This window comes from Pleurodeles waltl, chromosome 2_2 (genome assembly GCF_031143425.1).
Source record: "Pleurodeles waltl isolate 20211129_DDA chromosome 2_2, aPleWal1.hap1.20221129, whole genome shotgun sequence".
Classification (NCBI taxonomy): Eukaryota; Metazoa; Chordata; class Amphibia; order Caudata; family Salamandridae; genus Pleurodeles; species Pleurodeles waltl.
The window spans coordinates 353,763,922-354,917,354 of NC_090439.1; the positions used below are offsets into that span (position 1 = coordinate 353,763,922).

The following is a 1,153,433-nucleotide window of genomic DNA, read 5'->3' on the forward strand; positions in this document are numbered from 1 at the left end:
CTCCCCACTGCTTCTGGAGGGGGCCCTGTGCCCAGAGTGCTTTATCCTGCCAAGGACAGAGGTAGTGGATGTATCTCTCCACTGGTTCTGGAGGGGGCCTTGTGCACAGAGTGCTTTATCGTGCCAAGGACAGAGGTAGTGGATGTGATTCTCCACTGGTTCTGGCGGGGGCATGGTGCCCAGAGTGCTTCATTCACCCCTGGACGGACTCAGTAGAGTCAGTGCCCTTGGCGCTCATGGGCCAGGGTGCTTGAGGCGGTGGTGCCCTGTTCAGCGGTGGTTGAGACAGCGGTGCCCTGTTCAGCGGTGCTTGAGATGGCGGTGCCCTGTTCAGCAGTGCTTGAGGTGGCGGTCTTCATTGCAGGGACTCAGCTGCTGGCGGACCTTCATGGCCCAGCGTGGCTTTTGCTGGCGGTCCTTCATGGCCCAGCGGGGCTTTTGCTGGCGTTTCTTCATGGCCCAGCGGGGCTTTTGCTGGCGGTCCTTCATGGCCCAGCGGGGCTTTTGCTGGAGGTCCTTCATGGCCCAGCGGGGCTTGTGCTGGCAGTCCTTCATGGCCCAGCGGGGCTTGTGCTGGTGGTGGCCTCCTGGGCAGCTGGGCTGGTGCTGGCGGTGGCCTCCTGGGCAGCTGGGCTGGTGCTGGGCTGGTCCTGGCGGTGGCCTCCTGGGCAGCTGGGCTGGTGCTGGAGGTGGCCTCCTGGGCGGCGGGGATGATGGCGGTCTTCTCTGCCGTGCTGCTCTTGCCAGACTTGTCGGGTTTCTTGTGGCCCTTCCCCACCTTGGAAGGTGTCACAGCTGACTCCACACTCCCACCGGGACCCCTGGGAGCGGCTTTGGTGGCTGGAGTCTTACCCCTCTCCCGCCAGGCACTGGCCAACTTCTGATGCTTCACAGGTGGGGGACTGTCTGTGCTGTGGCTCCGTGCCACACTGGCTGCCCTGGTGGCCGGTGCACTCCAGATTCTGGTGACTACAGGCACCACTGGTCCCGGAGATGTTGTGGCTGAGGTGCTAGTTCGGGACCTATGAGACGGACGGGGTGGGGGAGGTGTGGGAAAGAGGTCAAGGTTGGACAGGAAAAGTTTTTTTGACACACTGGGATGGGTAGCTGGAGGGGGTTTGGGAGTGGAGGAAGAGGTGGTGGTTTATAGGAGGTGTTCGTTTGCTGACTTTGGGTGAAGGTGTAAGCTGTCGTGAGGTGGATGGCTGTTGGGTGGGTGTGTGCCTGCGTTTGTGTATCTTGGGAGGGGGCGTCACAGACACACTGGGAGAGGACACAGGGGATGTGTGAATGGTAGTGGGGGTGGTAACTGCACGTGAGCGGGGTGTGGTGGTGGGTATGCTGGAGAGGGACATAGTGGCTGTAGAGGTAGTGCATGCAGGTGTGAGTGTAGATGAGACAGGGAGGGAGGAAGGAGGCGAGGAGGAGGGGGACACAGTGGAGGCAGTGGATGTTGGTATGTCTGCATGTGTGTGATGCTTGCGTGAGTGCCTGTGGGATGTGTTGTGCTTATGTTTGCCTGAGCTTCCCTTGTGTGTTGACGTGTGTGCATGCTGGTCTGTAGGTGTGCTTGGGATAGGCTGAGGTACAGGGGATTGGGTCTAGGTGGAGGAAGTTGGAGGGGGGAGGCTAGACACAGGGACAATGGCTGCCATCAGTGCTGAGGCCAGAGTCTGAAAAGCTCTCTGAAGGGCCGCCTGACCAGAATGAATGCCCTCCAGGAATGCATTGGTTTGTTGCAACTGCCTTTCTACACCCTGGATGGCATTCAAAATGGTAGACTGCCCAACAGTGAGGGACCTGAGGAGGTCAATGGCCTCCCCACTGAGGGCAGCAGGGGTGACTGGGGCAGGGCCTGAGGTGCCTGGGGCAAAGGTGATGCCCACCCTCCCGGGGAGCGGGCACGGGGCGAAGGCTGGGGGGCTGCTGGGAGGGCGGTGCTGGAAGTGGGGGTGGCGGCTGTACCTGTAGATGGGGGTGGCACAGATGTTGCCGCCACCACAAGGGAGCTCCCATCAGAGGACGAGTCTGTGTCACTGGTCTCAGCTCCTGTCCCCGCCGTGGAGCTCCCCTCGCCCTAGGTCCCACTGGTGAAGTCCGATTCCTTAGTGTGGCCCTCCATGGCCATGTGGGATGCAGCCGTTTGGTGCTCTGGTGCCACTGTTCCTCCGCCTGATGATGCTAATGAACACAAGAACAGGGAGACCACAAATAGGGGGGGACGACAGAAGAAAGACATGTTGAGTGCATGCATTACCGCTACCGTTGGCGGACACGACAGACACAGAAGCCCCCTGCACTACGCCGCGCTCTTGGGCTCCACTGTTCAATTCCTTGGAAAAGGCCTACTAGGCTACGGACGACATCTGCACACATAGATGACACAGGGGCATGACTAGGTGTAGTTGTCACTCTACAGAGGTGGGGTGCCACATGGCCTGCCTTACGGAGGGACCTTGCCTACGGAACTCGCCCAGGCCTAGGGAAACCCACAGCCCACCTCCCCCATCCAGACCCCTCCACTGCGCGCAAAGTCAGCAGAATGCGAGTGTACTCACCCCCTTGTGGCTGCTGTGATGCCCTCAAGCACCCATCCAACTCCGGGTACGCCACTGCCAGGATCCTGAAGATCAGGGGGGTCATGGTGCGACGGGCACCCCTCCAACGTTAGGAGGCCATCCCCAGCTGAGCCTCCGCCGTCTTCTTGCTCCAACGGCGAATGTCCTCCCATCTTTTCCGGCAGTGGGTGCTCCGTCTGTGGTAGACCCCCAGGGTCCGGACGTCCTTGGCGATGGCATGCCAAATATGTTTTTTCTGGTGGGAGCTGACCTACATGATTTGTACAGGGGAAAGAGAAAGTAATTACCAACTGCACCGTCAAAGTGATTGGCCCCCATCCCTACCCTTGCCATGTGGCACATGCACTCACTGTCGTTTCATGCATGGCGCACTCTCCCCCCTTCCTTCTTACATCCACTCCTCTCCGCACAGGCATAGCCCATACATCATGCTCCCAGTGTACTTACCTGTTTGTCTGGAGGACCGAAGAGTAGCGTGTACTGGGGAGGACCCCGTCCACGGGTTTCTCCAACTCCTCCGATGTGAAGGCAGGGGCCCTTTCCCCAGACACTCGAGCCATTGTCTCTTCCAGACCGAGGTCACAGCAGCATTTGCAGTGTAGGTCCTCTCCTGTCGAAGATCAGGTATTGAGTGACTGAACAGACAGAAAATGGCGGTCACGTCCTCGGCGGTGCCAGACCTGATGTCAGCTATCCGCCATCCCACAGGAATCCCCCCTCAAGTGCAGGTGCTGTCAGTGCTCCATTTCCTTGCAAGTAGGTCATTTCAAACAACAGTGGCCATAGCATCAGGGATGTCCCAGCCTATGTTTTCCAACGTGTTGTCCAGAGTATTGTCTGCCCTGCTGAAACACATGCAGAGCTACATCGTTTTCCCTCAGGTTGAGGATTTGCCTACAGTGAATGGTGATTTCTATGCCCTGGGACATATCCCCAACATCATAGGTGCCATTGATGGGACCCATGTGGCTTTGGTCCCACCCCCACAGGAGTGAACAGGTGTACAGAAACAGAAGAGTTATCATTCAATGAATGTACAGATGGTATGTTTGGCAGACCAGTACATCTCCCGTGTGAATGCCATGTTCCCTGGCTCAGTGCATGACGCTTACATCCTGCGGAATAGCAGCATCCCTTATGTGATGGGGCAACTCCAGAGGCACTGTGTGTGGCTATTAGATGAGCACCTGGAAGGAAGACAGTGGGACTGGTTGTCTGGGTCTGGGGATATCCCTCCAGGTTAGTGTGTGTCTAACAGTTGTCCCTCGCCATTTACAGGTGACTCTGGTTACCCCAACCTGTCATGGCTACTGACCCCAGTGAGTAATCCCAGGACAAGGGCAGAGGAACGCTACAATGAGGCACATGGGCGAACTAGGAGGGTGATCGAGCGGACCTTCGGCCTCCTGAAGGCCAGGTTCAGGTGCCTCCATATGACAGGTGGATCCCTATTCTACTCACCAAAGAAGGTGTGCCAGATCATCGTGGCCTGCTGTATGCTTCACAACCTGGCTTTGCGACGACAGGTGCCCTTTCTGCAGGAGGATGGTCCAGATGGTGGTGTTGTTGCAGCTGTGGAGCCTGTGGACAGTGAAGACGAGGAAGCCAAGGAAGAAGACATGGACAACAGGGACTCAGTGATATTTCCAGTGAAACACAGGTAAGGATACAAACCTGCCTACTACATGTACTTAAACACTACCGCCTCTCTACTGTCTATCTTTTTCACCCAGTGTATGGTCACTGAGTTGTAACTTTCCCTTACGATTTCACAGATCTGGGTCCCACAGTGTGACATCTGCTTTGATTCCTCATGGACTAGAGCTGTGTGACATAGGTATGTTGACATTACAAATGAAAGAGCTTTTTGCCACAGTTATTGCTAATACAGTATTTCCGAAATCACAGACAGACTCCAGATTGTTTTGTGCTTTAAGGGTGTTTATTTTAGTGCTCAAAATTGGAGGGGGTAGCAAAATGGTGAGGGGTGATGGCGGAGGAATGTCCATGGCAGAGTCCAGTCTATTAGTCTCACAGGTGCATTGCCCATATGGGCATAGGAAGTGGAGCTGGGGCAGTTTAAGTATGGACAGGGTGACAAAGTGGGACAGTAGAATGACAATCAGGGTGGTCTCCTTTCTTGGCGGGTGTCTTGGTATCGTTCTCTGTCTGTTTGTGAGGTGGTTCTCCCTCTGCAGGGGGTGGGGTGCTGGTGTGGTGGTCCTGTGGCGGGGCGTCCTGTCCACTAGCGCCGGCGGAGGTGGTGGGCAGTTCATCGTCCAGGCTAGTGTCAGGAGACCCTCGTTGTGCCACAGTGTCCCTCCTGGTGTTGAGTACTTCCTTCAGCACCCCTACAATGGTGCCCAGGGTGGAATTGAGGGTTCTGATTTCCTCCCTGAAGCCCATATACTGTTCCTCCTGCAGGCGCTGGGTCTCCTGAAACTTGGCCAGTACTGTTGCCATCGTCTCCTGGGAGTGGTGGTAGGCTCCCATGATGGAGGAGAGGGCCTCGTGGAGAGTGGGTTCCCTTGGCCTGTCTGCCCCCTGTCGCACAGCAGCCCTCCCAGTTCCCCTGTGTTCCTGGGCCTTCGTCCCCTGGACCGTGTGCCCACTACCACTGCCCCCAGGTCCCTGTTGTTGTTGGGGTGGTGGGTTAGCCTGGGTTCCCTGTAGTAGTGGACACACAGCTGATTGGCGTGTCCTGGGGACGGAGGTATGGGCCCGCTGGGTGGGTGCTGTGCTGGTGTTTCCAGAGAGGGGAAGGTCTGTGGTGGCCTGTGACTGGGTGAAGGGAACCAACTGTCCAGAAGTCCCCGATGGGCCGGGCTGGTCATCTAGATCCAGTTGGACAGAGGTGCTGTCATCACTATGGGCCTCTTCTGTTGGTGGTGTGGACATGTGTGGACCCTCCTGTGCGGTGACGTTGGGTAGGGGTCCTGCAGGGGTATAAAGGCATGATTATTGCATCTGTGTGTGTCAAGGTGTGCAATGGGTGGGTGACCGTGTACCCCAGTGCTTGCATTCCTGTGTGGGACCTTGTGTGATGATGGTTTAGGGGGTGTATGGGTATGTGCAGTGGGCATGCTTTAGTGATGGGTGTCCATGCTTTGGTGTTGCATGCAGGGCTTGGTGTTGGGATGTGTGGTTTGTGATGTTGGGACATTTGTGAGGAGTAGGAGTGATGGGGGTGAGGGCGAGGGTGGGGGTATGTGATAGCATGCAGGTAGGGTGGGGGATGTAATAGTAAAGCTTTGACTTACCAGAGTCCATTCTTCCACCTACTCCTGCGAGGCCCTCAGGATGCAGAATCGCTTGTGGGGGAGGAGGTGGGGGTCCGCCGCCAGTCCGCTGAACCGCCAGGTGGTGTCTGGAGACCACGGAACGCACCTTCCCACGTAGGTCGTTCCACCTCTTCCTGATGTCCTCCCGATTTCTTGGGTGTTGTCCCACTGCGTTGACCCTGTCCACTATTCTTCGCCATAGCTCCATCTTCCTAGCTATGGAGGTGTGATGCACCTGTGATCCGAATAGCTGTGGCTCTACCCGGACGATTTCCTCCACCATGACCCTGAGCTCCTCCTCCGAGAACCTGGGGTGTCTTTGCCATGCCATGGGGTGGTGTAGGTTATGTGTGGGGGGGGTGTGTGGTGATAAGTGTGCTGATATGTAGTGGGGTGTTGTGTGAGGTGCGTGGAAGTTATGTGGGTGATGGTGTTGTGTGCCTGTGGATGCTAGTGTTGTTGCTGGTGGTGTCTCTCTCTGGCTTTCGTTCGTGATTTGTGGTCGTAAGGGTTTGTGGGTGATGTGGGTGTGTGTTTTATATTGTATTGGATGTGTGGGAGTGGTGTGTGTATGTGTATCAGGTGTGTGTATTTCGAATTGTCCAATGTGGCTGTGTTTTGGAGATGTGTGTGTATTTTGAGCACAGCGGTGTGTACCGCCAATGGAATACCGCAGTTGAAAGACCGCCACGTGGATTCGTGTGTCGTGATAGTGTGGGCGTATTTCTGTTGGCGTGACGGTGGAGGTTTTGTTTTCGCCAGTTTATCACTGACCTTTGGTGTGGCGGACTTGTGTGGGTGTCTGAATTTTGGCGGATCCCGTGCTGTGGGTCATAATAGCTGTGGCGGATCTCCGCGGCCGCGGCGGTGTGTTGGCGGTATTCTGCACGGCGGTAAGCGGCTTTTACCGCCAGTGTTGTAATGACCCCCATAATGTGGATCATGACAAGCACAGCGGGCCAAAATTTAAAAGGCAATCTTTAAATTTAGTATTATAAGCCAATTATCAAATCCATTTAACAGTAGTCATGATCTTCAAGAGCATCTTCAAAGCAATTGAATGGAAAGGACCTCAGGAAAGAGGCCACATTGTCAGATGACAGATAGATGACAGGATAGGCAGACGGATCCACAGAGCAGTAGTCCGTGGCAGTCTCTTGTTCAGGTCCACCTGCAGGAGTAGCACTCTCCACAGTGCCAAACAGAGACAGATCGTTAACCAAGGGTGGCTTATAAGTGGCCTCATAAATCAGCCTTAGTCTCAAGGGGCACGACCGTGAATGAACCCTCATCGGTGACATCAGCAGTTCTTGGTCGACAGGAGGCACTGGCGGAACAGCAAGACACCACATGCAGCAAGGGACCACATGCAGCGAAAGACTGGCTGCATGTGCCATAGGACTGGTCGGAATGACAATGGGCAATCACGCTCCAATTCTTCTAGCAATGGAACATTAACAACCTGAACCGTGCGTTCACGGCCAGCTGGGCTGGTGGTAGTGGCTCCATTATTCCGCTTAGCTTGAAAGGCACAACTACTGCGAATCGGAAGCAACAGCAGCAGTATTCCACCTAATAATTCCAAAATTATAGGAAAGCCGCCAAACACACTTGAAAAGAGTGAATGGATGGCCGATGGCATGACTCAGAAGACAGGCTGGAAGATGGACACAAATCCAGACCCAACAACCTTAAAGAACTAGACAATCGCCATAGTGCTCAAGGCGTTGAAAATTCTGGATACCAGCTCTCCAAGGTGCTTGGGAAAGTTGGTATTTAATAGGGATTGTATGTCGGCTGATGATCTTGCATCTGGAGAGCATAAATCTCTGTAGCCGATGTCAAAGCAACTTTGTTTGTGGAACAGTAGCGCCTTTAGTCTGCTCAGCTTGTCATAATTTACATTAGCAGTATCAATTTGACGTCACATTTCTGATACTATCATCCCTTGTGTGGGGGGGGAATAAAACATGTCTGCGACACGTTACGACCTTAGAGACTGAAATTGTGTAGCCAATACCTGGTCGCATACCGCAACAGCTTTGGTAGCTCAGCACCACATAACTTCCATTCGAAAGTACATGAAATGATGGTCGAATCAAAGGGACAGGAGTACCCTTCAGAAAACAGGCCAAGTTCGTGACCCCTGCATTGCAAAGGCCATGAAGAGAGACACCTGTTTGCAGATCACTGAATGACTAACAGTAGTCTCACATTCGCTTACGCTAAGAAAGAACTCTGTTTCGCCGTTCAGACACTTGTATTCAAAGGGCAACTCCCACTCTTCTTTAATATAGCCATCTCCTAACCGCTCGTATCTGCCCACGGCAAGATATTTCAGGCATTTCGAAAAACATAAAGTGGAAATGGGTGGATTTATAATGCCAAATAGGAGCCATACCATTGATAGACTTTCTGCAACTGTGAAAGGCAACTTTTCTAACTTTTCTAAGTGAAGCATGGTGAAACTTGCTTCCCTTTTAGAAATTGTCTGTTGTTCCTTGGATAAATTAAAAGCAGCAAACAAGTCATTACCGTTTATGTACTTCCACGGAACTCAGCTGTTTTTCAGAGTCTGTAATGTCCAACCTAACTGCATGATGGAACACAGCTGACTTTGCCCAGGATATGTAAAGGGCATGTCTGTCTGAATTATATCTATTGCACACAATACCGTGTTTGTCAGGGAATAAATCCTGTTGGACAGAGTGTTCATGCCGTTGTTTACAACAGCTAAGGCCTTCTCTAAATTTTCTTTGTCTATCTGCCTTAAACGCCCAGCTGATTCTATCTGAGAAAGCTTCCAGATCTCATTATATATGGCATTGATGAATCTTTTAGAGCGTGGCTTGCTTGGACCTAACAAGAAGTCCTGCAAGTCTATATCTTCAGAAAGAGTGTATAGATGTTCCTTTACTGCTGCTAAGGTGTTAGTCTGTAACTACTGCTGGCAAGGTTTACCCACACTGTACGTTGTAACTATGCCTGTGTGTTGACCCGAGACAAAGCAGGGGTCTGGCTGGCTAATTTTGAAACCCCCTGAGGAATGTGCAAAACGTGCCTGACACCCATTTGTGTCCGTTGGCCATAGTAACCACATGCCGGGACTGGAAAGTGAAGAGTTATAGGTACCAGCCTGAAACTTTGCATCTAGTTCTTCCTCTGTGACATTCAGGAAGGATTACCAATTATTAAACTTTGCCGGTGTGGGTGTACTGGGCGTATTCATTTCTTTCATTTTCACTAACCCTAAACAGGAGGTCTACTGAATGGTGTCATTTAAAAATATAATTTGCACAGGAATAAGGCACGCTCTAAATAAAGCTTCCCTACCCTGTATTTGCCAATCTTGTGTCCCCCTTACACTCTTTACGTCAATAGTGTTCTTCCAGTATTCATAACTTTCAACTTCAAGACGGGAAACAAAAGAATCTGAATAAATCAGTTTTGTGTCAGTTATCAACATTTTCCTACTCTTGGAAGGAGGTAACTTAAAATAATATGACTCTGGATTTTTTGTGTCATGCACAGAAAAATAAGTACATTTATCTGAAAAATGTTTTGGGCTCCCCACAGGTGGTGTTGAACAGTGTTCCCAATGTGTATAGTTAAATACTGATCTATGTATAGTTGCACAGTGCAGGTAGTCATGCCCCCAGTTGTTATAGCAGAACATTTCCCCATAATTCTGTGTGTTGGTATACACATCATCAATTTTAAATATTGAATAGTCCTTCAATTCAGTTAACATTGAAACAACTGTCTGGACATACCAATCAACCAATACAATACCAGGTGTAATTGCATCAGTCAAAGACATTTTGAAGACATATGGAATATGAATGATCACAGTAGGCCCGGATATATATAATGGAATTTTATCCCACACAATCCCATCAGGAATCGGTACAGCTGAAATGTTCACAAGAGACAAGTTTCTTCGTACCTAATGTGAGGAATGATATGGACTTCATCCACAAGCTCAACAGAGGAGCGTTCCGGAAGGTAATGGCCATTTATAAGCAGAAAGAAAACAGTCACAAAACCAATTCATAAAAATAATGCAAAAAATGTCAAGCTGAACCATAAATAGTTCCATGGGCAAATAAATAGTTATTTTTAAGCCATAGATACAGCTTACGTGTCTTTGAAACATTTTCAATCGCAGTAGTGGATGAATCTGAAGAAAAGTCATCAATGTCGATGAAGTAACCAGAAGCAGTCTCTTCAAACTCAGGAGCAGGTGCATTACGGGTGGATGGATCCACTTCACGTGGAGGCTCATAGAAGACAATGTTGTCAATTTGTGTTGTGTTGGTGTAGAAAACAGCCAAATCCTGGACAGGTGTTGTCGTTGAAGTGGTAAATGGAATCAACAAGAGCTCATTTTCCACCCTCCCCACAGTCGAGGAGGTATTTGTAGCATCATTGTACATGCTTGTAGTGTCAGAAGTAGTGTTGTTATTTCTTCTTTGAAGAGGTATGTCCTCTTGGGTAGTGAGATGGGACTGGGAACTACCCAAGGGACCTCTGGGTCTACTGTGCAGGATCGGCTACATGGTGTAGTTTGATGTTATCAATGGAAATGAATCTGTTAGCTTTTGATCCTGGCAGCGGTGGTAAGATGAAAGTTCTGGTACCTTGCATTCCCAGGACTGGGACGGGTGCTCTGTAGGATGGGCCGAATTCTTTCTTCACAGAGATCTTCTCACGAACCAGATCCCCAACTTTAGGAATCCAGCCAGTAGAAGTTGTTGGTAAATCCCTTATTCCAAGGGGGCAGCACGGGCGGATGATTTATCATCATGAAATTGCTAAAGCTCCTGTAAAACAGTGAGATGTTCATCTTTGTTAAAAGATGTATCTGCTGCCACCAAACCAGGGACATCAAGATCTGGGACATACATAGGTATCCCAAAGAGAACCTCATAGGGAGTGCATCCCCCAAAGGACTGTCTTGGCAGATTATTCAGTGCTTTCTGGACCCCATATAGGTGATGAAGCCAACTGCTGCACAAACCTAATACTCTAGCTGTTAAGGACTGCTTTAGATCACAATTCCTCCTCTCCATGACCAAATTTCCCTTGGGATGGTATGGTGAAGAGTAAGGGAGTTCAACACCATCGTCCCCATGGTGTCCCTGAATGCCTTAGAGGCAAAAGCAGGGCCTTGATCCGAGTGGAATGCTGCAACCGCATATGTACTGATGAAGATCAGCAAGTCTTTTATAACAGTTCGAGCATCAGCCGACCATTGAGGCCATACCCACAGGAATCTAGAACAAGAATCTGCAGCAACTAAGTGTATTTGTATGCAACATCAGGTTGAAGGGAACCGCAGTGGTCCAGGTACACACATTGTAGTGGCCTATTGGACACTAGGAGGGATGTCAGCGGTGGGCGTTTGATGTAGGAACCCTTGATTTACTGGCAAATGTCACAACAAAGGACGTATTGTTTTTTCTGTTTGTATAGACCTGGCCACCAGAAGCGTTTCTGTAAGAGTATTATTGTGGCAGCAATACCAGCGTGTGTAGAAGCAACACACTCATGAGCTACTTTTATTAGATCTAATCTTTGGTCTTGATTGGGAATCACTCGATCTCCAACCCCAGGAAGTGTTGCATTGGCAACATTCTGTGCACTAATGTGGTCACATTATTTTGTAGGGTATGCTTTTGGGAGAGGCTTGCCTTCAGCCAAAGCTTTCATGACAGCCATGATTTCATTATCCAATCTCGTCTGCGAACTAGTCAATCCAGCTACAGAATCCTAAACTATTGCAGATTTGGCTGCTTCATCAGCCAAAGTGTTGTTGATAACGTGTACTCCTACACGTTGGTGGCCCAATGTATGTACTACATGGATACAAGGTAGCTTATCCTTAAGATCAGCCACCCTCCCCCACAGAGTTCTGTGTTTTATGGTGTTCCCTTTGGAGCTCTAAACCCGTTCAATCGCCAATGATTAAGGTAATCATTGTAGAACTAGATGCAGTAGTATGAGTCACAGACAATAAAAGTCAGTAGTCCTGGCTCTGTGTGTTATAGCACTGAGATAAGTACTTTGAGTTTAGCCAGATGAGCTGCCCAGTACCCTAGGGTCTGTGTGTAGGTATTGTGAGAGTGGAAGACTCCATCCTTCATCACTACGCTCAAGGCTGCGTAAGCAGCTGAGTATTGATATTTGATACTTACAGCTGGTTGTGTTGAACCATCCATGTAAATGACAGCATGGTATCTGTCAAGTAGCAAAAATAGCTAGAGGAGCAGTTTACTCCTGTTCGTATTGGAGATATTGTTGTGTCTGAAGTTTTAGATCAAAGATGTAATCTACATCGGTGGCAGTTAGGGAGGTTGCCCACTGAATCCGGCGTGAATGTAATGGATGTAATGCTTTAGTATTAGGAACGCTTGCTTTGGTGATGGCCTATAAGGCTGGCACCGGAGTAACGATAATAATGCGTTTCCCTTGGGCAAGTGGCCTCTCCTTAACGACAGCCATCTGAACTGCAGTTAGAATTTTTCTGTGGGTGCAAAACATTGTTCTGTATTAGAGTATAAATGAGATTTAGGAGCTGTGGGCACTGTGTTGCCTCCATCAAAGGTGACATAAGTGAACCCAATGGCACAAGCAATTATTCTGATCACCAAATGTGTTTTGTTGTCAGGGGTGTGCAAGTGTTTTGCTTCTAGCATGTCCTGTTGCAATTCCCTAAGGATGCGTGTGTGTTCAACTGTCTAGTGTCTCCTAGAAAAGTCAGGGCATATTAAGTCATAAAGTGGCTTGATACGGTGTGCATAGTCAGGAATATAAGTTCTGCCAAAGTTAAAGAAACCAAGTAAGGACTGTAGCTTCTTGATTGTATTTGGTGGTTGGAGTTAAGTACATTTTTCTAGAAAGTGCGAGGCCAGGGTCTTGCCCTCGTTTGATAGCTCATATCACAGGGATAATACGCTGAGAAAGGCTATTTTTGTTTTCCTAAAATTAAATTTGTAACCAAGGGCTGCGAATCCTAAAATGATCTGATCGACCCTGGTAAGATGAATGTTGAGATCATCATCTGTGAGATAGATGTCATCCCAAAACGGCAAGGACGTTTTTGAGAGCTGAATGAGAATGCACTGAGGTCCCAACTTTCATGTGCTAAGTTTTGGAAGAAATAACTGTTGGAAATATCCAAGGTTGTTTTGCATTTTTTCTGCACTATGCTGTTAATAAGTGCAGTGCTATGTGAATTTTGTATAGAGTACGTGCATGTTTGACTGTTTAAGTGTCTGTAATCTAAGACTATTCTGTAAGAATGGTTGGGTTTTGCAACAGGGAATAACGGGTTATTCATTGCAGGGACACAGGGCTCAATTACCCCCGGTACTCGAGCTGAGTGAGGATCTCCCTCACTGGAGCTTTAGTTTTGTGTTTAACAGGATATTGTGGTTGAGGCTGGGGTGTAGACCTAAAAGGTATTACCTGACAAGATGAATCCCTGTCCCAACCGACATGATTGCGGTATAACGCAGGTGCCTACGTTAAAGACCAATTGGCACCGTAGGCTTGTTTACCACTTCTAGAACAAGATCAGAGAAGGAAGGCAAAATTACATCTTCCCCATGTGGGAGCTTACAGACGTGCTCAGGCAGCAAGTCCCTTTCGGCCAATAAGATGTCACAACTAAGTTCATCCCAGAACATCACACCAATGGTGCGCTCCACGTCTCACTCAATTTCGATCTTTAAATCATAAACCCTGTCGGGTGGGAGGACGTGCACGTCCGCAGTCTCAACTGCAATTTAATCGCTAGTTGCTGTTGCATCCAGATGATCTTTCAGACTCTGGCGACATATCGTCACCTCTGCTGCACTGTCTAACAGTGTTACTGCCCAGGTCTTGTTCTTTAGCAATGTTCTCACTTGTACTGGCATTTTAATTGACAGTGCTGCCACCTTTTTCTTTTTAAATTGTGGCTTTTGTTGTGGGGACTTGTCTTCTTTTTTGTCTGAAGACTGTGCCGAGTCTTTCTTCTGTTTCGCATAATCAGGACGGTGCTCTGACTGGCCTACTCTCTCGCTACATCTATCTGGTGCATCCTGAAAGGAACGAGAGGAACATGAATCAGTATATCTGTCAGGAGTTTTTATATTTTCTCTATTTCTGAGAGTATTTCTCCTGTCGGAGTTCTTCGGGTGTGGGGAATCAGCTCTCTGTCTTTAAATTGTTTTTGCCTCTCCCAGTGCTTGTTAGAACCCTCCTGTGCTTATTTAGTACCTTCCTTGAGGGTGGTACTCTGTATTTCTAGCTTTTCCGGTTTGGCTCCCAAACTATCCCGTAATATACTGGTATAGGTGTTGGACATTATTTTCAGTAACTGGTTCTCCTGTTCCAAGTGTGGAATCTCTTAGAGGCGCTGGTGTATAGCCAGTGCTACTGCTTCTCCTTTAATTTTACTGAGTAATATTGAGGAGACTGCATCAAAGTTACTCATTAATTTCATCCCCAAACTAGGGCTGGAGCAGTACCATGCCCATTCTGAATTTGTTTTAACACTTCTAGTAAATTGGCAAGTATCGGAGTACCATGTGTGGTAGTATAAATTGCAGCGAAGACTATACCCCATGTGGCACAGTCATCCACCGAGGGAACCATCCCGAAGGGCAGGCACATTGTGGGAATTCTATGTTTTTCTTATGGTCCCATATGGGGAAAAACAGCTTCCAGCTGATTTTTTTCTGGGCTATCCAGAACTGATTTTTTCCTCATTCTGTGGTTACTTTACCCATGATAGAATGTACTGTTTGTGGATTGATCCCTGTAGTAGTCAACTGGTATCCAGCAGGTGCTGGTGGTGCTGGACGCGCTGGTGTAGTATTCAGAGTTCGCATTACGAACTGAACAAGTCGTCTATAAAGTGTTACTAGTGTTACTAGTGTTACTAGTATGGATTTTGCAGGTCTGCTGCCTGCATGTTTTGTATACCTGGGTGAGGTGTGTATGCGGCAAACATAGGCCATGTTGGTCCGTCATTACCTAAGGGACCTAATCTCACAGGTTGTATTACGTGTGGTAGGGCACCATTAAACCAGTTCTTGAAAAGTTATCGGAATTTCAAGATACCTTTATGCTTGGTACCGTTGAGGTATGTTTGCAATTCTGTATGTGTGGAATGTAAAAGATCTTTGGTCTTCCTCAGGAAAGGTGACCCAAGAGTAGAACGTTTCTGTTTGGTAAGCTTCACTACCTTCTATTATGAATGTGACAACCCCTCCCTCATCTGTTAAGCCATGCACTACTAGGTGTAAGGTTAGTGATTGTCTAGCATTCTCAGGAATGTTATCCATGTTGTGAAATGGGTTAAGAGATGGAACACCAAGTGGGGAGAAAAGTATTTTTAAAGGTTTAAGCTCGAACAACCTACAGCCCAATTAGGTGTTCCCTGTTCAGCTGAGGAGGATCTTCCCTAAGACCACGGACATCTCTGTATGACGGTAGTGAGGGTACTTGTTGTATGTGAGACAGTGATAGCCAGGGTATCCGTAAATTAGGGCCTAAACACCATCGTTGGTGGCGCCATGTCGTAGTTTGACTCTTGCTCTAGGCAAGACTGCTGGTTTAAGGATGACAGTACTTATGTTTGCAGGCGACAATGGCACTCTTACAACAAGTCGCAACTGTCGTCCCAACCCTCCCGGCTCACAAGCAGTACCTCATCAAAACCCAAACACTAAAAAGTGATTTGTGGCAGCCTTTAAGCATGGACTTAAGAGTGCAACATCTCAGGGAGTGTCGTGGTTAAACTGACATTACCCCATTCTCTCATGTACAACATGTCTCAATCAAACACAGGCAATGAAGAAGATGCAGTAAAGTTAACAAAAATGCAATCTACAATAAGTTGCATGGGTTGCAATGATAAGGATAATGAACAGTGCAAGAAACAGAATTGTGAAAACGAGTCATTAGTACAAAGACCCCCACCATCTTGCAATAACATTAAGTGACATGAAAGTATGAATTATGTCCTAATACCCTAGCATGATGAACCTAACCTAAAGAGAGTTAGGTGTGATAAACCTAATCTGCCAATGTGGTATCCATGAAAAGAGCCCCCCAACCCTTGTTACGTTGTAATGAGGTCTCTAGCTCAGACTAGAATACACGAAGACTGGGTCAAAGTCAAGGCTAAGTGCAGCATCGATAGCAGCGATGGCATCTGGTTGGAATCCCTCCGACTATCTGTCTATGTGAGGTGCATTTATACAAATCTGCTCAGACCCCTGACGTAGGTCTGTTCCCAAACAATAGATAACAAGACATGCTTGGGACGGCAATTTATGTAAACAGTTCCCTCAAAGGCATGAAGAGGGAAAGTACCAAATGTGAATACCTACAGTTTGTTTATCTTTGTCGCTTGATAGTGGCACCTTAGCGTGGTGGCACTGATAACGAGAAACTAAAACATTGGCCTAACTAGAAACAATGCAGCCATCTCAGAAAGATATAATTAAATAAGTGCGCTAAAACTAAAAGTCACTGGGCGACGGGGGCACGGGTCTACAAGCCAGAGGGCTAAGCTAACTCCTGCTTCCCTCTAAAACAAACAGGATTCACTACACTCCCAGGGCTTGGTAGTCTGTCCTGTGACTTTCAAATCAGCACCTGGAGAGCATTGTGAACTGCTTTGTGTCTGGTTTATCAGCGCGGGCTGTATCTCTACATTCTTTCGCCTGACCTGCACTTGGGGAGTGCATTATTTTGTAACCCTGCGCATAAAGAGCACTTCATCTGGCTCTTCATATAGCACTTAGAGAGCGTGGTCATTAGTCCAATTTTGTTGTGTTCATGGGCTGGGTATTATCCCCCCTTTCCTTTGTTTGGACGCCGCCCCTTTGTAAGGGAACACTGGGTGCTCCAGGAACACGAGGCCCTGCCCCATGCCAAAGAACATGGTGGGATCCCAGCACTCTAGCCTCCAAAAAAGAAAGGTGGTCCGCTGCATCGTTAGCCCCAAACGTACACACAGAATAATGTGGAAGGGGGTCACTGAGACTGCCTGCAACCAGCAGGAACTGTGTGACTGTTTAGCCAGCGGGGCTGGTTAGCCAGCGCCGCCTGTCTTTGTGCATTTTTTCTGGGGATATCCAGCCATGGTGTAGGGAGCCTAGTCGCACCCCTCTTAGTAGCTGTACCACATGCACAAGAACAGCTCTGCTGTTCATTTGGTACATGTGGAGACCAGGTAAAGTCTTCCTGTCCATACCGGTGGGGCCCACCGGTGGGCCTTTGTGCTATCCTTGGCCTTGCCTCGCGGGGTACAGGTGCCCCACACCAAGGAGTTTTCCCACCTAGTCTAGGAGAAGCGCTAGTGCTTCAACATCATAGAATTATCGGTGGAGACTCCCCCAAAAGTTACTGTAGAGAACCTAATAGAGGTGCTCTTTCCCCCACTGTTACAGAGTGTGACCTCTAGTGACATGTTCTTTTGCAATTGTCTGACTGGCGAAGTACTTACTCCCTTTTTGTTGTTCCAGCCTTATTTTGACGAGGGTCAGCAGAGTGCCTCCTGTATTCACAGTCCTTGTTTATAACGCAATATGTTTATAGTGGGTACTCATTGCATCTGAAGGGACATTTTACTCTTGCATCACTGGCAATGTAGTTCACTGGTGCATGTAGTTTTCTATACAAGTCTTCCACTAAGTCTGTAGGATATTACATTAGGTGTAGCATTGGTAAACTTTGTATTATCAGAATATGGAGCCCTAATACAATGATTGAATATTATATACAGTACTTATGATCATGACGTTTTTGGTCTTGTGGCATATGTTTGAAAAATAAGAGCATATTTTTATATAATCCTGTGGGGAGTTCCTTTTGTGGTGTATTTATTGTCGCTGGTGTGAGTGTGCTGCACAAATGATTTACACATTGCCTCGAAGGATAATCCTGACTGCTCTGTGCAAGCTACCAGGGAGTGAGCACAGGCTATCTTTGGTTTGTAACATACTTGCCCTGACTAGAGTGGTGGATTCTGCCTGGCTGAGGTGCATACCCTAGCCAACCAGAAACACCCTTGTTAACATTGGTGATCAGCAGTGAGTATAGGACTTGCGTTTGCGTAATACCACAGTGACTCATTGTTGCACTGCAAACCTCTGCACTTAGACCATTATGTGTTGATAATTTTTTCCTGTTCTCTCATTGGTCTTTTTATTTTTTAATCCCACCTCATTTTTCTTGCACTTGGGACTCTTGTTTCTTACACTTGTGTTTTGTACCTTCCCAGAAGGAGACCATCCCTTACTCTTAACAAACTCGGGTGTTACACTTTTGAGGAGATGAAGGAGCTCTGCAAGGAGAGTGGCCTAACTTTGAATGAGGAATATGACAGGTGGGACCTCCTAAGAACCATGTACTATTTTGATAGAGACTGTGATGAAGCAACTAAGAAAGATGACCAGGAGGGGGATGGTTCTGAGGGAGGCCCTGAGGAGGACCCCAAGGATGGTAAGGACTCTGGGTGGAAGAATTCCCCATCCACGCCCCCAGAGGGCAGTGACCCTGAGGAAAAAGAGAAGGAGAGAGAAAATGACCAGGCAGGGACACCAGTAGAGCATGAGGACTCCATAGGTAGGGATTCCCTTGCTAGGTCAAATGCCAGGACCAGTTACACCGCCCATCCCCTGTGAGAACGTAGCCTCTTTCTAGCTTGGTTAACCCCATTTGTGGCCTGTTTGTGAGTATTTCTCAGAGTGTTTTTACTGTCTCACTGGGATCCTGCTAGGCAGGACACAGTGCTCATAGTTTAAAACCTATTTGTCAGTGTGTTTTGCCTGTCTCACTAGGATCCTGCCAGCCAGGACCCCAGTGCTCATAGTTTGTGGCCTATCTGTATTGTCAGTATGCTTGACTGTGCCACTGACGTTCTGCTAACCAGAACTCCAGTGCTTATGCTCTCTCTACTTACCAAATTTGTCACTATAGTTTAGTGACTCCATATACCGATTCTGATTGGCACACTGGAGCCCCCCTTATAAGTCCCTAGTATATGGTACCGAAGTACCCAGGGCATTGGGATTCCAGGATATCCTTATGGGCAGCAACATTTCTTTTGCCACCCATAAGGAGCTCATACAAACCTTTCACCAGGACTGCCACTGTAGCCTAAGTGAAATTGTGCACACACTATTTCATAGCCATTTTCACTGCACTAAGGTAACTTATAAGACACCTATATGTCTAACCTTCATTTACTGATGGCAAGGTGCAAAGTTACTGTGTGTGAGGGCACCCTTGCACTAGCAAAGGTGCCCCCTTGTTCCCACAGTTCCCCCAGGCTTTGCAAGTGCAGGGATACGATTATAAGCATGCACTACACATATGTCAATACATATATGAAGCTTCACAATGGTAACTCCGAATATAGCCATGTGAGGTATTTAAGATCATGGGATTGTCCCCCCAATCCAAATCTGGTATTGGGGGGGCAATCCCATGCAACCTGGGGGCTCCACATTGGACACCTGGTGCTGCCAGCCAGCTCTCTGAGGTTTCCTCTGCAGCATTCAGCTGCTGCCACCTCACAGACAGGTTTCTGTCCTCCAGGGGATTGAGCAGCTCAATCCCAGGAAGGCAGAACAATGCATTTCCTTTAGGAGAGGGGTATTACACCCTCTTCCATTGGAAATAGGTGTTACAGGCATGGGATGGGTAGCCTCCCAGAGCCTCAGGAAATGCTTTGAAGGGCTAGTCTACATCGGTTCAGAGACCCCCAGTCCCTGCTCTGGCGGGAAACTGGACAAAGGAAATGGGAGTGCCCACTCCCCACTCCATCACCACCCCAGGGGTGGTGCCCAGAGCTCCTCCAGTGTGTCCCTGGCATTAGCCATCTTGGATTCCAAGGTGTGGGGACCCTCTGGAGACCTCTGAGTGGCCAGTACCAGCAGGTGATTTCAGAGACCCCTCCTGATAGGTACATACCTGGGTAGGTGGCCAATCCCCCTCTCAGGGCTATTTAGAGTCTCTCCTCTGGGTGTTTCATCAGATTCAGTTTGCAAGATTCCTCCAGGACTCCTCTTTATCCTATGCTTCAGCTTCTGACCGTTGGATCAATCGCAGACTGCTCCAGGGACCGCTGTAACTGCAAAAAAGTATACAGGACGACTACTGTGACCTGCAACTTCAGCTCCAGTCAGCATTTGTAACAGTTTCCAAGGTTTGCACGCTCTGAAGACTGCCCATCTTCACCCTGCACCAGAAGAACCAAAGGAATCTCCTGTGGAGTGACAGAGTCACTTCCCTGCTTCTGCAGGCACCCTTCTGCAACGACAACCGGTACTCTGGGACTCCTTTCCTGATGATGAGCGTGCTCCCTGGACCAAAGGTGGTGGACTGAAGTGACCCAGACTGTCCAAAGGTCCAGCTGTCCAAATTTGGTGGAGGTAAAAGCTTTCCTTCCTATGCTGCAGCAGTACCCCTGTGCACCAGGTCTTCTGCAGCTCCTTAGGCTTCTGTGCATGTCTTCTAAGAATCCTTCGTGCACAGTGTAGCCCAGGTCCTCAGCACTCCATCCTGCGATGCACAGCTCCCTGAGTTGTTCTCCGGCGGTGTGGGACTTTCCAGTGTAGTGCTGCAATGACCACACTTTGCATCTTCTTTGTCCCCATGTTCTGGGACTCCCATGGGTGCTGCCTGGTCTTCTGAGGGCTTTCTGAAGTGCTGAGAGCCCCCTCTGTCTTCTCAGTCCGAGTTGAGACCCCCAGATCCATCCTGGGTCCAGGCAGCTCCTTTTTGATGCAAACTGCGCACTTGCTTGAACCAAGGCTTGTTGGCGGAATCCGGCTAAGCAAACAGCCTGCATCCAACAACTCAATATGGACCATCTCCTGCAGCAAGCAGGAACCCGCAGCCATCTTCTTTGGTGCTCTTCTGTACTTTTCTTCTGACCAGACAATCCACTTTTGCACCTTCTTCTAGGTTGGCAGGGGCTCCTGTCCTACCTGGACTCTTCTTCGGCTTTTGGACTTGGTCTCCTCTCTCCACAGGTCTTCAGGTCCAGGAATCCATCATTTGTTGCTTGCAGTTTTGCTTGGTTCTTGCAAAATCCTGTATCACGACTTGTAGTGTGTCCTGAGGAAACTTGCTGTAATTAACTCCTGCTTTCCTGGTTTCTGGGGTGGGGAACTTTACTTACCTTTGGTGTTTTCCTACACTCCCAATGCCCCTCTACACACTACACTTGCCTAGGGGGAATTCGACATACGCATTCCACTATTTTAGCATATAGTTTGTGTTGCCCCCAGGCCCATTGCAATCTATTGTATTTTCTCCTGTTTGCACTATTCTAAAACTGTTTATTTAGCTGATTTTGGTTACTAGTGTATATATTGTGTATAATACTTACCTCCAGAAGGAGTGGTGCCTCTAAGATATTTTTGGCCTTGTGTCACTAAAATAAAGAACCTTTATTTTTGGTAACACAGAGTATTGTCTTTTAGTGTGTACAGGTACTGTGTAACTATAGTGGTATTACAGGAGCTTTGCATGCCTCCTAGTTCAGCCTAAGCTGCTCTGCTACAGCTACATCTAGACAGCCTAAGCTGCTAGAACACTGCCTACATTTCACTAATAAGGGATAACTGGAACTGGTATAAGGTGTAAGTACCTTAGGTACCCACTACAACCAGGCCAGCCTCCTACATCTCCTCTCCCCTGAGGAGCTCAGAGACAGACATGCTAAGAGGGGTCTGAGGTTGTGGCAGCCGCAGCTAGCTGTAGAGGAGAGAAAGGTAGAGGCTGGAGATGTCTTAGCTTAGGAGAGGATGGCAGAGGCTAAAATGGCCTTTGCCAGGGAAAAGCTTGCCTTTCAGGAAAGGAAGCTGACCATTGAGCAGAGTTGTAGGGTTGTGGGCTTACCAGTGCTTCAGGTAAAATCCAGTGGTGGCAGCAATTTGAAGTCTAGTGTTAGGAACACCACCCACAACCCCACAGATGTGGTGCCTAGCTTCAAGGAGGGGGATGACATATGTCAGTAGCTACAGCATTATGAGAGGGCTCTGACAGTGTGCAGGATCCCTGAGGAGGACTGAGGGGCTAGCCTGTGGAGTTATATTTCTGATAATGGGAGGGATGCCCTACTGGCCCTAGAAGGGTGAGACAGGAAGAAGAACACCCCCATGAAGGAAGCCCTTATTGCTAAGTATGGAGTCATCCCTGAAGAGTATACGTTGGGGTTCAGGGGCAGTAGGAAACTGTCTCACCAGTCTTTGGGGAAGTTTGTGGAGAGTTGTTGCAAAGCAATAGATGGATGGATGTTGGGTAGCACAGCAACATTTTGAAGTGCCGTACAATCTTATTGTCAGAGAGCACATGTTCTTTTGTTGTTTCCCAGCGCTACGCCAACACCTGTTGGAGTGTAAGTTCTCTGACCACAGGGAACTCGCAAAGATCTTCGAGTGAGTACCAGAAGGTCTGGAAAGGCACTTGGGAATGACTCCAAAGGGAGTGGCTCAGGTTTCCCCCATGACGACCACACCTACTTATCTAGATGATGAGCTCATCTTCTCCAGAGGCTCTCAGCACACACACAGCTAGAAAAGGAGACAGGCGATGGAAGTATAAAAACGAGACATCAGGTCATCACAATCTATGTACTCAGAATCTGGAAAAACATCTGTGTATCGATAAAACCACTAATACCCTTCACTTTAGGAAAGAGGTCAAGACACACTTCTTGAAAGAATATCACATTGCAACACAGTAAATAGTCAACATCCCCTACAAGAACCCAGCAATTTTATCTCTGCCTTCAAAACTGTACAAAGCACCATGCTTACTTTAAGAGAGGTTCACACCATACAAATTGCAAACAAGTACTTGCATAAACATTTGGAACAATTTCATAATTTGTAACAAAACTTGCCATGTTCCACACACACAGAGCAATGAATCCTAATTTGTTTAATAGACATACCACACCAAGGAATACATCACACCACATTTTGGATGAAGTTTACATATCTGCCCAACTTGTATTAAAACTTAATGACATGAACTATGTGTCTGGCTTGATGGAAGGATCAACGTATGGCATACATGTAACTGTGTGTTAAGTACAGTTAATCAAGTATCAAATGCACCTCACCCTTGAAGGTGTCAAGTACATTCAGTAGGGTAGTGAAGGAAAGAGTAAACGCTATAGAATAAGCCCACCTCCCTGCTCTCAATGTAAAGATGTCACAGTTAATCTAAAAAAAGCCTGAAGAAAGAACACTCCAAACACTGAAAATAAAGCACATTTTGTTCTTAGTTCATAGGTTGTGTGCCAGAATACAAAGGGAAAAAATGTAGTTATACAAAAATATAGTGGCCTAAATATTGATGGATGGTAAGTATATGCAGTTAAGTATATATTTACTGTTCTTAATTTCACATCTCCCCATCCAGAAGAAATAAGAATTGGGAACATAAATGTGTAGTAGTAATGTAAATCTATACTAGCTTATATATACTTGCCTGCACAATGTTTTTGTAGTCGATATTTAAGCCTCAATATTTTTTTATTCGACATTCTGCCCTTGATATTCAGTAGAAAATCCAGTTTAACAAAAGGTGCACCTTTTTTGTGCACCCTTGGGCATGTAAACAGGTTTTTCATCATCCAAAGGAGTACGACCATTAAGGCCCAGGCTTGGGACATAAAGCACTTTATGGTGATACAACAGGACTGTTTGAATAGTAAGAATCATAACCAATGTTTCTAGTGGGCTTTGAACCAAGTGGTGGTACTGCCATTAACATAGCAAAAAACAAACATGAAAACTCAAACATCTTGCTTCAACTATATGCTTGTAGCATTTTTTGTGAGCAATTAATCACATTCATTGTTTTATGTCAATTTACATGAAAAAAAACACCCAATCTATTCCCTGGGAACAATCAAAGTTATGTTCTGTCAACTCAGTTTCAGCTTGTTAGGAGGTCAAATGATGATATTGCACACGCAATGTGCCAAAACATGTCCACATCCAATTGCTTTTCCAACTATCACCGAAGATCATGTTTATCTATTTTCAATATGAGGCCAGGTTTTGGCTCAGATTGTTTAAAAAGCAGATTTAAAACAAACATGCCCATACCTGTGAAGTTATAGTTATGTATTCCGTAAGCATTTTTATGTAGAAGCACAACAAGCCTGGCTGCAATCTAGATCTGCTCCTACTTGTACAGTATTATCTTGGCGTTCAATTTTGTGATTCCCGCGCACATCAGTACACAACCCTAAGGGGGATATTTACAAGGAATTTGCGTCCCTGTTGCATCATTTTTTTAACGCAGCATATGCATTTGGCCAAATGTATCAGTTTTTCGGGTATGGGTCAAAAAAAACCTGCTGGGGTCCGGCTGCGTTACGGAGAAATTAATGCATGCAGAGTGGGCGTTCTGTTTGAAGAACTCGCTTGCACCTGATGCAGTGAGATTTACAAGATTTTCCTCATTTTACCCATCTGTCAGATGTTTCTCACAAAACCTGCAATTCGTCAAAATTCCTACGTCTCCTAAATCCAGGCATAGGGACTGACCCAGTGGCTTTTAAACAGGAATCTGACCATTAGAGGTCACTTCACACCGTGGAGGTTCTCTGCTATTCACACCCCCACTAGTTGTAGTTGGTCTACACGTGTGCCAATCATGTTGTAGAACTCCTTGACCAACCTAGGACCATGGCACTAATGATTTCATCATCCTTTGCAGTAAGGCAATGTGACGTTGTGTATTGTTTGCAAGGGGCAGGCCAGGATTGTCACTTCTCCATGAGGGAAGGGGTCCCAAAGTACAGGTCTGCATACTACAAAGGACAACAGGTAACTACACACATAAGGTAGGTAATATGTGTATTTCCTCATTAAATTACACCATATATTTGTATTCACTCATATTACACTGTCACTCACTATGTCACACATACTCAGGTCTCCACATACAAATAAGTAGACTATTGCCATTGTAAAGTGACACATAGCCATACTGCTTACACTACATAAATCAGTTATGAGGCCAACTTCAGCGATGAGCCACTTTTGCAGTGGATTCATTAAGGCAAAGTTTCCACAGATGTGTTGGAATTACTGATGCACCTTTGGTACTTGCGCCATGGTACCCTGTATTATAAGTATGGTGCATCCATGGAGTTGTGACAGGTTTCTGCACATCATAACTATTTTTGACGCATCACTGCCGCAACACAGCAATGCATCATTCCTTGTAAAAATGCCCCTAAGTTTGCTCAAATTCCAATAATTACGTTACAGCAAAATAGGAATGCTCTATGCCACCTGATAAAATTCAGTGGGAGCCAGGTAGCTTGATTCTGGGCCCTTGCACCTTCATCTTATCCCCATTGCCACCACCCTCATCGCCGCTCCCTGTATTTTTTATTTATTTATCCTGAGAGTCTGGCAGATACATACTGCCACTAGTCTAGTTGCTTCTCCCCCAATGTCTGGGCATACTTAAAAAAAATAAAATGTAATCCCTTGTACTAAGATGCCCGTCCAACATCTTGGAACGGTAAATTAAAAACAAAGTAAAAAGATGGTCACCTGTACATGTATATGCTTCTGGCAGCTATCATGTGTTTTTTTTAATTGAAAGAAACATCATTAAAATATCGTGTTTTCAGGCATAAGAGACAGCCATCTTGACTGATTTTATTTTCTCTTTAAGAAAAATCATTACAAACAACTGTTTTTCTATCGTGCACACAAGAACACAGTGGACATTTGGAAAAATAAACAATGACAAAACCAGTAGGCTTCATGAGCAAGAATTATTGACTTTGACAGAGATTGTTTGTTAATGACACGATGTTTCTGCCTAGACAGAGTAAGAGGATTGCTAATGTTGTCAAAGCATAATAAACAGGCAGGCCATAAAAAAACAAACAGAAAATATGTTTCTAAGAGAAAACGAGGAGACAGAGTTCCCTCAATATGTCAGATACGTTTTCAGTCTCAGGCACAAGTCACACTCAAAAATATGAAATGAAAGTGATGTTTTTAACATAACCAGGGGATGATTTAGGAGCCCCTAACGCCACCCTAACTACACATTAGCGTCATTTTTTTATGCTAATGTGATGTTAGATGGCCAAAAACGCAGTGCCATATTCACAAAGTGGCGCAATGCATGCATAGCGCCACTTTGTAACCCTTTGCGATACATTATGCCTGCAACAGGCATAATGTATGCAAAGGGGGCGTTCCCCTGTTAGATGGGCTGAAAAAATGGCGCAAAGAAATCAAAGAGATTTCTTTGCATCATTTTTTTTCAGCACTTTTAATGCCTGCTAACAGCAGGTATTAAAAGGAGGCACACAATTATTGATATTTGGCCTCAATGGGCTTTGCAGGACTAGCGTAAAACTTTTTGATGCTAATCCTGCAAAGCTCAGAACTAGCGTCAACAATTTTGACGCTAGTTCCCCTTACTACCATCACGGTGCAGTGTATCTTGGATATGACTCACACATGGTGCCGATAGGGGGGCACTAAAGGGCGCAATAAAAGTGGCGCTGCACTGTGTGTAAATTAAATACTACTTGTGGGCCTGCAGCACTGATTGTGCCACCCATCTAAATAGCCCCTTAACCGTGTCTCAGGCCTGCCGTTGCAGAGCATGTGTGCGCACTGGCATTTTGACCTGGCAAGTTAAACCTCTTTCCATGATTAAAACTTCCCTTTTTATACATACAAGTCACCCCTAAGGTGGACCTTATGTGACCAACAGGGCAGGGTGCAATGTATGTAAAAGGCAGGGCCTGTACTTTAGAGTTGTAGATGCCCTCGAAGTGAAAAACTCCCCACTTTGTTTTCACCACTCCAAGGCCTATCTCTCCCATAGGATATCATTGGGATTAGCTTATGACACTTTATATGTGTAGCTTCCAATCTGGAAGAGATAGGTTTGTCAAGTTTTGTGTCAATTTAAAATCAAACATTATGGCGAAGTTGGATTTTAAATTACAATTATGAAAATATCACTATTACAAAGTTGGCATTTTCTCACTTTAGCCATTTGGTGCCTACTGCCTGTCTTCAATACACATCTGGTGTGTTTTAGTACTTATTGTTTCGGACATAGATTTAGTAATGCCTTATGCGTATGTCTTATGTGTATTTTAATGCCTGAGAAAAGGATTCAACTATGACAAAATTTAAGGCAGTGTTTCTGGCCCTCTGTATACTCTTGTGCATGTGAATACCCTCTAGACAGTCAGATACAAAGGGAGCTTAGGTGTGACTGGCAGGCCATCAACATCCTGATGGGCCATCCTGGGCATGATGGGTAGGAGGTGTAGGAAAGTACCATCTTGCCTGACATATTACCCCCATTTTTACTTGTGTGTCAGTTTGTTTTTGCCTGTCTCACTGGGATCCTGCTAGCCAGGACCCCAGTGTTCATAGTTTGTGGCCTGAATGTGTTCCCTGTGTGGTGCCTGTGTCACTGAGGCTCTGCTTATCAGAACCTCAGTGCTTATGCTCTCTCTGTCTTTAAAATTGTCACTGCAGGCTAGTGACCATTTTTACCAATTCAGATTGGCACACTGGAACACCCTTATAATTCCATAGTATATCGTACCTAGGTACCCAGTGTATTGGGGTTCCAGGAGATCCCTATGGGCTGCAGCATTTCTTTTGCCTCCCATAGGGAGCTCAGACCAATATTACACAGGACTGCCACTTTAGCCTGAGTGAAATAACACCCATGTTATTTCACAGCCATTTTACACTGTAGTTAAGTAACTTATAAGTCACCTAAATGTCTAACCCTCACTTAGTGAAGGTTAGGTGCAAAGTTACTAAGTGTGAGGGCACCATGGCACTAGCCAAGGTGCCCCCACATAGTTCAGGGCAATTTCCCCAGACTTTGTGAGTGCGGAGACACCATTACACGTGTGCACTACATATAGGTCAATACCTACATGTAGCTTCACAATGGTAACTCCGAATATGGCCATGTAACATGTCTAAGATCGTGGAATTGTCCTCCCATGTCAAATCTGGTATTGGGGTGCCAATCCCATGCATCCCCGGGGCTCCAGCATGGACCCTGGTACTGCCAAACCAGCGCTCTGGGGGTTTCACTGCAGCTACTGCTGTTGCCAACCCACAGCCAGGCTTCTGCCCTCCTGGGGTCTGGGCAGCCCAGTCCCAGGAAGGCCAAACAAAGGATTTCCTCTGAGAGAGGGTGTTACACCATCTCCCTTTGGAAAAAGGTGTTAAGGGCCTGAGAGGAGTAGCCTCTCCTGGCCTCTGGGAATGCTCTGAAGGGCACAGATGGTGCCCTCCTTGCATAAACCAGTCTACACCGGTTCAGAATTCCCCAGCCCCTGCTCTGGCACGAAACTGGACAAAGGAAAAAGGAGTGACCACTCTCCTGTCCATCACCACCCCAGGGGTGGTGCCCAGAGCTCCTCCAGTGTGTCCCAGACCTCTGCCATCTTGAGTGCAGAGGTTTGAGGGCGCAATGGAGACCTCTGAGTGGCCAGTGCCAGCAGGTGACATCAGAGACCCCTCCTGATAGGTGCTTACCTGGATAGGTGGCCAATCCTCCTATGAGAGCTATTTAGGGTCTCTCCTGTGGGCTTCTCTTCAGATAACGAATGCAAAAGCTCACCAGAGTTCCTCTGCATCTCCATCTTCGACGTCTGCCAAGGATCGACCGCTGACTGCTCCAGGATGCCTGCAAAACTGAAACAAAGTAGCAAGAAGACTACCAGTGACATTGTAGCGCCTAATCCTGACGGCTTTCTCGACTTTTTCCTGGTGGTGCATGCTCTGGTGGCTGTCTGCCTTCACCCTGCACTGGAAGCCAAGAAGAAATCTCCAGTGGGTCGACTGAATCTTCCCCCTGCTAACGCAGGCACCAAACTTCTGCTTCACTGGTCCTCTGGGTCCCCTCTCATCTTGACAAGCGCGGTCCCTGGAACACAGGAGCTGGATCCAAGTGACCCCGACAGTCCAGTGGTCCTTCTGTCCAAAGTTGGTGAAGGTAAATCCTTACCTCCCCACGCCAGACAGTAATCCTGTGTACTGCCTGAACTGCAGCTGCTAGGGCTTCTGTGCACTTTTGCAAGGAATCCTTCGTGCACAGCACAGCCCAGGTCCCCAGCACTCCGTCCCGCATTGCTCAACTCGCTGTGTTGACCACCGGCTTCGTGGGACCCTCCTTTGTAGTGTTGATACAACTGCTGTGCTCAGTTTTCTTGAACCCATGTTCAAGTTCTTCTGCGGGTGCTGCCTGCTTCTGCATGGGCTCTCTGTGTTGCTGAGCGCACCCTCTGTCTCCTCTTCCAAGGGGTGACCTTCTGGTCCTTCCTGGGCTCAGGCAGCACCCATTTTCTTCAACCACGACCTTTGCAGCTAGCAAGGCTTGTTTGCGGCCTTTCTGCGTGGAAACAACTCTGCATCCTCTAGCACACCATGGGACATCTTCTGTCCAAAGGAGACGTTCCTGGCATCTTCTGTTGTTGCAGAATCTTCAGCTTCTTCCACCTGGAGGCAGCTATTTTGCACCTTCATCCGGGGTTTAGTGGGCTCCTGCCCCCCCCCGGACACTTTCGTGACTCTTGTACTTGGTCACCTTCCTTTGCAGGTCCTCAGGTCCAGGAATCCGTCTTCAGTGCTTCGCAGTCTGTTGTGGTCTTTGCAGAATCTCCTATCACGACTTTAGTGTGTTTCTAGGGAAGTAGGGTAACTTTAATCCTACTTTTCAGGGTCTTGGGGTAGGGTATCTTGGACACCCTTAGTGTTTTCTTACACTCCCAGCGACCCTCTACACACTACACTACGCCTGGGGTCCGTAAGTGGTTCGCATTCCACTTTCTTAGTATATGGTTTGTGTTGACCCTAGGCCTATTGTATTCTACAGTGTTTGCACTACTTTTCTAACTGTTTACTTACCTGATTTTGGTTTGTGTGTATATTTTGTGTATTTTACTTACCTCCTAAGGGAGTATATCCTCTGAGCTATTTTTGGCACATTGTCACTGTTAGAAATGGGGTTTTTGGTTGGCAGTCAGGTTGCCCTCTGTCCAAGCAAGAACCCTCACTCTAGTCAGGGTAAGTCACACACAATCCAAAATCAGCCTGTGCTCACCGTCCGGTAGCTTGGCACGAGCAGTCAGGCTTAACTTAGAAGGCAATGTGTAAAGCATTTGTGCAATGAATCATACAATACCATAATATAACACCACAAAAACACACCACACAGTGTTTAGAAAAATATATAATATTTATCTGGGTATTTGCAGGTCAAAACGATCAAAGTTGCAATATGAATTTGTAAAGATATCACTGAAAAGTGATATAAAGTGTCTTAAGTCTTTAGAATATAAACAAAGTCTCTTTCAAGCACAAGTACCTGGTTTGGAGTGGAAAAATCTCCTCAGAGGGCCACAAAGGAAGAGGTGCGTGGAAAAAGGGTGTGTGCGTCGATTTCTCCCCAGCACACACAGACTTGCGTCGTTATTTTCCACGCGGGGAAGTCGTGCGTTGTTTTCCGGCGCGCGGACAGTCTCTTTCTGTGGGTCGCGGGGATTACCAGATGTCCTGGGTCTGTGCGTGGATTTTCCTGCTTGTTTTCCGGCTGCGCGTCGTTCTGCGGGGCTGCGCGTCAAAATTACGATCTCACGGCAGGCGTTGCGTCGATTTCTCCTCTAGAGGTCGGGCGGCGTTGTCCTTGCGAGGCTGTGCGTCAAAGTTTTGATCTCACGGCAGGCGTCGCGTCGATTTATCCTCTAGAGGTCAGGCGGCGTTGTCCTTGCGAGGCCGTGCGTCAAAGTTTTGATCTCACGGCAGGCGTCGCGTCGATTTCTCCTTGGAAGTCGGGCGGCGTTGTCCTTGCGAGGCCATGCGTCAAAGTTTCGATCATCCCGAAGGCGTCGCGTTGATCAGCGTAGGTGTGCGGCGTTTTTCTTGCCGCGGAACAAGCTGTGCGTCGAAAATTTCGGCGCACAGAGTGTCCAAGTGAAAAAGGGAAGTCTTTTTGGTCCTGAGACTTCAGGGAACAGGAGGCAAGCTCTATCCAAGCCCTTGGAGAGCACTTTTACAGCCAGACAAGAGTTCAGCAAGGCAGCAGGCCAACAGCAAGGCAGCAGTCCTTTGTAGAAAAGCAGACAGGTGAGTCCTTTGAGCAGCCAGGCAGTTCTTCTTGGTAGGATGTAGTTTCTGGTTCAGGTTTCTTCTCCAGCAAGTGTCTGATGAGGTAGGGCAGAGGCCCTGTTTTATACTAAGTTGTGCCTTTGAAGTGGGGGTGACTTCAAAGAGTGTCTAAGAAATGCACCAAGCCCCCTTTCAGTTCAATCCTGTCTGCCAGAGTCCCAGTAGGGGGTGTGGCAGTCCTTTGTGTGAGGGCAGGCCCTCCACCCTCCCAGCCCAGGAAGACCCATTCAAAATGCAGATATATGCAAGTGAGACTGAGTACCCTGTGTTTGGGGTGTGTCTGAGTGAATGCACAAGGAGCTGTCAACTAAACCTAGCCAGACGTGGACTGAAGGGCACAACAAGATTTTAGTGCAAAGAAAGGCTCACTTTCTAAAAGTGGCATTTCTAGAATAGTAATATTAAATCCGACTTCACCAGTCAGCAGGACTTTATATTACCATTCTGGCCATACTAAATATGACCTTCGTGCTCCTTTCAGATCAGCAGCTTCCACTTCAACAGTGTATGAGGGCAGCCCCAATGTTAGCCTATGAAGGGAGCAGGCCTCACAGTAGTGTAAAAACGAATTTAGGAGTTTTACACTACCAGGACATGTAACTACACAGGTACATGTCCTGCCTTTTACCTACACAGCACCCTGCTCTAGGGGTTACCTAGGGCACACATTAGGGATGACTTATATGTAGAAAAAGGGGAGTTCTAGGCTTGGCAAGTACTTTTAAATGCCAAGTCGAAGTGGCAGTGAAACTGCACACACAGGCCTTGCAATGGCAGGCCTGAGACAGGGTTAAGGGGCTACTGAAGTGGGTGGCACAACCAGTGCTGCAGGCCCACTAGCAGCATTTAATCTACAGGCCCTAGGCACATATAGTGCACTCTACTAGGGACTTATAAGTAAATTAAATAGCCAATCATGGATAAACCAATCAATAGTACAATTTACACAGAGAGCATATGCACTTTAGCACTGGTTAGCAGTGGTAAAGTGCCCAGAGGTCACAAGCCAACAACAACAGGTCAGAACAAATAGGAGGAAGGAGGCAAAAAGTTTGGGGATGACCCTGTCAAAAAGCCAGGTCCAACAGTCACTAAAATAAAGTACCTTTATTTTTAGTAACTCTGAGTATTGTGATTCTTATGATATAGTATTATATGATATACGTGGTATAGTAGGAGCTTTGCATGTCTCCTAGTTCAGCCTAAGCTGCTCTGTTATAGCTACCTCTATCAGCCTAAGCTGCTAGAACACTACTAACCTACTAATAAAAGATAACTGGATCTGGCGCAAGGTGTAAGTACCATCAGGTACCCACTTTAAGGCAGGCCAACCTCCTACAGGAGGGTCTGACACTTACACCAGAAAGGGCAGTGTCCTGCCACACCCAACGAGCTGCATTTTCCCCTGTAGCGAATCTGGAGCCAGGGCAGGAATGGAGGGCTTCTGTGAACCTCAAAGGCCCTTCTTTTTAGTCTCTCCCACTGCAAAGGCACACTGGGTATAAGGATTGGAGCTCTGACACCACCAACTCAGTACATTTCTGGACTTGTGGATACTCTGCCAGAAAAAAGGACTGCTAGGCTGCTACAGGGATTGCCACTCTGCTGAGCTGCTACTCTGCTGGACTCCTGCTTTGCCGAGCTGACCTACTGCTTGCTGCCCTCCTGCCTTGGAGTGAGAAGGACTGGACCTACATCTCTCCATCCCTGAACCAAAGTGACTCCAAGGGCTTGCTGGTTTGCCTCCTGTTTTCTGAAGTCTCTGGACACAAACGACTTCCAACTCACCTGCTATAGCTCCTGGACCTCTCTTCAACTAGCTCCTGAACCCCAAAAGGTGCCCCTCCAGGCCTGGGACCTTGAAAGTGGTTTTGTGGCTACTGAAATCAAGCTTTTGGGATCTATGTGCACACTAACATGCCCGCTTGCACCGGAACTGAGCCGCTTGCACAAAAAATCAGCACGAGCTGTCGCAAGTCCGTCTCTATGCACAACAAGCATAGCCGACAGCACAACTTCACGCCACCCATCTTCGTGCCCATGGGCCACAGTCAGCCATGTTCTACTTGCTCCTGGCAAACGTCTTCCCAGCGAATGAGACTCTTGACTCACTTCTGAGAAGGTAACACTTCAGCTGGACTTACCTGGGACTGTATCCGAACAGAAGGAGGGTTTCCTAGGCAAATTACCACTTTGCTGATGCCTTAAAATGTCTCTGCTATCCTGCTACACATCCCTGCATTTGGAGTGGTAGCTTCCTGCTTTGAGAAGCTATAAGTGGAGAGTGAAAATGTGGAAAAATCATAAAAAATAATCTTGCATCCTGCTACGTGACCCAAGTATTTGTTTTATCATTGGGGAAGAATAAACCAGCAGATCTTAACCTGGGGTTCGCAGACCTCAGAGGGACACTATTCGGGGGTTCACGACTTAGAAAAGTAAAGGATTTTAGCAGATTCTTATAGTAATACGCATATAAAAGAAAATGAAAAATGTTAAGGACTGTTTATAATTGAATTATTTTGAAATTAAAGGCTAAAATTTGACTTGGTAGCCTTCTCTTGATTTATGAGAGCAACACAAGCAGTGGCATAACGAAAATTGAGGCTCGCCCCAGCATACCACCTACCACTTTGCCCCACCACCAAAAAATCGAACTTATCAAACTAACACTAACTGGTCCCAGTCCCAGTCCTTGTACTGAGATGAGGGGGGTCCCTCGTGCCCGAGGGGCATCCAACAATGCGGGGGCTTAGAGGGTTAATGATCCACCACAAGTTCAGCAAACGGAATCTAGCAAAGGCGATTGGTGGTCTCAATTGAAGAAGAAAAAGAGAGCATGCATTAGGAGCAACGTGATATGCTGAAGTCTAGAATATTGTATCCTTTTTTTAGAAATAAAAAGCTCCAACCTTCTCATTTCAATAAAATAGTCGATTTCATCATGAGTTTCTGTATTGAACACAGGTACATATTTGTTGAATATATTTTTGTTTATATATGTATGTGCATAGTTTTGAGAATAAAGTTGTGGAAATTGGTTAGTCGGGGTCCCTGGCTTCCAGTAGTTAATCAGGGGGGGTTCACAAAAGTCAAAAAGTTAAGAACTACTGAAATAACAAAAATTATTTAAAATGGTCCATTAATCAGGTGCTGCAGAAGAGGGCAACGCTTAACCAAAGAGGTCTGATACATTATCACTTTTTGTATTATAAACCTTCCCTTATTTTCTGGGGCCTGGCTTCTCCATTTTGTATGTCTTGTTATTTTCCCACCTCAGAAAGCACGTACAATTGCCACCTTGTCAAGAAAAAAAAGTCCTTCTGTCGGCCCATGAGATCAGCCATGCATTAACGTGCTTTAGAAGTTCCATTTGGGCATTCAGTCAATGACAACTCAGTTGACATTGACTGGATGCCCTTATGGACCCAAAGCACATCCCTTTTGACTCAAGGAGCAGACTTTACGAATGTAAGTCACGCACGGTGAGTAATCTGCTTTCGAGTTTGCGGAATGGGGTTCGGCATCTTTACACGATCGCATGGTTTAATTCACGACCACCCAACACTGTGCAAAACAATGTAAATCATAGATATTAGGTCTACAGTCACAGTTGGGATAACGTACGTGTGAGCACTAATATGTGCAGAGGCCTCATAGCGCTGAGCACAGTGTTATTGAATCTTTGCTCTTGTTTGGCCTTTGAATATTTTTCACTTAGACAAAACTTAAACTGCAGTCCTACCCAAATAGGAAACCTCCTCAACCCCCTGCCTGGCCTCGTGAACTGAACCCAGGACTAAAATCGATGCCCCCGCGTGTAAGGGAGGGTGAAATAATATCCTTCATCCTGCACAAAGAGGCTTTTTAACTTCTACAAAGGCAGCAGTGTAGGTAGCACCGGGGGAACTGAAGCAGGTTAAAAGAGGTAACATCACGCCAAGACAAAAATACCATTCTGTCATTTTTTCTACAGAGAGGATCATGGCGCTTGCCAAACATTCCTCTTCATGGTCTGTATTTGGGCAAGTCTCTATGAAAAAGTGTTTTGAATGATAGCATCGACGCATTACATAATTTCATATAATGACATGCTCAGGCCTATTCCTGACAGGCAACAGGTGCCTCGCCTAGCACCGACCAAAAGTTCACGTGGACTTAAGTTTAAGGCATGGATAATGCAGTTACAAAGGAAACTAGTACTTACTGCAACATGGTCGCCGAATGGCCCTGTTTCTCCAAGGACGTTTTCGAATCCACTGCAAACGTGAAGACAGATCCATGGCCTGCCTATAGGTTGACCAGTAACATCTCAAAACAACGAAACAAAATCCAGCATCGACAGAAACACCGACATATCAACAAAACAAAAAGTTTCTCGCCTCTCTTCTGATACAGGGCGGCTCAGTTCAGCCCCACGATTCAAGTTTGCAGTTTCACGATACTGCTCATGCTATCGCGCCGAGACAACGAGAGGCCGGGTTTCCTATTCTGGCATCACCGTCAATGTTTTATGCATGAAGACGGAGGGGGACGTAATTTCTTCCAATAGCAGCTGGTAATGACTCCTTTCGACTTCTTAGTGAGCAGGAACAATGGAAGCGGCTGACCAGCAGCGCAGCCAGAAGAAGGTAGCATCCTGTCACACAAGCCTCGCACACAGACAGAACCCTTTCTGTGCGCTCCTTGCGCAGAGCGCGCGACGGATTCTAGTCGAGTGTCACACTCGTTGACTGGACTCACGCTGGCTGCTCGCAGGCCCAACCTCATGAGCACCCATTAACGCGGGGTGCAGACATCGAGAGCTGCTGACGTACTAAAGCCATGCAGCGCCTGACATTATCATTTAATAGTAGGAGTCCCTGAATATGTTTCTCCTGTGGATTCACTCCTACATAAGGTGGTCATTTACCCCTGGTTGTAGTCTGTCCTATACACAACTCCCCCCAAAAATATATAAATAAATATTTTATGTGATGAGTAAAGGTGGAGGAAGACATGGTAAAGGGGAATGCCTGTCATGAGCCATTTATCAGCCTGACCATTGTGTCAGCTGTTACTTTTAGGTGGGCAGCCCATTACTACTGCATATGCAGGATGACCAAAAACACCAAGTATTACTAAGGTGCTTTTTGAGGAGAGGCATATTTTGCTGCCAACCTTCCAAGTAAGCCTGCAGCTTCCTATGCGGTTGAAAGGGCTTGGGTATTAAATGTATTGTTATAAACAACAGGCCACTCCATTACATTTTAAGTAGACTTTGAAATCTAATGGGTACCTCCAATCAGTTGTACCCACCACTATTCATGCCCTAGGAGTGGTCAATCTCCTCCTGCACCTATTCTAAACCCCTCCGCCATTGGTCTCTCTTTTCTTCTCGTTTCTTCAACCGGTCTCCTGCTTCTTTCCCTTGTATGCCTCTACTGGGGAATAGCAACATAGAAACGGCAGTAGTGCGGTCTGATGAGCAATAAAACAGGTAATATCCATCATGCCAAGTAGGTATAATAGCTACAACAAAGGATAACACTCCTGCAACCTAAGCATCTACTTTCCTAGAAAGATCCAATTCAGTTAGAGGACCCAAAGACTTAACCTCGCCATATCCTCGCCAACCAATGGGGCAGAATTTGTTATTCCTACAGTAATAACATTCTTCATTATACATGCACCACCCTACACACCTGTCTTGCCCCCTTGGTAATAATGAAGCTACCTCGCAGAAGCTACCTCACAGAGTCTGACAATAGCCTACTTACAAGTTAATGGATTCTGTTCGGGAATAGTACTCTCATGTGGGCAAGAATCTGCAATGTGTGGTGCTACTGTGAAAAATCATTGTTTTGCCTTTTAACTAGCTTTTGACCTCTTCTGTGGCAGACATTCTACAGTGTATGAGTTCCAGTTTCATACCCATATAAATCAATGAACCAATAAGTAGTTGACGTGGTCAAGTCAGGTGGAATCATTTGTAATAAGGTAACAGATTTTGGCATACACTTGTTGTCTTGACCTATAGCTGTCTTCAGCTGGACTGTTTATGAGGTTTCTCTGGGATTGCCCATAGATATAGATTCTCATTGAGCCAGGTTAGAGAAATCTCAGTGAAGTACTCTGTAAGAACGTAACATACTACAAAATTGAAAAAGAGTAATTTGATAAATGTAAACACATGGTAGATGTAAATTGGATATAGAAATCACAAAATTATATGAATCCAGTAATTCATTCTTTTTACATTACAAGTAAAGAGAGTGTCACCTACATTCGGAAACGTTTTGATATTCCACTCATTATCCTGTGGCTCCCATCAATGATCCCATCATAACAGTGCAAACCAGAGAAGAAACAAACCTGGTGTAACTACAACAAACATATTGCCACAGCCCAGCTTCCCAAAGCCTTAGAGCAATTCACCCCCAATTCATCTCTACTCTATTGGCCTTGTTCCTCTATAGGGTCACAGGATTAGGCATGCGCAGAATTTTCATTTCCGCCAGGAGAATCAGAGAAATTTTGGTAATTCCGTGTTTCTCTTGTAATGCGGAATTACTGCTAAATTACAATTCTGCTGCTCTGCCGGTGGAATCAAATATTATGCAGGGGTTTCTAAAGTTTTGTAACCACTGCATAACACACAGCGCCCTTGCATACTCTGCAGTAATTAAAAGTTGTAATCACTGCAGAGTATGTAAGGGACGAGCACCGAGTGATATTTTTCCAGTGGTTTCTAAAGTTTAGTGCCCTTACATACTCTGCAGTGATTAAAAGTTTCAGTCACTGCAGTGTGTACGGGTGACGAGTAATATGCAGTGGTTTCTAAGGTTTAGAAACCACTGCATAATCATTCGGTGCCTTTGCATACTTTACAGTGATTACACGTTTTAATCACTGCAGAGTGTGCAAAGGCACCAAGTGGTATTTGGCTGCGCTTTTTTCTTAAGCAAAATGCATCCTTGCGTTCATTTTTGAATGCAAAAGTGAATTATATGCTAAAAAAATAGTGCCAAATGCCCATTCTGCCCCATCATGGAATTATGTGGAATCTGGCTGAAATTTAGAGTATTCCACCAGACAAAGAACTTCCACCCCTACACAGAACTCCTTGGTGACTTACAATACGCCTTATAATTTAAGGCAAGGAGTACCGATCTCAAAACAGATGGCACAATTACATTATGAAGTAGCACTTAATCTATTGACACTGGAAAGGATACACTGGCAAAATAGCCCTGCCAGGATGAGAAACAGGGAATTGCAGGTTAGACACTGCACATGTAGAACATCATAAAAAATAGAACGTCCAACTCAGTTTTAGAAAATCCTTTTCAAATGGGACTTGCATCCTAATTTAGTCTTATGATGTCATAAATTAGACATCACTTGTGATAAGGAAAAATATAGGTAACCCTCTATTATCTCATAATGGTATAAAGAGGGAGGTTCTACTCATCCAGGTTCTTCACCTTGAATAAATTCTGTGAATCTGCAGTACCGCAGAAAATGAAATATTTCCATTAGTGTTCCGATCATTGTAAGGAAATGCCTCCTTGGCATGGTAACCCCCTGACTTTTTGCCTTTGCTGATGCCAAGTTATGATTTGAAAGTGTGCTGAGGCCTGCTAACCAGGCCCCAGCACCAGTGTTCTTTCCCTAACCTGTACTTTTGTTTCCACAATTGGCACACCCTGGCATCCAGGTAAGTCCCTTGTAACTGGTACCCCTGGTACCAAGGGCCCTGATGCCAGGAAAGGTCTCTAAGGGCTGCAGCATGTCTTATGCCACCCTGGGGACCCCTCACTCAGCACAGACACACTGCTTGCAAGATTGTGTGTGCTGGTGGGGATAAAACGACTAAATCGACATGGCACTCCCCTCAGGGTTCCATGCCAACCTCACACTGCCTATAGGTATAGATAAGTCGCCCCTCTAGCAGGCCTTACAGCCCTAAGGCAGGGTGCACTATACCATAGGTGAGGGCATAAGTGCATGAGCACTATGCCCCTACAGTGTCTAAGCAAAACCTTAGACATTGTAAGTGCAGGGTAGCCATAAGAGTATATGGTCTGGGAATCTGTCATGCACGAACTCCACAGCACCGTAATAGCTACACTGAAAACTGTGAAGTTTGGTATCAAACTTCTCAGCACAATAAATGCACACTGATGCCAGTGTACATTTTATTGTAAAATACACCCCAGAGGGCATCTTAGAGATGCCCCCTGAAACCTTAACTGACTACCAGTGTAGGCTGACTAGTTTTAGCAGCCTGCCACACACCAGACATGTTGCTGGCCACATGGGGAGAGTGCCTTTGTCACTCTGTGGCTAGTAACAAAGCCTGTACTGGGTGGAGGTGCTTCTCACCTCCCCCTGCAGGCACTGTATCGGCTCACCCCCTTTGTTACAGCACCCCAGGGCACTCCAGCTAGTGGAGTTGCCCGCCCCCTCCGGCCACGGCCCCACTTTTGGCGGCAAGGCCAGAGGAGATAATGAGAAAAACAAGGAGGAGTCACTGGCCAGTCAGGACAGCCCCTAAGGTGTCCTGAGCTGAGGTGACTCTGACTTTTAGAAATCCTCCATATTGCAGATGGAGGATTCCCCCAATAGGGATAGGGATGTGCCCCCTCCCCTCACGGAGGAGGCACAAAGAGGGTGTAGCCACCCTCAGGGCTAGTAGCCATTGGCTACTAACCCCCAGACCTAACACACCCCTAAATCGAGTATTTAGGAGCTCCCAGAACACAGCAAGATAGATTCCTGCAACCTAAGACGAAGAAGGACTGCTGAGCTGAAAACCCTGCAGAGAAGACGGAGACACCAACTGCTTTGGCCCCAGCTCTACCGGCCTGTCTCCCCACTTCTAAAGAACTGCTCCAGCGACGCGTTCCACAGGGTCCAGCGACCTCTGAAGCCTCAGAGGACTACCCTGCATCTAAAAAGACCAAGAACTCCCGAGGACAGCGGCTCTGCTCCACAAAGACTGCAACTTTGCAACAAAGAAGCAACTTTCAAAGAACACACGTTTCCCGCCGGAAGCGTGAGACTTTGCATTCTGCACCCGACGCCCCGGCTCGACTTGTGGAGAACAAACACTACAGGGAGGACTCCCCAGCGACTGCGAGCCCGTGAGTAGCCAGAGTTGACCCCCCTGAGCCCCCACAGCGACGCCTGCAGAGGGAATCCCGAGGCTCCCCCTGACCGCGAATGCCTGCTTCAAAGACCCGACGCCTGGTAAGGACACTGCACCCGCAGCCCCCAGGACCTGAAGGATCCGACCTCCAGTGCAGGAGCGACCCCCAGGTGGCCCTCGCCCTTGCCCAGGTGGTGGCTACCCCGAGGAGCCCCCCCCCCTGCCTGCCTCCATCGCTGAAGAGACCCCTTGGTCTCCCATTGAAACCTATTGCGAACCTGATGCCTGTTTGCACACTGCACCCGGGCCGCCCCCGTGCCGCTGAGGGTGTACTTTTTGTGCTGACTTGTGTCCCCCCCGGTGCCCTACAAAACCCCCCTGGTCTGCCCTCCAAAGACGCGGGTACTTACCTGCTGGCAGACTGGAACCGGGGCACCCCCTTCTCCATTGATGCCTATGCATTTTGGGCACCACTTTGACCTCTGCACCTGACCGGCCCTGAGCTGCTGGTGTGGTAACTTTGGGGTTGCCCTGAACCCCCAACGGTGGGCTACCTTGGACCCAACTTTGAACCCTGTAGGTGGTTTACTTACCTGCAATACTAACAAACACTTACCTCCCCCAGGAACTGTTGAAAATTGCACTGTCTCGTTTTAAAATAGCTATTTGCCATTTGTGTGAAAACTGTATATGCTATTTTGCTAATTCAAAGTTCCTAAGTGAAATCATTTAAAGTATTGTTTGTAAATCTTGAACCTGTGGTTCTTAAAATAAACTAAGAAAATATATTTTTCTATATAAAAACCTATTGGCCTGGAATTGTCTTTGAGTGTATGTTCCCCATTTATTGCCTGTGTGTGTACAACAAATGCTTAACACTACCCTCTGATAAGCCTACTGCTCGACCACACTACCACAAAATAGAGCCACTATCTTACCTCTAAGGTGAACCCTTGGACTCTGTGCATGCTATTTCTTACTTTGAAATAGTGCATACAGAGCCAACTTACTACAATCATTTTATGTCAATCCCTCAAAAAAGTCAGAAATCTACTTCAAACATAGAAATAATACTAAGGGAGCAGATGTCCCACTTTTTAAACCTGCCTTTGTGACATGGGCGCTGTGAGAAAGTGCTTCTTTTTGCTTGGACACCTGCATTTTTTGTGGACTGATGCTGCTGGTTCACTAACCCTGTGCAGTGAGACACTGCTAATCAGGCTCTTGTGCATGTGTTCTGACCCCTAAATATGTTACAGTGACTAGCACTCAAAACCTGTTTTCACCGTGAAAGACTTGCTGGCCCTTCAAGAAAACAAAATCTATATTAATTTTGCTATCTCATGCCAGGGACCAGCTAGAATCAGAAATATGGGACTATTTATACTATTCATTAAAATCCCAACTCAATTATATATTTAAAAAAAATATCTGTTTATTAAACATTATGCATAAGCAACAGTACATTACATTATTAAAGATTTTACAATCAATCTACACACATTTGTAATCTTGTACAGTGCAATTGCTGAAATACAACATAAAACTGTGCAACTAACGGTTAGAGTCACATTTGAGTACCTAATTGTGTATGTCGGTATCAATAATAGTGCGGGCTACTCCTGCCGGAGGGCGGGGGGGAGGGGAGGCACACCTATCATGCATGCAAACAGTGGAGCCAGGGCCGAGGTTGGGGGGCGGAGGGATGCGTAGCGCCAGTAGTGTGGTGAGTGAGTCAAGATAAAAGTTCCATGGGGTCGCTGTAGTGTGAGAAGCACCTTTAAGCATTACGTTGCTGCGCTGAGGGAGGGTGCAAGGGTGTCAAAGCTAAGTGACTGGAAGGTCTGCGTGGTGGAGAGATTTAACAGGGGGATAGCACACAGGCACCAGCTAGCTCAGGGGGGTAAGCGTCGTCCCTGGCTTCTATGCCTACCACAAAGATATCCCAGACTTCAGCACCGCCCTGTATCAGACCCTTGTGTTGTAATTGGCGCAGCGTCTGGGCCTGAGCTTGCGAGCTACCGTGCAGGTCGCGAAGCCAGGCAGTCTGTGGGGGACCATGTGGGGCCTTCCAGTGCGTGGCGATTGAAGACAACGAATGCTAAGTCTATGAATCTGTGAAGATGTTTGTCATCCTTAGCACAATGACGCATGCCGAGTAAACAGGATTCCTGAGTGGGTGTAAGAGTGTGGGCCGCGATGTCTGCTGCAGTATCGGTAATTCGTTGCCAAGCCGTGTTTATTGAGTGGCAACTCCAGACCATGTGGTAAAAGTCTGCTGCTGGGGTGGCACATCTAGGGCATACTGGGTTTGTATTCTGATATATTCTTTGAATGCGGGCCGGGGATAGGTATGAGTGGTGAATGTAATTAAATTGGGTGTACCGCAATCTGTTATTGCAGGATACTGTCTTGATCATTGTGAGAGCTGCGACCTAGGCTTTTTGTGGCAATGACGTAGGGAGGACGGCATCCCAACGTGCTTTATCATGCGTCAGGTCCGGGCAAGCCTCTGCTAGGAGCGCTTTGTATAGTTTAGTTATGATGCCTTTTGTGTTTCCTATGGTAAGGATTGCAGTGAGCAGAAGAGATTCTCGTGGCTCAACGCTGCCGAGCCCCCATAAATTGTTAAGTAGTCTTTTAGTGGCACTGTATGTCAGAAAGGCCCCTGGGTGTATGATCCCTGCGGCCACAAGTTCTACGAAGGTGCGCATAGTGGAGCTTGAGTAATAATCTCCCACGTTTAATGTACTTATGTCGCGCATATCGTGATGTAATGAGAATGCTTGGATTTGCGGTAATTGAGTCAGTGGTAGCAAGGGAGAGTAAGGAGGTGAGGGGGACTTGCCTTGAACGTATCTGCGCCAGCAGAATCTGGCTGCATCCAGCAATATGGGCTTTATCGGCAGGCGGAGAGGGCCAGACAGTAGTGAGGTTAGTATTGTTTGTGGTACTGTGTATGCATGCAGCGCTTTGCTTTCTGGAGATGGAGATTTGCTTAACCATATAGTTAGCCAGAGCAACTGAGCCGCAGCGTAGTATAGTTCGAAGTTTGGCATGCCCAATCTACCAGCTTCTTGCGGGTATTATGTTATAGATAGTGCTACTCTGCGCCTGTCTTTGCCCCAGAGCAGGGCAGTCAGTAGTGAGTGCAGATTGTGGAAGAACGAGCGTGGCAGGAGTAACAAGGAGGGCAGTGAAATAGTATAGGAACCTAGGGAGGATGAGCATTTTGGCAATGGCTACCCGACCCATAGGGGATAGGGGAAGTGAGCTCCAGAACGTCAGCGAGCTTCGGGTGGATCTGAGTATTCTGTTGAAGTTGCCCTCTTTCAGGTCAGCCATGGAGTGATAAATTTGTATGCCTAGGTATTTAAAAGTTGTGTGTGTCCATGGTAGTTGATATTGCGGCAATGCCATGTGAGATTCGTTTGGTACGGGAGTGAGAGGGAAGATACTTGATTTGGACCAGTTAATATGTAAACTGGAGGCGAGTGCGAAGGAGTCCAGTATTGACATCACCTCTGCCATGGAAGTGGTGTGATTGCGCAGGCATATAAGGGCATTGGCTGCATATAAGGATATGATGTGATGTGTGTTGAATTCCGAGATGCCCCATGTATGGGCATCACTGCGGAGCTTGATTGCTAATGGTTCCATGGCTATTGCGAATATTAAGGGGGATAGTTGCCACCCTTGTCTGGTGCCTCTGCCTTTAGGGAGTGCATCCAAAATAAGCTGTCCTGTTTTGACTCGAGCTGTGGGTTTGGAATAAAGCGTTTTAATCCAATTGATGAAGCCGTGCCCAAAGCCAAGTGCTTTGAGTGTGCGCATGAGGAAGTCCCAGCTCAGCGTGTCAAACGCTTTTTCTATGTAAAGGGAGAGGGCCACCGCTTCTGCCTCTGTAACATTATGCATTATGTGGATTAATCTTCTATATTTAAGAAGGTACTTCTCCCCGGGATGAATCCGGACTGATCAGGGTGTATTAAATTTGGTAGGTAGGGGAGTAACCTATTGGCCAAGATTTTTCCTAATACTTTGCAGTCCGAATTTAGTAGGGAGAGCGGTCTATATGATTGAACATCAAGAGGGTCGCGGCCCGACTTTGGAAGAACGACTATCAGGGCTTTGCGCATGGAGTCAGGCAATTGTAGCTTATTACGCGCTTCATTGAACACCTCTATAAGTGGTTGTAGAAGGTGAGTAGCATGGGAACTAAAATACTCTACCAGTAAGCCATCCGAGCAAGGGGTTTTGCTGCGTGCCATTTGTGATAGAGCTAGGCGTAGTTCTTCTATAGTAATGGGGACATCTAGTGTGTCTGCATTGTCAATAAAGTGTTGGTTTTGGGGAACTAATGACAGAATTTCAGCTAGTTGCTGTTCAGTTGGGGAGGGAGGAGGCGTGTATAGGGTGCGATAATATGTGAAAAAGGCCTCGTTAATTCCCACCTGGGTGTTGGTAGTGTTGCCTGAATTCAACCATATCGCACCTATAGGCGAGGGTTGCGTGGGTTGGCGAATCAGCCATGCTAACAGTCTGCCTGACCTATCTCCCTCATCTTGTTGTTGCGCCATGTAGTGTCTGTAATCGTGCTTACATAGCCTGGTGTCTACCTCCCTGTAGTCAGCTCCTAGTGAATTCAGTTCCGCTAATGTAGACTCATTCCTGGAGACCTCTACTTCCACTTTGCGAAGTTTAATCTCCAGTGTTTGTAGCTCTTTGGTGAGTGTCTTTCCTACCCCTACTGTGGCTGTGAGGCAGTATCCGCGTATCACCACCTTGTGGGCGTCCCACTCAATAGCGCAAGATGATGTTGTGTTTTTATTCAAGGAGAAAGAGTCTGACAAGCACTTAGACAATTCTGCATGGAAGGGCGGGTCTGTGAGAGCTTCTGTCTGTAGTCGCCATGTTGGAATGTGAGTGTGTGTGCGGCCCCAATCCAAGATAGTGTACAGCGGGTTGTGATTGGAGATAGAGCGGGCAAGATACTCGGTTGTGCTTACTTTCTAAATTACGGCCGTGGATGCGAAAAACATGTCTATTCTGGTGTGTAGCTTGTGCACTGAGGAGTAGTAGGAGTATTCACGGTGAGTGGGGTGTCCAGATCTCCAGACATCTCTTAACCCATTATTAGAGACCCAGTTTACCAGGTCCAATGAGGCACGATTGGACGTAGCAGTGTGTAGTGGGGGAAATGAGCGGTCTATTTGAGTGTCTAGGACGCAATTAAAGTCACCCCCCCATATGCAATCTAATGTGGGGTCGCTAAGATTACCAGTAGTGAGTGTACTCAAGAAGGCGCGTTGATTTGTGTTTGGGGTGTATAGCGCTACCAGTGCTAGGGGGGAGCCATACAGGTCACCTTCTAGTATCACATATCTGCCATTTGGGTCGCATTGCGTCCGAGACATGGCGAATGGGACCCCTGGGGCGATCCAGATCGCCACCCCCCAGGCAAATGATGAAGATGTGGTGCCGTACAATTGCCCTTTCCATTTCGAGTGTGTGCTTTCCAGTGTGGCTTTAGATAGGTGTGTCTCTTGTAGTAGGGCTATATGTACCTGATGTCTCCTGAGAAATGAATAAACCTGTTGTCTCTTGCACAGTGCTGCCATACCTCTTGTATTCCTCACCCTCCGCATGCTCCGCAAGATCTTCCGCTGGATCCCCCCCGACACCAGAAAAACCTTGACCCACGCCCTCGTCACGAGCCACCTGGACTACGGCAATACCCTCTATGCTGGGACCGCCGCTAAAGTCCAAAAACGCCTGCAACGTATTCAAAACGCCTCGGCCCGCCTCATCCTCGACGTACCCCGCAACAGCCACATCTCCGCACACCTGAGACACCTGCATTGGCTCCCAGTCAGCAAAAGGATCACCTTCCGACTTCTCACCCACGCACACAAAGCACTCCACAACAAGGGACCGGAATACCTCAACAGTCGCCTCAGCTTCTACGCCCCCGCCCGTCTCATCCGTTCCTCTGGCCTCGCGCTCGCTGCCGTCCCTCGCATCTGCCGCTCCACGGCGGGTGGGAGGTCCTTCTCCTACCTGGCAGCCAAGACCTGGAACACCCTCCCCACCAGCCTCAGGACCACCCAGGACCACTCCGCATTCCGGAGACTCCTCAAGACCTGGCTTTTCGAGCAGCAGTAACCTCCCCTCCCCCCTAGCGCCTTGAGACCCGCACGGGTGAGTAGCGCGCTTTATAAATGTTAATGATTTGATTTGATTTGATTCCATGTGAGTATCTTATATTTTGAGATATATTGCTGAGTTTGAGAGGTCATGAGGAGTTTATAGGTTGAACTAAGTGAGGGTGGTGCGTGGCCCTGCCCCACTCGTGGTGATGATGTGCCGATTACCCTCCGAGGCTAGCCAGTTAGTTCCGTTGGTGACGATAAGCATAATCCTATTGGTAAGAAAAATGTGACGCGGTCTATTGTGAGGGTGGTCTCTACTAAACAATATGGGACATAACCGTTGGGTGGGAATACAAAGAATAACTATATATAATGTTAACAGAGGTCGTGGCAAGGCGAGACGGATTCTAGCGGTTGCCAGCTTGGAAGAACAGTCCATATGGAGCGGGGGTGCTGAAGGTCGTTGGTTCCAAGACATTGGGTTACCCAGTCCAAGTTGCTCTTGATGTTAGGTCCGCCGCCCAGGACCATAAATGACTGGAGTGCTGTATTAAAGGACCTATGGTACTACCTGTCAGGACCAAGGCTACTGACCGAGGCAGGCCATGTCGTTATAAAGTAGGCCCGACTCAGGGCCCCAAGGTAAGTAGCCCTTGATTGTTTAACAAATGTCGTCTGCCGTGCGTGGCGTGAGGGTAGGGCCCTGAACAGAATCTGTAGAATCAGAGTTTGCATTGTGGCCTGGTTCCCCATCGGTTTGAGTGGACAGGGTTGCTGGCGATGTATTAACAAATCGGGATGTAGCTTGCCGGAGAAGGGATCGCGCCGTTTGAGACTGTTCAGGTGTGGGTTTACTGCCTTGTTTTTTACGTTGCCTGCATTCTGTCTTGGGAGAGGACCATTTTTCCAGCAGATTGCTTGTGTCCACTGGGCCATCCAGGCCCTTAGCGTGTAGCCAGGTCCAAGCATCCTCTGGTGTGGTGAAGAAGAGTGCCCGTGAGTCGTCTTGTACGCGGAGTCTAGCCGGGAGCAACAGCGCATACTTGATGTTGTGCTCATGGAGGCGTTCTTTAACCCGGTAGAAAGAGCTGTGTTTCTTCTGCACTTCCACTGTAAAGTCTGGGTGAGCTGTAATGTCTGTGTTTTCGAATCGTATAGGACCTCATTTGCGGAATAGCTGAAGGATGAGGTCTCTGACGGGGTAGTTAAGGAGTCTTGCTATCAGCGGGCGAGGTTGCGCACCAGGTGAAGGGGGTCTGCCCGGGACCCTGTGAGCGCGCTCTATTGAGAAGAACTTCGGGATATTGTCTTTAAGAATTGTTTCAGTGAGCCATTGTTCTACAAATAATTCTGTGCAAGGGCCTTCGGCGTGCTCAAGGAATCCCACTAGCCGGATGTTATTGCGACAAGACCTTCCCTCTGCATCCTGAGCTCTATGTTTTAAGTCGTCCACTTCGGCTGTCAGTTGAGTCAACTGCTATTGGAGGTCCTTCGCAGTCAAGGGAAATGATACGGTGTCTTTTTCCAATTCCGCCACCCTGTCAGCCAGTGCACGTTGGTCAGATCGCAATATGTTGACATCTTCTGCCACTGAACCTATTTTGGCTTCCAGGGTGGACTTGGTGTCAAGAATGGCTTGCAATATCTTTTCGAACTGTGTTGTGTGTGACTGTAAGGTAAGTTCCATTTTGTGCAGAGCCAGTTGCGTGGCGGAGTGGGCCCCGGGGGAGGGAGATGTCCTGGAATCCATGTTTCCCAGGGGCGCATGTGAAGTTCTTGGTTTACCCATTTGATGTCGGCCACTAGTGAAGAGAGTTCGGCGAGGGGTGTCGTAAATGGAGTGGCCTTATTAAAGATCTGTGGCGCTGTGTTGACCCGGTACCTGCCAGAGGGCGGTGAGAACCAACCGAAGGACAAAAGTGCTGAATCAGAGTTGGTTGAATGTCTTGCAAAGGCTGGGTAGTTTTTCCCCCACCAACCGTCTCAGGGCCAGATGCGAGTATTAATGTTAGCGGAACATTCAGTCCAGCTCCTGGTCGTTAGCAGTATATTTTACCGCTGCACCGTGCCCATGCCGTGCCTCCAGGCCACAGCCAAAGGAAGGGCCAAATGTGCTGTGTGCCTTAAGCCTGGCCAAACCGCGGCGTCAGACACCGCGCAGAGGCGCCGGTGTGACGGAGGTGTGAAGAGAGCTGTATGCAGCTGAATTAGGGAGCACACTAGTACAGTAGTTCAGTTCGCCGTGGGTGCTGTGGTCATTCAGGGCAACAGCAGGCCAGCAATAATACGATAGGTAAGGGCATGGAGCAGTGCTGATACCCTGCCCACCTTGAGGTTGATTGCACCTGTAAGAAATTATGTATAGGCCCAGGTGAGACAGGGGCGGTAGCTCTTGCGCCTTTTTGGAGACGAAGTCTGCTCAGCGTAATCTGGCCTGGGGGGAGGTCAGTGTCCTGCGTAGTTGCTGGGACTCGATTTGTGCCGCCAAAGGGCGTGCCGTCTGTCACAGCGTACAGCCCGTGTGGGTTCTTGGGGCCAGGCAAGGGATCTTCTGAATGAAGTGTCAGGCCTGTGGCATCCCGCTGGCAACATCTTGTTGCCAGGCAGAGGGTAGAGTCTTTAGGCCCCCGCTCGCGGGCCGCCCCCAGGCAAGACTCGGCTCCCAGGCGCCTCAGGGTCCGATCGGGTGTTGGTGAAGCTCTTCCCTTTAGTAAGGGGAGTTGGGGCCCAAGCCGGTAGGCAGCGCCGCTATGTGAGGGCAGCAGGCGGCAGCGATCTTGAGTGGTTGGCAGAGCGCAGCACGACGCTGGGCCCGGTGGCGCAGCAACACTGCATCTTTGGAGGAGATTGGCAGTAAGCGCCAAACAATGGTGCGGGCTCCGGGGCGCAGGCTCCACTACCGCCGCGGGAAATCCAGGCGCGGTCCCCCAGAGCAGTGGCGCGTCACAACAGACCAGAGGCGGAGCCGGGCCGCGGCATTGGGCAGCACCCAACCCAGCCGAGGCCGCAGGTGTCGGCGCGGCAGTCCCCTCTTGACGTGGAAGGCAGCAACGGTGTCCGGAGTGAAGCTGCTGCCTCAGGTAGAGATGGGTGGCTGGGCGGACGGCGCCTCACTCGAGAAGAGTGATAGGTGCCGTAGACAGGATGATTTCGTGGGCCGGGCGCGGAGCTGCGGTTTATGCTGCAGCTCCGATCGCCATGTTGGCCACGCCCCCATCCCAACTCAATGATAAAGTCTGATTTTAAATTCATATTAAGGAAAAGGAACAATTTAAAAATTACCTTTTCCTTGTCTGAAGCTCCTGGAGGCTAATTTGCATTAGCCCTCAACTATCAACCAGGTGGTGAATAGCCCTGATGAGGTATCCAAACTGCTTCTGGCGCAGACAAAGGCAGATGTCAGTTGCACCTGAACAGGCCCTTTCTTTTGTCCTCTCAGTCAGGCAGGTAACAAACCCACTAGGAGAAAGCTGCCCACAGAACCGGTTTGGAGTGACCAAGAAGGAAACTGCTCATTCCCATGTCCACACAGCTTGGTGGGCACATAGACCCTGCACAAAGGGTTAAGGGTTTCTTCAGCTTGGATTTAGTGGTGATGGGGACTTTGGGGTTGTTTGCAGTAGGGCACACAGGAACTGCTAAAAAAGTTGGTAGGGCTATCCCTAGAAAATGTTATACTACATTTTAAGTAGTAGCTAGGAGACACCATCACCCACATGCTAGTGCTAGGCATAAAGGTGACATCCCCTGGCACTCTCCTCAGAACTCTACTGGACTCATTGAAGAATATAAGAAATACTGCACCCGCTCTTTAAGACCAGTGAGGAGACCTGAAGGGCTGGACCTATACCTACTTGTACCCAGAACACAGAAATGAACTCCAAGTATCAATTAGGAGACCTCTTGTATAAACTACAGGGCCACAATAAGCTGCAAGAGGGCATTTCCTGACGTGCCCAGCTGACCAATACCAACTGAACCTGACCCGGACCCTGATGGTGGCCTCTGATGGAGTGAATCTTAACCCACAGGTGCTGTTCATGAGGTCCTGGGACTACTGGCTGTGTCTCACTAACTTCTCCTGAAATTCTTGAAAGCATGTGACTTAGTATATTTTGGAACTCATAACCTCTGGAAGACCAGAACAAACCTGTCAAGCCGAACCAACCATGGTGCATTGTGGCTGGGTTGCAGAAGCAGGTTTCCTCCACTTGGAGATCATCCTCAACAGCAAATCTGTTTAATCTTGGCCTCGTCGCGAAGGCTTGTAGAGCCATCTTTGGAAAAAGCACATGGCCTAGCTCTGCTGGAGGATTCCGAGCTCTGAAAAAGAGACTAAGCCTGAGTGTAGAAATCTTTACCTAGCAAAGGTATCATACATAGTGGCAGGTGTAACTTGCATAATTCCATGCAGCATAATCATGTGGAATGAGAATTACCTAAAACGTCCATGAGGTTACCGAAGGAGGCTGGCCAGGTGTGTAGTGGGTCCCACAGCTACTTACACCTTATACCAGGTCCAGTTATCCCTTAATAGTGAAATGTAGTCAGTGTCTAGAAGCCAGCCTCTCTAGAGGTAGCTGTAGGAAGAGCAGCCAATGCTGAACTAGGAGACATGGAAAGCTTTTGCTATACGACTGTAGTCACACAGTACTTATACACGTAAAAGATAATACTCAGTGGGCCAGATGTAACAAGGTTTTTTGCATTCGCAAACAGTGCGAATGCCCGTTTGCGAATGCAAAAAGCCAGTTCAGAATGTATGAAAGACATTCTGAACGCAATTTTAAGGAATCGCAAAAATAGCGATTCCTTAAAATTGCGACCCTGTTTAGAGAGTCGCAAATTGTGACTCTCTAAATAAGAAATCGCAAATAAGGATTCCTTATTTGCAATTTCTTAGCACATGTATGAAGCCATTCCTAAATGCGATTTGGGCATTTAGGAATCGCTATTTACCACCATGTTGAGCCTGGTGGTAACCATGTGCAAAATTTAAAAATGCATTTAAAATGCATTTTTAAAATGTACATGTAAAGCACACATGCCCTTTTGACATGTGTGCACCTTACATGTCCCCCCAAAAAGTTTTGAGGTGCAGCAGTGGGGGCCTTAGGCCCCCAGCACCCTGGGGTTTTGCATTTCCAAAATTGTGATTTCTGGTTAAGAAATCGCAATTTTGGAAATGCTAAAAATTTGCAGATATGGGCCAACAAGCCCATAGGTGCGAATGGGGACAGATTCTCTATTTGCGATTCAGTAATAGCATTTGCGATTTTTAAGAAATCGCTATTACCGAATCACAAAAATCATACATACCTTTTTGCATTTCTGAAATAGCGATTTCTTAAAAATCGCTATTTGAGAATCGCAAATCGGTTGTATGATACATCTGGCCCAGTGTTACAAAAATAAAGGTACTTTATTTTAGTCATACAATGCCACAAATACTTTGTAGGCTATACTCCCTTAGGAGGTAAGTAGATCACACAATATATACCCTGGTAACCAGAAACAGGTAAGTACACAGTAGGAAAACAGTGCAAATAGTGAAAAATACCATAGGTTGCAATGAGCCTAGGGGGAACACAAACCATATAGTGTGATGCAAAAATCAGTTTCCCACCTACGCAAGTGTAGTGCGTAGAGGGGCGTTGGGAGTGTAAGAAAACACCAAAGGTAAGTAAAATACCCCACCCCAGAGCCCATGAAAGCAGGAGTAAAACACATCAAGTTTCCTAAAATACACTAGAAGTCATGATAGAAGATAATGCAAGAACCAGAAGAGACTGCAAGACACCAACAATGAATTCCTGGACCTGAAGATATGTGGAAGAAGGGGACCAAGTCCAAGAAGCACTGAAGAGTCCAGGGAGAACAGGAGCCCCTGCTAACCCGAATGAAGGTGAAAAAGTCAGACCACCGGTGAGAAGACAAAGTCAGCATTGCACCCAAGGAGACAGATGTGGGCTACTGGTTGGTGCAGAAGATATCTCATGCCAGATGGATGAATGCAGTCTGGTTTGCATCACTGGATTCCACCAACAAGCCTTGGCACATGCAAAGCTTGTAGTTAGCGGAAAATGGCGCTGCCCAGAACCAGGAGGGACCTGGTGGCCTCTACCCAGGATGGGAAGACAGAGGGGGCTCTCAGCAACTGAGAGAGCCCTCAGGAGACCAGGCAGCATGCCCAGGAGTCCTACAGCACAGGAACAAATGAGGTGCAAATGGAGGCCCATGCAACACGACACAGAGGATTCCCATGCCACCGGAGAACCACTTAGGAAGCTGTGCGTCGCAGGATGGAGTGCTGGGGGCCTAAGCTGTGCTGTGCATGAAGAACTTCTTGGAAGTCATGTGGTGCACACGGGTACTATCTTGCATGGGGAGGCAAACCCTTACCTCCACCAAAGTTGGACAGCTGGACAGTGGGACTGCCGGAGTCACTTTAATCCACCACCCGTGTTGCTGGATCCACGCCTGTCGTCTGGAGAGGGGGTCCAAGCCACCGGTCGTTGCTGCAGAGAGGTGCCTGCTGGAGCAGGGAAGTGACTCTGTCACTCTACGGGAGATTCCTTTGGTTCTTCTGGTGCAGGCTGAAGACAGGCAGTCCTCGGAGGATGCACAACCTGGAAACTGTTGCAGTTGCTGGCAGGTGCTGAAGTTACAAGGTTGCAGAAGTCGTCTTTGCTTCTTTGTTGCAGTTTTGTAGAGTTCCTGAAGCAGTGAGGGATTGATCCATCGGTAGAAGGTGAAGTAAAGGATGCAGAGGATTCCTGCTGGAGTCTTGCAATCCGAATCGGAAGAAACACCCAGAGGAGAGACCCTAAATAGCCCTGAGAGGGTGATTGGTCATCTAACCAGGTAAGCACCTATCAGGAGGGGTCTCTGATGTCACCTGCTGGCACTACCCACTCAGATGCTTCTAGAGTGCCCCACCAACTTGAAATCCAAGATGGCAAAACCCAGGGACACCCTGGAGGAGCTCTGGGCACCACCTTGGGGTGGCGAGGGACAGGGTGGTCACTCCCCCTTCCTTTGTCCAGTTTCACACCAGGGCAGAGACTGGGGGGTCCCTGAACCGGTGTAGACTGAATTATGCAAGGAGGGTACCATCTGTGCCCTTCAAAGCATTTCCAGAGGCTCTAGGGGGATACCCTTCCTATGCCTATAACACCTATTTCCAAAGAGAGAGGGTATAACACTCCTCTCCTAAAGGAAATGCATTGTTCTGTCTTCCTGTGATTGAGCTGCTCAAGTCCCAGGAGGGCAGAAACCTATCTGCGAGGTGGCAGCAGCTGGGGCTGCAAAGAAAACCTCAGAAGACTGGTATGGCACTACTGGGGGGCCATGGTGGAGCCCCCAGAGTGCATGGGATTGTGCAACCAATACTGGAATCAGTATTGGGGTACAATTCCCAGTAGGTAGACACCATACATGGCCATATTCAGAGTTACCATTGTGAAGCTATATATAGGTATTGACCTATATATAGTGCACACTTATAATGGCGTCCCTGCACTCATGAAGTCTGGGTAAATGGGCCTGGACAACATGGGGGCATCTCTGCTAGTGCAGGGGTGCCCTAACACACAGTTACTTTGCACCTAGCATTCAAGGTCTGAAGGTAAGACATATAGGTGACTTATAAGTGACTTGGTGCACTGAAAATGGCTGTGAAATTGTGCTTACAATATTTCAGTCAGGCTGCAATGGCAGTGCTGAAGAATTGTTTGTATGAGCTCCTTATGGGTGGCAAAAGAAATGCTGCAGCCTATAATGATCTCCTGGAACCCCAATACCCTGGGTACCTAGGTACCATATACTAGGGACTTATAAGGTGGGTCCAGTATGCCAATTGGGAGTGGAATTCTGGGTTACCAGTATGTAAGTAGAAATTTGGAACCAGAGAGAGCATATGTACTGGAGTTCCGATTAGCAGGACTCCAGTGACACAGTCAAGCATTCTGACAAAAACAGTTAAACAGACTGACATGTAGGGCACAAACCATAAGCACTGGGGTCCTGACTAGCAGGAACCCAGTGACACAGTCAAATACACTGACAAACAGGCCAAAATGGGGGTAACCATGGTAGAAAGAGGCTACTTTCTCAAAGTTATTCAGAATTACACAATAAGTTTAATTCTTCATTTAGTGCTATTTTCTTAGCACAACAATGAAATGTACCCTTGCATCCAAAATGGACACGAGGATGCATTTTGTGCTCAAAAATAGAGTTACATACAACAGAGCATGACTAGCACAGCAAGCATTTACTCAGACCCGCTAAATATGCACATGGGGCATGATTTTCCTCCTACTTACTCCTGGCATTCAACACTAGTGTCTTAGCCCAAAATGCACTAACGTGTCCAAAATGGATGCAAGCATGCTTTTTGTGCTAAGGAAATAGCACTAAATTTAGCAGAATACAATCAGCAATATGAGCAGCCACTCAGCTCGCTCATCATGCTCTCACTGTAGGTTTTATTCCCCAAAATTACTCTTAATTAGGGGAGCAGGTGTAATCATGTTACATTCAGTAATTCTGGGCCATATGTATGAACACATTTTCCCATAGACACAGAATGGGCAAAACTGCTTGCTACATCTGGCCCTCTGTGTCAAAGAGTGACAACAAATTACCAAAATTACTTTGATTACTCTGGTGTAATTAAAATTTCTTCCAGTCCTACCCAAAGTATCTGGATGATGAAATAACTTCCCTTGGCATGAATTTTTAGTTTTTACAACACTGTTAACGGACCCTTTGAGGGTAGCCCTGCAGGCGGGTGTAGTCACTCACTACACTCGCCTGTAGGAGGATCTCTAATTCCTCTTTAAAATGCAGACAGGTTGCCGTGTACACAGAAAAACACAGAGGCTTTGAAGCTGTCATTCCGTATTTCACTATATGAGCTGCGTGATACATTATCACTATGAAAAAATATAGCTGTTTCATTTCTCACAGACATGTTATATCTTGTCCAACACACACAGACCATCCTAAGGTATTGCCTCTTCCTAAGCAACAAAAGGTGTTTTTTAACATCCATATCATACAATCCCAATGACTGGTGGCTGCCATGGACATTCTTAGTTTCACCCATATTTCCAACAACCCTACACATGAAGTTGGTTACAGTCACAGCCTCATCTTTCCCTAGATCTAAACCTTTTCATATTTAAACGTGTATACTTCTCTTGTGAAGACCACACCTTAATCATTTTTCTAACCCTGGTGAGCTCTGCACCTAGACCACCCGCAATGTGCAGAGCTGCTGCTTCTTTGTCCAGAAACTTCCTAAGAAATATCTTTGTGGGTGACATACTCCAAGCACTCGCAAACACTGAACTCCCTGTGAACACACTACTGTTAGTGACAAACTGTGCATCCCTTTTTGAAGATCTGGTGATCACTATAACTACATGTAGGAAGTTGGCTCTGTATGTACTATCTCAAAGTAAGAAATAGCATGCACAGAGTCCAAGGGTTCCCCTTAGAGGTAAGATAGTGGCAAAAATAGATAATTCTAATGCTCTATTTTGTGGTAGTGTGGTCGAGCAGTAGGCTTATCAGAGGGTAGTGTTAAGCATTTGTTGTACACACACAGGCAATAAATGAGGAACACACACTCAAAGACAATTCCAGGCCAATAGGTTTTTATATAGAAAAATATATTTTCTTAGTTTATTTTAAGAACCACAGGTTCAAGATTTACAAACAATACTTTAAATGAAAGGTATTTCACTTAGGAACTTTGAATTAACAAAATAGCATATACAGTTTTCACACAAATGGCAATAAGCTATTTTAAAACTGGACACAGTGCAATTTTCAACAGTTCCTGGGAGAGGTAAGTGTTTGTTAGTTTTGCAGGTAAGTAAACCACCTACAGGGTTCAAAGTTGGGTCCAAGGTAGCCCACCGTTGGGGGTTCAGTGCAACCCCAAAGTTACCACACCAGCAGCTCAGGGCCGGTCAGGTGCAGAGGTCAAAGTGCTGCCCAAAACGCATAGGCTTCAATGGAGAAGGGGGTGCCCCGGTTCCAGTCTGCCAGCAGGTAAGTACCCGCGTCTTCGGACGGCAGACAAGGGGGGTTTGTAGGGCGCCGGGGGGGACACAAGTCAGCACAAAAAGTATACTCTCAGCGGCACGGGCGCGGCCGGGTGCAGTGTGCAAACAGGCGTCGGGTTTGCAATGGAGTTCAATGGGAGACCTAGGGGTCTCTTCAGCGATGCAGGCAGGCAAGGGGGGGGCTCCTCGGGGTAGCCACCACCTGGGCAAGGGAGAGGGCCACCTGGGGGTCGCTCCTGCACTAGAGGTCGGATCCTTCAGGTCCTGGGGGCTGCGGGTGCAGTGTCCTTACCAGGCGTCGGGTCTTTGAAGCAGGCAGTCGCATTCAGGGGGAGCCTCTGGATTCCCTCTGCAGGCGTCGCTGTGGGGGCTCAGGGGGGTCAACTCTGGCTACTCACGGGCTCGCAGTCGCCAGGGAGTCCTCCCTGTAGTGTTTGTTCTCCACAAGTTGAGCCGGGGGCGTCGGGTGCAGAGTGCAAAGTCTCACGCTTCCGACGGGAAACGTGTGTTCTTTCAAAGTTATTTCTTTGTTGCAAAGATGCTTCTTTCTTCGAGCAGAGCCGCTGTCCTCGGGAGTTCTTGGTCCTTTTAGATGCAGGGTAGTCCTCTGAGGCTTCAGAGGTCACTGGACCCTGTGGAACGCGTCGTTGGAGCAGTTCTTGTGAAGTGGGGAGACAGGCCGGTAGAGCTGGGGCCAAAGCAGTTGGTGTCTCCGTCTTCTCTGCAGGGTTTCAGCTCAGCAGTCCTTCTTCATCTTAGGTTGCAGGAATCTATCCTGCTGTGTTCTGGGAGCCCCTAAATACTCGATTTAGGGGTGTGTTTAGTTCTGGGGGGTTAGTAGCCAATGGCTACTAGCCCTGAGGTGGCTACACCCTCTTTGTGCCTCCTCCCTGAGGTGAGGGGAGCACATCCCTAATCCTATTGGGGGAATCCTCCATCTGCAAGATGGAGGATTTCTAAAAGTCAGAGTCACCTCAGCTCAGGACACCTTAGGGGCTGTCCTGACTGGCCAGTGACTCCTCCTTGTTTTTCTCATTATCTCCTCCGGCCTTGCCGCCAAAAGTAGGGCCGTGGCCGGAGGGGGCGGGCAACTCCACTAGCTGGAGTGCCCTGGGGTGCTGTAACAAGGGGGTGAGCCTTTGAGGCTCACCGCCAGGTGTTACAGTTCCTGCAGGGGGAGGTGAGAAGCACCTCCACCCAGTACAGGCTTTGTTACTAGCCACAGAGTGACAAAGGCACTCTCCCCATGTGGCCAGCAACATGTCTGGTGTGTGGCAGGCTGCTAAAACTAGTCAGCCCACACTGGAAGTCGGTATGGTTTCAGGGGGCATCTCTAAGATGCCCTCTGGGTTGTATTTCACAATAAAATGTACACTGGCATCAGTGTGCATTTATTGTGCTGAGACGTTTGATACCAAACTTCCCAGTTTTCAGTGTAGCCATTATGGTGCTGTGGAGTTCGTGTATGAAAGACTCCCAGACCATATACTCTTATGGTTACCCTGCACTTACAATGTCTAAGGTTTTGCTTAGACACTGTAGGGGCATAGTGCTCATGCACTTATGCCCTCACCTATGGTATAGTACACCCTGCCTTAGGGCTGTAAGGCCTGCTAGAGGGTTGACTTATCTATACCTATAGGCAGTGTGAGGTTGGCATGGCACCCTGAGGGGAGTGCCATGTCGACTTAGTCCTTTTATCCCCACCTGCACACACAAGCTGGCAACTGTGTCTGTGCTGAGTGAGAGGTCCCCAGGGTGGCATAAGACATGCTGCAGCCCTTAGAGACCTTCCCTGGCATCAGGGCCCTTAGTACCAGGGGTACCAGTTACAAGGGACTTACCTGGATGCCAGGGTTTGCCAATTGTGGAAACAAAGGTACAGATTAGGGAAAGAACACTGGTGCTGGGGCCTGGTTAGCAGGCCTCAGCACACTTTCAAATCATAACTTGGCTTCAGCAAAGGCAAAAAGTCAGGGGGTAACCATGCCAAGGAGGCATTTCCTTACACAACCTCCCCCCCCCAAACGAAAGAAGATGAGACTAACCTTTCCCAAGAGAGTCTTCATTTTCTAAGTGGAAGAACCTGGAAAGGCCATCTGCATTGGCATGGGCAGTCCCAGGTCTGTGTTCCACTATAAAGTCCATTCCCTGAAGGGAGATGGACCACCTCAACAGTTTTGGATTTTCACCTTTCATTTGCATTAGCCATCTGAGAGGTCTGTGGTCAGTCTGAACTACAAAGTGAGTACCAAAGAGGTATGGTCTCAGCTTCTTCAGGGACCAAACCACAGCAAAGGTCTCCCTCTCAATGGCACTCCAACGCTGCTCCCTGGGGAGTAACCTCCTGCTAATGAAAGCAACAGGCTGGTCAAGGCCATCATAATTTGTTTGGGACAAAACTGCCCCTATCCCATGTTCAGAGGCATCAGTCTGCACAATGAAGTGCTTGGAGTAATCTGGAGCTTTGAGAACTGGTGCTGTGCACCTTGCTTGTTTCAGGGTGTCAAAGGCCTGTTGGCATTCTACAGTCCAGTTTACCTTCTTGGGCATTTTATTGGAGGTAAGTTCTGTGAGGGGTGACACTATGGATCCATATCCCTTCACAAACCTCCTGTAGTACCCAGTCAAGCCAAGGAATGTCCTGACTTGAGTCTGGGTTTTTGGAGCTGCCCAGTCCAGAATAGTCTGGATCCTGGGCTGGAGTGGCTGAACTTGGCCTCCACCTACCAGGTGTCCCAAGTAAAACACAGTTCCCTGTCCTATCTGGCATTTGGATGCCTTAATAGAGAGGCCTGCTGCTTGCAGAGCCTTCAAAACCTTCTTCAGGTGGACCAGGTGATCCTGCCAGCTGGAGCTAAAGACAGCAATATCGTCAAGATAAGCTGCACTAAAGAACTCCAAGCCAGTAAGGACTTGATTCACCAACCTTTGGAAGGTGGCAGGGGCATTCTTTAAACCAAAGGGCATAACAGTAAACCGATAATGCCCATCAGGTGTGGAGAATGCTGTCTTTTCTTTTGTTCCTGGTGCCATTTTGATTTGCCAGTACCCTGCTGTCAAGTCAAAGGTCCTTAAGTATTTGGCAGCACCTAGTTTGTCTATCAATTCATCTGCCCTTGGAATGGGATGGGCATCTGTCTTGGTGACAGAATTAAGTCCTCTGTAGTCCACACAAAACCTCATCTCTCTCTTTCTATCTTTGGTGTGAGGTTTGGGGACTAAGACCACTGGGCTAGCCCAGGGGCTGTCAGAGTGCTCAATGACTCCCAATTCCAGCATCTTGTGGACTTCCACCTTGATGCTTTCCTTAACTTGGTCAGACTGTCTGAAAATTTTGTTTTTGACAGGCATGCTGTCTCCTGTGTCCACATCATGGGTACACAGGTGTGTCTGACCAGGGGTTAGGGAAAAGAGCTCAGCAAACTGTTGCAGGACCTTCCTACAGTCAGATTGCTGTTGGCCAGAGAGGGTGTCTGAGTAGATCACTCCATCAACTGAGCCATCTTTTGGGTCTGTGGAGAGGAGATCAGGGAGAGGTTAACTCTTAGCTTCCTGGTCCTCATCTGTTACCATCAACAGATTCACATCTGCCCTGTCATGGAAGAGTTTGAGGTGGTTCACAAGGATCACCCTTTTGGGGGTCCTGCTAGTGCCTAGGTCTACCAGGTAGGTGACCTGACTCTTCCTCTCTAGCACTGGGTAAGGGCTACTCCATCTGTCCTGAAGTGCCCTGTGAGTCACAGGCTCCAGAACCCAGACTTTCTGCCCTGGCTGAAACTCAACCATAGCAGCCTTTTGGTCATACCACAACCTCTGGAGTTGTTGGCTGGCCTCAAGGTTTTTACTTGCCTTTTCCATATACTCTGCCATCCTTGAACGTAGGCCTAGTACATAGTCCACTATATCTTGTTTAGGCTCATGAAGAGGTCTCTCCCAGCCTTCTTTTACAAGAGCTAGTGATCCCCTTACAGGATGGCCAAACAGAAGTTCAAAGGGGGAAAACCCTACTCCCTTCTGAGGCACCTCTCTGTAGGCGAAAAGCAGACATGGCAAGAGGACATCCCATCTCCTTTTGAGTTTTTCAGGGAGCCCCATGATCATGCCTTTCAATGTCTTGTTAAATCTTTCAACAAGACCATTGGTTTGTGGATGGTATGGTGTGGTGAATTTATAAGTCACCCCACACTCATTCCACATGTGTTTCAGGTATGCTGACATGAAGTTGGTACCTCTGTCAGACACCACCTCCTTAGGAAATCCCACTCTGGTAAAAATACCAATGAGTGCTTTGGCTACTGCAGGGGCAGTAGTCGACCTAAGGGGAATTGCTTCATGGTATCTAGTAGCATGATCCACTACTACTAGTATGTATTGGTTCCCTGAGGCTGTGGGAGGTTCAAGTAGACCCACTATGTCCACACCCACTCTTTCAAAGGGGACCCCCACCACTGGAAGTGGAATGAGGGGGGCATTTGGGTGTCCACCTGTCTTAACACTGGCTTGACAGGTGGTACAGGAGACACAAAACTCCTTGACCTTCTGGGACATGTTGGGCCAATAGAAGTGGTTGACTAATCTCTCCCATGTCTTGGTCTGTCCCAAATGCCCAGCAAGAGGAATATCATGAGCTAATGTCAGAATGATCTCCCTAAACTCCTGAGGCACTACCACTCTCCTAGTGGCACCAGGTTTGGTATCTCTTGCCTCAGTGTAAAGGAGTCCATCTTCCCAATAGACTCTATGTGTTCCTGTTATTTTTCCTTTTGACTCTTCAGCAGCTTGCTGCCTAAAGCCTTCAAGAGAGGGACAGGTTTCTTGCCCCTTACACAACTGTTCCCTTGAGGGTCCCCCTGGGCCTAGGAGCTCAACCTGATAAGGTTCTAACTCCATGGGCTCAGTTCCCTCAGAGGGCAGAACGTCTTCCTGGGAAGAGAGGTTCTTTTTTTCTTGTTGTGTTGAAACTGGTTCCCCAGTTTTCTTTCCTTTTCTCTTGGAGGGTTGGGCCCTTTTTCCAGGCTCCAACACCACTTTTTAACCCTGAGCCTTGCACTGGGCCCTTGTCTTGACACACACCAGTTCAGGGATACCCAGCATGGCTGCATGGGTTTTGAGTTCTACCTCAGCCCATGCTGAGGGCTCCAGGTCATTTCCAAGCAAACAGTCTACAGGGATATTTGAGGAGACCACCACCTGTTTCAGGCCATTGACCCCTCCCCACTCTAAAGTTACCATAGCCATGGGATGCACTTTATTCTGATTGTCAGCATTGGTGACTGGATAAGTTTGTCCAGCCAGGTATTGACCAGGGGAAACCAGTTTCTCTGTCACCATGGTGACACTGGCACCTGTATCCCTCAGGCCTTCTACACTTTGCCCATTAATTAAGAGTTGCTGCCTGTATTTTTGCATATTAGGGGGCCAGGCAGCCAGTGTGGCTAAATCCACCCCACCCCCAGAGACTAGTGTAGCTTCAGTGTGGACCCTGATTTGCTCTGGGCACACTGTTGATCCCACTTGGAGACTGGCCATTCCAGTGTTAGCTGGAGTAGAGTTAGAAGTAGAACCTTTCTTGGGACAGGCCTTGTCTCCAGTTTGGTGTCCTTGCTGATTACAGCTACGACACCAGGCCTTTTTGGGATCAAAGTTTTTACCCTTGTACCCAAAATTGGATTGTGAAGAGGCTCTGGACCCTCCCTCCTGAGCAGGTTTTTGGGGCCCTATAGAAGACTCTTTACGTTTTCCCTTGGATGCCTTAACACTCTTCCCCTGGGGAGTCTTTGTGACCCCTTTCTTTTGGTCACCCCCTGTGGAAGTCTTGGTCACCCTAGTCTTGACCCAATGGTCCGCCTTCTTTCCCAATTCTTGGGGAGAAATTGGTCCTAGGTCTACCAGATGCTAATGCAGTTTATCATTGAAACAATTACTTAACAGGTGTTCTTTCACAAATAAATTGTACAGCCCATCATAATCATTTACACCACTGCCTTGAATCGAACCATCCAGTGTTTTTACTGAGTAGTCAACAAAATCAACCCAGGTCTGGCTCGAGGATTTTTGAGCCCCCCTGAACCTAATTCTATACTCCTCAGTGGAGAATCCAAAGCCCTCAATCAGGGTAGCCCTCATGAGGTCATAGGATTCTGCATCTTTTCCAGAGAGTGTGAGGAGTCTATCCCTACACTTTCCAGTGAACATTTCCCAAAGGAGAGCACCCCAGTGAGATCTGTTTACTTTTCTGGTTGCACAAGCCCTCTCAAAAGCTGTGAACCATTTGGTGATGTCATCACCATCTTCATATTTAGTTACAATCCCTTTTGGGATTTTCAACATGTCAGGAGAATCTCTAACCCTATTTATGTTGCTGCCAGCATTGATGGGACCAAAACCCATCTCTTGTCTTTCCCTTTCTATGGCTAGGAGCTGTCTCTCTAAAGCCAATCTTTTGACCATCCTGGCTAAAAGGAGGTCATCTTCATTGAGGCTTCCCTCAATGCTTCCAGAGTTGCTGGACTCTCCTGTGAGAGAAGCAGCATCTCTGACTATCACATTTGGAGTCAGGGTTTGAGAGACCCTGGGCTCCCTATCTAGGACTGGAGGTGGGAAATCCTCCAGGTCACTAGGGTCCCCCTCTGTGAGGCCATCATCAGAAGGGTTGTTTTTAGCAAACTCTGCCAAAAGCTCCTGGAGCTGTACTTTGGTAGGGTTTGAACCAGTTTTAACCTTTTTGATTTTGCAGAGAGACCTTAACTCTGACATCCTAAGATGCAGGTAAGGGGTGACGTTGAGTTCCATCACTATCTCTTCTGCATTAGACATTATGTTACTAAAAGTTGGAATACTTTTTAAGAATCTAAACTATCTCTAGAACTTAATTCAAACTTTTACAAACCTTTTAAACTCTAAAAGAAATGCTAACAGGGACTAACACAAGGCCCTAGCAGGACTTTTAAAAATGTAGAAAAATAGCTCAAATTTCAAAAATCAGTTTCTAATGACAATTTTTGGAATTTAGTCGTGTGATCAGGTATTGGCTGTGTAGTCCAGCAAAAGCAAAGTCTTGTACCCCACCGCTGATCCACCAATGTAGGAAGTTGGCTCTGTATGTACTATTTCAAAGTAAGAAATAGCATGCACAGAGTCCAAGGGTTCCCCTTAGAGGTAAGATAGTGGCAAAAAGAGATAATTCTAATGCTCTATTTTGTGGTAGTGTGGTCGAGCAGTAGGCTTATCAGAGGGTAGTGTTAAGCATTTGTTGTACACACACAGGCAATAAATGAGGAACACACACTCAAAGACAATTCCAGGCCAATAGGATTTTATATAGAAAAATATATTTTCTTAGTTTATTTTAAGAACCACAGGCTCAAGATTTACAAACAATACTTTAAATGAATGGTATTTCACTCAGGAACTCTAGGAACTTTGAATTAGCAAAATAGCATATACACTTTTCACACAAATGGCAATAAGCTATTTTAAAACTGGACACAGTGCAATTTTCAATAGTTCCTGGGGGAGGTAAGTGTTTGTTAGTTTTGCAGGTAAGTAAACCACCTACAGGGTTCAAAGTTGGGTCCAAGGTAGCCCACCATTGGGGGTTCAGGGCAACCCCAAAGTTACCACACCAGCAGCTCAGGGCCGGTCAGGTGCAGAGGTCAAAGTGGTGCCCAAAACACATAGGCTTCAATGGAGAAGGGGGTGCCCCGGTTCCAGTCCGCCAGCAGGTAAGTACCCGCGTCTTCGGAGGGCAGACCAGGGGGGTTTTGTAGGGTGCCAGGGAGGACACAAGTCAGCACAAAAAGTACACCCTCAGCGGCCAGGGGGGCGGCCGGGTGCAGTGTGCAAACAGGCGTCGGGTTTGCAATGGAGTTCAATGGGATACCTAGGGGTCTCTTCAGCGATGCAGGCAGGCAAGGGGGGGGCTCCTCGGGGTAGCCACCAACTGGGAAAGGGAGAGGGCCACCTGGGGGTCGCTCCTGCACTGGAGGTCGGATCCTTCAGGTCCTGCGGGCTGCGGGTGCAGTGTCCTTACCAGGCATCGGGTCTTTGAAGCAGGCAGTCGCATTCAGGGGAGCCTCTGAATTCCCTCTGCAGGCGTCGCTGTGGGGGCTCAGGGGGGTCAACTCTGGCTACTCACGGGCTCGCAGTCGCCGGGGAGTCCTCCCTGTAGTGTTTGCTCTCCACAAGTCGAGCCGGGGGCGTCGGGTGCAGAGTGCAAAGTCTCACGCTTCCGGCGGGAAACGTGTGTTCTTTCAAAGTTGCTTCTTTTTTGCAAAGATGCTTCTTTCTTGGAGCAGAGCCACTGTCCTCTGGAGTTCTTGGTCCTTTTAGATGCAGGGTAGTCCTCTGAGGCTTCAGAGGTCGCTGGACCCTGTGGAACGTGTCGCTGGAGCAGTTCTTGTGAAGTGGGGAGACAGGCCGGTAGAGCTGGGGCCAAAGCAGTTGGTGTCTCCGTCTTCTCTGCCGGCTTTCAGCTCAGCAGTCCTTCTTCGTCTTAGGTAGCAGGAATCTATCTTGCTGTGTTCTGGGAGCCCCTAACTACTCGATTTAGGGGTGTGTTTAGGTCTGGGGGGTTAGTAGCCAATGGCTACTAGCCCTGAGGGTAGCTACACCCTCTTTGTGCCTCCTCCCTGAGGGGAGGGGGGCACATCCCTAATCCTATTGGGAGAATCCTCCATCTGCAAGATGGAGGATTTCTAAAAGTCAGAGTCACCTCAGCTCAGGACACCTTAGGGGCTGTCCTGACTGGCCAGTGACTCCTCCTTGTTTTTCTCATTATCTCCTCCGTTCTTGCCGCCAAAAGTGGGGCCGTGGCCGGAGGAGGCGGGCAACTCCACTAGCTGGAGTGCCCTGGGGTGTTATAACAAGGGGGTGAGTCTTTGAGGCTCACCGCCAGGTGTTACAGTTCCTGCATGGGGAGGTGAGAAGCACCTCCACCCAGTACAGGCTTTGTTACTAGCCACAGAGTGACAAAGGCACTCTCCCCATGTGGCCAGCAACATGTCTGGTGTGTGGCAGGCTGCTAAAACTAGTCAGCCCACACTGGAAGTCGGTATGGTTTCAGGGGGCATCTCTAAGATTCCCTCTGGGGTGTATTTCACAATAAAATGTACACTGGTATCAGTGTGCATTTATTGTGCTGAGAAGTTTGATACTAAACTTCACAGTTTTCAGTGTAGCCATTATGGTGCTGTGGAGTTCGTGTATGACAGACTCCCAGACCATATACTCTTATGGCTACTCCGCACTTACAATGTCTAAGGTTTTGCTTAGACACTGTAGTGGCATAGTGTGCCCTCACCTATGGTATAGTGCACCGTGCCTCAGGGCTGTAAGGCCTGCTAGAGGGGTGACTTATCTATACCTATAGGCAGTGTGAGGTTGGCATGGCACCCTGAGGGGAGTGCCATGTCGACTTAGTCATTTTATCCCCACCAGCACACACAAACTGGCAAGCAGTGTGTCTGTGCTGAGTGAGGGGTCCCCAGGGTGGATAAGACATGCTGCAGCCCTTAGAGACCTTCCCTGGCATCAGGGCCCTTGGTACCAGGGGTACCAGTTACAAGGGACTTACCTGGATGCCAGGGTGTGCCAATTGTGGAAACAAAGGTACAGGTTAGGGAAAGAACACTGGTGCTGGGGCCTTGTTAGCAGGCCTCAGCACACTTTCAAATCATAACTTGGCATCAGCAAAGGCAAAAAGTCAGGGGGTAACCATGCCAAGGAGGCATTTCCTTACACTACACATGACACTGCGGGACGTATTTATAGGCCCCTAGCGCCACAGGAGAGTCACTTATAGTGACACTTCTGTGGCATTGAGCACAGTGCTGTATTAACAAGGTGGTGTTAAGCCACTTTTTGTGGCTTAACGCCACCTGGTAAATACGGCCCCTTCCCACTGAGCACTGTGCGTGGAAGGGGCCTGCAATGGGTGCTGCTGTGGGCGTGCCACAACACCACCCATTGCATTTTTACGCTGCCTCAGATTTATGAAATCTCGTAAACCTGAGGCAGCGCCAAAATCTAACACCACCACCAGGGATGGAGTTAGCAGGCCGCAACAAGGAGGAATACTTTTATTCCACCTCGTTTTTTGCCTTTTCTCTGTGTGCTACATTCTGCTTCACGCATAAAAGAAGCAAAATCCCAGAAATTATTGTTTATGTGCGGGAAGGTGTGTCTTCCTGCACATAAACAATCATTTGAAAATGACGCTTTGGCACTTCTGTGTGTGCTGCATTGTGCAGCACACACAGAAGTGCCAAGGCGCCATTAGTGATTGTTTGTGTGCGCGCACATAAACAATCACACCCCTCAACACCGACATCCTTGCACAATGGTGCAAGGATGCCTGGGTTGGTACTGGCAGCTAAATTTAGCGCCAACACAGGGGGAAACGCAGGGGTGCGCTGTATTCCCTTAAATATGGCGCATCCCTGCATTTCAAAAGTGACGCAGCGCAGCACTAGCAATTTTGGTGCAGCACCGCCCTGCGCCACTTTTCTTAAAATGCGGCCCTAAGGCCCTGTTAGAAATTAGGTCTCTGGTTGGCAGAGATAAACACACTTGTCCAAGTAGGGACCACAATCCTATTCATGGTAAGTCACACACAATCCAAATTATCCTGTGCCCATCTTCTGGTAGCTTAGCACTGGGAAGTCAGGCTTAATTTTGAAGGCAATGTGTAAAGTATTTGTGCAATAAATCATACAGTAAAACAGTGAAAACACCACAAAAATACACCACACACGTTTAGAAAAATATATGATATCTATCTGGTTAAAATAAGGTAAAAACAATAATTATCCAATAACCACAAGTTGAGATATCCCTTTTGCAAGTTTAAAAAGAGTCTTAAATCTTAAAAATTAAAAGTTGTCCATTGATTGCACAAAGTACCTGGTTTGCGTAAAAAATAACATGCACGGAGACTGCAGAGAAGGAGATGCGTTGTAAAATAGGGTGTATGTCAGAATTTCTGGCGCGGAACAGACGATGCGTCATTTCTTTCCACACTGCAAGAGGCTTGCATCGTTGCTTGGCGGGCATTCTTGGTTCTTCACTGCGATGCGGGGATCTTTTTGATGCCCAGGGACAATGCAGGGAAATCCTGGGAGCGCTGGAAGAAGCCACAGGTGTTGCGTCGATCCAGTAGGGCAATGCATCAAATTTCCTGTTGCACAACAGGCGATGCATCGATTTTCCACTCTGGGAATCGGCTGCGTCATTCTGGTTCAGCTGTGCGTCAATCCGGTAGGGCTGTGCGCCAAATATTCTGCCGCAAGGCAGGCGCTGCATCAAATTTTCACTCGGGAAGTCGAGCTGCGTCATTCTGGTTCGGCTGTGCAGCTATTTTCTTGTTGCAAGGCAGGCTGTGCATCGTTTTGGGTAGGCTGTTCGCTGATTTTTGGCGCACAAGGAGTTTCCTGAAGAGATGAAGGGGGTGATTCTGACCCCAGCGGTTCCTTACCGCCAGGGCCAGGGTCGGCGGGAGCACCGCCAACAGGCTGGCGGTGCCCCGCAGGGCATTCTGACCGCGGCGGTTCATCCGCGGTCAGAAGAGGAAAACCGGCGGTCTCCCGCCGGTTTTCCGCTGCCCTGGGAATCCCCCATGGCAGCGCAGCTTGCTGCGCCGCCATGGGGGATTCTGACAGCCCATACCGCCATCCTGTTCCTGGCGGTTCTCCCGCCGGGAACAGGATGGCGGTATGGATTGTCGTGGGGCCCCTGGGGGCACCTGCAGTGCCCATGCCACTGGCATGGGCACTGCAGGGGCCCCCGTAAGAGGGCCCCACTTTGTATTTCAGTGTCTGCATTGCAGACACTGAAATACGCGACGGGTGCCACTGCACCCGTCGCACCTTCCCACTCCGCCGGCTCAATTCTGAGCCGGCGTCCTAGTGGGAAGGGTTTTTGCACTCGGCTGGCGGGCGGCCTTTTGGCGGTCGCCCGCCAGCCCAGTGCAAAAGCCAAAATACCCTCAGCGGTCTTGCGACCGCGGAGCGGTATTTTGGAGGGGGGAAGTCTGGCAGGCAGCCTCTGCCACCCACCAGACTTAGAATGACCCCCGAAGTCTTTTTGGCCCGGAGACTTCAGAAAACAGAGGCAAGCTCAATCCAAGCCCTTGTAGACCACTTCTCAGTAAAGTCAGAGGGCAGCAGGACAGCAGTCCTTCTCAGCAAAGTAGTATAAATGAGCCCTTTGGGCAGCCAGGCAGTTCCTCTTGACAGGTTGCAGGTTTAGGTACAGAAGTGTCTGAGTTGGTGGGGGCCAGGGACCCAGTTTATATAGCCAAAAATGCTTTTGAAGTGGGGGAGGCTTCAGAGTGATTGTGAAGTGCACAAGTTCTCCTTTCAGTACAGGTCTGTCTGCCAGGGTCCCAGTACGGGGCTTGGCAGTCCATTGTGTGATGGCAGGCCACTAGCCTTTGAAATGTAAGCGTCAGGCCCTCCACCCTTCCAGCCCAGGAAGACCCTTCAGTATGCAGATGAGTGCCGGTGTGACTGACTGTCCTGTGTTTGTGGTTGTCTGGGTGAAATGCACAAGGGAGCTGTCAACCAGCCCATCCCAAGCGTTGACTGGAGACAGGCTGTAAAGCACAGATGGATTTTTAGTGCAGAGAAATGCTCACTTTCTAAAAGTGGCACTTCTAAAATAGTCATATAAAATCCAACCTCACCAATAAGCAGGATTTTCTATTACAATTCTGGCCATACTGAATATGACCTGGTTCCCCTTCCTGATCAGAATCTACCACTCAAACAGTATATGAGGGCAGTCCTAATGCTATCCTATGAAAGGAGCAGGTCTCACAGTGGTGGAAAACACATTTAGAAGTTTTCCACTACCAGGACATATAAAGCACACATGTACATGCCCTGCCTTTTATCTACATAACACCCTGCCCTATGGATTACCTAGGGCCTACCTTAGGGGTGACATATGTGGAAAAGGGGGAGTGTAGGGCTCGGCAAGTACATTTAAATGCCAAGTGGCAGTGAAATTGCGCACACAGGCCTTCCAATGGCAGGCCCGAGACATGGTGAATAGGCTACTTATGTGGGTGGCACAACCAGTGTTGCAGGCCCACTAGTAGCATTCAACTTACAGGCCCTGGACACATGCAGTGCACTTTTCTAGGGACTTACAAGTAAATCAAATATGGCAATTGGGAATGAACCAATGTTACCATGTTTAAGGGAGAGAGCATATGCACTTTAGCACTGGTTAGCAGTGGTAAAGTGGCAGAGTCCTAAAATCAGCAAAATTGTTTCAGAAAAGTGGAGGGAAGCAGGCAAAAATGTGGGGGATGGCCCCCCTAAGGCTGTCGAGTCTAACAGGTCCTAATTATAAGTGGTGTTTTCCGACTCCTGCGTAAACTCCTGTTTGCACAAAGATCGGAATTACAAGTTGGGTGTTACTTAATGCACCCAGTAACCACTGGGTGCATTAACTATCACACCCTTCAGTAAGTCAGAAAAATATATGGTATTTACCGTAGCATGCAGATGTTGGCATGGTATTTACCGTAGCTTGCAAATTTTGTTGCTGTAAGCACCAAAATCGGCGTGTTATTCCCCAAAATTTGAGATAGTCTTTATTTATTGCATCCAGTAAACACTGGACCCTGCAGTACCATTATTTATGAGGCGCGATAAATAGGACCTTGATTCCAACGTACTTGGAATCAGGACCCTAATTATCAAATTAACATCCTGCAATTACTTATGATCACAACTGAACAATTGGGCTAGGGCCATAGAGCGATGCACTGTAAAACAAAACCTTCCTCGGACAGCATTGATTGCATATTCACTAGCAGAGATACAAAAAGGTTCCTTGCTAATAAAAACACCCCACCTAGTCCTAGCCAACCAAAGAAGACACATGACTGTATTACAAACTGGTGGACGTAGCACTCTCCCATTATCTAAGATGTATGTATTATGCACGTGCTTACATTGCACACTACAAAAGGAAATGATGATTTTATTTAAGGTCAAATTGTATGCAATATATGCCAATACCACTCCTACAGGCCCATCCCAGCTGGAATTCAATGTAGGCAAGTGTGACTGCTGGTTTACATTCTACCAGTTCCGCTACTTAAGGATGCTGTAAATAAGAAACCATGAGGTCTGATCCACCAATGGAAAACCAAAGTCATCAAACTGTTCCAGCCAACCTTCACACTCTTCTCCACTAAGTTAATCAACAACTTACATGAATTTGGGGAAGTCCTGTGCGTGGCAAACATGTTTGAGAACTCCCCTGCTTTAGATGGCTATAGTTGACCATAAATGCCTAGTCAATTACAGTCCACACACTGGGCTCTTCTGCCTAGAAACACCGTGGTGGATCATCAGCCATTATTCAATCTTGTCCATGATTTCCACTCTGTTGTGTGCTGATGTGGTCAAGTACACCTTAATGAAGAGAAGATTGCTCCACTACATTGGCCCAGATTAGCTCCTCTCTAATCTTTCTCAAAGTATCAGAGGCTTTCTCCACTGAACAATTAACCCTTCTGCAGCAGTGTGGGATGAGCTGGGGAGTTGATGTCAATGTCTTAGAATGGTGCACCGCCTTTTTTACATTTCTACCCATCCACTTTTTCAAACAATTCTTGTGTGGAACAGCAAGGGTTGTTGTTGTTGCTGACTCTATTTAACACTCTTCACAACATGTATTCTGACGACATGCAGGTATACATGTGAACAGGCAAAGCACTTGGGTGTCACTATCAATAAACTGGCCTGACATGCATCTAGAACTGGATGAACCAGACTTGATGTTTCTCAATGCTTCAAAGATGAATGTCCTGTTGATATGGCTGGGTAGCTCACCAGTGGTTCAGACCTAAATTTCAGGTCAAAATGATCACAATATTATCACAAAAAATGTGTTTTACTGTTTATGATTCCACCTGGGAATACTTTCTCTAGTTTCTGCTCATGGCCTGCACTAAAGGTAAGTGGCAAGTAAGATCCCCAGGTGACAAAGTTGCCCTCTCTTGCTATATGAGCCAATTGGGTCGATGTGTGCAGAACCAAAACAGTAATTTACAAGAAACAGGAGTGGTGGAAGTAGTGAGAGTCCCCTCTCGCCTACAGTCCCACGTCAATGCCACTGCTTTACACTTTTATGAGGAATCTAGGGATAGGTTTTGAACATGGGTGCAAACTAACTGTCCCAGCCGTTCCAGTGTCCTTATTGCTTTTTGCTTACATTGGAAGGGCCTGCCGGAGAAAGAATGTCAGGTAGTTCTGGTGCACCAAAAAGAAGCAGCCTAACAGAATAGATGGTTGATGGGAGAGCAGAAATTGAAATGGCAGGTAGAACAGACAGCTTTCCTGTCACGAGAGGAGCTGTTTGCTTGAAAACGTTGCTGTACATCTTACACGGAATATATCGCACACATGAAACACAGGTTTTGAAGGTAATTATTTGCATGGTGACACACAAAGGTTATGACAACCACTGGTTAGACACATTCAGAGCACTTGGTGTTTGCTGAACTCCATCTTAGGGCTGCAAAAGTTGAGTATATACCTTTACAAAATATGTTTCTAGTCCCAGATATGCACTGCAGACTAGGGAAAACTGTCAGATTGTACAGGAACACAGAACTGCACCAGAAAGAACTATGGAGATAAAGCTTTGCATCCGTAATTTAGTCAATGGTTTCAATGCCTGATTTAGTCGTAAGAGGTCAAGGGTGGATGATACTGAAAACAGGTAGTTAGTTCACTAAGCACAGTAGCCCTTTAAAGGATTACTTCAGGGTTCTATCTTAGGCTGTACTCCCAAGCAAGAGTAGAATTGGCAGTATAAAACTTTCTCCTGTACTAGTTGATGGCCTTGTAACATTCCTCATTGTTGAGGCTTCCTCGTTCCCACTTAGTTCATCCTTCCACTTTTTTTTGTTTGTTTTCCCTTTTCATTTCACTTTACTTTCCCTCCTGTCCATGCCTTAAATCTGTTCCACTGGACTGGCTTGCTGAACTTACCTTTTGGATTTGTGTAAGATTTCAGTTGAGATGGGTGGACGAGTGGGATTCTTGATGGGCCTTTTTTGGTTAAATTGCACTTCTCCCCTAAACCTGACAAAGACTCTTGCATCCAGGTGATATCTTGCCCTATTGATTATCAAACAAGCTGTAACACGAGGTCCTGCCCCAGTTTAACAGCACTGATTTTACTGTTGTGCTTTTGCTGCTTAAGACTGTCCCTCAAGGATGCCCTTAGCACATAACACAGGGTGCTAAAGTGAGTTGCTCTGACAGCCTATTGCCCCTCCCACCACCTCCCCAAGTATGGCTCCTGTTTTTGACAAGACTACCGCGGTTGGTTTAGCAACTTCGAAACCAACGCATGAATTTACAAGACACTTTTTCTCACCCATGATGAGTTTTCATGCAAACCAAGGACTGGTTTGTTGGCAGCAGTCACCTGGGACTAGGAATCTAAATCACAAAATCGCAAAATAGTCAGAGTTGTGGTCACGTATAAAACCAAGCTTAATGAGGACACATGCTATATTTTGTTCTAGATTTAACTGCAGATGAGAAGTTATTTAGTGGGCATATGCTTCCGTTTATTTACTGTTCCTCTAGATATTTGTTATATTGGTACTTTACTTTTGAGACAGGAGATGTGCTTAAAAGCTTTATCACAGGTATGGCAAATGCAGTCCCATCTAGGCCAGATAATTCTAGAATTTGTTAATAGTCATGTCCCTCTGCTGTGAATACTAAAACAGACTTATGGCAGACACTATTACTTCAGCAAAAGCTTACTGTCCTACCCATTCAAACAATTAAGTCTCTCTTCTGCTTGCTACTATTTCACTATTCAGGAACCGGAGATTCTCACAGGGGCGTAACAAAGCCCACCCCCGCAGCTCTCGCAGTACGGAGGGAGGACCAAGCTCCAGGGGGCCCCTTCAGCACTGTACACTGTGCTCTGCCGGCATGCCCCTGGCTGGAACCAAGGGTACCCTACAGGTACTTTGCAGGGGGGGGGCCTTTAAGTTTCGTTACGCCACTGGATTCTCACTAAAAGATTTATGCACTCGTTCACAAAGGCCAATATAATTAAGGTTAACCTTGGTTAACACTGGCTTTGTGTCCAAAAGTGAACTGGACATTTACATTTTCTGTCAATTAGTTCCAAAAGAGATTGCTCCATTTGATGTTTCACGAAATTTGGTCAAAAAAATGTTAGGCAAGTAATTGACATAGCGTTTCCTGAAAAATTTAATATCCACGGTGTTTATTACCAGTTCAGAAACATGAGCAGGCTTAGCAGTCATTCCAAAACAATTAGGAGAATAGCTTAGAATATGTTCCATTACCCCCCAGCTTCCTTTAAATCTTTTCAGTGCACCTTCTCTTCAGATGCCACCACTAATTCAGTGGACATTTATCATTTCTATCCTGGCTGTGTAGTAAAATGTGCAGACAAACCCTGGATTTGGTCCTGCACTTCAGACAAGTCTCCTGCTTGGTAGTTCCGTGAGACTATATTACCTGGTGTAGTGTCGGTTGTAGAATGTTCACCGTTCCCGAATGCCTTGCGCTGGAATTTCTGAACGTGTTGGTTGTTGTTAGAGGTTTTTGAGAACGGTGTGAGAGGGACGGTTACTGAAGCAGACGGAGCAACTGCACGTCTCCCTTCTACGATGTATCTGGAATGGAATAAAGTAATTTCTTAACTCTCACATGGTGTTGGCAGATTCCTACAATTGGTGACGAGCGGTGATTAAACCCATCCACCTTCGTGTCATCAGCGCGACGAGTGTGCTGCATATTTGAGAGCTGCCATCCCAGTGAGTCAGGGGCTGTGCAGTATTCACACTGCAGCCGCAGATCGTCTTGGAGTGGCGCAGTGGCAGCACTGGGTGGGTGTGCACTGCTAACGGTACAGCCTCTAACTTTTACGTCATTCTTAATCAGCGGCCATTTTAGATTGGTCGAAGCGGCAGCCATTTTAAATTGGGACAGTTCCTGCTAACTAAGAGGCAGCCATTTTAATCCACACGCCATCTCAAAGCGGCAGCCATTTTTAATTGGGACAGTTTCTGCTAACAAAGAGGCAGCTATCTTAATGTTGGTCTAATCGAGATGTCATTTGGACTTTTCCTAAAGGTGATAATTCTAGCAGCAATTTTTATTTAGAAATTGGTTCATTAGTGGTTTAAAAATATAATTGGGCCATCTATAACCTATTTCTAACATATAGGACAAGTGGACAATTTTAGTAGGGAGACGGTGCAAACACATGGCGACGAACAATCCTTGGAACTTATTACCTCCTCAATCATTTATTCCTGTTTCTGGTTCACCAATATTAAAATGGGAGGAATGGAGTGAATATTTCAGAAATTATATCTCTGCCATTGAGGAAGAAGAGGAACTTTCTGCTGAAAAAAAGTATAGGATCCTTTTACATTGTTTAGGACAAGGTGGTCTGAAAATGTTCAAAAATATTAATAAAAAACCTAGGCAAGCGGGTGATGGCGATCTGTATAAGAATGCGCTTGAAGATTTAGGTAACTATTACAGACCTAGAGTTTGCATAGCTGTGGATCGCTACATGTTTTTTCATCGGAAACAAGGGAAGGAGGAACCAGTAGAGGATTACGTGTCTGCCTTAAAGAATTTAGCAATTAATTGCAGATTTGGTGATTTACATGACGAGCTCATTTGTGACCAGATCGTTATGCAATCGTCAAACTCGAACATTCAAGACAACCTGTGGGCCAAAGGAGAAAGCTCTTTGCTAGAAGTCATTGACATTGTAAAAAGGGCAGAATTGACGGGAAGGTGTGCGAAGGAAGTTTTAAATGAAAATTAAAGGGAGGAGACCATAATTGCAAGAGTGAAAGAAAAAAAACACACTAAAGAATTTAAAAAGAGAGGCAAAGGAAGAACAGGAATTGAACCAAAAAATTATAAGTCAGATGATAAAAAGAAGTGTTACAGATGCGGCAGTTATGTCCACTTGGCAAATGATGAATTGTGTCCGGCAAAGAAACAGAAATGTTTAAAATGTGGAATTGTAGGTCATTTCCAAAAAGTGTGCCAGAGGAAGAGTGGATGTAGTAAAGTCTTGGATCTAGAAGACACAAACTCTTCAGAGGATGATGATTTGAACATGTGTATTTTGTGTGTAAATTCTTCTGATGAAGACACTATTCTATGCACGAAGCAAGAGGAAAAAAATAGAATGAAATAACCAAGTTGTGAGATTGTGTTGGGAGGAGTGACTATGCGCATTGTAGTGGATTCGGGGTCTCCATATACTATTATTAATCAAAACGTGTGGGAAAGGAGTCTCAAACATATTATGGGTGAAGAGTTATGGTCACCAGACATAACAATCAAGACATTTACTGGTGAAATTATCGAATTGTTAGGCTTCAAGGAATTGAAATTCCAATATAAGGAAAGACAAATGACTGGAAAATTGTATATTGCAGTCACTGGTCCTTCCGTTTTGGGATAGATTGATCAGAGGAAATTGGGTATAATATTGGACCCCAACAATCCTGAACCAGTATTGTCCATAGAAAAAGGGTTAGGAATTGGTCAACTAGTACGGCAGAGATTCTCCAAAGTATTTACGGGGAAGATTGGAAAAATTAAAGGCTTTATGCACCTTATTCATTTAAAAAGGGTGCTGTGCCACAGGTGCATAAAGTAAGGAACATTCCCATTCCCTTAAAGGAAGATGTTAAACTGCAATTGGATAAATTGCAAGAAGAGAAAATTATAGAACCCATTGAATCATCAGAGTGGGTAGCCCCATTAGTCGTGGTGAAGAAAGCTAATGGGAGTTTACGATTATGCATTGACTTGAGAGATCTTAACAAGAACATACTAGTTGATCAATTCCCCTTACCACATATTAGTAAAATGTAATCACACACTAGGGGAATTAAATGGTTTTCCACCATTGATTTAAAAGCGGCCTATCATCAGGTACGGTTACATCCCAGTAGTAGGGACCTGACTGCTTTCATTACACCCTTTGGGTGTTACAGATTTTGGAGAGTACCATTTGGGTTGGCGTCAGCAGCAGCCATGTTCCAAAGGTTAATGAGCTCAATCCTTGCAGGAACAGATAATACGATGGTCTTCCAAGATGATATCCTGGTGATGGGGAGGACAAGGGATGATCATGATCAGACTTTATTAAAAGTATTGAATACGTTGGATGAAAAGGGCTTGACGGCAGAATTTAGTAAATGCAAATTTGCTTGTGACCATGTCAATTACTTGGGGCATGTTGTATCCGCTCAGGGAATTAAACCTAAGGAGGATTTATTGTCTGCAATAAGCAAGGCACCTAATCCTCACAATAAGGATGAGGTCCGTGCTTTTCTAGGTTTCGTAGAATTCTACTCCAAATTTGTCAATAACTTTTCTACGAAAACGTATGATTTAAGGCAATTGCTTAAAGCAAGAAACAAGTTTTTGTGGACAGAAGCGTGTCAAAATGCTTTTGACATGTTGAAAAATGATATCTGCAAAGCTCCACCATTGCAAGGCTTTGATTCAAGTCTTAAATGTGTTATAACAACTGATGCTAGTTGCAAGGGAATAGGAGCAGTTCTTACCCAAATTAATAAGGAAGGGTATGAAGATACAATTGCCTTTGCCTCACGTTCATTAACTCCTACTGAAGAGAAGTATTCAGTTATTGAGCGTGAGGCACTTGCATGTGTGTGGGCACTGGAACACTTTAGACAGTATGTGTGGGGTACTACAGTCATCTTAAGATGCGACCACAAACCACTTGTGAAGGTTTTAACCATGAAGGGGTTGTATAAGGCGTCTCCTAGGCTTGCAAGAATGTCTGTATGCTTGTTTGACTACAATTATGTGGTGCAATACTTACCTGGAGTGAAGAATACAGTTGCAGACTTCTTAAGCCGTATGCCCTTGCCATCCAAAAATACCGATGAGTTTCAGAATACCGATGAAGATGGAAAAGATGACATGTGGGTGGCTATTTTGGAGGAAGGTATATGCAAGAGAATCATGCAAGATGAATGGAATACAGAGCAGAACTCGGATGAGGTGATGAAAGAATTGAGCGTCATGATTACTAAAGGGTGGCCGTTAAAGAAAATGGTTAATAAAAATTTGGTACCTTTTTGGGAAGTAAGGGACGAACTAACCATGGAAGAAGGTCTATTTCTTAGGAATGGAAAGGTAATACCTCCCATCACCTTAAGGGAGAAAATTCTCGAGATTTGCCATGAAGGTCATCTAGGCATCGGTAAAACTAAGAATAGAGTGAAACGTTGGTACTGGTGGCCGGGGATAGATAAGGAGGTAGAAAGAATGGTGAGAGATTGCCATGTTTGTGATAATGCTGATAAAACGCATGTGATGTTAAGACCGCCTTTACATCCCATTCCTTCTCACAACATGTCATGGGAAAGAGTAGGTATTGATGTCATGGGACCTATTGGTGAAGGTGATGAGCAGACCTTCCTATTAGTACTTGTGGATCACTTTTCCAAGTGGCCAGAGGTAGGAATTGTAAGGAAAGCTGATGTAAGCAGTATCATCAAATTTATGGATAACATTTTTGTAAGAGAGGGTTTACCAAAATGTATTGTGTCGGACAATGGGACACAATTTACGTCTTCTGCTTTCCAAGATTATGTGGGAAGGAATGGAATAAAACATCATACCACTTCAATTTACCATCCTGCAGGCAATGGTTCTGTAGAAAGGTTTAACCGCATACTGAAAGGAATGATTCAATGGTCTAATTGCAACAATTTGGTTTGGAAAACAGAATTATGGAAAACCCGGTGGGCTTTTAGGATTACTGCATGTAACAGTACGAATGCTAGTCCGTTTGAACTCATGAGGGGTAGAACTCCCATGTCAAAAGATAATGTTGGTTGGCTCAAAGCTGCCAAAAGAGTAGAATGGTGTCCGGAGGAAGTGAAGACAAATATTGAGAAAGCTCAGGATAAATATAAGAAGCATTATGATGACATACACAAGTGTAAGGAGTTTAAGTTATGTGTTGGTGATGTTGTAAGAGTCAAGAGCAATAAACACACTATCAAGGGCCAAAGTAAATTTTCTATCCGCATGAGAGTAATTGCAGTGTACAATAATTCAGCGCGACTCAATGATGGTAAAGTGTGGCATGTATCCGCTTTGTCACTGTGTAAGAGTACCAGAGTTGACTCGGGAATGGAGATTAGTATTCCGAAGAGTTATATGTGGAAAGAATGGTTAGAAGGGAAGAATGAGGGGAGAGAAGAACATGATCATCAATGTCAACATAGAGTTGATTCAGGGAGCACCGGTGATCATCGTCTTCTATCAAATGACCTGAGGTCATCTAACAGTTCCAGAGACTCTAGGAACTTGGAGGGAATCCAATGTAGGAGTGGAAGGTGGAGTAGATCTGGCAGGAGAATTGTAAAACCAAAGAAGTTAGATGACTATTATTCATAGTAACGTTCTTCAAGGTGGAGCAGATCTGACAGGAGAATTGTAGACCAAAGAAGTTAAATGACTATTATTCATAGTAATGTTTTTTAAGAACTGTTTATTGGGTTATGTTCAACTGTTTTGTTTATAGGAATATATATTGTTTATTCTCATATTGTTTTTATTGTAAAGAGAGAAGATATGTAGTGTCGGTAGTAGAATGTTCATCGTTCCCGAATGCCTTGCGCTGGAATTTCTGCACGCGCTGGTTGTTGTTAGAGGCATTCGAGAATGGTGTGAGAGGGACGGTTACTGAAGCAGACGGAGCAACTGCACGTCTCCCTTCTACGATGTATCTGGAATGGAATAAAGTAATTTCTTAACTCTCACATGGTGTTGGCAGATTCCTACACCTGGTTGGAACCTGAATCCAACCCAGTGGTAAAAACTTTAATGACTTCCTAACATACTTGGAACTATATCAGAGAGCTGTAGGTACGTCAGATAAATCTGGCCACATGCTAGAACTTGTGATCACTGCAGAGGATCACATCGGCTCCTTCTTTGGGTGCATCTTTCTCACATGTCCCTCCACGTCCTCATTACGGCGCTGGGAAAAACTTTAAAAGATCCTTAAATTGACTTGAATAAACTTGCCAAATGTATGAGCTCCACTCTGCTCAGTACTTGAATTCCTGATATGGATAATGGATGTTGATAAAATTGGGTCTCTCTTTAACAAATGAACAACCACCTGATTCAAATATCTTTTAAAAAGTGGCGAGAGTAACAATGGAGCAAAGGAAATGCTTTGTTTTCTTAAGCTTTTCTCTTCGAAAACCAGTGGGCTCGAAATTAGAATGATGGGGAAAATCATCTTCCAGTCCTTGCACTGCATCTGTCACAGTGCTGGAAATGTAAGTGCTTGAAGTGAATACCAAGAAATCCCTTTTCACTGCCAGAAACTAGGAATCCTCCAAAATCAACATCTTTTCACCTCAGGTGAGAAGGAAAAGGTTAACTCATCTTCTAAACAACTGCATGACAGCTTGAGTATATTCCACCTTGAATAAATTAGCACAATCAGTGAACACATTGAAGCTGCAAAACAAATAAATTCTATCTATAAAATATCTCATATTAATATATGGTATGGTCTTCTTTTTTGTCCTTTATGTCACTCGCTGTGGTAGACACTGTTTCTTTTTATGAGAACTAAGCATGTTTTTGAAAGGTTGCCTGTGCATGTTCCCAAACTTATCCCAGAAATAATGATAGCTTCCATTTTCAATTTTACCAATACCTCCTTACCAACAGAACTGGTCCTCTGAGAAGTGGCAATCATTATTTTTGTATTAATTTCTTTTTATTGGTATACGTAACTTAAGCATCCATAATCACATGCAATGCACACAGAAAGTCACAACTGTTACACATTATTCAGTGGGTAATTCACCATCAACATTTAAGTGATATCAGCCTGTAGGGTTGTTGTAGTGGTACTAATGAATATGTGTGAGCCCTGGCTTCTTCAGCTAATACATTTACATGTAAAACAATTGGAAGGCTGGCCCATCAAAACATCCTGCCTTCCATGGTAGCAACCAGCGAGTAAGTCTGGAGCACCACGGTCCCTGATAAGGTATCCACCTGATGCCTCAAACAAACAACCATCTAAACATGAACGGAATAACCTGGGACAGTGGGGGGAGTTAAGTGGATTTTTACTTTCTCAGAAGTACAAAGGGATAATCCAAACTTGCGTGGTGGGCAGGTGGAGTGGTGGTGGTGGGGGGGTTAGGGCACCACAATGGGCAACGCTCATGCAGGGGTCTCACATTTGTTCTGGATCCAAAGCACAAATGTGTCGCACAAAATGCTTTCCTTTCACATATCATGGCATCAGTTTCGGCCAATGCCCAACAAAGTACGACCCCAAGCCAATTATCAATCACAGGCGGCTGACCGGCCTTCCATGACATGACTATCAGTTGCTTATAAAGGATGATTGCAAGGACAGCAAACCTTAGGGGGAATCTACTACTTTTCAAGTGCTTTGTGACTCCAAGGAGGCAGAACAGGGGGTACCATGGGATCGGCATTTCAAGTATTTCCATGATATGCTCCATGACCCACCCCCAATTTCATGCCAATGGGGGGCATTCCCATACCATATGAGAGCTGCACCCTCGGACTGCAAGGCCAAGTAGATAACTTCGACCCCCCCTACAGGTCAGTCCGTGAGTCAGCACACACTGCAGCCCGTGATGAAGGGGCAGAGTGTTTTGGCCTGTGCCCCATATCCGTCTGACTTCCAGCACCAGGGCGTTGCAAGTAAAAAACTGGCCAGCAGGCGCCATTGACGTCCTTCAGGTCCTGAAAGGAGCGCATTGTGCCATCTTGATACAAGTCCCCCTGGGTTTACAGCTCTGTCTCCTGTCAAGGCCCCAGATCATGGGCTCTTACTGGGTCCCTCAATCTAGGCACGCTCCAAAGTGGGAGCTGAGGGGCATAGAGCAGCACTGCCTACCATGGCTGAATAAGCATGTTACAGCAAATCTTCGCAACTCGTGCCAATCAGCTCAGGCCTTCGGGACAGGCTGCCAGGGGACAGCAACCGGTCTAGCAATCTCATGTGCCATGTTCTTCCCTCACTGCGGTCCCCTCCCCTATTGCATCCACTGCCAATCAATGCATAGGCCACTGCAGTTGTGCCACTGCAAAATAAGATTCCATGCTAGTAGTGGCTGCTGTAATATGCAAATAGCCACTTGGCTACGAGCTCCCCCCTCCATATGAGGGTCAAGATCAAACTTTGCAGTTCTCTAAAAATAAGCCTTAGTGGGGGCAACAGGTATTGCCTGCAAAGAGGTACAGGAGCCATGGTAGTATCAACATCTTTGCAATGGATACATGACCCATAGGCTACAGGGGCAGTTGTGTCCAGAAGCCCCTGCCCCGCCTCGCCACCACAAGGGCTCTGCCATGATTACTATGTAGGAGATCTCGCTCTGTACTCCGAGATAGCAAAGCGTTTCTAGTTGCCAAGGCAGACAATTTGTCGCACGTGTTCCACATCTACATGTTCCCCCTTGCTCAGAGAGTAGATACAAGACTTATCCCAATTCAACTTCAGTGCCATGTTGTCCAATTTGTCGAGTCTGGCAAAAAGAGCCGGGAGCTTCCTTTGCAGGGTTTCGCAAGTATACCAAAACATCATCTGCATAAAATGACATGACATGCCAACGGGGCCCATGGCTATGCCCCAGTTTGGTCCCTCCACTCACAATGGCTCCATAGCCAGTGCAAAGATCATCAGTGACAAAGAGCAACCTTGGCACGTGCCCCTGCCTATGTGGAACTGATGAGAAATCAGGCAACCTGTCCGCACTCTGGCCAGGGGGTGGCATTTATAACAATCAAAACCACCTTAAAAAGTTTGGGCTTATTCCAAAGGCCTCAAGGACAGCCATCAAATGAGGCCATCCAAGGGTGTCAAAGGCCTTCTCAAAATCTAAGGAGACCACCACTGGTAGCCCCTCAGATCCCTCAACTGCACACATAATCTGACAAAGCTGACATATATTGGAGGCAGTGGCCATGCCAGGAATAAATTCACACTGATCAGAGTGCACCATGGTTGGGAGTAGTGGTAGCAGTCTGTTTGCAAAGGCCTTACTCAATACGTTCTAGTCTATATTAAGCACTGACAATTGTTGGTAGTAACTCACGTAAAGAGTGTCCCGACCGGGCTTAGGCAGCACCACTATCAAGGCCTTCTGTAAAGAGGCTTACTACTACCCCTTCTGGAGCCTGAATTGCACAGATGATGGCCCTAGGTACTTCAGACTGCAGGAGCCACGCTAGTGTGTGGCCAGTCTTGTCCTCATCGTGTGCTGTTTGGCTAGCGATGCTCTGTAATCAATATTGTGCAATCAGCGCTTTTAATCTCAGAGCTGTCCCCTAAGATCTTGCAGCAGCGTGCAGGCTTCAACCACTGTCACTTCCTCCTGTTCCACGGCACATGCCTGTGATTCCAATTACAAATTCTACAAAGAAGGACTTCCCGCTTTACCCATGAGATCTTTATTCAATGACCCCTCAAAACTCCCTTCACGGAATCCCATTCCATACCTTTGGTCTCAGTGGAACCATTATTGTCCTCAAAAAAATTGTTGTAAATGGGTCCGATAGTGTCTGCGTATACTGGGTCTGGTAGAGCCAGGTAGGAGTCAGGGTCCTGTCATCCCCCCACTGGAACATCACCATTAGAGGACTGTGATCTTAAGTGGTTCAGCCCAGATTGCAGAAGAAGTAATCAAACCTAATGTGCGCCAGATGGGTGGGGGCATAATATGAGAATTCAGCCTCTCCAGGGTGACCTAAACGCCAGATATCTTGGAGGTGTGTCATGGATGTCCGTTGTTGAAAATGTTTGGTCGCCAGGAGGCCTTGTGTTCCTGGCAGCGGGGACACTGATCTGTCTAGGGAGGTGCAATGAACACAGTTAAAGCCTCCACCCCTCATATATTGGGAGCTGGGCATCAGTAAACATGGTGGGGCCATCTTGTTTTGAAACTCCCCCTGTAACTGTAGTCTGTTAAGAGCATACAATAAAACGATAGAGAGTGGGCTCCCATCTCTTCTAGCAGGACATATTGGCCTTTTGGACAAATGGGACACCCGGGGCTATCCAAACAAAGACCCCTCTAGCAGAAGCAGAGTATCCGGTTTCAAACAGTTGCCCACTCTACCATTGCGCTACCTTCACTAGCTCAGAGGCAGTTAGATGTGTCTCCTGGAGGCAGGCTATGTGGACATGTCGGCACCTGAGATAGGCATAAATTCTATGTCGGCGCACAGGGGTTGCCATTCCGCTAATGTTCCATGTCAGCACATTGTAAGTGACTTCCATGATAATTATTTAGAGTGCCCCTCATGGGGCCTATGTGGTAATGCACCTAGTACCATATTTATACTTTTTTAGCGCCGCTTTTGCATCAAAACATGACGCAAATGCAGCGCTAAAAAAGTATAAATATGGGCCCTAATATGTTAGACCCAAAGCCCCCCTCCCTGCCATCCCACCCAGCCACAGCCTCGTTTTGAACAAGAAGCAATTGCAAAACAAAACAGTAATCATAACTCCCAGTCCCTTGGCTTGAATACCAACAGGCATCACACCACAACAACCCAAACAGCACACAAGGTGGCCAAGACCACAACCGCTGAGGTGAATCAGTCCGTACGGAAGTCTCTGGGGGTCAGGCCAAATAGCATTGAGTACTAAGTTTGTGTTGCGCCAGAGCAATCTGGGCTCAACTAGGTGGTATATCCACCCCATATCAAGCGTATGCCCATGCATGTCTCCCACAGTTTCAAGGTGGCCTCCGCCCGAGGCCTGTTTTCTCCAATGGCCCCCCCTCTGACATCACTCACCAACCCAAGGTCTGGTCATAACTGTGGCAGTACCTCCTGAGCGAGCTCACTGGTATGCTCATGGACTCCCCATCTGCTGGCGCCATTCTTGGTGTCCCTAGGTATTAGTCTTCGTCAGCATCCAACACCAGCACCTGGAAGCAATTAGTGCTGTGTAAGGAGACCTCCGCAGGGGGACATGAAAGAGATTGCCATAGTTTGCACCGTCATTTAGGCTGCCCATCTGACCAGCCATGTAGGTCTTACGCGTCTGATGTGTCCTGTTCCTGGATGCCCTTGGATCGGAGCCATGCTCATGTCCCTTCTCGGGAGGAGAAACCATGTGTAGTGTCCGAGTCAATCTCTCGGAACCGCGCCACGAAAGCAGGGTGCTGTGCCTCTTCTAGACTTTTGCAGTGCAATCTGGGTAAGCTGTGAAGGTGCTACCATTATATTACCAGGGGTCTTTGGAGCGAAATAGTTGCAGGATTATGGGCCATATGTACCAACAAATTTTCCCATAGACACAGAATGGGTAAAACCCTTTGCTACATCTGGCCCTAAGTCTCTATCCCTATAGTTGAGTAATCTTGCAATTACAGGATGTGGTGGGGCCCACGGGACAGGAGGGCAGCGGTGTGCTTGTTATATGGAGAAGAGAGCCTGCATACGGTCATGCAGCACAGTTTGGAGTTGCCATTCATCCAGGAAAAGCTCAATTTTGAGGACTTTTGCACTCTCGGGAAAGCCCAAAAAGCAGACATTATTCCGTCTTGAACGTCCCTCAACATCATCTGCCCTAGCTTGGAGGGTCTGCATCTCAGCTACCTTCAGTTGTTCTTGAATCATGACCAAGGAAGGAAGCATGGACGCAAGGGAGTATTCTGCTTTATCTACCCTCTCCGTCAACTTGGAATGGTCTGCACTGTGGAGTCCCATTTACATTTGAATAGCACCAAATTGGGTCTCCATGGCAGTCGTTGAGTCTTGGATCACTTGCAATACCTTGTTGAGCATCGTGGTATGGGACTCAAGTGTGCTCTCCAGTTGCCTATTTGGGTCCGCCACTGCAAGGAGGGAGCGCCAACATAGACATGATAGATTTCTTGGGTGGCAGGGGCTTGAGAGTCTTTGGTCTGACCATACCGCTTAGCCACCGCCTTGCAGCCACCAGAAAACAAGAAGATGGAAAAGATGGGTGGTCTGTGGTACCCCAATCCCATCAGAGCAGGCACTCGAACAGCAGGTCCAAGAGGTCCTTCCAGATGAAAGCACACCAATTGACTTTTTTCAGCGTCTTACAATGCAAGCACACCACTATCACCTATTGGCCCCAACGTAACCTGAATCCAGCTTTGGCAATCCCAAATGTAGTAATGTTTGGGATGGCCCCGCTCTGGGGGTTGCGTCTGGTCCTGGTCAGTCCCAACCTAGCACTGATGGCACTGCAGTTTCACTTCACTCAGCCGCCTTGGGCTCTCACTGCTACACCTGCCAGGGTCACCCCCCATAACTCCAAGAATGAAGATGGGTGTGTTCAATGAATTACCGTGTGATGTGTCATGATCATTCAGGATCCAGCCCTGGTGCTATGGGGGTGAGGGGGTGTCTGTGTTTCTCGATCTGCAGGCCTGAGTCAGGGGAGGGGATAATGAGATAATCTTAAAGTCAGTTCAACTGCTGCTGCATGCCAAACTGGGAATGGGGGGAGGGAAGAAAAGCACCCCCCAGGGCTCTGGGATGGTTGAGTTGCCACACCTCACCTGCAGTCTCCTCAGAAATCTAAGCCGCAGCTCCAGGAGTCTAATCCTTGGGCCTCCGCCGCCACGCTCCAAGACCGCAGTTCCCTTACACGCAGAATCACTATCCGCATCTTGTCCCCTCAGCTGGCAGCATCAATGTGGCCTGCTTCACACGGCACCGGGGGCGGCAAAGGGCCCAGCAGGGTGGCAGTAAGGCCACGGGCCCTCACTCCAGGATAGGTGTGAGGCTCTTGGGCCTATCACTCCGGACACCTTCAACTCCGCCGAGATACCATCCTCTAAATTGCCAGAATGAGGAGGGTGCTCCCCCGTCTGACAGCTGCGGCAGTGTGGCAAATTTTTGCAGGATTATGTCGCGAAAGGCCGGGGTCACAGTGAGGCCCAGACTCAATGCAGCTGCTCACGTTGCCATCTTTGCCATGGCCTCCGAAGTTGTAATCATTATTATACTGTTTATAAAAAAAAGTTCAAAGGAATCAGTTATAATTGAATTTCTAAACACTCTGACAAGTCAAATTTCCATACGGTACTGTTATTTGTCAATTAGTAAGAATTTCTTGATCAAAACCAACTGCTCCATCAGCCTCACCCCCGGTCACTGGCATCCTTCTGTAGGAGAAATTTAACCCGGAACTGGTATAAGAGCTAAAGCAGACATCGACAAACAGGCGAAATAAAGATTTGAGCTCTCCAAAGTCTTTGTCTTTCACACCCTCATGGGTAATGTATCAGGCTAATGAGCCACCAACAGGCGGAGCCTTCAACTGCCAAAAACAAAATAAATATATATATATATATATATATATATATATATATATATATATATATATATCAAACCAAAACTCTTTCAGGGATAGAGCGACGCATAAATTATGCAAAAAACAAAGGAGAACTCTGGGAAGTTCCCAATTTTAGGTGGAGAGCTGCTCTAGTAAGGAGCACCCTGCAACACCAGCGACACTCTAGATTTGCTCACCTCAAATGTCTGCTTATCTAGCAAAGTCTTTAAGCATAGGATTAGCACAGTGCTATCCTCGCTGAGCTAGATAATGACTAAGGGCCTGATTCTGACCCTGGCGGCCGGTGACCGCCAGGGTCACCGGCCACGGGAGCACCGCCGACAGGCTGGCGGTGCTCCGGAAGGCATTCTGACCGCGGCGGTTCAGCCGCGGTCAGAAAGGGTAAACCGACGGTCACCCGCCGGTTTACCGCTGCCCTTCTGAATCCTCCATGGCGGCGGAGCGCGCTCCGCCGCCATGGGGATTCAGACACCCCCTACCACCATCCTGTTCATGGCGGGAAACCCACCATGAACAGGATGGCGGTAGGGGGTGCCGCGGGGCCCCTGGGGGCCCCTGCAGTGCCCATGCCAATGGCATGGGCACTGCAGGGGCCCCCGTAAGAGGGCCCCGCAAAGTATTTCAGTGTCTGCTATGCAGACACTGAAATACGCGACGGGTGCCACTGCACCCGTCGCACCTTCCCACTACGCCGGCTCAATTCTGAGCCGGCGTCCTCGTGGGAAGGTTGATTTGCCCTGGGCTGGCGGGCGGCCTTTTGGCGGCCGCCCGCCAGCCCAGGGCAAATCTCAGAATCACCGCAGCGGTCTTTCGACCGCGGTGCGGTGTTCTGACGGGGTTACTTTGGCGGGCGGCCTCCGCCGCCCGCCAAAGTAAGAATGACCCCCTAAGTCTTTTGCCATTTGTACAGCAAAATCTTTAAGCATAGGATTGACATAGTGTCATCCTTGCCGAGCTGTAAAATGACAAAAGCCATTTACCACTCCAGGCACAGTATTACAGCTTTGGACTGGTCAAATACCATCCAAGCCAACCTGGAATGAGTAAAGCAACCCCTGACACATGTTTCGCTCTCATTAGAGCTCTTCAGAGGAGTATAGCTTTGTCCAGACACAAGGGAGCACCCAGTATAAGTCAAACCAAAACCCTTTCAGGGATAGAGCGACGCATAAATTATGCAAAAAACAAAGGAGAACTCTGGGAAGTTCCCAATTTTAGGTGGAGAGCTGCTCTAGTAAGGAGCACCCTGCAACACCAGCGACACTCTAGATTTGCTCACCTCAAATGTCTGCTTATCTAGCAAAGTCTTTAAGCATAGGATTAGCACAGTGCTATCCTCGCCGAGCTAGATAATGACTAAGTCTTTTGCCATTTGTACAGCAAAATCTTTAAGCATAGGATTGACATAGTGTCATCCTTGCCGAGCTGTAAAATGACAAAAGCCATTTACCACTCCAGGCACAGTATTACAGCTTTGGACTGGTCAAATACCATCCAAGCCAACCTGGAATGAGTAAAGCAACCCCTGACACATGTTTCGCTCTCATTAGAGCTCTTCAGAGGAGTATAGCTTTGTCCAGACACAAGGGAGCACCCAGTATAAGTCAAACCAAAACCCTTTCAGGGATAGAGCGACTCATAAATTATGCAAAAAACAAAGGAGAACTCTGGGAAGTTCCCAATTTTAGGTGGAGAGCTGCTCTAGTAAGGAGCACCCTGCAACACCAGCGACACTCTAGATTTGCTCACCTCAAATGTCTGCTTATCTAGCAAAGTCTTTAAGCATAGGATTAGCACAGTGCTATCCTCGCCGAGCTAGATAATGACTAAGTCTTTTGCCATTTGTACAGCAAAATCTTTAAGCATAGGATTGACATAGTGTCATCCTTGCCGAGCTGTAAAATGACAAAAGCCATTTACCACTCCAGGCACAGTATTACAGCTTTGGACTGGTCAAATACCATCCAAGCCAACCTGGAATGAGTAAAGCAACCCCTGACACGTGTTTCGCTCTCATTAGAGCTCTTCAGAGGAGTATAGCTTTGTCCAGACACAAGGGAGCACCCAGTATAAGTCAAACCAAAACCCTTTTAGGGATAGAGCGACGCATAAATTATGCAAAAAACAAAGGAGAACTCTGGGAAGTTCCCAATTTTAGGTGGAGAGCTGCTCTAGTAAGGAGCACCCTGCAACACCAGCGACACTCTAGATTTGCTCACCTCAAATGTCTGCTTATCTAGCAAAGTCTTTAAGCATAGGATTAGCACAGTGCTATCCTCGCCGAGCTAGATAATGACTAAGTCTTTTGCCATTTGTACAGCAAAATCTTTAAGCATAGGATTGACATAGTGTCATCCTTGCCGAGCTGTAAAATGACAAAAGCCATTTACCACTCCAGGCACAGTATTACAGCTTTGGACTGGTCAAATACCATCCAAGCCAACCTGGAATGAGTAAAGCAACCCCTGACACATGTTTCGCTCTCATTAGAGCTCTTCAGAGGAGTATAGCTTTGTCCAGACACAAGGGAGCACCCAGTATAAGTCAAACCAAAACCCTTTCAGGGATAGAGCGACGCATAAATTATGCAAAAAACAAAGGAGAACTCTGGGAAGTTCCCAATTTTAGGTGGAGAGCTGCTCTAGTAAGGAGCACCCTGCAACACCAGCGACACTCTAGATTTGCTCACCTCAAATGTCTGCTTATCTAGCAAAGTCTTTAAGCATAGGATTAGCACAGTGCTATCCTCGCCGAGCTAGATAATGACTAAGTCTTTTGCCATTTGTACAGCAAAATCTTTAAGCATAGGATTGACATAGTGTCATCCTTGCCGAGCTGTAAAATGACAAAAGCCATTTACCACTCCAGGCACAGTATTACAGCTTTGGACTGGTCAAATACCATCCAAGCCAACCTGGAATGAGTAAAGCAACCCCTGACACATGTTTCGCTCTCATTAGAGCTCTTCAGAGGAGTATAGCTTTGTCCAGACACAAGGGAGCACCCAGTATAAGTCAAACCAAAACCCTTTCAGGGATAGAGCGACTCATAAATTATGCAAAAAACAAAGGAGAACTCTGGGAAGTTCCCAATTTTAGGTGGAGAGCTGCTCTAGTAAGGAGCACCCTGCAACACCAGCGACACTCTAGATTTGCTCACCTCAAATGTCTGCTTATCTAGCAAAGTCTTTAAGCATAGGATTAGCACAGTGCTATCCTCGCCGAGCTAGATAATGACTAAGTCTTTTGCCATTTGTACAGCAAAATCTTTAAGCATAGGATTGACATAGTGTCATCCTTGCCGAGCTGTAAAATGACAAAAGCCATTTACCACTCCAGGCACAGTATTACAGCTTTGGACTGGTCAAATACCATCCAAGCCAACCTGGAATGAGTAAAGCAACCCCTGACACGTGTTTCGCTCTCATTAGAGCTCTTCAGAGGAGTATAGCTTTGTCCAGACACAAGGGAGCACCCAGTATAAGTCAAACCAAAACCCTTTTAGGGATAGAGCGACGCATAAATTATGCAAAAAACAAAGGAGAACTCTGGGAAGTTCCCAATTTTAGGTGGAGAGCTGCTCTAGTAAGGAGCACCCTGCAACACCAGCGACACTCTAGATTTGCTCACCTCAAATGTCTGCTTATCTAGCAAAGTCTTTAAGCATAGGATTAGCACAGTGCTATCCTCGCCGAGATAGATAATGACTAAGTCTTTTGCCATTTGTACAGCAAAATCTTTAAGCATAGGATTGACATAGTGTCATCCTTGCTGAGCTGTAAAATGACAAAAGCCATTTACAACTCCAGGCACAGTATTACAGCTTTGGACTGGTCAAATACCATCCAAGCAAACCTGGAATGAGTAAAGCAACCCCTGACACGTGTTTCACTCTCATTAGAGCTCTTCAGAGGAGTATAGCTTTGTCCAGACACAAGGGAGCACCCAGTATAAGTCAAACCAAAACCCTTTCAGGGATAGAGCGACGCATAAATTATGCAAAAAACAAAGGAGAACTCTGGGAAGTTCCCAATTTTAGGTGGAGAGCTGCTCTAGTAAGGAGCACCCTGCAACACCAGCGACACTCTAGATTTGCTCACCTCAAATGTCGGCTTATCTAGCAAAGTCTTTAAGCATAGGATTAGCACAGTGCTATCCTCGCCGAGCTAGATAATGACTAAGTCTTTTGCCATTTGTACAGCAAAATCTTTAAGCACAGGATTGACATAGTGTCATCCTTGCCGAGCTGTAAAATGACAAAAGCCATTTACCACTCCAGGCACAGTATTACAGCTTTGGACTGGTCAAATACCATCCAAGCCAAATGGCTTTTGTCATTTTACAGCTCGGCAAGGATGACACTATGTCAATCCTATGCTTAAAGATTTTGCTCTGGCGTTCGAAGGGGAAATACGCCACACTATATTTACAAAGATGTGCAGTGTTCCAGGCATAATGTATGCAAGGAGGGCGTTCCGGGCTAGAGGGGCAGTAAAAATGGCACAAAAGAATCTATGAGATTCCTTGGCGCCATTTTTATCAGCATTTTTTAATGCCTGCTAAGTGCAGGCATTAAAACGGCGCTCCCGTTGATTACAACGGGCCTCTGGGCACTCTGCAGGATTAGCGTCATAATTTTTTATGCCAATCTGCAAAGCGCCAGACTAGAGTAAAAAATTATGACACTAGTCACCCTAACAACCACCATGGTGCGCCGTATTTTAAATACAGCGCTACCATGGTGGTGTTGGGGGGGCTAAGGGGTGCAAGAAAAGTGGTGCTTTTCATAAATCTGCCCCATAGGGTGTACAAAAGGAGAGGCACTTATGAGAGAATGCGTTGAGAGCAACGAGACTGTCTAGTCTTTTTGTTGATTGTCCTTGAAATAACCTTTAGTATGCTAGATCCGTGCAGCCATTTTCAACATCCCTAGGAACTAGGCACTAAATTTGGCTGCCTAGCGCCAAAGCAGGGAATGATTGTTTATGCGCAGGAAGATGTCCATACTGGCACACAAACAATCAATAATGCCGATTTGCTAGTTCTATGTGTGCTGCATTCTGCAGCACATAAGAAGTAGCAAATCATCATTATTTATTGATTGTTTATGTGCAGGAAGGGACGCCTTCCTGCACATAAACAATAATTCCTGGTGTTTTGCTCTTTCTATGTGTGCTGCAGAATGCAGCATACATAGACAAAGCAAAAACGAGGAGAAATAAAAGTATTTCTTCTCTTTCTCCTTGCCCCATGCTAATGCCACCCCTGGGATGGCATTAGTTTTTGGCACTTTCTCAGGTTTACTATTCTTTGTAAATCTGGGGCAGTTTCAAAGTGCAGTGGGTGTTGCAGTGGAACACCCACAGCAACACCTATTGCACGTCCTTTCCACGCTAAGTGATGCGTGTGAAGGGGCCATATTTACAAAGCAACATTAAGCCACAAAAGTGACTTCATGCCACCTTGTAAATATGGCGTAAGGCATTACGCTACCAAAAGTGATGCTCAAAATTACACACTGGTGACGCAAGTGACTCGTAAATGAGGCTCAAAATGGTAAAAAGTTCCTTTGCTGGGGTGCTGGTACTCTTTATTAAAAAGCTGGTTGAAATTTGTTAGAGCCCGACATTAACCCGAGCACAACTTCTTACCCAGTTGCTTTTTCCACAACAAGGTTTCCAATTGCTGCTAGGCTGCAGGTGTTCACTGCGCAGATGCCACTGTCTATCAGACCTCTTCATCCATTGGTCTCTTGTAATGTCATTCACATTTTGCTTCCACCCAGTACAGCATATAGAATAGGGCAATGGGTCAGCCCACTTTCCGCCACGAGCTCCACTCACTGTGAGTGATAGCATTTGCTTGTGCAATGTGTACATGTAACTAAACTTACTTCCCTTCAGCATCAAGGACTATTGGGTAATGTTCTAAATACCAAATATTTTCACCTTTGAAAATGTAAAATGTATGATTTTATTTTACAAGGGTCTGGCAACATCACAAACGCTGCCACTGGGTCATCACTCACCATGGTGGCAATCTAAAATAAACAAGTGTTGGCAAAGCCATCAGCTATCAACAAAAGTGAAGAGAGGCATTCAGAAATGCTGTTTGCATGTATTGCATGCATAAATGTTATCACATTAAAGCCCATTCTAATGGCTTTGCCAGAGCTGGGAAAAAGTAGCAAAATATTACTTACTGTATAGAACGCATATAGAATAAATAGAATCAAGTGGGGCAAACAACACAGTTGAATTACTTTTTCAGATTCAGAATAATCCCAGGTGCATTCTAATTGAAGCATTTTCTGGAAAAAAGAATGATACATTGCCAGATGATAGCATAAGGTTAGAGAGTAATACTCCTCTAAGTGGAGCCAAGCCAAAACCCACTCTGCATATTTTAAAGAGATGCCAAAAATATGTCGTTCACACAGGTGCACTGTCAAGCCAGACCTGAAGTATGCTTTACCTTGATAGGCCGTTAGTATGAACAATTGAGAAAAGTCCTGTATTAATATTTGGTGTGTCTTGTCATTCAGATTCATACTACTTTGGGGTCATTTAGAATATGTGGGAAATCCTTAAACAGCCCAGTGAAATGTATGGAAAGTGGTTTTCAGTGCATTCAACACATCCTTTTCCCTAAGAGAAAAGTACTACATTATGGGGGTTATTCCAACTTTGGAGGAAGTGTTAATCCGTCCCAAAAGTGACGGTAAAGTGACGGATATACCACCAGCCGTATTACAAGTCCATTATATCCTATGGAACTCGTAATACGGCTGGTGGTAAATCCGTCACATTTGGGACGGATTACCACCTCCTCCGAAGTTGGAATAACCCCCATGTGCCTATTACTGCCTTAGGACAAGCAAAAATCTGGAGCTAATTTCACACTAGTAATTGCGGAATAAGAGACAGAAGCAGTGCTTGCACACTCCTCTCAATTTGGTGTAATGTCATGATAACTGGTTGTGGTATCAGCATTACTGAACTGTGGTCTTACAGCAACACAACCCACATTTCCTAAATTGTTTCATGAAAAGGCAGTACTCAATTCTCCTAAATGGCCCTGCAGCACAACTCCATAAAACAGCAGAATGAATTGCTTTCACTGATGCACTAAGAATGTTCTAACTTTTGAAAGTGGTATACTTTTATAAGCTGTTTTACGTCACTAAGGGTGTTATAATGGCATCCATATTAATCAGCAAATCCTCCCTAGAGTTCCTGATACCAGAGGCATTGAAACTGCGGGAGAGAGGTGGCGAAAGAAAGAAAGTGGAACCCTGAACGTTGCCTTACAAATTATGAATTACCGGGGAAATCTGTAACTTGATTCCATCCCATTTCTTCCTGGTATTTCACTCTTAGGCTCCCTCTTCTTTTTGTAGGCAGAACCCCTGAGTGAGCACTAGGAAGTAGTAAGGAATTTGTAGGGTTTAGAAACGGCTTTTAGGGTATAAAGGGTAGCTTTAAGGGGTAGCAATAAGATTGTGGGTGATGGGATGGGTACTGTTAAGGGGGTGTAATGCATTTTTAGAGCTCAAGGAAGGGTTGCTTTAGGAGATAATATGGGGTTTTTAGAGGTTAGGGAATTGTAGATGTAAGGGGTAGCAAGAAGTTTTGGGGTCCAAAAGGATTGCATTAAGGGGTATTAGGTAGCAAGGAGTGTGAAGCATCTCCAACGAGTAGCTCTTGAGCTACTGTTAGCTCTCCATCTGCCTGCAAGTAGCTCCCCTGTTTAGACCCTACTAAATTAGATGCTTTTGCTTGGTTGTGTAATATATATACCCCAAAACTGAAAAGCATGACGAAAATGTGTATATTTGGAGACAGAATAACTGAGTAATAAATTATGAGGCTTTGGGGACACCTATTAATATTATGATCCTGGTGTCAGGGGCATTGTATGTATATTTGTTATGTATTATCCATAGAAAGGCATTCCAAATTGATAAAGCCTTTACCCTGCTGGTAACTTTGCCTGATACACTGAGGTGATCATCGTAATCTTACCTGACAGGATCACTACCACCACATTAAAATTATTAGTAGCTCGGTATGATTTTTGTTGAACATAAGTAGCTCTCATTACAGAAAAGGTTGAGGCCGCTGGTCCAGAGTAACATCCAGGGCCTCATTTACAAGGTCCTAGTAGCACACTGCACCACCGGAGTGTCATTTGTTTTACACTCCTGTGGCGCAGTGGCCCAGCCCATATTTACAAAGCCATGCAAAGCCACCTTGCGTGGCGTTTCATGGCCTTGCTAATATGGCCTCCTAACTCTGTGTAAAAGGGACGTTCCATGGGCGTTGCTGCGGGTGTTCTCATCCTGCACCCATGGAACCTGAAGGAATCTGATACATTGCCAGATTAACAAGGCTGAGAATGTGTCAGATTTCAACACCACCTCAGGGGTGGCAGTAAAGTGGTGTAACAGGGAGGAATAACATTATTTCTACCCTTACCTGAACCCCACAAACTATTTACTACCCTTTAATGCTTCCAAACTCTGAACTCTAAGTCAATCCTTCCTTGATGCCTAATAACATTATTTCTCACTGTTTTTCTTCTTTCTACGTGTGCTGTATTCTCCAGCACCTTTAGACAGAGGAAAACAACATTAACAATTGTTTAAACAATCATCCTGCAATGCAGGCACCCTTCCACCATGGTTCAAGGGTGCCTGGGTTGGCGCTAAGCAGCAGTTTGTGAACCAGTGCTGAGTGAAGTAGAGTGATGCGTTGTTTCAAAATGATGCAGCACAGCGCAGCAAGCTGGCTTGCAGCACCACACTATGTCATTTCCTCGTAAATGAGGCCCAAAGTCTTTTAGCCTGGAAGGACAAAAAGGCAATGTAGTGTAAAAAACATATTTTCGGCTTGGGGAAAAATACAGATGAGGCAACAAAAGGGAAGCAAAACGTAATTGTGCAAGTGGCTCCTCTGTGACTGAACAGTGTCTAAGTGGTCCGATGTCAGTTGGCAGGCACCTCATAGTTTGGATGCAGCTAGACTCTCCTAATGTATGACAAGAGGTGAGTAAGTCAAATATCTGGTAGTGACATTAACATTTGATCCAGGCATTGACAGCCAGTTGTGGCCCAGACAGTCCCTATTGCTGCCCCCCAATTCTGTATGGGATCTGGGAGGGCTTGGGAGCAAGATGGCCAACTGAACGGGACCTCTCCCAGTTACTTTCTCAGCCAGTAACACATTTTCTGTGAAATGTATGTAAACCCCAAAAATTCCTTCAAGGCAATCAAAAAAGACAGAATAAAGAAGTGCTTGAATTTACAGATGAGATGACTAGGACTTAGTGTGAAGGGACCGTTTGACCTCTATGGGGCTCTCTTTATGCTAGGGTTCTTCAACAATAGCAGCTGGAGATTTTCTGGTGGGACTAGAACTGAGACCAACACCCATCAGGTGGAGGGACCCTACACAGAGGCTGCACGCCTATTGCTGGGGCAGAATGACCAGGTGGATCCTGGCAAGTTGTTAGGATCATGCCTGAAGTTCTCTATGTACATTGGCCTGCATAGACAAACAATGGGCAAGCACCTTCCTTCAGAAGTTGTGGATGGCTGTTAAGCATGGGTAGTCCACAACCCCTGGCATCACTCCTTTAAAGGAGTCAGGAAATTACCATTGACAGGCTGCCCGGAAAGAAATGTGCTCCTGCCTGGGAGGCAAGACAGTTGAGGGCTGCAAGTGCTACTGGCAGGAGGAAACTCAAAGAGGACAGTGGCCAACGCCAGAATAAACAGGATAAGAACACAAGGAGGTAAGGCCACATAATTTAACAAAAGCATAGGTAATAAAGGCCCACACTTTATTTTCCTTTTCTTTTGAAGATTTCTCTAGTTTGGACAGCATGAGAGGTAGAGATAGCCTGACCTATCAAACAGGGAAAATACCTCACTCACCCCTGACTGTTGCCATATAAAAACAGAAGAAAGACTTCAAACCGCAAGATAGCTGCAGAAAGTGAATTAAAAAAAAGGTCTGGCTTCCACAACTCGAAAGAAAGCCCATGAGCACACTAGTCAATGTGTAACCAGGAAACAAGAAAAAAAACATAATTCACTGTTGAGTAGTGCCTTGTGGTCAGGAGACTTAGTAGTCAACGCATGATGGAGGTGTTGGTTGGCACCCACTTTCTTGAGTGCCATTTTGCTCCTTTTCTCCTGCACCACTAAAAGACCTCTGTTTCTTCCTACCCTTGTTTTCAGATCAGACAACAAGGCTGATGACACACAGAGGCATTTCTCTAATTGAATCCTGTTGGTAATGGCCTTTTCTGCAGGGCCATCCCCAGATATTTTTCCTTTCTCCTCTTTGTTTTCTGAGCTTGATTTTGTGGCTTTAGGACTCTAGGCACTTTACCACTGCTAAGTAGTGGTAAAGTGAATCTGCTCTCAGCTTAAAACATGGTAACACTGGTGTGTCCACAACTGGCATACTTAATTTTCTTGTAAGTCTCTAATAAAGTGCACCATGTGTCCCCAGGGCCTGTACATTAACTGTTACTAGTGGGTCTGCAGCACTGATTATGCCACCCGCTACAGTAGCCCTGTAAACATCTCTCAGGCCTGCCAAAGCAGAGCTTGTGTGTGCAGCTTTAAACTGCCATTTCGACCTGGCAAGTCTACACACTTGCCAGGCCCAAACATTCCTTTCTATTACATAGAAGTCAACCCTAAGGTAGGCCATAGTTAGCCTCAAGGGCAGGGTGCTGTGTATTTAAAAACTGGACATGCACTTTTAAGTTTCACATGTCCAGTTATTGAAAAACTCTTAAATGTGTTTTTCAGTGCTGCAAGGCCTATCTCCCCCATAGATTAACATTGGTATTGCCTTAAAACATCTTCTAAGTGTAATTCCCACTTGAGAAGAGATAGAAATATGGAGTCTGGTGTTTCTGGCCTCACAATTTAAAATCATACCTTTTGGTGAAGTTGGATTTTAAATTGTAAATCTGAAAATGCCACTTTTAGAAAGTTGGCATATTCCTACTTTAACCATTCTGCGCCTCTGCTTGTCTCATTATACACATCTGGGGTAGATGACAGCTGGGCCTTGTGCAAATCTGCTACATAGTCACACACAAAGGGATCATGGGTATAAAATTTGCATCCTGATGGCCTGTCACCAGGCTGATATGTCTTCCTGGGCTAGATGCGAGGGAGGAGCTGACACACCTGAATAGGGCTGTGCTCTCCTCACAGAAAGGGCTGCACATACACCTGAATAGGGCTGTTCCTCTCCTCACAAAAAGGGAGGCATAACCATGTGTAAAGTGTCTGGAGCCAGGGAGGGAAGGACAGGGACCTTGTGATCTTCAAAGACCTTTTTGAAGTCTCCCCCATTTCAAAGTCACATTTGGGTATAAGTACTGGATCCCAAACCCCATAAAATCAGGACTCTACTGCAACCAAGGACATTCTGCCAGGAAGAAGGACTGCTTTGCCGTCAGGCGGGACTGGCAGTGTTCAACTTCATTGCTGTGTTGGCCTACTGCTTGATATGTGCTGTGCTTAGGAGGGACTGCCACTTTGCTTATTGTTTTGCCGTATTGCACTGCTGCTTCATGCCTGGAGTGAGAAGGACTAAGCCTATTCTCTACATCCTGGAACCAAGATTCTCAAAGGGTTTGTTGGCTTGCCATTTTGAAAATTTCAGGAGCATCAAAGATTTCACGGATGCTGCCATAGGACTCTGTCACTCGTGAGTCCAGCAGGAGAGTCCTGACTAGGAACTGTGATCAATAGCTCCCTCACTCTGCAATTTACCAAAATTATAGTGGGTTGAGCGCTTCCTATTCCTCCAAGTGCAAAGGCCACCATGTGTGGGGAACTTTTAGTTTCATCAGTGTGTGTTGCACGCTTTACAATTCCCCCGACATCAGTGCGTGATGAGCACTTCGTGCTTCAACGGACAATAAAGCCTCAGTGCAGAAGGGAAGCCCTTTCAGCGTGGACCTGCCATGTTGCCATAGTGACGGGAGCTTTCCCCAAGTGACGACATCAGCTGCCCATGTGACCGGAGTCACTGCGGCACACCGACATCGTCAACCTGCTGGAGTCTTGAGGGAAATCATTGCAACTACTGGAGACTGACCCGCCCGGCTCATTGCTGCATTGCATTTTTGATTGGGGAGCCCCAGTGACAAGGTCCTGAACCCTGAGGCTGTCACCCCAGCAGCTCTTACTGAACCAGGTACTGTGCAATAAGTCACGCCCCGCAGTTGCAACTGAGATCCCTCTAACTTGAGTGCAGACTCACGGCCAAGACTTGTTTAATTATTTGGTTCCGAGAGACCAGTGAAGCACTTTTCTGCAAGTACCACTTGAAAATCGCGGTAGTCAGGCAAGTGACTACTGGAAGGGTTCCAAAACCTTACCACCACACTTAAACTGAATTTGTGCTACTTCCCTCTTTGTGCCCGCCAATGTTGAGCAACTGTGAGTGCCAGTGATGCACTAAACCTACTATAAACTTTTAAATGCTCATATAATGATTTGCATATATAGGATTTTTGTCGTTTTGGTCTTGTTTGATTTAGATAAATATACCCTATTTTTATAAATCAGTGTGGAGACTTTTTGTGGTGTTCTCACTGAGTTACTGCATTTGCATGTGCACAAATAATGTACACATTGCCTCTTATGTTTAGCCTGACTGCTCTTCACCAAGTTACCAGAGGGTGAGCATAGGTGTATTATAAGTGTGTATCACTTACTCTTACTAGAGTGGTGGTCCCTACTTGGACAGAGTATATAACTCTGCCAACTAGAGACCTCCTTTCTAACAAATCCTTTTAGAACCATTGTGCCCATTGTCTACAAAAAGCAAGGTATTACCCCCATTAAATCAAGTGAGACCCTTCTGCAACAATTATCAAAAAATATACTCTCCACAATGCCTGGCCAGCAACTGAATCAACAAGTCTTGTACCACAGGGCACATTGTTTCATCGCCCCTCTCTGTGTCTGCAGTAGTTTCCAGCAGCATTTTTGTGCCTGAATCAGCATCTTCTCTATAAAACAGGACTTGCCCCTTAGAAAGGCCTCAGCCCTCATGCTACTTAAACCAATTTTCTAGAGAAAATTCTATATAATTCTGTATATTTCTTCGATCTGATAAAGTGGCCAAGACAAGTTAGGATCATTTCACAAACGTAACTGGGCCTTTTCTCATTATAACTCAGGCCAACACATCATAATACCTACTCATTTCATACAGTGGGCATGTTTATTCTCTAACTTTCCCTTGTTTCAGTACTGTGCATTATTTATCCTTGTCTTTACTCTAATTTATGCTTCTAGTACTGTTCCCAATCTTCTAATAAATTAACTCTTTTTTCCCTGACCACTGTATCACATTCTATGACACATCTCTTTCTAATCCAATGATGATCTACCATATTCTTACTTCACTTTACAAACACCTGACCATATGAAGACTGGAATCCTTTAAAATTCTTTACCCAACTAACCTTTCTAAATACACAATTAAAGATAAGATCTTAAAGGAGTTCCCTGAAACTTTGACTATCTCTACTAAAGTCACATACTCCCTGGGCAAAATGATTCTGTGACAGACCTGATAGACATGTACAGATTGCCACTTGTACCAGTTTACCAATCTGGAGGTATCAATGGCAATCTGTCCATGTTTATCTTTAACAATGGCAAGACCAGGAACCAATAAAAGAAGGAGAAACGCAAGAATCTAGCATTTTTTTATTACGTCTATCAATTTTTAAGCCCAAACCTTAGTGTTCAATCTTCTAAGAAACTCATCCCATCTTCTGTGGCATTGTCTTACTTCTCATTCTAACTCTGATAGCCCTAGTGCGGATTCTTATTCCACCAGGGTATCACTCTTTAATTTCTCCCCATCTCCTTTACGACGACTTGTACTGTAGTTTCCTCTTACTTCATTTCTTCTGGTTATTCACACTCAATGTTGCCCCTTTTTCTCAAGCTTTGTTGCCAACCAACACCATTCTTTAATTTCTCATTATAACTCACTCTCTTCCTTTCCACCTAAACTGTATAGACTGCTTGGTCCTTTCAATTTCTCTCCAACCACACCAAAATACTTTTCATCTCATCCAAACCCATCTCTTACTTCCTCTTCCCTCACCCACTTCCCAATTTCCCTTCTCCATCTTCACCTCAAAACTTCATTTCCAAACTCTCTTGGGAGATCCATCTCTCTTAGCTTCTCTCTCTAACCCTTCCTTTCCAGTTCATCTCAAAGTTCCTGCATTACCTGCACATGATGCTAGATGTGCGTTTCTTCAAGTTCATCTTATGCCCAACACATTTACCTGAACCCCAGTGGCGGTCTGTGACTCTGACACTCTCTACAAGGATGATACCCCTTATGTCAACTACCCCCATTCAGACATGCCTCACATATGGAGAGGCCTGAACTCTCCTTCTCATGTGGAATCTAACCCCATTCACATCTCTGTACACAAGACCCTTCTAGTTTAACTCGTGGGGGAAGTGAATTCTTAAACTTCCTATTCCATTGACACTATGGCCCTCATTATGACATTGGTGGGAAGTCCTGCTTACTGCCATGCTGACTGCCGCCAACATACCGCCACAGTGGCAGTTTACCGCTACCCATATTATGACCCACACATAGCAATCCGTCACTATACAGACACACACACAAGTCCGCCAGCCCAAAGGTCAGTGATAAACTGGCAGTATCCAAACCCACACCTTTACGGCAATAGACCTACGCTCATCACATTATGACCCATGAATCACCGTAGCGGACATTCAACCGCGGTAAACCATTGGCGGTACATACCTAAATGCTCAAAATACACACACTCAAACAAAACAACACTACATTGGACAATTCAAACTACACACACCTGACACACATACACACACCACACCCACACCACTATAAAACACCCACCCACATTACTCACAACCCTTTATGACTCAAACAAATTGACACCTGAGAGAGAGACACACCAAGGGCACTCACAGAACCAGAGCCACAGAACACCATCACCCATACACCATCCACGCACCTCACAGCACACACCCCAACATATCACCCCACACACCCTCACACACACCACTCACACTACACCCCTGGCACCACAAAGACACCCGAGGTTCTCAGAGGAGGAGCTAAGGGTCATGGTGGAGGAAATCATCCGGGTAGAGCCACAGCTATTCGGATCACAGGTGCAGCAGACTTCCATTGCTAGGAAGATGGAGCTATGGCAGAGAATCGTGGACAGGGTAAACGCCGTGGGACAGCACCCTAGAGCAAGGGATGACATCAGGAAGAGGTGGAACAACCTACGGGGGAAGGTGCGTTCCGTGGTTGCAAGACACCAGATAGCTGTACAAAGAACTGGCGGTGGACCCCCACCTTCTCCCCATAACTAACAACATGGGAGGAGCAAGTCTTGGCAATAATGCATCCTGAGGGCCTGGCAGGAGTAGCAGGAGGACTGGACTCTTCATCACAACCCACCCATCCCAATACCAGGCCCTGAATGCACCACCAATGCATGGACATCACTCACAGCCCTGCAGGGATACCCATCACTAAAGCATGCACATTAGAGACAATCACCTAGCCCACAAAATCATTACTCACACAAGGCAAAGCTGACAGGGCAATCATAACCATACAGGGCAACACACCCATGCACAAGATGTCACACACAGAAACGATAACACTGCATTTACATCCCCACAGGTCCCTCACACAACATCACCGGAGAGGAGGTGCCAGAAGAGGCCCATAGTGATGACAGCAGCTCTGGATCAGGACGACCAACCTGGCCCATCATGGATCTCCGGCAAGTCAGTTACCCAGGCACAGTCCCACACCACCACAGAGCCTACCGCTCAGGAAACACCACCACAGCACCCACCCAGCGGGCCCGTACCTCTGTCCCCAAGACACGTCAATCAGCAGTGTGTCCACCACTACAGGGACCCCAGGGCACACCACAAGCACAGGACGATCAGGGACCTGTTGTCAGTGGCAGTTGGCACACGGTTCAGGGGACAGAGGCACAGGACAACAGGGAAGCTTGGAGGACTGCTGTGCGACAGGGGCGGACAGGCCCAGCAAACCGACTCTCCAGAAGGCACTCACCAATATCCTGAGAGCATACCACCATTCCAAGGAGACGATGGGCCACATACTGGACAAGTTGTAGGAGACCCAGCGGCTGCAGCATGGACAGTACCTGGGGTCAGGGAGAACCTGAAGGGCATCCAAACCACCCTGGTCACCACTGCAGGGATGCTGGCAGACATGGCCAACCATGGCCCATGGCGCAGACATGGCCAACCATGAGGGAGGCAGGAGCACACCACCGGTCCCCTGACACTAGCCACACCGATGAACAGCCCTCCACCTCCCCTGCCGCTAGTGGGCAGGAGGCCCACCACAGGAACAACAGGCCACCAGCATCCCTCCCCCTGCAGAAGGAGAACCACCCCCCAAACGGTCCCTGCGATCCAGGCAGAAGCCAGAGACTATTGCCAAGACCCTGCCAGGAAATAAGACTCTCCTGACTGTCAGCCTTGTGTCCCACTCTGTCACCCTGTCCACCCTGAACTGCCATTGCTCCCCTTCCTATGCCCCCTTGGTCAATGCACCTGTGATACAAATAGACTGGACTCTATCATGGACTTTCCTCCACCATCACCCCAGCCCATTGCACAAACCTGTTAGCACTTAAATAAACACCCTATGAAAAAATACAAGTATGGAGTATGTCAAATGATTTAACTATGCATTCGTTTAACAAGGTTTAAAACAACTGTACAGTAATGTATACATAGGAATGACCTGTAGTTGGATGCAGTCAACACACCAGGTGCCAGAATGGGGCACAGATATCTGAAAATAGAGATGCCAATGGGTACAGTAAGTGGCAATAGAATTGGGAGACTCTGCCTGCCATGTACAATGTCAAATAAAAAACTGTCAATGCAAAGTGAAGTTAATGTCTTACCGGTGTGCCACTGGAAGTACTATCATATATTAGCTGTTTTGTTGCCATCATCCTCATCCTCTGCATCCTTATCTTCACTGTCCACAGGGTCCACTACTGCCACATGCCCATCTCCAGCCTCATCCTCCTGCAGAAAAGGCACCTGGCGTCTCAAGACAAGGTTATGCAACATGCAGCATGCAACGATTATCTGGCACACCTTCTTGGGTGAGTAATACAGGGATCCACCTGTTTGATGGAGGCAATGAAACCTGGCCTTCAGGAGGCCAAACGTCCTCTCTATTATTCTCCTTCTTCGCCCATGTGCCTCATTGTAACGTTCCTCTGCCCTTGTCCTGGGATTCCTCACAGGGGTCAGTAGCCATGAGAGGATGAGGTAACCAGAGGCACCTGCAAATATCGATGTACAACTGTTAGACACACACTACCCCTTAGGGCCCACACCATAGCCATACACAAACATACACTGGGTGGGAACCAGGGCTCACCTATTAGCCACACCCAGTGCCTCTGGAGTTGAGCCATCACATATGGGATGCTGCTATTCCTCAGGATATAGGCATCATGCACAGAGCCAGGATACTTTGCATTGACATGGGAGATGTACTGGTCCGCCAGGCACACTATCTGCACATTCATCGAGTGAAAGCTCTTTCGATTTCTGAACACCTGTTCATTTCTCCGGGGGGGACAAATGCAATATGTGTACCATCAATATCCCCAATAATGTTGGGCATATGTCCGATTGCATAGAAGTCAGCTTTCACTGTGGCCAAATCCTCCACCTGGGGGAAAACAATATAGCTGCACAGGTGTTTGATCTGGGCAGACAACACTCTGGTCATCACTATTGAGAACACTGGCTGAGGCATTCCAGCTACCAAGCCCACTGTCACTTGGAAGGAGCCACTTGCCAAGAAATGGAGCACAGATAGGACTTGCACAAGAGAGGGGATCCCGGCGGGCTGACGGATAGCAGATATCAGGTCAGGCTCCAATTGGGCACACAGCTCTGTGATTGTGGCCCTGTCCAGTTTATAGGTGAGGATGATGTGCCTGTCCTCCATCGTTGTCAAGTCCACCAGGGGTCTGTACACGGGGGGATGTCTCCATGTCCTATTCATCTGCAGCGGTTGTAATCTAGGGTGCAAAACGGGGAGCAGCTGGTCAGTATACCACTTTTCCAAACACTACACTGCATTGCATGTTGTGACTGTAACAGTATATTGTTGTATAGGCCCAAATGGTGCCTATGTGTACTGTGACACAGTTAGGTGCCATGGACGGCCCCCCTCTGAAATGGTGTCTGCATGTCCTGTGTGGATGGACATGTGAAAATGATGCAATGCCGCTGATGTTGTGCTCCGTTGCGGTAGGCGGTCGAGTACCGCTGTGCAACTCCTCATTGGTTGACATTGGGCCCCTTGGGTTACAGTGGCTAATAGCGATGTACGCCGGTGGTGATGGTACGCACCGCTGCGGACGTGATCGCCATTTTCTATCTGTTCACTCACTTGCTACCTGACCTTCAACAGGAGAGGACCTACACTGCAAGTGCTGCTGTGACCTGTGACTGGAACCGACCATGGCCCGTGTCACTGGGGAAAGGGCCCCTGCCTTCACCACTGTGGAGTTGGAGAGACTGGTGGATGGGGTCCTACCCCAGTACGAATTCTGTATGGGCCTCCAGGCCAACAGGTGAGTACACTGTGAGCACGATGCAAGGGGCATGGAGGCATGGAGTGCTGTGTGGAAGGGTTCTGGGCAGCATGCTGCATGTATGGTGGGCAACATCTGTGCATAAGGGGATGTGAGGGCTATGGTGGGCCATGAGTGTAACAGGCCGGACGGTATGACTGATACCTTTTTCTATGTTTCTTTTTCTGCAGTTCAGCACCCATCAGAAAAAGGGTCTATGGCGTGCCATCACCAAGGACGTGCGGACCCTGGGGGTCTATGGCAGGCGGAGCACCCACTGTCGGAAAAGGTGGGAGGACCTGAGACGCCCCTCAAGGAAGATGCCGGAGGCCCAGCTGGGGATGGCCTCCCAACGAGGAAGAGGTACCCGACGAACCCTGACCCCCCTGATGGCCCGCATACTGGCAGTGGCCTATCCGGAGCTAGATGGGCGCCTGAGGGCATCACAGCAGCCATAAGGGGGTGAGTACAGTTTTCCAATATACTACTAGTGCGTGGTGGTGTGGTCTCCGGGGTGGGGGATGTGGGCCTGTGGGTGCCCCTAGGCTAGGCAGGGCATTGCAGGGTAGAAGCTTCCTGCTGGTAGCGGACACCTCTGTGCCCACCCCACCTAAAGGTACAGCCGCCACCCCCGTACCAGCACCGCCATCCCAGCAGCCCCTCAGCGAGTTCCCCGTGACCGCTCACCCAGGAGGGTTGACATCTCCTTCACCCCAGGCACCCTAGGCCCTGCCCCAGTCAGCCCTGCTGCCCTGAGTGAGGAGGCTATTGACCTCCTGCGATCCATCTCTGTTGGGCAGTCAACCATAGTGAATGCCATCCAGGGGCTGGCAGGCCATTTGCAACAAACAAATGCATTCCTGGAGTGCATTCACTCTGGCATGGCGGCCCAACAGAGATCAATCCAGGCTCTGGCCTCCTCCCTGATGGTAGCCATTGTCCCTGTATCTAGCCTTCCCCCTCCAACTTCCTTTACCCAGTCCCATTCCCCCAACCCCAACCTATCCCAAGCACACATTCAGACCAGCATGCACCAAAGACAACACACAGGAGTGGCTTAGGCAAACACAAGCACCACACATCATCCCACAGGCACTCACACAAACACCATCCAGATGCAGACATACCAACATCCATGGCCTCCACTGTGTCCCCCTCCTCCTCCTCGTCCACCTCCCAGTAGCGTCTCCACTCCCACCTGCATGCACTATATCCTCATCCACTACCCCATCACGCCTATCACTACACACCCCTCACTTGCAGTCACCACCCCCACATCCATGTACATGTCCCCTGCGTCCTCTCCCACTGTGTCTGTGCCCCCTCCTCCCAAAGTACACAAACGCAAGCACTCAGACACCCAACAGCCATCCACCTCACAACAGCATCCAGCCCATGCACCTGCACCCAAACACAGCAGACAGACACCTCCTACAACAAATCCCTCTTCCTCCACTCCCAAACCATCACCCTCTTCCCACCCCAGTGTCCCTAAGAAGCTTTTACTCTCTGCCGTTGACCTCTTCCCTACCCCTCCCCCACATCCTTCATGTCAGGGCAGGGTGGTCAGAACTTAGGTGAGCACCTCAGCCACCCAGTCCACGGCCACAGTAGTGTCGGCAGCTACTGCAGGTGTGAGAGGCACCACGGAACCAGCCATCAGCACTGACAGTGTGCCTGCACCAGCTGCCAAGGGGAAGGGCAAGGAGGCACCACCAGCTGCCAAGGGGAAGGGCAAGGAGGCACCACCAGCTGCGAAAGTGCAGGGCAAGGGGCCTGCACCTGCAGGCAGGAAGGACATGAGGCCTGGTGCTGGGACTGATTCTGAGCCCCACCACCAACCATGGCGGTTCATCTTTCTGAGGCTGCAGGGGAATGACTGGAGCCTCCCCCCACCACTGGCATCCCCAACACCAGCACAGACACCAGCAGCAGCAGCCCCAGAAGGCAGCCATCTGAGAATGCAGGGGAAGGGCTGGAGCCTCCCCCACCACAGCCTGCATCGCCACCAGCACCACTGCCAGCAGCAGCAGCCCCACTGGGCCGCTGTCCGAGGCTGCAGGGGAAGGGCTGGAGCCTCGCCCCACTACTGCCTGCACTGCCACCAGCACCACTGCCAGCACCAGCAGTTCCAGTGGGCAGCTGTCTGAGGCTGCAGGGGAAGGGCTGGAACCTCCCCCCACCACTGGCATCCCCAACACTAGTGTCGCGAAGGCTCTCATTATCCTAATGAGACTACTCGATTTTGAGCAGCAAGATCTTTCACAGTGTGGGGGACTAAGTCTGACCCACGGTGGAGGACCCTTGTCACTCTAAATCCGGGTTTTGCTCCGGCTAACTAGCAGTGCCTCATCTCTCCCACATGGGAGAGACAATTGGGCAGCCGAGCGCATGACATCTTAGCACTTCCCAGGGAAGTCGTGGTCACTCAGGTCACAACCGGTTCTCTCATACACAGTACGGTCTCATATATAAATGACAAAGGCAGTTTAAGTTTTAAAGATTGGTTTAATAAAACAATTGCATTTTAGATAGCAAAGCGTGAGCTGCAATAACCAGAACTACACAACACAGTAAGATTAAAATGGTAACGATGAGAGTGAAGCACAAGAATAAAGCTATCATAGTGCCGCTAGGTTATTTTCTCTCTAAGTTATATTTCGAGCACAGCATGTGAAGCTCTAAGCCTGCCTTTCAGGTTCCCCCGGGAGGACGTCAACCCTCATACCTGAGCAAAGGCCTGTAATCTGCATCAGCATCTGCATTGGGGCATTCAGCATCTAGTTGTAGGTTCCTGGGCGGAATCTCCCTCTTGACGTGTACTAGGACTAGGAACTGTTTTTATAACTAACACGCAGATGTTCTAAGAAAATGTCCCTACGTGAGGTTGTGTATTTTCTACGAATACTGGAGACTAAACTTCTACCACGTTTACTGGCAATGTACCAGACTGTAGCCTTGACTGATGCACAGGGCGATCAAGAATGCATTATTTGAGAACACAGTGCTGGACTAAGCTAAGCAGTGTGATAGAAGAAATTAAAACAAGACCGTAAAACTGGTTATTGTAAAAAAATATATCTAGGGAAAAGTGCACTGCGGCCTAATACAAGAAACTAACGTGCATGAAGCTATATTAAAAATGGCTACACTACACCCTCCCCTAGAAAGTGGTTTAAGCCTAAGCTAAAATGCCCTAAGCTAAAATATATTTAAAACCCTACTTAATTTTAACAAGTTAAGAGGACACACAAGCATACTATTTGGCAATTTTAAAATGAGCATGCGGCCAAAAGCCGAATTCAAAGGAAAATGTCAATTTAGGACAGTTCCAAATCAAGCATCCGTCATGGAAAGCAGGAGATTCTCCACCTCGGCAGATGACAAAACCGGTAAATCCATGCCAACAACTACCAAGGAGCAGGTGTGTTCCAGAGCCCCAGCGTCAACCAAATCAGCACCCCATGCAGTGCCTATGAACGAGTTAATGGTAACTTCCTCCAGGAAGGGTAGCTAGTAATCAGCCTCTCTGAGCAAACGCAGCGCGCATATCTGGTAATGAACCCTCAACAAGAACATCAACAGATCAGCATCAATCACTGAGGGGCGTTGCTGTGAGAGACAAACTTCCAGTGCCTGTTCAAAAGAGCACCAACGGCACCGAAACACGGGCTGCACACAATCCAAAACCGGTCTGAATGACAGAGACCAGTCACACCCCAAATGTTCCAGGAGCGTTGCTCCAAAGTGCTGCATCATGCGTTCACGACACAGCTGCGCTGATGGGAGCGCCCTCATTTGTCCTTGTTGCGGCGGGACAGCCATTGCGGAAAAACAACAGCAACAGCAAAATGCCGGTTAATAAAGCCAAAGTTATTGGAAATCCCCCAAAAATGCTTCCGAAAATTGAATGAATAGCCTAAGGTATTAAACCGAACATGGAGGAAAAGGTGTGAACAAAACCAATATCAACAGCTTTGAAAAAATGTGCTAATCCAGCCGTGCTGGACGCATTAAATATACGTCCCACGAGTTCACCAAAGTGTCTCGGAAAGTTTGTATTCAACAGGGACTGTATTTCCACCGATGACCTGGCCACCTGAAGTGCGTAGGTCTCGCGTGCAGATGTAAGGGCCACATGCTTCTGAAACAATAAAGCCTTCAGTCTACTTGACTTGTCAAAATTCACCTTGGAAGTAGCAATGTGAGGCCAAATATCTGCTACCTCCCTAATTTTAGTGGGGGGAAACAACACGTTCCCGCAGCATGTAACAACCATAGTGACCGAAACAACGTAAACTATTCTGGCCCGCATGCCACAACAGTCTTCACTATTGAGGAGGACGTAGCTGCCATTTGAAAGCACCTGGAACGTGTGTTTAATCAAGGGGACTGGAACTCCCTTCAGATAGCAAGCCAAGTTCGCAACCGAGGCATTACACGCCCCACGCAAGGACAGCTGCTTACAAATCATCGAATGGCTGACTGAAGTCTCACATTCACTGCCGCTAAGAAAGACCTCTTTCATGCCATTGAGGCATTTGACGAGAAGGGAAGCTCCCACACCTCATGGATGTAACTATCTCCCAACTTTTCATATCTGCGTACCGGAACATGTTTCAAACAAGAAGTGAATTGTAATGTAGAAATAGGCAGATTAATAACCCCGTGTATCAACCACTCTGCTGAGGGAATCTCGGCCACGGTAAAAGGCAATCTTTCTATCTTTTCAATGTTGAGCATGACGTAAGTCGCCTCCTTTTTAGCCATTAGTTGTTGTTTTTGCATTAAATCGAAGGAAAAAAATATTTCCCTGGCACTGATGTGCTGCCACGGAAAGCGACCCGCCTTCATTGTCTGAAGCGTCCAACCCAACTGCATAATGGACCTGGTCTGACTCTGTCCATGATATAAAGAAGACATATCAGATCGTATAATGTCTATAGCAGAAGAAACAATGTTGTTAATTGTATATATCCGGTCGGACAAGGTGGGAATCCCATTATCCACAACAGCTAATGCCTTTTTCAGATTTTCCTGATCTATCTGCCTTAACCGGGCTGCAGCCTCTTGTTGGGAAAGTTTCCATATTTCATTGTATACCTCATACAAAAAAAGCTTAGTACGTGGTATCTTTGGGCCTGACAAAAAATCTTGTAAGTCAGTGTTGTTAGACAGGAGACTGAGATGTGTCTTAACTGCATCTAGTGAGGATGATTTTAGCCACTGTTGGCACAATTTTCCTACACTATATGTCGTAATTATGTCAGCATGTTCTGGTGATATATAGCAAGGGTCTGGCCTACTCGTTCGGAAACCCCCCGAGGAGGTGACAAAACGTCGATGACACCCGTTGGTATCTATTGGCCACAATAACCACCCGCCTGGAAGTGTCAGTGAAGTATTAAATGTACCATTCTGGACACACTCATTAAGCTCACTAAAAGTTGCATTCATGTACTTTTGCCAGTTATAAAATTTTGCAGGGGCAGGTATACTGGGCATGTTTAATTCTCTAATTGTAGCTAAGCCTAAGCAACTGGTCTGTTGTACTGTTTCATTTAAAAAAATCATTTGAACGGGGATGAGACATGCTCTAAGGAATGCTTCTCTACCCTTGGTCTGCCAATTTTTTGTTCCCCAAACACTTTTCAAATCAACATTTTTTTACCAATATTCATAACCTTCAATTGATAACTGGGAAACAAAGGAGTCCGCATATATAAATTTTGTGTTGGTCAACAACATTTGTTTATCCCTACTCGGAGTTATCTTAAAATAATATGGCTCAGCATTTTTTTGATGATGCCCAAAAAAATACGCACATTTTTCAAAATAAGTTTTTGAACTCCCTTGTAGGGGAGTTGGGCAATGTTACCATTGTGCATAATCAAATATCGTTTTTGGACTGCTCGCTTTATGTATGAAGTGGTGCCCATAATAATTATAGCAAAACATGTCACCATAATTGTCTTTAAACTGGTAAACATCTTCGTTTTCATAGACAGTATAATATTGCAATTCTGTCATCATTGAATCAACTGTTTTCACATCCCAATCATCAGATACAATGCCTGGTATTACTATATCATTCATGGATAACTTTAACACATACGGTATTTGAATTTTTTCAGTGGGACCATATATATCAAACATTACTTTATCCCACACAATCCCATTCGTAATTGGCACTGCAGAAATGTTCACAAAGGACGAGTCTCTTCGAACCTTATGTGATGAAAAATGTGGTTTCAAAACCCCCTCCACCTGTTCAACCGCTGACCTCTCGGGAAGAAAATGACCATGTATTAACAGGAAAAAAGTAATAACAAACCCAATCCAAAGAAAAAAGGCTAGTACAGTCAAGGAAAGCCACACATAGTTCCATGGAAAAATGAAATACGTATCTTTAAGCCAATGCATCAGCTTACGTGCACCTGACAGGTCAGCAGTTGAAGATGCAAACGAGTCCGATAGACCGTCGTTGTAGTTGGCAAAGTAACCAGAGGCAGTTCGTGCAAAAGGGGTTGCCGTAGTTAATGGAGGAGTTGGTGTTTCCTGTGGTGGTACACAGTAGACAGCACCATCCGTCTAGTTTGATCAAATGTTTCTAAGTTGCTTGTTGTTAGTGGATCCAATGCAAGATCATCATTATCCACCCTCCCCAAGCTCGGAAAGGCATCAGTGTTGGTATAGACAACTTGAAGTGGAACTTCTTCTCCAGTAGTGAGAGGGATTTGGGAACTACTGGACGTTCCTCTTGGTCAGCTGTGTAGAATCGGCCACATGTTGTAACTTGATATTGTCAATAGAAACAAAGCGATTTTCTTTGGCACCTGGCAACGGTGGTAGAATAACAGTTCTGGTACCGTGTATCCCCAACACAGGGATTGGTGCTCGATAAGAGGGGCCAAATTCTTTTTTCATTGTGACCTTTTCACGCACAAGATCCCCAACTCTGGGAATCCAGCCGGTAGGTGTTACTGGCACATCCTTAATTCCTGTGGAGGCAGCACTTTTAGAGGAGTTATCTTCACAGAACTTCTGTAATTCCTGTAAAACAGTGACACGATCATTTATGTCAAAAGGTGTTTCCGCCGCCTCCACACCAGGACCATCAAGATCAGGAACAAACATTTGTATTCCGAACAGGCAGGTTATTTAGTGCTCTCTGAACTCCATACAGGTGAGTTAGCCAACTACGACCAGTACCTAAGACACTGGCCATTAAGGATTGCTTTAAATCATGGTTTAATCGCTCCACAACAGAATTTCCCTCGGGATGAAATAGAGACGAGTACTGGAGCTGGACCCCCAACGAAGCAATGGTGTCCATGAATGCCCTTGAGGCAAAAGCAGGGCCCTGGTCCAAATGGAACAACACAACTGCATATGTACCGACAAAGATTCGCAAATCTTTAATAACAGTCCGAGCGTCAGGCGAGCGTCAGGCGAGCGTCAGGCGAGCGTTGAGGCCACTCCCACACAAATCTGGAGCAAGAATCAACAGCGACTAGTATATATTTGTATGCATTATCAGGTGTTAATGGACCGCAGTGATCCAACTACACACATTGTAATGGTCTATTTGAGATTAAGAGGGGTGTCTGCGGCGGGCGCTTAGCTGTGGAAACTTTAATTTGTTGACAGATGTCACAACAAAGGACATACTGCTTAGTCTCTTTATAGAGAACAGGCCACCAATAACGGGCCTGCAAGAGTGAAATTGTAGTAGCCACGCCAGCATGTGCAGATGCCTCCCCCTCATGCGCTGCTTTAATCAATTGTGGTCTTACATCTTTATTGGGGATGTCGCATATGCCTATGCCTGGAATTTTAACTTCAGCGTTCAGCATACTTCCCATCAAGTATTGATATTTATTAGGAAATCCTTTAGGATAAGGCGTAATATCAACGTAGCTTTTATGGCAGCTAAAATGTCTGTGTCTGGCTTGGAACTCGAACGAGTCACTGCAGCTACAGTGGCAACTGCCACTGCCGACTTTGCAGCTTCATCAGCCAAAGTATTTCTAGCAACGTGTATCCCAACGCTCTGGTGTCCAAGTGTATGCACAACATTTGGGTAGCGTCTCTTTCAGGTCTGCTACCTTCCCCCACAGTAGTCTGTGTTTTATGGTGTTGCCTTTCGAATCTCTGAACCCATTCAAGCGCCAGTAATGCAGGTATTCATTAAAAGACTGGATGCAATAATATGAATCACAAACAATCAGTGTGAATTTTGTCGGATCTGTGTGTTCTAGTGCCATTAGTAGAGCCTTTAGCTCAGCCAATTGTGCTGTACAATCCCCTAAGGTCTGTGTATAGGTATGTTGGGGACAGAATTTCTCCCCCTCCATATAGCCGCTCACGACCGTACATGCAGCAGAATATTGATGTTTGGTTCCAATCGCTGGTTGCGCATTGCCATCGGTGTACATGACTACATTATATTGATCAATAGGCCAGGTGTCAGCGGGAACTGGATATTCTACTTCATATTGTAGAAATTCCTAAGTTTGTAACTTTGGGCCGAAGATGTAGTCTACATCAGTGGCTGTTAAAGACGTAGCCCATTGTATCCAACGTGGATGAAGTGCTCGGGAGGCCAGCTTTTGTAACAGCCTCAAGGGCCGGAATAGGAGAAACGACAATTATGCATTTTCCTTGGGCAAGAGGTCTTTCTTTCTTTAATAACAGCCATCTGGACAGCAGTGAGAATTTTCTCCGTGGGTGCAAAGTGTTGGTCTGCAGCGGAATACAGGTGTGATTTGTATGCAATCGGGACTGTCTCACCTTCATTAAAGGTGACATATGTAAAACCAATGGCCCCCGCTATCACCCTGATGACCAAATGTGTCTTATTGTCCCGTGTGTGTAAATGTTTTGCTGCTAGCATGTCTGCCTGTAACTCTCGAAGAGTATGTGTGTGTTCAATTGTCCAGTATTTGCTTGAAAAATCAGGATGTATTAATTCATATAAAGGTTTTATGCGTGTAGCATAATCAGGAATGTATGTTCTGCCAAAATTTAGAAAGCCCAATAATGATTGAAGTTTTTTAATCGTATTTGGTGGTTGCAATTGTGCACATTTTTCTAAAAATTGTGGCGCTAGGCTCTTGCCTTAATTTGACAGCTCATATCCCAGGAACAGGATGCTGAGGAAGGCAATTTTTGATTTTTTGAAGTTAAATTTGTAGCCGAGTTTGGCAAACCCTACAACAATGCGGGCTACCCGTCTTAAATGTTGTAGTAATTCATCATCCGTGAGATATATATCGTCCACATATCACAATGCTTCAGGGTCTATCTCGTGTAAAATAGCAGTCACACGAGCTGCAAACAGTCCTGGGCTGTTCTTATACCCTTGAGGCAAATGACAGATTTTTTTCTGGGAGACTAGTGCGCTAAAGCTTGTGAAATCTCTGCTTTCAGGCACTGTATTCTGGTAGAAGAATCCATTCCAGATATCTAAAGTCGTTTTATATTTTTTTCGCACAATGTTGCTCATTAGTGCAGTGCTATGCAAATTTTGTATAGCATATGAATGTGTATGTCCGTTTAAATGTCTGTAGTCTAAGACTATTCTGTATGAATGGTCCGGTTTAGCTACAGGAAATAAGGGATTATTCATTGGTGAGACACAGGCTTCAATCACTCCCTGGTATTCTAATTGCGTAAGTATTTCTCTCACCGGTGCCCTTGCTTCATGTTTTATGGGATACTGCGGTTGTGGCTGAGGTTCACCTTTAATGGGAATTACATGGTATGGAGAATCCCTGTCCCACCCTATGTGATTTCTATATAACGCAGGTGCTTGTGCGAGAGCCCATTCTATAGAATAGGACTCAGCGAGTTCCTCTGGAACAAGGGGCGAGAAGGAAGGTTTAATAACCTACTCCCCAGCTGGGCAGGTGCAGAAAAAATCAGGCGGCCAATCTTGTTCGGCCAACAAAATGTCATATATTTTAACTACACGATCCCAGAAGATTGCATGTATGGTGCGTTCAATGTCTCCTTCTAATTGTAGAGTTACTCTATAGACCCTATCGGGTTCGGAGACACGCATATCTGCTGTTTCTACTTGTATGAAGTCATCAGTTGCTTTCACCTCTAGATGCTCCAGAAGATTCCGGCGAACTATTGTGACCTCTGCCACGCTGTATAGCAGTGCTAGAGCCCAGTTCTTGTTCTTCAAGAGAACCCTCTTCCTGAGTGACATGTCTAACTGAGACAGCTGCCACTTTTTTCTTTTTAAATTGTTGTTTTTGTTGTACTGGTTTCTCTTCCTTCTTAACAGAAACTTCCGAAGAGCGTTGTGATTCCTGTCTCGGTTTCACATACTCTGTTCTCCGCTCTGCCTAAAAGGAATGAGATTGGCGTGTATCAGTATATTGATATCTATCAGGCATTTTTATATTCTCTCTATTTCTGAGATTATACCTATTCTGTGGGGTCTCCGTGCGTGGAGATTCTCCCCTTTCTTATTTAGGCATTTGTTGTTTTTTCTCCCAGCGTTTCTTATTACCCTCAGGTTGTTGTTTAGTATTGTCTTTATTAATTTTACCCTGAAATTGTGGTTTTTGTGGTCTAGCCCCAAGGCTATCTCGACCGATACTGGAATAAGTTTCCGCTAATATTTTAGGCAGTTCTCGCTCCTGATCTTGTTGCGGAACGTCACGAAGATGCATGCGCACTGCAAGCGCAACTGCTTCTCCTTTAAGGTTACTTAGGATAATTGAAGAAACTGTGGCAAAGTTGTCCATCAGTTGCATTCCTAAATCTAGTGCCGGGGCAGCCCCGTATTCATCTTGAATTTGTTTAAGCACGTCCGGTAGGTTGGCTAGTGTCGGTGTACCGTGTGCCATTGTATAGAGTGCGGCAAATACCGTGCCCCATGTACTACAGTGTTCAACTGTGGGAACCATCCCAAAGGGCAAGCACATAGTTAATATTCGATGTTTAGCCTGAGGTCCCGTATGGGGAAATACTGCCTCCAGCGTATTAATTTTTTGTGCTAGCCAAAACGGAGCCTCCTCTCGTTTGGCTGGGACTTTACCCACAATAGAATGTACAGTCACCGGATTTATACCTGGTGTTACCGCATGTGGTTGTGCTGGAGCAGCACGTGCTGGGTTTGTATTTAGTGTCTACATCACAAATTGTACTAATCGTCTTTATATTGCTGTTAATTCAATATATCAGCGTCGAACCTCAGCTACCGCCATATTCGCAACCACAGGATTAGGTGTATATGTGGCCAATAAAGGCCAGGTAGGACCATCATTACTTAGTGGACCTAACCTTACTGGTAATATTGTATGGGGTAGGGTGCCATCAAGCCAATTATTATGTTCTTGATAAGATAGAGGTATCTCTAAGTATGCGTACGCCCTGTACTGCCCAGGCGCGTTCGCAACTGTATATGTATGAAATGTATTTGTGTTCCCATCAACTGCTGGAAATATGACCCAAGAGTAAAACAGCTCTATGCTATAGGCTGCGTGAGTGTCCACTACAAATGTGACTGGACCTCCCTGTGCTGTAAGTTCATGTGCTAGTAAATGTGTTGTAAGTGGTTGTCTTATGTTAAGAGCTATTTGTACAACCTGGGGATTCGCCATTATAAAAGTAGTAAGGGTACAGAGAAGGTACACCAAGACAGGGTTTTTTCCTTTTAAGGTTCAAGCTTGAACAACCACCCGCTATAAAATAGGGTTACCTATACGGCGGTGGTGGAAATCCTCAGTACCACGGACGTCTACGTATACGGAACTGAGGGGTCATTATAAAAATGAGACCGAGATATGCCGGGGGACCTGAAAATTAGAGCCTGACCAAACGTTGGCGGCGCCATGTTGCGTAGGCTCTCATTATCCTAATGAGACTACTGGATTTTGAGCGGCAAGATCATTCACAGTGTGCTGGACTAAGTCTGACCCACGGTGGAGGACCCTTGTCACTCTAAATCTGGGTTTTGCTCCGGCTAACTAGCAGTGCCTCATCTGTCCCAAATGGGAGAGACGATTGGGCAGCCGATCGCATGACATCTTAGCACTTCCCAGGGAAGTCATGGTCACTCAGGTCACAACCGGTTCTCTCATACACAGTACGGTCTCATACATAAATGACAAAGGCAGTTTAAGTTTGAAAGATTGGTTTAATAAAACGACTGCATTTTAGATAGCAAAGCATGAGCTGCAATAACCAGAACTACACAACACAGTAAGATTAAAATGGTAACGATGAGAGTGAAGCACAAGAATAAAGCTATCATAGTGCTGCTAGGTTATTTTCTCCCTAAGTTATATTTCGAGCACAGCATGTGAAGCTCTAAGCCTGCCTATCAGGTTACCCCGGGAGGACATCAACCCTCATACCTGAGCAAAGGCTGTAATCTGCATCAGTATCTGCAACGGGGCATTCAACATCTAGTTGTAGGTTCCTGGCCGGAATCTCCCTCTTGACGTGTACTAGGACTAGAAAGTGTTTTATAACTAACACGCAGATTTTCTAACAAAATGTCCCTACGTAAGGATGTGTATTTTCTACGAATACTGGAGTCTAAACTTCTACTGCGTTTACGGGCAATGTACCAGACTGTAGCCTTGACTGAAGCACAGGGCTATCAAGAATGCATTATTTGAGAACACAGTGCTAAACTAAGCTAAACAGTGTGATAGAAGAAATTAAAACAAGACCGTAAAACTGATTATTGTAAAATAACAGTGCGAAGTGGAATAAAATATATCTAGGGCAAAGTGCACAGCGGCCTAATACGAGAAACTAACGTGCATGAAGTTATATTAAAAATGGCTCCACTAAACTAGCACCGCCACCAGCACCACAGCCAGCAGCAGCATCCCCTGTGGGCATCTGTCCGAGGCTGCAGGGGAAGGGCTGGAAACTCCCCCCCGCGACTGGCATCCTTGACACCAGCACCGCCACTGCCACTACTGAACAGCCGTCACCACCGGCAGGCAGTGTGTAGTCCTGTCTCCAGGGGCTGAAGTGCGTCCTGGACCCTGAAAATCCTGTAGGTGTGACACCCAGGTGAGAGACTGTGACCTTGCACTCCCACAGTGCTGCATCACATAGCACAAGGCCCCCTCCAGAACCAGTGGAGAAGCCATCCACTCAACCCCTCCTTGCCAGGATGAAGCACACTGGCACAAGGCCCCCTCCAGAACCAGTGAAGAAGCCATCCACTCACTCCCTCCTTGCCAGGATGAAGCACACTGGGCACAAGCCCCCCCCAGAACCAGTGGAGAAGCCATCCACTAGAGGCTGTGGCTTTGCACTCCCCAGGCCAAGCAGTGGGCAAACCACCCACTAGAGAGACTGTGGCTTTGCACTCCCCAGGACCAAGCAGTGGGCAAACCACCCACTAGAGAGACTGTGGTTTTGCACTCTCCAGGACAAAGCAGTGGGCAAACCACCCACTAGAGAAACTGTGGCTTTGCACTCCCCAGGACATCACACAGGGCATGTAGCCCCCTCCAGGACCAGTGGTGTTGTACCATCTTCGAGCTGAGGGGCCCCACCGTTCCTCATCCCCCTGAGGTGCCTGTGTATTTTCAACCTGATACCCCTGCAGTGTTCTCTCGTGTTGTTGCAGAAGTCAAGAGGGGCCTTGGCCTATGTGATGTGGCCCTGTGGCCCACGGACATTGAGGACTGGGCAGTGTCGCTCCATTTGTATATTTGTATGTACTGTTTTGATTTTGAAGCACAATTTTCTAGTATTTTATCTTATTACACTCACTTTAATCAATTCCTTTTGTCCTTGCATTATTCCTGAGGGGTACGGGGTGTATTTGTAATGTTACTGCATCTGTTTGTGTGTATGGTGTTGAGGGTGGGGTTGAGGGTGTTGCGTGTGTGTGTCACTTTCTTTTTCCTCCCCCTTCCCTTGTGAGCTAGGCGGCAGTACTCACTGTGGTCGTCTTCGCCAGCGTTGCTGTTCGTAGTGCATGAGGAGGTATACAAGCATGGGGAACATGTGCAACTCGGGCTCCATGGCGTCGTGGTTCTTCCTTGAGTCTCCAGAGGTGAGTCATTTGCCTTCTGTGTACTGTTTCCGCTGTGCTTTTGATGTTGTTGGTAAGGCCCCAGAAAAGGTGGCGGATAGGCCTGTTGTAATACAGTGGGCAGTACATTGTCTTCCGCCTGGCTGTTGGCAGTTACCGCTGCGGTGCTTGTTGCTACCGCCATGGCGGTCGGTGTGTTAAAGTGGCTGTCTGTGTGGGCGGTTTCAGTCATGGTCATTATGCCATTTATTTTACCGCCGGCCTGTTGGCAGTATTACCGACGCTTTATCACCGACCCCCAGGGTTGTAATGAGGGCCTATATATGGAAATCTTACACCAATTCACCAACTTAATGACCTGTAAGGGAAGAAGAATAGAGAATGAGGCTGGCTACCTCAGAGTCATTGAGACCCTTGCTTTTTAAGAACAAGATACCATTTTGATGATGGGGAACTGTTTAACCTTGTTGAAAGCTATGAAAGCCAACTTGTTCCCTTCACTCCCATATTTTGACATTCACTAGCAACAGACTTCCTCTGACTTGGACCCCACTCAAAAAGATAGGAAATTCTTACCTTATGCAAAGATCTATTGAACAGCTAGTTACTCCTTTGTCTAAAACCACATACTTCAGTGTCTGTTGTATAACTACGCAACCTGGAGCTAAGCACCAGCTCGAGTTCTTCCACTCAAATGGCAACCAAAACATTGATAACCCTATACATACAGAAACCTTGTTTAAAAACAGTTCACATAATATTATTGCTCTCCTCCTCCCTCTACATTTACAGTTCCTTTGGCATGATTGTGAAGACAGACCCGGATGTGGAATGGCAGATATCCATAAGAATATGGCTTTCCATGGATCACTAGCACTCTTTTGAAAGCTTATTTCTAGAAGGCTCTGCTCTTAATGCCTATGTAATTAGAGTAAAATAATTTACAGTCCTCAATGCAGGAACAAATCACTTGTTGAGGAATGCATGGACTTCATCATGACCTAACTATTAATCTAGGTGGCTAGTATGATCCTTAGAGATTTCCATCTGCACTGGAGTAGTGCAAGCAACCTCGCTTTCAACTCGCTTCAACCTATTTCTACATTTCTTCAGAACAATGATCTCCATCAACACTTTCAAATACCCACTCCCTCAAAAGGGTCTAAACTCAGTTTTATTATTGTCAAAGATCTGCCTTTGTAAACCGAAGCTCACATCTTTGTCTACTAGTATGAGGATCTTTAGATCCCTTTATCCAAGCCTTTGCGCACTCCAAACCTTTTGGTAAAAGAAATGGCCTGCACTCCTCCAGAGGTATAGTCATTCTTAATATTTTCTTAATATCACTGAGAATAAGTGGCGCTAAACTCACACACTGCTGGACTAGCATTAAATAAACGACGCTAGAGAAAAGCCCTGCGTCAACTTTACACCTGTGTTTAGCCGACGGTAAAATCCTGATGCAGTGAAATTGCAGAATGACGCAGTGAATATTGTAGATTTCATTGCATCAGTTCTGCGTGGCTTTTCCCGTGGGAATGCCTACCCTGCATACATTATACCTGGTGCAGGTATAGTGTGGCGCAAGGGTTTACAAACTGACACATTGGGCCAAATGTGTACATTTGTAAATCTGGAGCAGTGTAGAGCACTGCTAGCGCCACTGCTGCAAAAGAAATGATGCAACAGTGGTGCAAAGGCCTTGTAAATGAGGCCCTACGTTTACTGAGAATTATCTAAACAACACCATTTCAAAACGTTATCCAGCAACCCTTTCCCTGAATTCCTCTCCACTGTCAAAATTTATTTATTTTTCTTGCTAAAAAGAACTACAAAATACCAGTTCTTCATACCTTAATGAATATACATATAAGTATTACGAGTCTCCCTGATAAACACATTGTCCTGAGCCATATTTCTATTTTTAGAAACTCTTGGACAATACATTGATTTCTTTGCCATATACTTTCTTATCAAGACACCTTCCAATTTCAAGGTCAGTATACTTTCTAATGACCTTGCTGGAAACCATCCTTTCTAATACAGACAAAGAACCGTTGGTTACCCTCGATATTGAACTGTTCTACAAAATAGTTCTCAAGACATTGGCATAGTGGTGCCTGAATCAGTTCCTCACTGTTATTAACCATATGACTATATCTACCAGATTCATTGTCGAAATGATTTGCGTGACGTAGTCTAAAGATTATGTCAATTTTGGCTACAAACATTACCTTATGAGCTAAGGGAATTTCATGGCATAGTTTTTGCCCTCAACTTTGCCATTTTTATGTCGACGCTCCTCAGAGAAACTCAATTTTCTCCCATCAAAATGTGGAACTGTTGCATTGATGATATGTTTATCACAACTGAGGATCTCACACTTATTGATGACAACAGTGACATTTTCATTGATTGCTTAGATCTACCAGTCAAGATCTATGGCAGACGTTGTACATCACTTCATTTCAGAAACAACCAGTGCTTACTCCACTATACAAGCCACCATTCAAGAGCATAAAACTGTAAATTTAAAAATGATTTTAAAGCATAAGAAATATTAAGTGACAAACTGAGGTCCAGAGCATACCTTAAATGCTTGGAATGTGAATCATTGATATATGGTTGGTTTAGCACTGGACACACCCTCTGGCACCAAAGTACAGAATGACAAAATAGCCTTTGAAACTACACTTATTCAATTGTCCAATTTAGTGGACAAATGCATGCACTGGAATGTACTTCAGGTTGGTAATCTTACATCAGATCTGTCACAGTTTTCATAAAAAATTAGCCACAACTAGAGGGACTACTTGGTTCACAGTTGCGAAAAACAGACCACCCACGGTACTGGCTCTTAGAAACCACCTTAATCCCCCATTGCTTAGACGTCACAAAGGTGGGTGGTGAATTTTGTGCAAACTCACTTAAGATACCAAAATCTTCAAACATATAGACATTGGAATCACGCTTATTATTTTTTCTAACTGTGACACAAGAAACATTATTTATAGCATCTGGCACCTGTGCTACATGACATATATTGGTCACACATCGCAGAAAGGACATACATTTGCCAACATAGAACCAGAATTAGATGAACTGTGCCTACTGACCCCTGTTTTCTGATTACCGGCAGAAGTAGTATGAGAATGACATTAAAAGGCAAGTAATTTAAGTTGTTCAGAAACCCACAAGTGTAGGTGACGTAGGTCTCATTCTAGCAAGAGGGGTACTACATTAGATTCTATCATGCAATTTTGTCTTGATGCGACTGAACTCAATTGAAGACTGGAATGCATCAATAATTTTTTACTTTTATATTAAGTTGATTTACAGTGAATGCTCATTGTTCACACTCCTACCATTTCCAATGGGCCTGATTTAGAACTTGGCAGATGGAATACCCGTAACAAACATGATGGATATCCCGTATGTCCTATCTGGATCCCCATAGGATATAATGGGATTGTAAGATGGTGGAAAGCATATCCATCATGTTTGTGACAGAGTATTTCCCTCCACCAAGATCTATCAGGCCCTTATAGTTGTGATATATTTTCCATTGACTATTTTGCAATATAAATGCTTCAATTCTACATCTCATTGATGTGATTGGGTTACAGTGCATTCTTCACTGCTTGGGCTTTTCTTTCTTCCTCAGGACGTTGTTATGATACGTTTACCATTAAGTGGTTTGCATTTCATGTTTTGGAATCGTCTTGTTTGTGATTCAATCAACCCTGTTTACAGGGCAGTAGCATAGTCAATGAGATTCAGGGGGTGGGGTGTGGATATCAGATTTCTGAACTAAAAAACAGTTGGCCAAAGGGTGAGTGTGTGAAGTGACCCAGTTTCCAAGATGGACTGTTCCTTTGAAGAACAGGGCCAGTACTGATTTGCATTGGGTGGGTCTCTGGGGTTGATTTAGAGTTTGGTGGACAGGTACCAGGTTGCAAAGGTGACGGAGTACCCTGTGTGCCAAACTCAAGGTCCGTCCACCCAATTTTGAGTCTGGTGAACCACACGTTTTCCACTGATGGAGTAAAGTGTACTCTGTCAATGTAAAACTTCCTTCAGTGGGCTGGCAGAATAGGTGCCATCAGAAGAAAGCCATCCGACCATCCGCCCTATTTAGTTTGGGCTGTCATATGCCTTTTTATTTTACTGCCCATTCCCACCAGGATATACCTTGTATATCCTGGTGGTGAGAAACAATAAAAAAGACCCCTATACATATTGTGAGAAAACGAGTGTGGGGGTAATTAGTTGTTTTGTTATTCAAACACAAACTCCTGCTTTGGGAGTTTGTTTTTGAAAAACAAAAAACTTTGGAAATGCTTGACAGCCAGCCATCATATTTTACTGAACCATCTGTTAAACTTTTCCTATATTGACAGGGTCTGCGGGGATGGCGGTTCCTGCCAATGCACAGAGATGTCAGCCGTGTTAGTGGGCATCTCTAAATCTGGCAGACGGAGTAAAGTCCTTCACCAGCATATCTGCCTTTACTCGGTCTTCTAAATCCTAAATTAGTCCCTCTATTTAGAGTGTCGAAGTAGGCGAAAAACAGTGGTTTGGAATGCTACCAGGAGGACTTGTCAGTTCTTAGATTTTTTGCAAGCATTCATCCGGCCACCTCTTTGGTTTGAATGCCAGTAGTATGCCTGGAAACTTGAGACTGCATTATTTTCTATGCCTACTACTGCCAATGTGTGTGAATTCTAATAAGTAATGAGTTTGCATCCATTCAAGAAGTATTCGTATAAGTGCAGCTACTTTTTTCATGAATTAATCATTAAGGGACATATTTACAAATAAGTAGTGCAACACAGAGCAGCAAGCAAAGTTGCTGCGCTATGTTATGTCATCTGACGAGAGCAGAACTGCACCATATCTTCAAAGAAAGGTGCAGTTCTGCTCTCCCTCTGTGCACTGAGGTACTCTGGGCTGTCTAGCACCAATGCAGGCACCCTTGGCCATAGTGCACAAGTGGATATGTTATGGGCAGGATAGTTTTTGTGCAGTAAGGAGTAAAGAAAGGGAGGCTGTTTCTGTCGGTATGTGTGGTGCAATATTCAGCATACATGCAAAGAGGAAATAACAAGGAGAAATAAAGATATTTCTCCTCATTAAGCCAAACTCAGACAGAGGCACCATTTTGGTGCAAACCGAGGCCTACAATTCTTTGTAAATATGGTTTGCATCAAAATCTGTGGAACGCGTACCTGATGTAAAGTAACAAAAAACAAGGTAAATGTGCTGCATTGGGTTACTTTTTCTTGCAAAGTCAGGCAAATCAACATCTGTTTGGTTTTGTAGATACCAAAAAATATTTTGCATAGGGGCTGCATCAAAAAAATGCCAAAACCCAGATGCAAAACCTTTGTAAATCTGGGCCTGTTTAAATATGGAGCTGCATCAAAATCATGAGTGGATGCGTGGAAACAGCCACGTACCACCCATGGAACTCCTCCCTGGCGCAAAGCGAGGAAAGGCAGCAAAATGAGCTTTGTTGTGTTAGTTTCTCTTACAAAGAAACGCAAATCATCATGTACCTGGCTTTGTAAACATCACAAAGGATTTTGCGTAAAGTCTGGAGCAAAAAAGTTATGCATCCCCAAAGCAAAATCTTCATGATTCCGGGCCTAAATACATTTAAGTTCCCGATCATAAACATGTTAAAACCTCATAGTGAAATCAGTATGACAAGAAAAACTGACACAGACATTGCAGACCCATCTCGGGGCCCCAAGCCAACAATCTATTTATTAGGGGGTGTCACACCCCAAACACATCAGCTGAAGCTACTCCCCTGCTTGTTTAACTTCTAATCTTGAATCCTTAACTCACAAGAATATTGTCAGCTCGCTATTCTCACATTGCTGTTTCTCTGACCTCGTGACACTTTCTTCTGGCTGCCATTTCTACCATGGTAACCCTTGGGGGCCCATTCATAATCTTTCCAGACCTTCTTGATGCACTTCCGTTAAGCCCATTTGCCTTTCTGGTAACTGAAATGTTTTTATAGCCTTGTTTACCATTCCAATTGACTTTCTTTTTCAGCGAGCTTAACCACTGGCACTCATTTCCCTGAAAGGCATTACTTCACCTCTGGTATGGTACTGCACAATCACATACTTAATTGCTTACCCACTCTTTCTATTTCTTTATCGCTATTCTTTGAGGGAAACCATCTTGCTCCCACATTCTGTAAGTGAACCAATCAGAGCTACTCACTAATGGCAGCTGTTCAGTTTACTGAATCTACAATTGGTGAGTATTTTCTTCAGCGTTCATTTGGGCCTTTTAATTAACTCTGTCCTGAGGATGACCCACAAAGTCCGATGGGGTCAAAACACCCTTATCTTGGTTTTTATGTGTACCAGGGAATATATTTTACTAACTTAATTGCTTGGGGTAGTAAACCTTCATTCAGGATGACCAGTCTCTGTCCACCCTGTGGGATCCAGGACTGCATTCACCATTTGTTCATGACTTTCAAATATCACATGTGAAGCAACCTTTGTTAGAGCACCGAGCTGCTCTCGCACTTTTTTTCTCTTAACTTTAATGTGTTATGTTGAGAAGCAAATAACAATACATGCTATTGTTTACATTTAGCTGCTGACTTGTTTATATTGTATATTTAATACACTGGGGGCCAGATGTAGGAAGGCATTAGCGCCTCGCAAACAGCGAAAAACGCCGTTTGCAAGGCGCTAATGCCCTCACGCGATGCTGAAACACATATTGCGAGTCGGTACCGACTCGCGAAATGTGTTTCAGACTCGCAAATAGGAAGGGCCGTTCCCTACCTATTTGCGAGTCGCACCGCGATGTAGGGTTGTTTTGAGACCGCGAAAGCGGTCGCAAATCAACCCGCAGTTACCATCCACTTCAAGTGGATGGTAACTCATTCGCAAACGGGAAGGGGTCCACATGGGACCCCTTCCCCTTTGTGAATGCTCACAATAATGTTTTTTCAGAGCAGGCAGTGGTCCTATGGACCACTGCCTACTCTGAAAAAAACCGAAACAAAAAGGTTTCAGTATTTTTTTCTATTTGCAGCTCGTTTTCCTTTGAGGAAAACGGGCTGCAAAGAGAAAAAAAAAACGGCTTTATTTAAAAGCAGTCACGGACATGGTGGTCTGCTGTCTCCAGCAGGCCACCATCCCCGTGAGTGCCTAGACTCGCTATGGGGTCACAAACTGCGACCCACCTCATAAATATTTATGAAGTGGGTCTTTGCGACCCCATAGCGAGTCGCAGAAGGTGTCTGAGACATCTTTCTGCATACCAATTTGCGAGTTGCAAATTGCGAGTCGGAAGGACTCGCAATTTGCAACTCGCAAATTGGTTTCTACCTACCTCTGGCCCTAAGCACCTTCAATGATTTTCAGTATCTTTATACGTGTACCATACTGAATTAATTTTCCAAGTAAACCATTCTTTTGTTTAATATAAATCTACTCAGGGTCCCTTTTAGGTACTTTAGGTATCCCCTGTCCCTTTTGACATTTGTTTTCGATCAGTTGCATTCTCACCCTAATAGATCGCCCCATGTGCTGGTTGTGGCTGCCTCTTACTTTGGGTTGTTCTTACATCCCGTCTGTAACCTGTATCCTCTTATTATTTTGCTCTGACCCTTAATATACTTCATAGACTTCTATGTGTCTCATTTATTCTCTTTTAATCATGGGTACTTTTGTGCAGCGATCTAATCACCAAGGGCGAAGTTCACGCTAATGAAAAACGCATAAGAAATTAAGAGATGCCACATGGACAGAAAGACATATACTACTGCTTCAGTTGCCAACATTTGCACATGTCCCTTAAACATAATTTTTATACTTCAAAAAAAGTGCATTGAATGTTGGCCCATATTTATACTTTTTGGCGCAAAACTGCGCCAACGGAGTTTTGCGTCAAAAAAATTAGCGCCGGCTAACGCCATTCTGAAGCGCCATGCGGACGCCGTATTTATTCAATGACGTTAGCCGGCGTTAGCCGCCGGCGCTGTCTGGTGTGCGTTAAAAAAAACGGCGTATACCAGGCAGCGTCAGCGTAGGGGGAAAATGGCGTATGGGCGTCCAGAAATGGTGCAAGTCCGGCTGAGGCAAAAAAATCGCCACAACCCGATTTGCGCCATTTTTTTACGACGCCCATCCCCCATTGAAATTCATGCCCCCTTGCCCAATGGCCATGCCCAGGGGACTTCTGTCCCCTGGGCATGGTCATTGGGCATAGTGGCATGTAGGGGGGCACAAATCAGGCCCCCCTATGCCACAAAAAAAAAAAATATATATACTTACCTGGACTTACCTTAATGTCCCTGGGGTGGGTACCTCCATCCTTGGGTGTCCTCCTGGGGTGGGCAAGGGTGGCAGGGGGTGTCCCTGGGGGCAGGGGAGGGCACCTCTGGGCTCATTCTGAGCCCACAGGTCCCTTAACGCCTGCCCTGACCCAGGCGCTAAAATCCGGCGCAAATGCAGGTTTTTTAGACCCACCCACTCCCGGGCGTCATTTTTGCCCGGGAGTATAAATACGACGCATATGCATCGCAGTCATTTTTTAAGACGGGAACGCCTACCTTGCATATCATTAACGCAAGGAAGGTGTTCACGCCAAAAAATGACGCCAACTCCATGAACTTTGGCGCTAGACGCGTCTAACGCCAAAGTATAAATATGGAGTTAGTTTTGCGTCGAATTTGCGTCGAAAAAAACGACGCAAATTCGGCGCAAACGGAGTATAAATATGCCCCCTTGGCCCATATTTATACTTTTTTACGCAAAACTGCGCCAACGCAGTTTTGTGTCAAAAAAATTAGCGCCGGCTAACGCCATTCTGAAGCGCCATACGGGCGCGTATTTATTCAATGACGTTAGCCGGCGTTAGCCGCCGGCGCTGTCTGGTGTGCGTTAAAAAAACGACGTACACCAGGCAGCGCCGGCGTAGGGGGAAAATGGCGTATGGGCGTCCACAAATGGTGCAAGTCAGGCTGAGCCAAAAAAATCGCCTCAACCCGATTTGCGCCATTTTTTTACGACGCCCATCCCCCATTGAAATGACTCCTGTCTAAGCAAAGACAGGAGTCATGCCCCCTTGCCCAATGGCCATGCCCAGGGGACTTCTGTCCCCTGGGCATGGTCATTGGGCATAGTGGCATGTAGGGGGGCACAAATCAGGCCCCCCTATGCCACAAAAAAATCAAAAATAAAAACTTACCTGAACTTACCTTAATGTCCCTGGGATGGGTCCCTCCAGCCTTGGGTGTCCTCCTGGGGTGGGCATGGGTGACAGGGGGTGTCCCTGGGGGCATGGGAGGGCACCTCTGGGCTCCTTCAGAGCCCACAGGTCCCTTAACGCCTGCCTTTTGCAGGTGCTAAAAAACGGCGCAAAAGCGGCCGTACGTCATTTTTTTGGACCCGCCCACTCCCGGGCATGATTTTTGCCCGGGAGTATAAATCCCACGCACGTGCCTCGGAGTCGATTTTTTCGACGGGAACGCCTACCTTGCATATAATTAACGCAAAGTAGGTGTCCACGCTAAAAAATGATGCTAACTCCATGGACTTTGGCGCTAGACGCGTCTAACGCCAAAGTATAAATATGGAGTTAGTTTTGCGTCGAAATTGCGTCAAAAAAAACGACGCAATTTCGGCGCAAACGGAGTATAAATATGCCCCCTTGTGTTTTTATTTCATCACTATATGCAATGTTCTTAATACGGTCCCGTCTTAGAATTTGATTAAGTAACACTAGAGGTACATTCTGAAACACCAATTGAATGAAAGGTCTTACGTTTGTATTACTGTGCATGGATCGTATAACAAAGGCAAAAAGAGACAGTTTTATTGTATATTTAATAAATACAATAATCCTCAGGAAGCCCCATTACATTATATGAAATGTAGTTCAAATATGTCAAAAAGCCGATTGGGAAATTACTGAAGCAATTTTACTTGGGCAAGGACACAAAAGTAACCCGTCGAACCCAACATGATATATTATCATATTTTCCATTTGTTTTGCTTTGTTTTTTAAGACTAAAATATGTTTTCTCAATATTTTGACACCATTTTTACACAAGACAATTTTTGAAATACACTTATTAAATTTATAAGTAGAGGCAGATTTCCAAACACTGGGGTCCGTATTTATGCGCTTCTAGCGCAGGGCAGCACAGCTAGTCACTTGCTGCGATAGCCTGCTTCAAAGGAAAAGGGCAGGAATGCGCCGTACCTATGGCAAATAGCGCATTCTTTCCCCCTGCGCTGGGACCATTTTGGCAGACTAGTGCCAATTCAGGCGCCCTTGCACCATGGTGCAAGGGCACCTGCGTTGCATGTAGGATTGTTTTTGTGCAGGAAGGGGCACCTTCCTATACAAAACCAATCCTGGGAGGCATTCTGTGGCTCACAAAGAAAGAAAAAATTAGAAGAAATTAACATATTTCTCTGCGTTGAACTCCCCTGGGGGCCCTAAGGTTTTAGTGCATCCCCATGTTTACAAGGTCTTGTAAATCTGGGGATGCATCAAAATCCATGGGAGTTGTATGGGAACACCCACTGCAACGCCCATGGAATGCATCACTAACAATGAGTAAGGCAACACAGGGATTTGCACTGCGTTGCCTTATTCCATATCTATGAGACCATTCAAAGCCACGCAAAGTTGCTTTGCGTGGCCTCATAGATATGATTTAAAGATTTGCACCGCTGTTGCATCATAACAAATGTGGCAACAGTGATGGAAGGGACTCGTAAATATGCCCCTGGGTTTCAAGGGCTTCATATGTTTGAATTGCATAGAGTGAAGTATGCTTACACATATTTGGTATTCATACAGATTCTCATTTTACACATGCTTAAAATACCCATATTGTGATGTAGAAGCATTTTTCTGTGGTATTCATTTACACAGGTAATGTAAGTCTATTTCCCTGAATAAATATGTGCAGAGGGACAGCAAAGAATACAGTAACATGTTTCATGAATGGAACCCTATCCTAACCATTTCGCTACAAATCAGGACTGATTAATGAACTACTCCACATACTTTATACACCAGAATCATTTGGGTATAGGACAGACAAACAAGATACTTGCCTTAAGTACTGCTTTGCTTTTTCTGGTGGATAATTTATCGAACTGCAGATTGCTCACCTTCAAATTATCCCAAGTACCAGACAGTATCTGGAGAATTCTCCCAGCAGTGACTACTGCACACCACTTGGTAATGATGTGTGGTTCTATAGTGAACTCACGCCCCATGGAAGTGAGTAAATGGAGCCACATATCAGTGCTAACCCCTCAAGCTACTGTCAGTTGCTTCATTTACTTCTCTCCTGGGCCCTTAGACGCATATCAGTCCAAACAATTGTCAAAGACAGCGTGTCAATATCTAACTTGGAACCTTTTACGAATGTGCAGAGGTCCACTCTCCACTACTCAGAAGAAGAAAAGGGGAGGATGGTGAGGAATATGAGGTTAGATAGATCATCCACTTGAAAGAGCCTTACCAAAGGTAAGTAACTTGGTCTTCTGAGATATACTTCTAACTACAGATTTCCTCACTTTTGGAATAGATATCAAAGGAATAGCTCGCAAAAGATAGCGGATCTGAGGAATTGACTGAAACCTGAAAGTCTTGCAGGACCAAGCACGCGAAATGGCCCTTTCTGTGGACTTGGTAGTCAAAGTAGTAGTTCTTTGTGAGCGGATGCACCAATGTCCACTTTGCAGCTGGGGAAAGGTCGAGGACAGGGACTTGCCATGCCAGCCCTGTTTTGCAGCCTTGATCCTTATGAAATGGTCTGGCAAATCTTCAGTTGGTTCCTTCTTCATCAATGCATGGAATATCTTTATACAAAGGATGATCCCGCTCAACTGCATCCTCTTTTGTAGCTCTTTACCTTTTCTGGTCATAGAAAACTCACGAACAGCTGGTTGCCTAGATAAATGATCACAACTCTTTTAGGGACAATCCACCTCTTCTGAGAGGTGTGGCAGGGCACAAAAGGATGCTAGAGTGATTGATTGCCCAACATAAAAGTGAGACACCACCTTTGGCAGGAAGGCCTACCTGACGTAAAAAATAACGCATGGCCTTTGTCCTCAGCACAAATGTATCTGGAAAGAAAGTGGTTTGGAAGGTTGCACTGACAGCGCCTTCAGTTCACTCATAAGTCACACAGACGTGATTGAAATGAAAAAGACTATTTTGATTGTTAGAAGTCCTAAGAAACAACAAGGCACAGGCGCAAATGGTGGTCCGCACATAAGGAACACGAGGAGCAATTTGAGGTCCCATTGTGGCATCACAAATGGTTACAAAGGAAATGTGTGAATTAGGCCTTTCAGGAAACACATCACACCAGCTGCTTTGAAAAGAGAAGTTTTAGCTGGAAAACACAATGAGATTGTAACCCTTGACTGTGTCCATTGCAAAGCCTTGCTGAGCCAACAATGAAACAAAAAACAACACATCTGAAAGCTTGATCTGCAAATGATCAAGGTGCTCGATCCCGCATTAGGCCACAAACTTTTCCCAATATCCAGCATAAATGGTTTTGTTTAAGGACATCTAGCAGTAAGTATGACACCAACTATTTCAGATGGGAATTCAAAATAGCTCAGCTTTCATCGCTCAATCTCTATGCATAGAGGATCAGGTTGTGGAGATATTGGTGTTGGACCCTCCCCTGTTGCTAAGGAAAGGTGTATTTCCGAAGAGGTAGCCAGATTGGGGGGATTATGCCTAGGTCAAAGATCCTCAAGTACCACACTTTCCTCACCCAGTCCAGTGCTATTTGGATGAATTTGGCTTAGTCTGTCATGACTTTCCTTAGAACTGGTGGCAGGAGAGGCAATGGTGGGAATACGAACAGGAAACCTGTGTCATAACACAGCAGAAACGTGTCTCCCGGTGACTTTCTGTAGGAAACGTAAGTGCACAGAAATTTTGCAACTATTTGTTCTCAAAAGCTCTAACCAGGATATGACTCAATGTTCAAAGATTCTCTGTACCACCTCGGAATGGGGATGTTACCTGTGGTCTGTCAGCCAATACCTGATCGGCTGTTCTGCTCTGGCATTCAGGGACCCTGCCAGGTTGTTGGTCACCAGGAATATTTACTACTGATCCAACCACCTCCAAAGGCATAAGGCTTCCTAGCACAAGACCCAAGATCTCATTTCACCCTGTTTATTGCAAATCTTCATGGTCGTCCTCAAGACTTGCAACAGCCTCCTCCTGAAGGTCAGTAAGAAGGGCCACTTTGTAAAAAGCTCCAAGAGACTGATATGGAGGTGGTGCTCTCCAGGAACCCAGAAACCTCTGATTCCCATCTCTCTCAGATGCCCTCACCTACCTAGTAGCAGTGCATCTGTCACAACCATGAAGTCTGAGTGGGAAGGAAGGATGGCCAGTCACCATCAGGTTGGCATTTGTCTGCCACCACTGCAGATCCTGACCAATCTCCTGTGAGAGCTGGATTGAGTTTGGCACAGAGTTTACTGAAACCTGAGGTTCTACTGTAGAGACCACATGTTAGGTATCGGTGAGCCTCCCGCTTCCCTCTGCTTTTATCCTTCAGTTCCTTTAACGTTTTAAAATAATTTTTACAAGTGTGTTTTTTGTGTGGGGCACATGGATTGCTGAAAGTGGCGGAACGTGGGGAAGCCTGATTATTAGGATAGTGGTGGGGACGTGGGGAAGCCTGATTATTTAGTAGGATTCAGAGGCATTTGGGACTCAGCGATGTTCAGTGCGGTAGGCCATTTTCTATATTTACTCTGACACCACGGTCGGCGGTCTAGCTGCTCATTTCCTCCTTATTTAATGGAGGTTGGTGCACAGACGCGCCACTGACACACCAAAGGCAAGCCTATCTGCGCACGTCTGTGCCTGGCAAGGACCAGGGGCCAGCCTTTATGCCATTTGATTCCAGGAAGGATGGTGTACACTCAAGCTGAGCTTCACAACTGTAATTTCATGCTGGCCTGGGAATGTGTTCACTCTCTTATTCCGGATAGCCTATTGGGTAAATGTGAGCACTGCAATTTTGCCTGATTCACCGATGAGGCTATGAAACCCTTGAAACCTTTACTCTTGCTTGAAGAGAGACTGTCTTCAGCATGTATATATCAGGCCTGGGAGATAACCCTCCAAACCTAATGTAAGTTATTATATGTCATTAGTGAACTGCAGATCATTGCCTAAACACAAATGGGACATGTTTACTATGTTAGAGGATTCAGTCCTTGATATAGTCTTCCTTTCTGAAACATGTCTCAGGGAAGTGAGCGAGCTAGACATCATAGTTGCTCTGCCAGTCAGTTATCAAATAAACCGATCAGATCGGGTGGGGAAGTTGGTGGAGGAGTTGCTATTATAACCAAGCAAACCCTAAATTGTAAAACTACCTCTAATATCTTCCCAGACTGTGACAGCCTACTTTTCTCGATTAAACTATCCCATTCCTTTACGTTATCAGGGGTTCTGGTCTATCGACCTCCAGGATGTACAACCGTCTTTGTAAAGGCTTTTCCGGACACTTTAGCTACACTGTCTTTGTAATATGCAAATTTCACTCTGCTGGGAGACTTAGGCCCATATTTATGCTTTTTTTGTGCCACATTTGCATCACTTTTTTACGCAAAAGCGGCGCAAACTTACAAAATACTATTACATTTTGTAAGTTTGCGCAGCTTTTGCGTAAAAAAATGACGCAAATGCGGTGCAAAACAAGTATAAATATGGTCCTTAAATTTTAATATAGAGGACACGACATCTCAAGTAGTATCTTCCTTTTTAGAGGACCTACAGGTCTTTCAGCTAGTTCAGCGAGAGACCACACCAATCCACAATAGGGGTCATATCCTTGATCCTATTTTTTCGAATGTGGACAATCTAGAGCTGGGGCCCCGATACAAACAGTCTGCACAGACCACTTTGTAATTTCTTTTAATATCAGGTTGCCATCAGTAACACTTCCTAAGCCTGGAAAGTTTTTTAACTCTTGTCAATGGTCCAAGATAGATGGACCCAGATGGGAGAATACTTTTCAAAGGATCATTCCGTCCGCCATCACTGAGGCACTTGAGGAGGGAGGTACCTCATTATGTTATAAGGCGTTGAGTTCGGAGGAAACAGGGCACTGGATGAAGTAATCCTGTGTAAAACCTACAAGAGGGCCAAACCTGCAGTAAGGCAAGTTAGTTCTCTGCTGAATTGGAACTTTTAAAAAAGGGATGCAAAGTGCAGGAAAGGAGGTGGAGAAGGGATTACAAAGAAGAGGAAAAAGCCAGGTACAAAGTTATGCTGAAAAAATAGCATCATGCAATCTGCAAACCATGGATAGACGATTTAGCTAATAGGATCAGTGCAGCCCCAAAATTCAGCCTATCGGATTGTGAAGACCTTCTTGAAGGGTAACCCCGTAAGGAAGGCCCTCCTCCTTCAGAAAAGCGCTGTGAGGCACTGGCCCGGTACTTTCTTGAGAAAGTAAATAACATCTATGATGTCTTAATAACAAGTTCATTAGGGCATCAGGAGGTTGCATTAAACTCTGATTTCCATGGTATTGGGCTTTCGTGTTTTCCCATCATTAATCAACTAGAAGTAGTTAATATAGCAAGATCAGTAGCTTCAGGTTCTACGCTAGACCCTGCACCGATAGACACATTGATGAAGGGTGGGGAATCTCTACTATCAACTTTTCCCAAGCTTCACAATCTTGCTTTAGAAAGTGGTCAGGTTCCGACAAAGTGGAAACACTCCATTATCCATCATTTGTTAAAGAAACCATCATTGGACTCCCTGGTGGTGGAGAATTATAGACCTATCTCCCTCCTACCAGGGCCTAGTAAGATTCTAGAAACGTTTATCAACGACAAGTTATCAACTTTCTTGGAGTCCAATAATATTCTTCATCCCACCCAGACAGGTTTCTGGGTGGGTCACTGCACTGAAACTGTTTTATTAAGGGCAACAGAAGAACTCAGGCAGATTCTTGACTCTGGTGGTTCAGCAGCACTTGTTCTTCTCTTTCTGAGTGCGGCATTTGACACAGTCTCATATGATGTATTAACACAGAGCCTGGAAAATCTTCATGTCTCCAGTTCCGTGCTAAGCTGACAAACCTTGTTCCTGAGTGAGAGGAGCTTTCAGGACCTTGAAGGACCCTGTTGCTCTACTAGTTATAAGTTGAGGTGGGGTGTTCCACAGGGTTCATTGCTTAGTCCAACCCTCTTTAATATTTATGTGCATTCATTATCTGAATTTATAGGGGCGTTTGGATTCATGATGGTTTCTTACGTGGGTGATACTGAATTGATCATCTCATTATCCCAGGATATTCAGGTTACCTCCACGAAACTCAATAACTGTCTGACCGAGGTAGACAAATGGATGGGAGATAGTTGTCCTAATTTAAATGGTGAGAAAACTGAGGTACTGGTGGTTGGCAATAACTCATCCATTTGGCAACAAATCAGCTGGCCATCTATGCTGGATGACTGCCTGCAACCAAAAACTGAAGTAAAAAGCCTGGGCTGTATAATACATCACAAGTTGTCCAGATAGAATTACAGGCACCAGTTTTGGCCAGTTGAGAGTTCTCTGTAAAATCCTGAAATGGCTCCCATTTGAAGCTAGAAGGATTATTATACAGGGATTGATATTGTCACGCCTGGACTACAGAAACTCTATCTACCTAGGAAGTATTAAAGTAGTCATTTGGAAATTGCAACTTATCAAAAATGCAACAGCCAGGATTCTTTCGGGGTTTCCAAAGTTTTGTCAAGCAACTGTTGCTCTCAACTCCCTGCCCTGGCTTCCAATTTGTAGCATGATCCAGTTTAAGACTCTCTGTTTGGTTCATCGGGCCAAACACAAGCAGGGCCCAAAAAGTATTCAAAATCAGATTTTTCCTTATCTACCGAGAAGATCTCTTAGATCGTCTTTCCTGGAGCTCCCTGCCATACCCACTATAAGGGAAGCCAGGGGCAGCGGTCGGTCCTTCTCCTACTTAGCCCCTAATTTATGGAATTCTCTTCTAGTGAGCCTGAGAAGCGAAAAGAATTGCTATGCTTTCACAAGCAATTAAAAACTCACCTCTTTCCCAAAGCAGAGTAAAGATGGTCGGCCTCTGGTATTCTTCAGTGCTAGGAAACCAGGTTTCTGGTAGCCATGCACTTTATAAATCCGGTAATGAATGAATGTTCCATCTGGGGCACAGAACAAGGTGGATGCATGAGATGACCAGAGAGCCAGCACCAAATTTGGCCACCTGAGCTGTGGGCTCTGATGGTCACGTAGATAAACAGCAGCACCTATGTCGATCTACAAGCAACCCGATCCCACCAGCTTGTGATCCGAGACCTGAGGGGTCCCTGGATTCATTTTTGGTTGTGGGACCCCGAAGCTCAACAGGAACTGTGGCGGATGGGCTGCAAAGACGAGAGGAGTGCTGTTTTGTTTGCTTCAACTGCCTGCTGGTCTGATGCTGTGTTATGGCCTGACCCTGGATGATTCTAACCCCTGTCTGTGTGGAAAGTGGGTTATCATGCTAACAGGACCCCCTCCAGGGGGCAGGACAGGTAGAGGTCCATCTCCTACGACACCAGAAGTGGGGCTGTGCTGCATGGAGGTGGGAGCAAGATGAATTATGGCAGAACCCACAGTGATGGGCCACTTAAGCAGAGAATAGTGATATTCGAGGGTCCATGGTAAAACCTTCTGGCCTCCCAACAGTGGTATAAGGCCCCAACAGGCCCCAGCCGTGCCCGCACAGTGTCTTCCTGCAACCAAGTCCAGGCATGCAGCTCCTGTCAATGGAAGCGTCGGAGCCTTACCCTCACCTGCAGTCGACAATGGAACTCTGTGCTCCCCTGTCCCATTCCAGACCCTGCGGCAACATTACCCTGCAGCCTCCAGCTTCTCCGTCTGCCAAGTCTGCTCTCCATCCTTGCACAGTAACAGTGTAAGTACAGGCCCAGAAACAGGTTCCAAGGGAGGACAGAGTCTGGGGAGGGCCTGCCGGAAAAAGTCCTATTGGAGGCCTCTGTGGATCAATATTGCCTGAGGGCACTCCTGAGGGAGCTGCTAGTGTCATCTGCAGCATAACATTTTTAATGGCCTCAATCTGCTGCAGGGTAGATGATGGCCTGGGAAACTCAGTATGCGCTGGAACCAGCTGTGGATCTAGATCAGAGTCGGAATGTGCTTGAAGTGAAGGGTCCTTGGAGTACCATCTTTGTGACCTCTTGACTGATTTCGAGTGGCAAAGAGGGGTTAAATTCAGCTTAGTGTTCTTGCGCTTATGACATATTCTTGACTTTAACTTACCGGAAGACTTGACGTGGAAGCAGGACTGATGCCGTGACACAGTGGGAGTAACTCATGGACTTGGAGCAGAAACCGGACTGCTGCTACAAGTATGACCTTGTTCTTATGTTCAGCTATATAGAGCTGTGCTTCCCACTTCCTGATTTCCTTAGGGGCACAAGAGAACATTTCTTACATGACTTGGAGTCATGAGACTTGTGACCATAGCATAGTCACCAGAAGGTCTGTGACCAACATCTGCTTCTTCATGGCATGGCTTGAAATCTGTTGTTTTCATGGGAGACATCTTACCCAATACATGGTGTGACTTTTATTCTTGGGAGCCACCATAAGGCCTAAAATGTTGGAAAAGGAGCTAAGGATCCGCACCAAAGGGTGCAGAAAGAAAGGAACCAACGTCAGCATGCAGGGTGATGCTTCCAGCGTGAGGTCCTCATGGAGCCACATGTCGTCACCTAGTGGTGCAAGGGAGTCACTGCTGTAAGAACTCTGAACCCAGTATAGTGCCTGGGATATTCTACAATGGGGAATCTACAGTTAGACGTATCCATCAGACACGTTTATGAAGTGCATGGCCAGTTGTTTGAGAGTACTCATAATTATGTCTACTTTGTAGGTTGTGCAATATTGGTGATGCATTTCCTAGATCACTCCTCTAGATTGGCCCAGTCTTTGAAGCTCAACAAAATTGTTGATACTTTTTGCACTTATTCCGTAATGTTTGCTCAGTTGTGCCACAAGTGCTCTGGAACATTATACCTTGTATATGACACATAAAGTGCATATGTATACAGCTTTGATTTTACCAAGCTTAAAAACCTGTTAATCAACATTAGAGTGTACATGGTGAAAATTCTTGATTAAAATATTAACTAAAAATCAACAATCTTAGGCCCTGATTTAGACTTTTTTTGCATCGCATTTGCAACATTTTTTGATGCAAAATGGCCCAAACTTACAAAATGCAATTATATTTTGTAAGTTTGCACCACTTTTGCGTCAGAAAATTATGTAAATGTGGAGCAAAAAAAGTATAAATCAGGGCCTTAGTGCATTTACTGAGTGTCTGTTGAAATTGCACTCATCCGCAAGTTGTTGGGAGGCAACTCACAGTCCTGAACATTTCATGCAGTTGCATCAATGAAATCAAATTATAACAACACATTATCAGGAAACATAGTAAAATAATGTGAATGCCAACAACAGTTTATAAGTATGGAAAATGTACTTCTAACTTGTCAGTCCTGGTAATCTTGCAAGTGGGCATGTGCAAAGTTGCAATGTATTTCCTTTGCAAACTGTGAGTTTTATTTTCGAAACTGAACAGCTTTGTGAAGCCAAGGAAGGTTAAAACGTTTCAGGAAGGAAATCTAGTAACAGTAGTTTTTGTGAGCAACACAACTGCAATAGTCAATGTTTAAGGGAGGATTTAACCTGTGAAATTCTTCTGCAAAAATCATTTAGCTTCAATTTTTGGCAAAGTCTTGTGAAGAAGACAAAGTTTATAGCTTCTTGAGGATGTCGAGTTTTTCATCATCTCCAAACTTTGCAAGCAAAATCAATAATTGTGCACATCCATAATTAAGTGTTTACGTGCAACTGTGTAACCTGGCATCCATTCTTTTAAACAGGTTACTTTACGGCATTTTAGTACTCTGATCAAAGCAATCAGAAATAGTCCATAAAGTCTCAGCAAACTGTGTAGAGGAGGAGAGAAAAGTATGTGCAACATTGATATATGCTGCTTGCAATGCATAAGCTAAACCCAAAATCTGCAGAGTCATCAATTCCAATGTGGGAATGAAAGAAACACAACTCAGCACAACTAACCCCAACCATCTTAATTCCAACAAAGAAACAAAAGTCATACTGTTCGCCATAATTCAGTTGGTGGAAACTGAGAATGAAAAGAGATGAGTTGAATCCGTCGCGCACATTTCGTTGGCCTTTTTCAGAAAGACAGGAGACTCATATTTCTAGTCCTCTTATTTCAATTATTTTGATTTTGGTTGAAATTGTTTTCCTGGGGGTGACTCTGCAGGACAACATAAACACACCTTCTGTGTATATAGGGAAATAAAACCTGAAATAACAAAAAAAGGTGAGCGTCAGTCTTGTAAGATAGACACAGAAGCAGTGTATTTTGAACAAAATCCCACTTAATGTATTATTGGTCAAGGAGCATTCTCTTGCTTTGGCACTGCTTTTGCGCTGAACTTTCCAGTGGTATGAGACAGAAAAATAAGAATTGCTTGAATGTAGTAAGTCTGCTCCGACGACCGTTTTGCTTTTTTGGCCCGTTTATGTCCGGCCTTAGCCAAGCTCTTTCTATTTTACTAAAATTATAAATATAATATACTATCCTGTGGGGGCGTGTGGGGGCGTGCTTTCAGCCCATTGGTCTATTATTGTTTCATTTACACTATTTGTCCACCCACTACAGGTTACAGCATGGCAATGGGTCAGCCCACTTCAGCCACTGGCTATTTTCACTGTGAGTGATAGCGTTCTGGTGTGTATCAAGGAGAACATAAGTGCAGGAACTACAATGGTAGTGTGCAATTTCTGAGACCAAAAATATTTCTCTATTTGGCAATTTTATTTTACATTGACAATGTCCAGGCAGGTTCCCCAACAATAACGTTGTGTATAAACCATAACAAAACAAAAGAAGCATTGATAACGCCAAAAGGCTGGCAGTGAACACTCGACCTGCTGACCTGGCCAATGTTTTTTTGCATTTTGGGATAGTCGCAATTTCATGGCATTACAAAAAAGTTTGGCCTGTATCCCTTACGAAAGTGACTCCTCAAACGGAAACAACTGGTGGTTTCCTCACAATTGCTATACCATTCCATCACCTACACTAAACACTGGCAAATAAATGAATGACAGTGATAGTGTAAGTAATGCAACGTTCCACCTTTTCTGTCATGGAAGGTGACATGTTTATTTGGAGTATAGGGGAACATTCATTCTTTTTGTTTAAATGAGGATTCACCACAATAGAACATCGGTTTAGGCCTTTGGATACAAAGGTGACGCAAAGATGGATGTTTTGGTTTGAGTAGGAGAAGTTATTTATGTCAGTGAGTGTTGAAGTTTGGCTCCAAATGCCTCACTTCAGTATAGCGCAGCTGGACACCGCACTTGCACTCAAAAGTCTTTCAGACAACAAAGATGCTCACTACTCGCCACTTCATTGTTTGCCATGAGACACAGACATGAAAGTGTTTACTTGAGTATCCATTTTAGGCAAGGTTATATTTGCTTTCTTTGTAAGTAAGGTATATATAGGTATGAGTAAACCGTCGCCCTCATCCTCCTAGACCTCTCCGCAGCTTTTGATACAGTATGCCACCAAACCCTCTGCACACGCCTCTTTGATGCCGGAATTCGCCACAAAGCCCTAGACTGGCTCACCTCCTTCCTCTCCGAAAGAACCCAAAGAGTCCGCCTCCCTCCTTTCCGGTCTACAGCTACCAAGAACATCTGTGAGGTCCCCCAAGGATCCTCCCTCAGCCCCACCCTTTTCAATATCTACATGGCTCCTCTCGCCAACATCATCCTCCCCACGGCCTCACCATCATTTCATACGCTGACAACTCCCAGCTCATCATCTTCCTCACGAGGAACCCATCTACCGCCAAGAATAACCTACATGCCGGACTCCTCGCCATCACTAACTGGATGACAGCAAGACACCTCAAATTGAACTCAGAAAAAACCTAGATCATCATCTTGGGTCCCAACAAGACAGCATGGAACGACTCCTGGTGGCCCACCACCCTTGGACCACCCTCAACACCCACCACCCAGGCACGCAATCTTGGCATCATACCGGACTCATCTCTCTCCATGACTCAGCAAATCAACGCTATATCATCCTAATGCTTCAACACCCTTTGCATGCTACGTAAGACCTTCAAATGGATTCCTTTAGAAACAAGAAGAACGATCACTCACACTCTCATAAGCAGCAGTCTGGACTACGGCAACGCTCTCTACGCAGGGACCACAGCCAAGCTTCAGAGAAAACTCCAGCGAATCCAGAACGCAGACGCACGTCTCATCCTCAACCTCCCTCGCCACGAACACATCTCCGCCCACCTCACATCCCTACACTGGCTGCCCATCAACAAAAGGATAATTTTCAAAATACTTGTCTACGCTCACAAAGCCCTCCACGACACCGGAATGGCCTACCTCAACGAACAAATCAACTTCCACAAACCAACTCGACAGCTCCGCTCTGCCGATCTCGGCCTGGCTACAGTCCCCCACATCCAACGCACCACCTCCGGGGCAGATCCTTCTCCCACCTCGCCGCCAAAACCTGGAACTCCCTTCCCATCAACCTACGCAAGACCCAGGACCTCCTAACCTTCAGAAAGCACCTCAAGACATGGCTTTTCGAGCAGTAACCGCCGCCTCCCCCCCAGCGCCTTGAGACCCTTCCGGGTGAGTAGTGCGCTTAAGAAATTTGATTGATTGATTGATTGGTTGAGTAATTATAATACAATGATGAAAGTGAAAAACAATGCAAACTTGTTTTCTGATACTTAAAACTGATTTCAGTTGCTATCCAAGTCAGTGGGATACATTTTAATATCCTTATAAGAACGCAAGTTTGAGTCAAACCCTTTAAGGATTCAATCTGATGTTGTTTACATAAAATTCTATGTAACAAGCACATTAGCATGCTGTGTTATCTATAAAGACAGACAATTGTGACCTGTAAATTAGATGCAGTGCTCTGTAGCAGGCAGATTAACCATATACCAGATTTTATGATTATTCACATCTGTGACCAGCGGATTACTCAGCATCTTCTCTGTACCTTACTCTTTTTTCTAACATACTCTCCTCTCTCGCCGAACCCTGCTTTTTCTACCTCACCATTTTATCACCACCTCACTCCACTAATCCCCATAATGCTCTCCTCTCCACCTCACCCCCTCTCTCGGCCCCACTCTGAACCCATATCAGCAGAAAGCATCCTTATCAGTAGATACCTGCAACACATTTTAATCCCTCACACAGACAAGTGCAAAAACGGACACACACTGAGTAAAATTTGCAATGCTGTTACACATGCTGTACCTTTTCTCTGTGTGATGATTTTCTTTATTTTTGTGGTATTCGTATAGTTCAGACATGGCCCTAGGGCAGTGGAGCACTAACATGTACTCAAAGGCTGATACAGAGGTATAAGCACTTTACCTACAACGTATTAGAAGAAAACGTAAAGAATGAACACAGATGTGCAGACTGCAACTTTTTGTGTGGTGATGGAGCCTTGTAATTCGTGATCCGTGCAATGCTCCTGTACATGTTTATGAGCATTTGTGTTTTTCCTGTATGTGTATGTGTTCCTGGGTGTACGAGGGAAACACACACAGCTGCGGCTGGTTGCCACTTGCTGTGTACCTACTGCTTGCATTAAAAAAGTCTTGCTGTTGCTGCCTGTGGTGTGCCTTTGTTGTGTGTTGGTGAAGCGTGGTAAAAAAAAAAAAACTTATTGCTACCAAAAGCAAACAAGCATTTGCAATGCAACGGGTCTGGCATTTGCTCGAGTTAGATTTATTAGCATTGTAAATTCCTAACTGGGCTTTTCTTGCCACATAGATTGAAAATTAAAAGTATAGTTGACATAAGCAAGCCAATTCAAAGTGCCACTGCCGCCACAAGCATGAGCGTGATGGAGAGACACAAATCGCATTCAAACATATCGGCAATCGTGCAATTATCCATGTAACAGAGTCGGTGGCCAAGGCGGTAACAAAACTGCCCCAATGAAGGACAAATATAAAGCATTTACCAATGATAACAAAGGATTTTTGAAAGGCAAACCCATAAATGAGTGATAGTGACGGGCGTGCGTTAGGCGTGGATGAAAGCCCACAGATAGATCACAACAGGCCAGAGCGATTGCGTCCTCGACCTATAAAAGGACTGCCAATGCATGCTTCCACATGATGCTGTCTCTTTCCACCTTCATTAGCTCGCCCTCAACTTCTTGTCCACTGCTCTTAAAGTCCTATGCACCATAACCTACTCCTGATGTACAAATAACAAATTAGTAACTTTTTTTATTCTCATGCCAAAACATATGTTGAAATGAAAATCACTTAAATGAAACCAGGATACATGCAGTTACACTTGAGGTAGACCTTTACGACTTTTGACAGAAAAATATAGTTTAGAGAAAGAAAGAGCTTCAATCAGTGGACATTTTAATAATAAAAAGGAACACAAAGAACAGGTATGTTAACGAGTAGGAAGATGGAAACAATATGAAAGAAGAGTAAAAGGAGAGCCGGTTAATGAGCGCATTAGGGAGAATGAATCTAAGTAAATGCCTCATTCTGGCATAATCACCCCCGTTTTTCTGGACTGGTTCAGTTTTTGACTGTGCACTGGGAAACTGCTAACCAGGCCCCAGTGCATGTATTCTGACCCTGAAATATGTTGAAATTAGCTATACTCCAGATTAGATTAATTAATTTACCTATAAGTACAAAGTGTACCCATGGCCTGTAAGTTAAATGCCGCTAGTGACCTGCAGCACTTATAGTATCACCACTAAAATGACAATGCAAAACATGACTGCAGGCCCGCCATGAGCGTCTTGGATGTGCAGGTTTAAAATGCAAATTCAATCTATAAAAAAAAAACCTTGAGAGGCCTAAATCCTCCTTTTGAATATTAGTGTCACTCCTAAGCTAGCCTAACGTGCCCAAAAGACAGGATGCTTGGTAGTTAAGAGTTAGGCATGTAAAAAAAAAACATGACCTTACAGTTAAAAGGTCTGAAAAGTTATTTTCAATGTAGCAGGGTTAGCTGTTCCATAGGAAAGCACTAGGGGTTAATGTTTACATTAAATTATGTTATCTCTGCCTAGGAGCTAGATAAAAAGCTACTTTTTGGACTTTTCCAAAAGTGCCCAGCCAACCAGCTACAAATGGACCTGCTCTCGATCCTTCTTTTGAAGTGAGTCCTGACTCTCAAGTCTCGCTCCTGAGGTCCTGGAACATTTTACTGGTGCCAAAGTGTACTCCTCCTGCCTAACCCTAAAAGTTGCTAAAAGTCTGCCCAGAGAATTGTTGTTGGACAACAATCAACCTACCAGCCAATCCGCCAAGAGTGCATTTCTGGAGGGCTTGACTTCGCCATAGCACCCGCTACATTCTCCACTCAATGCCGAGATCTGTTGGTGACTAGGCCGCTTTGACTCAATCCTGCAGCTTTCTTGACAGCACCATCAACGAGGACTCGAACAGTGCAACAGAGTTGCTGTCCACAAGTAGGACTTGCTTTTTTCAATGGACTTAGCATTGTGGAAATCTCCAGGGTTTGACATCTCATTCGACCTGCCAATCATATGTAGTCCCTTACTCTGCCCATTGTATGAGGCTGGCCTGGCTTGTAGTGGGTACAAAGGGGTACTTACACTCTGTACCAGGTCCAGTTATCCCTTATTAGTGTAGAAGAGGTGTTTCTAGCAGCCTAGGCTGATAGAAGGTAGCTATAGCAGAGCAGCTTAGGCTGAACTAGGAGGCATGCAAAGCTCCTACTATACCACTGGTGTCATATGCACAATATCATAAGAAAACACAATACACAGATATACTAAAAATAAAGGTACTTTATTTTTATGACAATACGCCAAAAGTATCTCAGTGAGTACCCTCAGTATGAGGATGCCAAATATACACAAGATATATGTACACAATACCAAAAATATGCAGTAATAGCAAAAGGAAGTAATGCAAGCAGTGTAAAGTTACAATAGATTGCAATAGGAGCACATAGGTATAGGGGCAACACAAACCATATACTCCAAAAGTGGAATGCGAACCACGAATGGACCCCAAACCTATGTGAGCTTGTAGAGGGTCGCTGGGACTGTAAGAAAACAGTGAAGGTTAGAAGAATAGCCCACCCGAAGACCCTGAAAAGTAGGTGTAAAGTGCACCAATAACCCCCAGAGAGCACAGAAGTCGTGATAGGGGGTTTCTGCAAGGAAGACCAACACCAGCAAAGCAACAACAGTGGATTTCCGGACCTGAGTACCTGTGAAACAAGGGGACCAAGTCCAAGAGTCGCGACAATGTCGAGAGTGGGCAGATGCCCAGGAAATGCCAGCTGAGGGTGCAAAGAAGCTGCCACTGGATGGAAGAAGCTTTGGTTTCTGCAAGAACGAAGAGGACTAGGAACTTCCCCTTTGGAGGATGGATGTCCCACGTCGTGAAGAAGCTTGCAGAGGTGTTCCCACGCAGAAAGACCGCAAACAAGCCTTGCTAGCTGCAAGGGTCGCGGTTAGGGTTTTTGGATGCTGCTGTGGCCCAGGAGGGACCAGGATGTCGCAACTTGGATGAGGAGACAGAGGGGGCATCCAGCAAGTCGGAGAGCCCTCACAGAAGCAGGCAGCACCCGCAGAAGTACCAGAACAGGCACTTGGAAGAGGAGTGAACCGGAGTCCACCTGAAGTCAGAAAAGGGAGTCCCACGACACCGGAGGACAACTCAGAAGGTTGTGCACTGCAGGTTAGAGTGTCAGGGACCCAGGCTTTGCTGTGCACGAAGGAAATGCTGGAAGAGTGCACAGGAGCCGGAGCAGCTGCAAATCACAAGTTACCCAGCAATGCAGTCTAGCGTGGGGAGGCAAGGACTTACCTCCACCAAACTTTGACTGAAGAGTCACTGGACTGTGGGTGTCACTTGGATAGAGTTGCTGACTTCCAGGGACCATGCTCGTCGTGCTGAGAGGGGACCCAGAGGACCGGTGATGCAGTCTTTTGTTGCCTGCGGTTTCAGGGGGAAGATTCCATCGACCCACAGGGGATTTCTTCAGAGCTCCTGGTGCAAGAAGGAGGCAGGCTACCCCCAGAGCATGCACCACCAGGAAACAGGCGAGAAAGCGGGCAGGATGAAGCGATACAAGGTTGCAGTAGTTGTCTTTGCTACTTTGTTGTGGTTTTGCAGGCGTCCTGAGCAGTCAGCGGTCGATCCTTTGGCAGAAGGTGAAGAGGGAGATGCAGAGGAACTCTGATGAGCTCTTGCATTCGGTATCTGAAGAATTCCCCAAAGCAGAGACCCTAAATAGCCAGAAAAGGAGGTTTGGCTACCTAGGAAGGAGGATAGGCTAGTAACACAGGTAAGAGCCTATCAGAAGGAGTCTCTGACGTCACCAGCTGGCCCTGGCCACTCAGAGCAGTCCAGTGTGCCAGCACACCTCTGAATCCAAGATGGCCGAGGTCTGGGGCACGCTGGAGGAGCTCTGGGCACCTCCCCTGGGAGGTGCAGGTCAGGTGAGTGGTCACTCCCCTTTACTTTGTCCAGTTTTACGCCAGAGCAGGGCTGGGGGATCCCTGAACCGGTGTAGACTGGCTTATGCAGAGATGGGCACCATCTGTGCCCATCAAAGCATTTCCAGAGGCTGGGGGAGGCTACTCCTCCCCAGCCCTGAAACCTTTTTCCAAAGGGAGAGGGTGTAACACCCTCTCTCTGAGGAAGTCCTTTGTTCTGCCTTCCTGGGCCAAGCCTGGCTGGACCCCAGGAGGGCAGAAACCTATCTGAGGGGTTGGCAGCAGCAGCAGCTGCAGTGAAACCCCGGGAAAGGCAGTTTGGCAGTACCCTTGGCATTGGGGTGACAATTCCATGATCTTAGACACGTTACATGGCCATGTTCGGAGTTACCATTGTGACGCTCTACATAGGTAGTGACCTATGTATAGTGCACGCGTGTAATGGTGTCCCCGCACTCACAAAGTCCGGGGAATTTGCCCTGAACGATGTGGGGGCACCTTGGCTAGTGCCAGGGTGCCCACACACTAAGTAACTTTGCACCCAACCTTCACCAGGTGAAGGTTAGACATATAGGTGACTTATAAGTTACTTAAGTGCAGTGGTAAATGGCTGTGAAATAACGTGGACAGTGTAAGAATTGTCAGAGCTCCTTATGGGTGGCAAAAGAAATGCTGCAGCCCATAGGGATCTCCTGGAACCCCAATACCCTAGGTACCTCAGTACCATATACTAGGGAATTATAAGGGTGTTCCAGTATGCCAATGTGAATTGGTGAAATTGGTCACTAGCCTGTTAGTGACAATTTAGAAAGCAGAGAGAGCATAACCACTGAGGTTCTGGTTAGCAGAGCCTCAGTGAGACAGTTAGTCATCACACAGGGAACACATACAGGGCGCACTTATGAGCACTGGGGCCCTGGCTGGCAGGGTCCCAGTGACACATACACTAAAACAACATATATACAGTGAAATGTGGGGGTAACATGCCAGGCAAGATGGTACTTTCCTACACCCATCTCCTCCAACTAAATATCACCTGACCTCAGACAAGACATTAGGACTGATTTTTATTTGTTGACTTTTTCCTATACAGGATAGGTAAATGTTGCTTGATTAGGCTGATCCAGAATGTGTCTGCACCAGGAAACCTCACTTGGATAATTCCAATGACTTCCAACACACACACACACACGCACACACATGCACACGCACACACACTCACACACCCACACACATGTGCACACACACCCACCCACCCACACACAAATCCATATAAATTCATCAGTTACAGTTAGAGTTATCTCAAGTTACTATACTTCATGCCCTAAGGTAACTATAACTTGCACCCTCCTTGTGTCCCAGTTCAGGGAAAACCTGGCTTGGCAGTTCGGCTTGAATTGTTCCTATTGGAGTATGGCCAACACTGATTTGCATATAGCTGGGTCTAAACTGAGGTGGCATGGCGTGTTAAATAACGGTGGACTGGGAAGTGACCCGAGTGATTACCAGTGGCTGAGATCGATTCAAGCATTCCATCTAACTCTAGTCTACATACTTACTGTGTTGCCCTAAGTGGGATGGGTATACAGAGATGTGGGTCCCGTGCACACTGTGTCACTGGAAGCAAGCTGTGCTTGGCTGATGGGTCCATAACTAGGGTGAAACTGGTTTTGGGTTCTGGTCCAGGGAGGATCTGGTTTGGTAGTTTAGGCTGGATTGTTCCTATTGGAGTACGGTCAAGCAGATTTCCATATAGTTGGTTCGAAACTGAGGTGGCTAAATAACGATGGATTGGGATGCGCCCTGAGTGATCAGTGGCTGAGATTGGGTCAAACACTCCATCCATCACTGTTTTGTATACTTATCTTTGTCTCTGAAGCACCACTGAGTAACTGGGCTCCTCTTGACAAATTCATCCTGCAGTGCGATCTTGTATGAAACTCTGCAAGACTCAAGGGACTCGTATTTCACATGCACCCTATGCCTGATGCTGTCAGAGAGACATGGACCCTATGCCTGATGCTCTCAGTGAGGCTGAGGAAAGTGAATGTGGAACTTTCTGATACTTTGCAAATTAACTATCACAAATAAATGAAACTCCCATTAATTACGACATGTAATCCTGATAATGCTACTTTGTAAAAGAATCAAAACAAAACAAAAACTCGTCTTTGTGAAGCGTAATGATTACTGTATGATATGTAACGACTTCTCAAGTAAAGAATTCAGACACCCTCCGGTTTTAGTCCATGATAAACAAACCTATAAAATCTAAAAACACAAATACATTGATTAAAAATTGTCAAACTAACAAAATTCTCTCTACTGTAGCAAAGTTAGCATGCTTGGCAGTAGATCATCCAAGAAGCACCGCAGGTACTTAAAGGTAAATGCATCTATCAGGTTTGAAGCACTAAACTCATAGAGTACTTCATCGCGGTCTCATTTGTATCAAACATCAGAATTATTCATCGCTTGAAATCCCCTTGAGTGACACCCTACAAGAGAAAGTATCTTTAACTGAACATAGAAGAAACATGCCAGTCAGAGAGGTCAGTGAGTTACACTCACTGCTAATATCTATGCATGACATACAGTTGGTAACGTCTCTCATCTCAGCCTCTTATTCTTCTGAGTTAAATTGTATGAATACCAGCCATGTGACCAACTTTCAGATAACTTGGCATTGTCAGGGGCACTGAAGAATGAACCTTGAAGAAAACCTGAGAAGACTGAGGGCTGGTCCAAAATACCATCTCTAGACTCTGTCCAAGGAGAGCTTGTTTCAAACGTGTGCTAAATGCGTTATCTTTTCAATATTTTGCATTTCATTTCAAGAACTGTGTGTTGGTTATCCTAGAACACAGTATGCTCTTTCACTTGATGTCCAGAGAGTGCACTTCCAAGGAAAGGGATTGACATTGCCACACACTTGTGATCACTTCTGTGTGTCAATCATCAGTTGGAGTTACAGTTGACGCCATGATGTCAAGGGAGGGCTGGTGTCTGGGCAAAGGGGAGAGAAGGCGGAGGCTGGGAGATTTGGGGGGTTTACAAAACAAAAACACAAACACAAACACAAAAAGAAACGTACCTCAATGCCTGCAGCATCGCCGCTCCACTGCAGGCACAGGCTCCCAGACTGTCCTGTAACTAATCCTAATGCTGCTCTCAAGCTGCTGGCAGCATGAGAGCAGCACCAGGACTGGCCTGAGTGCCCTCGATTTGCGCTCCCAGACAGGCGGGGAGCCTGTGCCTGCTGTCTCCAACATGGCAACGCAGCTCTGGTTGGACATAGCTCAGTGCGCATGTCGGGTTGGCCATACTAAGACGGCCAGCCAAACTCACATGCAAACTGACAACAGTGCACACCACTCCCCCTTGTGCCTGTTATCCTCCATAGCTGCGCCTCTGTGACCGATAAAATGCATCATACATCTGGCCCTTAAAGCAGACAAGAAGGACTGAGCATTACAGGGAGTGCAGAATTATTAGGCAAGTTGTATTTTTGAGGATTAATTTTATTATTGAACAACAACCATGTTCTCAATGAGCCCAAAAAACTCATTAATATCAAAGCTGAACATTTTTGGAAGTAGTTTTTAGTTTGTTTTTAGTTTGTTTTTAGTTTTAGCTATGTTAGGGGGATATCTGTTTGTGCAGGTGACTATTACTGTGCATAATTATTAGGCAACTTAACAAAAATATATATATACCCATTTCAAGTATTTATTATTATTATTACCAGTGAAACCAATATAACATCTCAACATTCACAAATATACATTTCTGACATTCAAAAACAAAACAAAAACAAATCAGTGACCAATATAGCCACCTTTCTTTGCAAGGACACTCAAAAGCCTGCCATCCATGGATTCTGTCAGTGTTTTGATCTGTTCACCATCAACATTGCGTGCAGCAGCAACCACAGCCTCCCAGACACTGTTCAGAGAGGTGTACTGTTTTCCCTCCTTGTAAATCTCACATTTGATGATGGACCACAGGTTCTCAATGGGGTTCAGATCAGGTGAACAAGGAGGCCATGTCATTAGATTTCCTTCTTTTATACCCTTTCTTGCCAGCCACGCTGTGGAGTACTTGGACGCGTGTGATGGAGCATTGTCCTGCATGATAATCATGTTTTTCTTGAAGGATGCAGACTTCTTCCTGTACCACTGCTTGAAGAAGGTGTCTTCCAGGAACTGGCAGTAGGACTGGGAGTTGAGCTTGACTCCATCCTCAACCCGAAAAGGCCCCACAAGCTCATCTTTGATGATACCAGCCCAAACAGTACTCCACCTCCACCTTGCTGGCGTCTGAGTCGGACTGGAGCTCTCTGCCCTTTACCAATCCAGCCACGGGCCCATCCATCTGGCCCATCAAGACTCACTCTCATTTCATCAGTCCATAAAACCTTAGAAAAATCAGTCTTGAGATATTTCTTGGCCCAGTCTTGACGTTTCAGCTTGTGTGTCTTGTTCAGTGGTGGTCGTCTTTCAGCCTATCTTACCTTGGCCATGTCTCTGAGTATTGCACACCTTGTGCTTTTGGGCACTCCAGTGATGTTGCAGCTCTGAAATATGGCCAAACTGGTGGCAAGTGGCATTGTGGCAGCTGCACGCTTGACTTTTCTCAGTTCATGGGCAGTTATTTTGCGCCTTGGTTTTTCCACACGCTTCTTGCGACCCTGTTGACTATTTTGAATGAAACGCTTGATTGTTCGATGATCACGCTTCAGAAGCTTTGCAATTTTAAGAGTGCTGCATCCCTCTGCAAGATATCTCACTATTTTTTATTTTTCTGAGCCTGTCAAGTCCTTCTTTTGACCCATTTTGCCAAAGGAAAGGAAGTTGCCTAATAATTATGCACACCTGATATAGGGTGTTGATGTCATTAGACCACACCCCTTCTCATTACAGAGATGCACATCACCTAATATGCTTAATTGGTAGTAGGCTTTCGAGCCTATACAGCTTGGAGTAAGACAACATGCATAAAGAGGATGATGTGGTCAAAATACTCATTTGCCTAATAATTCTGCACTCCCTGTATAAATTGCATATTATGTAGCTTGCTAACCAGCAATGAAACTCTATATATGTTTTCTTCAAAGCAGCTTCCACTTCTTTGAGTGGCCCATTTCGATGCTGCTGATGGTCTGCTTGGTAATTTGCTTAGTTGAAAATGAATCTGAATGGACTTCTGTCCAAAACACCGGGGCAACATCAGTCTTAGAATAGACTTCCGTCTGATTGCTGCTTCAGGACCTTCCTCCTCTGAAGTAGAGATACGTTTCTGTTACAAGAAAGAAGAAAATGTCTAATGGACCAGACAATAAATTTGCTTTTTAATGCCTAGAACTTTTCCACAGCTTCTTGACAATCGCCTGGAAATAGCATACTGGCAACTCTGGGCATTCAACAGAACAGCTTCCATGTCACAGCTTGGATACTTCTGGGGGCAAGGTAGCATGTACCCATCTCAAGTGGAATGTGTGTGACCTTGCTGTGCTTCCTTAGGCTTCCACTTGCTTGACTGTGAGTCACTCATTTTAATGTATGAAATCTACCTCAGATTCCAGTAGAACCCCCATCTACTCATCACTGTCTTTCTAAAAATTGCAACCGCTCCCACCTCAACCAATGTATTCACTGTGTCAGGTGCCCTAGGCCAGGAACTCAAAGGTCCATAAGAATTCTTCCAGGTGACCCTTCAGTAGCTTGTATGCAACCTGTACTATTTGTCATTGCTTTGTTTTGCAAGATAGATCAGTGCAGACTACCGCTGTGCCGAATTAGATACAAGAGGAGCAAGGTGGCATGGGAGAATGTCACAGATGTAACCCAAACAGAGAAGAGTGACCTTCTCCGACCAAGCTGCCGAGGATATACCTGCTGTTAGTTGATTCCGCTGCGAACACAGTATGTCACATATGGCATTTGTGCATTAATGTATTCCTGAAATTTCTAAATTTCTACCTTGGATCCTTACCTGTGTGCCAGAGAAAACAAAGTCCTGGTATAAAATCACATTCTTGGATCACCTGGGGTTCCCTAGAATAGGCCGGAGGTCCAAGTTCTCCAGAAGCAACAGTAGAGTCCGGGAAAAGTAAAAATCCAGTGTGCTGCCACCATATTCCCATCAACAATGGTTGGTGGCTCGGAACTGAAAAGTACCTTTTCATTTTAAAGCAAAATAAAAGTCCCTGGCTTATCTCAGTGCAATAAAGAGAACTTGAACATCAAAAAAAAGGAGTAGATGTTCTGAGGTCAACAGAATTAGTTTCCACTTCATAGAATAAAAGTATTTTAACATAATGTTTTAGTCAAAGTTACTTCTCTTCTTTCACTATTTTACATAGAGTTTCCTCCCGACTGCAAGTACTACAGACAACTAAAATAACATGCCACGGAATACAACTTGAATGTGTTACCTACTCATTTCATAAATGGTTTTATTTAATAATACACAATTGGTGGATTTCTTCATCAGCATTTAGAGAATTGAGAATATATTTGATATCACTGCACTTTACATCAGTAAAAGAAAATAACTGAATGCATCTTGTCTATCAGAAATATATCATTCTACTCTTTACCACGCAAGCAGATAGTCACTTACCTAATACTTTTCTTAGAATCTTTGGCTGTCTTTTTGGTGGCAGATGGATGAAGAAGTAGTATATTGGCGCCCCTGAGAGAATTCCAGCTAACCCCACCATAGAATCAGCAGTATCGCTGTACAGTGGAACCACAACCAGGCACACGCTGCAGATACAGTACACAACTGGGAAGCAGAGATTCAGCTGAAAACGAAACGTTAGGAGTTCTTAACTTAACAGGTAAACATGGTTCATCATCTGCACAGAGAAAAGGGTTCAGGCTTTTCCTAAATGCTGGAATCCACAGCTTCAGTTTCATTCTTGAAGAAGAAATCGTAAAATTAGATTTGTAAAAATTGGAATGCATTGCACATTCTTGAAAACCTAAGGGGGCATATTTATAGTGTCCTAGTGCCACCTTGCGCCACATTAACGTCAATGTTTTTGAAGTTAATGTGGCCCAACGAGGCCGAAATCCCCGCATCTTATTTACAGGGTGGCGCAATGCATGCATTGCGCCACTTTATAACCCTTTGCGCTACATTATTCCTGCGCCAGGCTTAATGTATGCAAAGGGGGCATTCCCCCATTAGGGGAGCCTGAAAAATGCCATAAAGAAATATATGAGATTTCCTTACGCCATTTTTTATGGCCATTTTAACGCCTGCTCAAGAGCAGGCGTAAAAGGGGCCTTCTATTCTTTAGAATGGGGCCCTATGCACTCTGCAGGTATAGCGCCACTATTTTGAAGCTACTCCTGCAGTCCCTCAATCAAGTCTTGGAAAATAATGCTATTACCCCTACCCTGCGCCATGGTGCACCGTATTTTAAATACAGTGCACACATGGTGGCAGTAGGGGGGTGCAAAGAGGCGCAGGGAAAGTGGTGCTGCACTCGGTGCAGCACCATTTTCCATACATCTGTCCTAAGTACTTCTATGGAAAACATGCTGAGATTAAACGACTTCCATGGCGGAAACAATGAAGTCAATAGCTAAATGATGTCCCATGCATTAGTGCTCCAGATTTAGGGTTTTTAGTTCTAAGAGCAAAATAGAAGAAAAAGAAAGGAAGGGCAGTCCACTGGATTTTAAGAGTGACAGTGTTTGGCACAGGGAATGAACGTAGAGAATGATAATGAAGGGAAAAAATACTGACATCTGCAGTATTTTTATGGGCTCCATTGCCTCAGAGCCAAGCCGAGCCTGCCTCAGAGCCTCACAGTCAAACTAAGCATCTTGTGATAAAGTGGATTATTAGTTGGGGCGGATGGCAGTCCACCACAAGTAATAATGTCACCATTCTTGTTAGGTCTAGTAGGGGTTTCAATAATTTAAACCCAGTGGCTATGGTACAGTATGGACAAGTTTAAGAAAATATGAAAAGCATTCATAAGTAACAACACTGTTAAAAAGTCGAAAATAAAAAAATTAAAAAAATCTGTTTCAATTTATAAAAATAGAGAATATTTCAATGAACAAAATATCACCAAAAGGACAAAAATCCAGTAAGGGGAAAAACAGATAAAAAAAATAATTTTTTTAAATTAAAATAAAATAGGATAAAAAATTGCCAAGCTCCCACTGTGGACACTTGGTCGCATTACACCAGAGACAAGAATAAGATTGAAGCCGACCACAATGGAGCTCAGGTCAGACACGAGGACCAGGTTCGTCCCAGTGGAAAAGTAATCACCTGACGTCAACGGCCTTCAGTGTAAGCAGCAGTGAACTGGTGGCGAGACAAGGGGTTCATTGTTGACGAATTCCAGTGTTGAGATGTTGCCTCAGCGAAACCATTGGTTTAGGTGGGGGAAGTTCAAGTTGTCATGCCCCAAAGGTCTCTGGCGTTGACCGGATCTCCTTCGACAGCTTGGAGTGGACTGGGTCCTGGCGGTGCAGAGCAATGGCAGTTTTAAAAAGGGGGCATTGAAATGGGTTCCAATTGGGCTCTGTTTTTATGCACTGGCCTTTTTCTGCCATGCCTTGGCAATACAGACTGGTGGACAAGGCTAACAAACATAGGTCACGCATCATTACGTGAGCCACATGTAACACTTCCGTCACAAACTGGAACGTAACCAGATGAGGAGGGCCCAGGATGTTGTTTAAATTAAAAGGCATTGAGGCCCGTATTTATACTTTTTGACGCTAAACTGCGCTAACGCAGTTTAGCGTCAAAAAGTTTAGCGCCGGCTAACGCCATTCTGAAGCGCCATGCGGGCGCCGTATTTATTGAATGGCGTTAGCCGGCGGTAGCAGACCGGCGCTGCCTGGTGTGCGTGGAAAAAAACCACGTACACCAGGCAGCGCCGGCGTAGGGAAAAATGGCATTAGGGCGTCTTAAAATGGGGCAAGTCAGGTTGAGGCAAAAAAATCGCCTCCACCCGATTTGCGCCATTTTTAACGACGCCCAGACGCCATTTACATGACTCCTGTCTTAGTAAAGACAGGAGTCATGCCCCCTTGCCCAATGGCCATGCCCAGGGGACTTCTGTCCCCTGGGCATGGTCATTGGGCATTGTGGCATGTAGGGGGGCACAAATCAGGCCCCCCTATGCCCAAAAAATATATATATACTTACCTGAACTTACCTGAATGTCCCTGGGATGGGTCCCTCCATCCTTGGGTGTCCTCCTGGGGTGGGCAAGGGTGGCAGGGGGGGTCCCTGGGGGCATGGGAGGGCAGCTGTGGGCTCATTTTGAGCCCACAGGTCCCTTAACGCCTGCCCTGACCCAGGCGTTAAAAAGAGGCGCAAATGCGGGGTTTTTTGCCCCGCCCACTCCCGGGCGTGATTTTTGCCCGGGAGTATAAATACGACGCATTTGCGTCGCAGTCATTTTTTTAGACGGGAACGCCTACCTTGCATCTCATTAACGCAAGGAAGGCGTTCACGCAAAAAAATGACGCTCTTTCCTCATACTTTGGCGCTAGACGCGTCTAACGCCAAAGTATAAATATGGCGTTAGTTTTGCGCCGAATTTGCGTCGAAAAAAACGACGCAAATTTGGCGCTGAGTCCCTTCCTTCCTCCTTTCTCTGCTAAATTCTTGCAACGTGGCTAGAGTCACTTTAGAGCCTCCTGCAGCTGCCTTGCACTACTTCCTGTGGACCCAACCTTTCCTTTGCTGCTGGATGTAGTGTTGTTGGAAACCGGAACACATTCATCCCCTGGACAGACACCATGTGAGAATACTGTGATTCATGGGTGGCACTTGGCTGGGACTGGCCTAGTTTATATAATGCTTTAGTGAATGCAACACCACCAGGCAGTTGGGCACAGAAAATGTTAGGAAGGTGTGTCTTCTGTAGCACAATGGAGAGCCCAAGAATATCATCGGCACACACAAACGTATGATGTATGAGAACGTGTGCAATGCCCTGTCTTGCAGCAGCATGTGTGCCTTCAGTGCCAGTGCTTCTGTCCTCCAACTGAGAAAAACTACGCTTCTGTCTTTCAATGTTCAGCCGGGAATGTGGCCAAGAGGTGCAGCAGGACAGACCGCTGCTCACCACAGGCCTTTACACACTCTTTTGAGAACATAACTACTGGGCATCATGAAGCATGTTGGCCCAGATTTAAGAGGGCCTAGCGCCATTCCAATGGTACATTAGCGTCATTTTTTTTACAAATGCATGCATTGTGCCACTTTATAACCCCTTGCGCTACATTATGTGTACGCCAGGCATAATGTATTCAAGGGCAGCATTGCAGCACTGGGGGGGGGGAGGGTGAAAAAAAAAAATTTTCCCGGGATTTTTAATGCCTGCTCAGAGCAGGCGTTAAAAGGTGGCTTCCATTGGTTTCAATGGGCCTCTGGGAGCTTTGCAGGATTAGTGTCCTGCAAAGCGCCGAACTAGCGTAAAAGATTATGACACTAGTTCCCTAACTACCGCCATGGTGCACCGTATTTTAAATATGGTGCACACATGGTGGCATTAGGGGGATGCTAAGGGGTGCATGAAAAGTGGCGCTGCACTTGGTGCAGGGCCACGTATCATAAATATGCCCTGTAGAGTCTTGACCTTCACCACCATAGAGTTTCCCTGCTGGTATAGCACAAAAAATCAGACTCTGTACCTTTGTGCACCTTACAGTGGCGTAATGTGAACGGTGCCCCAACCTACACAAGGTAATAAGGGACCTGAGTCTCTCATATCTCACATATATTCATTATTCTTGGCTAAATGACCCTCCCCTGAAGGGTTTACCTGTATTGCAATGCAGGGCCTGCCTGGGTCTGTTTTTGAGCCTCTTGCACCTTGTACAAACCAATAAACATTTTCCTATTTAATGTCCCTTTTTACAACGACCCAGATTTCATTTTTTTCTTGAAACCATACTTTACTGACTGACTGTCCCTATTGTGTTCCACATATTATATCATTTACTTGCTGTATATTTTAATCCCCTTCTTTATAACTCTAAATAAAATTAATTATAGTTGTAGCCTTGCGCTCAGGAGTGATTCCGACAGTCTCATATTTCCTGGACCTCTGTCTAACTAGACAACTTTTTAAAAGATCTAAAGCTACATACTCTGCAGAGGCCTTGAAACAGGTTAGGGAGACCCCCTAGGGGTGGCTGTGATACTGATTCGGCATTACCTACTATGTCCACCACCTTTTTCTTATTCATTTCTAAAGTTGAAACAATATAGTAACCGTCAACCAAGGCTCTCATTCCAAGAGACCCATTAATTGGGCAGGTAATACAGCTCCTATTAAAACAAATACTTTAGGCTGAGGTGGTTACCAGGTTGATTATCACCTTCCCAGTTCAACATCTACGAATGGGGTGTAATGTGGTGCAATTGCATGCTTTATCCTATGAATAGCTGCAAAACACAGAATATCTGTATTTGGCCTTCCCCAGTGTTTATGGAAAATTAATATAACTTTCAGCTATCTCATTATCCTTTGTTCGATTCTATTTAATACATTTCTAAACCACACAATTCCATTTCTCATGATTTGAGCCACACCCTCAATTATGTTGGCCATGCCCCTTTAACAGTTTTGCAACATCCCTTTTAGAGGCCCCATGTTATTCCATCCGACTTAAAGCTCTGGATGGCAGTGATGAAGCTGCAGTTGGGAACCATGAAGGGCTAAGCGTTGATGTATTATGGCATTGACAGGCGATGCACCCATGGCATATTGCCTAACCAGTTGGAGCCACCACCTTGATGGTTCTCAAAGCAAAAGGTAACAAAAAGCTTCCAAGTCCCACATTTTTAGGTTTGGGTTGGAGGAGCCAAGAGTTCCAGGACCTCAGAAACTGCACTTGGGATTCAGGACGCACTCCAGCAGAAGCCGCCAGCAAGGTCCAGGGCAGGTCCAGTTAGAACTGGTCAGCTCAGCTCATCCAGGGAAGTGGTCTTCTTGCAGCGTTTGTGTTCCTGTAGCTTAAGCTTAGGAGGTCAGCCAACTGACCCTTGGAATACACTCCTTTGTCCTAGGTACAAGTAAGAGCTCTCAGGGTTCTCTTCATAGGTCTTACCAGCAGGTGCAGTACTACTTTTAACTTCCCCATATCCAGTAGTCATCTGGAGAGGGTGCCCTGGGTGCCACATTCATGCCTGCACTAGCCAGTGGGTGGGGTGACTCCTGGCCCATTCCAAACCAATAAGGAAAAAAGTCCCCAAGGATAACTTTACCTACTTTTGCAACAGTCCCTGTGTGCCTCACTATAAATAATCCCACAGTGCCCCTCTCAACATAAATCCAACATGGCAGAATATTTCTTCCCCTGTGCGGAGCTTCTGTGCTCACACTAGAGGAGTGGCCAATGAAATGAGCAACCCTTTCTCTGGAGTCACTCAGAACAGGTACTGGGGCAGCACCTCTCCCTCTGGGATTGGTGCAAAGCTGACTAGAGACAAAAGGGGGGGGCAGGCCCAGGCGACTGCCTGTGATGGGGTAGGCGTCTCTGAAGTTAATTCAGTACCTGTGCACCATCCACACAGTCATCCTGTCAGAGGAAGAGAACACCTCCCCACACCCACAGCGTTTGTCTCAGCTCTGGAAGCAAACTGACACCCCATCAAGGAGCTATTCAGCTCCTGGGTGACTGCTGGAAGCTCGGGCAAATGGGCTTCTAAATGCTTTATGCAGAAGAAGGTGACTTTTTAAAAGTGCCTTTTGTAAAATATTTAGTACAAATCCAACTTTACCAATGAAATGGGTTTGTAATATATATTTTGAAATGTCCAAGAATGAGGTTTTTAGCTGTTCCTCAGTCAGAGATAGCTTTATTAACTTTAATAATGTATCCCATTGCTTTCCTAAGGAACAGCTAACCTTGCTACAGTGAAAATAGCTTTTAAGGTCTTGTCACTGTAGAGACATGTTTAACATTAGACCTTCACATGTCCTACATTGAAATACTATGCACCCTGGCTTATGAGTCTTTAAGGCCTACTTAGAGGTAACTTATTAAGATGTAAAAGGTGGGTTTAGGTGGCAGAGCTTTTCCCACCTAAACCAATGGTATCGCCAAGGCTTCATCTCAATCCTGCAATCCTTCAATCCCCTTCACTCAATGGCAGCTCAATGCCTGCCTTCACCGTAGGCTGTTGACGCCCGGTAGTAACGTTTCCACTGGGATGAACCTGGCCCTTATATACTACCCATATTTCATCACGGTCAGCCTGAAAACGTGATCAAGCTTAACTTGTCGACTTTGGTTGGCGATTAATGCTTTTTGCGCTATTTTTGTTGAAAATTTATTTCCTCGGTTCTCCATATTGGATTTTAGTAATTTGGTGTTATTGTGTTCATTAAATTATCCTGTATTTTTTTACATTTCAGTTGTAGTTTAATTGTGTTGTGGTTATTACTTTTTAACTATTTTAGTACTTCTAAAAGCTTTACACATTTTCTTGAGTTAATCCTGTCTACTCCGAGCCATGGCCTTTTTTTTACCCTTACAAGAATAGTGCCAATATTACTTATGGTGGACATCCATCCATCCACCCCACCTAATAATCCACCTTCTCACAGGTGGCTACAAAGTTACTTTTTGTTTCACTATTGCAGTTGGAAGTAGGCTCTTTATAGGTATGGCCTACAGACAAGTTTAGTTCTTCACATGTGCATATCAGCCTTAACGTGACCAGCCTGGATCATACAGTGTGGTCCGGCGCACCTGCTCTGCTGAGATGTGATTTCCGTTTTCTTAGCTGTTAATTTAGAATCTCATTTAGAGGTTGGAGGACAGTCCAACAGCCTGCCACGTCAATGACGGCTATGGTCGTTGCTTATCTGGCAAATGACAGCTACACATATTTGAAGATTCCCAACGGAAAATCTCTGCACTTTAGTGGAGCCGCTGCTGCGGAGACTCGATTCAAGGCACTGATCCTTTGAAGAACTGGCACCATGTTTGATGCACTGGATCTGCAATCTGAAAACATAAACATGGTGTCTGTGATACGTATGGAGTTTTCTCCATGTGTATGTATAATTGAGCTTTTTCCTCAGGAGATGTTGTTAGAAATGGGGTCTCTGGTTGGCAGTCAGTTTGTACTCTGTCCAAGCAGGAACCCTCACTCTAGTCAGGACAATGGAGGTCCACAATTAGTATAACCCCTGCTCACCCTCTTGGTAGCTTGGCACAAGCAGTCAGGCTCAACTCAAAGGCAATTTGTAAAGTATTTGTACCAACACACAAAGTAATACAGTGAAAACACTACAAAATGGACACGACACCAGTTTAGAAAAATAGGTAATACTTATCTAAATCAAACAAGACCAAAATGACAAAAATCCAACATACACAAGTCAATACATACATTTTCAAAATAATAAGAGTCTTATTCCATAGGAAACAATGGAATAGTTGATTTTACACAAAGTACCTGATTTGCGTCAAAAAGAAAACCGCACAGGCGAGCGTGCGTTTAAAAAGTCAGTGAAGATTCGATTCCTTACTCACAAGTGAGGCCGTGTGTCGTTTCGTCTCCGGTAGGGTTGGCAAAACATAATATTTCTCTCCCGCAAGAGAGAGATGCGTCGATTTCTGGATGGGCACCTCAGATACACACAAGCTTGCATTGATTTTTGATGCCCAGCGATGATGCATGAGAAATCCGGCCGCACGGTGTTGGAAAGCCACACTGTGTGGGGTTTGCGTCGTTATCAGCAGCGGCAAGCAAGTGTTGTGTTGTTTCTCCAGCCGCAATGCGTAGATCTCCCAGCCACGATGCAGGTGGAGAGTTGATTTTAGCTATGAGGCGGGTAGCACGTCGTTTTTCAGCCACGTTGCAGGTGGTGCGTCAAACTTTTCCCTGCATGGTGTTCTGTGCATGGATGTGAGTCCCTGTTCTGCCAACTTCACCTCTCAAGGGCCCAGGGACTCAAAAGGGCACCACATGGCAGGGCAGGAGACTCAGCAGGGAGTCCAGGTGCTGGCAGAGGAAGTATTTGATGGACCTGAGACTTCAAAACAGGAGGCAAGCTCAATTTAAGCCCTTGGAGATTCTTCACAAGCAGAAATATACCACAAAGTCCAGTCTTTGTCCTTTTTCAGGCAGAAGCAGCAACTGCAGGCCAACCCAGCAAAGCACAGTCACAGGCAAAGGGGCAGCACTTCTCCTCCAGCTCTTCTCCTTGGCAGAGGTTCCTCTTGATTCCAGAAGTAATCTGAAAATCTGGGGTTTTGGGTCCACTACTTATACCCCTTTCTGCCTTTGAAGTAGGCAAACATCAAATGAAAGCCTCTCTTCACAAGCTCCTGCCTTGCCCAGGCTCGGCTCCAGACTCACACCAGGGGATTGGAGACTGCATTGTCTGAGGGCAGGCACAGCCCATTCAGGTGTAAGTGACCACTCCTCCCTCCACTCTAGCCCAGATGGCTCATCGGGATATGCAGGCTACACCCCAGCTTCCTTTGTGTCACTGTTTAGAGGGGATTCACAAACAGCTCAACTGTCAGTCTGACTCAGACAGGGAATACACAACCAGACAGAGTCACAGAATGGGTTAAATAAGAAAATGCTAATTTTTTAAAAGTGCCATTTAAAAAAAAAAAAAACTTTACCAAAAGATGCATTTTTAACCCATGAGTTTAAAGACCCCCAAACTCCACATCTCTATTGGCTCTCAAAGGGAAACTGCACTTTAGGATATTTAAAGGCAGCCCCCATGCTGACCTATGAGTGAGATAGGCCTTGCAACAGTGAAATTTGGCAGTATTTCACTTTTAGGACACGTAAAACACATTGGTATATGCCCCACCTTTAACATACAATGCACCCTGCCCATGGGGCTACCGAGGGCCTACCTTAGGGGTGCTTTATATGTATAAAAAGGGAAAGTTTGGGCCTAGCAAGTGGGTACACTTGCCAGGTCGATTTGGCAGGTTAAAGCTACACACACAGACACTACAGTGGCAGGTCTGATCCATGTTTACAGGGCTACTCGTGTGGGTGGCACAATCAGTGCTGCAGGCCCACAAGTAGCATTTGATTTACAGGCCCTGGGCACTTTACTAGGGACTTACTAATAAATCATACATGCCAAACATGGAAAAGCCAATTACACATACATTTTACACAGGAAACACTTGCACTTTAGCACTGGTTAGCAGTGGTAAAGAGCCCAGAGTACCAAAAACACCAAAAACAGAGTCCAGCACACAGTCAAAACATGGGAAGCAGAGGCAAAAAAGACTGCGAAGACCGTGCCAAGGATGCCAAGTCTAACATTTGTCATACCTTGCGTGGCAGTCATGGATAGGTAAAAGAATTGATGATTGCTGCAGAGGGAAGATATGGAGGGCAGGGGATTAGCACCATTGTGCCAGTGGTTCAGCAGTAGAGAGCAGTAATGGCCTATCTGTAAAGGTGGAGGGGCCACACCGCCCCCACTTTTATCCCGACATGAAGAGTGTCTGTCAAACTGGGGAAGGGTCAGCCTAACAGACACTCTTTATGTTCAGGTCAGGCAGCCAGGTAGTATAAATGCACTAAATATGGAGGCGCCTGGCTGCCTGAGATGAACTTTGCCAGGCTGAGGATGTGACAGCTCCTGTGAGTGTGACCTCTTCTGCTTGGCAAACCCCCGCCCCTCCCCCCACACCTCAATGATGAGGGGGAGCATCACTGATTACAACTGACCTAGGCGCTTCAGTTTTAAGTCCTGAAGTGCCCAGGCTGAGTGTCTATCACTAACGCCTCGTCAGAGTGGGGTGGGGTTAGCAACTCTCATTGACCCTATCTCACTCTGCGATGCTGTAGAGGCTGGTGCCTCCTCCCATTGGGAGAGGAGTGAGAGGAACTTATATAGGTCAGCTCTACATCCTTCCAAGTTCAACTTACAAAAGCAAAAGTTATGGTGAGCCATATTTAAAGAGGAAGAACAATGGAAGCCTGGCTTGTCCAAAAAAGTGTTTCTTTTTAGGATGTGGGACCTCAGGTCAGCCAGTGACAGAAGGCAGCATTCCCAACCCTCCTGGAACCTCTGAGGCTTCTCTTCAGAGCCTCAGCAGAAGTTAGGAACTATGAATTTACTTAATGTTTCATGCGTGCATGTATGAGAGTATGTGTATATGTAAGTGCGTGATATGAATAGAAATGTGTGTATGTTTAAATGCACGGGTGTGAGTGCGAGTGTGCATGTGTGTGAGAGAGATAACATTTTATCAATATATTAATGGCATAGAAGTTAGCATATGGTGATGAATTAACCTGCATTTAAAAGTCTAACAGAGAAAATAACATGAGATGTAAACTATGCACGTTTGAATTATGGTGAACCATGTGGCCATCATACATATTAAAAAATAAGTTTTCTCATGAGAGTTTTGTATTCATTTTAAATAAAGTACAAACATGAAATAGTATTAAAAGTGTTATTGAAAATATTAAATGAACATGACTTGATCATAGTTGTATTGAATTAAATTAATTTATTGATGCGAGTTACATGTGTGCAGAAAAATAAATGCACTTTTAAAATTATTCTAACGTAATAAGTAATGGTTGCAATTAATTTTTGTTTTTTGCATATTTGAATTAAATTGTAAGGTGCACAATAGGTTTAATAATGTATTAAATGTATTAATGTGTACTAAAGCTTTCTTAGCTTGATTAAGCCTGAAAGATTCATTTTTTGCAGCAGTAATGGAAAATCAATTGTTTATTCTGTTCTCTCTGACCTTAATTTTTTCCCAAGCTGTTAATGTGATATTGAATGTCCTATTGTATTGAAAGCAAGAAACATGTTTCTGAATTAACAATGTTGCATTATTTGTTATAGTTGTTGATCAATACAAGAAGCTTACGATTCTTATGTGAAATAGGTTTAGTTTTGTGAGAGACAATTCTTAAGTAACAAATAACTGGAGAATGTAATATTTGTCAGAACTGTGTGGAATCATTCAACTGACAATGCACTTTTGCTGAGAAGATTTAGAATAGTTGCAAATTTGATGGTGCCATCAACAGTGATTGGATATCAAATCTTAGTGAGAGACTTTGAAACTTTGAGTTAGTTCGCTCTTGCCTCAAAGCTGTCCAGAATCCTGTTTGGGTCTGCTGTCACCCTCCGTTTCTTTAAGTCCGCAGATGAGTTTTCTCATCTTAGTCTTAACTGCTCAATTCATGTATCTGGTTCAGTACTAATAAGGCCAACTAATTCTGAACTGCTGATCTGTCTTATGTGCAGCCCATGTTCTGCACCGTCTTGATGCTGCTTTCAACTGACGCCGGAAGAAAGTAACTGCTCTTGACAATGAAACACTACTGTCTGCTGTCCAAAGAAGAGAGGTATAACTTAATGTGGTTTCTTGTATTCCTTCCAGTTCATTATTTACAACAGTGTATTTTTATAGTGAGTTGTCCTAGTTAGATGTTTTCCAAATTATTTTTGCCTTTTTTTTATTTTTGCTCCTGCTCACGTGTTAGTCCGTTCCCACACCTGCAAGTTTACATTCGTGTTAGTGATAGGAATGGCCCATTTCTGAAACCTGAAATTAAAAAATTGAATTGTATTTTGATTATTTACTGATGTCACCATCATCTGCTCTGAATTCTCACAATAATGTATATATTGTGCTGTTGTTAATTTACAATATTCTTTTGGAGTATTGATGTTTAGTAGGTTAAATCTTTTCAGATGTTCCGGTCAGCCTACGGTTTCCATGTATCTTTATAATCTAGTTTTGCGCACCTTATATATGACTTTGATTTTGGGATTGTTATAAAGCTTTGAAACTTTATTCAGTTTGGAGTTTTATTTAGTGCTAAATTTGTCAATAGCGTTTAGTATTGTTTATGGTTAATGTCACTGATTTGTGATTGAATAATTTTGACCACTACACTCTTCGCCAAGTCCCAAGATCTAGTCAACCTCAATAGGTGAGAATAGTGATGATGTCTCACCTGCACATTTGTGGTTTCTGAACCTGAAGTGAGGAGAAATTCTTCCTGGTCCTAGCGCAACAACAGTTTTAGTAGCAAAGTTATAGTTTTGTCTTGTGAGGAGGAGACTCTGAATTTGCCCACATTGTGAGTTGTTCATGATGTAGTGTAAGGATTGATGAAATTCCAGCGTTGTGTTACAAGTTCAATGTATGAAGTGAACAGGAAGTTTGAGTACTCCAGGTAATTGAGCAGGGGGTTTGCGTACTCCAAGTAAGAGAGTGGGGAGTTGGTGTACTCCAAGTGAATGTTGCACTTTGTGGTAAAAAATTACCTACGTGATTGTTGTTGTTAACAGGTCCCGCAAGGCCTGAGACTCCAGGGTATTGTACAAGTGTATGTAGACACTTGGTTAATTTACTGTCTGCAGGTAAGTTGTTGGTCAATTGAGAGCTGTTGACAATACCAGTAGATTCCCTGGAGTGCATGTATTGTTGGTTAAAATTAGGTGAATCCTGAGTGCACAGGGAAAATCCATATCAGTCAGGGTGAGGCTTGTGGGTCAAATCTTACTTTTGTTTGTGAGAAAGCCACAGTCAAAAGTTCTGTACAGCTTTCAAAGCATTTGAATCCTACCTGTAGTGAGCAGACAGGCTTGGGTGTGCTTGCAATATTTGCATTTAGGTTTTGCATGAGAGATGTATTAGACGGCTCTTAAGTGAGACGCAGATGCTGAACGAAGTGAGTGTGACATAATTTGGCCTGTACTGGGATAGGTCAGTTGGTGAGAAAAGCCACGCATGGATTGGTGGACAAGACTGCACTGCTATAGGTTGAGAACAGCTTGTGGAAAGGATTGTGGGATTGAAAACTTCCTGGTTTCGTAGATTTTGTGTTTGTGAATTAGATTTCTGTAAAAATTTAGTTTTTCAAAGCTTTAAGGAGTGTGTTGAGAGGAGATGTTTTTATTACACTAGTGAGGCTGAGCATACTCCACCTGAGGGTACAACAGCGTTCAAGGTAATGGAAGACAGAGGAGTTTCAGCATGTCTTTGGGTAAATCAATGGTGCAAAATAACATAACTGAGAAGGAAGGTACCTTAGCTTTCCCCTGTTACAAATCCTTTAATTTGAGAATATTGGAGAATTTTAGGAGGGTGTTATATGAATCAAAGCCCCTTCCTAGACCTGCACAATTTCAAGCAATTACAGTTTGGGGAACTAGTTGTGAGACAAAAAGAAGCTCAGAAATTCGAAAGGAGAATGAGAAAAGCAGAAAAGACACTAGCAGAAGCTAGGTGAGATGCAGAGCAGAGAATGTGGAGAGCAGATACATTACATGCAGTGACGCTGTTTCCAGCAATTACACAGGAAGGTGATGTAAGTGTTAAGTCCAAAGCCAAAAATAAGTCTGAGGAAGATACAGAACAGAAATTGGGTGAAATGAAAAGGGTAGCAGATGGTAAGAGTGATTCAGATGAGGAATTTATAACTCAGTTGTTGCAGAATCGTCCCACACCGTATTACACCTTCTCATCAGTCAGCCAGAACATAGTCCCAAATGTTGCCAGTGGCACAAACCCTGGTTCAGATGTTTCCAAACTTGCCCACTGCTAAAGTTGCACAGGTGCCAGTGGTTCATCTGACAGTTCCAAATGTTAATTTAGTTCAGAATGTTCCAGTTCCAGTTATACCACAGCCAATTCAGAACTCAGGCATGACTCAGTTTGAGTTCACACCTCATGTACAGACACCTGCAGAAGTTGTGAATCAGAGACAGACAATGCCTGTTTATTCCGCAGTGATGAAACCACAGAATATTGCCCTGAATCAGTCAATGCAGGGTTTTGGTACAACATTAATTGGCCAGAGAAAAGGATTAATGTTCCTGCAAAGTCAGCCGAATTTGTCAGGACCAGAAGCATTTGTCAGGACCAGAAGCATTAACAGTTCCTGTAATCATAGGTCCAGTAGTCCCACTGTATGCCCAGGGTAATAACGAGAGTGGTCCCAAGAATCCAAATCCAGTGTCAGCAATGACTTCACCTTTTGGAACTAACACAGAAATGGAGAGACTGAGCTTTATTGTGGCAGCAATGACACCTATGAATTCCTTTGGTTTGAATCGGACACACAATGGAAAGTGTCCATTGATTGATGTGACCTGTCTCCCATGCTCTACAGATTTATCTGTATTAACCCAGGAGCAGGCTACGAGAACATCTTGTATTCATTCGCAGCCTCTAACTTGAGGTAATAGCAATAGTTTACAAGGGTTGTCAGCACAACTGACTGAATGGTTAGACAATTTGAGCGGAGCATCAATTCCATTCCTGAGGGAGAAAAGACATTAAACATGGCTAGATTAAAATTGGAATTAAATGAAGAGATTGAGGGAACCTTTGAATTGGACAGATTCGATTCTTACAATGAAAATGAATTGTGCTTCATGTGCAAGGATGTTACTCTTCGAGCAGGACAGGCTTATGAGAAATTTTCTAATTTGGCGGACAAATATGAAATTGAGATGAATAAATCCAAACAGTTGAAGAAGAGTTACAGATTAGAATTTGATTCGAGAGACATTGTGAACATGAGATCACCTAAAATGAAAATTCACCTTAAGGAGCTGATTCAGAGCATTCAGACATGGCGAGCATTAGAGAAATGGGAAGGCAGATGGGCAAAGAAAAGAGATCAGAAGAAAAAGCCAACTGCGTCTTCAAATGATGTATAACAGGCTGATGGGTCTGTAAAAATGATGCAAAAGAGAGAAATTCCTGGAGGGAATTTCATTCATATTCCTTGGAGGAGAAGTGACATATTGTCATTTACAAATGATTACTTAAAGTTGAAGGAGAAACATGTGGAATGGTGCCACCAAACAGAGAGGTTTATCAAGCTTGTAAAGTGCTTGTGAGAAGATCTGAACACCTTGACTGAAATTGTGGCTCCAGCAGAATTGTTGGTTGACTGTAAAAGGAGTGTTGATTGGCCAACGCGTGAGCCACCAAGGGATGCAGTGACAGGTGCACCGTCTGAAGAGGTGATTAAGAGCTATTACAAAGTGACTGAGTTGCTGAAAACTAAGGTTTCTCCTAAACATATTGATTGGCAAAGAACTGACAGGACATCTCAGGAAACAAAGTAGTCAGTTCATGCTTATTATGAGAGATTGTTGCAAGCATTCAAACAATACCATGGCACAAAGATTACTGAACCAAGAGACATGATTTATTTTGTGCTCAGATTTGTTCAGGAATTGAAGCCTGAAATTAGCAATATGATTCGGAATCATTTGGTTTGTTGGCAAGGAAAGCCAACTGATGAAGTATTGCGTTATGCAAAATACTGTAGTGACAAAATTGAGTTGAAGCAGAAAAGGTTGAAGGAAAAGGCAATGGTGATGCAGATTAAGTCTGCCCAAGCAACAGACGTACAAGGCCCGCAGGGAATGGTGAATGTAGAAGGAATGCAAGGTAAATAGCAGCAAGGAAATATGGTGCCTCGATATATAGGTAGAGGTTGAGGGATTCAAGTAGATATGAATACAAATGTGACTGATGTTCAGAGCATGAAGAGAATGCTTCCTTATCATGCGTGCATCAACATCGGACATTGGAAACAGGCGTGTCTCTTTAATAATGTAAACAATTTGGTGCATGGTGGTGGTGTTGCACAGATGGTTGACAACAGTCAATATCAAAATCAGAGAGTTCATAGGCCCCAAAATTAAAGCATGAATGTTCCTATTGGAGCAGTCCAAATGCAGGTTCCCCAGCAACCAGTACAATTTCCCCAACAGCAAATATAAGCCCCACAGCAAATGCAGAAACAACAGGCTTCAATGGCACAGCAACAGGGAATGGTTCCTCAGCAGAATCAGAACCAAAGAGCAAATGAAAATGTAAATCAGTTAATCACACAATATCTATTCATTGACTTCAGTGATGATGAAATCAGTGAAGAATTCATGACTGAGAATTCAGAAGAGGAAGAATGTGTGTTGGCTGTCTCACTGGAGGTAGATCAGCGTGGTCCTTATGTGAATGTGAGTGTTAGGGGTCATGATGTTTCATTCCTGGATGACACTGGAGCAACTCGTTCCACTGTCAGATCTGCAGAATTCCCTATTGTGCCCCTTTCCGAAAGAACAGTTCAGGTTGTAGGAGTAGCAAACCAGCATTTGGTAAATCCCATTACAAAGCCCATTCCACTTAAGATAGGAACATTTGAGAGTCTGCACCGATTTGTAGTTTGTGATTCAAGTCCTGTGAGTTGTAGTGGATCCCATTTAGTTTTAATGGAAATCAGGAGTTTAGTTTAGCCTTTGGCTTGCTGGCCTGTGTGCCCGTCACCTAGTGACTTTTAACCTACTTAGCTTGCTCTGTTTTAGCACATTTATTTAATTTTTTCTTCCAAAGATGACTGCCATGTTTATAGTTAGGAAAATGTTTTAGTTTCACGTTATAAGTGCCACTATGTAAAGGTCTCACTATCAGCGTCAAAGATAAATGAGATACGTAGGTATTCACATTGTGTACTTTCCCACTTTCGTGCGACAGTAACATAATGTACCTATTCAGGGAATTGTTTATATAATTGCAGCCCCAAGCATGCCTTCTTATCTATTGCATGGGAACATACCTGCGTCATGGGTCCTACCTGATCTGTATAAATACATCTCACACAGACAAGATAATCAGAGGCCATCTATGCTATCTATGCTACACGTCGCCTTGATGCTGACCCAGCGTTTGTGTGCTCAGGAGTCTGATCTCAAGACCTCATTTCAAGGTAACGAGGGTTGGGAGCTCTTCTCATGGACATGGTTCTGGCAGATCAGGTTTAACACACCTAGCTCTCTTTAGGTTAGAGATTAGGATCATCATGCTAGGGTAGTAGGGCCTATTTCACATCTATTTCATATTTCATGCTATTGCAAGATAGTGGGGGTCTTTGTATTCATGGCTCTCATTTTTACCATGTGTTTCTTGCATTGTTCCTTATCCTAATCATTGAAGCCCATGCAATTTATAGTAGATTGCAGTCTTGTAAATAAAATCTATTGAAAACTTCACACTGCATCTCTTTCATTGCCTGTGTGTGACTGAGACATGTGCTTCATGTGAGAAGGGGTAATCTCCGTTTAACCACGACTTCCCTGAGATGTCGCTCTCCATGCGTAAAGGCTGCCACAAATTACCTTTTAATGTTTGGTTTTTGGTGAGGTACTGCTTATGAGCCGGGAGGGTTGGGACGACAGTTGCAACTTGTTGTAGGATTGGCCTAGTCGCCTACAAACAAAAGTGCTGTTATCCTTAAACCAAGAGTCAAACTACGACAGAGTCTGTTAGGAAGAGACCTGCTATGCATATTAAAATGTTCCATTGCTTGTCCACATGAAGGGATAGCAATTAAAACAATAGCGATGATGAGACTTCTAGTCAAACTGATGAGATGCATCCTCACATTACATTGTTTCCTGCCATGACAGTTAAAGATTTATCTGACGAATTACAGGAGACAGTAATGTTGAGAGTTTAGGTTCTCTCTGGGAAAGATATTGGACTTATTTGAGGATTTGAGAAAGATAAACAAAATTGTGGTATCCTGTTGTCCCGTAGTGCCAAATCCAGCAGTGATTTTATATTAGATTCCACGTGAAGCAGAATAGTTTTCAGTTATTGATTTGTCACAGTCATTTTTCTCAGTGCCTTTGCATGAGGATAGTCAATTCCTCTTTTCTTTCTAATTCAGCAATCATGTGTGTTCATGGTTTTGCACTCCACTTTTCAGAATTTCTGTCCACTTTTAAACAGATCATGAAGAAGGACTTAGAGTCTTTAAACATGCCATTTCAGTCTGCTTCAGCGCAGTACATTGATGACCTGATGGTTGCATCAAACACATGAGAAGCTTGCAGACAAGACACCACAGCTATAGTGAATCATTTGGGTGAAAAATGACACAAGTTGTCCCCTTCTAAGTTACAGTATTGTCAGAAAGAAATAAGGTATTTGGGTCACCAAATTGAGAAAGGTGCAAGGAAAGTGTCCAGAGAAAGAGTTGCAGTATTTATGCAAATGAATCCCTCAGTTACCCAGAGAGATGCCAGAATGTTTTTGGGCACAGTGAGCTATTGTCGCCAATGGATCCCAAATTTTTCAGTAATTTCTGAACTATTGCAGAAGTTAACTCGCAAAGAAGTCACAGACTCAGTCCCCTTCAATGAAGGATGCATGAAAGCTATCACTGAGTTGAGAGAGAGTTTGTGCAGAGCTCCAGCTTTGGGAATGCTTGATTACACAAAGGGTTTTGCACTGTTTTGCCATGAATGTGATGGTTGTGCTCTTTCTGTTTTGACGCAGTCACATGGAGGAACAAAGAGGCCAGAGGCATATTTTTCTGCCACATTGGATCCTGTCGCTGCTGCTTTGCCCGGCTGTTTAAAAGCCATGGCCAGCGCTGGTTTGAGCATAGGCCAATGAGAAGGCATTGTGATGGGACACCCTTTAACTGTTTACATCCCACATTCAGTTGAAGTACTTCTGACCTGTTCTAAAACCCAATATTTGAACAATGCCCCTCTTACTCATTATGAGTTATTGATCCTTGGATCTGCCAATGTAACTGTCAAGAGGTGTGCAGTCTTAAACCCCGCCACACTATTGCCTGCCAATGTGGATGATTCAAATCATGTTAGTAAAATGGAATATGACCGCCTAAATGTCACTGAACTGTGCACCAAACCAAGACCTGATATTCAGGATACTCTATTAGAGGAAAATTACCAAGTTGTATTTGTTGATGGCTCCTGTTTGAGAGACGGTGAAGGTGCTCTGAGAGCAGGTTATGCAGTTTGCACCCTCTCAGGAGTGGTCAAAGCCTCATGTCTTCAAGGAGTTGTTTCTGCTCAAGTAGCAAAATTGGTTGCTCTTAAAAGAACATGCTGCATTTCTGAGCAGCTCAAAGTGACAATATTCACTTATAGTCAATATGGATTTGGTGTTGTGCAAGATTTTAGGCAGTTATGGCGCCAGAGAGATTTATGACCTTGCCAGGGTCAAACATTTGAGATGGTGAGAAAATTAATAACTTATTGAATGCTTTACAGTTACCCGAGTAAACTGCGGTTGTTAAGTGTGTAGCCCATCAAAGATTGAATGATTACATGGCGTTGGGCAATGCCTATGCTGACCAAATTGCTGAGTATTGTGCACTCCAGTGCATTCCCTTTTATGAAGAGTGGAGTAGTGATAGAGACACCATTGAGACAAACCAATATTTCTTGATGTCAGTGGTTAATACTTGGGATGAGATCATGAGGTTGCAGGAAGAAGCAAAGAGGAAGAACATAGAGGTTAGATAAAAGCAGGTTGTGTTCAAAGAGAGGAAGATGATGTCTGGATTTCAAATGAAGGGAAAGATGTGTTGCCAGATTGCTTGTTGAACTCAATGCCTAGATATTATTATGGTCAGGTTCATCTCGGCAGGGATGTAATGATTCGCACATTCAAAAAGACATGGTACAACCCCATATTTAGATTGGGTGCAGAAGCGGTTTGTCACAGATGTGTTACATGCCAACAAATGAATGTAAGGAAATGCACAGTAGTACATTTGAGCCACATAGGCAGATCCGGAGGTCCATTTAACAGAATGCAACTTGATTTTATTTAGATGCCTGCCTGTAATGAATTGAAATATGTATTGGTCATTGTATGTGTGTTTTTCGTATTGGGTCGAGGCTTATCCAACATGTAGGAATGACAGTCTCACTGTAGCTAAGCTGCTGCTCAGAGAACTGATACCACGGTATGGATTCCAGCCTTCTTTGGAATCAGATTGAGGAACTAATTTTAATAATAAGATTATAAAGTTGTTGTGCACAGTACTGAACATTGAGCAAAGATTGCACTGCAGTTACAGACCAGAGGCATCTGGATTGGTAGAACAGATGAATGGAACACTAAAAGATCGATTGGCAAAGGTTTGTGCTTCTACATCGTTGAAATGGCCTGATGCATTCTCACTTGTCCTGATGAGCAGCCGTACCACCCCTGACAGGAAAACAGAACTGTCTACTCACAAGATTCTGATGGATTGTGCAATAAGGTTACCAGCAGTACCTGCAAATGCACTTGTGAACATAACAGATGACTTCCTGCTGGATTATTGCAAAGGTCTGACTGATGTGGTTCACTCTTTGTCTCATCAGGCTGATACAGCAACTGTTCAAACAGCCCAAGAACAGTGTCACAACTTGAAAGCTGGTGATTGGATTTTAATCAAAAAGTACATGAGGAAGACTAGCCTAGAGCCAAAGTGGAAAGGACTGTTTCAAGTTATCTTGGTGACGACAACAGCTGTGAAGTGTGCTGGTCTTCCGAACTGGATCCATGCAAGCCATACACGTAAAGTTCAGTGTCCTCTTGAAAACGAAGAGTCTGATCCTGCAAGAGCGAATGCTGATGGAGAAAGGGTTGAACTTGACCAAACTGTGAGGGTGGAGCCAGTGGCTGAAGCAGAAATCATGCAAAGTGGTGAAGGTGCAAGCAGTCTGCATGCAGACAAAAGTGCAGGAGAACAAAGTCAAAGTCAACTGATTCCTGCCAGCACAGCTAGAGCAGTTGCACTCAAAAAGAGAACTGTAAAAAGAGATAAATGGCCTGCAGCTGCACATGAACTGGTTGCTGATAAACTCTCATCAAGAAGAGAAGCAGCTGAAGAGTCAAATTAGAGTAAAGATGAAAATGGTGCTGTAAGGAGAACGAAAAGAAAAAGAGTGCCAAAGCGCAGATACTCTTCATCTGAATGCATCTATCTTGTCACAAATGAATGGGAGAGAAAGTTTATGGTCTTTTGTTTTGACCGTGAGAATTCGGTTGACCATTCTGGAACATGAAATCACATTTGAACTGAGTTTTGAAACAACCTTGCCAATTGATCAATGTTAGACCTGACATGCTTTAGGGTGGTCACCCCTAACTTTTTGCCTGCCTCCCTCCACTTTTTGGACTCTGTTTTTGCTGGCTCTTAGACTTTGCGCACTTTACCACTGCTAACCAGTGCTAAACTGCATACGCTCTCTCCCTTTAAACATGGTAACTTTGGATCATACCCAATTGGACTATTTAATATACTTATAAGTCCCTAGGAATGTGCACTGTATGTGCCTAGGGCCTGTAGATTAAATGCTACTAGTGGGCCTGCAGCACTGGTTGTGCCACCCACTCAAGTAGCCCCTTTACCTTGTCCCAGGCCGCCATTGCAAGGCCTGTGTGTGCAGTTTCACTGCCACTTCGACTTGGCATTTAAAAGTACTTGCCAAGCCTCAAGCTCCCCTTTTTCTACACATAAGTCACCTCTAATGTGTGCCCTAGGTAACCCCTAGAGCAGGGTGCTGTGTGTGTAAAAGGCAGGACATGTACCTGTGTAGTTACATGTCCTGGTAGTGTAAAACTCGAAAATTCGTTTTTACACTACTGTGAGGCCTGCTCCCTTCATAGGCTAACATTGGGGCTGCCCTCACACATTGTTGAAGTGGCAGCTGCTGATCTGAAGGGAGTAGGAAGGTCATATTTAGTATGGCCAGAATGGTAATACAAAATCCTGCTGACTGGTGAAGTTGGATTTAATTTTACTATTTTAGAAATGCCACTTTTAGAAAGAGAGCATTTTTCTGCACTTAAATCTTTCTGTGCCTTACAATCCACGTCTGGCTAGGTTTAGTTGACAGCTCCTGGTGCATTCACTCAGACACACCCCAAACACAGGGTACTCAGCCTCACTTGCATACATCTGCATTTTGAATGGGTCTTCCTGGGCTGGGAGGATGGAGGGCCTGCTCTGACACAAAGGACTGCCACACCCCCTACTGGGACCCTGGCAGACAGGATTGAACTGAAAGGGGACCTGGTGCACTTCTAAGCCACTCTTTGAAGTCTCCCCTACTTCAAAGGCACATTTGGGTATAAAACAGGGCCTCTGCCCTACCACCTCAGACACTTGCTGGAGAAGAAACCTGAACCAGAACCTGCATCCTGCCAAGAAGAACTGCCTGGTTGCTCAAAGGGATCACCTGTCTGCTTTCTACAAAGGACTGCTGCCTCGCTGTTGGCCTGCTGCCTTGCTAAACTCTTGTCTGGCTGCCAAAGTGCTCTCCAAGGGCTTGGATAGAGCTTGCCTCCTGTTCCCTGAAGTCTCAGGACCAAAAAGACTTCTCTTTTTCATTTGGACTCCTCGTGCGCCGAAAAATTAGACGCACAGCTTGCTCCGCGGTGAGAAAATCGCCGCACGCCGACGCTACCCGACGCAAAGCCTATGGGGCGACCGGAACTTCGACGCACGGCCTCGCATGGACAATGCCGCCCGGCTTCCAGAGAGGAAATCGACGCGTCGCCTGCTGTGAGAAAGAAAATTCCACGCACAGCCTCCTGGAACGACGCGCAGCCGGATAACAAGTCGAGGAATCCACGCACAGACCCTGGGACATCTGGTAATCCCACGAACCATAGAAGGAGTCGGCCCGCGTGCCGTAAAACGACGCATGTCTTCCCAGAGTGAAAAATAACAACACAAGTCTGTGTGTGAAGGGGCGAAACTGACGCACACACCATTTTTCTTCCCGCAGAACGACGCACGTCTCCCCGCATGAAAAATAATAACGCAAGTCAGTGTGTGAAGGGGCGAAACCGACGCACACACCATTTTTCTATGCATCTCCTCCTCTGCGACCCTCTGCGGAGATTTTCCACTCCAAACCAGGTAGTTTGTGCTTGAAAGAGATTTTGTTTGCTTTTTAAAGACTTAAGACACTTTATATCACTTTTCAGTGATATTCCTACAAATTCTTATTGTATCTTTTATGGTGTTGATCTACAAATATCCAGATACATATTCTATATTTTTGTAAACACTGTGTGGTGTATTTTTGTGGTGCTATATGGTGTTATTGTATGATTTATTGCACAAATACTTTACACATTGCCTTCTAAGTTAAGCCTGACTGCTCGTGTCAAGCTACCAGAGGGTGGGCACAGGATAATTTGGATTGTGTGTGACTTACCCTGACTAGAGTGAGGGTTCTTGCTTGGACAGAGGGCAACCTGACTGCCAACCAAAAACCCCATTTCTAACATTGGTGATCAGCGGTGAGGATAGGACTTGTATTTGTGCAGTGACATACAGTACATTAGCTAAGTATTTCACTACCTACCCACAGTTGAAGGTCAACTTGATTTTTATCTCTCTTTTGCAAATTTGTTTTCCTGACAATTTTCAAAAACTAAATCCTCACTCAACATGTCTCTGGCTGGGTCTCAAGTGGGAGATTTGGACCTAGCCTTGTTGGAGACATATACTGTCAAACAGCTAAAAGGGTTCTGCAGGGTGCTGAGAGTACCCACCCAAGGGGCCTCCAAAAAGGAGGACTTTGAAGTGGCGCTGAGGGCCTGGGCAGAAGCCGTTTTAGAGGAGGATGAGGAGGAAGAGGAGCCAGAAAATGGCCTCTCAGAGGATTTATTGCCATCAGTGGGTAATGTTACCACTGCAATTATGCCCCCTTCCAGACCAGGGAGCAGTGTCTCTGAGCAAAGCCTTACCGCAGAGGAAAGGAGAGAGGAAAGGGAGTTCCAATTGCAAATGACAAAACTGAAAATTGAGGCCCAACAGGAGGAAAGGAAGGCTGAAAGAGCAGCCAAACAGGTGGAAGCTGAAAGAGCTGAAGCTGCAGCTGAGAGAGCTTTGGCTGAAAAGAAACTATTGTTGGCTCATGAACTGAGTCTCAAGGAGCTGGAGATCAAGGCGAGACAGTCTGAATCCAGCAATAATAGTGGCAGCATACAGACAGGACCTGCTGGAGAAAAGAAGGTTCGTATACCCAAAAATGTGGTGCCCAGTTTTGTGGTGGGAGATGACATAGATAAATGGTTAGCTGCTTATGAAGTTGCACTAAGGGCTCATGAGGTTCCTGAAGGGAAATGGGGTACAGCTATGTGGGGTTATGTGCCGCCATTGGGGAGGGACACACTTCTCACATTGGATCAACCTGATCAAAACACATACCCACTTCAGAAAGCCACTTTCCTTGCCAAGTTTGGGCTGACCCCTGAGGGATACCATCAGAGGTTCAGGGACAGCACCAAACAATCAACACAAACATGGGTAGATTTCTTTGACTTTTCCAGTAAGGCACTGAATGGATGGGTGCGGAGCAACAAAGTAGATGATTATAAAGGGTTATATGACTTGATTCTGAGAGAGCATATGCTCAATACTACTTTTACAGAGTTGCGCTTGCACTTGGTAGATAGTAAGTTTACTAATCCCAGGAAGCTTGCTGAGGAGGCAGACCTCTGGGTTAGCACCAGAGTGTCCAAAAAGATACCTGGGGGGGACACCCACAAAGGTGGTCAGGGTTCCCATCAGAAGAAAGAGGGGGGAGACAAACTTACAGATAAGGAACTCTCAAAAGGCCCCCAAAAGAATTCCCAGGGAGGGGGTGGCAACCATTCCTTTTCCAGATTTGGGAAAAAGCCAGGGACGTATGATAAATCAGAGAACTCCAACCCCAAATGCATGGAGTGCTATCAGTATGGTCACTATAAAGGTGACCCCCAGTGCTCAAAGTGGGCACCGTCCACTACCGGACAGACACCTGGGTTGACTAGTGTAGAGCTCGGGGGAAATGGACCCAGATAGCTTTGGGGAGCAGGTAGAGATTTCCCTAGTGTCCCTGGGAGAAAGAGAAATGGTGCCCAAAGCCCACATGCCCCGAAATACTTCCAAGTACAGGCAGTGGGTCACCACTGATGGGCAAAAGGTGGAGGCTCTGCGTGACACAGGAGCCAGTATGACTACTATCAAGCTCAACAGAGCAGATAGTCCCTAATACATTTCACCAGGTCATAGTCGCTGACAATCGTGAGAGTCACCTACAGGTGGCTCTGGTTCCCTTTGAGTGGGGGGGGGTCTCTGGTACTCTGAAAGTAGCTGTCAGTCCTGCCATGCCTGTAGATTGTCTGTTAGGCAATGATCTTGAGCATACTGCTTGGAAAGAAGTAGAGCTCAGATCTTACCTGGAGATGTTAGGGTTACCTGAGTGGGTCTGCATGACCACACGGTCCATGGCTGCCCGGGAAGGGAGTCTAGGGCGTCTGGAGCCTGGAAAGATGGCCCAGACAGCTGCAAAGAGGAAGGGCAAGAGGCGCAGAAAACCCTCCTCAAATGTTCTCACGGTGGTGGACTAGACCCCTGAGGAGGAGGAGGCCCCTGAGCCAACTGGGGGGGACATAGCTGACCTGGGTAACCTACCTGAACTTGCTGGCTGGCAAGTAGAGGGGGGGCAACCAGGGCAGCATTCTGCAAGGCGCAGAAGGAATGCCCTGCACTTAAGGGTCTGAGGCAACAGGCCACAGCCCAAGCAGCAGGTGACGCCTCTGGCGCTCACCATATTTACTGGGAGAATGATCTCCTTTACAGTGAGCGTAAGGTTCCAGGTCCTGGGGCACCCCGTGTGCTGGTGGTCCCCCAGTGTTACCGGAACTTCCTACTGGGCCTGGCTCACGACATCCCCCTGGCAGGACACCTGGGCCAAGACAAGACCTTTAACAGGCTTAACACCCACTTCTATTGGCCCAGAATGAGGACAGCCTCAGATAACTTCTGCAGAGCTTGTCCCACCTGCCAGGCTAGTGGGAAGACAGGGAAACGGCTTAAAGCTCCCCTGCTCCCACTCCCAGTCGTTGGCTCCCCCTTTGAAAGGGTGGGCATTGACATTGTTGGTCCCTTGGACCCCAGAACTGCCTTGGGCAACAGGTTTATCCTGGTTTTGGTGGACCATGCCACCCGCTATCCAGAGGCAATCCCTCTGAGAACAGTGACTACACCGGTGGTGACCAGAGCCCTGTTGGGAATATTTACCCGTGTGGAGGTCTTGTCCGACAGGGGCACAAACTTCATGTCTGCATACATGAAGTCCATGTGGGATGAGTGTGGGGTGACCTACAGGTTTACCACCCCTTATCATCCTCAATCCAATGGGCTTGTTGAGAGATTCAACCCGACCCTGAAAGGCATGACAGGTTTTTATCCCTTTGGCCATCACCCTTTTGTGTTCATTAAAATGAGTGGTCTGTTAGGGTTTTGAGCCAATTTTAATCTTCTTCTTTCTGCCATTTCTTCTCTCCTTGCTTGTGGGTGCCTATAATTGGGCACCACCCACTCTATTTTCTTTTCTTCGGCACAGTGCTACTGAGAAAAGATCTCCGGCAAAGAGCCCCCTCCAAGGGGTGCCCGTCAGACATTGCAGCGCCGGTCTGACGAGGAGCTCGCTCGATAATGAAGCATGACATCCATTGGGATGAGTGAGGGTATTAGCTTCTAACCTAAGGGTTGCCCTGTGTTCTTTCACTTTTTAGGAACAGTGTAATTTGTTTTTTGTTTCGGTAGGTTTGGGAGAACATACACTGGACCTTTAACCTCCCAGTCGCTCATTGTTTGCTTATTCCTAGTACAGCAGCTGTGCTGTGGGTCTTTACCGTGTACAGATCTCATCCCTGAGATGGAAAATTTCCAGGGTTTGAGTTTCGATGATGATGTGGTGTCCGCCATTTTGCAGACGCCCTCCATCCTGGGTAATGATGGATCAGGTCCCTCGGGGAGTTTGAAGGAGGACTGGGACAAACTGTCCTCCTTAAAAAGAGAACTGATCAAAACAATTATGCATGGCACCATAATGACAGAATATTTGAGACCAAACGGCCTATTGGTTTACAATGTTCCCAGAATTTTCCTCCAAGATCTGGCATTTAGGAAAGATTGGGCCCAGATCGCGTGGAAATGCATGAGAGACTGGTTAGTCTTGATTATAAACAAATCCAAGCGTCTAGCGGATTCAATCACTGTACAAATTAATATGGTTGAAAACACCTTAAAGACAACAATAACCATCACGGCATTTAAGAGTTGCTTAGCAGAAATAAATGCCGAATTGAATGAGACTAAAGACTTTCTGACCCAGCAAAAAATTACTAAGCTACAGAAGGACATTAGTAAATTCAGTAAGGAGAAGGTGTACCCTTACATCAGGGATGACTTTGAAGGTGACATTCAATCCCATTCATCGGATGAATCGACATCCTCTTACCGTAAGCCGCGAAAATACAGAAGCGGGTCATCATCTGATGGCTGGGGTTCTGATGATCATATACCCCAAACCTACTATAACTTTCCACAACTAGTTGGGAATCAACCCATGGGTTGGCAACCCCCATTTTCCTTTTTCCAGCCTCGCCCCCTTGTTACCCTATATGCCCCCTTTTTTAGACCGAGGCCGGGGCAGAGGCAGAAGGAAAGGAAGAGGCAGAGGCAGGCTCGTTCGATGGGCCCAGGAGGAGCCTCAGATGGTCACTCGCAGTCAGGGCAAGAACCAACCACTCAAAATCTAGTAGTGAATTTACCCTCCAGACCCCTGACCTCTGATGAATTGACGGCCCTCAACAAGGGCTTGGGCTTTGTACCTACTCCAAATGAGGATTTCTTTAGGTTACACTGCGAACTGGACAGATTTTTTAGAAAAATACGGTTATTCTTCTATTTCAAGGATAATCAGAGTGTCCATCAGGAGGAGGACTCAGGATTGAAAAAACCTTCCACCTTTGTTCCTCCTACTTCAACTCTACCATGTGAAGTGGTGACCTTTGAGAAGGCAGTTTTGTCTGACCTGAATTTATTACAAGGCAAGCGTCCCTTTATCAATATTCCATCTCAAGAGAGGGAAGAGCTACACACTTTGGCTACTGATGATTCGATTGTGATAAAACCTGCGGATAAAGGTGGAGCTATTGTCATCATGGACTCCACTGACTATCGTCAGGAGTGCATACGCCTCCTGGGTGATGCTACGCACTATGCACCAATTACCATATACTCCTCAGAACGGCTTCAGGCCCAGATACGTAGCCTGATTGAGGAGGCTCGTACCAATATGTGGATCTCCCGGAAAGAAGCTGAATTTCTAGAGACTACTCATCCGTGGATCCCATACTTCTATTGCCCCCCCAAAATACATAAGGGACGACCGCCCTCTCCAGGATGCCCCATAGTCTCAGGGATAGGCTCAATTTTGGAACCCCTATCCACATTTTGTGACCATTTTCTTCAACCTCTGGTCAAGAATTCCACTATGTACTTAAAAGATACTAAGGACATTTTGAATCTGATTGAGACTATCAACTCAACCATTGAAGTCCATGCTTTGATTACATTGGATGTCGAAGCTTTATACACCAACATACCCCAGGTGGCGACACTCCAAGTGATTGAGGATGCCTTGCTAGAGAGCCCTACAGATCTGTCGACCCAGTACATTTTATTATGCAATTGGCTACTATTGCTCTCACTGATTTTTTTTTTTCAATTTGAGGACTGCTTATTCCATCAGATTAGGGGCAAATCGATGGGCAGTACATTTGCCCCTAGCCTGGCTTGTCTTTATATGTTTAACTTTGAAAAACATCATATTCTTCCCCCGGCAAGCCCTTTCTTTACCAACATCAAACTATGGCGACACTACATCGACGACATTTTGATAGTCTGGCAAGGATCTACCAGAGAGGCTGAAGCCTTTACTGATTGGATCAATCATCTAGACCCATTCCTAAAGTTTACCGCTACAGTTTCTTCCACTCAGATCCATTTCTTGGACTTATTGATCACCATTGACAAGGGCAAACTCTCTACTTCAACTTATCACAAATCCACAGACAAAAATAGCCTGCTACAGTTTGATAGTCACCATCCTTGAGCACTTCGAGAAAATCTTCCTTTTGGACAATTTTTACGACTACGCCGAAACTGTAGTAACATCCAACTTTTTGAGAAACAAGCAGATGACCTTGTTCAGAAACTGCGTGAGAGACACTATCCTCTGCAGGTCGTTAACACTGCTCGCAAGAGAGTCAGGAATAACAATAGGGATGCACTTTTGTCATCCACTCTTAAGACACCTGATAATCGACTGACGTGTGTGTCCACTTTCACCCCTATGTCTGATAACATCAAGAAATTGATTAATAGGAGGTGGTTGATCTTAGAAAGCGGGGGCACACCTATTCCAAAACCTCTGTTTGCTTTCAAAAGGACAAGTAATATTAGAGACATAGTGGTCCACACGCGCCCCCGTCCTCATGCAGGACTAGTGAAACAGACTACCCTGTGGGGCTTACCACCTGTGACAGGCCACTATCCTTGTGGACAATGTAATGTTTGTCCCTTAACACAATGGCTAGACTCTCTAAATTTAGAACCATGGGAAACCTGGCGGCTTACAAAACACACCAATTGCAACACACGCAATTGCATTCACATGATTACGTGCCCTTGTGGCTTATGCTACATTGGCCTGACAACCAGATTGGTCAAACTAAGGATCAATGAACATCGCAGTAATATCAGGTGTGGCCGGATTACTATTAAATTGAGTGCTCACTTTTTGGAACTCAAACATAACCCTGACGACTTATGGTGGGTAGTTGTTTACTCCCAAGGGCATAACATGAGTAATCCCAACTCTCTCTTTGAATCTGAGCAACGTTGGATATACAAATTAGGGACCCATATCCACGGGCTCAATGACAACATACCTTGGCTTCAACTTACTCGGTGATCCACAGTTTTGCCCCAGCCCTTGGAGGCTCAGTGCTTGTGGCTAATGTCCTTTAGTTGCCTCTGTCCCCCACATCCTCATTGTGGATGTTCCTTATTATGCTCCCCGTTGCCCCCTTTTACAGGAGCACTTCTGGCATTTTTACCATAGACTCCAGCGTCATTTGGGGTACACTGGGGAATCTCCCCCCCTGTTTTCTACACACTGGTGCCCCCTCCTTTGTTTGCAACTTTGCAACTCATATACCTAGTCTCTTACACATGGAACACTTTTCTGTTGTCTTCCTTTTTAGTCCTTTTTAAAGTCCTTTTTTAGTGCCCAGGAAGGGCTCTGGCTTTCGCGTCGTCCGTCTTCACTTTTTAGTGACGACGAGACACGTGATCGCGTGCCCGCTTACTTCCGGGTCATGCCAGCTTTCTTAACCCGGGTGGCCGTGTCTCCTGACTGTCAATGAAGGAACGCGGCCACGGGTAGGTCCCAGGCGGAGGAGCGCTGTATATGAAGTAAGTCCTTTACTTACACTCGAGCCGTGGCGAGACACGTGCCGAGCCTCCGTCTTGTAGAATATTCACTGGATGTTAGCCTGCTGATTATGGTGTACTGTTTTGATCGTCCTCTTTTTACCATATTGCTACGTACTTTACGCATGACTGGGTGTGAATGATAGTTGCCGTTTACATTTGTTGTTTACCTGATCATCGAGCATTTGGCTGGGTAACATTTAGAACTGATATCATCACTGGCCATACTATTACGTGTACCTAACCAGACCCCTGTTTTCCTTTCTAAAGGGGTTTGTTATGAGCTATGACATTATGAGTATTTCTCTATTTATATATATTGTGTGCCATGTCGTTTTAGTGACTTTGTTCTCCTCTAGGCACGTATTTTAGTATGATGTCCGATCCTTTTGATGGGACGGTAAGCCTTGATATATTGATTCCATACACTACCACTAAGCATGATACCACTGTGTGTCCACAGTGTGCCACCCAGTGCTTGTGCATGCATTTACTGTATCACTACATATGTGACACGATCTGTATATTTTTGTGTTCACTCTACAGGTTGACCCTTACATTAGACTAGCCTGACGTGCAGCCTTTTTTGTAAGTGACTGGAGTTTAATGTGACTATCAGTTTGGACGAATTGTGTTATTGTATTATTTTTTAGGAGAAGTACAGAGGTAGATTTTCCTTTTGGTCCTGATGAAGTGTCGGTGGATCCTGTTGGACCTTACAGACACGAAACATGTTGACCCCTCATACTAGGGTTTAGACCAATTTCCTCTATCCCTAGTCCTTTTGGTGGAGTGTGAGAGTGCTTTGAGCATTGTCTCATCCATCACTCTCCTCCCAGGTTTTATCCCTTTGGCCGTCACCCTTTTGTGTTCATTAAAATGAGTGGTCTGTTAGGGTTTTGAGCCAATTTTAATCTTCTTCTTTCTGCCATTTCTTCTCTCCTTGCTTGTGGGTGCCTATAATTGGGCACCACCCACTCTATTTTCTTTTCTTCGGCACAGTGCTACTGAGAAAAGGTCTCCGGCAAAGAGCCCCCTCCAAGAGGTGCCCGTCAGACATTGCAGCGCGGTCTGACGAGGAGCTCGCCCGATGATGAAGCATGGCATCCATTGGGATGTGTGAGGGTATTAGCTTCTAACCTAAGGGTTGCCCTGTGTGTTCTTTCACTTTTTAGGAACAGTGTATTTGTTTTTTGTTTCATGATTGGTGGCCTGACTGATGCCATGAGGCGTAAGTGGGACGTCCTCTTACCCTGCCTGTTGTTTGCTTACAGAGAGGTGCCCCAGAAAGGGGTGGGGTTCAGCCCCTTTGAGCTTTTCTATGGTCACCCTGTCAGGGGAGCCCTAAGCATTGTTAAGGAGGGCTGGGAGAAAGCTCCCAAGTCACCTCCCCAGGATGTGGTCAGCTACATGCTGGCCCTCCGCAACCAAACCCAACGCTTCTGGAAGCAGGCCCAGAGTAACCGCGAGGCCAGTCAAGAGGTGATGAAGGAGTGGTATGACCAGAAGGCCACTCTAGTTTAGTTCTCACCTGGAGACAAAGTTTGGGTGATGGAGCCAGTAGAGCCCAGGGCTCTCCAGGACCGCTGGACTGGCCCCTTTGAGATCAAGGAGCGTAAAGGGGAGGCCACTTACATAGTGGACCTCAAGACCCCTAGGCACCCACTAAGGGTCCTCCATCACAACCGGCTCAAACCTCACTTTGAGAGGTCTGAGGTCAGTATGCTCCTGGTCACAGATGAGGGCATGGAAGAGGAGAGTGAACCTCTCCCCGACCTCCTCGCTGTCAAAGAAGGGGATGGGTCAGTGGGGGGTGTCATTCTCTCTGACTCCCTGACTCTAACCCAGAGAGGGGACTGCTATGAGCTGTTAGAGCAGTTCTCCCACTCCTGTTCTCCCTTACTCCTGGACTAGCCCACCTCTGTGTTCATGAAATTGACACAGGTGACAGTCCCTCTGTGAAGAACAAAATTTACAGGTTGTCAGATAAGGTGAAGGCCAGCATCAAGGAGGAGGTCTCCAAGATGTTGACTTTAGGGGTTATTGAGAAATCCAGTAGTCCCTGGGCCAGCCCTGTGGTATTGGTTCCTAAGGCTACTGCCCCAGGTGCGAAGCCAGAACTCTGGTTCTGTGTGGACTACCGGGGTCTCAACTCAGTCACCCGGACTGATGCTCATCCCATCCCCCGAGCTGATGAGCTCGTTGACAGGCTAGGCGCTGCCAAGTTCCTGAGTGCGTTCGATCTTACTTCAGGGTACTGGCAGATCTAAGAAAGGTCAGCATTTTCCACCCCTGATGGCCATTACCAATTCCGGGTGATGCCATTTGGGCTGAAAAATGCCCCCGCTACCTTCCAACGGTTGGTTAACGGGGTCCTAGCTGGTAAAGATGCCTTCTGTGCAGCTTACCTGCACGACATAGCTGTCTACAGTTTCATCTGGGAGGAACACCTGCTCTACCTCAAGGAGGTGCTTCAGGCTCTGCAACAGGCAGGCCTGACTATCAAGGCTAGTAAGTGCCAGATTGGGCAGGGTTCCTTGGTGTACTTGGGACACCTAGTAGGTGGTGGCAAGGTGCAGCTACTCTAGGCCAAGATTGAGAATTTCAAGGCCTGGCAGCCACCTAGAACACAGACCGAGGTGAGAGCCTTTTTGGGCCTCACTGGATACTACCGCAGATTTGTCAAGGGTTATGGTACCATTGTATTCCCCCTTGACAGAACTCACTTCCAAGAAACAACCTAGGTTGGTGAATTGGACAAAGGCTTGGCAGAAAGACTTTGATTCTCTGAAGGAAGCCATGTGCACACTCCCGTGCTCAAGGCCCCTGACTACTCCCAGGAATTTATTGTGCAGACAAACGCTTCAGAGCATGGCATAGGGGCTGTTCTAGCACAGCTAAATGAGGAGGGCTCAGCACAACCAGTAGTCTTTATTAGCAGAAAACTATTACCACGGGAACAAAGGTAGAGTGCTATTGAGAGAGAATCATTTGCTGTGGTCTGGGCACTGAAGAAGCTAAGACCCTACCTGTTTGGGAATCACGTCCGGGTTCAGACAGACCACAGGCCCCTCAGGTGGCTCATGCAGATGAGGGGTGAGAATCCAAAACTCTTGAGGTGGTCCATTTCCCTACAGGTGGAACATCGCCCAGGGGTTGACCACGCCAACGCTGATGGTCTCTACGGATACTTCCGCATTAGCGATGAGAGCTCCCAGGAGGTCGGGTAGCTCTCCCCACTTTCCTCTGGGGGGGGACACATGTTAGACCTGACATGCTTTAGGGTGGTCACCCCTAACTTTTTGCCTGCCTCCCTCCACTTTTTGGACTCTGTTTTTGCTGGCTCTTAGACTCTGCGCACTTTACCACTGCTAACCAGTGCTAAAGTGCATATGCTCTCTCCCTTTAAACATGGTAACTTTGAATCATACCCAATTGGACTATTTAATATACTTATAAGTCCCTAGTAATGTGCACTGTATGTGCCTAGGGCCTGTAGATTAAATGCTACTAGTGGGCCTGCAGCACTGGTTGTGCCACCCACTCAAGTAGCCCCTTTACTTTGTCCAAGGCCACCATTGCAAGGCCTGTGTGTGCAGTTTCACTGCCACTTCGACTTGGCATTTAAAAGTACTTGCCAAGCCTCAAGCTCCCCTTTTTCTACACATAAGCCACCGCTAATGTGTGTCCTAGGTAACCCCTAGAGCTGGGTGCTGTGTGGGTAAAAGGCATCACATGTACCTGTGTAGTTACATGTCCTGCTAGTGTAAAACTCCTAAATTCGTTTTTACACTACTGTGAGGCCTGCTCCCTTCATAGGCTAACATTGGGGCTGCCCTCACACATTGTTGAAGTGGCAGCTGCTGATCTGAAGGGAGTAGGAAGGTCATATTTAGTATGGCCAGAATGGTAATACAAAATCCTGCTGACTGGTGAAGTTGGATTTAATATTACTATTTTAGAAATGCCACTTTCAGAAAGTGAGCATTTCTCTGCACTTACATCTTTCTGTGCCTTACAATCCACGTCTGGCTAGGTTTAGTTGACAGCTCCTGGTGCATTCACTAAGACACACCCCAAACACAGGGTACTCAGCCTCACTTGCATACATCTGCATTTTGAATGGGTCTTCCTGGGCTGGGAGGGTGGAGTGCCTGCTCTCACACAAAGGACTGCCACACCCCCTAGTGGGAACCTGGCAGATAGGATTGAACTGAAAGGGGACCTGATGCATTTCCAAGCCACTCTTTGAAGCCTCCCCCATTTCAAAGGCACATTTGGGTATTAAAGAGGGCCTCTACCCTACCCCCTCAGACACTTGCTGGAGAAGAAACCTGAACCAGAACCTGCATCCTGCCAAGAAAAACTGCCTGGCTGCTCAAAGGACTCACCTGTCTGCTTTCTACAAAGGAAAAACAAATTTGGCAACACTAAACAACAGTATCAATGCACATTTCCTAATTTACCCAAGTATAAATGCCGTTAGGTAGTGCTCATACACTAATGCACATCGCTGCCCTGATGTGCTTTCCGGTTTTTCAAAGAAAAGACCGTAACAATAGAACCAAACAAAATGTACCAGCAGCGCACAACAATTGTTTTTCTTTCTTTCTTTCTTTTTTCTAAAGTATTGATAATCAAAAAGTCAAAAAATTCAAATATGACTATATAATTAGTAAATTGTGATAGACTGTCCACAATTCATATACATTCATATATTATTAACCTCAAGCAATGTAGGTTCTCATAATTTTATATAATGAAAGAAGGGATCACATATGATAGCCTACCACTAACTTATAGTATTAGTTGTAGTTTATTATTAACACATATGTATTATCCAGTGTACATGCAGTACTTCTATTCTAACTATGATTTAGTTTTCTCTTTTGTTCCCATTAATCAGCATTTGAGCAGCATTGCAAAGGTTAGGAACATATATATATAGTAGGAGGATTCTCTGAGCCTACACTGACATTTGGCACAGCATATGCACACCGAAATAACTTAACATGTTTTCTTACACAGGTAGAATAGGGGTTCATTATTCAAGTTGACAACAGAGGAAAAGCAATGAAGGAAAGGATAGATAAGGGTATAGTTAGCAGGAAGAAAACAGCTTACAACACACCTGATATACAGGGACGCTTAACTTTAGATCGCCAACATGTACAAAAGCTGACAAGTTTGGAGGTATGAGTGAATGCAGACGTGCTCCTGTTCAAGCGTCTATGGGATTTCATGCTGAATGGACAAGATCCTGCTGTACCTGGTGACTATTTAATCTGTGGTAAAAACCCTTATTACAAGTTGTCAAAAGGCTGGTATGGTACATGTTATTTAAGAGTGTTTTTCAAAACATCTATCATTGACATCTATCGTTGAAAATCCAGCAGGGATTGAAAGACCTAAAATGAGTTTTAAAAGAGGAGCAAGTAGTTCAGAGATTACAGGAGATTTTTTTGGAGCTTTTATTCCATCAGTGGATATGATCTTGAATAACATAAAGATCAGGAAGTTAGCAACAATAGTAGATAACATGCCAACTGATTTTCAGGTGCACTGCTCCTAATGGACACAGAGATGGTTGTGGCAAGATCTACGATTCTGCAGAATCGGCTTGAGTTAGACATCCTTTTAGCAAAGATAGGTGGAATCTGCCAAGTTTTAAAGTCACACAAAAGAATGATGGATGGAGTGCTGAACAATGCAAACACTCACCCCCTAGTCACAGATCTGGGTTTAAACCATCGTTCTTTTGCTCACCATGCCACACCAGTTTGGACCCAGCCATATACAAGTCAGTCTTGATACTGTTCCTCTTGGGAACAGTCCAGCCCGAACTGCCAGACCAGGTTCTCCCTAGACCGGAAACAAGCATCCTGGGACCGGTTTCAGGGTATCACCATTCCTGACTCATGACTTGGTCCAGAAAGACGAATGCAGATTTATACCAACGCGCAGTACTACATTCAATTTGAGACAAATTGCCCACATTTTGCATGAGACGACCGATGAGGAGCAGGAATTGGCCATAGTATCTTTAGACCTGGAGAAGGCTTTTGATACGATTGATTGAAATTATTTGTTGAAAGTGCTTAAGGGCATGGGATTCAGACCCAACTTTTGTGCTTGGGTACGCCTCCTTTATAACGAACCCTTCCTATGTATAAGAGTAAGCGGCAATTGAACCTCTACCCCTTTCCTTGCGTCGGGATATGGCCTTCTATGGTATTAAGGTTGGGACAAAAATTCACATCATCTCCTTGTACACGGACGATGCCCTGGTGTATCTTAGAACCCATGATGAGTCGGTTCCGAAACTGATGCAAGTGCTTGCAACATTTGATAGATTCTCTGGGCTTAAGATCAATGCCTGGAAATCGCTCCTGTTCCCCCTAGCGGGCCTGACAGGACAGCCTGCTGATCAGTTACCAGAGGTAGTGTTACGCTGGGAAATGGAGGTCTTCTGATACCTGGGTATATAGGTCACACACATGAGGGAGGGACACCACTGATGTAATGTGGAGAGGGGGGGGAGGTTTTGACGAACTCCATTGCTTTTTGGAATAAACTGCACCTTTCAATTATGGGTAGAGCGGTGGTGGCCAAAATGGACTTCCTGCCCCGCTGTCTAAATTTAGTCCAGAACACACTGTTTCCACTTGACTCTCAGCTTTTTCACAGACTTGATGGGCTATTGAAGTCATTGATATGGGCTGGACGTCGCAACAGGGTTTCCCTCCCCACACTGTGGAGAAATCTGGAAGATGGAGGCCTAGCTGTTCCTGATATACAGTTTTATTATAATGCAGGCCAATTACATCATGCAACTAGATGGCTGACAAACAAGGAAGGGTGGGAGAAAAAACTGTACGAGGGTCTACTGGGTGAGGATACCTTACCACAGCTCCTGATGAGAGGGGACAGTACACCATACCCAATACCACATCTGGTAAAAATCACGGCTGAGCTATGGGAGCAGGAGGTACGTAAGATTATTTGGAGAGCCCTCTTTGACAGGGAATTGCCTTTGTGGTATCTGATGCCTTTCCGTGCCATCCATGACTGTATGTTGATGGAACAGTGGAGAAGCGTGGTTGCCTATTAGCAGGAGCCATTTACCCAGGAGAACATTTTATATCCTTCCAAGAGGCGGAGGAGACCTTTGAAATAGGGCTAGGCCATTTTCTGCTATATGCTGAATTATAGATTGTGGTGTAAGACGTTTGAAGTGACTTTCTGAATGCCTCACAAGCGATAGTGGTCCCGGGAGGGCTGGTAAGGTGGGGGACGGGAAGGCGCTTGATTTCACTACTTTATACAGAGCTTAAAAATGACAGGCAGACTGCACCGTTTGTAGCACATAGAGCAGAGCCTGGGAGAAAGACTTAGGGGAACTGCTTACTGAGTCTGATTGGGGACAGGCCCTGGAACTGGTCTGCACTGGATCATGTAATAATAGACTTAAACTCCTGCATTTTAACTATCTACATTGCACCTATATCACACCACGTATTCTGAATAAAATGGACCCAGCTAGAAGGGCCAGTTGTCAGCGATGTGGAGAAGAAGGGTCCCTTTTCCAGCACTTGGTGTGGACATGTAATGAAGTTCCGGCCTTCTGGAGAGAGGTTGTCCCCATAATATCGGCCGCTATGGAGCTAATATTCACACTGTCTCCCATGGCCTGCCTACTGGGAGTGATACCTAGGCCTAAGGAGTCGAAGATACCTTATAAACTGACTCAGCTGGCCCTCTTGCTGGCTAAGGGATGGGTGGACATTAGTTGGATTTGAACCAGGAGGCCACAGATGGAACACTGGACGAGAGACTTGATGGAGTTGGGGGGGAAGAACAGCATATGCGATTAGTGTGCTGCGGCTGAAATTGTGGCTTGGGGTTTGCTGCTTGATCTAGTTACAAAAGGAGATGACTCCAGAGCAGAGTCTCTTGCTGATACCCAGGGGTGTAGAATGTACATACTGTTATTTGAATAATATTGGAGTCAACCAAATGAGTAAGTGCCTCCTCTGATGTATCAGGATCATTTTGTTAACTTGGCGATTTGGTTTATAAAATTATCATGTAATAACTACTATATGTGATGTGCTGTGAAAGCCTAAACTGACATTACTTTTGCAAATTAATCCTGAAAGCTCAGAACTCTTAATACCTCGCCCTTTTATGTCACAGGAAACCTTGTCATGGCACTGTATGGTTGTTTTATGCTTTGTAATTGTTTTACATCTCGATGTTTTGAGTTACAAATCTGAAAATAAAGTTTTTAAAACCAAAAAGGTGTGCAATAGGTTTATTAATGTATTAAATGTATTAACATGTATTAAGGCTTTCTTAGCTTGATTAGGTCTGAAAGATTCATTTTTGCAGCAGTAATGGAAAATCACTTGTTTATTTTGTCCCCTCCGGCCTTAATGTTTTCCTAGGCTGTTAATGTAATGTTGAAAGTCCTATTGTATTGAAGGCAAAAACAAATGTTTCAGAATTAACCTGTTGCATCATTTGTTCTTGTTGTTGAACAAGAGAGGAAGCTCATGATGGAAATGGTATCTGCAGCAGAGGGCAAAACCGGGACCAGCAGGAGTGTCGAAGTTACAAGAAGATAAGCTAGGGGCAGTGGACTTGCAGGCAATGGCCCCTGCGCCAGAGCCCTCTGAAATGGAATCCTCACCATTTAAGACAGCCCCGCCTTCTGAACGACTCACTGAAGAAGAACAGCAAAATGCATGGTTCACAGATGGTACTGCCCAGTACTATCAAGGAAAAAGACAATGGCAAACAGTCGCATTCCAGCCTGCTACAGAAACGATGTTGCTGTGAGGAGGGGATAATGAATCAAGCCAGCTTGCAGAACTGCAGGGGGTAGCAGCAGTGATCGAACAAGCCCCCACCGGAGAGAAAACATTTGTGTACACTGACAGTCGGGCCACTTACCAAGGACTAGTAGGCTGGGCCCCGACTTGGCGCAAGGATGGATGGAAAATTAAAGGCACCCCCATTTCGGGAGGCGAGCAGCTATGGGAAGAGATGTGGGAGAAAGGGCAAAAATGTCAAATCTATGTGGGACATGCGGATGCCCATTGCCCATCGGATACCTCACTTGCATCTCTATTTAACAACACCGCAGATCAAATGGCCAAAACGCGAACGGTGGTCATCAAGGAGGAAGCTGAAGCTGCTTTAGCAAACAGGGCCCATGCAACATCCGGACATCTAGGAGAGAATAGCACTTATGCATGGGCACAGCAACGACAAATTCCAGTTACTAAAGAACAAGTGCAACAAGCAGTAAAGGAGTACCCCATATGCAACCAGATTAGACAAATGCCCCTGCAAAAGAAGCCTACCTGCCATATCAGAAGAGGAACTGCAGCTGCTACGGTGTGGCAATTGGACTATATCGGGCCGGCACCAAAAGAAGGAGGAAAAAGCTACGTATTGACCATGGTGGACACCTACTCTGGCCTTATGTTGGGTATGCCCTGTAAGTCTGCAGATCAAAATTCCACTTTGCGAGGGCTAAACTACCTGATAAAACATTATGGGGCACCTGATGAGATCCAAACAGATAGGGGCACACACTTTTCAGGGTAAACAGTGCAGGGCTGGGCGCAGGAACAGGGAATTTGGTGCATTGTGCACCTTAGTTATTATCCACAAGCTGCAGGCATGATTAAGAGATATAACGGATTGGTGAAAGAACAGCTAAAAAAGTTATCAGCACATGACAGACTTGCAGAATTGATTTGTGAACAAGCCTACACCCCCCACACTGAAGAAAGATCTGCCCCCCCCGATAACACCCAGAGAGGTGTGGGAGGATTTGGAAGCACAGGAAGAAAAGTATGGGTGAACCATCGAGGGAAAAAGCCAGAGGCAGGAGAGATATTGAGTCAAGGGGGGGAGTACGTATATTGTACTTTTAAAGAACTCTAATGTACCTGTATTTGTGCCTGCAGTGAGACTTACCCCACGGTCATAAACTATGACATCTGCGTCGATGACGTGGTTCCTGTTTGCGGTGAGACCGAATGTAGCAGAGAATGTCGTTACAGACCTTCATGTCACTTGTGCATCTCAAGCCGCTAACGTAACTGATGACCAGCGATATGTTTCACTTTGCAACGTGAGGGTACCTGGAGGCAAGTGGATGGCTGCCAAAGTTGTGGCCTGTAACCTGGAAGGTAACTGGACAGCAAATCCGACATGCCAACGGACTGAACAGTTGCAGGGGACGCCAGCAACAGTACAGGCTTTGAATTATACGCTAAACATGATATGTAAATATTGTGATACCAGGACATATGGTGGTTGTTACAATGAACAATGGAACCAAAGAAGTTCGATACTCCAAACCACCAGCCTTCATGTTTTATGTAACCGAAAGACGCATGATTAGCAACTTAAGCAACGTTTCTATAGTTCGATATAAAATAGGATGTAAGCAAGCTCTGCATGCAAGCATAATTAATCGTATTGTGTTACAGATAAATATTGCCAAGAGGAATGTCTCAAAGTATGATCCATTATGTGCACCATGGACACCACAGTTATGGCCCTTGCCAAAGTTACGCATTAGAAGAGATCTAGGGTCCTTGATAGCTGGGGCCACCGGAATCGCGGTAGGGGTCCTGAATTCTTTTGATGGTGAAGCCATTAGGAATAAGCTATCTTCTACAGGACATAGTACAGGAGAGGCCATAAAAGTAATTTCTCAATGGGGGCCCACACACTCACAAGAAGTATGGAAAGTCCTGCGTGGGTTGTATCGCGATTGGCAATGGCATAATTTCACTTATGCTTATGAACAATTAGGAAAAAAGCTTTTAAAACACAAGCAGTGTCCAAGGGCATCCAGTGCATACTATGGCAAAGCATTGTTAATCAACAGTATGCAGACTTTAAAGCAGAATGGGGGCAGCTTCAGGGTGAATATTGGAAACAACAATTGCATTTGTCGGAAGAAATATGGGTAAAGCCCATACAGTTTCACTGTGAGGAAGAAATGTGTTATGCTCTTTTTGATATAGCAGGAAGTGATCTACCTCCTGACTTATGGTGCCCCTATATATTGCTCCCCGTAGTGATAAGTAAAAGAATGGTGGATACCTCACACTGACAAAAAGTGGATTGATTAAACAAATCACACTGTAGATCCCGCTAGATGTGCAGATTGGTCTAAGGGGTGGGTATGTACCCACACTGGACGGGTGCTAGATCCATGTCTTCACACAATACCGGGAGAATGTGAATGGTTACCTTATCCTATTAAATGGCACAGACTTATATCAGATAGGGACAGAGAGCATATGTTATGTCATTAATCATCCCTTACTTATTAACAGATTTATACAAACCACCGGAGAGCAAGTAATTTGTATGCGCAATATTACCAGCATTATTGACATAAGCACTCACATCTTGTACCGACCGACTTAGTTCACCATAACCACATTACAGACGAAAATGCGTGCGCAGTTAGAGTGGAACATCTCGCTTGTTGTTAAGCTACCCAGATTAGAGGCAATCAGGCACTACACACAAGTTACCTTTGCTAAATTTGATATGGCAGCTAAATACAACAAGGATACAGCCATACTGATGACCATAAACACTAAACAGCTTATGCACACTGCTTCATGCATCCAGCAAATAACTGAGCATCACTGGTATGACATCTTCTTAGGCTGGGCACTAGGAGCTATGAAGATGCTAAATATAGTGTTACAACAGCTAATTTGGTTATTGATTGTTTGTGTTACGCTAATGACTATACTATGTAGACTATATGTATGCACAAAACAGCTTTATAATAAGATGCAGGCGCTTAGAATAACGCTGACAAGTATTAGTAGCACCCTAGCTAGCAGAAGGTCAAAGTAAATGATATCTGTTTCGCATGCATCGCGCTCATCTAAGGGGTGGAGTGATCAGTATAGGGAAAGGTGCAGAAGACATTGTGACGCGAAGGGTTAATTAGCTTGAGCAGTGTAGATGAGCGCGATGCCTGCTGAAACCCCCGAACAACGTGGAAAAGTTCATGATATTATTTTCAAGCTTGTTTGTGTAGAAGACTCCGTCTCAACCTTGAGAACGAGAGTACAGGGAGAAGATGGAATGAAAACAAAGGCCGGGGAAGGGCAGAGCAGCCAAGTGCTGATAACACAGCTAGAAAATGCCAGAAAGAGATAGAATCCAAGCTTCGAGTTACTTAAGCACTGAAGTGTGGGTGTGGGATTTGAAGCTCGCAGATGGGGTTGTGAAAGCTGCCATGGCCCAGCGCTGCCTCCCTGTTTTGCTGTTCAGAGACCATGATGCTTGAGGGGGAGAGAGGTCCAAGCAGTCGGTAGAGGGCTTCCCAGCATTTCGTGGACTAAGTTAAGTTCCACACAGGGATAAAAGGCCTTTGTTTCTCTGCTCTATTTTTATGATTGATTATTTATGCTTGCACTGTGTTTATAATCTGAAGTATTCAGCTCGTTTATATTTTGCTTTCTGAACATTGTAGTGTGAGCTTGCTGAAGTAATTGAAACATGCATTTTGGTGTACAGTAAATCAAAGCTTATCTGAAGTATTCAGCTTGTTTATATTTTGCTTTCTGTACATCGTAGTGTGAGCCTGCTGCAGTAATTGAAACATGCATTTTGGTGTGCAGTAAATCAAAGCTTATCAGAAGTATTCAACTCATTTATATTTTGCTTCCTAAACATCGTAGTGTGATGCATTTTGGTATACAGTTAATCAAAGCTTATATCTGTCAATGAACTCTTTGCTTATATATATAGGCATAGATGCTCTTTGTAGTGTACTTATATATAAATAGATGCTTTTTATTGCTATTCTTATTCTACTATTGTTAATGTGCTAAATGCCTACATTTACCTGAAATTCTAGTAAAGCTAAATTGTATTCATAATTGGCGTGTGGTCCTTCAATGAGCGTCCTTATTGACTTATACCGAACAGGTGTCAACCAGTCACCTGGATAAGACAACAACCCTGTTTGTATTTGCTGCCACACTCTGGCTCTTTAAGTCCCCAGATGAGTTTTCTCATCTTAGTCTTAATTGCCCTACTCATGTATATGGTTCAGTACTAATAAGGCCAACTAATTCTGAACTGCTGATCTGTCTTATATGCTGCCCATGTTCGGCACCGACTTGATACTGCTGTCAACGGATGACGGAAGAAAGTGATTGCTCTTGCTGATGAAACACTACTGTCTGCTGTCCCATGAGGAGAGGTATAACTAAAAGTGGTTTCTTGTTTCCTTTAGAGTTGGATAATTACACCAGCACATTTTTATACTTAGTTGTCCTAGTTAGAGGTTTTCCAAATTCTTTTTGCCTTTTTTATATTTTTGCTTTTGCCTTCATGTGTTGGTCCATTCCCACACATGCAAGTCTAAATGTGTGCTAGTGATAGGAATGGCTCAGCTCTGAAACTTGAAATTTGAAAATTGGATGATAAATTGTATTTTGATGATTTACTGATGTCACCATCATCTGCTCTGAATTCTAACAATAATGTGCTTATTGTGTTGTTGTTAAGTTACATTATTCTTTTGGAGTGTTTAATAGTATTGATGTAGGTTAATTCTTTTCACACGTTGCAGTCAGCCTATGGTTTTCATGTATGTTTATAATTTAGTTTTGTACACCATATATGTGACATTGATTTTGGAATGGTAATAAAGCTTTGAAACTTTATTCAGTCTGGATTTTGATTTAGTGTTAAATTTGTCAATAGTGTTTAGTATTGTTTATGGTTAATGTTATTGATTTGTGATTGAATGATTCTATATACTTCACTCTTCACTCTTCACTCTTCGAGAAATCCAAAGATCTAGTCAACCTCAATAGGTGAGAATACTGATGATGTCTCATCTGTGCATTGGTGGGTTCTGAACCCAAAGCGGGGAAACATTCTTCCTGGACTCAGAGCGACAACATGCGTGTCTGCCCCGCTATGCTCTAATTACCAGCTGCCACAGGTAGAAAAGATGACAAGTCAGGAGTTTATGCTTGCAGAGCTAGTGGAGGCTCTGTCGGTCTAAACCCAGAAATTCATCCATATCTTAAGTGAGAAGATGAACAGTGAGTTTCATAGAGTAAGGGAACAGCCTATTTCCACTGTGCTCCCACTAAACCCAACACTAAATGTCCCCCAACACAAAACCACAGCGGCTGTCACAAACCTCAAGGGAGTGGCAGGGGGGAATGGAGACGGAAAGGGGAAAGTTAAAAAACAATAAATTACCTTACCGCCGTCTCCTGCTATCTCACGCTCCTCTTCCCTTCATGTAGTGTCCCAGCATTCACTGGGACACCAGCACATGCTCCCCAGCAATCCTGGCGCTGCTTACACAACCCTGGGGTCTTTGCAGTTTCTGCAGCCCGGCAGTCCAACAAAGCCAGGCTGGGGAAACCTAAGTGCACATGTGTGTTTGTCTGGCCTCAGCCGGCCAGGCAAAAAAACATGTGCACTTAGTGCACTGAGTCCTCATCCCCCTGCCACCTTCTGTGGCCCACCCCACCCCTACCTGTACTGCTGGCTGAGCCAGCAGATGAAAAATGAAAGGATAGTGGAACTATTGATTCATTTTTCATCTCCTGGCAAGGAGGGAGACGCTCCTTCACCATAGCGAAGGAGCCGCCCCTGCAATACCACATGCTTATGTGAAAGCTGTAATGAAGAATGAAAGGCACTATGGATGAAATTTGTCATTTCCCATTCCCCCCAAAAGAATAAAAAACAAACAAATAAAACAGATGCTGTTTATACTTTCAGAGGTCTGGGCATATCCGGACATGTCCATCGCAAATAAATCTGACCAGCAACTGCCAATCCAAGGAACAGCCAATAACTGAAGCTGAAGTAGTGAATAAGTTGATAGATGTCTTTGACACAAAGGAAAATTATTGCCATGCCTCCCTGTTAAAATAAGATAATAATTGTGAGATATATCAAAAAGGCTTGTTAAAATATTACATATTCAAGTAATCAATTAAATACTATAGCGAAACAGTCAGAAATAAAGACATAGGAGCATATTTACAAACCCCTTGCACCGGCTTATAGTAATTTTTTTATGCTAAGGCAGTCTCAAGGAGGCCTTTTCCCTGCACCAAGCATAATGTATGCAAGGGGGACCTTACCCCATTAGGAGGCCCAGAAAATTGAGGCAGTGAAATTTACGAGATTTCACTGCACCATTTTCCCATCATTTTTAATGCCTGCCCAAGACAGGTGTTAAAGTGACGCTCCCGTTGTTTCCAATGGGCTTCCCCACGCATTGCTGGACTAGCGCCATACTTTTTGGCGCTAGTTGACCAATGCACCACAAAAGCGTCAAAAGGTTTGACGCTATTGTGCTAACTTGTGCCATGGTGCTCTGTAATATAAATATGGCGCTACCATGGTGACGTTAGGGGGAGCAGGGGGTGCAAGAAAAGTGGCGCATCATAGCTGATGTGCCAATTTCTTGTAAATATGCCCCATAACATTTTCAGATTTGCATCATTTTCGAAGCCGCATTTCTGCTACTATTTGGTCAGCTGGAGAACTATGAATTAAAATTACATCAAAATCGTTTGTAATATTAAAGTTGCACGCTTGACCCTGTACTATAAATACTTAAGTGGGGGCTAGTGTGGATTTCAGAGTTCTAGTTATACAGAGAATTTAGAAGTTGAATTCACAAATTGTTTTGTGCGCTTAACTTCCCTATGTGTCTCAAAAAAATAACTGCAGGTATAATTTACCAGATTTTAATAGAAACGGAATCAAAAGAAATTAAACGCAGACTCGGATCTTCGGACTTGGGTAAATTTATACTTGACAGTTGAATTTCCGCAGTCAGACATTTAGGGGATACAAAAGGGAGCATCACAATAAGTAGCCAAGCCAAATGCTTCGATCATCCACGAGCTGCAATTTGGTGATACACAGAAACGATTGTCCTTCTAAATATCGAGGATATGAATATTTTGATACAAGAAAATCACAGAGAATATATCGAAGACAAAAATATCGAAAAGTAAGTGCATGTACAGGAAGTATAGCTTTACTATTCCTAGCTCCACATCCACATACGTTCAAGATTTATATATATTATAAAGATACATATTGTGAAGTTAGTGACAAAAAATCAATACTTACTTACCTTTTGAAATTTGATTTCGATATTTTGTCCATGATTTTCTCATACAATAAAATTCCATCTCCGATATGCAGGAGTCACACCCACAGAAACATATTTATCACTATTGTTAATTAGCTGTAAACATGAAAGATTGAAGCAGTATGTTTCCGAGCCAGGAAAAGGAAGTGATAGGCAGGCCTGATATTCATGAGGATGCAGAAGAAACAAGAAAACAATTGATATGCAAATACTCAAATCTACTGTAACTAGTCCTGTAGGAGTACTTCTAAACATGTACGACTTGTGTTGATTTCTATGTGTACTCCTTGGAATTTAAGGGCCAGATGTAGCAAAGAGATTGCGCCTCGCAAATAGCGAAAATCGATGTTTGTATGGCACAAATGCCTCTTTGCTATGTAGAAATGCATTTTGCGAGTCGGATCCGACTCGCAAAATGCATTTCCGACTCACAAATAGGAAGGGGTGTTCCCTTACTATTTGCGACTCGCAATGCTATGCAATTCCAAAGTGGATGGTAACCCAGTTGCAAACGGGAAGGGGTCCCCTTTGTGACTGGAATAGAAAATATTTTTTCAGAGCAGGCAGTGGTCCAAAGGAAACTAAAGGTTTCGTTTTTTTAAGGAAAACGGGCTGCACTTAGAAGAAAAAAAACTGCTTTATTAAAAAGCAGTCACGGACATGGTGGTCTGCTGACTCCAGCAGGACACCATCCCCGTGAGTGCCCATACTCGCAATGGGGTCGCAAACTGCGACCCACCTCATTAATATTAATGAGGTGGGTCTTTGTGACCCCATTGCGAGTTGCAGAAGGTGTCTGAGACACCTTTCTGCATTCCAAATTGCGAGTTGCAATTTGCGAGTCGCAAGGACTTGCAAATTGCAAGTCGCAATTTGGCTTCTACCTACATCTGGCCCTAAATAAATCCCTCTAAAGTAGGGAATCTAAGTAACTGGAGTCTTAAGTGTGTGATCTATAGATTTCAGACTGTTACAAACATGTTTGGCATGTAGCACAACCCTTCCATTAGTAAAGGACCTCCAAAGGTCCTAATTGGGTAACTTTAATTGGGATTATTTGAAGTTACCCCTATCCTAAATCGTTGGACATTGTTTGGATTATATAAATGTCAATGTTTAATTTTATAATGAGCATTAATCTGATAAAATACAAAAATAAAAATAGTATTGCAATGCATTCTGTACGGCGAAGCCTAAGGAAGAAAGGTAGCAAATTGGGTTGACTACGAAAGTTGGACTGGATCACTTAGATTTTGCTCCATATCTGTTTTACCTTTTAGAAGTGAAAGCTGGCAAACAAACATCTGTTCAGTTGTGCTCAATTATTGCATATGATGAACGTGTTAAGCAAGCCAGTGCAGATTTGGGGGAAACAAAAGTATTCAACACAACTGCATAATCTACTTCTCTGCAATTTAGCACACTTAAATATAAAGTGTACATTAGATTTAATAAAAAAAATGGCAAACAGTGAAAACCCTTTCATTGGCCGTGATACAATAAAATATATTGTCCATGTGAACAGCAAAATATGCTGAATGGATGACATTTTATAGTAATAATGAAATGAGCTTTCACTAATTTAGTAGGTGCATATTCTGAATGGGGAATGACTTACTGTGCATTACTGCTGTCAAAGACAAAGCAGGAAATTCATATTTGACCAAATAAAGCTGCTATTCTGGAACATCAGGAGGGCTAAGTCACCACTCACCACTCAAGCAGGGCAGAGAGTGTAAACCTCCCTATTCGTGGGGGGCACTTCAGAAGGAAGCATGTTAAGTGCACAAGGACTTTTAGAAACTCACCTTTTATGGATGCAATGATGTACTAGCAATCTCCAAGTATGACCTAGCCTCCCTTACCTTAGAATCGAGCAATGTGCATGGAGTAGCAGAGCAGGCCCCGCCGACACATAAGCACCTCACTCTGAGAGTAGGCACAGGAGCACCCAAAACCATGAATGTTGTCAGACACAGCATCCCCCTTTGTGCTGAGGAGGCACAATTGTAGATGTTTAATGGCAATAATTGCAAAAATCATGCTTTCAGTGAATAAGGCCAACTTAGCCTCTGCCATCCATCTTTGAAGTGATGTTGTACTGCACCAGGTGATTACATTTGCTGTTTCATTCTCTGTTGCAATAAAAATTACTAGGCTCCACAGAGCAAGTGGAAGGCTTTGTTGAATGTTCTGAAAGAAATGTGATTTTTTTCAAGGCTGAACTTAGCTGCCTCAGACTGAGCACACTATGGGCCAGATGTAGGAACCGTTTTGCGCCATGCAAAACGGCCATCGCGATGCTGATTCACATTTTGCGAGTCGGTACCGACTCGCAAAATGTGAATACGACTCGCAAATAGGAAGGGGTGTTCCCTTCCTATTTGCGACTCGCACCGCGATGCAGAATTGCTTTGTGACCCCGAAAGCGGTCGCAAAGCAATTTGCAGTTAACACCCACTTGAAGTGGGTGGTAACTCATTCGCAAACGGGAAGGGGTCCCCATCGGACCCCTTCCCCTTTGTGAATGTCGCTAAAAATATTTTTTCAGAGCAGGCAGTGGTCCAATGGACCAATGCCTACTCTAAAAAAATTAAACCAAATGGTTTCATTATTTTTTTGTATTGCAACTCGTTTTCCTTTAAGGAAAACGGGCTGCAATAAAAAATAAAAAAAACTGCTTTATTAAAAAAGCAGTCACAGACATGGAGGTCTGCTGTCTCCAGCAGGCCACCATCCTTTTGAGTGCAGGGACTCGCAATGGGGTCGCAAAATGCGACCCACCTCATTAATATTCATGAGGTGGGTCTTTGCGACCCCATAGCGAGTCGCAGAAGGTGTCTGAGACACCTTTCTGCATACAATTTTGCGAGTTGCACATTGCGAGTCGGTCTGACTCGCAATTTGCAACTCGCTAAATTTGACATTACTACATCTGGCCCTATGTAACCATTCTGTCCTATGTGCCTGAAACTGTGAACAAAAGCCTGGAATGTATTCTGCTGCACATTTCTTTCTTTGCTTACTTTCTATTGGTTACAAGCATGAGAACCATGTAGCACATGTATGAACCTTTTGGCTGAAATCCTTTTTAAAAGAGGGCAATTTTACAATGTAAGGAGGTGTCCCTTCCCCATTCTTAGAAGAAGAATCTGTCAGTTTTGTCTCTGAACTCTCTTGATTTCACGATTTTCTGTAATTTGGGGTTTAGCACCTTGAATGAATTTATGTTTGACTAATTGTATTAAAGTGAACCTTTAACCTGACACTTCCATGTCTGTCCTCTTCGAAACCCCATTGTGACTGAATAACAAGACACCTCTTGAATCTCTATTTACAACAAAGAAAGGTCCATCGGGGGCACCAATGTCCATATCTGGACTACATCGCTCCCGATTCAACAAAATCAGCAAGAGCTTGGGTAAAGAAATGTGTGGATTTGTGCTCTGACAGATATAGTAACAGAGCTGATGAGTCTGATTGGATCCATCAGGCGCTCATTGGACCTGCAGAGGTAAATTGGCTTTAGAATCCGAGATCTGCACCTTCATGGTACCGGCGGTTGCACCCAAGGTTCTAATTTACCCAGTTCATGTCCTAATCCTGATCTGTGGCAACTGCAGAGAGGTGAGACAGCTGATCTAGCTGCCTGAAGACAATGAAGGAAGTAGCAATAGGGATGAAGGTGTGTATGAAGGTGCAAGCGAGCACAAGGGAACGTGGTAAATACTGGGTTTAGTAGTCGGGAAACTGCAGTGGGATGCAGTGGTTGGATTTATTTTACGTACTACTTGGCTTTGATTTTTGGGCTTTTAGGAACTGTGATTATTCCTTTCTTAATGTTTTTGCCTTAACTTTTGATAACAGTGCTGTATGATTCCTTTGCAAAACACTGGATTTGAAGTAGTAGTTAAGTAGTAGCACTTGTGGAAGTTGTAATCTCAAGATCTGATTAAAGTTTGTAAAGGTGTCTGCTAGGGTTATGTGTACTGTGAAGCACTATCAGTTGCACCAGAATAGAGACATAACATCACTATGAGCACAAGGGTGGACACATTGATCAAAGCAACTCCCTCTGGTCAAGAGTCTGTTAGACTGATCCATTTGAGAGGTATTTGTCAGAGTCACCAGATCCTCGGGGTCTGTGCACGTTCCCAATACGTCCACCACTGAACAGCTCCAAGACTCTGATAGATAAATCACAGAGACTGAGAGAGTTCAAGAGGGGAAGAGGGGATTAGGAAGGGAACAGCTGGGAAGGAGACCTGTAGTAAGAAAAAGGTTAGAACACACAATATGAAAATTATATCTCCTGAAATCAATACTAGACTATGATTCTAAGCCTAGTCACTCTGAAAACATGAACAATCTAAGAGTTAAGTTTAAAATGACTAAGTTTCAAGATGGCCGGATACCTGTAGGGGAATCAAGATGAATTCAATGAAAACTTTCTTATTCAAGTACTTTCCTTTACATAAGAATCAGAAAAACATTCTGACTAAATTTTAAACCAGTCATATAAATCCTGTTTTAAGAATGTATACTAAGACCATACAACATTGCATCTAGAAACTCTGGCCTTCTGTGTACTCTTAAAATGTTTCAACACAAATTGCGCATATTGCAGATATATATATATATATATATATATATATATATATGTATACATATATATATATATATATATATATATATATATATATAGTAAACACCATAAAAAGATTGTGCACCATGAATAACACAATATGGATTCAGGAAACAAATCACATAACTTGTCAACTTGAATATTACATAATAAATATCTTAGAATAGTGGCATACAATAAACAACATGAAATAAGCTTGAGGAGAGAAACGTGCATCTTGCCGATTGGAGTGTCACCATGTAAAATACCAAGAAATGGTAGCACGCAATGAATAACAAAGTCAAATCATCATTAATCAAATCGCTGGTCTTGCCGATTCGTAAAACACAATGTAAATGTCAAGAAATAACAGCTCACAATAAATAACAAGATCAAAGTACAATGAAACGAATCGCGCTTCTTTTGCCGATTCTTAAGCCACCATGTAAACGTCAAGAAATGGTAGCGCGCAATGAACAACAAAGTTAAATCCTCATGAAACGAGTTGCGCGTCTTGCCAATTCGTAAAACATCATGTAAATATCAAGAAAGAGTAGCGCGCAATGGACAACAATGTTTTAAACACCATAAAACGAATTGCGCGTCTTGCCGATTCTTAAGCCACCATGCCAATGTCAAGAAATGGTAGCACGCAATGAATAACAAAGTCAAACCTTTATGAAACAAATCGCGCGTCTTGCCTATTTGTAAACAACCATATAAATGTCAAGAAATGGTAGCGCGCAAGTAATCTGTTACTCATTTAAGAATTAAACCAAGAATATTAAAATTCTTAATAACGGTGTCGGGATAGTCCAACCACCGTCTTACCGCCTGGATCAATGATCACCAATGAAGGATGAAGGGCAGAAGACTGGAAGATCCAAATAGGCCGCCGGGACAAGAGCTCAGGAAGAAGCTGCTGCTCTGCACCGGGACCTCTGAATAGTGAGCACTGCGACTCGGGCTGGCTCTCTTTTATAGAGTCTTGGCCCAGCCCAGAACCACTCCCAGGCATGTTGCAGGGAAAGTCTCTGGAAGGCCCTGGAAAGGGGCCACACCCTAACACACTCTGAAAACCTGCAGCAATACATTACAAAGGAACAGTATTTGTAAGCATATTAAAAATAAGTTTTCAGGATTGAACTCTGCAGTGCAAAAGGTTAAACCACAACATATCAGCACAATGCATAAATTACGTTGTTTTGAGAGTGCTGGGTTTTTGCATTTTTGTCACAAATAGAGCGCGTACTGCTCTGGTGTTGACAGTACTCCCCTGTCCCAGACGCACTCCAGGGCCTGGTTTGCTTGGATTAAGACGATGAAAGCGTCTCGCAAGTACTGGAGCATGAACATCAGATGCGGAAACCCATGAGTTACTTTCAGGACCATAACCTTTCCATGAGATTAAGTTCCATAGATTACGCCCTCTCAGTTTAGAATCCAACACTTTCTTGACTTCGTATTCTTCTTTCCCTTGTACTAGAACAGGAGCTGGATGAGGGTGGACCTTTTGGACTGCCTTTTTCAAGAGGGAAGTGTGGAACACTGGATGAATCTGTAAGGATCTGGGCAATTGTAGGTTATAGGTCACCGGATCGATTTGCTGAAGGACAGTATTAGGACCTATGAATTTGGGGTTAAACATGTGCTTCTTCTTGAAGTCTATGGGGGTCATTACAACCTCAGCGGTCTTTTTTCAAGACTGCTGAGGGACCGCCGTGTGGAAGACCGCCAGTGGTGGCGGTTTGACGCTAGGCCTATTATAACCGTTGGCAGCTCTCCGTCCTTTTACGGACGGAGAGCCGCCAACAGCCATACTGGCGGGCGGCGGGGAAGTGGAGGTTGCTCCACCTCCACCGCCACGCCAACAGAACACCGCCCAGCGAATCACGTCCTGTGATTCGGCGTGGCGGTGTTCTGTTGGCGGTGTGGTGTCGACGGAGCAGCCCCCATGGCTCCCGTCCCCTCAAGGGGGATCGTCAGACCAGGTAAGTCGATCGTCCGTGAGGGGAGGGGGGTGGAGGGGTGTTATGTATTGTGTGCGTGCATGGGTGTGTGTGTGTATGTAGAGGGATTGTGTGAGTGTGTGTATGCTTGCAGGGGTGTTGTGTGTATGGGAATGAGTGCGTGTATGTCTGTAGGTATGGCTGCATGGATGTGGGCGTTTATGTTTGAATGTGGGTGTGCGTGTCTGACTGTGTGTGTGGATGTTGGCATGTATGTCGGTGTGTGTATGTGTGTTGGTGGTGCCTGCGTGCGTGTCGTGTGTGTATGAGTGATGTTATGTTGGGGGTCAGGTGGGGAGGGGGGTCCTGCCACCTTTGGGGGTGGCAGGGAGGGTGGGGGGAGTAGGGAGGGAGTCGGGGTGGGGGTTGGGGGAGACCCCTATCAGTGCCAGGGAAGGAATTCCCTGGCACTGATAGTGCTTACCGCCATGGATTTCATGGCGGTTTCAAACCACATGAAATCCATGGCGGTCAGCCGGGTCCAAATACCGCCGGCGGTATAGTGACGGCTGCCGGGCTGGAGCCCGGTGGTCATCTCAAACCTGGCGGGTGGGACGGAGAACTGGCGGATGACCATGGCGGTAACCGCCATGGTCATAATACGCTGAGGAAAGACCGCCAGCCTGTTGGCGGTCTTACCGCCACTTCTCCGCCTTCCGCCAGGGTCATAATGACCCCCTATATGTTTTGTGGAAAGCCACACTTTGTCACCTGGTTGATATTGCGGTCCCTCACAATGTTTCTTGTCATAATGCCTTTTATATTTTTGTTTGACTTTTTCTAAATGCTGTTGAATCAGTTTCTGGGTTTGATGTAAATGCTGAATGGTTTCTGACACAGCTGGAGTAAGAGAACTTTCTTGAGGAATTGTGTTGGGCAAGGTGTCAGGATGATAGCCAAATAAACCAAAAAAGGGTGTAACGCCAATAGAAGTGTGGAATGAGTTATTGTAAGCTAACTCAGGTAACCAGAGCATAGATGTCCAAGAATGAAGTGCCTTTTCAGCGTAGGCACGTAGGTATTGTTTCAAAGTCTGATTTAGTCTCTCCGTTTGACCATCTGTTTGAGGATGGTGACTAGTAGATAGCGTAGATGTCACTTGTAGTGTTTTACACCATGTCTTCCAGAAATTGGAGGAAAATTGTGTCCCCCGATCGGAGAGGATAACCTTTGGCAGTCCATGACAACGAACCGTTGCCAATTCACTAATTGTCAATAGTTGCCAATTCACTAGAAGTGGGCAATTTTTTACAGGCGATGAAATGTCCATATTTCGTGAGACTATCTACTACCACCAGAATTACTGAATGCTGTTGAACCACAGGCAGACCGGTAATTAAGTCTGAAGAAATGTGCTCCCATGGACGACTTGGGGTTGAAAGTGGATGTAACAACCCTTTTGATTTTGAATGACTTCTTTTAATGCGAGCACAAACTTCACAGTTGTTTACCATTGCTTTTACATCTTTTGTTAGGGTAGGCCACCAAAAATTGCGTTGGATCAGTTAAAGAGTTTTAGGAGTACCTGGGTGACCTGCCGTAGGTATAACATGCAACCAATGAAACACTATCTTGCGAAGTTTGGTAGTGGGTACGAACAAACGAGCGTCATGAAAGGGTAAACCTTGCTTGATTGACCATTTGGGATCTGCTTGGGCCCTTGTTTGCCATTTTTCAACAGTGAAAGAGTTGCAAATTTCTTCAAAGAAATCTTCAGTTTTTATGATATAAGAACCTTGTCAGGAGCAATGATAGCTCTGGAGGCTTGAAATGCAGGCAACATGGTAGACTCTTGACGGGACAAGGCGTCAGCTTTGCGATTATCTTTACCAGGCCGGAAGGTTACTTCAAAATCAAATTCGGCAAAAAAAAGCATCCAGCGTAATTGCCGAGGGGTCAAAAGTCTGGCGGAACTCATGAATTTAAGATTACGATGATCAGTATATACTGTGAAAGTGTATTTGGCACCCAACAAATGATGTCTCCATTCTTTAAAGGCATCACAAATCGCCAGAAGCTCTTTTTCAGCAATGACATAGTTCTGTTCGGCTTCGTTCAACTTCCGAGACATATAAGCTACAGGATGAAGTTCACCAGTGTCTTTATTTCGTTGTAATAAGAAGGCTCCTATTGCTACATCTGAAGCATCAGCTTCCACTATGAAAGGTTGATTCGCATCAGGATGAGTCAAGACTGGGGCAGTGGAGAAAGCTTCCTTCAAAGTTGAGAAGGCTTGATCAGCTTCTGGGGACCATACAAACTTTTCTTTCTTTCTTAGTAGCTTAGTGATTGGAGCCACTGTCTGGGAGAAATGATTTATGAACCTCCAGTAAAAATTTGCAAACCCCTGGAAAAATTGTACATCACAAACAGTCTTTGGGGTGGGCCAATCATATACGGGTTTTACTTTCTTTTCTGCCATCACCATACCTTGAGGGGTAAGAATAACCCCTAAAAACTCAACTGTGGTAACATGAAACTCACACTTGGTTAGTTTGCAATATAGATGGTGTTTTCGAAGGGCTGCAAGAATTTTCTTGACATGTTGGACATGTTCATTTTCATTGTCTGAGTAGATCAAAATGTCATCGATGTAGACTATGGCAAATATGTCGAGGCACTCTCTAAGAACGTCATTCAAGAAAAATTGAAATGCTGCTGGAGCATTACACAGACCAAAAAGCATGACGGTGTATTCAAAAAGGCCATATCTTGTCTTGAACGTGGTTTTCCATTCGTTACCCTCTCTCATTCTGACCAAATTATAAGCACCTCGAAGGTCAAGCTTCGTGTAGATTTTTGCTCTCTTTACTTGTTCTAATAAGACCGGAATTAGGGGTAAAGGATATTTATTCTTGATGGTGACTTTGTTCAACCCCTTATAGTTGATGCAAGTTCGAAGTTCTCCATTAGCTTTTGGAACAAAAAACAAAGGCGAAGCTGCAGGAGACTTAGAGGGGCGAATTAAGCCATTCTCCAAAAATTGATCTAGGCATTTTCGTAAATGTTGATTTTCATGTTCTGACAGGGCATATACACGACAGTTGGGAAGTATCGCACCTGGGGCTAGATCAATTTGACAGTCATAAGATCTATGAGGAGGAAGAGTCTCTGCTCCTTTCTCATCAAATTCATCTTTGTAAGATGAATACTGTTTGGGCAGCTGAATTTCTTTCTCCGTAGCTATGTAAGAGTTGCAAACTTTTGGTACTTGAATCTTTTGGAGACATTGTTTGTTACATAACGCAGATGAGAACACGATTTTTCATTCTGCCCAATTGATCTCCGGACTGTGATGAGTTAACCATGGCAAGCCGAGGATAATCCCATATTGGGGAGCATGGATCACGTCAAGGATGATTTTCTCTTTATGTTTCTTTCTTTGATTTTTATCTTCACAAATCATCGACAAGGGGATAGTCTGAAGAGTTCCCAGACCTCCAGCAAGAATTTTCCATCGACTGTCTGGATGATTTCTGGGGTCTTCTTTTCAATACATGGGATCCCCCATGCACGAACCAACTGGACATCAACAAAGTTCCCAGTAGCCCCAGAATCGACTAGAGATTTTTTTAAATAGATCTTTTTCTTGACCTGAACTCTTATTTCCAGTTTAAGATGTCTAGATTGTGAAGGGTCCACGATGATACCCAAGAGCAACCCTTCTCTACCTCTTGGGTGTTTTAGTTTTCCAACTCGACTGGTGCATTGGCTGCGACCTTCTGAACTGGACCTTGCTTGTTCTTTGGTTTGACTGGACAATCTTTGGCAAAATGACCTTTTCGCCCACAATAAAGACATTGTCCATTTTTTCTGCGTAGGTCCTTTTCATCTTTGGTCAAAGGTCTTCTGATGGTTCCAATTTCCATTGGTTCTGGTGTTCTTTCTTTCGGAGTTCTTGAGTCTCTGTTATCATGAACGTTCCATGAATATTTTTCAGTCTTTTTGCGCGTTCCTTTACGTTCTGCTAATCGATGATCAAGTCTCAAGACAAGATTTATTAATTCTTGACAGTCTGTAGGTTGTTGGTCGATTTGCGCTAAGATATCTTTTAGTTCCTCTTTGAGTCCCTTGTAAAACAAGACCGCTTGTTTTTCTTCAGGCCATGATGTCTCGGCAACCAGCCGGTTAAGGTTGGCTAAATACGACACTAGGTCTTGATTCCCTTGGCGTAAATCTAATAATTCACGATCTGTTGACTTTGTTACAGTTCTACGATCAAAAACTCTCTCAAATTCATGAACAAAATTTCTCCAGTTGTATAACAAGGGACTATTTTTACGCACAAGAGGAATTGCCCAAGTAGCTGCATCCCCAGACAGATATGATAACAGGAAAGCTACTTTGGACTGGGCATCGGGGAAAGTATTTGGTCTGCAGTTGAAGTGTAGTTCCACTTGAACCAGGAAAGATTGCGCTGTCAAAGGGTCACCTGAGAAACGTTCTGGGGGAGCTAAAGGAATTGCAGAAGGAACATTTAGGGAAATCGGATTACTTCCAGAAGCCTGAGAAGAAGTACCTGGCCAAGACACACCTGTGGGACTTTGTTCCTTCTTCTCTACCTTATCTTGCAACTGACTCACTCTCTCTGCTAAGCTAGTTGTCAATTCTTTGGATGATACCACCTCTGCTTGGACCTGGGTAATAGCCTTGACTAGCTTGTCTAGCGTGGCCATGCTGAGAACATACACAAGCCAGGAGGATAATAATTTGTGGGCTCACTATTCTGTCAGAGTCACCAGATCCTCGGGGTCTGTGCACGTTCCCAACACATCCACCACTGAACAGCTCCAAGACTCTGATAGATGAATCACAGAGACTGAGAGAGTTCAAGAGGGGAAGAGGGGATTAGGAAGGGAACAGCTGGGAAGGAGACCTGTAGTAGGAAAAAGGTTAGAACACACAATATGAAAATTATATCTCCTGAAATCGATACTAGACTATGATTCTAAGACTAGTCACTCTGAAAACATGAACAATCTAAGAGTTAAGTTTCAAATGACTAAGTTTCAAGATGGCCGGACACCTGTACGGGAATCAAGATGAATTAAATGAAAACTTTCTTATTCAAGTACTTTCCTTTACATGAGAATCAGAAAAACATTCTGACTAAATTTTAAACCAGTCATATAAATCCTGTTTTAAGAATGTATACTAGGACCATACAATATTGCATCTAGAAACTCTGGCCTTCTGTGTACTCTTAAAATGTTTCAACACAAATTGCGCATATTGCAGATATTTATATATATAGTAAACACTATAAAAGGATTGTGCACCATGAATAACACAATATGGATTCAGGAAACAAATCACATAACTTGTCAACTCAAATATTACATAATAAATATCTTAGAATAGTGGCATACAATAAACAACATGAAATAAGATCGAGGAGAGAATCGTGGTCTTGCCGATTGGAGTGTCACCATGTAAAATACCAAGAAATGGTAGCACGCAATGAATAACAAAGTCAAATCATCATTAATTGAATTGCGCGTCTTGCCGATTCGTAAAACACGATGTAAATGTCAAGAAATAACAGCTCACAATAAATAACAAGATCAAAGAACAATGAAACGAATCGCGCTTCTTATGCCGATTCTTAAGCCACCATGTAAATGTCAAGAAATGGTAGCGCGCAATGAACAACAAAGTTAAATCCTCATGAAACGAGTTGCGCATCTTGCCAATTCGTAAAACATCATGTAAATGTCAAGAAATAGTAGCGCGCAATGGAAAACAATGTTTTAAACACCATAAAACGAATCACGCATCTTGCCGATTCTTAAGCCACCATGCCAATTTCAAGAAATGGTAGCACGCAATGAATGACAAAGTCAAACCTTTATGAAACAAATCGCGCGTCTAGCCTATTTGTAAACTACCATATAAATGTCAAGAAATGGTAGCGCGCAAGTAATCTGTTACTCATTTAAGAATTAAACCAAGAATATGAAAATTCTTAATAACGGTGTCGGGATAGTCCAACCACCATCTTACCGCCTGGAACAATGATCACCAATGAAGGATGAAGGGCAGAAAACTGGAAGATCCAAATAGGCCGCCGGGACAGGAGCTCAGGAAGAAGCTGCTGCTCTGCACCGGGACCTCTGAATAGTGAGCACTGCGAGTTGGGCTGGCTCTCTTTTATAGAGTCCTGGCCCAGCCTAGAACCAAGCCCAGGCATGTTGCAGGGAAAGTCTCTGGAAGGCCCTGGAAAGGGGCCACACCCTAACACACTCTGAAAACCTGCAGCAATACATTGCAAAGGAACAGTATTTGTAAGCATATTAAAAATAAGTTTTCAGGATTGAACTCTGCAATGCAAAAGGTTAAACCACAACATATCAGCACAATGCATAAATTACGTTGTTTTGAGAGTGCTGGGTTTTTGCATTTTTGTCGCCAATAGAGCGCGTACTGCTCTGGTGTTGACAGTATTTTGGTGTCTTAAAACTATGGTAGTTTCATTTCTACTAGAAAAAGCAGACAATGGTAGTTGTAGGAAAGTACCATCTTTCTTGGCATTTAACCCCCAATTTTACATGTCTGTCAATATGTTTTTGCCTGTCTCATTTGGATCCTGCTAGCCAGGACCCCAGTGCTCATAGTTTGTGGCCTAAATGTGTATGCCTCTGTAGTGCCTAACTCTGTCACTGAGGCTCTGCTAACCAGAACCTCAGTGCTCATGCTCTCTCTGCCTTTAAATTTGTCACTATAGGCTAGTGACTACATTTACCAATTTCAATTGGCATACTGGACCCCTCTTATAAGTCCCTAGTATATGGTACCTAGGTACCCAGGGCATTGGGGTTCCAGGAGATCCAGATGGGCTACAACATTTCTTTTGCCACCCATAGAGAGCTCAGACAAACCCTTACACAGGACTGTCATTGCAGCCATTTTCACTGCACTTAAGTAACTTATAAGTCACTTATATGTCTAACCTTCAATTTTTGAAGGTTAGGTGCAAAGTTACTAAGTGTGAGGGCACCCTTGCACTAGCAAAGGTGCCCCCACATAGTTCAGGGCCATTTCCCCGGACTTTGTGAGAGCGGGGACACCATTACACTCGTGCTCTACATATAGGTCAATACCTATATGTAGCTTCACAATGCTAACTCAGAATATGGCCATGTAACATTTCTAAGATCATGGAATTGTCCCCCCATTCCAAATCTGGTATTGGGGAGCCAATTCCATGCATCCTGGGGGCTCCACTATGGACCCCCAGTACTGCCAAACCAGCTCTCCAAAGGTATTGTGGGAAATTCTAAATGTGCTTTTTGAAGTGGTGGCTCTGAAAGGCCTGTTGGTTGAATGAGTCATAGACTGGCCCACTAATGAACCACAAGTAGCAAATAAAAATGCATCAACGGCCATAGTAAAAGCTGAATATAATGCCGTCATTGCAGATATTAGAATACAGGTTCCCCAGAAAGCGATGATTTGGCCCAAGATTTTGAGGATGATACAAGAGCCAAAAGAATCAGTGTATGCATACTTCTACTAATGGAGGTATATAGGGAGCATAGTGGTATGATTGACCCCGCTTGGTGAAAACATAGGAGATTTCCTCATATCCTTTCTTTATGGATTGCGATCCGAGATTAGCTCTCAGATACAACAGGGAGCACTTTGTTAACAATCAAAGTCCACTGATGAGATATTGCACTGCGCAAAATATCATGAAAGGGACTGAAAGATAAGTTCATGATTGCGCAAACAAAGTTAGCACAGAGCAGTGGTGCAAGAGGTTTGGGTATGATAAATCCAGAGTTAGGCCCTGTTGGTGGCGTAGGAGTGGAAATGGTTGGAGTTGCTATGCCCTACAGAATGAATGTACCAATGCAAGGTAGAGGAAGGAGAAATCCGAATGGCACATGTATCAATGATTTGAAGAAAGTCACCCCTTGTCACATTTGCAACAAAGTCGGCCACTGAAAGAGGGAATGTTGCTACAATCCTGACTGAATACAGGTCAATGCTTGACTACCAAGTCCCATGATTCAGGAAGGGTTTCCCAGCTACAGAAGCCCTCTGGAATGAACCCAAAAGTCCCAAGACTAGAGTTGCCCCAAGCTCCGCAGAGGTCTACCCAGATACAGCGTGGAAACACTCTATACCAGGTGAAGGCTTGTCAGAACCCATTTGTAACTCCTGTTCCTCAAGTCCTCCTCATGTTCGAGAGTCCAGTCAGATTTGAACAAGCCCAATGATGGTGCCCGAGGAGGAGGATAGTGTACTTGGTGCAGTTCTGGAAGTGGATCAGAGTGGTCTGTATGAGGAAGGTGAAGTCAATTGACATCACATGTCGTTTCTGATTGACACTGGAGCCACTTGTTCAATCGTCAGGACGGCTGAGGTCCTGAACTGACCAAACCTACCCCTTTTGGGAAAGTAAGTTCAATTGTAGGTATCACAAATCAGCAGTCCATTAACCAGGTTTCAGTCCCAGTTCCAGTGAAAACAGGCACCATTCGAGACCATCACCAGTTTGTGATTCGAGTCCTGTAAATCTCAATTGTGTTATCTAGTGCATCCCTGAAATAGAAAATAGAAATAGAGATAGAGACCTAAGCAGCCGATGCTGAATTCAAGTTGAAATTGCAAGATTCCATAGTAAGATTGTACTTCGTCCTTACTAAGGGAGATCTACATCCCGACCTCAAGGAATCAGTCAGAGAGAAGGTGTGGGATTTCACTAGCAGAGAGAAAGGATTAACCAAGGATGCAAAGCCTCTAAGGATTACCCTCGGATCTGATGCAGTTTTCGGTCAGACACAACTCTACAAGTTGACCCTAGAGGCGGACGACATGTAACTTTCCAATTACGGCTTTGCAGAAAGTTCATAAAATTGAAAAATAGTGCAGGACCTCCACAAATTATACAAAATAGTTGTCCCATGCTATCCTGTATGAGCAAACCCAGCTGTGATCCTGTTCCAAATTCCCTCACAAGTCAAGTGGTTCATGGTTATTCAGTTAAGTCAGTTATTTTTTTCCATCCCCTCACACGAAGACAGTCAAATGCCTCTTCTTGTTCAGATTCCAAGTAAAAGATATAGGGGGTCATTCTGACCCTGGCGGGCGGCTGGAGGGAACCGCCAGAAGACCGTAACGCGATCAAAAGACCGTACCGCGGTCAAAAGACCGTGGCGGTCATTCTGGGTTTCCCACTGGGCTGGCGGGCGACCGCCAAAAGGCCGCCCGCCAGCCCAGTGGGAAACAGCCCTCCATGAGGATGCCGGTTCCAAATGGAGCCGGCGGAGTGGAGGGTGTGCGACGGGTGCAGTGGCACCCGTCGTGTATTTCAGTGTCTGCAATGCAGACACTGAAATACAAAGTGGGGCCCTCTCACGGGGGCCCCTGCAGTGCCCATGCCATTGGCATGGGCACTGCAGGGGCCCCCAGGGGCCCCACGACACCCCTCCCAGCCATCCTGTTCCCGGGATTCCCAGGGCAGCGGAAAACCGGCGGGAGACCGCCGGTTTTCCTCTTCTGACCGCGGCCGTAGCGCCGCGGTCAGAATGCCCAAGGGAGCACCGCCAGCCTGTTGGCGGTGCTCCCGCGGTCCCCGGCCCTGGCGGTATTTACCGCCAGGGTCGGAATGACCCCCTTAGTATGATGTTACACTCCTCGGGGGTATACAGAGAACCCCTCATACTTCAATTTGATCCAGATTAAACACCTTGTCGAGAACAGGCAAAATGTTTCCCCAGACAAATTACAATACTGCCAAGAGGAAGTCAGCTACCTAGGACATGAGATTGAGAAAGGAGCAAGAAGAATGCCCGATGAACGCATTGAAACTGTTCTGAAAAGGAAGTTCCCCACCACACAAAGAGAAGTGAGAATGTTTTTGGGAATGGTCGGATACTATCGACAGTGGATTTCCAATTTTTGCATAATAACAAAGCCCCTAAAGCAGCTCCGATACACTGTTCCAAAGTTCCAAAGGATGACAAGTGCCTAGGAGCCTTCCAAGAGTTTAAAATCTGCATGAAAAAGATGGTGCATTAGCTGTGTTGCTGCAGACACATGGCAAACCAAACACCCTGTTGCTTATCTTTCCACTACTCTTGACCCAGTAGACTAAGCACTAACTGGTTTTCTCAAAACAACTGCAGTGGTTATTGTGAGTATAGAACAGAGGACATTGTAATGGGTCACCCCATGATTGTTATGATTCCTCATTGCATCGAAATGCTTATGAACAGTACACGTATATAGCATCTGACTAATAGCCACCAACCCCAAAGAATAATTCTTGCTTCAGAAAATGTGTCACTGAGAAGGCGTAACACCCTCAATCCTACTACCATCTTGCCCCCACGAGATGAAGATAGTGAGTTTGAGTTTGACTATGACTGTGTAGATGTAACCAAATTGTACACCAAAGCGCAATCAGACATATTGATATGCCCATGGTTGAATCTGAACATACATTATTTGTTGATGGCCCTTGTTTAAGAGACAGACTTGGCAATTTAAGAGCAGTCTATGTCATCTGAACTCTGAGTGGAGTTGAGGAAGCATCGTTCTTGTACCATGTAACTTCAGCACAAGTAGCGGAACTAATTGTCCTTAGCAGAGCCTGTCGTACCTCTGATGGATTAAGAGTTACCATAAACACCGGCAGCCAGCATGGATTTAGCATGGTGCATGATTTTAAACAGCTGTGGTAATAGAAAGAATTTCTGACATCAGCTGGTTCTCCTATTTGGAACAGATTGTAGGTCCCAAATTTACAAAAAGCAATCAATAGGTAGGTAACTTATATGCAGACAAAGTTGCCCAATATTGTGCCCTTGCATCAAGCACAGTTCATTTGGATAAACTAAGCAGTATGGAGGGAGAGACAGTCACCCAGAGCTTAATTTGAGCTGGTGGTTTCCAGTGCTCAGCACTGGCACTTAACTGTGAACACCAGCACTTGTGACAGTCTGCCACATGGTGGCAATGTTTGTTCAATTTAGAGATGAGCACAACAACAGTTATTAATGTATTTAACATACATTGAAAATTACTAATACCTGCTACCCAAACCATTCTTATAGCTTTGGGTGGCCTAGAACAGTCAAAATTGGCACACTTGTAGGAGCATGATGGTTAGTATTTGTGTTGGTAATATGATAGGCAACGCTAGCAAGGGCAATGGGTGATAAAAGTGCAGTGGTGCTCTTCCCCCCAACTTTTTGCCTTCGTGCTACATTTTTCTGACCTCATTTTTGATGGTATTAGTATTCTGCACACCTTATCATTGCTAACCAGTGCTAAAGTGCTTGTGCTCACCTCCAAACATGGTAATATTGGCTTATCCCTAATTGGCATATTTAATTAACTTATAAGTCCCTAGTAAAGTGCACTCTGTGGGCCTGATGTGCGAAAGCCTTTTCCTGCTCGAAAAGGTTTTTTCCCCATGTAACAATCCTATCCTGCGAGTTGGTAACCTGCTTGCGAGTTGCTAATGGGAAGGGGCGTGCCAAAGGAGTCCCTTCCTCATGGCGAGTCACAGGGGGATGTAAGATTGTTTTGCAACCGTGAATGTGGTCGAACCGTGAATGTGGTCAGAAAACAATTGCAGTTACCACCAACTTCAAGTTGGTGGTAACCCATTCACAAAGGGGGAGGGGTCCCCATGGGTCCCCTTCCCCTTTGTGAATGGCAGCAAAAATATTTTTTCAGAGCTGTTAGTGGTGCCTACTCTGAAAATGTTTTTAAAAAACTTTTAATTTTTTTTGTTTGAAATGTATCCCATTTTCCTTGAAGGAAATTTTTAAAAAATGTGCTTTATTTAAAAGGCAGTCACAGACATGGTGGTCTGCTGTCCCCAACAGGCCACTATACCTGTGAGTGTGGCCACTCCCATTACTAAGGGACGCATCCCCGAGCAGAACCGACACATCTTCTTGGCTGAGTGGCACATCCCCGAGCAGAACCTACACATTGCTGCTTCTGAGCAGATTGAACACATCGCAAAAGACTTGCATTGCCGCCGCATCTGGCATCTTGGGTCCGACACATTGCCTTCCTAACAGCAGCTGCGTGATACTTCCCCAGGGTGAGTCCTTGCATTTCTCATCAATAGCAGCCTCGATGATAACGGCGAACATCGGCATCGCAGCTTGAGACATGTCAGAAACAGAATGTGGGAGAAACAGCTGTTGTGACAATGAGTCACACAGGGTGTTCTGATGGTCGTTCTGACCTTCTCCAGACTGATTTTATAGAAGTGCCCCGATGCAACCATCTGAGGTATATATTAGTTGTTGAGTGCTTATTTTTCTGTTGGGTTGAGGCGTACCCTACCAGGAGATGTGATAGTCTGACAATTGCCTAGCTACTCCTGAGGGGATAGATTCCGCGATTTGGAATGCCACTTCATCTTAAATCAGATCAGAGGACTCACTTCAAGAATGAGGTGATGGAGCTACTATGTACAGCCTTAGGAAATTACAAGAGATTCCATTGCAGTTACAGATCAGAAGCGTCCAGCATTGTAGAGAAGGTAAATGGGCTGATCGAGGTAAAATCAGCTAAGGCATTAGCTTTTATTTCATTGGTTAAATGCACTCTCCCTGTTTCTCTTGAGCATTCAAAAGCCTCCATGCAGAAGAACCGGACTCTCATCCCTAACTGAAGTATTGATAGTAAGGGTCAGATTTGCGCCCCCTTGCGCCCCACTACCGCTACCATGGGTGCACCGTATTTAAAATATGATGCACCATGGCGCAGGGTAGGGGGCAATAATGCCAGAATTTCTAACACTACTGATGTACTGTTCAGGGTTAGTGCCAAAATGTTGGCGCTAACCCTGAACAGTACATAGGGGCCCATTGAAAACAATGGCATGCCCCCTTTTAACGCCAGCTCTGAGACAAATGCAGAAAAAAAGACGCAAAGAAATCTTTTAGATTTCTTTGCTCCATTTGTTCGTCCCCCTAACGTGGGAACGCCCCCACTTGCATACATTATGCTTGGCACAGGCATAATGTGGTGCAAGGGGTTACAAAGTGGGACAATGCATGCATTGCACCACTTTATAAATTTGGCATTGCGATTTTGGCCTTGTAGGGCCACATTAGTGTAAAACAAAAATGACACTAATGTGAGGTAAGGAGGCTCTAGGGGCTCTCAAATATGCCTCTGCGAGTGAGGAGAATTTACCCAGTTCCAAAAGCTGCACTTGTGAATATCACTAATGACCTAGTTCTCGAGTACTGTAAAGGATTGTCTGATGTGGTACATTCTATCTCTCACCAGGCTAACATTGCATCACCAGCTGTGAAGACTGCCCCTTGCCACGGCCTGAACCCAGACTTGGTTCACATAAGAAGACACATTTGCAAGTTGTGCATGGAAGAATGTTGGAAAGGGCCCTATGTAGTCATTCTAGAGACCAAAACCACCATGAAATGTGCGGGCTTGCCTATCTGGATTCACACTTCACACACAAAGAAAATGAGAAAGAAGAGAAAGAAGCAAAGCCAACATCGACTTATTTCACAAGTTCAGTTACATTTGAAGTTTCTGAATTGTTAGAACATGAGGGAGAAGGTCAGCCTGAGAGTCCTTGAACCCATACACTAGAGTCACCACCAAATCCAGAATCTTGTGAGGAAGCAGAATTCTCACCAGCGAATGATAAGCTGTACCTTCGGATAGCCAGATAATCTGGAAGTTCTGGAAGAAATGAAACAGAATAGAGTGAAGAGAGCTCCTTGGGAGAAGAGAAAGGAGCAGGAGAAACCTCATGGGAAGCTCCAACAACTGATTAGTGTCTCATGATCCTGAAGTATCAAGAACTGCAGAAGGGAGAGTGCATTACAAAGAAAAGTGGCTGAAAACTGAAGGCAAACAAAAAAAGTGCTGCCCAAAGTGACAAGACCAGGGAACTACTGAGACCAGCGGCTGCTGGCAGTGCCGAAGTCATTTTTGCGCTCTAGGTGCTCTTAAGGGATTCCAGAGACCTGCTGTGTGGGACTACTGAGACCAGCGGCTGCTGGCGGGGTTAACGTCATTTTCGCACTCAGTGGTGCTCTTAAGGGATTCCAGAGCCCTGCTGTGTAGGACTATAGAGAACATCGGCTGCTGGTAGGGCAGACGTCATTTTTGCACCCAGAGGTGCTCTTAAGGGATTCCAGAGCCCCGCTGAATGGGACGTGCCCGGGCACGTGCCAGTGCAAAGTCTGGGCCAAGACCGGGCCCGTCTTCGGCCGGACGAGGCTGGGCTATACCCTTTGTGGTGAGAACTGTTAAGTTACGGTGGGCTTCTTTTCTTGCCTCTCCCAATTGTCTTCTGCCTCTTGGTTGTTGGTCTTGATCTGCTGCTGGCTGTTTGATTGTTACCACCCTCTATTTTCTCAGCATTGGGGAAGAGCAAGGTTGTGGATCCTATCCTCCTCTGCCTCATAGTGACACTAAAAAGTCAAGAAAACCTGCTAAGTTAGGACAAAAGTTCAAGCTAGTAGAGCCAACTCAAAAGGGAACTGCAGGATTGGCTGTTTCTAGTGTAAAGAATACTTTAACGGATATTGACTGCTTCATTGAAGAGGTGGAGGCTATCCTAAAAGACAATGGGCCATATTTATACTTTTTGACGCAAAACTGCGCTAACGCAGTTTTGCGTGAAAAAAAAGTAGCGCCGGCTAACGCCATTCTGAAGCGCCATGCGGGTGCCGTATTTAATCAATGACGTTACCGGCGTTAGCTGCCGGCGCTGCCTGGTGTGCGTGGAAAAAAATGACGTACACCAGGCAGCGCCGGCGTAGGGGGATATGGAGCTTGGGCGCCAAAAAATGGGGCAAGTCAGGCTGAGGCAAATGTTTCGCCTCAACCCGATTTGCGCCATTTTTTACGACTCCCAACCCCCATAGAAATGACTCCTGTCTTAGCAAAGACAGGAGTCATGCCCCCTTGCCCAATGGCCATGCCCAGGGGACTTCTGTCCCCTGGGCATGGTCATTGGGCATAGTGGCATGTAGGGGGGCACAAATCAGGCCCCCCTATGCCACAAAAATAAATTTAAAAAATGACTTACCTGAACTTACCTTAATGTCCCTGGGATGGGTCCCTCCAGCCTTGGGTGTCCTCCTGGGGTGGGCAAGGGTGACAGGGGGTGTCCCTGGAGGCATGGGAGGGCACCTCTGGGCTCCTTCAGAGCCCACAGGTCCCTTAACGCCTGCCTTTTCCAGGCGCTAAAAAACGGCGCAAAAGCGGCCGGACGTCATTTTTTTTGACCCGCCCACTCCCGGGCGTGAATTTTGCCCGGGAGTGTAAATACGGCGCACATGCCTCGGAGTCAATTTTTTAGACGGGAACGCCTACCTTGCATCTCATTAACGCAAAGTAGGTGTCCACGCTAAAAAATTACGCAAACTCCATGGACTTTGGCGCTAGACGCGTCTAACGCCAAAGTATAAATATGGAGTTAGTTTTGCGTCGGAATTGCGTCAAAAAAACGACGCAATTCCGGCGCAAACGGAGTATAAATATGCCCCAATGTTCCTGTGTCTTTGATTACAAATAAATTACAATCTAATAAAGTCTCCACAATGTTCAATAAAGCACCAAAGGGCCCCTTGGGCATCAGCAAACCTTCACCTATTAATAATGCTCCATCTACCCCAGAGGTCTCAACCCCATGGAAGTAATCTCCACCCAAAGTTGAAATTATGCAGTTTCTGTAAAGGCTACTGAGCACTGCAGGCTGGCTCGTAGCCCAGAGGTTGTTGTTTGCCCTAATAGTCCTTGTTCTAATAGATTTACTCCATAAGAGAAAACTGAGTCTATACCCTATAACTATAAAGTAGCCTAATCGCCCTTGGGGTGCACCCATGTTGCAGCATCTGATAGTTTGTGGGTAAAGGAGGACTTGAGACTATTACATTCTAAAGTTGATGATCTGAGGAACCTCCTGCATTTAATCCTTGGGAAAATTAGTGGGGGTTTGGCCCTGCACCTAGTTGTGAGTGCTCATGTCACGATGGAGGGAAGGCTCTTCGTACCCAGGGTGACAGAGGTGCTAGGGACGGGCTACTTATTGCCCCAGAGAAAACAAGCCAGCTGTCAGTAGGGATTTTGCCAGAGGCGTGTAGGATGAGAAATAATGATAAATTACACTTTGGCATGGTCACTCTTCACCCCTCTTTGAACATGGATCCTCGACCTATGGACAATGCACCTCGACTGAAATCTGGCGAAGTAGACTGTTTAACTCTAAACCCAGCCCCCAGAGCATATTTCCCCAATTAGGGCTTTATTGCCAATGAATGTGTGTGGTTTTGCTGGCATGCCCATTAAGGGTGTGCACTCTGGAGTTAAATCCCAACCTTGGGCATGTGTTGTAGACCTGGCTGATTTAAAGTTATGACCTGAGTTCAAACCTTTATGAAATTGATTATCAAGTGTTTCTAGGTCTGTGTGCATTGATGGGCATACAAGGCCCAGCAATAAGGTTATTGGGCACGTGAAACCCGGGGGGGAGGACTGTGAGGCAATGAATTTGAGGGCTGTTGACATATGCTTTACTGATCCCACATTGAGTAGATTCCCAGCAACCATCGACTATTAGACCCTGAATGGGTCTCTTATATTAATTCTTTTGACATCTGCCTGTTCCAAGAGACTTGGGCTACAAAGAGAATTATTGTGGAAGGTTTTTTAAAATATAGCACGGAGGCCCAATTTACAGGAAGCAGTGGTCGTGCTAAGGTGGGATTGCTATTTTTTATTAAATGACAAGTTGTAATGTTCCCACTCATTGATGAAAATCCACTCTTCCGCTATCTTGGGCATTCACCTCATCTTCTCAAAGGGTTTTAAACTAGGAGTGATAAATGTGTATGCCAGGTCGGTCTCCTCTGGTATGGAGTCTGGACAAGTAGATGCTTTACAGCGGAGTAGCTACGTCATAGTAGCAAGTGATTTTAACTGTTCATTTGAACCCTCCTTCTATAGTAAAGACCTCAGTGATTCTGAGGATGAGATTTGGGTCATACCTAGGTTATCAGGGAAAACTCAGGCTCTCCGTTCTCGTGTTGCCCTTCAGTTAACTTCACTGTGCCTGCGACAAGGTCTGAGAACCTGCAATGGTAGGACTCTATCGGACCAGAATTGAGGTTCAACCATTAAACCTAGTAATTACACCAGTGTTAGAGATAATTTTTTATGCACAGCAGGTTGTGCCCATTTATGATTCACATGAGAGTGGATAATCGACAAAATAGTGATCATAATTCCCTGTTACTGTCCCTAAAAGGTGAAATGTTTCAAAGGCTGGACAATAAGTGCATTACTGTTGTACCTGAGCCTATTTTGGCTAGCAATTTTTAGCGTGTCTCCTGGCCAAGGGTTATGTCTGACGTGACTCTGTATAGGAGGATCTATGAAATATTTGTGGCTGTTTTCTGTAATTTTGAAAACCTTGACACCAGGGATATTCAGATTCTTATTATTTCTGGTCACTTAACAGAAAGGTTACAAAATATTTTTTATAAAAAGGTAGCTAGTAAATTGTGTATAGTTGGGAAACTCAAGAAGTGGTTCAATTCTGACTGCTGCGTGGCAAACTGTCTTTGAAAAATGCTATTGGGACCTCCACACCGGAACTGATTGGAGACGCACACAATAAAATATAAAAATACTCTATCTCAGGCCAAGCGGGCCTGGGAGGACGAAATGTGGCAGGAGATGCTGGGGGCTATTCAGCATAACGATGATGGGTCATTAGGAAGATTCTATCCCACAGAACTTGTGATTATGTGAAATCCTATTCCTATCATATTCAACCAGAAAAATGTGTCAACCGTTTTGCAAATCTATATGCTAATCCTTGCCTCGTGTAAAATTCTGATGACCCTTGTATTTCCCCTTCTCTGTCTAGAAGTGGTGAATATAATGATGGAGCTGGAGGGGTAGATACAGAGGATTCTGTGTTTTTCTCACTCGAGGATACCAGCAATAGCTCTATTAAAACCAGCTAAGGCTCCTGGGCCAGATAAAATCCCCAGCTATTTGTACAAGTCTGAACCACTAATCCGGGTGTGTTAAATTAACATGGTGTCTAATTCTGTAGCAGGGGAGGTGCCATCTTGGCCTGTTTAAGAGAAGGGCGATCAAAGTATTTCTTTGAATTATAGACCTATCAGCTTGATCAACAACCTGCAAAATGTTTTTGCACGGCAAGTTCTTGACAAGTTCTAATCTTGGGTTGACTCTAATCTTGTAATATCGCCCTTCCAGGATGGTTTTAGACCTAAGACCAGCACTTCTGACCAAGTATTTTGCTTGGCTCATCTTTACTGGAAATATGTGTTTCTCTCTAAACAGAAGTTGTATGTGGCTTTTGTGGATTTACGGGCTGCTTTTGATCTAGTCGATAGGGAGAAACCCCAAGAAATTTGGTGCCTATACTAGCACACTTACACGAGGACACTTATGCTCAAGTTAAGTGGGGCAGCGAGAGTGAACTTACTGACCGTATCCCCATTCAACGTGGCGTCAGACAAGGTTGTGTCCTGGTGCCTACTTTGTTTACATTATACATTAAATTAATGAGGTGGTCCAAATTTTACATACTTGTCAGAATGATGCATACATCTTAAATATTAGGAAGACTCCCATTCTGCTTTTTGCAGATGCTTCTCTTTTGATTCCTAAAACACCCATTGGCCTTCAGACTCTTTTAGATAGGTACTTAATGTTTTGTAGGTCCATGACCTGAATGTTGTTAAAACCAAGTTTATGGTTTTGAGCTTAGGTCGTGTTAAAAACTGTTCTGTTACTGTGAACAATGTTCCCCTTGAAAGAGTCCGCTCCTTTGATTATTTGGGTGTTAGGGTATCTGATAGATTTGTTGGGATAGCCAACTTTCTCTTCTTATTCATCATAGGTCCCATGCTATTCTGCACTTCTGCAAGGCACAAGCTCAAAAGTTGTTTCTCCTATTTTGAACGTTTACCAGGCTAAAGTCCAGAATGCACCAATATGTGGAGCTGAAATATGGGCATACTATAATACTCAGAAAGTGTCAGCAGCAGAAAAATCTTTTGTTAGATTGCTGCTTGCTTGCCCAGTCAGTACCTCATTGACCCCTATTCATTTTGATTTAGGTTTAAATAGGATTTTTGATTTGGCTGCCATGAGACAATTGACAATTTGGATCTGTTTTTGGTCCACTGCCGAGTTAGCTGAATTGAGGGATTGTCTCAAGGATTTGTTGGGAAAGACATAGGCCCTCATTACAACCTCTGCGGTCTTTTAAAAAGACCGCTGAGGCTGTGGGAGACAGAATACCACCAGTGCCGGCGGTATTTCTGGCTCCCTATTATGACTTTTCCGCTGGGCCACCGGACGGTAACAGTGTTACTGTCCGCTCGGCCAGCGGAAAAGTCACATCAACATTGCTGCCGCCTTGTAATAGAGCCGGCGGTAATGCTGATGTGCAGCGGGCGCAGTTGCACCGGTTGCGCATTTCACTGCCCGAAATTCGGGCACTGATATGCGTGACGGGGCTATGCCTGGGGGCCCCTGCACTGCCCATGCCAAGTGCATGGGCAGTGCAGGGGCCCCCAGGGGCACCCCAAGTCCCCGTCACCGCCTGCTTTTCCATGGGAGTGGTTACCGCCGTGGCCAGGCTGGCAGTCGGGGATTCATAATCCCCAGGGCAGCGGTGCTTGCCTAGCGTTTCAGTGGAGGGGCCGGCGGTATGGCCGTGGCTATTGCGCCATGGTCATAATAGCTGGGGGAACACCGCCAGCCTGTTGGCGGTGTTACCGCCAGCTTACCACCAGCCGCCAGGGTCATAATGAGGCCCATAATGCGTTAACAGTTCCCTGGCTGAGGCACGATATTTCTTTGGCTATACACGCTAGGGATAAGGTGCTGTTAGGATAATCCAAATGGTATAACTAAAGCAAAAGTAGTCACACTAAAGACTCAATACTGGGCAGCAGTATGGGAAAACTATGGGGCAGATTTAAGGACTATGGTGCTGCACCCAGTGCAACGCCACTTTCCTTTCGCCCACTAGCGCCCCTAACTCCACCATATGTGCGCCATATCTAAGATACAGCACACCATGGCCCAGGGTAGGGGCAACAGCGTCAACATTTTGACGCTATTGATGTACTGTTCAGGGTTAGCGCCAAAATCTTGGTGCTAACCCTGAACTGTACATAGGAGACCATTGTAAAACATAGTGTGTCCCCATTTAGCGCCTGCTATGAGCAGGCTTTAAAAGTGCCAAAAAAATGCTGCAAAGAAATCTCTTAGATTTTTTTGCGCCATTTTTTCAGCCTTCCTAATGGGGGAATGTCCCCGTTGCATCCATTATGCATGGCGCATGCATAATGTAGCACAAAGGGTTACAAAGTGGCACAATGCATGCATTGCGTCACTTTGTAAATCTGGCGCGGGGAAAAGGCCACCATAGCGCTGCCTTAGCATCAAACAAATTACACTAATGTGGCGGTACAGTGGCGCTAGGCCCCCTTAAATCAGGGCCTATGTTTCATATGTTAATCATGGACGTCTTACTAAATGTTTTTATTAATTAAAGCTGTCTCCCAGTTTCTATCCTTTTTTAAATTTTATTTCAAAGCCCTTTCTTAGGAGTCTCTATGTAAGGTTTCTGCGGTTAATGTCTTACGAATCATCTGCAAAATGGCTCATTGTTTGATAACTGTCCTGCTTGTAGTTCAGCACCTGAGACTATCAAACATGTTTTGTTCTTCTGTCCAGAATACGCTGCCCCCTGTCGTATGTGGATTCGTCCAATCTGTTTGCATTTGGGAGTGTCAGTATAAGGTAGCCCCAGAATTCTGAAGAGTGACACTTCAAATGTTATCATAATTGCTGTTAGCAAATTCCTTGAGGCTGTCTGGTACAGGCGGAATTTCTTTCTAGGGAAAGATCGATATTTATCTGAATAAATTACATTAGAATTGTATGTATTTAGCTATCTATTTGAAAGTTTTTTAAAAAATTTGTATGTATTCATTCAAATTTTTTATGGATATATTATTTGTTAAGTATGTTTTATCTTGTACGCTGTCATGGTTTATGTATGACCGAATAAAGCTTATTTGATGATGATGACAAGGCCAGAGAAAATTGGCAAAGATCCCGAAGACCAAAAAGACCAAACACAAAAGGAAATCAGTGATGGTGACTTAGGACTGATAGGGAGCAAAAGATCAAAGACAGAGGAAACTCAGTTGGAAGTACACAAGTCCTGACTGGACTCACTTTTTGAAGAAAGACAATGAATTAAATGACTGCTTGACCAACACTGACAAACCTCTATGAATTGAGTCAAAGTGAAAAAACGGCATTCAAGACATCTCAGACATTCTGACAAAGGACTGACAAAAGTCAAAGAGCAAATCATTAAGATTTGGGTAATGGTCAGAGGGCCTTAGAGTCTTAGGAATCCAGTTGACTGCTGCATTATTCAGGATAGGATAGAGACACTAGGGTAGCAATAGAGTACTAATACATTGCAGGTAACAAGAAGAAAATAATTTCTCTTGATGTGATGCAAGATTAACTTGGAGCTTCAAAGTTGTGAAACTGTCCTAGCAATTTTGGTGGTGGCCATTGCAGTATCTGTAGTTGGGAGAATGTTAGGTTTCTATCTCCTGGAAGGAAAGGCTTCCCCAACCTTAATGGATGTAACCAAAACAATGACCATTAACAACGAAACACCTTGAGGTAGAATGTCATGTTCCCCAGTCTGGGAGTGTCTATGATTATAAAGCTTACCTCAAAATGTTGGCTGAATATGTAAAGTTGATGAAGACAGAGAATTGTTATGTCTGTTCTTGGATTCCAGCCTCTGCAGCAGAGGATCTTCCTACTTTCACCTACCACTTTCATATGTATTTTCTTGCAGCATGCTTCTGAATCTGTTCTGTCATCAATACCTGATCACTCTAATTATGGGTGATCCCTATAGAACGTTCCTGTGTCAAACAGTTCAATATATATATATATATCGGCAACTAAACATGCTTATCGATTTTCAAAAGCTTATAAGCGAATGGACAACTCTAGATATATGATGGAATTATTCACTTCAATGACTAATGCAAACCTCACTAACGCTAATCAGCATGAATTAACATGTAAGCTTATTCAGAATGAAAAAGTCTTTGTAGACGAGTTGAATAAAAGAATTAGAGAGGAAGAAGAAAATATGAATAAGAAAATTATACTACAAACAAAGGAGGAGATAGAGGAAAACCAAAGAAAGAATCTACATCAGAAATTGAGTTAAGACCTAGCCAAGAAGGAAACTTTATGTATAGTGCTGAGAGAGATCACGTTTTATTAATTAATTAGTGGCATAGAAGTAGCATATGGCAATTAATAAATCTGCATTTTAAAAGGCTCAACAGAAAAATAATGTAGAAACTAAAATATGCATGTTTGAATTTCAATGAGCCATTTGTGCCTACCAGTAGTATTTCTGAAACCACGTTTAACAAAAACATTGTGCATGAATTATTAATAAATATTAACATGAAAGTATTATTTCTGAATAGAAACAGTAGAAATGAAAAGTATTTTTGAGTATTAAATCAATGAGAATTAAATGCACTTATATTGAATTAAATATCGTTCTTGATGTGTGAATTAAATATACATTTAAAATTGCTTGACATAATATGAATGATGCTTCAATAAAAATAATTTGATTTGCATATTTGATTTGAATTTATGGGTACACAATAGGTTTACATTAATATATTTACTGCATCAATGTGCATTAGGCTTTCTTAATTTGACTAAGCCTTAAGATTCATTTTGCAAGCAGTCATGGAAATTTTACTTGTCACATTGTCCACTCTGACCTGAATTATTTTTTCTAGGCTGCAAAATGTAATGTGAATGTTCCATCGTATTTCAGGAGAAGAATATGTTTCAAGTTTAGCTAATGAAACAATTTTTGTTCTAATTACTGAGTTGCACAGGAAGATTCATTAAGCTTATGTGAAATAATATTAGCTTAGTTTATTGTGTGCCATTAGGAGGGAAATGCATGAAGCAGTTTATTAGAAATGTAATATTTTAGTAGAACAGCATGAAGTCATAGTAGAAACAATAGACATTTGCTGTGGACTTTTCTGCATGGATCAGAAATTGATAGTTCCAATTTACAATGATTGGATGCTGACATCAACGCCAAGAGTGTGCCCACTGGATTTTGGTTATTTTAATTAGTGAAGAACTCTGGAACAGAAGTCAGTCCCTTCTTGAACCTGCCTGTTGTCAGATCCCCCCTGAACTTTCTTGTGAGCAGTCCCTTACCGAACCTGCTTGATGCGAGTTCCCTTCTAAAACTTCTGATAGACAGTTAATGTCTGCTTAAGTCTGTTCTCTCACAATTTTGTTCTGAGTTTCCTGATCAGTTTTCTCATCATAGTCTTAACTGCCCTATTCTGTTACGAGGTTCGGTACTAATAAGGCCCACTAAGTTCGAACTGCTGATCTGTCCTATGCGCAGCTTGTTTTCTGCACTGTCCTGATTCTGCTGCCATCCGATGCCAGAAGACGGTGAATGTTCCGAGCAACGAACCAACCTGTACTGCAGTTCGTTTGAGGAGAGGTATAATTAGATGTGGCTTCCTGTATTAACTTTTTTCGGATAGTAACTAAGACCCTGCCACGAAGGGAACTTTATGCATAGCACAATGCAAGAAGGGAGCGAGACCGTCCAAAATGTAGGTTGGAGCAACTGCGACTATAGTTATTTAGTAAAAGAAAGAGTTTGGCGAACTTGAGATTAGATTAAGAGTCATTTACTGTGTGTGTGGCAAAGCAGCATACTTTCAGTTGCCCCAAATTAGGTAGGAAGCTGTTATGCTGCTCTAGTATTTCCTAAATTATATACCACTAATGATGTAGACAGGAAGAAAGCAAAGTTTTGGACAGATTTTGAGTGTTATTTTCCCTGCAATCATTCCCTCAGTGGGTGTGAAACCAAACAATATAAAAATTAGAAAGCTATTCACTTTGGTAGATAGATTAGTAACACATACTGCAGGTACAGTGCAATGAGAGCCAAGGTCATTCACACTCGGCTTGCTTTAGGCATGCTTCTTGCAAAGGAAAGTGGAATTTGGAAGGTAATATGAGCTAGAGTGAGACCCAAAGTAGATAACTAGATTAACAGCTAGGTTGCCAACATTAGTAACATTACACACAAATGAACTGAAATAGAAAAAACAGGTGCCTATGAATAATTAGGATATGTATTTATTGCTATAGGGAAGACATTTACCAAACTGGGTGAATGGCTAGGCAGTGTAGGTGGTGTAATACTAAAACTGCTTTTGACACCTCTGTTAGTCATATTAATCAGTGCTGCATGTGTGCTTCTTCTTCTAAAATACTGTAGATAATTTTAATCAAGCTGAGCACTAAATTGTGGGACAAGGAAGGTATGAGCAATGAGTGGAAGAAATAAAGATGGCAGGAGTTAAACTAAAGGAAATGCAAAGTGACATATATGATAAGATGAAGGAATTGGAAGGATCTAATCAAAGAGCCCAAAGCCAATGATGACTGTCCTGTGATAACCTAAGAAAAAAGTGTGGTGATTTGGGAATCATCAGGTGAAGAGCTGAGGATGCAGAACTGTAGAAGTTTAAGGGTTAAGGGTTTAAGGGTCACTTTTCTTTTCTATTTCATTTTCTGTCCTAGAAAAACTACAGAAATTGTGCTTTAAGTGAATTAACCTAGCTTAGCATGTCATCCATCTTTGATGTGATCAATTGTACTACACCATGTATTTAACTTTGTTATTTTATTTGCACTAGAACACAAATCACTAGGTTCCACGTAGCAAGTGGAATATTCTAAACAAATGTGATTTTCTGAAGGCTGAATTTAGCTGTCTCGGACCACTGGCTCCCCATGGCTAATGCTGTGGACACAGAATCCCATGTTGTGTAATAGTGAAAAAAAAATTCAAATACGTTAATTTGCAAATGTTTCTCTCTGCTTGGTTCCTATTGGTTAGGAGCATGACAACCATGTACTAATGTAAAGAAAGTATGAACTTTTTGTCTGAAATCCTATAAAAGAGTGCAATTTTATGATGTGAGGAGGAGTCCTTTTCCCCTTCTCAGAATGTAAATCTCTCCCAATTTTGTTACAGAATTCTCCTGAGCTCATTATGTTCTGTAATTTTGAGCTTTGAATTAATTTATATCTGAATAATTGTACTTTGTGCCTTTGTAGTGAAGGAAACCTTTAACTTGAGACTTTGGTGCCTGTCCTTTTTGAGGCTCTATTATGATGGAATTATAAGGCACTACTGAATTTCTATTTACAAAAGAGGTGGGTCCATCGGAAAGCACCAAAGTTCATATCAGAACTACACAGCACCGGAGCGTGCGCAAGCCACAAACCAAGATGGGCGCCTGACCTCGGGGCTCTGCACATCGTCGTACACTCTTTTTAACGCCAGAGACGTTTTTTCCTTTTTTTTTATGGCGTTTGGACAATAATAGCTGTGGAATGTTTTGATGAGCATTTTCAATGTTTTTATGGTCGCCTAGCTTATTTTCTGACTCTTTAATTGCGCTTTTACATTTTTTATCATGAGAGCGGCCATTTTGAATACTTTTTGCTCATCATTACAATGTACTTATCTGTTTTTTCTTTGAATATTTGATGGCTCTGCTTGTAGTTTTTTGCGCAAGTCATGTCATTTATTTTTCCTGTCTCATCAACATTTATTTGGAGTTCCTGTGTCACTCGTCTCCTTATTGAAGGCTTTTATTTTTATATGGGTAAACTAAAGAAAAGAAAATCTCTGTCGCATCAGTTCTCCTCAACTGACAAGCTCTCGCAGTTTTTTTCAATTGGACACTTCTGCTGTAGCGTCTTCTTCTTTCATGTCAAAGATGTCTTCCTCATCCGCTTCTTCACCTAAAGTTTCTCAGAATATTTCTACAACTACTCATAAAAGGGTCAAACAGGACCCACCGTCACCAGTAAAATCTCCCTCACCGATCTCTCTTGAACTTGTGCTTGACGAAATACACGCATTGCGTCCGTTTATCGCAGAAACTAATTCTCTGTATAAAATCTTGATACTAAGTGGTCTCAAATGGAAGGGAAAGTCTCTGCCTTAAAGCAAAGAGTCAGTGATGTGCAGGATGAAACACATAAAATTACTAGTTTGGAGAAGGAAGTGGCAGCTTTGAAGACACTTGCGGAAGTTTTGAAAAACAGAAACAGACGCAATAATCTTCGCCTTTATGGATTACCTGAAGGTCTTGAGGGGAGTGACCCAATTTAATTTTTTGTTTAATTCTTTCCACAGTTGGTGGGCCTACCATCTTCTACAGTATTGAACATCCAAAGGGCGCACCACACTGGTCATCGTCGTCCGAATTCCTCCACATCTAAACCAAGAGGCGTGATCATTTTCTTTCTTGAATTTACTGACCCGTTGAGAATTCTTAATGCTGCGAAAGCCAAAAAACAAATCTCTTTGGAGGAAAGTAAAATCTTCATCTCACAGGATGTGTCCAAACCTACAGCAAACAGGAGGAAATAATTTTTGGATCTTCGTCCACAGCTTTGTGACTTGGGAGCTTGTTTTGGACTATTCCATCCGTGTTTGTTCAAAGTGACATGTCAAAATAAGACTACTTCATATATCTCTCCTGCAGCTCTTTGTGATTTTCTAAGACTACACTCTGCAAACCCTATGGAAACAGATGGTCCTTCTACATGTTGACTATATACGTTTCTTAATCTATTATGCCCTTGTTCATTACTATTATGATATAGTTGATGGTCCTTCATATGCAGTTTATACATTATACTATATTGACGTGACTACAGGCCCTCTTTGTTAATGTATTGTTTTCTTTTCACAGGTTCCTGGTGTTCTATAATCATTAGTTTTGCTCGTAACTTTTGTTCGTTGATGCGTTCCATTCCCTTGCTGTGCCGTCTTCATTCTGTGCTGTCATCACCCCTCCCATACTGTTCATTCATCTCAGGTATGTTTTTGCAGTCGTCTTTACTTGACATGTACTGTCTCTTCTTTTTTTCTTGAATATTTTCCATCTTTTTTCTTGCTGTTTTCCTTTTACTCTTCTCTCTCTTTGTTTTTCTTGTTTTCCTTTCCCCTATATGTACTTTCAGTTATTTATGGTACAAGACCTTTCGTGTATATATATATATACTGTATATATATATATATGGTTATGTGACGTAAACGTTCAGAGTTATCTCTTGGAATGTCAAAGGATTTATCAAGCCAATTAAAAGGCAGTGAATTTGATCTCATTTATTTAAATATAATCCAGACTTAGTTCTTTTACAAGAGACCCATTTGACGGATTCTGAAGCTCTGAAACTTAAAAAAGGTTGGGTGGGCAATGTTTTTACTTCTCCTTCATGTACAAAGAAAAATGGTGTAATTGTGCTCTGCCATAAAAAATTATCAGTTAAGGTTATTTCGCAAGACTCGGATTCCGATGGTAGATGGCTCTTTGTGAGGCTAAGTATTAATGGGATTATAATGACTATTGGTAATATTTATGGTCCTAATAACTCAGATTATCTTTTCTGGCCTAATATTACTAAACAATGTTTGGATTATAATGATGATTTTTTTCTTCTTGGAGGGGATTCCAATCAAATTATTGATCCTTTTATAGCTAGGCAATCTGTAATTACATTTTCTCCCCATAAAATGCATAAACAATTTAAGGCATTTTTCACACAATGTAATTTAATTGATTCATGAAGAATTTGTAATCCAGATAGCACGGATTTTTCATTTTATTCTCCACCACATGGTTCCTTATCTAGACTTGATCATATTTTTGTTTCTAAAGCACTATCCCAAAATCTTATTAACTCCTCCATTGAATCTATGGTAATATCTGATCATGCTCCAGTCATCACAGATTTTGACTTGCTCCCTGTACATTCCAAATTCAATAGGTGGTGACTTAATAATTATTTGTTGCTTGATTCAAAATTTTCCACTTCCTTTGTTGCCTCTGTAAAGGAATTTTTCTGGTTTAATGAGGATTCTCATGTTTCTCCACAATTGATATGGGATTCGTTTAAGGCTGCAGCTCGTGGTCATATAATACATTTTGTCTCTAATAAAAAGAAAACCTTTAATGCCCAGCATCAATCTCTGCTTCTCAAAATTAAACGGTTAGAACATCAATATTATTCTTCCTCCTCTAATTTTAATCTACAAGAAGTTATTCAAGCAAGAATTTTCAATTCTTCATGGGTTCTGGTTTTACGGGGGGAACATTTCAAGAAGCTTCGATTTGCTTAATTCCAAAGGAAGGTAAGGATCATACTTTCTGTAAAAATTATAGACCAGTCTCTCTTCTCAATACAGATTATAGAATCTTTGTTGAATGTTTAGCCTTACATCTTGATACCCTTTTACCTGCGCTAATAAGTAAGGAACAAATGGGTTTTGTCAAAGGTAGACTTGCTTCTGCCAACTGTAGAACGTTCTTCAATGTACTCAGCAAAGCTCCCGCTCTTTTGCACTCTTTAGCAGTAATTTCCATAGATGCTGAGAAAGCGTTTGATCGGTTAGCCTTGTCTTTTCTATTAAAAGCTTTAGCCTGGCATGGTTTAGGGCCTCATTTCATTTCATTTATCTCTTTGCTTTATCAATCCACAATGGCATCGATATTGGTAAGTGGGAGATTGTCCAGATACTTTGTGTTATGCCGAGGTGTACGTCAAGGGTGTCCGCTCTCTCCACTCCTATTTATTCTAGCTCTAGAGCCCTTTCTATCCTGTATTAGAAATAACATTAAAATTGAGGGTTTCCATTATGGTGAGAAACACTTAAAATTAACAGCATGTGCAGATGATATACTTTTATATATCTCAAATCCTGAACTCTCTATTCTATTTCAACTTCGGGAGATTGAAGACTTTTCTTTGATCTCAGGTTATAAGATAAATTCTGATAAAACTGAAATCCTTCCTCTAACAAAATGTTGTTTTAGATCATCGTTTGATATTATTGGCTTTCACTGGAACTCTTCCAAGATTAAATATTTAGGTATTTGGTTCACCTCATCCATTAAAAACTCCATTGAAGTAAATATCTCGGATGCTTTAGAGAAGGTTGATAAATCGATTTTGTCATGGAATCCCTTATTTTTATCTTGGTGGGGTCGTCTTGACATAATTATGATTTCTCCTAACATTTATATATCCTATCCATGATTCTGCTTCCTCTACCTGTTACTTTTTTTAACAATTGGACTCCAGATTGTCTAAATTCCTCTGAAACAATATGAAATCTAGTATTTCCCTTAGTCATCTTTGTCATTCTAAACAGGAGTGAGGAGCCAATTTTCCTGATTTCAGACTATATCACAAATCCTTTTGTTTGTGTCAAGCTTCTAGATGGATCTCCCTGTCAGGCTCTATGTTTACTCCCTTATGGTTGGATATTGAATGTTCTTTTCTTCTGCCTTTGTCCCCTCGTGAGGTGGTATCCTTTTCTTATAATATTTCGCTTATCTCGTCTCCGCTTCTTAAACATACTTGTGCTCTTCTGCGTTCTCACTATTTACCTCCATCCTCCATCTGTCACTTATTCTTCTTTTCTGAATTCCCCTATTTGGCATAATCGTCTCATCACTATCAATAAAAAAACTTTATTTTGGAAATCCTGGAGACAAAGAAATATAGCATGGGTCAAGGATTTATTCTCCAATGAGACTCCACTTTCTTTTTCACAATTCCAACTTCTATTTCATTGTCCCAATTCATTTGTGCCTAAATATCTTTTTCTTATTAATATTATTCTTAATGTACTTTTTTCCTTGCCTTCCCCTCCTTCTCCTTCGGAATTACCCTTTTCTTTGTCCTCCTGTCTTACCTCATATCCTAAGGCATTAAATATTTATAAACGTTTTCATTCTCCTGTTATGACACGTCCTAATCTAAAATTGAGTCTCAATGGGAATTGGATTTGGGATGTACCTGGACTGTTTCCTTTTGGAATAAGGTGTGGCATCGATATTATAAAATATCTAGATCAGCTTCTACCACACAGTCACTTTTCTTTCTTTACCACAGACTTTATTTTACCCCTTCTACTACAGAAAATGTTTCTGTATCCTCCACTTCAAACTGTTGGTCCTGCGATAGCCCAAAGGGAGATCTTAGGCATATCCTTTTTGAATGTCCACCCACTGTCCCTTTTTGGAGAAAAGTTTGGCGCCAACTTAGCTCCATTTTTCATTTGCGATTCCAATTATCTAACTCAGTGCTTTTTCTAGGTAGCCTCTCTGCTGATATTGTTTCAGATTATGATAATTTAAAGCTGTTGGATCTCATATTAGTTTTAGCCTTTCAGCAAATTACTCTGAATTGGAAAAACTCATCCAACATTTCCTATAAGGCTTGGTGGTATAATGTTTGCCACTACCGTAGACTATATATTGCTTTTACCTCTTTATGTAGCCCCTCCATAAATAGAGATTTGTATTGGTTACCTTTGACTGATTATCTTAATGCTGTTGCTTGTAATTCTACTAATTGTACATTAACTGAGAATTTTAAGCCACAGTGAATTCTTTATTTTCTCTGTTTTTAAGTGAATTTAAATTTAGTTTAACTTTATGCTTTATTGTTTATCACTTGTTTCTTTTTTTATCTTTTTAAGATCAAATGTACCTTTCTTATTTTACTGGTCTTGTTCTGTTTTCATTATTTCTCCCCCATTTTATACTTTAAAATGTTAAACAGCTTTTACAATTCCTTTCAAAATTATATCACTATCATTGTGACAGAAAAAAAAAAAAGAACTACACAACACCGAGTGCAAGAAAATCAGCAAAGCCTGGGATAAAGAAAGTTGTGGGTTTGAGCGCTGTGTATGTAACCTCAGAGCTCACCATTCCCTCCAATGTGGAGGGGCATGCTTGCACATCCTCACACTGTGTTGTGTTGGGTAACAATGGCATTCTGTCAGGTTGGTAGAGCTCTCTGTACTGTAATGGGTACTGAAGCTATACAGCAGAATTTTGTTTTTTTGTACACCAGAGCTCCACTGGTAACTCTGTAGTGTTGAATGATTCCCTCTGGCTAGCCACAGTATCCCTTGTGCAATAAGGCTCCTGATTTTCAATCACATACACAGACTGATGGCTTGGTCTTACAGTCAAGTGTAGGTCTCTTTTGTGTCTGCCTGTGGGCCTATATTCAGGTCTGCTGGGATGGTTTTTATAGTTACAGCCCCCTGTTATTAACGCAAAAATTGCCTGAATAAAGCTAAAGTCCTTGCAGTTTTCCTTACTTTGTATAACACTTGTACAGCGTGTCTTTATAGGTTCAAAAATATTCAATTTGCATATATGAGCCACTTTTTTAGCTATCTCATTCATTAATGAGGGTCAATTTTCTTTTCTATTTTATTTTCTGTCCTAGTTCAACCGTGCCAACATTAGGGGCCAGATGTAGCAAATTCCCAAATTGCGACTTGCAATTTGCGACCCCATAGCGATTCAGGGCACTCACGGGGATGGTGGCCTGCTGGGAACACCAGACCACCATGTCCGTGACTGCTTTTAAATAAAGCAGTTTTTTTTTTCAAAGTGCAACACGTTTTCCTTAAAGGAAAACGAGCAGCACTTTGAGAAAAAAAACCGAAACCTTTAGTTTCGGTATTTTTCAGGGCAGGTAGTGGTCCATTGGACCACTGCCTGCTCTGAAAAATTATTTTTAATGCCAGACACAAAGGGGAAGGGGTCCCATAGGGACCCCTTCCCGTTTGCGACTGGGTTACCATCCACTTCAAGTGGATGGTAAATGCGAGTCCATTTGCGACCGCGAATTACATCGCATTGTGAGTCGCAAATAGGAAGGGAACACCCCTTCCTATTTGCGAGTCGGAAATGCATTTTGCGAGTCGGTTCCGACTTGCAAAATGCATTTCTACATTGCAAAGTGGCTTTAGCGACTCGCAAATGGCGATTTTCGCCGTTTGCGAGTCGATAAACCTTTGCTACATCTGGCCCTTAATGTTATTCTTTATTCGCTAAGTTATGCAACATTTAGGACTATTAGGACACAGCAGAAATACTGGCTGTGACAACACAGTGACAACTTTTGTAAATATCAAGTGAAGAAAAGCCTAAATTTAAGTAACCCCTTAGATGCTGCTGCCCCCCTGCCACTTCCCACCTCCCCCCCCTGTGCTGAGCCCTTTTTTGGCTATTTGGGGTAGTTTGCGCTTAGGCTTTCATAACTTTTCCACATGCTAAATTTGCGTCTTTTTTTTCCAACATCCTAGGGATTCTAAAGGTACCCAGAGTTTGTGGGTTCCCCTGGAGGAGACTAAGAAATTTGCCAAAATACAACTAAAATGTAGTTTTTTTCAGAAAAATGGGAACAAAAGGTTGCAGAAGAAAGCATGTGTTTTTTCCCCTGAGAATAGCATCAAAAAAGGATTTGTGGTGCTAAAATCACCATCTTCCCAGCTTGCAGTAACAGGCAGACTTGAATCAGAAAAACACATTTTTCAACACAATTTTGGCATTTTACTGGAACATACTCCATTTTTACTATTTTTTGTGCTTTTAGCCTCCTTCGAATTAGTGACAGAAATGGGTGTGAAACCAATGCTGGATCCAGGACAGCTAAACATTCCTGAAAAGTAGACAAAATCCTGAATTCAGTAAGGGGTCACATGTGTAGATCCTACAAGGTTTTCCTACAGAAAATAACAGCTGAAATAAAAAAATATTGGAATTGAGGTGAAAAAACTGCCATTGGTCTCCACGTTTTACTCTATAACTTTTTTTCTGCGATGTCATATTTTCAAAAGTAATGTACCGTTACGGCTGCTGGACTCTTCTGGTTGCGGGATATATAGGGCTTATAGGTTCATTGTTGGACTTGTCCCTTTTTGCAGGGTCGTCCCCAATCTTTTTACCTCCTGCCTCCTTTTTTACTGACCTTTTTTTGTTGGCTTTTGAACTCTGAGCACGTTACCACTGCTAACCAGTGCTAAAGGGCATATGCTCTCTGTGTAAATTGTATGGTTGATTGATTTATCCATGATTGGCACTACAGGTGCCCAGGGCCTGTAAATCAAATGCTACTGGTGGGCCTGTGCACTGGTGTGCCACCCACATTAGTAGCCCTGTAAACATGGCTAAGACCTGCCACTGCAATGTCTGTGTGTGCAGATTTTAACTGCCATTTCGACTTGGCAAGTGTACCCACTTGCCAGGCATAAACCTTCCCTTTTCTTACATGTAAGACGCCTCAAAGGTAGGCCCTGGGTAGCCCCAAGGGCGGGGTGCAGTGTATGGTTAAGGTAGGACATATACTAATGTGTTTTATATGTCATGACAGTGAAATACTGTCAAATTCGTTTTTCACTGTTGCAAGGCCTATCTCTCTCATAGGTTAACATGGGGGCTACCTTTAAAAATGATTAAAGTGTACATTTCCTTTGGAAGCAGATAGGCACATGGAGTTTGGGGTCTCTGAGCTCACAATTTAAAAATGCATCTTTTAGTAAGGTTGGTTTTAAGATTGTGTGTTTGAAAATGCCACTTTTAGAAAGTGGGCATTTTCTTGCTTAAACCATTCTGTGACTCTGCCTGTTTGTGGATTCCCTGTCTGGGTAAGTTTGACAGTTGGGCAGTTTGCACCTCTCTCTCGAAAGTGACACAAAGGGAGCTGGGGTGTAGCCTGCATATCCTGATGAGTCATCTGTGCTAGGAGGGAGGGGAGGAGTGCTCACTTACACCTGAAAGGGCTATGCCTGCTCTCACACAATGCAGTCTCCAACCCCCTGGTGTGTGTCTGGGGCCTGGCCTGGGCAAGGCAGGATTTCACAAACAAGAGAGACTTTCCTTTGAAGTAAGCCTATTTCAAAGGCCAAAATGGGTATAAGAAGGGCACGCAAACCACAGACTTAAGATCACTTCTGGACATCAAGAGGAACCTCTGCCTGGAGAAGAGCTGAAGAGCTGAGGAGAAGTGCTGCCTTGCCTGAGACTGTGCTTTGTGGAGCTATCCTGCAGTTGCTGCTTCTGCCTGTGCAAGAGGACAAAGACTGGACTTTGAGGCCTTCTTGCTTGTGAAGAAATCTCCAAGGGCTTGTTCTGAGCTTGCCTCCTGTTGTTGAAGTCTCAGGGCTATCAAAGACTTCTCCTGCCAGCACCTGGACTCTCTGCTGAGACTTCTGCCCTGCCAAGTGGTGCCCTATCCAGTTCCTGGGACCTTGGAAGTTGAAGCTGGCAGACCAAGACCGAAACTCCATGCACAGACCGCCCTGAGGGGAAAAATTTGACGCACTTTTCGAGACACAGCTGAAAAACGACACGCCGCCGGCTTCGCGGCAGAAATCAACGCTCCACAGGCATCGAAGGCAGAAAATTGACGCACATAGCTGGAAGAACGACGTGCAACACCTGCCGACAGAGGCTGTTAACGTCGCAAACCACATTGCGCGGTTTTGTTGATACCGTGCAGCAGGATTTTTGACGCAAACCTTGCTGGGCGTGGAAAAACAAATGCAATACCTGCCCGGACCCGAGTGCTAGCCCGGATCAAAGCATCGTTCTCCTGGAGAGAGGAAAAACAACGCACGCTGACCCAACCGGAGAAGGAGAAACAACGCATGTTCTCGATTGCGGGTGGGAAATCGATGCATCGCTAACCTTTTTTGACGCACACTCGCCCGTGTGTGTTATTTTGACCCTACCCAGGTACTTTTCAACGCTAACAGTGTTTTGCCTGTTTTCTCAAGGATTTAAGACTCTTTTTGCTTTTTAATTAATAACATGACTTGTGTTTGTTGGATTTTTGTTGTTTTGGTCTTGTTTTGTTTAGATACATATTTTCTATTTTTCTAAATCTATGTTATGTCATTTTGTAGTGTTTCTTATTAAGTTACTGTGTGTGTTGGTACAAATACTTTTCGCCTAGCACTCTGAAGCTAAGCCTGCCTGCTCGTTCCAAGCTACCAAAGGGGTGAGCGGGGGTTAGCTGAGGGTGATTCTCCTTTACCCTAACTAGAGTGAGGGTCCTTGCTTGGACAGGGTGCAACCAGACTGCCAACCAAAGACCCCATTTCTAACATTCATCAAGAGCCCTAGGTACCCAGAGCCAATAAAGAAGCTGCACCTTGCAATGGGTTTTCATTGTGTACCGGGTGTGGATCAATTTATTTGGTGAAATATAAAGAGTGAAAAACAGGTATTAAGGAAACCTTTGTATTTCCAAAATGGGCACAAGATAAGGTATTGAGAAGCAGTGGTTATTTACACATCTCTGAATTCTGGGGTGCCCATACTAGCATGTGAATTTCAGGGCATTTCTCAAATAGACGTCTTTTTTACACACTGTCTTACATATGGAAGGAAAAAATGTAGAGAAAGACAAGGGGGAATAACACTTGTTCTACTATTCTGTGTTTCCCCAAGTCTTTCGATAAAAATGGTACCTTACTTGCGTGGTTAGGCCTAATGCCCATGACAAGAAATGCAACATGGACACATCACATTTTTACATTGAAATCTGTGGTGTTTTTTGGAAAGTGCCTAGCTGTGGATTTTGGCCTCTAGCTCAGCCGGCACCTAGAAAAACCTACCAAACCTGTGCATGTTTGAAAACTAGACACCTGGGGAATCCATGATGGGGTGACTTGTGAGGCTCTCACCAGGTTCTTTTACACAGAATCCCTTGCAAACCCCTAAAATCTGGCAAAAAAACACTTTTCCGTCAGATTTCCGTGCTGCAAAGTTCTGGAATCTGAGAGGAGCTGCAAACTTCATTCCACCCAGCATTCCCCCAAGCCTCCCGATAAAAATGGTACCTCACGTGTGTGGGTAAGCCTAATGCCCGCAACAGGAAATGCCCCAAAACACAACGTGGACACATAACATTTTCCCAAAGAAAACTAACCTGTTTTTTGCAAAGTGCCTAGCTGTAGTGAGGAGCCACAAACTTCCTTCCACCCAGCGTTCCCCAAGTCTCCCTATAAAATTGGTACCTCACTTGTGTGGGTAGGCCTTGTTGCCTCAACAGGAAATGCCCCAAAACGCAACATGGACACATCAAATGTTTACATTCAAAACTGGCGTGTTTTTTTAAAGTGCCTAGATGTGGATCTTGGTCTCTAGCTCAGCCGGTACCTAGGGAAACCTACTGAATCTGTGCATTTTTGAAAACTAGACATCTAGAGGAACCTAGGATGGGGTAACTTGTGGCACTCTCACCAAGTTCTGTTACCCAGAATCCTTTGGAAACCTCAAAATTTGGCAAAAAAACCAAGTTTTCCTAACATTTCGGAATTGGAAAGTTCTGGAATCTGAGAGGAGCCACAAATTTCCTTCCACCCAGCATTCCCCAAAGTCTCTCGATAAAAATGGTACCTCACTTGTGTGGGTAGGCCTAGGGCCCGCAACAGAAAACGCCCCAAAATGCAACATGGACACATCAAATTATTACACTGAAAACTGACGTGTTTTTTGGAAAGTTCCTAGCTGTGGATTTTGGCCTCTAGCTCAGCCGGCACCTAGAAAAACCTACCAAACCTGTGCATGTTTGAAAACTAGACACATGGGAAATCCATGATGGGGTGACTTGTGAGGCTCTCACCAGGTTCTGTTACACAGAATCCCTTGCAAACCCCTAAAATCTGGCAAAAAAAACAAACTTTTCTGTCAGATTTCCGTGCTACAAAGTTCTGGAATCTGAGAGGAGCTGCAAACTTCATTCCACCCAGCATTCCCTTAAGCCTCCCGATAAAAATGGTACCTCACTTGTGTGGGTAACCCTACTGCCCGCAACAGGAAATTCCCCAAAACACAACTTGAGCACATAACATTTTCCCAAAGAAAACTAACCTGTTTTTTGCAAAGTGCCTAGCTGTGGTGAGGAGCCACAAACTTCCTTCCACCCAGCGTTCCCCAAGTCTCCCGATAAAATTGGTACCTCACTTGTGTGGGTAGGCCTAGTGCCCGCAACAGGAAATGCCCCAAAACGCAACATGGACACATCAAATGTTTACATTCAAAACAGGGGTGTTTTTTGGAAAGTGTCTAGCTGTGGATCTTGGTCTCTAGCTCAGCCAGTACCTGGGGAAAGCTACCGAATCTGTGCATTTTTTAAAACTAGACACCTAGAGGAACTTAGGATGGGGTAACTTGTGGCACTCTCACCAAGTTCTGTTACCCAGAATCCTTCGCAAACCTAAATATTTGGAAAAAAAACACTTTAACCTCACATTTCGGTGATATAAAGTTCTGGAATCTGAGAGGAGACACAAATTTCCTTCCACCAAGCATTCCCCCAAGTCTCCCGATAAAAATGGTACATTACTTGTGTGGGTAGGCCTAGTGCCCGCGACAGGAATAGATCACACAACGGTCGATGTTGGCCCTCACATGAGGATCACTGTTGCCCTGGGCTGATCAATTCCTGACGCAGGCACTAGGTACAGGCAATCAAGTGGGGTCACGTTTTTAGCAGGACAGGTAGGGAAACACTGGGTGGTAGGAATTTTGTGGATCCCAGTATATTCCTGTAGTTTGTGTGACAGAAATGCAAGAAAAAATTGAGTTTTTATTCAACATTTCACTTTTGCAGGGTATTCTATGTGAGACATGATAGAATAGGAAAAAGAGGAGGAGGGCTCGCCATCATTTTTAAAGAGGAGTTGTGTTGCACATTAGGGGATCAGAAGGGCCAGACCCAGACCTGTGAAAGCATTTATTTTAAAATTAAAACCCAGAATAGCCAGGATTTTGAAGGCCTGTTGTTGTATAGACCCCCAGGCCCCAAAAATACCTTTCTGGCCGCATGGCCATCTATGGTGGAACCATTGCTGCTAGTCAAGAATGCCTTGGTTTTAGGCAATTTCAGGGGCATATTTATACTCTGTTTGCGCCGGAATTGCGTTGTTTTTTTTATCGCAAATCCGACGCAAAGCTAACTCCATATTTATACTTTGGCGTTAGACCCGTCTAGCGGCAAAGATCTTGGAGTGTGCGTCATTTTTTTGCGTGGACACCTACCTTGCGTTAATGATATGCAAGGTAGGCGTTCCCGTATAAAAAGGCATGTGCGCCTTATTTAAACTCCAGTGCAAAAATTACGCACGGGATTGGTCAGGTCATAAAAAATGACGTCCAGCCGCTTTTGCGTCATTTTTTAACGCCTGGTCAGGGCAGGCGTTAAGGGACCTGTGGGCTCGGAAGGAGCCCAGAGGTGCCCTCCCATGCCCCCAAGGACACCCCCTGCCACCCTTGCCCACCCCAGGAGGACGCCCAAGGATGGAGGGACCCATCCCATGGAACTTAAGGTAAGTTCAGGTAAGTATTTTTTTTTTGTGGGCCCCTACATGCCACTATGCCCAATGACCATGCCCAGGGGACATAAGTCCCCTGGGCATGGCCATTGGGCAAGGGGGCATGACTCCTGTCTGTGCTAAGACAGGAGTCATTTCAATGGGGGTTGGGAGTCACAAAAAATGGCGCAAATCGGGTTGAGGCCAATATTTTGCCTCAGACCTGACTTGCCCCATTTTTTGACGCCCAAGCTCCATTTTCCCCTATGCCGGCGCTGCCTGTTGTGGGTCATTTTTTTTGACGCACACCAGTCAGCTGCGCCGGCTAACGTCATTCCATAAATAAGGCGCCCGCATGGTGCTTTGGAATGGCGTTAGCCGGCGTTAGAATTTTTGACGCACAAGTGCGTTGGCGCAGTTGTGCGTCAAAAAGTATAAATATGGCCCTTAATCTCCACTTAGAAGACTTTGCGGACCCTAGCATGGTAGATTTTATGAACTACATGCAGAGCCTGGATTGGCTCTCTGGAGATAGCATACCCTCCCATAGAACAGGCCATAGGCTTGATGCCATTTTCTCTAGGCCTGGCATGATCTCCAGGAGGGAAATTCGGGAAGTAGATTGGTCTGACCATTTCTTATTGTCATTTACGCTGGCTTGGCCTCTTCCTCCAGCTAGACCCTTATGTAACATGACCTTAAAAAGACCATGGTTTAAGATTAATAAGAACAATTTCCCTAGGGCCTTGAAAATAGGCTGGGATATGGCTGAGCCATTAGGGGGCTCTAAATTGGAGAGTTTTGAATGCGGCCTGGAAAGGGCCATTGATGAGCTTGCTCCTCGGGTTATATCTAATTTTAATGGCCATCAGGCATATTCTGCCCCCTGGTTTTCTGAGGAACTGAAAATTCTTCAAAGAAATTATCGTAAGCAAGAGAGGAAATGGCTCTTGAATAAATCTCTTCTTGAAAGAGGATCTCTAAGGGAATCCCTGAGGAAGTATAAAATAGCCATTAAGTTAGCTAAAACGACATATTTTTCTAAAAAGATAAGAGGGGCCTTAAATGCCCGAAGGGAATTATTTAAGACAGTGCCCGCCTTAACCTCTCCTTCTGTAGCAGCTACCCCTTTGGAGAACTTACTGCAATTTTGTAAGTCAGTGGCTGACTTTTTCCATAATAAAATCATCAATCTGTTGAATAATTTTAGTCCCCCACTCCCTGCCTGGACAGAGGATGTGAACATAGGTTCCGTATGTATGGCTAAACCACTGAATACTTTGGATAATTTTCAACCGCTCTCTGTAAACACAATTAGAGACTTTCTTTTGGCCCTTAAATCAGGAGCACCCACAGATCTTTGCCCACCACGGGTACTTAAGCTAGCTCCTCAGATGATGGGCGAGGCATGGGAACCGGTGTATGCAGAGATTCTTCAGGAAGGAATCTTTCCTGATATCTGGAAGCAGGCCACCGTTATTCCACTCATTAAAAAATCAGGGAAAGATGTGGCGGATCTTTCCAATCTCCGCCCAATTTCGCTACTCCCAGGGTTGTCTAAAATATTAGAAAAGCATCTTAATCAGGAGTTGTCTGCTTTCCTACAGGAGAATGGTGGATTAGATCCCTCACAGCATGGCTTTCGGGGTGATCATAGTACGGAAACAGCACTTATTTCCACCACAGATATGATTTGGCGAAGAGGCGACGGGGGCAAGGGGTCGATCTTGGTTCTACTAGATCTTTCAGCAGCATTTGACACCATCTCTCACTCTACTTTATGTAACCGGCTGGTCCAAGTTGGAGTGAGAGGGAAGGCCTTGCAGCTCCTCTGCTCTTTTCTGTTGGACAGAACTACGACGGTAACATGCGGGGATTATAAGGCCCCTCCTTTCCAACTTCCTTGTGGCGTCCCGCAGGGATCTTCTCTTAGTCCGACACTTTTTAATCTTTATATGTCTCCATTGGCTAACCTGGTGCGCTCATTTGGGGCTCAGATCGTCTCTTACGCAGATGATACTCAGCTGATTGTGCCGATTTCACATAATGTGAAGGACACAAAGGAACATTTTCAATGCTGTATGCTAGCAATTAATAAATGGATGACTTGTAACTGGTTGAAACTCAATGTGGACAAAACAGTGATCATGTGTTTTGGGGGTAAAGATTCCCCTTGGGATAATAACTGGTGGCCGCCCGTATGTGGGGGCTGCCCTTCGCCGGTACCAGCTGCCAACAATTTGGGCATTATGTTTAATGATTTATTGTCTTTTAAATTACAGATTAATCATCTGGTCAAGGTTTGCTTTTGGACACTAAAAATTCTCAAGAAAATTCTTCACCTTTTGGAGGAAGACCTTAGATGCCCGGTCGTACTGGCGTTGGTCACCTCTAGACTGGACTACTGTAATTCTTTGCTGCTTAATGCTAATAAATCCTCTCTGGATAAATTGCAGTCTATTCAGAATGCGGCGGCCCGCCTAACTTTAAATATGCCCCACTTTTCTTCTGCTACTAGGTGTGTGACATCTCTTCATTGGCTCCCAATTAGGAAGAGAGATTCATGTTTAAAACACTCTGCCTTACGCATAAAGCACTTCAGTCGTTGGGAAGTGATTATCTAAAATCCAATTTCTCGTTTTATCAACCTCCGAGATATTTGAGATCTGCTTCTAGATTTATGATCAAGGTCCCACACTGTAAAAAAGCGAGATGGGCAGATCGCGTTTTTTTGGTGCAAGCATCCAGACTTTGGAATGGTTTGCCGCTCTCGATGCGACAAATACGGAACCATCCGGTCTTTAGGAAGTGCCTTAAAACCTGGCTTTTTTCGCAAACTAATTAGTAGTGACATTCTGGAATCGTTTTCTGCATTTATGGTCTGCATAGCGCTTCGATGCTTCCGCCGGAACGCACTCTACAAATAATCCAATACAATACAATATTCTGGGTAAGAAAACGTTGGAGAATCCACAAAAGTCACACCTCTGTGGACTCCCCCAGATGACTAGTTTCCAGAAATATCTGGGTAGGTTTCCCTATAAGGCCGCAGAGCCCAGGACCAAAAACAAAGGTGCCTGCCTTACAAAACCGGGTTGTTTTGTGATAGATAATTTTGTTGTCTCCACTATATGATTTGGGTGGTGGAATTTGGGGCTGAATTAAATTGGGGAGCTCCCAAGAGAGCACTCTCTCTGTGCTTGCCGCTGCATGTACCTGCTCTCTGGTTTGGGCTAACCAGCTATTGTCCCGCTGCACAGACTGTGCTTGCGAAGGGACAGCAGGACTGTCCTCACCACCTCCCTCATAATCAATGGAAGAGGAGTTATCGAATGGGAATCCTACGACTGAAAAATCACTCCCAGAGTCTGCGCCATTGTCCTATCCTTCAGATGCTGTCTCAGTATCTGCTGTCTCAGTCTCAGATCCTACGTCAGAGCTGTCCTCTATAACCCGAGTGAGGGCTTGAGCAGCAGTCATCCAACGAGATGCCATCTCTGCTACTGTCTAAACTGTTGCTCTAAAACACTAGCCTACGTAGACAGCCACAAAATTGCTGGGGGGTTTGTGTATGTGTGATACGTGCAACAGTGGAGGTCACCTTACCTTCGCGTCTTCTCTCAATCAGCACGTTCTTTCAAGACACTCAAAAAAAGACACACTATTACTTCTCCTTGTCACATACCAATCGTCACAGTCTTTAGCGTCTCTAGCGACCCAGCACAACAATCATTATTGGTGCTCCCACTCCTAAGACCTCCTCCTTGGATTCCCTCACTACCACCCAGCAAAAGTGCCCTTCATCTCTCATTAGCCCCCCGCCCATACATTTCATTTGTATTATAGCGCAGGTAATGGCTGACTACCAATGTACCCAGCTATTTACACAAAATACAGATTTGATCTTTGCAGTAGGCCTATAAACCTTCTGCGCTACTTTATGGCATCAAAACTGCCACTAGACAAAAGTCTGATCCTTTTGTAGCAGAAACGTAATCACAAGATTTACTTGACTTTTTTATTGCTGCCTAAAAGCTACAGTTGAAACGCGTCAGTTAAAGTATGTGCATTGCTTTGAAGACACAAGCTGCAACTGCAAGACAACTGGGGGTGAATATATATATATATCACGTGGTCACATGAGGCTGTGTCAGCCGAAACGCGTTGTGTTTGGATTAAATGGATTTTTGCTCTTTCTTGAATCCTGAGTGTGCGAGTATTATCTTTTTTTCTGTGTGGCATTAATTACCGGCTTCCTCATGCCAATCAGCCCAAAGGGGTGGTGCGAGAACCGGCACGAGCAAGCCGGTAATTAATGCAACACAAAAGAAAAGATTATATATATATATATATATATATATATATATATATATATATATATAGATCACCTTTATATGTGGGTGTGGTTTTCCTGGAGGCAGATCGCAGCCCCCAGGGAAACCACACACGCATTGACAAAAGTGATCGCTATATATATATATATATATATATATATATATATATCTCACTACATAAAATATATATATACATATATATATATATATATATATATATATATATATATATAGATTCATATTTAGACATCTATATATATATATCTTTATAAATATATACATATCTATATAGACATATATATAGATCTATATATATGTTTTAATAGCTCTATAGTTTTCTTGGGGGCCATAGTGGCCCTCAGGGAAACAATACAACTATTAAAAAAAATATTGCCCCCACAGGTGGTCACCCTGCTGACGGGCGACCCCCTGTCAATTTCTTTTTTTTTTTAATTCCCTTTAAAAAAAAAAAAATTAAACCACTGGGGGCGCTACCGCACCCCCCAGGGGTAAACCTACCCTTTAAATAAAATAAATATGCCCCCGGAGTGGGGAGAGGCCGGCCAGGTTGTCGAGGGGGCCGACCCCCTCAAATGAAATCCCTGGTGTCTAGTGTGGGTTTCCTGGCCCTCGATCGCAGCTTTGCTGCGATCGAGGGCCAGGAAACCGGTTCAGGAAGGCCTCGTTTGAAAGGGGAGAGTCTCCCCTTTCAAAGAGGCCTTCCTGAATGTCGGAAAGGCCGTTTGGGGCTGTTTTCCCCATCGGAGCAGGAAGTGGCCGCTTCCTGCTCTGACGGAGAAAACAGATAGTGACGTCACAAAGGAGTGAGTGGGGGGCTAGGGGAGACACTGAAGATCTTCCGTGTCTCCTGGGGTATATTTAAAGAAACAAAATCCTCTTGTGCGATGCACCTGAGGATTTTTTAACCCTTTCCCTGGTGTCGGCCACTGGTCCCGACCTGCACCAGGTAGGTAGTATGGGCAACGGCCAGTGGCCGACGCCCGCACTGTAGGGGTTAAAAACAGAGAAATTATGTTGTGAGGACCTCTTGGATCCATGCTGGTTCCCCCTGTTTTAGTTTCATTTAACTTCATTTTACATTTCATATTTTATTTGTTTTAGTAAGGCTGCTTTTAGCAACTACTTTTACATATTTTAGCAGCTTGCTTTAATATTAGTAACATAGAGAATACACTGCTTGTTTAGTTAGCCTTTGCACAACATGTAATCAGTACTTTCTGTCCAAGGCTAAAAATACTGTAAGCGATATGCTAGTTTTTGTTGCCCGATCAGGCGGCGGCTTCTAACACCTAGACACAGCATTACAATAGAACTGAGTTCCCAAGACAGTAGGATTTTATTATATAAGCAATGCACTGACCCAGGAGGGGCAGGACATTCCAGCCACAAGAATCTTGGGACGAATGCTGTTTGATATGCTGTTCAGCCGGAGCTAATCTACCAGCTCCCGAAAAGATTGCCGTCTACACCGCAGGCTGATTCCTGACACTATGTTCAGGTATGGGATTGGGGCTAAACCCTTATATAGGGCCACGCAGAAGGGTACACCCGTCATGCTTTCGGCTATAGTCTTAGGGTTAGGAAGGAACTTCTAGAACATCTAGAATCACACTCACTATGGTTGGATTGTTTATCTTTTTTACCATGTTTATAGTACTAATCACTTTGCTAAGTTTCATCTGCCTAATAATTATCGCAGCTCACTCACATTATGCCAAATTACACTTGCTTCAATAAGTGTATTGAACACTTATCTTGCATGCCTTTGTGTCTCGCCTGGACATGCAATAGTAAGACAACAAATGGGTAAAATCTGTTTCCACAACTTCCCTGGGGAGTCAGAGTGTCATGTTGCCACAATCATCTTCTACCCTGGTTGGTTTGGGGGTTGAGGTGAGGCACTGTGAGCTAGCCAGGAAATGGCCAATAGTTATGACGGTGTGGACAGACTCAGTCTCCCACTCTCTTAAGTTCTGTTGTCCAAATACACAGTCCTATTATCATAGTAGGAACCATATAACAGTGTGTGTCACGCCTCTTGGATCATTTAAAGTTCATAAGATATGCCACCAAGCCATTGGGTTGCAAGAGATCCCATATCTGTTTGACCCATGTCAGTTAGCCCAGCTTACTTACAGTCTCCTGCCTCTTTGGTGTAAACGTTTGGAAGAAAGTGCTCAAACCCATTGAGCAAGAGCACTTTCTTCAAAACTGTAATGGTGATTGTGCTGCCATATTATGGTGGTTATCTCAGCATTTTTTTTGCTCTGGAGAAATACACTCCCAATGTAGGGTTTTTTAACAGATAATCTATTGCTCATCTGTCATAGGTAGGGAAAATAACCATCTAAAAATGTGTCCTAAATAATGTTGGGCTTATGGTGTTCGTAAACTGGTAGCCCTGTGACTGGCTTAAAAGTAATCACCTAAGCTTTCATTACATGTGCATTGGAATAGGGTGAGATATTTACCACATGCGGGAAATACCATTATCCCAGGGTGAAGTATTTACCATGTGTGGTAAATACCTCCTATTCCAAGCTTTGAGCAGGGGAATGAAGCATAATACGCAGAATCATTTTTTAACACACAGAATTCCTCATGTATTGTCTTTTTTCAGTCCTTTCTGTCTGATAAAGTTCAATGGGATTGACCTCCTGGAATTTATCAGGGGAAAACTATGAGGAAACATGTGAGAGACCTGACATCCTTGGTGTGGTCTTCCCACAAACATTTTACCTTTACCTCTCCTGTTTCTTTAATTCGTTTTTGTTGGCTTTTAGGATTTTCTGCACTTTACCAGTACTAACCAGTCCTAAAGTGTATGTGCTATCTCCCTAAAATGTGGCACAATTGTCATCTACCTGACTGTCATATTTAATTTAATTGTAAGTCCATAGAAAAAAGTGCTGCATGTACACAGGACCTGTACATTAAATTCTCCTAGTGGACAACTGCCAAAGTAGACTTTTAAAAAATGTCTCAGTCCTGCCACTGCAGCCTGCAATGCAGTTTTACACTATCATTTTGAAATAGTAAAATAAAGCTTTTGCCAGGCCTAAACACTCCATTTTAATACTTATAGGTCACCCCCAAAGTAGTCTCTAATGTCTCATAGGGTTGGGTGCCTGATGTTTAAAAAGTAGGACACATAGGTTTACGTTGCTCATGTCCTGGTAGTGAAGAACTCCTAAATTTGTTTTTCAGTACTGTAAGGCCTATCTCTCAAATTGGATAACACTGGGTTACCATACTGCATTTATTAAGTACTAACTTTTGACTGGGAGCAAATGGGAATGTTACGTTTGGACTCAAATGTTTTGTAATGTAAAATACTTTTTAATAGCAAAGTCGGATTTTAGGTCACATTTCTAAAAAGGTAACTTTTTTTAAGTTGGCATGCTTTTGTCCTAATCATTTGGTGCTTGCTGTCAGAGTCCTGGGTCACATCACTGTGAATGGCTCTGCTACTGGGGTTTGTGTATTCCTGCCAGACAAAAGGGGTCTATGTGTTGGCAAGATGGCTGCGAGCAGACCTGTTCCACGCCCCACTTATACTTCAAAGGGCTTGCCTCCAGCATACACAAAGGGACCTAACACTAGCCTTTTGTCACCCCATACTTCTTGGAGCGTTGAGAAGGGAAGGCAAAAAGTTTTCAGAACCAGATGTGAGGGTTCTATAGGGAATCCCCCTAGTTCAATGGCTGGCACCAGGTAATAGCAGATCCCCAGAACCACTCTCCAGTACACTCCTGGATCTGTGAACTATATGTAAGAAGGACTGCCTCATTTCCCAGAGGACTGCCCTGCTTTGTAAGGCTTGCCCAGTTCCTCAGAGGATTGCCTTGCTGCTACCATGGGCCCTCCCTGCTGCTTGAGTCTGCTTGAGTCCTGTCTTGTTCTCTAGAGGGCCACCTTGGAGCTTGAGGCCTGCCCTGTTCTCTAAGAAGACTGTACCTGCTCTCTTCATCCTAGGCTATGCTCAGTTGGCTGATGACCTGTTCCGAGCTACAGCGGCCTTCCTGCAACTGCCCAGCTGATCTGCTGCAACTGGACTTGAAAGTTGAAATGCCTGAGCCCTGATCGTGTCTGCTAGAGTGAGTCCTGGATCCCTTAGAGGTGCCTCACCAGGTCCTAAACACTTGCCTGGCATTAAAGTGCACTCCTCTTAATGAAAAAGACAAATTCTGAAGTTTTGACCACATTTCCGCTGATATTCTGCTGCCAGCAACATCTGCTGCTGTGAAACCAACGCTTCACACAACAGCAACTGTTATGCGGTTCATAATAAGATAATAGGACTGCGAATTAGGACAACAGAGTACTTCAGAGTATGAGGAACTAAAGGCCTGATTTAGAGTTTGGAGGACTGGTTACTCCGTCACAAATGTGACGGATATCCCGTCTGCCATATTACGATTTCCATAGGATATTATGGAATCGGAATACTGCAGACGGGATATCCGTCACGTTTGTGACAGAGTAACCCCATCCGCCAAACTGTAAATCAGGCCCTCAGTCCCTCCACACCATCGGGAGCGGTTGGCCCAATTCTTGGCTAACTCACAGTGCCCCACCCTAACCCATAACTTTACAGTGGTGGAAGGTGATTGTGGCAACCTAAACATGACACTCTGACTCACAAGGAAGTCATGCAAACAGATCTCAACCTTTTGTTGCATTACTGATGCATGCCCTAGCAAAAATACAAGAGAAATAAGAGATACGTTTTCAATACATTTATTGAAACAACTGTAATCTTGCATAGAAAGCATGAGCTGCAATAATTAGGCAGATGAAACAGAGTAAAGTTACCAGCATTATGAACATGGGAAATACTAGCACAGGATGCAGTGTGGATGGCAATCCTCTCTGCAAGCTGGTATATTAGCACCAGCAGATCTACATTTCAAATACAGATTTGTCCCAGAATTGTCACGGCCAGAATGCCCCTCTGCCTTCTGGGTCAGTGCATCATCTATATAATAAAGACATACTGTGCTAGAAGCACAGCTCTGATGCAATCTTATGGATAGATATTAGAAGCTATCTCCTGAACAAGCAACACAAGCACTAGGACGTTGTGTTCTGTTTTCTTAGCCTTGAGCAGAATGTACTGATTACATGTCGAGAAGAGGCTAACTCTTACAAGCAGCTCGTACAATATATTAATAGTGTATCATTCATACAAAGTGCATAAATAGTCATTGCTAAAAGTGATGCAGCTAAAACATGTAAAATATACAATATAAAATTATGATGACTGGCAACACGAGATCTGCACTTTGCACTACAGAAACAACAGCAACATGACGCTCCAGCAATGGCTGTCTGTGCTGCCTGACCAGTTCTTTGCGCCACATCAACAACTGCCCACGACACTCTACCTGCTTCTTGCAGCATCCTCCACCGCAAACTGGACTCTTCACAAAGAACTTGAGAAGGTAACTTCTATCAGCAGGACTAACATGCTCCCTGTATCGGGCCCACACTCCATCACAGTTAGCTTGAACCTGTGACTTTTCACCAGTCTAGCCAAACCAGATGGCTACGAGTGATGCCTTATGCTTTTAGGCACTATACTTACACTTTGAAATTCAATATCTCCAGTTCTACTGATTATATTTTTGTCATTTTGGTCTTCATTTATTAAAATTCACTCTAGTTTTCTAAATTGATCTGGGATTTTACTTGTGTTATGTTTTCACTTTATTACTGTTTGTTTGGTGCATAAATATTTTATACATTGCCTCCAAGCTTAGACTGGCTTATTTTGTGCCAAGCTACCAGAAGGTTAAGCATAGATTAATTTAGTGACTTTTGTGATTCATCCTGACAAGGACTATGGTTGTTGCGTGAGAAGGGTTTCCACCCCTCCCGACCAGTAACCCAATTTCTTACAGTGTGATAAATATCACACAACTCGTAATTCTGATCTCTGTGCAAACATGTGTTGGCACAGTGATCCGAATTTAGCTCTCAACTCATTATGAGGCACCCAAACAATATAATATACAGAAATGTATGAAAACCGAGCTACTAAAGAGAAGGATCAGAGCCATTCACCAACACCATATCACCTTTAGTTCTTAAGTCTTTCTGCGTGGTTGTATGTCAGAAAATCATTTGCAAAATATTATCGACAAGTTTCCTATTAATTACTTCAACTGGGAGATATTTTTATATACAATATTTAGGACACAATATTCCTATCAAAAGATATTTTGATTAGGATATTCTTGTTCCGTACGGCCTGTCTACAGAACAAATTAATTTCAGACACTGCATGTCATTCATGGGGTGTGATTTAACAGAAATAGTAATAGGCAGGAAACCAAGTCAAACAGCGACCACAAAGTCATCTGGGATGCACAAACATCCAGCGTTCCCCGAACAATGGAAACAGGTTCTAGGAAATGAGAGAGATATATAATATACACATAATAAGAATTTATACATGGTAGGATTTCAAACAGAGGTAGCAAATAAGGCAGAATAATGCCCCCATGTATTTTCTAAAACCAGGAGAATTGCTATGGGGATGGTCTTTTAACAAGACAGCATTCCTCAAATGTGATCATTGCATTAAAAACTGTATAGTTTACATAGTATGGGGGGGTTCATGTTTTCACAAGGCTGGTAAAAGCTTTACCTGTGTACCTGAGTATTGCCTTGAGCAGTGCCACAACAGATTGTGACACACCTGTTAGAACTGCACATTAGAAGCTTAGTCTGGAATTAACAAGGCCATTTTCGCAATAGGCACTTAAGGTATTTGACTTTCTTGAAAGAGTGGAGGAAGAAATGAGTGATTCCTTGCTAACTTCCTAATGTCTAGAGTGAGGACTAAGGTAGGGACTTTGGCCAGATCAACAGGCGAGAGTGAGGCAGAGAATCCATCTGTTTAGCAAGTTTAGTGTCACGATGTCAAGAATGCATTCATGAGAAGGTGAGATGAACATAATTTCTGTTTTTGTGTCTTAACAAAAAATATGTTTTCAGACATCTGGCATGACCTTTCAATAAGGGACAGGTATTTGAGGGCTTGAGGACATCATTAATTTTTTGCATTAGCCTCATATTTTTGTAAATGGCAGACTGCACATAACTTTAGATGTTAGGAATAAGATCACTATATGATATTTGCGAACAGTTGGAACAGACCACCTAAAGAAGAAAAATGAAGTCCACAAATATCTAATTTTCCCATTTATGGGTCTTGTGAAAACAGAACTAGAAGAGCTGCATTGCACATGTGAGCAACAGAGCACTTAAATACTGTATATGATTAGCTACAAAATTAGAAAAGAAAACTTCAACCCCAGAGTCATATGCCACTCATTATATAGTACTTTGATAAAGACTGATTGAGCATTCACACTTCTACAACAAACAGTATTTAAGAGCACTTATTTTGTTTCAATGCTTTCTCTGATAACCTGTGAAATACCCAGCCTATGCATGGTAGACCAAGTAGCACAGACTGACCTATATGTATTATATAAGGGCTGTTGTACAAAATGGGTGCGGTTGGAAGCTGTTGATGAAAGGCCATCAAACAATGGCAATGGATTCGTACCTTTTTCTCGCTACGTAAAACATGAACTAGACCTAGGAATGAATCCTCAGGCTCTCCCCACACAGCGGGAGGGCCGATACTACAATATTCACTGCACTGGGAAAAACCTCGACTCACAATGCTTTGCAAGCATTAGTTTTACAACAGATTACTGCCAATATCTCAACCTGTGGTGGTTATAGGGCAATGGGACCACAGTCAAAACATTTATAACAATGTGCTCTTTCTGTACAAGCAATCTTGTGGGTCACACTAGGAGAGAGGGGGCCCAAATATCATTAACTCTTCCACCACTCATTGCATATTTAAACACTTTTGCAGCTGAAACTTTTTTCTTCTTTTACAGATGATATAAAAAAATATTTGCGCCAAGGCACTATTGATTTTTTTGGCTCGACAGGGGCATCCAGCCACCACCAGTGGTACTGCACCTTCTGCTAATGGGACATCTAGCCACCACCAGTGGTACTGCACCTTCTACTAATGAACAAACACATTTTGGGCCTCATTATGAACTCGGAGGACTTCGGTGCTGGCGGTCAACAGAAGACCGGCAGCGCGTTGAAAACCCCACGTGCCTCATTATGAACATTCAGCTGGGCAGGAGGGCGAAAACAGGGTTTCCGCCAGCCGGCCAAGCTGAATGCAGGGCTTGTACATTGACGCCGGCTCCATGTGGAGCCGGCGGCAATATAGCAGTGCAGCAGCACCCGTCGCACATATCAGCATGCGCAACGGGGCTGTGCACGGGAGTCCCTGCACTGCCCATGGCAAGTGCATGGGCAGTGCAGGGGCCCCCAGGAGTGCCCTGAGGCACCCATTCCGCCAGTCTTTCCCTGGCAGGGTAAACCACCAGGGTTAAGGCTAGTGGAATCAGGTAAATTTTTCGGATATGTAACTCCGCCATCGATAGGCTGCCTGGCAGTGGCAGAGTTACGCCAGTGGCAGTTCTGCCACATACATACCGCCACCGCCGGCATGGCGGCCCAGACCACCATGTTCATAATGAGGGCCTTTATTTCTGATAAAGGTTTAATGTATTCACGGAAGCTCAGTTCATAATGCTATGCAGGCATTCGGTTTACAACACATTTGCGCCCATAACTCAGCCTGTGGTGATCCTAGGGCAATGGACCCACCCCTGAAACATTTCGAATGTTGTGCTCTTTCTGTTTAGGCAATCTTGTGGGTCACACTAGGTGAGAGGGGCTCCAAATATTATAACCTCTTCTACCACTCATTGTGTCTTTAAATTTTCTCATTGGTGAAACTTGTTTTTTTTTTATATAGTTGAGGAGTGGTTGTTTTATAAGGGTTTCGTTGGTATTAGTATTTTGACAGTTATGTTTGGACTGCAAATGTCTAATGCACTATGCTTTACTCAAAAAAGATAATTTATTCCAAGGCATTATTAGTTCAGTTAGCTTAACATGGCTGGAACATCTAGCCATCACCAGTGATACCGCACTTTCTGTTTTTGAATGTACAGGGACACCTAGCCAGGACTAGTAGCACTGCACCTTCTGCTATTGACACTACAGGGACATCTAGTAATGATCTGCGCCACATCCCCTTTGTGCCACTGACTCCACAGTTAAATGATACTTAAAAGGCCTGCTAGGCCTTAAAATGTGTAAAACACTATGCCCTCAAGGGGGCTGATTATATGATTACACTGCAATCATCTTTATCATTATTTTTTATGTGATTATGCCCTCTATGGACTGAATATCTGTTTAGATGACCATGTTTCCTCCAAATGATATTTTTACTGTGGTGCTCTGTAGGGGCTGTTCAGACCATTACAGTCTAATGCCAATTGTATGAAGGAATGCACAAACACAGTTTATTTCTGATAAAGGCTTAATGAGCTGCATGGCTAAATATTTATAAGGTCCCAAATGCGCGGTTGTCATTACCATTTACAACGCCAACAGCTCTAACTCTTGTTAATGTGAGACCTATTGCATTGCAAATGCTTGTTTGCTTTTACTTGCACCCTCTTCCTACCTTTCCCCTGCATTGTTGCTTTCCCTGACCGCCCAACACCCTCCTGCGTTGCTCCTTGTGTGGTCCACCCCACCTGTTCCTCCGTTATTGCCTGCCCTGTCTGCAACAGTTACTCCCCCTTTGTTGCTTACTCACTCCTATCCTGCCAGAAAAAAATGAGTCCAAAAGCAAAATCAATCAGTATCAAGATGCTACAGAGATACAGATGCCACTGTGCACCATGCTCTGCATGGTCTTTTGCGTGCTGTCTTCATGTGGAGCCAACACAGCGAACTTCACCTCTGAGGTAACAACTAAAGAAGTGAGTTTGTTCCTTGAAAACATTTTGGCCCATATTTATACCCTTTGACGCAAACCATCGCCAGCGCTGGTTTGTGTCAAAAAACTTACAGCCTGCTAACGCCATTCCAACGCGCCACCCCTTATTTATGGATTGACGTTAGCCGGCGCTGCGGGCTGGTTAGAGTAAAACAAAAAATTACTCTAACCGGGCAGCACAGGCGTAGGGAAGAATCGGTGTTGTGCGTCAAAAAATGGTGCAAGTCAGGTTAGAGTCAAAAATCATGGTTCTAACTGGACTTGCGCCATTTTTTGATGCACAACCCCCATTGAAATGACCCCTGTCTTAACAAAGACAGGAGTCATGCCCCTTCTGCCCAATGGCCATGCCCAGGGGACCTCAGTCCCCTGGGCATGGCCATTGGGCACAGTGGCATGTAGGTGGGCCCAAGTTAGGCCCCCCTATGCCACTATAAAAAAATAAAAAATATACTTACCTCTACTTACCTGGGATGGGTCCCCCCATCCAGGGGTGTCCTCCAGGGACGGGCCCTGGGGGCAGGGAAGGGCACCCGTGGACTCCTTCCATGGTCAGAGACCATGGAAATGATCCCACAGGTCCATTAACGCCTCACTCAGGTGTTAAAAAATGGTGCAAATCAGGCTGGGCGCCATTTTTTAAGGCCCGCTCCCTCCTGCGCATCAAAATGACGCAGGACTATAAATAAGGCGCACAGGCCTTAAAGTCACTTTTTGGACGGGAACACCTACCTTGCATGTCATTAACACAAGGTGGTTTCCCGCATCCAGAAAATGATGCACACTGCTGAATTTTGACGTTTGCGGGGTCGGGCATCATAGTATAAATATGGTATTAGGTTTGTGCTGAATTTGCGTCAAAAAGTTTGACGCAAATTCGGCGCAAACAGTATGAATATGCCCCTTTATGTATTTGTGAGTTTGTGACAACTAGATTGCATCCCTTGCATCCGTTATGGATGGTGGTTATCTCTTACTTTTACCATTGGCTCACATGTTCTGCCCGGTTAAAAGTTGATGCATAAGTGTGTATTTTAATTTCTTTGTGACTTATGTTTTCTGACAAGATTTTATTTTCCTTTGTTCCTGAAAATGTTTTTGGAGAAGGCAGAGAATAATCCCATTCTAAGAAAATGGATCACTGTCCCTCATGGTCAGCGCTGGCCGACACATATCACTTTTTTTCCTAACTTTCAGCCATGCTGCACAACACTGCACTGCTGTACAACATGGCTAAAAGATTCGGACAAAGCCAATAGTTTTTCCCTAAGCGAGACCTATTGGCTTTGCCAATTCTTGCTCACAATCGTATCACCCTGAGCTCAGTTTTCTTCTATTAAAGTTTTCGATGTGTTATAGAGTTATCTATTAATTTTGTTTATTCTGATAAAGGTGATGCTGATCATGCCCTTCATTGTTCTTTTTACAGTGTGCTGATACCTGGAGGTCGATTATCTACCCTACAAAAAAATGCAAAAAAGAGAAAGTAAGAGGCGCTGTCATCACAAATTGCCATTAGTTTCTTGTCACAGAGTGATGGCTTTACATGATTTCACTGCTGCCAATTTGACATTCTACCACTAATTCTCTTGCTGATCCCACCTCAAGAGTCACATCTTAGCTGTTGATTTGAGGAAAGTACAGGTATTGCAATAGAAAGCAAACCAAGCACTGGAAAGCCTTAAAATATAGCTAGTATAGTTAGAAGTTAGCTATGATGACCGCCCAACGCATTTTAATATTTCCTTGCACAGCTCAATTTCTACTAAACAGAATTCCACTAACACCATTAAGTGACAATGTGCCAGTAAAGCCCACGTACATTGAAAAGTAGTGCAGGAATAGGGGTGAATCTGTAGATATGGACCAGGCACAAACAGTCTGGAAGGTGGCCTTCACGCGAGCCGACAAAAATCAATCTGAAATGAAAGTTGTCTTCATTAGGAGTCAAGAAATGACAAATTGTATTGTATGACACGTTTTAAACTAAAATAATAAGAAAACACTTTAATGAAATGTAGACAAATGCACAGTTGAAGGCACTTAGGTGTACGTAAATACATGCATTGAAAACTGTGGCAGAAAGAGGTCATCAGAGCAAGTTAATCTGGCCACGTCCATACCTAATGGTGAACGAGGAGACCCTTCATAGTTTCCGGTGTTTTCTTGACATTCTCCCACCTATGATTCCCTTTTTGCTAGTCAACGGCTGTCTGACATCCATATTGCAGTGTGCTCATCATCATGCAAGGGGATAGGCTATGCCATCATCTCTCCCATCCTCTAAAAAACCTAAGTTTTACATTTCCCATATTTTGAGATGATCATATGGATTTTTTCTTACACATCTAAGGCTTGTCATTGGTATCATACAGAGGTCACTGTTCTGATCCCTCTGCACACCCTGCTGAGCTAAAAGCTCCAAAAGGCTTCTCCTAGACTCCACATCATGGAAACGTCTCGGTGTGTGTGTGTTTAGTACTAGGAAGAAGGTCCGCTGGCCTGTGACCAAGACTGATTAGGATTAGGGCTATTTCCCCTAATGATATCCAGCTAATATTGCCAGATCGCAAGAAGTTGGCAGGACTCCAGTGGTTTTATTATCAGAAGTGCCTCGAAGGGAACACTGAATACGTTTGCCTCCGTTTTGAATTTTTAAGACGGGGACACAGATGCTTGCACAGCCCTTTCTGTAGAACAGATCATACTGGCACAAGGGTAGTAACGTCCCAATTTCAATGGGACTTTTCCTCATTTGCATGGTGTTCTGAGCTCCTGCAAATGAGGAAACACTTTGCCTGTGCATTGGTGCCTTATTACAGATGCAGGTACAGATGCAAAGACGCTGCCAGAAGGTGCACAGACCGGGTCCTTACAGAAGGGTGGCACCTTCAGGGTGCCGACCTATGGCATCAATTAGAAGGGTGGAAAGGAGTGTCATATGGATCCCCAGATGTTTCCCTGCAGGCGGGTGCAGTCACTCACCGCACCCAACTGGAGTGAGAACCCTGCCCTCCTTTTAAACGTAGACTGGGTTGCTGCCTGTACAGTGAAAGTCAGACCAGCAGCTTCAAACAGCCGATCACTTTTTACTAATGTGTTGTCTCCAGATCAGGCATCAGTTTGTAGCAGTCATAAGGGCACCATAATCATTGTGGCATAGTGCACTGACCCAGCCTGCACTCGCCACACCCATTGAAGGTGCATTGCTGCACAGACCAGGGCAGTGCTCCCTTTCTGGGGCATGGGACCAAATTTTCAGTCCTGGGCTTTGGTGTTTCTTTCAACTGAAGAAATAATACAGTTCACTGAAAAGACAGATATAGGATTGAGAGTCCAGAGCTGAAAACATGGTATTCGAGTCTTATGGACCTTTTCTCCAATGTCCAAACTCCTTACATCCCTATTAACATTATCCCCTCCCCCTTCACCACATAGTTTTACTAAGGAAAGTACTAGCTGCACAAGAACCCATGAGGTATTGTAGTTGTAGCCTTGTGCTGAAAGCCTACAAATCATGCATCCAACTTTGCTATCGCTATATCTTAGCCATCCAAACATCTGATCATTTGAAAGTGAATATGCATTTGACTTTTATAAGTGTTAGTGGCGGTGTGGTTTTACCTTTTTCCAACACTGTATACTGCCATGCTAAAACTTGAGTTTTCAATAAAGAATTCACAGGCAGTGGCACTTAAAAAGGGTGAAAAGATTTGTGACGTCACTTGTTAGGATGCTATAGTGGTCCCATGGATTGATATTTTATCTGTTCTACTGGATCCCCCAATTTCCTCTGGAATTCCCCCCCCCCTTTTTCCACTGTAAATTGCAACTATAGACAGTTAATTATATTTCAGGAGTGGATGATATTGTCAGTTGAGGAAAAACGTGGGAGTACAGCCACCCTTCTACTTCTGCTTAAGAATGGTTAAATTGACTGAACTCTATAAAAGCACTTCCTGTATTTAGCAAAGAAGACAGAAAAGACAGCATAAAAGTGTTAGAGTACATTTTCGGTGTGCAGTCACAATACATTGGCATGACTAGTATTTTCAACCTTCTCCAGTTCCGAATTCTTTCTCTATCTATACTATTAGAAATGGGGTCTCTAGTGGGCAGTGGTTTGCACCCTGTCCAAGTAGGGATCCTCACTCTAGTCACGGTAAGGGAGCCACACAGCTAAGATAACCCCTTCTCACCACCTTGGTAGCTTGGCCCAAGCAGTGAGGCTTATCTCAGAGGCAATGTGTAAAGTATTTGTACACACATACAGTGAATACACCACACAACGATTCCACACCAGTTTAGAAAAATAGCCAATATTAATCTGAATAAAACAAGACAAGACCAAAATGACAAAAATCCAACATACACAGGTAAAGATATACCCTTTTAAAGGTTTAAATGACTCTAAGTCCATAGGAATCAATGGATGTACCTTTTTAGCACGAATTTCCTGGGATGGGTGAGAAACAAAGATGATGTGGGCCACAGGGCAGGTGAGGTGCTGAAAAAGCAAAGCCAGGTTTTGGTTCTTTACTACGCAGGGGAGGAGATGCACTGATTTGTTCCTCAAAGGCAAGGCAGTGCGTCACTTCCTTACTGGCACGGGAGGTGATGAGTCAATTCTTTCCCCAAGGGAATGGCGATGGGTTGATTTTCGGACATGCAGCCTTAGTTCCTTACTGCAGTGCAGGGTCGATGAGAAACTGACACTCAGTGATGATGCGTGGATAATCTAGACGTGCAGTATTGATGGAGCCGTCATTAAACAGATACTACGTTGATTCTGTAGCCGCGAGACAGGAATTGCATCGATTCTCCAGCCACAGGCAGATGCTGCATCCATTTTTTCGGCAACTGGGTGTCAGTGCATGGATTTTCTCCTCCAGGTCACAAGCTTACACTTCTAAGGGCCCAGGGACTGGAGTTGGCACTACTTGGCACATCTGGCCTCTCAGCAGAAGAGCCCAGGCACTGGCAGATGTAGCCTTTGATGTCCGTGAGACTTCTTAACAGGAGGCAAGTTCAGTTCAAACCCTTGGAGAACATTGGAAAGCTGGATGTAGAAAGCAAAGTCAAGTCCTTTCAATCTCAGGACAGAAGCAGCAAGCAGCAGTCCAGCACAACAAAGCAACAGGCAGAGTGGCAGTTCCTCATACAACATCCAGTTCTTCTTCCTGGCAGAATGTCCTCAGTCCACAAGTGTTCAAACTATATATGGTCAGAGGTCCAGTACTTATACCCATTTCTGTCTTTGAAGTAGCCAAACTTCAAAGAGAAGGCTTTGTACTGCATAAGACCCTGCTTTTCCCTGCCCTGGCCCCAGTCACACTCCAGGGGGCTGGAGACTGCTTTGTGTGAGGAATGGCACAACCCTATTCAGGTGCAGGAGCCAGCTTCTCCCACCACCGTAGCTCAGGAAGACCAATCAGCCTGTTGATGGGCTATCAGGATTTACAGGACACACACTCAGCTCCCTCTATGTGACTGTTTAGAGTGAATGCACAAACAGCCCAACTCTCATCTTGACCCAGATGTGTATTCTACAGACAGGCAGAGGCACAGAATGGTTAAGCAAGAAAATGCCCACGTTCTAAAAGTGCCATTTTCAAACCCTCAATTTAAAAACCAAAACATGTATTTTAAAATTGTGAGTTCACAGACCCCAAACACCATATTTCCATCTGCTCCTAATGTGAAATTACACTTAAAAGGTATTTCAAGGCAATCCCCATGTTACCCTATGAAAAAGATAGGCCATGCAATAGTGAAAAAATGAATTTAGTAGTATTTCACTATCAGGACATGTAAAACACACCAGTACATGTCCTACCTTTTAAATACATTGCACCCTGCCAATGGGACTGCCGTGGGCTTATTTTAGGTGGGACTTACACGTAATAAAAGGGAAGGTTTGGGCCTGGCAAGTGGGTGTACTTGCCAGGTTGTCATGGCAGTTTAAAATTGCACACACAGACACTGCAGTGGCAGGTCTCAGACATGTGTACCGGGCTACTCGTGTGGGTGGCACAATCAGTGCTGCAGTCCCACTTGTAGCATTTGATTTATAGGCCCAGGGCACACAGAGCACTTTACTAGGGACTTACTAGTACATCAAATATGCCAATTATGGATAAACCAATTGCCAATTCATGTTAGACAGGGAGCATATGCACTTTAGCACTGGTTAGCAGTGGTAAACTGCTTGGAGTCCTAAAGCCAACAACAACAGGTCAGAAAAAATAGAAGGGAGGAGAAAAAACTTTTGGGGGTAACACTGCAAAAATGGTCAGGTCCAACATATACTCTGCCATTTCTGTTCTATTTTAATCTACTCCAGTTGCATCAATTTTTTTATTTTTGGGGTTGTGTTGACATATATAAGCAGATGTCTTTTGCAGCCTCTTTATCTATGCCTCATAATGTAGGTGTTGTTTTGTCCTGTGTTCCTCTCATCTTATACTTTGGTTATGGTTGTTATATGCTGTTACCATCTTTAGAACACCCAAGGGATTCCCTCCAGTTTTTACTCAAATTGACTAATGTGCCTCTTAGAAACTCAGCCCTCCTAGAAAACCCCTAAAACCATGCTAACAATTTTTTAACTTTTTCATTCTTCTTCTTGCCTTCCTTTTTAGCAAAGTAATATAGTAACAACTTGGCTCCTCCTTGTAAATCTAGACTGATTTTGGTTAACTGCTTCAATGGGCATAATGAGGTAGTCAGCTCCATCGATGTTCTGCAGATGTACGTACAATGACAATGCCAGCAAGACGCAAGCACATACTTTCATTGTCAGTAGGCATGTGTACTTCACTTAACCGTTTCTCTATGCAGTTGCACTGTGCACTGCTTGCTATAGCAAAGGGTGACCTCACTCCGAGGGTCCTTCTCCACACAGTACAGGAAACAATCAAATACTTCTGCTGATTATTTCATGCATTGTTCTGGCCTTTATGTGAAACAAACTCTATATCAGAAGAGGTATATCTACCACCCGTGTGTTCAGTAAGCTCCCGTACAGGTGATGGGCCGTTGGTTGACTGGGGGGCCCAAGTAAACATACTTACCCCACCCTACCCAAGCCCCCAGGAAGAGCTTGCTGTGGATATGAATCCACAGCTAGAAGCAGACTTGATGATGAAGCATGGCACACTTAGTCCAGTGTCCTTAAACACAAGAAAATCCTTTGGAGATCGTGAGATATCATTTAGCAGACAATTATGCCTTCAATTAAAGCATAACTGAAAATCCAGGAATGCGATCCGTCCATATTTTAAGACTAAGGCACTCTTTAGTACAGTCTAGAGCTCTAACATTGACTTTTATGCAGCAAAAGATGGGTATTCTAAAGAATAGTGGTAGAGAAGGACATCCTATATGAAGGATTGCAAAAGAAGTCACACCCGAGTCACGTCTATTTTGACAAGCCTCCCTGGAGGTAGGAAGCAAATCTTGTGAAAAACTGTGAATGAAAAATTGAGAAAACGGAAAAACGAAGCGCTCTTGGATACATTTACACCTTTTTGTTTTTTAAGACCTAGAAACATTAGACAATATCCTGGCTATACTATCGCTCTTCAAAAAAATTGATAAATAGTCTAGAGTTCAAAGGGCAAAGTAAGGTTTAGGAAGAGCCTTGAAAGCACAGTGAGATCGCCTATAAAGGAAACCATATAGAGTTGGTAAGAAGATGTACAAGAATTAACAAAATGAAGAGGAGAAAAAAGGGAGGAGGGTATCTCATACGTTTGTTATCTCTGCAAACAGGAATGTATCTGTGATCCAATGCAGGGGGTAGCATGAATCCATCTCAGCCCACCCATGCTTCAGGAATTGGACAATGCACTAAACTGAAGACAGGATACCTCTTGCGTTCTTGTTATGAGAAGCTGTGCCAAGGGTTCTGCCTAATATCTGTAAGTTTATAAAATAGTATTGGACAATGGTCACAATGCAGAGTACTGCCTAGTGCCTTATGAATCAGTAGTGCATTTTCATCATGCACATCTCTTGATTGATATCATGGTCATTCCACAGAACTTCTATATTGACACAGAAATGATTTCTATTGGTTACAGGATTGTATTTAATTTCAGGTGTAAGTGATGGACAGAAGCAACTTGATTGATGAGAGTATCGCTAGATAGCTGTGATAGAGAAAGAAGGTATTCTCAAAAGCCAAATGATGTATTGCAGATAGAATTTGTGCTTGAAAACGAGGCACTGGGATGAAGCACGAAGCAGTCCCCAGGATAAAGGAAGTGAGCAAATCCTCCCACCACTATCTACTCAGTAGTTTGCAGAGTATATAGTTGAAAGGCATTTTGCAGGGCGAGGTTCTTATACCACTGCCTGCTCTAAAGTGAACTGCTCCTATCTTGGGGAAGGAGGACTCTTAGAAGAGGGTAACAAGCTTTCATAAGTTCTTGCATTCTAACAATGGTCTTTCTCCCACTCAAGATCAGCTAACAATTCAGAAAGTTGTTCTTGTCCTCTGATAATTTCTGCCTCTGGTACTTTACTTGGGGACACTCCTTACTGTGTGGTGTGTCTTTTGGCAACTTGCCATGTTTCTGGGTAACAGTATAGTGAAAGTTTCCACCTCTCATTTCTATCATTGGACAATGTAAGCCTTCTAGTCTCACATGGTGAGGTCTGTATTATGCCTGAGTACTTCTGTGTGCCCTTACAGTGTGTATCTTGTACACCTACCACGAACAAAATGCAGGACTACAGATAGGGACAGTGGGACAACTGAATCATGAGTGATCCACAGACATGCACATAACCAGCATTATTGTATATGAACTTATCTAGCAAAAAGAGGCACATCCAACTGCTCTGCTCTTGTGAAAATCAACAAAAGCATTGCTTCCTCTCTTGGTTTACCCTCTCTGCCCCATTGTTTGTGACGGCATTTTGATGAGAGTGATACAGTCATACCCAATGTTGAGCAGAAACCACTCCAGAATTTTACAAATTTAATCCCTGATTTGGTACAGCCATATGAGGGAGACCAAAGAAATAGAAACCGTATTGGTTGAAGAGTTGAGTGGGATGGCCAAAGGTACATCCCTCAGTAAAATTACTCATTTTGGTGTGATTCCTTCAACGTTTTTGTAGGCAGAATATCTACATTCCCATTATGATGACCTGGTTAGTAGATTACAAATTCATAATCAACACAGAACAAAAAACACATTAGTTACCTCATTAACAAATTTCATGTCCCCATCTTTGAAGGCGTCCTCCATCACAAGGAGCTCCTTGTTAGTAATTTTTTAGTTTTACTGAGCAGGGCTTAATTTCCAGGATTAGTGCAAAACTAACTCCATATTTATACTTTGGTGCTAGACCCGTCTAGCGCCAAATTTATGGAGTTAAAGTCACTTTTTGGAAGTGGAAACCTACTTTGCCTTAATGAGATGCAAGGTAGGTGTTCCTGTGCAAAAAATTACTCTATGGCCTTAATGCTATATTTATACTCCTGTGAAAAATGGTGCACAGGAGGGGTCAAAAAACAGTGCAAAGCTTGCTTTGCCCCGTTTTTTAACTCCTGGCTCATGGCAGGCGTTAGGGGACCTGTGGACCTATTTAGCCCACAGGTGCCCTCCCCAGGCCCCAGGGGCACCCCCAGCCACACCACCAGAGGAACTGCTGAGGATGGGGGACACCATCCCAGGTAAGTACAGATAAGTACAAGTAAGTATTGCATTTTATTTTTTAAAGTGCCATAGGGGGCCCTGAAATGGGCCCCCATACATGGCACAGGACCCAATGGCCATGCCCAGGGGACCCTTGTCACCTGTGCTGGCCATTGGGGTGGTGGGCATGACTCCTGCCTTTTCTAAGGCAGGAGTCATGTGACATGGTAGGTTTAGCACCATAAAATGATGCTAATCTGGTTAGAGTCATTTGTTTTTAACCTGCCTAAAGTCATTTTGGGCTTCTATACCGCCAGCCCCACCCGACTAAAGTCATTTTTTTTTACTCTAGCCTACCCTTTCCACCGGCTTGCACCATTCCATAAATATGGTGCCCAGCTGGTGCCCGCAAATGCTGCAAGCCGGTGCTTAACTTTTTGGTGCAAAACTGTGTTAGTGCAGATTGGCATGGGCAGTGCAGGGGCCCCCTGGCACAGCCCCATGGAGCTTTTCACTGTCTGCATAGCAGACAGTGAAAAGCGTGATGGGTGCAACTGCACCATTTGGAGCCGGCTCCCGTGTTGCGGCCGACATCCCCGCTGGGCCGGCGGGCAGAAACTCGGTTTCCGTCCGCCGGCCTAGCGGGGATGTTATGATGGCCTCCGCGGAAGTGCGGCCACATTGGCGGCCGCGCAGTGGCTACAACTTGCCGGGCAGCGCTTGCCACCCGCCAAAGTTGTAATGAGGGCCCATGTGTCAAAATGGTTTGTAATCCTGGAGTGGCAACCCCAAGTGGAGTCCTGAAACATAAATGCCCAACACACTTTCTTTAAATTCCTGCCTAAAGTATTAGATGTGCTAATGCTAATTCATGATAACTTGGGAAAAACGTGAGGGGGCGTGGCCTAGGCGGGCAACATAGTGGGTGCAGTTTGCTGGCGCTCCGCTTGGAAATCCCTGTAATCCGTTATACATCCAGCATTCTAGCCGCCATCTGTGCTCCGGACGTAGCTGCAATTCTCTTCAGGCCATGAAAACTATCTTCAGCCCTAGAATGATCTGCAGTGGGGTCCTGCGCCCGTGTTTGCTGCGGGAGGGCCTGGTGCATGCGCCAAGAGCGGATGTGCTGTGGCATCCGAGAGACGCAGGGTTGCCTCACATCTGATTGGCTGCCCGCTCTGGGATTGGCTGCCGGACTGGGGTTCTTGGTCCAATCACCGGGTGGGAGTCTGAGGCTACAATGGCTGAGCTGAAAGCGAAGTGCTGGCCCAGCCTGACCCAACTGATTATCCAGAGATTTCCCTCCCCGCCACAGCAGTGAACGTCTTGCCTGGATGGGGCCCTGACATGTCTTACTGCCTCTCCTTTTGACCGGGTATGTGCGCACCAACGGCGATTCGTGGAAGCCTCTTGTCGTGATGCCCTCCCCCCCAGGCCCACCTGGCACTGACCTGACTTGATGATATCTGCCAACTGAGGCCAGGGTCCTGTGCCAGAAGTGACAGCGGCCTCTTGAGCCCTTTTGCCCCGAGAGCCCAGGTGGTATAGAGGTGGCAACAGGCCCCCACATAGAGAGCTGATGATCTTTGCAAGCTGCCCTATCCCCAGAGAGAGAGATTGAGCCCTAACCGTTGGTGGGGTGTTGAGGGGGGTCCCTGATCCTGAAGGCCTGGTGAGCCTGCACCAAGCAGTAGAGACAAGCGCTGGCCTGGGACCACTCCTGGACTACGTACAGAAAGGAGCACAAGTGCTACCTGGAAGGTGTCTTTGGGCCCCCTCCCTCAGCATCCTCTGTCTTGAGGCCTGAGACTCTGGGGGCTCCTTGTGAGGGTATGTGAGAGATACATGACTTTGACTGCTGGCAGGCGAGGCCCTGGACGACCGCCTGAGGGTTCCCCTGTGGCCTCTTCCAGATTTCTGTGTTGGGCTGTATGAGGAGGGTATCAGTGTGAGAGGAAGCCCAAATTTGGAGTGAGTGATCTGGAGACACATTAACCTAATGAGGGGTTAACGAAACCGGTGGTGACCGCACCTCCCCGGTGCCTCACGGTAATTGATTGGTTTGAAGAGGAATGGTGGGACGTATTACAAAGGGATCAGTGTGCACAACTCACAAGAACCACAATGGCCCCACCTTAACCCTGGTTCAATCTCACTGAGATTCCTACTCCCCTGCGGTGCTCCTGGCTGTGAGGAACTACCCCTTCTCCCTCAAGGTGCAATACGAAGGAGGTGAGAGAATCAGCATGCACCAATCAGTACCCTGCCTCTGCGGCCGGGACTTATCGCCGATCAACCATTTGGTTGCCCCCTGATGTTTGCCTGGTTCCCCCAACTGCAGACCTGGTACCTGAGTCTCCAGTAGTTTGAGACCTACCCTACCTCATAGACTCCTTGTGGCTATAAAGGGGCTAACAGACTGTGTAGCCATACCCTGGAGTGTGAGAGCGGACCCCCCCACTCCGGGAAGCAGCACTGCGAGATCTGGACCTCCGCTGCGAAGGGCAAGGACAGAGATACCCGTTCAATTACGTCCCAGAAGCGCACTGACCAGTATACTTCCGGTTCCACCAGCAGCACATCAGCTCCTACCACAGGGGATACAACGGCCATCCATTCCTGTGATCTTATGGCCATAACCCAAGCCATCCATTCATCACTGGCTGTGGTGCAAAAGAAGATTGGAGAGGTGTGCATGGACGTAGCATTGCTGCGCCAAGACCTCCAAAACGCCACCGCCCGCATCACTGAAATGGAATCCCAGATCTCCACAGTGGAGGAAGATGTCTTGACCCTCAAAACCCAGGTATCCTCGCTGCTCGGCCCCTTCAGATGCACTTTACAGACGGGACGAGGAAGCCGAGAATCATGCCAGATGCAAAAACCTGCGTGTGATGGGCCTTCCGGAGGGAGTCAAGGGTGCCGACCCACAGAAAACAACAGACTTTGTAGAAAAATCGATCAAGTCCTGGATACTCCCGGACCACCTGTCACCTTGGACTGCAGTGGGAAGGGCATATCGGGGGCTGACGTCCAGACCCTCTCCTGGAGCTCCACTTAGACCCATCATAGAGCGCACACTTAATTATAGAGATTCAGGTGCAGTTCTGGGGGATGCCCACAAGCAGTTAGATCTCCACTGTGGAGATGTCAAAGCTCTTCTATTACCTGACTACACCCAAGAGGTGCAGAGGCAGCGGAAATCATATGCAGAAGTTAAACAAAAGCTTAGAGCATGGGGCTTCAGTACCAACTGTTGTTCCCGGTCCGGCTATGGGTTGTCCACACCAATAAGTCTCACTTTTTCAATGATCTGAAGGAGGTCTGGCAATGGCTCACTGAGGACTGTCTGCTTCGGAGATCATCCGTCCCTCTACTAAGACAACCGGTCGCAGAAGACCAGAAAGAAACACCATTGCTGCTCAAACATAGGAGGAAATGCCACCGGTCACAAAGGAGGAGGACAGACATCCGTTCAGAGTCACTGTCTCGGTCTCCTCAGGGGCAGACGTCCCCTAAGTACCACTCTGTATCGAGGCCTGTCTCGGACAGAGAGGGAGAGGACATGGCTGCTGACAGCCACTCTTGGTTACCAACAACAGCAGACCCCATGTAGACACTGATCTTCCTAGCAGCCCAGTCATATGAATAAATTGCTGCAAGACTCCAACACACTGCAAAACACCTGTCATCACGGAGGGCATCCTTGCTATAGGGACTATCTTGAACAAAGCATCAAGTGGGGCGTCACACGCCTCCCTCAACGAGCAGTATTTTGAAAGTAGTGGCTGCAAACGACTTGCCTTGATTATTCTGTTCACTACTAAAGGGATGTTCACCGCTAATCTGATGTTTCTATAATGAAGTATAAATGACCTGTTTTCGCCATTTTTCTTTAAAGGGTGATAGATGCTTCTGGGGTAGAAGTATGGGGTGGGGTGGGAGTTGGGTGGTGGGGACCTGTTTGCTAGTTATTGTTTGTTTCTGGATATATTATGTACTCTACATATGTTTTGCCTCTTTCTTCTACTCAAGGCTATGACACACTCCAATAATCACCAGAATTGTGACTTGAGAATTAAGACCTCATACAATACAATGCCAATGGGCCCTACCACTGAACGTGGGTCCCTGGCAGGCTTCCTCCCTATGATATCAGACATGCATACTTACCACCAATCCTTATGACTTTTAGTATACTGTCCTGCAACGTTAATGGTCTGTTGGGCTGTGTGAAAAGCGCTGCGCTCTTCGCGTTTGCCCACCGCCATCTCCCTGACATACTACTACTTCAGGAGACCCACCTAATGGGGAACTGATGCTCCTTCCTTGCCCGCAAGGGATATGTCAGAGTTTACTATGTGGTGTACTTTAGAGAATCCCAGAGGCTGGCTATATTGCTGAAATGCTCATTTCCCATGACGGTCACATGGGGACTACGAGACGCACAGGGACACTTTGTAACCTTGACAGGGACCCTAAAAAGACAAATAGTACACATTGTAAGTATCTACCTGCCACTTGCAACTCTTCCCAACTGTCTAAAGGAACTGTCAGTAGTCCTCTTGAATCTCCCCCAGGGCCTCATAATTATAGGGGGGACTTTAATGTGGTCCCTGATCCAGACCTAGATGTCTTGGGGTCCTCCTCGAATAAGAGACGGACTGGGGTGAGCCATCTTACAGGATGGCTTGCTAAACTTGGGCTGTGCGATGTCTGGAGGACATGGTCCCCGAGACTCCGACAATTTACCCATACCTCGGCCGCCATTGATCCCACTCTCGCATTGACTTAGTTTTCTTACCAGTCATGGACTGCAGACTTTCATCCCAAATCCTTCCCTGAGGGATCTTGGATCACTCTCTTCTACAGGCTCAAGTAGGCACCCCTAGACCAGACGAGCGGCCAATGTGATGTCTCAACACATGGTACCTCCAGGACAACACATTTGTCCAAACTCTGCAAATAGAATTGCAGGTGGATTTCTGCTGCAATGAAGGCTCAGTAGCAAAAGTTACTACGCTATGGGCTGCAAATAAAGCAACAATATGAGGATGAACCAAGGGATGTATCCGAGCTCGGGAGGGTGAGAAATCCAAACCCAACTGGAGGCGCGTGCCCTCCGACTAGAGAGAAACCTCACCTCCGACGCTCAGGAGGAGACCTCCTGCCAACTGAGCCTGATCCATAAGGAGATATATTAGTGCTCTATAGAGTCTGCCAAACAACTGTGGAGGGCCACTGTGGCTCGAGCCTACAGATGGGGGGGCAAAAACAGAAAACTACTGTATTGGCTAACCTCACATCATCATGCCATGAAAATCATACATGAGATAATTGGAAAGAGTGGTGTACTAATACTAGGAATTACTGTACACACCTCCAGTCAGACAAAGTTCACCCTCCCACAGTCACTTTCTCGAAACGCTTCCTTTCCTTGTTTGTCCCCTGAGGAGTAGCAGGTCCTTGACGGACCTTTCACAGATGTGAAGATTGGAGAGGCGGTGTCTGGATTAGCATCTGGAAAGACTCCGGGCCAGATGGCTTTCCTACAGAATACCATGCTCGATTCAGCAAAACTCTCACACCCCATCTGCTATAACTATATAGCAAGGTGTGTCAGACTGGAAGCTTCCCCCCAGAGATGGATCAAGCCACAATAGAAGTAATTCCCAAAATGCAGCCACCCTCAACATCATGTAAGGAGTACCATCCAATATCACTCCAAATGGAGAAGTTAAAATCTTCGTAACTATATTGGCCAACAGACTTAAAATGGTCCTCACTAAATTGATACACCCAGACCAGTGCGGCTTTATGCCATCACTTAGTACAAAACACTGCCTTCACAGACTTCATGTGGCGCTGGTCTTCCACAACTGGTTGCCGAGAGACCTGGCACTGCTTTTGATCAATTTTGAAAAAGCATTTGATACAGTGGACTGGCAGTATCTTCAATTAGTATTGGCACGAGCGGGCCTAGCACCCACATGCCTTGCTATGGTGAAAGCGGTGTACTCCACACGAAGGCTCGAGTGCAGATTAATGGGGTTCTATCAGCAGCCTTTTCGCTAAGACGAGGAACTAGGCAGGGGTGTGTCCTGTCACCACTCCTTTTTGAGTTGGCAATTGAGCTGTTGGCTCTACTTATCCAAATGGATACACAATTTAGAGGGTGGGAATGGGAAACAGCCCAGGAGGAGTGTATAGTCTTGTATGAAGATTATGTTCTATATCTAGCAGAACCCGGCTGCAGCGGCCCCGTTGCCTTCATCTGCTACACAGGTTTGGAATTGCATAAGACCTCATGGTGAAGCAAGATAAGTCGGTACTGGTTCCTCTCAGCTTATCAAGAGATATCAAGAGATTGCTTCGACTGGCAGATTAATATTCCCATTCATAAGCTTAGCTAAAGATACTTGCAGCTGGGGCATGCTTTCCAGGCCCAGATCTCACTGTCAGAACAGAACCATTGCCCGAATTCAGTCCTTTGGAGGCAAACTTCTTATGGGGACCCTAGGGTGTTGGGGTATCTCCCAAATATAGTGCCCATTGATTATCAACTCACCTAATACTCTGGAGCATCTGGAGCTCCGGTTGGAAGGGTGGCTAGACCCCATACAGGAAGAGGACTGGTGTGTTGCTCTGATGGCCCCACAGGAGCTTGCTATCTCCTCCAGGTTACTGCTCATCCAGATCTATTACCCTCACACTGCCTTCCTCACACCCCTTCGAATGCACAAAGCAGGCCTGCGTCCTGACTCCTCCTGCCCTAAATGTAGCAATGAGCCAGCAGACTTCTATCATATGGTTTGGGCATGCCCAGTAATTACACCCTATTGGACTCGAGTGACACGTGAGCTGACACAGATCTTGGGATGGGAAGTACCACTCTCCCCTTTCCTGATACTACTTGGTATGATCAAGGGTTCTGGGGGACAAGAGCCGAAAGATCATTCCTGGGCACTGCACTCCTAGTGGCTAAGCGAAACACAGCTGCACCCTGGATGTTCCCCTCCCCTGCCTGGCTGTAAGAATTGCGAAGGGGTGGACTGGTGTGCACAACAGAAACAAGTAGTTTAAGAGGCCAGGGGGTGTCCTCGGAAACACGACCAAGTGTGGGGCAAATGGTTGAGTCAGTTAGACTAATGTGTGTATAGTTTGGAGGGACTCCAGAAGCCGATTACGGATATAATGAGAATGTATTGCTGGTGGAGCTACTAGTTATTGGAGTCGCATATTCAAATATCTAATGAAAAACATGCGTGCCAATTGCTTAATGTTCACTTTTATCAATTGTATGGTAACAAAAATCAATAAAAACGGTTTATCAAAAACATTTTGGAAAAAAATTACTAGGGTTGATGATAATGTGTAAGGCAAATAGATAAGCTCAGCAAGTATGCAATTCATAACAGCATAGCTAATAGGCAGGTAGGATAGCAGTGATGCTTGTTACATTCATCTCAAGTACGTGACTATCTTTATTGGACTGTTTCATCTAGCTCAAATGCTTGTTCATTATCTATTCCAGTGCTCACTCATGTTTAATCTTTCTCTGTTGACAACTGGTTAACCCATCCCTTGTAAAAGATTTATTTAATTGTTTTTTGATCAATATGTTGGGTGGGGTGAAGTTCATCTTCTGGCTGAACTTCAATTGACACAGCAGAGGTTGAGGAATTACAGTTTATTGAAAATACTGGTTATGACTTCGAAGAGTTACAAGATTTATTGGTTTATATATACAAGTTTGTGAGTAGTTGTTACAGGAAGCTCACACCAGATGATCTGGCCATAAGAATCTCGATCACAGTTGAATGCAATTTGTTTAGTTGGAAAGTGAATGGTTTCCGTGAAGTCCAAAAAATACTTGGTCTTAATGTGGCATAAATACAGTACAGTTGGCCGTACAGGAGACACATCGAACCAGAGGATTGATGGAAGCAAGATGAAGTACTATAATGTAGAAAGGCATTTCTAATTTTAAATTAGGGATGTGTGGCTCTTAGATAGTGGGCTTCTGAGCATAGGTGCACTGGTTCTTTAGAACCAGACTCACTTAATTTCTCACAGAAACACTACACATATGTAATTAGTCTGGATGCACAAAGCATTTGACTCCATCAAGGGCATGTTTGAAACACTGGAACATTTTGTGCTTAGTAATAGTTTTATGAAATTATAAAGATCTGGCATGGGTTGTCTCCTGTTGGGCAAGTTCGTTGGAACAGAATTTAAAACAAGCATTTGCAATGCAATGGGTCTCGCGTTTGCTTAAGTTAGAGCTATTAGCATTGTAAATTCCTAACTGGACTTTTCTTGCCACATAAATTGACAAATGTAAAGTAGTATTTAACATAAGTGAGCCAATTCTAAGCTCCAGGAGATGGCCCCATGGCAGCCATGAGCGTGAGCACGAAGGAGAGACACAAAAAGAAAAAGAAGTTGGCTCGCAGCCAAACCTATCGGCAAATGTGCAATTATCCATGTAACAGGGTTGATGGCCAAGGCTGTAACAAAACTGCCCCAAGGAGGGACAAGCTTAAAGCAATTACCAATTACAGCAAAGGAGTTTTAAAAGGAAAATCTACCAACAAGTGAAAGTGATGGGCATGGTTAAAAGCCCACAGAGATACCAACAATGTCAGAAAAGCATGCCAAGCTGGACCTAAAAATGATCAATCTCATGTCTTCCGTTATTCTGAAACCATCTTGTTGACTCCAATCCAAAGGAAGCGTGCAGTGAAAAGAGTGAACAGGTGAACACATTTAGGATCGTCTTTGCAAAAATATACCACTGACATTGTCCAAGTATTCTTAATGCCAAACATTCATTTGATTGAGATGGAAAAAAACATTTGTTAGCAGTGGTGACTATTTCCTTTAGATACATAGAGATACACTTTAGCAGATATTACTCGAATATTTCATATCACAATGTTGAGTGAAATTCTCTATGGAACACTGGCTGAGACACAGATGAGTAGCATGTCATTGTCTTAAGTGATACTGCTATTGAGGACACTGCAAAGTCCAGAGCATGCTCATAAAGGTGAAAAGCTCAGTGTTTCACAGACTGGATAGCTTGCTCCCCTGGCTCTTAAGTTGTCTGGGAGAAGGGTTAAATACTTTGAAATTGCTGTACGAACTGTGGGTGCTCTACTTTTTTAGGTATGCTATCTGACAGAGTTGAATGATCTCCAGTTTGGTGCATTAACTATGGTCCAGATAATTGGACTGGTTTGGGCAATAATTGCCCAAACCTCACAGTCCCTTTACTCCTTTGGCTAGATGTAGGAAATACTCTGAGCATATCAAAATTCTAGGAGCTTTGTGTGATGCAAAACCTATAATATCAAAATATAAAGTGATGTCATTCAAAGTAATGTTCAGTATTAATTGAAATCTTACAATAAAAAACAGATCAAAACAAGCCCTAAAGTTACAGAAAGTAAATTCACAATTAACTGCCTGCTAAATCAGTGATTGTGTATCATCTGCATCCAAAAACTTCACAGTGCACGAGGTCATTTTGAATCTATTCCACCTAAGGCATATTTCAAAAGAGTGAAGTGCCATAAAATATAAGGGTGCCCAACAGCATTTTCTGATGATTACATGAAACATGTAACATTTCCGAAATTTTCCTACAAAGGCGCATTGAGGGCCATATTTATACTTTTTGACGCTAAACTGCGCTAACGCAGTTTAGCGTCAAAAAATTTTGCGCCGTCTAACGCCATTCTGAAGCGCCATGCGGGCGCCGTATTTATGGAATGGCGTTAGCCGGCGCAAGCAGACCGGCGCCGCCTGGTGTGCGTGGAAAAAAACCACGTAGACCAGGCAGCGCCGGCGTTGGGCAAAAATGACGTTAGGGCGTCTTAAAATGGGGCAAGTCAGGTTGAGGCAAAAAAATCGTCTTAACCCGACTTGCGGCATTTTTTAACGACGCCCATCCCCCATCAACATGACTCCTATCATTGTAAAGATAGGAGTCATGCCCCATTGCCCAATGGCCATGCCCAGGGGACTTCTGTCCCCTGGGCATGGTCATTGGGCATAGTGGCATGTAGGGGGGCACAAATCAGGCCCCCCTATGCCAAAAAAAATTATTAAAAAAAATACTTACCTGAACTTACCTGAATGTCCCTGGTGTGGGTCCCTCCGTCCTTGGGTGTCCTCCTGGGGTGGGCAAGGGTGGCAGGGGGGGTCCCTGGGGGCAGGGGAGGGCACTCTGGGCTCATTTTTAGCCCACTTGTCCCTTAACGCCATGCCTGACTCAGGCGTTAAAAAGCGGCGCAAATGCGCCGTTTTTGGCCACGCCCACTCCCGGGCGTCATTTTTGCCCGGGAGTATAAATACCACGTAAAGGCCTGGGAGTCATTTTTTAAGACGGGAACGCCTCCCTTGCATATCATTAACGCAAGGAAGGGGTTCACGCTAAAAAATGACGCCCACTCCGGGCACTTTGGCGCCCGAAGCGTCTAACGCCATAGTATAAATATGGCGTTAGTTTGCGTTAGTTTAGCGTTGAATTTGCGTCGAAAAAAACGACGCAAATTCGGCGCAACCAGAGTATAAATACGGCCCTGAGTGTCACACATTTTAAAGTTAACCCAAGATGATCTACAAGTATGAGAAATGTAAAAAAATAAATATGCAAGAGATTAAGCCTTATGTCCCTCACTAATGGCGTCCCTTAAAAGTTTTGAAGTGGTTCTCCACGGAACGATCAACTCTATAATTCGAGCTTTTTGTAGTTAAATTCCTCAATATCCCTTAAATATGAGATTGCCTAGACCATTTTTTATGAGCTTGTAATGGAGTTAGGAAGAGGGCATAGGATTTTTAGATGTAACTTCCATATTGATTTGTTCACACAATTTGTCCATGGTGAACGTTACCTGGGGTTTTTTGTTCGTTCAAGGCACTAGAAAAAACTAGGGCCCATAATTATACTTTTTTGCACCCCACGTGTGTCATATTGTGATGCAAAAGTGGCGCAAATTTACAAAGTACAATTATGGTCCATATTTATACTTTTTGACGCTGAACTGTGCTGGGTGAGGCATAGGGGAAATAGGGGGTTTAGCGTCAAATGACGACGCTAGTACGGGCAGAGGCAAAAAAATGCCTCTGCCCAGACTAGCGTCATTTTCTGACATTAGAACCCCATGGACAGGAGTCATGCCCCCCAGCCCAATGACCATGCCCAGTGCCATATGTGGGGGCCCAAGTTAGGCCCCACTATGGCACTTTGAAAAAAAAAAGAAATACTCACCTCTACCTACCTGGAAGGGGGTCCCCCGTCCTTAGGTGTCTTCCAGGTGTTGGTGGGGGTGGTTGAGGGTGTCTCTGGGGCCAGGGAAGGGCACCTGTGGGCTCTTTCCATGATCTCTGACCATGGAAAAAGGCCCACTGGTCCCCTAACGCCTGCCCTGACCCAGGCGTTAAATAATGACACTAAGCAAGCTTTGGGCCATTATTTAAGGCCCCCATTCCCCTGTGCTAGATTTTAGCACAGGGGCGAATATGGCGCAAGGGCCATACTGTCATTTTCTGGACGGGAATGCCTACCTTGCATCTCATTGACGCAAGGTACGTGTTCACGTCCAGAAAATAATGTTAGCTCCAAAGTATGAAAATGCAGTTAGGTTTGCACGAATTAGCGTAAAAAAAATTATGCTAATTTGGCGCAAACCAAGTATAAATATTGGCCTATATTTTGTAAGTTTGTGCCGCTTTTTCATTAAAAAAAATATGCAAATGCAGCACAGAATAAGCATAAATATGGGCCTAGGTTCTTTCAGGCACCAAAACAGTGAGTAACAGCTACAAAGAAACTGAGTTTAATTTAAGTACTGTCCCCATACATTTAATTCTAATTAAATCTGATATTGGGAACTAGACTGCAGCAGTAAGAAAATCTGTCTCAAAGTGATTCGTTGAATTAAACTACCGGGAGCTGGGGTCCTTGTTCAGGTGTAGTGATGGCTCGTTATGAATACTGGGTGCCATGTCAGCTGTATAAAGATTAAACAGCAACAGTGTAAGAACACACCACTCTATTAGTCCTCTATTCACCAAGTTCCTACTTAAAAGATGACCACTAAGAGCCAGCTGTACTTGAATCCAGATTTTTCAGTGCAATGACTGAATTGCACTTAGCAATGGCTGTGCAATACGCCACTTTGTAAGCTTGGCTCAAAGGATGGCCCGATCAACATCTTGAAGGTTATCAAATAGTGAATAAAGCAGATAAATAAAGAGAAATACATCGCTATAGAAAATTTAGTTATTGGTTGAGGGGGTGAAACCCTACCCAAGCAGCAAACAAAGTTCTTGTCAGGGTAAACCACAAGCAAAACCCCAAATTAACCTGTGCTTAACACTCTGGTAGCTTGGCACAAAAGCAGTCAGGCTTAAATCAGAAGTAATGCGTATAGTATTCATTATAATTGTAATTGTATATATATATGGGCCCTGATTTATACTTTTTGACACAAACCTGTGTTAGTGCAGGTTTGCGTCAAAAAGTATACCGCCAGCTAGTGCCATTCCTGGACGCCAGCGTGCCTCATATTTAAGCTATGATGCTAGCCGGTGGTGAGGCACAGTTAGGCCCATATTTATACTTTTTTAGCGCCGCATTTTTGTCATCTTTTGACGCAAAAGCGGCGCAAACGTACAAAATACAAATACAAATACAAATTTTGTAAGTTTGCGTCGCTCTTGCGTTAAAAAGCTGCACAAATGTGGCGCTAAAAAGTATAAATATGGGCCTTAGTGTCAGAATTATTGACGCTAACCAGGTGGAGGAGGCGTAGGGGAAACTGGAGGTTGTGGGTGAAAGAATGGCACTAGTCAGGTTAGAGTAAAAAAAATTACTCTAATCTGATTAGCGTCATTATTTCCACGCACAACTCCCATGGACATGACTCCTGTCTAAGTAACGACAGAAGTCATGTCCCCCAGCCCAAAGGCCATGATCAGTGGACTTAAGTCCCCTTGGCATGGCCATTGGGCACAGTGTCATGTAGGGGGCCCAAGATGGGCCCCCATTGCACTTTGCAAAAAAAAAAGAAAACTTACCTGGGATGGGTCCCCCCATCCTTAGGTGTCCTCCAGGTGTGGGTGCGGCTGGGTGGGGGTGTCCCTAGGGGCAGGGAAGGGCACCTGTGGGCTGTTTCCATGGTCTCTGACCATGGAAAAATGCCCTCAGGTCCCCTAATGCCTGCTTTGATCCAGGCGTTAAATAATGGTGCTAAGCAGGCTTAGCGCCATTATTTAAGGCCCTCCTCCTCCCGTGATTTTTGCACAGGAGAATAAATAAGGTGCTAGCACCTTTGAGTAATTTTTTGCCCGGGAAGACATACCTTGCATCTCATTGATGCAAGGTAGTTTCCGCAGGCAAAAAATGAATTTAACGCCAATATTTTGGCGCTAGACATGTCTAGTGTCAATATATAAATATAGAGTTAGGTTTGCGCCGGATTTGCGTAAAACAATTACGCAAATCTGGCGCAGACAGAGTATAAATATGTCCCATAGTGCTTACTACCTCTGGCAAGGTGTTGAAGTGGTTTTCAGTGAGAGGCACGCTACAACGGAAGCCAAAGGTGGATTAGTGGTGGATTAGTACAGCAAAATATTTCAAATGTCATTACACGAGTTCAGGTGTAGTAACATTTAATGATATAGGATTGTGCAGCTCCTCACACTCCCTGTGCTCCAGCTGTGTTATCCTCGAGCCTCTTCTTCCTTATTAGTAACCTTAAGTCCTGTTCATACTTCTTCATGAGCATGACGTACTCTTTATGCTCACAGTAATCCCAAGGATGCCGCTCATGTTCGCATGCTAAAAAGTTTGGCCAGTAGTCTCTCTTGCACTTCATGAACTTGATTAGGTGGTAGGTACAGTAATCCAGCTGCTCTAAGGGTAGCTGAGCAGGGTCCATCTCTGCTTGAGAAGCTATCATCACTCGTTCCTTCATGAAGTCCTGGTCAGGACTGAAGGTTGACATGTTAAGCAAATCGGGTCCTGGGTACCACAGGTACCAGCATGCAAGGTGTACACCCATGGCTGCGGAAAGCAGACAACCCTTGCCTGCATTGACAAGAGGTCACCTATAAATTGTTATTTGGAAGTTCATAGTAGTAAAAAAGGTTTGGGATGAGTAGGAGAGTCTGTTATTTGAATGACTAGGATAAAGGATGGATAGAGGAGGGGAGAGTTTGGAAAGGGTTATTTGGGAGTTCATAGCAGTAAAAGAAGTTTGGGATGAGTCAGAGATTGGAGGTAGGGGATACTTTGTAAGAGAAATAGGATGAGTCATAGAGTGATGGTCTGGTGAGGTTTGGGGAGATTAGTTGACTTTTTTTCTCTGCAGTGGGAGGAAAATATATAAACATGTAGATACAAAACCATACATAAGTGGTATACATACATAGAGATTTTAACTGATAAGCATAATTTTTAGTTTTCTTGCTTTTTTAAGTAAGTTTATTTTTATATATATATTTGTCCCCCAATGGTTCAGTAGTGCAGCACCTATAGATACAATTGCTATAATCATATTTACATATTGTGACAGATATGTGTTACTATAGAAAAGTAAATCCCTAGGATACACTCATCACCTTATATGTTATTGATGTATTGATATACTTAAATATGGATATAATTATACAAAATACATACATATGTATGGTATATAATATTTTTGCAATTTATTTATTTTAATATATATAAAGAGAGATACATACCCATATTATTTGGTTGGTTGTTTTTATTAATTCATTTTTTTTTTTTTTTTTTTTTTATTATTTCATTATTTTTGATTTATGTTTTTAAGTAATAATTGTATTGAATAGTTAACATTTACACATACTTTCTGAATCATGTTTATATGTTGTGATATCACTGATCACAATAAATAGAGACCCATAAGCATGTAGTCAAACACTTATATGTTATTTACGTAATGACCTAAATACATTTTATGCATAAATATAAGGAGTGCATTTATTTTAACCGTAAGTAATACATACATTTGTTAATTTCTTAAACATAAATATAAGAAAGTATATATATATTTTTACATATGTAATATGCGCATTTGTACAAAGAAATGCACATATCTGAATACATACATATAATCAAAGTATACATGTTTATGAACACACATACATGCACCATTGGTGTCTTGCCCGTACTAATGCTGTACTTGTGTATTCTGAATATGGTGGTCAAGTTGGGAAGAGCCAGCTCCTGAGTAATCTTCTGAAGATAAGATGGCTATCTGGTCATCTTATGTTTGAGGGCACTGAATTCCATAGTTTGGCAACTTGAAAAGAGAAAGATGTTCCACCCATGTTTTTTTTTCTTGCACGAGGCAGGGCGCCAATCTAGAGCAAACGTTTATTTGCTGTAAGTACTTTGTGATTTTCTTTCTGATGAAACATGGTACTGTTCCACATATTGCTTTGTGGGTGATAAAACGCAACTTCAAAGTGGATCTTCGGGATACCAGTAACCAATGTGGGGCCCTTAAGGCAGGGGGGATGTCAGCATGTGGCTTTATATGTTGGAGTAGTCTGGCAGCAGAGTTTTGAATTCCTACTAATCAACGACTCAGAGGCAATGACGATTCTTGATTTTCCAATGCCTTTCGAGCTTTTCAGTTTAAGAAGTATTTGTCTGTCACCTGCAAAGTTGATTTATGCAGCATTTCAAACAGTAATAAGGTGAAAACACAACACAAGAAAAATCCCAGACCAATTTAGTAAAATTTAATAAATTATTTGAGACCAAAACAACAAAAATCTAATCAGTGGGACTGGAAGGATGCAATTCTAAACATTTAAGTGAAATTAGTGCCTAAGAACACAAAGCACCACCTGTGGGTATCTGATCACGCCAACCAGGACAAAGTCACAAGTTCAGGCAGACTGCAATGGAGCATGCACTGGATACAGGTACCAAGTTAGGCCAGCTGAACAAAGTACCTTAAATCTTAGTTGCGGAAAATACGTTTAGAATGCATCACGCAGCGGTGGTTCTGAGGGGCTAGGGGTGGAGATGCGAAGTCTGGTGTCTAAGATTTATCGTGCAGCGGTGATTCCAATGAAGCAGTCAATAGGGTTTTCGAGGCGAGGTCCTGTGTCGTCGTTGAGGATGTTGTCAATGAAGGTTTGAGATGCAAAGTCCTGCATCAGGGATCCATTGCATACCAGAGGTTCAGAGAAGCTGCGTTATGAGGTCCTGCATCAAGGATGCATTGCACATCTGCAGTTCAGAAGCAGGGCTGTGAGGAGGTGAGTTATGCTGTGTCGGTTCAGCCCAAGACCACAGCTGGGCTGGCACAGCACCTTCAGACCCACTTCCAAAGGTTTAGGACTGGGGTGGCACCACTGTGGGGTAGGGCTCACAGCAGAAAGATTCTATTTGCTGTGTTCAAGGAGGCTGGATCCTTTTCCGTCCCTGAGGCTCTAATCAGGAGGCTAGCCAACTAGGCTCTAGAGTAACTCTGGTGGTCCGGGGTTCATGATGCAGGTCCAATCCTCACTGAGTGAGCAGGGCAGCAGAGTAGCAGTCGTTTTTGCAGTGCAGCACACCAGTACTCCTGAGTCTTCCAAAGGTCCAGAGGTGTACTGAAGAGTTGGGTCTGAGGGTCCACTATTTTTATCTGATGTCATTTGAAGTAGTGCCCACAGAGGTGTTTGGAAGTTCCTGCCTTTCTACCTTGGCCCCAGCTTGTCTGGGGACACAAAAGACTAGTGGGAAACCCTTTGTGGGTGTGCTTAGGCAGAGCCGTTGTAAGATGTAAGTGTGGTAGGTGACAGGTCCTCCCTCTCATCAAGTCAGAGATGGTCCATCCTGCCAACATCTAGTCCCCCTTTGTCGCACTGTTTGGGAGCAATACACAAAGACCAACTTCCAGCTACACTTAGTCATCTGACCCAGGAAGAGGCTGCAGGCACCAAATGGTTAGGACAAGAAAATCACAGCTTTCTAAAAGTTGCAGTTTAAGAATTGTGACTCAAAATCTGACTTTACCATTAAGGAGGGGTTTAAATTACACTTATTTAGACACCAAACTTGACATTCATATCTGTTCACAATTGAAAGTTATCACTTACTAAATGTTTTTCACTATCAGGATATGTAAAATTTAAAAGTGCAGGTCCAGCTCTTCATATACACCGCACTCTGTCCTAGGGGCTGTTTAGGGCTTACCCTAGGGGTAAGGTATATGCATTCAAAATGACATTTTAGGCCTGGAAAAAGGCTTATTGTGCCAGGTCAAAATGGCAATTTACGACTGCACACACAGGTAGCAACAGCAGGCCGAATACATCTTTAAAAGGCTACTTAAGTGGGTGACACAATTTGGGGCATATTTATACTTTTTGGTGCAAAACTGCACTAACGGAGTTTTGCACCAAAAAGTTTAGCATCGGCTTGCGCCATTCCTGAGCACCAGCCAGGCACCATATTTATGGAATGGTGTAAGCCAGTGCAAAGGGTGGGCTAGCGTAAAAAAAATGAAATTACATTAGCCGAGTGGGGCTGGCGGTATGGTAGAAGGGGGTTTTGCACCAAAAAATGACGTTAGGCTGGTTACATTAAAAAAAGATTACTCTAACCAGCCTAGCGTCATTTTCTGACGCAAAACCATCCATACCACGACCCCTGTCTTAGAAAAGACAGGAGTCATGCCCACCACCCCAATGGCCAGCACAGGGGACTAGTGTCCCCTGGGCATGGCCATTGCACCCTGTGCCATGCAGGGGGGCCCCCTTTGGGTCCCTGATGGCACTATAATTTAAAACAAAATGTGGTGTGGGTGGGGGTGTTCCTGGAGCTTGAAGAGGGTACCTGTGGACCTATTCCATGGTCCTTAACCATCGAAATGGGTCCACAGGTCCCTTAATGCCTGGTCTGATCCAGGTGTTAAATAATAGTGCAAAGCAAGCTTTGCACCATTATTTAGCCCCTCCTCCCACCTGTGCGTCATTTTAGCACAGGGGGATAAATATAGGGCTATGCGGTTAGCACCATTTTTTAGACTGGAACTTCTACCTTGCATCTCATTGACGCAAGATAGGTACACGCATCTAAAAAATGGTTCAAACTCCAATATTTTGACGGGTCTAACATCAAAATATAGATATGGAGTTAGTTTTGCGCAGAATATGTGTAAAAACAATGATGCAAATTCAGCGCAAATGTGGTACTAATATGCTCCTTACTGCTGTAAGTCCACTAGTAGCATTGTAGTTACAGGCTTGGGTATGTATGGTACCACTTTACTAGGGACATAAAAGTAAATTAAGGCCCGTATTTATACTTTTTGACGCTAAACTGCGCTAACGCAGTTTAGCGTCAAAAAATTTTGCGCCGGCTAACGCCATTCTGAAGCACCATGCGGGCGCCGTATTTATTGAATGGCGTTAGCCGGCGCAAGCAGACCGGCGCTGCCTGGTGTGCGTGGAAAAAAACCACGTACACCAGGCAGCGCCGGCGTAGGGAAAAATGGCGTTAGGGCGTCTTAAAAATGGTGCAACTCAGGTTGACGCAAAAAAATCGTCTTAACCCGATTTGCGCCATTTTTAACGACGCCCAGACGCCATTTACATGACTCCTGTCTTAGTAAAGACAGGAGTCATGCCCCCTTGCCCAATGGCCGTGCCCAGGGGACTTCTGTCCCCTGGGCATGGTCATTGGGCATTGAGGCATGTAGGGGGGCACAAATCAGGCCCCCCTATGCCAAAAAAAAAATATAAAAAAAATAAAAATTTATACTTACCTGAACTTACCTGAATGTCCCTGGGATGGGTCCCTCCATCCTTGGGTGTCCTCCTGGGGTGGGCAAGGGTGGCAGGGGGGGTCCCTGGGGGCATGGGAGGGCAGCTGTGGGCTCATTTTGAGCCCACAGGTCCCTTAACGCCTGCCCTGACCCAGGCGCAAATGCGGGGTTTTTTGGTCCGCCCGCTCCCGGGCGTGATTTTTGCCCGGGAGTATAAATACGACGCATTTGCGTCGCAGTCAGTTTTTTGGACGGGAACGCCTACCTTGCATCTCATTAACGCAAGGAAGGCGTTCACGCAAAAAAATGACGCTCTTTACTCATAGTTTGGCGCTAGACGCGTCTAACGCCAAAGTATAAATATGGCGTTCGTTTTGCGCCGAATTTGCGTTAAAAAAAATGACGCAAATTTGGCGCAAACGGAGTATAAATATGCCCCTAAATGTGCCAACTGGATTTAAGCCAATTTTATGTAAAGGAAAGAGCATAAGCACTTTAGCACTGATCATCAGTGGTAAAGTGTGCAGAGTCCTAAGGCCAGCAAAAACAAACTTAGCAAAAACAGGAGGATTGAAGGCAAAAATGCCAAGGATGTCAGGTCCAACAACCGCCTAAGCTGTATTAGGGATCATCACATAGACAATGCTACAAAATCTATTGTTCAGCTAGTTGCACTAAAACCACACTGATCATATTTAATTAGGCTAGCCTATAAACTTCATTCTGCTAGTTCTTTTAAAAGGGTACATGCTTAATACGTTGCCTCAATGTCAATTTATCTAATCACTGTATTATTAGGAATTAAGCTTGGGTCACCTTTCTTTCTTATGCATGGGATGCAAAATCTATTCCTTCTAAGGCGAGAGAATAATTTGAACTTCAAACTCAAATGTGTACAAGGAAAAGAGCCATTGGGGACAGCTCTCAGCAATGACTGTGAAATACCCCACTTCACAAACTAGGACCAGAGGATGACCCTATCAAAACAATCAAAGGCCATCAGGCAGTTTTAAAGCATATAAATACATCACAATTCAACATGTTGCTAATGCCAAAATATAATCTGTGCTGAAAAGAACAGTAACAGGATTCTTGTACAAGCAGGGAATGAGCTGCCATTGGGTTTATCCTATTCATCTTATTTTTCAATGGCAGAAACAGTGGCACCACATGAGATCATTGGCCAAAACCAAAAGTCTCCTTCTTATTTTAAAGAAACCTGAATAAGAAGTGGCTGCCCCTAACACAGGCCAGGAAGATCCTTGGCCAAAATCAAGGAGAAACAAATGGAAGATAATATTTGTGAAAGACTTCCACGATGGGAAGGAAGCTATTAAACAACTCATCAAGGCTGACAGTGTGCCTATTAGATCTGCCCTATCTCAGTAATGAGAGCTGTGGAGCTTGGGAGCAGGGAGGTGGGACTCATTATTACATATTTGTGTAGGGAGCACCACAGCAGAGATCAGAGATGTAAGGTTACTCATGGAGGGCCATGGCAAAGAAGAGGCTGCAAGGGAGAAAGTTCCCAAGGGAGGAGAGGAGCGGAGAGATGGGATGGTTCCAAAACAGGATTGAGGGCTAGTCCAAGATGGGGCAGAGGGGAGGTACAGTTTTCCAGTTGGGGTTTAGAAGATGAGTGGGTAGATGAGGAAAGGGGAAGTTCTCAGCAGATAACATTATGTTAGCAGGGGGGATATGCAATGGAGGGAACAGGGGAGTTTGTATCACACTCATTGAGGCTCCCACATGCATGTACTGCATGGACTGGTATTTTCCTCTGGCCAATGGATATGAAAATGATGTGTTTATCTTTTAATAATGTGAGAGACCTGAACTACCCCAGTAAAAGAGTGATAATTTTGTGTGAGCTACATTGCCTGAAGGGAGACATATGTTTCCTTCAAGAAGCATGTTTATTGAACCAGGAATCCTGGAGGCTCAAATGACATTTCTTCTCCCTGCAGTACTTTGTGCCAACCAAGTCCAAATTGGCAGGGGTATCCCCAGAGCGCTACACATAGAATCTGTCTTCCATTCCACCGACATGGATGGGAAGGGCAGTGGATACTACTGAATGTCATTTTGAGATGGCAGGCAGCCTCTTTTGCTGCAGTGCACACACAGAACCAGGGACAGAAACAATCCCTGAGATTAATTCTCCAAAAATGCCTGACATTAGTCACGGGACCCCTGGAAGCAAGTGAGGACTAGAATGTAGTATTGCTTAAAAAGAATGATTAATCAGCACACAGACATGAAGGCATGGTGGTCCTCTCTGAGGCAGGCAATGAATAATTTCCTGAGGTGGGACTGAATGTTGTGTGGAGGAGTAAACTTATGAGTAAGACCTATTACTCCCACTACTGAGCATCATCTATAACTGTGCCAGGATAGATATGATCCTGCTACCACTCATTTTGCGCCACCTAGAGGCAACAGCATATGTGGTGCTGATACACTTGAAACACACCTTGATGATATGGACCCCAGTTGTCATTTTAACACATGCCAAATGATGGACACATTGGCTAGAGATGATATCTTCACCTAGATTAAAGAGTATCTACTCATAAATGAAATGGACAAAACAGCTTAGAAATGACCATACACCCTTAAAGCTTTCATAAGAGCTCCCTGCATAGTTGAATCACTAGACTGCATAATATAGAAGAGAAAGCTTTTCTGCATCTATAAGCTGAGTTTGAACATCTGGAGTTAAAACACAAACAATACCATTCCCAAACAATATGGCAGAAAATACTAGCAATCCAAGAGCATATGTAATTACTAGAACGTAACAAGGCAAAATACTGCCTAGCTAAACGTAAAAAAAAGTATTATAAAGGGTTGGGGTGGAAATAGGGCACTCAAGCTCATATCAATGAGGTTCAGGGAGTGACTAAGCACTATCACATTGTAGGGCCATAAGGTCTTCATGAGTAAACTGCTACTAAATGATTCAGACAAACTAATAACATTCCAGAAATATCATCATTAGTGAGGTGGTCCTAAATATATATCTCAGAAGCAGACAGGGAAAACTGAGAAAGCCTCAGCACTCAGGAGGAGATAATCAAAGCAATAAAGAATTTGCCGGCTAACAAAGTCCTAGGACCAGATAGATTCCTTCCCTCCTTCCTTGAAAGAATTCTTTTAAAACAATGTGCTCTTCTACATATTTTTTCTTGAGCCTTTTTGTCTTGTAGAACTTTCCATCCATTATGTACTCCTTGATATTTTTGTTAGCAGTAGTTTCCACGTACTTGCACGTTTTTCTTCACATGCTGCTTACGAGGTTCTCAGAGCTTACTACAGAAAAAATGTATGTTCTATGGCCTGAGATAACTTCGCCATGGGTGGTCCCAACCCAGCTGTGAAAGAAGTAGAGTTATGCAGAGGATTAGCTATCCCACCATGTAAAAAAATCCTACCTACAGAAATGTCAACCAAAAGCCATCCCGGCCTTGCAGGGAGAGGAATCTCCTTCACAGGGAGCTATGGAGCCTTCTGGTGAAAGCCAGAGAACCCTGGAAGTCACAAAGCTGATCCACCTGAATTCAACCAAGACCATCCCCATTGGGACATGGAATGTGAGGACCATGTACGAGACAGGCAAGGCAGTCCAAGTGGTAGTGGAGATGAAAAAATACAACCTTGCCCTGCTTGGCATCAGCGAGACCAGACGGACACTTTCCAGACAGAAAAGACTGACTCCAGGAGGAATGCTGCTGTATTCTAGACACGAGGAAGATACCAACTCACATACTCAGGGAGTAGCACTGATGCTAACACGAGCAGCCAAAAGAGCTTGGATTAGATGGAAAGCCCGCTGTCCCAAAATCATCACAGTGACCTTTATCAGAAAAAAAAAGAGGATCAACATGAATATTATCCAGTGCTATGCACCTACAAATGACAGCGAAGAAAAGGACAAAGAACAGTTTTACAAAAGACTCCAGTCTATCCCAGAGAAATGCCTTGAGAGAGACATCACCATACTGATGGGAGGCTTTAAAGCCAAGATTGGAATCAACAACACAGACCAGATTGCAACACTGTGCACCATCATTGAACAGTCAATAGAATGGAATTTCCTTCACTATGTCAACTCCAGCAACTATGAAAAGGCATTCAACAGCGTGGACAGAGAGACCCTTTGGAAACTCCTCCGCCACTAGAGTGTGCCAGATAAACTCCTAAAAATCATCAGGAACTCTTACGAGGGAATGAACTGCAAGAGATAGTCCATGGATGAAAATTCACAGAAGCCTTCCAAGTGATGACTGGAGTCCACCAGCGTTGTTTGCTCTCGCCTTCTCTCTTCCTGCGGGCCATAGACTGGATTCTGAAGACATCAACAGCAAGGAGAAGAAGTGAGATTCAGTGGACATCTTGGACGCAGCTCGATGACCTGGACTTTGAAGACCTGCCATTGCCATCTGCAGATGCAAGAAAAGACCAACGAGGTGGCAGCAACATCACCACCACTCAGCCTCAACATTCACAGGGGAAAAATCACAACCCTGAAGGCTAAAATGGCCGGCACAACTGCAATCACTCTTGTATGCAATGCTCTGCAAGAGGTTGAGGCTTTCACCTACCTGGGGAGTGTCATAGACAAGTAGGGTGGCACAGATGCCAACATCAAGGCAAGAATCGGCAAAGCAAGGAATGCCTTCATTCAACTAAAGTAGATCCGGAGCTCCAAGCACCTAATGTTGCAAACCAAGATCAGGCTTTTTAACACCAATGTAAAATCAGTCCTTCTGTATGGAACAGAAACTTGGAGGACAACAGTGACCCCCACCAACAAATTCCAGACCTTCATCAAAACCTGCCTGGGGAAAATCCTCCAAATCCACTGGCCAAAAGCCATCAAAACAATGACTTATGGCAGCAGATTTTCCAACTTCGTGCCTATGAAGAAATCATGAAAAGACACTGGGGCTGGATAGGTCACACCCGCTGCATAGCTGCATCAAACATTACCAGGCAAGCTCTGACCTGTAACTCTCAAGGGAAAAGGAAAATAGGAAGGCCAAGAAACACCTGGCGCTGAGGCCTCAAGGCTGACTGCAAGGAGATGGGTTACACCTGGAGTTATTTTGAAAGAAAAGACCAAGACAGAGGTGGCTGGAAAGTCTTGGTTGATAGCCTATACCCCGGGAGGGGCAGTAGGCGTAAGTGAGGGAGTAAGGGCCCAAGATATTTCTCGGAAAGCCACTGTGGCTGGTGCTAGCCACTGTCCTTGCCAGCGCTGCCAACTGCTATTCCAGTTAACTAACAGCTGTAAATATGGATTGCATCCACATCTTTTCATCTTTTTTAAAGTATATTGACTATATTGTTGATGAGCCTTGCTCAAAAATATATAGAAAGTGCCACCATGTGATAAACTGTCATAAATAAGTGCTGGTGTTTACAAATAAGGGCGGTACTAAGCACAGGCAAACACCGGCACAAATTAAGCACTGTATGTCTCATTAATGGAGACCCCAAATCTGCCTTCACCCTTATTTTGAAACTGCTACTACCTACAGAACATTGTGGTGTCCCAAAGCCCATTATGACTTTTGCTTCCATCATTTTTAGTTAACTAGCCATCAACCTATCTACAAATTATTCCCATTTATTCACAACAATTATGTTATGCCTGTTACACTTTTACACTTGCAAAATGGCCAAACTTTTTTCTAATTCTTACATTTAATGGCTCGTATAGAGTTCAGTGGGACCCAACCAAGTGTACAAAAACAGAGAGCTATGGAGTTCTGCCATTAATCATGCACATGCCCAATCTAGATTCATGCAGCTATTTAGCTGAATCAGAATATGCAGCATAATGTTTAAGCCAAATTAACATGCAAAGACTCAAGCTTAAAGTATGTCCACGTGGGTGAATTTGTCTTACCAAAGACAGTTATTTATGTTTTTTACGGGGCACATTGCCGTGCTTATTGCATTCAAAATATCTGACATTTGTAAGTAGGCAGTAAATCAACAGAACCCCCCTTAAATGAAGTACAACATGATTTGTATGTATATAAATATGGGATGGCACAGCACACAGACATAAACTGGGCAATGGCAGATGCAGTGGCATACTTTATTGCTGAAGATGAACTGCTTCTGCTGCTGCCACATGGCAAGGAGTTGGAAGAAGCGGAGGAACAGCAAATGTGAACCAGGAGGAGCAGGGCAGTCAAGAAGTATGACACACATATAGCCCCTGAACATGGCAGTTTACCATATCCTAGCACACTATTTTGATCAAACAAAGTCTAACTTATCTTATTCTCTAATGTGGGGAGTATCCCTCCAGCAATTCAAATAACATCTGCTTTACCACTACTGCTGAAATTATTACGCGTGTACTACACATGTGTACTGTAATCAGCTTTGTGTTGCAGTGGCTCATGATACGGCAAAGCTTGCATTTAGCCATATCCTGTATTAGGCCATGAATGCCACATTAATGTGTGCTTGTCAAAGAACTCTTCAAGGTCCCCAAATAAACCAAAACAATTCAGAAAAAGATACATTCTGTCAAAAAGCACACTTGCCCATTCTGTTAGTTGCAGTTGATTACAAACACATCCATCTGCGGCAACCAGAGTTCAACTAGGATATCTTCCACAACCAGATACTCTGTCAACATACAAGCTGCATATAAAGCCAACCTTTGTACCACAAAGTTATGTACAAACCATCACAGGTCAACTCATGACTCAGTGAACAGCTGCTTCTCAGACATCATATGAAAATATCATCACCTAAAACAGAATGTGTCTTCTTGGAATGTATCACATACATGACTGTACCTGACCAACACATATTTCATTACACAGGCATAATGAGAAATAATTACATAAAGGCATCATTTTATGCTGAACCACATGCCCACTTGAACAAGGAGTGCTGAGTAGGGCAAGTATGCAGACTGATATATGTGGTCCAATGGGGGATGACTGTTATAAGTTAGGACAGGAAACAAAAAAAGAATGGTAAATGATGAGGATGATACATCCATGAGAACGTCAAGGCTATGTTTGAAGTTGTCTGCTTCTAATACTTCATCAACATTGCAATGTGCCAAAACTTCCCTCACATTACAGCACTACTGTTTGCAACTTTAAAGAAATTGTTTTTGTTTGTCTTTGCTAATCTGTTGGGAATCATGATTTGCACTGGATTGTTCATCCCACTAATAGACATGATGTCATGTCTGTATTTTGTGTAGCCATTTTAGCTATAGTTTTATACATGGTATTTTAGCAAACTAGGCCTGCTGCTGTGCACTTCAACCTAGATATGTTTTATACTAGCTCTGTTATATTATTTTAACAATAGCCACATTTGTGGTCTTGTTTTATTTTCTCTCTCTAGCTTTTCTTAGCCTAGGTCAGCTCTGCGTTCTTAAACAAGACATTTCTTTCACTCTGCCCTTTTCTCAAGGCTGCAATAAGATAGGTTGCTGGCAAAAGTGGTACGCTTTGTCTCCAATGTTCACAGAAACATACACACTCTCGCGTGGGGATCCTTTCTTGGAATATCAGCTGTTTTATTATAAAAACACTACTTTGACCCATGTAGGTTAGAGGGAGATTCCAGCCAGATGACTACGACTGTATGCTGATTGCTTCGCTGCAGCTGCTTATGTAGACTACAGGCCTCTTGCTCAGGTATGGGGGATGATGTCTTCCCAGGGGAACCTGAAGGGCAGAATTAGAGCTTAACATGCTGTGCTCTAACATAGCCTAGGTAGGAACTATTCTCAACGTTCTTAATGACAATATGGTAGCATTATTTTTATGTTTCACTCTCTTCGTCACAATTTTAATCTTGTTGTGCATCATCATCCTAGTTATTGCAATACATGCTTTATTATCTAAGATGCAGTTACTTCAATAAAACCTTATTGAACTATACTCTGCCTCTGATTGTCCTTGCATATAGACTAATGTAACAGAGAGAAACGGATGAGATCTGAGCGACCACGATTTCCCTGAGGAGTCATTTGTGTCATGCGCCCAGTTGCCCAATCATCCCTGCTCTTGGGTGGAGATAGAGCACTGCTAGTTAGCCAGTACAAAACACATATTAGGCCGACAGGTGTCACCTGGTGTGGGATCACACTCATTGCCCCGCAATATAAGTGATTCTGCCGCCCGAATCTAGTAGTCTCATTAGGATAATGAGAACCTACGTGACATGGCGCTGCCAATGTTTGGTCAGGCACTAATTTTCGGGTCCTCCTGAGTATCTCTGTCTCACCACATGGAAAGACACCTCAGTACTATATACGGAGACGTCCGTGGCATTGAATATTTTCCTCCTCAGCTAAGTAGGAAGTACCTAACTAAGGCTGTAGGTTGTTCAAGCTTGAACTTTAAAAGGATAATCCCCATTTGGTGTGCTTATCTCTGAACAAAATTTCCCATTCATCACGGCGAACCCGAAACAGGCAGCAATTGCAGTCAATATACGACCACTCCTTACTGCACATTTATTGGCACATGACCTAATGGCCCAGGGGGGTCCTGTTACATTTGTTGTCTATAGAACAAAACATTTCTATTCTTGGGTCCTGTTACGTTTGTTGTCCAAAGAACAGAAATGTTCTATTCTTGGGTCACATTTCCAGCAGCTGATGGGAACACAAATACATTTCATCACTATACACCTGTAAACATACCTGCACAGTATAGAGCATATGCATATCTAGAAATACCTCTATCTTATCAAGAACATAATAATTGGCTTGATAGCGCCATACCACACACAATTCTACACGTTAGGTTGTCGCGTAGGCTCTCATTATCCTAATGAGACTACTGGATTTTTGGGCGGCAAGATCGTTCACAGTGTGGGGGACTAAGTCTAACCCACGGGGAAGGACCCTTGTCACCCCAAATCCAGATTGAGCTCCGGCTAACTAGCAGTGCCTCATCTCTCCCAAAGGGAAGAGACAATTGGGCAGCTGAGCGCATGACATCTTAGTGCTTCCCAGGGAAGTCGTGGTCACTCAGATCCCAACCAGTTCTCTCATACACAGTGTGGTCTCATATATAAATGACAAAGGCAGTTTGAGTTTTAAAGATTGGTTTAATAAAACGACTGCATTTTAGATAACAAGGCGTGAGCCGCAATAACCAGAACCATACAACACAGTAGGATTGAAATAGTAACGAGGAGAGTGAACCATAAGAATAACGCTATCATAGTGCAATTAGATTACGTTCTCTCTTCTAAGTTCTATTTTGAGCACAGCAGTTAGGCTCTAAGCCTGCCTTTCAGGTTCCCCCGGGAGGACATCGACCGTCATACCTGAGCAAAGGCATATGATCAGGATCAGCATCTGCAACAGGGCAGTCAGCGTCTAGTTGTGGATTCCTCGTCGGAATCTCCCTCTTACGTGTACCAGGACTAGGAAGTGTTTTTATAACTAACATGCTGGTGTTCTAAGAAACGTCCCTACGTAAGAATGTGTACTTTCTATGAACCCTAAAGACTAAACTCCTACCACGTCTATCGGCAATGTACCAGGCTGTATCCTTGACTGAAGCACAGAGCGAGCAAGAATGTATTGTTTGAGAACTTCAGTGCTGAAGTAAGCTAAACAGTGTGATAGAAGAAAATAAAACAAGACCGTGAAACTGGTTATTGTAAAATAACAGTGCAAGGCTAAATAAAATGCATGTAGGGCAAAGTGAACAGAGGCCTAATACTTTTACGCAAACGCGCAGAAAGCTACATTAAAAATGGCTACACTACAAGGTTAGGTCTTCTAAGTAATGATGGTCCTACCTGGCCTTTATTGGCAACATATACACGGCACCCTGATGCAGCAACCTTGATGGTAGCTGAAGTCTGCCACTAATATACTGAGCTTACGGAAATATCCAGACGGTTAGTACAGTTTGTAATGCAAACATTGAACAAAAACCCAGCATGTGCTGCCCTGGCGCAACCACATGCAGTAATGCCAGGCATTAATCCTGAGACTGTACGTTCGATCATGGGTAAAGTACCCGCCAACCGAGAAGAGATTCCGTTTTGGTTAGCTCAAAAATGAAATGCACTGGAAGCAGTATTTCCCCATACGGGACCTCAGGATAAGAACAGAATATTAACTATGTGGTCGCTTTTTGGGATGGTTTCCACAGTAGATAACTGCAATACTTGGGGCACGGTATTTGCCAAGCTCTATGCTACTGCACACGGTACACCAACACTTGCCAATTTACTGGAAGTGTTCAAACAAATTCAAGGTGAATACGGGGCTGCCCCGGCCCTAGACTTGGGGATGCAACTTATGGGCAATTTTGCCACTGTATCTTCCACTATACTGAGTAACCTTAAAGGGGAAGCAGTTGCACTAGCAGTGCGCATGCGGCTCCGGGACGTTCCTCCACAAGAACGTGAGCTGCAAAAGATTATCGAGGAGACCTACTCTAGTATTGGTTGAGATGGTCTGGGGGCTAGACCTACAAAACCACAGTTTCAGGTTAAATCTCATATAGATTTTACCAAGCAAGCACCTGAGGGTTCTAAAAAATGCTGGGATAAAAAACAACAAACACCTAAAAAAGAAAGGGGAGAATCTCTGCATATGGAGACCCCACAGAATAGATATAATCTCAGAAATAGAGATAATATAAAAACCCTGACAGATATCAATATACTGATACACGCCAATCTTGTTCCTTTCAGGACTCACCGGAAAAACACAGTGAGAGATGTGGACGGTAAGAGCGAAGAACTGAGCACGTGAAACCGAGACAGGAATCACAACACTCTACAGAAGTTTCTGTTAAAAAAGAAGATAAACTTTCCCAACAAAAGCCCCAATTTAAAAAGAAGAAAGTGGCAGCAGTTGCGATTCAGCATGCCACTCAAGAAGAGGGGTCTATTGAAGAACAAGACGTGGCCACTAGCTCTGCTAGACAGCGCAGCAGAGGTCACAATAGTTCGCCGGAATCTTCAAGAACATCTGGAGGTGAAAGCAACTGATGACTTCCTACAAGTTGAAACTGCGGACATGCGTGTCTCCATGCCCGATAGGGTGTACAAAGTAACGTTACAGTTAGAAGGAGATATTGAATGCACAATTGACGCAATCTTTTGGGACTGTGTCGAAAACATTTATGATATTCTACTGGCCGAAAAGGATTGGCCACCAGAATCTGTCCGTACTTGCCCATGTAGGGAAGAAGTTATCAAACCTTCTTTTTCACTCCTTGTTCCTGATGAGCTTGCAGAATCCTACGCCATTGATTGGGGATTGGCACAAACACCCGTGTTATATCGCAACCATGCAGGGTGGGATAAAGATTCCCCCATCATGAAAATCAACCCCAACCTCAACCCCAATACCCAATAAAACATGATGCTAAAGCACCTGTGAGGGAAAAAAACCTCACACAACTGGAGTACCAGGGCATAATCGAACCCTGTGTCTCACCTATGAATAATCCTTAACAGTCACACGCACATTTGCTATACAAAACTCTCACAGCACAGCACTTATGAACAACATAGTGCGCAAAAAATACAAAACAACACTGGCCATTTCAAATGTTTTTTTCTGCCAAAATATAGGGCCTGATAGTGGAGACTTAACAAGTTGGTGCACTAGGCTCCCAGAAAAAAACCTGTTGTTTTCCACAGGGGTATAACAACAGTCCAAGACTGTTTGCGGCTTGTGTAACTTCAATATTGCATGACTTTGACCCTGAGGCATTGTCCTATGTAGATGACATCTACCTTACAGATGATGAATTACTGCAACATCTAAGACGGGTAGCCAGCATTGTTGTGGAATTTGCCAAATTCGGCTATAAATTCAACTTCAAAAAACTAAAATAGCCTTCCTTAGGGTCCTGTTTCTGGGAAACAAATTATCAAGTGAAAGAAAGAGCCTAGTGCCACAATTCTCAGAAAAATGCCCCCAGTTACAACCTCCAAATACCATTAAAAAACTCCAATCCCTATTGGGTTTCCTAAATTTTGGCAGAACTTACATTACAATTACACATCACACATAAAACCCTTAGGCCCGTATTTATACTTTTTGACGCTAAACTGCGCTAACGCAGTTTAGCGTCAAAAAATTTTGCGCCGGTTAACGCCATTCTGAAGCGCCATGCAGGCGCCGTATTTATTGAATGGCGTTAGCCGGCGCAAGCAGACCGGCGCTGCCTGGTGTGCGTGGAAAAAAACCACGTACACCAGGCAGCGCCGGCGTTGGGAAAAATGGCGTTAGGGCGTCTTAAAATGGCGCAAGTCAGGTTGACGCTAAAAAATCGTCTTAACCCGATTTGCGCCATTTTTAATGACGCCCAGACGCCATTTACATGACTCCTGTCTTAGTAAAGACAGGAGTCATGCCCCCTTGCCCAATGGCCATGCCCAGGGGACTTATGTCCCCTGGGCATGGTCATTGGGCATTGTGGCATGTAGGGGGGCACAAATCAGGCCTCCCTATGCCAAAAAAAAAATATTAAAAAAAAAAAATGTATACTTACCTGAACTTACCTGAATGTCCCTGGGATGGGTCCCTCCATCCTTGGGTGTCCTCCTGGGGTGGGCAAGGGTGGCAGGGGGGGTCCCTGGGGGCAGGGGAGGGCACCTGTGGGCTCATTTTGAGCCCACAGGCCCCTTAACGCCTACCCTGACCCAGGCGTTAAAAAGTGGCGCAAATGCGGGGTTTTTTGACCCGACCACTCCCGGGCGTGATTTTTGCCCGGGAGTATAAATACGACGCATTTGCGTCGCCGTCATTTTTTTAGACGGGAACGCCTTCCTTGCATCTCATTAACGCAAGGAAGGCGTTCACGCAAAAAAATGACGCTCTTTACTCATACTTTGGCGCTAGACGCGTCTAACGCCAAAGTATAAATATGGCGTTAGTTTTGCGCCGAATTTGCGTCGAAAAAAAACGACGCTAATTCGGCGCAAACGGAGTATAAATATGCCCCTTAATACGTCCTGATTTTTCCAGTAAATTTTGGACAGTCAAACACACACAAAGTATTTGTAAATCTGTGACATGATGGTTCCTGGGAGGAGGTGGCTCCAGCAGGATTTCGAAGATAGAAAAAATGATTTTGTCATAAAACCGCCACTATGATTTCTCTCAGGGCTAGTGAAAAGGGGTAGGAAAGCTAATTATTTAAATGTGGCTGCAGGACAAGTAACTAGAAGCAAGACACAGTACTTGCTATCTTAAAAAAGTAAGCATTTGCAATGCAATGGGTCTCGTGTTTGCTCCAGTTAGAGCTATTAGCATTGTAAATTCCTAACTGGACTTTTCTTGCCACAGAACTTGAAAATGAAAAGTAAAACAGTTGACATAAGCAAGTCAATTCAAAGCACCACAAAGGCCATGAGCGTGAGCGCAAGAGTTATTGGTTCCCTGAGTAAATGACGAGAAAGGATCACGGCTAGGATGAAAGGCAAACCGAAATGAGATGAGGGGCTATCACACGCTGTAACAGGAGGAAGTGTGACGTAGCGTGATGGCCAACAGAAATGTTCACTAAGTGAAATCGCCTGCGAGGGAATTCAGCACAAAAGGAGGGACATTTCACAAAATGCACCAATAAAAATGAAGCATTTAAAACAAGCACAGCAAAGAAGGAATAGCAAGAGTGGGCATGGTTAAAAGCCCAGAGAGAGACTACAACAGGCCAGAGCCCTTGTGTGCTCGACCCTAATAAGATGATCTGATCATCTGTTAATTTAGTAAAACAGTCTCGTATGGAACAAGGGTAGCTGTTTGGTGGGCTTACATTTTGACTGACTTGTAACTTTGAAACAGCGGTCACAGCCAAAAGCTTTTCATCAATAATATTTTTTCAATTATTTGGTTGAAAGAGTTATAGATGGGAGCCATGCTCTGTCTAAAAGGGAATATCTGTAAGCTTATTGTTTGGTTATTTTACCTATGATTTCAAATAAATGTGTTTTGGAAATCCAAATTTCTTGCCATCATAAGATCACTTGGAAATTTCTGCAGGAGTGCTATAGGCTTTGCATATATTAAAAAGCTCACATTGGTGGTAAATCTCACTTCTATCTCCATGGTGTATTCAATGATTTCTTATGCCTCACCGGAACTGTCTGGCGCAGGCTACATAGTTTCTTGTAGATGTTTACACTATTTATTCCAGGGGTGCATGCCAAGGGTTTTAGGGCCACACGAAAAATATTTGAATTTGCGATTTCCTAAGTGCGATTCCGTGCGAATAGCAATTAGGGAATTGCAAATCCAAATGTAAGAAACCCCATTGAGTATCTTTCACGATTCCTGGTGGGTCGCAAATAGACCTGCCTCATTAATATTAATGAGGTAGGTCGCAATTTGCAACCCACCGAGAATCACAAAAATCACAGGGATGGTGGCCTGCTGGTGTCAGCAGACCAAAATGTCTGTGATTGCTTTTTTTTTTTTAAACGCAGACCGTTTTCCTTATAGAAAAGAAAAGGTTTGTCTTCCGAGTTTACCTATCTCTTGGTCTTTAGTTTACATAAGCAGTAATTACAAGTGGTTGTGTTGTACCTGGGTTTTGTACTTTCTTTTTTTGTTGCTTTATATCGCATGAAATCGACCTAGGAATGAATCCTCAACAGCGACTCACAGCGGAGAGACGATATTACAATATTCACTGAACACAGGGAAACTCACCCCATAATGTTTTGCTGGCATTCATTTTACAATACATTTGTGTCCATAATTCAGCCTGTGGTGGTCCTAGGGCAATGGGACCACCCCTAAAACATTTATAATGATGTGTTCTTTCTGTTCAGGCAATCTTGTGGGTCACACTAGGTGGGAGGGGGCCCAAATATCATAACCTCTTCCACCATGCAGTGTATATTTAAATTCTCTGATAAGTGAAACTTTTGTTTATTTGTGGTTGTGATGAGTTTGTGTTATAAGGATCTTATTAGTGTTCATACATTCCTGCTTGGCCTGTGAATGTGTAATGCTTGCTACGTGTTTCTGACATGGAAAGGATAATTGCTCTAAAGCACTACAGGCTTAGTTGGCTTGACAGGGATATCTAGCTGCTACCAGGGGTACTGCACCTTTTGTTAATGAACTAACATTATTTCTGATAAAGGTTTAATTTGCTTACTGAAACTCTGCCCATAATGCTTTGCAGACACTCATTTTACAACACATTTGTTCCCATAACTCAGCCTGTTGTGATCCTAGGGCAATGGGACCACCACAGGTACATTCAGAAGATGTGCTCTTTCGGTTCAGGTCATCTTGTGGGTCACACTAGGTGAGAGGGGGCCCAAAAATCATAATCTCTTCCACCATTCAGTGCATATTTAAATTCTCTCATAGTTGAAACTTTTGTTTCTACAGCTGGGAGGAGTTTGTGTTATAAGGGATTTGTTTGTACAAATGTTCTGATAAGCATGTTTGGTCTGCATGTATGTGATAAGGCACTACTAAATTATCTGGCTTGACAGGGATATTTAGCCACCACCAGTGGTACTGCATCTTCTGCTAATGAATGAACATGTTGTGCTCTTTCTGTGTAGGTCTTCTTGTGGGTCACATTAGGTGAGAGAGGACCCAAAAAATCATAATCTCTTCCACCATTGAAAGTGTATTTAAATTCTCTCTTAGTTAAAACGTTTGTTTTTACATCTGAGAGGAGTTTGTGTTATAAGGGACTTGTGTGTACGAGTGTTGTGATAGCCTTGCTTGCTTTGCAAATGTGTAATGTGCTATGTGACCCTGAAAGGATTAATTGCACCAAGACAGTACTAACTTAGTTGGCTACACAGGGACATCTAGCCACCACCAGTGCTAATGCACCTTCTGCTAATGAAGGAACACTTTCTGATAAAGGTTTAATGTATTCACGGAAATGCAGCCCATAATGCTTTGCAGTCATTCGTTTTACAACACATGTGTGCCCATAACTCAGCCTGTGGTGGTCCTAGGGCAATGGAACCTCCCCCAAAACATTCAGAAGGATGTGTTCTTTCTGTTTGGGCCATCTTGTGGGTCACTCTAGGTGAGAGGGGACTCTAATATCAAAACATCCTCTACCAGTCAATGCACATTTAATATATATATCTATATATAGTTAAAATGGGTGTTTCTTTCCTTCTTCGGCTAACAGGAGTTTGTTTTCTAAAGTATTTGTATATTGAAAGTTTTGTTTATTCAGCATTTCTCTGTATGGGTTGAAGAATGATTATTGTGCTGAGTTAATCCTAATTCAGTGCTTTTTACAAGGATATCTAATCATTGCCAGTAGTACTGTGCTTTCTGCTGTTGATTCTACAGGGACACCTAGCTATCACCAGTGGTACTGCACTGTCTGTTGTTGACTCTGCAAAGAGATCTAGCTGCAACTAGTGGTATTGTACCTTCTCCTATTAACCAATGGTACTGCACATTATGCTGTTGACTCTACAGGGCCCTTTAGTATTGACCTGCGGCACTGCACCCTTGTGCCACTGACTCCACAGTTAAATGATATTTAAAAGGCCTGCTAGGGCTGAAAATGTGTAATATACTATGCCCTCAAGGGGCTGATTATATGATTACACTGCAATATTCTTTGTCATTTTTTTATGTGATTATGCCCTCTATGTTTATATAATCATGTTTCATCCAAATGCTTTTCTCACTGTGGTGCTCTGTAGGGGCTGTTCAGATCATTACAGTCAATTGTATGAAGGAATGCACATATACAGTTTATTTCTGATAAAGGTTTAGGCCCATATTTATACTTTTTGACGCAAAACTGCGCCAACGCAGTTTTGCGTCAAAAAAATTAGCGCCGGCTAACGCCATTCTGAAGCACCATGCGGGTGCCGTATTTATTGAATGACGTTAGCCGGCGTTAGCCGCCGGCGCCGTCTGGTGTGCGTTAAAAAAAACGACGTACACCAGGCAGCGCCGGCGTAGGGGGATATGGGGCTTGGGCGTCAAGAAATGGGGCAAGTCAGGTTGAGGCAATTTTTTCACCTCAACCCAATTTGCGCCATTTTTTTTCACTCCCAACCCCCATAGAAATGACTCCTGTCTTAGCAAAGACAGGAGCCATGCCCCCTTGCCCAATGGCCATGCTCAGGGGACTTCTGTCCCCTGGGCATGGTCATTGGGCATAGTGGCATGTAGGGGGGCACAAATCAGGCCCCCCTATGCCACAAAAAAAAAAAAATACTTACCTGAACTTACCTTAATGTCCCTGGGATGGGTCCCTCCAGCCTTGGGTGTCCTCCTGGGGTGGGCAAGGGTGACATGGGGTGTCCCTGGGGGCATGGGAGGGCACCTCTGGGCTCCTTCAGAGCCCACATGTCCCTTAACGCCTGCCTTTTGCAGGCGCTAAAAAACGGCGCAAAAGCGGCCGTACGTCATTTTTTTTGACCCGCCCACTCCCGGGTGTGATTTTTGCCTGGGAGTATAAATCCGACGCACATGCCTCGGAGTCGATTTTTTAGACGGGAACGCCTACCTTGCATATAATTAACGCAAAGTAGGTGTCCACGCTAAAAAATGAGGCTAACTCCATGGACTTTGGCGCTAGACGCGTCTAACGCCAAAGTATAAATATGGAGTTAGTTTTGCGTCGAAATTGCGTAAAAAAAAACGACGCAATTCCGGCGCAAACGGAGTATAAATATGCCCCTTAATGTGCTGCATGGCAAAATATTTATAAGGTCCCAAATGTGAGGTTTTCATTATTATTTACAATGCCAACATCTCTAACTCTCGCTAATGTGAGACCTATTGCATTGCAAATGCTTGTTTGTTCTTCTCATGAGAAAGCTGTGCACCGGCTAATCTGAGTTTTGGTTCTGTCATGCATACTCATTTGAAGGAATGCATGCAAAAAACCTATGAAACCCATGAAAATAGAAGAGGGGTCAGCATTAGATGCTCACTGCAGTAGAGTAGACATGCTCTCATTTTGCAAAGCAACACAGCACTCCGCTTCATTTGCTAAATAAATGTATGCAGATGTCATCTAAGCGTATGTGTGATTCATAAATATTAGCTGCTTTTTATTAGAGTACTTTGGCCCATATGTATACTTTTTGCCGCAAACCAGCGCCGGCGCTGGTTTGCGTAAAAAATGTTACAGCCGGCTAGCGCCATTCCTACGCGCCATACGGGCGCCTTATTTAAGGAATGACGTTAGCCGGCACTGCGGACTGGTCTGAGTAAAAAATCATTCCTCAAACCGGACTTGCGCCATTTTTTGACGCACAACCCCCATTGAAATGACTCAGCAAAGACAGGAGTCATACCCCCTTGCCCAATGGCCATGCCCCTGAGCATGGTCATTGGGTATAGTGGCATGTAGGGGGGCCAAATTAGGCCCCCCATGCCACTTAAAAAAAATACTTACCTCAACTTACCTGTACTTAACTGGGATGGGTCCCAGTTGGGATGGGTGTCTTCCAGGGGTAGGCGAGGGTGGCAGGGAGTATCCCTGGGGGCAGGGAAGGGCACCTCTGGACTCCTTCCATGGTCAGAGACCATGGAAGTGAGCCCACAGTTCCCTTAACGCCTGCCCTGACCCAGGCGTTAAAAAACAGCGCACATTAGGCTGTACGCCATTTTTTAAGGCCCGCCCTCTCCTGTGCGTCAAAATGACGCAGGAGTATAAATAAGGCGCACAGGCCTTAAAGTCATTTTTTGGGCGGGAACGCCTACCTTGTATGTCATTAACGCAAGGTAGTTTCCCGTATCCAAAAAATGACTCACACAGAGGAATTTTGATGTCCACGGGCTCGGGCGTCAACGTTTAAATATAGTGCACGGTTTGCGCCGAATGAGTGTCAACATTTTTGATGCACATTCGGTGCAAACAGAGTATAAATATGCCCCTTTAAGTCTTATTTACAAATACCTTGAGGCAGACAATGATTGCCTCATTCTTCCATAGCAGTTTGAAATGGACTGTGCAGATGTCTATCCTAACTAATTAAAGTAAACTCAGTTGTAATTCTGTCTTCCGAGAGCTCCACCGCAAACAACTTTATAGGTTGGGGGCAGGTCAGAATGCTGCTGCTAGACTACTGTTAACTCTGAAGGAATATTATTAGCCCATGTCTAACACTTATTTGAACTGCACTGGCTTCAAGTTAATTAAGGATGCATCTTCAAGGCGCTCTATTTTTGTAATGCTGACTTTTGAGGCCAAGGCCCTCTGCATCTTAATGTTCCATGAATAGTCTCCCTTTCACACTGTAAGATAGCCTCTTAGGCCCATATTTATACTTTTTAGCACTGCATTTGCTTCATTTTTTGACACAAAAGCGTCGCAAACTTACAAAATACAATTATATTTTGTAAGTTTGTGCCTCTTTTGCGTCAAAAAATGATGCAAATGTGGCGCTAAAAAAGTATAAATATGGGCCTTAGGGGCATATTTAAACTCTGTTTGCGCCGAATGTGCAGCAAAAAGTTTGACGCACATCCGGCACAAACCTTACACCATATTTATACTATGACGCCCGGCCCTGCGAACGCCAAAATTCCTCTGTGTGCGTCATTTTCTGGATGCAGGAACCGCCTTGCGTTAATGACATGCAAGGTAGGCGTTCCCGTCCCAAAAATTACTTTAAGGCATGTGCGCCTTATTTATACTCCAGCGTCATTTTGATGCACAGGAGGGGGCGAGCCCAAAATGTGCGCCGTTTTTTAACGCCTAGGTGAGGGCAGGCGTTAAGGGACCTGTAGGCTCATTTCCATGGTCTCTGACTGTGGAAGCAGTCCACAGGTGCCCTTCCATGCCCCTAGGGCCACCCCCGCCACCCCTACCGACCCATGGAGGACACCCATGGATGGGGAGACCCATCCCAGGTAAGTACAGGTAAGTTGAGGTAAGTATTTTATTATTTTTTTAGTGGCACAGGGGTCCTAACTTGGGCCCCCTTACATGCCACTGTGCCCAATGACCATGCCCAGGGGACAGAAGTCCCCTGGGCATGGTCATTGGGCAGGGGGGGCAGGACTCCTGTCTTTGCTAAGACAGGAGTCATTTCAATGGGGGTTGTGCGTCAAAAAATGGAGCAAGTCCGGTTAGAGCCATGATTTTTTACTCTAATTTGACTTGCACCATTTTTTTACGCACAACCCCCATTTTTCCCTACGCCGGCGCTGCCTGGTTAGAGTCTTTTTTTTTTTACTCTGACCAGTCCGCAGCGCCGGCTAATGTCAATTCATAAATAAGGCGCCTGCCTGGTGTATTGGAATGGCATTAGCCGGCGGTAAATCTTTTGTACGCAAACCATCGCCGGCGCCGGTTTGCGTCAAACAGTATAAATATGGGCCTTAATGTCCCACGCATTAAGAAAGTCAGCCCTGTGTATTCGCCAAACCAGTCATTCAGGACAGATTGAACTGTGCAAAATATTAAAATGCGATGTTCAAACAAGAGCCTGAAGAAGAAACTGTTGAGTGTGGTATGGTCCATTTTAAAAGTATACATGTGAATATTCAAACTAGTTATACACATAACTATTAAACATATAACTATTTTGCTATTTTCTTGGACCACACCTCCACTCTTGTTGGTTTGTTTCAGTGACCCTCTCGCCCCTTTACCATTTGTCCTATTTATCTAGAATTGTATCAATTTTGATGAGATTTTATCATTAATGTGGTTATAGTTCGGGGTCTAAATATTTCCTCATCCTTTTACCTGTGAATACATATGAGTGACTAGTATTTGACTGTTTTGACTAACTTTCTTAAACAAGTGTTTCTGTTTGCATGTCAATTAACAGGTTTTTAGGCCCTTTCAACCAATAAAAAAGTAATACTTTGTTCCGATACACTTCATTTTATTTTGTGTAGGGTCATTCTAGAAATAGGAAGATTCTTATAATGTTGGGGCTTAACTAACAAGACAGTTGAAGTAATAGAGTAAAATCTTCACATGCTTTTATTCAGTGCATGATATCATTCAATAAGTAGTTTCAGGGCCAAGAATTAAAAAAACACACTACTAGTTAAGTGATTTCATTGGTTGACCCAATAATTGATTATTCTCTTACCTTGACGAGGAAATTACCACAGAATTCAGTGCCCCGCAGCATGATATTGCCACTGATAATGGGATAAACCATTTTGCATATCCGAGAACTTGGTCTGCAAAAGTCTAAATGGATAAATACATAAAAAAGAAAGAACGCAGGTTTAGATATTACGTGAATAATCACTGCTGCGAACAGCATTGCCACCTGGCATAATGGTCTTTCACAATATTTAGGAAAACTGCAGCTGGACCAATCATAATATAGTTCAATTTCTAAAGTGAACCTATCATCCTAAACAATATGCCAAATGCAAGGGCAACAGGTAGTCACACAGCGGGACTCTGAATGTAAGAAGGCATCGCCAGTATAATTCACTACCACATGGCAACTCTCTTCCTGAATTACCTATAATATGATTTAGACCAAGCTCTGGAAGGTATCTTCTTGTGTTGGCTAGAATGTGGCAATATACTTCTATCAGAAGGGAGATTATGGAATATGTAGACCATATTCTGCATCCACCTTCTTAAAAAGAATGAAATTAAATTAGATTGTGATTTTAGGCCACTGCACAGTCAAAGAATATACTAGACATGCAGGGGCATATTTATACTCCGTTTGCGCCAAATTTGCGTCATTTTTTTCAACGCAAATTCGGCGCAAAACTAACGCCATATTTATACTTTGGCGTTAGACGCGTCTAGCGCCAAAGTTTGAGGAATGAGCGTCATTTTTTTGCGTGAACGCCTTCCTTGCGTTAATGAGATGCAAGGTAGGCGTTCCCGTCTAAAAAAATGACTGCGACGCAAATGCGTCGTATTTATACTCCCGAGCAAAAATCACACCCGGGAGTGGGCGGGGCAAAAAACCCCGCATTTGCACCTCTTTTTAACGCCTGGGTCAGGGCAGGCGTTAAGGGACCTGTGGGCTCAAAATGAGCCCACAGCTGCCCGCCCATGCCCCCAGGGACCCCCCCTGCCACCCTTGCCCACCCCAGGAGGACACCCAAGGATGGAGGGACCCATCCCAGGGACATTCAGGTAAGTTCAGGTAAGTATAATTTATTTATTTTTAAATATTTTTTTTTGGCATAGGGGGGCCTGATTTGTGCCCCCCTACATGCCACAATGCCCAATGACCATGCCCAGGGGACATAAGTCCCCTGGGCATGGCCATTGGGCAAGGGGGCATGACTCCTGTCTTTACTAAGACAGGAGTCATGTGAATGGCGTCTGGGCGTCGTTAAAAATGGTGCAAATCGGGTGGAGGCGATTTATTTGCCTCAACCTGACTTGCCCCATTTTAAGACGCCCTAACGCCATTTTTCCCTACGCCGGTGCTGCCTGGTGTACGTGGTTTTTTTCCACGCACACCAGGCAGCGCCGGTCTGCTAGCGACGGCTAACGCCATTCAATAAATACGGCGCCCGCATGGCGCTTCAGAATGGCGGTAGCCGGCGCTAATCTTTTTGGCGCAAAACTGCGATAGCGCAGTTTTGCGTCAAAAAGTATAAATATGGCCCGCAGTCCCAACAGACAACTTCACAATTGCAGATGGTCAGACAATATTCTGTTCTACCAATAACAAGATCAAAATCTGAAGTGGTGCAAATTCCCTGGGGTCTCCATTAACAGTGCCCAATGCGTGAAATGCAGTGGCACTAAGAATAAGATTAATTTAGCATGTTGAAATGGTTGAAACTATGGGGCATATTTATACTTTTTGATCCCAAACTGCGCTAACACAGTTTTGCATCAAAAAGTTTGGCACCGGCTTGCCCCATTCCTGAGCGCCAGCCGGGCGCCATATTTATGGAATGGCGCAAGCCGGTGCAAAGGGTGGGCTAGCGTAAAAAAAAAAAATGACGTCAGCCAGATGGGGCTGGCGGTATGGGAGAAGGGGGTTTTGCACCAAAAAATGACGTTGGGCTGGTTAGAGGTAAAAGGATTCCTCTACCAGCCAAGCATAATTTTCTGACACAAAACTATCCAAACCACATGACTTCTGTCTTAGAAAAGACAGGAGTCATGCCCACCACCCCAGTGGCCAGCACAGGAGACCAGTGTCCCCTGGGCATGGCCTTTACACCCAGTGCCATGTAGGGGGCACTAAGTTAGGCCCCCGATGGCACTTTAATTTAAATAAAAATACTTACCTATACTTACCCTAATTACCTGGGATGGGGTCCCCCATCCTCCGGTGTCCCTCTTGTGTGGGTGGGGGTCTTCCTGGGGTTGAGGAGGGCACCTGTGAACCTGTTCCATGTTTTTTAACCATGGAAATGGGTCCACAGGTCCCCTAACACCAGGTCTGACCCAGGCGTTAAATAATGGTGCAAAGCAAGCTAAAATGACCACCCGTGTGTCATTTTAGCACAGGGGATAAATAAGGGGCTATGCGGTTAGCATCATATTTTAGATGGGAACGCCTACCTTGCATCTCATTGACGCAAGGTACGTTCACGCACCAAAAAAATGGTGCAAACTCCAATATTTGACATTAGACATGTCTAACGTCAAAATATAAATATGGAGTTAGTTTTGGACCGAATTTGCGTAAAAAAATGATGCAAATTCGGCCCGCAAATGGAGTATAAATATGCCCCTATGAATCTTGGCATCACTGTTCGTGAACTGACATTTCAGTTTCTTACTGATCATCCTGTAGATCTTGATTTCATCATACAGCAGCAACCATTTATTTAGTGGTAATAAGGATGGTCACAAAAGAGGTGTGGTGTACAAGTTACTTACCTTCGGTAACTAAATATCTGGTAGAGACATATTCTAGTTGCAGATTCCTTACCTTAGAATTTCCCCCAGGCGTCAGACTGGATCCGGAGATTTTTCTTCGAGCAATACCCTTGCGCGTCGGCAGGTGGCTTTGGTCGCCTCCGCGGGCGTCATTGGCGTTGTGGTCGCCGTGATGAGGTCGGGAGTAGTACATAGATGCCGCCCTCGTGCAGTGACGTCAGTTTCTTTTCACGACTTTCCATGCCAAAGCGCAGAGCCGCTAGGAACACTGAGATTGGTGCTCCAGAGATAAGGACCTGAGAGGGGCAATCCCTGTCCCTAGAAATCAGTTCGCAAGCGGGGAGGATGGGTGGGCGGTAAGGAATCTGCAACAAGAATATGTCTCTACCAGATATTTCGTTACTGAAGGTAAGTAACTTGTACATCTGATAGAGACTTCTAGTTGCAGATCCCTTACCTTAGAATTGATACCCAAGCAATGCCATCCTCGGTGGTGGGCTGCGGACCAAGATCATACTAGGAAGTCCTGCAGGACCAAACAACCAAAATAGCCGTCCCGACGGACCTGACTGTCAAGGCAGTAGTGTTTAGCAAACGGGTGCAGAGTCGCCCACGTAGCTGCCTTGCAGATATCCAGGACAGGAACTCCGCGTGCAGTTGCTCTGGTAGAATGAACACGCAAGCCCTCAGGGGCTTGCTTCTTGGCCAAGGCGAAGCACATTTTGATGCAAAGAAGCACCCATCGAGAGATGGTATGCTTTTGCACCGCCTTCCCTTTTTTCACACCCACATATCCACCCGGAAATCTTTAGTATAATTGAGGAAGAATGCCAACGCCCTTTTTGGGTCCAGATGGTGGAGTCTCTCCTCCTCATGGGAAGGATGTGGAGTGCGTAGAAAGTAGGCAGAGTGAGGGACTGGTCTACATGAAAGCGTGTGACCACATTAGGAAGGAAGGAAGCCCTAGTGTGCAACATTACTTTGTCAGGGTGCACAGATAAGAATGGAAGTTTTGAGGAAAGGGCCTGAAGCTCACTCACCCTGCGATAGCGACCACAAAGACAGTTTTGAAGGTGAGGAGCCGCAAGGAACAATTATGCATTGGCTCAATGGGGGTACACATCAAATAAGTTAGTACAAGATTAAGGTGCCATTGAGGCATGATAAATGGCTTGGGAGGAAATAAATGGGTGAGCCCTATTAGGAATCTACTCACAATAGGAGATTTACAGAGTGAGGGCTGATCAGGTAGCCTAAGAAAGGCCGAAATAGCAGATAAATACCCTTTAAGGGTGCCCAAAGCAGAGCCCTGCTGGGCCAAAGAAAGAATGAACAGAAGAATCTCGGATAGAGGGGCGGAAAGGGGATCAACAGATTTATTGGTACACCATGCCACAAATTTATTCCAAAGACAGGCTTATACAGCCTTGGTTGATGGACGCCTTGCTGCCAAGATAACATTGCAGACTTCGGGTGGAAGGGCAAAAGCCGTCAATTGGCGCCGCTCAATCTCCACGCATGAAGGAGGAGGTTGGACAGGTTCGGGTGAAGAACCGACCCGTTGCTGCGACAGAAGATCCGCCCGAAGAGGCAGTCTGAGTGGAGGATTGATGGAGATGCTCAATAGCTCTGGATACCATACTCTCCATGCCCAGTCCGGAGCCACCAAGATGACTTGGGCCCAGTCGTTCCTGAATTTCTTGAGAGCTCTGGGCAGAAGATGTATAGGTGGAAAGGCAGAAAGGAGGCCGGAGTTCCACTCGAGACGAAAAGCGTCTCCGAGCGAGTGCTGTTTTGGAAACTCCAATGCGCAAAACAGCTGACATTGCACGATCTCTGAGGAGGCGAACAGATCTAACCAGGGCTCTCTCCACTGCTGAAAGAGACTTTGCGCCACCTACGGATGGAGACACCATTTGTGATCAGCTGTGCATCAACTGCTAAGTTTGTCTACTCTGGCATTGAGGGAGCCCGCCAGATGTTGAACCATCAGGGTAATGCCCTGATGTTCCAGCCATGTCCAGAGGTGTAGTGTCTCCTGACAAAGGGTCCAGGACCCTACTCTGCCATGTTTGTTGGAGTACCACTTGGCGGTAGTATTGTCCGTGAACACCTGCACCACTTTCCCTTTGAGAGAGGGAAAGAATGCTTTCAACGCAAGCCTGATCACCCAGAGCTCCAGCAGATTGATATGGAGCCCAGACTCTGCTGGAGACCACAGTCCTCTGATCTCCGCCTCTCCCATGTGGCCACCCCAACCTAGAAGTGACGCATCTGTCACTATAGATAGATCTGGTTGGGGAAATGAGAGGGATCTGCCGTGGACCCAATGCAGATTCGAAAGCCACCACTGCAGGTCTTTCGCAGTCCCCTTCGAGATCTGGACCAGATCGGAGAGATTCCCCTGATGCTGCGCCCACTGGAACTTCAGGTCCCACTGCAGAGCCCGCAGATGCCATCTGGCATGTGTCACTAGCAGGAAGCAGGAGGCCATGAGGCCCAGCAGCCTCAGAGTCAGTCTGACCGAAACCCAAGACCGAGGACGAAAGATCAGAATCATAGCCTGAATGTCTTGGACTCGCCTTTTAGGAGGATAAGCCCGAAACTGCACTGTGTCCAGCACCGCTCCGATGAAAGGGAGCGACTGAGAGGGAGTCAGGTGTGACTGCGGCTTGTTTATAGTGAACCCCAGCATGTGCAGGAGGTTCATGGTAGTCTTAAGGTGGGAGACGACTTTCTGGGGCAAATCCGCCTTCAACAGCCAGTCGTCGAGGTAGGTGAAGACTGAGACCCCTAACCTGCGCAGATGAGCTGCAACCACCGCCATCACTTTTGTGAACCCCCGAGGGGCGCTGGTAAGGCCGAAGGGGAGCATGGTAAACTGAAAGTGCTCGTGACCTACCACGAATCGTAGGTAACGTCTGTGGGCAGGCAGGATGGGGATGTGGAAATAAGCATCCTGCAAGTCCAACGCTACCATCCAGTCTCCTGGGTCCAAGGCATACAGAACCTGAGCCAGGGTGAGCATTTTGAATTTCTCCTTCTTGAGGAAGTAGTTTAGGTCCCGAAGGTCTAGGATAGGACGTAAGCCCTTGTCCTTTTTTGGTATCAGAAAGTAGCGGGAATAACAACCACGACCTACTTCTGGTACAGGGACCTTTCCTATAACTCCCTTGGCCAAGAGAGCTGTGACTTCCTGGCGGAGAATCGCCAAATGATACTCTGGAAGGTGATTGAAAGATTGTGGCATGGGTGGTGGAGCAGATTCGAAAGGGAGGTAGTAGCCCTTCCGTACGATCTGCAAAACCCACCTGTCCGTGGTGATGTTTTCCCAGTGGGACAGGTGATGGCGAATCCTGCCACCAACTGGATGGGAGTGTGGGGATGAACTAGGAGGGTTTGGAGGCTGCAGCGGGGCAGAGGTGGAGTGGGCAGACCTCTGGTTCCCTGTCCCACGGGCACGTGAGATTCCGCGTCCCCAGCCACGAGAGGCTGAACAGCATGCGTGACACAGTGGTTGGGTGGAGGATGCGACAGGGAGCCCCTTCCGTGGCCACAAAAGGGTCAAAAAGTGGACTTTGGTGGGCGAGGGGCAGAGGAAAGACAGAGGGACCGAGCCGTGGCCCGGGAATCCTTGAATCTCTCCAAGGCTGAGTCCGCTTTGTCTCCGAAGAGACGGGAGCCATGAAAGGGGATGTCCAGGAGTGACCTTTGGACATCCCCAGAAAAAACAGAAGTACATAACCAGGCATGGCATTGTAAGGCCACCGTCGTAGCAACCGATCTGCCCAGAGAGTCAGTAGTGTCCAGCCCACAACGGATTATGAGCTCTGCTGCATCTTTCCCATCGTTCACAACTTTTTAGACACATTATCACGGGCCTCCTCCGGTATCTGCAGCAGGTCTTGGGTAACTGTATCCCACAAAGAGTGGGTATAGCGGCCCAAAAAGCATGCAGTGTTCACAGACCGCAGCGCGAGACGGGAGGAAGAAAACAACTTCTTGCCAAACTGTTACAGTCTTTTGGTTTCCCTATCCGGGGGTATGGTAGGGAATGTGCATGAAGAAGAGGAAGCCTGGATAACAAGACTCTCAGGCGTGGGGTGTTGGGACAGGAATTTAGGGTCGTTCGTAGAGGGCCGATGGCAGCGTGCGATTGTCCTATTCACAGGAGCCCCTGTGTTGGGTTTGGACCATGTACCCAAAAGGACATCGGTGAGGGCTTCATTAAACGGCAAAAGGGGTTCTGAAGTAGAAGCACCTCCATCTGGAGATTAGACCTGACTTCAACAGTGGGAAGCTTGAGACCAAGGACCTCAGATGCCCTACTGACCACCATATCATAAGATGCTCCCTCCGCTGTAACCACGGTAGGAGGAGACAGCATGGCAGCGTCAGGAGAAGTATCCAGACCACTGGCTTCACCCAATTCCTAAGCCCAGTCCATAGAAGGATCATCCTGGTATTCATAAGGGTCCAGGGACCCCTCCAATCCCTCCCCATATTTGAACCCATAAGAAAAAGGGTCCGAATCCAACCTGGGGCGAATAGGTCCCATTGAAGTCGAAGGCGGCATCGGCCGACGCCGCTCTGACTCCGAGTGGTCGGGGATAAGAGTTGGGTCAACGTCAATAGTGGGCACTACTGACGTCGGGAGCCTCGATGATCGACCTGGCGCTGGGGAGGACTCAAGGGTGCGACCGGCGCCGGTGCGGATCCGTGCATGAATCTGTAGGTGACCTCGCTGACCAGAGCTGAAGCCGCCGGCGCGGATCCCGAAGGCCCCTCAGCCGAACCCCTTAGGCCCGAAGGCACCGTATTGGGGTCGGACCACCCAAATATGAGGCGCATGGCCTCATAAAACGTTGGGCGGGGGTCACTCCAGCTCCGAGAAACTCGGGGAAGCGCGGAGCCAACCCAGACACAGGCTCCGAGGACGGAGGTCTTGTGCGTGGACGCTCTTCCTGCGTTGCTTCAGCCGAGGAACAGGGCGAAGTCGGAGGGCGATGAGACTTCTTCGACTTCTTCTTCTTCTTACCTTGACCCGAGGATTTGGAAGAAGACGAGTGGCGATGACTCCGTGACCGATTTCGAGACCCTCCTCTCGAGCGAGACCGGGACCTACACGGAGTCGAGTGCCAGGCAGCCATAAGCTTTAGGGACCGCTCCCTCAAAGCCTTCGGGTGCATGGCCCGGCACTCTGAGCACGACTTCAGGTCGTGGTCGCGCTCGAGACACCACAGGCAAACCCGATGAGGATCCGTCACCGACATCGTACGAAGACAGTCCTCACATGGCTTGTACCTGGTCTTCGGCAACATCCTCGACACACCAAAGTTTCACAGAAAAAATTGTCGAATTCGGTCAAAAAAATAGCCAGGGTAGCTCTTCTCCGGATCAGTGCGTGGCGCGGAAAGAAAAGAACTGCTGTCACTGTGCGAGGGCGGCATCTATATACTACTCCTGACGCATTCCGGCAACCACGATGCCAACTACGTCCGCGGAGTCAACCGACGCCACCTGCTGACGAGCAAGGGTATTGCTCAAAGAAATATCTCCCGATCCAGTCTGACGCCTGGGGGAAATTCTAAGGTAAGGAATCTTCAACTAAAAGTCTCTATCAGATACATAATTTACAGCCAAATGTGCTGCTTAGCTAAGCCTGAAATCGTAACCAATTTTCCCTAGTGAATACAGGGCAACAGTCATATGCAGAGGTATGCAGTAGGAAGGCAGCAAAAAGGGTATAGTTGCCACAAATTCAGTGATGGCAGCAATCACCTCTATCTTACTTTTACCTATTATCTCACCTGCCAAGCCACTAGGAGACAAGCACCTAAAGATGCCCTTAGTACAACCAATCCTCAGGGAACTGGACACCATGTGTTGTAGGTCATGCGGTGGGACAATGGTTTCCTTCATGTTGCTAAGTATCTTTGCACAATGGGCAGTCAGATCATCTTTTGCTTCTAGTTAGATCCCTTTGTCCTAGTTCTTAGGTACAATCTCTCTTTATTAAACGTCTGAGCTAACCACTGTCTTGATTTTCCTCAAGATCTTGCAATCGGCCTATTCCGTACCTCATTTTTTACTGACAGCTGTGCTTAATTTGTACAAATAAACCTATAAGTCCAGGTCCCCAAGGTTTTTCTTAGGAACTCGCCACAATGATTCCAAATGTTGTGGTGTTGAATACCGAGGCTGCCTGGTCTTGACTCCACCTCATGCCTCTGTCATCTAAAATAAAGACTTTGGTCCTCATTACAACCCTGGCGGTAAATGCCGCCTATCGCCTAACGCCTAACGCCATGCCAACAGCCACCAAGATACCGTGACCACAGCAGTAATCCGCCATGGGTATTATGACCCACACAGAGAATCCCACCACAATACAGTCCGCCAGCCCAAAGGTCAGTGATAAACTGGCGATAGCAAAGCCCACACCATTACGCCAACAGGAATACGCCCACAGTATCACGACCCACGAATCAATGCGGCGGTCATTCAACCGCGGCGATCCATTGGCGGTACACACCGCTGCACTCAAAATATACACACACTTACAAAACTACACCACATTCGACAATTCAAAATACACACACCTGACACACATACACACACCACACCCTCACACCCATACCACTATAAAACACCCCCCCACATTACCCACAACCCCTTACAACAACAAAAAAGAGACCAAGCACAGAGACAAGCAAAGAGCACCCACTCAATCAGAGGCACAGAACACCATCAGCCATACACCATCCATGCACATCACAGTATACACCCCAACAAATCACCCCACACATCACCTCACACATCCTCACACATATCACTCACAGCACATCCATGGCACCCCAAATACACCCCAGGTTTTCAGAGGAGGAGCTAAGGGTCATGGTGGAGGAAATCATCCTGGTAGAGCCACAACTATTCGGATCACAGGTGCAGCAGACCTCCATTGCAAAGAAGATGGAGCTATGGCGGAGAATCGTGGACAGGGTCAACGCCGTGGGACAACAACAAGAACAAGGGATGACATCAGGAAGAGGTAGAACGACCTACCGGGGAAGGTACGTTCCGTGGTTTCAAGACACCAAATTGCTGTACAGAGGACTGGCGGTGGACCCCCACCTCCTCCCCCACAACTAACAACATGGGAGGAGCAAGTCTTGGACATAATGCATCCTGAGGACCACGCAGGAGTAGCAGGAGGACCGGACTCTGGTAAGTCAAATCTTTACTATCATATCCCCCACCCTACCTGCATGCTATCACAAACTCCTACCCCCACCCCCATCACTCCATCACCTCAAATATACCACACTATCACAACCCACCCATCCCAATACCAGGCCCTGCATGCCACACCAATCCATGGACCCCATCACAGACCTGCATGGACACTCATTACCCCAGCATGCCCAATAGAGAGACTCACCCAGCCCACAAAATCACCACTCACACAAGGAGAAGCCGACAGGGAAAGCACAATCATACAGGGAAACACACCCATTGCACAAGATGGCACACACAGATACATTAAAAATTCATTTTCATCCCAACAGGACCCCTACCCAATGTCACCGGAGAGGAGGTGCCAGCTACATACACCCCCCCCCCCCCAGTGATCATGATGCGTGGGCAATGCCTGTTTGGAGTGGTGTGGATGTAAGCCACCCACATGTCGGCGTCCTGGCCTGAGTGCTACATGAGAAGTGGTCAGTGTATGTGCGTATGTGTGTCAGGGCATGGGTGGGAACTGGTGGCCAATGAGTATGACGGTCCAGACGGGTGAGTAATTACATTTTCTGCTGTCTTTTCCCTCTAGGTCAGCGCCCACCAGAAAAAGGGTATTTGGCGTGCCATCGCCAAGGAGGTGTGGACCCTGGGGGTCTATCACAGGCAGAGCACCCACTGCCGCAAGAGATGGGAGGACCTGTGCCGCTGGACAAAGAAAACGGCGGAGGCCCAGCTGGGGCTGACCTCCCAACATGGAAGGGGTGCCCGTCGCACCATGATCCCCCTGATGTTCTGCATCCTGGCGGTGGCATATCCGGAGATGGATGGGCGCTTGAGAGCATCACAGCAACCACAAGGGGGTGAGTACAGATTCAGAAAGCTGACTTTGCATGCTTTAGGAGCTAGCAGGGTGGGGGATGGGGCGGTGGGTGCCCCTCCGCCAGGTGATCATGGCAGGATAGGTCCCTTGTTTGCAGGCTCTGAAGCACTCCTACCCCAGTGGTACAAGTGGCCAACTACTAGTGGGCAGGGTCCTGTGGGTGTCAGGTGTGCAGATGCTGGCGTTAGGCATTGTACCCCATGGGCTGGTGACTCCCTTAGTGACTGGTTGGGCATGGCCTAGTGCATAGGACAGCTTCCTGTGTGTTGTGTCCGCCAACAGTAGTGGTGTTCCTGGCATTGACCAAGTGTATCCTCTGTCTTTCCCCCCCTTTTTGTTTTGTCACCCTGTCCTTGTGTGCATTAGCATCATCTGGCTGAGGAGCAGAGGCACAGGCGACGGAGGGAGCTGCATCCCACATGGGCCTGGAGGCCGAAACCGCCGAGGATGAAGGCACCAGTGGGACGGAAGGCGAGGGGAGCTCCACGATGGCGACAAGAGGGGAGACAAGTGACAGCGATTCCTCCTCCGATGGAAGCTCCCTGGCAGTGGTGGACACCTCTGTGCCCACACCAACAACAGGTACAGCCGCCACCCCCCTACCAGCACCGTCCTCCTAGCAGCCCCGCAGCATGTTGCCCGTGCCCACTCACCCAGGAGGGTGGGCATCTCCTTCGCCCCAGGCACCTCAGGCCCTGCCCCAGTCAGCCCTGCTGCCCTCAGTGAGGAGGCTATTGACCTCCTGAGATCCCTCTCTGTTGGGCAGTCAACCATTCTGAATGCCATCCAGGGTGTCGAGAGGCATTTGTAACAAACAAATGCATACCTGGAGGGCATTCATTCTGGCATGACGGCCCAACAGAGAGCATTTCAGGCTCTGGCCTCAGCACTGATGGCAGCCATTGTAACTGTGTCCAGCCTCCCCACTCCAACTTCCACAACCCAGACCCAATCCCCTCTACCTCACCCTATCCCAAGCACACCTTCAGACCAGCATGCACACAAATCAACACACAAAAGTGGCTCAGGAAAACATAAGCACCACACATCATCGCACAGGCACTCACATAAGCACCATACCCATGCAAACATACCAACATCCACTTCCTCCACTGTGTCCCCCTCCTCCTCTTCGTCCACCTCCCTCCCAGTAGCATCTCCACTCACACCTGCATGCACTACATCATCAGCCACTGCCTCCATCACCAGCACGCCCATCACAACACACCCCTCATGAGCAGTCACCACCCCCACAACCATGCACACATCCCCTGTGTCCTCTCCCAGTGTGTCTGTGAGCCCTCCTCCCAAAGTACACAAATGCAGGCACAAACCCACTCAACAGCCATCCACCTCACACCAGCATCCAGCCCACACACCTTTACCCAAACTCAGCAGACGTACACCTCCTACAACCACTACCTCTTCCTCCACTCCCAAACCCCCTCCATCTTCCTGTCCCAGTGTGTTTAAAAAACTTTTCCTGGCTAACATTGACGTCTTCCCTACACCTCCCCCCCCCACTGTTCTTCCCCTGGTGCCAGGGTGTCAGATCCCAGGCCAGCACCTCAGCCACCAACTCGGCGTCCAATGTGGTACCTGCAAGTCCCAGGGGATCAAAGGGGGCACCCGTCAGGGCTGGCAGTGTTCCACAGAACAATGCAAAGGACCAACCGATTCCGTCACCTGCCAAGGTGAAGAAGGGGCCAGCATGCAGCACGGACAAGAAGCACGACCCACTCAGCAAGGCCTCATCCAAAAAACAAGAGGACAGTGCCAAGCCCAGCAGCGTCTGCCAAGGTGGGGAAGGAAAAAAAAAAACAAAGATAAGGCACTTCAGGCCTCGGAGCCTCCAGGTGAGGGACTTGTGACCACCATTAGTTCTGACAGGCCAGTAACCTGTAACGCGGAACTCACAGCCACAAGCACCGCCACCTGCACCGCCATCTGCACCACCACCTGCGCCGCCGCTGCCACAACAACAGTCAGCAGCATCATCCCCAGCGGGCAGCCGTCCAAGGCTGCTGGAGACGGCCTGGTGTCTCCCTCCACTACTACCAGCACCTGCACCACAGCCAGCACCGGCAGCATCTCCGCCACAGACACCGCCGCAGGCACCGCCACCTGCACCGCCATATGCACCGCCACATGCCCAGCCGGTGCCACTACATTGGACATCAGCAGCATCCCCAGTGGGCAGCCATCCGTGGCTGCAGGAGACGGCCTGGACCCTGCACCCACCACTTGAAGCACCAGCACTGGCACTACCAGAAGTTTGCAGCCTAAGTCGCCGCAGAATGGATTCTGGCTCTGCCTCCATTGAGTATCATGCTACCTGTTCCCTGGACATCTCGTGCCTCAGACACTCAGGTGAGGGAATGTGAACTGCCCCAGGTGCAGCATCACTGGGCACAAAGCCCCCTCCAGAACCAGTAAAGATATGCATCCACTCACCCAATCCTTGGCAGGATGAAGCAAACTGGGCACAAAGCCCCGTCCAGAACCAGTGGAGATATGCATTCACTCACCCAATCCTTGGCAGGATGAAGCACACTGGGCACAAACCCCCCTCCAGAACCAGTTGAAAACTGGCACCCACTTGAGAGACTGTGGTTTTGCACGCCTCAGGACCAAGCAGTGGGCAAACCACCCACTTGACAGACTGTGGCTTTGCACTCCCCACGACCAAGCAGAAGGGCAAACCACCCATTTGAGAGACTTGAGAGACTGTGGCTTTGCACTCCCCAGGACATCACTGTGGGCATGTTGCCCCCTCGAGGAGCAGTGGTATTGTACCATCTTCCGGCTGAGGTGCCCCCCCTCCCCTTCCCCCTGAGGTGCCTGTGTGTTTTCGACCTCATGCCCCTGCAGTGTTCTTTCCGTTTTGAGGCAGGAGTCAAGTGTGGGCTTCGCCCATGTTTTTTAGGCCCACTGGTCCACGGACATTTGCAAAGGACAATGTACGGCCCTCAGTACATATTGTAAATATTTGTATATACTGTTGTTTACAATTGTTAACTTTATCTGCACTTTCTAAATATCACTGAATTCACTCAATTCCTTTTGTCCTTGCGTTCTTCCAGGGGGTAACGGGGTGTACATGTAATGTTGCTGCATGTTTTTGTGTGTATGGTGTTGTGGGTGAGGGTGGGGGTGTTGCGTGTGTGTGTCACTCTCTTTTTCCTCCACCCCTCCCCTGTGTGCTAGGTGCAGTACTCACCGTGGTCGTCGCCGCCGCCTTCTTTGATATTCCTGGTGTATTAGCAGATACACCAGCATCGGCAGGACCTGTAGTTCGGGCTCCATGGCGTCCTGGTTCTTCATTGAGTGTCGAAATATGAGTAGTTCCCCTTCTGTGTCCTGTTTCCGCCGTGCTTTTTGATGTTGTTGGTACCGCCGCAGAAAAGCTGGTGGATTGGTGCCTTGTAATAGCGTGGGCGGTACATTGTCTTCTGCCTGTCTGTTGGCGGTGACCACCGCGGTGTTTGTTGCTACCGCCGTGACGGTCAGAGTGTTAAAGTGGCTATGTTGGTGGTTTCCGCCGTAGTCGTGATCCCATTTTTTTAACCGCCGGCCTGGTATTACTGCGCTTTATCACCAACCACCAGGGTTGTAACGAGGGCCTTTGTCTCTTTATCTCACTCTTGCAGGTTCTTTTCCTTTCCTTCTTTCTCCAGTTGGTATGGTTTCCCGTATTTCCCTTCTTCTTCATCCTGTCCTTTTTCTGCATTTTTTCTTCCTTGCTCTGGGTCAAAGTTTAATGAAAAACAAGTCCTGGCTCCCTAAAATGAGTACTGGTGCCCACCAGCCGCAAGCAGTGTCTTGCTGCGCAGCCCTGTGCCACCCGGGAAGGGCAGAAATGGACTGTATCTACAAGATACAGCACATTTCTGTCCTCTCCTCCTGCGCTGGCACTCAAAATACTGCCTAGCACCAACACAGGCAACCTTGAACCATGGTGCAAGGATGCCTGCCTTGCAGGAATGATTGTTTTTGTGCATGAAAGGACACCTTTCTGCACAAAAACAATCAGGAAAGGTGTTTTCTTCTTTCTATGTATGCTGCAGAATGCAGCACACATAGGAAGAAGAAAAAACGGGGAGAAATAAAGATATTTCCCCCTGTTGCATCACTTCTACACCACCATTCCAGACTTGTAAATTTCGAAGCGTTCCATGAGTGTTGTGTGGGAACACCCCAAGCAATACCCATGGAACGCCCCTTTCATCCAGTTTTAATGCATGAAAGAGGCCCATATTTACAAGGCCATGTAAAGCCACACAAGGTGGCTTTGTGTAGTCTTTTAAATATGGAATGGCACACTGCACCACCGCAGCGTAAAAAAATTATACTCCGGTGGCACAGTGTGCCGATAGGGCCTCATAAATGAGGCCCATTGTTTTTACAAATATATGAGTAAACCTCACCATTGCTTATAGTTTGAACTTGGAAAGTGTTTTACTTTTGTCAAATGTAAAAAAGACTTTAGACTAATATTCTGGCAGAAATCAGTTATAGGTAGGAGTAGCAACCTATACCCCTCACCTGGCAATTTGGACCCATATTTATACTCGGTTTGCGCTGAATTAGCATAATTTTTTTAATGCTAATTCAGCGCAAACCTAACTCCATATTTATACTTTGGTGCTAAACACGTCGATTAAACAACAATGTGTGCCCAGTGACCAAGATATGGTGGTCCAGGTAAAAGCCACAAGAATGACCTTGAGATATAAAAGTGCAACAGTAGATGACAAGTTACCTTTGCTATGTTTCCAGGAACTCGAATTGTAACTCAGAGCAATATACACAACTATTTCACTCCTCCACTTCAAGAAGGAACTGACTCATCACTTCAAATAATATTCCGGCCATAAGTAAACAAGATCTAATGCAACCTGCCTTAAAATGTCAAATTAAGGTATATCTCCTCTCTTATATTATATATTCCCCACACTCTGTAGAGCACTCTATTGCTTTATAGCAAGGTTCCTGCTATAAGAATAAACAAACTTACATTAAGACATATATGCATATATTTCTGAATTAGAAGAAAATAATAATTTACTTTCAGGGCCACCTATTTCCTCTTTTTCTCTTCTAAGAGCAGTTTTTAATTAATTAGTTTATCCTTGTTTATGACCTACAATAGTTTTGTCTTTGTTTTCAGGTCTCTTTCAAAGAATGCTTCATGATTTTCAAGGAGCTTGTCCTGGATCAGCCTAAATATTTGTTAGGCAACCCGAAGATGACTGGTGACAATGAGAATCACGAATTGTGTGCTAATTCTTTACTATTGCCTCTATTGCTCCATAGCTTTGGAATTCACTATATTTCCCTGACGTTTTTCTGTCGCCCGTTTTACAGACCTCTTATCATGCATTTCTTTAAGCAAGTCTATCCTACTTTGGACAAATAGGATTCTCCGTGCGTCTGGCAGTCAATTTGTTGATCGTCTCTTTCCCTGAAAACATTTGCATCCATCAGTACATATATTTACCTGCATTAGTCCATTGATCTTTGCCCATCCATCAGCACTCATACATTCGTCAGTGTCTAAGCATGCCTGCAAGTCTGTCTGTGTCTGTTGTTCATATCCTGTTCTAGTGTGTTCCTGCTTGTCTGCTCGACCTGTCTGGTCATATGTATCAAGCAATTAAACATTTCCTCAATGGGGGACTTCTTTCTTTTTATATATGCATTGTATATTACATTCTTTAATCACGTAAGTATGTCAATGTTTCATATGGCTTCCTTGCACCACTTGATTACTTACAGCTAGGAACCTTTGTAGAAAACTAAGAAAGGAAAACAATGTAACAATGTAAGTAAATAAGATACACATTAAGATATGTCAGGGTAGAAAAGGTCAGACAAGATTCCTTCGGAACATTCACAGTTTCTTGTCTTGGAGTCTTACCACTGCTACAGCACTGCTGCCGAGAATAGTTTCCGCGTCCAGCACAGTGTAATACGCCACATTTGTCAGGATGTAGATAAGAGTAAGGAGAGGCATTGAAATGATTACTGTTAAGGGAAGGTTCCTGTTACAAAGATAAAAGTAGCAAAGTGAACTCATATTTTCATGGTTTTCAGTACATTACACAAAACATAGTAGTTGTATTTGTCTATGGCCCATTTTATGGTACTAGTTTGCATTTTATCACATACACTTATAGGAAATGTCAACCAGTTTTCTGATGCCAGAGTAGTGGAAATATTTTATGTACTGTAACCAAATAAGCTTAGCTCTTCCCTCTCTCCTCAGCTGGAACCTTCTGACACCCTAGACAGATGCCACACCCTGTCGTGTTCACATTTGCTACTCTATTAAAGTGTCATAATGCAGAAGGTTCCATCTAGCTTACTTCGAAATCAGAAAGCAAGATAAGATAATTTTTATATTGGATTGTGCATTATTTGCAATGAACAAATAATTGCCAGGGCCCAGTTTCAAAAACATGTATAAATCATATCATTAGCAATATCAGAATAATAATGGAGGGGGATTAGATAGCATTCTGTAATCAACATAAAATGCAGCAAGGCTTGAAGGAGCTAGTTAGAACATTTTGGGGGTGATTCTGACCCCGGCGGTTCCTTACCGCTGGGGCCAGGGTCGGCGGGAGCACCGCCAACAGGCTGGCGGTGCCCCGCAGGGCCTTCTGACCGCGGCGGTTCAGCCGCGGTCAGAAGAGGAAAACCGGCGGTCTCCCGCCGGTTTTCCGCTGCCCTGGGAATCCCCCATGGTGGCGCAGCTTGCTGCGCCGCCATGGGGGATTCTGACAGCCCATACCGCCATCCTGTTCCTGGCGGTTCTCCCGCCGGGAACAGGATGGCGGTATGGGTTGTCGTGGGGCCCCTGGGGGCCCCTGCAGTGCCCATTCCAATGGCATGGGCACTGCAGGGGCCCCCGTAAGAGGGCCCCACTTTGTATTTCAGTGTCTGCATTGCAGACACTGAAATACGCGACGGGTGCCACTGCACCCGTCGCACCTTCCCACTCCGCCGGCTCAATTCTGAGCCGGCGTCCTAGTGGGAAGGGTTTTTGCACTGAGCTGGCGGGTGGCCTTTTGGCGGTCGCCCGCCAGCCCAGTGCAAAAGCCAAAATACCCTCAGCGGTCTTGCGACCGCGGAGCGGTATTTTGGAGGGGGGAAGTCTGGCGGGCGGCCTCCGCCGCCCGCCAGACTTAGAATGACACCCTTTGTATGCTATTCTGAGAAAGTAGCCTCTTTCTATCATGGTTACCCCCACTTTTGGCCTGTTTGTGAATGTGTGTCAGTGTGTTTTTACTGTCTCACTGGGATCCTGCTAGCCAGGACCACAGTGCTCATAGTTAATACCCCTTTTGTCAGTGTGCTTTGCCTGTCTCACTGGGATTCTGATAGTGTTCATAGTTTGTGGCCTAGGTGTATGTTGTCAGTAGTGCTTAACTGTTTCACTGAAGTTCTGCTAACAAGAACTCCAGTGCTTATGCTCTCTCCACTTCAAAATTAGTCACTATAGTTTAGTGACTTCATATTCCAATTCCAATTCCAATTGGCACACTGGACCTCCCTTATAAGTCCCTAGTATATGGTATCTAGGTACCCAGGGCATTGGGGTTCCAGGAGATCCTTATGGACAGCAGCATTTCTTTTGCCGCCTATAAGGGGCTCAGACAAACCCTTCTTCAGGACAGCCACTGCAGCCTGCGTGAAATAGTGCACACACTATTTCACAGCCATTTTCCCTGCTCTTAAGTAACTTAAAATCACCTATATATCTAACCTTTATTTACTGAAGGCTAGGTACTAAGTGTGAGGGCACCCTTGCACTAGCAGAGATGTCCCACGCTGTCCAAGGCCAATTCCCCAGACTTTCTGAATGCGGGAATACCATTACATGCCTGCACTACATATAGGTCAGTACCTATATGTAGCTTCACAATGGTAACTCTGAATATGGCCATGTAAGGTGTCTAAGATCATGGAATTGTCCCCCCATTCCAAATCTGGTATGGGGGGGCAATCCCATGCATCCTGGGGGCTCCACTATGGACCCCCAGTACTCCCAAACCAGCTCTGAGGCTTGCACTGCAGCTACAGCTGCTGCCACCTCACAGACAGGGTTCTGCCCTCCCGGGGTCTGAACAGCTCAGTCCCAGGAAGGCAGAACAAAGCATTTCCTTTGGGAGGAGGGTGTTACACCCTCTCCCTTTGGAAACAGGTGTTACAGGCTTGGGAGGGGTAGCCTCCCAGATCCTCTGGAAATGCTTTGAAGGGCACAGATGGTGTCCTTCTTGCATAATCCAGTCTACACCAGTCCCTGCTCTGGTGCGAAACTGGACAAAGGAAAGGGGAGTGACTACTCCTCTGTCCATCACCATCCCATGGGTGGTGCTTACAGCTCCTCCAGTGTGTCCCTGGCGTTAGCCATCTTGGTTTTCAAGGTGTGGGGACACTCTGGAGATCTGAGTGGCCAGTGCCAGCAGGTGACGTCAGAGACCCCTCCTGATAGATGCATACTTGGTTTGGTAGACAATCCCCCTCTCGGGGCTATTTAGGGTCTCTCCTGGGGGTTGCTCTTCAGATTCAGCTTGCAAGTTTCCTCCAGGAATCCTGTGCACCCTCTGCTTCAGCTTCTGACCGTCAGATCAACCACAGACTGCTCCAGGAACGGCTGTAACTGCAACAAAGTATCCAGAAAGACTACTGTGACCCTGCAACTTCAGCTCCAGCCATCAACTGCAACAGTTTCCAAGGTTTGCACACTCTGAGGACTCTCTGCCTTCACCCTACACCAGAAGAACCGAAGGAATCTCCAGTGGGGTAAGGGAGTCACTTCCCTGCTCCAGCAGGCACCTTCCAAGATGACGACCGGTTCTCTGGGACCCCTCTCCTGGTGATGAACGTGGTCCCTGGAACACAGGTGGTGGACCCTTTCGACCCAGACTGTCCTAAGGGCCAGCTGTCCAAATTTGGCGGAGGTAAGAGCAGGCCTTCCCAGTTTGCGACAGTACCCCTGAGCACCGCGTCATCTCTAGCTCCTGGGTCCTCTGTGTACTTTGAGCAAGAATCCTTCGTGAACAGCATGGCCCAGGTCCTCAGCATTCCATCCTGCGACGCAGAGCTTGCTGAGTTGTTCTCCCGTGGCATGGGACCTTCTTTTGTTGTGCTGCACCAACCACAATTTGCAACTTCTTTGTCCCTGTGTCCTGGGTCCCCGTGGGTCCTGCCTGGTTATCTGTGGGTTCCCTTCAGTGTTCGGAGCCCCCTCTGCCTCCTCAATCTGAATTGAGGCCCCCACTGGAATCCAGTGACACAAACTGCTTGCATACAACATCTCGACATGGGGCATCTCTTGCATCATGCAGGAACCCGCAGCCATCTTCTTTGGTGCTCTTCAGCAGACTTCTTCTAACCGGAGAATCCTCTTTTGCACCATCTTCTAGGTTGGCTGGGGCTCCTGTCCTTCCTGGAATCTTCCATGACTTCTGGATTGAGGGCCATATTTATACTTTTTGACGCAAAACTGCGCTAACGCAGTTTTGCGTCAAAAAAGTTAGCCGCCGGCGCTGCCTGGTGTGCGTGAAAAAAAATGACGTACACCAGGCAGCGCCGGCGTAGGGGAATATGGAGCTTGGGCGCCAAAAAATGGGGCAAGTCAGGCTGAGGCAAATTTTTCGCCTCAACCCGATTTGCGCCATTTTTTTTACTCCCAACCCCCATTGAAATGACTCCTGTCTTAGCAAAGATAGGAGTCATGCCCCCTTGCCCAATGGCCATGCCCAGGGGACTTCTGTCCCCTGGGCATGGTCATTGGGCATAGTGGCATGTAGGGGGGCACAAATCAGGCCCCCCTATGCCACAAAAAAATAAAAATAAAATACTTACCTGAACTTACCTTAATGTCCCTGGGATGGGTCCCTCCATCCTTGGGTGTCCTCCTGGGGTGGGCAAGGGTGGCAGGGGAGGCATGGGAGGGCACCTCTGGGCTCCTTCCGAGCCCACAGGTCCCTTAACGCCTGCCTTGTCCAGGCGCAAAAAAACGGCGCAAAAGCGGCTGGACGTCATTTTTTTTGACCCGCCCACTCCCGGGCGTGAATTTTGCCCGGGAGTGTAAATACGGCGCACATACCTCGGAGTCAATTTTTTAGACGGGAACGCCTACCTTGCATATCATTAACGCAAAGTAGGTGTCCACGCTAAAAAGTGAAGCAAACTCCATGGACTTTGGCGCTAGACGCGTCTAACGCCAAAGTATAAATATGGAGTTAGTTTTGCGTCGGAATTGCGTCAAAAAAAACGACGCAATTCCGGCGCAAACAGAGTATAAATATGCCCCTTGGTCTCTTCTCTTCACAGGCCTTCAGTTAAAGGAATCCACCTTTTGTTGCTTGCAGTCTTGCTTGGTTCTTGCAATAACTCTAATCACAACTTGTAGTGTGTCCTGAGGAAACTTGCTGTACTTTACTCCTACATTCCTGGGCTCGGGGGAAGTATTTTACTTGCCTTTGGTGTTTTCTTACATTCCCAGTGCTCCTCTACACACTACACTTGCCTAGGGGGGAATTCACGATTTGCTTCCACTTTCTTAGTATATGGTTTTCGTTGCCCCTAGGCCTATTGCATTCTATTGTATTTTCTACTGTTTGCACTATTCTGTGACTATTTACTTACCTGATTTTGGTCACTAGTGTATATATTGTGTATAATACTTACCTCCAGAAGGAGTATTGCGTCTAAGATATTTTTGGCCTTGTGTCACCAAAATAAAGTACCTTTATTTTTTATAACACTGAGTATTGTCTTTTATTTTTTATAAGTACTGTGTAAATATAGTGGTATTGCAGGAGCTTTGCATGTCTCCTAGTTCAGCCTAAGCTGCTCTGCTACAGCTACCTCTAGACAGCCTAAGCTGCTAGAACACTGACTACAGTTCACTAATAGAGGATAACTGGACCTGGTATAAGGTGTAAGTACCTAAGGTACCCACTACAAACCAGGCCAGCCTCCTACAGTTATATAAAATAAACAAGCTATATGTTTAAGGGGTATGCAAGGAGATGGTGTTGAAGGAGCAGCTGACTTAATTATGTTACTTGTGCCTGCCACTTAAGCATGGATTCTTTTAATTTACACTTTAAAAAAAAAAAATCTGTTTATTAAACGTAACACTCACACAACAGTACATTGGCTGTTAATGATTCTGTGATCCATTTGTTGCTTATATATACTTGCACAGCATTATCACACATTAATTTAGCAGAAGAACGGGGAGAAAAGAAAGAGAAAAAAAAAAGGGGGGATAAAGTGGGTAAACAAAGAGAGTAAGTATAAAACAACATGCACATGCAAGGAAAAATAAAATAAAACAGCATACAGCTTGAAAACTATGTGCTTAATTAATTGTTAATTAAAGATGCAGCTAACCGCTATTAATGTCATTGCTAGTGTAGGTAATCCCCAACAGGTGGAGGGGGAAGAGAGAATAGGGAATACAGCTATTGTGTATGAGTAAAGCGGGGGTCATATCTAAGGTGCAACTTATGTTTTGCGGAGTTTGATAGGATACCGGGCAGAAGTAATATTAAGTAACCTTGGTATGGGTTGCGTGTAAATTTGACCGCGAAGAGAGTATCCTAATGTGTTGTGAGATTGCATTGTGGAAAGGGGGGAGGGCGTTGATGGCGGATGTGAGTGAGAATAAGAGAGGTTAGGGCAGGGGAATTGACGTACTGACGGTGCAGCCAGAAATGTGGTAGGCGTGTAAAATGCCCTGCTCACGGGGGATACATGTAGTCCCTAGCTTCTATTGCCACCACAAAAGTGTCCCACACCTCGGCCCTCCTGAATGAGACCTTTGTGTTGCAATGAGCGGAGTGTCTGGGCTTCAGCCTGCGTTCGGCAATGTAAGTCACGAAGCCAGGTCATGTGGGAAGGGGCGTGTGGAGCTTTCCAATGCGTTGCTATTAGCTGTTTAAAAACAATGAATGCTAAATCCATGAATCTGTGTATTTGTTTATCCTCTCTGGTGCGGCGGCGTATGCCAAGTAAGCAGGAGTCTGGTGTGGACGACAGAGCGTGAGATGAGATGTCTGTTGTGACGTCCGTAACGCGGAGCCAAGCCGAGTTTATTGAGTGGCAGCTCCAAACCATATGGTAAAAGTCAGCTGCCGGAGTGGCGCATCTTGGGCATGTCGGAGTTGTGTTCGGGTATATTCTTTGGATGCAGGCTGGGGACAAATATGAGTGGTGCATATAATTGACTTTTAATTTACACTTGAAGCAAGATAATTTGTTTTCTTGTCTTTAATCTTTAAGGCAAAGAGTTTAGCTCCAGCCTCCTTTAATGTTTTGCTACCAAATTTGGACAAGCGCCATTATGTAAAGAACAATTTTGCATCCACACAAGAGGGCAGGATGTGACAGGTTGGTGGAAATAGAAAAGTTCTGATAGGTATTTTGAGGCTTTTCAATGGTCAATTTCCATACATTTGCACAGTGATACATGTTATCTTTTCAAAGATTACAAATTTTATGGCTTTTATTGTGTCAGTTAAATTAACAGATTTCTTGTGGAGATTTAGCTCTGATGCTATATAGTACTGTAATTTAGACATCACAGTCACCTATATTAGTCTTTTGCAGAGTTGGACTGCTTAGAAGGAACAGATTTGTGATAAAGCCAAGAGAGTTAACACCAGTTCTACTGGGGAAGGTAAATGATCTAGGTTCGAGGTTCAGAACATACATATAGGAATACTTTGATTTTCTGTCTCTAACTAAAATCTGAATTTTATCTCTATAGAGGTAGAAGCCATTCATATTAATCCAGATTTTAATTGTCAAACACTAGCAGGCCGACAGCATAAATCTCACTCCACAGTCTCTTCTCGTTGATGAGGTGGGCTAAGGGTAACCTTTATAGGTCAAAGAGAAGAGGTGAAAGCGCAGTTCTAGAGGAGGATTATATTATTTTGATACTATCTTGCTTTTTCGAAAAGTGATAAGCAGGTTTTTCAGATGACTTAAAAGCTTCTCATAACCACCTGTCTCAAAGGCTGCTGATGAGTTCAGTAATATTAGTGCAACAGTTATCCATTGGTTCCTCAGATCCAACACTTTTTCCCTGATGTCCATGATGGTTGTCTTTGGTAGGTGTGCAAGAACAGTCGCTTGATTTCACGTCATTCTGAAGCAGTCAATTACACCTGCTTCCAGAATCTTCACAAGGTATGGCATGGCAAGGAAATGGGATTGCTGGACTGGAAGGTTCCAGATTTGAATTTGTAAGTAGGAAGAGAACACCTGGCCCTCTTTAACAACAGATAGGTAGCAGCTCTTCCGTCAGGATGCATGGCGATTCAGCAAATATTCTCTCCCACACTTCCCAATATCTTTTCAAAATCCTCCTTCTGCATATTTCGCACCTCTTCCCTTTCTTGGTAAGCACTCGATTGTCACTCTCTCCTTATGAACGTACTTCCTTAAATCTCCCTTTCTTCAGCATCCCCCAAACACATTCACCTGTAACTACTTCATTAGTCTTCTATTTTCACCCTGTCGTTATTTTAACAGGTTAGTACCTCTGCAGGATTTAATAAATATGTATTCTGAACATCTTAATGACCCACTGACAGGCACTCTGAGAATTTTGCAAAGGCTTCAGCCTCAACTACAGAGCACCACAATCATTGCCCATTATAAACACCCACCTACAGCCTGAGCTTGCACTGACACCTAATGAAGACCAAAATATAATATGCAGGGGCATATTTATACTTTTGTGCCGAATTTGCGTAGAAAAAAACGACACAAATTCGGCCAAAACTAACGCCATATTTATACTTTGGCGTTAGACGCGTCTAGCGCCAAAGTATGAGGAAAGAGCGTCATTTTTTTCCGTGAACGCCTTTGTTGCGTTAATGAGATGCAAGGTAGGCGTTCCCGTCCAAAAAAATGACTGCGACGCAAATGCGTCGTATTTATACTCCCGGGCAAAAATCACGCCCGGGAATGGGCGGGTCAAAAAACCCCGCATTTGCGCCGCTTTTTAACGCCTGGGTCAGGGCAGGCGTTAAGGGACCTGTGGGCTCAAAATGAGCCCACAGCTGCCCTCCCATGCCCCCAGGGACCCCCCCTGCCACCCTTGCCCACCCCAGGAGGACACCCAAGGATGGAGGGACCCACCCCAGGGACATTCAGGTAAGTTCAGGTAAGTATAATTTTTTTTTTTTATATATTTTTTTTGCATAGGGGGGCCTGATTTGTGCCCCCCTACATGCCACAATGCCCATTGACCATGCCCAGGGGACAGAAGTCCCCTGGGCATGGCCATTGGGCAAGGGGGCATGACTCCTGTCTTTACTAAGACAGGAGTCATGTAAATGGCGTCTGGGCATCGTTAAAAATGGCGCAAATCGGGTGGAGGCGATTTTTTTGCGTCAACCTGACTTGCACCATTTTTAAGACGCCCTAACGCCATTTTTCCCTACGCCGGCGCTGCCTGGTGTACGTGGTTTTTTTCCACACACACCAGGCAGCGCCGGTCTGCTTGCGCCGGCTAACGCCATTCAATAAATACGGCGCCCGCATGGCGCTTCAGAATGGCGTTAGCCTTCGCAAAAAATTTTTACGCTAAACTGCGTTAGCGCAGTTTAGCGTCAAAAAGTATAAATACGGGCCGCAGTATATAATATGCAAAAAAAACAAGATTAAAATACCGCATAAAAAAATCTACAGAAAAACATCAAGGCCCATATTTATACTTTTTGACGCAAAACTGCGCCAACGCAGTTTTGCGTCAAAAACATTAGCGCCGGCTAACGCTATTCTGAAGCGCCATGCGGGCGCCGTATTTATGGAATGACGTTAGCCGGCGTTAGCCGGCGGCGCCGTCTGGCGTGCGTTAAAAAAAAACACGTACACCAGGCAGCGCCGGCGTAGGGGGATATGGGGCTTGGGCGTCAAGAAATGGGGCAAGTCAGGTTGAGGTCATTTTTGCGCCTCAACCCGATTTGCGCCATTTTTTTTCACTCCCAACCCCCATAGAAATGACTCCTGTCTTAGCAAAGACAGGAGTCATGCCCCCTTGCCCAATGGCCATGCCCAGGGGACTTCTGTCCCCTGGGCATGGTCATTGGGCATAGTGGCATGTAGGGGGGCACAAATCAGGCCCCCCTATGCCACAAAAAAAAACAAAAACAAAAACTTACCTGAACTTACCTTAATGTCCCTGGGATGGATCCCTCCAGCCTTGGGTGTCCTCCTGGGGTGGGCAAGGGTGACAGGGGGTGTCCCTGGGGGCATGGGAGGGCACCTCTGGGCTCCTTCAGAGCCCACAGGTCTCTTAACGCCTGCCTTTTGCAGGCGCTAAAAAACGGCGCAAAAGCGGCCGTACGTCATTTTTTTTGACCCGCCCACTCGCAGGCGTGATTTTTGCCCGGGAGTATAAATCCGACGCACATGCCTCGGAGTCGATTTTTTAGACGGGAACGCCTACCTTGCATATAATTAACGCAAAGTAGGTGTCCACGCTAAAAAATGACACTAACTCCATGGACTTTGGCGCTAGACGCGTCTAACGCCAAAGTATAAATATGGAGTTAGTTTTGCGTCGAAATTGCGTTAAAAAAAAACCGACGCAATTCCGGCGCATACGGAGTATAAATATGCCCCCAAGTACTCCTCCGGAAGTAGCTAAGTGAAACATAAAATTTAAACAGGAGCTACCTCACGGACATGGATCACTTTAATCATTTTAACAGTAATTGTTGGGATCTCAGGATCAGATAGTGTGAGAAAGTAGCCTCTTTCTAGCCTTGTTACCCCCACTTTTGGCCTGTTTGTGAGTATATGTCAGGGTGTTTTCACTGTCTCACTGGGATCCTGCTAGCCAGGGCCCAGTGCTCCTAGTGAAAACCCTATGTTTTCAGTATGTTTGTTATGTGTCACTGGGACCCTGCTAGCCAGGACCACAGTGCTCATAAGTTTGTGGCCTATATGTATGTGTTCCCTGTGTGATGCCTAACTGTCTCACTGAGGCTCTGCTAACCAGAACCTCAGTGGTTATGCTCTCTCTTCTTTACAAATTGTCATTAACAGGCTAGTGACCAATTTTACCAATTCACATTGGCATACTGGCACACCCTTATAATCCCCTAGTATATGGTACTGAGGTACCCAGGGTATTGGGGTTCCAGGAGATCCCTATGGGCTGCAGCATTTCTTTTGCCACCCATAGGGAGCTCTGACAATACTTACACAGGCCTGCCACTGCAGCCTGAGTGAAATGATGCCCACATTATTTCACAGCCATTGTACATTGCACATAAGTAACTTATAAGTCACCTATATGTCTAACCTTCACCTGGTGAAGGTTGGGTGCAAAGTTACTTAGTGTGTGGGCACCCTGGCACTAGCCAAGCTGCCCCCACATCGTTCAGGGCAAATTCCCCAGACTTTGTGAGTGCGGGGACACCATTTTACGCGTGCACTATACATAGGTCACTACCTATGTATAGCGTCACAATGGTAACTCCGAACATGGCTATGTAACATGTCTAAGATCATTGATGCCATTCTGGCATTGGGGAGACAATTCCATGATCCCCCGAGTCTCTAGCACAGACCCGGGTACTGCCAAACCTCCTTTCCCGGTGTTTCACTGCAGCTGCTGCCAACCCCTCAGACAGGTTTCTGCCCTCCTGGGGTCCAGCCAGGCCTGGCCCAGGAAGGCAGAACAAAGGACTTCCTCAGAGAGAGGGTGTTACACCCTCTCCCTTTGGAAAAAGGTGTCAGGGCTGGGGAGGAGTAGCCTCCCCCAGCCTCTGGAAATGCTTTGATGGGCACAGATGGTGCCCATCTCTGCATAAGCCAGCCTACACCGGTTCAGGGATCCCCCAGCCCTGCTCTGGCGCGAAACTGGACAAAGGAAAGGGGAGTGACCACTCCCCTGACCTGCACTTCCCAGGGGAGGTGCCCAGAGCTCCTCCAGCGTGCCCCAGACCTCTGCCATCTTGGATTCAGAGGTGTGCTGGCACACTGGACTGCTCTGAGTGGCCAGGGCCAGCAGGTGATGTCAGAGACTCCTTCTGATAGGCTCTTACCTGTGTTACTAGCCTATCCTCCTTCCTAGGTAGCCAAACCTCCTTTTCTGGCTATTTAGGGTCTCTGCTTTGGGGAATTCTTCAGATACCGAATGCAAGAGCTCACCAGAGTTCCTCTGCACTTCTCTCTTCACCTTCTGCCAAAGAATCGACCGCTGACTGCTCAGGACGCCTGCAAAACTGCAACAAAGTAGCAAAGACGACTACTGCAACCTTGAATCGCTTCATCCTGCCGGCTTTCTCGACTGTTTCCTGGTGGTGCATGCTCTGGGGGTAACCTGCCTCCTTCTTGCACCAGGAGCTCTGAAGAAATCTCCCGTGGGTTGAAGGAATCTTCGCCCTGCAACCGCAGGCAACAAAAGACTGCATCACCGGTCTTCTGGGTCCCCTCTCAGCACGACGAGCGTGGTCCCTGGAACTCAGCAACTCTGTCCAAGTGACTCCCACAGTCCAGTGACTATTCAGTCCAAGTTTGGTGGAGGTAAGTCCTTGCCTCCCCACGCTAGACTGCATTGCTGGGTACCACATGATTTGCAGCTGCTCCGGCTCCTGTGCACTTTTCCAGGATTTCCTTTGTGCACAGCCAAGCCTGGGTGTTGGAAAATGGGTTATTGGTAGGGCAGGTAGGTACCTACACCTAGCAACAAGCCACTAACCTCCACATAGGTACAGTTAGGTCTCAGTAAATTAATCCCAGCTCAACCCTTGGTAGCTTGGCAACGAGCGTCAAGGCTTAACTTAGGAGACAAAGTGTAAAGCATTCAAATACCACAAAACAGTAATTAAATAAAACCCAGGAAACAGTTTAAAAATCCAAAACCAATTTATAACAATAGTTTATATTTTTATCTTTAAAATGACACAAAAACGATTAAAATCGGTTCAGGGGAACCGGAGATATGAATTTTTAAAGAATTATTACTTTTCTAGCGCTTAGAAACAAAAAGCGCCAATCGGGTCATCTGGTTGCACCTCGACCGGGGCAAAGTCAAACTTTCAGGCCGACCGCGATGGAGCCCTGCTCGGCTACAGGTCGCGGGAGGCCTCGGTTAAAAAGTTACCTTCTGACTTAGTCTTTATTTTGAAGTTTTTCTTCACCGGGACGAACCTGACAGTTGAATCCGACCTCCTGGAGCCCTTGTCCAGATACGCGATGTGGGTTTCCTCGGTGGAGACTTTTACCTTCGGACTTAGTCGTTTTTTCGAGATGAAAATCCTTCGACCGGGGTAAACCTGGATCTTGATCCGACGTCCATGGAGCCCTTCTCGGATACGATGGCTGGGAGGTCCCGGTCAACTTTTTACGTTCGGACTTAGTCTCTTTTTTGGATGTTTTTCTTTACCGGGACGAACCACGAAGTCAGGCCGGGTCGCGGTTGAGGCAAGCCGGCTAGAATTTCCGCGGCGGGTCGGTCCCTCTCTGGAGCTTTTTTCCAAAAATTCTCAAATCTTTTCCAAACTTCTGGGGCTTCACCCAGATGTTCTTTTAAGGTTCTTTTGGGGTCCACAGCTCACCCCAAGGGTCCAGAAGTTCTATGATGGTCCTTGGGGGGTGCGGACTTCAACTCCCAGAATGCACCTGGCGCAAACTCCTTTTTGGCCACTGGACAGTGGTCAGCTGGTCGCTTTCTTCAGGAGTTGGTGCAGGGGACTCTGGTTAGCAATTTTTCACCTGTAGCAAACAGGGAGTCCCTCCTTGAACCAGTTGAAGCCAGGCAAAGTCCTTCTTGTGGTGAAGCCCAAGTGTGCAGCTGGTGCAGTCCTTCTGAGTGCAGGTTCCAGGTGCAGGCCAGGGGTCCAGCAGGGCAGTCCTTCTTCTCCTTAAGTTCTTTCTTCTTGAAATTTGGTGGGGATCTGAGGCGTGGGTGCAGGTCTGCCAGTTTTATCCTTGCTCCTGGGTGAAAAGCAGGGGGGCCCTGGTTCTCCAATCAGGGACAGGGTCGTCCCCCTGTGATGACCACTTCCTGGGAAGTGTGGCAAAAATCCATCCCAGAAGGCAACAGTCTCTAAAAATCCAACATGGATGAATCTGATTTTTGGAGGTTACATCTGGCTGAGCCCACCCACTGGTGTGGCTAAAAATCATAAACACACCCCTCTCCTGCCCTCTCCTAATCTAATCAAGGGGCACCTAATTGTCTGGGGTTGCAGGATGTGGGGGTGTTGCTGGGTGCTCCAAATGTCCTTCTCTGCCTTTGAAGACCAGTTTGGCAGCCCTCCCCCTTCCTGCCTCACCATCTGCTGAGGGGAGATTCTCTCCCCCAAGCACATTCCTTTGTGTGAAGCCAGGCCACTTCACACCTAATCAAGGCAGCCTGGCAGAAGCTGCTGCAGGCTGGCCAATCAGAGCACAGCAGCAAAAACAATGCAGAGCTGAAATTGGCAACTTTTTAGGTAAAGTCTAAACTTTTTACCTGGACAAGTTATATTAAATCCAACAACTGGAAGTTGTGGGATTTATTACCACAATCAATTTGATACCAAATTCTTGGTATGTAACATTTAAGGAGACTTTAAAATTTAAAATAAAGTCTGCCCATTCTAGCCTATGGAGGCCATTTACTTCAATGAGGGAAAAACGAATTTGGCTGTTTTTACCTCACCAGGGCTTATAAATCTATTTTTATAAAGTCCCTGCTTATAGTTACATGGCACCCAGCCCTAGGGGCACATAGGGCACACCTTAGGGGTGACTTATATGTAAAAATAAGGTAGTTTAAGACTTTGGAAGTACCTTTAATTCCAAAGTCGAATTTGCATATAACTTTAATTTAAAAGCAGCCAGCAAGGCAGGCTTGCTTTTAAAATGACACTGGGCACCTCAGCAGTGCACCTAGGTGTGCACCACCTATGCTGTGGTCCCTAAACCTACATGCCCTACCATATACTAGGGACTTATAGGTAGGTTAACTTAGCCAATTATAATTAGCCTAATTTGCATATCCATTTTACACAGAGCACAGGCCCTGGGACTGGTTAGCAGTACCCAGGGCACCATCAAAGTCAGGAAAACACCAGCAAAAAGAGGAAAATGGGGGAAAAAAGTTATGGGGCCTCTGCAATCAGCCCTGTTTTCTCACACAACCCCCCCCCCCAGCCCACACGCCCAGGAGACTCAGCCCAACCCTGGGAGAGTCTTCCTGGCTTGTTAGGCGAGGAAGACAGTGAAGAAAACTGTCTGTCCCGTTGCAGGGCCTACTCTGCCTTATATCCTCCTGTCAGGGTCACTCCCTATGGGTAGTGAAGCCATCCCAACAGCAAAAGGACCCAACACAAACTGAAACTTTCCTCTAGGGGGGTCTTCCTCCTTTCTCTCTGCCAACTTGGGTAGTGAGGTGCCCACCTCCCCTACTCCAAACTTTGCTAGGGCAACACCTAGCTTACCCAAAGAGGTCACCCAACACTTGAGCAACCCCACCATGACCAATAGGGTCAGGGGGCTTACTTTGCTATTGGCCCTGGGGTCTGCCTCCCAGGCCAAGTACAGTGCTGCCTGGAAGGCTAGCACCCAGCAGAGGCTACTGACAGCTGTCAGTGCACAGAACCACATCCTAAGCTCTCCACTGACAGGTGGCTGAGCTGCTTTAGGGGCATCTTTGGGGTCCTGGCACCCCTCTTGCTGTCTAGAGTGGGGGGCTACCACCTCCTGTGGCAGACACCCTCCTTCCACTCTCCCTTCTGTCAGTGCAGGGGCAACACCTTGCATCTGGACAGCTGCCTGACTACTCAGGACTTCCTTGGGGTCAGGTGAGGCCTCACCAGTGCCAACTCTGGGCTCCCCCCCTACTGGGGCAGAAGGCCCTTGGCTCCCTGGAACTCTCTTTAAGAGTGGCCTACCCTTCCTTTTCTTGGGGACCCCTGTCTCCTAACTGTAGGGACTGACTCCCCAGGACTTTGGGTTGGGGGGGCGCCTTGGGCGACCACCCCATCTGTGACCAGACTCACCTCTGGGAGGTCATTGCCCAGGATACAATCTAGGGGAAGGTCAGCACTGACTACCACCCTAATCCAGTCAAGGATACCCTCCCTCTCTAGGGGCACTATGGCTACAGGTTTGGAGGTGACCTCCCCTGTGGCTATCCTGACTTTCTTTGTCTTTCCTGGGACATACATGTCTGGGGTCACTAACCGGTCACTCACTATAGTGTGACTGGCACAGGTGTCTCTCAGGCCAGTGGTAGGGATCCCATTCACTTGAATGTGGTGGAAGTGCCTACTCCCACCCTCAGGGATCACCAGCTTACCATCTGGTCCTGTCTCCCAGCTCAATGCTAGGAGGACTTCATCATCTGAGGAATCCTCCTCTATGGCTACACTGGACAGCCCAGTGCTAACCACCTTCTTTGGACAGGCTGCATCTCCTCTGAAGTGACCTGTCTGCTGACAGTCAAAGCAAGCCCTACTGTCCAAGAGCTTTTTTAACCCTGGGTCTAACTGTCTCTGCTGGTCAGAGTGGGATTTACTCTCCTCCTTCTTAGGGTTCTGGGGTACAGAGGGAGTCTCTGTGGTGGGCTTACCACCTCCCTCCTTAGGTTTTTGGGGACCTGTCCCCCCCTTCTTGGAGTCTCCCCCCTGGGACTTGACAACCACCCTGGTTCTCAACCACTCATCAGCTGCCTCCCCTAGCTCTCTAGGGTTGGTCTGCTTAGAGTCCACTAGATGCTGGCGTAACCTTTCTTGGATACAATTGGTCAAGATGTGCTCTCTCATGATCAGATTGTATAACCCCTCATAAGTATCTACTTTGTTACCAATAATCCAGCCCTCTAGTGCCTTTAGTGAAATGTCCACAAAGTCAACCCAAGACTGGGTACTGACCTTCTGGGTGTCCCTGAACTTCATTCTATATTGCTCTGGGGTCAGACCAAACTTCTTGGCTAAGCACCTCTTCATACTAGGGTATGAATCTGCCTCCTCCCCCCTTAAGGTCAGAAGCCTATCCCTCCCTGAGCTGGGGACCAACTCCCACAAAAGGGAACCCCAGTATTGAGGCCTAACCCTTCTCATTTGGAGTGCCCTCTCAAAGGCCCCCAGCCACTTATCTATGTCATCCCCCTCTACATAAGCAGGAACTACCCCCTTGGGTAATCTGGGGCAAACTCCCCCACCCATGGACACCTCAGCTTCTTTATCGCTGCTTCCATCTCTTTTCTCTTTGTATGCCCACTTTTTCTTTTCTAGGGCCAGCTTCTCTGCTTCCAAAGCTATGTATGCTAGCTGGGCCTCCAGCTCTCTTTCTCTGATGGATGGGTTCTCTCCTCCTGAAAGGACCCCCTTCCCACCACTAGCTTTGGATCTGCCCCTAGTGACTGTGTTTACTGAGGACCGTTCTTCCTCATCCTCACTTGGGCTCAGATGCCTTCCCTCCCCTGAGTGGTTAGAGCTTGCATCCTCCCTTCTTTCTCCCTCCTCTGGAGCTTCTTCTGACTCTACCTCTTGGGTCTCAGCCCATGCTGTCAGGGATGTGATCAGGATTTGCTTCCTGAGATCAGTGGTTGCAGGCAACCCTCTTTCAATACACAACCCCCTAAGCTGGACTACTGTCAGTGTGGGTAGGCTAGCCAGATCAAGCTCCATGGTTCCCTAGTTTTGTGTCAACAAAAACTCTTTGCAAAAATTGGAAACAAGAATTTAGAAAAATTACAAAAATTCAATAAATGAAATTAATCCAAATTAAAAATTAAAAACAATTTTTGCACTAGGACAATTTAAAGGATTTTTAATTTGTTTTACCTAAAACTGTAACGTGATATTGAACACAAGTACAGGATCCCGTCGCTGCTTCCAATTATGTTGGAAAATGGGTTATTGGTAGGGCAGGTAGGTACCTACACCTAGCAACAAGCCACTAACCTCCACATAGGTACAGTTAGGTCTCAGTAAATTAATCCCAGCTCAACCCTTGGTAGCTTGGCAACGAGCGTCAAGGCTTAATTTAGGAGACAAAGTGTAAAGCATTCAAATATCACAAAACAGTAATTAAATAAAACACAGGAAACAGTTTAAAAATCCAAAACCAATTTATAAAAATAGTTTATATTTTTATCTTTAAAATGACACAAAAACGATTAAAATCGGTTCAGGGGAACCGGAGATATGAATTTGTAAAGAATTATTACTTTTCTAGCGCTTAGAAACAAAAAGCGCCAATCGGGTCATCTGGTTGCACCTCGACCGGGGCAAAGTCAAACTTTCAGGCCGACCGCGATGGAGCCCTGCTCGGCTACAGGTCACGGGAGGCCTCGGTTAAAAAGTTACCTTCTGACTTAGTCTTTATTTTGAAGTTTTTCTTCACCGGGACGAACCTGCCAGTTGAATCCGACCTCCTGGAGCCCTTGTCCGGATATGCGATGTGGGTTTCCTCGGTGGAGACTTTTACCTTCGGACTTAGTCGTTTTTTCGAGATGAAAATCCTTCGACCGGGGTAAACCTGGATCTTGATCCGACGTCCATGGAGCCCTTCTCGGATACGATGGCTGGGAGGTCCCGGTCAACTTTTTACGTTCGGACTTAGTCTCTTTTTTGGATGTTTTTCTTTACCGGGACGAACCACGAAGTCAGGCCGGGTCGCGGTTGAGGCAAGCCGGCTAGAATTTCCGCGGCGGGTCGGTCCCTCTCTGGAGCTTTTTTCCAAAAATTCTCAAATCTTTTCCAAACTTCTGGGGCTTCACCCAGATGTTCTTTTAAGGTTCTTTTGGGGTCCACAGCTCACCCCAAGGGTCCAGAAGTTCTGTGATGGTCCTTGGGGGGTGCGGACTTCAACTCCCAGAATGCACCTGGCGCAAACTCCTTTTTGGACACTGGACAGTGGTCAGCTGGTCGCTTTCTTCATGAGTTGGTGCAGGGGACTCTGGTTAGCAATTTTTCACCTGTAGCAAACAGGGAGTCCCTCCTTGAACCAGTTGAAGCCAGGCAAAGTCCTTCTTGTGGTGAAGCCCAAGTGTGCAGCTGGTGCAGTCCTTCTGAGTGCAGGTTCCAGGTGCAGGCCAGGGGTCCAGCAGGGCAGTCCTTCTTCTCCTTAAGTTCTTTCTTCTTGAAATTTGGTGGGGATCTGAGGCGTGGGTGCAGGTCTGCCAGTTTTATCCTTGCTCCTGGGTGAAAAGCAGGGGGCCCTGGTTCTCCAATCAGGGACAGGGTCGTCCCCCTGTGATGACCACTTCCTGGGAAGTGTGGCAAAAATCCATCCCAGAAGGCAACAGTCTCTAAAAATCCAACATGGATGAATCTGATTTTTGGAGGTTACATCTGGCTGAGCCCACCCACTGGTGTGGCTAAAAATCATAAACACACCCCTCTCCTGCCCTCTCCTAATCTAATCAAGGGGGCACCTAATTGTCTGGGGTTGCAGGATGTGGGGGTGTTGCTGGGTGCTCCAAATGTCCTTCTCTGCCTTTGAAGACCAGTTTGGCAGCCCTCCCCCTTCCTGCCTCACCATCTGCTGAGGGGAGATTCTCTCCCCCAAGCACATTCCTTTGTGTGAAGCCAGGCCACTTCACACCTAATCAAGGCAGCCTGGCAGAAGCTGCTGCAGGCTGGCCAATCAGAGCACAGCAGCAAAAACAATGCAGAGCTGAAATTGGCAACTTTTTAGGTAAAGTCTAAACTTTTTACCTGGACAAGTTATATTAAATCCAACAACTGGAAGTTGTGGGATTTATTACAACAATCAATTTGATACCAAATTCTTGGTATGTAACATTTAAGGAGACTTTAAAATTTAAAATAAAGTCTGCCCATTCTAGCCTATGGAGGCCATTTACTTCAATGAGGGAAAAACGAATTTGGCTGTTTTTACCTCACCAGGGCTTATAAATCTATTTTTATAAAGTCCCTGCTTATAGTTACATGGCACCCAGCCCTAGGGGCACATAGGGCACACCTTAGGGGTGACTTATATGTAAAAATAAGGTAGTTTAAGACTTTGGAAGTACCTTTAATTCCAAAGTCGAATTTGCATATAACTTTAATTTAAAAGCAGCCAGCAAGGCAGGCTTGCTTTTAAAATGACACTGGGCACCTCAGCAGTGCACCTAGGTGTGCACCACCTATGCTGTGGTCCCTAAACCTACATGCCCTACCATATACTAGGGACTTATAGGTAGGTTAACTTAGCCAATTATAATTAGCCTAATTTGCATATCCATTTTACACAGAGCACAGGCCCTGGGACTGGTTAGCAGTACCCAGGGCACCATCAAAGTCAGGAAAACACCAGCAAAAAGAAGAAAATGGGGGAAAAAAAATATGGGGCCTCTGCAATCAGCCCTGTTTTCTCACACTGGGTCCCCGACACTCTAACCTGCAGTGCACAACCTTCTGATTTGTCCTCCGGCGTTGTGGGACTCCCTTTTCTGACTTCAGGTGGACTCCGGTTCACTCCTCTTCTAAGTGCCTGATCAGGTACTTCTGCAGGTGCTGCCTGCTTCTGTGAGGGCTCCCTGACTTGCTGGGCGCCCCCGCTTTCTCCTCATCCAAGTGGCAACATCCTGGTCCCTCCTAGGCCACAGCAGCATCCAAAAACCCTAACCGCGACCCTTGAAGCTAGCAAGGCTTGTTTGCGGTCTTTCTGCGTGGGAACACCTCTGCAAGCTTCTTCACGACATAGGACATCCATCCTCCAAAGGGGAAGTTCCTAGTCATCTTCGTTCTTGCAGAACCCACAGCTTCTACCATCCGGTGGCAGCTTCTGTACACCCTCAGCTGGCATTTCCTGGGCATCTGCCCACTCTCGACATTGTCGCGACTCTTGGACTTGGTCCCCTTGTTTCACAGGTACTCAGGTCTGGAAATCCACTGTTGTTGCTTTGCTGGTGTTGGTCTTCCTTGCAGAAACCCCCTATCACGACTTCTGTGCTCTCTGGGGGTTATAGGTGCACTTTACACCTACCTTACAGGGTCTTGGGGTGGGCTATTTTTCTAACCCTCACTGTTTTCTTACAGTCCCAGCGACCCTCTACAAGCTCACATAGGTTTGGGGTCCATTCGTGGTTCGCATTCCACTTTTGGAGTATATGGTTTGTGTTGCCCCTATACCTATGTGCTCCTATTGCAATCTACTGTCACTTTACATTGCTTGCATTACTTCCTTTGGCTATTACTGCATATTTTTGGTATTGTGTACACATATCTTGTGTATATTTGCCATCCTCATACTGAGGGTACTCACCTAGATACTTTTGGCATATTGTCATAAAAATAAAGTAACTTTATTTTTAGTATATCTGTGTATTGTGTTTTCTTATGATATTGTGCATATGACACCAGTGTTATAGTAGGGGCTTTGCATGTCTCCTAGTTCAGCCTAAGCTGCTATGCTATAGCTACCTTCTATCAGCCTAAGCTGCTAGAAACACCTCTTCTACACTAATAAGGGATAACTGGACCTGGTACAAAGTGTAAGTACCCCTTGGTACCCACTACAAGCCAGGCCAGCCTCCTACAGATAGGGATCTGTTTCAAAGTTAGTTTTTTTTTATTAATGCAGGGACCCGAAGGGACCTGGCACACTCATAGCCCTGGCTGTATCTGTTATCAAGGAAAAGCATTTCCGATTTGGTGAAGTAAGGCTTCTTGATGTCTTGGGCCTAACTCTTTTAACAACCTTTTCCATACATTGTGCTTGGTGTGGTGAGTAATTCACATTTCTCCATCTGCTGCAAGGTTAACTGTTTTCGATGGTGTTTTTTTGCTTCTTCATGGCATGGGTGCATTTAGGGTAGGTTGTTCATTTTCTAGGATGAGCTTTAATCATCTTAAACTCAAAAGAGACAAACTCGAGATTCCTTGCTCTCTCAAGTCTTCCATTTTGCCATCTCTTTTTTGGGGTCTCCCTTTCTGGCATCTTTGTTTGGGGCCCGAACCCATTCCAATGCCTTTTGTAAAACATTTGAGTGTAAAAATTAACTCAGCCTTGTCTTTGGGAAATCAGTTTACAGCAGTTGTTAAAACATGTTTTTTTCAGCAATTTACGCTACAACGTTTTCTCCATCTCTTTTCCTTTCCAAACAAAGTCTAGATTCTAAAATAATCTACTTTGACTCATCTAGACTATTGAAATTCAGTCTGGCAAACTATCTGATTCATAAACTCAAATTCACTCAAAATGTTCCTGCAAGGTTAGCGTTAGGTTTGGAGCTTAAAGAGCACATCTCCCAGACGTCAGCCAGTACTTAATGGATTCTGGTGAAGAAATCAGATTAAGTTCAAGATTTTGTGCTTAGCACACAAATCAATCTTTCCTCCTAACCTATCTGGGCTTTATCATTAGTTTCCTTGGTACAAGGCAAATAGAGCCCAAAGATCTAACAGCAAATGTCTCCTTGAAGTTCTCAGATCCTACTGGAAAATGATTGGGAGTCGCGCTTTATTAGTGTCCACAGCCACTTAGTGGAATACTTAGCCACTGAAAGTGTGGCAAGAAGCAGAAGACCTGAAATGTAAGAAGGCTTGAAAAATATGTTTCTTTCCTTATTCACATTACTGACTGTCTGATTGTTTTATATTAGAAGGTGCTGAAATATGTTCTGATAAAGCATCAAGATACTCCTTAGGGTGAATATTGTGCTCCATAAATACCTAACCTAACCTAGTTGCTGTGCAGTGCTTTTATGGGGAGTGTAACATATACAGAAGCTGATTGGGTATGGGTGCAGGTGTGGGATGAGGTGCCACAAATGCACACTGTAGAGGGAAGAGATGTGCAGGTAGCAGATTAATCCTATGAGCTGCTGGCATCAGGTGTGGCTAAGCTAGCTAAAATGGTGGTAGCAACTTTTAAGAGAGCCGAACTGACCCCGCTCTGTTCATCATTTATTCAGTGTTATGGGGCTAACATTTCTCCCCTAATTTTTTTAGCTCTGCAGCATGCACTTTGGTGACCACAGAGCTATTTCCATGCCTGTTCCTATACCGGTGCATCTATGCCCTCATCGGAGTCTTTTGGTATGACTGGGTGTGCAGCATACAGTGGCTGAGCCCTGCTTTGAAGGGGCACATCCCCGCCCCTCATTGGAGCAGTGTTGTGCACCTGAGAGTGTCGATCTATGACTGAGCTTCACTTCAGAGCCCTGGAGAGGTATTTGTGGCCCTGGATCTTACCTTGCTGGGTAACGTTTGTGTGCAGACCTGTGGCTTCAATGGAGAGCCCTTCATCGTGCACTGGGGGACCTTCATCAGAGCAGGAGACTCCACTCCATGGCAGACAGCATACCACAAGGAGTGCAGGGCCTTGCATATGGGACTTTGGGGTGAGGGTGAGTTCTTGCATATGTTTCTCTCTAAGGGAGGCCCCAGTACACAATGCCATGTGATCCAGCAGAATGATGCTGAAGGCCGGGGCCTACATGGGGCACCTTCCATGTCCTGCTCTCTGAACAATCCCCCTTGTGGGCACTGAGGGCCTCTATTGACATTGTCTTCCTCACTCCCCATATACTTAGTATCTCTATATTCTCTTATCCGCAAGCGCACTGCTATCCTTATGCCGCACCTCTTTGGAGTTTCTGGGAGCTGAGTTCCTGCACATAGACCTGCAGCTAAGGCACTAGCGTCAATCACATGGGCATCCTGTCCTGGGAGTCGGCTGCTCATGCCTGCCCTCTTCTCTCCTCATCTTTAAGGACAAATAAATATGGCTTGCTTGGAGTAAAGCGGGGCACTTCTGTTACATCTTGTACACCATCATTCATCGTTCCAGCATCTACCTTCCAGTCTGCTGCATCACCATACTACTTACATGGGGAGAAGACAGATCCCTAAGAGGCTTTCCTACTTCAGGACGGAAACAGGATAGCCGCACCAACTGGGATTTCTACCGCACCTGCAGCTGAAGAGATAGGAAGCGAACCTCTTTCCAACCCTATTTCTTCAGACAAACTGAATATGGTTTTGCAAGCTATTACTCACACCAGGACTCTTTGCTGCTGACCTTGGCTTGCTCCGCAATGACCAGAGCCAGCTCTTGGAAAGATTTAAAACTAATGAGAACCGGATACAGGGCCTTCAGGCCTGCACACTGAGGGCCTGATTCACAAAGGGCCTCTGCACGTGTGGCCGAGGCCCTGCAGTCATGGGGGAGTTTCCACAGTCACGGCAGAATCACCACAATGAGAATTCTCATTGTGAAGATTACATCAGAGTGTGGAGACTCCCCCACAACTGCAGGGCCTCTGCCACAAATGCAGAGGCCCTTTGTGAATCAGGCCCACAACCTTTAACAGAAGGTCGCAGAATTATTAGCTCATGTGATATCCTTCAGGGCAGAAGAAAGATGTGAAGAGGTACTTCTGCCACAAGAATGTGGACATAACTGGGTATACAGAGGTCCTGGAGGGAACAAAACCAACCAGACTTACAGAAAACAGGGTGCTTGATGAGGTGGTGCCATCAGTATTTTCAAATACGTTTGTAGTGGACAGGGTGCATCAAGGACGAGCCAGGTGACCACCCCTGAGGGCCCTGCACCAATCCATTGTGGCAAAAATTCTAAACATCAGGCACAAAGACATCCATTTAAGTACCGCCAGAAAAGACAGACACTATACTGTGGAGGGCAGCAGGATCATGTTTCTTCCCAACTATACCCTGGCTGTACAACACTGTTGGGCATTATTAATGAGAGTGAAACAAATCCTCATGAGTGGGCACAAGGTGGGGTTTCATTCATTCCATTTTCAAAAGACAAACACAATATCCCCACCAAAAAAACACCATCACTGATAACCAGGAATGTCTGGGGTATGTCCACCCTAAAGAAATGGCAGTACATAAACTCATTTCTCAGGCGCAGGGGTATGTAAATCGCATTTCTTCAGGGGTTCCAGTTATTAGATTTATAGAGTGCAACATTAAAGAGGTGATTGAGTTGTGCTTTTGTACTGCAATTTCTGCTCATACCACAGTTGTTCTTACTTGGTTGAGAATAGGTGTTCTGTTTAGACCTCTCACTTCTGAAGTGTACAAGGAAAGTTTATGTCCTGCAGGATAATATACTGGACAGTTTACCAATATTACTTGGTAATAGCTATGCCCCTAATGTTGAACAATCAAATTTCCTCTCTAAACTCTCCTCAGTCTTTACAAGATGGTCACTCCTGCCATTTGTTTATGGAGGCGACTACAATTATAATATGGATATTGACTTGGAATGATCATGCCCTCTACTCCCATGCATGTTGATACAAAATGTTAATGCCCTATCACAACGGCTTTCACATTAGTCCCTATCTGATGTGTGGAGGATTATCTGTTAGAATATCAACAACAACAATATTGGCTACCAGATATTGTGTCAAAAATATCAAGTTTACATACTTTAATTGTAAACGATCAAAACATTGTGTGAAAAATATCATGGAACAGAATATCGGCAAAGAAGGCAAGTATATAAAAATCTTAACATTTAAAATAATAAATTACCAAACAATAGTATATTCAAATAGAAACAGTTTAAGATTTTGGAGAATTTAGATTTACTATTACCACTCCAATGCAAGCAACTGTAGGGAAAGTGTTGGAATTTGGAGGAGTTACATTTACTATTCCCACTCCAATGTAACCAAAAGCAGGGAAAACCATGGACTTTGGAAAGGTGAGATTAACTATCCCCACTTCACTTGAGCAAAAGTAGGGAAAGGTTTGGACTCTAGAAGGGGCAAATTGACTATTCCCGCTACATCTGGAGCAATAGTAGGGGAGGTGTTGGACTAGGGAAGGGTCAAATTTACTCTCCTACTCCATCATAAAAAGCAGCTGAGAAAATGGTGGACCTCAGATTTACTATTCAACCTTAAAAGCAATATTATATAAAACTATATTAAAAAAAAAAGCAGTTAAATAAACAATATACCTACCTGTGATATTCTGCCTTTCAGTAATTTTGACATCACAATATATTTGACACAATATTTCTGTCCAACAATATTCTTCTGACGAGTTGTGCAAAGTTCAACATGGCATCTTAAATCAGACTTGATTTTTTGCTGAAATACTCAAAGTAAGCCTTCATGAAGTATTTTATAAAGTGAAACATTTCAAGATTTTTGCCTATGCTATGGACTCTAACATAAATCAAAGTTGTCATTGTTGCGTGCATTGCCCTACATATATATAAATGCTAATACATACTTCCTCAAATACGTTCATTCCTTTGAAAAATGTTCGTACTATTCCTCCTCATTTTTTTCTGAGGTCAGAAAATTGTGCTGACGGTTATGAGGATCTAGTCATTCAGTGCTGAAAAAAGTAGAGTATATTCTAGCACAGTAGAAGCTGTCACACGAATTGAGCCACTTGACCAACAGATGCATTGCATGAATCTACACCTACAAAACGGTCTTTGGCTTGCATACAGATAATCAAAAAGACTAAAGACAGTATCAGTGTTTTGAAAGAGGACACACTGGAGACAAACGTTGGGGGTGTCTACAGAGCTAGGAAACTCAGAGATGGAAGGGATCCTAGTGCTTTTATCACTAGGTGTCTTAGACTTTGGTCCTTAAGACATCCATTCGATAGGGCTATGAACACTGCTCCAGGGTCAGGGTAGCAGTATTGTTAAGACCCAAAGCATCCCATGAGAAGTCTTACACTGCAATACGGATAGGTATGATAGTGTGGCTAAAGGGGCCTTAAAGTACTAATTTAAGACATCGGTAGTACTAAATTAAGACACTAATTTGAGCTAGATTACAAAACATTTTTGACTTGAGCTATTACATGTCCTTGGTGGTAAGTAAGGTAGAACTAGGTGAAAACACCTTTTACCACTATCATGAATTTGTATAAGTAGGAATATGCCAAGCATATTTGTTGTGTTGCATTTTGTCGTGGCGATGTTGCTTTGTATTTTTTTTGCGCTGTTATTGTTTTTGCCTATTTATTGCCTTGTGTCTTTGTTGCGTTGCCCCACGGTTGATGTGCTGCATTGCGCTTTAACTGTTTTTTAGGTTGTTTACATCACATCATATCACAACACATCAAATAAATAACAAAATTGGTTTGTGATCCAGGCCCGACCCAGATGTCTGTGAGTACTGTAAATTGGTAGACAACTAATTTAATTCACTTATGTAGCTGCGGGATCCTAAAAGGATCTCGTGGTGCTTGGGCCAGACCTCCTGAGGATTTTCTAACATATGTATATCAAGGTTTTTTATGAAGGAGTTGTAGGAGGTGATTGCTTTCCATGAAGAATCCACAGCAGGTCGTTCCAGTTCTTAGTCGTCTGAATTCAGCCAATTGTGCAAGCACTTAAAGGCTACTCAGGAACACTTAAGTCTGATTCGACAGATAGGTTTACCAATGCAGCGATTGTCTCATCAGCATCAGATGAGTTATTTCTTAGGGTCTGATTTAGAGTTTGGTGGAGGAGTTGCTCCATTATACACGTGACGGATATCCAGTCGTCGTATTCCAATCTCCATTGGCTATAATGGGATTGTAATGTGGTAGATGGGGTATCCGTCACATTTGTGATGGAGTAACTCCCTCCGCCAAACTCAAAATCAGGCCCTATGTCCAGAAAAAAAGGCACATTCTTTGGTTCCCGCAAACAAACTCATCTGCTTAAAATGTGGCTAGTCTGCAGAAAATGGGCCTGACATATTCCAATTGTGAACACTTCCATGAGGCCACTCCTTGTACTGGGAAGATAAAGGGGGTTATTACAACTTTGGAGGAGGTGTTAATCCGTCCCAAAAGTGACGGTAAAGTGACGGATATACCACCAGCCGTATTACGAGTCCATTATATCCTATGGAACTTGTAATACGGCTGGTGGTATATCCGTCACTTTACCGTCACTTTTGGGACGTATTAACACCTCCTCCAAAGTTGTAATAACCCCCAAAGTGTTTTTCTTTTGACCTGGAAGCTACAATAACAATATTTACATTTTCACCTTGGGACCTTAGATCATACATTCATTCTCTATAACCATCTGGAATGCCCCTCTGCCTGTTATGTTGCATTATCTGAGCAAATTAGGATAACCTAAATTGGTTGGGAGGTGGTCAGTGATAGCAGTTGCTAATTGTACCCTGGCCTCTGATGCCACTGGCAGGATGCTTGGTACCACTGGTCTCAGGGGTCATGAAGGAAGCAGCCATAGCAAAACCTATACCAAGCTCTAATGTATGGAGACCAGATGGCTCCATGATTCCTCTTTCCATTCCTGGACATTGCATTTACAAATCATTGTAATAAAGTGTGATGGTCCAAGTGGTTCAATTAAAATGAACCAAGACTACAAATGTCAAAATGCACTGCCCCAGTGACACAGAGTAATCTGGTCACCCTGCTATGATGGTCCTATTTTCTTCTGTATGTTCTACCCAATCTTCTAGTCCTTCCACAAATAGAAAACTACTGAGGGTCTTCGTGCAGGAGGAGTTGTCTACCCTGTGATGCCAAAGTATATGTGATATTGCTTCAACAATGCCTGCCATTATGTTTAATCAAAGTCCATGACAATCAGGTGAAAATACAGATAAAGTCTATGTTCAAAGTAGGAAAAACTAATGATTGTCTTCAAAATAGTGAACATGAAAAGACACTGTTACCGCTCTGGATTTTTCATTTCTTCTGTGACATAGTTCAAGGCATCCCAACCTGAATACGAATATAAGGCTGAATAGAGAGCCAGCGCCATGGATCCTGGGTTTAGCTTAGAGCCTTCAAACGGTTTTTCAAAATTCTGAGTGTCACCTAAAAAATAAAAGCATAATGTTTTTGCTTTGTCTTGTTTTGTCCTCGGGAATCAGTGATTATAGATTGATTTCTTAAAAGATCTCAAACAACCATTTACAGCTCCTTAATTAATTGCCCGTCACATATTTCTGTTGAGGTGACAAATGAATTGGGCCCATATTTATACTCTTTGCGAGACGCATTTGCGTAATTTTTTAAGCGAAAGTGGTGCAAACGTACAAAATATAATTATATTTTGTAAGTTTACACTGCTTTTGCGTCAAAAAATTACACAAATACGGCGCAAAAAAAGTATAAATATGGGCCCAATTTACTTGGCACTGCAACAGAAATATGTGATGGGCAATTAAGGAACTGTAATTGGTTGTATGAGATCTTTTGTAGACACTGGAGGAACTTTGTCCCGTTTTTATACTTTTTTTGCGCCGCATTTGCGTCATATTTTTAAGCAAAAGCGGCACAAACTTACAAAATATAATTGTATTTTGTAAGTTTGCGCTGCTTTTGCATAAAAAAATGATACAAATGCAGTGCAAAAAAAGTATAAATATGGGCCCTGGTTCCGCCAGTGTCATTTGCACTTGTTGTACAATTGAAACCTTTGTCACAACCTGTACTAACAACATTCACTGCAAAAGTCCTAAAATCACTTCTATTCATTCCAACAATATTGTAATATAGGATTTTATTTTGTAGTTTCAGGTATCTTTGCAATAGAACTTTTAGGCTCTCATTGTGAGAAGTTAGGCAGGAGGTATAATTCTCAGACGGGAAAATAACAGAGATTATAAGCATTTGGGAAAAAGACAGGAAGCACATTTACTTTTCTGATTCCTGCATGCTTTCTCTGGTACTTCACCCACAAACGTTGTCTGTTGCAGCAGGAAAAATCACTGCGTGGACTGCAGTAATCCCACAAAATGTATCGTTTGAAGTGGCCATTTACACCTGTTACTTCACCCAGTGGAATTATACAGCCTCTATAATGAGTGCCTTAGAAGACACCCCAAGGCGTGGAGATGCCAATTGTTAGACCTGTCAGCTTTAGGTTATTCTTCTCCGAAACGTTTTATCTCATCCCCTCCTGTTTTATTGAGTCAACACCACACTGCTTGGAATCGGTCAGCCTGATTCTTGGCTAGCTCTCAGGGCCTCACCTACCACATCAGGGAATAGGTGATTTGTGACAACCTACACCTGACACTCTGACTCCTCAGGAACGTCATGGAAACATATCATACCACTTTTAATCAGTTACTTAGTTACTCATACAAGCCATTGAAGGACACAAGATGTAACCTGGATTTCAATACATTTATTGAAGCAGTTGCATCCTAGTGTAAAAAGCATGGGCTGTGATAATAAGGCAGATGAAACAGAGCACAGTAATCAACATTACAATGAACATGAAGACAATGAACAACCCCACCATTTTGTGCAATTCTGGGAAGTCTAGAGGTTACTGAGGAAACCCTATGTCTAGATCTGAGAGCATAGTGGTTGTAATCCTTCTGCCTGTCCCGATCTAAGGGAGTGACCCTCAGCCCCATACCCGAATAGGATTGAAAGGGTCTGCCTGTTGTCCAGATGGCAATCATCTTGAGAAGCTGAAGAGCCAGCGCCAAGATCAGCAAAGATGTCTACAGTGTGATACGCATCCAAGGACGGTCATGATCGGAATGCCCTCTACCCTCCTTAGGCCTATGTGTTGTTTATATAATAATCTATTCAGAGAACAGGCCTGAAGTAATGATGTGTCTTGTGGATAGGAACCGGCTCCTGGACCAGCAATATGAGTTGGCATATCATATACCGTACGTGGCAGCCTTGGACAAGGCAAAGAGTGCATGTTGTACAAAGACTGACAACATGTGCAGCATGAACTATGTCTTCTTTGAAATAGGCAGCTGATTAAAATATAAAAACAATTAGCTACAAGGATTCTTTGCTAAAAAATATGAAAACAAGTAAAATGCGTATGAGTGTAAAAGGCACAGGCTGTGGAACTAGACTAAAATATGGGTGTCCAACCTAGGCACTAAAGGGCCTCAACAAGAAGGCCACCAGTGTTCGTCCTTAACCATCCTCTTCGGGTTTTTATCACATTTAAATTCCCTTTTTAACAAATCACCGAAGCTCTTTGTCTGAACTCGTCCACGGCACAATATGTTCTCCTCTCACCTGCATGTTACCCTCGATAATTCATTCTTCCCTTTCCAGAATGCAACTAAATTCTCACTCAAACTTCTCTGCTGTGGTCAACCTTCTTTCACCTTTCTCACAATCTCTTGAAAAGTTACATCACAATCTGAGTGCTCTTTTCATTCCATTTTACAAACGCAAGGGGCAGATTTATCCCACAGCCATGCAACAATCATCCCATTCGCTTCTGGGTACCTCTTTAGCAGAAATTGGCAGAAAAGTCAGAAAATCTGCCATATTTTTTCATTATTCCTAGTAGATACCGCACTTCATAATTGTAGTCTTGAACCCTTCTGGATAAACATGCTATCCATGGAGAAGCACCAAATATGTAGGGTGCCTTACATGAAAAACACCAAGGTCACAGAAAATGCGAAAAACATTACTTCAATGGGAAACTTTGGGGTGAAAGGTCAAAGGGGACTGCTCTCACCCTATTTTAAAAAAAAATCTGTTTATTAAACATTATGCACACACAACAATACGTTTTGCTATTGATAATTTTCCGATCTGTTTACACACATTTATAAGCTAGTACAGCGCGGTTGCGCAATGCTGTACCATAAATACCACTGAAAACTGTGCAACCAATTAACTGAAGTCGCACCTAAACACCGCTAATATCACACCTGATACTGGCTACGCCAATTGGAGGGTGTGGGAGAAATTAGAAAGAGCCGACTATTGTGTATGGGGGCCAGGGCATCACAATTGAGACGTGGGTTGTGAGGGCAGGATAGGGCGTGGAGCCATTCTAGGGGTAAGCAAAACAAGGCACAAAGTGCATGAGGGCGTGGCTGAGGCGGAAGCATCCAGAAGTGCTACATCATTGCTTTAGGGGGGGATATGAGGAGGTTAATGTAAAGAATGGGTGAAGATGGGGCAACTGAGGATAACGTGTTATAGTTATTCAACAGAAGGATAATGTCTATACCGTTACTGATTTTAGGGTGGGTATGTGTCATCCCTATTTTCGATCGCTACCACAAAAGTGTCCCAAACTTCGGGGCCATCCTGTAGTAGGCCTTTGTATTGTAGTAAGCGTAATGTCTGAGCTTCGGCTTGTGAGCGGCTGTGTAAGTCGCGAAGCCAGGCAGAATGAGATGGTACGTGTGGGGCTTTCCAGTGCGTAGCTATTAGGTGTTTGAAGACAATAAATACTAGATCAATAAATCTATGTAGATGTTTATTGCCTTTGGTGCGTTGACATATGCCAAGTAAACAAGAGTCTGGGGTGGGCAACAGAGCATGGGATGAAATGTCTGCTGTGGCATCTGTAACCCGATGCCAAGCCGAGTTTATGGAGTGACAGCTCCAGACCATGTGGTAAAAGTCGGCTGCTGGAATAGCGCATCTAGGACATGTCGGGTTAGCGCTCGGGTATATTCTTTGAATGCGGGCCGGGCATAAGTATGAGTGGTGAATATAATTGAATTGGGTGTAACGCAAACGGGGATTGCGGGATATTGACTTAATCATTGTGAGAGCCGCAACCCAAGTTTTTTGTGGTAATGGTGCAGGGAGGGCAGAATCCCAGCGTGCTTTAGCAAGCGGTAAGGCAGTGCAGACTTCAGCTAGCAGTACTTTATATAGTTTAGTTATGATGCCTTTTGTGCTACCTATGGTAAGGATAACAGTGAGTAATTGGGATTCGGGTGGCTCATTGTTGCCAGATCCCCAGAGGTTGTTAAGTAGCCGTTTAATGGCGCTATACGTCAAAAAGGCTCCTGTGTGCATAACCCCAGCGGTCACCAGGTCCGCGAAGGTACGCTTTTTGGAGCTAGAGTAGTAGTCACCCACATTTAGTGTACTTATGTCCCGCGTATCGTGGTTTGATGAGAGTATTTGGGTGCCCGGCAACTGGAACTATGGTAACAGAGGGAAGTAAGGAGGTGAAGGGGTCTTACTTTGAACGTATCTGCGCCAGCAGAAACGAGCTGCGTCTAGCAATATAAGTTTTGAGGGTAGGCGGTTAGGACCGGATAAAAGTGAGGACAGTAACGTATTCGGGGCCATTTATGCCTGCAGCATTATATATTCAGGAGAGGGGGTTTCCTTGAGCCATGTAGATACCCACATCAGCTAAGAAGGTGCAAAATATATTTCGAAGTTGGGCATGCCCAGACCGCCTGCCTCTTGCGGATATTGTGTTGTAGCTAACGCTACCCTGCGTCTGTCCCTGCCCCAGAGTAAGTCAGTTAATAATGAATGTAATTTATTAAAAAACTAGCGTGGTAAACATAGCGGAAGGGCGGTAAAAAAATATTAAAACCTTGGGAGGATGAGCATTTTGGCTATCGCTACCCGACCCATGGGGGATAAGGGGAGCGAGCCCCAGAACGACATTGAGCTGCGAGTAGAACTGAGTGCCCTATCGATATTGCCTTCTTCCAGGTCTGCAATGGAATGATAGATTTGTATCCCGAGATACCTAAAGGTAGTGTGTGACCATGGGAGTTGATATTGCGGTAATGTCATGTGAAGGTCTATTGGTATTGGGGTAAGAGGAAAGATACTTGATTTGGACCAATTGACGCGTAGACCTGAGGCTAGAGCAAAGGAGTCAAGCATTAACCGCACCCCTGCCATGGAGATGGAGTGATTGCGCAGGTATATCAGGGCATCATCAGCGTATTAGGATATAATATGATGTGTGTTAAATTCGGTGATGCCCCATAGATGTGCGTAGCTGCGTAGCTTAATTGCTAGTGGTTCCATGGCTATAGCGAATAAAAAAGGGGATAATGAGCAACCCTGTCTGGTACCTCTGCCTATGGGGAACGCCTCAGAGATAGCACGTCCATTTTTGACTCGAGCTGTGGGTTTAGAGTAGAGCGTTTTGATCCATCGGAGGAAACCGGGGCCAAATCCAAATGCTTTGAGTGTGCGTAGAAGGTAATCCCAACTCAACGTATCAAACGCTTTTTCAATGTCTAGGGAGAGGGCTACAGCTTTTGGTTCTGTGTTACTATGCATTATGTGGAGCAGTCTTCTGATGTTTAAAAAGGTGCTTCTCCCTGGAATAAAGCCAGACTGATCCGAGTGTATTAAGCTTGCTAGGTGAGGAAGTAACCTGTTTGCCAATATTTTCCCCAATAGTTTACAGTCTGTGTTCAGGAGAGAGAGCGGCCTGTATGATTTGACGTCGAGAGGGTCGCGGCCTCCCTTCGGGAGGACGACTATTAGAGCTTCGCGCATGGAGTCTGGTAATAGCAATTTATTACGCGCCTCGTTAAATACCTCTATGAATGGCTGCAGAAGATGTGTAGCGTGGGAGTTAAAGTACTCTACCGGTAGGCCATCTGAGCCAGGGGTTTTTCTACGTGCCATTTGCGTTTGCGCTCAGCGCAATTCTTCTATAGTAATGGGACCGTCTAAGGTGGTGGCATTGTCAGTGATATGTTGGTTTTGGGAGACAAGTGATAATATGTCAGTTAGTTGCTGCTCCGATGGGGGGGGGGTGGGAGGTGTATATAGGGCACGGTAGTATGTAGAGAAGGTGTCGTTGATTTCTGATTGAGTGCTGACAATGACGCCGGAGCTCAAACGTATCGCATCAATGGGTGATGATTGCGAGGGTTGGCGGGTCAGCCACGCCAACAGTCTACCTGATCTATCCCCTTCAGCGTGTTGTCGTGTCATGTAGTGTCTGTAGTCGTGTTTACATAGTCTAGTATCTGCTTCTCTTGGGCAGCTCTAAGCAAATTCAGTGCTACTAGTGTGGCCCCACCACTGGAAACCTCAACCTCCGCTTTGCGGAGTTTAACCTCCAGACCTTGTAGTTCTTTAGTGAGTGTCTTCTTTACCCCCACTGTGGCTGCAAGGCAGTGGCCACGCATCACCGCCTTGTGGGCGTCCCACTCTATAGCGCGAGATGCGGTTGTATTTTTATTTAGTGAAAAATAATCAGCCAATTGTTTGGACATTTCTGCATGGAAGGGGGGGTCTAAGAGAGCTTCTGACTTCAATCGCCATGTTGGTATGCAAGTATGCATGTGGCCCCAGGCCATTATTGTGCAAAGCGGGTTATGATCTGATATAGTGCGTGCCAAATATTCGGCCCTGCACATTTTCTGGATTACGGTTGCGGACACAAAGATCATATCTATTCTGGTATGCAACTTATGTACTGGGGAGTAATAAGAATATTTGCGGTGGGTGGGGTGACCCATCCTCCAGATGTCTCTTAAATCGTTATGATAGGCCCATTTTGCTAAAGCTTGTGAGGCACGGTTGGATGGAGCCGCGACAAAAGGGGGAATGAGCGGTCTATTTGAGTATCTAGAACGCTATAAAAGTTGCCCCCCCAAACGCACTCTAATGTGGGGTCACTAAGACTGCCAGTGGTAAGCGTATTCAGGAAGTTGCGTTGATTTTAATTCGGGGAGTATAGCGCTACCAGCGCTAAGGGGGACCCGTCAAGGACGCCTTCTAGTATCACGTGTCTACCGTCTGGGTCGCATTGTGTGCGAGATATAGTAAATGGGACCAAAGGAGCAATCCAGATCGCCACACCGCGAGCAAAGGAAGAGGAAGTGGTGCCGTATAATTGTCCTTTCCATTTTAAGCGTGTGTTTTCTAATGTGGATTTAGAGAGGTGTGTCTCTTGTAGCAGGGCAATGTGTACCTGATGTCTTTTAAGAAATGCATGAATCCTTTGCCGCTTTTGCGGTGTTGCCATACCTTTAATGTTCCATGTGAGTATCTTATATTTCAAGATTCCTTGTTGAGTTTGAGAAGCCATAATGCATTTATAAATGTAACCGAACCGGGAAAATGTTTGTCCCCCGACCCTATTATGGAAATATTGCATCGATTACCCTCCAAGGCTAGCCAGGTAGTGTCCTCAGTATTGTTAAATGTAAACCTATTGATGTGGCATATATGGGGTAAGCATATGCAATTGTAATTACGATTAATTAGATGTGACAAAACCAGTAACCAAAAAAAAAATGCACTCAAAAACAATATATAACATCAACAAGAATAATGAAAAAATGAAAAACATTCCGGCTATTGTAGGCATGAGAAAACAGTCCATATGGAGCATGGGGGGTGCCGAAGGGCGTTAGTTCAAAGTGATGAGTTAGCCCTGCCTGAGTTGCTCATGGTGCGGAGTTCTCCGCCCAGGTCCGCAAGCGGGCAGCACGCTGCGTCAAAGGATCCGCGGTGCCGCCAGGCCATTCCAGAGCAACCGGGGGAGGGAAGTCCTGTTATTGTATGTAAAGAGCGGGGTCAGTGGAGCTCAATTGGCTTAACAAATATCGTCTGCTGTGCGCGGCGTGAGAGTAGGACCCCGTGCGGATTCCCCCGAGTCAGAAGTAAGATCATGGTCCAGTTCCCCATGAGTTTCAGTAGACAAGGCAGTTGGTGATGTATTAACAAATCTAGATGTGGCCTGCAGGAGAAGGGAACAATCAGTTTGTGACTGTTCAGGTGTGGGTTTAGCGCCTTGTTTTTTACGTTGCTTCCGCCTTGTCTTGGGGGAAGACCAACTGTTACCTGGAGTATTTATGTCTATCGGGTCGGCAAAGCCCTTGGCGTGCAGCCATGTCCAGGCATCTTCCGGTGTAGTAAAGAAGAGTACTCGGAGTCTGGCTGGGAACATCAGCGAATACTTGATGTTATGCTTGCGAAGGCACTCTTTAACCCGATAGAAAGAGCTCCGCTTCCTCTGGACTTCTGCTGTGAAGTCTGGATAAGCAGTGATCACTGCATTTTCAAAGCGCAGGGGGCCAGATTTGCGAAATAACTGTAGAATTAGGTCTCTGTCCCGGTAATTAGGGAGTCTCGCTATCAGCGGGCAAGGCTGTGCACCAGGTGGAGGGGGTCTGCCCGGGACCCTGTAGGCGCGTTCGACGGAGAAGAACTTCGGAATATTGTCTTTGAGAATTGTGTCCGTGAGCCATTGTTCTATGAATAATTCTGTGCTGGGGCCTTCGACCCGCTCAGGAAATCCCACCAAGCGTATGTTGTTGCGCCGAGACCCACTCTCTGCATCTTCAGCTCTGCGTTTTGAGAGGCCCACCTCTGTTGTTAAGTGTGATAATTGCGATTGGAGATTCTTCATAGTCCGGGGTAGGGTTGCAGAGTCTTTCTCTAATTCGGACACCCTGTCGGCTAGTGCGTGTTGATCAGTGCGGAGTATGTTCAGGTCTTCTGTCACCGAGCCTATTTTGGCTTCTAGGGTGGACTTGGTGTCTAGGATGGCTTGCAGTATCTTCTCAAACTGTGATGTGTGCGATTGTAATGCAAGGTCCAACTTCTGCAAAGCCAGTTGCATGGTAACTTGGCCGTCAGTGGGGGAGGGGGTGCTGAGGTCCATTTTACCCGGAGGTGCACGTGGGGTTTTTGGTTTGACCATTTGACAAGTGCGATTTCGGGTGGGCCCTGACAGAGTAGAACCGGTTGGAGGCAATGCGGGTAGAGTGACCAAGAAAGCAAGCTGTGGCACAGTGAGGTCGCAGTTCCGGAAAGCTGTGGATAACAATTGAAGGGCAAAAGTGATATACTAGCGTCTGTAGGATAGTATGCAGAGTGTGGGAGACGCTTCCCACGCTTCCGAGCCAGATATACAGGGTCGTGATGGAGATGCGATCTGATTAATACCTGGTGGGTAGAAGAGTGCTCTAATGGTTTGGTATGTGCCCGCCACCCACCTCAATTCCAAGCAGTTGATGGGCTAAGTGTGCTATACTGCTACAGCTGTATGAAACGGTGATGCCCAAGAGCCACACCAGGGCAGCGGACAGCAAGATAGCTGGAAGTGTCACATAAGGCCAGGTCAGGGAGCGCACCTCAGATCAGTTCAGCATGGGCACTGAAGGCAGACAACGCAGTAGTGGGTCGATGAAAAAAGATACGTAACTAATGGCCTAATATATTAGCGGTTGCTAGCACAATTTGAAAGATGGTGGCGCTGGTAGGGGGTATATATAGGGCCTAGTGGGAGTAGGAGCGGTACCTCGTGTAAGTTGTTGGAGCTACCAATTGCACCGCATAAATTAGCTCAGGAGGAGGTAGATGTGACGTTTACGCACTGCGACTCTGTAATTGTCACCGATAGGCTCACCTCATTTTTTATTTTTTTATTTTTTCTCCTCTCTTTGCTTCACTGTCCTTCCATACGCCCAACTTCTAGCTTCAATCCTTTTACTTCACCGCTCCTGTGGTAAAGCTCAGATGAGTGCCAAGCGAGGCCACAGGTTTGTAAAATCTTTGCTAGTAGTAAAATCCCCAATATTAAACTGAAGGTCTGTTGCGCTTCCACTACTAGTTCGCTACTCCGGCAGGCCTACACCAGGTATGTTGCTGCGGCCCCAAGCCACGGGGCATAGCAGGACTCCAGACGCGCCCCCTCCTAATGGCGACAACCTCACACGGAGGTTGTTGGTGAGCAGAGTGCAAGCCCGCTCCCACAGGCAACAACGTGCAGGGCGCAGCACGGCTAAAAGCGAGCACCCACCTCCGGCGTAGTCAGCAGGGCTGAATCTCTTGCAACACGGACTCCAGGCCGGTCGTGAATCCGTCCCCCGGTGTGGGTCCGCCAGCGGCGACACGCGGCTCCAAACTGCGAGTATGTGGGCCGCAGATGCGGCCGCGGACCCGGCCGCCCAGCAGGCTGCGCGGCGCTCGCGTAGCGGGCGCTACATCCAATATGCAGCTTCGGCTGCTAGTGCGGGTCCTACTTCTAGGCGGGGGAGCCGGGGCACAGTTGTGCTAACCTCACACGGAGGTTAGCGGGAGTAGAGTACATTAGCCTGCTCCGGCAGGCATCCGTTGGTGGGGTGTTGCGCTGCGGCGGGGCAGCCTCACCCAGTGCCGCTATCCCGAGATGTAATTGAGGATTTGCGTCCGTCACCGGCTTTATCAGCTGGGCAGATGCTCCTGCGACACGGCCTTCGGGCCGGTCGCGATTGCGTCATCTAGAGCGTGTCCAAGAGAGGCGGCTCGCGGCTACTCAAGCTCCCAGGCCGCAGCCGCGGTCGTGGGCACGGCCGCCCAGCAGCCTGCTCGCAGCTCGCGAAGCGGGCACGGCATCCAGCATGCAGCCGTGGTCTCCAGCGCGGGTCTAGGTCAGCAGGTTTGGGCGACGCCTGACACCTTTGAGCGAGGTGTAGGCACCGCAAGCAGGATATTTGTTCGGGCCAGGGATCGGAGCTGCAGTTTATGCTGCTGCTGCTCCGGTCGCCATGTTGGCCACGCCCCCCGACTGCTCTCACCCTACTAAGTGTGCCCAAGAGTCTGCCCCTCTGGAACAGCACAAGAAAGCACACTTTTACCCAGCACTTTAATTTCCACAGGACTGGGCACAGAGGAATTGCTTATTTAATGTATGATTCCTTATTACCAACAGGTAACATTTATATTCCATCATAAATAAATGGCACTGTATTTGAGTTCAATTTTTACATTCCATGTTTGTGGTATGGATACTATTTCTCAGATTTTATGCATTCTTTAAAGGAATGACTGGATGACAATACAAATAACACTTACCTTCAAACTACATTAACGACCACTACGATCATAGAAGAAACTGACATTTTACCAGTAGCCTTGATACGTTATTCAAAAGAGTGAAGGCTTTCGTTTCGGTAGAGTCACAGAAAATTATGAAATTGACACGAATGTAGATTGATGGTAAAGATCATAGAGATGAAGTAGAATCTGATGCATTTATACATACAGGGTACTTTTTTAAAGGAAATAATGAACCACTTCTGTCGCTTTATAAGGAGGACGCACAAACTGAACATTTTAATGTGATTTCTCATCCAAGACAATGGGGAATTCATTCTCCCATAAACGTTTCTAAAATTCCCAGGGAATATTACCTTTGAGGGAAGACGGATTGCACTACATATCTACGGATGTGCAGTATGGATTCACACTATGTACGATTGTTGCAATAATTCAAGTAAAAATGCGGTTGCAATGCCAAGGCAAGGCACAATGCAAACATAGCATAGCATGGTCTTTGCAACCAAGAAAAAGACGGAGGTGTTGCACCTAGAGTCATTAGTTCCCTGCAGCACGCAGGATCTGTTAGGAAACTACACTTGTATACAATCATTGGTGCTTTGAAGTTGTATACAAATATATTCGCTGCGCAGCAAACTGAAAAACGGTAGAATTTCCTATGGAATTCAGTATAAACATGATAGCCCACATTTATCAATGTTTCACTTTTAAAGCCATTTTAAAAGATCACGTATATGTGACTTGAAGTAAAGATAAAAAGTACAACTTTTTCTGTTGATGTTTTAGTTTTTCACCTCTGCAATAAGTGTCATTGATTTGATACTCTCGAAGAAGAACTGAAATAAATTGATAGAACCTTCGCACATACCTTGAATCAGTTTCACCACTCCGGTAACCATGATTACTATCAGGGCACTCACTTGGGCAACGGTGGCCGCCATCTGCAGGAATGCTCCCCATTTCACTTTTGCACAATTCACGGCTGTTATGAAACCTAAAACAAGATTATGCATTTTTTTTAATAAAGATGTTTTGTATTATTTAGGCACATAATGATTCTTGTTAAACACGGAAATATTTTTGGAGTATAATGCCAGTACATTTTATAGGTGAGCCCCTATGCATGAATGGGAAAGGTTGTTTTACATTTTTGGAACCCTTTTGCAATGTTTTTAAAACAGAATTTTGCAGGTTCTTCCCTTCTAAACCAACTAAAGTTCAACATATCTTCCTAACTACTGCCATTAATGTATATAAATGCAAAAAGAACAGATGATGTACGGAATACGGAACAAATCAAACATTAACCCCCACTCACAGATCTAGGATTAATCCACCAGTTCTTTTGCTGTTAGACCTGACTGTTTTAGGGTAGCCATCCCCAACTTTTTGCCTGCCTCCCCTTTTTCTGACTCTGTTTTTGCTGTTTTTTGGACTTTGCGCACTTTACCACTGCTGACCGGTGCTAAAGTGCATGTGCTGTCTCCCATAAACATGGTAACATTGGTTCTTACCCAATTGGCATAGTTAATTTACCTGTAAGTCCCTAGTAAAGTGCACTACCTGTGCTCAGGGCATGTAAATTAAATGCTACTAGTGGGCCTACAGCACTGATTGTGCCGCCCACATAAGTAGACCTTATCCATGTCTCAGGTCTACCATTGCAAGGTCTGTGTTTGCAGTTTCACTGCCACTTCGACTTGTCATTTAAAATTACTTGCCAAGCCTTAAACCCCCTTTTTCTACAGATAAGTCACCCCTAAGGTAGGCTCTATGTAACCCACAGGACAGGGTGCTATGTATGTAAAAGGCAGGACATGTACTTATTTGTTTTACATGTTTTGGTAGTGAAAAACTCACAAATCTGTTTTCCACTACTGTGAGGCCTGCTCCTCTCATACACTAGCATTAGAACTGCCCTCATATACTTTTAAGTGGTAGATTCTGATCTGGAAGGAGTAGCCCTATCATGTTTTGTGTAGCCAGAATGGTAATAGAAAATCCTGTTTACTGGTGAAGTTAGCTTTATTATTACTAATTTAGAAATGTCACTTTTAGAAAGTGGGCATTTCTCTCCACTTACTGCCATCTGTGCCTTACACACTGTCGCCAATCTATGTCTGGTCCGTGCTGGTTGACAGTTCCCCTTGTGCATTCCACCCAGACAGCCATAAAGGTAGGATATTCAGTCACATTTGCATTAATCTGCATACTGAATGGGTCTCCCTGGGAAGGAAAGGTGGAGGGTCTCTCTCCTACATTTTAAAGGCAGTGGCCTGCCCTCATACAAAGGACTGATAACTCCAACAGGGATTCTGGTGGACAGGACTGGGCTGAAAGGGAAACGTGTGCACTTCAAAACCACTCTTTGAAGCTTCTCCCACTTCAAAGGCATCATTGGGTATATAAACTGGGTCTCTGACCCCACTAAATCAGACACTTATGGACCTACATCTGGACTCTGTCAGAGAGACTGCCTGGCTGCCCAAATGGCTCAGCTGGACTGCTTTGCTGAAGGACTGCTTTCCTACTTTGTACCCTGCTGCCTGGTGCTGAAGACTGCTAGAAGGACTCTACCTTCCTCCAAAAATGCTCTCCAAGTGCTTGGATTGAGCTTGCCTCCTGTTTCTGAAGTCTAAGTGCCAACAAAGGCTTCACCACTTCAGGAAATCCTCGTGCACTGGAAAATCAACGCAACGCCTGCAGAAATCTACACAGCGCCTGCATCGCAGCTGGAAAATCACCTCACCACTGACCAGAATGAGGCAGTGCCAGACTCACAACTGACAATTTGATGCAGCCCTGCTTTTTGGCTGAAAAATCACTGCAGCACCAATGGGATCGACACATCACCTGCTCCTTTCTACCAGTGCATCAAGGATTTTCAACGCATCGTCCCTGTGAGTCAAAATATCCCTGCATCGCATTGAGGAATGAAGGCTGCGCTACTGGAAATCGATGCATCACCTGGCAGCGTGGAAAGAAACAACACATTGTCTGTGCGGCGCCAGAAAATCCAACACAGTGCCTTATTTTTCAGCGCATCCCGTCTTCCCCGGCCCCCGCGCGTCATTATTTTTGACGCATCCCAGGTACTGTGTGTTACAAGGATACAACCACTTGTTCTTAAGGATTGAGAATCTTTTAAACCTTTGAAAAATGATACCTTAACTTGCGCATATTGGATTTTTGTCATTTTTATCTTATTTTATTCAGATAAATATTATCTATTTTTTAAACCGGTGTGGTGTATTTTTGTGGTGTTTTCACTGTGTTACTGTATACGTTATTGCACAATTATTTTACACATTGCCTTCTAAGTTAAGCCTGTCTGCTTGATGTCAGGCTACCGGAGGGCAAGCACAGGATAATTTGGGGTGTGTTGTGACTTACCCTGACTAGGATTGTGGTCCCTACATGGACAAGGGTATATACCTCTGCAAAGTAGAGACCATGGGCCATATGTACGAACACTTTTTCCCATAGACACAGAATGGGTAAAAACCTTTGCTACATCTGGCCCCTTATTTCTAACAGTGGTGACAGTGGTGGGATAGGACCTGTGTTTGGGCAGTGCCATACAAAAGCTATGTGTACACTACTCACCCACAGTTAAAGGTCAATTTGATTTGTTTTCATTTTCTGTGAATTTCCCTGCTTTGCAACTTTTAAATCCAATACATTATTTCTCTGGCTGGGTCCATAAGCGGAGCAGGGGAGTTTAACCAGGTTAAACTGATTACACAGTCCCCAAGCTGAAGGGCTTTTGCATGGATATGAAGGGAGAATTTCAAAGGGCGTTGAGGGCCTGGGCAGAGTCCTGCATCCAAGAGAATGATGAGATGGGGAGCCTGACAAAGGGCTCTTCCAAGGAGCTGCCAACAGCAGTAGGGGAGGACACCCCTGGATTTGTTCCTCCTGCGAGACCACAAAGCAGTGTCTCCAGTCATGGCCTGACTTCTGAGGAAAGGAGAGAGAAGGGAGAATTCAGGCTGCGGTTGGCCAAATTAAAAATGGAGGCAGAGGAGAGGAAAGCAGAAGCGTAAAGAGCTGAAAGAAATGCTGAAAGAGAGGCTAAAAGAGCTTTTGCAGAAAATAAATTACTTCTGGGTCATGAATTGAGTCTAAGGCCTGACAGTCTGAATCCAGCAGTGATGGTGGCAGCATACATGCAGGACCTGCTGGAGACAAGAGGGTTCGTTAACTCAAGGATTTGGTGCCCAGTTATGTGGTGGGAGATTACATTAACAGGTGATTTTCTGGTTATGACGTTGCACTGAGAGCACATGGAGTTTGTGAAGGGTAATGGGGGGCAGGTCTGTGGAAACACATGCCTACACTTGGGAGGGAGACAAATCTGACATTAGAGGTTGGAGACCAGAACACTCCCATGAAAACCATTTTGATTGCCAAGTTTGGACTGACACCTAAGAAGTATCGCCATAGATTCAGGGACAGTATCCAACCATCATCCAGTAAGGCACTGAATGGATGGGTGTGGGGTGGCAAAGTCAGTGATTATGTTGGGTTGTACAATTTAATCCTGAGAGAGCACATGCTCATTATTTTTGTAGAGTTGCGCAGGCACCTAGTGAACGGAAAGATGTCTGATCGCAGGAAGCTTGCTGAGGAGGCTGACCTCTGGGATAGCACCGGAGTATCCAAAAAGGTATCTAGGGGGAGACCCACAAAGGTGGTCAGGATTCCCAACAGAAGAAAGAAGGGGGAGAAAAAATTAAAAATGAGGTCTCTAAAGGCCCTCAAAAGAATTCCCCAGGGAGCAGAGGTAACCAGTCCCGGTCTGATCCTAAGAAGAAAGAGCTATTTGATCACAAGGCAGGGAGGGGGGGATCCCCAATGTTCAAAGTGCTCCAAGTCTGGTCACTCTAACGGCGACTCCAAGGGCCATATGTACAGACACATTTTCCCATTGACACAGAATGAGAAAAACCCTTTGCTATATCTGGCCCCAAATGTCCAAAGAAAACACAGACCCCCCTGGGTTGGCTAGGGTAGCGCTCAGGCAGGAGGTAGTCCCAGATAGCTTTGGAGAAACACTTGCTATGTCATTCCAGTTTGGACACAGCCATATGCAAATCAGTCTTGACCATGCTCCCCATGGGAACAGTCCAGTCCGAACTGCCATGCCAGATTTTCCCTGGACAAGAAACATGCATCCTGGACCGTTTCAGGGTATCACCCTTCCTCAGCCAGGCTGGTGTGGGCATGCGCTAGCCAGATTCAGAAAATTCCTGTGTTCTGGAGGACTAGCATTATTGTCCTGCTGTATAAGAAGGGCCCTTTATTGTGCTGCCTGATGTTTACTGTTTACGACCACATGTACATAGCTATCATTCTTATTCTCCTTTTGTGTCATGTATGTTATATTATGCAGGATTCCCGATGTCGTTTTTAGATGATGTTTGTAAATTCTTGGAGGTTATTTGTATTCTTCATTTTTTATTATATTGATTTTAACATGTAATGTGTACCTTGTTAATTATTGTTTTTCGTTAGGTGGATCTTTGTAAAAATCCGAATAATTAAAACATTTATTTGACTTGTAGATAACAGCAATTAAACTTGTCACTCAATATTTATCCCATAGTAATTCTACAGGCATTCACAGTCAAGATGAGATTAGATAGCCATACTGGGAGATAGCTTATAGCTCACCTCAAAAAATTATTTTGTACAAAAAAACTTCACATTCTTAAAATAAACTATTAAAGTCTTGTTCTAAAGGTTAAATGATACCCCTATTCAAGTTCGTAAGATGTATGTGGGTTACTTCAGTGCTGAACTAACATTAGGGCTTTCCGCTTTGAATTCAGGCAGTAAATAAAATTAAAAAGGAACATGAAAGTATTAAGGCCCATATTTATACTTTTTGACGCACAACTGCGCCAACACAGTTGTGCGTTAAAAATTTTACTGCCGGCTAACGCCATTCCAATGCGCCATGCGGGCGCCTTATTAATGGAATGACGTTAGCCGGCGCTGCGGACTGGTGTGCGTAAAAAAAAATGACTCACACCAGGCAGTGCTGGCGTATGGGAAAATGGGGGATGTGCGTCAAAAAATGGGGCAAGTCAGGTCTGAGGCAAAATTCAGGCCTCAAACCGGATTTGCGCCATTTTTTTTGACACCCAACCTCCATTGACATGACTCCTGTCTTAGCAAAGACAGGAGTCATGCCCCCTTGCCCGATGGCCATGCCCAGGGGACTTATGTCCCCTGGGCATGGTCATTGGGCATAGTGGCATGTAGGGGGGCCCAAATCAGGACCCCCTATGCCACAAGAAAATTCGGAAAAAAACACTTACCCAAACTTAGCTTTCCTTCCCTGGGATGGGTCCCCCCATCCTTGGGTGTCCTCCTGGGGTGGGCAAGGGTGGCAGGGGATGTCCCTGGGGGCAGGGGAGGGCACCTCTGGGCTCCTTCCGAGCCCACAGGTCCCTTAACGCCTGCCCTGACCCAGGCGTTAAAAAACGGCGCCCATCAGGCTGTGCGTCGTTTTTTAAGGCCCACACCCTCCTGTGCGTCAAACTGACATCAGAGTATAAATATGGGGCACAGGCCTTAAAGTCATTTTTTGGAAGGGAACGCCTACCTTGCATATAATTAACGCAAGGCTGGTTCCCCCTTCCAAAAAATGACGCACATGGTGGAATTCTGACACCCGCGGGGTCGGACGTCAAAGTATAAATATGGGCCAGGGTTTGCGCCCATTGTGCGTCAACATTTTTGAGTATAAATATGCCCCTAAATGTCTAAATGACTTTATCAAGGCCAGCTAATTTCCCCATTCAGTACATGTTTTGTGTGGTGGTAAATGGGAGCAAAGGGCTTGGGTGAGTTGATCAGTAGAAGTGGGGAAGGTGTCTGGGAGCAGGACAGCTTGTGGGCTAGCAGAGGGGAGCATTCTGTGCTGTGGGAGCTGTTGTGTCCTCCCCAGCCCAGTATCATGCACAAGAACACATCACACATGACGCTCGTAGTTACCGTCTTTACTCATCCATGTACAACATTCATCTGACCTCTCAATATCCCAATAACTGTTAAAGACCACACCCTAACACCTCCCAGATCGATTACGTAATGTCTTCATTAGTCTAGTATCTAGTTATGGTGTCCTAATGCTTACAGATCTAAGACTATACATCGCCCCCTTTTTAAACAAAAGGACATAAACAAAAGACATGAATAAATAGCAGAATTAAATTTCCTTGATCAGTCATCCAGGTGCTTGAACAGTTGAGTCAAACCGTGTGGTTTTAGGTAGCTGAGCTGAACCCAGGATGGACCCCAGGGTTACAGGGACTAATGTCTGATCAGAGTCTTCAGGTGGAGCAGTTTCCTTTCTCCCTGTAAGGACTGATGATCAACTAGATAGATGTCTAAAGTGGGATGAGTCCCTCATGATGGATTTGCTGGGATGTACTGCTATCATATGTTCATCTCGACATCAAATGGAGAATCGGAGCAGATTTATGGAAAGTGGCCCTGCACCGAGTGCAGCGCCACTTTCCCTGCACCCCTTAGCACCCCCCTACCGCCACCATGTGTGCATCTTATTTAAAATACGGTGCACCATGGCGCAAGATTGGGAGCTATAGTGTAATTTTTTATGACGCTTTTGATGTACTCTGCAGGAGTAGCGCCAAAATATTATGCTGTAATAAATGGCACAAGGATTCTCATAGATTTCCTTGCACCATTTAATCGGCTCCCCTAATGGGGGTACGCCCCCTCTGCATACATTATGCCTTGGAGAGGCATAATATAGCGCAAAGTGCATTGCGCCACTCTGGAAATACAGCATGGGGATTTTGGCCTCGTTGGGCCACATTAAGGTCAAAATAAATTACGTTAATGTGGTGCAAGGTGGGGCTAGGGGCTTATAAATATGCCCCTCTATCTTTTGCTTCTGCTTTTGTTTGACCAGAACCAAGTCACCCTCATCAAGCACAATCTTTCGAGTTTGATGACGTTGATCAGTACACGCCTTCATCTGATGCTTCCGAGCTTTATTAGTAGCATGAACCACATCATGATGTAAGGTTTGCTCAAGGGTCCACTGTGGTCATTTGGTTCTCATGGCTCTCTCAAACATCAGGGTAGTAGGACTCTCATCTGTAGCGGAATGTGGAGTTGACCGATAAGAATGGAGGGCTTGGCATAAAGCCTGACATATTAAGTACCTTTATCGATGCATGTTGAATCACTTGTTTAAGGGTCCCCATACATCGTTCCACCACACTGCTGGCTTGAGGCCAAAAAGGTGTGCTTTTCTGATGTTTGATATTAAGGCCAGCTGGAAACTCCTTGAAGTCCTTGCTGTTGAATGATGGACCATTGTCAAACATGAGAATGTCCGAAATGCTATACACTGCAGATATGTTATCTAGCAGCTCAATGGCTTTGTCGTGGGTTGTGGATGATGTCTTCTACCAGAGGAAAAAGGTTATGCTTATCAGTGTCTATCCACTGCTATTATTGGCATCACTCCCATTATTAGGTAGAGCATAGCTGCGCACAAGCGCTGCTCTTCTCAACATGTTGTAGCTTAGTCTCATTGTGGGTTCTAGGACTACACACCAGAAGTACATTAATGCTTTATGCTTTATATTTGTTACATTTGGGGATGCACAAGTTCCCCTTCAGCAGGTGTATAGTTTAGCCAAGCCCTGTGATGTAAGTAAGGTGCCTTATGGTGGTGCCTAGTGGTTAGGGGAAATTATTGCAACTTTACCTTAAAAACCTACATGGGGACTGCACAATTGGAACAGTTCTATTTTGCCCGATGAGCTGAAAATTGCACCACTCCCCGGCCCAGCAGTTCCAACAGAACGTCCATTGAATGCCAGGGCCAAATTAATTCTCACATGGCTTGTCCCAGCCTGCAATGGCACAGACAAGCTGAAAACAATGGAGAGGAATGTGCCTCATCATGTCTCAGAATATTGTATTCGATAATACAATTCACACAGGTTTGGTTGCCAGCTGGAAAAAGGTCTGTGTTATTTCTCATTTACTACTGTGCCACACAACCAAACTGTGTCAAAACCGGAAAGGGGACCAAGCATCAATGTGATATACCACAAGGCACCACTACTGTGGTATCCAATGTCACAACCGTGACATGGACAGTGGCCACCCTTTGCTGAACCAATGTCCACATCTTGGTCTGCAGGTATATTTTGAATGAAAACCTTTTCCAGCACCTAATTGGGCACCATAAGATTTATTTGTCAGATGATTTCCAGGGAAGCAGGAAGCTGGGCTTATGTGCCCCAACGGACTCATTGTCTGTTTCACAGTCCTTTGCATGTATAGATTCCACTTACTTGTGTAAATGGCTCGATTTACAAAAGTTGAATATGAATTTGAGCTTATAAATCAATTTACACACACATAATATAACACCCTTATTATGTAACAATAGGTTGGAATAAATCTGCACTCATCGGTGTGGAGTGTGAATTCCATGATAGCGATGCCCTAGAGAGTTTGTGCACACTGACAAAGGTATGAATTGGTAACTACTCACAAACATTCCCAGCCTGGAAAAGTTTAGAGACTTACTGATAGACACAAGTAAATCATTTCTCAATAACAGAATGAGGGAAAACATCCCTAAAAGTTGTGGAGTCGTAGGAGATGTGCTTCTCCACTGGGAAAAACATTTTCCCTGTGGAAAAAAAGAGGAAAAAGTTAGAAAAGATAAATGCCTTAGTAATTATTTTTTTCTCATATAAAATTGTTTTCCATGAGCAGTTCTGTATGTGTAGCTGCTTACAATTTTGAGTACTTCTGAAAAGTTGTGACTGTTGCAGGCTCCTACGATTAGTTCTGGAATTCTTCAAGAATTCCTAAATCAGAATCGAAAACCTTCCTGTTTAATGTAGGAGTAAACTTAAGACTGTATGGGGCATATTTATACTCTCTTTGCGCCGGAATTGCGTCGTTTTTTTTTACGCAAATCCGACTCAAAGCTAACTTCATATTTATACTTTGGCGTTAGACCCGTCTAGCGCCAAAGATCTTGGAGTTTGCGTCATTTTTTAGCGTGGACACCTACCTTGCGTTAATGATATGCAAGGTAGGCGTTCCCTTCTAAAAAATGACTCCAAGGCATGTGCGCCTTATTTAAACTCCCCTGCAAAAATGACGCACAGGAGTGGGCAGGTCAGAAAAAATGACGTCCAGCCGCTTTTGCGTCATTTTTTAACGCCTGGTCAGGGCAGGCGTTAAGGGACCTGTGGGCTCGGAAGGAGCCCAGAGGTGCCCTCCCATGCCCCCAGGGACACCCCCTGTCACCCTTGCCCACCCCAGGAGGACGCCCAAGGATGGAGGGACCAATCCCAGGGAACTTAAGGTAAGTTCAGGTAATTTTTTTTTTTTTTTTTTGTGGCATAGGGGGGCCTGATTTGTGCCCCCCTACATGCCACTATGCCCAATGACCATGCCCAGGGGACATAAGTCCCCTGGGAATGGCCATTGGGCAAGGGGGCATGACTCCTGTCTTTGCTAAGACAGGAGTCATTTCAATGGGGGTTGGGAGTAAAAAAAAATGGCGCAAATCGTGTTGAGGCCAATATTTTGCCTCAGACCTGACTTGCCCCATTTTTTGACGCCCAAGCTCCATTTTCCCCTACCCCGGCGCTGCCTGGTGTGGGTCATTTTTTTTTACGCACACCAGTCCGCAGTGCCGGCTAACGCCATTCCATAAATAAGGCGCCCGCATGGCGCTTTGGAATGGCGTTAACCGGCGTTAACTTTTTTGACGAACAACTGCGTTGGCGCAGTTGTGCGTCAAAAAGTATAAATATGGCCCTATGTTTTCTTAGTGAATGTGGCCCCTTGTGTCTGAAAGAAAACACACATGCGTAGAACATAACTTTAGGAGTCATGACTCGAGGCCGGGTGGCAACCCAATGCCTCTCCTCCCTGGAGGTGATTTGTGGTCAGTCTTTGTTTGCTTCTGTACACAGATGTTTGGCCTAATTTACTAGTTGCATGTCTTTACATTCTGAAACAGTCATCTGTGGCTCGGGTTGCAAAGCCATGGTTGCTTTATAGCATCTTCGGGTGGGTAACTTTTTACTTCATAATTTGTATGGGCCTAACGTACTTTCCTTTCAAATATTTTGAACACTGGATTTTGCTCCTTGCTTCAAATGCTTGCTTTGGGCCTCTGTCGTCATTCTCCTTGCTCAGAGAAGAGAGACGTTGGTGACCTCACGAGCTGATAGGGTGAATGGCCTATTTATAAAACACAAGGTGACACAGGAACCAGTGCACGGCACAGCAGCTTTTTTATTTCATTTTTATGTTGCGGTTCTTATGTGCTATATACATATTATTATAGGTATACGTTGAGGTTGTTAGAACACTTTATGGCATATCATTATAGAACACACATGTCCATTGAAGGACTGGGAAGGCAGGATCCATGCCAGGCTTGCAGGGTAACCACTGTGTAAATAAGTTCCATATAAATTATTTTTATGTAATTTATCATGTGTGTATCAAGAAACTCTGACGTGGTTCTGGACCTACCTTGGATTACCAAAAAAACATATAATTGAATCCCTTTCATATTCCAAAAAAATACCAATACACCTGCCCCGTAGGAGCCTCTGTGGGCACCAGTGGTCTAGGCAAAAAACCACTATGGTCGAAACCCAGGCTTCTGGTTCTACTCTGAGTGGTCCAGATGGCAAGGCCAAGACTTCAAATTTTGAATAGCCACCACAACAGAGATCATTCTCACTTCAGAACCATCAGCCATTGCACAAATGTATACACCGAAAAGGCACTGTCAAGGACCAGGAGATTCGGGTACAAGTATCTGTTCTATAGAGTTCAGTTCTGAGCTGAGGGCTATCATGAGATTATTAACCCATGGCAGTGCTTTAAATGAATACAGAGTGCCAGCCCTTTTGTATTTCCATTTAAAAACACTGACTCAAGATCACAGATGTCGCAGCTCTGGAACCTATCCTGTCGGCCAATCTACCACTGAAGCTCTGCTTCACCAATCTGCACACATTTGAAGCCTCCTGTTCAGTTAAGCTGCCTCTTTTGTTATTCTCTTTTGTATGTAGTCATTCTTTTTTAAGTTAGGCTGGTATTGCCTACACAGAGGAATAATTCCTCTAAAAGTTTAACACACAGAAACATATGGCTGCACCCTTTTCTTTTCTTCCAACTCTTTTGACCCCCTCATTCTTTGGGCTAAATGCCACGAAGGTGCCTCTTTGTGGCTTGTTTAGTGCTATGAAAGTTTAGGTAAACACACTAGAATGTTTTGCATCTCTAGAGTTTCACAGCCAGTCTGTAGGAATGAAGCAAAAACGCTCTTTTTAAAAAAATTATTTTTATTTGTATAAACAGTTGCTTACTACAGTACAGTCAACACCAAGGTTTTGCAGAGGATTGAGCTAGATTCTCATATCTAATAGCAATAGTCACTGTATCATCAATACAATATCTCTTTTTAGAAACTATGCCCCTCTCCCTTTCTACGATGTACTATATATGCATTACCCCACAACTGTAGTGAAGGATGGTAGGTCCATTCTTTGTCCCCCACACCCTCCTTGTTGGCTCCAGTTCATTTTGCTATACTTCTGGGGGCATCCACGGCTCAAATAAATCACATGTGCGACTCGTTGGCACCAGTCCAAATTATTTTCCCAGTCCTGTATCCCTGGTGGCTCGGATGCTCCCCATGACCTTGCTATGTCTCTTTTAGCTACAACTGCCACTAGCATTAGCCGCATCCACTGATATTGCAGTCACCGTTCTTCACTCGCTATGTGCAGTACAAACCATCGGGCCTCCAGCTGAACCGCCAGGCCTGTGACTTGAGTCATGATGCGGACCACTCGCTGCCAAATTTCTTGTATGTGCAGGCAGCTCCACAGGATATGAAAGAATGAGCCCTCCATGCCACATTCCGTCTTACACAATGCCGACTCACTACGGCCAATATGAAATAGTAAAGATCTGGATTAATATCATGTATGTAGGATTCTAAGTTGTATTAGGCGGAATTGAGTCCGAATTGCCACCTCTCGCGGACTATCGGGGGCCTTCTGCCAGTCCTCCTCCTCTATTGTTCCTAAGTCGCCCTCCCAAGCCTCTTGGAGAGAACGCCCAGGATTTGGGGAATTATTCATAAATTTTTTATAGGCCAGGGAGATTGCTTTCTCCTGTAGTGGCTCCAACAGCAATTGGTACATGAGCGGAGCCGATTCTGGAAGCTGTTCGCCTACCTGGATATGTTTCTTTAGTGCATGTTTCAGTTGAAGGTATTGGAAATCTACTGTCACCCCATTGCATATATTTCCTTAATAGGTCCTCAAGAAAGCAGCCTCCCGGCTCGCCATATGTCCCTCAGATGGTCTATTCCTATAAGGCCCCAGCGGCAGAGCCCCTTTAACTACTACGGAGTTCAATGAGAGGGGTCATATTTGTTAGCCTATCCTCCCAGCCCAGAAATTTGGAGGCCTCCCTCCACGCACTTACCACTGTCTCTATGTGGCTCGGGAGCAGGCCCCCTCTTTCTATTTTCATATATCACCAATAGGTACCCTTCCTATCCCATGGCTGCACGATCTACCCTATTGACCCGTTCCTCCCTGTCTGCAAATGCCCACCCATTCACCGGGACCAGCTGTGTTACCCAGTAGTTTCTTGGATGTTAGGTATTGGTAGGCCCCCCTCAAATACTCCTCTCTGCAATTTACCCAGTGCTATGCAACGACTAACCCTGTCCCACAGCAGCATGCGCAATTCCCTATTAACCTGAGCAAAGAAGGTTGGCGGTATTTTCTACAGTTTGTTCTGGAGCATTATAATAGATGCTGTAGGGACATCATTTTAAAAAGGGAGGTGTTGCCTATCAGTGAAAGAGGCAGCCACTGCCAGTGAGACATTTTCACGGAGACAATCAAGTTGTGGGTATAGGTTCCATCTGTGAAATTTCTCTGGGTGTCTTGTTACATATATACTCAAATAATAGAATCCCTCCCTTACCCGCAGGGCCACACATCACACTGGGATGCTCAGCTCACTGCCCGTTAATGGGTAAACTTAGAATTTTCCCCAGTTTTTTTGGTAACCCGAGTATGTTCCAAAATGCTGGAAAATGTGCAACAATCTATCTATGGAACAACAGGTTTCGTGACATACAGAGATATCCTAGCCTCCCACCATCCTTCTTCTGGTTGAACCCACGCAAGAGGGTCCTGCTGCACCCAGGTGGCCAGCGGCTCCAGTGCTAGAGCAAACAGCCACGGGGACAGAAGACAGCCCTGTCTTGTGCCCCTGTGTAAGGCAAAGGAGCAGGACGTCACCCCGTTAACCCTCACCCATGCTTGTTGGTCACTGTACAGCAATTGGATCCATGCACATATTTGAGGGCCAAAGCCCTTTCTTGTTAGTACTGCTCTAAGAAAAGCCCATTCGATGCTGTCAAAGGCCGTCTTTGCATCAAGCACCAGCATTGTCACCTCTTCCGATTCCGGAGCACCTGTCACATGCAGAATCCCATATAGGCACCTCAGATTCAGTCCAGAGTTCCTATGTTGCATGAACCCTGTTTGGTCATGATTGATTAGGTAACTCATTACTGGTCGAAGCCTATTTACCAGAATTTTAGCTAATAACTTAACCCCTAGGTTTAACATCGATATAGGCCTGTATGAGCCACACTCCATGTGTGGCTTGCCCTCCTTATGTTTTACGACAATGGTTGCTAATCTTTGATCTAGAAGCAGCATACCTTCTGCCCTAGCTGCCAGGAACACTGCCAACATATGCGGCGCCATAATATTTGCCTTACGCTCTGCCAGGAGCTCATTAGGGACCACCGCCTTTCATGACCGTGCCTCCATGATTGCCCCTTGTAACTCCTCTGCTGTTATGTCCTGGTCAAGCGCCTCACTATTGTCTGCTCGGAGCTCCATCATAGGCAGGTCACCGAGGAGTTCCGTACAATTCTATTATGAGTGGGCCATCTTGGAGGAATAGACTTGCTCAAAATATGCGACAAAGGCCTCGGCTATAGCGTCACCTGTGGTATGTCTCCCACCTGTTTCAACTCTGATCTACATCATCCAGTTCCTACCCCAGTCTCTTTTTTCTAACCAGGCCAATAGCTTTTTTGCCTTGTCTCCTACATCATACAGACGCCACTGCGTTGCCAGAGCGTGCGCACGTGCCTTATTGTCCGCTAGGTCCCTCAGCTCCTGCTGTTTAAGTAAAAGACTATGACAATGATGTGGCTTTATTGAGCCCCCGGCTAGTATCTCTGCTTCAAACTTACCGATCTCGCCCTCTACTGCCTCACATTGGAGAAGGTGCTCCTTCTTTAAACCTCCTAGTAATGCCTGAACTTGTCCTCTAAATACTGCCTTGAAGGCCTCCCAGAGTACTCCTGCTGAGGTCACACTTCCCAGGTTATCTCCGAGACATCTCTTAGCCCCCACGCTAAGATTGTCGGGGAAATCACCCTCCTTCAAAGTACCAGGGGTCTAGTCTGGGTGGCAATCCTGCATCTCTAACTGTACCAATGAGAGTGGCCATCACTGGGGAATGATCCGACACACCACGTGCAAGATGTGTCACCTCCTGAAAACATCCCACCCCTGTGGTGTGTGAAAAGGTAGTCAATTCACGAGAAACTCCTATGGGCCCCAGATAGAAATGTGAATTATCTCTCATGTGGGTTATAATCTCTCCAGAAGTCTGTCAGGTCCAATGAGTTAGCAAAAGTCCTCAAGTTCCCTGTATCCCCCTTTCCTCTAACACTAGACAACCTGTCCAGGGTCAGGTCCATGGTATCATTTATGTCTCCCCCTAGGATAAAGGCACCAGGGGTAATTCCAACAACATGGCTCCCAGTGCTGGCAGAGTGTCTGCATGTAGTTTGGGAGGCACATATACTGAACAGAGATTTAGCGTCTGGCCGTTCCAGATTCCAGTCAGCACCACAAACCTACCCAATAAGTCCGTCCTCACAAGGCCCGGGACAAAAGCTGTTGTCCCTTGGAGTTAGAAGTAAACCTCGTATGTGCCACAAGGTAGTTGCCCATTTGATCTAATGCCCTGCAGTGGTTTCTCCGTAGATGAGTTTCTTGCATGAGGGCCACATCCAGTGCATGTCTACGGAGAAATTGTAGGACCAATGTCTGTTTGATTCTATTGCCCAGGCCATTAACGTTCCACGTCATGAACTTCAAGGGATGGGGTTCAACTGTCGTCATTGTGTACCTGTTTGTATCTTAGGGTCTGAAGATGCCCGACCCCCTGCATCAACCACCCTCCCCCCCACACCACTCAGGGGTCTCCCTGTCCTCCTTGCCTGTTGTGAATGTCGTGAGATGAACAAAAGAACCTTAATAGAGGGCCTCAACCCATTGTGCCCTTGAACACCCCAACAACACCCCTCCCTTCCGGTTACCCTGCCCAGTAGGTCTACCACTGCCCACCCCCCCAACTTGCAGAGTGCCTGTTGTCCCAACTGTAATATAGAATGCGGTACGGGTTGACCGGCTCTGCAGAGAGGGCTCCTATGATGTGTTGAATAGTCTCATCCCTTAGTATAAGTGTTAGTATGTAAAGCTTCCCACTCAACAGCTGTAATGCTAGAGTCACTCATCTCCACCTTTGTCAAGGGGAGGATGTGCAGTTTAACTTATATATGGCAGCCTGTGCCCTCCTCTCAGCTTTGCTCCCCACATCACTGTGCCTTGTTGTGTGACACTCACCGCCGGTGGGCGGATAAGACCACCCCCCCCCCCGGATTCCAACTTCGGACTCCTTCTGGATCACTTCTCCTCTTTAGCCCCAGTGTCAGAATGGTCCAGTTTACTTTCTGGGAGCTTGTCCGGTCTCTGGGGCTTCAGGTGTCCTCTTGACTCCCCTTTCCTGTCTTGTTGGCCTACTGGGCACCAGCCCTCCATCCAATCCCAGGCCTCTTTCAGGGAAGAGCCAGGACTTCCCTCTTCTAGTACACGTAGCTTCGCCAGGAAGAGCATCATATACTTTAGTTTTTTTGCTTGCAGGGCTTTTACTTTATCAAAGCTACGTCTTTGTTTCTGCACCTGGAGGGTAAAGTCGGGGGAAAAGGCGCACTATGGCATTGTCTAGGTGCAAATTTCCATGCGTGCGGGCAGCTTGTAGTATAGTGTTGCGTCTCTGTGGTTGAAAATTTTCGCTATGATTGTTTTTGGGAGGCCTATGCACCCTCTCTATGGAGAAGAATTTGAATAGGCGCTTCGGATGGAGATTGTTGACGATGAGGTCCTCCAGAAAGAGATCAATGCTAGGCCCTTCCTTCCCCTCCGGAACCCCAACTACTCTGATGTTATTTCTTCGTGCCCATCCTTCTTGGTCTTCCAGTCTGGCCACCATCACCCCACTCTGCTTCGTGAGATATAGCACTTGTTTTTCCAGCTTTTTAGAAGTGGCTTGCAAAGCCTTAATGTCCGACTCTGCTGTCGATACCTTATCGGACATTTTTTGGAGGTCCACTCATAAAAAGGAGACGTCTGCCGTCACAGCATCTAGTTTAGGCTCCAATGTGCTTTTCAAGTCCGATTTCGCCATCATCATAAATATTTTCTATTTCCAGTACACATGGCAGGCTTCCATGCTTTCTATATTCGCCACTCAGAAAAGTGCATGCTTGTCCAAGCAATGTTAGGCAGATATACATCATATTCTGTGCCTTTGGAAGGAGCATACTACATGTGAAAGAGAGGAGAATGTCCATAATTCCGGAAATGAAGGTCTCTGTAGCAGTCAAGTAGTCATCAAAGAGAGGTTATCACAGAAAATGGACCCTACATGCAAACCAGGAAACCACCAGTCAGAGCCTTAGAGATAGTGTTACTGCCACCCCATTTATGGCTCCTCTAACTGAAGATGGAGCTAGTGCCCTCTGCTAGGCACCAGGCCTCAAATGAACTTATCCAAGGCTCACACAATCACCTACTCCAGTGGTTCCCAACCTGTGGTCCGGGGACCCCTGGGGGTCTCCGAAGCCTCCTCAGGGGGTCCGCGACTGCTTAGAAAACTAAATAACATCAACAGATTAGGTCCTCACCTTTCAGTAATGACTCAGTAGGGGGTCCCCAAAGTCCTATAAAGATTCAGTGGGGGGTCCCCAGGCTCCAGTAATGGTAAAGTGGGGGTCCACAGAAGTCAAAAGGTTGGGAACCACTGACCTACTCTTTACCATGTTTACCTGTCTTGTCGATATCTGATGAAGGGCGAATGTGAATGTTAAAGTCTGCTTCAAATCAATGGAGTTTTGACTGAGGGTTTTAATTAAATGCAACTGAACTATCCATCTTTTGTCACAACCTTATAGTGAAATTCATTGTGGGACCTTCCCAACTTCCCCTGTAAATTTACCTTTAAATTGCATTTAGCTTTATCCATTGTTGCAGGCATAAAATGTTTAAAACACACCATTCACCACTCATTTTCCAAATTGTCCTTGATGGATATGGTCCAAGCTCTCTGCTTTTTTTAAATTAGTGGCGAGTTAAATTAAGTCTTCACTTACAAAGTTGCGTGGAATTAGGAAACTCCACCCTTTACAAAGCAGGCTTAGGGCCTCATTTAGATGTTGGCAGTCACACCGCCAAGCTGCTTCAGGTGCGGACCTGAAAAGACTGTTACGTCAGCAGTCCTCAGCCTGGCGTATTTAGATGTATTGTGGCTGAGCCGCAGACTGCCACGAAAGAGGGCTCTCCCTAGCCGTCAGGCAGGTGGGTTTCTGCCAGCCATATTTAGATGCTTCAGTTGGACAGGCAGTGTACTGGTGGCGGGTTTCTGACAGAGGGAGGACATCCCTTTACCCAATGGACATTGGACAATGCCAGTGGCTGTGGAACAAGAGTAAGTCATACACATACACTCTCCCCTTCACATTTGTTTCTCCCTACATCACTAAGAACACAATACCCCATATACACACCATTATCCATTGCTATTAGACCTCAACACGACACCCACTTGCTGCAAACACACACATACACGTACATCATCACACAACATACACACACTAGTGACACTGCACTCACACTCGACACAACAACCAACACACTCATCTACACAAACACATGCACACACAAGCACAACTACACACATCACAACAGTGACAGCCACATAACAACATGCCTCTGAGTTCTGCATGCAACACAAAACACAACATACACAACAACATTTATGCCATAAGTAAATGGCACACATACTGACACAAACACTTCACCCACTACACCTCCCTCCGCCTCCACCATAAATCAAATCACACAAACATCTACATACTGACTTACACAACCAACTCAAGCACAACTGACAGGAGATGTCCCCTTGCAAAGTACACACATCTGCACAGTTGACCAGTATTGTATTGTATTGTACTGTAAATCATTTGTAGAGCACATTCCGGCCGTAGCATCGAATCGCTAATTAGTGCCAGTGAGGAACACCAAGACCATACGTAGTCAGATACCCAGGCCATTCTATAGAATCCCATCCTAATGTGAGAACAGCCACGTTTTCAGTTTCTTTCTAAAGCCAAAATAAGTCTCTATATGCCTGATCACAAGGGGTAGGGAGTTCCAGAGTCTGGCTGCCCCACAGAAAAAGCTTTGTCCCCCCCACCTAACCCTGTGACAACGGGGTACCGAAATAAGTTGTCTGAATGAAGATCTAAGCGTCCGAACCGGTTGGTAGGGTTGAAGAACAGATATGAGATATTCACACCCCTCTTAGTGGTGGGCCATATAAGTTAAGCATAGGGACTTAAACTTAATCTGTTTTTCCACCGGAAGCCAATGGAGTTGTTTGAGGCAGCTGCTAGCAGATGCCGAACGCGGTAGGTCTAAGATCAAATGGGCAGCCGCGATCTGAATAAGTTGAAGTTTATGAAGTGCGGATTTACTGATATTCAGCATTAAGGCATTGCAATAGTCCAATCTAGACATTACCAGCGCCAGAACCACTATAATTTTCAGATTTTCATGAAGAAAGGGAAACATTTTCTTCAGGGATCTTAATGCCCAATAGCAGCATTTGACTGTCTGGTTGACATTTTGCTCACTCAAATTAAAGGGAACTATCAAATACAATGCCCAGATTTCTAGCCGAAGTGCGCCGAACCGGACACTCGCTGCAAGACTCCGGCCACCAGCGGGGACTCCATAGCTTACTATCTAATCCAAAAAAAATGATTTCCGTCTTTTCCCCATTACGTTTGAGCCAAATGGTGCTCATCCAGCTATTGATCTCTCTCATACATTGCTGGAATCTATCGGCGGTCTCATCCCAATTGTGAGAGACCGGAATAATCAGCTGTGTATCGTCCACGTATGACACAATTTGAAAGCCGAAAGAGCGCACTAGACTAACCAATGGTGCTACATAAAGATTAAATAGAGTGGGGCTAAGCTAGGACCCCTGTGGAACACCACATGGTAATTGAAAGGGGGTTGCCCTATAATCCCCACAAGACACAGTGAGAGATCTGTTGGTAAGGAAAGACTTAAGGATATCAAGTGCTCTCTCTCTAACTCCTGCATGATGCATCGCTGAATAAGACGTTGCGGGGATATAGTATCGAAAGCCGCGGACAGATCAAGTAGGACAAGGATGGTGCCTTCCCCCTGGTATAATCTTCCACAAATAAAATACGCTGAAGATATCAGCGCAGATTCCGTGCTATGAGCTTGTCGGAACCCGTGTTGAGATGAATCGAATCCACCATAGGCTTGTGGAAAGACAGCCAGTTCCGTGTTCAGGTGTCTCTCCAGGATCTTGGCCATGGTGGGTAAGAGGGAGATAGGTCGCAATTTTTTTAAGTCATTAGATTCCTTGCCTGGCTTCTTAATTAACGGGATCACAATAGATTCTTTCCAAGCATCCGGAAAGCACCCTTCACACAAGATGTCTGCATATACTGGTTCCAGGGCCATAGAGATCGTGAATGGACCGTCACTGTGGTGCCAGCATTCACTTGGCAATGAATACTGACACCATAACAACAGCTGTGTATGTTCGATATGTGTTATGGACCAGTGTGTCCTCACCCATTTCTCCACCCATGTCTGGCCCACCCGTGACCCCGACATATGCATGTCACAGTAATTTCAAAAAATTACTGTGACATGTACAAGTCTGCTGTGGTCCCGTACCCATGTGCAGTGACCCCCCCCCAGGCAATGCCTACCTTCATGTCCAGCGATGAGAGGGTCACGTTTTCTCTGGGGTCCATGACAGCAGTGACAGAGGGTCCTGTCTAGTTATGTCCAGCTGGAAATGGAAGTTGGATCGGGAGAAAAGGTGAGTTTTCACCCATTTCCCCTCTCAATCTTCCAAGTAAGAAGTGGAGGTCGGACTTCACCTTTTTCATTGGCGGTTTGGCACATCCAAATCTGCTCAGCAGTAAGTGTGGCTGAAGTCCAGCTGTCAGCTGCTCTTTCCTATGGCACCCTGGCAGCAGATGGGATTCCTTGGCGGAGTTGGCGGGACTCAGGCAGGTTAAGGTCTATGGGACAGCCAACATCTAAATCCGGTAGTTGGACTGCAATTGCGGGCGGCGGGTTTTTAATCAGAAAACTGATGACGGGACCGTCACCGCCAGTATCTGAATCAGGCCCTTTACTTGAGGTAAGGTTTATCCCCTAGGGCCTTTCAGGTGTGATGATTTCCTGATGCAGAATGTCTGTCCAGCAAAAAAAAATTGAATGTGAAGGCTGAACATACATCAGCTCAGGTAAGTAGTGTGGGAAGGGAAGGCTCTGAGCTGCGGCCAGCTTAATTTTTCAAAACAAATATCTTCATAAGCTTTCCATTTCACAAATCTTGAAATACACAAAGGTGCGAATCCACTGACTTTACAACCCTCTACTTTAATTCCCATCTGATTGATAGGATGAAAAGTTGGATTGTGGCAAGTTGGTTGATTGTGCTTTAATATGTACCTCAAAAAATGCATGTATTCTTTCACATAGAATAACACGGTTCGCTCTCTGAATATCAAAGCTAAAATAACGGTGGCACAGAATATTGAAGACAGAATACTGAATCCACAATATCGACAGATAAGTATAGCTTTTCTATACCTTACTCAACATATATGTGCCTACACAATGTGTGTATATATATATATATATATATATATATATATATATATTTATATGGAAAATGTCACTTACCCAGTGTACATCTGTTCCTGGCATGGGACGCTGCAGATTCACATGCTTTGCACATCCCGCCATCTAGTGTTGGGCTCCGAGTGTTACAAGTTGTTTTTCTTCGAAGAAGTCTTTTGAGTCACGAGATCGAGGGACTCCTCCCCTTTCGGCTCCATTGCGCATGGGCGTCGACTCCATCTTAGATTGTTTTCCCCGCAGAGGGTGAGGTAGGAGTTGTGTATTATAGTAATAGTGCCCATGCAATGGAGTAAACATGTATGTACATAATGTAGTTTAAAGTGATATATTTACAAATGTACAAATGTTGAAGATCAACTTCAAAACGGCTACAGGCTCCCGGGGAGGCGGGTGGGCGCATGTGAATCTGCAGCGTCCCATGCCACGAACAGATGTACACTGGGTAAGTGACATTTTCCGCTCGATGGCATGTGTAGCTGCAGATACACATGCTTTGCATAGACTAGTAAGCAGTTATCTCCCCAAAAGCAGTGGTTCAGCCTGTAGGAGTTGAAGTTGTTTGAAACAAAGTTCGTAGTACTGCTTGTCCTACTGTGGCTTGTTGTGCTGTTAACAAATCCACGCAGTAGTGCTTGGTAAACGTATGAGGCGTAGACCATGTGGATGCCTTACATATTTCAGTCATTGGAATGTTTCCTAGAAAGGCCATGGTAGCACCTTTCATTCTAGTTGAGTGTGCCCTAGGTGTAATAGGCAGTTCTCTTTTTGCTTTGAGATAACAGGTTTGAATGCATTTAACTATCCATCTAGCAATGCCTTGTTTTGAAATTGGATTACCTGTATGAGGTTTTTGGAAAGCAACACATAATTGTTTTGTTTTCCGAATTTGTCTTGTTCTGTCAATGTAGTACATTAACGCTCTATTGATGTCTAATGTATGCAGTGCTCTCTCAGCTACAGAATCTGGCTGTGGGAAGAACACTGGTAGTTCTACTGTTTGATTCAAGTGGAACGGGGGTATGACTTTTGGTAAAAATTTTGGATTTGTCCGTAGAACTACTTTATGCTTGTGTATTTGAATAAATGGTTCTTGTATGGTAAATGCTTGGATTTCACTGACTCTTCTTAGAGATGTGATGGCAATTAGAAATGCAACTTTCCATGTTAAATATTGCATTTCACAGGAGTGCCTGGGTTCAAATGGTAGCCCCATGAGTCGTGTTAAGACAATGTTGAGGTTCCACGAAGGAACTGGTGGTGTTCTTGGTGGAATAATTCTTTTTAGGCCTTCCATAAATGCTTTTATGACTGGTATCCTAAACAGTGAAGTTGAGTGGGTAATTTGCAGGTAAGCTGAAATTGCTGTAAGATGTATCTTAATGGATGAAAAAGCTAGTTTTGACTTTTGCAAATGTAGCAAATAGCTTACGATGTCTTTAACAGATGCGTGTAAGGGTTGAATTTGATTATTATGGCAAAAATAAACAAACCTTTTCCACTTATTTGCATAGCAATGTCTAGTGGTTGGTTTTCTAGCTTGTTTTATGACTTCCATACATTCCTGTGTAAGGTCTAAATGTCTGAACTCTAAGACTTCAGGAGCCAAATTGCTAGATTCAGCGATGCTGGATTGGGGTGTCTGATCTGTTGATTGTGTTGAGTTAACAGATCTGGTCTGTTTGGTAGTTTGATATGAGGCACTACTGAGAGGTCTAGTAGTGTTGTATACCACGGTTGTCTTGCCCAAGTTGGTGCTATGAGTATGAGTTTGAGTTTGTTTTGACTCAACTTGTTTACCAGATATGGAAGGAGTGGGAGAGGTGGAAAAGCGTATGCAAATATCCCTGACCAACTCATCCATAACGCATTGCCCAGAGACTGATCTTGTGGGTACCTGGATGCGAAGTTTTGGCATTTTGCATTTTCTTTTGTTGCAAACAGGTATATTTGTGGTGTTCTCCAATTTTGGAAGTAAGTGTGTAGTACTTGGGGATGAATTTCCCATTCATGGATCTATTGGTGATCCAGAGAGAGATTGTCTGCTAATTGATTCTGTATCCCTGGAATGAACTGTGCTATTAGGAGAATGTGGTTGTGTATCGCCCAATGCCATATTTTCTGTGTCAGGAGACACAACTGTGTTGAGTGTGTTCCTCCCTGTTTGTTTAGGTAATACATTGTTGTCATGTTGTCTGTTTTGACAAGAATGTGTTTGTGGCTTATTATTGGTTGAAATGCTTTAAACGCTAGAAACACTGCCGATAGTTTTAAGTGATTTATGTGAAACTGTTTTTGCCGAGAGTCCCATTGTCCCTGAATGCTGTGTTGATTGAGGTGTGCTCCCCACCCTATCATGGAGGCATCTGTAGTTATTACGTATTGAGGCACTGGGTCCTGAAAAGGCCGCCCTTGGTTTAAATTTATATTGTTCCACCATTGAAGCGAGGTGTATGTTTGGCGGTCTATCAACACTAGATCTAGAAGTTGACCCTGTGCTTGTGACCATTGTGATGCTAGGCAATGTTGTAAGGGTCGCATGTGCAATCTTGCGTTTGGGACAATGGCTATGCATGAGGACATCATGCCTATGAGTTTCATTACTATTTTGACTTGTATTCTTTGGTTTGGATACATGACCTGTATTACATTGTGACATGCTTGTACTCTTTGTGGACTTGGAGTGGCAATCGCTTTTGCTGTGTCGATTGTTGCCCCTAAGTATTGCTGTGTTTGACACGGCTGAAGGTGTGACTTTGTGTAGTTGATTGAGAAACCTAGGGCCATATTTATACTTTTCGACGCACAACTGCGCCAACGCAGTTGTGCGTCAAAAAATCTAACGCCATTCTGAAGCGCCATGCGGGCGCCGTATTTATTCAATGACGTTAGCCGGCGTTAGCCGGCGGCGCTGCCTGGTGTGCGTAAAAAAAAATGACGTACACCAGGCAGCGCCGGCGTAGGGGAATATGGAGCTTGGGCGCCAAAAAATGGGGCAAGTCAGGCTGAGGCAAAAATATCGCCTCAACCCGATTTGCGCCATTTTTTCCGACTCCCAACCCCCATTGAAATGACTCCTGTCTTAGCAAAGACAGGAGTCATGCCCCCTTGCCCAATGGCCATGCCCAGGGGACTTCTGTCCCCTGGGCATGGTCATTGGGCATAGTGGCATGTAGGGGGGCACAAATCAGGCCCCCCTATGCCACAAAAAAATAAAAATAAAATACTTACCTGAACTTACCTTAATGTCCCTGGGATGGGTCCCTCCAGCCTTGGGTGTCCTCCTGGGGTGGGCAAGGGTGGCAGGGGGTGTCCCTGGGGGCATGGGAGGGCACCTCTGGGCTCCTTCCGAGCCCACAGGTCCCTTAACGCCTGCCCTGACCAGGCGCTAAAAAACGGCGCAAAAGCAGCTGGACGTAATTTTTTTTTACCCGCCCACTCCCGGGCGTGAATTTTGCCTGGGAGTGTAAATACGGCGCACATGCCTCGGAGTCTCTTTTTCAGACGGGAACGCCTACCTTGCATATCATTAACGGAAAGTAGGTGTCCACGCTAAAAAATGACGCAAACTCCATGGACTTTGGGGCTAGATGCGTCTAACGCCAAAGTATAAATATGGAGTTAGTTTTGCGTCAGAATTGCGTAAAAAAAAACTACGCAATTCCGGCGTAAACAGAGTATAAATATGCCCCTGTGTGTTTTCGGTGGAACGTTTGGAGGGAATTTGAGAAATTCTATGCAATAAACCTGCTGGATAATTGCCAGTACCCAAGTTTCTGTTGTTATCTCCTCCCAATGTTTGTAAAAATTGCTTAGTCTCCCCGCCACAGGTGTTATGTGTTGGGGATTTGTGACTTGGAAGTCACTGCTTATTTTGAGGAGCTTAGGGGCTTTGGAACTTCCCTCTATTCTTTTGGAATTGTCCCCCTCTATATTGCCCCCGAAAACTTCCCCGCTGATATTGACTTTGATAAGTGGGCCTTGTTTGTGAGGTTGTGGGTTCTGTAGCTTGTCCTCGAAACCCTCCTCTAAACTGTGTTTTGCGAAATGTGCCTCTGCTCTGTGGGGAGTAGAGTGCGCCCATGGCTTTGGCCGTATCCGTGTCTTTTTTAAGTTTTTCTATAGCAGTGTCCACCTCCGGCCCAAACAACTGCTGTCCATTAAAAGGCATATTCAGCACGGCTTGTTGTATTTCCAGCTTGAATCCTGACGTACGCAACCATGCGTGTCTCCTTATTGTTACTGCAGTATTTACTGTCCTTGCAGCTGTATCTGCTGCATCCATTGCTGACCGTATCTGATTATTTGAGATACTTTGTCCTTCTTCCACCACTTGTTGTGCCCTCTTTTGGAACTCTTTGGGTAAGTGTTCTATGAAATGCTGCATTTCGTCCCAATGAGCCCTATTGTATCTTGCCAGAAGTGCTTGTGAGTTGGCAATGCGCCATTGGTTTGCTGCTTGTGCTGCAACCCTTTTTCCTGCAGCGTCAAATTTGCGACTCTCCTGGTCTGGAGGTGGTGCGTCTCCCGAGGTGTGAGAGTTTGCTCTCTTGCGAGCTGCCCCTACTACCACAGAGTCTGGTGTTAGTTGCTGCGTGATATACACAGGATCTGTAGGCAGTGGCTTGTACTTTTTCTCCACCCTTGGAGTTATGGCCCTGCCCTTCACAGGCTCCTGAAACACCTGTTTGGAGTGTTTTAGCATTCCCGGTAGCATAGGTAAGCTCTGGTATTGGCTATGAGTGGAGGATAGTGTATTAAACAAAAAGTCATCCTCAATCGGTTCTGTATGCAAGGTGACATTATGAAAAGCTGCTGCCCTTGAGACCACCTGCGTGTAGGATGTACTGTCCTCAGGTGGGGATGGTCTTGCTGGGTAACAGTCTGGGCTGTTATCCGATACTGGCGCATCATAAAGGTCCCATGCGTCGGGATCGTCTTGACTTATTGCGGTATGCGTTGGGGATTGCATCAGTGGTGGAGTGTCTACCGGTGATGTGTGCATTGACGGTGGTGGAGATGGTGGCGGAGTTTTCTGTCTTGCCACCTTTGCCTGTGGCTGCTTGTCCTTTTCTTGAAAGGCAAGTCTTCTTTTCATCTTAATTGGGGGAAGAGTGCTTATCTTCCCTGTGTCCTTTTGAATGTGGAGCCTCCTTTGAGTGTAGTCTGGCTCCATTGATTCTAGTTCTTGCCCGAACTTATGTCCTTGCATTTGGGAGGACAATCCCTGTTCCTCTGTGTAGGAACCTGATTTTGGTTCCGATGCTGGATGTTTCGGAATGGAAACTTTTTCGGCTCCGACGACACTTTCTTTATTTTCGGCGGCGTGATCTCTCGGTGCCGACCCATTTCGGTGCCGCTCTCTCGGTGCCGAACTTGCTCTGAGCCGCTGTCTCGGGCTCGAGATTGCTGTGTGCCGGTATCTCGACCAGAGTTAGATGACTTCGACACAAGCGTGCCCTTTTTCAGTGCCGATGGTCGGTCACCTATTTTACGGGTTAAGCCATGGCCTGTTGGCGGTGGCGTCCCCTGGGCTTTTGTGGTTTTCTCGTTAGTTTTATGTTTCGACGTCTTACTCACGGTTTTAGGCGTTTCTTCGGGATCGAGCTCGTCCGAGTCCGACTCCTGGATGGAGAAGCTTTCCTCTTCCTCCTCCAAATGCCTTTGTCCTGTCGGTGCCTACGCCATTTGCAGTCTTCTTGCTCTTCGGTCTCTTAATGTCTTCCTCGACCGAAACACTTGACAGGCTTCACACGTCTCTTCTTTGTGTTCTGGAGACAAACACAAGTTACAGACCAGGTGCTGATCTGTATACGGATACTTGTTGTGACATTTTGGGCAGAATCGGAATGGGGTCCGTTCCATCAGTCTTGAAGAAACACGTGGCCGGGCCGACCAGGCCCCGACGGGGGATCGAAAAAACCCCGAAGGGCCACCGGAGCTCTTCAAAAATCGGTGTCGATGTGTAGTAACTAACCCGATACCGAACGCAAACGATACCGTTGATTTTTCTGAGATTCTAACTACCTTTCCAAACCGAAACACGGAGCGAAAAGGAACACGTCCGAACCCGATGGCGGAAAAAAAACAATCTAAGATGGAGTTGACGCCCATGCGCAATGGAGCCGAAAGGGGAGGAGTCCCTCGATCTCGTGACTCGAAAGACTTCTTCGAAGAAAAACAACTTGTAACACTCCGAGCCCAACACTAGATGGCGGGATGTGCAAAGCATGTGTATCTGCAGCTACACATGCCATCGAACATATATATATATCTTCAAGGTACACATATATGCATTTATCTTTGGAAATTCTGTCCATGGTATTATTATACCATAATAATCTGTAGGTCAATACTTGGTAGGTAGTACAACCAATCACATCATATTTGGGAAATAATACACCTATAGCACACAACTTTACTGTTTGGTCTTAGCCAAGGTCCATGCCCCCATAAAAATCCACTTCTGGTTATGGGCATGCCAAGAGCTGAGAAGAGCATGGTGTGGATCCAGAGTAGAGAGAGGTAAGAACCAGATCTGAATACATTTATATGTGTTTTGTGCAACAATGTGTCTCTCCCTATTAAACATTCTTACTCCCTGGACACTACATCTGGTTCAAGGACAGTCAGAAGTGTATTGTAGCCCTTATCAAAATGGTTTCACCTTCAGCAGAACTGTGTCTGTTCATAGCATAATAATGACAATTGAATAATAATAGTCATCTTCAATTATTTTGGGCATTCTTGATCTAGCTTTGGTATACTGGCAGCAATCACTGATACATTAAGTGTATGACTGGCATACTTTAAGCCATCCCTGACATAATGGTAGCTGCCCCTTGCATAAAAATTGCCATGACTGATATATGGTGGGCATCCTGGTCGCTATGGTGTCCAGCTTTGCCGCAATAGTGGGCTGGTATAATGGCGAATATAATTGACACAATACACACATCCCCAATGTTATGGTTAGCATCCACAGCCCTACGACTGTATTACCCAGGCATTTTATACAGACTCTGTCTGTCAGTCATTTGTACATGTCAGTACATGTCAGTACACGTGAGTTCTTTAAAATTACATGCTGGTGTTTGGGGGCTGTATTGGTCCTAAAAATTAAAACTTATGTTTTAAAAACAAAAAGTTATGTTTTTTCCAAAAAGGTTTTTCTCAAGATGGGAAGTGGAAGACAAATATGTGTACTTTCAAAAACCAATATGCTGATGAAGACAAACAATTGCAATTCCTACATTTGAAGTTGATGGTTGAATGATAATTCAAGCTGAGGTAAGGAGACTTATTGCTCTAGTCATGTTATTTGTGCCAGAGGGCACGTGATGATTTGAATGTTACTTCAATAGTCATGTGGAGACACTGAATATTGGTTAGCTTTTTCCTGGCATTGCTTCTAGTGACCTGCCTGGAATGCTTGGGTGGTCACTATTGATAATCCTATTTATAGTGGGCATATTGTACAATTAACATATGTGGTCACTACTTTACAATGATACAATCTGTAGCACAGGAGGATTTCTCCCCGCACTACTTTACAATTAGTAGTGCAGGAGGATTTCCTTCAGCAGAAAGAACTCTCATCATGAAAAAGATTGTAGACCCTGCTCTAATTTGCACAAGCATTTAGATGTAAGTGAGGTAGCAGTGAACATCTGTACTGATTCTCACAGTAGTGGAAACCAGACCTGGGAGAAATTTAAATTATGCCTGTGTAATACGCACAATTTCAAGAATTTCACGTTACACATGTGAAGCAAAATTCAAGAAATTACGTTAATATACCACTTAATGAAAATACGTGCCATTTTTGGTAAAACTTTACAGGGAATGTGCAATCCCGCACAAGAACAACAGAATGAAACAGCTCTTGATTGTTGTGGTTTTGTTTAAATGTTTCAAACACGAAAATTGATGAAGGTGCATTTTGCACTAAATTATAGAGTGAAATCATTAATTTCCATTTTGAGCAATTACATGTAACTTCACAAAATGTTGCTGTAATTTCACATAATTAACCAAATTCTAGGGTTATAAATAAGCTATTAACCATTGACTTTTAGCCTGCATTGCAAAATCTAGGGGGGATTTTCCAAAATCCGAGATCCAAATGATCCAACTGGTTTAAACTAGGATGAAAATATGTCATATCGGACTACATGTTTACCATACATATCTGCTGTTAAACCTTGAGATGTAGCTATTCATGAGTTTGTGTCAGACTCGTGTTGTCAGATGCACTAACAAAATAGGGCTTAGATGAAAATAACACTTTCACAAGTTGTGCAAAAGTTAATGACATGCTGAATGTGGAACAAGAGTGGACAGGTTAATTTAACAAAATGCAGTCTGACTTTTGAGCTCACGACAGACTGGCACACCAAGGCCCTGATTTATACTTTTTGGTGCAAAACTGCACTAACGCAGTTATGCACCAAAAAGTTTAGCACCGGCTTGCACCATTTCTGTGCACCAGCCGGGAACCATATTTATGGAATGGTGCAAGCCGGTGCAAATGGTAGGCCAGTGTAAAAATTTTTTTTTAAAAATGACGTTAGTCGGGTGGGGCTGGTGGCATGGAAGAAGGGGGTTTTGGACCAAAAAACAACGTTAGGCAGGTTAGAGTGAAAAATAAAAAACTCTAACCTGCCTAGAGTCATTTTCTTATGCAAAACCATCCATAGCACATGACTCCTGTCTTAGAAAAGACAGGAGTAATGCCCACCCCGCACTGGCCAGCACAGAGGACCAGGGTCCCATGGGCATGGCCATTGCACCCTGTGTCATGTATGGGGGCCCATTTCAGGGCTCCCTATGGCACTTTAAAAAATAAAATAAAATACTTACCTCTACTTACCTGGGATGGAGTCCCCATCCTCTGCTATCCCTCTGGTGTGGGTGGGGGTGTCCCTGGGGCGGGCATCTGTGGGCTTATTCTATGGTGGTCCAGCATGGAAATAGGCCCACAGGTCCCCTAACACCTGCTCTGACCCAGGTGTTAAAAAATGGGGCAAAGCAAGCTTTGCACCATTTTTTGACCCCTCCTCCCTCCCGTGCACCATTTTTGCATGGGAGTATAAATATGGCGTTAAGGCCATAGAGTCATTTTTTGCACTGGAGCGCCTACCATGCATCTCTTAAGGCAAGGTAGGTTTCCACGTCCAAAAAATGACTTTAACTCCATAAATTTGGCGCTAGACCGGTCTAGCGCCAAATTATAAATATGGAGTTAGTTTTGCACCGAATTAGAGTAAAGAATTGTATTGTGTGAGTTTGCACCACTTTTGCATCCAAAATGACGTAAATGTGGTGCTAAAAAAGTATACATATGGGCCTAATTCGGTGCAGAGTATAAATATGCCCCCAAATGTCCCTATACTATAAATTTGCATTTCTTCAAGAAACAGCAGGAAGTACAGCTCTTTACAAAAGATTGTTTTTCGATTTTCAGTTCCATTCCCTGAGATCGCCTTCTCTAGGTATCTAGGTATCCCTTTCTCTTAGCACATTCTGGCCATGAATATCATTAAGTCCATGTGTTTCAACCCGTGCACAACCCCCTCTTCCGTGAAGTGTGGTATTTACCGGACTCAAACTACTGGATGTGTTAAGTACTACTAATCCTTCTTTAGATTTCAGCTGGTTAAACCTGATGGAGTTCAAGCTGAGAAAACAAAATGGTGTTGACCGTAACATGCAGATTTTTGTAGGGTAAGTACCAAAACCCAAATGTTTTCCCTAAAAACTCAGAATGCGTGACATTTATCTCACCCGCAAAATTTCTAACCCTAGGGAGCCAGATTTTATCAAGGTGATAAATAGCACCTCCTTCTCCAAAAAATATTTTTCATTTTTACTCTATAAACGCTACTAGGCAGTCAAAACCATGCCTCAAAACCCTTCATGCAAAATTATAATTTATAAATTCACAAATAAAGAGAGCAATTTCTATAAAACAATTGATACTTAAGGTTTAAGTCCCGCAATTGTGACCAATTAGTGTCTAATGTTTGAATGTTGCACTGTAATTCGTTTTGCATGTACAAACCATTTACTTGTATTAGGTGGAAAATATCCTGGATCATACATTATTTGGATTTCACTATTTATTAAGAATGAGAGTTTAAAACATGGACCTTGCTTTGTTTCAAAAGAAATGTTTTCCTAATTGACCTGAAAATTAGAATGTGCAAGCCGCAAATAAGTTATCCCATCCACAATGGGGTCTGCCCTCAGGGTTTTTGGGAAATCGGTGCAGTCAGTGTGACTGCTCCTTTAAAAAGCAGCCAAAGGTTTGGTTATTACCCAAATACCATACATCAGGAATACTATGGGCTTTCCACCTACCATTTTAAGTGTGGTGACTGGGTGGCTGTGGTCCCATCAGTTAGTGTTTTTTCTGGGAGTTAGTTAGTGAGTTAGAGTGGCAGTTCCTAGACAGAAAATGTTGTCAGACGCGAAGAAGACAACAACCATGTGCCTGTTACAAGAAGCTGGCTATCTGGACCTCGTAACTGAGGTCACACATGAGAAGGAGTGAGGCTCGTGTGCCAGGCATCAGAGCGAATGGCTGCAATCATCTAGGCTTGCTCCCCGTCCCGCAAGTTGCGCGCCAAGAGATAAGGAGAGGTCACTCGGCTTCTATGCAGGTGGCCTTTCATAAGAGCATGGAACCTGCGAGTGCAGGACATGCCCCAGTGCCTCCGCGGCCTATGGCTGAGCCGCACAGGGGGAGGGCATTCAGACAAAGGCATTGAGGTTGCGGGAGGCTCCAGAAGGGTACGTGGAGCCTCCCAGTATTAAGAAAAGGCTGTTGGGATTACAGAGATCACAGGAAGACAATGGTGAGACGGCGAGCATTTTTTAGATGGCTCATTGCAAAGGGTGATTGCGCCCCCAAAAATCAGACACATGGGGACAAAAAGGGCATCTTGAAGAAAAAGGGGGAAATATAGGTTGCCTTGCGCCTCCACATGGGCTAGTAATAGAACACACATCATCAGGGAGAGAATGGGCAAACATGGAGTTTGAGCACAGTTGCTCCACTAGTGGGCCAGCACTAGGTAGAGCGTTGGAAGAGGAGGAGCGTGAGGACATATCTTGGATGGGAGAGGACGCATGGTTTGGGCGCTGGGACTGAGTGAAGAGGGGCGCTCAAGGGATGCAAGGTAGCTGGGAGGATGGAGGAGCTTGGCAGGCAAGTAACTGCCCAGAACAGGATGAAGAGGACAGAAAAGAGGGATACAAGAAAAAGGGGAGGATCTCTCCCCGGAAGCCGGCAACCTTGTTAATGGCAGCCATGCTTGAATAGAGCAAAGAGGAAGGGATTGGTGACAGGGATGCTTTACAATTGGCAGAACATGGGGTAGATGTAAGGGTAGTAGAGAGCAAATGAGGCCCAGGGGAGGAGAGTTACCAGAAGTCTGAACTTAGGTTACAAGGGAGGTTTAAGTAAGTCAGTTGGCAGGGTCCTGGGTCAGAAGGGTTCTTAGGGGCCAGGGTCTACAGCACACCAGATCTCGATTCTTTTTTACAAGCGGGGGAGCGTCAACAGAATCCTGACTCGGAAGAGCTTGGGGTGGCTCTGAGGCTCCCAGAAGGAGAGAAGGTTGAGCACTGAGCAGCCTACTGGATGCCTGTGAGGGAGTCTGCTGCAGCCAGTGGTAGTAGGTCCAAAACAACTTCATTGGCTCCAACAACGTGTAGGTCTGGGTGGATGATAGTTGTGGGGCGCCGACAGACTGGTATAGTGGGGTAAAACGGCACCCTTGGGCACTGGGTGTTGGTCCACACAGAAGAGATTTCCACAACATCTAGGCAGCATGTACCAGGCAATCAGCCTGGGGCCAGGCAGGAGGACTCAATGGGAGTGTCAGTTTTGGATTACAGGGATAATAGCCTCTAAGAAGGCGAAGTGCGTGAAGAGGAAGAAACAGACAGTGGAAGGTTAGGGAATCTGTTGGGGGTGCTGCTAATGTTGTGTTGTCTAGGTCATTGCAGAAACGGCACAGGTCAGTCACAGACAAAGAAGGGCCACTGGAGGGGCAGAAAGCATCTGCATTGACACTGTCCCTGGAGCCAGGTAAGCGCAGTGTGGCGGGCAAGGGCCCAGCATTAAGACCCATGGGAGTGGAAGCGGTTTGCGGTTCAGAGGGACAAGGGAGAGTTTACGTGGAGGTAAGTACGTGGTGGAAATTGGTGTAGGGACAGACAGAGGGACTGATGTGATGCAGGAGTCAACGGGGAAGGACGAAGGCAAACCACAAGCTCCGGAGAGTTCAGGGTTGACGTGCGCAGGCTGTTGTTGAAAAAAGCTGTAGCAAAGAGGGTCCAGAGAGCAAAGAGCTCAAAATAAAATGTCTCCTCTACATGGAGATGACAAAACCACTTGGGGTGCACTTAATGCTGGGGACCAAAGAAAGCATATGGAAAGGGGAATACATGGAGATGCTTAAGTTACTCCAAAGGGAAGTCATATCAAAAGAAGGGTCAGAGGATGAAGAGTATGATCTGGCAAAATGAACGGAGGTCCCCCGACTACTGAGAACTGGACAGCAGCTTTTTTAATATACGGCAGCGTTTATTGTGAGAAATTTCCAGAAGGCAGTGTAGCGTTGTTGAAATACATGGGCGTGACAGGCAAAGCTCAACTGACATTCGGGGGGTATCCTTGGGCGCAATATAATGAGGAGTTCCAGGCAAGACTGGCTTGGGACCCCAAGGCAAAATGGAGGTAGCTGGACACAGATCTATGGCAGCACACAATGGGTCCAGCTAAGTTCAGGAAGACAGTTTTTACGGCCAGAGGCCTACCGATAATCTATAAGCCCTTTCAGGGGTGCCCCACTCGAGGAGGAGTGGGACAAACATACAACAGTCCAGAAGGAGCCAAAGGGGCATGCTGGGATTTCAACAAAGGCCTGTGAACTTGTGAAAGTTGTAAATTCAGACACAAGTGCTCTAAGTGTACAGGCAGGCACACACTCATTCACTGCTCAGGGCAGACAGGGGTCTTCAAGTGGAGCCAGGTGGACAGTGGCAGCACTACGCGAGAGGGTCAGGGGCACACCAACAACCACAACAGTTTTTGAGTAGAGGGGCGGGGGGGCACAAGGACCTGCGAGGAAGGACTCATACTCTGGTTAAATTGTGCAGACAGGAACATTGGCTACAGTTTTATGATCGGCTGGCAAAGGCAAGGATATTAAAGAATGGTTTCAGATGGGGTTTTTGTTTGGGATATAGAGGTCCCCGGGTTCGCAGGTGGGCCAGTAATCTGCTCAGTGACCTTGAATATAAAGAAGTGGTGCAACGGCAACTTAAAAAAGAAATTAGAGAAGGGAGAATGGAGAATGGCAGTCCCTTTTGCAGACTGGCCACTGGAGAACCTGACTGTGTCACCCATAGACATAGTACCAAATAAAGACAAAGGACACTTTCGCCTCATTCAGCATGTGTCGTAGATAGAGGAAGGGTCAATAAATGACTTTATTCCTGAGGATCTTGTGCCCATATCTTATTCCTCAGTGGATGTGGCTATAGCTTTGGTGGCTCAGGCAGGGCAAGGTGCGCTAATGACTAATAGTGATGAGGCTGCTCCCCATGCAAACAGATGACTTCTAACTGGTGGGTATAGAATTTGAAGGCACTTGGTAAGTGGACAAGATATTACCTATGGAGTGTTCAGTATCCTGTGTGCTCTTTGAGTGCTTCAGTTAATTTATTCAGTGGCTGTTCATGTGGCAAACAGGTCACCGGCAGCTGACACATTACTTGGATGACTTCTTTTTTGTGGGGAATTCCAGCTCAGTGGACTGCCAGCAGGCACCTGCTAGGTTCCAGGAGCTCATGGATGACGTGGGGGTCCCACTAGCAGCTGAGAAGATGGAGGGTGGCAGCATAGTCCTGTCTTTTTTAGGGATAGAGTTGAACACTAAACATATTGAGGCAAGTCTCCCAAAAGACAAGAAGGAAGCAATGCTATCAATGGTGGCTGCAATGCTGGCTAAAGTGAAGGAAGTACGGGTGCTGCTGGGTCACCTCAATTTTGCCTGTAGGGTAGTCAGGACAGGTAGGAATTTTTGCAGACGGTTGGGACTAGTGCTTACAGGGAACTGAGATTGTCAGTGGGGGTAAAGGAGGACCAAGGATGTGGTCTGTCTTTTTGCAGTCTTTCAATGGTATTCTAATGGCTAGTCAGGACAAACATGACTGGGATGTTCAGATATTTTCTGATGCAGCAGGAAGTCTGGGCTTTGGCCTTTTTTGACAAGGGCGTTGGTGACCTGAGAAGTGGGCAGCACAATGGAAGGCAGGGGGCAGAAGCATTGCATTCTTGGAGTTGTTTACATTGGTGGTAGTAGTTACACTGTGGGGGCAAAGTTGGCTCTCCGTAGAGTGCTGTTCCGGGTGGACAATATGGCAGTAGTGCAGGTTGTAAGAAAGCAGCCAGCCAGGGATGAGCAGAAGCTGATGTTGTTGAGAGTTTTCGTGATGGGTCGCCTGTGGCATGACATTTCTTTCAGGATGTGGAAGTTACCAGGGACTGAAAATTACATTGCGTACGAATGTCTTGTTTTCAGTGGGAGAGATTCCGTGGGCAGGCCAAGGAGGTAGACAGGTTCAAGACCGCCATTCCAGTGAAGATGTGATCAGTAGGCAACAAAGGGTGATAAAATTGGTGGAAGGTTTCTTTGCGACGCCAACCAGGAGATCACAAGGGCAGGCCTGGGTGGAATTTCTAGCATCCAGAGCACAAATCCAGCTGGAAGCGGTCAGAGGATGTGGTTCAATTCATACTACACTTGATGGACATGGGGGTGTTGCGAGTAACTATTGCAGGAAAGTTAGCAGGTATTTTCTTCAGGGGGAAGCTGCTATGGGGGTATGCCCCGTCAGCGAGGGAATTAGGGCAGAGAATGTTGGAAGGCTGGGCGAGAGAGCTGGGTCGCCCGGGTAGGCTTCAGAGACCTATCTCTGGGCTCATTCCGGCAATTGATTCAGCAGTTACCACAGGTATGCAAAGGAGAAGAGGAGACATGCATGTTTTCTGTGATAATGTTGTGAATGTTCTTCAGGGCCTTTAGAGTATCCGAGGTGCTGGCTAAAAAGTGGAGGGAAGGAGTTGGGTGGGAGGATGTGTCATTGAGCAAAGCCAGGGTGGTAAATAAGGCTGCATAGATCCAAAACAGATCATAGCGCACAAGGAAAAAATTTAGGGGGTCATTATGACCCTGGCGGAAGGCGGAGAAGTGGCGGTAAGACCGCCAACAGGCTGGCAGTCTTTTTTTTTATAATATGACCATGGCGGTTACTGCCATGGTCATCCGCCGCTTCTCCGTTCCGCCCGCCAGGGCAGAGACGACTGCTGGGCACCTGGGTCTCCAGCCCGGCGGCCGTCACTATACTGCCAGCGGTATTTGGACCCTGCTGACCGCCATGGATTTCATGCGGTTTGAAACCGCCATGAAATCCATGGCGGTGAGCACTATCAGTGCCAGGGAATTCCTTCCCTGACACTGATAGGGGTCTCGCCCACCCCCACCCCAACTCCCTCCCCTACCCCCCACCACCCCTGCCAACCCCCAAAGGTGGCAGGACACCCCTCCCAACCCCTACCCCAACATGACATCATTCATACACACATGACAAGCATGCAGGCACCACCAACACACATACACGCACACACACCAACATACATGCCACCATCCACACACAGTCAGACACGCACACCCACATTCAAACATACACGCACACATCCATACAGACATACCTACAGACATACACGCACTCATTCCCAAACACCCCCGCAAGCATACACGCACCCACACACCCCCTCTACATACACACATGCACACCCCCATGCTCACACACAACACACAACACCCCCCTACCCCCCCTCCCCTCACGGACGATCGACTTACCTGGTCCAACGATCCTCCGGGAGGGGACGGGAGCCATGGGGGCTGCTCCGCCGACACCACATCGTCAACAGAACACCACCACGGCGAATCACAGGACGTGATTCGCTGGGCGGTGTTCTGTTGACGTGGCGGTGGAGGTGGAGCAACCTCCACTTCCCCGCCTCCCGCCATTATGGCTGTTGGCGCTCTCCGTCTGTAAAAGGACGGAGAGCTGCCAATGGTCATAATAGGCCGAGCGGCAAACCACCACCACTGGCGGTCTTCCGCACGGCGGTCCCTCAGCGGTCTTGGAAAAAGACCGCTGAGGTCATAATGACCCCATAGTGTTACGTGGCTGCCCATAACCGGATATATGCCTAGTCTCTTGTAGGGCCAAGTGGTCTGCGCTATGCAGGGAGAGCAAAAGGAAGGTATTCAGGAGACGGGACAGATGTAGCACAATAGCTAACCAGCTGTTAGCAGAGCTGCAGAAAACGCTGGCAAGCGCTGTGCAAAACGCTGGCGAGCATTTGGCCCTCAGCTTTTAGCACTCATTCTTTCAGGATTGGCATGGCAACGGAGGCATGTAGATGAGGTTGGGGAAAGGAGGACATCATGAGGCTGGGATGATGGTCCTCTGATTGTTTCAGGAGATATGTGTGTTCTGGTGTGGAGGATGGAGGCATCCCGTCTAGTGTGCTGTGATATTTACATATGTTTCTGTTACAGTTACGGTTGCTGGGCCACAGGTGGAGGAGATTGCCATTTGGATGGCTGGACACTCCTTCGTCAAATGAATGGCTCGGCAGGTGACACAGAGAGGAATGGGGGCTGATTTGGGTTTACATTGACAGGGCATCTTGGTGACTTGGAAAGGAAAGGGTGATATGAGATGCCGAGAACTGATCAATTTTTTGAATGGTATGATGGCAAGGGGTAGAAGTCTAGACTTATTGATTCTGCATGTGGGTGAGAATTATTTGGTCCAAGAGAAGAGTGTGGTGTTGATGAGGCATTGCAAAAGTATATGAATGAGTTGAGGGCTCAATGGTCTGGCTGTTTTGTTTTGTGGACTGAGCTCATGCTGCACAGACAGTGATGAGCAGCAGTGAAGCCAGCAGCAGTGGATATGGCTTGTAGAAAGCTCAGAGAGATGAGCCGTTTTTGCAGAAGTATAGGTGTTGGCAGACTTTGCCATTCAGACATGATATATGACAATGTGGAATTCTTTAGAAGTGATGGACTGCACTTGTCTACAATAGGGATGGAGTTGTACTTACTAGAGGTCCAAGAGGTAGTTGTGACAACGTTGAAGTTATAGATTTGAACAAGGAGAGGAGACAGAGCAGGGATAGAGGTGAGAGATAAATGGGGGGTTAGAAAAGACAGGATCGGATGTTTTCTGGGTGGCGGTGGCATAAACGTTTGTACTGAAGGTTACAGAACTTTAGGTTGTGTTTACATTGGTAAGAAAAAGGCAGTGGGGGGGCAGACTGGAAGTTTAGACTTAGAGGTAGTTCATTAGAGAATAGTTGTTTAGAGTTAAGACTTTATTGTGTTAGCATGGAGGAGTACGTCAAAAGTTGGACATGGCCTGTTAATAAAGAAAGGCTGATTGGGAAGGGGTCTTGTGGGTGGGATAGTGTGGTGGGTAGGTTGTTAGTAAATTAAGTGTTGTGGTGAATCGTATTTATTTTTATTGGGATTCTGGAGATTAGCGTAGCCCATTGGCTTGCAGGCCTGTGCCCCCGTCACCTAGTGACTTTTAACCTACTTAGCTTGCTCTGATTTAGTCCATTTATTTTATTATTTCGTTTTTTCATTTGAGATGGCTGCTGTTGTTTATATTTTATAAAGATGTTTTGGTTTACATTATCCGTGCCACTCTGTGAAGGTGTCACTATCAGCGTCATAATCAAGTGATGTACGCAGGTATTCACATCATGTCCCTTTCTCACTTACGAGTGATAGGAACATAATGTACACTAGTTGGGGATTGCTTACATAATTGCCGCCACAAGTCTGACATCTTATCAATTGTTTGGGAACATACCTGTGTCAGGGGTCCTACATGATCTTTATAAATACATCTCACACAGACAAGGTCATTAGAGGGATTCCTTCCAGATGCCATCTACACTGCACATCACCATGCTGCAGAAATCAGCATTTGTGTCACCACGGCAATGTCTGACCTAGAGACCTCATTTCAAGGTATTGAGAGTTAGGGGGGCCCTTCTCATGGACATGGTACTGGCATATTAGGTTTATCATTCCTAGCTCTCATGAGGTTAGCGATTAGGTTCTCTATGCTAGGGATTGTACATTTCATGCTTATTGCAAAATGGTGGGGAACTTTGGGCCACATTTATACTTTTTGACGCAAAACTGCGCTAACGCAGTTTTGCGTCAAAAAAATTAGCGCCGGCTAATGCCATTCTGAAGCACCATGCGGGCGCCGTATTTATTCAATGACGTTAGCCGGCGTTAGCCGCCGGCGCTGCCTGGTGTGCGTGAAAAAAAATGACGTACACCAGGCAGCGCCGGCGTAGGGGAATATGGAGCTTGGGCGCCAAAAAATGGGGCAAGTCAGGCTGAGGCAAATTTTTCGCCTCAACCCGATTTGCACCATTTTTTCCGACTCCCAACCCCCATTGAAATGACTCCTGTCTTAGCAAAGACAGGAGTCATGCCCCCTTGCCCAATGGCCATGCCCAGGGGACTTCTGTCCCCTGGGCATGGTCATTGGGCATAGTGGCATGTAGGGGGGCACAAATCAGGCCCCCCTATGCCACAATTTTTTTTAAAAAAAATACTTACCTGAACTTACCTTAATGTCCCTGTGATGGGTCCCTCCATCCTTGGGTGTCCTCCTGGGGTGGGCAAGGGTGGCAGGGGGTGTCCCTGGGGGCATGGGAGGGCACCTCTGGGCTCCTTCCGAGCCCACAGGTCCCTTAACGCCTGCCTTGTCCAGGCACCAAAAAAACGGCGCAAAAGCGGCTGGACGTCATTTTTTTTGACCCGCCCACTCCCGGGCATGAATTTTGCCCGGGAGTGTAAATACGGCGCACATGCCTCGGAGTCAATTTTTTAGACGGGAACGCCTACCTTGCATATCATTAACGCAAAGTAGGTGTCCACGCTAAAAAGTGACGCAAACTCCATGGACTTTGGCGCTAGACGCGTCTAACGCCAAAGTATAAATATGGAGTTAGTTTTGCGTCGGAATTGCGTCAAAAAAAACGACGCAATTCCGGCGCAAACAGAGTATAAATATGCCCCTTTGTATTCACAACTTTCATCTTCACAATTATGCTTCTTTTATTGTTCATTGTACTAATCATTGCAGCTCATGTATTTTACCGTAGATTGCAGTCTTTTCAAGAAACATATTGAAAACTCTCCTGCAGATCCTTCATTGCCTCTGTGTTAATGAGACTTGTTGCTAACATGAGAAAAGGTTAACTTCCGTTCCACCATGACTCCCCTGAGATGTTGCAATCTGAAGTCCATGCGTAAGGCTGCCAGAAATCACCTTTTAGTGTCCAGGTTTTTGGTGAGGTACTGCTTGCGAGCCGGGAGGGTTGGGCCAACAGTTGCAACTTGTTGTAGGAGTGGCTTAGTTGCCTACAAACAAAAGTGCTGTCATCCCTAAACCAGCAGTCTCGCTTAGGCTCGAGAGTCCAACTATGATAGTGTTAGCGAGGAGGTAGGTTTGGCCAACGTTTGTTATTATTAATGTGCACCTGTTTCATTAAAAGCAACCTTTTGCACACCATTAAGAGGGTCAGAGTCTTTACGCACCCTGTTTCTCAATGGGGTCTTGTGGGGTAGACAAGCGTAGCGAGGATGGCACCCCTGGAGGATTTGGGAAATCGGTGCAATCAGAGTGATTGCCCCTTCAAGAAGCAGCCAAAGTTTCGGCTATGAAATAGCCCAAATAATGTACATCAAGGCTACTTTGGGCACTAGACTAACCAATGGTGCTACCTAAAGATTAAATAGAGTGGGGCTAAGCTAGGACCCCTGTGGAACACCACATGGTAATTGAAAGGGGGTTGCCCTATAATCCCCACAAGACACAGTGAGAGATCTGTTGGTAAGGAAAGGCTTAAGGATATCAAGTGCTCTCTCTCTAACTCCTGCATGATGCATCGCTGAATAAGACGTTGCGGGGATATAGTATCGAAAGCCGCGGACAGATCAAGTAGGACAAGGATGGTGCCTTCCCCCTGGTCTAATCTTCCACGAATAATATACGCTGAAGATATCAGCGCAGATTCCGTGCTATGAGCTTGTCGGAACCCGTGTTGAGATGAATCGAATCCACCATAGGCTTGTGGAAAGACAGCCAGTTCCGTGTTCAGGTGTCTCTCCAGGATCTTGGCCATGGTGGGTAAGAGGGAGATAGGTCGCAATTTTTTTAAGTCATTAGATTCCTTGCCTGGCTTCTTAATTAACGGGATCACAATAGATTCTTTCCAAGCATCCGGAAAGCACCCTTCACACAAGATGTCTGCATATACTGGTTCCAGGGCCATAGAGATCGTGAATGGACCGTCACTGTGGTGCCAGCATTCACTTGGCAATGAATACTGACACCATAACAACAGCTGTGTATGTTCGATATGTGTTATGGACCAGTGTGTCCTCACCCATTTCTCCACCCATGTCTGGCCCACCCGTGACCCCGACATATGCATGTCACAGTAATTTCAAAAAATTACTGTGACATGTACAAGTCTGCTGTGGTCCCGTACCCATGTGCAGTGACCCCCCCCCAGGCAATGCCTACCTTCATGTCCAGCGATGAGAGGGTCACGTTTTCTCTGGGGTCCATGACAGCAGTGACAGAGGGTCCTGTCTAGTTATGTCCAGCTGGAAATGGAAGTTGGATCGGGAGAAAAGGTGAGTTTTCACCCATTTCCCCTCTCAATCTTCCAAGTAAGAAGTGGAGGTCGGACTTCACCTTTTTCATTGGCGGTTTGGCACATCCAAATCTGCTCAGCAGTAAGTGTGGCTGAAGTCCAGCTGTCAGCTGCTCTTTCCTATGGCACCCTGGCAGCAGATGGGATTCTTTGGCGGAGTTGGCGGGACTCAGGCAGGTTAAGGTCTATGGGACAGCCAACATCTAAATCCGGTAGTTGGACTGCAATTGCGGGCGGCGGGTTTTTAATCAGAAAACTGATGACGGGACCGTCACCGCCAATATCTGAATCAGGCCCTTTACTTGAGGTAAGGTTTATCCCCTAGGGCCTTTCAGGTGTGATGATTTCCTGATGCAGAATGTCTGTCCAGCAAAAAAAAATTGAATGTGAAGGCTGAACATACATCAGCTCAGGTAAGTAGTGTGGGAAGGGAAGGCTCTGAGCTGCGGCCAGCTTAATTTTTCAAAACAAATATCTTCATAAGCTTTCCATTTCACAAATCTTGAAATACACAAAGGTGCGAATCCACTGACTTTACAACCCTCTACTTTAATTCCCATCTGATTGATAGGATGAAAAGTTGGATTGTGGCAAGTTGGTTGATTGTGCTTTAATATGTACCTCAAAAAATTCATGTATTCTTTCACATAGAATAACACGGTTACCTCTCTGAATATCAAAGCTAAAATAACGGTGGCACAGAATATTGAAGACAGAATACTGAATCCACAATATCGACAGATAAGTATAGCTTTTCTATACCTTACTCAACATATATGTGCCTACACAATGTGTGTATATATATATATATATATATATATATATATATATATATATATATATATATATATATATATTTATATGGAAAATGTCACTTACCCAGTGTACATCTGTTCGTGGCATGGGACGCTGCAGATTCACATGCTTTGCACATCCCGCCATCTAGTGTTGGGCTCCGAGTGTTACAAGTTGTTTTTCTTCGAAGAAGTCTTTTGAGTCACGAGATCGAGGGACTCCTCCCCTTTCGGCTCCATTGCGCATGGGCGTCGACTCCATCTTAGATTGTTTTCCCCGCAGAGGGTGAGGTAGGAGTTGTGTATTATAGTAATAGTGACCATGCAATGGAGTAAACATGTATGTACATAATGTAGTTTAAAGTGATATATTTACAAATGTACAAATGTTGAAGATCAACTTCAAAACGGCTACAGGCTCCCGGGGAGGCGGGTGGGCGCATGTGAATCTGCAGCGTCCCATGTCACGAACAGATGTACACTGGGTAAGTGACATTTTCCGCTCGATGGCATGTGTAGCTGCAGATACACATGCTTTGCATAGACTAGTAAGCAGTTATCTCCCCAAAAGCAGTGGTTCAGCCTGTAGGAGTTGAAGTTGTTTGAAACAAAGTTCGTAGTACTGCTTGTCCTACTGTGGCTTGTTGTGCTGTTAACAAATCCACGCAGTAGTGCTTGGTAAACGTATGAGGCGTAGACCATGTGGATGCCTTACATATTTCAGTCATTGGAATGTTTCCTAGAAAGGCCATGGTAGCACCTTTCATTCTAGTTGAGTGTGCCCTAGGTGTCATAGGCAGTTCTCTTTTTGCTTTGAGATAACAGGTTTGAATGCATTTAACTATCCATCTAGCAATGCCTTGTTTTGAAATTGGATTACCTGTATGAGGTTTTTGGAAAGCAACAAATAATTGTTTTGTTTTCCGAATTTGTTTTGTTCTGTCAATGTAGTACATTAACGCTCTATTGATGTCTAATGTATGCAGTGCTCGGCTACAGAATCTGGCTGTGGGAAGAACACTGGTAGTTCTACTGTTTGATTCAAGTGGAACGGGGGTATGACTTTTGGTAAAAATTTTGGATTTGTCCGTAGAACTACTTTATGCTTGTGTATTTGAATAAATGGTTCTTGTATGGTAAATGCTTGGATTTCACTGACTCTTCTTAGAGATGTGATGGCAATTAGAAATGCAACTTTCCATGTTAAATATTGCATTTCACAGGAGTGCCTGGGTTCAAATGGTAGCCCCATGAGTCGTGTTAAGACAATGTTGAGGTTCCACGAAGGAACTGGTGGTGTTCTTGGTGGAATAATTCTTTTTAGGCCTTCCATAAATGCTTTTATGACTGGTATCCTAAACAGTGAAGTTGAGTGGGTAATTTGCAGGTAAGCTGAAATTGCTGTAAGATGTATCTTAATGGATGAAAAAGCTAGTTTTGACTTTTGCAAATGTAGCAAATAGCTTACGATGTCTTTAACAGATGCGTGTAAGGGTTGAATTTGATTATTATGGCAAAAATAAACAAACCTTTTCCACTTATTTGCATAGCAATGTCTAGTGGTTGGTTTTCTAGCTTGTTTTATGACTTCCATACATTCCTGTGTAAGGTCTAAATGTCCGAACTCTAAGACTTCAGGAGCCAAATTGCTAGATTCAGCGATGCTGGATTGGGGTGTCTGATCTGTTGATTGTGTTGAGTTAACAGATCTGGTCTGTTTGGTAGTTTGATATGAGGCACTACTGAGAGGTCTAGTAGTGTTGTATACCACGGTTGTCTTGCCCAAGTTGGTGCTATGAGTATGAGTTTGAGTTTGTTTTGACTCAACTTGTTTACCAGATATGGAAGGAGTGGGAGAGGTGGAAAAGCGTATGCAAATATCCCTGACCAACTCATCCATAACGCATTGCCCAGAGACTGATCTTGTGGGTACCTGGATGCGAAGTTTTGGCATTTTGCATTTTCTTTTGTTGCAAACAGGTATATTTGTGGTGTTCTCCAATTTTGGAAGTAAGTGTGTAGTACTTGGGGATGAATTTCCCATTCATGGATCTATTGGTGATCCAGAGAGAGATTGTCTGCTAATTGATTCTGTATCCCTGGAATGAACTGTGCTATTAGGAGAATGTGGTTGTGTATCGCCCAATGCCATATTTTCTGTGTCAGGAGACACAACTGTGTTGAGTGTGTTCCTCCCTGTTTGTTTAGGTAATACATTGTTGTCATGTTGTCTGTTTTGACAAGAATGTGTTTGTGGCTTATTATTGGTTGAAATGCTTTAAACGCTAGAAACACTGCCGATAGTTTTAAGTGATTTATGTGAAACTGTTTTTGCCGAGAGTCCCATTGTCCCTGAATGCTGTGTTGATTGAGGTGTGCTCCCCACCCTATCATGGAGGCATCTGTAGTTATTACGTATTGAGGCACTGGGTCCTGAAAAGGCCGCCCTTGGTTTAAATTTATATTGTTCCACCATTGAAGCGAGGTGTATGTTTGGCGGTCTATCAACACTAGATCTAGAAGTTGACCCTGTGCTTGTGACCATTGTGATGCTAGGCAATGTTGTAAGGGTCGCATGTGCAATCTTGCGTTTGGGACAATGGCTATGCATGAGGACATCATGCCTATGAGTTTCATTACTATTTTGACTTGTATTCTTTGGTTTGGATACATGACCTGTATTACATTGTGAAATGCTTGTACTCTTTGTGGACTTGGAGTGGCAATCGCTTTTGCTGTGTCGATTGTTGCCCCTAAGTATTGCTGTGTTTGACACGGCTGAAGGTGTGACTTTGTGTAGTTGATTGAGAAACCTAGGGCCATATTTATACTTTTCGACGCACAACTACGCCAACGCAGTTGTGCGTCAAAAAATCTAACGCCATTCTGAAGCGCCATGCGGGCGCCGTATTTATTCAATGACGTTAGCCGGCGTTAGCCGGCGGCGCTGCCTGGTGTGCGTAAAAAAAAATGACGTACACCAGGCAGCGCCGGCGTAGGGGAATATGGAGCTTGGGCGCCAAAAAATGGGGCAAGTCAGGCTGAGGCAAAAATATCGCCTCAACCCGATTTGCGCCATTTTTTCCGACTCCCAACCCCCATTGAAATGACTCCTGTCTTAGCAAAGACAGGAGTCATGCCCCCTTGCCCAATGGCCATGCCCAGGGGACTTCTGTCCCCTGGGCATGGTCATTGGGCATAGTGGCATGTAGGGGGGCACAAATCAGGCCCCCCTATGCCACAAAAAAATAAAAATAAAATACTTACCTGAACTTACCTTAATGTCCCTGGGATGGGTCCCTCCAGCCTTGGGTGTCCTCCTGGGGTGGGCAAGGGTGGCAGGGGGTGTCCCTGGGGGCATGGGAGGGCACCTCTGGGCTCCTTCCGAGCCCACAGGTCCCTTAACGCCTGCCCTGACCAGGCGCTAAAAAACGGCGCAAAAGCAGCTGGACGTAATTTTTTTTTACCCGCCACTCCCGGGCGTGAATTTTGCCTGGGAGTGTAAATACGGCGCACATGCCTCGGAGTCTCTTTTTCAGACGGGAACGCCTACCTTGCATATCATTAACGCAAAGTAGGTGTCCACGCTAAAAAATGACGCAAACTCCATGGACTTTGGGGCTAGATGCGTCTAACGCCAAAGTATAAATATGGAGTTATTTTTGCGTCAGAATTGCGTAAAAAAAAACTACGCAATTCCGGCGTAAACAGAGTATAAATATGCCCCTGTGTGTTTTCGGTGGAACGTTTGGAGGGAATTTGAGAAATTCTATGCAATAAACCTGCTGGATAATTGCCAGTACCCAAGTGTCTGTTGTTATCTCCTCCCAATGTTTGTAAAAATTGCTTAGTCTCCCCGCCACAGGTGTTATGTGTTGGGGATTTGTGACTTGGAAGTCACTGCTTATTTTGAGGAGCTTAGGGGCTTTGGAACTTCCCTCTATTCTTTTGGAATTGTCCCCCTCTATATTGCCCCCGAAAACTTCCCCGCTGATATTGACTTTGATAAGTGGGCCTTGTTTGTGAGGTTGTGGGTTCTGTAGCTTGTCCTCGAAACCCTCCTCTAAACTGTGTTTTGCGAAATGTGCCTCTGCTCTGTGGGGAGTAGAGTGCGCCCATGGCTTTGGCCGTATCCGTGTCTTTTTTAAGTTTTTCTATAGCAGTGTCCACCTCCGGCCCAAACAACTGCTGTCCATTAAAAGGCATATTCAGCACGGCTTGTTGTATTTCCAGCTTGAATCCTGACGTACGCAACCATGCGTGTCTCCTTATTGTTACTGCAGTATTTACTGTCCTTGCAGCTGTATCTGCTGCATCCATTGCTGACCGTATCTGATTATTTGAGATACTTTGTCCTTCTTCCACCACTTGTTGTGCCCTCTTTTGGAACTCTTTGGGTAAGTGTTCTATGAAATGCTGCATTTCGTCCCAATGAGCCCTATTGTATCTTGCCAGAAGTGCTTGTGAGTTGGCAATGCGCCATTGGTTTGCTGCTTGTGCTGCAACCCTTTTTCCTGCAGCGTCAAATTTGCGACTCTCCTGGTCTGGAGGTGGTGCGTCTCCCGAGGTGTGAGAGTTTGCTCTCTTGCGAGCTGCCCCTACTACCACAGAGTCTGGTGTTAGTTGCTGCATGATATACACAGGATCTGTAGGCGGTGGCTTGTACTTTTTCTCCACCCTTGGAGTTATGGCCCTGCCCTTCACAGGCTCCTGAAACACCTGTTTGGAGTGTTTTAGCATTCCCGGTAGCATAGGTAAGCTCTGGTATTGGCTATGAGTGGAGGATAGTGTATTAAACAAAAAGTCATCCTCAATCGGTTCTGTATGCAAGGTGACATTATGAAAAGCTGCTGCCCTTGAGACCACCTGCGTGTAGGATGTACTGTCCTCAGGTGGGGATGGTCTCGCTGGGTAACAGTCTGGGCTGTTATCCGATACTGGCGCATCATAAAGGTCCCATGCGTCGGGATCGTCTTGACTTATTGCGGTATGCGTTGGGGATTGCATCAGTGGTGGAGTGTCTACCGGTGATGTGTGCATTGACGGTGGTGGAGATGGTGGCGGAGTTGTCTGTCTTGCCACCTTTGCCTGTGGCTGCCTGTCCTTTTCTTGAAAGGCAAGTCTTCTTTTCATCTTAATTGGGGGAAGAGTGCTTATCTTCCCTGTGTCCTTTTGAATGTGGAGCCTCCTTTGAGTGTAGTCTGGCTCCATTGATTCTAGTTCTTGCCCGAACTTATGTCCTTGCATTTGGAAGGACAATCCCTGTTCCTCTGTGTAGGAACCTGATTTTGGTTCCGATGCTGGATGTTTCGGAATGGAAACTTTTTCGGTAGCCTTTTTCGGCTCCGACAACACTTTCTTTATTTTCGGCGGCGTGATCTCTCGGTGCCGACCCATTTCGGTGCCGCTCTCTCGGTGCCGAACTTGCTCGGAGCCGCTGTCTCGGGCTCGAGATTGCTGTGTGCCGGTATCTCGACCAGAGTTAGATGACTTCGACACAAGCGTGCCCTTTTTCAGTGCCGATGGTCGGTCACCTATTTTACGGGTTAAGCCATGGCCTGTTGGCGGTAGCGTCCCCTGGGCTTTTGTGGTTTTCTCGTTAGTTTTATGTTTCGACGTCTTACTCACGGTTTTAGGCGTTTCTTCGGGATCGAGCTCGTCCGAGTCCGACTCCTGGATGGAGAAGCTTTCCTCTTCCTCCTCCAAATGCCTTTGTCCTGTCGGCGCCTACGCCATTTGCAGTCTTCTTGCTCTTCGGTCTCTTAATGTCTTCCTCGACCGAAACACTTGACAGGCTTCACACGTCTCTTCTTTGTGTTCTGGAGACAAACACAAGTTACAGACCAGGTGCTGATCTGTATACGGATACTTGTTGTGACATTTTGGGCAGAATCGGAATGGGGTCCGTTCCATCAGTCTTGAAGAAACACGTGGCCGGGCCGACCAGGCCCCGACGGGGGATCGAAAAAACCCCGAAGGGCCACCGGAGCTCTTCAAAAATCGGTGTCGAAGTGTAGTAACTAACCCGGTACCGAACGCAAACGATACCGTTGATTTTTCTGAGATTCTAACTACCTTTCCAAACCGAAACACGGAGCGAAAAGGAACACGTCCGAACCCGATGGCGGAAAAAAAACAATCTAAGATGGAGTTGACGCCCATGCGCAATGGAGCCGAAAGGGGAGGAGTCCCTCGATCTCGTGACTCGAAAGACTTCTTCGAAGAAAAACAACTTGTAACACTCCGAGCCCAACACTAGATGGCGGGATGTGCAAAGCATGTGTATCTGCAGCTACATATGCCATCGAACATATATATATATCTTCAAGGTACACATATATGCATTTATCTTTGGAAATTCTGTCCATGGTATTATTATACCATAATAATCTGTAGGTCAATACTTGGTAGGTAGTACAACCAATCACATCATATTTGGGAAATAATACACCTATAGCACACAACTTTACTGTTTGGTCTTAGCCAAGGTCCATGCCCCCATAAAAATCCACTTCTGGTTATGGGCATGCCAAGAGCTGAGAAGAGCATGGTGTGGATCCAGAGTAGAGAGAGGTAAGAACCAGATCTGAATACATTTATATGTGTTTTGTGCAACAATGTGTCTCTCCCTATTAAACATTCTTACTCCCTGGACACTACATCTGGTTCAAGGACAGTCAGAAGTGTATTGTAGCCCTTATCAAAATGGTTTCACCTTCAGCAGAACTGTGTCTGTTCATAGCATAATAATGACAATTGAATAATAATAGTCATCTTCAATTATTTTGGGCATTCTTGATCTAGCTTTGGTATACTGGCAGCAATCACTGATACATTAAGTGTATGACTGGCATACTTTAAGCCATCCCTGACATAATGGTAGCTGCCCCTTGCATAAAAATTGCCATGACTGATATATGGTGGGCATCCTGGTCGCTATGGTGTCCAGCTTCGCCGCAATAGTGGGCTGGTATAATGGCGAATATAATTGACACAATACACACATCCCCAATGTTATGGTTAGCATCCACAGCCCTACGACTGTATTACCCAGGCATTTTATACAGACTCTGTCTGTCAGTCATTTGTACATGTCAGTACATGTCAGTACACGTGAGTTCTTTAAAATTACATGCTGATGTTTGGGGGTTGTATTGGTCCTAAAAATTAAAACTTATGTTTTAAAAACAAAAAGTTATGTTTTTTCCAAAAAGGTTTTTCTCAAGATGGGAAGTGGAAGACAAATATGTGTACTTTCAAAAACCAATATGCTGATGAAGACAAACAATTGCAATTCCTACATTTGAAGTTGATGGTTGAATGATAATTCAAGCTGAGGTAAGGAGACTTATTGCTCTAGTCATGTTATTTGTGCCAGAGGGCACGTGATGATTTGAATGTTACTTCAATAGTCATGTGGAGACACTGAATATTGGTTAGCTTTTTCCTGGCATTGCTTCTAGTGACCTGCCTGGAATGCTTGGGTGGTCACTATTGATAATCCTATTTATAGTGGGCATATTGTACAATTAACATATGTGGTCACTACTTTACAATGATACAATCTGTAGCACGGGAGGATTTCTCCCCGCACTACTTTACAATTAGTAGTGCAGGAGGATTTCCTTCAGCAGAAAGAACTCTCATCATGAAAAAGATTGTAGACCCTGCTCTAATTTGCACAAGCATTTAGATGTAAGTGAGGTAGCAGTGAACATCTGTACTGATTCTCACAGTAGTGGAAACCAGACCTGGGAGAAATTTAAATTATGCCTGTGTAATACGCACAATTTCAAGAATTTCACGTTACACATGTGAAGCAAAATTCAAGAAATTACGTCAATATACCACTTAATGAAAATACGTGCCATTTTTGGTAAAACTTTACAGGGAATGTGCAATCCCGCACAAGAACAACAGAATGAAACAGCTCTTGATTGTTGTGGTTTTGTTTAAATGTTTCAAACACGAAAATTGATGAAGGTGCATTTTGCACTAAATTATAGAGTGAAATCATTAATTTCCATTTTGAGCAATTACATGTAACTTCACAAAATGTTGCTGTAATTTCACATAATTAACCAAATTCTAGGGTTATAAATAAGCTATTAACCATTGACTTTTAGCCTGCATTGCAAAATCTAGGGGGGATTTTCCAAAATCCGAGATCCAAATGATCCAACTGGTTTAAACTAGGATGAAAATATGTCATATCGGACTACATGTTTACCATACATATCTGCTGTTAAACCTTGAGATGTAGCTATTCATGAGTTTGTGTCAGACTCGTGTTGTCAGATGCACTAACAAAATAGGGCTTAGATGAAAATAACACTTTCACAAGTTGTGCAAAAGTTAATGACATGCTGAATGTGGAACAAGAGTGGACAGGTTAATTTAACAAAATGCAGTCTGACTTTTGAGCTCACGACAGACTGGCACACCAAGGCCCTGATTTATACTTTTTGGTGCAAAACTGCACTAACGCAGTTATGCACCAAAAAGTTTAGCACCGGCTTGCACCATTTCTGTGCACCAGCCGGGAACCATATTTATGGAATGGTGCAAGCCGGTGCAAAGGGTAGGCCAGTGTAAAAAAAATTTTTTTTAAATGACGTTAGTCGGGTGGGGCTGGTGGCATGGAAGAAGGGGGTTTTGGACCAAAAAACAACATTAGGCAGGTTAGAGTGAAAAATAAAAAACTCTAACCTGCCTAGAGTCATTTTCTTATGCAAAACCATCCATAGCACATGACTCCTGTCTTAGAAAAGACAGGAGTAATGCCCACCCCGCACTGGCCAGCACAGAGGACCAGGGTCCCATGGGCATGGCCATTGCACCCTGTGTCATGTATGGGGGCCCATTTCAGGGCTCCCTATGGCACTTTAAAAAATAAAATAAAATACTTACCTCTACTTACCTGGGATGGAGTCCCCATCCTCTGCTATCCCTCTGGTGTGGGTGGGGGTGTCCCTGGGGCGGGCATCTGTGGGCTTATTCTATGGTGGTCCAGCATGGAAATAGGCCCACAGGTCCCCTAACACCTGCTCTGACCCAGGTGTTAAAAAATGGGGCAAAGCAAGCTTTGCACCATTTTTTGACCCCTCCTCCCTCCCGTGCACCATTTTTGCATGGGAGTATAAATATGGCGTTAAGGCCATAGAGTCATTTTTTGTACTGGAGCGCCTACCATGCATCTCTTAAGGCAAGGTAGGTTTCCACGTCCAAAAAATGACTTTAACTCCATAAATTTGGCGCTAGACCGGTCTAGCGCCAAATTATAAATATGGAGTTAGTTTTGCACCGAATTAGAGTAAAGAATTGTATTGTGTGAGTTTGCACCACTTTTGCATCCAAAATGACATAAATGTGGTGCTAAAAAAGTATACATATGGGCCTAATTCGGTGCAGAGTATAAATATGCCCCCAAATGTCCCTATACTATAAATTTGCATTTCTTCAAGAAACAGCAGGAAGTACAGCTCTTTACAAAAGATTGTTTTTCGATTTTCAGTTCCATTCCCTGAGATCGCTTTCTCTAGGTATCTAGGTATCCCTTTCTCTTAGCACATTCTGGCCATGAATATCATTAAGTCCATGTGTTTCAACCCGTGCACAACCCCCTCTTCCGTGAAGTGTGGTATTTACCGGACTCAAACTACTGGATGTGTTAAGTACTACTAATCCTTCTTTAGATTTCAGCTGGTTAAACCTGATGGAGTTCAAGCTGAGAAAACAAAATGGTGTTGACCGTAACATGCAGATTTTTGTAGGGTAAGTACCAAAACCCAAATGTTTTCCCTAAAAACTCAGAATGCGTGACATTTATCTCACCCGCAAAATTTCTAACCCTAGGGAGCCAGATTTTATCAAGGTGATAAATAGCACCTCCTTCTCCAAAAAATATTTTTCATTTTTACTCTATAAACGCTACTAGGCAGTCAAAACCATGCCTCAAAACCCTTCATGCAAAATTATAATTTATAAATTCACAAATAAAGAGAGCAATTTCTATAAAACAATTGATACTTAAGGTTTAAGTCCCGCAATTGTGACCAATTAGTGTCTAATGTTTGAATGTTGCACTGAAATTCGTTTTGCATGTACAAACCGTTTACTTGTATTAGGTGGAAAATATCCTGGATCATACATTATTTGGATTTCACTATTTATTAAGAATGAGAGTTTAAAACATGGACCTTGCTTTGTTTCAAAAGAAATGTTTTCCTAATTGACCTGAAAATTAGAATGTGCAAGAAGCAAATAAGTTATCCCATCCACAATGGGGTCTGCCCTCAGGGTTTTTGGGAAATCGGTGCAGTCAGTGTGACTGCTCCTTTAAAAAGCAGCCAAAGGTTTGGTTATTACCCAAATACCATACATCAGGAATACTATGGGCTTTCCACCTACCATTTTAAGTGTGGTGACTGGGTGGCTGTGGTCCCATCAGTTAGTGTTTTTTCTGGGAGTTAGTTAGTGAGTTAGAGTGGCAGTTCCTAGACAGAAAATGTTGTCAGACGCGGAGAAGACAACAACCATGTGCCTGTTACAAGAAGCTGGCTATCTGGACCTCGTAACTGAGGTCACACATGAGAAGGAGTGAGGCTCGTGTGCCAGGCATCAGAGCGAATGGCTGCAATCATCTAGGCTTGCTCCCCGTCCCGCAAGTTGCGCGCCAAGAGATAAGGAGAGGTCACTCGGCTTCTATGCAGGTGGCCTTTCATAAGAGCATGGAACCTGCGAGTGCAGGACATGCCCCAGTGCCTTCGCGGCCTATGGCTGAGCCGCACAGGGGGAGGGCATTCAGACAAAGGCATTGAGGTTGCGGGAGGCTCCAGAAGGGTACGTGGAGCCTCCCAGTATTAAGAAAAGGCTGTTGGGATTACAGAGATCACAGGAAGACAATGGTGAGACGGCGAGCATTTTTTAGATGGCTCATTGCAAAGGGTGATTGCGCCCCCAAAAATCAGACACATGGGGACAAAAAGGGCATCTTGAAGAAAAAGGGGGAAATATAGGTTGCCTTGCGCCTCCACATGGGCTAGTAATAGAACACACATCATCAGGGAGAGAATGGGCAAACATGGAGTTTGAGCACAGTTGCTCCACTAGTGGGCCAGCACTAGGTAGAGCGTTGGAAGAGGAGGAGCGTGAGGACATATCTTGGATGGGAGAGGACGCATGGTTTGGGCGCTGGGACTGAGTGAAGAGGGGCGCTCAAGGGATGCAAGGTAGCTGGGAGGATGGAGGAGCTTGGCAGGCAAGTAACTGCCCAGAACAGGATGAAGAGGACAGAAAAGAGGGATACAAGAAAAAGGGGAGGATCTCTCCCCGGAAGCCGGCAACCTTGTTAATGGCAGCCATGCTTGAATAGAGCAAAGAGGAAGGGATTGGTGACAGGGATGCTTTACAATTGGCAGAACATGGGGTAGATGTAAGGGTAGTAGAGAGCAAATGAGGCCCAGGGGAGGAGAGTTACCAGAAGTCTGAACTTAGGTTACAAGGGAGGTTTAAGTAAGTCAGTTGGCAGGGTCCTGGGTCAGAAGGGTTCTTAGGGGCCAGGGTCTACAGCACACCAGATCTCGATTCTTTTTTACAAGCGGGGGAGCGTCAACAGAATCCTGACTCGGAAGAGCTTGGGGTGGCTCTGAGGCTCCGAGAAGGAGAGAAGGTTGAGCACTGAGCAGCCTACTGGATGCCTGTGAGGGAGTCTGCTGCAGCCAGTGGTAGTAGGTCCAAAACAACTTCATTGGCTCCAACAACGTGTAGGTCTGGGTGGATGATAGTTGTGGATGACAGACTGGTATAGTGGGGTAAAACGGCACCCTTGGGCACTGGGTGTTGGTCCACACAGAAGAGATTTCCACAACATCTAGGCAGCATGTACCAGGCAATCAGCCTGGGGCCAGGCAGGAGGACTCAATGGGAGTGTCAGTTTTGGATTACGGGGATAATAGCCTCTAAGAAGGCGAAGTGCGTGAAGAGGAAGAAACAGACAGGGGAAGGTTAGGGAATCTGTTGGGGGTGCTGCTAATGTTGTGTTGTCTAGGTCATTGCAGAAACGGCACAGGTCAGTCACAGACAAAGAAGGGCCACTGGAGGGGCAGAAAGCATCTGCATTGACACTGTCCCTGGAGCCAGGTAAGCGCAGTGTGGCGGGCAAGGGCCCAGCATTAAGACCCATGGGAGTGGAAGCGGTTTGCGGTTCAGAGGGACAAGGGAGAGTTTACGTGGAGGTAAGTACGTGGTGGAAATTGGTGTAGGGACAGACAGAGGGACTGATGTGATGCAGGAGTCAACGGGGAAGGACGAAGGCAAACCACAAGCTCCGGAGAGTTCAGGGTTGACGTGCGCAGGCTGTTGTTGAAAAAAGCTGTAGCAAAGAGGGTCCAGAGAGCAAAGAGCTCAAAATAAAATGTCTCCTCTACATGGAGATGACAAAACCACTTGGGGTGCACTTAATGCTGGGGACCAAAGAAAGCATATGGAAAGGGGAATACATGGAGATGCTTAAGTTACTCCAAAGGGAAGTCATATCAAAAGAAGGGTCAGAGGATGAAGAGTATGATCTGGCAAAATGAACGGAGGTCCCCCGACTACTGAGAACTGGACAGCAGCTTTTTTAATATACGGCAGCGTTTATTGTGAGAAATTTCCAGAAGGCAGTGTAGCGTTGTTGAAATACATGGGCGTGACAGGCAAAGCTCAACTGACATTCGGGGGGTATCCTTGGGCGCAATATAATGAGGAGTTCCAGGCAAGACTGGCTTGGGACCCCAAGGCAAAATGGAGGTAGCTGGACACAGATCTATGGCAGCACACAATGGGTCCAGCTAAGTTCAGGAAGACAGTTTTTACGGCCAGAGGCCTACCGATAATCTATAAGCCCTTTCAGGGGTGCCCCACTCGAGGAGGAGTGGGACAAACATACAACAGTCCAGAAGGAGCCAAAGGGGCATGCTGGGATTTCAACAAAGGCCTGTGAACTTGTGAAAGTTGTAAATTCAGACACAAGTGCTCTAAGTGTACAGGCAGGCACACACTCATTCACTGCTCAGGGCAGACAGGGGTCTTCAAGTGGAGCCAGGTGGACAGTGGCAGCACTACGCGAGAGGGTCAGGGGCACACCAACAACCACAACAGTTTTTGAGTAGAGGGGCGGGGGGCACAAGGACCTGCGAGGAAGGACTCATACTCTGGTTAAATTGTGCAGACAGGAACATTGGCTACAGTTTTATGATCGGCTGGCAAAGGCAAGGATATTAAAGAATGGTTTCAGATGGGGTTTTTGTTTGGGATATAGAGGTCCCCGGGTTCGCAGGTGGGCCAGTAATCTGCTCAGTGACCTTGAATATAAAGAAGTGGTGCAACGGCAACTTAAAAAAGAAATTAGAGAAGGGAGAATGGAGAATGGCAGTCCCTTTTGCAGACTGGCCACTGGAGAACCTGACTGTGTCACCCATAGACATAGTACCAAATAAAGACAAAGGACACTTTCGCCTCATTCAGCATGTGTCGTAGATAGAGGAAGGGTCAATAAATGACTTTATTCCTGAGGATCTTGTGCCCATATCTTATTCCTCAGTGGATGTGGCTATAGCTTTGGTGGCTCAGGCAGGGCAAGGTGCGCTAATGACTAATAGTGATGAGGCTGCTCCCCATGCAAACAGATGACTTCTAACTGGTGGGTATAGAATTTGAAGGCACTTGGTAAGTGGACAAGATATTACCTATGGAGTGTTCAGTATCCTGTGTGCTCTTTGAGTGCTTCAGTTAATTTATTCAGTGGCTGTTCATGTGGCAAACAGGTCACCGGCAGCTGACACATTACTTGGATGACTTCTTTTTTGTGGGGAATTCCAGCTCAGTGGACTGCCAGCAGGCACCTGCTAGGTTCCAGGAGCTCATGGATGACGTGGGGTCCCACTAGCAGCTGAGAAGATGGAGGGTGGCAGCATAGTCCTGTCTTTTTTAGGGATAGAGTTGAACACTAAACATATTGAGGCAAGTCTCCCAAAAGACAAGAAGGAAGCAATGCTATCAATGGTGGCTGCAATGCTGGCTAAAGCGAAGGTGAAAGTGAAGGAAGTACGGGTGCTGCTGGGTCACCTCAATTTTGCCTGTAGGGTAGTCAGGACAAGTAGGAATTTTTGCAGACGGTTGGGACTAGTGCTTACAGGGAACTGAGATTGTCAGTGGGGGTAAAGGAGGACCAAGGATGTGGTCTGTCTTTTTGCAGTCTTTCAATGGTATTCTAATGGCTAGTCAGGACAAACATGACTGGGATGTTCAGATATTTTCTGATGCAGCAGGAAGTCTGGGCTTTGGCCTTTTTTGACAAGGGCGTTGGTGACCTGAGAAGTGGGCAGCACAATGGAAGGCAGGGGGCAGAAGCATTGCATTCTTGGAGTTGTTTACATTGGTGGTAGTAGTTACACTGTGGGGGCAAAGTTGGCTCTCCGTAGAGTGCTGTTCCGGGTGGACAATATGGCAGTAGTGCAGGTTGTAAGAAAGCAGCCAGCCAGGGATGAGCAGAAGCTGATGTTGTTGAGAGTTTTCGTGATGGGTCGCCTGTGGCATGACATTTCTTTCAGGATGTGGAAGTTACCAGGGACTGAAAATTACATTGCGTACGAATGTCTTGTTTTCAGTGGGAGAGATTCCGTGGGCAGGCCAAGGAGGTAGACAGGTTCAAGACCGCCATTCCAGTGAAGATGTGATCAGTAGGCAACAAAGGGTGATAAAATTGGTGGAAGGTTTCTTTGCGACGCCAACCAGGAGATCACAAGGGCAGGCCTGGGTGGAATTTCTAGCATCCAGAGCACAAATCCAGCTGGAAGCGGTCAGAGGATGTGGTTCAATTCATACTACACTTGATGGACATGGGGGTGTTGCGAGTAACTATTGCAGGAAAGTTAGCAGGTATTTTCTTCAGGGGGAAGCTGCTATGGGGGTATGCCCCGTCAGCGAGGGAATTAGGGCAGAGAATGTTGGAAGGCTGGGCGAGAGAGCTGGGTCGCCCGGGTAGGCTTCAGAGACCTATCTCTGGGCTCATTCCGGCAATTGATTCAGCAGTTACCACAGGTATGCAAAGGAGAAGAGGAGACATGCATGTTTTCTGTGATAATGTTGTGAATGTTCTTCAGGGCCTTTAGAGTATCCGAGGTGCTGGCTAAAAAGTGGAGGGAAGGAGTTGGGTGGGAGGATGTGTCATTGAGCAAAGCCAGGGTGGTAAATAAGGCTGCATAGATCCAAAACAGATCATAGCGCACAAGGAAAAAATTTAGGGGGTCATTATGACCCTGGCGGAAGGCGGAGAAGTGGCGGTAAGACCGCCAACAGGCTGGCAGTCTTTTTTTTTATAATATGACCATGGCGGTTACTGCCATGGTCATCCGCCGCTTCTCCGTTCCGCCCGCCAGGGCAGAGACGACTGCTGGGCACCTGGGTCTCCAGCCCGGCGGCCGTCACTATACTGCCAGCGGTATTTGGACCCTGCTGACCGCCATGGATTTCATGCGGTTTGAAACCGCCATGAAATCCATGGCGGTGAGCACTATCAGTGCCAGGGAATTCCTTCCCTGACACTGATAGGGGTCTCGCCCACCCCCACCCCAACTCCCTCCCCTACCCCCCACCACCCCTGCCAACCCCCAAAGGTGGCAGGACACCCCTCCCAACCCCTACCCCAACATGACATCATTCATACACACATGACAAGCATGCAGGCACCACCAACACACATACACGCACACACACCAACATACATGCCACCATCCACACACAGTCAGACACGCACACCCACATTCAAACATACACGCACACATCCATACAGACATACCTACAGACATACACGCACTCATTCCCAAACACCCCCGCAAGCATACACGCACCCACACACCCCCTCTACATACACACATGCACACCCCCATGCTCACACACAACACACAACACCCCCCTACCCCCCCTCCCCTCACGGACGATCGACTTACCTGGTCCAACGATCCTCCGGGAGGGGACGGGAGCCATGGGGGCTGCTCCGCCGACACCACATCGTCAACAGAACACCACCACGGCGAATCACAGGACGTGATTCGCTGGGCGGTGTTCTGTTGACGTGGCGGTGGAGGTGGAGCAACCTCCACTTCCCCGCCTCCCGCCATTATGGCTGTTGGCGCTCTCCGTCTGTAAAAGGACGGAGAGCTGCCAATGGTCATAATAGGCCGAGCGGCAAACCACCACCACTGGCGGTCTTCCGCACGGCGGTCCCTCAGCGGTCTTGGAAAAAGACCGCTGAGGTCATAATGACCCCATAGTGTTACGTGGCTGCCCATAACCGGATATATGCCTAGTCTCTTGTAGGGCCAAGTGGTCTGCGCTATGCAGGGAGAGCAAAAGGAAGGTATTCAGGAGACGGGACAGATGTAGCACAATAGCTAACCAGCTGTTAGCAGAGCTGCAGAAAACGCTGGCAAGCGCTGTGCAAAACGCTGGCGAGCATTTGGCCCTCAGCTTTTAGCACTCATTCTTTCAGGATTGGCATGGCAACGGAGGCATGTAGATGAGGTTGGGGAAAGGAGGACATCATGAGGCTGGGATGATGGTCCTCTGATTGTTTCAGGAGATATGTGTGTTCTGGTGTGGAGGATGGAGGCATCCCGTCTAGTGTGCTGTGATATTTACATATGTTTCTGTTACAGTTACGGTTGCTGGGCCACAGGTGGAGGAGATTGCCATTTGGATGGCTGGACACTCCTTCGTCAAATGAATGGCTCGGCAGGTGACACAGAGAGGAATGGGGGCTGATTTGGGTTTACATTGACAGGGCATCTTGGTGACTTGGAAAGGAAAGGGTGATATGAGATGCCGAGAACTGATCAATTTTTTGAATGGTATGATGGCAAGGGGTAGAAGTCTAGACTTATTGATTCTGCATGTGGGTGAGAATTATTTGGTCCAAGAGAAGAGTGTGGTGTTGATGAGGCATTGCAAAAGTATATGAATGAGTTGAGGGCTCAATGGTCTGGCTGTTTTGTTTTGTGGACTGAGCTCATGCTGCACAGACAGTGATGAGCAGCAGTGAAGCCAGCAGCAGTGGATATGGCTTGTAGAAAGCTCAGAGAGATGAGCCGTTTTTGCAGAAGTATAGGTGTTGGCAGACTTTGCCATTCAGACATGATATATGACAATGTGGAATTCTTTAGAAGTGATGGACTGCACTTGTCTACAATAGGGATGGAGTTGTACTTACTAGAGGTCCAAGAGGTAGTTGTGACAACGTTGAAGTTATAGATTTGAACAAGGAGAGGAGACAGAGCAGGGATAGAGGTGAGAGATAAATGGGGGGTTAGAAAAGACAGGATCGGATGTTTTCTGGGTGGCGGTGGCATAAACGTTTGTACTGAAGGTTACAGAACTTTAGGTTGTGTTTACATTGGTAAGAAAAAGGCAGTGGGGGGGCAGACTGGAAGTTTAGACTTAGAGGTAGTTCATTAGAGAATAGTTGTTTAGAGTTAAGACTTTATTGTGTTAGCATGGAGGAGTACGTCAAAAGTTGGACATGGCCTGTTAATAAAGAAAGGCTGATTGGGAAGGGGTCTTGTGGGTGGGATAGTGTGGTGGGTAGGTTGTTAGTAAATTAAGTGTTGTGGCGAATCGTATTTATTTTTATTGGGATTCTGGAGATTAGCGTAGCCCATTGGCTTGCAGGCCTGTGCCCCCGTCACCTAGTGACTTTTAACCTACTTAGCTTGCTCTGATTTAGTCCATTTATTTTATTATTTCGTTTTTTCATTTGAGATGGCTGCTGTTGTTTATATTTTATAAAGATGTTTTGGTTTACATTATCCGTGCCACTCTGTGAAGGTGTCACTATCAGCGTCATAATCAAGTGATGTACGCAGGTATTCACATCATGTCCCTTTCTCACTTACGAGTGATAGGAACATAATGTACACTAGTTGGGGATTGCTTACATAATTGCCGCCACAAGTCTGACATCTTATCAATTGTTTGGGAACATACCTGTGTCAGGGGTCCTACATGATCTTTATAAATACATCTCACACAGACAAGGTCATTAGAGGGATTCCTTCCAGATGCCATCTACACTGCACATCACCATGCTGCAGAAATCAGCATTTGTGTCACCACGGCGATGTCTGACCTAGAGACCTCATTTCAAGGTATTGAGAGTTAGGGGGGCCCTTCTCATGGACATGGTACTGGCATATTAGGTTTATCATTCCTAGCTCTCATGAGGTTAGAGATTAGGTTCTCTATGCTAGGGATTGTACATTTCATGCTTATTGCAAAATGGTGGGGAACTTTGGGCCACATTTATACTTTTTGACGCAAAACTGCGCTAACGCAGTTTTGCGTCAAAAAAATTAGCACCGGCTAACGCCATTCTGAAGCACCATGCGGGCGCCGTATTTATTCAATGACGTTAGCCGGCGTTAGCCGCCGGCGCTGCCTGGTGTGCGTGAAAAAAAATGACGTACACCAGGCAGCGCCGGCGTAGGGGAATATGGAGCTTGGGCGCCAAAAAATGGGGCAAGTCAGGCTGAGGCAAATTTTTCGCCTCAACCCGATTTGCACCATTTTTTCCGACTCCCAACCCCCATTGAAATGACTCCTGTCTTAGCAAAGACAGGAGTCATGCCCCCTTGCCCAATGGCCATGCCCAGGGGACTTCTGTCCCCTGGGCATGGTCATTGGGCATAGTGGCATGTAGGGGGGCACAAATCAGGCCCCCCTATGCCACAAATTTTTTTTAAAAAAATACTTACCTGAACTTACCTTAATGTCCCTGTGATGGGTCCCTCCATCCTTGGGTGTCCTCCTGGGGTGGGCAAGGGTGGCAGGGGGTGTCCCTGGGGGCATGGGAGGGCACCTCTGGGCTCCTTCCGAGCCCACAGGTCCCTTAACGCCTGCCTTGTCCAGGCGCCAAAAAAACGGCGCAAAAGCGGCTGGACGTCATTTTTTTTGACCCGCCCACTCCCGGGCATGAATTTTGCCCGGGAGTGTAAATACGGCGCACATGCCTCGGAGTCAATTTTTTAGACGGGAACGCCTACCTTGCATATCATTAACGCAAAGTAGGTGTCCACGCTAAAAAGTGATGCAAACTCCATGGACTTTGGCGCTAGACGCGTCTAACGCCAAAGTATAAATATGGAGTTAGTTTTGCGTCGGAATTGCGTCAAAAAAAAACGACGCAATTCCGGCGCAAACAGAGTATAAATATGCCCCTTTGTATTCACAACTTTCATCTTCACAATTATGCTTCTTTTATTGTTCATTGTACTAATCATTGCAGCTCATGTATTTTACCGTAGATTGCAGTCTTTTCAAGAAACATATTGAAAACTCTCCTGCAGATCCTTCATTGCCTCTGTGTTAATGAGACTTTTTGCTAACATGAGAAAAGGTTAACTTCCGTTCCACCATGACTCCCCTGAGATGTTGCAATCTGAAGTCCATGCGTAAGGCTGCCAGAAATCACCTTTTAGTGTCCGGGTTTTTGGTGAGGTACTGCTTGCGAGCCGGGAGGGTTGGGCCAACAGTTGCAACTTGTTGTAGGAGTGGCTTAGTTGCCTACAAACAAAAGTGCTGTCATCCCTAAACCAGCAGTCTCGCTTAGGCTCGAGAGTCCAACTATGATAGTGTTAGCGAGGAGGTAGGTTTGGCCAACGTTTGTTATTATTAATGTGCACCTGTTTCATTAAAAGCAACCTTTTGCACACCATTAAGAGGGTCAGAGTCTTTACGCACCCTGTTTCTCAATGGGGTCTTGTGGGGTAGACAAGCGTAGCGAGGATGGCACCCCTGGAGGATTTGGGAAATCGGTGCAATCAGAGTGATTGCCCCTTCAAGAAGCAGCCAAAGTTTCGGCTATGAAATAGCCCAAATAATGTACATCAAGGCTACTTTGGGCTTCCCAGCCACCATTTTATGAATGGTGACTAGGTGAACGGAGTCCCATAAGTCAACAGTTTTTCCCCATCCTCCCAAACCTAGGTGTGGCACAGGTGCTCATAAGGGTATGGCATCATAAGGGTATGGAATGTAGTTTGTTGCTTGAGACACACGCGTGGCGCGACATAGAAGTTTGTACAGAAGATTATAGATTACAGTTATGCTGTGCTTACATTGGTAAGAAACAGGCAATAGGGGTAGACAGGAGGTTTAGAATTAGAGGTAGTTCATTATAGAATAGTTGTTTGGAGTTAAGACTTTATTGTGTTGGCATGGAGTAGTACGTTAAAAGTTGGACATGGTTTGTTAAGAAAGAAAGGCTTATTGGGGAGGGATCTTGTGGGTGGAAGGTAGGCCGGTAAGTAAATTAAGGGGCAGATTTACTAAAAAGTGGTGCAGAGTGGTGCTGCGCCAAAATTAGCGGCACCACGCTGCGTCACTTTAGAAACGCAGGAATGCACCCTATTTATCAGAATATGGCGCACCCCTGAGTTTCCCCCTGGGCTGGTGCAAAATTGAGCTGCCTAGCGCCAACGCAGGCATCCTTGCACCATCATGCAAGGATGTCTGCTTTGAGGGGTTTGATTGTTTGTGTGGGAAGGTGTCCCTTCCTGCACATAAACAATCACTAATGGCGTTTTGGTACTTCTTTGTGTGCTGCAGAAAGCAGCACACAAAGAAGTGCCAAAGCATCATTTTGAAATTATTGTTTATGTGGAGGAAGGGACACCTTCCCGCACATAAACAATAATTTCTGGCATTTTGCTCTTTCTATGCACAGTGCACACATAGAAAAAGCAAAAAACGAGGAGGAATAAAAGTATTCCTCCTTGTTGGACCTTGCTAACGCCACCCCTGGGGTGGCGTTAGATTTTGGCACTGCCTCAGGTTTACGAAAACTCATAAAATCTGATGCAGCGTCATAATGCAATTGTTGTTGCTGTGGTACGCCCACAACAACACCCATTGCACGCCCTTTCCACGCAAAGGGCTACGTGTGAAGGGGCTGTATTTTCAAGGTGGCGTTAAGCCACTAAAAGTGGCTTAACCCCCCTTGTAAATACAGTGCAGGGCATAGCACCACCGGAGCGTCACAAAAAGTGATGCTTCGGTGGCACTAGAGGCTCTTAAATATGCCCCTAAGTCTTAGCGAGGAGGTAGTTTTGTAAACCCACTGGCCGAGGTTTGTCATTTTTAATGTGCATCTGTTTAATTGAAAGCTGCTTTTTGCACACTATTAAGAGGGTCATTGTCTTTATGCACAATGTTTCCCAATTGCTCCACTGGCAGTCACGAACTGCCTTAACAAATTTTCTGCTGATCCACAGAGACATGAACACAAAGTTTATTTCACCATTAGTGCACTGTGGTTGGGAACTGGATTTCAAAGCACTTACTGATACATGCCACAGCCACAAGGTACACGGCTCCTGAAGGCAGGGAACAGGATGAATAGAACGGCCCCATCAGGTAGTTGGAAAAGGTAAGAGCCAAAATGGCTTGTCTGGCAGGATAGCTGATTATCAAACTGGTCCAAAGGTTCAAAAAGGCCACAAATCCTCCAAATGACTCCAAGACATAAATATAGCTGGATCCAGATTTGGTAATTGTTGTTCCTAGCTCTGCATAACAAAGGGATCCGATCACAGAAAATATCCCGCCAATTGTCCACATGACAAGCGAAAGCCCATAGGAACTGCTATGGAAAAGAACTCCTTTTGGGGAAATAAAAATAGCAGCTCCAATGGTGTTTCCTAAAAGCAGGCACACTCCACGCAGAAATGAGATCTCCTTTCTCAGATGCACTGAGTGAGCAGAACAGCTGTCAGTGTTCTCTGGCATTTTCCTTATTTCCTGTGTTGTAATTGAGTGCTGTATGTTGCAGAAGAAACCAGAAGCTCATCGGTACAGAAGGGAGTAGGTAGGGAAGCACAGCTACCACTAGTCTGCAAAGGAGAAAGCAGAAGAAAGAAGAATAAATCAAACAGCATACAAAAAATCACTTCATACCTATCCCAGAATATTTCCAAATCATAGAAATCAATTTTCATATGTGATCCAAACAAATATTGAGCTTTCCCAAACAACGTTGAACATATATATATATATATATATATATATATATATATATATATATATATATATATATATATATAGATATTTACTATTCCAAAGTGATTTCAACCACTGAAAGTCTGAATAATCAAGTTTGGGCATTTCTTGTAGAGCACATCATTTCAAGAAAAAAACTCATTCCACCTGTACTGTGGCCTAAAAAGATAATTCACATTTAGGCTAATTAAACCCATTATGGGGCATTTTTGTTTATAATTTATTCATGTAATTTTTGTTCGAGGTATTTGATTAATGCTTACGGTTATTTTGTTTGAGAGCTAAAGACAGTTTCCAAAACTTTCTATTTGTTACTATCTTTCATGTCAGGTTCTTCTTCATGTATCTAGGCCTGCACAAGCAAGTGGAAGTTTACACTGTTGTTCCCATATGGATAATTTCATACTTTGAAAGCTGATTAGCACATTTAGGACATCATTGCAGGTACTCTCTCAACCCCCCCCAATAACTTTGCCACCCAGAGTTACTGATATTGGGGCAACCAGTAAATCCAGGAGTCAGTAACTACTTTGCCAGCCCCTTTGGGATGTCTGTAGGACTACTAATGAAGTTTCAAGTAAATTGTTGCTAGACACCTATAAGTCATTTGTCCTAAGCAAGCATCAATGAGATTTTATATGATTATGTAGTAATAATCATGTGTGTACATCACTGAAGTGATGCTCGAATCATTAGCATTTGAATCAGTGTGCACTGTATGTTTTACATGCCTCTGTGAAAACATTTTTGTCCACGTTCACAACCTATTTATTTGGCAGTTATTCCAATCTTTGCAGTTTGAGCTGGTATCAATGACACTTCACAATGACAATAAATACACTTTAAAGTGAGGACTTTATGTAATAAACTTTCTTCGCACCCAGTTGCCAATAATGATTTCTTGATGGAATTTGTGAACTTATGCCAGCCGTTTATATTTATTCTTAATCAGGGACCTTACTTCCTATTGGACTAGGCCATATCTGCAGGGTCATCCCCAAACTTTTTGCCTTTATCCTCCACTTTTTGCTGATTTCATTTTTACTGGCCTTAGGACTTTGTGCACTTTACCACTGCTAACCAGTGCTAAAGTGTTTCTGCTCTCTCCTTAAAACATGGCAAAACGGGCTTATCCCCAATTGGCATATTTAGGTTATTTGTAAGACCACAGTCTGTAAATTAAATGCTACTTGTGGTCTACAGCACTGAATGTGACACCCACCTAAGTAGTCCTTTAAACATGTCTTTGGCCTGCCGCTGCAGCCTCTGTGTGTGCAGTTTTAAACTGCCATGTTGACCTGACAAAATTAAACTTTTGTCAGACACAACCCTTCCTTTTTAATACATATGTCACCCCAAGGGTAAGCCCTGGACAGTCCAGATTGCAAGGTGCAATGTATTTATAAAGTAGGGCATGTATTTTTGAGTTTTATTTGTCCTGGTAGTGAAAACCTCTTAAATTCGTTTTTTTATCACAGCAAGGTCTATTTCTCCCATAGGATAACATTAAGGTTGCCTTATTACATTTTATAAGTATAGTTACGAAATGGGAAGAGATAACTGATTCATGTTTGGTATCACTTGAATCCTAATTTAAAATCCTAACTTACGGTGGAGTCAGATTTTAAATTATAGTTCTGAAAATGCCACTTTTAGAAAGTTGGCATTTTCTTGTCTTAGGCATTTGGTGCTTACAGCCTGTCTCTGGTCACATGACTGGCTACAGTTGGCAGTTGGTCTTTGTATATTTCTCCTAAACAGCCACAGACAATGGGCGCTTAGGTGTGACTGGATGGACCATCACTGGTAGGATGGGAGGGAGGAGCTGGTACAACCTCACTTACACCTGTATAGGCTGAGTTCTGTTTCCACACAAAGGGCTGCATAACCAGTGTAGTTAGACTGGAGCCAGGGCCAGGTCAGTAGGGCATTTGTGCACTTCAAAGGGAAGCCTCTAGAAGCTTCTCCCCACTTCAAAGGCACAACTGTATATAAAAGAAGGACCCCACACACCACCACTTCAGTACACTTCTGGACCTTCGGATACTCTACCAAGAAAGAGGACTGCTCTGCGGCTGAAGGACTTCTACTTTGCTGGACTCTTGCTTTGCTGTGCTGACCTGCTGCCCTCTTGCCTGGGTGAGAAGGACTGGTCATGTATCTCTTGAACCCAGAGTGACTCCAAGGGCTAGTTGGTTGGACTCCTGACCTGAAGCCTCAGGGAAATAATAGACGTCCAACCATCTTGCATCTGGACTCTGTCATTTGTGACTCAACTCTGCCACATGTTTCCATCTGGTGGAAGCCTCTGTGGACACCGCAGAACCAATGCATCCCCTCTGCTCTGGGGCACAACCCAAGGAGAACTGACGCATCTCTACTGCAGTGTGAATTGGACCCATCGCAAGGACTTGCATAGCTACTGCTGCCTGCATCGCCTTCAGGACCGCCACTGTGCAAAGTATCCTCAGCACAGGCCCTTGCATCTCTCATTGACAGCAGCCTTGACAATGATGATAGACTCTGCATCACAGCCTCACAGCTCCTCACACTTGACGCATCACTGCGACTGTGAAATGCATGCCACCTCCGGACTTTGCATTGCAAGCCCTTGTCTACAGGATCCTCAATGCCAATGCAACAGGACTTTGCATGCAGCCTCACGCATCTTGGAACTGATGAATTGCTCCAGCTGCACAACGCATCTTTGATACGGAATCATGCAACAGTCCGCCAATCAAGAGTAAAGGTATTTTGTTTCGCTGGCCTAACTGGATCCTTGTAGCCGGCCCGCATTTGATCAGGGTCATGCTGAACTTGTGACTTTGTCCCGGTCCGGCATGGCCAGATATTCACAGTTTTACGCCTTTTGCTACTATTTTCTCTAAAAACTTTAAAACGCAATATCTCCAGGTCTACTAATTTGTTTTTTTTTGTCATTTGGTTTTGCTTCATCTATCAAATTTTGTTCTATTTTTCTAACCTGATGTGTGATCTTTTTGTGTGGTGTTTTCACTCTTTTACTGTTTGAAGTGTTGCAAAAATACTTTGCACAATGCCTCTAAGTTAAGCCTGACTGCTCTGTGCCAAGCTAGCAGAGGGGTGAGCACAGGTTAATGTTGGGCTTGCTTGTGCCTTACCCTGACAATGATTGTGGTTGCTGCTTAACCAGGGCTCACAATCCAGTCAACCAACAACCCAATTTCTTACACCATCCCTTTCCCCATCCATATAATGTTTAGTGTCATTTATCTAAATCCCAGCTACCAAACAAACCCACCAGGTGCAAAAACAAACAATTTTGTTTGCTTTCAGCAGTTAAAAACTGTTACCATTCAAGCAATCAGGCAGAGAAATCAAAAATTGCCTAATACGCAAGGAATAAACTCTGCATTAGGGCTATAGCTATTTTACTTTTCATAAATATACCCCCACTCTTGAGGTTTACTTTTAAAAATCAAAACGAAATGCTGGGCAAAGGAAAAAAGCATGGCAGCCTGCACAACTTTAAACTATGATAAAAAATCTCCACAAATATAGTGTGGATGTTTCTAAATGTTGCATGCAGAGGCGAGGGGCTTTGCAAATCTGATAAGCTAGCATGCCCACCACCGACATCGAAGTGACTCACACATTCCTCTCTAGGGATCTGCGCCATGCTCAGTCTGAAATGTGGATACTTTAAGGGCCATATTTATACTGTTTGCGCCGAATGTGCGTCAAAATGTTTGACGCACAATTGGCGCAAACCCTGCCCCATATTTATACTTTGACGTCCGACCCCGCGGGCGTGAAAATTCCACCATGTGCCTCATTTTTTGGAAGGGGGAACCAGCCTTGCATTAATTATATGCAAGGTAGGCGTTCCCTTCCAAAAAATGACTTTAAGGCCTGTGCCCCTTATTTATACTCTGGCGTCATTTTGACGCACAGGAGGGGGTGGGCCTTAAAAAACAGCGCACAGACTGATGTGCGCTGTTTTTTAACGTCTGGATCAGGGCAGGCGTTAAGGGACCTGTGGGCTCGGAAGGAGCCCAGAGGTGCCCTCCCCTGCCCCCAGGGACACCCCCTGCCACCCTTGCCCACCCCAGGAGGACACCCAAGGATGGAGGGACCCATCCCAGGGAAGTAAAGGTAAGTTCGGGTAAGTATTTTTTTCCGATTTTTTTTGTGGCATAGGGGGGCCTGATTTGGGCCCCCCTACATGCCACTATGCCCAATGACCATGCCCACGGGACATAAGTCCCCTGGGCATGGCCATTGGGAAAGCGGGCATGACTCCTGTCTTTGCTAAGACAGGAGTCATGTCAATGGAGGTTGGGCGTCCAAAAAAATGGCGCAAATCCTGTTTGAGGCCTGAATTTTGCCTCAGACCTGACGTGCACCATTTTTTGACGCACAACCCCCATTTTCCCATACGCCGGCGCTGCCTGGTGTGAGTCATTTTTTTTTACGCACACCAGTCCGTAGCGCCGGCTAACGTCATTCCATTAATAAGGCGCCCGCATGGCGCGTCGGAATGGCGTTAACCGGCGGTAAAAAAAATTACGCACAACTGCGTTGGCGCAGTTGTGAGTCAAAAAGTATAAATATGGGCCTAAATGAGTCAGGAAGCAGGGACCTGTAAATAGGCATAGTGCGTTTCTACACCCTTCAGAGTGATAATAACAGCAATAATTTAAACCATGTTCCGGTGTACATTCATAGGCTACTTCAACCTGTACTAGGGTAATAGTCATCCGATAATCTGAAATTACTTAAACATGTGCAACACACACTCTACCACCTTAATGTGCTTTTGGTGTGGTGAGTCTCTGTCCAATTGCATAGCATTCTAGGCTATCAAAAATTATGTGAGCTTATTGCTGGCTGTCTAAAGCAAGTTGATTTTAGGATGCAACAATAGTCTATGCACCCTATCCACCTAATCCAAGAAATTATCCTTGCGTGTCTCATTAGCCTTTTCTACTTTGCGCTTGCCTTGCCTGATTCCATGGATTCTCCATCTATTCCAACTTCTAAGGTTCTGAGGCTGAAAGTGATGCAAAACAGCACAAACTATATATTTGTTTTTATTTACTTTCCAGCACAAAACTTATTTGAGCTGGAAATTGCCTGAAAATAAAGCAAAGTGGTGCAAAGCGCTGCTTTGAGTTACTTAGCATGAAGAGGGAGTTACATGTGTGGTACATGGGCGTTCCCATTGAATCACTCATGAGCTTTTCACAAAACACGCTATGTACCCAAAATCTGAGGTTTTGGATCAAAAATGAGTGCCATTTTAAAACAGGTGTGAAAAGGAGAAATGTCCTTTCTTTTCTGACTTTGCATGTGTACTGCACTGTACAGCACACATACAAAGTAGGGAAAGTTTTAGAAGTTATCGAGGCATGGTATTTTGTACTGGAATGGATCCCTTCCAGTACAAAACCTCTGTCAGACTCATGCACATATCCTTGCACTATGGCGCAAAGTTGTGTGTGTGGGGAACAGCAAAAAACAAAAAAACATAAATAAGTACTGCCCCTACATAGCACAATCACTTATGATATTCGTGTGCACATTTTGCCAAAATGCTCACTCCCTCATTGAAAGTGTATTAGTCATAAGTGTTGGCTTGGAGGGAATCATCTGCATTTATACATCCGTGAAATAAGTCTTCAGTGTTTTTTGTGCAAAGAACTCTACCATCTTTATCCATCACTGTCCTCTGCATGTCATTGTCTCCATCATGTAATTCTGTCGTGCTCTGTCCTAAGAAACGTATGCTTTGAATCTTGTGCCTCAACTGACATGTTTGCCTCCTCGGCTTTACTGTTGTGCTTTTTTTTCTCCATATTTTTTGCCTGGGTGCCTGGTCCTTGTTTCTATATTTTTATCTTGGCTCTTGGTTCTTGTTGGGTCAGAGTGAGCATTTCTCCTGGGAATACAGTGTTTGTCTATGTGTGGTAGTCGCTGTTCCTGAAATCCATCCTGCAGGCCTGGGGGCGGAAATAGTCCAAGATGGACTTCAAGCAAGCTAGCCTTGCAGGTACTGAAAGCTATTCAGAAAGCCAGCGCATGCACACTTGAACAAAACAAAACGTGTTTCTTGAGAAGACGGGCAATGTAGTTTGCTTAAGGCTGCAATGGTTTGGTGACCACACAGACCTTTTTACCTACAAGTGTTATGAACCTTGCGACTGGTTTCCACCAAGAGATGAGGGCCCGTATTTATACTTTTTGACGCTAAACTGCGCTAACGCAGTTTAGCTTTAAAAATTTATGCGCCGGCTAACGCCATTCTGAAGCGCCATGCGGGCGCCGTATTTATTGAATGGCGTTAGCCGGCGCTAGCAGACCGGCGCTGCCTGGTGTGCGTGGAAAAAAACCACGTACACCAGGCAGCGCCGGCGTAGGGACAAATGGCGTTAGGGCGTCTTAAAAATGGTGCAAGTCAGGTTGACGCAAAAAAATCGCCTCCACCCGATTTGCGCCATTTTTAACGACGCCCAGACGCCATTTACATGACTCCTGTCTTAGTAAAGACAGGAGTCATGCCCCCTTGCCCAATGGCCATGCCCAGGGGACTTATGTCCCCTGGGCATGGTCATTGGGCATTGAGGCATGTAGGGGGGCACAAATCAGGCCCCCCTATGCCAAAAAAAAATATATAAAAAAAAAATGTATACTTACCTGAACTTACCTGAATGTCCCTGGGGTGGGTCCCTCCATCCTTGGGTGTCCTCCTGGGGTGGGCAAGGGTGGCAGGGGGGGTCCCTGGGGGCATGGGAGGGCAGCTGTGGGCTCATTTTGAGCCCACAGGTCCCTTAACGCCTGCCCTGACCCAGGCGTTAAAAAGAGGCGCAAATGCGGGGTTTTTTGCCCCGCCCACTCCCGGGCGTGATTTTTGCCCGGGAGTATAAATACGACGCATTTGCGTCGCAGTCATTTTTTTGGACGGGAACGCCTACCTTGCATCTCATTAACGCAAGGAAGGCGTTCACGCAAAAAAATGACGCTCTTTACTCATACTTTGGCGCTAGACGCGTCTAACGCCAAAGTATAAATATGGCGTTAGTTTTGCGCCAAATTTGCGTCGGAAAAAACGACGCAAATTTGGCGCAAACGGAGTATAAATATGCCCCGAGATGTGTAGAGTTTCACCGCATAAAAGAGGACTAGGCACAGTCAGCCACCTTTCTGTAAATGAGCTGTTGTCCTGATGTGCTGTTCAGAACTTCAATTTCTTCTTTCTCTGCATTACCATATTGTGTAGATCATGCACTTCCTTCATCGTTCTGATTAAGTCCCGTGTACAAGATGGGTTGCTGCAAATGCCTTCCTTGCTGAGAGTAACTTTCCCTTTTCTGTCAAGCAGCCTGTCACTTCACACTGAGGTTAATCTTGTGCTGATGTTAGCTGCTACCCATGGTAATGGAATCTCCAATTAAATGCCCATTGCCACCAGACAACAGGGCCGATTTACAAAAGCATTTATGCATACATCAAGTAGTACTACAGAGGTACTCTTTTATGTACTCTTTCATGCAGTTGTGAGTCCTCTCTAAGATGTCCAACTCCTTATTTGTAAAAGTGCAAAGAGGACACATTCCTTTTTAGTTTTACTAACTGGACATGCGTTACTTTGTTAAGGAGGGGGGACTCAATTTCCCAGACTGCTCCAGGCCCCTGAAGCGAGCCTTTGACCTTTACCAGCTGCAGGCAGTCATGAGCGCTATATAGCGCATTATTCATCTCCGCGGCGTGGGACGCGCATTACTTTATTAAGGAGGGGGGACTCCATCTCCCAGACTTCTCCAGGCCCCTAGAGGCGGCCTTTGACCTTCACCAGCTGCAGGCACTCATTATTAACCTCCACTGCGCAGGATGTGCATTACATTGTTAAGGAGCGGGAACTCAATTTCCAAGACTGCTCCAGGCCTCTGGAATCGGCCTTTGACCTTCACCAGCTGCAGGCACTCACAAACGCTATACACATTATTTATCTCCGTGACGTGAGACGTGCATTACTTTAAGGGAAGGACTCAATCTCCCAAACTGCTCCAGTCCCCTGGAGGAGGCCTTTCACCTTCACCAGCTGCAGGCACTCACAAGCGCTATATAGTGCCTTATTCATCCGTGCCGGGCCCAGGGCGGCCCGTCCACACCAGTCGTCGCCCGGAGGATGCTGGCCTGGACCACCCCCTGACTTCTAGCCATCAGGTAGCTCCAACAACAGGAACTTAGTACTACATCCAGGAGGCAATTAGGGGTAATTTACTTCAGCGTCTCAATCCATGTTGAATGAAGAAAGTCTGACTACCTTGCAAAGGCTTATGTGGAAGAAGTGTGTGACTGGCTGTGAGGGGTCACGTCCTTTCTTACTTGTATGAATGATAAAACCAAAACTGTGCAGGACACTTTAAGGCTTGGTCACTGAAGCACTGATAAAAGCTACCCATTTATTTAGATTGCCTGGTGGTGATTAGATCCCTATTACTGGTTATGTTTTAGCACTGTTATATATAGTGATTACTATAAGTAAATGTTCTAATCTTGTGTTAGACGACAACGTAGTCATTATGCATTAAGTTGTTTTATCAATGCTCGTTTAAAGGTTCTTGGTCTCCTGTCTTTTAAAGTATTTAAACTTTGATTTGTGTAGCTTACTGTTTTTAATTTCGAGTGTTATTCCGAGGGGCTACTTTTGATTTAAACAGCAGGCTTAAAAGCTGTCATAGTTTCCTTGGGGTTTCAGACTAGCAGCCAGTTGTTAAATTCTGATTATTATTTTTTAATCATGGTGAAGCGGAAGGGTGCTGATGCTGCCACTATCCTTAACAATCCAAAGAAATGTGCTAGGAAACGACCTCCCCAGCTAACTGCATACCGCCCACATCCTCCTCGACTTCAGGAGGAAGCTAGAGACATTGCTCATTTAAGGGGTAACGACCAGTTTGCAGAGAATACCCACAACGCCTGGATCCCCCCGGGGTGAGAGGTCGTGCTTTACAAATCTTATGACTGAAAAAAAGATACAAGCACCATTAATCAAATTAACAATTTGATAGAGGTGGTTGAGACAATTCTGAATCCACCCCCACTAACTCGGACAAATGGTCCAGCAACAGGTACAAAATGTCAGTCATTGATTGAAGACATTACAGAAGAACAGTTAGGATCGGAGTGTAGGAGGCAAGAGGCCAGTGTAATTACCCGGTCACACGCTTCTACATCTAACTTGTTTGAAATACTACTTGTGCTGCGAAATTAAGTACTGGGCCTAAAAGAATTGGTGAAGTCTCTTGAATGTAAACTAGATACTGCAACTAACATGATTGTGCAGGTTACTAAACTGCAAAGTTTCGCTGTTAATCCTTTTGCATTTGTGCCCTCTCCCGCTCATCCCCTCTGTGCCATCAGTCATAGAAGCCCCACCATTGTGTGGAAAAGGGGATCCCCGGAGAACGAAGTGTCTCAGCAAGATCCCCACTCTTTATATTTTAGCAGGTGGCAAAGTGTAGATAGAAGACAGGACCCCATATGTGTCCATAACAGGCTAGACTTCCCAAGCGGAGAGCCTCCAAGTGGAACAGCAGTCCTACGCTCATCGGGGGTGCTTCCTCGAAGGAGAAATCAGCCTAGTCAATTGGGTACGGATGTGTATGGTCCCATCTATAGGAGACTCTCCGAAGCACATACACAATAAATTATAACTTTAAAGTGACCAAAGTTCCTAAACTGAATAAGGTCTGATTGGAACAGAGTCATTGTTTAATAAGGTCCTGCATTGGTTAAGAACCAACTACAATTGTAAATCGATTATTGTTAGAAATGGGTTTTTTGGTTGGCAGTCAGGTTACCCCCTGTCCAAGCAAAAGCCCTCACTCTAGTCAGGGTAAGTCACACACAATCCAAGATTATCCTGTGCCCACCCTCTGGTAGCTTGGCACGAGCAGTCAGGCTTAACTTAGAAGGCAATGTATAAAGCATTTGTGCAATAAATCATACAATACCATAATATAACACCACAAAAATACACCACACAGTGGGTATTTGCAGGTCAAAACGATCAAAGATGCAATATGAAGTTGTAAAGATATCATTGAAAAGTGATATAAAGGGGGTCATTCTGACCTTGGCGGTCCATGACCGCCATGGCGGAGGGCGGCGGAAGCACCGCCAACAGGCTGGCGGTGCTTCCTTGGCGATTCTGACAGCGGCGGTAAAGCCGCGGTCAGAAATGGGGAGCCGGTGGTTTCCCGCCGGTTTCCCGCTGGCCCAGGAAACCCGCCATGGCGGCGCTGCTTGCAGCACCGCCATGGGGATTCCGACCGCCTTCCCGCCAGCCTGTTTCTGGCGGTGTCCACCGCCAGAACCAGGATGGTGGGAACGGGTGCCGTGGGCCCCTGGGGGCATGGGCAGTGCAGGGGCCCCCTAACAGGGCCCCACAAAGATTTTCACTGTCTGCTTAGCAGACAGTGAAAATCACGACGGGTGCCACTGCACCCGTCGCACCCCTTCAACTCCGCCAGCTCCATTCCGAGCCGGCTTCATTGTTGAAGGGGCTGTCCCGCTGGGCTGGCCGGCGGTCTTCTGGCGGTCGCCCGCCGGCCCAGCGGGAAAGCCGGAATGGGTGCCGCGGTCTTTTGACCGCGGAGCGGTCTTTCGGCGGGAACCGCTTGGCGGGCGGCGACTGCCCACCGCCGTGGTCAAAATGACCGCCAAAGTGTCTTAAGTCTTTAAAAAGCAAACAAAGTCTCTTTCAAGCACAAAGTACCTGGTTTGGAGTGGAAAATCTCAGCAGAGGGCCGCAGAAGAGGAGATGCGTGGAAAAATGGTGTGTGCGTCGGTTGCGCCCCTTCACACACAGACTTGCGTCGTTATTTTTCACTCGGGGAAGACGTGCGTGGTTTTCCGGCACGCGGACCGTCTCCTTCTATGGGTCGCGGGGATTACCAGCTGTCCCGGGTCTGTGTGTGGATTCTCCTGCTTGTTTTCCGGCTGCGTGTCGTTCCGCGGGGCTGTGCGTCGAAATTTAGATCTCACGGCAGGCGTCGCGTTGATTTCTCATCTGGAAGTCGGGCGGCGTTGTCCTTGCGAGGCCGTGCATCGAAGTTCCGGTCGTCCCGAAGGCGTTGCGTCGATCAGCATCGGTGTGCGGTGTTTTTCTCGCCGTGGAACAAGCTGTGAGTTGAAAATTTTGGCGCACGAAGCGTCCAAGTGAAAGAGAGAAGTCCTTTTGGCCCTGAGACTTCAGGGAACAGGAGGCAAGCTCTATCCAAGCCCTTGGAGAGCACTTTTACAGCCAGACAAGAGTTCAGCAAGGCAGCAGGCCAACAGCAAGGCAGCAGTCCTTTGTGGAAAAGCAGACAGGTGAGTCCTTTGAGCAAACAGGCAGTTCTTCTTGGCAGGATGTAGTTTCTGGTTCAGGTTTCTTCTCCAGCAAGTGTCTGATGAGGTAGGGCAGAGGCCCTGTTTTATACTAAATTGTACCTTTAAAGTGGGGGTGACTTCAAAGAGTGTCTAAGAAATGCACCAGGTCCCCTTTCAGTTCAATCCTGTCTGCCAGGGCCCCAGTAGGGGGTGTGGCAGTCCTTTGTGTGAGGGCAGGCCCTCCACCCTCCCAGCCCAGGAAGACCCATTCAAAATGCAGATGTATGCAAGTGAGGCTGAGTACCCTGTGTTTGGGGTGTGTCTGAGTGAATGCACAAGGAGCTGTCAACTAAACCTAGCCAGACGTGGATTGAAGGGCACAGAAAGATTTAAGGGCAAAGAAATGCTCACTTCCTAAAAGTGGCATTTCTAGAATAGTAATATTAAATCCGACTTCACCAGTCAGCAGGATTTCATATTACCATTCTGGCCATACTAAATATGACCTTCCTGCTTCTTTCAGATCAGCAGCTGCCACTTCATCGGTGTATGAGGGCAGCCCCAATGTTAGTCTATGAAGGGAGCAGGCCTCACAGTAGTGTAAAAACGAATTTAGGAGTTTTACCCTACCAGGACATATAACTACACAGGTACATGTCCTGCCTTTTGCCCACACAGCACCCTGCTCTAGTGGTTACATAGGGCACACATTAGGGGTGACTTATATGTAGAAAAAGGGGAGTTCTAGGCTTGGCAAGTACTTTTAAATGCCAAGTCGAAGTGGCAGTGAAACTGCACACACAAGCCTTGCAATGGCAGGCCTGAGACAAGGTTAAGGGGCTACTGAAGTGGGTGGCACAACCAGTGCTGCAGGCCCACTAGTAGCATTTAATCTACAGGCCCTAGGCACATATAGTGCACTCTACTAGGGACTTATAAGTAAATTAAACAGCCAATCATGGATAAACCAATCAATAGTACAATTTACACAGAGAGCATATGCACTTTAGCACTGGTTAGCAGTGGTAAAGTGCCCAGAGGTCAAAAGCCAACAACAACAGGTCAGAAAAAATAGGAGGAAGGAGGCAAAAAGTTTGGGGATGTCCCTGTCAAAAAGCCAGGTCCAACAATTATCATGTCAGATATTCTGAGTGTGTGTAGGAATCCACTAGAGTCAGATCCTTATAATACCATAGAAATTGAGGTGATGTCCCAGGAAGTTCTTGATGGTTTTTTGGCAATGGAAGCCTGTGATATCTTCAATACAGGAACAGTGATCTGGCTTGTCTTTTCTACTGGTTTTGCACGATGCCATTCCACAGGTGCGCAGGTGGGTCATCCAGGGAGAGAGTAGGCATTGTCCAGTGTCGATTGACTGTCACCAGTTACGCCCAATAATGCCCCTATTCTTGCATCTTCTGTAACTTTGGTAGCAAATGTCCGGGTACCGCAGTCTCAGCTAATGTCCTCTGGAACGCCAAATAATGCCCCTATTCTTGCATCTTCTGTGTTTTCTGTAGCAAACGTCACAGTACCGTTGTTTCAGATAATGGCACAGGCAGACACTTACTTGGGGATGAGGTTTCTACAGTGGAAAACCAACTGGGACTCCCTAACAACAATGGGCAGTTGCAGGTTCTCTCGTGGAACATTGCAGGAATGCGTAGTAAGCTGGCGGATCTATTATGGGGAGCCTATATTTATTCTTTTAATCTTGACCTATTCCAGGAGACCTGGGCCCTAGACCCACCCCCTCTAGATCAGAGTTTTCCACATTTACTGTGGATGCATTTCCCTCTTCTTCTGGTTGCCCTGTTGGGAGCCTTTTGATATGGGTTAAATTATCTCTCAATTGGACTATTGAACAAATGAAGACCAGTAAACAGATATCCTAGAATTAACCATGCAGGCTAGCAATGGTTTAATCAATAACCTTTCCAATACTTATGTCCGCGGTGTGGCCCTTAAATGCATCTCTTCAACACTTATTATCCTAAATAATCATCTAGCATCATTAAAGTATACACCAATGTATATTTTAGGAGTGACTTTACACCACCTTTGAACCATTGAATTATATATCTCTGGCGGTTGAACCAGAAAAGGCAGTTTAGGCCATACCACGACTTAGTGCTACTCCCTTGGAATCATGCCCTGCTGTAGCTACTCAACTGGCCTTGTTCATGATCTCACATAGGGTGCCGGTATGTAATGGCAGATCAGCCTCTGATGTGGGAAGGGTGTTTACATTTTGTAGATGGCTCGTAAAGAGCAAAACTGACTATTTACTCCTTTCTCTTAATCTCTGGCCTTGGTTAGTGGATTTCTGTGTCACAAAAAAAGAAGAAAGTGACCATTATCAAGTGCACCTCTTAAAGAAAGGCTGTTATTATCTTCTGGTGAGGCAGGATTCATTGGGGATGTTATGGTAGGGAATTCGAGGAGGGCTCTTAAATGGTCCAAAATTGCCACCTGTCCAAGACAGCATGCTCTGATCTACGGTTTATTTGATACAGCCCTATCACCTTACAGTATTTTGATACTAATTTGAGAGTTATACCTAACTTGAGTATTCACAACCATCTATTTAGTTCACTTGGAGAACATTTTCGGGTGGAGCAAGGTTTTGCAAGTACTACTGATGCAACTCCAGGGTTCACCAAGGACTGCAGGCAGGCAAAGTCTAGCTTACTACTAGTTATCAGATCTTTAAACTCACAGCACATTCGGGATGCGAGAAACCACTATAAAAAGGTGATGGAGACTAGCAAAAGGGGTGGGATGAGCAGAATTGGCAAGATTTGCTGGAGGCTTCTAGGAAGAACAATGGCCCATATTTATACTTTTTGACGCACAACTGCGCCAACGCAGTTGTGCGTCAAAAATTTTACCGCCGGCTAACGCCATTCCAAAGCGCCATGCGGGCACCTTATTTATTGAATGACGTTACCCGGCGCTGCGGACTGGTGTGCGTAAAAAAAAATGACTCACACCAGGCAGCGCCGGCGTAGGGGAAAATGGAGGTTGGGCGTAAAAAAATGGGGCAAGTCAGGTCTGAGGCAAAATTCAGGCCTCAACCCGATTTGCGGCATTTTGTTTGACGCCCAACCTCCATTGACATGACTCCTGTCTTAGCAAAGACAGGAGTCATGCCAACTTGCCCAATGGCCATGCCCAGGGGACTTATGTCCCCTGGGCATGGTCATTGGGCATAGTGGCATGTAGGGGGGCCCAAATCAGGGCCCCCTATGCCACAAAAAAAAAAACGAAAAAAATACTTACCCCAACTTACCTCAACTTCCCTGGGATGGGTCCCTCCATCCTTGGGTGTCCTCCTGGGGTGGGCAAGGGTGGCAGGGGGTGTCCCTGGGGGCATGGGAGGGCACCTGTGGGCTCCTTCTGAGCCCACAGGTCCCTTAACGCCTGCCCTGACCCAGGCGTTAAAAAACGGCGCACATCAGGCTGGACGCCGTTTTTTAAGGCCTGCCCCCTCCTGTGCGTCAAAATGACGTCAGAGTATAAATATTGGGCACAGGCCTTAAAGTCATTTTTTGGAAGGGAACGCCTACCTTGCATATAATTAACGCAAGGCTGGTTCCCCCTTCCAAAAAATGACGCACATGGTGGAACTTTGACGTCCGCGGGGTCGGACGTCAAAGTATAAATATGGGGCAGGGTTTGCGCCGATTGTGCGTCAAAAATTTTGATGCACATTCGGCGCAAACAGAGTATAAATATGCCCCAATGTTTCTTCCTTTTGGCATATTATAGCCCATGGCAGCTTAAAAGCACATACACCAACTGCCCACCACATACAGCAGTACACATGGGTTCAGCATGTTGCAAATCTGTACTAGCCACCAGCAAGTGGGTGATTACAACCTTGGTTATATGGGGCAGTATGAGCTAATAACCCCAGGGTTTGACAACTTTTTTTTAGTAGACACCAAGGCAGATATTATGTCTCTGTAGCCCAGAAAAGCTCCGGGACTAGACTGTATCCCTGGTGACTTGTATTGTTCTGAGATTGAGATGTGGGCGCCCTATATTAACATCCTGTTTAATGCTATTATGGCTGGAGCACCTTTACCTGATTCCTGGAAAGGGCTGTGAGTATTCCTATTTACAAAAATGATGCTAGATCAGAGCCAAGTAATTTATAGGCCTATTAGCCATATTGATAGTTAACAATAGGTGTTTTGTCGCCAGGTTTTAGATAAATTACATGGGTGAATTATAGACAAAGATATCCTCTCGCCGTTTCAGGCTGGGTTAAGTTCCAGGGTTTTGAACTAAGGATTAAGTGTTTTTTTTTTCCATATATCTCTTTATTGGTTTTGATACAGTCAAGCATGATGAGATAACCATATACAACAATAGATGAGAAACGAAGGCACAGAGATAAGGAATATTCCGATCAAAAGTAGAACAATAGAGTACAAGATTTAACTATGCCACATATCGAGAGTTAATATTCCAGTACAAATTACAAAGGTGGGGCGCCATCTTTGATGATAGGATCAAGTGCGCTAAAGTAAATTAGCATGTATGTCCTTATCCCCTCGAGGGGCTCAGCTACGCCACATGTCAGTACTAGTGGGGCAATGCGGTACTCAGCAAATGTGTGGGGGCCAGTGAGGGAGTCCAGGTGGCAACATATATGTGGGCGCACAAGCTGCAGTGGTGCACTCCCCGGCGGAGCAGGTGTATTCTCCTCAGCAGCGTGTGGTGGTCCTGAGTGCATAGGGGCTTTGTGCCTATTCGAAAGGAGGTGGCCTCAGTGTATTCAGGGGCGTGTATCATTTTTAGCTTCAATGTGTACAAAACTGAGGATCAAGTATTGAGATTGCTCCTGATCATATGAAAATATATTGGGATCCTGAAGGACCATCTATATCTTGCCTTCATTGACCTGAGAGCTACTTTTGACTTGGTCCCCAGAACTAGTCTTTGGGAATGTCGGAATTTGGGTTTTCAGCATTATCTACCAGCACTTCTTATTATGAGGACCGACACTAGCCGTTTGACCGTATTCTTCTTGAGCCGATATTTACTTTCTGTGAGCGTGATTAGGAAACAGCTGGGCCTTCCACTATAATGGAATATCGTATCTATTATAGGACTTTGGTAGCACATAGTAGATAACATTATTTGTTTCTAGAACATGTGCACATTCCAGGTACCCATTGTGATTAGCTTTTATATAGCAGTATAATGTAACTGAAAGATATCCTCAATTATTTCACTAGATTGGCCTTTGGTCGGAGGTGTATTGTGCTATTTCTATTTAGGCAGGGTTGGGTGCTGTTCTGCTTTTTATGTGCCTTATGGAATTTTATGTTTTTGTCAATTGTATGCACTTTTGGATGATTGTTGCTTGTTGTGTATTTATTGGTGATATTGGTCATGGTCTGTGACCGAAATAATGTTTTTTTTACTAATATTAATCATTATAAATATAAATATTCCCTGAATATTTCATTTTTATTCCAGTTTAGACGTTTTGGAGTAATTTCACAAAGGTGTGTAACAGTACATAAATGAGTACTACAGCAGTATTACTTCACATACTCATAAATACCTTTGTGAATCAGCCCCATCATCTCTACACCTCTGCGTATCTATGACCATCACCAACTTGGTTAGAGTGTAGTTTGACAGTGGAGTTGATTGAAGTAGATGTTTCATTCTGGGATTGCTGCAGCACTGCAGAAGGTTGCCGTATAAACAATGCCCATTTTCACATTTCACGGTTCTGGAAGTGCTGGGCACTGAACTAATACACATTTTACCAACATCCACTGTGCTATTGTTTGACATGGACTTTTTTACTTGCTTTGCTACCTTAATGATGTAATTTTGGAGGCAGCTGACTTGGGAGGGTCTTTGATGGGCAGCAACGCAGAATTAAAGTTTTCTGTTGCCCATTATTGCCCCAGGTGGGGCAGGATGCGATGGGGTCTGCTACATGGTCTACAAAGGTAAGTCTTATGGTTTGTGCAATCCAAATTTCTAATTCATCCCGGCAATGCCCTCATTAAACCCGCATCCCACAGCAAATACAAAATGTCTCCATTGAATTCAATTGAAGGGTACATGTTTTCGGTATTGCACTTTCTGCGTGTTTTTCAATATTGGACTTCATATATTTAAAGAGAAAAGCAACAAGAATGCTACAATTTGGATAAAAATACTGACACCATTCGAAACAAATAACCAGTGAGAAGGTTGAAGTGGGATCAGCTGGAATTGTCCCAGGAGGTCCAAATACCACCAACTAGATAGAACTAAATGACACAGAAATCACTTGACCTGCTGGAATGGAATGTCCATCTGACAGCGAATGAGATACTCTGTCACAAATGTGACGGATAGGTATTCCGTCAGCCGTTGTACAAGTGCCACTGAATATATTGCACTTGTAATTAGGCAGGCTGGATATTTGCCACATTTGTGACAAAATATCCCAACCACCAAACTCTAAAGTAGCCCCTTAATCTCACCATACCTAAATATGTGTCACATCTTGTTCTCATGTGAGACACTGTAAAGCCCTTGGGTCAAGGTTACGCTATCTAAAACAGCAAAGATTTAAAAAGAAATAAAAGAGCCAGCTGCTCTAATATCTGCTGCCTTGCAAGAGCCACATGATTATTGTGAATGGGGCCTGTTGCTGTCAGAAAGGTCTGGCCCCCTGCACTCATAAATCAGTATATTAGTAGTACACGTCAAGTCAGTGAATTTTATTTCTGCCCTTAAACTCAAGACTGAAACAGAGTTCTGTACTTCAAGCATTTCATGAGCAGTGACTCATGGGGTCTGTAATGCAAGGAGTGCGCAATCTGTTCCATCTTTGCATTATTCCTTCCCCTGTGGCAGCCCAATGCTAGTTCAGAGTTCCATAGGAGATTGTGCCTTGTGCAAACCTACATGCACCCCTCTGTGAATGCGGGGAGTGTGGTATGCAATGAAATGCATTTGAGAGAGCAGAACTTAGCCCTGCCATTATGCGTTTCAGAAGGAGAAATAAAGTGTTCTCAATGATGTATATGATGTTTTCATGCAAACAAAAAGAGCTGAAAGCTGTGAAATGAACTTCACTTAGAAGTTGAAATGTAGAATGATCATATGCAAATCACATGTATGCAGTAATATTCAATGTATGAATATTATGATAATGTAGTTAAATGGCATTGCTATAGTTATTCCCCATTGATAGTACTTATGTGACACGCACATTTAACCATTTATTTGAATGTTCAATGAGGTCTATGTCAAGTTGGCTGAAGTTAAAGCCTGAAATGTTTTTCTATGTTCAATCTCAATGTGGATGTTTTGCTCTTGCTGCATATTTTATTTGCAGATGTGTCTGCAGAGTCTTCAGTTAATGAAAAGCTTATTGTTAGTTGTAGATAAGCTGTTCTGGGAAGACAGGTTGCCAAGGACGAAGAGTTGTGCAGAAGAACTATCCTCTGGATTCCTAAATAAGAGATCCCAAGTCGTCCTGTTGCTTGGATTGATAGTTGGAACCCTAATGAGAAGTTACCATTCACAATCATGTACAGACCATGGAAAGTTACTAGCTGTGACGTCAACTGTCTGAATTTTGGTGGGATAGGAGTGTCTTAGCCAGTAAGAGATCCAGATCCCCTTTACTCTTTCTCTAGAGCAGACTCTTAGTGACTTAGGGAGGTACAGACCTTTGTTTCCCCTTGCTTTGGCTGATGTGGCTTTATGCTATACACATCTCTCTTACAGAAACTTCTACTTAGGTGTCTGTAGTGCTGACACTTCAGTTCATTCTTCATTGCCTTAAACTAGAGAATTAGTGGGGTTTCCTATAGCTTATTAGAGCAGTTAGACCTATATAGATTCAATGGTTAGGCAGGAGAATCGAAGCTTGGATTCTGAGCACCAAATATAGGGCCCGATTAACAAAGGTAAAGGCAGATGTTTGCAACAGAAAATCACCTAAATGGGGAGGAAGCTTTCTTCCACTCTTGAGTCCCTTCTGATTCCTACTTATTATCTTGTGTTTATACCCTACTCTGGAGGGTCTCCCCTTTATGGATGGAAAAGCCTCACCCACTTAATAGTGGGATGCTTCATCATCATCTAGTCCAACCTGCCAGGTTGAGATAGTACTAACCCGGCGGTCTCAACCGTAGTCCCAGGAAAGAACGGGCTCCTCCTGGGGCAGGGAGATCCTTATAAAGTGTCTGCTTGTCATTAGGGTACCAGTGTATTGGATACATTAGGTATGATGCTGGATAGGATTAAAACAAATGTACTCCCTTCTATCCTGAGGGTGATCACGGTGTGAAATGGATCTATGATGGATCCCAAAACCTGGTTTATTCTGCCAACGTTTCAGCTGTCCGGGATGTACCTGCCAGAAAAACTATTACTCAAGGCGTTCATCCTCCGGCCTTCTTCAGGGCAAACCGTCTTCAAACCCCTTCTGTCTATTGCATCTCTGTTATATCTCGCATGCAGAGGTAAGACTAATTCCTACGTGTGTCCTCTATTCATCTCCCTGCGACTGTCAGGGGAGGCCTCATCAATCTCTAGAAGCGGGGTTTCCTTTGTCACACTGTCATCAAAGAAAATCCTCCATTCCTGCACCTAGTCGGGCTGCTCTGTAGCACTGCTGCTTCCCTGAGTGCGAACCTTAAAGATACTACTTGTAAATGCCCTTTGTGAATTCCCAAAGTCATAAATTTAGTCGTTTGATCAAAATTTAGACCAAACTTCTAAGTTTACCTTAGTGAATGGGGCCCATTGTTTCTTTTTTCTATATTGCTGCTACTGAGGTTTTAGTATGTCGCATGTTACTGCGCTTAAACTTTATTTGACGCTTCAACTCACCTTTGGTAATTCTGTACTTACTTTGTATGTTTTTGAGACTCCATTACAAAAGTCTGGCTTTGAACTTTTTGAACTTTGATTGCACTTTCCCGAGCATTAATGTGTGACCGAATGGGTAGCACTTTACATTGATTAGATTGGTTCAATGCAAGCACTTGCTCCCTTAAGGTATGGCATCAATCTTTCCAGAAAGTAAGTTGTGCTAAGAGCCACAACATCCTATTCATAAGGGTCAGCCAGCAAGTAAAAGGAAGAACAAGACTTGATGACTGAGGAACCAGCCTGCAGGCTCCCCAGTATGAGACGTACTGAGGCACACTTTGCTAAGCCCAGGACAACCGCTAGAACTCCCACTCCTGATTGGCTAACCCACGCAGCACTGAATTGTGCTTCCCACCCCAGACATCACACATAAACGGGGAGCATGAATGTGGCGGAACAGTAATTCACCTTGTTCGCTTAGCGTAAGTACTGCTGGGATGGAAAAGTCCTCTGCATTGTAAAGATGTGCATTGCTGCTAGGAGTGTCCAACTGTACAGTTTTCTGCAACCGTAATACAGATTTTTTTGTCATAGGCAACCACAGGTCATGCAGATGTGCCATACACCTGTCGTATAGATTGTGGTCTTGCTGGACCAGGAGGGGCCTCCAAAGCCCTACCCTCATAGTGGTGAAAGCCTACTGCCTTCACCAGGAGCTAACCAGCATGAGTGCGGTGGAGGCAGCATACCATGTAGTGATCAGCAGTGGTTAACAGGACCTTTAACGCTCTGTCACTAGAGTGAGTAAAACAGTCTCACGCAATTTCATAAAAGATCCGCTGCTGTGTGCTTAACTCACCCTTTGCTTCCATCAGGTAGATATGGAGTGATGCACAGCACAGGAGTAGTGACTCTGCGTTGGTTGTGTGTGTAACTGGGAACAGTACAGTACAACGATGGAGCAGTATTGTTCAGTGCATGTGTGGTTAGTACATGTAGTGGGTGTATGTATGCCTGAAAAGTATACATTATATGAGAAATATAATGCTGTGCAGTGAAGCACAGGGACAGCATGTGCTGGGTGTAGGTGTGGTGCATGACATACAATCCAAGAAGGGAGATGAGTTGTGAGGCACATCCATAGTGGAAGAGAGGAATCCCCTCAGACAGATTTGTGTATTGGTGCATTCCTGTGAGCGAGGTGAGGACACACTGGAGGGAATACAAAAAGACTCCTGTTACATTTCAAAAGACTGCAATTTGATTCAGCAATAGATCACAAGGAAGAGGCCCGAATTCATTGCAGGAAGGGAGATGAGGGTAATATGAGAATCATGAAGAGTAGGTCTGGGGTCTGGCATTAACCTTTGGATGCACATATCACTGTACCTGACACTGAGGTGTGAACTCTGGTCACTTCCATTAATTGTGTTGTGGACAATCAGCTTTGGAGATCTGCCTTCTGTAAACAACATCTTTCATGAAGAAAGATAAACATGAGACATGCCCACTTCAAAAGAAGCAGAACATCAACATAAAACTTCAAAGACACAGACCCTAAATCACACTTGGTGTCAGGAGAAGAACTATACAAAGGGGATGTTGTGTTACAAAACATGTGTCATCTCCCAAGCAGTCAGATGGGCTGTGTGAGAAGGTGAAGCTCTGCAAGACTTCGGCCTGTGACCAAGACTGGGGCCCAAGCCCTGCTAGTCTCTTCTCTGGGTGAAGGGACATCACCCAGGGAAACCACGACCACCAGCCCAGGAACTTGGAGCACCAGACCATGCCTGCTTGCCAAGACCTGTGAGGAAAAGGAAAGCATTGGAGGGAACAAAGTCCAGTGGGGAACAGAACTGTGAGGACTCCATGTGCGAAGTGTGATGGTTCAGCTGTGCACTGATTGGGCTGTAGCTTGTGTGCAAGATTGTTTTTGGCAACCCCTGTATGCCAGGAGAGGGCCACTGTTGACTGAGCCAAGTATTGGATGCTGTGTGGTGGGCACCAAACCCACACGGCCTCATTGCAGTGACCTCATGTGCCAGAGGGGGCCACCGGTCAAGAAGTTGTGTGACCAGCATGCCAGGCCTCATGAACGCTTGAGCGGTGTATGCCGGGAGGGACCACCATGGTATGGGTAATCACACCTGAGGAGTTTGCACTGCACTCAGAAGGTACCACACCAACCCCATGTGCCAGGAGAGGCTGTCAAGAGCAAACCATTAAAGACTTAGGGTTGTTGCCCAGGACTGGTGTGAGGCTGTGACTGGCAGGTCTAGCCAAATCAAATGATCTGCCCTAACTGACCCTAGTGGACCAGAAGAACCCAGAGGAGGATGACGCACGCTTGCTGGGCTCTTGTCAGGAGCCAAAGGACTAAATCTCCGCCCCCCCCCCACTGAAGAGCACTTGGCTTACTGCATTACTGTGAATTGGAAGCTCTTTCGATCGCTGGGGAGAGCAGCCGTGGCAAACTGGAGAGTGAGCCTGCAACCGGCTGAAGCTGCCACATGTATTGCAGCCCAACTTCACCTAGCAGGATATGATCTCATGTATGCCCATGCTCAGGACACCTGCTACAACACTAAGGGGCATATTTATACTATTTGCGTCAAAACTGTGCAAATGCAGTTTTGCGGCAAAATGTATAGTGTGACTTGTGTCATTCCAAAGCGCCAGCTGGGTGCCAAATTTATGAAATCCTGCAAGCCGGCGCTCAGGGTGGGCTAGCATCAGAAAAAAATGATGTTAGCCGGGTGGGGGGTGGCGGTACGGAGGAAGGGAGTTTTGCCTCAAAAAATGACACTAGGCTGGTTAGAGGCTAAATAAAATCCTTCTAATCAGCCTAGTGTCATTTCGTGAAGCAAAACCTTCCATACCACACGATTACTGTCTTAGAAAAGAAAGGGGCCATGCCCTCTCCCCAGTGGCCAGCACAGGGGACCAGGGTGCCCTGGGCATGGCCACTGCACCCAGTGCCATTCATGGGGTCCCATGTCGGGGCACCAATGGCACTTAATTGATTTTTAAATACTTACCTATACTTATCATAGTTTCCTGAGATGGGGTCCTCAATCCTCTGTTGTCCCTCTGGTGTGGGTGGGGGTGTTCCTGAGGCTTAGGGTCAGCACTTTGAGCCTATACCATTATTAAGCCCCTCCTCTCACCCGTGCGTCATTTTAGTGGGGGATAAATATGGGGCTATGGGGATAGCAAGATGGGAACGCTTACCTTGCATCTCATTGACACAAGGTAGGTGCGCGCTTCCAAAAAATGGTGCTAACTCCAGTATTTTGACGCTAGACGTATCTAGCATCAAAATATGAATATGGAGTTAAGTTTGTGCTGAATTTGCATTAAAAAAACGATGCAAATTTGGCACAAACATAGTATAAATGTGTCCCTAAACACATCCATGCTACAGAACCGGGTAAGAATTAAACTAGAGCCTTTGTAGTCCCAGGAAGGATATTTACTGCTGAAGATGCTGTGGCACCCGAAACACTTTTGACTGAAAACTTGAAGAGTCAAAAAGGAACGAGTACGAGTTAATAGTTTGCATGCCCTGATGCGGCCACCAGCGAATGGGGAATAACCTTGAACACATTACATGAAGGAGGGCGGGACAAGAAGTCGCCTGACAACTACTAGATCCCTGACTTCAAGAGTGATTGTGTTATTGCATTTGAATGTCGCATCTCTTTGGGTATGGACAGAAATGAAATATTACTTTTTCTTATAAAGGTAAGTATTTGGATGTACATTGATTATTGTCCATACTGTTCGCACTTTGAGTTATGAGTCGTGTCCACAGACCTGTATCCTAATCCCTGCCCTGTAATCCCCCCACCCCCATGGGAGCTTTGACTGTACTACCACTGCTACCACTGAGACTCAAGTGTGGAAGGGCTACTTGACCCCTTCGAGTGGGATCCATAGTACATGGGCCCCAGTACATCAGGAGTAAATGTCCTCAAATATCACGGTTGGGCCCAGTAGCCTCTGAGTTCCCCATCACCCTCGCAAAGGGGTTCTAACAAGTACATTAATACAAATTAGCAGTAGCTCTGGACGACCGGAATAGAAATATAAGGTGGCAGAGGAAGGGGGAGTCTTTATCGTTATCATGGACAAAGAAAAAATACTTGTGTGTTAGATTCCTGTCTGAGGTGGGCTACATCATTTTGTAATGACTGGGACGAGGAAGTTTTAGGATTGGGTATTGTGCCAAAACCACAACTTTTGGTCCATCTGTTACACAATGTTTACCTCATTACTCTTTTATACTCCGTACTTGTTCATTTTCTCCCTTCCTTCCAGTTTCCCATCCTCTCTCTTGCTTACTCAAGACTTCTTTTTTGCTGATTCGTTTAATTACAAACGATTAATGTGTAAAGTGTTTATTACCAAGAGCGTCCATGACATAACTGCTCACACAGGAACTGCTTTACAGCTGATAATCTTGTTTATGTGCAGACAACTTCATATAACTTCATGTAATCGTGCCTCCGTGTCGTATCCCGGAACAGATGTCTAACCATGAGCACCGAAATCGCTATTTCTAACAGTACGGCGACATTAAATGATATAAGTAGTAATTATCCATGTGAGAGGGAGGCCTATAAATTACATCATGCGTGTGTTTTAAGCACCAGACAATAGTTCTGTGATAAGAACGGCTTCATTGATACGTTTTTAATTGTATTTTCTGTCAGAGAGCAACTTCTTATTAATACATTAAAACATTTCTCAAACCATAAACTGCTTACAATCTACACAATCACGTCAACGATAAAAGACAGAGGCACAAGCCCCCTTTCGAGGGGGGCAAATGTTAACTGTAGATAATACCTGTTTTCTTCCACACTTGAAAAATCCGTTTTACTCACACATTTAGGCTTACACAGAAATCCCTGCTTACCTCCACTTAGTCCAACCAGCAACTGAATGGAGCCGAAGTGCGTGCAGAAATCTTATGCCTGGAAGCGTTCAAGTTGAAATGTGTGATTAACCCCAGCACGCCCAAATTCAGAGCCAATGTGATTTAAACGGAACAGAGTTCGGCAATAATGGCCATCCCTGTGAAACCCCAAATTTATTTGATACTTTTCGCTGTGACCTGAGTACCGAGTTGAGCGATATGAATTACTTTTCTACGTAAACATTTTTACATAAATTGGAAAAAAGTGTGGGTTAACAATGGTGCACTTTTAGATTTAATAAATTTATGAGCTTCTGTTAGTTACTGTCAGTTTTAAATAAGAAATAAGCCATTCGTGCCCTGCTCTTTCACTGCAATCACAGGCCACGTGATCTTACTGTTGGCATGACTAAACTGCTTCAGTGCGATGGATATTTAAATGAGACAATGACAACTCCTGTTCAGTTTGACTATAGGGTATGAGGAATGAGACAAAGGCTCAAGGGTGCCGATATACAGAAGCGTTTATGAGTACAGGAACTCGTAGTACAAAAGCACTCTTTTACATACTTCTAAATGAGGGAGAAAGAATCTTAACTCTATGACCTTAACTCATGGTGCACTGTGTAACACGGATAGTCTTTTCTTCCTGATTAATGTCGAACTTGCTTAAAGGTTCTATAGTTTGCTATCCTGTTAAAAGGAATGTTTCAACTACACTCTACACTCCTCAAAAACAATAAGTAAACACTTATTTTCACTGAGCTTCGTCACACACAAGAACCCCATCAGTCCCTGTTCCTAACGCATCTACTCGAGAACACCTTACAGCTTTAAAATGGGCCCTAAACTCCACGGCTGGAGCTGGCAGAGGAGAGACAATCACTACATAGAGTAAGGCACGGAAGCCACACAGAAAAAAACTGAGATGAAGGGGGTTGCAGGCTGCAGTACCCAGTGCTGGCAAAAATACTTTGATGAGGCCTCATTGATGAAGCTTCAGACTTCTTTCTAGAACTCTTGTAAAAAGTAAGTAGAGGATCCAGCTACCTCCAGATGAAAGCAGAAAAGAAATCAAGGCAAAGAAATCTGATGTCACACTAGTGCTTTCCAACTGTTGACATATGTCGGTATGATTGTCAGGACACAGTCCCTTTTGTATCAGGACTAAGCCCACAGTAGCCGCACAAAATGTGAATTAGTGCACGTATTAGGTATGAACACTGCCAGACGTTTTTGTTACATAGTGGCTGTTAGAAATTGGGTTGTTGGTTTACTAGGGTGTGAGCCCTGGTCAAGCAGCAACCACAATCCTTGTCAAGGTGAGATAAGCCAACCCTAAATTAACCTGTGCTCAACCCTTTGGTGGCTTGTCACAGAACAGTCAAGCTTAACTTAAAAGTAAAGTATATGTGCAACACCTCAAACATCATTAAAAGTGAAAAATCACACAAAATGTTTTCCGCTCCAAGTTCGAAATTAGAGTCATTTTTAGTAAATGAAACAAGACCAAAACGACAAAAATCCAATCAGTAGAACCGAAGACCTGCAATTTTAAAGGTTTTGTCAAAATAGCACCAAAAGGAACAAAGCGCCAACTCTGGTTATCTGGTCAGGCTGGACCGGGACACATTCACTGTTAAACCGGTCATCCCTAGGATGGTCTTCCCGCAAACCTCATGCCTACTTGCCTCCAATTCTTGCTGGAATTTTGTTTCTGTTGGGCTTAGTTCGCTGTGCTCTTTACCACTGCTGACCAGTGCTAAAGTGCTTGTGCTTGATCCCGTAAACATGGTATAGTTGGCATATACATAATTGACATATTTTGTTTACTTGTAAGTCCTGCAAACAGTTTATGCCATCTACCAAGAGCCTGTAACCTAAATGCTACAAGTGACCCTGCAGCACACATTGTGCCACCTGCCTAAGTAGTCCTTTAAAACGTTTCCCAGGCCTGCCATTGCAGTCTGAGTGCAGTGTCACACTGCCATGTCAACAAGGCATTTAAACCCCCTTGCCATGCCTTAAAGTCCCCTTTTATTACATATAGATCACCCACAGGTAGGCCCTAGGTAACCCAAAGGGCAGGGAGCTATGTAATTAAAGTTTGGGACATGTACTTTTGAGTTTTGCATGTGCTGGTAGTGAACAACTCTCAAATTCTTTTTTCACTTCTGTGAGGCCTACCCCTTCCATAGGATCACATTAGGGATTCCTTTTTACATTTAATAAGCCGTAATTCCTAATTGAGAGGAGGTAGATATATCATGTTTGTTACCTATGGAATTGTAATGACAAATCCTCTTTAATGGTAAATGTCACTTTTACAAAGTTAGCATTTTCCTGCCCTTAGCCCTTTCTGCCAATCAGCATGTCTTGGGTCACATGACTGGGTGTAGCTGTTAGATTTTGTGAATTCCTTCCAAAAAGTCACACAATAGAGGGATTAGATGTGCCTCTATGGTCCATAAACTGGCAGGATGGGGGGGGGGGGGGGCGGAGCTGAGCACTTACCTACATGCACCTGAATAGGCTGTGACCCGTCTCCACACAAAAGGTCTAACAATCTTATTTGTCACTGCTGCCAGCGTAGATCCAGGGGAGCGGGGTCAGAAAATTCCAGCACTCCAAAGAACCTTTTTCCCAGAAGCTTCTCTCACCTTCCAGGAGAAGGGCACTACAGTATAAAAAATAGGACATTCAGACCCACTTTCCAGGTCACTACTGGATCTGGAGAAGGGCTCTCAGAGGACCGCCTGCTGCTGTGTTCTGCTGTGCTAATTTGGCCAAAAAGTGCTCTGAGAACTAGGAGGAGACAGGGACAAACCTGTTTGCGTATTTGTCTGAGGAGGTCGAATTGATTGTGCCGCTCCTCCCACTATGTTCTTGTCCGCACCAGCAATTCACTTTCCAGCAGTCTTTTACCAAAGGGGTATCCAACCTTGTTGAACTGCCTTCGGATACTGCCCTCTGCCTCGTCCCACTGGAGATTAAAGACTTCCATTTCAGCAACTAAGTTCAAAGGGAAAAATCTTCACAGCAGCTTTGCTCCAAGGCCATCTGACAATGACACTCCCTCCCACACACTCCCGCAGCCTTGTCCTGCTGAACATCTTCGGAAAAAAATTCGGACATTTTTCTTCTAAACTTTTTCTGAGTCCAAAGGTAAGCACTGACCAGGCCCAATCCACTTCTTATATCCGAACTGCACTCCATCGTGGTCGTCCTTAACTTTTGAATTTGACCCCGTCTCATGCGACTAGATGTGTGCAGTTGGCGCTTTGATCTTTTAGGAGCTAGATTTCACTTAAAATGTGAAAAATTCATAGCTCTGGTACTGCTGATTGGAGTTTTGTTGTTTTGGTGTCAAATAATTTATAAAAATGTACACTATTTTTCTAAATTGGTTTGGAATTTTTCATGTGTTGGTTTTTCACTTTATTACTGTTTGTGTGCTGTATAAATACTTTGCACATTGCCTCCAAGTTAAACCTGACTGATTTTTGTGCCAAGCTCCCTAGGTTTAAGCAGACGTTAATTTAGTGACTTTTTGTGGTTCATCCTGCAAGGAAGTGTGGTTATTGCTTGACCAAGGCTCACACCCCAGTCAAACAACATCTCAATTTCTCACAGTCACAAGTTCAGGCCAACTGCAATGGAGCATCTACTGGCTACAGGGACCCACTTAGCTCCACTAAACACAGTACCTTAAATGCTGGGGTGCGGTCTGTGCTGTGTTGCTTTATGTTGTTCATCGTCAATTCCAAAGAAGCAGTAAGGTAAGGCTTTATGGGGCTTGGCATCGCTTTGCAAGGGAAGTTTGGCAGGGCCTTGCTCACTTTGCATTTGTTGCAATGAGCTTGCAGCTCTGCGGTAAGGCGTGCTGCAGGGCTTGTTGTCGCTCAGCGTTGATTCCGATGTGTCTGGCAGCTGTACGGCAAGGCTCTGCATCACTTTGCATCAGTTCCGATGAGAACTACAGCTGGGTATGGCTGAAGAAAATTCAGACCTGATTCCAAGAGCCACCGCTTGGGAGAGCAGGATTCATAGATGGCAGAGTTCAGGTGCTAGATTCAGGGAGACTGGAAGTCTGTTATGTCACTGAGGCTGCTGATCAGGAGGCCAGCCAACTAGCCCTTGGAGACACTCTGGGGTCTGGGCTCATAGTTGCAGGTCAAGTCCTTCTCACCCAGGCAAGAAGGCAGCAGGTCAACACAGCAGAGCTGCAGTCCTTCAGAGCAGCAGTCCAGCAGAGTGGCGGTCCTTTCAGCAGCCCTCAATAGAATGAGAGTCACCAAAAGGGGCAAGGTTAGTCACAGCAACAAGTGAAAATCACCTTCTCTTTTGGAAATTCAAAACCTTTATAAAGTCATTCTCTTTCTCACTGTAATGCCGTTTTTCAATCCACTTCTTATTTAAAAAAGGGAGCTCAGTTCTCCGTTCCTCACTTTCAATAAGGAAATTATACATAGCCTGGACTGTGTCTGCTCGACTAGCCAGCGGAGTCTCATTGACAATGGCCACCGTCTTCTGATCAGGCAAGCCAATCACTAAAGTGGAAAGTTGAGTACTCAGTTCCTTTTTTTAGCCATAGTGAATCTTTACACAGAACTGCCATTTCAAACACATCTTTGTTTTAAAATATGTCCAGATGAACGTGGTGTGAACCATATCTACTTCCACCGAAATGCAACATCAATAGATTTTAGATTTTTAACTCGTTTTTGTTTTAAATAGGAAATAATTTATGTATTTGAATACTATATGAATGTAACAGATGATTTTAATTATTGAATGTCGTTTTAACATATATAACAATGCTGAGCAAGCACAGTCCCCGTAGTCTCACCTGATGCTCCGACAAGAAGCTTTGGTACAAACCAAGATGTGCCAACCAAGAAACCTTCTCTAAGCTCGAGAGCACCAAGAGATGCTCTCAGTGAGGATGACTTTTAATGTAGGTCAGATGTAGAAGGCCTAACCTGACGTAGAAGACTTCCTCATGGGTCATGCATTAAGGAAAAGCAAGGAGAACAAAAGAAAAGGGGCAGGGAAGGCATGAACGATGGGCAAACTGAATGAACAGGATCCACACAGCCAAGTAGTTGCAAAGCAACTTATTTCCGCTACACGGCTGCTTAAATTGCCATGGATGTAGCCATTTGTTTGTTCTGATTGATCTTTCCTGTCTCACCTGGATGACTCGCCCCCTGTATCCCAACCCCAGCTACCACAGCTTGGTATTCCGCAGCCTCCATGCCTCTATCTAGATCTTTTCTTCTGTATGGATGTTCTTATTCCTTGTCTGGTCTAACGTTTTGTGCAACTTCCTGACCTTTACTCGAGTCATGACATTATGAGGGTTGATCACCTCTTTGGTGCCACAAGAGAAATTGATGACAACGCAGGTGATACAGAATGCAGAAGAAGGCCACACCAGTCAGCTTTATGAGAAATAGGACACACATGACAATACAGAAACAAACACTGACTGTCCCATTGTTTTTCTCCCACACACGATCACAGGAGCACACCAATAATGAGAAGTCCGAAGCACTGAACTGGCATAATCAGTCTACCCCCTGGTAGCTACCATGAGATGTCTAATTTTAACCTTTGCAGGAGTGCTTCAGCAACATCGATCTTCAAAATATCTCTGTAGCAACTAATACTGCATCACCAGTTGGTGGGTTTCTGGATACTAAGCTATTGTTACAAAACCCCTACACTTATTTCACGTGTGGATTTGTAGCCATTAACAGATTTTGGAATGTGCATGCCTACATGGAGCACTGTATGAAATGCCACCAAATTTACATACTAATGCGGTCTGCATTTTTCAGTATTTCAGATGTGAATGAGTGTGTGTATGCACGTGTGTGTGTGTGTGTGTGTGTTTGTGCGCACCTTGGAAAATTATGGTATCAAAACTAGTAATTCATAGAATGAGACTTGATTGATCTGGTATGGTCAGCCTTCTAAATTATTTTAGAGCATTTCCCAGCTTGAACTGGAAAGGCCTGGAAATTCATTCGAAATAGGTTTTTCAAGCATACAGACAGTTATTTTAAATGTCAGTGACAAATACGAAGGAGACATAATCTTGAATCCACTTCATACCTCTTTAATCCACAACTAGACCCTCCCTCCCTCCCTCTTTATCTCGCCATTGCAGGGTCCTGATTTGTCCTTTTGTGGCAGATTTTCCATCTTTTTCTTCTTCTTTCTTTCCCCCTTATGAGTTTTTGCCTCTTACTCTCAGTAAATGTCTGATGAGGAAAAATATGTGCTGGTCACAAAAAATGTGTGCTGGTGGGTCCCCACTAGCTCAAATTAAGCACTGTTTATCTGATGGTATCAACATGTATGTCGATCGAAGCCGGCACAACAGAAAGCCCATCAATCAGGTAAAATACTCAGTAGCTTCGGGGGGCTGTTTGGGGTGTTACATCCCCCTAATAAATGTATTTTGTGTTTTGTGATAAATAGTTGGGTACAGGTGCTTTCATTCTGGTAGTGTGAGGTGTCTGTTTAAATTCACCAGAAATCTTTACATGCGCACAGACAAAAACGCACGCATGCTCTCTGTTTTGAAAGTTTTCAAAGATCTTGGTTATTTTACAAAACATTGTGGGGCATATTTATACTCCGTTTGTGCCGAATTTGCGTCGTTTTTTTCGACGCAAATTCGACGCAAAACTAACTCCATATTTATACTTTGGCGTTAGACGCGTCTAGCGCCAAAGTTCATGGAGTTAACGTCATTTTTTTGCGTGAACACCTTCCTTGCGTTAATGATATGCAAGGTAGGCGTTCCCGTCTTAAAAAATGACTCCGATGCATATGCGTCGTATTTATACTCCCGGGCAACAATGACGCCCGGGAGTGGGCGGGTCTAAAAAACCCGCATTAGCGCCGGATTTTAGCGCCTGGGTCAGGGCAGGCGTTAAGGGACCCGTGTGCTCAGAATGAGCCCAGAGGTGCCCTCCCCTGCCCCCAGGGACCCACCCCAGGGACATTAAGGTAAGTCCAGGTAAGTATTTTTTTTAATTTTTTTTTTGTGGCATATGGGGGCCTGATTTGTGCCCCCCTACATGCCACTATGCCCAATGACCATGCCCAGGGGACAGAAGTCCCCTGGGCATGGCCATTGGGCAAGGGGGCATGACTCCTGTCTTTGCTAAGACAGGAGTCATTTCAATGGGGGATGGGCGTCGTAAAAAAATGGTGCAAATCGGGTTGTGGCAATTTTTTTGCCTCAGCCTGACTTGCACCATTTGTGGACGCCCATACGCCATTTTCCCCCTGCGCCGGCACTGCCTGGTGTACGTCGTTTTTTTTAACGCACACCAGACAGCGGCGGCGGCTAACGTCATTGAATAAATACGGCGCCCGCATGGCGCTTCAGAATGGCGTTAGCCGGCGCTAATTTTTTTGGCGCAAAACTGCGTTAGCGCAGTTTTGCGTCAAAAAGTATAAATATGGCCCTGTGTTTTCTCTTAATTAGGGCCTCATTTACGAGGCCCCTGTGCCACCGGAGCAACGCTTTTAATGACACTTTGGTGGTGCTGTGCTCTGATCCATATTTACACATCGGCGTTAAGCCACTTTTCGTGGCTTATTACATCCTTGTACATATGGGCCGCCCCATGCAGTTTACTGTGGCAAAGGGGCGTGCAATGGGTGTTGATGTGGGTGTACCTACGCAACACCCATAGCTTTTTGATGCTGCCCCAGATTTACGAGAAATCTTAAACCTGAGGTAGCACCAACAACTAATGCCACCCTGGGGGTGGTGTTAGAATGGCACAACAAGAAGAAATATTTTTCTTTCTCCTTGTTTTTTGCTCTTTCTATGTGTGCATCCTGCAGCACACATAGAAGGAGCAAATCACCATTAGTGATTGTTTATGTGCAGGATGGAGTCCCTTCCTGCACATAAACTATCATCTCTGTAACGCAGGCATCCTTGTGCCATTGCGCAAGGGTGCCTGCATTGCTGCTGGGCAGCTGATTTAGCACCGGTGCAGGAGTAAGCATAGGGATGCACTGTATTTTTGTAAAAACTGCGCATCCCTGCATTTTGGAAATGACGCAGCTTGTCACAGTTATATTTCCTAATAAATGAAGCCCTTAGTATTCATATCCATCCATGTTCCTCTCCCTTTCCAATGTCCCTTAATTCCACCTCATGCATCCTGCTTGTCATATAATATATACTGTAAAATGATATGCCAATGTGATTGTCTGAAAATATGACACACCCCAATCATACAGCCCTGCGAGTAGCAAATAATCTAGTCTCTCCTGTAGTAGTATGGAAATAAAGTCCGTACTGGCCAGGGAATGCTGAAGCACAATGAGTAAGGTAACTTTGCAATTTCTTCTAGAAAACGGTATACAGTTTATAATTGAATTGGGTTTCCTAGATGTCTTCCTTTCACTAACCAATTTGTAGCCACTATGCTCTCCCAGTGTTGAGAGGCTGTATGGATTTAATACAGGCTCCTTTACTGCTAATATTAAATTTGTTGGCGGAAGTAATTTGTGTTTTGCGAGGTATTCTAGTTCCCTCTATTTTCATACACAACATGCGATTTTGATTCAGTAAATAACGCCCCACAGAGGCCCTCCGCACACGCTTCAGCTGCCCTTGAGACTGGTTCGTGGAGTGTAAATAAGCAAGCTTTCTGCTTTCTTTTACAAAACATGCTTCCTGTCGCACACTGAAAAATGCAATCATGTTCAGAGGCATGTGAAAATTGTTTGTAGGGTCATAAGTTCAACATCTCTTCTCCCTGATGGCACGATCTTCCTGTAAACTTTGCACTTGTATAGCACACTACTCACCTGTTAGGGTCTCAAGGCACTGTATGCATGTTGCTGTGGAACCCCTCCTGGCTTTTCCCTGTGAGGCGCCCACTCTTGGACAGTGCTGTGAGGGCCATTGTGGAGATTAAGCAAGCTATTGTCCAGAGTTACAAAGTGGGACCCATTAATTAGATTAGGCACTGAGGCGAGAATTATCTGGTCCAAGGGAATTGAGCTAGAGTTACTAGTTATCAAAGTTCGAGTCTGTCGTGCCTTCACGCCACATGCACCCATCTGCCTTACCTGGCATGTACTACACCTCAAGTATGAGGCATGGTAGCTTATACTGCAATAAAATGGTTACAAAAGGAATCCCACAGTATGTACTGTAAGATGCTCAATTTTTCTCCTTTGTAGAATCATATAACTGGGCTCTAAGGGTTAATATGTTTTAGTACCGGAGGCACGTATTATAATGAACAGGAACGTAAATAGAGTGGGCTGTGATAAAGAGGCTGTTTGTCTGCCTGAGCCTATGGCTTATTATTTTGTAGACACTAGGCCCACAAGCTAGATAAATAAATAACACAGGCACAAGATGTACTTGATGTAACTTGTCCCAGTCTGGTGCTCCCAGGTACTGCTATTAACAGGGTCACTTTACTGGTGACGCCTGTGACGATGGATGTGGGGTCAGCCCTCAGGATCTCTAGAGTCAATCAGGAAGACATCAGCAAACAAGTAGACCACTGAGTAGACAACTGAGACATCTCCGCTCGCACTCATAGTTTAACCTGAGATGAATCAAGGCACAAACATAAGCAAAGATCATGAGATCATCTGACAGCATAGCTGCTGGTGTCAAGTCCAAAAGGTATATGTAAGGAAATGCCTCCTTGGCATGGTTACCCCCTAACGTTTTGCCTTTGCTGATGCTAAGTTATGATTTGAAAGTGTGCTTGGACTCTGCTAACCAGGCCCCAGCACCAGTGCTCTTTCCCTAAACTGTACCTTTGTCTCCACAATTGGCACAACCCTGGCACTCAGGTAAGTCCCTCGTAACTGGTACCCCTGGTATCAAGGGCCCTGATGCCAGGGAAGGTCTCTAAGGGCTGTTGCATGTCTTATGCCACCCTGGGGACCCCTCACTCAGCACATGCACACTGTTTCACTGGTGGGGAGAAAATGGCTAAGTCGACATGGCACTCCCCTCACAGTGCCATGCCAACCTCACACTGCCTGTGACATAGATAAGTCACCCCTCTAGCAGGCCTTACAGCCCTATGGCAGGTGCACTATACCACAGGTGAGGGCATATGTGCATGAGCACTATGCCCCTACAGTGTCTAAGCAAAACCTTAGGCATTGTAAGTGCAGGGTAGTGCAAGAGTATATGGTCTGGGAGTTTGTCAAACACGAACTCCACAGTTCCATAATGGCTACACTGAAAACTGGGAAGTTTGGTATCAAACTTCTCAGCACAATAAATGCACACTGATGCCAGTGTGCAATTTATTGTAAATACACCCAGAGGGCATCTTAGAGGTGCCCCCTGAAAACATACCCGACTTCTAGTGTAGGCTGACCAGTTCCTGCCAGCCTGCCACACACTAGACATGTTGCTGGCCACATGGGGAGAGTGTCTTTGTCACTCTGTGGTCAGGAACAAAGCCTGTACTGGGTGGAGGTGCTTCACACCTCCCCCTGCAGGAACTGTAACACCTGGCGGTGAGCCTCAAAGGCTCACCCCTTTTGTTACAGCACCCCAGGGCATCCCAGCTAGTGGAGATACTCGCCCCTCTGGCCACTGCCCCCACGTTTGGCGGCAAGGCTGGAGGAGATAATGAGAAAAACAAGTAGGAGTCACCCACCAGTCAGGACAGCCCCTAAGGTGTCCTGAGCTGAGGTGAACCCTGCCTTGAGAAATCCTCCATCTTGAGTTTGGAGGATTCCCCCAATAGGATTAGGGATGTGCCCCCCTCCCCACAGGGAAGAGGCACAAAGAGGGTGTAGCCACCCTCAAGGACAGTAGCCATTGGCTACTGCCCTCCCAGACCTAAACACACCCCTAAATTCAGTATTTAGGGGCTCCCCAGATCCGAGGAAATCAGATTCCTGGAACCTGAAGAAAGAAGAAGGACTGCTGACCTACAAGCCTGCAGAGAAGGAGGAAGACGACAACTGATTTGGTCCCAGCCCTACCGGCCTGTCTCCAACTTCAAAAACCTGCTCCAGCAACGCATCCGACGGGGACCAGCGACCTCTGAAGGCTCAGAGGACTGCCCTGGACTACAGGACCAAGAAACTCCTGTGACCTTGGCCCTGTTCGAAACCTGCAACTTCTTGGCAAAAAAGAAGCAACATCCAAAGAGTTCACGTTTCCCGCGGAAGCGTGAGACTTCACACTCTGCACCCGAAGCTCCCGGTTCGACCTGCAGAAAATAAACACCTCCGGGAGGACTCCCTGGTGACTGCGAGCCCGTGAGTAGCCAGAGACGGCCCCCCTGACCCCACACAGCGACGCCTGCAGAGAGAATTCAGAGGCACCCTCTGACATGACTGCCTGGAACAAGAGACCAGACGCCTGCAACCAACACCGCAGCCGCAGCCCCCAGGACCTGAAGGAACCGAACTTCAACGCAGAAGTGACCCCCAGGCGACCCTCTGTCTAGCCCAGGTGGTGGCTGTCCCGAGAAGCCCCCGTGCCTGCCTGCATCGCTAGAGTGACCCCAAGGTCCCTCCATTGTTTTCAATCTAAAACCCGACGCCTGCTTTGCTCACTGCACCTGGCCGCCCCTGTGCCGTTGAGGGTGTACTTTGTGTGCCTTCTCATGTCCCCCCGGTGTTCTACAAAACCCCCCTGGTCTGCCCCCCGAGGACGCAAGTACTTACCTGCTGGCAGACTGGAACCGGAGCACCCCTGTTCCCCATAGGCGCCTATGTGTTTTGGGCACCTCTTTGACCTCTGCACCTGACCGGCCCTGAGCTGCTGGTGTGGTAACTTTGGGGTTGCCTTGAGCCCTCAACGGTGGGCTGCCTATGCCCCAAACTTAAGACTTGAAAGTGTTTTACTTAACTTCAAAACTAACCTTTATTTACCTCCCCCAGGAACTGTTGATTTTTGCAGTGTCCACTTTGAAAATAGCTTATTGCAATTTTTACAAAGACTGTACATGATATTGTTTTCATTCAAAGTTCCTAAAGTATCTAAGAATTAATTGTAAATCTTGAACCTGTGGTTCTCAAAATAAACTAAAAAAATATATTTTTCAATATTAAAACCTATGGGCCTGGAGTAAGTCTTTGAGTGTGTGTTCCTCATTTATTGCCTGTGTGTGTACAACAAATGCTTAACACTACCCTCTGATAAGCCTAATGCTCGACCACACTACCACAAAATAGAGCATTAGAATTATCTACTTTTGCCACTATCTTACCTCTAAGGGGAGCCCTTGGACTCTGTGCACACTATTTCTTACTTTGAAATAGTATATATAGAGCCAACTTCCTGCAGTATAGCTTTGGTCCACCCTGCTGATGCTTGGGAAAGTATGTGGTTAGTGTCAAAAGTTCAACAGGGTGCATTCTGGAGTGTTGTAGGAGTCTGCTACAAAGCTTGCTTTTGTGCTGTTGCTTGACTCTCTGAAGGCAGACTAGTGTGGACTTGAAAATTCGTAAAGGATTTTCTGAGGTCTTACTGTGAGGCCCTTTCACCTCCAGGTTTCTGTCAGTGGAGCAGAGTTGAGTACATCTTTGGCCTGGGGAGGCCCTTCCGACTTCTTGACAATTAGACTGCCCGTGCATGTGTGCCATGTGTGGGCCACTGCAAAACCATCAAGAAGTCACTGCCTAGCTACTCATGCAACCGAAGGGGCGACTGGATCATGGTCAAGGTGTACTACAGACAACAGGATCAGGATATCGTTGGTCGATTGATGCTTTCGACTGTCTTGGGCAAGCCATGACTTTTGATACTTCAAAGTAGTCAGATTCCACATTGATTGTAAATTAATCCACAAATAGTAGCAATGATGCATGTGACTGCAGGATGGTGTTACCAGTAGGTGAACCTGATGTACACAACTGGCCTTCATGGTTGTAAGTATTCTTCCTTGGTTTGTCAACGGTTGGAATGAAGGGGATCAAATGGCTTTTGCAGCATGGTGACTCTGTGAGGAGGTGGTACTCTACTTCTTTCACTTGTGAGGGGATCTGCATCTTTTGGCATGGATGCCATGGTTCAGTAGGCAGCCGGGGACTCTTTGTACATTTGTGCTGGGAAGCTTGTGGTGCAGACTCGTTCGCACATGTATGTGGCTAACTCTTGGTTCTTCCACTGGGCTTTTGCCAGGTAGTCGTCACTCTACTTTGGTAACTTGCATGTGTCAGTAGATGCACTCACAGGCCTGATCCCACCTTCTCTTCGATGATTCTGCGCAGGGGTGCCTGTCAGGTTTACCAATGTGAACCAGCTGGTCATACTCTTTTTTTTTTCTTTCCATTTTTTTGGCACATACACTGTCTTCTTGACTAATGCTGGTGAGACTTCAAGATGCTCAAGTCTCTTTGCTTTCTTCTAGGTGCACAGGTGTTCATCGTCTTTGGGAAACAGCCAAAAGGGCATCTCAGTGATCAACTGTCCCTGTAGCCAGGATGATGGGCCTTAGGGTGTTGGGCTTATTGTTTGTGGTAATCCGGGTAGGCACTGATCCACTTCTTTCCCCTTTTTCACCTGGATCAATGTGGCTTCAGGCCACGTGTTAGATGTTACCTTATAAGGGATATTCTTGGAGCCCCCGCTCTGTGGACAGAAGAATGCAGCAGTGGGGAGATGTGGTTCTTCCTCACGTTGTCCTGATGGTGCAATGCTTGTGCCTTGAATGTGCAGTCGTCATATATGGTAATTGGTTGTGGCACAGTGAGACTTGAGGGTGCAGGATGACAGGGCCCCGATGTCTAGAGCATGGTCTCAGGTGCAGCGTGCTCCCATCCTCCTTTCAGTCCAGCCTCGCTTTGTCTGGGCCTCATGCTGTCTGGGGTCATATCCGCATGGCACACTTGGACCATCAGTAAGGCATCTAAGGGGTTCCTGGTTGTGAGAAGGTGTGAGATTTAGGCTCTTGGTTGAGTGTCGGTCTGTTAGCTGTACCTGGTAATCTGGATGGCTCTAGTGGTGCCTCCTCTCCTTCATCGGGGCAGAAGCAGAGTTGGAGTGCTCTGCTCCTTTGCAGTTGGCACGCTTTGCCAGCTGTGGCTGGAGTTAAGGACAAATAGCATTAGTATTGGTTTGCTCCTCTTCTAATGCAGTCCAGCAGGACAAGGGCTGGAGCGAGAACTATGTAGTAATGAGGGGGTTGCAGTGCAGGCATCCTGTTCTCCTTAGTCTGCAAAACAATTTCCATCAAACTGTGTCTAGGAGACAGTCATAGTGTGTGGGGTTTGTTTCACTCTGCAGAACTTCAAGGAACAGTGGAGAAGGGCGAGGTGATGACTCTGGTTGGCACTTTCTTTTCCCTTTCGGGTACCAGGGCACTGCTCTGAGGACTGGATGGTTACCTTCTCAGCACCTCCTCTCTTCTTTCCTGGAAGGTGATCCCCCTCCTCAATTGGTAGCATAGGACGTGGTGGTTGACATCGTGGGATGTTCACATAACTTTCCTGTCACTCATTCAGCCTCTCACGGCTCCTCATCGCCCATGGCGCCATCCTCCCGGGCAGGGCCGAACTGTCTCACAGCAGCTGCAGCAGCTTACACCACACAGTCTGACAGTCTTCTGTTAGGTAAGGTGCTGGAGGGCACTCCATCTGTCTGTGATGTTGGAGCGGGTGGAATTTGGGCTGAAAGTTTGCGGTGAGGTAAAGTATTTCAATAATTCTCTTTCACCAATGTTATGTTGTGGGCCCTAATCAGGATCATAATTAGATAACAATACCCCGAATTCATAACAGCTCTGTGTCTTACGGGATGGATGAATAATTAACCAAATGGTAATCTTCAAAACGAACCAGAATTTTCCTCACCCTTACACCCCTCCATACATTCTCTTCCTTTCAAGTCTCACTACTCATTTTAGCACCCTGTCATTCATTCTCACTTCTTATTGACTCATTTCCTTCTCCAACTGTATGAATACTCTCTCCTTCTGCAACACGACCTCTATCTCCATCCACAATCATCTCTTTCCCCAACAGATAACCACTGACGCCACCCACCTCAGACTTAGAACCATAACCAGATTTAGTACTACCCTCCTTTGCACCACACAAACTCAGATGCCACAAATTCCACCTTTTACCATCCTATAACTCTGCAGCACTAACCAACACCTTCTTTATTCTTAATGGTTCAGACCACTTAGCATCATGCTTTTCAACAAATCTTGGGTTCTTTACTCGTACATATTGTCCAACGTTCAGCACTGGCCTGGTTTCACTATACCTTAGTATTTTGGTACTTTCTTGTAAAACTCCTACTCTCCTTCTCATATCCTGGTTTTATTCCAAAATACTACATTTCTCATTCTTCCTCTTTAACCACCAAGGAACCAATTTAGCAGATGTTTTTATTCCTTTCAGCAATTCAAATGGTGTTTTACCTGTGAAAGAATGAGGAGAAACTGTATGATAGGAATCTTTCCTGCAACACCTTTTTCCATGACAACCCAGATGCAATAGCTATTTGGATGGCTTCCTTTACCACCCTATTAAATCGTTCAACCTGACCATTACCTCCAGGGTGATGTTCTCACATGCTTAATACTTGACTCCTTCAAAAGTCTCTGCATCTTACTAGAAGTCAGTTGCACTCAATTATTCAAAACCAAAACTTCCAGAAGGCTTTCACATAAAAATATATCTTCTAAGAACTCAACTACCACATCCGGAATTACACTATTTACTATCCTCACCTCTGGCCGATTAGAATAGTAATCAAACCTAACTATGGCATAAGTTTCTTTGAACGATCATGTGGAAAAAGCTCCCATGAAATCAATGGCTACATTTTGCCATGGTCCTTCTGGTAATTCTACCATTGTTAGCGGTGTGTTCAACTACTTTGTCACTTGCATTACATGCTTCACATTTTCTTACCTATTGATCCACCATATCATCAACACCTGGCCACCAAAATGTCCTTAATGTTTAATCTTTATAATACACTCATGTGCTCCATCCGGAGGTACAATTCTATCCCCTCTTAAGACTATAGCACTGCACACAGACAATTCATCCCTGATATTCCAAAACACGCTACAATCTACTTGCAAGTTTTTCTTCTTTGGGCCAACCACCTACCCGTTCACTGTCTCCAAAATGACATCCTTCTCTATTTCTCGCAACCACATACTTTCTGTTAATTCCTGCTCTCCATCACTAGTATTATTTACATATCTTCATAAGTAATTGCTACTTCACATTCATCATCATTACCTGTTTCATCGGCTCGATTACTAGGTAACCTTGATAAGCCATCAGCAATGGTATTATCTTTACCTGGTACATACTTATTCTCATAATGGAACATTTGTAACTCTGACGCAAGTCTTGCAATCTTGGTGTTAAACTGTTTCCCCCTTCTGGTTTCAATATGTTAACCAATGGTTTGTGGTCAGTATCTATTTTGAACATTTTCCCCCCACACGTACATTCAAAATCATTCTACTGCCGCCAATAATTATTTCTCGATAGTTGAGCAATTCCACTCAGCTTCAGTTAAAGTACGAGATGCATATGCCACAATGCATGTATCACTTGTTATTTTGTGGTACCAGCACACCAACTGCTTGTAGCTACAGATAATATGCATTCAGTCTCCCTTACAAAAGATTTCAAATAAGCTGCTGAGGATATTTCCTTTTTGATTGCATTAAAAAATGTCACCTGATCATCTGTCCATGTAAATTTTGCAATTTTATTTAACAAGATCCGTAAGTTTGACTTTGGATGCATAGGGGCATATTTATACTCCGTTTGCGCCGAATTTGCGTCGTTTTTTTCGACGCAAATTCGACGCAAAACTAACTCCATATTTATACTTTGGCGTTAGACGCATCTAGCACCAAAGTTCATGGAGTTAGCGTCATTTTTTTGCGTGAACACCTTCCTTGCGTTAATGATATGCAAGGTAGGCGTTCCCGTCTTAAGAAATGACTCCGATGCATATGCGTCGTATTTATACTCCCAGGCAAAAATGACGCCCGGGAGTGGGCGGGTCTAAAAAACCCGCATTAGCGCCGGATTTTAGCGCCTGGGTCAGGGCAGGCGTTAAGGGACCTGTGGGCTCAGAATGAGCCCAGAGGTACCCTCCCCTGCCCCCAGGGACACCCCCTGCCACCCTTGCCCACCCCAAGAGGACACCCAAGGATGGAGGGACCCACCCCAGGGACATTAAGGTAAGTCCAGGTAAGTATTTTTTTTAATTTTTTTTGTGGCATAGGGGGGCCTGATTTGTGCCCCCCTACATGCCACTATGCCCAATGACCATGCCCAGGGGACAGTAGTCCCCTGGGCATGGCCATTGGGCAAGGGGGCATGACTCCTGTCTTTGCTAAGACAGGAGTCATTTCAATGGGGGATGGGCGTCGTAAAAAAATGGCGCAAATCGGGTTGAGGCGATTTTTTTTTGCCTCAGCCTGACTTGCACCATTTGTGGACGCCCATACGCCATTTTCCCCCTACGCCGGCGCTGCCTGGTGTACTTCGTTTTTTTTAACGCACACCAGACAGCGCCGGCGGCTAACGCCGGCTAACGTCATTGAATAAATACGGCACCCGCATGGTGCTTCAGAATGGCGTTAGCCGGCGCTAATTTTTTTGGCGCAAAACTGCGTTAGCGCAGTTTTGCGTCAAAAAGTATAAATATGGCCCATAGTTCTTCAAGAAACATGAATAAAATTCTGCAAGGCCCCAAAATGACATTAGCTCCTCCTTATTTTTTGGCTCTGGTGCTCCCAGGATAGCCTCAACATGATTGACTTTAGGCTGGATCCATTCTTTAGAGATTACATTCCCTAGATGTTCCACTTGCTGCCTCCCAAAAAAACATTTTTTTTTACAGTCAACCCATTGTTTCTAAGCGCTAACATGACCAAATGTAAAGCTTCATTATGGGAACCCTTGTATTGACCAAAAAATAAAATATCATCCTGGAAAACTTTTGCTGCTGTTGTTCCATATGAAATTCTAGCCATCTCTTTGGAAAACAGCAGACGCACTTGCCAAACCAAAAGTCATTCTACAATATTGACACATGCCTTCAGGAGTTATAAAAGCCGTACAATGCCTCAACTCTTTTTCTAATTCAGGTTGACGGTAAACGCTTTTAAGGTCAATTTTTAAAAACATAGGCCCATATTTATACTTTTTTTGTGCCGCATTTGAGTCATTTTTTGATGCAAAAGCAGCGCAAACTTACAAAATTCTATTATTTTGTAAGTTTGCGCTGCTTTTGCGTTAAAAAGTGGCAAAAATGTGACTCTATAAAAGTATAAATATGGGCCATAGTGGCACCTCTTATTGATGATGTTAATTTTTGCAGATTGGGAAGAGGAAATGTGTCAACCCACATTGCATCATTTAGGCATCTCAAGTCTACGCACAAATACAAATATCCATTAGCTTTAAGAGAAATAACCACCCGAGAAACAGTCATACTTTATATGGTTCAATTACTTCTTTATCATTTAGATCCTGCAAAATGCACCTTCACTTTCTCCAGATAGCTTATCGTTACATTCCTGAGTTTGTCTTATGGGAGTGGTGTCGACACGCATGATCATTTTATGCTTAAATCCTTGCATCCTTCCCACCTGATGACAAAATACATCAGGATAGTCTTGTTTCAAATTTTCACATTCATATTACTTGTCACAAACTCTTTTACTTCCCATCTCCTCAATATGCACAGAATATACTAGTGGATTAACACATGGATCAATTTTTATCCCCAGTTCCGTTATATGTGCAACCAAGAATCATGGCTCCTTTATCAGCTACATACACCTTCTCCTTACATTTTTAGGACCAAATTCACAGTCCCTGGGCGCACACAGTTCACTTTACTAGGGACTTACAAGTAAATTAAATGTGCCATTTGTGGCGAAGCCAAGGTTACCATGTTTAGAGTACAGAGCACCTACCGTTTAGCACTGATCAGCAGTGGTAAAGTGCCAGAGAATCATAAAACCAACAAAAACAAGGTAAGGAAACAAGGAGGGGGAAGGCAAAAAGTCTGCGGATGACCCTGTGGAAAGGGACATTTCCAACAAGAGTGGAGGCCTTTAATCAGGTGACAACAAAACAAATAAAATACAAGCAAGCCCACCAGGCGGCCTTGAGGTCAGCAGGAAACAGAGCCTTTTAATTAAGCAGCACCACCAGTTAGGGCACTCGACAAATAAACAGACAAGCATATCAGGTAACCTTGAGATCAACAGGAAAGGGTACCAGGCTTAAGAGTGTTTCACTATGAATACAGGCTGTGTCTGTGTTTAGTGCAGTTTGAGATGTGCGTGTGTAGTTTGAGGTGTTTCTGTGTGAGTGCATGGTGAGAAGTGTTTCTGTGAGTGGTGCATCTCTGTAAGAGCAGGAGTGGTTGAATGTGTGAGCAGGGTGAGAAGTGTGTCTGTGTGGGTGTAGGACGAGTGGTGTTCCAGTATGAGAGCAGGATGAAAGGGTTGCTTTTGTGAGTGCTGGATAAACAATTTCTTTATTGAAGTGCAGGTTGAACAGAATCTCTGAATGCAAAGTGAATACAGTATCAGCGTAGGTTGAAAGATGCCCCTGTGTGAGTGCAGGGTGATAGGAGTTTCTGTCTAAGGGCCTGATTTACAGTTCAGCGGACAGGCTACTCAGTCACCCTGTGGCGGATATCCCATCTACCGTATTACAAGCGCATGACATGTAATGGCACTTGTAATAGGGCGGACGGGTTACCTGTCACATTTGTGATGGAGTAACCTGCCTGCTGAACTCTAAATCAGGCCCTAAATGCAGGGTGAGAGGTATTTCTGTGCGATTGCAAGGTAATAGGTGTTTGAGTGGAGGATGAGCAGTCTCTGTGTGAGTGCAGGACAAGAGGTTTCTGTGTGAGTGCAGGGTGAGGGGGTCTCTTTGTGAATACAAGGTGAAAGGAGTGCCTGTGTGAGGGAATGGTGAGCGCAGTACCTGCAAGGTGTGCCTATGTAAACCTTGGGTGTGTGAAGAGCAGTTTGAATGACTTGCCTAGGTGAGACAAAGATGAGTCTTGTGACTGTGGTACTGTAGGGTGTTTGTGTCTGTGCACAGTGAGCAATGTGCCCAGGGACATCTTCGGGATTTTGAAGTCCCCGGGCCAAACCCTGTTTGGAACAGCTTTGAAGTTATGATCCAGTTTCAACTTTTTCATGCCCCCTTTGACCAGGTCACTGACAGTTCACAGGCACACTTTCCAAATTCTAAATGTGTTTACATCTAATGTGTGTTTTTAATATTGTAACACATAAGCAAGCAGCTTACTAATATTACTGCAAATAATCTCCGTTACACATTCAAATTTCTCACAATTAATGTACTGTTTGATCTGAAAGAAATTTCTTTTATGGATATTACATTAAACATAAATACATTGCTCTGCAAATGTCTATCATCGACTTACATCATTCACATTAAAAATAGATTAAAGAAAAACAGTATTTAAAAATAATGTTTCAGAATTATTCAAGGTCATCAGGACAAGACTTACTGCAGAACAGAGCTGGCACTACCACTTGAAAGGGTGGGGCCCTGGGTCACAGCCCACTTTGCCCATGCATTAAAACGTCACTGTGTATTCGTGCATGCGGAGTGAGCACTGTGCCTGTGAACGAGAAGGATGCATCGCATTAAAGCCAGGCCTATTGGCATTGTCACTGCGTGTTTGGTAGGGAAAGGGAGCTGAAAGGGGACAGGAGACAAAGGAACAAAACTTCGTTCTGCGTTTTTTCGTTTCCCTAGGAGCAAAATCTCGCTCGGCGACCAGGCAAAACTGCTCTATGTTGTTAAAATCGTACATTTTACTTTTTCATGTTTGCAAAACATTATCATCACTACAACATCCTGAAGTAACGACTTGCACCATCCCTTGCAAAATATTATGCATACTAAAAAAAAAATAAAAAAAACAGTAGAGGTGACATTGTCTGAAAAAGGATATGCGCTGGGGCTATGCACCTCTAGCTAAACAAGCACTGGCAAAGCCAATAGGTCTCATCTACACAGGAGCTATTAGCTGTGGCAATATGTTTTTGCCATGTTGGACATCAGTGTGGCTGCTGTTCAGCATGGTTCAAAAGTTAGTGTCGTGGAGTGGGGGAGTAGAGTTTTGTAGAGTGGAGTAGGGGACTAGAGTATCAGAGTTGAGTGGAGGAGAGTAGAGTTCAATGGTTCAGTAGCAGAGAGTGATGTGGGGTGGAATAGGGTGGATTGGGTTGGAACGGGCTGAGGTAGCGAGGTGGATTGGAGTAGAGTGGGATGGATTAAATGTAGTGGGCAGTGGCGTAACGAAACTAGAGGGGGCCCCCTGCACAGAACATAGAGGGGGGCCCCCCTCCGGAGTCACTCAGGCCAGATGCTGTGCTGAGGGGACCCCCTGGAGCTGGGTCCCCGCACCACAGGGGCTGCAGGGGCCTCCGTTACGCCGCTGGGAGTGGGGTAGATTGGAGTGGGGTGGATTGAAATGGGGTGAGGTGGATTAGAATGGGGTGATTAGATTGGATTAGAGTGGGTGGATTGGGCTGAAGTGATAGGACTAGGGTGGGGTGGATTAGGCTGGGGTGGGTTGGTTTGGATTGGGGTGGATTTGAGTGGGGTGATCTAGAGTGTGGTGGATTAGACTGGAGTGGGTAGGGTTGGAGTGGAGTGGGGTGGATTGGATTTATTTGGTTGGAGTGGGGTGAACTGGACTGTAGTGGGGTGGATTGGATTGGAGTGGACTGGACTGGACTGGGGTTGAGTGGATGGATTGGGGTGGGGTGGATTTGATAAAGCAAGGTGGACTGGACTACGGTAAAATGGATTGGACTAGAGTGGATTGGGGTGCACTGAGGTGAAGTGGGGTGGATTGGAGTGAAGATGACTGGATTGAATTGGGGTGAGGTAGACTGGAGTGGGGTGGATTCAACTTGAATGGGGTGGATTGTATTGTGGTGGATTGGATTGGGTGAGTGGGTTTAATTGGGATGGGGTGGGGTGGATTAGAGTGAGGCAAACTGGACTGAGTGGGGTGAATTGGACTGGAGTAGGGTGAATTGGACTGAAATGGGGTGGACTGCACTGGATTGGGGTGGAATTGAGTGGGGTGGAATGGAATGGGGTAGACTGGACTGAGTGGACTGGACTGGGGTGGGCAGGGGCAGGATGGAACAGATAGGGATGACTGGATGGGGTGGACTGGGTGGAGGAGAGCTGGATTGGATTGAGGTGGACTGGATTTGGGGTGGGGTGGATTGGAGTTGTGGTTAGGGTGGGGTGGGATGAACTGGAGTGACTGGATTTGAGTAGGGTGGATTGTGATGGATTGGACTGGAGTGGGTTGAATTTGATTGGAGTGGATTGGAATGAAGTGGGGTGGATTGGAATGAAGTGGAGTGGATTGGATTGAGTGGGGTGGATTGGAGTGGACTGGATTTGGGGTGGGGTGAATTGGGGTGGGGTAGGGTGGGGTAGGGTGGGGTGTAGTGGTTGGGGTGAATTGGAGTGGACTAGATTTGAGTAGGGTGGCTTGTGATAGATTGGACTGGAGTGGATTAAATTGGATTGATGTGGGGTGGATTAGAATGAAGTGGGGTGGATTGGAATGAGTGGGGTGAATTGGGGCGGACTGAATTGGGGATGAAATGGATTGGTGCGGGATGGACTGGATAGGTGTGGGTTGGATTAAGGTGGTTTGTAGTGGGGTGGATTGGACAGGGGTGAGGTGGCTTAAGGTGGATTGTATGGGAGTGGGTAGGTTAAGGTGAATTGTATTGGAGTTAGATAGACTAGGTTGGGTTGGAGTCGGGTGGCCTGAACTGGGGTGGGGTGGATTGGATTGGGGTAGAGTGTGGTGGATTGGAGTAGAGTGAAGTGGTGTGGAGTGGACTGGAGTAGAGTCGGTGGATTGGAGTAGAGTGGGGTGGATTGAAGTAGAGTGGGTAGGATTGGATTAGAGAAAGATGGATTGAATTGGGGTGTGGTAAAGTGGATTGGAGTGAGGTGGAATGCACTGGGGTGGGGTGGCTTGGATTGGGGTGGCTTGGATTGGGTTGGAGTGAGATGGACTGAGTGGGTTGAACTGGATTGGAGTAGGGTGGACTGGCATGTGAGGGAGAGGAACAGAGGGAGATTTATAGGATTGAGTGGGTGGATTGGATTAGGGTGGGTGGGTGGATTGGATTTGATGGGATGAACTGGGGTGGACTGGATTAGGGTGAATTGGGTTGGAATGGAGTTGGATGAATTGGATTGGACTGAGGTGAGTTAGACTGGTGTGGAGTGTGGTGGATTGGATAGTAGTCGAGTGGGGTAGACTGGATTAGAGTAGAGTGGATTAAGGTGAACTGGATTGGACTGTGGTGGATTAAGGTGGATTGGATTGGACTGGGGTGAGGTGAGTGGATTGGAGTGGATGGATTGCTTTAGATTGGATTGAGGTGGGCTGGACTGGACTGGTTGAGTTGGATTGGAATGGATTGGACGTGAGTGGGGTGGGGTGAATTTGAATGCGGTGGTTTGTAGTGGGATAAATTGGATTGGAGAGGGATGGATTGGACTGGAGAAGGCATGGTTGGTCCGGAGTGGAGTGGGTTGGACTGGGGTGAATTTGAGTGGGGGTAGGTTGGATAGTAATGGATTGGTTTGGTCTGGATTGATGGAGTGGAGGGGTGAATTGGGAGGGAGTGGGATGGATTGGATTGGGGTGAGGTGGACTGGATTGGAGCGGGATGGACTGGAGTAGGGCGGATTGTTTTGTACTGGAGTGGGACAGATTGTTTTGTACTGGAGTGGGACAGATTGTTTTGTACTGGAGTGGGACAGATTGTTTTGTACTGGAGTGGGACAGATTGTTTTGTACTGGAGTGGGACAGACTGTTTTGGATTGGAGTGGGGCAGGCTGTTTTGAATTGGAGTGGGTGCAGATTGGTTTGGGCCAGAATGTTTTGGATTGCAGTTGGGCAGGCTGGAGTGGGGCAGACTAGACTGGATTGAGTGGGACAGATTGTTGTGGACTGGAGCTGATTGTTTTTGTATTGGAGTGGAGCAGAGTGTTTTGGATTGGAGTGGGGCAGATCAGAGTGGGGCAGACATTTTCTGTATTGAAGAAGAGCAGATTGCTTTGGACTGGAGTGTGGGAGAGTGGAGTGGGGCACATTGCTTTGGATTGGAGTGGGCAGATTGTTTTGGATTGAGGCTGATTGTTTTGAACTGGAGTGAGCTGATTGGTTTGGATTGAAGTGGCAGATTGTTTTGGAATGGCATGGGGCAGATTCTTTTGGTTTGTACTGGGACAGACTGGAGTGGAACAGATTTTTATGGATTGGAGTGGGGCAATTTGTTTTGTACTGGAGTAGGGCAGATTGTTTTGGACTGGAGCACATTGTTTTGTACTGAAATGGGCAGATTGTTTTGGATTGGAGTAGGGCAGATTGTTTTGGACTGGAGGGGGTGATTGAGTGGAGTACACTACTTTGGATTGGAGAGGGGAAGATTGTGGTGGGGCAGATTGGGGTGAGGTGGACTGGAGTGGAGTGGGATGAGCTAGATTAGAGATGGGCAGATTGGATTGGAGTGGGGCAGATTGGAGTGGGGAGAACTGGGGTGAGATGGACTGGATTGAAGTGGGGTGGATTGGGTTGAGGAGTGGCAGATTGGATTGAGGTGAGGGAATTGATTGTGACAGATTATTTCCGATTGGAGTGAGGCAGGCTGGAGTCGAGCAGATTGTTTTGGATTGGAGTGGGCACATTGTTTTAGATTGGAGTGGGGCGGATTGGATTGGGGCAGATGGGGGGATTGGATTTGGGCAGATTGTTTTGATTTGTACTGGGAAAGATTGGAGTGGGGCAGATTGTTTTGGACTGGAGTGAGGCAGGTTGGAGTGGGGCAGATTGTTTTGCATTGGAGTGGGCAAATTGTTTTGGATTGGACTGGGGCAGATTGGATTGGGGCAGATTGTTTTGGTTTGTACTGGGAAAGATTGTAGTGGGGCACATTATTTTGGATTGTAGTGGTGCATATTTTTTGGATTGTAGTGGGGCAGACTTGAGTGGAGAATATTGGTTTTCATTAGAGTGGGGAAGAATGTTTTGGATAAGAGTGAGACAGATTGTTTTGGAATGAAAAAACAGAGTATGCAGATTGTTTTGGATTGGAGTGGGACAGATTGGAATGAGACAGATTATTCTGAAATGGAGTGGGGCAGATTGGAGTGGAGCAGACTGGATTGAGGTGGATCGTGGTGAGGTGGACTGGAGTGGAGTGGGGTGGATTGGAGTGGGGGATTGAAGTGCGGCAGATTGTTTTGTATTGGAGTGGGGCAGATTGTTTTGTATTGGAGTGTGACAGGTTGCTTTGGACTGGATTGAGGCAGGCTGGAGTAGGACAGATTGTTTTGGTTTGTACTGGGACAGATTGGAGTGAAGCACATTGCTTTGGATGGCAGTAGGGCAGATATTTTGGATTGGAGTGGGGCAGACTGGAGCAGGGCAGATTGTGGTGGGGTGGTTTGGAGTGGAACAGATTGGAGTGGGGCAGATTGTGGTGAGGTGGACTGGATTGGAGTGGGGTGAGTTGGATTGGAGAGGGGCATACTGGATTGGAGTCAAGGGATTGGAAGGGGCCCATTGTTTTGGATTGGAGTGGGGCAGATTGGAGTGGCGAGAATTGGGGTGAGATGGACTGGACTGAAGTGGGGTGGATTGGGCTGGAGAGTGGCGGATTGGAGTGGGGGAACTGAAGTGGGGCAGATTATTTTGGGTTGGAGTGAGGCAGGCTGGAGTCGAGCACATTGTTTTGGATTGGAGTGGACACATTGTTTTGGATTTGAATTGGCTGCTTGGATTGGGCAAGATGGGGTGGATTGGATTGGGGCAGATTGTTTTGGTTTGTACTGGGAAAGACTGGAGTGGGGCGGATTGTTTTGGATTGGAGTGGGTAAATTGTTTTGGATTGGAGTGGGGTAGATTGGATTGGGGCAGATTGTTTTGGTTTGTACTGGGAAAGATTGTAGTGGGGCATATTTTTTGGATTGTAGTGGGGCAGACGAGTGGGGCATATTAGTTTTCATTGGAGTGGGGAAGAATGTTTTGGATAGAAGTGGGACAGATTGATTTGGAATTAAATGGGGCAGAATGTTTTGGAATAGAGTATGCAGATTGTTTTTGACTGGAGTGGGACAGATTGGAATGGGACAGATTATTCTGAATTGGAGTGGGGCAGATTGGAGTGGAGTAATCTGGAGTGAGGTGGATTGTGGTGAGGTGGATTGGAGTTGGGAGGCTTGAAGTGGGTCAGATTATTTTGGATTGGAGTGGGCATTTTGTTTTGGATTGAAGTGGGGCAACTTGTTTTAGATTAGTGAGAGACAGATTGTTTTGGACTGGAGTGGGGCAGACTGTTTTGGACTGGAGTGGGGCAGACTGTTTTGGACTGGAGTGGGGCAGACTGTTTTGGACTGGAGTGGGGCAGACTGTTTTGGACTGGAGTGGGGCAGACTGTTTTGGACTGGAGTGGGGCAGACTGTTTTGGACTGGAGTGGGGCAGACTGTTTTGGACTGGAGTGGGGCAGACTGTTTTGGACTGGAGTGGGGCAGACTGTTTTGGACTGGAGTGGGGCAGACTGTTTTGGACTGGAGTGGGGCAGACTGTTTTGGACTGGAGTGGGGCAGACTGTTTTGGACTGGAGTGGGGCAGACTGTTTTGGACTGGAGTGGGGCAGACTGTTTTAATGAGAGTGGGGCAGACTGTTTTGGACTGGAGTGGGGCAGACTGTTTTAATGAGAGTGGGGCAGACTGTTTTAATGAGAGTGGGGCAGACTGTTTTGGACTGGAGTGGGGCAGACTGTTTTGGACTGGAGTGGGGCAGACTGTTTTAATGAGAGTGGGGCAGACTGTTTTAATGAGAGTGGGGCAGACTGTTTTAATGAGAGTGGGGCAGACTGTTTTAATGAGAGTGGGGCAGACTGTTTTAATGAGAGTGGGGCAGACTGTTTTAATGAGAGTGGGGCAGACTGTTTTAATGAGAGTGGGGCAGACTGTTTTAATGAGAGTGGGGCAGACTGTTTTGGACTGGAGTGGGGAAGATGGGAGGTGGATAAACTGTTCTAGATTAGAGTGGGGCAGACTGTTTTGGACTGGAGTGGGGCAGACTGTTTTGGACTGGAGTGGGGCAGACTGTTTTAATGAGAGTGGGGCAGACTGTTTTAATGAGAGTGGGGCAGACTGTTTTAATGAGAGTGGGGCAGACTGTTTTAATGAGAGTGGGGCAGACTGTTTTGGACTGGAGTGGGGCAGACTGTTTTAATGAGAGTGGGGCAGACTGTTTTAATGAGAGTGGGGCAGACTGTTTTAATGAGAGTGGGGCAGACTGTTTTAATGAGAGTGGGGCAGACTGTTTTGGACTGGAGTGGGGAAGATGGGAGGTGGATAAACTGTTCTAGATTAGAGTGGGGCAGATTGTTTTGGAGTGGAGTGAGGCAGACTGGAGTAGGGCAGATTGTTTTGGATTGGAGAGGGGCTGACTGTTTTGAATTGGGATGGGGTAGTTTGTTTTGAATTGCTGTATTAGAGTGGGGGAGTTTTGTTTGGATTGGAGTGGGGCAGATTGTTTTGGACTGTTCTGGATTGGAGTGGGGCAGATTGGAGTGGGAGGTTTGATTGGACTGTGGTTGATTGGTGTGGTTTGGGTGAGTTTTGGATTGCAGTGGGGCAGATTATTTCGGATTAAAGTGGGGCAGATTGGAGTGGTGTGGGTTGGGAGGATTGGAGTGTGGTGGACTGGAGTGGATTGGGGTGAATGTTTTTTATTGGAGTGGGGCAGATTGGATTTGAGGCGGGTGGACAAGTGCATACTGTATGATTATGTGTTAAAGTATAATTTTGAAAATAAGACAAAAGAAAGAAACATGTTGCTTTGTAATATTTAGAACAAGATAATAGCCATCGTTTGAGAACAGTGCCCACGACCAAAAACAAAACATGAGTGCAAAGTGAGAAAAGAAGACTTGGCAAAATAAAAAAGTTAACTATAGAGAATACAACTTTTCATTTTTTTTTGTCCTGTTGGGCACGTTTTTTCCAGTCACGCACCTTCAGTTTGCAGGACACTCAAAGTTAAAAAAAAATAACAGGAGTTTAAAGTGCGAAAAGAAGACTTGGCAAAATAAAAAAAAGTTAACTATAGAAAATACAACTTTACAATTCTGTTTGTCCTGCTGAGAACGTTTTTGCTATTCATGTGCCTTCTGTTTGCAGGGCACTAGAAGTTAAAAGAAGAAATCAGTACCTCAATCATCTCAGGAGCAGCGGATTGACACTAATTATGTTAAATCAATCTGTGCTTGGCCATGCTCCACAGACAGGAACGGAAAGTATGATATGGCCTCCAGTGACGAATTACGAGGCTGTAAAGAAGAATGCCACAAAAGCTGACAAATAGTAAGCCACAGGCAGACTCCAAGCCCTTTTCTAACTACAACAGGCTCAACGCTAAAAATGAGGCCTGTGGGTTTTGTTTCGCTGGAGTAAGCGTTAGTTCAAATCCTGAGGGACAGAGAATGGCAATGGTGGTCCCAATGGTCAGGAAATCCTAGTTGAAGTAAAGGTCATGGTCACACTCTAAAGATTATCTCCCCCATGGCCGGTGGTCCCAATAACACACTTGTGGTCTGGTCAACACAAGAGATATTGTGTGAACTAGAAGCGAGAATCTCTACTGAGTCTTTTTTTTTTTGATAACCAAATGTTTATTTTTGTTCAAAACCAGATTTGTCACACAACAGGGTTGATACAGTCTTACATATGACTCCTTTCCAGGCATACCCAGCTGCCACAAACGTGTATTACAAGCGAGGCTCGCAATCATGTCAATCGCACACATGTATAACAGATTCACATTTCTTCTTCCACATCGGTTCCTTGATCGTCTGCCCATTTAGACCAGATTTTAATGTATTTCTGTTGGCATCCTCTTGTCTCAAACCAGTTTCTCCATCTGGGCGCACAAGTCCACTACCCTCCTCCATTGCAAAACAGTGGGGGGGGGGGGCTGCTCACCGACCACTGTCTTGCAATGTCCCGCTTCGTAGCCATAAGTGCTGTGCCCACCAACTGCTCACCAATTGTCTATCTGCTCAGGAGACTCCCATTCACTCCATAACTCCCAATAGAACCCTCACTGGAACAGTTCCAGAGTCTGCACCACCACCACAGTGAGTTCTGACAACACCTGTTCCCAGTAGTGTACAATAATTGGACAGGACCACACCATATGAAACAAGTCCGCTGAGGATCCATCACACCGCCCACACTGGGGCATGGACCGAAGCCCAGCTTGATGCAGTTGAATTGCAGTTAGGTGCGCACAGTGCACGTAATACAATTGCACCAATCTCAGTTTAGCCGAGATGGCAATCACTTGCGGCACCATTAAGGCGTCTTGCCAGTCCTCCTCATCCATTGGTCCAACCCAGGCTTCCCATCTGGATCTCAGGGGCAAGTGTCTTGGACGCATTTAATACTATTGAACGATATAACTGGGAGGTATCCGCTTTGCCCAATGCCCCTATCACCACCTTTGCTTCCATGGGCCTAAATTCCGGAATTGAGGTAGCCTCAGGTATGTGGGATTTCAGGGCATGTCGCAATTGCAAATATTTATGGAACTGTGTGCGTGACATCTTGTACCCCGTAATGGAATCCCTGGAAGGATTAAATATGGTCCCCTGGCCAAACATCCCCAAGCAAAGTTATGCATTTGCGTCCCATCGTAAAAAACCCTCCACTGCACTCACCTCTGCCAACCAGGTCCCTGCCACAACGGAGTCTGATGCGTCAACTTCTTCCACCACCCAGTGTGAAGCTTCGCCTCCCTCCACCCCATGAACATCATCCTCATCACTTCTGGGATGTTCTGTGATACTGAGCCACCATATAGAAGCTCCATAATGCACGATAACCCCAAATTCGCTAGTTCCAGCTGATAGGACGGGTCTGCCCACTCCCCATGAGCCAATCATGGAGCACGAGGGCTTAGGATACAAGACAGTAGTAGTGTCTGTTAAAACAAAAGAGGTGGGGGGAGGGACCGGGAGGTTGATGGTCCAGTGTACAGTCTCCCAAATAAGTGATAAACAGAACAAGGGTACACTGTTTCAAGTACAAACAAAAAGGTCTAGGGAACCTAATAATTCAGGAGCAAAAGCCCTCATGCATCACAATGGATGACTAGCATCATCGGGAAATGCTCCATGCCAGGCCGGCACTGCAACGCCTGACGGGCTCCCCAAATGGGGGCTCTAAGCCGTGTTGCTGTTATGGTGACTAATGGGTACGGACTAAGCCAGACACCGATACAAAAAGGAGAGCAAAAGAGAATTTAAAATTGGTTATTCATCTCTGACTCACATCATAATTTTAATCTGTATAGAAGAAATGAAGACCAAGGTTAAAAACAAAAGATGAAAGTAAAAAATGAGTGCAATGCACAACAACTTTCAAAACACAACAAGAGGACCACAATCTTTGTGGTACCTCTATTATGGGGTCGATATGTTTTGCGTCTAGTGGTCCATCTGGATCAATTGACGCTTCATCAGGACCAAAAAATTAGCTTCTCCAATTAGCAAATAAAAAGCAGTCACTTACATTTAATCAACTGATAATATCACGAAAAAGGTCGCCCTAGAAAACAGTAATAAAAAGACATGGCACCAAATTAAGTGAAAATCAATTGTGTGCATTAATTCAGTGAATAGGCATGTGAAACCATGTAGAAAGATGTGCTTACCATCCCCAACTGAGAGATGTAGCTCCCTGGAAAGCACAAAACCCAGGACTAGAGGGGACACTAAACATAGTGGTCATAAACCAGTATCAACACAAAAGTATGTAATAAGCTCATCCATAAGCATAAAGTCAGGCTGCAACAATGGTTGAGTAAATCAAGATAACTGAGGATAATTTACTCAGGTCTAATCCAAAAATAATAATAGCAGAAAGTAATCGGTATTTCTAAGCCAGTCGTTAAACATTACCCCAGTAATGGCCTGGCTAAAGGAATATCATGTGCACATTCGCAAACAAAAAACAAAAAACAGCGTGTACTCACAATTAAGTCCATGGTCCTTAGTAATGGACCTACCCTTCAGTATGCGTTCCTGTCAAATGACAGGTAAACGCTGTCGGAGACGCGATATATACGCGTTGGAAATACGGAAGCAAAACGTCTTCCGTTGTGTGTGTCATCGTGCTGGTGATCAAAATCAAGGAAGGACACAAACGCGAGGCTCAAGAAGGAGCGCCAGGAGGCAACAATAAAAATAAAGGAACGACACATTGGAAAAATGCTGCAAGGCTAGTCAAGGCAAGCCTTAAATAAATAATCTTTATACTGTAAACACTGGGCAATGTAAATATTATTAATGATGCCCACAATGTGAACAATAAAAATAAAATGTAAAAACTATTGTGGATGAGAAATTTATGAAAAGGATGGCTATTTAGTCGGTCAATTATCAAAGGATTATGCAGGTTAAGCCAGTAGAAATAAAGGGTGGATTAACCTAAATCAAGGTGGAGGTAAAGATCAATTCTCATGGAGAGGAAGTCATGACAATAATGTCCAGGGTATCTCATCATTTATACCCCGTGCACTGGTCCCTAATTTAAAGACCCATCTTTGTTCAGTCCTAAATAGAAACGTGGGATCATTGGATCGAACTCTGGGTGCCTCCAAAATTATCCACCATAAATTGTCTGGGGTATGTGGGGTATCTAGAAAGTGAGCACAGAGTTTGGTTGTAATCCTATTGCATCTAATATTGCTTCTGGGTTCGTTGATACGTATCTTCACTGGTCGTATCGTCATACCAATATATCGTAATACACATGGACATGTTATCATGTAGATGCAATTCTTGGTATTACAATTAGTATGTTTTTTAAGCTGCCAAGTACTGATAGGGTCTAAATTCACTGTTGTAAGATGTCTCGTGAGTGAACAAACATTACAGTGGCCACAAGGATGATGACCCACAACTGGAGGGAGACCCCATAACGTCCTCTGCGTAGAAGTCACCCGGGAAATTCGAGGACGAGTGTGAACCACAATATCCTTAATGTTGGCAGTGCGTTTGAAAGCATACAATGGTCTAGGAACTTGAACGCCACCACTGGTTAGTATAGACCATCTTTTATTGATCAGTGTTTTTATGAGGTTGGATTGAGGAGTATAGGTAGACACACAAGTTAATCTGGTTTGGGGTGGTTTGACAATTATTTCCAGCAAGGCCTCCCGATGGTTATTTCTAGCTTGTTTACGTGCTTGATCTACAACTCGTGTGGGATAGTGTCGTTCATAGAGTTTTACTTGAAGAACATCAGCCTGGCGATCAAACTCGCGGGATGTATTACAGTTCCTTCTCAACCGCAAGATTTGTCAGACAGGTAAATTATGTCGTAGTGACTTCGGGTGGTGACTCTCATATAACAAGAGGCTATTCCGGTCTGTTGGTTTATGGTAAATGGTTGTAGACAATTTGCCACCGTTAATGGTTATCAAGAGATCTAGAAAAGGTAAATGGGTGGATGACACCGTAGAAGTACATTTCAAAAAGGGATCAATGGTGTTGATCCAAGACTCCTTGGTTGAGGTCAATGGGCCTTGCCAAATAATCAGGATGTCGTCAATGTACCGTCGCCACAATCTTATGTAGTTCTGAAAGGGATTAGTCGATGGTAAGATATGCTTCTTTTCGAAGTCATACATATATAGACATGCCAGACTCGGTGCAAACGTACTGCCCATCGACGTTCCTCTAATCTGATGAAAAAACTGATCTTAAAATTGAAAATAGTTTTCTGTTAGAGCCAGTGTGGCGCACTGCATAATGAAGCATGCAGGAGTAGAAAAAGGATCTGGATATTCTAGAAGAGCCGATTCTACAACCTGTAAAGTAGCTTCTTGGGGGATGTTAGTATACAAAGCTTCAACATCTACAGTGATAATGCCTTGTACCTCACCAGTGCTATTAATGGCTTCAATCAAATTTAGGATGTCTTTTGTGTCTTGTATATAAGTCGAAGAACACTTTACCAAAGGTTGCAAGAAATGATCACAGAAAATAGATAAAGGCTCTAAAACTGAACCTTGGCCAGACACTATCGGGCGCCCTGGAGGAGGTATTTTTCCTTTGTGAATCTTTGGTAAACAATAAAAGTAAGGTGTCCAAGGGTGGGGTATATCAAGAAATTCAGCTTCATTGGCAGAAATCCACAAATTATGTCTAGCTTCTTCGATTAAAGATCTAATCTGGAGCTGTAATCTTCCAGTAGGATCGCTCATTATTTTTTCATAGTAGGTAGAATCACTTAAAAGACGTAAACATTCATGTTTGTAGTCAGCAGAATTCAAAATAACAATGGCACCTCCTTTGTCGGCCTGTTTGATAACAATAGTAGAGTCTGCTGCTAAGGATCGTAATGCCTTTTTATCTTTAGTTGGTGAATTAATATAGGCATGTTTAGGACAAAGTCGGTCCAACTAATACTGCCTGTTCAAAGGTTCAAACTTCACTAGGCATTGAATTGGAAGGTGGAGCAAAAGTAGATGGTTTTCTTAAACCTGAATCGACTGGTTGCAAATCAGTCTGTTTCTCCTTGAAAAAGAAATGTAGTTGAATTTTGCGGAAACATTTGGCTAGTTCAATGTGTAAACGGAACAAATCCTCCTCAGGGGTAGGCACAAACCCAAGGCCTTTGTTTAGTACATTGGTTTCATCCTCCGTGAGTTGTTTAGAAGAGAGATTTACAACTAGGTTCTCGCCGTTTTTTTTGTTGACTTGGCTCCTTGTTACCATTTAGGGTTCCTCTCGGGACCACTGGATAGGTCTGCCTCTTCCTCTCCTTCTGCCTCTTTCTCTGCCCCGGGCACGGCCTAAAAAAGGCATATATAGCATTATCGGGTGGGGTTGAAAGAATGGATAAGGAGGTTTCATTTGGTGACTAACGGGGTAAGGAGGATAGTAAAAAATGGTTGTGGCTGGTTTTCATCTGTGCTCCATCCATCAGACGAAGATCCATTACTATAACTACGTGGTTTCTTATTTGATGAAGTGGATTCATCCGATGACCAAGATTGGTTGTCTATATCGTAATCCTCTTTTATGTAGGGGTAGACCTTCTCTCTGCTGAACTTCATGATGTCCTTCTGAAGTTTAGTAATTTTTTGTTGAGTCAAAAATTATTTTGTCTCATTAAGTTCAGCATTGATCTCTGACAGACGGCTCTTAAAGGCTGTTAGAGTAACTGGTCTTCAGAGTGTTTTCTATTGCACTGATTTGGATGGTTATTGAATCAGCCAGACGTTTAGAAGTGTTAATAATCAGAACCAACCAATCCCTGGTGCACTTCCACGCCGTCTATGCCCAATCTTTTCTAAAGGCTAAATCTTGTAAGAATATCCTAGGTAGATTGGATACTAGAAGTCCATTAGGTGCAATGTTAGCGCGTAAATATTCTGTCATAATGGTTCCATGCATGACTGTTTTAATCAATTCGCGTTTGAGAGTGGATAATGTTTTCCAATCTTCCTTGAGACTATTCGTAGGGACTGAACCATCACTACTGAGGATGCAAGGTGTCTGTAAAATTGCAGACACAATGTTGTCATCAAAACTAAGCCCTTGGAAATCGTCCATAGTGCTGATTCCAACAAGGGGTACAAGCTTTTCAAAAAAGATTATTTGTATAGTGTATGTTAGACATTCCCAACCCTCCCTCATATGTGCTTTGCGGACATGTGTTCCTACTAAGGCGGCGTCTTTTGTTTTGCCAGAGGAAGGCAGTAGCCAATGCTCCCATCTCTCTAAACCACTGGGACGATAGTTGTATGGCAAGGTTTTAAAGAATATACAGAAAACGTGGCAATACCAATATCTTAAATAAGGAACTATGGGCCAGATGTAGCAAGCAGTTTTGCCCATTCTGTGTCTATGGGAAAATGTTTTCGTACATATGGCCCTTAGTCCCAAAATATTAAGGGGTAGTGTTTGCCACCTCTTCAAATCCACCTTATCTCTTTGAACAAGCAGTGTGATGTTTAGCGCCCATATAAGGAATGGTTACAGTGCTATTTTAATTCCAAAACAGGTGAAGCTAAGTCACTTTATGGGCAATTCAGACTGCCAGTCAATTGCCTCTCGAAACCCAGTCAGAAGAACCAAAAGTGATTTCTTTGGATTAATCACCAATCTGGATGCACCTGCAAACAGCTGCAGAAGATAGAGATATCTGGGCCCACTCTCTTTCATATTGGATAGATCCAACAACACATCATCTGCATACAATGCTACTCGATCCTCTTCTCCCTGAGGCCAGCACCATTCTGTCACCAGTGGTTCTCCTTGGAGCATGCACCCCAATGGTTCGATGGCCAAAGCAAAGAGAAGAGGGGAGAATGGGCATCCCTGCCTTGTTCCCCTATAGATGGGGAACACCTCCAGCACCATCCCATTAACCAGTACCCTGGCTGTCGGGGAGCAATATAGTGGATTTATCATACTCCGGAATCTGACAACAAAGCCTGCTTTAATGAGCACCTGTCTTAAATATCCCCAGTCGACAGTGTTGAACGCCTTCTTGAAATCTATTAATATCAGCGCTGGAGGTCCTGGAAGGATATGTCTGTGTGCCAGCGCAACATTCAACCGCCTTATATAATGCCTAGTACTGCGGTTTGGCATGAACCCGCATCTCTTCTAGTGATATGGGTTGATCCAATATCCTCCGTTCCTGCTCCAGGAATGGTCGGCAGGGTCAGTTCTTTTAACAGTGGCTCCTCTAGCTATATTCGGGGCCTAGGGGCTGCGGCCTACAGCGCAGCATAATACTGTGCAAATGTGGCTGCCATCACAGCAGGAGTGTCTTCAAATCAAATCATTAACATTTATAAAGCGCGCTACTCACCCGTGCAGGTCTCAAGGCGCTAGGGGAAAAAGGGGGGGTTATCGCTGTTCGAACAGCCAGGTCTTTAGGAGTCTCCGGAAAGCGGAGTGGTCCTGAGGCTGGTGGGGAGGGAGTTCCAGGTCTTGGCCGCCAGGAAGGAGAAAGATCTACCACCCGCCGTGGAGCGGCGGATGCGAGGGACAGCAGCGAGTGCGAGGCCAGAGGAGCGGAGGAGGCGGGTGGGGACGTAGAAGCTGAGGCGTCTGTTGATGTATTCCGGTCCCTTGTCGTAGAGGGCTTTGTGTGCGTGGGTGAGAAGTCGGAAGGTGATCCTTTTGCTGACAGGGAGCCAATGCAGGTGTCTCAGGTGTGCGGAGATGTGGCTGCTGCGGGGTATGTCGAGGATGAGGCGGGCCGAAGCGTTTTGAATGCGTTGCAGGCGATTTTGGAGTTTGGCTGTGGTCCCGGCGTAGAGGGTGTTGCCGTAGTCCAGGCGGCTCGTGACGAGGGCGTGGGTCACGGTTTTTCTTGTGTCGGCGGGGATCCAGCAGAAGATCTTGCGGAGCATGCGGAGGGTGAGGAAGCAGGCGGAGGACACGGCGTTGACTTGCTTGGTCATGGTGAGAAGAGGGTCCAAGATGAAGCCGAGGTTGCGGGCGTGGTCTGTGGGGGTCGGTGCGGTGCCGAGGGCCGTGGGCCACCAGGAGTCGTCCCAGGCGGACAGGGTGTTGCCGAGGATGAGGACTTCCGTTTTTTCAGAGTTCAGCTATATTCGGGGCCTAGGGGCTGCGGCCTACAGCGCAGCATAATACTGTGCAAATGTGGCTGCCATCACAGCAGGAGTGTCTTGAGACACTCCTGTTTTATCACCCACCTCTGGTATCACCCGTCCCTCCATGGGTTTTGTGGCCAGCCCGTATAACTGTTCTTATCTCCCCATCTGAAGACCCTAGCCTGTGAGGCTCGCCATAACTGTTTTGCTGCCTCCAACAATTGCACCCTTATTTCCTCCCCCACCAGGTTCAGAGTATGCTTGTTTGCTCCCCGTCCTTCCTGGGTTGTGTGCCTCTCCAACTGAAGCACTTTGGCCTCCAGCCAGGAGATGTGTGCCTGCCCGGCTCTCTCCTGTGCTCGGAGAAGAGCCTTGGCTGGGCCTCTCACAGCATTGCTTTTGTACGCACCATCCCATCATTAAGCTCAAAGTATTGGACAATCTCAGCCCTCAAGTTTGCAGTATATTCCCTGTTTTGTAAAAGCCAGGCGTTGAAGCGCCACATAGGGAGCTGTGTCTGGACAGCTAAACCAATGGTCTGGAGAGCCAGGGAATGATCTGATATTCCTCAAGCCAATATCTGGCCTTGCTTAACCTTGGGGAGATCAGCAGCTGGCATAAAGACCATGTCAATATGTGCCTGTGTTTGATGCGCTGCAGATGTATTGGTGTATTATTTGGAATGGGGTACCAAGACCTCCAGACCTTGTATAGACCCAGGTTTGACACTCATTGTCTCAGGGACGCTGAGTGTCGACATCGAACATCAAAGACTGCACCCATAATATCCACCACTGGATCCAGAAGTGCATTCTTGTCATCTTCAGTGACCGTACATCCAGGGGGCATCTGTACTACCACCACCGCCAACTCCTCCAGAAAGCAGTCATGGGTCGTCGGAGGTGCATAAATCAAATTCAAGGGGTGTTCCCCACCATGGCTGCCAGAGCTACATATTTGTCCTGTGGGTCTAGCCATGTTTGATGCACCACCATGGGAAATACCCTTCGCATCAGTATTGCAAGCCGTGTATAAACCCCGCATGATGGACCCCGTCAAACAAATAATGAGCCAGGAAGGGATAAGATGCACCCAGCAGGTAGTGTGTCTCCTGTAGAAATAGAATGGATGGATGAACCTCCTGAATGTGACGGAGTGCTGCAGTCAGATTAATCTTGTCCAGCATCCCATTTCCAGGATACCACCTTAACCGTTGCCATGGTAAGAGCCTGTCACTATCTGGGTATAGGACCCATCACGGACCCGATTTGGCTGTCTCATTGTGTACATCATTTCTGACTGGACTAACCAGGATTCCCTCAGATACCCCTGGATAATTCTGTTTGTGTTGCGTAGAAAACAAGAAAATAGCACCACAACAAATGTACATTCAAACACCCCAAACCTTTACCAACTCCCCGCACCCTACACTTCCCCTCCCAACCAGAAAAAGCATATTTTGCCCCATTTGTTGCCCGAACCTGCAAATAAAACACACTTAACTTGGAGTGGTGGACCCCTCCATGCACCAGGATTAAATTATTGCCTGTTCAGCCAGAACATTGTTAACTGCCCTGCTGTAACTCTGTTACACTAATGGTGACTGGTTCAGCCTCTCCTCTTGCTGCTCTGCCGTATCCCCTTCTCCTTCCTGCAGGATCACTGACTTATTTCTGTGCTGCACAGACTGGGGCTCAGAGGTGTCCAAGCTTGGCGAGAAGGATGAAGGTCTACCCCCGGACCACCGCCTGCGGGACTGCATACGGGATCTCAGCAGTCGACCAACTTTCGGTTCCTGGAATCCAGTTGATCGTGTTCTGGTCTACTCGAGTGAGATGGTTGCACAGTAATTTCGCTGTAGATGACTCTCCTCTGTTACCCACTCCCATGCCACATCAGGAGTCTCAAAGAAGTGTGCTTTGCCAGCAAGTAGCACCTTGAGGCAGGCAGGAAAGAGATGCATGTAAGTTGTTAGAACTGGGGTCTTTGGTTGGCAGTCAGGTTACCCCCTGTCCAAGCAAGGACCCTCACTCTAGTCAGGGTAAGTCACACACAATCCAAATTATCCTGTGCCCACTCCGGTAGCTTGGCACTGAGCAGTCAGGCTTAACTTAAAAGGCAATGTGTAAAGTATTTGTGCAATAAATCATGCAATAACACAGTGAGGTCACTACAAAAGGACACTACACAGGTTTAGGAAAATATTAGATATTTATCTGATTAAATGCAGGTCAAAACGATCAAGATTTGATAAGTATATGTTGAAATATCACTTTTGCAATGATAAATAGAGTCTTAAGTTCTTAAAAGCACCATATTTCTCTTGCAATCACAAGTACCTGGTTTACATCAAAATTACACGCACGAAGACCGCAGAGGAGGAGATGCGTGGAAAACGAAGGGTGTGAGATGGATTTCCAGGCACACACAGATGATGCCTTGATTTCTTTCCACTTGGCAAGGTGGCAACGTTGAATTCCGGCATGCAGGCTTGAATCCTCTTTGGGATGCGGGGTCTTTTGACGCCCAGGGATGATGCGTCGAAATCCTGTACGTGCTGGACAAAGTCCCAGGTACTACATCAATCCAGTGGGCGATGCGGGGAAGCTGTGTGGACTCTTCTCGCAGGAAGTCAGGCTGCGTTGTTCCAGCTCAGTGAGGCGTCGATCCGGTGGGCTGTGCGTCAACGTTCCGGTTGCAACGCTGGCATTGCATTGGTCTCCACTCGGGGAGCCGGGCTCAGCGATGCAGTGATTTTCTCACTGCTGGGCAGGCTGTGTGTCGATTCCGGCAGGCTGTGCATCGATTTTCGCCGCACAAGGAGTTTCTTTGCAGAGATGAAATCTTTTTGGCCCTGAGCTTCAGGAACAGGAGGCAAACTCAATCCAAGCCCTTGGAGACCACTTCTCAGCAGAGCCAGAGGCCAGCAAGGCAGCAGGGTAACAGTAAGGCAGCAGTCCTTTACAGCAAAGCAGTCCAAGTGAGTCCTTTGGGCAGCCAGGCAGCTTCTCTTGACAGGTTGCAGGTTCTGGTGCAGAATGTCTATGGGTTACCCAGGGCCTACCTTAGGAGTTCCCTATGTGTAGAAAAAGTGGAGTTTAAGGCTTGGCAGATAATTTTAAATGCCAAGTCGAAGAAGTGGCAGTGAAACTACACACACAGACCTAGCTATGGCAGACCTGAGACACGGTTAAGGGGCTACTTCTGTTGGTGGCACAATCAGTGCTGCAGGCCCACTAGTGGCATTTAATTTACAGGCCCTGGGCACATCAGTGCACTTCACTCGGGACTTGCAAGTAAATTAAATATGCCAATTGGGTATGAGCCAATGTTACCATGTTTTCAGGTAGACAGCACATGCACTTTAGCACTGGTTAGCAGTGGTAAAGTGCCCAGCCAGCAAACATGAGGTCAGAAAAATAGGAGGAGGAATGCAAAAGGTTTGGGGGTGACCCTGCAGAAAGACCATTTCCAACATATCCCCCTTCCAGCTAAAGCCAGGGTAGGCTAATCAATACTCTAAATGACTTTCCTGCTTAAGGCAATAGAACCTAAACACGGCCCACTACTGCAGGGGCACTTGCCAGTTCTATGCCTTTCTGAACCCAGTGAGCTTCTCTGTCTATACTCTCTGGGGACACTGACTGACCCATGGGGAACCCTTCTCCTCATCTGTGGATCCCCGCTGTGAAGCTCCTAACTTTAATGTGCTCACAGAGGCATCCCGGTAGGTAGACAGTACCACCATGGCCAACAAAGTGATGTGGCCCGTTCCACTACTTGGGTCTGACTTCTGTCCCCAACTCATGGAAACTCTGTCCATAGGGACAGTAACCAACAGAGGCCACTGACAGCTGTCAGTGTCAAGAGCCAGGCCCCAGACAATCCACTGGTAGGTGGAGGCCCTGAGTGGGGCCATTGGGCAAGCTTCTCCTCCAGCCTTGAAGTTGGCAGGGAGTTCCACTATGGACTCCTGAGGTTTCCCTTACCTCTGAGGCGTCTCAGAATGGGGACAGTAGCCCCAGGGGTCTTGAACCCCCTTCTCCACTCTGCCTCCCACCAGTTCAGGGGTGGTATCCTGACACTGATCACTCAACCAAGGGTCTGTCCCCTGAGGCTGAACAGGGGACAAGGGTGATTCTTCCATCACCTTGCCCTTACAAATGGGCTTCCGTACCCTTCTCGAGGGAGTGGTACTGCCGGAAAAATGCACTGCCAGGGCACCCTTAAGTGTCACCCCTCTCAGTTCTCCTGCCACCAGGGGTAACTCATTCGCTAGAATGCAGTCAAAGGACATCTGGGGACTAACTATGACCCTTCTTTGGGACACTTCCCCAACCCGCTCCAGAGATACCAGGGTGGAAAAAATCCTCCCTATGGGCTGGAGTCACCCTACACACCTGGCGGGTGTACTGCTCTGGGGAAACTAGTCTCTCCACCATCATGGTATGACTAGCCCCTTTGTCCCTCAGAACAATGACTGGGACCCCATTCACTCCCACCTGGTGGAAGTGACGACTCCTACCTTCAGGGATCACCAGCTCACCCTCTGAGTTTACGTCCCAACTGAGGGAGATGAAGGCATGGTCTACAACCTTCCCCTGGGGACTACTTTCCCCTAAGGCCACACTGGCCACCCCTGTAGAGGTCCCACCAGTGGGTAGTTTCCTTGGACAGACAGAGTCCCCCTGCTTGTGTCCTAGCTGGGAACACTCAAAGAAGCTGGGTTGGAAATGGGATGCTTTGGGCCACCGCCCACCAAAACCACCACCCTGTTTCTCAGTTGGGGCATGGTAACCCTTTCCTCCCCCCTTACACTGAGACTTGTCTGGGTCATCTTTAACCTCCCCCTCACTGTGTTGAGGGGAACCAGAACCACACTTCTTGGGGTCACTCCCAGGTACATTATTGGACACTCTGGTGCTAACCCAGAGGTCCTCCTCCTCAGCAAGCTTCTTGGGATCAGTCCGCTTAATGTCAACTAGGTGCTGGTACAACGCTGTAAAGCAAATACTGAGCATATGCTCTCTCAGGATCAAATTATACAACCCCACATAGTCACCTACTTTACTGCCCCACACCGATCCAATCAGTGCCTTACTGGAAAAATAAAAAAAGTCTACCCAAGTCTGTGTGGACAGTTTGGTGCTCTCCCTGAACCTCTGACGGTACTTCTCAGGGGCCAGCCCAAACTTGGCCTGTAAAATGGTTTTCATGGGCGAGTATGTGTTCTGATCCTCTGACTATAATGTAAGGAGTGTGTCCCACTCAAGAACTGGCACATATCCCCACAAGCCTGCCCCCCCACTGCTCTTCAGGAACCCCATGAGCCCTTAGTGCAACTTCATAAGCAGCCAACCACTTATCAGTGTCATCTCCCACCACATAACTTGGCACCACATTCTTGGGTATACAAACCTTCTTGTTCCCAGCAGGTCCTGCATGTATGCTGCCACCATCACTGCTGGACTCAGACTGCCTAACCTTGATGTCCAGCTCTTTGAGACTCAGGTTCATGAGCCAACAGAAGTGTTTTCTCAGCCAAAGCCCTTTCAGCTTTTCTCTCAGCCTTCCTCTCTTCTGCCTCCAGGTTTAACCTTGCCATTTGCAGTTGAAATTCTCTCTCATCCCTCCTTTCCTCTGCGGTCAGGTTATGGCTGGAGACACTGCTCCCTGGTTTAGCAAGGGGCACAATTCCAGGGGTAACATCCCCCACTGCTGGTGGCAAATCCTCGGAGGGGCCATCCTCTGGCTCCTCCACCTCAGCATCATCTTGCGAACGGTCTTCTGCCCAGGCCTTCAGCACCTTTTGGTACTCCTCCTTTCTGGAGGCACCCCGGGTAGGTACTCCCATCCACTTGCAGAACCCCTTCAGCTGGCTAACAGTATATGTTTCCAGCTTGGCTAGGTCAAACTCTCCAGCTCTTGCTTGAGACCCAGCCAGAGACAAACACGTAAGCAGAAAAATGAAACTGCAGACAAGAGAATAAAAATCAAGTTGACCTTTAACTGTGGGTAGGTAGTGTACACGTAGCTATTGTATGTTACTGCACCAATACAAGTCCTATCCTCACGGCTGATCACCAATGTTAGAACTGGGGTGTTTGGTTGGCAGTCAGGTTACCCCCTGTCCAAGCAAGGACCCTCACTCTAGTCCGGGTAAGTCACACACAATCCAAATTATCATGTGCCCACCCTCTGGTAGCTTGGCACTGAGCAGTCAGGCTTAACTTACAAGGCAATGTGTAAAGTATTTGTACAATAAATCATGCAATAACACAGTGAGAACACTACAGAAGGACACAACACAGGTTTAGGAAAATATAAGATATTTATCTGATTAAATGCAGGTAAAGTATACGTTGAAATATCACTTTTGCCAGGATAGTCTAGGAAATCTTAGGTGTGCTGGACAAAGTCACAGGTGCTGCGTCGATCTGGAGGGCAATGCAGGGAAGTTTCTGTCACACAGCTGGTGCTGCGTTGATTCCTCCCACAGGAAGGCGGAGGGCGTCGTGCCGGCTCGCGATGTGTTGATCTGGTGGGCTGTGTGTTCAAGTTACGGTCGCAACGCTGTTGCTGCGTTGGTCTCCACTGGTGGAGGAGGGCTGCGTCGTTTCAGTTCAGCGATGCAGTGATTTTCTCACCGCTGGGCAGGTTGTGCATCAATTCCGGCAGACTGTGCGTCAACTTTCACCACACAAGGAGCTTCTTTGCAGAGATTAAGTTTTTTTGGGCCATGAAACTTCAGGAACAGGAGGCAAACTCAATCCAAGCACTTCTCAGCAGAGCCAGAGGCCAGCAAGGCAGCAGTCCTTTACAGCAAAGCAGTCCAAGTGAGTCTTTTGGACAGCCAGGCAGATTCTCTTGGCAGTTTGCAGGTTCTGGTGCAGAATGTCTTTCCAAGAAGTGTTTGAGTTGGTAGGGTCAGGGACCCAGTTTATATACCCTAATGTGCCTTTGAAGGGGGGAGACTTCAAAGAGGGGCTTAGAAGTGCACAATGTCCCCTTTCAGTACAATCCTGTCTGCCAGGGTCCCAGTAAGGTGCTTGGCAGTCCATTGTGTGAGGGCAGGCCATTATCTTTTGAAATGTAAGTTTCAGGCCCTCCACCCTTCCAGCCAGGAAGACCCATTCAGTATGCAGATGTGTGCAGGTGTGACTGAGCATCCTGTGTTTGTGGTTGCTTGGGTGAAATGCACAAGGGAGCTGTCAACCAGTCGAGTACAGACGTGGACTGGAGACAGGCTGTAAGGCACAGAAGGATTTTAAGTGCAGAGAGATAATCACTTTCTAAAAGTGGAATTTCTACAACAGTAACATTAAGTCCAACCTCACCCGTCAGCAGGATTTTTTATTACGATTCTAGCCATACTAAATATGACCTGGTTACCCCTTTCAGATCAGAATCTACCACTCAAACAGTATGAGGGTAGCCCTAAAGCTAGCCTATGAAAGGAGCAGGCCTCACGGCAGTGGAAAACACATTCAGGAGTTTTCTACTACCAGGACATATAAAACACACAGGTATATGTCTTGCCTTTTACCTACACATCACCCAGCCCTATGGGTTACCTAGGGCCTACCTTAGGAGTGACTTATATGTAGAAAAAGGTGAGTTTAAGGCTTGGCAGATACTTTTAAATTCCAAGTCGAAGCGGCAGTGAAACTGCACACACAGACCTTGCAATGACAGGCCTGAGACACGGTTAAGGGGCTACTTCTGTTGGTGCCACAATCAGTGCTGCAGGCCCACTAGTAGCATGTAATTTACAGGCCCTGGGCACATGCAGTGCACTTCACTAGGAACTTACAAGTAAATTAAATATGCCAATTGGGTATGAGCCAATGTTACCATGTTTTAAGGAGAGAGCACATGCACTTTAGCACTGGTTAGCAGTGGTAAAGTGCCCAGAGTCCTAAAGCCAGCAAAAATGAGGTCAGAGGAGGAGGAAGGCAAACAGTTTGGGGGTGACCCTGCAGAAAGGCCATTTCCAACATAAGTGATCTGGGGTGCCCTTAATGTTTGAAGTACTGGTTCGTAGGAGCAACTGTGTGCCTACACTTCTCTGTAATAGTCTGGGAAAATAAAAATCTTTTCATTTTGGTGACAAAGTTCAGCTTGGAGGTAGATTTCTTGCAGGATACAGTTGCGGTCTTGGAAACTGAAAGGATTAGCTATTATATCTCCATGTGGTGCTACAGGGTGAGGCTTAGATGACAGGGCCCTATGGCCATGCTTCACAGCAAACCACAGAGTCAGTTTATCCAATGGCATCCATGACTTGAACCAAGTCTCTAGGAAGTCCATTGTTCGTGCCCCTTTTGCCCCTTTGGGAAAGCCTATGAATCTCAGATTGTTGCACCTTGATAGATTTTCTGTGTCTTCGGTGCGCTGTTGAAGTTTGTGTGTTCTGTTGAGGAAGCCATTATCTTTAGCTTTCAATTCCATTACTTCATCTTCCACCACTGACACACAATTCTCTGTTTCGCTTACACAGTTGATAGCACCTTTCAAGTCCTGGCGAGGCAAGGTCCTATCAACATGTAATTCTCTTATCTTGCTCTCTGCAACCACCTGGGAGGTGTGTATTGTGTGCAGGATTTTGTCTGTGTCCCCCTACACTTGCGGTCGAGAGTTCCCCACTAGTGTCTCCAAGAGCTCCTTCTGGAGTACTATATTTGTCAATGTGTGGCTGGGAGGTAGGCAGCTTCAGCTGTTTGTCTTTCCCCATCATTAATCCACCACCAATTCTGGTTATGGCACTGTGTCAGGTTCCCCTGCTGCTAGAGCCACCAAGTGTTCCCTACTGCGTCAGGGATCTCCCTGGTCTCAGGGCCCGGTCTCCCCAAGAATTCTCTGGCTTACTGCCTCCAGTGGACACACAAGATTAGCAAGTCCCACAGTTCACTCAAGGTCCCTGTCTTCATTCAGGGGATTGACTTCAGGGTATGTATTTTCATTTTGCTCCCTCTGGCGTCCCCTCTAGGCTAACAGACCGACTACTGGTGTCCCTGGTGCAACTCGCTCCAGATTAGGGCCCTAGCCTCAGTTTCGAATTGGCCCTCTGCCTGCACACTCTTTATGGGAGTCTTGTCACGTTTCAACCAAGTAAATAAGGCCTCTTGCTATGGCTGTCCTCCTCCGTAAACACACTCCTCAGTTTTGTCACTTCCCACTCGCTGAGTTAGGGTCTTCCTGGGCCCAGGCCACCCATGTACCCCTTTGCCATACACAGGGCCACTCTCCGTTCCTTTTCAGTTCATCTCTCTCTTTTCCCCTCCTCCTGCCGAGCCCTCAGCATGCGGGCGGTGGAGGGCTTCATTACTTCTACAGGACACTCCAAATTCCTGGACAGCCCCCAGGCGGAGGCCGGTCGTATCAGCACTTGACCTCTTCCTCCTCCAGGCCTCCTCCCACCACTCCTCTACGCCTCTGTGACCTCCACCCAGGAGAGTCCTTGCCACACCTCACATGATCTCTCACTCCTCCGATCGTCTCCGGATCTGGCAGGATGAACATCCCTCATTCAGGCCTACTGGAGTTCGCAGGATCACTCCTCCCGGTGGCACGGCCGTGATCTTCGCCGCACGTCACTGGAGGGAGCCACCTCTCGGCCCTCCAACCCGGTCAGTCTCCTCTCGGGGTCTTCAGCGCAGATGTTTGCTCCCTGCACTGCACCCTGACAGTGTAATTTTATCGCTTGAGCTCACACACTTCACCAGCCGCCGCCATCTTATGTGCCACCTCGCCTGGGCCTACCGACTCGTGGTCTCCCTCAGGCCTCTCAGGAATGATTCACCTCCACCTGGCCTCTGCGCCTTCTCCGGAGAGGAGCATCACCTAGTCAGGACATTTAGGCCCATATTTATACTTTTTGACGCAAAACTGCGCTAACGCAGTTTTGCGCCCAAAAAATTAGTGCCGGCTAACGCCATTCTGAAGCGCCATGCGGGCGCCGTATTTATTGAATGGCGTTAGCCGGCGTTAGCCGACCGGCGCTGCCTGGTGTGCGTGAAAAAAAAACACGTACACCAGGCAGCGCCGGCGTAGGGAAAAATGGCGTTTGGGCGTCCAAAAATGGGGCAAGTCAGGCTGAGGCAAAAAAATCGTCTTAACCCGATTTGCGCCATTTTTTTACGACGCCCATCCCCCATTGAAATGACTCCTGTCTTAGCAAAGACAGGAGTCATGCCCCCTTGCCCAATGGCCATGCCCAGGGGACTTCTGTCCCCTGGGCATGGTCATTGGGCATAGTGGCATGTAGGGGGACACAAATCAGGCCCCCCTATGCCACAAAAAAAATACAAAAAAATACTTACCACAACTTACCTTAATGTCCCTGGGGTGGGTCCCTCCATCCTTGGGTGTCCTCCTGGGGTGGGCAAGGGTGGCAGGGGGTGTCCCTGGGGGCAGGGGAGGGCACCTCTGGGCTCATTCTGAGCCCACAGGTCCCTTAACGCCTGCCCTGACCCAGGCGCTAAAATCCGGCGCAAATGCGGGTTTTTTAGACCCGCCCAATCCCGGGCGTTATTTTTGCCCGGGAGTATAAATCCGACGCAATAGCATCGGAGTCATTTTTTAAGACGGGAACGCCTACCTTGCATATCGTTAATTAAAGGAAGGTGTTCACGCAAAAAAATGACGCTAATTCCATGAACTTTGGCGCTAGACGCGTCTAACGCCAAAGTATAAATATGGAGTTAGTTTTGCGTCTAATTTGCGTCGAAAAAAACGACGCAAATTCGGCGCAAACGGAGTATAAATATGCCCCTTAGGGTGCTGAACAGGGCCATAGTTGGTGGTGGATGACAGAGGGGTCTGGAGCACTCTTAGAGAGTGACCACCATCTTGACACCCCAGGCCATGGCCCACTATTGTGTCGTTTTACTGAAACAACTATTCAAAGGACCATGTCATTTTTGCCTAGCAATGTTGTCCGGATGATTTTGCATGTTCTGGCCAGTTAGTACTCGACCTCGCACTACTCACCACTACTTTCTTCCTTCCTTGTTCTCGGATTGGAATGTGTTATATGAGAATTCTCCTAGAGGTTCCTATGTAGTTTCCTCTTCTGCTGATTCTTACATGCTAAATGAGTCAAAAAGATGACTGAGTCTCCTCACTCTCCATGACCACATGACCAGTCATTCAGTGAGAACCTTACTACAAGTTCATTGTGTTTTATTCCAGAGCCAGAAATGCTGGTACTATAGGCATTTACAATTACAGGACCATTATACGACAGACCCTGACAAATGGGAAATAACTGGGACCATGTTCAAATCGAGGAAGAGTTTGCCCGGCCTGAAGTGTGGCAAAACAAACATTGGCAAAGTCAATAGGTCTCGCTTATGAGAGCTACTGGCTTTGGCAATGATTTGTAGCCATGTTGCACAGCAGCGAGGCTGCTGTGCAGCATGGCTAAAAGAATTAAAAAAAGAGCTGTGACGCGGCCGAGCGCTAATGTACATTTTTAAAGAGCTATGATGTGGCCAGCGCTGATTCACTTTTTTTATTCACTCTCCCATCCTTCTTCGCCTGTCATTTCTCCCCATCTGTATTGGTCTCTCCTGCTCCCACTCCCTCTCTGTTTACTCATCCCCAGGCAAGAGCAGGTGGGAGAGTTAACAAACAACAGAGGATGGGGAAAGCAAACTGAGAAGAATACAGACAATGGCATGTGGGCAAGAGGGGTTGGGGAATTACTTGGATAATGGATGCTGGGAGGGAAGGCCTGGGGAAGCGCACAGACAAAAAAGGGTGGGCAAGAGGTGCTCGGGTAGGACACAGAGGGTGGGTGGGAGAGGAAAGGGGAAACACAGAGAAGTGAGAAGTGTACGAGGGAGACACATGCAGGCTCAGAGTGCTTAAAAAGAAAAACCTTGCACCTGAAAAAGCGAGCAGTGGAAGGACACAGCAACACATCCATGCTCCTGGTGAGTGACAAACACAAAACAAGCATTTGCAATGCAATGTTTCTCACGCTTGAGTTAGAGCTATTAGCGTTGTAAATTCCTAACTGGACTTTCTAGCCACATAAATTGAAAATAAACAGTAAAACATTTGACATAAGCAAGCCAATTCAAAACGCCCCAGCCGTCGTGAGCGCAAAGGAGAGACACGAAAGGAAAAAGTTTGCTTGCAGTCAAAGGTATTGGCAAACATGCAATTATCCATGTAACAGGGTCGATGGCCAAGGCGTTAACAAAATCGCCACAAGGAGGGACGAATGTAAAGCATTTAGCAATGATGATAAAGGATTTTTGAAAGGCAAGCCCATGAACGAGTGATAGTGATGGGCGTGCGGTGGGTGTGTTTAAAAGCCCACAGATAGAGCGCTTGCGCTCGCCCTAAAGAGGACGGAAAGCATATGTAAGTTGATGATAAAAAGTTAGCAAATTAAAGTGACAATTAAGGCAATCAATGGTAAACAATGACGGCCTAAAAGCCCACTCTGAGATAACAGAATGTCTGGCCAGAGACAGGTATGTGCTGTTTTAGCAAGTCAGAAAAACGCACATTGGATTTGTTCTGCATGGCATCCTGTATTTCTGCCCTTCGCTGGACATTAAAAAAGTGCCTGCCTACCTGGCACACATCACAGATGCAACGCAGTGTCACCGGAAGTCCCCCCTTGTAACACAAGAGCGAGATGACACGGTGAATATTGTCAATAATCATTGGTATTTACGCCTAAGATCCTGTTTCACTTGACTCTCCAATCGTAGTGAAGCAAGCAGGTCAGAGCAATACATATTTTTAATTTTATCTTGTTAAGGCCTGATTACATGCAGGCCCTCTCAAATGTGATAACCATCGCTACCGATAAAAATTCGACCGAGATGTTCAGTATTTACTGGATGCGATAATTATTGTATATTCCAAGTTTTTGAAGAATAACATCCAGAATTTTGCTCTTACCGCAATAAAATACGCATGTCCTGATAAATACTGGGAGTTTTCTATTGCTAAATTCTGGCGTGTTCGACCTGCTGAAATTTAACAAAGGGTGCAATCTTTATCACACCTAGGTAATTACCAGATGTGATGAAAACTGCACCACTGATAATTGCGATCCCTGCAATTACTGTTTGGGCACCGATCACAGTTTAATCGGCAACTTACAATCAGGCCCGTTAGTGTTTTATTGCTTATGGTCCAAAGTAGTGGTGCTATATATATTCTTAAAAGAGTATCTTGTTGCCTGCTGATACCTGTTATTGTTTGCTCAGTAACATCTTATTTACCAATTTGTAAAGTATAGAATTCTATTGCATTTATATTAAGCCACACCTTTTGTTAGATAGGCCTCACTATAGAGACGACGTACATATATCAGTTGTTCACTGCACAATTTTCCATTTGTATATGTACAAAAATGTACACAGCATCTGTCACCAACAGCACCGCAAGTCTCCATCTAAACACTAACGTTCTATGTCCTCATTTATATATTAGAGCTCCTCAACATTCCATACATCCTGCTCACTAAAGATTCTTTTTAATGGCAACTCATACTTACAACCCAATTACTACACTTGCCTCTTATGGAAGTGTATTACATACGCCCCTTTTAAAGCATCTTCAACCATCTTTAACCCACTAAATGCACCTATTTCCATGGGTTATACACAGTCATCTGAGATGTCCGGGAAGAAGAAACTTTGGGGATGCTGCGTTTTGGTATCATTAATAATCCGATTTCAGCCAGTCACTCCCATTACCAGCTAAATCAGGATTACAGGTCCTATATAGTGATGATCTCAATATGGCGGGTTTTCAATAGCAAACGTTGCAACTCTACATCACTACCCTACCTCGTACATTTTAGAACAGGGGGTTCGCTACTCCTATTCAGGGACTTAATATTAAATAATATTAACAGGTTAATAAACCCTTTCTGAATAAACAAGCAAAATGGAAAGTTGAAAATGTTAAAACGTTCTGTAAATGTGAATGAATTGCAAATTGTTGTCTAAAAATGAAGTTGGCATCCCCAGATTGATTTGTGAGAGCAGTCCAAGTGTATCAAACAAAATATAGTATGGGCGATGGATGGCTCAATTGAATTTAGAAAAGCTCCAACCTTTCTATTAAAATTAAAATAGTTATTTTTGATTGCTGTTTCTAAATTCAATACAATATGTCATTATTTGTGTATTTGTTTAATTAATGCTTGTTTCTGCATTTTAATATATTGTTTTGTGGTTCAAATCATTGGTCACTGGATTCCACAAATGATTACGTGGGGGTGCACAGAAATCGAAATATTAAGAACTGCTGTTTTAGAGCTTAATTGCATTCCTTCTTCTAAATATTTTTTCAAAAGCAGCAACATGGATTTTCGATGGCTCTGTAAGGGTTCAGGGGAAAGCAAGTCAGAGATTTGTTAAATCAACATCTATTTTCAACTACTCACCAAGATCTGGGCACCTAGTTTACAACTGCCAAAATACAACCCATACAAACACTAGATGACAATGATCTCACCCCTTTTGCTAGCCAGACTTTGAGCTCATGAATAACTTTTGAACGGAAATTTCAGGGCCATTTACAGATGTAATGATAAAAAAAAAGTTACCAAGATGTACTCCATCAGCCTGAATGTACTGGGAAATCGAATCGTTCTGTCATCCAGGTTAAGGGTTTGCAGTTCCACTTCTAAGGGCCAGATGTAGGTAGGAAAAAATTAGCGAGTCGGAAATTGCGAGTCGTTGCGACTCGCAATTTCCGACTCGCTAAATGGTATCCAAGAAGAAAAAGCGACTTCAATTTGCGACTCGCAAATGAAGTCGCACCGCAGATTGCAAGCCCGCTGTTTGCAAGGTTGCTTTTTGCGACCGCGCTAAAAACGAACACGCAAATTGCGAGTGGTTGTCGCAAATTGCGACTGTGCTGCAAATTGAATGCAGGTGCAGCAGAACACTCTGGAAAACACTTCCTGGCTCCTGATGATGACATCACAGCCAGGAAGTTTACTAATACACCTGGGAGGAAGGAGGACCACACCCATTTTAAACTGCTGAACTGCAAACAGGAGGAACAGAAGCTACCATGGCAGACACTCCTAGAAAGTGCAAATTGAGATTTGCAGAAAAAGAACTGGAGGTGCTGACTGAGGAATGCTGTCAGTACCATGAACAACTTTTTGGGAGGGCAGCCCTTAGTGTGCCAGAGGTGGAAAAGAAAAGGATTTGCGCTGAAATACAGGACAAGGTAAACTCCCTGGGTGTGAGCCACCGGAGCATAGAAGAATTGAAGAAACTGTGGTATGACCTGTGCTCCCGGACCAAGGAGAGGGTGGCAGAGCAGCTCCGGGAGATGAGGGGCACTGGAGGAAGACCATCCACTATACCACCACCAACACCCCTGGAGGAAAGAGTGGAGGAGACCTTGGAGCCAGAGGCAGTGTGCGGGATGGGAGAGCTGGACACGTCAGCAACAGGACCATCAACCGGTGAGTACCATGAGACATGCATGTACACCCATATATGCCATACCCCTACCCACCTTGTACACAGCAGCATGCACAACCAAAATAGCTCCATTTCAGAGTAGCAACTACCTGCATGGTGCATTATGGGCACTGTAGTCAAGTAGCCAGTTGATAGCCAACAGTTTATTAAGAAGTAGATAACAGATGGTAGATACTGAGAGTGTGTTCCCTATGTCCCACAGGTTTCCCACACGACACCACCTCAAGCCACAGCGTCCATGGGCCACAGGTCAGCCACCAGCCTGCACAGGACTCAGGACCAGCCACCACAGGGACCTGCACCACCCAAACAAAGTCCCCTCCTGATTCACCAGTTGCCATAATGGTGAGTGAGCCAGCACCCGGTCCCAGCCACAGTGCCGGTGCACAGGACACGGAGCCTCCACTGCATCGCAGGCGACGTCTAAATGTCCCTCCAGTGCCGCAGTCTGAGTCAGGGGACGCATCCATGTCAGCAGCCGAGGCTGCACTCCTATGTGGTCAGCGCCTGCAGACACGGGAGATAAGGAACATATCAGGGGCCATGATGTGCATGGAACAGAATCAGAACACAGGGCTGCAACTGGTACACACAGAGCTGCAACAACTCAATACCCATGTTGGCGACCTTGCACTCTCAATGAGACAACTGGTGGCAGAACTCATCACTGAGAGAGAGGGTGCAAGGCGCCGTGACAGGCAGCTCATCCACCGGCTAGATCGCATGTCTGCCTCCATCGTCAGGTTGGCAGTGAACACCACTGCCCTGTCACGGCGCACGGTCAGCCTCCAGGTGGACATGGGTCACTTTGCCAGTGATGCGGCACGTGGACTGGGACGTCTCAGCCGCGCCGTAGATCTCATGGAGACACGACAGGTGGCAAGGGGCGTGGCAGACACGCCGCAGGACCGCGAGGAGGGCTCCACCGTTAGCAGTGTCTCCGCCAGTAACACCAGGGTGTTGCGCAGTGGTAGCGCAAGGCAGGTCACTGCTGACACACCAGGAACCAGCCAAGCTGGGCGAGGCCGGTGTAGAGTGTGAGCTAAGCACTGTCCTGAAGTAGAGGCACATGAGGTTAATGTGTCCTCATGCCAGGTGGACTTTTACAGCCCCTGAACTGTAGTTCATGTATATAGTTTTTTTGGTGCACATTATTAAATTCCTTGTTTGTTCCACTTCACACCTGGACTCATTGTGTGTGACATTAGTGAGTGTGGTGAGAGTTAGCACGTACCTTCCAAAGTATTGGTTTGCAATGTGGTCCCGTCTCAGTCTGCCTTGATTTGCAATGCTTCTATCCCCATGATGGCGATGTGGTAGCTCTTGCTAGTCATCCTCAGAATCTGGGTCTTCTGGGGTGAGAGGTAGCCCACGTCTGGTGGCAATGTTGTGCAGTACAGCGCATGCGCCAACTACCTTGAAAGCTGTTACTGGGTTATACTGGAGGGCACCTCCACTTCTGTGGAGGCATCTGAATCTTGCCTTCAGCAGTCCAAAGGTCCTCTCTGATATTTCGGGTCCTCCTATGGGCATTGTTGTATCGCCTCTGTCTCATTGCTGGGTGTTAAGTACGGTAAGTATCCATGGTCGTAGTGCATATGCACTGTCACCTGTTTGGCACAAAATTTACAATGTTAGCTGGGCATTGATGGGTTCCACATTGACCTTTGTGTATGTCTTCAAGGTGTATTCAGCTATACCTAGGAGGTATCCGTCTCCAAACTCGCCACGTTCTAGGCATTGGTGTATCCCACTGTGCCTGAAAATGTAGGAGTCATGTGTGCTCCCTGGAAATTTGGCAACCATGTCAGTGATAACATAATGGGCGTCACATACCACCTGGATGTTCAGTGAGTGGGTACACTTCCGGTTGCGGAACAGATATTCCAGATTTGCTGGTGGGCATATTTGTATATGTGTCCCGTCTACACACCCTATGACATGGGGGAAGTTGGCAATCCTGTAGAATTCCAACTTGGTCCTGTTGATTTCTGCCTAATTCCTGTGTAGGTATATGTATCTGGACATGTGTGTGAGTAAGGCATCTAGGAATGCTCTGAAGAACCGTGAGAGTGCACTTTGGGATACCCCACCTGCCACGGCAATGACCCCCTGATTGATAGCTACCCGAGGCCAAGAGGTGCAGTGAGCATAGCACTTGCACATGTGTAGGGATGGCGCAGCCGCGCACAGTCTGGCATTGAAGCTGATGATTGAGTAGCTCTATTAAATCTAGTATTGCTGCACTGCTAAGTCTGTATTTATCATATATCTCCTCCTAAGTTTGTTGGAAAAGTGTCTGCCTGGTTCTGTATATCTTCTCCTGTCTCTGACTCCTCCTCCTCCTCTGCTGTGCGGCGTGGGCTCTCCTCCTCATTGCTATCACATATATCTCCGCATCCTGAGTAACCCAGGTGCCTTCTGGGTCTCCTTTTATACTTTGGTTCTGGTTACCACCTGCTCTGAGTTAGTGGTAAATTGGAAGTGCAAAATGGGCTTTTTGCGACTAGTCGCAATTTGCGATTGGCTATTGCATTTGGTTTGCCACTCGCAAATTGCGACTTCCTATTTGCGGGTCGCAAAATGGGGTCACTATTTTTGCGAGTCGGTGATGGCTCGCGTCGCAATTTGCGAGTCGGAAATGTGATTTTTGCATCCCGTTTCCGAATTTGCGTGGTCGCAAATTGCGATTCGGGCCATTTGCGACTCGCAAAAGTTTACTACATCTGGCCCTAAATCACATATTTGCAGGACAGGAAGGATGTATAAATGAGAGTCAATTTTGGCGAATTTATTGAGCTGCAGTAATGATTTTATAGTATTTCCAGTTGGAAAAAAAATCCAATGGCAATATAGGTTTCAAACATGTTGATAAAGTTTTACTCATAGTCTAAAGAAAAATACGTTTTAGTGAGAGGAGCAGTCTTTAACCTCTTCTGTGCCTTGGACGAGATGATCTCGTCCAAGGCTACAGTTCCCCTGTGCCTTGGACGAGATCATCTCGTCCATGGCACAGGGGAACTTGGGGGCGCGCTAGCGCGCCCCCCGTGCACCCCCCTTCCCCCCCCCAAGTCGGGGATGGAAGGGGAAGACCTTCCCCTTCCACCCCCGACCCCCCCCACCCCCCCCCTGTGACGTCAGCACGCGCGCGCGCGCTGATGTGTCACAGGGGCCTCCCTCGTCGCGCTGGAAGCTCTGCTTCCAGCGCGATTGAAAAAGAAATGCAAAAGCATTTCTTTTTCAATCACTTGGGAGGCCCGGAGGGGCTTCAAAGGGAAGGAAAAGTATTTCCTTCCCTTTGAAGTCCCTCCGAGGGTTTCAAAAGCCGGATTGCTTGCAATCCGGTTTTTGAAACCCCACTAGACACCAGGGATTTTTTTTTTTTTCGTAGAAATTGACAAAATGGAGCGACCCCTTGGGCAAGGGTCGCTCCCAGGGGGGGCATTTTTTTGAAAAGGCCTTTTCTGCCCCCCCTGGGGGCAGATCGGCCTTATTAGGCCGATCTGCCCCCAGGGGGGGCAGAAACCTCTAGGCACCAGGGACCATTTTTTTTTTTTTTTGTTTCATTTTTTTTTTATTGAGGTGGGGAGCGACCCCTTAGGCAAGGGTCGTTCCCCTTGGGGGAAAATTATATTTTGGCCATTTCTGCCCCCCTTGGGGGCAGATTGGCCTATTTTGATGAGGCCAATCTGCCCCCAAGGGGGGTAGAAACCACTAGACACCAGGGATTTTTTTTATTTTTTATTGTTATTGACAAAAGGGAGCGACCCCTTGGGCAAGGGTCGCTCCCAGGGGGGCATATTTTCGGGAAGGCCTTTTCTGCCCCCCCTGGGGGCAGATCGGCCTACTATTAGGCCGATCTGCCCCCAGGGGGGGCAGAAACCTCTAGGCACCAGGGACCATTTTTTTTTTTTTTGTTTCATTTTTTTTTTTTTTGGTGGGGAGCGACCCCTTAGGCAAGGGTCGCTCCCCTTGGGGGAAAATTATATTTTGCCCATTTCTGCCCCCCTTGGGGGCAGATTTGCTATTTTGATGAGGCCAATCTGTCCCCAAGGGGGGTAGAAACCACTAGACACCAGGGAGTTTTTTCTTTGCGTGAATTTCACGCAAAGGGAGCGACCACTTAGGCAAGGGTCGCTCCCTGGGGGGGAGGGGAATTTATTTTAGGCCATTTCTGCCCCCCCGGGGGACAGATCGGCCTATTATTAGGCCGAACTGCCCCCGGGGGGGGGCAGAACACTCTAGGCACCAGGGCAATTTTTTTTGTGTGTGTTTTTTTTTTGTTGTTTCTTTTTTTAGAGATGGGGAGCGACCCATCAGGCAAGGGTCGCTCCCCTGGGGGGGGCAAATTGTATTTAGACCATTTCTGCCCCCCTGGGGGCAGATTGGCCAATTTTAGGTCAATCTGCCCCCAAGGGGGCAGAAACCACTAGGCACCGGGGATTTGTTTTTTGGCGCCAATGTCACGCAGGGGGAGCGACCCCGTAGGCAAGGGTCGCTCCCGGGGGGGGTAGGGGTTGGGGGGGCAAATTTATTTTAGGCCATTTCTGCCCCCCCGGGGGACAGATCGGCCTATTATTAGGCCGAACTGCCCCCGGGGGGGGGGGGGGGCAGAACACTCTAGGCGCCAGGGCAATTTTTTTTTGTGTTTTTTTTTTTGTTGTTTCTTTTTTTAGAGATGGGGAGCGACCCATCAGGCAAGGGTCGCTCCCCTGGGGGGGCAAATTGTATTTAGACCATTTCTGCCCCCCTGGGGGCAGATTGGCCAATTTTAGGTCAATCTGCCCCCAAGGGGGCAGAAACCACTAGGCACCGGGGATTTGTTTTTTGGCGCCAATGTCACGCAGGGGGAGCGACCCCGTAGGCAAGGGTCGCTCCGGGGGGGGGGGGTGGGGGTTGGGGGGGCAAATTTATTTTAGGCCATTTCTGCCCCCCCGGGGGACAGATCGGCCTATTATTAGGCCGAACTGCCCCCGGGGGGGGGCAGAACACTCTATGCGCCAGGGCAATTTTTTTTTTGTGTTTTTTTTGTTGTTGTTGTTTCTTTTTTTAGAGATGGGGAGCGACCCATCAGGCAAGGGTCGCTCCCCTGGGGGGGCAAATTGTATTTAGACCATTTCTGCCCCCCTGGGGGCAGATTGGCCAATTTTAGGTCAATCTGCCCCCAAGGGGGCAGAAATCACTAGGCACCGGGGATTTGTTTTTTGGCGCCAATGTCACGCAGGGGGAGCGACCCCGTAGGCAAGGGTCGCTCCCGGGGGGGGGGTAGGGGTTGGGGGGGCAAATTTATTTTAGGCCATTTCTGCCCCCCCGGGGGACAGATCGGCCTATTATTAGGCCGAACTGCCCCCGGGGGGGGGGGGGGCAGAACACTCTAGGCGCCAGGGCAATTTTTTTTTGTGTTTTTTTTTGTTGTTGTTTCTTTTTTTAGAGATGGGGAGCGACCCATCAGGCAAGGGTCGCTCCCCTGGGGGGGCAAATTGTATTTAGACCATTTCTGCCCCCCTGGGGGCAGATTGGCCAATTTTAGGTCAATCTGCCCCCAAGGGGGCAGAAACCACTAGGCACCGGGGATTTGTTTTTTGGCGCCAATGTCACGCAGGGGGAGCGACCCCGTAGGCAAGGGTCGCTCCGGGGGGGGAGTGGGGGTTGGGGGGGCAAATTTATTTTAGGCCATTTCTGCCCCCCCGGGGGACAGATCGGCCTATTATTAGGCCGAACTGCCCCCGGGGGGGGGCAGAACACTCTAGGCGCCAGGGCAATTTTTTTTTTGTGTTTTTTTTTTTGTTGTTGTTTCTTTTTTTAGAGATGGGGAGCGACCCATCAGGCAAGGGTCGCTCCCCTGGGGGGGCAAATTGTATTTAGACCATTTCTGCCCCCCTGGGGGCAGATTGGCCAATTTTAGGTCAATCTGCCCCCAAGGGGGCAGAAATCACTAGGCACCGGGGATTTGTTTTTTGGCGCCAATGTCACGCAGGGGGAGCGACCCCGTAGGCAAGGGTCGCTCCCGGGGGGGGGGGTGGGGGGGCAAATTTATTTTAGGCCATTTCTGCCCCCCCGGGGGACAGATCGGCCTATTAGGCCGAACTGCCCCCGGGGGGGGGGGGGCAGAACACTCTAGGCGCCAGGGCAATTTTTTTTTTGTGTTTTTTTTTTTTGTTGTTGTTTCTTTTTTTAGAGATGGGGAGCGACCCATCAGGCAAGGGTCGCTCCCCTGGGGGGGCAAATTGTATTTAGACCATTTCTGCTCCCCTGGGGGCAGATTGGCCAATTTTAGGTCAATCTGCCCCAAGGGGGCAGAAACCACTAGGCACCGGGGATTTGTTTTTTGGCGCCAATGTCACGCAGGGGGAGCGACCCCGTAGGCAAGGGTCGCTCCCGGGGGGGGGGGGGTTGGGGGGGCAAATTTATTTTAGGCCATTTCTGCCCCCCCGGGGGACAGATCGGCCTATTATTAGGCCGAACTGCCCCCGGGGGGGGGCAGAACACTCTAGGTGCCAGGGCAATTTTTTTTGTGTGTGTTTTTTTTTTGTTGTTTCTTTTTTTAGAGATGGGGAGCGACCCATCAGACAAGGGTCGCTCCCCTGCGGGGGCAAATTGTATTTAGACCATTTCTGCCCCCCTGGGGGCAGATTGCCCAATTTTAGGTCAATCTGCCCCCAAGGGGGCAGAAACCACTAGGCACCGGGGATTTGTTTTTTGGCGCCAATGTCACGCAGGGGGAGCGACCCCGTAGGCAAGGGTCGCTCCCGGGGGGGGGATGGGGGTTGGGGGGGCAAATTTATTTTAGGCCATTTCTGCCCCCCCGGGGGGCAGATCGGCCTATCATTAGGCCGATCTGCCCCCGGGGGGGGGGCAGAAACCTCTAGGCGCCAGGGGAATTTTTCTTTTTTTTCTTTTTTTTTTTCTTTGTTTTTTTTTTTTTAGAGATGGGGAGCGACCCATCAGGCAAAAGTCGCTCCCCTGGGGGACAAATTGTATTTAGGCCATTTCTGCCCCCCTTGGGGGCAGATTGGCTGAGTTTAGGTCAACCTGCCCCCAAGGGGGCAGAAACCACTAGGCACCGGGGATTTGTTTTTTGGTGCCAATGTCACGCAGGGGGAGCGACCCCGTAGGCAAGGGTCGCTCCCGGCGGGGGAGGGTGGGGGTTGGGGGGGCAAATTTATTTTAGGGCATTTCTGCCCCCCCCCCCCCCCCCCCCCCTGGGGCCGGCTGAGCTACAGGCCAAACACCACAGGTAGGCACCTTGCAAAAAACACCTCTGTTTTCTGCGAAAAAATATGTTGTGTCCACGTTGTGTTTTGGGCCATTTCCTTTTGTGGGCGCTAGGCCTACCCACAGAAGTGATGTACCATTTTTATCGAGAAACTTAGGGGAACGCTGGGTGGAAGGAAATTTGTGGCTCCTCTCAGATTCCAGAACTTTCTGTCACCGAAATGAGAGGAAAAAGTGTTTTTTGGGCCAAATTTTGATGTTTGCAAAGGATTCTAGGTAACATAACCTGGTCAGAGCCCCGCAAGTCACCCCATCTTGGATTCCCCTGGGTTTCTAGTTTTCAAAAATGCACTGGTTTGCTAGGTTTCCTCAGGTGTCGGCTGAGCTACAGGCCAAAATCCACAGGTAGGCACTGCTTTTTATAAAAAAAATGTGATGTGTCCACGTTGTGTTTTGGGCCCTTTCCTTTCGTGGGCGCTAGTCCTACCCACACAAGTGAGGTATCATTTTTATCGGGAGACTTGGGGGAACGCTGGGTGGAAGGAAATTTGTAGCTCCTCTCAGATTCCAGAACTTTCTGCCACAGAAATGTGAGGGACATGTGTTTTTTTAGCCAAATTTTGAGGTTTGCAAAGGATTCTGGGTAACAGAACCTGGTCCGAGCCCCGCAAGTCACCCCTCCTTGGATTCCCCTAGGTCTCTAGTTTTCAGAAATGCACAGGTTTGGTAGGTTTCCCTAGGTGCCGGCTGAGCTAGAGGCCAAAATCTACAGGTAGGCACTTCGCAAAAAACACCTCTGTTTTTTTCCAAAATTTAGGATGTGTCCACGTTGCGCTTTGGGGTGTTTCCTGTCGCCGGCGCTAGGCCTACCCACGCAAGTGAGGTATCATTTTTATCGGGAGACTTGGGGGAACGCTGGGTGGAAGGAAATTTGTAGCTCCTCTCAGATTCCAGAACTTTCTGCCACAGAAATGTGAGGGACATGTGTTTTTTTAGCCAAATTTTGAGGTTTGCAAAGGATTCTGGGTAACAGAACCTGGTCCGAGCCCCGCAAGTCACCCCTCCTTGGATTCCCCTAGGTCTCTAGTTTTCAGAAATGCACAGGTTTGGTAGGTTTCCCTAGGTGCCGGCTGAGCTAGAGGCCAAAATCTACAGGTAGGCACTTCGCAAAAAACACCTCTGTTTTTTTCCAAAATTTAGGATGTGTCCACGTTGCGCTTTGGGGTGTTTCCTGTCGCCGGCGCTAGGCCTACCCATGCAAGTGAGGTATCATTTTTATCGGGAGACTTGGGGGAACGCTGGGTGGAAGGAAATTTGTAGCTCCTCTCAGATTCCAGAACTTTCTGCCACAGAAATATGAGGGACATGTGTTTTTTTAGCCAAATTTTGAGGTTTGCAAAGGATTCTGGGTAACAGAACCTGGTCCGAGCCCCGCAAGTCACCCCTCCTTGGATTCCCCTAGGTCTCTAGTTTTCAGAAATGCACAGGTTTGGTAGATTTCCCTAGGTGCCGGCTGAGCTAGAGGCCAAAATCTACAGGTAGGCACTTCGCAAAAAACACCTCTGTTTTTTTCCAAAATTTAGGATGTGTCCACGTTGCGCTTTGGGGTGTTTCCTGTCGCCGGCGCTAGGCCTACCCACGCAAGTGAGGTATCATTTTTATCGGGAGACTTGGGGGAACGCTGGGTGGAAGGAAATTTGTAGCTCCTCTCAGATTCCAGAACTTTCTGCCACAGAAATGTGAGGGACATGTGTTTTTTTAGCCAAATTTTGAGGTTTGCAAAGGATTCTGGGTAACAGAACCTGGTCCGAGCCACACAAGTCACACCTCCTTGGATTCCCCTAGGTCTCTAGTTTTCAGAAATGTACAGGTTTGGTAGGTTTCCCTAGGTGGCGGCTGAGCTAGATGCCAAAATCTCCAGGTAGTCACTTTGCTAAAAACAGCTCTGTTTTCTGTGATGTGTCCACGTTGTGTTTTGGGGCATATCCTGTCGCGGGCGCTAGGCCTACCCACACAAGTGAGGTATCATTTTTATCGGGAGACGTGGGGGAACGCTGGGTGGAAGGAAATTTGTGGCTCCTCTCAGATTCCAGAACTTTCTGCCACAGAAATGTGAGGAACATGTGTTTTTTTAGCCAAATTTTGAGATTTGCAAAGGATTCTGGGTAACAGAACCTGGTCTGAGCCCCGCAAGTCACCCCTCCTTGGATTCCCCTAGGTCTCTAGTTTTCAGAAATGCACAGGTTTGGTAGGTTTCCCTAGGTGGCGGCTGAGCTAGAGGCCAAAATCTACAGGTAGTCACTTTGCTAAAAACAGCTCTGTTTTCTGTGATATGTCCACGTTGTGTTTTGGGGCATATCCTGTCGCGGGCGCTAGGCCTACCCACACAAGTGAGGTATCATTTTTATCGGGAGACGTGGGGGAACGCTGGGTGGAAGGAAATTTGTGGCTCCTCTCAGATTCCAGAACTTTCTGCCACAGAAATGTGAGGAACATGTGTTTTTTTAGCCAAATTTTGAGATTTGCAAAGGATTCTGGGTAACAGAACCTGGTCTGAGCCCCGCAAGTCACCCCTCCTTGGATTCCCCTAGGTCTCTAGTTTTCAGAAATGCACAGGTTTGGTAGGTTTCCCTAGGTGGCGGCTGAGCTAGAGGCCAAAATCTACAGGTAGTCACTTTGCTAAAAACAGCTCTGTTTTCTGTGATATGTCCACGTTGTGTTTTGGGGCATATCCTGTCGCGGGCGCTAGGCCTACCCACACAAGTGAGGTATCATTTTTATCGGGAGACGTGGGGGAACGCTGGGTGGAAGGAAATTTGTGGCTCCTCTCAGATTCCAGAACTTTCTGCCACAGAAATGTGAGGAACATGTGTTTTTTTAGCCAAATTTTGAGGTTTGCAAAGGATTCTGGGTAACAGAACCTGGTCCGAGCCCCGCAAGTCACCCCTCCTTGGATTCCCCTAGGTCTCTAGTTTTCAGAAATGCACAGGTTTGGTAGGTTTCCCTAGGTGGCGGCTGAGCTAGAGGCCAAAATCTACAGGTAGTCACTTTGCTAAAAACAGCTCTGTTTTCTGTGATATGTCCACGTTGTGTTTTGGGGCATATCCTGTCGCGGGCGCTAGGCCTACCCACACAAGTGAGGTATCATTTTTATCGGGAGACGTGGGGGAACGCTGGGTGGAAGGAAATTTGTGGCTCCTCTCAGATTCCAGAACTTTCTGCCACAGAAATGTGAGGAACATGTGTTTTTTTAGCCAAATTTTGAGGTTTGCAAAGGATTCTGGGTAACAGAACCTGGTCCGAGCCACACAAGTCACCCCTCCTTGGATTCCCCTAGGTCTCTAGTTTTCAGAAATGTACAGGTTTGGTAGGTTTCCCTAGGTGGCGGCTGAGCTAGAGGCCAAAATCTACAGGTAGTCACTTTGCTAAAAACAGCTCTGTTTTCTGTGATGTGTCCACGTTGTGTTTTGGGGCATATCCTGTCGCGGGTGCTAGGCCTACCCACACAAGTGAGGTATCATTTTTATCGGGAGACGTGGGGGAACGCTGGGTGGAAGGAAATTTGTGGCTCCTCTCAGATTCCAGAACTTTCTGCCACAGAAATGTGAGGAACATGTGTTTTTTTAGCCAAATTTTGAGGTTTGCAAAGGATTCTGGGTAACAGAACCTGGTCCGAGCCCCGCAAGTCACCCCTCCTTGGATTCCCCTAGGTCTCTAGTTTTCAGAAATGCACAGGTTTGGTAGGTTTCCCTAGGTGCCGGCTGAGCTAGAGGCCAAAATCTACAGGTAGGCACTTCGCAAAAAACACCTCTGTTTTTTTCCAAAATTTAGGATGTGTCCACGTTGCGCTTTGGGGTGTTTCCTGTCGCCGGCGCTAGGCCTACCCACGCAAGTGAGGTATCATTTTTATCGGGAGACTTGGGGGAACGCTGGGTGGAAGGAAATTTGTAGCTCCTCTCAGATTCCAGAACTTTCTGCCACAGAAATATGAGGGACATGTGTTTTTTTAGCCAAATTTTGAGGTTTGCAAAGGATTCTGGGTAACAGAACCTGGTCCGAGCCCCGCAAGTCACCCCTCCTTGGATTCCCCTAGGTCTCTAGTTTTCAGAAATGCACAGGTTTGGTAGGTTTCCCTAGGTGGCGGCTGAGCTAGAGGCCAAAATCTACAGGTAGTCACTTTGCTAAAAACAGCTCTGTTTTCTGTGATATGTCCACGTTGTGTTTTGGGGCATATCCTGTCGCGGGCGCTAGGCCTACCCACACAAGTGAGGTATCATTTTTATCAGGAGACGTGGGGGAACGCTGGGTGGAAGGAAATTTGTGGCTCCTCTCAGATTCCAGAACTTTCTGCCACAGAAATGTGAGGAACATGTGTTTTTTTAGCCAAATTTTGAGGTTTGCAAAGGATTCTGGGTAACAGAACCTGGTCCGAGCCACACAAGTCACCCCTCCTTGGATTCCCCTAGGTCTCTAGTTTTCAGAAATGTACAGGTTTGGTAGGTTTCCCTAGGTGGCGGCTGAGCTAGAGGCCAAAATCTACAGGTAGTCACTTTGCTAAAAACAGCTCTGTTTTCTGTGATGTGTCCACGTTGTGTTTTGGGGCATATCCTGTCGCGGGTGCTAGGCCTACCCACACAAGTGAGGTATCATTTTTATCGGGAGACGTGGGGGAACGCTGGGTGGAAGGAAATTTGTGGCTCCTCTCAGATTCCAGAACTTTCTGCCACAGAAATGTGAGGAACATGTGTTTTTTTAGCCAAATTTTGAGGTTTGCAAAGGATTCTGGGTAACAGAACCTGGTCCGAGCCACACAAGTCACCCCTCCTTGGATTCCCCTAGGTCTCTAGTTTTCAGAAATGCACAGGTTTGGTAGGTTTCCCTAGGTGGCGGCTGAGCTAGAGGCCAAAATCTACAGGTAGTCACTTTGCTAAAAACAGCTCTGTTTTCTGTGATGTGTCCACGTTGTGTTTTGGGGCATATCCTGTCGCGGGTGCTAGGCCTACCCACACAAGTGAGGTACCATTTTTATCGGGAGACTTGGGGGAACATAGATTAGCAAAACAAGTACTATTGCCCCTTGTCTTTCTCTACATTTTTTCCTTCCAAATATAGGAGTGTGTGTAAAAAAGACATCTATTTGAGAAATTCCCTGTAATTCACGTGCTACTATGGTCACCCCGGAATTCAGAGATGTGCAAATAACCACTGCTCCTCAACACCTTATCTTGTGCCCTTTTTGGAAATGCAAAGGTTTTCTTGATAGCAATTTTTTACTCCTTATATTTCAGCAAATGAATTGCTGTATACCCGGTATAGAATGAAAACGCACTGCAGGGTGCAGCTCATTTATTGGCTCTGGGTTCCTCGGGTTCTTGATGAACCTACAAACCCTATATATCCCCGCAACCAGAGGAGTCCAGCAGACGTAACGGTATATTGCTTTCGATAATCTGACATTGCAGGGAAAAGTTACAGAGTAAAACGTAGAGAAAAATTGATGGTTTTTTCACCTCAATTTCAATATTTTTCTTTTTCAGCTGTTATTTTCTGTAGGAAACCCTTGTAGGATCTACACAAATGACCCCTTGCTGAATTCAGAATTTTGTCTACTTTTCAGAAATGTTTAGGTTTCTGGGATCCAGCATTGGTTTCATGACCATTCCTGTCACTGACTGGAAGGAGGCTGAAAGCACAAAAAATTGCACAAATGGGGTATGCCCCAGTAAAATGCCAAAATTGTGTTGAAAAATTGGGTTTTCGGATTCAAGTCTGCCTGTTCCTGAAAGCTGGGAAGCTGCTGAGTTTAGCACCGCAGACCCTTTGTTGATGCCATTTTCAGGGGAAAAACCACAAGCCTTCTTCTGCAGCCCCTTTTTCCAATTTTTTTGAAAAAAACGAAATTTTCACTGTATTTTGGCCAATTTCTTGGCCTCCTTCAGGGGAACACACAAAGTCTGGGTACCTTTAGAATCCCTAGGATGTTGGAAAAAAAGGACGCAAATTTGGCTTGGTTAGCTTATGTGGACAAAAAGTTATGAGGGCCTAAGCGCGAACTGCCCCAAATAGGCAAAAAAGGGCCTGGCACAGGAGGGGGAAAAGGCCTGGCAGCGAAGGGGTTAAGTGGAGGGCAAAACATAGAGGGTCTCTAAAAGGGGTGTGGCTTAAACATAAACTACTTTTTTGTGATATATATATCAGTGCCACCTAACAAGTATTTTGGTGCAAAATTAAGTAAAACATGTAAAATATATACAGGAAGTAAATTGCTGGCATAGAATACCAATGTTGTCGGAAATGTAAAAAATAAACACACTATAGTAAATATGAAATGTGAAAATATTGCGCAGCATCAAGCCCAACCAGAACACCCACAAGCACTTCCAACATCAGCAAGTGAGTCCCCCAACACACACCCCGTGCCTACAAACAGATTGTGGCTTGATAAGAAATTGGGTACATAATTGAATTAGCCCAGAGCACACAGGTGCACGATTTAAAAAATGGGTGCTGGGATGAGACCAAATTCTAAGCACACAGAGGTCTAAGACACACAAGACTCTCAGCACACACTTCACATAAATTACATTTATCATGAAGCACGCCCACATTCATGGGTCAAAGAATACTCTGTCATAAAGCATTGTTGAATGTATATTAAAGAATGTGCAATGTATTTGCTCAGGAATTGGGGTTATGGGGGGTCACATGTTTTTGATTGTTTTTCCATTTTAAATCTATAAATTTCAAGTTAACTATTATTTACTGTGTGTAATAAAGCATTGTATCAAATTCTATAAAAAGGCCTGTCTGTGAACAGGCATTTGAAAAAAAAAAACATAGAGACAGGTTAAGCAGGACTGAGGTGCAGTCCGCAATGTTTTTCCTCCCTTTTGCGACAGTTAGTAAATACTCTATTTGGATTGCCAAGAAGAGTCTGTGTGGTTATTTGAGTCTTGGTAGCATTTTAGTTCACCCCACACCACCTTAATGTTTTTTTACATTAATTGTTCAGAAATAAATCAGTGTTATTTGCCATTAAGCATTTGGTCATTAATATAGGGCCTGAAAGGGACCCGTTTCAATGTCAGTTTTTAATTATTAACAGGTCTGAAACCCAGAAGGACCTGACCCACTTAAAGCCCTGGAGGGAACTAAGCTTAAAATACAACTAGTTTTAGCTGCCTTTTTGAAGAAAAGAGGCGAGAGTCTAGCCTTCGAATAAGCTCAGCTATACATTGACAACCATAAAGGAGTTTACGGCTGACTGAAAAGCAGATTCAGGATTTTTCCTCTTTTTTGTCTTGGATCTATTCAAGGCACAGAATATAAAAGTTTACAAATGCAGAGGGACTAGTGGGTGGTACCCTTGATTTCAGTAAATGATTATGGAATGGGCACCAGATACAAAATTAATGTGTTTTGTTTGTAAAGCACACATTAGTGAGACAACAAGATATTAAGGTAAGTGTCAATATATAATTTGCTCCAACTTTATCAAAGAAATACGACAAGCCTTAAGTGCAGCACCTGGTTTCCCTAATGGTGCACCATAAAGCAATTCTGGTGGCAATCTGATTTGTAGATCCAGCTTATATTCACATTTGGGTGTTAAGCATCCAATTGATTCAACTGATCTCATTCTGGTTTGGGGCCAGAAAATGTTTTTTGTCCATTCTCCAGAAATGAATCCACTGAAAACTGACTGCTTAATATTCTCCAGAAAGTTTCCTAACAGTGCCTCTTATGGAGCAGAACAAAATGTAAGGACAACCAGAGCTCTCAGCAATGCCATGAACGGCGTGCATTTGGTGGGCACATACATACATACGAAACCTCGCTCTCGCAGCCCCTGTGACTTACATATATTACTGACATGCCATTACTCATTCAACCCATGTTGTCTTGGGCAAGGGCATGTCATCAGTCTTTGAAGGGTAGTATAGCTGTCAGAAAGGGCATGCACTTACTCTGGGCAGATTAACAGGCATCACTGCACTAACTAATTTTGGAACAAGGTCTGAAAATGTATACCCCTACACCTTGTTGGGACCACCTAAGTATCTGACTCTGACTATGCCCCCTGATAAGGAAAATAAATAGAGTGCAATGCCTGAGGACCAATACATAAACAGAAGGAACACCAGAAGGAATCCAAGTTAACCTGATAGTTGATAGCCTTTACTTGTGACTTGGTCACTTACTTACTGCCCACAAGGGAACTGTGGGTTCTGTATCTGCTCTATGTCCTTTAAAGGCCTATGCACCTCGTGAAGATGAACTGCTTAACATCAAAAGCAATGGGTATCCAGTCTGTGGGTTGGTTGTTTGAGGAGGTTCCAACAATTGGGCCCTGTCTCATAATTCCTTTCAGCCTGGAGGTCCTCTGCTAAAGGGTCCCTCCCTTCAGGGATGACGGATATCTGCCACTTATGAAGGGTTTAACAGGCCAGAGGGCCCATTGGGGCTGCCCCAGTGTCAGTGCTTAGAAACATCACTCTGCTACATTCAGAGACCAGATCCTATTCTGACGTTTTTCCTACTAAGTGAGAATTGTGGTCTGAATTTTGACTTGGAACTGCCTGGTAGTCTTTATATGAAAACATCCTGAGATAAAAAATGTTCTCTCAATCTGTATAAGAGCTCCTTGTCATTGCCTTCAGGCTTGGACTGGTTAGACATTTTTTGACTGAAGTTTTCTGGTTAACCAAGGCTATGCATTGGAGCGATCCATCCAATCGCAATACAGCCTCTGTGTTGATCCCAGACAATAATCTGAATTTTCACAGACGTTTCTAAGTATGAAGCTGAACTCCTTCCCAGAGACCACTCACATTCTAGTATTTAACTGCAAGTGTTCAAATTCAACTAGAGAGCATGCACAGATTTTGTCAACTTTATGGACATACTACTTTCTACTAGTTCACAACTTTTCCTATTTTTGAATTATCCAGGTAAACCTTTAATGTAAGGTATTTAGCATTATTCTTAATTTAAGATATTTTAAATTATTTTGACACCACAGATTTGTAAGGTGATATGTTCACATTTATTATCCATTGATGTCAATTTTACCGATTTCAGTCCTTTATTTTCATAGCGATCTTTAACCTATTGTAGTTATCAGTGTTATTCTCTTGAAAGTTTTTATGTTTTTGTTCGGGACTCATTTATCGTAATGATACATGTGTTCCATTTATTATCATGTGCAGCATTTTCATTTTTTTCTCTTGATTCTTGATGCAGCAGTTTTTAATATTTTTCACTTGAGATACTTTCTACTATTTTTGATATTTTAATACATTTGAACGTAATATCTTTTTCCGATTTATTTATTGGTGTTATTTATTTTCTTTTGCCTATAGCGTTAACATCTCTTACTGCTTTGCTTCGGCTTGTCTTATTTTTCTTTGCATGGTTTTCTGTTTCTACTTAGAATTGTAACGAACATTGCATATTTTAATTTCTTAATGAACTAAAAAAGGTACTAGTTGGTTAGACACTGCATATAAGGTTTGTCTGTGGATTAATTTGGTTATCAATCAAGTCAAAATAATCTTTATTCGGCTAATATAATAGCCATAAAAGCACAGAAACACACATAATAATTAAGAAACAATAGAATAAATTAAAAGGATAAACTACAAAACATCATATGATAAAATGCACAATTAGTGATGTACTAAAATAATGAACTAAAATATCCCAATTTTACACAAATATATCAGCTATAACCCCTACAGGTATGTAAATAATCTAAGCTCACAAATCTCCTTTAACAGGTTGCAGCCCCAAAAAATAATGGCATTTGTCTACAAATTTAACCATCACCCGACTCCATAAAAAAATGATAAGCATCGAGGCAAGTATGAATATTCCTATTCTTCAAAAGAGGCTTATGATATCTTTTAGTATACATCAAATAGTAATCACAGAAGAAAAAATAAATTGTGGATCGTGGTTTGCTTTTGTAAATTACGGCAGGGACATAACTTAGAACTAAAATTTGGTTGGTAACCAATAGTGAAGGAAAGGGAGTACTTCTAAATGACAGCCCGAAACCGAGACAATAAAGATATTGCCAGCTTATGTCAATGTCCCACAAATAACTTAGGAAATGGGCCCCCCAAAGTAAAGCGAAAGTAATTCATTATACTTGGCTTTAACCCTTCTGCCCTTACCCTCACTTCTTTAGCGTGCTGCAACATCAACTCTTTAACGCGCCTTCTGCTAGTAGATGCATCCTGATTCTATGTCACGACTGGAGGCTACGATTATGCTTCTCAATTCTTTACTACTCAATAAACAGCAACCAATGAAAAACAGTAAACACTAATGAGGCTTTGAACCTCGCCTTCCATGACCATCAATAGCAGACCAACATAGTCTATAAACTGGGGAGGCACCAAGTGATGTCCTCTTTCTTTGCTGTTCCGAAGTCAGATAAGTGCCTCCCCATTTTATTTCTATTTTTGGACTCTTATGTGAAAATGTTATTATACAATTAGTTACCTTTTGTGCTTTTTTCTTTATCACACGCTCTGCTTGCCTGCGTGCACTAGGGTGCGTGTTGCACCCGTTTTCTATTATTTTCCTTTTTCCTAGTACCGCCTCTCTAGCTTGCGAGACACGCGCTTTGTACGCACGGTGCAAGCATTTTTTCCTTGGGAAGCATCAGAGGCCCAGGTTCCTGGGTTTCGAATTTTCCTTCTTTTGCCGCATTGCAGCAGTTTTTTCCCCCCGCACATGAGCTCGTCGTGGAGGTGAGGTGACTGGAAGGTCAGGCATGGCTTGCCTGTCTTCAGGGTTGCGGAATTCATTTGCACACCAGGAGATGCGCATGCATAGCCTAATTGGGCTATTCACACGCGTGCACATCCCACGAGAGAGGGAAGTGATGTGTGTCAACTTCCCTTTCTCTTCGGAACACGGACGCCGGTCCAGGGCTGATCGAACAGGGGCAGTGAATATTTCTAGTAGTTCCTATAATATTGTGCCTTGTTTTTCATTCATAAATAGCGAGTCTGCTATTAAATATTCTTGTGTAGGCACTCGACTTCCGGTGCAGCTAATTGGATTTTTTGACGCCCCTGACCAGTGCTGGTTGGGGTGGAAACAATTAAGAACTTGCTAATTATGCAATTGTGAGCACTTCAATTTGTGAAGTTAGACAGTGGTGATACCATGTCTGATGAAGAGTATTATGGTCAGGGCTTGGAGATGTATGGTCCTTATGAGGACAAAGACTACTATTTTGATCCCTGTTTTGAACAGGTTATTGACTCTTCCATAAAGAAGTCTTGGATAAAAAAAAATCATCAGCCCTTGTACCCTTATCAAAAAAAAGAGTGATAATCGGACTGGCCCTTCTCCGTCTCTTCCTTCTGGAGATACTTCATCTCCATCTGTCACTTCTGCTGAATAGCTGTGGCCTCACAAGAGCAAGTTGGCCAATATCTCCATTCCTTCTTCTTCTGAACATACTTACGCTGCAGATCCTTCCACTCCTATAACTTTGCCTACTGCTGTTTCTGATTCTTATACAGCTTCTTCTCAGGAATCCTCACAACCTAAGAAACGCACGAAGAAGCGCAAACTTTCTTCTTCCTTCTCTCCCTCTCCTTTTTCTTTCAAACCTTCGGATATTATTCATCCCAGATCATCAGATTGGGCTCCAGCCCCTGATGTGTCAGATTATATGCAGCTGCATATTCGGAAAGGGTTTGAGAAGGAGGTCAGATCCAGATTGAGATTGAGATTGGAGTGTCCGTGTCCAGATTTACCACATAAACTGTGCTCACTCCTGAGATCGATAATACGATAGTGACATTCCTTAAGGAATATAATAAGGATCCTAAGAAAGGGATAGACAGGGCCCTCAAGGCTTGTCAAGATAAATTGTTGTTTAAGGTCCCCTCGCAAAAATCCTCGAATTGGCTCTTTGCCCTTAGGAAACTGGAGCAGCCATACATCCGGAGGTCCTTGGCGGGTGGACTCAACAAGCCATTTGTTTTCTTGGCAATGCAAATTGTGCGTTAGCTTCAGAGCGTAGAAAGTCCGTCTTACTGCATATTGACCCTCAATTGGCAGATTTGGCTTTGGCTGAAGCAGGTCCTTTAGTTGAGGGACAACTTTTTGTGGACAAGTTTGTGAAGGACATTGCAAAATTCGTCAACACTTTCACGTCATTGGATAAATCCCAATCTTCCATTAAAAGAATGTTTAACCCACTTTTTGGATGGGACGGTCGATTTCGAGGACGCTCAACCGGTCAGGGCTTTCAACAAGGTCCTGCAAGAGGAAATTATGCAAGACGCAGGGGTTACACCCAAGACCCTTCCCAAGTAGATTTATATCCCTCTAGATATAGGGGAGCACGCAACTGCCACAATCGAGGCGCACATAGAGGTTACAGAGACATCGATAACACCCCCACAGGTAATAAATCTTCCTCTTCCTTCTAACCCTCTAGGAGGCAGACTCAAATTTTTCATTAAAAAATGGGCTTCCATTTCCTCAGACACATGGGTTCTAGATACTGTTCAGGGTTATTCAATAGAACTGCTAATGTCGACAGCACACCCTGTCTCCTCCTATCCTTTTTTCCCAACTAGACAAATCCTTTATAGTTGGCGAAATTCAGGAATTGTTAACAAAGTAGGCTATTTCTCTCACTTCCTGTCATCCAAACGGTTTCTGCAGCAACGTCTTTTTGGTGCAAAAGAAAGGGGGCGGTTAGAGATTAGTGTTCAACCTCAGAAACTTCAACCCCTTTGTGGTGTACCGCCACTTCAAGATGGAGGGCATCCATCTGTTGAGAGATCTTCTTCATGAGGGAGACTGGATGGTTCGTCTGGACCTGAAAGACGCTTACTTATCAATTCCCATAGCGCCTTCTCACAGGCGGTTTCTTCAATTTCATTGGAGAGACAGTTGGTGCGAATATCTGACGCTCCCTTTCGGACTGTCTTCAGCTCCTTGGGTGTTCACCAAACTCTTGAAACCAGTAGTGGATAATCTTCGCAAGAGAGGCATTCGCCTGATAATCTATCTGGACGACATGATTATCATGGCTCTGGATCAATCTCTGTTATTGACTCATCTGCTATGTGTAGGTTCTCTTTTTCAGGAACTGGGGTTTGTGATCAATTACAAGAAATCCTGCACAATTCCGTCCCAGCAATTGGAGTTCTTGGGATTCCTGCTGGATTCAATAAAAGCCCATTTACTCCTTCCTTCTCAGAAAATGAAGTTGATCAAGAGGGAGTTGAGGATGTTGTTATCAAAACAGGTAGTTTCTTTGAGGTCCTTAGCACGGATTGTAGGCCTTTTGGCCTCTTCGATACAGGCAGTCTTTCCGGGTCCTCTCCATTACAGAGCCATTAAAAATCCAAGTCCTTCAACAGGGTTTCTCGTACGACACCTGGTTCCGCTCTCTCTAGAAGCCCGGGAAGCGCTCCAATGGTGGCTCTCTCACATGGAGGCCTGGAATGGCAGGGCCATTTTTGGAAGAAAAAAAAACGAGGTGGTGATAGAGTCAGATACCAGTCGCTGGGGCTGGGGAGCGAGATGCAGTCCTTTTTTCGACAAGAGGGATGTGGTCCTCAGAGGAATTGCAACTCCACATCACTTTTCTGGAACTCTTAGTGGGTTCATTTGCCATCAGATCTCTTTCCCCTCTCACGAGCAATTGTTGTATTCTTCTGAAAATGGACAATGTGTCCGCAGTCGGGTACATCAACAGTTTGGGGGGGACAAGGTCTCTCCTCCTGGCGAATATTGCCAGGGAGTTTTGGCATCTTTGTCTGGATCGGAAGATCATGGTGATAGCAGAATTCCTTCTGGGCAAAGACAACCTAGTGGCAGATTGTAACTCTCGGTTCTTGAGGGATTCCAGCGATTGGAAACTTCTTCCTTCTGTGTTTCAGAAAGTCATGGGGTTGTTGGGACCATGTCAAGTGGATCTGTTTGCACCTAGCCTCAATTTCCAGATCCCAAACTTTCAGTTGGAGAGCGGATCTGTTGGCTCTGGCAACGGAGGAGTTTCTGCAGGATTGGTCAACTCAGATGAATTATGCATTTCCTCCATTTGCCATGATTCCACGAGTCGCAATGTGCTTGCGCCGACAAGCAGCATCTGCAGTTCTCATCACCCCCTTTTGGAAGAGTCAGCCCTGGTTCCCATCCCTCCTAGAACTCTTGATTGCACTTTCTCTACAGCTCCCGATTTTTCCTCAACTCCTTCTGGATCCTGTGGGATCCCCACACCCTCTTCTTCTATGGGTCAGCTGTGTCTCATGGCCTGAAAGATATCGGGAGACATTCACAAGTGTAGGGCCTTTTGGCTTCAGCTTCCTCATTTATACGACAAGCTTGGGCTCCTTCCACCCACAAACGATACTCTTTGGCATGGAAAAAGTGGGTGGGTTGGTGCCTTCGAGGAGATGTGGATCCCATGGGATCCGAGGTCAAGGGCATTATAAATTTTCTGTCTGAGTGTGCAGATACAGGTCTATGTTTCAGGTCAGTAAATATTAATTTTAGATCAGCTATTTCGGCTGGACGTTCATGGCTCAATAATAAACCGGTTGGTCAACATCCTTTGGCATGTAAATTGCTGAAAGGTATCAGAGAGGCAAATCCACCTAAACCACTCTACTCACAGCTTTGGGATGTGAAGGTTGTTTTATCTTTTTTGACTAATTGGCCGGATAATCATCTGTTATATATGAAACAATTGTCTGCAAAATTAACCATGTTACTCTGTTTAATATCTTGTCGCAGGGTGACAGATGTGAAAGCGTTAGATTTAGCATGGAGGTTGTTTTCCCCTTCTGGTGTTTCATTTCTTATTTCCAAGTGTACAAAATGCATGTCTTCTTCTGTGGATTACCCAGCTTTTCCGCATAATGCAAATCTGTGTGTGGTCAAGTGTTTAAAGGTGTATAGTTAGAGTAGATCCGGTGGGTCCTCTTCTTATTTCCACTCAAACCGGTTTCAGCGGCTACTTTGGCACGGTGGGTTCGTTGGGTGATGTCAGAGGCAGGCATTGATATGTCTTTATATGGGGCACATTCCACCAGTGGGGCCATGGTATCAAAAGCTTTTCGTTTGGGTTCCAGGTTAGAAGATATTCTTAGAGCGGCCGACTGGTCCAGTGATTCTATGTTTAAAATGTTTTATTACAAACCAATAGTGCATCTGTCTAATTTAGTGGTTGATCAGCTTTGAACCAACATAATCGGAGCCTCCGGTCCTGACATAGAATACAAAATGTTCTAGTGTGATTTTTAGATTCTATTAAGGACACGGAGGTGAGGATTATCCCACCCAGTATATAAGTTGAAATAAATGTTATTACGCAATGAGTTGTAATATAATATTCTTCCCGCCCTGGAATTTTATGGTTGTATTATTCTTGAGTCTTATGATGGATTTTTCTTTCAGAATCCGATTCCAAACAAGGATGAAGTTTTGACAGACCGTCGTTTGGTCGTTTTGGCAAGCTTGAATTTTTGGTTTATTGTTCTATGCCCAAGAGACTGTTTATGGACTTGGTCACTGTATGGTTTTTCTGAATATACAAAGAAAGAGGACGTCAGTTGGTACCTCCCCAGTTTATAGACTATGAGCCTGATTACAACTTTGGAGGAGGGTGTTAATCCGTCCCACATGTGACATATATACCACCCGCCGTATTACAAGTCCATTATATCCTATGGAACTCGTAATACGGTGGGCAGGATATCCGTCACATTTGGGACGGATTAACACCCTCCTCCAAAGTTGTATTCAGGCCCTATGTTGGTCTGCTATTAGTGGTTATGGGAGGCGGGGTTCAAAGCCTCATTAGTGTTTACTGTTTTTCATTGGCTGCTGTTTATTGAGTAGTAAAGAACTGAGAAGCATAATCCTCGCCTCCATGTCCTTAATAGAATCTAAAATTCTTAAAGCTACGATAGAAAATTTTGTATTCACATAAAGAAAGCATTCAGCTAGACCAATTGAGGCCAAACCATTCTTAACATAGGATAACCATGGGATGGAAAGGCCCCTGTCACAAGCCAAACAATCTGCTATTATTTCTTTAGTTAATACTGTATCATTGGAGTTCCAAACAGCCAGCCATAATAACACAGGCTTACTTTGAATAGTATCACTCAGGTAGCCTACACCTAGTTCATTGTGGCATATAAAGCTGGCCATAGAGGGGCGTACTGGAAGTATTCTGTGAAGAAAGCGATCTTTCTCCCTTTGCAAATTTGTCATATCCCCAAGCCCTAAATTCCTGCCCCAAAGGATGCTACTGAAGTACACTGGATAGAATATATTTTCAAAAGGGGATTTAATGGTCTTTCACCTTTGGGTGAAGGGAGAAACAACAAGGAACCCACAGCCCTCGAAAACGTAGTCCTACTACACGTCATGTGCTGGGCCCAGGAGCCAGATGAACTAAAAGTTACTCCCAAATAGGAAAAAAGTGCTTGTGCTATACAGTACATTGTTCCCTATGCAAAAAGACAAGGGTTTCTTACACTTACGCCCACATGTAATTGAAAACGATTTAGCTGTCATTGACAAATCCCTCAATGCTAGGTAAAGTTTGTAATTTTTGGCCACTGTGTACTTGCCAATGATTAAGTTCAGATTAAGACATTGGTCAATTGTGCCAAGGCCACTTCTAAAGCCATAATGGCACTTAGGGGGTCATTACGACATTGGCGGTAACCGCCGTGCGGCCACCAATGCGGCCGCACTCACGCGGCCCCCATTATGACATTCCCGCTGGAAATGGTAAAGTTTGCGCCCGCCGGCCTAGCGGGAATGAGGCGCAACATAGGAGCCGGCTCCTAATGGAGCCGGCGGTGTTGCGGCCGTGCGACGGGTACAGTTACACCCGTCGTGCTTTTCACTGTCTGCTATGCAGACAGTGAAAAGCTGTCCGGGGCCCTGTTAGGGGGCCCCTGCACTGCCCATCCCAGTGGCATGGGCAGTGCAGGGGCCCGAGGGGCCCCATGACACCCCTTACCGCCAGCCTCTTCCTGGCGGTGCAAACCGCCAGAAACAGGCTGGCGGTAGGGGGGTCATAATCAAGCAGCGCTGCCCTGGCGGATTATCACCGCCGGGGCTAAAACGGCAGTAAACCGCCGGCCCCATCGGTGCGACCGCGGCGCTACCGCTGCGGTCGTAATAAGGGCCTCCTTACCGCCAGCCTGTTGGCGGTACGGACGCCACATTACCCCTGGTGATCTCTGACCACCAGGGTCGTAATGACCACCTTAGTTAACACTTTGTTATCGGAGACCCATTCTATTATCCTATTGTACAGCACTCTACCCAGAATTTTTGCAAGAATGTCAATCAAGGAGATAGGTCTGTAGCATTTGAGATCTGCCCTGTTGCCTTTTTTATAAATTGGAACAATTGTTGAGCTTAGCCAAGAACACGGACCATTGCCTGACCAAGACTATTGTAAACATTTGTCAACAACGAGGCACGGAGATCTATAGTGCACTTAATTATATCTATTAAAAAAAAACTGTAAACTTTGCACTTGTATAGTGCACTACTCACCCATTAGGGTCTAAAAGTGCTGTACGCATACTGCTGTGGAACTCCGCCTGGCTTTTCCCTGTGAGGCACCCACTCCTGGATAGCCCCAGGGTGAAGCCAAGCATCCAAGCACTGTGAGGGCTGTTGGGGAGATTACGCAAGCTATTGCCCAGAGTTACAAAGTGGGACCCATCAATTAGATTAGGCACCGAGGCGAGAATTATCTGGTCCAAAGGAACTGAGCCCAAGACCTGCCGAGGTGGGAATTGACCCCTGGCCCCGGGGCAGATCTCGGCATCAGGGTCTGCCGCTCTAACTATTGTGCCACACTTCTCCACTCTATTGGTACACCATCTGGGCCCAGAGCTTTTCCACCCAGTCTCTCCTGGATAGCTGCAGCCACTTCTTGCAATGAGAATATTAGTGACAATGGGGTCGGGGGTAGAGGGGTAGAGTCTTCCCCGACCCCAAGTCGAGGGGTTCACATTATCAGCATGATATATTTGAGTAAAATGTTCCTCCCACACTTTGCTCCTCATGTGGCTATCAATTGAAGATGCATTATGATCCAAGGTTCTATGGTGGGAAACTGCCCTCCAGAATGACTTACTATTCTTTATACAAGCCACATAAGATAGTTGGTCCCACTGTTTACCAATCACTTAACTCCTGTGTTTGCCTATGACAATTGTGTATGCTTTGCTCAGTTCTGGACTAGAACTTGATCATGTTGTCTGACGATTAAAGCCCTACGCAAGGCTTGATTAGCCTGCGAACAATCTTGGTTAAACCACTGAGAACACCTTTTCTCAGCTTCAATGGGTTTTAAGAGAGAACCTCTAATCCCCTAACATTAAATCAGTAAAAGCACCAACAATTGCACTAGGATCATGTGTATAGGGTTGAAGACATTCTAGAAGCTTCTGCAAGTTATCAGCAACTAGCCTATTGAGAGAATTAATAGGACCATCTAACTTCCGGCACAACCTGAGGTTGTCATTTGAGGGATGTAAATCCATCAAACGTTTTGCAGCCTGGTGAGCCCCCTCAACAGACACATTTAAAATTATTTAATTTGCATTGTGATCTCCATCTCCGTGTAATAACAAGACCCTCAAATTATGTGAAATAAAAATGTAATCAATTATTGAAGAGCTGCAACCACATCTATAAGTTGGCAATGCCTGCTTAGAAACCCCGCCTCCTGCATAACATTACACAAATCTGCAGAAGCGACCAAAGCCGCCAGATTATTCCCACATTCAATACGCCTATTGGCTACTATCCCGACATCTGCTCTGTCTAGGTTTGGAAGTTGAGCACTAAAATCCCCCACAAGGCAGAGATAGAGTTGCTGTCCTCGCTGAGTCCTCTCATTTACTAGGGTGGCAATATATGAAAAAGGGCACATAACCTTTGAAATTGAATGTTGGTAAAATCATTGTTATAGAAATTAATACAAATTATCGTCAAAGCCCCTCTAAGTATAACCGCTTGAAAATCAGAACGCAGTGTACCTAGATCCTCTAGGCTGCCACCCAATGAAAGATTAGCCCAAACTGACAGCCCTCCAACTGCCCTGCAAGACTGGGAGGTAACACCGGCAAACTAAAACATTTATAACCATCAAACATTACCTGATTGACTTCCAATGTTTCCTGCACCATGACAATGTCATATAATCTAATAAAATTCTGCCAATCAGATAGTTCAATCTTGAACAGTAATCCTATGATATCCCAACTCAATATTTTTAACCCACTATTTTTAATGTGAAACTTTATGAGCACAAGAGTGCGATCATCATTCCCAGACACTTAAACAGAGCAGACGGATGATAGATACAAAGCCTGTAGGCAAATTTACACAGGAAACCCTGCTACCAATACAATTGCTTGAGATTCCCAGTGTAACCTTTCCTTTTACTTCTTGTGAACCTTTAGGGTCAGAATCGACACTCTGCCAAAAAGCCCTTTTGCAGGCCCCCCACTGCAGAGGCACCAGTCCATCCACTTTGTCAAGGTCCATCAACGGAGCAAACCTATTAGAACAAACAATAGCCCCACCAGCTGGTCTTGACATGCCTCTAAACCCTCTCTGACAAGCTACAGAAGGGGGTTTGTAAAAATAACCCAGGGGCAATGCCATAATTTTGGTATTTACATGAAAACTTGATGAATATGTGTCCAAAAGATGGATTCTAGAAATTACCACACAATTCCCATCCATATTATTTTTATGAGGGCCCAATCCACCCTGTTCTCCATACCATGAGAATATTTTTACTATCCATTAGGTTAAAGTGCAAATACATATGTAATCAATGTGTAGCCTTGTTACAAAGGCTACTCCACGAATCTTCCTGATTGGCATGCAGTGGGGACACGCCTATCAAAATGAACACATAAAGACATGATGCAGGTGGCAAGTTCAGTATGCATGGGTTCGAAACTGGCACAGAGCCAATGTCCCTATGTGCAACTGCTGAGCTCTTACTGTGACACAAAGGGGCTGACTCAGCAGAAGTAGGAAGATGAAGTAGGGGAGGTTATGTGGTTTGGAACGGATGATTAAATTGAGATGGCAACTGCTGTGTGTGTTTCTTAGCCTGGGAAGTGGACCCTCCAGCTAAAATGGAGAACACGGGTTGGCCATGGGCTGAAGAATCACTGGCGTCCCCCTGTTTACTGACCTACAAGTGAGACATACAGAGTCAGCTTGCTCATTGTGAGCATTAAGACGGATAGCTATGGCTAAGTGGTTCTCTATTTTGTGAAGAAGCTCTCTAATTGGCTGCAGATAGGAGTCGACATTTTTTGCCAAATTGCTATATAAATCCTCCTCCCGGACATTAGTCGCCAAAACATTTGTTGTGTCAGATGACTTTCTTGGCACCTTTCCAGGACCTTTTGCCTTGGTCCTGTGTTACTGGCTCAGTAGGGGCCAGTACTATTGTTTGCATTGGTCCACCCACTGGGTCAGTCAGTAAGTGAGAAGGTAAATAAGAAGGTGTAACTGGCTCCCCCGTAACAAGTCTAAGTCGTCGGCAGTCTTCTCGATTTCCTGGGCCGAGGTTATCAATGAGAGCAACATGGACTCACTGACACTTGTGCTCATGTCCGCCATGCAAATGTTCAGAGAATTTAGTGCAACATTATTAGTGTCAGTTGGGATATTACCAAATCCCACCTGGCCCAGTGACAACCATCGCTCAGTGAGAGCAATTGCATTGCTCACTACTGCCACTGCACGCTCCAGCGTTAGATCGATAGACGTTGGTTTGCAAGGGGTTTTGTGAGAGGGGCCAGATGCCTGAATAATTTTACCTGAGCAAAGGACGATTGGAATATGATCACTCTGTGGACTGGACTGTGGGGCATTGCAAAAAAGGTCAGTTTTTCATTAACAGTATAACTGGAGGATGGCTAAGAAGGAATAACAAGATTGTGAGCAGAGAAGGAAAATGCGAGTGTAAGACTGAGTCATTAAGTTAGAAAGTGGTGGAGATGGTGACTAAGTCTGATTAGACGTGTAAATGAACATATATTATATATATCGTACAAAAAGCCTCCTGTTCAAGGTGCATTTATACAATGATTACTTTATCTGAAATGTGTTTGTGTTGTTTGAAAGAGTTTAATCTAAATACACTTTTTTTAGCTGACTTAATAAACGAACAAGGTCAAAAGAGAGCAGAGTGATGAAGGCAGCTATGGAAAATGATAGAATAGTAACTAATGTGTTATGTCAGTGAGCTTTTTTCTAAATCAAGGGTCATAATTAGGCAATGATTAATAGGGTGGCTCAATCCCACCCCAACGTGCACACATAGTAGGAGCACGCGAGTTTTAAAAATCTACTCTAATTAAATTTTTATGCATAGGATCAACACCGTGCTATCCACGTTGAGCTAGACCGGGACAAAGTCTTTTGACATTTGTACAGCAAAGTCTTTAAACATAGGATTGACAGAGTGCCATCCTCGACGAGCTGTAAAATAACAAAAGCCACTCACCACTCCAGGCACAGTATTACAGCTTTGGACTGGTAAAATGCCTGAAGGGGTTGATCCTGCTGCTGCAGGTAGGTCGCTCCCCGCTTTGCCCTCCACGCCACCTCCTCTCTCACCGTTTTTCACTTGTCTTTCCCGTTTCCACTTTCCCTTTCCCGCCGCTGCGCCCCCTGCGGCCACTCCCACCTCCTCCTCTCACCGTTCCACTTTCCCTTTCCCGCCGCTGCACCCCCTGCGGCCCCTCCCGCCTCCCCCTCCTTCTCTCACCATTCCACTTTCCCTTTCCCGCCGCTGCGCCCCCTGTGGCCCCTCCCGCTTCCCCCCTCCTTCTCTCACCGTTCCACTTTCCCTTTCCCGCCGCTGCACCCCCTGCAGCCCCTCCAGCCACCCACCTCCTTGTCTCACTGTTCCACTTTCCCTTTCCCGCCGCTGCGCCCCCTGCGGCCCCCCTCCTTCTCTCACCATTCCACTTTCTCTTTCCCACCGCTGCGTCCCCTGCGGCCCCTCCCCCCAGCCCTCCCATAGGACAAGCCCTACCGCCTCCCAGCAGCCACTCCCACCCTCCCCTCCTCTTATGGTAGCTGCGGCGCGGCCGCGCCGCTGGCGCGCCAAAGGCAAGCCCGTCCGCGCCTGGACCGCGCCCAGCGCCATACACCCGGTCCGCGAGACCCCTGGACCTCCAGACGCCGCTACACAGCCGACCAACTCAACGCCCTCAATCCCGGCCACATCACAGCATGCTCCCAGCCAAGGAACACCCACGGACCCTTCGCATTCCACACCTGCAGATTCACCTGCGACAGAACAGCGAAACCAACAAAGACCGAAACTAATCACCTCCACTGCATACTCACCAATACCCGCTCCGCATTCAAGCATGCCATCGAGTTCTGGGACCTGCTCGACTCCACTGCCCCAGACGTAGCCTTCCTGACCGAAACCTGGTGGAACGACTCCTCGATGCCCGACATTGCAATAGCCATCCCGGACGGCTACAAGATAATCCGTAGGGAGCACAACAATGTAATTGGAGGAGGCATAGCCATCGCCCACAAATCCTCCCTCAAGGTCGACACCCACACTGACGACTCCCTCAAGACTGCCGAACACCTACACTTCCGCATCCACACCGACCCCAACACCACTCTCAGAGGAACGCTCATCTACAGACCCCCCTCGAGCACCATTCAGCAAATCCCTTGCCAACCTCACCAGCACCCACGCACTCATCTCAACGGATTACATCCTCCTCGGGGACCTAAATTTCCACCTGGAGAACAACAACGACACCAACTCCACTACTCTGATCGACAACCTCACCAACCACGGCCTCAGACAACTCGTCAACACACCAACCCACATCGCCGGCCACACGCTTGATCCCATCTTCTCTTCAAGCGCCCACATCACCTTCAACCATACCACCGTACTCCACTGGACCGACCACCACTGCATCCACTTCACCTACAAGAAACATACCGAGCACCATCGCTCCGAACAACCACCCCGCCGATGCTGGAGCAAAGTTACGGAAGACCAGCTTACCAACGCCCTCGCCCAGAAACCACCCCCGACCCCACCGACCCAGACACCGCCGCCCACAACCTCACCCTGTGGATCAACGACTGCGCCAACACCCTCACGCCACTCAAAAAACCCACTGACAACCAACCCAGAAGAAAAGCCACCTGCTTCCCGACGAGCTCCTAAACTCCAAACGCGACTGCCGGAAGCTAAAAAAGGAATGGCTCCTCAAACACACACCTGACAGCCTCACAGCCCACAAGGACGCCACCCGTAAGCACCACCAACTCATCAGACAAGCCAAACGATCCCACTTCAAAGACCGCCTGGACAACAACGCACACAACAGCAAAGAGCTCTTCAGAATTGTGAAAGAACTCTCCAACCCCCATCTCCTTCGAAACAACGACATTCCCTGAAAAATGTAAACACGCCGAAATCTGCGCCCACCTCAAGAAGCCCAAAGCAGACCCCAACGACCTCAAGAACTTCCGACCCATCTCCCTGCTCCCTTTCCCAGCAAAGGTGATTGAAAAAATTGTCAACACACAACTAACCAGCCACCTCGAAGACAACGGCATCCTAGACCCCTCCCAGTCCGGCTTCAGACTAAACCACAGCACTGAAACCGCCCTTCTCGCCACCACAGACGACATCAGACGCCAAATGGACAACGGCGAAACATCAGCCCTCATCCTCCTGGACCTATGTGCCGCCTTCGACACAGTCTGCCACCGCACCCTGAAATCAGGCCTCCACGAAACCGGAATTCAAGGAAAAGCCCTCGACTGGATCGTCTCATTCCTCTCCGGCAGAACCCAGAGAGTCCGCCTCCCCCCTTCCGCTCCGAAGCCACTGACATCATCTGCGGCGTCCCCCAAGGCTCATCCCTCAGTCCGACGGTGTTCAACATCTACATGGCCCCCCTCGCACAAGTTGCCTGACAACGCAACCTCAACATTCTCACCTACGCCGACGACACCCAGCTCATCCTCTCACTCACCAAAGATTTGCGCACAGCCAAAACCATCCTCCACGAGGGAATGAAATCAATTGCCAAATGGATGAGAAACAGCCGTCTGAAACTGAACTCGGACAAGACGGAGGTCCTCATCCTCAGACCCAGCCCCTCCACCTGGGACGACTCCTGGTGGCCCACCGCACTAGGAACCCCATCGACACCATCCGACCACGCTCGCAACCTGGGCTTCATCCTCGACTCCTCCCTCACCTTTTCTAAACAGGTCAACGTAGTCTCCTCCTCCTGCTAGAACACATTCCGCATGCTCTGCAGAATCTACAAGTGGATCCCGACAGAAACAAAAAGAACAGTAACTCAGACCCTCGTCAGCAGCAGGCTGGACTACAGCAACGTACTCTACACAGGCATCGCAGCAAAAGACCTACTACGCCTCCAACGCATCCAAAACGCCTCCGTCCGGCTGATCTTCAACGTACCCCGCCACAGCCACATCTCCCACCACCTGAGAAACCTTCACTGGCTCCCCGTGGACAAAAGAATCACTTTCAAGCTTCTTACCCACGCTCACAAAGTGCTCCATGACACCGGACCAGCCTACCTAAACAACAGACTCAGCTTCTACACCCCCACCCGTCAGCTCTGCTCCACTAACCTCACCCTCGCCATCGTCCCCCGCATCCGAAGAAAGACCTCCGGCAGCAGATCCTTCTCATACCTCGCCGCCAAAACCTGGAACACCCTCCCCACCGCCCTGCGACAGACTCAAGACCTACTCACCTTCAGAAGACTCTTCAAGACCTGGCTCTTCGACCAGTAACAACAGCTCCCCCTATCCCCCCCAAGCGCCTTGAAACCTTCACGGGTACGTAGTGTGCTTTCTAAATCCTATGACTGATTGATTGATTTATCCTATGCTTAAAAACTTTGCTAGATAAACAGACACTTGAGGTGAGTAAATCCTGAGTGCCGCTTGTGTTGCAAAGTGCTCTTACTGGAGCTGCTCTCCACCAAAATTTGGGAACTACCCAGAGTTCTTTCTTCCTTTTTTGCATAATTTATGTGTCACTCTAACCTTGAAGGGGCTTTGGTTGGACTTATACTAGGTGCTCCCTTGTGTCTGGACAACACTAAACCCCTCAGAAAAGCTATAATGATAGCAAAACATGTGCTAGGGGTTGCTTGTACTCATTCCAGGTTCGCTTGGATGGCATTTTACGAGTCCAAAGCTGTAATACTGCCAGGTGTGTTGAATGGCTTTTCGACTAACAAAGTCTTGATCACGGTTAGTGAGTGAATTTTCTATGTCAACCATCTACCTATGCCCTTATGCAGCATTTTGGGATATATAGAACCATCAATTTCATCTTAAAATCGAGCAAATTGCAAAAACATATAAGACATATTAATTGACAGACCAGCATTAAATATACCAAATATCTCTTAACAAGCATCACATTACATTTTCCCCAAAACTTTGATATTCCACCACATATAGGAAGCATTATTTATTTAAGCTGAATTAATACATGGGCTGTGTTATTCATTTTTAAACTAAACAATGTAATTGTAAATTCATTCAGTCCCTTGTATTCATAAGAAACCTGGATGATGGCATGTTTCGCCCCACTGTATGTCATTAAGCCACATTCCCAAGTGTCTGATATAACCTATGGGTTCTAGTGTGATATTATACATATACACACACACACACATATATATATATATATATAAACACACATATATATACACACACACATATATATACACATACATACACACACACACACATATATATATATATACACCTAAATGTCAGGTGGTGTAATGTGAGAAATATAGGGCCTGATTTAAGGAAAGTGCCACTTTCCTTGCACCCCTTAGCGCTCCTCTAACACCACCATATGTGCTCTGTATCTAAGATTCAGCGCACCATGGCAGTAGTTAAGGAAACTAGCGTCAACATTTTTCATGCTAGTTAGGAGCTTTGCAGGTCTAGTGTCAAAAATGTTGACGCTAATCCCGCAAAGCCCATTGAGGCACATTGAAAACAATGGTGTGCCTCCTTTTAACACCTGCTCTGGGCAGGCGATAAAAGTGCCGGAAAAAAATATGCAAAGAAATCTTAGATTTCTTTACACCATTTTTTCGGCCCCCTTAACGGAGGAACACCCCCTGTGCATACATTATGCTGGACGCAGGCATAATGTAGTGTAAAAGGTAACAAAGTGGCACAATGCATGGACTGCGCCACTTTCTAAATTTGGCACAGAGATTTTGGCCTCGTTGGGCCACATTACCATTAAAAAAAATTACACTAATGTGGCGCCAGGAGGCGCAAGTGACTCTTAAATCTGCCCTGTAGGAAGTTGGCCTGGTGTGTGGTGAGTATCTATGGTACTATCACCTTATACCAGGTCCAGGTATTCCCTTATTAGCGAAGTGAAGCCAGTGTCTAGAAGCCAGGCTCTCTAGAGGTAGCTGTGGATGAGCAGCCAAGGATTATCTAGTAAACATGCAAAGCTCATGCAAAGCACTTATAGTCACACAGCACTTACACACATGAAAGAAACACACAGTGTTACAAAAATGAAGGTACTTTATTTTAGTGACACAAATACTAAAATCCTAGAAAGGCAACTCTCCAATAGGGGGTAAGTAAACACACTACTGTATGTACAGTAGCTATCAGAAATAGGCATAAAAACCAATAGAAAACAGTGAAAAGCAATAGGCAATACAGAAGGCCTAGGGGGAGACCAAACCATATGCTAAAAAAGTGGAATGCAAAGGCCGGTCCCCACCCAAGGAAGTGGAATCGGTAGAGAGAAGCTGGAGGTACTAGGAAACCCCAAAGGTAAGTACCAGATTGCCCCTCAGAGACCAGGAGAAAAGAGGTAATTTACTGGTTCTCCCCAAACCAACCCAAAGGACTTCAGAGAAGGATATTGAAAGAACCAGACAAGACTTCAAGAAACCAAAGGTGGATCCTGGAAGAAGAAGACCAGAAAAGAAGGGGACCAAGTCCAGTTCCTGTTGGAGTGTCCAGTAGTGGCAGGGGCCACTACCCACCTATCTGTGGATGCAGGAGTTAGTCGACGGTAAGACAAAGACGGTCAGCAATGCAGCACTGGATCAGGTGAAGAGTTCCTGGGTGATGCAGTCAACGTCCCATGTCCGATGAGGGATTGCAGTCCGACTGTGGTGTGGAAAAGCCACCCACAAGCCTTGGCAAAAGCAAATGTTGTGGCAGGAGAAAAAGTGCAGCTGCCGAAGACCAGCAAGGTCCAAGGGGGACTCAACCCACGGCGGGAGTCCCAGGTGACCCTCAACAGTGTAGAGAGTCCAAAGAAGAAGAGGCAGCCCCCACAGAAGACCCACAAGCGAGGAGCCGATGAGTCGCAGACAGGCCCAGGCAGCACATCTGAGGAGAGGTCCCATGTCGCAGGAGAAGTATGCAGAGGGCTGTGCGTCACAGGAAAGAGTGCTGGGGGTTGGGGGCACATGGAGCCTGAAGATCCCTTGGAGGAGATGCCAACAAGCCTTGGTAGCTGCAAGAGATGCGGTGCACGGGGTACTGTCCTGCGTGGGAAGGCAAGGGCTTATCTTCACTAAAGTTGGACAGCTGGCAGAGAGGACCATAGGGACCACTCTAGACCACCACCCGTGATGTAGGATCCAAGCAGCTCAGGAGGAGAGGAGACTCACGCAGCCAGTCGTTGTTGCACTTGGTGCCTGCGGATGCAGGGAAGCGGCTCCTTCACTCCAAGGGAGATTCCTTCTTGCTTCTTGTCCATACTGAAGGCTTGCCGCCCTCAGAGGATGCACAGCTGAGGAAATGTTGCGGTTGCTGAAAGGAGCCAGAGAAACAATGTTGCAGAGTAGAGTCATTGCTGTATCTGCAGACTGTAGGTTCCTATGGAGTCCAGTTGAGGTTCCAGTGGCCAGAAGTCAAAGTAAACGGCACAGAGGAGTCCTGCTGGAGTCTTGCCCGTCGAATCTGAGGAGCCACCCAAGAGGGAGACCTTAAATAGCTCTGTAAGGGGGATTAGTCACCTAACCAGGTGACCACCTATAAGGAGGGGGCTGTGACATCATCTGCCTGACCTGGCCACTCAGATGCTCCCAGAGGCCTCTGCTCACCTTGTATTCAAGATGGCAGAATCAAGGGGCCATCTGGAGGAGCTCTGGGCACCAACCCTGGTGTGCTGATGGACAGGGAGTGGTCACTCCCCTTTCCAGTGTCCAGTTTCACGCCAGAGCAGGGACTCGAAGTCCCTGAACCGGTGCAAACTTGTTTATGCAAGGAGGGCACCAAATGTGTCCTTCAAAGCATACCAGTGGCTTGCGGAGGCTACCCCTCCCAAGCCATGTAACACCTATTTCCAAAGGAAGAGGGTGTTACCCCATTCTCCCAAAGGAAAGTCTTTGTTCTGCCTTCCTCGGTTTGAGCTGGTCAAGCAGCAGGAGGGCGGAACCCTTCTGAGGGGTGGCATCAGCATGGCCTATCCGGAAAACCCCAGAAGGCTGGTAGGAACAATGCTGGGGGTCCTTTAAGGAGCCCCCATAGTGCATGGAATCATGAAACCAATACTGGCAACAGTATTGGGGTATGTTCCAACATGTTTGATACTATACATGCCCAGGTTTGGATTTACAATTATGTAGCTGGACATAGGCGGTGACCTATGTCCAGTACACATGTAAAATGGTGTCCCTGCACTCACGAAGCCCAGGAAAATGGAGCTGGAGTTTGTGGGGCACCTCTGCTCATGCAGGGGTGCCCTCACATGCAGGTACCTGCACCCTGCCCTCTGGGCTAGGAGGGCCTACCATAGGGGTGACCATGACCTGGTGCAGTGACATGTAGTGAAAAGGGTGCATGCACCCTTTCATGCAAGCTGCAATGGCAGGCCTGCAGATACACTTTGTATGGGCTTCCCATGAGTAGGCATAATACATGCTACAGCCCATGGGGGACCCCTGGTACCCCAATGTCCTGGGTACCATAGACTAGGGACTTTTTGAGGGGGCACCAGTATGCCAAATGTAGGGTGTTTGTGGTCCAAGCAACCAAGTTTAAAGGAACAGATCACAGTCACTGGGGTCCTGGTTAGCAGGATCCCAGTGAACACAGTCAAAACATGGCAACACGGAAAAAGTGGGGGTAACCATGCCAAAAATGGGGTACTTTCCTGCATGCCCCTTAATACTTACATGTAAAATACTTACATTTACTAGTAAAACCTTTACCACGCAAATGGTAAAAAGGTTATGGGTGATAATGGTACTTGCATTGTAACAGCTGCATTGTAATGGTACTGTGTGGTAATGGCTGCTTTATCGGGGCGGTTTCCAGTACAAATGTACTGCTTTTTGGAATGCACAAACATTGGCAGTAGTAGAAGCTGCCCCAGTCTCAAGTTCCCAGGTGTACAATTGGCAATCAAACATCCACAAGGTGATGAGATGAGTGCTTGCAAATATTCTAACCTAGGCCAATCGCTTGGGGTTGCATACCAAACCATCAGTTTTTTGCCAACTGTGCCACTTTAGACAGAGGCTCATCTAATGCAAATTAGTATTGACTATGTTCCTCGTGGAAACAGAGTATCCCGATCATAGGCATCCTACCACTCCATTCTGTGGCCCACTGCTTTTTTAGTTGGGAAATTTGAGATTCATACCCCTCGAATCTCACTGACCAAGCTATACCACTGAGAACAAGTGAAACAAACAGATACCCTTGACACACTAATAACTAATTTCAAGATGCAATTCAAATAAAATGAATTAGTTAATAAATTAGTTACTTTGTACAAAGCCAATATGTCAGCCTCTGCATACTGTAGAATTTGTTTGTAAATGGTCACATGAAATTTCCACTAGGGTACAGATATACATTTTCTAAATTTAATCTAAGGGGTTACAGTGGGAGTGCAGCAGGGGGCCCTGCATAGGACTGTAGATTGAACTCAGAGAGCCCTGCTGCCTTGGCAATGAAAGTGGTGGCAAAAATGGTAATTTTAGGGCTTACCTGAGACGCCTATTGTTAAAAAAAAAAAAAACGATATAGGGGCTCTTAGCGCACCTGTTACTCACCATTGGTCGGGACATTGTCACTTTTATTTTCTTCCTTTTCATTGGTGAGCACATCTCCATGTTTGTTCTTCCATGGAGCATGGTAAAAGTACTGACTGATTTCTTGATTAGTGTTCTTCCACACAGTTTGCAATCGGATTGTGGTACTTTATTTTTGTGAAAGTGTATTTTTTGGATGTTCTTTTTATACGCGCTCATGCTACTCGGTCTCATATTTTAGCTGCTTGTATGATCTTTTGTTTTTTCTTTTCTGTTCTGGGCCTGCCGCTCCCCTCGTTATGTGCTTGCCAGACTATTCAAAACTTTACTTAGCAGTAAGCATCTTTTCTCTTGCCAGTCTTGTCTGAACCCCATAACAACAAAACACAATGTATCACATTTTAATAAAGTTACATGTTGCAGCGTTCACAAAGGGTTCGCTTGTTTACGACTCGCCCTCTTTTTAGTCGCATTCCATGTAATGTGGGAAAGCCAATGCAAATTACATGTTTTAAAACCCTACCAACTGCTGATATTGGCACTGCCTGAATGCATTGTGTGTGTGCTGTTAACAGCTCATATACTGTGCATCTCAATAACACGCCAGACAATACCCATGCCATGATACAATATACAATAACAGATCATGACATACCAAACTATACCATACTATAAAACACAAGACCATAACTTACCATATTATATAGTAAACAAACCCTACATACAAAAACTGTCCATATCATACCATACGACATTCCATACTATGTCATACTATATTACTACATGCCACTTTCAAAGGTACTTTTTTTCTTTCAATTCTTCCTTCCTCGCCCCTCCTCATTGTTGCTTGCCCTCCCTGCACTTTCCTCCTGAGTTGTTGTTTATATGATCCGGCCCACCCCTGTTGTTGCATGCCTCATCCACCCCCCATGAACTTTCTCCTGCCAGAAAAAAACAGCACAAAAGTAACTTCAAAGGGTGTCTATATGCTACAAAGGTGAAAACTGTACTACGCCCCCTGCTGTGCATAGCCGTTAAGGTGCTGTCTACGCACTGGCCCAAAACGGTGTTCTTCATCTCAGACGTATGATAATTAAACATTTTTTGGGATAAAGGCAGTGGATAATCTCATACTAAGAAAATGAATCACTGGCCCTTGTGGCCCCAGCACTTTTTTCAGTTATTTCAGGTACCCTGCATAGCAGCCGCACTGCTAAAGAACAGGGCTAAAAGAAATTGAAAAATGCAATACCTCTCACATAGGCAGACCTGTTGACTTTGTCAATGCCTGTTCTCTCAGGGGACAACCATGCCTAGCGCCGTGGTCCTGGCCACGAAAAATTTGAATCGGAAGGCCCGCCCCAGTTACGGTGGACCATTCAAAGCACTGATCCCAGCAAACTTGCAGCAGATGGGCCACCGAGAGCACGACTCCGATGGCACAGCAAGATGAAAGCCTTTGCTATCTGAAGCCTGGTAGTTCGCACACCTGTGATGACCTGTCTATTTTCCTTACATTATACTACTAAGTTAATGTTTCGGATGAAAAAGCACTTACCACTGCATGCCACAACCCTCGGGTATTCTGCACCTTGAGACAGGGCACGTGAAGGAAAGAACGGCTTGACCAGGCAGTTGGAAAAGCTGAGAGCCAAAAATGCCTGACGCGCTGGCGAGGTATCTAAAACAACTGGCACAGAAGTTTAAAAAAGGTTACGAACCCGCCGTTCTGCACGCAGTGAGACTCAGTCACAGAACATACTCCTCAAAGAATCCATACAATGAGCGCGAGGCCGTAACAAGCACAGCTCAAAACAATAACTCCTTCCGGTGAAATAAAGTTGGCAGATCCGGAGGTGTTTCCCAGAGCAGGGCACTCTGCACGAACGCATGAGATCTCCTTTTTTAAGACGAACAGCTGTCTGCTTTCTCTGTCGCATACACACACAATAACAAGAAAGGCGAAGTTGTAATCCAGGAATCTTGCAGAGAAGGAAGTGTATAAAACACTCTAATAATAAATTATTCTTATACATATCTGCGCCTACCTCAATAAATAGAAAATATATTTTACCTGAGCTCGCATTATTCAACGCTTAGCGCACTGTCGCGTAAACGAGTGTGCGCTTATTTTTTGTACAGCACTCTGCCAGTCGTGCCGTTGATTTATTGGAAAAAGGTAGCCAAAAGCACAAACTAGCTTTATTTATACACGCGTTAAAAATGTTAATGTATCTTTTTCCAATTTCCAAATTATTGAATTCGCCTTTAAACTCTGTTAAAAAAGGAGAGAGCTGAACACGTTCCCCGCGCCTCTGGGTAAGGCGTTGCCTGCAGTGGTATTTTTTATCCGATTGTGGAGGAGAATTTAACTCCTTATTCACCTCGATCGATGCCTCTTGCTCTGTTCAAAACCTATGAAGTAGCTTGTTACCTGTCCGTAATTGTTAATGCTTTGGCTCCTCGTCAAAGGTATGACGAGCTACATAAATGCAACTGCAGGGGTGGGACTCAACCATGATCTTCAAGAGTTATTCCATTGTCGAATATCTTAAATAAAGCTAATATACAGGTCTATCACAGTGCACAGTCTGGATAGACCATGGAGGCTGGGTTTTCCGCTTGTGCAAGTATAACCGCTCCTTTTTGACACCACTAGCTCCAGTAAAGTTGCATGTACTGGTTAACTATTGGAGCAGTGGCTTGTACCTGGAGCGTTCATGGTGAATTAGAATTACAGCCATTTTATGTTAGATGATTCAGCTCAGTTTTGTAAACCACCTTCTGTGAGTTTAAGCTCCCAGATTTGATCAAGCATTAAACTGGTCTTTACCACTAGGCCAACTTCTGCGGGTCTGTCAAAGGGAATCACCCTCCTGCACCAAGTTTCTACGAGGTTGATCCGTAGACTTTTGAGACTGTGGCTAGTGGCCTTCTCATCATATCTTTTTCCAGCATTAGACAAGGCCAGACTGGCCTTTTATTCTATTGGGCATTTCCCTTGTAGGCTGGAGCCACTGGAGGCCAGTTTTGAGGGTCCAGAGCTCCTTCTGGTGCCTCTGTCTCATTCCCAAACTCCCCAAGATTATTGGAGCAGGCACAGAGGACTTCATGAGAAATAGAGGAAAGGGGAAGAGAGAGGTAGAAGACAGAGAGGGAAGAAGGAGAGAGAAAGAGCAATAAGAGGAAGAGAGCTGGCATGGCTGCATTTGGTTCCCCAGCCTGGCCATGCCATTAGAGCGTGCAAACTTGGGAATCTAGCTCTCATGAACGTAGGCCCATATTGATGAGAAATGACGCACAACTGAGCAAGTATAGTTGTGTGTCAACATTTTTAACGTTGTATAACAACTTTTCTTAGCACCACGGTGCACCATATTTATAAAATGGCACACCATGGTGCAAAGAAAACGCTAACGTCAGAAAAAATGACGTTAGGCTTTGCGACATGTTGCAAGGGAAAATTGCGCTTATGTCGCAAAAGTGGCGCTAGCATGATTTGCAACACGTTTTCTGACTCTAATCATGCTAGCACAATTTTTGTGTTAAAAGCGTAAAAAAAAGCTTGTGAAAATGCCAAACAGAGGCCACGAGGACCCAAGATAGAGAATGCAGGACAGGAGAGACCCCAGAGAGACCCCAAGCAGCCCACTACCAGCCAGAATGGCAGACAGACTCAAAGGAGAAGGGGAGAAGGAAGAGGAACAACATCTTGATCACAGAGGCGACAGACCACTAACACCAGCTCTTTGTCACCTCTAAATTGCCAGTAGGTAGGAAGGAGGCCATATGGCAGACCATAGTTGATAAAGTCAACAGTGTTTCAGACATGAGGAGGATTGTCACCGATTGTAAAAGGCGCTGGCATGATTGCAAGCGCAGAACAAAATAAAAATTGGCCAGCACTGCAGGCTGGAGGTGGAAGTCAGGCACCCCAGGAGCAGCTGGATGAGCCAGAGGAGATAGTGGCAGCGGTCTTCCCGGAGTAGTTTGTGACAGAAGTCCAGGGACAGGACAGTTCAGTGTATCAAGAACTACAATAAATGTGTGGTAAGTTACAGAGGGGGGCAATCTTGTAACTAACAAATGGCATGAGTGGGAGACACATAGGACCCACTATATGCATGCAAAAGGGTAGCATGGGGGATCACTAATGGCTAAACACATGTAATATGCACTGACCCCCCGCCCCCATATGCACAGACCATTTCTCACCCTTCACACCACTCCCTTCACTGTGTAATTTGCCTATGTGTAATTCTCATTGGGCATCATGTACAAGGCTTCTTGCAGCAAAAACTGGGATATACCTTCCTGCACCACTGGGAATGGGCACAAATGTAATGTACACACAATATATGGGGCATATCTGTCATTACCATCTGTGCTGATGGAGAAGTTGCTGCCATGGGCCCATGCTGCAAGGGTTACTATGTAGTGGGAATGGTTGGTGTTGTGCACAAAGGGACCCCGTCCTGCAATATATCAGCCACAAGTGGTCTTTTCATCTCACTAGGGGCCATATTTCAAGGCCTTCGAGCAACACTACCTCCATTCTTTTTTTGACACAATGTGGCCTTAAGGTGCCTATTCACCTTCACCACATGTACAAAGTGGTGCAATGAATGCATTACTCCACTTTGTAAACTCTTGCACCACATTATGCCTATGCCAGGCATGATATTTGCAAGGGAGAGGTTCCCCAGCAGGGAGCCCCAGAAAAATGGCACAGTGAAATATACAAGATTTTACTGCACCATTTTTGATGTCATTTTTAACTCATGTCAAAGGCAGGCGTTAAAGTGACGCACCCATTGTAATCAATGGGCCTCCCTGTGCTCTGCTGCACTAGCACCATAATTTTTGTTGCTAATGCAGTAAATCGCCACAAAAGCGCAATAAAATATGAAGCTAAAGAGGGAACGACCGCCATGGTGTGCCACCTTATTGTAAATATGGCACTACCATGGTGTTGTTTGGCAGTGCGGGGGGGGTGCAAGAAAAGTGGCGCATCTGGACCAATGCACCATTTTCTTGTAAATAGGGCCCTATGCATGATGCACAATGCGACACACATAGAAACATTAAATTACTGGGACAAAAAAAGATCTCACACACCCTCTTATCACTTCAACACAACCCCTGAGTTTTTGGACAAAACTGAAGCAAACCCAGATGTGAAAATTTGGGAAGGCATCTGAAGCTAGGTGGGTTACACATGTGGTGCATGGGAATAACCCCAACAATACATGTGTAATGCCAACTACATGCAGTGTCAGGTTTGAAAGGGGCACATAATTACAAGGCCAGGAAAAGGCATAAAAGATGCCTTTCCTCGGCATGGTAAATATGAGCTACTGCACTGCACAACTGGAGTGTAATGTAAAAATTATGCACTGGTGGGGCATCATGATGTCAGTGTCTGGGAAATGTGGCACATAGTTACCCATTTATGGAAAAAATTATGCAGTTCAGTGCAGCAGCCCAGCTTGCTGTGCCGCATCATTTCAAAATACAGGGATGTATAGTTGTCACTAACACGCAATGTACCCCTGTACTACACTTGGTGATGGGCCACTAAATGTTGTCCAACAGCAAAACAGGCCCACATTCAGCATGGTGTATGGGGGCCTCTGTTGCAGGTCCAAAAGCACATGTGCAGGGAGGGACACATCCTGCAACATCAACTAACAGGAATGCTGTTCTGCTACTTACAATGTCTGTTGATAATTGCAACATACATTGAAAGATGCAACAACTAGGCTGACAACATTGTTAGTCCTTTGTAGAACTACAACAATGCCACCCTTGAGGAAGTATATCAACGTGATACATCCACACATGAACAAGTTTGGAAATGTGTTAGGTCCTTATGCCACCCCACATGTAAGATTGATGTAAGTGGGTGTGATGTCCACATGCATCATCTTTGTCACCTCAAGTCATGTGTTCTGCATCCTTCACTACCCATTGTAAGGATCAACCACCTTTTGTGTATGTGTTCAAACAGGAAGGTTACCCTTGCTACACAAGACTCCGCTCTGAAATGCAGGTATCCTTGCAACCAAGCTGCAAGGAGAACTGCATTGCAAGGATGAGTGTTGGTGTGCAGGAAGGCACACCTTCCTGTACGCACACACAAAGAGGTGGTTCATCCTTACAATAGGTGGCACAGGATGCAGAACACATGACTCGAGGTGACAAGGAGGATGCATGTTGACAGCTCACTCCCTTCCATCACTCTTACAACACATGTGGGCTTGCAGAGGAATCTGACACTTAATCAAAAAAACTGATCTGGTAATGCAACAGATTCCGTATGCTTCTATTGGTGTTGCGTGGAAAAATCCAAAGCAACACATATGGCATGCAAATGTCACACAGTCTAATTAGCAAAATTGGCACATATGTAGAAACCCATGAAAAGTTATGCAAGGTGGGTTTAGTGGATTGTGTCAATGGAGCATTACAAAAATGGCACTCTGGTGGCACAGTGTGCCTCTACGAGCCCATAAATGAGGGCCTTGATGTGTGGCTCTGCACCATGTAACAAAGGCACCAGGATCAAGAGCCTGGTGGCCCCTGTGAAAAGCTACTACAGCCCAATAGTTATATGTCTCTAACTCACTGCAGAGGACGATGCCTTTCCTTCTGCCGAGCTGCCTGTCCTGGCTTTCTCTGATGAAGTGGATGACCAGCTGCAGACCATCAATGCCGACATGCCTCAGGCCGTCATCCAACCGGAACTGCGAGCCAAGGCAACTGCACCTCCCCCTTGTCCCATATGTCTCTTTAAGTCATGCTCCCAACCAAGACACTGGCTGCTCCAAAGGTGGAACCAAACGGGTCCAATGTCCATATATTACAGATGGAGGGGCACCAATGAAATTTCAAGAAAACGTAGAATCATCCAAGCATGTTGCTCCAATGCAGCTTTTATTTACTTCAATATACCAAAGAAAAACAGCTGACCCGTTTCGTCCAGCATACGCAAACTTCATCAGGGCTGTAACATAAACAAATACGGAGTGTACACAATTTTTTTTTTATCTACAACCTACAGATGTCACCATATTCAATAGCTGATAACAACAACTACACAAAACATCCTGATACTTTAAAACCAAAAATAAAGAGGAAAGCAAAAAAAAAAAAAAACACTAACTAAATGCCACATCACAGTATTAACATGCATTCAACTTGTTAAACAAAATAATGTAAACTATGGGTCCCCTATGAGTTGCTTATTCCAAAAATGTGTTACATTCAAGACCTAGGACGTAGGTGCAAGTAAATGACTATTCCATTACAGAATGCAAACATTGATAGTCTAACATCATAGCTGAGGTAAGTATTCCTTTGTTAACAAATACTTGGGGAAGGCCCAAAATGATGATAATCATGAGACAGATTATGTCAATCAATAGGAACAGAGAGGTTGGTCTTCTCATAACAATAGTGCTTTGTCAATTTATGTAGTTTATTAAAAAATATATCATGGCTACCTTTACCTTAAATTATTATGCCAACATGAAACCTCGACAATTCTTAGCACACCTCCACAACATATCCTTGCAAAAACATATTACCCCAGTCAAATGTAAGCACTCCAAGCCAGGCATGTTCAAAGCCACTCCTACTGAAATGTTGGCATCTAATAGAAACATCCGTTGTAAACCCCGATTCCTTTCAAACAAATAACAACTTGCTAGTATGGCAAAGATAAATGCTGTGTGTCAAAAACAGGGGTCAAAAGGGCCATAACAAAGGGATCGAGCAAGGTTTAAAATGTCTCATCCCTCTGTGTTAAGTTACTTTGCTAGCAATCCTGTCAAATCAAAATACTTCAAAACCAGAAATGTTTTAAGCCCACTTTTACTAAAAAGTAGGGATCTAATGGAAACATTCATTGTAAACATACAATGGGGGTCATTCCAACCTTGGCGGTCGGTGTTAAAGCGGCGGCTAAACCGCCAACAGTCTGGCGGTAAAAAAAATGGAATTCCGACCCTGGCGGAAACCGCCAACAGAGACCGCCACTTCAACACACCGCCCGCCACGGCGGGACAAACAAACAGCGCGGCGGTCACCGGCAACAGACAGGCGAGAGTCAATGTACCGCCCACCCCATCACAACCTACCAATCCGCCACCTTTTCCGGGGCGGTAGCCCCGCCGATAAAAACACGGCGGAAACAGCCATTTCGAACGGAAAACGCTCACCTCCATACACCCCACGAGGAATCTGGACAGCATGGAACCCGAACTCCACATCCTACCAGCGATTGTCTACCTGCTCCTCTACCAGGAGCACGAACGCCGGCGCAGAAGACAACGGTGAGTACTGCACCTACGACACAGGGGAGGGGGGAGGAAAAAAATTACGGGGACACACATACGCGACACACCCACCCCCACCCTCACCCACTACAACACACACATCAATGCATAGCAACAACTCAGAGATACAAACCCCAAACCCCCCGGAAGAATGCAAAGACAAAAGGAAATGATTCTAAATATTGGAATATATTGTATCACTGGCTTAAAAATATATCACACATCTAAAACCTTTATATACATAAATTTTAAAGTCCGATCATTGTAGTAGGCATTGTCCGTGGACCACTGGGCCCCAATCACATGGGCAAAGCCCACACAGGATACCTGACTCCAATGGAGAGAACACTGCAGGGGCATCAGATAGCAAAACTACAGGCACCTCAGGGGGAAGGGAAGGAGGGGCACCTCAGCCAGATGAGTCCACGACGCCAGATCCACGAGGGGCCTCCATGGCCACTGTTCCATCCTGGGGAGTGCAAAGCCACAGTCTCTCAAGTCTCTACAGTGGGTGGGTTGTCCACTGGTATATCCTGGGGAGTGCAAAGCCACAGTCTCTCAAGTCTCTACAGTGGGTGGCTTGCCCACTGTACCATCCTGGGGAGTGCAAAGCCACAGTCTCTCAAGTCTATACAGTGGGTGGGTTGCCCACTGGTACATCCTGGGGAGTGCAAAGCCACAGTCTCATAAGTGGATAACAGTCTCCACTGGTTCTGGAGGGGGATTGGTGCCCAGAGTGCTTCGTGCAGCCCTGCCCGACACAGAGGCGGGCCTGCCCCTTCCACCAATGGGCCAGCGGTGCTTGAGACGGCGGTGCCCAGTTCAGCGGTGCTTGAGACGGCGGTGCCCAGTTCAGCGGTGCTTGAGACGGCGGTGCCCAGTTCAGCGGTGCTTGAGACGGCGGTGCCCAGTTCAGCGGTGCTTGAGACGGCGGTGCCCTGTTCAGCAGTGCTTGAGACGGCGGTGCCCAGTTCAGCGGTGCTTGAGACGGCGGTGCTCTGTTCAGCGGTGCTTGAGATGAAGGGCCCAGTTCAGCGGTGCTTGAGACGGCGGTGCCCTGTTCAGTGGTGCTTGAGATGAAGGGCCCAGTTCAGCGGTGCTTGAGACGGCGGCGCCCAGTTCAGCGGTGCTTGAGACGGCGGTGCCCAGTTTAGCGGTGCTTGAGACAGCGGTGCCCAGTTCAGCGTTGCTTGAGACGGCGGTGCCCAGTTCAGCGTTGCTTGAGACGGCGGTGCCCTGTTCAGCGGTGCTTGAGATGAAGGGCCCAGTTCGGCGGTGCTTGAGAGGAAGGGCCCAGTTCGGCGGTGCTTGAGAGGAAGGGCCCAGTTCGGCGGTGCTTGAGAGGAAGGGCCCAGTTCGGCGGTGCTTGAGAGGAAGGGCCCAGTTCGGCGGTGCTTGAGAGGAAGGGCCCAGTTCGGCGGTGCTTGAGAGGAAGGGCCCAGTTCAGCGGTGCTTGAGAGGAAGGGCCCAGTTCAGCGGTGCTTGAGATGAAGGGCCTAGTTCAGCGGTGCTTGAGACGGCGGTGCCCAGTTCAGCGGTGCTTGAGACGGCGGTGCCCAGTTCAGCGGTGCTTGAGACGGCGGTGCCCAGTTCAGCGGTGCTTGAGACGGCGGTGCCCAGTTCAGCGGTGCTTGAGACGGCGTTGCCCTGTTCAGCGGTGCTTGAGATGAAGGGCCCAGTTCAGCGGTGCTTGAGATGAAGGGCCCAGTTCAGCGGTGCTTGAGACGGCGGTGCCCAGTTCAGCGGTGCTTGAGACGGCGGTGCCCAGTTCAGCGGTGCATCGGATGAGTGTCCAGCTCAGCGGATCCGGCCATGGCATGGAGGTCATTCGCCACCTGACCTGTGGCTGGCGCTGCCTTCCTGCCCATCTGTCGTGTGGCTGGCGGGGCCCTCCTGGGCTGCAGTACCGGGCCTGTGGGTGTTCTCCTGCCCACCTGGGATGGGGCAGGCGGGGCCCTCCTGGCCAGCTGGGCTGCTGGTGGACTTGTCGGGCATGCTGCCCTTCCCAGCCTTCCCTGTTCACCTGTGGCCCTTCCCCACCTTTGGCGGTGTGCCAGGTGGCACCACACTTCCTGCCGGAGCCATGGTAGGGATTTTGGTCCCTGGTGTCTTCGGCCTCTCGCGCCGGCCACTGACAATCTTCGGATGTTTTACCAGGGGTGAGCTTGCCGTGCCTTGGCTCCTTACTGAACTGGCTGCCCTTGAGGGTGGGGGACTCCACAGTCCATGGCACACTGTCATTACAGGTCCCGCGTTTGTGGTGGCTGAGGTGCTGACTGGAGTCCTATGAGATGGATGGGGTGGGGGAGTTGTTGGAAAGAGGTCAAGTTTGGAAAGGAAAACCAATTTAGGAACAGATTGACGGGTAGGTGTAGTGGGTATGGGAGTGGAGGAACAGGTTGTGGTTGTAGAAGCCTTCAGTCTGGTGTCTTTGGGTGCAGGTGCTTGGGCTGGATGCTGTCGTGAGGTGGATGGCTGTTGGGTGGGTGGCTGCCTGCGTTTGTGCAGCTTGGAAGAGGGGGTCACAGACACAGTGGGAGAGGACACAGGGGACGTGTAAATGGTAGTGAGGGTGGTGACTGCACGTGTGCGGGGGGTTCTGGTGGGTGTGCTGGTGATGGACGTAGTGGCTGAAGATGTTGTGCATGCAGGTGTGAGTGGAGACGTGACAGGGAGGGAGGAGGGAGACGAGGAGGAGGGGGACACAGTGGAGGCAGTGGGTGTTGGTATGTCTGTATGTGGATGTTGCTTGTGTGAATGCTTGTGTGATGTGTGGTGCTTATGTCTGGATGAGCTTCCCTTGGGTGTTGAGGTGTGTGCAGGCTGGTCTGATGGTGTGTCTGGGATAGGCAGAGGTACAGGTGATAGGGTATGGGTGGAGGAAGTTGGAGGGGGGAGGCTAGAGACAGGGACAATTGCTGCCATCAGTGCTGAGGCCAGAGTGTTGAACGATCGCTGATGGGCAGCCTGACCAGAATGAATGCCCTCCAGGTATGCATTACTCTGGTGCACCTCCCTTTCTACACCCTGGATGGCATTCAAAAGGGTAGACTGCCCAACAATGAGCGTTCTCAGGAGGTCAATGACCTCCTCACTGAGGGCAGCAGGGGTGACAGGGACAGGGCCTGAGGTGCCTGGGGCGAAGGAGATGCCCACCTTCCTGAGTGAGCGGGCACTGGGCAAACGCTGAGGGGCTGCTGGGAGGGCGGTGCTGGTGCGCTGGGTGGCGGCTGTACCTGTTGGTGCGGGGGGCACGGATGTTGCCGCCACCACAAGGGAGCTCCCTTCAGAGGACGAGTCCGTGTCACTAATGTCTGCACAAGTCCACGCTGTGGAGCTCCCCTCGCCCTCCGTCCCACTGGTGTATTTGGAATCCGTTGCATGGCCCTCCAGGGCCATGTGGGATGCAGCTCCCTCGTGCTCCGATGCCACTTCTCCTCCGCCTGATGATGCTAATGTACACATGAACAGGAAGACCACAAAAAAGGGGGGGGGGGGGGAATAAAGACATGTTGAGTGCATGCATTGGCGACACAGTTGGCGGAGAGGACAGACACAGAAGCCCCCTGCACTACGCCGCGCACTTGGGGTCCACTACTCAATCCGTGGGACATGGCCTACAAGCCTATGGACGACAACTGCACACATAGATGACACAGGGCCATGGATAACTGTACTTGGCACCCTACAGAGGTGGGGGGCGGGGCACAGGGCCATGCCTTACGGAGGGGCCTAGCCTACAGAAATCGCCTTGGCCTAGGGATACCCGCAGCCCTCCTCCCCCACCCAGACACCTCCACTGCGCGCAAAGTCAGCAGAATGAGGTTGTACTCACCCCCTTGTGTCTGCTGTGATGTCCTCATGCGCCCATCCAAATCGGGGTAGGCCACCGCCAGGATCCGGGACATCAGGGGGGTCAAAGTACGACTGGCACCCCTCCCACGTTGGGAGGCCATCCCCAGCTGAGCCTCCGCCGTCTTCCTGCTCCAGCGTCGGATGTCCTCCCATCTCTTCCGGCAGTGGGTGCCCCGTCTGTGGTGGACCCCCAGGGCCCAGACGTCCTTGGCGATGGCACGCCAAATGTCTATCTTCTGGTGGGCGCTGACCTATGTGAAATGTACAGGGGGAGAAAAAGAGTCATCACCTTCTGCACCCTCAATGTGAGTGGCCCCCCATCCCTACCCTTGCCATGTGGCACATCCTGTCATCCGTCGTCTGATGCATGCCTCATTCGCTCCCCTCCCCACCATCTTTCATCCACCCGACTCAACAAAGGCATTGGCCACAAAGCATGGTCCCAGTGTACTTACCTGTTGGTCTGGAGGACCGTAGAGTAGCGCATACTGGGGGAGGACCCCATCCACGAGTTTCTCCAATTCCTGAGCAGTGAAGGCAGGGGCCCTTTCCCCAGTCGCATGAGCCATTGTCTCTTCCAGACCGAGGTCACAGCAGCACTTGCAGTGTAGGTCCTCTCCTGTCGAAGATCAGGTATCGAGTGATTAAGCAGATAGAAAATGGCGGTCACGCCTGCGGCGGTGCGTACCGCGACCGCCGGCGCATATCGTCATTGGCTCCTGAGACCCATAGGGTTCAATGTTAACCAATGCTGCTTTACGCCGCGGTCTTCGACAGCCTACCGCCACGGTGTGCCAGACCAGCGCATTGACCTCACATCCCATTGTCACACTTCACAGGTCAGGCAGCCGCCATTTCAAGGGCCCACATGGCTTACTTTTAACTGCGTCACACATACCTAGGCCTTGCATCAGCACTCCTACAAACCATTCAATGCATTGGGAATTGTGTTTTGTGCAAACTGTGGTTACGTGCCTGTGGGCTGATTGACTCTGTGCTCGCTGTTGTCCTACATAGGCACCGTCCGCTGGGACATGCGAGGAGATGGAGGAATCTTCCCGTGTACAGACCGCTGGTAGACCTGTCGACAATGGAGGAAAGACATGTCATACTGACATACAGGCTTGACCGAGCCACTATTCAGGAACTGTGTGCCCAGCTGGAGCCAGACCTGATGTCACCCATCCGCCAACCCACAGGGATCCCACCTCTAGTGCAGGTGCTGTCAGTACTCCATTTCTTTGCAAGTGGGTCATTTCAAACAACAGTGGCCATATCATCAGGGATGTCCCAGCCTATGTTGTCCAGAGTGTTGTCTGCCCTTCTGAAATACATGCGGAGCTACATTGTTTTCCCTGAGGTGGAGGATTTGCCTACAGTGAAAGGTGATTTCTATGCCCTTGGACATATCCCCAACATCATAGGTGCCATTGATGGGACCCATGTGGCTTTAGTACCCACCAGCAGGAGTGAACAAGTGTACAGAAACAGAAAGAGTTATCATTCGATGAATGTACAGATGGTGTGTTTGGCAGACCAGTACATCTCCCATGTTAATGCCAAGTTCCCTGGCTCTGTGCATGACGCCTACATCATGCGGAATAGCAGCATCCCTTACGTGATGGGTAAACTCCAGAGGCACCGTGTGTGGCTAATAGGTGACTCTGGTTACCCCAACCTGTCCTGGCTACTGACCCCAGTGAGGAATCCCCAGACAAGGGCACAGGAACGGTACAATGAGGCCGAACTAGGAGGGTGATCGAGCGGACCTTCGGACTTCTGAAGGCCAGGTTCCGCTGCCTCCATATGACAGGTGGATCCCTATTGTACTCACCAAAGAAGGTGTGCCAGATCATCGTGGCCTGCTGTATGCTTCACAACCTGGCTTTGCGACACCAGGTGCCTTTTCTGCAGGAGGATGGTCCAGATGGTGGTCTTGTAGCAGCTGTGGAGCCTGTGGAGAGTGAAGAAGAGGAAGCCGAAGAGGACGACATAGACAACAGGAACACAGTAATACAGCAGTATTTTCAATGACACACAGGTAAGAGTCCAACCCGTCATATTACATATACTTAACCCCTACTACCTCTCTACTGTCTGACCTTTTCCCCCTGTGTATGGTAACTGAGTGGTGACTTTCCCTTCCAATTTCAGAGATGTGGGCCATACTGCGTGACATCTGCTTTGTTTCCCCGTGGACTACAGCTGTGTGACAGTGGTATGTTGGCATCACAATGTAAATATGCATTTTCGGACGGTAATGTCTAATACATTAGTGCAAAATCACAGCCAGACTCCTGATTGTTTTGTCGAATAACTGTTTATTTCAGTGTCCTATATTGGTGGGTGGTTGCAAGTCGGTGAGGGGTGATGGTGGAGGATTGTCCATGGCAGAGTCCAGACTATTAGTCTCACAGGTGCAATGTCCAAATCCCTGTGGAAAGTGGAGCATGGGCAGTATAAGGATGGACAGGGTGTCAATGTGGGACAGTGGGATGACAATCAGGGAGGTATACTTTCCTGGCGGGGGTCTTGGCATCTTACTCTGTCTTCTTCCTGGATCTCAGGGCCCGCTTGCGGGGTGGTTCTCCTTCTGCAGGGGATGGGGTGCTGGTGGCCTGTTGGTCCTGTGGCGGGGCCTCCTGTCCACTAGCGCCGGCAGAGGTGGTAGGCAGTTCTTGGTCCATGCTAGTGTCAGGGGCCCTTTGTCCTGCCACAGTGTCCCGCAATGTGGTGACTACCTGATTCAGAGCCCCTACAATGGTGGCCAGGGCGGAACTGATGTTTCGTAGTTCCTCCCTGAACCCCAAATACTGTTCCTCCTGAAGAAGCTGGATCTCCTGAAACCTGGCCAGGACCGTCGCCATCGTCTCCTGGGAGTGGTGGTAGGCTCCCATGATGGAGGAGAGGGCCTCGTGGAGAGTGGGTTCCCTGGGCCTGTCCCCCCCTGTTGCACAGCAGCCCTCCCAGTTCCCCTGTTTCCCTGTGCCTCTGTCCCTTGGACTGTGTGCCCACTACCACTGCCCCCAGGTCCCTGTTGTTGGGGTGGTGGGTTAACCTGGGTGCCCTGTAGTGGTGGACACACGGCTGATTGACGTGTCCTGGGGACTGAGGGATGGGCCCGCTGGGTGGGTGCTGTGCTGGTGTTCCCAGAGGGGGGAAGGTCTGCTATGGGCTGTGGCTGTCTGAGGGGAACCGACTGTCCCGAGGTCCCCGATGGGCCGGGCTGGTCATCTAGATCCAGGTCGACAGAGGTGCTGTCCTCACTGTGGGCCTCTTCTGGGGGTGGAGTGGACATTTGTGGACCCTCCTGCGTGGTGACGTGGCATTCGGGTCCTGCAGGGGTATAAAAGTATGGTTATTGCATTTGTGTGTGCCATAGCGTGTAATGGGTGGGTGCCCTTGTACCCCAGTGTTGGCATTCCCGTGTGGGGGCTTTTGTGACAGTGATTTGGTGGGGGATGGGTATGTGCAGTGGGCATGCTTTGGTGATGGGTGTCCATGCTTTGTGGTCGCATGCAGGGCTTGGTGTTGGGATGGGTGGGCTGTGATGTGGAGACATTTGCAAGGAGCAGGATGTGATGGGGGTGAGGGTGAGGGTGGGGGTATGAGTTGGCATGCTGGTGGGGTGGGGGGGATGAAGTAGTGAAGATGAGACTTACCAGAGTCCATTCCTCCAGATACTCCTGCGAGGCCCTCAGGATGCAGGATCGCCAAGACTTGCTCCTCCCATGTTGTAAATTCTGGGGGAGGAGGTGGGGGTCCGCCGCCAGTCCGCTGCACCGCGATGTTGTGCCTGGATACCATTGAACGTACCTTCCCCCGTATGTCGTTCCACCGCTTCCTGATGTCGTCCCTATTTCTTGGGTGCTGTCCCACAGCGTTGACCCTATCGACTATTCTGCTCCATAGCTCCATCTTCCTGGCAATGGTGGTGTGCTGCACCTGTGTCCCGAAGAGCTGTGGCTCTACCCGTACAATTTCCTCCACCATGACCCTGAGTTCATCCTTGGAGAACCTGGGGTGTCTTTGCGGTGCCATGGGGTGGTGTGGGTGATGTGTGTGGTGATGTGTATTGGTGTGTTGTGTGAAGTGCGTGGAAATATTGCTGGGTGAAAGTTAAATGCGCGTCTGGGTGCTCAGTTCTCTTTTTCTCAGTGCGTGGTCCCGATTCTGTAGAAGTGGGTGTTTGTGGGTGATGTGGGTGTGTGTTTTATATTGTGTTGGGTGTGTGGGAGTGGTGTGTGTATGTGTATCAGGTGTGTGTTTTTCGATTTGTCCAATGTGGATGTGTTTCGTAAATGTGTGTGTATTTTGAGCACGGCGGTGTGTACCGCCAATGGATTACTGCGGTTGAAAGACCGCCGCGTGGGTTCGTGGGTCGTGATAGTGTGGGCGTATTTCTGTTGGCGTGACGGTGGAGGTTTGGTCATCGCCAGTTTCTCGCTGGCCTTTGGTGTGGCGGACTTTTGTGGATGTCTGTATTTTGGCGGTTTGCCTGTTGTGGGTCAGAATGACCGTGGCAGTTTACCGCGGCCGCAGCGGTATGTTGGCGGTCTTCTGACAGTGGTAAGCGGCTTTTACCGCCAAGGTTGGAATGACCCCCAATATCTTATAACCAAAAATAATAACTTGCTAATATGGCAAAGATAAATGTCACGTGCCAGTAACAGGGGTCAAAAAGGGTCATGATAGAGGGATCAAGTGACGTTTAAAGTCATCTCAATCCTCTATGATAAGTTGCTTCGCTAACAAGCCACAAAAGCACTTTCAAATAAGGAGCCCTTAACCTGATAGTAAATCGTCCGGAACGTAACCTCAATAGTTAAAACGCAAATAAACCCATTTTATATCATAATTCACCACTGCAATTCAATTCCTATTTCTGAAGCCATTACAAGCCGCTCTTTCGAGCTCTGCAATCACTCTGTAAGATGCCATAGAAAGTTACCCTTGCTGCCAATTTTCTCCTATTTAAGTGAAATGCAGAGGTCACATGGCCGGAGTCATTTAAAGTAAAATACAATTACCACTGTACTGTCAGAAAAGTTTAATCAATTTGCATGGCCGTATCCGACCAAAGGGAGAACAACCGGAAGCCATTCAAAGCGTGACAACTAAATATTTATTCTCATGTTGCGTAAGAAAAAAGAACACCATCAAGAAAATATCATAGCGTAGCCAGTAGACCCACCGAGTCACTGCTTTTCCAATGAAGGACACGCCGTCCCATTCGAAATATACAGGGAGCATCCAATCACAACAGAGTATTACTATAGCCTGTGATGTGAGCTGGGCCCAAACAATAATAAAATTAAGAATGGAACTAAAATAGTAATGAGCCAGATTCGAACTCCATGTTAATCCAGCAAAATACCAAGGCCCAAGGGCCAGTAGTCCATCACACAACAGGATTCCATCCGTTATTTCACCATTAATCCCAGTGGCTAGCCCAGCAGTCACCCAGAGACCACAGTCATTGGTCGCTGATTATTCACACATGTAATGACAATCCGTTCATGCCAAACCATATATCATGGTCACTATCGCGCATGTACATGTACAAACTGACATAGAATTGAACATAAGAGTAAAAAAATAAAAATAAAATATATATATATATATATAAAATAAATATATATATATATATATATATATATATATATATATATATATTGAATAACGTGAAAGCGCTCATAAGTCAGATTTGAACCCTCTGTTAATTCCGTGACCTGATACAAGACTAGGGACATGTGACACACTTCTCCACAGTATCCATCCACTATTATAAGCCCTTTTGTGATATCCTCAACTAACTTGGGGAGATACAGCGATCAGTCCTATTGTCCAAATTGTTACCCCATCGAACGTCCATTAGCTGCCGGGATATATTCCTATTATTGTCACCATCAGAGACGTCTGCATAAACCCCTAGTACAAAAACCTAATACCGGGTCAACATGACCTCCCATATGACCCACTCCTACCTGGGGCAATAGGACACAAAATTCTATTATTAACTTTGCATACATCCAAATGGCTATATTGGTCATGAGATAACACAGCCGGTAATGAGATCCTGCAAGAATCCTTGTGACAGAGCTGTCCCATACACGTGCTTAGAGAGATTCTAAGAAATAGTTGAACTCGTTCTCAGTATTGTGCCTCATCTCAACACAACAAAGGCAGTTAATCCAGCCTGCTTCCTTTTTGTCTAAGCAACAGCTCCCTATTACCCCTCTAACATTCTGGGGAACATGGTCAATCTTGTTGAACCAAACATCAGTCATACCTGCATGTGATTGAACCACATGTGTGGTCATGGGATACCTATCATCCTTGTTGCCTATACCACGTATCTGCTCTTGTATATGTATTTTTAGGGGTCTCACTGTACTGCCCACATATATCAGTCCACATCCGCAACCAATGACATAAATCACAGATTTGGTTTTACAATTGATGTAATGTTGAATACTATATCTACGCCCTATATTGTAACAAAATTGTTTGGTCCTGTTCTTGCCAAACACACACATGTTGCATTCACCACATGTGTAAAACTTATTAAATTCATATAGCCATGTACTGGTTGCTACCGTATCTGTTACATAACTATGGCATAGTAGATTCTTTACTGTTTTACCTTTACAATATGTCACCCTAGGTTTGGAAGCAATGTTTTCCTTAATCCCTGGTATATCTAGTAATAGGTGCCAATGTTTCCAAGGGATTTTTTATAGGTCATTACTCGTTCTGGTATACTGGGTGGTAAATACCAAATCCTGATCCATTTTCCTCATATATCTCTGGCTCATGCCCAATGTGCTGATCCTCTGCAGCCACCGTACTCTATTCTCTGCTCTTTGCAAAACCTTGTTCTCATAACACCTGGCTAGGAATCACTGTTTAACTATGTATTTATGCTCCATATATTTATCCTCCTCACTACAATTACAGCAAATGTGCACCATTTTGCCATAAGGAATATTGGGCCAGATGTATGAAGAATACACTTTGCGATTCTCTAATAACGATTTTTAAGAAATCACTATTTCTGATTCGCAAAATGGTATGTATCATATTTGCGATTCGTTAATAGCGATTTATTAAAAATCGCAAATGCCATTACCGAATCGCAAATAGCGATTCTGAGCCCATGCGCACCTATGGGCCTGTAGGCCCATATTTATGAATTTTTTGCATTTCCCAAATTGCGAAGTCCTAAATGAAATTTGCAATTTAGGAAATGCAAAACCCCAGGGTGCTAGGGGCCTAAGACCCCCCTCGGCTGCACCCCAAAAAAATATTTCAGGACATGTAAGGCACACACATTCCAAAGGGGCATGTGTGCATTACATGTCAATTTTGAAAAATGCATTTTGAATGCATTTTTAAAACTTGCATATACTTGGTGGTAATTGTGATTCCTTAATGCCCAATTCACATTAAGGAAAAGCTTGACACATGTGCTTAAGAAATCGCAAATAAGGATATTAAAATTGCAAGCCCGTTTAGAGAATCTCAAATTAAAGGAATCGCTATTTTAGCGATTCCTAAAAATTGCATAGCGAATGCCTTTCATACATACTGAAAGGCATTTTTGCATTCGCAAACGGCTATTCGCACCGTTTGCAAATGCAAAAACGCTTGATACATCTGGCCCATTGTTTATTGTTGATCTAGGATGGGTGCTAGACACATGAAGAACACTATTGCAAGCAGTGGCTTTCCTAAACGGGGTACTTTGGACCTTATCCTGTTTAATGTAGAACTGAAGATCCCAAAAATCTATCCGCTCTCTACCACATGCCATAGTCAGTCTCACATTGTACAGATTATCATTTAAATAGTCCAGATAGTTCATCAATTGATCTGTGGTCCCTTTCCAGAGTACAATAATACCATTGATATATCGACCCCAAAACACAATATAATTCATCCACCTGGAAGCACCTCTGCCCCAGGCATGCTCCCTCTCCCGCCAGTCCATAAACAGGCCGGCGTACAAAGGAGCGAACCTGGAACCCGTCGCAGTCCCTTGCTTCTGATGGTAACAGCATCCATTATGCAGAAAATACTTTTTTGTTAAAATGACATCAATCACCTCCAACATCATTTTATGTTCTAACCAATCCGCTGTTCTGGTGTGAAGGAAGGATTCAACTGCCCAGGTACCAAATACCTTTTTTATAAAGGTGTAAAGGCTTACTACATCCAATGTTACAAACATAAGATCCACTGACCACTCCACAACATCGAATTTGTTCAAAATATCCTTGCTGTCCTTTAACCTAAGATGGTAAGCTCCGAATCAATGGTTGCAAAAATTTGTCAACATATTCCGACAGCCGTTCCGTCGGAGAGGCCACCCCTGACATAATAGGCCTGCCCGGAGGGAAGGGCCCATCCTTGTGTATTTTTTGGTAAGATATAAATACACGGCCATTGGGGATTCCTAACCTGTAAGTAGGGATATTCGTCATCTGAGATTAGACAACCCTCTGCCCATTCATTAACTCCAATGTTAATAAAGGAAGCCACCTGTTTCATAGGGTTATCAATTCATTACAGTCCGTATCACCTAGCTGTCTCTCAATTACTTGTAAATAATCCATTTGAGGCATGATAACCACATTCCCACCCTTACCCGCTTCCCTATTACAATGGCACCATTTCTCCTCAGATCAGTCAGTGCCTCCCTCTTTTTGAATGTTAAATTATGGGGTCCGTGATTGACCCCAGAATATCCTTCATATGACTTATTAAGATCCTTCATGACCCTGTCATTAAAGATATCTATATTGCATTGGGTCCCCTTCGGGATGAATTTAGATTTCTCTCTCAGGCCACTGGCAACATACAGATTCTCAGTAGTATCCAGGCTATCCGCCAATGTCTCCAAAGATGTCATATCATCGTCTGTAATGGAGAGCAGAAGCTGTAAATCGCATAGGCCAGATACAGTTAATTCAGAGGGTGGAGGTTGTTCATTGGCAGGAGGAAGCAGTCTAGGGGATACATGAAAATTATTCTTTAATTTTAGTATGCGTGTAAATTTATAAAGATCCACTGCAACATCCAACGGATTATCAATTTGCGTGGGACAAAAACCTAGACCCTTACCCAAAACACTCCATTCGAATTTAGTGAGTGTGTAGTTGGATAGGTTAACAATTTTTAAATCCCTAGATGCGTTTCCAAGGTCTCCATCAATCTCAAAGTCACAACCCCTAGCCAAGTCACTTAATGTGTCTTCTTGGACCGTGTCTGGACCCCCGAGCCTGCCAGATCTCTTTCTTTTCCACTTGCTTCCACCCCTCCGGGTCTTTGCTCCTTTTTTGTCTGTTTATTAGCCAACCTCAAACGTTCTATTTCCATCAGAAATGTAGAATGATCATGATCCCTGGAGGTAGTAGCATCAGTGCTCACTTCTTTATCCCACACTGTAATGCTCTCCATTGAGATAGATGATCCACTATTAGTTGATCCGACATCAGAAGGTTCATTTCAAATTCTTTTACCCTCACCTGGTACCTTGATATTATCAAATTTCCGGGCAAAGGTATATACTCGGCCCTCCTTAAAATCAATATCATCCCTATGAATCTTTTCAGGTTTTTTTTATCTCGTAGGTAAATCTGATGTCCCTCAATTACTTTGTTAAAAATGTCATAATTGTTTTAATAGCATCCTTCAAGTCACAACTCTCAACCTCCCTTTCTATTTATCAATCTCAATTTGTAATTTCTTAACTTTTTTATCCGCATGTTTAATTAGTATTTTCATCACTATCATTGACGCGTTTCTCATCCAAGTCTTCAAACGTCAGAAAGATGAGAATATTCAACCCCCCAGGTCGTCCTGGGTGCTCTCCGGACACCATCTCCAGTCACAGGGATGGCACACAGCATTGCGGGGTCTCCATTTGACTCACCCAACAGACAATACACACCACCAGCTAGCTCAGCCACAGCCCTGGACTCCCAGGACCCAGGCATTATGTTCCAGAGACAGTGGTATGAGTCCAGTGGGAGCTGGCACAGCAGGAGCGGGTGAGGATGGAGACCATGGAGGGCAGCCTAGCGGGAGTCCATAGGTGTCTCAGTCTGAATAAGGACAACTCTGCTGCCATCAGAGGCACCCACTCTCCACTACTTGAACTCCAGCAGTCTCTGGCTGACATAGCTGGTGTCCGGAGGCAAGGCTTGAACAAATGCCCTCCTAAAGCGGCACCAGTGTGATTGACAACAAGCTGGAGGCAATCCAAACTGTCCTGGAGTCCATGCAGCAGGTGCGGGGCTCCCTGAGTGACAAACTGGCTGCCAACCACAGTGACGTTACTGCTGTGTTGCGAAACCAGCAGCACCTCCTTGCTGCAGTGATGCCTTTCATCTTTCCACAAATAACAGCTGCCAGGACCTCTGAGTCCACACCTCCAGCCCCTGATGTGTGTGTGTGCCTCCCTCAACTGCAAAACCAAAACCACTCATGGCACGGAAGGCACCACACACATCAGAGGATGAAGATGTGGTAGGCACATCAATCACCAGAAAAAACACCTAGGGCCGTATTTATACTTTTTGGCGCACAACTGCGCCAACGCAGTTGTGCGTCAAAAAATTTAACGCCGGCTAACGCCATTCCAAAGCGCCATGCGGGCGCCTTATTTATCGAATGACGTTAGCCGGCGGAGCTGACTGGTGTGCGTAAAAAAAAATGACCCACACCAGGCAGCGCCGGCGTAGGGGAAAATGGAGCGTGGGCGTCAAAGAATGGGGCAAGTCGGTCTGAGGCAAAAAATCTGCCTCAACCCGATTTGCGCCATTTTTTTTGGACTCCCACCCTCCATTGACATGACTCCTGTCTTAGCAAAGACAGGAGTCATGCCCCCTTGCCCAATGGCCATGCCCAGGGGACTTCTGTCCCCTGGGCATGGTCATTGGGCATAGTGGCATGTAGGGGGGCACAAATCAGGCCCCCCTATGCCACAAAAAAAAAAAAACTTACCTGAACTTACCTTAAGTTCCCTGGGATGGGTCCCTCCATCCTTGGGCGTCCTCCTGGGGTGGGCAAGGGTGGCAGGGGGTGTCCCTGGGGGCATGGGAGGGCACCTCTGGGCTCCTTCCGAGCCCACAGGTCCCTTAACGCCTGCCCTGACCAGGTGCTAAACAATTACGCTAAAGCGGCTGGACGTCATTTTTTTTGACCCGCCCACTCCCGGGCGTCATTTTTGCCCGGGAGTGTAAATACGGCGCACATGCCTCAGAGTCATTTTTTAGACGGGAAAGCCTACCTTGCATATCATTAATGCAAGGAACGTGTCCACGCAAAAAAATGACGCAAACTCCAAGATCTTTGGCGCTAGACGGGTCTAACGCCAAAGTATAAATATGGAGTTAGTTTTGCGTCGGATTTGCGTAAAAAAAACAACGCAATTCCGGCGCAAACAGAGTATAAATATGCCCCCTAGTAGCTACAGTCTGTGGCACATAGACAGTTTCTCTTTTGCTCTGTGCTTCAGATCATGCCAGTTTTACAACATCTGTCAACGTCCCCTCTTCACTCTCCCACTGTTGACCAATCACACATGCGGACTGACACTGTGGCCAATCCTATCTAATGGCAATGTGATCACCTCCTCACTGATTCACTCCTCTCCTGTACATGCCTCATGACATCACCTCCCCCCATCCTACTCCCTGTCTGGCTATCCAATGGCTTGGGATCTCTCATGGGCACATTCTCCTGTGTACTAAATAGTTGGTCAAATACAAGATTGCACTTGTAAATAAATTCACGAGGAACAACATATATGTCCAGTGTGTGTCTGAGTCAGTACCCGTTTGAACCATATGCATTGCGTGAGGGCAATACACTCAGGGCCCAATCTCAAAGGAACTGGTGCAGCACAGTTCCACATGCAATGTTGTTGTGCTGAGCTGTGTCTATGCAGTAACACAGGGTACGCTGTTTGAAAAATTACACTGCACAACTGTGTGCATATCCTAGTGCCCGTGCAGTATTACCTGCCTATTGTTAATGCAGGCACAGCAAAACCCATTGCATGCACCTCTGTGGCATACATCAGAGTTTGGGGGATCCATATTTAACGTGGCTTGTAGGCATGAAAAGTGTCTTCTTGCCATATTCCAAAGATGAGTAAGGACATAGCACCACTGGAGCATCACAGAAATGATTCTCTGGGTGCACAAGGAGCCTTCAAATATGTCCCTGTGTACCTGCCTATGGGATATGTGTGGATTACTGACAGACACAAAGCCACACACATTGACCGCAACACAAGTGAGTTGACTAATACCTATGTGGACAAGCAAGTACTACCTGAGGCTCCCAAGCATGGTATGTGACAGTGAGGAGGCATGAATTTCAATAGCTGACACCAATCCTTATACAAGTGTCTGGGCCATGCAAGGATGGCAGCACCAGTACATCATAGATGCAAGAAATAACTGAATGCATTTGTCAGACTGCGAGGGGCACTCGTGAAAGTCTCAGTAACAACTTCACATTTAGTTGTGGTGCAATGACAACAACATAATAATGTAAGTGACAGGACTTCGCAACACAGAGAAATGCTGTATTAATATCTGTTTTGCGATGTGTATCCATGCACAGTCAAACTGCCACATACATTGACAATTAATGTCTGCATTTGCTGAGGTGACACCATTGCCATCCTGACAGGTACTTGACCACAGGGGATACACAAATAGCCAGAGGCTTGTGTCTACCATGACCTGTGCAGACAGGCTATCACCTACATTGTAAAACATGATGGAGACCATATATGTTGGACAAACAAAATTTCATATGACCACAAATAAAGTCCTAAAGTTTTTATCCTAACTAACCTACCTATACGGGGGCGTGGCCAAGGACCCGGAGATGGCGCACACCTGAATATCTCGCTCCGGAGGGGCCGGCGAGTAAAGGTCCGGAAGCGCACCTTCCCCGGGCCGATCGACGTCCATGCTGTGGGGCGAAGTCGACGGAGGGGACCGAGCGTGGGTGGGCTCCTGCGGCGACCCCGGAGAGTGCCGGAATCGGCCCGTCGGAGAAATTGGAAGCCGGAGGCCTGAGCGCGCGGCCGAAGCCGCGGCCTCGCGTGGAGCCGCGATCCGTAGCGGTGTGAGGGCGGACGGCTCAGAGCGGCGGGGGACGCCGGGCGAGCTCCCCAGCGGAGGTATCGGAGGGGGGCCTGGGAGCCCAGGTTTGGTCGCGCCCAGTCGGGGTGCGACGAGGCGGCGCCCCCGGAGGCGGGCGGCCTCGGGAGAGCACGAGAGCGGGCCCAAGATCGAGGTTGTGCCTCCGGGCTGGGCTGCGGGCCGAGGCGGCTCGGAGGCCCGAAGATAGCGGGGGATGCCGGCGGAGTCTCCCTGCGGTGGCGGAGAGGCCGATTGGGCCACGGTGGCCCAGCGGAAGGCGCGCTATGTTGGGCAGCAAAGAGGCGATATTATAGAACACGGGCGAGGCCCCAGAAAGGATTGGGGACGGTGCGAGGCCATGAATGAGTGAGTAACGGAGCGGGGAGATTCCGAGGTGACGGCCTGACCCGGGGGCAAACGGTGAGGCCGCTTGACTTGAGGCAGGGCTCTGGCCCCTGGCACACACCAAAGAAGCGGAGTGAACAGAGGACAACGGGCCCTGGTGAACCCCAGCAAACACTGGCGAGATTGTTGCGGGACAGATGGTCCACTCGAATTGGGTGCCAGAGATGGGTGGCCCTGGACCGCATCGACCCGGGACCCCAGGGTGCTGACCTGATATCCGGGGCAGGAGGATCCAGCTGACAGGGTCAAGCCAGCGAGGCAAAAGGATCAACTGACGGAACTGGTGAGTGGCGGATCGCGCCCTGGGGGTGAGCGGAGGGTGGATTGCCCAGTAGATTGAACTTCGGACTCCCCCGGGCGCATTGGAGTGCTGGAGACCCTCTAAATGAGCAGGACCGAGCACAGAAGTGTAATTGGTGCAACAGTTGTGAGCCTATGACGGGCTAAAGGGCCCGGAGTTGAAGAGGCTAGCGCCTAAACGGAGAGTGCCAGCGCAGAGCCCCTGGCGCCACGGCCCGGAAAAAAGTGGGGCCTGATGGGGTAGAGGGATCCCGTTGAGTACCAACCGGGAATAGGGGCGAGGCCTATGGTGAACGGGGAGTGACGTCCCGGAGTGGAACTACAGAAGCCGCTGGGGCAGTTGCCGAGGGCCTCCGGGGCGAGGCCCGTTGCTGATCTGATGCCCTCCAAGAGCCGCCACAAGAACAGAAACATGGACACTGCGGCTCTGGCTGAGAGCGGGGAACCGGACCCACAGGGCCACACGCAGGTCAATGTCCAGGATACTTTAGATAAAATACTCAGGGCGATTGAGAACACCAAAACAACTTTGCAACGGGAGATCAGCCAGGTAGCGGTTGAGGTGAGCCTACTGAGAGCGGACCACCATAAACTGGCAGACCGAGTCAAAGAGACAGAAACCGTACTGGCGGACATTGCACCAAAGCAGAAAGACCTGGCGGCTGAAGTGACCTCCCTGGTCGACAGAGTGACGCGCCTCGAAAAGAGAGCTGAAGATGCGGAGGGGAGGAACAGAAGGAACAACGTGCGCGTGGTGGGCCTCCCGGAGGGGGCAGAGGGGGCGAACATTGTTGAATTTCCCGAGAAGTGGTTTAGTACGACAGTGGCGCCCTGGCGCCTGACCCCCTTCTACACGCTGGAGCGGGCACACCGGGTACCGGCGAGACCCCTTGCTCCGGGGATGCCTCCCCGGGCCGTGATAGCTAAACTCTTACATTACAGAGACAGGGACACTCTCCTGCAGAGGGCCAGGGAATCGGGCCCATTTAAAGTCGCAAATGTGGAGGTGACACTATTCCCGGACTTCACCCTGGAGGTACAAAATAAGCGATCTTCGTTTCTGACAGTCAAGAGAGCCCTAAGGGAGGAAGGAATCCAGTACTCGCTACTTTACCCAGCCAGATTAAGAGTGATGCTGGAAGGGAAAACAACGTTCCTTCAATCCCCTGAGGAGGCATGGGAATGGCTGGAGACACACAGCTCCCAAGCGGGAGGTTCCACAGGAGAGGGCCCGACTGAGGGCAGGGCTCGCCGAGCTCTGAAGGGAAGGAAGTCCAAAGATCGTAGACGACTGGCACCTACGCAAACACAGAAAGAGAAAGGCAGGAAGGAAGCACTGGAAGCAGCGGCACACATGGGTGGTGAGGCATCCCCCCAGGAAGGTTCTGGGAATGAAACGGATGACACATTGGTGTCCTCTGATGGAGACCTGGAGCATTCGGCCCGAGCCCCGAAGGTGACCCCACAAACGTCTGACGAACTTGGGTAGCCTGGGCCTGCGGAAGGTGCCGGAGACAGGACAAGTCATGTGAAATAGCGGCCCCTCCGGACTTGGCCACCCCCGGACCAGAACCTCGCCTATTCAATAGAATGGCGAGAACTGCTGATAAGAGATTGAACAAGTTGCACGGTTGCATAGTTTTCTGGGCAGCCCACAGGTTAAGAGGTGCCCTGGGGATCGGGAGTTGGGATACACAGTTACAAGTTAATATGGCAAAGTGGGTGGCGGAATTAGACCATGGCAAAGACATGAATACGTGGGAAAATAACTCCGAGGCTTGGGAGAAGCGGGGACATTGTCACCAGACTGTTATCATGAAATGGCTGATTACAACTTATTGACCTGGAACGTTAGGGGGATGGGCACACCAGCTAAAAGGCACAAAATACTCTCTTACTTAAAGAGAAGGGGGGTACAGGTGGCATTACTGCAGGAAACTCACTTGGCGCCTGGAGAGGGAGAGAAGCTAAGACGCAGGTGGAGGGGGCAAGTGTTTGCATCGGAATACTCAGCCTACGCCAGAGGTGCATTAGTATGGATCAGAGCGGGGGTCCCCTTCACAGTGACCTCTTCCAACATAGATCGTGAGGGAAGATTCGTGATATTAGAAGGGAGGCTACAGGGTATACCGATAGTCTTAAGCTGCATTTATGCCCCCAACCAAGACCAGGTTCCCTTCATGTCGAGTCTATCGAGACACCTCACACGCCAAAGTGCCGGAGAACTATTAGTAGGGGGGGATTTTAACGCAGTGCTAGACACTAATATGGACGGGTCCACCCCGCCTCTACAGGGGGCTGCGACAATTAAAACAGCCAAAAGGTTGAGCGAATGGCTGGACACGTGGGGGTTGTCGGACGTCTGGCGAATGCATCACCCAACTGCCAGAGACTACTCATACTACTCGGGTCTCCACCGAGTGCACACAAGAATTGACAGAGTAGTCTGCACGGCAGGCCTGATAAATAATATGACACGCTCGGAATACTTAGCCCGCACCTTGTCTGACCATAATCCCTTGCTAATAACGATGAGGGTGTCGGAGGATAGACCCCCCATACCCTCATGGAGACTCTCTCCCTCAGCACTTGAGGACCAGGCGTACAGAGAGGCCCTACGTGGTCACCTGGCACAATATATTGAGACGAACAATGGGTCCACCCCCTCCAGGGCCTTGGAATGGGAGGCACTCAAAGTGGTGACGAGGGGCTTCTGTTTGGGGCAGTCGGTGGGGGTGAGGCGCACACTTGAAAAGGAACTGAATGCCCTGGAGAAGGACATGCACGAGGGGGAGCTAGGACAGGGTAAGACAGCTCAGGAGAATGAAGAATATAACCGCGCCCGCAGAGAGCACTCCCGCATTGAAGAGCAGCTCCGGTGCCACGATAGGCAAAAATACTTAGCATCCCTGCAGGCGGAAGAGGGCAGATCGGGGAGACTGCTGGCATGGCTGGTCCGCCCGGGGGCGCAGGGTGAGCCTATCACATGTGTGATAGATGGGGAGGGATCCCGCAGGCTCAGGCCGGGCCCCATAAATGACGCATTCAGGGAGTACTATACGCAGTTGTACGGGAAACCCAGCGAACTGCAGACTGAGTCTTTTGATAGGTACTTACAGCAAACTCCACTACCAACACTGAGTGTAGAGGAGAGAGACAGCCTGGGAGGACCAGTATCGGTGGATGAAGTAAACGAAGCAATAGCGCAGTTAGCACCTGGAAAGACCCCAGGAACAGACGGTCTCCCCATGGATTTTTATAAAAAATACAAATCGCTGCTGGCTCCCGAATTGACAGGGATGTATGCGGAGGCACTGCAATACGGAGAGCTACCGCGCACAATGCGGGAGGCTCTAGTGGTGCTGCTCCCCAAGACAAAAGACAGGGAAGCTTCGGTGACGGACTTTAGGCCCTTATCAATGTTAAACAGTGACTTCAAAATTCTTAGCAAGATAATGGCTGCTCGGTTACTCCCCCTTATGACCAAGTTAGTGCACGCGGACCAGAACGGCTTTGTCCCCGGCCGTAGTACCTCCCTGAACCTGAGACGGGTTTTCACGATTTTGCACCTGCCCAGGGACCTGAGGCCGTCAGAGGGGGCCTTACTCGCGGTGGACTTCGAGAAGGCCTTCGACTCAATCAGGTGGGACTATTTAAGGACTGTGATGCTTAAAATGGGCCTGGGGGAGGAGTGGGTGAAATGGGTGGACTTGCTGTACTCATCCCCACTAGCAAGAGTAAAAACCGGAAGGACGATCTCCTGTGCATACCCAGTATACAGGGGAACTAGGCAGGGCTGCCCCTTATCCCCACTATTGTTTGCCCTGGCAATTGAACCCCTGGCATCGCAGCTGCGGTGTGAAGGCATGGGTAAGGGAATCGTTTGGGGTCCGACTGAGCATATAGTTTCTCTGTATGCAGATGATATACTTATCTACCTGAGGGACGGGTCAAGAGGACTCACGTGGGCACTGGGGATATTGGAAGACTTCGGGGGCCTATCTGGACTCCGGCTTAATCGGAGGAAGACATATGTGTTCCCCTTGATGCCAGACAGCGCGCGCCCTGATGCGTGCCCAACTGACGTAAATTGGGCCCCGCGGACATTTAAATACCTGGGCATACAAATATTTCACGAATTGAGCGACCTTAGGGACGGTAATCTTGATAAGACACTCAGATCCCTGCGCTCCTCGGTGGGGTTCTGGAGATCATTAAAACTAACAATCATGGCCAGAGTGGCGCTCTCAAAAATGGTCATGCTTCCACGCCTCCTCTACTACTTTGCTAACTTACCACTACAGGTCCCCTCTCCATGGTTCCGAGAGTTGAACGCCCTGCTCAGAGAACTGATATGGGATGAGGGCCGCAGAAGAACGGCGCTCTCGACCATCTGCAGACCGACACGGTTGGGGGGTCTGGGTGCCCCAGACTTTGAGGCTTATTACCTGGCATCCCAGTTACAATGGGTGGCCGGCTGGCTGGCGGGTAGGGGACGGCTGGACCTGGCTACCGCACACTGTGAAATTGATACAGCTCGGATAGCAGCAAATATGGCGGGCAGGAAGATTGCCCCCATTAGAGACAACATAATGTACAATGTGGCGATGAAATGCTGGAAAAAGTGCGAGAGGAGGACTGGGGTGGGGCCACCGTACTCTCCTGCTTTGCCACTGGCGGCCGTCGCTCTGGACACGGGTGCGGGAGAGCGAGGGGGACTGGGATTGGGACCATGGACGAGAGCAGGGATAGTGACAGTGGGGGGGCTATTCAGGGAGGGGGTGCTGAGGAGCTTTGCCGATGTAGCAGGTGGGGGAGTGCCACAAGGACAATTTTTACTCTTCGGGAGGCTGGTGCACACCCTGAAGGGACATTGGGACACGATCAACGCAGAACCCACTGCCCACGGGGTGTTGCACCTCTTGCTGACAGCAGGAGAGGAACCCCACTTGATTGCAAAAATATACCGAGCCCAAATAGAGACAGCTGTAGACCCCCTGCGATCCCTAAGAGAAAAATGGGTGAAGACAATTGGGCGGGATATGTCCGAGTCAGAGTGGAACAGAGCACTAGCTTACCCTAGGGTGATCTCACGCAACACGAGGCTGAGGTACATCCAATACAACTATCTACACAGAACATACCTCACCCCTCAAAGGCTGCACCGCATATATGGGGGGGTGCCCAGGACATGCCCCAGATGTGGAGACGGTGAGCCCGACTTTGATCATATGATGTGGGGATGCACGACACTCCAGAGGGGTTGGGGCGCGATGATGGCGACCCTTACGAAGCTGTTCAGGACGGAGCTTCGGCCAACCCCTGACATATGCCTATTGGGCCTTAGAGCCAGCGCCAGATGGAGCAGGGTTGGGGGTCGTTTTCTTGACCTGTCCCTAGCCCTCTATAAAAGACTGATTACGAAGGGTTGGAAGTCTACTGCACCCCCTCACTGACGGAATGGAGAATCGATGTCACAAGATGGTCTAGAGCTGAGCTACAGGTCCTTAAGGCTGAGGAGGCCAGGGGAGTTCGCCAGACCCCCATCGCCTCGGAGTGGGAAAACCTGGTGACAAACTGGGACGACCTAACGAAGGGGCCGATAGCACCTGAGGGGGTGGGATGAACTAGCCGAAGGGCCTAACAGTTATGCTGGTAGGGGGAAGGTTTCTGGAACCATGACGGGAGGAACACTAGGCACCCCGCCAGGCCGGACGCAGGGAGAGAGACTGCAGGGGATAGGACACAATAACAAAAGAATAGAGCAGGGTGGGGTAGCGGAATATAGGCCAATCCCACATAACATGAAACTACATGACAACCCTCCCCTTTAGAATCGACGCAGATCCACCCACATAAGCCAATAAGTTTATATACAGTTTGCAGTGAAGTTAAGTCTGTTATAAGGTCATTAATATAAAAAGTAACAAAGGGTACTGTAAGAACTGACACCATAAAAACGGAGTGATTAAGAGATGGAAACAATGTTGTATAAATATGATAAAATTACTGAAATGAATAGGTAATTGTGAAACACATTGAAAGCAGAACAGAGGTGCAGATCAGTTAGTAGAAATGTACAACAAGGACAAAATGTTACTGTAAATTGACCTACATATGTAAAACAGCAAACAGTTAATAAAAATATATTTAAAAAAAAAAAAAAAAAAAACTAACCTACCTATACTAACATAACCTACACTACCTTAACCTACACTATCTTAACTTGTGCCTAAAACTGACTTATCTTATCTGAACTAATCCTATACATCAGGCGCCACTTGATAAACATAAACCCCCCCAGCCCCTTACACTACATCCATAGAGTAGATTCACTAGAGCTAAACACTGACTAACTAAAGATATGCCTAAACAATGATTTTTTGGGTATTTTTAAAAATGTTATAAATATATATTTTAAATTTTTTCAAATACGCATACGCAACACACCATCCAACCCCCCCAAGCAAAAGAGATACCCATGAACCCATCCACCCTGACAAAATTACTACTGTATCTTGAGACTACTCTACACTATGCTAAGCTAACTCTAACTATCTGGATACCCCCAAAATTTGCCAAACTATATTCAGGGGGAAAGGAAGTATTAACCACTGTCCGGCTTACTGTTTTGATATGGTGGCCTTAATGTCTCAGAGGATTTGTAGGATCTACCCATTCTGGTTCTCCAACCTAGAAATCCTGTATTTCTGGCCAGCTAGCTCGTTTCGGAACTCCTGGTCAAAAGGGGGTTCAGCGTATTGGGGGACTGTCCATGATGTGCTTCGGGCATTTGTAGACAGAGCTGTAAGTAGTGGTACTGCAGGTTCTGGAGATGAAGATGGTCCTGCCCCTGACAATCCTGCTCTGTCTGAGTCCTTAAACCTTGCTGTGGTGTGTGTTTTGGAGGCAGATGGGTCTTTGGGCAGACACCCGTGAGAAAAGGCCTTCCTTGCCCCGATTCTTTTTCACTCTTACAGAGGCACCCCTTGAAGCCCTTCTTTACGTGCAGGATATGTCTGTAGCTTTCAGCACGCTTTGTGAACTTCTGCTTCTGTGATGGGGTCATGTTGCCAACTGCAACAAGAATGGGACATGCCACATGCATTTGTGTATTGGGTAAATGAACAAGAGGCATGAATTAAAACACCATCTGCAGTCGTCACAGGTTGGCCAGCACAAATCATAATGACATCTTGAAGGGCAAGGTTACTATACATCAGCCATCATCTCCACATTGCACATGTCCAAGTTAGCAAGGCTAGCCAATGTTGTGCTAAAACATTTAACCATCTTGGGACCCACACCTACAAACATACAATCCATTACCATGTCTAAAATACATACACTTGGTACAAGGCACTGCACACAACAAAGTACATCACATACAATATTTGCAACAAATATTACATATACTGATTGAAACTATCATTGGGGTCTGCAAAAGTGGCCACCTCTCCGATGGTGAAAGGCTGGGGTCCATCTATGAGAAATAAAATGTGACATAACACTGTGAAAGCTGAACAATGAACACTATGGACTACTGCACATTAAACAAGATTTGCTCATGCTCAGAGGAGACTTAGGTTAACGAATACTCAAATAGACCATTTTACATGTCTCTGTGACATACATCGGTAGGCCAAGTTTACATGTACACATATGTGCAGGAACCATACATACATGTCACAGCTACACTGTTCACAATTTGCAGATGACTTCCTACTACAACCTTTTGCAAGCATAGCTAATTGTAATCACACTCTAGATATACATGTGTCACAGGGCACACTCAGCGGGGACTCCCCTTAATCCTGCATCACTTTTCTTCACACATTTATGTGACTATTCAACATACAACAGTTGTCAGGCCCTTACTGGACATGGAGACCTCTTCCTGGTAACCATGTTCCCTTCATCCAAGACACAGTTGTGTAGGAAATGGTGCACATCACACTTTTCAAACAATACACAGGGGTCAAGGACAGGAATTTGCCAGTTGTCTTAGTAATGGTACATTTCGCTGTCGTCATGGATCCTGTTTTGCGCAGACGCAATACTCACTGCCCTGCCCCTGCTCTGTATTTTGCAAAGGAGGGCCCATGGGCAACAGACATGCATTTGCAATTGCATGAGAGGAGTCAGCTTCATGGATTGAGTACTCACCCACAGTTCCGCCGACCTCAAGTCCAAGGAAGTCCAAGAGGTCCTGTGCAATGATGCCTGCCCAGCGATGCTTTAGTTGCCGGGCAGTGTGGTCCCGTTTGTACACTCTGTTCATGTGGGACAGGCCCTTGCCCCCGCCGCAGCTTGCGTTCCTCCGCAGTGTATCCTTGTATAACTCGGCCATCGTAGGTGGAAGGAAATGTGTCACCAGCCAGATAAACCCTCCCAGTTCTTCTGGTGCTGGGCCTTTCCCTTCCCAGACACAAACAAAATACCCAAGGCACAACACACTCTCAAACAAAGAAATAACCCAAAAGTACCCCAACTAACTCAACTTATGGAACTACCACAAAGATAGACACCCTACAAAACTATGAGAAAACAATACAATAAACAAGTCTACAGAACAAAATATATACGCAAGGGACATTACAGTACAAAAGACAGCACAAAAAAAACTCCAAAAGCACTCCAAACCGCAGCTTCGAATCCACACAACCTCCAAACAACCTCACTTTAAGACAGACAATAAGATTATGGCTGTAAAAGAAAATGAAACTAACTTTGTAGTTCTTGTTGTGCAGCATGGCACCTCCATTACCTCACTACTTGTCGTGATGCGCCGGACGTTTTTGATTATGTGTTGTTTTTTCTGCCGCTAGGCGGTAATGTGTTATTTTTTCTGCCGCTAGGCGTTAATGTGTCATTTTTTTCCAGTCGCTTGACAACGTAACATGAGAACGTTTGGAAGCGTAGAATGGTATGTGTCTTTTTTGGCAGACCTAAGGGTTAAATAAACACGCATTGGGACAATGCATCATTATTTTTGACACAATGATTGTTATATGCGGGATTATGAATGGTGGCATGTGTAAAAATTTTTTACATGTTAAGATTCATGTGGAATGTTGTGTTGTCTGTGAATATTGGTGTTCAACATACTCCTCTCAGTACATGTGTCCAACGGATGTGTTGCAAGTATACATGGGTGATGGTACATGGCTTACAAGGATAAGAACATGCATGGCCCAAATGTCACATGAATCATTAAGACAACAACTCCAAAGAGTTGCCTCATGTGCCAACTATGTTTTGCCACCTCAATGCATAGCTTGACTTACCCCCAGGGATGCCATGGTCTGGTCATGGAATGTGGCTGTACACCCACATGTAGGACTGTGCAAATGTCACACAATATGTGGTGCATCCCAATATGCAGAGAGCAGGCTGTCACACAAGGACGGGAGGAGAGAGGTTACAATGTGTGTTGCAGGCAAGTGTTGTGATACTTAGAGTCTCATTTACAAGCCGCTAGCGCCGCAGGAGCTTCACTATTTGCCACCTTCCTGTCTTCCCATGTGTACAACATGTGTACTGTGAGTGTACAGATGTGAAGGTAAATGCATCATGGGCTCACACTATGCAGATGTCAAAATCCAACAGTTGTGTAGCCACACAGCTTAGGATAGCTGGCCCATGGGCTCAGCAAGTTTATACACATGATACCCTTGGGAAATGTGTCTCCAGGGATGCTGATGACTTTCCCTGGAATGTAGCCATATTTCCCAACCCTATGGAGGTTCATTAGTGTGTGTCCCAAGGGGCATACATCAGGATGCAACTTAACCTGGGTTACTTCCGGTTCCGTGTGCAGGCAAGTGTTGGGATGTGGTGGACAGCCATGTACAATGGATGTGTTTGTCATGACCTGCAAGTGAGTGGTATGTGTTCTTCATGTGTGATTCCTTCTGCCTACTATGGTGGTGTGGTTAGTTACATCACTTCTACTATCTTTGGTATCATGGGTCATACTGCTCCTTCTGGCCAATAGTTTGCTCATATCAGTGTGGAACATGTTACCCTCTGTAGATACATCTGTACTATATGAATTTGTAAGGATGTGCTTTCCTTGAAACACCAGTCCCTATGATGCATCTTTGCATTTCTCCATGTTCAGAGTTATGGGCACATGAAGCCTGGGGCACATAGGGGGAACAGTGAGGTTGCAATTTGTAACAATTTTCTTTGCACATACATTTTGACTGTATATGTTATGTTTATGTAGTGTTGAAAAGACTTCCATGTAAACACACACTCTGAATTGCAAGGCTGCTGTCAGACAGGGATGGCAGGCTACACATCAGCGCACCAGTGGCATAATAAATGCCAGTGCAGCGTCATTGGTGCTGGTGTGTCCCCAATCTCAAAGGGGCCTCCTCAGCACAGGACACTGTGCATAGTTATCAGCCCCCTGACTGTATACAGAGTGGATGACTCCCCCCCCCCCAGTGGACTTTGCTGGGGAGGGGAGGGTGGAACCCTCAAGCTTTGTTATGCCACTGACGTGCACAGTCAAGTGCAGGAATCCAACTGCACAACTAAAATCCCCTGCCCTATTATGTACTAGGGACTTACAGGTTAATGATGTCAGCATTGCCCTATTATGTACCTGGGACTGACAGGTTGTTGCTGTGAGCCTTGCCCTGTTATCTACTAGGGACTTACAGGTTGTTGATGCCAGCCTTGCCTTATAATGTACTAGGGACTTACAGGTTGTTTATGTTGGACTTGTCTTATCATGTACTAGGGATTTACATGACTCTGTGTTTTTTGTTAGGTATTTCTTCCTCTTATGCATTGTAAGTCATTGGTAGATATTGGAACAGAGGAATGTCTGCAGACCGAGGATACAGATAGTGTCAGTTCCCACTTGCCTCACTCATACTTGTTTGTGCAGGCCAAGCACAAAGGGAGAGTTGCTGACAACATGATTGGGATGTTTACTTTACTACACATTGTGTGTGATTATATGTATGGCTACAATGTTGTTTTGTGAAGTGTGTTTTTGACAATTTGTATTCATTTCCACACATTGAAGCCAGATTGTGTACTGTAGGCTTCTAGGGCAATGTTGCTGGCACTGTTTGTGCATCTTGTCCTTGTTCCTCATCTTCCTTATTTTCACTGTCCAGTCCTTCATGCACGTCATAGTATTTCCTACATGTGAAATTTACCTAAGGACATTGCTTCTTCTGCAGGTTAAGCAATATGTTTGCCAGATGAGTGGCTGACACCCATACATCTCTCAACTCCAGCCACAGCACTTGTAAAGTCTGTGAGTCACCTCCACATATTGGCTGGCTCAGTTAAGTTGAGGAGTGTCTCAGCTGTCCGTCCATATTTGTTTGTTTGACATGAGCACTCACACACAACTGCAGTCACCATCCTTTGTCACATGCACAGTAAATGTGGTTGGATTGTTTGAATAGTCCTGGCAGCTATGACTAGAACACGCATGTTTCAACATGCCGGTGTCCTTATCCACAGATACAGTTTGCCAAGGGTTTGTGACTTGCTATGCCATTGCTTGACATGCATGCAAAATATCAACTGATTTCAGTCTGACAGACCAGGACATACAAGTGCATTGACCTCTGTATTAAACTCACTATTAGTCATACATGTGAGTGCCACTGATGGGTATGTTGTAAGTTGTCACCCGTGATTGTGACATTCAGACTTTGAGTCGTTACATAGCAGACACAGACCTACTGTTGTAGGTACTGACTACTCCTGTCCTACATAGGCCAGACATCTGTACAGCTGTCACCACATGATTTTTCAATTTGGCTGCTCTCAAATGTCAATGAGACAGACTTGTGTGATCTGTGTTTTGGTATGTAAAGTTTATGTTCAATAGGCAATGCATACAATACACCCGCACATTCATGTATTAGTACATTGTGTGCTGTTGTTTGGTCTTCCTGAGTGTGTTCCTAATTGATTTCCAACTGTTGAGGCCTAGTCATGCTTTTCAAGAGGTGGGTGAGTTGATAAGGTATGTGAATGTGACTAAAGTACTACAAGACAAATCTGTGTTTAAGTGACTAATTTAATAATTTGTGCTCAGTGATGAAAAAGTACAGTCTCTAAGTGAAGACGTTGTGCACAATAATGTCTCTTCTGCGGGCTCCTGTAGCAGAATTTTGTGCTTCCCATCCTCTTGTTGTGCATCATTGTCCTCATCCTCTTCCCTGGGGACCTCAACCTGTTCCTCTCAGGGGACACTGGTGCACCCACAGATGTTGTGAAAAACTGCACCGACTAGAATTATTTTTCACACAAGGGGTGGTGCATGTAATACTCTTCTTCCAGATACATCAAGGGACCTGTACATGGATTTCAGGATGCCGAATATCATCTTCACCATATTCTTGGTCCTTTTGTGTGCATCATTGTAAGCCTTCTCTGCATCAGATTGTGGGTTTCTGTAAGGGGTCATGACCTATGGCTAGATGCCTTAACCTTGGTCCTCTGCAATGGAAGAGGAGAGACCGTGTCAGACTTGCACTTGGGTTCCTTTCTAACAGGCCTGGCACAGTATTGGTCAATAAAATTGAGAATCAGACTTGCATCTGGCACTGTGTGGGTTCCTGTTTGCATGCATGATTGTACTGGTGTGTGGCGGTGTACTTTCCAGTCCAGGGTACAGCCTCAGGGGTATGGTGATTGTGTGCTTTGTGTGACATGACAGCTCACCCATGTGGGATATGTGTGATCTTGCAGATTACTGTACATCGGTCCTATAACTTATGACCTGCAAAAGAGCCATGAAGTGTGAGTTTGAACCTACATTGTGTGGTGTGTGCTATGAGATGGGTGTTGTGCCCTGTGCATTGTATGTGAATACCCCCCCCCACCCTGGACATGGTAAACCTCCCTTGCACATAGAGCTGTTATCGATATTTCTTCACTAGCATGCATGTGTGTTTGTAGACATCATGCTAAGTGTGACATAGGGGCATATTTATACTCTGTTTGCGCCGGAATTGTGTCATTTTTTTTAACGCAAATCCGACGCAAAGCTAACTCCATATTTATACTTTGGCGTTAGACCCGTCTAGCTCCAAAGATCTTGGAGTTTGCGTCATTTTTTAGCGTGGACACCTACCTTGCGTTAATGATATGCAAGGTAGGTGTTCCCGTCTAAAAAATGACTCCAAGGCATGTGCGCCTTATTTAAACTCCCGTGCAAAAATGACGCACGGGAGTGGGCGGGTCAAAAAAAATGACGTCCAGCCGCTTTTGCGTCATTTTTTAACGCCTGGTCAGGGCAGGCATTATGGGACCTGTGGGCTCGGAAGGAGCCCAGAGGTGCCCTCCCATGCCCCCAGGGACACCCCCTGCCACCCTTGCCCACCCCAGGAGGACGCCCAAGGATGGAGGGACCCATCCCAGGGAACTTAAGGTAAGTTCAGGTAAGTATTTTTATTTTTATTTTTTTGTGGCATAGGCGGGCCTGATTTGAGCCCCCCTACAGGAGGGAGTCATTTCAATGGGGGTTGGGAGGCAAAAAAAATGGCGCAAATCGGGTTATGGCCAATATTTTGCCTCAGACCTGACTTGCCCCAATTTTTTGACGCCCAAGCTCCATTTTCCCCTACGCCGGCGCTGCCTGGTGTGGGTCATTTTTTTTTACGCACACCAGTCAGCTGCGCCGGCTAACGTCATTCCATAAATAAGGCGCCCGCATGGTGCTTTGGAATGGCGTTAGCCGGCGTTAAAATTTTTGACGCACAACTGCGTTGGCGCAGTTGTGCGTCAAAAAGTATAAATATGGCCCATAGTACCTTGAGATGTATTGCCATGTATGTGACAACTTGACAAGCCCTGTGGCACAGGACACCGCATGAGGTGTTTTGTTGCACTGCCCTGCACCACTGTAAAGGCCAGCAATGTGCCATATCTACTAGATATGGTGCATTTCTGTCCTCTACCAGTGCGCTGGCAGTAAATCAGCTACTAAGGCCCAAAATAGACACCCTTGCAGCATGGTAGAAAGATGCCTGCTGTCCCTTCCTGCACATAACCAATCAATGATGGCAATTTCCTCTTCCTATTTGTGTTGCAGTATGCACCACACATTTGAAAAGTATACACAATGACAGTATCAAGTTTTTGTTTTCATTGGACAATGGCAATTTAGGGAGGCATTATTTGTTGGTGCTGCCTCAAGTTTACAGATTGTGCCAAAATGCAATGTGTGTTGCGGTGACATGCCCACAGCAAAACCCATTGCAGACCACTTCCACACTAAGCGGGTTATTACAACTTTGGAGGAGGTGGTAATCCGTCCCAAAAGTGACGGTAAAGTGACGGATATACCACCAGCCATATTACAAGTTCCATAGGATATAATGGACTCGTAATACGGCTGGTGGTATATCTGTCACTTTACTGTCACTTTTGGGACGGATTACCACCTCCTCCAAAGTTGTAATAACCCCCTAAGTGATGGATGTGAAGGGGCTGTATTTTCAAGGCAGCGTTATACAGAAGAAGTAGTTTGACACCACCTTTTAAATGCAGTGAGGGCATTGCTCCCACCAAAGCATCATTGAAAGTGACGGTCCAGTGGTGCAAGGGGCTTATACATGTGGCTGTATGTGATATGCATTGGATGTGTGGAGTGATGCATGTTGCATACGTGTTGGTACGGGGTCATCTGTGCTTCCCTGTCCGTGTGTGTGGAGTCTGGTGTGTGTATTGTTTGCCCCATATGTTTAGTATGTTGTATGTGTTATACAGTTGCTGCTTGCTTACCTACGAGAAGGCCATTACCATATTGTGCATCCTGGAAGTGTTGGTTTATTGTTAAGTGCCTGAAGATGTAGACATCATGCATGCTGCCAGGATATTTAGCAAGGATGTTGGTGAATATCCCATGATGGTCCACAAAGGCCTGCACGTTTGAGGAGTGTGTGTGCTTCCTGTTTCTAAAAAGGTGTTCAGTTACAGCAGGAGGGACAAGTTGGACATGTGTGCAATCCAATGCACCCAGCTCATGGAGAAAACCAACGTTCTTGCAGAATCTTTCTTTTGTCTCCTGCTACAGTTGCTGGATGTTGAGGAACAGGATGTGGTGGGGAGCGAGGCAGATGATGGCGTCCAGTACCGTACGGAGGAAGGCAGAAAAAGATGGTTGAGTGATACCACCCACTCTTGCTGCAGTGGTCTGAAATGAGCCAGAGGCCAGCATGTGGAGCCCGGCCAGGAACTTGGTCATGGCCGTGATGTTGGGTGCAATGTAGTGGAGCAGGCGTACTATGGACTCCCGCTTCAGACGGTAGTGTCTTGTTCCCTGAAACCAAGGATGGATGTCCGTTGGCGGAATATTCTCTCCCTCCTTCTACGCTACCTTTGTGGCTGCTGTTGTGGTGGTGGAGGGTGCTGCGGTGGTGCTGATGGTGCTTGCCGTTGTCACTGTTGTCGTCTCCTCGGGTGCTGAGCTGTAGCAGTAGCAGGTCAGTTGTTGTCCTGTTGTTTGCCGAGTGCCTTCTGTGAGTTTTCCTCATATACTTATGGCTGTGTGTCATTTTAAAGCCTGGTCTGACCAGGGGTTAAAATTGTGACGCAAATCACAGTTAGCGCCATCTTTCCTAGGCGATCCTAGGCGTGCATAATTTTTCGGATGGGTCATAAATATGGCACTAGCGTCATTTTTTAGGAGGGACTGCCTACCTTGCATATCATTGTCAATACACAATGGAAGGTAAAGCAGTGCTCCTAAAAAGGGACACAGGCCAAGGAAAAGTGGCACTAGACAGGTCTAGAGCCACTTTATAAATATGGCACCAGGTTAGCGCCACTTTTGCGTAAACAAATAGCGCAATGGCAGTGCAAACATTTCATAAATACACCCCTTGGTCCCGGAGTGCTTCAGGCTGTCATTAAATCAGTTTGTTTGAGGTTATGAAAAGATTTACAGGTAGCAAAAAATACTGTCTCTGGTCAATTATGACAAGTCCAAAAGAGTCTAAGAACCAATATGTGGATGAGAAACATGGAGGTCATACTTGGATTACTTACACGTAGTACTTATTACTCAGTATGTCCTTGGTCACCACATTCTTACCATCATCCTGCAGTTTTAGGGCTTCAGCTCACTTTGGCTGGGTAAGCCAGACCTATCTATTGCACTCCTGGTGCAGTTGATGTTAGAACAATCTACAATGACGATTTGGCACTTCTATGTGTGCTGCAAAAAATTACCAAATCTTCATTTCTGAATGATTATGTGCAGGTAGGGACACCTTCCTGTACATAAACAATCATCCATGCATTTTGCTTCTCCTATGTGTGCTGCAGAATGCACACAAAGAAAAACCAAAAACATGGAGGAATAAAAGCATTCCTCCTAATTTTGCCATGCTAATGCCACCCCTGCGGTGCGAAGCATGTTTAATACGGCGCATGCATGGTGGCGTAAGGGAAGGCACTAAGGGGTGCAAGAAAAGTGGTGCTGTAGTCGATGCAGCATCACTTTTCTTAAATCTGCCCCTAAAACTGTGTTTGTGGTCATAATACAAGGTAGTCAAAAGCAAGGTGGAGAGTAAATTTAAGCTCGTTGCACACCTTCTATTGCCACTCCCCAAAAATCTGTATTCTTCTGAATATGGATGTTTGTGACAAAAAAAGAGCCTGTGAGGCTTGGTTCTGGTGGACCCAGGACAATCGAATGATACTTGGTTCCAGTTATGACAATCAGTCTTATTTACCACTGATGTCCAGCATCTCCCACCCAGATGCATCCCAAACTAAACTACAAGTACACTATATTAACACCTAACTCTCTAACTGGTATATTAAACACAGCAGTTCACTACTTACTCAAGGAGTTGATAAGGGTTAGACATCATGAACACAGTAAACACACCAATATCTATCAGTAAGGATGCCACATTAAGGGCCAGATTTACAAGGCCCTTCCGCCTCCTTGCGCCACACTAGCGTAATTTTTTAAGCTAATGTTGTGTTAAGAAGGCCATTCCCCAGCACCATATTTACAAAGTGGTGCAATGCTCACATTGTGCCACTTTGTAACCCCTTGAGCCACATTATGCCTGTGCCAGGCATAATGTATGCAAGGGGGCATTACCCAGGTAGGAGACACATAAAAATGGCGTAGTGAAATTTACTAGATTTCACTTCGTTATTTTTTCTGTCATTATTAATGCCTGCATGGGCAGGCGTTAAAGTGACGGACCCATAATAACCTATGGGCCTCCCTAGAATTTTGCTGCAACAGCTACATAATTTATGGCGCTAAGGTGCAACAATAGCATCATAAACTATGACGCTATTGTGGAAACGACTTCTACGGTGCGCTGTATTGTAAATATGGTGCAACCATGGTGTCATTAGGTTGGGCAGGGGCGATACAAGAAAAGTGCTGCATTGGGAGCGATGCACAACTTTCTTGTAAATATGGGCCTAGGTGTTTCTGTGAAAACAAAAGTACTTTAGTTCACAGTGTAAATGATACACATAAACTAAGGATACACATAGAACATGAGAACTATGTAGCTCCTTCCCAGCCACTGCCCTGACCCCACACATTTTTACAGTGGATATGCACTAGGCACTAAATTTTACTGTAACTAAGTCTATAGGCAATGTTAAGTCTATGGGAACGTCCCTGATCAGTTCCCAACTTTGCGAGCACTGATCCGACCTCTCCTCATGAGCTCATGGCTGGGCTTACAGATCATTGACCTTCTGCTTCAGTGAGGCCATTTCACACAGCGTGTTGGAAGTTATGAACCCAACAGTTAAAAGTGCAGCACAGACCCTGAGCCCTCCACTATATAAAGTTCAATACAACCATTAGACATCCAATGGTTGGGATTGCTGTACTTCAACTGAAAAAGTAATTATATAGTAGACCTGACAGCCTTAGCGTGGTCATCCCCCAACTATTTGCCTGCCTCCCCCCACTTTTCAGACACTGTTTTTGCTGGTTTTAAGACTCTGCACACTTTACTACTGCTAACCAGTGCTAAAGTGCATATGCTCTCTCTCCTCAACATGGTAACACTGGTTCATACCCAGTTGGCATATTTGATTTACTTATAAGTCCCTAGAAAAGTGCACTACGTGTGCCCAGGGCCTATACAATAAATGCTACTAGTGGGCCTGCAGCACTGATTGTGCCACCCGCATAATTAGCCTCCTAACAATGTCTCAGGCCTGCCATTGTAAGGCCTATGTGTGCAGTTTCACTGACACTTCAGCTTGGCATTTAAAATTGAATGCCAAGCCTTAAACTCCCCTTTTGCTACATATAAGTCATCCTTAAGGAAGGTCCCAGATAACCCATAGGGCAGGGTGCTATGTAGGTAAAAGGCAGAACTTGTACTTATGTGTTTCATATGTCCTGGTAGTGAAAAATTCATAAATGTGTTTTCCACTACTGTGAGGCCTGCTCCATTCTGAGACTAGCATTGGGACTGCCCTCATATACTTTTTGAGTTGTAGATTCTGATCTGAAAAGAGTAACCAGGTCATAGTTAGTATGACTAGAATGATAATAACAAATCCTGCTTATTGGTGAGGTTGGATTTAATGTTACTATTTTAGAAATGACACTTTTAGAAAGTGGACATTTCTCTGCACTTGATACCATCTGTGCTTTACAGCCTGTCTCCAATCCACATCCGGTCTGTGCTGGTTGGCAGCTCCCTTAGGCATTTCACTGAGACAACCACAAACACAGGACACTCAGTCATATCTGCATTCATCTGCATACTGAATGGGTCTTCCTGGGCTGGAAGGGTGGAGGGCCTCCCACTTACATTTCAAAGGCCCAGTGGCCTGCCCTCACACAAAGGAATGATAACCCCCACAGGGACCCTGGCACACAGGACTGGGGTGAAAGGGGAACTTGGGCACTTCAAAACCACTCTTTGCAGTCTCCCCCACTTCAAAGGCATTTTTGGGTATATAAACTGGGTCTCCGACCCCACCAAATCAGATACTTCTGGACCTACACCTGCACTCTGTCAGAGGAACTGCCTGGCTGCTGAAAGGACTCATCTGGACTGCTTTGCTAAGAAGGACTGCTGCCCTGCTTGTTGCCCTGCTGCCCTGCTAGCAGGACTCTGCCTTCCCCCTGAAGTGCTCTCCAAGGGTTTAGATTGAGCTTGCCTCCTGTTTCTGAAGTCTCAGGGCCAACAAAGACTTCAACTCTTCAAGAAATTCCTTCTGAATCGAAAAATGGACGCAACGCCTGCAAAAGTCAACGCACAGCCTGCATCACAGCTGAAAAATCACCGCATAGCCAACAAGAATGTCACAGCACCGATTTCTTGATTGGAAATTTGACACAGCGTCTGCCTTGCTACAGAAAATTAGACGCATCGCCTACCGGATCGACGCAGCGCCTGCTCCTTCTTCAGGCACGTCATGGATTTAAAACGCTTCGTCCCTGGGCATCAAAATATCACCGCATTTGCAGTGAGGAACCAAGACTTCATGCCGAAAAACAACGCAAACCCTTGCAGCGTGGAAAGAAACAACCATTGTCTGTGCAGTGCCGGAAAATCCGATCCAACACCCTATTTTTCCACACATCTCCTCCTTTGCAGTCTCCATGCGTCGTTATTTTTTACGCATCCTAGGTACTGCATGTAACAAAGAAACAACTGGTAATTTCTAGGGATTGAGACTTTTTTAAACCTTTTAAAAGTGATATTTCAACTTGTGCTTCTTAGATTTTTGTTGTTTTGACCTTATTTCATTCAGATAAGTGTCATCCATTTTTTTTTTTAAACTTGTGTGGTGTACTTCTGTGTTACTGTATGATTTGTGTTACTGTATGATTTGTTACACAAATACTTTACACATTGCCTTCTAGGTTAAGCCTAACTGCTCAGTACCAAGCCACCAGACGGTGGGCACAGGATAATTTGGATTGTGTTGTGACTTACCCTAACTAGGATTGTGATCCATACTTGGACAAGGGTGTATATCTCTGCCAACCAAAGACCCCATTTCTAACATATGGTCAATAGTTTCTTGAATCAGGTTCCACATTTCCAATTACCACTTTGATTACCCCAGTCAATCGGAGTGAGGAGCTCTTCCAGGCCCATTGAAGACAACTGACCATGTATGTATTTCTCTTTCCTTGGGCCTATAGTTGAGATAGATGGAGTTTGATTATGTCCTCAAGAAGCTGGACAGAGCATCTCATGGTCCAGTGCAGCATTGACTGCAAGAGGTCCTCTTGCTTTAGCTGGGCTCCTATTTCTGGGAAGCTAGCACTCCTCCTGACGAGGCATAGTATAGCATCTCCTCTACACCAGTAGTACTCATCTTAGCAGAGTGCAACACAGAAGCTATTCTTGACTTCATGGTCCATGCTTAGTCACTGCTTGGCGAAAGATGATAGCCACTATCAAAGTGGTTCCCTTAAATGTAAGAGGAATCCCAAAACAACCTATTTGTCAAGAGGACCAGTACCTAGAATAAGAGCTGGCCAAGCAGACCTCTAGCAGCGTTCAAGCTCTATAACGCTTCTCCACTCAAAGATTGCATAGTGACGACATGATCAGCTCATGCCAGTGCCATGGACAACAGAATCTCTTCTGAGTTAGGTCAAGCAGAGCAGGTAAAGACATGCCCAGACAGCAAAGCACATCTCTTAATGATGCAGGTGATGTAGGAAGCGGAGGAGGAGCTAGGAGTGGTCTGCCAGAAGCAATGTAGCAAACTTCAAAGAGAAGAGGACATGCGACCTTAACTCACAGGAACATAGGGGCATATTTATACTCTGTTTGCGCCAAGTTTGTGTCAAAAACTTTGACTCAAATTCGGCGCAAACCTTACACCATATTTATACTATGACGCCCAACCCCACGAATGTCAAAATTCCTCAGTGTGCATCATTTTCTTGATACGGGAAACCGCCTTGCGTTAATGACATGCAAGGTAGGCATTCCTGGCCAAAAAATGACTTTAAGTCCTGTGCTCCTTATTTATACTCCCACGTCATTTTGACCCACAGGAGGGGGCGGGCCTTAACAAATGACACCCAGCCTGATGTGCGCCCTATTTTAACGCCTGGGTGAGGGCAGGCGTAAAGGGACCTGTGGGCTCATTTCCATGGTCTCTGACCATGGGAGAAGTCCACAGGTGCCCTTCCCTGCCCCCAGGGACACCCCCTTCCACCCCACCCACCCCTGGAGGACACCCATGGATGGGGGGACCCATCCCAGGTAAGTACTGGTAAGTTGAGGTAAGTATTTTTTTTCTGTGGCATGGGGGGCCTAACTTGGGCCCCCCTTCATGCCACTGTGTCCAATGGCCATGCCCAGGGGACAGAAGTCCCCTGGGCATGGCCATGGGGCATGACTCATGTCTTTGCTAAGACAGGAGTCATTTCAATGGGGTTGTGTGTCAAAAAATGGCGCAAGTCTGGTTAGAGCCATGATTTTTTACTCTAACCTGACTTGCACCATTTTTTGACACACAACCCCCATTTTTCCCTACGACGGCGCTGCCTGGTAAGTCATTTTTTTTACTCTGACCAGCCTGCAGCGCCGGCTAACGTCAATCCATAAATAAGGCGCCCGCCTGATGCGTTGGAATGGCGTTAGCAGGCGGTACATTTTTTTACGCAAACCAGCGCCGGCGCTGGTTTGTGTCAAAAAGTATAAATATGGGCCATAGTGTCACAATACAGCATAGTAATTTAGAGAAGGAATGCAGAAAGGGCCTTATTCCTGGGAATCAGTGACCTGCAGTCTTGCCCAAAACCCTCCAACATTTCATGTTGCCTCATACACTCATAACTCATACACTCCTGCTATTGTGCACATAGTCCTAACACTCAACGTTTGAAACCTATAGCAGACACACACATCATTCATGCATATTCAACATGCATGGAATTTAAGGACACAGCTAAAGGAAATGGCCAGAAGCTTTGAATTTGGTGAGATGGACAGACAATTCCCCCTGGAGACACATACAGGAGTAGTAAGTATAGTCCACTACAATACAGGGAAAAGGCCATCCATTCACTGGAGATCGTTGCTGCTTTCACGGCAAGTAACACAAAGCCTGGTCACAGCGGGTATTAGTCACTATGGGCAGATTTATGAAAAGTGGTGCTGCACCTAGTGCGGTGTTACTTTTCTTGCGCCCCTTAGCTTCCCTCTAATGCCACCATGGTATCGCCATATTTACAATATGGCACACCATGGCGGTAATTAAGGGGCTCGCATCTTCATTTTTAAGCAAGTCTGGCGCTTTGCAGAATTAGCGTAAAAAAGTATGACGCTAATCCTGCAAAGAACCCGGAGGCCCATTGTAATCAATGGGAGGCTCTTTTTAATGCCTGCACTTAGCAAGTGTAACAAAATGCTGGTTAAAATGCGCAAAGGAATCTCATAGATTCCTTTGAGCCATTGATATTGCCCCCCCCAGGCGCCGTAACGCCCCCTTGCATACATTATGCCTGGCGCAGGCATAAAGTGGCTGAAGAGGTTACAAAGTGGCGCAATGCAAGCAGTGCGCCACTTTGTAAATATGGTGCAGTGCTTTTCCCATTCCAACGCCACATTAGTGTAAAAAAAGTGATGCTAATTTGGCGTTGGAATGGCACAAGGCCAGGATAAATCTGACCCTAAATTAAAGAGGTGTAATTTGGATATTACTTTGACCTACAGTACAGCATTGATGCCCATATTCACTTAGCAAAGAGGGCATATGTGATGCTGGCAAGATTGTTGTGCTCTCCAGGATAAAACAAGCATTTGCAATGCAATGGGTCTCGCATTTGCTTGAGTTACAGCTATTGGCGATATAAATTCATAACTGGACTTTTTTGCTACATAAATTGGTCAACTCTGCCTCATAATTTTGTATTTTCCTGCCATACAATTCCAGTGGCCCTGCATATAACTAAAGCACTTCCATTTACCTTATTCCTCTATCTGCAGCAAAAATGAAAATGTTGTCATTTAGCATTCTAATTTAAATCTGCCTTGCTAATTCCAATAGAATACCACTTTCACCACCCCACCATCAGAGTTGCTGGCTGGCTAACACAATTCCCCCAAAAAAGACACAAGACAGCCACTGGGGAGTAACGAGGAAAATAAACTAGAAGGGTCACCCAAACATATCAGGAGTGTTCAAACAGTCATAGTGTAATAAGGATGTTAAGTTGGCCTGAATGATGGTCATGATTATAATAAAGAGAGATTATAAAAACATATGCAATTATCATATAAACCTTTATCAAAAATAAACTTTTGGCATTAGACTGTAATGCTCAAAATAGCCCGCAAGGACCACCATAACAAAAATATCATGTGTAAGAAACATGGGGATGGATTTAAAAGCCCCTTAGAGCCTCCTTGCTCCTCAATTCGCGTAATTTTGTTTACGCTAATGTGGCCCAACAAGCCCAAAATTGCAGCGCTAAGGCCCATATTTATACTTTTTGACGCAAAACTGCGCTAACGCAGTTTTGCGTCAAAAAAATTAGCGCAGGCAAACGCCATTCTGAAGCACCATGCGGGCGCCGTATTTATTGAATGACGTTAGCCGGTGTTAGCCGCCGGCGCCGTCTGGTGTGCGTTAAAAAAAACGACGTACACCAGGCAGCGCCGGCGTAGGGGGATATGGGGCTTGGGCGTCAAGAAATGGGGCAAGTCAGGTTGAGGCAATTTTTTCGCCTCAACCCGATTTGCGCCATTTTATTTCACTCCCAACCCCCATAGAAATGACTCCTGTCTTAGCAAAGACAGGAGTCGTGCCCCCTTGCCCAATGGCCATGCCCAGGGGACTTCTGTCCCCTGGGCATGGTCATTGGGCATAGTGGCATGTAGGGGGGCACAAATCAGGCCCCCCTATGCCACAATTTTTTTAAAAAAAAACACTTACCTGAACTTACCTTAATGTCCCTGGGATGGGTCCCTCCAGCCTTGGGTGTCCTCCTGGGGTGGGCAAGGGTGACAGGGGGTGTCCCTGGGGGCATGGGAGGGCACCTCTGGGCTCCTTCAGAGCCCACAGGTCCCTTAACGCCTGCCTTTTGCAGGCGCTAAAAAACAGCGCAAAAGCGGCCGTACGTCATTTTTTTTACCCGCCCACTCCCGGGCGTGAATTTTGCCCGGGAGTATAAATCCGACGCACATGCCTCGGAGTCGATTTTTTAGACGGGAACGCCTACCTTGCATATAATTAACGCAAAGTAGGTGTCCACGCTAAAAAATGACGCTAACTCCATGGACTTTGGCGCTAGACGCGTCTAACGCCAAAGTATAAATATGGAGTTAGTTTTGCGTCGAAATTGCGTAAAAAAAAACGACGCAATTCCGGCGCAAACGGAGTATAAATATGCCCCTAAATGTACAAATTGGCATAATGCATGCATTGCGCCACTTTGTAAGCCTTTGCGCTACATTATGCCTGTACCAGGCATCAACATTTTTACACTAACCCTGCAAAGCACCAAAGTAACATAAAAAACGTTGATGCTAATTCACTAACTGCCGCCATATGGTGCACACATGGTGGTGTTAGGGGAGTGGCGCTGCACTGGCTGCAGCACCTCTTTTCTTAAATCTGATGCATGGTCAGGTAACTATATTGTTAGCCCCAAGAAAACATAACACCATGTAAAAAGAAAAACAGGATAAAGTGTTACAGGATGACCATATACCTAGCCCCTAGAAGTCATTTTAAGGACTAGCACACTTACTGTAATAAAAATACAAACAAGAACTTTAAAACAAAACTTCTCTCAGCTGTATAACAAAAGTTGTAGCCATGAGAAAGCTTAAGGAGAAAATGAATGGTGGTAGGGGTTATTATTTTGTAGTCCTCACTAACATAGTGTAGGGACCCAGAGAAGATGTAGACAGAAAGAGCACATTGTGGTCAATGTTTTGAAGGAGGTCCCAATGTCTTAGGAGCACCACAGTGTGACTTATGAGCGACAAATGTTTTCTAAAAGTAATGCCCTGCAAAGCATTATGGGACAGGTTTCTGTGCCACGAATATTTTCGAATAAGAAACATGAGCTTGTAACTTTATAGTTAGCCCCTAGAAAAAGTAACCACACAAAAGAATAGCAGAAAGTAATCTAGTCCCACCATATATTTAGCTCATAAAAAGCACAGTACATTATACATATTCTGACTAATAGATCTATAACAATGACCTTGCAAAGAAGAACCTTAAAAAAAAAGACCTACACTAAACTATAAAAACAAAAGTTGCAGTCAAACAAACAGTTAAGCTGAAACTGAATGGTGGGAGGAGTTATTATTTTGGACTTCCCACTAAACTAGTGTGAGGACTCGAAAGAGCATGTTGGTGTGAACGTTTTGGTGGTGGTCCCATTGTCCTAGGACCACCACAGGCTGAGCTATAAGCAAACATGTTTTGTAAAAGTATTATGGGACAAGTTTCCGTGCCACAAATATTTTAATATGTTGATATGACTGTAATGCTTAGAACAGCCCATAGAGTACCCTGCGATGAAAATAGCATTTGTAAGAAACACAGTCATGTATCTGTATAGTTAGCCGATAGAGGGCATAACCACTCAAACAAATTGCAGGAAGTAATGCAGTGCAACCATATATTTAGCCCCTAGAGGACATAGGGACATATTTATACTCCGTTTGCGCCGGAATTGCGTCGTTTTTTTTTTACGCAATTTCGACGCAAAACTAACTCCATATTTATACTTTGGCGTTAGACGCGTCTAGCGCCAAAGTCCATGGAGTTAGCGTCATTTTTTAGCGTGGACACCTACTTTGCGTTAATTATATGCAAGGTAGGCGTTCCCGTCTAAAAAATCGACTCCGAAGCATGTGCGTCGGATTTATACTCCCAGGCAAAATTCACGCCCGGGAGTGGGCGGGTCAAAAAAAATGACGTACGGCCGCTTTTGCGCCGTTTTTTTGCGCCTGCAAAAGGCAGGCATTAAGGGACCTGTGGGCTCTGAAGGAGCCCAGAGGTGCCCTCCCATGCCCCCAGGGACACCCCCTGTCACCCTTGCCCACCCCAGGAGGACACCCAAGGCTGGAGGGACCCATCCCAGGGACATTAAGGTAAGTTCAGGTAAGTGTTTTTTTTTATTTTTTTTGGTGGCATAGGGGGGCCTGATTTGTGCCCCCCTACATGCCACTATGCCCAATGACCATGCCCAGGGGACAGAAGTCCCCTGGGCATGGCCATTGGGCAAGGGGGCATGACTCCTGTCTTTGCTAAGACAGGAGTCATTTCTATGGGGGTTGGGAGTGAAAATAAATGGCGCAAATCGGGTTGAGGTGAAAAAATGGCCTCAACCTGACTTGCCCCATTTCTTGACGCCCAAGCCCCATATCCCCCTACGCCAGCGCTGCCTGGTGTACGTCGTTTTTTTTAACGCACACCAGACGGCGACGGCGGCTAACGCCGGCTAACGTCATTCAATAAATACGGCGCCAGCATGGTGCTTCAGAATGGCGTTAGCCGGCGCAAATATTTTTGACGCAAAACTGCGTTAGCGCAGTTTTGCGTCAAAAAGTATAAATATGGGCCATAGTCCATTACACATATTCAGGGCTAACAGGCCTATAGAACTGATATTACAAAGAAGGGCCTTAGAACACAACATACTCTCAGCTGTAAAACAAAAGTTCTAGCCCCGAGAAAGGTTAAACAGACACTGAATGGTGGGAAGTGTTAGCACCACAGGCTGTTATGGAGCAAAAATGTTGTGTAAAAGTAATGCCCAACAAAGCACTATGGGACAAGTTTCATGCCATGAATATTTTAGTATGTTGCTATAACTGTGATGCATAGAACAACCCCTAGAAAACTCCACAATGAAAATAGCATTTAGAAGACACATGGTCACATAAGTGTAGAGTTACCCCTAGAGAGCATCACCACACAAAAAAGTGGCAGAAAGTAATGCAATGCAACTATATGCTTAGCCCCTAGAAAGCACAGTACATTACATACATTCAGGACCAACAAACCCACAACAATGAAACAATAAAGAAGGCCCTTAAAACACAACCTACTCTCCACTATAAAACAAAATTTGTACCCATGAGAAAAGTTAAACAGACATTGCATGGTGGGAGGGTTTATTATTTTTGGGTCCCCACTAACCTAGTGTGGGGACCCAACAATGACAGAAAGAGTACGTTGTTGTGAACGTTTTGGGTGTGGTCCCAATGTCCTAGGACCACCACAGGCTGAGTTCTTAGCAAAAATGTTTTGCAAAAGTAATGCCCTGCAAAGCATTATGGAACGAGTTTCAGTGGCACGAATATTTAAAAATGCTGATATAACTGCAATGCTTAGAACAGTGCCTAGAGGACCCCACAGTAAAAACAACATTTGTAAGAAACATTAACACATAACTGTATAGTTAGCCCCCAAAAGGCATTACCACACAAACAAATGACAGAAAACGGTGCTGCATAACCATATATTTAGTTTTTAGAGATCATGGTACATTACATACAATCAGTACTAATAGGCACATAACAAAAAAATCATAAAACATGCTGTTAAAATACAAACTGCTCTAAAAAGTTCTCACCTTGAGAAAAACTAAGAAATACTGACTTGCGGGCAGGGTTTTTACTTTGGGGTCTCCACTAACCACGTGCGGGGACCCAAAGATGACCTAATCAGCAAGAATGTGTCATGCTGAACATTGGTGGTGGTCCCATTGTCCTAGGACTACCACAAGCTGAGTTATGAGCAAACATGTTTTAATATGCTTACAAAGCATTATGGACGAGTTTCCTGGGTGCGGTGAATATTGTAGTATCTGCTCTCCCGCTGTGCCGGAGAGCCGCTTTCGCTTTGAGGTGTTCTGTTTCAGTAAAGCATTCACCAATTTCAAGTGTTTTGAGAGGAGAGCCACAAGAAATGACTCTGTTTAGGTAACTTTGAACAATATGAGCAGCGCTCTAATACCGCTGATCGAGTTCAGACTGTTGTGCTTGTTCGCTCTGTGAGCTCCATGACTGCCATACAGCACGAAGTGGACAGACAAAGAAATAGTTCTCCCCCGCTGAACTATATTGCCACTAGTGCAATAATCAATGTCAGAGGGGCAGTCTGCAAGGCGAGACAAAACAGCCTCAAGGCAGTACAAACGTAAAGAAATTACCAATGACATAAAGTGATTTTTGAAAAACAAGAATAAGAATGTGTCAAAGTGCTGTGCGCGAGGTGGGAATGGATAAAAACCCACAATACGTACCACAGGTCAAAGTGCTTGCGTGCTCGACCTAAAAATGGCAGAAAGTAACGCAGTGCAACCATAAATTTAGCCCCTAGAGGGCATAGTACATTACACATATTCAGGGCTAACAGGCCTATAGCAATAATATTACACAGAAAGCCCTTAAAACACAACCAACTCTAAGCTGTAAAACAAAAGTTCCAGCCATGAGAAAGATTAAGACGCAAAACTGCGCCAACGCAGTTTTGCGTCAAAAAAATTAGCGCCGGCTAACACCATTCTGAAGCGTCATGCGGGCGCCGTATTTATTGAATGACGTTAGTCGGCGTTAGCCGCCGGCGCTGTTTGGTGTGCGTTAAAAAAAAACGACGTACACCAGGCAGCGCCGGCGTAGGGGGAAAATGGCGTATGGGCGTCCAGAAATGGTGCAAGTCAGGCTGAGGCAAAAAAATCGCCACAACCCGATTTGCACCATTTTTTTTACGACGCCCATCCCCCATTGAAATGACTCATGTCTTAGCAAAGACAGGAGTCATGCCCCCTTGCCCAATGGCCATGCCCAGGGGACTTATGTCCCCTGGGCATGGTCATTGGGCATAGTGGCATGTAGGGGGGCACAAATCAGGCCCCCCTATGCCACAAAATAAAAATAAAAAAATACTTACCTGGACTTACCTTAATGTCCCTGGGGTGGGTCCCTCCATCCTTGGGTGTCCTCCTGGGGTGGGCAAGGGTGGCAGGGGGTGTCCCTGGGGGCATTCTGAGCCCACAGGTCCCTTAACGCCTGCCCTTACCCAGGCGCTAAAATCCGGCGCAAATGCGGGTTTTTTAGTCCCGCCCACTCCCGGGCGTCATTTTTGCCCGGGAGTATAAATACGACGCATATGCATCGCAGTCATTTTATAAGACGCGAACGCCTACCTTGCATATCATTAACGGAAGGAAGGTGTTCACGCAAAAAAATGACGCTAACTCCATGAAGTTTGGCGCTAGACGCGTCTAACGCCAAAGTATAAATATGGAGTTAGTTTTGCGTCGAATTTGCGTCGAAAAAAACGACGCAAATTCGGCGCAAACGGAGTATAAATATGCCCCTAAACATACATTGAATCGTGAGAGTGGTTACCACCACAGAGTAAGTGATGAACAAAAATGTTGTGTAAAAGTAATGCCATGTAAAGCATTATGGGACAAGTTTCCTGCCTAAAATATTTTAATAAGTTGATAAGACTATAACAGTTAGAACAGCCCCTATAAAACCCCACAATGAAAATAGCATTTACAAAAAACAAGCTTAGGAAATACAACCATATATTTTCCCATAGAGAACATATTACATTATTCATATTCAGAACTAACAGGCCTATAACAAAAAAAAAATTAAAAAAAAAAAATCCTTAAAGGACAACCTACTCCCACCTGTAAAACAAAAGCTCCTTCCATAAAAAAAAAAAAAAAAAAAAGGCTAAACATACATTGAATAGTGGAAGGGGTTATTATTTTGGGGTCCCCACTGACCTAGTGTGGGGACCCAAATGTGATGTAGACAGAAAGTGTGCATTGTTGTGACTGTTTTAGTGGTGGTCCCATTGTCCTAGGACCATCATAGGCTGAGTTATGAGAATTTTTGTTTTGTAAATGCGAAGCATTATGGGACATGTTTCAATGCCACAAATATTTCAATACGCTGATACTACTGTAATGCTTAGAACAGCCCCTAGAGGACCCCTGAACAAAAAGAGTATTGGTAAAAAACATGCTCATGTAACTGTATAGTTATCCCCTAGAAACTATAATCAAACAAAATTGGCAGAAAGTAATGCAATGCAACCATATATAGTCTGTGGAGAACATAGGCCCTCATTATGACTTTGGCGGTCTTGTAAAAAGACCGCCGAAGCCATGGGAGCCAATATACTGCCAGTGCTGGCGGTATGTGTGGCCCCCTATTATGACATTTCCGCTGGGCCAGCGGACAGAGACAGTGTTTCCGTCCGCTGGCCCAATGAAAAGTCACATGAACATTGAAGCCGGCTTGTAATAGAGTAGGCGGCAATGTTGATGTGCAGCGGGTGTAACAGCACCCATCGCGCATTTCACAGCCCATAATTCGGGCAGTTAAATGCGCGATGGGGCTGTGCCTGGGGGCCCCTGCACTGCCCATGCCAAGTGCATGGGCAGTGCTGGGGCCCCCAGGGGCACCCCGAGTCCCCCTTACCGCCAGCCTTTCCATGGGTTTAACGCCATGGACAGGCTGGCGGTTGGGGATTCATAATCCCCAAGGCAGCGCTGCTGGCAGCGCTGCCCTGGGGATTATGACCGTCTGGCCGGTGCATGGCGGTATACTGGTGAGACCGGCGGTATGACCGTGGCAAATGCACCACGGTCTTAATATGCTGGCGGAACACCGCCAGCCTGATGGCAGTATTACCGACGGTGTTCCGCCGGGGTCATAATGACCCCCTTAGTATCTTACACATAATCAGGACTAACAGAAATATAAAATGAAATTACAAATGAGGCCCTTAAAAAACAACCCACCTGTAAAACAAAAGTTCTAATCATGAGAAGGCTTTAGTATACATTGAAAGGTGGGAGGGGTTATTATTTTTGGGTCCCCCTAGCCTAGTGTAGTGCGGAGACACAGAGATGACCTAAACAGAAAGTGTGTGTCATGCTGAACGTTTTGGTGGTGATCCCATTGTCCTAGGACAACCAGAGGCTGAGTTATGAACAAAAATGCTTGCAGAGCATTATGGGATAAGTTTCCCGAGTGCAGTGAATATTGTAGTATCGGCTCTCTCGCTGTGCTGAGAGAGACGCTTTCGCTTTGAGGATTTCTGTTTCAGTAAAGCATTCACCAATTTCAAGTGTTTTAAGGGGAGAGCCAGAAGAAATTACTCTGATTACGTAATTGTGAACCATATGACCAGCATTCTAGTACCACTAATCGAGTTCAGGCTGTTGTGCTTGTTTTCGCTGTGAGCGCCATGGCTGCCATGCAGAACGAAGGGGAGAGACAAAAGAAATAGTTCTTCAATGCTGAAGTGTATAGTAGCAGTTGTGCAATAATCCATGTAAGCGGGCAGTCTGCAAGGTGTGACAAAAACAGCCTCAAGGCAGGACAAACATAAAGCAATTACCAATGACATCAAGTGATTTTTGAAAGGCAAGCCCATGAAGGAGTTAAAGTGATGGGCGTGGTTAAAAGCCCACACTCTTTACAACAGGTCAAAGCGCTAGTGCGCCCGACCTAAAAAATGGAATCTGCAGACTGCACAGGAATAACGACAGAGGGCAGTTGAGCATCTTATCCAGAGGAATGCAGTGAATCTTCTTTCCCAACTTCGCCTAGCTGATTTGGTTTGCTACACAATCTGTATTCCCCAACAGTCATGTTCTTGGCTGATGGCATACAGCCATACTACCAAATATATTAACGAAATGATCACAGTATAACAAGTTACACAGTGTGAGCAGTTACCTTGAAGAAGAAAACAGACATACAGTGCCCATATCACTGCTCTCCATTTATTTACTTTTCAGGTGCAGAATAAGTTAAACGTTAACAATTGTATTGCAGTGTGCCTGGTTTGAGATCGGGCAGTCAAATGGTGCAGTCTGATCAAGTTACCCATTAGTCAGACTGCGTTTTATTTTGTTTCTGTCGTTCAGGTGAGCGTGTCGGACTCTCCCAGCGGTCTCTAGATTCAGTAAGGACTCAAGCTGTGTTTTTGGGCACTGATTTGAACTTTATAAAGGGTAAGGATGTACTTTAGTGGACAAGCTAAAGCAATGTAAAGTCCACACTTATGAGTATATGAGGAGAAAAAGGAGACAGTACGTGCAGTAGGTACTGATTATGTATCTGCAAAGAACCAGATGAACATAAAGAGGGGGGCATTTAAGCTGGCATATGTGCCCCACTACCCTTATATCAGGCCACACAATGACAGACATGCAATATAATGCAATACAAATACTAATACCTTTTATTTCCTGTACTGCCAACCCCCCCGTGTTACACAAAATACTTCAGACACGTGTTTCGCAGAATGGACCTGGTGATACATTTTTTTTTCTGGTCTGGAATTAAGTTTAGTAACATATTCTACATGTTAGTCTGTAGCATTATTGAAGTGCCTTAACAAAGCAAGTGCATTCTACCAAACAAGTCGGTTATATTCTGTGTATTTGCAACTATTTTAATATTTGGAGAAATATACTGTACACGCAAGAAAATAAACCACTTTTTGGGAAAAAAACGAATGGAATCTAACTATTTTGTACCACATAATTTTGATGTGGCATTTTGTATGATTATACATAGCCTCTAGGGTGCGCTTAAGAAAATTTGTCTGTTTTGAATGTTACATCGTGGATTGAGGTGTTTAGGTTTTACTGTGTCAATTCGAGATTGACTACTGTATGCAGATATTGCTATGGATAAATAAGTTCATTTTATTCACATATATATATATATATATATATATATATATATATATATATATACATTGGTCTTCACTTCTTTACAGCACCACATGCAAACCTACTAGAAGACTGCAAAATAAGAAGCATTGACAAAGCCATTAGGTTTCATCTTTGGGACCCATTGGCTTTGCCAATGCGTTTGGTGATGCTCAACAGCATTGGCAAGATGCTGTGGAGCATGAACAAAAGGAAAAAAGGCACAATGGCATGCTCATGAGTGATGACATGCGTGCACACATGCATCATTACGCATGCATGCGCCTACAAAATGACAACAGGGCTATTTTTAATGTTTAAAAAAGACAGCGGGGAGAGAAGCAATAGAGAAGTGGGTGTGGGGGAACCTACTGGGACTGTGGTGGTAAAGGGAAAACATGCATACAATAGAAAGCAACATTGGGGCAGGGTGAGAAGCACACGAGACAGAAAGCAACATGAAGCTCACGGAAAGGGTGAATTTAGCAGCAGGAGAAGCGCACAAGTAAAAAAGCAATAATGGAGGGGGAGAGGCACACAAGTGAAAGTTTGAGCGAGACTACAACTTGGAACCCAATGGGCGGTTACATGATGGGGAAGAAGCACATGTAGAAGAAAGCTGGAAAACATGTGCACACTCATGAATTGCTAAAGCAAAAACAAAAAAAGCGAATAGTGGGAGGGCAAAAGCCTGGAAACAGGAGATGGAAAAAAGAAGGGCAAGGAAAGTCATCAAATAAGAAGCAAGCAGATGGGGGTGTAAATAAAGCCAATCAGTGGTAAGCAATGGCGGGCTATAAGCCTAGTGTGAATTGTTAGTATGCCCACAATAGGTCTTCTCCAACAAAAGATCTTCAATAGGGGCAGTGGTAGAAGTGCATTAAAAAAAAGTATGGGAACTGTGATGCGTGGGGTAAAAAGTTTGGCTAAAAAATAAAATATTCTGTTTTTTGGTCTTTCACTGTCAGGTAGCCACATATAAAACAGCAAGCAGCTTAAATGAAAAATACATTTAAAAAAAAGTTGTTACTCACTGGGAAGTACTTTGTACATTATCAAACCTCTGCTAGTTAATGCGCTGCAGAGGTGTGTGTGTAACCAGAAGGCCATAGAATCTTGGTTGGTGCACTAGAGAATAGTGACTTGAGTATTTTCAGTCCTACAATTTCAGAGCCTGTGTGAATAGGTAAGTCATTCTTTTAAACTTGCATTTCACACAGTATAATATACAAAATACATAAAAAGGTTTAAGATGAAATTATACTTCCAGAATATAGACTGAAATGCCCAGACTGAACGCAATGCAATTTGTTTTTAAATAACTATCCCTTCAACACCTTGTCAGGGGTTGTAAAATATGTAAATAGAATTTCAATTAAAACATGTGCTTCACAGATCAGTTGTTAATTATGTGCATTACCACTCAAAAAGAAATCTTTGTCACTACAAAGCTTTAAGCCTGTATCGGCTCTCAAGCATCCTTTACATTTGCAGATTACCCTATACAAATGCAGATTACCACGGTGTGCACATTTGCATTTTGTTAGGGAAGCCGGCAACCTGTTGGCTTCGGTTTCACAGCACAGGAGACTCATTGCAGGACACTGCTGCTGAACCATTTAAGATATAGGAACTAACCATCCTGGGACAGTTGCTTTTTACAAGAAGTAGAGGAACGGTTTCCCATATATCAGAAAAGTATGGGCATGTCGTGCCCCTCCGATCCTGCCCACTTCCACCACTGATTAGGGGAGACCTAATGAAAATAAGCGAGCTGGTGGATTGTCTCTTAGTTGAGTAATGCCATATTTACAATCCCCAGAATGACACAAGTCTGAGTACAGTGTCTCCACAGCAGTCGTTTGTCTCCACAGCAGTCGTTTCCGTTCAATACACCATGGCCTTCTCTGCCCACAGACTTGTGATACATTGGATTTCCTCCTCCTCTTTCAGCCTTTGGCATGTGAAGCCCAGGAGCAGTTGTTTTTAATAAAGAAGTCTATGGACAACTTTTACAAAATTAAACAAGCATTGGAAATGCTTCTACAGTTTATGGTTTGGAATAGAAAGATGGAACATCCCTGGGTTTTGTACAGAGGCAGTACATTATAGACATTAGAGCTATACCTTCAAAAGAAATGTATTTTTAGTAACAAACTTATCAAAGAGAATGGCCAGATAGCAGGCATATTTTGGTTGTGGGGGTTACCCAGGTTTGTCTCTCCTTTTACAAGGTGACCTTATATACATTTACATTTATATTAGTGTTTGTATCGCTAGTGTTACTTCGTTGATCAGGGTAAAGAAATCTTAACAGCAACAAAGGAATATCAGAAACAACAGCAACACACTGGGGTACTGACTGAGTCTATGAATACATAGTTTCATCGAAAATGAACCAAATTGCCAGGGAAGTTGTCATGCATTTCCTGTTACTAGGCTGTTTTCAGACTACAGTGGTGCTCATCTTCCCTGAGTATAGGGTGAGCAACAGTTTTGGCTACAGTATTAAGACCCCTATAGTCCACACAAAACCGCATTTCTCTCTTTCCTTCCTTTGCAATGCGGTTTGGTTACAAGCACCACTAGGCTGGCCTAGGGGCTATTAGGAGCCTCAATAACTCCTAGATCCAACATTTTCTGAACCTCTGTTTTTATGCAATCGCTGACATGGCCAGGCTGCCTGTTAATTTTATTTTTGACAGGTAATCACTCTCTAGTGTCAAGTGTATGTTCACACCAGGTAGTTGTCCCAGGTGTGAGAGAAAAGAGGTCAGAAAACTGTCCTAGGAGATTTTTGCAGTCTTCCTTCTGCTCAACAGTAAGGCAGTCTGCCAAAACCACTCCTTCCACTAAGCCATCAGGTTTAGTGTTGGAGAAGAGGTCAGGGAGAGGGTCACTCTCTTCCTCCTGCCCCTCATTTGTTGACATGAGCAGGGTTAAGTCAGCCCTGTCATAGTAAGGCTTCAGGCGATTGACATGAATCACCTAGGAGCTTCTGGCAGTGCCCAGGTCCACCAGATAGGTGACCTCACCTTTCGTTTCCACAATGAGATGGGGTCCGCTCCATCTGTCCTGGAGTGCTCTTGGTGCCACAGGCTCCAATACCCATACCTTCTGTCCTGGGCGGTACTCTGTCAGGACAGCCTTCTGGTCATGCGATTGCTTTTGGAGCTCTTGGCTGGCCTGAAGGTTTCTAGTGGCCTTTTTCATGTACTCCGCCATTCTAGATCTCGGGCCAAGTACATAGTCCACAATGTCTTGCTTTGGAGGTTTTAAAGATTGTTCCCAACCCTCATTAACAAGAGCAAGGGGACCCCTGACAGGGTGACCAAATAGGAGTTCAAAGGGGCTGTAGCCCATTCTTTTTTGGGGTACCTCTCTGTAGGCGAAAAGGAGGCATGGCAAGAAGACATCCCTTCTCCTTTTGAGTTTCTCAGAGAGTCCCATGATCATGCCTTTGATGGTTTTATTAAACCTCTCAACCAATACATTTGTTTGTGGATGATAAGGGGTTTGGAACTTATAGGTAACACCACACTCTTTCCACATTGACTTGAGGTATGCAGACATGAAGTTACTATCTCTGTCTGATACAACTTCACTAGGGAAACCCACCTTGGAAAAGATTCCCAGGAGGGCTTTTGCCACTGCAGGTGCTGTAGTGGTCCTTAAGGGGATAGTTTCTGTATACCTTGTGGCATGGTCCACCACCACAAGGATGAATTTATTGCCAGAAACTGTTGGAGGGACAAGGGGCCAACAATGTAAACCCCTACCCTTTCAAAGGGCACCCCAACCACTGGCAGTGGGATTAAGGGGGCCTTTGGGGTGCCACTAGTCTTGCCACTGGCTTGGAAGGTGACACAGGAGCGACAAAACTCCTTTATGTCTTCTGATATGTGGGGACAGTGAAAATGTGGAACAAGTCTGTCCCATGTTTTACTCTAGCCTAAATGCCCAGCCAAAGGAATGTCATGAGCAAGAGTTAGCAGGAATTCCCTGTACTGAAGGGGGATGACCAGTCTCCTGGTGGCATCATGTTTAGGGTCACTTGCTTCAGTATAGAGGAGATTATTCTCCCAGTAAACTCTGTGGCTATCATTGACATCCTCATTCTGATGTTTGGCAGCTTGCTGTCTAAGACCCTCCAGTGTGGACAGGTTTGCTGTGCCACACTCAGCTCTTCCCTGGCAGGCCGCCTTGCACCCAAAAGCTCAGCTGTATAAGCTTCCAGCTCCTCTGGTGTAGGTTCTGCACAGGGAAAGGATTCCTCTTCCTCAAAAGAGGAATCATCTGTGGAGGGAGGGATAGTGCACAAGGGTTTGACCCTCTTACCCCTAGTTTTCGGGAGCACTTGGTCCATTATTCCAGGATCCAAGTTTCCCTGTCCTCTTTGCTTCTTGGCCTGAGCCCTGGTAAGAGCAAAGATATGCCCACGAATGCCCAGCATTGCTGCATGGGCCTCCAAATCATTGCCTAGCAGACATTCTACAGGTAAGTCAGTGGCTACCACAACTTTCTTTGGACCAGTAACCCCCCCAGTTGAGATTCACAACAACCATGGGGTGGCTAACAATGTTGCTATGAGCGTCTGTCACTTGGTACTGATGACCAAGTAAGTATTACTCAGGGGCAACCAGTTTTTCCATCACCATTGAGACAATGGCACCTGTGTCTCTGTAGGCCTCAACCGGAACACCACTAATCTGGGGTAGTTGCTTGTACTTATCCATGTTAAGGGGACAAGCAACTAAGGTGGCGAGGTCAATGCCACCATCAGAGACTAAAATAGCCTCAGTGACCTCCCTAACTAGACCGACCCTAACTACATTACCAATGGTGAGCCCAACTACACTCTTTGACTGGCTATTAATAATGCTCTTCCCACCATCACTGCTATTACTAGGGGCACTAGTGGAAGTAGTAGGGGCTGTGGTGGTGGGAGCTTTGGTGTTTCTTTTTGGACATTGAGGATCAGTTTACCAATGACCTTTGGCTTTACACAAATAACACCATGGCTTTTTATTATTGTGAGAAGAGGATTTGTGCCCAACAACCCCAGAGGATTTTTGTGGACCTGATGAAGACTTTGAAGTTTTTTTCTCTTTGTCCCCACACATGTCATGAGACTTACCATCCTTCTTCTTGCTGTCTTTGTCACCCCCTGTATGAACATTTCTGTTCACCCTTGTTCTGACTAATTTGTCTGCCTTCTTTCCCAGTTCTTGAGGAGAGGTCAGATCTGAGTCCACAAGATACTGACACACAATTATTCAATATATGCTCTCTCAGAATTAAGTTATATAGGCTTTCATAGTCAGTCACCTTATTGCTATTTAACCAACCTTCTAGGGCCTTCACTGAACAGTCTACAAAGTCTGTACAATCCTGTGATGGCTCCTTTCTGGTCTCTCTGAACTTTTATCCTGTATTGTTCAGTGGTTAAGCCCAGATCATCCAAGAGTGCACTTTTGAGTGTATGGTAGTTATCTGCATCATCCTCCCTGACAATAAGGAGCCTGTCTCTCCTCTTGCCAGTGAAAGATAGCCATAGGATAGCAGCCCGTTGAATTTGAGGGACCCTCTGAACTTTACAGGCCCTCTCAAGTGCAGCAAACCACTTGTATATGTTAACTCCATCCTTGGAAAAAGGGACAACTTTATGCAGATTTCTGGAATCAAATGAGAGTTCCCTAACATTAGAATTCCTAAAACTGCTGCTGCCACCAAGGGGAACTACCCCCAAACTCTGCCTTTCCTTTTCCACAGCCAGGGATTCCCTGTCTAAGGCCAATGCTACTGCTGTAGCCTCAGTCTAGCCTCCTCTAACCTCAGCTTTCTGAGTTCCCTATCTAGGGACTGGTCCTCAGGGTTAGAATTGTGGGAGACTTATGAAACAGAAGTAATATGGCAATGTTCAGAGGCTGATCTTTCTCTAACTGGAGTCACTCTAGTGACCTGACCTCTAGGGGTGAAGAGAGCCCTACTAGTGTGTGAACCCTTCCCACTCCCATTTATACTAGGGGGCCTGTTAACAGAAAGATCAGTGGAAGGACCCTCCGCAGGATTATCAGTGTGCTCCTCTGAGACTGCCTGGTTGGACTCTTCCTCTACCACCCCCTCTCCCTCCGTCTGATCTGGGCCAGTGCTGAGTCCCTGGTCATCTTGGAGGAGAAGGTTTAAGAGGAACTCCTTATTGGGGTTCTTCCCAATCCCTAAACTTCTTTCAATACAAGACCCTTCAAACGTTTAAAGTTTAGATTCCCATAGGTAGTTTTTACAACTCTAGGGGTAGCTTCTACAGAAGACATATTGAAAGAGAAAAAGTTTAGGAGAGTGAGTAAAAGCTTAGTAGACTAACAAAGCTCACTTATTAGAGAACAGAAGAAAACCTTTCAAAAAGTTTGTAAAACTTTTGCAAAGTTTAAAGAACTTTTTAGAAAGTTAGAAATTACTTCTAGGTATATATTATGTATGCTCTAAGTATTGGAGAAAGCTTTTCTTGTGAAAAGCACTAGTAACAAAGTGGTAAAGCAATTGCAAGTACTTATCTCACCGCTGCACCACCAATGTAGAAGGCTGGCCTGGTTTGTAGTGGGTACCTTGGGTACTTACACCTAACACCAGGTCCAGTTATCCCTTATTAGTAAAATGTAGTGGTGTTCTAGCAGCTTAGGCTGATAGGCGTAGCTATAGCAGAGCAGCTTAGGCTGAACTAGGAGACATGCAAAGCTCCTGCAATACCACTTATAGTCACACAGTACTTATACACAAGTAAAGACAATACTCAGTGTTACCAAAAATAAAGGTAGTTTATTTGGGTGACACAAGGCCAAAAAAATCTTAGAGGCAATACTCCTTCTGGAGGTAAGTATTATATGTGTGTGTATTCATGTGTGTGTGTGTGTATAAATATATATATATATGTGTATGTATGTGTATATGTTGTTTCTGTGCCTGGCATGTTTGTGGATCATTGCATGGCTTCTGTTTTTTTTTTTTTGGGTTGTTATACTAGATATCTATGAATTTCTGCTCTCTTTTTATCACACTTATCTACTCATCACTCTTATGTCATGTCTCTATCAAACTATCCTCCATTCTCACTCGGACTCATCCCAAATCCCTTCGACCACTTTCATCTCCTAAATATCTCTGCCTAAGCTCTTCCCTCCACCTCCACATCTAACTCACCAAACCTCACTCTACCTCTGTGACCTCCCACACAACCCTACTAAATTTTCCTGCATTCATCTCACCCTGCTACTATGCTCTCCCTAACCCTTCCACATCCTCTTTCCCCTCCGCTCCCCTTTTATTCATCTCAAGCCTTTGGATTGAGTAAATGAAGGATAAACTCCCAATTAACACTTCTGGATTTCTTTCCTCCTCCACCCCTCCATTACTCCAGTCAATCTAACTAACAAACTCTCATATCCGCAACTCAAATTAACTCATAATAATACTAAAACTGTACTCCTTATTAAATTATACTAATCCATCACTAATTCTTGTTGGGTGCCGGAGTAGCGTGCTACTCATCGAAAAGCGCTTCGACGCCTCGTCAAGGGTAGTAAGCGCTATATAAATACGATTACAATTACAATTACATAATATATACACTAGACACCAAAATAAGGTAAGTAATTAGACATAGAATAGTGCAAACAATAGGAAATGCTATTGAATGCAATAGGAGAAAATAGGTCTAGGGGCAACACAAACCATATACCATGAAAGTGGAATGCGAATAACGAATCCCCTACATAAGTGTAGTGAGTATAGAAAGGCTGGGAAAGTAAGAATACAGTAAAGGTAAGTAAAATACCCCACCCCATAGCCCAGAAAATCAGGAGTAAAGTACTACAAGTTTCCTCAGGACTCAATACAAGTCGTGATTAGAGTTATTGCAAGAAGCAAGCAAGACTGCAAACAACAAATGGTGCATTCCTGGACCTGAAGACCTGCAAAGGAAGGAGACCAAGTCCAGAAGTCAAAAGAAGTTCCAAGAAGGACAGGTACGCCTGCCAACCCAGAAGAGGGTGCAAAAGAAGAGTCCCCGGTTGGACAAAGACTGCAGAAATGTAACACAAAAGGATGATGGACAGAGTGCTGAATAATGCAAACACTCACCCCCAGTCACAGATCTGGGTTTAATCCATCATTATTTTGCTCACCATGCCACCCCAGTTTGTACCCAGCCATATGCAAATCAGTCTTGACCCTGTTACTCATGGGAACAGTCCAGCCCAAACTGCCAAGCCAGGTCCTTACTGGACCAGAACCAAGCATCCTGGGACAAGTTTCAGGGCTTCACCCTTCATCAGCCCAGCTAATTTAAATCCAGTGGCACAGTAAGCAAGGAACCCACGTCTGGGTATACCCTTCCCACTTAGGGCAACTTTAGCAACACAAAAGGATGATGGACGGAGTGCTGAACAATGCAAACACTCACCCCCAGTCACAGATCTGGGTTTAATCCATCGTTCTTTTGCTCACCATGCCACCCCAGTTTGGACCCAGCCACATGCAAATCCGTCTTGACCCTGTTCCTCATGGGAACAGTCTAGCCTGAACTGCCAAGCCAGGTCCTCACTGGACCAGGAACAAGCATCCTGGGGCCGGTTTCAGGGTGCACCCGAGTAAGATGTCAGTGGGTTCCTGCGTGATGCACTGAATGTCCCACAAAGAGAAGTTGGATGCAGGTGAGTTTTGGCGCTGGATTCCTCCACCAAACCATGGTTCTGGCAAAGTTGCGTTTTGCGTCAAGTTGGCGCTATCTGGACCCAGGAGCTACCTGGGGGCCTCAACTCTGTGTGATTAGGAAGAGGGGGCTCTCAGCAGTTCAGAGATCCCTCAGGGCACCAGATAGCACCCATGGGAGTCCCAGGACCTGGGGACACAGGAGGTGCAAAAATGCAGTTGGTGCAGCACTACAAAGACCCCATGCCGCCGGAGAACAACTCAGCGAGTTGACCGTCACAGGATAGAGTGCTGGGGACCTGGGCCAGGCTGTGCACGAAGGAATTTTGCAAATAGTGCACAGAGGCCTCAGGAGGGGAAGAAGACGTGGTGCACAGTGGTACTGTAATTCTCAGAGAAGGCAAGGTCTTACCTCCCCCAAATTGGGACGGCAGGACCTCAGGATAGTCTGTGTCGATGGGGTCCACCCTCTGTGTTCCAAGGAGCACACTCGTCGCCAGGAGAGGAGTCCAAGAGAACCGGTCATCGACTTAAGAAGGTGCCTGCATGAGCAGGGAAGTGACTCCGTCACTTCACAGGAGATTTCTTCGTTCCTTCTGGTGCAGGGTGAAGACAGGGAGTCCCCAGAGCGTGCACACCGTGGACACAGTTGTAGTTGCTGGCTGGAGCTGAAGTGGCAGAGGAAATGTAGCCCTTCTGGATAATTGTTGCTGTTACAGCGGCTCCTGGAGCAGTCTGTGGTCGATCCGAGGTCAGAGGATGAAGTATTAGTTGCAGAGGATTCCTGCTGGAAACTTGTAAGTAGAATCTGATGAGAAACCCACAGGAGAGACCCTAAACAGCCCTGAGAGGGCGATTGGCTATCTTATCAGGTATGGACCTATCAGGAAGGGTCTCTGACGTCACCTGCTGGCACTGACCACTCCAGAGTGTCCCCACATCTTGGAAAACATGATGGCTGAAGTCTGGGACACAGAGGAGCTCTGGGCACCACCCCTAGGGTGGTGATGGACAGGGGAGTGGTCACTCCCATTTCCTTTGTCCAGTTGCACACCAGAGCAGGGACTGGGGGTCCCTGAACTGGTGTAGACTGGCTTATGCAAAGAGGGCACCATCTGTGCCCTTCAAAGCATTTCCAGAGGCTGGGGGAGGCTACCACTCCCCAGCTTGTTACACCTATTTCCAAAGGGAGAGCGTGTAACACCCTCCTCCCAAAGGAAATGCTTTGTTCTGCCTTCCTGGGACTGAGCTGCTCAGAACCCAAGAGGGCAGAACCCTGTCTTTGAGGTGACAGCAGCTGTAGCTGCATTGCAAGCCTCAGAGAGCTGGTTTGGCAGTACTGTGGGTCCATGGTGGAGCCACCAGGGTGCATGGAATTTGCTCCCCAATACCAAATTTGGACAGGGGGGACAATTCCATGATCTTAGACACCTTACATGGCCATATTCAGAGTTACCATTGTGAAGCTACATATAGGTATTAACCTATATGTAGTGCACACGTGTAATGGCGTCCCCCCACTTACAAAGTCCCAGGAATTGGCCCTGAACTATGTGGGGGCACCTTTGCTAGTGCAAGGGTGCCCTCACACTTAGTATCTTTGCACCTAACCTTCAGCAAGTAAAGGTTAGACATACAGGTGGCTTATAAGTTACTTAAGGGCAGTGAAAATGGTCGTGAAACAGTGTGTGCATTGTTACGCAGGCTACAGTGGCAGGCCTGTGGAAGGGTTTGTCTGAGCTCCTAATGAGTGGCAAAAGAAATGCTGCAGCCCATAAGGATCTCCTGGATCCCCAATGCCCTGGGTACCTAGGTACCATATGCTAGGGACTTATAAGGGGGGGTCCAGTGTGCCAATTGAAATTGGTAAATGAAGTCACTAGCCTATAGTGACAAATTTAAAAGCAGAGAGAGCATAAGCACTGAGATTCTGGCTAGCAGAACCTCAGTGACAGAGTTAAGCACTATACACACACACATTAGGCCATAAACTATGATCACTGGGGTCCTGACCAGCAGGATCCCAGAGAGACCGGCAAAATCATACTGACATACAGGTAAAAATGGGAGTAACACGCCAAGAAAGATGGTACTTTCCTACAATGTTCGGGAATACAAATATAGTAATGTGATGTTGGGTTTCCTCTAAAGAATGTTACCAATGGTTTGTGCAAAGGCCTTAGGATGATTATGTGTCATTCTGAATTAACTGACTTATGACTCTTTCTGACTTGGTGCTGCGATATCAGCAAGTAGTCCTGGCTACAGTCAGTGGCTCATAATACAAGTGGGAAAGGAAATCTATCTGATTGACACGCAGGTGCATGCATCGTCCACCAAACAGAGATGATGACTCTCAAATGTATGTTTTGTTTTTTTCGTTTCATGACAGTTGCAGAAAGTATTTTGTCATGGCTCTTGGCTGTTCAGAAATGGGAGAGTTTTGACTCATATCATGCCAATTCCAGTAAAGCCCAAATGCTATTTTTTCTAGGACTCCATGCTCACTCATACCTTTACAGGGTTTAACCACCTACCCACCCAGTGCTTAATTTGAACCTGAGTTTTCCAGTAAGGGGCAAATAGCACTTATTTTTGAGGGCCGCCACTTATTTTTCTGCCTCAAGCATTTATTATGAGCAAAAGACACATGGGAAAGACAGAGGAAGTGAAAAATTAAAAAGCGTCACAAAGGGTAAAAGCTACAAGGGTGAGCTGAAGGGGCAAGGAGTGTTGGTAAATTGATTAAAGAGGCCTGCGATGGCTTCAGGATTATGCTGCATCAGTATTCCATGCCCACAAATTTAAATGCAGCAGCCACCTTTTTCAGACTTGAGCTTTGGGCAGCAGCAGGCTTTTATTTAGAAATTAAGCACTCTACCCACCTGTCTTACTATTGACTCCTCTGCAACTGGCCTGCAGGTTCCATTTCATTCTTCATTCTCTCTCTTATTAGATCTCCCTTGTCTCTTGCACCATTCATCAATTTTATTATATATTCGTAATTCTTTCTCTTCTTTCTCTTAGGCTACAAATCTCTTTGTCGTACAATTGTTCTTCAAAATACTGACTGCTGTTCATTTTTTTGTCTTCATATTTCTGCTTGCACCCTGCTCTGGGGGAGACTTTAAACCAAAACCAGCCCTGGCAAGAAAGTGCAAGTCAGCTCTACACTGCAGGAGGCTGTGACTCGAATCAGACCACTGAGCAATAGCTGGGTTAGGAAGAGTATATAAAGTGAGGTCTCCATGGCGTTATATCCCCTGCTTTTTTTTTTGCTATTTTCCCTATCAGGACTACTGCACCAGGTGCTGTCACTGGATACTTGGGGGCAGGTTGAGACCTACGCCAACATCAATAGACATTTAAATGACAGTGTAGACACTGGCAGAGCCACATTAAAAATTAATAAAAAAATAATATGCTTAGCGGGAAAGAAGATGAGACTTGTTTAAATTCCATTGTCTTCAGTAAACAATCCATAGTGACTGACAGTGATTCAGCCACTATGTGTTTCAGCCTGTGAGGGCCTGGGGGCCTAGGGCTTTTTCAAGGCTTGTTATCGTTTGCCACTTACTGCATCAGGCAATTGGTCCACCTCTTTAGAACAGAAATATATTGGGATCTGATATTTTTTTGTCACGTTCAAGTGCGCTTAGCTCCAAACAATGGCACGGTCTACTGTAATTTCTTCACATAAGCATCCAAAGTCATTATAACGATTTCTCCAGTGATATTGTGTCTATTAATTAAATCTATGGTCATTTAGCTGTGATCTCAGCAGCCAGCAGTGCATACCCCGGTGTCATCTCTTCTGCTAATATTTGTTTAGTTACAAATTCACCCTGTTGGGTTGAAAATACAGGTGCGCAACACTTAAAATGGCGGCCCTTCTGGCGCTCGGGCACTCTACGAGTTCAATAATGATAGTCCATTGTTAATATCGCTGTCACTGGGTATGACTATATTTACTGTGTTTAATCTTGTGGCCGTGCTGCACCCCGAATGTGAGCTCGTGACACTCCACATTGGAGCACTCTCCTTTGGTGGGATTGCAACTTTGGGTTGTTTATGCTGATACTTACTTTGGAAGATTTATTCAATGTGGACAATATACTGCACCTGATATTCCATATACAGTCAGGGTGCTATGGAGTTAGTTTATGTCAATGTTTGGATGTTAATGTGGAGATATTCTTAGATACTTTGGTCGGGGCAATGGGTCTTCACGGTTGTGTTCAGTGAAAACTTTAACTGCTTAGGTGCATTTCAACATGTTGATCGTTACCCCATTTGATACCTATGAGGTCAATATGACTGTTTGATTTTTTTCCAGATTGACTTATTTCTGAAGTACTGAGAAGAAGGCAATACTACATTTTTACTATACTTTAGGTGAGCGATAATGAATTAAATACTTACCGAATGAGTAGTTAAGCTCCAATTCGGAGAATGATTCAGATAATTTTATGTATTTTAGGTGCTGAATACCTGGCTACTTTTTGCATGGATAGGTGAGATACTAGATATTCAAATGTGAGGTGAGCTTTGGTGCTATATACTGTATTTCTGTATCATCTTACAAGCTTTTTCTATTCTGATCTGTATACACACTGGCCTTTTCACCATGTATTTTCCTTTGTCAATTGGGTGCTGGTCACAAAATTGAATGTGTTGTGTTGGTTCTTGGCTTTCACCTTGGTGTTTTATTTGGTGATGGTATGAGCACTGGTTACCTTTAAATTAGGTTTTAGTTTATCTACGTTAATATTATAGCCCTGATGAAGTCTGCAGCTATATGTGTACACAGACGAAACAGTGTTGGCTTTGGATGCTGCATTATGGTTCTTCTGTTTTGAAATTTGAAGATTGTGAAGCTCATTTGGAGGATTACTTCTGAACATTTGTGCCAAGTTTGCATTGGAATAAATATTTTCTTGCATGGAAGACATACTTCAGTACTTTACTGTGATGTATTATTGGAGAGCTTGAAATCCTATTTCCTATTTGGCAGACCTTCCCAACTCAAGAAGATGTAGTGGCTCTTCCGTATTTCAACCACTCAAATTTGATGTTGAGTGACTTTCCGTGAATCTGAGGTTTTAATATTGAAAGTATATGTGCCATTCTCTCAGCTACCAATCACCTTTTTCCAGAAAGACTGTATTGCCCTGGGTGGAGGAGAGCATTGAGCACTAGTCCTTGCCCAGGAGGCTGCTCCCCCTTGTAAAAAAATACTCTGTTGTCTAGTGGGTGGATCCCTGCTAAATGTAACTCTCTGTGGGCAACTGCTAAGCAGGGATCCTCTAGGAAGAGACAGCCCTGAAAAAGGGACATTGTCTCCTATCCAGCAGTGCTTCTTTCCCAGTACAGATCAAATGTTAAAGCAGACCGTGCCATTCGCGTGGTGTACTTTCACTTTGTATTTTTGTGATGTCAGCACATTCTGCGGGGTCATGTTACAGCAAGACAAAAAAAATCAAAATTTGGATGCAAGTGGGGCCTCCCTCTTACCTCCTGATTTTGTTTGGAAATGGAAATGCTTTTGGTGATGTCACCACAGGCATTTTCTTTTTTTGTGTAGCTGTCGACACATTTTGACAGCTGCTCTGTAAAGTCAGTGCAGCCGTTGGGAATGTGTTGATTGCCCCACTAAAGCAGTTCAGCCTTTACTTCATGTTTGACCTTGAGAATCCAATCAAGCATGTCTACAAAATTTAAAAAAAACAGTAGAGAAAGTTCAGACCAAGCAAAACAAAAGACTGCGAAGGACAGTGAAAAGACTATATTAAATTACTGTGAGGAAAATATAGACCACAATATCAAGCAGACAACTATTGGGAGCTGAATTACCTTTGGAATGGACAACCTAGATATTCCAAGGAGAGAGAAAAACCTTAGTTTACAAGGAGGGGCTTACAACTGGAAGCAGGGAATCCTTTTGTTTCAGCTTGAAAGTCTAAGATGCCATCTATCATTCACAGCCTGAGCTGCTAGCACCTTGAATCAACTGTGGGAATGGATTCTCCTCCTGGCAAGAAGAACCAGGTTGGTCCTTCATATCAAAGGATTACTCCGCCCTCCTAAGTGCCGACAGCCACAAACAGTAGTTTGACCTTGAGTTCCAGTTTACAGTTAGTGCTGGCCTCGAACTACAGAACCTGGGTCTCTGCAAAAGGGAACACTGGCCCGAAGGGTGATGGGCACTCAGCACGATCTTTCTCAGCTAAGTTGCCACAGTGAGACATGACAGCAGCATCTGCACCTTTACAACCTAGAAAAACACTGCACTATATAGCTGCCACACAGAGACATGACAGCAGTATCTGCACCTTTACAACCTAGAAAAAACTGCACTATATAAGCAATCAGAGGGCTAATCCTCTGAAAAAGGATTCCTCCTGCCATGCGTTTCCCTTTGTGCCCCTCTGTGCTCCATCCTCTCTTTTCCGTATAGAAGCTGCTACTCCTCCCTTTATGCCCTCTTGACATACTGTCCATTTTCAAATCTCTCCTTTAGATGTTTGGCTTAATGACACTTGGACCATTTATAACAAATCACTGAATATGACCATGGTAAAATTGCTTTGGGATTGGTTGAGGTAGAGAAATGATGCAAGCGTCAGAAATCAGGAGCAGGGTATACCTTTCTCATATTCTAATACATATATTTCTGTTTTTATTGAGATCTCACTGGCGGAAACAACATGTTGCTTATACAGATTTCACTTTGAGCCAGTCATTTGTTATGACAGCTATGTGAGTCGTATCAGTGCCTGCTGCTGGAGAGTAATGTCATCATTTTTAAAGTGGGGCTGCTTTGGTACATCCCTCTTGGCTTTATAGTACTTTAGTTCTTCTGAGAAATTGCAGTGGTCACAAAAGAAATGCAGCTACCTAACCACTGTAAAAATAGAATTTCATGGCTAATTTTGTTGCCACGTGGCAAAAATACTTAATTTATGTGAAAGCTGGAAGTAGATATCAGAAGCTCCTCTTGTATCTTTCAAGCCCTCAAAAGAGTATTTGTAGCATTTCTGTTATTTTCCTTATATTCTCAAATAGAAAAATGTATTTAACGTCTTTTAAAGTTGAATACAGAGGCCAAGTAAGTCAGCTCTATATTGATAACACTTATAAATGGAAAGCAGAGCACTAGATGCATTATGTTTTATTCAGATGCAGCAATGTGGCTAACTAAGTGTGTCATGTCTGAATTACAGAAGTTAAGGTAACAAAATTGCCAGGCTGGGGTAATCTTTTGATACAAATATCACTGTGGCTGACATAGCGGTATGAATCTCTAGCCACTCCCAAAGCCTGCGTTGTGCGGCTATCAGATTTGGAGTTGCTCCTGCTGTGACTGACTGCTTTCTTGAGGAAGGGCATAATAGAGGAGAGGGTACTTCAAAAGGAAGTAAACTCCCAACATAAACCTCAAAGACTGAGACCCCAAATCACAGTTGGTGTCTGGAAATGGAGTATAAGGAGTGCTTAAGGCCTCCAAAATTGTCAACTGTCAGGTAGTCAGTCGGGCTGTGCGAGGAAGAGAAGCTGTGAAAGACTGCTGCCTGTGACCAGAACTGGAGACTAAGCTCTGCCAGTCTCCTAGCTGGGTAAGGAGACATCATCCAAGGAATCCAAGACCGCCTGCCTCTGGAGTCTATACCACCAGTGCCTGTCTGCTTGTCAAAACCAGTGTGCCCGGTGAGGAAGAGAGGAGTGCTGGAGGGAGGGAGGTCCAGTTAGACCTCCTGGCGATTAGATCTCTGAAGTAAGGTGTGAGGAGACAGCTTGTACACAGATTGGGATGTAGACTAGGAGCAAAGTGAAGTTGCTGACCCCGTATGCCAGGTGGGGGCCACCGTAAAGACTACTGCTGTGCTGATCTGGCCATATCCATGTATGAAGTGAAGTGGGCGACCCTGTACGCCAGGTGGGGCTGCCATGAAGATAACTGCTGTGCTGATTGGGCTGTAGACAGTCTGTGGAGTAAGGATGGTGACCGTATTTGCCAGGTGAGGTCACTAGAAAAAAGACATGAAGTGTGGCCTGCTCAGGACCATTGTCAGGAAGAGGCTGCCATGGTAACTTGTGCATGACCAAACCCCAACTGAGGGACTGCACCAGGAGCACTGAATTCCCCAACCCCCAACCTGTGGGAAGGATTGAAGGAAATTTAACAAGATTGGAGAAGCATCAAGGACACCCAGCTGCTGCCCTCGTGTTGGTATATAGATACTCCTTTTTTTGAGTTAGGAGCCTGTGTTCAACCCCCTGTATCTACCTCCCCCCAAGAAGCCTTCGACTGCTCAACCTGTGATCCCACTGAGAGGCAAGTGCCGGAGTGGAATTTGGCACAGTTGCTCAGGATCCATAGTAGGTGTTAATTCCAAACGGTACCCAAGTTTGCATTTTGTACAGCCTTGAGACCTTGAAATGAATTCATAGCAAAGTCAGCCTGGTGACCTAGCAATAATATCATATAGTTTCAGTCATTGTTACAGCATCTTGTGTGCCTAGTCCCAGGTTATTCAGCCATGTTACATAAAGGTCAGTTACAGACTGCATTAAACAAACAGCAGTCTCCTGTAGCATTACTGTTTCCTTGCTATTAAGATAGGGTCAGATGCTTACTGTAAGAAAATGGCTCCCTGTTGCAGTTACCCCCCACTTTTTGCCTGATACTGATGCTGACTTGACTGAGAAGTTTGCTGGGACCCTGCTAACCAGACCCCAGCACCAATGTTCTTTCACTTAAAATGTACCATTGTTTCCACAATTGGCACACCCCTGGCACACAGATAAGTCCCTTGTAAAAGGTACCAGTGGTACAAGGACCCTGTGACCAGGGAAGGTCCCTAAGAGTTGCAGCATATGTTGTGCCACCCTAAGGGACCCCTCACCTAACACATGCACACTGCCAGTGCAAATTGTGTGTGTTGGTGAGGAGAAAAAGGCAAAGTCGACATGGCATCCCCCTCAGGATGCCATGCACACAAAATGCTGCCTGTGGCATCGGTAAGTCACCCCTCTAGCAGGCCTTACAGCCCTAAGGCAGGGTGCACTATACCACAGGTGAGGGCATAGCTGCATGAGCAATATGCCCCTACAGTGTCTAAGTCTATTCTTAGACATTGTAAGTACAGTGTGGCCATATTAAGTATATGGTCTGGGAGTTTGTCAAAAACAAACTCCACAGCTCCATAATGGCTACACTGAATACTGGGAAGTTTGGTATCAAACTTCTCAGAATAATAAACCCACACTGATGCCAGTGTTGGATTTATTAAAAAATGCACACAGATTTTACCCAATTGTTCAGTGCAGGACTGACTGGTCTGTGCCAGCCTGCTGCTGAGAGACGAGTTTCTGACCCCATGTGGTAAGGTCCTTTGTGCCCTCTGAGGCCAGAAACAAAGCCTGCTCTGGGTGGAGGTGCTTCACACCTCCCCCCTGTAGGAATTGTAACACCTACTTCGTGTTACAATGCCCCAGGGCACTCCAGCTAGTGGAGATGCTCGCCTCCTGGACACAGCCCCCACTTTTGGCGGCAAGTCCAGGGGAGATGAGAAAAACAAGGAGTCACCCACCAGTCAGGACAGCCCCTAAGGTGTCCTGAGCTGAGGTGACCAATGCCTTTAGAAATCTTCCATCTTGATTTTGGAGGATTCCCCCAATAGGAATAGGGATGTGCCCCCCTCCCCACAGGCAGGAGGCACAAAGAGGGTGTAGCCACCCTCAAGGACAGTAGCCATTGGCTGCTGCCCTCCCAGACCTAAACACACCCCTAAATTCAGTATTTAGGGGCTCCCCAGATTACAGGAAATCAGATTCCTGCAACCTTAACCAGAAGAAGGACTGCTGACCTGAAGCCCTGCAGTGAAGACAGAGACAACAACTGCTTTCGCCCCAGCCCTACCTACCTGTCTCCCAACTTCGAAGAAAACTGCAACAGCGACGCATCCAACAGGGACCAACGACTTCTGAAGCCTCGGAGGACTGCCCTGCAACCAAGGACCAAGAAACTCCTGTGAAAAGTGGTCCTGTTCAACAATCTGCAACTTTCTTGCAACAGAGAAACGACTTTGAAGACTTCACATTTCCCGCCGGAAGCGTGAGACTTTCCACTCTGCACCCGACGCCCCTGGCTCGACCTGCAGAAAACCAACACTACAGGGAGGAGTCCCCGGCGACTGCGAGCCCGTGAGTAGCCAGAGATGACCCCCCTGAGCCCCCACAGTGACGCCTGCAGAGGAAATCCAGAGGCTCCCCCTGACTGCGACTGCCTGTAACAAGGGACCCGACACCTGGAACCAACACTGCACCTGCAGCCCCCAGGACCTAAACGAACCGAACTCCAGTGCAGGAGTGACCCCAGGTGACCCTCTGCCTAGCCCAGGTGGTGGCTACCCCAAGGCGCCCCGCCTGTGCCTGCCTGCATCGTTGAAGAGACCCCCGGGTCTCCTCATTACTTCCTATACAAAACCCAATGCCTGTTTGCACTCTGCACCCGGTGAGGGTGTACTTTCTGTGCCTGCTTGTGTCCCCACCCGGTGCCCTACAAAACCCCTCTGGTGTGCCCCCGAGGACGCGGATACCTACCTCCTAGCAGACTGGAACCGGGGCACCCCTGTTCTCCATTGAAGCCTATGTGTTTTGGGCACCTCTTTGACCTCTGCACCTGACCGGCCCTGAGCTGCTGGTGTGGTAACTTTGGGGTTACCTTGAACCCCAAACGGTGGGCTACTTTGGACCCAACCTTGAGACTTGTAAGTGTTTTACTTACCTGTGAACTTAACCTCTACTTACCTCACTCAGGAACTGTTGATTTTTGCACTGTGTCCACTTTAAAAATAGCTTATTGCCATTTTTGCCAAGACTGTACATGATATTGTGATTATTCAAAGTTCCTAGAGTACCTAAGTGAAATACCTTTCATTTAAAGTATTACTTGTAAATCTTGGACCTGTGATTCTTAAAATAAACTAAGAAACTAAGAAAATATATTTTTCTATATAAAAACCTATTGGCCTGGAGTAAGTCTTTGAGTGTGTGTTCCTCATTTATTGCCTGTGTGTGTACAAAAAATGCTTAACACTACCCTCTGATAAGCCTACTGCTCGACCACACTACCACAAAATAAAGCATTAGTATTATCTCTTTTTGCCACTATCTCACCTCTAAGGGGAACCCTTGGCCTCTGTGCACACTATTTCTTACTTTGGGATAGTATATACAGAGCCAACTTCCTACACTTACACTCTCTAGAAAATTACTAAACACCAGCATCAAACAATGTAATAAGTGGTGCGCTTAAGTATTTCTTTTCAGGATTTTTAATCCACCAATGTGACTGTCAGGCGTTTTCAGGCACTAAAATAAGCCCAACAGAACTAATCATGCAGGGGAACTGAAGCAGAAGGGGTTCCCAGGCAAACCCACTAATGTGCATCCATATGTCACAAATTCCTAATGGCCCCCTCATGGAAACCCTAGCTGACATAGAGGTAAGGTTGGCTGAAGGAATGTCATATAGCTTGTCTCGTTTAACACATACCTACTAAAGAAACCACATGAAACATTCTTCGCCCACCCACTTGATATCTTGTATTGTTGAAAAACAATAAAGAACTAGAAAACGATCATGAATGGGGATGCAAATCTCTGTTTTTAATGGTGGGAAGTTTACAAGAGACACTTGGTAGTTTTTGAGTTTTTTTTGTTTTCTACACTTCTCCCTACAGATCACCCAGTTTCCACACAAACTCTAGACTCCCACTCTTCTTCTGCCATCTTAAAAAAAAACATGCATCTTTCTCACTTGTCTTGGTAGCTTATAGAACAGTGGATAATGGCGTCAAATCTTCACTCTGCCTTAGCAGCAGCCAGGTCAAAAGGGGCCAATAAATAAGCCCAGGGTTCTGGAATGGGACAACCGGAGCTCCATTGACAGTTCTGTCAAGGGCCCTAGTGCAAGGGAAGGAATGGGCACGCTGGTAGCAGTTTGAACTGTGAAATACAGCAATATTTAGGGTTCAGTGAGTCCCTCAGACCCCTGTGCCCGCTGCACCAATTGCAGCTATGCCTTTGCCCCAGTTACCCACATGTAGGATAGGACTCACTGTCAGGCCAAACTAGTTTTCCAGACAGAGCGGGACAACTTGAAAGTATGTGTTAGTTTTCTAGGTGGTTGGGAGAATCCCAAGTATGAGAGTTGGTTCAGAGCCCAGTTCTTTGGCGCTCCTACTGCTTTGTTGATTACATGACATTTCCTTGTAGCTTGAGATCTTTCTCTTCATGTCTGCATTAATTGAGAGATCCACCAAGAGTGACAGGAGAGTTAACGTGCTGTTTCTATGTAGTCCTTGAGTCCTTTCTCATTTCAAGCCCAGATTTCTGTAAGATTAGTGGAGGGAAAGTGTTGTGGCATGGAACGCGGAATGTAGGGCTCATGGGTGTTTAGGCGGAAGGCGGGCCTCATGGGTAGAATGTGGGTTGGTAGAATGCGGGAGGTGTGCTGGAAGGACGGCGGTTGGTCAAGTACCGGCAGCACGTATTGGAGATGGCTCTGTATTTTACTTGAAATATACGTGAAACTTGCTCCTACCTCGTGTGACATCTTCGATGGGATCACAACATAATTCTGGCGACAAGCGATCTGCCAGGTGCCACCTCAGAACCTACGCACAGTGTTAGTTCTCTCTCCGGAGGCGGACTCGGCACCATTAACGAACCCTTCATCTCCCTTGAAGGTGAGACTTGTTCCAACGCCGCTTTAATATTTCTGTGCCTTCCGGGAAGAAATATCTTTGTGCGGTCTCCTCCGAGGGCTGGTTGCGCGCGGCTCACACCCTCCTCGTGATCTAAACTGGAGCTGCCTCGCGCCATTACACAAGCGCGAGTAAGATGTGCACGCGCACTCTCTCTCTGCCCTCGCTCTTCCCAGCTGGTACGTTAGCAACCAGCGCGTACCATAATAACCTGGACAAGGAAAAGAGACTATTATTGTTAAACACACGTTTCTGTGCCTGCGTCTTGACGGCTGCATTTGGAATACATTTTAGCACATTGACTATCTGTTTTTTTTTTTTCTTTTAAGAAAAAAATGTGAGTGGTCATACATTAAAAATGAATATTATTAATATATATTTTTTTTTGGGACTACTGGTTCATCAACTTTCCAATTCTTGGTTACGATACGTTTGGCTTTCTCAATTCCAGGAAAACGTAGTTTTGGATAAATTTTAGCGAACACTATGCAGTCTGTTTCTGCTCCTCCTCCATTTCTAGAATCACCTGGTGAACCACCTGTGTCTTGGACTCAATGGTTTGATGCTTTTGAAACCTACTTAGGAGCTATAGGAGCATCGAGGTATAGACCAGAGAGGAAAAAGTTTCTATTATTACACTCACTAGGATTTGAAGGCTGAGAGACTTTGAAACACCTTCCTGATGCCGAGGCAGTAGAAGGTGAAGAATTGGACGAATATCAAGAGACGGTAAAAAAACTCATTTTGAGATTCGACAAACAACCGAGTCTTGTGGTATTGCGTCACAAATTCTTCAAGCGGGTCCAGCTACAAAGTGAATCAATTGATGAGTTCGTCAGAGCTCTTCGCAAACTGTGTGCACAATGTCAATTTGGTGCATTCCGTGATCAGATGGTCAGGGATCAACTTATAGGGAATTGTTTTGACAAACACATCCAACAAAGACTTCTTACCATGGGGGATCTGTCGCTTGAAGATGTGATTAAGCAGGCGAAGAGCATTGAACTGGCTCAAGCTTCGCTCAAGGAACTTTCGTCTCAACGCAAGGAAGAAGAGAAAGCTAGTGTTAACGTTGTTTCTTCTCGCAAAGAACTCAAGACCAGCAATAATCAATTTTTCAAACGCAGCAATGTGTGTTTCAGATGTGGGAATTTCCCACATACAAAGGACTCTAAGGGTTGTCCTGCTAGGAATGTGGTGTGTCACAAATGCGGCCGGACAGGCCACTTTGCTAGGGTGTGTCAGATTCCAGGAAACAAGAATGCTAAGATCAGCAGTGTGTCTGATGCTAGTGAGGTGTCTAGTCAATGTTTGGAGAATGAATTCCGTGACATGATTGTGGGGGTTACAGATGAACAAGCTCTTTTGGGAGATCCTGAGGAGTGTGTGGATCTGTATGTGGATATTCGCGTGGGGGGCAAAACGCTCCATCTACTTGTGGATTCCGGTGCACGCATTACAATGATAACCGTAGACCTGTTTAAGAGAACGTGGGGTGCTAGGAAACTGTTTCCACCAGACAGAGCTCCAGTTTCTTATGAGGGAAGGAGGATAGAGCTGGAGGGTTTCATCGAAGATGTGTTGGAATTCAAGGGGCGCAAGATCCAAGGAATGGTGTATGTTGCTGTCAAGGGTCTCAATATATTAGGTTGGTTCCATCAAGGCTTCTTTGGTATGGTACTGAGACCAGGTACCACTGAGCATGTAATGGTAGTCAAAGACCATAGTGGTATGAACTTGTCAGCTCTCCATATGATGTTCCCTAGTGTATTTGAGGAAAAATTAGGATGTATCAAACGTATTAAACATAGTATCAAAATTTTGAAAAACGCCAGACCCATTAAGCACAAATTAAGAGCGATCCCATTCAGCTTGGGGGAGGACCTTAAGTCAGAATTGGAGAAATTACAATCCTCAGGGGTAATTGAGCCTGTTGAATCTAGTTTATGGTTGTCTCCAACTGTTGTCGCTCGCAAACATAGTGGCGAGATGCGTTTGTGTGTTGACTTAAGGAGTCTCAACAAAGAGATTTGGGTCGACTCCTTTCCGTTACCCAGGATCAATGAGTTGCTTGAGAAACTGAGTGGTGCAGTATGGTTCTCAAAAATTGACTTGGCTTCGGCGTATCACCAGTTTGTCTTTGAAGAAGACTCTATACATTATACGGCTTTCAACACACCTTTTGGTTCTTTTCAATTTCGTAGGATGCCTTTTGGTCTTGCGTCGGCCGCCTCCGTTTTCCAACGCATCATGTCGCAACTGCTGAAAGATGTTGAAGGGGTCCTGTGTTTCAGGATGATGTGTTGATTTTTGCCAAACAGTTAATAGAATATGACACAGTACTTAAGCTAGTATTACAGATTTTTGAGGATAATGGGGTGGTTGTAAAAGAGGACAATTGTGAATTTTGGAAAAAAGAAATTGAGTTTTTGGGACATGTTGTTTTGTCAGAAGGAGTCAAACCGAGACCTGGGTTGGTGGATGCTGTTCGCAATTGTCTTCCTCCAAAGAATAAGGACGAGCTACGCTCTTTTATAGGTTTGTGTGAATTTTATTCCAGGTTTATTCCTAATTTCGCCTCCAAAATGAAATGTCTGTCTAATATGTTGAAGAAAAGTGTTGAATTTGGGTGGGACAAGGATTGTCAGGACACGTTTGAGTTGGTTAAATCTGAGATGACCAATGCCAAAGCACTACGTCCATACGATCCAGGATTAATGTGTAACATTATGGTTGATGCTAGTAAGTACGGTTTGGGTGCTGTTCTAGTCCAGGACACAGAACAAGGTGAAGCCACAATCAGTTATGCCTCTAGGGTATTGAGAGAAGCTGAGTTGAACTACTCAGTAATAGAGAATGAGTTGTTGGCTTGTGTCTGGGCAAGCGAAAGGTTTAGGAGTTATATATGGGGCAGAAGGTTTGTTATTGTGACAGATCATAAATTGTTACTTTACATTCTCAGTGGGGATAAAACCAACTATACTACACCACGTGTTGCCCGTCTTACTACTAAATTGTTGCAGTACGATGTGGAGGTTATGTTTTTGCCAGGGAAACTCAATGTGAGAGCGGATTTTCTTTCTAGATTACCTATGGAAGGACTGGATGATTTTGACTCTGAAGAGGATAGAGAGGATTGTTTTGTTGCCACTGTGGATCTTCCAGTGTCCAAGGCCTATAGTAAAACTGATTGGGAGGTGGCCTTTTTGAAGGATCCCATCTTGGCCCAAGTCAGAGAATTTCTTGTCAATGGGTGGCCGAGAGAAAAGAATTTTGTAAAGTTGCGAGTGAAATATAATTAGAAGAGCAGATACTTTTGAGGGGTGAGAGATGTATTCCTCCCCATGATATACGTTCTGGACTGATAAATTTGGCACATGAAGGACACTTTGGAGCGACTATGACCAAAAGGAGGTTAAGGGAGAGTTATTGGTGGCCATCTATGGATAAAGAAGTTGATTTTTTGGTCAAAAGGTGTGTCGTTTGCAATTCTGCGGAAAAGGGGTTGAAAGTACGTACTCCACCTCTGCATCCTATTGAGGTGCCTATAAGACCGTGGTCTAAGGTGGGAATAGACATGATTGGGCCATTGAATTTTCTCCCCCACAATTTACGGTATGCATTTGTTCTCATGGATTATCACAGTAGGTGGCATGAAGTTTGTTTTTGCACTGTCCCATCAGCGACCAACGCTGTTTACTTTCTTAAAGAAGTCTTTATGCGAGAGGGCTTTCCGGAAACCATTATTTCGGACAATGGGGTACAGTTTGTTAATTCAGAGATGGAGGGCTTCTTGAAACAATCTGATATCAGACATTTGAGAAGTTCTTTATATCACCCCCAAACTAATGGCTTGGTCGAAAGGATGAATAGAGTGGTTGGTGATTGTATAAAATGGGCTAAACACAATAATTATGAAATCCTTGAGGCAGTCAGCACCATGTTGTGGGTTTATCATGCCACACCCCATACATTAACCAATGTGTCACCTTTTGAGGCATTAAGAGGTCGTAAACCTACCACCGTCCTGTTCCCGTCTTGGTTAGCAAGTTCTTTGAAAAGCAAAGGATCGTGTGGAAGGAAGAGTGAAGTTGTGTGGGAAAAGGTGAGGTCAGGACAAGAACGCATGAAAAGTAGGTATGATACGATCAAAGCCACCAAGTTGTGTATGGTTTGCCCTGGAGATTTGGTGCGAATAAAAAAAAACATGTCTGTTAAAAAAGGCGATGTTAGGTTTGGAAAACCTGTCCGGGTGAGAAAAGTTGGTGGAAATGCAATTATGGTTGATGATGGTCGCTGGTGGAACTTATCCAATGTAGTAAACCTTTCTGAGAGTTTGGCGTCGAGTGCTTGTGATGAGGGTGACTGCAGCAAGGATGGAGAAAGGGGCTACGGCGGAAGCCCTATGATAAATGTTCAAGGTTCGCATAAATTGAATACACAAAAGTCTGCCTTAGATTGTATGGAAGGATTTCCACGCAGATCTTCTCGGGAAAGATTTTTACCATGGAAATTAAGACATGATCAGTAATATTTTCCAGCTTTAGGTCTTTCTCTCTTTATCTTCTCAGGAGTTCTATTTAAGTTTGTTTCTTACAGTCTTTTGGGTATATTTCATTGTATTATTCTCTGTGTTTTTTTTTGTTTTTGTTTTTTGTTGGGTTCATTCACAAGTTGTGAAAAAAAAAAAAGGGAGAGGTGGTATGCTGTGGCATGGAACGCGGAATGTAAGGCTCGTGGGTGTTTAGGCGGAATGCGGGCCTCGTGGGTAGAATGCGGATTGGTAGAATGCGGGAGGTGCGCTGGGAGGACGGCGGTTGGGCAAGTAACGGCAGTATGTAGAGACCAGTTCATTGGCGCTCCTACTGCTTTATTGATTACATGACATTTCCTTGTAGCTTGAGATCTTTCTCTTCATGTCTGCATTAATTGAGAGATCCACCAAGAGTGACAGGCTAGTTAATGTGCTGTTTCTATGTAGTCATTGAGTCCTTTCTCATTTCAAGCCCAGAAGTCTGAAAGATTCATGGAGGGAAAGGGCATCCATATGCCTCCAATACCATCTTCAGCTGGGACACCCATAGCCTGCCACTATGCATGAGTGCAGAATTAACCTCCATTGTAGTCCATATCATACACAGATTGCCGCACGATCCATGAGCATGCAGGTCATAAACAATGGGTGCAAAGTGCGCACAGGCCTTTTGCAAATTGGCATATGTACTAGGAGTACGCTATCATGCTTCAAGTATTAAAAAATAACTGTTGTGACCCATTTGGCTTCCCGTAAAATCATTCCTTGAAGTTCTAATTGAAGGGTCCCTAAGCACAACCTCAAGTACAGGAGCTCCATTGGGCACACAGGTTAACACTAATACATGGTATAATGCATCATAGCTCCTATTTACAACAAATGACACATTGAACCTCTATTGAGCGTGCTAATTTCTCTTTTGGTTCTTGATAAATCTTGATGAATGGGCTATTATGAACAACACTCTTCCTACATCGGGTCTAGCTAACGTTTGATGGTTTAGTGAGGGGCGACCACAGAATCGTTCAGGTCCTATGTCAAGAACAAAAGTTTATATGACACTGAGAACAGAAACAGTGCAAAGAATTTCTTGCTCTCAGGGATATATGATGGTATACAAATCTTGATAAATATGTAGCCTATTGGTGGGAAGAGGGAAATGAAAGAATTTCAGTTTTTGTATAGCAAGACCAGCGTTCTGTAAATTTAAGTATTCTTTGTATGATGACCTAAATAGTGATGTGTACACTCTGTTGACAAGGGTAAGGACACATGTGGCTACTATAGTTCCCTATGCCAGACCTTGCTGACTTTCTTTTTATAGCTCCAAATATTTTGTTATTGCGTTTAATGTTTTTATTTAACCTAAACAATAAAAGCATTCAACTGAATAGAACTGTGAGTACTGAAAACTATTTAGCTATTATTATTGAGCCAGTATCCAATACTGTGTCAAAGCCCTGAAAGACTGTAGTGCCTCAAAATATTTCACAAAACAGGGCAGAAATATTACTGTTAGAAAGATTAATACAGAAAGTACCATAGCCATATCATGGATGACCTTACACTTAAGTGTGTATATGCGACAAGGACAACTTATATATGCCCACGTGGACCAGGGTCAGTTCACATATTAAACAGTTCTTCTGTGGGAATGTCGGCAAACCCTCCCTTTTGGTTGATGGTTAAAAGTAACCCAGGGTGACTGTGTATTAGTTCAGACAACCCTTCTAGTAACCGCCTAAAATAATGTATTCAACCATTGGGAATAGTACTGTGTCTTGTGTCATGTATGTTGTAAATACAATCATAATCTGAGCATTGCGTTATCTACACTCTAATCACCATTGTCACATCATTGCACATGAATTGGTTCAATGTATTCTTGATAAAAAGTATGGTTTCTCCTGTGCTTATTTTGTAAATTGATGTTGAGTTATAAAGATTTAGACCTTAACCTAGAGTTTAGATCCCTCTATAATAAACATGAGGTTTCCACTTCAATGTGTCCTACTGGACAACTGTATAAGATGAACTTTCCATTAATGCATTATTCTGCGCACGCATGTGTGGCAGGCATCTTTGAATGGCATTTGCTAAAGTGCAACAAAATACATTCAAAGATCGTTATCATAAATGCACACACATCCAAAGTGGCCATTTTGTTATGTTTTACAAATGTGTTCAAATATGGCAACCATGGACACATGCACATTCCCACAGTGATCTAATACAAAAAATTGCAAAATCAATAGGTTCCTGGGCCCCGACCAAGTGTATTTGCCAGTGCTTGTCAGTCCTGCCATGAGCTGCGCAAGTCAAGTTAGGGTAATGCAATTTAATTTCAGGCATTACTGCATGATCGGTGATGTGTCACGCAATCAAGATGAAGAGAAAGCTAAACGGAATATCTCTAATTCCCTGCTTTGTTATGAATCGGCCTACATTTTCAATTAGATGCTAGTCAGTGACACCTAGTGGCAGTCTGCTTGGTTGGTCATAAAAGCTCTTAAGAGTGCTCCTAACTCCTGGGCAAGCACCTGCAAAGTGCATGGGTGGCAAAATAAATCCAATAACTTCTCATTGCGCTGTTCGCTACAGACTAGTAAGTGCCACTAGTACCTTCTCCAGTCCTTATTTAATTTACTTTTAGTGCGTCATGATTATGGGCCTTAGTAAACTTGGCACTAGGTTAGTACCCTTCCATTTCTGGTCTTTTGCAGCACTTCTAAGATTTTAATAGATTTTCTCATTGCTCAAATGGGTGTAAATTCTGATAATTATATGTTTCTCTTGTCTTCACTGCTTGATTTTACTCTGAGAAAGTGGCACTCATAGTTGCCGAACGTCACTCATAATTATACTGAAATTATGAAAATGTCACACATAAACAATCTGAAACCTTGGCAGCTGTGGTTTGTTTACAGTTGAAAGGAGGTAATTGCCAGGTGTTAATAAGTAATTCAGCTCCAGTCAGGGAATGAAGAGGCACAAGAATTTTAAAGTAGATTGTATTGTATTGTAATAGTATTTATATAGCGCTTACTACCCTTGAAAAGACGTCAAATCGCTTTTCGGCGAGTAGCACGTTACTCTGGAAAGCAAAATTAATTAGTGGTGGATTAATACAGAGAAATATGAGTACAGTTATTAGTATTATTAGGAGTTAATTTGAGCAGGGGTTATGTGAGTTTGTTAGTTGGATTGACTAGAGTAATGGAGGGGTAGAGGAGGGAAGAATCCAGCAGTGTTAACTGGGAGTTTATAGTAATAGGATGAGGCTTGGGATGAGTAAAGGAGAGATGGAGGAGGGACGAGTCTGTGGTAAGGGTTAGGGAGATCATAGTAGCAGGAGGGGTTTTGTAAGAGTCAAAGGTGAGATAAATGAGGGTGAATTTAGTAGGGTTGTTTGGGAGATCATGTAGTAACCTGAGGTTTTTGGTGAGCTAGATGAGGTAGAGGATGGAAGAGCGTAGGTAGGGTTATTTTGGAGATGAAAGTAGTAGAACAGGATTGGGATGAGTCAGAGTGGGGTTGGAGGATAGATTGATAGAGACATAGGGTGATGGGGAGGCAGAGTAAAGGTTACAAGAGAATACATTGATATACGTTTTTATTTATTAATTAATTAATATATATATATATATATAAAAGATAATGTTAATATTTTTATTTTTATTTGAATTTTATTAATAGATTTTATTTTATTTATTTTTATTTAATTTTTCTCCAGTACAGTAGGACTAGAGTAATAAATAGATATGTAAATACATAGTAAGGGAATATATGTGCAAGGAATATAATAATGGATATAATAATATGAGAAGAAAAGTAGTATTGTATGAACAGACTTTCAAGATTTGTAATATTTTAAGTTAATTAATAAGTGTACTTTTCTAACATTTATTTATTTTTCCTCAATTTTTGATTAACAAAATGCTCATGATAATAAAACATTTGATCAGTGTGATATAAGAACGAAAGCAGGGATTCATAAGTATCTCATATATCAATTTATATAGGAGCTATTCAATGACCTATGAACATGTTAAGAATAGAATAATATACACATATATATGTATACATATACACACACACACACACATATATATATATATATATATAGACACATGCATACACACATACATTTATATATTTCACCGTGACTAAATATACATTTGTTAAACAGGCTTAAAGAGTATGTGTTTAATTTAGTATGATTATGACATAGTAATGATACATATTTCCTAAAGAACTATACATATCTAGAATATACACATAATCAGATTTTAAGTATTTATCAACACAGGCATATGCAGTCCATTGCTGCTTAGATATGGTGGTTATGAAGGAAAGAGCCAACTCTTGAGTAGTCTTCTGAAGGCTAGATATTCATCTGTAGATCTTATATTTGTGGCTTTACATGTAATAGTAACGTAGTAGCAGAATTCTGAATAAGTTGTAGTTTTTTCATAATAGATAGCGATGATCCATGGCAGAGGCCATTGGCATAATCCAGTTTGGATAGTACAAGAGAGATAGTAGCCTGCACCTTGTGGGGAAATCTGAGGTGGAGGAAGATGCTTTGCAGAGTCTTCCAGGTGATGAAGCTTGATCGTGCTAATTTGTCTATTTGGGCATTCATTGTTAACTTGGAGTCCATTGTAATTCTAAGGTTTTTAACTTCCTTAGATACTTGAGGAGGTGGTCCGAGATCATCAGGCCAGGCACACAGTGGGTCATAATTTTTCCGGTCACTACATGTGAGTATTTCCATTTTGGAAGCATTTAGTTTGAGATGGCTCAAAGTCATCCACTGATCAACGTCTCTGAAGCAACTGAAGATTTGTGAGTTTTCAATGTCTTTGGGGCATTCCAATGTAAGTAATATTTGTGTGTCATCTGCATAGTTGTAGCATGTGAATTGAAAATCATTGATCAATTCTGGTAATGACATCATGTAGATGTTGAAAAACAAAGGCGAGATGATTGATCCTTGGGGGACTCCTGCTTTTGTGAGGTAGGGTTTGGACAAGAAATGGGGAGAACAGATAATATTAGTTCAGTTTTGAAGGTAGGATGTAATCCAGTCGAGAACAGTCCCTTCTATGCGGGCTTTGTGGAGTCTTTGAATTAGGGTGTCATGGTCAACAGTATCAAAGGCAGCTGAGAGGTCCAACAGAAGTAGTGCAGCAACTCCATTGCAGTCGACTGTGTTTTTGAGATTATCCCAGATTGCTAGGAGTGCCGATTCAGTGCCTCTTCCTTTGCGGAATCCAGTTTGGTAGTCTGAAAGAATGGAATTGTTTTCAATGAATCGTGACATCTGAGCGAATGCTGCTCTTTCTATAAGTTTGCCCAGGAAAGATCCATTTGTGATTGGCCTGTAGTTGTTGGAGTCATGTGGGTCTAGTTTTGTTTTCTTTAACAACGGAAGTATGTATGCCTTTTTCAGGTCTTCAGGAAAAATTCCTGTAGTTAAAGAGCTATTGATGATTCTTCTTACAGGTGTGGCAGTAGAAATAGATAAAAGAATGTTCTTGAAGGTGTGAGGGGGACAAGGATCAAAAGGGCAACCTGAAGGCCTTCTTGCTTTGACCAAATTCATAAATTCACCTTATGATATTTGCAACTGCAAAGGATGTTAGGGGTGGTCAGTCTATTTAACATGTGATTTGTTTGGGAGTGATTTTAGAGTTAATATGCCTAAGACATGCTTGTGCAGCTTCTTTTATGCAGTCAGGGGCGTAGCTTGGTCAGTAGGATTGGGAGGGCGGCGCGGGTGACCTTCAGATTTCCCGGCAATCACACTGGCATATAATGTTAAAATACATTGGACAAGAAAGAGCATGAGAGGGGTTTAAGGGACAGCGGAAAGGAAAAGGAATGCTGGTTGGTATGAGTGCTAAATGAAAGAAACACAATATTTTGTAAAATAATCAACATCTTTAGGACTTTCAAAACAGAGATGAGAGAGAAAGTGTGTCTGTTTCTGTCAGTGTGTGCATGCAAAAATCCCAGGGGAAATCCAACAGGCACTTCATCATACCCGACTGAAAGTGCCTGTACCCAACTATTCATCAGAAAAAAACAATTATTAGGGGGGTGTAACACTCCAAACACCCACCCTGAAACTACGCCCCTATGCTCCTGAACTTGAGCATTAACTGTCTGTATCAGACCCCATGTTATGTGTGAAGACGTTCAGCCATGTGTCTTTGTGAGGAGGTTGAAATGTTTGTGTGCTAAAGTCAACAACCTAATATAAAGGTAAGAAATTCTACTTAGTTAAACCAACCAGTGGACTATTACAGTAACAAATGTAGCTATTTTTTCCCTCTATAGGTTGATATAAAAGCAGATTTAGGACATTTTCCACACATGTTACCTCACTGCTGTGCCAATCGTGACAGTGAAAGCTTTCACTCATACCCTTGGCTGCAACAAGACGAGGGCCTAGATTTACAGAGAGTTGGTGCGCTGACGGAGCACCCAAAGCTGCTGATCTCTGCGTTGTTGAGTGAACTGGAGTAAACAGAGCTGCAAAAAATGGACAAAGAAGTGGTACAGTTCTGCTATCTCCCTGTGCGGGTAGATTACCAGCAGCCATGAGGCAATGCAGCCACACTTGCGCTATAGTTCAAGGGTGTCTGCGATGTGCTCGGTATGGTGTTGGTACAGACAGGGGTTGTTTACTGCACAACAATTATGAATTTGGCACAAAGTCATGTAGATATGGAGTTGCATCAATATCCATGTGTAGATGCACAGGAACATTTCGCTTTACTTTTGGATACACGCCAAGGCAAATTAATACTTGTGTTGATTTGTAAATAACAACCTCGATTGTCGCATACAATACTCATTGTTGAAAAAAAGGAAACCGAATAGTTTAATTTTCTTGCCTGCTTAAAAAGTAGGTTTAAAATACTCTAATTTGAAAACATAATCAGAATCCTCTTTCCAGGAGATGAAAAACTAAAATAGGGTAAATGTAATGAGTCTTTTCTTTTTCTGCTATTAGTCCGTGCACAGAAGGTAAACGTTTTGGCATTCAGTTGTACATTCTGTCTCTAAAAAACCCTTGTTTTGGCATCGGCATTAAAGCAGCCTTTGTACGTTTCCAAAACAAATTTTATTTAAATGACTCATCTAGACAGAAACACACTTTGTGAAAGAGCCAGTTTTAATGTCATGTGAAGGAAGGGGCGTTTAATTTGAAAAAACAAGAGTGCAAGAGGGTAGCGTTCGTTCCTCTTAGTAGCCTGCTACCAGTGCTGCCAAATGTCAAGGTTGGTTTTAAAACATTCAAGGTTGCCAAGCCTAAATTTCAACTCAATTTTCCTTTTCCCACCACATATTTTTTTTTTCTTTCTGTCGCACTACTTCAAGTTTATTTTCATCCCTGCTTTTCCTTTAAATGCAGTTTTCGTCTCGTTCGATCACCTCCTTTCTCCCTTTCCAGTCTGACTTGCTCTGGGTCCTTCAGAAAATGTGTTCTGTACCCAACACCTGCATTCACCTCCACAAATTTAGCACTGGCGCGAAGACCATCTACACTCCATATGAAATGCAACTTTCTTTTCAGAGCTGAAAAATTTAATGTATTGCTTTTTTTATGTATGGCTATTTGTTATGGCAAAAAATATTGTTCTATTGCGTGCAAAGAAAGAGGATGTGAATTTCCTGCCTTAGATGTGATAGCAAAGACTTATCTGCCTCGTAACTGAGAGCATCAGTAGCTTAGAATTGGAATAGAATTCCCTGAACTGGTTCCACAGACATACTTGAACAATGTTCTTCAGAAATCAACAGTTGGTGATAGCCAATTAGGTCATGCTATATGCGAGGAGACAGAGGCGCACCTGTTTACTCCAACAGTAAGTCTGACTATAGAGCAGTGGGCCAACCGCAGTAAATATAATTATTCATATTCTGTTGGAGTTGCGTTTATGTGACCTATTGTATACATATGCTCTCTGCCTTTAAATTAGCTAAGTTTTTATGTTAACCATTAACAAAGCATGATGCTCAAGACAGAACCCGTGCAGATGAAGGAACCGAGAGACTTACAGTTTTAGAAAGAGTTGCAAAGGAATTGAAATGTGAAACCGATTATGGATATTGGTGCAATTGTGAGAGTAGGAGAAGTCTACAAGGGTTTTGTAGGCAATCCATTTTTGGTAAATAAAAGCAGTAAAAGGGTGGCAGCTTCTTATAAATCAAAGCAAACTAAGCAGCTATGTAACATACAGTCGTTTCAAGATGGAGGGTATTCAGTTTCTAAGAGACTTGATACTGGAAGGGGATTGGTTGGTGAAACTAGATCTAAAAATAGCATACTCAACGATTGTCATTGCTCAGGAGTCATACATTTCTACAGGTCAAATTGAAGAGCAAACCTTTTGGTGTTCACAGACTTCTTATTGGTCTGTCTTACTCTGTCTTGTCTTTCCTGCTTTACCAAGGTGATGAGGCCTGTGATAGATTTTTAGAGAGAGAGAGGAGTTTACACCTCCTACCATTTTTAGGTGACATTCTTCCCCTGAATCAGAGCAGGTCGGAGTTGGAGGATCATTAGTTACTGACAAGGTCAGCTCTGGCAGTGGCATAAGGAAAACTTATGGGCCCTCCTACAAGGAATCATGATGTGGCCCCTCATAATACCCATTCCCTCAAATTGACTAGCTGAGGGGGCTCCCCTTTATGTCTTGAAGGCTGAGGCCCTGCACACTGCAGGAGCTGCAGGGGTGTCTGATACACATCTGAGACCTGGAGAGTTTGGGTTTCACATTTATCTCGCACAAATCTGTTTTGGTTCCCTGTCAGAGTTTATCCTAGGGCTCAAGCCAAGTGGTCAAGTCTACAATTTTGACCATTAGCATATCTGTGATTGAAAGGGCTTCTCTGCCATTTTCCCACTACTTTTAATCACCTTTAATTTCCTCCAAGAATGTTGCCTCTGCATTTCATAACTACTTTTTATCATACAAAAATCAATGTAAGCTGCAAGAAGGCCCCATTTCAAGTGTGCCAGCACTTCCAGAGCTGCTACAGGGCAATGTTAAGTTGGAGGTCTTAAACATGTGACAGACGGCTGTCTCTGTCATATGATGTGGAACCAAATTTGAGGGAGTTACATAGGGTATGCATTGAGAGAGCAAGTGTAAGCCACTTAATCAAAAGGCATTTAAACCTCCCAGACAAATGATATTTGAAAGCTGAGGCAGTAGGTGAGTGGAAGGAGTAATCAGCAGTGATCATTTGTGAGGATTTGGGTGTACTATATGGTAGGGCTGTGAGCCCTACTGTGCAGTACACACCCAAATACTTTCCTGGGTCCATTCAGGTGTGTTTCCTCAACCTTAAGCTCAACCGTGTATAGCTTTGGCCATGAGCAGTAAGGCTAAGCACAGGAACAATTTGTAAAGCATTTAACAACACCAAACAGCAAAATAAGAAAGTCACACAACATTAAAGAAACAAGACACCACTAGAACAATAGATTAGATGTTTATGAATCTTTAAAGTCTATGATCATCAAAATCCAACGGAGGTTCCGGAGATATAGAATTGCAAAGGAATAAATAAGTGTAGCATCAACCACAAACAAGCACTTGTCAATAAAAACTTAAGGAAGGTTTTCAAAAGTCTGGAAAAGTTAGTTTGGCAAATTGGCCCAAGTTAGGTGACCAAGTCCAGTTGGACAGAGGTCCAGAGGGCAAGAGAGGAAACTTTGGATAGTTACCTGGCCACCAGAGCGTCTTCAGAGCAAGATCCAAACTTTACAGAATGACCGCCATAGATGATAATAGAGTGGTCCTGATGCTGAGGTATTCAGGCTCAGAGATGCTGTGTGGTCCACCGGGGTGAAGTCAGGTTAAGTCCTCTATCCACAGGTGAGTGGGGGGTGACTCTGTCCACAGATTCCAGGGCCCCACCAAGTTCTTTTAGCAGGGTTCCAAGGGCTGCCAATGCAGTCCTTGCACTTTTACAATACAGCTGTTACGGTGCAAATCCTTGATGGAGGCTGGCGCCCCTCTCAGGGGATGAATCCAGTCACAACCAACACTCACATGTCCAGTAGCATGGGTGCACCTTTTGGCTATCTCCAAATTATCTTTGGGGGTGCCTGGCATCCGGTAGCGGCAAGACATCTGCAGTGGCTACCATAGATGCGACTTATCCTCCTTTAGCTTTAATGTACCAAGTGCTGTTCTGGGGTGCTAGCCAACTGACCCTTGGAGTCTCTGCTTCAGACTTGGGTTGGGGATCAGCGTTTCCTCAAGCTAGGCATGTACATCAGGGACCACATTCCACTAGCCCAAAGTGCAGCAGATGCATTCACTCTGACGTTGCAGCTTCTCTTTGTGCACTTTCAACGGGTGCAAATTTGTCTCCTTCTCGTCCTCTTTCCGATTACAGCGAGTACAGAGGGTCAGCTTGCAAGAGGTACCATATTTATCCCAAGAAAGTGCCCTGACAGGACTACGCAGTCACTAGCCAATCGGGTACTGGGTTCCCTCCTACTTAGTGATGAACTTCTTGTGATGTGTGGCATCTATAGCTATCCCAGAATTCTGCATTCAAGATGGCTCGACCCTTCCTTGGTCATGAGGTGCAAAGTGGCCCACCCTAGAGGTCTGACTACCTGGGAACAACACACCAACTGTAAAACTGGTTTGGGGGTGAGTTTCCCCTCACTAGCCCTGTCTCCACATTTTCTAGAGGGACAAAAGACATCCTGCTTAGTGGTGTTGGGCCAGGCAGCCCATCAAAGGTGGCTTCCCCTTTGAATCATGCCTTCAGGCTAATCCCGTGAGCTGCTGCAGCCCTGTCTTAATCCCTGAGCCTGGGAGTCATTCACACCTCTCACCAGGTGGTCAGAAAGCTGTCTGTGCACAGAGTGGTCACTTTTCTAAAAATGACCAGTAACATTAATTTCAACCTGAGCACCAGTTCGCATTTAATGTCATGATTAATTTGATACCGCACATGACCCAGTTTGGTAGTCCCAGGCAAAAGTTAGCCAGGTGAGGATGCCACCTTGTAACCCTGTGGTAGCAGGTAAGGCTACCAACTTGACCCACATCAAAACCAAAACTTGGAATTGTTGCTGTCAAGACATATCAATGTATATGTGTCTCACTTAACCAAATACAGGTCTCTGTCATAAGGCTCCATAGGTCTTCTTTACGAGACACATGTATAACGTTAAGGTGCAGGATGGCTTTGCCTTTGGATTAAATGGCAAAGCTAGACTGACAGTGAAAGCACCATACTTCCCATCTGCAGTGGCAGGCTGGAAGCCATTTTGTGTCTGTTGGACCTTGCCCTTTTTGCGGGGTCATCCCCAAATGTTTTGCTTCCTTCCTCCTATTTTTTCTGACCTCTTGCTGTTGGCTCTCAAACTCTGAGCACTTTATCACTGCTGATCAGTGCTAAAGTGCAGGTGCTCTCCCTTCTAATATTGGTATGATTAGCTTACACCTAATTGGCACATTTAATTTACATGTAAGTTCCTTGTACAGTGGAATCCCTATACCCAGGGCCTGTAAATTAAATACTACTAGTGGGCTTGCAGCGCTGCTTGCGCCACCCACTGAAGTAGCCTTTCAAACCTGTCTCTGGCCTGCATGCAAAGTTTGCTGCCACAGGGACCTGACATCTAAATTTTCTTGCCAGGCCCAGACCTCTCCTTTTACTACATGTAAGTCACCCCTAAGGTATGCCCTAGCTAGCCCTATGGGCAGGGTGCTATGTATGTAGAAGGCAGGACATGTGCCTGTTGTGTGGCCTGTCCTGGTAGTGACAAACAGCCTATTTGGTTTCTCACTGCTGTGAGTGCTGCCTTACTCATAGGATGGCACTGGAAATGCCCTGCCTTATGACTAGGGGGTACTGTCTGATTTATGAGGGGAAGCGTAGGCATGTTTTGTATGGTAGAAATGGTAGTGAGAAGTGCTGCTTACTGGTGTAGGTGGATTTTGTTATTACCATTATAGAAATGGCACTTCTAGAAAGTGAGCATTTCTCTGTGCTTACGACTCTGGTGTTTTGCAGCTTGACTTCATTCCACGTCTGGGCAGAGTGACAGCTGGGCTTTGTGCACTTTTCAGACAGCCTGTACACAGAGAGGGTGGAGGTGTCACAGAGGTGCATCTACATACTGAATGGTCTTCCTGGGCTGAGCAAAGAGGAGGTGGGGCACACATGCATCTGTAAAGGCTGTGTGTTGGCCTCACACAAAGGGCTTGTTTATCCCCAACTGATATCTGGGGCCTGTTCTGGAGGAAAGAGTATACACTCCCAGAACCAGTTGTAACTGGCTGGAACCTCCTCTCCCCCTCTTTATTAACACTGTGCAATACTTAGTATAAGTACAGGGGGTTTTCCCCATGAAAAGCACACACAAGAAACATACCGAACTGGACACGGAATGCTGCTGGAGGGGCTCACCAGGAACCACCTTGGACTGCTGCTGCGTGGTGATCTTTGACCTGCGGGTCACTAGGAGGATCTGCCACTGACTGGATCCCCCTTGTGCTGGCCTGTTGCTGCGCCCTGTCGCTCTGTGCCCTCCTTGTGTCCCTAGAGGCTGGGTTCTGTGGCCCCTGCCCTTTGCAAACTGCAGTGTTTCAGCGTGAAGGAGCACTTTGCCCTGATTCGCCTGAGCGCCGGGTGAGGGCACTTCTTCATTTGCTAAAGTGCCTTGAGAAGCACTTTGTCCTTAGGGCAGAGTGTTTTTGGCCTTTTTAAAGGATTAGGGCCTCAAGAGCGCTTCGAGAGCCTTGCTGCCATAGAAATCACTGCTGTGACCTGGGCCATCTGTAAAGTCGAACGTGCTCCTTCAGGTGCCCACGGAGCACATGAACAATGAGGACACAGCAAGCGCGTTTCTTGCTGTGCCCCCGGGGTGACGAGCACTGAACCTAGTGCCCCCGGGGCACCAAAAGGCGCTCACTTGTACAAAATTTACCACTGCGGCCCAGGGATTGGGGAGAACACCCACGCACCAGGTCGGGGGCGGGATAGTGTGGGAAAGCAGCCCCAGGAGGGAGAGACGACCTCATCGGCAACCCCAGGGCCCATGACGTCATCAGGATGCGCTTGTGGGGGGAGGGAGACGTGTGCTTCCCAGAGCGCGAAAGGCTTCCAGAGCCTCTCCTTTTTTGTCAGGTGGCAGGAAAACCTCCCGGCAGAGAAGTTGTGCCCGGTGCCTGGTGGTTAAGAGGGGGCACTAGAGAAGCAGGACCCACGGGATGAGTCCCTTTCCCCCAGTCACTGCGCTAGGAGCGCAAGCGCTTCGACAGTGCTTTTGTCCTTTGGGCTCGCTGGCACCCGCGAAGGTCGGGCAAGATCCCTGCTGTTTGGCTTCTCAGGATAGATAAGTAGGCCGGAGTGGTGACCCTCGACGGAGGCCCCCAGCCTGCCCAAAGTTCCTCCACAACGCTGCTTTCTCCGGATCCCTGAACCTAGGAACCCGTGAGTTCCTGCATGACCGTTATGGGACTACGGTTTACTGCCTCTTCCATGTGGTAATGGTGAGAATGCATTCACATGATGTCTCGGCATTTCTTTGTGATATGATTCTGCAGATGCCTCATATGTCATTTGATGTTCCTGTTATGGACATTTATGATGATGTGTTTTTCATGACTTGCCCTCTGTTTTCTGATGTTCCTTTTTTGGGCATGTATGATCATTTTATGACATGTGCATTTATTTAGTGATGTTTTCATGACTACTGCTTACGTTGCAGAATAATCAGTAACCTGCATGTTTTATGTGACTACTGAGGGGTTTGCAGGGTAGTAATGCTGTGTAATGTTCTGACAACTGCTTGGGTAGCAGGGTATTACTGACATGTTGTGTTTGGTCTAATGATGTTGTGTATATAACTTGGTGTTGTGTTTCCTTTGTGGTGGGGATAGTGCGTCACGTGTGTTGTGTGTGTTGTGCAAACACTTTACACCTTGCCTCTGGGATAGGCCTGACTGCTTGTGCCAAACTACCAAGGGGGTGAGCAGGGGTTTTCTGGGGTGTGTAACTCCCTCGCCCTGACTAGAGTGGGTGGGATCTGCCTCTCTTAGGTGCATACCCTAGCCAACCAGAAACCCCATTTCTAACAGTGTCTTATCACACGAAGGGTTGCACAAATAATGCTGCAGCCCTAAGTGGTCACTTTGCCTTACATGCCCTGGGTACCCTAGGTACCATATACTAGGGAATTGTAATTAAGTCAGGCCTTGTCAAATGGTTGTATCCAATTCGACATATACTTTGCATGGGGTCAGAATACTGCCACTGAGGTATAGTTAGCAGGCCTCAGTGCATTCTCAGAGTCGAAACACCAGCAACATCAGTCCAGAAATGTGGGCCAAACATGCTAAAAAGGCATTTCTTTACAGCATTCTTCCTAAAGGAAAACAAAAGCAGTTCTGAAGTAAAGACAGATTAAATAGGGAGGTTTGACATGCCAATAATCCATAGGATGAAGGTAGATCTTTAACCATTTTAAGACTGAAGGGATCGGAGACTGCTCAAGATGGGTTGGGGATGCTGCACTGCGGGGGAAGTTTGGGGAAAGTTCGAGACCTGGGCAGAATGATAGAGTATATTTGGAGGGATGTAAAAGTGAGATGTGGTGACTAATAATAATGATTTTGGAGGAGAAGTAAGTAGCAAAATCGTAAGCAGAGACGCATGATTGAGAGACATTAGCCTGGGATGGGAGAAGAAGCAGAATATAGTTCAGGCAAGGTGTATTGGTGAGTGCAATTGTGGAGATAAGTTCCCAGAAGTAAGTGGGTTTTACTGAGTCAAGTGCAGATTTTAAATCAGCAAAGACCATCTTGTAGTCTGCACCACGTTTGGCATTCAGGTATTCCATCAGTTACAAAAGAGTGCAAAGGCTATAAATGTGGGAGGGTGAATCCCGATTTTGAGCTGGGGTCTCAAAGAGCGAAGGGAGATAGGGAAGTGGGAGATGAATGATTCACATGGGGTGGATTTGAATAGCAGTTCTTGCCTGTAATAAATCTTCTGTGATGAGATAGAATGAACTATGACACTCCAACGACTGATGTTAGTCTGAATATTAGGGAAAATTTTAACCTTATGCATCAGGGCAGTAACACAGATTGAGAAACTGATAATGGGAGATGATAGTGATATTGTGTTTTAGAGCAAAATGACAATGGGGGGGTCCCATTGTGAGAAGAATAAGTATTGATGGTGAGAGAGTCAAAGAAGAGCTGGGCAAAGAGTACATGTTATGAATTATTCTTTTAAGTTGAGGTTAAAGTGTTTAGGTATTATGGGAGCAGGAGTCCAAAAGGCATCATGGTCATCTTAAACAGATTCATTATTGTTAGACCTGACAGCCTTAGGGTGGTCACCCCTAACTTTTTGCCTGCCTCCCTCCACTTTTTGGACATTGTTTTTGCTGGTTTTAGGACCCTGCACACTTTACCACTGCTAACCAGTGCTAAAGTGCATATGCTCTCTCCCTTAAAACATGGTGACATTGGCTCATACCCAATTGGCTTGTTTAATTTACTTAAGCCCCTAGTAAAGTGCACTACATGTGCACAGGGCCTGTAAATTAAATGCTACTAGTGAGTCTGCAGCACTGATTGTGCCACCCACATAAGTAGCTCCTTAACCATGTCTCAGGCCTGTCATTGTAAGGCCTGTGTGTGCAGTTTCACTGCCATTCGACTTGGCATTTAAAACTACTCGCCAAGCCTCAAACTCCCCTTTTTCTACATATAAGTCACCCATAAAGTAGGCCCTAGGTAACCCATAGGGCAGGGTGCTATGTAGGTAAAAGGTAGGACATGTACTTATGGGTTTTACACGTCCTGGTAGTGAAAACCCATAAATTTGTTTTTCACTCCTGTGAGGCCTGCTCCTCTCTAGACTAGGATTACAACTGCACTCATATACTCTTTAAGTGGTAGATTATGATCCGGAAGGAGTAGCCATGTCTTGTTTGGTATTGCCAGACTAGTAACAGAAAATCCTGTTTACTTGTGAAGTTGGAATTAATATTACTATTTTAGAAATGCCACTTTTAGACAGTGGGCATTACAGCCTGGGCTGTGCTGGTTGAAAGCCCAGACTACCACATTCATCTGCATACTGAATGGGTCTTCCTGGGTAGTAAGGGTGGAGGGGCTCACACTTACATTTCAAAGGCCAGTGGCCTGCCCTCACACAAAGGACTGATAACCCCCACAGGGATCCTGGCACACAGGACTGGGCTGAAAAAGAAACTTGTGCCCTTCAAAACTACTCTTTGAACTTTCCCCCACTTCAAAGGCATTTTTGGGTATATAAACTGGGTCTCTGACCCCACCAAATCAAACACTTCTGGACCTACACTTGCAATGATGCATCGTCTGTGCCCTGCCCCACCGGAAAATCAAACGCAACACCTTATCTTTCCACGCATCTCCTCCTTGGCGGTCCCCGTGCATCGTTATTTTTTATGCATCCCAGGTACTGTGTGTTACATAGTTAAAGAAAATCCTCTGTTGTCTCCCCATCTCTGCCCTAAGGACAGTAATACAGGCACTCATTATTTCCAGGCTGGATTTCGGTAACATTCTTTATCTGGGGATCCCTAAGGCCTCACTTAGGTGACTCTAGGTAGTCCAGAATGTGGCTTCAAGACTACTATTCCATCTTCCTAAGCATGCTTCTGCTTCCACTCTCTTCCAGGATCTTCACTGGCTTCTGATCGAAAAACAAATTCACTTTAAAGCTCTGTTGTATATGTATAAAATTATGCCAAATCGTCTTCTTCCATCATGCAATATGAATCTCTCCACAGTTCCCAGAGTGAGGAGAACCCATCAGGGGGCAGGTCCTTCTCCTACTTGTGTTCCAAGCTGTGGATCGCTTTGCGTCTCTATGAGATCCTGCCTATCTTTTTTGGTTAAGCTTCTAAAGACTTGGCTCTTCTGAAGTGTGCTTCTTGTTAGCCCCGGATGGTACACCACTAAGTGCTCAGAGCTGGGAAATCCTGATAGGGTAGCTACGTGATCTACAAAACCCAATAATAATAATACTAATAATGATAATACAGTGAGCTTGGCAGCTATCCTGTGGGGGTCTTATAAGTCAGTATTTAGGGGTGAAGCTACAGCAAATGCAGTGAAGAAAGGAAAGGGCAGAGTCAAGAGAATCACAGAACCAAAGGAACAGTTAATAGCCCTTGATAGGAATATGTCCCTAGTTGCAGACACTGAATGACAAAGGCAGAGGACTATATTGGAGGAAGAATATAAAGGGGTGATATACAATGAAGTTAAAGTTGAATCTATTAATTCCCCAAGAACATTACATGACACCAGAAACAAAGCTGGTAAATGTTTGACATGTATCAGCCGTTCAGACGAAATACACAAGTGTATCACTGAGATTAGAGTTGATAGCTGTGGGAGTGTGTACAGGGAAAACCAGGAGATTGTGCAAGAGTTTTCAGAGAATTTTTAACTTTTCTATAACTTTACTTTGCATAAATAAGCTTAGAGAGTTAATACATTGATAGCAGATCTACCAATGCCAATGCAGTGCTTAGATGTATATCTGGCAGAAGTTGGATTTTCTATAGTGCCATCAATGGGTTGTCAAAGTATTCAAGAGACTGGTAAAATACTTTGCAATATTCTGAACACATTTCAGGACATGTTCACAGAGAAAACCATAACACCAAATCTCCATTTAGCCACCACAGTGCTCTTAAATACAAAAGAGAAACCCAGGCATAGATATTAGTGATATCGCTCAATTTCTTGATTAACATTGAATCAAAAATCCTTTCTTAGGTTATTCCAAATTGGATGATCAGAGTAAAAGCAAAATTAGTACACCCCGTTCAATTGAGCTTCATGCTAAACATGGCCCAAGGATTAATCCCCTGTATATTACACTACTTTCTACATGAATTGAGATGGGCTGCAGATCTGACAATAAAGCTGGCCTTAGATGCTCTTAAGTTCTTTGGGGCATTTTTACCAGCCCCTTGAGCTACCCTTGTGTCAATTTGTGTGATGTAATGGTGGTGCAAACATTGAAATCATATCTATGAGGCCACACAGAGCCACTTTGCATGGCTTTAAATGGCCTCATAGACATGGAGTAAGCAAGGCACTGCAAATAGCTGTGTTGCCTTATTCTGCATTAGGGAGGTGTTCCTTCGGCGTTGCGGTAGGTGTTCCCATGCTGCACCCATGGATTTTGACACAGCCTCAGATTTACAGGACCTTGTAAATCTGGGGATGCTCCAAAACCTTACGCCTGCCCGGGGGAGGCACTGTGAGGAGAAATATCTTTTGTTTCTCCTTGTGTTTTTCTCTTTCTATGTATGCTGCAGAATGCAGCACACATAGAAAGAGGAAAAAGTCTCCCAAGATTGTTTGTGCAGGAAGTTGTCCCTTACTGCACAAAAACAATCCTTCATGCAATGTAGGCACCCTAGCACCATGGTGCAAGAGTGCCTGCGTTGGCGCTAGGCTGCCAAACCTGCACCAATGCAGTGGAAAAAGACAGGCATGCACATTCCTGCCCTTTCTCTTTCACACACAGCAGCGCAGCAAGGCGACTAGGTGCACTGCCCTGCTTTAAAAATCCATAAATACGGGCCTTTGTTTAAAAAGAAAAGCCATATATGTTTTAAATTTGGGAGAAATTAGATTTAGCCTGAAACTATGTGCCTGGATAAGATTTTTATATAAAGCACCAATTGCTGGCGTAAAGGTAAAGAGGGTGCTAGCAAATATTTATATTCTCAGTGGCAGAACAAGACAGTGTTATCCCTTATTCCCAATGCTTTACACCTTGGAAATAGAGGCCTTAGCATGCTGGACCTCATGCTATGCAACACTCTCAGGGATGATATTGAGTCCATTCGGGGAGGATATCTCTCTAAACAGACAATGTTTCTCTTATAAGTGACCAGCAGTGAGCAATAGGCTGGCAGAATTCTGAAAGCATTCAACATCTGCTGTTAGTTTTCTGGATTTCACATAATTTGGGAAAAATCTATATCACAACCTGTTAAGGAATGGACTCCAGGATTTCAATTTGATGCCACTTCAGGATTGTAAAGGCTGTGTTGGAAATGTCCCTTTCTGCAGGGTCATCCCCAGACGTTTTGCCTTTTCCCTCCACCTTTTGATGAACTCATTTTTGTTGGCTCTAGGACTCTGGGCACTTTACCACTACTAACCAGTGCTAAAGCGCATGTGCTCTCTGCTTAAAATAATGGTGACACTGGCTTACCCACAACTGGCATATTTAATTTACTTGTAAGTCCCAAGTAAAGCGCACTATAAGTGTCTAGGTCCTGTAAATTAAATTCTACGACTGGTTCTGCAGTGCCTATTGTGCCACTCACTTGTGACATTGTAAGTCACCCCTAAGGTAGTCCCTAGTTAGCCCCAAGGCAGGGGGGGAGTGTATTTATAAAGTTGGACATGTACTTTTAAGTTTAACATTTCTAGGTAGTGAAAAACTGCTTAATTCATTTTTCAATATTACAAGGTCTATTCGTCCCATAGGATAACATTGTGATTATTTTAAAACATCTTTTAAGTGTAACTCCCAATTGGGAAAAGATAGAAATGTGGGGGCATATTTATAAGCCCCTAGCTCCACCTTGTGCCTCATTAGCATAATTTCTTTTTTACGCTGTGGCCCAACAAGGCCAAAATCCTTGTGCCATACTTACAAATTGGTGCAATGCATGCATTTTGCCACTTTGTAAACCTTTGCGCTACATTATGCGTTCACTAAGCATAATGTATGCAAAGGGGGCATTCCCATGTTAGTGGGGCGAAACAAATGGCGCAAGGAAATCTAACAGATTTCCTTGTGTTATTTTTTTATGGCACTTTTAATGTCTGCTCAGAGCAGGCATTAAAAGGGGGCATCTCATTGTTTATAAGGGCCCCTATGTACTCTGCAAGAGTAGTGCCAACATTTTGGCGGTAGTGCTGCAGAGTACATCAATATCGTCATGAAAATTGACGCTATTGCCCCCTACCCTGCTCCATGGTGCGCCTTATTTTAAATACGCCGCACACATAGTGGTGATAGGAGGGCAATAATGGGCGCAAGAAGAGTGGCGCTGCACCCACTACAACACCACTTTTCTTAAATATCATGTCTGTGGACTGACAATGTAAAATCACAACTCATGGTGACATTGGATTTTAAATTGTAAGTCTGAAAATGCCCTTTTAGAAAGTTGTCATTTTCAAACTTTAACCATTCTGTGCCTTTGCCTGCCACTGAATATATGTCTGGGTTGGATGAAAGCTGGGCTCTGTGTATTCCCTCTAGACAGCCACACACAATTGGAGATTAGAGTTGACTTGATGGGCCTTTATAGGCCATTAACTGGCTTAATGGGGTGGGCGGAGCTTAGAATTGCCTCACTTACAGCTGCATAGACTTGTCCTGTACACCCACAATAGGGATTAACAACCCTGTATTGTCACTCCAGCAAGCTAGGAGCCAGAACAGGGGAGGCAGGGCATCTGTGCATTTCAAAGGCCTACCTCTGGAAGCTTTTCCCACCTTCCAGAACCAAGTCACCAAAGTATAAATATTGTACCCCAAACTCCACCAAATCAGATCCCTACTAGAACCAAGGACACTTTGCCGGGGAGGACTGCTGTGCTGCCAGGATGGACTGCCACTCTGCAACTGCACTGCTATGTTGGCCTACATCTTGCTTTGCTGCAGGAGGGACTGTCACTTTGCTATTTGTTTTGCTGTGTGGGCCTGCTGCACGCTGCCTTTTGTCTGTCCTCTTACAGGACGTGACCTGCTCTCTACATCCTTAAATCCAAGAATCCAAAGACTGCTTGCAACTCACCTGTTACAGCACCTGGACTCTGACATCTGTAAGTCTACCCTGCCAAATGATGCCACCCCAGTCCTGGAACCTTGGAAGTGGGCCTAAGGTGTTCTGAGTTCTGTGGTTTTCATCAGAACCGCTGAGAAGCAATGCAAAGCGATGCCAAGCCCCGCAAAGCCTTGCCACTCAGCTTTCCTGAACCGACACCAGATGACCCGAAGCCTCGCAATGCAACGCCGCACCGAACGTGCACCAGGATTAAGAAACTGTGTGTGTGTGTTTCACATAGGATTAAGAAACTGTGTTCAGCGGGCCCAAGTGGGTCCCTGTAGCCAGCCCGCGCTCCATCGCAGTTGGCCTGATCTTGTGGCTTAGTCCCGGTCCAGCTCCACCTGATAACCCCAGTTGTCACTTTGTGCTTTTATACACTATTTTCACCAAAATCTTTAAAATTGCATATCTCAGGATCTACTTGTTGGATTTTGTAAATCTTATCATGTTTTAATCAGATAAATATTAGCTATTCATCTAACCTGATGTTGAGTCTTTTTGTGGTGTCTTTCACTGTGGTACAGTAATGAAGTGTTGCACAAATACTTTACACATTGCCTCCTAAGTTAAGCCTGACTGCTGTGTGCCACGCTATCAGGCGTTGAGCATAGGTTTATTTAGGGAGTGTAACTGACTTTCCCTGACTAGGATTGTGGTCCCTACTTAGGCAGGGTGCAAACCTCTGCCAAATAGAGATCTAGGCTTAATTTAGAGACAACGTGTATAGTATTTATGCAGCTCACAAACAGTAATAAATTGAAAACAGAACACAAGAAAAATACCAAACCAATTTAGAAAAATAGAGCCCATTTTAATAAATTATTTGACACCATAACAACAACCAGTAGAACAAGAGTTAGGAATTTTTAATTTCTTTTTTTGTAAAAACTAGCATCTAAAAGATCAAAGTGCCAACCGCGGACAAAGTAAAAAAAAGAAAAGGCTGAATGTGAGGGAGCACGGTCTGGATACAAGTGGATTGGGTCCAGTTAGCACATATCTTCGGACTTGGAAAAAGTCTTGAAGAAACTGTTCTGAGAAGGTAAAGTTCAGTGGGGTAAGGGTGCAGGAGGTATCTGAGGAGGGAGCGTCATCGTCGGCTTGCCTTGGGTCAAAGCCGCAGTGTCAATTTCTACGTTTGGACTTAGTCGACAAAATCAGAGTCAAAAATCTCCAGCAGGTTGAGGCAAGGGACTGTAGCCAAAGACATTTCCATTAAGTTAGATACCCCTTTGGCGAAAGACCGCTGAAACACTACTGCAGAGAAGAGCGTATCAGGAGAAGATGCAAAGTCAATTCACCTGGCAATGTTGATCCCAGCATCCTCCTGGTTCTCAGTTCAGTTTTTAGCCAAAAATTTTTAAGTCTCCCCTTTTGGATTTTGGCTATCTGGACACCTTTAGCACCACTTCCAAGTTTCCAGGACTTGAGGGACACCACTTGGAGGCCAGGACTAACTTAGGCTTGGTCCAGGTGTGGGCTCAAGATAGAGGAAGTATTTCGTGTCCCTGTGCCTCTGAACAGTAGGCAGCAAACTAGCCATGTGAGTCACACTGGAGGTCCTGGTACAGGTGAAGATTCAGACCTTGTCCCCAGGCAGAAGGCAGCAGAGCAACAGGACAAACATGGAACCACTCCAGCTGGGTAGCAGTCTTCCAGAGAAGCAGTCTAGCAGAGTAGCAATCATTCCAGCAACACAACAGTATTTGACCCTGGTTCAGTAACCTCAGGTCAGGAAGTGTACTCGAGATGGTGTCTGAAGTACCTTTTTTATATTATGGTGCCCTTGTTCTGGAAGGTGGGAGAAACTTCTAGACAGTGGCTTTGAAGTGCATGGACTTACACTGGAAATGTCATAGGAGGCTACATACAATGTCGGGTGAAAGAGTGAATGTCAAGGGCGGGGACCCGTCCGGGTTGACCTCAGGCACAAGTCTCAAGATTAGTCTGTGTCCTCCTCTTGAGCTTTGAACTGTTCTATCATGTCATCCCACACCATAGCTATGGGCACAAATCTCTATTTACAAAACATAATATCACATAACATAACATAGCATTTGGCTCCGTTCACTTTCCATTAGCAGCAAACTTGGAGTCAGTTCAGGTCAACAAATGATTCAACTTCCAAACTTAAAGACCTCGATCAAAATACATGCTCACTTTTGTCAGCTGAGCAACTGTAAAATATGCTCCCATCCAACTTCCACTCTGTAAACTGTGTTTAATCCACTAGGTCTCAGCAACTACCCTACTGGAAGAACATACACCTGGACTTGAAGGGGTTATTTACTAAGAACTATGCCGCCACTCGGGTGGGGATACCGCAAACCTGTTGCACAAAGAATTATTATGTAACTGAGCAAAGCCTAGATTTGTGTTGTTGTTGCATAGTTGTTGATGTCATTAAGTTCAGAGACTCTTACCAAGTCCAATCAAACTGAATATCAAATGAAAAACATACATTTGTGTAGAATTGATTAAGGTCCCTACTTTATGGACTCTGAGCACTTTCCCCACTGCTGACCAGTGTTAAAGTGCATGTGCCCTCTCCTCTAAACATGGTATCAGTGAATTAAATGCTACTAATGCGCCTACAGCACTGAATGTGCTATCCACAGAAGTAGCCTTTTTAACCCGTCTCAGGTCTGTCACTGCAGTACCAGTGCCTGCAGTTGACTGCCAATTCGATCTGGCATTTAAAATTACTTGCCAAGCCCCTTTTATTAAACATAGGGAACCACTAAGGTAGGCCCTTGGCAGCCCGATGGACAGGGTGCTGTGTGATTAAAAGGGTGGACATGTACTTTTATGTTTTGCATTTCCTAGTAGTGGCATACAGACGAATTCGTTTTTCACTACTATGAAACTTGCTCCTCTCATAAGTTAGCATTGGGAATTCCTTTATACACTTTCAAGTTGTAATTCCTGATCAGAAAGGAGTAGTTTTGTCATGCCTAGTTATGTTTGGAATGGTAATGATAAATCCTCCTTGCAGGTAAAGTTGGATTTCACATTACTGTTTTGGAAATGCCACTTTTTTTTAAAGTGGGCATTTCTTTGTGCTTATAACTGTGTGCTTTGCAGCCTGCCTCCAATACACATCTGGGTTTAGGTGACAGCTACACCTTGTGCATTCTCCCCAAACAGCCACAACACAAGAAGGGCTGGGTGTGACAGGGGATACATCTACATTCATCTGCATAATGATAGGCTTCTTGGACAGGGAGACGGAGAGGTGGTTCACACTTACATTTGAATTGGTTGTGTCCTGCCATCATATAAAGGGCTTGTTTACCCCCTACTGATCGCCTGGAGCCAGGGTTGGGCTGAAAGGATCTTTATGCACTTCTGAGAGTTCTTTCCAAGTCATCCCAACATCAAAAACATTTTTGAGTATAAGTACTGGGGCTCTGATCCCTGATCTCTAGACACTGTGAGGGTCTTGTAACCAGATGCTTCTGGCTCTACATGGGCACATTGCAAGAGGACTGCTTTGCTGCCCCAAGGGGACGCCATTTAACTGACTGCTTTGCTGTGTTAGTCTGCTACCTGCTGATTGTTGGACTGCGGAAGGAACTACCACTTTGCAACTTGCCTTGATGTGTTGGCCCGCTGCTACCTTTCTTTGTGCTCCTCATCCAGTGTTCTCCAAGGGGTTTGTTTGCCCCCATTCTTCGGAAATCTCAGGGCCACCAAAGATTTCTCCTTCTTCATCACTGACTTGGACACGGAACCCAATGTGTGCGGCAGTTATGGCTGGCAGAAATCAGTCCTCTATTCTACTTGTAACCAGCACTTTATTCTGCTTTTGACCAGCGCTTCATTCTACTTGTGACAAGTGCTTCATTTAACTTGGAAAGCGCACTATGTTCTGTCTGAGCATCTGCACTGTGGCAGGGAGCCTTGTGCCTGGAAGTGGAGCCCCGGGCAGAGTACGAGCAAGCTACAGTTTGCCAGATGCCTTGCCTGGGAAACGCAGGAGGTTTCTGTGATGTCAGGACCGCCATCCAAAGGGAGGAAGCCAGCACCATGCTTCTGCTTAGCAGAGGAGCCAGCCGGGAGAGGGATCGGCCTCTTGGAGACCATTGTGCCAGCCAGTGAACTGCAGAGGCTGCCCCCACCCACGTGAGGACAGCCTAGTACGGCCATCTCCCACTATTCTGGCCGTCAGGTACAGGAAGCCTGACATCGGACCTCCGCACTCATGCTAGAGCCGCTTCTTTGCCAAGGCACAAAAGATACTGGCTTGGGGCATTCCCAACCTCGAGAGCCATGTGGAGGAGTAAAGCTGTCCCGCGCTCCTCCAAGAGCCATGAGGAGGAGTAACATCAGCCTATGCTCCTCCGTGGGTGGCCATGGGTTGTTTTTTCTGAGGTAGCGTATCTGAGGGCCCCAGACTTGCCAGAGGTTGAGGGCCTTACTGCCTTGGCCTTCTGGTGGTCCAGGAGGAGTGTGACCGCCCCGAGGTTGGACTTCCCAGACCAAGCCTATTCATGGTGATCCTTGATAGGGAACCTTGTTGTTGTCACTACTGTGGTGATTTTAATAATCCCTGTGGATGCGAGGGCGCTGCTGTCCGCAATATTATATGTAGTGCTGTAGTACTAAGAGAGTTCTAAGGTGAATCCATTGTTGTTACCGTAAAGGATCAAATAGAATCGTAGGTGCTTCTGTACTCTATAATTTTGGGGTGGATTTGATGCAATATGTCTAAAGCCTGCATATTGGGAAGGATATTGTTCTGACCTTATTTTCTATCAAGCAATCAATCAATCAAAACATTTATTAAGCGCACTACTCACCCGTTACGGGCTCAAGGAGCTTAGGGGGAGGGAGGGTTGCCGTTTACTGCTCAATGATCCATGTCTTGAAGTGCTTTCTGACAGATAGGAGGTCCTGGGTCTTGCGTAGGTTGGGAGGAGGGAGTTCCAGGTCTTGGCGGCGAGGTGGGAGAAGGATCTGCAGCCGGAAGTGGTGCGTTGGATGCGGGGGACTGTGGAGAGGGCGAGGTCAGTGGAGCAGGGAAGTCGAGTAGGTGTGTGGAAGTTTACTCGTTTGTAACCTATGTAACTCATCCTCCTCTCCTCCCCTGCCCTCTCCCCCCCCTCCATCTTTGCCCTTGTGTTGGAAAATGGGTTATTGGTAAGGGCAGGTAGGTACCTACACTTAGCAATAGGCCACTAACCTCCACTAAGGTCCAGTTAGGTCTCAGTAAATTAAACCCAGCTCAACCCTTGGTAGCTTGGCAACGAGCGTCAAGGCTTAACTTAGGAGACAGAGTGTAAAGCATTCAAATATCACAAAACAGCAATTAAATAAAACACAGGAAACAGTTTAAAAATCCAAAACCAATTTATAAACATAGCTTATATTTTTATCTTTAAAATGGCACCAAAACAAATAAAATTGGATAAGGGGAACCGGAGATATGAATTTTTAAAGAATTATTATTTTTTTTGCGCCTAGAAACAAAAAGCACCAATCGTGTCATCTGGTTGCACCTCGACCGGGGCAAAGGCAAAGTTTCAGGCCGACTGCGATGGAGCCCTGCTCGGCTACAGGCCGCGGGAGGCCTCGGTTAAAAGTTTACCTTCACACTTATTCTCTTTTTCAAAGATTTTCTTCAGCGGGACGAACCTGCCATTCCAATCCGACCTCCTGCAGCCCTTCTCCGGATACGCGATGCTGGAATCCTCGGTGGAGATTTTTACCTTCGGACTTAGTCGTTTTTTCGAGGTGAAAATCCTTCGACCGGGGTAAACCTGGATCTTGATCTGACGTCCATGGAGCCCTCCTTGGATACGCTGGCTGGAAGGTCCCGGTCAACATTTTACCTTCGGACTTAGGGGGTCATTCTAACCCTGGCGGTAAAAACCGCCAGGGCGAACGACCGCGGTAGCACCGCCAACAGGCTGGCGGTGCACCGCTGGGCATTCTGACCGCAGCGGTTCAGCCGCGGCCAGAAACGGAAAGTCGGCGGTGTCCCGCCGACTTTCCGCTGCCCTTGAGAATCCTCCATGGCGGCGGAGCGCGCTCCGCCGCCATGGGGATTCTGAAACCCCCTACCGCCATCCTGTTCCTGGCGGTTCTCCCGCCGGGAACAGGATGGCGGTAGGGGGTGCCGCGGGGCCCCTGGGGGACCCTGCAGTGCCCATGCCAATGGCATGGGCACTGCAGGGGCCCCCGTAAGAGGGCCCCAAAAAGAATTTCAGTGTCTGCCTAGCAGACACTGAAATTCGCGACGGGTGCAACTGCACCCGTCGCACCTTCCCACTCCGCCGGCTCAATTCTGAGCCGGCGTCCTCGTGGGAAGGGTGTTTCCCGCTGGGGAAACACCCGTTCGCCGTTCCGGTCGCCCGCCAGCCCAGTGGGAAACCCAGAATGACCGCCGCGGTCTTTTGACCGCGGTACGGTCTTCTGGCGGTTCCTAAATCACCCCCTTAGTCTCTTTTTCAGAGATTTTCTTTACCGGGACGAACCAGCAAATCAGGCCGGGTTGCGGTTGAGGCAAGCCGGCTAGAGTTGCCGCGGCGGGTCGGTCCCTCTATGGAGCTTTTTTACAAAAGTTGTCCAAACTTCTCCAAACTTCTGGGGCTTCTCCCAGATGTCCTTTGAAGGTTCTTTTGGGGTCCACAGCTCACCCCAAGGGTCCAGAAGTTCTGAGATGGTCCTTAGGGGGGTGCGGACTACAACTCCCAGAATGCACCTGGCGCAAACTCCTTTTTGGCCACTGGACAGTGGTCAGCTGGTCGCTTTCTTCAGGAGTTGGTGCAGGGGACTCTGGATAGCAATTTTCACCTGTAGCAAACAGGGAGTCCCTCCTTGAACCAGTTGAAGCCAGGCAAAGTCCTTCTGGTGGTGAAGCCCAAGTGTGCAGCTGGTGCAGTCCTTCTGAGTGCAGGTTCCAGGTGCAGGCCAGGGGTCCAGCAGGGCAGTCCTTCTTCTTCTGTTGTTCTTCCTTGTTGGATGTGGTAGGGAACTGAGGTGTGGGTGCAGGTCTGCCAGTTTTATCCTTGCTCCTGGGTGAAAAGCAGGGGGGTCCTGGTTCTCCAATCAGGTGCAAGGTCCTTCCCTCTGTGATGACCACTTCCTGGGAAGTGTGGCAAAAATCAATCCCAGGAGGCAACATTCTCTAAAAATCCATCATGGCTGAATCTGATTTTTGGAGGTTACATCTGGCTGAGCCCACCCACTGGTGTGGCTAAAAATCATAAACACACCCCTCTCCTGCCCTCTCCTAATCTAATCAAGGGGGCACCTAGTTGTCTGGGGTTGCAGGATGTGGGGGTGTTGCTGGTTGCTCCAAATGTCCTTCTCTGCCTTTGAAGACCAGTTTGGCAGCCCTCCCCCTTCCTGCCTCACCATCTGCTGAGGGGAGATTCCCTCCCACAGGCACATTCCTTTGTGTGAAGCCAGGCCACTTCACACCTCATCAAGGCAGCTTGGCCAAGCTTCTCGAGGCTGGCCAATCAGAGCACAGCAGCAAAAAAATGCAGGGCTGAAATTGGCAACTTTTCAGGTAAAGTTTAAAACTCTTTACCTGAACAAGTTATATTAAATCCAACAACTGGAAGTTGTGGGATTTATTACAACGATTAATTTGATACCAAATTCTTGGTATGCATCATTTAAGGAGACTTTAAAAATTAAAATGAAGTCTCACCATTCCAGAATATGAAGGCCATTTACTACAATGAGGGAAAAACGAATTTGGCTGTTTTTACCTCACCAGGGCTTATAAAACTATTTTTATAAAGTCCCTGCTTATAGTTACATGGCACCCAGCCCTAGGGGCACATAGGTCACACCTTAGGGGTGACTTATATGTAAGAATAAGGTACTTTAAGACTTTGGAACTACTTTTAATTCCAAAGTCGAATTTGCATATAACTTTAATTTAAAAGCAGCCAGCCAGGCAGGCCTGCCTTTAAAATGACACTGGGCACCTCAGCAGTGCACCTATGTGTGCACCACCTATGCTGTTGTCCCTAAACCTACATGCCCTACCATATACTAGGGACTTATAGGTAGGTTAACTTAGCCAATTATAATTAGCCTAATTTGCATATCCATTTTACACAGAGCACAGGCCCTGGCACTGGTTAGCAGTACCCAGGGCACCATCAGAGACAGGAAAACACCAGCAAAAAGTGGAAAATGGGGGCAAAAAGTTAGGGGGCCTCTGCAATCAGCCCTGTTTTCCCACACAAGCCCCCCCCAGCCCACACGCCCAGGAGACTCAGCCCAACCCTGGGAGAGTCTTCCTGGCTTGTTAGGCGAGGAAGACAGTGAAGAAAACTGGCTGTCCCTTTGCAGGGCCTACTCTGCCTTACATCCTCCTGTCATGGTCACTCTCTCTGGGTAGTGAACCCACCCCAACAGTTAAAGGACCCATCTCAAACTGAAACTTCCCTCTAGGGGGGTCTTCCTCCTCTCTCTCTGCCAACTTGGGTAGTGAGGTGCCCACCTCCCCTACTCCTAACTTTGCTAGGGCAACACCTAGCTTACCCAAAGAGGTCACCCAGCACTTGAGCAACCCCACCATGACCAACAGGGTCAGGGGGCCTACTTTGCTATTGGCCCTGGGGTCTGCCTCCCAGGCCAAGTACAGTGCTGCCAGGAAGGCTAGCACCCAGCAGAGGCTACTGACAGCTGTCAGTACCCAGAACCACACCCTAAGCTCTCCACTGACAGGTGGCTGAGCTGCTTTAGGGGCAACTGTGGGGTCCTGGCACCCCTCTTGCTGTCTAGAGTGGGGGGCTACCACCTCTTGTGGCAGACACCCTCCTTCCACTCTCCTTTCTGACAGTGCAGGGGCAACACCCTGCATCTGGACAGCTGACTGACTACTCAGGACGTCCTTGGGGTCAGGTGAGGCCTCACCAGTGCCAATTCTGGGCTCCCCCTCTACTGGGGCAGAAGGCCTTTGGCTCCCTGGAACTCTCTTTAAGAGTGGCCTACCCTTCCTTTCCTTTTCTTGGGGACCCCTGTCTCCTAACTGTAGGGACTGACTCCCCAGGACTTTGGGTTGGGGGGGCGCCCTGGGTGACCGCCCCATTTGGGACCAGACTCACCTCTGGGAGGTCATTGCCCAGGATACAATCTAGGGGGAGGTCAGCACTGACTACCACCCTAAACCAGTCAAGGACACCCTCCCTCTCTAGGGGCACTATGGCTACAGGTTTGGAGGTGACCTCCCCTGTGGCTATTCTGACTTTCCTTGTCTCTCCTGGGACATACATGTCTGGGGTCACTAACCGGTCACTCACTATAGTCTGACTGGCACAGGTGTCTCTCAGGCCAGTGGTAGGGATCCCATTCACCTGAATGGGGTGGAAGTGCCTACTCCCACCCCCAGGGATCACCAGCTTACCATCTGGTCCTGTCTCCCAGCTCAATGCTAGGAGGACGTCATCATCTGTGGAGTCCTCCTCCATGGCTACACTGGACAGCCCAGTGCTAACCACCTTCTTTGGACAGGCTGCATCTCCTCTGAAGTGACCTGTCTGCTGACAGTCAAAGCAAGCCTTACTGTCCAAGAGCTTTTTTAACCCTGGGTCTCCCTGTCTCTGCTTGTCAGAGTGGGAGTGGGATTTACTCTCCTCCTTCTTAGGGTTCTGGGGTACAGAGGGAGTCTCTGTGGTGGGTTTACCACCTCCCTCCTTAGGTTTTTGGGGACCTGACCCCCCCTTCTTGGAGTCTCCCCCCTGGGACTTGACAACCACCCTGGTTCTCAACCACTCATCAGCTGCCTCCCCTAGCTCTCTAGGGTTGGTCAGCTTAGAGTCCACTAGATGCTGGCGTAACCTTTCTTGGGTACAATTGGTCAAGATGTGCTCTCTCATGATCAGATTGTATAACCCCTCATAAGTATTTACTTTGTTACCAATAATCCAGCCCTCTAGTGCCTTAAGTGAGGTGTCTACAAAGTCAACCCAAGACTGGGTACTGACCTTCTGGGTGTCCCTGAACTTCATTCTATACTGCTCTGGGGTCAGACCAAACTTCTTGGTTAAGCACCTCTTCATACTAGGGTATGAATCTGCCTCCTCCCCCCTTAAGGTCAGAAGCCTATCCCTCCCTGAGTTTGGAACCAACTCCCACAAAAGGGAACCCCAGTATTGAGGCCTAACCCTTCTCATTTGGAGTGCCCTCTCAAAGGCCTCCAACCATTTGTCTATATCATCCCCCTCTACATAAGCAGGAACCACCCCCTTGGGTAATCTGGGGCAAACCCCCCCACCCATGGACACCTCAACTTCTCTGTTGCTGCCACCATCTCTTTTCTCTCTCTTTGCCCACTTTTTCTTTTTTAGGGCCAGCTTCTCTGCCTCCAAAGCTATGAATGCTAGCTGGGCCTCCAGCTCTCTTTCTCTGAGGGACAGGTTCTCTCCTCCGGAAGGGACCCCCTTTCCCCAACTAGCTTTGGGTCTGCCCCTAGTGACTGTATGTAATGAGGACCGGTCTTCCTCATCCTCATCCTCACTTAGGCTCAGATGCCCTCCCTCCCCTGAGTGGTTAGAGCTAGCATCCTCCCCTACTTCTCCCTCCTCTGGAGCTTCCTCTGGGTCTACCTCTTGGCCCTCAGCCCATGCTGTCAGGGATTTGATCAGGACATGCTTCCTGAGGTCAGTGGTTGCAGGCAACCCTCTTTCCGTACACAGCCCCCTAAGCTGGGCTCCTGTCAGTGTGGGTAGGCTAGCCAGATCAAGCTCCATGGTTCCCTGGTTTTGTGTCAACAAAAACATTTTGCAAAAATTGGAAACAAGAATTTAGAAAAATCACAAAGATTCAATAATTGAAATGAATCCCAATTAAAAATTAAAAACAATTTTTGCACTAGGACAATTTAAAGGATTTTTAATTTGTTTTACTTAAAACTGTAACGTGATACTGAACACAAGTACAGGATCCCACCACTGCTCACCAAAAATGTTGGAAAATGGGTTATTGGTAAGGGCAGGTAGGTACCTACACTTAGCAACAGGCCACTAACCTCCACTAAGGTCCAGTTAGGTCTCAGTAAATTAAACCCAGCTCAACCCTTGGTAGCTTGGCAACGAGCATCAAGGCTTAACTTAGGAGACAGAGTGTAAAGTATTCAAATATCACAAAACCGTAATTAAATAAAACACAGGAAACAGTTTAAAAATCCAAAACCAATTCATAAACATAGCTTATATTTTTATCTTTAAAATGGCACCAAAACAAATAAAATTGGATAAGGGGAACCGGAGATATGAATTTTTAAAGAATTATTATTTTTTTAGCGCCTAGAAACAAAAAGCACCAATCGGGTCATCTGGTTGCACCTCGACCGGGGCAAAGTAAAAGTTTCAGGCCGACCGCGATGGAGCCCTGCTCGGCTACAGGCCGCGGGAGGCCTCGGTTAAAAGTTTACCTTCACACTTATTCTCTTTTTCAAAGATTTTCTTCAGCGGGACGAACCTGCCATTCCAATCCGACCTCCTGGAGCCCTTCTCCGGATACGCGATGCTGGAATCCTCGGTGGAGATTTTTACCTTCGGACTTAGTCGTTTTTTCGAGGTGAAAATCCTTCGACCGGGGTAAACCTGGATCTTGATCCGACGTCCATGGAGCCCTCCTCGGATACGCTGGCTGGGAGGTCCCGGTCAACTTTTTACCTTTGGACTTAGTCTCTTTTTCAGAGATTTTCTTTACCGGGACGAACCAGCAAATCAGGCCGGGTCGCGGTTGAGGCAAGCCGGCTAGAGTTGCTGCGGCGGGTCGGTCCCTCTATGGAGCTTTTTTACAAAAGTTGTCCAAACTTCTGGGGCTTCTCCCAGATGTCCTTTGAAGGTTCTTTTGGGGTCCACAGCTCACCCCAAGGGTCCAGAAGTTCTGAGATGGTCCTTGGGGGGGTGCGGACTACAACTCCCAGAATGCACCTGGCGCAAACTCCTTTTTGGCCACTGGACAGTGGTCAGCTGGTCGCTTTCTTCAGGAGTTGGTGCAGGGGACTCTGGATAGCAATTTTTCACCTGTAGCAAACAGGGAGTCCCTCCTTGAACCAGTTGAAGCCAGGCAAAGTCCTTCTGGTGGTGAAGCCCAAGTGTGCAGCTGGTGCAGTCCTTCTGAGTGCAGGTTCCAGGTGCAGGCCAGGGGTCCAGCAGGGCAGTCCTTCTTCTTCTGTTGTTCTTCCTTGTTGGATGTGGTAGGGAACTGAGGTGTGGGTGCAGGTCTGCCAGTTTTATCCTTGCTCCTGGGTGAAAAGCAGGGGGGTTCTGGTTCTCCAATAAGGTGCAGGGTCCTTCCCTCTGTGATGACCACTTCCTGGGAAGTGTGGCAAAAATCAATCCCAGGAGGCAACATTCTCTAAAAATCCATCATGGCTGAATCTGATTTTTGGAGGTTACATCTGGCTGAGCCCACCCACTGGTGTGGCTAAAAATCATAAACACACCCCTCTCCTGCCCTCTCCTAATCTAATCAAGGGGACACCTAGTTGTCTGGGGTTGCAGGATGTGGGGGTGTTGCTGGTTGCTCCAAATGTCCTTCTCTGCCTTTGAAGACCAGTTTGGCAGCCCTCCCCCTTCCTGCCTCACCATCTGCTGAGGGGAGATTCCCTCCCACAGGCACATTCCTTTGTGTGAAGCCAGGCCACTTCACACCTCATCAAGGCAGCTTGGCCAAGCTTCTCGAGGCTGGCCAATCAGAGCACAGCAGCAAAAACAATGCAGGGCTGAAATTGGCAACTTTTCAGGTAAAGTTTAAAACTCTTTACCTGAACAAGTTATATTAAATCCAACAACTGGAAGTTGTGGGATTTATTACAACGATTAATTTGATACCAAACTCTTGGTATGCATCATTTAAGGAGACTTTAAAAATTAAAATAAAGTCTCACCATTCTAGAATATGAAGGCCATTTACTACAATGAGGGAAAAACGAATTTGGCTGTTTTTACCTCATCAGGGCTTATAAAACTATTTTTATAAAGTCCCTGCTTATAGTTACATGGCACCCAGCCCTAGGGGCACATAGGTCACACCTTAGGGGTGACTTATATGTAAGAATAAGGTAGTTTAAGACTTTGGAACTACTTTTAATTCCAAAGTCGAATTTGCATATAACTTTAATTTAAAAGCAGCCAGCAAGGCAGGCCTGCATTTAAAATGACACTGGGTACCTCAGCAGTGCACCTATGTGTGCACCACCTATGCTGTTGTCCCTAAACCTACATGCCCTACCATATACTAGGGACTTATAGGTAGGTTAACTTAGCCAATTATAATTAGCCTAATTTGCATATCCATTTTACACAGAGCACAGGCCCTGGCACTGGTTAGCAGTACCCAGGGCACCATCAGAGTCAGGAAAACCCCAGCAAAAAGTGGAAAATGGAAAATGGGGGCAAAAAGTTAGGGGGCCTCTGCAATCAGCCCTGTTTTCCCACACCTTGCAAAACTGTATTTCCTTAGGCTGTTTAGACTGATTGCTATTATTAAACTGTCTTCCACTTTAGCATAAGCTGACAACCATCAAACTCACAAACATGTACTCAGCTACTGTTGCAAAACAATATGCTAGCCCTCTCGAAGGAACTAACAAGGGTTATCACATTGCAAATCTTCAAAGCGTTTGTCAGAGGGGATGCCAAACATTAAAAACTCTTGCATAACATGGCATAATGTGAGATTACATACAGCAAAATACACCTTTATAGTCCTTAATACCTTGACATAAATTCCACCCTTGACATATGCTTTTCACAATAAATGGGTCAGGCCTACTGCCGTTGTCATTTGTTTTCAAAGTAAACAGACCAAGCTCATGGCACCTAACATAACTTTTCCCAGTAAACCAATTCAAGCTTATAACCTTTAATGATGGTTTATCACCATAACCAAATTAGGCCTACTGTATGTATTGAGGATAAGCTTTCAGTCAAAGTCAAATGTTAACCGCTGATTCATGAATTCCATTACTGATGAAAGACTTAGATATATTACAAACACTGCAAATCCTATGAAAATGTATTTTTTTGATCCATAAATATCGCATTCAACAAACTAGTCCATTCAAAACTTGCCCTTCTGCACCATGCTAGCAAGGCAGTTCTCTGCTACAATGATGAACTAAAGGCTATAAATAAATCTCTGAAAAAGACAGAAAGAGTGAGGAAGAAATCATAAGAACAGTTAAATGATATGAAACACAAGGAAGAAACTTCAAAAAGACAAAATTTATATCACAACAAGAATGATAACTTCTATCACAGAATTCTAACAACTTCTAATATCCAAAAAAGGCATTGGCAATTATCAAAGACCTGTCTTGTACTGCTAAGCCTATACACCTGTCTAATATTCTCTGCAAATAACTGAGGGATTTCTTTATATCTAATCTATTTAAAATTGGAGCCTCCATTGCCAGTACTATCCCACCCAAAGTAGCAGAGCTGGCAGACTCGGATGCGCCTGTATTAAATGCCTTGAGTTCATCTAATGAATAACTGTTCTCTTATGTCTCTTCTAAAAAATGGCAATCCGGACCTCTGTTAGATCCCATTCAAATTAAGTAGCAATCAAAACTATGACATTTCTCTTTATGTGATATCACTGTCCAAGAACCCCAGAAAAGGCAGTGTTGCTCCTTTCCTAAAAAGGCTAAATGTTCCCACTCCTAGTTACCAACTATCATCACATTACACTTTTACCAGGAGCAACATTTCTGGAGACTCATGTAGCCAACCATCTCTATAATTTTCTTGATATACACAAAGTTTTGGAAGATTCTAAGGTTGGCTTCACCCAAACCAAATACTCAATGTTATGTTATATTATTAATAATGGTTCCCCCCATCCTGCTTCCCACCTCCTTTCCTTCTCCTTGGTTGCTTCCCTCCTTGAAGATGTAATCTCACTGTCATCTGAACATTCCAACTGTCTCCCCGGTTTGTACTTAGCTGACTGGAAGTTCTGGTGGTGTAAATAAACGATTAGAAGACTTCTACAAAAGAGGTTCTTTTTACTTACAACATTGGTGACGACCTTCACTGTGTGGAGACAGCAACACCATCACCCTCAAATGGTGTCCACTACATTGAAAGTACAGAGACTTTACGACTAATTCAGTGGTACAACCTGTATCATGACAGGTATGATCCTACAACAGTCTGAGTGAACCATTGGTATCACATATTAACACAGGGGTTACGTTGCTCATACTTAGAACTTTACTTAGCAAAACAACGCACCATTCTCTATTAACTGGCATTATGATATCTAAGTGCTCACATTTCTTAGGTGCAGGCCTATCACAGCAATCACCTACTGGATATTGCAGCCACTCTGAGGCACATGATACAGGGCAACGCATGACCTGGTTCAGAGTACAGGCCCATCGGTGCCCCCAACATGGTAACACACGGACGTCATAGCCAACACCATGTGAGGTAATTTCCAACACTCCTCGTCCCTGCTGCTCTCTGTCGGGTGAACCGAATACTGACAGCACCACAGAGCAAGCGGCCACAGCTGATCCCCATGCAGCCGATCTCCTCAGCCATGATTTTTTCTGGCTGGTTTTAATAATCAAGGGGCCAGATGTATCATTAATTTTTGTGATCGCAAATGGCCCAATCGGGCCGTTTGCGTTCTCAAAAATGCATTTTGGAATTGTGACTACATACCGATTCGATATTAAGAAGGGGTTTGTCAAGGGCAGCCCTTCCTAATACCGAATCGCAGCGGTTGTTAGGAATGTTTTGGGACCAAAATGGGGTTGCAAAACCTTTTGCATTTTACCACCTACTTCAAGTAGGTGGTAACCCATTCACAAACAGGAAGGGGTCCCCAAGAGACCCCTTTGTAAATGTATGAGAAAACATTTGTTAAGAGCAGGCAGTGGCCCCTGCCTACTCTTAAAAAATAAAAATAAAACTTTTAATTTTTCTTTTTTAAACGCATTGCGTTTTCTTTTAAGGAAAACAGGCTGCAAATTTTTTTATTTAAAAGCAATCACAGACATGGTGGTCTGCTGAGCCCAGTAGGCCAACATCCCTGTGATTATAGCCATTCACAATGGGTCACAAATTGCGACCTACCTCATGATTATTAATGAGGTAGGTCGAATTGCAAGCCATTGGGAATCATTAAATGAAACTCCTGGAGTTTCATAAATACAAATAGCGATTACGTAATTGCGATTCGCAGGTAATCACAATTAGGTAATTGCTATTTGGTAAAATTATACATCTGGCCCAAGATCTCCCTGGAGCGGCACACACAGAGTCTGCAGCGGAATAAACAAAGAACCGCTGTTGTCCTCCACATCCTTCGTCATCAGCTGGGAGCATAGCAACGTGGCGGTTTATGGCGGGTACGTCCTTCCCTGAGGAACCCGCTATATGCTTCATGGTGCCCATCTGGTGAGACACGCCTTCAGGAGGGCTAATCCTATATGTCACGCCCAACAGGCTCAAAGGAAAAGAAAGGCTAAATTCTGCATGCTTACAACCACTGGCCTCAGTATAGCAGGAGGACTGTAACAAGATAGTGCAAGTATTCATTACAGTGCATGTGGTGCAACTTTCAACACTAATATCTATTATCAATCACCTTGCCCTCAATTCAATACTACTTCCATCAGAAAACAAGCATTGGCATGCCAATAGGGCTCATCTTTGGGACCTTATAAGTGTTTAGCCATGCAGCACATTATCCTAGAGGCTGTGCCACCAGGGATTGAAGAGCTATACCAATTTTATGTTGCAAGGTAGAATAGAAATAACACACCACAGAAGAAATGCTTATAAATTTGACAATAGAGATACAGTAATGAGAGGGAGAACTTTTCCCTCTGGGATTTCTGACAAATCCATGAAGATTCCATAACCACATCTTGGTGCTGGACCAGAGCCAAAGTCCAAGGAGAGTTACAAAGAGTGTCTTCGAGTGCACTGGATGGGGAAACCGGGCAGAACCGGCAAAAGGCAGAGACAGCAGGAAAAGTGGCAAGAGGAAAACTGGAAAAAACAGAGAAACAAAAAAGCAGAGCAAAACAGAAAACGGGCACAGAAAACAGCAAACACAGGATAATAAGACTAACACATGATACTTACACCTACTACTAGACACCAGGGATGAGGTGCAGGCGAGTGCCTGCGGGTGGTGGAGGGCCTCGAACTCGCGGCAGCCGCCAGGGCGAGTCCGGGAGCACGAGGGCAGTCCGGTGGAGCTGCTCGTCATGCAGAGTGGTTCCTGGCCTTAAATCAGGTCAAGGGTCACTCTGGGCAGCGCGCAGCGGCCGCCATTAAGAAGGGGAAGTGGGAGAGTGGAGCAGCTGGGAGGCGGGAGGGTGTTACGAATGGGGGCACGAGGAGGGCGGGGACACAGGGGACGCAGTGGCAGGGGTGGGGAAAACGGGCAGAACCGGCAAAAGGAATAGACAGCAGAAAAAGCGGAAAAAGGAAAACTGGAAAAAACAGAGATACAGAAAAACAGAGCAAAACAGAAAACGGGCACCAAAAACAGCAAACACAGGATAACAAGACTAACACACAATACTTACACCTACCACTAGACACCAGGGATGAGGCGCAGGTGGGTGCCTGTGGGTGGTGGAGGGCCTTGAACTCGCGGCAGCAGCGAGGGTGTGGTCTGGAGCACGAGGGCAGTTCGGTGGAGCTGCTCGTTGCACAGAGTGGTTCCTGGCCTTAAATCAATCCTGTTTCTTTTTCATTGGTGGTCCGAAGGAGAGAGCTTCCCCTACGTGCTCTTCCTCTATTTTCACAGCTCCTCACCCCGTGATCCGGTTAAGCCAATCAGCACACAGTACACGGAGCCGCGTTCCGGGTTCCTCCGGGTTATTTTCAGCCAATCGCATCCCATGTTAATTTTTCAGGAACACTGTCTGGTGGTAGGTCCCGAGTTGAGGACCGGCTGCATAAATGTGAGTACCTTGTGATGGTGACAGTAAGGTTATCGGCTTGACCGTATTGATTAATAATTTAGGCAAATGCCTGAAAGTGTTGGGACTGGGTGTGTGTTTCACTATCGTGTTACACTACCGGTCTCTTTGATACTTTTACTACGAGGTTTTTTCCTTCAGATGTCGGGTGTTCTGTTTATATTTTTCCCTCAATGTGGGGATTAGCCGCTGTAATTAGAGATGGGTTGTCTGATTATACCTGACAATATAGGTGGTCGGTCAGTTAATTATCTGGCACCTGATTGTTTGAAGCTTAATGTTGTTAACTTTGGGAAGTGCTTTGGGAGGATTGTGATTTGGTTTTCTTTGATTCCACTCCAAGCAATTAAAGGGACTTAGGACTTTTTTTTAGTACATTGCCTAGCTAATCATGTTTTATATTTCTTTAGTATTTGCACCAGTCTCCTGGCATGTGCACACCTAAGGAGCCGTTTTCAAAATTTGGGACGGTAGGCCGTGATACTGATACTCTCCTCACTACCACTGAGCACTCTTTTCACTTTAGTGCCACAATATGTGTACATGAAAGTACGTGACTTACATTAGGTTTGAAATGTACCTCTTTGTTAATTTTTTTTACAGGGCGACCTTTCTTTTTAGACTAACTTGATGTGCAGTTTGCTTAAGTAAGTGACTGATTCTTAGTTGACTGACTATTGAGACCCATTGTTGTCTGTGTGTTTGACAAAGGAGAAGTTCTGAGTTTTGGTCCTGATGAAGCGTCGATGGATCCTTTTGGACCCTTGAGAAGCGAAACATGTTGACCCATGATTAGAGGGTGTATGATCATTTCCTGCCCCTTGTTTGCATTTTGATTGAGAGAGTGAATGAGCATGATTTCTCATTTGTCACTCTCCACTTGTTTTTTAACCTTGGCCAAGACCTTGTGTTGATAGAATAAATTCATGATGATGTTCTAGGTTTTGAGCCAATTTTTTTTTTTTTTTCTCTAGTGCTTACATTGTGTCTGTTGGGTAGCATTGTCCGCCACACAACTCATCACGGCAGTCACTGTAAAAGATCTCCATCAAACAGCCCCCTTCTTGGGGAGCCCGTCAGACATTACAGTGCCAGTCTAACGAGGAGCATCCCCGATGATGAAGCATGACATCCGACTGGATGTGCGAGGGCTCTTGCTCCTGACATATAGGTTTCCCTGTCATTTCTGTTTGGAACAGTACATTTAATAAACTTCAGGATCATTCTGGAAAAACATCAACGTAGTGTTAGAGAGGCATAACTTCTTTACAAGAATAGAAGGCAAGGCAGAGAAATAACATCATGCATTGCAGCACTCAAGGGGTTATCAATACTTGCAACTTTGGTGTTTCAACAGATTCACTGATCAGAGACCAGTTGGTAAGATGCACCAACAAACACAGAGTGCAAGAAAAACAACTAGACAAAATCCAAACTTGAAACAAGCTATAAACATTGTGGTAGGCATTGAACATACAACTGAGTGCGTAAAGGAAATGAAGGTTCATACAGAGGTTCAGCATCATGTCACGGATGTCAACGTAATCAAAAAGCAAGAAATCCCTTCAGGATACAAGATGGAAGAGCCCCTGAGAACAAGTGGCTACAATGAAACATTGAAGGGTTACTGTTGTGGGAGTGTGGGGCACTGAGCAAACAACATACAGTGTCAAGCTTGTGGTTCCACATGCAGAAAATGCAGAAAAAAGAACACATTGCAAGGGTATACCAAGAGGTGCAAACTAAAAGAGTACACATGGTGGAACCAGATGGTCAGGAAGAGAAGAAATTTGTGTTTCAAGTAAAAGAGAAGGAAGAAGATAGGAAATTCCTTCATGTGAGAACACTTTAGACAATAAGCCTGTTACTGTGTTTGTTGATTCCAATTCTCTGCATGCACCACTGGGCATGAAAACCTTTGAAAATATGTTTCCAGGTAGGTGGGAAATACTAGAAAGACCTGACATCAAACCAGGGGGTTACAATGGAGACTTGATTCCACTGAAAGGAATAAAAAGAAAGCATATTTGTTTCAAGGACACAAGTACAGTAGGGAACAGTAGAGAAACTGTGTGTAATGAAAAAAGAGTCAAATCTGCGAGGGTGGAAGCATCAAAAAGAATTAGGAATGAAGCTGGAGCCAAACAGATTAAAACCCGTTATGCTTTTAAACCCTTCAGTTTGAGGAGGACACTTTCAGAGATGTTTTCAGACAAAATGGGGTTACTAAAAGATTACCAACATCACATTAGTCTAAAACCTAAGGCCCGACCCATAGTACATAAAGTAAGACCCATACCCTTATTATTACATACACTCCTCAAAGAAGAATTGGATAAAATACTGAGTCAGGATGTAATCAAACCAATAGAAAGTTCAGAATGGCTAGCCCCAATAGTGATAGCTCCAATACTTTTGCTTAGAGACACCCATGTTCCTAAATTCACAAAGTACTCACATTGATTAAGGATGCTTCTTTCTTTAGTGTCCTAGATCTCACCACCACGTACCATCAGGTAGAGTTAAATCCTCAATCGAGACATCTGACATCATTTATCACACTCCTAGGAGCCGTCTGATATAAACACATGCCTTTCGGTCTTGCATCAGAGGTGGCTGCGTTTCAAAGTATAATGCAGCACCTTATGCAATGGGTTCAACACACCATATGTTTTCAGGATGATATTGTGGCACAGATAAAGAAAACCATAACTTCACTCTCAGAGAGGTTTAAAGTAGGCTTAGAGATGCAGGCTGAACTATTAAGAAAGAAAAGTGTCCCATGGGGTAAAGGTGGTAGACTACCTAGAACACACCATTTCCCAAGAAGGAATCAAATCAAAGTACAATTTAGTGGAATCATTAAAAAAAACCTCCTGCTCCTTCCAGTAAAGAAGAACTCAAATAATTCCTAGGGTTATCAGAAGTCTACTCCAAATTTACCCCAAATGTTAAAACAGTTGTTGAATCGTTACACAACTTGCTTAAAGTCAAGGTTTTATTTGCGTGGGGGAGGGATGGAAACTGTCAAAAAGCATTTTACTGTATTACACCTGACATTACAAACGCTTTGCCCATAGGAAATTTTGATCTCAATAAGCCCACACACATTGCCACAGATGCCAGCGACAAAGGGCTCAAAAGATAGATGGCATCAAGTATATTATAGCTTTTGTTTCCAGAGCCCTAAAAGAAGCAGAAATCAGATATTCAATAGTAGAAAGGGAGACTCAGGCATTCTGCTGGGCAGTCAAGTATTTAAATTTTGTACATTTTTGGCGGGGATGGGAATACCATTCACCATTAGAACGGACTACAAACCCTTGATTTTTGCATTCACTAGCAAGAGATCTGAAAGAACAAAACAGAGAATCTTTCGTTGGGTTCTAAGACTAGAAGGTTACAACTTGGGAATGATATATGAGTCATAGAATGTTCCTGCAGATTAACTTTTCCACAATGCCCTTAACGTTGACACAGGGGACCAAGAGGAAATCTCTGAGGAGTGTGTACTAGAAGTAAAAATGACCAGTATAATTTCCATTAATTATTACTCTGACCAAGTATATTCACAAACGTTGGCCTACTGATAAGAACAGGTTGCCTAACTCCATAACAAAATATTTGGAAGTAAGACTAGAACTGAGTGTTTACGGAGATTTTATCTGTCAAGGATAAAAGATAATTCCTCCTTGTGGAATAAGAGAAAAATAATTGACCTTGGTCACAAGGGCAATCAAGGGTGAAGTCTCACAGGTAACAAAGTTAGGTCAGACTACTTGTGGCCACTATGAATGAACATGTGGTGAACAGGTGTGTAGACTGTGCCAGCAGTGACAAAACTCTTAAAACAAGAGTGCCTCCCTTGTCACCTGTTGAGGTCCCAAGTCAACAATGAGCAAAAGTTAGACCGGATAATATCGCCCCATTAAATCTTAAGGTCCTAACAGAATGCTTTATACTGGTCTTGTTTGATAATCACATGTGTTGGATAGTTACCAAATGTGTCCACAACATCACCACACACACCTTAATCAATTTCTTGAGAAGTACATTTTGTAATGAAGGCATACTAGAGACCCTTATTACAGACAATGGGGTGCAGTTCACTCTTCCCCAGATGCAAAAATCTCTCAACGAGATGTCCATAAAACATCTTAAAACAGCACTATACTGCCTAAGAGCGAAGGGATTGGTTGAATGTGTTAAGTTATTAATAGACGTCATACAAAGGGCAGAGAAAATGCACTTTCTGATAACCAGAGCCATACAAGACACTATCTGGGCTTGTAGAACCATCCCTAATAGTGTCACAGGTGTATCGCCATTCACCTAATTGAAGAGAAAAAAGCTGAGAACACAAATGTCAGCCTCTTGGGGTACAAGGGATACTTCAATTTAGGTGAACAGACTGGACATTATGCAAATAATAAGTACTCACCAAGACAGATATAAAAGAAGATTTGACCTTCAGAACTGTGTAAACAAGCTCAATTTCTGGATAGGAGAATGGGTAGAGGTGAAACTGGCAGAGAAGAGATACGTGAAAGGTAACACTTTTTCCCATTCTATGAAAATTCAAAATGTAGGAAAGAACATCGTCCATCTAGAAAATGGACAAACATGGGGAGTGGATAAAATTGCTAGATGTGCCTCCAGTGACCACCCTTTACCACCTGTACACATTCCTTTGGTGACAGGGTAAAGACTGGGAATAGGTTAAGAATGTGTTGTGCACCTACATGTCACAAAGATTTTATGATGAATAGATTCATGTTGCACTATCTTGCCTTTCCTTAAAGTTCCTCTCTTATGCATCTGCATACAATATTTCCATTCATACAGATACCCTTTTGTATATTGATGTGAATTGTCGTTAGATGACTGCCTTGCGGTATATATCAGTTAGGGACTAGTTACCTAATTTTGCTCTTTCCCTTCCATGAAGAGATGTGTTATATTATTATATTATTAATGACGGTTCTTCCCCATACTGCTTCCCCATGCCCTTTCCTTCTCCTTGGTTACTTCCCTCCTTGATGATGTAATCCCCCTGCCGCCTGAGCATTCTAGTTGTCACCCCAGTTCCTACTCAGCTGACTGAAAGTTATGGTGATGTAAATAAATGACTAGAAGATTTCTACAGGAGTGGTTCTTTTTACTTACAACACTGAGCTCACTCTTCCTGCAGTGCTAGAAAATGTTCAACTACCAGAAGATGAGAATTCTAGGTGGGCTATAATTTTACTCTGTTTCTCTGCTGCATCTAATACCACTGACCTTTGGAGAAGAGCTCCATGGGTAGCAGGGCTCTGAGCTCTGATTGAACTCTCTCTACTGAGGCCGTCTGCTGGCTTACGTAGATGTTGCAGTCTGAATGACATACAGATGCAACATAAGGATAAGATTCCTCATTTAACAGCCTTCCTCTACAATATTTGCACAGTGTTGCAACCAAACAAGAGAACTGATAGTAAAGAAATTGGCTACGAACGCACTCACCAATGCATTCTTTCAAGGAGCGAGGTCGTGTCTGGAAAGGGACCTGCATTCCGATGCTTGTGGTTGTCTTCTTTGCGAGCCACTCACCTGAATTCCAGGTGTTCCAATGGGGTGATGACAATTCCCCAATCCCGGTGAGGACTATTGTGACCGCAATGAAGAGTACATTACCCTCTCACAAGTCTGCAAGGGGAAGGGTGTTTTGCCAAAAGAAAAAGAGAAAATACCAGATTCTGCTTCATGGACTGCAGAATCGGACTGCTGGACCCTCGACTGCATGTCGTGTTGGATGTCAGTACTTCGGATTTCTCAAAATACTGGGTTCTTGTTTTTTTAGGATTCTAGGCCGCAAAAGAATGACTTCATTATTACATTGAACTTGCATAAACTATTGTATATTGCATAATGTCAGTTACTGTTGACACATTGTGCATACATTTCTATAAGCCTGAATAAGTCTTGTCCTCTTTTTACAATACTTTCAGAGTTTCTGAAGCAATGCCCAAACTCAAAAACAATCAACTTGACCAAAGGGTTTATTTATGTTCTGGTGTAATCTCTTGCCAATAATAATGTTGATTAACTTGCTCTATTTCCAATCTCCTATTTCTCTGGGGATCGCTTTTTACAGGAAACATATCTTTCCTTAATGCCTGTTTAGGGGTATTTTAGATTCCCTCCCAAACAATAAATCATGCTAGTTCTTATTTTCATAAATTATTTAAAAGAAAGAGCTCTCTTTTGTTCAATTTAAACAATTAATCTTTATTTACCTTGAAATGAAGTTACTTGCTTGAAAATTTTAAAAGAACCCAAGCTGGGTTTTTTCACCTTTCCTATTTTCTCTCTTTTACAGGAAATACAGGATCATCGGCAGAACACGGAAGAGCAGAGCCAGGGCTACGCAGGAAGCTGACCGGAAAGCAAGGATTGCCAGAACTTGAATGGAGGTTGTCCTTAGGACGAGAAATGCTGGAACTCGACTGGAAGTTGGTCGGAGAATGAGGAACACTGGAACTCGACTGGAGGCAGGCTGGAAAACAAGGAACTTGACATGCACTGAAACTCGACTGGAGGCAGACTGGAGGACAAGGAGCTTGACTTGACTGGAAACAGGTGAGCAGAGCAATAGGTACAAAGCCAAACATGGCCTCAGACTCACAAGCATCCTTAAATAATCAACTGTGCACATGTGCCTTTTGGCAGTTGATTGCTTATTAAGGAAAAGAGCAAATATCCTCCTGATTGTGGCACATGTTCAGATCACATTGTGAAGAGCACATGTATTGGCAGTTACAGTTGGAGCAGGTGGAAAGGCAGTTGGTTGTTTGTTAAGGAAATGAGCAAATATCCTCCTGATTGTGGCACATGTTCAACACAGATCACATTGTGAAGGCCACATGTTTTGGCAGTTAGAATTGGCACACGTTTAGCAGGTAGGCTATATGTGCATAATCAGCAAGCATTGGTTATAACAAATGAGACATTTAACAAGCATTGGTTATTGTAAACTTGATGTTCAAGAATGTAATGAATATACGCAAATAAATGCAATAAATGCAAGCAACAGCATCTTACTGTAATCAAGCTCTTGGAATTGCGGAGTGTACCCACAACAGGTTGGGCTCAGTAAGCACTGAGGATTCAGAGGGGACTCAACATGATTTAATTTGGGCTTAGCCTATGCTTAGCTTATGATCTTTCACCAGTACATGACAAGGAGTTTTTTTCTTTGGATCAGCACTTCATATTGTCTGGCACAGCGAGCATTCAATAACATGCTGTGAGGACTGTGACAGACCGGGTCAGACTACCTGATGGAGAGGACGGCCAAGTCAGCACCAACTCAATTTGTAAAATAGTAGAGATGCAGGCACATGAGGTGTGGGGTAGCAGGCAGCTTATTGATGGAATTGTAACATGAAAGTGGGCCAGAAAGGGAGTGCAACTGACAGACAAGGTGCTGGATGTTGCAGTGACATATGAATCAGGAAGAATGAATATACAAAGAATAACACACCATATTTAAACTCTAATAGACTGGGAACACAGGTCCATGATTCAAATCTGGCAGTGAAAAACTAAAGTTTGCACCGAGTGGTAAAAGGGTGACAGGAGTGAGGACAATCTAAAAAATGCTTCACACAAATTCTGTGAGGCTGATGGGCTAGACGAATCTTCTGAGCACAATAATTTAACTAACAATGGCTTATGGAGATGACATTCAGTGGGAAAAGGCAAAGAATGTATCTCAAATCTAGAGAATGTGCCTACTGGAGGGATCAGAGGGATGCAAAAAATGGCTGAGTGCACCTTCTGCTGGATTAAAACCTGCTTCAGCTTTGGTGGCTATTGACTAAGAAGTGGTAACTGCAACAACAGCAGCCAAGGTGGCACTGAATGCAGAGGGGCAGCAAAACACACAGAAGAAAAATGACCACAGACTCTGGAATGCCTACCTTGGCAAGATTTCACTTTGATATCCCCACAGCTCAGATGACAGAAGGTCCAGAATTTATTGTCAATCAGAAATAGGACTGTTTGACTTCGATAGAGAATTACACACTCAACAGGTGTATAGTACTGTTGATAAACCTGAAGCATCTACAACAATACTGTGCAGAGTTCGCATGCTTTGGGGGAATTTCTGAATATGGGTGACAAAATTTCAGGTAAAACTGCTAAGAAAAAAGCATTGTTCCAAAAACTCAGACCTAAGGATTTAGGATCTATGGATTCTCAAGTAGTGGCCCGCACATAGGATGGATGACTATGGATCACCAGATAAAGCATTAGTATGGAGCTCTGATCAAGGATGATAAGCCACCCTTCAATTGCAATCCTGCCAATGGATTCAAAGAATAGTCCAATCTCTAGTCTTTCTGAAACTGAGAAAGGTGATGGAGTAACAATATATACGAAAAGACAGACATCTTGTTTTCTGAAACCAAGGAAGGCAATAAAGTAACATATCAAGAAAGACATACATTGTTTTTTCTGAAACTGAGAAAGGTTGTGGCGTAACATATCAGGAAAGACGGACATCATCAGTATGCATCAAGAGCACATTTTTATGATTGATATTAAACAATGCACAAGAAGCAAGACATGGATAAAGGGACATTGGTAAAGAGGGGTACATTATATTAGTGAGACATTAGAAAATGTTGATAAAAAATTAGTGACTTTTTTAATCAATTTGGGGAGTTGGAAGGGAAGGGGAGTGAGACTATGAGAACATATAAGAATCAACATGATGAGATTTTAATGGCTATTAATAGACTAAAATGGAAAAATTCAGATTTGAAAAACTGATCATGCCACTACAATCTGAAATTTGTTGGACACCAGAAGTCACTGAAGGGACAACCACATTAAGGGCAGCTTTGACCACACCATTGTTCTAGATCTACATACTGTAATTAAAGGCAGTTCAAACTGGTTGTCTTCATTTTGTGCAGACAGATGTCAACAAGCAATCTTCAGGTAAAAAGTGTCATCATCCAAAAAACTAACATGTGGAGTTCATCAGAAGTCATTTCTTTCCCCTTATCTGTTTCATGATTGCATGAAGCCATTAGCTGCTATTGTTTACTCTTACAGTTTAAGCTTCAATACCTATGTGGATGACACTCAATTACTCTTTAAATTGAGCTCCCATACTGATGAGTATTTCCCTCCCCAGAATTCTCATAGCAGTGCATGTTTGGATAAGCCACAATTGGCTGAAGCCCAACATGGACAAGGTTGAAATCCTTATTTATGCTCTTCACAAACAGATATGGTTTGTTGTGGTGAACCCTTTGAGGCCCTGCCTTCTAAATTGGTCAAGAACCTTTGAGTGAAGGTAACCTGCTTTGCAAATGAACTGGTATATATATATCAAGTAGTAACTTCCAGTACCTTCCATCTTCACCAACCTTGGCTTACTTTACGATACCTTACACAGCAAAGTAAAGAGACAGCAATCACAGTTATAGTTGGCACAATATTGGATTACTGCAATAGTCAAAATCTAGTCAGAACAGGCAGCTAGATCTGTGGTAGATATCACTAACCTTAGTTCGGTCACTGCTATCCATTAGATGTTTCTTTGGCTCCAACTTCAACAGTGCATCATCTTCAAGGTTCTCTGTATAGTTCATCACACTGTAAATACCAGTAATACAGACTTAATTTCAACCAGGATAAAACGATATCCCCATAAAGCCATCCTTTCTCATCCAAACATCCTCTTTTGCAAGTTCAAAGACGTGGCAAAGATTGAGCAGAGGACATTTGTTTACTGTTTGTGCCCAACTACTTTGTAACAACATCCCTTAAGATCTCCAACTCTGCTGTAGCCATTCATCCTTTATAAAAAAGTAAAAGCTTTACTCTTTTTCTTAGGTTCTTTGTGATAAGCCCAGAAAGTGCCTTATCTTTTAGCACTGTAAGACACTTGGGATCAGCGCGTTTTACAAAAATCCCTAACATAAAATATGATGTGAACCCAAATGTCCCTTCACTGCCATAAATATTGCCATAATCAGGCTACAACAAGGTGGCAGCAAGGGAAGAATGGGAGCGAAAGAGAGAGATACAGAGATGGAGAGAGAGAGAAGGAGAAAGAAAGAGAATACACCTGCTCCACCATCTCTTCAGCTCCTAACTATGAGAGAGGATCTACCCTCTTGGGTGATGGCGTGCAAGAGATTGGATAGAAGCTTGCGCCTTAAACTTAGATGATAATCACAACAAGACCCGCAACTTAAGGAAATAAAAGTAGAAACAAGATTTCCCCAATAGGTGATACTCTTGCCACTACTTCCGAGAATATGGCTCCGATGATCAATGCAGAAGTCAGGGAAAATACTCAAAAATCAAGCAAAAACACAGTGCACAAGAGGCAATAATTTCAGAAAGAGGCAGCAGAGACATCACAGAGCATCAAAACATTCCTAACTAAAGCGAAAGGAACAAGAATATGAGGAACTGACAAAGGGAAAACAAATCAGACATATTGGATGGAATGGCCAGGTGACGAACAGGCAGTAGTGGAAAGTCCCAGAAAACTGTCCAGATGCCAGGCACTGAGGAACTGCATTATGTGCCGCATTCTGCAGATGGACGAGTGCTGACCCAGAAGGAGAATCTAAAGATACATGAAACTTTTAAACAGGTTCCCATTTTCCCATGACATTTTTCCATGCCAGGTTCCCATTTTGCATTTTCCCATGTTCCCATGCCATTTTCCCATTCTCCCTAATCCTTGCCTCTCTGCCTGTGTCAAAATCCCCAAATCTTCATACTCCTCACGTTCCTGACTCTTTCCAGCTGGGCAACCATCAATCATGCAATCATAAAATGACAAATACATACAAAATTACAGCTTGCAAAACAAAATGCAACTAGTTCTAAAAGGGGATAACAAGGATTATCACAGTGAAAATCTTCCACCTTCAGGGTTTGTCAGAGAGATTTGCTAACGCCAACCCTCTTTGCTGCAATAATAATCTGTTTGATTTCAAGTGCCAAAACACCGTTATACACCGTTTATCATTGTTAAACAAGTCTATGGCATCCAAAGCATCATATAAAACGTTTCCTAGTGAACTCATGAGGCATACTGCCTTCATCATTGGCTTCCCTCCATCACCACCTCAGACCTATTGTCTGGAGCATACATTTTCCATTCCAACCATTATTCATACAGTCATAAAATTAAAAATATATACAAGTTTAGAGTATGCACAGCAAAATACATCTCACTTAGGTGAATCAAACAAGGATTACAACTGTACAAAGTTTTTGTCTAGTACAATAATTTGTGAGATTCTATGATACAAACTTTAACACACTATAATAAATAATGTTAGAACCCTAAAAGCCTTCTGGCTTTAATATATAATGTTCACAAGGGTTAAGTCAAACCTACTCCCTTTGTCATAATGTGTCATAATAAAGAGATGGGAATTATGGCACTGGACATAGGTTTTCCCACTGTACCAATACAATGTATAGCCTTTATCATTAATTGGTTACCATACTCAAGTCAGGCCTACTATTTTAAGGATCAGCTTCCCCCATGGGCACCATCAGGCGCACAGTCATAAAATGCAAATGTATGTAAAAGTACAGTCAGTAAAAAAAGACAATCCTTTTAAGAGGGACTAACCAGGATTCTCACAGAGCAAATTTTATCCGCCAGAGCTTAGTCAGCGGGAATAACCAACACCAATTCCCTTGACTGCTCTGTGATATTCCATGCAACAAAACAATACTCTCCACTGGCTTTAACACTGTGTAAGACCAATCCACCCATAAATGACTATTGCTTAAAAATATACTTTTCCCTGTAAATACGCCAGAGCTACTGCCTTTGTTGTAACTTTAAAGGTTAAACAGATCATTCCTATAGCCTTCATCACTGAATTGGCACCATAACCAACACAACCCTGGAGTACTGAGCGTACGCCCTAACACAATGTAGAAAGTGGAAATCAAGCCCTCTTTTTCATGGGAAGTACACAACTTATGCTCAATCAAATGCTGCCCTAAAGAAAATCAATGTGAGTGCAGAGTCAACAACTTTCTCTCAATATAGCCATTTTTTTATCTGATTTAAGCAGTAGTACATGTTTGTTTGTCACTAGTACTTTAGAGTAATTTACTAGCTTTTGGCAGAACATGTAGCATTTGTTGACATGTTTAAATGAATGACACCGCACAACGAAACACAACCTAATGGCATAACACAAAATTACAACACAACCAAAATATAACCAGGCGTAATAAACAAAATCAAAACAGAATGCAAATCAACTACAGTACAACACAACAAAAAACAATACAATAATGCAGTACAAAATACATCAGTTTAACAAAACAAAACAACACACCACCACTGCAACAAAAAAACAGCACAATAAATATCCACAAATATTCCTTGCACACTTTACCTCTTCCACAAACCCCTTTCATAATATGGGAGTAGATGACTTCTGCACCACTTAATTGCAACCAAGAACATGTAACGCCACCAGCCAAAAATGTGTTGTGATCCTGCTCAAAATGTCTTCTACACAGAGCAGACTTTGGAGTATATTTGTGTAATTCACTTTTTTAAGATGGTCCCACCTCTTTCCTACCTTTTAGCAGAAAATTCAATTGCAGCACAGACAAAAGAAAGGGTAAGGTCAGGTTAGTCTTAAATTATGTGTTGCACTGGTTAACCTAATACTGCTATGAGGCGGTGCTCCTACTATATCAGTATGGTTTGCTGCTAACCTGCGCAGGAGCAGGCACACTTGCTAGCCTATGTCTAATGTGTACCACAGCGACAACAACAGAAAAACCGAAAAACATTCATAGTGCCTCAATCCTGATGACTGGATCAGGAAAGTCTTGTTTGTGGATCTTACTCAGAAATAACCTTGCATACAAATTTGACTGGGTGCCATATTCTGAGAAGTTATAAGACTGTGCTGAAGCAGGACCATTATGGGTAAGAACAACACACACATACACTCTCTCTTGCACTCATTTGGGGTAATGGGGTAATCATTACATGCATAATGACTCACACTCCCTTGTCCTAGTGACTTACAATCATGCCACTTGGATAACAATCATTCTTTCCTCTGAGAGAGCGTGGTTTAACTATTATATATATTAGATGTGAAAAGCTTATATATAAATACCTAACAAAGCTGCATACAAAAAACAATCATAAAATATTATTTGTTTAAGTGCATTCTTAACATGATTATAAGTGTGAAGTTACTATTGTGCACATAAACTAATGTCAACTGTAAGAAATAATTGCTTGCATTATGATTAATTGAATATGCGAACACCTACGAGGATTACATTTGTATTAGAACCCATAGGCCTTAAATTAGCGTGAGTTGAAGTTTTAGCCGTGTAGCTCTCATATTAAAGCATATTTTTCTGTTTTCCAGTGTGCTGACTCGTAAAAGGCCATGACCCAGCATTTGTTCCTTTTCTTTGTTTTATGTTGCTAATTCCTTCTGTTTCCCATCCGCATATTAGCTGCCTTAGTATAAGTTTTATATGTTTTGCAACAATCATGGAAACATTCAAGGACGTTTAGCCATGGAAAGGAGAACTTTTGACCTGAAGAACGTGCCAAAGGATGACACCCTCTGGATGTGCCACCTACGAAGACGTATTATGAAGACCAATCAAAACGTTATAAATTATCGTGGGGTGACAATTAGGATTACGTAATGTATAATTTGATAGGTTAAAGATAGTGGGGTATAGCGGTTATCCAATAGAATTTTGGGGGAATGTATTTGGGAAAAGGGATAAAAACTCATGACACAGAACAGTCGGGGAATTAGGTAGGGAATGATATTGATTGCATCCAGAAACTCTGTCACTCTGTTTGGTGATTTGATACTTAGACAAAACCATCTTCATCCATAGACTGCCCCTTTACACTTCTCCTCCTTATGAGGGAAGTGTCCCCTGTCCTTAGATGAAATAGACTGTCGGCGATCTAACTGATGTCCTGAAGACGAAGACTGATCCTGTATGCTGACTTATTCCGAGGAGGGTAATTATGACAATGCTAATGTAATTTGTCTGTTTGCTTTTCCTTTCTAGGTACCAACTGCTGTATTTTTGGATAGAGACTTTAGTCAGATGTTTTCCAAATTTGTGTTCAAAATTATTTTGCATGAAGCCCAACATGCTGATGCTAATTAGTGGTTAGGCTAGGTGATCACTTTGACTGACGAAATTAGACAATGACTGAAATTATGCTATGCTGAACTGAGATGTATATGAAATTCTATGCACTCTGATCTATGCAATACTTATGTTGACGTTCTCATGTTTGTGATCTTTGCATTATTGAAATCTTATCATAGCCGTCGTGTTGTGATTTTGCTCAATTGCCTTTTGGTTTTGAGATTAACACTTCTATTATTAGATTGTAATCAATAGGGAATAAAATTCACAAAACTCCAATAAAGGTGTGGTTATTCATGGCTGAAAGGTCATGGTTGCGCCGATAATTTAATCAATGTCTTCATCCAAAGTAAAGTATATTGTGGTAATATATGTTGATAACATCATTGACATATTGCTTGACATAATGATCAGTTATCTCGTTCTTTCACCACTGGGTCAAAAGATTCATCGGCCTAAAACGAGTCCTAACGTGTATAAAATTGACATAAAGGGACTCGTTATCACCTCCATCATGGGCAGGGGTGTTTCTTCCCTCCTTGATGATGTAAACTAAAAAGTTACACCTTCCTCACATACTCTTCACAGGTCTAGGCCTGAAGTTCATATCAGGGAAATGTGAAGCATATAGCAAACTCTCTGGCCTGAAGTATGTGGGAAAAGGTCCTATTCTTTCTTGTGAAATACAAAAGCCCGCTCAAGGTGCCTAAAAGTATCCTGTGAAGTACCCCGTGAGGTGGAAGCAGTTATAGATGACAAGGTGTGCACTGCCCAATCACTAACTTCTCTGGCAACACCTTGCTTTCCTCTCAGCCAGTATGCACCTCGCAAAGGTTGGCTGTTTCTCGTGGAGAGCTACTGGGAATGTGCCAATCCTAAAAGGAATGTCAGTTCCTTTCCAACTGTGCCGGGCTTGGTGGGTTGTTGGCATCATATGGTGATTTCTAGCGGAACAAAAGATCTGTCAGGAACAGGTCTCTAAATACCAAAAAAGAACAGAAAGTGCATCATGATTTGAATGGATGAGCTGTCACGTGGCATGATCTTACCGCTTCAACAGGCACCAACCCTGTGGAAAAAGGTAACATATAGGCCCTCATTACAACCGTGGCGGTCAAAGACCGCCAGGGTTGTATTGGCGATCGTACCGCCAACAGGCTGGTGGTACAATTCACCATATATTTACCGCAGCGTCACACTGCCGGGACCAGCGGTTTTCCGCCACCGTTGTCCCGGCGGTTATAATCTCTGGGGATTATGACTCCCCTTCCCGCCTGCCTGCCCATGGCGGTAGAAACTGCCATAGAAAGGCTGGCGGGAAGGGGAGTCGTGGGGCCCCTGCCCATGCACTTGGCATGGGCAGTGCAGGGGCCCCCAGGCACAGCCCGAAAAGCGCGATGGGTGCAGTTGCTCCATGAGGAGCCGGCTGCAATTTTACGGCCCAGCGGGGTTGTTGTAATGTGGCTTGCGGGTTTGTGGCTGCATAGGCGGCCGCTTGGCGGTTCTACCTTAGTGGGCAGTGGTGTAATGAGTGCCATAGTGTACAATACCCACTTTAAGAATAATTAGAAGATTTTGAGCTTAATTTATTTTTTGGCGGTAGGCCCTCCCTCTGCCAGGGCAATGGACTAAATTACCCTGTTGTCCTGACGAAGGTGCTTGGGGCCAACTTTGTAAATGCCCTTTGGCTCATAAGACATTCCAAGCAGTGGAAGAAAATGCCTTCACAGTGGCTCCTATTAATACACTGTAATTTTACCATACAGCTCCATCAACAGGATAGCACAGCAAACTTACCATTTCTTATTTTCAGAAAGAAAATCCCAAAGCAGGATTTTCTTTTTGAGAATAAAAAAACACTGTGCTCCCCTCTCCAGGGGAGTTTCCTCCCATGGCGAGGGTGGCATTGAGCATATTCAGTGCCCATTGATGCTAGGTTGTTCCTGGAAGTGACGGACATTGAAAAATGGTTATATGTCCCCCCTTCTAAATTAGGTGGGTCGACATAAAGCGAAACGTCTGACGGCCCTTACTCCGTCGGACTGTCTGGCGTCGTCAAACTATTGTCCTCTCGCATTAAACTGGGCAGACAGACCACAGTCTTGGCAGGAGAGAACTCCATCGCCATTGTGATGGGGTCCCCTCGCTGTAAAAATACGAATCAGGCACATCGTTGCTAAACATATATATCCGTATAGAAGTAAAGTTGTAGTCCAATAGTTGTTTTAATTTAAAAAAAGACAGAATGGTAGACTTACTAAGCTCAATATCCTCCCTTAACTTATGTCTTTTCTCCATAAATGTTCTAATTGCCCAAAATGCATCACATTTCTTGATAATCCAAGGGAATTAAACACCTTAGGCAACCTCATTCAAAAGGCACTTTTCTGATGCATATTAACCAATTTATCCTTTCAAATGCTTCAATTTCATACAGTCTTGAATGATCTCCTTTGTCAGTCTAGTCACTAGACTGGCCCAAAGGACATCCACAGAAGTGGGGCCACCTTTATTAACCTCGTTTTAATAAACTGGACCTAACTCCTCATGGCAGATATAATGTGAGGCACCCAATAATTTACAAAAATATTTTTCCTAAATTTTTAGAGTTTAAAACATCAGTGGCACTCAACCACATCATGTGATGCTACTGAAAGGCATTTGCTAATGCAGATTATCTTAATTGTGGGAATGTCTGTTTTCTATTTTACATGAGAAATCTAAAACTGCCTCCATGGTTTGAATAATCATTAACTTACTGAGCCATAATATCAGCCCACTTATTAGCAGTGTCATAAAAACATCCAAATAGGAAAGAGTTAGTATTTCTTTCAATACTTAGCTACTAAAAATACATTCTTGTTTAAGTACTCTTGGAATACATGGTTAAAAACACATAATTGAGCAAAGTTAATAATAACGTCAAGGTTATCCTTGAAATTTACACAACATTTTAAGTCATTATTTGCCTGCGACATCAGCATGACGTTGCCTGCATTTAAGAGCACTGGAATAGATTTATCATACAATCTAGGAATATCCTGCTCTGCTTCCCAAAGAGTACATTACAGGTAGTTGGTGCAAAGAATAAACAAAAAGTATGAGAACACAAAGCCCTGATGTACCACCCAACCTGATTCAAAACCTTCACTAAGTTCCCTGTAAGGACCAAATTATACCTTTTGCAGTCACAAAATTGTGCTGACACCTAAAAGCAGATTGAAAGATGATCCAACACCCATAGAAATAGCTTACAATTGTGTACCATTCAGCACAACTTAGATCTGTTTACTCAGTTGAATGATGAGGTGAGATCCATAAACGCTAGCCGTGAAGCTACCCACAACACCTGAACACATTTGTAGGTTAAGAAATGTCTCCTTTATATACAAACAAGCTGTAAATCCTCACTGACTGTCAGCTAAACTGTCCGTTGGCTGAATTTTGGCCAGTGAAACTGCCAACCACTTTGACATTTGAATAATTCAGTGAAATTGGTCGATAACACCCTGGATCAACCCTGTTGACTTTTTGAAAGTCAGGAACAATAAACAAAGTGGACCAAGACCTGAGAATATTAGCAGATCAAACATAATTAAACAAACATGTTTAAAGAGAAGCCCACAGATCTGGACTATGTTTACAGAAGTGAATGTTTAGAGCTTATAGATCAGTTTATACTCTAATCGGCACATCTTAACCTCATCCTGATTCCAGGGAGGACGATTTAGGGCAGGTCTGAATTTCCGGATGGCTGCAGCTCAAACCGTTTATTTCCAGGACAATTTCATTGACGGACTGAGGAAGCCCTAATTTTCACTAGAATAAAATGAGCAATTGAGGTAAAAGCAGCAGCACTATAAGATGCCTCAGATGAATCATACAAACTTAACATGACATCCCCAAAAACAACGATCACCTATGAAGAGAACTGTAGGGTTAATTAAATGTCAGTGTAAAATTCGGCACCCATCTGAAACTTATGATTGCTTGGCCTTTTGCCAGTATTATGTTTTAGTGAATCATTCCAATTGAAATGGGAAATTGATTGCCAATATTTTCTTATAGTTTTAAGTGCTGTAAAAAGATTAGACATTTTGAGTCTAAAGAAGCACGTTTTTATGTGCTGCAAGAAATGGAGTCACTGCAGGAAAGTAGCCCTAAAGGACTGGGTTAATGCCTGGCCTGTTGCTAAGATAATGAAGTAATTCACCAGCCAAGTTCATTTGTTTAAAAATAATGGCATCGCAGCCACGTGTTGTTGACTTTCTCGACTTTTCCACCCGCCCAATTCTTCTTACTCAATGTGTTGATATCAATACAAGGCACTCAGGGCCTCATTTACAACAAACTGGTGTATCAATGGTGATGTGCCAGTTTGCTTGTGCCACCTTGAGCCCCCCTAATGTCACCATGGTGGGGCTGTATTTACAATACAGTGCACCATGGTGCTCGCTAGCACAGCTGCATCATACACTTTGTGGAAGTTTGCTGGACTAGCCTCAAACGTTTTGATGCTAGTCAAGCAAGGCTCAGGGAGGCCCATTTAAAACAGCCTAGAGTTACCTTGACGCCTGCCCTTGACCAGGCATTCAAAATTGACACTCGAATGACGCAGTGAAAAACTTGTAGATTTCACTGCGCCATTACTGGTGGCCTCCTCGCGGGGGAACGCCTCCCTTGCACATATTATACCTGGTGAAGGTATAATATGGCGCAAAGGTTTAAAACTGGCGCAATAGTCCCATTGCACCAGTTTGTAAATGCAGAGCTATGCGGGGGCTGTTTGCGATGCCGGAGCATAAAAAATATTATGCTGGCCTACTCTTACTCCATCAGGCCAATGGTGTTCTTCAGTCCATCTCCCTGATTTAGTAAATGCCATTCTTCATGATTTCAATCAGCACTGTAGTCTCCTACACTGGATATGCTACCATCACTGACTGAAGGAGTCCTGCAGATCCCATCCTGGACTCTTACAGAGGCTAGAGACTTTTGAAACCTGTTTCAGGGTCAATACACTTCACAGAACAGTAAAATCAACCATTCCGGAGATTAAGGACTCAACAAAATATATATTGCATCATACTGTGTAAGTACGAGAAGCTTGTCTTGACCATCCCACTGGAGTGTATTATTAAAGCAATAAAAGATAGAACCCACTATAATTGCTAATCAAATGAATTGTATTAGACTTTTGACTACCTCAGAAGCCAAAGAAAATACCTCACACCAGTCACTTAATTAGGACATATTCCAATCCTGAAACAACACCATATCCCTCAACCATTAATCTTAATTGCCTCAATTTCGGAGGATCCGCAAGCATTACTCGTCATGCTACCTCTGTGGAGTTGCTGCAATGTGACAGTATGTTTTCGCACGTCTATTCATTTGTAAAACGTACTGGTCCAACATGTGCTCTGCTCCACAAACTCTGATAGGAAATCTGCAGTTAACAACTTATTTAATACAAATCTATAGGGCTAGATTTAGATGTTTAACGATTGTGGCTAAGATACAATATTCTGTAGTTGATGGGTGCATGCAACCTGAAGGTCTTCTTCATCCGCCTATACCTATAGGTAACCAAAAAGTCATTAAATACTATTACACCAAAGGACCAATGTGTTACACATATTCTACATATGGAATTTGAGTTTTCTTGCAGGTCTCTGATGCTGAAAAACATGCCAACTAACATATGGAAGAGAAATTGTTACTCAGCAGCAATGTCCCAAAAATCCACTTATCCACTCTCTTCTTTCTGGTTTTCTGATACACACAAAGGTGAGCTAAACTTTGCTCTACAGAAACTATTATGCTACTAATACTGCTCGAAGTATCGCTTGCTAGGAGGAAACGGTAGCAAAGGAAAGGCTAAGCGCCCTGTGATGGGCAGGGGCAGAACTTATGTCATCACTGCAAAACAACAGGGAGAGCACCATTGTCTTTTGAATGTAAAGAAAAAGAAGATTATAACTAGACTAGCATAGCCAGCAAGCAGACAGGCATTTTAAAATGGAGGGAATACTCAGGGTGTTCAGAGTTGCAAAGGTTTGCTTCAAAGAAACAAATTAAGTTATTTTTTTAACTACAAAACTTCAAAAAGAAAAGCTTACGGAAAACCAATCAGAGAAAGACACATTATACAGGGCAAAAATATATAAAAAAAAATACAATTAATGAAGGATAGTTCACAAACCACACTTTTCCCCGTGAAACTATGTACACTGTTGTGAGAGTTGACATAATTTGGAAATGTAATGAAGTGCAAACAGTTGCAGGGAGATGGCGTCTACATAGCAAAGAAATCTAATTATTTTCTCATCCGCCCACTAAATAGCATGCTTCCTGTACTATTTGTTTGGCACTATTTACATGACATGACGCATGTATCTCTCCTACTGTATTTTGAGTGTTTCTCCCTCGGTTTCTCTCCTCATTTAGTCAGGGACCCCTTCTGGTGTTTTCTACTAACTATTTACATGACAACCAGCTGATCAGCACATAATCATAGCTGAATGGATGCCTGCCTGTCAAATACCCATATCTGTATATTTGCGTGGCTGATGGTGAAACAGTATAGAGCCTCTTCTATGTATCTGATGTCCAGCTAATTCAATATATTTCTTTGCTGTCTAACAACCTTCAACCAGTAAGTACATGGGGCCTGATTTAGAGTTTGCTAGACTAGTTACTCTGTTACAAACGTGACTTATTACAAGTACATTACATTCCTTGTCACTTGTAATAAGGCAGATGGGATATCCGTCATGAATACAATGGAGTAATCAGTCTACCCAACTCTAAATTAGGCCCATAATCTCTTCTATTTAGCCTGCAGCAAGATAGGTAGTGAAGTTTATTCTCTATATGTCCAGTAGGTGACTTTGTAATTCATAATCTCTGCCATTTATCCGGCCACCTAGTCACAACTGACATTTTTATGGTATTTGCTTTGCCAGCCAAACATATCATCTCTGCTATTTAGATAGCAGCTGACTGAAAAGCAGAGGAAATGCACTTTTAAGGGGAGGACAGCTATTTGCTACCTAAGAAAGACAGAATAACTTTCAAGGGTTAAGGAAGCAAGCATTGGCAAAAGCCCAAAGGGCTGTCTTGATTGTTGTGTACGGTTTCTTTGTTCTAATGCCCATATGTTATGTGTATGTATTCTGCTGCACAAACAGAAAACACATATAGGATAACCCCTAGGTACACAGGCAATTCCCAGATGCAAAAGTATGCATATCATACAACACACATACAGTCCATCTTGCAGTCCCACAACACACATATGGGCAAATGCAGACAGGTGGATCTTGGCTGAGCAATGAGTAATGTAGGAGGAGGTTATTTTTTTCTGTTAATGAAAACTGGTACAACACTTAAACACACACAAAGCTATTTAAAAGTACACAAGTATCCTTATGTACTGTATAAACAAGAAACCGAATGTGCTATGGCACTAGGTTTTACAAACAGAAGTTTACCAAATGCGTTCCTCAATCCTGCTTGAAAAGTTCGGAGCCTTACTGCCTGTGAACGGACTGTTCAGTCTATCAGCCATCACCAGTGCACCTAGTAGCTCCCTCTATCAGGAGATTGTAGCAACATTTAACAAAGAGCAACAAATAGCAAAGGGAGTTAACAAGATGGTATGGTACCAGAATATTGTGGCCTAAATGTCGGAGACAGAACAGTTTCTTTTAAATATTGTTTATAAAAATATTGCCTCATTGGATCTCATGACAGAACATCTACACCCAATGAAGCGATATTTTTGTGATCTATATTCAAGGCACAATATTTATTTCACGTGAGAAGTTTATCATCAATAATCTAACATAAAACCAATAGGAAGGCACCTTACGTGTTATAATAAAGGACGGTCACTGTTGCTTTTTTCACTCCTCTAGTGTCTGAGTCACGGATTTACAATGTAAAATGCATTTTCATAAGAACTTTTGGGGCAAACACTTTTAGAAACTGACACCCTGCTTTTCCTAGCCAAGGCCTAACGATCTAACACATGTTTCCCAACAAATACTGTGTCAACACCTATAGAGAACCAGTGGATAGGTTCAAGACAGGGCAAATGAATGCATTTTCAAGGAATGCCTTAAACCACGATAGCTGATGGTAGATCATCCCTGTTCTATTCAAGAAGACCTGACTGAGCGAGAGAGCATAATAAAGAAAAACAGGACCAAAACATCAAGCCTTAGCAAAGTAGCACTGTACATCATCATAAACTGATGTAGGGTATCAACAGTCTAGCACCAGGTGAGGAGAGACTGTAGAGTTCACACAGAGAGCCACAACATGAGTAGATTCCCAACCAAGGGCACACAGTAACTGAGGACTTCACAACATAATACAGTGGTACATATTACAGGTGAGATAAGACAGTTACCATTGTCCATGAGGTTAAATAGCATAACTGTATTGCTTTAAGATGGACTGGCCGCTGACATCAAAGGTGACTGGGAAATTGTTATAGTTCACTATAACATATTAACTCAAGGTAACACAGGAGATTAAATGGATCATTAATTAAATGTAGGTTTCTAAAAAATACAATTTTAAAGTACCAGACAAAGAACCATTCAGCATTGAGAGAGAAAATGTAAACAATGCTCAGTTTCAGGGGAAAAAGGAGTACAGTTATTTACACTTGTCAGGGAGATTAAGAGTACTGTAGTGGAGATGCAAGACAATATTAAGAATTGATAGATACTTTTAGCATTTGTAAGGATTGAAGTAATTGATGCAATTTATGTTAGGCCTCTAAAAGTACTGTTTAAGGTACCTATTGAATAATGGAATTGACTTAGAATATCCTACATCTGTTTGAAGGGCATTTCTTTGCATGGTAATGGACGTGTACCCATGCCATGAGTTCCCAACTGTACTGCTGTTTGGATCCCTAATGCTGTTTTGGCATAGGCAAACACAAATCATGTGTGTGCGCCGTGACATAGACCTGTCTCACAGACTGCAGTCTTGATAGACTGGGAGCGCTACCCTCATAGTAATGGAAGGCTACAGCCTTCACCAGGAGGTAAGCATTGGTGGCAGCATTCCATGCAGTGATCAGTAGGAGTGAATAGGTCCTTTTTAACCTGTGTCACTGACGCAAGGCCTACGTGCTCACTCACCTTTTTAAAGGTTACACTACTGTGTACATAACTCCTTATTGGCCTGCATCCGCTAAATGCAAAGAGCTTTGCAGTGCAGGAGTTGTGCCTCCATTCTGGATGTATAGGTGCCTGGAAAGGGTGCAATACATGGAAAGAGCAGTGCTTTGCAGTACGTGTATGATGAATGCGTGTGCTGGTCGTAAGTATATCTGCGAAGTATACAAAACATGACAGATGTAGTGCTGTTCAGCGTGTGCTCAGTGAAAGCATGTGCTGGATGTATGTGTACTTGCAAAAAGGACAATGCATGAAGGGTGAAGTGTTGTGCAGCGCACGCATGGTGAGCGTGTGCACTGGCAACATAGGTGTGTTTACAAGTAGCATGCCATGGCACTATAGAGAAAGGCCATAGTATTGAACAGTGCGTGCAGAGCGAATGTGTGTGCTGAGTGTACTGGTGTCTGTGAGGGCACAAAGCATGGCGGTAACGTACTGAATAAGTGTGTGTGCTGCGTCCATACACTCAGTGTAAGTGTACCTGCAATGGTACATCACATGGAGGACCATGGGTTTCATTTTGGGAAGCTCAGGCCTGCTTGGAGAAGACATGAGGAGTAGAGGTCTACCCCATGACCAATGTGTGTAGTGCTCCATTCCTGTGAACTGGATGGGACACACTGGAGAAGAGAGAGAAAGTCCCCCTCTGTTTACTTCAAAGGGTGTTATTTGATTTAGTGAGAGATAACAAGGAAGGGGCCTGGACACATCTCAGGAAGGAGGTAGGGCTGATAAGGGAATTATTGAAAATGGCCCTTTTTGCAGGGTAATCCCCATCAGATTTGCTTCTGACCTCCCAGTATTAATTCTGTGCTGAATTTCATATTTGCTGGTTTTACCGCTGCTGACTACTGCAAAAGTGCAAGTGCTCCCTGTGTAAATTGTATTGGTGATTGGTTTCCATGACTGGAATATTTGATTTACTAGTGAGGCCCTTGTAAAGTGTATTACATGTGCCCAGGGCCTGTAAATCAAATGTTACTAGTAGGCCTGCAGCACTGATTGTGCCACCCACGAGTAGCCATGTAAAAATGTCTCAGACCTGCTACTGCAGTGTCTGTGTGTGCAGTTTTAAACTGCCAGTTTTACCAGCATGTGCATCCACTTGCCAGGCCCAAACCTCCCCTTTTACTACATGTAAGTCACCCCTAAAGCAGGACCAAGGAAGCCCCATGGGCGGGGAGCTGTGTATTTAAAACGTAGGACATGTATTGATGTTTTACCTGTCCTGATAGTGAAATACTGCTAAGCCCAGGTTTCACTAATGTAAGGCTTATCTTATTTATAGGTTAACATGGAGATTGCCTTGAAATAGCTTTTAAGTGTAATTTCCCATTGGGAGCTGATTGAGATATGGAGTTTGGTGTCTCTTAATTCACAGTTTAAAAATACAACTTTTGTTGAAGTTGTTTCTTGAATTGTAAGTTTGAAAATTACACTTTTTAGAAACCAGGCATTTACTTGCTTAACCATTTTGTGCCTCTGCCTTTCTACTGGACTACATGTCTGGATCAGCATGACAATAGGGCTGTTTGTGAATTCACTCTAGACAGTAACAGAAAGGGACCTAAGGAGTGCTCTGCATATCCTGATGGGTCTTCCTGGGCTATAGTGGTGGGAGGAGCTGACACTGACACCTGAAGAGGGCTGTGGTTGTCATCACACAAAGCAGTTTCCAACCCCCTGGAGTGTGTCTGGAGCAAGGGCAGGGAAAGGCAAGGACCTGTGCACTACAAAGACTTCTCTTTGAGGTTTGCCTACTTTAAAGACAAAAATAGGTATAAGTACTGGACCTCTGACCTCACAAAGTTGGAATCCTTCTGGACTGAGGACATTCTGCCAGTAAGAAGTGTCTGATGCTATATGAGGGACTTTCACTCTGCATGTAGCTTTGTTGTGACTGGCATGCTGCTTGCTACTTCTGTCCTGGGAGTGAAAGGACTGGACTTTGCTTTCTACATTATGCTTTCCAAGGTTCTAAAAGGGCTTGAACTGAGCTTGCCACCTGTTAAGAAGTCTCAGGGACATCAAAGACATCATCTGCCAGTGGCTGGGCTCTTCACCTGAGAGTTCTGACTTGCCAAGTGGTGCCAACTCCAGTCCCTGGGCCCTTGAAAATGTAATCTGGTGACCTGAAGAAGAAAATCTACGCACCGACGGGCCGGTGCAGAGAAATCAACACAGTGCCTGTCCTGCGGCAAAAGAATCGATGCAGCGCCTGTCTCATGGCTGCAAACCAACGCAGCTCCTGTTTCCTTGCGACTCCAGCAACACAGCGCATCTGGATTTTCCATGCATTATTCCCGGGCATCATTTTCTCATCGACCCGCACCACAGGCTGCATGCCTGGAAATCAAAGAATCGCCTTTCCTGCGAGGAAAGTATTGACACATCACCTCCCCTGCCGATAAGGAACCGAAGAATCACCTCGCCTACTCAGTAGGGAACCGATGCATCGCTTTATTTTTCGGCACCTCACCTCCTCTTTTGCCTGCATTGTCTTTGTTTTTGAAGCATCCCAGGTACTGTGTGTTAAAAAGATACAACCATTGATTCCTGCGGATTAAGACTCATAAATGAATGAGTAAACGAATGAATATAAAATTTATGAAGCACAACTGTCACTCCCAAGGGAGCATCCTGGTGCTGCAACAGGTGGCATTGACTAATAGTAAGGGGGGGAACAGAACTGTTTAAACAGGTGAATGGCAGAGAGTTTCTGCAGCATTAAAGATCCAGATCTTAAGCTCCTTTCTAAAAAGTGCTTCCGACTCAATGAATCTTAGAGTCCTGGGGAGTTGGTTCCAAGCCTTGGCTTTCAGGACTGTGAAAGATTGACCCCTCCTGGTCTTAAGTCTAAACAGGGGAGGTTTAAGAAGGTTGGCGGAGGAAGATCTTAAGGTACGACTAGTGGCATAGTGAGAGAATCTCACAGCAAGGTATTTAGGACCTTGCGCTCAGTATGCTCTGACTGTAAACAGTAACATTTTGAAGAGAACCCTCTTGTAGTCTAGCAACCAATGGAGGGTTTTAAGAGCGGCTGAGACTGACAAGCGATGGCATAATTCATCACAAGCCTGTCCGCCATGTTTTGTACCACCTGCAATTTGTGGATCGTTTGTTTGGTGGACCCGACGTACAGGCTGCTACAGTAATTGAGCCGAGAGGTTATGGTTGCAACCCCTAGGATCTTTTTTCAGACAAAGGCAGGAAGTCAATTTAAAAAAAAAGATTTCATGAAAGTAAAGTACGTTCCTTCCATCACAAAGGCTTGGGTGCGAAAAGATAGAACAGCATCAAATTTAACTCATACATTTTTCACTACTTCCACCATAGTTTTGTGAGGAGGGCCGGAACTAGGCCACCATAGCTGGGGGTCAAAACAATTGTTCTTTCCAAGTAGCATGATCTCAATCTTATCTCTGTTACATTTTAAATGATTGTACTGCATCCAGCGGATACCTTTGGTTAGACAATGTTTAAAGTTGGATTCTGAACCAAAGTGATATCTTTACTTGTGTATGTTGACTTTTTGTCATTTTGGTTTTGTTTTACTCAGATAAATATTGGGTATTTTTCTAAACTGGTGTGGAATACTTTTGTGGTGTTTTCACTGTGTTACTGTGTGTGTGTACAAATACTTAACACATTGCCTCTTAGATAAGCCTGACTGCTCGTGCCAAGCTATCAAGGGGGCAAGCAGGGGTTATCTCAGCTGAGTGACTCCCTTACCCTGACTAGAGCGAGGGTCCCTACTTGGGCAGGGTGCAAACCACTGCTAACTAGAGACTCCATTTCTAACAGAAATTATAATGAGAGCATATCACTATTGTTGGCACCCAAGTGTAAAATCTAGTCACTCCCATGGCCTGTGCTGCAGGACTTTGAGCTTTGCAGTCACTCCTGCTGTGACATACAGCTTCTCAACAGGAAGAGAGAGAGGAAAAGTGTACACTTCAAAAGAAGCAGAACCCCAACATAAAACCCCAAACACTGAGACCCTAAATCAAGGTCTGCTAGCTGCCCTGCTGGATGAGGCAACATCACCCAGGGAAGTCCAGAGCACCTGCTCTGGGGCTTTAAGCACCAGTGCCTGCCTGCTTGCCAAGACGAGCGTGCCTTGTGAGGAAGAGGATAGCATTGGATGGAGCGAGGTCCAGTAAGCAGCCATGCTAAGAGGACTCCCGGTATGACTTGAGAGGAGATGGCTGTGCACCGAATGGAACGATGCCCGTGTGCAGGATCAGGTAGTTAACCCTCTTATGCCAGTAGAGCATTGCTGTAAAATCAGCCGTGAAGCTCATATCATAACGCAGCAAATAATTGGTGCCGACAAAGCACCCAGACCTGCACAGACCTAAGCAGTGACTTTTGGAGAACACTGAATGTACCATGCTGACGGAAGCCCAGTAGCACCTCCGATCACTGTTGGAACCAGCTGCACATCTCAGGGAAAGCCTACGCATGCTGGGTGCTACCACGCATCCCGTGTGCAGACGGACTCGACCGAGCAGAACTGCAGCATTACCTGCGGGCAGGGCACCTGTTGTGATGCTGAATGCTTCCTTGCTGTTGGAGTGATTAAGACTTGTTACGGACCTACTGGACCCCGGGGGACTCGCTGTTGAAGGTGCTGTGGCACTATAGACACTTTTGACTATTTTCTAAAAGACACAGTGGACTCTTAAGTAAGGAGTACTAGTGAGTATTCCATGGATTTGTCCATCAGTCAATGGAGAATAAATCCGACTACATTACAAGGAGTAAGTGGGACAGGGATTTGTTGGTGAAACATTAGAGCCCCAACATCAAGACGATTCTGTTAATGCTTATGAATGTTGTTTTACTTCTTTGAATAAGGAAAGTTAGAAATAAAATACTTCTCAATGTTATAGTAAAAATGACTATTTAACTGGACAATGATTTATTGAAATTGCTGTGCTCATTTTGAGTCAAGTGCAGAATGAGTACTTGGCCTAGTTTCTCAGGATCCATAGTCGGTTGGGCCCCAGGACATCAGGAGCAAAAGACCTCAACCATCAGGGTGAGGCCCAGTAGTCTCTGTGTGCCTTGTGGCCCTCTGAAAGGGGTTCAGACATCAGGTCACATCCATTGTGGAAACAGTGGAGAAAGCTCCTACCTCGCTGCTAAAACCTAGAACAGCCTCCCCTTCCACCTCTGGATTGCACCCTCACTTCAGGAGTTTAGAAAGGTACTCAAGACCTAGCTTTTTGACTGATGCCCGAGCAGCCTGGGACTCAGCACCTAGATACCTTTGCGGGTGATTAGCATGCTCTACAAATCAAGAGTGATTGATTGAATCAGGGTGGACACTATTTGAACATGTCATGGCTTCTCATGGTTCTGTTACCACCAGAGCTGTTTGGGAGTGCTTGGGGTAGCATTATAGATTTATAAGCTAAGCAGGCGGTCTTCCTCGTAGAGCAACATTCTGGAGGAAGCCAGCATTAAATGTAGGGAGAGGTGTAACACATTCACATTTTTTACATCAGCCAGGCTGCTACTTAAAGAACTGAAATGAGGGGAGTTAGATGAGATTTAAAGAGCCCAGTCAGTAGTGTTTTTCCATTGGGTTATCATTATTGGTGCTTGGTTGGGCAGCTTAAGATCTTGTTTGAGAACAGGCTTGAGATTGTGCAGATGTTGTAGTAGGAATATGGGTGTTGCAGCCCAACAATTTGATGTGAAGATAAAGGTGGTGTACTTGTTTCAAGCCTGAAGTCAAGGGATTTAGCTGAAGTGTTTGTATTTGCAGAAATGTCCATGGCTTTAAGTTGGTTTGTCAAGTCTTTAGTTATTTCCTGGCATTTGTTATGGTGCAGGAGGACAAATTCTGTCTTCTCTTGGTTTAACTTACATTTCATATTTGTCATTCAGTATTGCATTCCTAAAGAAATTAGGCTAAGGCCCTGAGACTATTTGAGCATTCCGTATTGATATACAGCTGTGAGGTGTTGGAAATGGCCTTTCTGCAGGGTCATCCCCAGACTTTTTGCCTTCCTCCTCCTCTTTTTCTGACCTCATTTTTGCTGGCTTTAGGACTCTGCACACTTTACCACTGCTAACCAGTGCTAAAGTGCATATGCTCTCTCCTTAAAACATGGTGACATTGGATCATACCCAATTGGGCTATTTAATTTACTTATAAGTCCCTAGTAGAGTGCACTATATGTGCCCAGAGCCTGTAGATTAAAAGCTAAGAGTGGGCCTACAGCACCCATTGTGCTTCCCACTTAAGAAGCATCTTAACTTTGTTTCAGGCCTGCCTTTGCAAGGCCTGTGTATGCAGTGTCACTGCTAAATCGACTTGGCATTTAAAAGTACTTGCCAAGCCTAAAACTCCCCTTTCTCTGCATATAAGTCACCGCTAAGTTGTGCCCTAGGTGACCCCTAGGGCAGGGTGCTGTGCAGGTGAAAGGCAGGGCATGTACCTGTGTAGTTTACATGTCCTGGTAGTGTAAAACTCTAAATTCGTTTTTACACTACTGTGAGGCCTGCTCCCTTCATATGCTAACATTGGGACTGCCCTCATACATTGTTTGAGTGGTAGCTGCTGATCTGAAAGGAGTAGAAAGGTCATATTTAGTATGGCCAGAATGGTAATACAAACTCCTGCTGACTGGTGAAGTTGGATTTAATATTACTATTTTAGAAATGCCACTTTTAGAAAGTGAGCATTTCTCTGCACTTAAATCTTTCTATGCCTTACAATCCATGTCACCTCAGTTTATTTGACAGCTACTTGTGCATTCACTCAGACACACCCCAAACACAGGATACTCAGCCTCAATTGCATACATCTGCATTTTGAATGGGTCTTCCTGGGCTGGAAGGGTGGAGGGCCTGCTCTCACACAAAGGACTGACACACCCCCTACTGGGACCCTGGCAGACAGGATTGAACTGAAAGGGGACCTGGTGCACTTCTAAGCCACTCTTTGAAGTCTCCCCCACTTCAAAGGCACATTTGGGTATAAAAACAGGGCCTCTGACCTACCACCTCAGACACTTCCTGGAGAAGAAACCTGACCCAGAACCTGCACCCTGACAAGAAGAACTGCCTGGCTGCCTAAAGGACTCCAACAATAAGAGGGACAAGGAGGTTGATGGTCCAGTGTACGGTCTCCCAAAATGACTAATCACACAATAAATGGGTACACTGTTCCAAAACGTTAACTGTTGGTCCTGAAGAAGCGTCATAGGATCTGTATAGACCACCGTACGCGAAACATGTTGACCATGTCTTAGGGGATAGGTGATAATTTCCCATGTCTCCATGTTTCGTCAGAAAGTGGTTGAGCATGAATCCTCATTTTCCACTTTCCTTGTGTTTTTAATCTTGGTCTTAGCCCTGTCTTTCTGACGCATTAAATAGTGTTGATTCTTGTGGGGCCTAGAACCAATTTTAACTTACTTCTCTCCTGCCAGAATTAGTGCCTGACCTCTACAATTCTCTAGTGAGTGTTTATCACAACGGCAGCCACTTATAAAAAGATCTCCGGCAAGGAGCCCCCTAACGGGGAGCCTGTCAGATATTGCAGTGCCAGTCTGACAAGGAGCAACCCGATGATGAAGCATGACATCCATTTGGATGTGTGAGGGCTCTTGCTCCTGAACTTTTAAGTTTATTTCTTTTTGGAACAGTGTACCCATTTATTGTGTGCCTAAAGGACTCACCTGACGGCTTTCTGAAGAGGACTGCTGCCTTGCTGTTGCCCTGCTGTCTTGCTTCTCTCTTGCTTTGCTGCAGAAGTGCTCTCCAAGGGTTTGAATAGAGCTTGCCTCCTGTTCCCTGAAGTCTCAGGACCAAAAAGACTTCTCTCCTGCAGCTGAAATCCCTGTGCAGTGAAAATTTGATGCACCGCCTGCGAAGAACGACGCACAGCCTGCTCATGGTGAATGAATAATTCACAGCACACCGAGTCCGGAACGACGCAGCCCGACTTTGCAACAGAAGATCGACGCAGCGCCAGCGACGCAACTGAAACTTCAACGCACGGCCCTACTGGATCGACACAAGCCGACTCAGAACGACGACCCCCAACTTCCTGAGAGGAATCGACGCAGTGCCTGCTGTGCAGAAGAAATTCCATGCATCGCCTACCGGAATCGATGCAGCCCCTGTGACTTCCCTCCGCAAGCCCAGGATTCTACGCATAATCACCGGGGCGTCTGAAAACCCCGCAACCCGAAGAGGATCCAAGTCCGTGCGCCAGAAATCGATGCAACGTCTTCCCCCCGTGGAAAAAAACGGTGCAAGTCCGTGTGCGAAGGGGCGAAACCTACGCACACTCACCGTTTTCCACGCATTACCTCCTCTGCAGTCCCTTGCGAGGATTTTTCAATACAAACCAGGTACTTTGTTCTGCATGAGACACTTGTTGTTTCTAGGAGAAGTTAAGACACTTTTTTGCTTTTACAGTAATATTTCAACTCTAAGACACTGGATATAACTTTCTATGATATCTCTACATTTGCCTATTTCATCTTTAATCGTTTTGACCTGCAATTATCCAGATAAATATTATATATTTTTCTAAACACTGTGTGGTGTATTTTTGTGGTGTTATATTGTAGTTTATTAATGCACAAATACTTCACACATTGCCTTCTAAGTTAAGCCTGACTGCTCAGTGCCAAGCTACCAGAGGGTGGGCACAGGATAATTTGGATTGTGTGTGATTTACCCTGACTAGAGTGAGGGTCCTTGCTTGGACAGGGGGTAACCTGACTGCCAACCAAAGACCCCATTTCTAACATGAGGCATCATTGGAGTAAGGAGAACCCCTGGTTTGTTAAGGTCTCACCTAGCATTACTACTTAAGGATTTATGGGATTATGAAAGGATTGGTGAAAGAATCACCATGGTTAATGTATTGTGTTCTGCCTGATAGACAGAACCTCAACCAAATAAGCACTGTTCTTACAATATCCTTTCTGTCTCTTAAAAATTTAGAATAATTTCATGGTCAATGATGTCAAAAGCCACTGACCGGTCGGGGAGTTTTAAGAGGCAGGAAGATCGCTCTTCAAAGGAGACAAAGGTTCAACTGCACCCTAATGGGGGATGGAGGTTTCTTTTCTGTTCCCAGAACATCAACCAGATAATGAAATGCTTACAAAATGAATGTTACTAGTGTACACCTCTAGCTAAAGGAAGACATGTCTTTGTAGAATCTTAGCGAGAGATAGGAGGCCTGCGATGTACCTTCAGTTGTAATTTTAGGAGCTTCATTAGGCTTCTTGAGAAACTGACGAATATAGCCCATTGTAAGGGACTCTGGTAGACTGCACTGGCTCAAAGGGGAGTTTATGGTTTGTAACCATAGTGGGGAGAGGACAATAAAGTGTTTCTTGGCTAGAGCGAGTGGGATGGAGTCTTAGGAGAAACTTGAAGGTTTATTGTTAGAATTTCCATTCTTTAACTGATTCAAGGCAACGGGGTGAAAGGACTCCTGGTTACTGAGTGATTGTTCTTGGTGAAACTGCAACTTTTCAGATCTCACAGGGGGTTTATTTAGCTTTGTTCTCACGGATTGCTATATTTTCATTGTACACGTGTGAGGCTATTACATTACATTTGGATACTGTGAGGGAAGAAGGGTTGGATTGTTCATAGTTTTTATTTGGGCTGCAAGAGTTCTCTAAATTGTTTTTTTAATGAATGTTTTTATTGTAGTTTTCAGTATACAAAAACTGAGTTACGTCAGGGGAATCCCTGAATAGGGAATCATAAAATTCAACATTGAGTGCATAATGGGTGCCAAGTCGTGGATATGCCGAGTCAAACACAGGATATACATCTTGTGCAGCAGTATAGTATTATCAAGTCATGCAATGGCAAGTATGTAACTCCAAAATGTAAAAGCCATAACTAGGAAAAGAGAGGGGGAAGGTAGGGGGGCAGACAGTGGCAAGGCAAGTAGGGAGGTGGTGCAGAGCAGGAATATAGTTTTGCATAACGGATGACTAACAGTGTGGGCAGGACAGTGAGGTGGGCTTGCTGTGTATATCAGCCTGGTGAGTAGTCGGGGAAAAGGGGGAGAGGAAGGCCAGGGGGTGTAAGTGAATGATAATACATCGTGAGGAGGGAGGCATGGAACAACTGTATGATGTTATCCGTTTCAGAAGGGAGGATTGTCCGGGGAGGTAAGGTGGATGAAGTTGGTTAAAAGTGTGTCCCACTCTAGGGAAATGGGGCGTTTGCAAAGAAGTTGCGCCTCGTCGTAGTGGAGGGATGTCCTTTCAGCTGTCCCCCATTTGCGTACTGCACCCTGCCATGCTACTATTGAGGGTGCATACTGGGCCCTACACTGTAATGTAAGTATCCTTTTGACAAGTAGGAGGGTCAACCCAGCAAAGCAAGTGCGTACTGAATATTTTTCCTTTTGTTTGAAAACACCAAGGGCACAGACTTCCCAAGTGGAGATGTCCGTGAGTTCAGTGACCTTACGTATTGTAGAGTGGACACTGTTACAATAGGTGAGAAGGTGTTAGACCTGGCATCCTTTGGGTGGCCTATCCTCCGACTTTTTGCCTTTACCTACTGTTTTGTTGCTGTTTCTTTTTGTTGGCCTTAGGAGTCTGAGCACTTTACCACTGCTGATCAGTGCTAAAGTGCATGTGGTTCTCCCCTAAAAACTTGGAAATATTGGCGTATCCACATGTAGCATATTTAATTTACCTGTAAGTCCCTTGAAGAGAGGTGTACCCTTTACCCAGGGCCTGTAAATTAAATGCTACTAGTGGGCCTGCAGCACTAATTGTTCCACCCACTCAAGTAGCTCTGAAAAAATGTTTCAGGCCTGCCACCGCAGAGCCTGTGTGCGCAGTCTAACTGCCACACTGACTTGGCATTTAAAACCTCTGCCACACCTTAATCTTCCCTTTTCTTACATTTAAGTCACCCCTTAAGGAAGGCCCCAGGAAGCCCGTAGGGCAGGATGCCATGTAAGAAAAAAGGTAGGGTATATACTTTTAAGTTCTCATGTCCTGATACTGAAAAACTCCCCAAATACATTTTTCATTACTGTGAGGCCTGCCCCTCTCATAGGCCAGCATTGGGAATTCCTTATATTACCTTTAAGCTGCAATTCCTGATCTGGGAGAAGTAGCTGCATCATGTTTAGTACCACTGGAATGGTTTAATAAAGCCTGTCTAGTGGTGAGGTGGGATTTATTATTACTATTTTAGAACTGCCACTTAGAAAGTAGCCATTTCTCTGAACACACTGCCCTGTGTGTCACAGCCTATCTTCAATACACATTTGACTTGGGTTAGGTGACAGCTACATTTGCCCATTCCCTTCAGGCACCCAAAACACGGAATACTCCCCGTGTCGGAATGCATCTATATACTGATGGGCTTCCTGGGGAGGAAGTTAGGGAGGGCTGACATTTACATCTCTGAGGGGTAGTGTCCGGAGCCCACACAAAGGGGCTGATTGCCTCCCACTGATAGTCTGGAGCCGAGGCTGACCTGAAAGGGGGACCGGTGCACTTCACACGCACTCTTTTGTAGTAACCCCACACATCAAAGGCAATTTTTTATATAAATATTGGGCCCATCACTCACTCAAGACAGTTCACTTCTGTACTCAAGACACGCTGCTGGAGTAAGGACTGCTGTGTGCCAGGTTTTCCACTCTGCAGGAACTGATTGCTCTCTGGAACTGCTGCCCTTCTTTGTTGTGCCACCCTGCTGCCTACTGAACTCTGCCTGGCAACCCAAGACTCGAACTCCAAGCCCAGGGTGACTCCAAGTGAACCCTGCTTTCCCCTCATTGCTCGCCTCACAACTCTCTTCTTTTCCCCCAAGCGGCTTCTGCCTGGCCTTGCTGCTCTTATCACACCAACTTCACCTGAGCGGCCCCTACCTGGCTTTGCTAGTCTCATCACAAAATCTTCACCCGAGTGGCTCCTGACCTGCTCTGCTGCTCTCATTGCATCAACCTCACCCAAACGGCCTCTGCCTTGCTTTGCCACTACCATCGCATCAGCCTCACCGGAGTGGCTTCTGCCTTTCTTTGCCTCTCTCACTGCCTTTCTTCGCTGCTCTAGTCTCTCCAGCTTCACCCGAGCTGCCTCTGCGCCGCGCTTGCTGCTCAACCTTTTTGAAACTCAATTGAGTGGCCCCTGCAGAGCTCCGCAGCTTGCACTTCGTCAACTTCAACCCGGTCGGCTCAGGCCCGTCCTAACCATATCCCGCTCCTGGTAGGAGCAGGACCACGGACATTGGACACCCGTGCCGTGGAGTCTCTGGCACCATCTTTCTGTCCTATTACTTTTTTCTTGCACATTTATCGTACAGCATTCAGCCTCCAACGCTAAATACTTCTGTATCAGATTGAATTTAAAAAGTACCTAGATAAACAAGCACTATTTTTCTAAATACCCATGTGAAGTCACTTTCTGTGGTGTACCTCATATATTTATTATGTGTGTGGAGCACAAGTACTTTCCACATTGCCTCCTAAGTTAGGCCTGCCTGCTCTGGGCCAAGCTACCACAGGGTGAGCACTGGCTAATTTATGATGTGTCACTGATGTGCTCTAACTAGAACTGTAGTACCTACTTGAAAAGGTTGCTTACCACTGCCAACTGGAGACCCGGTTTCTAACAGAAGGGCAGGACAGGACTATGGCATGTGGTGGAGGTCCCCATCCCCGGTCCAAGAGCGGGGGCATCGTGGATCTGCGAGGATGAAATAGAGGTGGAGTTGCGTGGGGGTCAGATCCGGTCAGTGAAGCACATGGAATTGCAGGTTCTTGAATCTGACATTTCTGAAGACGCTTTGAGGAAGGGTTAGTGCCTGGTCCCATTCGGTGTCATGCAGTGCTCTTCCCGTGTCCTCCTCCCACCTCGTGCATAAAGGCCCGAGAGAGGTCTCTGTGTGGTCTTGTGTTGCCCTATAGAGCCATGTGATGAGGTTTCCACCCTCTCCCATGGTGACAAGTGCATGAAGGACAGTGGGGGAGGAGGTTTTTCATCCTGTGTTGAACATACGGTGCAGCAACTGTTGTGGAGTTGTCTGCAAGTGATAAATTGATCTGGCAGGAGGTTATGATCTGTTTGAAGATGGTCATGTTATGCCGCGGCACTCGCCGCGGCGCCCGCCGCGGCCGCGGGCTCAGGTTGCCGCGGTGCAGCACGTTAAATCTGCCACGGCCGGCGCCCGGGTCGCGGTGGACGCCGCGGCGGACGCCCAGGTCGCGGGGGTTGCCGCGGCTCCGGCGAGAGCCATGGAGGCTCCAGGGAGCCGGTCTGGGGGCCGCGGCGCTCGCCGCTTTCCTTTTTTCAAGTTCTGCCATAAAGGCAGACGCGGCAGAGCCTGAAACCCCGAGGGGGTTTCAGGCATGGCCGCACACAGCGCATCATGCGCTTAACATTTATTTTCTTGCATGTCATTTCCTGCCCACCACTTACCGATGTTCCTAGGACAAACCGAACCCTTACACTTGGGGTTCTTTATACTCGCCTTTTTCTCTTCCCAGCATGCTTACCACTTCCTCTCTGCCCAGCATGCATTTCTAAACACACATATCTAATTCATTATTGTTTTCTTTTTCCCAATCCAAGATGGTGGTGTGCTACTTCCTGTTTCCTATTTCCTGTCCAGGGGTATATAAGGGGATTCCAACTGCTTGTCCATTGCGTTGCAACACTCCTTGGTGGTAGTCACGCTCCGATTGATCTCCTCCTGCGAATCCTGTCTGTTCCTGTCTTGCCTTGTTTTCCAGTCTTCCTGATCCTTGGTCCTAACACCCTGGTGTCCTCCTTTCATTTCAGGGAGTTCCTGTGGAGGTTTTTTACCCTACAGGGGTTTTTCCTCTGGGACTCCTTCTGGAGGGCACGGACTGTAGTGGTTTGCTCATACCCAACAGCACCGTGGCTACTGGAAGGGGTCGCCCCTACCTCGGCCAGAGCAGAACCTGCCGGAACAAGGGTCGTTCCCCTACGCCTCTCAGCTTCGACGGTAAGACCATTGAAAAACGCGACAGATTGCAACGCCAAAAGTTCCAGTTGCAGTCCGGAACTATGGATAACCCAGTGGCAAACACGGAACCTACTAACCAGGACCTACTGGCGACGATACAACAACAGGCTCAAGAACTCCAGCAATTACGTACTGAGAATACTGTTTATCGACAAGCCTTTGCCTCCAGGACCACAGATGTCCCTGCAGTAGCCGCCTCTACACCTCGATTTTCCGGGGATCCCACCACATTAAAAGAATTCCTGGATGCCTTGACGGTGTACTTTGCCTTTCGCCCCTCGCAATTTGTACAAGATAAGACCAAGGTGGGGTATTTGATTAGTGCCTTATCAGGACCAGCCTTGGCCACACCTCTAGTAACCAGAAACGATCCCTGCCTCTCTAATTATTCCACCTTTATCACTACTTTTAAACAGATGTTTGAACGCCCTGGACTTGAAGCGTCAGCAGAAGAGGCTCTTTGCGAAGTCCAACAAGGGAGTCAAGATGTATTACAATACATCACCCGTTTCAGACAATTAGCTGCAGAAACAACCTGGGTGGAACGTACCTTGGTGACACTCTTCCGTAGAAGTCTCAGAGATGATATAAAAGATGAACTAGTACATTCTGCCTGGATAGAAAACCTCAAAGGATTGATGGACCAGGCACTAACGATAGAATATCGGTTGAATGAACGAAGAATGGAGAAAAAGAAGAGTCGTTTGCCTTCTCACTCAGTACCATCTCGTCCCTTCGCCCATCGTACCGAGGAAGTCCGTCCTGAATCCAAAGGGAATACCGAGGAAGAACCCATGTAGATTGACACAGCTCGCGGGCCTCTATCCGCCAGTGAAAGGGAACATAGACGAAGGAAGGGGCTTTGCCTATATTGTGGTGCAGCTGGTCACCTAATTCGCGCCTGCCCCATTCGTCCAACCAAGCCCTTGGGAAACGCCAACTCCCGTCCCCAGTAAGAAGGGTGAGGACGGGATATCATGATATACCTTCTATTTGCTCTTCCAGGGAGGAAGGAACTGCTCTTTTTCTCTTACCAGTTACCCTCCATTTAACTGATGGCCGCGAAGCAAGAACTTTGGCCTTGTTGGACTGCGGAGCCAGTGGCCTCTATTTAGATGAAACCTGGGCCAAAGAATGACAGATAACACACATACCCAAAGAAGTACCAGAACAGGTACATACCGTTGATGGGTCACTCTTGGCCTCTGGACCTGTACAATACACCACCCCTACCTTCTGTTTACAGTTTGGTAAACATCAGGAAATCCTCTCGTTTGACTTAATCTCATCACCACACCATGTCATGATCCTGGGAATTCCATGGCTTACACGGCACAATCCTTACATCAACTGGGAAACAAAAACCATTTCGTTATCCTCCCATTTTTGTCAACACCACTGCTATCCGGCCGGGGATTATTGGTCCCCAAAAAGTCTCTCAACAGCACCTTCTCAGGTGGGAGGATCCATTAATGTACTACAGGGAGTTCCCAGACATTATCAGGACTATATCGATGTATTCCAGAAGCCAGAAAGACCTGAATTGCCACCCCACAGAGAATACGACTGTGCCATTCCTTTAGAACCAGACACCGTAGTTCCTTTTGGGCGGATGTACTCCCTCACAGAACCAGAGAAACAAGTTTTGAAGGAGTACCTAGATGAGAATCTACAAAGTGGGTTGATAACTCCCTCCTCTTCACCCGCCGGGGCTCCTCTTTTCTTTGTACCAAAGAAAACCAAAGATCTGCGTCCCTGTATCGATTTCAGAGGGTTAAACAGGATCACTATCAAAGACCGGTATCCGCTACCCCTCATCAAGGACATCTTAGAAGCAGTCAGAGGAGCCAAGAGATTCACCAAGCTGGATCTCCGAGGAGCCTATCATCTACTAAGAATCAGAGAAGGTGATGAGTGGAAGACCGCCTTTAGAACACCTTTTGGTCACTACGAATATAGAGTAATGCCCTCCGGACTCACTAATGCCCCGTCCATCTTCCAAAGATTCATGGATTCTATCTTTTCTGATCTTTTGCAACAAACAGTGGTAGTGTATCTTGACGATATCCTAATTTATTCGGTTCATCCAGAGGAACATTCCAAGCACGTTCGCCAAGTCTTAGAGAGACTCCGACAACATCATTTGTTCTGTAAGCCTGAAAAATGCGAGTTTGATCAGATAGAAGTAAAATACTTGGGATACTGTATAGACCAAACCGGAGTTGCCATGGACTCAGACAAAGTACAGGCTATATTGAATTGGCCATCTCCTTCTTCCATCAAGGAGACTCAATGTTTTCTGGGACTAGCCAACTTCTACCGACAGTTCATAGCAGACTTTGCTCACAGAACCAGCTTCATTACTCAAACCCTCAAAAATGAACACCTAAAGAAAGGTTTTTGTTCGACACCAGGCGCTGAGTCAGCTTTTCAGGACTTAAAGAAAGCCTTTATTCAAGCCCCTATCCTTCGACACCCAGACACCAGCAAACAATTCATTGTTGTCACAGACGCCTCAGAAAGAGCCATTGGGGCTGCCTTGTTACAAAAACAAGACGATGATGACCTAGAACACCCTGTATTTTATCTCTCACACATTCTATCTGATTCTGAGCGAAACTATTCCGTGCTAGAACGCGAATTACTCGCCTTAAAGGTCGCGTGCACCGAATGGAGACACTTTTTGATGGGATCAAAGGAGCCCTTTGAAGCCCGGACCGATCACAGAAATCTACAGTGCTTAAGAAATTTCCAGTGCCAAAATAGCCGGCAGGCTCGATGGGCCTTCTTCTTCAGGCAATATGATTTCTATATCACCTACATCCCTGGTTCTCAGAACATCCTGGCGGATGCCCTGTCCCGACGTTACCCTGGGTGCGGGGATTCCGCGGTTCAAAATTTATTTGACTACAATAAAATCATAGGGGTAGCACAGACTTTTTTAGATCAAGTCAAGTCCGAATATGCCCGTCTACACGAAACAGAACTAAAAAAGTTACGTCCACAGCTGCACATAGATCATGACTACTATTATCGTGATAAGGCCCTGTTTTTACCCACTAAAACAGTGCAAATCGAAGCTTTACGCATGTGCCATGATTCCCCTATTGCCGGTCATCGAGGAATGAAAGCGACTCAAGATCTTTTACTTCGCTCTTTCTGGTGGCCAACTCTCAAGGCTGACACTGAGGCATATGTGTTATCCTGTCCTACATGTGCTCAAGCCAAGACACCCCGAACCAGACCTGTGGGGTTACTCCGCCCATTATGTGTTCCCCCAGGCCCATGGCATACCATATCCACCGATTTTATGTGCGCATTACCTTCCTCAATGGGAAACCACGTCATAATGGTAACTGTGGACTCCTTCACCAAGATGGCCCACTTCACGGCCTTGAGAAAGTTACCTACGGCAAAGGAGTTAAGTCAGATCTTTACTCAAGAAATCTTCAGGCTACATGGGTTATCCCAAGTTATTATATCGGACAGGGGTCCTCAATATATCTCCCGTTTCTGGAATCAATTCTGCAAGACCTTGGGGATCCAGGTGGCCTTATCATCCGGGTTCCACCCTCAAACCAATGGACAAACAGAACGACTCAATCAGGGTCTCGAACAGTACTTACGTAGCTTCTGTAACGCTACACAAAGTAATTGGGCTTCCTACTTACCGCTTGCAGAATTCTCCTATAATAACTCTCTACACAGTGCCACTAAAGTCTCTCCTTTCTATGGCTCTTATGGTTTCCATCCTAGGGCCTTCCCAACTCCCCTGAGAGACAACTCCAATCTTCCCGCCATCTCCTCCTTCGTTCGACAGCTACGGGGTATACAACGAATTATCCATTCCAACCTTGTGTCCACCAAGTCCCGCATGAAGAAGATAGCAGATAGGAGACGCTGTGCGGCTCCTCTATATCAGGTCCATGATAAGGTCTGGCTCTCCTCTAGATTCCTACCTCTCCGACTCACCCAAAACAAATTCAAACCCCGCTTTTATGGTCCCTTTCTCATTCTCAAAAAAATCAACCCAGTGTCTATGCGTCTTCGCCTACCTCGGACATGGAAGATCCACCCAGTATTCCATGTCTCGCAACTGAAACCTTACCGTCCTGATCTTTTTCATAGGCAGTTGCCCTGTCCCCCTCCTCTGGTGGTTGACAATGTGCCTGAGTACGAAGTGCAGGAAGTCTGTGACTCTCGGTTTTTCCATGGTCACCTCCAATACCTTATTCATTGGAAGGGATACCCTTTGAGTGAGTGTTCCTGGGAGGATGCCTCTTCAGTCCATGCTCCTCTTTTGATCCGCCGCTTTTTTCGGCTCTTCCCTCACAAACCCGGGGCCTCGGGGGGGGGCATACTGTTATGCCGCGGCACTCGCCGCAGTGCCCGCCGCGGCCGCGGGCTCAGGTTGCCGCTGTGCGGCACGTTAAATCTGCCACGGCCGGCGCCCGGGTCGCGGTGGATGCCGCGGCGGACGCCCAGGTCGCGGGGGTTGCCGCGGCTCCGGCGAGAGCCATGGAGGCTCCAGGGAGCCGGTCTGGGGGCCGCGGCGCTCGCCGCTTTCCTTTTTTCAAGTTCTGCCATAAAGGCAGACGCGGCAGAGCCTGAAACCCCGAGGGGGTTTCAGGCATGGCCGCACACAGCGCATCATGCGCTTAACATTTATTTTCTTGCATGTCATTTCCTGCCCACCACTTACCGATGTTCCTAGGACAAACCGAACCCTTACACTTGGGGTTCTTTATACTCGCCTTTTTCTCTTCCCAGCATGCTTACCACTTCCTCTCTGCCCAGCATGCATTTCTAAACACACATATCTAATTCATTATTGTTTTCTTTTTCCCAATCCAAGATGGTGGTGTGCTACTTCCTGTTTCCTATTTCCTGTCCAGGGGTATATAAGGAGATTCCAACTGCTTGTCCATTGCGTTGCAACACTCCTTGGTGGTAGTCACGCTCCGATTGATCTCCTCCTACGAATCCTGTCTGTTCCTGTCTTGCCTTGTTTTCCAGTCTTCCTGATCCTTGGTCCTAACGCCCTGGTGTCCTCCTTTCATTTCAGGGAGTTCCTGTGGAGGTTTTTTACCCTACGGGGGTTTTTCCTCTGGGACTCCTTCTGGAGGGCACGGACTGTAGTGGTTTGCTCATACCCAACAGCACCGTGGCTACTGGAAGGGGTCGCCCCTACCTCGGCCAGAGCAGAACCTGCCGGAACAAGGGTCGTTCCCCTACGCCTCTCAGCTTCGACGGTAAGACCATTGAAAACCGCGACAGATCAAATGAAAGGAGGTGACCATCAGAGAAGTAATCTCCAGCTGTGGTCAAAGGCTGTTTGTGCCAGTGTTGTTGGTCTGAAGTGGAGTACGTCCAGGTGTAATGTGGGAGACATTGGAATGGGAACCCTGGAGTGTATTGTGTGAGGTTTTGTGCGAGGAAGTGTGTCCTGGTAATGAATGTGTGAGCTATCATCACATGTAAGGAGCAAGGGAGTCTGACAGTAGCCATGGGAGCACGAAGCCTTAGATAGTGCAACGGTGAAGGGTTGCACATCGTGGTATGTTTCCTCCAGGTTGCAATTCTCAAACCATCTGGTAACCAACTGCAGCAGTGCTGCCAGGTAGTAGGCCTCAAAGGATGAGCACGTATGCCACTTTCTTTGGCAGGCAGCTTCAATTTCTACAGGGCTATACGGCGGCGGCTGTTGCCCCAAATGAGTTCCACTAACAGTGTATAGAGTTCACGGAAGAAGCTATGGGGGGGCTATCACAAGTAGATTGGTGAAATAATGTAGGAGGCGGGGCAAGACTGCTATTTTTGACAAGGCGATCTTTCAAGTGGTAGCGTCTTCCAAAATGGAACATTGTTTTCACTGCTGCTAGTGTGGGTAGTTGGTTGCCTTGTAAGAGGTCAGATGGAGAGTGAAATAGGCAAAACCCCAGATACAGGACTGCAGAGCTCCACCAGACAACTGGGGTCCCATCTAAACAGTGCACCCATGGGGGTAGGTTGGGATGTAGCAGGTAGGGCGATTTGTCCCAGTTGACAACAAGGCCTGTGTGACTAGCAAATAACTATAGTGCATCTTGAATGGGATTAGGTCTGTGCGGCCATCATGGAGATACAATAGGAGGTCATTGGCATACAGTGATAGTGCGTGCTTCAGGTCTGCGAGGGAATACTCCATCTCTGACCATCCATTTGCAATTAAATGACCATCGGTTCCATAGTGATCGTGAATAGCAAACGGGAGAGAGGGCACTCCTGCCAGGTGCTGCGTTTGACCAGAAACAGGGCGGAGATATAATGTCCCAACCAGATTCAGGAGAGAGGTTTGGTATACAGCAGCTGTGTGTTGACTAGAAGGTGTTTAACTATGTCCATTATTGAGAGGACTTGAAACAGGGAGTCGCAGTTGAGTAAGTTGAACACCTTTTCAATGAAAGGACTTGAAACAGGGAGTCACAGTCGAGTAAGTTGAACACCTTTTCAAAGTCCAGGAACAGGCATGCTGCAGAAGGGAATAGTTCCCAAACCTGATCCTGTCTGTGAAACAGACGTTGAAGATTGTGAGGCCTACTACGTCCTAGGACAAATCCAATTTGGTGTAGATTAATAAATTCTGCGAGGATTTGTGCATATCTAGTTCACATGATTTTACCCAATATGTTATAATCCGCCCCCAGTACGGCAATGGGGCAATATGAAGACGCATTGGTGGGGTCCCAGTTTGGTTTGGGGAGAGATATTTGTATGGATTTCCAAAGGGAGGGTGGTATATTCCCTAAGCATAGTGGCTAATTGTACATTGTAAACAAGCAAGATGGCAAGCTGTCTGCAAAAGTGCTATAGAATTTCATAGCCAGGGGTCTTGTTTCTGGCTAGAACCTGTATCGCTTGTTTGATGTCCGCAGTGGTTATCATAGCGTCTTGTTGTGTTGCCCTTTTAGGTATAGCTCCATGCACTTTATTTTAGCACACTAGGCCTGCCGCTGTGCACTTTAACCTAGATATATTTTATTCAGCTTCATTTATTATTGTAACAATAGCCACATTTGCAGTCTTGTTTTATTTCTCTCTATCTAGCTGTTCTTTGCTTAGGCCAGCACTGTGTTCTTAAACAAGCACTCCGTGCTTCTCTCAAGGCTGCAGTGAGATAGGTTGCCGGTAAAACGTGGTAACGCTTTGTCACTGGTATTCATAGAAACATACACATCCTTAAGTAGGGACATCTTCCCAGAACATCAGCTGTTTTATTATAAAAACACTTCCTTGTTCCATACACGTTAGAGGGAGATTCCAGCCAGATGACCACAACTGTTTGCTGATTGCTGAACGCTTCGCTACAGCTGCTTATGCAGACTTCAGGCCTTTGCTCAGGTATGGGGGATGATATCTTCCCAGGGGAACCTGAAGGGCAGAACTAGAGCTTAACATGCTGTGCTCTAATATAGCCTAGGTAGGAATTAGTCTATTGACTCTGGTGACAATATGGAAGCATTATTTCTATGTTTTACTCTCCTTGTCACAATTGTAATCCTGTTGAGCTTTATCGTCCTGGTTATTGCAGCACATGCTTTATTATCTAAAATGTAGTTGCTTCATTAAAATCTTATTGAAACATATACTGCCTCTGTTTGTCATTGTATATGTGAGACTAATGTAACTGAGAGACACAGATGAGATCTGAATGACCACGATTTCCCTGAGGAGTCAATTGTGTCATGCGCTGGGCTGCCCAATCATCCCTGCTCTTGGGTAGAGATGAGGCACTGCTAGCGAGCAAAACCCCGACTGGGGCGACAGGTGTCACCTGTAGTGGGTTAAAATCAGTCCCCCACACCGCAGGTGATTCTGAAGCTCAAATCCAGTAGTCTCATAAGAATAATGAGAGCTGCATGACAAGGCACCCAACGTTTGGTCAGGCCTCCTGAGTATCTATGTCTCACTATATACAAAGACACCTCTGTACTGTATACTGAGACGTCCGCTGTATTGAGGATTTTCCTCCTCAGCTAAGTAGGGAGTACCTACCTAACGGGTTGTTCAAGCTTGAACTCTAAAAGGATAATCCCCATTTGGTGTGCTTATCTCTGAACAAATTTACCAATCATCATGGCAAGTCCACAGCAGGTAGCAATTGCAGTCAATATGAGACCGCCCCTTACTGCCCATTTACTGGCACATGGCCTAATGGCCCTGGGGGGTCCAGTCACATTTGTTGTTGAGGCTCATCCAGCCTATAGAACAGAACTTTTTTATTCTTGTGTCACATTTCCAGCAGTTGATGGGAACACAAATACATTTCATCACTATACACCTGCAAATATACCAGCACAATATAAAGCGTATGTATATTTAGAAATACCCCTATCTTATCAAGAGCATAATAATTGGCTTAATGGCACCCTACCCCACACAATTTTTCACGTCCGGTTAGGTCCTCTAAGTGATGATGATCCTACCTGGCATTTATTGGCCACTTATACACCTCAACCTACTGCAGCAAACCTAAAGATGGCTGAGGTCCGCCGCTTATACGGTGAGCTGACGGAAATATATGAACGATTAGTACAGTCTGTAATGCAAACATTAAACAGAAACCCCACACGTGCTGTACCACCGCAACCACATGTAGTAAAAGCCAGGCATTAACCCTGTGACTGTACATTCGATCATGGGTAAAGTACCCGCCAAACGAGAAGAAATTCCGTTTTGGTTAGCTCAAAAAAAAAAATGTGCTGGAAGCAGTATTTCCCCATACGGGACCTCAGGATAAACATAGAATTTTAAATATGTGTTTGCCATTTGGGATGATTCCCACTGTGGATAACTGTAATGCATGGGGCATGGTATTTGCCACGTTCTATATTACCGCACATGGTACACCAACACTTGCCAATTTACCGGAAGTGTTTAAACAAATTTGAGATGAATACGGGGCTAACCCGGCCCTGGACTTGGGGATGCAACTGATGGGCAATTTTGCCACAGTATCTTCAATAATATTAAGTAACCTTAAAAGGGAAGCAGTCGCACTAGCGGTGCGCATGCGGCTCCGGGACGTTCCTCCACAGGATCAAGAATGTGAGTTGCCAAAGATTATCGCGGAGACCTACTCTAGCACTGGTCGAGATAGTCTGGGGGCCAGACCCACAAAACCACAATCTCAGGGCAAATCTAATAAAGATTCTACCAAGCAAGCACCTGAGGGTATTAAGAATAGCTGGGATAAAAAACAACAAACTCCTAAAAAAGAGAGGGGAGAATCTCTGCATACGGAGACCCCACAGAATATATTCTCAGAAATAGAGATATTATAAAAACGCCTAACAGATATCAATATACTGATACACGCCAATCTGTTCCTTTGAGGATTCATTGGAAAAACACAGTGAGAGAGGTGGGTGGTAAGAGCGAAGAACTGAGTACGTGAAACAGAGACAGGAATCACAACGCTCAACAGAGGTTTCTGTTAAAAAAGAAGAGAAACTTCCCCAACAAAAAACCCAATTCAAAAAGAAAAAGGTGCCAGCATTTGCGGTTCGACATGCCACTCAAGAAGAGGGATCTCTTGAAGAACAAGAAGTGGGCACTAGGGCTATTAGACAGCGTTGCAGAAGTCAAAATAGTTTGCCAGAATCTTCTAGAGCATCTGGAGGTGAAAGCAACTGATAACTTCCTACAAGTAGAAACTGCAGACATGCGTGCCTCCAGGCCTGATAGGGTGTACAAAGTAACGTTACAGTTAGAAGGAGACATTGAGCGCACAATGGACGCTGTCTTTTGGGATTGCGTCGTAAACATATATTATATTTTGCTGGCCAAACAGGATGGCCACCTAAATTTGTCCATACCTGCCCATACAGGGAAGATGTTATTAAACCTTCTTTCTCGCCCCTTGTTCCTGAGGAGCTCGCCGAATCCTATGCCATCGATTGGGCATTGGCGCAGGCACCTGCGTTATATCGCAACCTCGTAGGATGGGATAAAGATTCCCCCTACCATGTAATCCCTATTAAAATCAACCCCAACCTGAACTCCAATATCCAATAAAACATGATGTTTAAGCACCCTCACAAAACTGGAGTACCAGGGTGTAATTGAACCCTGTGTCTCACCAATGAACAACCCCTCATTCCCAGTAGCAAAACCAGACGATTCGTACAGAATAGACTTAGACTATAGAAATGTAAAGAGTCATACAAGAACATATGCTTTACAAAACTCACATAGCACAGCACTCATGAAAAACATAGTATGCAAAAAATAAAAAACAACACTGAACATTTCGAATGGTTTCTTCTGCCAAAATATATCGCCTCAGAGTACAGAGTTAACCAGTGTCAGCGCACTAGAATCTCAGGAAAAATTCTGTCGTTTACCCAAAGGGTACATGAACAGTCCAGGATTGGTCGCAGCACGTGTGACGTCAATATTAAATGACATTGACCCTGAAGCATTGTCCTATGTAGATGATATCTATCTCACGGGAGATGAATTGCTGCAACATCTAAGACGGGTAGCCCACATTGTTGTTGGATTTGCCATGTTCGGCTACAAATTCAACTTCAAAAAAACAAAAATAGCCTTCCTTAGCGTCCAGTTTCTGGGATATGAGCTATCAAGTGAAGGAAAGAGCCTACGGCCACAATTCTTGGAACAATGCGCACAGTTACAACCACCAAATACCATTAAAAAACTCCAATCACTATTGGGTTTCCTAAATTTTGGCAGAACCTACATTTGTGATTATGCATCACGCATAAATCCTTTATATGACTTAATACGCCCTGACTTTTCAAGTGAATTGTGGACAGTGGAACACACACGCATTCGCAGAGCCTTGCAAACAGACATGCTTGCAGCACAACACTTACACATGAGGGACAACAAAACACATTTGTTCATCAGAGTAATTGCTGGTGCCATTGGTTTCACCTATGTAACTTGCAACGAGGGTGAGACAGTCCCGGTAGCATACAAATCACATTTGTACTCAGCAGCAGAACAATGGTTTGCTCCCAATGAGAAAATTCTCACTGCTGTTCAGATGACTGTCATTAAAGAAAGACCTTTCACCCAGGGCAAATGCATTATTGTTGTTTCTCCAATTCAAGCCCCTTGAGGCTGTTACCAAAGGCAGTGTTCCAAATGCTAAAGCATTACATCCATGTTGGATTCAATGGGGAACGTCTTTGACAACCACTGATGCAGACGACATATTTGACCCAAAATTACAAACTCAAGAATTTTTGCAATATGAACTAGAATACCCAGTTCCAGCAAATACACTGCATATTGAACAATATCAAAGAGTCATGTACACCGATGGCTCAGCACAACCTACAGTAGGCACAAAACATCAATACTCCGCTGCTTGCGCAGTCGTAAGTGGCTACATGGAGGATAATACATTTTGTACCCAACACACATTCACGCAATCCCTAGGGGACTACACAGCACAACTAGCAGAGCTCAAGGCTCTGGTGATGGCTCTGGAGCAAACGGATCCTGCACATTTAACACTGATTGTGTGCGATTTGTACTACTGTGTCCAGTCCTTCAATGAATACCTGCATTACCAGCGCCAGAATGGGTTCAGAGATTCTAAAGGCAACACCATTAAACATAGTCTTCTGTGGGGGAAAGTAGCAGATCTGAAGGAAACGCTACAGAACATCCATGTTGTACATACACTTTGACACCAGCGTGTTGGAATACACGTTGCTGGAAATACACTAGCTGTTGAAGCCATGAAATCAGCTGTAGCTACGGCTACTGTTGCTGCAGTAATCCGCTGAGGAGTGGTACAGGACGATGATATATGGGCTGCTGTGAAAGCTACGGCTAAAGGCACACCCTATCCAAAAGCATTTCCTGCTTAATATTCCTACAGAATGGGAGGCTGCCTGAATGCCGAAGTAAAAATACCAGGCGTGGGGGTTCGAGTAATTCCCAACAAAGACATAAGATCAGAGTTGATTAAAGCAGTGCATGAGTCGGTAGCATCTGATCATGCTGGTGTGGTGGCTACAATATCATTGTTGCAAGTACGTTATTGGTGGCCAGGTCTATACAAACAGGCCAGGCAGTATGTCCTTTGTTGTGAGATCTGCCAACAGATTAAGGTTTCCACCCCTAAATGCCCACCGCAGACACCCCTCCTAATTTCCAACAAACCATTAGAATGTGTGTCCTTGGACCACTGTGGTCCCCTAACACCGGATAGTGCATATAAATACATTGTAGTTGCTGCTGACTCTTGCTCCAGATTTCTATGGGTGTGGCCACAATACTCGGCTAACGCTCGGACTGTTATTAAAGATTTGCACGTTTTTATCGGCACATTTGCAGTTGCGGCTTTCCACTCTGCAGGGCCCTGCTTTTGCCTCAAGGGCATTCAGGGATGCCACGGCTTTGTTAGGGGTCCAACTCCATTACTCGTCTCCATTTCATCAATCTGCCTAGAAGGTCCCTGGGGGGGGTCGTACTTTAAATGAGTGTCTATTCGGAACTCATATGTATGTTCCAGATCTTGATGGTCCTGGCGTGGAGGCGGAAGAAACACCCTTTGACATAAATGAACGTGTCACTGTCTTGCAGGAATTACAACAGATCTGTGACGACAACGCTTCTTCCAGTGCTGCCTCCACAGGAATTAAAGATGTGCCAGTAACATCTACCGGCTGGATTCCTAAAGTTGGGGATCTGGTACATGAAAAGGTTGCTGTGAAAAAGGAGTTTGGTCCTTCTTATTGTGCACAGGTCCCAGTCTTGGGAATACATGGTACCAGAACTGTCATTCTACCACCGTTAGCTGGTGCTAAAGAAAATCGCTTTGTATCTATCAACAATGTCAAGTTACACCATGTGGCAGATCCTGCACAGCAGACCAAGAGGAACAGCCAGTAGTTCCTGAATCCCTCTCACTACTGGTCAAGAAGTCCATCTACAAGTTGTGAGCAGCAACACTGACATCTCTCCGAGCTTGGGGAGGGTGGAAAATGATCTTGCATTAGTTCCACTAACATCTGTTTCAACAAACAGTACAGAAATAACTGATCGATTTGATACAACTTCTACACATACGGATGGCGTCATTTACTCTGAACCACTGCTGGAAACCCCCACCAGTTCTCCACCTACAGACACTGCTCCAGCACGAACTGCTTCTGGATACTTTTCCGACCTCAACAACACCTTTTCGGACTCATTTGCCTCTTCTACATCTGAACTCTCAAAACCACGTAAGCTGATAAACTGGCTTAAAACAAATTGCCTTATTTTCCCATGGAACTATCTATGGCTTTCTTTGACTATACTAGCTTTCCTCCTTTGGATTGGTTTTGTCATAACATTCTTTTTATTAATACATGGTCATTTTATTCCTGAAAGAGCAACAGTTGAACTTGTGGATGAGGTCCTAAAACCCAATTTTTCTTCTCCCAAGGTCAGCAGAGACTTGTCTTTTGTGAACATTTCCGCTATACCAATTCCTGACGGGATTGTTTGGGATAAAGTCACATTTTATATATATGGCCCGACAGAGGTCATTCAAATACCATATGTGTTTAAACTCTCAATGAGCGATGTAATAATACCCAGAGTTGTTTCTGATGACTGGGATGTGAAAACAGTTGATTCTATGATGACTGAGTTACCGTATTATTCTGCATTTGAAAGGGAAGGTGTTTATCAGTCTAAAGAAAATTATGGTGATAAGTTTTGCTATAATTATTATGGGCACAATTCCATTCACAGAGCAAGTACCCCAAAGGCTATTTTTAATTACACACAATGGTAACATTGTCCAACTTCACCACAAGGGAGTTCTAAAACGTATTCTGCACAAATGGCAAAAATATATAAAAACAACTGAAGATTAGCTCGATGAATGGGTCCAGAATGGCACATTTAATGCTTCACTGTCACGTCCTGGCGGGTGGTTATTGTGGCCAATAGATACCAATGGGTGTCATAAACATTTTATAAACTCCACTGGGTTTTAGAACTAGTAGGCTGGACCCTCGCTATGTATCATCCGAACATGCAGATATAGTAACAACATACAGTGTAGGGAAACTACGCCAGCAATGGTTGAAGAGTTCCTCACTTGATGCAGTTAGAGAACACCTCAGTCTCCTATCTAATAGCACTGACTTTCAGTACTTCCTGTTAGGCCCCAGAAAACAACATAAAAAGTGATTCTTATATGAGGTGTATATTGAAATTTGGAAGCTTTCCCAACAAGAAGCTGCTGCCCGGTTAAAGCAAATAGACCAAGAAAATGTACAGAAGGCTTTAGCTATTGTCGATAATGGGATTAATACCCTGTCTGACAGATATACAGCCTAAATAACATTGGGCCTGATTCTAACTTTGGAGGACGGTGTTAAACCGTCCCAAAAGTGGCGGATATACCACCTACCGTATTACGAGTTCCATAGGATATAATGGACTCGTAATACGGTAGGTGGTATATCCGCCACTTTTGGGACGGTTTAACACCGTCCTCCAAAGTTAGAATCAGGCCCATTGTCTCTTCTGCAATAGACATAATACAAAGTAATATGTCCACGTTACATCATGGACAAAGTCAACTAAGGTCCATAATGCAGTTGGGTTGGACACTTCAAACATTGAAGGCAGGTCGCGCTCCCTGGCAACAACTTAGCGCAAGGGATATATTTTCTACATTTAACTTAACGCAACAACAACAACTAATGGCTAAGAAAGAAGCAACTTATTTCATGTTAAACATTGAAAAGTTAGAAACATTTGGGCCCGTATTTATACTTTTTGACGCTAAACTGCGCTAATACAGTTTAGCGTCAAAAATTTTGGCGCCGGCTAACGCCATTCTGAAGCACCATGCGGGCGCCGTATTTATTGAATGGCGTTAGCCGGCGCAAGCAGACCGGCGCTGCCTGGTGTGCGTGGAAAAAAACCACGTACACCAGGCAGCGCCGGCGTTGGGAAAAATGGCGCTAGGGCGTCTTAAAAATGGTGCAAGTCAGGTTGACGCAAAAAATCGCCTCCACCCGATTTGCGCCATTTTTAACGACGCCCAGACGCCATTTACATGACTCCTGTCTTAGTAAAGACAGGAGTCATGCCCCCTTGTCCCATGGCCATGCCCAGGGGACTAAAGTCCCCTGGGCATGGTCTTTGGGCATTGAGGCATGTAGGGGGGCACAAATCAGGCCCCCCTATGCCAAAAAAAAATATAAAAAAATAAATAAATTATACTTACCTGAACTTACCTGAATGTCCCTGGGGTGGGTCCCTCCAGCCTTGGGTGTCCTCCTGGGGTGGGAAAGGGTGGCAGGAGGGGTCCCTGGGGGCATGGGAGGGCAGCTGTGGGCTCATTTTGAGCCCACAGGTCCCTTAACGCCTGCCCTGACCCAGGTGCTAAAATCCGGCGCAAATGCGGGGTTTTTTGCCCCGCCCACTCCCGGGCGTCATTTTTGCCCGGGAGTATAAATACGACGCATTTGCGGCGCTGTCATTTTTTTAGACGGGAACGCCTACCTTGCATCTCATTAACGCAAGGAAGGCGTTCACGCAAAAAAATGATGCTCTTTCCTCATACTTTGGCGCTAGACGCGTCTAACGCCAAAGTATAAATATGGCGTTAGTTTTGCGCCGAATTTGCGTCGAAAAAAACGACGCAAATTCGGCGCAAACGGAGTATAAATATGCCCCTTATTTTACTGTGGCTGAACTACCATCTGCTGAATGGTTAATACACGAGGTCATTAATCTGCCTATTTCAGCACTTCAATTCATGTCCTGTTTAAAACACATTCTGGTAAGCAGATATAAAAGGCTGGGAGATAGTTACAGCCATGAGGTGTGGGAGCTGCCCTTCTCGTACAAATGTCTCAGTGGCATGAAAGAGGTCTTTCTTAGCGGTAGTGAATGTGAGACTTCTGTCAGCCATTCAAAGGTTTGTAAACAGCTGTCCTTGCACAGGGCGTGTAATGCTTCAGCAGCAAATTTGCCTTGTTATCTGAAGGGAGTTCCAGTCCCCTTGATTAGACCTGCGTTCCAGGTGCTTTCAAATGGCAGCTATGTTCTCCTCAATAGCGAAGACTGTTGTGGGATGTGAGCTGGAATAGTTTATGTTCTTTCAGTCTCTAAGATTGGTACATGCTGCTGGAATGTACTCTTTCCTCCCACTAAACAAAGATAGGTAGCTGACATTTGGCCCCATATTGCTACTTCTAATGTGAATTTTGACAAGTTGAGCAGACTCAAGGCTTTATTGTTTCAAAAACATGTGGCGCTCACATCTGCACGCGAGACCTATGCACTTCAGGTGGCAAGGTCATCAGCAGAGATACAGTCCCTTTTAAGTACCAACTTTCCGAGACACTTTGGTGAGCTCGCGGGATGAATATTTAATGCATCCAGTTCTACTGGAATAGCAAATTTCTTTAAGGCTGTTGGTTCTGGTTTCGTTCACACCTCCTCCTCTATATTTGGTTTAGTACCATCAGCCATCCACTTAATATTCTCCAATATTCTGGGGGGATTTCCAATAACTTTGGCTATAATAGGTGGCATTTTGCTATTGCTACTTTTTCTGCGCAATGGCTGTCCCGCTGCAACAAGGAGGAATGAAAGCGCTCTCACCGGCGCGGCTGTGTTGTGAATGCATGGTGCAGAACTTTAGAGCAACACTCCTGGAGCAACTAGAGTGTGACTGGTCTCTGTCATTCAGTCTTTTAACATTTGCTGATCTCGGTTCTATCGAGCAGAATTTGAAGTCAGGAAGTAAATAACTTTCAGATGGGATATTTCATGAGAGATTATTAACAGTTGCGAGAACGCACTGCAAAGCAATTTGTTACACCAGACTTGACATAGACAGGTAATAATTAGGAGGGCAGAGTAAGTATGAATGTTAACTGAGCCACACCACTAAGTAATAACCTTTTGTAGAACCTGTTATGAATTTGAAAGTCTGCTTGACAATACATTAACATACACAGACTACCTCAAGAGATTTGCAACATTTACTCTACCTCACTTACACTCAGTGAAACATGCCAATGATGCAAAGCCTAGGGTACTGAATAAGTGCTAGCAGTGTTACCTAATGCAGCTCCTGTGAGGTGTCGCCTTCTATGCGCAAGTGAAGTACTTCAGTTGCATTCAGTTGAATCCATATTGAGCCATGGCAGTCACCAACAAGGCTTACACTTAAGGGGCGGAGAAGGGGGTGGATACTATGAAGTATAGAGCAAATAATTCCATTATCTACTCTTAAGCCACGTGAGGCCAGTACTTACTATTAAGAAATTAGAGCAGTGTATGGCTGATGAGGTTTGTTGTATGAGAATATGTATTTTGGGTGGAGAGTACCCTCTTGACTTCTCCCTCTATCTATTGATAGGATTGCAGACACCGTGGCCTGGTGGTCCTTAGAGTATGAAAAAATTAAAAGCAGGCAATGTCCTTAGGTGTTAAATGGTGGTGGGTGAGGCCAAAGACTATTGGAAACTCAGGACCTGATTTAGAGTTTGGAGGGGAGGGAACTCAAAAGGAACGGTGATTGAATACCCTCTCTACCAATCTGAAGGTCAGCCCGCCTCATTTAGAGTTGGGAAACCCTTCAGGATGTCGACGGCAAAGACTACTCCATCTCCTGTTCTGACCTACAGCTCCGACGGCCCAACAGAGTAAGCGCGTCTGAGATTTAGCCATTTGTCCGCCCGCCCTGTTTAGGGTGGATGAACAAATGACATATTTTCACTGTCCTTCACTGCCAGGTAATACCTGGCGATAAGGAGCAGTGTGAACAGCAAAATGACCCTACGTCATTGGAGAAAACTCCCATGGCGAGGAGGGTTCTCTGTCATATTTATTGGCAAAAACATAATAAATGTTGAAAGTTTAATGTATGCCTCTATCATTTGGATGGAGCCATGCGGCATACTTTCAATGCATTTACAAGGACCAGTGTGACAGTGGTTTTGTGAAAATGCAAGAGCTATCAACTGGGACAGCAGACATATCTAAATTTGGCAGTAAAGTACTCCGTCATGGCGATGGTACATACTCCGTCGGTCAAATTCTAAATAAGTCCCTCAGTCTTGAAGTGTCAAGATGGTGAGTAAGAGAATAAAGTAAAAGTATGGGAAGTGGACTAGAGCAGTAAAAATAGATTGATAGTAAACAGTTGTAAGGGTAAGTATAAAAGTAGGGCTAGAGGTAAAGGTCAAAACAGGAGTAGGCATAGGGGTGGGACTAGGGATAGGAATAGCAGTTTTCTTATAAGTAAGATTAAGAGTATGTGTGGGAGTACAAGAGGAACAAGGATTAGGTGGTAGGTGTAGTGTGGGAGTATGTGATGTGCTGCATTCTCCATTTGCAGTGCATGGATGCTTTGTCTTCCATACACATAATAGTAAAGAAACATGTGTTTTTATTGGCATGATCTCTGACAGACCGCTAAATGTATATCTAGCCAAACTAATACTCATAGGCTTATCCGAAATGTAAATGACAATTAATTAAAATAATGGCTGAAAGAGACTGACCTGAAGCCTTCCCCTGTATCCTTTTTAGTGTTGATGGTATGAGTTCTAGCAGACAACTAATGTTTTCTCTAGCCACACCTAAAACTGACAGAGCTCATACAGCTGCAGACCGACTGGAGAATTTAAGTGGAAGGTATCAGTCCCAGAACCAAATGGAATTGAACATCTGTATTTCCTTTTGTTCCATATATTGTGTAAATGTTTGTTTTCTTCAAGCACCTTGAAGTGACAAGCTTGGCATGTGGTGCAGCACATAACATCTAACTAAATACATTTTGTAGAGGGACGACTGCCTCCTGCTGTACAGTACGTTAAAGCATATCAAAGTGTCCAGGTCGCAGCATCAGAAGGATGTGTATGGTGTAATACTAAGAGGTAAACAGTGGGGTATTTTGAGTCAAGTAGAGCCCGCATTACAAAACAATTGCATTGGCAAAGCTGATTGGTCTGGCCTTTGGAATCTACTGGCTTTGCCAATGCCTTTTGGCAATGTCCTACAGCGCTGGAATGTTTCCAGACATTGTGCCGCATAGTCAAAACTAAATATATATTTTTTTTAAGGTGCAGTTGCGTCCTCATTGCACTAGGACACGGATGAGTGATGACATGCACCCACATGCTTGATGACACATCTGTGCACATGCATCAGAACCCATGCACACCAGAGGAGTGCTTTAATGTTTTATTTACCAACCAATATGGAGGACAACATTTGGATTGGTAAAGAAGAATGTACTGATATTTTTAGTGAAGAAGTACTAATAAACAAGCATTTGCAATGCAACGGGTCTCACGTTTGCTCATGTTAGAGCTGATCGCGTTGTAAACTCCTAACCCGACTTTTCACCTATCGGGCAAAAGTGCATTTATGTACATAACCCGAAAAAGTGAAATTATCTATGTAAAGCGCTCGACTTCTGCCAAGCGAGATCGTGCTCGTAAATTAGAGAAAAAGAAGTCCACGAGCCCGATGGAAAACCGCGAGCCTCGCATGTTTTCTGTACTTGGTCGCTGCGCTCGAGGAGGGCTAGCCACCGGAAAAGGCATGACATCTGCATGCCTTCCACTAATGAAAGCAAGCAGATTGTATTAGGCAAGCCCACGAACCAATAAAAAACACTGACATGAGGTTGACAGGGCTCTGAGCCCTTTTCTAAACACTAAAGCGTCTCGCTGCGATACGCATGCGCGAGCGCATGCAACGCAGGCTCAACCCTAAAAAGGTGTGGATAACAGAGTGAATTTGAGAGCGGCTAAATTGAAGGATAGAAGCCAGCCAACCAGAGAGATGGTAAAGAGGCTATGCTTTTTGCGGGTGGACAAATGCAAGATGTTCATGCTATGGCGAAGAAATCCAAAGAATACGAAGCAGGCAAATGGGAGCGGCAATGAAGCCAAGCATTGATAAGCAGGTAGTAAGCTCCTGTATGGTCTCAGTAAAGCCACAGTAGGACAGGTAGGCTCGAGCTAAAAAAAAACTAAAAAAAAAAAAAGCCACAGGTCAAACTACTGCTAGAACACGGCTGACTAAGCAGAAATCACGTATTTTTAAACATGAGAAGGCTTGCTCTGGGACATCTGTTCGTTCTCAAAACCACCTAGCAGCCAGTCACAAAATTAGACAAGTAAATATACAGAAACATATATTTGCACTTCTTTAACAGCACAGTCAATAACATATTTGTAGGTCACTGCTTTTCCATACTCGGCATGCCACTAGCACGACTGTACACGTTTGTCAAGGCATACACCCGCTCTTTAAAATCGCCATGTTAAACAACTGCGTGTTACAGACTTACCGAGAGTACACAACAGGTCTTCGCAGCCATATCCCTTGCTCAGGCGTTCATCCGCGGCTTTTTCTGTACAAAGCTAGTGTAAAAACGTATCTTGAAACAGGGAAGCAGCAGCGACACCTTAAAGTACAGTCATGCAGAACCAAGTTGCAAGGCGTCAAAAAAACTATCCCACAGCTTTCCGTTAGAGTCCAACTACTTTCCGCAACATAAATATTCCCCGTGAATGGCTGCATTAAAGAGCTTGTTTGTAAAAATTAAAAATGGCACTAAAGAAGAGTATTACCTTCCCATGGGCAATCCTGGACCGGAAGAAGGCGGGATTATTACACTCCCACTCTCCAGGCAGTTTAGACTGAGACTAAATTTAAATCTGAAATCAGGAGCCTTGGCACAAACACAGCAGCAATTAAAGCATGTACAGTCAGGAATACACATTCTGCCTCCCTGATGAAGTAAAAGAAGTCACGCTGGCTTGTCTGGTTTGTTTATTTTTGCATATTTTACAGTTATATTATTTCATTGGTATCTTATGGTCAAGTAGGGGCACAGGCTGTTTATACAGCATACATGCTAACGTTTTACAAGAGGAAAGTGGGAGATTTTGAACAAATAATCCGGAGAATGCATTTCCCTCTTTGATTTCTATTGAAAGAGAGGTAATTTCAGATTGAAGACAGCTACATGAAAGCCATTTTTGGCTAAAGAAATCGGGAATCATCCTGCTGAATCGAGCCTATTTGCATATTTGATACAGGATCACAATTCATGGAACTATACGGACTTTTCCTTACGTGGATCCGATCCCACAAGTACATTACTTGGAAACTGTTAGCGCGCCTGGTCCTTAGAAAGTAAACTTACAAGGGGACGAGTACAGGCCGATGAACCTTTTGGATCACATGGAGTATCCTAGCCATAAAATGACCAATGTGTATTGATAACTAATACACAATCAATAACTACTAAGGAAAACATTAATTATAGTCAACATACATGAATAACCACAACTCAATATACGTTTTAACACATTTTATTTCCCTATGCGTTACAAATCTAATGCAATAAGGTTAACTTAAACTTTATTTTACTCATCTCGGAATTAATTCATTAGTGACCACCAATAACATAATCTGATCAGAACTTGAGAAAACATATGCTCGAATGCTTCAGCATAAGCCAACAAAGATGAATATACCAGCATTAATGGCAGAGTTCAGCAATCAGTTTGTCAATCATTGTCACTGTCAGCGTCACCCAAAGTAACCTTTCCTGACCCAGATTAGCAGTAGCATGTGGGACTTCATGCGAAAACAATTTAGAATATGAATTTGGCAAAACATCTAACTAAGATAAAAATAAAAAAATTAACAGCGCAGTTGGTACCTAGAAGAAAGGGCAAAAAGTTAATCAGTCACATTGTCATAGCTACCTATACACAGAATGAATCAGCAACAAAGCCAGTCTTCGTCTTCAGGTCATCAATCGGTCAGCAATGCATCAGGCTCTCAAGAGCATAAGCCCAATGACAGATTCTCGAATTGCGTCTTCTGACAATCATCAATTTCTCCCTCACATCCCCTGTCATGACTTTTTATTAGAGTTTTTCAGTCCATCCCCCAATTCCTAATTGGTTAATTAACCTCCAGATTTGACGCTACCCAATAAATTCAGTTCTTCAAATCTATGAATTCTAATATTTCATCGCTCTCAGGTTGTCAATTGGTTCACTGTATGATGTCCTCATCATCCGGCTCATCAGGTATCGAAAATGTTACATCTTTTTCTCCAGTCAGTGTCTCTTTTGTTCAAGTCCTGCGAAAGTACATCCAGTCTACTCTACACAGTTTTGTATCAACTTAATTCCATCATCTCCTGTCCGTCGGTACATTGCGGATAATTCTAACTAAGCAGACTTTATTAACATCGGGTGGTTCAGGGTCAGTTCAACATCTCAGCTTCTCTGCAGTGCGCGTTTATTCAGTTTCTGCATGAGGCCTGGCAAAACTAGGCCATAACTTTGGCGAAGTTAGCTCTATAATATAATGCAAAACATATGTTATACATCTCATTATGACATATTATTACATTTTTCTTATTCATTTTCATTATTTTCTGTATTTTAATCATTTTTAGTACAATTCAGGAACATTGGCAGCCCTGGGGCCTACCTTAGGGGTAACTTCTCTGTAAAAAAAGGTGTGTTTAAGGCTTGACAAGTAGTATTAAATGCCAAGTTGAAGTGGCAGTGAAACTGCACACACAGGGCTTGCAATGGCAGGCCTGAGCAGTGGTTAAGGGCCTACTTATATGAGTGGCACAATCAGTGTTGCAGACCCACTAGTAGCATTTAATTTACAGGCCCTGGGCGCCTGTAGCGCACTTTACTAGGAACTTACAGGTACATTGAATATGCCAATTGGGTAGGAGCCAATGTTACCATGTTAGGGCAGAGAGCACATGCACTTTAGCACTGGTCGGACGTGATAAAGTGCGCAGAGTCCTAAAGCCAGAAAAAAAAGGGTCAGGAAAATGAAGGGAGGCAGGTTAAAAGTTGGGGGATGACCAACCTAAGGCTGTCAGGGCTAACAGTAAGTAACTAATTTACTTTGGCCAATATGAGTTTTATGTGTATTGAGAGAGGAACGTCAGGAGCATGAGGTCATCCCAGGTTCTATTTTTCTTTCATTTTCCTTCTTTTTTGTGGTGTGTTTTCTGGGAGGTCTTTGGCGTAATATTGCTGAAAGGCTTTACTAGTGTGTTTCAGTTCAAACGTGGGTGTTCACTTGCTTTTCCAGATAAGTGTTGACGTTTTTAGAAAGATGTTGTAAAAATATGTAGCAAGACACAGAATGAATGGTTAACATAAGCACCAGTTACAAACATCAGTTCCTTGCTGCCAGCAAACATGTCCCACTTTGGTTATAGCACAGCCTACAGTAGTGCAAAATGACAAAGTCATATGGAGCCAAAGAAAAACAAGCATTGGCATAGCCAATAGGTCTCGCCTTTGGATGTGACAGCATGTTTTTTTATTACTGTTGTGTATTAGTATGAACATATTCAATTCTAACGTTATTTATGCATGTTTATGTTTAATCTTTGTTGGTGTGTGGTGCAGTGTGTATGGTGTATTATTAAATAAAAAAGACTTGCTTTTTGTTAAATGTTTTATTTTTCTAGTTTTGTTGTTAAGTAACTTCTTTGGTATTTCTAAGCAATGTTTTTACCTTATTATTTACAATAAACACACAATAAACATATTTGCAGGTGTATTTGTTGCAAGTATTATCAAAGCCTAGGAGTGTAATTTCTAGGTTTTAGGCAGCCTTTAGCCCTTCAAAAGGAATGCGTGGAATCACACCTTTTGTAACAACCTGGCGCCAAGATGGAGTCACAGCGATCAGCGCCAGAAACTATTATTTAACCGCACATATCCACCATCTTTAAAATATCTTTAATTTCTTCATTAAAAAATGCAGATGTATGTAGTGCTTAATTTGCGCTTGCTGTTTCTGGTGCAGAGCACCTGCACTTATTTTTGAGGGCTGGTGCTTATTTTTCTGCCTTAAGCATTTAGAGCCATATTTATACTTTTTGACGCAAAACTGCGCTAACGCAGTTTTGCGCCAAAACAATTTGCACCGGCTAACGCCATTCTGAAGCACCATGCGGGCGCCGTATTTATTCAATGACGTTAGCCGGCGTTAGCCGCCGGCGCTGTCTGGTGTGCGTTAAAAAAAACGACGTACACCAGGCAGCGCCGGCGTAGGGGGAAAATGGCGTATGGGCGTCTACAAATGGTGGAAGTCAGGCTGAGGCAAAAAAAATCGCCACAACCCGATTTGCGCCATTTTTTTACGACGCCCATCCCCCATTGAAATGACTCCTGTCTTAGCAAAGACAGGAGTCATGCCCCCTTGCCCAATGGCCATGCCCAGGGGACTTCTGTCCCCTGGGCATGGTCATTGGGCATAGTGGCATGTAGGGGGGCACAAATCAGGCCCCCCTATGCCACAAAAAAAAATTTAAAAAAATACTTACCTGGACTTACCTTAATGTCCCTGGGGTGGGTCCCTCCATCCTTGGGTGTCCTCCTGGGGTGGGCAAGGGTGGCAGGGGGTGTCCCTGGGGGCAGGGGAGGGCACCTCTGGGCTCATTCTGAGCCCACAGGTCCCTTAACGCCTGCCCTGACCCAGGCGCTAAAATCCGGCGCTAATGCGGGTTTTTTAGACCCGCCCACTCCCGGGCGTCATTGTTGCCTGGGAGTATAAATACGACGCATATGCATCGGAGTGATTTTTTAAGACGGGAACGCCTACCTTGCATGTCATTAACGCAAGGAAGGTGTTCACGCAAAAAAATTACTCTAACTCCATGAACTTTGGCGCTAGACGCGTCTAACGCCAAAGTATAAATATGGAGTTAGTTTTGCGGCGAGTTTGCGTCGAAAAAAACGACGCAAATTCGGCGCAAACGGAGTATAAATATGCCCCTTACTGTGAGCAAAAGTCACATATGAGAAAGACAGAGGAAGAGAAAAATGAAAAAAGTGTCACAACAGAAGAAAGTAACCGGAGAGAGCTGAAGGGGCAGAGAGTGTTCTTTAAATGGATTGAAGAGGCCCGAGATGGTTTCAGGATTACGCTGCATCAGTATTCCATTCAATGCAGCGGAAATGAAAAACATTGTGCACAAAGGGAGCGTGTTCCCATTTAGTCCTGAGTGTCTTTAGAGAGGGGCAGACTGATGATTTCGCAACGAGACAAACAGATGGAACTTCCACTTAATAATAAAATAGGTACCAAAATACATTAGTAAATCAGATTCTCCTTACTGACACGAGGAACTGAATACTTCTACAAACCAGTAACATCCCTGCGTTGCCGTGTTACCATAACAAAGAGCTCGCCGGCCTCTTAAAGCGACAGAACCTTTGTTTAAGGTCCAGCAACTGGAAACGGCTCAATAAAATATGGTGCGGCCGCCGTATGTGATCATAAAGTGAGGCCTGCCGCGCTGCACCAATTACAGGAGCTGGAATGACTCAAGTGCTCCATGGAAACACGCTCGAGAAGTGAAAGGTGTGGCGCAAGGACCAGAGCCTCCGACTTTGGAACCGAGGACCCGGGTTCGAGTCACGGCATCAGCTCAACATCATTAAATCTCCAGTGACTACAAAAAATGAATGTCTTTGTATAATGCAGCTGATACTCATGTAAAGCAAAACAGTATATAAGCAGCGTCTTAAACGTACCAATTTGCTCGAGTTGCAATTTTAAAACGAGCAATGTTATGCTTAAACTTGAACACTTTCAATGCTGTGCCGGACCTGTGCCATTGAAGAAAACAGACGGCCTCGTCATGACGTAAATTACGTCATCGCGCATGACGTGCGGCGGCCATTTTGAATTGGCGGAATGAATATTGTACCGTAGCGATTTTCTCTACGCATCGGCATCGGCAGTGCGTAAGAAAATCAATTGTCTTTGCATGAGGGAGGCAGTGGGCAGAAATAGGCGCCCTCATAAAACAGCCTCTAACTTTTGCCCTCGGTTATTAAATGCACAGCACATGTCACCTGAGACGAACATGATTCATAGCCCTGTTAACAAAAACAGACTGGAGCCACTGGAAACATCCAGTGCTCTGGTCAAAAGCTATTAGCCTCAGAAAAAGTAGTCCCCAAGCACATGCTACATTGGCACAAGTGGAAGGGTACAATTACTAGGGCCATGCTCCAGGGGAGTGTACAACTGTGGAAAAGGTGGGACAAAGAGCAAGGATTGACCACTAGCAAGCAAGGATTTTTTAAGGACTCTGAAACAAACCAGTGAAAAAGCAGAGACCCCACAAAGAAGTATAGTAGAAGTATATACTAAAGTATATACAAGAGGCCTCAAATACTCAACCTAATGATAGGGTGAAATGAGGATGTATTAACAGCAGAACTTTTATATTTACTTTTATAACTTTCACAGTGTACAAATCATTAATAAAGTACCAAAAGTGTTCAGATTTTCTAGAAAGCATCTGTGTAAATTACACCCAGCTATCAGACCTAATTTATACTGTGCACAATTTTGAGTTTTTACCTAGAGTGCTACATCCAGATATAGGTCTATTAAATATTTTGAGTTGTATCCAGTTGTAGGAAAGTACCATCTTGCCTGGCATGTTACCACCATATTTCACTGTATGTATGTTGTTTTAGCCTTTGTGTCACTGGGATCCTGTCAGGCAGGACCCCAGTGCTCATAGTATGTGCCCTGTATGTGTTCCCTGTGTGATGCCTAACTGTATCACTGAGGCTCTGCTAACCAGAACCTCAGTGTTTATGCTCTCTCTGCTTTCTAAATTTGTCACTGCAGGCTAGTGACTGAATTTACCAATTCTCATTGGAACACTGGTACACCCATCTAATTCCCCTGTATATGGTACTTAGGTACCCAGGGTATTGGGGTTCCAGGAGATCCCTATGGGCTGCAGCATTTCTTTTGCTACCCATAGGGAGCTCACACAATTCTTACACAGGCCTGCCACTGTAGCCTGAGTGAAATAACGTCTACGTTATTTCACAGCCATTTTTCACTGACATAAGTAACTTATAAGTCACCTATATGTCTAACCTTCACCTGGTGAAGGTTGGGTGCCAAGTTACTTAGAGTGTGGGCACCCTGGCACTAGCCAAGGTGCCCCCACATCATTCAGGGCAAATTCCCCGGACTTTGTAAGTGCGGGAACACCATTACATGCGTCCACTATACATAGGTCACTACCTATGTATAGCGTCACAATGGTAACTCCAAACATGGCCATGCAACATGTCTAAGATCATGGAATTGTCACCCCAATACCATTCTGGTATTCGGGGGACAAATCCATGATCCCCCGTGTCTCTAGCACAGAACCCAGGTACTGCCAAACTGCATTTCCGGGGTTTCCACTGCAGCTGCTGCCGCTGCCAACCCCTCAGACAGGATTCAGCCCTCCTGGGGTCCAGGCAGCCCTGACCCAGGAAGGAAGAACAAAGGATTTCCTCTGAGAGAGGGTGTTACACCCTCTCCCTTTGGAAATAGGTGTGAAGGGCTGGGGAGGAGTATCCTCCCCAGCCTCTGGAAATGCTTTGATGGGCACAGATGGTGCCCATCTCCGCATAAGCCAGTCTACACTGGTTCAGGGATCCCGCAGCCCTGCTCTGGCGCGAAACTGGGCAAAGGAAAGGGGAGTGACCACTCCCCTGACCAGTACCTCCCAGGGGAGGTGCCCAGAGCTCCTCCAGTGTGTCCCAGACCTCTGCCATCTTGGAAACAGAGGTGTTGGGGGCACACTGGACTGCTCTGAGTGGCCAGTGCCAGCAGGTGACGTCAGAGACCCCCTCTGATAGCCTCTTACCTTCTTGGTAGCCAGTCTTCCTTTCTTGGTAGCCAAACCTCCTTTTCTGACTATTTAGGGTCTCTCCTCTGGGGAATTCATCAGATAAAGAATGCAAGAGCTCACCAGAGTTCCTCTGCACTTCCCTCTCTGACTTCTGCCAAGGATCGACCGCTGACTGCTCCAGGACGCCTGCAAAACCGCAACAAGGTAGCAAGACGACTACCAGCAACATTGTAGCGCCTCATCCTGCCGGCTTTCTTGACTGTTTCCTGGTGGTGCATGCTCTGGGGGTCATCTGCCTTCAGCCTGCTCTGTAAGCCAAGAAGAAATCTCCTGTGGGTCAACGGAATCTTCCCTGGAACACAGGAACTCTATCTAAGTGACTCCCACAGTGATCCTTCAGTCCAAGTTTGGTGGAAGTAAGTCCTTGCCTCCCCACGCTAGACTGCAAACCTGTGTACTGCGTGATTTGCAGCTGCTCCGGCTCCTGTGCACTCTTCCAGGATTTCCTTCGTGTACAGCCTAGCCTGGGTCCCCAGCACTCCGTCCTGCAGTGCTCAACCCTCTGAGTTGGCCTCCGGCGTCCTGGGACCCTCCTTTGTGACTCTGAGCCAGCTCTGGTTCACAAATCTTCTAAGTGCCTGTTCGGGTACTTCTGCGGGTGCTGCCTGCTTCTGTGGGGGCTCTCTGAGTTGCTGAGCGCCACCCCCGTCTCCTCCTCCAAGGGGCAACATCCTGGTCCTTCCTGGTCCCCAGCAGCACCCAAAAACCTCTACCGCGACCCTTGCAGCTAGCAAGGCTTGTTCGCGGTATTTCTGTGTGGGAACACTTCTACAACCTACATCGCGACGTGGGACATCTTCCATTCAAAGGAGAAGTTCCTAGTCCTCTTCGTTGTTGCAGAATTCCAAGCTTCTTCCATCCCGAGGCAGCTTCCTTGCACCTTCATCCGGGGTTTCCTGGGCTCCTGTCCCCCCTGGACACTATCGCAACTCTTGGACTTGGTCCCCTTGCCTTGCAGGTCGTCAAGGTCCAGGAATCCATCTTCAGTGCTTTGCTGGTGTTTGTTGTTCTTGCAGAATCCCCCTATCACGACTATTGTGTCCTTTTGGGGTAGTAGGTGTACTTTACTCCTAATTTTCAGGGTCTTGGGTTGGGGTATCTTGGACACCCTGACTGTTTTCTTACAGTCCCAGCGACCCTCTACAAGCTCCCATAGGTCTGGGGTACAGTCTTGATTTGCATTCCACTTTTGGAGTATATGGTTTGTGTTGCCCCTAGACCGATGTTCACCTATTGCAACCTATTGTAATTCTACACAGTTTGCATTACTTTTCTTACTCTTACATACCTGTTTTGGGTTTGTGTACATATAACTTGTGCATATTACTTACCTTCTTACTGAGGGTGCTCACTGAGATACTTGTGGCATATTGTCATAAAAATAAAGTACCTTTATTTTTAGTAACTCTGAGTATTGTGTTTTCTTATGATATTGTGCATATGATATAAGTGGTATAGTAGGAGCTTTGCATGTCTCCTAGTTCAGCCTAAGCTGCTTTGCCATAGCTACCTTCTATCGTAAGCTGCTAGAAACACCTCTCTTCTACTAATAAGGGATAACTGGACCTGGCACAGGGTGTAAGTACCACATACCCACTACAAGCCAGGCCAGCCTTCTACACCAGTTCTCTAAGCCATATTACAAGTGTTGTTTGCAGTTCAGAAAAAATACTGTAGGGGCTGTGAACACTCTTGTCTAACCGTCTGTAAGATACACATTTTATTGTTGTGGTCTCCCTGTCGGCCTTGCCAGACTAAGCTGAATTTGTTCAAGTAGACACCTAGGTGATCATTCCGAATTTGACTGAACCGCCAAGCCGGTGGCAGTCTTTTGACTGCCACCATGGTGGCGGTGCAGACCGCCATATAATGAGTAAGGCGGTGAACCCAATGCAATACATACAACTCAACGCCAGCACCGCCACCACCGACAAGCAGCAACCGGCAGCGGAAGCCAACTTTGTGCAGGTGGAAGCCAATGTCGCGCCTGCCATATTCCGAGTCACTACACTGCCAGGATATCCGCTGAGGGCTGGCAGCTATGAAAAACCTGGCTGAAACTGAAAGTACAAAAGGAGACACCCACCTCCAGACACAGAGACATGTCTGCGGCCGCCATGGCAGACGAACTGCAATCCTCCCAGCGTTGTATCTCGCCATACACCTTCAGGGCCACCGACAACGACAAAGACAACAACCGTAAGTACGCCTAGCACAGAGGGGAGGAAATGGCAGTGATACAGTCCCACACATAACACACATTCCTCGCACAGACAGCTAAGGCCACATACAGGCAGACACAATATACGTCAATGGCAAGTACCCAATACACACACAAAGCCAAGCTGATACGTGCCAAACATACAGCACAACGCACACCAACACCACTAACACACCCCATAACCACACAACAACTAGACCCAAACACCTCAATGCACACACAGACAGGCACGTCGTGCGACACCACACACACACCATGAACCCTATGTAGCAATGACACACAATCAATAGCTGTGAGCACACATCCAAACAATGATACAGGATACACAACACGTACAATCAAAAATCAAGGAAATCCACACATGCAGCACCATACACACGGATGCACACAACACCCCATACAATCACACAAGCAAGCAGTCACACACATCACAACATCCCCATGGTTTAAACTATCTACCCAGCACATGCAACAACACAGACACAATCCATACACAGACCTCACACACCTTTGCACACAGATGTCACACCACCATGTAGAAGGAACCCAGGACAAGCATCTCAACTTGCCAACCACAGCAATGTGGGCAGATGTATTCATAGACAAAATGTATTAAAAAAAAACTATATACAAAATGTACCAAATGGTAAGTTCAATGTCCAGTAATGCAGGGCACATTGTCCAGATATCATGGCCCCAACTTGACTCCTGACAGCAAATAGGCTGCCACGTAATAGGGGCATCAATGGGACAGGCAGGCACCTCAGGGCAGTGGGGGTGGTGAGGAAGGCTTGGATGTGGAAGGGGCATGTTTCGGTCTGGGCCTGGGAGGGGTGATTTTGGCACTGGGAGGGATGGATTTCTTGCAGGGTGGACGTGCAGGGAAAACAGCAGAGGGGGCACATGAGGAATGGGAGTTGGAAGGGCCTGGGAGGGGCAGGTTGACACTGCGGCTATGGGGAAAATAAGGTGGGAGAGAAGTAGGAAAGAGGTCAAGGGTGGCAAGGAAAACTTTCCTAGGTACATGGGGCAGTCACATGATTGAGGGTTGGGAGTAGAGGTAGACGTAGTGCTCGCCTGACGTGTAGGTGTGGTGTACATGGATGCTGGTGTATGTAATTTCTGAATGCTGTGGTGGCTGAATGTTGGGTGGGTGAGTGGGTGCGTGTGCATTTATTGGGAAGAGGGGGGTAGAGATGCAGGGAGAGGGAATGGGAGATGTGTGAGTGAATGTTGCGGTGGTGTGAGCAAGTGAGGTGGATGTGCTGCAGGTGGCTGAGACGGTAGTTGTGGTGAGTGCGGATGTGGTGTGTGGGGAGTGTGTCTGTGAGTCTGCTGTTGTGGTGATTGATGGTATAACAGGAATGGTGGTAGGACCAGTGTGTGATGATGCAGTGCTGGCAGGTGTGAGTGGAGATGTGACTGCAAGGGAGGAGGTGGGGACGTGTCCGTTGTTATGTCTGCAGACGTGTGTTGTGTGTGTGCATGCCTGTGGGAACGTTTGTGATGCCTATGACTGTCTTTGCGCACCTTGTCTGTTGTAGTGGGTGCATGCTGGTATGTAGGTGTGCTTTGGATGGGTGTAGAGAGAGGGGATGTGGATTGGGAAAAGGTAGCTGGAGGGGGGATGGAAGATAAGGGACACTGGCTGCCGACAACGAGGAGGCCCGAGCCTAAACGATCTCTGTAGGCCAGACAAGGCACTGTGAATGCCTTCCAGGAACGCATTGGACTGCTGCATCTGGGATTCCAGTCCCAGGATTGCATTCACGATCATTGTCTGCCCCACAGAGATGAACCTCAGGAGGTCAATAGACTCCTCATTCAGGGCAGCAGGGCTGACTGGGGCAGGGGAAGAGGTGCCTGCAGCAAAGGAGACGCCCACCCTCCTGGGTGAGCGGGCAAGGGCAACTTGGTGGGGTGAACCGGGAAGGCGGTGCTGGTAAGGGGGGTGGCAGACAAGGATGGTGCTCGGGTGATCCCAGATGGTTCCGCCGCCACTAGGGAGCTGCCATCGGAGGAGGAATCTGAAGCAGATGTGTTGGTAGCTCCAGTCTCCCCCACGGTGCTCCCCTCACCCTCCGTCCCACTGGTCCCCTCGGCTTCACTGGTTTCTGCCTCCTGGGTCATGTGGCCTGCTGCATCCTCACTAGCCGGCACCCTTCCTCCTTCGTCAGATGATGCTAATGCACACATAGACAGAGGTGGAGAGAGAGAAGGAGGGTGGGAGGAACAGAAAGGGAGGAAATTATGTTAACCCACACATCCACTTCACATACAAACAATACAGATTACAGCCCCTGCCGGGGAAACAAGAGACCATTTAGCAATCATCTACTACTGGGTCATGCAAGCGATACTCAAACTCACCGCATCCCTGCAGCCTAAACACCTGAATGAAGACCACTACATGGCTATCAACTGCATGAATGACTTTTCCAACAAACCAACCCAGGACCATACCCATCCACATGTCATCCATTACGGGATGATACAAATCTGAGCACAGTGGGACTGTCACTAACTAATTGACAGGAATGTGTGGAGGGCATGAGCTACAGAGGTCCATTGATGTAGCAAGTCAATCAATTGCAATGTGCTATGACAGTACACGCAGAGTTGGAGGATGCAGCCAGTGACATCATTGCATACATGAGTGACCCATACCTACAGGTGAACATGTGTCACAGTACCACTACTTCTTCTCCTGCATGGTTCAATGTATCTAACGTGACACACTCCTACATGATGGGTGTGACAACCAGGACTGTGCATTCCCTAAATCACATCTGACCATGTCAATTCCTAATCCAGTGAGGGTCACAGAACACACCCATGCAGTAATCACCTGACAGTCAACACTTACCCCCTTGTAGCTACTGTGCTGCCTTCATGCACCCATCCAACTCTGGGAATGCCACCACCAGTATGCGGGCCAATAGGGGGGTCAGGGTCTGACAGGCACCCCTCCCATGTTGGGAGGCCATCCCCAGCTGGGCCTCTGCGGTCTGGGCCCATCACCTCAGGTCCTCCCACCGCTTCCTGCAGTGGGTGCTCCGACGGCTATGGACCCCGAGGGTCTGCACTTCCTTGGCGATGGCTCTCCATAACTCTTTTTTCTGGTGGGTGCAGACCTCCATGGGAAACAGTCAGAAAAGGGTGGACATGATGTTAATTACAATAATAGTGCAGTAACCTTTGGCGACACACAACAATCAGGGACCATGCACACTGCCAATATTTCACAATTATTCTGTGCATGCGAAACACCTGCTCAGTCATGACATGTCAATGTGCACACATATGCATAGTCAAACACCACCCAACATGTGGGACAAACGACGTTGTACTGACCTGTTGCCCTGGGGCACTGCACAACCGCCTATACAGGGGTAGGACCCCTTCCACCAGTTTCTCCAGTTCCTCCAAAGTGAAAGCTAGGGCCCTATCTCCCGCAGTGCGTGCCATTGTTGCTCCAAGTGACAGGACACAGCAGCACACAAAGTGGAAGTCTGTCTTGCCTGAAAGCCAGGAGTCAAGTGAACTGGCCCATGCAAAATTAAGGTTACGACCGCAGTTGTCATGACTGTCACTGCCGGTGGTGATCGTCATTGGTCCCAGTCACTCATAGATGTCAATGTTAACCAAAGGGGAGTTGCAAAGCGGTTCAGACCGCCTTCCGCCATGACGACTTCCACCGGCAGAACAAGGTCACTTCCAGCTGAACACTGCATGCCAGACAGGCGGATGCCATATTAGTCTCTGACATTACTGTCCTTGGCGCACGCTGCATAATTACCTGCATGTCATCACAAATAGATACATCAGGTCACACATTGTGGATAATGACGCATGTAGTGAGTGTCTGGTGACATCACTACATTTGTCACTACAGTTGTCAGCATATATGATCAGTATAGTGGAACACATTGAAGGTGTACGTGTACATGTCCTATATATGTCCATTGCCACACGGATCATGTGCCATTTTCTGGTTAGGAATGGAGTGTGAAGTAATGTGTCTTCCCACAACATGACAGCCAACTTGCATGAATGACACTTCGTGACTGTCATATGTCATACTTGGTGCCCTACATTGTGAGAAGTTCCCAGATTGTTGTTTATGTCCCTTGCACAGATATCACCACAATGGAGTGATGAGGAATGCACCAGTTTTCCGGCCACTTGTGGATCTTAATACCATGCAAGAGCGTCACATCATCCTCACCTATCGACTGAACTGTTTATGTATCAGGGAATTGGTCGCCAGACCTCCTGCCGGGTTTGAGAAATCCCCATGCCATTCCTCCAACAGTCCAGGTGCTGTCAGTCGTGCATTTTCTGGTGAGTGGCTCTTTTCAGGTCACAGTGGGACTGGCTGCAGGGATGTCACAGCCCCAGTTCAGTAAGGTGTTGCAGGATGTGCTGGATGCCCTACTCAAGTATGTGCACAGGTACATTAGATTTCCACAACCTCCAGAACTGCCCCCTGTAAAAGAAGCCTTCTAAAACATATCAAATGGCCCACATGTAATTGGGGCCATAGATGGGACTCACATTGCCTTGGTACCTCCGAGGACCAATGAACAGGTCTACAGATACAGGAAGAGTACAGATTCGCTCAGTGTACAAGTGGTGTGTCTTGCAGACGAGTATATGACACAAGTGAATGCAAAGTTCCCACGATCAGTACATGATTCCTACGTCCGGAGGAACAGCAGTGTCCCTGCAATGATGTCACAGCTTCAGGTAGAAAGGGCCTGGCTTATAGGTAGGTGTACTGCCCTCCACGTCAGTCGTGTCCTGTACCAGCCTTGTCCCTTGGCCCACGATTGCCCTCCCACTGGCCCTTGCCCCCTGTGCCTGTGTCCCTGGTGCAGTGTGCTCCTTCCCACTGACACCAGGACCGTCATTGTCTTGGGTTTGCACCGTTGACTCCTGCCGCTGTCCTGTGGGGCACACTGTTGCTTGTTGTGACCTTGGGACACAGGTATGGGAAGGTGGGCTCTGCTGTACAATGGCTGCCACAGGAAAGCGGTTTCAGTTGTGGGCAGGGTGATGCTGGTGGTGGTGGACTGACCACTCATGCCTAATGGGCCAGGTTTGTCGTCCATATCCAGACTTCCAGGGGAGTCCTCCCCTATTGGACTTGCTTCCAGGCCTGGGCTTTCTGTCACTGGGCTCCTCTGCTGTGTGGCAGTAATTGGGAGACCTGTGTAATGAGAGGTATTGTGTCAGATGATGGTATTGTAGCAGTGACACACATGGGTGTATGCCATCATTGACTCGATTTGCAGGGCAGTAATGGCATTCTCAGTTAGCAGTCCACTGCTTGTGTTCCCATCAGTGGAATGTTACAGTGGGCCTATTTTGGAGGATAGTTCATGTTTGCCTTGCTACTTTCATTGCCATGTACTGATGTGCATTGCTAATACTTATTGGTGATGGGGATTGACATGGTTTAAGGTGCAATTGCAGTGATGTGATGTGACTGTAGCAGTCATGGAAGGGTAGGGAGTGTTGCAATGTGGTAGATGTGGTACTTGCTGCAGTGTGGGCTATCCATGCACTAGGTGGGGCTGTGAAGGAATGGTGTCAGTAGGGTGCTGTGGCATGCAAGGGTGGGTATTGGGTCCATGGTGGGTTTGTGCACATTAGGGTGGTGTGAGAGGGTGGTGGGGGTACATGTTGTGCACGGGGACATGTTGGCCAGGGAGTACAGTAAACTTACCAGTGTCCAGTCCATTAGGTATTCCCCTCAGCCCTTCTGGATGTAGTATGGCCAGGACCTTCTCCTCCCACTGTGATATTTCTGGGGGGTCCGGTGAAGGCCCACCACCTGTCTTCATGACGGCAATTTGGTGCCTGGAAGCCATGGTCTGTACCTTCCCCCTAAGGTCGTTCCACCTCTTCCTAATGTCCTCCCTTGTACTTGGATAGTTCCCCACTGCATTCACCCTGTTGACTAACCTTTGCCATAGGTCGTTCTTCCGGGCTATGGATGTCTGCTCGTTCTGTGCTCCAAACAGTCACGTCTCCACTTTGAGGATTTCCTCAACCATTACCCCGAGCTCCTCTTCTGTGAATCGTTGGTTTTTTGGTGGTGCCATGGTAGTTGTGTTGTGGGTGGGGGTGTTCGTTGTGCAGGGATTCTGGGTGTGCTGTTTGTTGATGTGAGTTTGTGTAGTGGTATGTGTGTGCTCTGTGGTGTTTGTGTGCAGTGGTGTGTTGTATGATGCGTGTTCAGTGTGATGGTGCCAGTGGTATCTAGGTGCAGTGCCTCCTTTCAGTGTGCTGTTGCCTCGCTCTGTCAGAGTTTCTGGTTGCAAAGGGTTCTGGATTTGTGTGGGGGTGTGTTTAGGTGTGTGTATTTGTCTCAGGTGTTGGGTAATGGTATTGTCCAATGTGGCGCAGTGTTCTAGTGGTGGTGCCTTTTTTCCCCGCGACGGTTCTGACTGCCAATGGATTTCCGCTGTGTTGGGGCCGCGGTGCTGATTTGTGACTCGTTATTTGGCGGGTGGGATATTCTCAGTGTGGCGGTGCTGGTGGTGCAGCCGCCTCCTTCAAGCTGTCGTGCCAGCCGACAGTGTCGTTTTTTGGGTGTATTTTGGGCAGTGTTGTGTGGGTGACTCATAATACGGCAGTCTTCACTCTGCCATCACTGGCGGTCTTTCTGCGGTGATGACCGCCAAACTCGGAATGACCACCTTAATGTTCAAGAGCAGAGTCAGTTTCCTAGCCCCTAAATAATGGGTCTTTAAACTGCTATTCACAAATGGTCACTATGGTGAGGCACTGTGAAAAAGAGTTTTATGAACAAAATACACAACTAATCTACAAGAGGTATATTGGAAAAATATTCTTAGGTCATTCAGTCACTCCTTACAAATTAACTTACAGTTCTTAGTCCAAAGTTACAAAAATTCAGGTAGTTGATTTTAGGAGATTTTCACTGTAGCAGACCTGAAGCCATGCAGAGAGCCAAAAGTCTAGCAATTTTCTTTCAGGTTGAGGAGAAGTAACAGCCAAAAACTCACTGAATACGTTTGGCCTGCCTTTTAAAGTTCCCATTCCCTCAATGGTCGAATTCTTATTACCCTTTCTCTCCTCCAACATAATTGGTTCTTTTAAAGTTAATTCCTCTTTCTAATTGGTATGAGTTTTCCTTCCAAGGAAAACTTTGACCGCTTTCTGGTAAAACAATTGCCAATGGTCTCTGCTCTAATCATTTATTTCCCTTCACTGTTCATGTCACGGCTGTTCAGGACTAAGAATTTTCTTCTCTGCTGCTATCTATATTGTGAAGACTCTGGCAGAAAGCAGCCTTGATGACAACAAATGTTGGCTAGATTGTTTATATCTGACGGAGAGAGTTTTATAGTTGAGTCACGTCCCGTACCCTCACAGAACTTAGCTGTGATGTGACTGTTGCCCGTCTTAACAGCCTGGATACTCTAACAGAATGCAGAAAGTATTTTTTTTTTAAAACTTTCAGTCAAGATTAGTTAAGTCCTTTTTGGGCACATGCTTTCTTAATACCAAATGTATTCAACCTCAATTTACATGAAGCCAAACAAGGACTTAATGTATTCAGAAGGAATAAGTGAAAAAGCAGCAACAGGCTTACTCACCCGATTTTCAAAGACTTGAATTTCATTAAAGGAGTAGATCACTTAGGCCCCAATTATGACATTGGCCGTAAATCCCACTTACCGCCACGCTGACTGCAGCCAACATACTGCTGTGGCGGCAGATATCCGTTCACCATATTATGACACACACACATCAATCTGTCTGTATTCAGCCACATCCACAATTCCACCACACCAAAGGTCAGTGATAAACTGTCAGTATCAAAACTCAAACTGTTACGCCAACAGAACAACGCCCACCACATTGTGACCCACGAATCACCATGGCGAACATTCAGTGGCCGTAAATGATGGTACATATCGCTGCGCTCAATATGCACACACACACAAACAAAACAACACCACGTTGGACAATTCAAATTACACACACCTGACAAACATACACACACCACACCCACACACCCACACCACTAGAAAACACACACCCACATTACCCATAGCCCTTTACGACTACAAAACAAGACATACACCACGACCACAGACAAGACCAGAGCCACACACCACCAACACCTATACACCCCAACACATCACCCTACACACCCTCACCCACTCTACTCACACAACACCCATGGCACCACAAAGACACCCCCGATTCTCAGAGGAGGAGCTAACGGTCATGGTGGAGGAAATCATCAGGGTAGAGCCACAGCTATTTCGAGCACAGGTGCTGCAGATATCCATTGCTAGGAAGATGGAGTTTCGGCAGAGAATCGTGGACAGGGTCAACACCATGGGACAGCACCCAAGAACAAGGAATGACATCAGGAAGAGGTGGAACGACCTACGAGGGGAAGGTATGTTCCATAGCAGCAAAACACCAACTCACTGTACAGAGGACTGGCGGTGGACCCCCCCTCCTCCCTGACAACTAACAACATGGGAGTAGCAAGTCTTGGCAATCATGCATCCTGATGGCCCGGCAGGAGTAGCAGGAGGACTGGACTCTGGTAAGTCAACTCTCTATTACTATCACCCCCTACCTGCATGCCATCACATACCCCCACCCTCACCCTTACTCCTATCACTCTACCACCTCCCCCACACACCACCATCACATATCACCCATCCTTTTGCAAAGCCCTGCATGCACCACCAATGCATGGACACCACTCACAGCCCTCCATGGACACCTATCACTAAAGCATGCACACTAGAGAGAATCAGCTAGCCCACCACATACCAACTCACACAAGTGAAAGCTGCCAGGGCGAATACAACCAGAAGAGGTGCCAGCAATATCCAGTCCCCCCACAGAAGAGGCCCACAGTGATTACAGTGACTCTGGTCGCCTGGCTCTGGATGACCAACCTGGCCCATCAGGACCTCTGGACCTCTGGACAGTCGGTTACCCAGGCACAGTCACACACCACCACAGAGCCTGCCCCATCAGGAAACACCACCACAGCACCCAGCATCAATCAGCAGTGTGTCCACCAAAACAGGGACTTCAGGGCACACCTCGCCCCCAAGACAATCTGGGAACTGGGGACAGTGGCAGCGGGCACACCGTTCAGGGGACAGAGGCACAGGACAACAGGGAAACTGGGAGGAGTGCAGTGCGCCAGGGGGAGGACAGGCCCATGGAACTGACTCTCCAGGAGGTATTCACTGAGATCCTGGGAGCATACCAACATTCCCAGGATACAGTGGGCCAGATCCTGGCCAACGTGCAGGAGAGCAGGCGGCTGCAGGAGGGACAGTACCAGGGGATCAGGTTGGACTTGCAGGCCATCAACACCACCCTGGTCTCCATTGCAGGGGTGCTGGCAGACATGGCCAACATTATGAGGGAGGCAGTCTCACAACAGCGGGCCCCTGCCACTAGCCAGACATCTGAACTGCCTTCCACCTCCACTGCCGCTAGTGGACAGGACGCCCTGCCAAAGGACCAACAGGCCACCAGCACCCCTCCCCCTGCAGAAGGTGAACCACCCCGCAACTGTTCCCTGCAATCCAGGCAGAAGCTAGAGACTATTGCCAAGACCCCGCCAGGAAATTAGACTCTCCAGATTGTCACCCTTGTGTCCCACTCTGTCACCCTGTCCACCTTGAACTGCCATTGCTCCCCTTACTATGTCCCCATGGACACTGCACCTGTGCTACAAATAGACTGGAACAATACCCTGGACTTTCCTCCATCACCACCCCATCCCAATGCACTTGCCCGACTCTTTCTTAGCACTTCAATAAATGCCTTTGAATAAATACAAGTATGGAGTGTGTCAAATGATTTAAGTATGTATTTCTTTAACCAGGTTCAAACATTGCAATTCAACTGTACAGTAACGTACAGTTGGCTGCAGTGATCACACCAGAAATGATAGTGGGGCACCAACATCTGCAAAATGAGTTGCCAAAGGGTACAGTGAGTGGGCATAGAAGTGAGAAATAACAGCATGCCAGTGACAAAGATAAACAAAAAAAATTCAATTAAATATGAAGTAACACAGTCTCACCTCTGTGTCATTGGAAGTATTGTCAAAGTATTGTCGAATTACTGCTGTTCTGTTGTCATCATCCTCATCCTCCTCATCCTCACTGTCCACAAGGTCCACTGCTGCCACACGGCCATCTCCAGCCTCCTCCCCCTGCAGAAAAGGCACATGGCGTCTCAAGGCAAGGTTGTGCAACATCCAGCATGCCACGATTATCTGGTAGACCTTTTTGGGTGAGTAGCACAGGGATTCACCTGTTGGATGGAGGCACCGAAACCTGGCCTTCAGGAGGCCAAAGGTACGTTTGATAATCCTTCTTGTATGCCCATGTGCCTCATTGTGACGTTCTTCTGCCCTTGTCCTGGGATTCTTGACAGGGGTCAGTAGCCATGATAGGTTGGGGTAACCAGAGTCACCTGAAAATATCGAGGGACAACATTTAGCCAAACACTATCCCATAGGGCCCACACTGTACCCATACACCAACATCTACTGGGTGGGAACCAGGGCTCACCTATTAGCCACACCCTGTTCCTCTGTAGTTGGGCCATCACATTTGAGATGCTGCTATTCCTCAGGATACAGGCATCATGCACCGATCCAGGATACTTAGCACTGATATGGGAGATGTACTGGTCCGCCAGGCACACCATCTGGACATTCATGGAGTGAAAACTCTGTTGATTCCTGAACACCTGTTCATTTTGCCGGAGGGGGGGAACAAATGCAATATGTGTTCCATCAATTGCCCCAATGATGTTGGGGATATGTCCCATTGCATAGAAGTCAGCCTTCACTGTTGCCAAATCCTCCACCTGGAGGAAAACAATGTCGCTGCACATGTGGTTAATCAGGGCACTATTGAGAACATTGGTTGTGACATTACTGCTGCCAAGCCCACTGTCACTTGGAAAGAATCCCAGTGGGGTGACGGATAGCAGATATAAGGTCAGGCTTCAATTGGGCACACAGCTCCAAGATTGTGGCCCTGTCAAGTCTATAGGTTTGGATACTGTGCCTGTCCTCCATTGTTGCCAAATCCACCAGGGGTCTGTACATGGGTGTGTGTCTCCATCTCCTATTCATCCGCAGCTGTAGCAATATAGGGGGCAAAGAGTGAGGAGCCGTCACAAACTGTACATCGTAGCCACACCAGTACAATGCATGATGTTAATTTTTTATGTATAAGTAACATTTGTCCTGTATGTCCAATTGTGAACTGTGACGCAGTTATAATCCAGGGCCTGCCCCCCCCTTGAAATGGCGTCTGCCTGTCCTGTGTGGAGGGACAGGTGCAAGTGAGGTAATTCCGCTGACGTTGTGCGCCGTTGCGGGAAGCGGTCGGGAACCATCGTCCATTCCCTCATTGGATAATATTGGCCCCTATGGGGTACAGTGGCCAATGGTGATGTACACCGGCGGTGATGGTATACACCGCTGCGGACGTGACTGCCATTTTCTATCTGATCACTCACTTGCTACTTGACCTTCAACAGGAGAGGACCTACACTGCATGTGCTGCTGTGACCTGTGTCTGGAACCTACCATGGCTCGTGTGACTGGGGCCTCCTGATCAACAGGTGAGTACACTGTGAGCACGATGCATGGGGCATGAATGTATGGAGTGGTGTGTATGAAGGCCTCATGTAGGGGGGTTGGTGGATGGCCTCTGGGCAGCTTGTGTGCTTGCCCTGTGTGTGCAAATGGCTATGTGAAGGGGTAGGGTGGGCCATGAGTATAACAGCAGGACGGTCTGACTAATACCTTTCACTGTGTGTATTTTTCTGCAGGTCAGCGCCCATCAAAAGAGGGGTATATGGCATGCCATCGGCAAGGACGTGCGGACCCTGGGTGTCTACGGCAGGTGGAGCACCCACTGTCGGAAACGGTGGGAGGACTTAGATGCTGGGCATGGAAGATGGCGGATGCCCAGCTGGGGATGGCCTCCCAACGAGGAAGGGTTGCCAGTTGAACCCTGACCCCCCTGATGGTCCACATACTGGTGGTGGCCTATCGGGAGCAGGATGGGCACTAGAGGTCATCACAGCAGCCACAAGGGGCTGAGTACATTTCCCATCATTACCACTTATGCATGGTAGGGGGGTACCCGGGTGGGGGATGTGTGTCTGTGGGTGCCGCCAGGCCTGACATTGCAGAGTAGGTCCCATGTTGGGCATGGTTCTGAAGTGATATTCCTGCTATCTAGCTTGTAGGCATCCACTACTGGGCAGGGCTGTGTGGGTCCCAGGTGTGCTACAGTTGGCGGTATGTGTCCCTCCCCATGCTCTGGTGGCTAGCATTATTACTAGTAGTGCATTGCATAGTGGGTAGGGCTGTCCCCTGTGTGTGAGGGTGGTGTGTATGCCAACAGTGGTGGTGGTGCAGCCATTGACCCAGAGAATCCTTTGTCTCTCCCCCCCTTTTTGTTTTGTCATCCTGTCCTTATGTGCATTAGCATCATCTGGTGGAGGAGCAGAAGCACCGGTGACTGAGGGAGCTGCATCCCACAGGACCAAGGAGGCAGAGTACACCGACGGTGAGGGCACCAGTGGGACGGAGGGTGACTGGAGCACCACGATGGAGACTGGAGGGGACAGTTATGACACAGATACCTCCTCCGATGGAAGCTCGATGGTGGTGGCGGACACCCCAGCTACATGTACAGCCGCCACCCCCGTACCAACACTGCCCTCCCAGCAGCCCCTCAGGGAGTTTCCCGTGCCCACTCACCCAGGAGGGTGGGCATCGCCTTCGCCCCAGGCACCTCATGCCCTGCCCCAGTCAGCCCTCAGTGAGGGGGCTATTGACCTCCTGAGATAACTCACTGTTAAGAAGTTCTGAATGCCATCCAGGGTGTTGAGAGGCATTTGCAACAAACAAATGCATACCTGGACGGCATTCCTTCTGGCCAGGCAGCCCAAAAGAGAGCATTTCAGGCACTGGCCTGAGCACTGATGGCAGCCATTGTCCCTGTGTCCAGCTTCCCCCCTCTAACCTCCTCCACCCAGACCCAATCCCCTGTACCTCAGCCTATCCCAAGCACACCATCAGACCAGCATGCACACACTACCATTCACACATCCCCAGTGTCCTCTGCTAGTGTGTCTGTGAGCTGTCCTCCCAAAGTACACAAACGCAGGCACACACCCACCCAACAGCCATCCACCTCACAACAGCCTCCAGCCGATGCACCTTCACCCAAATTCAGCAGACGTATACCTCCTACAACCACTACCTCTTCCTCCACTCCCAAACCCCCTCCATTTACCCGTTCCAGTGTGTCTAAAAAACTTTTCCTGTCAAACCTTGACCTCTTTCCTTCACCCCCCCCGTCCTTCCCCTAGGGCCAGGCTTTCCAGGTCCCAGCCCAGCACCTCAGTCACCACATCCCCAGGCACAGTGGTGCCAGCAACTGCAGGGTCATGGAGTGCGACAACCATCAGGGCTACCAGTGTGCTACGTAGCGAGGGCAAGGACATTCCACCACCTGCCAAGGTGAAAAAGGTGCCCACATCCCGGAGGAAGAAGCCGAAAACACCAGCCACCAAGGGGGTCAGCGAAAACGAAAGGGGATAGTGGCAAGACAACTGTGCCACCATCAAAGGTGGGGAAGGGCCAAAAACTGAAGGGCAGGTCAGGAGAGGGCATGGTGGCACAGACTGAAGGACCAGTGTCACACCTTCTGTCCAAGTCCACGCCAACCTGTACGGCGGCGAACACCGACAAGTGCGCCACCACCTGCACCGCCACCTGCACTGCCTCCAGCACATCTACAGCCGCTGCGACAGTCCCCAGCCTCTTCCCCGGTGGGCAGCCGTCCGAGGCTGCAGGAGACATCCTGCTTTCTCCCTCAGCAGATGCTGACACATGCCCCGCCGCCACAGACCCCGCAGCCAGCACCGCCCCCACAGACCCCGCAGCCAGCACCACCACGATGGACCCCGCAGCCAGTACTGCCACGACAGACACCGCCGCAAGCACCGCCAGCACCGCCAGCAGCCCCGCAACGTCCTTGGACAGTGGCACCACCGCAGACATGCCTACCATCCCCAGTGGTCAGTCGTTCGAGGCTGGTGGTGAGTTCCAGGACCCTGGGCAGCTTCCATGAAGCATTACTGTCATCACTGTTGTCACCTGCAGGTGGAATGCGAAGCCGCAGCAGTGTGGGGTATGTCACTGCCTCCATGGCGTATCATGCTACCTGTACCTCAGCAATATCGTGACACACACACCCAGGTGAGGGAATTGTACCGGCCACACTGCACGTGGAGCACTCTGGGCACTAGGCCCCCTCCAGAACCAGTGGAGAATCACATCCATTACCGCAATCCTTGGCAGAATGAAGCACTTTGAGCACAAAGCCCCCTCCAGAACCAGTGGAGAATCACATCCACTACCTCAATCCTTGGCAGGATGAAGCACTCTGGGCACAAAGCCCCCTCCAGAACCAGTGGAGAAAGGCATCCACTTGAGAGACTATGGCTTTGCACTCCCCAGGATAAAGCAGTGGGCAACCCACCCACTGGAGAGACTTGAGGGAAAGTGGCTTTGCACTCCCCAGGATAAGCAGTGGGCAACCCACCCACTGGAGAGACTTGAGAAACTGTGGCTTTGCACTCCCCAGGATAAAGCAGTGGGCAAAAAGCCCACTGGAGAGACTTGAGAGACTGTGGCTTTGCACTCCCCAGGATACATCAATGGGCATGGAGCCCCCTCGTGCAGGAGCGGCGCCGTGCGTTCATCTGGCTGAGGTGCACCCCCTCCCCCTGAGGTGCCTGTTTCATTTCGATCTGATGCCCCTCCAGTGTTCTCCCCGTTTCCAGTCAGGTATCTAGTGTGGGCTTCGACCATGCATTTTGGGCCCAGTGGTCCACGACAATGATTGGTGCCCTATCTGGGGTTGTGTAGTTGGTGTACATAATTGTGTTTACTGGATTTTGAACTTTGATAATGAGATTTCACATGATTACATTCGTTCAAATCAATTCCTTTTGTCTTTGTGTTCTTCCAGGGGGTGGGGGGGTGTATGTGTACTGTTGCTGCATGTATTTGTATGTATTGTATTGTATTGTAATCGTATTTATATAGCGCTTACTACCCCCGACGAGGCGTCGAAGCACTTTTCGGTGAGTAGCACGCTACTCTGGAACCCAACAACAATTAATGATGGATTAGTATCGGGAAATAATGAGTACAGTTTTATTATTATTATTATGAGTTAATTTGAGCCGCGGATATGAGAGTTTGTTAGTTAGATTGACTGGAGTAATGGGGGGATGGAGGAGGAAAGAAATCCATAAGTGTTAATTGGGAGTATATCCTTCATTTACTCAACCCAAAGGTTTGGGATGAGTAAAGGGGGATGGAGGAGGGAAGAGTATGTGGAAGGGTTAGGGAGAGCATAGTAGCAGGGTGAGATAAATGCAGGAGAATTTAGTAGGGTTGTGTGGGAGGTCACGGTAGTAGAGTGATGTTTGGTGAGTTAGATATGGAAGCGGAGGGAAGAGCTTAGGCAGAGTTATTTAGGAGATGAAAGTAGTAGAAAGGATTTGGGATGAGTCAGAGTGAGAATGGAGGATAGTTTGATAGAGACATGACATATGATGATGGGTAGATAAGTGTGATAAGATGAGAGCAGGAATTCATACATATCTAGTATAACAACCCACCCTTGAGCCATGCAATGACCCACGAACATGCCAAGCACAGAAACAACATATACACATACATACATATATATATATACATATAAATATATATATACACACACACACATGAATACACACACATATGCACATACAATACATAATTAGAACCATGAGTAAAATGTACTTAGTCAAACAGGTTTAAAGAGTGTGTGTGTGTTTTATTGTTATGACATAGTAGCGATACATATTTTCTAAAGAACTATACATAACTAGAAATATACACATAATCAGAAAAAAATATTTATCAACATAGGCATATGCAGTCCATAGTTGTTTGAATATGGTAGTTATGAAGGAAAGAGCCAACTCTTGAGTAGCTTTCTGAAGACAAGAAAGTTATCTGTGGCTCTTATAGTTGGGGGTAATGAATTCCATAGTTTGGCTGCTTGAACGGAGAAGGATGTACCACCTATAGTCTTTTTCTTCTATGGTTGTGTTCTAAGGCGGGGTGCCAATCTTGAACAGAGGTTTCTTTGTTGGATGTATTTGGTTATTTTGTTTCTGATAAAAAACGGTCCTGTTCCATGTATAGCTTTGTGGGTGCTACAAAGCAGCTTGAAAGTGCATCTTCTGGCAACGGGTAACCAGTGTAGTGCTTTCAAGGCAGGGGAGATGTGGGCTTGCGGCTTTACATGGAATAGTAGCCTGGCTGCGGAATTCTGGATACGTTGTAGTTTTTTCATAATAGATAGAGATGATCCATGGTAGAGGCCATTGGCATAATCCAGTTTGGATAGTACAAGCGAGATAGTAGCTTTCACCTTGTGTGGAAATCTGAGGTGGGGGAATATGCGTTGTAAGGTCTTCAAGGTGATGAAGCTTGTTTGTACTAATTTGTCCACTTGGGCATTCATAGTTAACTTGAAATCCATGGTGATTCCTAGGTTTTTAACTTCCTTGGATAAGTGAGGAGGTGCTCCGAGATCGTCAGGCCAGACGCACAGAGGGTCATAATTTTTCCAGTCACAACATATGAGTATTTCTGTTTTGGAGGTATTTAGTTTGAGATGGCTCCAGGTCATCCACTGATGAACGGCTCTGAGGCATGATTAAATAAACAAGTTAACTGCATGAAGTCAAAGGCAAATTGACACACTGGAAAGGACTATGTATTATTGGTGTTTGTTAGGATGGAGTCGAATGCGCATCTTACCAACACTTTACCTTCTTCAGTCACACCAAGTTCTGGTCCTCAAACATACTCAGAAAAGCACCAAGAAGACCTTCCATAAAATATAGTCTGTAAATAGGTTACATGATAACCATTTTTATACATATTTATACAGGACTTCACAGTTTGTAAAAACTGTGGATAACAGATTTTGTTATCAATTTCACTGTTGTCGGTTTACTGACCTCGAAAGGTTGGAGGCTGATTGGGCCTTGGGATTCAAACTTGTGATACACCATCCAAAAAAAACTATGGAGATCTGCTTTGAAGAACTTGGGAGTTTAGAAACAAATCTTTATATGATGCAAGTGTTGAAGCCCAAATGCATTGCTATAAATCTTTCTAACAGAGTAACGGTTTTAAGATGCCACTAATGATGCCTAAGCACTGGCAAAAGAAATATGGAGCTCATATGTTGAAGTTGAGGAGGAAATGGGGCAAGTATGTACACTTCTGAATTGAATTTAGCAACAGTAGAAGATGCAGAAATTTATTTCAGAAAATAATGGATACATTTATGTTTAAGGCAACTGCTTTCACTGCTGTTTAATTAAAACTATTCATACCCTGTACCACACACTATGCCTACGTCATACTCTGACATGCCTCCTTCCCTTGGGTGCAACCATAAATTGTCCAGTGCCCTTATTTAGAATAAGGAGGCAAAAGTATTTTGGTTTGGCAAACGGCTGAGGGAAGCTGCTAATAATGGAATTGGGACAAGGATTAAAGGAATTGACATAGTTTTAATAATGTCCTACTCCTCAATCCTGCCTCTCTCCTATTCTCAACCAACCAGTATACAGATTTGACATCACATATAAAGAAAAAGGTAAAGGTGAAGGTGGAATATGCAGCTAACATTCTGCAATAGGGTTGCAAAGAATCAAGAGACTAATGATGAGGAGTAGCCTACATTGCTTATCTAAATATATTTGAGTGTAACATGTCTGAAGAAAGCCAATGAAGCTCCTAAGTTGAATTGGAGTGTGCTTGAACATCAGAAGAAAGTGTCACGCCTTCGTGAGTTACAGCAGCCCAAGATGCAGTGTGTGATCCATCTAGAAAGGTGGCCTCAGTCATCACTAGGTAAAAGTTATTTCCATTCAAAAGTCATAACTCTGATTTGAGCTGGGTAGAAATGTAAAGTGTGTCAGATGTCACAAAGAAGCATCACTTTCTCAGCCAAAATCTATTTGTTTAGGCAGATTTCAGTAATGATTTAAGGAACAAAGCACCACAATGCCCTAATGAAATACTGACTGCGGTTCAGAGTGGTATGGGGACTGAAACTCATCTGGCTGTAGTAATGATGAGTAAAAAAAAAAAAACAGCCTTCCTGCTAAGGAGCCACATACTACACAAACATGTGCCCTGAAAGTATGTGTACCTTCATCGGACCCATACCACATTCTCATCCCAACTCTCCGTGAGACATCAGGAGGGAGAAACCATTACAACAGTCCAGACTGGTTTGTGAAGATCTCATAGGTGGCTCAAAAGGATTCCCCCAGCATGTTTCAGTAGGCACAAATGGCTCCAAGGTAATTTTCACAGGAATTCACCTGAATGCCTGATTATGCTACATGTGTAGAGGTGACCTTGTCGACTGAGCAAATGAGGTAACTGATGGTCTTTGATTAGCAAATTACCTGCCATGCAGCCAACCTAGTCTTCAAACTGGCTGAACATCGCAAGTACATTTTGTTGCAGATGTCATTACCTGATTCAATGAACCAGAAGCAATGCTTGTGGATCTCTGTCTCAGAAAATAAAATGTGGTGCAATGGAGCTTGAAAAGCTTACACAAATCCCAAGTAACATAGGGGGTGGGGATGAAGAGATACAGTGCTGTGCTTGCCCTAAAAATACAGGAAGTTTTTATTTCGTTATGATATCTGCTGATTTAAGCTAAGGACCTGCAGTTAGCTACCCCACCATGGTATGACATTAATGACCAGCAACTTCCGTTGATCAGTAGCCACAGTCACAATATTTGTGGAAGGATGTTTCAGCGAGCTAGAGTGCACACCCCACGCTGCAAGAATGTAAAGTAATACAAAATAATACAAAAAAATGAAAAGAAATCCCTCACAGACTTGAATACAGATATGCATATTCTTTGGAGTTGTTTACAAGTCACTATTGGGGTCTGCAGATACAAATAGTAAACCAGTAGTTCCGGAAGGCTATTTGTAGACGATGACTGAAGTATGCAACCTATAGTCAGAGCCCTTTGTATATGAAGGCCACATGTCGCTTGGTCATAGAGCATCTACAGAGGGCATAAAAGCATGTTTTATTTTATGTGGAATACATCTTGTCTTGTTCACATTTTATTATATTCTATGATGACAAAGGCCTGCAAAGAAGTGTGTTCAGGATGGGTATGACAGCAGAAGAATAGCTTGTAATGCAAGGGGTGCTTGAAAGAGAGAACTCATGTAACATGCATTGCTTCATTCGCCTAGCAACAGAAATAAATCTGGATGTCCACACAATTCTGAGGCCAAAAGCCAGTATTTCATTTGTTAGGGGCTGTGAAGAAATTGTTTTGTTGAAGCCTTGGAAGGTTCCAACCATTTGAGTAATGTGGAGGTCACGCTTGTGGGCCCTCTTGTATCATGCTGCCATCACAAAATGTTCTTTTACTGTGATTGGTTAGATGCTTAATATTTGTGTAACTCCATGCATCTTATGATCAACATCACACTATGTATTTACACATAGTGATGAAGAAATCACCTTTTTTCTGTATCATGATTGGATGGTGTATTTTCACACTTTTGTGGTTTTCATGCATAAAAGTTCTGGCTGATGTTCCGCTCATTGGACATGTTGCTTGTTAACGCATGGCCCCATGAATTCATATTTAAAACTGCATATGAAATTTTACATTTGTCTGTGTTAAATTCAGCTCCCACAAAGCCATGCCTTAAGTCATACTTTGTGCTCACATCCACAGGGGCACAAATAAAGGCCATGCACAGCATTCTCTTGCCTTGAAAACATATAGAAGTCATGTTTTTTAATTCAGAATCAAAAATAACCTTCACTGAAATTCCCTGAAACAGTTTTAGTTGAAAGAATGTTATAGTTGCAACATGAAAACCTAAAACAAGTTGAAATTTCCCTCTTACAGTAAACAACTCATCTATAACTCCCCAAAACACTGCCCATTACCTCACAAATTATATTACTGCATCCATAAAACTTCTATCGCAGCTCAGACAGACAGTGCAGGGGCTGATGAAAAGCAAAACCTTGTATCTAGACTGACTTGGGCATTAGCAACGTAAGAGTATAACAAGGTGAGGCAAAGGAGGGTTGGGCATTTCTGACATCTGCATACAAAGCTCAAAGTAGGACCTTGGTGAGGGCAATTATATGCCATGACATGGTTGAAGCCCTTAACCAAAGAGTGTTGGAAGTAAGGACGCTAGGTGCAAGTCCACTCACCATGTATTATGGTGCTGTGAGTAGGGGTGGGGGTGTTGCGTGTGTGTGTCACTCTCTTTTCCCTCCCCCCCTCCCCTGTGTTGTAGGTGCAGTACTCACCGTGGTCATCGCCGCCGTTGTTGGAGCTCCTGATAGAAGAGAAGGAAGACCAGCATCGGCAGTATCTGCAATTCGGGCTCCATGACGTCCTGGTTCCTCGTGGGGTGTGGAGAGGTGAGTGTTTTCCCTTCTGTGTGATGTTTCTGCCTTATTTTTGTTTGTGTTGGTTCCACCCCTGAAAAGGTGGCGGATAGGCATCTTGTGATAGGGTGGGGGGTACATTGTATTCCGCCTGTCTGTTGGCGGTTACCGCTGCGCTGTTTGTACCGCCGTGGTGGTCGGAGTGTTAAAGTGGCTGTCTATGTTGGCGGTTTTCCGCCATGGTCGTAATCCCATTTTTTTTTCCACCGGCCTGTTTGCGATATTACCGCCGCTTTAACACCGACTGCCAGGGATGTAATGAGGGCCTTAGTCTCTTTTTCGGAGATTTTCTTCACTGGGACGAACCTGAAAATCAGGCTGGGTCGCGGTTGAAGCAAGCCGGCTAGATTTGCTGTGGCGGGTCGGTCCCTCTATGGAATTTTTTTTCAAAAGTTCTCCAAACTCCTCCAAACTTCTGGATCTTCTCCCTGATGTTCCTTTAAGGTTCTTTTGGGGTCCACAGCTCACCCCAAGGTTCCAGAAGCTCTGAGATGATCCTTGGGGGTGTGGACTACAACTCCCAGAATGCCCCTGGCGCAAACTACTTTTTGGCCACTGGACAGTGGTCAGCTGGTTGATTTCTTCAGGAGTTGGTGCAGGGGACTCTGGTTAGCAATTTTTCACCTGTAGCAAAATGGGAGTCCCTCCTTGAACCAGTTGAAGCCAGACAAAGTCCTTCTTTTGGTAAAGCCCAAGTGTGCAGCTGGTGCAGTCCTTCAGAGTGCAGGGTCCAGGTGCAGGCCAGGGGTCCAGCAGGGCAGTCCTTCTTTTCCTCTGGTTCTTCCTTGTTGGAATCTGATGGGGATCTGAGGTGTGGGTGCAGGTCTGCCAGCTTTATCCCTGCTCCTGGGTGAAAAACAGGGGGGTCCTGGTTCTCCAATCAGGTGCAGGGTCCTTCCCCCTGTGATGACTACTTCCTGGGAAGTGTAGCAAAAATCAATCCCAGGAGGCAACATTCTTCAAAAATCCATCATGGCTGAATCAGATTTTTGGAGGTTACCTCTGGCTGAGCCCACCCACTGGTAAAAATCCTAAACCCACCCCTCTCCTGCCCTCTCCTAATCTAATCAAGCGGGCACCTAATTGGCTGGGTTTGCAGGATGTGGGGGTGTTGCTTGGTTGCTCCAAATGTCCTTCTCTGCCTTTGAAGACCAGTTTGGCAGCCCTCCCCCTTCCTGCCTCACCATCTGCTGAGGGGACATCTCCTCCCACAGGCACATCTCTTTGTGTGAAGCCAGGCCACTTCACATCTCATCAAGGCAGCCTGGCCAGGCTGCCAGAGGCTGACCAATCAGAGCACAGCAGCAAAAACACTGCAGGGCTGAAGTTGCCAACTTCTCAGGTAAAGTTTAAAACTCTTTACCTGAACAAGTTATATTAAATCCAACAACTGAAAGTTGGGGAATTATTATAACAATGATTTTGATACCAAACTCTTGGTATCTGTTACTTTTAAAATTAAAATAAAGTCTCCCCATTCTAGACTATGGAGGTCATTCACTACAATGAGGGAAAAACGAATTTGGCTGTTTTACCTCACCAGGGCTAATAAAACTATTTTTATAAGGTCCCTGCTTATAGTTACATGGCACCCAGCCCTAGGGGCACATAGGGCACACCTTAGGGATGACTTATATGTCAAAATAAGGTAGTTTAAGACTTTGGAACTACTTTTAATTCCAAAGTCGAATTCACATATAACTTTAATTTAAAAGCAGCCATCAAGGCAGGTCTGCCTTTAAAATGACACTGGGCACCTCAGCAGTGCACCTATACCTATGCTGGGGTCCCTAAACCTACATGCCCTACCATATACTAGGGACTTATAGGTAGGTTGACTTAGCCAATTATAATTAGCCTAATTTGCATACTGATTTTACACAGAGCACAGGCCCTGGGACTGGTTAGCAGTACCCAGGGCACCATCAGAGTCAGGAAAACACCAGCAAAAAGTGAAAAATGGGGGCCACAAGTTAGGGGGCCTCTGCAATCAGCCCTGTTCTCTCACACCTAGCATATCCCAAGCACACAGGCAGATGAGCATGCACACAGGACAACACACAAGAGTGGCACAGGCAAAACAAGCACCACACATCATCCCACAGGCACTTACACAAACACCATCCAGATGCAGACATACCAACATCTGCTGCCTCCACTGTGTACCCCTCCTCCTCCACCTCCCTTCCAGTTGCGTCTACACTCACACCTGCACGCACTACACCATCATCCACTACCAGCATCAACAGTACACCTTACAGAACTCACACCTCACTGGCAGACACCACCACAACAGCCATGCACACGTCCCCTGTGTCCCCTCCCACTGTGTCTGTCCCCCATCCCAAGGTACACAAACTCAAGCACTCAGACACCCAACAGCCATCCACCTCACAACAGCATCCAGCCTAAGCACCTGCACCCAAACACAGCAGACAGACACCTCCCACAACCGATCCCTCTTCCTCCACTCCCAAACCTTCTCCCTCTTCCCGCCCAATTGCCCTAAAGAGAATGTACTTTTTTGTACACTTTCCGTCAATGTTCTCCTTAATCATACCCAACCAATTTCAGCTGCGGACCAGATCAGAGTTCAGTCGAAAGAGGGATACAAGGGTCTCATTCCAAATTCTAGTGATCAAAAAGGTGAGTGGGACATAATTGTTCCTATATGAGGATGCACATGTTTACCATGATATACCTGGGGGAGGCATGATTGTTACAGAATGTAATCTTAACCAACCATTACATTCAGATCCTGGTGAGCACATATGCTGTTTGGTACAGGAGACCAGTAGCTAGAATGTTTATATCTCTGCATATTTTTACATGATAATGAACAGCCATGACTATTCAGTATTAAAATCCCCGCACAGAATAAAATAGAATCATCAAGCTACTGTTGTCATCAACATTCTGTTGTAATGGAGATTCTAGCTGTGGACTGTGGGGAAGATGTGTGTGCATGAAATGTATGCATATATTATGACAGCAAGAGCTATCATTAGGGAATTAAGGTTTTAATACTAGTGTTAAATCTGAAATCTCAGCTATATTTCAAACTAGATAGCAGATTTCATGCTAGAGGCCGATGGATCGAAACAGATTTGCTTTAACGAAAATGTCAGACGCATCAAATCAAATTCTCAAACAATACTATACACATCATTACAAAGCCAATGAAAACCACACCAGTTTATTTAAGAAGTAAACATTTTTATTTCCCTATATTAACAATGCTAAAGTCACAAATATTATTGTCAAAGTCAATTGAGACATGTAAAGAAACAATATAGGCTGATTGAGTAATCAATGCAATGGGAATTTTTATTTCAATAGAGAAAACACAAATCAATAACAATAGAACCTGAGCAAGAGAAACCGAATACATTGAAATCAACAAATAGAAAGTCAATGACCATTCATGAGTATGAGAGTAATACCTCACTAACCACTAATTAGCATCAGCATGTTTGGCTTCATGCAAAAGATTTAGTAACATGAATTTAGAAAACAACTAGCTATGGTGCTACCAAAACAAGCAGCAGTTCAGTACCTGTAAAATAAAAGACAATAAAAGGCAAAGAAATAGACATTTTCTCAATACAATTGCCTATCCTAATGGAACACAAATGGCTCGACTTCATCAAGGGGACAGCAGCGTCAGCATCAAGACAGGAACAGGATAAGGGGGACGGTTTAGAATTTTGGACTATAAGATTACTAAACCATCAGAGCATTAGTTCAGTACTGAACAGACATAAAAAAATTCTGAAAATAATAAAACACCAGAATGTCATTAGACTATCTGGCAAAGTATGAAATGCCAAAGTGACAGATCACAATAGGTATACGGAGTGCATTCATCTGCCAACAGGAAAATAATGTCCAGAAAATGTAATTCCCTAACAATATATTAAACTTACTAAACTACTCCAAATGGACAAAAACTAACGCGCGAGAGAGAAAACAACCAATTACATTCATGTGCACTACAAAAAATTTACAAAATATTAGCATTAAGAACACTCATTAGCTTCTGCTCTATTGACGAAACTTGAACTAATTCAAAATGTATCTTGCACACTGCCTTCTCCGGCTGCATCTGTGGATCTGTTGTTCAGCTCCTTCCATGTGCGCTGTTGCTGGACAGTGATAACAAGGGTCTAGAAATATTTCTTCTGTACAATTTCCTTAGAGAAAAACACATGACATACCTACAGACAAGTAGGAATGGAGTCTGTTAAGCAATGGACGTGAGAATACATAATTGTATCCACAACATGAACATCAAGAAATTAGATAAATATGTACTGTGGCCTTGTCTGCTTGAGGCCCAGCAGCGAACAAGAAATACTTGTATTATTTCAGAAATGTAATTCTACAGAAGACAATTTAACTCTTAACATCACATTTAGCTTTCGTAGTTAGTTTTGATGTAGGCCTTACGTTAGTTAGTGGCCAATTTTAACAAGCACATTTTCTGCGATACATAAAATTTAGCATGTGGTGCTCTATAGATTAAAATATAAGTATGATTACGTATAAGGAAAATATTATTACAAAATCTATGCGCTCACACTAGCTTGTAAATTATATTTTTATGTTTCATTGCTCTTCTGAAGTCCAAGGTGAGCAGGTTGCTTCACCTCAAAGATTCAGGGTTTTCGGAACCTGTTATCTTGCTTAGTGGTTTTGCCAATATAAGCATATGAAGGGAAAAGGGAAGGTGCCGATCTCCACATGTAGAAGAGGCCCCCAAGGCAGAAGCTCAGGCTGTAAAAACCACCCGGGAGAGGCATAATGAGGGCTCCCAAGTATATGGTACCAGATTATTTCTGCACCAGGCAACAAAAATGAAGGCTTGGCTTTTTTACCAGTTCTTTTTTCAGGTGTGTTAGTATTTTGGCTTTATTAGTCCAAACCATTACTACAAGTCACAATTTTCCACTAGGCTGATAATCAAAAGGCTAGACTGGGAAATGATGCTCTGTGGTAAAGTGCTGTATCAATGGGTCTGCTAGTGAGCCTAAAATTCATTCTATGGAACCTGAGGTCTATCTGACAGCTGCCTGAGTGCCAACTGGTTGCGTCACAATGTCCTTCTGACAGCTTCTAGCAATAACATGTGTGTGTTGAATTCTTTTTTTGTTATGAGTGTCAGATGATAGATTCAAGTGATCTTGAGGGCTGGCTTTTTGGGATTGTGGGTAGGCTGATAAAGTAATGAGGTCGAGTTGACAGGGTTTTAATTTCTACTGGTTCTTCCTTGTGTCTGTCTGCTGGCTACAACTCAAGGAGTTTAGCCAAGAGGTCCGGTGTGTTTGCCTGGAAGATCTACTGCTTTTATGGGCAGCATGCATTGCTATGCCCTCAGGGCACCCTGGAATAGATGGTTTCTGCTTCTGCCTCAGCAAGGTTCACCACAGCATGGTTATTACAGCCCCCATTGAAATAGACACTGACTTTATTGGTGGATGCTACCTACTGGAGAGTACACACTCCTGTACTACCTTATTGCTAGCAATAAGGCAGCAAACAAAGTAGTAGGTGGTTACCGATGCCAAAGGCAATGCTTCTGGTATTGCACCTTGTTTCCCCTAATGCTTATGATTGTTGCCCTAACCTCAGTACCCATTGCTCCCAAAGTTTCATGACTGATAAGTCTGATGACTCCTGCATGCAAAACAGAATGCACTGCAGGGGCTAGGAATGATGCCTCTGATTTCTGATTTTTTTTTGTGAGGACTGCTCCCTCCAGGGCAGATCATACCTACTATGGTAGGTTACTGCTGCCACAAGTGCAGTACTCTGTGCGATAAATGGTTAAAACTGCTTCTAAACTTCCTCTTGCTGTAATGGCTGTTTACGGACCCGGGAAACTCACTCCACTGTGACACGTTACTACTAACGCAAGACAAACAGTTGCCATTACTGGTCTCTCCTCTCCTTAAAGGCAGCACACACGCACCTATGATTTGCTATTACTGCCTCTAGGGCAATACTATCTTTGTGCTGTTGCTAGTAACTGCAGCCACTGACGCCGCACCAAATACCCTAGCTGGTAACTGCCACTGAGTAACATCTCATAAAATGGCCAGTTAGTGGTACTCCAATAGCAGTAAATACCGGCATTGCTAACGGCTGACGCCCCCAAAACAGCACATATTATCATCACAGTTAACTGGTGCCTCAAGGGCCGCTTTTCCTGTTATTGTCAGAGTCTGCTTCCAGGGCAATACACAAGACTTTGGGTGTTTATTGTTGTCCTAGGGTAAAATACACTTTTATTGCTGACTGTGTGCCCAGGGCAGTCTGCCCTGCATTTGCTAGTGAATGCTTCACCCAAGTAAGAAAACATGTCCATGGCTTATGGGTGCTGCTCTCAAGGTAGTGCACACCAATATCATAATTTACTACTGATCCAAGGGCAGAAGTGACTAGATTGGTGGGATCAGCAGCTCTAAAGGAGTCCCCAGAGCAGAATCAGCCACACTGTCTGGTAACTTCTGCCCTCAAGGTACCATGCAGTGTTATGGCTACCGACTCCTAACCCCAGTGCAGCTACAACATCGAAGGCTGGTGACTTCTGCCCCAGGGCAGCATGCAGTGCTATGGCTAATGACTGCTCCCCTTGGGCAACAACCACATCCTTGGCTGCTTTCCTCAGGGCAGTTACCACAACATTAGTGGAGACTGTTGCCCCAGGGAAGAACCTGCAGTAGCGGCTAGCAACTGCTGCCCCTAAGGATGCAAGCAGTGCTATCAGTGTTTACTCCTAGCTGCATGGCAGTTACCAGAACCATAGCAGTTTCACAACAGTGGTTGCTGACTGCTACTCCAAGGCAGAGACCAGTGCTCTGGCTAAGTAACTCTGTCCCTAATGCAAGCATGGCTGGAAGCTGCTGCCCTCTGGGTAATACCTGCAACTATAGTTTGTAACTGGTGCCCCAAAGGCATCAAGCAATGCTATGACTGTTGACTCCTGCCCCCAAGGCAGTAGGTTGGGGTCATCAAATACTGCTATTGGTAATGGCTGTTCAGAGCACACCAGATGTTTTTAGTTGTCGACCACTGTATCCCGGATATCGCCCACAACTATGAAACATTGGTTCCCACTTGCAGCACCTTTGCAGGGGCAGCACTCGTGCATATAAGTAATGAGTATGGGCCCAAAGGCAGTATGCAGTGCAGTGCTCTCACTGGTGTTTGCTACTCTCAGAGAAGTAACCTTTGCCTTTGTAGATGACTGCCAGTGTAAGAGTGGCAGACACACACCAATAGCTAGGTATTACTTGCCCAATGGAAAAGGAGCCTAAGTATACTTGTGTGACAGAGATAGGTTCTAAGAGCCCAGTCTTTTTTCTAGGATGTATGCTTGCTGATGATCATGACATGTAGCTCTGTCCAGGACATTGTGAGGGGCTTGTCAGTGCTAGTTCCTTTTTTTGTCTAGTGTTTGTAAATGAATGTCCATATCCATGGAATGCCTTGCTGTCTCCATTTCTTTTAGGTGTACCACTTTATATTTTGAGTTTATTGTTTTGTAGCATATTTTCTATGATGTTGTTTTGAATAAATATTTTGTTGTGAGAAATTGTGTTGCTGGTTGAATGGGGTGGGGTGGGGGGTACCCCTGTACAAGCAACAGCCACAATCCCTGTCAGGGTAGACCACAAAAGTCACTAAATTATCCTGTACTTAACCCTCTAGTAGCTTGTCACAAAAGCACTCAGGCTAAACACAGGGGCAATGTGTAAAGTACTTATGCAGCAGACAAGTTGCAATGGAAAAAAAACTCAAGAAAAATCTCACACCAATTTAGAAAAATAGGTTAAATTTTAATAAAGTATTTGACATAAAAATGACAAAAATCCAATGAGTAGAACTGGAGTTAAAAAATTTAAACTTTTAAGGTAGAAATGTGCACCTGAAGGATCAAAGCACCAACTACAGATACCTAGTCACACAAGACTGGGTCACAGTCGAAACATATGGCTGACCGCGATGCAGCAAGGGTTGGATATAAAGAGTGGATTGTGCTAGGTCAGCGCTAATCTTCGGACTTTGAAGAAATGCTGAGAAAAATGTTTTGAGAAGGTAAAGTCCAGCAGGGCAAGGCTGCAGGCACAGTCCGAGGAGCGAGCATTGTTGTTGGGGAGCTGCTGGAAAAAAGCAGCAGTGTAGATTACTTAGTTTGGACTTAGGAACTTTTTTTGAAGTCGAAAATCTCCAGTGAGATGAGGCTGTACTTGTTGAAAGTTTCACAAGGCTGGATACCTCTTGAGTGAAGGACTGCTGGACAGGATTTGCTGCTGCAGAGAAGAACAAAGCAGCAGCTGCCATGATGTCACGCTGACGGGCAATGCACCTTGGGCAGATAGACAAGCAGGTTGGCCCCATCCTCCTCTTGGTTGTCAAAGCAGTTTTAGCCAAATTCCCAAGTTTTGGATTTTGGCTATCTGGGCACTTTTAGCACCACCACTAAGACTTTAGGACTGGAAGGGCATCACTTCAGGGGGTGGGAGTTAAGACTCACTCAGGCTGGGCCAAACTACGGATTCAAGATGGTTGGAATCTTTTCTGTCTCAGAGCCTCTAATTAGTAAGTCTGACAATTAGCCCTTAGAGTCACTCTGGAAGTCCTGGGTTTAGCAGTAGAACAGAGCTCAAACAGGTGGACAGGCCTCTGAATGTTCAAGGCAGACTTCAAGCAGCAAATCAGTCCTTCCAGGTGCGCCAAGGCAGTCTTCTGAAGAACACAGCAGGCCACAATACCAAGCAGCCCTCAGAATCTTTCCGCAGGTCCAGAAAGTGAGCTGAAGAGTGAGCCTGTAGGTCCTATTTTTATATCTGTTGCCTCATTTGAAGCATGAGACATTAACAGAGAATTCCCTTTGAAGTGCTTGAAGTTCCCTGACTCTCCCACCCTGGCTCCAAGCTGGATTTATCAATAACGCAGGTATGACAAATCCTTTGTGTAAAGGCAGAGTATAGCCTATTCAGTTGCCACTGGGGCTGTGCTTAGCTTCACCTCCCCATCCTGACAGTTGATGGCCCATCAAGGCACACCTAACCCCTCAATTTTGTGGCTCTATGGGAGGAATAAAGAAAGTCCAGCTGTCAGATTCACCCAGTCATGTGACACAGGAGCAGGATGTAGGTACCAAAAAATTAGAGCAGGAAATGTCCAACTTTCTTAAAGTGCCATGTTCAAAATTGCAACTTAAAGTTCGACTTTACAATAAGAGAGGATTTTTAATTACAAATTTACAGACACCAAACATGAAATTATTACTCTTCCCAATCAAAAGTTAGCACTTAGTAAAGGTAATAAGGCAAACTAATGATGTCCTATAGGAGAGGTAGGTCTCACAGTAGTGAACACTGAATTGTAAAAGTTTTTCACTACCTGTATATGTAAAACTTAAAAAGTCCATGTCCAACCTTTTAATTACAATGCACCCTGCCCTATAGGCTACCTAGGGACTACCTTAGAGAACACTTATCTTTAATAGAAGGGGAGTTTAAGGCTTGGCAAGAGGGTTATACTGCCAGGTTGCATTGGCAGTTTAAAACTGCATTCAGCCTGCAATGTCATGGGACATGGTTTAAGGGGCTACTTGAGTGGAAGGCACAATAGGTGCTACGGGCCAACTAGCAGCATTTAATTATTAGGCCCGGGATGTACGGTACACCAATTTACTAGGAACTTATAAGTAAATTAAATATTCCAATTAGGTGTAAGCTAAGTTAACCATTTTTAAAGGAGCCAGTGCAAGCACTTTAGCACTGATTAGCAGTGGTTAAGTGCAGAAAGTACTAAGGCCAACAGATTCTAATTCAGCAACATGGGAGTATGAAGGCAAAATGCTTGAGGCAAGACCACCCTGAGGCTGACGGGTTAAATAATTCTGAAGCCTGCTTGTGTGCGTACTTTCGAAGTCATTTTTATTGCCTTGTGTTTTTGATAGATATACGAAATGTTTATAGATGTGAATTTGCATCAATACAGGGATGAAATATCAAGTCCTGAAATAAAAGATAGTTATATGCTGGCATGTTCACGTGACTGCTACTAGGCAGTTAATGTAAAAAGTATTGACCATTGCTCTGAACACCCTGAATTGCCAAGTACTTTGTTTTAAGATTTTAACTTTCGTAGCATAGGAATGTCAAGCAATCCAGACTTACTCTTGTAGGCTGGTTGTGAGGCAGAAAATTAGTTTCAGTCAGTACTTACATAGGTCACACTAAATGAAAGCATCAAAGCAATATTCTATTGTTTTTTAAAACAGAAACAGGATGTCAATTCCTTTAGGTATAATAATGTAGTTGCATGGAAAGATAACACTCATTATTATAATATCCTTTGGCTGTGCCTGCAGGCATTTTGATAAAACCTGAGCATTAAATTGTTTCTGTGCATAGTCCTTGGGCACACCTGTGTTCTAGGTTATCTTGTCTGCAGTCCATTCTTTTCTCTAGAGATGTGTGCAGGCTTCTTAAATGAAAGGGTGTCTATACATTTATGAACAGTGCCAGTTTGTGTTAAAAAACCCTGGCACATGGGCTCAGGTAAAGGCCACACAAATTGAAAGTTGTACCCAATATTTTGAAGGGTTTCAGAAGTCAATATCGTACACTTTGTTGTACATTTCATTGGCATGCAGCTACCAAAGATTCTCAGTCATTCTAGTTTCACTGGGAATGGGAGCCATCCCCACAATATTCATTTCCTGTGTGTATTGGTCACTGGAGTCAGATTAGTAACATTTATGCCCATGGGTATTGTAAAAGAAAAGGACAAAAACTGTGCTAAATGACTGGTGATGGCTGGAATGATCAAAGATAGGACCAGGCAGCATCATGGTGAGTGTGGAGAAAGGTAGTGACTATTGGATGAGACATAGGTATAAAGTTGGAAGCACAGAAGTGTGATTGAATAATGGTGACAAACAAGGCAGCTTACAGGAGCAAATTCAAGGTAAAGACCTGGTGTTGTAATTCATGAGGACTTGGTGTAATTATGGGCCAAATGTATAACCGTTTTTAGCTGTTGCAAATGGAGATTCAGCCCATTTGCGACTTCTAAATCAGCTTCTGGAATGTACAAACTCTATTTTCGAGTCTTTAACCTATTAATGACTTGGAAAATACGGTTTGCGAGTCGCTACTGGGAAGGGGTGTGCCAAGGGCATCCCTTCCTAATAGCGAGTAGTAGTTGTTATGTACAATTGTTTTGCGACTGGAATGCTGTCAAACAACAACCACAGTTTACTGTCTACTTCAAGTAGGTGGTAAGCCAGTCGCAAACAGGAAGGGGTCCCAAGGGAACCCCTTCACTTTTGTGAATGGTAACAAAAATATTTTTAAGAGCAGGCAGTGGTTCCACAGAAAACTACCTACCAGCAAAAATTCAACAGAAACATTTAATTTTTATTCTTGAAATGCATTAAAAAAACGCTTTATTTACAAAGCAGTCACGGACATGGTGGTCTGCTGTTCCCAATGGGTCGCAAATTGCGACCTGCCTCTTAAATATTAATAATGAGGCGGGTCCCTTGCAACCCTTCTAGGAATCGCAAACAATATTTGAGACACTGTTGTACATCAGCTTTTGCAACTTGCAAATGGGAGTCGCTAAAAATCGCAATTTGGTCCTAAGTTACTACAGTAGTGTCAAGTATAGATGTGAAAGCAGTACCTGTTTGAAGACTAGTAGGTACTCAGAGATGTAGCTTATACGGTGTTAGAACCATTTTCAGGACTCCAACCTTTATATTCATGAGTGCGTCTATGTTAGTTTGAGGCAAGTACCATACTTGAACAACTGGACATTGTCCTCCATCCTAACCACTGTGGCATATACCATTTCAAATATTGTTATACCATTGTAGTGGGAGGTAATAACTTTGTTATACAATGCTACCAGTGTTACAATGCCAAGAATTCCATTTACACACCTTCTTTGTAAATTTTCATGTGCCTACAGACTGATCATATCATAGCCTATCCTTGTCTAAAATAAGTTTGTGTGTTTGGTTCCATGTCCTGTCATTTGAAATCATGACAATAGAACCTGCAAAAAAGCCTTTGCCACATTGTCCAACTTAATGCTTATCTGGGCACCTTGGGCCAACCTTGTGCTGTTTATCTTGTGTGCTCAGTATAGAGTGTCTACATTATATAGTATATGGAGTGCATTTTGAAGTGCTAATCTGAATTAGTCTTCCCTCAGCCATACCTTCTGACATGTTAGTATTGCAACCCATTTGGTTTTGAGAGAGCGTAGCTTATAAAATCTATATTAACATGAAATGCTTACAAACTAGTGTATGATAATGCCGTTTAAGTAATTGTATAAATGTATTTTGTTTAAACATGCACCTGGAATGTGACCACTAATAGAAATGACTAAGGTTGATAAAATATGTTATAACAGTGTGATTTCGTACTAATTATTAATGATTCCATTACTGAATTTGTGCTGAAATTCTTGTAGGCCTTAAGTTAGCATGAGCCGAAGCTTAGCTGCTTGGCTCTCATATTAAACGTATTTTTCCTATCTTGCAGTGTGCTGACTCTCAAAAGGACATGACCCCTTGTTTTCTTCAAACTAGAAGCTGAATGTAACCATAGTAGATCCGTTCTCAAGAATTCTTCATTGCTTGTAGAGTGATATTAGACAAAATGCAACAGTGTAGATTAATGTAACGTACAAGGTCATTCAAACCGGTAAAGACAATGGAGCTACTGACCAAAAGATGTGCAAAGAATTACAGAAGGATGAATTCATACCGGACGTGTTACCTCTGAAGACATCAATCATGAAGACCAATGAGAAGCTTGTAAAATAATATGGGGTGAAAGATTAATTACTTAATGCGTTTTCTAATAGGTTGAAGATAGTGGGGTATAACCAATGACATTTTATGGGAATGTACAACGAAAAAGGGATACAAACCTATGACACGGGGAGCCATTTAGAATTAGGTAGGGAATGCTATTGATTTTATCCAGAAACTTTGTCACTCTGTTTGGTGACTTATTGGTTTGCTTAAAACCAACCTCGTCCTTAGATTTCCCCATTTTACACTTTACCTCCTTATGATGGAAGTGCCCATTTTGCCCCAGAGCTGAGTTCTGACAGATGGCGATTTTACTGATGTCCTGAAGACGAAGACTGAACCTGTGTGCTGACCTAAACTTTGGAGGGTAATTATGACAATGCATTTGAGATTTGTCTGTTTGCTTTTCCTTTCTAGGTACCAACTGCTTACTTTTGACAGAGACCATAGTTAGATGTTTTCCAAATTGGTGTTCTAAAATTGTTTTGCATGAAGCCCAACATGCTAATAAGTGGTTAGGACAGATGTTCACTAAACTGACGCAAATAGACAAACGACCGAATCTATGCTTGTTGAACTGATGCGTTATTGACACTTTGCTAAATTGATCTATGTTTACGCCGTGTCATGTTCTGATGTTTGTGATTCTCGCCTTAATTAAATCTTACCAAAGTTGCCATATCGTGACTATGCTATTATGTTTCTTGGTTTTGAGATTTACGCATCTGCTTTTAGAATTGTAAACAATAGGGAATAAAACTCATAAAAATTCTACTAAACTGGTGTGGTTATTCATGACTGCAAGGTCATGGTAGTGCTTTGAATTGATTAATGACTTTGACTAAAGTGAAATGTATTGTTATGATAAATATTGATGACATTATTGACGTATTGATTGACATATTGATTAGCTATCTCGGCCTAAGGTGTCTCTCAACTGGGTCAAAAGATTCATTGACCTAAAACGAGTCCTGATGTGTAATAAATTATCATAAAGGGACGCGTTATCAGTTCTGGTAGCAGAGCGACGGTTTGGCCCTTTGGGGCCCTAGGACGAGAATTATTGTTTGAAATTGTTTTTCTGAGATAATGAAAATTGGAGGTATGATGTGTTTCTAAATTCACCATGATTTTTCCGGGATCTCGGAGTGAGTTGGGGATGTTCTCGGCGTTTTAGCATGAGTGGTGTAGGATTTGCGCTTGCTCAGCTTATGCATTTTTGCAGGTGTTTTGTGAAGTTTGTGTGTATTTAGGCCAGTTAAATGCTGTTTTAGTAGGAGTGGGCATACTCCGCAGACTGAGAGTAGGGAAGTCGGTGTACTTCATATGAGTGTGGCGCTTTGTGCTAAAAATTATCCACGTGGTTGGTTGTTAATGTTCGGACCGGTCGAGGTCTAAGACTCCGGAGTATATCGCCAAGTGTAGGAGACACTTGGGTTTATGTTGTAATTTGTGCGGCTTAGTTAGGTCAATCGGGCGTGGTTGACAAGTTGAGTTTAAGACAAATTGTATGTGTGAAACCTTCAATGGAGATTTGGCGAGTTCTATAGTGCACTAGAGCAAACCATTGACAAGTTGAGAGTAGGATTTGCGGGTCGAATTCTGCCTGCGGCTGCGGGAACTGAGAAGGAGAGAGTAGCGGCCGAGGCTTCAAGTGAAATCTCTGTAAAGTTCTGAAGCGAATGTGTACCATTCCTGTAGTAAACCGGCAAATTTGAGTTGTTGTTGTTAAAGGAGCTCGCAGTAGTGTTGCATTAGTTTGGTGTGAATCCAGTGAGGGGCGGACAAGCCGCAAGACTTTGTCAGCTGCAGTGTGTGAGTGTGATGTCAGTGATGCCGCGCTGAGATAGGTCAGTTGCCGAGAGGGGTCGCACACGGATTGGCTGCCGTCCGTGAGAGGCAATAGGTTGAGAAAGGTGGGTGAAGAGTGTCCTGGGAATTAAAGTAACTTTCTGATTAAATACAAACAAAAGAAAAGACACAAAGATGAATTTGATCAAAGCTTTTAGGAGCACTCTGAAAGGAGACACATACATTATGGCGAGTGAAGGGGAGCCTACTCTGTCTGAGGGTACTCCAGCTTATATAGTCATGGAAGAAAAAGGTGTCGCGCCTTGCTTGTGGATGAAACCGTGGCACAAACTGACAGAAAAAGAGGGCTGTTTGGCGTTTCCGGAACATGGAACGTTCAATACGAGAGTTCTAGAGAATTTGAGGTGGATGTTAAATGTACAAAAGCCGCCTCCAAGGCCAGCTCAGTACGAGGCATTAGCAGTCTGGGATTTAATGGCTATCAAACAAAGACAGCAGAAATTCGAAAGGAGAATAAAAAGAGCAGAAAATACTTTAGCTGAGGCTAGATGGGATAATGAGAGCAAAATGTGGAGACGAGGAATAGTTGATGGACTCAAATTGTTTCCAGCAATAGCACAGGGAGACGAGACGCAGGGAAAGAAAGCCGATTGTAAAACAGACAAGGACTCTAGTAAGCCTAAAGAGACTAAGAGATCTTGGATAGAAGAAGATGACTCAGACGATGAGGAGTTTCTAAATCAGATATTACACGTTTGCCCGCCGCCATATGCGGTAAGCGACAATGTTCAGAGCACTAGTGTGGGTCCTGGGAACCAGACGCAGGAGAAGGGAGTTACTAATACAACACAGACTAGTGATACGGGTTTGATACAGAATGGTGTCAGTGTACCCACTGTGCCAGACATGCAGATACAGTTGCAACCTCCACCACAGATACAGAGAATCTATCCAGACGTCCCAGTACTAGAGACTACTACAAATCTGATAGTGTCGCCAGACCCGATATATACAAAATCAAGGTTAATACAGATTGAGCCAACCCCACAATTGCTGCCCCAGCCGCAGCAACAGCTGATACCAGGATATAATCCAGCAGCAGGACCTCCATTAGTACCTGCCCCGGCTTCAGAGAATCAAACTTTTGGAGTCGCTCCACGGGGTTTGGGACCAGGTCAGACACCAGCTGCCATATCATAGCCAATTACTGTTGGTCCGCCAGTGCCATTGTATGCACAAGGTAAGCCTGGTATGTGTGATCAGGGAGTAATGACCCAAGATACAATAAGAGGAGGGTCCATAGGAACTCCCCAGTTAATGGCCCCGGGAGAACAAGCAGTTGAAAAATCAAGGTCTTTGCTAGACCTTAGCCCTGTTGAAGTACCATTGAAGGCAATGAGACAGGCACGGCTAGGTATGCCAACCCCGCAGTCAATAAGTACAAATGCTTGACATTCGCCAATGATACATGCAGGGAATATTTCACTGCAAGGTTTTACGGTGAAACAAGTGAATGAGTGGTTAGAAAAAACTTACGCTCCAAAAGCTGCAGCAACTGTAGAGAAGTTGGAAAGGTCTGAGAAAGATGAATACCTGAACTTTGTGAGACTGGGAGTGGAGGCTGCTGAATTAGTGGAGGGAACAATGGGGGTGAACAGATTAGAGTCATATACAGAAGCAGAATTGAGATATCTGTGCCCTAAAATCACTAAAGAAGTAGGTAAGGTACATCAGAGGTTGGCGAACCTGGCAGACAAATACCATATCGATATTGAGAATACTAAACATTTGAAAAGAAGCTACAGATTAGACTTTGACTCAAAGGACTTCAAGCACACGAGGTCTGCCGGAATGAAAGCGCCTCTAAAAGAAATACTGCAAAGTGCTTAGATTTGGGGAGCCTTAGAAAAATGGGAAGGCAGATGGGCAAAGAAAAGAGATAAAGAGAAAAGCGATAGTCCGGGATCAAGTCAAGCTAAAGCTTCACCAGATACGGGATCAGTAAAGATGCTACCAATGAGAGAAACAGCTGGTGGGGTTTTAGTCCATGTACCATGGTCCAGGGGAGACATTCTATCTTTCACAAATGATTATCCCAGGTTGAGGGAGAAGCCGATCGAGTGGTATCAGCAAACAGATAGGTTTGTGAAGCTTGTGAAGTGTCTCTGGGAAGACTTAAATACTTTGTTTGAGATCATTGTTCCGCCCAATTTATGGCTTGAGTGCAAGAGAGGTGTGGACTGGCCGACACAGGAACTGGCAAGGGATAAGGCGACCGGAGCACCCTCTGAGGAGGTGATGAAATACTATCATAAAGTGATTGAGTTTTTGAAGCAGAAAGTGTTGCTGAAAGTGACTGATTGGCAGAAAATCCATCGGACCTCACAGGAGGTTAAAGAATCGATACATGCTTACTATGAGAGGTTGTTGAAAGCGTTCAAACATTACAGTGGTACTGAAACTATTGAGCCGAAAGACATGAACCATCTTGTGTTTAGATTTGTTGAAGGGCTGAGATCATAGGTTAGCCAGATGATTAAGAATCATTTGATCTGTTGGCAAGCGAAGCCGATTGATGAGGTGTTGCAGTATGCGAAATACTGTAGTGATGAGATTGAGCTGAAGCAGAGAAAGTTGAAGGAGAAAGTGATGGTGATGCAGATAAGGGCAGCACAGGCAGGTATGCAGGGAAATGGAATCCAGCAGATGGTACACCAACAAAAGCAAGGGAATGGCGTGATTCAGGCGCAACCGAGAGGCCGAGGTCGAGGTTTTGTGAATCGCGGTCCGGACCTGAATACTGTGGTTGTTCAAAATGACGTACAAGGGATGAAAAAGATGTCACCATGTCACACGTCGGGGTGTGGGGCATTGGAAGCAGGAATGCCCAACTGTGGTGCATGATGGTGTCGTTCAACAAAGCACTGATGTCAGTACATTTCAAAACATGAGAGGTCCAAAATTGAGAGGTCAGAATCAGAACTTCCAGAATAACATGGTTCAGATGCAGGGGCTACAGCCCATGCAGCAAATGCCAATGCCGCGTATTCAACCAGTGCAAATGCAGCAAGTATAACAGCAGGTTCCCATGGTACCTAGACAGCAAATGCAATTACCATTAGCTCCAATGGGACAGCAACAGGTGATGCTTCCTCAGCAGGTCACAGGTCAAGTAGTGAGCCAAAATAATACAGTATAGCAATTCCTATTGCGTGGTGAAGATGGAGTGAATGATGAATGGTTGGAAGACAGTTCAGACAGTGACGAGTGCAGCCTTGCAGCATCCCTAGAAGTATACCAGAGGGGACCCTATGTAGAGGGAAAGGTGATGGGCCACAAGGTTTCATTCTTGGTTGACACCGGAGCAACACGCTCTACAGTCAGAAGTGCAGAGGTTCCGAAATTGCCACTTTTCAGAGCGTACCATAAGAGTGGTAGGAGTAGCAAACCAGTACTTGACAAACCCGATTACGGATCCAGTGCAAGTTGAGATTGGAAACTTCCAGGGACTGCATGAATTTGTAGTCTGTGATTCAAGTCCCGTATCCCTATTGGGAAGAGACTTAGGGGGTCATTCCAACCTTGGCGGTCGGTGTTAAAGCGGCGGCTAAACCGCCAACAGTCTGGCGGTAAAAAAAATGGAATTCCGACCCTGGCGGAAACCGCCAACAGAGACCGCCACTTCAACACACCGCCCGCCACGGCGGGACAAACAAACAGCGCGGCTGTCACCGCCAACAGACAGGCGAGAGTCAATGTACCGCCCACCCCATCACAACCTACCAATCCGCCACCTTTTCCGGGCCGATAAAAACACGGTGGAAACAGCCATTTAGAACGGAAAACACTCACCTCCATACACCCCACGAGGAATCTGGACAGCATGGAAACCGAACTCCACATCCTCCCAGCGATTGTCTACCTGCTCCTCTACCAGGAGCACGAACGCCGTCGCAGAAGACAACAGTGAGTACTGCACCTATGACACAGGGGAGGGGGGAGAAAAACAATTACGGGGACCCACATACGCGACACACCCACCCCCACCCTCACCCACTACAACACACACATCAATGCATAGCAATACATCACAGTTACCCCCCCCAAACCCCCTGGAAGAATGCAAAGACAAAAGGAAATGATTCTAAACATTGGAATATATTGTATCACTGGCTTAAAAATATATCACACATCTAAAACCTTTATATACATAAATTTTAAAGTCCGATCATTGTAGCAGGCATTGTCCGTGGACCACTGGGCCCAAATCACATGGGCAAAGCCCACACAGGATACCTGACTCCAACGGAGAGAACACTGCAGGGGCATCAGATAGCAAAACTACAGGCACCTCAGGGGGAAGGGAAGGGGGGGCACCTCATCCAGATGAGTCCACGACGCCAGATCCACGATGGGCCTCCATGGCCACTGTTCCATCCTGGGGAGTGCAAAGCCACAGTCTCTCAAGTCTCTACGGTGGGTGGTTTGCCCACTGTTCCATCCTGGGGAGTGAAAAGCCACAGTCTCAAGTCTCTACAGTGGGTGGTTTGCCCACTGTTCCATCCTGGGGAGTGAAAAGCCACAGTCTCTCAAGTCTCTACAGTGGGTGGTTTGCCCACTGTTCCATCCTGGGGAGTGCAAAGCCACAGTCTCTCAAGTCTCTACAGTGGGTGGTTTGCCCACTGTTCCATCCTGGGGAGTGCAAAGCCACAGTCTCTCAAGTCTCTATAGTGGGTGGTTTGCCCACTCTGCCATCCTGGGGAGTGCAAAGCCACAGTCTCTCAAGTCTCTACAGTGGGTGATTTGCCCACTGTTCCATCCTGGGGAGTGCAAAGCCACAGTCTCTCAAGTCTCTACGGTGGGTGGGTTGCCCACTGTTACATCCTGGGGAGTGCAAAGCCACAGTCTCACAAGTGGATAACAGTCTCCACTGGTTCTGGAGGGGAACTGGTGCCCAGAGTGCTTCGTGCAGCCCTGCCCGACACAGAGGCGGGCCTGCCCTTTCCGCCAATGGGCCAGCGGTGCTTGAGATGAAGGGCCCTGTTTAGCGGTGCTTGAGACGGCGGTGCCCTGTTCAGCGGGGCTTGAGACGGCGGTGCACAGTGCAGCGGTGCTTGAGATGAAGGGCCTGTTCAGCGGTGCTTGAGACGGCGGTGCACAGTTCAGCGGTGCTTGAGATGAAGGGCCCAGTTCAGCGGTGCTTGAGACGGCGGTGCCCTGTTCAGCGGTGCTTGAGATGAAGGGCCCTGTTCAGCGGTGCTTGAGACGGCGGTGCACAGTTCAGCGGTGCTTGAGATGAAGGGCCCAGTTCAGCGGTGCTTGAGACGGCGGTGCCCTGTTCAGCGGTGCTTGAGATGAAGGGCCCAGTTCAGCGGTGCTTGAGACGGCGGTGCACAGTTCAGCAGTGCTTGAGACGGCGGTGCCCTGTTCAGCGGTGCTTGAGACGGCGGTGCCCTGTTCAGCGGTGCTTGAGACGGCGGTGCCCTGTTCAGCGGTGCTTGAGACGGCGGTGCCCTGTTCAGCGGTGCTTGAGATGAAGGGCCCAGTTCAGCGGTGCTTGAGACGGCGGTGCTTGAGACAGCGGTGCCCTGTTCAGCGGTGCTTGAGACGGAGGTGCCCTGTTCAGCGGTGCTTGAGACGGCGGTGCCCTGTTCAGCGGTGCTTGAGAAGGTGCCCTGTTCAGATGTGCTTGAGATGGCGGTGCCCTGTTCAGCGGTGCTTGAGACGGCGGTGCCCAGTTCAGCGGTGCTTGAGACAGCGGTGCCCTGTTCAGCGGTGCTTGAGACGGCGGTGCCCTGTTCAGCGGTGCTTGAGACGGCGGTGCCCAGTTCAGCGGTGCTTGAGACGGCGGTGCCCAGTTCAGCGGTGCTTGAGACAGCGGTGCCCTGTTCAGCGGTGTATCGGATGAGTGTCCAGCTCAGCGGATCCGGCCATGGCATGGAGGTCATTCGCCACTTGACCTGTGGCTGGCGGCGCCTTCCTTCCCATCTGTCATGTGGCTGGCGGGTTCCTCCTGGGCTGCAGTACCGGGCCTGTGGGTGTCCTCCTGCCCACCTGGGATGGGGCAGGCGGGGCCCTCCTGGCCAGCTGGGCTGCTGGCAGACTTTTCGGGCGTGCTGCCCTTCCCAGCCTTCCCTGTTCGCCTGTGGCCCTTCCCCACCTTTGGCGGTGTGCCAGGTGGCACTACACTTCCTGCCGGAACCATGGTCGGGATTTTGGTCCCTGGTGTCTTCGGCCTCTCGCGCCGGCCACCGACAATCTTCGGATGTTTTACCCGGGGTGGGCTGGCCGTGCCTTGGCTCCTTCCTGAACTGGCTGCCCTTGAGGGTGGGGGACTCCACAGTCCATGGCACACTGTCATTCCAGGTCCCGCTTTTGTGGTGGCTGAGGTGCTGACTGGAGTCCTATGAGATGGACGGGGTGGGGGAGTTGTAGGAAAGAGGTCAAGTTTGGAAAGGAAAACCAATTTAGGAACAGAGGGACGGGTAGGTGTAGTGGGTATGGGAGTGGAGGAAGAGGTTGTGGTTGTAGGAGTCTTCAGTCTGGTGTCTTTGGGTGTAGGTGCTTGGGCTGGATGCTGTTGTGAGGTGGATGGCTGTTGGGTGGGTGGCTGCCTGCGTTTGTGTAGCTTGGAAGAGGGGGTCACAGACACAGTGGGAGAGGACACAGGGGACGTGTAAATGGTAGTGGGGTGGTGACTGCACGTCTGCGGGTGGTTCTGGTGGGTGTGCTGGTGATGGACGTAGTGGCTGAAGATGTTGTGCATGCAGGTGTGAGTGGAGACGTGACAGGGAGGGAGGAGGGAGACGAGGAGGAGGGGGACACAGTGGAGGCAGTGGGTGTTGGTATGTCTGTATGTGGATGTTGCTTGTGTGAATGCTTGTTTGATGTGTGGTGCTTATGTCTGGATGAGCTTCCCTTGGGTGTTGAGGTGTGTGCAGGCTAGTCTGATGGTGTGTCTGGGATAGGCAGAGGTACAGGTGATAGGGTATGGGTGGGGAGGAAGTTGGAGGGGGGAGGCTAGAGACAGGGACAATTGCTGCCATAAGTGCTGAGGCCAGAGTGTTGAACGATCGCTGATGGGCAGCCTGACCCAAATTAATGCCCTCCAGGTATGCATTACTCTGGTGCACCTCCCTTTCTACACCCTGGATGGCATTCAAAAGGGTAGACTGCCCAACAATGAGCGTCCTCAGGAGGTCAATGACCTCCTCACTGAGGGCAGCAGGGGTGACAGGGGCAGGGCCTGAGGTGCCTGGGGCGAAGGAGATGCCCACCTTCCTGTGTGAGCGGGCACGGGGCAAACGCTGAGGGGCTGCTGGGAGGGCAGTGCTGGTGCGCTGGGTGGCGGCTGTACCTGTTGTTGCGGGGGGCATGGATGTTGCCGCCACCACAAGGGAGCTCCCTTCAGAGGACGAGTCCGTGTCACTAATGTCTGCACGAGTCAACGCTGTGGAGCTCCCCTCGCCCTCCGTCCCACTGGTGTACTCAGAATCCGTTGCATGGCCCTCCAGGGCCATGTGGGATGCAGCTCCCTCGTGCTCCGATGCCACTTCTCCTCCGCCTGATGATGCTAATGCACACATGAACAGGAAGACCACAAAAAAGGGGGGGGGGAAATAAAGACATGTTGAGTGCATGCATTGGCGACACAGTTGGCGGAGAGGACAGACACAGAAGCCCCCTGCACTACGCCGCGCACTTGGGGTCCACTACTCAATCCGTGCGACATGGCCTACAAGCCTATGGACGACAACTGCACACAAAGATGACACAGGGCCATGGATAACTGTACTTGGCACCCTACAGAGGGAGCCTTACGGAGGGGCCTAGCCTACAGAAGTCGCCCTGGCCTAGGGATACCCACAGCCCTCCTCCCCCACCCAGACACCTCCACTGCGTGCAAAGTCAGCAGAATGAGGTTGTACTCACCCCCTTGTGTCTGCTGTGATGTCCTCACGCGCCCATCCAAATCGGGGTAGGCCACCGCCAGGATCCGGGACATCATGGGGGTCAAAGTACGACTGGCACCCCTCCCACGTTGGGAGGCCATCCCCAGCTGAGCCTCCGCCGTCTTCCTGCTCCAGCGTCGGATGTCCTCCCATCTCTTCCGGCAGTGGATGCCCCGTCTGTGGTGGACCACCAGGGCCCGGACGTCCTTGGCGATGGCACGCCAAATGGCTATCTTCTGGTGGGCGCTGACCTATGTGAAATGTACAGGGGGAGAAAAAGAGTCATCACCTTCTGCACCCTCAATGTGAGTGGCCCCCCATCCCTACCCTTGCCATGTGGCACATCCTGTCATCCGTCGTCTGATGCATGCCTCATTCGCTCCCCTCCCCACCATCTTTCATCCACCCGACTCAACACAGGCATTGCCCACAAAGCATGGTCCCAGTGTAACTTACCTGTTGGTCTGGAGGACCGTAGAGTAGCGCATACTGGGTGAGGACCCCATCCACGAGTTTCTCCAATTCCTGAGCAGTGAAGGCAGGGGCCCTTTCCCCAGTCGCATGAGCCATTGTCTCTTCCAGACCGAGGTCACAGCAGCACTTGCAGTGTAGGAAAATGTCGGTCACGCCCGGGGGGGTGCGTACCGCGACCGTCGGCGCACATCGTCATTGGCTCCTAAGACCCATAGGGTTCAATGTTAACCAATGCTGCTTTACGCCGCGGTCTTCGACCGCCTACCGCCACAGCGCATTGACCTCACATCCCATTGTCACACTTCACAGGTCAGGCAGCCGCCATTTCAAGGGCCCACATGGCTTACTTTTAACTGCGTCACACATACCTAGGCCTTGCATCAACACTCCTACAAACCATTCAATGCATTGGGAATTGTGTTTGGTGCAAACTGTGGTAACGTACCTGTGGGCTGATTGACTCTGTGCTCGCTGTTGTCCTACATAGGCACCGTCCGCTGGGACATGCGAGGAGATGGAGGAATCTTCCCGTGTACAGACCGCTGGTAGACCTGTCGACAATGGAGGATAGACATGTCATACTGACATACAGGCTTGACCGAGCCACTATTCAGGAACTGTGTGCCCAGCTGGAGCCAGACCTGATGTCACCCATCCGCCAACCCACAGGGATCCCACCTCTAGTGCAGATGCTGTCAGTACTCCATTTCTTTGCAAGTGGGTCATTTCAAACAACAGTGGCCATATCATCAGGGATGTCCCAGGCTATGTTTTCCAAGGTGTTGTCCAGAGTGTTGTCTGCCCTTCTGAAATACATGCGGAGCTACATTGTTTTCCCTGAGGTGGAGGATTTGCCTACAGTGAAAGGTGATTTCTATGCCCTTGGACATATCCCCAACATCATAGGTGCCATTGATGGGACCCATGTGGCTATAGTACCCCCCAGCAGGAGTGAACAAGTGTACAGAAACAGAAAGAGTTATCATTCGATGAATGTACAGATGGTGTGTTTGGCAGACCAGTACATCTCCCATGTTAATGCCAAGTTCCCTGGCTCTGTGCATGACGCGTACATCATGCGGAATAGCAGCATCCCTTACGTGATGGGTCAACTCCAGAGGCACCGTGTGTGGCTAATAGGTGACTCTGGTTACCCTAACCTGTCCTGGCTACTGACCCCAGTGAGGAATCCCCGGACAAGGGCAGAGGAACGGTACAATGAGGCCCATGGGAGAACTAGGAGGGTCATCGAGCGGACCTTCGGTCTTCTGAAGGCCAGGTTCCGCTGCCTCCATATGACAGGTGCATCCCTATTGTACTCACCAAAGAAGGTGTGCCAGATCATCGTGGCCTGCTGTATGCTTCACAACCTGGCTTTGCAACGCCAGGTGCCTTTTCTGCAGGAGGATGGTCCAGATGGTGGTGTTGTAGCAGCTGTGGAGCCTGTGGAGAGTGAAGAAGAGGAAGCCGAAGAGGACGACGTAGACAACAGGAACACAGTAATACAGCAGTATTTTCAATGACACACAGGTAAGAGTCCAACCCGTCATTTTACATATACTTAACCCCTACTACCTCTCTACTGTCTGACCTTTTCCCCCTGTGTATGGTAACTGAGTTGTGACTTTCCCTTCCAATTTCAGAGATGTGGCCCCCAGTGTGTGACATCTGCTTTGTTTCCCCATGGACTACAGCTGTGTGACAGTGGTATGTTGGCATCACAATGTAAATATGCATTTTCAGATGGTAATGTCTAATACATTAGTACAAAATCACAGCCAGACTCCTGATTGTTTTGTGCAAAAACTGTGTTTATTTCAGTGCTCTATATTGGTGGGTGATTGCAAATCGGTGAGGGGTGATGGTGGAGGATTGTCCATGGCAGAGTCCAGACTATTAGTCTCACAGGTGCAATGTCCAAATGCCTGTGGAAAGTGGAGCATGGGCAGTATAAGAATGGACAGGGTGTCAATGTGGGACAGTGGGATGACAATCAGGGAGGTATCCTTTCCTGACGAGGGTCTTGGCATCTTACTCTGTCTTCTTCCTGGATCTCAGGGCCCGCTTGCGGGGTGGTTCTCCTTCTGCAGGGGATGGGGTGCTGGTGGCCTGTTGGTCCTGTGGCGGGGCCTCCTGTCCACTAGCGCCGGCGGAGGTGGTAGGCAGTTCTTGGTCCATGCTAGTGTCAGGGGCCCTTTGTCCTGCCACAGTGTCCCGCAATGTGGTGACTACCTGATTCAGAGCCCCTACAATGGTGGCCAGGGCGGAAATGATGTTTCATAGTTCCTCCCTGAACCCCAAATACTGTTCCTCCTGCAGAAGCTGGATCTCCTGAAACCTGGCCAGGACCGTCGCCATCGTCTCCTGGGAGTGGTGGTATGCTCCCATGATGTTGGAGAGGGCCTCGTGGAGAGTGGGTTCCCTGGGCCTGTCCCCCCCCCTGTCGCACAGCAGCCCTCCCAGTTCCCCTGTTTCCCTGTGCCTCTGTCCCCTGGACCGTGTGCCCACTACCACTGCCCCCAGGTCCCTGTTGTTGTTGGGTTGGTGGGTTAACCTGGGTGCCCTGTAGTGGTGGACACACCGCTGATTGACGTGTCCTGGGGACTGAGGTATGGGCCCGCTGGGTGGGTGCTGTGCTGGTGTTGCCAGAGGGGGGACGGTCTGCTATGGGCTGTGGTTGTTTGAGGGTAACCGACTGTCCCGAGGTCCCCGATGGGCCGGGCTGGTCATCTAGATCCAGGTCGACAGAGGTGCTGTCCTCACTGTGGGCCTCTTCTGGGGGTGGAGTGGACAGTTGTGGACCCTCCTGCGCGGTGACGTGGCGTTCGGGTCCTGCAGGGGTATAAAAGTATGGTTATTGCATTTGTGTGTGCCATAGCGTGTAATGGGTGGGTGCCCTTGTACCCCAGTGCTGGCATTCCCGTGTGGGGGCTTTTGTGACGGTGATTTGGTGGGGGATGGGTATGTGCAGTGGGCATGCTTTGGTGATGGGTGTCCATGCTTTGTGGTCGCATGCAGGGCTTGGTGTTGGGATGGGTGGGCTGTGATGTGGAGACATTTGCAAGGAGCAGGATGTGATGGGGGTGAGGGTGGGGGTATGAGTTGGCATGCTGGTGGGGTGGCGGGGATGAAGTAGTGAAGATGAGACTTACCAGAGTCCATTCCTCCAGATACTCCTGCGAGGCCCTCAGGATGCAGGATCGCCAAGACTTGCTCCTCCCATGTTGTAAATTCTGGGGGAGGAGGTGGGGGTCCGCCGCCAGTCCGCTGCACCGCGATGTTGTGCCTGGATACCATTGAACGCACCTTCCCCCGTAGGTCGTTCCACCGCTTCCTGATGTCGTCCCTATTTCTTGGGTGCTGTCCCACAGCGTTGACCCTATCGGCTATTCTGCTCCATAGCTCCATCTTCCTGGCAATGGTGGTGTGCTGCACCTGTGTCCCAAAGAGCTATGGCTCTACCCGTACAATTTCCTCCACCATGACCCTGAGTTCATCCTCGGAGAACCTGGGGTGTCTTTGCGGTGCCATGGGGTGGTGTGGGGTGGATTGTGTGGTGATGTGTATTGGTGTGTTGTGTGAAGTGTGTGGAAATATTGCTGGGTGAAAGTTAAATTCGCGTCTGGGTGCTCAGTTCTCTTTTTCTCAGTGCGTGGTCCCGATTCTGTAGAAGTGGGTGTTTGTGGGTGATGTGGGTGTGTGTTTTATATTGGATTGGGTGTGTGGGAGTGGTGTGTGTATGTGTATCAGGTGTGTGTATTTCGATTTGCCCAATGTGGATGTGTTTTGTAAATGTGTGTGTATTTTGAGCGCGGCGGTGTGTACCGCCAATGGAATACCGCGGTTGAAAGACCGCCGCGTGGATTCGTGTGTCGTGTTAGTGTTGGTGTATTTCTGTTGGCGTGACGGTGGAGGTTTGGTCATCGCCAGTTTCTCGCTGGCCTTTGGTGTGGCGGACTTTTGTGGATGTCTGTATTTTGGCGGTTTTCCTGTTGTGGGTCAGAATGACCGTGACGGTTTACCGCGGCCGCAGCGGTATGTTGGCGGTCTTCTGACAGCGGTAAGAGGCTTTTACCGCCAAGGTTGGAATGACCACCTTATTGTGTAAGACTAAATGTTCAATTACCGGTTCCAATGATGGAATAGAGGTGCAGACAAACAGTGATGACGAGGGGATGATGGTCAATTCTCGGAGTTAGAGACGGAGACTGCAAATGAGCATTACCCTTTGATAACCTTATTCCCAATGCTTACAGTAACTGACTTACCTGCTGAATTACGGGGGACAGTGACAGAGAAAGTGTGGGATTTGACAGGAAAGGAAGTGGGGTTGATAAAAGGAGTGGCACCAGTTAAAGTACAAGTGAAGCCAAACACAGTGTTTCCCCAGGTGCCACAATATCACATGGCACAAGATGGCCTTATTCAGGTGTCGCAAATAATTGCAGATTTTGTAAAGCAAGGAGTTCTGAAAGAGGTGTTGAGCAGCCCATGTAATTCACCAATAATGGGTTTGAAGAAGCCTTGTTGGAAGGTTCGAATTGTGCAGGACTTAAGGAAAATAAATGAGATTGTGGTAAAATGTTGCCCTATAGTTCCGAACCCAGCAGTGATTATGTTCCAGGTTCCTTGTGATGCAGAATAGTTCACCGTGGTAGACTTGTCACAAGCTTTCTTTTCGGTGCCTCTTCATGAGGACAGCCAGTTTTTATTCAGTTTCAAATTCCTGGACAAGGTGTACAGTTGGTTCAGAATTCCTCAAGGGTTTTCTGAGTCACTGTCCATCTTCAATCAGATATTGAAAAAGGACTTAGGGCCATATTTATACTTTTTGACGCAAAACTGCACCATTGCAGTTTTGCGTCAAAATGTTTACTGCCGGCTAATGCCATTTCGTAGCGCCGTGCGGGCGTCAAATTGTTACTTTGACGCACGGCGGCGCAATCAACAGGTGGGAGTCATTTTTTTTACGCACATCGCGGCGTCAAGTCGTAAAGGAAAACGACGTTAACGCGGCGTAAATGACTGTGGGTCGATTTACGACACCGCAACCCGGATATGCGCCGGTTTTTTTACGCAATAGCGTCAAAAATACCCGCGAACACTGCCCTTTCAGCAGAGGAGAGCCAAAATGGATCCCAGATGCCACTACAGACCCCAGGAAGATGACAGCAGACCAGGAACCAGCCAGGATGATCCATACAAGAACCAGGACATATATAGAAAAAAAAGAAAGTGTCGCTTCAGTGCAGAGGAGCAGGAAATACTGGTTAAAGAGGTGACGGAACACCAGCACCAACTGTTCATCACCTCTAAGTTGCCAATCAGTAGGAGAGAGGCCATATGGCAACAAATTGTTGACAAGATCAACAGTGTGGCTGAAGTACGCAGAACAGTCACCGAGTGTAAGAAACGCTGGCATGACTGCAAACGTAGGACAAAGGAAAAAATGGCCAGGAACAGGAAGGCAGCACTGCAGACTGGAGGTGGGAGTCCAGCACACCAGGAGGCCCAGGACCACATGGAGGAGATGGTTGCAGCCGTCATCCCTGAGGAGATCGTCACAGGGATTCAAGGACAGGACAGTGCACACTACCACGAGACAATGCACATGCAGGGTAAGTCGCATGGGGATTTAAAATACAATAATGTTGACTGTAAGCAGGGGGGGAAATACCTACTGCACATTGCATGTAAGTCATCATATACATGGAGTGGCATGGGTAAAGGGGTATGGCATGGGGGCATGGCCTGCACATACAGAAGCTGGGGCACAACATAACACTACACCAACAACAGTCCCATGGGGGCATCCTGTCATGCCAACAATGGAGCAAAGGGAAAGCCTCGACAGGAGGGAAGGCCACTACGTCAAACTTACATCCTGGCACTCGTCAGCCAAAATATCTCCTACATTAACTAGGGCCCTATCAGCGATCCTCTAGCCAAAACAACAACTGCAATAACAGTTGACACTACCACCTCTGATCTCTGTGCAGCTATAGTAGCCAATTGCAGTAACCTCCCCATGGAACATACATACCTAAATTAGGGGGTGAGGATGACATCTGCAACAATCCCCTGAAACAAGATAAAGGCCCCAGTACACTCATATGTCAATGCCCATAGTTGTCACATACATCAGCCAAACTAAACAGCAATAGGAGCGACACAGAACTAAGGACACACCCATGCTGCATATGTCAGGGTCCTTCCCGTGCCTGGCAAACAAGGCTACATCACAAATGTCATACTGCACAGACAACAGCATTGAGGAGGGGACACATGGAACTGGTCACTGAAATACACCTGCACAGTCAGAGGACCAAATAGGACATTGATACGATAATCGGGGCAATCCAATGTAACACACATTACCCAACATCAGCAGGACACATTTACAATGTCTACATCCATATCACATCATGACCTTGCCATGCATAGGATATGCCACATGTCAATTACATTTAAGTCAATGTGAACAATCAGGGATTGGGGCAGGTCCTGAGAGGCAATTGTGCTGCCAGGACCATCAGAACACCCACAGGCAGTGAAAGGTCTCACCATGAGAATGGATATACACGGAGGGTCGAGTAGGACAAAAAGCTGGCTATTCTCTATTTGGTATAAAGCAACACCTGGAGGACAGTAGGCAGACAAGTCTGATAACTCAATATCATACATGTGACACACAGGTGGGCCATAGGCCTATAACAATGCCCATATGAAGGACAGCAGATACCAATACCAAACAAGATCACAAAGTGAATTCATCAAAAGGCTGGCATGTTACGTCAAAATTGTCACAACACAGACACACTAATTGTACCCTGTTTCATTGCAGAGGAACATGGATCTCCTGCCGATATGCCTGTCCCAGATTTCCCTGATGACATGGATGACGAGCCCATAAACATTCCCCAGGAGACCATCCAAAAGATCCTTGAAACCCTCCAGACCCCACCTTCAGTCACAAGGAGGAGCACAGAACAAGCAGCCATCACAGAAGAACCACCCACCACCCCAATTGCAAGACCTGCCAGCTCCAATACAGCTGAGGACTCTGACGACACTGGCACCAGCTTTGAAAGAATTGTAGTTGGAGTACAGCGGGAGCTGGCCAAGGAGGTGCGGGTGGGGATGCAAAATATGGCAGCCAGCCTTGAGGGGGTGCGCTCGTGCATGATGTCATCTGCAGATCAGGCAGCAGCTATGCAAGCCCTAACATCCATACTGCAAGGACTACATGAAACTGTAAAGGAATTCACCACTGCAGTAAGGGAGTTGCCACAACACCTCGCACCCCAAACTTTCCACTGCATGCACGAATGCAATCATGACTCCCTCGGGGCTGACCTGGCTGCCTACCATTGTGATGTAGCTGCTATTCTAAAAAACCAGCAGGCCCTCCTTGCTGCAGTACTGCCCTTAAGACCTTCACAGGGAGCAGTCACCGGGATGTCTGACTCCACGTCTTCTAACACTGAGGTGTGTGTTGCCCCTTCACAACCAACAACAACAAGGACAAAGCAGGCAACACACACATCAGAAGAAGAAGACATGGAACAGATCACATTCACACGGAAGAGTACTCAGAAGCACTAGTCCCTGCACCATGGCCTACTTTGACCAAGGTCCTACGTTTTGTGAATTGCCAGTCTCACTACAACTCTACTCAATGACTGTTCTTCTAACCACTGTATAACTTGTCAGCATTGCCAGTGAATGTCTCTCTCCTACTAATTGGCAAATCCTGTCCCTCTGCACTGTCGGTAACATCACCCCAGCATGTCAGGAGCATCATCCACACCCCTTCTGTAGGATCACCATGTAAGATTGCACTAGAACGGACTCAGAAAACCTGGACAATGTACATATTGCACTACAGCACCTATCAATAAATAGCACTTGCACACCTAATATGTCTCTGTGTAATTTGACACATCAACTGTGCAGTAGATAACTCAAAAGTGCCTGTGTGACAACCATGTAGCTTGTCAATACAACTGTCCTGACATCATGTAGTCTGATACATCTGTGCAGTGGCCAGGATTGCATCATAGCCTGCTCATCCTGAGGAGAATAACTGATGAAGGGAGAAACCACACACAATCATGCTGTGTTGGACAGAATAATGCTCCATCAATAGAAATCAAAGTCAACTAATGGTGGCTGATAAATGTGGTCATCATGCAATACTAATACATTGAATTATGCAGTCTAATCTAAGCAAACACAACTAAAAACAGCATCAATCAACCTTTCTGAGTAAACTTCCAAATAGGTACTCATGATGATTTTTTGCACACATGATCTATGTCCGTAATGAAGACAAGAAGACCAGAGTGTTAACAACACCTCATCTACAAAGATGTCCCTGAACATCACACTGCAGTCCGACCTAAAAAATTCCCCACAATACCAAGTCTGGAAGCACACTTTGTGATGTAGAAAACATACTCATCAACACAAATCCTTTGTGATCCATGTAAACTTCAAATGGTGGTTCTATCAAATGGTGGATACTTACCAAGTTAGCACAGGGGTAGCTGCCATTTTAAACCTCTTTTTTCTTTGGGTTGTAGCATAGGACACAAATGTCATAGAACAACAATCACTACACTGATGGCAAGGCCATGATCAAGTAGCAGTTAACACATAATGCAAAGGGTTAACTATAGATTTATTCATAAGTAATCACACCAGAGGCAACTAAGGGAAAAGTCATACCTACACTAATCTAACCTGGCTACTCCTAACCCACAACTGTCCCTAACTAACCTAAGCTAAACTTACTCTACACATATAACGAATTGATCTAAACATCAACCCCCCACCCACCATTATGAGACAGAACACATGCAGGACAACACATACTAACCTACACACATACTATACTATCCTAAACAATCATATATTTTTTTGGTATTTCTTTTAAATTATATATATATATATTTTTTTTCTAAACAGACAGGAACCCCAACATTGACCCCCACCCACCCACACACTCAATAATGAAAAGTAGGAAGAATAAGGACCCCCCCACCCTCCTCCCTAACACTAACTAAGCTAACAACCTATACTAACCTAACACTAATCCCCCATGCCCACTAATCATGATAAAAAGGAAAGAGGAGGGATAAATTTAAATAGACCACATAAGTCCTAGAGGTTGGCCCTCCGTAGGGTCCGCCTGATGGACCTGACCTGCTTCTTTATGTAGGCCACATCCCTACTCAGCTTGTCCACCTTCCTAATGAACTTGTCCATTTTGCGGTCCAAAGCCTGGAATGCCGCAGGGTCAATTGGAGGTGCTGCTGCTGTCTGTGTGCCGGCAGAGGTGCTCTGTGTGGGTGTAGAGCGTAGCCCACTGGACTGTCCTGCAGCTCTTATATTGCTGGGTCCTGGTCGTGCTGCAGAGGCAGGGACAACTGTCCCCGCCGTTGCTGGGGCCACTTGGGGAGAACTGGTGGTTGTGGTGGTGGTGGCTGTAGTGGGCAACGTTGGGCCACCCTGTGGTGAGGCCCACCATGCTCCGGAGGCCCGATCCGCCTGGTATTTTCGGGCCATCCATCGGAACCCCGACTGCACCTGCAGGATGTGTTGGTACCTCATGGCCCGCCTCTCAAATCCATGCCTCTGTGCGGCACTCATGTTTGCAGCTGTGAAGAGAAAGGGCAACTATTTACCATAGGAAATGCATTGTGTGGAATAGCACAATGGGTCAATTGGAAATTACTTTTACTGTAGTTGTAACAGCTCACATCACCATATAGATCATTGAGAGTCTCAGAGGAAATACATGGGAAGCCTGCATACAAAGGTCATCTCACACATAGCATATACAATTATCTACATGATGGGTGACATCAGCCTAAACTTCTCATCATAAAAATTACAAATGCAGCCTACATTAATGCTGCACCTCCTCTGCCTATTGCCTGGACTCTATATGTCAGTGTATGTGATAACAATCACAACCCTCAATATCTGCAATTTGTAATTGGATTTGCTAGTATAGAACTCATATGCCATAACCGAGTGTGTACACTAGGTTCAAAACAAAGTTTCAAATGGTCACAAGTATGTGTAACATACTGATTGCTACAGTCCTAGGTACCCTATTCCCAAACACATGGCTGACTTTGAGGGGGGGGTGGGAAGAACATCCAACAATGCCAAAATCGATGCACACCCAGGAGTGTATAGAAAGCTCAACATGTTTTTGCCCCCACACACACACCAGCAGTGAAGGGCTATCAACAAATCGGAGTCAGCTACACCTTGTCCTATCCAAGGTCCACACATGTCAAAATGTACTGACCTAGGCCAACATCACATACTACCAGTGAGGCATATTTTTCTACAGACACGGAGTAGCAAGAACACCCATGATCATGAATAGCGTGTACACCTAGGCCGTTGCACTGTAGTCCCACACACTTCTAGTACAACTTGCGGAAGTACATGCCCCCGGAAGATCCAGCCTACAGTGTACTCAGTACATCGTTTACTAGGGAAGCAGCAGATTTCAGACAAGCCATTTGCAGAAGCTATCTGGGAGAATGTCAGTCTGAAATGCAGACTCAGTCCGAGACGAGTCCCAGAGCAACTCTTACATTGACTCGTGTATTCCACATGACTCACCCCATTCCCCATAGCGGGCCCTACAGGAATGGCCTACAGACCCAAAATCAAACAAATGGATAAGCATAGGTCAACTCAAAATGAAGTGATAACTGAAATCCCAATAATGGAACAATACTAATGATTGGGCAGCGCATCAAACCTTGCAATCTGCTGAACACACAGTAGTCCATCATGCATCACCAGCAAACATAAAAAATACCACACATGCAACACTCACTGTAGGTGTCGGGGTCCTCAAAATGAGCCACCTCTCCCACTGTGTACGGTGCAGGTCCACCTGTAAAGCATGGAAGGAAGAATATACTCAGAATCCGTGCACTGACGAACAATTGCAAATACAAAGACAATGTGAGAATATGACATGAGTAATGAAACACTTTCACACATGCTCATACTGCATGGAATTATTCATGCGCAACATTTACATCGGATGAGTCTCCTGCTACAGTTACACACCCTACTACACACATGCAGTGGCCCGGACAGTCATGTGGTGGCAAAGATGCACCTTCATTAGTATGCACCAACAATATAGGTGTGCATTCATCTCATCATGGGCATCCAAGAGAGACATCCAAAAGCTGGTTACTTGAGGACTGCCTGAACTCTCAAACAGCCTATGTGGTCATGACACATATGTGACTGATAGGTACATGGTACAGAGGGCCAGGTACTTTGGCAATACCTCATGTCGTTACAGTTTCATACATTGATGTGTCCAAACAATAGTGATTGGCACCAACAATTGTACCCTAGTCCATACCTTTGGACTGCCATCCCTATTCTGATTTGGGCATAAGTGACAATAAATACCTGTCTAAAATGTTAGCTGAGGGCACCTGAGTCCTTAACAAATATGGTTCATGCTCAGATCAGGCATGTAACAATTAAATGTGAAGGAGCACATTCATCAGGACAAGGCATGGCACTTCCAAGAACATTTTCCTTACACACCAACCAGACACACATGTGACATATGTGTGGACAACATTGCTAACTTCAATTGACGTGAAGGCAGCACTAATTTTTAGCATCATGTAGGGTTTACAAATGTCAGTCTAGCTATGGCGTCTACATATGTAGGTATGATGTTTCAACATCCATTTTTCACTGGCTATTGTGACCTGTAGAGTCCTAATTGCGTCATTAATGTGTCGCTTGTCTGACACAAAGACGGCACTACATTACATTCTGCACCAGGCAACCGGTATGTGTAGAAAACATGAGCTACCTGACTGCTAGCATTTGTCATCCTTCACATTGTACATCAATTACCCAGTATGTTTCCCTAGCATTACACACAGTCAGCTACTTATCTGGCAGATTGGGTAACAATCATCACGTCACTACACAGCTTTAAATTGTGCACATTTAATTGATCTGTACTCACCAACATGGCCACCAACCCTGATTCCCAGGTGGTCCAGCAGATCTTGCTCCCTGGAGATCAGATCAGCCCAGCGGTGCTTCAATTGATGGTCATTCCTTTGGCTACCATATAGACGCACCAAGTGATGGCGCACCTTCCCCCACCGGACTTTACGGGCCTCTGTGTGATACCCCTGTATCACCCTACCCCAAGCCTCCAGCATGAGTGGGAGGAAATGGCAAACAAGCCATATAAACCCCCCCAATTCCTCCTCACCCATCCTGGAAAGCAGTGGCCTACCAGACATGTCAGCACTGAAAAAGGGGAAAAAGTAGTAGAAAAAGGAAAAGGGGGAAATGGGGAAAAGTAGAGTGGGGAAATACAAAGAAAACTTAAGAAGAAGAGCCCAACTATCCCCTATATTACAGTACCCACAACAGACTCCCACAGACAATAAATAAAACACTGGACTTGACAAATTAATACAACACAGACTCAGACAGTATTCTACAACAAGACAATGATGACAAAAGCACAATTGAGATGGCACACTGGACACAAAAGCACTAATACACAGGACAACACTTTGCACACAGCCACACAGTCTAGAATAATCTGAGACTGCAAAGTGAAAGTGAAAGTACACCCACTGTACAGATTCTGTAAACAGGATATCCTATTACATCACATCCTGCATAAAATGGCCGCCGTTTTTTCCCGCTATGCGTCATATTTTCACGCACACAGCTTGTGCGTCATATTTTTTGACGCACAGGAGTGCAAATAATGCAGAGTCAAAAAAAAAATCATCATTGGTAGATTATATTTGTTTGAGGCATATTTTACAGTTCTAGAGTTGAAAATTAAGCCGCAGCAAAATATGATATCTAATTATGAAAAATATTTTTGACTCTGCATTATATGCACCCATGTGCGTCAGAAATAATGACGCACAAGCCGTATGCGTGGAAATATGACGCATAATGGAAAAAAACGGAGGCCATGTTATGCAGGATATTATGATATCTATTTATGAAATATATTTTTGACTCTGCATTATCTGCACTCCTGTGCGTCAAAAATTATGACGCACAAGCTGTATGCGTGGAAATATGACGCATTATGACAAATATGTCTTTCATTTGTCAAATTGAGAAATGAATTTTGTCATGACCAAACGGTGCTAAGTGATAAACTTTGGGGTTAGCTATAGCAAATGTCCCTTATAGGATGTATAGAAGGTATTCACAGTGCAATGGTAATGGTTGGCCAGAATGGATATTACTCATAATTGTACACATATGTAGGTAATTGCTGATTGCTAATTTCAAAATATGAATGGGATACCAGGATGTATTCCTTAGCAAAATTGTGTCCACATGTATCAAGCTATTCAAAATTAAATAAAGGCCAAATAGGTAGTGCAATTGTCGCCTAAACTTTTTTGGGGGGTAACCATGTCCTATTTACGAGTAAATTTATCTAAAATGTGTTTCACTTTTGACATGTAGGGCACACATGCGCCTTATGCATGTGTGTGCTTCACATGTGCATAAAAAATGTATATTTGGGGTGCAGCAGAGGTGGACTTAGGCCCCCAGCACCCTAGGGTTTGCTCTTCCAGACTTCCAGAATTCAGTAATGCTAAACCATCAGCAGTAGGCCCATGGAAGCAAATTGGGTATGATTCACTGTTTGCTAATCTGTAATCCCATTTGCCCATTTGACGTTTGCCCTATTGATTCTTTGGAGAATTCTGACATACCATTTTGCATTGATTTTTTTGCAAAATGTCAACGTTCCTTATGTCATGATAGCAAATAGGTTGTGGATGTATGTGGCCCTTTATGCATTACCTGTTTTAGAGGCATGTTTCATTCTTCCTGCTAGGTTACAACTGGGACAGTAGTGTGATCGGCTGCTTGAAACCATTTTGTTGATTGGATGGTACATGTACATGTGTGTGGTCCAATATTGATCCAGTATCAACTGTCAAGGTGTATGTTGTCACTGTAACGTCCAGGTCTCCTCATGAGTTAGTGGCAGCTAATCGTGTATCTAATGAGTATCGTTTGTAGCAAAATTTGAGAAAAGTCATGGAGGACATGGTCACCTACACGTGGATGGTCCCACCCTGTCACTGAAGACGTGTAATGAGACTTTCAACTGGGCAACCTTGGTGTGCTGAGTGAGAGAATGTCTCAGGTGTCTGGATCCGGCATGTGTCATTGCAACATTTGTACTCCAGTTGGCCTCTGTGGATGGTAATGTATCAGGAAACATCATAGCCTCTGTGCAGAAGTAAATGGCTGGTATCCAGCACACACGACTCATCTTTATTATTTGAACAATGTAACTCTGCGTGTGAACTGTCAGGGTCCTCATATGTGTTGACTTTTCATGGACATTATCTGAGGTTGCTGGTTCGGATGGAGGCCACTTACACCATCAAACGCTATGGTCCAGGTCCACTGTCACACTTTGTAGTTTAGGCATTAATGAGGGCCAGACAACGGAAGGGCCATGATTTAGCTGTTCAAGGGCACTGTCACAAATCTGATCCAAATAACAGTCAGATGATGCAATACTATGTATTTGAGTATACATTGATGAGGCTAATGACAAATTAGTGTCTGAGGTACAAGAGGGTTTGGACAGCACGTGTGGTCCATAGGTGGACTGCAGGTATCTTTAGGGTGACCCGCGGACAGGTGCCAGTCAGGCTGACTGGATGCTGGGTCAATCAGGAGCAATTCTTTCAGTAATTACATGATCAATGTTCTGACTAGGACTGGTCAGAGGGAGCAGTAGACAGTTGACATGTCACACTGTGTATGTCCTGTGTTGTTTTGAAGGTGACACATGAAACCATATACAATGTTACACGGCAACATTAGTAGCAATGCTTAGTGATGTAATTGCCCAAATGCCAATATCTATGCTGTATGAGGCATCAGCAGGGACGGGGCAAGTACATTTGGGTGGTGTGCATGGAGGGGATCACTGGTGTGGCCTCCATCAGTGTCTCACTAGTCCTGTCAGATGAGATTTGCTGAAAATGAGCCTACAGTACCTTTCACAAGAGAATCAATCTACAGGTGATACCAGGCCTTAAAAACTCCAAGCCAGTGTATTATATGAGCTGAGGTCCATGCAGTGAGATAGTACTATGACAATGGTAGGCATAGGAAAGGGTGTGGCACACTGGATGACTCTTGCGAGTGTGTGTGTGTAGATGAGGGAATCTCAGTGTACACAAATCAGCATTCCAGGGACCTCTTCAGACCGCTGTGGTGTGACCAGCTGCAGGTGTGTGTAATGTTTTTAGAAAAGGGCTGACATGTAGATGGGTAGTGATGTGATGGATGCTTGTCATAGGTGTAGCACTTGTGCTGTGTATGTTCTGCTTATGTGTAACTCTAGTGACAGATAGTCATTGCAAAGATAGTAAGTAGTTGGAATTACTGTTGCCAAGAGTCTGGTAATACATTCCTGTTCCTGAAGCATAAGCATGTGACCTGGCTGATGTATGAGGCCTGTTTTCCCCTAGTTGAGTGATGGTTTTTTAGTTGTGTGCCATCTGCTGCGATGATCCATGTTTCCTACATGTATGTGTGTCATATGTGTGGTCCTCAGCTATTGCCCTTCAAAGGTGAACTGTACAGGATGTCTGTCATTTACATTGTGTGTGTATGTGACCATTGTAGGGTGGCCATTACATTTGTAGTGTATTTTTCTGTGTCCTGATTGTTATATCATTATTGCTCAATGAGACGACATTCTTTTTCTGATATTTCAAGCTAAAGGTGGGCAGAAATGAATAGGCCAAACCATAATGTGGTGTTTGTTATCAGTGTTTATTTACAATAGTGCATTAAGTGGTGATGGTGATAATTATGTAAAGAAATTATTTACAATCTGTTGGCGCCTACGCACTCCAGCAGCCGTGTTTGGTTGTTCCACCTCCTGTTGCAGGCCAGCATCCTCCTCTTCTTCGTCTTCAGGCATGTATGGGTCTGGTTCGAGGAGGGAAATGTTCCTTTTGACACAAATGTTGTGCAATATTGCACATGTGAGGATGATCCTACAGACCATCTCGGGGGAATATAGTAGGCTACCACCAGTGATGTCGAGGCAGCGGAACCTTGACTTGAGGATCCCAAAGGTCCGCTCGACAATGCTGCGTGTCCTCTTATGGGCGTCGTTGTATGCCCGCTCTGCAGCAGTACTTGGGTTCCCAAATGGTGTCATTAGCCATGGCTGGATGCCATACCCCTGATCAGCTGAAAGAAAAAAACAGAATGGGATCATGTTGATGTAGCTTGCATTATTGAAAAAACCGTCCATGGCAGTAGTTGTCTTGTGTTGTCTGTGACTCTTTTGTGTACTGATGTGACATCCTATACTTATAGGCTATACCATCTGCATTGTGTTTTTACCTTGGCTGAGCACGTGTTTGTCTGCTAACCGTTTGTCATCAGTATGTTTGGTGATTTTCAGTGCAGTGTGCCCTCCCTAACATTGTGACTTGTGATACAGGTGTCCTTGTGTCTTCAGTTGGGGTGAGTAGATAGTTCAGTGTAGAGTTTAATTTATAAGTGTTGTTAGCACGTTCATATGGAAGTACCCTGGACATCCCATACCTTTAGACTTATGCAATGTATTAATGTAAAGGTAATTGTGAGACTTACAATTAGCAAGGTGACATTTCGGCAACCACACTCATTCACGTCTTCACATTAGGCTGTACAGTAATTTCCAATGTGTGACAGGTTCAATGGTGAGTTAAGAAACATGGCTAGTGATGTCAGGACCTCAGTGTGTTCCTGTTGACATGTTGTTGTGGAGTATGTGTTGTGTGTCCTAGAGGGTTGCTGTGCAGTGTATATATAAGTAGGTTTTTGTACTTAGCAACAAGTAGTCCATTGCCATACCGTCCATCCTGGAAGTGTTGGTTGATGGTAGAGTGACGGAAGATGAATGAGTCATGTACACTCCCAGGATATTTAGCCACGATGTTGGTGATCAATCCCTGGTGATCGACTATGGCCTGCACGTTGATTGAATGTGTGTGCTTCCTGTTGCGGTAGAGGTGTTCAGTCGCAGCAGGTGGCACAAGGTGTACATGTGTGCAGTCGATTGCACCAAGGACGTGTGGGAAGCCACTGATTGCATAGAACCCCTGTTTAGTTTCCTGCTGCTTCTGCAGTGTGTTAGGGAAGCAGATGTGGCGGGGTGTCAGTTGAATGATGGCATCCAGTACTTTTGGCAGAAATGCGGAGAATGATGGTTGGGATATTCCGCCAACCAGGGCACCAGTTGTTTGAAATGAGCCACTTGCCAGCATGTGAAGTACGGCAAGCAGCTTTGTTTCTGTTGGTATGGTGCGGGGTGTCACCAAAGTGGGGGCCAACTGCTGTTCAATGTTTCGCAGCAGCTGCTGGATGGCCTGCCAGTTCAACCGGTACCTCTGTATGATGTCGTGTTCCCTGAGGCCCTGAAGGGTTGTTCTTGGGCGGAATATCCTCTCCTGCCTTCTGCGCTGCCTTTGGGGTCCCTGCTGGTGTTGTTGTAGCTGCTGTTGTTGCTGCTGGGCTCTGCGTCTGCGTGCATGCTGGATAAGAATCACCTCCATGTCTCCCTGTTGCTGCTCTGCTGTTTGTTCTGTGTGTTCTGATTAAATACAGGCGTGTTTGCCCCATTTTAACGCCTGCCCTGACCCAGGCGTTAAATTTTGACGCAAATCGGGCTGTGCGTCATTTTCTGGCTCAGCCTCCCGGCCGAGCGTCATTTTTGCCCGGAAGCATAAATACGACGCACGGCCGTTTGCGTTGTTTTTTGGACGGGAACGCCTACCCTGCATATCATTAACGCAGGGCGGGTTGCCGCATCCAAGAAATTACGCACACGGCGGAATTTTGTCATCCGCGGGCTTGGACGTCAGAGTTTAAATATGGGGCAACGTTTGCGCTGATTGTGCGTCAAATGTTTTGATGCACAATCGGCGCAACGGAGTATAAATATGCCCCTTAGAGTCCTTAGTACTGCCTTTCAGTTCGACTCTGGTGCAGTACATTGACGACTTGCTGATTGCGTCCAGGACAAAAGATGACTGTAGGTATGACACAATTGCCTCACTAAATCATTTGGGAAAGAACGGACATAAGGTGCCCCCAAAGAAGTTGCAGTACTGTCAAAAAGAGGTGAAGTACTTAGGACACTTGATTGAGAGAGGGTCCAGGAGAATATCGAAGGAAAGGGTGACAGCTATTTTGCAAATGAACCCCCGACAACAAAGAGAGATGTCAGGATGTTTTTGGGAATGGTGGGTTACTGTCGCCAGTGGATACCCAACTTCTCAATTATCTCTAAACCATTGATAAAACTGACAGGCAAAGAGACTAAGGATGAAACGTACACCATAACCATATCCAAGGAAGAGCTTGAGTCATTCATGTAATGGAGAGAGTGCATGTGCAGGGCACCAGCTTTGGGTATGCCTGATGACACGTAGCCTTTTCTACTGTTTTGTCATGAACGTGATGCTTGTTCTTTGTCTGTCTTGACACAGGTCCATGGAGGTGCAAACCGTCCTGTAGCATATTTTTCAGCTACCTTGGACCCAGTCGCAGCAGCCTTACCGGGTTGTTTGCGCGCAGTTGCAGCAGTTGGTCAAAGCCTCACGCACTGTGAAGGCATAGTGATGGGACAACCCTTAACAGTAATGGTTCCACATTCAGTTGAAATCCTGTTGACTCGAACTAAAACTCAGCACATGACAAATGCCCGACTTACCCGATATGGGACAATTATTTTGGGGTCACTGAATGTCACCCTAAAGAGATGTACTGTATTGAACCCGGCAACTCTACTTTCTGTTGAAAGTACTGAGATTAATAATGAAGAGGAGGTGGAGCATGATTGTCTTGAGGTAACATAACTATGTACCAAGCCCCGACCTGACATACAAGATACGCAGTTAAAAGAAAATTACTGCATTATGTTTGTTGATGGATCCTGTTTGAGAGACTCAGTCGAAATGCTAAGAGCTGGTTATGCTGTATGTACAATAGCTGGTATTATTGAAGCTTATTGGCTCGAGAGGGTGTATTCCGCACAAGTGGCAGAGTTAATTGCCCTTACTAAGGCATGCCACGCAGCTGAAAATCTGAAAGTCACTATCTATGCAGACAGCAGATACGGATTCGGCATTTTACATGATTTTGGCCAATTGTGGTCACAGAGAGGTTTCATGACCTCTTCTGGTTCTCCAGTGAAAAATGGGAAACAGATTAAGGATTTGTTACATGCGATTCAGTTACCTCTTGAAATTGCCGTGGTGAAATGCAACGCTCATGTTAAATCACAAGACTTTGTGTCAATGGGGAACGGCTATGCAGATCAAGTCACAAGGTTTTGCGCATTGAACTGTATATCGTTCAAAGTCCAATGGGAATTATTACCGCAAACTGAAAATTAAACATGCTTGAACTTTGCATTAAGGGTGGTTGATACACTAGATGAGCTAAAATCACTACAGGCTTGTGCTAGCAGAGAGGAGAAACGCTCCTGGCAGAGAATGCAATGTGTACAGAGAGCTGACGACTTATGGGTCTCAGAGGAGGGGAAACTGGTTTTGCCCAACAGTCTTTTGTCACAATTTGCAAGGCTCTGTCATGGACAGGCTCATCTTGGGAGAGATGCAATGATCAGGTCATTCAAGATTGATTGGTTTAACCCGAAATTCAGACAGGCTGCAGAGGTTACCTGTCACAGGTGCATCATCTGTCAACAGATGAATGCCGGAAAAGGGACTGTGGTAACTTTGAGTCACATAGGGAGAGCTGGTGGTCCATTTAGCAGAATGCAAATGGATTTCATTGAGATGCCTGTTTGTGGAGGATTGACGTACGTGTTGGTGATTGTGTGTGTTTTCAGCCATTGGATTGAAGCTTACCCCACACGTAGAAATGACAGTCTCACATTTGCAAAGCTGTTGCTCAGAGAGCTAATACCCAGGTTCGGTTTTCCGGTCTCTTTAGAATCAGATAGGGGCAGACATTTCGACAATGAGGTGATTAAGCTCTTTTGTGCTGCATTGGACTTTGAACAAAAGCTGCATTGTAGTTACCGCCCTGAAGCATCAGGACTAGTGGAACAGATGAATGGTACCTTGAAGTCGAGAATAGCAAAAATGTGCACAGCCACCAATATGAAATGGCCAGATGCATTACCTTTAGTGCTGATGTCAATGAGAAACACACCTGATAAGAAGACAGGACTATCACCCCATGAGATTCTCATGGGCAGAGCTATGAGGCTGCCCGCAGTACCCGCAAATGCTCTTGTGAGTATCACGGATGATATGGTGTTGGACTACTGCAAAGGTTTGGCTGATGTGGTTCTCTCTTTTTCCCACCAGGTGGAAGCCAACACATTGCCACTGATCAGTGATCCAGGTCACACCCTGCAAACCGGTGACTGGGTGGTTGTCAAGAAGCATGTGAGAAAGTCGTGTTTGGAGCCGCGTTGGAAGGGGCCATGTCAAGTAATACTGACAACAACCACTGCTGTGAAATGTGCAGGCGTTACAAACTGGTCACATGCCAGTCACACAAAGAAGGTAACATGTCCGACTTATGAGGAACTTGAAGTTTCCGACTCAGCAGTTCCAGAGAAGGAAGTCTCAGGGCCAGAAAATAGCCAAGGGGGAACTGAGACTGCAGGAGAGCCCACTGAGAATAGCCTAGTCCCTCTAACAGTAAACGAGTTCGAGAGAGGTGACAATGAGCCTATCTCAGTAGAGGCAGCAGGAGAACTAAATCAAGGAGAGGTTCTCCCAGAAGCAGACGGATACAGGTTAGAGCTTGAACCTGTGACAGACCCAGAAGAAGAAGAAGAAGGGGAAATAATAGAGAGAGATCAAAACACACCGGCATCCCCTGAGCCAGTTGCAGGTCCGTCAAGAGAAAACACCATAGCACAAGAGGAGGGTGCTGTTCAGCGTCCTGAAAAGACAGGCAGGAAGAAGACGCATAAAGGTGATAACTGGCCAAAGAAGCAGACTGCGAAAGAAAAGGTCGTACCAGGTGAAACAATAACAGAAGAAACTGATACATCCCGGGTAGAGGATCTAAGTGAAGGAGAATTGCAAAGTGAACGCAGGTTGAAAAGAAAGAGAACTGCAAATAGAAGGTACGCAGGTCCTGAATGGGCATATGCAACAACACCTGAATGGCAACAAGAATTTCTAGTGTTCTGTTTTGATCGAGAGGTACCAGGCCAATACCACGGTACCTGAAATCAATCAGAGAAAGAGACTGTGTTAAAACTAAAATTGAAATTGAAAGCTGAAAACTGAGAAAGAGACTTATAAATTACCGGATGTGACACTGATAACCTGAATTGACCTTGAAACCCGATTATGACAAGCTGCTAACCTGATTTGACAAAAGGGTCCTGGAGTGAGTAAAACGCTGTAAATACACGCAGAGAGAAAAAGAGACTTTACATCAAGAAAAAAAAAAAAGAGCTTTTAAATTGTCCTCAGGTTGATTGTTTGCTTTAAGTTATTCTGCCTTCTGATTCTTTGCAGACCATGTCTTATAATAGTAACAAGAAGGGTAAAGTGTGTGGTTGGTTAAGCCTTATACTAGGTATTGTGTGTGCAATAATAACTATAGGTGTGATTGTGGGAATGCCGTGGTTGGATAAAAAAGTGACTAACAATGCTTCAAAACCTGAAACTACAACACTAACACCGTGGGAAAGGTTTGAGCAAGATACAAAACACTTGCATGAGGGAACTAACTCAAAAGGGGAACTCTCCACTAACGTCTTCTATCGCTTGCTGAATGAGTATGTTGAGATCATGGATGCGAAAAACTGTTATGTGTGTACAAAGATTCCTTCATCCGTACAAGAAGGGGTCACTTATCATAGTCTCCCACTAACCTACGGGATAAGTTGTAGTTTACTACTAACAAGATTATATAATCAGGAGCATGTGCAATACTTCTATTCAAATTTGGATGTGGTGTTTTCTTTTGTGCCAGTGATTGAGTTTCTGAACAAATTAGCTAAGGAGCATAGTATAAAAATAGTTAGAGGCTTCTTTGAACCAACACTTAGATTTGGGACAGCTTATGCACACCGCAACAATCTGACTTGCTTATTAACACCTGTAGAGAAAAGCTTCTTAGATCACACTGACGATAGACACAAAGCATTAAAACAAAGATTAGAAAAAGGGCTAGAGAAACGCACATATACAAATGATTATGCTTACACTGCAATAAAGACGCAAGGCAAATTAGCTATAGATGTATTACATGTAGGAAGGCTTTGTATTTATAGGCCGAAATCTGAACATGACACTTTATTTGTGGGAACGAGTGAATGCAGGCATGTGTTTTTGTTTCAGAGTAAATGGACATTCATGTTAAATGGACAGAATCCAGCGATCCCTGGGATCTATTATATCTGTGGTCTTAATGCTTATTACCATCTCCCTAAGGGACGGTATGGGACATGTTATTTGGGAATAGTTTTCCCAAAGATTTACAAGATTGATGACTTAAAACAAATACCTAAAGCGTCTGAATTACAACATGCTAGACAAAAACGAGAGACAGCGGCTTCTGTCGTTGGTGACATATTTGGAGCCATAATTCCTTCAGTAGGGGTTATCCTAAACTCCATAAAGATTTGAAAGTTGTCTACTATTGTGGATAACATTCTGACAAATTTTACCGGGGCTATACTCCTGATGGATACTGAACTTCCTACGGAAAGATCTATGACTCTTCAAAATCGGCTTGCTTTAGACATTCTTTTAGCAAAGAGCGGCGGAGTCTGCAAGATGCGCAACGAGCGTCAGTCTTGCTCGTATATACCAGATAATAGTAAAAAGATTAGAGGTATGCTTACTAACCTAACTAGAGATAGCGCAGATTTGAAGGATTTGAAGGAACCTGGAGTGTGGGAGAAAGTGGGAAAAGGAATTGCCAAAGTAGGGAGCTGGTTTAGCAATATTTGGAATGGGGTTCTCGCAAAAATACTAGGGGGTCTGGCCTGTTTATTAGGTTTATGGGGAGCATGCAAAATTAATGACAAAATTAGAAGAAATTGGACAAAGAGAAAAAAAAGAATGAGGAAAGTGAAAGTGAAAGGGAGAAAATGTTTAACAAAATTTGGGAAAGTTCACACAAAGGACAAGATGTTGAAATGCGCATTATGCGCAAGGTGAAAAATTAAAAGTGAAAGGTTAAAGGGAAAGGTTTGTGTGATGACTAACGTCATCAGAGGAGGGACTGAGAGAGCGTAGCTTATATAATCTATATTAACATGAAATGCTTACGAACTAGTGTATCATAATGCCGTTTAAGTAATTGTATTAATGTATTTTGTTTAAACATGCACCTGAAATGTGACCACGGGGAGTAGACGCCAATGTATACGAGAACTAATAGAAATGACTAATGTTGATAAAATATGTTATTACAGTGTGATTTCGTACTAATTATTAATGATTGCATTATTGAATTTGTGCTGAAATTCTTGTAGGCTGTAAGTTAGCATGAGCCGAAGCTTAACTGCCTGGCTCTCATATTAAACTTATTTTTCCTATCTTGCAGTGTGCTGACTCGCAAAAGGAAATGACCCCTTGTTTTCCTCAAACTAGAAGCTGAATGTAACCATAGTAGATCCGTTCTCAAGAATTCTTCTTTGCTTGTAGAGTGATATTAGACAAAATGCAACAGTGTAGATTAATGTAACGTACAAGGTCATTCAAACCGGTAAAGACAATGGAGCTACTGACCAAAAGATGTGCAAAGAATTACCGAAGGATGAAATCATACCGGACGTGCTACCTCTGAAGACATCAATCATGAAAACCAATGAGAAGCTTGTAAAATAATATGGGGTGAAAGATTAATGACTTAATGCGTTTTCTAATAGGTTAAAGATAGTGGGGTATAACCAACGACCAATGACATTTTAGGGGAATGTACAACGAAAAAGGGATAAAAACCCATGACACGGGGAGCCATTTAGAATTAGGTAGGGAATGCTATTGATTTTGTCCAGAAACTTTGTCACTCTGTTTGGTGACTTATTGGTTTGCTTAAAACCATCCTCGTCCTTAGATTTCCCCATTTTACACTTTACCTCCTTATGAGGGAAGTGCCCATTTTGCCCCAGAGCTGAGTTCTGACAGATGGCGATTTGACTGATGTCCTGAAGACGAAGACTGAACCTGTGCGCTGACCTAAACTTTGGAGGTTAATTATGATAATGCATTTGAGATTTGTCTGTTTGCTTTTCCTTTCTAGGTACCAACTGCTTACTTTTGACAGAGACCATAGTTAGATGTTTTCCAAATTGGTGTTCTAAAATTGTTTTGCATGAAGCCCAACATGCTAATGCTAATCAGTGGTTAGGACAGGTGTTCACTAAACTGACGCAAATAGACAAATGACCGAATCTATGCTTGTTGAACTGACGCGTTATTGACACTTTGCTAAATTGATCTATGTTTACGCCGTGTTATGTTCTGATGTTTGTGATTCTCGCCTTAATGAAATCTTACCAAAGTTGCCATATCGTCACTATGCTATTATGTTTCTTGGTTTTGAGATTTACGCATCTGCTTTTTGAATCGTAAACAATAGGGAATAAAACTCCTAAAAATTCTACTAAACTGGTGTGGTTATTCATGACTGCAAGTTCATGGTAGTGCTTTGAATTGATTAATGACTTTGACTAAAGTGAAATGTTTTGTTATGATAAATATTGATGACATTATTGACATATTGATTGACATATTGATTAGCTATCTCTTCCTAAGGTGTCTCTCAACTGGGTCAAAAGATTCATTGGCCTAAAACGAGTCCTGATGTGTAATAAATTATCATAAAGGGACGCGTTATCAGTTCCATCTATGTTTAACAAATACTTTCAATCCTATACCTATAGCTCATTAGCAATGAAGAACTTGATATGAGGTTAAAAACTACAGTATACTGCCCCAAGCCCTTTTTAAAAGTATCTTTCTCTGTCCATCTCTATGAAGGTTTATGAGTGATAGCTGGGCTTTGCCCTTTCTAGGGAGGCATTTTGAAAGCGTAGGACCTGCAATATACTTACACCTTTTAGTTTACTTCTATAGTTCAGACACTGGTATCTGGTGTTTACAACAGAACCATGACTACCTTAAGGTTCTGTAGACAAAAATGTATTTTCTATTTTACTGCACTGTTAAGTATTATACTTTCATACAAATCACCATCAATGGGAGGGCCTGCATCCAACTTGATGAATTGGCTAACTTTCAAATTCATGAGGCCTTCTCAGGAGCACATCCAGCTGATTCACTTTCTTGCAATTAGTAACTGTAAAATGCAGCAGTTGTATTGCAAACCCCATATTAATTTTCCCTTGTCTGACTCGCAAAATGTACTAAAATTTTGCATGTTCCTAGTAACCTCTCTCAGTTTTTCAAATGTTTTATTCCACATGCTCTGAGAAATGTATATCTCTCCCACATTAGCTTAACTGGCTTTTAGTAACAATATTCAGCATGAAAACAACCCTGTTTGTTCTGATTGTTAGCCAGGATCCACCCTACCATAGTGTAGAAAGTGCCAGACGCCCTTCCAAAATAACATTTTGTGTAACTTTCTGTCACAGTTCACCTGATCTTTTCATTTTTAAGCAACATCTCATTCATTATTCATAGTCACTACTAGCATCTGATGCTCCTGTTCAATATCTGTCTCAAGATATTGAGTAAGACTTCTAAAGTTGCCTCTGAAGAAAATTCAACTACTTTACTGAAAAAAACAGACACAGAAAAGACTTCAAGTTTTGTAACATGTCCGTATGGAATATGGGGGTAAATAACTTTCCACTGGAGAGTAAAACTGTTTTACTTTAAGACCAATAATTACTTAACATAATAGCAGAAAAAAGTCCCTTTCGTGATAGATTAACCATAATGAAAAGAGGTAGCCGCCTGGTTTGGTTAATTGTAAGTAATCTTTGTAGGAAATTAGGTAACTGCGATTGTGAAAGAACCTCTGATCAATGCAATAATCGAACTCCTTGTTGGGCATTACAGATTCTCTCGGAAAACTGTAGTTACCCCTTATTGGAGATGGTTTGAACTCATGTAGTAACAACCAAAACCGAGAAAACACTTCATAAAACTTCCAGATGAGCATAGTAAAATGAAAAATAATTTTAGGATTATAACAAGCCCATAATATCAACAACTAAATCAATCACTCTGAAGATAAAGATGTTCGTGTAGTTGTTCCAAAGTTTACTTTCACTCAAGTTCATTATGGAAAGTCAATGGACATTTCTGTGCTTTTTGGCAAGTGCCCTCCAAGTCCCCTCCTCCTTACCCTTACAGAAACCCAGTGCATTCAACTCCAAGTAGCCCAAATGGAATCTTCACAGACAATTTCTTTCATCTTTGCAGTGATAAGAGTTCCTCTCGCTGTTTCTCTTAGATAATTGCATATAGCCCATGGTTCCATAGGGGGTTATGGCACTATTGCACTGAGTTCTCTTAGAAGTACTCCGCTTGCTGCTCTGACTGTGTTCTACACCAAATATATTCATGGCCTGGTTGTCTTCTCATTCTGTTCAACTCCCAGGTGTGTCCTGGCCTTTCAATTTCGAAAGCTATTATCATAGTCAAACCAAAAGCAGTGTTTTTTGTGACCCTAAACTGATCACCACTCTTGCTCTCTCCAGAGTTTAGTATAGTTTCCATCACTTACAGGAAAAACACTTAAAGTGATCGATGGCTTTAAAATGATAAAAAGATGTTAAAAACCTCCCGTCTCCAGTAAGATATCCTCCTGGATCCACCATCCACAACTTATTTATATTCACAACTTCCTTTGATAAGCTGTTTTACTTCTATTGGAACTGGTTAAGTTGCCTCTCACCTTAGGCCATGTAGGTAAACAGGCATGCACTATTGTTGGAAATGGGGTTTCTGGTTGGCAAGGGTATGCACCTAAGCCGGGCAGAACCCAACCACTCTAGTCAAGGTGAGGGAGTTACACACACAAGATAACCCCTGCTTGCCCCCCAAGAGGCCACGACTGGCCCTCGTGGGAGCTAAGAAGGCAAGATGGTCATAAACGTTTAAGAGCGTTCACGCTCCTGTCGCAGCGACCGGGGAAGAGGGACTTACCCTTGCCTCCCCGTGTCCTGCTCCTCTGGTGCCCCCTCCTCGACTGGGGGCACCGTGAACACCCTCTCTGCCGGGAGGAGCCTCCGATGAAGCTTTCCTGCCGCCTGGTAAGAGGAGAGAGGCTCTTGCAGCCTCTTACACCTCAGGAAACTACGCATCACCCCCTGAGAGCGCTATACCAGCGTCGTGGGCCCTAAGCTTCAATGACGTCTCCCTTCCTCCTGGGGCCGTTCCTACGCACTCGCCTGCACCCGATCTGGTGAGCAACTTTCTTTTAAATCCTTGGGCCGCTGCGGTGAAGTCAGGTCAGTAGTTGGGCCTGCCTGTGCCTCAATGCACTCCTCTCAGTGCTCCTCACCCTGGGGCACTAATTACAAAGTATGCTTCGTGTGTGCCGGTTTTTCTTGACCACCCATCCACAAGCTTTCCTCATGCGCTTTCCCCATAAAGTAAAAAAGCTCAGCATGTGCTTCAACAAAGGCAGTGAAGCGCTCCTCCTGCAGTTCCAGTTTTCCCTTTGAAAGCACTTTAAGCAACAAGCACTACGCTCCAGCATAGGAGCCTTCAGACAGAGAGCTGTCCTCGCGCTTTGGGCAATAACATGACAGAGGAACAGGCGCTACAGCACCCAGCCCCTGGAGACAGCAAGTAAGAGCACACGGCAGTAGGGCCCAACAAGCAGGCTAGCATAAAGAGTTGCAGTCAGGCAGTTCCTCCTAGTGAGCCAGCAGGTCACAGGTCAGCACACCAGCAGCAGTCCAAGGCAGTTCCTGGTGAGTCCCTCCAGCAGCATTCTGTGTCCAAGTTAATAGTTCAAAAGTGTCTCAATGTGTCACTAACATGGGGAAACTCCCTGTACACAGTTTTGCACAACTCTTACAAACAGTGGGAGAAGAGGTTCCAACCAGTTATAACTGGTTCTAGGAGTGTCCCCTCTCTCCTCCAGCACAGGCTCAAGACATCAGTAGGGGATAAACCAGCCCTTTGTGTGCAGCCAGGGCACAGCCTTTACTAATGCAGATGTGCATTCCCTTATCTCAGCCCAGGAAGACCATTCAACATGTAGCTGCACGTCTGTGACACCTCCACCCTCTCTGTGTATAGGCTGTCTGAAAAGTATGCACAAAGCCCCAACTGTCACTCTGCCCAGACGCGGATTGGAGTCACGCTGCAAAACACCAGAGTCATAAGCACAGAGAAATGCTCATTTTCTAGAAGTGGCATTTCTATAATGGTGATAAAAAAAATCCACCTACAGTAGTAAGCAGCATTTCTCACTACCATTACAACCATACCAAGCATGCCTATGTTACCCCTCATAGATAAGACAATACCACCCAAATATAAGTTTGGGCATTTCTAATGCAATCCTATGAGAAGGCAGCGCTCACAGCAGTGAGAAGCCAAATTGGCTGTTTGTCACTACCAGGATAGGCCACACAACTAGGCACATATCCTGCCTCTTAAATACATAGCACCCTGCCCATAGGGCTATCTAGGATCTACCTTTGGGGTGACTTAATGTAGTGAAAGGGGAGTTCCAGACCTGGCAAGTAAATTTAGATGCCAGGTCCCCGTGACAGTAAACTGCACACGCAGGCCCTGCGTTAGGAGGCCTGAGACAGGTTTGAAAGGGTTCTTCTGTGGGTGGCGCAAGTAGCGCTGCAGGCCCACTAGTAGCATTGAATTTACAGGCCCTGGGTATAGAGATACCGGTGTACAAGGGACTTACAGGTAAATTAAATGTGCCAATTAGGTGTACTCCAGTCATGCCAACTTTAGAAGGGAGACAATGGGGGTAGGCTTTTGGTTCAAGCTGGGGCCAACTGATGAAAGGAAGCATAATACAACGAAGATTGGCACGTTCAGAACTCTGTATCCCAGCTCCACACCTCTCTGGCACACTACTCTTGATATACTCTGCAGCAGGTCTAAAAGCACACAAGCCTCAAAGATTTAACAGTGGACACCATGCCCAATACGTACTCAGACAAAGGCCGAACCAATTCTGTTTCCTGAGAAGACCACACAACCTGACGGGGTTGATAAGTTTCAAAACCATTATATAGGATCAATAGACTCCTTCCACGTTTTTCTGAAATGGTAATTAAAGGGGAGAAAAAGCAACTCACGGGCTTTTCAGAGATCCATAAAGTCAAGATCATTTTACAGTATGATATACAGTATATATCATCAAACCCTCTCCACTCCGTATAGTGGAAAATACGAGTCAACCTGTTCGGGTGCTTAAAATTAGCCAGGAAAAACAAAGACCACGTTTCGACCAAAACAGATCTTGTTTACTATATAGTTAGTTCTTCATTCTTGTTATTTAAGCATTTTCACTACGTCATTAACCATAAAACAGACTTTATGGTGCAATGTCAACAAAGAAAACTACTATGTAATACAACATTATTATTCAAACCTCACTTATTTATATAGTAACTCAAAGACCCCATCCTTCCACAACATGAACTCATTCTTTAGAAAATTTAAGGTCACCGAATTCATTATTCTCAGAATGATCAATGATAAAGATACAATGTCCTGAGAGCATCTCAGTTATATTTCATTTTTTTTAAATTAATTTTCTAAGCAGGCAAAATACATCACAGTGTTCAGCAGACAAATTAAAACAAGGGTGATACAAAGTGCAGAAGAAAAAAATATAGCAGCAAGATTGATACCCAATCACTGATAGCAGCAATCAAATTGCAAAATAGATAATACCGTCACCATAGGGCACAGATCTATAGCAGCAACAATTAATCCAGGCTGAAAAATAGCATATTTTTGATATAACTCATACTTTACAAATATGATACTACATAATTTTCTTCAGACTAAGAATTAATACTGACGCCTATGCAAGTAAAAGTGCAGTGCAATAAATAACAGTAATATAAATACATGTTTCTGTCAAAAATAAAACAGCAGCCAGAATAAAACATAGGCAACTTAAAAAGTGCAGGTGTGCTACTCTACAGCTACCTCCATCCAAGAACTTAGCGGAGCCTAAATTCTGGCCCCCCTATGCTGTTTCTTGCGTCCTTTAAGTTTGTACAGAGCGGTTTCGACATGATAGATTTTTAACAATATTGATCTCCACATAGAAAATGTTGGGGGATCAGGACTTAGCCATTCTGGTATACAAATTCAGGTGACACCTGAGGCAATGAGTAATAAACATTATTCTTGTCTGAGTCATTATTCATTGTGCGCCCCCTCAAGTACCCCCAGAGTCAACAGAGATGGTGTAATTCACACATCAGTACATAATACTAACCCCCAAAAGCTTTAATTTGCTGTATAAACATTATTAATTTCGGACATGAAAAAAAACATATGCATAATTTCAGTGTCTGTACCTCTACGATTACATTTACCACCACTTCTGCCGGGGTATAGTACAGATTAAATATGGTTTTAAAGGGTTGACTCTTAAGAGTAGCCGACCTGTTACACAATTCAAGATATTCCTGAACTCAGTGACCCTCTACACCCAGCCTAGTTTCCCATTTCCTGTTCTGCAGTTCTAAGTTGTCTGGAGATGCCTGTGTTAGTAAATCATATATCAAACCAATCTTGCCTTTACAAATTACTGCTTGAACTAAGGGAATTTTTAATTTTGTGTTTGTATCTCTTATGTTCTTTGATAAAAAAATCTTGTAGCTGAATTTTTTTCAAACGTCTCCCTTCAACAACCCATGTGCCTCCTGTAAATCACAGTGAGCCCAAAGTTGTTCCTTATTGTATAGGTCGCCCACAACCAGGAGACCCTTCTGTGCCCAACTAGACATGGTTGCATTATAAAATACCGGTGGAAGCACCACAGGAGCTGCCATAAGTGTATGCAAGTTAATTATAGAAATGCCTAATTTCCACTTGACTGTACCTATACCTTGTATGCTCCTTTGATAATCTTAATCCTGGTTTTCTTGTAATAGCTAGTCTCTAAGAATTTGACCAAGTATCTAGCAGCATCACCGCCAACAGCCATCTCATAAATTGTTGGAATTTCTGCAGTAGTAGTCCTATTGAAGCCACCATCACTTAGTATACCCGTGTGTTGAAGCATACATTCCCAGTAATAAAATGTAAAATTAGGTACAGACCACTCCCCCATGGCATCGTGGAAGAACCATATATGTAGCCCCCTGCCTTGAACTCTTATATCACCACAAGAACGTGAAAGAGGCATTTTGCAGGCTGCAGAGCCAAAACTTGTTAATTTCCAATGAAGTGGGGAGCATAGACTTTGTCAAAACATTACAATTCCCAAATAATGATAGGTATAAATGGTCTATTCCTTCCAAGTATTGTTTAGTTTCTTCCAATAATTTTGCTAAATTATTTTCCGTCCGCTTATCTAAAGTTTCTGTACGTTTAATCCTAATATAAACTACTACATCCACAACACGAACTTCATTAAATCTCTTCCCTTCGGTATTTAAGATCTGTGTTTTAACCTCATTTAGCTTATAGCCTGAGACTAAGCCGAAGTGCCTAGCTTGCTCTTCTGTTGTAGGGAGTGCAGTCACAGGATTGGAGGTAATCACTGCGATATCAATCCACATAGGCCAAGTCTCGATGTTCCACCCGGTTTACAGTAACAGGCCTAATACATAAGTGCTTCTCGAGCATAGTTATGAAAGGATCAATAAAAAGAGCAAGTAAAAGTGGTGATCAGGGGCACTGCTGCCGAGTCCTCCTTGAGAATGATATCCAGGTGGACCCCTGACCTATTATACAAACAGTAGCTCTTGGCAAACTTATGCAACGCTTTAATAGCCTGAACGAAAATGTTTCCCACAGCCTTTCCACTCCATTACTGCCCATAGAAAACTCAATGACACCCGTTAAAATGCCTTCTCAGCATCTAAAAGGCTAAACTTATTGACAAATTCTGGGCTGAGGCCAAGTCCAGCAATGTAATGACCCTCCTAATATAGTCAGCCGTACCGCGGCCAGGAATAAAACCATATTGGCACCCCAAAATTAAGGACACAATAGCCCTGTTTTATCTGTTTGCCAAGATTTTGGTTTCGATCCTCCCTTCGCTATTAATAAGAGAGGTTGGCCTATAAGATGCTGGAAGCTCTGGCGGTTTGTCTCTCTTTTTAAATACAATTATTTTAGTAGTTTCCCTGGAAGCTCTGGTGGTTTGTCTCTCTTTTTAAATACAGTTATTTTATTAGTTTCCCAAGATGAGGCAATTGTCCCGAATAATGCTTGAAGGAAAGTCTGCAGCATATCCTGCCTACGTTCACTAAAAAATACATCATGAAATTCTAACAGGATATTATCAAAACCTGAGGCCTTCCCTCTTGCTAAATATTTAACCCTCACACTCTCGCCATGAACATTTTTCTCATTAATAATTTTACTGGAAATGTTACAGTGATACAGGACCCAATACCCCGCCAGCACTAGCCCCCATCCCTCCCCCGTAGCCCCAGGGACCACCACCTCCCTACGGCTATTTCACATTGGTGGAGGGCTGTGTGGCACCCTTGTGGAGCCAATAATGGCCCTCGGGACCACCATCCCCGAGGGCTGGCTCCTGCTATGTCCTGAGGTGCCTACCTCCAGGCCATAGCTGTTTGCTCTGACTTGGTAGGAGCTGTCCTGTTTGCTCTGACTTGGTGGGAGCTTGACAGCTCCCGCCAAGTCACAGCAAACATTTTACTTTCTGCAAGTGGGTTACAGAAAGTGAAGTTTTCATCTGTTTCCCTGCAAGCAAATATGCGTGCAGTGAAACGGATGAAAACATTGCTACTTCAAGCAGGGAGATGCTACTTAAAGTAGCTCCCTGCTTGTGGGAGCAAATCCGGCGACCGCAGGATATGGGGAGCTGACTAGAACTAGGGGGGCCTTCAAGCTCCCCCCATGGTCCTGTCACTCACGCTCATGAAGGGATGGAAGAGAGAGAGAGAGAGATTGCCCATACAATGACTTCAATGAGTCAGACTAGCAAGATGGTTGGTAAGAATCTCATAGTTTTGTTTGGATGCAGAGGAGAACAGTGTCACTTCCAGCCTAATGGTCAAAGTCTTGTGCTGTCACATAGTAGGCTTAATGTTCAAATCCAAATATCACTTGGCAGTGTGTCTGTTTATTTTCTAGTGCTTTCACTGTTAAACATTCCTGTTAATGGAACATTGAAGTATTTCCCCCTCAGAATCTGTGGGTTTAATGTCATAGCTAAGTCTGGACACTGCACAGTAAGGAGTCACCTCTGATCTAGTGGTTAAGGCCTCAGACATGCACACTAAAGTTAAGGATTCAAGTCTAGGTGAGTTGGTGGTCATTTCCTGCTTTAGTTTATTTTCAACTATAAATATTTAAGCTACATAATTATTAAATGTTTATTCAACCATGTTGGTAATGGCCCTTCTGCAGGGTCACCCCCAAACTTTTTGCCTTCCTCCTTCTCTTTTTCTGACCTCATTTTTGCTGGCTTTTGGACTCTGCGCACTTTACCACTGCTAATCAGTGCTAAAGTGCATATGCTCTCTCCTTAAAACATGGTGACATTGGCCCATACCCAATTAGCTTATTTAATTTACTTGTAAGTCCCTAGTCAAGTGCACTACATGTGCCCAGGGCCTGTAAATTAAATGCTACTAGTGGGCTGCAGCACTGGTTGTGCCACCCACATAAGTAGCCCCCTAACCATGTCTCAGGCCTGCCTCTGCAGTGCCTGTGTGTGCATTTTCACTGCCACTTCGAATTGGCATTTAAAAGTGCTTGCCAAGCCTTAAACTCCCCTTTTTCTACATATAAGTCACCCTTAAGCTAGGCCCTAGGTAGCCCATAGGGCAGGGTGCTATGTAGGTAAAACGGCAGGACACGAACATATGTGTTCTATATGTCCTGGTAGTGTAAAACTCGTAAATTTGTTTTTACACTGCTGCGAGGCCTGCTCCTTTTATAGGATAGCATTGGGACTGCCCTCATCTACTGTTTGAGTGGTAGATCCTGATCTGAAAACGAGTAGCCAGATCATATTTAGTATGGCCAGAATGGTGATACAAAATCCTGCTTAATGGTGAGGTTGGATTTTAGATTACTATTTTAGAAAGTGAGCATTTCTCTACACTTAAATCCTTCTGTTCCTTCCAATCCACGTCTGGCTAGGTTTAGTTGTCAGCTCCCTTGTGCATTCACTCAGACACACCCCAAACACAGGATACTCACCCTCACTTGCATACATCTGCATTTTGAACGGGTCTTCCTGGGCCTGGAGGGTGGAGGGCCTGACACTTACATGTCAAAGGACAGTAGCCTGCCCTCACACAAAGGACTGCCACACCCCCTACTGGGACCCTGGCAGGCAGGATGGATCTGAAAGGGGACCTTGTACACTTCTAAGCCACTCTTTGAAGTCTCCCCCACTTCAAAGGCATATTTGGGTATTTAAGCAGGGTCTCTGACCCTACCAACTTAGACACTTTTGAGGTAGACTCTCTACCTGACAATACACTTCCTGGAGAAGAAAACCTGACCAAGAATCTGCAACCTGCCCAGAAGAGCTGCCTGGCTGCCCAAAGGACTCACCTGACTGCTTTCTGTGAAGGACTGCTGCCTTTCTGTTGCCCTGCTGCCTTGCTGCTCTTTGCTGTGCTGAGAAGTGCTCTCCAAGGGTTTGGATAGAGCTTGCCTTCTGTTCCCTGAAGTCTCAGGACCAAAAAGATTTCATCTCTACAAGAAAGACTCCTTGTGCAGCGAAAATTGATGCACAGCCTGCCAGAAAGGACGCACAGCCTGCACTACGGTGACAAATTCACCGCACGCCAGACAGGAACGACACAGCCTGACTTCGCAATGAGAAGATCGACGCAGCGCCAGCTTAGCAACCGGAAATTTGATACACGGCCCACTGGATCAAAGCACAGCCAGAATGACGCAGCCCGACTTCCAGAGAGGAATCGACGCAGAGCCTGCCATGCGGTAGAAATTTCCACGCAACCCCCACCATATCAACGCAGCCCCTATGACTTCGTCCTGTCAGCATCAGAAATCCATGCATCGTACCTGGGGCATCCGTAAACCCCGCAATCCGAAGAGGATCCACGACCGAGCACCGGAAATTGACACACAGCCGTCCCTGCGTGAAAACCGAACGACACATCGACGTGTGCGGCCTGAGAAATCAATGCACACCTCCCTGTTTTCCACTCATCTCCTCCTCTGTGGTTCTTTGCGGAGATTTTGAACGCAAACCAGGTACTTTGTACTTGAAAGAGAGATTTATTGCTTTTAAAAGACTAAAGACACTTTATATCACTTTTACAGTGATATCTCAACACATACTTATTGCCTTTTAATCATTTTGATCTGCATCTTATCAGATAAATATTATATATTTTTTAACACTGTGTGGTGTATTTTTGTGGTACTATACAGTGTTATTACAGGATTTATTGCACAAATACTTTACACATTGCCTTCTAAGTTAAGCCTGACTGCTCAGTGCCAAGCTACCAGAGGGTGGGCACAGGATAATTTGAATTGTGTGTGACTTACCATGACTAGAGTGAGGGTCCTTGCTTGGACAGGGGGTAACCTGACTGCCAACCAAAGACCCCATTTCTAACAAGCCATCATTGTGCACGGCGGCCTGCGGCCAGGCCCTGCAGCCAATCCTTTATAACCACACCAACCCTGCGCCACGCACAGCCTTGGCCATGGTTGGCAGGGTTGGCCGCAGGGCCTGGCCTGAGGCCAGGCCTTGTAGGCAATCCCCTTTATGGTCCAAACCCTGCACCACACATGACTGAAGTGGTTTAGAGCTCAAAAGAGGCATCATTAAATATATATATTTGGGGGGGCTGCACAGGACCTCCCCACTAGGTCCGGGGTCGACCACCTCCTCCCCAGAACAAAAAAAAAGGGGGAGGCGCATGGATCCCACAGGCCCAGGGGACCATCACCGCTCCAGGATAATCCGAAAAAAATATATGGGGAGGGGGCTGCACATAACCCCCCCATGCCCCGGGGACCACCACCTCCCTGGCGCTTCATTATGAAAACATTTAGGGGGGTTTGTAGAACCTCACCGGGTTTGGGGACCACCACCTTCCCTGGCCAAGTTTTAAAAAATATATGGGGGGTGCTCGGACCCCCAAGGGCCCTGGGGACCACCATCTCCCCGGGGCTACATTTATTTAAAAGCTATGCATGGGGAACCATGTGGACTCCCCCTGTGTCCCAGGGACCACCACCTGCTCTGGGCTATTTAAAAAATATTTATAGATGGAGACAAGGACCCTCCCAGACCCCGGGGACCACTACCTCTCTGGGGCTAAATACTTTTTTTCAAAAGGGAGGGGGCCTCGTTGCCCCCTCCATTGGCTGATTTTGGCATCGGAGACCCCATCCCCTGGGGCCTGGCAATATATTACAGTGTGCCCAGGGCACCCAGTATAACCTATGGGGACTGCAGGGGAGCCTCATGGCCCCCGCAGTTCCAGCCAGCTCCCATTTCCTGAAGGAGCCGTCATTGCTCCCACACACAGGGAGCTGCTGCAAATAGCAGCTACCTGTGTGCAGGAGTAACATTTTCATCTCTTTTCCTGCCTGAATAACTGCAGGCAGGGAAAGAAATGAAACCTCCCCTTTCAAGAAGCAGGAGCATTTTTAAAGCTCCCGCTTGCTGAAAGCGGAGTGTTTGCTTTTGCTTGTCGGGAGCTGTCACCTCCCACCTAGCAAAAGCAAACAGCTACCTCCTGAAGGTGGGCACCGTGAGATTTAGCAGGAGATGGCCATGAGGAGGAGGACTCAGAGCCATGTACGGCTCCAGGACGGGGCCGTGCACTCCCCCCTACATGTTTTCTATTTTGCTCCGGGAGATTGTTGTCCCCAGGGTCAGGGGGTCCACACTTACCCCTTCTACAAATCATTTTGTAGCCCTGTGGAGTTGGGGGTCCTGTGGCCTGTGGGTGTCCACAGTACCCCCCTATTATTTCTTAAATGTGTTGCTCCAAGGAGGTGGTGGCCCCCAGGGTACGGGGGTCATGCAGCCACCCCACATACCTTTTATACATAGCCCCTGAGAGGTGGCAGTCACCGGGGCCCAAGAGGGGAGGAGTCTGCAGGACCACCCCCCATTACTTACATAGTATGGTGCCCCCACCTGCTTTGTAAACATAGCTCTGGGAAGGTGTTGGTCCCCGGGGTCCATGAGGGCCATCAGGACCTACCCATTATATCATGGTATATTTAGTCCTGGGTAGGTGGTGGTCCCTAGGGTGCGGGGGGCTTGCATATTTATAAAGCATCACCCCAGGGAGATGGTGGTCCCTGGTGCTTGTAAAAGCCCTGTGGGGTGTGCCCTGTGCACCCCCTCCTTTTATGAGCCCATAATGTCCCCGGCACCAGGCACATCTGGGGGTATTTACTGAGAAATACAGGAGACTGCGTTTAAAAAAAAATAAAAATCTTGGTGAAATCCACAGATCCACCAGGGGGTTAGGGTATACATACCTTCACTGTACTTTTTACTGACAAGTTAAGTATACTTATGGAGGTTGACCAGTCTTTCTCCATGTTTAAGGGAGAGAACATATGTACTGAGATCAGCTATCTCTTAGTGTGCTAAGTAAAAAAAAACTGCAAAATCTTTCAGAGTACACTGGAAACTGAAATACCTACTGTGATTTTGGCATAATGTCACACCATTTTGCCCCTTTGCGAATCTGGCTCTAAACTCATGTTTCCAACAAAATTGTTATTAAGAATGGATGTGGACCATAGTCTTTAGGGCATTGTGAATGCAGCATGAACTTCATATTTGCCACATTTTGTGAGGCCTGAGTTCTTAGCAGCTTTTGTCCACTGTCTCACCACTTGATTAATACATCATAGCCCAAGTGCTACCAGAGTACTCACACAGGACCATTCTGGGACCACAGCTGACACAATAGCAGCCACTTACTTTGCAGTGAGCAGGTACTCTCAAGTTTTCTTCATAACCACCCAGGTGGACTGCAAATGCCCCAATACATGCTTGACCTACCCAAGCTCTAACTCTGAGAAGGTACTGGACATCTTTTTCTGTGCAGACCATTACGTCCTAGAATTCCCTCCATATCTGGAAAGTAATTCTCTCTAACTGCTCAGAATTCCAAAAAGACTTACATTTTTGGTTGTTCACCTCTCATGTTTGAAGTCTTTCCAACTTCTTCAAAATCCAGCAATCTTTTCTTTATCTATGTTCCTTCCTTCTACACCAGCCAGAGATCGAGGAAATGGCTCATAGTTCTTCAATACTAGCAATTCGTCATCAATCCAGGTATATTGGAGGAGGTATGGATTTACTCTTGCCTATGCAACCCCAACCTTGTTCTTTTATGCACACTTACGTGCAGCTCGAGCCTGCAGTAACAAGACCCCCATCCAACACATCTCACTAAGGACACACTACAACATGAACTCTACCACCCACACTTCTCTTAGCTTTGCATTCTGGAGAATTTCATCAAAGTGGATCAGGGCTACCATGCACTTGTATTTCTCTACAAAATGCCAAACACAATGCAACATAATACAAGTCCTTTTAGGGATATTAAGGGCCGTATTTATACTCCGTTTGCGCCGAATTTGCGTCGTTTTTTTCGACGCAAATTCGACGCTAAACTAACGCCATATTTATACTATGGCGTTAGAGGCGAATAGCGCCAAAGTTCCCGGAATGTGCGTCATTTTTTAGCGTGAACCCCTTCCTTGCGTTAATGATATGCAAGGGAGGCGTTCCCGTCTAAAAAATGACTCCCAGGCCTTTACGTGGTATTTATACTCCCGGGCAAAAGAGACGCCCGGGAGTGGGCGTGGCTAAAAACGGCGCATTTGCGCCGCTTTTTAACGCCTGGGTCAGGCATGGCGTTAAGGGACAAGTGGGCTCAAAATGAGCCCAGAGTGCCCTCCCCTGCCCCCAGGGACCCCCCCTGCCACCCTTGCCCACCCCAGGAGGACACCCAAGGCTGGAGGGACCCACCCCAGGGACATTCAGGTAAGTATTTTTTTATTTTTTTTTAATAATTTTTTTTGGCATAGGGGGGCCTGATTTGTGCTCCCCTACATGCCACTATGCCCAATGACCATGCCCAGGGGACAGAAGTCCCCTGGGCATGGCCATTGGGCAAGGGGGCATGACTCCTATCTTTACAATGATAGGAGTCATGTTGATGGGGGATGGGCGTCGAAAATAAATGGCGCAAGTCGGGTTACGACGATTTTTTCGACGTAACCTGACTTGCCCCATTTTAAGACGCCCATGCGCCATTTTCCCCCTACGCCGGCGCTGCCTGGTGTACGTGGTTTTTCTCGCGCACACCAGGCAGCGCCGGTCTGCTTGCGCCGGCTAACGCCATTCAATAAATACGGCGCCCGCATGGCGCTGCAGAATGGCGTTAGCCGGCGCAAAACTTTTTGACGCTAAACTGCGTTAGCGCAGTTTAGCGTCAAAAAGTATAAATATGGGCCTAAACAAGGTAAAGAAGCAGTTCCAAAATAAGCTGGAGAACTCTGCGCTAACAGAAGTTACTAACTTGATTCCTTTGTCAGACAGCCTCATATGTTATCTCTCTGCTTTTGTTGAAGTTGCACAAATCACACACCAACAATGTACATTTGTGCCTTGCATTGCTTAGACAAATGCTAATTCTGCCAGAATATGACTCAGTCCAGTTCCATCTATATTTTATGTTCCATGGCAGCCAAGTTCAAATGATCTGATTTTGAATATACCAAGGGATGCTTTGCAGTAAGGAGGGTCACCACACACTTATCCTCTTGTCAAATATAAGTACGTTTATCAATTTAAAAAATGGGCATTCCAACAAGCTTTAAAGTAGGAAGAGGTAGTTTATTTTTTACAGACTAGTCATGCTTGTCGTACTTTCCTCTTCTTTTGTCAGAAAGGCAATTGATGATTTTACCTTTACAATGGAAAAGGTCACCATTTTGAGGCCAAGCACCAAAAAATCAGCATGGCTAGCCAATACTTTGCAACCACCCTTAAAGTAGCAAGAGGTAGCTTGAATTGTTCCCTAAAATGTACCTACGAAGACTAAGACCAGAGCTCTTGGATGCATAAAGTAGGCAAAATGTCTGCTCTGTCAGGAGCTGTAGCACACAGCAGACTCAGCCAACACACTGTGCTGGCTGATACTGGCATTCAGAGAAGTTCCATTAGGAGTTGTCTAAACAGGAAATGGCACCTATTTACTTTTATTGTTCTAGTTAAAGGCCTGTTGCTAGAGGTGAGAGGAGAGCTTATGAGTGGGAGATGGGGGAGGGTTGAGAGTGGAAAGGTACCAAACAGGCAGTTGGAAGGAAGGTTAGCATGTGGAGACATATATGAAAAAGGTACTTACCTTCAGTAACACCTTATCTGGTAGAGTCTATCTAGCTGCAGATTTCTTACTTTCGAATTATCCCCCTGGCATCAAACTGAATCAGGAAATTCTTGAGCAGTATTGCGGTGCACTGGTAGGTGGCATTTGGTTTGGTGGCATCCGCACCAGGAGTGACGTATGAGGTGCCTGTATAGGTGCCACACCAGTACGATGACATCAGTTTCTTTTCATGACCTTTCCACTCCAGAAGCGCAGAGCCACAAAGAATGCTGATGAATTGGTGTATATGTATACGAGCCTCAGAACGGTGACCATATGTATCAATCTGTTTACAGAGCAGAGAGGATGGGAGGGTCGGTAAGACATCTGTGAATAGATAGAGTTTCTACCGGAAAGTAAGTAAATTGTTTATCTGATAGAGACTTCTAGCCTTCTACCTTAGAATAGATACTCAAGCGGAACTTTCTTGGTAGTGGAACAGCAAACAGATTAAAGCAAAAAGTCCAGCAGGACCGAACAGGAAAAATGGCCATCACAATGGACAAGACCATCAAGGCAGTAGTGCTTGGTGAATGTGTGCAGAGAAACCCATGCTGCTGCCTGACAGATGTTTAGGAAGGGACAGCGCAAGCTAATGCACTGTTTCCAGTCTTAGCTTTGGTGCAATTAACACGCAAAACCTCAGGGGGTTGCTTCTTGGCCAATGATTAGCAGAGCTTCATGCAGAGCACTATCCATCGTGGGATGGTTAGTTTCTGCTCGGCCTTCCCTCTCTTCATCCCAGCATACCCAATGAACAGTTGATCGTCCACCCGGATCTCTCTAGTACAATCAGTGTAGAATGACAACACTATTTTTGGGTCAAGATGATGAGTCTTTCCTCTTCTTTATTAGGGTGAGGCGGAGCAAACAAAGTAGGAAAGGTGATATTTTGACCTACATGGAAAGGTGTAACTACCTTCGGAAGGAAGCCCAGGTTCTTAGAACCAGTATGTCTGGATATAATTTAGTGTAGCAAGGGTACATAGAGAATGTTTGCAGTTCTTTGACCCTCCTGGCCACTGTTATGGACACCAAAAAAGCCATTTTTATGGTCAATAAACAGAGTGGATAGTTGTGCAGTGTTTCAAATTGTGCACATACAAGAAATGTTAAGACCAGGTTGAGGTTGCATTGGGGCATAATAAATGGCATTTGAGGAAACATGTGTTGTAGTCCCATAAGGAAACAAGTCACAACAGATGGCTTGAATAAAAAAATGTTAGCCTGGCAACCTTAAAAAAACAGCTATGGCTGAGAAGTAACCCTTAACAGTGCCGTGAGCAGAGCCCTGCTGATCCAGATTAAAAAACAAAAAAAACTGTCATACGGGTGCTGATAGAGGATAAATGTTGTTTGTTGCACACCATGTCACAAATTTATCCCAATGGCAGTAGTGTGCCATCTTGGTGGAGGGTTGCCTGGCTACCAAAATAATGGCACAGACTTTGGAGGGAAGGACGAAAGCTGTCAAATGCCTCCACTCAATATCCATGCATGAAGGCAGAGGGTGTGTAGGTTTGTGTGCAAGACCCTGCCCTTCTACTGCGACAACAGATCCCCCAGGAGGAGCAGCCAGATGGGAGGACCGATGCTCATGCTCAGGAGTTCTGGATACCACACTCTCCATGCCCAGTCCAGAGCCACAAGAATGACTTGGGCCATGTCATTCCTGCTCTCCTTTAGAACTCTGGGAAGGAGTGTTATTGGCAGAAAGGCGTACAAGAGGCCTCAGCTCCACTCAAGGAAGGAAATCTATTTGAGCGCCTCAGAAATTCCTGCGCACAGAGCTGCTGACATTTCATCCTTGTGATGGGAAACAGATCTAACTAAAGTTCTCCCCAATCTCGGAAGACACCTGCCACCACCTCTGGATGGTAATGTCATTCGTGATTCTGTAGACATCGACAGCTGATGTTGGACCACCAGGGAAATGCTCTGACATTACAGCCATGTCCAGAGATCCAGAGCCCCTTGGCACAGGGTCCTCAACATTACCCCACCCTGTTTGTTGAGGTACATGACGGTCCTGTTGTCCATGAGTACCTGAACTATCCTCCCCTTGACCCAAGGAAAGAAGGCTTTTAATGGCAGCCTGAATGTTTGCAGCTCCAGCAGGTTGATATGGAGCTGGAATCCAATGGAGACTAGAGTCCTCTGATCTCAAAGTCTCCCATATGGCCACCCCAGCCCATTAGTGACTCATCTGTCACTACACTCATATCTGGTTTGGGAAGAAAGAGGGGTCTGCTACTGACCCAACTGTGGTTCATCAGCCACCACTTGAAGTCTTTTGCAGTTTGGTCCAAGATCTGGACCTTGTTGGAGAGATTCCTCTGATGCTGTGCCACTGGGATTTTATGTCCGACTGCAGAGCCCACATATGCCAATGGGTATGTGTTGCTAGCAGGATGCAGAAGGCGATGAGGCCAAACAATTTCAGAATCAGCCCCAATGAAATCCAGGATAGAGGCTAAAGCATTGGAATTATAGCATAAATATCCTGTACTCAATGTTCATGATGACAGGCCGAAACTGCAATGTCTCCAGAAAAGCTCTGATGAAAGGGCGCATTTAAGAGGGATACAGGTGTGACTTTGGCCCATTGATTGTGAATCCCAGCAAGTGCAAAAAGTCTGCTGTAGTCTGGAGGTGGAAGACGACTGCCTGGGGCGAGTCCGCCTTCAATAGCCAGTTGTCGAGTTAGGGAAAGTCTGGAACACCTGACCTCTGCAGATATGCTGCAATCACCACCATCACCATGGTGAACGCCCACGGGGTGCTGGTAAGGCCAAAGGAGAGTACAGTGAACCTCCATTATCCGGGGTCATAGGCAGACAGGTCCTGAACTAATATGAGCATACTTTGGCAAAAAGAGAAAGTACTTCCTGACGCAGAGAGTAGAAATGGCCTTCCGCCAGCCACTTGTGGGAAGGTGGCATAAGTAGAGGTTGTTCAAGAAAGAAGATGGAGTAGCTCCTGGACGATTTGAATAACTTATTTTCCGATGTTATTGACTGCCAGTGATGGCAAATCCTTCTTCCCACCGAGTGCCCATGCTGAAATGAACGTAGAAGAAAAATAATGGTTCCCTTTGGGAGAAGTTTTAAGCCTAAACAGCCTCTGTGCTGATATGAGGGCAAACTAAAGGAGCTTGGGAGCTGCAGCTTGGGCGGGGTGGGTTGACTGACCTACCCTCTGGCTGGTGGACCCACGTGGTTTGTGGGAACCACGTCCACGGCCATGAAAAGGCTAGGAAGCCTCTTGGCCTTGGTGGCTGGGCAGGAAAGAATACGGTTGGTAGCCCCTACCATAGCCATGAAAGGGGCAAAAGGCAGACTAGGAGCCATGGGTAGGTCGAAGAATTTGGCCGTTGTCCTGCTGTATAAAGCGCTTCAGCGCTGAGCCAAAGGGGCAAGAGCCATCACAGGGCATGTCCATGAGGGAAACCTGGGCATCCTCGGAAATGGCAGTAGTTTTAAACCAGTCGTGGTGTTTGAGTACCACTTAAGACTCAATCACTTTGCCTAGGGAGTAGGTTGTGTCCAACCACATCTGATAGTGAACTTTGCTGCATCTCCCCTGTCAGAAATGGCTTGGGCCTCCTTCGAGACCATGAGGAGTCCTTGTGCCACTGGATCCCACAGTGTGTGTGTATATCTGAAAAAAAAGCATGCTGTTTTCACCGACCGCAGTGCTAGGCTGGCAGAAGAGAATATACTATTGCCAAAGGTGTCCAGCCTTTTGGATTCTCTATTTATTAGAGTGGTCAGGAACACGCCAGGGTTAACTCAGGAGGTGGAGGCTTGGATCACCAGCCTATCCAGGCCTTGAAAAATTATAAAAATGTTACTATACCTGCAGGTCAAGTAACTTGAATAACTTACTCACCCTAACTGTAATGTACTTGTCCTGTTTCCTGTAAACAGGTCTCAAACTGTGTGATCCATGGCAATTAGTTTAGAGTCGCCTTTTTCTTCATTTTCACATACGAATGCACCTTCAAATATGTGAGCTCAGCATTTTTGCTGCCCAAAGAAAACTCTTGTTTAATTAAACAGACAAAATTTTTGCTTATGTATAATAAAATCTAGCCCCCACATAGGGGACAAATGATCCATGACTTGCCTCTTAGTTTACTAATAACATTGCTATCAAAGCAGGAGTGTTTCTCAGTTTATTTTTAAGCACTCACTTTTAATACAGATATTACTAAAGCATAATGTGGTAGCATACTGTCAGTGACAGTCTACATTTCCAAGAAATGTCCAAAAACACTCCCACTAACTTGCAGCTTTACTGATAAAACTATATAGAGTATTAGCAATAATCAGTGAAAACTGAGCTTCAGACAAAATATCTTTTGCACATCATTAAGTAAAGAGTTCTGATTTGCTTTCATCCTTTTAAATTATTTTTTTCATCACACATAAGTAAAAGAAAATGGGCTTTCACAACTACTGAAATATATTTTGAAATGTTTGTAAAGTTGACTTACTATGAAATTAAAGACAATATGGTGTAATTTCTTGCTAATAAACAACATAAAAATAACTCTTTTTACAGCAGGTCAGAGAAGTTCCCCTTACAAAATCCTGGAACTCTGCAATGAGGAGGGAAATTAATCACAAGACAAACTGACTTTTGACATCTGTCCCTCAACACAAAGCAAATGTGGCAACATAACAAGATTTCTGACTCAAGAGAACACTTCATTGTCATTGTCAACTCGCCAGAAGGGGCAAGGAGGTCCTAAAAATAGACCGACCTGATAAAAAAATGACTCGCCATAGCGAGTGGTTAAGTACATTCCCTGAGGCCTGCTCTCTGGGGTGGGGTGCTGGGTGAGGTCCAAAGGAACAAGATATTCATTCTGTGCATAAGTACACGGTTTGGACCAGGCCCCAAGCAGGACACCTGTGAGGGATCCATTGAATGAGAAGAGAGATTCCTTGGGGGCAACTCCTGGCTGAAGCAACTCAGTCAATATTTCTTGGCTGCCACTGAGGGCAGTGCAAGGTCCAGGCATCAGCTGTACTCCGCACTACCACTGCAAAAGAGGCTCCCTATTTCATAGCCACAGCTGCCCGTTCCTCATGCCAGCTGTCCTGTGGTGCGCCAAGTGGGTGGCGGAATGCATAGAGATCTTCAAATCTATTCCTATCACCGCCTCTCTGCAGGCCTATCAAAAGAACACAGCACAGTCTCCGACTCGAAAGGCATGGTATCAGTTGGGGTTGGGCAGTGCTGGCCCAGCTCAGTATCAGAGTCGGGATGGATGATGGGGGTTGGCACCGGCAGTGACTGCAATGGAGTGGGTCCTGTCGAAGGAGCCAGCCTAGCGGGAGGAGTTGGTCTGGATCCAGCACCAGATCCGTGGGGGCCTCACTGGCAATGAGGGTGGATCACCGATGGGAATCCAGTAGGGGGCCCTACTGAACCCATGGGGCCTCAGTTCACTCCAGAGGGGTCGGGTCATCCCTATATGAGATGCAAGGCATCATAAAACTGTGAGTTGCCCAGGGTTCTCTCCCTCTCCAGGAAACTTTGGGAGATGAGGAGCATGCCCAGGCACAGGCTCTACAGAGGAGCGAGGTCTCAAGTGGTGGTATTGTTCCTGCACCTCATTCGAGGACTTGGATGGACATTGTGAAATCAAAGAAAGCTTCAACTTCTTGGACATCTTATGTTTGTGGGACTTACCCGACTACTTGGACTGGGACTACGATTGTCTAAAGCAGCTCTACGAGCAGTCACTAGATCTTCCATGCAACAGGCTTCAAGAGGATTGCAGTGTGGCCGACATCGGGTGGTGAGGAGCTTCAGAAAACATTTGTACAAAACCTTCAGATTCATAGCATGGCAGTCCTCACAGGCTTTGAAGTCGTGGTCCTGCTCTAAGCACCACAAACAAACCAAGCGTGGGTCTGTCACAGACATCTCCCTGTTTAAGCCCCACAGTGTTTGAACCCCACTGTTTTTTTCAGGGACATCCCTAGCACATCAGGAGAAAAAGGTCTAAAAAATAACCTTGACAAAAAGTAAAAGAAAGTCAGTCAAAAACTGACTGGGGATAGCTCCCTCTGGATCTGCACTGACTGGCGTAGAAAAAAAAGAACTGATGTCAGCCTTTTGGAGTGACTTTTATATAGGCACAGCAAAAAGTCACTTCCAGCGTGGACGATGCTGAGAGTCGATTGATGCCACCTACCAGCGTGCAGGAATGCTGCTCACTCATTTCTGGATCTAGTCTGATGCATTGTGGTAATTCTAAAGGGAAGGAATCAATGGCTAGAAGTCTCTGTCAAATAAAAGGCTCACCTTCTTAGTTGGGCTAAGACTGAACAAAAAGAGAAGGTCCAAATCTGTGCCATGCTGCTGTCCTTGCTGAAACAATGTAATCAGGTACGTCTGCTTTCACCATATTGCCACTTTTTACCCTAAAATGTCACTCACTACGAATACTAATAGTGAAAATTGTCTGGGAGGAGATTCTAAAAGGTTAAATTGGTGCCTCCCTATTATAATTAAAGGAGCAAAAGTCTCTGGTGCTAAGAAAAGTATTGGGCTTGCAAAGAAGTGTGATGACGGAAGGGTAGTATGAGGCAGACAGATTCACACTTGTGCAGACAGGGCAGCAACATACCAAACAGTTTGTCTTTCATCCTCGCCTGTGTAAGATGCTAGTCCAGCTAGGATCTGAGCCACAACCTTATAAGGTCTCACCTGACTAGTGCTTCTCCATCTTTAGGACCCTTGGGAAGCTTAAAAGGGGGTTGGGGCATGAACCACTGCTCAAAACGGTAGCTTCAATCAGCCCATCAACAGTAGGTGGAATTAGGGACGAGATGTACACAAAAAGGCATTTTTGTATGTACCAAGCCCAAACAGCTATTTGGTATCCTGTTACAGAATCGCAATTTGGGATTGCAAATCAGTATTTGGAAGGAGTGTGTTTAGGACGTGCCTTCCTAATACTGATTCGCATTAGTATGTACAAATGTTTTGCAACGAAAATGCGGTCACAAAACATTTGCATTTTGGTAACCCATTTGCAAATAGGAAGGGGTCCCTCTTAGAGTGGTTGTAAAAATAATTTTTAAGAGCACGCAGTGTTCCCATGGACCACTGCCTGCTCTTAAACAATGAAAAAAAAATGTTCTTTTTTTAAACACATCCTCTTTTCCTTCAAGGAAAATAGGCTGCCTTTTTTAAAAAAAAGGATTGCTTTATTTAAAAGCAATTAGAGACAGGGTGGTCTGCCGACCCCAGCAAACCACCATCCCTGTGATTTTTGCTATTCCCAATGGGTAACAAACTGAAAACTACCCCATTAATATTCATGAGTTAGGTCTACTTGCGACCCACTGGAAATCGCAAAAAGTGTTAAACACACTTTAGTACATTAATGTCAGTTCATTTGGCCCTTGGTTCTCTAAAGATTGGGTATCTTCTTATAGGTTGTGAGCTTTGATGGATTTTCCACTTCTTTCCTACTTTATAGGGTGTATTTGTTCATCAGTAGTCAATATTCTAGTCATGCAAAAAGGTACGCATTGGAGCCAAGTAATTTTAGTGCTCCATAATGTTTACTAATAACATGACTACCTGTGTACCAAAATGCTAACCTGTATGTTTATGTGTGGTAATATACTTGTAAAAGACGTAACACTTGTTTAGCAGTAGTATGCCCATTAGCGTACGGAGTATCCACATTAATTTGCAAGTATTTTCTTCACATTAGCCTAACCGCGAGCAGGCCTCAGCAACTCAAAGTATTTTATTGCAAACATAGGCCCTCATTATGACATTGGCGGTAAATCCCACTTACTGCCATGCCGACTGCCGCCAACATACCACAGTGGTGGCGGTTATCCGCTTACCATATCATGACACACACATGCCAATCCGTCACTATACAGCCACACACAAAAGTCCGCCAGCCCAAAAGTCAGTGATAAACTGGCGGTATCCAAACCCACACCGTTACTCTAACAGAAATACGCCCACAACATTATGACCCACAAATCACCATGGCAGACATTCAATAGTGGTAAACCATACCGCTGCGCTCAAAATATACACACTCATACAAAACAACACCACATTGGACAATTCAAACTACACACACCTGACACCCAAACACACACCACACCCAAAAACCCACACCACTATAAAACACATACCCACATTACCCACAACCCCTTACAACTACAAACAATTGGCATGAGACTGACACCACAACCACAGACAAGACCACAGCCACACACCACCATCACCTATACACCACCCACGCACCCCACATCACACACCCCAACACATCACTCTACACACCCTCACCATACATCACTCTACACACCCTCACCCACACCACTCACACTACACTCATGGCACCACAATGACACCCCAGGTTCTCTGAGAAGGAGCTAAGGGTCATGGTGGAGGAAACCATCCGGATAAAGCCACAGCTATTTAGATCACAGGTACAGCAGATATCCATTACTAGGAAGATGGAACTATGGCGGAGGATCGTGGACAGGGTCAACGTCGTGGGACAGCACCCCGGAAGAAGGGATGACATCAGGAAGAGGTGGAACAACCTACGGGGGAAGGTGTGTTCCATTGCAGCAAGACACCAACTGGCTGTACAGAGGACTGGCGGTGGACCCCCACCTCCTCCCCCACAACTTACAACATGGGAGGAGCAAGTCATGGCATTCTCGCATCCTGAGGGCCAGGCAGGAGTAGGAGGAGGACTGGACTCTTGTAAGTCAACTCTTTACCACTATCACCCCCCTACCTGCATGCCATCACATACCCTTACCCTCACTCCCATCACTCCACCACCTCCCACACACCCCACCATCACAACCCACTCATCCCAATGCCAAGCCCTGCATGCACCACCAATGCATGGACACCACGCACAGAACTGCATGGACACCTATCACTAAAGCATGCACACTAGAGACAATCAGCTAGTCTACCAAATAACAACTCACATAAGGCAAAGCTGCCAGGGCAATAACAACCATAGAGGGCAACACACCCATGCACAAGATGTCACACGCAGAAACAATAACACCTCATTTACATCCCCACAGGTAACCCAGCCAATGTCACCGGCGAAGAGGTCCCAGCAACATCCAGTCCCGCCCCAGAAAAGGCCCACAGTGATGACAGCAGCTCTGCTCGCCTGGATCTGGATGACCAACCTGGCCTATCAGGGACCTCCGGACAGTCGGTTACCCAGGCACACGCTCACACCACCACAGAGCCTCCCCCTCAGGAAACACCAGCACGGCACCCATCCTGCGGGCCCATACCTTTGTCCCCAGGACACGTCAGTTAGCAGTGTGTCCACCACTATAGGGACCTCAGGCCACCCCACAAACAAAGGACAATCAGGGATCTGGGGTCAGCGGCAGTGGGCACACTGTTCAGGGGACAGAGGCACAGGACAACAGTGAAGCTGAGAGGACTGCTGTGTGACAGGTGGAGGACAGGTCCAGGGAACCGACCCTCCAGAAGGCACTCACCGCGATCCTGGGAGCATATCAACATTCCCATGAGACGCTGGGCCAGATCATGGACAAGATGCAGGAGAACATGAGGCTGCAGGAGGGACAGTACCTGGGGATCGGGGAGGACTTGTCAAGACCCCCGCCAGGAAATAAGACTCTCCTGAATGTCACCCTTGTGTCCCACTCTGTCACCCTGCCCATCTTGAACCGCCATTGCTCCCCTTCCTATGCACCCTTGGACACTGCACCTGTGATACAAATAGAATGGACTCTAACTTGGGCTTTCCTCCATCATCACCCCAGCCCATTGCACTACCCCATCTTCTTCAGAACACTGCAATAAACACACTTTGATAAAATACAAGTATGGTATATGTCAAATGATTTCACAATGTATTCGTTTAACAAGGTTCAAACTTTGCAATTCAACTGTACAGTAATATTTACACAGGAAAGACCTGTAGTTGGCTGCACTGAACACACCAGGAGCTATAGTGGGGTACTGTGATTGGGCATAGAAGTAGGAATCCACAGCCTGCCAGTGACAATGTCACACATCAAACTGTCTATGATATGCTAAATAACACTGCCTTACCTGTGTCTCATTGGAAGTATTGACGAACTACTGCACTTCTGTTGTCCTCATCCTCATCCTCTGCCTCCTCATCTTCACTGTTTACAAGGTCCATTGCTGCCACACGGCCATCTCCAGCCTCCTCCTTCTGCAGAAAAGACACATGGCGGTGCAAGGCAAGGTTGTGCAACATACAGCATGCCACGATGATCTGGCAGACCTTCTTGGGTGAGTAGCACAGGGATCCACCAGTTAGATAGAGGCACCCAAACCTGGCCTTCAGGAGGCCAAAGGTCCTTACTATAATCCTTCTTGTTCGCCCATGTGCCTCATTGTAATGTTCCTCTGCCCTTGTCCTGGCATTCCTCACAGGGGTCAGTAGCCATGAGAGGTTGGGGTAACAAGAGAAACCTGCAAATATCGAGGGACAACTGTTAGCCACACACTCACCCTTAGGGCCCACACCATACCCATACACCAACATCCACTGGGTGGGAACCAGGGCTCACCTATTAGCCACACCCGGTGCCTCTGGAGATGGGCCATCACAATTGGGATGCTGCTATTCCTCAGGTTAAAGGCATCATGCACAGACCCAGGGTACTTAGCATTGACGTGGGAGATGTACTGGTCCGTCAGGTACACCATCTGGACATTCATGGAGTGAAAACTCTTTCGATTTCTGAACACCTGTTCATTTTGCCGGGAGGGACAAATGCAATATGTGTTCCATCTATTGCCCTAATGATGTTGGGGGTATGTCCCATTGCATAGAAGTCAGCTTTCATTGTGGCCAAATCCTCCACCTGGGGGAAAATGATGTAGCTGCACAAGTGTTTAATCAGGGCAGACAACACTCTGGTCAGCACTATTAAGAACATTGGCTGTGACATTCCTGCTGCCAAGCCCACTGTGACTTAGAAAGAACCAGTCGCCAAGAAATGGAGCACAGATAGCACTTGCACAAGAGGGGGGATCCTGGTGGGGTGACGGATAGCAGATATTAGGTCAGTCTCCAATTGGGCACACAGCTCAGTGATTTTGGCCCTGTCAAGTCTATAGATGAGGATAATGTGCCTGCCCTCCATTGTTGCCAAGTCCACCAGGGGTCTGTACATGGGGGGATGTCTCCATCTCCTATTCATCCGCAGCAGTTGCAATCTATGGGGCAAAAGTCTGAGCAGCTGGTCATTATCTGTGCATTCTAAAATGCAATGCATATTGTGATTGTTGCAATATTGTGGTGGGATATGTCCACAATGGGAAGTTTTGTACTGTGACGCAGTTAGAATCCATGGCCTGCCCCGCCTCTGAAATGGCGTCCGCCTGTTATGTATGGAGGGACATGTGGAAATGAGGTAATTCCCCTGACATTGTGTGCTGTTGGGGGAGGCGGTCAAGAACCGCCGTGCAACTCCTCATTGGTTATCATTGGGCCCTATGGGGTACAGTGGCCAATGGTGATATACGCCGGCGGTGACGGTACGCACTGCTGTGGATGTTACTGCCATTTTCTACCTGTTCACTCACTTGCTACCTGACCTTTAACAGGAGAGGACCTACACTGCATATGCTGCAGTGAACTGTGTCTGGAACCGACCATGGCTCGTGTCACTGGGGAAAGGGGCCCTGCCTTCACCTAAGCGGAGTTGGAGCGACCTCTGGATGGGGTCCTACCCCAGTACCGACAGCTGTATGGGCCTCCAGACCAACAGGTGAGTACTCTGCGAGTATGATGCATGGGACGTGAATGCATGGAGTGCTGTGTGTGAAGGCTTCATGAAGGGGGATGGTGGGTGAATGGGCCCTGGGTAGCGTGCAGCATGTATGCTGGGTCATGTCTGTTCTAATGGGGATGGGATGGGGCATGGTTGGCCGTAAGTGTAACAGGCAGGACAGTCGGACTAATACCTTTCCCGGTGTGTATTTCACTGCAGGTCAGCACCCATCAAAAGAAGGGAATATGACAAGCCATCGCCAAGGACGTGTGGACCCTGGGGGTCTACGGCAGGTGGCACTCCCACTGTCGGAAACGGTGGGAGGACCTGAGGCACGGAAGACGGCAGAGGTCCAGCTGGGGAAGGCCTCCCAACGAGGAAGGGGTGCCCGTCAAACCCTGACCCCCCTGATGGCAAGCATACTGGTGGTGGCTTATCCGGAGCTGGATGGGCGCTTGGGGGCATCACAGCAGCAACAAGGGGGTGAGTACAGTGCCGTTCAATACTATTTACACCTGGTGCAGTGGTATCCGGGTGGGGGATGTGGGCCTGTGGGTTCCCCTAGACCAGGCCTGACATTGTTGGCAGGGTTCTTATGTGATAGTCCTCCAACCAAGCTAGTAGGTATCCACTACTGAGCAGGTGTCTGTGGGTCTCAGGTATGATGCAATTGGCGTTAGGTGTCCTATCCATGGGCTGGTGACTAGTATTGTGACTGGTAGTGCATTGCCTAATGCGTAGAGCTGTACCCTGTGTGTGAGTGTGTTGTGTACGCCAACGGTGGTGTTGGTGCCGCCATTGACCAAGTGCATCCTTTGTCCCTTTCCCCACCTTTTTGTTTTGTCACCGTGTCCTTCTGTGCATTAGTATCATCTGGCGGAGGAGAAGATGCACCAGCGACGGAGGGAGCTGCATCCCACAGGACACAGGAGGCCGAATCCACCAACGGTGAGGGCACCAGTGGGACGGAGGGCAAGGGCAGCACCACGGTGGAGACTGGAGGGGACAGTTCAGACACGGATACCTCCTCCGATGGAAGCTCGCTGGTGGTGGCGGACACCTCTGTGTCCACCCCAGCTACAGGTACAGCCACCACCCCCGTACCAGCAATGCCCTCCCAGCAGCCCCTCATCAAGTTTCCCGTGCCCGCTTAGCCAGGAGGGTGGGCATCTCCTTTGCCCCAGGCCCTGCCCCAGCCCAAGTAAGCCCTGCTGCCCTGAGTGAGGAGGCTATTGACCTCCTGCGATCCATCTCTGTTGGGCAGTCAACCATTGTGAATGCCATCCAGGGGCTGACAGCCCAAATGCAACAGACCAATGCATTTCTGGAGGGCATTCACACTGGCTTGGCGGCCCAACAGAGATCAATCCAGGCTCTGGCCTCCTCTCTGATGGCAGGCATTGTCCCTGTTTCCACTGTCCCCCCTCCAACTTTCTCTACCCAATCCCATTCCCCTCAACCCCAACCTATCTCAAGCACACAGGCAGACGAGCATGCACACAGAACAACACACAAGAGCGGCACACGCAAACACAAGCACCACACATCATCCCACAGGCACTCACACAAACACCATCCAGATGCAGACATATCAACATCCACTGCCTCCACTGTGTCCCCCTCCTCCTCGTCCTCCATCTCCCTCCCAGTTGCGTCTCCACTCACACTTGCATGCACTACATCCTCATCCACTACCACCATCACAAGTACACCTATCAGAGCACACACCTCACTAGCAGTCACCACCCCCACATCCATGGACGCGTCCCCTGTGTCCTCTCCCACTGTGTCTTTGCCCCCTCCTCCCAAAGCACACAAATGCAAGCACTGAGACACCCAACAGCCATCTACCACAAAACAGCATCCAGCCCATGCACCCAAACACAGCAGACAGACACCTCCTACAACCACTCCCTCTTCCTCCACTCCCAAACCTTCTCCCTCTTCCCACCCCAATGTCCCTAAGAAGCTTTTCCTCTCCACCGTTAACCTCTTCCCTCCCCCTCCTTCCCCCGTCCTTCACGTCTGGCCAGGGTGGGTAAAACTCAGGCAAGCACCTAAGCCACCCAGTCCACAGGTCCAGTAGTGTCCACAGCAACCACACAGAAAGGGTGCGTGCCCCAAGTGCTCCCAGGAAGGGCAAGGAGCCACTCCCAGCTGCTGCAAGGAAGGGACAGGTGCCACCCCCAGCTGCTAAATGGAAGGGAAAGGTGCCACCCCCAGCTGCTGAAAGGAAGGGCAAGGTGCCACCCCCAGCTGCTGAACGGAAGGGAAAGGTGCCACTCCCAGCTGCTGAAAGGAAGGGAAAGGTGCCACCAGCAGTTGCTGAAAGGAAGGGCAAGGGGCCTGCACCAGCAGGCAGAAAGGACAAGGGGCCTGGTGCTGGGACTCAGTCAGAGCCCACACCACCAACCATGGTGGTGCAGCCATCTGGGGCTGCAGGGGATGGGCTGGAGACTCCCCCCACCACCACCACCAGCAGCACCGCCACCAGCAGCACCAGTGGGCAGCCGTCCGAGGATGCACGGGATGGGCTGGAGCCTCCCCCCACCACTACCAGCACTGCCACCAGCAGCAGCAGCCCCAGTGGGCAGCCGTCCGAGGCTACAGGGGATGGGCTGGAGCCTCCCCCACCGCTACCAGCACTGCCACCAGCAGCAGCAGCCCCAGTGGGCAGCCGTCTGAGGCTGCAGGGGATGGGCTGGAGCCTCCCCCACCGCTACCAGCACTGCCACTAGCAGCCCCAGTGGGCAGCCGTCCGAGGCTACAGGGGATGGGCTGGAGCCTCCCCCCACCACTACCAGCTCCACAAGCAGCACCAGCACCGCCACCAGCAGCAGCTGCCCCAGTGGGCAGCCTTCCGAGGCTGCAGGGGATGGGCTGGAGCCTCCCCCACCACTACCAGCACCGCCACCAGCAGCAGCAGCCCCAGTGGGCAGCCGTCCGAGGCTACAGGGGATGGGCTGAAGCCCCCCCCCCCCCCACCACTACCAGCTCCACCAGCAGCAGAGGCCCCAGTGGGCAGCCGTCCGAGGCTGCAGGGGATGGGATAGAGCCTCCCCCCACCACTTCCAGCACCGCTACCAGAACCACCACTGCCACCTCTGAGCAGGCATCACCGCCGGTAGACAGTGTGTAGTCCTGCGTCTATCGGCTGTTGTGCGGCCTGGCCCCTGCAAATCCTGTGGGTATGACACCCAGCTGAGAGACTGTGACCTTGCACTCCCCAAGATCTGCATCACAGGGCACGATGTCCCCTCCAGAACCAGTGGAGAAGCCTTCCACTCACACCATCCTCCCCAGGATGAAGATCACAGGGCATGATGCCCCCTCCAGAACCAGTGGAGAAGCCTTCCACTCACCCCATCCTCCCCAGGATGAAGCTCACTGGGCACAATGCTCCTCCAGAACCAGTGGAGAAGCCTTCCACTCACCCCATCCTCCCCAGGATGAAGTGCACAGGGCATGTTGAGCCCTCCAGAGCATGTGGGCAAATCGTCCACTTTAGAGACTGTGGCCTTGTACTCCCCAGGACGAAGCACAGGGCATGTGCCCCCTCCAGAGCATGGGGGGCAAATCACCCACTCGAGAGACTGTGGCCTTGCACGCCCCAGGGTGAAGCACAGGGCATGTTGCACCCTCCAGAGCATGTGGGCAAGTCACCCACTTTAGAGACTGTGGCCTTGCACTCCCCAGGACGAAGCACAGGGCATGTGCCCCCCTCCAGAGCATGGGGGGCAAATCACCCACTCGAGAGACTGTGGCCTTGCACTCCCCAGGACGAAGCACAGGGCTTGTTGCCCCCTCCAGGACCACTGGCGTTGTACCATCTTCTGGCTCAGGTGCCCTCCCTGTTCCCCATCTCTCTGAGGTGCCTGGCTATTTTTGACCTGATGCCCCTGCAGTGTTCTCTCCATGTTGTTGCAGGACTGAGTTGGGGCCTTGGACTTTGTGATGTGGCCCTGTGGCCCACAAACATTGAGGACTGGGCAGTGTCCCTTGATTTGTAAATATGTATATATTTTTTTATTTGGATGCACGTCTTGCTACTAATTTATCTTATTATACTCATTTTATTCTATAGTAGTTGTCCTTGCATTATTCCTGAGGGGCACAGGGTGAATATGTTACGTTACTGCATCTGCTTGTGTGTATGGTGTTGGGGGTGGGGGTTTTGCGTGTGTGTGGCACTCTCTTCCCCCCCCTCCTGTGTGCTAAGCAGCAGTACTCACCATGGTCGTCTTCGCCGTAGTTGGTGTTCGTAGTGGAGCAGGATGTAAAACAACATTGGTAATATGTGCAGCTCAGGGTCCATGGCGGCGTGGTTGTTCCCTGAGTCTCCCCAGGTGAGTCGCTTCCCTTCTGTGCAGTGTTTCCACCGGGCTTTTGATGTCGTTGGTACTGCCCCGGAAAAGGTGGCGGATTCGCCTCTCATGATGCAGTCGGCGGAACATTGCCTTCCGCCTGGCTGTTAGCGGTCACCGCCTTGGTGCCTGTTGATTCCGCCCAGGCAGTCGGTGTGTTAAAGTGGCTGTCTGTCTGAGCTGTTTCCGCAGTGGTCATAATTCCATGGGTATTTCCACTGGCCTGTTGGCGGTATTAACGCCATTTTATCACCCACCGCCAGGGTTGTAATGAGGGCCAGAATGTTGATTGTTGATTTCAAATTGTTCTTTTATTTTTCTTCCTGTCTTTGGATGTGTCAGACAGACCACATTAGTCGAGAAGAGTAGCTCAATGTTTTGCTTCTAGAAATGTTAGCCTCAAACACTTTTTATGATTTACACAGTGTGTTGGGATGGAAAAGATCCTTCTGTAGCAGGCAGACCAGACCAGACTGTTGATATCTTCAAGACCATGCATGTGTGTGAGCATTTGTTCAGTGGTGAGGAGCAAGGGGAGTCTATCTGCTCCAAGAAAATGGTACAACCTGATTGGCAACATAGGCTGGGAATTGGTGGGTTAAAGTTCCAGAAGAATTCTGTATGATTTAATTGTGTATCTCTTAGAATATTTAGTCGATCCTGCTCTGACTTTGCTGAGGAAAGAACTTTCCCCAGATCTGCTGACTTTCCCGACTCTTTTGTGCGAGCTTGTGTCTTGCGCTCTATGCCTATCTTCCTATGAACCTTTATTTGGTTCATTTAAGGCTGCCACCTTCCGCTTAAGATTTCCCCGTTGCATTATTGATGCATGTTTTATTAGATTGCTTTATTTAGATTAGGGAAGTTTCATTATAAAACCAATATATACTTTGTACTGCTTTCTGTTCCCTGTAATGATTTGCATTGGCATCTTTATAATATCTAACTTCAGACTGACTAACCAATTTGATATATATGCTAATTGATAAACTGATTTGTTGAATTATTAATTGTTGTAATATACTAATCTGATAATAAAACTTTATGTTTTGAACCATTCTCTCTGTTGTTCTTGTGGCGCCAAAAAGGTTTCACTGAAATATGACTTGTGCTGACATTAGCTCCTATAATTTGCTAATAAGATTTCAATATGACCAGTAGCGCAACTTGTTTGATGATTACTCGAAAGCATACAGGTATTGAAAGGTATGACAGATAAGTATCTACTGCTCATGCCACCTATTCCTATTCTTAGAATTGGCATCCTTTACACATGCAACACCATACATCCTCTATGTGGTTTATTGTTTCTGAGTGTAGCTTACTCAAAGTCGCATGCCTGGCTGGCTTATTCTCTTAATTGCTGCAAATTGCTCAAACCTCACCTTATAGATCACAAACCTTCTTTAATACCATATTACCACAACTTAGCAATAATTACTGTCTATCCTCTTTACTTATCCATCAAAGCTTTTGGTTGAACTTAAACTAATGATCACACTTAACACATCTTAATTTAACCCACCACAAAGAAAAGAGAGCAAGTGCATGGAATGGTTTCATTCAGAGCACAAGGCTTATCCTTGTAAATACTGAATTAACCACGAACCCAGGGTTCTGAGGTAGGGTTCTACCCACCATAAAGTATCTCAGCACCTTGTCAGGGGTAGTAAGTGCTATATAAAGGCAAGTAAAATGTTACCCTTTAATCATCTGTTTGTAACGTGCAGTGCTGTAGATTCATATGCTCTGCATACTCCTGCAATCCAGTGTTGGACTTGGATGTTTGCAAGTTGTTTTTTCTTTGAAGAAGTCTTTTGAGTCACAAGATATATGGTGACCCCTCCCTTAGATGACAATGCACATAAGCATAAACTCCATGTTAGTTTGCTTTGCTTACAGGGGGTGAGAGTAGTATGGAGTGCAGAGTAAATGTAGCATGGTGCAAATAAGCATCGCAAAAAGGAATCCAGTTATCAAAGACAGAAATGTGTGACTAGAGCCACATGCTTCTGGAGAAGAGGGTGGCAGATGTGAATCTACAGCAGTACACACTATGAACAGATGCTTACAAGGTAAGTAACATTTGTCGTTCCTAGCATGTGTTGCTGTAGATGCAGCCTTAAAACAACAGCACAGAAGAGATGACGATTGGAATCTCAAAAAGGTAATTGCTGTTGCTAAGCTATTCTGCATGGAGGCAGTCAAAACAGTCTGAGGGTTCATGGGGCACACAAGGGTTACTTGACCACAGCCAAGATGCTTGAAGCCTTTTACCACCTACTGTAGCGACTGAAAAATGCACTGTATATAACATTTGAACACTTAACTGCCAGAGTAGTGAAGTGAGCAGTCCAGTACTCATCAGGGACACAGTGTTGGGCACAGACACAAAACAGAAACTCTACATAGTATAAGGACTGTCCAGTGCAGTGTTTTAGCTTTGTGAAAAAGAATAACTTTATTACATCAATCACACAGTCTAACATAACTGAATTTGGCCAGGGAACACAGGGTACCAACAAGGTCATACAGGTAAGCCAACAGCGCTTTATAAAGGCAAACTATAGGTGCTGGCTGACATTGGGAAATGTGAGCAGGTTACTGTGACTTTTACCTGCTTGTCAGTTGCTTAATGGTACCTGTGTTCCTAGCAGATAGAAAGTAGCCTCACAGTCTCTGTTCTAACCTTATATGGCTCTGAGATGATTTTCGGTTATTTTTTATCTTCTCATGTCCACTGGGTGTAGCATCAGGTCCTCAATATATGTGATGCATGGCCACACCTTCTATATCAGTGCTGCTGGTGAAATCTCATATGCCATGGATGTTGAGTGTACCAGGTGCAAACCCTTGCAATTCAAGCCCAAACATACACAGCCCACCCAAAATGTGAAGAAAGACCATTTAAATGTCACAAGTGAGATATGAGAAGGTCAAACTTCACAGGTGGAGCCAGCACACATCAAATTTCTAAAGGCTGCAACATGAAAAATACCACAAAAGGCAGTCATGCTTCTTTTTGCTCACACAGCAGGCCAGATCCACATGGGAAGAGGCAGGAAGATTGATTCCATCAATCCGTTCGACTCCTGAAAGTCCCTTCTGGCAGACCGTGGTTCTGGGAAGTTTCCTTTGGGCTTCTCCTGTTGGCAGACTTCATCCTGCGTGGGTGTTGGCCCACTGTAACACCTACTGAGTGTGAGAGGGCTACCTTGGTACAACAAAAGGACTAGTAAAGTGTTGCATATCACATGGAGGGGTAAGACAAAGCATAAACTGAGCGCATTTGAACTGTGAGCTCCTATGAACTGCACTTGCGCCTGGTTCATGCTATTGATAACTCACCAGAGGAAGGTAACCCAGAACTAGGGGGATCATTCTGGACAAATCAGAGAGCGAGTTGGGTTGATGTAGAGCAGACATCTCCATGCAGCAGCTCTTGAGCTATTGGTAACTTTCCAGCAACTTGCAAATAGCTCTCCTGTGTGCAGTACAGCTCATTTGGAGCTTTTGTGTTTGGTTGAATATATGTACAAAACGTGAGGGTGAACTCAACTACTAGAGTGTCTTTATTTTCAGCACTCTTAAGCGGATGTTCATAGAAAAGAAATGCCAATATTTACAAAATATATTTAAAACTGATATTTGAGTGATGAATCATGTGACATTTGGGAGTTGTATTACTAACATTTGGGTTCCAGGGGCATTGTAGAAAATGCTGTTATGAATTACCCATGTAGATGCACTCCACATTGACAAAGCCTTTTTATCATTACTGCTGGCAACCCTATCTGATGCACTGATATGACTACTGCTAGTAATCATATATATGTTGGCGACTAATGTAATCTTGCCTGCTGTGGTCACTACCACAAGACTAATATTAGTAGTTCAGAATGATTTTTATTCAACATAAGTAGATTTTATTACAAAACAGGCGTACAGTAGAGCCTTCAGCACATCACACTCTGGAACAGTGACTTTTATGTTCATTGAGATTATTGTGCCCAGTGGTTGATTGTTGAGCCCTGAGCTTCGGCATTCCCTCTATAAGAAGACTGTGATTGTTACCCTGGCTACTCAGACTCCACTGCGGAAGGGGTAGTACTTGGCACAATTTGCAGATCCAGAATAAGACAAGTAGAGGAACATCAGTGTCAAACAATCTCAACCTCTATGGTTGAGGCCCAGAAGGCCCTGCAAGCCCATTGGCCTCCCAAGCCTGGGTCTGACATGCCACCACCACTGTTTCTATGACTCTATAAATGTACACAAGTTCCATGTAAAAAGAAAGGCAGGCTTGGTGTGCCCGCCCAGACCACATACACCTCCTATTGTCCTTTATAACCTTTGTATATACAAAGACTCTGTGCCCTGGGCACTAAAAGTGTAAAATACTAAGGTTAAGTACAGTGGAGTAACTTGTGCAAGGGGTGCATGCTCTCAAAACCATGCAGGGAATATTCCCAAATATTCCCAAAAGAGGCTGTGTAGTTGTGGAATATCATGCTTACACATAATTGGTTAATAGTTCAAAAACATACACCGTGGAGAACTTCCATATGAAAAGGTTGCAATGAAAACAAGGATCTAAAGGAAGGATTATTAAGAACATACTATTGTGACATTAAAAATAGGTGCTACAGGCAGTAATAATCTGCTGGTTCAGTGATAACTGTTTACTGGAAGCCCAATTATTTCCTGCTGAACATGTTTTTCAATTACGCCTATAAGAGAAGGCCTTAAGAAAAAGTTACTTGTCTTCGGTAATGATCTCTCTGGTGGATACTCTGTCTACCTTCAGACTCCTCATATTTTAAATATTCTGTGGCGCCAGACTGGATCTCAAAATTGTTAGTGTTGGCTCCATCTCAGAGCCAGAAGCTGTGCAGGTGTTGTCAATGGAGTTATATAGCGCCACCCAGGCACACTGACATCAGTTTCTCACCTATTCCTTCCAAGCCTTTAGAGGTAGAGCACAAGATAACATCAGATCAAATGTGTATCTGCAGTGCAAGTAACCATTTAGTAACCTTATTAGTTTCAGGAATCTGGGATTATCCTTCAGAAAGACAAAGAGGGAGGGTCAGTGAAGAAACTGCAGGTGGACACAGAATCCACCAGAAAGGGTATTCCAAAGGTAAGTAACTTTTCTTCTGATAGATACTTATACTTGATTATTCCCCACCTTTTGAAGAGAAACCAGGGCAGTACCTCCCAAGTGATCTGTCTGAAGACATGATCACTCAAGAAAAACTGTAGCATGGAACAAGTGAAATGGTCACTCCTTGTTACCTCTCAGCCCAAGCAAAAGTGCTTAACAAAGGTGTGGAGGGAAGTCCATGTCCCCATTCTACAAAGCCGCCGGAACACCCATGGCAAATGTTCAAGGTGAAGGTGGAATGAGCACTGATCCTCGCATATGGTTCCTCCTTAGAAAGGTTGTAAAACATTTTAATGTGCAGGACAATTAAATGTGACAAAGTTCTCTTCTTGACTGTCATGCCTTTTTGCTTCGTACAAATCAAATGAAAAGCTGGTCAGACTACCTCATATGGCTGATAGAAGAACTGTCCACCCAACGAGAGTCCAGTCTATATAGCCTCTCCCGCTCCTTGGTGAAGGGTACGAAGGGAAGAAGATGGAAAGAGTAATGGATTTCCTCAAATGGAAAGACGTCATCACCTTAGGCAAGAAAGTGACTAGTTTGGATAGCATCATGTGTATAGTGAGTGGACATACAGCACTTGAAGCTCACTGATGCGTAAGACTGAAGCAATAGCAGCAAACAAAATATGATTTTAAGGTCAACAAATGTATCTGGCAACTGTGCAGGGATTGGAGCTGGTCCCCATCAAAAAGTCAAGACAAAACCCAGATCCTCCTGGGAAATGGCAAAGAGTGTGGGGTAAAAAAAAAAATATATATATATATATATATATATACCAGCTCAAATTCTTATACCAATCAGGACTTTCAACAATGATGGTTGGTCAGGTTGGCAAATGAATGCCAAAAGGGCAGTGATGTAACATTTCACAGCATAAATGAGCTGGGAAAGGTGAAAACTGCAATACATCAAACAGGTGAACCTGCAGAGTCACAAAACGATTCCACCCACCTGACTACTCAGATTTGTAGCAGGGAGACAAGTGTACAACACGATTTTGACAACCTCTGGTGGCATGTGGTAGGAGCTCAGGTGTTTACCCTGATCCTTCAGTTACAAAGGTGTATGCTCTGGAGGGTGGGATAGTGTACCTTCCCATTTGACTATGAAAGCAGTTCTGCTCTGAGCAACAGCTGAAGCATGGGACCAAGGGAGAGTCGCAGGAGATCTGCATAACACTCACTCCTTGGTCAGTCTGGGGCAATCAAAATGGTTTAGTCCCTGTCCTGCAGCAGCTTCCTCAATATCCGATGAATTAATAGTATGGAGGAAATGCAGAGTGAAAATGAATATTACATTAACCGAAATTCAAACCCTCCTTGAGGCTCCCTGCAACAGAAACAGGCGGGCACAGAAGGACAAGTTACTTACCTTTGGCAACACCTTATCAGGTGGAGACAATATCTAGTTGCAGATTCCTTACTTCGAATTTCCAGATCCAGATGTTAGTCTGGATCTGGAGGTTTTTCTCAAGCAGAACCCCTGCGTGCTGTTAGGTGGCATTGATCATCTCCATGTCCGTCATTACCATCGTTAGAAATGACATTGCAGGGCCTATATAGGCGCCACCCCAGTGCACTGACATGAGTTTCTTTTCATGACTTTCTACGCCAGAAGCTCAGATCTATGAAGAAAACTGACCACTGGGGCATCAAAACTAGGGCTCTGAAAGGGAGTCCCTGTCCCTAGAAATCAGTTTGCAGAGCAGGGAGGGTAGTGGATCAGTAAGGAATCGGCAACAAGATATTGCCTCTGCCAAATAAGGCGGTACTGAAGGTAAGTAACTTGTCCGTTTGATAGAGACATCTCATTGCAGAATCCTTACCTTAGAATAGATACCACACCAATACCATCCCTGGAGGTGGGTCTGCGAACTAAGATCACACCAGAAAGTCCTGCAGGACCGAACTGACAAAATAACTGTCCTTATGGACCTGATTGTCCAGGCAGTAGTGTTTGGCAAACGTGTGCAGAGATGCCCACATTGTTACCTGACAGATGTCCAAGACTGGAACTCAGCATGCTTATGCAGTGGTTGCAGCTTGACCTCTGTTAGAATGAGCATCCAAACCCTCTGGCGCTTACTTCTTAGCCAATGCATAGCCCATTTTGATGCAGAGTACGACCCATCTGGAGTTGGTTCTTTTCTTCACTGCCCGACCTTTCTTCGCACCCACATAACCAACATGGAGTTGACCATCTCTTTTTGGGTCAAGGCAGTGGAGTCTCTCCTCTTCCTTAGAAGGATGCAGGGGTGCGTAAAAAGTAGGCAAGGTGATGGATTGGCCTAAATGGATGGGCATGACCACTTTCAGCAGAAAGGAGGCCCGAGTGCAAAGCTCCACTTTTTTGGGTTGGATGGAAAGGTAGGCAGGCTTAGATGACAATGCCTGGAGCTCACACACCCTGCAGGCAGATGTGATTGCCACAAGGAAGGCTGTTTTCAAAGTGAGGAGCCTCAGAGGACAATTGTGAAGAGGCTCAAAAGGAGCGAACTTCAGAAAAGTAAAAACAAAATTCAAGTTCCATTGTGGCATAATGAAAGAGGACAGGGGAAACTTATGCGTTAGGCTTTTAAGGAACCTATTTACAATAGGAGATTTAAACTAAGAATGTTGATTAGGCAACCCTAAGAAAGCAGAGATTGCAGACAAATAACATTTGAGAGTGGCCATAGCAAGGCCATGTTGGGTCATCAAAAGTATAAACAATAGAACCTCAGAGAGAGGGCCAGAAAGGTGGTCAATAGACTTGTCTGTGCACCATGCCACAAATTCCCTCTGACAAGTGTATATGGTTTTAGTGGAGGGATGCCTAGCTGTGAAGCTTCCATTACAGACTTAGGGCGGAAGGTTGTAAGCTGTCAACTGTTGCCACTCAATCTCCATACAAGAAGGCATAGACTGGACAGGTTCAGGTGAAAAACCCTCCTTTGCTGCTGCGACAGAAGATCCTCTGGGAGGGGCAGTCTGATTGGAGGATCGATGGCCATGTTTAATTGCTCAGGATACCATATCCTTTGTGCCCGATACAGAGTAACAATGATTACTTGGGGCTGGCCGTTCTTGATCTTCTTGAGAACTCTGGGTAAAGTGGTATGGGCAGAAAGGTGTACTGGAGGCCTAAGTTCCACTCAAGATGTAAAGAATTGCTAAGCGATTGCCACCTTGGAAACTCTACCATGCAATACTGCTGACGTTGCCTATTCCCAGCAGAAATGAACAGATCTAACCAAGGCTCTTCACTCTACTGAAAGAAACCTTTTGCCACTTCTGGATGGAGATGCTATTCCTGATTGACTAAGCACAGATGACCGTTCATATGCTCTGACTTTCAGAGAGCCCTCAAGATGTTGAACCACCAGAGAAATGCCCTGTTGTTTCAGCCATGTCCAGAGATGCAGAGCCTCTTGACAAAAGTTACACGACCCCACCCTGCCCTGCTTGTTGCAGTACCACATCATGGTGGTGTTGTCTGTCAACATCTGTACTACCCTCCCCTTGAGTGAGGGAAAAAAAATTTTCACTGCAGAGCCGGCATATGCCATCTGGCATGTGTCACTAACATCGGAGCACAGTGAACTGAAAATGCTTGTGGCCTACGATGAACCACGAGTAATGTATGTGGGCAGGCAGGACAGGTCCCGGGCAGATAGAATCTGAGCAAGAGTGAGCATTTTGAACTTCTCCTTTTTGAGGAAGAGATTGAGAGACTGAAGGTCTAGAATAGGGTGGAGGCCCTTGTCCTTTTTCAGCACCAGAAAGTAGGACTTACGTGCATCCAAGGGCCAAGGTGCCATGAGCTTTAGGGTGTGCTCCCTCAAAGCTTTCGGATTCATGGCCCGACACTTGGAGCACAACACTCAGACCACAACACTAGGAGCACAAATTTGGGTTGTGTTCCTGAAACCAAAGGCAGACGAGGTGCAGATCCGTCACAGATATTATCCGATGACAGGACCTGCAGGGCTTGAACCCGGTTTTGCAATAAGACATTCTTGATGCACCTGGAGTGTGGACATTCAAAAATCTTTGACAAAAAGTTGAAAAAGAACAGTCAAACAGTAACTGAGGGGTAGCTCTTTTTCCGGATCAGCCCTGGATGGCACAGAAAGAAAAGAACGGACATCAGTGCACTGGGGTGGCACCTATATGGGACCCGCAATGTCATTTTCGGTTCGGACGACGTGGATGATGGGCACGGAGCCAATCAGTGCCACCTAACAGCGCACAGGGGTACTGCTCGAGAAAAATCTCCTAGATCCAGATGTCTGGAGAAATTCTATGCTAAGGAATCTGCAACTAGATGTCTCTATCAGATCTGTGGGTCATCTGCATTGTTGTTAGTGGTAAAGAGGTCCACCTGCCAGTTGTCACACAAGGTGAGATGCTCTGGACCACCTGATAGTTAGGACACCACTCATGCTGAGCAAGATGACTCCTGCTGATGCTGCTGACTCTAATGTTCAGAGACTCGCTTGTTGTGACTAGCAAGATCCTTTGCTCCTGATCCAAGGCCCAGAGACTTGGAGCTTCTGGGTAGAGAAGATGAGAACAAATGCCTCCCAGCTTGTTCACATACCACATTCCAGTTGTGTTGTGTGTCAAGATCTAGCCCAACTGGCCAGAAATGGAGAACAGGAAGGCTATCAGGGCCAGACGAACTGCCCACAGCTCAAGCAAGTTGATATGCTGAACCAGCTCATCTAGAGATGAAGGCCCCACCCCTTGTTGGGTGTTTTAATCACCCCTGTGGGCATAGCTGATGGTGGGCAAAAGGACATGCCATCAATGATTCCTTGGCCGACCTCCAGAAAGTCCATCACGATGTCTTGGGAGATTCTGATGGTGTTTGACAAGTCACCATGCTCAAACTACTGCCAGCGAGGGCATCATTAGAAGACATCATGTGTCAGTATTTGCACATTATCAGTAGGATGCAGGAAGCCGCCTGACCTAGCGGGATAAGAACCATCCAGATTGAAACTTGAGCTCCCTCCCAAAATGTTTCTATCATATTTCGAATGTCACAGATTGTCTGAGGCGAAGGGAAGGCTCTCAGAAATGTTGTATCCAGTGCCTCCCACATGAACAAGAGGAGGTGAGTGACTGAAAAGCCCAGATCAAATACCAACGATGATTTGGCCTTTAGATGATATGCCACCAGCTGCTGCGAGTCTGCCTTGCAAAGCCAATCCTCGTGGTATTGGAATATTACTTCATGAAGACTGGGGGTGCTGATGTGAGTCCGCCGGGAGGACCGCAAAGTGTTAGTGGATTGAGCTTACCACAGATCGCAAGTACCTACTGTGTGACTGCAGAATAAGTATGTGAACATATGATTCCTGCATTATGAGGGACACCATCTAGGATTCAGTTTCCAGGGCCAAAACTACATTCGCCAGGAACACCATCTTGTACTTGGGAGCTGAAATCAAACACAAACTGTCATCAAAAGTAGGGAGAGGAAAGCCTTGATACACTTCTTTTTCCACAATGTTCTTTCATAAACAAAATAACACATTACTTGTATCTTCTAGCTATGATTATGTCTTGTGATAGTCTTCTCACAACTAAGTGCGCTCTCCTCAGCATTCACAAAGAGTTATGCCTTAAATTCTTCTCATGACTGCTCTTACATCCCCGCCTGAGAATTCACTGTGCTTTTAAAACTACAGACAACTGAACTTTTCCTCAGCAATTAATACTGTTATAGTTCACCTGGATTGCGCTTTCCTCAGTGCATGTTCATTTAAAACGTAATCTCAATGATACTTTGATCCCAGTTCATATTTGCCAAATAAACGTTGTTGCTCACGTAGTTCTCCTTTGTTAACAATTAATCCTTGCACTTTCCTGGCGTCCTAACAAAACCAGTCTTATTTTTCTCAAAAGAGTTAACTGTTAGTAAAAAGTATTTTAACTTTTGAAATTGAATGCAGTTAACAGCCTTCACTGCCAAACAAGATGAAGGTACTTTCCTCGAGTTTCTTGATAAACAAAGTGAGCCTCATTTTTCTTGGAAGAGTCCATTCTTAGTAAAAGACTTTTAACTTTTGGAAATGAATACAATTAACAGAATTCACTGCCAAGAATGACAAAGGCATTCCTTCCATACTTAAACAGAAAACAGAAAACAAAATTAGATAGTTCTAAGATTAAACTCCTCCTCTTGGTCCAGCGAGGGCTTTTTACAATAGTAAGCATTAGTAACTGGATGTGGCTACCTTATATACAAGAGATGCCCAGCCAGCTCATGGAAAAGGATCATGGTACTCCTAGTCCTGTAACACAAAGGATTTATTTTCTTTTTTATTAGCCTTGTCTATGGAAATACACATGAAACTGTCATATTCATTCCTCATCATGACATTCTGGGACCATTTTTCCTGCCCTCTTTGGCAGCAGGGCTCCCACTTCCTGCTGTAGAATCTAAAGGTAATCCTCTGACCGAATAGACTGGGGGATGGTGAGGGTCTGCGGGAGGTGCCTTTCGGAAGGAGAGGGCATACCTACTTTCCATGATTAGCAAGCCACACTGGTCTGAAGTGCTAACCTTCCAGGCCTGCAAAAAAGAAAGACAACCTCCCTCCAACTGACCACGTGCTCCTGTTCGGGAAAACTAAAGGGGCTTTGCATGTGGTGCCGTAAAGGGTGAGGAGGAGGGCTGCTGGGCCCATCTGCCTTTTTCTTTTCCTTTGCCCTTGCCCCATAGTGTAAGCCCTTGGAGTGTGTTTGGTACAAGAGAATGGTAGGATTTCCTAGAGCCCTGCCTGTACCAGAGGGCAATCAACTAGTACACGGCTGGTTAGTTTGTCCTAAGCCATCCTCATGGGGTCAACCAAGGGGTTTTTTAAATGGAAGAGGCGGTTCTGAAGTGGGCTATAGCACCTCTGTAAAGATATGGGAATTGCCTCCACCTTAGTCAGGGGTAGTTCAGATACTTTACCTGCCTTCCTCCGCACAGCATGGAAGAAAATGATCCTTTGTCTCAGGGGACACACCCTCTGCATTGCGTAACCAACAAAGGGAAAGTTCTTCCATGGCAGTCAAAACAATTAATTTCACTGAAGAAAACTCCAAAGAGTGCCATCCGCTCAAGAATAACAATCCTTATAAGACTCAGCATGAAAATGTGAGGAAGTTGCGAGGTGAATATAAATGGGCTGTCTCACATGCCAAGAAAGATACACTTTGGACCAAAATATTCCGTACCTGTAAATCTGGAAAAAGTAAAAACCTCTGAAAAAAAAGTACCTAACTAGAAAATGACTCTCCTGCTGTTTACAATGAAAACATAACCGAGGACGTTAGTGCACAGTACCTGACGAACCACCATTCGATCACACCAGATGACTCTTCCAGAGGTGGAAGTAAAAATGAGCAAGTGGATAGAATAAATATGCAACATAAACAGTCAAACAGAAACTTCAAACTTGATCAGGCAGAAGGAGAACAGCGCGCTAATAGGGGTCCGTAGACCAACAAACACACCTCATAGAAAATAATATAAAGAAGAGGAGACCAGATGGGGTCCCTTACCCAAATGGTCTGCAGCCTGGTCTCTTCAGGTCCAACACAGAAAATTGGGCAAAAAAACATGACAGCAGTCAGTGCACATCAGGCTGTCCCGGACTCTTGGCAGGGCTCTATGACACATTCAATCTTCTAAGGAAGAGATAGGATCAAGTCTGCCCTCTATCGATTGATTCCTTTGCTCAGTGTTGAAATCTAAGTACTATGCCAGTTTGATACTGCAAGATCTCTTTGCATGGCCAGATAGCTTGAAACCCATCCCTTGGAATCAAACAGGTTTCTTGGTTGGGGGTGGGGGGTCATCATTAAATCTGGCCTCCCATGCAATTTGCATGGAAAAAGTCTTAAACACAAAAGCCTCTCTCCAAGCTAGTTTCATTGACTTCAAAGCTGTATTTGACAGAGTATCCGAGAACTACTTTGGCAGAAATTGACATGTCAGGATACTGTCAAAAATAATGAAAGCTATCCAACTTTTGTATTCTAAAACATGGCTCCATGTGAAGCTAAGAGATGGCACGATGCTCTCCAGCAAGCTCAACTGAAGTAAGGGTGCATTCTGCCCCCTCTGCTGTTCAACATCTCCATCTCCTACCTGTCCAGACACTTATATATGCCAAGCACTCATGTGTCAAAACTTGGGGCAACGCTGTAACCCACATTCTGTTTGGTGACAACCTACTTTTAATGAGTATTACCCCCGCTGGACTGCAACACCTTCTAGATGCGCTCTTTGCCTTTATGAGGCAGAAAAGACTTGAAATTAACCACTCAAAATCCAAAGTCATGAAGTTCAGTGAGAAGCTAAAACACCTGGCTCCTGGTACATTAACGGAATGTGGATCATTTGCGACACAAAATATAAATATCTTACGGAAGTATTCAACGCCAGGGGCACCATTATTCCACATGTGAAGGCAATGAAATACAAAGCTCTCTTTCAAGATCACTGCAGTGCCCCGTTTTAGCACCATTACAGAAGGCCATGGTGGTAACATTTCTATAACCCATATTGGATGGCTGTGAAATCACACTGGGCAAAGCAGCTAGCCTATGGGACTGTGTACAAGCTCCCAAACTCCCAAGTCCAATTGCATTTGGAATTCGGGTTGACAAAAGGATCTCAGGTGCTAAAATGTTCTTTCCTTAAGATGGGCCACAGACTCAAACTACTTAAGATGGGCCACAGACTCAAACTATGAAAATACACTAGCGCAACATGAGTAGTAGGAAGGGATACCTTTAATCACCATATTAAAAGTGACAGTTATCCCTCCCCGGAAGTGATGTCACTTCTGTGACTGGGACTTCCGGTGTCCTTAAGAGCCCTCCCCGGAAGTGCCATGTGTGTAGGGTGTGTCATGTGGTCTGTGACCTCATGTGGTCTGTGACCTCATGGTGTCATGTGTTAGCTATGTGGCTGTGTCCTAGCCCCCATGGGTGCTGGTCTATGGGCTTTTGTAAGATGTGGGCCTTTGTGTTGTGCAAGTGTTTTCAGAGCCTGTGAGGACAGGTTTGGACATGTCAGACAATCAGGGGCAAGTGACTGTTAGGGGGTCTCTGCACAGGGCGGCGAAGGGGGCAGTCTGGCCAAACCTCTACAGTGCTGACTAATCCAAAAAGAGGGGCAGGTCAAACCTCCAAGCTGTTGGCTAATCCTAAAAGAGGGGCTGGTCAAATGATATGCATGTTAGAGCCAGCCAATTATGGTAGAAATGCATATCTAAAATAGATGTAGCACTAAGAGTTCCCATGCTAGGGACCACATGTGTTCAACATATGCCAGAGAGGGGTTCCCAGGCCAGGGTCCAATAAAACAGATGTAGCATATGGAGTTCCCAGGCCATGTCCCAAAGGTGTTCAGCAGATGTCAGAGTCTAAAGTGACCATACAGTTTTAAAATAAAAATAAAAGTTTAGACATTGTAAACCTAAAACAGATGCCTAACTCTAAGCCCAACACATCACAAAAATTTTTTAAAAAACCTATGCATAATCAATAGGGTGACCCATATAAAAACAACCCCCACATTCACAGGGGTCTTTTTCTCAACTACACACTGGGCGCTTACAGAGAGCTTAGACTTCCAGAAACCCTCAAGGAGAACAATATGAAGAGCCCAGCACAGACTGTTGATGCTAAACCTCTTCTACTTAAGGTCTGTAACTATGTGGTGTCTGTATATTTTCTATTATAGTTTAACATGAATGTCAGCCCCAACCTTTTTATTTTTATGTAAAATGCGCATGTTTTTAAAATGATATTAATGTATGTTGGGAGCTGGTCAGCTGTAATCTGCTGGCTACAATGTTTAATTTGTACTTATAGGTTCAGGGGTTATGTATGTGCCGGTATTTTGAGGGTCTGCACTTAATTTTGGGGTTGGGATGGTAATGCTTAATTTGTACTTGATGGTTCTGGGGCTATGCAGTTGTCTGTATTTTTGACGGGCTGCATTTATTTTGTGGGTGGTATTGTTTAATTTTAATTTGTTGATTCTGGGGCGGTGTATGTTAATGCATTTTTAGGATCTGCACTTATTTTGTGGGTGGTATTGTTTAATTTGTACTTGTTGGTTCTGTGGCTATGTATTTGCATGTATTTTTTAGGGTCGGCACTTATTTTGTGGTCTGGGTGTAGGGCTTAATTTGTACTTGCTGGTTCTGGTGCTATGTATGTGAAGTTCTTTTTTAGGGTCTACACTTATTTTGTGGGATGGTTGTAGGGCTTAATTTGTACCTGTTGGTTCTGGTGCTATGTATGTGAAGGTATTTTTTAGGGTCTGCACTTATTTTGTGGGAGGGCCGTAGGGTTTAATTTGTACTTGCTGGTTCCGGTGGTATGTATGTGTAGGTATTTTTTAGGGTGCGCACTTATTTTGAGGGCTGATGCCGGGCTTAATTTTGTAATTGTATGCTCAGGGGCTGTGTATGTGCATGTGTCTTTGAAGGTGCACACTTATTTTGTGGGTTGGTGCCACTGTTTAATCTGTACATGTATGTTGGGCTACTCTCGGGAGATGTCCAGCGCTCTTGGATTCCCCACGCTATTAAGTTTTCTGCGCTGTGCGCAGAGACTGCGTAGTCTTTGCGAACATCGCTGAGGCTTTAATAACGTAGGTCTCCCTGTGCTGAGTGCCTCTGTGACATGGGTTACTCTGCCTCAGCATACTGTGCTCGCACCATTAATTGCAGCCTTGGTGTGTTTAGGCGGAGAGCTTTGGGGTGCAAGGTTATTAATTTTAGAGCTCTGCTCGCTGCATTGCTAGATGCAGAGCTCCAAAATTAATAACCTTGCACCCCAAAGCTCTCCACAGCTGTCCTGCACTCTGGGGTGTCCCATTATTAACTTATTACGGCTGCTCTCAGAGCCCACGTGGTTCTGAGAACAGCTTTGAAACAGTTAATAACAGGTCGCCCCAGAGCCGACCTGCACTCTGGGGAGGCCTGTTATTAACTTTTTCCGGTTGTTCTCAGAGTCCACGTGGGCTCAGAGAGCAGCGCTGAAATAGTTAATAACAGGCCTCGCCAGAGTCGACTTGCACTCTGGGAGGCCTGTTATCAACTTTTTCCGGCTGTTCTCAGAGTCCATGTGGACTCTGAGAGTGGCATCGAAATAGTTAATAACCGGCCTCCCCTGAGTCGCCCTGCACTCGGGGGAAGCTGGTTATTAACTTTTTCCGTCTGCTCTCAGAGCCCACGTGGGCTCTGAGAGCAGCGTCGAAATAGTTAATAACCGGCCTCTGCTGAGTCGCCCTGCACTCGGAGGAGGTCGGTTATTAACTTTTTCCGGCTGCTCTCAGAGCCCACGTGGGCTCTGAGAGCAGCTTTGAAACAGTTAATAAAAGGTCGCCCCAGAGCCGACCTGCACTCTGGGGAGGCCTGTTATTAACTTTTTCCGGTTGTTCTCAGAGTCCACGTGGGCTCAGAGAGCAGCGCTGAAATAGTTAATAACAGGCCTCGCCAGAGTCGACTTGCACTCTGGGAGGCCTGTTATCAACTTTTTCCAGCTGTTCTCAGAGTCCATGTGGACTCTGAGAGCGGCATCGAAATAGTTAATAACCGGCCTCCCCCGAGTCGCCCTGCACTCGGGGGAAGCTGGTTATTAACTTTTTCCGTCTGCTCTCAGAGCCCACGTGGGCTCTGAGAGCAGCGTCGAAATAGTTAATAACCGGCCTCTGCTGAGTCGCCCTGCACTCGGAGGAGGTCGGTTATTAACTTTTTCCGGCTGCTCTCAGAGCCCACGTGGGCTCTGAGAGCAGCTTTGAAATAGTTAATAACAGGTCGCCCCAGAGCCGACCTGCACTCTGGGGAGGCCTGTTATTAACTTTTTCTGGTTGTTCTCAGAGTCCACGTGGGCTGTGGGAGCAGCGCTGAAATAGTTAATAACAGGCCTCCCCAGAGCCGACCTGCACTCTGGGGAGGCCTGTTATTAACTTTTTCCGGCTGCTCTCAGAGCCCACGTGGGCTCTGAGAGCAGCTTTGCCCCAAGAATAACGGTGGGGTCTCTGAGGCTGTAGACGCCCGGAGACCGTGTCATTCTCTGTAATTAAACCTTCTTCCGATCGGCTCACCGAGTGCTCGTGGTGTTCCATGAGGCCTCAGTGAGCCGATCGATTGCCCCCAGAGTGCGGCGCTTGTGATAATGAAGTAATGGCATGAGGCCAGGGCCTGTGGGGCCCTGACCTCACACGCTTGGGCCCTAGGGCCTGTACAAATATAAATAATAAAAAAAATAAAAAATTTTTTTAAAAAAAAAGGCTCTAGTGCTCTGTGGTTTTTGGAAGCCTCTGAGCCACTTGTTCCAGGCCCTATAGGGCCAAATGTTTTTAAAACAATCTGCCCTATGGGGCCCTGAGGGCCTGGAACACGAGGCTCATAGGCCCCCAGGGTCTCATTGGGCAGCTTTTGTTTTTTAAAATAAATAAAAATATGGCAAGTGTGACCCTGGGGGTATAGGGGTCCCTTAGAGTCTACAATGTCGTTTTTGTTTTTTAAATCACATGAATAAAAATAAAAAAAATATTGAAACAAATTAAAATAAAAATAATAAAAAATAAATATCCCTGGTAAAGAGCCTCAGACCCCACAATGCCCCACATCCAATAACCTAAGATCAGGAGGGTCTGGTGTCCTAGTCTGATGTCCTGAAAAACCCTGGCCCTCACACATGCTGCATCCACAGACGCCCATTTTTAAACAAAGACTCTAAGGCCCATATTTATACTTTTTGACGCAAAACTGCGCTAACGCAGTTTTGCGTCAAACAAATTAGCGCCGGCTAACGCCATTCTAAAGCGCCATGCGGGCGCCGTATTTAAACAATGACGTTAGCCGGCGTTAGCCGCCGGCGCTGCCTGGTGTGCGTTGAAAAAAACAACGTACACCAGGCAGCGCCGGCGTAGGGGGATATGGAGCTTGGGCGCCAAAAAATGGGGCAAGTCAGGCTGAGGCAAATTTTTTGCCTCAACCCGATTTGCGCCATTTTTTTCGACTCCCAACCCCCATAGAAATGACTCCTGTCTTAGCAAAGACAGGAGTCATGCCCCCTTGCCCAATGGCCATGCCCAGGGGACTCCTGTCCCCTGGGCATGGTCATTGGGCATAGTGGCATGTAGGGGGGCACAAATCAGGCCCCCCTATGCCACAATTTTTTTTTTAAAAAAACACTTACCTGAACTTACCTTAATGTCCCTGGCATGGCTCCCTCCAGCCTTGGGTGTCCTCCTGGGGTGGGCAAGGGTGACAGGGGGTGTCCCTGGGGGCATGGGAGGGCACCTCTGGGCTCCTTCCGAGCCCACAGGTCCCTTAACGCCTGCCTTTTACAGGCGCAAAAAAACGGCGCAAAAGCGGCTGGATGTCATTTTTTTTGACCCGCCCACTCCCGGGCGTGAATTTTGCCCGGGAGTGTAAATACGGCGCACATGCCTCGGAGTAAATTTTTTAGACGGGAACGCCTACCTTGCATATAATTAACGCAAAGTAGGTGTCCACGCTAAAAAATGACGCTAACTCCATGGACTTTGGCGCTAGACGCGTCTAACGCCAAAGTATAAATATGGAGTTAGTTTTGCGTCGGAATTGCGTAAAAAAAAACTACGCAATTCCGGCGCAAACGGAGTATAAATATGCCCCTAAATGTGTTGGTGGGGTTGGCTCAGCTTGGAGTTTAGACTGAGCTCCGCCCCCCACACATGGTTCAGAGCCTTGTTGAGCTGAGGTGAAAACCCAACATGGATCCTAGGATCTGGTTTCCAGTCTATGGTACATATATAAATTCTAGGAACTGTAATGTTTTTTATATAGGTTGTGTTATATATTTTTAAAAATGTTGTAATTACAAAGCATTATAAAGACCTTTGAATGCCTAGTAATTTGTGTAAAATAAGCTTGTGGAGCCCTTGGAATTATATAAATAATGGCTTATAGAGTGAATCATAGAGTTTGTCTTGTGTTATAGCGCCATCATGTGGACTCTGTTTATTAACCCTTTTATAGTTTTCGAGATAAGCTTTACAAATGTTAATGTGTATTATACTTCCAAAACATAGGGGTTCAACAGTTGGAATCTTGAGAGCTTTTTTTTATTTATTTATTTATTTCGTTATTTTCAACACTTGACCTGTTTTTATGAAGGGCTCATGAATATAACATGAAACGAGTTGTGTTTTAAAGGCAATTCTATCTCTCGTGTACGTAGGACCTCCAAGAGCCTGCCACGACCCCTGTGGAAGTGGAGACAGTTCAACAGGGTGAGTTACAGGGCGTTCTAAACAGAGTTGTCATGATTGCTATTTTTTTTAATTTTACTGTTAATGATTTCCCATGTGTCTGTGGGCTTGCACAGGTTATGATGCAGAACTACAGCTTGCGGTTGCCGCTCTACAGCAAATCCTCCGGGTTCAAGACGGGCTGTGCACAATGTCTCAGGATAACGCTTTTGCAGGTAAATAATGCGGTCCTTTTGTAAACCCACTGAAAACCTAAAAAACCCAACAACCAGCCCTATATTGGGACCCCTCAGGGAGTTTGTAAAGTCTATGTATTATTATATTGTAAATGTAACATTATTATTATTTTTTCTTTTTATCCCAAGGTGTCCCTGAGGGAGAAGCGACCCTGAATCTGGATAGGAGCTTTAAAAACACTGTCAGCAAAAGGAAGTCCCCAGCGTCTAAGGACAGCCCCCCTATTAAGAAGGGACCATCAAGTCGGAAAACCCCAGGTGAGTTTTAGAAACTGAAGAGTTTGATGTATACAATCCTTATTGTGTCTAAACCTCTTTCACCCCCATAGGTATAGCAGCTATAACAATCCCTAATATGTATTTTGCTATCTTTACATCCTAGAGTCACCCCACAAGAGCTCCAAAGGCGCCAGCCATCCTCCTAAATTGCCTAGGTCGTCTTTAAAGGTCAACACTGGGACTGCTCAAAACCCCATAGTGACATCGTACTCGTGAACCACCCAGACCCCCAAGACCCGCCCTGCAGCCGCTCTACAGACACCGATCATGGTCCAGGTACAACTCTTAACTACACCACACCAACCGTCATAAAGGGCATGACCATTACTGCGAACACTTCTGCAACAACTACCACGGGGAGATGGCTTGGACACTCGGACATTGTCGTGCTTACAACCCCAAACGCCCAGCAGCTTGTACTGTGTGAGGCCTCTGGAGGGACCCCAAATCAGTGCAGCAATCCTAAAATAAATCGGCTGTCATTAAAGAATCATAGGAAGAAGTTCCAGACCCCTGAGCTACAATCTGTGCCTTTAGACCTATCTGCACTTGCGCCTGGTTCATGCTATTGATAACTCACCAGAGGAAGGTAACCCAGAACTAGGGGGATCATTCTGGACAAATCAGAGAGCGAGTTGGGTTGATGTAGAGCAGACATCTCCATGCAGCAGCTCTTGAGCTATTGGTAACTTTCCAGCAACTTGCAAATAGCTCTCCTGTGTGCAGTACAGCTCATTTGGAGCTTTTGTGTTTGGTTGAATATATGTACAAAACGTGAGGGTGAACTCAACTACTAGAGTGTCTTTATTTTCAGCACTCTTAAGCGGATGTTCATAGAAAAGAAATGCCAATATTTACAAAATATATTTAAAACTGATATTTGAGTGATGAATCATGTGACATTTGGGAGTTGTATTACTAACATTTGGGTTCCAGGGGCATTGTAGAAAATGCTGTTATGAATTACCCATGTAGATGCACTCCACATTGACAAAGCCTTTTTATCATTACTGCTGGCAACCCTATCTGATGCACTGATATGACTACTGCTAGTAATCATATATATGTTGGCGACTAATGTAATCTTGCCTGCTGTGGTCACTACCACAAGACTAATATTAGTAGTTCAGAATGATTTTTATTCAACATAAGTAGATTTTATTACAAAACAGGCGTACAGTAGAGCCTTCAGCACATCACACTCTGGAACAGTGACTTTTATGTTCATTGAGATTATTGTGCCCAGTGGTTGATTGTTGAGCCCTGAGCTTCGGCATTCCCTCTATAAGAAGACTGTGATTGTTACCCTGGCTACTCAGACTCCACTGCGGAAGGGGTAGTACTTGGCACAATTTGCAGATCCAGAATAAGACAAGTAGAGGAACATCAGTGTCAAACAATCTCAACCTCTATGGTTGAGGCCCAGAAGGCCCTGCAAGCCCATTGGCCTCCCAAGCCTGGGTCTGACATGCCACCACCACTGTTTCTATGACTCTATAAATGTACACAAGTTCCATGTAAAAAGAAAGGCAGGCTTGGTGTGCCCGCCCAGACCACATACACCTCCTATTGTCCTTTATAACCTTTGTATATACAAAGACTCTGTGCCCTGGGCACTAAAAGTGTAAAATACTAAGGTTAAGTACAGTGGAGTAACTTGTGCAAGGGGTGCATGCTCTCAAAACCATGCAGGGAATATTCCCAAATATTCCCAAAAGAGGCTGTGTAGTTGTGGAATATCATGCTTACACATAATTGGTTAATAGTTCAAAAACATACACCGTGGAGAACTTCCATATGAAAAGGTTGCAATGAAAACAAGGATCTAAAGGAAGGATTATTAAGAACATACTATTGTGACATTAAAAATAGGTGCTACAGGCAGTAATAATCTGCTGGTTCAGTGATAACTGTTTACTGGAAGCCCAATTATTTCCTGCTGAACATGTTTTTCCATTACGCCTATAAGAGAAGGCCTTAAGAAAAAGTTACTTGTCTTCGGTAATGATCTCTCTGGTGGATACTCTGTCTACCTTCAGACTCCTCATATTTTAAATATTCTGTGGCGCCAGACTGGATCTCAAAATTGTTAGTGTTGGCTCCATCTCAGAGCCAGAAGCTGTGCAGGTGTTGTCAATGGAGTTATATAGCGCCACCCAGGCACACTGACATCAGTTTCTCACCTATTCCTTCCAAGCCTTTAGAGGTAGAGCACAAGATAACATCAGATCAAATGTGTATCTGCAGTGCAAGTAACCATTTAGTAACCTTATTAGTTTCAGGAATCTGGGATTATCCTTCAGAAAGACAAAGAGGGAGGGTCAGTGAAGAAACTGCAGGTGGACACAGAATCCACCAGAAAGGGTATTCCAAAGGTAAGTAACTTTTCTTCTGATAGATACTTATACTTGATTATTCCCCACCTTTTGAAGAGAAACCAGGGCAGTACCTCCCAAGTGATCTGTCTGAAGACATGATCACTCAAGAAAAACTGTAGCATGGAACAAGTGAAATGGTCACTCCTTGTTACCTCTCAGCCCAAGCAAAAGTGCTTAACAAAGGTGTGGAGGGAAGTCCATGTCCCCATTCTACAAAGCCGCCGGAACACCCATGGCAAATGTTCAAGGTGAAGGTGGAATGAGCACTGATCCTCGCATATGGTTCCTCCTTAGAAAGGTTGTAAAACATTTTAATGTGCAGGACAATTAAATGTGACAAAGTTCTCTTCTTGACTGTCATGCCTTTTTGCTTCGTACAAATCAAATGAAAAGCTGGTCAGACTACCTCATATGGCTGATAGAAGAACTGTCCACCCAACGAGAGTCCAGTCTATATAGCCTCTCCCGCTCCTTGGTGAAGGGTACGAAGGGAAGAAGATGGAAAGAGTAATGGATTTCCTCAAATGGAAAGACGTCATCACCTTAGGCAAGAAAGTGACTAGTTTGGATAGCATCATGTGTATAGTGAGTGGACATACAGCACTTGAAGCTCACTGATGCGTAAGACTGAAGCAATAGCAGCAAACAAAATATGATTTTAAGGTCAACAAATGTATCTGACAACTGTGCAGGGATTGGAGCTGGTCCCCATCAAAAAGTCAAGACAAAACCCAGATCCTCCTGGGAAATGGCAAAGAGTGTGGGGTAAAAAAAAATATATATATATATATATATATATATATACCAGCTCAAATTCTTATACCAATCAGGACTTTCAACAATGATGGTTGGTCAGGTTGGCAAATGAATGCCAAAAGGGCAGTGATGTAACATTTCACAGCATAAATGAGCTGGGAAAGGTGAAAACTGCAATACATCAAACAGGTGAACCTGCAGAGTCACAAAACGATTCCACCCACCTGACTACTCAGATTTGTAGCAGGGAGACAAGTGTACAACACGATTTTGACAACCTCTGGTGGCATGTGGTAGGAGCTCAGGTGTTTACCCTGATCCTTCAGTTACAAAGGTGTATGCTCTGGAGGGTGGGATAGTGTACCTTCCCATTTGACTATGAAAGCAGTTCTGCTCTGAGCAACAGCTGAAGCATGGGACCAAGGGAGAGTCGCAGGAGATCTGCATAACACTCACTCCTTGGTCAGTCTGGGGCAATCAAAATGGTTTAGTCCCTGTCCTGCAGCAGCTTCCTCAATATCCGATGAATTAATAGTATGGAGGAAATGCAGAGTGAAAATGAATATTACATTAACCGAAATTCAAACCCTCCTTGAGGCTCCCTGCAACAGAAACAGGCGGGCACAGAAGGACAAGTTACTTACCTTTGGCAACACCTTATCAGGTGGAGACAATATCTAGTTGCAGATTCCTTACTTCGAATTTCCAGATCCAGATGTTAGTCTGGATCTGGAGGTTTTTCTCAAGCAGAACCCCTGCGTGCTGTTAGGTGGCATTGATCATCTCCATGTCCGTCATTACCATCGTTAGAAATGACATTGCAGGGCCTATATAGGCGCCACCCCAGTGCACTGACATGAGTTTCTTTTCATGACTTTCTACGCCAGAAGCTCAGATCTATGAAGAAAACTGACCACTGGGGCATCAAAACTAGGGCTCTGAAAGGGAGTCCCTGTCCCTAGAAATCAGTTTGCAGAGCAGGGAGGGTAGTGGATCAGTAAGGAATCGGCAACAAGATATTGCCTCTGCCAAATAAGGCGGTACTGAAGGTAAATAACTTGTCCGTTTGATAGAGACATCTCATTGCAGAATCCTTACCTTAGAATAGATACCACACCAATACCATCCCTGGAGGTGGGTCTGTGAACTAAGATCACACCAGAAAGTCCTGCAGGACCGAACTGACAAAATAACTGTCCTTATGGACCTGATTGTCCAGGCAGTAGTGTTTGGCAAACGTGTGCAGAGATGCCCACATTGTTACCTGACAGATGTCCAAGACTGGAACTCAGCATGCTTATGCAGTGGTTGCAGCTTGACCTCTGTTAGAATGAGCATCCAAACCCTCTGGCGCTTACTTCTTAGCCAATGCATAGCCCATTTTGATGCAGAGTACGACCCATCTGGAGTTGGTTCTTTTCTTCACTGCCCGACCTTTCTTCGCACCCACATAACCAACATGGAGTTGACCATCTCTTTTTGGGTCAAGGCAGTGGAGTCTCTCCTCTTCCTTAGAAGGATGCAGGGGTGCGTAAAAAGTAGGCAAGGTGATGGATTGGCCTAAATGGATGGGCATGACCACTTTCAGCAGAAAGGAGGCCCGAGTGCAAAGCTCCACTTTTTTGGGTTGGATGGAAAGGTAGGCAGGCTTAGATGACAATGCCTGGAGCTCACACACCCTGCAGGCAGATGTGATTGCCACAAGGAAGGCTGTTTTCAAAGTGAGGAGCCTCAGAGGACAATTGTGAAGAGGCTCAAAAGGAGCGAACTTCAGAAAAGTAAAAACAAAATTCAAGTTCCATTGTGGCATAATGAAAGAGGACAGGGGAAACTTATGCGTTAGGCTTTTAAGGAACCTATTTACAATAGGAGATTTAAACTAAGAATGTTGATTAGGCAACCCTAAGAAAGCAGAGATTGCAGACAAATAACATTTGAGAGTGGCCATAGCAAGGCCATGTTGGGTCATCAAAAGTATAAACAATAGAACCTCACAGAGAGGGCCAGAAAGGTGGTCAACAGACTTGTCTGTGCACCATGCCACAAATTCCCTCTGACAAGTGTATATGGTTTTAGTGGAGGGATGCCTAGCTGTGAAGCTTCCATTACAGACTTAGGGCGGAAGGTTGTAAGCTGTCAACTGTTGCCACTCAATCTCCATACAAGAAGGCATAGACTGGACAGGTTCAGGTGAAAAACCCTCCTTTGCTGCTGCGACAGAAGATCCTCTGGGAGGGGCAGTCTGATTGGAGGATCGATGGCCATGTTTAATTGCTCAGGATACCATATCCTTTGTGCCCGATACAGAGTAACAATGATTACTTGGGGCTGGCCGTTCTTGATCTTCTTGAGAACTCTGGGTAAAGTGGTATGGGCAGAAAGGTGTACTGGAGGCCTAAGTTCCACTCAAGATGTAAAGAATTGCTAAGCGATTGCCACCTTGGAAACTCTACCATGCAATACTGCTGACGTTGCCTATTCCCAGCAGAAATGAACAGATCTAACCAAGGCTCTTCACTCTACTGAAAGAAACCTTTTGCCACTTCTGGATGGAGATGCTATTCCTGATTGACTAAGCACAGATGACCGTTCATATGCTCTGACTTTCAGAGAGCCCTCAAGATGTTGAACCACCAGAGAAATGCCCTGTTGTTTCAGCCATGTCCAGAGATGCAGAGCCTCTTGACAAAAGTTACACGACCCCACCCTGCCCTGCTTGTTGCAGTACCACATCATGGTGGTGTTGTCTGTCAACATCTGTACTACCCTCCCCTTGAGTGAGGGAAAAAATGTTTTCACTGCAAAGCCGGCATATGCCATCTGGCATGTGTCACTAACATCGGAGCACAGTGAACTGAAAATGCTTGTGGCCTACGATGAACCACGAGTAATGTATGTGGGCAGGCAGGACAGGTCCCGGGCAGATAGAATCTGAGCAAGAGTGAGCATTTTGAACTTCTCCTTTTTGAGGAAGTGATTGAGAGACTGAAGGTCTAGAAAAGGGTGGAGGCCCTTGTCCTTTTTCAGCACCAGAAAGTAGGACTTACGTGCATCCAAGGGCCAAGGTGCCATGAGCTTTAGGGTGTGCTCCCTCAAAGCTTTCGGATTCATGGCCCGACACTTGGAGCACAACACTCAGACCACAACACTAGGAGCACAAATTTGGGTTGTGTTCCTGAAACCAAAGGCAGACGAGGTGCAGATCCGTCACAGACATTATCCGATGACAGGACCTGCAGGGCTTGAACCCGGTTTTGCAATAAGACATTCTTGATGCACCTGGAGTGTGGACATTCAAAAATCTTTGACAAAAAGTTGAAAAAGAACAGTCAAACAGTAACTGAGGGGTAGCTCTTTTTCCGGATCAGCCCTGGATGGCACAGAAAGAAAAGAACGGACATCAGTGCACTGGGGTGGCACCTATATGGGACCCGCAATGTAATTTTCGGTTCGGACGACGTGGATGATGGGCACGGAGCCAATCAGTGCCACCTAACAGCGCACAGGGGTACTGCTCGAGAAAAATCTCCTGGATCCAGATGTCTGGAGAAATTCTATGCTAAGGAATCTGCAACTAGATGTCTCTATCAGATCTGTGGGTCATCTGCATTGTTGTTAGTGGTAAAGAGGTCCACCTGCCAGTTGTCACACAAGGTGAGATGCTCTGGACCACCTGATAGTTAGGACACCACTCATGCTGAGCAAGATGACTCCTGCTGATGCTGCTGACTCTAATGTTCAGAGACTCGCTTGTTGTGACTAGCAAGATCCTTTGCTCCTGATCCAAGGCCCAGAGACTTGGAGCTTCTGGGTAGAGAAGATGAGAACAAATGCCTCCCAGCTTGTTCACATACCACATTCCAGTTGTGTTGTGTGTCAAGATCTAGCCCAACTGGCCAGAAATGGAGAACAGGAAGGCTATCAGGGCCAGACGAACTGCCCACAGCTCAAGCAAGTTGATATGCTGAACCAGCTCATCTAGAGATGAAGGCCCCACCCCTTGTTGGGTGTTTTAATCACCCCTGTGGGCATAGCTGATGGTGGGCAAAAGGACATGCCATCAATGATTCCTTGGCCGACCTCCAGAAAGTCCATCACGATGTCTTGGGAGATTCTGATGGTGTTTGACAAGTCACCATGCTCAAACTACTGCCAGCGAGGGCATCATTAGAAGACATCATGTGTCAGTATTTGCACATTATCAGTAGGATGCAGGAAGCCGCCTGACCTAGCGGGATAAGAACCATCCAGATTGAAACTTGAGCTCCCTCCCAAAATGTTTCTATCATATTTCGAATGTCACAGATTGTCTGAGGCGAAGGGAAGGCTCTCAGAAATGTTGTATCCAGTGCCTCCCACATGAACAAGAGGAGGTGAGTGACTGAAAAGCCCAGATCAAATACCAACGATGATTTGGCCTTTAGATGATATGCCACCAGCTGCTGCGAGTCTGCCTTGCAAAGCCAATCGTCGTGGTATTGGAATATTACTTCATGAAGACTGGGGGTGCTGATGTGAGTCCGCCGGGAGGACCGCAAAGTGTTAGTGGATTGAGCTTACCACAGATCGCAAGTACCTACTGTGTGACTGCAGAATAAGTATGTGAACATATGATTCCTGCATTATGAGGGACACCATCTAGGATTCAGTTTCCAGGGCCAAAACTACATTCGCCAGGAACACCATCTTGTACTTGGGAGCTGAAATCAAACACAAACTGTCATCAAAAGTAGGGAGAGGAAAGCCTTGATACACTTCTTTTTCCACAATGTTCTTTCATAAACAAAATAACACATTACTTGTATCTTCTAGCTATGATTATGTCTTGTGATAGTCTTCTCACAACTAAGTGCGCTCTCCTCAGCATTCACAAAGAGTTATGCCTTAAATTCTTCTCACGACTGCTCTTACATCCCCGCCTGAGAATTCACTGTGCTTTTAAAACTACAGACAACTGAACTTTTCCTCAGCAATTAATACTGTTATAGTTCACCTGGATTGCGCTTTCCTCAGTGCATGTTCATTTAAAACGTAATCTCAATGATACTTTGATCCCAGTTCATATTTGCCAAATAAACGTTGTTGCTCACGTAGTTCTCCTTTGTTAACAATTAATCCTTGCACTTTCCTGGCGTCCTAACAAAACCAGTCTTATTTTTCTCAAAAGAGTTAACTGTTAGTAAAAAGTATTTTAACTTTTGAAATTGAATGCAGTTAACAGCCTTCACTGCCAAACAAGATGAAGGTACTTTCCTCGAGTTTCTTGATAAACAAAGTGAGCCTCATTTTTCTTGGAAGAGTCCATTCTTAGTAAAAGACTTTTAACTTTTGGAAATGAATACAATTAACAGAATTCACTGCCAAGAATGACAAAGGCATTCCTTCCATACTTAAACAGAAAACAGAAAACAAAATTAGATAGTTCTAAGATTAAACTCCTCCTCTTGGTCCAGCGAGGGCTTTTTACAATAGTAAGCATTAGTAACTGGATGTGGCTACCTTATATACAAGAGATGCCCATCCAGCTCATGGAAAAGGATCATGGTACTCCTAGTCCTGTAACACAAAGGATTTATTTTCTTTTTTATTAGCCTTGTCTATGGAAATACACATGAAACTGTCATATTCATTCCTCATCATGACATTCTGGGACCATTTTTCCTGCCCTCTTTGGCAGCAGGGCTCCCACTTCCTGCTGTAGAATCTAAAGGTAATCCTCTGACCGAATAGACTGGGGGATGGTGAGGGTCTGCGGGAGGTGCCTTTCGGAAGGAGAGGGCATACCTACTTTCCATGATTAGCAAGCCACACTGGTCTGAAGTGCTAACCTTCCAGGCCTGCAAAAAAGAAAGACAACCTCCCTCCAACTGACCACGTGCTCCTGTTCGGGAAAACTAAAGGGGCTTTGCATGTGGTGCCGTAAAGGGTGAGGAGGAGGGCTGCTGGGCCCATCTGCCTTTTTCTTTTCCTTTGCCCTTGCCCCATAGTGTAAGCCCTTGGAGTGTGTTTGGTACAAGAGAATGGTAGGATTTCCTAGAGCCCTGCCTGTACCAGAGGGCAATCAACTAGTACACGGCTGGTTAGTTTGTCCTAAGCCATCCTCATGGGGTCAACCAAGGGGTTTTTTAAATGGAAGAGGCGGTTCTGAAGTGGGCTATAGCACCTCTGTAAAGATATGGGAATTGCCTCCACCTTAGTCAGGGGTAGTTCAGATACTTTACCTGCCTTCCTCCGCACAGCATGGAAGAAAATGATCCTTTGTCTCAGGGGACACACCCTCTGCATTGCGTAACCAACAAAGGGAAAGTTCTTCCATGGCAGTCAAAACAATTAATTTCACTGAAGAAAACTCCAAAGAGTGCCATCCGCTCAAGAATAACAATCCTTATAAGACTCAGCATGAAAATGTGAGGAAGTTGCGAGGTGAATATAAATGGGCTGTCTCACATGCCAAGAAAGATACACTTTGGACCAAAATATTCCGTACCTGTAAATCTGGAAAAAGTAAAAACCTCTGAAAAAAAAGTACCTAACTAGAAAATGACTCTCCTGCTGTTTACAATGAAAACATAACCGAGGACGTTAGTGCACAGTACTTGACGAACCACCATTCGATCACACCAGATGACTCTTCCAGAGGTGGAAGTAAAAATGAGCAAGTGGATAGAATAAATATGCAACATAAACAGTCAAACAGAAACTTCAAACTTGATCAGGCAGAAGGAGAACAGCGCGCTAATAGGGGTCCGTAGACCAACAAACACACCTCATAGAAAATAATATAAAGAAGAGGAGACCAGATGGGGTCCCTTACCCAAATGGTCTGCAGCCTGGTCTCTTCAGGTCCAACACAGAAAATTGGGCAAAAAAACATGACAGCAGTCAGTGCACATCAGGCTGTCCCGGACTCTTGGCAGGGCTCTATGACACATTCAATCTTCTAAGGAAGAGATAGGATCAAGTCTGCCCTCTATCGATTGATTCCTTTGCTCAGTGTTGAAATCTAAGTACTATGCCAGTTTGATACTGCAAGATCTCTTTGCATGGCCAGATAGCTTGAAACCCATCCCTTGGAATCAAACAGGTTTCTTGGTTGGGGGTGGGGGGTCATCATTAAATCTGGCCTCCCATGCAATTTGCATGGAAAAAGTCTTAAACACAAAAGCCTCTCTCCAAGCTAGTTTCATTGACTTCAAAGCTGTATTTGACAGAGTATCCGAGAACTACTTTGGCAGAAATTGACATGTCAGGATACTGTCAAAAATAATGAAAGCTATCCAACTTTTGTATTCTAAAACATGGCTCCATGTGAAGCTAAGAGATGGCACGATGCTCTCCAGCAAGCTCAACTGAAGTAAGGGTGCATTCTGCCCCCTCTGCTGTTCAACATCTCCATCTCCTACCTGTCCAGACACTTATATATGCCAAGCACTCATGTGTCAAAACTTGGGGCAACGCTGTAACCCACATTCTGTTTGGTGACAACCTACTTTTAATGAGTATTACCCCCGCTGGACTGCAACACCTTCTAGATGCGCTCTTTGCCTTTATGAGGCAGAAAAGACTTGAAATTAACCACTCAAAATCCAAAGTCATGAAGTTCAGTGAGAAGCTAAAACACCTGGCTCCTGGTACATTAACGGAATGTGGATCATTTGCGACACAAAATATAAATATCTTACGGAAGTATTCAACGCCAGGGGCACCATTATTCCACATGTGAAGGCAATGAAATACAAAGCTCTCTTTCAAGATCACTGCAGTGCCCCGTTTTAGCACCATTACAGAAGGCCATGGTGGTAACATTTCTATAACCCATATTGGATGGCTGTGAAATCACACTGGGCAAAGCAGCTAGCCTATGGGACTGTGTACAAGCTCCCAAACTCCCAAGTCCAATTGCATTTGGAATTCGGGTTGACAAAAGGATCTCAGGTGCTAAAATGTTCTTTCCTTAAGATGGGCCACAGACTCAAACTACTTAAGATGGGCCACAGACTCAAACTATGAAAATACACTAGCGCAACATGAGTAGTAGGAAGGGATACCTTTAATCACCATATTAAAAGTGACAGTTATCCCTCCCCGGAAGTGATGTCACTTCTGTGACTGGGACTTCCGGTGTCCTTAAGAGCCCTCCCCGGAAGTGCCATGTGTGTAGGGTGTGTCATGTGGTCTGTGACCTCATGTGGTCTGTGACCTCATGGTGTCATGTGTTAGCTATGTGGCTGTGTCCTAGCCCCCATGGGTGCTGGTCTATGGGCTTTTGTAAGATGTGGGCCTTTGTGTTGTGCAAGTGTTTTCAGAGCCTGTGAGGACAGGTTTGGACATGTCAGACAATCAGGGGCAAGTGACTGTTAGGGGGTCTCTGCACAGGGCGGCGAAGGGGGCAGTCTGGCCAAACCTCTACAGTGCTGACTAATCCAAAAAGAGGGGCAGGTCAAACCTCCAAGCTGTTGGCTAATCCTAAAAGAGGGGCTGGTCAAATGATATGCATGTTAGAGCCAGCCAATTATGGTAGAAATGCATATCTAAAATAGATGTAGCACTAAGAGTTCCCATGCTAGGGACCACATGTGTTCAACATATGCCAGAGAGGGGTTCCCAGGCCAGGGTCCAATAAAACAGATGTAGCATATGGAGTTCCCAGGCCATGTCCCAAAGGTGTTCAGCAGATGTCAGAGTCTAAAGTGACCATACAGTTTTAAAATAAAAATAAAAGTTTAGACATTGTAAACCTAAAACAGATGCCTAACTCTAAGCCCAACACATCACAAATTTTTTTTAAAAAACCTATGCATAATCAATAGGGTGACCCATATAAAAACAACCCCCACATTCACAGGGGTCTTTTTCTCAACTACACACTGGGCGCTTACAGAGAGCTTAGACTTCCAGAAACCCTCAAGGAGAACAATATGAAGAGCCCAGCACAGACTGTTGATGCTAAACCTCTTCTACTTAAGGTCTGTAACTATGTGGTGTCTGTATATTTTCTATTATAGTTTAACATGAATGTCAGCCCCAACCTTTTTATTTTTATGTAAAATGCGCATGTTTTTAAAATGATATTAATGTATGTTGGGAGCTGGTCAGCTGTAATCTGCTGGCTACAATGTTTAATTTGTACTTATAGGTTCAGGGGTTATGTATGTGCCGGTATTTTGAGGGTCTGCACTTAATTTTGGGGTTGGGATGGTAATGCTTAATTTGTACTTGATGGTTCTGGGGCTATGCAGTTGTCTGTATTTTTGACGGGCTGCATTTATTTTGTGGGTGGTATTGTTTAATTTTAATTTGTTGATTCTGGGGCGGTGTATGTTAATGCATTTTTAGGATCTGCACTTATTTTGTGGGTGGTATTGTTTAATTTGTACTTGTTGGTTCTGTGGCTATGTATTTGCATGTATTTTTTAGGGTCGGCACTTATTTTGTGGTCTGGGTGTAGGGCTTAATTTGTACTTGCTGGTTCTGGTGCTATGTATGTGAAGTTCTTTTTTAGGGTCTACACTTATTTTGTGGGATGGTTGTAGGGCTTAATTTGTACCTGTTGGTTCTGGTGCTATGTATGTGAAGGTATTTTTTAGGGTCTGCACTTATTTTGTGGGAGGGCCGTAGGGTTTAATTTGTACTTGCTGGTTCCGGTGGTATGTATGTGTAGGTATTTTTTAGGGTGCGCACTTATTTTGAGGGCTGATGCCGGGCTTAATTTTGTAATTGTATGCTCAGGGGCTGTGTATGTGCATGTGTCTTTGAAGGTGCACACTTATTTTGTGGGTTGGTGCCACTGTTTAATCTGTACATGTATGTTGGGCTACTCCCGGGAGATGTCCAGCGCTCTTGGATTCCCCACGCTATTAAGTTTTCTGCGCTGTGCGCAGAGACTGCGTAGTCTTTGCGAACATCGCTGAGGCTTTAATAACGTAGGTCTCCCTGTGCTGAGTGCCTCTGTGACATGGGTTACTCTGCCTCAGCATACTGTGCTCGCACCATTAATTGCAGCCTTGGTGTGTTTAGGCGGAGAGCTTTGGGGTGCAAGGTTATTAATTTTAGAGCTCTGCTCGCTGCATTGCTAGATGCAGAGCTCCAAAATTAATAACCTTGCACCCCAAAGCTCTCCACAGCTGTCCTGCACTCTGGGGTGTCCCATTATTAACTTATTACGGCTGCTCTCAGAGCCCACGTGGTTCTGAGAACAGCTTTGAAACAGTTAATAACAGGTCGCCCCAGAGCCGACCTGCACTCTGGGGAGGCCTGTTATTAACTTTTTCCGGTTGTTCTCAGAGTCCACGTGGGCTCAGAGAGCAGCGCTGAAATAGTTAATAACAGGCCTCGCCAGAGTCGACTTGCACTCTGGGAGGCCTGTTATCAACTTTTTCCGGCTGTTCTCAGAGTCCATGTGGACTCTGAGAGTGGCATCGAAATAGTTAATAACCGGCCTCCCCTGAGTCGCCCTGCACTCGGGGGAAGCTGGTTATTAACTTTTTCCGTCTGCTCTCAGAGCCCACGTGGGCTCTGAGAGCAGCGTCGAAATAGTTAATAACCGGCCTCTGCTGAGTCGCCCTGCACTCGGAGGAGGTCGGTTATTAACTTTTTCCGGCTGCTCTCAGAGCCCACGTGGGCTCTGAGAGCAGCTTTGAAACAGTTAATAAAAGGTCGCCCCAGAGCCGACCTGCACTCTGGGGAGGCCTGTTATTAACTTTTTCCGGTTGTTCTCAGAGTCCACGTGGGCTCAGAGAGCAGCGCTGAAATAGTTAATAACAGGCCTCGCCAGAGTCGACTTGCACTCTGGGAGGCCTGTTATCAACTTTTTCCAGCTGTTCTCAGAGTCCATGTGGACTCTGAGAGCGGCATCGAAATAGTTAATAACCGGCCTCCCCCGAGTCGCCCTGCACTCGGGGGAAGCTGGTTATTAACTTTTTCCGTCTGCTCTCAGAGCCCACGTGGGCTCTGAGAGCAGCGTCGAAATAGTTAATAACCGGCCTCTGCTGAGTCGCCCTGCACTCGGAGGAGGTCGGTTATTAACTTTTTCCGGCTGCTCTCAGAGCCCACGTGGGCTCTGAGAGCAGCTTTGAAATAGTTAATAACAGGTCGCCCCAGAGCCGACCTGCACTCTGGGGAGGCCTGTTATTAACTTTTTCTGGTTGTTCTCAGAGTCCACGTGGGCTGTGGGAGCAGCGCTGAAATAGTTAATAACAGGCCTCCCCAGAGCCGACCTGCACTCTGGGGAGGCCTGTTATTAACTTTTTCCGGCTGCTCTCAGAGCCCACGTGGGCTCTGAGAGCAGCTTTGCCCCAAGAATAACGGTGGGGTCTCTGAGGCTGTAGACGCCCGGAGACCGTGTCATTCTCTGTAATTAAACCTTCTTCCGATCGGCTCACCGAGTGCTCGTGGTGTTCCATGAGGCCTCAGTGAGCCGATCGATTGCCCCCAGAGTGCGGCGCTTGTGATAATGAAGTAATGGCATGAGGCCAGGGCCTGTGGGGCCCTGACCTCACACGCTTGGGCCCTAGGGCCTGTACAAATATAAATAATAAAAAAAATAAAAAAAAAATTAAAAAAAAAAGGCTCTAGTGCTCTGTGGTTTTTGGAAGCCTCTGAGCCACTTGTTCCAGGCCCTATAGGGCCAAATGTTTTAAAAACAATCTGCCCTATGGGGCCCTGAGGGCCTGGAACACGAGGCTCAGAGGCCCCCAGGGTCTCATTGGGCAGCTTTTGTTTTTTAAAATAAATAAAAATATGGCAAGTGTGACCCTGGGGGTATAGGGGTCCCTTAGAGTCTACAATGTCGTTTTTGTTTTTTAAATCACATGAATAAAAATAAAAAAAATATTGAAACAAATTAAAATAAAAATAATAAAAAATAAATATCCCTGGTAAAGAGCCTCAGACCCCACAATGCCCCACATCCAATAACCTAAGATCAGGAGGGTCTGGTGTCCTAGTCTGATGTCCTGAAAAACCCTGGCCCTCACACATGCTGCATCCACAGACGCCCATTTTTAAACAAAGACTCTAAGGCCCATATTTATACTTTTTGACGCAAAACTGCGCTAACGCAGTTTTGCGTCAAACAAATTAGCGCCGGCTAACGCCATTCTGAAGCGCCATGCGGGCGCCGTATTTAAACAATGACGTTAGCCGGCGTTAGCCGCCGGCGCTGCCTGGTGTGCGTTGAAAAAAACAACGTACACCAGGCAGCGCCGGCGTAGGGGGATATGGAGCTTGGGCGCCAAAAAATGGGGCAAGTCAGGCTGAGGCAAATTTTTTGCCTCAACCCGATTTGCGCCATTTTTTTCGACTCCCAACCCCCATAGAAATGACTCCTGTCTTAGCAAAGACAGGAGTCATGCCCCCTTGCCCAATGGCCATGCCCAGGGGACTCCTGTCCCCTGGGCATGGTCATTGGGCATAGTGGCATGTAGGGGGGCACAAATCAGGCCCCCCTATGCCACAATTTTTTTTTAAAAAAAACACTTACCTGAACTTACCTTAATGTCCCTGGCATGGCTCCCTCCAGCCTTGGGTGTCCTCCTGGGGTGGGCAAGGGTGACAGGGGGTGTCCCTGGGGGCATGGGAGGGCACCTCTGGGCTCCTTCCGAGCCCACAGGTCCCTTAACGCCTGCCTTTTACAGGCACAAAAAAACGGCGCAAAAGCGGCTGGATGTCATTTTTTTTGACCCGCCCACTCCCGGGCGTGAATTTTGCCCGGGAGTGTAAATACGGCGCACATGCCTCGGAGTAAATTTTTTAGACGGGAACGCCTACCTTGCATATAATTAACGCAAAGTAGGTGTCCACGCTAAAAAATGACGCTAACTCCATGGACTTTGGCGCTAGACGCGTCTAACGCCAAAGTATAAATATGGAGTTAGTTTTGCGTCGGAATTGCGTAAAAAAAAACTACGCAATTCCGGCGCAAACGGAGTATAAATATGCCCCTAAATGTGTTGGTGGGGTTGGCTCAGCTTGGAGTTTAGACTGAGCTCCGCCCCCCACACATGGTTCAGAGCCTTGTTGAGCTGAGGTGAAAACCCAACATGGATCCTAGGATCTGGTTTCCAGTCTATGGTACATATATAAATTCTAGGAACTGTAATGTTTTTTATATAGGTTGTGTTATATATTTTTAAAAATGTTGTAATTACAAAGCATTATAAAGACCTTTGAATGCCTAGTAATTTGTGTAAAATAAGCTTGTGGAGCCCTTGGAATTATATAAATAATGGCTTATAGAGTGAATCATAGAGTTTGTCTTGTGTTATAGCGCCATCATGTGGACTCTGTTTATTAACCCTTTTATAGTTTTCGAGATAAGCTTTACAAATGTTAATGTGTATTATACTTCCAAAACATAGGGGTTCAACAGTTGGAATCTTGAGAGCTTTTTTTTATTTATTTATTTATTTCGTTATTTTCAACACTTGACCTGTTTTTATGAAGGGCTCATGAATATAACATGAAACGAGTTGTGTTTTAAAGGCAATTCTATCTCTCGTGTACGTAGGACCTCCAAGAGCCTGCCACGACCCCTGTGGAAGTGGAGACAGTTCAACAGGGTGAGTTACAGGGCGTTCTAAACAGAGTTGTCATGATTGCTATTTTTTTTAATTTTACTGTTAATGATTTCCCATGTGTCTGTGGGCTTGCACAGGTTATGATGCAGAACTACAGCTTGCGGTTGCCGCTCTACAGCAAATCCTCCGGGTTCAAGACGGGCTGTGCACAATGTCTCAGGATAACGCTTTTGCAGGTAAATAATGCGGTCCTTTTGTAAACCCACTGAAAACCTAAAAAACCCAACAACCAGCCCTATATTGGGACCCCTCAGGGAGTTTGTAAAGTCTATGTATTATTATATTGTAAATGTAACATTATTATTATTTTTTCTTTTTATCCCAAGGTGTCCCTGAGGGAGAAGCGACCCTGAATCTGGATAGGAGCTTTAAAAACACTGTCAGCAAAAGGAAGTCCCCAGCGTCTAAGGACAGCCCCCCTATTAAGAAGGGACCATCAAGTCGGAAAACCCCAGGTGAGTTTTAGAAACTGAAGAGTTTGATGTATACAATCCTTATTGTGTCTAAACCTCTTTCACCCCCATAGGTATAGCAGCTATAACAATCCCTAATATGTATTTTGCTATCTTTACATCCTAGAGTCACCCCACAAGAGCTCCAAAGGCGCCAGCCATCCTCCTAAATTGCCTAGGTCGTCTTTAAAGGTCAACACTGGGACTGCTCAAAACCCCATAGTGACATCGTACTCGTGAACCACCCAGACCCCCAAGACCCGCCCTGCAGCCGCTCTACAGACACCGATCATGGTCCAGGTACAACTCTTAACTACACCACACCAACCGTCATAAAGGGCATGACCATTACTGCGAACACTTCTGCAACAACTACCACGGGGAGATGGCTTGGACACTCGACATTGTCGTGCTTACAACCCCAAACGCCCAGCAGCTTGTACTGTGTGAGGCCTCTGGAGGGACCCCAAATCAGTGCAGCAATCCTAAAATAAATCGGCTGTCATTAAAGAATCATAGGAAGAAGTTCCAGACCCCTGAGCTACAATCTGTGCCTTTAGACCTATCTTTTAAAAATGTTGTTAAGATGCAGCCGGTTCCACCTATATCCCAATGTTCTAATACAGGTGTGTCTGTCAACGCCCTAACCCCTCCAGGCTGTACAACTAGCCCATCCCTGTTACATGACTCGCAATTGGAAAATGATCACCCCGTAGAGGATCCTTATTCCCATTGTATAGGACTTCTTAAGGCTCTAGCTGGTACTGACCAGAGTTCTGAAGCCCCCGTATCCCCTCGTGACACTTCTAAGACGAACCCCTCAAGGTTACAATCAGCAGGGTCTCAATCAGCAACACCCGGCCACAGCACTGCCTCTACATCAGAGGCCATCAGTTATTATGCTAAACATTTAGCCTCCCCATGTTTGATGTCCCCCGATACACCCCCAGGGGCGTACGACCCCACCAGTCCTACACCAAGTGCCTGTGCACAGTGGTTTTCACCATCCTCATCAATATACCCCACCAGCAGTATAGGGTGTAGCAGATCGCAAAATCAAAGTTTTGGAACACCCTCGAGCGATGATCAGGCCTCTACAACTCCGGGGTGTTCACACTGGAACCCTGTTTTTACGTCCCGCTCCGGTCCATCAGCAGTGAATGGGGGTGATAACGTCAGCCATTGTCCTATAACAGGGGTGGCTCTGGGAGTTGGCAATCATACTTCTAATGTCTCAATTACTGACCTTGAAACCAACCCTTCAAACCGTACTAGAGTTCTAGACACCTACATAAAAGAAATACATCAGTCGTTTAGACAATTAAAATTCCAACTCTAAAAACATAAAAATTGCGTAAGAACGACTGTAATACAGGGACATTCAGAGCTAACATAAAGGCTTTAAAACTGCTGCTGGCTCGGTGTAGAAGCATGGTGGTCCAAGCTTGCGCTTCAGCAGTTGTAGGCATGGGTAACATACCAGCGTGACTCGGCGAGCGTGCAGACCAGGGGAATGTGAGAGCAACATTTACCGGTACAATGGGCCTTAGGTCTAAATATAAAAAGAAGCCACAGTACCTGCATGGTAGAGCTCTAAGAGTTTTACGCGTGCTCAAAAGTCAGAAGCCATGTGAGTCCCCAAAACCACAGCCCATAAGACCTCAAAATATACAGTTAGGAGGTGCTGATGGTATTTACAGGCCCTCTGGGGGTGATGGTCAGAGCAGTCTCAGCCCTAAACAATCTGAAGGACCTCCACCCACAGTAGGTGAAGTGTCCGTGGCACCACTTGTAAACACCCCAAATATTGTTCAGACCAGCGGGGGCCAGTTACCTAAAACCAGATGGACCCATAAGAAGCAAAGGTGGCTTGGTAGCACTAGAAACCGCAAGCTTGTAATAAAAAAGTTAAAGAAAGCCAGACTCTGCGTTACCCGAAGGTCTAAAAACACACCTATAGCTAACCATACCCCCGGGAGCTCTCCAACAACCAGTAATTCGCATGCTGAGGCTTCAGAACCAGTATTTATGAAAAGTGTGAGACGGTATAGTCGCGTTGTAGAGCGGTTTAACGCTACAGAGCACTATGAGGAGTTTAGGTTTGTTAACCTTGATCGCCTACACTCCTCAGATCATGGCGTTATAGCTATACATCAGGCTGTGCAACAGCTAATCGAACAATTGTTACACAATGTGGGGCCTAATGATTTCTTTCAGATGCGTTTTCAGGGACAGGGTCTCAATAGTCCCCTGCTCACCAGACGGTTGTCTCGGGATGTGTTTGACGCTGTGACGTTTTTAGAAAACCTATCTAAACTTTTACAGAGCAAGGCTGAATTACTGGCGTACGGGTCCTTTAGAATCATCGCCCTCGTTGTTAGGGGTCGCGAGGGTGGTGCTTCCAGAACCTTAAAGAGCGTTATGTAGAGTAAAATCATCGACAAGAAATCTCATTGGTTGCTCGATTTTAATACCGGAGTTACCAATATATGTCTGGCCGCAAGCATTGCAGGCTTATTGGTGGATCGCTCTACCCCAGACGCCGTTATTATGTCGATGGCGGTAGCAGCCCATGAGGCGCTTCAACTACCGTCCGACAGAATGGTTGGTTTTGGGGACCTGGGACTTTTTGAGAACCACTTTGCCGTGACGGTAAAAGTTCTATACCACGCTGGTTCTTGGAAGTACTTCACTACCAATGAAGGTGTGAAAAACAAGACTGTGTATGTGCTACATCATGAAAACCACTTTTACGGTGTCTTGAACCTGAAGGGTTTTCTAGGTGCCAAGTATGTGTGTGAGCATTGCGATCACATATACAACAATCGGACCAAACATCAGTGTGAATTACAATGTAAAATGTGTCAAAGGGACGGCTGTGTCAATGACGATACTCAGAAAGTGAACTGCACAACGTGCAAGCTGTTTTGTCGGTCGCAAGACTGCTTAAACACGCACATCAGCCTAGCCCAATGTGTTCGTAAAGCGGACTGTGGGGTTTGCGGTCGTTACAAGCCTGTCAAACACAACTGTAAAGGTATGTGATGTCCTAGGTGTACAGAGGCTTTTAAAGCTGGAACAACCCACTCGTGTTACATGCTCAGAAGTCACCACCAGAAAAAAACAGAAGACTATATCGTATTTGATATAGAGTGTACGCAAGAGACGGGAGTGCACCAGCCAAACTATATTTACGCCCACCATCTAACAGGTGATGGGAGCTGGGAGTTTGAAGGGCGGTCATGCGTGAATGATTTCCTCAACACGTTCATGCAACTGCAATACCAGGAGTATACATTTCTGGCTCACAACTCCAAAGCATACGATTCGTTCTTCATTATCCGCGATCTGATACATGAAAAGCTGCCCGTTAATCTCATTACCCAAGGTTCCAAACTAATGTTGCTAAAGGTTGTGCCTTTTGACATTAGGTTCATAGACACCTTGAATTTTCTGCCCATGAAGTTGAGCAAGCTGCCAAAAGCCTTTGGTTTTGAAGGTTGTAAAGGTTATTTCCCTCACTTTTTTAACACATGGGCAAATCAGAATTACAGCGGACCTATGCCTCCGCCCGACAGTTATGGTTACAAGTACATGATGCCCTCTGAAAAAGAGAGTTTTCTACAGTGGTACGAAGAAAACCGTGAAAAATGGTTTCATTTTCAAACCGAATTGAAAGCTTACTGTCAGGTGGATGTTATGATATTGCGAAAAGCATGCACTCTTTTCAGAGACGTTGTGGTGAGGATGACGAAGTGGGTCAGGTTTATTCAAACCAAATCACGCAAGAGTAAAAAAAAAAAAAAAAAAAACTGAATAGCTGGACCCTTTTCAAAACATTACTTTGGCTTCAATGTGTATGTCTATTTATAAACACATGTTTTTATTGTATGGAACTATCGCTTTAGTACCGCCTGACCTCTATAACGGTAAACAGAAACATTACTCCACCCCGTCTATTCAGTGGCTCATGTACGTCTCTGCGAATGAGAACCTCTTCATTCAGCACGCTTTGCAGGGCGGCAAATACCGTCTGGGTCGCTACTACCTAGACGGGTATGCATTAATTAACGGGGTGCCAACCGCCTTTGAGTTCAACGGTTGCTTTTACCACGGGTGTCCACGGTGTTACAAACCCCTTGAGTTTAATAGACTGCAGGGCACCACGTTTGAACATATGCACCGTCGGACTCTGGCGAAGGCACAGTATATTGAGAGCTGTGGCTTTGTTCTGAGAACTCTCTGGGAACATGAGTGGGTAGCGGAGCTAGCGAAAGATGGTGAACTGGGCACTTTTATTAAGAGCCAGCAGTTACCTTCACCGTTGGAACCCCATGACGCCTTATTCGGAGGTCGTACAAATGCTATACAATTGTACAGCTTAGCTGGGCCGGGTGAGAAAATACACTACTACGACTTCACTAGTCTGTATCCGTTTGTGAACAAGGTGAAGTTGTACCCTGTGGGACATCCTACGATCATATACAGGAACTTTAAACCTCTCAAAGAGTACTTTTGAATCGTTAAGTGCCAGATTCACCCTCCGCGGAAACTTTACTTTCCGGTGCTCCCGTATAGAGTCGACGGTAAGCTAATGTTCCACCTATGCTGAACCTGCGCTGAAAGTAAACAGACTAGCGAATGCATGCATAGTGATGAGCAGAGGCTGCTGGAGGGGACATGGTGTACCATCAAGGTGCAGACGGCCCTCGAGAAAGGGTATCGTCTCAGTAAAATCCTGGAAATTTGGCACTTTCCAAACACCACCACCCAGCTCTTTTCTGAGTACATCAACTTGTTTCTCAGAGACAAACAGGAGGCCTCGGGGTATCCAGACTGGTGTGTCGATGAGCCCTCAAAGAAAAAGTATATCGCTGATTACAAAGCTTGCAAGGGTATTAAACTGAGACCTGCGTTCATTAAGATTAACCTCGCCCGCCGTTAGCTAGCTAAGCTCTGTCTCAATTCCTTGTGGGGAAAATTCGCACAGGATACCAATTTGTCAAACACATCCATCGTCACAGATCCAGACGAGCTTTTTAAGTATATATTCACAACGGCTTATGACATTTCCATTTGTGAATTTATCGACGAGAGATGGCCGTTCTATGTTGGAAATACGCCAAAGAGTACCCCACAACGTGTAACAATATAAACATCTTTATAGCGTGCTTCACAACCGCTCACGCCCGGCTAGTGCTTTACAGGTTGCTGGACAAGCTTCAGGATAGTTGTTTGTACCACGACACTGACTCTGTTATTTTTGTGAGTAAAGAGGGTGATGAAGATCCTCCGCTGGGTGGTTATCTAGGGGATTTGACCAGCGAGCTCGAAAAGGGAGAGTATATACTCAAATTTACCTCATCAGGACCTAAGACGTACAGTTATAAGACCTCAGACAACAAGGTTTGCATGAAAGTCAAAGGTATCACTTTAAACGTCAACAATACGATTAAAATAAACTTTGACAGTCTGAAGGGTCTGGTGCACGAGTACTACGCCTCGAGCGATCACAAAAATAGCAAAGCCATAGTCGTAAACCACCCGAGCATAGTCAGGTCCAAGAAAAAGTGGGAAATTACAACCCAACCGTTGTATAAAACCTTAAGAGTAGTGTTTGACAAACGGGTCCTCACAGAGGACTGCAAAACACTGCCTTATGGTTATTAAAAGACATTAGAGTCTCGAACCCCACCCGATATGGACACCAGGCTACAACACCCGTTCTCCTGCATTTTAGCAGGTCCCTCCAATAGTGGTAAAAGTTATTTTATAAAGAAACTGCTAGAAATCACTCCCGTTGTTTTATCTCAGACCCCTAACAACATTGTGTGGCTTTATTCCTGCTGGCAGGATCTTTACACGGAGCTCACCCTAAAGTTCCCACACATCCGGTTTATGGAAGGCATCCCCGGCAATCTCAACGACGATGACTTGTTACCTAAACAACTTGTAAACATGATCGTGGTGGACGATCTCATGCGTGAAGGCGGGGACCACTCTGAGATTGAGCGGGCTTTTACTCAATATTCACACCACCGTAATCTGAGCATATGCTATATAGTGCAGAACTTGTTTTACAAGGGTAAGAGCAGCCGGTCCATAACTCTCAACGCCTCATACCTGGTCTTATTTAAAAACCCCAGAGACAAGCTTCAGATCTCAATTATAGCTAAACAAATGTACCGCGGAAACACGCAGTTTTTCATGGAGGCCTTTAACGATGCTACAGCAAAACCCCACGGCTACTTACTGGTGGATTTAAAACCCAACACTCTAGAAGACTACAGACTGCGCACAGGTATACTACCACCTGACTTCCCAGGCGCCTAAACACCTAAAACAGGGCCCAAAGCCTATAAAAAGAACAAGTAAAAAGACTTTTATAACATTTACACTCTAAACCTTGTAATATAAGGTCCCCACAATGTCTGCGAGGCTGCGGCGTAATTTAGGCCTCCTAAAAATGCTGATCACAGGCAGCCCCTCGAAAAGAAAGGCCATCCTTTGCGCTGCCTTGGACGATTTAGTGGCAGCCATTTCAGAAATAGCCCTAAACACCCTAAAAGGTAATGTCCCGATATCAACGAGCCAGTTCGGCGTTCTGAAGAAAAAGCGCCACATTATTAAGAAGCTCAGCAATAACAGGGCGTAGCTCCTTTCTAAAAGAAAACTGGTCAAACAGTCTGGTGGTTTTATAAGGTCGCTGCTAGGTATAGCCATACCCCTAATCACAGGGCTACTGTCGAGGCCCTGATGGAGCATGCCAACAAAATGTACCTTGTACCCCGGCAACAGCTGGAACATCTGGGCCCTTCTACCACTGATGTCTGGGACATAGGCAAAAACTAAACTCAGCGTCTTAACGCTGAAATCAAAGCCATTTTGAACTGAACTGATTTAAAACCACACAACAAACCAGGGTTTTACTCAGGAGCCCTTCAAAACTTTCTACAGTACTACAAGCAACTAACCTCTGAAAAAAAAAAACTTAGGGGGTTATTACAACTTTGGAGGAGGTGTTAATCTGTCCCAAAAGTGACGGTAAAGTGACGGATATACCACCAGCAGTATTACAAGTCCATTATATCCTACGGAACTCGTAATACGGCTGGTGGTATGTCCGTCACACTTGGGACGGATTAACACCTCCTCCAAAGTTGTAATAACCCCCTTACTCTGCATACCCCAGATGCTGAACAGCAGTCAGTACCCTCTATGGCGCCTCCAGACCTAGGGCCCTCACCCTCCCCAGATGCCTTTGTCGTAGACCTTTTAAAAAATATAAGTCAGAAGTATAGAGGGGCTGTTCAAATGTTGCTCAGTAAAATGACTGCTACTAAAGGTTTGACTTCGTGGAACGACAGGGGTGAATTCGTTTACAAGGGTCAGCCGGTTGCTGGTTCCCACATGTATGATCTGGTCAGGGGTCTCACACACGGTAAAACCCTATCAAAACAAGACGCTCCTAGAGGTTGGGAGCAGTTCCTAAGTGCCGCTGCGGAACTCAACATTTCCTGCACACATAGGGGCATATTTATACTCTTTTTGCACCGAATTAGTGTCATTTTTCTTTACTCTAATTCGGGGCAAAACTAACTCCATATTTATACCTTGGTGCTAGACCCCTCTAGCCCCAAATTTATGGAGTTAAAGTCATTTTTTGAAAGTGGAGACCTATCTTGGCTTAATGAGATGCAAGGTAGGCGTTCCCGTGCAAAAAATGACTCTATGTCCTTAACGCCATATTTAGGGGCATATTTATACTCTGCTGCATATTTATACTCTGTTTGCACCGAATTAGCGTCATTTTTTGTACTCTAATTCAGTGGAAATCTAACTCCATATTTATACTTTGGTGCTAGACCCATCTAGCACCAAGGCCCTGATTTATACTTTTTTTGCACCGCAATTACGTCATTTTTTGACGCAAAAGTGGTGCAAACGTACAAAATATTTGCCCTTATTTATACTTTTTGCTGCAAAACTGCACTAACTCAGTTTTGCACCAAAAAGTTTAACACCGGCTTGCACCATTTCTGTGCACTAGCTGGGCACCATATTTATGGAATGGTGCAAGCCGGTGCAAAGGGTAGGCTAGAGTTTTAAAAAATGTCTTTAGTCGGGTGGGGCTGGCAGTATAGAAGAAGAGGGTTTAGCACCAAAAAATGGCTTTAGGCATGTTAGAGTTTAAAAAAATGACTCTAACCAGATTAGCGTCATTTTATGGTGCTAAACCTACCATGCCACATGACTCCTGCCTTAGAAAAGGCAGGAGTCATGCCCACCACCCCAATGGCCAGCACAGAGGACAGGGGTCCCCTGGGTATGGCCATTGCACCCTGTGCCATGTATGGGGGCCCATTTCAGGGCCCCCTATGGCACTTTCAAAAATAAAATGCACTTACTGTACCTACCTGGGATGGGGTCCCCCATCCTCGCAGTCCCTTTAGTGTGGGTGGGGTGCCCCTGAGGCCTAGGGAGGGCACCTCTGGGCTTATTCCATGGTGTCCCACCATGGAAATAGGCCCACAGGTCCCCTAACGCCTGCCCTGACCCAGGTCTTAAAAAATGGGGCAAAGCAAGCTTTGCCCCATTTTTTGACCCCTCCTCCCTCCCTTGCACCATTTTTGCAAGGGAGTATAAATATGGCGTTAAGGCCATAGAGTCATTTCTTGCACGGGAACGCCTACCTTGCATCTCATTAAGGCAAGGTAGGTTTCCACTTCCAAAAAATGACTTTAACTCCATAAATTTGGCGCTAGACGGGTCTAGCACCAAAGTAAAAATATGGAGTTAGTTTTGCACTGAATTAGAGTTAAAAAAAACGGACACTAATTCAGTGCAAACAGAGTATAAATATGCCCCTTAGCGTAAAAAAAAATGTGGCTAATCTGGTCAGAATCATTTATTTTGACTCAAAACTGCCTAACATCATTTTTTTTTTAAGCTAGCCTACCCTTTGCACCGGCTTGCACCATTCCATAAATATGGTGCCCAGCTGCTGCAAAAAAATGGTGCAAGCCGGTGCAAAACGTTTTGGTGCAAAACTGCGTTAGTGCAGTTTTGCACCAAAAAGTATAAATAAGGCCCCTAGTTTGTTATACTCAACCGTGGGTGATGCTTTTTCTACATATTTGAATATCTGCTTTGTATAAATGCTATGCTCAGGGAACTCTGCTAAACTATCAAATACTATAACCGTGTCCACATCCAGAAACAGAGCCGCCCAATGTGTACCGTCCTTGTAATGGGGATCGGTGTTAAAGACGAAGGTGCGGGGTCTTTCTGGGCCTATCTTTTCAGGTAGTCCATCGCTAGGGAATACACCTAGAAAGTATTTCTTAGCATATTTATGTCTACTTAAGAAGTCTCGTATCTCCGCAGTATCAATTTTTTTATTTTTTTTATTTTATTATTTTACACTCTTTTAATGGTAGTCAAACATAAGCTGGCGTGCGTGGTTGACATGGATAACGCTGTTAAATACCAAGAACACAACCATGTTCACATTGGCAGCCAGCATCTGTGTAAAGCGTATTTCCGCTTTTTGATTTCCATTTTTGATCAGGTTGTAGTGGTCACCGTCTTCCATGTCTGGCGTCAGGTCGTACGCAAACAGCGTGTAGCCGTCCGCATACCCCTCTCTTGAAACAACTACTCCAGAGTCTCGCAGATGTTTCCCCGTTATCGAGACCAGCCCGAGATATTCCCTGACAAAATTTGATGTTCCAAAATTCGGCGTGAAGGGTTTTGCGGGTATCACGGCGCCCTCGTGAACCAAAGCGGCGTAGTTGATATCGTAGTGTTTGAAGTTGAAAGGGTTTGAGTTGTAGAGGCCACTAAAAGCTGTATTGTCCACAAACCCTATGATGATGAGTTTTGGTAATTGTCCCAGAAATAGATTCTGCTGCTGCGTTAATCGGGTATCGGCGGGGATGCTGAATATCTTCAGAGCCACTCTTTCAATGGCGTACTTGGCGTTCGATAATTGTAAAGCTTCTGCATGGGCTAGTCTGATGCTCGGGGACACTTTCACTTTCTTTACAAACAGGCTCGCGGACAATATAACCAGTTTATACTGTTCCGCATCACCGCTGATGAGGCAGAAAGCGTCCTTGTTACGATTGAGTTTGATCTTAAGATCTATACCACTGACTAGCAGTTTGTCTTGGAAGAAAAGGTCTGAATGTACGCGCCCCAGGAGGTCAAACTGCCTATTGTCGGCGACGAAGCTAGCTCTTTTTTTAAAACCCTTGTTGCCCCCGTCCAAAGACGTGTTCTCCAAATGCACTTCGGTATCTCTGTAGAAGAGCCCCGCTGAAAGCTGTGTGTCCAGCACATCGCGACTGTAATTTAGAATACTCTCTATGTAGGCCCTGTAGGCATACATGTTATTATTCTGCGTGACAAGTCGATCGCCTAGGTTAATGTCCACTTGATTAAACATGGTTGCGATGGGGTAGGCGTTCGTGGCCACTCTAGCATAAGCCTCGATGTTGGCACCATTCGCTTTGGTTATTTTACAGACGAGGTGCAGAAGAGTGTTCTTGAGACCCCGACACATAAAACTCTATCGGTGCAAGCGGCGTCAGAGCGGCCATAGGTGACACTTCTGTGAAAAAACAGTTTTCAATGCTGGTCTGTGTGGGTTTGAGAGAAAACAGATCTAACTCAGATTTGGCGCATTCACCCGATGCACAGTGTACGAAGGCCATAACCGCTGCTTTAAAAAATATTTGCACTAGAACGTGTTCTCTTCTTCTTGGAAGATCTCTTCCGTCTTATGGCGCTTCTTTTGTGTGGGCCTTTTGAAGTATTCCTACGCTTCTTACAGGGCATTGGTGGCCCCTTACGCCTCGAAGCCCTTCGCTTCCTTTTAACACCAGCACGCGCATTGTACATCATCCCAGCTCCTCCTTGGGGCTGTCTGTTCATACGCTCGGCGGCAGCCGACGTTACACTACCCACGACGTCCTGGGCTATGTTCGTAGCAGCCGCTTTAACATGAGGTTTTGAAATTTCGAACCCTCTTCTCAAAAAGGTCATGGCTCGCCTAAACAGGCTCCGGAAGAAGCCCCCCAATCCAGCCCCGTACATAACAGGAGCCTCTTGAAAGTAGGGCGGGGGACCTCCATAGCCAGCCTGAACTCTATAATAGTCCCTGTACATAGAGGGATCCCCGTAGGTTTTCATGATGACCATCGCAACAGCCTAATAGTCACTGTCGCGACGGGGTCTTAAATGAAGCTTAACAATAACTTTCCCGTATTTAAAGGCCACAGGCTCCGACTGATCATTGTACACCATAATGGTTATAGTGTCAAAATGTTTTTTTAGAAATTGCCACATAGTCGAGTTTGTGATGTTGCATATTAACCATTGTGTTATTTTCGCCCTGCAAAGGGACCCATCTCAACAACGGTGAATAGCTGTCCCGACCCTCTGCGGGTCTACGATGTCGATATACACGTAGAGTGTATAAAATCCACTGTTAATATCGGGGCATGTAGGGTCTGGATCCACCTGTCTTTGCACAGGCTGCACGGTCCCTAAAATCCGCTGTAATTTACCAGTACAGGTAAACCTGGTATCAAATTCGGGGGCTTTAAGAAAGACTTTTCTTCTAACGTAATCCGACACCAGATGTATATTTGCATACTCTTCAATGGTGTTTATAGATTTGTTGATGGCATCGACCACCGACGCTACGGTTGGGTAATAGCCGTGTGGGAAAGTCTGGGGAAAGCTCAGGGCGTCCTGAGTGCGCTTTATATGAAATTTAGCCTCGGGCTTTGTAAATGTATTCCAAGTTCTAGGGTACTGTATCTCCATTAGCGCCACCTCCCAGGGTCCTTTCAAATCCACCGGCTTTGCCAGTTTCACCGTATGACTAGAAATCTGATTGTCTGGTAACATGTCCTTCGAAGCGTTGGACGGTAGCGTGATATAAAAAGATGAGTTCTCCATCTCGTCACTTACAGCTGGACCTCACACATGGTACAGAGAGCTGGCCAGAACCCAACTGTTAAATTTCTCGGGCCACCCCGCCATTTGACCAACGCCTGTCTCCTGGCACCGCTCCCTTTCCTTTTCAGAACCTTTTCAACCCTGTACACCCGGTTCGGATCGTAGGGAACCTTCTGTAACTCTTTGCTGATAAAGATACCTGTGACCTTTTCACCATCGTAGTCCTTCAACTTATAAATGTACACCCCTTCTTTAACCTCTTCCTTATCCACTATAACTATCTCATCACTAAATGTCTGTTGGTAGCCTTTGGTGAAGATGCCCTTCAACTTTGAAACCCTGACATGATGCCCTTCTTTTAAAGATGGTTTCTTGACCTTCAGCATATGACGACTACCGTACACAGTTCTCCACACCTTTAACGAATTATCCTGCGCTACCTCAGCGGGGGCCATATTGATTGTCCTGTGGTAGGTGGCGTTATAAACATCTATAAAAGACTGTAGAACATCCACGTATCTGTAGGTGTTGTTGGCGGTGAAATATCGCCACATCTTTGACTTTAAAGTTCGGTTAAAACGCTCTACAACCGCAGCCTTTACCTCTGTGTGTGTTACAAAATGTTGAACAGCGTGATCGTTTAATAATTTTTGGAAAGGTTTGTTGAAAAATTCCTTTCCGGCGTCTTTTTGTAGTTTCTGAGGCACGCGACCTCTAGCGAAGATGTCTTTAAAAGCTTCTGTGACGCTGGTACCACTTTTATCGTTTAACGACTCTGCATAGGCGTACTTGGACAAGACGTCTATGACGGTTAATATATACATGGAGCCATTGTTATGTTTTGCTAGATCTTGAAGACTGATTATGTCAGCTTGCCACTGATAATCGAGCTGTGCGCTAACAACGCTGGCCCTCCTCTTAAAGTGTCTCCTGGTCGTTTTGTGGAGCGAATAAGACTCTTCCCCAGCTAACCATGTCTTCACACCGGCACAGTTTACAGATTCATTTTCAGCTCGAGCCCTTCTAAATAGAGCTTTGGAGCCTCCGAAGCTTTCAACCCCCTGTGTATCGTAATAAAGCTTCCTTAAAGCTGCACCCGTCATGCTGTCACCCACCATCACCATGAAATGAAAGACGCATGTTTTGTGTAAGGTCATTTTATTAAACATGAAAAACATAAAAGTGTGGCGGGACTACATAGCCAGCGTGTATTTGACATTTTGTGGTACATAGCTTATAACTGTCAAAGCTGTGGACCATTGGGGCCTTTTTACCGGCGTATACCTAGTACAACACCCGTTACACATGTTACTCAGAGCAGGTCCTTTTACTCGCCCTAAGCGTTACGAACTTTGATATTTTTATAGCTATACTCTCAACAGCTCTAGACATGACTTCCCGCTCCCCACGCCTATAACTCTGAACGCTCAGGATACTGACAGAATTCAACAGTTCATACAGTCCTAGGTAGGACAATACAGAACCTTTATTTGTGAGATAATCTTCAGTCATGTGTCCCAAAGCCCCGTGTATCCCAGTCAATGGTGAAAGTCTTAATTCGCAAGCGTCATCTTTGTCCGAGTTCCGGCATTTAACAGATGCGGGTAGCCGGGTATTGATACACCATTTGGCGATACACACATGACTGTTGCACTGCAACGAGGCCGAAGGTTCCAAAATGTTCAGATACCGCAGAGTCAAAGGGTGTATTTCAGCTATTCTTTCTTTAACCAGCACAAATATCAATCTCCTGATACAGATGTAGCCCGGGTGTAACTCATAGACATCTTGCACCACGATACTCGGATTCACCGCCTAAAAGTGAGTAAGTATGGAGCGTTAAGTAACACAGTTATGATCTGCTTTTTAAAACAACTTTCGTGGGGCTAAAGACTTAATTCTTCTGTTTTTATAATAAATGTCACACATTCATCTTTCTTTAACCCTTTCTATCATACTTTTGTCAAAATGGGGACACAGCCCCTGCATACGTTTGAGTTTTGAGCAGGGCTCAGCAGCGTATCGGATCTCATTGACAGCCGCTGCCAAGACCTTAATCATATCAGCGTGGACACCTTTCTTCACAGCTGACAACCAGTACACCACCCTTAACAAATTATATACCCGGTGAGGGTCTAGCCGTCAACAAATGTGGCAAATTGTTCTTGCAGTGTACGACTCGTATAGACATTCGTGAGCCGCCTGCTGAGGTTCGTTAATTTTATGCCCGTAACACAGGTCATAATAGTCCCGTTTAACACACGTGTTCACAACGGTCGCTGCAAAACCTTTAACTGGCCATATGGCATCATAGGGCACGCCCGGAGTTTCCTTTTCAAATTCACGGCTAGTGTAGGTGCAAACACATTTCTTACGAGGCTCTTTGTTCTGGCTTGTAATACTTTCAGACTGTCTGGAACAGCATAAGCAGTAAAAATTTACGTTGTTAACCTTTGGCGCGGACCCCTCTAGAGGCTCTCTTTCTTCAGTTGTTTTCTATGGTTCAAACAGAAAGCACAAGACAAATTATTAGATAAAAGTATGATACCAGAGTATACATGAAACAAATGTCTATAGAGTTTTACTAACCTCAACAGTCTCGCTACACTCAGAGGCTCCTCTGAAATCTTGCGAGTCGCAGAGGTCCATTGCGGTAGAAGCATCCTTGGAGTTTACAACGGACGGCTGTACAACAATGGCCTCTGGATCGGGGTCCTCCTGGAATCCCATGTCTTCATAGACGGGCGAATTTGGCAGTGCTACACACTCTTCAACATCTTCAATGTCGATGAAGTTAACTGCAACACTTAATTCATCTTTCGAGGCCTCGCTGTCGCTGCTGGCCCCCTTAATAGGGGATATCAGGTTCGGCAAATCCTTGAGATTGAGCTTTTCAAGCTGAAGGCAAAGTTCCTCTTGAAAACCGGTAACATCGGTATCCCTGTCGTCAGGGACAGCCTGTTGTGCATTCTCATCGTAATTTGCATTGTAAGAGGTGTTAGGGTCAGGTAATATCTATCAATAGTGTTCAGGGCCCCTGAGGAGGCGGCTTTTCTGGCGAGCGGATTGTATCTCTTCATGGCTCCTTGACAAGCTGTTTCAGCAATGGTTCACAATTTGGCAGACGGCTCTAACCAGCTCCTTATATGCCACAGTTCAAAAAGGGCAGGCGCTACTCTACAACACCATGAGGGCACAGACCACGTGACACACCCTACACACATGCCACTTCCGGGGAGGGCTCTCAGGGACACCGGAAGTCCCAGTCACGGAAGTGACGTCACTTTTAATATGGTGATTAAAGGTATCCCTTCCTACTACTAACGTGTTTGACAAGAAAAACAAACAGAATCCAATGTTCACATTCAGCTTACATTTTAAGATGCACTACAATTGCTGCAAGCATTAAACCTATGGAACACATCGATGTCAACCAGAGTTTTCAAGATCAATACCTTGATTAAATGTCTCTCTCTGAAATAGGATAAAGCAAACCTGGCTAAGAGGGCTCATGCATGGAAAGTTATTAGGTCTCTCAAACCTCAGTGATACCTTCAGCAGGGGAATGCGTATCAAACAAAGGTAAAATTCGTGCAACACCGACTAGGTGCTCAACCAACGTTGGATTTAAACCCCTTTTGGCTAAAAACGACAGATGTACCGGACTGTAGATTGTGATGCGTGGGAAAAGAGACAATGATCCGTGTCATCCATATGCCCTGTTATGTTGCCTGAGGAAACCAGCTCTCATTGCAGCACTCAGTCCTGAGTACACCCGCTTAAATGTGTGTGTTACACATGCAAGAATAAAGGCCCTCGTGGAGCAGAATAAACTTTTGAACAGATGAGATTGTGAATGCAAAGCCAAAGTACGTATTACTTCCGGCCATTTGACCCTTTATCGTTTACCTGTGTCTGATAATTGGGACAGACTCCAGTTGGGACTATATTCTGAGAAACCGTATAGACAAGAACTGCCACTTTTGCATATTTCGAAACATTTAGCTCTAAACCCATGCCTGAAAACCGAGATCAAACTCTAGCTGGGGCCATATTTCAAGAGGTGGTATAGCCAAGCACTGCCACTTAGGCACATCTTGCATACATTTTGACAACCTGCGAATGCAATGGCTTTAATTAACTATGCACTACTGCAATAAAATCTGAAATAAATTGACATGGAGGTAAGTTACTTTTGGGAGCAGACCCTACAGAACACTACATATCTGTTTTCAGGGATGTATCCAACCCACTGGCATTTAGCTGGCATTTAGCAATGCCAAGTATCAGCCTTAAGAAGAGACAGGAAGCAGGAAATTGGCTGCCATCATCATCGTCATCAGACAAAACTTCAGGCATTGCAATGTAGTCAGGCATGGTCTATTGTTTGCTAATATTGTTGGTGTGATCTAGGGCCAGGTTAGTATTGCTCCTTGTGCCTTGCTTTTTCTGCCAGCATCCGAGCCTCCCTCATATATCACATTATATTGGCTTTGAGTTTTTTACGGTTGTACCTTGTGAGGAATGTGCACCAGTGTTGGTGGCACCAATGCTGGTGTTGCTGTCAGTGCCAATGGAGAGACCACTTGCAAGGGGATTGTCATTGGGGTGATGCCATCTGGTACAAGAGGTGTGCCATGGGAAGGCTTATGAGATCGAGTGGCTTAGAGGGCAAATCCGCTGGTGCTATCCCTAATGGAGCCTGAAGTGGTCCCTTGGGGACCAGAGGCACACCAGAGAGGGCTGCTACATTCCTGAAAAATGCCATCATAGCATGTAGGAACTGTGACGGTCGGCGCCTTGCGTTGAAAAGAAAGGGTAGGCCAGAATAGACGCCAACACCAGTCTAGAAACCGGGATAAGCAAAACTAGTACCGAGGAGGGCCTGGAGCCAGTGGACCTGCTAGTGGAGGTTCCTTAGATGGAGTGATGTTGACAAACTCGAGTTCAGAGAACACTGGGGAGACGTACCTCAAGCGACATCGAGGTGAATTGCCATTTCTTCTACTCTTTTTTATGCTTTCTATGCTCCTTTGATGCTTTGGAGGATGGAGAAGAAATCAAATTTGAGACCGACCCTGACTGGTGCCAGGTGAGACACTCTTCCCACACCCTATGCCTTTTAAACATAATTTTGAGTCATGCTTCAGCCTGCGTGGAACGGAGTGAAAAAAAGGGAACTGGCAGCAGTACTCAAGGGTGGTGATATATATTGCTCCAATGAACGCACACCTGTCAAGCCCCCAACGCTGAACTAGAGCCAGCGTCACATAATGATAAGGGAAAACTTTCCAGTTCCAGTCTGAAACCTGTTGATGTTCAAATGGCGAGGAATCTCCAGGGAGAAGAGGATATCAGAATATACATTCACTAGTTCCCCAGCTCCATCTATTAGCAGAAATACTAGTTTTTCTACCACTCCATTTCAGCCAAATTGTAACATTATCTGGGTATTGTGCAATGAGGTGCAATTTTAGAATTTAAATGATGAGTAACCTTTGACACAACCGTTCTTTAAAGGGGCTCTCACCTCCAATACAGGAAACATCAGTCAGAACTGCTGAAATTGCATTGTCTTTGGTCACTACTGTGTGCCATAAAGGGAGTGGCTATTACAACCCATGAAATATCAAATGCTTTAAAGGTCAAATAGATCCAGAGAGGGCACATTTTAAGAAGTGATGAGGAAGATATTGACTATTGGCAATAATGATAAAAGGTTAGAAATCTGGGCATTTCCTCTAGGTTCCTCTCCCTCGCCTATTCCTTATTTATGAAGTATACTAACGGACAGGCATGAACTGTGGTGGTCCAAAAACCTACAGCAGAACAACAAATACCACACACCATGACACACTGTGTGTACAAACTGGGAATGAACCTAAGGAAACCAGAATAACCCCTGTTCCATGTTCTATTCACTGAAGCTCAACAGAGCCGCGCAAAGCAAATGCAGAACCTCAAGTAGCCCCACACAATCATAGACCACAGCCCACTAAATTGTAAACCCCCCGTGGAGCTACTCAAACTCACAATATGTAGAGGAAAATCAAACTAGAAATAAGCAAGAGCAAATATTCAATCTTGCCACTGATAGATATCACTGATGTTTAGTGTATCCATTCTATAGAAACCCATAATATTAATTAATTAGTCAAAGTCTCAAAAGAACAAGAACTGCACAGATATACCAGAAGCGCTCTTGATTGTGCCTTTGGAAAGGCTGAATAGGACACACAAATACAGCAGGGAAAATAAACATGTAAGCCTCACAAACAGTCTTCTCTGCATGAAAATCCACTAGTTAGCCAGACCGAGCCCACAACTAAAATAAAGCACCATCCTTGGTCACAAGTTAACAGTGAAGAAGTAGAGATATCCTGCATAAGAATTGGCAGTTCTGTTAGGACACAAAGGTGAAGAATATTATTTTTACTCTTGTATTTACAAATGATAGCAGTCAAAACAAAAACAATATCATCCTAGTCTGAGCTATGACGAAAGGACTACAAAGCATATGAATCAAGACCATATATCAGCAGCTAGGTAGTTGATATTCTAACCATTTGACATGCCCAATCTGGCCTCTCGTCACAACGAAACACCACAGATCCTTCCTTCATAGGTAAACTTCAAGAACATTCAATGTGTCCATCCAGTCCCACATATATTCTGAAACAGAGGTCCCTTAACCTTTGTCATCATGTAGAGGTCCTTAAGAAGTAGATAGGGGAGAGAAAACCAGACTTCACAATCCAAAAAACAGAGTTATAGACCAAACAGGGATAGTGACCTTCAAGCCAGTGCAAAAAGAAGAGATGTTGGATGAAATGCTGGACAATATCAAACATTCACCCTCCCCGTCCACGATCTGGGCCTAAATCCATTGTTTTCTGCTTGCCACACCATTCCAGTACCATAGGCAAATCATTCTTGACCCTGCTCCCCATGGAACAGTCCAGTCCTAACTGCCAGGCAGGTTCTCCCTGGACCAGAAACAAGCATCCCGGGACCGATTTCAGGTTATCACCCCTCAAATCACCTCTCATAAGTCAGGTTAGCTTGAATCCAGTGGCATAGTGAGCACAGGACCCCTGTCTGGCAATACCCTTCCCACTTAGGGTGACAAATGCAGAGAAAACAGATGATAAATGGAATGCTGATCAATGTCAAACATTTGCCCCCAGTCATAGATCTGGGCCTAAATCCATTGTTTCTTTGCTCGCCACGTCATTCCAGTTTGAACCCAGCCATATGCAAATTGGTCTTGACCCTGCCCCCCATAAGAACAGTCCAGCCTAAACTGCCAGGCCAAGTCCTTCCTGGATGGGAAACAAGCATGCTGGGACCGGATTCGGGGTATCACAGCTCATCAGCCAGTCTAGCTTGAATCCAGTGGCATAGCGAGTACGGGACCAACGTCTGAGCATATCCTACCCACTCGGGGAGACAAATGCAAAAAGAACAGACGTTGGACGGAATACTGAACAATGTCATATATTCACCACCCACGCCAGTCATTATGACAAGGCAACCCCACAAGACACCATTCAGGTTTTGCGACCCAACCACATGCAGACAGACCCCAATGCTCATCAGTCAGACTTCACCACCCACCAACCAGACAGACCTAGCTCTCTTTCAAAGAGACCCTGTCCCCTATCAGCCAGACTTTACCTTCCAGCAAAAAGATATCACTATACACCAGAGATGCTCCAGAATACACCTGTCAGTTATCACAACACACCATCCAGCCGATGAATACACCACCCTGGCCAATGGACACAACAACCAAGCATCAAACTCACCTGCAAGTCTCTCAACATAAAAGACAGTCCTTGGAGCACACTAGACAGGCACTGGAACCCACACCAGGATCTTTCGCCCACCACCCACACCTAAGAACTAACAGCCAGTCCAGCCTCAGCAGAGACAATGGATACAGGACTTTGAACAAATGAGCCAGCTCCCCAAACATACCAGGTACACCTCAGAAGACACAAATTAGACCGCTGCTTTCCCCAGACAGATTACACAACTCAGCATCCATATCTCACCACTCAGAAGCTAGATATCGCTTCAGAAAGATTTCACAACTCATCATCCATTTCTCACTTAGAAGTCAGACCTTGCTTCAACCAGGCTTTCAGACACATGACTCAGGTCTGGGAAACTATGGCCATATCTTGCCACCCACAAGCGAGGTCTCTGGGAACAACAGTGCAGACTCAGGACACATCATCACCAGAGAAGCAGGTGAGTATATCAGCCAGGCCTCTTAACACATCAGGCATGCCACAGAATCAAAAACCCTCTTTGTCAAAAACCAGGGAACAATAATAAACCTCCTGGCTCTGAGTCTGACTCTCAACAGAACAAAGGCAACAGGGACCACATTATATATGTGCTTTGTTGAGTTTAAAGCAGCTTTTTTTTTGAAAATTTATTTTTATTGACATTTTTGTACAACACAATTAACATGCCCATGAGAGTGATACATTAGGCTACCCACTGCAGTCCGTGCCCCCTCCTAGCGCCTCCCCATCCGAGGTAAGCCTTACATTTTCTGGAGAGAGCACACAAATTTAACGCAACAGTGTCACCCTACAAATGGTGAGTACATCCCTCTATTTCAGTAGTTGAAACAAATACAAACCAACTTTAAACACACAACAAATAATGCATCCCTGAATAGGTCTGAATTAACTAATAGAAGTCAGTGGTTGCGGACTCCCCTCTCTAAGCCAGAGGGGGCCCTATCAAGTCCATTCAATGAATCTAAGCATCTGGTTCTTATATATGGAAGAGGTGCAATGTTCTGAGCAGGGGACAACATGTAGTAAGGGGTAAACCCCTAGAGAGAAACCTGACCAGGGGGTCCCAGATACAATCAAAACATCTGCGCGAACCCTCCCCTTTATCAACCAGACGCTCCATGGCGAGGCTCTTCCACAGCCTGGTGAACCACAGGGCTATAGGGGGTGTAGGAAGTTGGCTCTGTATGTGCTATTTCAAAGTAAGGAATAGCATGCACAGAGTCCAAGGGTTCCCCTTAGAGGTAAAATAGTGGTAAAAAGAGATAATACTAATGCTCTATTTTGTGGTAGTGTGGTCGAGCAGTAGGCTTATCCAAGGAGTAGTGTTAAGCATTTGTTGTACATACACATAGACAATAAATGAGGTACACACACTCAGAGACAAATCCAGCCAATAGGTTTTGTTATAGAAAAATATATTTTCTTAGTTTATTTTAAGAACCACAGGTTCAAATTTAACATGTAATATCTTGTTTGAAAGGTATTGCAGGTAAGTACATTAGGAACTTTGAATCATTTCAATTGCATGTATACTTTTCAAGTTATTCACAAATAGCTATTTCAAAAGTGGACACTTAGTGCAATTTTCACAGTTCCTGGGGGAGGTAAGTTTTTGTTAGTTTTACCAGGTAAGTAAGACACTTACAGGGTTCAGTTCTTGGTCCAAGGTAGCCCACCGTTGGGGGTTCAGAGCAACCCCAAAGTTACCACACCAGCAGCTCAGGGCCGGTCAGGTGCAGAGTTCAAAGTGGTGCCCAAAACGCATAGGCTTCAATGGAGAGAAGGGGGTGCCCCGGTTCCGGTCTGCTTGCAGGTAAGTACCCGCGTCTTCGGAGGGCAGACCAGGGGGGTTTTGTAGGGCACCGGGGGGGACACAAGCCCACACAGAAATTTCACCCTCAGCGGCGCGGGGGCGGCCGGGTGCAGTGTTAGAACAAGCGTCGGGTTCGCAATGGAAGTCAATGAGAGATCAAGGGATCTCTTCAGCGCTGCAGGCAGGCAAGGGGGGGCTTCCTCGGGGAAACCTCCACTTGGGCAAGGGAGAGGGACTCCTGGGGGTCACTTCTTCAGTGAAAGTCCGGTCCTTCAGGTCCTGGGGGCTGCGGGTGCAGGGTCTTTTCCAGGCGTCGGGACTTAGGTTTCAGAGAGTCGCGGTCAGGGGAAGCCTCGGGATTCCCTCTGCAGGCGGCGCTGTGGGGGCTCAGGGGGGACAGGTTTTGGTACTCACAGTCGTAGAGTAGTCCGGGGGTCCTCCCTGAGGTGTTGGTTCTCCACCAGCCGAGTCGGGGTCGCCGGGTGCAGTGTTGCAAGTCTCACGCTTCTTGCGGGGAGTTGCAGGGTTCTTTAAAGCTGCTTCTTGAAACAAAGTTGCAGTCTTTTTGGAGCAGGACCGCTGTCCTCGGGAGTTTCTTGTCGTCGTCGAAGCAGGGCAGTCCTCAGAGGATTCAGAGGTCGCTGGTCCCTTTGGAAGGCGTCGCTGGAGCAGAGTTCTTTGGAAGGCAGGAGACAGGCCGGTGAGTTTCTGGAGCCAAGGCAGTTGTTGTCTTCTGGTCTTCCTCTGCAGGGGTTTTCAGCTAGGCAGTCCTTCTTCTTGTTGTTGCAGGAATCTAATTTTCTAGGGTTCAGGGTAGCCCTTAAATACTAAATTTAAGCGCGTGTTTAGATCTGGGGGGTTAGTAGCCAATGGCTACTAGCCCTGAGGGTGGGTACACCCTCTTTGTGCCTCCTCCCAAGGGGAGGGGGTCACAATCCTAACCCTATTGGGGGAATCCTCCATCTGCAAGATGGAGGATTTCTAAAAGTTAGAGTCACCTCAGCTCAGGACACCTTAGGGGCTGTCCTGACTGGCCAGTGACTCCTCCTTGTTGCTTTCTTTGTTCCCTCCAGCCTTGCCGCCAAAAGTGGGGGCCGTGGCCGGAGGGGGCGGGCAACTCCACTAAGCTGGAGTGCCCTGCTGGGCTGTGACAAAGGGGTGAGCCTTTGAGGCTCACCGCCAGGTGTTACAGCTCCTGCCTGGGGGAGGTGTTAGCATCTCCACCCAGTGCAGGCTTTGTTACTGGCCTCAGAGTGACAAAGGCACTCTTCCCATGGGGCCAGCAACATGTCTCTAGTGTGGCAGGCTCCTGGAACTAGTCAGCCTACACAGACAGTCGGTTAAGTTTCAGGGGGCACCTCTAAGGTGCCCTCTGGGGTGTATTTTGCAATAAAATGTACACTGGCATTAGTGTGCATTTATTGTGCTGAGAAGTTTGATACCAAACTTCCCAGTTTTCAGTGTAGCCATTATGGTGCTGTGGAGTTCGTGTTTGACAAACTCCCAGACCATATACTCTTATGGCTACCCTGCACTTACAATGTCTAAGGTTTTGTTTAGACACTGTAGGGGTACCATGCTCATGCACTGGTACCCTCACCTATGGTATAGTGCACCCTGCCTTAGGACTGTAAGGCCTGCTAGAGGGGTGACTGACCTATACTTGCATAGGCAGTGAGAGGCTGGCATGGCACCCTGAGGGGAGTGCCATGTCGACGTACTCGTTTTGTTCTCACTAGCACACACAAGCTGGCAAGCAGTGTGTCTGTGCTGGGTGAGAGGTCTCCAGGGTGGCATAAGACATGCTGCAGCCCTTAGAGACCTTCCTTGGCATCAGGGCCCTTGGTACTAGGAGTACCAGTTACAAGGGACTTATCTGGATGCCAGGGTCTGCCAATTGTGGATACAAAAGTACAGGTTAGGGAAAGAACACTGGTGCTGGGGCCTGGTTAGCAGGCCTCAGCACACTTTCAATTGTAAACATAGCATCAGCAAAGGCAAAAAGTCAGGGGGCAACCATGCCAAGGAGGCATTTCCTTACACAACCCCCCCCCAAACGAAAGAGGATGAGACTAACCTTTCCCAAGAGAGTCTTCATTTTCTAAGTGGAAGAACCTGGAAAGGCCATCTGCATTGGCATGGGCAGTCCCAGGTCTGTGTTCCACTATAAAGTCCATTCCCTGTAGGGAGATGGACCACCTCAACAGTTTAGGATTTTCACCTTTCATTTGCATCAGCCATTTGAGAGGTCTGTGGTCAGTTTGAACTAGGAAGTGAGTCCCAAAGAGGTATGGTCTCAGCTTCTTCAGGGACCAAACCACAGCAAAGGCCTCCCTCTCAATGGCACTCCAACGCTGCTCCCTGGGGAGTAACCTCCTGCTAATGAAAGCAACAGGCTGGTCAAGGCCATCATCATTTGTTTGGGACAAAACTGCCCCTATCCCATGTTCAGAGGCATCTGTCTGCACAATGAACTGCTTAGAATAATCTGGAGCTTTTAGAACTGGTGCTGAGCACATTGCTCGTTTCAGGGTGTCAAAGGCCTGTTGGCATTCCACAGTCCAGTTCACTTTCTTGGGCATTTTCTTGGAGGTGAGTTCAGTGAGGGCTGTCACAATGGATCCATATCCCTTCACAAACCTCCTGTAATACCCAATCAAGCCAAGGAATGCCCTGACTTGAGTCTGAGTTTTTGGAGCTACCCAGTCCAGAATAGTCTGGATCTTGGGTTGGAGTGGCTGAACTTGGCCTCCACCCACAAGGTGGCCCAAGTAAACCACAGTTCCCTGCCCTATCTGGCATTTGGATGCCTTGATAGAGAGGCCTGCAGATTGCAGAGCCTTCAAAACCTTCTTCAGGTGGACCAGGTGATCCTGCCAGGTGGAGCTAAAGACAGCAATATCATCAAGATAAGCTGTGCTAAAGGACTCCAAACCAGCAAGGACTTGATTCACCAACCTTTGGAAGGTGGCAGGGGCATTCTTTAAACCAAAGGGCATAACAGTAAACTGATAATGCCCATCAGGTGTGGAGAATGCTGTTTTCTCTTTTGCTCCAGGTGCCATTTTTATTTGCCAGTACCCTGCTGTCAAGTCAAAGGTACTTAAGAATTTGGCAGCACCTAATTTGTCTATGAGCTCATCAGCTCTAGGAATTGGATGAGCATCTGTCTTGGTGACAGAGTTGAGCCCTCTGTAGTCCACACAAAACCTCATCTCTTTCTTTCCATCTTTGGTGTGAGGTTTGGGGACTAAGACCACTGGGCTAGCCCAGGGGCTGTCAGAGCGCTCAATTACTCCCAATTCCAGCATCTTGTGGACTTCCACCTTGATGCTTTCCTTAACATGGTCAGACTGTCTAAAAATTTTGTTTTTGACAGGCATGCTGTCTCCTGTGTCCACATCATGGGTACACAGGTGTGTCTGACCAGGGGTTAGGGAGAAGAGTTCAGGAAACTGTTGTAGGACTCTCCTACAATCAGCTTGCTGTTGGCCAGAGAGGGTGTCTGAGTAGATCACTCCATCTACTGAGCCATCTTTTGGGTCTGATGACAGAAGATCAGGGAGAGGTTCACTCTCTGCCTCCTGATCCTCATCTGTTACCATCAACAGATTTACATCAGCCCTGTCATGGAAGAGCTTAAGGCGGTTCACATGGATCACCCTCTTGGGGCTCCTGCTTGTGCCCAGGTCCACCAGGTAGGTGACCTGACTCTTCCTTTCTAGCACTGGGTAAGGGCCACTCCATTTGTCCTGGAGTGCCCTGGGAGCCACAGGCTCCAGAACCCAGACTTTCTGCCCTGGTTGGAACTCAACCATTGCAGCCTTTTGGTCATACCAAAACTTCTGGAGCTGTTGGCTGGCCTCAAGGTTTTTGGTTGCCTTTTCCATGTACTCTGCCATTCTAGAGCGAAGGCCAAGTACATAGTCCACTATGGGGGTCATTCTGACCCTGGCGGCCGGTGGCCGCCAGGGCCACCGACCACGGGAGCACCGCCAACAGGCTGGCGGTGCTCCAACGAGCATTCTGACCGCGGCGGTTCAGCCGCGGTCAGAAGCGGAAAGTCAGCGGTCTCCCGCTGACTTTCCGCAGCTCGTTTGAATCCTCCATGGCTGCGGAGCGCGCTCCGCAGCCATGAGGATTCTGACCCCCCCTACCGCCATCCTGTTCATGGCGGGAAAGCCGCCATGAACAGGATGGCGGTAGGGGGGGTCGCGGGGCCCCTGGGGGCCCCTGCCGTGCCCATGCCAATGGCATGGGCACGGCAGGGGCCCCCGTAAGAGGGCCCCGCAAAGTATTTCAGTGTCTGCCTTGCAGACACTGAAATACGCGACGGGTGCCACTGCACCCGTCGCACCTTCCCACTCCGCCGGCTCGATTACGAGCCGGCATCCTCGTGGGAAGGGAGTTTTTCCCTGGGCTGGCGGGCGGTCTTTTGGAGACCGCCCGCCAGCCCAGGGAAAAACTCATAATACCCTCCGCGGTCTTCTGACCGCGGAGCGGTATAATGGGGGCGGAATTCTGGCGGGCGGCCTCCGCCGCCCGCCAGAATCAGAATCACCCCCTATGTCTTGTTTAGGCTCATGAAGAGGTCTCTCCCAGCCTTCTTTAACAAGAGCAAGTGGTCCCCTTACAGGGTGACCAAACAGAAGTTCAAAGGGTGAGAATCCTACTCCCTTCTGTGGCACCTCTCTGTAAGCAAAAAGCAGACATGGCAAGAGGACATCCCATCTCCTTTTGAGTTTTTCTGGGAGCCCCATGATCATGCCTTTTAATGTCTTGTTGAATCTTTCAACTAAGCCATTAGTTTGTGGATGGTATGGTGTAGTGAATTTGTAAGTCACTCCACACTCATTCCACATGTGTTTTAGGTATGCTGACATGAAGTTGGTACCTCTGTCAGATACCACCTCCTTAGGGAAACCCACTCTGGTAAAGATACCAATGAGGGCCTTGGCTACTGCAGGGGCAGTAGTCGACCTAAGGGGAATAGCTTCAGGATACCTAGTAGCATGATCCACTACTACTAGGATGTACATATTTCCTGAGGCTGTGGGAGGTTCCAGTGGACCAACTATGTCCACACCCACTCTTTCAAAGGGGACCCCCACCACTGGAAGTGGAATGAGGGGGGCCTTTGGGTTCCCACCTGTCTTACCACTGGATTGACAGGTGGGGCAGGAGAGGCAAAACTCCTTAACCTTCTGGGACATATTGGGCCAGTAGAAGTGGTTGACTAACCTCTCCCACGTCTTGGTTTGTCCCAAATGCCCAGCAAGGGGAATATCATGGGCTAAGGTCAGAATAAACTCTCTGAACGACTGAGGCACTACCACTCTCCTAGTGGCACCAGGTTTGGGGTCTCTGGCCTCAGTGTACAGGAGTCCATCTTCCCAGTAGACCCTATGTGTTCCATTTTTCTTGCCCTTGGACTCTTCAGCAGCTTGCTGCCTAAGGCCTTCAAGAGAGGGACAGGTTTCTTGTCCCTTACACAGCTCCTCCCTTGAGGGTCCCCCTGGGCCTAAGAGCTCAACCTGATAAGGTTCAAGCTCCAAAGGCTCAGTTCCCTCAGAGGGCAGAACTTCTTCCTGAGAAGAGAGGTTCTCTTTTTCTGACTGTGTTGCAGTTGGTTTCCCAACTGACTTTCATTTTCTCTTGGTAGGCTGGGCCTTTCTTCCAGACTCAAGCTCTACTTTTTCACCCTGTGCCTTGCATTGTGCTCTTGTTTTTACACACACCAGTTCAGGGATACCCAGCATGGCTGCATGGGTTTTTAGTTCTACCTCAGCCCATGCTGAGGACTCCAGGTCATTTCCAAGCAGACAGTCTACTGGGATGTTTGAGGAGACCACCACCTGTTTCAGGCCATTGACCCCTCCCCATTCTAAAGTTACCATTGCCATGGGATGTGCTTTAGTCTGATTGTCAGCGTTGGTGACTGTAAGTTTTTCCAGTCAGGTATTGGCCAGGGGAAACCAGTTTCTCTGTCACCATGGTGACACTGGCACCTGTATCCCTCAGGCCCTCTACACTTGTCCCATTAATAAAGAGCTGCTGCCTGTATTTTTGCATGTTAGGCGGCCAGGCAGCTAGTGTGGCTAAATCCACCCCACCCTCAGAGACTAGAGTAGCTTCAGTGTGGACCCTGATTTGCTCTGGGCACACTGTTGATCCCACTTGGAGACTAGCCATTCCAGTGTTACCTGGATTGGAGTGTGGAGTGGAACCTTTCTTGGGACAGGCCTTGTCTCCAGTTTGGTGTCCAGACTGACTACAGTTTCGACACCAGGCCTTTTTGGGATCAAAGTTTTTACCCTTGTACCCCGCATTGTTTTGTGAAGAGGCTCTGGGCCCACCCTCCTGTGCAGGTTTTTGGGGGCCTGTAGAAGACTCTTTACTATTTTTATTTTTGGCTGTCTCACCACCTTTCCCCTGGGGAGGTTTTGTGACCCCTTTCTTTTGGTCACCCCCTGTGGAAGTTTTGGACACCCTTGTCTTGACCCAATGGTCCGCCTTCTTTCCCAATTCTTGGGGAGAAATTGGTCCTAGGTCTACCAGATGCTGATGCAGTTTATCATTGAAACAATTACTTAACAGGTGTTCTTTCACAAATAAATTGTACAGCCCATCATAATTACTTACACCACTGCCTTGAATCCAACCATCTAGTGTTTTTACTGAGTAGTCTACAAAGTCAACCCAGGTCTGGCTCGAGGTTTTTTGAGCCCCCCTGAATCTAATCCTATACTCCTCAGTGGAGAATCCAAAGCCCTCAATCAGGGTACCCTTCATGAGGTCATAAGATTCTGCATCTTTTCCAGAGAGCGTGAGGAGTCTATCCCTACACTTTCCTGTGAACATTTCCCAAAGGAGAGCACCCCAGTGGGATTTGTTCACTTTTCTGGTTACACAAGCCCTCTCAAAAGCTGTGAACCATTTGGTGATGTCATCACCATCTTCATATTTAGTTACAATCCCTTTAGGGATTTTCAACATGTCAGGAGAATCTCTGACCCTATTTATGTTGCTGCCACCATTGATGGGACCTAGGCCCATCTCTTGTCTTTCCCTCTCTATGGCTAGGATCTGTCTTTCCAAAGCCAATCTTTTGGCCATCCTGGCTAACTGGATGTCCTCTTCACTGGGGTTATCCTCAGTGATTTCAGAGTTGTTGGTCCCTCCTGTGAGGGAACCAGCATCTCTGACTATTATTTGTGGAGTCAGGGCTTGAGAAGCCCTGCTCTCCCTAAGTAGGACTGGAGGGGGGGAATTTCCCTCCAAGTCACTATCTTCATCCTCTGAGTTGCCATCCTCAGAGGGGTTGGCCTTTTCAAACTCTGCCAAAAGCTCCTGGAGCTGTACTTTGGTAGGTTTGGGGCCCATTGCTATTTTCTTTAGTTTACAGAGTGACCTTAGCTCTCTCATCTGTAGATGAAGGTAAGGTGTGGTGTCGAGTTCCACCACAGTCACATCTGTGCTAGACATTTTGCTTCTAAAAGTTGGAATACTTTTAAAGGATCTAAAACTGGTTCTAGAATCTAATTCAAACTTTTACAAACTTTTAAACTCTAAAAGAAATGCTAAACAGGATCTAACACAAGGCCCTAGCAGGTCTTTTAAGAATTTAGAAAACTTTTCAAATTGCAAAAATCAATTTCTAATGACAATTTTGGAATTTGTCGTGTGATCAGGTATTGGCTGAGTAGTCCAGCAAATGCAAAGTCTTGTACCCCACCGCTGATCCACCAATGTAGGAAGTTGGCTCTGTATGTGCTATTTCAAAGTAAGGAATAGCATGCACAGAGTCCAAGGGTTCCCCTTAGAGGTAAAATAGTGGTAAAAAGAGATAATACTAATGCTCTATTTTGTGGTAGTGTGGTCGAGCAGTAGGCTTATCCAAGGAGTAGTGTTAAGCATTTGTTGTACATACACATAGACAATAAATGAGGTACACACACTCAGAGACAAATCCAGCCAATAGGTTTTGTTATAGAAAAATATCTTTTCTTAGTTTATTTTAAGAACCACAGGTTCAAATTTAACATGTAATATCTTGTTTGAAAGGTATTGCAGGTAAGTACATTAGGAACTTTGAATCATTTCAATTGCATGTATACTTTTCAAGTTATTCACAAATAGCTATTTCAAAAGTGGACACAGTGCAATTTTCACAGTTCCTGGGGGAGGTAAGTTTTTGTTAGTTTTACCAGGTAAGTAAGACACTTACAGGGTTCAGTTCTTGGTCCAAGGTAGCCCACCGTTGGGGGTTCAGAGCAACCCCAAAGTTACCACACCAGCAGCTCAGGGCCGGTCAGGTGCAGAGTTCAAAGTGGTGCCCAAAACGCATAGGCTTCAATGGAGAGAAGGGGGTGCCCCGGTTCCGGTCTGCTTGCAGGTAAGTACCCGCGTCTTCGGAGGGCAGACCAGGGGGGTTTTGTAGGGCACCGGGGGGGACACAAGCCCACACAGAAATTTCATCCTCAGCGGCGCGGGGGCGGCCGGGTGCAGTGTTAGAACAAGCGTCGGGTTCGCAATGGAAGTCAATGAGAGATCAAGGGATCTCTTCAGCGCTGCAGGCAGGCAAGGGGGGGCTTCCTCGGGGAAACCTCCACTTGGGCAAGGGAGAGGGACTCCTGGGGGTCACTTCTGCAGTGAAAGTCTGGTCCTTCAGGTCCTGGGGGCTGCGGGTGCAGGGTCTTTTCCAGGCGTCGGGACTTAGGTTTCAGAGAGTCGCGGTCAGGGGAAGCCTCGGGATTCCATCTGCAGGCGGCGCTGTGGGGGCTCAGGGGGGACAGGTTTTGGTACTCACAGTCGTAGAGTAGTCCGGGGGTCCTCCCTGAGGTGTTGGTTCTCCACCAGCCGAGTCGGAGTCGCCGGGTGCAGTGTTGCAAGTCTCACGCTTCTTGCGGGGAGTTGCAGGGTTCTTTAAAGCTGCTTCTTGAAACAAAGTTGCAGTCTTTTTGGAGCAGGTCCGCTGTCCTCAGGAGTTTCTTGTCATCGTCGAAGCAGGGCAGTCCTCAGAGGATTCAGAGGTCGCTGGTCCCTTTGGAAGGCGTCGCTGGAGCAGAGTTCTTTGGAAGGCAGGAGACAGGCCGGTGAGTTTCTGGAGCCAAGGCAGTTGTTGTCTTCTGGTCTTCCTCTGCAGGGGTTTTCAGCTAGGCAGTCCTTCTTCTTGTTGTTGCAGGAATCTAATTTTCTAGGGTTCAGGGTAGCCCTTAAATACTAAATTTAAGGGCGTGTTTAGGTCTGGGGGGTTAGTAGCCAATGGCTACTAGCCCTGAGGGTGGGTACACCCTCTTTGTGCCTCCTCCCAAGGGGAGGGGGTCACAATCCTAACCCTATTGGGGGAATCCTCCATCTGCAAGATGGAGGATTTCTAAAAGTTAGAGTCACCTCAGCTCAGGACACCTTAGGGGCTGTCCTGACTGGCCAGTGACTCCTCCTTGTTGCTTTCTTTGTTCCCTCCAGCCTTGCCGCCAAAAGTGGGGGCCGTGGCCGGAGGGGGCGGGCAACTCCACTAAGCTGGAGTGCCCTGCTGGGCTGTGACAAAGGGGTGAGCCTTTGAGGCTCACCGCCAGGTGTTACAGCTCCTGCCTGGGGGAGGTGTTAGCATCTCCACCCAGTGCAGGCTTTGTTACTGGCCTCAGAGTGACAAAGGCACTCTTCCCATGGGGCCAGCAACATGTCTCTAGTGTGGCAGGCTGCTGGAACTAGTCAGCCTACACAGACAGTCGGTTAAGTTTCAGGGGGCACCTCTAAGGTGCCCTCTGGGGTGTATTTTGCAATAAAATGTACACTGGCATTAGTGTGCATTTATTGTGCTGAGAAGTTTGATACCAAACTTCCCAGTTTTCAGTGTAGCCATTATGGTGCTGTGGAGTTCGTGTTTGACAAACTCCCAGACCATATACTCTTATGGCTACCCTGCACTTACAATGTCTAAGGTTTTGTTTAGACACTGTAGGGGTACCATGCTCATGCACTGGTACCCTCACCTATGGTATAGTGCACCCTGCCTTAAGGCTGTAAGGCCTGCTAGAGGGGTGACTGACCTATACTTGCATAGGCAGTGAGAGGCTGGCATGGCACCCTGAGGGGAGTGCCATGTCGACTTACTCGTTTTGTTCTCACTAGCACACACAAGCTGGCAAGCAGTGTGTCTGTGCTGGGTGAGAGGTCTCCAGGGTGGCATAAGACATGCTGCAGCCCTTAGAGACCTTCCTTGGCATCAGGGCCCTTGGTACTAGGAGTACCAGTTACAAGGGACTTATCTGGATGCCAGGGTCTGCCAATTGTGGATACAAAAGTACAGGTTAGGGAAAGAACACTGGTGCTGGGGCCTGGTTAGCAGGCCTCAGCACACTTTCAATTGTAAACATAGCATCAGCAAAGGCAAAAAGTCAGGGGGCAACCATGCCAAGGAGGCATTTCCTTACAGGGGGTCTGCTCTTTTCTAGAAGAATGCTAATGTTGTCTTCGCCGCCCCTAGAGCCAACCATAGAATGGCATGCTCCCCGTGTGATTGGTGCTGCAATTCCTGGGCTCGAAGACCCAAGAGAATATGCTCCGGCGCTGTGGGTACGGGATATCCTAACATCTCTTTATGATGTGATAGAATTTCGTTCTAATAGGGGCGAATAGTTGGGCAGTCCCACCAAATGGGTTTAAAATCTCCCAAACATGCCACAGCCCGCCAACATCTATCGGACACCTGTGCATATAGTTTCTTAAGCTTCTCGGGTAGAGGTACCAGTTGTAGAGCAGCTTATAGTGTGCTTCCCTGGCGCCCATTGAGCGGTTATGCTTGGACATGTCCTGATATAGATGTCGCCAACGGTCCTCCCCCACCGAGATGCCCAACACCTGTTCCCAGAAGGGTATGTGTTGAGGGGTCGGCGCCCTCTGTGCAGCGGCTGATATAGAATACAGCATAGAAATACTGCCCTTTGTCACTCCGCCCCTTTGCACAAATCTATCCATTGGGAGCAAATCCCTTATGGCTGCCTCCTGCATATGTGGCTGTGAGACCCAATGCACCAACTGAGTGTAATGGTAGTGTTCAGACTGTGGGAGCTGAAAATCTCTGCAACAGTTATTAAACGTACGGAGTTGGTCCCCATGATTTAAATCTGCAATTCGCAAGCAGCCCCCTTCCCTCCACTTATCAAAGGGCCCAGAAGCTTCCCCCGGGGGGAATGCCTTGTTAAAATGGATGTGGTGAGGGGAAGGATGTAATCTCGTAGGCTCTTGTTACCTTGTCCCACACTTTAAGGGTAGAGGCGGTGGGTGTGCTACTGAATGCGTTTTGCGGCCGTGCCCCCTTGGGCTTCCAGGGGACATCCCACAAAGTCTTGCCCGTCACCGCCCTATCCATATGAAGCCACAGCTTTTCTGACTCTCGGAGGGACCACTCAGCCAATACATGCAGCTGTGCAGCTCTATAGTACTGAAGGAGGTCAGGGAGCGCCAATCCACCCTCTTCCTTGGAGCGCACCAGTACTTTATTTGATACTCTAGCTCTTGTTCCCTGCCAAATGAACCTCATGAACATCGTCCGGGTCTCAGCAAAAAAATCTGGTGGATATCAATAGGGAGGCTTTGAAAGAGATAGAGGAATCTGGGGTGCACTGTCATCTTAATGCCATTGATGCGCCCCAGCCAGGACAGCCATAGCGGAGACCACCTCTTAAAGTCTTCTCGTAGTGACTTGATCAAGGGAGGTTAATTAGCTCGGAACAGATCAGAAACCTGGGGAACAAGTCGAATACCCAAATATGTGATTTCTTTTTTAGCCCACGTAAATGGGGTCAAGGAAGTTACCTGGGTCATTACCCCTGCGGGCATCAACAGGTTAAGAAGATATGATTTCCCTGCGTTTACCTTAAAACCTATCACTTGCTCAAAGAGTGTTAACTCCTATAGAATAACCACGAGGGATGTGCGGGGTTCAGTGACGAATACTAAAATGTCATCAGCAAATAAGGACATTTTATGGTGGTCGGAGCCAAATTTAATGCCTGGGAATGCAGGGCAAGCTCTCACCCGTACCGCCAAGGGCTCAACACTCAATGCAAAAATCAGTGTGGAAGAGGGCATCCCAGCCTCGTGCCCTGTGATAGATCAAATAATTCCAAAATCACCCCATTTACCGAAATGCGGGACCTAGGGCACGAGTAATTGCTCATTACCATTGTTACAAATTGTTGCCCAAATCCGAAATGTCTCATGGTTGCCACCAAAGACGTCCACTCGACTATCAAATGCTTTCTCAGTGCCAAGCGCCAATAAAAGCGCTGGGACCTTTTTCTTATGAACCTTTTCCATCAAATGGATGACACGTCGAAGATTTTCATGCGTCTGGCGCCCTTTGATAAAGCCTGATTGGTCCGGATGTTTCAGCTCAGGCATCACATCCTCCATCCTCTGCGCCAGGATTTAGAGTATAATTTGGAGTCGAGATTCAGCAGGGCAATGGGTCGATATGAGGCGCATAACTGAGGGTCCTTTCCCGCCTTGGGTATTAGAGTGATCAGAGCCTCCCCCATAGATGGGGATACCGCTCCTTCGCCTCGTATATAATTAAACAGTGCAACGAGCTGTCCTGCCAATTCTGCACCAAAAGATTTGTAGAAGTGGTCCGTAAATCCGTCAGGGCCAGGGGCCTTATGTAGGGGGAGGGTATCAATCCACTGTATGGAGGTTAGTTTCTCCCACCCTCTTATGTTGGAAGTATTCTTTAACCTCAGAACGTTACGAGATGCTGTGTCACACGTAAGTACAGTGGGAAAGTAGCAGTGCTTGGTAGAGGTGCGTGCCAGGGCCCAATTCAGGCCAACCAACACCGGTGCATGATCTGATATAATAATTGGATGAATGGATACAGACTTAAGAATCTGTCTTAACGGTTTGCTCAGAAATACGTAGTCTATCCTCGAGTAAGAGCGGGGGGTATGTGAGAGGAAAGAATAGTCCCTCTCTAAGGGTTTCAGGGCCCGCCAAGAATCAAAAATCCCCAATCGGCGGAAGACGGACTTCACCGACCTGGCAAAAGCACTTGTCTGGGATCTCTATGGATGTGTTGTGTCTAGAGCCGAGTCCCAAACCAGATTGAAGTCTCCCACTAAAATTATTTCGCCCCCTCTGCATAACCCTCCAGCTCCTTCAGGAAATGTAACAGAAATTGGGTTTGATTGCTGTTAGGGGCATAAATGGTAGATATTGTACGCATTTTCCCTTCTAGGCTTCCTTTTACCATTAAGTATCATCCCTCTTTATCTTTCTTGGAACCTGTTTCCCTGAAGTGGACAGATCTGTGAAACATCTAAGCCACCCCACTGTGCTTTGTTGGTGCTGAAGCTAAAGAAATCTGAGTGTAGTGCTTATGACTGAGACAATGTCCCTCCCCCCTCTTCAAATGTGTTTCTTGTAAGGCCACAATGTCATTATGGTGATCATCAAAGTACTTTCTCAATTGTGACCGCATATTGGGGGAATTAGGTCCTTTCACATTCCATGGAAGCAGTTCCAGCTTCATCTCCCTGAAACAAAAACACTCTCAACTAGACCCCTAATATTATCTCTTATACCATGCACCTTGACCCCGTCCTCCCCCCTTCGGAACGCCAAGCCTTTTTTGGGCTTTCCACATGACTCTTTGTATATCGAAAGGAATGGTAAACAATGAACAAACCAAAAGAACATCTCAGAAGAGATATAGAATCGTACACTTGACAATATAAAACAACAAACTTCCCTACGTACTTCATTCTGTGGACAGGGTCCAAATCCGCCTCCTATCCCCTCCAGGCCTCAAAACAAAAATACATACAAGCGGAGGAGCCCTCCCAAGATTCCAGAATCCAACAGGAGCGGAGTATGCCCAAACGTCATGTAGAGTTGAGGCCTTTATCATGCTTCTCGCATCCACACTTTCTCCCCAGAGGGAGGAGCCCCCTTCGTCACTCCATCTCCATGGAAGCCCCCACCTGGGGTTGCACCCCAGCTCTCTCCGGTGATCTGCCGGGGCCCTCCTGGGGGTCTTGCTACCCCTCCTCTGTTGTTTCCATTGATCCATTGACGTGGAAGGGATATCCTCTCCTCGCCCAGCTCCAGCAGTGATGACAACGTCACCCCTCTCTCCTCCAGACTCTAGGCTCAACGCGGCTGCCGCGTCATCCAGAGCTGTAAAATGACACGCCCTATTGTGGAGTTCGAACGCCACACCAAAGGGAAAGGTCCAACGATATCTTATGTTCTTCTCAATCAGAGCCTTTGTCACTGGGCGGAATTGTTGCCGTCGTGCCAAGGTCGCTGGAGCTATGACCTGATAGAGGGAGCATCTTGCACTCTGGAAGGAGATAAAGTCCTGTTGTCATGCCTTTAATAGAATTTGTTCCTTCTCCTTGAACGAGCTCAGCTTAGCCAGAATGTCTCTAGGACTTCTCCCCTCGCCCACAGCTCTACTGCCCATTCGATCCACTCGTTCCACTTGCACCTCCGGTTGATCCTCTCCCAAAAGGGTGGAAAATAGCCCAATCACAAAAGCCTCCAGATCAGTCCCCTCTGCTCCCTCCTCCAGGCCTCTCACCCTCATGTTGTTTCTGCGTGCACGATTTTCTAAGTCTTCACACTTTAATGTGGTGAGGTGTAGCTGCGCCTTAATATTCGTAATCTCAGTCTCCACCGGGGCAACTTTCTGCTGTAAGTCCTGCATATGTGTTTCAAGATCTATAGAACGGGCCCCTACCGAGTCTACATCTGTTTGAAGTGTGGATAGTTTCCCATTGACATCTGCTTGGAAGGCATCCAGCATCGCACTAATGTTAGTTGTAAGCTCCTCTCGCAGTTCGGCTTTGAAAGTGGGAAGGGAGGACAAAAGATCCTCCTTTGTGAGTGCCATCTCTCCCCCCTGTGACAGGTCAGCGTTCTCTAATCTGGCTGGAGAAAAGTAGCTGGAGACTCTGTTGGCCTGTACCTGCCGCCGCGGCATATGCGTCTGTCAGGGACCGGGCTCCGGCACTTGTCTGTAGGCTTTCTCTCCCCACCAGGACATCTCTCCTTCTCATGAGGGCTCTCCTCTGGGCCTCTGCCCACGTCTCACAGCCCACTTCTCAAGGGGGAGTCATGTGTCTCTCCTCTCCCCCTGCATCTCACTTGCTCCCGCTCATTTCAGCTGTCTGTCGCCCCCCCCTGCGGGTGTGGCCCCCTCTTTGAAGTGTCCCACCGCCAGTCACCTGTGGATGCACCGTTGGGCCCTACTGTCTTGGGGCCCCGCTCGGCCTGATCTCCCCAGCTCAGCGCTCTCCGAAGTGGCCTCTCTCTCCCTGTCTCGGCTCTTCCTGCGCGGAACCGCAGCGTCATACCACCGAGCTGGCTCCAAAAATATTTTCCAGGGGAGACCGCCCTGTTGACTCCCTAATTTCACTGGTGGGAAAGAGGGTTATCTGTAGGGGGGCAGCTGCCCTCTCTATTTTGAGCTGCTGCCCCACGCTCCACAAATCGGCCTTTCCTGGGCTCCGCCACTCCGCCGCTGTGCGCACTGGCGCTCACCTTAATGGAGCTGTTCCCAGCTCCTGAGCAGCTCTGCTGGGGGAGACACCCCAGATCTCGTCTCCATGTCAGGGCTCCAGCCCCCCGCCATCTCCACTTGGCTCCGTCCTGGCTGCTACTAGGCCGCAAGGCCGCATTCCGAGGGCGGCGAGCTCTGCCTAGCGAGACACACCTCTCACGGCCGGCAACCACGACGGATTCTCCCCCTCCAGGGGCTCATCGGCACACCACCAGGTCAGGGGGAGTCCTTTTGCACCCCTTTACCTCCTCAATACATCGGGCCTGGTAGGATTTAGATGGAGCCGATGGAGCTCACGTCCGATCGGCCATGTTGGTTGGCCTGCCTCTTTAAAGCAGCTTTTGACTGTGTATCCCGCAGTAACGTATGGACAAAATTACAGCTATGGGGGTTACCCTTAAATATTTTAAATGCTATAAGATTATTGTATTTGGATTCATGAGTAAAGGTTATACTCGGAGATTGCTCAAATTTATCTATGCCCGTTAAAACAGCAGTTGGTCTAAAACAAGGTTGCGTCTTAGTCCCGATACTCTTTAATCTTTACATTGCAGACCTCTCTACAAAGCTAAATAGTCTGTCTGAAAGGGGGATATCAGTTATCCAACATACTCTATGCGAACAATTTGCTCTTGCTAAGCAATTCCAGAATAGGAATGTAAAAACTGATGAATATCCTGGGAGGGTATACAAAAATAAATGAGCTGGAGATAAATCAGAATAAAACCAAAATTATTGTCCTTAATCGCAGGCCCTCAAATCAACGTACGTGGTATCTAAACTGTAAGATAATAGAGGAAGTAGCCACGTATTGGTACCTCGGGTCACAATAGACTCAAGAGGGAATTATGCGTGTCCCAGGGAAGAGACAATGAATAAAGTACATTCACTTATTCATGCCTTTGGAACTCTAGCTAAGACCATGGCTGGTTAGTCCTCAAATCGTATACAACAAAGAGGGAATCACTATTGACGGCTGCACCCTATGCCTTGAAAATTAAATGTTTTCTAAAATTGCGGCTGGGTGAGATGCCTACACTAGACTTTGTCAAAAGCCCGCAGCAGCCATTCTGGCTTTCCCGCTGGGCGACAGCCAAAAGGCCGCCCGCCGGCCCAGCGGGAAAGCCCCTGCAACAAGGAAGCCGGCTCCGAATGGCGCCGGCAGAGTTGCAGGGGTGCGACGGGTGCAGTGGCACCCGTCGCGATTTTCACTGTCTGCAAAGCAGACAGTGAAAATCTGTATGGGGCCCTGTTAGGGGGCCCCTGCACTGCCCATGCCAGTAGCATGGGCAGTGCAGGGGCCCCCAGGGGCCCCATGACACCCGTTCCCGCCATCCTGGTTCTGGCGGTGAAAACCGCCAGAAACAGGCTGGCGGGAAGGGGGTCGGAATCCCCATGGCATGGAGGATTCCCTGGGCCAGGGGAAAACCGGCGGGAAACCGCCGGTTCCCCTTTTCTGACCGCGGCTTTACCGCCGCGGTCAGAATAGCCCAGGAAGCACCGCCAGCCTGTTGGCGGTGCTTCCGCTGCCCTCCGCCCTGGCGGTCAGAGACCGCCAGGGTAGGAATGAGGCCCTTTATGTCTAAATGGAAGAATGAGACACAAAGCATTAATCAGGAATGCAATTTATGCCATAAGGCAGTAGAAGCATTAAAGCATGTGGTTTGCATTTGCCCAGCCTTGCCGATTCAAAGGAAAAAAATGTTGAAGAACAAATTAAAAAACCTAGGGATCAGAACATGCAGACACACCCTAATGGAAGCGCTTGATTCCAGAAATGAAATACTAAATATCAGGCTGGGTCAAATTCTGGAAATTTTTATTTCATTCACTGCACCCTCCAGAACCTAGGGATGGTGTAGGGAATATGCCTCGGCATAATTTGAATCATGTTTTACATGCCCATAGACAGTCCCAGGGGTGGTTTGTGGGATTGAATCACGTAATTTTGTGCTTAGCCATGATTTTAACCATGTCTTACATTTGTAGATAGTCATATGAGGGGTTATGTGTTCATGGTACAGATTAGGTTCCTATGTCATTCAAACATGATTTTAACCATGCTTTACATTCGTAAATAGTCATATGAGGGGTTAATGCATCCATTGCACAGAGTATGTTTCTATGTCATTTAATCATGATTTTAACCATGTTTTACATTTGTAACTAGTCATATGGGGGCTTATGCATCTTTTGTACAAATTATGTTCTTGTGTAATTTAAGGTACCAATGTCCTGGCCCATTCAAAGGAGACAGAATGCTTTATGGCTTTTATTAACTAATAACCCACAGTTGGTGCTGGTGTTCCGTCACCTCTTTCACCAGAATTTCCTGTTCCTCTGCACTGAAGCGACATTTTCTTTTCTTCTTAAAAGTGTCCTGGTTCTTGTGTGGGTCCTCCTGGCTGGTTCCTGGTCTGTTGTCATCTTCCTGGGTCTGTAGAGGCATCTGGGATCCATTTTGGCTCCCCTCTGCTGAAATGGCTGGGTTCGCAGGGAATTTTGACGCTATTGCATCAAAAAACGCTGCATATCCGGTTTGCGGTGTCGTAAATCGACCCACAGTCATTTCCGCCGCATTAGCGTCTTTTTGCTTTACGACTTGACGCTGCGCATAAAAAAAAACGACTCCCACCTGTGGTTTGCGCCGCCGTGCATCAAAGTATAAATTTGCTGCCCGCGCGGCGCACCAAAATGGCGTTAACCGGCGGTATTATTTTGGATGCACAACTGCGCCAGTGCAGTTTTGCATCAAAAAGTATAAATATGGCCCTAAATGTGTTAAATAGAGAGGTCGTTAAGTAACTAGAACACAGATAATCTTTCCTTGATTTGAAAATTTGTGATATTTTAGCGATGCTGCATTAAGGGTGTACTGTATCTAGTCATGCAGTACCTTTAAACACCTTAGAAAGTAGACCTGGCACCTTGTTTTTGTTGATTTCATAGAATTCTTCTGCAGGGCGGCTAGAGCATTCAGAGAAAGAAAGTTGTTTTCTGCTAGGAATGTCACAGTGTGACATATATTCAAGTTGCATGTTTTTATCATTTTTTGGTAGTTCCCAGAAGATACATTTTTTAGTATATTCTCATTTGCAGACCAGCAATCAGATGGCTGGTTGAAGGAAGCTGAATGTAGGCCGCTTGAAGCTCTTAAGTTCAATTCTAAACGAAGGCTTGCCTGGGGAGTAGAGGGTCTTAAATTGAGAGGCCTAAAGTTCTGCATATGGATTGTATACAGGGTACTAATCTGTTTTGCTGGAAGTACCAGTGCAGCGTAAAGCAGAATCAAGAGAAGTTTAACATTCAAGGCCAAAAGCAAAGACATGATGGTCTTCCCGCCATAGATGCTAGAGAGGTGTTTGACACCCTTTGGTACTGTGCAAGCTTTGCTCTTTACTTGGTCAGTGTGAGCAGAAGAGGTTACTTTAGTGTCAATTCTAATGCCTATGTACTGGTAGTTCGGAAGAAAGCCTTTTAGGTGTTTTCCTATGCGCCAACGTGGATCACATTTTGTATACTGTTTTGGGTGTTCAGGCCTTTAGTCATACCTATGTTCAGTGGCATTGTTAGAAATTATTCCTTTACATCCAAGGTTTTTTTTTGTTGTGAGTTGTATAGGTGTGTGAAAACTTTTGCCATTTCTTTAATATTCTCCAGCGGGCAAGTGAGCACCACACCTCATTGTTTGCTGGACGACTCACTCTGTCTTAGATGAGTCATGAGAAGTTGTCTAGGTATCTCACTAAACTTAATGTATTTCTACTTAGTTAATGGTAGTGCAAACTCAGCTTGGTGAATTAAATGGCTTTTCTGGTCAGATTTGGCTTTTGAAAGTTCTCTGAAGAAGCCCTTAGATAAGGTTCCATTTCATAGAGCAGTATTGAGAGAGTGTAGCTTATATAATCTTTCTTAACATGGAATGTTTATGAATTAATGTGTGATAATGCTGCAAAGAAACTATAATGATAGTAATTTTGCTTAGATGTGCACTTGAATTGTGACCACGAGGAGTGGCCTCCAATGTATACATAGACTAATAATAATGACCAAAATGTTTATATTATGTTTAAATAAGCTTATTCTAATGATTGCGTTATTGAATCTGTGCTGAAATCTTCATAGGCCTTAAGTTAGCATGAGCCGAAGCTTAGCTGCTTGGCTCTCATATTAAATGCATTTTTCTGTTTTTCAATATGCTGACTCACAAAGGGACATGACCCTGCGTGCTCTTTTTCTTCAAATTAGAAGATGAATGTAACCATGTTAGATCCGTTCACACAGCCTTTTCAGAATAAATGTTAAAAGTAAATTGAAACAGTGTAGATTAATGTAATGTGCAAGGTCATTCAAACCGGTGAAGACAATGAAACTGCTGACCAGAAGATGTGCAAAGAATTACAGAAAGATTAAATCATACCGGACGCGCCACCTCGGAAGACGTCAATTATGAAGACCAATCAAAGACTTGTAAAATAATATGGGGTGAAGAGTTGGGTTACATAATGTACTTTCTGATAGGTTAAAGATAGAGGGGTATAACAATTGTCCAATAAAATTTTGGGGGAATGTACAACGGGAAAGGGATAAAAACCCATGTCACGAGGAGTCATTTAGGTAATGCTATTGATTTTATCCAGAAACTCTGTCACTTTGTTTGGTGACTTGTTGGTTTACTTAAAACATCCTCGCCCTTAGAATTGTGCATTTTACACTTTACCTCCTTATGAGGGAAGTGCCCTTTTGCCCCAGAGCTGAGTATTGACTGATGGCAAATTTACTGATGTCCTGAAGACGAAGACTGAACCTGTGCGCTGACCTAAACTTTGGAGGGTAATTATGACAATGCAAATGTGATTTGTCTGTTTGCTTTTCCTTTCTAGGTACCAACTGCTTACTTTTGACAGAGACCTTAGATAGATGTTTTCCAAATTAGTGTTCTAAATTGTTTTGCATGAAGCCCAACATGCAAATGCTAATCAGAGGTTAGGACAGGTGTTCACCAAAACTGACGCAAATAGACAAACGACCAAAACTATGCTTTGTTGAACTGACGCGTTATTGACACTCTGCTAAACTTGATCTATGTTCACGCCGTGTTATGTTCTGATGTTTGTGATTCTCGCTTTAATGAAATCTTATCAAAGTTGCCATATCGTGACCATGCTATTATGTTTCTTGGTGTTGAGATTAACGCATATGCTTATAGACTGTAATTAATAGGGAATAAAACCTATAAAATTCTACTATTCAAGTTGTGGTTATTCATGGCGGAAAGGGCATGGTAGTGTCTTTAAATTGATTAATGACTCTGACTAAAGTGAAATGCTTTGTCATGATAAATATTGATGACATTATTGAGGTATTGATTGATAGATTGATTAGCTATCTCGTCCTAAGGTGTCTCTCAACTGGGTCAAAAGATTCATTGGCCTAAAACGAGTCCTGATGTGTAATAAAATATCATAAAGGGACGCGTTAGCAGTTCGATCTCAAAATAGGTTTTCTAACTCTTTTTGGTCTTCCTTTTCGTCTCTAGGTTTTATGGCTTATTATATCATTATGTCCCCTTCTAGAAACTTTTTTTTCTGCCTCTCACACCTGGTTCGAGGTGACTAACCCTTCATTTTCCAGAAAAAGATCAGAATAGTGGGCTTGTTGTTTTGTTTTCTCATCAGATAATCTGCATTTCTCCAGTACTGGGGTATCTTTCATAGATTCACACACTTGAATCATTCACCGTCGTCAAATTGGGAGTCCCATGGTACATAGAAAGCAGTACATCAAAATGTAACATTGAAGTTAATAGAAAAATACATTTACTCTAATAGCTTAGTGCTATTAGAAATGACCCAAAGTCCAGCCAGTCAAGCGAGAGCACCCTTTAGAACCCTCAGCACATAGGCTCCAGTCTCTCAGATTTTCTACCACACGTCGTGTGAAGGGAGTCTCCCTGAGCTCTGCTCAGTTTACCTTTTCCTGACAAGAATTCTTTGGATACTTTTTTCTACTTCTACAGCTATGACTTCTACACCATGTCCACAGCCAAAAAAGGCCTATTTTGACCCTGCAACACCTGTAGGAAGCCAATGCTTCACTGTGAGGATCCTCGCAAGGATTGCATTTAGTGTCTTCACCCAGAGCACAAAGTGAAAGATTGTAAAATTTGTAGAACCTTTCCGTCAAAACTTTGAGAGACAGAGAGACCATGCTCCTGCTGTGACTTCAAAAACTTAAATCCAGTGAAAACCTTCATCTTCAAGGAAACATAGTAAGAAAGGTAATTCCGAACCTTCCACTACGGCTGCCACCTCAATAAAAGTTAAAAAAACATCCAGTTCTCTGCCACCATTGACATCAAAGATTTCAGGCTCGTTGATGACAGGTTTCATACCCTCTGCTACCACAGCGATGGCAACGTTCACAGCTCCACCGTTGCCCGTGATAGTAACGTCATCGCCGTTATCATCAACGACAATAACATCGGTGAGCACTATGTGTGGGCCCTATTTACCGTCGACCCAGGGTAAAAAGATGTTGAAGAAATCAACCTCTGGAGAACCATTGTCGAAAAAGTTTCACTCCTCAACATCAGATCCATCATCAACAGGTAAGAAATCAAAAGCTACTTCATCGTCGACGCGGATACTGTCGACAACTCGACATCGAAATACGAACCAGAAATTATGGCACCATCGACGACAGCCCTGTCGACAGCAGCTCAGTCGACACCGGCTCCGTCAACGACAGCTTAGTCGAAGGCAACTTCAAGAATTACAACAACATCATTGGCGGCTCAGACTACGAGTGCACCATCGACGAGGGCACCATCGACGATAACTTCATTGACGGCCCACTTCTTACCTGCAGACGCACCAACGACACCTATACCGTTGACGACAGTGGATTCAGAGAAATCTTCCTTTTTGCCCTTAAAAGTGATAACAATAAAACTTAAATCCACTCAAGAAACATTGCTACTTTCACATACCTCACCTAGTAAGATAATGAGGATGAAGAGGAATATGGAGATGAGTACTCTATCGATGGTCTGTTTCCGGTGGCACGCAGTCCTTCAGACCTAAGAATTAAATGCCAGGAAGAGGATGAGGAAGAGTGTGAAGGATTATATATATTCAGCAATCGTTTCAAGATCAACAATGCACACGCTCGCAAGAAATATCAGCGCAAACCAACAGTGCAGATGCCAGTGTCACTAACTGCCAATTTGCAGCATATGATGCAAGATTATTACAGTAGATTCCCACCACCAGGGTCAACAACTCTGATACAGCATCCGCAACTATAGTTAAGTCCTTCTTCCAGAGACCGATCCTCAGAGTTTCAAGTACCTATAGTACCGTTACCACCTCCATCTCCATCTCCCGAAAATGATCCGCCTTCCTCGGAAGAAGATCAGGAAGAAGGGGAGATCCAGGACACTGCCTCACTCCCCGATGAATGGGATACCTACCAGATGCAAACGCCATCCCCCTCTACTCCTCCACCAGTAGATTCTCCGCCACAAGATATTGGGGAATTCCATAGTATAATGAAAAGAGCAGCCAAGAGATTCCAGCTTCCCATTGTAACAAAGCAGTCGGATTGCTTCCTTTATGACTTTAAGGAAGACACCAGAAAGTCAGTTGGTGCGATCCCGATTGTAGACTTCATCTGGGAAGAGGGCCTTAAAGTAATGCAGACCTCATCCTCCATACCAGCAGTACTTCCTAAACTGGACAGGAAATACAAAGCTCCAGAAAATTCACCAGCTTGTTTGATTGGTCAACCCAAACCTGACTCTGCAAGAACTCAGGCGGCCCAGCAAAGATCCAGAAATCCACCCTCTCTGCTTTCCAGTCCCCCGGTTAAGAAAGGACGGCGCTTAGATACAATAGGAAAAAAGTTCTCCACAATGACGGCTACAACGGTCAGGGCAGCAAACTCGTTGGCGATTCTAGGCAGATACGACAGCCAGATGTGGTCAGACATCTCCCAATACATCAATATCCTTCCCAAGGATGCTAGAGCTGAAGCTCGAAAGATGTTGCAAAAAGGAGAAAATATCTCTGCTGAGATCATAGACTGTGCAAAAGATGTGTCGGCCACAGGTTTTTGCCAGCTAGCCGGAGCGGCAGTACTAAGACAATAGGGTTGGCTAAAAACCACTTCACTCCCCCCCCCCAGAGGTTCAGATGAAGGTTCTGAGTATGCCATATGATGGGGAACTACTGTTTGACAAGCATATTGATGACGCGTTGCAGTCAATAAAAACGGACACAGCTAGATCGTTGGGTACTCAATTCATTTCGAGGGGCAAGAGGCAGAGGACCTTATTCCTACGGAGGTGGCCTGCACCAGTATAGACAGTACCAACCTTACCAGGGCCAGTTTCGTTCAGCCACCAATCAACAAGAGCAACAATCCTATAGGCAACCACCATCTGCAGCCTACAGACATACCACAAGAGGAAAGTCTACTTATAGGGACAAGGACACAGCCAGAAAATGCTGACCTCCACCAGGTGCCTGCCTTCAACCTCTATTCCAACTCTCAGAGAGGGGGCAGAATTTCCACCTTCTCCCGTCAGTTGTCCCAAATCACCTCAGACGGATAGGTTCTCGATATCACCAAAGAGCATACCCTGGAATTTCAACAACCTCCTCCAAAGGTGCCAGCACGAGGACCCCCACCTGCCCACTTGAAAGAGCTCCTTTTACAGATTTCCACAATGATAGGCAAGGGAGCAGTAGAGATCGTACTGAAGTCTCAGAGGGGAACCGGCTTCTACTCTCGCTTCTTCCTCATCCGGAAAAAGACAGGAGACTAGCGCCCCATCTTAGATCTTTGATGTTTTATCAAATTCCCGAAAAAACAGTAATTTCGGATGATCACTCTTCAGGATGTATTAGAGATGCTCAACCAGCGGGATTACATGACGGTCTTAGATCTCCAAGATGCCTACTTTCATATCCCTATTCACCCCAGCCATAGGAAATTCTTACGCTTCAAGGTAGTAGGCATCCACTACCAAATCAAAGTTTTACCATTCGGTCTGAGATCGGCTCCTTGAGTGTTCACCAAGGTCTTAGCTCCGGTGGCAGCGTACCTCTGACAAAAAGGAGTTCAAGTGTTTCCATACTTGGACAATTGGCTACTAAAAGCACAAACAGCATCCAGGGCATCCAGAGACACAGCAACATGCCTGTCACTCTTCCAGAGATTAGGTCTCTAAGGGGGTGATTCTGATTCTGGCGGGCGGCGGAGGCCGCCCGCCAAAATTCCGCCCCCAAAATACCGCGCTGCGGTCAAAAGACCGCGGCGGGTATTTCAAGTTTTCCCCTGGGCTGGCGGGCGGCCGCCCGCCAGCCCAGGGGAAAACGACCTTCCCACGAGGATGCCGGCTCGTAATCGAGCCGACGGAGTGGGAAGGTGCGACGGGTGCATTTGCACCCGTCGCGTATTTCACTGTCTGCCAAGCAGACAGTGAAATACTTGTAGGGGCCCTCTTACGGGGGCCCCTGCAGTGCCCATGCCACTGGCATGGGCACTGCAGGGGCCCCCAGGGGCCCCGCGACCCCCCCTACCTCCATCCGGTTCCCGGCGGGCGGACCGCCGGGAACTGGATGGCGGTAGGGGGGGTCGGAATCCCCTCGGCGGCGCAGCTAGCTGCGCCGCCTTGGAGGATTCAACAGGGCAGCGGTACACTGGCGGGAGACCGCCAGTGTTGCCGGTCTGACCGCGGCTTTACCGCCGCGGTCAGAATGCCCTGCGGGGCACCGCCGGCCTGTCGGCGGTGCTCCCGCCGACCCTGGCCCCGGCAGTCTAAGACCGCCGGGGTCAGAATCACCCCCTAAGTCTCTACCAAAAATCACACCTAACCCCATCAACCAACATCACCTTTCTAGGAGCTGTATTAGATACAGGACAAGCAAAAGCTTTCACCTCTCAGGACAGGTAGAAGAGGATTTGAAGTCTAGTGCTTCGCCTCAGCAAAAGAAAGTCCACTTCGGTCCGGATTTACAAATCTTTTCTGGGAAAGCTCCCCTCGTGCATTCCGTTGATACCAAACTGCCTTCTCCACATGAGACCACTTCAGCAACAGTTAGACAGCCAGTGGAAACAAATAAACAGATCTTTCAAGAATATCGTCCAAATAACGCCAACAATGAAACAGGCCATGGAATGGTGGTTGAAGACCCCCCACATCTCTGAAGGTCTCTACTTTCTGAATCAAAGCCCGGAACCTGTGCTGACCACAGACGCGTCTCTGGAGGGATGGGGCACACACCTCGAAGATCTGACACTGAGAGGGAAATAGACCAGCCAGGAAGCAATGCTCCACATCAACTTGCTAGAATTAAGAGCCATCTTCCTAGCACTTAAGTCCTTCCTAACAAGGATCAGGGGCTCATCAGTCTTGGTCTGGACCAACAACCCCACAAGCATGTATCACTTCAATAAGCAGAGCGGTACAAAATCGCCAGCACTGTCTATTCATGCACAAGAGATATGGAATTGGGCACTTCGACATCACATAACTCTTAGAGCAGAACACGTTCCTGGAGTATCAAACACCCTGTGGACTCATTAAGCAGGACCTCAGCAACCTGCCACAAGCGAGAGCTTAACCAGGCAACTCTCAATCATCTTTTTCTTCGCTGGGGCAAGCTCAATTTCGACCTCTTTGCGACAAAGGATAACAAGAAATGCCAGTACTACGCACGCTGGCAACCACAGAGAGGGTCAAGGGGAATGCATTTTTGATCAAATGGTGGGGAATCTATGCTTATGCTTTTCGCCTGCTTCCGCTAATCCCGAGAATTCTAAAGATGAAGAGAGAACCTTGCAGGCTATTACTGATAACTCCCAGATGGCCACACCAATTGTGGTTCATGAGCTCCTGCTCCTCTCAGAACAAACTCACATTCTGTTGAAACCAATTCCGAACGTGCTAACGATGAATCAGGACCAGGTCTTTCATCCCAGCCCGACTTCTCTTCGGTTATCAGCCTGGTTCCTGAAATCAATGAATTTGCTCACCTAAATATTCCAGCAGACTGTCATGAAGTGCTCGCTAATGCTAGGGCCCAGGCCACAAATAAAACATATAAACTCAAATGGAAAAGATTCGGTATATAGTGTAAGGATTCAGATGTCCACCCTCTGACATCTTCTCCAGAACAGATACTTTCGTACTTCTCTCCCACTCCTCTATCAAGGTTCACCTGGCAGCCATTTCTAGACTTCGCTGTACCACTAGTTCACCATCTTTATGGTCCTCCAGAGTAGTAAAACAATTTATAAAGGATCTATTCAGAATGTTTCCTCCAATTAAAATCCTCCTCCTCCCTGGCACCTCAATATTGTACTTTCGCCAATGATGAAGCATCCATTTGAGCCTATATACAGAGCAGAAATTAAATACATTTCCTGGAAGACAGCGCTTTTCCTAGCGCTTACGTCAGCAAAGAGGGTCAGTGACATTCAGGCATTCACAACCTCGCAACCTTTTCTTCAATTTAAGTAGGACACGATCATCCTTAGAACTAATCTTAAATTTATCCCTAAAGTTCCCTCGAGCTTTCATCTGAATGAACCAGTAGTATTGAAGCCTTTCTTCCAATACCCCCAAACTCCAGAAGAAAGAGCGCTATATTCCTTAGCTCTCAAGAGGTGTCTCAAAGTTTACATAAAAAAGACTAGCAGCTTTCGGAAGGCTGATGAATTGTTTGTAGGCTATGGCCAACTAAGAAAAGGGTATCCTGTTACCAACAGACTATAGCTCAGTGGATAGCTACCGCTATACAATTTTGTCACCAGCTAGGTGGAAAGCCACTGACAGCCAACGTCAAAACCCACTCCACCAGAACTGTGTCCACCTCCACAGCTTTCTTCGCAGGAGTGCCTTTACAGCAAATATGCAGAGCGGCAACTTGGTCTAGAAGCCACATCTTCACTGAGCACTACTGCCTGGATACCGCAGACAGGATGGACGCAGCAGTAGGACAAGCAGTTCTGCGAAATTTATTTGCATAAGGTGAGACAATAATTCTTTACCCACCATCCACTAATATGTATGTATAAATGGATATGGATATCTTATGTTAACTGCTAAATATTCTGATTCAAGCATGTGAATCTATGAAAGATACCCCAATACTGGAGAAGAAAATAAGTTACTTACCTGTAACTGTGGTTCTCCAGTATTGGTATCTTTCATAGATTCACATGCGACCCACCCTCCTCCTCATAGAGGGTCACCTCATGTCTTCTTCCTTTATACATCTCTTGTGCTAGAAAATCTGAGAGACTGGAACCTCTGTCCTGAGGGCTCTGAAGGGTGCTCTTGCCTGATTGGCTGGACTTTGGGTCATTTCTAATAACACTGATAAGCTATTAAAGTGAATGTATTTTTCTATGAACTTCAATATTACATTTTAATTTACTGCTTTCTATGTACCGTGGGACTCTTATTTCGATGAAGGGGAATGATTCAAGAATGTGAATCTATGAAAGATACCAATACTGGAGAACAACAGCTACAGGTAAGTAACTTAGGCCCCTATTTATACTTTTTGGTGCAAAACTGCACCAAAACGTTTAGCACTGGCTTGCACCATTTCTGTGCACCAGCCAGGCACTATATTTATGGAATGGTGCAAGCCAGTGCAAAGGGTAGGCTAGAGTAAAATAAAATGACTTTAGTCGGGTGGGGCTGGCGGTATAGAAGAAGGGGGTTTAGCACCAAAAAAATGACCTTAGGCAGGTTAGAGTAAAACAAAATGACTCTAACCAGATTAGAGTCATTTTATGGTGCTAAACCTACCATGGCACATGACTCCTGCCTTAGAAAAGGCAGGAGTCATGCCCACCACCCCACTGGCCAGCCCAGGGGACAAGCGTCCCCTGGGCATGGCCATTGCACCCTGTACCATGTCTGGGGGCCCATTACAGGGCCCCCTATGGCACTTTAAAAAATAAAATTCAATACTTACCTGTACTTATCTGTACTTACCTGGGATGGGGTCCCCCATCCTCTGTAGTTCCTCTGGTGTGGGTGGAGGTGCCCCTGGGGCCTCGGGAGGTCACCTGTGGGCTTATTCCATGGTGTTCCACCATGGAAATATGCCCACTGGTCCCCTAACACCTGCCCTGACCCAGGAGTTAGAAAAATGGGGCAAAGCAAGCTTTGCACCATTTTGTAACCCCTCCTCCCTCCTGTGCACCATTTTTGCACGGGAGTATGAATATGGCGTTAAGGCCATAGAGTAATTTCTTGCACGGGAACGCCTACCTTGCATCTAAAGAGTCTGCCTGGACATACAGGAGGAGAGGCTTTCCAGGAAAGGTCCAGTCTGTCCCCAGTGGCTGTAGGTACCAAGGAAGAAGGAGACTGTACAAAAGGAATCTGGGATGGCCCTGGTGCCTGTGGGCCCCCAGGCTCACACTTCAGTTCCTAGTGGGAACTTCAACAACTTTACTGCATAATTGCTGAAGGTCTGTTGGGACTGCAATTACGTGACCACAAAAGGCATGGATGGGGGCTGCAACTGTTGTTTACTGAAGATCCAGTTGGGCCTGCCTCTCTGGAAAAGAAAAGCGCCCAAATTAGCACTGCAACTGGCTGGGTTGCTCTTACTACAATGGAGCTGCGCCATCAAAACCACTACAGCCGAATCAACAACCTGTCCCAGCAGGACCCAGCACTGAGATCTCTGAAAGAGAGGATGGGCTTGCGTTCTGCTCCAACTAACCCTGATAAGGACTAACCAGTTTCTGTGGCTCTTCCAAGTGGAAGTGGGATCCGCTCTTGTTGTGTGGCAGCAACTGAAAGAAGTTATAAGAATTCACTTATTTTGAGAGGGGGAAGATACTGACTGGGTGCATTTTAAGTGTGGTGAACCAAAAATCTTCCATGTCTGATTCATTCTACTCCTGATTTCTTGTAGACGGGGTGGGTGGAACCAAAACCCTTGATGATCGCCTAGAACAGAACAGAAAGGGAATATGGAAAGTGTGGCATGTACATGAGATAAAACCCAGAATCAGTGACTTGTGTATTTTCATTAAAGTGTGTAGTTGTTAGAATAACTTTGTGCATACAGTACTTTCTTGCAAAGATACACAATACGCTGGACATTAATTTTAATGTGTCTTTCGGTTGATTGTTAAGTACAATCTACCTTCCTGAGAAGAATGTGACTGCTTGCCCTCCCTACCCTGAGAGTCAATTGAAAAAGAGGTTATACCTGGCCCAGTTAGCAGAACAATAGTAGGTTGGGCCCAGGACACCAATGGCAAACAACCTCAACACCATGTCGTGGGTGGATTAGCTCCTGCGGTCCACTTGACCCCCAAACAGTGTTGGGCACATGCACACTCTAGTTGACAATACATTAGAAAAGTGTGAGAAGTCCTCATTTGTAGAAGCTCTGCACAGTGCAAGTACTAAGTCACAGACTACTTTCACAAGCTTACGAAGAGACAGATGTGAAAACTGCCTCTGGATTTTAGATGATCCTGAGACATGACAGAATAAATTAACCATGGAGAAATGCTAGGTCATCTGTGTATTGGACACATTTTCATGGGCACATTGGTACTGCGCCACTTATTCACGGAGTGTCTCTTGATACCTACTTGAATGACTCTGGTGGAATCCATGAGCTTCCCCTGAATTAGTAATGGGGACTTATATTTAATGGTCAGCCCACCATTATTATCATCCATTGGAATAGCTCTCCTGTTTACTTTGGGCTTTAAAACTCAGCATGTTTGGCAAGCCACCCTTTGAAAAACTGAGTTATGATAAATATGGTATCTCTGAGGAATTCAGGGCATGTTTGTGGAGTTAGAATGTTGGTTGATGTGTAGTACAGAGTGCTAGGTTTCTACTCTTCATATAAATACCATAAATGTATCAAGTATGTAGATCATTTCGACCCAAGTGTAGTATCCTAGCTACCAGGTTAAGTAGTATTTGTCAAAGGTTCTGTAGTTCTAGAATAGCGAGGGAAATGAAGGGAGTGGGTGATGTGGTAGCTGGGGTTGTGAAGAGGCACCTGCTTGCTCTCCAATAAAGTATTGGCCTACCTCCATGGTTTGAGTCATTTTTACAAAACTGGTGAGGAGCAGAGACTGGAAAGACTCAGAAATGTTGTTAGCTGCCACGGACATAGTGGAGTGAGTCTATTCCTCCCTGCATTGGAGAGCAAGCAGTAGAGCAAACACGTTGGAGCAAGTAATGGAAGTGGATGCAGTGGAAGTTCTTTGGGCTGAAGCCTGCAATTGGTGAGTGATATTTGAAGAATTCCCCTGTTTTCAGAGGGTAGTTTTGGGAGCGCAAGCACTTCTGGGTTTTCGCTTGCAGTCAGATGCCAGTGACAAAAGGAGGCACATGAGCACTGTGAGCAAGGACAGCATGAGGAGCTGGAGTGAGGGCAGTGCGAGCACTGTGAGAGACGGTAGCGCGTGTAGCTGATGAGAGGGCAGTGTGACGAGTTGAGGTGAACAGAGCATACGCCACTGAGTACAGTTATGTGATACGTATCACATACTCATGCAACGTCAGTTCCATCTTGAATTTTATCCATTCAGCACAGAAGAGTGTTAACACCAGAATTAGTGCGTACTCGATGGTACGCACATCGTAAATAAGAATAAGGAAGAGAAAGAGGATTTAAGAATGTTTGGAGTGACACACATCGGTGATACGCACACCAAAGTAGTAACTTTGAAGTGAGTGGCCGGAATTTTGTTTTAATGTTTGTGCTAATCAGGTGATTTGCACAGTTGCTCATCAGATAAATAGCTTCAGCGTCTTTTGTTTATCTGTGGTAATCCAGTGATTCGTACACCTACTCATGAGATACATAGTTACAGTGCATATTTCGGTAGATTCCTGCATGGTATCTCTATGTGCTGATACGGTGATTCGCACACCTACTTAAAAGGTGTAACGCAGTGCGTACATCAGTAACACACACACCTTTGTAAATAAGATTAGTGTGCATAGTATACAGGGGACAGCAATGCAAAATAAAATACAAGGCATACTCCTGAGAAGTAAAGAGTCTAGGTAGTCAAACTGATTGTAGAGATTGTCTTTTAAACAACTATGTTTAGGCATAGAGACTTTTAACATAAAATATATTAGAGTATAAGTATTTATTCTGCTTATAGCGAACTTCATCATGAGTTCACAGAATTGTGAACTTGCACCACCAGTACCATCTCTTCCACGGCCAGGTGATCCAAAACTAAAGTGGCCTGACTGGAAGGAGTATTTTTTAAACTATGTATCAGCAATAGAAGAGGAACATGATGAAAGCATAGTTTGGGACCTGAAGGGTTACGTGTTTACAGTCAAATGGAAAAAAGCAAGGCCTGTTGAGGGTACTGATGTATTCAAAGATGCTTTAGAAAACTTAGATATTCATTACCACCCAACAGTTTGCACTGCAATAGCCAGGTAGCCATTTTTTCAGAGGAAACAGTCAAAGGGAGTGTGACAGGTAAGTACAAATGGATACGGAAGTACACAGCTTAAGTTTACGTTTTCCTTTTAATTTTCTGTTCCAACAATTGTCTCTCTTTTCCTCTTGTTGTATTTAATTTATTTTTCCTTCCTCTATGTCTACTTGTCTGTATGTCTTTAGTCTGTATTCTTCCTTTCTTTCTTCCCAGTTTCTTATTTCTTCCTCTTTGTTTCAAGTTGGCGCCTCAGGGACCCAGAAGTTCGATCACCGTGAGAGGGAGAGAAAAATATGAAGCCTGTTTTAACAAGGTACGTTTGTTTCTTATGGTATGTATTACTCTTTCCTCTCTGGCTATTTTCCTCTTTTCCTTGTCTTCTTCCTTAATTTGTTTTCTCTGTGCCCCTTTTCTTCCGTGCTTATTAGTTTTTTAGTGAATCTCTACTATTCTTTTTCTCTGTAGACCTCTCACTCTATTTTTGTCTGGCTTCTTTACTGCCCTCTTTTGTGGTATCCTGTCTCTCTCTTGTTAATGTCCGCTTTTCTTACACCCAGTGCCTTTCCTTCAGTGTTTTAAGTGATCTTTGGAAAAATATTGATCTTTAGAATATAGTGATAGCAACCAGACAGTGCTCCTCGTTGTGACTTTTATTTTTTTTTCACTTTCATTCCCTTCCTCCCCCCCTTTCCCGCTCATGGGATGAACCTGTAGGGCCACGCTCCTCCTTGAAAGTGGCTGGCTCCTTCTCATGGTCTCCCACTCACTCTTCCGGATGTGAGGTCCACGTGAGTGCTCCCAGCTGTTCTCCTCCGCTTGCCGTCTTCACTTCTGTTGTTGTCTTGCTTCGTCCACCTTTGTCCTCCTCGTTATTTCTTCCTTCGTTCGTCTTCCTTATCGGTTCCACCGATCTGTCCTCTCGCCTCTCCCTGCAGCCGCCCTTTATTTTTCTCCCGGTGTCTTCTGGGTTCTTGAGGCCCCGCCCCCTGCGTTGCATGGCCGGTGTACTGACGCTTGACGCTCCCCCGTCCGAATCTGCACCCCCTACGTCAGAGGGTGCTTTTTCAGTCAGCTCCTTCCTGAATGTTTCAGCTCGGGTGCCCGTCTCCGCTCCCCCAGCGCGATGTTGCGCATGCGCGAGCGCTCACAGCAACACAGATTCAAACGAGGTGTTTAACCCCGTCGCTGCCAATGTTTAACCCCTTCGCAGCAACACAGATTCAAACGAGGTGTTTAACCCCGTCGCTGCCAATGTTTAACCCCTTCGCTGCCAGGACTTTTCCTTCTCAGGTGCCAGGGATTTTTTAGTCTATTTGGGGATATTCGCTTTTAGGCCCTCATAACTTTTTGTCAACATAAGCTACGCAAGCCAAATTTTAGTTCTTTTTTCCCCACATCCCAGGGAATCGACAGGTACCCAGACTTTTTGGGTTCCCCTGAAGGAGACAAAGAAATTTGCCAAAATGCAGCAAAAATTTCGTTTTTTCAAACAAGGGAAAAAAGGGCTGCAGAAGAGGGCTCGTGTTTTTTCCATGAGGGCTCGTGTTTTTTCCTTGAAAATGGCATCAACAAAGGGTTTGCGGTGCTAAAATAACCATCTTCCCAGCTTTCAGGAACGGGCAGACTTGAATCAGAAAACGCAGTTTTTCAACCCAATTTTGGCATTTTACTGGGACATACCCCATTTTAATGTAGACAAAATGTATTATTCACCAAGGGGTCATTTCTGTAGATCCTACAGTGTTGTCCTACTGAAATAACAACATAAATAAAAAATAATAAAATTGACGTAAAAAAAAACCAACTGTTTTTCTCCACGTTTTACTCTGTAGCTTTTTTCTGCGAAGTTAGATTTTTGAAAGCAATATACTGTTACGTCTGCTGGACTTTTCTGGTTGCGGGGATATATTGGGCTTGTCGGTTCATTAATAACCCTAGGTACACCGAGCCAATAAATGAGCTGCACCTTGCAATGGGGTTTCATTCTATTCCGGGCGTACATCAATTAATTTGCTGAAATATAAAGATTGAAAGATAGGATTCAAGAAAACCTTTGTATTTCCAAAATGGCCACAAGATAAGGTGTTGAGAAGCAGTGGTTATTTGCACATCTCTGAATTCCGGGGTCCCATACTAGCATGTGAATTACAGGTCATTTCTCAAATAGATGTCTTTTTTACACACTGTCTTACATTTGGAAAGAAAAAATGTTGAATAAGACAAAGGCCAATAACACTTGTTCTTCTATTCTGTTTTCCCACAAGTCTCCTGATAAAAATGGTACCTCACTTGCGTGGGTAGGCCAAGTGCCTGCGACAGGAAACGTAACATGGACACATCACATTTTTACATTGAAATTTGACGTGTTTTTTGCAAAGTGCCTACTTGTGGATTTGGGCCCCTAGCTCATTCAGCACCTAAGAAAACCTAGCAAACCAGGACATTTCTGAAAACTAGACACCTATGGGATTACAGAATGGCTTGGCTTGTGGGGCACTCACCAAGTTCCTTTACCCAGAATCCTTTGCAAACCTCACAATTTGTCCAAAAAAAAAAATGTTCCTCTCATTTCAGTGACAGAAAGTTGTGTAATCTGAGAGGAGACACAAATTTCCTTCCACCCAGCGTTCCCCCAAGTGTCCTGATAAAAATGGTACTTCACTTGTGTGAGTAGGCCTAGCACCTGCAACAGGAAATGCCCCAAAACACAACGTGGACACTTCACATTTTCCTAAAGCAAACAGAGCTGTTTTTAGCAAAGTGCCTAGCTGTGGATTTTGTCTTCAAGCTCAGCCGGCACCTAGGGAAACCTACCAAACCTGTGCATTTCCCCCAAGTCTCCCGATAAAAATGGTACCTCACTTGTGTGGGTACTCCTAGGTCTTGCGACAGAAAATGCCCCAAAACACTATCTGGACACATCAAAATTATTAAATACAAAACTACCTGTTTTGGTGGGGAGGAGGGCACCTGCGTTTTTGTTCCTGGATTCAGCAGCCATCTAGGAAAACCTACCAAACCCAGACATTTCTGAAAAATAGACACTAGAGGGAGTGCAGGGAGGTTTGACTTGCGTGGATCCTCCAATGTTTTCTTATCCAGAATCCTCAGCAAACCTCACATTTAGCTAAAAAATCTAAATTTTCCAACATTTCTGTTTGGGATCACCCCACCGGGACAAATTTCCTACCACCCAATGTTCCCCTCAGTCTCTCGTTAAAAATGATACCTCACTTGTGTAGGTGGGCCAAGTGCCTGTGATAGGGAAGAGCCAAAAACATGTGGAAATCGAGGGGGAACCAAAGCGGGTCCAAAAAGGCAGTTTCAAATAAAAAAATTGTTGTCTGACAAATGCAGCATAATTTTTATCGGTATAGATGAGACAATGTTGAGAGGTAGGAGGTTTGTGTATTCCTGCAGATTCCGGAAGGTTCCATCACAAAAATGTAGTAGAAATGTGTGATTCCCAGCAAAGTTGGAGGTTTGCAAGGCATTGGGGAAAGAAAATGGTGTGGGGTGTATGTGAAGCACACTATCCTAGAATCAACTAGATGTTTAGTTTTCAGATGTGTCTAGGTGTTGTGGATGTTTCTAAATGGCAGCGTCCCAAAGTCCAAAAAGCGCAGCCCTCAACATTCCAAGTGGCACACTTTTGAGAGTTACCAAGCTCTCATGGCCCAAACGTAAAACCAAGACCCAAAATAATTGGGGGGGGGAGGGGAGGCAGGAATGGCCTAAAAGTAATTAGGCCCCACCGGGAGTGACCCTTGACTAAGGGGTGGCTCCCCACATATAAAAAATAAAAAATAAACAAAAAAATAAGTTATCCCTGGTCTCTAGGGGTTTTCTGCCCACCCTGGGGGCAGATCGTCCTAATTATATTAGGCCGATCTGCCACCGTGGGGGCAGAAATGGCCTACAAATGTTTTGCCCCTCCTTGGGAGCGGCTCTTGCCCAAGGGGCCACTCCCCTTCTGAGTAACTATAAAAACAATAAAAATTCCCTGGTGTCTAGTGGTTTCTGCCTCCCTGTGGGCAGTAATGGCCTAAAAATAATTCCCCCCCCCCAGGGGGTGACCCTTTCCTAAGGAGTCACTCCCCACATATCAAAAATAAAGAAAAAAAAAATATATACATATATCCCTGGTGTCTTGGGGCTTATATTAGGCCGATCTACCCCCATGGGGTTGGTGGGACTGGGCAGAAATGGCCTAAAAATATTATTGGCCCCTAGGGAACGACCCTTGCCCAAGGGGCCGCTCCCCTTATGTGTCAGCATGCTAAAAAAATAAAATTCCCTGGTGTCTAGTGGTTTCTGCCCCCAGGTGGGGCAGAATTGGCCTAAAAATAATTTGGCTCCCGGGGAGTGACCCTTGCCTAAGGGGTTGCTCCCCACACATAAAAAAAAAAAAAAAAAAAAAAATTATCCCTGGTGTCTAGGGGCTTTCTGCCCCCCGGGGGCAGATCGGCCTAATTATATTAGATCTGTCTGCCACCAGGGGTGGCAGAAATGGCCTAAAAATAATATGGACCCCTAGGGATAGATCCTTGCCCAAGGGGCTGCTCCCCTTATTGACAGTACCTAAAACAAAATTCCCTGGTGTCTAGTGGTCATTTCGGCTGCCCAATCGCATTGCGATCGAACAGCAGAAATGCTATTTCTCTTCCGGTGTTCTAGCTGTCTGCGCATTCCCGTCTGTCTGCGCATCCCCATCTGTCTTCGCTCCCCCTGATGTCAGAGGGTGCTCAGGAATACCGCTGCTGCCTGTATGTTTGAGCTTGTACGTCTGTCGGTGCCTCCCCAAACGTGATGTTATACAGGCATATCGCTGGATGAAATACTTATCCTTGCAAGGTCACACAATCTGTCCAATAGTCGCAGAGGACATGGATGCTGCCCTAGCGCGATCTGCTCCGGCACCAGGCCAGGCCAAATTGGGCACAGTAAAGGAAGAACGGGTTGACGCCGTCCAAGGATGCTACAATCAGCCGCATGTGGCTCGACCACCGAGAGTGGAGGAAAAGAGGTACGGTAGCTGTGGTCTAGAGCACAGGATACCAGGAATATGCCCTGCCAAGGGAAAGAACTTCTCCAAATGTGATAAGCCCAACGATTTTGCCAACGTTTTCCGAGGGAGGTGGCCCAGATCCGTGACCATGTTGGCCCGGAAGGCGGCAATAAAGCAAGTTACGCCAGACGATGGCACTGGGATGGTGGCGGTTGACGCATACCCAGGCAACAAACCCTACGAGGATGATGAAGATAAGGAGATATTTGTTGTTTCGTTTGCTGACAGGTTGGACCAGAGGTGGAGACCACCACCCATGTGTACCATAACGTTAAATGGCCTGACAGTGCTCATAGACACTGGGGCGTCAGTAAACGTTATGGATGTGGAACAATACAGCAAGATATCTCCCCCACCAGAGCTCACACCATGCTGGACCAAGATATATGCCCATAGGGGCGTGGACCCGTTACTCCGGCGAGGGGCGATAGAGGTTACTGTTCGTAGTGAGCGCTGTTCGACACATGCCAAATGCCATGTGTTGGAAGGCAAGAAAGGAACCCTTCTCCGATGCCACACGGTGGAAGACCTGGAGCTAGTGTTTTTCGCACGGCAAGTCCACGACTCCCTGGCTGAGGCGGTGCTGGCCCATTTCCCGGAGTTGTTTCAGGGGCTAGGAAAACTGAAAGGAAAGTAGTTCCAGTTACATGTTGATCCTGCAGTACGACCCATTGCCCTAAGGCACCGGCGGGTGACTTTCCACTTACGACCCCAGGTGGAGAGTGAACTACAGACAATTGAGCAGTGGGGGTCATAGAGAAGGTGACCGGCCCGACGCCCTGGGTGTCGCCACTCGTCATCGCCCCAAAGCCTAAGCAGCCTGACACCATTCGCCTGTGTGTGGACATGCGCCTTCCCAACATTGCCATAAATTGAGAACGCCACATCACACCCACCATGGATGATATTGTTGTGGATCTTAACAGGGCCCAGTGGTTCTCTAAGTTGGACCTATACTCGGGATACCATCAGCGGGAGCTAACCCCAGAAAGCCGTAACGTCACCACATTCTCAAACCAAGTGGTGCTGCGACGTTACAAGTGCCTTAGCTTTGGGGGCTCTTCGGCTGTGCATATCTTCCACAATGCCATACGGGAGACACTGTCCGGTTTGACCGGCGTCATTAATCGACATCTTAATTTTCTCCAACACGTTAGAGGAACATCAAAAACAGCTGAGAGCCACTCTCCAGAGGTTAGCAGAAGCAGGACTAACGTTGCACCAGAAGAAATGCGCCTTGTACCACAACTCCATTGACTTTTTTTGGTTACATCTTTTCCAGGGAACTTCTGAAGGTTGACCCCAAGAAAGTAGAGGCCATCGAAGGAGCAGCCTTACCTCGCAACGCCACTGAAGTCAGGAGCTTCCTCGGTATGGCAACGTACTATGGGAGGTTCATCCCCAATCTGGCCACACTTTCCGAACCTCTTCAACAGCTCACGAAGGCCAACACCCCGTGGGAGTGGGGCATAGAAGTGGACAAGGCGTTCCTAGCAGTCAAAAGTTCACTGTTGGACTCTGTGGTCATTGCATACTTCCACCCGCACAAGAAAACTGAAGTCATGGTGGACTACAGCCCCATTGGGCTCGGAGCCGTATTGCTGCAGGACAGAGCCACCAGCAGTGGACGCCAGTGGCCTGTGCCAACATGGCCCTCTCGGCAACAGATGCCCGGTATGCACAAATTGAGCTGGAAGCGCTGGCCATACGACGGGCCTGTCAGCATTTCAACTTGTATTTTTGAGGGCACAAATTTATGATGGTTACCAACCACAAACCACTGGTATCCCTCTTTGCGGGCACGGCCCAAATTGCCCCGCCAAGAATTGAAAGGTGGGCGGTGCTCCTCCAGCCCTACCGGTTTTACATTGTCTACTGGCCTGTAGTCAACAATCCTGCAGATTACTTATCACGCCATCCGTTGCGGCCACGCTCGCAGGTAGAAGAAGAGGAGGAGGATGAACGGACAGAGAGTTTCGTAAACATGATTGTGAACCTAGCATGTCCCACAGCGCTGATGGTGACGGAGATCACTGATGCCTCAATCCGAGATGCAGTCATCGGCTGAGCCAATCGGTCATGGAAATGTTTCCTTGACAAGAAGTACGATTTTGACTCTGAGGAGCGCAAGACGATGCAGTGGATTTGGAATGTGAGGGCTGGAGCTCTCTGTGAGTCCAGAAGGTCTTCCTCTCCAGGGCCAGCGCTTAGTAATACCCCGCAGTCTACACCTTAGAGTTGTAGAATTAGCTTACCAGGGTCATCAGGGGACAGCGAAGACTGTTTGCGTGAGAAGGTGTGGTTCCCCAGGATGAACGCCATGGTAGATGACCTGATACCAACAGGTTATCCCTGTGCGGTCACCGCTCGAGATCGCGTCCTTGCTCCAGTGATGACCAAACCTCCCAGCACTCGACCATGGCCCCGGGTAAGCCTGGATTTTGGCAGTTTTCCTGATGGATGGCTGATGGCTGTCATGACTGACTTGTGCGCCCGGTTCCCGATGGTGGAACTGGTGACGTCCACGGCATTTGAGCATGTTCATCCTGTCTTGGAGAAGGTTTTCGCTCTCCTGGGTCTGCTGGAGGACATAACAATGGACAATGGTCCTCCATTTCACGGCCAGGAGTTTCAGGTTTTGTTTGCCATATCACACTGGTGAATTACCCCTCAATGTCCCCAGGCAAACGGGGATGTTGAGCACTTCATGTGGACCTTGAACCCCGCTTTACGAACTGGAGTAAGTCAACAAGAGAACGCCAAGATATGCCTGTATGCGTTCCTGAGGGCATACCGGCAGACACCCCATAGCACGACGGGGTGTGCCCCGGCAGCGTTGATGTTTCGTTCGCCACCACAGGACTGCAGATACGCTGATGAGCAGTGGCAACCTACTGAATTGGATATACTCAAGACGCAGGAGAAGCGAAAACAGACCAATGTCTAGGCCAGCAAGAGGAGAAGGGCGAAACATTCTGATCTAAAAGTGGGGGAATCCGTCATTCTGAAGGATCGCCACCCAGGTTGGAAGTTCCGTACCCCTTTTGAACCTGACATCTAGATAGTCGAGAAGAGCGCTGGGACCATCGCGGCTGCCACAAAAGTGGGGCGTCAGGTGACCCAGAATGTGTCTTGGTTCTTGAGGGTGGAGCCTCGGGATGGCGATTCAGGAGCTGACCCGCTGGAGGAGAGTGGCGAAGAGCTTGAAGGAGGCTACGTTTCACAGCCAAGTTCTCCAGATGAATGCTGACCAGGAAGTGACGGAGGTCCCAGCAAAGATCTCGAAGGGTCCTGTTCCCCATATCGGGGACCCGCACAAGGGTTGAAGCAGAGGGGGAGAAGTGAAAGGTACGACCTGCTGCCCAACCCTGAACCCAGCCAAAGTCTTAAGAGACTTCATGTGTTTAAAAGAAAAGTGACTGGTGTGCATGTACAGCCAATAACTCCTGCTGTTATCTTCTTTTCCTTTCTCTCTCTTTTCTTTTGTATCTCTGGTTGTTATTGTTATTCATATGCCTTGTTCGAGGGTGAATGTTTTTGTAGTAGTTCACTAAAACATGTGGGGGAAGTAGACAATCACCCGGGCTCTCCCCTACATTGTTGCCTGCTCTGTGACACCATACGTTGTCCGGGGCGGAGGTTATAAAATAAAGAGGTGCCCGGCCTGCGCGGTATTGGCGCACTAGCTAACTGTACAGCTTGCTGCAACAAGGTTTTGTTCCCCCATTAGGCCGTACAGTCCACAGTCAGCGCAACGCACCCAGCCGTGCTACAGTAACTAGAACCTCCGCCCCGCCATGCAGTTATGTCATCGAACATTTTCCTACAAATGTTATGACCACACATCAATTTTGTTATAACAGATGTAATGAGTGCTGTAATATATGGGTTAATTATCAGCGCACGGCGAGTGCACAAGTTATATTTAACCTCTATCATATTATTTTACTTTTAGCCCTGCGGAAGTGGTGGTCTCCAGGGTGTGGGGGCTAGGCGCAGCCCTTGCATAGTTACTAAGCTTAGCCCTGGGGAGGTGGTGGTCTCTGGGGCTTCTAAAAGCACTAGTAGGGGGGATCCTGTGTGCCCCCATCCTATTTTTAAGCCATAATGCCCTGAGGACCTGGCTAACCCTGGGGCAAAATAACTGTGAAACTTGGGAGACCAGTTTTTTAAACCTCTGCAAAATCTACAGATCCAGCCGCAGATTTTGCAGATATTTAAAAGCAAAATACCTTTAAGCCCTGGTAGGGTCCCAGGGGGACCCCTGGACCAAAGCTAATGTGTTAGACTATACATATCCCGTTACATTTTCTTTTTATGTTTTTATTGGCCCTCTGGGAAGCTGAATTCCACAGGTGCCTGGAAGAATGTATGGGATTTAGGAGTGTACGTACGTCTGATGTCTTAGGGGTCACCTCCTCTCCATTCTTAGGTCTGCACTACCCACAGTGCATTTACTGCCTCTGCAATATATACAGCTTACCTTTTGGGGTTTGTAGCCTATTCATTGCTTGCTGTTGGACCGGACGCAAAAACGACAAGGTGATGGATGGAATGCTTGAATTAATCCCGGCCCATGGAAATTGCTCGGGCAGCATCCCATTACAACTTTTCTTTTGCCCACCATGCCACCATATCACCCCAGTTTGGAACCTGCCATATGCAAAGCAGTTTTTACCCTACTGCTCAAGGAACAGTCCAGCCTGAAATGCCAGGCCAGATCCTCCCTGGACCATAAACAAGCATTCTGGGACCGTTTTTAGGGTATCACCACCTATGGGCCAGGCTAGCTTGAATTCAGTGGCACAGTGACCACAGGATAAACATCTGGGCATAAGCTTCCTACGTAGGGCAACACCACACCACTCCACTTTACACTACTCCTCCCTACAACACTCTACATCACTTCACTCTGCAACACTCTGCTCCACTCTATGCCCTTCTACTCCATGCAAGCCTCACTTCATACCGTGCTACTCCACTCCAAGACACTCCACTGTAAGACTTTCTATGACACGGCTCGCCACTCCACTCCATACCGCTACACTCCATTCTACCCCACTCCACTCCAATTCAATACAACCCAATCTACCCCACTCCACTGCACTACAATCTATGCCACTCCACTCAAACCTTCCATTTCAATCTACCATACTCTAAATTACCCAATCTACTCTGCTCCAGTGTATCACACTCCATGTTAACCTACCCCCACTCTACTTCAGTCCAATCCAACCCACTGTACTCCACTACAGTTTAGCCCACTCCACTCTAATCCCCTTTACCACTCTGTATTTAACCCCAATCTACCCCACTTCACTCCAATCAATCCCACTAAAAATGTACCACACACCACTGCAATCTAACCCACTCCACCCCAATCTACGGCATTACAGTCTAGTGCAGTATACTCCACTACAATCTACTTCACCTCAATCTACTCCACTATACCCCATTCTTCTCCACTCTAACCTACACTATTCCACTATAATCTAACCCACTTCAAACTACTCCACTCCAGTCTACTCCAGTATACCCCAATCCACTATTCCCCAATTTACCCCATTCCAGTGTATCTCAGTCCACTCTACTGCAGCCTACCCGGATATACCTCAATCCTATCCTTATATAGCTGAGCTGTTGTCTTAATGTATCAATGCTCATGCTGTATGACAGTTTATTCACACCTCATGATAGTATATTTCATTAGTGTGTAGCTCACTCTTGCAGGGATGCATTTCTTGCACTTACCTTGTTGGAGACTCAATAGTAGCCAAGCCTGGTTTGTGTTTATGTAACTTTCTTCACATAGAGCGGTAGGCCTCTTTTTGCCCTTGGTTGTGTGACCTTAGCTGTTCTTGCTAGTCCAGTGGATGCCTTGTTATTTGTTGTTTAGCCGGGCTCCTTCTCTGCCCCACCATCTCCTAGCACCGTTTTTGGTCTGCAGTTGCCCTTTTCATTGCTCAGCTCGGCCCCTAGGCACTGTCACTCGATGCTTGTTGTCGGTTATGTCTTGGCTGGTGGGTCTGTGTGTTTCTTTTGCACTCTTTGCATTTTATTTTGCCCTTTTATTGTTGTCCTACTGCTACTGCATTGACTTAATAGTGTCTTATTCAAATTCCAACATGTAGTCCTCTTTTGTACTTGGTGTACTCCTCTGTGTCTATGGCCGGAATATTGCTATTCCTCTTTTTCTCATAAGTCCATGTATATCTGTGGGTTCCAGTATAGCTCCACTCCACTCAATGCAACTGCAAGCCACACAGTGCCACTTCACTATACTCAGTGCCTCACCACTTCACACCTCACACCACATAATGACTACACTCCATGCCACTATACTCCAAGCCACACAATGCCACCCTACACCACACAATTACACCGCTCTTAATACCACACCACACAATACCAACTCCACTCCACCAGCACTAAGCCACTCCACCCTACACCACTGAGCTTCAAACTTTTTAACCCCAGGCCCACACAGACACATACACCCACACAGACACACACACCCACACCAAATCTTTCACAATTATTCTATTAAATGTGCAATGTTTAAACTTTTTTTAAATATTGCAGATAACTTGTGTTACTGTTATAAAAAATGCAATCAAATACATGATGCCAACCATACTATTCTGGTCAGGCATGTACTGCTCATTTTCTTCAGCTTAAGACACAGCACGGTTCTCAGCATAATGCTTCTCTTGGCCATAGCCTGGTGCCTCACCTCCCTGGGATCATTTGAGGCCCCCCCAGGGGAACCCACCTCCCAGTTTAAAGGCCCCCTGTTCTACACAATGGCACCGTACTCCACTCCTCTAAGTGCAACTCCACACCACTTAATGCCACTCCAGTACACTCCAAGCCACACAGTGCCACTCCATCCCACAATGTACCACACTACTCTTATCCACACAATGCTACTCTTTTACATGTTGCACAATGCTACTTCAAACCATGCCAGTCCACTAAATGACAATACACTACACTCCAGGCCATAAAATGACACTTCCCCCAAGCCAAGGCACTCCACTTCAGTCAGTGCACTATACTTCTTGCAACATAACATAAGTCCACTTAATAAAATTTCACTCCTCTACACTCCACTCCACACAGTGCCATGCAATGCAATGCCACTCCACTCCTTCTAAATCAATATAGTTTACATATGTGCAGGAGCAGTGCGTGGCGGGGGCGGCTGGTGCGGGGGTGAAGAAAAATTAATAATTGAAGAAAAAAAACTTACCTTAATGCGCTGCCGCCATCACCACCACCAAGCATCACCTCTTTCCTTGGCAACAGGCACAGGCTCCCAGCCTGCCCTGCGGCCAATCTAAATGTTACCATCATGACACAAGTGTTCAGATTTGGGGGAGTGCCAAGCCAGGGTGCTCCTAGGCAGACTGCGAGAGTCTGCCTGTTCTCTCCAACCCAGCACTGCATTGCTGGATTGGACAGAGCTTAGTGCGCATGTATGTTTGCCCAGCCTGAGACGGACGGCTAAACATACATGCGTACTGAGGGGGAGTACTGAGTATTCCCCCTCTGTGCTTGTCAGGGTCCGTGGCCCCACCCCTTCTACAATACAACAATAATAAACATAGTTCATTATTGCTGTATTGTAGAGGTTTGGCAGCTGCTGCTGCTGGGGGGAGCGATGCTCCTACGACCTAACGGAGGTTCCACCCCTGCATATGTGAGATCTATTGATTTTGCCAATGCTTGTTTTGCAACACCTTTGGCGTCCCATAATCTTTGTGTTCTCTGGAGGTATAATGAGGGCAGATCTTCCAGTCTTTCCCACGGGTGAGTGAGAAGAACCATTAGAGTCCAAGGGGCTGGAATTCTGGTCTGAGGGGGGCGGTATCCAAACATATTTTACTTTCATATTTTTAGATACATCTTTGAGTGCAATGGGTTTTTAACCACCCCTCACGCCCCCACCTCCAGAGATCATGACGGTTGGACTGTGGGTAATCCTCCAATATCATTGATAACTGTATTCTCAGCAACTGATGCTGAGACTGTGTGTTAATTTTCATTTATTGGTGAACATGTGTTTGCGTCATATCATTTTAAATGTTTTTATTTGTTCTCTTTTTAAGTTAAATCAGAGTTTAACTTGTTGTGGAGCAAAATATACATGTCAGATTAGAGGCTAACCGTAAACTTTCATACGTCAATACAGGTGTTCGAAATATGGCTGAAGGTGGTCTAGTGTTTTCAAGGGCAGAAACAGACACACTTGCCACGATTCTTTAGGAAGTTAATTATATATGAAGATCTCAACCTTTAACACTACTCTACTAGACATGGCACCCAATGTAAAATATTTCATATTAGAACTGATTTTTATTCATCAACATGTAGATAACACTAATAAAAGTATAGATGAAATATATCATGTCTATGGTCAACCGTCTGATTGGGGTACAGATATTTCCAGATTACAGTAGAAGCTAACCAATTTGAAAGTCTGTGGAGATATACATATTATGTCCATCCTATATTAATAGGCCTCACTTTTTTGGGCAATCTGTAAAATATTTCCGACATGATGTCATGTCAGATGGCTATTTTGTTCTTCGGTGAGTCTGACTGCCAGGGTACATTACAGAGCCTTATTGTGTGAGCCCTCTGAAATTCTAAATCTGCAATACTCAAACGTCCTATTACCTAACATTACATGGATGCTCTGGCAGAAAAGGTCTAGGTAGAGTTTTTGATGCCCTGTTGCTAGAACATGGCAAAGAGAAATCAAGACCGCCACCCTCCCCCCGGAAAGAATAACTCATGGAAGGTTTATAAAAATTACCTTTTCATCAAGGTTTAGTTATGTCCATGGTATGCTGTGGCTTACAATTGCTAAATCTTTATTGCCGAGTGTTGAAAGAATGATAAAACAATTCGTATTGGGGGTCAACTAAACCTAGGACCCGGAGGACTAAACTGTAGGCTCACACAGAGGCTGAAGGCCTGCGTCTCCTAAAATGTGTTTTTATTATAGGGCTAATCATCTGTCACAGATTGTATCTGATAAGTGCAAAATGAGATTGCAGAATGAATCCTATGTGCAGACAACTGGAGTTTTTTATGTTGCTAAGAAGCTCTGCACTGGACTTGTTTCACTCAACTAAGGGCCCGGTTTAATTAGTGGCCAACCCATCATTGAGTAAATTATGAGAACATGGAGTCTTGCGTATATGGAGGGGGGCTGGATCCATGCACACGCCCCTACATGGAATACTGCTCAATTTAACTATACCCAAGAAGGACCTCCCTGATATGCAAGCCCTAGTAGATCCAATGGGCTCTTAACACAATAAGATATTGGGGTATTAACCTAACTCCCACACTGCCACCTTGGACGCAGGCCAATTGGCCGCAACACTGGTTTCACATGGATCTGTCAGTGGACTGCTAGCCCCTCTGGGTTCTAGCCTGGCTACCCAAGCATGTTTCATTGTTCAGCACCTACATAGCTACCCCCCATTTGGACGGTACTTGACATATGAGACAGGTTGGGAATCAGGTGAGGGCTTACTACCTTCCCCTCCTCCAACACTCCAATTGCACGCAACCCGGATTTCACTCTTGTGCTACTGCCTCCATTATTTACTAGCTTGGAGGCAGAGGAGTGTAGGAAATTAACAGACCTCTTTGCGGGAGCCTCCATTAAGTCATTTGAACAGTTTAAGGCTTATTACTCTCTCCCTGAAACAACAGGGCTACAGTACTGCCAGATGCATCATTGGGCATTGCACCCCTCCAATTATTCTGGGGCTACCATATCCTATACTGACTTTAAAAATTAGTGAGCGCATATGACGGGTCTAAAGGACTAATCTCCAATACATACCGGACCATTCAACCCTCTACACCTCTTCAAATCCACACATTTCAAACTTTCAGGCAGACTACCACTGCAGATGGCATTTTGTCTAAGTAATTGGAACCCCTTTGGCGAGACATACCTAAAACTTAAGAAAGCTTATCCCACTGTAAAATAGCTTATATGATAATTTTTCAATGGTATTATACACTGGCTTACCTCTCCACCATATACCCCTCCACATCTTTTTTTCTGCTGGTAAAGCAGACTAGTTGTGGGAGATTATTGACAAATCTGCTGTTGACCCCCAAGCAGGAAATGGAATGTTTGGGGATCAGAGTGTGCTGGTGTCATGCTAACTGACCAAGCAGGCCGCTTCCCTTTTGCGACCCACCCGCCACCACAAAACTCTTGGCCACAGCAAGGCCTGATACCGGGGGAGTTCAGGGCTTAGGCGACCTTAGATAGCATCTTACATAGAACTGCCGTAGCATAGGAGCTTGCACCACACATCAGTGAACAGACTTTGGTTGATACCAGTTACTGAGAATCCCGGCGACCCAGTGGGCCTGAACTTCGACCAACAACCCCACTGCGGGCTTCACGAAGGAGTGCAGACTGAAAGTGGGTGTCGGCTACCACCCATTTTTTCCCCAGGGCCTATAGTGACCACACTTGAGTATTTGCCAGTGCAGCACTGGGACTGCCTGTCCCCCTCTGCTACGTGGGGTAATTCGGGTCTTACAACATATATTACTGGGTGTAGAGTGCAGCAGGGGCTGACATTGCTGCTGGTCAAGTGGTGTGCACAGGCTCTCAGCTAGAACAGCAAAGCCATTCCGTTACAAAAATGCCAGTATTCCTCTTCCCGGATTATATCAGTGCAGTGCCGCAGGGCTCCCTTTTTGGGGGTGACGTGCAGATTGAGGCAGGCTGACCTCCACTATTCCCTCCTTTTTCAAGTTAAACTGAAGGCCATGGTTTGAATTAAAAGTTACTGCTTTACCAAGCCCATGGATGCCTGGGACTGGGTTGAGACATCCGCTTTCCCTTCACTGCCATGCCGACAACATGAGGCACAAACATTGCATCGCCAGAAGCACTGGGCACGCAAACATGGTGGTGCTGGATTCAAAGGGGCATCTACCTCAGAACAGGCAAAGGAGGGACAAACCCAGACTTTAGGTAGGAGATTACATTGTGGGCAGACTTCATTCACCCCTTGTTTACTGTTCAGACGATGGCATAGCCGATGTCAAAGCATGGTCTCAGCAACCCTGCAGGAGCTGACAAGGAAAACAGCAGAGGAGCTTATATCACAACAAGAACCTCAGGTGAAGTAATCTGTATTCATCAGATTGTAGTAACAGGTCGTCCCAACTGACCCAGAGAGAGTAGAACTGCAGACTGCTTACACACTGTGGAAACTGAAGACAGCCTGGCTACCCCCCTTGCCTAGCAAACATGATGCATGCTGGTAACATGCAGGACCTTTTCATCCATGGGCCTTTTTTTTTTTTTTTTTTACTGTTTAGGTGATCAGAATGTTTGAGAGCTGTCCACGGTAGGGATTTTTTTTTTTACAGTTTTGCATGACTGTGATGATGTGGCTTATGATCCGCTACAGAGCCCACACTCTCCCCACTTAGGATACTGACATGTCTAAACTTAGCATAATCAGGTAGAATGTCCATGGTATGGGCTCCACACGTAACAGACATGCGGTTCAGCAGTATCTTAGGTGATGGGGTGTTCAAATTGCACTGCTATAAGAGACTCATATCATGGGAGAGGAGGGTTCCCGTTTTAAAAAATGCTGTAGAAGGAAATGTTTTATACCACATAGTCTGGCTTTGCTTGCAGAGCCATAATCTTGCTTAGACCAGGTGTTCTCTTCAGGCTCACAGTAATCAAAATTGACCTGAAGGGCGGTCCCATGCTGGTCGAGGGGCAACTAGATGGGAGGACGGTCTTGTTAGGAAGCATTTAGGGCCCTCCATTCAACATAGCAGGCCTACTTCTCACGTTTGTTCTCCATATTCACTAAATGGGCCCACATCCCCTGTATCATTGACTTTAGGTGTGTAGTTGACCCACAGCGTGATTGATCCCACCTACAACTCCCATACTCCCCAGTGTAGGCTTCAACACTGGACTTTGTTGGACTGAAGGAGATTGCTGAACTCAGACTCTAGGGAATGTTCCTTTAATTCTCCCGCTCCCCCCCCCACATGCTTTGCGTATCCGATTCGATTGGATACTCTGTGTCACAGCTACTAGGCTATTGGCATCAAGGGCAGAATATCTGGGGGAAGACCTATTCCAACCTTAATCCCCTCCAGGTACAGTTTTAGTGGGGTGTGTCATAGTCACAGGTTCCCACTAGGCATTTACAGCCCACCATGCTTGGAGATAAGGTATTCTGTGACACAACAGCAGAGACACTCTCCCATAGCCTACTCGACAACTGGGGAACATCTGTGTCCAAGGTAATTGACTGGGAAGCGATGAAAGTTATCCTCAGAGGTCACTGCATCCATGCGGTTGTAGGGGTGAAGGCAGGCCCACACAGTGACATGTCCTGTATTTAGACATCCCTGGGTGCACTGCAAACTACGGCCCAAGCTGACTGTACAATGCTGGGTGCAATGATTAAGGCACTGCATAGACATGCTCAAATGAGTGAGCAACTACAACACCTCGACATCCGTGCGTACCAAGCGAAGCAGTATGCAGATGTTTATTGTCCTGGCTCCTGCGCAGCATGAACCTGCCCACACAGATCACGATAATCAGGGATTCACCAGCAATTGTCACAAATCAGTCAGATTCACAAGGCATTTACTATGCATTATCAGACCACATATGACCCTCTATTATGGACAGCAAGGTTGCAATATGTCACTTTCTTGCGTCTGTCAACTTAGTAGTCCGTCGTCCACTAGATAGGGAAGATCTTAACGCACCCCTTTCATGAGAGAAAGAGACGGTGTCAGGCGGGGCACAGCAACTCATAAAACACTGGGTATGGATTCCAAATCTAATTCTACAAAGCCTACAAGCACCTTTTAGCCCTGAAACTCCTCAAACCTTAACAAGAGTTCCAAACGGACGGTTGACTTCTGCCCACCCTCCGCAAATCTTAGTATCCTTTTCCAAGCCTGTGAAAGACCCCATGGAGCTTGCCTCTTAATACCCGCATTCTATGTTGAGGTCTGATTATAAAATCCTGAACAAGGTTATAGCGGGCAGGCTGTGTGAACACATGCCACGTCTGGTGCACACAGGTAGGTCCACCACTTTAAATATACACCTTCTGCACAGGGTAATGAAGCTTCCTCTGGTCCAGTGGCCATTTGCTGCATGCTTGGTGCTGGACTTGCATGAAGCATTTGATATAGTGGATTGAAATTGCCCGTTTTTGACCGTGACTACTTTTGGCATCAAGGGATGACTAGATGCGTTAATTTTACTCATATACATTGAACGCACAGAGCGGGTGAATATTGGCCAGTGTATCTTCCCCTGTTTATGAGTGAGCAGAGGAATGTGGCAAGTCTGTCCGCTGTCCCCTCTGCTCTTTGGCCTCGCAACGGAGCCCTTATCCCTGAGGCTCCAACAGCAGGGGCGTTCCTGGAGTATCCCATTGTCTGGGGAGATCCATGTAGTCTTGTTATATGCAGATGATGCATTATTCTACATCTGAAACATACAGTAGGGCATAGCTGATATCCAAGACATACCCCTGGAGTTTCATGTTGCTTCTGGCCTGGGGGCGACCTGTGCCAAATCATGCCTGTTTATGCTGCACCCGAACTGTCCCCAGCAGCATTTCATTGTGGATTCCAATCCTTTGTGTTAGGAGCCCCGCACGTTTTGATACCTTGGCATAAACATCTATCATGAGACAAAGTATCTAATAGATGACAACCTTATAAGAAGCATAGCAACCCGCATCCCCACATGGCTTTTTGGAGCACTTTGCAAGGTAGAGTGTCCCTATCTAAGATGGTAATGCTCCCTCTGCTACTTTACTTTTCCTATAACCTCCTGGTCTGTGTCACCCAGAGGCACATCCCATCCATTACACTTGGCCATAAGGAGTTTCATTCAAAACAAGGGGAGTTGCCACATTGCACTCCGTAAACTACAGTTGTCCCTAGACTAAGGGGTATTTGGTGCTCCAGATTTTGAACATTACTAGTTGGCGGCCCAGGTGCATTGGTCGGCAAGTTGTTTGTCAGGCCATCACACAGAAGAACTTGACTCTCCCACAGCAGCCCGAGCACACTTTGTGGTCTAGCGGATCTTCCTCCCCCAGGACAGGCTTTCACATGATGCTAATGGATTATTGCTGATCACATGAGAGTTTTAATCAGAGCTTGGGATACATCACGCAGATTCTTTGCTTGAGATACCACTGAGCTACATAACCTCATTCAGCAAAATGTTTGGTAGCGTGGGCACGAGGGCCTGGGTAGAGGCAGGCATAAGTACACTAGTTGCTTTGTATCAGGGGGGTACATTATTTTCTTATAAATGCTTACAGGAGGAACATGCCCTTCCAGCAGGTCATTTCTTGGAATACGGGCGCTTGCTGGGCCACCGTGGAAATACGCTGGGCCATCACATACAATATGCCAGTACAGCGACAAACAACACATTACACATAGTTTATACAGTGGAAAAGGAAATTTGGCAGTGAATTACACCATGCAATACATAGCTATCAGCTATGTAGGTACCTTGCAATCTCGTGTGCATGGGAACGTCACTCGAGGGTGGCCGTACTCCAGCTTGGGGTATCATGTGCACTGCATTGTGAGGGCTGTCTGGTTGGGGCAGTGGAAATTGCCTGGTACGATTTGCAATTTGAGGGTGGCTAACTATGGTGGAAGGCTGCTGGTCAAGGAATTCAGGAGCACTCAGTTACGCTGTATGTAATAAGTGCTGTGTTGGGAAATAAAACAGAAATAATTATTTGGAAAAGAGCTGAACTCTCTAATTGGGAGCAGAAAGGCAAACTTTGGCCATGTGTCGGTTGCTTCTTAATTGTATGAAGTTCCTGGTGACAGTGATCACATAAAGGGTAGTTACATGAGAGGTTGCTTTAACAGGAGGGGATGGGTGGATTGAGGAGAAAGGTGGCGGTTCTCCTTTGTGATGTGTACACCTGCATAGGGGGATTGCAAGAGAACTTCTCATCTGACTGGGGAATTGAGAGGTGTTGTGTGGGTAAACTGATGAAATTGTGATGCCTTCATCAATATGGGGCCTCCCGTTGGCATGGGTAAGGTTCCACTTTGTCATTGGGTAAGGCTGTGGTTTAGTGAGTTATGGGTTTTTCAAGGGGAAGCACCTGCTGTAAGGGCCTTATATTGTAGCACCATCACATCCCATGCTGCTGCGATGGGGCACTGTCTGATACAGCCGGCCTACAAACAGTGTAGTGCAAGCCTATCTGCCTCATCCTAGCAGGACACTGCCAATTGCCATGGGCCTGCGACGCGGTTGCGGGGCCTTTCAATACAAAGAGAGGAGGCATTTGGCCAATAAGAGGGCCAGCTTAGCAAATTTGGCTTGTACTTTGTGTTGGTTCCATCAATGGGAATAATCCTAGTGCGGTGGCGTCCCATTTTTTCAGTGCATTAAGTTATGGGACTGTGGCCAAAGTGCTATGCAGCTTGTCCCAAAAGTGTGCCAATGTGGAGCAGGACTAGAGCATGTGTTGAAGGTGCACCACTGGGAAAGAGCATCTCAGGCAGGTGAGGTGTGCCACTAGGAATATTCTGTTAAGGGGGGGGAGGGGTTGAGGTAGCCCTTATGTAGAAGCACTTATTGGTTATTCTTGTAGCATGCTTTATGTCTTACCATCTTATGTGATTCCAGGGCCCTGGCACATTGATGATCATGAAAATGCCTCCTGTGGTTCTCCGTACAGAACTGCCTAAGTTGCATCAGGGGTATGTCCAAGTGTTCCAATGGCTTTACAAAGCCAAATGATAAGATGTCACCCGTGTACCATTTGATATATTGTACAAACAACTTTGGGCCTCATTATGACCCTGGCGGGCGGCGGAGGCCGCCCGCCAGGATCCCGCCCTCCAAATTACCGCGCCGCGGTCAAAAGACCGCGGCGGGTATTATGAGTTTTCCCCTGGGCTGGCGGGCAGTTCCAGTAAAACCGCCCGCCAGCCCAGGGGAAAACGACCTTCCCACGAGGATGCCGGCTCGTAATCGAGCCGGCGGAGTGGGAAGGTGTGACGGGTGCAGTGGCACCCGTCGCGTATTTCAGTGTCTGCAAGGCAGACACTGAAATACTTTTCGGGGCCCTCTTACGGGGGCCCCTGCCGTGCCCATGCCATTGGCATGGGCACGGCAGGGGCCCCCAGGGGCCCCGCGACCCCCCCTACCGCCATCCTGTTCATGGCGGCTTTCCCGCCATGAACTGGATGGTGGTAGGGGGGGTCAGAATCCTCATGGCTGCGGAGCGCGCTCCGCAGCCATGGAGGATTCCAAAGAGCAGCGGAAAGTCAGCGGGAGACCGCTGACTTTCCGCTTCTGACCGCGGCTGAACCGCCGCGGTCAGAATGCTCATTGGAGCACCGCCAGCCTGTTGGCGGTGCTCCCGTGGTCGGTGGCCCTGGCGGCCACCGGCCGCCAGGGTCAGAATGACCCTCTTTGTGTCTAGTTTTTTCTGTAAGGATTTACCATAGGGAGTCCATTGAGGCAGCAGGCATCAGTATGTGAATTGTCCTGGGAGATGGCATAGTCCTGGTCAAAAGCTGGCCGTCCTGGAAGAGGTCTTCCACTGTGTCAAATGAGTGTGCCTGCCAGTCTGGTAGCTGCTCTCTTGTCAATGAGCCCTACACGCTGGTGAGGCCCTGTATTGCAATGTTAGGGGCATATGGAGCAATCTGGTTTGTTTTTTAGGCGAAAGTTTCTGGTTAGACATTTCCACGGCAACCATCCAGGAAAGGAGCAGGGCATCATCAGTGGTGATCTTGAATGTGTTTTTGCCCACCAGCCATCGAGCCACCCAATCAAGCTGTGCCACCAGGTAGTAAGACTCGAAACATGGGTCCCCTCAAACCTCCCTGAACCACTGTCAACCCAACGTTCCAGATTGTATCCCCCATCAAATGATCTAGATCACAGAAGTGGTATGGTGGAAAGGCTGGTACGTTGACAAAATACTGCAATTGGGGAAGGATTATCATCTTTGAGAATGCAATCTTGCCGGTGAGGGCTCTGGGGAGCTGCTGACAGAGTTGCCCTCAAATTTGTCTTCCTGCAAGTGGTGAAGTGGAACCCCAGGTAACGGAAGGCTGTGAACTTCCAAGCTAAGGGTGTGGGAGCAATGCTGGCAGTGAGGGGTTTCACCTCAGAACGAGAAAGTATAGAATTTTCCCTAGTTAACTTGGAGCCCAGTCACCGCTTCGAAGTCCTGAAAGGCAGATGTCAAACAGGAGGTGTCGATTTTCATGTCTCAGATGTAAAGTAGAACATAATTTGCATAAAGGAACACTAAGTTCCTCCGTGCAGCTGTATCCTCCTCCCCCCCCCCAACCCACACACAAACAGGGCTCTTCCAACTGAGGCAGTGCACCATTGGCTACATGGATCTGGAGAACAGGATTGGGGAGATGGGACAACCCTGTTTAACCACGACCAACAGGAAAGGGGGGCAATATTAGGCAGCCCACTTGGACCCTTGAAGGGAGGTTTATGTTTAGTAGTTTGTTGTAAGCTAGGAGGCATGGACCTAGAACGAAGGATGATAGGGTCGCAAACAGGTGCTCCATAAGACTCAATCAATACAGACTATTAGGCTGATCTAGTATATAGTGAGGATGCCTGGTCTATTACACTGAATAGGCGACAGATATTATAGGGGTGGCCAGTTAGCTGTGTAGGTCAGAGTGATACATACTGAAGAATGGCAGATTGCAATTGTAATATCCAGCCTGTAGGCAGGGTGATTTCTGTTCTTGTAGGGGACCACCACACCAGCAGTTATCAAGGTTTGTCCCCTTATGAGTGGATTTGAGCTGTGTATTTGCTAGAGTTAGGCTGGCAATCTGAGAGATACTGCAGTACGGTGCCTCAGGAAGCCCTCGTTAATAGTGGGGAGCAGACTGATTAAAAAGCCGCCTACAGTGTTGAAGAAAGAAGTAGATGGGCTGGCCCTTGGTTTTTACAGGTAGTCTGCTAATGGCAGGGTCACAACCTGGTCATGAGTTTCATTGGCATGCTTCACTTGGCGTTAGCCTGGCATGACTCAGCATGTACCTAACAAGTGCACTTTGTCCATAAGGTCTTGGGTGGTCTGTTTTTGGGTCTTCAGCTGTGGTACCATCTCTGTGATATTACGTTCTTTGTTGGAGAACCGGGAAGCCAGTTTTCGCAGGTCCTTCTGAAGGAGACCAAATTCCACACATCTCCTTTATGTGCGCTTCTACTGATGAGCAAGAGGATTTATTGGTAAGTAGGATGGTGGCCTGTTTTTCACCCAAGTCCTGTGGAGAGCTGGAGGTCTTTGCCCTGTGTCAAGGCTCCTCCCCATGATGGAGTGTGGGATAGGGTGGACGGGGGTGAGGTTTTGGTGATTTCGGTTTACCCATGGCGTGTTCCAAGTCTACCGCGCCAATACGTTGCTGGATCACTGTATGCAGGATGACTAAAATCATGTTCTGTGGGGTAAAAGTCTGCTAGTGTCAGCTGTGGTCTTTGTAGTAGCCAGCTCCCTACACCCTCCCCCTCCCCCTCTGCCGGGCATGCCCCGGTATGGTATGCAAGGTTGGTTCTGGCCAGTCGACAGTCTGATGCAGCACTGTGTCTATGTCGTGTGTGTGTGTGTGTAATGGCAGGATTAATGTTGATTGCGGCATTCAGGTCCTGGAGCAAAGTTACTCCACGGCTGCCATCTTTGGCTCCATGGCAACCCCATAAGCACCCTCTCATACACACACTGTATATAATGGGTTGAGGCTGTAGACTTGTCACCTGGTTTGTTTGTGCACTAGCATACACCGCACACAACCTGTTAAATGTAGTCCTTAGGGAGTGGGGCTTAGGTGGCGAGTCGACAAGGAAATACTGGAAACAGTACTTACATACCCCAGGATGATGCAGAATACCAAGTTCAGTAGATCCTGCATAATATATTTCATATAGCTTACCTCACTCCTGCAACTCTGTACTAAATGTTTGGGTCCTCCTCTGTTTGCCCGAGATGCCAACATGCAGGTGCTGACACAATGCACGTATTCTGGAGTTGCTCAGTCTGTAACCTTATGGGTGTCAGTGTCCAACTTGCTGAGAGGTGACTGGATGTGTTCACAATGGAAGTTGAACTGTTGGGATTGTTCAGGTGCTCAAAAACAGATAAAGCTGCGAACCGGTTTATAAACCAAACATTGCTGATAGCATGCAGACTAATTGCCATGCACTGGAAAGCCCAGGTATTGTTAGATATAGCCCACTGGTGTGCGGCAATACTGAAGTGGGGACAGGGAGAGGAACTCAGGAGGCAAGAAATATGAGGACTACGCAAATACCCCAGAAATGTGGAATGGGAAGCACTATTACTTGACTTGCACACATTCAAGAGTTGGTGGCCCGTACTTAAACCTACCCTGGCGGGGACATAACCCCCCCATCCCCTTTTATCCACATTCCCACACCTCCATCATAACCCCTTCCAGCCTGTCCATGGGTGAGTGACAACACCCTTCTGTTACACCCTTTGATGTCCCCGAATAGCTTCCTAGTGGCCATTATAGCTTCATGGATGTCACTGTTGATTTTCAATGTTTGCAGTACCTGCTTGAGATAGCAAGATTGAATAGCACTTATGGTAATGGCAGAATGTGAGTTAACATCGACACATGACTTGTTTTTACCAATGTTGCTGTTTAAGGACTGAACCAAGGGCTCCTGCTGATACTGATGTGAAACTATTTTATTAATGACGATGTAGCTGGATTGCTGATTTTACTAATGATAATGTAACTTTCATAGATGTAATTTATTCAAGATTGTGATATTGAAAATGCAATTTAAAACTGGTTAAAAAAAAGTTATTGGAGATGCAGTTGGGTAGTTAGCTTTCACTAAAAAATACTAATGGTAGGTCAGCACTAATGAGGGACACATTAGCAAAGCACATTTACTTTTGATAATTATTGAAATTATGAACTATGATTCAATCTCAAGACCGGAGCCACGGATTATGCATTTCCTTTGTCCATTTTATTAATCAGCAGCCTTTACAATTAGAAAAAAAACCTTTATTTCACAGAAATCTTAGGGAAGGGGTATTCCACATAACCTATCAAACTCTAAATTCATAACATAGTCCATGTTTATGTCCCCTCTTTCTTCGTGAGATAAAAATGGTCAGTTCCTTCTTGTTCATTCCCGTTTGGAGCCGTCATTCCCTAGAAGAGAAAATACACCTTGTAACTATTCCATGCAGAACCAATATGACGTTCAAGTGGAGGGCACGCAAATATCAATGTCACCTTAAATCTCAAATACAGTATTCAAAAGCATGATAATGGCAAAATAGTCATACTACTACCATAGGAAAGTCCCAAATGTATCATGCATCAACTTTGTCACTGGGTCAACAGAAACCTCTTGCTAAAGCGGGTGTTGTCTTCATGTCCTTAACCCCTTCACTGCCATGGACATAATGCTATTAAAGAACGAGTTACTTACCTTCGGTAGAGACTTTTCTGGTGGATACATTAGCTTCCTGTGTATTCCTCACCTAATGAATACTCCCATTGCGCCAGGATTCGACGGAAATCTTCTTCCTAGGTTCTGCACGTCGACGAGGACGTCACAGTTGCCCATGCGATGCCATCTGACGTCATACAGGCAATAAGAGGTCCTCGCCGACATCAGTACCAACTTTTTTTACGTGCCTGAGAATATTAGGCCATTGAGATGAAAGAACAATAGTAATATTTAATGATATTCCAAACACATCATTCTGAGAATTCAACCTACCATTTGTTTTTTTTAAACAAGTAAATAAATATATGAACTATATATATATATATATATATATATATATATATATAGATAGATATACATAATATATACAAATCCTCAAAACCAAGAGGAGCACACTCAAGAATTACTTGTTTAGACCAAACAGGCAACGGGGAGGCGGGTGGGACCGTGAGGAATCCACAGGTAGCTAATGTATCCACCAGAAAAGTCGCTACCGAAGGTAAGTAACTCGTTCTTCTGATGGATACAACTACCTGTGGATTCATCACCTAATGAATAGAGTCCCAAAGCAGTACCGCACTCTGTGGTGGGTGCCTGAATGGTCAAACCAAGAAATCCTGCAGCAATGACTGTGCAAAATGGCCATCCCTTCTGACCTCAGAGTCCAAGCAGTAATGCTTCGCAAAAGTATGAAGGGATGACCAAGTTGCGGCCTTGCAGATGTCGACCACAGGAACACCCCTAGCCAAGGCCGAAGAGGCCGACTTAGCTCTGGTGGAATGAGCTCTTATACCATCAGGAGGATCCTTCTTTGCTAAAGAGCAACACATTTTAATGCAAAGAGCAACCCACCTGGAGAGTGTTCTCTTGTGGACTGCCTTTCCTCTCCTCTTTCCCACGTATCCGATGAAAAGCTGATCCTCCAGCCTGAAATCCTTTGTCCTGTCTATATAAAAGCTTAGCGCCCTCTTTGGGTCCAAGCGGTGTAGTCTCTCTTCTTCCTTTGACGGATGAGGCGGAGGATAAAACGTGGATAGAGTAATTGTCTGGGCCAAATGAAAGGGTGAAACAACCTTCGGAAGGAAAGCAGCCTTCGTCCTCAACACCACCTTACCCCCATAAAAAGATGTATAAGGGGGTTTTACCGATAGAGCCTGCAACTCACTCACTCTCCTTGCAGAGGTAATTGCAACCAGGAAAAGAACCAATAATCTTATGGGGCAAGAATGCATAGGCTCAAAAGGGGACCCCCATAAGGAAAGTTAGAACCAAGGTCAAATCCCATTGAGGCATAACGAAAGGAGTTGGAGGGATTTTATTCATAAGGCCCTTCAAGAATCTAAGTACTATTGGGGATTTAAATAAAGAAGGCTGGTCTGGAAGACAAAGAAAGGCTGACAAGGCAGACAAGTAACCCTTGCACAACCCCTCTGTGCTAAAGACAAAGCAAAAGATAAAACATCTGACAAATGAGCACGGAAGGGATCAATCTGCCTCTCTCCACACCAAACCACAAATTTAGACCACCTATTAGCGTAGATAGATTTAGTGGAGTGTCGCCTGGCCGATGAGATAACATCCACTACATCAGGCAGGAGAGAGAAAGAACTCAGGTTGCCCCGTTCAATCTCCAGGCATGAAGGTGCAGGTTCTGGACGTGGGGGTGTAAAACCTGCCCCTGCGACTGCGAGAGGAGGTCTGCCCTGAGAGGGAGACGGAGCGGAGGGAACAGTGAGAGTTGGAGAAGGTCCGAGTACCACACCCTCCTTGGCCAATCCGGAGCAATTAAGATGACTTGAGCCCGATCTTGGCGAATTTTACCCAAAACACAAGGAATCAAGGGTATGGGGGGGGGGAAAACACGTAAAGCAACTGGTCGCACCAGGTCATCTGAAACGCATCCCCCAAAGATCCTTGTACCGGATACTGGAGGCTGCAGAATAACGGGCAGTGTGAGTTCTCCCGGGTGGCAAACAGATCTATCCGAGGAAACGCCCACATCTGGAAGATTAACCGGACTTGATCTGGATGGAGACGCCACTCGTGATCGGCCGAGAAATGGCGACTGAGATTGTCCGCACGTACGTTCAAGACTCCGGGCAGATGATTTGCTACCAAGCAAATCTGATGGTCCTTTGCCCAGGACCATAGCCGTAGAGCTTCTCTGCAGAGAAGGTACGACCCTACCCCTCCCTGTTTGTTTATATACCACATCGCAGTAGTGTTGTCCGTCAGGACCTGAACCGACTGACCACAAAGGGATGGGAGGAAGGCCTTGAGAGCCAGACGTACAGCCCGTAACTCCAACAGATTTATATGAAACACCTGTTCTACTAGAGACCAAAGTCCCTTGATCTCCACGTCCCACAGATGAGCTCCCCACCCTAGAGTGGAAGCATCCGTTATTACTGTGGCCACAGGCGTAGCTTGCGACAACGGCCTTCCTCTGGAAAGATTGCCGTCCGCAATCCACCATTTCAAATCCATGGCAGCATCTCTGGAGATTCTCACTGAGCCTTCGAGATCCCCTTTGTGTTGAGACCACTACCTTCGGAGGCACCACTGAAGAGCCCTCATGTGCCAGCGAGCATGCATGACCAACAGTATGCAAGACGCAAACAGACCGAGCAGACGTAGGACCTTGAGGACTGGAATGACTGCTCCACTTTTAAACATTGGAATCAACGCCTGAATGTCCTGAATCCGCTGAGGCGGAGGAAAGGCTCGGTTCAATGTTGTATCCAGTACTGCCCCTATGAACAGGAGGCGCTGAGAGGGCTCTAGGTGAGATTTGGGCATGTTCACCCAAAAGCCCAGGTCGAACAACAACTGGGTTGTCGACTGCAGGTGATGCAACACGAGCTCCGGAGACCTGGCTTTGATCAACCAGTCGTCTAGATAAGGAAATACTGCTATCCCATTCCTTCTGAGCTCTGCCGCAACCACCGACATCACCTTCGTGAAGACTCGAGGTGCTGAAGTAAGACCAAACGGGAGGACCGCAAACTGATAGTGCTGCGACCCCACCACAAAACGGAGATACTTCCTGTGCAACCTGAGTATCGGGATATGAAAGTAAGCATCCTGCAAGTCGACAGACACCATCCAATCTCCATTGTTCAGCGCCAAAAGCACCTGAGCTAGGGTCAGCATCTTGAACTTTTCCTGTTTGAGGAACCAATTCAAGATCCTTAGGTCCAGGATTGGTCTCAACCGACCATCCTCCTTGGGAATCAGGAAGTACCTTGAATAACAACCTTGACCCCTTTCCTGCTCTGGGACCAACTCCACCGAGCCCTTTGAAAGGAGGACTTGAACCTCCTGTTCCAACAACAGGAGGTGTTCTTCTGAACAATAAGATGGGCGGGATGGGGGGCGGAAACTCCCAAAAGGGAAGGGTGTAGCCTTTTCTCACAATGCTGGTAACCCAGGAGTCTGAAGTTATGACCTCCCACTTGTGGAGAAAATTCAGTAACCTCCCCCCTACAAGAGTGGAGTGAGTGGGAATTGGTGAAAGCCTAAGGCTGCTTCACCTGCTGCACCCCTCCAGAGGAAGAGGAAAAGGCAGAGTGCTGCTGAGAGGCTCCCCTGGTACGGACCCTACCCCTCCCTCTAAAAGATCTATAGGAGAGAGCAGAGGTAGGCTGCTGGAATTTCCCTCGAAAGGAGGATCCACAACCAAATCCTCGAAACCTCCTAAAAAATCTGGAGGAGGCAGAAGAAGTGGCTTGCAAGCCCAGCGACTTGGCCGTGGCCTTGCTCTCCTTGAACCTCTCTAAGGCCGAATCCGCCTTGGCACCAAAGAGCTTGTCCCCATCAAAAGGAAGGTCCAGTAGGGTCGACTGCACATCAGAGGAAAATCATGAGTTACGAAGCCAAGCCTGCCTCCTCGTAACTACAGCAGTGCCCATTGCCCTAGCAATGGAGTCAGTTGTATCCAACCCAGATTGGATAACCAGAGTTGCAGCTGCCTGAGCGTCCAATACTAGATTTAACAGCCCCTGAGGGACCTCCGTATGCGTTGATGCAATCTCGTCTATCAGGGCATAAATGTACCTTCCTAAAATACATGTAGCATTGGTGGACTTCAATGCCATGCTACATGAAGAGAACACATTTTTGGATGCCATGTCCATCTTCTTGGAGTCTCTATCTGAGGGCACAGATGGAAAAGAGCCAGGAGTAGACCCTGCCGAGCAGGAAGCCTGGACCACCAAGCTTTCAGGTGTTGGATGTCTGGTAAGAAAACCAGGGTCAGCCGGTGCAGCCCGATACCTCCTAGCCACAGATCTATTGACAGCTGAAAAAGACCCCGACTTCTTCCAGACTTCCAAAACAGGGTCCAGCAAAGCCTCATTGAACGGCAAAAGTGGTTCTGCCGATGTAGAGGCCGGGTGCAACACCTCTGTCAACAAATTCTGCTTGGCTTCAGTTACAGGCAAAGGAAGATCCAAGAAGCTAGCTGCCTTCCTGATAACAGAATGGAAAGTGGCCGCCTCTTCTGTATACTCCCCAGGAGATGACAAGTCCCACTCGGGGGAAGTATCTAGGCCACTAGCAGTGTCCAGCCCATGGAGACCCTCACGAGAGTCCTCAATCTCTCCTTCCTCCATGTTTTGTCTCTGGTACTCCTGCTCTTCAAGGAGGCGGAGAGCAAGCCTCCTCGAGTGCAGCCTCTCTTCTATCCTCGGCATCAACATGGCGTCAGCAGATGATGAAGAACGATGCCGATCGAGGAGTCGCATGGAGAGAAGACTGCTTCGGAGTTGCAGGAGGTCTAGACGGCGCCACTGGTTGAAACATCGAAGCTGCCGGAGCCGAAGTCTCAGGAGCCACCGGAGCCGAAACCGGCGCCGAGCCCACGTTCCCCAGGGGGAGAAAGGGCATAAAGGGTGCCGGTCGAAGCGGAGCCGGAGCACCCATGTTGAAGGCCAAAGGGCCCAAAGGACCAGCCGGTCCACCACCTGGAGCCATCTGCTGGAAGATGGAAAACATCGCATTTAAAAATGCGGTACTATCAGCTCCAGGGGCCGGGAAAGCCGGGTACTGGGGTGCCTGGTTCGAAGGCGACACCGACCTCGACGTCTGCAATGACGGAGAAAATATTTGAGGCTGCGGAACCTCAAACACTGAAAGTGGTTGGCCCGATGACCCGGGCGAAGTCGGTGAGGCTGGAGAAGGCAACAGCGTCGACGGATGGGGAGTGATCGTGGGACTGACCTCCCAAGTCTTCCGACGTAGAGTTGATAGTGACCTCGACCTCTCTTTACTCGACCGGCGCCGTGATTCTCGATGATGCTGGGAGTCCCGATGACGCCGATGAGACTTCGGTGACGAGGATTTTCGATGAGGTCTCTTTTCCTTCCTTTTCGACTTCGCCAGAAAAAGCTTAGCCTCGCGCTCTTTCAGGGCCTTAGGATTCATATGTTGACAAGAATCGCACTTGTCAACATCATGATCGGAACTAAGACACCACAAACAGTCTTAGTTAGTTACTGACATTTTGCCCCCACACTCACGGCAGGGCTTGAATCCTGACTTTCTTTGCGACATTGTAATCTCAAAGAAAAAAATAGATCCAAAAAACACACTGTAACTGTTGAACAGCAACAGTAGCTCCCTTGAAGATAACCGTTTCGAATGGCATGGAAAAAAGTGAACTGACGTCGGCGAGGACCTCTTATTGCCTGTATGACGTCAGACGGCGTCGCGTGGGCAACTGTGACGTCCTCGTCGACGTGCAGAAGCTAGGAAGAAGATTTCCGTCGAACGCTGGCGCAATGGGAGTATTAATTAGGTGAGGAATCCACAGGTAGTTGTATCCATCAGAAATAGGCTGATCTGCCCCCAGGGAGGGCAGAAGCCATTAGGCACCAGGGATGCTTTTATTTATATTGAGAACAGGAGTGACCCCTTAGGCAAGGGTTGTTCCCCCCCCCCTCAAGCAATTTTTTTAAAAGATCATTTCTGCCCCCCCAGGGGGCAGATTAGCCTTTATTAATTAGGCCGATCTGCCCCTTTTGGCAGGGGGTGGGGTGCAGAAGCCACTAGAAACCATGGTTTTTTTGTTGTTTTTTTTTTTTAAACCTTTATACTGATACCCCTTATGCAAGCTCCCAAATGGCCTAAAGTACAAATTACTTACCTTCGGTAATGAAATATCTGGTAGAGACATATTCTAGTTGCAGATTCCTTACCTTAGAATTTCCCCCCAGGCGTTAGACTGTATCTGGAGATTTTTCTTTGAGCAATACCCTTGGGCATCTGTAGGTGGCGTTAGACTCCGCAGGCATCGACTGATGCCTTGGTGACGTCTGGAGTAGTACATTGACGCCGCCCTCGCGCAGTGATGTCAGTTCCTTTTAACGACTTTCCACGCCAGAGCGCAGAGCCGCTAAGAACACTGAGATTGGTGCGACAGAGCTAAGGACCTGAAAGGGTGGAACACCTGTCCCCAGAAATAATTTCGCAAAGCGGGGAGGATGGGTGGGCGGTAAGGAAGCTGCAACTAGAATGTGTCTCCCACCAGATATTTCAAATACCGAAGGTAACTAACCTGTACATCTGATAGAGACTTCTAGTTGCAGATTCCTTACCTTAGAATTGATACCCAAGCAATGCCATCCTATGTGGTGGGCTGCGAACAAAGATCATACTAGAAAGTCTTGCAGGACTGAACGACCAAAGTAGCCGCCTCGACCGACCTGACTATCCAGGCAGTAATGCTTATCAAACGTGTGCAGGGATGCCCATGTAGCTGCCGGACAGATATCCAGGACAGGAACTCCGCGTGCTAACGCAGTGGAAGCCGCAATTTCTCTGGTGGAATGAGCACGCAAGCCTTCAGGAGGTTGCTTTTTAGCCAAAGTGTAGCACATTTTGATGCAAAGAAGCACCCATCAAGAGATGATATGCTTTTGCACTGCCTTCCCTTTCTTAGCACCCACATAGCCAAAGAGTTGATTGTCCACCTGGAAATCTTTAGTACAATGGAGGTAGAACACCAACACTATTTTTGGGTCCAGACAGTGGAGTCTCTCCCCTTCTCATGGGAAGGGTGTGGGAGTGTGTAGAAGGTAGGCAAAGTGATGGACTGGCCTACATAAAATGGTGTAAGTACCTTAGGAAGGAATGAAGCTCTAATGCGTAACACCACTTTGTCAGGGTGTACAGACAAGTTTGGAGGCATTGAAGAAAGCACCTGGAGCTCACTCACCCTGCAAGCAGAGGTGATAGCGACAAAGAAAGACAGTTTGAATGCGAGGATCCGCAAGGGACAATTATGCATTGGCTCAAAGGGGGTACACATTAAATAAGTAAGTACAAGATTAAGATCCCACTGAGGCATAATAAATGGAGTGGGAGATAATAAGTGGGTGAGCCCTTTAAAGAACCTACTGACAATAGGAGATTTAAAGAGTGAGGGCTGATCAGGTAACCTTTAAGGGTGCCCAAAGCAGAGCCCTGCTGGGCTAAATAATGAACAGAAGAACCTCTGACAGATGGTCACAAATGTGATCAACAGATTTGTTGGTACACCATGCCACAAGATTTATTCCAACGACAGGCATATACAGTTTTAGTCGATGGATGCCTGGCTGCCAAGAAACATTGCAGACTTTGGGTGGAAGGGCAAATGCATTCAACTGTTGCAGCTCAATCTCCACGCATGAAGGTGGAGGTTGGACAGGTGCCGATGGAGAACCGTCCCCTGCTGCTGTGACAGAAGATTCGCCCAAAGAGGCAGTCTGAGTGGAGGATGGATGGACATGCTCAATAGCTCTGGATACCACACTCTTCAAGCCCAGTCCGGAGCCACCAAGATAACTTGGGCCCGGTCGTACTTGATTTTCTTGAGAACTCTGGGTAGAAGAGGGCTAGACGGGAAGGCGTACAGGAGGCTGGAGCTCCACTCGAGATGAAAAGCGTCTCCGAGCGAGTGCCGTCTTCGAAAATTCCAACGTGCAAAACAGCTGACATTGCGTGTTCTCTGCGGAGGCAAACAGATCTAACCAAGGCTCTCCCCACTTGAGACCTTGCGTCACCTCCAGATAGAGACGCCATTCGTGATCGACTGTGCGTCAGCGGCTGAGTTTGTCTTCTCTGGCGTTGAGAGCCTGCCAGATGTTCAACCATCAGCGTAATGCCCTGATATTCCAGCCATGTCCAGAGGCGTAGTGCTTCCTGACAAAGGGTCCAGGACCCTACCCCGCGTTGTCTGTTGGAGTACCACATGGCGGTAGTGTTGTCTGTGAACACCTGCACCACTTTCCCTTTGAGAGAGGGAAGGAATGTTTTTGACCTAAGCCTGATTGCCCGGAGCCCGGAGCTCCAGCATTTTTATGTGGAGCCCGACTCCGCCGGAAACCAGAGGCCTCTGATCTCTGCTTCTCCCATGTGTCCACACCAACCCACAAGTGACACATCTGTCACTATAGAGAGATCTGGTTGGGGAATGGAGAGGGATCTGCTGTTGACACAATTTGGATTCTAAAGCCACCACTGCAGGTCTTTCGCAGTCCCCTCCGAGATCTGGACCATGTCTGAGCGATTTCCCTGATGCTGCGCCCACTGGAACTTTAGGTCCCACTGCAGAGTGCGCATATGCCATCTGGCATGTGTACTAGCAGGAGACAGGAGGCCATGAGGCCCAGCCGGCTCACACTCACCGAAACCCAAGACCGAGGCTGAAAGAAAGATCTGAATCATAGCCTGAAGGTCTTGGACTCGCTTGTCTGGAGAATAAGCGAGAAATTGCACTGTATCCATAACAGCTCCAATGAAAGTGAGCGTCTGAGAGGAAGTCAGGTGTGACTTCGGCACGTTTATAGTGAACCCCAGCATGTGCAGGAGGTTCGCCATAGTCTGAAGGTGAGAGACGACTGTCTGGGGAGAAGGCGCCTTCAACAGCCAGTCATTGAGGTAGGGGAAAACTGAGACCCCTAACCTGCACAGATGAGCTGCAACCACCGCCATCATTTTTGTGAACACCAGAGGGGCGCTGGTAAGGCCGAAAAGGAGCATGGTAAACTGAAAGTGCTCGTGACCTAACATGAATCGTAGGTAACGTCTGTGGGCAGGCAGGATGGGGATGTGAAAATAAGCGTCCTGAAAGTCCAACGCTACCATCCAGTCTCATGGGTCTAAGGAAAGAACATGAGCCAGGGTGACCATTTTTAATTTCTCCTTCTTGAGGAGTAGTTCAGGACCCGAAAGTCTAGGATTGGATGTAAGCCCTTGTCCTTCGTTGGTATAAGAAAGTAGCAGGAATAACAACCACAAACCACAACCCACTTCTGGCACAGGGACTCTTTCTATAGCTCCCTTGGCCAAGAGAGCCATGACTTCCTGGTGGAGAAGCACAAAATGATCCTCCGGAAGATGATGGAAGGATGGTGGCATGTGTGGTGCTGCAGATTCCAAAGGAGGGTGGGGAGGAGTAGCCCTTCCGAATGATCTGCAAAACCCACCCATCAGTGGTGATAAGTTCCCAGTGGGGCAGGTGATGGCGGATCCTGCCCCTAACTGGGTAGGAGTGACGGGACGGACTAGGAGGGTTTGGAGACTGCAAGGGGGGGGGGGGCAGAGGTGGAATGGACAGACCTATGGTTCCCTGTCTCACATCCACGTGGAATTCCGCGACCTCGGCCATGCATAGGCTGCCCAGCGTGCGTGGCACGATGGCTGGGTTGAGGACATGACAGGGTGCCCCTTCCGTGTTCCACGAAATGGATGAAAAGCTGAATGCGGTGGACGAGTGGCGGAGGAAAGACTAAGGGTCCGAGCCGTAGACTGGGAATCATTGAATCTCTCCAAGGCAGAGTCCGCTTGGTCTCCAAAGAGACGGGTGCCATCAAAGGGCATGTCCATGAGTGACTGTTTGACATCCCCCAAGAAGCCACAAGTGCGTAACCAGGCATGGCACCGTAAGACCACTGTTGTTGCAACCGATCTGCCCAGAAAGTCTCTCGTATCCCGCCCACAACGGATAGTGAACTTTTCTGCATCTCTCCCATCTTTCACTGCTTGGGAGACGATAGCACGGGCCTCCTCCGGTATCTGCGGCAGGACTTGCGCAACTGTAACCCACAGGGAGTGGGTATAACGTCACAAAAAACATGCAGTGTTCACAGACCGCAGTGCGAGGCTGCAGGAAGAAAACAACTTCTTGGAAAATTGTTCTAACTTTTTGGATTCACTATCCTTGGGTACGGAAGGGAATGCGCCTGGATAACACGACTCTCAGGAGTGGGGTGTTGGGACAGGAATTTTGGGTCGGTCGGTGCAGGCCAATGGCAGCTAGCAATAGTCCTGTTCACAGGAGCCCCTGTGTTGGATTTGGACCATGTACCCAAAAGGACATCTGTGAGGGCCTCATTGAATGAGAGAAGGGGTTCTGAAGTAGAAGCCCCAGGCTGAAGCACCTCAGTCAGGATATTAGACCTGACTTCCACAGTAGGTAGCTCAAGGCTGAGGACCTCAGCTGCCCTACTGACCACCATACTGTAAGTTGCTTCCTCCGCCATAGCCACAGTAGGAGGAGACAGCATGCCAGCGTCAGGAGAAGTATCCAGACCACTGGCTTCGCCCAAATCCTGTTCCCAGTCCACAGCATGGTCATCCTTGTATTCATAATGGTCCAGGGATCCATCCAATTCCTCCCCATAGGAAAAAGGTTCTGAATCAGACCTTGGGTGAATAGGCCCCACTGAAGCCGATGGTGCAGTCGACCGATGCCTCTCCGAGTCGTCTGGGATAAATTATTGTTCTCCTCCAGGGGAACCCACAAACTATGGGTACCTCTCGAATCCCTATAAAGTTGGCAAAAATATAAATAAAAATAAATACGTATTTTTTTTTAAAAAACTTCTTAGCCAAAGCGTAGCACTTTTTGATGCAAAGAAGCACCCATCGTGAGATGTTACACTTCTGCACCGCCTTCCCTTTCTTCGTACCGCCCCCCCCCAAAAAAAGAGTTCATCATCCAACCCGAAATCTTTGGTAAGATTGAGGTAGTATGCCTAGGATCTTTTTGCATCCAGACGGTGGAGTCTCTCCTCTTCGTGAGAAGAATGTGGGAGTGAATAAAAAGGGAAAGTGATGGATTGGGCTTCATGAATGGGCGTGACCACTTTGTGAAGGAATGAGGCCCTCGTATGGAGCCCCACCTTGTCAGGGAAAACAGACAACAACGGGGGTTTAGAAGAAAGAGCCTGAAGCTCACTCACCCAGCGAGCACAGATCACGGCAACCAGAAGAGCAAGTTACTTACCTTTGGTAATGCTTTTTCTGGTGGATACATTAGCTGCTGTGGATTCCCCACCTAATGAATTCTCCCCATGCGCAGCATTAGACGGAAACTTCTCTCTCTAGCTCTGCACGTCAGACGAGGACATCACAATTGCCCGACTCCACGCGTCTCCGCTTGACGTTATCGTGGCAATAAGAGGTCCTCGCCGTCGTGCTGACGTCAGTTCATGCAATGTTTTAGGTGCCTTTGAAACATAAAGAACATCGACAATCTACACCCTTTAAGATTAACAAGAATAAACTTTATAGAGAATCTTCATCTAAAAACTTTTGCACAGTTCTTTAATAAGGGCACATACCAACATGAATGGTTTGCAAACTTTAAAATAACTTGAATGTGAACTATAAACATATATACATATCTAGAAACATTGAAACTGAAGTGCACACCCAAGCCGATCCTGGTATGACCAGACAGACAACGGGGAGGCGGGAGGGACCGTGAGGAATCCACAGGTAGCTAATATATCCACCAGAAAAAGCGTTACCGAAGGTAAGTAACTTGCTCTTCTGATGGATACAACTACCTTTGGATTCCTCACCTAATGAATAGAGTCCCAAAGCAGTACCACCTCGGAGGGTGTCCGTCTGGTCAAACTAGGAAATCCTGCAGCACCGACCGCACAAAATTGCCATCCATTTGCACCTCTGCATCCAAACAATAATGCTTCACAAAGGTGTAGAGGGAAGACCAAGTCACAGTCTTGCAGATGTCCACCATCGGAACACCTCTGGCCAAAGCCGATGAGGTTGACTTGGCCCTGGTGGAATGAGCCCTGATCCCCTCAGGAGGATCCTTCTTTGCCAATGAGTAACATATTTTAATACAAAGAACGGCCCACCTGGAGATCGCTCTCTTGTGGACGGCCTTCCCCTTCCTCACGTATCCAATAAAGAGTTGTTCATCCAACCGGAACTCTCGCGTCCTGTCGACATAAAAACTGAGAGCCCTCTTAGGGTCCAGACGACGGAGTCTTTCCTCCTCCTTAGATGGATGCGGAGGAGGGTAGAACGTCAAGAGAGTTATTGATTGTCCCAAGTGAAATGGAGACACCACCTTGGGGAGGAAAGCCACCCTGGTCCTCAAAACCACCTAATCCTTATAAAAAGTGGTGAAAGGCGGGTGAGCAGAAAGAGCCTGCAGTTTGCTAACACGTCTAGCCGAAGTGATGGCCACCGTTTTGAAAAACATATATCCTAATGGGCAGCAAGGAAGTCAACACCAAATTCAAGTCCCACTGCGGCATAATAAAAGGCCTGGGAGGAAATGTATTAGTAAGCCCCCTCAAAAATCGAACAACCAAAGGAGATCTGAATAGGGAGGGCTGATCTGGAAGATATAAAAAAAGTCAAAAGGGCCGAAAGATAGCCCTTAACCGTGGGCAAAGCACAACCACGCTGAGCCAATAACAACGCAAACAACAAAACATCAGAAAGATGGGCACTTAAGGGATACATTTTCTTCTCCCCACACCAACGAACAAAATTAGCCCACCTACTTGCATAGACCAACTTGGTGGAGTGTCGTCTGGCTGATAAAAGAACGTCCACCACCTTCGGTGGGAGAGAGAAGGAACTCTGGTTGCCCCGTTCGAGCACCAGGCATGAAGCTGCAGGCTTTGGAGGTGGTGTGTCGAACCTGCCCCTGCGAAAGGAGGTCTGCCCTGAGAGGGAGACGGAGCGGCGGGTACAGTGAGTCGGAGAAGGTCTGCATACCACACCCTTCATGGCCAATCCAGAGCTTTCAGAATGACTTGGGCCCGGTCTTGCCGAATCTTCCTCAAAACCCGAGGAATCAAGGGTATGGGAGGAAACGCGTAAAGCAACTGGTCGCACCAGGACATCTGAAACACGCCCCCCCAACGCTCCTTGCGTCGGATAATGGAGGCTGCATAACGACCGACAGTGCGCATTAGCGAGTGCCAAAGAGGTCTATTCAGGGAAAAAACCCCATCCGAAAGATGTAAAGAACTAGATCCGGATGCAGACACCACTCGTGGTTGTCCGAGAAGAAGCGACTGAGCTTGTCCGCATGTACGTTTTAGACCCCGGCCAAATGGTTTGCCACTACACAAAGCTGATGGTCCCGCACCCGGGACCAGAGTCGCAGAGCCTCTCTGCAAAGAAGGTACGACCCTACACCCCCCCTGTTTGTTGATATACCAAATCGCAGTTGTGTTGTCCATCAGAATCTGAACTGACTGACCGCAAAGGGAAGGGAGGAAGGCCTTGAGGGCCAAACAAATCGCCCGCAGTTCCAGCAGATTAATATGAAACCTCGGCTCTACTGGAGACCAACGACCCTTGATCTCCAGATCCTCCAGATGAGCTCCCCACCCTACGGTGGAGGCATCCGTTATCACCGTGGCCACCAGAGTTGGCTGCGAGAACGGCTTCTCTTGAGAAAGGTTGCCTTCCACAGCCCACCATCGGAGATCTGCTGCAGTGTCTCTGGAGACCCTTATCGATTCCCCGAGATCTCCTCTGTGCTGAAGCCACTGCTTGCGGAGGCACCACTGAAGAGCCCTCATATGCCAGTGTGCATGCGTGACCAACAGAATGCAAGAAGCGAACAGACCGAGCAAACAAAGGACCTTGAGGACCGGAACTACTGCTCCTTCTTGAAACATTGGAACCAGCGCCTGAATGTCCTGTATCCGCTGTGGCGGAGGAAAGGCTCGATTCAATGTTGTGTCCAGTACTGCCCCTATGAACAGGAGACGTTGAGAGGGCTCTAGGTGAGACTTGGGCACATTTATTCAAAAACCCAGACTGAACAACAACTGGGTTGTCAGCTGCAGATGACGCAGCACAAGCCCCGGAGACTCAGCTTTGATCAACCAATCGTCCAGGTAAGGGAATACTGCTACTCCCTTTCTCCTGAGGTGTGCTGCAACAACTGCAATCACCTTCGTGAAGACCCGTGGTGCGGAAGTAAGACCAAAAGGAAGGACCGCAAACTGGTAGTGCTGCGATCCTACCACAAACCGGAGATACTTTCTGTGCGACTTGAGAATGTGAAAATAAGCATCCTGCAAGCCGACCAACACCATCCAATCCTCCTTGTCCAACACCAAAAGCACCTGTGATAGAGTCAGCATTTTTAATTTCTCCTGTTTGAGGAACCAATTCAAAATCCTCAGGTCCAAAATAGGCCTCAGATGACCATCCTTCTTGGGGATCAGGAAGTACCTGGAATAACACCCCTGACCCCTTTCTTACTCTGGAACCAACTCCACTGCACCTTTCAATAATAGGGAGAGAACCTCCTGTTGTAACAGCAAGAGATGATCTTCAGAACAAAAAGGAAAGACGGGGAGGGAAGTGAGGCGGAATCTCCCGAAAGGGAAGGGCGTAACCTCTTCTCACCAAACTGATGAAGTCTGTTGTTATGGACTCCCATATGGGAAGAAAGAGTGAAAGCCTCCCCCCTACCGGAGAGGTATAAGAAACAATGGTGAGAGGACTAGGGCTTCTTTCCTTGAGGTAACCCTCCAGCGGAGGAGGAAGGGTGCTGCTGCTGGGTGGCACCTCTTGTGCCGACTCTACCCTGCCCCCTGTATGAGCGATAAGGGAGGCTGGAGGACTGCTGCGATCTCCCACGAAAGGAAGAACCTCTTCCAAAAACATGCAGCAGTCTAAGAGATCGAAATGGGGTAGCAGCAGCCTGCAGACCCAAAGATCTAGCTGTGGCCCTACATTCTTTAAAGCGCTCTAGCGAAGAGTCCGCTTTTGAACCAAACAGTTTTGCCCCATCAAAGGGCAGATCCAGCAACATAGACTGGACGTCTGTCGAAAATCCGGAAGTGCGTAACCACACATGCCGTCTGGAGGCAACGGAAGTCCCAATGGCTCTTGCAATAGAGTCCGTGGTATCCAGCCCTGTCTGAATAACCTGTGTAGCCGCCACCCGAGCGTCCGAAAGAAGACTACACAAGTCCTGGCACATGTCCGGAAGTACAGTCTTCGTTGCATCCATTATGGCATGGATATACCTGCCCAGAATACATGTTGCATTGGCAATTTTAGAGCCATGCTGCAAAAAGTAAACACCTTCCTGGCCGATTGGTCCATCCATTTGGATTCCCGGTCCGAGGGTACTCCCGGAAACGAACCAGGGGCCGCACTCGAAGAGCAGGATGCTTGCACCACCAAGCTCTCTGGTGAAGGGTGTTTGGATAAAAACTCCGGTTCCCCAGGTGCAGATCTATAATGCCTGGCCACCGACCTATTATCAGCCAAAGAAAAAAACAGGCTTCTTCGAAACCTCTTCGATCGGATCCATCAGGGCTTCATTAAATGGTAAAAGAGGATCCACCACGGCTGTAGCAGAATGCAAATCCTCAGTCGAAAGGTTGGTCTTCACCTGCGCCGTCGATAAAGGAAGATCCAGAAATGCTGCGGCCTTCCTAATAAGATTGGTAAGAGGCTGCCTCCTCTGTATATTCATCAGGGGAGGCCAGATCATATTTGAGAGGTATCAAGACCACTTGCTGTGTCCAACCCAGGGAAATCACCCTGGGGGTCAGTGATCTCCCCTTCTTCGAGGAATTGCTGCTGATATTCCCTCTCCTCTAAAAGTCTAAGTCATGGAGCAGAGCAACGTCGGTGAATGGCGCCGGGAAGGCGTCATGACAGGTTCTCCGGATCCACCGACGCCGCAGATGGATCCATCAGCGCCATGGAGAAGGCACCCGCATCCGATGCCAACATCCGACCCCATCACCTCCAACACCAGCATCAAAGGTCTCTCCCTCGACGTCGAGGGCTACACTGTCGGCAGAGGGGCCTGACTTGAATCTCCAGCCAAACAAAATGGTATAAACGGCGTCGGTTTATATGGAGCTGGAACGAGATTGAAAGCAAGGGGACCAGTGGGGCCAGCCGGCGCACCACCTCCCGGAGCCATATTTTGAAAAATCTGGACATGGCATTAAGGAATGCCTCAAGATCCGTACCCGGAGCCGGGAACGAAGGATAAGCCTGTGTACCCGGTGCCGGGCTGGACTCTTCAGGTTCAGGATGCACCGGCGAAGCCAGATGACTGAGGATCCACAACTTCAAAGACTGACGGGCCGGGGACGTTTGCGGCATCGCAGGTTGAGGGGGACACAGTCGGACTCACTTCCCAAGACCTTTGGTGCCAGGACGATGGAGACCTCGACCGACTTCTGGACTGACGTCGGGAGTCACAATGACGTCACTTCTTATGGGATGACTTTACAGAAGAGGACCGATGGTGCCGCTTCCTCTCCTTCTTGGACCTTGCCAAGAAACGCTGCCTCGCGTTCCTTCAATGCCTTCGTATTCATCTTTTGGCAGGATCCGCATTCTTAGAAGTCGTGATCGGAACTGAGGCACCAAAGACAATCGTTGTGCGGATCAGTCACAGACATGCAACCTGCAAGGCTTGAACCCCGACTTTTTCGGAGCCGACATCCTGGAAATACACAAAGTATACCTTCCGAAGAGCTAATGATACAGGTAACAGAAAAGTAACCGTTATCGGAGGCACGGAAAAAAGGGAACTGACGTCAGCACGGCGGCGAGGACCTCTTATTGCCACGATGACATCACGCGGAGCCGGGCAATTGTGATGTCCTCGCCGACGTGCAGAGCTAGAGAGAAGTTTCTGTTGAATGCTGCGCATGGGGAGAATTCATTAGGTGAGGAATCCACAGGTAGTTGTATCCATCAGAAATGCAGTTTTAAGAAAAAGGAGCCGCACAGAACAGCTGTGTAATGGCTCAAAGGAAGCACATATCAGCTAAGTAAGAACAACATTAAGGTCTTACTGAGGCGTGATAAAGTGGGGGGGGGGTTTACAAATGGGTAAGACCATTAAGTAATCTACCCACAAGAGGAGACTTAAAGAGAATGTTTGTCCGCCAACATTAGGGAGGCTGAGAGCCGCCAAGTAACCTTTAAACAGTGCCAATGCAGAGCCCTACTGGGTGAAAGATATGATGAACCAAAGAACTGCAGAGAAAGAAGCGGGGGTGGAGGGGGGGTCGGTGGAGGAAATCAAGAGACTTGTTTCTACACCATGACACAAATTGATGCCGACAAGCGTATACCATTTTGGTGGAGGGACTCCTGGTTGACAAGATAAACTCACAGACTTCGTGTGTAAGGTCAAAAGCCGTCAACTGCCGCCGCTCTATCGCCACATGGAAGGCGAAGATTGGACAGCTTCAGATGGAGAACCATCCCCTGCTGCTGCACCAGAAGTGCCTCCCTAATTTGCAGTCTGACTGGAAGATCGGTGGCCATGCTCAATAGCTCTGGATACCGTACTCTCCGTGCCCAGTCTGGAGCCACAAAGATTACTTGGGCCAGAAGTGGTATTGGCAGGAAGGCGTAAAGGAAGCCAGAGATCCACTCAAGACTAAAAGCATTGCAGAGCGAGTGCAGTCATGAAAACTTCAACATGCAAAACAGCTGACATTGAGTGCTCTCTACAGAGCCGAACAGATAACCAAGGCTCTCCCCATTTGTGAAAGAGACCTTGCACCTTTTCTAGATGTAGACGCCATTCTAGATCGACTGACTCAATTACTGCATTTGTCTGCTCTGACGCTTGGGGATCACACCAGATGTTGAACCACCAGTGATATGCCCTGATGTGCCAGCCATGTCCAGAATCACAGAGCCTCTTTATAAAGGGTCCAGGACCCTACTCCACCCTGTTTGGTGCAGTACCACATGCCAGTAGTGCTGTCTGTGAACACTTGCACTACTTACCCTTTGAGAGAGGGAAGGATTTCAATGCAAGCGTGATTCCCTGGAGCTCCAGAAGGTTGATGTTGGGCCCAGAATCCGCATGAGACCAGAGGCCTATGATCTACGCCTCTCCTATGTGGCCGCCCAATCCCAGTAGTGAGGCATCTGTCACTACTGAGATATCTGGTTGGGGAAGCAAGAGATCCAGATTCCAAAGCCACCACAGCAGATCTTTCACAGTCCCCTCCGAGATCTAGACCATGTCGGAGAGATTACACTGATGCTGTGCCCACTGGAACTTAAGTCCCATTGAAGAGCCCGCATATGCCATCTGGCATGTGTCACTAGCAGGATGCAGGACGCCATGAGGCCCTGCAGCCTCTGAGTTGTTTTCACCGAAAGCCAGGATAGAGGCTGAAACATCAGAATCATAGCATGAATATTCTTGATTCGCTTTTTGGGAGGATAGGTCCGAAACTGCACTGTGTCCAGAACAGCCCCGATTAAACGGAGCATCTGATAGGAAGTCAGGTGAGACTTTGGCATGTTTATAGTGAACCTCAAGTACCCGGAAGGACATCAATGAGGGCTTCATTGAAGGGGAGGCTCGGCGGTAGAAGCCCCAGCTTGAAGCACCTCCGTCAGGAGATTCGTCCTGACCGCTACAGTGGACAGCTCCATGTCAATGACCTCAGCCACCCTACTGACCACAACAGAATAAGAGGTTCCCTCCGCCGTAGCCACAGTAGGAGGAGAATGCATGCCAGCATCTGGAGAAGTATCTAGACCATTAGCTTCACCCTATTCCTGTGCCCAGTCCAAATCAGGGTTATCTAGCTGGTATTCTAAAGGGTCCAGCGTCCCCTCCTATCCTTCCTTGTATTTGTACCCATAGTAATAAGGGTCCAAACCCAATCTGGGGTGAGAACCACATTGAAGTCAGAAGCAGCGTCGGCAGGCACCGTTCTTTCTCCGGGTCATCGTGGGTAAGAATTGGGTCAACGTCGATCGTGTGCACCACCAATGTCAGAAGCACTGATGACCTAGCTGGTGTCGGGGAAGGTCGCGATGGCACAACCAGGGTCAGCAAGGATCCGGAGGGACCACTGGGGGCAGAGGCCAAAGACGCTGGCGTGGAACCAAAAGGGCCCTCATATGAACCCCTAGGCCTCGAAGGTGCCACAGAAGGGTCAGAATGACCAAATATGAGGCGCATGGCCTCAAAACTCCTTGAGTTTGGCAAGGGTCGCCCTGGCTCACGGAAAATTGGGGAGGTGCGGAGCACAGCAAGGACACTCCTCCCACGTCGCATCGGCTGAGCGATGCGGTGAAGCTGGAAAACACCTGGCCTTCTTTGACGACTTCTTTCTCTGACCTGAATGACACGAATATTATGATGAGTGGTGGTGACTTCGAACAGTCTCAAGACACTCCTCATGAGTGACACCATGAACGATGCAGAGTTGAGCGTCGGGCCTTCATGAGCTTTAGGGACCGCTCCCTCAAAGCCTTCGGGTGCATGGCCTGGCACTCAAAGCACAACTTCGGGTCGCACTACAAACACAAACGGACCGGATGCCGATCTGTCCCCAACATCATCTGGCGACAGGCCTCGCAAGGCTTGAACCCCTTCTTCGGGGACATCATGATGCGCCAAGGGTCAACACAAAAAACAGACAAAAGGGTCCAATACACTTAAAAAATTAACAGGGTATCTCTTCTCCACATCAGCGTGTGGCACAGAAAAGAACGGACGTCACTACGCCGATTTCCTCAAGTAGTGGAACTAAAATGTTGTGGATGATTGCATGGCAAAGTAGTGGCTTATGGAAGGTAGGTATCCATACACAGACTTTTGAAAGATTTCTCTAATGAAGGTAAACCTCAGTCAATTTCGAAGTACTTAACTTTTGTATGATACAACAAGATACAAGTAGGAAAATACAGGTCTGGTTGAGATGGGAACTGGGGGCAGCAAACAACACTCTACAGCCTTTTCCCCTGCTTAGGTCAGACTTTAGAATGCCAACATGGTTGAGCCTTTTTTGGGCATTTCAGGTATGAAATCACAGTGTCCTTTTCACCCTTGCTACGTTCTCCAGAACATATGAAGTGGAGGCTGCCGCTTCTGTAACAGTAAGACTTTCAATGACAGGCAGAAGAAAGTGAAGGAAAAACACAAGACTTCATGTGGTTGTCTGATGAAACAAAATACGCAATGTACTTTACTCTCTGGATTTGGAGGATAAACAATTTCTAGTACCAAGAAGTTTTATGACTCACATTGTATGGATGAAAAAACTAGTTCTTATCCAGTCAGCCCAATGAAATCAGGTGATCAGAAGATGAGCTGGAATCCATAGGCACCTAACAGTGAGCTGTAGCCTCGGAGTTCTGAGCAGTATCCACCAACTGATAGGGAGTAAGAACCGCAAGTCCTTAGGATTCACAAAACCTATCGGTCCTTGAGGTGGGCAGAAGACTTTAGTAGGAGTGTGAACCTCTGGGGCCATGTGTAGGAAGTTGGCTCTGTGTATACTATTTCAAAGTATGAAATAGTCTGCACAAATTCCAAGGTTTCCCCTTACAGGTAAGATGGTGGCAAAATCTGATAATACTAATGCACTATTTGTGGGAGTGTGGTGGAGCAGTAGGCTTATCAGAGAGTAGTGTTAAGCATTTGTTGTACACACACAGGCAATAAATGAGGAACAAAGACTTACTCCAGTACAATAGGTTTTTATATTGAAAAATATTTTCTTATTTTATTTTAAGAACCACAGGTTCAAGATTTACAGTTAACACTTTAAATGTAAGGTACTTCACTTAGATACTTTAGGAACTTTGAATAAAAGCACTATCATATACAGTGTTTGTAAAAATGGCAATAAGCTATTTTCAAAATGGACAGTGCAAAAATCAACAGTTCCTGGGGGAGGTAAGTAAAGGTTAGATTAGGAGGTAAGTAAAACACTTTCAAGTCTCAGTTCTGGGGCATAGGCAGCCCACCGTTGGGGGTTCAAGGCAACCCCAAAGTTACCACACCAGCAGCTCAGGGCCAGTCAGGTGCAGAGGTCAAAGTGGTGCCCAAAACACATAGGTGCCTATGGAGAACAGGGGTGCTCCTGTTCCAGTCTGCCAGCAATTTAGTACCTGCGTCCTTAGGGGCAGACTTGGGGGGGGGGAATGGAGGGGGGGGCACGGAGGGAGGATTGGGCGCACAAGTAGGCATACAAAATACATCCTCTGCAGCACAGGGCCAGCCGGGTGCAGTGTGCAAAGCAGGCGTCTGGTTTCAATGGAGGGACCTGGGGGTCACTCTAGTGGTGCAGGCAGGCACAGGGGGTGGTTCTTGGGACAGCCACCACCTGGACAAGGCAGAGGGTCACCTGGGGGTCACTCCTGCGCTGAAGTTTGGTTCCTTCAGGTCCTGGGGGCTGAGGGTGCAGTGTTGGTTCCAGGCGCCGGACCCTTGTTGGAGGTCACGTTCAGGGGGCCCTTCTGGATTCTCTGCAGGCATCGCTGTGGGGGCTCAGGGAGGGGTCATCTCTTGTCACTCACTGGCTCTCAGACACCGGGTAGTCCTCCCTGTAGTGTTTGTTCTCTGGATCTTGAGCCGGGGGTGTCGGATGCAGAGTGTGAAGTCTCACACTTCCGGCGGGAAATGTGAAGTCTTTGAAAGTTGCTTCTTTGTGGCAAAGAAGTAGCTGGTTTTGAACAGGGCCGTTGTTCAAGGGAGTTTCTTGGTCCTTTAGTCCAGGGAAGTCCTTTGAGGCTTCAGAGGTCGCTGGTCCCTGATGGATGCGCCGCTGGTTGTAGGTTTTCGAAGTTAGAGACAGGCCGGTAGGGCTGGGGATAAAGCAGTTGTGGTCGCCAGTCTTCTCTGCAGGCCTGTAGGTCAGCAGTCCTCCTCGTTTCTTCAGGTTGCAGGAATCTGATTCCTGGGATCTGGAGTGCCCCTAAATACTGAATTTAGGGGTGTGTTTAGGTCTGGGAGGGCAGTAGCCGATGGCTACTGTCCTGGAGGGCGGCTACACCCTCTTTGTGCCTCCTCCCTGTGGGGAGGAGGGCACATCCCTAATCCTATTGCCCCTAATGCCCATTGCTTCACAGCTTGTGTGCTGGTGGGGAGAAAATGACTAAGTCGACATGGCACTCCCCTCAGAGTGCCATGCCTACATCCCACTGCCTGTGGCATAGATAAGTCACCCCTCTAGCAGGCCTTACAGCCCTAAGGCAGGGTGCACTCTACCACAGGTGAGGGCATAAGTACTATGCCCATACAGTGGCCAAGCAAAACCTTAGACATTGTAAGTGCAGGGTAGCCATAAGAGTATATGGTCTGGGAGTTGGTCAAACATGAACTCCACAGTTCCATAATGGTTACACTGAAATCTGGGAAGTTTGGTATCAAACTTATCAGCACAATAAATGCACACTGATGCCAGTGTGCAATTTATTGTAACATACACCCAGAGGGCATCTTAGAGATGCCCCCTGAATGCCAACCAGAATTCTAGTGTAGGCGGACTAGTTTTTACCAGCCTGCCACAGACCAGACATGTTGCTGGCCAGGAACAAAGCCTGTACTGGGTGGAAGTGCTTCTCACCTCCCCCTGCAGGAACTGTTAACACCTGGAGGTGAGCCTCAAAGGCTCACCCCTTTTGTTACAGCACCACAGGGCATCCCAACTAGTGGAGATGCCCGCCCCTCCGGCCACTGCCCCTACTTTTGGCGGCAAGGCTGGAGGAGATAATGAGGAAAACAAGGAGGAGCCACCCACCAGTCAGGACAGCCCCTAAGGTGTCCTGAGCTGAGGTGATCCCTGCCTTTAGAAATCCTCCATCTTGAGTTTGGAGGATTCCCCAATAGGATTAGGGATGTGCCCTCCTCCCCACTGCGAGGAGGCACAAAGAGGGTGTAGCCACCCTCCAGGACAGTAGCCATTGGCTACTGCCCTCCCAGACCTAAACACACCCCTAAATTCAGTATTTAGGGGCTCCCCAGAACCTAGGAAACTAGAATCCGGCAACCTAAACCAAGAAAGACTGCTGACCTGAAGCCCTGCAGACAAGACGGAGACGACAACTGCGTTCGACCCAGCCCTACCGGCCTGTCGCCTGACTCAAAGAAAACTGCAACAACGACGCATCCGACAGGGACCAGCAACCTCTGAAGCCTCAGAGGACTGCCCTGAACCTAAGGACCAAGAACCTCCTGTGAACAGGAGCCCTGTTCAAAACCAGCTACTTATTTGCAACAAAGCAACAACTTCCAAAGATTGCACATTTCCTGCCGGAAGCGTGAGACACTACACTCTGCACCAGACGTCCCCTGCTCGAGATGCAGAGAACCAACACCACAGAGAGGACTCCCCGGCGACTGCAAGCCTGTGAGTAGCCAGAGACAACCCCCCTGGGCCCCCACAGTGACCCCTGCAGAGAGAATACAGAGGCTCCGTCTGACCGCGACTGCATGTAACAAGGGACCAGACGCCTGGCACCAACACTGCACGCACAGCCCCCAGGACCTGAAGGAATCGAACCTCAATGCAGGAGCGCCTCCCAGGTGACCCTCTGCCGAGCCCACCCAGGTGGTGGCTGTCCCGAGAAGCCCCCGCTGTGCCTGCCTGCAACGCTAGAGTGACCCCCCCGCCCCCCAGTTCCTCCATTGTTTTTAACCTAAAATCCGATGCCTGCTTTACTCACTGCACCTGGCCGCCCCTGTGCCGCTGAGGGTGTACCTTGTGTGCCTTCTCGTGTCCCCCCCCCCCGGTGCTCTACAAAACCCCCGTGGTCTGCCCCCCCCGGAGGACGCAGGTACTTACCTGCTGGCAGACTGGAACCGGAGCACCCCTGTTCCCCATAGACGCCTATGTGTTTTGGATACCTATTTCCTGTGCACGTGACCAGCCCTGAGCTGCTGGTGTGGTAACTTTGGGGTTGCCTTGAAACCCCAATGGTGGGCTGCCTATACCCCAAACTTGAGACTTGTAAGTGTCTGTCTTATCTCCAAAACTAACCTTTACTTACCTCCCCCAGGAACTGTTGATTTTTGCACTGTGTCCACTTAAAATAGCTTATTGCCATTTCTACAAAGACTGTACATGATATTGTGTTTATTCAAAGTTCCTAAAGTATCTATGTGAAGTACCTTGCATTTAAAGTGTTTGATGTAAATCTTGAACCTGTGGTTCTTAAAATAAACAAAGAAAAGCTATTTTTCAATATAAAAACCTATTGGCCTGGAGTAAGTCTGAGTGTGTGTTCCTCATTTATTGCCTGTGTGTGTACAACAAATGCTTAACACTACCCTCTGATAAGCCTACTGCTCAACCACACTACTACAAAATAGAGCATTAGAATTATCTCTTTTTGCCACTATCTTACCTCTAAGGGGAACCCTTGCACTCTGTGCACACTACTTCTCAATTTGAAATAGTATATACAGAGTCAAGGTCCTACATATATGTACTCCCTTAAACATACACTGCAACCTGCCCATGAGGCTACCAAGGGCCTACCTTCGGGGTGCCTGACAAGTAGTAAAAAGGGAAGGTTTAGGCCTGGCAAGTGGGTAAGCTTGCCAAGTCGAATTGGCAGTTTAAAACTGCACACACTAACACTGTAGTGGCAGGTCCGAGCCATGGTTACAGGGCTACTAATGTGCTGCAGGCCCACTAGTATCATTTGATTTACAGTCCCTGGGCAACTCTAGTGCACTTTACTAGGGACTTACCAGTAAATCAAATATGACACTCATGGATAAACCAAACGGTACAAGCTCTATAGGGAGCACTTGCGCACTGATTAGAAGTGGTGAAGTGCACAGACAATAAACCATCAAAAACGGACCAGAAAAATATTGTAGGAAGGCAGCAAAACGTTTGGGGATAACCCTGCAAAAAGGGCCATTTCCAATATCACACCTGCAGGAGCTGATGGTGAGCCTCAAAGGCTGAAGCCTCTTGTTACAGTGCCATGGGGCACTCCAGCTAGTGGAGTTGTCCGCACACGGACAAAGCCCCACTTTTGGCAGCAAGGTGATCAGGAAAATTATGGAAAGCAGGGAGGAGTGACCCCCCCAAAACTCACCCCTCCCCCTGCCATCTAAAGCTATGGCCATCCCTAGGGTGTCCAGAGCGGAGGTTGCCCCCCCCCCCTTCCTGCAGAATCATCCATCTTAGTTTGGAGAACAGAAACCAATAGGGTTAGGTTTGCGTCCCCCTCCCCAAAGGGAGTGGACACAAGAACGGGGTGTAGCCACCCTCTGGGACAGTAGCCATTGGCTACTGCCCTCTGACCCCTGTAACCCCCCTAAATCCAGGATTTAAGGGCTTACCTGAACCCAGCTCATGAGATTCAGGCTGACCTGACAAGAAAGAAGAAGGACTGCTGAGCTGAACCCCCAGCAGAGAAGACAACGACAACTGACTGCCTCAAAAAACCTGCACAAAAACAGTGAGGCATCCAGCGGGGCCAGCCACCTCGACCAAGTTATAGAAGTCTGTCCTGCACCCAAAAGGACCAAGAACTGCAGTGGACAGTGGCCCTGTCCAAGAAGGAAACATCCAGGGACTCTGGCACACCTCCAGACACGCGAGTCCTGACCACCCTGCACCAGACACCCTACGGCCAGTGACCACGTGGCCCAACCAGCTAAAGAATCATCAGGCGATTGTGATCAAGTGCCCACCCTGGGTTGACCTTTCGACCCCCCCACAAAGATGCCTGCAGAGGGAAGACAGAGGACCCCGACCCCTGAACGCGAAAGCACTGGATGAATATACCCGCACTGTGAGAGACTGGCACCTTATTGCAGTACACCTCCACATTTTTGCCTGGTTTCCGAATGCAACTTGGACTGGAGTGCACTGGGATCCTGCTAACTAGGTTCCCGGTACCAGTGTTCTTTACATAAAACATTTTAAAAGTGATTGGATACATGTTTAGCTATCACTACAAGTCCCTAGTAAAAAGGTACTTAGGTACCCAGGGCATGCAGTACTTTGGATAAGCCCCTGGTGGCAGTGGCACTGATTGTGACAACCTCAAGGGACTTGCATCAAGATGTGCACAGCACTGCCATAGCAGACAGTCTCCTGCTGCAAACCTAAAATGCAAACTCTACTTGGCACACTACCTGTGTGCCCGGTCCACCGTACACTGCATTAACTATGGGTAAGACACCCCTATAGCAGGCCTTACAGACCTAAGGCAGTATACTCCATACTATATGTGAGGGCACAGCTGAATGAGCAGTATGTTCCCACCGTGTCCCTGGCAAACCTGGGATATAGTGAGTGAATAGAGCTGCCATTTTAATGTATGTGCTGGACACTGGCCAACACGAGATTCCCAGCAAAATAATGGCTACTCTGAACCCTGGGTTGTTTGGTATCAAACCACTCCGAATGATAAATTCAAACTGGTACCAGTACTGGATTTATAATAAAATGTACCCAGGGATCACCTTAGAGGTGTCCCCTGCAAAAGCCAACTATCTTGGCATATTTTCTGACTGGTTTCATACAGCCTGCCACACCCACACAGTCTATATTCAAACCTTGGTGGGGAGCCCAGTCTCCCTGGTTCGTAAATCAATGCCCTCCCTTGGTGGAGGAGCTAACCACCCACTCCCCCAGGAACGTGCAAAACCCCGGTAGTGAGCTTCAAAGGGCTACAGCCCCTGAAACTCGAGCCTCCAGGCCTGCTGATAGCATCTGAGGGGTTGCCACTTTGCAAAACACCCACTTTTTGAGTGAGCAAAGGTGGGAAACCACACAAAGATTAGGAGTGGCGGCCTAGCATGCACCACCTCTAAGGTGTTGTCTGCGAAGTGGACCCTCAAATTCAGTTTCCTCCATCTTGAAATGAAGGAAACTAGCCAATCAAGTTTAGGGAAGTCACCCTTCCCAAAGGAAGTGGACACTAAAGTGGGTGGAGCCACCCATAGGTAAGTGTCCCATTGGACATTACCAGGTTTCCCCTAGAACGCCCACTAAATTCTGTATTTATTGGACATCCCTAGAACAAGAAATCAGATTTCAAAATACAAAGAAGACCTGCACCAAAGAAGATCCAAAGCAAAAGAACTACAGACCTGTTGCACAAGAAAAGGTGCCAAACCCTGCCTGCTGCACCCAGGACCTGCAAATTGCTGCTGTGGAGGAGCTGGACACTGGACCGAGCCCAAGAAACCCAGGTAATATCCAGGCTTAAAGAATCACCCCAGATATCCCTTTTGAGTGGAGGCACCACTCAAAAACCAAGCAAGATCCAATAAGCCAGTGAAGGTCGCTTCACTGGCTGGCCGATATGTCCACAACCGGAATTTGCAGCCGGACCCCACGACACACTAACTTCCGTCCCGGATGTGACCTACAAGTGTGCCAAGATTGGTGGCACTGTGCCCTCCAGTGGCCGAGTTACGCCAATTCCCTGGGACAACCTCAAACCAGCTCCCCAGGAGCTGAAAGGATCAGGAGGAAGCTCCTGTAGAGGGACTTTAATAACACCCTGGGGCCTACCACCAGAATGCTCACAGTGTCCTGTAAGCAGCCAGAGAGACTCACCTCCAAAAGGACTCAGTTGCGCACAGCTCTGGATCTCACCCCGCATCCGGCCACTCTGCGCCCGCAACAAGGAACCAGCTGTGCTCCACTGATCCCCAAACCCTTGCGACCTCGACAGCCCAAGGGGACCCCCAGAAACCATCTTTTCCAAGTGGCCCCTACAGGTGGCCCTGTGCCAAAAGCGTTTCCTACACTGCTCCCGCGGGAAACGGGAGCCGCAAGAGGCTCTCTGGCTGGTGCAAGGTGCCTACTGACTGCTGCGACCACCCTGCAAAAAAAAAACACAAAAGAGACTGGTAACTCAATTGTACGATTTTGAATGGTAACTGTACATTGAATCCAATGATGCGTAATTACGGGCAGAAAGACTAACTTTATTACAACTTTTAAAACTAATATATAAAAAAGTATTTGAAAGATCTTGGTCTTAAAAATTAAATAAAACTGAAGTATTTTTATAAACTCTGGTCTCGAGTTATTTATTGAGTGCATGTGCTGCATGATTGGTTTTGTGAGCACAACAAATGCTTAGTACATCTCCTGGATTAGCCTAACTGCTCGACCAGCTACCTTAACAATTGTAGCATTAAGTGGTCTAATTTTTGCTCCTGGAAACCAAAGTGTGGTCGCCTGGACCCACTGCATAGTGTGCCTAGTTTTGCACACTGCATAGAAGGCCAGCCTCCTACAGATGCCTAAAAGACCACTGCACCCGCAGCCCCCAGAGAACCCGACCTCCAGCACAGGTACATTCCTCCCTGTCTAGCTTAGGGTTTGCTCCAGGGGACCCCCTGGTCCTCACATGCAGCATCTGAGTGACCCCGGGGTCTCCTCACAGAGATCTATTGGAAAACCAAAGCCTTGTTTGCATCCTGCACCCAGCTGCCATAGTGCCACTGAGGGTGTGCGTTTGATGCCTCCTTGTGGCCCCAACAGTGCCCCTCTAACCCTCCCCCTCCTACCCCCAGGTCTGCCCACCAAAGAACAGGTACTTTTCTGCTGGGAGATCTGATTCAGAGTGCACCCTGTCTCCGTAGGAGCCCACTTTAAAATGGCTCAAATTTGACCTCTGCACCCGAACGGCCCAGTGTTGCTGGGAGCTTGGGGTTCACTTGAACCCCCAGCTGTGGACTTCCTAAGCCCCAGAGACTGAAACTGTTAAGTCAAGTACTTACCTCTAAAACCGTGCTTTAGTTTCTTCCCCAAGGATGTGTCCTGAAAATTGCAGTGTCAACATTTAAAATAGCTTTATTGGCATTTATTCAAAAACTGTATGCTATATGAATTCCATTCAAAGTATTATTATTGATATATATGTGAAATAATATCTATTGATGTAATTACATGCAAAGAGAATCTTGTGATTCTAGAAATAAACAAAATTTATTTTTCTATATAGAAACCTACTGGTCTGTAGTTTAGTCATTAAGTGTGTGCTTCTTCTATTGTGTCTGTGTGTAGAACAAATGCATTTGTAGTATCTACTTTAGCCTCTGTGGAACACCTGGAGTCTGTGCATGTCATTTTGATATAGTATATAAAGAGTGAGGGGGACTGACTGAGTTGGCGAGGTAGCATGTTCCAGGTCTGTGCTGCGATGTAGGAAAAGGATCTCCCTCTGGCTGCATTGTTACCAATTCTAGGGGTGGCAGCAAGGGCAACTTGTGCAGAGCGGAGTTACCGGTCTCTGTTTGGGTCTGAGAGACTCAGTTGGTGCACAAGTCGCTGAGTCTGAGTGGCTCTGTGAGTGTGCGCATGAGTACCTCAGTGAGTGTGAGTGCTTGGGGATTATCTGAGCAGGTCTGTGTGAGTTCACAAGTGCCTCTGTGGGTGTATTACTGGGTGCATGAGTATGTGAGTATTGTAGGAAGCAGCATATATAGTGAACCAAAACGAGGTACACTGCGCAAAAAGTCAAAGCAATCAGAGGAACAAATTACATCCAAAATGCTCCTTTTTTCGGTAGTGTGGTCAAGCGACTCCTACGGTAAGTGAGACACACACTGAAAGAAATCACACCAATTTATAGTAATAACATGTACTTTTATATAAAGTCTGATATTTTGATTTATTAATTTTTACAGCTTGCAAAACTTGATACAGTGCATTTTTCAGATGTGGTAAAGTTATCCTATGAAGGAAGAACTAGCACTGCATACAGGTATAGTAAAGCGACTTACGTGATCAATCTCCTGGACTTCAGCCACACGGACCATTCACCTCAGGCAGCAGGGTGCATGGGTACAGCTCAGCGTCAAGTGCCCCATGTTAGTCTATGGGGACCGGTTTGGTCACAAAGTTGCTTGAGGGATGGATTGGGAGTCCACATCAGAGGAACCCACGTGGGTTTCGAACCTTGAGACCCTTAGGCACGTAGGGACACCACCGATCCACTTCACCTCAGGCTGTGGGGTGCAGGTGCAGTGGTGTTTTATCGCATCAGGTCTGGTGCTGGAGTTCCTTGTGGTTGTAAGGAGCCACGCAGAAACAGTATATAGGCATCGACTTGGGGTTTAGTCCGAACAAGCCAACAAGTGGCCTCAGGTCTCACGAGGCAGAGAGATGTGGGGACAGCCTTGGTCCTCTTCTCCTAGGCCCAGGGCAGACGGGTGCAGAGGTGTCCTGAGACATGGGGTCTTTGTCACTCACTGTTGCTAGGGGTCTGCAGAATCAGGCTGCAAACGCTGTCAGGAAGTCCACATAGGGCAAGCCCTGGGTAGGCTGTGTCTGAAACGCCTGGGGACCATGGTGACACCACTGGCCCACTTCAACTCGGGCTAGGCAGCTCAGCTGCAGTGATGTTGCCCAGTGTTGGGTTTTTGGCAGTCAAGGTCCTCATGGTTCTTCCTTGGGTGCCTGCAGATGCAGGGCAGCAGCTCATGTAATCCAAAAGAGTTCTTCTTGGTGATTTGTGAAGCACGGACAGCGCTCCCTGATTTTTGGAACCTGCAGTGGAAGGACAGGTCAGATGCTCCTCAAGGGCCAGGCGCAGCAGGCTTGGCACCACGTCAGTCGTGCTTCTTAGGTCTATGGTTTTGCAGTCTTGTTGCACACTCCTTTTGTGTCATGGAAGAAAGTCAGAGAATCTGTGTAGGAAAGTGCCCTTGTTGGCATGGTTGCCCCCCACTTTTTGTCTGATATTGGTGATAACTTGACAGAGCGTGATGGGATCCTGCTAACCAGGCCCCAGCACTAGTGTGCTTTCCCAAAACTGTAGCATTGTGTCCACACAACAGCACACCCTTGGTACACAGTTAAGTCCCTTGTAAAAAGTACCCACGGTACCAAGGGCCCTGTTAACTGGAAAGTCCCCAAGTGCTGCAGCATGACTTATGCCACCCTGGGGACCACTCACCTAGCACATGCACATTGCCATTGCAGATTGTGTGCGCTGGTGCTGAGAAAAAGGCAAATTTGACATTGCACCTCTCAGTGTGCCACACCACAAACCACTGCCGATGGTATACGTAAGTCAACACTCAAGCAGGCTTTACAAGGTGAGGAATCCACAGGTAGTTGTATCCATCAGAAATATATTTAAATTTATTTTAGAACCACAAGATTCAACTCAGGTTACTCACGTTATCGCAGTCGCCTGGGAGTCCCCTCTGCGGTATTTGTTTTCTGGAGCTCGAGGTGGGGGCATTGGATGCAGAGTGAGAAGTCTCACGCTTCCGGCGGGAAGGGAGAGTTCTTTCAAAACTTGCAAAAATGTTGCAGTGTCCTCAGAGGTCGCTGTTCCCCGACAGATGCGTTGCTGTGCAGTTTGAGTCTGGGGACAGGCCGGTAGGGCTGGAGCCAAGTCAGTTGGTGTTTCCGTCATCTCTGCGGGGCTTTCAGGTCAGCAGAACTTATTTGTGCAGGTTGCAGGAATCTGATTTCCTGGGTTCAGGGTCGCCCCTAAATACTCAATTTAGGGGTGTGTTTAGGTCTTGGGGCAGTAGCAAATGGCTACTGCCCTTGCGGGTGGCTACACCCTCTTGGTGCCTCCACCCTGAGGTGATGGGGGCATCTTCCAATCTCAAGATGGAGGAATTATAAAAGTTAAGAGTCACCTCAGGGCACCTTAGGGGCTGTCCTGACTGGTGGGTGGCTCCTCCTTGTTTCCCTCATCATCTCCTCCAGCCTTGCTGCCTAAAGTGGGGGGGGGGGGCCACTGGAGGGCACAGTGCCACCAATCTTGGCACACTTGTAGGTCACATCCGGGACGGTAGTTAGTGTGTCGTGGGGTCCGGGTGTTGTAACTAAAGGCATGAGCCTTTGAGGCTCCCCGCCAGGTGTTACAGTTCCTGCAGGGGGAGGTGAGAAGCATATCCACCCAGTACAGTCTTTGTTCCTGGCCACAGATTGACAAAGGTACTCTCCCCATGTTGCCAGAAACTCATCTGGTTGTGTCAGACTGGCAGAAACTGGTCAGCCTAGCACTAGTAGTCGGACTGGTATTCCGGGTCCCTCTCTAAGATGCCCTCTGGGTGTATTTTAAAACAAATACCACACTGGCATCAGTGTGCATTTATTGTGCTGAGAAGTTGGATACCAAACTTCTCATATTTCAGTTTAGCCATTATGGAACTGTGGAGTTCGTGCTTGTTAAACCCCCAGACCTTATACTCTTATGGCTAACCTGCAATTACAATGTCCAAGGTTTTGCTAAGACACCGTAGGGGCATAGTGCTCATGCATCTATTCCCTCACCTGTGGCATAGTACACCCTGCCTTAGGGCTGTAAGGCCTGCTAGAGGGGTGACTTTTCTATGCCATAGGCAGTGTGGGGTTGGCATGGCACCCTGAGGGGAGTGCCATGTCGACTTAGTCATTTTCTCCCAACCAGCACACACAAGCTGGCAAGCAGTGTGTCTGTGCTGAGTGAGGGGTATCCAGGGTGTCATATGGCATGCTGCAGCCCTTAGAGACCTTCCTTGGCAACAGGCCCTTGGTACCAGGTGTACCATTTACAATGGACATAACTGTGTGCCAGGGCCGTGCCAATTGTGGGTACCGGTTAGGGAAAGAACACCAGGCAGATCTTATCCTCCAAACCCACCCTTGCTGCCAGCCACAGAATCAGGAAGAGCACATCTGAAGGCAGATGCTTTTCTTACCTTGTAGCCCAGTCAAACACGCTTCCACTCAAACTCAGACATGCAGACTCACTGAACCAGCTCACAAAGGATCTAAAGACATAAATCGCAGAGTGTGCAGCACGTCCGCAACAGCTATTTGAGCCTCCATGGGTGATAAGCCGCCCTTTAAAAGCGTCTGATTGCTCAAATGACTGATGTGTGCAAAAATACCTTTATTAGGAATGAAAAACTTGCCTAACAATAGCTTTACAAGTATGTCTCAATAAAAACATAAAAGAAAAGAAATGTTTTACCTAGAATTTATTTTGAAAGATTAGCAACACATAACTCACCCACTGTTCAATCAGTCATGTTTGGCTACTAGAAATGGCTGCCAATACTCTTTTTAGTTTTGTTAGTTCCAGAGTGACCTCCAATTAGTGAAGAATGTAACTTATTAAAAATGTGTTTTGCCAATTCTTCACCAACGATAAATTGTGCCTTCTTCCCCTTTCCTACAAAGAACACCTTTTCACCTAATTAGCCAAAAAAACATGAGAACGTTTAAAGGGCGATTTCTATTTACTGCAGATGTTGCACGAGAGATACATTAAAAGCACGTAATATATATATATATATATATACACACACACACACGCTAACAATCATTTAAAAAAATAAAATATAATGAAATGAATCAGACTAAACAATATTTGTTAACACATAAGTAGGTAGATAAATATAATTGAAAGGATCACCAATTCATGAAGCTTCATTCAAACAAGTACAGTAAATTGTATGAATGTATAACAATTTTCTAATTCCAAAGTAATTTGAAAAATAACTTACCATCAATGGTGATTTTTTTGGAAAGTCTCCGTAATCCATGCTTCATTATTTTACTGAAATCATCAGGGTACACATTACTGCGTATATAAAATTCAGAATCTGGTTGTACTTTGTAGCATCCATTGTTCTTTACAATAACAAAATAAATATAAACTGAAGAAAATCTAAACATCGTAATAGTAAAAAAATAAAATCACATGGATGAATATACGTTAAAGGTAAATAATGTGTTCCTCTGATTGACAATTTGCACCCACACATTCGTTTTTTGAAAATGGATACCATAAGAATATCTCTCCACAGTAGCTGCCTCCGCTCTGGTGGGAGGAGCACATAAGCCATCAGAAGTCTGCTTCTTCGCCAAGGCATTGCACCTTTTAATAGGAAGAAAAAGATAGTTGGAGATGGTCCTCTTCTCTCATCAGCTTGCCTAATTTTCACAGCAATTAAGCAAATAAAAAGCTGATCATCCATTTAGCATTGTTTAGTACAATGAATGACTGCTGTGGGTCAAATATATGTAAGAATGAGGAGGTAGAGAAAAAGTCGTCAGGACAATATTTAGACCAACGTGAAAGAGTGAACACTTTTGGAAAAAGAGAACCAGCTTGCCTCAATAGATGGTAGTTAAATGTGTGGCTACAGAGAGGGTTAGATGCTCGTTAACCCTTATGTAAGAAGTAATTACGGGAAAAAAAGAATATTGTATCGTCAACAAACCTATAGGTCCTCATTACAACCCTGGCAGTCGGTGTTAAAGCGGCGGTAAAACAGCCAACAAGCCGGCGGTAAAAAAAATTTAATCACAACCGTGGCGGAAACCGCCAACATAGACAGCCACTTTAACACTCTGACTGCCACAGTGGTACAAACAAACAGCATGGTGGTCACCACCAACAGACAGGCGGAAGACAAAGGCCCTCATTCTGACCCTGGCGGTCGGTGATAAAGCGGCGGCCAAGCCGCCAACAGGCCGGCGGTCTAAAATATGCAATTCTGACCCTGGCGGGAACCGCCAACACAGCCCGCCAACTTAACACTCCGCCCGCCACAGCGGTACAAACAAACAGCGCGGCGGTTCCCGCCAACAGCCAGGCGGCAGACAATGTACCGCCCACCCTATTACGACCCACCAATCTGCCACCTTTTCCGGGGCGGGAGCACCGCCGATAAGAACACGGCGGAAACAGACTACGAACGGGAAAACGCTCACCTCTACGCACTCCACGCGAGATTTCGGCAGCATGGAACCAGAGTTGCAGGTCATCCCCGCACTCCTATTCCTGCTCATATACCAGGAGCACGCCCGGCGGCGCGGAAGACATCGGTGAGTACTGCACCTACGACACAGGGGAGGGAAAAGATTACCGGCACACACCCACCCACCCACACCCACTACAACACACACATCAATGCATTCCCACAGATCACTGTCACAACCCACAAACCACCCCCCTCCGAAATAATGCAAAGACCAAAAGAAGAGATCATAAACGGGCAGATATATTGAAATATGGACACCAGTAATCCCAATAAATAAATAAACTATATACAAAATATATACATCTACTAAATGTAGTCCAACCACTGTCCGTGGATCACAGGGTTCCTGTGCAAAGGGGCAAGGCCCAGTCCCACGACAAGAACTCCACGGAGAGAACACTGCAGGGGCATCAGAAAGAAAATCGGACAGGCACCTCAGGGGGAAGGGAAGGGGGGGCACCTCAGCCACTTGAGTACACGACGCCAGATCCACGAGGGGACTCCATGACCACTGGGCCATCCTGGGGAGAGCAAAGCCACAGTCCAAACAGTCCATACAGTGGGTGGCCTGCCCACTGGGCCATCCTGGGGAGAGCAAAGCCACAGTCCATACAGTCCATACAGTGGGTGGCCTGCCCACTGGGCCATCCTGGGGAGAGCAAAGCCACAGTCCATACAGTCCATACAGTGGGTGGCCTGCCCACTGGGCCATCCTGGGGAGAGCAAAGCCACAGTCCATACAGTCCATACAGTGGGTGGCCTGCCCACTGGGCCATCCTGGGGAGAGCAAAGCCACAGTCCAAACAGTCCATACAGTGGGTGGCCTGCCCACTGGGCCATCCTGGGGAGAGCAAAGCCACAGTCCATACAGTCCATAACAGACCCCACTGCCACTGGAGGAGGCAAGTTGGCCAGAGGACATCCTGCAGCCCTGCCCGAGATAGATCCTGCCCTGCCACGTCTGCCAAAGGGCCAGCGGTTCTTGCCTTGAAGGGCCCAGTTCAGCGGTTCTTGAGACGGCGGGGCCCAGTTCAGCGGTTCTTGAGACAGTGGGGCCCAGTTCAGCGCTCCTTGCCTTGAAGGGCCCAGTTCAGCGGTTCTTGAGACGGCGGGGCCCAGTTCAGCGGTTCTTGAGACGGTGGGGCCCAGGTCAGCGCTACTTGCCTTGAAGGGCCCAGTTCAGCGGTTCTTGAGACGGCGGGGCCCAGTTCAGCGGTTCTTGAGACGGTGGGGCCCAGTTCAGCACTCCTTGCCTTGAAGGGCCCAGTTCAGCGGTTCTTGAGACGGCGGGGCCCAGTTCAGCGGTTCTTGAGACGGCGGGGCCCAGTTCAGCGGTTCTTGAGACGGTGGGGCCCAGGTCAGCGCTACTTGCCTTGAAGGGCCCAGTTCAGCGGTTCTTGAGACGGCGGGGCCCAGTTCAGCGGTTCTTGAGACGGTGGGGCCCAGTTCAGCGCTCCTTGCCTTGAAGGGCCCAGTTCAGCGGTTCTTGAGACGGCGGGGCCCAGTTCAGCGGTTCTTGAGACGGCGGGGCCCAGTTCAGCGGTTCTTGAGACGGTGGGGCCCAGGTCAGCGCTACTTGCCTTGAAGGGCCCAGTTCAGCGGTTCTTGAGACGGCGGGGCCCAGTTCAGCGGTTCTTGAGACGGTGGGGCCCAGTTCAGCGCTCCTTGCCTTGAAGGGCCCAGTTCAGCGGTTCTTGAGACGGCGGGGCCCAGTTCAGCGGTTCTTGAGACGGCGGGGCCCAGTTCAGCGGTTCTTGAGACGGCGGGGCCCAGTTCAGCGGTTCTTGAGACGGTGGGGCCCAGGTCAGCGCTACTTGCCTTGAAGGGCCCAGTTCAGCGGTTCTTGAGACGGCGGGGCCCAGTTCAGCGGTTCTTGAGACGGTGGGGCCCAGGTCAGCGCTACTTGCCTTGAAGGGCCCAGTTCAGCGGTTCTTGAGACGGCGGGGCCCAGTTCAGCGGTTCTTGAGACGGTGGGGCCCAGTTCAGCGCTCCTTGCCTTGAAGGGCCCAGTTCAGCGGTTCTTGAGACGGTGGGGCCCAGGTCAGCGCTACTTGCCTTGAAGGGCCCAGTTCAGCGGTTCTTGAGACGGCGGGGCCCAGTTCAGCGGTTCTTGAGACGGTGGGGCCCAGTTCAGCGCTCCTTGCCTTGAAGGGCCCAGTTCAGCGGTTCTTGAGACGGCGGGGCCCAGTTCAGCGGTTCTTGAGACGGCGGGGCCCAGTTCAGCGGTTCTTGAGACGGTGGGGCCCAGGTCAGCGCTACTTGCCTTGAAGGGCCCAGTTCAGCGGTTCTTGAGACGGCGGGGCCCAGTTCAGCGGTTCTTGAGACGGTGGGGCCCAGTTCAGCGCTCCTTGCCTTGAAGGGCCCAGTTCAGCGGTTCTTGAGACGGCGGGGCCCAGTTCAGCGGTTCTTGAGACGGCGGGGCCCAGTTCAGCGGTTCTTGAGACGGCGGCCGGTCTATGGCCAACTGCTAATTGCCTGGTGGTGCCCTCCTGGGCAGCGGGGATGGTGCTCCTTCAATGCCCACCTGGGCTGTGGGTGGTGGGGCCCTCCTGGCCAGCTGGGCTGGGTCCTCCCTGGGCAGCGGCTATGGGGGTGGTGGGCTCTCCCGGGGCAGCTGTGCCGGTTCCTCCCGGGGCAGCGGCTATGGGGGTTGTGGGCTCCTCCTGGGCAGCAGGCCTGCTGCCTGACCTCTCCGACTTGCTGCCCTTGCCCTCCTTAGTCGTCGGCCTGTGGCCCTTTCCTCCCTTTGGAGCTGTGGCTGGTGACTGTCTCTGGGTGGTGTCCGGGGGGGATGTAGAAGGCGGGCTCCTGCGGCGCCCCTTCCGCCTTCTGCTCCTCTTCCCAGGGGGTGGGCTGCCTGTCCCCTTGCTGCTGGGCGAAGATCCAGACATGCGGGCTGGCGGGCTCCAATACCCCTGCACCCTTGTCAAGGGGGCTGCAGGGCTGGTGGTGGCTGAGGTGCTCTTCTTACCCCGACGAGAAGGAGGGGGGGTCTCAGGGTCAGGAAAGAAGTTAGTAGTGGCGAGGAAGAGCTTCTTGGGACAATGGAGAGTGGTAGGTACAGTGGGAATGGGAGTGGAGGGAGAGGATGTGGTTGTAGGTGAGTCACGTTTGCTGTCTTTGGGTGCAGGTGCAGGAGGGATAGGCTGTCGTGAGGTGGATGGCTGTTGGGTGGGTGGGTGGCTGCGTTTGTGTGGTGTGGAAGAGGGGGTGACAGACACAGTGGGAGAGGACACAGGGGACATGTAAATGGCAGTGGGGGTGGTGACTGCACGTGTGCGGACTGGAGTGGAGGGTGTGCTGGTGATGGAAACACTGGCTGATGGTGAGGTGAATGGAGGTGTGAGTGTAGACGTCACAGGGAGGGAGGAGGGAGACGAGGAGGTGGGGGTCACAGAGGTGGTAGTGACTGTTGGCATGTCTGCATCGGAATGTTGCGTGTGTGAATGTCTGCGTGATCTGTGGTGCTTATGTTTGGATGAGCTTCTCTTGGGTGTTGAGGTGTGTGCAGGCTGGTCTGATGGTGTGGGTGGGACAGGCAGAGGAACAGGAGACTGGGAGGAGGGAGTTAGTAGAGGCAGGCAGGAGACAGGGACAATGGCTGCCGTCAGTGCTGAGGCCAGAGCCTGGAACGATCGCTGATGGGCAGCCTGACCCGAATGAATGCCCTCCAGGTACGCATTGCTGCGATGAACCTCCCTCTCCACCCCCTGGATGGCATTCAAAAGGGTAGTCTGCCCAACAATGAGCGTTCGGAGGAGGTCAATGACCTCCTCACTGAGGGCAGCGGGGGTAACAGGGGCAGGGCCTGAGGTGCCTGGGGCGAAGGAGATGCCCGGCTTCCTGGCAGAGCGGGCACGGGGCGAACGCTGAGGGGCTGCTGGGAGGGCGGAGATGGTGCGCTGGGTGGCGGCTGTACCTGTAATGGCGGGGGGCACGGATGGTGCCACCCCCGCAAGGGAGCCCCCTTCCGAGGACGTGTCCGTGTCGCTGCAGGCTCCAGTCGTCCCCGTCGTGGAGCTCCCCTCGCCCTCCGTCTCACTGGTCCAGTCTGACTCTGTGGCATGGCCCTCCTGGGCCATGTGAGATGCAGCTCCCTCCTGCCCCGATGCCACTTCTCCTCCGCCTGATGATGCTGATGCACACAAGCACAGAAAGACAAACAAAAAGGGGGGGGGAGAGAGAAATAAAGGGATATTGAGTACGTGGATCTCCGGTACAGTTAGCGGACATGACAGACACAGATGCCCCCTGCACTAAGTTGCGCACTTGGGGTCCGCTACGCATTCCGTGGAACATGCCCTACACGCCTAGAGTTGACAACTGCACCCATGGATGACACGGCCCAGGGATGGCTGTACCGACAAACTACTGAGGGTGGTGGCTGGGGACACAGGGGCTTACGGGGGTGCCCAGCCTACAGATATCGCCCTGGCCTAGGGGGACCCCCAGCCATCCTCCCCCAACCAGACACCTCCACTGCGCGACAACAGAGTAGATAATGCTTGTACTCACCCCCTTGTGTCTGCTGTGCTGCCCTCACGCGCCCATCCAATTCAGGGTAGGCCACCGCCAGGATCCGGAACATCAGGGGGCTCAGTTGACGGCAGGCACCCCGCCTACGTTGGGAGGCCATCCCCAGCAGAGACTCGGCGGTCTTCTTGGTCCCGCGGCGGATGTCCTCCCACCTCTTGCGGCAGTGGGTGCCCCGTCGATGGTGGACCCCCAGGGTCCGGACTTCCTTGGCGATGGCACGCCAAATCCCGATCTTCTCATGGGCGCGGACCTATGTGACACGTACAGGGAGGGAGAAATACCACGTTCAAGTTTGTCAGCATTTTCCTTTCCAGTGGCCCAATGCCCCCCATCCCCGCCAGGCCCCCCGCCATGCCCCCCGCCAGGCCCAACATGCCCCCCATCCCCGCCATGCCCCCCGCCAGGCCCAACATGCCCCCCATCCCCGCCAGGCCCCCCGCCATGCCCCCCGCCAGGCCCAACATGCCCCCCATCCCCGCCATGCCCCCCGCCAGGCCCAACATGCCCCCCATTCCCGCCAGGCCCCCCGCCAGGCCCAACATGCCCCCCATCCCCGCCATGCCCCCCGCCAGGCCCAACATGCCCCCCATCCCCGCCAGGCCCCCCGCCATGCCCCCCGCAAGGCCCAACATGCCCCCCATCCCCGCCAGGCCCCCCGCCAGGCCCCCCGCCAGGCCCAACATGCCCCTCATCCCCGCCAGGCCCCCCGCCATGCCCCCCGCCAGGCCCAACATGCCCCCCATCCCCGCCAGGCCCCCCGCCACGCCCCCAAGCCAGCCAGTGTCCCCAAATCCAGATTGAATTAAACTCACTTGTTGGTCTGGAGGACCGTAGAGTAGCGCATACTGGGGGAGGACCCCATCCACGAGTTTCTCCAACTCCTCTCCAGTGAAGGCAGGGGCCCTTTCCCCAGGTGCAGCAGCCATTGTCCCTTCCAGACCGAGGTCACAGCAACACTTGCAGTATAGGTCCTCTCCTGTGAAAGTTCAAGTCGCAAGTGGATAAGTAGATAGAAAATGGCAGTCACGTCCGCGGCGGTGCGTACCGCGGCGGTGCGTCCCGCCACCGCCGGCGCCCTTCGCCATTGGCTCCTGAAACCCATAGGCTTCAATGTTAACCAATGCGGCTTTGCGCCGCGGTCTTGGCCCGCCGCCCGCCGCGGTGTGCCACGCCAGCGCATTGACCTCACATCCCATTGTCACACTTCACAGGTCAGGCAGCCGCCATTTCCAGGGCCCACATGGCTCAATTTCAACTGCGTCACACAGGCCTAGGCCTTGCATAGCCACTCAGACACGCCATTCACTGCATAGAGAATCGTATACTGTGCTAGCTGTGAGTACGTACCTGTGGGTTGCTTGACTGTGTGCTCCATGTTGTCCTTCCTAGGCACCGTCCGCTGGGTTGGGCGAGGAGACGGATGAATCCTCCCGTGTACCGACCGCTGGTGGACCTGTCGACAATGGAAGAACGCCACATTATCCTGACCTACCGTCTTAACCGTGCCACTATCCATGAACTGTGTGCCCGGCTGGAGCCCGACCTGATGTCCCCCATCCGCCAACCCACAGGGATTCCCCCTCTGGTGCAGGTCATGTCAGTACTCCATTTCTTGGCAAGTGGGTCATTTCAGACAACCGTGGGAATTGCTTCTGGGATGTCTCAGCCCATGTTTTCGAAGGTGTTATCCAGAGTGTTGTCTGCCCTGATGAAATCCGTGAGGAGCTACATCATTTTCCCTGAGGTGGGCGAATTGGCTACAGTGAAGGGTGATTTCTACACCCTTGGACATATTCCCAACGTAATTGGTGCCATTGATGGGACCCATGTGGCTTTGGTTCCCCCAAGAGACAGGGAGCAGGTGTACAGGAACAGAAAAAGTTACCATTCAATGAACATCCAGGTGGTGTGTTTGGCTGACCAGTACATCTCGCATGTAAATGCCAAATTCCCAGGGTCAGTGCATGACGCCTACATCCTCAGGAATAGCAGCATCCCTTACGTGATGGAACAGCTACAGAGACACCGTGTATGGCTAGTGGGGGACTCTGGGTACCCCAACCTGTCGTGGCTACTGACCCCAGTAAGGAATCCACGGACCAGGGCAGAGGAACGGTACAATGAGGCCCATGGGCGTACTAGGAGGGTGATCGAACGCACCTTTGGCCTCCTAAAGGCCAGGTTTAGGTGTCTGCATATGACAGGTGGATCCCTAATGTACTCACCTAAGAAGGTGTGTCACATCATCGTGGCCTGCTGCATGCTTCACAACCTGGCTTTGCGCCGCCAGGTGCCTTTCCTGCAGGAGGATGGTCGAGACGGTGGTGTTGTGGCAGCGGTGGAACCTGAGGAGAGTGACGAGGAGGAAGACGACGGGGCTGAAACAGACAACAGGGACAGAATCATTGAACAGTACTTCCAATAGGACACAGGTAACATTTCAAAGATAATTTAGTAAATGTTAACTACTCTCCAGCATCACTGCTGCCTGTCTATTTGCCCCAGTGTATGATGACTGAGTTTTGGCTTTTCCCTCCCTATTTCAGATCTGGGGTCCCCACTACGAGTCCTGTGCTTCGTTTCCCCATGGACTACAGCTTTGTGGCAGCTGTTTGTTGACTTCACCATGTACAAGGACATATTTGCACTGTCATGTCAATTACAATCTATTGAAATCACAGCCAGACTCCAGATATTTTGGTGCAAAATAGGTGTTTATTGAAGTGCTCAAAATGGGATGGGTGGTTTCAAGTGGGTGGGGGCTATGGTGAAGGAATGTCCATGGCAGAGTCCAGAGTAACAGTCACACAGGTGCATTGTCCAGAGGCCTGTGGAGAGATGGAGCATGGGCAGTTCAAGGATGGACAGGGTGACAATGTGGGACAGTGGGATGACATCAGGTGGTATCCATTGCTGGCGGGGGTCTTGACATCCTACTCTGTCTTCTTGCGAGATCTCAGGGCCTTCTTACGGGGTGGTTCTTCTCCTGCAGGAGGTGGGGGTCTGGTGGGCTGCTGCTGTGCGGGGGCCTCCTGTCCACTAGCGCCGGCGGAGGTGGTTGGCTGTTCTTGGTCCAGGCTAGTGGCAGGGGCCCTTGGGTGTTGTTCAGTGTCCGCCCTGGTGTTTACGAGGTCCTGCAGCAGCCCTACCATGGTAACCAGGGTGGTGTTGATGGCTCTGATGTCCTCCCTATACCCCCGATAGTGTTCCTCCTGCAGTGCCTGGATCTCCTGGAACCGGGCCAGTACCGTCGCCATCGTCTCCTGGGAGCGGTTGTATGCTCCCATGATGGTGGTGAGGACCTCGTGGAGAGTGGGTTCCCTGGGCCTCTCCTCCCCCCCCTGTCGCACAGCTGCCCTCCGAGTTGCCCTGTTTCCCTGGGCCTCTGCCCCCTGGCCGGTGTGCCCACTACCACTGCCCCCAGGTCCCTGTTGTTGTTGGGGTGGTGGGTTATCCTGGGTGCCCTGTAGTGGTAGACACACCGCAGATTGACGCGCCCTGGAGACAGAGGCATGGGCCCGCTGGGTGGGAGCTGTGCTGGTGTTCCCAGAGGGGTTAGGGTCTGTAGTGGCCTGGGCCTGTGTGAGGGGAACCGACTGTCCAGAGGTCCCCGATGGTCCGGGCTGGTCATCGGTGTCCAGGTCGACAGAGCTGCTGTCATCGCTGACGGCCTCTTGGGTGGGGGGTGTGGATAATTCTGGCCCCTCCGCCGCGGTGTGTTGACGGTCGGGTCCTGCAGGGGTATAGAGGTATGGTTATAGTTTCAATGTGTGGCATATGGGTGTATCTGTGGGTTCTCGTGTCCCCAAGTGCTGGCATTCGTGTGTGGGGGCTTTGGTGAGGGTGGCTTGTGGGGGGGATGTGTATATGCATTGGGCATGCTTTGGTGATGGGTGTCCATGCTTAGTGGACGCATGCAGGCCTAGGTTTTGGGATGTGTGGGTTGTGATGGTGAGACATTGGCGGGGAATAGGTGTGCTGGGGGTGGGGGTGAGGATGGTGGTGGGGGTGAGGGTGGGGGTGAGGATGGGGGTGGGGGTGAGGGTGGGGTTCGAGGATGGGGGTGAGGGTTGGGGTCTGATTTGGCATGCAGGTGGGGGGGAAGCAGTATTGAAGCTTCAACTTACCAGTATCCATTCCTCCGCCGACTCCTGCGAGGCCGTCAGGATGCAGGATGTTCAAGACTTCCTCCTCCCATGATGTGAATTGTGGGGGTTGAGGTGGGGGTCCTCCGCCAGTCTTCTGCACGGCGATGTTGTGCCTGGATACCATGGAACGCACCTTCCCCCGTAGGTCGTTCCATCGCTTCCTGATGTCTTCCCGATTTCTGGGGTGCTTTCCCACTGCGTTCACCCTGTCGACAATCCTCTGCCATAGCTCCGTCCTCCGGGCAATGCTAGTGTATTGTATCTGTGTGCCGAACAGCTGGGTCTCTACCCGAACGATTTCCTCCACCATGACCCTGAGTTCTTCGTCTGTGAAGCGGGGTTGTCTTTGGGGTGCCATGGGGTGGTGTGTATGATGTGTGGGGTGGAGTATGTGTATTTAAGTGAGTTGAGTGTGGTGGTGTGTGTTGTTTTGTGTGTGGATAGTGTGTGGGTGATGGTGTTGAGTGGCTGTGGCTGTTATTTTTGGGATGCTGGTGTCTCGCTCTTGCCTTCTTCACGAATTTTTTAGCGTAGGGGTTTGTGGGTGATGTGGGTGGGTGTTTTATATTGTATTGTGTGTGTGGGAGTGGTGTGTGTATGTGTATCAGGTGTGTGGGATTCAAATCGTCCAATGTGGCTGGGTTTTGTTCGTTTGTGTGTATTCTGACCGCGGCGGTGTGTCCCGCCAATGGAATACCGCGTTTGAATGACCGCCGCGTGGATTCGTGGGTCGTAATGGCATGGGCGTATTTCTGTTGGCGTGACGGTGGAGGTTTTGTCACCTCCACCTTTCCGCCGACCGCTGGTCTGGCGGTCTGTTGTGGCGGTCGGATTTTCGGAGGTTTGCCTTCTGCGGGTCAGAATGACCGTGGCGGGTTTCCGCGACCGCGGCGGGATTATGGAGGATTTCTGACCGGCGGTAGGCGCCTTTTACCGCCGAGGTCAGAATGACCACCAATGTATCGCCCACAGAATCATGAGAGGCCAATCCGCCACTTTTTCAGGGGCGGATTCAATGCGAACAAAAACACGGCGGAAAAAGAACTTGGAAGGAAAAATGCTCACCTCTACACACCATACGAGGAACCAGGATGCCATGGAGCCGGAACTCCATATTCTACCAGCCATTGTCTTCCTGCTCCTCTACCAGGAGCACGAACGCCAGCAGCGAAGACCACAGTGAGTATTGCACCTACGACACAGGGGAGGGGGGAGGGAAAAGAGTGACACACACACGCAACACCCCCACCCACTACAGCACACATACACACACACACACAAATACATGTTGATACATTACAGTTACACCCCCCCAACGCCCCCGGAAGAATGCAAGGACAATGGAAATGATTGTAACGATTCTGATCAATAAAAATCCAGTACTCATAAATATATATACACACCATTAACAAATATATACACCAAGAATTAAAGTCCATGTGCTGCACATAGATAGTCCGTGGACCACTGGGCCCAAAATGCATGGGCGAGGCCCACACAAGATATCCAATCAAAACGGAGCGAACACTGCAGGGTCATCAGATCGAAATACAACAGGCACCTCAGGGGGAAGGGAAGGGGGGCACCTCAGCCGGATGAGTGCACAACGCCAGATCTATGAGGGGGCTCCATGCCCACTGCTGCATCCTGGGGAGTGCAAAGCCACAGTCTCACAAGTGAATAACAGTCTCCACTGGTTCTGGAGGGGGGTTTGTGCCCAGAGTGCTTCATCCTGCCAAGGACTGAGGTAGTGGATGCTTTTCTCCACTGGTTCTGGAGGGTGCTTTGTGCCCAGCGTGCTTCATCCTGCCAAGGACTGAGGTAGTGGATGTGAATCTCCACTGGTTCTGGAGGGGACTTGGTGCCCAGAGTGCTTCATCCTGCCAAGGACAGAGGTAGTGGATGTGAATCTCCACTCACGGTGGGCCATGGAAGCTGTCCAGGCCCCTGAAAATGACCACCAGCTCCGTACGACTGACCACGGAGGATGGCAGCCATATCTGCGGTGGTGCCACTGGCATGTGGCGTGTCCACTGTCAGTGATTGTGGCAGCCTCAGTAGCGGCGGTGCTTGCGGCGCTCATTGGCCTGCAGTGCTGGTGGGTGGCTCAGTGAGCGTGCTGGTGGCGGCGGTGTCCTGGGACGCGGTGATAGTAGCGCCGGTGTTCTGGGAAGCGGTGCTGGCGGTGTCCTGGGAAGCAGTGCTGGTGGTGGCGGTGTCCTGGGAAGCGGTCTTGTCCGCCGTGCAGGTTGGCGGCGACTTCCCTTTCTTTCTGTGCCCCTTCCCCACCTTGGATGGTGGCGCAGCTGTCTTCACACTCCCAACTGTAGTCCTGGGAGAGCCCTTGGTGGCAGGTGTTTTGCCCTTCTCCCTCCGGGCTGTGGCCAACTTCTTATGTTTCTGAGGTGGGGGACTGTCTGTGGTCTGGCTCCTTGGCACACTGGCTGCCCTGCTGCTTGGTGCACTCCAGAAGCCGGTTACTGCTGGCACCACTTTTCCCGTTGATGTGGTGGCTGAGGTGCTGGGTTGTGACCTGGAAAGCCGTGCCATAGGGGACGGAAGGGGTGGGGGAGGTGAGGGGGAAGAGGTCAAGGTTTGACAGGAAAAGTTTTAGACACACTGGGAAGGGTAGATGGAGAGGGTTTGGGAGTGGAGGAAGAGGTAGTGGTTGTAGGAGGTGTACATCTGCTGAATTTGGGTGAAGGTGCATGGGCTGGAGGCTGTTGAGGTGGATGGGTGTTGGGTGGGTGGGTGCCTGCGTTTGTGTACTTTGGGAGGAGGGATCACAGACACACTGGGAGAGGAAACTGGGGATGTGTGACTGGTAGTGGTGTGGTGAGTGCACATGAGCGGTGTGTGGTGATGGACGTAGTGGCTGAAGATGTAGTGCATGCAGGTGTGAGTGGAGACGTGACAGGGAGGGATGAGGGAGACGAGGAGGAGGGGGACACAGTGGATGTTGGTATGTCTGCATGGGTATGATGCTTATGTGAGTGCCTGTGGAATGTGTGGTGCTTATGTTTGCCAGAGCTACCCTTGTGTGTTGAGGTGTGTGCATGCTGGTCTGATGGTGTGCTTGGGATAGGCTGAGGTACAGGGAATTAGGTCTGGGTGGAGGAAGTTGGAGGGGGGAGGCTGGACACCGGGACAATGGCTGCCATCTGTGCTGAGGAGTCCGTGTCGCTGGTCTCAGCTCCTGTCCCCACTGTGGAACTCCCCTCGCCCGCCGTCCGCTGTTTCGCCCTCCAGGGCCATGTGGGATGCAGCTCCCTCCTGCTCCGGTGACACTGCTCCTCTGCCTGATGATGCTAATGCACACAAGAACAGGTAGAACACAAAAAGGTGGGGAAGACAGAAGAAAGACATGTTCAGTGCATGCAATACCGCTACAGTTGGCGGACACTACAGACACAGCAGCCCTCTGCACTACGCCATGCACTTAGAGTTCCCTAATTAATCACAGGGACATGGGGTACAAGGCCTATGCCCGACTGCTGCACACATGAGTCACAGGAGCCTGACTAGGTGTAGATGCCTCTTAACACTGGTGGGGTGCCACATAGCCTGCCTTACGGAGGGAACATGCCTACAAAACTTGTCCTGGCCAAGGGGTACCCACAGCCCACCTCCCCCAACCAGACACCTCCAATGTGCGCTGAATCAGCTGAATGAGAGCGTACTCACACCCTTGTGGCTGATGTGATGCTCTCAAGCGCCCATCCAACTCCGGGGAAGCCACCACCAGGATCTGGAACATCAGGGGTGTCATGGTGCGACGGGCACCCCCCCCCCCCCCGGGCACCCCCCCCGGGCAACCCCCCCCTGTTGGGAGGCCATCCCCAGCTGGGCCTCCGCTGTCTTCTTGCTCAAGCGGCGAATGTCCTCCCATCTTTTCCGGCAGTGGGTGCTACGTCTGTGGTGGACACCCAGGGTCCTGACTTCCTTGGTGATGACACGCCAAATATCCTTCTTCTGGTGGGCGCTGACCTACAGGAATAGGACAGGGGAAAAGGAGAAGATATAACCGTCCGCACCGTCACAGTCATTGGCCCGCATTCCTACCCTTGCCATGACACACATACACTCACCGTCGTTTCATTCACACCTAATTCTCCCCTTCCATGTTCCATCCACACAGGCATTGCCCATACAGCATGCTCACAGTGTACTTACCTGTTTGTCTGGAGGAACGTAGAGCAGCGTGTACGGGGGGGGAGGACCCCATCCACTAGTTTCTCAAACTCCTCCGTGGTGAAGGCAGGGGCCCTTTCCCCAGACACATGAGCTATTGTCTCTTCCAGACTGAGGTCACAGCAGCACTTGCAGTGTAGGTCATCTCCTGTTGAACATCAGGTATCAAGTGAGTGAACAGATAGAAAATGGCGGTCATGTCCGCTGCGGTGCGTACCGTCACCGCCAGCGTACATCGTCATTGGCTCCTGGGACCCATAGGGCCCAATGTTAACCAATGCAGGATTGCGCCGCGGTCTTCGACCGCCTACTGCGACGGTGTACAACGCCAGCGCAGTTACCTCATATCCCATTGTCCCACCTTACAGGACAGGCAGCCGCCATTTCAGGGGGCCACATGGCATTATGTTTAAATGCGTCACACATACCTAGGCCTTGCGTACACACTAAGACAGGCACATATCGGACTGAAAAATATGTGCAATAAAGTTGTGTTTTCGTACATCAGTGTTGGCTGACCCTCTGCTCGCTGTTCTCCTCCACAGAGTACGTCCGCTGGGGCAGGTGAGGAGATGGCGGCATCCTCCGGTGTACAGACCGCTGGTGGACCTGTTGACAATGGAAGAGCGACATGTAATTGTCACCTACAGACTGGACTGTGCCACAATCCATGAACTGTGTGCCCAGTTGGAGCCAGACCTGATGTCAGCTATCCGCCATCCCACAGGTATCCCCCCCTATAGTGCAGGTGCTGTTAATACTCCATTTCCTGGCAAGTGGGTCTTTTCAGACGACAGTGGCCATAGCCTCTGGGATGTCCCAGCCTATGTTCTCCAACGTGTTGTCCAGAGTGTTGTCTGCCCTGCTGAAACACATGCACAGCTACATCGTGCTCCCTCAGATGGAGGATTTGCCTACAGTTAAAGGTGACTTCTATGCCCTGGGACATATCCCCAACATCATAGGTGCCATTGATGGGACACATGTGGCCTTGGCCCCCCCCGCAGGAGTGAACAGGTGTACGGAAACCGGAAGAGCTACCATTCAATGAATGTGCAGATGGTGTGTTTGGCCGACCAGTACATCTCCCATGTGAATGCCAAGTTTCCTGGATCAGTGCATGACGCTTACATTCTGAGGAATAGCAGCATCCCTTATGTGATGGGGCAACTCCAGAGGCACTGTGTGTGGCTATTAGGTGAGGACATGGACCCTATATAGTGTGACTAGGTGTCTGGGAATGGGGTTGCCCCTAAGGGTAAGTGTGTGTCTAACAGTTGTAACAACATTTGCAGATGACTCTGGCTACCCCAACCTGTCATGGCTACTGACCCCAGTGAGGAATCCTAGGACAAGGGCAGAGGAACGCTACAATGAGGCACATGGGCGAACTAGGAGGGTTATAGAGAAAGACCTTCGGCCTCCTGAAGGCCAGGTTTAGGTGCCTACATGACGGGTGTTTCCCTATTCTACGCACCAAAGAAGGTGTGCCAGATCATCGTGGCCTGCTGTATGCTGCACAACTTGGCTTTGCGACGACAGCTGTCTTTTCTGCAGGATGGTCCTGAAGGAGGTCTTGTGGCAGCTGTGGAGCCTGTGGATAGTGAAGACGAGGAAGCAGAACAGGAAATCGACAACAGAAACAAGGTGATTCATCAATACATCCAGTGAGACACAGGTAAGACGACATCACTGCCTGCTACATCTGATACACTTGTTCTACCTCTCATCTGTCTGTCACTTTCACCCAGTGTATGGACCCTGATTTGTCACTTTCCCTTTCGATTTCACAGATGTGGGTCCCACTGTGTGACCTCTGCTATGTTTCCTCATGGACTAGAGCAGTGTGACATAGGTATGCTGACAATACAATGGATATTGCTATTTTCCTCAGTTATTGCAAATACACATTTGTGAAAGCACAGACTGACTCCAGATTGTTTTGTGATTTAAGTGTGTTTATTTAAGTGCTAAATAGTGGAGGGGGTTGTAAAATGGTCAGGGGTGATGATGGAGGAATGTCCATGGCAGAGTCCAGTCTATTTGTTTCACAGGTGCATTGTCCAAAGGGACACAGGAAGTGGAGCTGGGGCAGTTGGTGGTTGAACAGGGTGACAAAGTGGGACAGAAGGATGACAATCAGGGTGGTCTTATTTCTTGACGGGGGTCTTGGCATCGTGCTCTGTCTTTGTCCTAGATCTCAGGGACCGCTTGCGGGGTGGTTCTCCATCTGCAGGGGGTGGGGTGCTGGTGTCGAGGTCCTGTGGCGGTGCCTCCTGTCTACTAGCGCCGGCGGTGGGCAGTTCATCGTCCAGGCTAGTGTCAGGGGCCCCTTGTTGTGCCACAGTGTCCCTCCTGGTGTTCACGAGTTCCTTCAGCACCCCCTACAATGGTGCCCAGGGTGGTATTGATGGATCTGAGTTCCTCCCTGAACCCCAAATACTGTTCCTCCTGCAGCCGCTGGATCTCCTGAAACTTGGACAGTACTGTTGCCATCGTCTCCTGGGAATAGTGGTAGGTTCCCATGACGTTGGAGGGCCTCATGGAGAGTGGGTTCCATAGGCCTGTCCTCCCCTGTTGCCCAGCAGCCCTCCCAGTTCCCCTGTGTTCCTGGGCCTCAGTCCCATGAACCGTGTGCCCACTGCCAATGCCCCCAAGTCCCTGCTGTTCTTGGGGTGGTGGGTTAGCCTGAGTTCCCTGAAGTGGTGGACACACTGCTGCTTGACGTGTCATGGGGACAGAGGTATGGGCCCGGTGGGTGCTGGTGTTTCCAGAGGGGGGAGGCTCTGTTGTGGCTTCTGCCAGTGTGAGGGGAACCGACTGTCCTGAGGTCCCAGATGGGCCGGGCTGGTCATCTAGATCCAGTTGGACAGAGCTGCTATCATCAATGTGGGCCTATTCTGTGGGTGGAGTGGACATGTCTGGAACATCCTGTCCGGTGACGTTGGTTAGGGGTCCTGCAGGGGGTTTAAAGGCATAGTTTATCTGTGTGTTCCATGGTGTGCAATGGGTGGGTGACCCTGTACCCCAGTGGTTGCATTCCTGTGTAGGAGCTTGTGCGCTTGATGTTTAGGGGTCTGTGTGGGTATGTGCAGTGGACATGCATTTATGATGTGTATCCATGCTTTGTTGTTGCATGAAGGGCCTGGTGTTGGGATGTGTGGTTTGAGATGGTGGGACATCTGTGAGGAGTTGGAGTGATGGGGGGTGAGGGTGAGGGTATGTGATTGCATGCAAGTAGGGTGGGGGATGAAGTAGTGAAAGCTTTGACTTACCAATTCCTCCAGCTACTCCTGTGAGGCCCTCAGGATGCAGTATAGCCAAGACCTGCTCCTCCCATGTTAGTTGTGGGGAGGAGGTGGGGGTCCGCCGCCAGTCCTCTGAACCGCGATGTGGTGTCTTGAGACCACGGAACACACCTTCCCCCATGGGCCGTTCCACCTCTTACTGATGTTATCCCGTGTTCTTGGGTGCTGTCCCACTGCGCTGACCCTGTCCACGATTCTGCGCCATAGCTCCATCTTCCTAGCTATGGTGGTGTGCTGCACTTGTGATCCGAATAGCTGTGGCTCTACCCGGATGATTTCATCCACCATGAGCCTGAGCTCCTCCTCAGAAAACCTGGGGTGTCTTTGCGGTGAACATGGGGTGGTGTGGGTGATGTCTGAGGTGATGTTTAGGGGTGTGTGGTGTTTTGTGCGTGGATGTGTGTGTGTGATGGTGTTTTGTGCCTCTGTATGGTGTCATCTTTGCTGTGCTGTCTCTCTGGCCTCCGTCAATATATCAGGTAGTAAGGGTTTGTGGGTGACGTGGGAGTGGTGTGTGTATGTGTATAAGGTGCATGTATTTGGAATTGTCCAATGTGGTTGTGTTTTGTAAGAGAGTATTTTGAGCGTGGCGGTGTGTTATCGCAAGTTTATCACTGACCTTTGGTGTTACCGCCACTGTTGTAATGAGGGCCATAGTGATTATGCTCAAATGGCGTTCACGAGAAAATCTCAAAAAACAAATGTAAGATTTCAGTGTGCTCTAAAAAAACATTTTTAGGCTGCTAGTGAAACAAGCTGCTTGAAATACTATCGACAACTGGTGACTAACATGGAAGATCGGTCAGGCACCCGCAAACAGGCTGGAAACACTGAAAGATAACCTTTGTTTGTGCTCAAAGATGACGATAGTCCCACGCCAATGAGCTGACACCACCATCATCAGTTTTGTGAAGACACGAAAGAGGATCAGAGTAAACTTAAAAAGCTACTTGCTCACTTTGAAACACAGTTAACATGTGTGAAAAATTCAGGATGCAGGTGTGTGAATAAGCATTGTGAAGGTCCAGCACTACTATAAAGTATCCTGTTTGAGCACTGACAACACCTCAGCCAGGGTGTGCATTTAGAAATTGTCTTTGTGGAGGTAGCTGTTGACTGACCACCCAAAAGGACCTTTTAGTTTTTTTTGTGCACAAAGAAATGAAAAAGAAAAAGAACCACAACCTATCTCTGGAGGTAGGACAACCTACTCTGCGCTTGTGCAGAAGAGAGATGGAAACACCCGCTGGAGCAAGGAAGATTAGCTCTCCATTAGACACTGAATGAACATAGCAACAGGTCATGAGCTTCGCAGGTTTCTTAACGTAGATGACCACTGCTGTTGCTTTTGCCATCTCCATTCCTCCCAATGACTCCCTCCCATTTCTGTTAGTCAGCACAAACCTTGGCACTGAAAAAATAAAAAATACCAAGCCAAAGGCACTTTACCGTCAAGTCTGCGAAGATCCACATCCAGAGCCGATCCCACATAGCCTGATCTTCCTTGCCAGCACCAAATGTTGAGGCGTTAGTCACACAAGCGCAGAACATTTTGATAGCTGCCTGTGGATCTTCCATGGTGTGTACAAGCTTGAACTTTCTGGTGCAGAGCCTGTGGGTGTCTAAAACTGAAACTTTATAACAGAGGGCACAAAAACGCATAGACCTCAGCCAGATTATGTTGTGACTTTAAAGACTCATATTGACTAGCAGGCTGTATGTCACCACATTAGACTGAGGAATAATAGTGGGTAAGAGACAAAGAGCCCACACAAACAGTTGTAGACCACAGTTCTAAGAAAGAGTATTATTTTGCCACACTATGTTCTATCTTGCGTGTGATGTTTAATTAAAAGACAAGTATTAAATGGAACATTTGTTGTACACACACAGGCAGTAAATATGAACACACACTCAATGACTTAACCCCAGACCAATAGGTTTTTTATATAGAAAAATATTCTTCTCTTAATTTACTTTAGAACCACAAGATTCTGAATTCAAGTAAGTACATAAATTGTAAGGTACTTGGCATAAGCAAATATAGAACTTGGAATGAAAAAAGTAAGGTACACAGTTCTGGCAAATATGCAAATAACCTATTTTAAAAGAGGACACTGCAAAATTCAACAGTTCCTGTAGGAGGTAAGTAGAATTTAATTTAGCAGGTAAGTAAAGCACTTACAAGTTCAGTCTCCAGGGCATAGACAGCCGACTGTTGGGGGTTCAAGTCAACCACAAACACCCAGTACCAGCAACACAGGGGTGGTCAAGTGCAGAGGTCAAAGTAGCATAGGCGCTTATGGAGAAAAGGGGTGCTCCGGTTCCACTCTGCTAGCAGGTAACTACCTGCGTCCTCTGGGAGCAGACCCGGGGAGTTTTGTATAGCACTGGGTTGGGCGGTGTCCCAAACAGGCGCACAGGGCCAGCCAGGTGCAGTGTGCAAAGTAGGTGTCAGGTTTTGAATAGAAATCAATGGAGGGACCCAGGGGCCACTCTGGTGATGCAGGCAGGGCATGGGGTTCTTCTTGGGCCAGCCACCGACTGGGCTAGGATGAGGGACGCCTGCTGGTCACTTCTGGAGCGGTAGTTGGTTCCTCTTGGGCCTGGGGGCTGCAGGGGCAGTGCTTCTTCCAGGCGTTGGGATCTCTGTTACCAGGAAGTTGCGGTGAGGGGGAGCCTCTGGATTCTCTCTGCAGGCTTCACGTGGGGATGCAGGGAGATTGTCTCAGGGTGGCCACGTCGTTGGAGTCACCTGGGGGTCCACGCTACAGTGTTGGTTTCTCTGGACACAAGCTGGGGCCGTTGGTGTAGAGTGGTGGGGACTCACGCTTCAGGAGTGAGGTGGGTGTCACTTTAAAGATGGTTTCTTCCTTGTTGTTTGACAGAGCCCATATCCACTAGAGTTTTTTGGTCCTTTGGGTTGAAGGGCAGTACCCCGAGTTGGCAGAGGTCGCTGGTCCCGCAGGATGAGTCGCTGTTGCAGGTTCTTTGAGTCTGGAGACAGGCAGGTAGGGCTGGGGCCAAGTCAGTTGTTGTCTCCATCTTCTCCACTGGTGTTTTGAGGTCAGCAGTCCTTTAGGTTTTCAGGAAGTCTGAAATCCTGGGTTCAAGGTCGCCCATAAATACTGAGTGTAGGAGGGTGTTAGGGCTGGAGGGCAGTAGCCAATGGCTACTGACCTTGAGGATGGCTACACCCTCCTTGTGCCTCTCTTTGGGGAGGGGGGCACATCCCTATCCTTATTGGGTAAATCCTCCAAAACAAGATGGAGGATTTTCCAAGGAGGGGGAGGGGGTCACTACAGCTCTGGTCAACTTAGGGGTGGAACTGGCTGAGGGGGTGACACATCCTTGTTTTTCTCATTATCTCCGCCGGACTTTCCGCCCAAAGTTGGGGCTGTGTCCAGGGGGCGGGCATCTCCACTAGCCAGAGTGCCCTGTGGCAGTGTAACACGAAGCCTGAGCCTTTGTGGCTCACTGCTAGGTGTTACTGTTCCTGCAGGGGGAGGTGTGAAGCACCTCCACCCAGTGCAGGCTTGGTTTCTGGCCTCAGAGAGCACAAAGGCTCTCACGCCAGGAGGTCAGAAACTAGTCCCTCTGTGGCAGGCTGGCACAGACCAGTCAGTCTTGCATTGAAGGATTGGGTAAAATACAGGGGGCATTTCTAAGATGCCCTGAGTGCTATCGGTCAAAGAGCCATGTCTTGAGGAGTTTCCTGAAGGTGAGGAGGTCCTGGGTCTGGCGCAGGGAGGTCGGCAGTGAGTTCCAGGTCTTGGCGGCGAGGTAGGAGAAGGATCTGCCGCCGGAGGTCTTGCGTTGAATTCGGGGAGCGAGGGAGAGGTTGGCAGAGCGGAGTTGGCAGGAGGGGGACGTAGAAGTTGAGTCTGTTGTTCAGGTAGGCGGGTCCGGCGTCGTGTAGTGCTTTGTGCGCGTGGGTGAGGAGTCTAAAGGTGATCCTCTTGTCCACGGGGAGCCAGTGGAGGTTCTTCAGGTGGTGGGAGATGTGGCATCGGCGGGGTATGTCGAGGATCAAGCGGGCGGATGCGTTCTGGATGCGTTGGAGTCGTTTGATGTCTTTTGCTGGGATGCCTGTGTAGAGTGTGTTGCCGTAGTCAAGTCTGCTACTGACAAGGGCCTGAGTCACTGTTTTTCTGGTTTCCGTCGGGATCCACTTGTAGATTCTGCAGAGCATGCGGAGGGTGTTGAAGCAGGAGGAGGAGACTGCGTTGACCTGTTTGGACATGGTGAGAGCGGAGTAGAGGATGAAGCCGAGGTTGCGTGCGTGGTTGGCAGGAGTAGGTGGGGGACCCAGTACGGTGGGCCACCAGGAGTCGTCCCAGGCCGAGGGTGAGCGTCCGAGGATGAGGACTTCCGTCTTATCGGAGTTTAATTTCAGGCGGCTGTTTCTCATCCATTCGGCAATGGATTTCAGTCCCTCGTGGAGGTTGGCTTTGGCGGTGTGTGGATCTTTAGTAAGGGAAAGGATGAGCTGGGTGTCGTCGGCGTAGGAGAGGATGGTGAGGTTATGCTGACGGGCCAGCTGTGCGAGGGGTGCCATGTATACGTTGAACAGCGTTGGGCTTAGCGAGGAGCCTTGGGGGACGCCGCAGATGAGGTTGGTGGCTTCGGAGCGGAAGGGTGAGAGTCGGACTCTCTGGGTTCTGCCAGAGAGAAAAGAGGAGATCCAGTTGAGGGCTTTGTCTTGAATTCCGGCTTCGTGGAGACGAGTTAGTAGGGTGCGGTGGCAGACCGTATTGAAGGCGGCGGATAGGTCTAGGAGGATGAGGGCTGAAGTTTCGCCGTTGTCCATTTGCTGTCTGATGTCGTCTGTGGCGGCAAGGAGTGCAGTCTCGATGCTGTGATTGCGTCTGAATCTGGATTTAGAGGGGTCTAGGGTGGAGTTGCCTTCGAGGTAGTGGGTGAGCTGTGCGTTGACGATCTTCTCGATGACCTTCGCTGGGAAGGGGAGAAGGGAGATCGGGCGGAAGTTTTTGAGGTCGGCCTTGGGTTTCTTGAGGAAGGCTTGGATATCGGCGTGCTTCCAGCTGTCCGGAAAGGTTGCGGTGTTGAAGGATAGGTTGATGATCTTACGAAGTTGGGGGGCGATGGTGGAGTCGGCTTTGTTGTAGACGTGGTGTGGGCAGGGGTCTGAGGGGGATCCTGAGTGGATGGAGGTCATGGTCTTTCGGGTTTCGGTGTCATCTACGTGGGTCCAGGTGGTGATGCGGTCGGCGTGGGAGGAGTTGTTGGGGGTGGGGTCTGGCGGAGGTGTGGTGTTGAGGCTGTCGTGGATGGCGGCGATTTTCTGGTAGAAAAAGGTGGAGAGTGCGTCGCAGAGTTTCTGGGATGGTGGGACGTCGTTGGGTTTGGAGAGCTCCTTCACGATGCAGAAGAGTTCCTTGCTGTCGTGTGCGTTGTTGTTTCGGCGTTCTGTGAAGTGGGAGCGTTTGGCGAGTCGGATAAGTTGGTGGTGCTTGCGGGTGGCTTCCTTGTGGGTTGCGAGGCTGTCGGTTGTGCGCCCGAGAAGCCATTTTTTCTTGAGTTTCTGGCAGGTGCGTTTGGAGATGATCAGTTAGTCTGTGAACCAGGCTGCTTTTTTCTTTTCTTGGTTGACGGTGGGCCTCTTGAGTGGTGCGAGGGTGTTGGCACAGTTGAGGATCCACTGTTGGAGGTTGATGGCGGCGGAGTCCGGGTCGGTGGGGTCGGACGGTGGGTTCTTGGCGAGGGTGCTGGTTAGTTGGTCTTCGGTGACTTTTCACCAGCGGCGGTGTGCCGGTAGTGGGGTGCGGTGGTGTTCGGTGTTTTTCTTGAATGTGAAGTGGACGCAGTGGTGGTCGGTCCAGTGGAGTTCGGAGGTGTGGCTGAATGAGATGTGGTTGCTTGCAGTGAAGAGTGGGTCTAGGGTGTGACCGGCGATGTGGGTGGGTGTGTTGACCAGTTGTCTGAGTCCGAGGTTGGAGAGGTTGGTGGTCAGAGATGCGGTGTTGGCGTCATTGTTGTTCTCCAGGTGGAAATTGAGGTCTCCCAGGAGGATGTAGTCTGTTGAGGCGAGGGCGTGGGTGCTTGCGAGGTCGGAGATGGTGTCGCTGAAGGGGGCTCTTGGTCCTGGAGGACGGTATATGAGGGTTCCTCTGAGGGTAGTGTTGGGGTCCGTGTGGATCTGGAAATGAAGGTGTTTGGCTGTCTTGAGGGTGTCTTCCATGTGGGTGTGGATCTTGAGGGTAGATTTGTGGGCGATGGCTATCCCTCTACCGATTCCGTTGGTGCGGTCTCTTCTGGTGCTCTTGTAACCGTCAGGGATGGCGATGGCGATGTCTGGGGCCGAGGAGTCGTTCCACCAGGTTTCGGTTAGGAAGGCTACGTCTGGGGCGGTGGTGTCGAGCAGGTCCCAGAGCTGGATGGCGTGCTTTCGTGCGGAGCGTGTGTTGAGGAGGATGCAGTTCAGGTGGTTGGTGTTGGTTGTTGTAGGCTTCGTTGTTCTGTTGCAGGTGAACTTGCCGGTGCGGCAGGAGAAGGGTCCTTTGGTGTGCTTCGGGGTGGCCTGGAAGCAGGCTGTGGATGGGCCAGGGTTGAGGGCGAGGAGTTCGCTGGCCGAGTAGCGAAGGCTGGGGATGCGGGGGCGTGAGGACCGGGGGGGGGGGGGCGCTGGGCGCAATCCAGGCGCGGACGCGCAGCGTCAGCCATTAGGAAGGGAGGGGGGAGGGAGGGAGGAGCAGCTGGGGGGCGGGAGGCAGCGGCAAGGGTAGATCGGCAAGGGGCGAAAAAAACAGGGAAAAAAAGCAAGGCACAAACAGTAAGGATAAGTTCAAAAACAGTCACAAAATACAATTCTGGCACAAATTACAATCGGGGTACAGCAATCAGAAGGGGCACAACGGGGGCAGAAGCGCAAGGAGGCAAGGCGCTGAAAAAAGAAAAAAACACTTACAGGACGGCGAAAAGCGGCACACGGGTCAAGTGAAGCTTAAACAGAGCCCACTAGACACCAGGGATGAGACGCAGGAGGATGCCTGCGGGTGGAGGAGGGCCTCGAACACGCTAGTAGCAGCGTGGGCGGGGGTCAGGGGCACGAGACAGAAGGGGGGAGCTGCGGACGTGGGGGGCGAGCTCTAGACCTAAAGCAGGTCAGAGGTCGCTCACTCGCGACGCGCAGCGCCAGCCATTAAGAAGGGAGGGGGGAGGGAGGAGCAGCTGGGAGGCAAGAGGGAGCGGCGAATGGGGGCGGGGCCGCAGGGAGGCAGCGGCAAGGGTAGATCGGCAAGGGGGAGCGCCCAAGGGGCGAAAAAAACAGGGAAAAAAGCAAGGCACAAACAGTAAGGAAAAGTTCAAACAGTCACAAAATACAATTCTGGCACAAATTACAATCGGGGTACAGCAATCAGAAGGGGCACAACGGGGGCAGAAGCACAAGGAGGCAAGGCGCTGAAAAAAAGGAAAAAACACTTACAGGACGGCGAAAAGCGGCACACGGGTCAAGTGAAGCTTAAACAGAGCCCACTAGACACCAGGGATGAGGCGCAGGAGGATGCCTGCGGGTGGAGGAGGGCCTCGAACACGCTAGCAGCAGCGTGGGCGAGGGTCAGGGGCACGAGACAGCAGGGTGGTGCTGCGGACATGGGGGGCGAGCTCTAGACCTAAAGCAGGTCAGAGGTCGCTCACTCGCGACGTGCTGGGCCAGCCATTAAGAAGGGAGGCGGGAGGGAGGAGCAGCTGGGGGGCGGGAGGGAGCGGCGAATGGGGGCGCGAGGGGGGCGGGGCTGCAGGGAGGCAGCGGCAAGGGTGGATCGGCAAGGGGGAGCACCCAAGGGGCAAAAAAAACAGGGAAAAAAGCAAGGCACAAACAGTAAGGAAAAGTTCAAAAACAGTCACAAAATACAATTCTGGCAAAAATTACAATCAGGGTACAGCAATCAGAAGTGTCACATTGGGGGAAGAAGCGCAAGGAGGCAAGGTGCTGAAACAAAAGGAAAAAACACTTACAGGGTGGCGAAAAGCGGCACACGGGTCCAGTGAAGCTTAAACAGAGCCCACTAGACACCAGGGATGAGGCGCAGGAGGATGCCTGCGGGTGGAGGAGGGCCTCGAACACGCTAGCAGCAGCGTGGGCGGGGGCCAGGGGCACGAGACAGCAGGGTGGTGCTGCGGACGTGGGGGGTGAGCTCTAGACCTAAAGCAGGTCAGAGGTCTACACCACACTATTCTTTACTACTGCACTCTATGCCACTACACTGCATCACTGCACCCTATGCCACTGCACTCTAGGCACTATACTCTGCACCACTCTACGCCACTGCACTCTGCAACGAGTCTACTCTGCACTCTATGACACTGCACCACTCTGCATTACTGCACTCTCTGCCACTCTATTGTATGCCACTCTACCACATGCCACTGCACTCTAAACTACACTGTACACCACTACCTTCTACCCTGCAACATTGCACTCTCCGCCACTGTACAGCAATTTACTCTGTACTACTGCATTCTACGCTACTGCACTCTATGCCACTCTACATCAATCCACTCTATGCAACTGCACTCTACAGCACTATAATCAACTCTGCACTGCACCACTCAACACTACCACTGCACTCTCTGCCACACAAGTCTACTCTGCACTCTATGCCACTGCACCACTCTACACTACTGCACTCTGCCACTCTATTGTATACCACTCTACTCCACTCTACTTTGTCCCATGCCACTGCACTCTACACAAATGCACTATAAACAACTGCACAGTACCCCACTGCACTGTACTCTAAATGAACTTCACGCCACTATGCCACTAACGTATAGCCATGCTAAACAGCAGCCACTCTGGTCAAAACACATTGACAAAGCCAATAACTCTTGCGTAGACAAGACCTATTGGCTTTGCCAATGCCTGTTAGTACTATGAGGTCGGATGTCCCTGAAAGAACTGTGAATGTGTAAGTCCTTGTTTTAAACATGCAACTGATGCCTCGTCGGGGGTAGTACACGTTATATAAATACAATTACATCATAATATAGGCTGCTACAAAATGTGCAAATACATTCCAGTTAAATTTAAAAAAAAGTGTTTTTCAAATACAGATTTGATTAATATATAGTTTATACCTAGTACTAACATTATTTATAACAGTCTAATAAAACCACCCACTCCACAGCTCACCTTGGAACACCATTACAGTATCTCTCTGAAAGAAAATATCTTTGCTATTAGAAAACTTCAAGTGACTCCTTTGGTTAAAGTCAATGCAGGTTTTCAAGCCCCTTTATGTTTGCAGATTTACCAGGTGCCCACGTTTGCATTTATTCAGGGAAGGAGACCCCCTGGCAAGAAGGCAGTGTCTTATCTATCTGCCCCTCCCTGCCTCGGAGCACAAGAGACCCCCTGCCTTTCAGTCCAGTTGGGGAAACTAATCTGCCTGTAATTTGGCCCTGCCTCCGTTGTCCTTTTGGTGAAAGGCTAAAATTATGGACAAATACCGTCCCTTAACCCTTTCATTGCGGACAACGGGCGGCAAGGCCAAATTACAGGCAGTCCGTGGAAATAACCAACAGGTGGTCACCCTATTCATAGTAACATTCATGCCTGCGCGCCTGGCCCCACCTAAACAGAGGCTCGCATTTCATAATGCTAATCGCGGTAACTGACATTTATTTAGTGCTCACAAAATGCGTGCGGCGTCCCGAGCTGCTTCTAACGGCCCAATGAGGTGCCGTGACGCAGCTCGGGAACAGGTAACTAGTAGAAGGGCAGTGACACAAAAGAAAGTCACTGAAAGAGGAAAGCCGAGATTATATATATAGAATATATAATCGGCACGAGTACTGACCTTAAAGAAGGGGTAGCGCCGCTCCGACGAGTCTGTAACGCGGTACTGCTGCTCCGACCGCAATCCGTTGTGCCCCTGGCAATGCCGAGCGTTAAAATGCAAAACGCGCATGCGCATGCGCGTCATCCTCGTTAAAAATTCAAAGCGCGCATGCGCTACAGAACTGCCCGTTGAGGGGAGCAGTTCCAGACGGCGAAATTGTCAAAATCGCCGGTGCGCATGCGCACATAACACAGCCGACCCGATTCGGACGGGGTGCGGCTAAATGCAGAACACCGGCATGACGTAGAGGTGTAACCTCTACTCCGGTATGTGGAACCGTGCCCCCGGGGTACGTCCGGTCTAGCACAACTCTGTGTGCCCCGTCACAGGGAGAATCCGTGAGGGATTACATAGTAGCATTAAAGAAATTAGCAGTAACCTGTTAATTTGGTCCTCTACATGACGACCTAATTAGGGATCAACTTGTGATGCATTTAAATACTGAAATACTGCAGGAATTCAGGAAAAATTATTGGTGTGTGGAGATTCTCCTTTGAATGAAATAATTGCTATTATAAAAAAGCTGAAATGTCTAAAAGATGTGCGACAGCAGTTTTAAAAAGCAATGATGAAGGGGAAGTAGTAGGAAAAATTTCCAACTTAAAAGTAGAAGAGAGAAAGAAAATTGACAAACAAAGCAAAAAATTGGGAAAAGATTGACTAAAAAGAAAACAGAAGTAGTAGATAAACGGCCTACATGTTTTAGGTATGGGAATAAGGGCCACATAGCCTGGGATAGATGTTCCACAGCGATAAAATCAAAATGTATGTACTGTAGAATCATAGGCCATTTAGCCAAGATTGGTAGGAAAAAAATGGGTAAGGGAGAAAAGAAGACAGAGAAGTATGTGATGGAAAATGAAGAAGACACAGACAAAGAAGATGAATCCTTGAGTGGTGATAGTGTTCTATGTTCCAGTGAAGAAAGCTCTTTAGAAAAACATTCTAAATGGGTGAACTTGAACTTGAAAAATAATTTTTTATGTGACATAACCATTGGTGGGGTACATTTACAAATTGTTCCTGACGCTGGCTCACTTCACACCATAATTCAACCTGTGGTGTGGGAGGAGAAATTTGAGACCAACAGATCTACATCCATTTACATTGATTGGTGAGGAAATTAGTATAGTGGGATTTTTGGAAACTAAATCTGAATTTAAAAACAGGTTGGCCCAGGGAAAGTTGTATGTGGCAGAAAAGGGATCATCTGTACTAAGGTGGATTGATCAGGGAGCATTAGGCATCACTCTTGATCACAACAGGAAAGACCGGTAATGCTACTTATTGAACATACCTAATCTATGGAGAATGAGGTAAAGGTGCAATTACCTAATGTTTTTTCAGGTGGAGTATGGAAAATGTGCAATTTTGTTCATAAAATTGTGCTAAAAGAAGTAACAGTGCCTGTATGTCAGACAGCAAGGAACATTCCCATTGGTATGAGAGAAAGTGTAATGGCACAAATGTATACTCTAGAAAGCAAAGGGATAATAGAACCAGTGGAAAGTGTGGAATGGTTTGCTCCCTTAGTTGTAGCAAGGAAGTCACATAATCAGTTGGTTTTTGACCACAGACCTGATGTCAGCTTACCACCAGGTGCAACTGCACCCTATGAGCAAGAATCTCACAGCGTTTATCATCCCTTTTGGATGCTATAGATCTGTGGTTCGCAACCTGTGGTCCGGGGACCAATGGGAGTCTGCAAAGCCTCCTCAGGGGGTCCGCGACTGCTTAGAAAATTAAATATTATTAACAGAATAATAAAGTGTATAGAAATAGAGTGGCTGGATGTACATCTGAACATTTTGAAACGTACTGTAAATGTCAATGAATTTGAAATTGGAGGCTACAAATAAATTATTATCCTCAGATTGATTCATGGGACCAGTGCAGATTCATCAAACAGAATATAGTATGTTTTATTTTTTTATTTATATTTGTTTGCAAATTAAATTAAATGTGTTATCATTTGTGTATGGGATTGATGAATGCCTGTTTCTGTATTCTTTGTGTATTGTTTTGCGTTTCACACCATCAACAATGTTTAGCCCGGAGTCCCCGGTTTTCAGTAATGAGGAGTGAAGGCATCTCAGGATTCCCATAATAATTTAGCGGGTGTCCCCCGTTTCTAGTAATGATAAAATGGGAGTCCAAAGAAGTCAAAAGGTTGGGAAACACTGCTATAGATTTATATGCATGCCATTTGGCCTTGCGTCAGCGGCTGCAGTATTGCAGCGTTTGATGCACAAAATGTTTAAAGATATTAAAGGGGTGAGATATTTCCAGGTCGATATCCTAATAATGGGCCGAGACAAAAGTGAGCATGATTGTAGATCGAAGTTTGTTTTGGAGAAATAAGAAGAGAAAGGATTGGCTGCAGAATTGAAGAAATATAAATTTGCTATGAAATCAGTCACTTATTTGGGTCATGAGGTGGGTGGTATCTCACCCAAAAGAGAAATAATGGAGGTGGTTAGTAATGCTCCAGCACCAACCTCCAAATAGAAAGTTAGGTCCTTTCTAGGGCTTGCTGAATTCTATTTTAAATTTGTGCAGAATTTTGCAATGAAAATGCTTATCCTTAGACAGCTATTGAAGTTGAAGCAATAATTTTTGTGGAATAAGGAATTACAGAACGATTTTGAAATGATTAAACATGAAGTAAGCACAGCTCTATCCTTGAAAGGGTTTGATGCAGGAGCAAGTAGTATAATAATGATAGTTGCAAGTAGGAAGTGATTAGGGGAGGAGTACACAGTTGCATTTGCCTTTAGGTCATTGTCACCATCAGAGGAGACATTTTCTGTTATTGTGAAAGAACTGTTGGCAGCAGTCTGGGCTATGGAGAAATTCAGACAATATATTTAGGGATCATGTTTCACTGTACGTACTGTTTATAAACCTTTAATGAAAGTTCTAACATCAAGTAATCTTATCAGGGCCACCCCAAGAGTAGCAAGAATGAACATTAGACTTATTAGATATCATTTATAATGTGAAATATCTGCCAGGAAAAAATAATAAAGTGGCTGACTATTAATTTAAGTCGTTCTCCTTTGCCTTCCAAAGATGGGACAATGGATGATTAGGGGAATTTTAGCACAGCTATAATGAGAGACAGTTGTGAAGCCATTAGGAAGTAGGAATGGGTAGAAGAATTTAGGAAGGATGCAATGTTGAGCAAGATGGAAACCGTTATCACAAATGCATGGACAAATAAAAAGTATTTACAGGAAAGATGTAGAAATTCGTGAGAGTTCAAGGATGAATTTTCTCTTGCTGAAGAAAGTTATGTTTTTAGAGGAGATAGAGTAATACCTCCAAAGGTTTTAAGATCGAGAATTTTAGACATAACTATGAAGGGTATCTAGGCATAGTCAAAGTAAAGAAAAGTGTAAAGTCCATGTATTGGTGTCCTGGCATGGATGGGGATGCAGAAAAGTTTGTGAAATATTGCCTAATTTGTGTCAACCCAGACAAAGTCCAATCTGTATTGAGACTGCCACTAGGGGACAGGAAATGTCCTGAACATCCTTTCGAGGATTTAAGTATAGATATATTTGGTCCAATTCTAGGATCACAGAGAGTATAAAAGTGTTATTGTTGGTATTGATAATTGCTCTAAGTGGTATGAAATAGAAGTAGTTGAAGTTGTTGATGCTAAAACCATAGTTGCATACCTTCAAAGATTGTTTTTGAGGGAAGGCATACCTAAATCCATTCTGAGTGACAATGGGCCTCAGTGTACATCAGAGAAGTAGGGAAATTATCTAAGAAGGAGTGGTGTCTTGGAGAACACTCCTATCTATCATCCAGCAGGGAATGGCATAGGTGAACGCTTCAACAGATTTATAATTGGAAGTTTTCAAGCATCCATAAAGGTATGAAAGGATTGGGTGAAGGAATTGTACAGTACAATTTGGGCATTCAGAATTGCACCCACAGGGACTGGATATAGTCCATTCAGAATTCTGAGGGGCAGGGAACCGGGAACCGTTTATGAAAGACAAGTTAGCATGAAGGAACATGATAATATGTAGTAAAGGGTCCCCTGTAGTAGTAAGATCCAATCTAAGGAAAATGCAGAATGTATACAAAACATATGATAAGAAACATAGTGAAAGGGATGTGTATCCGGTGCCTGGGGACAGCAAATTTTCAGAACTGCTACAAGTTAAGGAGATCTATTCAAGATCACCCAGGCTGAGTGACAATAAAATATGGCATTTTAGCAGTATGGCCAGGTTCAATAAGATTCTAGACTGGCAATTTACCAAGGAAGGGAAAATGGCACTATCTATGGATTGGTTCTGGGAGGAAGTGACAAATATGAACAGAAATGTGATGCCTTCCACACCAAGTGAAGGAAGCAGAGGTAGTAATGGAGACTATAATTCCATAACTGGTTCCTCAGTTCAGAATAGTGACACAATAGCAACACGCATAGGTGGATCCATAGTGTTACCTAAGAAATTTGAAGATTTCATTATGTAATTGAATTAGAGAAAGTGAGTAGATAGTCTCTTGTACATAGTTGTATGCCTAGTTTATGTATATTTTTGTGGGATACAAATTCTTCTTGACTGCAGATAGTAGTATTAAAGCGAGCTGAACACCAACACTGAAGTAAGTTGAATTTGTTTAATGAAATAATTATGTAAAAATAATCACCACAGAGAACACGGACTTCCAACCGTCTTCATTCCAGTTGCCGCTCGTCCTCATGCCCATTCCAAAACAGAACTTTTAACAATCCCCCCATGAGAGCTTAAAGCGTGGAAAGACTATTGAGAATAAACCTAACATTACCACTAAATAAGCATTACAATGATCTTAAGGAATAGTGGTGAACACTAAAAGTATATTATACATCAGCCTTTTCCGCATATTTATTGGAAAGATGTTTGGAATATATATACAGGGAGTGCAGAATTATTAGGCAAGTTGTATTTTTGAGGATTAATTTTATTATTGAACAACAACCATGTTCTCAATGAACCCAAAAAACTCATTAATATCAAAGCTGAATATTTTTGGAAGTAGTTTTTAGTTTGTTTTTAGTTTTAGCTATGTTAGGGGGATATCTGTGTGTGCAGGTGACTATTACTGTGCATAATTATTAGGAAACTTAACAAAAAAAAATATATACCCATTTCAATTATTTATTATTACCAGTGAAACCAATATAACATCTCAACATTCACAAATATACATTTCTGACATTCAAAAACAAAACAAAAACAAATCAGTGACCAATATAGCCACCTTTCTTTGCAAGGACACTCAAAAGCCTGCCATCCATGGATGCTGTCAGTTTTTTGATCTGTTCACCATCAACATTGCGTGCAGCAGCAACCACAGCCTCCCAGACACTGTTCAGAGAGGTGTACTGTTTTCCCTCCTTGTAAATCTCACATTTGATGATGGACCACAGGTTCTCAATGGGGTTCAGATCAGGTGAACAAGGAGGCCATGTCATTAGATTTCCTTCTTTTATACCCTTTCTTGCCAGCCACGCTGTGGAGTACTTGGACGCGTGTGATGGAGCATTGTCCTGCATGAAAATCATGTTTTTCCTGAAGGATGCAGACTTCTTCCTGTACCACTGCTTGAAGAAGGTGTCTTCCAGGAACTGGCAGTAGGACTGGGAGTTGAGCTTGACTCCATCCTCAACCCGAAAAGGCCCCACAAGCTCATCTTTGATGATACCAGCCCAAACCAGTACTCCACCTCCACCTTGCTGGCGTCTGAGTCGGACTGGAGCTCTCTGCCCTTTACCAATCCAGCCACGGGCCCATCCATCTGGCCCATCAAGACTCACTCTCATTTCATCAGTCCATAAAACCTTAGAAAAATCAGTCTTGAGATATTTCTTGGCCCAGTCTTGACGTTTCAGCTTGTGTGTCTTGTTCAGTGGTGGTCGTCTTTCAGCCTTTCTTACCTTGGCCATGTCTCTGAGTATTGCACACCTTGTGCTTTTGGGCACTCCAGTGATGTTGCAGCTCTGAAATATGGCCAAACTGGTGGCAAGTGGCATCGTGGCAGCTGCACGCTTGACTTTTCTCAGTTCATGGGCAGTTATTTTGCGCCTTGGTTTTTCCACACGCTTCTTGCGACCCTGTTGACTATTTTGAATGAAACGCTTGATTGTTCGATGATCACGCTTCAGAAGCTTTGCAATTTTAAGAGTGCTGCATCCCTCTGCAAGATATCTCACTATTTTTGACTTTTCTGAGCCTGCGAAGTCCTTCTTTTGACCCATTTTGCCAAAGGAAAGGAAGTTGCCTAATAATTATGCACACCTGATATAGGGTGTTGATGTCATTAGACCACACCCCTTCTCATTACAGAGATGCACATCACCTAATATGCTTAATTGGTAGTAGGCTTTCGAGCCTATACAGCTTGGAGTAAGACAACATGCATAAAGAGGATGATGTGGTCAAAATACTAATTTGCCTAATAATTCTGCACTCCTATATATTTAGTTCATACTTGAGTGTAATGTTACTGCTACCTATACTGTAATGTAAGTTTATGAATTGTGTAAAGAGGATGAGATGTGGTATCCTAGCTACCAGGTTAAGTAGCAGAATATCACTGGTTCTATAGTTCTAGACTAGCAAAGGGAAAGAAGATAGTGGGGAGGCGGCAGTTGGAGGTTGTAACTTGCATTGCAAAGAGGCACCTGCTTGTTCTCCGATAAAGTAGTAACCTGCCTCTGCTGTTACGCAATTAAATCCTAGCCATTACCTCAGACTAAATAGTGGATCTCGCGCCTTAGTCCAATGGACCGACACGACATTGATTAGAGGGGATATCAATGATGTATGTCCTAATCATTCACAATAATCATCAATAAACAAGAAACAATAATCTAATTACACTGCAATGACCACACCATTTTATTAAGAAGGATTATAAATTTATTTCCCTATATTAACAATGCTAAAGTCACGAAAATAATTCTCAAACACAAATGATATACATACAGAATCATCAATAGCTGATTAGAACGCCTTATATATCTGAGTTTAATTAAAGCAAGTAAACAAATTAACTTGAGTATTATAACACAACTTAATAACACCAATATCTGCGTCAGTTAGATAATATACTTTGAAGCAATAAATCAAAGAGCGTCCTTATGAATCATGAGCATGTAATGGCAAACTCCATCACTAACCACTAATTAGCATTACCATGTGGGACTTCATGTAAAGGTTTTAGAAACACAAATTTAGAAAAACATACTAACTCGGGTTATAATAAAAATAATATCGTTATCGTGCAGCAATTAATTCATGAGTTGCAGCTGGTACCTATAAAACAAAAGACACATATAAAATTTCTCAATTTATACATTACCCATAAGATAACAACAGGAAGATCACTTCAGTAAGGGGACACCATCAGTAGGAACATTCTATAAATTCCCTAAGTCTACATTACTGCAAAACACCCCATTAATCTAACTCTGGAAGTATCTCTGGGAAATCTCGTAAGGTCTGGTCTGCCTCTCTCTTCTCTTCTAACCCAAAGAATAAGTGACTGAACACTATATTTCACAAAGCTCATGATTGGTCAGGCATGGGGTGTGATACGTTTAGCCAATACAACTAAGGTTAGATAACTAAAAGTTACACATTTATAGTAAACTGAATTCTCATTCGACAATTTCTCATTGACAAAATCATTAGGTTAACTCAATTTATAACAAGTTCTTCTTCTTTTCCGTCTCGTCTGTGGCTCCATTGTTCCAACTCGTCAAAATCTCAGGTTCAGGAGGAAACATCTAACAATGTTGCATCCACTTCCATCCTCGAGGAAGAAACCACACGTTAGTGACATTTTCTAAATAATAGGACAGTCAAATGACCTAATAAATCTGACCTTGTAAGACATAACACAAAAAAACAACTAGAGGTAGCTGTCTACAGGCCTGTAAACTATTAAACACACTCTTTTAAGTAAGCATTGAGAAAATGAAAAATCACTCTATTACCACTAAAGTTAACCTAAGTAGAAAACAAAATGTATTATGGTGGCCATTTACAAACGTCACCCGTTTTCACACATTCGTTCATCAATGATCAGTGCATTAAGAATTATAAATTTAATCAGTAAAATCTCTGCTCCTGTACCCCCGTGGTTCGAGTCATCTTTACACCAAGCAGTCCCTAATGGACATCAAATTTAGTGACTTTCACACTGAGCTCCTAATTATGAGGCTTCCAGATGTGGAGGTGTTAATTCTGCACACCCGTATTTAACAATACTAGAGACCCATCAACTTCGGGGGGGCCTCATTTATTAGGTTTCTGAGATGAACTCTGAACTCCTCCTGAAAAAGTGAAAAATTACCAGGGTAATCTGTAATTTCTACTTCAGTTTCCTCACTAGTTTATCTATTTCCCCTAGACTTTCATCCAGAGAGTTCAGCTGGATACAGCTGCTGAACTCTGTAGGTAAAATAAACAGACACTGTGTTCCTGTGAATCTCATGATTCTGATGGGTATGAAAACTGCTGCTAGGGTCCTGTTGGGAATTAAACAGGATCTCTTAATGAGGTAGTAAATAGGAGCATATGTAAATCACACTTCACTCATTTCTTTGTTCAAATATCTTTTTTAAGATCAAATACTCGTTTTAATTTCATACAATATTCCTGAAAACAATTAAAAGTCTATAATTTTGTTATTGTCAAACGGAGATGAGAATTTATCGGGATATATAATCAAGGCCACACATTTCCCATTTGCACCTCTGAAATCATGCTTTTTGTTTTATGAGAAATGTTTCAGCATTTAAAACACATTAAACAATTGAGCAACCTCCAAATACAGAGCTCATATGAACATTTAAACTTATGTCTAAACTTTAATTTACACATACATCAGTGATCAGTGTTTATGTCTTGACTTTATACGTTCTGGTTCTGGACACTGGTTTCCATCGCAGCAAGTAGGAGCTGTCCCATTGTGACCTACATAAGAAGTTATTCAGAATCTCTCTGGCATCAAGCTGATATAGAGATTCCATTTATTCTTAGTTTATCCCGGATAAGGATAAAGAAAGCATTTCTGAGAGCTTACCTCTGAACCATTTTTCTCTGCTTCCCATGCAGTTATGATTTCACTGATGTTTCGCTGTAAGGAGCTGTCTTAGCTGGACCAATAGCAGGTAAGAGAATCCCATTTAATCTGTAGGAAACTAAAGAGTTGAAGGGTGTTTTCAGTTAATGAATATATAAATATTTCCTAATGATGTTCAGAAGACTACTTAGTTGTCTGAGTTAGTGAAGTAACCATAACTGATCGCACTGGGGAAATTAATAATTATGAAGATTAAATTATGGTTATATCCAGTGAGCTGGACACACTTTTAATTTGTGAATTTTTTAAAATGTGTCTTCATGCTTTATTTCTGTGGCATTTTACTGGCCAACTCCAAAAACAAAATGCAAAAGTGAAAGGCTCTGTTTTACAACCCACGGCTACATTTGTTTAAGGAAAGGTAAAAAGTCTTAGACAATACCCTTTTGGCATCTATGTACGAGGCCAACTGGAAGGCTGGTTAGGCTGAATACAAACATGAGCATAGCTCATGTGGCAAGGTTACCAATGCCCCCAGGAACACCCCATTACAACTAGCACATTAGACCAGCTAATGTTTCTGTCAGAACAAACGTAGACTACTGAAGAATGGGAAATCAGGCTTGTGTATATTTTGTAAGATTTAGAGGAGGCCAAATGGATTCAGTGGCACAAGGTTTTGTCAACCTAGAGACCCAATCCATGTAACTGATAAAGGTGAAGATTGGGAATAGAAAGAGCACCTTAACAACAGGGGTGATGAAGAAGAAAAACCAGGAAATGTTTTATTGATAGTAATGTCACATGGGCTCGAGGTAGGAGTGTGTGTAATTTTGGTAATTTTGCATAAATGTAACATGTAACATGAAAATCCCACGCAAATTATGTCAGTGTAGTTTCAATTTCTCCCAGGTCTTGATAGAGATGCTTTGTAAATGAGCATATTTTAACCATTTTACTACTTTTGGGTGCTTCTTCAGTGTGGTTCTGGTCTACCTTTGCAAAAAGTTTTTCTTTAATCCCAAAATCACACTTCTGTCATTCGCAACAGGATTCCTTTCTTACTTTCTCTTCCCCTGAGTCTCTTTAACTTTCTAAAGTCTCCATTCTAGCTCTCTCACCATCCTTGATTGCCATGAATCTCTCTCAAAGCTCTTTTCAGCATCACCCACTTGCAATGAAATTCACATTCACTTCCAGCCAAACTCTTTGAAACACACTTTCTTTGACTGTGTCTTTCTGACCTCCTACCATTTCCAGATATCTAGCATAGCCACCTTCTCTTGCTATCAACTTTTGTAAGGTACCTCTAGGCACATTTCATTAATAAGACTTTTCTTACATAAAATTGGAATGTATAAAAGTGCAGTGCGAGTTCCAGGTTTATTTGGAACTCAACTCAAAATGCAGAAATTTGCATTTGCATTGAATACAAGGAGAAGCAAACAAAATGGCTACCTTGTGACCAAACACAAACAGTTGACTTCTTCACTTGTGGTTATAATGCATTGAAAAGATACATAGGCCCTCATTATGACATTGGCGGTAAATTCCACTTACCGCCACACTGACTGCCACTAACTTACCGCCACAGCAGCGGATATCCGTTCAACATATTATGACACACACACACCAATCCATCAGTATACAGCCACATACACAAATCCGCCACACCAAAGGTCAGTGATAAACTGGTGGTACCAAAACCCACACTGTTTCACCAACAGACCTACGCCCATCACATTATGTCCCACGAATCACCACAGTGGACATTCAACGGTGGTAAACCATTGGCAGTACATACCGCAGCGCTCACAATGGACATACCCATACAAAACCACATTGGACAATTCAAACAACACACACCTGACACCCATTCACACACACCACACCTACACACCAACACAACTATAAAACACACACCCACATTATCCACAACCCTTTACCATTCTGAACCATTGCCAGCTGAGAGACATCAGGACCACAGACACAACTAGAGCTGCACGCTATTCACACCAATGCACCATTCACGTACCACACATGACACACCCCAACACATTACCCAACACACCCTCACCTACACACCTCACACAACACCCATGGCACCACAAAGACACCTCCTTTTCACAGAGGAGGAGCTAAGGGTCATGGTGGAGGACATTATCAGGGTAGAGCATAAGTTATTTGGAGCACAGGTGCAGCAGATATCAATGGCTAGGAAGATGGCGCTATGGCGGAGAATCGTGGACAGGGTCAACGCCGTGGGACAGCACCCAAGAACTAGGGATGACATTAGGAAGAGGTGGAATGACCTACGGGGGAAGATACGTTCCATTGCAGCAAAACACCAACTTGCTGTACAGAGGACTGGCAGTGGACCCCCATCTCCCCCCCACAACTAACAGCATGGGAGGAGCAAGTCTTGGCAATCCTGCATCCTGAGGGCCTGGCTGGAGTAGGAGGAGGACGGGACTCTGGTAAGTCATCTCTCTACTACTACTACTATCCCCCTACCATGCATGCCATTAAATGCCCCTACCCTCACCCTCACCCTCACACCCATCACTCCACCACCTCCCACAAACCTCACCATCACATCTCACTCATCCCAATGCCAAGCCCTGCAATGCATGGACACCACTCACAGCCATGCATGGGCACTCATCACTAAAGCATACACACTATAGAGAACTAATCATCCCACCATCGTACACAATTGAAAGATGCCAGGGCAAATACAACCAAAGAGGGCAAGCTACGGAAGCAAAATATGTCAGACACTGAAACCATAACACATCATTTACATCCCCACAGGTACCCCAGCCAATGTCAGCGAAGAGGAGGGTGTCAGCAATTTCCAGTCCCCCAACAGAAGAGGCCCACAGTGATGATGACAGCAACTCTTGTCTTCAGGATCTGGATGACCTACCTAGCCCATCAGGGACCTCTGAAGAGCCAGTTCCTCAGGCCGAGTCACACACCACCACAGAGCCTCCCCCATCAGGAAACACCAACACAGCACCCACCCAGCGTACCCACACCTCTGTTCACAGGACACGTCAATCAGTAGTGTGTCCACCTCTACAGGGACCCCAGTCCTCACCTCATACCCAAGACAATCAGGGACTTGGGGTCAGTGGCAGTGGGCACACGGTTCAGGGTACATAGGCACAGGCCTACAGGGAAACTGGAAGGAGTGCTGTGCGCCAGGGGGAGGACAGGCCCAGGGAACCGACTCTCCAGAAGGCACTTGCAGAGATCCTGGGAGCCTATCAACATTCCCAGGACACAATGGGCCAGATCCTTGACAACAGGCGGCTGCAGGAGGGACAGTACCAGGGGATCAGGGATGACTTGCAGGCCATCAACAACACCTTGATCTCCATAGCAGGGGTGCTGGCAGACATGGCCAACATTATGAGTGAGGCAGTCACACAACAGCGGGCCCCTGCCACTAGCCAGACCTCTACCGCTAGGGGCCAGGAGACCCCGCCCCAGGGCTCACATGCCACCACCACCCCTCCTCCTGCAGAAGGAGAACCACCCAACAAATGTTCCCTGCGATCCAGACAGAAGCCAGAGACACTTGCCAAGACCCGCACCAGGAAATGAGACTCTCCTGATTGTCGCCCTTGTGTCCCACTCAGTCACACTGTCTGCCTTGAACTGTCATTGCTTCCCTTCCTATGTCCCCTTGGACAATGCACCTGTGCTACAAACAGACTGGAACAATACCCTGGACTTTCCTCCTTCATCACCCCATTCCATTGCACTTGACCTCTATACATTTTAACACTTCAATAAACACCCTTGGAAAAAAATGGAGTTTGGAGTATGTCATGTATATCAATTATGTATTCATTGAAGCAGGTACAAACATTGCAAATCAACTGTACAGAAAATGAGCATAGATTAATGACCGTAGCTGGCTGCAGTGATCACACCAGGAGTATATGTGAGGTCACCAACATCTTCAAAATGAATTGGCAGAGGGAACAGTAAGTGGGCATAGAGGTGGGAAATATCAGCATGCCAGTGCCACAGAAATTCAAACAAATGTCATTGAAATGTGAAGTAACACTGTCCTACCTGTGTGTCATTGGAAGTATTATTTGATCACAGATGTTCTGTTGTCCTTATCCTCATCCTCTGCCTCCTCATCCTCACTGTCCACAGGGTCTACTGCTGGCACACAGCCATCTCCAGCCTCTTCCTCCTGCAGGAATGGGACGTGGCATCAGAGGGCCAGGTTATGCAACATGCAGCATGCCATCACTATCTGGCAGGCCTTCTTGGGTGAGTAGCACAGGTATCCACCTGTCAGATGGGGGTACCGCAACCTGGCCTTCAGGAGGCCAAAGGTCCTATCAATTATACTTCTGGTTCGCCCATGGGCCTCATTATAACGTTCTGCCCTTGTCCTGGCATTCCTCACAGGGGCCAGCAGCCATGAGAGGTTGGGGTAACCAGAGTCACCTGAAATATTGAGGGATAACATTTAGCCACACACTATTCCACATGGCCCTCACCATACCCAAACACTAACATATACTGGGTGGGAACCAGGGCTCACCTATTAGCAACACCCTGTACCTCTGCAGTTGGCCCCCTAACATTTGGGATGCTGCTATTCCCAGGACAAAGGCATCATGTGCCGACCCAGGATACTTAGCATTGACGTGGGAGATGTACTGGCCCACCAAGCACATCATCTGTACATTCATAGAGTGTAAACTCTTCCGATTTCTGAACACCTGTTCCTTCTGCCAGGGGGGTCAAATGCAATATGTGTTCCGTCAGTCACACCAATTATGTTGGGGATATGTCCCATTGACTAGAACTCGGCCTTCACTGTGGCCAAATCATCAACCTGGGGGAAAACAATGTAGCTGCACATGTGTTTTATCAGGGCAGACAACACTCTTGCCAGCACGATTGAGAACATTGGTGTGACATTCCTGCTGCCAAGTCCACTGTCACTTGGAAAGAACCAGTTGCCTGGAAATGGAGCACAGATAGAACTTGCACAAGAGGGGGATCACAGTGGGGTGATGGATAGCAGATATCATGCCAGTCTCCATTTGGGCACACAGCTCTGGGATTGTAGCACTGTCAAGTCTATAGGTGAGGATAACATGCCTGTCCTCCTATGTTGCCAAGTCCACCAGGGGTCTGTACAGAGGGGTATGTCTCCATCTCCTATTCATCCACAGTGGTAGGAATCTAAGAGAAAAAAGAGTGAGGAGCCGGTCACAAACTGAACAATGGAGCTACAACAAAACTTGGCTTCCTGTTAACTTGTAATGAGTCAGTGTGATTTGTCCAGTATGTCCTAATATCACCAGTGACACAGCAATTTTCCAGGGCCTGCCCCCCCCCCCTGAAATGGCATCCACCTGTCCTGTGTGGAGGGAAAGGTGGAACTGAAGTAATTCCACTGACGTTGTGCACTGTTGCAAGAGGCGGTCGGGATCCGCCGTGCAACTCCTCATTGGTTACAATTGGGCCCCATGGGGTACAGTGGCTAATGGTGATCTACTCCGGCGGTGACGGTGTGCACTGCCGCGGACGTGACCGCCATTTTCTATCTGATGCTTCACTTGCTACCTGACCTTCCACAGGAGAGGACCTACACTGCATGTTCTGCTGTGACCTGTGTTTTGAACCTACCATGGCCTGTGTGACGGGGGTACGGGCCCCAGCCTTCACTTCGGAGGAGTTGGAGAGACTGGTGGACGGGGTCGACCCCAGTACGGAATGCTGTATGGGTCTCCAGACCAACAGGTGAGCACACTGTGGGCACGATGCATGTGGCATGAATGCATGGGGTGGTGTGTGTGAAGGCCTTGTGTAAAGGGGTGGGTGGATGTCCTCTGGGCGGCATATAGGTTGTGTGCTGGGCCATGTGTGTGCCAATGGTGATGGAAACGGGTATGGGGGGGCCATATGTGTAACAGGCTGGACTGTTTGTCTAATGGTGTTTTCCTGTGTGTAATTCCTCTGCAGGTCAGCGCCCGTCAAAAGAAAGGTATATGGCGTGCCATCACCAAGGGGGTGCAGACCTTGGGGTCTATAGCAGGTGGAGCTCCCACTGTCGGAAATGGTGGGAGGACCTGAGACGCTGGGCACAGAAGACGCTGGGCACAGAAGACGGCGGAGGCCCAGCTCGGGATGGCCTCCCAACAAGGAAGGGGTGTCCGTCGAACCCTGACCCCCCCCTGATGGCACACATACTGGCGGTGGCCTATCCAGAGCTGGATGGGCGCTTGAGGGCATCACAGCAGCCACAAGGGGTGAATACCATGTCCATCATTACAACTTAAGCATGGTAGGATGGTATCCGGGTGAATGATGTGTGTCAGTGGGTGCCCCTAGGCTAGGACTGACATTGAAGCATAGGTCCCCTGGTGGCTAGGGTTCAGAAGGGAAAATCTGGCTACCTCGCTCGTAGGCATCCACTACTAGTCAGGGCTGCGTGGGTCCCAGGTGTGCTGCATTTAGCGGTGTGTGCCCCTCCCCATGTCTTGGCTACTAACTATTTCTCTGGTGGTTCTATGGAATATTGCGTAGGCCTGTTCCCTGAGTGTGAGGGTGCTGTGTACCCCAACAGTGATGTATCCTTTGTCTCCCCCCTTCTTGTTTTGTCATCCTGTCCTTATGTGCATTAACATCATCTGGCGGGGAGCAGAGGAACTGGCGACGGAGGGAGCTGCATCCCACAGGACCCAGGAGACAGAGTCCACCAACTGTCTCCCCCTCCTCCTCCACCACCACCTCCCACCCAGTTCCGTCCACACTCACACCTGCATGCACTACATCATTATCCACTACCAGCATCATCACCGCACCAAGCAGAACACACACCTCACTGGCAGACACCTCCACAGCAGCCATGCCCATGTCCCCTGTGTCCTCTCCCACTGTTTCTGTCCCCCCTCCCAAAGTACACAAATGCAAGCACTCAGACACCCAACAGCCATCCACCTCACAACAGCATACAGGACATGCACCGGCACCCCAAAGCAGCAGACAGACACCTCCAACACCCACTCCCTCATCCTCCACTCCCATTCCTTCTCCCTCTTCCCATCCCAATGTCCCTAAAAAACTGTTCCTATCCACCTGCCCCTCCCCCCGTCCTGCACGTATGGGCAGGGTAGGAAGAACTCAGCCAAGCACCTCAGCCACACAGTCCACCGGCCCAGTCGTCACCACACCCACTCATGGTGGAAAAGGATCCAGGCCACATGTCCTGAAGGTGAAGGAGCCTGCACCAGGCAGCCCTAAGGGAAAGGAGCCTGCCCCAGCTGCCAGGAAGACCAAGGAGCCTGCCCCAGTAGGCAAGGAAGGAAAGGAGCCTGTTCCAGTTGCTTGGAAGATCAAGAAGCCTGCACCAGCAGAAAACAAGGGAAAGGAGCCTGCCCCAGCTGCCAGGAAGACCAAGGAGCCTGTCCCAGCTGCCAGGAAGACCAAGGAGCCTGCACCAGCAGGCAGGAAGACCAAGGGGCCTGGGACAGGAAGTGCGATGGAGCCCCCACCACCAACCATGGCTGTGCAGCTGTCCGAGGTTGCAGGGGATGGGCAGGAGCCTCCCCAACCAGCAGCACCACCACCATTGTGCAGCCGTCCGAGGTTGCAGGGGATGGGCAGGAGCCTCCACCCTCCACCACTGTGCAGCCATCACCGCCCACGGATTGTATGTAATCCTGCCTCCATGGACTGCTGTGCGGCCTGCCCCATCCAAACCCAGTGGATATGACACCCACCTGAGAAACTGTGACCTTGCACTCCCCAGGATCAAGCACAGGGCATGTTGCCCCCTCCAGAACCAGTGGGGAAGACACTACATGGCCATCACTCCCCAGGACCAAGAGCACAGGGCATGCTGCCCCCTCCAGAACCAGTGGGGAAGACACCCACATGGCCATCACTCCCCAGGACCAAGAGCACAGGGGATGTTGCCCCCTCCAGAACCAGTGGGGAAGATACCCACTGGACAGACTGTGGCCCATCACTCTCCAGGACCAAGAGCACAGGGCATGTTGCCCCCTCCAGAACCAGTGGGGAAGACACCTACATGGCCATCACTCCAGGACCAAGAGCACAGGGCATGTTGCCCCCTCCAGAACCAGTGGGGAAGACACCTACATGGCCATCACTCACCAGGACCAAGAGCACAGGGCATGCTGCCCCCTCCAGAACCAGTGGGGAAGACACCCACATGGCCATCACTCCCCAGGATCAAGCACAGGGCATGTTGCCCCCTCCAGAACCAGTGGGGAAGACACCCACTGGACAGACTGTGGCCCATCACTCCCCAGGACCAAGAGCACAGGGCATGTTGCCCCCTCCAGAACCTGTGGGGAAGACACCAACATAGCCATCACTCCAGGACCAAGAGCACAGGGCATGTTGCCCCCTCCAGAACCAGTGGGGAAGACACCCACTCGACAGACTGTGGCCCATCACCCCCCAGAACCACGAGCACAGGGCATGTTGCCCCCTCCAGAACCAGTGGTCTTGTAACATCTCCTGGCTGAGGTGCCTCCCCAATCCCCCTGAGGTGCCTGCCTATTTACCAACGGATGCCCCTGCAGTGTTCTCTCCGTGTTGAAGCTGGTGACATGTGTAGCCTTGGACTTTGGCCTGTGGCCTACGAACATTGTGGACTGGGCTGTGTCCCTTTTTTGGTAAATATGTATATATCTATTATCTTGCCTAACTTACTTTTCATACTGTGTTGACATCATTACATTCACTTTTTCAAAATAATTTTGTCCTTGCATTATTCAGCCGAGTTACGGGGTCAAATCGTTTTTTATAATGCATCTGGTTGTGTGTACAGTGTGTGTGTGTGGGGTGTGTGTTGTACGTGTGTGTGTGTCACTGTTGTTTTCCTCCCCCCCTCCCTTGTGTGCTAGGCGGCTGTACTCACTGTCGTCGTCTTCGCCGGCATTGGTGTTCGTGGTGGAGCAGAACGTAGAAGATCATTGGGAAGACATGCAGTTCGGGTTCCATGGCGGCGTGGTTTTTCCCTGTGTCTCCAATGGTGAGTCCTTTCCCTTCTGAGCTCTGTTTCCGCCAGGCTTTTGATGTTGTTGTTACTGCCCCGGAAAAGGTGGCGGTTTACAGGGTCATAATATGGTGGGCAGAACATTGACTTCAGCCTGCCTGTAGGCGACAACCACTGTGGTATCTGTTGTTTCCGCCCTGGCGGTCGGTGTGGTACACTGGCTGTCTTCCGGAGATCTTTCAGCCATGGTCATAATTTGGCGGTAGTTACCGCCAGCCTGTTGGTGGTATTACCGCCACTTTATCACCGACCGCCAGGGTCACTGTGAGTGAAATAATGCCCATGTGGACAGTTTCCAGTGTGCATGTAGAAGCTTCAACATCAGAGCATGCAGATTGCCATAGGACTTTCATATGCTGTTTCCAGTTTCCCTTTTATCAAGTGACTACCAAGATGTCTGTCTGCTCTTCTTTGCACACCTTCTTCGTTGCATTAGTAACCAAGCACAAAGATTTTCGGATTAAACATCACCTCATCAATATTTATAAAGTGCATTTCTCTTAGTGCTTGCTAATAGCCCCTTTGGCTTTCTGCATTAAGGCATTCTGCACAGTCAGCCCATAATAGGTTGGTACCATCTCAGATGCTGTACAAACACTGGCAATCAGATATTTGATCTCACTTCTATACTTTGCTTTAAACTGTTCTTTGTATACTAGTTCCTAGTTAGGCCTGTGCACCTGTGATGTGTAGAACATAGATTTAATGATTCAGTATTTCAGCTCAATTTATGTAGAGAACTTTTAAGGAGGATGGCACAGCTGCTGTCGTTTTGAGATGCTTTATAAGTAATTTCCGTAAGACCCCCAGCCAGAGCAGGTCAGCAACCATCTACCTTCAGATTCTGCCATTCACAATCTGGATTCCAGAAGTAGAATCTACATGTAGCTAGGCACTGAACATCAACACTGAAAAGGAAGTTCTAAACATAACACATCCCCCTTCTCTTACAAAATAATATACAAATGTCTACATCATATATGCTCCTACCAACCCTTCCTACTACATTCTAGCTAATTATAGACATCTAGTACAAAAAAGTATTGTCATTGTTTTGCCATCATTTTTGTTCGAGAACCCATATCTTCTTCCCATCATCCTCATGCCTACCAACACCGCTTAATATTTAAATATTTCTGTTCTTTTCCACCTCATTACACCTAGTCACTCTTCTTATGTTACACCACTTTCCATCTGACAATTTCACACTGTTCCCTTTCACTTTTATGACTTCTCTTGGTTCGGAAAACCTTGAAACACCTTTTTTTGCCAAGTTTCCTGTACACACTCTCACCATCATCCCCTCCTCATATTTTGTCCTTTTTCATCTTCTCATTGTGCCTTTGTTCATACTTGGCCTGATATTCGTTCACCTTCATCTTTAGTTTCCTAACGTCCAGGTCCTTGATCTCCGGCACTGACATCCACACAGGTACCACCACAGTAGCAGGTACTTTTCCTTTCAATAACCGAAATGGAGTTTCCCCATGTTTCAAAATGTGGAGTAGTTCTGTAACTCCACAACATATCCCTTATTTGTTTCCTCCAGCACAAATTATTTGATATAGCCTACTGTATGTTTTCTCCTAACATGCGGTTGACCCACGCAACCAAACCATTTCCCCTGGGATGATACACAGGAGTTCTACTATGTTCGATTTCCCATGCTTTAAATTTTTTTCTAAATTCTTCTGACACAAATTGTAGGCCATTGTCAGACACTGTTTCTGCAGGGCAACCTTCTCTATAGAATACTTCCTGACAAAATGCAATCACACTCCTCGCCCTCACTTTACTCCTAAATGCCACCTCAGGCCACTTTGAAATGTAACCCATAATCACCACCCCATACCTATCTCTTACTCCCACATGGTCAAAGGGTCCACATATGTCAATGGCAATCTTCACCCACACACGGTTGGGTAATGGTACAGCAGTTATAGGCGATTCTTGCAACTTATGGGATTTGTCACTATACATACACGTTAGACAGTCCCTGACAAATCTTTCTATTTTCAGATCTATTCCTGGCCACCAAAAGTTTACTTGTACATTTCTCTTAATTACTGTCACACCTCTACATCCCTCATGCAATAATGTTAGCAATTTGTTTCATAACCTGTCTGGTACGACCAGTTTATCCCATCTTCTTATAAGGTCATCCACACGTGACAACTCTTCCCATACGTCTATGAACATCAGTAGTTTTTTTACATGTTTTCCACCTTTGACAGTAGGTACCACTTCTTTTAATTTCATTACAGGATCATTTGTTACAGCTTTCTTCCATTCATTTTCTCCAATACCTTCGCACACATCACTCACCTCTGCTACCATCCACTGCTCTTCCTCCTTTTCTGTTACGCCTTCTAGTGATAACCTTGATAAACAAAAACAGTCAGCATGTGTATTCCTAGCTCCCGGTACATACTTTACACTGAATACATATTTTTGCAAACGACTTAACCATTTGGCTATCCTAGGTGTGGCTCTCGCAACCCCTGCAGTGGTAAACAAATCTTGCAACTTATGTACTTGTTTCAATGCCACTTCTAAACTGTAATTACTGGCATCTGTCAAAATTATTATTTTGTCCTTCGGATCAAACAGCTTTAGAGACAGCCTTCACTATAGCATCCTTCACTAAATCAAACGCCTGCTGACAATCTGCTCACCATTGGAACTTTGCTCCCTTTTTCATTAACTCTTACAGTGGATGTACTTTGTCAGCAAAACGATGTACAAATTTTGTATAATATTCCACCAGCCGTAAAAAGGATCTTAACTGGTCCTTGTCACATGGAACTGGCATCTTTTCTATTGCCTCCACCAAACAGAGTTTAAGTTTGATGTCATCATGGCTTATCCCCGGACCGTCGTTCGCAGCACACGACTGAGATATATACAATATAATTACCTCCACAGAACGTACCTCACCCCACATCGACTAACAGTAATCTATGGGGGAGATCCTAGGACGTGCCCTAGATGTAAAAATGTAGATGCAAATTTTGACCACATGGTATGGACCTGCCCAGAGATCCAGCTGGGGTGGGGCGAGGTGATGTCTGACCTGTTGAGACTCCTTAATATGAACCTGACTCCGACCCCTGACAGATGTCTGCTGGGCTTTGGGGATGGGATGCCGCGGGGAAGGGTGGAGATCTGCTTTCTGAGTCTGGCCCTGGTACTGTACAGGAGACAGATCGCAATGAACTGGAAGGCACAAGTTCGCCCCCCCCGGGGTTAGGTGGAGACAAGACATTACAACATGGGCTAGGGCCGAACTCCAGGTCCTGAAGAGCGAGGAGGGGAGGGGAGAGGGCTGCGTCGCCACCCTATTGCACAGAAATGGGAAGTAGAAATGACAAGCTGGGACAATATAGTGAGAGCAGCGGATACAGACACACCAACAGAACTGGAGACTGGGTAAACATAGGGAAGGAAGGGATGTTACCAAACTCTCTAGGACATGATTAGGGAGGACATGATAAGGCCGAGATTGAATAAGAGGCGGTCAACAGGGGATAGAACCCAGGACATTGAGTAACAGACAGGTTGGACACAGTAGACGCCCCACCCACCTGAAACCAGACAAGTTTATGAGTACTGACACCATATACACTGGAAAAGCCAGGATGTGGCATCCCCCTGCATAAGCAACTTCCACCCGTTGATTAATGTTTGATACGAGTTAAATGTGTTGTATAATATCTAGAATAACATGATTCTGTTACACCCAGCCAATGGGGCAACCCAAACGAGAAGAAGCGCCACTAATGTTCTGTTCCTGCATAAGTTTAAAGTATAAAGGTTATTGAATAATGAAGTAGAACATTCAAACAATGTAGACAGTAGTGATATTAACACTGTTACGCATAAACACGAAGCAAACGAGATGGTGCTGTAAACAAGATACTATTTATTAAATAATAAAATGTTAATAAAAAAATATTTAAAAAAAACAAAGTTTGATGCCATCATGGCTCACAGTATGTCCTAAATACTGTACTTCACTCCTGCAAAATTTGCATTTTTCCAAACTTATCGTAAGTCCAGCTCTTTCTAACACCTTGTTTAGTATCTCATCATTTTGCTCCACACTTTCACCCCGCACTAACACATTGTCCTGGAGTACAAGTAGTTTTTCCAGACCCTCCAAAATTCTTTGCATGAAACTTTGGAAAACCGCTGCTGCTGAGGCTAACACGAACGGCATATGGACAAACTGATACCCTCCCTCAGGTATTATGAAGGAGGTCAATTGCCTTGATTTTATGTCAAGACAGGAGGCTAGCATTATGCAGTAACCTTTTATTTACTTCCTCTGAGCAGCAAACCATTAAAAGTATCCATTTAGAACTTTAACAACATCACAATGAAAAATTAGAATGTCCATATAAGCTGTGTGACCTCCATTTTCATCCTGTTTTGTTTGCTGCTTCTGAGCAGATAAGTATAACGTTTGGAGGTTGTTCTTTAAATTTGTTTTTGTTATACAGTAAATGATTAGTAGTATTATTTAATTGCTATCCAATTTATGGGTAGAAGATCTGTTTATGAGTGTTATTTAAGGGTTACATTTATTGGCATTATGGGGTAACTGTTGGCACTATCAATTAGACGCACTGTTTTTTAACTGGGCCTGCGGGTATAAGAGTGTCTATTTTTATGTTTAATTGTTCTTCTGAGACGCGCTTGAACAGCGCGTCCATTGGAGCGCGCGCAGGCTTTAGCGTGCTCTTGGTAGTTTTAGACATGCGAGGAGCAGTGTCTGGAGCGCGCGCATGTTTCAGTGTGCTCTTCGTTGCTATAGACGCGTGAGGAGCAGCGTCTGTTGCTATGCAAGTCTTGTTTTTCAACGCGTCAAATCAGAGCATTTGTTGTGACGGGAAAAAGAGGTTTTATCCTCAACATTGCAGCCTGTTTCTATGGCAGTTCTTGTTTAGGACTACGTTTCCATGGTAACGAACCACTGTTTGTGGCTGGTTACGAAGAAGACGTAATTCGAGTGTTTTAGTGACTGAAATTGACAGGAAAAGAGTGTAAACGTTTTATAATTAAATCAAAAGGATATTTATTATAGTTATTTGTCAGGAAAGATATATAAGCATTTTATATTTGGAGCAAAAGGATTTTTATTAGAGATTTTTTTGTTGAGGTTAATATGACTGAGGTTAACATGGAGAATGAGGATTCTCAGGAGAATTTATTTAGAAAAATTGTGAGTGAGGAAGTTAAGGCAGTGGTACAGGAGTCTGTGAAGCAAGTCTTAGGTAGAAGGAAAAGTGTGGATGAAGATGAATTTTATTGATTATCAGAGGATGAGGACCTTTTTAGGGGTCCAGGTGGCGAATGCTTGAAAAAGAGAAGGCATTTATTGGAAAATAAAGAAAAGCATGGAGTCCTCAGCAGCTCAAAGGAGAAGGGTACCCTAAGCGGTGCATTAGAAAGTCAGCTTGATGCTGGAAAATAGTTTTTAAGTGGTAGACTTGATGTTGAGGATGATGATGAATATATTTTAGAACTGAAATACAAGGATGATCTAGAAGACGAATTGGGGTGTTTTACACTGAAAATTGGAGAGAATTTATTAGATCCTTTTGGGGAAAAATTGTTTGAGCCAAAAGATATAAGACATCCGCGATGGAAAGAGTGGTGGCATGTGGAACATGTTGCGAGTTATATTAAAGAAAGGATTCGTAAGCCTCTAGAAAGGGATGAGAGGAATATAATGAGAGCAGAATGTTCAAGGCCTGTGATTGATGAAAAGGTCTGTTTGACGCCTAATTTGGATCCAGAAATGATAACTAATTTATTTAAGTTAGGTAGGGATCCAAGGAAGGGCTTGGAGAAGTCATTGGAGCACGTTCAGGACAAATTACTTGATGTTTTAGGCCTTTTGGGAAGGATTTTTGACACAGTGGAGGATGCATATTTAAAAGGAAAGGATTTAGATATGCACCTCTTATGAGGCTGGTGTCAGAGAGCAATTTGTTTCTTAGGTAATGCGAATGCAGGGCTTTTGGCAGAGTGAAGGAAGACGGTCTTAATTCGCATAAACCCGAAGTTAGCAGATTTAGCTAACAAAGAGTCTTTGGAGGAAGCGCTTGGCCTTCTATTTGGAGAGGGCGTGGTGAAAGCCTTGTCAAAATATGTGTGCACTTTTACAAGTTTGGATAAGGCACATTTTTCCAAGAGGATATTCTTTACAAATAATAATTTATATGGGAGGGCTGGTAGGAGAGGGCAGCTCACCAGTGGAGCAAATTACAGTGCCCAATTTCATGGATCAGGTTTTGTCAGAGGGAGCTTTGGTGGATCACAATTTTACCCCCAGAGAGGGAGGGGTCGTGCATGATTTTCAAGAACGAGAGGTGGAAGCATGGGCAGTGGGCAAAATCAGGGTGAGTATGAAGACTATTTCTACTTCTATCCCTATTGGGGTAGGAGGGAGATTGAAGTATTTCAAGAAAAATTGGGAGTTAATCACTCAAGATATGTGGGTTTTACAGAAGGTTCAGGGTTACGAAATGGATTTCGAACAAAAGCCAGTGCAGGACTTAGAACCAAGGGAATTACATTTTCAAAAAGATTTGGAGGAGATAGTTCAGATGGAGGTAAGTCAGATGATGGAGAAGAATGTGATTGTGGGAGTGAAAGAGCAGGAGAAAGGTTTCATAAGCACTTTGTTTTTAATGGAAAAGAAGGACAAGGGTTGGAGGCCGGTGATAAATCTAAGGAATTTGAGCCAGTTTGTGACTTACAATCATTTCAAGATGGAAGGAATCCATCTATTACGAGATCTTTTACAGGAACAGGATTGGATGGTGAAATTGGATCTCAAGGATGCTTACTTTACAATTCCGATAGCTCCTTGCAGTCAAAGGTTTTTGCAATTCAGATGGAAGGGTCAGATATACCAGTTTCAAAGCTTACCTTTTGGTTTAGCATCAGCGCCTTGGTGTTTCATGAAGGTTTTGAGACCAGTGGTTGTTTTTCTCAGACAAAGAGGTGTGAGAATTATAATTTATTTGGACGATACCTTGATTTTGAATCAGGAAGTAGAGGTTTTGAAGGACCATTTGGGTCTACTGAAGGATTTATTGGAGAATCTAGGACTCATTGTAAATCTGGAAAAGTCTGTGATGAACCCAATGAGAAGAATAGAATTTCTGGGGTTCATAATAGATACAAATCTATGTCATCTAGAGTTACCAGTGAGAAAGGTGAAAAAGATATAACAAGAGGTGCAGTCTTTGGTAAAGAAGCAGGAAGCGACTTTGAGAGAAGTGGCACGTGTAATTGGGCTTCTATCTTCATCCATTCAGGTGATTTTTCCAGGCCCGTTGCATTACAGGGCTTTGCAACGTTTAAAGCTGTTGGGATTACAGAAAGGTTTATGGTACGGGGATCGAGTACCTATTTCAAAGGAGGCAAGAGATGAGTTAGTTTGGTGGAAGGAGAATTTGGACGCTTGGAATGGTCGAGCGATTTTTGGAGTAAAAACAGATTTTGTTTTAGAAACAGATGCAAGCAAGTTTGGTTGGGGTGCTCATTGTCTGGATATGGAGACAGGTGGAATGTGGACGCATTTGGAAAAGGAGAAACATATAAATTGTTTGGAATTACAAGCAGGGGTGTTTGCTTTACAGAGTTTCAGGGACTTCCTGGGTGGGAAGTCAGTTCTTTTGAAGATGGACAACATTACAGTGGTAACTTACATAAACAAATTAGGAAGAGTTCATTTGAGGAATTTGGCAGAGTTGGCGAAAAAGTTGTGTTTTTTTTGTCTAGAACACAAAATAAGTTTGAAAGCGGAGTTTTGGCCAGGTGTAGAGAATGTGATAGCGGATTGGAATTCACGTCAGTTGAGGGATTTGAGCGATTGGAAACTGAGAGTAGATTTTTTCAGGGAAATAAATCTGGAGATGGGCCCATTGGAGGTGGATCTCTTTGCTTCCAGGATAACCTTCCAGTTGCAAAGATATGTCAAATGGAGACACGATCCGGGTGCAATGGCAGTGGATGCATTTATGCAGGATTGGAACAGGATGAAGGGTTACGCTTTTCCTCCTTTTTCAATGATACAGAGAGTTTTGTTGCAAGTGAGACGTCAGCGGTGTTGGTTGGTCTTAGTAACCCCTTTTTGAACAACGCAGCTTTGGTTTCCATCAGTGATGGAGTTGACTGTGGATTATCCAATTTTAATAAGGTGTTGCAAGGGTCTTTTGTCAGGGGTGGATGGCGGACAGCATCCTTTGGTGATATCAGGTTCTCTGAGCCTTCTAGTTTGGAGAATATCAGGAGTTTGGGAGGATTCACAAACCTTTCGAAATCAGCTGCAGGATTATTGGATGAGACATGGGCTCCAGGAACTAAAAAGAGATATATGAGTATCTGGAAGGTCTGGTCTCGTTGGTGCTTACAAAGGAATTTGGATCCCGTGGAGGCAGATGAAGTTCAAGTAGCAAGTTTTTTAGTGGGGCTTTTTGATAGGGGTATGTCTTACAGGACAGTTAATTGTTATAGGTCTGCTGTTGCTGCAGGACATGTGCTTATTCAGGGAGTTTCCATTGGAAGGAGTCCTTTGATTTGTAGAGTTATGAAAGGGATTAGTTTGAAACGTCCACCTAATTCAAAATATAATGAACTTTGGAATGTTAGTTTGGTTCTTTTTTTTTTTTTTTTTTTCTTTTAGTCCTCATTCACCCTAGGCAGTGCATAGAGCTCCCTTTGGTTGTCAACCGACACATGGGAAGTTACTTTCGGCCCTCTCTTCTCGACCAATCCTTAGACTATCTTAAGTCCCCAAGGATTTCAGAGTAGGGTGTGTAATCATCGGACCAATGACACAAAACCATATCAATTTCAACAAACAACAAACAATAAAAATAAAAGTAAAGTTACAACCCTCAGTGATCTATTTTCCAATCCAACAATGGTGCCCAGAAATCTCCTCGCACCTTATCTTTTCCCCCTATAGCTTGATCCAAATCTGCTATACTTAATATATCTCTAAGCCATTCTGCATATCCTGGCAGAGCCGTCGACATCCATTTCCTGCATATTTCTCGTCTCCCCAACACTATTGCATAGAATACTAACTTTTTCTCTCTCACCGTAACAGGCCGTCCCAACCAATCCTGGGCTTGCCCGAAAATTATCAACCTTAAGGAGGCCTCTATTCTCTGTTTCAGAATACTCGAAATTGCTCCACATACTTCTTCACAAAAGTGTCGGACATCCAAGCATTCCCAAAACATATGAATATCTGTAGCTTGGGCCACCCCACATTTTAACAGTTCACCCCCTGGCCTCCTTTCATTTTAGATAATTTATCTGGGGAAATGTAAGCTCTATGTAGCGTGTAATAATGTTTTTTCTTTAGCACAGCGGGTTTCACTGTACCATGGAGCAGTGCTAATGACTCCTTCCACCACCTTTCAAGCAGTTCTTCCGAAAAACAATCTCCCCACAGTTTTGCAGGAAGGTCAAAATCGCCATCTACCCCTTCCAGGATCCCCCAGTACCAAGCTGACACTTTGTGGGGGCCTATTAAAGGGCACAGAATAATCACATTCAAAGGGTTGTTCTTACCCACACCTTCCTTAATCCCTTTGGCCCATTCTCTAACTTGCAAATATTTCCACCTAGACAAGGCTCCTCTCATTAGTAACACTAATTCTTCCCATGAAAGCAGGTCTCCTTCAAAAAACAACTCTCTCCAGTGCTCTACTACCGCCTGTTTTAACGGTAGCGCTAGTATATCTTGAAAACATTCTGGAGTACCCGGGGAATCCCAAATAGGGGCATTGGAGTTATAATAGGTTAGTTTTACTAATCGTCTGATCCGGTACCAACATTCCGCTAGGCCCCGCATAATTTTCAGCCTTATCTTTTTGTAGAATTTGGGGTCCCCAAATTTAAAAATAAAGTTTGTTGACGCACCCTTAATATTAGAAGCCATTGTTTTGAACATTAGACTAACTGTTGTAGAGTCCGATATGGAAAAAACTCTAAAGTTTTTTTAAAGGAAAGCCCAAGCATAATATTGCAAATCCGGTAATGCCAAACCTCCCTTTTGCTTACGCCGCCTCAACTTTCTCCTTGAAATTCTAACCCCCTTAGAGTTCCAAATAAAATCGCTTATTAGGCACTGCATTTTTTCTATATATTTTTTCTGCATAGGGAGTGGAGAAGTTGAAAACAAAAAATTCCATTTTGGGAGAATAGATATTTTTACCAAGTTAACCCTGCCTATAATAGACAAAGGGAGATGGGTCCAGCCTTTTAATAGGCCCTTACATTCCAGCAGTAATTTAACCTGATTCCTCTCTACTAGTTGATCGATGTTTTGAGGTATCAAAATTCCCAAATATCTGATTTCCTTCTTACAATGGACTGATTTATAATCCATATTCCATGCCATTATCTCTGTTTTTTCTACATTCACCTGATACCCTGAAATCTTGCCAAATTCTTCCGCAAGCCTAATAGCCTCAGGGAATGCCGTTGAAAGATTATCAGTAAAAAGCAGAAGATCGTCTGCGTACAGAGATAATTTTTTCTCCCAGCCCTGACAACGGAAAGGGGAAATCACCCTGTTTCGCCGAATCTTTCTTGCAAAAGGCTCCATATACAAATTAAACAGTACAGGGGATAACGGGCAACCCTGTCTAATACCCCTTGCAATAACAATTGGGCCGGTAAGATTCCCATTCACTAATATTCTGGCGGTGGGGGCCTTATAGATTTGATTTACTACCCCACAAACATTAGTTCCCAGATTAGCCTTCCTTAACAGAAACTTTAGATAGTCCCAATTTACTTGATCGAAGGCTTTAGCTGCATCAATTGTAATAATCCCCAAAGGGGAATCGAGTCTATTGCCCCAATCAATTCGTAAGTCAACTCGTGGAGGTATCTACCTTTTGAAAAGCCCTTCTGATCTGAGTGTATTAAGTCATTTGCAACTTTATTTAGTCTGTCCGCTATAATTTTAGAAAATAGCTTATAATCACTATTCAAAAGTGAGATAGGTCTGTAAGATGCACGGATAGTCGGGTTTTTACCCGGCTTCAAAATTAACGTGATAACCGCTTCATTCCAAGAGAGAGGCATATCTATCTCATTAAAAAAGATTCTACCGAATAATTCCAACAAAATCAGGCTTATAAGGTCCCCTAAGGCTTTATACACCTCCACCGGGATACCGTCCGGGCCCGGAGCTTTCCCGTCTTTGCCCCCCGCTAGGGCCGCCCTTACCTCCTCAGCTGTAATAGGGCCATTTAACCATTCTCGAGTTTGTTGCGAAATCTGTGGCAAGGTATCTTGAGCTAGCCAGTTTTCTACCCGCTTTACTTGCCCATCCACATGTTCCGTATACAGGGATACATAAAAATCCTGAAACCCACGTTCAATATCCTCCCTATATATCAGTTTTTCACCTGTATCCTCAATCATTATTTCCTTAATCTAGCTCCAAACCTGATCTGATTTGGCTTTCCAAGCTAACAGCTTCCCTGAATTTTCCCCATATTCAAAGTGTCTTAATTTGCTGGCCTCCCATCTTTTCGCAATGCGTGCCTGCAAAATATCAGCCAGTTGCGATCTTAGCTCAGCCAATTCCACTCTTCCAGTCTCCTCCTCCTGCGACCCAATCCCTCTACCAACCAACACCTCGGTTTTTAACAGCATCTCCTGCTCTAAAGCCCTTATTTTGTCTCTAAACACTTTATATTTGTAGCATGCTATACTTTTGAGTACCCCTCGTATTACCGCCTTAAAAGAATCCCAAACCACTGATAATGGTGCCGACCCTATGTTAATGTTAAAGAAGGCCTCGGATTCCCTACGTACATACAGCAAGACATCTTCATCTAATAATAGTCCACGCTCCAATGTCCATCTTCTAACCAGCCTTCTCTTTGGAGCAGACAAATGCAGAATTACTGCCGCATGATCCGACAAATGTGGCGGCAGATATTCGACTTCTTCAACGTTTTCCAACAACCTTTCATCGTCTAGGAAATAATCGATACGTGACGCGTGGCTATATTTCTTATTAAAAAAGGAGAAGGCTCTAGCCTCCCCTTTCTTCTTCCGCCAAATATCACACAGACCTTGGTCTTTCATCATCCTCTTTAAAAAACATTGCGCTTTGGGTGTACCCAAAGACCTACAAGAGTCAGACCTATCCAATCTATTGTCCAGAACCACATTAAAGTCACCCGCCATAATAACTGAATCTGAGAATCCAATAAGCTGAGAGAATACTTTCTTTAAAGGTGCACTATCGTCGCAGTTTGGGCCGTAATAGCCAGCCAGAGCTAAGGATATTTCATTCACCTGTAATTTTACTATAATCCACCGACCAGCTTGGTCTGTCTTTATTTCGAAGATTTCTGGTCTGGCTTGAAATCCTTGCTTAATTAAAATGGCTACCCCCCTTGTATGAAAATTATGGTAAGTGCAAAAACACATTTGCACCCACTTTTGAGTGCTAAATAACTCTTTACACTCATCCTCCGCCAAATGAGTTTCCTGCAAAATTAGAATTTGCGCCGGGGAATCCTTTAAATATTGAAGAATTCTGTTTCGTCTCGACTTAGTTCTCAACCCATTAATATTCCACGAGAGAAGTTTTATCATAAACTTGCCCTCCCCCTGGCCCATGCCGATTTTAGTCATTTAAAATGAACCCACCACCCCACCGCCTAGGTGAACGAGAAACAATTTCTGACCTTATCCCCAAAAACTCACCCCTTGTATCCCCCCTCCCTAACCCCTCCCAAGGAGAACCCCCCCACTATGTCAGCCACCATGGGCCTGATTTTAGAGTGCCCTGCCTACCTGGGGGGCCAAAATTCAAAAACTTATTGCAAATATTACACATGATCAGCCTGTTCTTTCCTAATAGCATCTAACAATTCATCTGCCTTATCTATCTCTCTTATATTATACATTTTGTTATTATGCATTATTCGTAGAAAAGCTGGGAATTTCAATTGAGCCGTGGCTCCAAGTTTTTTGAATTCGTCTAGCCTTTTTCCCAGCTCTCACTGCCTGTCCATAGTGATTTTAGATAAGTCAGATCTGATCTCAAAAGTCACATTATCCATCTTTAATGCCTTCTGTTGTAACGCTTTGGTCAAAATTTTCTCTTTTAGATGATAAGTTAGGAAATTAACTACAATTTTCCTAGTTCTTGTACTACTGGGCCGCCTCGTGAAGGGATCCCGGTGGACTCTCTGAATGTCTCTTTCGATCTCTTCATTACTTTCCTCCAGCTCACAGACCGATTTGATTAGTGAGACAACGTATGACTTAAGATTTACTCCTTCTGCTCCTTCCGGAACTTTTAACAATTTTAAGTTGTTCCTACGTGAGTGGTTTTCCAGATGCTCGATCCTAACTTTTAAGCCTTGTTCTTTTTCACTCAGGCCTCGGATTTCATCCTTGTGGAGCTTCAACTCCTCCTTTATCCCCCCCACTGTTTCCTCTAAAGTCTGGATCCTCTCCATCAAGTTATCGATTTTTTTTTCCAATACCTCGCAAGCTTCTCGAATTTCGCCTTGATTACACTCCGAACTTGCAAACCCTTTCTTTATATCCTCCGATATGGAGAGGATCACTTCCTCCATAGAGGGGGTATGCGCCTCAGATCTGGGGGGGGACTAACGACTTGTGCTACTTGGCCTAATTCCTCCTGTCGTGGAGTGGGCAGCATATCACCTTAACATATCATATCAGCACCCATGCCAGCTTGAGTATTCTCGTGCAAGGGTGAATTTGCAAATAAGGGGGAAAAACCTTCTTCGGCCTCCTTACCAGCATCTGTACCACTTCCAACGTCTTTAATCACAAAAGTATCCATTTTCCCTTGCCACTAGCACAATATCCTCTGGCCCAGCCCTAAAGTAAGACCTTAAAGAGGGTGTCAGTCTATGTTTTATTTTTGTTCTTCCTTCAATCCCTTCTCTTTTTTTTTTGGGCAGTTCGCCAGAGCGGGGGTTTTTCCCTTTCCCTTCAGCTTCCCTAGGCTGTTACTAGCCACCAGATCCCTTCTGTCCCCCTTTATCTCCAACCCCTTACCCCCTACCTGCCATAAGCTGAAGGAGGGCTGGGGTGGGGCGGGGCTCTTCTCCTCCTCTCGAGCCTTGCCTGAGGCTCCAGCACCAGCTACTGTCTCGCTGGCTCTTCTTAGTATGTCAAAGGGAGCGCGTATAACCGCGCTACCAAGCTCCCGGGATGTCTTTCCGGGAGCCTTGCCGGTGCTGGCGTTTCCGGGATTCCCCCGAAGTGGAATCCTTGCCGATCCTCTGCGTGCCCGGCAGAGCTCCAGTGCAGCACGTCCCCAGTGCCGGAGTCTCCCGCCGGGTGCCTCGTCCGGATTACAGCACGAGCGGCTCTCCGGGAGTGGCGCTTCCTCCCAACACATTCGGCCGATCCTCTCCGCGTGGGTGCCACGCCCCCCCAGGTACGGCAGACGTCACGTCTAGCGAGCTGCGGCCGTGACGGCCCTAACGCAGCCCGCCATGTCCTACCCCCAATTTGGAAGCAATTAGTTAGTTTGGTGATTGATTTGTTCCAAAGTTGACCAGCAAATAAATATTTGGATAACAGAGATCTTTCTTGGAAGATAGCTACTTTACTTTGTCTGGTTTCCTTTAGGAGAGTTTCGGATGTGAAGGCTTTGGAGGTTACTCATAGATTTTATAAGCTGACTGGGGTGTTGTTTGGGGTGTGTAAATGTACGAAGACGATATCTGGTACGATATTTTATCCATTTTTTTATGATCATCCAAAGGTATGCGTAGTACATTGTCTGAAGGAATATGAATCAAGAATGCAGGAGAGAAGAGGAGCAGGGTTTGAACAGCTCTTAATTTCTTATATGAAACTGTTAAAGGAGTTTCAAATGCAACTATTGCAAGATGGGTAAAAGGTGCAATGAAAGAGGCTGATGTGGATATTTTAAAGTTCACAGCACATTCGGTGAGAGGAGCAATGGCAAGTAAGGTTTGTATTTTGGGAGGCAGTCTGGATTTTATTTTGAAAGCTGCAGATTGGTCTTCAGCTGAAACTTTTAGAAGGTTTTATTTTAAAAAAATAGATCATGTTTCGAAATGGGTGTTGCATGACTTTAAACATGCATAATGCTAGCCTCCTGTCTTGACAAAAAAAGGTGATTCTTAGAGGTTTACTGTAAAAAGAATTGTGATTTTATTAAAGACAAGGAGGCTAGCATTAATAAGAGCGGTGGAGGGATGAATTTCAGGGTGTATTATATTGTTTATTCTTTGAGCAAAGGAGAAAGGTCCATTTCTAGAATAGTTTTTGTATTATTTATAAAGTGTTGTTGATAGATTTTACATCAGTAGGGTACAGATCACCTAACTTCATTCTTTTCCAATTTGCCTTTTCAATGAAAGTAAAGGGTGAACACGAATCCGCCCATATGCTCATTTCCTCCCCATTCATTTTGATGTCACATCTTAGGGGGCAATACTCTTGGCTCCTGTCACCTCCTCTTTTCTCTTTGCTTTGTTTCATTTCACACACTACTAATATATTCAGGCCATCACTTTCTTCACCTCTATTCACCTCAAATTCATTACATTCCTTTAACGCTTCCTCCCTGCTTACTAGATTTACGGTTTTCCTACTGGTATTTTTTTCTGCCCATTTGTAAGCTCTTGAAAAATGCCCTACTTTTTTGCATCTTAAACATGTACTTCTAATACCTGGACAATTGTTTGCTATTCCTGTGTGTCTAAAACTGCTGCACCTGTAACATGTTACATTTCTTTCTGAACTTTTCTTTTCATAATCTTTACTCTACTCTTTTTTACACCCTTTTTAATCTTGTTTACTTTGTGAATTGCTTTGTTGTTCGTGTCTTCCTTATCACTTGTTACACCCAACTCTCTAATGTATCGAGATGTTTTCTCCATGTGTCTAGCTACATCTGTTATTTTGTCTAGTGTAGGGTCCTTTAGAACTAATATTTTTACTTGTATTTTGAGATTTTACATTCTATTCATTGATTGATCTGTAACTATTTAATTCCTGAGATCTTTCAATTGACATGACAGACAGCCTTCGTAACGCTGCCACATGTTGTTCAATGGTCTCCCCCTGTTTTTGATATTGCGAAAATAATTTGTGCCTCTCAACTACAATACTTAGGGACATATTTATACTTTTCGACGCACAACTGCGCCAACGCAGTTGTGTGTCAAAAAATTTAACGCCGGCTAACGCCATTCTGAAGCGCCATGCGAGCGCCGTATTTATTCAATGACGTTAGCCGGTGTTAGCCGGCGCTGCGGAGTGGTGTGCGTCCCAAAAAATGACACACACCAGGCAGCGCCAGCGTAGGGGAAAATGGAGCTTGGGCGTCAAAAAATGGGGCAAGTCAGGCTGAGGCAAAATTATCGCCTCAACCCGATTTGCGCCATTTTTTTTTACTCCCAACCCCCATTGAAATGACTCCTGTCTTAGCAAAGACAGGAGTCATGCCCCCTTGCCCAATGGCCATGCCCAGGGGACTTTTGTCCCCTGGGCATGGTCATTGGGCATAGTGGCATGTAGGGGGGCACAAATCAGGCCCCCCTATGCCCAAAAAAAAAATAAAAAAAAAAATACTTACCTGAACTTACCTTAATGTCCCAGGGGTGGGTCCCTCCATCCTTGGGTGTCCTCCTGGGGTGGGCAAGGGTGGCAGGGGGTGTCCCTGGGGGCATGGGAGGGCACCTCTGGGCTCCTTCTGAGCCCACAGGTCCCTTAACGCCTGCCCTGAGCAGGCGTTAAAAAATGACGCTAACGCAGCTAGACGCCATTTTTTTTTACCCGCCCACTCCCGGGCATCATTTTTGCCCGGGAGTGTAAATACGGCGCACAGGCCTGGGAGTCATTTTTTAGACGGGAACGCCTACCTTGCATATCATTAACGCAAGGTAGGTGTCCACGCTAAAAAATGACGCAAACTCCAAGATCTTTGGCGCTAGACGGGTCTAACGCCAAAGTATAAATATGGAGTTAGTTTTGCGTCGGAATTGCGTCAAAAAAAACTACGCAATTCCGGCGCAAACAGAGTATAAATATGCCCCTTAGTTTCTTCCCATAGTTGTCTTCCAGTGCCTTTAGGGCACTTTTATACACGTCTTCTTCCTCATTGTCCAACCCTGCATATCTTCTCCACCCAACTCATTATGCATTGGCAAAGTCTTTAGTACTTTTCTACCCTCCAAACCAAGACAATGCTTGAGGATAGCAAGTTTTCTCTTTTCATCAAAAGTCTCACCTCTCATGACAACCAAATACGTCTCAAAAGTATTTTGCAAGAGAGTGGGTGGAGTTATGCTGTTGCTCGACATGTTTGCTTTGTCCCTCCACTCTCTTACTGCAGCTGCCCGCCTCAGCTATAACACGACTCCCAAATTCTCAAAACTGTCTGCGGTATTTATAAACCACAATGGAACCTATCTATTTTCGATGTAACACTGTGCGAATCAGCGTGGAAATGATTGCTGTGCATCTCAGTGACAATACCTCTCACCACTGACACGCTCTGTTAATATGCTCAGTGCGATCAGTGATGGTTAGCACATCGTGCTCTAGTGACTGCGGTGCACATCAGCAATAATACCTCTCACCAGTAACGCCCTTTGTTAATTAGCTGTGCACATCAGCGATACTTCTCACCACTGATGCACTTTGTTACATAGCCGTACGCATCACCGATATCTCAATGTGCACTTCTTTTGTCCAAGTTAAGTTCAACTAGTGCACTATTGTATTATCAGGTTCTGCATAATTGCCTAAGCCATGGACGTTTTCTACTCTGTGTTGATTCGCGCACCAGTGTTCTCACTTGCGGCTTCCTTTGTGATGCAGTCACATAGCACACACTCGACGCGCCATGACGTGCTGTGAGTATACACTGTCTCCTCAATCACACGCGCATCCAATCCCAGCTTTAAATGTCAACACCCATACGTTTTCCTGAAGTTCCGTTACAATGCTTGAAATAAGGCCCAGTTTTGCCCCGATCCTCAAAACAAGTCTCTATATATGCCACAGATTTTACACATGATATTATTCTCCAACCTGCTCCTTTTCCTCCCGCTATATTTATTTTGCCAGCACAGTCCCTTTTTATTTTAAAATGTAATAATCATGGTGTGAATAGGTTAGTTACTTTATGCATCCTGACACAACTGAAGCTTATATTCTCTTAGAGTATCCCATATATACGACTACAACGTTTTTGTTACCTCTGCAATTTTCTTGGTTTCTCAGATGGCGGTATCAGTGGCAGGGGTTCATACACAAATAGTTCCTATGGGTATTAATATAAGGCATCCTTCACAGTCTTACTTGTGAATCCCAACCTCGTGGCCACTTTTACGAAGGATGGCACAGCTGCTGTCGTTTTGAGATGCCTTATTAGTAATTTCCTAAAGACCCCCAGCCAGAGCAGGTCAACAACCATCCACCTCCAGCTTCTGCCTTCACAATCTGGATTCCAAGAAGTGGAAGTTTCATGTTGCTAATTACTGAACATCAACACTGACATGGAAGTTATAAACAAAACAAGAACCAACAGTGGAATGCATTATTTTACAGACTGTAAGAAGTATCTTCTCATTGCACAAGGTAGAAGTTATGCTATACCTAATTGAATTTGGGGCACTGCATGCCTTTACCCTGGGACAATATTGCATTAATTTACTGCATGAAGCCACAGCATTATGTCACTAAGGGCCTGATTTCGATCCTAGCGGAGGAAATACTGCGTCACAAACGTGACGGCTATCCCGTCTGCCATGATATGATTCCCATAGGCTATAATGGGATCACAATACGTCAGATGGGATATCCGTCACGTTTGTGACAGATCAACCTCCTCCATCAGGATCAGGCCCTAAATGCAGTCTCAGCATTGCTAAGCATCACTGCACATGAGGTAACAACATGATATCATACAGAAGGTAATTGGCCAAACAAATAACATGACATTAGTGCATAAGGCACTGCTAGTTAGCAGGAGCTCAACCCGGATTTGGGGTGACAAGGGTCCTTTGCCGTGGGTTAGACTTAGTCCCCCACACTGTGAACGATCTTGCCACCCAAAAATCCAGTAGTCTCATTAGGATAATGAGAGCCTACGCGACAAGGTTAGTTCATGAGGTCAATTAATGATTTCATTAACTGAAGGCACTGTCTTGCTGAGCATCATAGTATGCAACTACTGTATGAGTTGATAACTTTGGTTCATGTATAAGGTGATTTGGCAAAGTCATTGCTTCACGTCACTGGATTCATTAAGTAACTGGACAAGATCTTCATTTGAACGCATTTCCAATAGATTGATCATTGAGCCCTGAGTAAATAAGACATAATATTACTAATGAGGTAGTTGGTTAGTTTCAGTTTATTGTTTATTAATTAAAAGCATACAGTATAAAACAATAATGCACTTGATAGCAATAGCAGAGAAAGTTTACAAGTTTAAGCATAGTTAATTTTTCCATGTGACAGCAGTGTTTTTCATTTAGTGAGGAACATAATCCACAAAATGTTATTAGATCCAGTGACTACATTCAGATGCTTTAGTAGCGGCCCGACTGAGAGAGGCAAGAAAGTGCCATGACAGGCATTGACAATGAGAGCCACATTTCCACAGGCCATGACAGCAGATTTTTTTGGTATAGATTTTACCATAGCCAAAGAAAAAAAAATGTTAGAATCATCTACATCTAATTTGATTCTCGCACTATTAGCCACCACAGCCGATATTTATACTTTTTTTCCGCCCCATTTGTGTAATTTTTTTACGCAAAAGTGGCGCAAATGTACTAAATATAGTTGTATTTTGTAAGTTTGCGCAACTTTTGCATAAAAAAATGACGCAAATACAGAGCAAAAAAAGTATAAATATGGGCCCAAGTTTTATCAATATTCAACCACCAAATATGAATAGCTGTTTACTAGAATCTAGAAAAGAGAATCAAATATCAACAAATTTGCAGGGTAACAAAACCACCACACCAATAACAGAGAACTGGTGTACATGAGTTAATGAAACACAAACTGTATCCGATTCCAATTATAAGAATACATTTGCCTCTGTAACACGTAACACAGCCGTGCAGAAACATAAAGGGATATGGAAACAAGATATGCAAGTAAGGATTCAAGAAGAGAGGTACAAAATAGGAAATGTCATCCAAATACATGGACATAGAAGGTCAAGCAAATTTATTATTTAACCCACCATGTGAATCTACAGCCCTATTTGCTATTGGCACTTTACCTAGTTGATTTCAGGCACAACCTAATATGAAAAGTATTGGATCTTTAACAATTCTCAGGGAGGACTGTCAATTGGTGGGAGAATTTAATGCTTCTACAGTTTCAACTTGCGCAAAAGATAGGTGAAGCTAAACACATATACAGACATAAAATAGCCTTCATAAGTGGAGGGCTACAGTGTAAAAATGCAAGAATGAAACAATATCCATCATTGTTAGTTCCACCTGATATTAGACAATATTAGTGATTCCTTTTCACAAGTTATGGTAACAGGAAGGACCAGTAGACCATAATTCTTATCCTTAGAAGTATTTTCACAGAAAATGGCAACCTGGGAGCCTGTCTACTACATCTCCTGCTTCTAACTGCCCTCATTGCAACTGCTCGAGCAGCAGTGGAACTACATTGGCTTGCAAACCATGGAGCCAAACACAAACTAATGGTGAATCACAAGGCTCACTGTCTACACATTCCAGCCCCCTTCCCACAAACTATGACAAATAATTCTATGATGAGTGTAAAACTTCACAGTTGTAATAAAAAATAAATGTGCAAAACATTTAAAAGACTATTGAATATATTATGTAACAACCCAAAGAAAACATACAGTTGGAACATCAAACTAAGCTTGGCCTACCCAAAGCATAAGGGTTGACAATCCTCCATATTCGGAAAACAGTTGGGAGCACACTGCCTCACTCAAGCATGCTGTTTGGTCCAATGTATTACGGTAAATGTAGAACGAACTTGTGCTTACTTCATCTATAGTTTTTCCTCTTAGTAGGAGCAGCTAGTGCTGTATATCTCTAGACGTGTTTCTGGGTTTAGCCCCTCATCAGCAGAGAGCAGCAGGCTTTTTTCTGGGGTTGCTGGAAATGCTGCCAAAGGCCTCTCAGGTCTCAGTGCCACTCAGTGACATACAGGTGCATCAACCAAAGTTCATCAGCGTGCTGGCTCAAGGGAGCCTTTTTAAACTGGAAACAGTTTGAAGCCCACTGCCTCACACCCCACCATGCAGTTTGCCCCACTACATTTTGGTAAATGCAGTACAAATTTGCACTTACTTCATCTGTAGTTTTTCACCTTAGTGGGTGCAGCTAGTGCTGTATATCTCTAGGCACGTGTTTCTGGGTTTAGCCCTTCATCAGTAGAGTTTCTGGAAATGCTTCCAATGTCCTCTCAGGTCTCAGTACCACTCAGTGGCACACAGGTGCATCAACCAAAACTCCTTCATATTCAGTCTCTTATCAGTGTTTATGACTACTAGTTCTCAAACCACTTTGGTGGTTTGTTTAATTTTTTACAGTACCAACATTGCATTGTAGGTACTGTTCTTTCTGAGCTCACATAACCATTTCCATACTCATTGGAGATGTTATTTTCCTCTTTAAAGTGTCCCTTATCCACCTGTCCCAAACCACATTCTGAACGTTCATCCCCATTCAAAGTGTTCGCTCTACAGCTCTTGGTACTGTGGTAACACAGGTTCACCTTGTTTTGCACAAAATGTTAATCCATCGTCAAACATTCTCAGTACCATCTTCAAACCAGTTCTCACACCTTGTCTTAACTTGCTCATCCAGCCTACAATCAATATTACTTTTCCTACCATTTACATTAATAGTTAAACTTAAACTTGATTCCTCCAAATCCTTACATGCAGAGATACAGCTCAAATGCCTCACTTTCCCATCACTCAACTGCATTAAGTTCTGCTAACGTTTCATAATTTTCTAAGGTTTGAAGAATGTGCTTACACCCTTAGAAAATATGCCCATTTTCCTTTGACCCATTATTCAGCCTTAATGTCAAACTCACGCATAGTGTTCTTCCTTTCATAAATAACATTATTTCTATCTCTTGTGAGTCTCCTTAATGTTATTTTTTTCACTTCTACAATAGATTATTTTATTGTTTCAGGCTCGATTTTAATAACCCATCAGGATTCAGTTTTGTTCTGGGAATCCTTCCTCTTAATCTCAAAAAGGTTTCATCTTAAACCCATGGCATAGTTGACTGTATTATTATAAGGCTGTACATTTTTCATCAGTTAGTTTTCCATAATGAGTTTGTGTTATATGTGGTTATATTAAATATTTTGTTGCTGCATGTGCAACCTGTTGATATCTGAAATGTTGTAGTGGTTCTTGAGCACCGACTGCCAGGGTGTTCTGTCGTGACGTTACTTTAGCCTCTATACAGGCATGTTATTTTAGACTAGGTCTTCAGCTTGTGCCCTTCACTGAGGCATGCATTTTTTATTCTTCTACTATTTTAGCAAAAGCCTTATTTTAGTGTAGATGTTTTTATTATTTTATCAGCTTGTCCTTTCGCACAGAATTCTGTTATTCTGTTCTCTGCACAATAATTTCATTCTGTGCTTTATTCAAGGTTCTAAGTGATAAGTTACAAGTTATTACCGGCACAAAGCTTTCATGTCCCCGATTCTTATACACAGAAATACATATGTTGTCACGTCAGGGCAGTTTTCTCAGAATACTAGGTGTTTTATTAGAAATCCAAATGTCATGCAAAGGAGTTCCAAAAATCACCTTTACTCTCAGGTACTGTTGAGGTGCTGCTAGCTGGCCGAAAGGATTAGTCCGGTAGCCTTCACACGGTGCAGGATCAGACTCAGTCCCCGTGCTCAGTGGTGCTACCGACCAAATACAGCTGTCTTGTTGCTATAACGGGAATCATTACAACAGTTCTTTGGGAGTCACTTGCTCTGGAACCTCATTACTTCAAGGTGTACCTTGGCTGTGGGCTCCTTGAAATAAACAACAGTTTACACTTGATGTTTCTCTTGTGATAATTTACTTACCATATATTTGGCAACACTCTTGTGGTCAGCAAAATTTCTCAGCCGCCTGGGAACTCACAGCACTGGGAACACCGTCTGCTGCAGTTTATCCAATGCTACTCCATTGGTTTTCTGGCCCAGGAAGGACTGCCATTTGAACTGTCATCTGATTGTGCTGGCAGGCAAAGAACTGAGGTGGGAGATAATTTCACTTTTATGCACAGTGTTGCAGTTAATTTGCCTTTGTGTGCTGACTTACACTCTAAGACTCACAGCAATGCTTGACATCAGTGCATTTCGGCCACCACCTTGAATTGGGCTTATCATATGTGTAACTCGTGGCAACGAGTGACATCGGCATATTTCAGATGCCATTTTGAACTTTGCTCATGAGTGATATCAGCGTATGGTAGCCGCCATTTTGGATTGGGCTTTCATTTAATCTACAGCAGTATATTGTCTTATGCTGGCAACATGCAACAGATGCTCTTTATATTAGGGAAATCCATTTTATATTTTTAATGCTTGGCTGCAGTGTGAACCTTATCTATATGAGTCCCATGCACTGCCTTATCTGTGTAGCTGACATCCCTAAGGTAGGCCTCTGCAACTCAGGGGGCAGGATGCACGACATTTAAGATGTAGACATATAGGCACAAGCTTCTATGTCTCAATAACGGCCATTCCATTAAGCATTCTATAAATGCAGGCTGGCCCATAGGAGAACATGGAACTTAGGGGCATATTTATACTCAGTTTGCGCCGAATGTGCGTCAAAATTTTTGACGCACATTCGGCGCAAACACTGCCCCATATTTATACTTTGACGTCCGACCCCGCGGGCGTCAAAGTTCCACCATGAGCGTCATTTTTTAGAAGGGGGAACCAGCCTTGCGTTAATTATATGCAAGGTAGGCGTTCCCTTCCAAAAAATGACTTTAAGTCCTGTGCCCCATATTTATACTGTGACATCATTTTGACACACAGGAGGGGGCAGGCCTTAAAAAACAGTGTCCAGCCTGATGGGCGCCGTTTTTTAACGCCTGGGTCAGGGCAGGCGTTAAGTGACCTGTGGGCTCCGAAGGAGCCCAGAGGTGCCCTCCCATGCCCCCAGGGACACCCCCTGCCACCCTTGCCCACCCCAGGAGGACACCCAAGGATGGAGGGACCCATCCCAGGGAAGTTAAGGTAAGTTCAGGTAAGTATTTTTTTTCGTATTTTTTTTGTGGCATAGGGGGGCCTGATTTGTGCCCCCCTACATGCCACTATGCCCAATGACCATGCCCAGGGGACATAAGTCCCCAATGGGGGTTGGACGTAAAAAAAAATGGCGCAAATCGGGTTGAGGCCAAAATTTTGCCTCAGACCTGACTTGCCCCATTTTTTGACGCCCAACCTCCATTTTCCCCTACGCCAGCGCTGCCTGGTGTGAGTCATTTTTTTTGACGCACACCAGTCCGCAGCGCCGGCTAACGTCATCCAATAAATAAGGCGCCCGCATGGCGCTTTGGAATGGCGTTAGCCGGCGTTAACATTTTTGACGCACAACTGCGTTGGCGCAGTTGTGCGTCAAAAAGTATAAATATGGGCCTTAGTCTCCAGTTGCCCAGGGCTGCTATCTCCATTATGGTACTGCCTAGATACGTTGCCTAGATACGCTGAGTTTGATGTCAAACAACTTGCCTTCTCTCCCCCAACACAAATCTCATGTCAAAGGACAGCTGGCATGCACCCAGGTGGCGCAATAGAGGTTGCCCACCTGTTTGCCTCCTTCCTTTTTGCTCAGGTTTCTTACCACCTGTTAGTCAGCAACAAAAGGCTGAAGCAGGAAGGTGGTCACATCTCCCTCCTTCCAGCTGGGCTAGTGAATAGAGCCATCAGGGTCATGAGCTTCAAAGGCTTCACCGCCCCTGATATCCATCAACGCAGTCTTCCAGCGAGGAAATAACCCTCCACCTGCCCCAGGGCATATTTGCTAGTGGATAGGCAGGAAATTATGGAGAGAAGGTATGCAGGACTGTACACCCCCCAGCCGGCTGATCACACCTCTAGGGTGAGCAGCCAGGTCTGTGCACTGAATTTTGATTTCTGCCATCTTAGAAGTGGCAGAATAGAGGGTTCTGGGTAAGTAAGGCAACTTTTTTCCACCGGATGTGGTCACCTCAGGGGCAGATGGGCTGTAGAACCTAGCTGCCTATTGGCCACTAGTCTCCACACACCTAAGTCCCTTAAATCCAGGATTTAAGGGGCACTTCTGACACTCAAACCTTAGATCTGATCAACCAACTTCAAAGAAGGACCCACAGAAGCTCTGCATCACCGACAACCAGAGTCTGCTCACTGCTCCAAAGCAAAAAAGGGAACCTCTGTCCCTGAGGCAACAGACTAAGAGCTGGGTGATCAGCCTTCGTCCTTGGCTGAAGAAAATCATTACTCCTGACCAGAGGGATATTTGTGGAAGCCAGAAGCACCTGCAGTCTACCCTGGACTGGTGGCACAAGTCCCCTGCAAATTGGAAGTAAACACGATTGCAGGATCTGAAGTTACACCAGCCATCAGGCCCTCTGTAGGATCATTGAAAACCAGATGGTCCCGTGTCTTCTGGGACCTGCATCTGACATCTGCAACTCAGCCTGAGCTGAGATTTTGCATTTCCTTGTCAGCATTTCCATGCCAGTGGTAAAAATTGGCACCATTGCGAGCCCTGTTCAGCACCACGGATAGCCAGGACAACTCCGCACAGGGACCCTAGGGACCTGGTAGAAATGAACTGACTGTTGTGGCCTGGTCCCAGGATCCGCACTACCTTAACCCTGCAAGGGTTTCCTGTAGCTTGACCTCCGAGCGGTAGATTGTCACCAGTGGTGTCCCTGCCTTTTACTTCAGTGCAAGTCCTGTTCACGATGCACAACCAGGACACCTCCGCACCCAGATGTCACAGTCCAAATAAAACTGCTCTCACTGCTGTGATCTGGTCCCAGGGACTGCACTAGTTTAACCCCCTCCCCTCCAAGTGGTCCATGCAAGTCATCTTTTAAGTGTCTTTTTGAAACACATGACATTTTGCCTTTGACTTGATTTACTAGTGTGAATCGAAGGACCACCTCTGGAGTACTGTGAGAGTATTACAAGGTGAGGATTAACCCCCACACCACATAATACTCCACTTTTCTAGATGGTATGCTAACAATATTTTCAAGGATGTTCATGGCAGCTGGCAAGAGGGAAATGGGTCCAAAATTTGAAAGAATCATGGTGTCAGCATTCATTTAAAAAAAAAAAGGGGGAATGACACTTGTCCTTTTCCAAGATGTAGGCACCATACCTGACCGCAGAGAGGAAGTGAACAACTTAAGATACACTGGGCTGATGGAGCATACCAGCTGCCTTAAAATGTGTGGAGGACACAGATCTAGTGGAGAGCCAGATTTGCACTTTTGCAAGCATTGTTTCAATTCTTCCTCAAAAGGGGGTAGAAGTTGTGAAAGGTAGCCATCTGAAGGTGACAAGACAGAAATATAGTCTGGTACTGTATTATGAGACAATTTTAATATCAGTAAACTTAACTGAATCCTCACAATTGTATCTTTGAAAAAGTCAGTCAGCCTTAATGCATAAGTTCATATTAATTGTGCAAGGCATGGCACATATGTTAGTATCAGTCAAGGGTGAGACAATTTTAAAAATGTCTCTAGGACTATTCTTTGCTTCATTTATTATTTTTAAAAAAAGTTGCTAAGAGCATGTTTTACATTTTTATGACGTGTTCAGAGCTTGTTTATAAAGTGGTTTGGTCATCTACAGGATTTTCTTTCCAAGGTAAGTTCAAGGAAAAACCAAGAAGCCAAAGGGGTATGTCTGTTTTTTCTATGAGTTTTTTCCGGGGCTACCACGTCGGCTGCGGGTGAAAGCTACTTCCCCACTATGATGTTATCCTTAATGACATCCCTAGTTTGTACAGGACTAGACGCTATTAAAAGTTCCTGTTAGTCTGGAGTCACCACTTTATTTCAAGTGTGACTGAGGTAACAGATACATTTGGTTTACTCTCTTTTTGTATTAATAGATCCAAGAGAAGGGTATTAAGTAGTGGTCAGACCGGACAACTTTCCTAGGGGCTTCCAACAAAATGTGAGTATTTGACAATACCAAATCAATGGGATGCCCTGCCCTGTGAGAGGGTCTCGTGGGCATCAGTGAAAGGTTAAGAGCCACTAATATTTATACAAAGCACTTGGCTGAAGAATCATTGGTGTTGTCCACATGAGGATTAAAATCACCTAAAAATGTGAAGTTGGCATAGGTAGCAATCTTTGGCACTAGAGCCTAGTCTTAGGGAGTTAATAAATTCTCTTGCATAACCCAGGGATCGGAAAATAAAATCATATCGGATTAATCACTGCGCACAACACCAAACACCTTTATACACGGATAATACATTTTTATACACAAACGAAGTAGCATCACCACTTTTGGATTCCCCTGTCATGAACTCTCCACCAACCCCAGCACGAAGGTATGTGGTCTGGCAGGTGCTGTGACCCAGGCCTAAAAGTCAATGACTCACAGGTGGGGTAACACTTAGCCAACAGCCAAACACACGAGCTTAGATCAGATTCCACAGATGGGCAGCAACACTACAGTGATCCCCAGAGAATGGCCCCAATAAAGCGCAAATGGCCAGAGGAATGCATGCACTTCAAATACACCATAAAGTTAGATGCCACATGTAGTTAGGTACAGCTAGCCAATTAGGACACAGCACACGCAGTGACCGCGCACCCCTCAGGCCGGACATTTGGAAACGTACTCGCTCGCCCACATTGTGCCCATGCCAGTTCGAGGCTCACCTGCATTCCCTATCTGGAAATGGTATCTACAACTCCATGTCAACTGTTCACATTTTTCCCCGTGGAAAGAATGCTTTATTACTTTATTGCAGAGAAACATATAAAACATGCTTCATTTCAATGTACTATGAGAGACAGTACTCAGACCCCTATGCTGTAACTGCTCTCCTGGCTGTAACGTTTAACTAAACGAACAGTTTCATGTTTTGCCAGACATCTCTTGTCTCTTGTTTTATACGGTAAATTCTCATTCGAGCAACAAAATGAAACCCCCAAAAATGAGAGATGTGAGGAGGAGGATATGCAGAAATCCAAAGCTTCTGCATTTTTCCAGCCTTCCAACAGGATATGGACCATCTGAGGTTTTCTGTAAGTGCTATGGCTAATCCCCCACCTATTTTATCCAACCAGTCCAAGTGAATGCATGCATTATTTTCTGGTAGTGCTAGTTGTAAATCAGTCTTCCTTCATCCATGTTTCTGTCAAAAAGAGAATGTCTAGCTCGGAATTATCTAAGAGGTTGTATATAGTGCATGCTTGCGAAGAGAGTGAATGTCCATTAAAGCACCATTTAATCTGGCCTATCTTACCATATGATCCTTCTGCCCCATTACTCCAGTGTTTTGAAATCGCAGCGGGAGCTTGCATCTTACACAAGCGACCAGACCCATACAATTCATTAATACTGATTTACAGTCACTCACATTAATGTTCCTCAGATCTCACCACTTGTTTGCTGTGTAAATTATTCATGGGCTTTCTTGTATATTAAAGCCAGAAAAGTGGCTGGTGCTGCCCACGGACGGGACACAGACAGGCCATGCTTTGGCACGCCATCAGCACATCTGCTGTGCCTTTACACCACAGCCATTTTTATGGGAGCTCTCATTTGGACCAAGCCCACAGAAACAGTACAGTGCGACTGTGACAAAATGACACCTCTTTGTGTCCAAGTCAAGAACAAAGATCATCAATAGGAAAAGGTCTTCATTTTAAAAGGAAACTTAAAAATTTCAAACCCAGGTTACAACACAGAACACATAAAAGCCCCTCGCACCCCAAATTGGCAGCATCAAATTCAAGTTATAAATTACAGCCAGGTGTCTCTGACCTGTATCACCTAGTTGGTTAGCATGTCCATGCCGTGGCCATCTTTTTATAGGAGGCTCTCATTAGGACAGACTGAGCCAGCAGAAACACTAGTGCATAAGCGTGACACAATGGCACCTCGACATGTCCAAGTCAAAAACCAAGATCCTCAATTGCAAGAGGACTTAGTTTAAAAAGAAAGTTTAAATATTTCAAATTTAGGTTAAAACACAGCACACATAAAAGCCCCTCACCCCTAAAATACCAGCATCAAGCTACAAATTACAGAAAGGCATTTCCAACCTATACCAACTACAGATACCTTCACCTCCTTGTGATAAGCTTGCTATGGGTTTTTTGGGTCCACACAATTTACTTCCCAAACAAAATAAAATATTTGGCTGTCCTTGTTGATTATCATTCTGTTTTTTTTCTATTTTGTTGACTCAGCAACCACTGATAATACTATAGAATATTAGGAGAATGTGTTTAAACTTGAAGAGTCATCAAGGTATATTCTCACTGACAATGGTACTCTTTTTGTTTCAACTAAAATGTGTGATTTCTTAAAATGTTATGATGTCATACATATTAAAAGTGCTTTATATAGTCCCTCTTCTTATGGATTAGTTGAGAGGGTTCGTTGTTTCTTGAAAGACAGTGTGAAAACTGCTTTATCTTTAGGCTAGGATGTTGAAGAATATATCAATTTAAAGGTGTGGAGTTATTTGATCTCACCACATAGCACAACTGACATCTCTGAATTTAGGCTCCTAAGAGGAAAAGATCCTAAATGTAGATTATTTCCAAAGTGGTTGTAGTCTTCTGGTATACAGGTGTTAAAGAACTGTTATCTACATTCTGCTGATTGGGTTTCAATTAAAAATCCACTCAAAGTGAATAAAGGTGTATTAAAGTTTATGCCACCAATTAAGGTGATGAAAGTTCTCAGCTTTATTGGAGGAGAAGGGTTGGTGGAATTTCAGGAACTTGATCGAAAGTTTGTCTGAGCAAGCAGATATTATTTAAATTTAAGAAAAAAAAATAGATTCAGCCTCTTTAAATACTTACATGTTTGATTTGTATCAGGTACCTTCCGTAAGTGGTAATTTTCTATGTCATGACAATTCAGAATTGATTACAGGAAATACTAATGACTTTGTTCCATCTAATGATTGTGATGCATTCAACTACTTCATCAAGTAATTCGGATTTTCATGTAATGCCTTTCCTTCTAATTCAGAAATAAAGAAGATTTCTTTACATTCTGCTGAGGGTTCCAATGTTTTAACTCTAGTTAAAAGGTCTATTATTACGCCAGCAAAATATTAACATTTTGTAACTTTTGAATTGTTTTGTGAAGGGAAGGGGTTATCTTATATGTGGGTATGGTTAATATTTTTTTGCGCACAGCCTTTTGATACCTGGAGTGTTGTGGTGGTTCTGGAACTCTGACGGCCGGGGTGTCCTTTGGGAGTCAGTTGCTAAGGAACTTCGTTATTGTAAGGTGTACCTTGGCTGTGGGCTCCTTAGAACAAACAATAATTTCCACTCAACATTTCTCTTGTGATAATTTACCTACAACAGTTTGATAGAATATGCCCGATGAATGGCAATGGCCCCTTTTAACACTCTCTTAAATTTTTAATCATCCCATTAACTCTGAGATTGTACAGAGGAGTAGTTCAATGTTACATTCAGACTTTCTGTAAATAATCTTAACTGCATGAAAGGTAACTTGTACCCAATTATTGCTGATCAAAAGTAGCTGAAAAGCCCTTATTCATGAATACATGATCCACAAAGTGCAAAACAGTATCAGTTCCTTTAACCACTTGTGCAACTATACACCTAAAAAAAAATCAGTTGAAGAAATGGCAATTGTAACTAATCCCAGTAGTGCCCATAATAGTGATGGCTGTATAATCCAAGAGCTATTGGGACACTTTTATATTAAAGGAGGTTTAATAGTTTTTATTATTTGTTTGCATACATGCATCCTGTACATTACTTAACTACTCTCTCTACTGCAATAACCATTCATGACTACCACTGCAAGCAATTCAAACCTTGTTTTGATAAATCTCAAATGACACGCATGCTGTAGTTTCATGATCTTGTCTCTCAAGAGCTTCAGTGGTATCACTGCATCTCCTCTCCTAATCAATTTGCCTTCTAATGTAAACTCAGTTGTTGTTTCTCAAAATGGTCTCGCATCAGCTTCTAGTATGCCCTTCCTGGGCCATCCTGCTGCTACATTCTGTAAGGTAGAATACATCTTGTGCACATGTTCCCACTCTGCATCTTAAATCACAGGTAAACTATTTTCATGCACCATGGCTATTTGACAATTGCCCCTGTTGGCATGCTAGACAAGAAGTCAGCCACCACATTTTTGTTTCCAGCTACAGCACTGTTCTAAAGGCAAAATTCTGTAGATGCATCATCAGTCTAGAAACCCTCGCAAATGCGTTGGCTACTCCTTCCATATTTAAGAACGTAGTCAAGCAGTTCCCTAACATGAAAGGTCCTGTCCACAAACTTCACTACATACTTAGCATACAATTCGGCTTTGTGGGACTGAAACATTTTTAATGGCCTCTAACAGGCCTAGTTTCATTTTAATGACCCATGCACTAAATCTATGTCCTAAATAGGTCACACCACTCTCAGCAAATTTGCTCTTAGTATACTTGACTGACATCCCATTCTTGTTTAGAAATCCCAAAACATTTTCCCATCTCAAATCATGTTCCTTTTTGTTCTTTTCTATGATCAAAATGTCATATTGAATAACATGATTCATTTTTCTTCACCCAGCAATTGAAACATGAAGGTTTGAAAAACCAAACTGCATGTGTTTAAAATGAAACCAACACTCAGATGATATGAATTTGGTGTACCCTTTACACCGTTCCTATAAAGGGATCTGATGATAGGCAAGCAATTCAACCACAGAAAACCACTTAACACATGTTATAATCTCTAACATCTCTGTTATCTTCCACTGATATGTTATTGTTAAAGTGAAGGAGGTCCGCACACAACCTGATTTTTCCATTGGCATAGTCAGTAGTCTCAAGGGTGAAATATGGTATGAGGTGTCAGTTGACTCAATAATATCAGCCTTGACTAGCCTCTCTAATTCCTTTGATAATTCTAGCTGCAGTCTGGATACACTATTGATTTTATGAATTTTAGGGGACCAAAATCCTTTAACACAGTTTTATGTTCAAATCCCAACAACCTACCTATCCCTCCACAGAACGCTTTTGGAAACTTCTTAAACATATACCTACCCAGATGTTTTTCTTCATCCACAATCAATAGTTGTTCTGCACTATTTGCATACAGTATGATTTCTGTTATCCAAGCCTCCTGATGCTGACTGTCCTTTCTTAGTGTCATGTAACTTACCCATTGTTTTTTTCTGTTATTGTACCTGAAAACTAGGCTTCATAAGCCCAAAGGTACTTTTCACCACTATTCCCCTCCCAGTAAATATCAGACTCTCAAATAAAATGCTTTCTGTTTTATTTACACATGTGCTTTTCCATACAGCTTTCTCAACTATGATGTAGGGAGACCCTGAATCAGTAACTACCTGTACACTAACAATGGTCTATTTTGTAAAGGCTTCTTTTCCCTCATACCTTTGTAACTGATGTTCAAAATAATTTCTCTTAAATTGAAACCATTTTTTTGTGAGGACATATTTGTCTTTGGTAGAAGATGTGATATCTTCTACCTTAACAAACTTGACTTGTTTCCTATTTGTCTATGCACCTTTGCAATAAAGCCTTCTATCCCACATGGTCTTTGTCTCTTCTTCACATCTGGAAAGGCTCTATTATAAGTGAAATGATTACTACTATTTTACATATAGCTTCTGAAAAACTTACCAATGCTACCATATTAAGAAAGCAGGTTTTGGAATGTTGTAACATGTGGCAAGAATGTGTGTACACATTTGTTATGTGTCATATTCGTGGTGATGTGTATTTCTTGCTGCTGTGCCCTTGTGCTGCAATTATTGCAATGTGATGTAGTGCTGTATTGTGGTTGTTCTGAGTTATTTTTTGACTTTTCAGTTGAAATTTAAAGATGTGCTACTTTTGGCTAGAAATGTAGCAATATGTGTTGAAAGATCTGCAGTAAACAACAAGAAGAAACACAATACAACATAAGACTGTTAAAACATAAGAGGGAACAACTCAACAAAATGCTAAAAAAGTGAACATAACAACAGTACATCGCCACATTGTAATAATGCAGCACAGTAGCACACACAGTAGCACACACAAGAAAACACATCTTCACAACAAATATGCACAAACATATTTGTCACTCATTACCACTTCCAGAATTCTCCTTACGAAATTTGGTGGTAAAAAGTTGTTTACTGCATGCGCTGCCTTTCTTATGTCCGACATGAAATAGCACCAATCAGATATGTTTTGTGAACCAACCAACACGATCTACTTATTAATATGCATGCTAGGTTATTGGAAATTTCTATGGTTTGTTCCGTCAATCATCAGTATTTACTGGGGATAATTTATCTGACATATTAAGTAGGGTACATGACCCTTGGCCTCAGATTACCTAATCCAGGCAACTTTTGTCCTTCAAGAAGTTATGCCATTTTTGTGATTATCTAAAGTCAGATCAGTTTTACATTGTTTGCTGCTTTCAAGCCCTGATGAAAGAACATAAAAGCCTTTTTTTTCTGACATTCAGAAGACTTGGCATTCCTAACTTTCATGAAGTGTTGCAAAGCTACTTCAGTACAACACAATATCAGTGAGTAAATATAAAGTGGAGCTGTAAAGTTTGCGGAAGTGGTTCAAACTAAGGGGCATATTTATACTCCGTTTGCGCCAAATTTGCGTCGTTTTTTTCGACGCAAATTCGGCGCAAAACTAACGCCATATTTATACTTTGGCGTTAGACGCGTCTAGCGCCAAACTATGAGTAAAGAGCGTCATTTTTTTGCGTGAACGCCTTCCTTGCGTTAATGAGATGCAAGGTAGGCGTTCCCGTCCAAAAAACTGACTGCGACGCAAATGCGTCGTATTTATACTCCCGGGCAAAAATCACGCCCGGGAGCGGGTGGACCAAAAAACCCCGCATTTGCGCCGGATTTTAGCGCCTGGGTCAGGGCAGGCGTTAAGGGACCTGTGGGCTCAAAATGAGCCCACAGCTGCCCTCCCATGCCCCCAGGGACCTCCCCTGCCACCCTTGCCCACCCCAGGAGGACACCCAAGGCTGGAGGGACCCATCCCAGGGACATTCAGGTAAGTTCAGGTAAGTATACATTTTTTTTTTTTTTGGCATAGGGGAGCCTGATTTGTGCCCCCCTACATGCCTCAATGCCCAATGACCATGCCCAGGGGACAGAAGACCCCTGGGCATGGCCATTGGGCAAGGGGGCATCACTCCTGTCTTTACTAAAACTGGAGTCATGTAAATGGCATCTGGGCGTCGTTAAAAATGGCGCAAATCGGGTGGAGGTGATTTTTTGCGTCAACCTGACTTGCACCATTTTTAAGACGCCCTAGCGCCATTTTTCCCAACGCCGGCGCTGCCTGGTGTACGTGGTTATTTTCCACGCGCACCAGGCAGCGCCGGTCTGCTTGCGCCGGCTAACGGCATTCAATAAATACGGCGCCCGCATGGCGCTTCAGAATGGCGTTAGCCAGCGCAAAACTTTTTGACGCTAAACTGCGTTAGCGCAGTTTAGCGTCAAAAAGTATAAATACGGGCCTAAATGTAATCAGTAATTTAAGTAACGTAAAACCCTAAAATTACCTTATGGAACATATATTTCAGAATATGTGACTTGACTAATAAACCATGAGACAGTTGTTTTTGTTTTTGTAAAAGAGGCCAGGTATTGACTATTCTGTATTAGTTGTTTTGTCCTGAGAAGATCTTTATTAACTAGTCATTAAATGACTGTCTTTAAATAAAACGCAAATGTGCATAATTATGAATGTCATTGCAGCTGGTAAATTGGAGGATAAATACAAAGACAGTGAGCCAATAACATAAAAATCTAAAATATTATTTCTAAAACCTCCTTCCCCCAAGTTTAACACAACTCTTGATTGTGGAATTGGACATAAGCAAAGGTTTTACTTCAGATTTACATGATGCTGTCGAGAGCATTTATATATTGAATAGAAAATGGAATACCTTAGTCAGTTCTATTAATAATTTGTCAGCGGATTTGGAGCTGTGCCGTTTTTCTCAATCTGTTCCCAAATTTTATGTCTTAACGTCCCTTGGTGCGTACGATAAAGACAGGAACAAACATGAAGAGAATGATGCAGTGTTATGCTTCTTTAACATAATTTTCAGCCCTATTTGGCTTCTCATTTACAGAAGGTAAAAGAACGAGTGAAAAAGTGATCATTGTGCATGATTCATCCAAATGCATAACAGTCTAAGAAAATCCAATCAGTTAATAAATCCATACACTAAGGAGTTACACTTAGGCCCTCCTTACAATCCACCGCCCGCCAAGGTTGGACTGCCGAGCGGCCGCCTATGCAGCCGCAATCCTGCCGGCCACATTACAACAGCCCCGCTCGGCCGGCGGGCGGAAACAGAGTGTTGCAGCAGTGCAACGGGTGCAGCTGCACCCATCGCGCTTTTCATTGTCTGCTGTGCAGACAGTGAAAAGCAGGGTGGGGCTGTGCCTTGGGGCCCCTGCACTGCCTGTGCCAAGTGCACGGGCAATGCAGGGGCCCCCAGGAGCCCTGTGACTCCCCTTCCCACCAGCCTTTCAATGGCGGTCTCTACCACCATGGACAGGCTGGCGGGAAGGGGAGTCATAACCCCAGGGCAGCGCTGGCGAATTATAACCGCCGGGACAACGACGGCAGTGCGACCGCGGCACTACCGCCGCAGTCATAATATGGCAAATTGTACCGCCAGCCTACAATCTTTGGCACTTATATTTGACCACTCTTTCTATTTAAGATTCACCCATCCCTCATTTTCCCTGCCTGCTAACTATGCATTCAAAGATCACTACCCCATATTTGTTTCAGTAATTACAATCTTATTTTTGACAAGATAGTTTTGAAGTTGTGTAACATTTTGCTGGAGGCCAATGGCTATGAGATCTAACAAAATTTGTATCCACAACATTCTACTTTGTTTGAATATGCTGATAAGCTTTAGGGGTGACGGGTGATTGATCCAGTCTAATCTCTGTAGCAAAATCTGCCATATAGAGATATGGTCATAACATACAATCTGGTATATGAACAAGGCAATTGCACTGTTTACTAGGATGCTGTCACAGAAGGGATAACAAGCAGTTGTATGGTAATGATAGGATGCAAATTCATAGCAAAGTCACAGCACGTAGTATCATCTCTGGCTTCTAGTATGGAGAAGTATCCAGGTGATATAGTCGCAATACACAATTAAAACATACCCATAGCCAGTGCACGCACCTCCATACAAGCCTAGCACTTTAGCAATGGGTGCTGGTGGAGCCGTTATAATAAACAAAAGCATAAAAGAAAGTTACATTGAATGAACTAAAACACTTTGAAGTTAATCAAATCATTACTTACTGGTAAACGTCATTGCCCCGACTAAGGTCCACCTTCTCCTGGTCCTAACATGGTGAGGCGGTGCCGCCTCTTAGACAGACGCTTCTCGTGTTAATCGGTCTTTTATTTTTTGTCCCTTTAAAGGCTCCTCCCTTCCTGTAAGTAACAGGTCATAATAGGAGTAAAACTGACAGGGAGAGAGGGAGGTACCCTGATTGAGATGAGGACAACTTTAATCAGGGTAATTAAGTTTACTGGTAAGTAATGATAACATTACCCCCTCATAGGACCTCCTCGTCCCAGTCCAACCATTGTGAGGAAATCACAAGCGAAGAAGACCACATTTTACACCGTTTCTGAAATGCTCATGCATCCTTTATTAATCACAACAATTACTTCTTTGCTGCCTTTACCACACCAGACCAAAATTTTCCGTAGTGGAACTCATCACATCAAATCGAGAGTGATTAACAAATGTGTGATGGGATGCCCCGTGTGGCCTCTTTACAAATCTTCTAAATAGGAACCCACCTGCCTCTGCCCAAGAGGTAGAAACTGAGTTTGTAGAGCGACCTTGAACACTGGAAGGGGGAATCCTATCCTGAGACTTATAACCTTGGAAGATATCCTGACTCACCCACCTGCTCAGAGTAGCAGGAGTAACCTTTTTACTTCTATTTACACTGCCAAAAGAGATAAATATTAAATTGGACAACCTGAACTCCTTTGTTCGTTGTAGGTAAATGAGTAAGAATCGCTTGATGAACAACAAAAAAGGAAGTTCATCTCCTTCTTGAAAAATCCAGAGCATTTTCTCCTGTTGCAAATGTAATTCTGAATTTACTTCTTTAGGAATGAACTTTGGATCAGGCCTAAGCACTAAGAAAAATCAGTAAATACGGAAAACAAAACACCAGACACCCAAGCTCACCAGGCGCTTGGCAGAGGTTATTGCCAACAAAGGCGTTTTTGATTATACCTAAACAATATCTGCTTCTTCTAAAGGTTCAAATGGAGGAAGCTATAATCCCCTTAGGTCAGGAAGCAAATACCAAGTGGGAAGAATGGGCTGTGTGACTGGCTTACTCAAATAAAAACTTAGCAACAATCGAAGAGCTAATATAGTAATCTTATCCAAATCACCATTAGAACCTCTAAAAGCTTAAAAACCCCGCCGCTGGACTGACAGCATTGACGGGGACAGATTCTTAAGGAAACCCTATCTTAGGAACTCAAAAATTTGAAAGGGATCCACCAACACTGTATCAAAACCCCTCTGAGAACACCCTTTAGCAAAGAAACCCCATTTTATACAAAGACAGTATAGATTTCTTTCTAGACTGTTGGATATCTTTCACCGACTGATACAAGCACCCCATATGCTTCAAAACCAATCTCTCAAGTTCCAGACCATTAGGTTTAGCTTCTGAAAGTGTGCCAGCTGTAAAAGAAGGGACTAGAGAGGAGGGAAGATTTTGGAAGACTGAGATACCTTCCCTTGGACAGACTCAACAGAAGTGAAAACCACTGGTGTCATGGCCAGAAGGGAGCTACCAAAATCAGTAATACCCTCTCCTCCCGAATCTTCTGAAGCACCCTTGGGAGGAGGAGAATCAGAAGGAAGGCATCCAATAGTTCCTGGGGCCAGGGAACTGATAAGGCATCCACTGCCCAAACGTGTTGACAATTTACTTCAGTGGAAAAGACTGGCACCATTCCATTGTTAGAGCAGGCAAACATATCTATCCACGGGTTCCTGAATATTTGGCAAATCTGGAGAAACAGTGACAGAGAAAGATGGCCCCCTACTGAAGTTTTCGTCTCAGACTGCCTGGAAAATTCCCTTAGTGAAATCAGATTTTCCACTGCTCAAACACAAATCTGAATCGCCAAATTGTTTAAATGAGAATTCTTGGCATCCCCCTGTCAAATCAGATAACATCTTGCTACGTGATTGTCTCTACGAACCACCAAGTTCTTGCCTTTCAACCGGAGATGAAAAACCTTTACTGCTTCCCATACTGCTGTCAGTTCCCTGCAGTTGGAGGAATGGACCCTGTCCGCTGTAAACCTTTGAGCCTTGCATTCCAACTACCACAGGATTGCTTCCCAACCCCACAAGCTAGCATCCATTATCACTTGGACAAGTGACTGGAGCTGGAACTGAATTCCCTTCTCTGAGTTGGGCTTATGCAGCCACCATTTTATTTCTTGGACAATTACAGAAGACCAGGGACTAAGACTTCAAAATTGGCTGAGTCTGGATTTCAATGACTTAAGCAGTAATTTATTGACGGCATGAAGTGTAGACAAGCCCATGGGACTACAGCAGTCATGGCTGACAACAAGCCTTGGACTCTTAACCATGTCCTGTGGAAGGAAAACACCCCCTTTCTTGGTGTTGAAGATTGTTCCTATAAACTGATCTGTTGAGCCGGCTCCAGGTGAGACCTCTGGAAGTTCAACTTGAAACCCAGCTGTTGGAGAACAGTGGTAGATGCAGTCACCACTTCCTGATCCTGATGGAGAGAAGGAGCGGATATTAACCAATCATCCAATTAAGGAAAGATGAAAAAGCCTTTAAGCTGCAATAAAGCTGGGACTAATACCTTAGTGAAGGTCCATGGAGCTGTTGACAGGCTGAAAGGTATGACTTGAAACTGATAATGTTGTACTCCGACTGCAAACCTCAGGAATTGTTGACACAGTGGGTAGACTGTAATATGGAAGTATGTGTCCTCCACATTCATAGTTTCCAAGAAGCTTTAGTTCTTGATCAGCAAGATGATAGATTGAAGAATAGGAATGCAAAAAGGTTCCATATTGACATATTTGTTTGGGGATTTCAGGTTCAGAAGCAGACGAAAAGAACAGTCCAGCTTTTTAACCAAAAAACAGAATTGCATAAAAACACTTCATTTCTTGGTGAGGGGGCACTTGAAATAATGCCCTTTCAAGAGTAATTTTTCAAGTCCTGTGAACATGGCATCTGCCTTCGCCTTGACCCTTGATAACAGTGTAGAACAGAACAAGTCTGTTAGATCTGTCAGCTCTTGGTGTGGTTTCTCTATTTATTGGCTTCTGACCACCTGTTTTGATCCTGTGCTGAATTTTGCTTTTGCTGGTTTTAGGACTCTGGGCACTTTGCCACTGCTGACCAGTGCTGAAGTGGAAGTGCCCCCTGTTTAAATTGTATTGGTTATTGGCTTCTCCAAGATTGACATATTTGATTTACTAGTAAGTCCCTAGTATAGTGCACCATGTGTGCCCAGGGCCTGTAAATCAGATGCCTCTAGTTGGCCTGCAGCACTGATTGTGCCACCCTCATGAGTAGCCCTGTAAACATGTCAAGGACCAGCCACTGCAGTGTCTGTGTGTGCAGTTTTAAACTGCCATTTCCCTTTTACTACATGTAAGTCACCCCTAAGGTAGACCCAAGGCAGCCCCATGGGTAGGGGGGAGTGTTTTTAAAAGGTAGGGCATGTACTGGTGTGTTTTACCTGTCCTGATAGGGAAAATACTACTAAATTCGGTTTCCACTATTGCAAGGCCTATCTGTCCCTTAAGTTAACATGGTTATTGACTTGAAATATCTGTAAGTATAATTTCCTATTAGGAGCAGATCGAGATGTGGAGTTTAGGGTCTCTGAACTGACAATTTAAAAATACATCTTTTGGTGAAGTTGTTTTTTAGATTGTAATTTTGAAAATGCCACTGTGGGCATTTTCTTGCTTAACAATTCTGATTCTGTGCCTCTGCCTGCCTGTGGAATACACGTCAGGATGACAGTTGGGCTGTTTGTGAATTCACTCTAGACAGTAATACAGGGGGAGCTGAGGTGTTCCCTGCATATCCTGGTGGGTCTTTCAGGGCTAGAGTGGTGGGAGGAGTGGACACTTGCACCTGAATAGGGCTGTGCCTGTCCTTATAAAAACCAGACTCCAAGCCCCTGGAGTATGCCTGGGGTCAGGGCAGGAAAGGCAGAATCTTGTGCGCTACAAAGTCTTTTCTTTGAAGTTTGCTTAGTTCAAAGACAGAAATTAGAATAAGTACTGGACTTCTGAAACTACAACTTTAGAATCCTTCTGGACCAAGCACATTCTGCCAGGACAAAGAGCTGGATGCTGTAGGAGGGACAGCCACTCTGCCTGTTGCTTTGTTGTGCTGGGAGTGAAAGGATTGAGCTTTGTTTTCTACATGCTACTTTCCAAGGTTCTCCAAGGGCTTGAACTAAGCTTGCCTCCTGCTAAGAAGTCTCAGAGACATCAAAGACTTCATTTACCAGTTTCTAGCCTCGTCTGCTGAGAGTCCTGACTTGCTAGGTGGTGCCAAATCCAGTCCCTGGGCTATTGGAAGTAGAAACTGGTTTCCTGGGGAAGAAATTCCAAACATTGAAATGCTGCGGATGAAAATTGACGCATCCGCTGGCTTGCAGCAGAACAATCGACGCAGCGCCTGCCTTGCAGTGGAAGAATCAACGCAGCGCCTACAGGATCGACACAGCACTGTGGCTTCTTCATCAACGTATGTTTGGATTTTCCACGCATCATACCTGGGGGTAATTTTTGCATTGACGCCATGCCACAGCAAGGAATCAAGGCTGCATGACCAGAAACCAACGCATCATCTCTCCTGCGGGCAGAGAACTGATGCATCACATCCCCTGCCAGTAAGGAACCGACTCATCGGCTCTCCTGCAAAGAGAGAATTGACACATCACCTCTGTAAGGAACCAACGCTTCACCTCCCCTGTGCAGTAAGGAACTGATGCATCGCTTTATTTTCCCACCTTATCTCCTCTGCAAAATGCATCATCTCTGTTTTTGATGCATCCCAGGTTTTTTTTAAAGTGATATCTTGGCTTGGTATGTTGGATCTTTGTCATTTTGGCCTTGCTTTATTCAGATAAATATTGGCTATTTTTAAACCGGTGTTGAGTACTTTTGTGGTGTTTTCACTTTGTTACTGTATGTGTGTGTTCAAATACTTTACACATTGCCTCTGAGATAAGCCTCACTGCTTGAGCTAAATTGCCAAGGGGGTGAGCAGATGTTATCTTAGGTGTGTGACTCCCTTACCCTGACTGGAGTGAGTGTTCCTACTTGGACAGTGTGTAAACTACCAACTAGAGACCTCATTCTTAACAATGTTCCTTGTAGGGAACACTGCTTTAGGTATATGTAATCCTTTTCAGTAGTGTGCACTCAGATCTACTAACCCGGATACTCAGATACTTTATCGTAGTGGGTGCAGAGCACTTGTGGTCTGTCTTGGCCTTTTGTCTCTCTAATTGAGTAGCTGCATGACTTACCTCAGCTTACATTCAGTCCTGAGGGACTACTAAAATCTTCTTTAAAAACAACAAGGTGATGAATGGAATGCTTGAACTAATCTCAGCCACTGGCAATCATTTGGGCAACATCCCAAACCACAGTTTTTCACCCACCATGCCACCTCAGTTTTGGCCCAGCTATGTGCAAATCATTCTTGACGTTGTTCCTTATGGGAAGAATGTAGCCCAAACTGTCATGCCAGGTCATCCCTGAGCTGGAACACAAGCGATCTAGGACCATTTTCACCCTAGTTAAGGATGTTCAGCCAGGTATAGCTTGGTTCCAGTGAAACAGTGATCCCTGGACCCAGGTCTGGCGCATTTAGGGCATCAAATGCAAAAACAATAAGATGATGGAAGGAATTAATCTGAGCCACTGGCATTCACTCAGGGCCGCATCCTAAACTGTCATTTTTCACCCACCATGACACCTCATTTTGGACCCAGCCATACGCAAATCAGTCTTGACCTGTTCCTAATGCCTGAGCAACTTATCATTTATATGTAGCAAGATATGTAAGCAACTCCATCAGTTTGTATCCCCGGATAACAGTGTCCCTGCTGAAACATCAGGGACCGTTATTTCTTTTGCCAAAGCACATAATACAGGGGAAAGTGGACAATCCTGCCAAGTGCCCCTTCCAACAATGCAGGGTTATGAAATTGCATTACCCGTTTAGACTCTGGCCACTAGTATATATTACTTTGGTCCACTTCCGAAACCTGTGGCCCAGCCCCAATGCCAAACATTGCTGCATATAAAAAGTCCCACTGGAGGGAATCCAATGTCTTTTCAGCGTCAATAGATAATAATAAGACCATAGGGTATGTAGTCAGATGGTCATTCAACTTGTATTAGCCTCCTAATGTTGAGTGTAGTGCTGTGCTTAGGGATGAACCCATTTTGATCAGGGTGGACAATGTCACACACTCTAGGGAGCAGCCTTTTCACTAAAATGTTGTTTAGGATTTTGTAATCGATATTGAGCATTGACAATGGTTGGTAAAAGAATACTTGTGTTGTACCTTTCTTCTGCTATGACTGCTTCCATCATCATGTGGGGCAGTGAACCTACATTCCTGGATTCATTAAAGTCCCTTGCTAGTCTGGGGGCCAAAATATCTATGAGCACCATATAGAATTCAATCAGTAGCCCACCAGATCTGGGTGCCTTGCCTCTCGCCAACCCCTTCACAGGCACCTTCTCCTCCTAGACTGCTATTTCATCACCTGGAAAGGCTGTTTCCCCCTGCCTGAGATTGGGGGCAGAGGCAGGCTTTACGTTGTCAAATATTCCTGGATGACAATTGGTGTCCATCGTAGTAGATCATAAATGGTGCATTTACCTTGGGTTGAGAATATACCATTTTGCTCCCTCGCTGTGTAAACGTGTAGCATTTTAACAGTTATTTGTTCCCGGTTAAAAAGCCAGGCCAACGACTTCCTGGTTAGAGTTGTTCCCTCTAAATGTAAGACCTACAAGCATTCCCATTCAGTCGGTCCTTCAGTCACGTCAACTTTTCCTTTTCAAGCCTGGAGGGGCTCCAGCCACATACCACCATCACAAAGTCCTTTTCAAAATGGGGCTCCTGCTCTTATTTAGTAATGTCACATTGACATGCTGTGCTCTTATTCCAAACCTTTTAGCAATGCAGTACCCCAGTGGTTCCCAAACATTTTCTACCCACAGCTCCCTTGACATACTGGGCTTTAGCGGCGGCTCCCCATTATGTTAGGGTTTTTATTTTTTGGCTGGTGGGGTGATGTAATCCCAGATTACGGAGTATTTCTGTTTTTCTCCCTGAAAATAACTGGGATGAAGCAGATGAAGGTATTGTCATTATAGATATAACAAAATAAAAATAAAACAGTTTAATAGAAAATGTGATTGGCTGAGTGAGAAACAATACTCTTGAGCACTGGGGTCTGCATGCCATATGGAATTTGTTTAAACTACTTATTTAAATAATTGCTTTTGGTGACCACAGTGTATGCAATTTGCAGGAGGACTTCCCATTTTAAATAACTTCCACCCCACCCTCAGTTACTACTGTTGTATCAAAACATATTAAATTGTGTTTTGTTTCTGTAGTAAATACTGAAAAAATAATTGATTGGGCAAGCCCGTATTTTCTTTCACTTTGAAGATTTTTTAAGCCATTTATTGCTACTATTGTATTTTCAGTTTTGCCACCACTATTGAATATCATGATACAGTTCATTAGATTATGGCCAATACTGTTTGTGTGATGTGTATATGATTTTCAAAGGAAGCCATCGCCGGTTAAAAAGGATTTCTTTGGCTATTTTATTATTGCATGGGAAGTTGAAAAGACATTCACCTGCCCATTATAAGGATTATACATACAATGGACATTGTGCCTTCATTTTGCATTCAAGAAGGAGGGTGTGTTGGATGTTGATGTAATGTTATTATAGCATGCCATCACTATTGATGATTTTGCAATGCACAATGTTCACTTTGATTGAGCCCGCATTTGCTGCTCTGTCTCATTTCCATCTGGATATCTGCCTAAAAGCAGTGTTCCAAATATTGTGTTCACTTAGTTTGCAAGATTCTGTGAAAACCTATTGCACTGTTCAGCGTAATCATTTTCAAAGTTCTGTGCCTATTCTGCCATCTTGTGATTACAGCCTGTAACATATTTTCAAAAATAATTTTTTTGTGAAACAAACAGAACAGGCCTTGAAGGTGACAATAACACTTTTCCTGATATTCCACATGTATTCCATTTACGAATTCAATCACAAACTAGGGTTAGGGTCCACAGTGAAATTCTGAGTAACTTTAATGAGGTCAGTTTGTTGGACTAGCTCTAAAAACTGCTCCCTTTTCGAAGACCACTTCTCAGGTACTTGTCATATTCACCTCTAGCCATCACAAGCTCCTCAGCATGGTCAGACTTCAATTTAATAATAAGCTATACATGGTGGAAACGCCTAAGCAATGTCCTGCTAATGGGGAAGGCAGAGCTTATACCACCCAGCTAACTGAACCAAGCCAATTATCAATGCCATGATTTGTACATGTTAGATTCGTTTTTCACAGGCACAGAATGTCTGGACTCACTTGTTAAGTACATGCTCGTAGCCGGAGTCTTTGTATCCATGATGCTGATGCCAAGTCCGGGGGACACAGAAAAGCTCTTCCACAGCAGGGATCACTCTGATATTAAGTTCAGTCCCTGCTCCGGGCACAGGCTGTCATGATCCCGGAGGAGGCGGAGGCAAGAGACCCGTCAAGACCAGGCTGCAAAGGGTCAATAAATCACACCTCCATGTGTTATTCCTAGCAACAGATAGTTTCCATTAATGTGTTTTTAGTATTTTCAAGTGTGTGCTTTAAGAAATATTTGAACAGAAATATTTACTCTTTACCAAGTGGGCATTGAGTTAGAATAGTAAAAACACACTTCCCTGGAGCGGAGGGCTTGTCCTTTTGAATGTAGAGAGTGTGTGGGTGCACACGCATGTCTCCCCCTGCGTAAACATCAAGGCACTGCTGTTGCTCTGACAGCATTTTTCTCAAAATTGTTACGGTTTCAGGAAAGTGATTCATCAAAGCTTTGACAGAATCGCCCTGTGCCTCAGCTTCTCGAGAGTAAGGCCTGCAGTACGGGTTTGCTTAATTTTGTTGTGCAGTGGCTCCCAAACTGTGTGCGGCGCCCCTGGCTAGTTTTGACGGTACACCAGGGAGTCGTGGCGCACAGATTGGGAACCACTGCCTTAGAGGATCTTTGTAAATGCTGAAGATCACAGAGGAGGCTGTGAATCTTTGTGGGCTTCACATGTGACTTATTTATCTGCTTGAGGGCACATAGATAGATTAGTGTATGTTAGTTAGTAGATAAACACAAGTAAAGCTTTATCTTTAATACAGTACTGATCTGTCATTACACAAGCAAACTCTCTGGTATTCAAAAGCTGACCAGGTTAAAATAGGGCACAACCTACTCCATGAATTAAAAACCTGGAAAGAGGATGCCCAAATGACAAAACTGCAGGATTCCTTCCAGCCAACAACTACCAGCCGTAGAGGTGTGTGGGCAGTGGTCTCTGCTTCTTTTCCTAACCTTAACATCTCCAAGGAAGCTAGCCAACACAGAAACCCACCAAAGTAATCCAAACAAGTCATGGTTCTTGATGGGAGTTAGATTAAAAAAGGAACTATAGAAGATTTGGAGACAAGTGGGTGGAAGCCGCTTAAAATCAGTAACCCTTGTTGCTCAGAACCTCAGACCACACAAAACACTTGCATGGGAGGCAAAGCAAGCATCAAAAAGATCAAGAATGGATCACATTGTTGGCCATATGTAAATCTAAGGATGCACAAAGTTTCCTGGTTTATGTAAATTCAATTGATGATCTGCCTTTTAAAATGTAGGAAACAATAGCCCAACCATCCTGTGGTAAAAGCATTTTATATCGCTATATCGTGATAGGAGGAAGAAGAGCCCATAGATATAAGTGGAATGGCGCTCCTTGAGTTCTGACAAGGAGCCATCTGCATTATTGCGCACATTGAAACTGATTGCTAGATGTATCATCAAAGACGGATCAAAAGTTGCCCCAGGATCGAATGGGCTCCCAGCTTCAATTTATAAAACAGATATTGATTTCCGGCTACACTGGTTACCTTATTCAATGCCTGTAATTTCTCAAGTCTGATACATGTTTTTGGAAAGGATCAATTCTCTTCCCACTACATAAAAAAGGCTCAAGATCTGACATATCTAGTGACTGAATATTCACATTGCCTAATAAAGAGACTAAAATGTACGCTACTCTGCTTTTTAATGATCTCATATTCCTGGCAGTAGAGAAAGACTTTATCCATTGGTACCACACAGGCTTCTGGGAGAATAATGGCACTATTAAAAAATATTAAGGCACTCTCTACTTTAATAAACACATTTAGACACCTTCCATTTTAAAACTCCATGCTTGTTCATCAATTTTAAAACTGCCTTTGATAGCATTGTCCCAAATAAACTCACCTCTTGGGGGATCAATCAAATGCTGTGAAAGGCTATACAGTCATTACACATGGATACTTGAATTATGGTCAAGCTTTGCAATACCTTCTCTTTTTGAAGGGAAATTTTCACCAATAGAGGCCTTAAAGTGTTTTAATCTCAACTCTATTTAATCTTCATGCCTTAGATATTGCAAAAGCATTGGCAAATTCTAGATCATGTGCATTAAACGTAAGCAGTACTCCACTACAAATTCTCATGTATACAGAAGATACACTCATTTGATTTCATACCACCAGCATGGTTCTGCAAATAACCCTTAGAGAGCTAGAAGTCTACTGTATTGACAACCATTTAGTAGTGAACAACAGAAAATCTAATGTGCTGTTCTTTGTTTGAAGGAAACCAAAGAAAACCAAAGGGCCACTAAACAATGATCAAATAGCACTGACTGGTTTGTGCAAATACCAGGTTGTTTAGTTTTAAAGCACAGTATAGTCAAAGAAAAGAACAGTTTAATCCCAAAGTTACAGCCACCAATTTAACGTTTGCGATGCTGAAAATAGCCAGTAACATACCTGGCCCATCAACTAAGCAATTGCTTGATGTTATAGAAGCAAAAAGTATATCACCTTATAGCCCACCCCTGTGAAGTACTTCCTGCTCATCAGACTACTTGGATGAACACGCCTCAATACAATTTACATAAATTACTTTTTTCCCATCTATCAGCTACCTCACAGGCACAAGTTTTAAACAATCTATTCAGAAAGCATCCTTCATTTTAAATGTCTGATATCTATTTAAGACTTCAAAGCAGAACACTTTAAAATCTCCTTTGTGGGTAGAGCTGAGGGACATCTCACACATATAGGGCCATATTTATACTTTTTGACGCAAAACTGCGCTAACGCAGTTTTGCGTCAAAAAAATTAGCGTCGGCTAACGCCATTCTGAAGCGCCATAGGGGCGCCGTATTTATTCAATGACGTTAGCCGGCGTTAGCCGCCGGCGCTGCCTGGTGTGCGTGAAAAAAAACGACGTACACCAGGCAGCGCTGGCGTAGGGGGATATGGAGCTTGGGCGCCAAAAAATGGGGCAAGTCAGGCTGAGGCAAATTTTTCGCCTCAACCCGATTTGCGCCATTTTTTTCGACTCCCAACCCCCATTGAAATGACTCCTGTCTTAGCAAAGACAGGAGTCATGCCCCCTTGCCCAATGGCCATGCCCAGGGGACTCCTGTCCCCTGGGCATGGTCATTGGGCATAGTGGCATGTAGGGGGGCACAAATCAGGCCCCCCTATGCCACAAAAAAAAAAAAACTTACCTGAACTTACCTTAATGTCCCTGGGATGGGTCCCTCCAGCCTTGGGTGTCCTCCTTGGGTGGGCAAGGGTGGCAGGGGGTGTCCCTGGGGCCATGGGAGGGCACCTCTGGGCTCCTTCCGAGCCCACGGGTCCCTTAACGCCTGCCCTGACCAGGCGCTAAAAAACGGCACAAAAGCGGCCGGACGCCATTTTTTTTGACCCACCCACTCCCGGGCGTGAGTTTTGCCCGGGAGTGTAAATACGGCGCACATGCCTCTGAGTCAATTTTTTAGACCGGAACGCCTACCTTGCATATCATTAACGCAAAGTAGGTGTCCACGCAAAAAAATTACGCAAACTCCATGGACTTTGGCGCTAGACGCGTCTAACGCCAAAGTATAAATATGGAGTTAGTTTTGCGTCGGAATTGCGTAAAAAAAAAGACGCAATTTCGGCGCAAACAGAGTATAAATATGCCCCATAGTCTTTAGACTTTTGCCCTCTAAAGATCAAAGAATGTTTCAGTCCTACGATATGCAGTTAGCAAGTACCTTTGTCAAGTTTTCAACAATTGTTTTGACTAAATTAAAAGCCATTTCAATAGCTCAAGCTAATATCCACACTCCTCCTTTTCAATGTATTCCTGTGTTGAAAGAGCTCAATGGTGTGAGTAACTCTGAAGCTTTACTGCTGAAAGTGGTCATGACTTTTCATTCAAAATGTCTTGGCTTTTATGGTTAAAAATGAATTGCAGTTTTTGTTTACTCTGCAATAAAGATTTCTTCTTTCTTTCTAATACACACTTTTTTTTACATAGGTAGCCAATTCAAGTAAACAGAAAATGGCATTCTGCCTAGGATACATATTATTTGTGCATTCTCTCAATTGCATTAACCATCTTTTGGCATCATTGGCTTTCTTGAGAGCTTCCTCCTTGTTTTGGTGGATCTTTCTCACAGCATACTTGTCAAATTAGTTCAGCTTTCTCCAGGTAGAACATTTCTGTTGATTAGCTTTGCTAAAGTCATCACGTGCCAGGTATTTGCTGCTTTAGCCCCAGAGTAGTATTTTGTGAAGATGTTGGTTTGTCTTCCTTTTCGTGGGCACGTTTCCTTTCCACAATCTTGTCAACTAGTACTACAAGTTTTTACTTAGAGAATTAACTGACAACACCTAACAAGTGTAAGTTTATCTGGTGAGAAAGGGATTATTGGACCTCATTAGTTCAAGCATATTCCCGAAAGGCATTCCTAACTCTCTGAATATGTCTCCCATGACGTTTCCTGCACTTGCAACCTTGCATGATGGGTGCCCTTATCTCCTTGTGGAGTCAACTGCTGTGGATGTGTTGCTTAGCTCTTTCAAGTGTGTCACAAACTCTTTTGTTGATTCCCATTGTGCTTGTCTGTTCTGCCTCAGGGCAGAGTCCATAATCCACATTCACCTAGGGAGGTTAGGATGGTTAAAAGGACAATAACACTGCTACTACTATGCCACAGTTCTCATCATTGCCATGTTTGTTTTGGAGTGAGAACGTTTTTGTGGATGCTGTCATCTTAAAAATAAACACATTGATTCATCTTTTATCTTCTTGGTAACACAGAGCATTTGGGTAGCCACACCATTCAAGTTTCCACTGACGAATATATATGGATCCTTGAGTGGTAGCTTGGAATGGGTAAATGATTTAGAGGAGGGCAGTTGTAATTTTCTCCGCCATCTTGGTATGACCTTCTTAGGTCAATGTATGCACTCTCCTCAACAGGAGGGGCCCTAAAAGTGTGCAAAGTAGGATTTAACTCATATCATAAATCAAGACAGTCAGGCATGTTTTCTTGATTGTTAGTGCCTGCCCTAGCAAAAGGAATCTCCCTTTACTGATCTCTTACTGGTGCTCTATTGGTGCCTTCACAAGCTTCCCATTGTAGATAGATGTTGTAGATGTATCTTTGTTTTGGGAGTATATTTCAGTGGCCATCAGCTACCATCAGTCATCTGTTTGGGGCAGTTATTGTCCATGTCACATTTGTGTAGCCCCAACCACATGGCGTGTGATTTCACCTATGAGAGTAGCAAAAGTATTCCTTTGGTTCAATTGTCTGCTGACAAGATCCTCCTTCAAATGAGAGTTGGATTCCACTAGAGAACTGATCACAGGTAAAGTGCTGAACATTATGCTAGGCTGCAGATGGGAATGGGTCCTCAAATGGAATGGGATTACTCTTAGATGATTCTTATTCTGCCAACATGAAAAGAGGTAAGGTATTATTGACTGGGCCTTGATGAGAATGGAGCCTTGGAACGCATAATCACTGACTTCATGTAGGGGTACGAGAGTGTGTCTTTGGAGGTCTGCAGCTCTGTTGTGATGGCATTGTATCTGGTACTGTCAAAGCCAAGAACATTTGAGAAGCCGTTTTGAGTTTTAAGACTATCTTTCAAACACTCACTTAATATTTCTCAGTTGCATGTTGAGACCAGATATCAGAAATATTGGCAATCTAGCTCAATTTGAAGAAAATAAAAGCAAATCAATTGAACGATGCTCTAGGCGCTTTGCTAAGGGGCGATTGGATGGATTGGGGCAATGTGAGGGCCCTAGGAAATAATGAATACCTGCACAGGACAAGATTCAAAGTTCTGACCATGAAGATTAATTCAAATGCATTCAAAGAATGATTACAAAAGACAACAAAGTCATCTTCTTTGTCAATTTGTTAATATATATCATAAGTCAAGAGAAAAAGTCAAAGTATTAGATCAGCAAGAGGACTGATATGACGTCTGCTTTTGGAGAATAGGCAGAAACCTCTCATAAATTCTCTAAGCACAAATCAAATAGCAAGCTATCATAGAGCCTGCATGGTATGAAAGCAGGTAAAAGCCTAACAGAGCACTTTTTATATGTTTTCAATCAGTGAAAGACATGACCATGACATGATAAGAAATGAAGTAATAATGATAACAACCAATGGATTTTTATTAACACAATACATTAACTGCACTATTGCTAGAAACACCTTCAGAATGCATGATTTATACTAACCCTTGACCTTAAAACAAGAGAAAACCTTTTTCTCTTTGTCCATATTAAATACTGTAGTCTTTTCAGAATCATCTGCAGGAACAGTAGTCCTTGACTTGTTACAAATGTCTTCCTACAAAGAACATATCTTTCTACAAAGCTACAAAGAAATTCTATTTCATTTCAGCACAGCACCACAATTTAAAGCCTATTCCAACCATTTATGAAAAGAAAGACATTGTAGAGAGAAAATTATGTAAACACATTTTTAATTGCTTTTCTAAAAAACTATGGGCCTGATTTAGATTTCGACAGACTGGTTACTCTGTCACAACAGTGATGGCTATCCCGTGCAACAAAATATAAATCCCATTATTTTCCATAGGATTTCCATCATCGTTGTGACAGAGTAACCTGTCCTCCAAAATCTAAATCAGGCCCTATGTTTCTTCAGTTGCGAAAGCACAAAGGACCAACAGTTGTCTTCTTTACGGCATGACTATGCTAATGGAAACACACAAAATAAGCATCAAAGGTTTAACTTAGAAATTTGCCCTGACACAGTCTTAGCCCTTCTCAAATCTTCAGGGACTGCAAAAGTGGCAGAGTAACTGTTTGATGAAGGTCTTGATTGAGGAATCCTCAGTAGATCCCTGACACATTATACACATAGATTCTATGTCAGGACCGGAGGCGAGAATTAGGCATTTCTTTCTTCCTTTATTCAACTCCAGCAGCCATTAACGAACATTACAGCAAACAACATTTCCCATGAAGCATAGGGAAACAAAACGTAATCTAATCCACCAATCCCTGCGGCTCCATCCAGATAAACAACTCTGAGGACGTTCTATCCTCCTCTTTCTTCGCTGCTCCAGCAGCTAGAGATAGGTGCATTCTCCGTTCTGGTTCTTCACAGAGTTTTGTAATTGACAGTTTGCTTGTATTTTATGCGCTCAGCGCAGCCGCGGAAGCGTTTACGCCTTGTGACCGCGTCAGGGGTTTTCTGTTGTTATAGTAATGACGCAACCGCGGAAGCATTTAGGCCTTAGCGGCTGCATCAGTATTTTCTGGGCTGTAAAGTGAGAACGCAATTGCGGAGAGAGTCTTTCCTCTTCGCGACAGCGTCCTCATTTACTCATTTCCCGCCTCAGTGCTCTGCCCTTCTGAGCGACTGTGGGAGTGATCGCCCCTTCGCGGGCGCATTGCCACACTGCGGCTCTCGACACAGTGAGGTCTTCCGACCGATAGGGGAACCGCGATTTAAGGTTACGCGCGCAGCGCGTCTTTACCCCCTGTACAGCCGGAGCGTCATTCACCCGTCCTGAAGCTTGGTTAAGCGTGCGTGGCCGTTATTCGTACAGGGGCAGTGTAATTACTGTAATTACTTTAATCTTTTGTGCGTCTACAGAGGCTTATTGAAGCGTGCATGGCCGTTATTTGCATAGGGACAGTGTAATTACTTTAATTACTTTAATCTTTTGTGTGCCTACAGAGAGCCACTGTCTGGAGCTTGACATCCGTTTCACTGGTAGGTTTATAACACAATGGAACTTGCTCAGACAGCATTAGTTCCCTCAGGTTATCAGGGAGTGGTAGTCCCAGACTGTGAGGGTCACAGCAATTCACTGCTTCAGGGTCTATTAGTATATAGGGAACATTCCTATTTCTACATTCCCCAGACACATCTTACACAACCTAAAAATGGAGGAGTTGGGTAATTATTGTGAGCAAGAGGAGGTTACCTACCTCCCTATTGATGACTTTTGCCAAATATTGGATGTGCCAATTTTCAAGGCGGTTTCACAGGTGGTTGCTACTCTGGAGAAGAAAATTCAACAGCTTCAGGGCCAGTGCCAAAAACCCCTTGGCTCGAGGGAGGACTCGCGAGGGCCTCTGGCCCCCTTACCTCCAGGGCAACCGTCCCTTTCCACCTTGGACCCCAAATGTGACAAAGACACTGGGGTAGACTTAGATGCATTTGCGTGCCTCAAAAAGGCATTTATCAATTCCCACGCCTCCAGCGCTATGCCTCTGGAATTGGGTCAAGTGGGGGACCTCTTGATTGTTTCTAAGGCATAGGATTCTGGAGATCTGGAAGATTCTCCCCATTCTTCCCCTCATGCCTCTGATGAGGATGGGGATTCGGACAGACCCTGGCGTCCCTCGGGGGCCAATTTCTCCTATGGCCCTGGAATCTGAACCTCACAATTCTGAAGGGAATATGTTGAACTCGGATGATCTGGTACACCCTCACTATGCGGCGTGGCACCTGCTCCTAAAGTGACATCCTATATTGCTTCCAAGTTGTGTAACCCTTTGGACAAAGAGGTTTGGAACTGTCTGAAGGCGGAATGCCCCAGAGCAGTCTTGGAAGGGAAGGTGGCACTCACTCCAGAGGTAGATGCAAAAATAACGACCTTTCTGGCAAAATTTATCAGAGACCCCAAGAAGGGTATTGATAGGTCCTGGCGGGCGTGTCAGGATAAGTTATTGGATACCACTGGCCCCTTAGCAAAACTCCTGGACACGGCAGAGGATGCCAAAACCTCTGGTACCTTAATCTCCCTGATGGCTCTTTCCAACTGGGCTCAGAGGGCGATCATATTCTTGGGAAAAGCGAATTGTGCAACTCCCACGGAGCGGCGCCGATCACTCCTAATAAAAATAGTCCAGAAGTTGTGGGAAATTTCCACCTCAGAGGCAGGTTCTATTGCAGAAGGAAATCTTTTTGGCGATCCTTTCTTAAAGGAGCTGGGCTAAATTCGTCAACAATTTTAGCTCCCTTGAAAAGGCTCAATCGTCAATGAAACGTATTTTTACGCCCCAGGTTTTTGCCAGTGCCAGCCGTGGCAGGGGGGGCATGGCTGGCCGTGCTTATCACCAAGCCTCCTTCAAAGGCAATGACTCCCGCCGGGGTCAGTGGTAGGACCCGTCAAAATTCGGAATCTTCTACCAAACAAGACCCTATCCACATCGGCACAGGGCTCGAGGAAGAGGTAATGCTGCCTTTGCTTCCCCACAAGGTGTGTTCGGAGTGCCGAGGGAGTGCAGATAGAGGGCAGGCTGAACCTTTTCTTCAAGAGGTGGGAGGTCTTAACCTCGGATGCCTGGGTTCTTCAAAAGATCAGAGGGTTGCAGATAGAGCTCAACAAGTCCCCCCTTCAGCCCTATTGCCCCAAACCCCTTCTGTTCAACCCCGATCACGTCTTTGATAGACAAGTAGATCTCCAGTTTGTTGCACAAGGGGGCAATTGTTCTGACACAAATCCACCCCAGGGGTTTCCTCAGCAACATTTTTCTGGTGGAAAAGAGGGATGGCAGTCACAGGCCAGTTATTAATCTAAAGGAATACAATGGGTGGTTGGTATATTGTCATTTCAAGATGGAGGGCCTCCATCTTTGAAGGGATTTGCTGCAAGCCCAATACTGTATGGTCCGATTGGACCTCAAAGATGCAGTACCGATTTTTCCTCCACACTCTATGTTTCCCCCAGTTTCAATGGACGTCTTGTATATTTGAGTTTGTCTCTCTGCCTTTTGGGCTATATTCCGCTCCTTGGTGTTTCACCAAGGTAGTGAGACCAGTAATGGAGCATCTGCAAGCTTTAGGGATCCGCTTGATCGTCTATTTGCACAACATTTTGAACTTGAATCAGTGTACTGTCCGCCTCTCCCTCCAGTTGCAAACTACCATTGACCTGCTAGAGTCCTTGGGGTTTGTGGTCAGCGAGAAGAAGTCAGTTCCTTTCCCGTCCCAGAACATTACATTTCTATTTAGGACACAGAGGCGAGGATTAGCCCTCTCTTGACTCAAGTTACTTCCCACCCAAGTGCTCTGCATAGCTAATAAAAGTAGTTGGTTTCCAAGGCTATTTAAGGTGTTCTTAAAAAATGTCTTGTGTTTGGATTTAATCATTAAGTCGGTAGTGTTGAAGAATAATGGTTGTCTGGTGTTTATGGGATGTTTTATTTCTTAGGGTCGGATTCAAATAAACCAGACAATGCATGAAGATTCAGAATCTGTGTAGCAGGAAGAAAGAGGGGGATAGAGCACCCTAGCAGGAGTTTATCTGGATGGTCGCGCCAAGATTGGTGGATTAGATGACGGTTTCTTTCCCTATGCTTCATGAGAAATGTTGTTTGCTATAATGTTCATCAATGGCTGCTGGAGTAGAATAAAGGAAGAAAGAAATGCCTAATCCTTGCCTCATTGTCCTTATTGGAATAGAAACTTTCTGTTAGGATAGCTAGGACATTTTTCATTCCTCTTTGTCCTGGCTGGTGATTGGGTTATTTTAGACTGCTTTACCAGTTTCAGTTACAACAAACAACAAGGCGATGGGTGGAATGCTTAAATTAATCCCAGTCACTGCTGATCACTCAGAAAAACAATGGCCTGGAATTCGGCCCACGAGATCACCAGTGCCTTAGATTAATTCAAGCATTCCATCCATGACCTTATGGAACTTACTTGGTACCAAGATTCTGTAATGGCATCATTGTGTGAACTCTTGCTCACTTATTTGGGTCTAGCTACGGTGCATCGGAAAGAGCTAAGTGTTTGTGTAAAGACATGCAATGATGAGAAAGCAACAGTGCAGCAAAGATAATAAATAATAAAGATAATAAAATGAACACATATTCACAAATAGTGGTTATTGTGAGGGAAAGTAAATACTGAGGAAGGCTTGCAATAAACGTTCTATATTATCCCTTGGATCTGGACCTAGATAACACCTACATCCATATAAAGTATCACACCCTGGGATTTTAATCCTTGCCCTAACTGGGAGACTTGCTTTCTTCCTTTGAGTTGCTATGGTAACTTTGTTTCACACATAGATGTCTATCATTTGGTTGCTGCAGTTCCAATGGGATATTTATTCTGTTGACACTCTTTCTTGAAGCTTTGAAGGGCATCACTTGTGGCACTCACATAACTCCTCTGCATTTTTGGTGAACTGGGTTGAAAACTTCAGCTTTGGCATTATGTCTAGTTTTCCAATCACTGCATATCTCTTTACAGTACTGTCCCAATTCATGGTTCATTTCACAATCTAAGTTATTCTCAAACTTGAGTTTCTGTCCATTCTTAACAGTTCTCTTTACAAATATTACCAATCTTTTTCACTTTTTATTGTAATTCCTATAAAGAAATAGACCTTTTCATATCAGTTATCCATTCACACTCTTTTCCTTTCATTCCTTTATTCCACTGTCTTTCATTCTGGTGTTTCCTATTCTATTTTGACCATATTAAAACGTATTTCTATATTTAGCACATTCTAACGTGCCAGTGGTTTAGCGTATATAATGTGTGCACATTTGTTTCTATACATTTCACCATTAAAGGCTAGATTGCTGGCATTGCTGCCTGCACCAAATGCACGTTGCCAGATTTGGAGTTGCCTACAAGATTTAAACGGCTGCTCTTTGATCTGTCCCCAGAAATAAACTGTGATCCTGTCCTGAAAGATTTAATTTTACTATTGGACCTCCTCTAGCTAATTTAATAATCCATTAATAAGTGTAAAATTTGGACTAGGGATTTGGCATTATTGGTGACAAGTAAATTTTGTCAAAGTAATATTTTGTTTTCATCTACTCTTTATGCACATATCACTTTCTTAGATACAACAAAAGCATATTCTTAGCTGAATAATCAGTCATGCCTTTATCCTATATTACAGTTGTTATATTATTAGAGGGTTCAGGCCAATCTTTTTGGTCTTTTTGCTGATCATAATTTTTGGTAGCTTTAGAACTCTGAGCAGTTTACCCCTGCTAACCTTTGGTAAAATGCTGGTGCTGTTCCTTTCAAAATGGTAAAATAGATATACTCCTGATTGGCATATTTAACTTACCTATAGGATCCTAGTATATGGTACCCGCAGTGTAGCTGGGGCTCGTACGTTAAATGTCACCACTGGGCTGCAGAATTAATTGTGCCACCCACTGTAATGACAATGCAAACATGACTGCAGGATATGCCACCAGTAGTCTGACTGTGCAGGTCTAAAGTGCCATTTCGACTTGTCAAAATAACCCCTTTTGACAAGCTTAAAACCCTCCTTTTAAATATTTGTAAATCACCCCTAAGTAGGTCTGATTGTGCCTTAAGGTGTGGTGTATTGTATTTAAAAGTAGGACATGTTAAACATGTCCAAACAGTGTGAAGGCCCTAAATTATGTTTTCACTATAGCAGGGTTAACTGTTCCTCAGGAAAGCATTAGCGTACAATATTAAATTTAATATTGCTATCTCTACTTAGGAAACAGGTATTTCATGGACCTTTTTAGAATCTTTATTTCAAACCCATATATTGGTAAAGTCAGATTTGTAATAAGTACTTTCCAACAGTTTTTTTCTTTTTTTAAATTACTTGTTACCTGCCTAAAGGCTCCAGAAACGCACTTGAATGAGCTTCCAACTGTCACCCAAGGATTGAAGACCCCCCTGTCTCAGAATAATGTAACTAACACCCAAGCCTTTGCCTTCCTTTTCCCCCTAGCCAGTCAGGCACCAGTCCCAGTGGGAGAGGACCGCAATCCAGAATCAGTTTATGAGTGACAACACAAGTGGGGTCACTCATTTCCCTTGTGACACCTCTACGACGGGCACAGGAGCTCTTTGGTTTTGGGCAGTGAAGGGCATTGCAGAATTGTCTACAGTAAAACACAGAAAAAGTACTGCAAAAGTGGGTAGGGTCATCTGTGGGGACCTTTACCCCATCGGTTAGAGAGTGCCCAGGATTTCCCCACCGACATGCTGACACTGGGCATAAATGTGGCACCAACAAGAGACAACCCCCTGTCTGACCAAAGCATAACTGATACATTCAAGTCAAGGGATTATAAAATACCCAGATGAACTTATGTATTACGTTTCAACTGTATTCATTGGTACAATTCATTTCACATTACATGTTTATATTTATCAGTTGCCACAATTATCACAATTAAAAAAATGACCATAAATCCATCTATTACACGTCACATCAATACAAAAAAATCTCATGTTAAACCTCAGCCCAACCACAGTCAATCATTCCACACACATACTTTCACTCCCATCCGTTCACTCGTTCAAATTTCTTAAAACAACTGCAGTTATTGAGAAGTTTTTTGCTCATATTGCAAGGGTGACTATCATACATGCCTGCCAGTATTCCATAATCCACAACGGTTTATAGTTTTTTCTTTGTTGCCTTTTTGATCATGCATATAATATACGTTTTTAAAGAATCATATTTCCTTTCCTATTACTCAGTACATAATTGTTTATTTACTTGTTATATTCCTGTAATGGCTGCTCAAATTTGCCTTTTCTTTTTAGTGGTTACGCAATAATGTCTCTACACATGTTTCGGCTTGAATTGGCTTCATCAGGACCTCCATTTTTTATTGAGCCCTAATCTGCTTCCAAGCGTCAAGCAATAGAAGGGATTAATCCTCAGACATTGAGCTCCATTTTGCCCTATTCCATATCTTTTAGAAAACCTCAGGGTCCCCATTTCACCTCATAGCGTGCTATTGTCTGTACTTCACACCAAACCAATTCAGTAATCGTCCTTATCTCCGCCAACAGGCTTAAAAGATATTGATGTCTCCTAGGCAAGCTCATTCCCTGTCCAGGTTGTTATGGATCTTTATGATCAACAAAGTAACAAAGAAAAGAACTGTAGACTGTTGTGGATAAGGGAATAGTGCAGGCATGGATGATTGTGACCCTTGCAATATGATCATAGAACGTCTCAATATATGTTGGTGGTTTTAAGAAATTTGAATGAGTGAACAAATGGGAGTGAGAGTATGTGTGTGCAATGATTGATAGTGGTTGGGCTCAGGTCTTAACATGAGATACTTTTCTATTCATGCGACCTGTAATAGATGGATTTCTGATCATTTTTCAAACTGTGATAATTGTGGCAAGTGATAAATATACACAGGTAATGTGAAATGCATTATTTTAATGAAAATTAATTAATAAAGTGGGTATTATGTGCTTTTATGGTCAGAATCTGACCGAATAAAGTTTATTTGACTTGACTGTGACTCAAACAAAGTATAAAAGTAATGAATGAGTTCTTCTGAGCCTTTGACCTGAATGTATTAGCTATGGTTTGGGTAGAAGAGGGTGTCTCTTTAACTGGTTATTTCCCTGCTGTCGGCACCCTATTTAAGCAAGGGGTCCCTTATCTAATAGTGCATAAATGTGGCACCTGTAGTATCCTCCTCAGGTTATTTCTGGACCGGTGGTAGAACAGAAGAGGACTGGACCTGCTGCTTGAGACCTGAGAAGAGCTCTCAAAACTGGATGTGCTCTGCCTTAGGGTTCAACCTGACAACGGTTGCCGTTATTATTTGAGGAGGGTACTCTCCCCTTTAACTAACACACCAAGTCCTAATATATAGCTATCCATATATAATGTTTTACTTCAATCCTCAGTTACCACTGTGCTTCCTCTTCTTTGTAGGTAATTCAGATAATCCCACTTATCAAGTCTGTTTGATTTGAGTTTGGGTTCGGCACAACAATTTAATATAAAACATGAGCCTAATTGGCCATCACTAATTGTAAGAACCTTACTCTGCCCCCTGAAATCCAGGAAAAAGGCCATGCTCCATTACTTTTATGTCACCGCTGTGGGACAGTGCATATGACCATATGCTGATCAGAATCACCCCCTTTCATTCTAGAATCTGGGCTTCAAATGTTACTTCACAAACACCTGGAAATGTGTGAAGTCTGTCACAATTGTGAAAAGCACTCCCAGAGTAAACATTATTTTTTCCATTGCCAGGCACTGTAAAATATTGAGTAAAAGCCTGATTTGGTGATTGATATTCAGAAAAAACCCTCTAGTTTCTGGAAGAAGTGGTAAATAAAAAGTAGTATACACTTAATGAATTCTTCATACTACAAAAGTAGTTTTGTAGTTGATATTCCAATGTTTGATTATACTCTTGGATCAACAATTCTTTTAGAAGTTGGAGAATTTCCATTGTAATACAGCTGTGTAAAATAAAAGAACCTAAGTATTTCCAGTGTTGAGTTCTTAGTTTGACAACCATTTCTTATTGTCTGTTAAACACTGCTAATTTTTCCTTGAACTGTTGTATAGCTCCATTAGACATTTTCTTCTGAAATATCCACATGATTACAGTTCTCTTACTGATGACAGTCCTGATTTAGAGCTTGACGGACAGGGTACTTAATCACAAATGTGGCAAAGTATCTTATCTGACAAACCTTTGGTTCGCCCACTTCATTTAGAGATGTGTTGACCTTAAGTATTCCGTCAAAGGAGATATAATTGGCTCTGTCAATGAAATCCTTTCTCGGACAGAGTAGCGGTCATCCGAGGAAGGGCATTACACCACCTCCACTATATAGTGTGGACAATGTAATGGATTTTTTTCTGGTCCATCACTACCAGAATAAACTTGACAGTGAGGGACAGGAAAAAAACAAAATGATCCCAAATCCTGGAAGAAAAGTTCCCAAAGAAAGGGGAGAGGTGGGTCATTTCACAACAAACTCCCAATTTGGGGGGTGGGGGGGGAGCAGAGCTCCCGGCGGCAGTCACTGGGCCTGTAAAATCCTGATATCACAGAGGCCCCAAGAACAGCTCTGAGTGGCGCCCAGGGGCTCTGAGTGTATGGGACACCGACGCCAGCTAATGCCTGAGTTGGAGGAGGCGCACAACGCCGCACAGAATCCTCGAGTCCCGAGCCGGGGAGACCGAAGATGGCGGCTGCGGCTCGAGAATAGGTCGAAGCTGAGCTGCCTAAACGGAGCAGTGCTGGAAGTGATTCGGACGCACAAGTGGTCGGAAAAGGAACCTACAACCAGGTATGGCCAGAGTGACTGCACCACCCTTCCAAGCATACCGAAGGATTTTTTTTTTATTTTTATTTTTAAAAGCGATGTGGGGATGAACGGACACCACGTCTGAGTTGTATGGAGCAGGAAGCTTGCTCCATTGCCGTGGCCCGGTTCCTGCGGATCGGGGGAGAAAGCGGGAGCCTTCAGTAATACCCCCTTCAGCCCCTCCTCAGCGCTAAATGATTGGGGGATGACAGCACACCCCACTGTGCCACAACTGCCCCTCAGCGCATTATTCAGTGCAGCGGAGCGCTGCTAAGGACACGGGTATCCTGGCTCTCAGGAGCCCTGAGAAGAATGGCATAGCAGACTCTGGTGTTCCTGTTCTGCAGAGTTGCGGCGAAGTAAAGCACAGGCACACAACCCAGTGGAACTGCAGGGCCACATTCCTCCCCAGCAAGGGGCACCGGGACCAAACAAAAGAGATTTGGTTCATATGAGCTGATCCCCCCTTTACCATTACTGGAGACTCGCGGGAGCTGGTGCTGGTCGACGTGTTCCCTGGATTAAATAAATACCAGCAATCTGCGGCTTCCGGTGGCGCTTGGTCCCAAAAGAAGTGGGAGACAGGGCCTGGCACGATGGGCAAACCGAAAAGAAGAGAGGGCCATGAAATGAAACGTATGGGTGCTGCTAAACCACCTGAGCAAGCGACTAACGCTGGAGCAAACGTCAAAACACCAACCCCTGAGACCACACTAGACACAATACTCCAAGCGATCCAAGACTCTTGAGAGGCCACTGAACAGAAAATAGACCCTCTAACGGTGGATCTCTCCTTGCTGAGAGATGACCATCGCAGGTTAACGGAGAGTGGTTTCCAATGAAAGGACCCTAGAACAACTGGCCTCAGACCAAAAAGTGCTCTCTGCAGACCTGATAGGGCTTACTTCTCGAGTAAAATTGCTGGAAACAAGGGCGGAGGACGCCGAAAATCATGCTCGTAGAAGCAATATCAGACTGGTGGGACTTCCTGAAAAGGTGGAGCAGAGAGCAGCGAACATGGAGACTTTTCTAGAGAAATGGATAAAGGAAGTAGTAGCTCCAGAGGGCTTATCCCCCTTCTTTGCCATTGAAAGAGCCCACAGGGTACCAGCCAGACCTCCTGTCCTGGGAACAAGACCTCGCCCGGTTGTTGCCAAACTGCTCCATTTTAAAGACAGAGATTTTATCCTAACACAGGCAAGACTGAAGGGGGAAATAACGCTGGAAAATCAACAGATAATGATATTTCCGGACTTTACCAGAGAAACGCAAAAGCAAAGAGCCTCTTTCAAAGATTCTAAACGGCGGCTGCGTGACTGTGGAATTCAATATGCTATGCTCTTCCCAGCTAAACTGAGAGTATCTTACGGCGATAAGACCCACTTTTTTACCTCGCCCCAATTGGTATGGGGACAGGTTGGAATCTCTTGACCCATCGACATCTGACCCACAGTGGGGAACCCCCCCAAACAACCAACAGGAGGCGCAACAGGTCCAGCAAGCGAAGAAGGGACATGGCTCCTCCACGACATCAGGCATTGCAGGAAATGCGAGAAGCAGTGGATGCTGCAGCAGTTATGAGTGGGGGGGGATCCTTGCTTTGACTCAGTCATCCGAGGACCTTTCTGATCGTGACTCTAATTTTGGTAGTACTTCCGTTTCATCTCGAGAAACACCCGTCAGCATGCCTAAAGTAACCCCTAGATCTTCAGAAGATCTTATTTAAACACCATGCACTTGGATGATTGTGGGTCTTGGAGAATGGCAATGCAGTCGGACAGTGACAGCTTTTGTTACACTACAAGGTTAGATGCTACATAAGAGAGGTATGGGTCCTGGGAGGGGGAGGGTTGAGGTTAACTCGGAGAAGCTTGCCACAGGAGTCCAGGGTTCTATTTTCTAATTGCACATTATAATCAACCATGGCAGATACAGGGGCAACTGTGTAACAAGATTGTTGGAACATGATATAATCTTATTGAACCCCCGAGACACGCCGGGATGCGGGCTCTCGGTTTCTGGTGTGTCGCCCTACCTACATGATGTTAGTTATTGCTTTAAATGTTTGGACGGGGATAGTTTTAGATACCTGTCCGGGGAAAAGGGAGTTGGGGTATTGGGGTTTTAGTTATGTGTGTTACAAGAGATTTGCACCCAGCACAATGACATTAGCTGTACTTCACACTAGGAATGCATTTTTGAGGATATGTCCCTGGTTGTCGGGGAGGAGTAAACACAGTCTGACTTCCCACACTTGTACTTTATGGGTTCTACCTTGAATTATAAAATCACTACCTGGAATGTCAGAGGCTCGAATAGCATGTGTAACCATAATACGGGCCATATTGTAGCCATAATACGGGAAACACACCTCTTAGAACAAGAAGTCAGGGCCCTCACGAAGAGATGACATGGCCAAATATTTGCGACACCTTACTCGGCCTTTGCAAGAGGCCTATTGACATGGGTTCGCCCTGGAGTACTTTTCCAAAAGTTACATGAAATTATAGATAAGGAGGGGCGCTTAATAGCTGGGAGACTGGAAGGTAGAGATATCACAATAGGGGGCGTATACGCACCAAACCAAGAACAGGGAGCTTTTCTTAATACGCTTTCGCAGGAATTGGGACCCTATTTTACACAAGCTACTCTGATAGGTGGAGACTTTAACTGTATTGCAGACCCTGAATTGGATAGGTCACCCCCCCCCACCGCGTTCCCAAACAACTAAAGTAGCTAGACTGTTCTCTTGAATGGGAGTGACAGTGGAGGTTTAGTGATAGCAGGAGGCACATTCACCCTACAGCCCGAGACTATTCTTTTCATTCCACATTAAATTGACTTGGATGTTCGTCTTGACACATTCCTTGCCTCCCCTGAGACACAAAGTGTAGTAGAAGCAGCAGAATATCTGTGCCGCACTATTTCAGATCATAATCCTCTGCTTTTGTCATTAGCCTGGCGCAGGGAAAAGCCAAGCATCCCAACTTGGCATCTCAGAGCGGAAATGCTTGAGGACAAGGCATTCAAACACTCAATAGCGACTGCAAAAAATGATTTTTTTGCTTATAATACAGGAACGGCGTCCTCCAGAGCGATTGAATGGGAGACATTCAAAACAGTCATTAGAGGAACATGTATAGCGGAGAACGTAGGGGTTCGAAGGACCTTAGAACAAGAAATTCAAAAACATGAGGATTCCATTAGAGACATTGAGCGTCAGAGGCCCAATAACCCAGCCCTGGCCCCTCTTCTCGCTGATGTCAAAGAAAAAATTGCAACAGCAACAGAAAAGTTGAGCCGTTTTGATTACAGAAAGTACTAGTCTAGGCAACACGCAGAGGGAGATAAAGCGGGCTCACTACCCACGTGGCTCGCGGACCGCCGTGACCTCAGACAGTGGTAATAGAAATTGAGGATGCAGCAGGCTGTCGTCTCTATTGGCAAAGTGAAATAAATGCCCGGTTTGCTAGCTGTTATTCCCAACTATATGCCCCACTTGTGGAGGCTCTGAGCTCCACCCAAATAGAGGACTTGGATGAACTTGATCTCCATGGCTGGGGGGGAGGACAGACAGGTCCTCGCTGAACCAATCACGATCGCGGATATTAAAGCTGCAGTCCAAAATATGGCAAGAATTAAGGTTCCGGGGGCTGACGGACCCCCTGTGGAGTTTTATAGTGTATACCTGGAACATCTGGCCCCACACTTGTGTACCCTAAACGCGTAAGCGAAGGAGAAGGGATTACTGCCTCAGTCCACAAATTAAGCTGTCATGATACCACTTCTAAAACCGGGCAGGCCAGCGAGGGATGTGCACTCCTACTGCCCTTTGTCCATGCTTAATATGGACTATAAGATACTTAGCTGAATACTAGCTGCCTGTCTTCTACCCTATATGACTACACTGATCCATAGGGATCAATCTGTGTTTATCCCCCAGCGTAGCACAGCACAGAACATAAGACGATTGGTCTCCATACTCCACTCTGCATCTCCAACCTTGCAACAGGCTGCAATTATTTCAGTGGATATTGAAAAGGGTTTTCATAGCCTTAGGTGGGATTATCTAGAAAAGGAAATGTTGAGAGTGGGTCTAGGGCATGACTTTGTCCGCTGGACTCAACTGCTCTATACGAATCCCATGGCGCGAGTACGTACGGGCAGGACCATATCTGATCCATACCAAATTGGCAGGGGCACCAGGCAAGGTTGTCCCCTGTCGCCTTTGCTCTTTGCAATAGCGGTGGAACTGCTTGCCCGAATGGCAAGATCAGGCACCTATTTTGAAGGGCTCTGGGTGAGAACGCAAGAACATCACATTGCACTATCTACGGACGACATGCTGATCTTCCTGGGAAACACAGAAACTGGCCTGCCGGGAGCTATGGCTATGTTGGAGCGCTTTGGGGGTGTATCGGGTTTACAGATAAATTGGCAGAAATCCCTCAATCAGGGTAGCCTTCATGAGGTCATAGGATTCTGCATCTTTTCCAGAGAGTGTGAGGAGTCTATCCCTACACTTTCCAGTGAACATTTCCCAAAAAAGAACACCTCAGTGAGATTTGTTTACTTTTCTGGTTGCACAAGCCCTCTCAAAAGCTGTGAACCATTTGGTGATGTCATCACCATCTTCATATTTTGTTACAATCTCTTTGAGGATTTTTAGCATGTAAGTATTCTCTCTGACCCTATTTAAGTTGCTGCCACCATTGATGGGAGCTAAACCCATCTCTTGTCTTTCCCTTTCTATGGCTAGGAGCTGTCTCTCCAAAGCCAATCTTTTGGCCATCCTGGCTAACAGGAGGTCTACTACATTGAGGCTGCCCTCAATGCTTCCAGAGCTGTTGGACTCCCCTGTGGGAGAAGCAGCATCTCTGACTATTACTTGTGTAGTCAGGGTTGGAGGAACCCTGGTCTCCCTAACTAGGAGTGGAGGGGGGAAATTGTCCTCCACTTCACTAGCTTCATCCTCTGTAAGGTTGTCTTCAGAGGGGTTGTTTCTAGCAAACTCTGACAAGAGCTCCTGGAGCTGTACTTTGGTAGGGTTTGATCCAGTTTGTATCTTTTTGATTTTGCGGAGAGCCCTTAACTCTGACATCCTAAGATGCAGGTAAGGGGTTAGGTTGAGCTCCACCACCATCTCTTCTGCAATAGACATTATTTCTCTAAAAGTTGGGATACTTTTTAAGAATCTAAAACTATCTCTAGAACTTAACCCAAACTTTTACAAAACTTTTAAACTCTAAAAGAAATGCTAACAGGGACTAACACAAGGCCATAGCACGACTTTTAAAAATTTAGAAAAATAGCTCAAATTTCAAAAATCAGTTTCTAATGAAAATTTTTGGAATGTAGTCGTGTGATCAGGTATTGGCTAAGTAGTCCAGCAAATGCAAAGTCTTGTATCCCACCGCTGCCACTAATGTAGGAAGTTGGCTCTGTATACACTATTTCAAAGTAAGAAATAGTGTGCACAGAGACCCAGGCTTCCCCTTAGAGGTAATATAGTGGCAAAAAGAGATAATTCTAATGCTCTATTTTGTGGTAGTGTGGTCGAGCAGTAGGCTTATCAGAGGGTAGAGTTAAGCATTTGTTGTACACAGACAGGCAATAAATGAGGAACACACACTCAAAGACTTACTCAAGGACAATAGGTTTTTATATAGAAAAATATATTTTCTTAGTTTATTTTAAGAACCACAGGTTCAAGATTTACAAGTAATACTTCAAATGAAAGGTATTTCACTCAGGTATTCTAGGAACTTTGAATAATCACAATAGCATGTACAGTTTTGACAAAAATGGCAATAAGCTATTTTCAAAGTGGACACTGCAAAAATCAACAGTTCCTGGGGGAGGTAAGTAAATGTTAAGTTCACAGGTAAGTAAAACACTTACAAGGTTCAAAGTTGGGTCCACAGTAGCCCACTGTTGGGGGTTCAATGCAACCCCAAAGTTACCACACCTGCAGCTCAGGGCCGGTCAGGTGCAGAGGTCAAAGAGGTGCCCAAAACACATAGGCTTCAATGGAAACAGGGGTGCCCCGGTTCCAGTCTGCCAGCAGGTAAGTACCCGTGTCCCCGGAGGGCAGGCCAGGGGGGGTTTGTAGGGCACTGGGGGGGACACAAGCAAGCACAGAAAATACACCCTCAGCGGCACAGGGGCGGTCGGGTGCAGAGTGCAAACAGGCGTCGGGTTTTGTATTGGAATCAATGGGGAGACCCGGGGGTCTCTTCAACGATGCAGGCAGGCACAGGGGGGTAGCCACCACCTGGGCTAGGCAAAGGGTCACCTGGGGGTCGCTCCTGCACTGGAGTCCGGTTCCTTCAGGTCCCTTGTTGCAGGCAGTCGCGGTCAGGGGGGCCTCTTGATTTCCTCTACAGGCATCGCTGTGGGGACTCAGGGGGGGGTCAACTCTGGCTACTCACATGCTCGCAGTCGCCGGGGAGTCCTCCCTGTAGTGTTAGTTTTCCGCAGGTCGAGCCGGGGGCGTCGGGTGAAGAGTGGAAAGTCTCACGTTTTCGGCAGGAAACGTGGGGTCTTTAAAGTTGCTTCTTTGTTGCAGAAAGTTGCAGTTTCTTGAACAAGGCTGCTGTTCTCAGGAGCTTCTTGGTCCTTTAGATGCAGGGTAGTCCTCTGAGGCTTCACCCTGTTGGATGCCTCGCTGTTGCAGTTTTCTTCGAAGTAGGGAGACAGGCCAGTGGGGCTGGGGCTAAATCAGTTGTCATCTCCGTCTTCACTACAGGACTTCAGGTCAGCAGTCCTTCTTCTTCTTTAGGTTGCAGGAATCTGTCTTCTTTGGTTCTGGGAGCCCCTAAATACTGAATTTAGGGGTGTGTTTAGGTCTGGGAGGGCAGTAGCCAATGGCTACTGGCCCTGAGGGTGGCTACACCCTCTTTGTGCCTCCTCCCTGTGGGGAGTGGGGCACATCCCTAATCCTATTGGGGGAATCCTCCTTCTACAAGATGGAGGATTTCTAAAAGTAAGAGTCATCTCAGCTCAGGACACCTTAGGGGCTGTCCTGACTGGGGGGTGACTCCTCCTTGTTTTCCTCATTATCTCCTCCAGCCTTGCCGCCAAAAGTGGGGGCAGTGGCTGGAGGGGCGGGCATCTCCACTAGCTGGGATGCCCTGTGGCGCTGTAACAAAGGGGGTGAGCCTTTGAGGCTCACCGCCAGGTGTTACAGTTCCTGCAGGTGGAGGTGAGAAGCACCTCCACCCAGTACAGGCTTTGTTCCTGGCCACAGAGTGACAAAGGCACTCTCCCCATGTGGCCAGCAACATGTCTGGTGTGTGGCAGGCTGGCAGAAACTAGTCAGCCCACACTGGAAGTCGGGTATGTTTTCAGGGGGCATCTCTAAGATGCCCTCTGGGTGTATTTTACAATAAAGTGCACACTGGCATCAGTGTGCATTTATTGTGCTGAGAAGTTTGATACCAAACTTCCCAGTTTTCAGTGTAGCCATTATGGTGCTTTGGAGTTCGTGTTTGACAGACTCCTTGACCATATACACTTATGGCTACCCTGCACTTACAATGTCTAAGGTTTTGCTTAGACACTGTAGGGGCACAGTGCTCATGCACATATGCCCTCACCTGTGGTATAGTGCACCCTGCCTTAGGGCTGTAAAGCCTGCTAGAGGGGTGACTTAACTATGCCCCAGGCAGTGTGAGGTTGGAATGGCACTCTGAGGGGAGTGTCATGTCGACTTAGTCATTTTCTCCCCACCAGCACACACAAGCTGTGAAGCAGTGTGTATGTGCTGAGTGAGGGGTGCCTAGGCTGGAATAAGACATGCTGCAGCCCTTAGAGACCTTCCCTGGCATCAGGGCCCTTGGTACCAGGGGTACCAGTTACAAGGGACTTACCTGAGTGCCAGGGTTGTGCCAATTGTGGAGGCAAAGGTACAGTTTAGGGAAAGAACACTGGTGCTGGGGCCTGGTTAGCAGGGTCCCAGCACACTTTCAAATCATAACTTAGCATCAGCAAAGGCAAAAAGTCAGGGGTAACCATGCCAAGGAGGCATTTCCTTACAATTGTCTAAAGGCCATTGGCCAGTCCATGAATGTGTGTCAATAATGGCACACTGTTCTGCCCCAACTTGACTCCTGACTGCAATGTAACCTCCACAGGCAGGGGCATCAAGGGGGCAGGCAGGTACCTCAGTCATGTTCAGGGGAGATCGGATTTAGGATTGGGGGGTTAGCACTGGTGAGGGATTGTCTTCCTGTGAGGGGTGGGCTTCTTTTTGGGAAGATTGGGTTGCTTTGGGGGGGAGGAATGGCTACTTGCGTGGGGGGCAGGGGAGACATTTGAGGTGGAAGGGACAGACTGGGAGCTGGGTGGGGTCCTTCTGTATGTGGTTCGGGGGAGAAGTGGGATAAGGCAAATGTCACACAGGAACACAGGATGGTTATCAGAAGGGGGATGGGATTTGGAGGTTGAGGCAGTGGTTGTAGGCTGTGTAGGTGTGGATGACCTGGGTGCATACTTATGCGAGGTATGCTTGTGTGTTGTGGGTGTCTGTTTGGGTGAGTGAGTGAGGGTATTTTTGTGTCTTGGGCTTAGGGGGGATGGAGGTGCTGGACGATGCCACGGTGGGAGGGTGTCTGTTGTGGTGGTGAATGCAGGTATGGTGGATGTAGGTGAGTTGGTAGTTGTGGTGTCTGCGGGTGTGGTGCTTGTGGTGGATGTCTGAGGGTGTGCTGGGGTAGTGTCTGCAGGTAGGATGGGTGTGGTGGCTGTGTCAGTGACTGTTGCAGTGGTGTCTCTAGGTCGGCTTGATGTTGTGTGTGTGATGCTGGGGGTGACCGGGGTGTCAGGGCCAGTAGTAAGTGTTGCTGTCTCTGTGGGTGGATCTTATTTGTGTGCATGCCGGTGTGCCTTGTAGTGCTTGTGTTTGTGTGCACTACATTTGTCTGTTGAAATGGATGTATGAGGAACTGTTTGTATGCTATGAGTAGGTAGGGGAAGGTGGGATTTGGATTGGGAAGAGGAAGGGTGAGGTTGGACAGAAGCTGGGGAGTGACTGGCTGCCGTCAGTGTGGAGGCCAGAGCCTAAAAAGACTTCTGTAGACCAGACATTGCAGCATGAATGCTTTTCAGGAATGCATTTGACCATTGTACCTGACTTGCCAATACCTGGATGTCGCTCACAATGGTAGTCTGACCCACAGAGATCATTCTCAGGAGTTCAATAGCCTCCTCACTGAGGATAGCAGGGGTAATAGGGGCTGGGGCATAGGTAACTGTGGCAAAGACGACCACCCTCTTGGGTGAGTGGGCACAGCCAACTGGGTAAGGGCAACAGGGAGGACAGTGATAGAAAGGGGGTGGTGGACAAGGGTGGCAGTGGGGGAGTCCTGGTGGGTCCACCACCACTAGGGAGTGACCTCTGGAGGGAGAATCTGATGAAGAGGATGTAGATCCCGTCCCCCTGTGACACTCACCTCACCCTCCAGACCACTAGGTACCTCTGTGTTGGTGTTCTCTTGACCCAAGGTCCTGTGAACAGATGCTTCCCCACTCGTCTATGCCCTGTCTCCTTTGCCTGCTTGTGCTGATGCTGCAATTAGAATAAGAAATAGACTCATAACATATACATAATAACACCTCAATCACAACTCTGATTGACAGACAATACCATCATGTCAAGTAGGCTCCATAAAATTATTTCACCAAAGTGGCAATATTCAAGCATGCCATCTGGACTTACCAAATTTACCCACAGGCTAATCGGGATCCCAGACAACTACAAGTGCATGGCTGAAGTCTTGCAACCACAATGACCATACAACAACTAGATGACCTCTCCATCCTCACAGCTGTGCGACATGCAGCAGACCTCAGTTCACTTGCAGCCAACAATACAACCCCTTGACGAAGTAACTTCCCAAATTTCATACACAAGTTTATGCACACATCTATTTTGCATATGCATGATGTACCAACAATTTGAGATAATGCTAATGAAACCCACCTTTGGCAGATACAAAAATTAAATAACCTGGAGTAGTTTTTTTTTTGTTAAATCTGTTTATTGGTATTTTAAATTGAATAAAACATACACAATGAAGCGTCCTTGTGTAAGTGATCTGCTACATATCATTATCTGGTTATTATACAATCACGCACAGCAGTTAAGGATTATAGACATGAAGAAGGAAAACATATCTGCACCAGTCAGGTATTATCTGTTAACGATAGTATGGCATAAGTGGGGTGGTGTATCATGCGTTATTCAGATGGTAAGAGATAATGTATTACATTCATACATAATAGAGAAGGTCAGAGATATATGAGCTAATAATTGAGTATACACTATTCTATAAATAGAGACATTATGGGGTGTACTGTAATCCAGTGTAGGAAAAATATATAATAAACAACAGGGAGCAATAAGGTCTAACGGAAAGAGAAAACAGTGAAAACAACAATAGAGAGCTTCTTGGTGAAGAAAAGGTGTGTTGGCGCATGATTTGGATAGGTACATCATCGGGGGGCGCAGTAGTTTAACGTGAAACTACTGCGATCGGAGAGGGCGGGAGAGGTAGAGAGGGAAACAATGAATGATGCGATAACTTGATTGTAAGGTCGGGATGGTATGATGTGAGGAGGCAGCGAGTTCAGAGGGCGGGAGCTGCTATTGGGTCGGGACCATGGAGCCGACACATTTGATTAATTTAGCTAGGGGTGGAGTAGGTGTCTGCACAAGGTGAAACGATGGGGGCGGGAGCGGCCAATTTATCTTCTACTTTCACTAGGTACGTGTCCCATAGTGTAATCCCACCTTCGCCCCCACATTTGCGGTTGTCATATTCAAGTGCTTGTGCTTCAATCGTAGCCCAGTGTAGCACCCCTCAAAGCCATTTCGATATGTCAGGAGGTTTTGGGGCCTTCCAGTTCATGGCAATCAAGCGTTTAAAGAGGATAAGGGCGAGATCCACAAACTTTAAATAATACTTGGACAATTTGTATCTGCGGGTCATCCCTAAGAGGCAGAGCAGTGGGTCTAATGGGATGGGGGCGTCAACAATATCGGAAATATGCCGCACAACGTGTGCCCAGGTAAAGGATATATCAGCGCATTCCCATGTCATATGCAGGAAGGTGCCATTGTTTTCGCGCATCGTGGGCATATCGAGGGAGCTCCTGGGAATATTCGATGTAGTCTGTGGGGGGACAGGTAAGTTTGATGGATATAATTGAAGTGTGTAAATGTCAGTCTGGCATTCCGCGATACGTATTTAACTTGTTGTAAGGCCTTCTTCCACTGGGGGTCCGTGAGGGTCACTCCTAGGCTCTGGTCCCATCTAGTTCTACTATGAGAGTGGGGAACTATAGTTGTGTCTCTCAATAGGGCATACAAATTAGTGATTGCTTTCCTTTCCCCCGTCCTAGTCAATAAATGGTGAAGTATGACGTGTGTTGGGGGTTCCAAGGAACCAAGGGACCACATTTGTCAAACTATAGCTTGTAGAGCTGCGTGGGCTAGGAATTGTCCGGGATCTAGATGGTAGAGGGTACTGAGTGTCTGGGAAGTATGTAGTTTCCCATCTTGAAACAACTCACCGACGCAGGACAACCCTCCCTCGCGCCACTTGTGAAAATCATATTGTCGCTGGAGGTCATAAATCTGGGGGAGTTCCCAGATTGGGAGCTCCGGGGAGTAGGGAAATCGTTGTCGACGTCTGTGAATAAACTTAACCCAGGTGGCTTTCGCTGTGTTAAGGAGCAGGCCCGCGCGTATGCCGGGCTGAGGACGGTCAAAGAGCCAATGCAGTACCCCCGCGCCACCTGTCATCTGGCGAATCATGGTCCCTTCTATGGAAGGGGTCTCTGATAGCCACGTCATAAGCCAGTGGAGTTGAGCCGCAGCGTAATAATGGCACAAGTCCGGAATCGCCATATCCCCATCCTGAGTTGGGTGGTGTAATATATCAAGAGAGACCCGCTCGCGGCCGAGCCCCAGATGAGAGAGGTCAATTAACTGCACGCTGCTGCGAAAAAAGGTCTCCCCGGGAAGAATGGAAGGGCCATGAAGAGATATAAGAACCGGGGAAGTATTAGCATTTTGGCAATAGCCGCTCTACCCATTGGGGAGAGAGGCAAAGGCAGCCAGAAGGGCATAGACCCACGAATGGAAGAGAGCACTTTGTTATAATTGCCTTCTACAAAATCTGTAGTGGTGTGATATATATCTACACCGAGATAGCGAAAACTGTTTGCCACCCACGGAAGTCTATCCTGAGGAGATGTCCAGGATGTAGCGTTGCTTTCTTTGCATAGGGGGAACATACAGGACTTACTCCAGTTCACTCGGAGGCCGGACAACTCGCTGAATTGGTCTAATAGGAGGAATAAATTGGTTAGGGCAGCAGTCCTATCGCGTAGATAAATTAGTACGTCATCAGCATATAAAGAAGTAATGTGCCAGTTACCATCGGCCCACAAGCCCCACGCGGTTTCCTCCTGGTGTAGTCGTGAAGCAAGAGGTTCCATCGCCAGGGCAAAGAGTATCGGTGATAGGGAGCATCCCTGACGAGTCCCCCTTTGAATGGGGAAGGACTCAGATACGCGGTGCCCAGTACGAACCCTAGCACAAGGAGCTGTGTAGAGAAGTTTTATCCATCGCAACATTTGGCGACCAACACCAAAGCGCCTCAGTGCCCACAATAAGTATGGCCATCCCAAAGTATCGAACGCCTTCTCAAAGTCTAAAGACACTGCCACTGGGCAGCCATCTCCCCCGGACAGTGTATCAATGAGGTGGCAAAGACGTCTAACGTTACCATAAGTAGTTCTGTGAGGGACAAAACCATTTTGGTCAGGATGAATCAAGGAGGGAAGTAGGGGGAGCAACCTGTTGGCCAATAGTTTACTAAGGATCTTATAATCAATATTGAGCATGGAGAGAGGATGTTAGGAGCCCACTTGAAGGGGATCCTTACCAGGCTTTGGAAGGACCACAATGAGTGCTTCGTTCAATGTTGAGGGGAGCGCGCCCTGCTGGTCCGATGTCTTGTACAAAGTCAATAATTTGGGTGCAAGAGTGGTCCCATAAGAGGCATAGAACTCTACGGGGAGACCGTCTGGGCCTGAAGTCTTCCCCCTAGCCATCTGTTGTATTGCGAGGTTCACCTCATCTATGTGCAGTGAGCCGGTCTAGGTTCTGACTCTGTTGTTGTGTAAGGGAGGGCACCCGAAGATCCTTTAATAGCGGGTGAAGATCAAACGTGGGAGGGGTCGGCCGTGCTGTATATAGATTTTTATAATAATGAGCGAAGGTTGCGTTAATTGCTTCCTGTGTATTGACCACTGTACCATGTTCGTTACGGATTGCACCTAGTACTGTTCGTGGAACCTCGGAACCCAGTAACCATGCTGATATATGTCCTGGTTTGTCACCCTCTTTGTGTTGTTGCAGAGAGTATGTCTTATAATCTAATTTGCTGAGTCTGTGGGAGTCCTCCCGGTGTTGGCGGCGCCGAATGGATAGACATTGACGGGCTGAAGGGTCAGTTACAGCTGCAACTTCCAATTGCCGTATTTCGTGTTCAAGCTTCCCTATACTGTGGGTAAGGGCTGATCTTGCTCTCCAGGAGGAGGCCATGCAATGGCCTCGAATCACAACCTTCATAGCATCCCATTCTGTTCTAGGGTCCCCAACAGATCCTTCATTGTGTTTAAAGTATTCCGTAACGGTGGTACCAACTTGAGTTTTAAACGGCGTGTCTTGAAGAGCTTCCACAGCCTCCACAGTGGGATTCGCGGTCTGGTTGGCCCCCATTGGAACGACACTCTGAGGGGATTATGGTCTGACCAAGTTCTACCCAGATATTCAGAGCTACGGATGTGTGGCCACAATGGGGAATTACAATAAATATAATCTAGTCTAGTGTGTATATGGTAGCTAGGGGCTTAATACGAATATTCCCTATCGTCTGGGTGGTGTAAACCCCATATGTCGGATAAGTGCATAGTGCGTGACCAGCGTTGAAAATGTTTAGTGGCTAGGAGGCCAGGGGTGTTTGGCATGGGGGGAGTCGAGCGATCCATTGCAGTATGTTGAATACAGTTAAAATCGCCACCCCATAGACTAGGAGTATTGGGATCTAACAATAGGGTAGGAGTTAAATCATCGAAAAACGTGCCTTGCAGGGTGTTAGGGCCGTATATATAGAGGTCAAGAGTATAGGGCGCCCATTTAGGAGGCCATCCAATATGACATACCGGCCCTCCCGATCCACATGAGATCTAGTTTTAGTGAATGGTACTTCCGGCGCGAGTCATATCAGGGCGCCTCTGGCATACGCGGAATAGCTAGTGCCAAAAACTTGACCCTTCCAGCGCCGCTGCAATTTAAGTAATTCACCGTGAGTTAGGTGTGTTTCTTGCAGGGAGGCGATATGGATATGGCGCTGTCGGAGGGAATTGTATATTCTATATCTTTTTATTGGATTACCTAATCCTCGGATATTCCAAGTTAATATGTTGTAGTCCGTAGTCATAGGGAGTAGGAGTGCAAAAGCATAACAATTCTCCCTCCCTCTCCCCCAGAATCCCCAAAAGGAAGCGGTCCTCCTTATGTCTAACACCAAGCAGGCTCTAACCACAAAAAACATTGGAACAACTCACGGATCCCAGGCCTGTATCGTAACAGATAGCATGCCATAACCCCATAAAAAGGGAACAAAAGCACGTAATACTTTATATGAAACAGCTCTGACTAAGAGATAGTGTATCCACAGTATCCCCTGTGGTCGGGGGGGGGTTGTATGTATCATGAAATACAATAGAGATCCCCCCAGGTACCCCGGAATAACTTCATACAATTGCGCCCTGGGGCCGTGAGAGAGATAAGAAGCACTACTAATATGGAGACACGGGCAAATATCACCAATATTTAGGAGCCATAGATTGTGGTGTGTCAAAGATCATCAGCCAGTCTTGGAGTCATCAGGGGGGCACGTTCATCGCCAGAAGCCCTGAAAGGTGACATGGCTCCAGTACCTGAATTGGAGGGGAACTGGAACTTGTCGGATAAGGCCAAAAAGGAGTTGTGAGAAAAGTGCGCTGCTTCCTGTATCGCTTTCTCTTGTTCAGTGACCGCTTGAGCTTTACTTGATTTCCACTTGCGTCGTTTGGGGTGTGGGGTGAACCAAGTGGCGACCTCCAGAGTGTCTGTAGCTGAGTGCACCAATCCCTTCGCATGCAACCAGGTCCACGCATCTTCCGGGGATTGAAAAAGTCTAGAGGCCTCACCGTCAGTCACCCGTAATTTAGCTGCGAATAAGAGCGCTAATATTTATAATTTAGTTCCCGGAGGCGTTGTTTTACTTTGGTGAAGGAGTTACGCTTCGCCTGTCCTTCGGCTGTAAAGTCAGGATATGCTGATATCGCGGCATTTTTTAACTGCCATGGGCCGTGGGAGCGAGAGCGCTGAAGAATTAAGTCTCTGTCGCGGAAATTCAATAACTGGGCGATAATGGGTCGTGGCGGCGCCCCCGGGCGGGGGGCCCTGCCGGGGATTCTGTGTGCTCTCTCTACGGAGAAAAATTTTGGAGGCTTGCCGTCTAACACATGGTCAATCAGCCATTGTTCCACAAAGAGTTCAGTATTGGGTGCTTCAACCTGTTCAGGAAACCCCACAAGTCTAATGTTGTTCCGACTGTACCTTCTCTCGGCGTCCTCTGCGCGATTATGTAGGGTGGTTAGATCCAATTGCATTTGTTTCAGTTGGGAATGCAGGTCTTGCACTGTGGGACAGAGAGCTGCCAATGAGGATTCCGTTTCTTCCACACGATCAGCCAATTTACGATGGTCGGCCCGAAGTAGGGTAACGTCTGTGGCGATTGTGGTTTCCAAGGACGTTTTGGCGTCGAGAATAGCCTGTGGAACCTTATCGAATTGGGCAGAGTGAGATTTGAGTGTAGTGTCTAGTTGTGCCAGGGTCTCCAAGACTCCCCCCTCCTTTGGGGCGAGATTCAGCTCAGGTCCCGGAGCCCTGGGTGCCTTATGTTTGCCCCTCATTGTTGCCCGGGTAGGGATATAATGGAGCAATGAAGAAGAGCACCGGATGAAGCAAAGCAATAAGCAGAGGTAGCGGTGTGGAGTTCTGTGAAATCGATATGCTACATCAAGGGCAGGCAGCGCCGGGGCGAAGGGAGTAACTAGGTACCTCCAAGGCCCAGAGGAGTCGCAAAAAGTTTCTAGACAGGCAATAGGTGAGGTAGTATTTTCTCAGTTATGACGCAACCAGCTTGAGGTGGAGCACTCCCTACCCGTATCAGATGATCCAGTAATCGCCAGTTTTAGGGTGCCTTCAACAACTCTGCTCACCTCTGCATAGTAGTTCGTCGCCTTGCTGGATGTACCCACTGATGGAAGTCCCTTTCGGTGTCTGCAGAGCGTGTGCTGTAAGTACTAGATGTAGGGACCCCGGTTAGAGGAAAGGTCGGCTGCCGTCCTAGACCAGCTCGTTGTGGGTAGTCCGCTGTCACCAGTGATGTGTCCCAAACACCCCAGGATCCCCGGCCAGGGGCCCTCCGGCGTATAGCGTGAGTATGTGGGGCCACAGTAGGCCCAGCCGGGTAGATCGTGCGGGCTGCCTTCACCCGCGGGGGAGGCCTCCCAAGCGGTGGGGGTACGGCACGAGCACCCGCAAGAACGATGAGGAGATGTGTAGCGCCTGCGGCCCTCTGCCAGATCCAGAGGCTCCGCTGATCTGGAGGCGGGGCACGCCCACAATGAGGCCGGGTGCTCGTCCAGGTCCACCCAGGCAGGGTCAGGTCCGGTTGGGGCAACACATTAGGGTTCCCTCGCGTCGCCCCACTCAGCGCTCACCTGGCCAGCGCTGGCGCGCTAATGGGTCCCTCCTCCGCCGGCAACACCCCAGCCACGGCGGTGTGTGCGGGACGGTGGGGCACTCTGCCACCCCAAAACAACACCAGCCAGCTATCCCCGGAGCCTCCAGGCTACCTCCAGACAGTATTCCCTCGGGCCCCATTGCTGCGACACCGTTGTGTCAGTAGAAATGTTCTGGGGCCGGCGCGGAGCTCTGGGCTACGCATCCGCTCCGGCCGCCATCTTGGCTCTGCCCCCAAATATCCTGGAGTAGTTGACATGGAATTACCCATGTCACAATGGACACATTTCAACAATGTACAGCTCTAAAAGTGACACCTGTCCCAGTAGAGTCAAGGAGGTAGCATCAATGGCACTCTGATAGGCCTCACATGTGTCATTGAAAGGAACAACATTGACGTCAGGTTCAATATGTCAGGGAGAGAAGTCTCCAGAATACACACAACAATGAATCATTAAGCCCCAGGATAGTAACCACTAATGTCTACCAACCCATTACAATTACATCATCTGAGTGTGTCTGTGTATACATCTGTACCTTGCATGTTGGAGAAACAGAAATTGCAAGAATAAATAGAAGGACACCAACCTGTTGTCCGATGAGAAGCACCGTCATTATCCATACCTAAAGCATGCCAAACCTGGTATCTGTTTGTGGATGAATGCCAAACACATGTGATGTTAACATCACTGCATGTCACTCCTAGATTCATGACAGTAGCCAGGGAACAATCCTCGATCATACAACATGTGCAGTGCACTTTCCCACAAGATGCTACATCAGCGGCATAGATAAACACAGAGTGGTTCCACAATCTGGACGTTAGGAGGACAGTCCCAGCTGGGTCTCCATAATCTTCTGGCCAAGTGTCTCAGGTCCTCCCACCTCTTTCTGCAGTGGGCGCACCGCCGGCGTGGACCCCCAGGGTCTGCACATACATGATGTACCAACAATTTGAGGTGATGCCAATAAAAACCAGCTATCGCAGATACAATATTGAAATATCCTCAAGTAATTGACATGGAAATCCCCATGTCAAAATGGACACATTTTAACAATGTACAGCTCAAAAAGAGACATCTGTCCCAAAAGTCAAGGAGGTAGTATCAATGTGACTCTGATAGGCCTCACATGTGTCATTGAAAGGAACAACATTGACGTCACGTCCAATATGTCAGGGAGGGATGTCTCTAGAAAACAAATAACAACGAATCAGTAAGCCACGGGATAGTCACCACTACTGTCTGACACCCATTACAATGACATCATCTGAGTGTGTCTGTGTGATACACATCTGTACCTTGCATGTTGGAGAGACACATAACATGCAAGGAAAAATAGAAGGACTTAAAACTGTTGTCAAATGAGAAGCAGCATCACTATCCATATCTAAGACATGCCAACCCTGGTATCTGTTTGTGGATGAATGCCTGAGCCCAAACACATGTGATGTCAACATCACTGCAAGTCACTCTTTGATTCATGACAACAGCCAGGGAACAATCCTCAATCATTCAACATGTGCAGTGCACTTTCCCACAAGATGCTACATCAAGGGCATAGATAACACAGAGTAGTTCCACAATCTTGTCCTAAGTGTCATGTCCCTCATTGCTATTGCAGTCCTACATGACAAATAGCATACTATGACACATGAAGGTATCTGTCAGACATGGACAATGTGGACACACTCCTGTCTGTGGCAGAACATGAAATGGATCAGCATTGTAAATGTGCTATTCCACTAACAGTATACCATGCACATACATATGAGGGAATGCAGACTTCATCCCATCTACATGGGTAGAACATGCAAGAACTTGCAGAATAGGGATGTTTCCCAAAGACAGAGGGGAGAGGGACACATGCTGACATATAGGCACAAAGAACGTTGGCTAGTCAGGTGACACAATTTTACTCAATGTACATTCCCCACTTACCAAGGAAAGTAGTTTGCTACATCTGCAAACCATTAACCATGTAAGCCATGTCAGATCTATTCTGGGCACAAACACATCAAAGACTGAGGTGAGGCTCCAGCACATATCATACCCTCAAGAAAACTTGCTTCTGTGCGGCAGATGTCTACATACACATATGCCCAGACACATGGCAGAGGACAGTGACCCATAACCCACTTATTTTTTGTCTATGACTTCCAGGAGAAGTGATCTGTGGGTCAGACATTTCACCCACTACAACAACAAAAAGTACATGAAAGATCACTGCACACAGCCATTTATGGTCCCTGCAGAGAAAGTTGTTTGAGGATTTCCCCCAGGTCTGTACCAGATCCCAGGTTCAGAAGGCAGTTTGATACACATGACATGTCAACACAAACAATCTCCCAACTACTGTGTGGGGGAGCTGTCAGTACCCCATGCAATCACCTGACAAAGGGACAGGCAGGAATTTGCTATCTACTCACCCCCTTGTGTTTGCTGTGCTGCCCTTAATGCCCATCCAGCTCTGGGTAGGCCACTGCCAGAATGCAGGCCATTGGGGGGGGTCATTGTCCGATGGGCACCCCGCCTACATTAGGAGGACAGCCCCAGCTGGGCCGATGTAATCTTCAGTGCCCAGCATCACAGGTCCTCCCACCTATTTCTGCAGTGGGCACTCCGCCGGCTGCGGACCCTCAGGATCTGCACCTTCTTGGTGAAGGCTCTCCAAATCCCTTTCTTTTGATGGATGTTGGCCTGCATGGATGCAAAAGAAAAGACAAGAAATTATGTCCACAAGTCCCATCCAAAATGGCTGAGTCACATATGTGTCAGTACACAACGCTATGAACATTCTTTTTTGCCCAAACTACCCAAGTGTGCCACACACCAGCCACTGAGGTTAGACACCTGACTATAAACACTTCCCAAACTGTAGACCTATCCACCACCCTGCTCAGGCCCTCCACTGACTAGGTAGGCCAACTGACATCTTGTGGTACATGCTCTAGCAATCTGACTGAGAGCTGAGGAACCATGGGACACATCACACCTCTGTGGCTTCTGAATGGTACACTCCTTAGGGATGCTTGCATTAATACACTCACACTCTGAGAATGGTTTTCTGCATACAGTTCGTACAGGCTACTGCCAGAGTACAAACTCAAACATTACTCATGGGTAACGATGAAGGGCCTGGCATGGTGGGTATAGAAGGTGTCAAACCTGTCCTTGTGGGGACTTGTGAACTGACTAATGCAGTCATACTACCTCAGGGGGTAGGATACTATATCATGTACATGTGCCAACGAACATGCTTCTGGACATGTGTCCTTCCTACAGAGATGGCATCCAACAAACAGAGGCATGCATTGTCCATTATCTGCCATGTGACCAAACCAATGAGTCACATATCGTGGGTTCCCAGGATTCATCACACCGTTTGCATTATGGGACTATAATTTATGCAATAAGCCTGCACAGGACAAAAATGACCTGTGTGATGCTGTCAACAGGGCTGTGGGAGTAAGGGACCTGTCGGGGGTCAGATACACACATTGACAGTGATGCCACGTGCACATTGTACATTGACCATTGTCTCCCTACCAAAACCATTTACATACTCATTAGGGAAATAACCTAAGTAAGCTAAAAAAAAATTACTGAGCCTAGATTGGTTTACATGACAGGATATACTTGAATACAGGGAGTGGGCACAGTGTCACAACTGCATAGTCAGTCAAAAAATCTCAACACTAGCCTAGACTTGGACCCATACTGGGTGATACATTTGACAGGCACTGGTCGCTGCAGGCTGAGTAGATAGGGGCTACATGGTGCTCCATTCCCTTCACTTCCATGCACAACAGTACATCATGTAGCCAACAACATATTGGTATGTGGTAATCTGAAGGGCAGAGTGAGTCAGGATATGCCTCCTGAATAAGAGCTTAGTAAGGCCAGATGTGGTTTGAAATCTCACAGGCAGCATACACATAGCTTACTTGACACACATCTGACACATACAACATTCATACACAGCTCATGCTGTCATGCAGATACATGTGGTCTCACATTGACAACATCCATGTGTCAAGTGATGTATGGGGAAGGCTGTGATGTCACCACACCTAGTTTTGTGCATCCAACATAAGGTACAACAGGGGAAAACTCAAAACAGGCACACACAATAAAGTCTGTGGACTCAACATCTGCCACTGAACACAGTTACAGGAACATTGACTCTCCCATTGATGCCACACCACCTCCACCACCATGGCCTTGATGTTTCTTTATGGCACACATGGGCACAATCTAGCCTGTGAGGAGGGAAAGTAGGGTGAAGTACAGTGAAAAAAGTGGGCATGAGGTACTTACCTGCTCCTCTGGTGCACCATAGAGCTGTTCATAGAGGGGTAGGGCCTCCTCCACTAGCTTCTCCAGCTCCTCTGAGGAGAAGCTCGGAGCTCTATCATCTGTTGGGCGTGGCATGATTGCTCCCGGAAGCGGTACAAAGCTGTTGAAGCCGTGGAGGTCTTGCTGGCAGCAATGCAGAGGCAAGTTAGGGATTTTTCAGAACATGGCGGTCACGTCCACCACGCACACAGCCGTCACCGCCGGCAGACACAGCCATTGGCATGCGACTGCCACTGGCAGCAACATTAGCCTATGGCTGTGTCTGCCGTGGTAGCTACCACCTACCGCCATGACGACTTTCTCTGGCGGTCATGGGTAGTTCATAATATCCAGTGGAGTAGGTCAGGCACCCTCCATTTGAGAGGTGTGGAAAAAAACTGTCACAACTTAGAAAATGTTGTTAATATCAATGATAAGTGCTTGTCCTGTTCTGTAATGTGGGTCCCCAAGTTGGACACCAACTTTGAGCATTGCTTGACATATTTGGCAACTTGCTTTGTAGCACAGCCCCCTTCAATGGTAAGTTAAATCTTAGGACATCAAGTATTAGGCACAAATTCTTGCGTTCTAGATAGATGATGTATACACATTTGTGGCAAGGCAAAGGGGAAACATGTTGATTCTGTGTCATTGACAGTGGTGATGTTATCTGTGTATCATGTCCTCAACTTATTACATGCCTTGTCACAGTCCATCATTGACATGCCTAATGTATGTTGCAAGGGATAAATTGAGTGATGGCTAAACTCATTACTTCTCCTACAAAGGTATCCAGGGAGTGGAAGGATCAGGCATCCTCCTGTCTACCATCCACTGCCAGATCTTTAGGCCATGGAAGAAAGACACATTATAAAGATCTACTGTCTGAATCGGCATGCAATCATGTATATTTGTTGTCAGTTGGCGCTAAATCTGATGCCTGCCATTCATCATCCAAATACTATACCACCCATTACACAAGTCATGGCAGTGTTGCACTTCCTGGCCACAGGGTCCTTCCAAAATACAATGACCCTTTCTGCTGAGATGTCCCAGTCTATTTCCAGTCTTTCATTGAAGGATATACTCTCATCAATCTTAAACCATCTGGACAGTTACATCCAGTTTCCTCAACGTGAGGCTTTCACTCATGTGAAGGCTGAGTTCTATGGTTGGGTACACATCCCACATGATGTAGGAGCCATTGATGGTAAACATGTTGCCTTGGTTCCACCGCATGGCAATGAACAAGTCTATGGCAACAGGAAGAACTTCCATTACATCAATGTCCAAGTTGTTTGTCAGGTGGACCTCTACATATCACAGGTCTGTGTGCGTTATCCATGTTCAATCCATGATGCCTTCATCATGCAGAATAGCGCAATTCCACAGCTGATGTCACAACTGTACCCAGAGAGGGCCCAGCTGGTTGGTAAGTCACATATGTCTTGTTTGTTTGTATGCAATGTCTGCAGCAAAACTTTGGATGAGAGGAACTCATAGTTGCACATATGTCCCATTCCACTACTGGGGGCTCTGCATATCTAAACCGTCCATGGTTGTTGACACCAGTGAGGAACTCAACTACGCAAGGGGAAGTCTGCTTCAACGATGCCCATGGAAGAACATGGCGTCTCGTGGAGCAGGCTTTTGGGCTCATGGAAACCAGATTTAGGTGACTGGACAAGACAGGTGGAACCCTCCTCTACTCACCCAAAAATGTATGTTCTACAGCATTGCCCTGAGGAGAGATATCCCATATATTCCAGATGAGGGGGACCTAGCAGTATCACCGGGTGAGAATCCATAAATACCAAGTGAGGATGACAGTGATGAAGAGGAATGTGAAGACTTGCGGGCAGATCTCTGAACCACTACTTTACTGTAATGTCATCTGATTACTGTGACTGTATGGGTCAGGATGTGTTGAGTAGGGTATTTGTTTCAAATCAACAAGGAATATGAACTAGGCAGTATACAGCCAAGATGTGCTTGCTAAGTCAGACTTGGAAATGTTGCTATCTTGATGATCTGCTTTGTTTGTGTCACTCTCATTGCAATGTAAGTGGATCTAGTGAAATTTCATATGAGGTTTGGGTCATATGAATGATTTTTCATGCCTAAACTCCTTGTTTTGTGTTATATCCAGGTCTCTTCACCAGGCCAACCTCATGGGGGCATTTCAGAGTTGTGACATTGGCAGGTAGCCGTTGCTGTTCTGACATATGAAGAGGATATGGATTGATCGAAGTAATGTTGGTCACAGATATGGGACGTATGAGTCCTGTGCCAAAGCAGCCTGGACAGTGGGTGGATGGAATTCTGAAATGCACAATACACTTGTTTGATGTGGTGAGTTGGTCCAATTGTCTCATGTGTGTGATCCTGTTCCTTTGAAACATGTCATCCAGTTCAATCCATGCATCCCCCTTCACATTGTGTTGACAATGATCCTGTAAGAACTTTATGTAGCTGTGGATGTGTTTCCTCAATGTAGGCGACAGTGCCTGTGCCACAACTCTGATATAGGTTTCCGTCCTGCCACCAGATGCTTGCTCATTGTAATAGGATGGACCTATGATCGGTGACTGTTGTACTGCCTTCTGTCTGTGCCATGGCGTATGTTAAGTTGGCAGACATAGTTTTGGTATGTGATAAGGCTCTAGATAGTGACAAGATACACTAATGTGTTAGCCTATTCCACGGGACAAGGTCTGGCAAAGCCCTTTCTTCTGTGGTCTCCTTGAACACCCCTATTAGGGAGGCTAGGGATGGTGTTGTTAGCCTCCCACCTTTCAAGAGACTCACAATGGAAGTCTCTCTGCAGCTGCTTCTTTTCCCTGAGTTCAGCAAGTATCTGGCCCATCACGCCTTGGGATTGTTAGTAGGCTACCAAGACTTGGCTGATGGTGTCCTGGCCAGGACCATCCCCAGCGGCCTTGTGCCACAGACCAACACCATCCCTCCCACGTACCCCACCTCCATGGGCCTGGGCCCTTGGTACAGCTTGCCCCTAACAGTGGTTTCAGGACCATAATTGTCGGCGTTGTTTTGCTGTGACTCAGGATCCTGGGCTGGGGGCACAAGATGGTTGTCACAGTCCTCTGGACACATGTTTGGGGGCCACTGGCTGCCTGAGATGTTGAAGCAACGGGGCTGGGAGGAGTGGATGTGGTCACAGTGAGGCTCACTGGTGTCACCTGACCAGGTTGCCCAGATGGGCCAGAACTGTCCTTAACGTCCAGTCGCCCAGGAGTGGTGTCCTCACAGAGGGCTTCATACATGAGGGTAGTGGCTGTCTCTTCAGTGGGCTCAGAATTGGCAGTGGCAGCTAGACCTGCTGATGTGAGAGACACAATGTCAAAGGTTGTATTGTGACAGCTACCTCCAATAATAAATAGTGACATCTGGCTAAGGCCAAGTACACATTGTATTTCCAGGTTTTCCTGATGTGACAGGTACACATGCTTTCAGTTGTATAGACCTGACATTTGGGTAACATACCAATTCAATTGCAGTCAACAAGCTGCAGAATGTCTGAGTTTAATACCACCTGGAAGTATGGTCATAGACTCATTTATTGCCAGCAGTGCAGGTGAAACAGTGGCTGGGCAGGATGTGGTTTAGGTCAATTTAACTGTTATGCAGACATATCCAGACCCCTGCTGTATATGTGATAGATGGTGTAGGAAGTTGGCTCTGTATGCACTATTTCAAAGTAAGGAATAGTATGCGCAGAGTCCAAGGGTTCCCCTTAGATGTAAGATAGTGGCAAAAAGAGATAATACTAAAGCTCTATTTTGTGGTAGTGTGGTCGAGCAGTAGGCTTATCAAAGGAGTAGTGTTAAGCATTTGTTGTACACACACAGGCAATAAATGAGGAACACACACTCAGAGACAATTCCAGGCCAATAGGTTTTTGTATAGAAAAATATATTTTCTTAGTTTATCTTAAGAACCACATGTTAACATTTTACATGTAATACTTTAAATGAAAGGTATTGCAGGTAGGTACTTTAGGAACTTTGAATAATCAAGATAGCATATACAGTCTTCACATAAATCACATATAGCTATTTTAAAACTAGACAGTGCAATTTTCAACAGTTCCTGGGAGGAGTAAGAGTTAGTTAGTTTTTGCAGGTAAGTAAACCACCTACGGGGTTCAAGTTTGGGTCCAAGGTAGCCCACCGTTGGGGGTTCAGCGCAACCCCAAAGTTACCACACCAGCAGCTCAGGGCCGGCCAGGTGCAGAGGTCAAAGTGGTGCCAAAAACGCATAGGCTTCAATGGAGAAGAGGGTGCCCCGGTTCCAGTCTGCCAGCAGGTAAGTACCCGCGTCTTCGGAGGGCAGACCAGGGGGGTTTTGTAAGGCACCGGGGGGACACAAGTCAGCACAGAAAGTACACCCTCAGCAGCACGGGGGCGGCCGGGTGCAGTGTGCAAACAAGCGTCGGGTTAGCAATAGAAATCAATGGGAGACCAAGGGGTCTCTTCAGCGATGCAGGCAGGCAAGGGGGGGACTCCTCGGGGTAGCCACCACCTGGGCAAAGGAGAGGGCCTCCTGGGGGCCACTCCTGCACTGGAGTTCGGATCCTTCAGGTCGTGGGGGCTGCGGGTGCAGAGTCTTCCAGGCATCGGGATCTGAGGAACAGGCAGTCGCGGTCAGGGGGAGCCTCTGGATTCCCTCTGCAGGCGTCGCTGTGGGGGTTCAGGGGGGGGCAACTCTGGCTACTCACGGTCTCGCAGTCGCCAGGGAGTCCTCCCTGAAGTGTTTGTTCTCCACAAGTCGAACCGGGGGCGTCGGGTGCAGAGTAGCAAGTCTCACGCTTCCGGCGGGAAACGCAAGTTGTTTTAAAGTTGCTCCTTTGTTACAAAGTTGCAGTCTTGGGTGAACAGAGCCGCTGTCCTCGGGAGTTCTTGGTCCTTCTAGAGCAGGGCAGTCCTCTGAGGATTCAGAGGTCGCTGGTCCCTGGGGAAAGCGTCGCTGGAGAAGTGTCTTCAGAAGGGGGGGAGACAGGCCGGTAGAACTGGGGCCAAAGCAGTTGGTGTCTCCGTCTTCTCTGCAGGGTTTTTCAGCTTAGCAGTCCTCTTCTTCTTAGATTGCAGGAAGCTGAGTTCCTAGGTTCTGGGGAGCCCCTAAATACCGAATTTAGGGGTGTGTTTAGGTCTGGGAGGGCAGTAGCCAATGGCTACTAGCCCTGAGGGTGGCTACACCCTCTTTGTGCCTCCTCCCAAGGGGACGGGGTCACATTCCTATCCCTATTGGGGGAATCGTCCATCTGCAACATGGAGGATTTCTAAAAGTCAGGGTCACCTCAGCTCAGGTTGCCTTAGGGGCTGTCCTGACTGGCCAGTGACTCCTCCTTGTTTTTCTCATTATCTCCTCTGGCCTTGCCGCCAAAAGTGGGGCCGTGGCCGGAGAGGGCGGGCAACTCCACTAGCTGGAATGCCCTGGGGTGCTGTAACAAAGGGGGTGAGCCTTTGAAGCTCACCGCCAGGTGTTACAGTTCCTGCAAGGGGGAGGTGATAAGCATCTCCACCCAGTACAGTCTTTGTTACTAGCCACAGAGTGAAAAAGGCACTCTCACCATGTGGCTCGCAACATGTCTCGAGTGTGGCAGGCTGTTAAAACCAGTCAGCCTACACAGGTAGTTGGTTAAGGTTTCAGGGGCACCTCTAAGGTGCTCTCTGGGGTGTATGTTACAATAAAATGTACACTGGCATCAGTGTGCATTTATTGTGCTGAGAAGTTTGATACCAAACTTCCCAGTTTTCAGTGTAGCCATTATGGTGCTGTGGAGTTCGTGCATGACAGACTCCCAGACCATATGCTCTTATGGCTACCCTGCACTTACAATGTCTAAGGTTTTGCTTAGACACTGTAGGGGCACAGTGCTCATGCACTGGTGCCCTCACCTATGGTATAGTGCACCCTGCCTTAGGGCTGTAAGGCCTGCTAGGGGGGTGACTTATCTATACTGCATAGGCAGTGTGAGGTTGGCATGGCAATCTGAGGGGAGTGCCATGTCGACTTACTCGTTTTGTCCTCACCAGCACACTCAACCTGGCAAGCAGTGTGTCAGTGCTGAGTGAGGGGTCCCCAGGGTGGCATAAGACATGCTGCATTCCTTAGAGACCTTCCCTGGCATCAGGGCCATTGGTACCAGGGGTACCAGTTACAAGGGACTTACCTGGATGCCAGGGTGTGCCAATTGTGGAAACAAAAAGTACAGGTTAGGGAAAGAACACTGGTGCTGGGGCCTGGTTAGCAGGCCTCAGCACACTTTCAAATCAAAACTTAGCATCAGCAAAGGCAAAAAGTCAGGGGGTAACCATGCCAAGGAGGCATTTCCTTACACAACCCCCCCAAACGAAAGAGGATGAGACTAACCTTTCCCGAGAGAGTCTTCATTTTCTAAGTGGAAGAACCTGGAAAGGCCATCTGCATTGGCATTGGCAGACCCAGGTCTGTGTTCCACTATAAAGTCCATTCCCTGTAGGGAGATGGACCACCTCAACAGTTTTGGATTTTCACCTTTCATTTGCATAAGCCATCTGAGAGGTCTGTGGTCGGTTTGAACTACAAAGTGAGTACCAAAGAGGTATGGTCTCAGCTTCTTCAGGGACCAAACCACAGCAAAGGCCTCCCTCTCAATAGCACTCCAACGCTGCTCCCTGGGGAGTAACCTCCTGCTAATGAAAGCAACAGGCTGGTCAAGGCCATCATCATTTGTTTGGGACAAAACTGCCCCTATCCCATGTTCAGAGGCATCTGTCTGCACAATGAACTGCTTGGAGTAATCTGGAGCTTTTAGAAATGGTGCTGTGCACATTGCTTGTTTCAGGGTGTCAAAGGCCTGTTGGCATTCTACAGTCCAGTTTACCTTCTTGGGCATTTTCTTGGAGGTAAGTTCCGTGAGGGCTGTCACTATGGATCCATATCCCTTCACAAACCTCCTGTAGTACGCAGTCAAGCCAAGGAATGCCCTGACTTGAGTCTGGGTTTTTGGAGCTGCCCAGTCCAGAATAGTCTGGATCTTAGGCTGGAGTGGCTGAACTTGGCCTCCACCTAACAGGTGTCCCAAATAAACCACAGTTCCCTGCCCTATCTGGCATTTGGATGCCTTGATAGAGAGGCCTGCTGATTGCAGAGCCTTCAAAACCTTCTTCAGGTGGACCAGGTGATCCTGCAAGCTGGAACTAAAGACAGCAATATCGTCAAGATAAGCTGCACTAAAGGACTCCAAACCAGCAAGGACTTGATTCAACCTTTGGAAGGTGGCAGGGGCATTCTTTAAACCAAAGGGCATAACAGTAAACTGACAATGCCCATCAGGTGTGGAGAATGCTGTCTTTTCTTTTGCTCCTGGTGCCATTTTGATTTGCCAGTACCCTGCAGTTAAGTCAAAGGTACTTAAGAATTTGGCAGCACCTAATTTATCAATCAGTTCATCAGCCCTTGGAATGGGATGGGCATCTGTCTTGGTGACAGAATTAAGTCCTCTGTAGTCCACACAAAACCTCATCTCTCTCTTTCCATCTTTGGTGTGAGGTTTGGGGACTAAGACCACTGGGCTAGCCCAGGGGCTGTCAGAGTGCTCAATGACTCCCAATTCCAGCATCTTGTGGACTTCCACTTTGATGCTTTCCTTAGCTTGGTCAGACTGTCTGAAAATGTTGTTTTTGACAGGCATGCTGTCTCCTGTGTCCACATCATGGGTACACAGGTGTGTCTGACCAGGGGTTGGGGAAAAGAGCTCAGCAAACTGTTGCAGGATCTTCCTGCAGTTAGATTGTTGTTGACCAGAGAGGGTGTCTGAATAGATCACTCCATCAACTGAACCATCTTTAGGGTCTGAGGAGAGGAGATCAGGGAGAGGTTCACTCTCAGCTTCCTGGTCCTCATCTGTTACCATCAACAGATTCACATCAGCCCTGTCATGGAAGAGCTTAAGGCGGTTCACATGGATCACCCTCTTGGGGCTCCTGCAGGTGCCTAGGTCCACCAGGTAGGTGACCTGACTCTTCTTTTCTAGCACTGGGTAAGGGCCACTCAATTTGTCCTGAAGTGCCCTGGGAGCCACAGGCTCCAGAACCCAGACTTTCTGCCCTGGTTGGAATTCAACCATTGCAGCCTTTTGGTCATACCAAAACTTCTGGAGCTGTTGGCTGGCCTCAAGATTTTTACTTGCATTTTCCATGTACTCTTCCATCCTTGAACGTAGGCCAAGTACATAGTCCACTATGTCTTGTTTAGGCTCATGAAGAGGTCTCTCCCAGCCTTCTTTCACAAGAGCTAGTGGTCCCCTTACATGGTGGCCAAACAGAAGTTCAAAGGGTGAGAACCCTACTCCCTTCTGAGGCACCTCTCTGTAAGCGAAAAGCATACATGGCAAGAGGACATCCCATCTCCTTTTGAGTTTTTCAGGGAGCCCCATGATCATGCCTTTTAATGTCTTGTTGAATCTCTCAACAAGGCCATTAGTTTGTGGATGGTATGGTGTAGTGAATTTTTAAGTCACTCCACACTCATTCCACATGTGTTTCAGGTATGCTGACATAAAGTTGGTACCTCTGTCAGACACCACCTCCTTAGGGAACCCACTCTGGTAAAAATACCAATGAGGGCCTTGGCTACTGCAGGGGCAATAGTCGACCTAAGGGGAATTGCTTCAGGGTATCTAGTAGCATGATCCACTACTACTAGTATGTACATGTTCCCTGAGGCTGTGGGAGGTTCAAGTGGACCCACTATGTCCACACCCACTCTTTCAAAGGGGACCCCCACCACTGGAAGGGGAATGAGGGGGGGCTTTGGGTGTCCACCTGTCTTACCACTGGCTTGACAGGTGGTACAGGAGACACAAAACTCCTTGACCTTCTGGGACATGTTGGGCCAATAGAAGTGGTTGACTAGTCTCTCCCACGTCTTGGTTTGTCCCAAATGCACAGCAAGAGGAATATCATGGGCTAAGGTCAGTATGAACTCCCTAAACTCCTGAGGCACTACCACTCTCCTAGTGACACCAGGTTTGGGATCTCTTGCCTCAGTGTAAAGGAGTCCATCTTCCCAATAGACCCTATGTGTTCCAGTTTTCTTGCCATTGGACTCTTCAGCAGCTTGCTGCCTAAGGCCTTCAAGAGAGGGACAGGTTTCTTGCCCCTTACACAACTGCTCCCTTGAGGGTCCCCCTGGGCCTACGAGCTCAACCTGATAAGGTTCTAACTCCAGAGGCTCAGTTCCCTCAGAGGGCAGAACTTCTTCCTGAGAAGAGAGGTTCTCTTTTTGTTGTTGTGTTGCAGCTGGTTTCCCAGTTGTCTTTCCTTTTCTCTTGGTAGGCTGGGCCCTTTATCCAGGCTCCAGCTCTACTTTTTCACCCTGAGCCTTGCCCTGTGCCCTTGTCTTGACACACACCAGTTGAGGGATACCCAGCATGGCTGCATGGGTTTTCAGTTCTACCTCAGCCCATGCTGAGGACTCCAGGTCATTTCCAAGCAAACAGTCTACTGGGATATTTGAGGAGACCACCACCTGTTTCAGGCCATTGACCCCTCCCCACTCTAAAGTTACCATAGCCATGGGATGTACTTTAGTCTGATTGTCAGCGTTGGTGACTGGATAAGTTTGTCCAGCCAGGTATTGACCAGGGGAAACCAGTTTCTCTGTCACCATGGTGACACTGACACCTGTATCCCTCAGGCCTTCTACACTTGTCCCATTAATTAAGAGCTGCTGCCTGTATTTTTGCATGTTAGGAGGCCAGGCAGCCAGTGTGGCTAAATCCACCCCACCCTCAGAGACTAATGTAGCATCAGTGTGACACCTGATTTGCTCTGGGCACACTGTTGATCCCACTTGGAGACTAGCCATTCCAGTGTTAGCTGGAGTGGAGTTAGAAGTGGTACTTTTCTTGGGACAGGCCTTCTCTCCAGTTTGGTGTCCAGGCTGATTACAGCTACGACACCAGGCCTTTTTGGGATCAAAGTTTTTACCCTTGTACCCACAATTGGATTGTGAAGAGGCTCTGGGCCCACCCTCCTGTGCAGGTTTTTGGGGGCCTGTAGAAGACTCTTTACTATTTTTGTTTTTGGATGTCTCAACATTCTTCCCCTGGGGAGGCTTTGTGACCCCTTTCTTTTGGTCACCCACTGTGGAAGTCTTGGTCACCCTAGTCTTGACCCAATGGTCCGCCTTCTTTCCCAATTCTTGGGGAGAAATTGGTCCTAGGTCTACCAGATGCTGATGCAGTTTATCATTTGAACAATTACTTAATAGGTGTTCTTTCACAAATAAATTGTACAGCCCATCATAATCATTTACACCACTGCCTTGAATCCACCATCCAGTGTTTTCACTGAGTAGTCCACAAAATCAACCCTGGTCAGGCTTGAGGATTTTTGAGCCCCCCTGAACCTAATCCTATACTCCTCAGTGGAGAATCCAAAGCCCTCAATCAGGGTACCCTTCATGAGGTCATAGGATTCTGCATCTTTTCCAGAGAGTGTGAGGAGTCTATCCCTACACTTTCCAGTGACCATTTCCCAAAGGAGAGCACCCCAGTGAGATCTGTTTACTTTTCTGGTTGCACAAGCCCTCTCAAAAGCTGTGAACCATTTGGTGATGTCATCACCATCTTCATATTTAGTTACAATCCCTTTAGGGATTTTCAACATGTCAGGAGAATCTCTGACCCTATTTATGTTGCTGCCACCATGGATGGGACCAAAAGCCATCTCTTGTCTTTCCCTTTCTATGGCTAGGAGCTGTCTCTCCAAAGCCAATCTTTTGGCCATCCTGGCTAACAGGAGGTCATCTTCACTGAGGCTATCCTCAGTGATTACAGAGGTGCTGGACCCTCCTGTGAGGGGAGCAGCATCTCCGACTATGACATTTGGAGACAGGGCTTGAGGGGCCCTGATCTCCCTATTTAGGACTGGACGGGGGGAATTCTCCTCCAAGTCACTAACATCATCCTCTGGGAGGTCATCCTCAGAGGGGTTGGCTTTCTCAAACTCTGCCAAAAGCTCCTGGAGCTGTACTTTGGAAGGTCTCCCTCATCTTAAGATGGAGGTAAGGGGTGATGTCGAGTTCCATCACATTCTTTTCTGCATTAGACATTATGGGGGTCATTCCGACCCCGGCGGGCGGTGGAAGCCGCCCGCCGGGCGGGAACCGCCAGAAGACCGTACCGCGGTCAAATGACCGCGGCGGTCATTCTGGCTTTCCCGCTGGGCCGGCGGGCGACCGCCAGAATGCCGCCCGCCGGCCCAGCGGGAAAGCCCCTTCAACAATGAAGCCGGCTCCGAATGGAGCCGGCGGAGTTGAAGGGGTGCGACGGGTGCAGTGGCACCCGTCGCGATTTTCAGTGTCTGCTAGGCAGACACTGAAAATCATTATGGGGCCCTGTTAGGGGGCCCCTGCACTGCCCATGCCTGTGGCATGGGCAGTGCAGGGGCCCCCAGTGGCCCCACGACACCCGTTCCCGCCATCCTGTTCCGCCAGGACCAGGATGGCGGGAAGGGGGTCGGAATCCCCATGGCGGTGCAGCGAGCAGCGCCGCCATGGAGGATTCTTTGGGGCAGGGGTAAACCGGCGGGAAACCGCCGGTTGCCCTTTTCTGAGAATTGCCCATGAAGCACCGCCAGCCTGTTGGCGGTGCTTCCGCGGCACTCTGCCCTGGCGGTTTTCAACCGCCAGGGTCAGAATGACCGCCTATGTTTCTAAAAGTTGGAATACTTTTTAAGAATCTAAAGCTATTTCTAGAACTTAATTCAAACTTTCACAAAACTTTTAAACTCTAAAAGAAATGCTAACAGGGACTAACACAAGGCCCTAGCAGGACTTTTAAAAATTTAGAAAAATAGCTCAAATTGCAAAAATCAGTTTCTAATGACAATTTTTGGAATTTGTCGTGTGATCAGGTATTGGCTGAGTAGTCCAGCAAATGCAAAGTCTTGTACCTCACCGCTGATCCACCAATGTAGGAAGTTGGCTCTATGTGCACTATTTCAAAGTAAGGAATAGTATGCACAGTGTCCAAGGGTTCCCCTTTGAGGTAAGATAGTGGCAAAAAGAGATAATACTAATGCTCTATTTTGTGGTAGTGTGGTCGAGCAGTAGGTTTATCAAAGGAGTAGTGTTAAGCATTTGTTGTACACACACAGGCAATAAATGAGGAACACACACTCAGAGACAATTCCAGGCCAATAGGTTTTTGTATAGAAAAATATATTTTCTTAGTTTATTTTAAGAACCACAGGTTCAAATTTTACATGTAATACTTTAAATGAAAGGTATTGCAGGTAGGTACTTTGGGAACTTTGAATAATCAAGATAGCATATACAGTCTTCACATAAATCACATATAGCTATTTTAAAGCTAGACACAGTGCAATTTTCAACACTTCCTGGCGGGAGTAAGAGTTAGTTAGTTTTTGCAGGTAAGTAAACTACCTATGGGGTTCAAGTTTGGGTCCAAGGTAGCCCACCGTTGGGGGTTCAGAGCAACCCCAAAGTTACCACACCAGCAGCTCAGGGCCGGTCAGGTGCAGAGGTCAAAGTGGTGCCCAAAACGCATAGGCTTCAATGGAGAAGGGGGTGCCCCGGTTCCAGTCTGCCAGCAGTTAAGTACCCGCGTCTTCGGAGGGCAGACCAGGGGGGTTTTGTAAGGCACCGGAGGGGACACAATTCAGCACAGAAAGTACACCCTCAGCAGCACGGGGCGGCTGGGTGCAGTGTGCAAACAAGCGTCGGGTTAGCAATAGAAATCAATGGGAAACCAAGGGGTCTCTTCAGGCAGGCAAGGCGGGGGCTCCTCGGGGTAGCCACCACCTGGGCAAGGGAGAGGGCCTCCTGGGGGTCACTCCTGCACTGGAGTTCAGATCCATTAGGTCCTGGGGGCTGCGGGTGCAGAGTCTTTTCCAGGCGTCGGGATCTGAGGAACAGGCAGTCGCGGTCAGGGGAAGCCTCGGGATTCCCTCTGCAGGCGTCGCTGTGGGGGCTCAGGGGGGGGCAACTCTGGCTACTCACGGTCTCGCAGTCACCGGGGAGTCCTCCCTGAAGTGTTTGTTCTCCACAAGTCGAGCCGGGGGCGTCGGGTGCAGAGTAGCAAGTCTCACGCTTCCCGCGGGAAACGCAAGTTGTTTTAAAGTTGCTCCTTTGTTACAAAGTTGCAGTCTTGGGTGAACAAAGGCGCTGTCCTCTGGAGTTCTTGGTCCTTCTAGAGCAGGGCAGTCCTCTGAGGATTCAGAGGTCGCTGGTCCCTGGGGAAAGCGTCGCTGGAGCAGTGTCTTCAGAAGGGGGGGGAGACAGGCCGGTAGAGCTGGGGCCAAAGCAGTTGGTGTCTCCGTCTTCTCTGCAGGGTTTTTCAGCTTAGCAGTCCACTTCTTCTTAGGTTGCAGGAATCTGAGTTCCTAGGTTCTGGGGAGCCCCTAAATACCGAATTTAGGGGTGTGTTTAGGTCTGGGAGGGCAGTAGCCAATGGCTACTAGCCCTGAGGGTGGCTACACCCTCTTTGTGCCTCCTCCCAAGGGGAGGGGGTCACATTCCTATCCCTACTGGGGGAATCCTCCATCTGCAACATGGAGGATTTCTAAAAGTCAGAGTCACCTCAGCTCAGGTTGCCTTAGGGGCTGTCCTGACTGGCCAGTGACTCCTCCTTGTTTTTCTCATTATCTCCTCCGGCCTTGCCGCCAAAAGTGGGGCCGTGGCCGGAGGGGGCGGGCCACTCCACTAGCTGGAATACCCTGGGGTGCTGTAACAAAGGGGGTGAGCCTTTGAGGCTCACCGCCAAGGTGTTACAGTTCCTGCAAGGGGGAGGTGATAAGCATCTCCACCCAGTTAAGGCTTTGTTACTAGCCACAGAGTGACAAAGGCACTCTCCCATTGTGGCCAGCAACATGTCTCGAGTGTGGCAGGCTGTTAAAACCAGTCAGCCTACACAGGTAGTTGGTTAAGGTTTCAGGGGGCACCTCTAAAGTGCCCTCTGAGGTGTATGTTACAATACAATGTACACTGGCATCAGTTTGCATTTATTGTGCTGAGAAGTTTGATACCAAACTTCCCAGTTTTCAGTGTAGCCATTATGGTGCTGTGGAGTTCGTGCATGACAGACTCCCAGACCATATACTCTTATGGCTACCCTGCACTTACAAAGTCTAAGGTTTTGCTTAGACTCTGTAGGGGCACAGTGCTCATGCACTGGTGCCCTCACCTATGGTATAGTGCACCCTGCCTTAGGGCTGTAAGGCCTGCTAGAGGGGTGACTTATCTATACTGCATAGGCAGTGTGAGGTTGGCATGGCACCCTGAGGGGAGGGCAATGTCGACTTACTCGTTTTGTCCTCACCAGCACACACAAGCTGGCAAGCAGTATGTCTGTGCTGAGTGAGGGGTCCCCAGGGTGGGATAAGACATGCTGCATCCCTTAGAGACCTTCCCTGGCATCAGGGCCCTTGGTACCAGGGGTACCAGTTACAAGGGACTTACCTGGATGCCAGGGTGTGCCAATTGTGGAAACAAAAAGTACAGGTTAGGGAAAGAACACTGGTGCTGGGGCCTGGTTAACAGGCCTCAGCACACTTTCAAATCACAACTTAGCATCAGCAAAGGCAAAAAGTCAGGGGGTAACCATGCCAAGGAGGTATTTCCTTACAGATGGCATCATACGGTCAGTGCATGTGAATGTGTCTGCTGTCAAAGCCATTCATATGATGCATCTTGGGCCCTTTGGTCTGTCTCAAATTGTTTAGTCACACAGGTTGAGTTGTCCTTCCTGTCCACAATATTTTATTCTTGGCATAGCTGCTCAAGATGGATCTAGGTGGTTAGCTACATCTCTGGACACTGGCATGGTTATTGGCGTTACAGGGACTGGCCTTCCTGGTATCTACAGTCATGTTACTCTAAGTGCTACACACAGTATACATATCTCATCCTCTCAGGTGAGTACAGTTGAAAGGCTGGGTAGAGGGAGAAGGTTCATTAGAGCAAAGGAAACTGTGGTGGGTAAGTGAAGTGAGAGCAGCAGTGTCTCCTGGCCTTAGCATTCCTGTCAGAGCCTGTTCCACCCACACAGTAAACTGATGGCATCCTCTCAGGTGTGTTCATTTCAATGTGGAAGTGAGAATCAAGGTAATTTCGAGTAGTATACACTGTTCAGGTTTTTGTAATGGTAGAACAGTGCCTGCTGGGAACTGTAGTGCTGTCAAGCCTTGTACCACACACACCATATAGACATGTTGTTGTCCCAGGTGACTCTAGTTCACATACTGGAGGCCGGACAGGGGTCTATGGACAGGTGGACACTGGGTTGTTGAGTGGTTTGACAGTGAAGTTGGCAAAAGCTGATCAATAAACATGTATGACAATACAATTTGCTGATATTTTGGATTTGTGACTTATACGACTCCACTCTCCCAGGTATTTATGTCAAGCCCTCGGGATCCAGGATGGCCAAGAACATCTCCTCCCAGGATGTGAGCTATAAGGGGTCCCATTGTCAGTCTTCTGGACATGCAGCTGGTGCCTGGATGCCATGGAAAGGACCTTCCCCTTGAAGACATTCCACCTCTTCTTGATGTCGTCCCTTGTGCACGGGATGGGTCCTATAGCATTCACTCTGTTGACTATCCTTTGCCACATTTCCATTTTCCTGGCAATAGTAGTGTGCTGGACCGGGGCTCAAAATAGATGTGGCTCTACTCTAATGATTTCATCCACCATGACCCTTAACTCATCTTCAGGGAACCAGAGATTTTTCTGGGGTCACATGGTGGCGATAATAAATTTGATAGGTGGTGTGAATTAAAAAGGTGATCGGGAGTAAATGGAGTAGTGAGGAACAAATGGATGTGATAGGAGTGTGTTGAGGGTGTGGCATATGTGGTTATTGTAAGTTTGGGGGGCGCCTATTCTATGGTTTTATCTTTTTTGTTCTTGTGCTCTGGCTACAGTGTTCGGCATTGTGGATGCAAAGTATTGTGGTGTGTGAAGGGGTGTGTTTTATGGTGTGCTTTGCAGGCACGTAGGGTGTGACAATGTGTGTCAGCTGTGTTGTTTTCAAATCCATCCAATGTGGTGTTGTGTTTTACTTTGTTGACCCCGAACTGCTATGGTTCGGACCACCATTGGCAGACCGCCATGGCTGACCGCCACTGCAAATTTGTACTTGTAATAGGTTTGGTGGTTGTTTGACTGGCTATCAGTGCTGATGGTTGGATCACCTATTTCCCACCCTCCAAAGTACTGGCAGTGTTGGATTTTTGGCTGGCTTTTGTCTGTTTTACCAGTGTGACTTGTAATATGGCTATATGTTTGACCCCCACCATCGCGGTCTTTTGGGAGCTGCCACAATGGCGGTCTGGCAGCCCTGAGACTAAAAGAGGACCTCTTCTATTGATCCACAATATTGGTATCTAAAATGAGTTGTTTGTTCTGAGGCAGAAAGATTTGAGTCAGCCTTTTTTGCGATTAAACCTCAGAAATTGCACTGAAGGAGTAGGCGCATGCCTAATTGGAACTTATCCTCAACTAAATGGTTATTTTCTTTTAATTTCTGAACATCTTTTTAAATATGATTAATTAATTTATCTGTGTCTCATCAAACCTATTTTTAACAAGATAAGTAATTCTTAAGGTACAGCTTAGTGATGTGGTGATTTTTCTCTTTTTGCATTGATTTCAAATAATTGTGCAACAAACATTTCAATTAATTTCTTCTAAAGGGCCCTTCACACTCCAAGCAACAGGCTGCAGATCTACCTGTCAGTCCCAACCACAACAGTTGAACTTTTTTTTTTTTTGTTAAATATACTTTTTACATTTTCCCTTTACCGTTCCGCAGGGAAACTCTAGGGACATCCCTGTATGGTAAAATATAGGAAAAGGTAAAATAATGTATTAAACTTGGAATTAGTAGGTACAAATATTTTCATGTTAAACATTAATGTAAATTCATTTTAAATATTTACTTTAAATGTAGAACACAATAAAAATGTTACAGTACTATTAACTTAATTTTTAATTCAATATTTAGTTACTAAAGATGAAACAAATTAAAATACTTTTTCTGAAGTTTAAAATAAAAAAAAACTGTTATGCATTAATTCATAATAAAAGTAATTGTTAAATTAATTAAAAGTAATTAAATTATATCTTAAATAAAAATGATGTGACAGGTGGCCTGGAGTCGAATTCAAAAGCAGTTTATTAAAATACTTTATAACAAAAGAACTACTTTGAAATATTTTTGATGTTAAATGTTATGCATTTATATTTTTAGCTATCTTAAAGATTCCAATTTAAGTTAACATTATTTCGTATGCTATTTTATTTTAAGCCCCTACCTCCAATATTTGCTATGAAGGTTGCTGCAGTTTCAGTCGTTGGCCATATGTGGTGTTGGATTTACTACTGTGTCCTTTATGACAGATGGAACTGACACTCATAAATGTAACTCCACTCCCTTTTTCAAGAATTGGAGACAAGTAAGCCTATACATTTGAGTAACTTTACACTCAGAATTTGGTGAACAACCAAAAACATCAAAGCTACTCGAAAGTGTAAGAGTAGATGACATTATGTAAAATACTCACAACTGTAAGTTACCTTTGCAAATAGCCGAGATTTTCTTTATCAAATGGAACAATGATCAAAGGCACACCCTTTGGATGTCAGTGGGAAGATCAGTGCAATGCCAGCAAAAATAAAAGTTAGTATGTTGATGATATTCTACTAAGTGCACTAAAGCATTCTTCCCATAAATAGAACACTGTCTTCATAGGTTGCTAGTTTGTTCAGTGTGATTAATTTAAGGGTGCCCAAAGCACATTTGATCTCGATGCAGCACTACACCACCATCAAAACAAAAAGACTTGTTGCAAATGTTGCTGACTAGACTAATTGAAGGATCCAATAGCTTGAGTTGTGCCGACTACCAGGAACTGAGCTGGTAATAGCGAGATGGAGAGAATGCATCCTGAAATGGATTTGTTTACAGAGGTGTAGTAGATTTAGTCCTTCTCGTTCATGGTGGTTCAGTAAAGCAGGTAAAAGAGTGGAAAAAGGGGCAGTAACAGTGTGCAGAGCAGATACCATTAACCTGGAGTCTGCAGGCTCAGTTGTCCACGTACACTGTGAGGCAATAATCCAGGGAGTAATCTTGCAGCATTTCACACTGATGTTTGTAGTGAGAAGAATTTGGTAGAGCCGGTTTTGAATGGTGCGTCTGGAAATGGATCCACTCTCCAGATTGTGGCAGGTTTCAGTCAGGCGAGACTGCTCAGATTTGGGAACAGAAACGATAAAGTCAGCAAATCAGTTGTGTGCATTATTTCAGAAATATTTCATCATTCAAATGCCAATCAGGAGCAGTCAAAGAGAAAGGAAGGGTAGAACTGAGTAGTATAGGTCAGCCCATGATAATCTGGTACAGGCTAAGTTTACGAGATTGAGCAGATCACAAGGGCAGCGCTTTGGGCCTTTTAATATGGGTCTCAGTTCAAATCTTAGCTAGCTTATTCTTTAGAATGCCATTATAGCACTCAACTGTGCCAGATGACTTGGGGTGGTATACTCTCATTATAGGAAGGCAAAGTACCACTTGTCCTTTTTATACTGCCGGTTTGCTCACTACACTGGTGATTGATTTGTCCTAGGATGCTTGAAACTGTTTCAGCTGTAGAGCGCTTAATTGCTCTTGAATAAGTACTGCTTTAGAACAGTTATAAATCAATTTGGAATTTGATGTTAGAAGTTTAAAAATTAAGAAAAATATATAACAAACTGGCTAAAGCTGTCATGCACATGTTAGCAAAAACATAAGCCATTGCGAAAATTATTTAAAAAATTAAAGTAGCTATTGCGCTGATTGAGTTGTCTCTAATTTTTTTGATTAATAAAAATCATTGCAAAAGTTTATTCTGAATTGCTGTACGTGTGTCTTATTCAAAATAAAAAGAAGCATACACCATATAATACTCATTAAAAACTCATAGAAGCACATGTTTCATTTATAAAAAAAATAGAAAGCACGGCTAAGTTAAAAAAAATCACATTATGCAGAGATAGCATACTCATGACTTACATCCCTCTTAAAAGTAGGTACCGGAGGGTAAAAGGTGATAATCAGAGTCAAGTTATTTGTCATTTTACAGATCAGGAGTCAAATAATACATAAATTAAAACCTTCTGTGAGCTGATGTGAGAAACTGGGTTGTTATTTTCATGTTAAACATTAATGTAAATTCATTTAAAAAATGTATTTAAAAGCCCTGGTCAAGCAACAGCCACAATCCCTTGCAGGGTGAACCACAAAAAGTCACAAAATTAACCTGTGCTATGTCCTGGGTAGCTTTGCACAAAAAGCAGTCAGACTTAATTTAGAGGCAATGTGTGAAGTATTTATGCAGCACAGAAACAGTACTAAAGTGATAATACAAGAAAACTCCTAAACCTTTTAGAAAAATAAAGTGCATTTATGAAACATATTTGAGACCAAAACAACAGAACTCCAATCAGAAGAAATACAGTTATTCATTTTTAAAGTTTAGTGTTCAAAATAGCACCTCAAAGATCAAAATGGCCAACAGCAGACATCTAGTCACACAAGACTGGGTCAAGGTTGAAAGTAAGGCAGACCACATTGTTGCGCTGTTTGGATACAATATTCTGAATGAGCCCAGTCAGTGCTTACCTTCAGGCTTAAAATAATTTCAGAAGACAAATGCCTGAGATGGTAAATATTAGCTGGGCAAGGCTGCAGGAAGTGTCCAAGGATGGAGTGTCATCGTCAGATGGCCTTAGGTCGAAGTCGTGATAAAATGTTCTCTGTTATGAATTAGTTGCCGAAACAAAAGTTTTGAAAAGAACTACAGCCGGACGAGGCAGAAGGCTGTAGCCAAAGACAGATCCATGAGGTCAGATACCCCAATGGCAAAGGACCACTAAAAGGGATTTGCTGCTGCAAAGAAGAATGTAGTGGGAGAAGCCGCAGAGTCAATCAAACCGGTGAGGCACCTCGGGCAGATAGGCAAGCAGGTTGCTGCATGTCTACTCCTGGTTCTCAGAGAAATGTTTGGCCACATTTTGTCTAAATCCTCATTTTAAAAAAATGACCATCTGAGTACCTTTAGCATCACAACCAAGTGTCTAGGACTGATATGAGCCCTCTTTGGGGGTTCAGGACTCACTCAGCTTGGGTCCAGGTGCTGGTTCAAGATGGTGGGAGCCTGTTATGTTCCTGTAGCTCTGAATAGGAAGCCAGCAAACTACCCCCTGAAGTAATTTCTGGTAGTCCTGGGTGCAGGTGTAGATGCAGGGCTCAGCAGTAGGGCTGGTTCCTAAGGGCTCCAGGCAGCAAAGAAGTCCTTCCAGGTACAGTGGCAGTCTGGTAAAGTGCACAGCAGGTCACAGCTGCAGACAGTCCTCTGAGAGTCTTCCGCAAGTCCAGTAGCAAACTGTTAAATGGGTTTGAAGGCCCTTTTTATACCCTAATGTCCTTCTTCTGAATGGTGGGAGAAGCTGCTGCAAAGGTTTGTTGAAGTGCATGGAATTTTCTGACTCAGCTGCCCTGCATCCAGGATGGCTGCTGTGACAATGCAGAGTCATTAGCCTTTGTTTGAAGGCAGAGCAAAAGCTATTCAGGTGTAAGTGGGGCTGTGCTCTACTCTGACCCCCACCCTGTCAGCAGATGGCCCAGTGAGGAACACCAAATCTCTTCATTGTGTAATTGTCTGGGAGGAATTCACAAAGTCTGTCAGTTACACCCAGTCACTTGACCCAGGCCACGCTAAAGGCATAAAAGTGCTAATGGCATGAAAATGCCAACTTTCTAAAAGTGGCATTTTCAAAATTGTAATGAAAAATCCAACATTACCATTGAAGAGGGTTTACCAAACATGAGATATCTACCTTCTCTCCATTATGAATTATAGCTTATTAAATGTAATAAGGAATCCCCAATGTTATCCTATGGGAAGGGCAGGGCTCACAGTGATGTATAATGAATCTGGGAGTTTTTTTATGACATAATTCATTGATTTTTATGTTAACCATACATCATCACACACAGGAGATCACATGGAACACTGATAACAGGATAAACTGAGCCCCCCAACTAACATAGCATAGTAGTGAAAATAGGCATAATGGCAGGCTCCTGTTCTATTACCCCCATTCTCTCCGAGCAGCAGACTCCATAACCTCAATTTTGATCTTTGAGCGTCCTAATCAGCTCCTTCCACCATAGGACTAAGGGGCATATTTATACTCTGTTTGCGCCGGAATTGCGTCGTTTTTTTTAACGCAAATCCGACACAAAACTAACTCCATATTTATACTTTGGCGTTAGACCCGTCTAGCGCCAAAGATCTTGGAGTTTGCGTCATTTATTAGCGTGGACACCTACCTTGCGTTAATGATATGCAAGGTAGGCGTTCCCGTCTAAAAAATAACTCCGAGGCATGTGCGCCGTATTTACACTCCCGGGCAAAAATGACGCCCGGGAGTGTGCGGATCAAAAAAAATGACGTCCAGCCGTTTTAGCGTCATTTTTTAACGCCTGGTCAGGGCAGGCGTTAAGGGACCTGTGGGCTCGGAAGGAGCCCAGAGGTGCCCTCCCATGCCCCCAGGGACACCCCCCTGCCACCCTTGCCCACCCCAGGAGGACACCCAAGGATGGAGGGACCCATCCCAGGGAACTTAAGGTAAGTTCAGGTAAGTATTATTTTTTTTTTGTTTGTGGCATAGGGGGGCCTGATTTGTCCCCCCTACATGCCACTGTGCCCAATGACCATGCCCAGGGGACAGAAGTCCCCTGGGCATGGCCATTGGGCAAGGGGGCATGACTCCTGTCTTTGCTAAGACAGGAGTCATTTCAATGGGGGTTGGGAGTAAAAAAAAATGGCGCTAATCGGGTTGAGGCGAAAATTTTGCCTCAGCCTGACTTGCCCCATTTTTTGGTGCCCAAGCTCCATTTTCCCCTACGCCGGCGCTGCCTGGTGTAAGTCATTTTTTTTGACGCACACCAGGCAGCTCTGCCGGCTAACGTCATTCCATAAATACGGCGCCCGCATGGCGCTTTGGAATGGCGTTAGCCGGCGTTACATTTTTTGACGCACAACTGCGTTGGCGCAGTTGTGCGTCAAAAAGTATAAATACGGCCCTTAGTCTCATTCAGACAGCAGACAGGTGTTTCGGCTTCTACAGGATTAAGCACCAATATTGGCACCATGATACCTTTATTTTGTAATGTTTAAGAGGAAATCCTCTGGCCTTATATACATATATAGGAATTTCCAAACTCATGCAGAGATCAAGACCCTGTTTCCACTGTTCTAGCAATGGCAGGGTCACTATCCCTCCAGGACTTAGTGAGGTCCCTTTTCGTTATTATTACTAGTCTCAACCACAATAGAGCAGTTCCATATCTGTTAGCCTCCAGTTCTTCTGCTGTGTGGAAGATAACCATCTTGGGCTCTCGCAGCACCACCCATCCCAACAAACTTCCCAACATTCCAGCACCCCCCCTCCCCCAAAATAGGGCCAGTTTGGTGCACACCCTTGTTATATGTAAGAAGTCCCCCTTTTCTAGCTGGCTTCTCGTGCAGGTTGGCATGTCAACATTAAAGGCTTGGATCCTCAGGAAAACTACCTCACAGAAGCCCACGTTCCTGCAACTCCGAATCAGACTTGAACAGCACAGAGGATCAGAGTGGCCAGACAGGGGGAAGGGAATTAGGGAGAGAACTGCAGGGAAGGAGGCCCATGTAAGAAAAGTAACCATGGAAGCACAATGCTAATACTTCCAGTTCTGACTTATATACTGTTCCCAGTAATCCTAAGACCTTACCATTACAATTCTCACAACACCTGAGAGACTGGCATAGGTAACTTTCTCACCACCCTGTATTTGATCTATCTGAACTTCCGAAATTACAATAATACACAAGAGTGGCAGGGGACAATAAGCAACCCTCAGGATTACAAAGTTCCATTTGAAGTTGCTATTGCTAACAGCACACACGCAAACATCAAATTTGTTGTCATCAGATGTCGATGGGTTAGTTTACACCAAGCATGCACCAGTGTTACTTCACAAATCTTTACAACATGCTTTCTGTCTTTGAATTGTATTTTGAGCTGTATTTGAGAAGCGGGAAGAGTTGCTTTTAAGCTCACAGCCTTGGCCCTGGTAAGAGAAGTCCTGAGTCCCTGCACTCAGTAACGGTTCCAATGTATAAAACATTTTCAGACAGTAAACAAGAGACAAAGAACCACCCTAAAATGGCTTTCCTACCTATGAACCACTGACTGGGTTAGCAGTTCAAGATTCCCACTGCCTTGACTCCAATGAAGGACCTACCTACTGCCCTGCCTCCTCCGATGCTCCAGAAGTCCCAGAAAAACAGGCATGGAATGCCGGACTGGAAGCCTTTAAATAGCAGCCTAATTAAAGATGGCCACAGAGAGTTGGAACACTCTGGCAAGGTTCCCAAGCCTCGTGGGAGCTTCAGAAATAGCAGTCAACTTGGAATAGGCAAGACGCCTGTCAGAAATGGCAGCCATTTTAGAAAGCACAGGAGGCCCAACAATACCATGACGGCTATTGTTATTAAAAAGGCTGCCAGCAAAACAACCATTGATGACCTCATAAGCCATGAAGTTTAACACAGAGCTGGTGCCCAGGAGACCTGGAGGTTGTGGAGGCTGCCATGCAGCAAGTGGAAGCAGGTAGCAGAGTGGAACTGGTATTAATGTGGCAAGTTGTGACAGCCCCACCCACCACAGCCTCTCCTTGGTGCAGTAGACCTTGTGTAGTTTTTGGGGTGGGTGGTAAACTCCACCCCGCCTGTGGAGTTTGCAGAGTTTTGCCACTGTGGGCTCTGCTTGGAATGCAGAGTTCGGCAAAAACTCATCCAGCCACCGTTTGGCAGAGTTTACCGGCACCCACCTCTAGTTATAGCTAATAGCCAGCACCACCACATCATGTAGGGTGCTATCTTGGAATGTATTCACAAAGGAAGTGGAACTTTGAAGACACATAGAAAGTAGGTGCACGGCTTGCGTTTGGAACAATATAGCAAACAGGTGTTGCTATCAAACTCACAAAGGCATCGCAGACCCGTATTTAGTCTGTGCATTCGCTTGTCTGATTCCACCCCGCTGAAAGCTATATTGCGTTAGTCTGCCAAAGGGGCAGAATGGCAGCTGCATGGTTGCTGTGAGGCAGCCATTGGGTGCTGCTAGGGTGTAGAGGGGCACACGAAGGTCAGGGAGAGCTGCTGGAAGGTTCCCTGGAGCAATGCAGCATTAATAGAAGTGGAAACCACAGGTTTCTGGTCTAGGTTGATGGTGCACGCCTAATCCACAGAACCAGGAAGCTGGTCCATGTGTTAAAAATTTAAAGATCCCTGGAGCTCCAGTCCAGTTTCACCACATGCCTGAGTTTGAATGTAAGCACACGGACAAGCACAAAGTACTTTCAAAGGGGCGCCGCTGGGATGAGTCTGCTGACGAAAATGTGTTCTATAGGGAGGGAGACCTGGTGTGCCCACAAAGTAACCTGTTATCTTAGTGGATTCATTTCTTTGTGAGCAGTGCAGGCTGATTAGCAAGGGCAGGCAGAGATGGACACGTTCAATCTGAGGGCAATATTGCGTTAGGTGGCTATGATGCAACCAAACAAAACCCGGTGAATTAGTTCAAACCATTCTGTTATTTACAAAAATGGCATTTCTGGACAGAGTGTGGCTTCTTTTGGAGTCAAGTCCACAATCTGCTTGAAGTATGTGGCTGGCTTGAGTTTGAATATCATGAATATGGCATTTTCCGAAAAGCTTACTTTGATGTACTTTTAATGTAATCAGGTAATCACGAATAATCGTCAAAACTGAAGAGTGAAAGCTGTGAGGCTGTATTCAAGGAATATGACGTTTTATCTGAAGGACTGGGAGTGCAGCCTGACACTGGGAAAGTTTTAGCCTCATGCAGTGCGCAGAAGCATTGTGGCAGTAAGTGGCTTATAATAAACAGTCCACATATGGCTTACATATTGGCAGTCATGGTTTGACACAATGCATGTGTGTCTCTCAATAAGACCCTGGCTTGAGATAAGTGCCCACTGTTTCTGCCATACACGTCTTTACAATACGCATGGAACACATTATTTTGTGAAACTGTGTGTCTGGATGATTTTTGGAGGGTTGTAACAGCAGATGGGTATTATTCCAAAGTTGACTTCACTTTAGGACCAGGAGACCCGGAATTATCCTGCGACAAGAACCATTGGGGTGGGGAGAAATATTGTCACAGGAGAAAAGGAAGTGCAGAAGGAGGAGGCCTGCAAACCGAGAGGGCAGTGGCACACCTTTACAATAAGGAGCCTGCTCCTGGAGCTTGATGGTAGGTGTTTTCACGCATGCAGTACAGCTCTGCAAATCCATGAGCAGCGTTATCTGCATTCCAAACTTGGAACACTGAGAAGAGTAGTCCATGATTGATAGACATGCTACCAATGACTACAATCATTTTCAGTCTCCCCGAGCAGGTGTTCGGTGCATTCACAACTGACCTTTTGTACTGCACATATATGCTGTATTTTCGGTTATGGCTCCTTCTGAGGGCTTGCTGGCTACATGGTAAGAACACTTAGCAGCGTGCTACTGAGGTTCCGAGATACTGCACCATGGCTAATGGCCTATGCTTGAGTGTTTTAAGATCACCGGGGGTGGGTGGAACTCTGCAGAATCTCACATAGTTTTTATGTAACTCAGCGGAATTCCCCAGAGTAAAACTCTGCGAGTTCTGCCTACCCCTAGTGTAGATACTTCTATTGTATGAGGTGGAACTGTGAGGCAATCGCTGCCTCCGTTGAGAAGGTGCAGTCCTCCCTCCAATCGCCATCTGTCAATTGCCCCAGGTTACCCAGCCAGGATTCTCACAGCTGATCAAATGTGTCAGGGGTATTGATAACTAAAGTTGGGTACATGTGGGAGACTTTGTGGTTATTTAACTCCTCTGTGAGTAGTTTGGCTTCCATAAGATCATATTCTGGTATGTCTATGCACCCTCTAATGCATGGGGTATGGGTGTATCAATTGCAGATATCAGAAGAATTGGTAGCGGTGTAGGTCGGACTCTACCTATAGTTCCTGAAATGATTTCATATTAGACCTTGACATGATATCGCCCTTTTCTGTGATACCTATAGTTTCCCATGATATGAACCCTTCCAGTGCCACAACACATCGCGTCTCGTGCCATAACAGGGATTATCATGTCAATCGCATCCTCCAACCAACGGCACTATGACAGTCCCACCACGGCTGGAGAACCACTTATGTGGCTGCAGGGAGCTGCCCCAACGCCCACCCCCATACAAAATGTGCAGGAGGGGAGTCCTCTGTATTGCCCACCTTTCTGTGGCCATAGCAGGGTCATCCGTGTCAGCAAACCACCATTCGTTGATGGCGAGAGGATGCCTGGAACAACAATTCCCCCGTCATACGTGGATTTATAGCATTTGGAAAGAACAATCCTCGGGTGAAGTTCCTCCACAAGAAGGCCCTGAAAAGGGATTCTAGGGCCAGATGTATGAAAGCTTTTTGCATTCGCAAACGGGGCGAATGCCCATGTGCAAATGCAAAAAGCCAATTCAGAATGTATTAAAGGCATTCTGAAAGCAATTTTAAGGAATCGCTAAAATAGCGATTCCTTAAAATTGTGACCATGTTTAGAGAGTCGCAAATTGCGACTCTCTAAATAAGAAATCGCAAATAAGGATTCCTTATTTGCGATTTCTATAGCACATGTAAGAAGCAATTCCTAAATGTGAATTGGGCATTTAGGAATCACTATTTACCACCAGGTTGAACCTGGTGGTAACCATGTGCAAATTTAAAAAAAGCATTTAAAATGCATTTTTAAAATTGACATGTAAAGCACACATGCCCTTTTGGCATGTATGCACCTTACATGTTGTAAAAAAATATTTTGGGGTGCAGCAGAGGGGGCCTTAGGCCCCCAGCACCCTGGGGTTTTGCATTTCCAAAATTGCGATTTCCAGTTAAGAAATCGCAATTTTGGAAATGCAAAAAATTCGCAGATATGGGCCTACAGGCACATAGGTGCGGATGGGGCCGGTATCGCAATTTGCGATTCGGTAATAGCATTTGCGATTTTTAAGAAATCGCTATTACCGAATCGCAAATGTGATACATTGCATTTTGCGATTCAGAAATAGCGATTTCTTAAAAATCACTATTTCTGACTCGTAAAAGGCCTTCTTGGTACATCTGGCCCCTAGTCTCCTAAAAAATGCGATGGAGAGTGGGAATGGGTAATTCTGAAGTTGATACAGTAGAGGGGGCAGTACAATCATTGCATATGAAGCTGAGTGTCTGATAATGGATAATGGCAATGTTGCCTAATAGCCTAGATCCCAGGTCACCAGATCAAGACGGACTTGGATGTTCCATTCCCTCACTTGCTCAGGGTCATCAGTCATGTACACACCCAAATATTGAAACCCTTCCTGAGGATCTGCCGGCCAGTCCAGCTCTCCTGAGTCACAGACCACAGGATACACTGAGGATTTGGATTTGTTAATGGTGAGCCCATAGTATTAGTTAAAGATCACCATGATCTGTAGAGCTTGAGGACTGGAGTTAATATAGTCGTTCAGAAAAAGCAGAACATCAACAATATATAATGTGAGCCTGTCTGAGGTCTCTGGCACCCACTACAGGCCCATCACCAAGGCGTCCACCCTCACCCATGCCTCCAAGGCCTCAACCGCGAACAACAGGCACGAAAGGAGGCAGACCTGTCTTGTCCCTCTTTACAACAGGAAGTGGCTGGAGAGCATCCTTACTCTTGCCCAAAGGTCAGTGTACCACCACTGCACCCAAGAGATTAATTTAGGCCCGAAGTTAAGCTTCTGCAGCACACAAAGCAGGTACTCCCAGGGTACAGTGTCAAAAGCCTTATGAAAATCCACCAGCAGGATTGCATGTGCACCTGGCAGTCTGTATGACCACTATTTTAGCCATTCGGATGCCAGAAGGAAGATTGCCTGTCTCTTGGGCCTGCTCAAACATATCCATTAGGGTTTCAAGCAGCAGTCCCCTTTACACCTTAAAGAACTTCACTAGTGAACTATTAGGGCCTGCAGTCTTCTTGGAGTGAAGTTGGAATAAGGCTGCCCCCCAATTCCTAACATGTGATGTCTCTGTCCAGATAATCTCAGTCCTTATCTGTCAAGGGATGCATGGGCAGGTCTCTCACAAAGTCTCTGAGGCATCGAGATTACCCCCAAGTGGTTGATCATAGAGCCATGTGTGATAAGTAGCAAAGCACCGGGCAATAGCCACACCCCTGGCATATATGACCATTCCCCTATCCGTTATGTATGCAATAGGTATCCATGTGCTGTATTAGCACATAGGCAGTGCAGGGTCTCACTCACCTTGTCACCCCTTTGATAGATGCAGCTTTGTGTGGCAAGCCAAACTGCTTTGGCTTCATCCAAAAGCAAGTGACAAAGTATTTCTTATTAGTGGAAGGAGTCCACAGGGGGGGCAAGAGAGCCGGATACCACATAGACTGCCTCCAGTTTGGCAAGTCGGGCCTCCATTTCAGTCATTTCTTGTCTTCGCTGCTTGCGCCAACTGGAGTTATAGCCAACAATGTCACCCTAGACCTCTGCCTTTAAATCCTCCCAGAAGATCTACGGGGACTCTACTGTCTGACTGTCAATGTAACCCTTATCCGCAGTGTGGATATGAGACTTGGCCTCTGTGTCCTGAAGCCACTAGTTGTTTAGGTGCCAGTCCAACCTGGAATGCCACAAGCCGATGTGAAGCACCAGTTCCATGGGTGAATGGACAGACTGCGAGCATGGATATAAGTTTCCTGCACCCTATGGTGCTTTGATGCAGGCAAATGGAAACAATTGAGTCGGGAGAGGACTTTGTGGGCTCCAGAGTAGAAAGTATAGCCCTGTTCTCCATGATGTAAGGACCACCACAAATCTACCAGGCCCATTGGCATCCATGAATCGAGCAAGAGGGATATCTCTTGATCTGCTCCCCTCCCGTCTTAGTGGTCCAGTCGAGTCCCCAACTAGCCACTCCATTAAAACGTCTCCCGAGGATCAAGCACCCCACTGGGAATAGCATCATTAAGCCTTCCAGAGCATGTAAAAACTCAATGTAAAGCAGTGGAGAAGCATATATGCTGGTCAGAGAAATTGAGTACCCATGAAGAAGACCTGAACGCCACATAGCGACCTTTATTATTGTGTCATATCTTATCCACTACCAGCGGACAACATCAAAGTAAATATGGTGGTTCTCCAGGACCCCGCACAAAGCCTGCCTGGAACATCTGCTTGTACCCAATTCAGGCAAGAAAGGGAACCCTAGAGCCCACCAGGTGGATTTCTTGCAGAAGAAGTGTGTCAGCCATGTAACACTTAGCCTGCCTCAAGACTGCACCTTGAATGATGGGGTAGGAGAGCTCATTAACATGTCAGGACAGAAGGCGAATAGGACTACTATCATCAGCGTCAGCCTGAACTGCCATCAGGACTGTCAAAGCAGCATCCAATGTCAGGCAGGGGAGCTGTCCGGGCTCAGCATCAAACATGTCCTTGCACATCAGTGCCTCATGTAGTTGCACAAGAGACTACAAAACAAAACCAGAACCAAACTCCCTTATCCCTTTTCCCCATACCTTCTGAACATGAAGTACCTATTGTGAAATAAACTAGGAACTGCTTCCGACTGGGCGAACAATCCCTAACAATGTTCCTTTGTACTTTACCCCTGCTAACCCCAATTACCGACAATTTTGAAAAGTAAACAAATGAAAAGCACAAGGGTGCATGTGGTCAGCCACATTCCCTCTCCTCTCTAGAGCCAGGATTAAAGTGCTAGGATAAGCTTAGATAGTAAAGATTGTCAAGGGGCCTGAATCCTTGGCACATGTGGTGAGATTAGCCCCTCCATGTGCCACAACCAGATCAAATGATCTCAAACGGCAGGGCTGCTGATCTTCCACCAGTCGAGCTGCAGAGTGGCACCTCCTACATGTGCTCTGGGAAAGATGTAGTAGCTGCCCCTAACCACAGTCCTACCCTGTCATGTCGTGGCATGTGGAGAAGGCCGTTCCTTTAGCCATTTCCTGGCTGCTTCGGGTGTATCAAAGAAAAGAGTTTTGTTCTGATAAATCACTTTCAGCCGCGCCAGAAAGATCAGCATATATTGAATCTAAAGTGCTCATAGTTTCTGTTTGACTGTTAGGAAACTGTGCCTTTCTTGTTGAACTTTGAGCGTATAGTCAGGGAAACCCATCACACAGGTGGACTTTCACTGCAGGTTCTCCTTTATCCAAAAAGCCTTAAGGATCCTGTCACAGTCTGCAAAGTTGAAGATACATGCAATTACGGGGCAAGGCTGGGCCCCTGGCAGCAGCCTCTGCACCTGGGATGTGTGTTCCCTTTCCACCACAAAGCAGGGGGAGAGTTCCCCTTCAGGCACCCAGGATTTCATCCAAGTAGTCACAAATTGAGTGGGGACCGACCCCTCTGTAGTCTCTGAGACTCCTGCAATCTGTATGGTATTTCATTGAGAGCAACCCTAAGCATCTTCCATTCAGGATTCAAGATGGTGCACAGTTTTTTCGGAATTCCACAACTGTGGTTTGTAGGGTATGAACTCTGTCCTCTGTTGTTGAATTATGGTTTTCGGCTTCTGTAAGCCTTGCGTCATATTGGGAATGTTGCACCCCCCCACGCCTCAAGTTCCACTGCCCTCGCAGCGGGGCCACATCTCGCAAGTGTCATCTGCTGGAGCCTACAGGGGCCTCCTGGGTGCTGTTTCAAGGCTGGATCCATGGGGCTGATGCCTATTAGCACCTAACCTCAGGGGAGCCCCCCCCATTCACTGGAGTACCACCTTGTTGAAGTAAGCCTCAGCAAGGCCTACTAGTGCAAGGGGTTCGCCCTTCTCTGCACAAAGTCCTCAGACAATATAGGAAGAAGTTGGCACAGAAACTGAAATAAAAGACAAAGTTTATTAAACCTCATGAGGTGGTACTACAGTTCAAACAGCACCCTTCGGTAATGTTTGAAGTAGCACACTGAACTAAGAGAGCATGTTACTTTTATACCCACGCAGGGGCTAAAAGAAGGTGGTACAATTATAGAAGCAAGACTTACATACATATAAGGTCATATGGAAATGCACAGTCGACAGGTAGGAGGGGCTAACAGTTTTCAAGGACTAGTTGACACATTACTGTCTGTTACTGATTACTAACAGCTGCAGATCCTACTGGGCATGTGCGAAAGTGGGAGATGCTAAATACAACTTGTCACTAGACAGATTTTCAAGAGTAGTTAACAGAAAGGTAGGACAGAGCACATGTCGAGCACATGGCAGAGAAAATGGCTGCCTTGAATACAAAATGGATTCCGCGAAATATTCACAATAGTTGCTAAATACAAGATGTCTTCTGCTTATGCTTAATCTAATCGCTACTGACTTACAACAACCTGACTCCACCAGGCCCGCTCATGTTCTCTGCCACCACCAATAACCACACTGGAGGTTCTCCTTGCCAGACACTCAACTCGCACGGCTGCAGAAGGAGGAATCGGGGTAGCCTTTTCTCAAGACAGCAGATCAGGCCCAGCTGCCGCCTCTCCTGCTTCTAGCCGGTCAGCGGGTGCCCACAAAGTTCCAGGTATCCTCCCAGGTTCTGCTGCCCCCGCTGCAGCTGCTCATGTTTCCAGGCCTCCTAGCCTGCTGCCCAGGACAGATTTCAGGTGAGCAGTTGCAGAGCTCAGAAAGGAGCAGCCACCACATTCAGTGCTGTAACCATGCCCCCGAATATGGGAGTTTTTCACCACCAGCACATATAAAACTTAAAATGACATTTCCAACCTTTTAATTACACACCACCCTGCCTTATGGGCACTACCTAGGACCTACCTTAGGGGTGACATATGTAGTAAAAGCGTTGCTTCAGCCTTGACAAGGGGGTTTAAATGCCAAGGCGACATAGCAGTGTGACACTGCATTCAGGCTGCAATGACAGCCCTGGGACATAGTTCAAGGTGCTGCTTAAGTGGGTGGCACAGTGAGTGCTGCAGGCCCAGTGGTAGCATTTAATTTGCAGGCTCTGGGTGAATAGTTTATGACTCTACAAGGTCTTATAGGTAAATTAAATATGCCAATTAGGTATATGTCAATCAAATCATGTTTAGGGGAGTAAGCACTAGCACTTTAGCAGTGGTGAAATACAAAGAGCCCTAAAGCTAACCAAAACATAAATCCATCAATAATTGGAATCAAGTAGGCAAAAGGTTTAGGGGAACCACCTTGAGGCTGACATGTCTAACAGCTGAGCTTTCCACAAACAAGAAAAAGTGTAACATGACCACCAAACTTTTATGCTTCACATACAGTTGTCACATTACACAATCCTGATTCCCCCAGATTCAATCCCTACTCAATTAAGAGCAGCCTGCTGTGTGCAATTCACTGTCACATTTATCAAGTTCCTCAAATTATAGGTCGAGACGGTAGATAGATTTGCAGGCACAGTCCTGTAAAGTTGATGTTATTGCATTGTCAACTGCAGAGATGTTCAGGCTGATAAAACATGATTGCAAACGTTTTGTACTAGGGTTCAGTAAGTATGGGCACGTGTGCACCAGTGATTGGTAATGGTAAGTGCAAACTCATCAACATTTACATGTCTTGTTGCTTATCATACTCAGTCCAAATTTGACTGTTGCAAGTGGATCTAGGAGAAATTGAAGCCTTATAAATTTGGATTTTATTGAATGTTTCAAATTCATTTGCATGCTGTGGCGGGGCAGAAAGAACCAAGTTATAATGCTCGGTGAGGGAACGTTCCTCCATAGGCTTTCAAGGAGTTTAGAATCCATGCTTCACCTACCATATGCTCAGCATTAATAATAATAGGGTCGCTACTGTTATTAACATTAGAACTTTTTCAGTAAGGATATCCAGTGATCTGTTAAAGGCCACATTAGCACACTCCTGGCGCTATCAGTGAGATGAAAAAGCTCATGCCGCTTTGGCCGACCTGACTTTCCAGGACTCTGCTGCAGCCTAGGACAGGGCTCCCAATGGAGAAACCACGGGGTGGCTAATGCCAGCAGAATTGTCCCAGGAGAGGGCCAATGGAAACCGCAACATTGCCCTCTGAAGGTCACTAAAGGCCTGGCACTGATGGGCAGATACTTCCTGTCCAACCCAAAAACAAGTAGTGGAGATACGTGAAAGTGTAGTAGTCTATTTCAAAGTGGTGCATGCTGGTGATTAACTCCTTCCTATCTGTTTGCAGGACATCCTACATGAGCACATTTTGGTTTTGGGGAATTAAAGTCATTTGTCCAGGACCACAAAATTATTTAAAATGGGCAAACTTGGATTTGTGCTCAGGTCCCCTAGCTCGTAGCATGCAACTTAATAAACACTTGACCACCAGTCCTAGCAGAAACATTTGTCGAACATTTTAACACTATCCAAACACCTAAACATAAACATAGAAGAAGGATTGCTCTAAAAAACTGGATTTTCTGCAACAATTGACATGAAGGACCATATTTATTCTTTTTGCCGCAAAACTGCGCAAACACAGTTTTGTGGCAAAAAGTATAGCGCCGGCTTGCATCATTCCAAGGAGCCAGCTGGGCGCCCAATTTATGGAATCCCGCAAGCCAGGGCTAAGAGTGGGCTAGCGCCTGGAAAAATGACGTTAGCTGTGTGGGGGTGGGGGTATGGGGAAAGGGGGTTTTGCCTCATAATATCACGCTAGGCTGGTTAGAGGCACAAAAAAAATGCTGTTAACCAGCCTAACTTCATTTCCAGATGCAAAACCATCCATACCACATGACACCTGTCTTATAAAAGACAGAAGTCATGCACAGCACCCCAATGGCCAGCACAGGGAACCAGTGTCCCCTGGGCATAGCCATTGCATCCAGTGCCATGCAGGGGGGCCATTTCAGGGCCCCCAATGGCACTTAAATAAAAAAATGAAATACTTACCTATACTTCCTCTGGTGTGGGTGAGGGTGTTCCTGGGGCTTGACGTGGACACCTGTGGGCCCATTCCATGCGGTATGACCATGGGAATTGGTCCACAGGCCCCCTAACGCATGCTCTGACCCAAGCTTTAAATAATGGTGCTAAGCAGGTTTAGCGACATTATTTAGGCTTGCCTCCCACCCGTTCACCATTTTTGCACAGGTGGATAAATCAGGCGTTAGGGGCTTTGAGTAATTGTTTGGACGGGAATGCCTACCTTGCATCTCATTGATGCAAGATGGTTTCACGCATCCAAAAAATGACGTTAACTCCTATATTTTGACGCTAGACGAGTCTAGCGTCAAATATAAATATGGAGTTAAGTTTGCGCTGAAGTTGCTTAAAAAAATGATGCACGTTTAGCACAAACAGAGTACAAATATGCCCCCAAATGTCTTACATCATCATGCATGGCTTCAGACTGCATTGTCAAGAGGGAAAGAATTTCATGGGCTGGAAGCGACATCACTGCTGGAGCTTGTTTACTATGAAAATAAAGGACTGCAAAGAGGTATGTCCTGCGTGAGAGTTCAGCACTTGATGCGCATTGCCATTCATGTAATTTCTCTGGTGGCATTCAGGCTTGGAGCAAGTTTAAAGCTGACCAGCACTTACAAGTTGTGTAAATATTTTTAAATGCTTGGGAATGGGGTAAGCACAGCACCTGTGACCTAGTTCAGAAACCACCATTGCCTCTGGCTAAATTGAGTTTTGCAACAGCAATTCCAGTATTAATAAATATCTTGTCATATGTGGGTAGGAAATAGTCCTCCCATATGCCAAGCAGCATTGTTTTGGGGCCTATGTTAATCTGAGCTTCATGCTAGATACATGATTCTTCACCTCTCCCAGGATAGTTTGATTTATGGACAGTCCCTCCATGTGAGCAAGAAATTGCCCCTTTTCACATTATCTGTGATTCCTTGTGGTCAGGCAGCATTATTTATCAGTTTTTTTAATATATTAATGATATAACCTTTGTCTGTGTGGCCCCTGTATTCTGTTTTCTAGAGTGGAACAGTCGAATACATCCTCCTAGCATTCTTTGAATTTGTGCAGTGCATGTATGAGTTGCAGATATGTAAAGAACTTATTGAGACTAAATTCTTCTTCAACATCTTGATACGTCTTCATGTCTGAAACTTTTCATTTGTCATTTACTTTAGATATGCCTATCCTTTCCCTTTGTTGGAAGCCAAGGAGCAGTCCAATCTCTTTCAGTGAATGGCTGTCCCAAAGAGAGATTGAATATGCTATCCGGTATTTCCATCATATTTATCTTATTGTTGCCTTTAATAGGTTGTGGTCAATTAGCTGGTGAGGTTCTCCCACAAATCATACCCCGCTGTCCTGTGATTAGCCAGTCTATTTGGTGGGCAGGTTTGTCTTGCAGAGAGAATGCCCAATCATTGAGTACCACCAAGAGGGAGGCCCAATATTACCTATGGACATCTGGAAGTGCAACCCCTCATAAAATCGCCTAAAGAGACATGCAGGATTTTCCCATCCCACAGTAGTATGCTTACAGTCTTGCCTATTTGTGTGAAGTATGTTTCTGGCACCACCACCAGGCTGGTCACAGACCCAATGTATTACAGAGTCTGATTAAGCCTACGTAAACTGTGTTTGGTTTCCCTGCCAGGTCTGAAGCCTGATGGGTGAGGCTGAATTAGTGAACTATTGCATGATTAAAGCATTGTCATGAGGGCCTTCGCAAATACGTTTTTTCGATGTTCATCAAGAAAATGGTCTGGTAAGAGGCACAATCATTGTATGCTATTCAGGCCTTCCTAACAATGTTAGTGTGGTCGTATATAGGTTGAGCAGTATTTGCCTGTCTTTCTTGACTTTCAACCATGGACACCATATTTTCCACTAATTTTACAGAGAGGTGTTTAAATATTACCAATGGAAATCCATTGGGCACAGTGGCTCTGTGGCCCTGCAATTGTGATATTGTTGCTTCCATTTCTTCCTGATTAAGGCCCAACTTAGTTCCTCTCATTGCTCAGCAGTATAGGAACTGGAAGTTCTGCCACAAAGTAGGCCATATATTCTTCTTTATGGTACTTATTTGTGTGCTGCATAACATCCTTTGAGTATATTGGAAATGTCTCAGCAATTCTTTAATCACATTGCACAATCACCCTGTAAGAAAATGGGTTATTGGTTGAAAGAGGTGGAAACTCCACTCATGCAAGAACCACAATCCGTGTCAGGGTGAACCACAGAAGTCACTAAATTGATCTGTGCTTAACCCTCTGATAGCTTGGCACAAAAGCAGCCAGGCTTAACATAGAGGCACTGTACTAAGGGGGTCATTACAACATTGGCGGTAAAAGCCGCTTACCGCCGTGCAGAAGACCACCAACACACCGCCGCGGAATTCCGCCACAGCTATTACGACCCACATCTCGAAATCTGCCAAAATTCAGACACCCACACAAGTCCGCCACACCAAAGGTCAGTGATAAACTGGCGAAAACAAAACCTCCACCGTCACGCCAACAGAAATACGCCCATGCTATAATGACCCACGAATCCACGCAGCGGTCTTTCAACCGCGGTATTCCATTGGCGGTACACACCGCTGCGCTCAAAATACACACACACTTACAAAACACTACCACATTGGACAATTTAAAATACACACACCTGATACACATACACACACCACTCCCACACACCCAAAACAATATAAAACACACACCCACATCACCCACAAACCCCTACGACCACCATTACAGACAGAAGGCCAGAGAGAGACACCACCATCCACAAACTAGCAGCCACAGGCACACAACACCATCACCCACACAACTGCCACGCACAAAACACCAAACACCACTACATATCACCACACTTATCACCACACACATCACCCCACACATCACCCCACACATCACCTACACCACCCCATGGCACGGCAAAGACACCCCAGGTTCTCGGAGGAGGAGCTCAGGGTCATGGTGGAGGAAATCATCCGGGTAGAGCCACAGCTATTTGGATCATAGGTGCAGCACACCTCCATAGCTAGGAAGATGGAGCTATGGCGAAGAATAGTCGACAGGGTCAACGCAGTGGGACAGCACCCAAGAAATCAGGACGACATCAGGAAGAGGTGGAACGACCTATGGGGGAAGGTGCGTTCCGTGGTCTCAAGACACCACACCGCGGTACAGCAGACTGGCGGCGGACCCCCACCTCCTCACCAACAACTAACAACATGGGAGGAGCAGGTCTTAGCTATTCTGCATCCTGAGGGCCTCGCAGGAGTCGGTGGTGGAATTAACTCTGGTAAGTCAAATCTTAACAATCATATCCCCCACCCTATCTGCATGCTATCACAGACCCCCACCCTCGCCCCCTCCCCTATCACTCCAACTCCTCACAAATGTACTAATAACACAAACCACCCATCCCAACACCAAGCCCTGCATGACAAAACAAAGCATGGACACCCATCACTAAAGCATGCCCACTGCACATACCCATAACACCCCCCTCAACCATCATCACACAAGCCCCCACACAGGAATGCTAGCACTGGGGTACACGGTCACCCACCCATTGCCCACCATGACACACACAGATGCAATAATCATGGTTTTACACCCCTGCAGGACCACTACCCAACGTCACCAGACAGGAGGGTCCAGACATCTCCACCCCACCCACAGAAGAGGCCCACAATGATGACAGCAGCTCTGTCCAACTGGATCCAGATGACCAGCCTGGACCATCGTGGGTCTCAGTAGAGTTGGTTCCCCTCACACAGGCACAGCCCACCACAGACCTTCCACCCTCTGGTAACACCAGCACAGCACCCACCCAGGGGGACCATACCTGTGTCCCCAGGACACGTCAATCAGATGTGTGTCCACCACTACAGGAAACCCAGGATAACCCACCACCCCAACAACAACAGGGACCTGGGGGCAGTGGCAGTGGGCACACGGTCCAGGGGACGGAGGCACAGGAACACAGGGGAACTGGGAGGGCTGCCGTGCAACAGGGGGCAGACAGGCCAAGGGAACCCACTCTCCACGAGGCCCTCTCCTTCATCATGGCAGCATACCACCACTCCCAGGAGACCACGGCAACGGTCCTGGCCAAGTTTCAGGAGACCCAGCACATGCAGGAGGAACAGTATTTGAGGTTCAGGGAGGAACTCAGAACCATCAGCTCCGTCCTCGGCACCATTGTAGGGGTGCTGAAGGAAATACTTAACACCAGGAGGGACACTGTGGCACTCCAAGGGGCCCCTGACACTAGCATGGACGATGAACTGCCCACCACCTCCGCCGCCACTAGTGGACAGGAGGCACCGCCACAGGACCACCACACCAGCACCCCACCCCCTGCAGACAGAGAAACACCCCGCAAGCGGTCCCTGAAATCCAGGAGCAAGACAGAGCACGATGCCAAGACCCCCGCCAAGAAATGAGACCACC

General features: G+C 46.0%; 2 protein-coding genes across 7 annotated transcripts; both read right to left on the reverse strand.

The window, feature by feature from the left end:
* Window positions 1–139,020: 139,020 nt before the first annotated feature.
* Window positions 139,021–727,102, reverse strand: LOC138282379 (Y+L amino acid transporter 2-like). 6 transcript variants are annotated; one of them, XM_069219870.1, is made up of 12 exons: window positions 726,825–727,101; window positions 678,614–678,704; window positions 476,380–476,493; window positions 430,003–430,551; window positions 365,656–365,781; window positions 353,954–354,098; window positions 326,222–326,345; window positions 309,445–309,548; window positions 261,751–261,847; window positions 199,288–199,437; window positions 153,949–154,132; window positions 139,021–140,097 (listed from the first exon to the last, which is right to left on the reverse strand). In XM_069219870.1, exons 4-12 carry the CDS (start codon window positions 430,445–430,447, stop codon window positions 140,009–140,011), a joined length of 1,464 nt encoding a protein of 487 aa, XP_069075971.1. In that variant the 5' UTR covers window positions 430,448–430,551; window positions 476,380–476,493; window positions 678,614–678,704; window positions 726,825–727,101; the 3' UTR covers window positions 139,021–140,008. The 6 variants fall into 6 exon arrangements, with proteins under 6 accessions (XP_069075971.1, XP_069075976.1, XP_069075973.1 ...); XM_069219875.1 differs by lacking the exon at window positions 153,949–154,132 and having other exon boundaries at window positions 726,825–727,102; XM_069219872.1 differs by lacking the exon at window positions 476,380–476,493.
* Window positions 727,103–883,597: 156,495 nt separating this feature from the next.
* On the reverse strand, window positions 883,598–884,617 carry LOC138276120 (uncharacterized protein F54H12.2-like). Its single transcript, XM_069219169.1, has one exon. The coding sequence runs from the start codon at window positions 884,615–884,617 to the stop codon at window positions 883,598–883,600; it is 1,020 nt and encodes a 339-aa protein (XP_069075270.1).
* Between the last annotated feature and the right edge of the window lie 268,816 nt (window positions 884,618–1,153,433).

Coding starts and splice junctions, on each gene's coding strand:
- LOC138282379 (XM_069219872.1), bottom strand. CDS start 430,447: ATGCCAGAGAACACTGACAGCTGTTCTGCTCACTCAGTGCATCTGAGA. Junction 354,099..365,655: donor AGTGGTGAAACTGATTCAAG/GTATGTGCGAAG, acceptor TTTATTTTTTAG/GTGACACTCAGAATTTTGAA. Junction 326,346..353,953: donor GAAATGAAAAATCCAGAGCG/GTAACAGTGTCT, acceptor TCTTTGTAACAG/GAACCTTCCCTTAACAGTAA.
- LOC138276120 (XM_069219169.1), bottom strand. CDS start 884,617: ATGTTTAATCAAGTGGACATTAACCTAGGCGATCGACTTGTCACGCAG.